The sequence below is a fragment of the Panthera leo genome, chromosome B3 (genome assembly GCF_018350215.1).
Source record: "Panthera leo isolate Ple1 chromosome B3, P.leo_Ple1_pat1.1, whole genome shotgun sequence".
Lineage (NCBI taxonomy): Eukaryota > Metazoa > Chordata > Mammalia > Carnivora > Felidae > Panthera > Panthera leo.
Window position 1 is genome coordinate 43,454,334 of NC_056684.1, and position 1,153,433 is coordinate 44,607,766.

At 41.6% G+C, this 1,153,433-nt stretch overlaps 3 protein-coding genes, 3 long non-coding RNA genes and 4 pseudogenes across 30 annotated transcripts; 6 read left to right on the forward strand and 4 right to left on the reverse strand.

Moving 5' to 3' along the window:
* Positions 1–46,122: 46,122 nt before the first annotated feature.
* On the forward strand, positions 46,123–758,109 carry RORA (RAR related orphan receptor A). 3 transcript variants are annotated; one of them, XM_042941849.1, is made up of 11 exons: positions 46,123–46,308; positions 577,273–577,302; positions 718,002–718,087; positions 736,261–736,402; positions 740,109–740,504; positions 745,943–746,064; positions 748,307–748,439; positions 749,114–749,221; positions 750,730–750,840; positions 752,386–752,498; positions 754,169–758,109. In XM_042941849.1, the coding sequence occupies exons 1-11, from the start codon at positions 46,143–46,145 to the stop codon at positions 754,331–754,333; spliced, it is 1,572 nt and encodes a 523-aa protein (XP_042797783.1). In that variant the 5' UTR covers positions 46,123–46,142; the 3' UTR covers positions 754,334–758,109. The 3 variants fall into 3 exon arrangements, with proteins under 3 accessions (XP_042797783.1, XP_042797784.1, XP_042797785.1); XM_042941850.1 differs by lacking the exon at positions 46,123–46,308 and adding an exon at positions 359,578–360,066; XM_042941851.1 differs by lacking the exons at positions 46,123–46,308; positions 577,273–577,302 and adding an exon at positions 660,509–660,628.
* On the reverse strand, positions 600,479–624,961 carry LOC122221961. 18 transcript variants are annotated; one of them, XR_006203537.1, is made up of 8 exons: positions 624,670–624,913; positions 623,991–624,108; positions 620,436–620,512; positions 618,917–619,140; positions 612,668–612,725; positions 607,714–607,832; positions 602,117–602,290; positions 600,479–600,804 (listed from the first exon to the last, which is right to left on the reverse strand). It is a non-coding gene; the product is annotated as an uncharacterized LOC122221961 (long non-coding RNA). The 18 variants fall into 18 exon arrangements; XR_006203539.1 differs by lacking the exon at positions 602,117–602,290; XR_006203534.1 differs by lacking the exon at positions 600,479–600,804 and having other exon boundaries at positions 602,030–602,290.
* Positions 758,110–759,562: 1,453 nt separating the features above from the next.
* Positions 759,563–763,433, reverse strand: LOC122221962. Its single transcript, XR_006203551.1, has 2 exons — positions 763,348–763,433; positions 759,563–759,615 (listed from the first exon to the last, which is right to left on the reverse strand). It is a non-coding gene; the product is annotated as an uncharacterized LOC122221962 (long non-coding RNA).
* A 1,588-nt stretch (positions 763,434–765,021) lies between these two features.
* On the reverse strand, positions 765,022–770,925 carry LOC122221176. The gene is made up of 3 exons (XR_006203118.1): positions 770,738–770,925; positions 766,629–766,712; positions 765,022–765,104 (listed from the first exon to the last, which is right to left on the reverse strand). It is a non-coding gene; the product is annotated as an uncharacterized LOC122221176 (long non-coding RNA).
* A 167-nt stretch (positions 770,926–771,092) lies between these two features.
* ICE2 (interactor of little elongation complex ELL subunit 2) lies at positions 771,093–835,864 on the forward strand. Of its 6 annotated transcripts, none has more exons than XM_042941855.1 (17): positions 771,093–771,146; positions 771,872–772,012; positions 772,110–772,234; positions 773,941–774,045; positions 780,169–780,430; positions 781,479–781,598; positions 792,619–792,756; positions 793,347–793,463; positions 793,638–793,797; positions 794,671–794,852; positions 802,548–803,541; positions 804,569–804,744; positions 809,240–809,369; positions 826,321–826,405; positions 827,766–827,816; positions 830,819–831,077; positions 834,601–835,864. In XM_042941855.1, the coding sequence occupies exons 3-17, from the start codon at positions 772,194–772,196 to the stop codon at positions 834,721–834,723; spliced, it is 2,943 nt and encodes a 980-aa protein (XP_042797789.1). In that variant the 5' UTR covers positions 771,093–771,146; positions 771,872–772,012; positions 772,110–772,193; the 3' UTR covers positions 834,724–835,864. The 6 variants fall into 6 exon arrangements, with proteins under 6 accessions (XP_042797789.1, XP_042797788.1, XP_042797793.1 ...); XM_042941854.1 differs by lacking the exon at positions 771,093–771,146 and adding an exon at positions 771,235–771,642; XM_042941859.1 differs by lacking the exons at positions 771,093–771,146; positions 827,766–827,816; positions 830,819–831,077; positions 834,601–835,864 and adding exons at positions 771,235–771,642; positions 827,528–827,568.
* A 2,107-nt stretch (positions 835,865–837,971) lies between these two features.
* LOC122221177 lies at positions 837,972–841,454 on the forward strand (annotated as a pseudogene).
* Positions 841,455–860,111: 18,657 nt separating this feature from the next.
* Positions 860,112–903,602, forward strand: ANXA2 (annexin A2). The gene is made up of 13 exons (XM_042941861.1): positions 860,112–860,212; positions 871,504–871,562; positions 874,457–874,556; positions 888,250–888,344; positions 891,543–891,656; positions 894,700–894,790; positions 895,731–895,810; positions 897,634–897,693; positions 899,345–899,438; positions 900,016–900,111; positions 900,570–900,628; positions 901,714–901,836; positions 903,242–903,602. Exons 2-13 carry the CDS (start codon positions 871,515–871,517, stop codon positions 903,299–903,301), a joined length of 1,020 nt encoding a protein of 339 aa, XP_042797795.1. The 5' UTR covers positions 860,112–860,212; positions 871,504–871,514; the 3' UTR covers positions 903,302–903,602.
* An 8,717-nt stretch (positions 903,603–912,319) lies between these two features.
* Positions 912,320–913,111, reverse strand: LOC122222538 (annotated as a pseudogene).
* A 53,126-nt stretch (positions 913,112–966,237) lies between these two features.
* LOC122222539 lies at positions 966,238–966,753 on the forward strand (annotated as a pseudogene).
* A 157,280-nt stretch (positions 966,754–1,124,033) lies between these two features.
* Positions 1,124,034–1,124,300, forward strand: LOC122221178 (annotated as a pseudogene).
* The last annotated feature ends 29,133 nt before the right edge of the window (positions 1,124,301–1,153,433 follow it).

A 1,153,433-nucleotide genomic window follows, 5' to 3' on the forward strand; every position in this document is an offset into this window, starting at 1 on the left:
GTGAGAACTCCAGACCCTGGCTGAACCCAGGATGGAAGTGCTGGATGCCTGTCCACAAGGTAAGAATGCTTTCTGATCCCAGAGAGGCAGCGACTTTGGGTGAAAATAGTCATCTTCTAAAACAATCAGTTCTGCTTTTTTGTTTTGTTTTCTTTTAAGAAGTCAGATCCCCAAGAGGATATCACAGTGGAAAGAGAATCCCAAAAACATTTATTCCAGGAAAAAAACTTGGTGTCACATGCTCCATGCTCCAATACCCTTATTATACCAGTGAAAATTCAGGTTTGGAGATGTGAAAAGCATGCCGACATCCACATAAACAGTTAGACTTCAACTTAATCTGTCCTCTTATCCACCACTCTTCTCCCTGATTTCTCTCATGGAGACACTGGTAACTGGAGAACCAAACTAATTTGAGTCTTAAAACCCAGGTATTATTTATGAGAGTCCTCCCCTGAGGAAGAACCTAAAACTAAGAATGCTCAGCACTCAATCCCATACGGACGTGAAAATCCAACCAGCAAGCTCAAAGCCAGAGTACTGTCTGCTCCCTGCTGAGCAAAGTCTCCCTCTTCCACCTTATTACTGAGTTTCAGGGGCATCGGTAACAATGTCCACCAGCCTATGGAGATGTAGACTCCCCCATTGCCAGGCATGTGGGGCTGTTGAAACGTGTGACATTGATAAGGAAACAAAGGGGTTTTTTTTTCATCTAATAGGGTACACTTTTATTAGAAGCTACACATAGTTACTATCTAAATTAAGAAGATAAAGATAATGAAATAAAATTTAAGGACATCTAAAATTTTTAAATCTCACCCCCCAGTGGCAATTACTATCAATATTTTGTCTATCTTCCTATATATTTATCTTTGGTTATATGTGTGTATGTATGTTTCTCTTTATTTAAATATATTTCTCCTACAAAAAGAAGATAGTATTTTATTTACTATTTAATCACTGTTTAAAAAATTTTTTTTTACATTTATTTTTGATAGAGACAGAGCACAAGAGGGGGAGGGGCAGAGCGAGAAGGAGACAGAGAATCCAAAGCAGGCTCCAGGTTCCAAGCTGTCAGCACAGAGCTTGATGGGGGGCTGGAACTCACAAACCATGAGATCGTGGCCTGAGCTGAAGTCAGACACTTAACCGACGGAGCCACCCAGGTGCCCCCTATTTAATCACTTTTTAATTAATAATAGCACATTTATTTCCATGTCAATGAATGTACTTCTCTAATCTATTCTGATGGATACAGCACATTTTATTATCATGTATTTAATTCATCTGGTAATCATTTGCTGAATGCCTACTGTATGTACCCCAGTACAGTGCTGAGTATCAGGGACACACAAGTTGAGTAAGGCAGTTAGCACCCCATCCCTCATGAAGTTACATCCTATACAATACTCCCAATTTGCTTCCTGACACCAGTCAAGATTTCAAGGATTGAACTCTTAGGTCTATGGAGCAGGGGCAGTAACTGGTGTGCAAGATGCTGTGAGAGCAGCCTGAGGACACAGTTACCAAAGGCCCACAGATCTTTAGAATTGGTTTCCAGTTCTAAATATAAGTAAGACATTCTTACATCTCTCCTCCTCTTATGTTCCTTATCTTACTATAGAGTCTAATGCATAGCAAGTACTCAGTAAATTTTATAGATTGATTGAAAATCAATTATTGTTATCTGAATACATGAATCTGCAATCTACTTGTTAAATATGCATTTTATGGGTTCCTGGGTGGCTCAGTCAGTTAAGTGACTGACTTCGGCTCCAGTCATGATCTCACAGTTCCCACACTGGGGCTCTCTGCTGTCAGCATACAGCCCACTTTGGATCCTCTGTCCCCTATTACTCTCTGACACTCTACCGCTCACTCTTTCCGTCTCTCTCGAAAATAAATAAACATTTTAAAAAATTAGAATTATGGGGGCGCCTGGGTGGCTCAGTTGGCTGAGCGGCTAGCTTCTGCTCAGGTCATGATCTTGTGGTTCGTGGTTCGAGCTCTGAGACCAGCTCTGTGCTGACAGCTCAGAGCCTGGAGCCTACTTCGGATTCTATGTCTCCCTCTCTCTCTGCCCCTCTCCTCACATTCTGTCTATCTTTCTCAAAAATGAATAAACATTAAATATTTTTTAATTAAAATTATACAAAGAACAAATATTGTTGAAATGTCAATACTACCCAAAGCAATCTACATATTCAGTGTAATCCCTATCAAAGTAACACCAGCATTCTTCGCAGAGCTAGAACAAATAATCCTAAAATTTGTATGGAACCAGAAAAGACCCCAAATAGACAAAGCCATCTTGAAAAAGAAAACCAAAGCAGGAGGCATCACAATCCCAGACTTCAAGCTATACTACAAAGCTGTAATTATCAAGACAGTATGGTACTGGCACAAGAACAGACACTCAGATCAATGGAACAGAATGCACAACCCAGAAATGGACCCCCAAACGTATGGCCAACTAATCTTTGACAAAGCAGGAAAGAATATCCAATGGAATAAAGACAGTCTCTTCAGCAAGTGGTGCTATAAAGCTGGATAGCAACATGCAGAAGAATGAACCTGGACCACTTTCTTACACCATACACAAAAATAAACTCAAAACGGATGAAAGACCTAAATGTCAGGCAGGAAGCCATCAGAATCCTCGAGGAGAAAGCAGGCAAAAATCTCTTTGATCTTGCCCACAGCAACTTCTTACTCAACACGTCTCCAGAGGCAAGGGAAACAAAAGCAAAAATGAACTACTGGGACCTCATTAAAATAAAAGGCTTCTGCACAGCAAAGGAAACAATCAGCAAAACTAAAAGGCAACCAACAGAATGGGAGAAGATATTTGCAAATGACATATCAGATAAAGGGTTAGTATCCAAAATCTATAAAGAACTTATCAAACTCAACACCCAAAAAGCAAAGAATCCAGTGAAAAAATGGGCAAAAGACATGAAGAGACATCCAGATGTCCAAAGAAGACATCCAGATGTCAACCAACACATGAAAAAATGCTCCACATCACTCATCATCAGGGAAATACAAATCAAAAGCACAATGAGATACCACCTCACACCTGTCAAAATGGCTAACATTAACTCAGGCAACAACAGATGTTGGTGAGGATGCGGAGAAAGAGAATCTCTTTTGCATTGTTGGTGGGAATGCAAGCTGGTGCAGCCATTCTGGAAAACAGTATGGAGGTGCCTCACAAAACTAAAAATAGAACTACCCTATGACCCAGGAATTGCACTACTAGGCATTTATCCACAGGATACAGGATACAGAACCCAAATGTCCATCGATGGGATGAATGAATAAAGAAGATGTGGTATATACACACAATGGAGTATTACTCAGCAATCAAAAAGAACGAAATCTTGCCATTTGCAACTACATAGATGGAACTGGAGGGTATTATGCTAAGTGAAATTAGTCAGTCAGAGAAAGACAAAAGTCATCTGACTTCACTCATCTGAGGACTTTAAGAGACAAAACAGATGAACATAAGGGAAGGGAAACACAAATAACATAAAAACAGGGAGGGGGACAAAACAGAAGAGACTCATAAATACGGAGAACAAACTGAGGAGAACAATACTGGAGGGGTTGTGGGAGGGGGGATGGACTAAATGGGTAAGGGGCACTAAGGAATCTACTCCTGAAATCATTGTTGCACTATATGCTAACTAATTTGGGTGTAAATTTTAAAAAATTAAGAATAAATAAATACATAAATAAATAATAAAAAAAGAAAGTGAAGAAAAAATAAAATTAAAATTATGGAAAAAAACTAATGTGCATTTTAAAATAACGTATTCCCCAGCAGTTTAATGTTAGCAAGCAGAGAACCCTGCACAGAAGTTCCCTTACTATACTTTATACTGTACTGTCATAGTCTATTCAATGCTAAACTATCCTAGTCTGTTCTATACTTTTACTATGCTATGTTACTATGTTTAGTACCATGTGATTAGCTTGTCACGTAATTGGTCTACTTTTGCCCTAGCGGCAAGTCTACAAAAAAACAAAAATGCTTTTCTATTCACTACCCTGGGTGGGTAGGAAGGCATTACCCCCTTTTAAATATGGGAAAGTGAAACCCAGAAACATGAGGTCGTCGGCTGATTATCCCACACTGGGAGTATTAGAGCCTGAGCCAGAATACAGGCTCATGCTCCGCTTGGCCCTTTAGCTACAGAGCATTAGTAGCAAAGCAGTTAAATTCAAATAAAAAACAAAGCAAACCTGCCAGAGTGGAGGAATGAGTGACAGCAGAACTTTCTCAGTCCAGGGTGTGGCAGAAAGAGTAAGAGTTTTAGAATCATAAGGAAGTAGGTTCAGATCCCAGCTGCATCACTTCACTTGCAAGCGCTGGTACTCTAATACATTTCTCAGTTTCTGGGGCTCTGTTTCATTATCTGTAAGTAGGGACTTGCAAAGGTCTGGTGAGAATTGAAGACAACGTATGTAAAAGTGCCTTACATGGGGCCTGTGCATGGTAATGCTCAAAAGGAAAATGCTATTGTTGATAGCATCATCATCGTTATTACTATTATTATTAATTTTTCTGTAAGAGGGAAGATGTTCCCTTCCACAATCCTTTATTAGAATATTCAGAAGCCGAAGAAGTTTGGTACTGCTCATCTGCCATGGGGCTCTGTTTACATCTTGAATTACTCAAATGAAATGTAAAAACAGCTTCACTGCATCTTAAAGTGCTCATTACTTTAATTCAAATAGCACAGAGTTCCCCTCAAAATAAATGACTCTGTCCATCTGTTTACTTCCCTCTGCTAAACTGATTTCCTGCTTTTCTTGGGCTGGTGAGAAACACTTCAAAGACAGCTGATGTAAACTAAGTAGGGAAGTCTACAGCCCACACCACTGGGCTCCGGAGAGCCTCAGCCAGCCCGCGGGGAGCAGGCATCATCAGCACATTATCCAGTCTGTACATGTCTCGATGTCCACAGTCCTGGGCTGCGTCACTCCCGAGGTCCGCTTCAGGGAAGAATTTGTCTGGATGCCAGTTTGGCCATTTTTTTTTTACGTCAGTTTCATTTTGTATGCTTGAATATAATTTTATTTTTGTCATCCTTTACATCATTACTGTCATAGGACACAATTTAAATCAAAATATTGATGATAACACATAATTAAACGATTTTGTGTAAGGGCCAGAAAAATAAATTTTATGAAATTGATGCGTAATAATTTATGAAATGTGCGTGTCAGTATTTTATTGCTCTACCAAGCGCTGAAAGCCTATCAACAGATCACCCAGACACGTACGATCATTAAATTACTTGTCTTCAATACATTTCTTATTTTTAGGTCTATGAGACTATAAATTTTCACATATTTTTAAGTCCCATCATTATTTGTCAAACTATACCTGATTTAACTGTTGGAGAAATAATTGATCCCTTTAAATACAGATGGTCCCCAACTTAACAATGGTTCAGCTTACAGTTTTTTGACTTTACTATGGTGTGAAAGTGATACATATTCAGTACAGACCATACTTCATATTTTGACTTTGGCTCTTGTCCCAGGCTGGTGATCAGCATAGGGTCTTGGTGACACTGGGTGGGTGGCCACAGCTCCCAGGCCGCCATGCCATCACGGGGGTAAAGAATGGAGACACTCAAAACCATTCTGTACCCAGACAACCACTCTGTTTTTCACTTTCAGGAGAGTATTCAGTAAATTACAGGAGACATTGAATACTTTTTTTAAAAAAAAACAGCCTTTGCTGTAGAGGATTTTGCCCAACTGTAGGCTGACCTAGGTTTTCCAAGCATGTTTAAGGCAGGCTAGGCTGAGCCGTGTTGTTGGGTGAGGTAGGAGTATTAAATGCATTTTTAACTTACAGTATTTCGACTTACGATGGGTTTATCAGGAGGTAATCTGGATACAGAGGAATATCTGTATTTAGACTTGTTATATATGGGCCTCCACTTACATTGTTGCCTTTACCCCAGCAAATGTGAGGGCAGGCCTGTTTCTGGCTAACGGTGACCACAATGATTATGTTAGTCCAAGGGGCAGGACTGGACTGACCAGGAAGACTGAGAGGTTCTGACAGATTAATTGCTTCTTTTATGACTTTTACAGAGAGCTGGCCCTTCTGTTTGTGATTGTAAATCTCAATAAAATGTACAGGGTCCTCAGGCTGGTAAATTCTTTTTTTTTTTTTTTTTTTAATTTATTTTTGAGAGATAAAGTGAGACCAGGAGAGCAGAGAGGGGCAGAGAGAGAGGAAGACAGAGGATCTCAAGCAGGCTCCACACGATCACTGCAGAGCCCGATGTGGGCCTCCAACTCACACACTATGAGATTGTGACCTGAGCTGAAGTCCTACACGCAACTGACTGAGCCACCCAGGTGCCCCTCAGACTGTTAAATTCTTAAGTGCTGCCTTACTCTTCTTGATTTTTGTAAAACAATGGTAGAGTTGAGTAGTTATGACAGAGACTATAGAGCTTACAAAGCCTATCACTATCAAGCTGAGTAATTCCTAAACAGATTTATAACATGTAGATTTTCCTGTTTGAGTTAGGAAAATAATTACCTAAAATCTTACCATTTTTTCCACAAGTCACTTCTTTTTATTTTTTGTTATGCCACCTTAGTCCATATCATTTGCATTACTAAATAGTGCATTTTAAATTCTAACCTAGTTAGACTTCTTTTTTTCTTTAAGCTTTATTTCTTTTGAGAGAGAGAGAGAGAGAGAGAGAGCAAGCATGAATGGGTGAGGGGAAGAAAAAGGAGGAAGAGAGAATCCCAAGCAGGCTCTGCACTAGGCTGTTAGCACAGAGCCCGATATGGGGCTCAAACTCATGAACCGTGAGATCATGACCTGAGCAGAAACCAAGAGTTACATGCACCACCCAGGCGCTCCTAACCTAGTTAGAATTCTTATATTCTATTTTTTTTTTTCTGCTTAACGTTGTGGTATAAGTAATTTTTCCATGTTGTTACAGAATCACCACAAATGACTACAAAAATGTCTATCAATTGCTAGATACTATTTTATTTAATCATTTTCCTTTTGAAAGTTTTTGTTGGTTGTTTCTAAATCCTTGCAGTTAAAAAATTCTGAAATAGGGCACCTCAGTGGCTCATTTGGTTAAGCATTAGACTTTGGCTCAGGTCATGAAATCTCAGTTCCTGAGTTCAAGTCCCACATCAGGCTTGCTGCTGTCAGCACAGAGCCTCCTTCAGATTCTCTGTCCCCCTCTCTCTCTGCCTGCTTCGGATCCTCGTCCCTCTCTGTCTCTGCCCTTTCTCTGCTTGCTCTCTCTCAAAAATAAACATTTTTAAATGCTGAAATATATTATTCTCCCTCTCCCTGGCTGGCCTTATTTGGGGGATGATTTCATAGAACTAGTAGTAAAGTAGTAGTAGAAAAAGAAGTATTCCACAAGAACCCTTAGCAATTACATTTTGGAATTTAGAATCATTTAGATTTTGGAAAGGCTGTATGGTGAGTATACTGTGTATCATGTTTCAGTGTCTGAAAACAGCACCCCATAATCGATCCCATTGATATTTCAATAGTGAGATGTATGAATATACACTCTAAGTAGGGGAAATAAAGGCTGTAAATATCTTTTCATCAGTTTAGGTCAGGTTTTGCTATCTAATGAGTTCAACTCAGGTCAGTTATTGCTGCCAGATGAGTTACAGAAAAACTTTTCAGAGCTTTTCAGACGTGGAATTGAAAATAAGAGATTGGAGACTAATAGTAACTGTAATTAACATTAGCTGCCTTGAATTTAGAATTTATTATTAAGAACCAGGTACCATAAGAAGCCCTTTTAAAACAGCAGAGATCTGTATTTTACTTCACGTGAAAATTTGAAAACCTTTTTCTCTTAAGAAGCAAGAAAAGTCTACTCATAGTTATTTATACAAATGTAATTTTTGGTCTCAGTGCTATCATATCATCTTATTAGTAGTTATTGGGTGTCTTATGTTATGTTTACTGCGTTTATCTATTTGAGATATCTTCCTTGTTTTTTCAAAAATTTTATTCTGCTATTTCAGAAGGATGACATTTTTATCCTAATGGCTACTTTTATTTGTATTAATACTTTTTCTAATGTCCTTACTTATTGTCTTCCCTGGTTGCAGTGGTATCGTGTAATATCTCTCACCTACACAACAACCAGTGATCCTATTCAAAGTTCTCTCTTTTTCCTCTCTTCTGTTTTTCATGCTCTTTAATTTTGCATTCTTTCTGCTCTATTAGAACACAGAATGTTTACATCACACTCTTTGACCTTCAATATTCTGAGATCTGGCACACTGAAAACTGTTTTCATATGGCCTCAATAGTGGAAGGACAGTATAGCTGGATTCAATAGCCTTGGTTTATACTTTCTTCCTCAAGCTTACTGAAAATGCTGGTTCACTGTTTCCTTGCTTTGTACATAGTTTTATGAAACATATAGCATTCTGATCCTTTTGCCTTTGGTAATTTATTTTATCTTCTTACCTGAAGGCCTTAAAGAGTTTTATCTTTAAAGTCAAATGGTTTTACCAGGGTCTTTCTCAGATGTCCAAGTCATTTTCCACAGTACTCAGTGAACACTGATTCAGGTCTGCTTTTATTTATGGAAAGTTTTCTTGGGTTTTAGTATGAAATATTACATACTATCTGTTGTTTCCAGTTTCTTCCTCAGGGACACTAGTTACACTTACGCTCAATCTCCTTTGCCTGACTTCTATTTCAACCATTTTCTCTCTGGAACTGTGTTGCTTCTTTCTTAATCTTATTTCATTCTCATGGTTGTTTATCTGCTGGCTTAAGTGCCCTTTATGAAGTCTTTATTTCTGATTAGCTCTTGCTTTTTTTCTTCTATTTCTTTTTTTAAAAGTTTATTTATTTATTTTGAGAGAGACAGAGAAAGAGAACACATAAGCAGGAAAAGGGAACAGAGAGACGGAGAGAGAGAATCTGCTATGAGGACAGAGCCTGATGCAGGGCTCAGTCACACGAACTGTGAGATCATACCTGAGCCAAAACCAAGAGTCAGTTACTCAGCCGATGAAGCCACCCAGGTACCCCTTTTTCTTCTGTTTCTTTCCTGAGTTCCAGTAACTCATGTTTCATTCTTTCTTTTTCTGTCTATGTGTGTTCTTAGTTTTTGTATTTTGTATTCAAGGTGTTTTGAGGGATTTTTTTTTCATGTCTCTGAATCTTGTTTGAGGATATTTAATTCCATTTAGAATGAGGTGTTAAAGTTTACTTCAGCTTCATGGTTCATTGAAATGGAGAATTTTCATCAGCAGAAGAGTTTTATTCACATCATCTTACTTTTTACAGTAACTTTGTGTAGATGTAGTATGCTTTTTTGTTGGTCATATTCATTTCATTAACAAGAGTTCTTAGCTTGAGAACAACACTCTCTGTCAGTTTTGTGTTCTTTGTAGTAGGTTATTTTAATGATGATTTTTTTTTGTTGGGCAGAGGAAGGGCAAGAGTTGCATGTTTTGTTTCTCTTTTATTTCTTCAGAATCCTTAATTTTCCTCTTCTTTCCTGATTTCTCTTAACTGCACCATCACCAAGGGATGTTTTTCTAATCACAACGCATTTGAAGGTTGCAGAGTTCTCTTTTTCCTAGTAATGCAGAAGATGGTTTTTGTGTATTTTTATTTCTTCTCTTTGGTGATTTTCTGTTTGGGGGATGAAGGAGGAAAAGAAGATTGATAATCAGATGTATACCATTTTTCTGCAAACCTGGAAGTCCCAACTATTCATTATGACACTTTTGAAAGTATGTAACATCTTTTTATTGATCCAACAATGAAGCCAACAATGAGAGGTTCTTAAAGATGTAATTCCATATTTCCTGCTTGCATAGTTACATCATGGATATTGCCTTAAATATTCATTCTCAGTGATATGAAACACCTACTAGCCAACCTGTTTTCCTTTAAGTTAAAGTTCCAGGCATGATTTAACATAAATTTGTTTATAATGTAATGAGGTATCATACCACATTGCTATTATTTGCTTTTGCTATTCAGTTATAATACATTATTGTTTCTATTTAGTGGCTTTATAAGGACTTGTCAGGTTTTAGTACTCGGATATTTGTGCAAGTCACAAAATCTCAGTGTTCATCTAGCAATCCAGAGGAAGAGCAAACAATCTGGCGGCGTTGCTACCATTCTCATAGGCTAAATTTCTCTCCCCCTGCCTGCCCTCCACCAAGAATCAATGGTATTAAGATTAATGTTCTTAATTTTTCATATTAATGATATTAAATACTTATGTTATAAATATACTATCAGGAGAAGAGGCACATTAAGTTATTAATATCAATAAACAGTTCAACACCAGAGCAAAGCTCCGAGAAAATGAGGCTTAGGACTAATGAGGCTGTGCTGTTAAAACATTGAAGGCGCTAAAAACAATAGCAAAACCAACATAAAAGTAATAGCAGTAGCAACAGTGGTAGTATTGGCTAGCATGCATTAGGTACCTACTCTAGGCACAGGGTATACTAATCACTTTCCAGAATCCCATCCTTTTGACGTTCTTAGGAGGTAGTTTTATCATTATTTCTCTTTTACGGATAAGGAAGCAGAACTTTAAAGAAACAAAATCACTTCTCCAAGATACAAAAGAAATGTAGAATTGATGGTTACAAATGATCTCATTTAATCCTCATAATAATACTATGAAGAATTGACTATTATTATTCCCATTGTACAGATAAGAAACTGGAAACTCAGAGAATAAAGTGTTCAACTTAAGAAACTTTAGAATTAGTTAAAAATACACACACAAAAAACAAATAACACAAAGACATGTCAAAAAAGGAAACTTTTTAAATCACTCATATTTCCACCATTCTGTGGTTACTACTGTGAATACTTTGCTGTCTCTCCATTCAGTAAATACACAAATACACACATGGGATCATACTAAATGAACAATTTGTAAACTCTTACAATAACTATGTGAAAATTACATGTGCATGTATTATTCCCACAATTTTCTATTGCTCGTTATTCAGGTTGTTTCTTTTGTATATGTTTGTTTTTAAATAATTCTGCAATGAATATCATAGGAAACAAATTTTTGTACAGTCCTAATAACCTCCCCTGGATTTCATCCTAAAAGTTTATTTCTTATTCAAAAAGTATTTCAGTGCTTAAAAGGTTTAATATTTAATACTTAAATTGCATTTCTAGGGGTGTCTGGGTGATTCAGTGAGTGTCCAATTCTTGATTTCAGCTCAGGTCATGATCCCAGGGTCATGAGATTGAGTCCTGCATCAGGCTCCACACTGAGCGTGCTGCCTGCTTAAGATTCCCTCCTTCTCTCCCTTTGCCCCTCTCCCGCATTCATTCACACCCCCTCTCTCCCTCAAAAAAAAAGTTGCATTTCTCTTTTTTTTTAATATGAAATTTATTGTCAGATTGGTTTCCATCCAACACCCAGTGCTCATCCCAACAGGTGCCCCCCTCAGTGCCCATCACCCACTTTCCCCTCCCTCCCACCCCCACCAACCCTCAGTTTATTCTCAGTATTTTAGGAGTCTCTTATGGTTTGCCTCCTTCCCTCTCTAACTTTTTTCCCTCTTCCCCTTCCCCTCCCCCATGGTCTTCTGTTAAGTTTCTCAGGATCCACATAAGAGTGAAAACATACGGTATCTGTTTTTGTCTGTATGGCTTATTTCACTTAGCATAACACTCTCCAGTTCCATCCATGGTGCTACAAAAGGCCAGATCTCATTCTTTCTCATTGGCAAATAGCATTCCATTGTGTATATAAACCACAATTTCTTTATCCATTCATCAGTTGATGGACATTTAGGTTCTTTCCATAATTTGGCTATTGTTGAAAGTGCCGCTATAAACATTGGGGTACAAGTGCCCCTGTGCATCAGCACTCCTGTATCCCTTGGGTAAATTCCTAGCAGTGCTATTGCTGAGTCATAGGGTAGATCTATTTTTAATTTTTTGAGGCACCTCCACACTGTTTCCAGAGCAGCTGCACCAGTTTGCATTCCCACCAACAGTGCAAGAGGGTTCCCGTTTCTCCACATCCTCGCCAGCATCTATAGTCTCCTGATTTGTTCATTTTGGCCACTCTGACTGGCGTGAGGTGGTATCTGAGTGTGGTTTTGATTTGTATTTCCCTGATGAGGAGCGACGTTGAGCATCTTTTCATGTGCCTGTTGGCCATCTGGATGTCTTCTTTAGAGAAGTGTGCATTCATGTTTTCTGCCCATTTCTTCACTGGATTATTTGTTTTCAGGTGTGGAGTTTGGTGAGTTCTTTATAGATTTTGGATACTAGCCCTTTGTCCGATACGTCATTTGCAAATATCTTTTCCCATTCCGTTGGTTGCCTTTTAGTTTTGTTGATTGTTTCCTTTGCAGTGCAGAAGCTTTTTATCTTCATGAGGTCCCAATAGTTCATTTTTGCTTTTAATTCCCTTGCCTTTGGAGATGTGTCAAATAAGAAATTGCTGCAGCTGAGGTCAGAGAGGTTTTTTCCTGTTTTTTCCTCTAGGGTTTTGATGGTTTCCTGGAGGCATCACAATCCCAGACTTTAGCCTCTACTACAAAGCTGTAATCATCAAGACAGTATATTGGCACAAAAACAGACACAAAGACCAATGGAATAGAATAGAAACTCCAGAACTGCACCCACAAAAGTATGGCCAACTAATCTTTGACACAGCAGGAAAGAATATCCAATGGAAAAAAGACAGTCTCTTTAACAAATGGTGCTGGGAGAACTGGACAGCAACATGAGAAGAATGAAACTAGACCACTTTCTTACACCATTCACAAAAATAAACTCAAAATGCATAAAAAGTTGCATTTCTAATCTAACATGTTTCAGATAAGAGTAATGCCACTTTATATCATAGTTTTGAACTTTACTCAATATATTGAGATGTGTTATCATAAATCTATACATACTTGTACATTCTTGTTCCAAATGCATAACATTGGTTCAAAATATATTTCCATTGAAATAATTTAAAAAAGACCTATCACTGAAAAATCAGATCAAAATTTCTGTAGATCAGAAATATCCAAAGGCAAATGGAAGCTGAAACCTTGGTCCTACTGGACTTCCAGAATAGAAGCAGGCAAAGGCAGCCAGGGTTTGCTCCAGGAGAAAGGAAACAAACACACCCATTCATGGTGATTGATCATATTTAGACTCACTTTGTGAAAAAGATTCCAGAGTAAGGCTCTCCCAGTGAAGTGAGACTGAAAAATGTTTAAACTCCTACCTGGATCTGATAAATGGACAAGTAATTAAAGATACAGTAATGTGGAGTTAAGTGGTTCCAAATATGAGACTTGTTTCTGAACTAGGGACTCTACATTGGGGGCCCCTATGAAGACAACCAAAAATTCTCAAGTATAAAAGGTTGAGTGCAGAGAGTAAGATGTCACAAAACTCCCATGAAAAAATGAACTTGCATGCAAAATGTCAAAGCTAATGTGGAAAGTTGAGGTATGAAGGATACCTCATCAGCCAGAAATTATTTAACTTCAAGGAGATGGATGTAATAAAGAATTCTGAAACCAATTTCCAAATAAATATGTTTAAGATCTATGAAAAAGACTATGGAAGCACAAGGATCATAAATACAGTAAACAAGTTATAGAGGATTATAAAAGACCCAACTAAAAATCCTGGAAATGAAAAATACAGCCATGGAAAGAAAGAATGCCCAAGGTAGAATAAACACCACACTCAACTGAAAAGAGAATTAAAGACTAGAAAGAGAGTAGTGAAGAATTTATCCAGATTGCAGAGTGGAAAGATAAAGAAAAGACAAAAAAAATAAGAAAGAGAACTTAGGAGTCACAGATAACAGAAAGGGAAGCTGTAATAATATATGTGACCAGTTCAAGAAATAAAGGACAAAATCACAGAAAGGCAGTGCTGAAGAGATGTTAACTGAGATTTTTCAGCATTAAAGAAAGACTTCAATTGTTAGACAAAAAAGAGTACTGAATTGTACTCAGGGAAAATAAAAATGTGGTGGACCCATCAGAGTGAAATTAAGAAACATGAGGTGTTCTCTTATGGAGTATTGTGGCGTATTTCTGTTATGACAAGTTTGCATGCTTTATTTTAACACTTGGGTTATTTTTATTAGCTTTGTTTTTTCTTGAAACACTTATAGAGTATACATGGCTAAACAATGGGGGGAAATGCCTTGTGATACTCCCAATACAATGAACTATGTGACTTAGGAATTCTTCCGCATGAATCATCAAGGACTTCAGTATGTAGCATGGTTTCTCCAATTTTTGGCCACCATATACCACTTAAAGGCTATTCATCATAGCCAACCAAAGTGGGGATGAGCATCAGGTGTTGTATAGACGTGTTGAATCACTATACTGTACACCTGAAACTAATATTAAAACTGTATGTTAACTAACTAGAGTTTAAATAACTAGAAAAAAATAACTTTTTAGGGGCTCCTGGATGGCTCAGTTAAGCGTCCTACTTTGGCTCAGGTCATGATCTCACGGTTGGTAGGTTCGAGCCCCACATCGGGCTCTGTGCTGACAGCTCAGAGCCTGGAGCCTGTTTCAGATTCTGTGTCTCCCCCTCTCTCTCTCTGCCCCTCCCCTGCTTGCACTCTCTGTCTCTCTCTCTCAAAAATAAATAAATGTTAAAATTAAAAAAAATAAATAAAAATAAAAAAATTTTTTAAAAGACAACAAACGTTAGGTTAATTTCTAGAAGATTTATCATAAATTTTATAAAATATTAACATTTTAATAAGAAAACAGTAATGGTATTTTTATGTCAGTTCACTTTATGTCAAGTGTGTATTACAATCTGTCAACAACTTATCTGTGCCAGGCTCGCTATAAATTTCCCAGATCGACCCATTCCCACTCACAGTGGCTGCTTGCCTTACCTCCTGGCCAAAGCTGCTCTACCCACACCTCCCTCCACTCCCAAGATTTAAAACCCAGCTACACCACCATGTTCACAATTAACGAACTCCTGTGTATGGTGTCATTTGATAAGGAGAGGACTCCACACCTGTGCACCAGCTTGATGGACCCCTAGAGACTTTGGCTAAAGGAAAGGTGGACTTCAGACACTGGAAGAGGAGAGGCAAAGGGAATGAGAATATACATTGGTCAGCTTTTCTCCCTGCTCCGTCACTCTACCTCTCCCCTACCCAGGGTTGTTCTCAAACACCTAAGTTTCGTGGGGCCTCATTGATACCTCCATAAGAAAGAACAACTGAGCTGTGTTATGGAATTTGACCATCTCACTCATGCACTCCTTTGTATTTGATCTCTCTTGTTCTCTTAATTAATTCCCTTTTTCCCTCACTGTTAATTCCCTGGAATTGCACTTCCCCGTAAAATGTTAGCAGATAATCTTTTGCCTTAGGCTCTGTTTTCTAGGGAACCTGAGCTAAGACTGTTAATTAATATCTGACAGATAACTTGAGCCATAGGCCATGTTCTCTAACCAGTCAATTTCTCTCTTTGCCCTTTCTCTTCACTATATTAGAAAAATCCAAATTTACAGTCACAGGTTGTCAGGAATGGCAGCAAGTTTTTGGTGGCTCTGACAAATGGCTCTGGATTGAATATGGACATAGAAGTTATGAAGAGATTTCCCACTGAAGACTACTTTTATCATTCAGTCAGATGCTAAATCAATGAGTATATCACATTCAAAAGCCAGAAGGTTGAATATTTCAACTCGAGACATAGCAGCAAATGGAGTACCAATTTTGCTCTTAGTGCGTTTGATTTTGGAGAGTATTTCTTCGTGTCCTCATGGTTCTCATTCTTCTGATGAGAGTAGAAAATCAAGTGATGGGAAATGTCAAATTCTTGGTGATTATGTTATTTGCACCACCCTCTGGTCTTTGTAACACATGCTAACTTTTGTCCTTGACATAAAAAAGTATTAAAAAAAAACCCTGCAATAATAGTTTTATCTTATTAAAAACACTTAAATTATTGCTAAGAAAACACACATGATTAAATATCTAAAATCATAGAAATGGTCTTTATAAAAATTATGAAAACAATTATTTTATTTATTTTCTTGCACATTTTTAATATTTTATCATGAAAGTTTTCAAACACATGGAGAAGTTGGAAAAATTGTACTGTGAACACTCACATATTACCTAAGTTCTGTATTTAACATTTTACTGTATCTGCTTTATCATATATCTTTTCATTCATCCATACTACTATTCATCCACTAATTCATCTCTTTGTTGATACAAATGAAAGTCAATTGCAACATGCTTATCATTAACTAGAGTTCAAAATATTTTACAGTTCCTTGTAAAAATAAAACTCATTATATTTACTGAATGCCCAAATCATTTTTTAAGTGTTTGTTTTTGAGAGAGAGAGAGCAGGGGAGGGACAGAGGGAGAGGGAGACAGAGAATCCCAAGCAGGCTCCTCACACTGCCAGCAAAGAGCCCGCCACAGGGCTTGAACTCACAAACCTCCAGAGGATAACCTGAGCCAAAATCAGGAGTCAGACACTTAACCAGCTGAGTCACCCAGGCGCCCCTGAGTGCATAAATCTTAAGTGTACTATTCTATGAGCTGTGACAACTTGAAGCATCTATGTTAAGTCAAACTCCTATTAATATGTAGAAAAGTACCATCATCCCAAGAAGCTCCCTCATATCTCTTCCCAATAATTTCATCCCTATCTTCCAGAGAAAATCATAGTCTGACTTTTCTTTTCACTATATATTAATTTTACCTGTTCTAGAGCTTCATATAAGTGGAATATTAGAGTATACACTATGGACTATTTTTTATAAGAACTTTTTCACTCAACATAATGTTTTAAATATTCATCCAACCATTGGGTATATCAGCGGCCCATTCTTTTACATGGCTGTGCTCTATTATGTTGTACAAGTATACCACAGTTTAATTAGCCATTCTTCTGTTCATGAACACTTGAGCTGTTTCCAGTTTGGGACTTCTATGGACAAAGCTTCTATGAACATTCTTGTATAAGTCTTTTTGTGGGTATGTGTTTTTGTTTTCCTTGGGTAAATACCCAGCAGTGGAATTTCTGAGACATAAGGTCAGTGTCTATTTACTTTATTATAAGAAACTGCCACGGGGCACCTGGGTGGCGCAGTCAGTTAAGCGTCCGACTTCAGCCAGGTCACGATCTCGCGGTCCGTGAGTTCGAGCCCCGCGTCAGGCTCTGGGCTGATGGCTCGGAGCCTGGAGCCTGTTTCCGATTCTGTGTCTCCCTCTCTCTCTGCCCCTCCCCCGTTCATGCTCTGTCTCTCTCTGTCCCAAAAATAAATAAAAAACGTTGAAAAAAAAATTAAAAAAAAAAAAAGAAACTGCCAGACTCTTTTCCCAAATGATAGAAGCCCTTCTCAGGCCATCAACAGTACATGAGAGTCTCTGTTGCTTCACAGCCTTGCCAATAATTGGTGGTGTTGGTCTCTAGTTTTAGCCACGTTAGTGGGTATGTAGTGGTATCTTATTATGGCTTTAACTTCCATTTACCTGATGATGGTGAGCACATTTTCATGCGCTTATTAGCCATTTGTATATCTTCTTATATAGAATATTCAAATATTTTACTTATTTTATACTGAGTGAATTATCCTTTATTATTGGGTTGCGGAACTTCTTTCTATTTACTGAATGTCAGTTTTCTCACAGATAAGTATTTGTGAATATTTTGTCCTAGTTTATGTCTTGTCTAGTCATTTTCTTTCCAGTGTCTATTGAGGAACAGAAGTATTGTTATTGCAATCAAGTCTATATACATTTTTTTCCTTTTATGATTATTATGTTACTTGTCTAGGAGAATTATACCAACCCCCAAGTCACAAAAATATTGTTTTATATTTTCTGCCAAAAGTTTTAAAGTTTTAGCTTTTACATGAAGCTTACAATCTACCTTCATTTAATTTTTGTGTATTGTGTAACGGAGGGGTAGAGATTCCTTTTTTTCCATATGGGTATGTACTTTTTCCATCATCATTTGTTGAAAAGACTTTGCTTTCTCTATTGGGTTGCTTTGGTACCTTTGTAAAAAATCATTTCAACCTCTATTGAGCACTCCATCCAACAATAGTAGTATACACAGTTTTTCCCTACTGCACATGGAATATTTTCCAGAGTAGACCATATGTTAGCCACACAACTAGTCGTAATAAATTTTAAAATGTCAAAATCATACAAAGTAAAATCTCTAATCACAATGGAATTACATTATAAATCAATTTAAAAAGGAAAATTAGAGTATTTACAAATACATGGAAATCAACACAATTCTAAATAACCAATGGGTCAGAAAAAAAACTACAAGAAAAATTAGAAAATACTCTGATATAATTTAAAACAAAAACACAGCATACCAAAACTAATGAGATGTAGTGAAACCAGTACTCAGAAGAAAATTTATAGCTATAAAGGCCTATATCAAAATGAGATCTCAAATTAATAATCCAACTTTCCCACTTCAAGGAATTATAAAAAGAAGAGCAAACTAAACCCAGAGCAAGGAAAAGGAATGAAATAGGGGGTACCTGGGTGTCTCAGTCAGTTGAACATCCAACTCTTGATTTTAGCTTGGGTCATGATCTCAGGGTTATGGGATTGAGCTCCTCATGGGGCTCCGTGCTGAGTGTGGAGACTGCTTAAGATTTTCTCTCTCTCTCTCTCTCTCTCTCTCTCTCTCTCTTTTTCTCTCTCTCTCCCTCTCCCTCCCCTCCCTCCCTCCCTCTGCCCCTCTCCTCTGCTCATTCTCTCTCTAAAAAAAAAAGGAACAGAAAGAAATGAAATAGTAAAGAATAGAGATAAACAAAATAGAAAAACAGTTCAGAAAATCAACAAAGCCAAAAGTTGGTTCTTTGAAAATATCAACAAAATTGGCAAACCTTTAGCTAGACTGAACAAGACAGAATGAAATTACTAAAATTAGGACTGAAAGATCTCACTGCTAAACTTACAGATATAAAAAGTATTCAAAAAATTATTATAGACAACTATGTACCAACACATTAGATAACCTAGATGAAATGAACAATTCCTAGAAGCATACAAACTACCAAAGCTAACTCAAAAAACAAAACGAAACAAAACAGAAGAAAAGAAAACTTGATTAGACCAATAATAAGTACAGGGATTGGCTGAATCAAAAAAATTTCAATACAGAAAAGCCTTTGACCAGATAATTTTACTGGTGAATTTAAATTCAACCAGAGACATGTGGGTGGCTCCTGGGCTAAGTGTCCGACTCTTGACTTCAGCTCAGGTTATAATCTTGCAGTTCATTAGTTCGAGCCCCACATCGGGTTCTGCACTGACAGTGTGGAACCTGCTTGGGATTCTGTCTTCTTTCTCTCTCACCTGCTTGCTCTCTATCTCTTTCTTAAAATAAATAAAAAATAAACTTAAAAAATAAAATAAATAAATTCAACCAAACATTTAAATAAGAACTGACACCAATTCTTTTCAAACTCTTCTTAAAAAAGGAAGAGGAAAGAATACTTCCCAACTCATTCTGTGAGGCCAGTACTATCCAAACACCAAACCCAGACAGACATATCATATTAAAAGAAAACTAAAGACCATTATTCTCTGTGAATGTAAATGAAAAAGTCTTCAACAAAATAATAGGAAACTGAATCCAGCAGTGTATTACAAGGATTATATACCATGACCATGTGGGATTTATCCCAGGAATGCAAGGCTGATTCAACATACAAAAATCAATCAGTGTAATACATCATATAAAAAGAATAAAGGAAAAAAAATGATCATTTCAGTAGATGCAGGAAAAAGCACTTGAGACAATCCAATGCCCTTTCAAGAAAAAAACACTGAACAAACTGGGAATAGAAAGGAACTTCCTCTACCTGACAAAGGCTATCTATGAAAAACTCACAGCTAACATCGTACTTAATGCTGAAATACTTAAGGCTCTGCCCCTAATTTAAATAAGAGAAGGATGTAAGCTCTCAACACTTCTATCTGAAATTATACTTGAAGTTCTTGTCAAAGCAATTAGGCAAGAAAAAGAAATAAAAGATGTGCATATTAGAAAAGAAGAAGTAAAATGATCTTTATTTGCAAATGTCAAGACATTACATAAAGAAAAACACAAATAATCCATAAAAATATATTAATACCAATGAATAAGTTCAGCAAAGTTGCAGTCTTCAAGATCCATATAAAAAATTAGTTATTCTCCTATAAACTTGCAGTAAACAAAAAAATGAAGTCGAGAAAACAATTCCATTTACAAGGCCATCAAAAAGAATGAAATACTTAGGAATAAGTTTAATCAAGGAAATGCAAAACTTGTACACTGAAAACTACAAAACATTGCTGAAAGTAGTAATAAAAGACAAATAAATGGAATTATATCCTATATTAATGAATTGCAAGATTTAATATGGTTAACATGGCAATACTCTCCAAATTGATCCGCAATTAAATGCAATCCTTATCAAAATTCCAGCTTCATATTTTTTGCATAAATGGTCAGGCTGATTTTAAAATTCACATAGAAATGTAAGGAACCCCAAATAATCAAACTGTTCTTGAAAAAGGTTAGAGAACTCATTGGAAGATTCACATTTTCTGGGTTTGAAATTTTCTAGAAAGCTACAGTAAACAAGACAGTACGTTATTGGCAGAACGATAGATAAACAGATCAACGGAGTAGAAATGAGAGTCAGAAAATAAACCCAGATATCTATGACCAAATCATACTTGACAAGGGGGCCAAAATCATTCAAATAGATCTTTTCAACAAATGGTATTCAGACAGTTGGGTATCTATAGACAAAGGATGACTTTGGACCTCAACCTCACACAATATGCAAAAATTATCTCAAAAAAGCAAAGACCTAAAGAGCTAAAACAATAAAACTCTTAGAAGGAAACATAGATGAAAGTCTTCATGATGTTGGAGTAGGCAATAATTTCTTAGGTTTGATACTAGACAACCAAAGATACATAGACAACCAAAGAAAAAACAGAAATTGGACTTCATCAAAATTTAAAACATTTGTATTTCAAAGGACACTATCCAGAAAATGAAAAGATGCCAACAAAATGGGAGAAGTGTTTGTAAATCATATATATCTGATAAGGGTCTAATATTCAAAACATTTAAAGAATTCTTATAACTCAACAATGAAAAGACAACCCAATTAAAAATGATCAAAGAATTTAAATAGACATCTCTTCACAGGAGATACACAAATAGACAATAGGTACCTGAAAATATGCTCAATGTTATTACCCATTAGGGGAATGAATATCAAAGCTATAATGACACACCACTTCATGCCCACTAGGATGGCTATAATCATAACAATTTTTTAATGGAAAATAACAGGTATCGGCAAAGATTTGGAAACACTGGAGCTCTCATACGTTGCTGCTGGAAATGTAAAATGGAAAGCAGTTTGGCAGTTCCTCAGAAACTTAAACTTAGAGTTCTTACATGATCTAGGAATTTCTCTCCTTGGGTATATACCCAAGAAAATTGAAAACATATGTTAATATAAAAATAAATGTTCACAGCACCATTATTCATAATAGCTAAACAGTGGAAACAACCCAAATATCTATCACTGTATGAACAGATTCACAAATGTGGTATGTCCATACAGTGGACATTATTATCAGCCATAAAAAAAGAATGTACTAATACATGCTAAAACATGAATGAACTTGGAGAGTATTACGCTAACTGGAAGAAGCCATCCATTAAGGTCCACATACTGTATTATTCCATTTATATGAAATATGCACAATAGGCAAATCCTTGGTGACAGAGACTAAATTAGTGGTTGCCAGGGTGTGAACGAACAGGGAACAAGTAGTGACTATTAACGAGTATAGATTTTGTTTTGGAATGATGGAAATGTTCTAGAATTAGGTAATGGGGATAGTTGTACAACATTGCAAATATACTGGAAAAAAATCACACAGATTAAAAGTGTATGCTTTAAAATAATGAATTTGGGGTGCTTGGGTGGCTTAATTGGTTAAGTATCCAACTCTTGATTTTGGCTCAGGTCATGATCTCATGGTCCTGGGATTGAGCCCAGCATCGGGCTCTGCACTGAGTGTGGAACCTGCTTTAGATTCTTTCTCTCCCTCCTTCTGCCCCCTCTACCACTCGTGTGTGTGCTCTCTCTCATTCTCTCTCTAAAATGAAAAAAGGAATAAAATAAAAATAAAATAATGAATTTTATGTTGTGTGAATTTGATCTCAAGCAGAAACATTTTTAAAACATCAGCTGATAGTATGTGTGTGTCTATTTCTGGACTTTCTAGTCTTCCCCACTGATCTATATGTTCCTTTTACCAGCACCATGCTGTCTTGATTATTGTAGCTTTATTGTAAGCTTTGAAGTGAAAGTAAGCTTTCTAACTTCACTCTTCTTTTTCAAGAGCACTTTGGGTTAAGTTATACCCCTTGCTTTTAAAACCTTGGGTTTGTACCTTTTCCTTTCACATCAAGCATATATCAGCATAGAAGAGCATTCTTTTACCTGCTGCCCATTTCTTCTTTTTTATTTAAAAATTTTTTTAATGTTTATTCATTTTTGAGAGAGACAGAGCGTGAGCAGGGAAGGGGCAGAGAGAGAGGGAGACACAGAATGTGAAGCGGGCTCCAGGCTCCCAGGTGTCAGGACAGAGCTTGAGGCAGGGCTCAAACCCACGAACTGTGGGCTCATGATCTGAGCCAAAGTCGGACTCCCAACCGACTGAACCACCCGGGCACCCCTACCTGCTACCCATTTCTTAGCATAGCAAGTTGGGAAACTGGAATGGGCATAATAGACATTGGTGGCTCTGATGTGCTTGTATTCACAGAAGTCAATATTTCCTTCGGGATTTAATCAAGATCAGAAGGAATAGTGCTGGCTCCTAATTGCCTTTTTAAAATAAATTAGTCTGGATTGGTGTTGAGGTAAAACATCTTTGTGTGGATGTAGTAATGCGTTTTTTTGTTGTTGTTGCATCCGTGTCTTGTCCTCCATCAGTATTTATTATAATGTACCTTTTACATTTCTATCTCAGTTCACAAAATGCCATGAACTAAAATCCTGTATGTGCATTTTTTTAGTGATCAGCAATCAAAAGCTCATCAAGCCCTTGTCCCTCCTCATATACCGTAACACGGCAGGCCCTGATTTGTGTGTTACCTCTCGTCGGTTTTCTCCAACTGCAAGCCTGAATGTGGGAGTGATTGCTCTTTCCCATTGTACTCTATTGTTGTTATGCTATGTCCATCTGTATCATTTGATAAAGAAATCGTACCAATAGCTGTTCTTCCTTCTAAGTATAATGTTTATTATATTGGGATCATTTTAGAAGCTTTCCAAGAGTGACACTTATTTTTTTAATGCTGTAAGGAATGGGACACAAAGGATGTTTTCTGTCCTTTTCATCTCTCCTTTGCCTTTAGCAACAATGTTCGTCAATTTTTGTGCCGGAAAACATGATTTTGTGTTTCTTATGGAGAATCTAAATGTATTGACTAGAGTCGTCGCAGTGTTTAGAGAGATTTTTTTTTTTTTTTAATGTGGTGGTTTCATACCACTATTTGACAGTTTCTTATCAGACAAACACTTAGAATTGAGAGTGAGTGTCTGGCTGGCTCAATAAAACTTAATTTTCAGATTCATCATAATTCCTTCTATTGCCTTTCTTTCTTTTTTGACTGTGAAAAATTATCGCACTTGTGTCCCAGCACCCACAGCTTGTGTATGCATGGGGATTCCTCACTCTTCATCTTTTCGACATTATTTTGAATTATGTTATTTTATCACCACTCATACATATCAGTCACTGACTTCTGATTGAGTGACCATTTTGGTTTATTGAGAGTATAATCCAACAGTAGAGTAACAACAATGATTGCAAATTTCTCAAACAAAAATAACATATAAGAGATATGTGAAATATTTTAGCCGACATCAACTATACTGGTTATCTGAAATTAGCCAAGACAGAATAACTAATACAATTCTAGTAGCCCATGAACAGCATTTAAGAATATAAAGATTATTAAGATTATAACTGGATTTCTAGAAAATCATAATTAAGCTCATATTTCAAGCATATGTAAATAGAAGTGTTGTGAATATTTTCCTTTGAAACCATGAGGAGTGCCTGGGTGGCTCAGTTGGTTGAGCGTCCGACTTTGGCTCAGGTCATGATCTCATGGTTCATGGGTTCAAGCCCTACATTGGGCTCTGTGCTGACATCTCAGAGCCTGGAGCCCGCTTTGGGTTCTTTGTCCTCCACTCTCTCTGCTCCTCCCCCACGCACGCCTTGTCAGTCTGTCTCTCTCTCTCTCTGTCTCAAAAAAAATGTAAATAAAGACACTAAAAGAATTAAAGATTTGAAATGATGAAAAGACCAAAGAACATTTGATATATTACCAGAGACTACCGACATGCTCAAAACCAGCTAGGGAAACTCTGGTTTATAGTCCTCTGTCTCTGTTGAGACAGATAACCAAAATGTTTAAAAATGGCCAACGAGCAAACGTATCTTCTTGAACTGCTTCACTAATTTGTTACCCAACTTTGCCAACAATCTGTCCCCTTGCTTGTTGAACAAGCTACAGTTCTCAAACACCTCCTGGGCTGTCGAGCTTCATGTATTGCCAAATTATCATCAAGAAAGCTTCTATCAACTTATATTTCTCACCAGCTGTGTGTGAGAAAGTCTGTCTCCCCAACTCCTCATCAGTTCTGGATAAAAAGAAGTTGCATTGCAGATGATGTTTAGATTTTAAACATAGCACTTAGAGCAAAAAATCAGATACAGTCCAAATGACTCTGGCAGATCCCTTACATTGTGCACGAAGTATAGAGAAATAGGTCTCTGTGTCTTAAGTGCAGTCTAGGGTGCAGGTTCATTGGGTGGGATGGCCGGCAAAATAATCCCAATTGTTTTCATTGTGATTTTTCCCTCCTTTTATATTTGTTTGTTTTTAACTGAATTATCTTTGCCTTCATGTAAATTGAATATAATTGTTTTGTGAATTGCCTTTGTCATTTTTTAATTTGGGGTGTTCATCTTTCTTTCTTTTCTTTTTCTTACGTTAAGGATATGATTACCTTTTTAATCACATGTATTTTAAAAGTATGTTTCCTAATATGCCATCTTTGTGCATGCTACAGTGTGTGTGTGTGTGTATGTGTGTGTGTGTGTGTGTGTGTGTGTGCTCTTTTTATGGCCCCCCAACTAGATTAAGTATGTAACATCTTAAGTTAATTGTAGAATACTTTGTTTTAATGTTTACATTTTTAATCTTTATGGAATTCCTTTTTATATACAACATTAGCTAAGCATCTGAATTTATTTTTCCTCAAGAACTTGAACAATTATCTCCTGAAGGGACATCCTTAAAAGTTCTCTGAGATATTTGTATGTTCCCATTCTGGTTCCCATACAAGACTTTCAGCTGTTAGCTATCTGAAAGATAGGAAGAAAATCAAGACAACTTTTTCCCGTCACACACTTGTACCTGGCTTTTCCTTCTTCTTGGAGGAGAATGTCCCTACTTCAATGATTTGGTTATAAATAAGACATTGGAGAAAATAAATCAAGTTAGCTTTTTAATCGTGTGGCAAAAGCTATTTACTGCCCCTCACTATCCGTTTTTGCCTTCCTCTTTAATAACAGAATTCTCAATTATTAGCTGGGGTACAAGGTCAACCAGAATAAAGACTATATAATCACTAGCTTCCTTGAATCTGGGAAGTGTCTGGTTTTTGTGAAATGTCCTCAAAGGTAGGAGGCATGACCTTTCTTGTCCCTACTTCTTTATTGCTGGCTCAGCTGTGGACCTGGTGGCCAGAGCTAAAGCAGCCATTTTAGACTATATGGCATCATGTTAAAGTAGCCAAAACAATGAGACAGAAGTGGCCAGGGTCCTTTAGTGGACCTGGCATTTCAGTCATGGAGATAAATGTAGCCGAACTTGAATAATACAGAAACACAGGGAGGTCTTTTGTTTTATTCAGCATTACATTCTCAGGACTTGACACTGGACCTAGAACATGGTATGTGTTCAATAAATGTAGGAGGCATATATTTCCTTTTATAGGCATTATAGAGATTCTGAGAATTTCAGGTAAGTTGAAACCTATTCATTCCACTTACCATCTTTTGTACTTGGGCCTGTGACTTTGAAACCTAAAGGAAAACATCATACCCTCTCAGTGATGTTTTGCGTAACTATCATCTATTATAGACAGCTCCTTAGAAGGACCTCTTTTGACTTTTATTTGTTAAGAATATGCAAATCTGGGAGTGCTCACCACCATTTTGATGCATGTTCTCTTGGAGCACACTGTGAGTGGGGGATGGTGAGTTATCTAGAATAGATCCCTGCCAAGTTCTGGCATCCAGGTGACAGCTCTCTGCAAGGTTTATGCGCCTATTTAATTGCAGTTACATCCTTCTCCATTCCCTGGGGCCCATCTTTATGGAGAAATAGGCAGTTGGCTGAGAATGTTGGAATTGAACATTCCTTGCTAATTATTTAATTTTCGTCTGGCACAAACTGAAGCCTCTTAAGTTTAGTGGGAACTATAAGTCAATTACCTTCCTTTGCTACCAAAGAGCCTACCACATATAACTAAAAACAAACATACAGCTCTATTCTTGCCTTTGTCCTCGACACTGCCCAATGAATCCGCTTTTCTCTTCCAACAGCCTTTCGTGGAGTAATGAAGCCAGCATCTCATGCTTTCTGTTGTAAAACAGAAGCCTCGGTAAAGATGGAGTAAAGACAAAAGCCCTGGCCTCTCACACCCCCATTCCTTGTACATCCCCTTAGCCTTCCTTTATTTCATGTACAATTTATCGAGTACTGGCTTGGAATGTAATACCCGGAACAAGCCAAGGAGGAAGGTGTCAGAAAGCCTGGGCCTGGAGAGGTGAAGCTCCTCCCCCAAGGCCACGCAGCTAACAAGCAGCAAAGCAGACATTTGAACCCAGCTCTGCCCTGGTTATGATTTAGGCCCCAGACTATGGATATATTACCTGTAGTGCTAAGAGGATCTTTAACCTTCTTGTTTCCTTCATGAACCACTAATTCATCTTTCCTGCAACATCCCACATCTTTATTCCAATAAAATGTTTATTTTGAGCATTGCATTTATTATGTGCTGTAAATGTTTTACATGGATTACCTATTTCTATGTCAACTAATCTTCCCAGGTAGGCTACTATGATTAGGGACAGTCTATGAAGAGGAAACTTGAGCAAATAGAGCCAAGGGTGCAAATTCAGGCTTTTTTTTTTCTTTTTTTGATTCTGAAGACCCTGCACCTAACCATTATGGTACAATACGTTTATTATTTTTTTTAATGTTTATTTATTTATTTTGAGGGGGCGGGAAGGGCAGACAGAGAGAGAGAGAGAGAAAATCCCAAGCAGGCTCCTGCTCTGTCAGAGCAGAGCCCAACGTGGGGCTCGAACACACGACCCTAAGATCGTGACCTGAGTTGGATGCTGAACGGACTGAGCCACCCAGGTGCCCCAAGACATTCATTTTCTAATTCGACGGTGTCCTTCTTGGACTCTAAATTCTGCAATACCAGGCACAGTTTCTTACTCATTTTGTACTCTCAGCAGGCAGTCCACTATGACACTGTTCACTGGTTCATCTGATTTAAATCTCCTGCCTCCTTTGTTGGTCCTTGCATGTGTTACCACTACATGAGGTGGGAATGTTAATTTTTGGAATGGACACAGTTCCAAAAAAAATACACCTACGAGCAAATTGAGAGCCACAGATTCATCATCCTGGGGCATACGTGGACTCACAACCTGACTGAACTTTTTCCCACATGCTTCCAAACATGGAACGAAAACTGTCTTTTAAAGGAATTCCCGCTTAGGCATGTTCCTTATGGTCTGGTCGTCGTCAGTGCTGATTTACCAAGTATTTAGCATGCTCCCTTTTGGAAACATGTTAGGATTTCCTTTCTCTGCCCCCTTGAGTCCGTTGAGACTGTGTGACTTGTTTTGCCCCAGCAATGTGGGGCAGAGTGACAAGTGGAACCTCAAGGTGGAAGCCCTAAGAGCCTGTGCATATGATCTCTCACTGGTACGGTAACAAGCAGTGTTTGAAATACAAGTAAGACTATGAACTAAGCCCCCACCTCTGACCTGCAGTGAACAGTAGGGTAAGTAGGACACAAAGCTTAGTTGTTCTAAGCTGTTAAGGGGCAAGCAGTTGAGGGGCACCCCTATGGGTGGCTCAGTCAGTTAAGTGTCCGACTCTTGGTTTCAGCTCGGGTCACGATCTCATGGTTTCATGAGTTCAAGCCCCATGTTGGGCTCCACGCTGACGGCACAAAGCCTGCTTGGGATTCTTTGTCTCCCTCTCTCACTCCCCCTCCCCCACCCATGCTTTGTCTCTCTCAAAATAAATAAATAAACTTACAACACAACAAAAAACTGGGCAGTCGATTGTTTACCGCAGCGTAACAGTCTGTCCTGTCTTAGACACTCCTGACAGTCTCCAGTGGAGTGATTCTTGGCATTTTTATGTTACCTTGAGGAGCTAGGAGGAGAGACATTAAATTTAGGCTTCACCTCAAAAGCTTTAGACCCAACAGAAGCTTGGTAACTACCATCAGGCTTAAAAAAGTTCTGACTGGGACAGTGCTGCGGATTGTCTTCTATCCCCACTCTGGGCAGAGAAGGTTGAAATGAGCCCAAGTGACCATGAAAGGGATTTAATTAGATGAACGAAAATATTCTGAAGGTCAAAGGGTGGGATGACATTCTGGAATCTCCTTTGTGATGCTCTTTTGAAATCAGAGACGTCACACTTGCCTGAGACTGTGCAGTGAGAATGCGCCAGGAGGGTGGGGATGCACCTGTTGCTCTCAGGGAGTGCCTTCTGGCTTTATGATTTTATATGTTCAATCTTGGCTGGTTAGAAGATTCATTTAGACACTTAACCAGATTTTCTCGGGGTGTAAATTCCCCCCAGAGATAAATTAAACACTTTTAGGGATACAATCAGTCTGTGAGGCCACCAGGGTACCATTCACTGCTTCTCAGCAGCAATTTGCCAAATGGTACCCTGGTGACTTAGGGAGTGAGTGCACATCTGTAAAAGGACTTCCTTTGCATCCAGGGATGCGCTCTCAGAATTCTCACTGCAATGTGCGGACAGCCAAGGGTGGAAATGGAGAGAGTGAGGCCCCCTAGTTCCTCCTCTGTTCCCATCATGCTCTCAGCTGGGGTGCTGTGTCTGTGGAAGATAAACCACAGTAAATGAGTGAGGGACGGGAGCTCAGCTCCTGAGTACATGCCTTTTCCCCTTGGTTGCAGTCAGCTCCTTTGGGGATGGCCCCTCCCCAAGGGACCTGCTGTGTTGCCCAGGGTCTCTGGTGTCAAGGGCTTTTTCTTGGACCACATTCCCAGGTCGTAGTCCTGCCTCGTCTCTCTCGTCTCATCAACATATAACTTGTTTTTCCTTCTTTCAGGGTATTAAATGTATTCATTCATTCGAAAAACAATTAGCAACCACTTATTGTATTCACAATCAAGTTTTAGGTAATCACGCCAGTTTTTGGTTTCGATGGACTTGATTTTAAATTTTGACTCCACTATTTATTGGCTTTCTGCCTCTATGCCTCACTTTATCCATCCGTAAAACAGAGGTAATAGTGGTGTTACAGCAAGGATTAAATGAAACAATATACGCAGAAAGTTTAATAAAGTGTTGAACACAGAATAAATATTAGCTATCTGATTTACCACATCCTATGTGTCAGAGACCGAAGTGCTAGAGATATAAATATAAATAAGATCTGGTTCTTATCCTCAAGATACTCATAGTCTAGAACAGTGATTCTCAAAGTATTGTTCCTGATCACAATCAGTAGCATCACCTGGGAACTTGTTATAGGAATTCTCACACTCCCCCCAGACTTACTGTATCAGGAACTCTAGAGCCCAGCAATCTGTTTTAATTAGCCCTCCAGGGGACTCTGACCCTCACTCAGTTTGAGAGTGTGTGCTTTATGTCAGAAGAATACTAGTATCTTATACCTGAAGGCAGGCTTAAAATGTATAAAATGTTGCTATATGCTTTTAATTCTTACAACACCCCTGCAAAGGAGGAACGGTTATTTCCTCTATTTTCAACTGAGGAATAGAAGATTCTGTAGCAGAAATGGCTCATTCAGTAACAGAAGTGAACTTGTGCTTGGGTCATCCCTCAGGGAAAGCGACCATACAATAATTCAGGACAAATCTCATGTAGGCGAAGCCAATTATGGTAATCCCAATACCTTTTTAAGTGGCTGGTTTAAGAGCGGGCTTTTGACTCAGTCTGACCAACAGGCATGAAGAAAATCTGTTGAAGGATTTCTAAAGATTTTCTCCATTTTTAAAAACAGAGCACACAGATAAGATGGCCTTCTCTTGCTGGACAAGATACCAAGAGCAGCAGCAGCAGCCATCTTGTCACCATGAGGAAGAAAGCACCAGGTCCAGGCAGACATTCAGAGAATGTAGAGTAGGGAGATGGGAAGGCCCTTGTTGATATCATTAAGGGGCTGGATTAGGCAACCCCAGTACCACCCTATCATGGGACCTCTTATCTTTTTCCTTCTTCTTTAAGCCATTTTGAGTTGGGCTTTCTGTTCCTTGAAATGAAACATAACCTGATAAATTCCCAAATGGAGAAAGATTGGCAAAAAGTAACAGAGCTAGCCATCTGAACTCATGCTCTGAGGTCCTAAATGGCTGTTTTTTTGATAATGTAACTTGCTGACGGATGATAGCTCTGTTGGATAGGGCAAACTGATACAGTAAGGCCTGTCCTACCTCGTATTGCATCCCACATCCCTTCCACCACCCACTCCACCTGCTATTTTCTTGAACTAAACTCGAGGCTATCACATTTTTATCCCTATTACTTAGCAAAATGACTGGCCCACAATAAATGGTAACTAATATTACTTGTACTTTTATAATAAATATATAAAGATATAAATACATACATTTTAGAATGTCTGTCAATGAAGGGAATGGCCACATAATTGCATGAATAAATGACTGACTATTGAGGGGTGATGGCATATATACATTCAATGTCCCCCCCCCCCCCGAAAAAGTCAGTTTAATGGTAGTCTTACATGCCTTAAATCAGACTGTAAAATGTGAGAGTTCAGGGGAAGAAGCACTGGAGAGGGGAGAGGCTTAAACTGTCCATAGAATCACTGCCTATAAAATAGAAAGGGACTTTATGGTTACTGAGACTATTATTTCAGAAATAAGGAAATTGAAGAAACTCTTCTTCCTCTCCTTTCCTGTCTTCCTCTAGTTTCTTTCCAATTATGAGTTTTGCACATAAACTCATTTCTCACACAGAATCAGCAAATGTTGGATTGGGAAAGGCCCCTACAAGTCATCTGGTCTGGCCTCCTTGTTTGATTGATGCAGAAGCTGATGTCCAGAGAGAGGAAAGTGACTGTCCAAGGGCTCTGAGCATTTTTAGCAGGTGCACTGGACAGTGAAGGGCAGGTTTGGTATCAATCTGAAATGGGGGGCGGGGGGGCAGGGTTGTCACATATGAGCTCTGCCATCATAAATTGCATGGTCTTGGCCATGTTACTGATCCTCTCTCTGCTTCGGTTTCCTCAACTATGACACGGGGATAGCAGCACTAGCCACTCACTGCGTTGTTACGGGGAACACGTGTACCATGCAGGAAGTATGTTTAAAGCTCTTGAAGAGTGCCCAGTGGCTGTGGGTCATATAATAATAACCTAATATGTGCTGATGAGGAGGATGGGATGGTGAGCAAAAGGAAAGACTGGGAATTTGGACCCAAATCTCTAAATTCTTACTTATTTCCATTAACCCAGCCATTTTTCCCTTTTTCTTTCTCTTTTCCCTAACCTGAGATTTAAGTTTCATTTTTGTTTTCCATTTTATTATCGTTTGCGTTAGAGAGAAAATATGTCATAGGAAGAACATGGGCACTGGAGTTAGACCTAGGTTGAGAGCTTCTATTTGTGAATGTTAACTCTGAAGCTTTGGCCAAACCCGCTACTAATCTGGGCTAGATTTCCTTGGAAAGGAGGGATTCCATCACCCAGTTTCTAGCACTGTGATAATGTAAGTAACACTCCCACTGTAGTCCAGGACATGTTGATTTTTCTCCGAAAGCCACAGCCCAGTAAGTGTGCAAAGGTTCCAAGTCTTAACTGTATCTCCTCTGGGACACTCCTAAAATCGAATAGTGGCACTATTTCTGCAAATGGGCCAAATCCAAATTAACTCGAATCCAGCCTGATCATTCGGTTAAGCCTAGGGCAGATTGCTGACCTTGCAGAATTGTGTCAGTAAGTTGTGGCTGACGATGTACATGAAATGTCGACCACAGCTGGGGCCACGTTCACTGGGATCATGCAGTCTCTCCTCTTAAAATCTAGGTTTGTCCTCAAAGATCCTTTTGCTCACGCTAAAACAAATAGTGCTTTAAAGTGACATTTCGGTCAGCCAAATGAGGAGAGGCTGCCAGGGAAGTTTCAGGCTGCTAAACTTGGTCCAGTGGAGCAGCCTGGGGCAGAGGAAAGGCACTAAATAGGGAATTGGGAGCCCCGGGTCCTTCTTTCATTACACTGCCAGCTCTGTGAGTGCCTTTGGCCAAGTCTTCCCTGACTTCTCTAGTTTCCTCATGGCGATTAAGACCCTTCCTGTTCTCTGGGTCCACAGCATTATTTTTCCGTTTAATGAACTTCTTTAGCAACAGAACATGCCACCATCCATCTTCCACAGTGAACATCTGCTTTTATCCCTGTCTTATAACACAGCTCCCCAACACGGTGTCTTTTGTAGGGCCGAGTATTTAGGCACTTAAATGGAAATGCAGAGGGGCCTTGGAAATCATCTAGCTCATTAGACGAGAAAACTGAAACTCAGAGAGGGTAAGCAACTTCTCCAAAGTCACCCAGCTTTTTGGCAGTGGTTTTAAGACTCCTGCCCTCCACCCCTGCAATGATGCGATGGTTGGGGCATGATGATGGCATCCTTTTTGGTCATATCATCACGGAATAAATGTTAAGAGTAACAGCTGTGTAGACCCAAGGCTTTATTTTCTTTATTATGACAACATGTCCCTGGGAAGAAAATATTTGTGGATCTAACTTTTGGATGTGAAGTAAGTGTCAAACTGAAATGTTATTGACTCAATGGTGCTTCCTACTCTGATAAATGTATCCAATATGTTCCCAGTGACTCATCAGCAGGGCGAATGTATCTTTTTTTTCCTTCTTCTTCCACACTGACATTTTTGTTTTTCTACACAGTGCTGCCCCTAAAATCTGCATATGCAGCATTATAGAATTTCACACCCAAATTAATAATTTTATTGGTTATTCAAAATCTCAAGCATCCTGACAACCAGCAGCCAAGGGGGGGGGAGGGGAATAATATGCAAACTGATGATTTATCTTTGTTTTTTTTCCCCCAACAAATGAGCTTTCTCTGAGCCAGACAACTTATTAGAAGATTATGGGAGAGTGTTTTGATTATCACTATATTAGAAGATCCCTAAATGAAATGAAGGATTTTCTAAAACACAGGTTGGCCCTTGAAATATTATCTTTCTTGCAGAAAAAAAAATCAGAAAGGGGGCCACAACGCAATAATTTTATTTTTTGCAGTGTCATAAAGAGATTTAGGAAGATCCCAAACTGAACACTGTGAAATAAATTTAGTGATGGGACAAATGAAATGAGAGTTTTAAGATTAAAAATATACCAAGATTCTGGGCGCCTGGGTGGCTTAGTCGGTTAAGCATTCCCCTCTTGATTTTGGCTCAGGTCATGATCTGGAGGTTCATGAAATCGAGCCCGCTCCAGGCTCTACACTGACAGCAGGGACCCTGCCTACTTGGGATTCTCTCTCTCCTTTCTCTGCCCCTCCCCCTACTCTCTTGCGTGCTCTCTCTCTCTCTCTCTCTCTCAAGATAAATAAATCAAACATTTAAAAAATATGCAGAGACCCTTAAGTGGCAAACACTATGCTAAGAAGAAACATGGTATACAAAAGACTAAGTAAGGTTGCTGATTTTAATTAGCCCCAGTTATCCTTTCCCCAAAATACATGGCAGAAAACAAATGCCCTAGAACAGATCTGTATATGAACAGTTAGAAGATCCTTTATAACTTCTACGTATTTACAGAACTTGGAATGCCAGAAAGTGCCAAAAACAACAACAACAACAAAATGCTTTCTCAATGTACATACATAAAAGAAAATATGAAAAGGAAAAGAAATGGGTACAGTATCTATGCCAGTGTCCTATGCCTTGAGACTATAGATGCTAATTTCTAATAACAGTGGAATTCTATACTCCTATGCACAGGTTCTCCAGAAAAGTGTGTTCACTTTAATGATAGATAAGTGACAAGCAGAATCGCCCGCAATTCATTAGAATTCCCCACTAAGAAAATCTCTGATGATACCTTTTTATGAATTTGACCCAAGGCTGCTCACTGGAGGGAACAGAAATTGCATCTGACACAGTAATGTGCTTTAACTGGAAAAGGTCTTAAAAGATAGGGAGTTCCCAAAATGAACAGGAAAAGGACCTCCCCAAAGCAGTGATCAAAATTTTTTGTTTGATCAGTAGCATTTGGTTTAATACCAGTGGTTCTCAGACGTGGAGGCTCATTAGAATCACCTGGAGGGCTTTCACTACTCCCAACCTGGCATATACCCTAAACCAATTAAACCAGAATCTCTAGGGGTGGGACCCAGGCATCTGTACTTTAAAAAAAAAATGAAAATAAAAATAAACAACTATCTTGTGATTACAATGTGCAGCCAAGCTTGAGAAACTGCTACCCCCACGACTGTCTCATTGGCCTCCATTGTTCACTCCTTGATATCCCTGAGCTACTCTCTTGGTGGACAAAGGTGCTTCCCCATGCCTTGAGTTTGGATATGATCATGTGACTTGTTCTGGCCAATGGGATGTTAACACATGCAATATGTGCAAAGGCTTGACCTGTGCTTTGTTGATGGGCTTGCTCTCTTGTGCACCACCTGCCTTTGGCCATAAGCAGAGCAGGCCTCAGTCAACCATTGTCCCGAGAAGAATGAGAGATACACTGAGCAGACCCAAACCCAGTCAGCCACCACAGCCAAGGCCAGCTGAACCCTAGCTTGCTTACAGACATAAAAATGAGAAATGCTTGTTGCTGTAAGCCACTGAATTTTGGGATGATTTGTTATGCAGCCTATGTATAATCAGTAACTGAGATTTGTAAAATACAGAAAATAATTAGTGAGAAGACCAATACATTTTGGAGCCAACTACATTTCTTCTGGCATGAGAGAGAGGGTCAACGTAGAACTATTTCTAAAGGAAAGTTTGACCCATAATATCTACTATGATGGAGCATTTTGGAACAGTGCTAATGTCTTTGTCACCCTTCTGATCTATTAAGCAGAAAATATTTCCTGCTGATTTCTTACTCAGTTTCACACAGCCTTTCCATCTAAATATCTATCTTCACCAGGGCAGAACTGGCATTCTGACTCATCAGTGCCCCAGGCTAGTTGGACAGCAATTTTTTTTTACTTTTACTTTTTTCTTATTTTTAATTTTTAAATTTAAACTCTATCCATGTTTTTGTGGAAGAACAGAAAAACACTCTCTATGTAACTCCCACCCAAATAACCAGACAGGTATAGACTCAGTTATGGTGACTTTCATTACTTGGGGCGGGGAACCCTGTGGTTGTCCTGGAACCATAGGTCAACTTAGGCACAGGAGGCATGGGTTTGTTTCTCTCATAAGAAGAGCCCTCCTTTAGGATTCATAGTTGTTCATATATGTGCATTTATAAATCAGGTGGGCCTGTGTTATGATAGGGGTCCTCAACTTGAGTTTGCATCAGAATCACAAGGAAGGCTGGTTATAACACAAATTGCTGGACCGAATCTCCAGAGATTCTGACTACGTGCGAGACCAGAGGTTTTGTATTTCGAACAAGTTCCCAGGTGAGGCTACTGCTAATGATCTGAGGACCACACTTTGAGAACCACTAGACTAGAATGAAAAGTTTGTATGTGTGATATGTCTTCTCTCCGGGACACTGCCTTGCACAGGAAAGATTCTTATGTTCTTTCTCAGTGGAGAGATTTCTGATGTCTGCATACCACACTAAGGACATGGCCACCTGAGGGACATAAATGGAATCAGGGACCTCGGGACCTCATCTTTTTTTTGCAAATAGCTTATCTACTCCCATAACCCCTTGCCAAAAGTTTATCTTCAGCCCTGACTCCGGGAAAAACATCTCATGAAATACCTTCTTTCCAAGGAAGCTTTCCTTGATTTCTCCAACATTGGCTCCTCCTTCTGAAGTTCTAGAACTTTATGTGAACCTGTCCTAAGGCATTCAACACTTAATATCTAAAGTATAGGTGCTGATCGGCTTGCCTCAGTTCCTCACAGATGATGTATAATCTACCTCTTAGAATTCATCTTAGGGGTGCCTGTGTGGCTCAGTCAGTTAACTGGCTAAACGTCCAACTTTGGCTCAGGTCATGATCTCACGGTTCATGGGTTTGAGCCCTGCGTCAGGCTCTGTGTTGACAGCTTAGAAGCTGGAGCCCGCTTTGGTTTCTGTGTCTCCCTGTCTCTCTGCCCCTCCTCTGCTTGCTCTCTCCCTCTCTCTCAGAAATAAACAAACATTAAAAAAAATAAAAAAAGAAAAGAATTCATCTTAGAATCTTACAGCATCATTCCTAGAAGATGCAAAATAAACATTTACAGAATCAAATCTAAGAGTGAATATCTACATGAGGGTGTCTCGGAAGGTTCAAAAGATTAAACTTGAAATGAAAAGTCTGAACCTTCAGTATAATAGCCACTAGCTACATGTGGTCGTTTCAGTTAATTGAAGTTAAATAGAATTAAAAATCCACTTCCAAGCTACAGTAATCAGGACAGTGTGGTATTGGCAGAAGAGTAGACAAATAGATCAATGGAACAGAATAGAGAGCCCAGAAATAGAGCCACATAAATACAGTCAATTGATCCTTAACAAAGGAGCAAAGGCAATACAATGGAGAGAAGATAATCTTTTCAATAAAAGGTGCCGGAACGATTGGACATTTACATGGAAAAAAATGAACCTAGACACAGACCTTACAACCTTTCACAAAAATTAACTCACAATGGGTCATATACCTAAATGTATAACACAAAACTATCAAACTCTTAAAAGGTAACAAGAGGAAATCTAGAGGGCTTTCAGCACTGCAATGAGTTTTTAGATACAACATCACAGGCACTCTCCATGAAAGAAATAATTGATAAGCTGGACTTCATTAAAATTAAAAATTTCTGCTCTGCAAAAGACAGTGTCAAGAGAATGAGAAGACAAGCCACAGACTGGAAGGAAAGATTCGCAAAAGCCACATCTGATAAAGAACTGTTATCCAAAATATAAAAATAACACTTCAAAATCAACAATCAGAAAACAAAAAACCCAATGGAAAAAATGGGCAAAAGACCTGAACAGACACCGCACTCAAGAAGATATATAGATGGCAAATAAGCATAGGAAAAGGTGCTCCACATCAGGTATTAGGGAAATGTAAGTTAAAACAACAATAAGATACTACTGTATACCTATTGGAATGGCCAAAATTCAAAACACCAGCACCACCAAATGCTGGTGAGGATGGGGAGCACAGGGAACCCTCATTCACTGCTGGGGGAATGCAAAATGGTGCAGCCACTTTGGGAGGGAGTTTGGTAGTTTCTTACAAAACTCAACATACTCTTACCATATAATCCAGCTATTGGGCTCCTTGGTATTTACCCAAAGGAAGTGAAAACCTATGTCCACACAAAAACCTACACATGGGTGTTCATAGCAGATGTATTCATAATTGCAGAACTTGAAAACAACCAAGGTGTCCTTCAACTGGTGAACAGATAAACTGCAGTATATCACCTTCAACTGGTGAACAGATAAACTGCAGGCAATGGAATATTATATTGTGCTAAGAAGAAATCAGCTCTTAAGTTATGAAACCACTTGGAGGAAACTCACGTGTGTATTACTAAGTGAAAGAAGCCCACCTAAAAAGGCTGCATTCTGTTTGACATTCGGGAAAAGGCAAAACTATGGAGACAGTAAAAGGATCAGCAGTTGCTAGAGGTTAGGGACGGATGAATAGGAGGAGCACAGAGTATTTTTAGGGCAGTGAAACTCTGCTGTATGACATTACAGTGGTGGATATATGTCATTATACATTTATCAAAACCTGAAGAATCTGCAACACCAAGAGCAAACCTTAACGTAAACTGCAGACTTTGGGTGACAGCGGTGTGTCAATGTAGGTTCATCACTTGTAACACATGTACCACTCTGGTGGGGAATGTTGTAGAGGGCGAGGCAGTGAATGTGTGGGGCAAGAAGTATATGGCAAATCTCCATACTTCCTGTTCAATTTTGCTGAACCTAAAACTGCTCTAGAAAGGTAAAGTTGGGGTGCCTGGGTGGCTCGGTTGGTGAAGTGCCCGACTCTTGATTTCAGCTCAGGTCACGATCTCACCATTTGTGGGATCAAGCCCTGCATCGTGCTCTGCACTGATGGCGAGGAGCCTGCTTGAGATTCTCTCTATTCCTCTTTCTCTCTGCACTCCCCCAAATAAATAAATAAACCTTTTAAAAAAATAAAGTCTATTTAAAAGGAAAAAAATCCAGTTTGTTAATCACATTAGCCATATCTCACGTGTTCCATAGCTACATGTGGCTAGTAGCAATCATATGGGACTGTTGTCAAATACCGTTCTGTCAGGAATACTCCTCTTAGCATTTCCAAGTCACTTTCATCTATATTATCTGAACTTCATCAACTCTTGTGTAAGTTAAGTAGTTAGAAAAAAAAAAGTCATCATGTCTATTCTATAGACGCGAAGATGGAACTTTAAAGAAGTAGAGTGAATTGTTTTATGGCAACGTGGAGGAATCTAATCTATAAAATAACTAGGAGATAAGAGAACGTGCCTAGTAAGTAAACTGTACTCCTTTATTTGTTGACGTAGTCAGTTTCCTTTTTTTCCCCAACCATACCTCATCCATTCACTAATTCAGTTGACGAAAATTGCGTTTATTGTGTGTTGGACACAGTGCTTGCACAGGTGAACAAGTGAGACAGGGTCCCTGCCTTCAAGGAGCTTCCAATCTGGCCTTCTTTACCCTTATGTTTTTCTTTCTTTTTTTAATTTTTTTTTAACGTTTATTTATTTTTGAGACAGAGACAGAGCATGAACGGGGGAGGGGCAGAGAGAGAGAGGGAGACACAGAATCGGAAGCAGGCTCCAGGCTCTGAGCCATCAGCCCGGAGCCCGACGCGGGGCTTGAACTCACGGACCGTGAGATTGTGACCTGAGTTGAAGTCGGACGCTTAACTGACTGAGCCACCCAGGCGCCCCGACCCTTATGTTTTTCAAAGCCAGCCAAAAATATTTGTGAGCTCAATGTCAGTGGGATCATGACGGTTCTGTGAAGGACCCAGCATATCACCTCAGTCGTCCAGGTGAAACTTGGGTGTTTCTGGTTGGAAACTTCCATGTTCGGTAAGTTCCTTGGCATTTGGATGTTGTCAAACGTCTTGCGCTTATTGAAGTCCACATACTCGGTTTGTTAAGGTAACAAAGTGAACATTAGCTGCCCAGGGCAGAGCCCCTCGTGTTCTATTCCCTTAGAAAGATCTTTAGTAACTTGCATGCTGATCCCTAGGGCAGTTGAAGCCTCATCATGGAATGAATGCCCCTTAGTTTTGGTGTGCACTTCTTACCTTCACTGTAAGACATAATAGTTTTATCTGTATTTTCCTTAGAATCTAGCTCAATGCCCTGAAAATAACAGGAGCACAATTAATAATAGGAGCACATTTTGTAAAATGACAAGATAGATGTCATTTGACTCTTGACCCAGTGGTTCCCCAGTTGAACCCTAATGATTACTCTAAAGCATCATGATACTTACCTGTGTGCCATATATGTTCCATATTAGCATTATCCAATAAGTGTATAATGTAAAGCATATACTAATTTTATATTTTCAGTAGCCAGACTTTTTAAAGATAAAAGAGGTGAAATTAATTTTAATAGTATATTTTATTGAATAGTACAGGCAAACTATTATCATTTCACCATGCAATCAATACAAAATTTTAGTGAGCCATTACATTTTTGTGTGCCACGTTTGAGATCTAATGTGGGTTTTAACATTTATCATATATTTCAGTTTGGATTAGCCACATTTCAAGTACTCAATATATTGCCACATGTAGCTAGTGGTTACTGTACTGGACAGTTCAGCTTTTTACAGTATTTTGTTTTTGTTTTTGAGAGAGCGCAAGTGGGGGAGGGGCAGCGAGAGGGGGACAGAGGATTTGAAGTGGGCCCTGCACTGACAGCAGTGAGCCCGACGTGGGGCTTGAACTCACAAAATGTGAGATCATGACCTGAGCCAAAGTCAGACACTCAACTGCCTGAGCACCCAGGTGCCCCAACTTTATATAGTATTTTATTAAATCCTATATGATGAGAGGTGCCTGGGTGTCTCAGTCAGTTAAGCATCTGACTTCGGCTCAGGTCATGATCTCCTGGTTCATGGGTCCAAGCCCCTAGTCAGGCTCTGTGCTGACAGCTCAGAGCCTGGAGCCTGCTTCGGATTTTGTCTCCATCTCTCTCTGTTCCCCCTCCCTCCCCACCCCCGCTCACTCTCTGTCTCTGTCCCGAAAATAAATAAACATTAAAAATTAAAAAAAGCAAAAACTCCTACAAGATGATTAAGAATAATAGCAAACTTTTGAGTGGCAAGCATTCTAGAAGGATCATCTCATCTAACCCTCCTAACAACCCTCATACATAGAAAAGGAAACAGACCTAGAAAGATTAGCGACTTACTATCAACCCACTGCTTCTTCATGGCAGAGCTGGGTCTTGAATTCATGCTCTGACTCTACCAGGTCAGGGAACAGATTAACTAACTGGGTGGTCTTAAGCAAGGCAGTTCTCTGCATTTTAGTTTCCTCTTTCACAAAATGGGAAGAGAGTTACAGTGGATCATCCAGAGTGGATGCTGGGTCCCTTGATCTTCCTGATTTCCTAGCATCTGGCAAGCCTGTCTCTCCTGTTCCTACCCGTGAGGACTTCAGTTTTATATGCTTCCTTCTCCGATGTGAACAGTCGGCCCTTCCTACCCTGGACTTAAGCGGCTGGAGTTGCCCCGTGTGCAAACCTTCAAGCCTTGCAGCAGGATGGAGCCCCTCCCATACCCAAAAGCAGTGCTACATTTTCATTTGTGTTTCTTCTATTTTCAGCATAGAGTCCAGCTTTGGCTTCTTGATGTTTTTTTGAAAGAAAAGAAACTTGTTGTCCGGGCACTCAGTTTTAATTTTCTGTCTTCTTTGTTCTTAGGCATGTTGTAGAAAGTTCCCCTCTCCCAAGGATATTCTACTATATATTTCCATAATTTTCCTGCTCTCCCTCTCCACAAAATGCAAAGAAAATAACTGTGAACTTTTTTGCATATATAAATTTTAACAGCCCATACATGTCAACTAATCTTTTATCCAGGAAGGAAAGGCTTATTTCAAGTGATTGAAAGTTGAAATGCTTAGGTTTTCATTCTTGTTGTGTAATGGAACACTGTGTGGACATGCCGTGTTATGATTAGTTTATTAATTCCATTCCCCAAATCCACTAACTCTAATGCGTGCCTACTATGTGCCAGGGCAGAGCGCCTGTTTTCAAGGAACCTATCTTTCACCAGGAAGGGTAAGGCAAATGTTCAACCAAGGACAACACAAAGTAGATAAAAGTATGCTGAATGCCTTAAGAGGGGTGCAAAGTATAGTCAACCCTTGAACAACACGGGTTTCAACAGCACGGGTCCACTTATCTGAAGATTTTTTTTTTGATACGGTACAATATATAAATGTATTTTCTCTTCGTTATGATTTTCTTACCAACATTTTCTGTTCTCTGGCTTACTTTAAGAACACATTATATAAAACATATAACATACAAAATAAGTGTTGACCGTTTATGCTATAAGCAAGGCTTCCAGTCAACAGTAAGCTATTAGTGAAGTTTCGGGGGAGTCAAAAGTTATACGTGGATTTTCGACTGCACGGTGGGTCAGTGCCCCTAACCCCTGCGTTGTTCAAGGGTCAACAGTACCAAGACAGTTCAAATATTTGGTTTGGGGTAAATCAGAGAAAGTTTCACAGAAGAGCTGCCTTTTAGAATGGACCTTGAAAGAAAGGTAGGGTTTCAGTAAACAGAGAAAGGCAAGCAGAGCATTTCGGGAAAAGACGCATAGGCAACTAACTGTCCCTGTCTCTGGCACTACAAGCAGGAGGAAGCGTAGGAAGCAGCACATGGTGGTGTGGTCTGAGGATTACACATGGATTGTGAGGGATTATGTAAAGGACGTAAGGCAGTTTGGCAAACTCCACACACTCCCAATCCTCCACCCATGGGAGACAGCATTCATTAATCACAGCCCACACCTTTCCAACCAACCTCAGGAAGTCCTTCATAAAAGGAGATCGATGTGCCATCCCTGGTGCAGGAGTGCAGAGATAAGTGAGGTAGAGCCTTGAATACCGTGTAGACTAGTTAGTAATTAATTGGATAGGCAATGGGGAGCCATTAAAGTCTTACAAGCAGGGGAGTGACATGGTGGGAAATGAGAGCTGTAGTTCAGGGTAATTAACTTGGCAATGTTATCTGGGATGGATTAGAATGGTTAGAAGACCAAAGGCCAGTTACTTGGAAGGGTATTGTAATGGTTTAGGTGAGCAAAAATGTGTGGAACTGGACCACTCGTTGTAGAAAGGGAAGGGCAGATGTCAGAGAGGTGGAATTTAAAGCACTTGGCAAGTATGTTAAGATGTGGAGAGCTAGGTAGGGGCAGTGGTGAGAGAGAGGAGAGTCAAAGCTAACTCTGAGGTTCCCAGTAACTATCCTGGAATAAGAAAACCCAAACTAGTGTTACCGTAAAGAGGGGAGTCTGGGATTGGCAAGGAGGTAGGGAGAGTTCTGGTGAATCTGGGGAGGGAGAGAAGAGTCTGCAGAAAATGGATTTAGGCTTATCTCTTCTACAAAGCAGGGGTTTTCTAAGCCATTTCTAAGTCTGTCAGAGATCTCAGTAGTGCAAAGTGAAATAACCATTTTTAAGCAAACACTATTGCCCTTTGTCAATGAGCGGAGTCTAAGGAAGGCTTCTATCTTTCCAAATATTTGAAAAATTGGAAAGCCTTAATTAGTAGGTAGGTGAGGGGCAGGAGGGAAGGAAAAAAATACAAACCTAATCACTGTGCTTTTCAGGTTTCAAATGCTTCCCCAATCCGGGTAATTTACACTTTAGTAACAATGATTGACAGTTGAGGAATGTATCTAACTCACTTTTATTTTTCCCTTGGGGAAAGCACTTTCGGTCCCAATTGTTTTAAATTGCAGAAGCAGTAATTGTTTGAGAGAGTTAGGAGGAATGGCTTTTTAGAGCTGGAATTTACCACTGAAGGGAATATGGATTCTATCTTAATTGACTAAGGTCACTAGGGCCATTTTCAGGAAGGTCTTTCCAGGGTGAACAAATACCAGCTTAGACAAAGGCGAACAGCAAAGGAACCATTTGAAGACCCGGGGGAATAGACTTAACCAGAAAAATGTTAATGAGTTGCTACTGGTACCTAAAAAGGAGCCAGGGATAATTTTTGAGCCACTTGTATCCCCAATAGAATTATTGGTGAAATTTAAGATGAAAAGGTTTTTAAAAAAAATATTTTGAAATAAATATGGGGCAGTGAGTGTATTTTGAGATATTCACTTCCCCAGAGGAACTTGCTTATTTATTAAACTGTGCACTTTGATATATTTGTTTACTCAGAAAAGTCAAGAGTGACATGCTAGGTCAATTGCATCAAGAACATTATTAACAGGCTAACCAGTTGTAAATGGTGTGAAGGCTGTTCTGGAAATCTGTGCTTTGATGTATGGGGAAACCCACGCATCTGATTTGGGATGGAGAACACAATCGTGGCTCTGTTAGTAGGCGCCAACAGACAGGCTAAAGCCAGGGATCCTTGCAGAGACTGGATTAAGGTATCAGAACCGTTCACATCTCATTTACATCGCTCCGAAGAGTGGACCACACGTTTTGCTGATTAGCACACAGACCATGGCAAATAGCACTGTGTATCTGAAATCAGACCAAGATCAGTAACAGTAACACAAACCATGTGTGAAGTTTGGCACATGGAGGTTTTTCTTAAGCTATTATCTAACTAGGTCCCCCCCCCCCCTTATTTAAAAAAAAAAAAAACATTTTTCCAAACCAGGAAGGTAGCAAAAGCAAAATGTTCCCTACTTCTCCCTCCCATCCCAACCCCCTAAATACACATATTTATGCCACCTTCTGGTATATAATAATATTTTGTATTGTTAAAATTTGTGAGCTTTCTGAAAGGAAGGTGTGTGTGTGTGTGTGTGTGTTAAAAATGTACTGATTTCAGGCGCCTGGGTGGCTCAGTCTGTTAAGTGTCTGATATCTGCTCAGGTCATGATCTCACCTTTCTGGGTTCGGGAGTTTGAGCCCTGCATGGGGCTAGTGCTGACACTGTGGAGCCTGCCTTTGGAGCTGCTCTCTCCTCTCTATGCCCCTCCCCTGCTCACGCTTTCTCTCTCTCAATAAATAAATAAATAAATACCTTAAAAAAAAAAGTAATGAGTCCATCACTGTCTCCACATGCAAAAGGAAATGGTAGATTGAGTACTGAGGCAGAGAAGCCAGGCTACTACCACCTGAATGTTTTCTACTTATCCAATTTGTATTGTTCCTTCATATAGAAGTTGGGGTCAAGGTAATATTGATGCAGTTCTCTACCTTCTGTGGATTTCATTAAACACCTACTATGTGATGGATGTGTTTCAATGGAAGGGAGGTGTAGAATGACGATGTGACTTACTAGCAACCGTTAATTATCTGAATTTTATCATCCAGATATTATTTATGTATCTTCAGTATATCTTTTATGGCCGAGACTGTATGTTTAATAGCAAAATTACCAGTGGGAATTGGCAATTAGCGGCCACACGGAACTAAATGCGGTGTGGCCTATTTGAATCAGCTTAGATAGTCATCAACCAAACAAGCCAAAGTTTTCTTCAGTAGAAACTACCCTGCCAAGTGGTTTCTGGATCCTTCTCAGAGGAAACAGCAAAGGAGCTGAAAGCCACCTCTTTCAACCACACCAGAAATTGGCTGTCCACGGCGATTCTGGACTCAAAATCTGTTTTAGACACCAATGTATCAAACCAAGACTGGAAACCCACTGGACGTCCCATCCCGAAGTAATAAGTGCCACGTCCCCCCCCCCCCCCCCATTCCTCCTCCTTCCTTGGGGTGTCATCCCAGGTCGAATTCCTTTTTAGTTTCTCCTCAGTCCTGGGGTGGGCTGGCAGGAAGCTACCTGCGATTCCCCAACGTGGAATCATTTGTCTCTTCTCAGGCTGGCTGCAGATGGGGACGAGTTGTGTTCCCGAGAGAGTCTCAGAAGTAGGCACGGAATCATCTCGCCGGTCTTAATTTCTGTCCCTGGGCTGGGGAAAGGGGAGGATCGGGGCAAGGGAGCCTTTCCCCTCCGGCCCCCTCCCCCCCCCCCCGCCTCCCAAAATTGGCAGCCAGTCGGTGGCTCTCGGTCTGGGGTCTGGAGGGTGGGGAATGTGGGTGTGGGGGCCGGCTGGAGAAGCTCTCGCTAGCGCTGCCTGTGGCCAGACCCGCCTCCCAACCCCTCTCGGGCGCACACTTACGTCCACCCAGACACACTCCGCGCGCTCCCTCGCGCTCTCGCTCGCCCGCCGCCGCCGCCTGCTCTCTCTCTCCTGCTCTCCCTGGTCTCTTTCTACCCCCCCCCCTTTTTTTTTTTTTTTTGGTACCATAGAGTTGCTCTGAAAACAGAAGATAGAGGGAGTCTCGGAGCTCGCCATCTCCAGCGATCTCTACATTGGGAAAAAACATGGAGTCAGCTCCGGCAGCCCCCGACCCCGCCGCCAGCGAGCCGGGCAGCAGCGGCGCGGACGCGGCCGCCGGCGCCAGGGAGACCCCGCTGAACCAGGAATCCGCCCGCAAGAGCGAGCCGCCCGCCCCGGTGCGCAGACAGAGCTATTCCAGCACCAGCAGAGGTAGGAGGCTGCGAGAGGGGCTGAGGAGGGGGCGGCGGGAGCCCGGGAGCGGAGCGGGGGCCGGCCGGGAGCGGGCGCCCGGAGCGCGGGGTCCGGGGCCGCGCGCGAGCCTGCAGCGGCGCCCCGAGCCCGGAGAGCCCCCCTCCCCTCCCCCCTCCGCCCCCCAGAAATGTTGCAAACTTTTGCAGCCCGTTCTCGGGTTGCAGGAGGAGAGGGGGGCGGGGGAGGCGGCAGGAGGGTTGACAGCCGGCGGGCTCACCCCCAGGCTTTGATTTTTCTGCAAAGAGGAGGAAAGATGCGTAGCCCAAATTAAATACGCTCCCCCAAAATACGGAGAACCGGAGAGTGGGGGCCCGGGAAAGAAACTTTTAAAGCGGCAGTGTCCTTTTAAGAAGGAAAAAAAAATCCGTTTATGGCCACCCTCCTCCGGCGTTACCTTTTCTCCTCTTGACAGTTTTGGCCCCGGCTGCCCCAGACGGGGTGTGTTTTCAGCCCCCCCGCAGAGCTGAGGGGGTGCGGGAGGAGTGAGCGACCTGGGAAGCCCCGAGGGTGGAGAGGGGGCGCTTCTGGATCTGGGGGCGACGTGGGCACCTTCTCTGGACCACGGCGGTGGGTTTGGGATTTGGAGGAACGGCTGGAGGAAGGGGGGTGCGGGCGCGCGAGGTGTTCGCCAAGTTGTTTGGCGGGCGCGGCTAGGGGAGATCCGCAAGTTTGCAGACCCCGGGTTCGCAACCCAGCGCCCAGGCTGGCGGGGGGCGTGTGCACGCCAGCGCGCGGAGGGCGGTGGTGGTGTGGGACGCTCCACGCGCATTCGGAGTGAGCGTTTGCAAAAGCAAACAAGCAGAAACAGAAAGATCGAAATGCACCCAAACTTATTTCTGCCCTGGGAATCCTTCCCTCTCTGAGGTTCAAGCGTTTCTGTAAGAACCTGGGAATGGTCAGCGAGAGTTGAATGCTGGTTGGATAGTGCGAGAGATGTCCCCCCCACCCCCCCATACACACACCTACCCTGAGCGATTTTTACACTTCATTTTGGAGAGTATGTGCGGTGGGGGGGGGGGCTCCTTTGCCCCCTCTTTGCTTTTTTCTAGTTAAAAGTCGAGTGTTCGGGAAAGCTAACTCTCTTTCTTAAAGGTGTGGGAACCTGATGTGTGTGTGGGGGGGGGGTCTTGGGGGTGGGGGATTATTTATTTGATTGCGCCTGGAGTTTGCAAAGAACCGGAGGAAGCTACGGCTTTAATTACTGTTGTAAATAATGTATAAATCACGCCTGTCACTCCGGAGGAAGCGGGCTCGCTCGAGCAGCCCGGGGCTGGGGATCGGGAGGATCTCCAGCCCAGGCTTGGGCACTGGCCCAGCGCGCCCCCTCCTCTTGCCATTCGGCTTCTGGCGGCGACTGGGGAGGGCTGGGGAGAGGCGAGTGGGGGCCCGGGAGCCGCTCCCTTCCTCTCGATGTTATAGTTGGAGGTAGGAATATGGCTGATCATGTGCTGGCTGTTTTACAGTATTCACCCCCCCCCCCACCTTAGCCACACCCCCTGTCCGGGCGCTTTCCCATTCACGGAATTCGAGTACAGTAAAAGCCATCAGGATGACACACACGAAAAACATTTAATTAAAGGCGATTTCCGAGGAGTGAACACGCTGAACCGCGGTTTGAGCGGAGGGGGGGGGGGGTGTGGATCGAGGGCCGGGGGTAAAGGGAGGGGGATCAGGGCTGGGGGCCGGGTCCTGTCGCCAGCTTGGTGAGTTTGTGTGTGGAGAGCTTTTGGCTGCAAAGAGTATATTTAGACCCTGAGACGGTGGATTTGGAATGCGAGCGGGTTATGTAACAGGGTTAATCAGAAACACTGGAGAAAATCCCCTTCATGTGTTTCTGAGTTTTTTTTTTTTTTTTTTAAAGCGGGGGGGGGGGGGCAGAACATAGTATATACGAAGCCACACTAATTTCTGGTTTGTGCTGCCACCCCCTTCTGTGTTAACCTCCCCCCTTCCGTGTGTTATTAGCATCTTCAGGTGTCATTCTTGCCAGAAGGTGTTCTTGCAAGAGACCAGGGTGACAGGCTGCAGAACTGACTAACAAATCTGTAACTTGCTGTTCTTGCAAATTACATAACGCTGGGCATTCAGTACCACCAGACCCCAGGCATAGCAAAAAGGGGAGAGGGAAAAAGTAGGGGTGGGATGCATCTTGCACAGCTGACCTGTTGACCTTTATCCCCTTGCCCCCTAGAGGATCACCCCTTCCCCTCACTCTTCTTTGAACCATCCCCTAGTCCATCCCTCCCAGGATTTACTAGGGGGAGGGAGAAGAGGTAAGGCCCAAACACTCAACTCACATCCTGCACGCAGGCACTAGGTTATATAACAGTCTGAATGGAAAAAGGAAGGTCAGAGATGGAGGCATCCTTTAGCTAACACAGCAGTAGTAATAGCTTCCAGAAATTATGTGCATTTGCAGACTTTAACCTCAGATGTAGTGTCTGCTCCTCAGGGATACCAGTCTTTGTGTGTGTGACCTAGGGAGAAAAAGAGAGAATGTGTAAGTACGCCTGGTAGAGGAGAGTGATTTGAAAATGGGAAATGTTTGGGTTTTCAGATGATGTAATGGAGTTGGCAGAATATGCAAGCCGGCTCCCAGAGTGTAAGCAGCAAGAAAATTGGAGCTGGCATCCAGTATTAATGTTGCATAAATTACAGTATCGGAGAGAAATTAACCTATACACTAGGTGATTACGCCTTTTTAATACTTAAAACATAAAGGCACACAACTCAAAAGGAAAAGCAAACATCATCACCTTATAATTAGCATTTTCAACCTCAGGGAGGATTGAATGGAGTTCTTGGCATTGGGTGAAGTGGGAAGCTTTTGGATTTGGGAGATGCTTTCCAGAGAGGTAGCAGGGTTAGCTTCCAGCCAGTCGATGTTGTGCAGTCCACAGAAACTGTGGTCTGGATTCTCATGACATTGAGGTGACCTCATGAGACATGACTTAGGTGCACTTGAAGCTGTTGCTGACTGCCACGCTCCTGGGAATCCCCGTGTGAATGGACTGCGTACCCTTAAGTGCCTGAGCTGCCAAAATCGGATGCATGACTTTGTAATCTGAAATTCGGACCTCCCCCAGTCCTTAAAACTAGCAGAGATCCTTAGCACTTGTACTGAAACTGTCCTGTTTTCTAGGTGGTATTAATGATGGCTGGTGTCATTCAGTACCATCTTCACAGAACAATGAAAGGGAAAAAAGAAAGGCAAGAGACAACATGGGAAGTAAGAATGAGGCGGAAAAAAACACAGCGAATCTTTAATTTAACAAGGCTTTCAGAGACTTCAGGGAGCCATAAGCATTGTGACATAACTGTTGTTAAAAACCCTTTTCCAGAATCTCATTATTATATGCATGCCAGAAGCTTACATATTGTACTTCCCTAAAGTTATCCTCACAGGGCTGTGTGGCACGCAGTTGGTCTGGAACACTCGTGCAGTAGGTTGAAGGCTTTTAGGGCAGGCCAACCTGAGGGAAAAATCGAAACCAGAAGACGGGATTAACACTGAAAAGCTCAGTTGGGTTGAGATTGAACCCCCTGGAAACTCAGTTGAGATTGACGTAAAATCAGTTAACAAGGCCTGTAGTTTATTTGTAGCCCTGAGGACTTCTAGAACCACATAACCCAAGTGCTTCACCTCCACACCCCGCTTTCAGTCTTGGCTGATTCACTTTCTGGGAGGTGCCCTTCTTGCCTGGCAATTTAGAGCCCTATCTAGAGATCGATTCGCAGATCAGCTTTTCTAACATGGTCCTGGCTCTCCACCGTGAGCAAATAAATGATGCCCCATAGTTTGAAAGAGCTACTGGCTGGGATAAAATCCTTTGCCGGAGGGATGGGATAAATATTTTTTTAAACTAAGGGACTTTAATTTTCTGGTAAATTGCTCATAAAAAACATTTCTAATTAGAGCCTTAAAAAATGTAATGGAATAATTTTAGAAAATGCATTTGGTGATAGTTGTGATAACCTTTTTTGTTGCTCCCCCCTTATTTCTTAAAAAGAATTGTATTATTAATCCAAAAGTCAAATCCTGAATGGCTAAAAACTTTTGTAGCAGACTCATTTTATGTTAGTCACCTTTTGGAATTTTCCAGAACCTACCGGCATGATGAGAAGCCTTGGCTGTAGAACATGTCTCCCTTTCCAAAGCTGAAATATGGAGCCTGCATGGAAGCTCCCTAACTATGAGACCCTTCAGCTGGTGTTTTCAAGGCAGCAGAGGTGACAGGCGGTACACGCCTAGTTCCACACCAGGTTCCTAAGTGGGATGTAGGGAGGTGTGAGAATATTCATTGTTGTAGTTGTACCTCCAGGTGAAATGTTCTGAGGATTTTTGGTGACGGCTGAATTTCTTTTGGAAGTGAACTGACCCCTGTCCAGAGCTAACTTTTGGAATGCGAGTGAGACAAGCCCATGGGTTCTGATCCTGGGGCCACACTTTTGTCACATCTGACTTAAGATGCGCGTTATTTCTCTCCATTCTCCCATTTTTGCCTCCAGGATGTTGTGGTGTGATGTTTGAAGTGCAGACTGGTTTGGATGTCTCTGAAAATTCTTAAGAGTGTGCTCTTCTCTGTGCCCTCATCTTCTTAGTCTACTTGATGGATTGTGCTTCTTAGGTTATATTTGTACTTACGTGTCTATAGAAGCAAAATACATAACTACATTTCACGTGTCTGGGAAGAAATAATGATGTGACTGCCCTGTGTGCAAAAGACTACGTTTTCTAGAAAATCCAGCTCTCTCCATGTGACATAACGTTCTGCTCACCCGCTTTGTCTTCCGTGAGCCATTGTTCAGGAACTCTGAGGTAGACATCGTCTGCTCCCTCAAGGAGATTCCTGACCAGTCATCCCAGATTAGTGATAGATTCTTCTAGAGCGACAAGAGTCTGCTTTGAAAGGCCTTCCGGTTCCGGAGTGAACATTAACTTAGAATGTGGAATACCATAGTTTGAATATGAAGACTATCTGAATGTGAAGACTATCATCCTTGTTGAGAACTTCTACGAACAGTCTCTCTGTCCCTCCCTCCCTCCCTGCTCTGTTCTCCCTTCTGTCATTTTTAAAGTAGTGTTCTGGCTTTTTGGGGTGTGGGGGATTGTGTGTGTGTGTGTGTGTGTGTGTGTGTGTGTGTGTGTGTGTGTGTGATTCATAATGGGAAGTGTTGGTTTGGAAATGAGCTGTTCAGTTTTTCATTCATCTTACTAAACTGTATGTTAAGAGAAATAAAAGTGAATCATTTTGAATTAGTGCTTTAAAAAAAAATTCTCTAGATAATCAGTGTTCAAGTGTTGATTAATATACAGTAAATCATGATTTTTCTATTTTTCTATAAGGGTACCAAGGCATTACTAATGAATTCGTTTTTCTGGCTAACGGTAGATTAACCAGAAATCTTTTCTGTCTTTTTCTTGTTGAATATGCTTTTTAAATGTGCTGGTCCCCTTTCCTACCCCGGAAAGAACATTGGGAATGTAATTGAATCTTTCTTTGAGGTTTGAGGATCTTACAGTGCCACAGGGTCACTGTTCTGAGGATGAATTCTGATTGTACATTATAGAACTGTGAATGGAGACAGTGCCAGAGATTGGACTAAATCTGCCATGATCCCGGTTTGAAAATTGTTTTCTTTTTCCATTAAGTCCTCGATATCAGTATGTTTTGTTATTTGCCGTTTTTGTTCTCTAACTTGCAAGGACCAAAACGAAAATTCCCTTTAATTAGTTAATTCTGGTTAACTGAGGTTTTTACTTTCTAGGAAAATTGCACCCTGAATCTAGAGCCCTAATTCTTTCCCTACAGTTATAGAGGATGTAAAGTCATTCTCAGATATTTAAGAAGACTGTTGTATTTACAAATAAGTTATGTAATATATTACCGTAGCATTATATAACTTCTCTCCCGTGTAATAATGGTGGATAGAAATATCAGCTAATTTTGCGTCTTCCTTAGATATACTGAGGGGTATCTAATAAATCTTAAAAGCTAGGAAATTCTGGGTTTGAGAGAAGACTTTCAAGAATATCAATAAGGAACATTTAAATTCCCCTAAAGGAGATTCTCCTTTAAAGTGTGGGCCTTTGTTCACCGGGCCAGTATGGAAAGCCTCCCCAGGACCGTGCCATCAGAGGCTGACTTTCTCAGGGCCGCCCCACCTGACTTAATGATAGTCTGCGGTTATCTTCTGGTATCTTTGATGTCTCAACATTGCAGATTCTTTTTAGGAGTCATGGTGCTCTTCTGTGACAGCCCAATTATTATTAGTTTGTTTTTGGAGTAAGGACATCAAGGAGATTGTCTAGAGAAGGCCTCGGAAGAGGGGGAGGGGGCACGATGAGGAATACGTGTGCCACAGCTCGTGGCTTGGCTTTTTGCTCCCACTTTTACAGGCTGAAGTTAAAAAGAATTACAGGTAACAATTCCCTTGTGTTGGTGGAAGAACTGTTGTGTTTTGTTTGCTTTCCTGACAGATGTTTATGGCCTCTGTTGACATGTCACCATTACAGACTGTCTTATCACATTATGTGCCGTGGCACATTGACGGTGGCTTGGCCCTGTGGCCTCCTGGTGATTGTCTTGTGCGCACAACCGAGGCGCTGGTGGCCGGCTGCAGAGCCCTCCGCGGTGGCCACCTCCAGTTGAGAGTGCAGGTTTCCCACCCCCTTGAAGGTGCTGGAGGTGCTGTTTTTCCTGAAGCTCAGTCAGAGGCTGGAACTGAGTAGGAATGCTTGCAGGGTTTAGAGGCCTCATGATCTCCCAGCCTCTCATCCTCTCTAGCAGTGTTATTTGAGTTTTGATTGTGAACTATCTTAAAGTTTTTTTGTTTTTTTTTTTTTCTGAAATAATCAGGAAGTCCCTCCATCCATGAACAGACAGCGATAGATGAAACTCTTCTGGGGCACAAGGAAGGGTGCCACTTAGTACAGGATCCTCAAGCCTGTGAAAGAGGCAGCGCCTTGTTAAAAATACCTAGCTTACTTCGGGGGAGGATTTGGCTGAATACTGATGAAGTTTATGAAATATGAATGTAGTGAAGTTGCTGTACGTAAGTGGTAGGCGTGTGTGAAAGAAGTAAGAAGAAATAAAATTGTGTATAAATGACACTCTGAAACTTGATGGAATTGTATACGTGACAGGAATGGTGACGTTTGGGTCTGTGCTTAATGGGGGAAAGTAAACTGGCTTAAAATCTATATGTCAAACTAGATGCGGGACTAACAATTAGAGAATATAAGATTTTTGAACATACTTTGTGAGCAAAGAATGCTACCGAGGATAAACGGGGGGAAAAACTGAGGGACCAACACTTGAATTTATGAGGAGGTATGGTAATCACTGTTTTAAGTAATCCAGACTATTAACTGCCGTGCTGCTAGGTAGAGAATTCGTTAGCCCAACAAAAGGCATAAATCGGAATTTGAGGTTGTGTGGGAGAAATCCTCTTGATCCCCAAAGCATAAATGCATGTCCTGAGAAGAAAGCTGCACACGATGTAATTTTTTCTGTCTTATCCTGATTAATTGACAGCCAACTGTATGCCTCTTTCCTGAAGGTGACTTTACAATCTCCAGACACAGACATTTCTCTCCGAAGTGGAGTGAAGGAAGGAGAACCCACAAGCTAAAGTGTGTTTCACTAGGTGAAGTATTTTGGGGGGGAGAGATAAGGAGGGTGCAGCAGGGGAACGGAGAACTGTGTACAGGGATGGAGAGTGTCTGTTTGGGGCTGGGGAGTGGGGGCAGTGAATGAAGAAAGGAATCTCTGGAGGGAAAGGAGACTTCTGTGCAAAAGAAAATGAAATTAGCATTGACTCTGAAATGGCTGGGAATGTGACTTTCTAATTTTAAATTATCTTTAACAAGGGCAATGAAAAGAGGAAAAGTTGACACTTTGAGAAGTTATGACGAACTTGTCGAGAATGCCAATTGACAAAGGCAGGTAAGGGAATACTTGGAAAAACAGAATAAGAACAGGTCTGAAGGGCATGATGATCTTCTTCCTAGTGTGTTAAGGGAATTGGCAGGCATGTTTATTGACTCTTCCAATTAGTTTTAAAGAAACCTGAAGAAATGGACAATGACGGAGAAAAGCCAACCAGATGTGATTCTCCCCTTCCAGAAGCAGAGAGCTTATCTCATCCCATGTGATTGATGCCGGTCCTGGGGAAGACTGACTGTGTAGAAGTGAATGGATTTCCAACATACCAATCACAGAAGAAACAAGGGTATATTTAGCAAGTCTAAAACCTCTTCGATAAACTGCATTGCTTTTCATTTGCACCGTAAGGTCATAAAGCCAGTGGATGGTAAGAAGGCCGTGGTAACGACACAGGGTGTACTCCCAGGAAGTGTGTGGGATGGGGATGTTATATCTGAAAGGACAGGGCATCTGGGAGGATGAACTGCCCATAACTCTCAATTGTCCAGGTAATGAAGCATTGGAAAGCAAAGGCAAATGAAATACTTTGATAATCAAAAATGATGCTTCTTGTAGTGATCCTATTAGTTGACTGATGATGACAAGTGTGAAATTGTGAGCTGTATTTTTACCATTTCTGGCACTCATGGCCCATTTCTGTTGAGTGCATTTATGCAGAAAGTGGGAACCCGGACAATTTCCATAGACCAGGCTGTTAACCCAGAAGATGTAAAATTTCACAGCGTGAAGGATGAGGGTTGAAGATTAGCGAGGCTCTAAAATTTCTTGAGGCCCTACAAAGAATCCGTGGAAGAACTGATAACTACACTGATTGGCTCTGGGAAGTCCTAAAGCTCGTGTTCTAACCTTGAGCTGTGAGGGTGTGTGCTGGGTATGTGGTGCTCACTCATGGTGTTGTCGCTGGTCATGTTCTGTTAGCCCAAAGCCTGTTAGAGACAGAAGGGACCTTATGAATCATGTATCCTGGCCCTCCTGGTTTAGACTGACGCTCACAGAGGTGTAATAATGTGCCCGAAGTTCCGTTCCTAGTAAATAGCAAGGCTGTGAGAAGAGTACAGGTATTCTGCTTCCACACCCAGTGTTCCTTCCACGTGGATGCTGTGCCAGGATGCTCAGAAATTCCAGGAATGTACAAAACCAAGCTCCTGCCCTCCTAGGAAAGCCCCCTGAGGATACTACAGTGTGTACACAAGTTAACCCAGCACGAGATAGTTGACACGTATGAAAGTCAGTGCGCGCCACGTGGGTTCTGCAGCAATAATAGAACATTATCAGTAATTGTTATTTTTTTTTTAATCCCACTAGGCATTTTTATTATATACAAATGAGCTTGTGAACTTGTGGCTGTGTCGAATAAGACCATTCTAAAGCACAGTGACCTTGCTGCCTGTGGCTCCGTGCTCTGATTCAGTAGGAAGTAAAATAGAGGCTATGGCGGGGAATATCTTGTCGTTAGCGCCTGTGTGGGCAGTTACGCTAGCTGGAGCTGGCCACAGGGGAGGCGTCTCTCAGCAGCTGCCCTCTTTCCTCGAGGCAGAGGATTTATACAGATGTTCAGAAGCAAGTCTGCCAATGGAATGCTATAGAGCCAGGAAAAGTCATGTTGTAGTAGAAAAATAGCTTTTGACGGGAAAATGGCAGTCACTTATTAGTGAAGAGTAGTAACTTTCATAGTAGTATACACAGAATGTCATCATTTTTGTAAGGAATTACCGTGTGTGTGTGCGTGTGTGTGTGTGTATTAATATGGACCCATCTACACCTTGATAATGAAATGATAAGATGGTTATTTCTGGATTGATTACCTCTGGTGTTAGTTTTTTTTTTTCTCTGTGCTCTTCTGTATTTCTGACTTTCCTGTGTTACACATGTATTACTTTTGTAACTAGAAAAAAATAAATCTTACTTTTTTTTTTCTCAAAAAAAGATTGTGTGTTGTGAAACTGGGGGTACTTTGAAGGAACTAATTCTGAGCTTAGTATGTTATACAGAATTTCTGGGTGTTTCAGGATAGGCCAAGTTTACTGGCCCAAAGAGTAGTACCTTTGATGGTCACATTCAGCCAGGAACGTCAGGAAGACAAGGGTCGTTCAGCTTGAATGTGAAAAAAAGTGTCAGATAGTGGAATTTCTTGCCCCTCTAGGACACTGTCTTTTAAGTGTTTATACCGTGACCTCCAATGCGAGAAACATACTACATTGTGAGGCAGTACACACAACACACACACAACACACACACACACACACACACACACACGGCACATGGGTGCAGTAAACTTTTCACGTAAAATATGTATCCTTTACCTATGATGTGCTGTTATTTTTCTCTATTATTTACAGGCAAGATACAAATCTCAAGCCACCAAATTGGTTTCGTGATCTGTTTATGGGCTGCCTCTTACAGTTTTAAAAACCCTGTCCTGGGTATGAGCGGGTGGCCTGGCAGTAGGAGGGAGGGTGTGAGGGATGGACTGTTTCCACAGTAACTGATGTTGGACTCCAGGTGTTACTCATGATTTCAGGGAGGAGGTGGGGGAGGGAAAATAATGTAAATACTTATTATTTGTAATCATATGGTATCTTTATGCCACTTTTAGCACATGTTCATTAATACCCTGTTACATTTAAAATTAAAAAAAATTTTTTTAGATTTATTTATTTTTGAGAAAGAGTGAGACAAAGCGTGAGCGGGGGAGGGGCAGAGAGAGAAGGAGACACAGAATCGGAAGCAGGCTCCAGGCTCTGAGCAAGCGGTCAGCACAGAGCCTGACACGGGGCTCGAACCCATGAGCTGTGAGTTCATGACCTGAGCTGAAGTCGGACACTCAACTGACTGAGCCACCCAGGTGCCCCAATACCCTGTTGCATTTAGACATGCATCTGCCTAGACTGGCTTAGAATGTAAATTCTGGGATCCCCTTTGCTCGGGTTTGTTGTCACTGTGTCAAGGCACGAGGGTGGCATTCTTTGATTCAGCAACTGTTTTCTGAGCCCCTTGCTTGTGCCAGGCCCTGTGCTAGGCTCTGGAAGAAAGCAGCAAACTGAAGAGGTCAGATCCCTGCCTTCTGGGATTTTATGTTCTAGTGGTGGCATCTCTCAGTGGAGCCCATGGTTTGGGTCACTTCTGATGATTCTCTGCTATGAGTGTCTTAGACTTTGCCTTTTTCAGCCAGTTCCTCATACGTGCTTTGACCCTTCCCCTCTTCTTCTTCCCAGCCCAGTCTCCCATCTCACGTCCCAATCTCTCTTGGCTTCTTGAAAGTCTGCAGTCATTTTCAGATAAGGCTGTGAGGTAAGACTCACCCTCTCCCTCCTGCAGTTCTCGTGACCCCTGCCTTCTACAGTAGTCAGTCATGTGGGCCTTGCTCACGCAGTAAGCATGCAACCTCTTCCTTTGCCAGGTTCCTTTATACTGTCTTACGGTGTGAATTTCCTGGGTAGGTGTCTAGTCTGTCCAAGAAGACCAGCACCGTGGTTTATTATTTTACCCCTGCACAACGCTTTGCAACAGAGGAAGTGCTCATTAGCTGTGCAGCGAATCCCTCTGACATTGCCCTGCCAAACTGGTCACTTTTTCAGTAGATTCAGCTCTACATTTCCCAACTCTGCCAGCGTAGCTTCTATTTGCTTATATTTCCAGCTGGGCCTTGGGTTTGGACCCAGCTGCTCTTGTTTGTCCCATTTCTTTCTCTCTCGGATCCGCCAGTCCTCCCCTCAGTAGCAGGTTCAGACCTGCTCCAGTCTTGAGCAACGCAGATGGAGGAAGGTTGGACGTGTCGGGAAACAAGCGTGCATGGTTGTTACATGCTCCCTGCTGGGAGTGAGACAGACCTGGGCCAGAGGCCCGGGTGTGCTGGGTGCTGGCTGTGTGACTTTAGGTAAGTGAATTCACTGCTCAGTCTGTTTCTTTTATCACCTAAAAACTAGAGATGTTTATGATGCTGGCTTCCCAAGGTGGTTGAGGATCACCTGTGATCATACGTGCGTGGCACCTGCCAGGATGCCTGGTGCACATCAAGTGTAACTCTAGTGGTGGTGGTGATGATGGGCACATACAGAAACAGGGGGTCCACTTGCCCCCTCTTGCCTGTCTCCTCCTCAAGGTCTTCGGCTCCCTTTCCTTAGAGCATTTCTCCCTGGTTCCGCGTGGTTGCTCTATGAAACAAGCAAGAGCATCTGAAGGCATCTAAAGCCTTTTCCTCCTTTTCCTGACTGGATCTGCCCCAGTCCCTCAGCTCAACTACCATGGGCTGGATTCTTGTGAGGACGAATCACTTAAGCTCAACCCTGTCAGCCACTTGGGCTTCCGGAGCTTACACCCCACACCTTCCAGTGAACCAGAAGAGGGATATGTTTGCCCGTCCCCTTCCCCCGTCCGTACTATTTGTTCAGTCCTGCTGGCTGCCCCCTCCAGACATTGAGGCTGTGGGAGCACCCTCCTTCCCACTATGCTCCGGAGCTCTCTCCCGCCTCATTTCTCAGCAACCCGTCATCATTCCTTGCCCTCCCTTCCCCTTTACTCACTTTCTCCTCCCTGCCAAAAATCACGTTGGAGAAGCCTGTCTGCGAGGGTTCCATTCAACTTGTTCTACATTAATGCTCCACTACGGTGACCCACTGCTGAGTCTTTCACTTGTAATGTAATCTAATAATTTACATGCACTTTGCAAGCAATACTCTCAGAGACTCACAACCTGCTTGAAATTGCTCTGCTGTTACAGCAGTTGAACTGATGAGAGAGAGCAGTGTGAGAAAGAGTAGTTATGGGGACCACAATGGTATTGGGTAAACCCAGGAAAATAATATTAGTGTAAGGTGAAGGTGTGCTGATGGATTATAATATCCTTTCTTAGAGAATCAATTAAACTCGCTGAGGGTCTGGTATTGATTTTGACTTATAATTGGACTAGGATCGGTCAAAGTATAGCCGGTAGAAGCATTAGCAGGAAACAGGAAGAGGACCAAGAGTGGAAGCCTGTCTTTCTCGGAGGCTGTGAAAATGTTTTTGTTTGGATACACTACGTGACTTTTACAGAATTAATTGACACTCTGATTAGGTTGTTTTATTTCTTTACTCAAAGATGTTGGAAGCCAGTTCTCATATGCAGTAGTAATGAAAATAGAGTAATGCTGTAGTAATGATGCCGTTGTAAAGTGAATTACACCATTAATTAAGCATCTATTTGGTCTCATTTGTATTGTGCTAGTGTGGGTGATACACATACACAGACGTAGAGTAGCTGGTTTTTAAGAGACAAACTGTAGCTGAGAAGCCCCGATCCTATAATAATGAACAGTCAGTGAAAATAAGCCATTGTTCAGTGAAAAAATTTTTATGTATTTATAATATATTTATAATATACTTACGTGTCTATATAAAATACACATATTTTGTATATGTATGTATTTACACATACATGCACATGCATCCATATACACATATACACAGGCGCATGCATATGTTATGACTGTCAGGGTGATCAAGAAAATATAGGGTGACTGTGGCTTAGAAATGTTTGCCTTCTGTTGCCTTTTAACAAGTTGGCTAGCTTGCATGGGGAGAGGTGTCTGTTATGGCAGGCCAAGTCAATAATGGTATCAAGGACAGGGTTTGAAAACAAAGCTTTGTGTATTTTTTGCAACCGTTTGGTCCTTATTATGGTGTCTGAGAATCTCTATTTATTGATATTTCTCAGGTGGGGGAAGAAACATTAAGGCCCAGGAACTAGGGTCATTTTATTTTCTGTCATTGATCTCCCAAGGAAGGGCATTGGCCAAAGAACTTCCTCCACAGCAGAAAGGTAGAGGCATATTTTTATGCCTTAAGTCATAAGCCAACCCTAGAGCAGAAACAGGATCTGGGAAGGCAGCATCCAATGTGGTTGCTTCCAGTGGGACGTGGAAATTAGAAAGTCCACAAATCTATCACCTTTGCCATGGATCCAGTAACTTTAGCCCTTCACTTCTGGGAGCACTGGTGTGGGTGGGGTCGTTTGGCATTGTGTGTGAGTTTGTAACTAGGAGGGTGGTATCTCCAGTGAGGTGCTGAAGACTTCCCTCGGGCGTCTCTAGCCTGGATTGCTGTGGTTTTGTGCAATAGCCATCTGGAAGAGATCTTCCTGCAGTGGCCATCTAGAAGGCATTTTATTGTAGTCTCCATCTCTCCCCTCCACTTGCTTCAGAATTTTGCTTTTGCAGCATTGTCAATACCACCACTTGGTAATCTGTAACCTCAGAAAGACCTCATCCAGAGAGGTGAGATTATATTGTAGCTTAGAATATATTTAACTTTAATATATATAATACTTGCTCTGATGACCAAAATGTTGAAAGCAAATTTGCTGCATAAACAACGGTATGCTCACTGCATCACAGATCAACAATGTTGATTGTAGTTTCTGAGTATTTGAGGAGAGAGGACACAGCATCAGTGCCTGGAGGGTGGATTAAGAATATATTTAGTGGAGGGGCGCCTGGGTGGCTCAGTCGGTTAAGCATCCGACTTCGGCTCAGGTCATGATCTCACAGTTCGTGGTTCAAGCCCCGCATCGGGCTCTGACAGCTCGCAGCCTGAAGCCTGCTTCAGATTCTTCGTCTCCCTCTCTCTCTGCTCCTCCCCTGCTCATGCTCTGTCTCTCTCTGTCTCAAAAGTAAATAAAAACATTCAAAAAAAAAAGAATATATTTAGTTGGGAGATTTTATTGCAAACCTCAATGAAAAAAATATCAATATCATATTGTGCCTAATAAAATGTTATAATGAAAATTGCCATGATGTTTGACAACATCCCTTTATTAATTAGTCTTTTTCATTATTATTTCTTAGTAGCAAATACACTCTGGTTTTATCGCTCATTAGTTATAGTCCTTATTGAATTCATGTTTTGCTAATTCGACGTGTTTATCTCCACATTGGTCTCCGAGACGTTCCTTGAGGGCAGTGTTGTAGACTGTCTTGAATCTTCGGTCCCCTATCTCTGTTACTTGGACATTCGGTGAATGCCTTTAGGAAGCCAGTGACCGGGCAGTTTAGAATCAATATGTGTAAGATGAGCCAGCAGAGGGAAGACTAGGATGAGGCAAAAAAATCTAATATGCTTCGAAAGCCTCAGATGTTTAAATGTGATGCAATATATTGCCTCCTTGCATTCATTCATCAACTATTTATTGAACATTTGCTATGTGCCAAGTCACATGTTGGTCGGTGGAGGTACAAGTTGAGTTAAAGGGAAGTGATAGGTAGGAAAGACCCAGTAATTTCAAAAAAAAAAAACGTGGAGAGTGCTATAACAGAGATACTTACAAAATATATAGCATACAGAAGAGGGAGGAAAATCTTCATGAGGAGTTAGGGAAAGCTCACAGGTAAGTAGCTTTGCCTGGTTTTAGGGAAAATGGGGAGAGATTTACCAAGGAGGCAAAAAGGCCAAGGTACAGGAGATCAGAGTTCATGGCACATTCAGGGAGGGTGAATGAGGTGTAGCTCGGCATGAAGTATGTTGGCAAGGACGAGGGGATGAAGCTGGACGAAGTGGGCAGGGGCCAGGTAAGCCTTTTGGACATTTTCCTATGCAAAATTTTGAGCAAGTGATTTCTTTTTCATAAGATCCGTAAACACAAGTGTGTTTGAAGTTGGGATGGAAAATCGACGGTGTCGACAAGGAGCCAAGCTAGGACGTCTCTGTGTCGGCTGTGCAGAGACATACTGCAGGCCAGGACTCGGATGGAGGCGGGCTGGGCTGTGAGGTAGCATTTCTCGGGAGGTAGAATGGAAGGCTCACGAGGGAGGTAGTGTCAGGAGTCAGTACCTGAGTTGGGTGGAATTACTGGCTGGAACAGTCTGGGGTGGGATGTGAAAGGGGAGAAGGCCTGGGTTCCCAGGCTTAGTTGGAGGTCCTGGGGACGTGTCTGATGGGCAACTGGAAATCTGGGGCTGGCAGGGAGAGTGTTAGTCGGGGAATCGGGAGAAACAGTTTTTAACAAGGGCCTGGAGCTTAGGAGGGACAGCTGGGCTGGAGGCGTTCTGGAGCAGTGTTTTTAACAGGGGATTGGAAGGTGAAATTTTTATACCAGGACATGTGTACATGTTTACATCAAGAGAAGATAAGCCCAAGGTCCAAGTGGGTGTGGTTGCGAAAGTAAAAGGGATGGATTGTTGCAGTGACAGAGAAAAGTGTCTCAGAAGACTGGCTTTAGACTTGGCAATTTTACATTTACTGAAGCCATTAAAAAAAAACAAACAAACCAAGAATGTCTTTAAAGTCAGAGTGAGGCTCTGATACGTGTTGCTGCTGCAGGTTGTATTTGAGTTTTATCTGCTTTGATGGTGGTCTCCTTCCCATCATGTCTAATTGATGACTATAGACTTGTTGCTCGCCTCTCCCGTCCCCCCCCCCCTTTTTTTTTTAACTTTCTACACAGCTCAGCATTGATTTATCCTGTCTCTAAAGGGAATCTGCCTCACACTTGGCAGAACCTCAAGGTTGGGAGAAATGGAATGAATAGTAGCCGTGGAGAGGTCTCCACATTGCCCTGGGAGAAAGGCTTCGTGGGAGAGAGAGTTGAAAGAGGGTCTTGAGAAAGGGTGTGAGATCTTCAAAGGATGGGGTCTGGCCATGGGAAACTAAATGGGAGACTTTTTTCTTTGTAGTTGAGAGAGAAACAGAAGGGCACAAGTGTTTGTTGGCATTGATTATGAGTGTGGTGGAATTTCCACTCTGTGTTTCCAACATGTAACTGTTTTCAGGGGGCATCCACGTATGCGGTAGCCTCTGGAGGTCCTGGAAAGGAGTTGATAGTGTCACAGCTCACGGAGGGACCAGAGAGGTGTTGTGTCATTAGGGAGACCTGTTGACTTAAAACAAGTGGGATACTGATAGGCCGAACTTATCTCGGACTCCAATGAGCGTGACAGGAGGGGCTTTGCCTGTCGGAAGGGCCGTTCCTTTGCCTTCTGAGGCAGATAGCAGAGCTCCCCATTGTTTTCAGTGAGCTCTGGCTAAATACTTTCCCTGTAGATATTCCACTAATATATCCTATGAATTATTTGTGTTATCTCTGTGCTGTGAAATTAGAGGCCTTCACCCACAGTGTGGTAAGCAGATTAAAACGAAAGCCTGTTTTTTATGGTATGGGGGAAACCGGGCAAATATCAGGGAACCATTTTGTGTGTGTTTGATCTGACAGTGGGGAGGCCTTGGGATGCCAGTGTCTTCTAAAATCTGAAAGCTGAGCTCCGGCTGGAGTTTTCTTCAAAGAGGTTTATATTTTATCCGTTGGCACTTCTGAGGGGGAAGGAAGGTTTGGAGTGGGTGATTCTGCGATGATTCTTTTCTCGCTGCTGTTTTTCTTCTCCGTCTTTTTAACTTTGCAGAAAGCCCTTCCAGTTCTACGGTCAGACCCCATTCAGGACGTTGGTGGCCAAACAGTCCCCTTTTGTTAAGCGAGCGTCCTATTTTTGTTTCTCTTGAAAGGTGCCCTTCAGGACAGCAGAGTCTTTATTTGGGCTGTTTAGAATCAAGCCCTGAAGAAACCTAGTTAGAAATTGTTCTAAACCCAGGCCAAGCGCCTCCTTTGCTAGTGAGGCAAAGCTAAACCCACAAGATGAAATCTAACCAGTTGGTTACCTGAGAACCACCGTGGGGAGTTCTCCAGCTTGACTTCTCTTGCTCTGGCCGCCATCCCAAGAGTGAACGCTGAGGGTCATGGCCTTTCTGTGCAGAGATGCAGGAAGAGAGTTCTGGCTCTTGGTGAAGAGGCGTAGGTTGGTTTATGTTTTAAAGGGTCCTGTGTCAGCTCGCAAAAACGTGGAGGATTAACGTTTATTCAATTAATCGATTTCATTTGCCTTTTTTCAAAGAAAAAGGTATCGATGGCTTTAGCCTACCACAGATAGGTCCAGGACTCCCACTTCTGCCCTTTTCTTCCACAAATTAGGTAAACTGAGTCCTTTGAGAGCACTGGGGCATGTGTAGGATTTGATAATTTGGAGGTTATGCATATGAGGTTATTTTATTTTCTTCCGTTATAATAGATATGGGCCCAACGTCTGTGATTTGAAACAGAATCTTCGTTCCTTCCCCAAAACCAAAGATCCTCTGGTTGAGGGCTGAGACGGGCCTCATTGCACAAGTACTGCCTTCACTTTGTGGAATTTTTCTGCCCACTTGAGAGATCACCTGGGTCATTCAGGTGGCCTGGGGAAGAGTGTTGGTCTTTGTTAGAGAAAGAAAGACTGGCTGGACAAGTTGGATCCCTAGGGGCAGTTTGGAGCCTCTCGAGCATGAGGTCATCGGTATATTTAAATTCTCAGCTTCCACACACACTGGTCAGCGATGCTCCACCCCCTCCTCGCTCACTGCATATTTTCTCTTGTGTTTCCAGAGGAGATCTCTGCCTCTTGGGGATCCCCCAGCCTCCTGGGAGCAACCATGCCACTGGTCCCTGTGTACACAGACAACTCAAAAGTGAAGTGGTTTGGAGATAGGCGTCATTTTAAGGCTAAAGTCATACATTTTAGAAAGTTGAGGGCTGGTTCTGTGACAGGGAAGTTGAGCTAAATATGCAGTTCTATTTTAATTTTCACTTTATGCCAAGGCAAAAGCATTGGGAGATAGGCTATAAATGTATAAGTAAGTCACTGCAAGAATAGCCCTTGCAAAATGCAGATTTAGGAAGGCTAAATATTTTCTCACATACTTTAATGCACACGAATAACTAACCCCTGATCCAGTTCCTGAGAAAGGGATGTTGTATAACCACTTAACCTTGATCGCTGTCGTGAATAGTACAGAAGTCTGCTTAGCTGTGTTGTAAGTATTTGGTTGTCTTCACTCCAGCCACAAAAACAAAATACCAGAGACTGGGTACATTAAACTACAGAACTTCATTTTCTCGTGGTTCTGGAAATTGGGATGTTCCAGACCCAGGTCCTGGCAGATCTGCTGATTATTGGTGAGGGCCCTCTTCTGGGCTTGCAGGCAGCTGGCTTTTTATGATATCCTCACATGGTGGAGAGGGAAAGTTCTGGTGTCTCTTCCTCTCCTTATGAGGGCACTAATCCCATCATGGGGACCCCAACCTCCTGACCTCATTTCAATCTAAATTACTTTCCAAAGACCTCACTTCCTAATAGCAGCACACTGGGGGCTAAGGGCTTCAATGTATGAATTTGGAGGAAACACATACACGTAATCCGTAACACCGGTTGAGGCTTAAAGCCTGCTAAAAATTTTCAGGGCGGTCGATTTGTCTCCAAAAAGTTGTTGCACATTCTTAACATGTTCATTTGTTTGTTTAAACAGAGTCCTATTTTTCTATGTATGTTTTATCTCCGGCATTGCCGTGTCTCATCATATTCCGGTACTGTTTGAAAGCTGCAGTAGTAAAGCCCAAGGTAATTAAGGCTATGGTATCATTGTTTTAAATTAGCATGTGTGATTTTTTTTTTTTTGTAATTCAACAAGTTCCTTCATATTCTGCATAATTGGATCACATTTTAATTTTGTGGCAAATAAAGATCTATTTTACATTTCTATTAGAAAGACAAGCCCCTGTGGCTAGGTCTGAATTAGGATACTTGCTGTTGGTTGTACTGAAGGAGCAAGACTTTCAGAGTTCATTCAGCTTCTAAAAAACTCACCTGTGAATCTTTTGGGTCAGGAAAGAATCTTTGATTTAAAGGTATACACAGGCATAGAGTTCACGTGAAAGAAAATATTGAAACAACAAGAAAATGAAATATATAAGCACTCACTGCAAGCAAAGAATAACAAAATCATGGATTATCCAGTATGGTATAGACTCCAAGAGCATATCGATCTTTGACTCTGTTTGTGAATATCTGTTTGTGAATACAGTTTATTATTTGTATGGTTAATGCCCTGGGAGTTTGCATGGAGCAAAATAATGAAGATATCAAACCAGAGAGTGCACCAGACACATAATTGAGAGGCCTAGGTTCTGATCCCATCACCACCATTAATTACATAAGTGGCTTTGAGCAACTAGTTGGCCCCCAACCCCCACCCATTGCCTCACCTTCTTCAGGTGTGCTCCACGTGTAGCTCAGGGATGCACTGAATTACAAGTTCCTGCCATTTCTGTCATTCTATGACCTCGTGACAAAGACCCAGCTTTTTTTTAATAGGTTTTTTTTTTTTTAATGTTTATTTATTTTTAAAAGAGAGAGACAGAGCTTGAGCGGGGGAGGGGCAGAGAGACACAGAATCCGAAGCAGGCTCCAGGCTCAGAGCTGTTCAGCACAGAGCCTGGCGCAGGGCTCGAACTCATAGATCACAAGATCATGACCTGAGCTGAAGTCAGACGCTTACCCGACTGAGCCACCCAGGCGCCCCCAAAGACCCAGCTTTTTTGAGGGTCCAGCAGAGAATACACTTTTCTTATTGTCTTTACCTTATTTTAAAGTTGAAGCATAATTTACATCTCATAAAACTCACCCTTCTTAATTGTACAATTCAATGATTTTTAGTAAATTTATAGAGTTGTACCACTACCCGCATAATCTAGTTGTAAAACATTTCTGTCTCCCCTGGAAGAGCCCTCATGCCCATTTGCTTTTATTACCCCTTCCTGCTCCCAAGCTAAGACAGCCATTAATCTACTTTCTATCTCTACAGATTTGCCTTTCCTGGAATTTATTTAAATAAATCATATAATGTGTGGTCTTTTGTGTCAGTCTTCTTTCACTTAGCATCATGTTTTTGAGGTTCATCGATGTTATGGCAGGTGTCGGAACCTCGGTCCTTTTTTAGAGCTGTGTACTATTCTGTTGTATGGATAGACTTCATTTTGTTTCTGCAGTCATCCTTTGATGGGCTCCGTTTTCTTTCTCTCATTTTTTTTTCCTGTGTGGGCACTTCTCACTGTAGCCTGCTCCAAATGAGGAAAGAATGCATCTCTTTAAGAGAAATGCTAATTCTTTATCTCCTGGCTTCCTTCGTGGAGGAGGCTAGAGTTTTGTGTTTTAAACTCTTTGAAAGCTCCCAAGTGGCCTGAGCTCAATGAACATGTGATGAAGCAGTATATAGTATCCATCAGTAAATGTGAAAGTACTTTCATTCTTTTCTGTGCATTCTTTTCTGTGATGTAGACCTAACATAAATATGAGGTTTCCTCATTAGGAAACGTGACTCAAAACCTTTCCCAGTGATAGCCTGCTTGTTGTTTTATATTCGTTTTACACATTGGGTAATGAAATACTTGAAAGCAAGAGTTAAAGACACTGGCTGTTACCCTGACTTAGTAATGTCACTTTTAGCATTTTCCTCTGGAAGTCATCAGAGTTATTATGAGCAACAACAAATCCAGAGAGGGAAATACTTGCAGAGAAATTTGTGCCTTGCTTTTCAGCTGTGAATCAAAAAGACTACTAAATATAATTGCAAAGAAAAGGTAGGTAGAAGGAGAAGGGGACTGATTTAAACGTTCAGGCTACTGACCTTTTTTTAAAATTTTATTTATTTATTTATTTATTTTAATTTTTTTTTTTCAACGTTTTTTATTTATTTTTGGGACAGAGAGAGACAAAGCATGAACGGGGGAGGGGCAGAGAGAGAGGGAGACACAGAATCGGAAACAGGCTCCAGGCTCCGAGCCATCAGCCCAGAGCCTGACGCGGGGCTCGAACTCACAGACGGCGAGATCGTGACCTGGCTGAAGTCGGACACTTAACCGACTGCGCCACCCAGGCGCCCCTTTTTTAATTTTTAAAAATGCATTTATTTTTGAGACACAGAGAGGCAGAGTGCAAGTGGGGGAGGGGCAGAGAGAGAGAGAGAGAGAGAGAGAGAGAGAGAGAGAGAGAGACAGAATCCAAAACAGGCTCCGGGCTCCAGTCTCTGAGCTGTCAGCACAGAACCCGAAGGGGGCCTCAAACCTAGGAACCGTGAGATCATGACCTGAGCGAAAGTCGGCCAGCTGAGCCACCCAGCGCTCCCAGGCTATTGACTTCTTAAAAGAGATGCCATACATGAGACGACTCTAGTGATTTCTATGCTTGCTGTTGGTTTTGTTTTGTGGGTGAAGATGGGGCGTGCATTTCCAGTCGGTAAGCTCTTAGCTAATGGAGGGTAGTAACCTGGCATCCCAGATGCTCCTCAAATTGTTCTCCAGTTTAGAGTTTACTCTGAAAATGTGGTTAATCTGCAGTATGTTTCCATCTTCAGCTGCTCCCAGGTCCATTCAATTTCCGGGAATCCATCCTTGGCTAGTGCCTTATGTAGAATGAGGGAGAAAGGCTGCTCCATTTGCTTCCTCCTCTCCATACGGTAGACGTGTTTTGTCACCATGCTGTGTTCTGCATTTCAGAAAGGTTGGAATCACGGGTGATGTGTGTGTGCACACGTGTGTGCATGCATGAAGATGTATATATATGTCTACACAGACACATTTGTGTATATTCACATATAATATATCCTTCCAGCTGATTAATAGGGCTTGACTTATGAGAACCAGCAACTTGACTTAGTTTTATTTAGCACTCAAATTATGAATAGCATCAGCAATATCTTTTGGAATTTAGGTTAGATTGTTTACTCTTCCCAGTGATGGAAATGATGTTGAGAGCATCATACCCTGCCTCTCAGGTCCCGGGAAGGCTTTGCCTTGGTTGAATCCGTATGTAGGGTGTTCTTTTTTTTTTTTTTTTTTTAAGTTTCATTTTATTTATTTTGGGGGGGAAAGGGCAAAGAGAGAGGGGGAGAGAGAATCCCAGGCAGGCTCCGCACTGTCACCACAGAGCCTGATGTGGGACTCCATCCCATGAACAGTGAGGTCATGACCTGAGCCAAAATCAAGAGCCGGATGCCTAACTGACTGAGCCACCCAAGCGCCTCATATGGTAGGTTGTTGTACAGAAAGATAAACTAGGGCATTCTGTAGTCAACCCCAGACCTTCCTTTGTACAGAGCCTGAGATAAGGTAGCTGTGGGCAGAGAGGGCCGCCCAAGCCTCTGTGCCTCTAGGCCTTCCGGAAGATGAACAGGCTGCATCCATTCATGACCATGTTTTTATCCTTCTCTCCTACAGCTTTAAAGAGGGAAAATTTTCCTTCTCTCAGTAAGAAGGAAACCAGTTTGGAAAAAAGTGTCCCCGTCTCTTACTTTTTTTGGTGGTGCAGTGGGGGAGAGAAGACCGGTGCACTTTTTTTACTTGGAACTGTGTTACTGTATCATCATGTTGATCATTACTAGGTTATTTACGTATGAGTCTAACTTGTGAGATCCTTGAGGATAGGGATGCGGTGGAATACTTTTATGTTTTTCGGGAAACTCAACACAGTGGTTTGCATACAACAAGCACTCCACTATAGTTTTGTGAGTCAGGATGATGAATACTTTCGACCCAGCAAACTGTGTTTGTGAGTATGTTAGTATTCACAATACTGCCTGGCACTGTTGCTGGGCACCAAAGAGAGAAATAAAAGACGGGATCTCTGGCTCTTTCCCTCTCTACCTCCTCAGTACCACCTTCCTTCCTTGTATAACCACGTATCCGGTTCCTGTGCTTGCCAGGCACTGTGCTGGGGGCTGAGGTTAACAAAATAAGAATAAAATACTATGTGTGTCTTGTATGAGTTTGCAAGAACACGTATCCTGGAACGGGAGATGTGATTTGATAGGCGTTCACAATAGTTAGAAGCTCCTACTTATTGAACCCTTGTTCCAGGTCCAAGGCGTACTAGCTCATCCTTAAAAGTCTCTTGCATCCCTAGGAGATAAGAATTAAGACCCCCATGTTGCAGATGAGAAGACTGAGGCCTAGAAGAGTCAGTTAGGGTCCAGAATGTTTATACCACACTGACCAGTGCAGCCCCCTCCCTCCCCCTAACGGTGATAAATGTGTCTACCTAACAGCCCCAGTGCCCTGGGGTCCTTTCCCATCTCTGTTTATGCTCTTCTGCATCTGCCGAGGCAGGAAGTTTTAGTCTAGGCAAAGAGCTCCTTGGAGTTGTTCAGCCAAGTCAGCTGACCACAGCCACCCCTGGAGATTGCTTTTTTTTTTTTTTTTCTTTTCTAACTTTCTCTTGCCCTCTGCCTGTTCCTGTGGCAGCTCCTTTATCCTTCCGGTTGCAGGTTTTCCTTTTATTCCTTAGGTATCCTGTTGCCCTTTCTGGGCCTGAGATGGTCATGCCAGAGAACTCCTTGAGATTTAGCTGTCTTCCTTGCTGTCTTAGCTGACTTCCGGCTGGCTAGACAAAGTGAAACTCCGATCTTGCTGGAGGAGCTCCTGCGTGCAATCCTGACAAGTAACTTTAACCAATTGTTGAAAGCAACCTGTGCTTGCCGCTTCGCAGATGTGTGTGCCATGGATGATGAATACGAGAGATGTAGATTTTACCACACGTCAGAGCACGTGAACACAAGGTCGACACATCCTCAGGGCCTCCCCACCTCGTCCAGTGCTTTGCAGCCCCGACAGGAACTGCCAACAGAGAAGTTGCTGAACTTGGCATTGGCTGGGGCATGGTTTTATTAAGCCAGACTCTTGTGGGCTTGCTGCCCCTGTCAGGAGATTGTCCCCACAAGGAGAGTCATAATTATTACCATGGACCCTTGTCTGGTTCATTGTTTTTTTGCAAGAAAGAGGGAAACTCAAACTTCATGCAAGTTAGGAAGCCTTGCCTGGGCCCACATGTGACACGTTGATATTTTGGGGCAGGGTTTGGCCCAGTGTAGGGCAAACAACATGAGAACAGCCATGGTGCCGACCAGCACATTGAAGTTTTTAGATTGAAAAGCCTGAACAGAATGTTCAGCTGGAGCTGGGGACATATTCCTTTCCTATTTTATCTCTGCCATAAGCCTTGGGGCTGATTGGAAAACACACCCACTGCAGGATTTGGATAGCCAGGATTTTATGTTTATTTCTTAGACCTGCTCACGCATAGTCTCTCTCCCTCCCTCCCTCCCTCCCTCGGTTCCTCCTCCTCCTTTCTCCCTCTCTCTGCTTCTGCCCCTCCTTTCCTCCTTCCTCCCTCCCTGCCTCCCTTCCTCTGTCTCCAGCTCTTTTGGGTAGAAATCTGAAAGCTGCTCATCATATTACTGGTGAGCAAGTATTCTTTCTCTTTATAGAACAGTGCTAACTTCTCTGACATTGACACTAGGGCCCAAGTGATTTTTGCAAATGCAAATCTAATATATCCCTTCCTTGCTTAAACCCTTCGTTGAATTCCTATCACTCTTACAGTAAAACCAAACCCTTTAACACAGCCTAAATTGGCTCCTGTCTAGCTTTGCAGCCTCATCTTTCACTTGTCCTCCCCACAGTAGTTACCTGCATACTCTGTTCTCCAGCAGTACTGAATTGTGCTGCTCAAACATGCTGTGCCTTCTCCCTGCCTCCGCGTGCTTTCCCTTTCACCTGTGTTCTAGCTACTTCATTCACTTATTCATTCATTCATTCAGTCAGTCAGTCAGTCAGTCAGCACTGATAGAGCACCTCCTGGGAGTCAGCTACTGTTCTGAATCCTAGGGATACAGTTGTGCACAGACAGACAAGCCCCTGTTGTCCCAGGGAGTTTACAGTCCTTACTTGCTAATCCTGTTCATCTGACAGATCTCAGCTCGGATTTTCTTCTTCCTGGAAGCTTTCCCTGACCTCTCGCCTCTGGGTTAGACACCTTTCCTTTGCCTTCTGGAGCCTCTGTATTTCTGCCGTCACAATACTTACAGCTTACCAGAATTCAGCGTTTGGACCTTTTGAATAGCAGGGAAGTTCCTTGACTAGCCTGGCACATAGTGGGTGCTCAATAAAGACCTGTTGAAGAATGAATGATGGTGGTACATTTAACACGGAAGGCCTTAGTGAAGAAAATACATTCTCTGTGCAGTCATTTCAAACAAAACCCGTTCTCCACATTTTCAACAGCTTTGCAGTGGCCTTTGACCAACAGGAGGCACTGAGTGTGCAGATGATAAGTTTGCTGTCAGTCACATCACTGCTCCTTTATAGGTAATTTGTCTTCCTGGTTGCTTTTAAGATTTTCTCTTTCTCTGGCGTTTTGCAGGGTCACTATGATATGTTTAGGTGTGGATTTATGTGTTCGTTCTGCTCGGCATTTGGTGTGCTTATTCATTCTGATAACTCATGCTTCCCTTGCGTTCTGGAAAATTCTCTGATGTTGTCTTTTAATCTCTCTTTCTGAAACTCCTGTTGGGTAGATGAGAGACCTTCTCATTTTATTTTCCGTTTCTCTTCTCTTTCGTATCTGTTCTGTTTCTCTCTGTTCAGCATTCTGGACAATTTTCCTTGGTTTTTCTTTGTGTTCACTAGTCTTCTCTAATTTGCTATATAAACTGCCCATTGAATTTTTAACATGGTGGTTTAAGATACATGCAGCAGAGTAATGATGGCTTTCCATGAAAATACACTCTTGTAAGCATCACCCAGGTCAAGACAGAAGAGTCTTCAGAGACCTGAATAATCTCTCCCAGACAGTACCCTCTCAGAGCTAAATGCTTTGTGACCTCCATCATCATGGATTTGTCTTGCCTCCTATTGAATTTCATATGAATGGAAACACACTAAATACATTCTTTGGTGTCACATCTTTAATTTGAAATGACTAATATCTGTCCTTTATAATTTTTTTCCAAATTTGTCTATTTTGTTTTGCAATAATGTTCTGATACTTCGTTATTTACCCTTATTTCTTCTTTATTTTAATCTCTTTAATCACTTCAGAGTTCCTTATTTTATAGAACCTTCCACAGTATCCTATTATGTCAGATTCTTATGGTGTTGATTTTTGTTATTGGTACCTTATTATAGTGGCACTTTTCCTTATGGGACTGTAATTTTTTATTGCGAATTTGTCTTCATCAGGATTGTTTTCCCCCGGAGAGTCCTGTGTATTTTGAGTTTAGAAGTATCCCTACCGTATAGCACAAGGATGGTGTAGATTCAGAACCTGAATACATTTGCACATTGCATAGCTTTAGGATTTCAACTAGGGATGGGGCACCTGGGTGGCTCAGTCAGTTGAGCATCTGACTCTTGATTTTGGCTCAGGTCATGATCCCAGCATTGTGGAATCAAGCCTCGCATCAGACGCACACCGAGTGTGGAGCCTGCTTAAGATTCTCTCTGTCTCCCTGTACCCCTTTCTCCTGCTCACACTCTCTCTTTAAAAAAAAATTATATAGGGGTGTGTGTGTGTGTGTGTGTCTGTATATATGTATATATGTATGTATATATATATGTATATATATATACATACGCATGTATATATATGTATATATATATATACATATGTATGTATATATATGTATGTATATGTATACACACACACACACATATATATGTAAATTCAACTTGCTATAGGAGCCTTTTTTCTTTTCCCATCTGGGGTTCTAGGTAGATGACAAGTTTCTTTCCCTGGGTAAAGAGTAGAGTAGAGTTTTTCTAGTGTTGCTGTCATGAAGTCGGCAGATTTTCACGGATCTCTATTTCAATAAGAACCTCGATTCTAGCTTCTGGCCTAGTAAAGATGTATCTCTCATCTCCTGTCCCTGTGAGTGTGTTAGTACCCTTGTTCCCCCCCCCCCCGCCCAGGGGTATATACTTTTAGGGATGTGTTCCCCTCTGCGTCCAGGCCATCTTTGCATCATGAGGCCATCACTTTTCTGGCTCTTAACATTTTTGCTTTGCTTCTGCCCTCTATGTTTTATCTTAAGTTTTGGCTTCTGTGAGTTTGTGCAAAAGAAAAGATAATTGAGGCACAGCCCAGACCTACTGAATTTAAAATTGTACCAGAAGAACCTAAAGCCTGTATTTTTATGAAATGCTCCGGGTGGCTGTCCAAATGAGGCAAGTTTGAGAAATGTTACATATGGTAATCTCTTAGGTTCTGTTTAGTCTGTGACGTTATGAGGACCTAGTGGTTCTTTCTGTGTTTCTGTCTCTCTTCCGTTATCATCCTCTCCCATCACATCCCTACAGAAGTGGGCACTGAAATGTCTAATCTGGCTATTCAGGCAAAAAGGAGTTGGTCTCATTCTATTCTGAGTTACATTAATCTTTCCTGGCCCGTGGCTAGAGGAGGCCCTCTGAGACACTGGTTCATTACTTTCTGTCTCTGTCTCAGAGACAGTATCAGAAAGGTACTGATAACCAAGTGGTGTGCAAATTTCTGAAGAACAATAGAAAGAAATTACTAAACACTTCAGTTAATTCAGAAATATTTCTTGGAAAATTTCGAGTTAACGTGCAGTGTTTGAAAAACCTTGTGCAGTTAAGTACCCACGGGACCGAATCTGACTGGAGGCAAATCACCCAATTACTGGCAGGGAATGAAATCATGTTTACAGAGAAACCTTCAGAATCCCACCCGCCCCTGTTTCATTTCTTCACCTCTTTTTGCTTGCAGCACGACTGTGTTCCTCTTGGGGCCTGGTTTCAGATTTATCTCCTGGTAGATGGTCTTACCTGCCTTCTTATCCCCGGCCTTTCTAACCGTCATGGCTATCGTGGGATACGAGAAACTGCTGGGGATTCTTTCCCTTTATTTTGAATAAGCAGCAGGTTCACGGATGTGCCAACAAATTCTCAGAGACTTTGACATTCCCAGCATTTAATCAGATTGGTCAATCTGGCCTGACCTTGCTGGGGCCCATGGGTCTGAAAACAATAGCTATCCATCCTTCGGGTTATGCGTGTGGTGCCTCTGAGAGATGCCTCAACTTTCCAAACAAAAGCCCAAATGTAAATTATGAGGGTGGCACGGAAGATAATAATTGTTGTAAAGCCTAATTTAGAAAGATCATTTACCGTGGCACTCTATTGCTGTGAAAATATATGTAGTCTCTCGCATTCTGCTTTCTGGGCTCAAACCACACTTTGCATTTTTTTTTTTTTTTTCCCTGGGACCGTCAATTTAATTCAGGAATGATCTAATTATGAGGAAGTGAATCCAGTCCTCTGGATGATAAGTGTTGACTACCCCGGGAGAAGCCCTAGCAGATGGTTAGTTCAGAGTGAATTTACCCTGGGATTGGGGCTTTGGACTGACAGCTTTTTTCACTCAATTAAGTGCAACAACTGCCAAAAGGACAGCATTGTACTTGATGCAAATCACTACTGTCGCCAGCGTTGATAAAGTTGAAGCCTGGGCCCTGAGTCCGCCGAGAACTTGTGAGGGTGTTTCAAGGCAGGGTGTTTCAAGGCACCACATCAGTGTGAAGGAGAAACAAAACCCGGTGATGGTGATGCGCAGAAGAAAACGAGGCCCTGCCTTTAAAATGCAGGTATTTATTTCCTTTTCCAGGTCAGTCACTCGATTTAGGGCCTCTATTTTGGTGTCCTGTCTGTCAGTGATTCATGAGGTATCTCCAGCAGTTTGCTTTTGCTCTGGGCCCCACGGATCCTGGGGCGACTGGATAGTCCGAAAAGTTAATTTATTACCATTCTATTTGGGATACCTGATGACCCTACTCTGCATGGCCTGCCTACCCTGGGTGGCCCTCAAAACACCTGAGGGGCAGGGTCCGAAAAGGAGAGAGACCTTCCCAGCGTAGGTGGTGCCTCCGTACATGAAGAAGCCCTGCATAGCTTTCTAGGCCACCCCTCAGAAAGTCCATTTGCGCCAGAAACCGTGCAAGAGCGACTCTTCCCTGACTTCTCTGCCAGGGCGGAGCTCTGATCATCTCCAGTCCTCACCGCAATGTGCAACTTTGACTCCTGTCTGTCTCTTTCTGCTCCCCGAAGATTCTCCTGACTTAGTGCTGGATTTCTGTGGTGTCCAAGGTCAGGACCCATTAAGATGTTTTTGCACGGTGTGACGAGAAATGGCTTCCTGCAAAACAAGGTCTGTGAGGCAAGCCTTTCAGAGGGACTCCTTTGCTCCCCCTGTGCCAGGCTTTCTTCGCCCTCTGCCCTCTGCCCCAGAGGCTCCCAGGTGCCCGGCGGTGCTGCACAGCTTGTTCTGGGTTGTTATTTCTGTTTTACAAGCCTGGGGAATCTGAGCCTGAAATTTCTCAGTCAGGTATATGCCGTTGTCAGCCTGTTATCAGTTTCCTGATTTACTGTGTAAGCAGTTTTGATAATCCCTGTCATGTGTGATTACATTTCCCCCCCTTCCCATAACATCTCGGTGTAATTGGTTTGATAAACTCGACCTCAGTCCAGTAGTTTGCTTGGAATATACTTTCACCTTCTATCTGTGTGACTAAGATGGTTTTGAATTGCTCTGCTCGGGGAAAATCAGGCTTTGAGCCCCAAGCCCTTAGCTGCGGAAGCAAATCGCCCCGGTCAGGCGGCACAGGCCTGGGAGAGCTGGGGGCTCCAGTTAAGCTTCTGGAGTCGAAATGGAATTTTCTTTTCCTCCCCCTGCACGGGCCAAGAGTAGGTTTGTGTGTGTGTGCTCTTCAGGATCCAGAGAATACTCGTCTTAGATCTATATCTGGGGCTATTGGACCGACCTCTTTTCCATACTTTGTCTTTATTGAAAGTTGGAATGCCTGCTTTATTCCAGGAAGACTCAGTGAGGGAAAGGAGCTTTAATTGTTTCCATTTGTTCTTTTCTTTCCTCCCTGCAATGGCACTCCTCCTGAGGACAGAGAAGGAATAATCAGTAAGCATTGACAACGGGGTGTCTTTTGGTAAATTGGGTCTTTTGGTCAATTTGGGGTTAAACTGAAATGCAAAAGCTACTTAGTGCTATTTTTTACATTAAGTTGTCTTGTAATTTAGTACCCAACAGTTCCAAGTCTTCATGGAGAAGACAGTTTTAGAATGGGAGAATGAGTAAGATTTGGAAGAGGAGAGATGGGTTGGGGCAGGTGAGAGAAGGGTGTTTCTGCAGCTAGCGGGGGAACAGCCTCAGCAAAAGTAGGAAGGCTGGAAAGCCCCGTGGGGAAAAGGGAAGGGCCTGCTGGCATGTGGGTGGAGGAAAGGGGAATAAACAGAATAGTCTAAATTAGTGCAGAGAGCAAGACTCCTTATTGCCGGGCTTTGGAGTTTGAATTCAAGTCTGCGGGCAGTTGGGAGCCACGGAAGGTTTTTGAGTGAGGGATGACATCGTCAGAACTGTCTCCCCCCGCCGCCTCCTGAAAATAAACATACAGCAGTATGTAAAGTCATCTTTTCTTTCTTTTTTTTTTTTTTTGTTTTTACATTTATTTAGTTTTGAGAGAGAGAGAGAGAGACAGAGAGAGACAGAGCACAAGTGGGGGAGGGGCAGAGAGAAAAGGAGACATAGAATCCAAAGCAGACTCCAGGCTTCGAGCTGTCAACACAGAGCCTGACACGGGACTCGAACTCACAAACTGTGAGATCATGACCTGAGCCGAAGTCGGATGCTTACCCGACTGAGCCACTCAGGCACCCCATCTTTTCCTTTTTAGAGGAAAATATTATGCAGGCCAAGGCTTTATCACTACTCAAATAGTAATTATTTTAAAGAATTATTATTCTAGAATTTTAAATCCTTTTTAAAATTAATTAATTAATTAATTAAATGTTTTTTTCTTGAGAGAGATAGGGAGAGAGAGAGAGAGAGAGAGAGAGACAGGGCATGAGCAGGGGAGGGGCAGATAGAGAGGGAGACACAGAATCAGAAGCAGGCTCCAGGCTCTGAGGTGTTAGCGCAGAGCCCGACATGGGGCTCGAACTCACAAACCGGGAGATCATGACCTGAGCTGAAGTCGGATGCTCAACCAACTGAGCCACCCAGGCGCCCCTCATTCTAGAATTTTAAAAAATGTGGACAATATTTTTTTCTAGGACACAGACTTTTCTGGAGGTATCCCTGAGAATTTCTGTCCCTTCTTCTAGTCTTTGAAGATAGAAGCCACATACACTCCCATTGGCTTGTCCCACTGAGTGATTCCACAGCTGTAACTCTCATTCCCGAATATCCATGATCGGAATGTTTCACAAATGTGGATGTGGACGTGCCAAGGATGAGAATGGGGAGAAGTCTTTCATGCTAATTTATCCTGGTTATTTTCCTAGATCGAAATTTAAAGTGGGATCAGAAGATGTTACGATGGTTTATTTTAGACAAAACAGGCCCAGTCTTGTGAAAGCACCTGGCTGTGGGGTCATTCCTTGACCGTTCTTCTTTTTTCTTCAAAATTTTGATATTTTGCTCATCATGATTTTTTTGTATAAACAGTAACTTTTAGGATACTGTGTTAAAATATGACTTATCTTGATTACAGAGTTTTTTGGCACCTTTGTATTTTGTGCCTAAGCGGAGTGCCTTATTTGCCTTGTGTAGTCTGGTCCTGTTGAGTTTTCAAAACAGAGTGGAAAATCTTTTCAGTGCTGTGGGGTTTTTCAGCCTTTCTTCCAATCTGCTCCTATCCTTGTAAATCTGTCCCTCACACCGCACCAAACAAACAGCAAACAAACCGACACAACTCTCAGGCCTTCCTTGAACCCACTGGGAGTGTCTTGCCTGCACCTGTGGTGGGCTCTTCCCTTGCCCCTCACCAGAAGGTTTTGAGCTGTGCACGGTGAGCACATCTTATGAATGGGAACCTCCTTGTCGAGGCTGACTTCACCAAGTTTTTTTGGAAGGGGCCCAGGACAAACCTGCTTCATAATGAGATCTGCTGGGGAGCATAGAGGATTGGAAACATGGTCCGGTGGATTTATATTTTTTGACATCTTGACAGTTCCCAGTGAATGTCCTTCTCTTAGCCTCACCTGACAGAGTCCGGTTTAGAATGAGGGGTTCCCTGCAGAGCTATTCCTTGTCTGTAATGAATAAACATCCGCCGATGAATCTAGAAGGAGAAATGAGAGCTTTGGAAGGGCCTCCAGGAGAGTTAACCCTCATCCCTTACTTTGCACTAGGCAAACCGGAGCCACAGGGAGGCCGTGGGGCTCCTGTTGAGCCACGCAGCCTGCAGTGGAGGGGCAGGACTAGAACCCAGGACGCAGTCCCGCTCTCAGCAGGCTTCACCCATGCCCGGGGCAAAGGTGGGATCCACTTTGTCCTCACTGTAAAGCAGCCCGTTACTAAAGCTTCCCTCTGATTCTGGGTTTCAGTGCCTTCCCTTCCGAACTACGTCAGGCCCCTTAAGTGCCTTTATTGCCAGGTAGGGAGAGGGAAAATGCAGGCAGCTTTGTAATTGAACAACCATGCTCTTGTCAGTACCCGTTATTTTCAAACCAGCTGTTACAGGGGGCCAGTGCCCTGGTCTGGCATGGTGGCCTTCTCCGCCTCTCTGGCTGAACACTCCTTGACCACTTTCTCCCTGTGGTCTGTGGGGCGATGTGTCTTTAAATGTTCGTTGTTTCCTAAGTTCTGCTCTGGCAAGCAAGCTCTGCCTTAAACCTGCAGAGTTAAATTTACCCAGACTGACAACTGTATATGCAGGGTTGAGTTACATAACAGCAGTTGCTGCTTTTCACTTTGTGCTAATCCAAACACCGTGCTCAAAGAGCCCGTGAAAAAGCAACCTTCCGTTCGGTGCGCTGCATGGGTGACTGGATTATGTGTCTTTATTTTTTTTTTTTTTAAACACTGGAACAATTATCCCATTATCCTGACTTTGGTGCCATTAGGTGACTTTTTTAATATCTTAATTATCGGGTTAGCAGATGCTTTGCGCACATGTGCAATTTGTTAATTGATGCTGTTTGAAATGAAATCCAGTTGTTTTCAGTGTATTTCATAATATTATGGCTAACCGAATCGTAAGGCTCCCAGAATTGTAAAGCTGCTAGCAGGAAAAATGTGCGTGTGAGCCTCCATGCTCCCTCTCTCTGATAGTCTCCTCGCGTGCAGCTTGTAGAACTCCTCTGTGACTGTCGCCTCCCCAGTGTTCATCTGGGAAGATCTCTGGACCCTTGCAGGCTGCAGTGGGCCGACGGGCTGGGCCACCTCAGCTGCAGAAGGAGGCTTTTCCATCTTTGAGCAGCCCTGGCTTGCTGGGTGAACTGCTGAGCTGCCCGAGTCATCACAAAGAGACTCAGGGCGCCCGTGGACCAGCGACACAGGCTGCTGGTTGGGTGGGAGGCTAATGTTACAGATGTTTGGTACAAGCCACCCCTTAACTATTCAAGCAGTCCCGCAATACTTATTGAGGAAGCAGTGCACGTGAGGTTAAATAGATGTCATTTCATGGGGCGAAACTACATGGCCATTGGGGTCCGATTTGGTTTTGAATTCTGGCTTTTGGTTTATTTGCAGTGCCTCGGCCCAGTAATTTTATGTCCTTCGGGCTCAGTTTCAACAAAGGGAAGAGAAATAACCCACTAAAGGGCCTATTGACGAAGATTATGAAGTGACCAGCAATATGCTTGACGCATAACAGACGCTCAGTAAATGGTCACATCTTCCCTTTATTGGTCTTGTCTACTCACGCGGGATAGAAGGATACAAGTAGCTTCAGGGTACTGCTGTGTCAGGGAAGAGGCAAAGCATCAGTATGTGCTTAGTTAAATAAAAGGGCAAAGTGATCATGTGAGACATGTCCCAAATAGTCTGGGACTCATTGGCTAGTTATTGGTATAGACCTAAAATTCAGTGAGCTGAGAAGAGGAACTAGATCACTAGTAAGTTGAGATACAGATGGTGCTTCGAAGCAGGGTAGACTTTGACCAGTCCTTGAAGGATAGATAGAATTTAGATAGATGGAAAGATGAGTGGGGAGTGTGTGTGTGAGTGTGTGTGTGTGTGTGTGTGTGTGTGTGTGTGTGTGCATGCGCGCTCGGATGCATGGGGATGTCAGTTTCTTACCAGTGGTGGCAGGTTATGCATAGGCACAGAGATGAAGAGGCTGAAAGCTCATTTATGAAATAATGAGAATATGCATTTGTTTGGTCGCGATGGTTTATACGTGGTAAATGGTGGAATACGAGGTTATGTATATATATATAGCTATAGATATGAACCCCACTGTGGAGAGCCCTGAATACCAGATTAAGGAAGTTGTTGCATTATCTAATGTGGTTTGGTTTATTAAAACATGGAGCTCTGAATAGACCAGCAGGCTTCTGGGAAGCCCAACACAGCAGTGAACCCATGAGTGAGCGATAGACCTCTGGTGGCCGAGAGAGTTACTGCAAAGCTTAATGGTATGAATTTTGTTTAATTCATAATTCTCATGAGCTTGGCTATATTGTAAATTGGAAGCAGAAGGTAAATAACGTCCAGGCTGACAGCGGTAATGGCTCACAGCCTGAAATCTTACAGAGTCAAAGGAGCTACAGAAAGCGGGAAAAACATTATGAAACAGCCTGGGGTCATTTAGAGATAGAATGACCCTCTGTGTACTTCTGTAGATACTAAGGAGATCGCTATCTTACAAAACAATAATTGATGACATGAAAATAACAACATTAACAATATAATTAAGCGTAACAACAAAAAAAGGCTAATATTTTTTGGCTGGCACAGTGCTAAGCATTTTATTGCATTATCTTATTTAATTGTCACAGCACTTCCATGAGAATGGTCTTGCTAAATTGTCCCTGTACACAGATGTAGAAAATGTAGCTTAGAGAGGTTAATTAACTTGCCCAAGGTCACAGCAGTTGGAAAATCGTGTGACTGGGATACAAACCCGGACAGCATGGCTCTGCCTTCTAACAAATACTCTATATTCCCTAATAACCTTCTTGCCTTAGGTCACAATGAACTGATGTTCAGGAAACCAACCCTTTGACAACACATTGAAAGGTCCAGTGTTTCATTCACAAATCTTCCAGTGAAAAAATAAACAGTGAGTTTTCAATGTCTGTGAAATCACTTATATGGAATATTGCCTTCTCCAACAACATGGTTGAAATGAGAAATTATTGCACATTTTAGGTCAATATAAGGAATATGTGTTGGTTTGTTCCTGTCCTTTCCCCTGCCCTGCCCTGTGCATTTTCTTTCTTTCCTGGGAGCTTGGAAGGACAAAGAGTCACACTTCTCTGAAAGGCATTCCGTTTACCTTCTGCTCTAGAACTTGAAGCAATTTCATTAGTGCCCTCATTGATTCACGTTTGACTTTAGTGCACTTCCCTCTGGCCATTCATTATGAGTCTTGGCCTTGCTGCAAGGGTGAGTGAAGGGCAGCGAGAGGTACGGTTCGTAAAAGCACACTTCTTAGGGCTGTAGGAAAGCGCTACATCTGTTGTTGAAAATGCGGCCATTGTAAGACCGGCGACTCTCCTACATGCCCCCCAAAGCCATCCACTAAGGTTAGTGTCTCTGGGTGGCATATGGTGGAAATGGAGCATTAAGGTCTTGATGTTTGACGTTGTCACTGCTTGTGTGACCCCGAGGAAATTATTGAACGTCCCTGGGTCTCAGTAGGTCTACAACTGTAAAAGTGGAGAGCTGAAATATGTCATATATAAAACAATTAACATGATGTTTCTTCATACTCAAATGGAACTGCCATTAATATTGATGTTGGTCATAATTATTTGGTGTTCAAATGAGAAAAACCAAACTCAAGCTCACCAAAAATGGGAATTAATGGGCTTACATAACTAGAAAGTTCCAGGGGAAAATCCTAAGAGTCAAAGAGTTTCTGAGTTGGCCTTTCTCTTTTCTCAGGCAGTTTCTCTTTAGCAAGAGATCCAAGGAAAAAATTCAGCTCTCCCTGCTCTGGGTCCTAGATGAATCCTCAAAAACATACCCATTGGCTCAGGCTGGATCATGTGACACCCCCCCCCCCCCCATCCTCCACCATTAACTGTGTGTGGGAGGAGGCATATGACACTTAATGACCAGCCTGGGTCTTGTGCCAATCCTTGCAGAACATGTAGTAGAGTAAAAATATATTTTTGGTTTTTGAATGAATAGAATTCAGATAGGCTGAGCTGAGATGCAGACAAGTATTTCAGGATGATATGAATAAAAGTTTAAGGGGTGGAAATCAGCATAATAATGTTCAAGGATTAATAAAAACGTGTATGGTTGGAGGGACACTTAGGGGGCTCAGTCGTTTAAGCTTTTGATTTCAGCTCAGGTCATGATCTCCTGGTTCTTGGGTTTGAGCCTCAGGTCAGGCTCTGTGCTGACAGCTCGGAGCCTGGAGACTGCTTCGGATTCTGGGTCTCCCCCTCTCTCTCTGCCCCTGCCCTGTTCTCTCTCTCTCTCTTGAAAATAAATAAACATTGAAAAGCTTTTTTAAAAAATAAAGAAGTGTGTGGTTGGAATAGATGGGTCATCCTGGGGGGGAAGAAGATGCAAGTTAGGAGAGGGAATATGGGCTGGGGTGGGTTCTGACAGCAGGGCTTGTGGCTGGTTGTTACTCTCTTGGCAATAGAAAGTTGTGGAAGGCTTCACTGCTACGAAGTTGTAAGATGATAGTAATAGCAATAACTGATATTTGCGAACGCTGTTCCATTTGCCAGTCACTGACATAGATACCTTGTCTGTTTGATCTCCCAGCAGCCTTGTGAGGCAGGTGTTAGCTCTGTTTTATAGATTAGGAAATACGTACTCTGAGGTTTTAAGGGGCTTGCTGGAGGTCCCTGATTGACAGTCACAGAGCTGGGAGGTCACCTGGTCTCTGCTCAGCAGATGACACACCCAGGGTGGGAACCTGGTGAGGTTGAATGTGAACTGGCAGCCACAGGCATCAATCATTTATTCATTCCCTAAATCACTAATGAGTGCTACCCAAGGAAAAACAATAGGTTCACTCGCTGCCTGACTGGCTTTGGGTCTCAGGGAAGTCAAGAGCCACTTTGCATCATGGCAGACACCTGTATTTAAGGGTTCTTCCACGTAAATGAGGCTGGGCCCAGCCCTGAGCGGCAGACAAGGCCGCAGGTACTGGGCGTGTTCCCCCTTTTTTTGTAGCAGGTATACCTTTGGTGGTGAACGGGATACCTGTGGGCCTCAGGTAGGGATGGTAGGTTTGTCATTTTGTGCCGCCCTTTTAGATTTTCTCCTCTACCCTGGCTGGAGTGAGCTGGATCCCTTGTAGCTGGTTGGGGAACCGGCAATCCAGAGTGATTTGCCTTTAAGCACAAGCCAGTACAACATGTCACTTTTAAAATAAAACACATTAATTTATGGAATGACTATTTTATGGTGAAGAGCAGCCTGTCTAAATGAGGGGAATTAAAGGCCACTGGTCAAGTCCTCTGCATTATTCACACCACCCTCCTCAATAAATCACAATTGCTAAAACTGCAGGTTAGCACTTACTTAAATAGCAACGTGTTGGTTAAGGACAACGTGTGCTGATGTGACCTCCGTTTGCACACAACATGCTCTGTGGGGAGCGAACCCCTCAAGAGCCACGCGTATCCCTGGGCCCTCAACCTACCTTGTGCACCACTAAACAAGTTTTAGATTGGGCCTGGACTGCAGTTGTAATCTTCATTCTAGGCAGCCTTTTCTGGAAGAAGTGAAGCTTGAATGGCAATAGTATTTGGCATTCAGACCTTACAGCCCCGTGCAGACCTGACTTTTGAAGATTCTTGTTGCCACCAGGTTTTCAGAACAGATGCAGGACTACAAAATGTGGGGAATCAGAAGTAATGGACCGGCCCAGTGGCACCTTGGGACTTTGCTGGAGCTGCCTTGATGGACATAGCTGTACTTGGGGTACCATGCTGTGCCCTTGGGTTACTCTGTGTGCGTAATGTCCACCCGAGGGCCACGTTGTTGTTTTTATTGTTTGGAGAGAGAGACCAGAAGAGCAGTCACCCTGTCCGTCCCCCTGGAAGTAAGGATAGGAGGGGAAGATGAATATTTTACAGGTTGACTGTGTGTTCATCTGCAAAGCGCAGGTTTTGACTAAAATGGTTTGGACACAACCTCAGAAATAACAGTAGCCAGCCTCTTAGTCCTCCCGGCACGCATCTAAGAAAAGAAAGAGAAGGGGCTGCGTGGTGGCGTCATCTTCCCATTTCACTTCCAAGTCTTAGGCGTGCCCCTCCATCAGAACTGATTGCTGTGCTGTTGCTACGTTGAGAACGGTGGCAGTACAGATGTGCTTTCTTTAAGAAATTTCAATTTGTGAAATAATAATGTAGGTGGTAATTAGCGAGCGTGCGCTCTGCACCAAGGGTCGTACCAGAGGCTTCTTGTATCGTGTTTGCATCCTGTGTGATGATTGTGCAAGGGAAGTGCTGCTGTTCCTATTTTTAGATGAGGAAACAGAGGTTCAGAGCTTTGCCCAAAGCCACAGCAGTGGAGCCAGCATTTCAACAAAGGTCTCTGCGACTCTAAAGATTATGTTCTTTCCACTATGCAACGCTGCTTCCCAGGTGAAAACCCAGACGTACCAAATATCTCCCTGACGCATTTAGTCTTTGTTTATAGATCATTAATTTATCAGCTGAAAGGCTAAGAATCTCAAAACTATACGGTCATAAGCTATTGAAGATCAGTCAGGTGTGGTTTTGTTTTTGTTTTTGTTTTTGTTTTAAGGATGCCAATGGGGGAAACAGATCCATATATACAACTGAAAGTATTTATACTTTGTATAAATTATATGTAAAATTATACACACACACACATACGTGCAAGCATTCAGCACTTTACCCATTGGGTGATATATAGGTTCTTCCTTGAATTGTTTATGTAACCAACATCTTCCATGGCTTTATTTTGTAGTGAAAGCATCTTTGGATATTTAAAGGTACGCCTCGCCTTATGCAGGCACTGTCTATGCAAAATTTGTGTTAGTTTAGTTTTCATGATATATCATGCTTTCCATAGGTCCTGTAAAACGTTCAATTTCGGGGAATCCATTGGTGTTGCTTTTGTGGGTGGGAAAACACTCGTAAAGTGAGGAGTTGCAGCTAGTTTTGTGTGTGCCTCCTAATTTTAGGTCTGAGTACACTGATGTTCTTAAAGCAGGACACAGTGATTTTTTTTTTTCTGGACTAAGTGCTAATTTTTGGAGAAAATAATTTTGATTGACATGTGTGCGAATTTGCCTCAGCAGGCTTTTGGGGTGAGGAACAGATAAACTTTAAAATGTATCATAGACTTCAAGTTAATTTCCCTTTTTTTTTTTTGTAATGTTTATTTAATTTTGAGAGAGAGAGAAAAAGAGTGTGAGTGGGGGAGGGACAGAGAGAGACGGGGACAGAGGATCTGAAGCAGGCTCCACGCTGACACCGTAGAGCTTGATGTGGGGCTGGAACTCATGAATGGTGAGATGGTGACCCGAGCCGAAGTTGGACGCTTCACCGACTGAGCCATCCAGGTGCCCCTCTAATTTATTCTTTTTATTAAGATTTGCAAAGTTTCCCATGGTATAGACATACGTTAATTTATTTATCCCTATTGATGACTATGTACGTGGTTTACAGTGCAAACAATGCTGGAGTAATTATAGATATCAATTCTACCTTTAATGTCCGGGGCCCCTTTTAGGCAGTGTTTCTCCTTCTTGCTGGGTCGTTGATATTGTGCTGGTCCCATATGGCTCCTCCTTCCATCAGCTTTTATTTATTTATTTTTATTTTTTGAAGTTTATTTTTTGTTTTTATTTTTTTCAATATATGAAATTTATTATCCAGTTGGTTTCCATACAACACCCAGTGCTCATCCCAAAAGGTGCCCTCCTCAATACCCATCACCCACCCTCCCCGCCCTCCCACCCCCCATCAACCCTCAGTTCTCAGGTTTTTAATTTTTAATTTTATTTTTTTTAATTTTTTTCTCATTTATTTTATTTTTTATTTTTTTCAATACATGAAGTTTATTGTCCAATTGGTTTCCATACAACACCCAGTGCTCATCCCAAAAGGTGCCCTCCGTCAGCTTTTAAAATCACCTACTGTAGATCTCCTCGGGGCTGGGACACCAAATAAGCAGGGCTGGTGAAGATCCTCTCTAGGACGAGAGTTCGTGGATGCGGAGTGGGAACCTGCAAATGGAGTGGCTGCATAGAAATGCTGTGTATTATTTATGTCTTCGTCCTTTATGTTCTCCATTATTAGACTGTTAACCCTAGGAAAGCAAAGATCATCTCGTATTCATTTTTAATCTTTTATAACGTCAAGCATGGATGTAAAAATTCACTCAAGAACAATTTGAGCACTGTGTTAACACTGTAAAGTCAAAGATGATGAAGATGTGGTTTTAACCAGACTCCGGCTTGCCTCCTACCCCCCAGTAGGTCACCGAGAGAACCCAGGTGTCCTTCCTCATGTTTTCTTTCCCCAGTGCTGTGTTTTGTGTTTTGTTTTTTGTTTTTTTTTCCTTGTTCTGAAAAATTTAGGACTGGGTTCCTAGGTGCCTTTAGTTCTGAGAAGCTTGTAAAACATTTCCCTTCTGAGTACTCTAGATATTAGCTCTTAATACTGATAATGGTGGTAAGGGTTTTTTTTTTTTTTTTTTTTTTTTCACACTGACTTGTGTTACTCATGTGTTGGGAGATGATGTCCTACTTCATTAAAAGTGTTTTGAGCTACTTGAGGGAGTGCCCTAGAGAAACATGGGATTCTTTTGAGATGCCCTGTTTGCTTATAAACGGTAGGGCCTTTTTTTAGTATTTGCTCTCTTCCTACCGTAGACCTCATGTTTTCAAAGATTTTGATCATCCAACTGTATTTATTAGTGGTTATTTCCCAATTTGTGTTACTCACACAACATGAGGTCCTAGTTCCTGCCAAAACAAGTAGCTGATATGGTTCCTGCCAAGAGATTTGGGTTAGCCTGGGTTAGTGTGGTAAAAGCAAAAGGTACCTTTTATTTCAGAAGTTTTGAAGTATTTCATGCAGTTCTACAAAACTCAGGAGTACCGGGGATCCTGGATTGGGCACGGGCTGCCCTCGAGTAAGAATCCCCAAACTACAAGCCAGGGGTCAAACCCATCCACCTACTGCCTGCCTGTTTCGGGAAAGATTTATTGGAACACAGCACACCCGTTTGTTTACATATTATCCGAGGCTGCTTCAAACTACAAGGGCGGAGTTGAATAGTTGCTACAGTGACTGTGGGGCCTATAAAGGCCAAAATATTTACTCTCTGGCCCTTGGCAGAAAACGTTCCCCCATCTCTGGTCTGGTCTAGGGGAATGCTGCTAAAGTGTGTGGAATAGGAAACCCCCTTCAAAGCAAGACAGCTTGGAGTTGGGTTTTGGAGTAGCTGGCGGCATCACGGGGAATGTACTGAAAGCTGCTAAAAGAAAAGGCTCAGGGAGAAAGGCATCGCCCAGAGCCTGTCAGGATCTTCCCTCCTGAGGGGCAAAGGAGGAAGGTCGCTAGGCCTTGAGGCAAGGAGTTCAGGGCTGTGTGAGTGGAGCATTACAAGAGAGGACAGTTGGGGAACTGCCTTTGAATTCTTTCCTTAGGACCAGCACAGAAAGAAATAGAAACATTGACAAAGTGAGACATTGGGCAGTTCTGTCTTCTTCCTCACAGAATGTTCTCCACAGCCCCCCAGGGTGCTTCTGGGGAAGCAACCAGATAAACAGCAGCTCTTGCCAACAGTGCAGGCTTGTAAACTTTTTTTCCTTCCTTTTTATGCCTGTGGTGACAAACATATGCTTTGAAGCATGAGATTTGATTATCCTGTCTTAGCGCTTATAAATACAAATGTGATTAATGGTCATAAAAAGCAGGTTGACAGTGTAAGACTAATTCTCAGCAAAGTAGCCCCTGTGCTGTTCTCTGGAAGTGCCTGTTCCTTACAGAGGCCTGTTGAACGGCGTGGGTGATGGCGGCCCCTTTCCCTACCCCAGTCTGGCTTCCCCTCCTGCTCTTCGTTTTTCCCTCAGCTCTCCCCATCCTCCCCTCCTTGATAATTAAAATCAGTGGATTTTCCCCTAGAGAGCTACCTGAGGTAAGAATCCGAGTGTCTTTGTCATGCCATTAATAGTCCGGAACTCTGCAGAAAGGCATTTGGCTGCATTCTCCATTCCCCACTTGGGCCTGGCGGGCCGCCTGTACATGTTGGGGAACAACACAGCCTAAATCCGGACAATTTGTATTTTAGTAGTGACGGGGATATTCGCTCTCTCCCTCTGTCATTTTGCATTAAAGACCTGCCACTAATAAAACTAATTAATAACTGCTGGCTCGGTGTGCAATAGTTGGACTTCTTAAACCTGGCAGGCTGCCACCGCTGCTTTTGAAAGAAGCACTTCATCTCTGTCACGGACAGGATGAATATTTCTCCACACTTCTAATTGGACAAAGTGCCTTTCAAACTCACTGGCATTTTGGAGAGAGCAGATAAGTAGTTTGTGTGCTCTCTAGATACAATCACCTCTCGGCTGCCTCCGACATGGGGAGCCGATTCCTGAGAGAAGCCTGCTCCAGGGGTCCTGAACATTCTCTGCCTCAGTGATTCCTTCTGACGTTACCTCTGACCTCTGACCCCAGAGGGAGGGAGCCTCAGGAGCGCACCTAGGACCTGAGTTCTCATCACATTCTCAGTGTGTAGGAGGACAGGTTCTCATGGAACCTCATGGGAGCGGCACAGTTAGCTGACAGAAGTGGGGAAACTTAGTGGAAAATACAGATTTCTAGAACTCTCCCCAGTCCTCTAAGTGAGAATCACCAGCGGCAGTGCTAGGGCATCTGCGTTTTCAACAGGCTTCCTAGTAGATTCTGATGCACACCAGGAGCTGAGAATCACAGATAGAATCCAGGTGCTTTCAGCTCCTGGTACAGGGCAGTTTTTCTCTTCAGCCATTCACCAAGACATCTTACAAAAAATTTTTTTAATGTTTATTTATTTTTGAGAGAGAGAGAGAGAGAGAGAGAGAGACAGAGAGAGAGAGAGAGAGTGGGGGAGAGGCAGAGACAGAAGGAGACCCAGAATCCGAAGCAGGCTCCAGACTCTGAGCTGTCCACACAGAGCCTGGTGTGGGGCGCGAACTCATGAACTGCGAGATCATGACCTGGGCCAAAGTTGGACGGTCAACAGACTGAGCCACCCGGGTGCCCTTCAAAACATCTTTTTAAATGACCCAAGTATGCAGAGTGCTATGCTAGGAGAGACCAGGGGGGAAGGAGTTTCTCGTCTAGTCAAAATGCAACACAAATGCACACGAAAACTTAGATGGTAACAGTTAATAATTAAATGCAACAAACGAATTGTGCTATACAGACATTTCACAGATGGACAGGTCTCCCCCTTTCTAGTAGGGACCAACCCTAGAACGAACTTTAGTATTGGGTACTAAGTAACATAGTGTGCTTGTATTTCCCTGGGGAAGGTTAACCAGTGTACTTTGAAGCTGGGTGATGAAGGATACATAGGAGTTTACTGGGTAGAGAAAGGGAGTGTGCATTTCCAAGTGCTTGTTTGGTAAGAGATCAGAGGGAGGGAGGCACTTGCAGACTCCCCTCTTTGGGGCCATCAGAGCTGTGGTGAGGAGCTGCCATTTGGTTGGGTCCAAGTTACAGATAGGGATGTCCCAGAAGCCAGGAAGCCAGTGCGAGCGAGGCCTTTGTCATGGTCCACGCAGGAGGTGGCAAAGGCTGGGGTTTGATTCCTCCTGCAGTATGGACAGGCGTGTTAGTTTTGGTTATTTCAGTTGCTGATTGGGGACATGAGGTTTTCACTTGGTTGTGTGGGCTGAGGGCGGGAGAAACGAGGACACCACTGTAAGGTGTCTACTCTGGGGACCAGAGAGCTAGCAGTGCAGCAGCCAAAATATAGGTGCTATCGTAACACATGCTAACACGGGGAATAGAGAAGAACCACTCTGAGCACAGACTTGGCTGATAGGGAGTTTCTGATGAGAGCATTCTGGGCAGATTTCACTTCTTTGTACCACAGCAGCCCCGGTGTCATGAGAGACCCTCCGGTCTGGTTGCCCCACACCCTGTGGTCTGGTTGCCTGTTAATGCTCATAGGGCAATCAAGATCAGATCAACAGGTCGGGAGGTTAACTACCATTTAGTCGGCCGCAGAGGCTCAGTGAAGTCACGGTGTCAGTAGTGATGATGCTCTCTGGTTCGTCATTGTGCCCAGGCTCGCAGGCTACGAGCTCACTGCAGCGACCAGAAGATGTTTGGAGTGTCTTTGCAGCCTGGGTTCGCTTCTTGCAGGTAACGCCTGCACGTTCCCTGTGTCTGTCACCTCAGGAAGTTCCTGAGCAGTAGGAGCCAGAGAGTGGGAAGAACAGGCCTTCTTTGATTCAGCAAACATTCACTGTATCGCTGACTCCATGCCAAGTACTGTCCTAGGGGCTAAGGATACACAATAAATAAAGCAAAGTTACTGCTCTCAAGGAGCTCCTGTTACATAGTTGGGGAGGTGGATCTGTAAATAGATAATTAAAATAGAGTGTTATAAGTACTAAAGCAGAATTATGTACCCGGCACATAGGTACCACAGAGCAGTAAGTGATTAAGCCTGAGGAGGAGGCTTGTCAAAGGAGGAGGCTGAGGGGTGTCCAGGGGAGGCTTCCCGGAGGAGGTGATACAATTCATGAAGTTTGGGAGGATGACCCAACACTTTTCTAGCCCAGGCAAAGAGCACAGGGAATACAGAACAGCACTTGCTTCTTAAGTGTTCAGTGGGTGAGGGCAGCTTGCGGGTTGGAGGCTGTGCAGAGACAGAAGTGTGACTGCGAACACAGCTGGTATGGTTTCATGTACGGAATGGGCAATTTGGGGCAAAATCATGAAATGCAACAGAATACATATAACTCATCCATGCGAAGCAGGTGCATTCTAACATCAGCTGTTCAGAGATGTGTTTGTGAGTTCTGTGGAGGTGGGGATGGGGCTTTAGCAGGAGATGCTCTGTGTCTATTCCTTCCCAGAGGAGGAGAGTCATTATTGTCACGACAGTGGGGTGTGGGAACACTGGGACCCTTCCTTCTCTGTGAATTCCAAGGGTAGACAGATTTAGACCAGATGTGTGTCTGACATGCATGCAAGGAGACGTATGAAAGGAGGAGCATGACGGTTGAATATTCCTTATTCATGTAGCTGATTCCCCCCTCCTCAGTTATAATTGAGATGTAACTGACTTACAGCACTGTGTAAGGTACAGCATAGTGACTTGACTTACATTTGTTGTAAAATGATTAACACAATGATTTTTGTCAACGTCCATCATTTCATATAGATGGAACAAAAAGAAAAACAGATCTGTTTCCTTGTAATGAGAACTCTCAGGATTTACTCTCTTAACAGCTTTCAAATAGATGAAATGATGGTGTGAACTGTAGGCCTTATTCTGTACAGTAAGTACATCCCTAGTACTTACTTATCTTGTGACTGGAAATTTGTACCTTTTGCCCATCTTCCTCCAATACCCGCCCCCCCCCACCATAATCACAAAGCTGATCTCTTTTTCTGTGAGTTTGTCTTATTTATTTTTAGATTCCAATTTCACCAGTTCCAATTCCAGTTCTCACTGTGTGTGAGATCTGTCTTATTTCACTTAGCAAAATGCTTCAGGGTCCATCCATGTTGGCACAGATGCCAGGATTGCGTTATTTTTTATGGCCAAATAATATTCCATTGTGTATACACCACAACTTACTTATCCATTTGTCCATTGATGGACACTTAGATTGTTTCCATCCTGAGCACTTATTTCGTGAATAACATAGGATGAGGTGCTCTTAACAGTGATGAAGATTCTTTCTGGTCTCTGCCCTTAGAACATAATCATTTTTAAAAGATATACAAATAATCAGAATAAGTGAGGGAAAAAAAAAAAAGAGCCTGTGCAAAGTGCTTTTGAAAGGAAGAGGGAAAAGTGATTCTAACTGGGGGCTGAGAGGAGGGACTGGAAAGTCTTTAGCTATGTTTCCTGCCAGTCATAAGCCGCTCAAAAAAATTTTGTTAATTTTAAAGTAATTTTGGACTTGAAGAACTGTGGCAAAAATAGTACAAAGGGCTCCTGTCCACTTCTCAACAAGTTCACCCAAAATTAACATCCCACACAGTATCCTCATGGTACAGTTATCAAAACTAAGCAGTTAACGTTGGCACAGTGTCACCACCTGACCTACAGACCTCATTCAGATTTCATGTCTTTCCACCGGTGTCCTTCTTCTGTTCTCAATTCCAGCCTAGGATCTCACATTACATTTGCTTGTCTTGTCCCGTGGTCTCTCCCAACTTGTGACAGTTCCTTGGGTTTTCCTCTTTTTTCATGATCTTGACCTTGAGAAGAGCGCTAGTTACATATCTCATAGACTGTCCCTCAGCTTGGGTTATCTGGTGTTTTCTCATGGTTAAGTGGAGGCCAGGATTTGGGGGAAGACCATCGAGGTGAAGTGCCCTTTGCAGCACATTATGTCAGAGGATCAGGACATTGATTTGTCCCATTTCCAGGGATGTGGGCCTTGATCCCCTACTTAAGGTCGTGTCTGCCGGGCTTTTCCGCTGTAAAATCATTTATTTTTTGCCTTTGTAATCAACAAATACTTTGGGGAGGCAAAGATCCTGTTACTCTTTAGACTACAGCACAGGCCACTTTCAGATCTGTGCCTTGGCTCACTCCAATCTCCTCTGTTTCCAGACTCAGCATTGCTGCTTCATGGTGATGCTCTGTCTTTCATCTTCCCACAATTTGGCTGGAGGAAATAAACACACACACCATGGATGTTCCTAGGGTGACGGTGGCAGGTGGAAAGCATTGCTTTTATTTATGTAGGGAGGAAACGGTGCTCAGGGCTAGCAGTTTGTCCAAATGCACTTTTCCAAATGAACATCTATACTTCTTGGCTTTGGTATCGTGGAAGCGGCACTGAACTGGAGGAAGCAAGACGTGGGGCCCTGTCTGCTTCTGACAGTCCCTGGCTGTGTGATCCCAGGCAAGGAACTTCAGTACTCTGGGCCTTGGTTTTCCTAAAGTGGAGGGGGCCATATTAGATAATTCCTGGGGTGACTTTCAGCTCTAACATTCTGTGGTCCCCTGGCGAAATTGCCCCCAGGGCTAAGACTCTAGCTCTAATGAGGAAAAAGTGAGTTATAATGGAGTAAAGAAAACAAATATGGAGAGCATCTTGGTGTTCTATGACCTTGGAGTCTTCGATAATTGAGACATCTGATAAGGGTGGTTTGAAATCAGACTAATGAATGAGAAGTGAATTGCTATTTTCAAAGTCTAACAAAAGGATACACATCCAATTATGTTGGATGGTTGTAAGGATGGACGAGCTCTTTATGCTTCAAGACTTTTACTTTCTGTAGCTTTTCAGAAGATTAGATTGCCTGTAGCTACCCAATCTGAAATTTCCACTCCAGTACTACTGTAATGCCCTCTTTCTTTGGAGGCGTGTAGATACCTCTTCCACAGTAGATTGTGGGCAACATCTTCATCCCTACCATATGGCCATATGCTTAAAGCTGAACATGGAAATGACCTACTTTACCTATGTCTTTGCCAAAGCTAACCCTGGGCATTGCAAATTCTTTCTTGGCTCTGCTTATGAGAATGTGTGTTCTTTGCTGATAGGCATGTCACTTAAAAGATGGCAACAAAGTCCTGACTGATTTTAGAGCATGACTTTCCAACCTTCTTTCCTGTTGTGTAAGTACTGGAATGGTTAGAATCCTGTCTCCTCCAGTCCTTTTCTGCTAGTTGACTGTTTTTCACTTTAGTACTGCTTTCGGCCTTGTGAGTTTTTACCTTGGTTTAATTTATCATTTCAAGTACTTGCCTGTATCATTTGCAATTTGTATCCTTTCAGAAGGATGAAAAGAGAGCTAAATATTCTTCCAGGAGATGTGTTTTTAGGAGAGGGCTCTCTTTAAATGGGCTGTTCTTTATTCTCAAATAGAGCAAGACAAACTCAGCATCACTAAGATACAGGTGCTGGGTTTCTGGCCAGGCTGTAAACAAATGAAATTTCACCACTTCCTTATTACTCTTTTGCATTTTACTTCATTCTGGTAATTCTCCTATATGCCTATTAGATGGCTGACAAAGTTTGAGAGGTCTAACCGTATTTTGGCACTACACTGGGTACTGGAACATAAAGGCAGACAATGCATGGGCCCTCCACCTTCGAGGTGCTCATGTTCTGCTAAGCAATACAGTGAAAATAAAGAATTTCAATAGCCATGTACTACATGCTGCCACAGACAAACGCACAAAAATAGAGAGGTAAGACAGAGGAAGAAATTTTTAACCACCTCTGGGAAAGAAGAATTCAAAGAAAGCTTTCTGAAGGAGATACTGTCTGAGGTGGATTTTACATGGTAAAGACAACATTACCAGGAAGAAAACTGGGAGGAGCACATGAACACTATGGCCATGGAACCCAACTTACACATGGCCCCATGACCTTGTGGGGTTCTAAGCACTTGAACCGTGCAGGATGTTGCATAGGCCTGTGTAATTCTTATAGACCCCTTTTTAGAAGACATTCTCACCGTCAGATAAGATACTGTTTCTTTGAAAATAAGAAATAAATTAGAAATAAATGGTGCCAGGATAAAGGAGGTCTACTGATAATCCGAACCCATTTGTACCAATATCCGTGCAGCCACTCTCTACTTGCCTTTATGTGTTTTTAAGGCATACTTTTCTAGCCTCTATAATGTAATAATTGTGGCCCTCCACTTTTGTGTTCTTACTCTCTTTTTTTATATCATGTTGTAAGTGAGTCAGGAGGACCTGAAGGTGACCATCTAAGGGTCTTTACCGGCTATATCCATTTATTTGAACTTTGACATTTCTTGCACAGTTAAAAGTCATCATTGAATCCCTTTAATCAGTCAGTTCACCACATACATATTGAGCATTTATTGTATGTCTGGTATTGTGCTAAATAAATCCGTTGTGGTCAAACTCCCTGGTCTCAGGTCTTAAAATTTATCGAAGACCTTTAAGAGCTTTTGTTTATATAAGTTATATTTACTTATATTTGCCATTGTGGAACTGAAAATGGGGAAAAAAGTTTTAAAATATATTTATCTTAAGGTAATAATAAATCCATCTCATTCTAACACAAATAACATATTGTAATGAAAACAATGACTGTTTTCCAAGACAAAAACAAAAGAGTAGCATTCTTTTTTTTTTTTAATTTTTGCACATAATTCCTTTTATGTCTGGCTTAATAGAAGACAGCTGGATTCTGAACTCTGCTTCTACATTCAGTCTGGCTCCGTACCACACGTCCTGAAGCCTCTGGAAAACTCTGCTTCTTATGATAAGTATTATTATGAAAATAGTTTTGACCTCATGGATTTCCTTGCAAGAGTCTTGGGGACCCCTAGGGGTACAGGGACCACACTTTCGGGAACTGCTGTCCCCTTCCCGTCTGTAGAGCAGAGATGCCCACACACTGGAAATGGCTCGAGGGGAGCCCGGGGAGGCAGAGCTGCAGACCCATGACCTCCCATCTGCATTGCGCTCCGAAAGATCAGGCCACAGAAGTTTCATGTGACTGTGTTTCTTTAGGTTTAAATCCACATAAGAAGAGAGACTGCACGTGTTTAGGTTTTCTTCTGCCAAAGGAAAAAAGTATGTGGATGAGACAGGGTCATGGAAAAACACTAAATGATGGGGTATACCAAAATGTTTTCATCCCAACCAAAGATATTTCAGAAATTGTATGTATTCATACAGTTAGCTATTCAAGGACTCTGTCGTTGGTGTGATGTTTCTATTTATCAGGTATCTTTTGGTAGTTTTTTTTTTTTTAACTTTTTTAATGGTTATTTTTGAGAGAGAAGGAAAGGCAGAGTGTGAGCAGGGGAGGGGCAAAGAGAGAGAGGGAGACACAGAATCTGAAGCAGGCTGCAGGCTCTGAACTATCAGCCCAGAGCCCAGCATGGGGTTCGAACTCACAAACTGCGAGCTCATGACCTGAGCCGAAGTTGGTCACTTGACAGACTGAGCCACCCAGGTGCCCCATCTTGGTAGTTTGTTTGGTTTTTGTCAGTTATATGAAGGCTTGTTTTCTGTTTTTACCAATTCATAATTGTTCATAGTTTCTTCATAGAGAAAAGCTGTTAACCTTAAGAAGTTTTTTGGGATGATAGTTTATGTTAGAGTTAAGTTGATCAAAATACCAAAAACAGCTTTTTGCAGTGATACTTTACAGGCATTCCGGTGAACACAGTACAATCAGTATTTTTCCTATATCCATGAAAGAAACCAGTACGAGAATTCTAGACAAAATTGATATATTTATCTGTACTCTTTAGTTCATAAAATGGAATTTGGTCAGTCTTGGATTATATTTTGAAATATTTAGGGCAAGGTAGTTAAAATGTTTTAAAAGTTAACGAGGGAGAAAAGATGAAAGACTTAATTTCCTTGGACTTGAATAGCTCAAGTTGAAAGCCTCTGTATTCAATTTTCCTTGACTTCTGTTGGTTGGTTTGGGGTTTTTCTTGGCCTGGGATTGAATATTTTACGTCACTTTAGGAAAGTCAGGATGTATCTAGCTTTTGAAGTAATAACCTAGATTTATAGTTGAATGGATTTAGAATCAAAGGATTTTGAAGAACACATATTAGGTCTGTTACTCTTTTTTTTTTTTTTTTTTAATACCACTAACAGAGAATCAGAGTATTCTAAACACTCTTTCCGGTGGAGCTCTTGGAAGTCCTTCTAAGGCTACAAATTAGAAAATGGGAGGAAAATTTTTTTTTCCTCCTTTACTCTTTCCCTTCCTGTCTTCCTTCTTTCTCTCAATTTCCTCTTTTTTCCTTACTTCTGTTTTTTAAGAAATTTCTTCATACTTTCCCTCTCAGATTTGCAACAATCAAAAGCCCATTAAGATGTAAAAACAATGATGTGATGGAAAGCGGGCCCTGGTGCTGACAGCAGTATTTTTCACATAGTTGTGAACATGTGTGCAACCACAAATTAGTCTTTGGTTCAACTATCTGTAGTAATGGTCCAGTGATTTATACAAGTCCAATTTCAAAACAAAGTCTGAGTGTGCAGACCACAAAAATTATAAACATATTTGAAGACGTAGGGTGAGAGACCCAAGCCTATCAGTATTTTTAAAGACAGACTTCTGCAAACACAAGTTTTCACTCACCTGCTTTTCTAAGTGCGTTTCCCTCGAAGTCCCTTTGTGTTCCCTTGGAGCATCGAATCCCCCTCCTCTGCCAGAAGGAACATTATTGGCCGATGCTGAAATGTTCTAGATGTAAACATCAGAGCCCCTGCCATTTCACAGAAGGCAGGTTATAAGCACTGAATGGTCTTGTAGGGATTTATCTCTCAAGAGTCTCTTAAATCTTAAATCCCACCAACCCTGTTCCCTTCTTCCTCACCAGCCCCCCGAACCCCGAACTGTGGGAACAGGCATTCCGTAGATGCAGGGTGGCAAATATTCTGGAGGCCGGTAACATTAAAAACAGGTCAAGACTTACACAACATTAACATTCATATCAAGACTTTTGTACATCTTTGGACCGTGTATGGATGCCAGCCATCATTTCAATAACAGCAATGATAATAGTAGCCATTGTTATTGAATGCTGTTGTGTGCCAGACATCATGTTAGCCACTCTATATTTATTATCTCTTTTAATTATGAAATTGAACAAATCTATAAGGTAAGTATTATTATTTTCCCATTGTACAGATGAAGAAATATCAGCTTGCCCAAGCCCACAGTGCTTCATTAGCAGGGAAAAATATTTCATCTTCCCAGACAGGTTTACTTGAATGGCTGGCCTTCTGATATGCCAGGAAACGGAACCTACTCTCTGAAAACCAAATATCCCCCTAGTCACTGCATTTAGAAGACCAGGTTTTCATTTTGATCCAAGTGAAACTAAATGAGTTAGAGCCCCTCCCCCCAATATTGGCAGAGCTCATTACTTAAATGAGAGTAGGGTGGTAAGCAGAGGGCAAGCCCCACAGTCCACCAGTAAGAGAATGTTGGAGTACATTGTATAGCCTCTGGACTATGGGGTGTTGGGCCTCACTGACCTGGGAATGGATTCAGCATATGTTAAGTGCTAAAAGTTTTAGAAATGAGTGTGTGTGTTTACTCCATTTTTGTTAATGAAAGAATGTGTGTGTGTGTGTGTATGAGTTTAGTAAATGGTGTGATGATGTACGACTTATACAAACTGAACCATTGACATTGGTGATCTCTGGAAGGCAGAAGAAGCCTTCAGTCAGAGTGAGACAGGAAGAGCATTATTTTTCTTTACGTAAGCCCTCGTTTTACTGCTACAGTGATCCTATTTTCTTTTGTGATTGAAAAAGTAAGCAAAAAAGAAAAGCCTGACTCAGAGCAGGAAACATAAGTTTGAGCCCCTCCAGTTAGCGGCTCATTGACTCTGTGACCTGGGTGAACACTTACCTTCGTGGGCCTCAGTTTCCCCATGATTTTTAAAAAATTTTTAAAAGGTATTTATTTTTGACAGAGAGACAGAGCGTGAGCAGGGGAGGGAGACGCAGAATCTGAGGCAGGCTCCAGGCTCTGAGCTGTTGGCACAGAGCCTGACGCAGGGCTCGAACTCATGAACCGTGAGATCATGACCTGAGCTGAAGTCAGGTGCTCAACCCACTGAGCCACCCAGGTACCCTCAGTTTCCCTGTGTTTAAAATGAGAGAACGAGACTAGCGGTATCCTGAGTCTCTCCAGTTCTTCTGTCTTGTGAAGCACAGTGAGATGCTGTGCTGGCAAGGTAGGTAGGTACCTGTGCTCACTGAGGCCTGGGTGCCAGATTCCCGTGAGCCCAGCGTTCTCAGGGCTGACGGCGTGTCCCCAGTGATGCCTTCAGTTAGAAGTGCTCCCCGAGGCCGGCTCCAGCTTTTGCCTGATGAGCTCTGTGCTCTTGGCAAGTGTGCACTCACATAATTAAGCTATGTCCTCTGAAAGAGTATTTTCTTGCCAGCCATAGCACGGACCCAGAGTCTTTCCTTCTAACACTGGTATGTTGATGTCATTGTTTATACTCTGTAAAATCGTTAAGGATATTCTTATCTTAAAAATCAGTAGAGGGGCCCCTGGGTGGCTCAGTCAGTTGAACATAAGACTTCGGCTCAGGTCGTGATCTCATGGTTCATGGGTTCGAGCCCCGTGTTGGGCTCTGTGCTGACAGCTCAGAGCCTGGAGCCTGCTTCGGATTCTGTGTCTCCCTCTCTCTCTGCCTCTCCCCCACTCGTGCTCTGTCTCTCTCTGACTCTCAAAAAAAAAGTAATAAAAAAATTTAAAAAAAAATTAGTAGAGTAGTTAAAAACATGGGCTTTGCAGTCAGGCCCATTTGAGCTCAAATTCCAGCATTGCTAACTGAGTCACTGTGGGCAAGTTATTTAACCTCTCTGGGCTCAGTTTTGTCATCTAGAAAATGGCAGTAATAATACCTCAGCGGGCTTTTGTGAGGATTAGATATTATGCTTAAAAATAGAGGCCTCAGTGCCTGGAATAGGAGGTCGTCAATAAACATTGGCTATTAATCAGTAAAATTCTGCTCCCCCCAGGGAATAGATGTAAGTTGAAAATGTGGAGTTGGGTGGCTGAAGCTTACCTGGGTCTGGGAAGGTGCTGTTGGGCACAGGAGACCATCATTCCATCTCTGGTGTGATTGAAGTTGGTTGATAATGATGACAGACGCAAGTATTAGAACTTTATGTCAGAGTTTATTACAGAAAGTTTTGATCACGGTCAAATACTGGTTCCTAAGAATCATCTGTGTGTTATTAGTTCTGGGTCTTTGTTTCCCTTTGTTTAATTGCTCTATGAGCCCCTCTCCTTTTCCTCCCCTTTCCTCCTTCCAGCCAGTGAGGGGAGAAGTCTGTTTCCAGTACAGTAGCGACTCCTGGTCTCCAGTGGCAATTAGACCTGCTAATCCTTATTAAGAGCCTTGTATGGCCACTGCCTGTGTTAAGAGCAAGGGAGCGATGTCAGTATGCATCAGTTCTATTCTTTTTTTTTTTTCATGTTTGTTTATTTATTTTGAAGAGAGCATGTGTGTTTGCGTGTACACGTGTGTGTGCGAGCGAGCGAGGAAGGAGCAGAGATGGAGTGAAAGAGTCTCAAGTAGGCTTTGAGCCAGGTGCAAAGCTCGACTCGGAGCTCTCCATGGGGCTCAAACCCACGAACCATGAGATCATGACCTGCGCTGAAACCAAGAGTTGGACGCTTAACAAACTGAACCACCCAGATGCCCACCCTCCCGGAGTCCTATTCTTAAAGAGCCTTACTATCTACTGGGTTGGACTGAGAGCTCATCATAAGAGAAGGCAGAATGTAAGTAGGGTCCTCTGAGGGCGGCTGGGACATGACAAATTCTAACAGGAGACAGCAGGCAAGGTTTCCCAGAGGAGGCCTTTGAGCTGGGCCTGGGGAAAGGGTGAGCTGTACATTGCTCGCTGGGGGAATAGTCATGAGCAAAGTGTGAAGCTCATAAGTAGGTAGAGTAGGTAGTGTGCCTAGTAAACGGTGAGTTGCCCTGGGAGATCAGAGTTACCATGTCTGTGAATGGCCATGATCAGGATGGAAATGTTTTTCAGTCTCACCTGCCAGTACAGATCTCCTGGGGAGCTTGCTAAAACTTCAGATTCCCTGGCTTCTCACCTATTGACTCAGACTCAGTGTGAATAATGCACTTCTGAACGATGGATTTGAAGAGATGGGGAGGGCCAGTTTAAGAAGAGCCTTGAATATCATTCAGAGTTTTGACTGTGTTTGACTTTGTATCCCATTGGCATCTGATAATATTTTTAACTAGCTCTTTTTGTGCGGACCTAGAAGATTCACATTGCAAATGATATCTGGGTGGTTCTAGGTCACTGGTTCCTAATGTGAGGTCAAGGATAGCTTGGGGTCCATGAAGACTTTAATGGGTCTCTTCAAGCTATTTTAGGTGTTTCTAAAAATTCAATGCAAGTTAGGCAGTTTTCTATCCTTCACAAATTTGTAACTAGTTTAGTCCTTTTTTTTGGTGTGGAACTGTATTAACACAGTGTGGTAACGTGGATAAGGTGAGGTAGCACCGTGCACTGGTTAAAAGCACAGATTTTGGAGACAGATCTGAGTTCTTCAATTTATTTCATGACCTTCCAACCCTAAGATCTCAAGGTACTTCACATGTGTGATCTTGTTTCCCCAAGTGTAAAATGGGGATACTCCTAGTACCCAGCTCATGGGGGTGTGGGGAGGATTCCATGAGAGAATGCATGCATGATGCTTGACATGCAGAAAATGCTCAAAAGATGCTATTCTTATTAAGCTGTCTCATGGAAAAATAGTTATATATCACTATGTGTAATTTTGTTTGGGAGCAAAACTCAGGGGAGTAATAATAACAATAAAGGAGACTCACAAGTGAAAAGTTTGGAAAGCTCCTCAAAGGGCTTATTTGGGCCACGGCATCTAGAGCAGAGAGCAGACATGCCTTTCCTTAGCTCCCCTAGTCTAGGATAGATGGTCCTCGGAGGACCCTCGCGCTTAAGCTCTGCCTCTGGAGCGTGATTTATCCTGGAAGTGGTTCTAATGGAAAATAATAGAAAACCACTTGCCAGGAGAAGAATCCAATGAGAGTGTGTATTTACTTTGGGCGATTTTCCCATCGCGCTGTTACCCTGCCAAGAAGTTAAAAATAGTGGTGATAAGCAATCTGTGAATCGGTCCCTCTTGGGGTGGCAAGGGTCAACTTAAAGTAGAATTGTTCCTCGGGGCCCCTGAGGACTCCACCTCATCCCCCTTTTAACCCTCTTGTGGCTTCTGTTGGCTGCTGTCCTGCCATCTGCGTACCCTGCCCGGGCTGCCCTGTCTGTCCCATCCACTCCTCAGACTTGTCCTAGGCGGCCTATGTTAGACCTGCCGGGTTTGGATGGCCTCTTGCTTTAAATACACTGTTTATAACCAGTAATTTATGTTTTCGTGATACTTCATGTAACAGCTGGTCTTTGTGCAGCTGTAATAAGGGAATAACGAAATACATGGTATTTATACCAGCGGCTGCAGTGTTTGTCATTTCGTATATGGATTGCAATCGTAGGAAGCATGTAAAATTCCAAAGGGTATTTTTTTTTCTCTTAAAGATAAGCCCTAGCATATTAAATATTCATCTGCTGTGGAAGAACACTATACTATCTTTTTGTTTCCTTCACCCTTATTTTCTCATGGAAATATATTCAGATGTCTACAATATGTATTGTTCTCATAAAATGCTCCTCATTACAACCAGTCCCCTGAGCAAAACTTAAAAATCTTCATCAACAGCTGTTCCAAAATATGCTAATATGCGTGCCCTTCAGCCTATGGGGTCATAGCTAAAGAACACCCGCGGAACACGGTTGCACACTTGCCTCCCGAATTCCTTCAACCCCGGTCAGGCTCGTGGCTTTGAGCTGTGGGTCAGGTGCAAAGGACTGACGGCCCGAAGAACCTTTGCCCTTGTAAAGAATTGCTTCTCGTCCCCACTACCTCATTTCCAAAGGTGATGTTTGGTGTCTTGTGTTGTTTCTCATTGTTTGGCCCAGCTGCAGGGACTGGAAGGGCAGGTGATCCAGACCTCTCTTCCGAAGACGCGATAAAGCCGAGGCTGCTGCTGAAGGCCGTCAGGAGGAGCAGTGGGGGAAAGTGAGCAGGGTGTTGTAGGTTCTTTGAAGAAGTCCCCTCCCACCTCCGCCCCGCTGGATAGTATCAGTCAAATGGCCCTAGCAGCTCTGTGGAAATCATCAAGTGGGAAGGGTGGGGTGGGGACCAGTGAGCTCTGATACCACACATCTGAGCAATGTGTTCTCTTCCAATGAAGTTCCCTCCAGATCACTCCAGAACAACGATTCTCAAAGTGTGGCCGGACAGGCAGCCGCAGCGACACCTGGGTGTTTCCTTGAAATGCAGATTCACGCCTCCAGAAGTCTAGGGGTGGGGCCTGGGACCCGAGCTGTGGGGCCCGCAGGTGGTTCTGATGCTTACTTAGGGTTGAGAGGCACTTACCGATCTCATTGGGCTCTCCGGTTCCTCGCAAAATAACAAAGGCGTCGTGGCCTACCTCCTGTGTGCCCGCTGATGGGTGTAGGGCTGTGAAGGACAAAAAAGAGGCACAGACCCGCTTTCTGCCCTGAGAGAGTGTGCCGGCTGACAGCGGGGCAGGCCTGGTATAGTTCTGAAGGTCGCGGTCCATAGGAGCCGGTACATTGCCGTGTCCTGGTGCCTGGAAGGAAGATAGGCTCTTGAGCTGGACAAAAGAAGGTTCAGATCCTGCCTTTGTTTGTCACTAGCTGCCTGAACCAAGCGAATAACATTAAGTTTTACTGTGAGGAATGAAAAGTGGCCGGTGCCCCATTCGCTTTTGTTTCTGAAGATACTGAGGATATAAAACTATGAAGGATGTCTCTGGGCACTATCTAGCTCCGGTGATACTTCCCTTTGTTCCCGTTAAAATTTGAACCACATGACCTCACTTTCCTCAGTCAGCATTAACATCGGTTTCTCTCACTGCTGCCAGTGCTAGTATTGGGATACTGCTATCATCATGGCTGACGTCTTTTGAGCACGTTCAGCGTGCCAGGCACTGTTCTGACGACTATCCACGTACTCTTCGTATACTTTCACAACAATCCTGTGAGAGAAGCCTGGTAGGCAAAATTATGCCCTCTCAGGATGATTACACCCTAATCCTCAGAACCTGTGACTACCTTACTTCCAGATGTGGTAAATTAAGGTTGAGATGGGGGATTATCCTAGAAGATCTGGGTGGGCCCCACGTAACAAGGGCCTTGTAAGAAGGAGGCCTGTAAGCGGTAGCAGGGAGATATCATGGTGGAGGCAGCCAGAAACGGGGAGGGGGGTGTGCGGTGAAGCGTGTGAGTGAGGAGTTTGAAGGTGCTACACCACTGGCTTTGAGAACAGAAGGAAGGGCCGTGAGCCATGGACTGCAAGTGATCTTGCAAAACTGGAAAAGGGAAGAAGGTGAATTTTCTTCAGAGCCGCCGGAAGGAGCATAGCCTGCTGACGCCTTGATTTGAGGGCTTCCAAAACCGTAAGTAATACTTTTGTATTGATTTAAGCCGCTAAGTTTGTGGTGATCTGTTTCGGTGCCATCCGAAAGTGGTATAGGAGGTCTCTTACTGTCCCCGTGTGGGTCCCGTGGGGGAACTGGCTTTCGGACAGACCAGAGTAACTCCCACAGGTCCCTCAGCTACGAAGCAGTATGAGGGGGAATTGTGCCCAAATCTGGCTCCGGAGCCCAGACTTGGGAGCTCGTGTGATACTCAGCACCTTTACAGGAGTAGGTGTCTTGCTTGGAACACTGCCTTCTGGACTTTTCTGTTACACTGTCCTAGCAGAGTTGGCCTAAAGGTTCACATCCGACTGAACTTGGTGATGAAATCAGGTGAATTTTTCTGTACTGTACTCTTAATGTGAGCTGTTTACTCTCTTCTAAGGCATTTGGTAAAGAAGGCAGTTTCTGGAGGTGGTGTTGAGGGAAAAACAGGAAGTGGTTTTAGCATCCAATACAGATCCATCAGCTGATTGAGAAAGAGCCAAAAAAGAAAGTGCTTTTTCATGAAAATGGGGTGGAGAAAACAACAACTGAGAAACACTGAGGCCAAGGAAGCCTTGTAAGGCTGAAGAAAGCCTCAGAGTGGTTTAGCTATCCCCCTGAAGTGTGTTGTTCGTTTGTTGGTGGAGGAGAGGGGCAGAGAGGAGATGTTGTTTTTCCTCTCTCTCTTAGTAAGTCTGCCCTCTGGGAGCAGACAGATCAGGAGTCTGGAGAAGAGGCTGCAGAAAGACTGCCGAGAGAGAAGCTGCTGGGGTGGGGGGGTTGGGGAGGATGCCAGGCACAGAGGCATTGTCAGGACCCCAAAGAGCCGAGCTCCAGACTGAATATTTTAATATCAAAGTCAAAGCAAGGCCCCAGAGAAGCCCAGACTGTCTTTGAAGGTATCTACAGAGATGCAAGAGGGAAGGGCCTAGAATGGCAGTGTTTAAGGCAAAAGAAGGCCCAGTGCAGGGACCAGCATTGTGCCAGGGGCTCCAGGGGCCGGTTGGAGGAGTCTAGGCAGCTCCACCTTCACAGGTTGTCTTCTGCCCTGGTAGGAAGAATACAGCATTTTCAGAAATTCTTCTAAGGTAAGAACCAGGAGGGATACAGTCCCAGGGACACGTGAAGAGTAGTGGAGGTTGAAAGCATGAAGAAATCACGCTGATGAAGGTGGAAAGGAAAAGAAATGACTAATGATTGAGGGTCCCTGTGAGGCAGGTTCCATGGTAGACATACTCAAGTGAATTCTCTCCTTTAGGCAGCCAGAGACTGGGAGGTAAACACTGCGTTGTCATGTAGAATGAGGCTCAGAGAGGTTAAAGAACTTGCCCAAACACAGCACGTACACGTCAAAACCAGCACTGAAACTCCGTGTTTTGGTTTCAAGCCCAGCGTGCCTTCCACCCCACTGCATTGCCTCCTGGGGGGAAGGAATCCTAACACGCCTCATGTGTTTTTTAATGACATGGAAAGATGTTCAAGAGATACAGCTAAGTGGATAAAGCAGGTTATGTGACCCAGTTCTTATTAACACTTACCTTAAAATATGGAGATGAATAGATAAAACACCCTAATCCCATCAAGTGGCTACCTCCAAACATTGAAGCTGGGAGTATTTTGTTAAAATTCTTTTTGCTATTCTGTAGTTAACAAATTTTCTACAGGGAACAACGCTTCATGGATTCACAAATACTAATGGAATGCTGGGTTTTAAAATCCCTTTGGAGGAGTTTTGTCTGAGCGAACATTTCCACGGACTTTACTGGTGCCTGAAAGGATGGGCGGCTGTCCTAGCACTTGGAAACACTTGACAAGAGCGAGAGCAAATGTGTAGAAGTGGGAAATGTTAGGACTGTTTTTGTGTCTGTGTGTATGTGCAGGAAACCTGGACCCAAGCGTGGCTGTAATAGGAGGACTCTGTGGGAAAGTAGTGGGGATTGTGAGTGTGGGTCCTGTCTCTTTGGAGTATCCAGAATGCCAGGTGTAAGGCTTGGTGCTGAGTTCTACAGATTGAGGAACCAAATCCAGAAGTGGATTTTTGAAATGCTATCCTAAAAGTAACACCTTAAATGTGGTAGGGGATTATGTGAGGGCTTTGATGAAGGGGTGGTTTTTGTTAGGATACAGGAGGCATGGGGAATGTCCCCTGCTCCCAGCCCTGCCTGTTCTGGGTTGTGGCACACTATCGCCACCTTGTGCTCTCACAGCCAAATTGTAGGGCTAGTTGGTTCAGAGTCCTGTTGGTAGAGTAACTTATTAAAGCCAAAAATGACAACTTACCTCCGTCTCCAAAGATGTCTAAAGGTTTATAAATACCTGGAAAAGGAGGTGAATGTCTTCGTGTTAAACTACACGTCTCTAAAATGATAGGGACACTGCTTCTTTGAGTAACTCAAAATTGTTAAAATCCAGTAGAGAGAGAAAGAACATTTATATCCTCTTGGAATACACAAATACCTGGGTTCAGCTGGAAATGGAGAGCACTCAATAGCTTTGAGACTTGTAATGAAGAAGAAAACTTTCTTAATTTCTACCAGGTTGGCATTTAAGAGACTTAACTGCTGAGTGCCGAATGAGCAGTGATTTTTACGGAAGCCCGCATTTCAGCTGATTCCACAGCCTGATTAGATGTCATTATAACAAAGACTGGATTTTGAATGGAAGAAGAGTTGGGGATGTTGCCGAGTGTGTGTGTGTGTGTGTGTGTGTGCGCACGTGTGTGTGTGGGTGGGGGGGGCTTTGAGAAGGGTGCTCCCTACAGCCAATTTGAGACCTCTTTTGGCAAATAGTTTTTCATTTTCTGGGATTCTCAGGAGGGTTTAGAAGATGTGAACATACTTGGGCACAGGTAAATGTTGGTAAGGATGATGGGGGGGAATAAATCTGATAATGGAGATACAAGTGACAGAAAACATTCTTGATTACCATGTTAGATTTTGGCAGACAAAGTAGCTGTGGATAACACCCAGGATTTCTGTGTCACACATGGAGCCCTTTGTGTGGTGAGGTAAGCACTGTGTTAGGAGTCCTGAGGTCTGGAATGTAGACTTGACTCTACCCTTAATTAACTCTGTGACTTTGGGTAAGATGACCTCTCTGAGGCTACATGTTCCTCAGCCACAAAGCTCGGTTTTATGTAAGCCCTTCCTATACTTTAGTAGTGTGGTGAGGTTCACTCAAACAGCACTGAGTAAATGCAAGATGGCCTAATAGTTACTAGTGGATGTACAATTTCTTGGAAAAGTCCAAATGCTCTGGAAGGTTTACTACTTATTTACTCTTCCCTATTCTCCCTTGCCCTCCGTACTGTTGTTGCTCCCGTTCTGTGTCTGTTCCTGCTCCTGTCTCTGGCCCTTTTCTCTAGTTAGATCAAGGACAGAGGACGATTGTTCTGTCATTCCAGGTTGTCTTCATCTGTCATCTGTCTAGTGCCTGGACATATGATAGATAATCAGTAGAAACTGGTCACTTCAGCAGGTACTGAAAACTGTGTTAGTGTCACCTTTGTGTCTTTTCATCAAGGTCCTCGAGAACCTTTTAAGCCATTAGTTGTCAAAAGGCTTGTCCTAAAACCTCCAGTCTTTAGGTTTGCTACATTTCTCCTCCAGTTATTAGTTCCTAGAATCTTCTCCCCTTGGGTTGATGGGTCTGCTCTTAAATGATCCTCATACAGAGGAGTTTGAAAGCTTGCAGCTGATGGTTGCCCAGTATGTATGAAGAATAAAGATTTCAGAGTCCAGCCTTGGGCTTGAATGAAGGTTCTGCCACTTAGGGCTCTATGACCTTCAACAAGTTACTTACCCTTTCTGGGCTTGACATTCTTCATCTCTAAGAGGAAAATCTATAAAGCAGAGAGCCGTTGTGGGGATTAAGTGAGCTATCTTCAAGTGCCTGGGTGAAGCACTAGTTTTAATTTTTGTATGGCAGGCCTAGGAGTTGAATGTTTCTGCCTGCCCTATACAATTAAGAATTGGTTAAAGACGCTCAGCTTCCATGTTCAGATGGAATATTGATGGCCCCTTTCTGAATTCTGTGCGCCACCCCTTCCCCCAGCTTCTCCAAGTCTTAATCATGTGTTTGCACTCTCAGGGATCTTAGTGATCCATGGAACCCTAGGGTTCTCCAGGGTCGGTGGTGGTGGTGGGATTCCCGCCCCATCTGTACTCTGTAAGCAGGTAGCCTGCCTTTGGTCTATTTTACATATTGGAGTTTGGAATAGGATTTCTTTTGGGCAAAAGTTCTTGAGGAAAAGAATTTGAAAACCCCACCCTAAGTTTAGGATAAAAACATTGGATCAAAAGAAAGAATGAGACCAAGTTCTAGACTCAGAGCAGTAGCAGCTATAAAATCACAGAAGTGCTTCGAGAATAAGAGTAGACCTGGATACACAGCGTGGGTTTTGACCTGTTGAGAACATGGCGCTATAACTCCAGCAAGAAACAACCCCAAAGGATGACCATCGGAGTTCCATCCACACTCCATTTGCAGTTGAAGACCTTTTCCTCATTAGAAGCTGGATGCTGTCCCTGGATGCCTGGTATGGTGTTGACAAGGGGATGCCACCCTCTAGACTGAAGCAGCAGCATGACAAAAGGCAGGAAATGGGGCTTTCTTCAACTCACAGATGGGGTGTTCACAGTCACAGCTCCTTCTGGGGCTTTGTGAGGAGGGCCTGGGAAGAGAAATGGGAAGCCTACCTCTCAGTGGGAGCTGCAGGGGGCTGTGAAGGGCAGTGGGAGTCGGTGGAAATAGTACAGAGTGTAGGGTGACTTGGGGCAGGACTCTTTGTCTTGGAGAAGATTCTCTGCTCTACAATAAGCTCGGTAGTCTTTAGTATTGATGGGCACTCAGGGTTTTGTGCCGCTCCTTTGGAAAGCGCTCAATAATTACCTGCAACATGGGTTATTTTTCTTTTAGACCTCCATACCGCTCGGCTCATTTTTTCAGAAACGGTCTTTCAGCTTCCAGATCTCTTTAGCCCTTAACAGGAAACCTCTATATAATCTGCAGATCTGGTACAGGGAAAAAAAAAAAAAAGTGTGAATTGAGGCTTTACTGATGCAGAACTGGTGATAACTGTGTCAGAGGTAGAGCCAAGTGTCACTAGCTCTGCTCAAGAGGAAAGGCCCTCCGGAGCAGTGCTCAGGGGTAGAGTGTGAGCGGGATATGGAAGAGCATGCAAGATGATGTGCTAATTACAAAGCCTTCTCCCTTTCCATTCAAGCAGGACCTCTGCAAGGCAAGGTTGTATTAGATGGTTTGTGCTTTTCCTGATAAGAAGAGTGACACCTGATGGTTCAGGAAAAAGCAAACTTACTTTCTGGTAATCTGCTGATGCTCCACCCCCTTACTCCCTAATAAGTCTGAAGTAGGGAGGCTTTACCACATAAGAAAATTAGCAGCCTGCCAGCAACTCTGGCAATTTTGGGGTTTGGAGACTACAGAAAGACAACAAATATGGGGACAATGTTTCAGGTGCTGAGGAGATCTTCTACTTAGCCAGAAGAAAACCCACATGTTAATGTAGGAGTTAAATTGAAGAATGTATTTCCCACATGTTTTTGATCTGACAAAGGTCACTGAGCCATCTGGCCAGTGTATTCGCTGTTCCAGTGATAGAGACATCTGCCCTCCCTTGAGAGATGAGATCTCCAGTTCTAAGAGGTTTTTTTTTTTTTTTTTTTTTTTTTTCTGTTTGTGTTTGTTTGTTTTTTGGCTTATTTTGGTACCTATGTACTTGAATTATGTAGCAGTTGATTTGAGCCTACCTTCTAATGCTACACATTTGGATCGAGTTAGTCTCTGTCTCCTTAGGCAAGTCATTTTCTTTCAGCCTTGCTTTAAATTTCTCCATGTGAATCACTGGGTTAACAGCCCCTTTTTGGAAAGAAACAGTCTTGAAGGAGCTCATTGCAATCCTTTGCATATCAAAGGCCCTCCAAGAATGTGTGGTGGTAGGCTAGCTGTGGGATTTTTTTTTTTTTTTTTAAAGTGTATTTATTTTGAGAGGGCGGGAGGGAGGGAGAAAATCCCAAACAGGCTTAGGCTGTCAGCACAAAGCCCAATGCGGGTCCTGGACTCACAAACCATAAGATCATGACCTGAGCTGAAATCTAGAGTCAGAGGCTTAACTGACTGAGCCACCCAGGTGCCCCTGGGATGTTTTGAGATGAGCTGTGGACACATGAATAGCTAGGATTCCTGTAGTTCCTAACCAGCTACCATTGTTTTTATGTCTTACCTGTGTACCCCAGTCTCCACACATTTGGTCTCCGTTTCCTTGTGTCTGTTCCTTGAGCATCCCGTTTACTCCAGTAGGAAGTACAAAGCATGAGTTGCTCTTACTTGAAGATTGGGCCCGTGTCTATATATTGGTGGCTGGTGCTGTTTGCTTTCCTTGTCTATCATCAGATTATACAGCCTTCTGCATGTCCTGCTGTTTCGGGGTTTTGGAATGCTGACTTGTCTCTGGACAGATAGGCATAGGTGGCTTACCCTGTCATGGCACTGGCTTCCAGTCTCTGACTTACCTGACCAACGGGTGTGTACGGGAACACTAATCCCCATCCTTTGTCCTTCAGGCCCCAGGATGCTTGACTGTTTAATTCCTAGATAGCCTTCCATGCTTTGCTATACTGATACTGAAGCAACAGATAAATACCATCATACATACAAATAAATGGAGGAATAGGTAGTTGGAAAACAGTAAGTAGAATTTTGAAAAAACCACTGAACTACATGGGAGGAAATGATGTGTAACCATGCTGAATGTGTTTCTCTAGCTACTTGGAGCCATTGGCATTTCATTCATTCATTGACTTAACATCCAACATATATTGAGTCTTTGCACCTTAGCTGTTCTGATGGGTGCAGTGAGTGACATAGTTTGGAAGATCTGTTCTGACGTCACTAAATGAAGCATGAGACCATTCTGTGTCCTCTCATATTCCTCAGTAATAGTGGGCTTGGTTCTGGTGTTAGGTTGAAGAATTGTAATGTGGGTTTCAGTAGCTGAAAACTGGTAAGAGAAAGCCCAGTTGTGGAACTGGCCAAAGTAGCTTGTATGCAGTGTGTCCAGAGACCTTGTTTATGGTCTCTGCTCTTGGACTAACTGTGGGACCATAGATCGAACACTGAACCTTCAGCTTAGACCTCTTTGTTAAGCCATAAAAAAAAGCACCTGGTCTAGGTGAGCCAACTCTTGAAATCTGTTAATTCATAAACACTTTGGAATGTCAGGAATAGAAGAGCCGTGACTTGATTTTGTCTTGCTTCTTCTCTTACAGTGGATTCTTTCCCAAGACCTTTCCACATAAGCCTAGTGTGGAAGATCCTTAGGAGTTGGAGCACCAGAAATGCCCCCATTGGCAGCATCTCCTTGATGAACATTTCACCCTCTGTGGCTACTGTGTGGGTCCTGACAGGATTTTTGCCAAGACTGGTTTCTGTAAAAATACTCACTTGCCAAGGTTTCTTTTTTAGCTCTAATTTTTTTTTTCATTTAATGGTTAAAGAGCAAAATCAGCTGTTGAAAGCTATTACCACCATAATGACCTAGAACTGAGGACTTAACCAGATGGCTTCTACACGCTTAGGCCTGTAGGGCTGTTGATGACCCAGGGCATGTGTAAATGTGTACATGTGATAGGAGTCAACTATACTAGCTCTTTCAGAGCAAACTCCATGAAGTTCATGGAAGCCTGTCATTACTATACCGTGAAGCATTTATTAAAGCCATCCTTAATTTTTTCTGATTATGGGCAAATCATATGCTCATGTTGGAATATAACAGTAAAAAGTCCTAGTAATGAGCACTGGTATGCATTCTCTATTTGTGTATTCTGCTTTTTGCATGAAACATTATAGTGTATGCATTTCCTATATGATTAAAAATAGTTCAAAATAATGATTTTCACTGGCTGCATATACAATCCATACTGGTTGTACTAGAATGTAACGGTTGCCACAGTTGATCACTGTGTTTTTATTTAGACCCCAGGAACTCTTTCTTGTGAAGTGGCCTTAGTAGATAGACGAATGTCTTTGGATTAACACATTTGAAGTTCATATTGGTTGTGAGAAGAAATGACATTTAATTAGCATATTCAAATGTTGTATTGCAGCCACATTCTAAGATGCTTAATGTTTAAAGATTCAAATAATACATAAAGACTAATTTGGAAGATAGTATTTTTGCACTTATGTGTGACCAAGCCCAATAGTAGAGGTGAAAGAATGAAAACCATTGAAACATAAAGAGAGGACAGGAAGGGTGACAATGGACATTCATGGAGCACATGCTATGTGGATGCATATACATTATCTCATGAAGGTCTCAAAACCAATCTCTGAGATAAATACTATGTGTCCTTATTTCACAGAAGACAGACTGAGCTCAGAGAGGTTTTGCACTTGCCCGGGTTAACCTGGCTGGAAAATGGCAGACCCAGCTTTTGAACCAGTTCTGTCAAATTCATAATTTGGTATTTTTCTTCTATTACACCATGCTGCCCAAGTCCCATGAAATGCTGCCTGCCCCATGTCACTCTAAATTGGTAGGAGAAATTCAGAAAGATAACAATGGGTCTTGTGGATTCCCTGTTCCTTGGAGCCACATAGGGCCTGGGAGGGTGTGGGTTCATATAGGATCTCCTATGGGATCCCAAGGGGTTCATATGGGATCCCTAGCATCTACTCTCCTGCTTCAGCCAGAGCAACTCCTCTTTGCCCAGTTTTACAAGTTGACCCCCGCTTGTGTGCCACCCCCCCCCCCCCCCCCCATGTAGCAAAATTGATACCCTGGTGAATCTTGGGAATGCAATGGCTTTTTCTGGGAACTTGGTTCAAAGCAGATCTATGCTCCTCCCCAGTGTAAAGTGGCTTGTTAGATTGCTATACCTCCCAGAAACATCCTCCCCAGATTTCCAATGGAAATATTCATTAATGGAACAAATCATTGTATTGGTTGGCCCTCAGTGAAAAAATAATTCCCTTTGTCTAACTGACTTTTATGTCCTCATTTATGAAGATGGCTCTCTTCATAACCCCCTAAAGAGTTCCCACTCAGAATTCTGTCTTCGCTATGATCAATTATGATAGCTCTAAAATAGCATGCAGTTCTGAAATTCTCCACTTGCTCCTGTGTTTCTTATCGGCCGTGCAGTGCCCTCATTCATCCATTTATTCATCAAGCACGTCCTGAGCACCAGCAATGGACCAAGCATGAGGCCTTACTCCATTCTCTCTAGTGTGCCTTTCTCAGCATTTGTAGAATGCTGTTTTTTTGCAGGGTTTTTTTTTTTTTTTTTTTTTTACATTTATTTGAAGTACTAAGAACAAACTTATTTACTGAATATTAAAGCTCTGTAAGATACTATAGTGTGAAATGTGGTTCAGCGTTAAAACAACAATGCTGTGAAAAAATATGTAATATAACATGAACTTGTAAATTATGAAAGTTATCTTTCTCACCTCATAGTTACTTTACATATGTTACCTAAGGCTAGAGACCTAACAAGCTAATGTCTATAAATGAGGAACAGCTTTTCCTGGCATTGCTAATTGGAGGCAGGTTTTTTACTTTGCGATTGCTTTTTGCTTGAACTCCTTGTCTCTTGTTGGATTAGTGATCTCTGTCAGTAACAGTAGAGGTGATGCTTCAAGTTTATATAACCCTTTGACATTTTTACAAAAGATGCTTCCCAACAACCTTCTGATGTAGGTACATATTAGTGTCTCCATTTCATAAATAAGAAAAATGAGGGCCTGCAGCTGGTGAGGACAGAGAAGGGATAGAACAAATCATTATCTCAGAATTCCCTACATGATCCTTTCGTTTTCCATCCCCCACCCCCAAATTACATAGGAATTGTGTCTTCTATCATTTGGGTGTATCTTCAGATCCTCACAAAATGAAATTTCTCCCTGAACACACGATGTATTCCTGCTTGAACAACTGCTTTTTCATCGACACCAGAAAAGGGAATGTCGCAAAATGAATTTGGTAATTGCTGGTCCCTGTTTATGGACAGCTGCCCAAGTGGGTAAAACATGCATAATGTACACCTTGTTGCCATTGCACGTTTAAAGTGCAGTGTGACGGATGGGAAGGTACATTATTAACCTCCGTCAATACGTTGCCTAAATGTATGAATGCAATAATACACTGTGGTATTTTGGAACACGACGTTAGGTATCCTGATTGGAAATGTTCTTGAACTAAAATATCCTCCACGAGAAGCTTTTTTTTGTGGTTACAAAAAAAGATCAGCATCTCGCAGGTTACCCGATTTGCTAATTACTTAGAATTCAGATCAGGTATTGGTGATGAAATTAGCATGCAATAACTATCAGTTTTTGACAAGGGCTTTGGGTGGAAGAAAGGGATGGCTGTAGGTGATAAAGGGATAAGAAGGTAGCAAGTAGATTTTCAGGGTTGAATTGGATCACCTCAGTTAGATGATGGCTTAATGTTTCAACGTTCAGAGAGAGTGGCTCGATAAGTAGAAAAAGGCAAAGCCACCTCTTTGAAGCGATGTGTCTCGAAAGGTGTGGCCTTTTCTCGGAAAAGGCTAATCACTGGAACTCTTCATGTGGAGTGAGTTACCCCCTCTCATTCTGTGTAGGAGGACCAGTAAGAGCTGGTTTTTTTCCAATCAACAAAGGGTAGGAGGTTCTTAACATATTTACACAGAGGCCCTGTTTTATCTATTTTTATCTGTCTATATATATCTCTGTATCTATATATCTGTTACTCTACGCTTAAAGTGTACTCAGTTCTACTTCTGAAATGACTTGTGCTGAATCGGACAAAAGCCCCTACTACGTTTGGGTCCTGTGCTTCCCTTTGTATCCTCTGTCCCTAGCTAAAGATGCTGATAAAAATGTGAATGCACTATTAACGACGTACATCGTTCATGAGGTCCTCCCCTCTCCGGCCCCACCACCATCCTTTAAGTGTCATAGACTGTCTCCCATTGACTCACCCCTAAACAGGAATAGGGTGGTTTTATTCTCAAATTTTGCATCAAGTACGGTTTGATCTGTCAGGACTGCTCCTGCAGCCATCTAGATGGTGAGCTGTTCCTTAGCCTTTTTGGGTCTCGGTTACTGCATCTGCAAACTTGAAGAAGCAATAGTACCTCTCTCAAAGGACTGAATGAGGAATAAGTAAGTGGGTGTTTCTGAAGCACTAGAAGAGTGGTTGGTACATAGCAGGGGCTGAGAAAGGGGTACTCAATAAAGGCAAAGATAGTTACCCAGGAAGTAAAGAGGTACTTTACACTTAGACATCAAGGAGGTCAAAAAATGTGCAGTACTTTGTGCTAATAAGCAATATTGCTACCCTAGAAGTGGAATGGAAGATTGATACCCAATTCAGTGGTTTGTCCATCCCCACCCCTTCTAGAAAGTTGAGAACCCAGGACTTGTAAAAACAACCTGGCTGATGTGCAGTGGAGATGACCGTGCCAAGGGAAGAGGCTGTCAGACCTTCCTTGAAGCCAAGTCAGATGAGCACGTATTTCCCTGCTGTCTGGAGGAGTGGAAAAGTCCCGCTGTCACTTCAAGCACTCTGGAGATCACATCTGTCAGGATGGGATTGCTCATCCCGCACTCTGTGGACAAGGGCTTGGCGTCTAAGTCTAACATGTGATCAACACCCCATTAGGGATAGTGGTCACTGCAGACTCTTCTGGAAGGGGACTGGGGGAGTCATCCTACAAGGCAGTGTACAGCTGGGTTAGGGCTTTGGCACTGCCTGCCACGAATTGAACTATGGCTCTCCTGCTCTCTCGGGGTTGGGATTTGGCTTTAGGCAAGGAACATACACATGCCTCTGAGGCCTGACATTGTTGTTCTCTGCAGCTCCATGGATCATGGAATTTTACTGATGTGGGTGTGAGGCATGGACTGACTGTCCCAGTGCTGCTTTCATTTTCATCTGTTCTTCTGTGCATGCCTTTATCCATCCACTTACTCAACAGCCGTTTAAGAGTGGCCTCCTGTGTGGCAGTCACTAAGCTAGGGCTGGTCTACAGGGCTCTAGTCTCTAGGGCTAGGGGTGTATAGAATAGTGGCACAGATCTACATAAAATCAATCCCAAGGACTTTTTATTTCATTTGGAGAAAGAGAGAGAATGTGAGCAGGGGAGGGGCAGAGAGGGAGAGAGGGAGACACAGAATCTGAAGCAGGCTCCAAGCTCTGAGCTGTCAGCACAGAGCCAGCGCGGGCCTTGAACTCATGAACCGTGAGATGGTGACCTGAGTTGAGGTGGGACGCTCAACCGACTGAGCCACCCAGGCGCCCTTTCTCAGTGCCTTTCATAGTGCTTAGCACATGGTGTGGGGAGGGTACCCCTTAACTTTTGGCTATTTGAGAACGATGGGATACGTGTTAACAATGAAGCTGGATGCAAGATGCTTGGCAGAACCAGATAAATGGTATTTGTGTAGCACAAATACCTAGTTTTGTCTAGTATTAATTTTACAACTTCATTTCATAGTCACACATCACTTAGTTTCCATAAGTAACTTTAAAAGATACTGTACTTTTTGGTAGGTAAACAGAGATGCTAACTTAATTCCCCAGCATCACACAGTTCTTTGTTAACCATGCCCATCATGGAATTTCTCTGAATTCAAGTCCCTTTTGCTGTTGATGGCGTTACCTATATCCTCAATCATGCCCAAAGGGCCATTTTCCCTCCTTTAGGTGGTTAAAACCTAATGTCTCCGATGACATAACATATTCCTATTTGGCCAAAGTACTTGGTTTTGGTTATTTGTTTATCACACAAATATAATGAGCACCTACTGTGTACGAGACACTAACTTAAGTATTCTGCTTAAGATTTATGATGTGTATCATAAGGTTTTTTTTTTTTTTTTTTGGTTTTCCTGAAGCTTAGAAAATGATCAATTCTACCTTGAAAATGTATTGATCATACTATTGCTTGGGTGATTTAGAGGGGACTTGAGGCTCTGATAGTCCCCAGATTCTTCCATATAACGTTCATTATAAAAGATAGATGGTGTTGAGCTCAGTGTGCCCTGGCTGTGTTGTACATTCTGGAAAATCCTTTGAGAAAGCAAAGCCTTAATATGGGCCAGTATGAAGTCCTAGAAGTGTGATCTTGAATAAGCTTAAGAACCTCTTTTGTTTTCTTAACATCATTTGTAAAGTGGAGGGGTCTGGGGAAGTGCCTTCCTAAGGGTCTTTACAGTTCCAAGCCTTGGCTATAAACCTAAATGGTGGCCTCTTAGAATGCCACAGTTACCCAGATGTTCCTCCTTCCCAAACCGCCTCTACCTCCTGGGGGCTCAGGCTTCCTGTTTGCTCTTCACGCCCACAGATTCCTGCTGGGCTGTTCTCTGGCGCCATCTCACCCTGTCTCTGGGGAAGATAATAGAGAAGAGCTGAGAAGACTCCATGGAGCTGCCTCTTCCATGAGCTATTTTATGACTCATGGACTGCTAGTGTTGGGGGGGGGGGGGTTGGTGGTGCTGGCCTGTGTGGAGGGAGAAGGGACTCGTGCCCTTTATTTCTTCTGCTTAAAAGAACCACTCAAGGAACCTACTATCTCAAGTGGACTCTGCTTCCCCTCACTATTGGATCATTTACAAGAATTATAAAACAGAACTCTAGAATTATCCTAAAAACGGTAACAGGAACAGATATTTAAATATCTTAATACTTCTGACCTTCCCCCCCCCCCCACTTGTTTTATACTATTTCCCTTTGCTTCATGCTCTTAAAAAAAAAAAAAAGTGACAGGAAACTGGCTTCTCACCCAGTGAAGAGTAAGAACAGCCCTTTGGGTTTTGAGTAGCTCGTGAGATTTTTCTTCGGATGTTTAAGGGAATTTGTTCCAGAAGAGTCATGGGTGAGGAGGGTGAAGAGTTGCACCTGGGTTAATGCACTGCCAGTTGGGTTCTGTGCCATCAGTAGCATCTTTCTCTCTATGATTGTCCCCATTTTCCAGAAAACAAAGGCCAGAAGGCACACTTGCCCATTTGTACCTTGGCTTGATTGAAACCCTAGGGTCTCCCTTCACCTTGAATATGAGGAGGAGAAACAGCTGTTTTGTTTTGTTTGGTTTTTTTTCTTGAGGTATTTGAATCCTTGAAGCTGTGCCCAGTGATTCACTACATTTGCTATATCTAAACACATCATCAGCCTTTGTCAAGTTTCTGCTGTGGTTGGGCAATTCATGTTACTGGAGGAGGTGAGGAACTTTTTCCTCCCACAGCTGAAGATGAAATGATTTGTCAGGCATCATACACAAGAGTCTTTTCCTTCATCTTTCCCATTGGAATGATCTCCGTCACCTTGTAGCCCAAGGACTACCTCCAAAGATCTTCCCAAGCCTGAGGCTACAGATCCCTAAACTGCCAGAATCCCTTTAAAGAAGGGAAGTCTAGCACCTACTGGAGCTCTAATCTTGAACTTTTCTCTCCACCCCCATTTTTTTGCCTTTCAATGTGGAAACACTAGGTGCTTTCTTTTGACTTGAATTTGGCTGTGTTTAAGGTTTATATGTGTGCCTATTTAAAGTTTATATGCATGCCTAAAGAAATACTTCTATTTTGAACCAGGGAAGTGATAGTATCTGTATCATTGATTTGCCCAAAGATCTCTCTGCCCAGGTGGATGCCCCCTTGGTCATACATAAAGCAAAACCACCATTTTTCACAGTTCTCAGATCACTGTCTATTTCTGAGCCAGCCAGAAGTCTCAATGTGTGTTTTCTGTCAGAAGACATGGCAGACACAATAACCTCACCAATGACCTTTCCCTGCTGCATACACCTGGCTGCATGCACCTGGCGGCATAGACACAATGGGTGTCTGAGTGCTAACACCACTGCTTTCTTTGCTGTTGGAGGAAGCCTAACAGAATGTAGGACTGTGAGAAGAGTTTTATTAGGTAATCACCTTCAGTCCCTCTAATTTATATTGGAAACCTGAATTATTTGAACCCTTGAGAATGTGTACTATTTTTACCACAAATGGCTTATGACACACATGGAGTGACAGGTCATCTAGAGACATTGAGAACCACTTCTTTCCATTCCAGATACTTTGCATGGATCTCTTGCCCAGAACTTCACTTAGTAATGGAGTACTGTGGCCTCACAGTTTCTTAGTAACGGTACTTTGCACCTTGAAAGCTGGGGCATGAGAAGTTTTATGGGTCTGATAGAGCAACCTGCCTGGTTGCAGATGGGCTCAGGGATGTCCAATATATAACTATGGAGAGAGCTTATGTCTGGGTCCTTCCTGTCTTGCCTTTTCCATCTGTAATCCTTTCCATCCCATAAAGAGGATATGCTAAGAGGAAGAATGTCATTCAAAGACCCCACAGAATAAAGCAAAATGTTGGCAAGGAGCATTATCTTCAAATTTAGCTGTGGGCTTTGGGGAGGTGAAAGGGTGAACTGGGGGTGAGAGAAGGGGGGTAGGTTAAAAGCTTGCAGTTGGGACAGGAGGGAGAAGTGGAGAATCTCCTTAGGAACTGTAGGATGTAAGCATTTGAAATCTTACATCAGTAAGCTACGTGAGCCCACTGTGGGCAAGATGTCCAAGTGGCTGGAAGTGACTTAGCCTTACCAAGTCTCCTCACTACTGAGACAGCAGTAAATACTAGCCAACCTGAGTGATAATGGCAGAGTCCCACCACAGCCTGGCCCTCCATGTCCTTGTGTGTCCTTGTATAGCATTTTGCTCCTGAGGGTTCTGAGCGATTGAAGAGGGAGCCCATGCATGAAACCCACAATCCAGAATACACAAGGTCATTACTGACGCATGTAGCCATAGAGCAGAGTCATGGTGTTTTAGAGCTGGAAGAAAATTTAGAGTATGACATGGCCAAATCCCTTCATGCAAATCAATTAACAAAAATTATATAGCCAAACATGCACATCGGTGCCCTGTAATTACTAACTGGAGTTTGAGGTACTCAACAAGGTAATAAAGCCTATTAACAGCCATCAGACCCACAGAGTCTGTCTGGCACAGCTAGTGGGTTAGCAGCTGCTCACTGGATGAAGTGATTGAAAGGAAGAAAATGTTATCGCTTAGGTTCTGCTGGCCCCATCCAGCCTGGGCCAGTCACACCCACATTTCTTTTCCTGGTGAAAGCTAGCAAAATTTTCTCTCATTCATGGGGGGATTGAAGGAGGATCAAAATATTGAGGGACAAATCACCTCATCCCATTTGAGAAGTGATAGGGTAAGCTTATTTCAACACGGTATTAACCAGAGATGGGTTCCTCAGGCCATTCTCCCAGATTAACGGGCGAACACCTGGACACGGCATTGAGACCCAGCCCCTTGGGGCTTCAGCCTGCCCTTCCAGAACCCTTTTGTCCCAATTTTTACCCCAGCTGCAGTGGGTCTTCGAGCACTTTCTGCACTCATGTGACTCTTTGATGCGGTTCTCTGTCAGGAAGCCTTGCTCCCATAGTCTCCTTGCTGTGCTTGTATTCATCCATCAAAAGCCAGTTTGGTTGGGACTTGTCTTCTAAAATGTAAGGTACATTGATCACTAGTTTGGCCATACGTCTGTTAAAGAGCCCATTATTCTGTAGTGGATTGCTTATTTACCTGTAAGTGGTTGCATGTTAGGGTCTTGTTTTTTTCCTCCATGCTTAACATTGAACCTGGTATGAAGTAGTTACCTAACAACTGAGTGTATGGTTGGACAGATGCATAGAGAGATGTACCAAAAACCTCTCATGGTTTTTTTTGTTGTTGTTGTTGTTTGTTGTTTTACATAAATGTGAAGTCTACAAGGGCAGAGATGTTAGTTGGCTTGCTTCACTGGTGAATGCCCCACCACCTAGAAGAGTACTTAGCACCTAATAGGTTTCAATAAATACTTGAAACACAATTTTTTCAAGGATACAACTTAAAGAGATAAATTAGACTGTTGCCCCCAAATGTGGTTTACAAGAAAGTATCCCTTTAGACCCATAATGATTCTGCTCCTCAGAGTGGGTTGGCATGTTTGTCCTCTTCCTCAGAACTTTGCCTCTCGCTGCTTCCTTCTGGTGGCCTCTTAACAGTGAGCGTTGGCTGGAGCTCAGCTGTTGGTCCAGTTTAAGAACTGGGGAATTTTTACGGGAATAGGAGTGTTAGGTGTTGACTTCAGAAAGACGTCCGTTGAACATGTGTTGATAACAAGTACTTCTCTGCTGCTGCCGCCTTTCCTGGTTTTATGATTCTCTCCCAGGAAGTTTTGGCAGAGATGAGAAGGTACAGTTGTTCGTTTTTAGTTTGCATATCTAGAGGGAAACTCTGGAGTTGGAGACAGGGTTGGAAATAGTCCTGGCTTTTTTCCCAAGCTACTCTGACTGACAGCTGGAAGGAGAAAGAGGAACAGTTCCTTTCACCGGCTCCAAAGCAGACTGGGCCTTGTTGATGATGAGTATGGCCAGTGGCAGGACAAACCATCAGCTCACAGTGGACACCGGCAATGGAGGGCAGTAGCGATGTTTTGTTTGATTTTTGCCTCGTATCTATCAGCGCTGTGTTTACAGGAGCCTATTAAATAGTGGTGCTGTATTTAGAGTAAATGTTTGCTGAGTTGTGTCATCAAAAAAGGTATTGGGAATCAGGTCTCGGAACCTTAAGAGGAGAAGGGAATAGTCAGCCTAAGGTATATAGTAGCAATGTCAGGCCTGGTGTGCAGTATACGCCCTCTGGGAGTTAACTTGTGAGATGTGTTAAAGTGAGATATTTAAGTATTTTTGAATCTAGGGGTAGGTTTCAGTACTTATCATTTGCCTACTAAGCTTCATTTGGGACCCAAATATAATGACTTGATAATGATTAAGAGCATTGATCCACACGTGTCTTCACAAAAGAAGAGGGGAAGGCACTAAAGAACACAAGGGAAGTGTTGATTTATTCACTTATGCCATGTTGTGATTGCGTAGTAAGTATACAACACTGCACACTGTGTGTAGTAGAAGAGCGCTCTGTAAAAGAGTATAGAGTTCAGGGTGTAATCCTGGCTCGTTGCTTAACTACTGTGCACCTTAACCAACTTGGAGTTTGGTGTCTTCAGCTCCACATCAGCCTTGGATGACCTTAAAGAACGCAAAAAGCGTTCGCCTCCTGCGCAATTGATACTGCCTGCCTAAAAGTGCCAGGTTGAAGAGAAATGAAGCCACATTGGGGTGCAGAGTAAATTGGTGCTATCTGTGATTGGCTGGTGATGTCTGCTATGGACAGTGGGTTGAAAGTTACAGTACGTGTGCAACTTAATTGCCATTCTGGGCCAGATGACCTGTGAAGTTCCATTGCCTGTATAGTACTGGTCCATAAGGTTGAATCTTTGCCTTCTAAGAACTTAAAACTTCTGCAGGTGGGTATAGTTCTGTCGAACTTTATTTAAAAATCCCTGAATGGCAACTGAAGCACCATCATGATTACAGATCCCTCTCTGAAGTGGAGATATGGCAGTTTTCCTGCAAGCACCTTTCTGCCCTAGGTCAATGGCTTTAAACAGAACAAAGCAAAGGTATAGTTCTCCTGGTCATTCCTGTTTCCATGTATTTTGAAGAAGAGTGCTGAAACTAATCCAAATGCACCAGTAGAATTCTTCCTGAGTTACTATTTAGCCTAAATGAAAGTTTAGTCATCTATGCCTCATTTCACTGAAAACCTTGAATCTTTAAATAAGTCACATGAAGTTTAAAAATATAAGCAAGAGCCTTTTTGTATATTTTGGTCTAGGAGACAGATTTAACTCTAATTTGAAATTGTGTTTCATTAGGGATGTTTTCTTTTGACTGTGGGTTTAAATTAAGGTTGTTATACATAATAGTGTTAGCCTAGGGAGGGCTGAAAAAGGTCGTTAAATATGGACCAAATTTATGAGATGATCTGTTTGTGTGCACATATGCAATCAAATGATGGCTCTAAAATAATTATTTTTAAATTGTGCATTCCATTTTAAAGAACGGCAATTGATACTGAGCTTTAGAAGCCTCAACAGGATCAACTAAATGAGGCCAGTAAGTGCTTCACAAGTGATTTTCTAAAGTGTTTTTCTTTTACTTCTAATAAATGTGATAGAATGCCCCTTGTCACATGCGGCTTACTGCTACCCAGAACTGCACTCCTAAGTCCTGTGATAGGTCCAAAAACTTAAAAGCTTAAGAGTTAATTGAGAAGGAGGATTCCGTCCTATTTCTCCACATGTACAGGGATTTGACCATGTGTGATATTCTCAAACATGTTAAAAACACATGATTAAAACCATGTAAAATTAGAACTGGAAGGGTTATATATGTTTCTTGCCTCTTGTTGTATCGGAAGGGTAGGGCTGTTGGTCTAAGGATCCCTGGCTAGTGATGGCAGAGCTAGGCATCCCAGGATGAACTCTGGACTCAGTCAAATGCCTGTTCTTTCTCCCGAATAATTAAGAAAATAGAGTATAAAACAGGCTGAAGTCCTATGGAAGTCACACAAGAAATAGGCATTCTTATCCAACGATTGGGCTTTCCAAGTCAATGCTTTTTCAAATCTGCTCTGAAGTTTTCTTCTCTGGGATATAGGTATGCGTCATCACTTCTGCTTTCCCTTTTGTTGTGGTTACCTACAGGTTCCTGGATAATGTTGATGTCCAGTCTCCACCTTTGTATTGATCATTATGTTATGGGCTTAGTGTATTGGCTTCCTGTTTTCTTCAGAACTGACTTTTTTTAAGGGCCTATCTGCCCTTTGCTGTAAGCTTCTTCAGATCCTCTCTGGAGGGAGGAAGGAGAAGAAATTACTAAATACAAAAAAAAAAAAAAATTTAGAATGGTATCTTACTAGCAGCTGGAATAACTTGTAGTAGCAGTGGTGGGGTTCTTTTGATGAACTTTGTGTGATGAGCATTCTACAGGAGAGAAGGAAACCTTTGGAGGACCCAGGGTTCAAACCAAAGATAAGATCTCTTGGTAGATGAAGTGGGACAGAAAGGACCATCGAGAGTTGAGCTGAGCACAGAGATATGGGAGGAAGCCGTCGAATGGGGACTCTTCCTTCTGGCCCACAGGTCCTCTGTAACATGAATGATCACAACAGGCTGGGCATGGTTGAATTTCTCATGGCGGCCCTTGATGGGACTATCTTTTCTGTAGGTGATTGCACATGAACAGAGTCAGCTGACTAGATGAAGTTCCTAGCACTAGAGTTACATTTGCTTAGCAGACCACACTCCAGCATTTGGAAACCCCAGATGGAACTTCTGTTCATTTGTTGGAAGCATCATCAGGGGGAACAGAGCAGGTTGCCTAATGTAACGCCCCAACAGAGCTAGCAAGGGAGTCTCCATCTAACAAGCACGTGGGTAGGAATCTGCAAAGGGTGCCTCCACAGACTCAGCAGGAGCCCCTCTCTATATCACAGGTTTTGTAAGCAGGGTTTCTGAGTTCCCTTTGTTTAATCAGCTTTCAAAAAGGGTTACCTGGGTAGACTCTTGCCCATACAAAACATCATCCAAACCTCCTTTCATCTTGGACCAATCAGACCATGTGATACCATTAGCATCTGATTTTAAGTTAACGACTGAGTAGATTTATAAGGACCTCTTAATGATACTGAACATTTGGTCAGGGCATCATCTGTTTCACTTTCTGACCTGAATAAGTTGGCCCTGAAATTGCAAGAATGCTAACAAGTTCTTGAGGCTATTCCTCACCACCCTGTTTTTGTTGTTGTCTTTGCATTTTTTGGAGAGGAGAGATGGTTAGAATTAAGTTATTAGGTCTTTTTATAATCCTCCATAGGAGTGGATCCCTTGTATTTCATGCCTTGGGTGTGTGATTTCTTTCCTTACAGAGGCTAGGGACAGGCTTCCAGATAATAAGCGAGGTGATTTGATGGCTAGCTAACAGATCACCCTTGTTTGCCTTTGTAGTTGAGTGAACTGTATAATGTCTGGGAAGGGGGAACTACTAGCCAGAAGTCCAGGATTGGCTTCTGAACACCTGTGTTTGGATGTGCCTTAGGCATCTGTAACCCCACATGAGCAAAGCAGAGCTAGTGACCCCCACCTCCCCCTCATCCCCGCCTGCTCTTCTACCTTCTACTCTTCTCCTTGTTTACTTCCAACCTTTGGAGACCAGCATCAACCTTCTTCCTAGCTGTTCTGGTGTGCTGGTTCCAAACCTTGATCCTCCCCTGTCACTTAGCTCACTTCACTTGGTCCCCACTGCCACACCCTTGTTCCCTGCCGTTGGTCCCCTTCTCATCCAGATTGATAGGACCTCCTCACTCATGTCTCCATCCCTTTCACATCATTTCCCACCTTGTTGCCAGAGTGATGGCAACACTTGTTTGGAATTCCTTGCTGGCTCTCCTTAACCTTTCTGATGATAAAGTGTATATATTTCTTAAGGTGATTCTGAATGAACTGCTATGTTTCTGCCATGTCCTGTTTCTCACCACTTCCTCCACATGATCCCCAGGCTGTAAGCAGGTAGAATTTATAACAAAGTATGTAGGTAAAACCCTGAAGGTAGGAGACACACACACACAATTGCTGCTGACTGGTAACTCCTGTCTGAGAACTGAGATCATGGGTGCCTCCCTTACTTGGGCTGAGAAAGGAGGATCATCTGGTTAAGAAGTCTTCCTTATTATCTTCCTTTCTAGCAGAATAGGAAGTTACCTTCTAATAGAAGACCCATTTTTTTTTTCAAATAATTTCCTCTTTTTTTTTTTCCTTTGGTCTCCAACCTAGTCTGTGTTGTGGGAGTACTGGAGCCAAGATTTCCTGAGCCAGAATCAGCTAGCTTCCAGCACGGGCTAGAAACGTCCACGCTCTGTCCTCAGTGTCCTTTTGCACCTGTCAAGTGTGACCTTCCTCTCTCTACCTGGACGGCTGGGGAAGATGGCTGTGAGTTGCAGTACCTGAGAGACTTAGTATCCATCAGGAGCTGGAAGCACCAAGCCCAAGTGGTTTGACCAAGCACCGTGGAGGGCCAGAGTCCTAGCTACCCAGCCTGTGGGCTTCTGTTTCCCTCTGGTGATGAACCTGTCTCTGGTTCAGGCCATGGCTTTGTGGTTGACTCATGTGACCGCTCTGGGGAATAAAATAAGACGGCCTGAAAATGGCCAGAATGCAGGAGGCATCTGCCCAAATCGGACCTATTGTGACACTTGTCCCGGTTGGTGCTCTCGAGTGCTCAGGGGGGCAGAGGAAATAGAATCCATTTAGTTCCCCCGTGACCGCCCCCCACCATGAATAGCCTGAAGTGGGTTTTCTTGTGAAAATGTCTGCTTCAACCTTCTGTTTCTAGCCCGTGCTTTATTGTCTCCCCCCCTCTTCTGCTGCTGCTATTTTACTGCCTCTACCCTGACAAAGCACCAGGTTTATTCTCTGGCTCTGTGTGTTGGCCCGCTTGGGTGTCTAACCAATGTATCAGCCTCAGCTAATACATTAGAATTTGAATAAATGTATAACAGCAGGTAGCAAGTGACTGGTGACAGGGTGACATATTGACTTAATATCTTGTGTAATGTGATATGAAGGATGTGCCTTTTGGTGTGTATTTTCATTTTAATTATTTTTTGTTGCTTTTCTTAGGCAGACACTTGTAGGCAGTTTTGAGTAATTGTCTGAAATCATTAACATGTTTATTAAATAAGGAAGCAGAGTGCATTATCTAGCGAATCAATTATGTAAATGCACAAAAAGCATAAGAAATTAGTCTTTAACTGTTGCCGAACGGCTTCCATTTCCTAAATTATAGATGAAAGTTGCTGTGTGTGCGTGTGCATGCATTGGGGGGTAGGGAGGTATATTTAGATGCATTCCCCTTTCTCAGAATTCTAAAGCAGCAATGATGAACTCGTGTTTTTTTTAAGGGGGGGGGGAGCATTTCTGAGGTACAGCAACTAGTAGGGATTTATGTAGATCCTGAGTGTAGATGACAACAGATGGTCGGCAGTGAGAAACAGAGAAATCTCCATTGAAGGGTCTGGGTGAAATGATAAACCGTGTTAGTGAAGCACAAGCAACAGCATCTCTCCTCTGGATAACAGCAAAACTCTCTAGGTTCAGAATTCTCAATAGATTTTTTTTAAGCCAAACCATTATTCATCCTGATTACTTACAATTAAAATCTTTTTTAAAAAGATCCTACCGTTGACTCCAGTATAATTTTCGGTAGCAATGGTAATTTGTCATTTGGGGAGCAGTTACCCTAGAAAATCAGGAACACACTCCAAGTATCCACCATTCTCGAAGTCATTGGATAAATTATCTCAACATTTAAGAGAAACACCATCTTTTCCTTCGTGATTTTATTGTGTGGTGGTTTCTGTTTATTTTTTTGGTCTCAGAATTTTGTGGATCTTTCTCCCTTTATATTCAAATAGTTCATATAAACATACATAGGTTTCCTTTATTTAGCCTCAAGTTTAATGATGAAAAGGAAAACAATAGTGCTGGACTCCTACCCCTGCTTTTGGCTGAACATACTCCCTCTAATCTTCTTGATGGCAATCCAAAAAGGAAAACTTGAGCAGAGATCCCACCTGCTTTCAATTCCTTGGTAAAGCTTTAGGATCAGGTTAAAGGCTACTCAAAAGGAGATAGTAGTAGGAAGATGAAGGCTGGGGTGCTAATATATGAAATTTTAGCTTTCTGAGCTAGAGAGACACATTTCCCAGTTATTATTAATCAGTCTTCTTTAAAACAGAAATCATGGTGCTTGGCTGGCTTAGAGCGTGGGATTCTTGGCCTTGGGGTTGTGAATTAGAGCCCCATGTTGGATGTAGAGATGACTTAAAAATCTTAAAAAAAAAAAAAAAGTAATAAATTGGAAATCAGACCACTTGTACTTAATCATACCAGCCATTTAAGTTACCAGTAGATGCTTACAAACTACTTTGGAACCCAAAAGAAAAATAAAATGGGAGGCAGAAGGATGTTGTAGAAAGAGGTAAACATCTAGATATGGACTGGACATTGGCTACTTTTAGTTGTATTACATAGAACTGGTCATTTAACCTTTGTACACTCCCTTGCGTATTGATAATTGGGGAGTGATAGGACATAACTGGTAGGGTTGTTGGGATTAAGTTAGAATCTATATTAGGATACTATGAGCACTGAATATAATTGGTACACAGTATTTAAGTAGCTCAGTTTCCTTTCTAAAAGTGTTAATAACTGCTTGGATTTGAGTTTAATTGGTGTAGTTTCCTGTATAGAGGACAAATACATCTAGAGACTTGATACAGATTGCTTGCATGTGGGAGTATGTTTATGATACTGTAAAATAATCCAGGAGGTAGTCTAGCTCTAGTAGAATGAAAACAAGAGGGGTTGTCTAGATACAGAAAACATCTTAAGCATAGGTCATAAACTTAACTGTATAGGTAGATACTTTGATTTCATGCTCAGATTTTCTTTTGGACCACTGTTTTAAAAATTAATACATATATAGGATAAAAAAAAATCACAGTGTGAAAGGAAATAAAGTGAAACATGTGACGTATCCTTGCCCTTCCACGTGGACTCCAAACAAGTAACCAGCATTCATGGGCTTTGTACCTATTTTGGATACACACGCAAATGATTCTCACAGATTCAGAATGTGAAGATACTGGGTCAAAGGGTATATATGCACTTCGAATTTAGAAATATAAGCCAAATGGTCTTCCAAAGAGGTCTTTAGGGATTCGAACTCCTCAGCAAGGTATAGGAGTCTCAATATTAACAACTCTGCATTGACCATTATTTTATCTTTGTATTGTGTTAGTTGTGAATGAAGTTGAACATCTTTGTTGTGTGTTCATTAGCCATTGGCTTGTCTTTTTCTATGAACCGGCTCTTATTAACCCTGGAGGTTGCTGAGCTGTGCTACTCAGATTGCCCTTCAAGAAGGAAGCTCATGTTCCCTCAGCTGCTGCACAGGCTGTAGCGGAAGGAGCTTCCTCTCCAGGCCCACCCCTTTCAGGCCCACCTCTGCTTAAGAGAGCCTGCTGGCCTCAGATCTCACTCCCTTCCAGGGAGTACCCATGTCTAGCTCTTAGTGCATAAGGGACTCTAAGGGCTCAACCCCTGACTCCCAGTTTGGCAGTCCCTGTCCTTGCTTCAGACCCTCAGGTGTCTTGTGATTTCACTGCCGAACAATAGCTTTTGTGCGGCCCTGGCTCCTTCTCTCCCCTGTGGGGCTTGACCCTGAGAACACTCCCCTGGGAGCCTCCTGTACCTTCTTCTGCATCTCTAACTGCTTCCCGAGAGAGAGAGCCCAATGTGCAAAACCAACCTTCTCCATTTTGACACCGGATTCTTGGTCCTTTTCAAAATGATTTGAAGGCATTCTGTTGGGGAGAAATTCACCTTTTGTCTAATTTAGAGGCTGCAAGTATTTTTGCCTCTTTGTCATTTGTCTTTCATTTTGTTGTTGGTATTCTTACCCTTTCAAATGTTTCAAATGCTAATGCAAATTTATCAGTTGTCTTTCCTTTTTATTTTATATTTTAATTTATGGCATTTGGTTTTTGTCCCTTGCCTAGTAGGGCCTTCCTTATGGGAATTTTTTTTTTTTTTTATGTTCTCTCTCTCTCTCTTTTTTTTTTTTTTTTTGTTCTAACAACTTTATTTTTTACATTTAAATTTTTGAGCCATCTGGGATTTATTTTGATGTAGGACATGAGAATAGAACCAGAATTACATACCCCTCCTCATAACTGGCCAATTGTACCAACATATTTATTGGATAATCCATCATTGTCCCACATCTGAAATGCCAGCTTTATTATATAATAAATCTGTGTGTATTATGTCTATTTCTAAAATAAATTTGCCCCATTTTCCTCACTATTCTTGGCCTAGTAACAAACTGTTTTAATTACATTAGTTTGATAGTATGTTTTAATACCCAGGAGGGTCAATACCCCCATATTTCCTCACCAATTCCCAGAGGTTAATTTTGCACGCACATTTTATTTTTGTTTTTTATCATGCACATTTTAGAATTAAATTTCCCAGTTTCCAAAATACTCCTGTTGGCATTTTTGTTGGGGTGACATTGAATTTACAGTAATTGGGAGAATAACATCTTTACAGTGAGTTTGATCTGTGAACAAACTGCATCTTTGCATTAATTTGTCACATTTTATGTCTCACGGTAGGATCTTAAGGTTTATTCTTGATTCTATACACTTTAAAACTTTTCTCGAGAATGTATGTCCTTTTGCTCTTGGAAACTGGATCTTCATATTTTGTTGGCTTTGGTGTGTATAAGAAAACCTGTTGTACAGTAGTTTTGTAATCCTCTAATTTTCTCAGTGTTTTCATTCATTTTCAGTTGCTTCTCTTTGGTTTCCTAGGTTGATAGATGTATCATCTGCAAAGATAATAATTTTGCCTCTTCCTTTCCAATTTTTATTATTCATGACTGTCTGACTCTGCTCGGGCTGCCATAACACAATACCTTAGACTGACGGGCTTAAGTAACACACATTGATTTCTTACAGTTCTGGAGGCTGAAAGTCTAAGGTGAGGTGAGGGAGGTAAGTGAAAGCATGAGCTCTCTGGTATCCCTTCTTACAAGCACTAATCCCTTAGGACCTCTTTTAATTACTTTCTTCACCTAGCCACATTGGGAGGGTTATGGCTTCCACATACGAATTTTGTGGGTGGCAGGGTACAAAATCTAAGTCCATAACAATGACTTTCTCCTAACTGCATGGGCTGCTGTTAATTGGAAAGTGTAAAATTATAGAGTGTTGGTAGTGGCCATTTTTGTCCCAATAACGTTGCTACTTAGGCGTCACCATTAAAGCCTGATTCTGGATTTTGAGCTGCGATACATTTTTATTAATATCTTTGCCGTAGTTAGAAGTATTCATAGATTCCCAATTTAACCAATTAAATCATAGTAGACTTTGATTTTATCAAATGCGTTTTTAGCGTCTATAGAGATAATTGTAAGGTCTTTCTTATTTAGCTTATTAATATTATGAATCCTAGAAGTAGAATTTCTGTTCTCGAATGATCGTGGTATCCCTGAAATTAGTACTACTTAGTTGTTGTGTGTTAAGCTTTTATTGTGCTGGTAGATTGTGTTTGCTGATGTTTGAGTTAATATTGTACATCATTATTTATAAGTTAGATTGATCTGAATTTTCTTTCTTGGGTTATTTTTGTCGGGTTTGAAATATGTTAAAGCTGTATTGAAAAAATAACTTGGAAGCTTCATTTCCTGAATACATATTTAAGTATTTTAATGTGAGTCAGTATGAAATGGCTTATTGTTAGTGTCTTTCCTAAATACATTTTTGGAGGAAAATACTTGATGAATTAGAATAATTGCCAGGGTTGGACCTCTACTATTCAAGCTGAAAAAGGCAGATAACAGACACATCCCTGAGGAACTGAGAATTGTGCCTGCAGGTGCTCTGAGAAGGTGGGGAACTATAGAATTCAGCTGGAACACTGGGGATCCACTGAAAAATCTTGGCGCTCTTGAGGGTAAAAACAACAACAACAAAACACCTTTATAAATTGGTCTCTACTGTGTGCAGCCTGAGATTCTGAATTTTGACGTATTCCCCCAGTTACCCTGTGACACGACATGGGAAGGGTAAATGCTGTCCTAGTTCATTTTGCTTCCCTCTTGTAACCATATCTGGAAGTATTCTTCTGTCTTAGCCTCCTGCCTCTCCTCCTTCCCACAGAGTCCAGGATCCACCTGTTGGCACTGAACGGCTGGGCACCAGGACTCTGTCACAATTTCTCTTCCCCCGTGAAAGCCCTACCCTTGGTTTGCCAGCTTCTTGATAAGAAACTATTAGACTGATCCAAGCTCAAGTGGAGATTGGTGATGATGGTTTGTCTCTGTGCCTCCAGAAGGTGACCTGTTGATAGTTTTCAGGGAAGTCTGACAGTACTTAAACCAAAGGAGTGGGTGGTGACCTACCAGGCAGGTTTGGAGGGCCCCTGTGTGTGACGGATGGAGACACGATCCCCACTTCTAGCTCTGGCTGTTATGCGTAGGGTCTACTTTATATTTGAGAAATCAAACCGTAATAGTATCTGATTCAGCCTAGGCAGTCTTAATCTTTGAAGCTGTTGCCTGCTTTTGTAAAGTCGTTAGGTTTCTTCTCCAGCAGGTTTCTAAAATTTAAAAAGAATTTTTTTTTTGGTTTCTCTTTCCCTCTTTCTCATGCTGGAGAGATGAAATTGGATCGTTTTGCCGCCTCCTCCCCCTTTTTTGTTTTGCTTTGTTTTGTTTTTAGCTCCCCCCCCCCCCCCCCGCCACCCCCTGCCCCTTCTCTCTGGGTCTCTATCTACTAGTCCTTTGTGTTACAATTGTGTTACAGTTTTTAACAGAGTAGAAGATGTTACAACGTGTTTCGGCTTCACACTCTTTACATCACAAATAGTTGTGATAAAATGTTCGTTCCAATATCTACATTGATTCCAAACTTAACTGATCTTAAAACTTTACTTCAAATGACCTATACTGAAGAATGTTGTACATAACACAAAGCCATGAATATTGCTTCAATCCTAGAAGTCAGTATGCACCCCTTTCTAAAATATATATAAATCTCTGAAATATGAATATAGCCTTTTGAAATGTGGACAGAAGTCCTTGATCAGTTTTTGGCTTTAAAAACAAAGATGGTTTTTTGGGTCCAATTTACACTTTGCCGTTATGATACTAACAGATAAGAGGACTGCAAATAGAATGAAGTCGGTAGGATTTAGGGTCCTGAAAGGAGGTTTCTTGTGTGAAAAACAGCTTTTCTTGACAAGCTGCTTGTCAAGGTTTTCAGCAGCCTCTCTTCTCATTTATTTATTTGGTTTGAGGGAGTTAGGAAGGTGTTTGGTGTATTTTGTGCTGGCAGCTCACACGTCAAAAACACAAGACTAAAAATATTCTCCAAATATGAATATACAGTAGTTTCTTCTTCTTGCTTGCCCTCTCCCCTGCACCCCCCCCCCCCCACGAGTACAAGTGTTAAAACCTAGACACAAGGGCTGACCCCTGGGAAAACTGGCCTGAAGTGAACCCTGTGCCTCTGCTCTGGGTTCCCTGTGCTCCCCACCCCTGGCTCCACGTGTACTATTCCTTAGAAGATTTCAGGTTCCTCTTGGGGTTCCCTGCCTCACCAGCCCCTCCCCAACTGTTTGAACCATTTGTCATCTCTTCTGTCCACCACTGGAACATCCCTTTCCTGGTTCCATTGCTTTGTATCCTTAGAGTTTGAGCAAAAATGGTTTTGAATCTGGCAGCGCTAAACTGAAAGTGGTTAGGAGCTCTTGGTTGACAGGAGCCAGGGAAGAGACGATACGGAGAAGGTGTGGAAGCAGAGGAAGAAAATTGCTGTTTGCCGTAATGTAAGCCTGATTGGCTGTTGATGATTGATTGTCCTTAGCCTGTTGATTTCTTAACATGGAGGCAATTACAGACTTAGATTTTGGTCTATTTCATAGAGCCACTGCTGCCTTAAAGCTACTTCAGTCTAATGTCCTCCTTGTTTATTTAACATAACAGTTTCAAGCTATTGTCTGGGAATTTCATTGGAGACCCATTAGAGAGTGAAGGAGAGGTCACTTCCAGGAAGAACATCCTAGAATATGGAGTAAAGAGGACACTGAAACGGGATCTTGAAGGGGAATAGAATTTTGACAGAAGGTGATCAGTCAGGCACACATACTTGGGCGCGTCACTTAAGTTACTTATCACACAGCATAATTCCTAATTGATTTTAAAAACACCTATTCCCAGAGACCTTGAAGGAATCATGGTACTGGTGAAAATTTAAGGCACTATGTTTGGCCTTTTGCCCAAACCTAAAGCAATTGAAATCAACATCAACTTATATTCCTCTGTCTTTGCATTTTTGGAAGTGAGCAGACATTGGCAAAGGACACAATTGACAGGTTGAGGAGAATTTTTCTCGAAAAACAAGTCAACATTGTACATGAAGTGTACTGTGAATGTATATGCATACCGATGGGTACATTTATAGCAATACAACTGAAAATGTGCAAATGAAATCCAGGAAGTGCCAAACGGTGTCCTCTAGCATCTAGCAGAACTTTTCTGGTGTGCGAGCTACTTCCAGTCAGGTAACTTTGATTCAGTCCAGTGTATTTAACTATATTTTTAAAGAAAATGTATGACAAGAAACTAGAATTTGGGGGGGGGGGGAGGTGGAATGAATAGCTTTTGAGAAAGCATGTTTTGATTTTATGTTATTTAAAAAAAATTTTTTTAATGTTTATCTTTGTGAGAGAAAGAGAGAGTGTGAGCACGGGAAAGGCAGAGAAAAAGGGAGACACAGAATCCAAAGCAGGCTCCAGGCTCTGAGCTGTCAGCACAGAGCCTGATGCAGGGCTCGAACTCACCAATGGTGAGATCATGACCTGAGCTGAAGTTGGATGCTCAACCAGCTGAGCCACCCAGATGCCCCTGCATGGTTTTATTTTTGTGTGATTTATTTTTAAATTCTTTTTTTCCCAGTCAGATGTTAGGGTCACTCTGTCCCACCTAGCCCTTGTTCTAAGCCCCAGAGGTAGGACAGCAGGTGTGAAAATTGTCTTTTAGTTGAGTTTCTGGATTTCATCAAGAGACTGATGAACAAGGGGGCTCACCTGAAATCTCCCTACAGAATCATTCTTGTTTTCCTAAATGATCTGCTTCCCCCAACAAGAATGCAGTCCCTTAAAGCACAGGGTTTCTGTCCAGCTTCTAGCTTAGGTGGCCCCTAGGCTGACACGATCACCTTTCGTCACCTGAAAATCAGAGAGCTTTATTCTAATTTCTCCTTAAGTTGACATGTTAGGATTCTCCTCTTTGTCCCTGTCTGACTTGTATTGACTAAGAGTGTTTATTTGTTGATATGTGTTTATTTCAAAAAGAAAAATAAGACTTTGGGTCTCTTCAGGCAAAATGTTCTTTTCAAAAAAAATTTTTTTTAATGTTTATTTAATTTTGAGAGAGACAGAATGGAGTGGGGGAGGGGCAGAGAGCGAGGAGACACAGAATCCGAAACAGGATCCGGGCTCTGAGCTGTTAGAACAAAATCTGATGCGGGGCTCGAACCTATGAACTCCCATATCATGACCTGAGCCGATGTTGGCTGCTAAACCAACTGAGCAGCCCAGGTGCCCCAAAATGTTCTTTTAATCTGTTCTAATTCTTCTAATGTATTAACTTTAGACAGGTGTTTCCAAAGTGATTTCTATGGAACACTGGTGACTGGTGAGGGTGTTGTAGTTCTGTGGAAAATATTTCCCTGGTCAATTTAGTTTGGCGAAACACTGCCTCCTGTATCTGCTCTTGGTTGCGTTCCAGTGCACGTTAGCATACTAAAGACCGACAAGTTTGCAGTTAGAACAAAGTTTTTTAACTTGTCTGCAAGAACTTTTTTTTGCTTAGGTTTTTTTTTCCTCCCCTCAGTACCTCTTAACGTCTGAGGGACATGAGTATCTCACAGAACAGTCTAGACTGTGCAGAACAAGACCCGCCCCCGCATCTTGTAGGAGTTTCTTTCTGTGGCTCACAAGCTTTTTGCTGATGGTAGTAGTTTGATCTTGAGTCATGAAGGGACTTGGATTTCTTGAGATAGAAAAAGCTCATACATCGTGCAAAGGATTTCCAAAGATCTGTGCTTAAAACAGGCAACTTTGGCAATTGGAGCATTTTCAGAGTGGTCTTCTTTGCCCCCAGGGGAGTAATGACAGCTAACCTGAAGCAGTAGGTTTTCATATTGTGTAAAGTCTGCTCTCTGAATATTTTTATTCATACATCATTCAGCATACACAGAATCATCTAGCTCCATCCCACGTCTACGTGAGTCACTTTTTTTAAGTACTTCTTTTTTAAAAAATGTCTCATGCACATAGATAATTAGAGAGAGAGAAAAAAAACGAGCAAAAATAAATCATGTTGTTTTATTTTAAAAACTCAAATGAATCTTAAGAACCGAATACATATGTTTCTCACTTTCTTGGATTACCAAGAATTACCACCTTTGTTCTGGTCCTATTCCAAGCTTGGGAGTTAGCATTTTTTCACCATAAATATGAATGATAGGAAAACAGCATGTCAAAATAGAGGTGATGCTGTATTAAATTTTCCCAAATGACTCAATATAAATAAAGCATGTAGAAGTCTCTATAACCATGTGCCTCAGGTTAACAGCCTCTTGTATTTCTCTTTCCAGGGTAATTATGTTGTTCGGTTGGACAATAACTTTTCAATTTATATGGTCCCCTTTCAAGATTGTTGCCCAGGAAATGGAATGTTGAAAGTTATTCGTTATTGTTGAGTGAATTTACTGATTGTGTGATATTTATATCAGAATTGTAACCTGTTATTACCTATTATTTCATCATTAAATTTAATGCATGAAATGTGTGATTTTATAGTTGTCCATTACTATGTTAATTTAACATAATGTATAAACGGATCAGCAAGAATGGCCCTCATCTGCGCACATGTTTTATATGGTGAAATGCTGACTGTAGTTGAGCTCCGTTATGAGTGCTGACACGAGGTGCGTTCTGTGGTTTTGGGGAATGTCTGTATTTGGCAAGGTCCAGCACACTGACAAGAGCACTGGGGTTCACTGCTGCAAGCTAATGCCTCTTGAACTGTGAGGTCCAGGCTGTAGGTACACAGTGCCTAGAAAGGGGACATTTTATTTTATTTTTTTTTTTATTTTTTTTAACGTTTTATTTATTTTTGAGACAGAGAGAGACAGAGCATGAACAGGGGAGGGTCAACGAGAGGGAGACACAGAATCTGAAACAGGCTCCAGGCTCTGAGCTGTCAGCACAGAGCCGCACGTGGGGCTTGAACTCACGGACCGCGAGATCATGACCTGAGCCGAAGTCAGGTGCTTAACCGACTGAGCCACCCAGGCGCCCTAGAAAGGGGACATTTTATAAATGAGGACGTGGGTGTGTGGTAAATTAATTTTGCGAGGTAGAGCATAAGGTCTGTTTAAGAAAGTGTAGAATTCGAAAGCACAAGGCAATAGAACCTCCATCTCTAGGTATGGGCTGCCTTTCTCTCTTGATAGAGAACATCTTTGAAAGACTGGTAACTGCTATAGTTGATATTTATTTGTATTGTATGTGCTGCACAGTAAATGAATGATGAAGAGCCTGCAGAGAAATAAAACACGTCAGAGTCTGTAGTATTCCAAAGTTTTAGAGTAAATACATGTAGATTTCATCAGAATCTTATTTTCATTTATATTGCGAAGTGATGGCCATATTTATTTAGATCTAGAGCAATAATTATTCCTCCTTCATTGACACATGCTAGCTTTGGTCTCCAGTCATTGGATGTGGACCATGCCTTTGTGGAATGGGTGGATGCCAGTGTGGCAAATGCTAAGAAATAATCATAGGCACAGCCGAGGCCATCTTGACTTTGGACTTAAGGGTCATAAATACCACATTTATTTTAAGAGCATAACCTTGAGGAAGAGTTGATACCCTGTGAAAGCGCTGTGAACAAAGTTTCGAGTGCTTTATGAGAAGGGGTTATAATTGCCATTATTGTGATCAGCATCCTCAGTGTCACTCGTGGGTCGGTTCCTCAGCCCTAGTGTCTCTGAATTGTGTTAATTGAAACTCTTTAATCGGGATAATTGCCTTCCTCCCTGCCACGAATGAATTCTTTTTTCCAAGTTTTATAGAGCTATAATTGACATACAGCATTGTCTAAGGCGTACAGTGTAATGACTCACATGTATTGTGAAAGGACTACCACAGTAAGTTTAGTTAACGTCCTTCATCTACTGAAGATTTAAAAAAAAAAAAAAAAGGAAAAAAATTTTTTCCTTGTGGTGAAAATGCTTAGGATTAATTTACTCACCAGCTTTCACATATACCACACAAGCAGTGTTAACTGTGGTCATCATGTTGGATATTCCCTATCTAATACTTACCTGATAACTGGAAATTTGTACCTTTTGACCCCCATTCCATTTTCCTCCTTCCTTCTTCTGCCTCTGGTTAGCACAAATGGGTTTATTTTTAGATTCCACATAAAGTGAGGTTACACAGTATTTGTCTTTGACTTACTTAGCATAATGCCTTCAAAGTCCATCTATGTTGTCCCATATGGTAGGATTTCCTTTTTGCATGGCTAAATTATAGTCCATTTGTTTGGTGTGTGTGTGTGTGTGTGTGTGTGTGTGTGTGTGTGTGTACACAGTATATTGCAACTTCTTTATCCCTTCATCCATCAATGCGTGCTTAGGTTGTTTTCGTGTCTTGGCTATTAAAAATAATGCTTCCGTGGACATGGGAGTGCAGATACTTCTCCAACATTTTAGAACAGTTTTGTGGCCAAATGTTTCTGGAGTAAGACTCTGGGGGAGGGGAAATGATAACAAGATCCACATACCCTGAACTTGGATGACGAGGAAGTATTGTGGAGAATGAATGGTGGAGAATGAAAAAAAAAATAGTGGGGAATAAATTCCATATGTGCCACACTGAATTTAAGTCATTCAGTCACTAGAAAGGGGGACAGATGATAAAGGTGTCCAAGTAGTATTTATTTTCCACCTTCTGGTAGCCCTTTTCCTTGAGATTTTGAGGAGCTAGAAGCTATTTCCCTCTCCCCTGCCCCAGAGTGCAGTTTGTCGCTGCTTCGCTCAACCTGTATACACAACCACGGGGTGGTTTTCCTGATGTTTCAGAGATGGCAGAGAGATGGCCAGTTGAGTCAAGATCATGGTTATTGCTTATTTGCTTGTCTCTCTTAATCAGAAATGAGGTATTTGGTGTGGCTCCCAGTGTCTTGGTGTCCATTAGATTTTCCAATGGACCGGTTTATCACTTTGAGCTGCCTCTCTTAGTTTACCACCTATCGTAGCAATCGTCCTGCTCTGTTGTCCTGTTACCTGGCAAAGCAGTGGGGCCTAGGGATGTACTGGCATTTTGTAGCTATGTGGTTTTAAGATTTGGTGGTAGGTTTTTATTTTATTTTTTGAAATGTGGAAATACATTGACGTTACAAATGTGAGAATAACATCAAAGTGTGAGAAAAGCTCTCACACGTAGATATTATTCTCACACTCTGGGGAATAAAATAAGCTTTACTGGTAGGCTGTGTCTGCACTTGCTGTGAGTGGAATATATATGATCCCTCCAAAATTATGATATAAACAGATAACACAAAACTTTTGTTAAAGCAAACATTTAACTGGTACATCTGCCAGAAACAAAACATTATAAAGAAGACTATGAACCTGTTGTTGTGGGGGGTAGGGGATGGGAGGGAGAACAGGTAGTTTTTGTGATTTATAAGAATTCTCAATTTCATCTGCAAGAGTGGCCCTTACCTCAAGAAATTAACAGCTAAACACTTTTTTTTATGCTGAATCAATGGGAGGCCCTGTGACAAATTCTGACTGAACTCAGAAACTGGTTGACTTAGATCAAGGTGCCCTGATGGAGTTCATTCTAGATGAAAAAGGAATGAAGATACTAAGTTTCTCAAGCTATTTTTAAACGTTGGGTATTAAGTTTGAAGAAGTGATTTTTGGCTGCTTTCACAAATGGATGTGATCTACGTCTGTCTCCTCATCACCTGAAGTTTCTGGTCTGACTTCTACTTGTGGCGTCCTTTGCTTTGGTTCCTGTTTATGTGAATGGTTCCCATCTTCATAAAGAAACTAACTGTATATATAATAATATATATAATAATAATAATTCTCCCTGAGAAAACAGGTAGTTAGGACCATAAGAAGAATTCTTCTCATGTGCTTTTTCTAATAGACCAAATAATTGTTTAAAGTATCAACTTGATCACCCTAGGGGAAAATAACCTTGTGTGGTGAGTTCTCCTGAAATCTCACAGGACGGTGCTTTGTTGGCAGGGGCCATATTTTTTGAGGCAGTAATCAGTGAAGGATGGGGAGTTGGGGGAGTAAGGTACTGATGAAGGAGAATGCCTGCTTTCCAGAAGGCCCATAAAACTCTGAGATGTCTCAAGGTGTGACCACACCTGTCAGACACTTATGTTGTGTCTGTTGGGCCAAGGACAACCAGAACAGGTCTGAATTAGGTTTGAAAATTGTGTGTTTGGTAATCTGAAATGAAACGCACAGTTACATTGTTAGAAATCAAACTTGGGTCAGGGTGCCTGGGTGGCTCCGTCGGTTGGGCGTCTGACTTCGGCTCGGGTCACGATCTCGCGGTTTGTAAGTTGGGGCCCTGCGTCGGGCTCTGTGCCGACGGCTTGGAGCCTGGAGCCTGCTTCTGATTTTGTGTCTGCGTCTGTCTCTCTCTGCGCCCACCCCCCTGCTCACACTCTTTGTTTCTCTCTCTCAAAAATAAACATAAAAAAAAAAGAGAGGGAGAGAAATCAAACTTGGGTCATTGCAGAGTTCTGCATTATTCCTACCCAAGAGGTTGAAAAGAGGGTTTTTGCTCAATTCCACATTGGCTAATTAGAAAAGCCGGTATTTACTGAGTGCCTGCTCTGTTCCGGCATTCTTCAAAGTGCTTTACGTGTATTCTTCTAGTCCTGTCTTAGAGTGTGTGTGAGGTACTATCACTGTCCTCAGGCCTTGTGAAGGAGGAAGTGAGGCACAGAAAGTTATGCACATAGGATGCTGATAATGAAACCCTAGTAGTAGGCTGCAGAGTCCATGCCCTTTCCTAGCAAGAGAATAGGTGTTTCTATGTAAGAAAGGAAATCTTTTTTTTTTTTTTTAAGACAAACCCATCAAGAAAGTGTACAGAGGGTGTATTGATGATTAGTAGTGTTAACCTCCTAACCAGTTCAGACCATTCTGCATTTTCAGACTAACTCAGTCAAGCCCATTCTGAGACTTGAGAAGGTTTTGGAGGGAAGGGTACAAAGGTTCAATGGGTCATATATGGTTAAATAACGGTGGTTAAATCAATGGTTAAATGTGGGTGCCCGGTAAGAGCTCTGATGCTCAAGGAAAGAACCCAGAGCTGCCCATTGAGCCAACTGTGGTTACAGAAATCCACAACTCACCTTCCTGGGCCTGCAAGAAAGTAGGCATATTAGAATAGAAACCAGACAATGGTTCAAAAAACCAACCTTGCCCTTTCAGTTGCATTTTGTTAAGGTGTGTCTGAGAATTTCCCTTCCTGTGGGGGAACTGAAGTATGTTTTGCTGGAGTCAGAGATTTATTTTCATTGAGTGTCATGCTGCAGTAGGAAAAAGGGTAGGTGCTAGAAAAGACGGACGTGGCGGGGGGGTGAGGGGGTGTGGCATCAAGGCAAATGTTCCCAGATTTCTGGAACTAAAAAGGAACCTTAAATAGGATGCCAGAGCAACCAGTCCATTTTCAACAAGAGGCTGGTTTATTTCAGGTTGGAGAAGAGCAGAGACAGTAAGTTTCTAGAGTGAATATGACTGTAGTTGAAGTGATGGCCTGAGTGCCCCCACTGGTGACAGTGAGCCTCCTGTGTGTTGGGCTCCTCTCCTTGTGGCTCCTCTGACTTCTGACTCAGCCCCTTCACTGGCTTTCATTACGTCACAGTCTGCTGACCTTCTCTTCCCTCTGATCAATCAGCAGACGTTTGCATTCTGGGTTTCTGGATCCTCATATATGTCGCTCAGATTCATTGTGCTTTATCATTTCTTTTTCACTTTTTTACAATAAGATTGTTCTGTATACCTGCTGAATGCGTAAATTTAACTTATTTTACTGTTACTACAATGATGATCTTAAATCTTGGGGAACTCTACAACGCAAACAGGTGGCTATCCCATAGTGAAAAGATTCAGGAAGATGTTCAAACTGCTTTCCCTTTACACTCTCAGAATTAACAGTTACCTTGCAGAACCTTACATATAATCTGATTGACCTTATGTTCTATAGACATATGTGATTTGGAGAGTACTTCTTTTATATTTTTATTTTTTTTAATGTTTAATTTACTTTTGAGAGAAAGAGAGTGTGAGCAGGGGAGGGGCAGAGAGAGTGAGACACAGAATCCGAAGACAGGCTCCAGGCTCTGAGCTGTCAGCCCAGAGCCTGATGCAGGGCTCGAACTCACGAACCGTGAGATCATGACCTGAGCCGAAGTCCGACGCTTCACCGACTGAGCCACCCAGGGGCCCCTGAAGAGTACTTATTTTAAAAAGGTAACTTTTGTTTGGCTATGAGGAACAAAGCTCTGGTTTCCTCTGTACATTTTCTAGTATTTACTACTTTACTTTGAAAGAGTTTACCTTTTGAAGCATGCTTAGTTACTATTAAACTATTGTGTTCCCATCCTTGGGAGAGTCTAATAAAAAGCAGGCTATTTTTATTAACTGCCAGATTTCACAACAGTCGAGTGTTCCATTTTGATACAAAGAGATCTATAGCAGGATTTATTCAGCAAGTTCTTTATATTTATAAAAGTGTCAACAGTGAAAACAGCACACATTTATACAGGTCAGTCATATAGATGTACTGCACAAAATGGTGGTACCGAACTTGTGGGCTGTGTATCTGCTGCTACCAATACAGTTTGACCTTATTTACAGAACGGTAGGTGGAGTGGGTATCTGTTCTTTCAGCTGTGTACATTTCGGACAGCAGTACTGTTACAGCAGAATGTATCCAAAAGCCAAAGGAAATTCTATTTGTGTTTGTAATTGCTAAAATAACAAGCCCTTAATTATTGGGCTTCATTTTTTTTTTTAGAATTGTAATTATAGCACATTGAAATTTACATTTTCATTATTCATCTTTTGACATTATTTATTGCAATTTCTTGAGATTATTAAGGGTAAGATTGGAAAGAAGGGGAAAGGTCTGGACTGGGATATCTGATGCCTATAAAATGGGGACAAGAACGATTATACTTAATTGTGGTCTAAAAAATTTGAAACAGCAGTAACAATCTAACATGAGACACTTGCCTCAATTGTCTTTGTTTGCTGTGATGGAGGTCATGGTTTCTTGATCATTCAAACATCCTTTAAGATATAAAAAAATTAATTTTCCTGTTGACATATATGCTAGCATTTAATGTGGTTTATACTTTGGGGAAATTAAGATGAATTGGAAGTATTTTTCCAGAGTGGCATGGAAACCACTCTGTAAACCACTCTGAATTCCACATTTCAGTGTATTCCTCCTTCCGTTTTATACTGAGGATACATAGATTAGTGACAAATTCCTTCTTTTTTTAAGGGCTTGAATGCAAGTCTGATTTCTCTCTTAAAAAGAGGGAGGGTAGGAAGGAGAAACAGAGGTAAGTGATGGGGAATGCCCAGAGGGACATGAAGGCTACAGAGATTCCAGATCCAGTGGGAATCTGGGTCCCAGCATCCAGCCCCAGTGCCAGTTTAGTGCTTTTTCCTAATGACATTTTCTCGATTTGCCAGTGATGAAACTTGACAGAAGTGAATGGCCTAGAAGCTTTCGGTGATAGAGCTGAGCAATCAAGTCTCCTTTTTCTCCTCCCTTGGACTCCCTCGCCAATGTTGGAATGTTGGCTCAGTGTGTTTTTCTGCTGTACCAGATCAGTGTTGAGATTTTAGAATATTGAGTTTCATATAGTGAGTTAATACATGAAAAGTATTTAGGATACTGTCTAATACTAAACCAAGCACATTTGCTTAGTTATATTATTATTATAAGATAAGTAATTCAATCCTCGTTTCTCCAGCTTTCCAGTGAATGGCCACAGTGCCCTATAATCTCCCTTGGTCCTTGCTCAGTAAGCTCTCAGCCCTCCTACACTCAACATATGCATAGCTTCCAAAAACACTGTCCCTGTGTTGTCTACAGACAGTGCTGCTTAAATCTGTACTAGTCTCTTGGACAAAGTCTAGACTCATTTTCCCACAGATGAATCAAAAACTTTCAAGACCTCTATTTTTAAATTTTTTTTAAATTTTTATTTTTTTCACATTTATTTAATTTTGAGAAACAGAGCGAGACAAAGCATGAGTGGAGGAGGGGCAGAGAGAGAAGGAGACACAGAATCTGAAGCAGGCTCCAGGCTCTGAGCAAGCGGTCAACACAAAGCCTGATGTGGGGCTCGAACCCACAAACAAACTGTGAGATCATGACCTGAGCCACCAAGGCGCCCCATGACGTCTGTTTATTTTTAATGGGTAAATAGACAAATAAAAAAATATTCTGCTGAGACGTGAGCAAGATTGGATCACCAGGAGAGTTCTTGAAATAGGCTCTGATAAAAGCAAAGACAGAATATTTGTGATCGTCATATTAACACCAAATGTTCAAAACTGGTATGACCTTGCTGTCCAAGCATAGCATGTTAATCCTTTCCACAAAACACATTAGTGAACCAGCTCTTTGGTGATCTGTGTTTTTGCCTTGCTGGGTATTACAGAAGGTTTGACTCGTGGGCACATATTAAGAACTAAATTAACTGTGTTAAGGTTATTTATATGCATGGAATATTGGGAAATACTGGCAAATATTGGGAAATTTTTCTGTGTGAGGTCAGGAGATGTGGGTTTCAGCTACTCCTGATGAGCTGGTCCTCAGTGGTACCATAATTGAATTGCGAAGAGAGATCCCAGCCCTCTCTTTGTTTCTTCTTGAAGCCCTAACTTACTTTTTAATGCATTTCCTACCATTTCATTTTGAGTGTGTTGAAACACACAGAATAGTTGGACGGGATTTATATGGAAAACCCATCCTAGATTGGATTTCAATAGTTCTCATGCCTTAACAACTATCATGGACTGAGTACTTGGGGTCTAAGTCCTGTGTTAAACTTTTACCTGTAGTGTCTTCATTTGATCCTCTTAGTGACATGACGGTAGATATACTTTCATCCATTTTGTAGATGAGGAAATAAAAGCCAAAAGAGAAGAAAATTTTACTCTTAGTACTTCGCTCTATTGAGTGGCAAAACACAATTTGAACCCACGTCTGATAACCACAAATTGTAATCATCTAGCTACCACCCTGCTGCCAAAAACCTCTTTGGCTGCTGATGAGGACACTTTGACTTGATTCTGCCATTTTTATAGAATCAGAATCTTCAAAGCCCAACATAAGTTACTGTCTTTTCAGGTCTTCAGAGACCTTACTTTATCTCCCCTTTCCACTCATGAGATGAGAGGGTCATAGAGGCTTTAGAAGCATCGGCCAGCTCTGAGATCATGTAGAACCAACTACCATTACCAAAAATCAGCTGCGTGTATCTGTGGTCCCGTTCAAAACAAAGCCGAATTAGCTCTTTTTTATGGATGGAAAGACCAGTACATTTCTATGCCAATATTATTAGAACCAATATTGTTAAACCTCTTCAGAACAATGAAAAAATAGTAGTCACTCAGGGTTCAAAAGAAGGTTTCTTCAGATAATATTCTCCCTCCTTCCCTCCGTCATCTTTCTGCTTTTTTTTTTTTTACCCCCTTTCTGTTTTTCTCTTTATTTCTTGATAAGAGAGAGATGATCAGGATGTAACTGTCCAGAGCATTTTTGGAGTGCATAAGCAGTCCTCTTCTATTTCTTATTGTTTGCAGATAGTCTTAGGAAATAGAATACATCTGAAACATTGTGAGCTGACTGTGGGTTGGTCATCTGCTTGGTTGGACTTGGAGGAGTTTTTGGCTTACAAGGGAGAGAAATGATCATCTGGGTCCTCATGACCCACTTCTTAGTCTTGGATCTCTTTCTTAGGCAGACACATGTAGGGATTAGAAGGTTAGAGCAGGAGAGCAGGTAGATGGAGGCATTTCCTTCTCGAATTCCTTAATGAAGTCCTTGACAGGGTGAGCAGAGTGCCCAGAGTTTCTGATCCTTTGATTCATTTGACATTTATTAAAACCCAAGTTTCAAATGTTACCATTTAAAACACTATTACTTTTTTTATTGTGGAAAAATAGCCATACCCTAAAAATTTGATGAATGTATCCATTTAAATACGCACGATTTGGTGGCATTAAGTACTCTCACCACGTTCTGCAACCACCACAACATCTAGTTCCAGAAATTTTTTACCTACCCAGATAGAAACCGTGTACCCAGTAGCTGTCACTCCCCATGAAACCCTTCCCCCAGCCCCTGGCAACCACCAGTCTACTTCCTAAGTATTTTTTCTAGACATTTTACATAAATGGAATTATACAGTATGTGGCCTTTTGTATCTGGTTTCTTCAAGTTAACCTATTTTTTCAAGAAAACATTGGGCTTTTAAATCATCATCTACTTATTTTATTCATTTTTATTGATTGATTGATATTTATTTTATCATTTATTTTTGCCCTAAAATCACAAACGGTACCTGATTTTTCTTAGCGTCTTTCAATACCTTCTGTAACCTACAGAGAAGGAAAATCTCTAGAAGTGAAGAAGATTATCTAGAAATGGGAGATCAAATAAAGAGTAGACCTATTTCCATAATGACTTGTAAAACTGCCAAATGCAGATTTTGATTTTCTGCCCAGCTGGAAAGTCATTTACTGTTAACGAGACATGTGAATTCTTAAATTATTCATTTTTTAAAAAGAATTATTTTCAGCTATTTTAATTCATGATGCTAAATTACTGTATTCTAAAGGGTCAGGGGCATTCAAAGAATGGGACTCAGGCAAACACACTGTGATGGCCAATGTTTCTTCTTGGCCGGCATTAAGTTAACGTGCAGGACTTACATGGGTTGTTCTCAGCCTCGGGCCATGATGTGCTGTTACCCATTGGACTCCACTTACCACTTGATTTCCTTTATCTCCAGTTGCATTGCCAGTATTGGATAGTGCCCTGAGAGAATAGATCCCTTGTGCTCTGCTTTTGTTTCCTTGGAGGAAATTTGGAAGTAGTTTTCCTGTCGTCTTCCCTGACAGATATCACAACATTCGTATGTGTTCCTGGCAGTCGAGAACAAGAGAAAGAACCATTTCAACCCTCGTGTGAAACTGGAAAGGCCAAGGGAGTTTATGTGACAAAATCGATTGCACACCCCAGGATTTCTCTCTCCCGATATTCCTGAGTTATCGAACATAATCAACAGCCTCATAGGTCTGTGCTCATCCTGTCTGTAATTATATTCATTTGTACAGGTACCCAGGGGATTCCAGTGACGAGCCCTGTGGACTGGATAACTGCAGACAGGAGCTTGCTGGAATCACAGTATCGTTCGGGGTCTTGCACATTTTATGTGACTAATCTTAAATGTATGTAGTATGTGGGTTTATTTTTCTTTATTTGTAGTTAATAAAACAAAGGTAAGCCAATCATTCTCAGGTCAGTTTATCATTTTTTCTTAGTGCTTTTTAAGTGTGCCCCTGGAGGGGAGGGGAAACAGACATGTGCACACACACAGACACACACACACACACTTGGGATATAGGGGAAATAGAGGAATCAATCCAACTTAAGCAGAAATGACAAGTAAGCTGACTCCTGAAATGACGTTTCATTGTGAAACCAAAAGCATTTTCCCTCCTTTCCCCTTCCTATTTTTTCCCTCCAGATTTAGAATCGTTATGGGTAAGCCTCTGTCACTGATTGCACAGCTATGTAAATTAATTAGCACCTGTACAATAGCTGTAAGAAGTTGGTGCATAGTGTGGGCTTGCAGTCTATGCCAGACCAGTTAAAAACGAGCCGGGGTGGGAGGGTGTGTCCGACGTCTGGCCCTTAGACATTTCATAAATGGAAAATACTGAGAACCAGGCCTGGTCCTGTCTTCCTGGGGAAAGCCGGAGGGGTGAGTGCAGTTGTGCTGGGTGACCTATCTGAATGGCCCATGGTAATGATGACAAATGAACTTAAAGACAACTGTTGAAAAATACTGGACACCAGAGTTCTGTAGTTGAAATGTTCTGTCCAATTAAAGAGAATCAGCTCATGGGCCTGCAGTGTGCGTCTCCAAGAAGGCAACTGGGAGGACGTTCCTGGATCATCAGGTATTCTGCATATTGGACATTGCCATTGATGAGGTTTGTGAATCATGAGATAAGATAATTTTGGGTAGTGGGGAAATGACTACCCATTCCTTTGGATGAATATTTGCTAAACATTTCAAGTCAGTGGAATAACAGGTTGTTGAAACAAAAAGTATAAAGGGTGTGAAGGTCACACCTGGACCCTCTGTGGTGACCCTGTGTTTGCTGACCTCACACAAATTCCGTGTCTCGAATCTCCTCAGTTTAAGTGCTGTGTTTAATTTGTTTAATAATCTGCACGAGGAAGACTTAATATTCCTCGCATGTTGTCCTCTGAAATAAATTGGTAATAATGTTGTTATTAAGCTTTCTCTGTCATGAGACATAAACCTAGTCCTTTTCTTCTCCGGAAAAGGCTGCTAGATACTGTTCAACACACACTCAAGGTCAGAGGGCACAGTCAGAAGTACACATGGCAGCAGTTTGAAGGCTGTGACACACTGCCTTTCAGAGGAGGTCCCCTGCCGGATCTTTCCTGGGTAGGTGTCTAATATCATAATATATTTATAATTGGATTTTAATTGCAATCTGATTTTAGTGTGTGTGTTTCAGTTTGCTGTTACAGAAGGACAGTGCTCCAAATGAAATTACAGAACACCTCTCCCAGGGCAATTTATTCTCCACCAAAAATATATCTGAGGAATAAAATGCATGCAGTGTTGTTTGCCTTAGTTTATTGGCTTAACCACCTAAGTGCCTTTATTCCTGGATATTTTATCTTGTTTGGCGGTTTAGCCCAGCTATGCAGCATGGCGGAGGCATCATGTACTGCATCGCAGGCTGTGGGGTTCCAATAGCCACTCTGCCCTTCCCTAGTCTTGAGTCCCTGTGCAAATTACTTGGCCTCTAGAAGGGTCAGTTTTCCCATCTGTAAGATGGGAATGCAGTCTTGATCCGGTGTGTGTGTTGGCCACGGGAGTGTTAACGGTGATGAAATTGGATAAGGCGTGAAACGTATCTGGCACCTAGAATAGAAGGTGACTTTTCTTAACAAGTAGTAACTTGTTAATTATAACTCTGGATAATTTCTCATTTAGTATTCCTCCCTGTCCCCATATATTAATCATAAAAAATTTGTTGAGAGCCTTTGTTGATTCAGTGGATATGGAGAATCAAGGTCTGGTAGTTGACCGGAGGAGTGGTTAATGATAGCCAAGGTTAATGCCTTGAAGCCTCGGAAGAGGGACTTTTTAAAGAAAAGTGACCAGAAATCTTCCCAGCTCTCATTACTTGGCTGCAAAACTATAATTTAAGGTAATATGAGACTTCAAAGAGATCACAACATTAATGGTTGGGTCAACTGGCATTCCAGTATGGCTTCTCAATGTGAGATGTAGCTTTTTCTGGATCAGGTGCCATAGTTCCTGTGGTTATAATATTGCTCACGGTAAATGGGACATGTTTTCACTGCCTTCTCGCTAATTGATTTTTTTTTGTACTAATGGCACTGGTTTTATTTGAGTCACAAGAGCATTTGATAGCAGTGTTTTGATGGAAAACAGAAATTTTAGGTTGATCCTTGTCAGTTTGGATTCAGCTAGGGAGAGAAATGGGGAAAGATAGAAAACAAGCAAAATTGTAACAGTATTTGCCAAACAAAGGAATTAGAAGCATTGCCAATAAAAAAAATCCGTTCACAGAAGGGTCAGTGAAATAGTATAACAAAGATACTTTGTTCTAACCTAATTTTTAAAATATTTGGGATTAAATAACACCATCTCGTGTCCCTGACACTCTAACAGCCGGAATGATTTGATAGAGAATTGAAGTAAGCATGAATTCAAACAAAACTAGTAAACCTTCTGTGCCTTCTTGTTTGAACACCATTCAGAAGAGTAGAGTATACATATTTTATAATCTAATAGTACCACTAAAAAAACTGGCCTGCTCTGTAGGTGAACCTTAGCAGTGGTCCCCAATGTGTACGTTGATAAAGCCTCTCCGCCTGCAATATCGAAAATAGACCCAAACTCCGTCACTTTATATAAACATATATAAGGTGTTTAATGTCACGTTTTATAGTATCTTTGTCCCTATTTGTGCTGAAAAGAGGTGCTTTTTACAATAATGTGATAATTGGCTTTTGATGAGAATACTAATGTTAATAGATGTAAAATAGGACATTTAGTGCAGAAAAAGGCAGTTTTCTATCTTACAGCTAATTTATTTTCATGCCGTCGATGTTTCAATCATAGGTAACGTTGATAATAGCTAAAAATTTTTTTGAATTATTTCAATCCTTTCTCTCCCACCAGCCCAAACACATACTTTTTCTCAGGGATGGGCAGGGATGGAAAGATAGTAATGCTATAATGCCTGTTATGAATTAGATGCTGGAAAAACCTAAAGATTAGAATGGAGTAAAAGGGGATTACAGTCATAGAGTCCTATGAGGTCAGGATGAAAATTAGCAGTCATCTAATGAAGTGTGATCTCCTTACTAGATGGGGAAACTGAGGCCCAAAGAGTTCAGTGTTACTCACTTACAAGGCTCGTGAGCAGCAGGTCCCAGATTAGGATCAAGGTTTTTTTTGTGGTCAGGCAGGATTTGAAAAGTAGGAGAATTCAGGGAAAATAATGCTGAGAAGAAAACAAAAGGTTAAAAACTGGTTGAATACAGATGAGGCATTGCTTTCAGTTATGTACAGAAGCTAAAGGGTTATTCGTCTATTGAGATTCTCCGGCTAGAAAGCCATGTTCAAGTTCGGCCTTCTGCTGTTGGTCTTTCTGAGCTGCTTTATGAGAAGGCAGACCTGTGAGCCACCCCACACTCTGTTCTTAATCGGATGGAGAGGGTGCTGAAGCGGCATCTGGCGCAGGCAGGAGCCTTTCCCTGCCTCCACCTGCATCCATTTTGTTCCCGCCTGGAGGTAGACTACAGTCAGGACCCGAATACACAGGAAACAAAACCTACCAGCATGAATTATTATAAGCTGTACCCACTAGAATATAAAAACAGCATTTTCCTAGTGATTGCATTATCTCTGAGCCCTGATAAGAGAATGGCTTAAAGGAAAAGGAGCCGATACTTTAATGGTGTTGGAGGGGGTGGGGGACAGGCTGCATAATGGGCCAGGAGGCAGGAGGCTGGCCTTGGGGAACAGTGAGGAAGCTGTGCTTTGAAGGGAGTATGCAGAGCCCGCATGGTGCCGGACCCCTAGAGGTAAGGAACCTCACAAGGCCTCCCATGGCTGTTTGCCTGTACTTGGGGAAGTCTGAGGCCCGATAAGCATTTTATTTAGTACAGCGAGAGACTTTGAGGACTTAGCAGCAGTCATAAGAAACTGTTCCTCTTGTCTCCCTAGCATCCCACCTGGAGATGTCCAGTGCCTGGAAAGGTTGGCCCCAGCATGGATGGTGGGGAGAGCCTTCCCTATTCCCTGGTGGGAATGGACATGGAGGGTGGGGAGACACTTGAGGTCCAGGGCATGCGGGGAAATGTCCCTTAGGCCTAGGCTGGGGCCGTGCTTCTCAGATTTGCCTGCATAGAACAACCCCCAAGGAAATAGGAGAAAGGGCGCTTAGAAATCCCAATGCCTAAGCAGTACCCCAGACCAGTTCCAGCAGACTCTGTGGTAGGACTGGGGGAGCTAAAGTATCAGCTTTTTTTTTTTTTTTTAAGACTACCTGGGTCCTTTCAGTATGGATCTGAGTTTAAGAATCAGGGTGGGTAGAACATTCCCATTCTGTAAATAGTTTTATCTGAAGAGTTTGGGAGAGATTGGTTGTCTTGATCCACAGGAAACTCCTTAGAGGCTCTGCTCAGGCACCCTGCCGTCAGTTAGACACCCTGATGTAGCCCACGGGGAGGAAGAGGAGGAAGAGACAGACAAGATGACACTGGATCTTGTATTATTTGGGATGATGGATTAGCTGCTTTGTTTTGACATGCATTAGGATGTGAGTCAGTGAAAAGCTTTGTCCCCACCCCAAGCTACACACACACACACACACACACACACACACACACAGTGGTTAAAGTCAGCCTCTGGTGTATTAAGAAAAATCCTCCCTACCCATGTAGGGAGGACCATCCCCCCTGAGAACAGAGACAGAGGAGCTGAGACAGAGGAGTGGAGCCCCAGGAAAGAAGCCTCATCATGAGTCGATTAAAACCCCAGCCTCCTGACCTCCAATCATAAGTTCCTGGCCCTGGGAAATAGCTCTCTAATGGGCTTTAGGCGATAAAGCAACAAGGTTGAAATTGAGGTTACATTAAAGCCTAATTTTCTTATGAGGAAAAATGTGCAAATGAATATGAAAGTGATGTACCTTTGTAATACAGCTTCTTGCCTGAGCCCAAACATCCATAGCCTTTGTCTCAATTTTCTCAGTGCACCGTGTGCCTGCAGCTGCCCGAATATATTTGACCCAGTAATGCAGTGTCCCTTAACTGGGGTGCGGGCAGAGGGTGAAGGCTTAGCTCCATTTGGGGTGAATCGGGGCTAACGAAGCCTGGTCCGGGTATGGATGTTTGCCTGTACCCACACATCTCACACAGGCGATACGCTGAGAATGGGAGAATGGTTCCAGACATCTGCCCTGAAGAACCACCCCTTACTAGCTGTATAAGCTTAGGAAAAAAATAAATTTCCTGAGCCTCAGTTTTTCCACTTGAAAAAAGGGAAGGTGCAGGAGGAGATCATACCTGGGAAAGGGCTTTAAGCATTCTGGAACCATATATTAAATAGAAGTTAGGACCCAGCTCTCTGAGGAAGCCAGCTTTGTAACCTCAGGCAAATCATTTCAGTGCCCTAAGCGTGGTTGGCTCATTTTTAAAATTCAGAGTTTGGAGTGGACACCTTTAAATACGTTCTAGCTCTAGAATTCTCGTGCCCGCATTCTGTAGAAAGGAATTCTATGCCATTTCCCAAAAGTGCCCTTTTTCAAGCGCTTTGCTTACTTCTCAGTCTCTGTTCCTCACTCTCCCCTTATCCATTGTGAGATCTTCGAACAGGGAGTGAAGGAATAACATGGAATAAAGACCATCAGAACTTCGCACCTCAAACAGCAGAGGTTGGCTTAAGAAAGAAAGTTGTGTGTGCTGAGAACTGCTGAGATGCCATCCGGAAACACTTTTTACTCCCTTGCAAGCACCGAGAAAGGTGATGGAGAAGCACCAAGTAAATATTTTTCTTCTTATGTGCAGTTCTTATTTCCCTGGTGTTTCTAGGCAGTATTAGCCTTTATGCTTAAGCAACCCATCTTATGTTGTCTGGGATTTCATACACGCTAGATGACATGATGCTATTTTCACTTTTAATGCTGCAATAATTTTCATAACATGCAGGATGTATATGGGTCCTTATTATAACTTGGACTTGGGCCTTTTTTTTATATGAAGTCATTTTTTTTCTCTTGGCAGCTACATTGCTAAGGGCTTTGAGGATTTCCTTAATGCCATCACTCGATGGGTGTGTGTCCTGAATTGTCATTTTTTGCTTTTGTGCAGTTTCTCCTGTTCCTATGAGCTTCGTTATCTGCTCATGAAGAAGATGGCTCTTAGGAAATTCGGACTGCAGGCAGCTCTAGTGATGCCCAGAGTCTTGTTAGGAGGGCATTTCTTCTTGCCCTTGGCATGAGAGATCTGATTCTGGTACAGACTAAAGCTGAAATGAACCGCTTAAGGTGAGACCCCAAAGACAAAGACGCCTGCAAGTGGCCGAGGGCTTCAAGGGGCAATAGAATCATTGCTGACTTTAGGCTTTCTGGTTTGCCGAAATCCTTCCTGTAGCAAAAAACTCCCACTCTGAGAAGTAGGGTAGAGCTTGAGTAAGAGGGGTAGTGGGTTCTCAGGGTCATTTGATGGTATTTAGTAATTCACTTCAGAAAGCACACGTGGGTTCCTTGGGAGAAACCTGTGTCCCTGTACTGAATGCAACCTCCCAATTCTGTTTCGTACTAGCTTCCCTTGGGCAAGAGAATAATCTCTCCCAGTCTCAGTTTCCACGTCTATAAAGTGGGACTCTTACAACCAGCTTATTTGACAAGATGGTGTTAAAAAATTGTTAGATAAAGCTAGTTTGAACAAAGAGTACTACAGAACCCCCAGTAAATTTGTTTTTATTAATTGTCCCTAGAAGATAGTGGAATATAAGACTTTGATTCTTATTAAAGTGACTTGTGGCCTTTGGGGCGCCTGGGTGGTTCAGTTGAGCGTCTGACTCTTGATTTTGGCTCGGGTCGTGATCCCAGGGTGGTGGAATTGAGCCCCACGTAGGGCTGTGTGCTGGGTGTGGAGCCCGCTTGGAATTCTCTTCCCCGCGCCCCCACTCCCCTGCCTTCTATCTCTCCCTTCCCCCTCTCTCTGCCCCTTGCCCTTCACTCTCTCTCTCTCTCTCAAAAATAATAATAAAAAGACTCGTGACCTCTAAATGGGGTTGTTGTTTTTTTTTTAATTCTCCACATAGGACAATGGTTTTCAGCCCGCCTTATGTATTAGATTGATTTAACTGGTCTGGAGTGGGGTCTGAGATTAATACTTTAACTTGTTTGAGGTATGATTTAAGACCATAAAGTACACACATCTTAAGTGTATGGTTTGATGAATTTTTACATAAGAATACATCCCTGTAACCAGCACTCCTGTCCACAAGTAGGACATTTAGCATCTGTGTGTTTTTGTTTTCTCCAGGTGTTTCAAATGGGTGGCCAGGGCTGATAACTACAGCCCTGGCGGTGGCCACCCACACTTGGATCTGACCCTGGCTTTTCCTCCCTCCCCAGAATACACAGTGTATTTACATAACCCTGTGCCCATGCTCTCCCCTCCTGTCAGCTCAGTTTCATAAACCTCTTCTCCCTGCCCGTCGGCATGCCCCCAGCAAGCATACTTAGCTCTTGCTGCCTCGGTGCTTTGTACAACACAGTGAGTGGGTAGGTGTCTTTCTTGGAGCTAGGAACTTCTCCAGCACAAAGACTAGATTTCTCTGGCTCTCCGTGTCCCCCCAGGGCAAGTACACTGAGCCTGTATAGGATAAATGAGTTCATTCTGGAGCCCCCCTACCGTCTGCTGCCATTTGCTTCACTCCTAAGAATTAATTATGATGGCACAAAGCAGATGCAGTTAAGTCTAATTTTTGATGGTAGCCCATGTGGCCAGTCTGGGGAGCAGCCACGGGACGAGCTCCAATGGCACATGATCTTGGAGGACGTCCTGGGAAGTTGTTCTCTCTCCAGGCAGGCCTAGTGACTGACTATCCCTGCATCTTACCTCCTACTCATTCTCCATAGTGGCTGTCCTTCCTCCTCTGTTGACTGGATCTTCCCAGACTTCATTGCTCAGCTTGTGCTGACATCCTTTCTTGAGAGTGTCTTCCAAGGACCCCAACCCCCATGGATTCCTGGCTTTTTTTCTTTCTCTTGCACTGGTGTCATTACAGTCGCTCAGGACAAGGTTGTCAGTACCCCCTTCAGTTCACGTGAGACATGAATTGAGCCTGGATACCTCCTTTGTCTGCATTGGAAAGAAATGGAGGGAAAAAATGTTTTGGAAATATTTTGGAAGTTTTAAATGTGGATTTTGTTGCCTTCTGACTTGTTTTTATGAGGGGAAGTAATCTCATAGAAAACAACTGCTCTTGGTTTTTTCTTTTTTTTTTAATGTTTATTTTTGGGGGGAGAGAGAGAGGATGATAGGGGGAGGGGTAGAGAAAGGGGGACAAGATGTGAAGTGTGTTCTGTGCTGACAGCAGTGAGCCCATTGTGGGGCTCAAACTCCCCAATTGCGAGATCGTGACTCAGGCACCCTGAGGTCAAGACCTGAGCTGATAAGGGATGCTTAACCCACTGAGTCACCCAGGTGCCCCACTGCTCCTGTTTTGGCTGAAGGGGAGTGGAAAGGAAGGAAAATGGCCTTTCCTACCATCACAGCCCCGGGCCAGCTTCTCTCAGACCTCTCACTGAGCCTTTGGGTTCTTTTCCCCCTAGCTCTTTGGGCCCTGTGCCTAAACTTCCTCATCGGTGAAATGGAAGTAATCGGGAAACAGAAATAAGCTTCAGAAAATCAGCTGAAAGTGGTTTTTTAAAAACGCTCCCGCAAATCACGTTGGATGTTTTCCTCCATAGCCAGAGACAGAAGAACTCCCCCTCTGCTGGGGCTCCCTTCATCACCCCGATTCAGCTCTTCATGCTTTTGTTCCCAAGGCCCTTTTCCGGGCTTAACTTCATGAAAGCCCCACAACGGTCCCGTGGAGCCAGAACAGGGCAGGTGTTAAGACTGGGGGGGGGGGGGGGGGGGGGCACCTGGGTGGCTCAGTTGGTTCAGCGGCCGACTTCAGCTCAGGTCATGATCTCGGGGTCTGCGAGTTGGAGGCCCGCGTCAGGCTCTGTGCTGACAGCTCAGAGCCTGGAACCTGTTTCAGATTCTGTGTCTCCCTCTCTCTGACCCTCCCCCGTTCATGCTCTGTCTCTCTCTGTCTCAAAAAAAAAATAAACGTTAAAAAAAAATTAAAAAAAAAAAAAGACTCGGGGGAAGCATCTCCTCCTTTAAGAAACCTTGAAACCCTGACCTTGCCCTCGTCACCTCCCCTTCTTTTGATTCCTGATGTTCTCTCTATCTCGGTCGGCACCACGTGCACTGGAGTGTTATCTGCCTGTGTGGCTCTTTCCCTCCTGGACTGGGGGTTCTGAGGGCAGAGACTGTCTCCTACTTCTCTATAACCAGTGTGCAGCACAGTACCTCGCGGTCACATTCACTCTTTGTTGAACTACGGAGTGAAAGAGTCAGGAAGGTTGCAAGGTAATGAGGTGGAGAGGTATTAGAACCATGGCATCCTGAGGGCCCTCGATTTGAGGGCATTGAATCTAACTTTGTTACGGTTTTTGTGGCTGTTTTGTTGTGGACTTTTGGAACTCTTCCTTTTTTATGTTACCATTGTTTTATTTTATGATACCCGTAATTAAGAATACTTAAACTCTTATTTTGATGGATTGTACGATGCTTCAAAATAGAAAATGGAGAATTTCGGAAGCCCCCCAGTACACTCGCTGAACTGAAATTACTGATTCAATTTCTTTTGTCAGGGAATGACTTTGAAAGGGTCCAACGATTTCAAGATCCAGGTTCCCAGTATCTGAAGCAAAGTTTCTCAAACATATTTAGCAGTCAAAACAATTGTATAGGGTATAAAAGATGGAAACACAGCACTTCTATTTCAAATTAAATTTTGTTAATTCTGTGAATGAGAAAAAGTTGAAAAACTAGTATCAAAATCTTTTGAGTGGGAAAGAATTTACTTTGGGAGGTACTTAGGCATTTACAGGAAAGAAAGAATGTGGATTAGGCAAAAAAATCGTTTCTCTAATACGTACACCTAAAATGGAGGAAAGTCTATGAATGTGAACTTAACCAAATCATGGTAGATAAACAGTTATGAGAACAGAATCTTTGAATGGTTTTATTTTTGGATTTACTTAGTGCCATTAACAGAATCTTTGTGCCTGCAACCCAGTGGAGTTTTATTTTGTTTTAATCGGATTTGTTGGCTGAGGCAGTTATGTTGTTAAAAAGAAAATGTAACTTTTAACATCCAGCTGCTTTGCTGAGAATTACCCATCTATGAAAAAAGTGGCACCATTAACATTTATGAGAAACAGACTTAACATTATCATAAATTATACAGTAAACTATCTTGGCCTTGGATTGAAAGGTGTGTGTTTGTCTTTGAAGCTGATGTATTTTGACAGCACACCAGGAGGCAGCTCACTCTGAATAATGGGCAAGATGAGAGCCTCAGAGGAAAGAAATCACTCCCTTAAGTGAGCGTAAACCAGATAGGGGGTAAATGAACTTCCCCACCTGGACACATCGCAATTTTAGAAGCATTGATCACAAGAGAAGTTAGTGCTAGCAGGGACCTGGAAGCCATTTAGTTCTATCTTTTCTATTTACAATGCAGCATCTGAGGCTCAGAAAGAAAAAAAAAAAGGAAAGAAAGAAAGAAAAAAAGCTCTCAGCTTTATCCAGGGAATCGGGGAAGAGCCAGTAACAGAGCTCGCTGAGCATCACTGGGTCCAGCCCTCAGGACCTGGGGAAACAACAACCAGTCCCTCATTTTCAGCCTCCGCCTCCATAAAATGAACACCTTGTTGGAGCTTTACATCCTGTCCAACTTGAAAATACCATGCTTCGCTGATAATTGTACTCATCTGGGTAATTTCTCTATTATCCTAACTTGTGTCAGTTGGTCTCCAAGGAATGAGCGCTTGGTGTGGGATGTCCAGGAAGAGGTGTCCAGGGGTAGGTGCTATGCTGTGAGGTCATTTGGAGAAGAAAAGTGGGGGTCCCTCACCTGCCCCTCTACTCTGATTTTAGGGTAAACAGGTCCTGCTTCAGGCCAGTGTATATACATGGCCAACCCCTGTCCTGTTTGGTCTATTCCTAAAATTCCGAAATTCCCCAGTTGGGCAGGTCTGACAACTTGCTCAGTAAGAGACCATCTCTCAGCTGTGCCTAGTAATTTTCATTTCCATACCCCCTCTTTCCTTTCTGATGCCATCTGCATGACACCCGAGTGACTACCACTCCTTTATAGCTAGTTGCCTTGCCTTCTCAATTCTTCTTGCCATCGTTGCTAAAATGGTTCATCCTCCATCAAGACTGTTTTTTGGAGAAAGTGTTGAAGGACCAACAGTGGGGTTTTGTGGGTGCTTCTAAATTGCCTGGATTACGAAGGCTGTTGATCTAGTCGTGGGCATTTCTTTGCGACTGAGCCACCCCACCAATGTACCTTGTACCCACTACATCCCGTGACTCACTATTGCCCACCCCACCCAAGTAGCTTCCCTTTGCCACTGAGAACTTGCCTCAGCTTCCCTTAGAACTGAGCTCGTGACGTTCCCATCAAGGAAGCCCCCTCATTGACTACTTCCTGGATTTCTGACCTGTGAGTGCTCCTTATAGAATAGTGACTGCATTGTTGAGTTTTGTGCCCACATTGTCCAGGTCCTTCTGGCTTCAGAAAACTTATGCTCCTGAAATTGCTTATTCTTTCCCAAGGTTCTTCAGGGTCAACCTAAGGCTCCCAAACCATGTGGCACCTTAAAAGAGGCATTTCCCTTCCTGACGCACTTCTAGGGGGAGGCTGATTTTCTAAGACTGGTATCATACAAGGGAAAAGGAATCCATTTAGCAATGCCTTGTCTCTCTAATAAAGAGAAACCTCACTTCACTTTGCAGCCGCAAAAATGTGCTCTTGGCTTTGTTGGAGGGAATCTGTTTTGGAAATTCCATGGTCAGAATCAGCAGGTCTGATGCGGGGTGGGGAGTGGCAGCCGTGTAGAGCAGCATGTCCAGGATCAAGTGTCCTGTCTTCCAAGTCAGCTAGCCTCCCTTTAAAACCAGCGGTTTGCTGAGAGATTTTGTGTGGGTTTTCATTTTAAATGGTGCCCTTGACTGTGGCTTGTATTTGCATTTCATTGGAATATCCGTTAGAAAGCCTTCATAGTGGAGCGCCTCCCAGTGAAAGGGACAAAATTGAAAGTCTCAAAAGCCAGCTCCTTCGTACATTCTGGAGATATGAAAGACGGCAGTGTCTTCGTTGGGCCAAACCCAAGATTCCAAACCTGTGGGTGCTGGATCCCCACGGACCTCTGAGTCCTCTCTAGGGGTGTGGGAATCCACATACCTCCCACCATCAAACAGTGCCTGCCCCTTTCACACGTTGCAGCTTCTATACTACTCTTTCGCAAATAAATTTAGATGGTTTGGGATTTATAGACAAATACTTGTTTGGAAGCACTGCTAAATAGTTTTTTTTAGCGGGCTAAAATTGTAAGTTGAGTAACATGGGAGCCGACATGATATTTTGATGTGACACCGGAGTTTTCACATCCTCCAGGCCAGGAGCCAGTGTACCAAGATCCCGGGGCTTGTCTGTGGCCGTGTGTGTGGACAAATGCTGGCCAGGACTCCCTATCAGAAGGGGTTAAAGCTTCTTTGGCCGATTCCCATGACACGAGCAAGGTGTAGGGTAAACAGCTTCCTCTGAGGGCGTTATAGAATTGAAGCTTCTGAAACCATTTGACGGTGTAGTATTTTTCTCTAGGGCTTTCACTTGTGGAGACTCTGGTAAGTTTTTTTCGGAGACAGAGGTAAATGTTAAGGCCCAGTTTTGTTCAGTCACAACAACAGAGCCTTCAGTAAATATGAATCCAGTGAAGAAATTTGAGAACTAGGCCTGATAGCAGTATGTTTCTTTTCTGCAAAAAAAAAAAAAAAAAAATTCTATTAATACAATTTTCCCCCTTTTGTGGAATGGATGCCAATAGAGTAAAGGGTCTAGGCTTTATCTTTACTAAGTTTTTTTTAAAGCTGAAACCCACCTGAGTATTAAATGTTTGGAAGCGTGTGCCAGCCGTGTGGTTAAAGCTGAAATTTCAGCACTGGGTCACTCTCTCCAGAGTTCATTTGAGTTTAGGGAAGAGGAAAGTGGTGATACTGGATAGAGCAGTGACATCAGTCTTCAGGACTGTTTTTTTTGTTGTTGTTGTTTTGTTTGTTTTGTTTTGTTTTTTGTTTTTTTAAATGTCTCCAGTCATCTCTGTGGTGAGCCAAATTTTTAGTCTCGCAGTTAAGTTTAAATCCAAATCTCTGTTGGCTGAAGTAAGAACTTTGTGGGGTGACATTTCTGTTTTAAGGGCTTCTGTTGGGACCGTATTGCTGGTGTAGGAATTGAGCTTGGGGTAGGAAACCGTTACAGGCCTTAGTGAGTAACATTCCCCTCTTGGATGGAAAAACATTGCAAATCATGATTTTTGGCCCTCAAAGAACAGCTCTTCGTGGCTGCCATGGTTAACTCTGTCTCTGGTTTTGCTTTGGCAACAACAGCCAATTTACCAGGATAACAGGGACTTTGATTTTTTTATGGCACTTGACATCTTAAAAGTTGCTGAAGTGCCTCACACACTAGTAAACAGACCAGACCAAATATGCCTCCATATGTGCGGTATCTCAAGGGTCCTGCACCTCAAGGTGGGGATGTGTGTATGTATGTGTCGCCTATGTGTGTATGTTTTTAGCATTACGAATTGTATTTATGTATTGTAAATATTACTTAATACATATATAAACAAACCATTTTAAAAGGAGTTCAAGAACTCCCTAGCTGGACATTTGAATACCCTGTCTGCAACATGTGGACTTGAGAATGACTGTGGGCTCTGTAGGCAGCTGGTTTAGGAAGACCTGACTCAGTTATTTCAGCCCATTTTTCTTTTCCTTAAAGGATCAGGCGACAGGAGTAACTTGGTCCCTTTCCGTAGTATCTTCCTGTTAAGCCAAAGGCTGTTCTCTGTGGTGGTAAAGAGCCTCCCATAGGATTATTATGCCCCGTCCGTCTGCATTGGCCTGCTACTGTCTTCAGGCTCCAAGTCTGTATCCTCAGTCCAGAATTGGACCTACAGGTGTCTCGTGGCCCCCACCCACCATGCCAACCTTATCTCTTGCCTCTCTGGAGGCAGTCAGGTCTGAGTTCGAATCATCCATACATATCACACCACTTACTTAAAAACAACTGCAAGATGTCTGTACTAACTGGTAGGAGCAGATCATGTATCTCATAAGCTTAGATTCAGGTCTATATTTAATTAGCTAGAAGCACAAAATCTTACCACTGCCAGGTGGCTGCTTTTAGCAGGATCCAGATGCACCAGCTCAGTGGGGCTTTTCCTAGGTCGCTAAGAAGGGATGTGCAGGAAAGGGGGTCTAGCTGGACCTAAGAATCCCATGCGTGTTGCTCATCTGCTTATCCCTCCTTGGGCTCACATCACCATTCTAAACTGCCAGGACAGTTTTGTGCCCTTCATTTAAGTAGATGATTCACAAACCAAACTCAGCCCCACAACCTCATCCAGGAGCAGACAGAGCTGGTGCCCCTCTGTCTGTGAATGAGCCCTGTCCCCTGCCTTCCCAAGGGGCACCCTCACCTCTGATTTAAGAGCCATCATCTGTCTGGGAAGTGTTTTCACAAATCAGGGTCCCTGCACGCAGTTGGAAGGAACATATGAGATGATTGTCACCATTTTCTCAGCAACAGAGCCCAGCTTGCGGTAAGTATTCTGTAAACGTTAGCCGCTATTGTTACTCACCTGTCTTTTGCTTTACAGAGACTTAATTACACACTGTAGCCTCTATGAACTCTTCTCTTCCTGGCTTCGTCATTTCACATTTCGTGCTGCTTCAAAAGGCTTTTTCTCCTGTCTTTACTTCCACATTCTGCTGTCCTCTCAGGCCTTGCTCAAATACCACTCCCTCCAGGAAGTCTTTATGGACTGCTTCCTGCCTCCCTTCCCTTCTAGAAGTGCACTTACTCCCTTGCTCTCTGTCTCCCATTCTCTCTCTCGAGCTTTATGCTACTTTTCCTTTCCTCCAGCAAGGCTTTTCAGACTTGCTCTGTGTTCAGTCCTTTGTGGATGAATACTTGTATAAGATACAATTAAAAAGAAAACAATTTCAAAATAAAAGCCCCGTTTTTTTTTTTTTTATTACTGAAATTACCAGACATGATACTGTCGAATTTACATGAAAGCTTTTAAAGGCTAACACTGTTTTTGTACTCCTCTTGCTCCAGAACAGTACTGACCAGGTTGAGGACCATCTCAGTCCACAAAGCACGCTCTGAAAGTGCAGGGTTACGTCTTGTCGATGGGTACAGGTTTTGAGGTACATGACCATGCCAGTGACCTCACCCTCCTACATCTGGCAGGAGCCTTTCACATCGATGATTGTTGATAAATTGGTTGAACTGAGTGAATGAATAAATGGATGCACAACAAATATTAGTTGAATTGGATGAATGAATATGTGATTGAATGTGCAGAGCGTATTTAAAACTCATAATCCTCAGGAAGAGTTTTCTTAATGAATGGCACGCCAAAGGGATTATAATTTTTTATCTTTGCCTTTTATAAAATTTACTCATTTGCATTGCATATTAAGACTCATTCTTTTTCCTTACTTTTAAAATTTTTCCATCTCTGATAGCTGAATCAAGATAAGGTTTATGCTTTCCCCAGAATAGGGGCATAGTTGATAATATGCTGAGAAAGAAGACAGATTAGAATCTTGAGGGAGAACGCATACCTGTGCTTTAGTGAGAATCCGAATTTCTCAGTTTAATAACTGCTAATTAGCAGAAGGAAGGCAGTATGTACTTATATGTATATGAACTTGACAAGGAAAGTTGTAACTCAAGAACTATATTTGAATTAACAGAGGTAAGAGTTTATTTTATAGCATTGCCTTCAGTCACCAAATCAATGTTGAAAAGATGAAAAGCAAATCTCCCTTCCAAGGTTTTCTTTCTCCTTGAGGAATGCACCCTGGTAATTCTCAGAGACATAAAAAGGAACCAGTGAACCAGCTAGGAGGATGCTTTCCAGTAATCTCTGCTTCTCTCTGAACAGAGACAAACCCAGCTTGATCTCTTCTATAACCACTTACAGGAGGTTTTGAGATTTGGAGATAAGCTGTATACATTTCTTCCCTACAAATAACACACTGCTGTTGTTTCTTAAAAAAAAAAAAAAAAAAAAAAAAAAAGAAAATATTAAGACGTGCAAAACCATTCAACTTTCTTCATTTTACTCCCTCCCTACCTCCGGTCTCAGACTTGTCAAGGCCATAGTAATCTGTCCTGCCTTCAGGGTCCACACTGTGTGATCATTCAGCCCACAAACATTTATGGAGGTCTCCTGTGTGTAAAACGGGTACAGAGGTAAACAAGACACAGAAGCAAACAACTCTACCCACCAAGTTGACATTCTGTTGCACAAGTGATTCCAAGAGTGATTTTATCTACAGAGAGGAAGTGCAGAATATAGGACATGTGGGGATTGTACACTGCATCCTGACCGAATGGGAGAATGGGTTGGTCAGGGAAGTGGCATTTAAGCTCAGACATGAAAGATGGGTCGAAATTAACCACAAATGCCCTGGAAGGGGGGAGAGTATTCTAGGACTGACCGATGATTCTCCTCTGTAACTATCAGCCCTGACAACACCTGGGGTTATAAAATATACTGTGTTTCTCACTAGTAAGATAGTTTCATATTCTTCCAATGATAGAATTAGGTAAAAGTAAGTCAGGTGTGTGTGTGTTTGTGAGAGAGAGAGAGAGAGAGGGACAAGCATTGTAACTACAGCAACTTAGGTACTATGGACATCTTCATTTAGGAGAAACTGAGTCACTAGGGGATTAAATAACTTGACTAAGGTCACAGTCACATAGCCAATAAGCGATGGAGTCAAGAAGTGAACATTGGGCACTCTCTCAGAGTTCATGCTCGTAACAACCATACTGTTAGGCATGTGCTAGAGGCAAAAAGCATTTTCTGTTTCTTTTTTATGTTTGTAGTTTCCAATACAGTGCTAAGTAAGTCAGCCCCAAAAAACTGCTTACCATTTAATGAGGTTAGATTGAGTTACCCGATTGTCAAAGGGTCTTTATTTAATTGAGAACAAGAAGGGCTGGAGGAAGGTTTGCTGATTGAACTATGTATTAACAGGTATTAAGAGATAGAGGCCACCTGGTTTCAAATCTCCTCCTTGCTACTTTGCCTCATACCAGGATGTGCCCTGTGGCATTTTGTGAGAACTGACTTTTTCATTCATTCCTCAAATGTTTATTGGGTAGCTCCAATATGCTACTCACTGTTTTGAGCACTGAGGATTGGGCAGTAAACCCAGCAGACAAAACCCTGCCCTTGCAGAGCTTACATCCTGGTTACATGGTAATGTGTGTAACATGCTCAGCACAGGGCTGTGGTACCACTTGAGTCTATCACATGGTGCTGCTGTTTAGTGCTTTATACAGGTGGTATTGGCACATCCCTAATCGGAGGAGGCATGTCAAATGAGATAGGAGAACAGGATCTGTAGATGCTAATGGCCAGTTGGATCATAGGACAAGGTGATTGTGGGGGTCTGCTGATGACCACTGTTGAATTAATCATACAGCCATTGGCCACGGTTTTTAAGATGAGCAAAGCGTTCTCTTGGGACATTAAACTAGTGTTTCTGGTGCTGTGCATTGTAGCGCTAATGTTTGAGTAGTAACAAAGGTGTTACCTTTGGTGGTAACAAAGAGTATCTGTAAATGGCCAGAGAGTGAACGTTTTAGGATTTGTGGGCAATGTGGTCTTTGTTACAATACTCTACTCTGCTGCCCTTGCAGCAAGAAAGCAGCCGTAGACAATATGTCAAGGAATGGGCATCGCTGTGTTCCAGTGCGGCTTTATTTATAAAAGCAGGCATTCAGCTCATAGGTCATAGTTTGCCAACCTCTGTTCCAGAAGACAGTAAGAATTCTGTTAGCGATAACACAGCATGCAGCATTAGCTTTTTAAGAGAAAACGTGAACTGACAAAGCAAAATGACATTGACTCACTTCAAACCTAAAATACACTCCTTAGACACTTTTAAGTTTGCATCTGACTCTTGATGGTTTAAATTTCCTCTTTTGCGTGACCTTTCCTGTTTGGTTCAAGACCAAGACCAGTGCAAGGAAGAAGTTTCAAGAACTTGGAAAGGGCATCTTTCCTGGAATAGAATCAGAGTTAAACTGTCCCATGGGATTTATGTTGGGTGCAAGGAAGAATTTTCAGCAGCAGGGCCTTGGGAATATTGAAATAGATTACTGAGGAGGGTTATTGCTGAAAAGCCTCTCCTTACTCAAGACATTCTAAATTCTAGATAGGACCCAGTTTGGCAGCTACTCAACACACAATTACCAGTCACTCACTGATTAAAAATCTGACTTTCTCCTTCTCTAATCTGAGTTGCTTGATGCCTGATTCAGACAGAAGGACGATGGTGTGTGAATTTAATGGATTGTCTGTTCTCCCTGGGATTGGGTGGTCAGCTTTATAATATTAGCCAACTAGATTGATGTCTCGCTAAATTATAGTAAGGGAGAGGAAGGCACTCTGAAATGGAGAAAAGAGATGTTTCCAATGTCTTTCAAGAATGAAATTTTATTCAAGAGGCCAAAAATGTCTCTGAGTAATGTGACCATGACTCAAAAATACCTATCCCAGATAAAAGTGTAAAGTTAATTAACATATCAATAGTTTGTAGATCTTAGGTGCTTCCAAAGTGCTTGAGGGTGTTTGACAACTTTTTCTTCCCTTAAGCTCTTTTGCTTTCTCTTTGAAGAATTATTTTAAACAAAGAGAACCCCTGTTCCAATCTATTTTAATCTCAAGGATGTCTGATTTAATATAATTTTCTCACGTTCCTATCAACTTGCCCAAGGTGAGGAATAATTTACTTTGTTAGAACAGAAGAACAAAGAACTTTTGGGAAATGGAGAATAGTGGACTTCCTTAAAAAAAAAAAAAATACTGTACTTTAGTCCATACTGAAAAAACTACCCTCTTTAAACCTCTACGTCTTTAGAGGGCTTTGCATTTCGAGGCCTTTGTGAATTTGTTCACATAGGCAGTCATGCAAAAACAGCTTGTGTTCTCTATCAGTGATCTCTTATGTATTTAGATTTGGTTGATGGGTGTATTAGGAACAAGCAAAGCAGAGGTGATTCCAGCCCAGTGGATACAGCAAATCATTACTTGTGTGATTTTGGAAACCATTAAATCCACACCCACTTGAGAAATGAATGTAGCCAGGGCCCAGCTGGGCAGATTCTGGCTGCTCAGTGACCATGCTCAGGAAGAAGTGTGTAGGAGGGAAATAGGGTTTCTAAGAAGACTTGGTACCCTCTACTAGGATTTTTAAGACTTAAATGGGTCTGAAGAAGGGACCAGGCCTATAGCTTGTCTCTCCAGACAGGTTACTTGATATTCTTACTCCTTCTTACTGCTTTGAGTTGCTTTTAGGAAGGCACACTGTAATCCAAATAAAAACGTATTTGTTGAAAATCTGTAGAAGATGCAAAGGCCATGGCCTCCCAGAGTTCATAACCAGATGGAAAACTGAAATGAGAGCCATGCTAGAAAAGACACCTGGTGAACAACACAGGCCATGCTGATATTAAGTGAGTGGTGAAGTCAGATCCAAAATAGAAAATTCTTTAAAAGGGCGGATGGAGGAGGTGGAACTGGTTCAAGATGATTAAGGAAGCTTCATGGGTAAGGTGCGATTTGACCGAGGCCTTGATGGGTGAGTGGGGATCTGGATGGACTGGAAGGGAGGGGATCGGAGGTGGTGAGAGTTACAAGCTCCTGAAACGAAGGTGTGTGCTCGTTTTTCAAATCAGTGCTAGTGTTTAAAAACTCCTTAAAGATGCCAATCAAATGAATGAATGATTCTTAAGTGAACGGATGATCCATCTGAACTTAGCCTGTACCACCAATTTAACACTGAATTCTGTATAGGCTCATATTATCAAGGCAATTCTTGTTTTTCTGGCTATATCGTTAGTGCCGTGTGGGAGAGGCCTGTATTTAATATTTCTGCGTCTTTTACAGTAGTAACTGGAACGTTGAACACAGAATGGGTGCTGCCTCAAAACTCCTCCTCATTGAACAAGATGGCCATGCTTGGAAATGTATAGGAAGCAATTGTAGAATGTATAGGAACAATTGAACAAGAACAACATGCTTCAAAATGTACAAGAGCTATGAGAGGGTAAATGTGAGGCCTTCCCTAGTCTGAGGAAGTGACCTGTGAGTTGAGACCCAAAGGGATTAGAAAGGGTTAACTAAGTGAAAAGAGGGCTCCATGCAGAGGAGTAGTATATGCAAAGGCCCTGTGGCAGGTGGAACTTGACAGTTTGAAGAATTGAGGCGACAACCTTGGTGAGGGGGCTGAGTAGAATGAGGGAAAGAGCAGGGAGGAGGGTATGGATAGAGAAGTAGACCAGAGCTAAATGCTTTCAGGACCTTACAGATAATTGAAGGATGTCAAGTAAGGTGATTGCATGCTCCTTACATAGCAGTGGGTGATACACAGGGAGGTGAAGGATAAATGGGAAAAATGCTAGTGACTGAACGCTGATACTCTATTTCAAAAGAACAGGTAGAACTCAGAGGCACCATCCTCCTGTTGTGTTCGCAAGCTGTTGATGCAACCTGCAAAGGTGAAGAGTTTTCCACAGACGTGTCAGAGTTTCTGTTGTATGGAAACTGACAGAGCCTACAGGCTGAGGGGCTAATTTTAATAGAAATAACCTAGGTGGGTTTGTTAATTTTCTTCATTCCCTCGATGACCTGTCTGCATAGCGTGAAGGTGCTTTGATGTGACTAGGAGAACAGAAGGATATTTTGTGCATAGCCAACCGTGAGCAGAATGCTGGTTTTGCAGTGAGGAAGTGCAGGGCGATGACAGGTGAGTTGTGAGGAAGGGGGCAGGGGGGATGAGAACAGGTGTGGCTTTTCCCACCTTCCCAAATGCAACCTTGTTTATCTAAGATCCATCTTTCTTCTAGCACAGAATTAACTTTTGTGAACTCAGGGTGTTCAGAGTTCCAAGGAAATTCAACACGATGGCAGATTATTTTGTAACTGGCACAGTGTGAACGTCCGGGGAGGGGGGAAGAGCCCCTCCTCTGTTCTGCAATTGACTGAGTTTGTTGTTGTTCCCCTGGGGTTCCATGAAAGTTATGGTGCTTGCGGAGGGCCTTTGAGATTCAAGTCTCACGGCACTTTCTGCCTGTGTTAAGTGGATGGGATGGGGGGTGGCCTCTCCCCTGCATGCAAATAATCTGGGTATTGCCTTTGTGGAGTTCTTTGCTGGATCTGGGATCTGTTCTGAGAGACAGGTTGCCAGGGCAGCGCGAATGCCATGGGAATTATAATCGATCCCCAAGCATCTGTGCCCACTGCCTTTGGGTCTTTGAGATCTCTGCAGAGTGACCGACAGTCTCCATGGGGGGAGGGGACAGGACCAGACACTGAGGAAGGTATGGGTGCTGACAGCCACGTTGGTGGTCCTTCTTGTGGTCCTGGTGTCTGTGTAGTGGTGACGTTCACCTGGAAATGGGGAGGACCATGCTTCTGGGGTGCACCTCCCTCCCTATTAGGGCTTGGAGAAAGCCCTTGACCCGTGGTTCACATCATACAAGTGGGGGTCATTGTGGACTCAGCCCTCAAAGTTTAAGGATCAAGGGAGAGGGAGGGGCAGAAGAGGGCCTGAATAACCTCAACTTTGCATCCAGTTAAGGCTAAATTACCGGGCAGCTGATTACCCATGCAATCATGCTTTATGCCCTCCTCCCATGATGCTCAGCGCCGGTCCTGTGCTGCCGAATTAGCCCTGCCACTGAGGGGAGGGCAGCTTATGTCTCACTGTGCCTTCCTGTGCTTAGCCAGCATGCTGCTTACTCCTACTCCAGAGCACGCTGTACCCAGTTACCCACCTAAAGGGGGTAGTCCTAAAGGGGAAGGACTTAGGAGCAAGGGAGATGAGAGACTTTTTGAATAGAGACACCTATTCTATAGATAACTCTCTGCCACGCAGAGAGCAGGCACTCAGTTTTCGTCCAGCTTTAACCCTGGGTGAGCATTGAAAACTAAGGGGCATTCAGATTGCGAGTGTAGACTGAATCTGAAATAGGAGAATGGGGTCTTGCACTGGGACTTAGAAAAGTGTCTGGTGGTCCCTCCTTAGGAAATCATCTGGTCCGTTAAATGGAGGAATCTTACTTTGTAGAGAACTGTCCTGGAGGGGAAAGAGCGGTCAAGCAAGTAAAGGTAGAGAGGCCTGTTTCCCGTGAGCAGAAGGAAAAGTGGTTGCATCTTTCCGAGTAGAAGGTGGCACTGGAGAAGAACAGGTGAGGGGACTGTGATGGTCAGACACTTGGGTGTGGAGATGTGGGAGCGGAACCAGGAAGGGGTGGGTGCATAGCCGGTGAACGCGGAGTGGTCTGCCAGCAAGAAAACAAAACTGTGCTTTTGACAGTAGGGGCCATATAAAAGGGAAATTGGATATCAAAGGATGTTTTCAGAAGAGCTTTGGATGTCAGGGGAATGGAGTAGAGGGAATACTGAGCAGAAACTGAAAGCTTGGGAGGCCAGAGGTCCTCAGCTGTGGCCCTGACAGTTAGGGCAGCCAAGGCCAGAACTCACAGTGGGAAGCAGAGCTTTTATTTTGTTATTTTAGGGGAAGGATGTTTACAGGGCGCTGAAGGAAGAGGAGAGATTAGATTTCACCGTCTGTGTGACATGTTGAATGAAGTCTGTCACTGGCAGCCCTGGAGCATGTCAAGTTGGTGGGGGTGAAGACGGGGTTCCTCCTATGGAAGCCCCAGGCGTGGAGTTCTGCACCCTGCTTGACAACTGTTGACAAGGGCAAGTGCATGGCTTCTCTCAAGCAACCGCTTTCTTCAGTGAGGTCAGGACCTGGACCAGGGGATAGGACCTTGTGATGTGGCCTGGGAGGAGTGTATGTGCAGCTTGTGCCCGAACCACGGTCCAGGGGGACAATCCGGGGCTTGTCAGGGAGCATTCTCAGCCCAAGCTTCTACCCAGATGCGTGCCTGGGAGATGGTGTGGGAGTTGGCCTGCTACCACTTTGCCCAGTGGGCCAGGTTAGCTTTGGGAATGCATAAAGCCACAGGCACACATGGTCTTTATGTCTCGCTGCCATTTCGGATCCATTACCTAAGATCTTGAAGGTGTTAGCTCCAACATTCATAGCAAACCTGTCCGCCATCCCCTGTCTGGCCCAGGCCCCAGGAACTTGAGTGGCCCTGTGGCCAGCCTCCCGCTGTTGCTCTTCCTCCCCACCTTGTCTTCCCCTGAGATGCAGCAGCGAGAATGTTCTTTCTGAAATGCAGATCTGGTTCTGTCACTCTCCTCTTTGAAATGCTTTCTTTTGGAGTTAAAATTAAAAACCACTCAACGGGTCTACAAAAGCCTTGCAGGGCTTCATTTGGTCGTTTTAAAGGAAGACTATATGCTAGACACTCAGGAGAAAGCAGAGATGAGATTTCCACAGTTGTTCCCGCTTCACCTTTCTATTGCTAAATTTTAGCCACGCCCATCTACCCATTTCTTGAATGCATCAAGCTCTATCCCACCTCAGGGCCTTTGCACATGCTGTTCGCACTGCCTGGAGAGCTGTCATCGCATTCCCTCTCCTTTCCCCCTCTTCTCCCCGTCTGGCTTATTTCTCCTCATTCCTCCAGTCGCAGACTAAATAGAATCCTTTCCTCAGTGTCTCATGGTCTCTCATTACCCTTACTTATTACCCTTTGATTCCCTTTGTGGCAATTTGCAATTGGCTGTTCCTTCGTGTGATTATTCAGTGTCTGTCTTGTCCGTTAACCATAAACGTCCTAAGAGCAGGAGTGTAGCTGTGTTAGTCGTCTAGATGTATCTACTGCACTTTTAAATGTTGATTGAATAAAAGAATGATTGAAGGAATATATTACAGCAAGTTTCTGTGTTCCTGTTTGTGCTTCATGTAGACAACTTTAAGCATTTATTCGTTATCTACCTAATTTGTTCATTCTACCAACATTTAATGAGTGGTGAGTATGTGCAAGCCGAGAAAAAGGCACAGTTCCTGTGCGAGGGGAACGGTGGAAACAGTGGTCTCATAAGCTGGCGTTGTGCCACCGGAGAGGGCTGGGTGGAATGCCGGTAGGCTCCTAGAGAAGGCCTGCGTGCACAGTCTTTGTCCTGGCATTCCGGGTGGGTTATTGAGGATAATGTTCTGAAATGAAAGCTGTTCAGAGTCAGTGGATCGGGAAGTGATCAACCATTCCCAAATCTCATTGGAAAGATACTAGCCTAAACTGTAAGGGGTGTGAGATAAGCTGTGGTCTAGTTAATTGCAACATGGGGGCACGTGCTGGTGGCAGATCATACGGTGGCTGATAAGGAACATTGAAAACCAGAGCCTGGGAGAGCCGGAATGTGTCATCGACCCCTCACCCTTTGGGAGAATGGAGACTCTCCCCTCAAATGAATGGCTGCACTCTCCAGATGCTGGTAGCCCTGAAGTGGAGGAGGGCAAACCATTCTGCCTCTTTCAGAAGAGGCTAGTCCTTGTAGCCTTGCAAAGTACTGCTACAAATTAGCAGACATTTAAAAACTGACTGCTCTTAAGGTGTGGTGGGAGAAGAAAGATGGTGACTTCTGGCTCTTTTGCATTCTGCCTGTGATTGAAGATGATAGAAGACTTTATTGGATTTAGTAAATTAAACATGATTGTTCCTTTTTAAATTATGTATGACAAGAGGTAATACTACCTAATCCAGGTTTACCATTTCTAAAATTCACTAACTCTAGAGAAATGACCTTTAGTTCGTTACCCCGACGGTGTCCTCCAAATAGATTCCCTTCACCTAAGGCTACGAGAGTTTGAACTTTATTTCCTGACTTGATGAGTATTTCATGATAAACCAGTTCTGGCCCATTAACTTCATTTCTCAAAACGCAGGTTTTAAAAGCATGTTTCCTAAAGGAGTTGCCTCTCAAAATGGAATGAATCCAACTTGGGGGAAATAAAAATGGTCAGAGGGAACATGGCACACAATCTTGAAGAAAATGGTTTGTGTGTGTGTGTGTGTGTGTGTGTGTGTGTGTGTGTGTGTGTGTGTTCGTGTTCAAGTAGTAACATTATATAAGTGACAAGCAACATGTGTCTGATTAACAGCCCAGTGTCCAATAACTATTAAGAATTCCTGTTAAGTATGAGCCTGCCCTCCTGTTCTCCTTGTGTGTGTTCTAATTGATCTAGAAAATTAAACTAGTGAGGTAATGTTCCAAGAAAGCCATCCCCTCCCTGCTGGTGGTTTAGTGGAGAATATAATGGAGTGTCCTTTTAAAGATAAGTGTGGCCCACATTTACAGGGGTCTACATGCAGATTGTCCCCCACTCATGATGGTTCAACTTCGCGTTTTCAGCTACGATGGTGTGCACACGATAGACATTCTGTAGAAACTCTGCTCTGAGTTCTGTTCACTTTCCACAGTTGATTGTAAAATAGGCTTTGAGTTAGATGATTTGACCCAACTGTGGGCCAATGTAAATATTCTGAGCGCCTTTAGGGCAGGCTAGTGTAAGTGATCATGTTCACTAGGTTACGTGTACTAAATGAATTTTTGACTTGTGTTATTTTCAGCTTATGGTGAGTTTATTGGGATGTAACCCATAGTAAGATGAGAAAGGTCTGAATGGATAGATTGATACAGAATGAATTTGCCCAAACCCTGCCCTGGGAAGTTAGGAACTGGAAATACATCATGGGATTTCCTGTCCTGGGGTGTGGCCTCATCCAAGGAATGTCTGCAATTCCTATTTCCATTTGAGTAAACAGGCAGATATGAAGGGTCACTGGGGTAGACCATAATTAGGTGTGTTGTTGAGATTTTCAGACCTTTTGAAAATTGACAATATGTGAAAGATAAAATATTCCCCACAGAGGATTCAGCTAATTGTTCTTCTAGGTAAAGAAGGGCTCCATTTCTTGGTCTGTCTGATGAGGCCTTTTCATTTTCCGCTGCAAACTAACCTAATTTGCAAATGAAAAACTTCACTGAGGCACGCGTTGCCTGCAAGGGAATTATAGTCCTGCACCTTTGGAAGTGTTCAGTAGAACACACGATTGCATTTTAAAGAAAAGACTTATGATCTTAATTCACAGTTAAAATAACAATTGCTCCTAAGTGGTGCTTATTATTTGGAAAAGCGTAGACATTCCAATAACGGTAATCAGGAGGAGTTTGGTTCACTTAAAAGCCAAACACATGAGGAGTAATTGTGAAAACTTGCTTAGTATTTGCTGTTTTGGGGGGAGATTTGATCCTCAGATCCCACCATATCCCCTTGTTGATACATTTCACGGCTGGTCTTTTTTAGATCCGTGGAGACTGGAAACCCTTTACAGCTTTCAAGCATAGCGGCAACACTTCTCGTCCGAGCCCGCAGTGTTTCACTGGAGGCTTAGTGGAAGCAAATAGGGTTTAGACGAGGCAGAGGACTTGGGTTCAAGTCTTAGTTCCTACAGTTACGGACTTTGTGACTGCCTAGAGGGTCGTTTGCCTTGAGGATCCTCCTCTCAGCTGCGAAGTAAGAATTAAAATGCTGAGGCTTTTTATGGGGACTGCGGCGATCACTTCATCCAAAGCCACAACGGTACCAGGCAAGGGCACCAACCTTGACACTTGTTCAAGTCCTTGTGGTTGAGGGCAAGCGAAGTGATGGATAGCCCAGATAGATTTATTCAAAGTTAAAAAAAATCCAAGTGAGTTACACAAGGAGACCTTCTACTTCTCTTGGGTCTTTTCTACTTTAGAACTGTATTTGATCTATTTATTCCAAAGATGTTTATGGTGCTTGTCTTCATGCACTGCCTGTGTGCTAGGCACTGAGGATAAAATGTAAAGGAGGAGACACGGGCCTTGCTGAAGGAGTTGACTGTCAGGGCAGAGGGGGAAGACCGGGAGTGGGATATCTCAGTGGAGCGACTGGGCTGGGCGGCCGCCGCGAGGGCATGGGAACTGGAGGTCAGCTGTGAGGTCCGAGAAAGGTGGGACAAGTGGGCCTTAGGATTTAGTGGAAAGGGTTTGGATTTTATTCCTGTTCTGTGGCTGTTCCTTTTATTTACTTTGCATGCAGAAAGTCTCTCCAAGTCCAGACATTAAGCTGCAGCTCCTGTGTCGGGGGCAGACGCCTGTCTCATTTGCTCCCCGTGACTCCCCACTTATCAGTCTTGCCCATCTTTCTGGACCCTGCCCCGGCCTTCCTTCACCGCAAGATCCTCCCGGCTTCCCGTTGATAACATTTCCCTTCCTGTTGGCCTTTTTATAGTACTTCCCACATTCTGCCTTGTTTAAAATTCTTGGTGTTGGTCCCCCTGGTAAAGTGGGAGCCTTGGGATGCCAGGGCCTTATGTTGTTCACGTTTTCTTTTGCATCCATTGCCATGCACAGGTGCCTTCTGCATGGGAGATGCCCAATAAATATTTATTGAGTTGAAACCACTCAAATCTGGATAGGAAGCTAGCAGGGAATAGTTGCCCAAAGCACTGCACGGGAGAGAAGCTGATCTGAGAGCACAATGGGGAACGTACCATACGCACCCACAAAATGGTTTCATTCTTGTATTTGTTCGGACTTGCCGAGGAACTTAATGGGTCCATGATAGATGATTTCATTTACTAGATGGATTGGATCGAGAGGATTGTGAACCTGTAAACCTTGAGAATTAAATTCCAGTTCCAAGAAGGGCATTTTACTCATTTTTTTAAAATTCTAAACATAATGCGTAATTACAAAAATTCAAACCATTAAAAAAGTACATGAAGTTAAAAAAAAAAAAAAAAAGCCTCTCTCCTATCCCTCGTACTAACCTCCCTCAGAGGTAATTGTTGCGCATAATTCCTTGTTTATTCTCTAAGAATGTCTCACCTGATAGTACATCTCCCTTCGTCCATGTCAGTACCTACAGATGTGTTTCTTTGTATTACTGATTGCGTAATCTTCCTAATGTGGCATGTTATTGACATGTTCCTCCTTTGAGATCTGTTGATACTGTTTCCAGTTTCTTACTCTTTGCAGTGAACTCTTGGCACATCTTGCTACCACCCAAATGGTATGGTCAGCTCAGTCAGAGTATGAGCACCTTACCCGTTCGTAACACGTCTTGACTACCTACTGTGTGTCTGGCACTTGGCTTCCGTAGTTTGCCAGACCACACAAAAACCAATTAGGTATTGCCTGTGCTGTCAGGGAGCTCGTAGCCTGGTTGGGACAGTTGGCTCTACCTACCTAACAGTCCACTGTAATGAAAGCTAGACTCCAGAGCTGTACGAGGTGTCAGGTGTCATGGTTACCAAGTGACAATGATCAGGTGGGCTGGTGGGTGTCAGAAAGGGCTCTGTTAACGAGGGGCTGGGCTTGAAGGTGGGCGGGGGGGGGGGGGGGGGGGGAGGGTGTCTAGAAGGGCCTTCTGGAACAGCGCAAAGCACTGAGAATGGAGCTGCCAGCATGTAGGATGTTGAGAGAGGGAAAAGAGGAAAAGATGGGGCAGCAGCTGTAGGCCAGGACAAAACTGCAAAGGCCTTTGTGCCACGTGAAGGGACTTGAAAGAAACCTGAGTAAGAATGAGTTGGGCATGTTTCCTGAGCCCTTTCTCACTCGGCTGCATTTAATGCAAATATGCAAGACATGCTGCATATTCAAAGCCACAGCATAATGAGCTGTTTTCGAGAAGAGTTCCCTGCTCTGTCACAGCAGCCTTGCTAATAAGCCAGTCTGAGTATAGAGTTGCTCTTCCAGTAAGCTGTGCTTTCCAGTGGACAGCCCTTGAGTCCTGGTGACCTTGCAGTGGGCAACATCTTTCTTACTCTCTCCCCCACTCCCGCCCTCCTCTCCCTCTGTGTGGAGACCGTGCAGAAGGGCCGAGCATCTTTTGTGGATTCTGCACATAAATGGATAGGATTGGTCCCCAAGGATGTCAGCTTGGCAACCTTTAGAGTGTGAAATCCATTTAAAAAGGGATCAGGAAAAGAAATTCAGAAAGAATGGGAGAAGACTGTTTAGATGGGGTGGTTTATACAGTTAGTGGGTTTAATTTTTATTTCCTGGAAAGGGTTTGAGAGAAAGACATGTGAGGTAAATTCTCCTGTGAAGTGCTTACAGAATTGCTACTCTATCAGCAAGGAAACCGCAGACCAGGGCATAAGTACTGTGAATTTAAAGCAACCTTGGATTAAATTCCTCAGGTAAGCCTGCTAGTCATGTCTCCCCAGTGCCTATTTATCCAGATGTCCTTTTGGGATGGGACAGGACTGGTTTTTAATGACTCTGAACTGCCTTCCCTAGGCACTGGAGGCTGCGTTTTGCTGACTGTGGAAGCTCTTTGTGTGAGCTCGCAGGCTGCTGTGTGTAAGGAAGATTCGGCTCTCCCCTTGTCCCTGCGTGCCTGCACATGTCAGTTTCTCCATCTCTGAAATGGGGATTATAACCTCACAGGAGGCCTTTGTGGCAACAGATAATTTTGTTAAGAAAAATAAAGATTTATGGTTTTAAAATATGCACGTCTAAAATAGCTCCTGGTGCTATTTGGCTGTCTTTGCCTGAATTTCTCTATGCCTGTAAGTGAGATTCAGCATTTTCTTGTGGACTGTGAATTGTTGCTACTAAATGAGCTTGTCAGTCTCTGCTAAAGAACAAAATGTCCTTGGATTTACCCCACACTGCATTGCTTTATGCACTTACACCGGAGTGCTAAATACGGAATGTGCCCAATTCTGATTTTTCCCCAGAAGGCTGCAGCTCCAGAAGGGACACTGGTATACACAGCCACTCCCCAGAGCCACGTAGAAGCCTCGGGAGCCTTTGGACTTGGCTCTGCCGCAGACTTGCCCCCATGCGGGGCCTGGGCGGGATGCTGCCCACTGGACTTCCTTTCTCATCTGCAGAATCTCAGCTCTGGCACTCGTCCGCAAGAGCCGATCTTTGCTGCTTTAACTTCTCGTAGTTGGCATTGAATTTTTGGGCTTTTTCTTTGTGGTTTGTGACTTCTAATTCCAAACCTTCCGGTTATTGTAAAATAAGCAACAGGAACAATCCAGATGCCTTTGGGGTATATCTCCTTACTCTGAGGACCAGGTCTTTGATGTGAAAGGTGGAAGTTTGCCTGACTTAAGGAGAATACTTTGTGTCCCAGGGTACTGCTGGGTGTTCATGGCCTCTCAGGGCTGCCTCCAGCGGATAAGGAGGGTACAGAAAATAACGGACCCTGGGTCCCCAAGCCCCTGACACTCTGTTGAAACAAGCATCCTTATTTGTTACCTGATTTGTCTGCAAGATTTTGCATAAGATACAAGAAAAGGGTTCTGCTGCTTAAAAAAAAAAAAAAAAAAAAAAAAAGAGTGTTTAAAACCTCTAGTTCACGCACTCTGGGATTTTGTATCCTTGCACAGCCTTGACGCAGTCTTATCTTTTTCTCCATGAAATTGGAAAATGCATTTGTCACCCAGGCCCAGCCCTCAGACTGGGCTGATATTTACACAGTTGCCAGGATTCCTCAGACAGGTAGCCATTGACCTTGCTTCATTGTTTGCAGTCTTTTTATTAGTGGTTTTGTATATGGCTTCCTTTAAAATCATTAGTACATTTTATTAAAAACTCTTCCCAGAAAATAAACCTTTAAAAGGTGTTCTCGTTTAAAAAATATTTATAATAGTATCTTTTGATAAACAAATTAATAATAGACGCTTCCTGGAAACTGCCTCGTGTGATTATCTCTGCACATCTTAGTTTTCCCTGCGCTTCAGACATGTGCAGTATTCTCCTACCGGGCTTCTGATGGATCCCGGGACAAGCCAGTTCAGTCCCCCTCTGCAGGCTACTGGAAAAAAATCTTCTGGCAATGAGGATCTGATCATTGACTCCTCTGATCATAGCTTGATGCCCAAAGAACAAGCTGTCCATCCATGCCCTGAATTCTCTGCTTCATTCAGTAACCTTTCTTGAATGCCTGTAATGGTTCAGGTGTTGTGCTGGGCCCTGAATTCCAGAATTCCATGGGATATGGAATATCCCATATGATTCCAACATTTCTGCCTGAATCCTGTGCGTGGAGAAATAGGGGCTTACCATTCCATAACCGGCTCACATAGCACCTCCTGTGAATTCTTCACGTAAGCAAAGGAGCACCTTTTTCTGGTTTTGGACGTTCTGTGCACATCTATCTATCCATTCTCCGTCATCAGGATTATGGTAGCTGGTTGTCTATCATTGGACGCTGCCCTTGGAGGGTATCAACTAGGTCATACTGGTCACTGTATCCCCAGCATTTGGTCCATCCCCAGATGATGTCCATCTACTGGAGCTAGGAGAAACCAGGAATGCAGGTCACATTCTTGGAAAAGGAGCCTTTACTACAGTCAGACCAGCTCACACCAGCATTGTATCCCAAGCCTCAGATATCTACTAGCTGTCCAAAAAATATTTCCTTTTACTTCCTGGTCTTTTCTGTTTGGGCTGGAAATAACTTACCCTCCTCTTTATGACCTTATTTCTTTCCACTTTTAAAAATAGTTGTTTGTGGCTCAGTTGATGAAGCATCCAACTCTTGATTTCGGCTCAGATCATGATCTCACAGGACGTGAGATTGAGCCCCACGTCAGCCTCTGGCCTGACAGTGCGGAACCTGCTTGGCATTCTGTATTTCCCTGTCTGTCTGCCCCTCCCCTGCTTGCTCCTGGACTCTGTCTCTCTCTTTCAAAATAGACATGAAAAAAAATTTAAATAGTTGTCCGTATTTAAATGGTAGCCTCCTCTTTCCCACTGGAGTCTGAGATCCCAGAGGCTAGTCACTTGTCTCACTCACCTTCGTCTTCCTTCAAGACTCAGCATATACTGTGCTTGATGTGTTTTATGGGCTTGGGCACATCTTGGTTCAGAGAGCTGGTATGACGGCAGTGGAGGCTCTTTTCCCGAGAATGTGAGCTGCATTCCCGGGTTGTCCTATCTCTAGTAGATGGACATCATCTGCGGATGGGTCAGAGAAAAGGCTGGGCCCTGTACTGGTGACTGTTAAAAATAGATCAGCCGCCAACCGCTGAAATATCTGCTACATGGGTTCTGCTGCTTTCTATCTTGTAGGCATATTTGATTTGAGTGGGTAAAAGGAAAATACCACTCCGAGGTAATTTAATGGTCTAGCTCTTCCTTCCTGTAACTGTAGGGTGAATTTCTGCCTCATAAATCTATAGGTCTTTGTGGGGGCAATAATTCTCAATATTTTGAGATTGCCTTGGGATTTGCAGAAACCTCAGTGTTTTTGTTTTCCCCTAAAGCAATAGCAATGCGTGTCTCTTGATCATTTATCCTTAGGAGGAAAGGATAGGTCTTTTCAATGAATATTACACCATGACCTGCAAAGTTCATCAGCATGCGGCTTCCTCCTGTGCCCAAGTCCTACATGTGAGAGGCATAGTCCTGGGCCATGCTGAACGGTGGTGAGGATATCGGGCCACCTGCTTCCCAGGACTTGTCACTAGAGCCAGGGAAGTTCGTTGTTCTCCTCCTGAAATAATTTCTGTCCTCTGTGGCCCTGGGAGTGTGATAGACATGGTTTCCCTTTGATTTAGTGCCTCCCTGCTCAAACCGCATTTCATGGAGCTCTGCCTCTCTGTCGACTGTGAGTGAAGGATAACAGGACATAAACTACTTGTAGACATGATGGAGCCAAAGAAAGATCGTTGCCTTCTGAGTTGGTTAGCTTCGGAGATGGCTGTCAAGTTTTCAGTCCTGATGTGAACAGTTTTGCTACGACCACTCCCTCCCGGAGGTTGATGTGAAAGGACTTCGCTCTAGAAAAGCCCCAAGTCCAGATGAGCGCTCTGCCTTATTGTTGACCCACCTGTCGTCACCACCGTGTCATGGAATTTCGTATGTGTGGTGCACTCTCCCAGATGGGATGTCGACATCCCCACAATTGAGGTAAGCTCTGAGCATAAGAATAAAAAAAAATCAACAGCTCAGCTTGGTGGTAGAGGGAGGAATGTATTGTTTGCCTGTGTCTCCAGGCTTCGGGGATAATGTGCAGATAATCTGCTTTGTGCCTACATCATTTGGTTGACTCATGTCCTTGGCAGACCCATATGTGATGCACAAGTAGTGCGATACCTTAAGTTGTATTTGGGGAAGCTCTCAGTCCATGTTGGTCTCTAATGGCACCTCTTGTATTCATACTGAAAGAACCCAGTCACAGGAAGGGAAGCTTTTCTATCTAGTGGGAATTTAAGAAACCTATCACACCTAGAAGAACATTGCCTTTTCATGTTCACTTATCCCTTGGTGAGATGATCAAGTAAATACTATGACCTGAGTCACGTGAGAGCTGTCAGTCATTAGTCTAATCAGGGAGTCAAAGAAAGTAACAAGAGTAGTACGTCGTTAGGAAGGCTCTAACAGAATTAAGCAGCATTGTCCACAGCAAGTGAAAGGGGTGGATCTGGGAGCTGGGGGGTAAACGTCCCAGTAGGTCTGCACACACTTCGTTCACCTGCACAGTGCATTAACCTCCTCTGGAGTTTATCTGAAGGGGGGAGCTCTGGAGAAGCCCCTGAATCTCTAGTTTGAATTCCCTTAGCACACCGATTCCAAACCTCAGATGGTATCTGTTGACTGGAGGGGAAGGAGGTTTTGACTGTGGTTAGTACTCACCATTCTGTACGCGGTGCCAGCACCTCCCAGGGCGGTTTGTGACATTCTAAATTCCACCTAAAATGTGTCCTTTTTCACTTGGCAATATGTAAGTTCCTCTGATGGTAGAGATTTAAGTAACTGGAGAATGCTGTTTAGGTGCAATCTCATGGAAGACACACCCAGAGATCATTTTCATTCATATTTTTTTTCATTTCTTTTGGCAGCAATAATGCAGTATTTCTGTGTTTCATTATTATGTAGTGTTATGGGGCATATTCTTTGTGGGTTTAGATTCCAGAGTAGTGTATCTGATCTATACTTCATAAAGCAGTGTTAGCCAAGTAATTTTGCTGAAAAGCAGCCGCTTTGGCAGAAAGGGAAGAGCCTCTTATAAAAAGAACAGCATATTACGAAGCTGGACTGGAGTTCATTGGGACCAAGAGATGTTGGCTACCAAAGGTCTAGAGACTAAAAGTTTGCTTGATTTGATTTAAATTTCAATTTCATTTAACTTTTTTTTTCTTTTTGGACAGTCTGTCAACCTTTAACTTAAAGTGAGTTTCATGTTTGCTTATCACCAACACATTTGATAACTTCTTCCCTGAAGGACGGTCACACTGAGCTAAACACTATAGGTGACTATATATCGTAACCATGGAAACTATTGTCGATGACTTATTAAGCATTCTTTGTCCTGATCCCAAACAATACATCGTGTATTGTCCAAGTTCCCTGGAGGGTTGCCTTTTCCCTTATATAGACTGAATTTAGTCTTATTTCTATCTTGGTTTTTTTTCTATTGTTCGATGATGGTATTGGCTTCTTAAAATGTAAAAGCCAGTTTGGGGACCACCATTAAGTGTTTAGAAGTCTTTTTAAAATGTGAATCAAAGAAAATGTTACCATGTGCCATTATATTACAAGTCAAGAAAACTGAACCTGACTTTGAGTCTTTTTTTTTTTTTTTTCTAATGAGTATAGATCCATAGAAACAGTGGTTACGTTTCTAATAATGGCTGGGTACTGGTCCTCAGCAGTCCAAGATACCATTAGACACTGAGCGAGGGTATGTTGACTCTGCTTTTCCTGATGTTTTTTTCATGTGAAGTAGCTTGTGGATCAGTAGAGAACATCAAGGGAATGTTTTCAAAAGTTTGTGTTTTTTTTTTTTTTTAAGTTTATTTATTTAGAGAGATGATGCGTGCATGAGTGCATGGGCAAGAGGAGGGGAGGGGCAGAGAAAGAGAGGGAGAGAATCCCAGGCAGGCTCCATGCTGTCAGACCAGAGTCCAGCATGGGGCTGGAAGATCTGAGCTGAAAACAGGAGTCAGTGGCTTAACCAACTGAGCCACCCAGGCACCCTTCCAGTACTCAGTTTTAAGGCTATCTGACTGAAGAAGCTGGGTGGGGCTAAATTTCTCAGTCCTCCCGAACCTCCCAGAGGGCTTTGTGGTATCCTTTGTTGGAACACCATAGGGACGCCTGCCCCTGGGCAGAGGGAGTCTTTGTGCTTGGAGAGCCTGAGAGCCCTGGGCCTCCTTCATTCAACAAGCCCTTGAATCAGGCTCAGGCAGTGGTAGTTGTGGTGGTGCTAACGGCCGCCCATTTTGATGGCAATTTGGCAGGGAGTCAAACTTTGGCCCTAAAGCAGAGGTGGTGCAATTAGACAGCTGAGATGCATTCTCTAAACACACACTTTTAATTGATTTCAGCTTGTTCAGTTCACAAAGATAGAGCTCTGACACATAGCAGCCTTCTTAGAGAGGCTTATTTTTACTTTCCCTTTATTCAGCAGCGTAATTCAACAGCAACAGAAGCAACAATAATACAGAGCTCTAAAGAGCGCGTATTTGGCATGGCTGGGATACAAAAAGTATTATTAAGAACTAATGAGTGAGATAGTTAGATGTTAACCGGAAAAGCATTAATGAGCAGAGGAGAATTCTGGCATAAACATCTGCTTCTGAAGCAGATGTTTTGTTACCTTGTAAATCTGCTGAAGAAAAGCCTGCGTAAATGGAACAGTGGACCGTTTTAGGTAATAGGAGTGACAGAATGATATCATGAGGTTTTCAGATCCTGTTGGTGGCTCTTCTGAAACTCAAAAATGACTCTCGAGGCAGTGAATTTGGGGGGGTGGGACAGAGTGGGGGTGACAAAGGATATCAGAGAAGAATTACAGTAGGAGATCACAATGAGCAGGAGGCCAGCGATTGCTGTCTCACAGGGAGAGATTTGGGTTTCTCATTACTTAAATAGCTGACTCCTGTCCCATCTTGTCTAGGGCTCCATAGTCACCCCCATATAGATGGATTGTGGGTCTTGTCATCTTCTTGGGCTAGAGATTTAAGATCTTTTCTGCCCCCAACAAAAATTACCTAACCTTTGGCTGACTTACTGGTAGCTTAATTTATGTAGATGACTAAATGGCTAGTAATGAGTTAATGGTCACACTTTGCGAGATTACACAATGAGTATGCTTTAGCAGCTTTCCATCCTTCATCCAAGAGTCGCTAGTTGGCAAGATTTTCAGGGATTCCCAATGGAGGGTTAGGTGTTTTTTCAGAGACTTCAAATGACCTACTCTTGGCAACTGCCCCATTCACATCTACACGAGGACAGCTTGATATGGGTCATTTTCACTCAGTATCCTAGAGCAAACTTGGAGCTGGAAAGAAGCTTTAGAATCGTCTAGGTAGTCCAAAACCCTTAGAGATCCAACTGAAAAACAGAAGTTCCTAAAAATGATTCCACCAGCATCACCTGGCAGTTGGTGAAAGGGTTGGTTCCCAGAACCCAGGCTCATGTCTGGAGCTCTTTCCACTGTGCCTCATTCTACACAGCTCCTTTGTCCTTCTCTCCCCTCCTAAAGGTCAAGAATGGGGAGTTTCGTCTAGGGGGAAGAGTGCCTTCAGAGAAGACCATGGGCTTGCCCCGTTTGGTGCTTTGAAAGTTAGAAGCAGGGGCTAGAACTGAAGTGAAAACCAGCCCCCAGACCGTATAGTTACGGATTGTCCTTCTGTAGCTTCTTTATTTGTATCCGTCCTCAGAATGGTCACAGGCGTAGATATGGGGATTTTTATTTATTTATTTTTGTAACCATTAAGTTTTGGAAAGCTGTGTTAACTAGATAGGTGACAGTGTGGTTGCTTCTGCATTGGCATATTTGGAGCCCGCTGCTTGTCTGCTAGTGGGCTGCAGAGGAACCCAGCAAACCATTCCCACCACCAGGGACCTGTAGCCTGCAGTGATGGTTTTGTTGATGCTGGATGAGTCTACTATCTGCCACAAAAAACACTACCTCTGAAATTTTTCAGGAGACTTTGAGTAGGGGGATCTTAGCCATTTGTGGCTGCTCTGGGAGTCTTCCATGGTGCACCATGTTTATAAGAGATAGGGGTCTCACCTCTGCATATGTGATGATTCCTTTTTCCGTGTGAGTGAGTGAGTGAGTGAGTGTGTGTGTGTGTGTGTGTTCATGTAAGAAAAAACATGAACAAAGCCATAGCTTCATGAAACGGGATGATATCCCAAGTTAGCAAGGCCTGTATTTTTCTATGGAATTCTTTCTCCTACAGAATTAAGGAGGGCCCTGGTGAAGAGTAGCCACTAATCTCTGACTTCTTCCCAGATCATAGGCATTTGCTCCTAATCATGAGGGGCTTTGTATCCTCCCTAGGAGGAGCCACAAAAGCCCATGTTAACGGAATATTCTAAATGAATTCCTTCTGTTATGCTTGAGGTGCCGATTGATTTCTCTTGAAAGAAACTTTGCGTCTGTCATGTAGCTCATGGCGAGTCAGAGGCAGATTTTGTGTTACTTGAGGGGAAGTCTGTTTGACACCCCCAACGGTCCTGGGGACACAGGACGCCAGTGGAGCTTGTACTGGGTTGACATTGTGAAGGTGCTCATGAGGCTGCCATTTTGAATGGTGTCCATTGTGTTTGTGATTCATCATCTCCCTGAGAGCATTTCTTTCATGGGCATGATGATGACACAGGGAGACAGGAGATGTGAGCAGTGTTGCTGAGCCTTTGAGTTGCTCTCTTAAGTGACTCCTTCCATCATTACTCACTGCTGAGGGAAGAGGCTTCTGAAAGAATGCTTTGAAAAAAGAAAGAAATGTTTCTCTTGCTGTTGATCGTGGGTGTATTTCCTTCCTGGTGGCTTTGCTCTTCTTCAGTTTACTAGCCCCCTTGGTCTCAGCACCCAGCCATTACCTCCCTTGATTCTCATACCGACCTCTGAGGTGTGTATTACTAACGAGTACTCGGAAGGTTGTGGAGATTCTGGAAATTACCCAAGGTAACACTGCTAGTCAATGATATGTTACACTTGAACTAAACTCCAACCCCTTCCCAAGCCTGTACTCTTAACACACTGTACGGGTGTGTCCCTCAACCCCTGTCACATGAAGCTTGACCTGTATTAAACTAGGTGGACATTGTAGAACAAATTGTCCTGGCCCTTGGAAGTGTGGATTTGTTCATGCTTTTCTCGCGTGAACGACACACATGTGTACACAGACTCATGAACACACACGCATACATACGTAGATTGCTTTGCTTAGTTTCCTTGTACTGATCTTTCAAGTCTTGGCTCAGACATGACCTCCTGCAGCCAAGCTTCTTCTATGAACCCTCCGCTTCACCCCTGCTGCTCTCTGGTGGCACTCTGCACAGCTCTGTTACAGCACTTACTATGTCCTGTTGTGTGTAGGACCTGTCCCTCTGGCCAGCATGTGCGTGCCTGAAGGTCAGGGGCCTTGTCTCAGGGCCTAACCCTGAGAACTTGTGGCCCTGCAGAACTTGCTACGCTAGGCCTTGCCAGCTCTCTAAATGTGAATGGAACCAAGTCGATAGCGGGATATTTGAAACCTATATGGCACTGATGATACAGGTAACCTGAACTTGAGGGGGGCCCATAGCCTGTGTACTCGAGCAGGTCTAGAAACGGCCTGCTAACAGAAGACATCTGTGCCTTCCTGCTTTCCAAGCACTGTGAAAATCTCCACAAGCAAAAGGTTTGAGGAACTATAACATTTATGGCTCCCTGGCCATAAATTCACTGAAGAACACATAAAGAATGCCATTCCCACAGGGTTATGGCAAAGATTCAGTATTGCAAACATCTGCATATGAGCAGTAAAGCTAACCTCTGGTGCGCACTGCTCGACTGTTATCGACATATATTAACATTAGTGACAATCAGATGTGATTATCTGAGATGGCATTTTATCTGCCAACTGCAGACTTATGGCTTCTAAAAACCCAATTCGCTCCCTTTCTCATATGTTGTTTTTATATGACTCAAATCACATGCAGAAAATCGTGATGAGTGTGGCTCTGCTTTTATGTTTTGGTGAATACGGGTGTGTATAAATTTTCAGTACTTAAATTGATTTTTAGCATCCTGGTTAGAATAGGCTCTCAAAAGTTTGTTAAACAGCTAAGTAAATTTTAAAGCATTATGACTTTACATTTGAAGACACTACTGAGAGCCAAGAAAAGGGGATAGATGCTGGTACTGGCTGATAGGGTTTTTGGTGTAACAGCTTTCTAATTAATTTACAAGATTGGAGTGTATATGTTACATGATGCATCTCAAGGTTTAAATTGCTGTCATTATCTCCTTATTATTTAAACCAGGGTTTAGCAGAATTTCTCTGTTCAGAGCTAGATAGTAAATATTTTTGCCTTTGTGGGTCCTGGGTTCTCTGTAATAACCACTCCTCTCTGCCACTGTAAGGTGAAGGTAGAGAATACAGCAACAAATGAGTGGAGTTGTGTTCCAGTAAAATTGTATTGACAGAAATAGGCAATGGGCTATAGTTTGCTAACCTCTGGTTCAAGCAAATAATACATTTTTCTAGAAGGTATTGGGAGATTTAGGAAAAAAAAAATTCAGACCTTTTGCAAATGGACCTTTCCTCTGGCTCCCGTTCTATTTGGCAGTGTCTGAAGTGGCCAAATTAGATTTTAAGTTAAAACATAAAACTTTAAATCAAAATATGTTCTTTATGATAGCACAGTGATTCTTAATACTTATTTGATTTTAGTTCATCGAATGCATTTAATGCATCTCCAGTAACAGTGACTTGTTACAGCAAAAGTTTTAAGAGGAGAGGGTGGCATTACTCTGTATTCTTTTCTCTAAATTCCCTTCTAAAACCGTATGAGCATGAACCATTGCATTGAAATAAGTAGAATTTCAGATGGGCAGAAATATATAGGTGTCAGAAAGCAAGAGCTTAGAGTCAGAATTCCTTTCTGAAACCTAATGTCAGCATCACTGACACAGGGCTTTCTCCATTTCACACCAGGCCATAGAACCTTTGAGAATGGACGTATGCTGGAACTTGCAAATATCTTACAGGTGATCGTCAGATTTCCGAATGGCAGGAGGGTTTCTGGTTTCACAGTTTGGAAAGGATTACAGAGCTAGGCGCAAGGGAAATAAGAGAGTATACCTTATCATACTTGTTTTTCTCTTTGTTTGAGGTTATTTTTTATGCCTCTCCAAACGGTATGTGAGACGACCCAATTTGCATTGCACTATTCTGGGTGACTGAGGCGGTTGGCAAAACCGTGACCCAGGATAACATCCCAAGCAAGTGGAGCCTATATAAATTATTCTTACTTCTTATTTGTTTATTTCAAAGCAGTGTTTCTACCTTGTAGTTTCAAGTGGTTTTCAAGACGTCCTCACCAGTGTAGCAACTGCTGACAGCTTAACGTTAAGCCTGTAGCCCTCCCCACCCAGGTCTTGGCTGCTTAGCTTTGCAAATTAGCGAGCAGAAGTTGGGGGCAAGAGAAAAACTGTGTAATTGTAGGAGAGGCTTGTGACCCATCTAGCGGGGAGTACTTTGTGGAATTCTTCATAAGGTCAGAGCCAGACAGTTGTGACTTCTCACGTGACCAGTTTGGGGATACAGCAGTGGGATGTTTGGAGGGGAAGATGCATGGTCCTCAGACATGCAGCTTCGGCATCACCAGCTTTTTAGAAATGCAAAGTCTCAGGCCCTATGGCCAGGCTACTAATCAGAATCTTGGCAGGTGGGTCCAGGAATCTGATCTAAGCAGGTCTCATGCTGATGGTCCTGCCTACAAAAGTTCAAGAAGCACTGCTTGATTCGCCAGCCAGTTAGCTCCATCTAGTACCTTTTTATGGTTCTGGAAATTGAGGGCAAGTGACTTGCCCAACATGAAGCCTGGGGGTGGGGACCTGGTGGTCTGATTCCCAGGCCAGGGTCCAAGACAGTGCCAGTTTAGGTAGATGACAAAGAGGCCAAGGGCCTTAAACAGAGTGGTGACTTGGGACCAATGTCTGCACACTGTGCCATTCATGTTGTGGTGGAGAGACCTGGTCGGAGGAGAGGTGGAAGAGTTGGTGACTGCCAGCTCTCCTCCTAACCCGGGGCAGCCTTTCTCCATTGAAGAGCCTGGTGACCCTGCTGTTGAACTTCCTCTTTTAAATAAACAGCTCCCTAGAGCATCCTCCGCTGAGCTTAGCAACAAGGGAGGAGGGAGTGAGGAGGGGCGGGAGGAGAAAGGCTCCCCCGTTATCATCATGTCAGTGCAATCACTGGGAATTACGGTTGAGGATTAAGAGTCACTTGGGGATAATTCAGCCAGGCTGGAGAGGGAAATACGCACCCGCGCGTGCGTGTGCACACACACACACACACACACACACACACACACACACCGTAAACATATTGCTAAAACTCCTGGCAGGAAACAAACAGCGCAGGAAAACAAGTATGGGCAGAACTGAAAGGGCCTGAATTTTGAATAGGTGGTATAGGCTCCAGAATGATCTGTTTCCTAAACACTTTGGGGGAAGTTGTATACACAGTGACTATAGCAGAGCAGCTGCTTCCCCAACTCTGTGCATTGCTCTGTTTCAGAACCAGCATCCCTTCTCCTCCAGGCATCTGTTCCTGAGAACACTTGAAGGTTCTGCCAAGAGGACTCAAACTGGCAATAGAATACTTGAAATGTAGAAAACGATACACACACACACACACACACACACACACACACACACACACACACTTCTAAAAAGACGCAGCAAGTCCCGAAGGAAAGTGTCGCCTATCTCCCAGAATCAGGTGCCTCTGCAGAAGGTCAAATACATTATCCATCTCTTGTGGTTGTCCTTGGACTGAAACAGGAGACCTCAGCCAGTTAATGTTTTGCTTTTCCCAGAGACAGTGTGGAATTGGATCACACTCTGGGTGTGTGCTGCCTGTACCAAGAATGTCTTTTCTCACCATGTGACGTGAATGTCCAGCCTGACGGGATTCTCCCTAAGCATGGTAAATGGAGTCTAGAAGAATCCTGTGCTTTTCCGATCAACTCTGAAAGAGCTAAATAGACCAGAGCAATCTAAAGTAGCGAGGGGAAATAATTTGTTCGCCTTCACTGAGAGTCTTGGCAGAAAATTCCACTGAGGGGCATGGCTGAGACCTCATGGGGCCAGTTTCAAGTGAGAGCTCCCTTCACCCTTCGTGTGTCTCTCACTTGAGGTTGGCTGCGAGGCAATTAATTATCTCCATGGTAGATGCCTCCTACTACTTCTTTCTAAGCAAGTCCCAGGCCTTAAACAGGGGTTAAACCAGGAAGGAAACGGTCCGAGGCTTTCCAAGTGTAGGTGCTCTTAATATCACTCCGAGCCAAACAGAAGCAACCGTTAAAAACTGAGAACAAACTGAGGGTCTATGGGGGGTGGGAGGGAGGGAAGGGTGGGTGAGGGGTATTGAGGGGGCACCTGTTGGGATGAGCACTGGGTGTAGTATGGAAACCGATTTGACAATTTCATATTTGAAAAGTTACCTTTATTTTTATACTCTTTTTCCAGTCTTCTTCATGCTTTATGACTTGAGAGAGATTTTGTTGTTGTTTTGCGTAACGAGACTGACTTTATTTTATTTCCCGAGGAGGAGGAGTTCCAGAAGTGAGAAGGTGGGGGGAGGTGCAGGCCAAGGAGGCTTTCTCTCCCTTTCCAAATCCTCCCCGTTAGCATTAGAGCACTACAGAATCCTTTTCCAGATGGACAAATGCTGCAACAGATGTGTCAGCAGTCGTGTATTCTGGGATTATTTGGGTTTGTTTAAATTGAGCTTACCCTGCACCAAAGGATTTTGTGGAAATATGTCGTGTTTTTGGACAAGGAGAGGTTTCCAGCCTCAGATTTGAAGGGGCTGAGAGATTACCCCATTCCAGAATGCCCATGGGTATGCGTGGCTCTGTCTTGGGGAATTGCTGCTTCAAGGCCAAATAAGCTGAAAGAACACATCTCTTCTTTTCTCTGATACCTACTGGAACTAGACGTTTCATAATCTGGATCTTTCCTCTTTGATTTTCTGCCCAGGATCTTAATAAGACCGGCACTATCCGTGAAGCTGAGGTGACCTGTTCAGATGCTCTCAGAGTTGGAGAGGGAAGCCATGTTGGGCTTCAGGGAAGGGACACACGTCCTGTCTGCCCATTGTGGAGGTACAGAGAAGGGACCCTCCAGGGAACAGTCAGGCACCGCCCTCAGCCGCCAGACACAGCTTCCACAGCAATTCCACACTTTTTTGAGAAGGATGCTTTTGTGGTCTCAGATGCTGGCTTCATGCGGAAAGCTGACAAGGAATGTTTTGTTGCGCATGGGGCGCTGCAGATCTGGAACACCGTGGAAGTCAGGAGCTCTTGGATCCAAACCTGGTTCTGGGATTCTCTGTGTCCTCTTAAAGGACTCATTCAGCCTTTCTCTACCTCCCTTTCCCCATCAATGAGGTTGGATTAGAATTAGATGCTTCTTAAGTATCTGCTAATGACAACACTCCAATTTTTGACTCTGTACTAAACTAACCAAGTACAGTGTGTGTATTCTACCTTCTAGGATTTGAGAATGTCTTAGCCAAAAGAAACCTAAAGAAATAATTGATGGACAGGGCGTCTGGGTGGTTCAGTTGGTTAAGCATTGGACTCTTGATTTTGGGTCAGGTCATGATCTCAGGGTCTTGAGATCGGGCCCCCCATCAGGCTGAGCATGGAGCCTGCTTAAGATGCTTGCTTTCTTTCTCTCAAAAAAATATATTTTTTAAAATTGATGGAGATTTCCCTACAAAGGTGAAAATTTACACAGAAATCCTATTGTTAACTCTTTCCTGCAAAAACAACCCAGTGGACATTTGTCCTTCAATCTTTTAAAAAAAATTGTTTTTTCAACGTTTTTTATTTATTTTTGGGACAGAGAGAGACAGAGCATGAACGGGGGAGGGGCAGAGAGAGAGGGAGACACAGAATCGGAAACAGGCTCCAGGCTCCGAGCCATCAGCCCAGAGCCTGACGCGGGGCTCGAACTCATGGACCGCGAGATCGTGACCTGGCTGAAGTCGGACGCTTAACCGACTGCGCCACCCAGGCGCCCCAATTTTGCCCTTCAATCTTGATGAGGAACTGGAAAGATCTTAATTACTACTAAGAAGCACAGTACATTACAGAATTCTTTCACATATGATCCTCACAGCAAACCTATGAAGTGCTGTGCGTTATATCCACGTTTTGGAAATGATGAGTAAATGGTAAAGCTAAAACCTAAATAGGGTTCTTCTGTCTTCCAGTTTTCTAGAATTCTAGTTAATACTCCTAGTGCTAATTCTAACTAATTGATGATAAATCCTGGTTACTCTGCTAATTGAGTAAGTTTTTAGCACCTGCTATGGAGCCCCCCCTCCACCCCCTGCTCAGTTTTCTTTGGAAAGTAAAATATAACCAAGGCAAGATACATATGCTGAGAAATGATTAATAAGACCAGTTTATATTCAGCATCTCCAAATATATATATTTTAGTCCCAAACTTGTAAATAATTTTATAAATGAGTCACTCTCTTGCCTTTTTATAAGCTGTATCTAGTTCATTTCCCTCTTCCAAATATAAATCCCTAAAGGTTCAGCGTACTCTTATTTTTCAGGCAATAAGGAACAGACAAAGTTAGCCTTTTCAGGTATTTTCATGTAGTCAGGGAAGCTCGCCAAGGGAGTGAGGATAAGATGGCCCAGTGCCCTTGGGCCTTTAGAAAACGTCTCATGGGGGCAAATGCTTTGATTCCCAGCAGTGCAGGAGGTAACAGATGTGAGGCTCTCCAGGTGCTTACCAGAAATATGTATCTACTGTGGGACAGAACAAGGTACTTTGAAGATTGGAGAATTTGTCGGCCCTGTGACTGTTCACTTTATTGCTTTCTTCCTGTGCAAAATGTCTCCGGACCCAGAGGGAGAGGCACCAGCCAGACAGTGAGTCAAATGACAAGTTGACAAAATGGTTGTAATTCTAGAAGCTGCAGTCCCATCCCACTCTTTTTATGTAGGGATGGGATGAAGCCAAAATCTGAAACAGCTCCCAGGAGAGCAAAAAGATATTGTTACTAATGGTTGGACTGACCTGAATTCTTTCCACATTTATTTATGCCATCCATCGGAATAAACATCTGAATCACATCCACATTAACACCCATATCTAGTGAGGGTGTTCTTATTAAGAGAGCGCGTCAGCCAAGCCTCACAACATGCCCTGTGCCCACCAGGTGCAGGACAAGCAATTGATATCATGGCAGAAAGGCCTTAGAGTGACACCACAAATATCTCTGCTCCTTATCCAGAGATTTCATGACACCAGGCACAAGATGGGACAGCAGAATTTGATGCCACATTTGAGCCAGATACTTTATGTTAAGGGAAGATTTGTGCTGGTTTAGACATGGTATCTGTTTGTGTCCATTCATTCCTCTGCTAAACAAATGGTTACAGAACACCTGCTACTATCCGTTATTGTACTAGAATCTACAGAGAGCGCAATGGCACCTGGTCGTGGCTTCCACTTTCTTACTCTTGGGTAAGAAAACAGCGACTTTAAAACACCAGCAACAAGTCCTGAGATGTAGGTAACAGGTGTTGAAGGGAGTAGGGTATGAGTCCTGTATCTGTTCATGGAGACAGAGTATCAGGAAGAAGCAGGGATAGAGGTGCAGGTTAAGCTAAAGGTGAATACAGGTGAACCAGGTGAAATTTGCACGGAGTCCACAGGGAGAGAAGTAGAAGTTGCAATCGAGTGAAGGCGTACAAAGCCCTGGGAGGTAAGAGAGGGAAGTTGTGAATCACTACCAGCTTCCAGGCCTGCTTGTGATGTGGCAGAGTGGACCAGTGCCCTCCTGCTCGCCTGTGCCGTATCCTGGACCTCACTGATCCTTACTCTCTGCTGGTCACGTGCCATCCTCTTGATATACACGATTTGCCTACTCCTCCTCCCCCTGCTAGGAATATTACTGTCTCGCCACCACCATCCAGAGCGTCCAGGCCGGAAGGAGCGAAGCTTGTGGAACCTGATAGTCCGTTTTGTCTTGTGTCTCCCTGTCTCAGCTCCCTGCCAGCTCTGTGAGGACAAAGAGCAGGATTATTCTTCAGGTACCACTGCAGTGCCTGTGACGGAGCAGGCCCGTGGTACGTTCTCTGGAAACACCGCTAGCTCAGATGCTACTCTGTCACACATTGCCCTCTTCCATCCTTATCTTAAGAGTTTAGAAGGGGTTCCATGTCCAGTGACTTGTGGACATACGCACTTGTTACCTAATTCTTCTGAAACCGGGTAGGTGACCTAGTAGGGATGGACTAGTTGATGGTGTGAGAGATGTAGTGACTAGTAAGAGACCCTTGAAATCCTCGTACTTGGTTTTGCAAGTGAGGTCGTTAATGCTCAAGAGGGAGAGAGCCTACCCTGCCGCCAGAGATAGAAAGTCAGGCTTATGTTGTGGAAAAAGTTCTCCAAACTAGATGAACCATGTAGAGCTGCGTCAAAGATCTGCTAATGAATTCAGTCATCTCCATCTCTTTAAATGATATATTAACATATTTCAGGTTTACTGCTTTTTTTAAGCGAGTGCTTTTTAAGTAATTTGAAGACAATGTCTCAGTGAATTGGTACTATCATTTCTGATGCTCACACTAGATAAAATCTTCAAGGGTAGGGTTTTAAGAGAGTATGGATTACAGTATTTTTTTTTTACTGGTTAGGAGGAGGGTAATAATAAATCTGTAATTGGTTAATAAGGGGATCATGGACAAGTGGTGCCAGTAAGTCAGAGTGGGAAGTGTGTGGGCTAATTCAGTCTCCTATACCTACCACTTAGGGAAGTGTGGGTGAGTTAGTCTCCTGTACTCTGGGTTTTCTTGTTCATTAAATGAGGAAAACACAGCTTTCCTTTTAGAAGTGTTGTAAGGTTTAACAGAAGTAGTTCATAAAGAATAATCAGTTCATTGCCCAACCTGTAGTAGGCATTTAAGCCCCTAATTCTATGAGATACGTGAAAATCCCATGCCTTTCTTCCACTTATCCCCGAGTAGGATATGCCCTGGTTGTGGCAAGGTCTCTGGCCATAAATGGAGCATAAAAACTTGGCCACCGAACTCACAAAGATGTGGATTGAAATGATGGCTTTAACACTATCACTTTGACTTCTGCAATTTTACTTATTCTGTCTGTGCATAATTTTTTTCCTCTATAAAATGGGGAACATGATACTATCTACCTAGGAGGGTTATTATTGGGACTGAATGAGAGAAGCCGTTCAAAGCCCTTAACGTGGATTTGGTGCATAATAAATACTCAACAGACGCTAGTTATCATTAGCTACCTATTACCCAGTGTTGCTTTACTAGGAAGTGGGTATCAGGCTCCTCCTGGCACAGGAGAGCTTGCTCTGTTCACTGAGGCTTGCTCTGCAAGTAAGGTTGCAGTCCAGTATTACTGAGGATGTGAAAGCCACTCTGTGGGGGACAGAAGCAGGAACCCTTGCTGTACTCTTTCCCAGTCCAGAGGCACTCAGGTAAGAGGCCAGATCTGCATGGGAAGGTACAGAAATGGAAGAAGTACCCACATAGGGCACCACAAAAGGAGGTTAAGGAAAGCAGAGATTGCTCTATAGGAGTAGGATTGGAGGCTTCAGAGGAATTCTGGGCATTTATTTTTATTCCAGAGACCTAACAGCACATAGAAGTTAAGAAAGCGCATATTGAAAAGGAGATTTCTTTGGAAGACCTGCATCTTTCTTAGATAAACACAGAGAGAAACGTTGACAGAAGGCACGTAGTTGGCAGTGCACTTCCCAGGGCAGGCTTCTCTTTTCGGGTGCCGGAGCCACCCAACACAGAGGTGATCATGACTTCTTAGCACGGTGAATCGGGCAGTATGGGCAAACAGTTTCTGCCTCCCGGAGCCCGTAACACTTGCTAGGTACAGGCAGTCTAGACTGAAGGAAATGATTGAGACTTCAAGATACCGTCGTTTACCTGGGGACACAGATGTAGAAAGATACTAAATAACAGCTGGCCAAATGCAGAATCCTTCACTTGCTTCAAACACCATCTTTTTCATTAGGAATCTGAATCTGCTAGATGATCCATAGAGTGCAGTCCTTCTAAAATGATTTCTTACTCTCCCCCTGTCTCTCTCTCTCACCCCTCCCCACTTAAAAAAAAATAGATCCCCCTTGCTCACACCTGGTATCATCTACAATTAAAGATCACTTGAGCTGCTGACAATGTCCCAAGCTGTTCTTTAAGACGAACTCACTCCACTTAGCAGTGCCCTGTGCCTGCTGATCCCACTGCAGTGTTTTCTCCGTTGCAGGCATTGCCTCAACAAAATCTGTTTTAGAGTTTTCTTTGCTTCTCCATGCTGAATTACAGTCACAGTCAATGGCCCACTTGTGTGTAGTTCAAGAAGCAATTAAGGGCTCTTTTCTTCGAACAAGCAAGGGAGGGGGTAGAGTGAAAAATGATCATTACTCTGATGAGTCCTCTGCGTAGCTGAACAGTTCACAGATCTTTGATAGCATGAGTCCCCCCACATTTAAACCCATCTCTGTAACTGCCTTCTGCAGCCTCTCTTGCTGTCAGAGACACTTGAGGGCGGGTCAAGGACTCACATGTCCTAAGGTCGGAAGAGCCCAGTCCAACTTAGGGTTCTGATTAAATACGGTTGTACCAGCTGTACAGAAATCCACAGCCGGATGATGGTGTCATTGGAAATTAAAAAGTGGAAACCTGGAAGACCTCCTAAGTAACGTGGCAGTCTCCATCATAAGCCTTTTGTTTTATTCAGGGGGATTTATTATAATAAAGGTGGTAGTCTTACCTATACCTATGCTCTTCTACGTGAGTTGTGTCCATCTTTAGCTTGTATGTTGGTGGAGGGCAGAGACTTCTCTATCTTTGACCATCCTGGTCTAAAGACAGAAGCTGCTCAAATGTTTTTCTTAAGATGATCCCTGGGTACCCTCCTTGATGTTTCTCAGTAAATATCTGCTCTGTGTGGAGCAGTAAGCTTGGCTGGGGTGAGAGGGGGGGAGAGACCAGCCATTGAAGTCAGTGGCTCTCAAAGAGAGGGCCCCTCAACCACATCATTAGCCTCACTTAGGAATGCGTTGGAAATGAGTGCTCTTTTGGCCTTACTCTCAGAAACTCTGGAGGTCAGGTCCAGCAATTGGTGCTTACCTAAGCCTTCTAGCACATTCTGACATGTGCTCATGTTTGAGAAAGAGTGCTCTAATAAATCCCTCCTGGCCCTCTGGCACCTCCACAGACCTTGTTCGCTGAAGAGGAGACCCCTTCCTCTTATACGATGAGGATAAGCTTTAACACAGCCTCCCAGCTTCCTCCACAGGGTGACAATGTGGCTACTTGCCACCGTTGGAGGTTTGAGGACTGCCTGGCAGCTCAAGGAGCCAAGGAGCTTGACACAACTACGTGATGTGCTATTTGGCCATGCTTGCCTTGAACAGAATGTCTTCGTTACTGGGTATGCATGTTGAGTTACAGAAGGGCACTGCTTGTTGCTCAAAATCGAAGCAGCTATGGTCTGAAGAGAAGTTTAGATGTGAAAGACTTGGGTCAAGGCATAGATCTTGTGGAGAAGCTTTGGGACTTTGGGAAAATCCATTAACCTTGCTAAACTTAGATGGACCTGAGTTTCCCCGTCTTAAAAACAGAGTTAATTATATCTGCCCTATCTGCTTCATAGGACGTTCTGCTCAATGGAGATAGGGGTCAGGATGGGATTTTGCCCAAACTCACTTCTCCGCTCAGATTTTTGGATGAAGGTGCCCTACCGACACAAAAAGCTCAGTGGGGATAAAGTATTTTTAATGTATTAATCTGATGCATTTACATACATGTGTGTGTACAAGTGCACACACACTGTGTTGCTTCTCTAGTGAGGGATAATAAAACATAAGGCCGAGTCATGTCAGCCTGAGTGAAGCCTTCCATCTCCACCTTGTGGTCAGATGCTATGTCCAGTCACCCCACCAGCCCAGGCACGAGCAGCTAGGACCCCAAGCATTCCTAAAGTCTGGGTGTCATGACTACACACAAGCAGGGACCTAAGTTGAGCCTGCCCACTACAAGTGCCAGAATGAGTGTGGGTGGTTGAGAGTCTAGCAGGCTGCATGAGAGGACAGCAGTTCTGTCCATTGTGACCATGGCCCAGAGATGGCCAGGCTCCAACCAGTGCATTGCGCATGTTGCCTCCCATGGGAGGAACTAGCAAGGAGTAGACTGTAGAGATGCATGTCTGAAGCAACCCCTACAAGATCCCCCTCAAACATGAGCATGCTCAAACTCTACTCTCCAGGGTAGGAATTCTCCTTCCCTAAAGTGCAAACACTGGAAGAAAATAGGAGTTTTCTTCTTCCTCATTAGCTAAGCACTCACTCTGAAAATGTTAACAGTTTATATGTGTGAGATGCTATATTCAGTATTTCTTTGCTCTAGTCCCCCAGTGCCATGACAATCACCGGGCCCCGAGGACTCTCATTGTCAGGTTTGTCTCTTCTCTGCCTAGTGGGCAGGGATGGGGCTTGGTGACAGGGGTAGGCAGCAAGCTAGCTCAGCTTGGTTGGGCCCCATGGTACTAAGGCAGTTCTGAGGGAGTGGGCAGAAAGGAAAATGGTGTGGAAAGATGGAGGCGAAGAGGAAGTTTAAGTCCTCAAATAGGAAGAGGCACGTATCAAAACAAGATGAGAGGGGGCTTATGGGCGAGTGCTCTGAACAGTGGCTGGTATTTGTGATTTGCTTCACAGGCTCAGGACTGTTGAATGGATGCATTTGCTAGGTCTAAAATGCTAGGGATGAGTGAATTTTGGCTTGACCTGGTAGCACATCAGAAACCTAATCCCGCCCCTAGGTAAGACCTGATTGTGTCTTGATGCTACCCTGTCCTCTTCCTGCTTCTCAGCCTGCAGACTGTAGCCGCCCAAGGCTGTGTGTGCGCCTGGTCCCCACAACTGCCCTTCTGCTTAAACCGTGGTGCTCTACCACCTGCCAGGGCTGGGGCCCTTCCTCACCCCAGCACACCTGAGCAAGATCCTGAGAGCCCTGTCCCATAAACCTGCTCTCTCATTGTACGTTCCATTTTTACAACTTCTCCAGTGCCAAAACTTGCCCAATAATAACCATAATCATTGGACACACTCGTTACTCTCTTCCATCTGTCAGGTAGGACTCGAGGTATTCTGAGCATGGCAGCTGCATACGGTTGTGCAGGTTGTATCTGGACAACTTGGGAGGGTGCTTTCTGGATGGTGGCCTATGTATGTAATGTGTAAACACACCTGGTAGCGCTGAGTTCCGCGGACAGGATGTGATTTTGTCGTACTTTTTTGCATATTGTAATTTAGACTGACAAATTTAACTTTGCTGCTCCACAGCTCCTTGCAATGATTGGGCTCTTCGGGTAAAAATGAGGTAAGATTAAGTTCAGACATAGGTTTTTAGGTCAGCAACTAAGTCTGGATGGAATTAATAATGGCAATCATTATTCGCCCACCTCCCTTGTCACTACTAACACTTCCTGAGCACCTGTTACATGCCAGGCATGTGCATGGTTGAAGGACATCCCAAGACTTTCTCTAACTGCAACATGGCAGAACCATCACTTCTTCGTAAATCCAAAGTGACATGTTCCACAAAGATGAAATCTATGAAGCAGCTCCCTTAGAGGTGATCTTGAGGAATAGAGACTCTCAGGGCTGCTACCTGAGGATGTTAAGGTCTGATAAGCGAAAGCTTCCTCACCCCAAATTCCTAAGGTCCCCAAACTTTGTTAGTTTATTGTTTCTTGGTTAGTAAATTTTTCACCCCCTAGACCGAGAAAAATACCTAGAAGTTCATTTATGTGTAGCTAGTTTCAAAAAACTCGATACTCATAGTCTGCTCCCTGACATAGGTCGCTGTGTGACCCTGGAAATGTAAAAATAGCCTGTGGCTTTCCTGTGAATTTGCTACAGCACACAGTCTGGGAACCATGACCTTAACCACATCTGAGGCAAAGAGGATAGAACTTAAACACTTGAGTCTGCCAGGAGTCTGCCACCAGCAGGTCACTTTGCCTTGGAATAGTCCAGTAAAACAATGAAAATTTTTACCCAGTCATTTGGAAAGGAAGGCAAGTTGGAGAAAGATGATGATTTTGATAAATTGTAAGGAACTGGTAGACATAGTTTCCTTAACAGGCATTTCAATATCAGGATCACTTTTGGGCCAAAAGACAGTTCCTGGCCAAGAATCCCTTTGGACCTATTGGCAGATGCTTCCTGTAGTTTAGCTTAGAAGCACTAGTTTCTTTCTGGAATGACAGAATCATTACCCATGTCCTGAGTACTTTTGAGTCTGTGTCACTCAGTGGACCTTTGGCTACTTCAGGGCAGGGACTGGTATAGATTAGGTGTTTAATGCATGTTTTTGAAATATGTAACTCTTTTATAGATGACTTGTGAATATTTTTATTCCTCAAGTAGTTTCTCTAATGAACATAGCTTTGTCATTCTTTGGTCTTTTTTTTGTTTTGTTTTAGGTTTGCAGTCAAAAGGTAGCATGAATTCATCAAGCAGTGCAGCTAAGTATGCATTTAAAGGCATAGGCTTATCCTTTTGAGAGTTGCCAGAGAGAAGGGAGATCAGAGTGTATTGGTGTGGCTGTGGAGATCCTGGTACACCTTTCTTTGCTCCTCATGATAATAGCAAGCACACCATTCTCAACATGTACATAGACTCCATTCCGTAGGTGGCCATTGGAGCCTTAATGCCATTCCACATTTTATGGGTAAGTTCAGTTATGAGCAGTAAGGCAAAGTTTTCGTGGCAGGAAACCAAGAAACAGTATCTTATGTTCTTTGAAACGGCATGCTTGATATTCTGGAAAATGAATGAGTCATATACCATTGAAATTCAGCAATGAACTCGGCAATGGTTGGCATTTGTGCTGGGAAAAACACAGTGGGGAAATTGAGGAGCTCCAGAAAAACCCAGTAGTTTTTTTTTTTTTTTTCTTTTAAAGTAGGTCTACCATGGAATGCCTGTCCCTAATCTAATGACAGGTAAAGCATAATTATATTGATGTAGGACGTAGCTTGAAGAGGCAACACAGTTTCTGTTTAATATTTACTTTAAGGGAGTACCTGGTAAACTGAGATGAGAACTTCAGTTCTGGAAATTTTTTGACTTTCTCCACAAGTCCCTTTCTCTTTATCCCCTAGGCCAATGTCATCAAAAATCCCTTGGGTTGAGGCGAGTCACTGCAATATAAGCAGTGGTGCTCTTTCCAGGCAGTTCATTCCATTTGAGATATTTGAACCACTGAGCAATGAGTGATAGCGCTACAAGGAAGTCAGCCCAGACAACCTTTAATAACCATTCCAACCCTGAGAGAGTCCATGCTTTCGAGATGTGAGCTGCTAATAATCCCACAGGGTCATTGAGTGTCTTGGTTTTAAATAAAACAGGAGCAGTAAGGAAGCTTGTTGTGACAAATAGTACACCTGCTCACTGCCCTCTACCTTGCCTCACAATCAAACAAAAGCCCTTTAGCATAGGAATCTCAACAAGCTGCTCAGAGGAGCCATTTATAGCACAGAAGTAAGAGAGCAGAGAGCATTTCCAGGCTTTTGCCAGTTGTAGTTCAAAGCAGACGTTGACTTTCGGCTCTAGCTTAACTTCTTTTCTGCTGAGAGGTAAGAAAAGGTGCATATGATGGTGGTATGGAGGGCTTAGGAAGCCACACCTTTGGGTTTTTTTTTGTTTGTTTGTTTCTTTTTAGGAAGCCACACCTTTGTAAAAGTCTTTTCTTTGTTTGTTACAAACCACATTGGGTCTGCCCAGACCTAAATTCCTGGAACTCACTTTTCCTGGAACTCTGATGAAATGCAAACACTGACTTTGAACACTTATTCCAACACTTTTACTGTGCCCCATGCCCGGATCGTTCTGAGTACTAGCTCATTTAATCCTCAAAAACAGGATTAGAATCAACGAGAAAGATACTATAAGTGTGATCTCTCATTCGTTCATAGGATTTTATGGTTGCCTGAGATACCTATCTTGATCCTCCAAGAGTTCACAAAAATAATGTTTCCATTGGGGGTGGGGGGGGGGCTAGGCTTTATAAAGTAGAAACTATTTCTTAAAAAAAAAAAAAAAATCCTGCAAACAGTATAGCTTACATTAACATTTTTTTAAGTCAAAATATGCAGAGGAAAGACCCCACCTGATACAGAACTCCAGTTGGGTTCTTTTTTTTTTTTTTTTTAATGTTTATTATTGAGAGACACAGAGACACAGAGCATGAGCAGGGGAGGGGCAGAGAGAGGGGGAGACACAGAATCCAAAGCAGGCTCCAGGCTCTGAGCTGTCAGCACAGAGCCCAACGTGAGGCTCAAAGTCACAAAGGCGAGATCATGACCTGAGCCAAAGTTGGATGCCCAACTGACTGAGCCACCCAGGCACCCCTTTTGGGTTCTTTTAAGGTTCAATTTTTTGTTTTTGTTAAATGGTAGACATTTTAGGATAAACTTACTTGAAGGTCATAGATGAATGTAGTTCTTGGGACAGATAATCTCTCCATTCAGCACTTAAAATTACAATCTTTCTACTATACTGATTCTTAGAGGAGCTTGAGATACAGAAATGTGGGTGAATGTACTTTTTCCACTCAGAATATTACTCGATGTTGTAAGATCATAACATAAAAATAGAAAGTTACTACTGTATTTCTTGTAGGCTTATCACTGCCAATGTCCATGGAGGGGACTGAGAGAAGGGGGCAGGTTGCAGGTAATACTATCTTTTCATGAAAGAAAGAAATGGAAATGTTTTGGCTTTCTTTCAGTAACATATCATTTGTAACGTCTTCCCCTCATTTACAATCATGTCCATTTATAAACAGTAATTTGCTCTTACCAACTTGTACTGTAGTTAGAGTTCTGTTGGGAGTAATTGGTGTTCTTTATCTGTGACATCATGAGCATTTAAAAAACTATAATTATAAATATCCTCTTGGGTAAAAAAAAATAGTAAAAAGAAGGACTTGAAGAATCTGTGTAGACTGTTTCTTACTGCTTTGTCTGAGTGTCCTGCCCCCACCCTAATTTCTGTGAATTGAGACACCTCCAAATTCTTCAAAACTCAGTGTGGATGTTGCCTAATACAAATCTCAGAAAATGTTACTGTTTAGAGAACAGCATTTAATAGTAGTATTTCTTTACATCTAAAATAACTTGTTGCTGTTAATGTTCATCTTCCAATTCTGAAGTCCCAAGAATAAGCTTGGATTCCTTTGTCTAACACAGTGAATTGTGGGTTTTGGGCTGGGCTTCCTCCCTCTTCTTCTTCTTCTTTTTTTTTTTTTTTTTGTTTTATCCAAGGATAGACCAATGGAATCAAGGTTTATATTTCTCTGAATGGTTTGAATTAGAAACAACCGGTCCTAGTGATACTGATGAGTGGTAGGAGACTCAAGCATAAAGTATTTGGAGGAAAAGGACCAATCTATCAAAGACAAACTTCAGTTTCCTAAAACATGCAGTTACAGAGAGGCATTTCGACAGAGGGGAGACCAGTAGATTACTAATGGGGTATTTAGAGAGGAAGGAGCACAAGTAGAGTGTAATCTCAATATATAAACCGCTTATGTTCTTAAAGTCCAATTTGTACCCAGTATTTTTTTTTTTTTGTAACTCAGAATGTATTTCCCCATGGAACTATATTTTGCATGCTTTTGGGCTCCCTGGCCAGCTTATGAAAATCTATGTCAAGCATAATGTAGTAATGTGGTTTTTTAGAAAGAACACAGAATTAGATATCATATGGCCCTGGGTTTGAGTCCAAACTTTAGCACTTACTAGTTGGTTTGGCCCTAGGCAGGTCACTGAAGCTTTCTGTGCTTCAGTTTGTTCGTACCCAACATTCACATGCTGAGAACGAGTGTTTGATAGAGACTAGACGTTCAATGAATGTTTGCTGGTTGAATGAACAAAGGAATAAGCACGTTTTTTTCTGTGGGGAAAAATATGTACAAGGGATGAGAACTTCTACAGTCTCTGCTGCCTCATGGTGGAGATTTGAGGCCAGAATCTACAGAAATGGAGACTTCTTACGAAGCCTTTCGTGACCATTTACATGGTGTCGGGTTTACTCTGAAGCACCTGGCGGCTGGACGTCTAGTTGCAGTAGCTTCAGAGGCAAGGCCAAGGCTTCAGGAACACCTTTACAGGCTCCTGTACATCGAGCAGGCACATCGCACATCAAAGGGCGTGGTGGCCATTTGTATGTTTGATTCACACACAAGCTACATCTTAGCAAATCAAGAACTTTGTGTATACATTTACCCCTGTGAAATGTAACAAAGGGCATAAAAAAGTTGTTTATTCGAAAATATATTACCTATATTTTGATTGGCCCAAAGGAGGTAGGTTAATACATTTAAAATAATGAGAAGGAAAAAAATAAGCATAAAAAAAGGAAATGCATCACGTTATTCCCAGAAGGGAGCAAAAAGACACAAGGTACTACAGACTTGGAGGCAGTTGTGTTCTGATTTGGGGAATGGACTTAAGTTTATTTTAACAGACCCCTGCTTTTCTAATTACAGTCAGTTCTCAAACAGATGGGTAAGAGCAGTTGTGAATCTATCTTCTATTTCAGTAGGCATACCTTCTGAAAAATCCTTAAAATTTCAAGAGGAACTATTCTTCTTCATCATCTTTTTTTTTTCTTAAGCAATTGCTGTATTTTGAGCTCCAAGGGCTGACAGCTGTTCTAGTTTTGCTTGGGGACTTTTTCACAATGTGGATTAATCAATGTTATGAACTGGGTCCGTGGGGTTTTGGGAATGTAATTGGTTTCAGATGACACTTTGCTAGTCAATCTGTGAAACAGCCGAATGTTGACACAGCTGAACAATTCCAGCTGTTTCCACTCGCCCCTTCCTCTTTCCCTGGACGCTACATCCTTTGCCTTTATTTTTGCCGGCTCTATCTCATTGTGACTTTGCTAAACTAATTTGTTACCCTTTTTGAAATTTCTGTGTGGCTCCCCATTTATTACATCCTCCACTCAGTTTTATTTTGCACAACGTTTTTTTCTTGGCTTGCATAGTTCTTCAGGATATTGTGGTTTTACCATGTCAGTTCCCTTTCTTATGTGGTGATTACCTAGGCTATTTATTTAAGGGCACACAGTAACAAATTTGGGTTTTACAGAAGCGCTTGGAGTCCTTGAATATTTGGTTTCACAACTGCTTGATTAACGTTTTTATTTTTTTAATTACCAGAGGCGTCCCATTGAATAAACAATACAAGTCATTAACTTCATTCAGTGCGTAGCCGTGTTTGCTACTGTATGTCCCTCTGAAACCATGAGAAAGGGAGATTCAGGTGTCTGTATCCCTGCTAGAAAGACGTATGATGAGGAGGAGAGAATCAAAAAAAGACCAGCCCTGAGTTACCTACAGTATATTAAGAGTTTATATACTGTCAGGGGAATGGTTTGCAAATTGCTTTCAGTGGTTTTTCATTATCAGACTAATTTCTCTTTGTTTTTTTCAAGAGTACTTGTTTCTACATCTTACCCAGTGGAGGAAAAGCTTTAACTGCTTCTGTGCCCAATAAAATGTTGCCATTTTGTTGGGGGATGGGTTGCAGATCTAGAGCTACACAGGTAAACCAAAGAACAGGACTGCCTGGATAGGTACATGGGTCAGTGTGATGATTCCCACTAGCTGAGACCCTTGGTGTAAACTGAGTAATCCCGCTGTGCCCAGAAGGGTCTGCGTGGACCAAATGGTTGGCTCAGATGTACGGGAGCCTGCTTCAGATTCTGTGTCTCCCTCCCTCCACCTTGCTTGTGCAGACCTAGATGCACAGCACACTTACATATTCTGAAGTCAAAGGCCAGCCTAACATGGCAAAGCATATGGAACAACGGAGCAGTTCTGAGAATTTGGCAAATAAAAGCAATCGACATAGTGAATTTTTTCAGATGTTTCCTCCCGCTACAATCATGAATGAACATAGTATCAGAGGAAATACTTGGGGGCGGAGACTGTCTTACAGACAGGAAACAATGGGTAGATAGACGATGTCATTTCTCTGAATGGAGAACTATAAACAGTACAGGCACTTGGGCATTGGTGAGGGCTGATCCGATTTAATTCTTACATAATGGTATTATGTGTAGTGAAACTTGGGGATCTTTTTAATAGTGAAACACTGAACTGTCATGGGCCACGTGTGCACAAAAGAAGCACGAGAGTATCTGCATCAACAAAGCATATGGGGAAAAATAACACAAATTGCAATTGTAGATGAGTAGCCAGAGTTATAGGTGCTGACCCAGTAAATGGGCTTTTAAATCATTGCACAGAGTTCTCTGAAGACTGACCAAATGTTGGTGAGGGCCAGAAAGACAGATCAAGTACTGGATGTAATCATGGAGGGTACTAGAATCAAAGTGAAAAGTGCCCATACATAATATAACCTATAGGTGGACCTGTGCACCTTAAGGACACTCTGACCAGACCAAGGAAGGTTCTGAGAGGGATAATTAAAGAAACTAAGGGATTTGAGCTATACCACTTGAGGTAAATAAATAACTAGTATCTTTATTTAGGAAGTGGAGAATGAAAGGGAAGGAGATCTCTAATCTCAGACTGGGTAGGAGAGTGTGAACCTAGGCTTACTTACTGAACATAGTGGCAGTATAGACTTGGAGGGTAAAACCACAGTGTACTGGAAAAGAACACCAGTGTTCAAATTCTCCTTCTACTCTTCTCCATTTATAATTATTATGATTATTTTTTTAACCTCAAAATGGAGAAAGTCACAATCGTCATAGAGTTGTACAATTATTAAACGAGAGGCCTAATGTGGAATGCCTGCCATCATTCTTGTGCTGTATTTAACAAATGGCTATCGTCACCCTCACTGTCATCAACCACATTATTGATACTGTATTTTTATTATAGTTAATAAAGCTTCATAGAAGCACATTTAAAGCACATTGTGCAGGTTAAAAATTAGACTTTACAAGTTCAGATAGATACATAGATGACATGTCAATAATGGTTAACTGGGAAGAGCTAGAGGTATGTGGGCTAAGTCTTGGGCCTTCTGATAATGAAATCAAGTGAGAACTCATTGCTTCCGCAACTATACCTTAATGTGGCTGCCAGAAATAAATGACTGTGCTTCAATGGAAGCAGGCCTGTCCTATCTACCACTTTTTCTTGGTCTTATTAAGCCTTTTCTTTCATGGCCTGTGGGTCTAGAAGAAGAAAGGTTTGGATCTTCTGGGCTTGAGAAAACACACCTTAATTACTTGGTTCTAAGACAAAACACCTGGAACCTCTTGAAAGGATGTTTTAAATTCTTAAGGAATATACTGCTTTTTCTTAGTACTATACATATCCTGGGCTGCTTAGAGCTTTATCATTTGTTCCAAAAAAACCAAAACCAAAACAAACAAAAAAACCCCAAATAATCAGTTTCTTCTGGTGGAACTTCAGTTTTGTAGTAAATACTTAACATTCTCAAGTTTATGTTCTGAAAAGTGACGAAGACACTCCTGTGTCCTTTTGCTTCCATAGTGCCTGTCTGACACCATGGAATCATTAACCTCTTTTAAAAGCTGGTGGATGGCTTGGAATGTAAGATGAGAGCCAGTAAACTCTGGCAAAACGAGTGCTTACAAATCAACAACAACAAAATACTAAGTGAATTTCTCAGACAAGGAGGCACAAGTGGAAGGCCCAAATCCTCCATAACAGGGACATTGATTCAGTCATTGGCTTTATATGAAGATACTTCAACCAAGCCGCAGCTAATCTTGAAGGGAAAACACCAGCCATGGTAGAGAGAGAAATTCTCTGCTTGTTGGGTAGAACAGAGAAGTCATTGGAGAATATGAAATATAGTCAGACTAAAGTCAGACCAGAGTTTTGCATGAAGGAAATAGATTATGCAATGAAAACAAGATCTTGGCATAGCGTTCTTGCGCTCTGAGAGATCCTTTGTTTCCCAATTTTGCAGTCAAACTGGGACCAGCATGAGGTTTATGCTGGATTCCTTGAATGCAGGAGCAGGAAGGACCCAGGATCAAACAGTCTGTCTGAGGCGGAACTGTCCAGGTATCCAGCTCTGCCCTATATTCTCTCACCAGCCTCTTTAAGGGCAACATTATTGACCTCTGAATGCTTTCATTCATTCAAAGGATGTTTTTAACATATAAGGTGTTTTTATATTAGTTCCCTTTGTTGCGCTTATGGAGCTTACGGAGGTCCAAGTCATGGATCAATCAGTCACTGAAATGCTAGGAGATGGCAGCTGCATCAGGTGTTGCAAAGGAGAGGTGGAAGGTGCCGTGAGCTATAGTGAGGCATGTTGACTTGGGTCAGGGCAGGCTCACTGGGGGGAAATGGCAGTTGAACCCAGATCATTCAGCGTGAACCTGGCTAGGGGCACCTGACTTTGGCTCAGAACATGATCTCGTGGTTTATGGGTTCGAGCCCTGTGTTGGGCTCTGTGCTGACAGCTCAGAGCCTGGAGCCTGCTTTGGATTCTGTGTCTGCCTCTCTCTCTCTTCCCTTCCCCAGCTTGCACTCTGTCTCTCTCTCTCTCTCTCTCTCTCTCTCTCTCTCTCTCTCTCTGTGTGTGTGTGTCTCTGTCTCAAAATTGAATAAACATTAAACAAGTTTTTTTTTAAGTGACCTTGGCTAGGCAGATGGAAGCCAAGGCTGTAAAGTTAATAAGGTGCCTACCTGCAAAGTGGTTTTCTGGTGCATTTGGATACCCGCTACCTGTGATAGAGGTTTTCCTAGGGATGTTTTGTTAGCACCTACAAGGGAAGTGGAAAATATTACCGGGGAGGGGTTATCATCAAGGACAGCTTCCGGGAAGAAGTGACATTTGAATTGAGCTTTGAATGATCACACTACTGATAGTTTGTGAAACATCCCGGAGCCTTAAATACATCCTTTACAAAATTGCTTTGGACTCTGATTCTCCAAACTTGATGTACTCTGAACACTGAGTGATTCTTTTTTAGTATCTATGGGGGCAGATTAGGAAGAGTGAGTAACTAGCTCAGGGCAAGCAGTGAAGCAGCATTAAGTATGAGGGGACATGGGGTGGGGTGGGGAACTTGGGGAGTGCTAACCGCTCCCCAGTCATATTGCATCTTAGAAAACTCTAGAATTTCACTTCTGTGCCAGGAAAGGGAGATTGTGCAATAGTTTTTCTTGCTGCCTGATGACCAGGGGAAGCCATAGGTCAGGTAAGGGTGGTCACTCAGCCATCTGTCTGTTGTTTCCCAAACTCTCCATGATGAATCCCAGAGAATGTTTTTTACACTGTGCACCACTGACATCAGAGGAATTTGGGGAGGCTGTTAAAACAGCATACCCCTGGGCACCACAGTAAACCTACAGAATCAGTAAGAAGGTAGGCATCTGCATTTTTAACAAGCTCCCTACGCTCACACACTCTGAAGTTGGTGACCCCTAGAATTTGCACTAGGATTTTAGGCTATGTGTGAGTACTGGATTGTAGCCCCAGTATGATGGGATGTAGCTCACCAGTCTAACATAAAGCCACTAAGAATGGGCCATGCCCACGGGCCCTTTCTTAAAATAAAAGGAGCTGTTCACATATCTGGTGCCAAGACAGTACAGACTAAAATTACCTAGACAGCCTTCTTAGGTGGAAACAGTGGCTCAGGCGAATCAAAGCTGTTCTCAAAAATGTGATGTGAGTTGGTGCCTTTCCCTTCAGAGTGCGATTGTGTAATTGTACACAGGCGCTCCCTCCCTCCAGGCAGAGGGCTAATTACATAACGTGGCCAGTGGGCCCCATCACTCTGTCCTCTAATTATGGTTCATAAAATGTGCTGCGATGACCTTTGCCATCACAGTTGCCCTCGAGGTTGACTCCAGAATGTGAGGGCTCAAAGGGCCTCGAGACATCTCCAACCCTCCTGTACTAGCACCTTATAGTGAAGTGAGGGGGAGGCCCAGCAAGGTGAAGTACCGTGCCCAAGGCTTCGCAAAAATGAGCAGGGAGGGCCGTGACCAGCCCTGATCATGGTCTTTGCATTTCCAACAGCTAGGCTAAACGTGCTGTTGCTTTCTTTTGTAACACTGCCTCATTTCCGAGTCTTTCCACAGCAAACCTGATTGGAGGTACTGTGGGATTTTTAGGGTGAAAAGCTGCTAGTTAGTGTTCTTACTGTTTTATAACCACGATAGTTAACATTTCTGAGTACATACCATGAGCCAGACAATGCCCCGGACACGTTATCCACCTTACCTATCTGATCCTCTCAGCGGACCTATGGAAGTAACTATCCCTCTTTTAAAGATGAGGAGACTGAGGCTTGATAAACTTTCAAGAACCTTTTGAAGGAGATCGACCTGGCAAATAGAAGACCAAAGATTTCAACCAGGCCAGTCTGGTTCCAGGACATTATTTTATATCCTAGGACACTGTTGATCATGTGGATTCATGACAAAAATGCCTTTAGTGCAGGTCGAAGCTTAGGTAACCTTATCTGAATTACTGTTTACTGTTAGATGATGAGAGACAAACTGTAATAAATGTTTACTTTCCCCTGGGTCCTAGATTGCATAACTTTTTGCTTTATCAAATTATATTAATAGAGTATAAATACTCTAGCATGACCTCACTAGACAGCGGTTGTCTTCTGTCCGTCTCCCGCCCTGCCACCCCACCGTGTTTTCTAGAAGCTTGTTTTCAGTAAAATAACCCAAGAAGAAGAGAACCTGGACTTTGTGTGGAGCCTGATTTTGCAATTAGAAATAACAACAGCTCCACAAGGTGAAGACTTTGAATATCGTGTGGTCGGGGGAGCCGTGTTGGTGGTGCCGTTCATTGGTTGATTTATGGGCTTTGCGAAGCCAGCTGGTATGTCGTACAGGTCGGCAAGCACACTGATGAACACATGGGATGAGAGTGCCCAGTCCTGACACCTTCCGTGACTGTCCTCCTGTTCTGTGGATCTCCACCTTGGGTAATTTACACAGACCCTAAATTCTATCCTTTTCCGGTGATGGTCATAAATTAGCAAAGCTAAGTATGGAAAAAGAGCTCACATGAAGTGGGATGTCTTATTCTGCCGCACGAAGTGGGATGCGGGGAGCATCTCCCTAAACCTCGATGGTCAGCATGGAAATGCCCTCGCTCAGAGATGGAGACTGCATTTCCCTGCACAGAGCTCCTGTCTGTCCCCATGCATTTGGGAGAGGGGAGGGTGTAATCACTGTCGTCACCCCAGATAGGAGTGCCATGTGGACACTGGATGCATAAATTATCATACACGTGGAATGCAAATCCTGTCCAGGGACTCCTTGAGGTTGCTCATCTGAGAAGCAGTAGTTACAAACAGGCTGAGACTTTATCCAAGCTGTTCCCTCCGCCTCAAACACCCTCCCAGCTCTGCTCCACTGGGCTCACTGCTTCTGGTTTTCAACACTCCACTCTAGGCCCCCTTCTCCGATACCTCTTCCCTGATTCCATCCAGACTCGGGGGCGAGGGGAGGTGCTCCCCTCCCCAACCCACACTGTTGTACTGACCTCAGGCAGCTTGTGCACTGGGCTTGGTTAGAATGTTTCTCTGTTTGGCCAGAAGTGGTTTTCAGGGTTCCCAGAGGCCTCTCCAGGGATACAGCAACCCAGAGGAATGTCCCTTTCCAGCCAAGGGAGCAGAGGTGGATACTTGACTTCTCTTCGTTAGCATCCTGGTCACTTGCTTGGGGACTGGGATGATCGGCATGCCTGGCCAGGAGCCATGGTGTGGCCCCGTGGAGCCGATCACCCAAATGGGGCGGGGGCACCCTCTAAATGGGGTCAAAGGGGCTACTGACTCCCCCTCAGAAGTCCCGAATGAAATGTGAACAGCAAGCAGTGCAGAGATGTGGACCGGAGCTGGGAGCAGAGGGGCCCAAGGAGAACCTGAGTTGGACCTTGAGGTCAAGGCTAGGAAAGAGACGAGGAGTGGCATGCGTGGTCCAGGGCCATCTACTCAGTTCTCTTTTACCAAACAGAACAGAAGAAGCCCTGAATGCCTTTGTCCCTGTTGATGGGCTGTTGCCCTTGTGCTAGGGTGTTCAGAGCAGAGAAGGCCTAGTGAACGGGTGGCATTGTCCCTCAGGGTGGGGGTGTGCTGACTTCCCCTCTGGTATTTCTCTTCAACTCCTTGACGTTTGTTGAGCACTTACTGTATGCAAGGGGCTGATACAGTGATTCATAATAACCTCTCTGCAGGCGTCCTCTGCCTGGCAACTAAAGCAGTAGTTTAAATTTCCTTTTGGGGCACCTGGGTGGCTCAGTCAGTTCAGCATCTGACTCTTGGTTTCTGCTCAGGTCATGGTCTCATGGTTCGTGGGTTGGAGCCCCACGTCAGGCTCTGCACTGACAGTGCAGAGCCTGCTTGGGATTCTCTCTCTCTCCAAATAAAGAAATAAGCCTTAGATTTCCTGTTAACTCTTGGAATTGGAGAAAACCTATGTAAATAGGCATTATTTTCATTTTCCCTAGGGACAAAGAAAGCACAAAGGGCTTCAGGGCTGTTGCATAAGAAAACTTAAAATCTGGGATTACACTGTAGAATGAGGGATGAGGCCAGAAGCTTGTCTGCCCGATGCCGGCAGCACCCGAGTAACACCGTCCATTCCTCACATCAGCACATGACATGTATGGGTGCCACTTAGAGCAGTATTACCCTGATAGCACTTTCTGCTCTGTCCTTTAAGGCCCAACTCCAGGGGGAGGGAAGATAGCTCCTCCCTCTTAAGGTCCGTTGGGGGCTGCCCTGCTTTTACACTCAGGCTGGATGTTTTAGATCGTCTTTGATTTGGATTCTAGCCTTTGCCTTTTTAAACAAGAAATGCTAGATGCTTGTATATTAACGAACTAGAGTTTAAATAATATTTTGAAAAAAGAAAAAAAAAAACGCTAGCTGATGTGACCACTGGCCTCTCCTAAGCTACTTTTGTCATGTGCTCTTTGGGTGAGAAAGCCAGAAATTTCGGCAACGGAGTCCTCAGTCCTGAGCAGCCAGTGGTGGTCTGTGGCCAAGAAAAGCATTGTCAACTCTGCTTGGAATCTCCTCTCTTCATTCCCTGCTATGGGCCTCAGGGTCTGCCACACTCCCTCCTGCTCTCCTGTGTCCCGGGAAGGCTCTTGTCAAGTGCCTGCTCAGAGGGTGTGTTGTCATGGCAACCACCTGGGACCAGGCCAGGGAGAAGCAGACTCCTACAGTGCATCAACTCGAGCTGAGCAGAATGGGGAGGAGGAGGTGAGCTGAGAGGGTCTGTGAAATGTGCGTCTGGATGCCAGAGGCCCAGGGAACAGGATTATCAGGTGCTCACTTTTGCAACATGGGATGCCAGGTGTGAGTGAGGGGGAGCCTAAGAAATGTGTAAACTGCAAGAAGTTAGTTTACAATCCATTCACTTAACAAGTGATAACTGAGTACCTCTCTGGAACCACATCCTGCACTAGGAGATGAGGATTAATCACATAATAGCTCTTCTGCTTCCAGAACTTACCAGAAAAGCATAGATTTTTTTTTTGATGTTTATTTTTGAGAGGGGGAGCTTGCACAAGCAGGGGAGGGGCAGAGAGAAAAGAGGGACAGTGGGTCTGAAGCAGGCTGTGTGCCGACAGCAGAGAGCTTGACGCGAGGCTTGAACCCTAGAACCATGAGATCATGACCTGAGTCGAATGAAGGCGGACGCTGAACTGAGCCACCCAGGTGTACCTAGATTTTTTTTTTCAAATACAGAACTGTGGTGTTTTGTTTCTATGTTTTATATTTTACGAACTACATTATTTACTGAAAGTAAACAAATCCCTTTTTCGTGATGAGACCTACTGGCTGCCAGAAAAACTGGATCTTTGAATCTACTTTAATTTTTCTCCTCAATACCATTGGTCTTGTCTCAGCTTTTAGCTTAATTCATATTTAGGGATGGTATAAGTAAAGAAAATTGAGAAGAAGGATCTTTTATCATATCCCATAAATAGCAGGGAATTCTGGGCTCTAATTTCCCCACGGGAGGAAAGATTCTGCTGATGTAAATTACAATAGGGTGTCTCAGAGCAGATTTTGAATGCAGTAAGGAAGATTTCTACAAGCCTCTGTTCTTCCAGAAGTGAGAGTAATTGTTCATACTGTGGTCTTGTAATAGGTACATTGTGATACCTTTCTGGTAGACAGGGAACATAAAATAAACTACCCTTCACCGTGACAATTAAATATCATGACTTTGAGTTGAGTAAGCATCACTCTAATATGCAGTGGACATCTAAGTGGACTCATTTGCCAATAAAATGCAAGATTCCCTGCATTTTATGTGTTCCTTCGATGGGCAGGGATCTTGGTTGTTTTGACTCTATGAAGACAACTGTGAATTCTGTTTCTTTTTTTTTTTTCCCTTGTGCTCCCCTGAGGTTCAGTTATTGGCTTTCTTTGTTGTTTCTTCTCTCTTCTTTCTTTAGGAGGCTGATCTACCTTCCTAGCCTTAACATTCATCTGTCCATCAACAGTAAAGGCTGTAACTAACAGACATTGGGAAGGAAGATGCACAAATAGCTGTATTACTGGGGCAAGAGGGGAGGGGAGGGGGCGTGCTAGTTAAGAAATCAAACAGGACTTCTCACATTTCAACATGGATCTCCTCTCTGGGAATGCTTTATCACGGTAAATTCACTCTGCTTTCCCACCGCCAACTTCCTCTTCCTCCAAACTGGGGTCTGCCTTACACAAGTACTTATGGAGTGTCTGCTTAGTGTTGAGCGTTGTGGTTCAGGAGCTTGAAACATACAAAGGCAAATAGTATGCAGGTTTTGTCCTTGCCTGGTTGACTGTCCAGCAGGCCACACTGACTAATCATAATACAGTGTGTCTTTTCAGGTTAAAGCGCTGAGTCCTGCAAATAGGGACAAAGTGTCTCTGAACTCCCTGTCTGTGTCAGTGCCATCATCATTCTGCTGGTCACCCCAGTGTAAAACTGGGTTATCGGTAATTTTGTCCTCTGCTCCCTGAGTCGCTTGGTGCTGTTTGGTGAGTCTGAAACCTTCCTGGCACTCGTCACGTTACCTCCTCCCTTGCTTGCCTCTGTTCTGTCTGAAACCAGGGCCTTCCTGTCTCCTCCCTGTGTGTTGTTTTCCTTGCTTCCAAAGTTGATTTCTTTGCTCTTGAACTGACTCCTTCTAGTCCATCCCAGACGATGTAGCCAGGTTAGTGTTTCTTAAAACATTTCTTTCCTCCCCAGCAGACATCGCATGCACATTCATTCATTCGGCAAATGGTGACGGGGTTAGAATCACTGGACACTCCCCATGGCGTTGGGGATGAACTCTGAACCACGGCCTGACTTCCAGTCCGGCTGCACTGTCAGCATGACCTTCCAGCTGGCACTTTTTTCTCACTGACTCATGCCATGCCTTGTGTGTTCCTGTGTCCTCCTTTGCTCTTACTTCATTCCCTTCCAGGCCATCCCGATACCCCATTAAGGGCTAAGTGAAATCCATTGTCTGCCTGGAGGCATCCTTGACTCCTCAGTCCTAAGAGTATACAAAACACCCTATCCAGTCAGGAGCAAACCATACTCCTGCCCCGATGGCCCACGAAACCGCTGGTCCCACTGAATCTGTTAGTGAATCTCTTCTTAAAACTTGGCTTAGAAATAACTGCCTATCGTTCGTTCTTCTCTATCTATGGTGGTCTGTTCTAACAGGTGTTTTCCCAGAACAGAGAGAGAAATTTTGGGAATGCGAGGGTCCCCAAGTTACCTATTGTTAGTGGAATCACTGTTACTCAGTAAATTGGGGTGACTCAAGAGTTAGCGATAGGTCCTGGAAGTGGCCTTGTACAAAAGCGTATTTTCTGTGTGGTTTCTTATCCCCTGAGTTCCCTGCTTGAAGAAAAGTAGAAGGGGCAAAGACATTAAAGGTTTCTATAGACGTCCGTGCATCAGAGGTGGCCTTTATACACTCATTGTAGGGGGCACAGGAAGGTGGGTGCCTTAAAGATGAGCATAATTGTTGTTACTTACATTATTCTATGACAGTGTGGTGAGCCGACTCCAGATTCAGTTGGGTTTCAGTTTAAAAATGCTTCATGTCATCTGCAGTGCTGAAGACACTGCCCTCCTAGCGGAAAGTACTAAGCGTAATCATTGTGAGAAATGCTGGCAGAAGGATCAAGGTTGAGTATATAGGGGCTAGAAATCATGTGTTTGTGAATTTCTGCTGTTGGGGCTTGGCAGGCAGAAATAATATTCTTGGGTTCTCTTTTGTACTTGAATATTAGAGAACGAGGCAGAGTGAAGTACATAAGGGTGAATTAGAGAAGTGGGCTAAAACACCTCTATTTTATGGTGAGTATTCAGTGTAGAGTATCCTGCTGGGGCTTCCTTCCTCTGTCTTCCTCTGCCTGTCGTGTCTAAGGAGACCTGGCAGCCTGACATCCCCTTGGGTGTTCATGGAAATCGTTGGAGGCAGACGCCTTTGATGTGCTCACCTACCAAAAATGTCACATCACCACTGGTCCTGTTGTTTCACATTGAATGCGGATTATTCACTGAAAGGTTAATTTCAAGTCTTGTCAAGTGTGGATCATTAAAGGCATTGCCTTTTTGTGGCACACCAAAAAAACGTCAGGGGGCACGAAGGAAGGGCAGATAGAAAGGTTGAACAGGCTAGATACTGTCAGAAGTCCTTTGGACAACCACATTGGGGTATTTTTATCTCCTCTCAACAGAGGCAGTGATTGTTGACTTACTGCAGAAGGAAACTGGATGGGTGTCTGCCTTTTTTAATGGTCAAATAGGCCCAGTCTACTCTAAGACTGACTTTGGTAACCATTTTTCATTCTGTGCCTTGATTCTAGGGCAGAGATGGCCCATATTTTTAAAAAATGGTTTTTATGTTTCTATTTGTTTTGATTTCTAGGACCGTGTTTAGATGACAAAAACACCAGATTGAAAGACGGTCCATCTGGTATCTTTGGCTTTCATAAAAGCCAGTTTGAATCACATCATAGTTGATCCAATGGCAGGAAAACACATATTTACTCGAAATATGGTTAATTTGATGTCTCTGAATAATCTTGGATTTTGTCGCCTTGAACAGGTCAGGCTTTAATTTCTTCCCATTTTCCTTTCTTCAATTTGAGAAGCATCATGAATAGTGGAAGGGCCCGGGAATTCAGAGAGACCCCAATAGGAGTTTCAGCTTTTGCTCTTCAGAGCTTTTGCCCTTGGCCAAGATCCTCAACCTCTTTGAACCTTGGTTTCTTCCTTTGACCTAAGGATGTTAATACCTACCATAGGATTTAGGGGAGGGCTAACTTGGCGAACCCATAGAAGAGTACCTAACATAGGAGCCAGAAAATTAATAGTAAACAGCCCCAAACTGGTGTCCACTCTTGATATTGTTGTTTGTTGTTTTCTTAGTTTTTGTCTTGTTTTCGTTCTTAATTTTTTCCTTTTCCTCTGCTTTAAAAGATAATAGAAGTAGGGTGCCTGGGTGGCTCACTCGGTTAAGCATCGACTTCAGCTCAGGTCACGATCTCACCACTCGTGAGTTCAAACCCCGCATCAGGGTCTGTGCTGACAACTCAGAGCCTGGAGCCTGCTTCAGATTCTGTGTCTCCCTCTCTCTGTGCCCCACTCCTGCTCACACACTGTCTTGTCTCTTTCTCTCAAAAATAAATAAACGTTAAAAAAATACTTTAAAAAATAGAAGTAGATGGATTTTCTTATGCATTTGAGTTGATAACTGATGAATTGAATATTTAGGAGTTGTTTATTACTTAGAAATAGCATGGTTTTCTAAGACAAGTATTGAATTAAAGTGTGGTTTTTAATAACAAAATGGTTACCTTGAACAATCTGGAGTTATGGCCTCACATAAAAGAGTATTACCTGTCAAGAGACATTTACTCTACTGGATGAAGAAGGGAGGAGAGTACCATGATGTTAATTATTTAAAGCCACTTTTTCTGAAAACATCTCTCAAACCCTCAGGATTCTTTGTGCTGCCTGTAGTCATTGCCAGTCCTATTGTATACTTTGAGTTGGTTCTAAAAATATAGAAAGGAAATTTTGAATTGTGATAAAAGTTCAGGATGGTCAGCCTTTTCTGCCTGTGTACTTGTGTTCAGTATTGCTTTCAAACACCAGCTGGACTATTTCTTTGAAGCAGCCTTTTCTTTCTAAAGTTACTTTGTGTGGTGACCCTAAGGGTGGTCCAGCTGGTGACCCAAACATTCGAAACGCCGTAAGAAGACGCACTAACTGTGCGGGCATTGCCGGTGAGGTGGTGTAAGAAGGAAGTAGGCACGTGTGTTTCCTGTAAGAAATGAAGTGATTTTCTGCTGAACAGCTTAAGGTACTCTGTAAACATTAGCCACAAAATAAATATTAATCCCCACTGTGGCCCTGGTCGCTCAGGGAAGCCATGCTTACTTTAGGAACGGCTGTAATGAAGGGGGAGGGGAATTCTGAAGGCAAACCAATCCGTAAGATGTATTAAAGCCTACAGTATTGAACTCCACTACAGAAAGGGTGAATTCAGACTTCAAATGAGAAAAGAGAAACCCGGAAAGAAGAGGAGGCTTCGGATGGGCAAGGGGGCAGTGTTGGCCACCGTGTGGGAAAGCTCAGGTAAGGATTTTCTACATGGCCAAGTTAAAGGGAGAGTCAGCCATCACTTCATTAGCACAGTCTGGCAAATTTGGCCTTTTTCATAAACAGTGTGTTGCTTGACCAGGTGTCCTTTAGCCATCCCGTTGAGGTGCCTCAAGCTGCTCAAAAACAGAGTATTAAGAGAATACAGATAATAACAAGAAAGATACAAATACTCAGTGAACGGACTCTGTGGGCAGCCTGAGTGTTGCTTGGAGTTGAAATCGGAAGGCCAGGTGTTTACGTTGCCTCGTCGGGATGAGGAACATACTGGCTGCCGTTCGAGTCCTGATGCTCTACCCCCAGCCTCATTGTCTGCATTACCCCGATCGCATCTCTAAGGGAAGACACCGGATACCATTGGAGACCTTTTAGAAACAGGGTATGGCCGTGGCAAGAAATGACGATGGACTCTTCCATATCTTGGCTGGAAAATACAAGTTGAGGGGCGCCTGGGTGGCTCAGTCGGTTAAACGTTCGACTTCGGCTCAGGTCATGATCTCACTGTCCGTGAGTTCAAGCCCCGCGTCGGGCTCTGTGCTGACAGCTCAGATCTTGGAGCCCGTTTCAGATTCTGTGTTTCCCTCTCTCTCTGCCCCTCCCCTGTTCATGCTCTGTCTCTGTCTCAAAAATAAATAAATGTTAAAAAGAATTAAAAAAAAAGAAAAAGAAAATACTTTAAAAAAAAAAAAAAGAAAGAAAATACAAGTTGAAATGTTTACAGGAGCCACAGGGAGACACCACAGCTGACACCTATTTTTGCTTCCTGTCTTATTCTTTCTTTTCCTTACTTGACAATACCTGTCATCTTAGTCTTCAGGAGAAATGGCACACGTGTAAAAAGGACAGCTAGGTGTGATGATGCTGGCTAAGTCCATCCTTAAACCATCCCCTATCCATTCCCATTCCTTTCGCTTTTTTTTTTTCTTTCCCTTCATGCTCCACTCAAATGGGTGTGCTTAAAATACACTACAGATTTCCAGGTCCCATCTACCATCCAGCAGCTTTGGGATAAAAACGTTATTAAGGTTCATTTTACTTGGAAAGGATTCCTTTTAAAGAAATAGCTTTGCAGGAAACCAAATAACAAAACTCCCCCTTTTCCTTAGGTATTGAATTTTGTGAAGGAGACCTTCCCCCAAGAATGCAATAGGTGTATTATGCTCTGGGAGTGTTAAAGGAGCCAATGGAGCTGGATCGTGCTTCACTATTGTGTGGATCCCACAAGCGCCTTCAGGGAGAAGCATTTGTCTGAATAAACGCCCAACTCTTACATAGTTGTTTTCTGGCTACAAAAATAACCATCAGCTGTGTTGTTGCCCTGGAACCCCTCAAAAGGGGAGAAGCAAGAATTTCTTTTTGAGAGGCATTCTCAAAGACTGTGCGTCCGCAGCTTTGTTACTGAAGTTCTGCCTTCTCTGGACACAAGCTTCAGGGCCGCCAGTAACAGGGAAATAAGGGTCATCCTGGCGTCCATCCATTCGTAAGTGCCCACGGCCTGTGTGGTGGCCCCTGTGCAGCTGTGTCCCCAGCAGTGAACCCTGTCACTGAGCTCTCTGCTGCAGTGGGGTCACCTGTGCAAGGCCTAATTACGTCTGGACAGGGGGTGGGAGCCAAGGGAACCTTTGTTCTTTTTGTCAGCGTGAGTCAGTAGACCACCATTGAGTCTCAGGGGAAGAGGGGCAAAAGCTAGATTTTTGTTAAAAAAAAAAATGTTTTCGCAGCTGACAGCTGTATGCAAACAGTAATAGTACATTGCAATGAGCATTTTAAAATAGGAGGAGTCAAGATTATTGGCTTTGGGTGAAAACCCGGTGATGTAGGATCAAGTGATTGAGTAGATCCAATCACATCCGTCTCTCACAGCACAGGCGTTGGTTGTTGCAGGGACAAACACAGAAGTGATGTATTTGGTTAAATCTTTAATCTTAAAAAAGTAATGAGCTGGAATAGGAGATTTATTTTTCTTTAGAATACTTTCTTTATGATAGAATATCATTTATCCCCAAAATGTACTTTCAGTGAGTTAGAAAAAGATGTCCCTTTTGTAATCCTGTAACAGATACACAGCTAGGTAAGTAGGCTATACACCGGATACTTGTGCAGGGCACAACTTAACCAACTGTCCATGGCATGCTGCCTGAAGTTTCATCTTAGCCTCTGTTTTCCCTCTGGGCTTTCCGTATACCTTTTGTGCTTTTGTCTTATGGATGAGCTGTATAAATACAGTCAGGAGTGCATGGAAATATACTGTGACCTAGAAGGGAAACAATCAGTGAGGGGGACCAACTACCCAGTCTGACAACACGCACTCAGAATATTTGGAATGGTTCCTGCAGAATTGGCGATGATGTGTAGAAATGGGCTGTCTTTGATCTAGTGAAGCAAATCCATTTTCACAAACTACAATCTGATAAATGTCACTTACCCTCCATTTCTCTCCTGGACTGATGTTTTCCTTCCTTACAGAAAACACACAGCCATAGTTTATTATAATAGCCTTGTATGATACTAGAACCACTTCTTGAAAGCACGCTTAGTGCTACTGCTATAGTTAGCTGTATTTTGAAGGATGAAAAGCATTATGCATGATGCTCTGCCATCCAGACTTCTAGAATCCTAGCTATATTCAGTGGGCCTCTTGCAAGGAATCTGAAATGAAGAAGAAAAAAACCAGCATAATTTGATCCCAGAGTCTGTCCACAGCCTTGAGAAGGCTTACAAGACCCTCCCCTCCGCCACTGCGCTTGGTGGAGGACTGGACCAGTTTAATGAAAACACTGATGGTCTCTGTGTGCATAAACTACACCCACATAGCACTAATGTTTAGCACCTCTAACTCTTGCCACTGTGGGATGGAGAACAGATCCTCACCACCCATCTTGTGTCTTTTCTGTTTCTGACTGCAGATGATCGCATTTCTGTCTAGTTGAGAAAGCAGCAGATGCTGCATGCATAAGACTTCCAGGATGTACAATAAAGGAAACAGGTTATTGCAGCCACATAAGGATGTGGGAGAAGACCTTTCTTCCATCACTGCTGGAAGGTGGGATGGGCGAGTGGGTGTCTGCTGTATACTCTTGCATAATTAGCGCTACAGGTTTGGGCTGCTCCCTTTAAGCACGACGTCGCTTATTTCTGGGCCCCTTGGGGAATGGCAATTGCAGCCACAGGGAATGTTTCGAAGCCAAGACGAGACTTCAGACTCTTCTTGCACGTGGAAGTGTCGGCCAGAAATAGCAAATGCCAGGCCTCCCCGAAGCCTCTCCTGCTCTCTTCGGGATGAGAACAGTACATGCAAGCATCACTAGGTGGCATAGCTGCCCTGGTGTATTATTCTCGCAGAGCCAGGCTTATAACTACTGTGGGATGCTTTGATGATTTACCGGATAGGATTCCTATCCAGAGGCATCGATACAATTTATTCTGATCAAGTTGAAGATCCCATTAGCAGTGGATCATTGGATTGACTCCAGGAGGGAAAAAAAAAAAAAAGCCACATATTAGGATCTGTCACCACAAACACCTGCACAGCACAATTCATCTTGCTCAGGCTGTGGCTGAGGCAGAGCCGCTGAGCAGAGCTCAGGCTTTCAAGTTCGTGAATCAATATGACCCACCCCCACCAGCCCCTCCTTCCCGCAGATATATATGTGTGTATACAGGAGTACACACACACACATGCACACACACACCCACACACACCCTTAACTTAGAAGAAACCAGGAAGGTTGGGGAAAACATATATATATATATATATATATATACACACACACACACACACACACACACATGTGTATATATAAGCATATATATGTGCGTGTGTGTGTACATTTGATAATAAGTGTTGTGACCTTTAAAGACTCAAATCATAATACAACAAACCCATTTGATTGGACCACCAACTCATTTCCCTGAGCCATAGTTGTTATCCTCTCTATAGCTGGGGTCAGATCTGGCCACTGCCTGTTAAGTTTTACTGGAACAGAGCCAACCTTGTTCGTTCATTGTCAATGGCTGCTTTCACACAGCCACACAGCTGAGTAACGAGACAGATACTGCATGGCTCATAAAGCCTAAAATACTTACTCTCTGGCCCTTTACAGGAAAATCTTGCCAACTCTTGCCCTCTAGAATACAGTTTGGGGAACCTTCATTCCTATCATCAATATTTCTAATAAATTTCTTAAGTCACTATTGAGACACTTCCCATGGATAATGGAATTTCTGTAATAACGATAGTAAATACCCTTCTCCTTGACCATAAAGCATTTTGGCAATAACATAGAAGGGCGCTGTGCCATTATATATGAGGTCTGTCTTTGGGGAGCTCACAAGCTAGTGTGGAAGGCATGTGAGACACCGCAGAGCGGCGAGAATGCAGGAGTGGGGAAGAGTGAAACAGGATTTAGAGCCACCAGAGTTAGGGTTTAGTCTTGGCTGTGACACTTGGTCCTGTGATAACAGTAAAAGCGACCTTTCATCGAGCATTTCCTATGTGCCAGACACCATCCCAGTGGCTTAAGAACATGAATTTCTTCTGCTTCTTGTCACCTGGAAGTAGCTACTGTTGGTATTCCAATTTATCGGTAAGGAAAGGAAGTCTCCGGTCAGCTACTTATCAGAACAAGGCGCACATGTAGGAAGTGGTAAATAAGGACCAAAACAGGTATGTGTGTCACGTAGCCACCAAGTAATAACTGCTTCTCCTTAGGGGTATCACTTGACGTGTGCATTTCCCGCAGGCAGCAGGATGCCACAGCACGCCCGGCTCCAAGACAGCATGCGGAAGGTAATGTTCTCAAAGTTCGGATGCTCAGCTCCTGATGGACCAGCCATGCAGTGGGCAGCAAGAGCCTTGGGTGGTGGGAAGGTCACTGTGGGTTGGATGAGTCACAAAGAAGGCTGCCTCTGAGATGGCTTTAGAAGGTTGAGAGAAGGAAGGAGGAACAAGACATTCAGGGTAGACACAAAATGGGATAGCACCACATCCTTGAACTCTGAAGGAATCGGGAAAGGTTTGGGGAAAAAATAAATGTATGTGTGTATGATTTGAGCCTTTAAGCTTCACAGTTAAAAGCTCTGAGAAATCCTGCAATTAAGAAACATCTTTTAGGGGCACCTGGGTGGCTCGGTTGAGCGTCCAATTTTGGCTCAGGTCTTGATCTCGCCATTGGGCTCTGCGCTCACAGCGCTGAGCCTGCTTCAGATCTTCTGTCTCCTTCTCTCTTTCTGTGCCCCTCTCCTACTCACGTGTGCTCTCTCTGTCAAAAATAAAAATAAAAATCACTTACGACTTTATGTAACCTACAGCTTTTCTACTTTTGTGAGCACCAGGATGTGCTTTTTACAGCATATCAATTATCATTTATAGACCAGTATTGCTCGCATCACCAGTTACAAAAGGTGGATTTTTAAGTTTTGTCTCAATCCAACCAACCCTGTATTTTTTTGATGGTAGGCTAGTCACATTTATGAAATTATCACTTTTGTTCGAGGACGTGGACTTACATGTTGACCCGTTCTTGTGCAGTTCAGTTGTTTGTCCACCGAAGGAGTTGAGCACCTGGTCGGAAAGGAGCCATGTGCCCTGAATCCGCACGGGAGGATGTTGGAGCAGGGTGTATCGCAATGCTCATCTCTGTGTTGAGCTCCAGCATAAGTGGGAGTTCTTAGAAGCCGTGTGGTTTAATACATCTGTCTCCTTGGTGGCTGTGCCAGCTTTTCATGACAGTGCTTTTCATCATCTGAAACATGTAATTGCTTTTGACGACAACAAGAGAATTATGGCAAGAGAACTCTCTACAGTTTGCGAAAACACTGAGCTGCCAGTGCTCCCGGTCCAGTTAAGTTCAGCAGACGTGGTGTTGGGACGAGAGGGTTTTCAGACCCACAGGGGCACCCAGCCGGAGAACAATTTGGAGTTGGGTGCCTCGGTGGGCGTTTTTGTCAGAGTAAAGGTTTGTGGCTGGAGTTTCCCCCAGCACGCAAAGGGTTGAGGGGAAACTGAGGTGATTCTGTGTAGTGCAGCGGGATGACCCCTGGCTGTTTCTGGGGCCTGATGTGGGTCTGGCCTCCCATTAAGCTCCAGGGTATGGTGTGTGCTTGGAGAGCCAAGTCTGAAGCAGGAAGCCTGTCAGCGGGAAGCTCAGACCCCACCCTCCACTGCCAGCCTCTCTTTCAAACCTTCCCTTAGGCCTCCCACACACATGAGAATTGTTTGAGGGGACTCTGTACGCCTTTCTGGGGTTGACGTCAAAGTCTCCTTGCGTCCTGAGCTTCAGAAATGTCAGCAACTACACATGCCGGAAGATCGTCTCTGTCAGGCAGAACAATCAGAAACAGGTTGGCTGCTGGGCCATGGTGCTCCCTGGGCTCTGGGGGTGAGGCCCGCCATCAGCAGATTTGGGGTGTGGGGCGAGGCGAACACTTCTCCCGGGGAAAGGGTCATGTCGTTCCTCTGTGTGGCTTTCCCCAGAGGACAGAGACCCTGCAGTGGGAGGTATCTCAGTGGGTTTCTCCCTTACTGGTGTTGCTGGACTACTGTCCTCTCTGGAGGCCAATGGGGAAGAGAAAACCCAGATGCAGTGTTCAGCTCTCATTTCCTGGGGAAAAGTGGGCACTCCGGTGAGTGCAGCTGGATAGGTTAGGAACGAATTGTCAAAGGCTTATGGATGGGAACCTGCAGAGTGGACCTGTATACAATTTAACTGGGGACGCAGGCATACTTTGCACTTTCAAGTGTTGGTGATGGCCGTTAGCTTCAATACAAAGAGAAGAAGCCATGAAAGATGCTGATTGAAAGTGCACGTGTCAGTGAATCTCTGCAGTTTAGAACCCACGGGTCACACCCTTCATTAAGATGCCAGTAGTCCCTTGTAGGCCTGTGCTCTTTTCCAAAGCCCTATCTAAAGCCCTGGTTACATAAACACATGAATCACGTCTGCCTTCTGGGGAGTTTTCAAGTTACTCATTTTATCACTGTGGGAGCGAGTATCTTGGTTTGGACGGTCTGTCCTGGAAAATAGGTCTACAAGAAATACTTGCTGAGTATGTGACCGTACCCTCTTGTTGCACCTGGGGAAACCAAGGCAGAAAGTTGTGGATAGAGGCCCATGCTTTCTCTACTTTTCTTTCCAAGTCGATTCAGGATATGAACAATTACGGGGCAAGAAAGGAGTGGGATGTGTTGTGTGCTATCAGACATACAGGAAAGGAAAAATGTAAAACTGGCATTTTTTTTTTCCAAGGAACAATGCAGGAAAAAAAAAGACGCCTCTGATTTTTCATTGACTTTTTTCTTGACCACTCTCACCACCCTCGTTGTGATTTATTTCTCAAGAACAAGGCAAGAGATGCTCCAAGCACAGGTTCCAATTGCCCTTTTGAGAAGTTAGAGTTGCGTTGGAGGCTGCTATCACCAGGTCCTTTAGAGGCACTTCTGTGGTCTTAATGCATTTTATTCCTTCCTCCTTGCGAAAACCCAAAGCCTTTTGTTTGCCTGTCTAGGAAAAATGTGGGTCTGGAATGAGAAAAGTGGTCTTCCGTTTGAAATCCTTCAAAAGCTGGGGGACACAAGTCGGTCCCTTAGTAAACCTGCCTTATGTCCTAAGTCCTGTGCAGCAAAGGATTCTGCAGGGGGACCCAGGCCATGTGCCAGCTGACGAGAAGAGCGGTGGTTCACATCCTGGGCATAATTGAGGACAGGTAGAATGCATTTACTTAGGTCATCAAAGACCCTCTGTGCTGCCCAGACAAGGTCATGGGGTGCCATTTCTCAGCACGCTGGAGAACCCCCTACCCCTTCTAGAATAAAAGAGACACTGTTTGTAGGTTCATACCACAGTTGGCTACAGTATGGCCAGCTGCCCCATTTGAAGTAAGAAGCTGACGAAGGACTGTGCGTGCTCTGGGCAGAGTTGTCTAAACAGAGCAGGTCAGGCTGCCCCAGAAGACTCCATCAATCTAAGGCCGCCATTTTGATCAAAAGTTTCTCTCAAAGAAGAGCCTTGAGCTTGAAAACAGAACTCCTCCTTGACATCATGTGCCTTCTGGCAGGAGGCTGGCTCTGAGTACCTGAGAGGGTCCTTGTTTTGTTTTTATTTATTTATTTATTTTTGTCAGAGCTGCCTTGAAGTCACAAGAACTTGAAAGAGTTCACACCATATGAGGCTGTTCCTTTCCTCTCTGTTGAAGACCTTTTGGAGTTTATGCTGAGAGCTCTTCTGGCTTCATTTCTCCCGTACTGGTCCTACTACATAACACCCCACCCAGTCCAGCTGGAGTTTGTTGATTTTCTTAAAATATTGAGCAAGAGCTGACAAAGGAGTCCTGCTGCTTGATGGGAGGGTCTGGGGATAACCCTCCACTTGACCTGAATACCTCTGCTGTGACCTCCGTGGCTTGCCTGTGGCTCAGGTGGAACTCCAAGTTGCCCCAGCTGTGGCAGCAGGCAGGGTGGCAGTGTGCCCAGGCCCACCTTCCCCTTCACGAGAGGCTTAGCACCAGTTGAAACCTACTGGTTCTATCCCACCACCTCTCCTGAGGGGGATGTATCCTGGAAGATAACTGTCAGAGCTAAGAAAAAGCTGGTAATGTTTGCCAAAATGGGGTGGAAGAATGATGAGCTTTCAGAAGAGCTATTCCTATTTTGTATAGCTCTCTGGCCACACGGAGATGCCCCTTCTTCCTCGTGCTAATTAAAAGGGAGATTTATTGTTTTATTAAAAATTTTTTTCTAGTGGACCTTTATTTTACAGAGAGGGAGAGAGAGTGTGTTCAAGCTGGGGAGGGGCAGAAAGAGAGGGGGGACAGAGGATCCAAAGTGGGCTCTGTGCTGATGACAGAGAGCCCCATGCAGGGCTCAAACCCACGAACCAACCATGACATCATGACCTGAACCGAAGTTCAGGCACTTAACTGACTGAGCCACCCAGGTGCCCCAAGAGAGAGATCTATTTAAGACTCACCTTCACATTCTCCTCCCTCCATCCACCCCTCCCTTGCAGAGGCACAGCTTCTGATGGAATTTGCAGGACCTCACTTGTTCTTAATTCCTCTTCCTCTTCTCCTTTCTTTGTTCCCCGACTTCCCAGTCTCTGCTGTCTCTCCTCTCTCCCGCCGCCCCTCTAGCCCACAGTGCATCCAGTCTGAGGCTGGCTGGATGGGATGGTGTGTGACCAGGAGAGTGCCCGGTGACCGAGACCGTGGTTGTGACCTTTGTATGCTGCAAGCCGTGGCATCCTTTTTCCTGAGTATGTGCTTCCGATTAAGAAGAAAAAAATCAGCTTTATGTGTTTGTTTTATAGCTCATGTGATCAGACATTCCATTTGTGTCAAGGATGTTAGGTCTAGTAAAGGAACAAAATGGAGAGTTGAGGTGCACAGCAGTCCTTTGTCAGGTCTTTGTGGAACTGTGCTGTGAGGCCTGCCCTGCTGGCCTGTTGTCTGCTCCCATGGCCCTAAGGCCTTCTTCTCCCCTGTGTCTGTTGCTGGATGGTCTGGGTGCCTCAGAGTCCCCACTGCCCAGTGCCCCCTGCAGTACTGGTCTTCACTTCTTAAGAACTCCTGTCCCTGATACTTCAGCCTCTCACTCGTGAACCTGCTTATGTTTCACCTGGGGTCTAGTTATGATTCAGATTGCACACCAGTAGGTCTGGGAAGGATCTAGGATTCTACGTTCCTGACAGATCCTAGGATTTATGGACTGTGCTTTCTCAAGGACCACTTTTGGCTTGATTTGGTGGTCACGCTAAAGTGAAAGGATTAATCTGATGAGCACATCAGTATTAATCAACTAAAGGAAAAGTTGGGAAAGGGCCTTCCCCTTTCCCCAAGTGTCCTGTGTGCAGCAGCTTCCTGGAGACAAATCATTTATCCGTTCTACGACCATTTCTCAAGCACCTGCAGAGGGCCAAGTAATGTTCTAGGCCCTAGGGCAGTGCCTCTCCAACTTAAATGTGCATGCAGGTTACCTGGGGATCTTGTTAAAATGAAGTTCCTGACACAGTGGATCAGGGGTGGGACCCAAAAGTCTTCATTTCTCACAAGCTCCCAGTCCATAGCAGTGTGGCTGGTCCAGGGAGCACATCATAATGGGGACGAGTGTCGACTAGAGCTGTCCAATGGAAATAAGATGTGAGCCAGATAGGATAACCTCACGTACGATTTGAAATTTTTTCGTGGCTGTTTAAAAAGGTGAAGAGAGACCGTTGAATTTAACTTGGAACAAATCTGTTACTTACCCCAGTGTGTGCAAGCTGTTCTTTCAACATGGAACCAATATAAAAATTATGAAGGTAGCCACTTTGCTTTCAATATCAGGTGTGGATTTTGCACCTGTAGCACATTTCAGTTTGGAGTAGCCACATTCCAGGTGCTCGGTGGCCACATGGGGCCGAAATCTGTTGCAGATACTGCAGGTGCACATGATGTGCTCATCTCTGGGTGGCCCAGCACAGTGACTCTGAGAAGAGCAGAAAGCCCCTCCCCAGGGCCTGGGACTCCCATAGCAGAGCCCCATGGTCTCCTCTTGTGAGGAGCAGCATCAGTGACATGAATCTTAGGCCAGCTCACTTCCCAATGGCTTGCAGAAAAATGAAATGGAAACCTCCCAGCTTAAGTGGTTTCTTCCTATTAGAGGCAGCGGACTGCTCTTGAGTGGGTCAGGTTCCCTTTCCATCCCAAATATGCTCATTCTGCTTCGTTGAAATCGAACTCCTTCATCTCCACCGGTGAGTGAGCAAGGGGTGGGGAAGGGTCCGGCTCCCCTTCTGTGGCTCTTACCAGGTTTGTTTTTGACGTCAAGTGTTTTGAGCACAGCCTTGCTCTGGGAACCAAATTCTGACTTCGTATTACTGCAGATTCTCTTGTCACTCTAGTTTGCTTTCAAAACTGGGAGATGAGAGCAGGTGCCTGCTGCTTATGAGTCCCCACCTCCACCTGACCTACCAGCCGATTGGAGGAAAGGGGCCGAGTTGGAGGGCTTGGAGACATTTAAAAAAAAATTCTTTTGGCTTTCTTGACTCTTACCCTCTGCCGTGTACTTCATCCCCTGCACTGTGTGCCTTCATAGTGTTTCGAAGGTACTTTATCCTGTAGCAGATCTGGATGTGGCAAATACAGCCACCCTGGAAGATAATGCAGGACAGTCATAGCCCAGGATGCTGTGCACTTTCATGGGGGTTGGAGTTCACCCAGGCCCTGTGCCTGATGTCCAAGTATTAAATGGCTCTATGAGAGAAAAAAAAAGTTTAAAGCGGGGATTAAGGGCTGGTGTAGTGATAGAAGTTAACATTAATATAGCCCTTCTTAGTTTATATAGCTTTTTGATCTTCTCTCATTTCATTTTCACAAAGCTCTTGAAAGGTAAATGTTTTCTAGAAGAGGAAAAACGACAGAGCTGGAGTCCTCATCTGTGAGGCAGGGAGGTGGGAGGCATGGATCTCTCCAGTCCCATTTGAGTCCGATATCCTCTTATCTGGGGTTGGTTTGTGCATTTGAATCATCGGACTCTGGGTGAGAGTGTTAGTTCTGAGGTCACGTAGCCTAGGTTGGACATGGGGCAAAATTTTTAACCTAAGTCTCAGTTTCTCCACTTCTAAAAGGAAAGTGAGAATTGCACATGTCACACAGCGTTAGGTGAGATAATCTATGGAATGTACTAAGTTCTTGGAAGTATTTCCATCATTCTCATCACTACCACCCAAGGCCTACACTCCATGTCTGACTACAGTTGTGAACCATGTAAATGAGTGGAAGGATCTAGATAACTTTGTTCTTGCTCACACCTGTGCTTCCTTGCTAGCCATGTAGTCTGATACCCTGATTCTTCCCTGTGTTGTTTCAAAGGGGAGAGTCTGGGTGTCTTTGCTGATATTTCCATTTCCAAAAGAAAAATGGCTCATGTGGAAACGTAAAATTGTATGTCAGAGTTCCTCTAGGTAGGCAAAATGGGGTAAATGAAGGGCTTGGCCAGCAGCTCCCAAAGAAGCACACTTGGGAAGGATGCATTGAGCATTGGTAGGAAGGCTTACAGGGAGAAGCTACTGGTTCCCTCACTGGCACCATCTGCCAGTGGTAGTATTGAGATACCGCCATGTCTGCTCAGCCAGCTAAGTACAAATTAATCTCTCGTGGCTGACCAATGACGCACAGTCTTATGTGGGAAAACAAGTTCAAAGAAATGCGTTAAGAGAGGAGTAGCTGCTCTTAGAGTAGGCTTGCCCAGTCGGAAGGCATTTAACTTCCCCAGCTATCGTCCAGCTAGTCTTACCAGAAGGTGTTGGAAAGTGACTATATCTAGTCGTGTGTGTATAGACCCATATTCGTTACCAGGGTAGCCAGGCACCCAGGTCACCTGGGTCAGTTCAAGATTACACTGGCAGTCCTTGAGTAATTATTAATAGCACCCCCTTTCACTCTCTTGGATGAGTCTTGGTTTGGGCAGTAAAGTACTTGGTTGCCTTAATTATAACCACATAGTATGTCTGTATATGTAATAAAAACACATGACTGATGGTGCTGGAAGAGCCTAACTGGCTGTTATGGAGGTGTGCCATTTTTGTTTTCTCTAGAAATATAAATCAAAGTTGTATCCTAGAAAGAAGGTCGCCTTTGAAAACAGGGCAACTGAGGCCCTATTATACAGGAAGTTTGGATGTGGTAGTTAAGAGAGTAGCCTCCAGAGCTGGCCATCTGGGTTCCAGCCCTTTGCCAATGACCAGCTCTGACTCCTTGGGCAAGTTACCTATCCTCTCTGTGTTTGACCTCTAAGAAGGACCTAGAAGTACCTACTTCATAGGTTGAAATGAGGTTTAAGTGAGTTCATAGTTAACACACAGGAAACAATGACATTGATTAAGCCCTCTGTAAATACTTCTTACTACTTTCGCCCCAGCTTTACTGTTCTTAGGCTGCTTGGCCAGGAGGGGTGGAGGTTTCTGAGTCCTGATTCCCTGTAAACTGAACATACTACTTTCTACTTCCTAGAAACGTAGGAAACCTCTAATTGGGTCATGTACGTGAAGAGTTGAAGTTTAGTGCAGCACCCGATTTTCAATTGACTTTCCACAAATGTTAATTTCTCCTCCCTCTCTCCTTTGCCCTATTAAGATGGAAAGGTGGGGGGCGGCGCCTGGGTGGCTCAGTCGGTTAAGCGGCCGACTTCGGCTCAGGTCATGATCTCGCGGTCCGTGAGTTCGAGCCCCGCGTCGGGCTCTGGGCTGACAGCTCAGAGCCTGGAGCCTGTTTCAGATTCTGTGTCTCCCTCTCTCTGACCCTCCCCTGTTCATGCTCTGTCTCTCCCTGTCTCAAAAATAAACAAATGTTAAAAAAAAAAAATTTAACAAAAAAAAAAAAAGATGTGAAGGGGGTCTGATAGCTCATGGAGCTCATCTGTTCTCTTGGTTGTTTGAGGTGGTCTTCTGTGATGTGCCTGGCATGAGGCTGTGAAGCCTACCAGTGAGATAAATAAATATCCCAAGGGTTGCTTCTGTCACATCAGTAATACACAGAACCTCTGAGCCTGGGATAACTGTAGGGTTGATGGCAAAAAGATTAGTTGAAAAGATGTCTCAATTTTTATAGGCTTCTAGAGCACCCATTGCTACATACCCTGGTGAGGTGTGGTTTGTTTTTGTTTTACTATTCCCATCCCCTTTCACCATCCCGCTCCCCCTTTTCTCTCCCAGTGTCTATGGGTGAGTTATTTTGATTTCCAATGACATTTCTGTTTAGGTTATAATACTGAAATGAGCTGGAGACTGCGAAGAGAAATCTCTATGGGAGCTGGTATTACAAAGGAGGCTTTGTTTAAAATACTTGCTTTCGGTTTCTTTGGGGGTATACAGCATCTAATCAAGAGCTTTATCAATAAGAACATTATTTGAAAAAATGAGTAGTCATTGGCTAATGCTATAAACTATGGATATTTCAGACCAGCTTGATTTATTCATAGATGAGTTTTTACTTGCCTATCATTCAGCCATCCTTTCATTTATATTTTGTTTTTTTAAAAAAAGTTTGCTGTTTATTCATGTTTGTGAGGTAGAGAGAGCAAGCAGGGGTAGGGCAGAGAGAGAGGCAAAGAATCCGAAGCAGGTTCCAGGCTGTGACCTGGCAGCACAGAATCAATGTGGGGCTCGAACCCACAAACTGAGATCATAACCTGAGCCCAAGTCAGATATTCAACCAACTGAGTCACCCAGGTGTCCCTCATTTATATTTTCAGTAATTATTTATTGAGTACTTACTACATGCCGAGAAGAGTACCTTCACATTTAAGGTCTACATAGTGTTTACACAGTCTCCTTGCCATCATTTAAGCACGTTCTAAGGCCCATTAAATGTCCTAAAACACACAAGTAAAAAACACAAATTGAGCTAAGAATGAAATACAGGGAAAGGATCAGTATTACTGACCTAGAAATAAATAAGCAAAAGCCTTTTATCAGTGTTTTGCAGGAAGGTGAAGTTGGTAGCTTGAGTTAAGGTCATGCAAGATGACTAGACCAGAGAAGTGAAGCAACCATTTCACGTTAAAGCTTTCACATAGTTCTTGATGCCTTACTGGTCTCCTTTCAGGCCTGAACCTGTATCTGCCTTACTTTTCCACCTTTCTTGCCTAGACAAACGTAGATGGCTGTATTAGAGTGTGCCATAGGCCATCTACTGATTTAAGATAAAGTCTACTTACAACTAATAGAAAATGGTTGTATATGTGTGAAAGCTTGTGATCATAGACGTTAAAAGTGTATTCTTGGGATACAGGCGATATAAGTCATGAAGTTGAAAGTGGCTGGGAAAGAACATGACTGAAAAACCATGATCAAAAAATGATGCAAACCCTTTACCAAATGTCATTCATTGCCAATGTTCTCCAAGGTGGTTGGCAGACAAAAGGCATCAGGGAACCTTGCTGAAAAGGCACCTGGTAAATGAAGATATTTAGAGGTAGGATCTGGGGATCTGCATTTTTAACAGCTTTGGGTAAGTTTTCATGCACAGCGAGCTTTGGGACCCATCAAGTTACCCGTTTTACCTAGAAAGAGTGTGAGCCTCAATCTCAGAACACTGTGTCTCTGAGAAATGGGCAAAGCAGGATACAAATAATGCCAGATAAAAAAGAAAAAAAAACATGAATAAAGCATCCGTTTGAGAAAATATAGAAGAATCTTGGAATATTTGGGATTTCTAAGACTGAACCTATATTTAAAAAGGATCGTTGAACCAAATGCCTTTCAATTTCTTTAGAAGTCCAAGATGATTTTCCTAAGGTTTGAGGTTGACAAGAGCCCAGATACACTGGCCAGAAGCAGCTCTTCCCCCTCAGATTTTACCTCCCCCTCCCATGCATTTTTAGGGGAATTCAATCCATGTGTTCTTGATAGTTTTACCCTAAATTCATCAAAATATCATTTTTGTAACAATAATTTGGTAGCCCCATAGTATGTCATCGTCTTTTGTTCCCCGCCCCCCCCCCCCCCCCCCCCCGCCAAAACCGGAAGTTGCATTTGCCCAACAACATACTAACCCCAAACGGAAGTTTGAATTGGGTCCAAAACACAAGCCCCACAAGTATCCTGTGAGTCTCCCACAGGCTCTGGGCACTCTGCTTAGAACTGGAACCTAACTTTCAAATAGCTCTCTTGGCTCAAAAAGAAGGCAGTTAATAATGGCAGCATGACATCCCAGAAGAGCAGGGGCTCTTGGAGAAAAATCATGCTTTAGTCTTGGGTTTTCCACCAATTAGCTGTGTGGCTTTGGGCAGATTATTTAACCTCTCTGTTTCTCTGCTTTTTTGTGTTTAAAAGGAGAGGATTAAACTGCAGATAGCCTCTGACTTACAGTGGTTCAGAGCTTAAGATTTTTCAACTTCAGGATGGCGTGAAAGCAACGCATTTTTAGTAGAAACCATACTTGAAATTTTGAATTTGGATCTTTTCCTGGGCTAGCAATATACCACTGAAAGCGTTCTCAGATGCGGGACAGCAGCAAATGAGCCTCAGCTTCCAGTCAGCCATGTGGTCACGAGTGTAAATGACTGATATGCTTAAGACCATTCTGTACCCTTAAAACCATTATTTTTCACTTTCAGTACACTGTTCAGTAAGTTACATGAGCTATTCAACTGTCTTATGAAGTAGGCTTTGTGTTAGATGATTTTGCCCAACTGCCGTCTAATGTGAATGTTCTGAGCATGTTCAGGGCAGGCTAGCCTAAGCTTTGGTGTTCCGTCGGTTAGATGTGTTAAATTCACTTCTGACTTAACATATTTTTGATTTATGATGGGTTTATTGGGACGTGACCCCATTGTAAGACAAAGAAGATCTGTATGTGACTTCTGGGTCTAACATACTTCTCTGTCTCAAGTATCATAACAATTAAAGAAATTGCTTCCTAAATTCCTCCATGACTGCAGTGTATTTTGGTTGGCCTGTTTATTGCCTTTGCAAACACAATGCAGTACTATGTCTCTGGCTTCTTGCCAGGGAAGACGAGCCAATTTGATTGTGTTGCTTCTGGTTGTCAAAACATTCTCATCTGACCATGCCACAGAAGAAGTTTGTCGAAAGTGTGACTGACTGACATAATGACTGATTGGCTGATAACGGTGGCTGACAGTGATTGATTGAGTGTAAAATTATCTGCTCTCATTACTTCTGAAATTGAATTCAGATTGGTTCTATTGGAGGGTTTCCATGGAGACCATAACCTGCTGTAGCAGGTGTTAGTGGATGCAGTGGCTTATTGTGATCAATACCTGTTTCCTGTGCTAGTCTGAAGAAATTATTAGTGATTGTAGTAGAAAGAGGCAGCCATATATAAGGGGGGGAAACTCATGTTTTGTCTTATTGCAACTCAAAATGCGGGCCTTCGTACATTCACTAATTTGCCATTTTTATTTTGTTCACTTGGAGGATTTGCTTTTACAAATGAAAACTATTCTAGGATTTTTTTTTCCTCTTTGAAGAAGATCAGAACAGTAAATAAATGTTCATACTTGTTTTTAAAAACTGTGGTATGTTACGGTAACAACAAACCTTTAATCAAGTCTTAAGCACACGCATGTTAATGCAAAGACAGGGTTGGTCCCTCAGGCTTTATCTGGGTTGTTTCCACAAATGAAGAAGTCATTAAACAATTTCGGAGACTCGCTTATTGATCTCTTACAATGGCATGCTTCGTCTGCTTTTCAGGGAAGCCTTTGCTAACTGCCCCCATCAGAGTTAATTACTACTTCCTCTGTGTTCCGGTGGCTTTCTTCCATCCTCCTGTTGGAACGTTCACCTCAGGCGACCTTGCCTTAAAATTGTTTGCATCTCTCTTGCCCTCTAGATTATGACCTCCTTGAGGACAGGGTCATGTTCTTCTTTCTCTTTATGTCATCCTCAGCATCTAGTGGAGTTCCTGAGACATCACCGGGGTTCAATAAACACTTATTGGATTGAATCATCTGGGTTTGCATTGTGAGGTCATCTCTTCCGAGACTGGTGTTTAATGGGATTCCCACAAAGGGAGGCAGTGGAGCGTGTGCCTGGTGGTTCAGTGGCTTTGTGTCCTGCCCTGTAGCCATGTCTGTGCCCACGAGGGTTGTTAGGAAATACTGTGCTACAGGAGGTTCACGTTGCATGGAAAGACTGGCAAGCTTCTAGAACAGCACTGACCATGCTCAGGTGACGGGGGAAGGTTACCCAGTAAGGATTCAGTTTTATGCTTAGCTGCACTCATTCATTTCTTCAGCTGGACTCTGCTGCAGTATACCCATCCCCCGCCCCCCAAATTTGGCTCATTAGGTTGAAAGCACTTCTGGATGGATCCAGTATTAATAGCACCTAACATTTTTGGGGCACTTACCATGTGCCTGGTTCTGTGCTAAGTACTTTACATATTTTTCTGTTTTTTTCCCATTTGCTGCCATTATCCCATTTTGAAGATAAGGGAACTACAACAGAGTGGTTAAGAAGTTTCTGTAAGGTCACACAGGACATGTAGAGACAATTCTCGAGCTCCAAACCCCACTCCTAAAACATTTACTAGGTTGCATCTTGGCAAAAGTATTTCAAAATTTAGTTCCTTCACCACCTGCATGAAAGTATGCAGAATCATGTCGAGTAATTCTGTTAAAAAAAAATCAAAATAACCTAGAGTGTTTGTTAAAAATACACATATCCTCTGACCTACTAATTAAAATGCTTCTGAGTGAGGCCAGTGACTCTGCATCAGGATGTTTTATTCTGTACTTCAGGATCTTTGGCGTTGGTTAGTGGTCTTGTTTTGTAAGAGGGATAAGCAATTTCAATACCACAATTTTATGAATCTCTGCTCTAAGGTAGCCACACTCCTTGAGACTTCGAAATTAAAGTTGAGGCTTTTGGGCTTTTGTTTTTTTGTCCTCTAACTTTATAAATAACTGCCAATGGTAACATGACAGCATTTTTAAAGAAAATTACTGGGCCTATCTTTTTAAAGAGAATGGGTGTTTAATGGAACAGTCCAGAGAAGTCACCAAAGATGGGCATGAAGAAGTACAGACTTGCTCCAATTAATGGCTCAGCCAGTGGTGGTAGCCGTGAAGGGACTGTTCAAGGGGCACCCTCCACGGGATTCTCACGACTACAAGCAGTTTGCAGGGGGCTTATCCATGAACTTCATGCCCTCATGCTTGAGCCTTCTGATGTATGCATCCTGCTTTGTATTTTCCTCCATGGTAAATGCAAACCAGTGGAGGGACACCTCAAACAGTCTGAGGGCAACAAGGAAAACCTTGACTTCCTCCAGAGGGTTGTTTCTTCTTGCTTTGTCTTGGCTGAGGCTCTCCTATGGGCCACCTGCGTCACGTCATCTTTCCTCTCCTTCTAGCAGAATTTGCCTATTCTGATCCCAACTCCTCCTTGCAGGAATTTTCTCTGCCAGGTGCATCGCATCCTCCGAGGGGAGGCTCCCCACCTGAAAGTTTACTAGGCTTATGCCTCTGGGGCTAATTCGGTCCTTGGTCTTAACTTTGTTTTCCCTTCCTACTTACCTTTCTGTGACTTGTTTCCTGAACTGCTGGAAGGGGCAGAGACTGTATCTTCTAAGCTCTCCTGTTGTTACCCCTCTTCCTCACTCCCGTGACAGCCACAGCACCTCCACACACCAGGGCTGCCATTACATCTTAGAATTAATCCTTCCACCCCTCACCCCGGATTCATTGATACAGTTGACATACAGGATTGTATAATGATTTGGTAATACGTATATTGCAGAACGATCACCACAAAAAGTTTAGTTGACATCCGTCACCTCACATAGAGCATTTTTTTTCTTTTTCATGTTTCTGTTGGTTTATTTTCTGTCTCCCACAGTTAGAATATTTATGGAACCCATGCATGCTTATGGGGGTTAATGGATTTTCTCCATATCCCCTTCCCCCAATCTTCCCCCTCTCTCCCCCAGACACTTAGAAATGCTTCTGTTCTTGTACGTAGCCACTGTCTGTAAGCCACGTGCTTGTATGTAGCACTTCATGCCCATCAGTGTTCTTACAGTTTGTGTGTAGCATAAAAAAAGTTTGTTAAATAAAAAATACCTTCGCTTAGATGGTATTTATTAGTGATTCAGACACCTATCATTCATTTTAGCTATTGTGGCCTTTCAAGGGGAGCAGGAGACCTCTGTTTTGTTCTAGAAGCCAGTCACGGTTGAAAAGCCTCCAGGTGGCTTTGCCCCAGGGGTCCAGCGACCTCCCTGTACTCCCAGAATGGTTCTTGTGACCCCAGCTGTGTGGTTCAGGCAGGATTCTTAGGACTCTTAAGTGAAATGGAACAGAAAATTGCTTGATGTATTTTGCCACATGAAGTACCTTTAACCGCCGCTTGGTTCTTTATACTCTTTCGATTAAGAACTCTACTAACATTGTGTGGGTAAGTAAAAGATTCTTTTTATTTTTATTCTGTTTAAAAAAAGAAAGAAAGAAATCCAGGCATTGTCAAAATATTTGCTTAATCTTGCAGATTCAGGAAGTTGTGTAGCTGCTTGCTCTGACAGACCAGAACAATGGTCATTAAATTAGACGCAGATGCAATAAAGTATGCGGTAAAAGCCTTCTATTACGGGCTGTAAGGGGAGAAAAATTAGTTGTTAACAGAACACAGTAAGCGTTATGGAGTAAATCAGAACAAAACCATTCCCAATTACTGTACAAAGATAATTAAAGTCTACAACGCTAATTAAGGTCTGTTTATATCTATTTCTGTTTGTGTACAAACATATGCACATAGTTAAATATTTTCTATTGTTTTTTATGCGACGCTAACTTCAGAGTCTAGAATCTCTCTGAATTTAACTTTTGTTTTTGTATCACCAGGAAGTACAATCTCCAGAAATTGAAACTCCAGGTTTTCCTTCTTGATTTTACTTTATTTTTCTTGGCTAACTTCAGAAAATTGTTCAAGTATGTAACACTGTTTCCTTGAGTGGACTTTTTTTGCTCTACTGTGTTTTCAGCGGAGTCAACCAGATTTTTTCCCCCGTCGTTCTACAAAGGAAAAACGGGTTTTTCTTTGAGCTTGACCAATATGCCAAATTGTATTCACACGTTAGTGTTACGTAGGATTACAGAATGTCCTTTGGATATGGATCTCTAGATAGAAAATTCATAGAAAATTCAAACTTGAAGAAAGAGAAATTGATAAATAATCCTCCCTACTGGCAGTTCCCCAGGGTTTTCTTCACAGGCTATAAATATCCCATAAATATTCCCTAACTGTAAGCTATAACTTTTTGGATGAATGTCAGTGGTCTTTAAGAGGGAACAACAATGAGCTATAATTATCATTCGAAAGTGATTAGCTAAACAAGTGGAAAGGCAGTATCTTTTAACTAAGGTCCCGGAATAGCCGCTGCATATACCTTACTTATCTTTGTCAATTAGGAAGGAACTTTTTTTCTCACTTGCTTTTGACCTTTTGAAAATGACTTCATGCCACCACACAGATACGAAATTTCATTTTTAAGAGAAAGTACAGGGTTGTTCTTTTGACTTCTCTTTCTTTTTGTCAAACCCAGCTACTTTCTGTTTTTTCCCTTAGTCTCCATCCTCCAAGGATTTAATGTAGCTGAAACTTGACTACAGCCCTTCCTTCTAGGATTAAGCTAAAACAAAAACGTGTATATGACTCAGAACTTCAGCAGGTCTGTAAACAGCATTGGTGAGACTTCATTCCAGACCAACGCTGTCTAACAGAACTGTAATGCAAGTGGCTTATGTAATTTTAAATTTTCTAGTAGCCATACTTTAAAAAGTAAAAGGAAACCGATTAAATTAATTTTGATAACAGTATTTTGGGTCTCTTAGGTTTAAAAAGATATTAATTATAGCATGTAACCAATATAAAGTAGTTGCTAATGACATATTTCACATTATGGTTTTTTTTTTTTTTTTTTTCATACTAGGTCTTTGAAGCACAGTGTGTATTTTACGCTGTAACACTTCAAATTGGACTGGCCACATTTTACCCGATCAATAGCTGATTGGGTTGGTGGTGACTTCACTGGACAGCATCACTGTAAATAATAGTTAGAAAGGACCCAGTGTGAAATTAACAAAATCTTGGGGCTTGAGTGTCATATTTATATGAAGTTACTTATCTAGGTCAGTTTGGAGATAAAGGACGAATCACCTTGTGTCTCACTTGGGTGGTGATGGATTTGGAGAAAGGAAATGGCAGGAGGTCTCAGTAATGTGAAGGGTCCGATTGATAAAACATGATGTGATTTTTGAGCAGAAAGCTGCAAATCTGGAGCTGAGGTTTAACTTGAGTGAGAACTGTCTTGTTGGGCTTGACGTTCTGTTAGGAGCAAGCTAGGACTTCACTAGAAGGATCGTGGGGAAGAATTGGTTGTCCCTGAACAATTTCAGAACAGAAGGGACATTTGGTTTGAAGGGAAGCTCGGCACTCCTCTTTCCTGCTTGCCTGAGGCAGCTCCTGCTACACAGAAGACTCACAGTGTCTCTTCTGTCTTGTATTATACCCATAGACTGGAGCCTAAATCCGTTCCAAGCTTGGTGATAAACACACGCAGATTCTTTGGGGTGTAGCCAGGAGAGCATGGACTTTTAGAATCTCCGTTTGAACAGCTCGGTGACTTGAAGCAAATTGCAGATCTGAATCTGTTTCCAGCTGTAAAACAGGAAAGATAATGCCTGCCTTGCAGAGCTGTTCGAGGAGTAAATACCATCAGGTGTATAAAGCCCTTGGCAGAGTGCCTGGCACATAGTAGGCAGTGAATAGAAGATAGCTGTCATCATGATGTAAACATTGTATAAATGTGCAATATTTGTATAGACATAAATAATAATGCTACCGTATTTAATTTCTGTCTCAAGCTGCCGTCGTGGTCCTACGCAGAAAGATCTTTTGTATTACTCTAGGGTCCATGAATGAAAGTAATGTTCTCTAGTTTATGATCTGCGTGAAGATCGCTTTTGGTGAAGGTGGGGTAGGAATCGTTAGCTGTCTGGACTGTTAGAAAACTAAGTATTGGTCAAACTTAGCTCCTGCCTCTTTAAAAAATTTTTTTCTTTCTTTTTGCCCAGAATGATTTTAACCATGTGAATGCAAAATGTTTCTAACATCCATACTTGGTGCAGCCTGGGTACATCACTCTGTGTTAGAACTCCTTATGGTTGTCCTCTGAAAAGGTAGGGCATGCTTTGGTCTACTCTGTTGACAAAATATAGATAAAATTCTTGGTTTTTACATTTTAGGGGCTTCGGGTTTTCTTGGAAGCCAACTTTTTATTATTTCTATTCTCTAATTAAGTTTCAAGTTAGCGAGGTTAGCCAAATCTCCCACTGACTCATTCTTACGGCCAGACAGGCCCTATTTGCAGGATTCTCTTTCATTTGTGGGAAGTGGGTGGTAAGGATCTGTGTTCTTCTATTCAAAACTCTTTGCTTTAGATTATGTTTGGGCCACATTTTATAGCTTATTTTATGATCCATAAAAGTGGCAACCATAATTGGTTAAATGTGATGTGAGCCGCTTGGACGAGTTTTCTTTGTAATTCTGCATAGTTTCAAGTACTCTGCATGTAATTTTGCTAACCAGCCAATTAACTGAAGAGTTCTTTAAGAGCATGCGCTGAATTTGATGTATGTGGCTTATGTAAAATGTATCCCTTTCACAGTGTACTTCTCCTGGGACACAAAAAGACACTGTTCTAAAGGCAAACCTTTTCAGGAGATCAGTGATAAAGTGACTATTCTTGGCAAGACCAGTCAGAGGGACAAATATCCTCCAGTTCTTCAGAAAGGAAGCCAATAATATTGAGAACAAAATTAAGGACACCTTTATCTGTTACACAGAAACGTCTCCATTTAATATGTTACATAAAAAGTTTCTCTAACCATTTCTGTGGCTCTGCCCGTCTGTCCTTGCCCCCACATCATGATGGAGCAAGAAATAACTGTTACCTTTTACCCCATTCTCCTAATAGAGATGTATATACATACATGGACCCATTGATAGAGGGGGTCTCTCTGGAGGTTTTTTGGTTTGGAAATAGGATCCTACTACACATTTTTGTTTTGCATTTCACAGTACATCCTGAAACTCTGAAAACTCAGTAGATAGAGTTCCAACACTGTCTTTCCCCCTCTAAATTGCCAAGATCTTTAGCTGCCTCCTGCCTGCACGTTTAGAACACACACAACCACATTACATTCCCAATCCTTACTGACAGTAGTCCTCGAAGTTGGTTGCTTGCTAAGCCAAGCCGTGTTTCAGTTCAAAATGCATCTGAGCTAAAACCACATCAAAAGCGTATTTCCATTTGGTGTAGACCAGAAAATAAATAATTCAGATAAATAAACTTGACTCATTGTAGCTTATGAGAATTATAGACCCTTGGTAAACATGTGTCAAGTAAAGGTACTCTTTACCTGGAGACTAGCAAGATCTGGAAAAGAAAGAATATAAATGACAGTTCTGTAAATACCTCATTTTACCGAGATTAATATTCAGAGAATTTTTATTTATATTATAGTTGAGTTTCAGCTGGCCAGAAACAACTTTGGATTTAATATTTCTATTCGGTTGTATTTTTACCTACTCTTTGCCCAAATATTGTCAGGAGGCCAATAATTTATAATGAAATTCAGTTGTGTCCAGAAACCATATATTGAACAGTTAGTAAAGCAAATTAACTATTGTTGCTTGAAGTACTAGGATGATATTTTATTTTATTTCTTTAAATTTTTTTAATGGTTGTTTTTGAGAGAGAGAGAGAGCGTGAGCAGGGGCGGGGCCGAGAGAGAGCGAGAGAGAGAAACAGAAAGAGGGAGACACAGAATCCGAAGCAGGCTCCAGTCTCTGAGCTGTCAGTACAGAGCCCGATGTGGGTCTCGAACTCACGAGCCGCAAGATCATGACCTGAGCAGAAGTCGGATGCTTAACCGACTGAGGCACCCAGGTGCCCCTAGGATGATACTTTAAACAACATGTGGTATTATTTTATTAAAATGTACATTAAATGTATACATACATATGCACATATACTAAATTGTCTTGTGAATTTTAAACCAGATTTTTCTGATGTCTTTCAAAATTATTAATTTGAGTTTTTCTCAAATAAAAATGAAGAAGGAATGACGTAAAATATAGTTTGTCTATAATTAGACATCAACATGTTTGCTAAATTACATACACATATCAGTTAAAGAATCATTTTAAAATGCCACCTTTTTGAAGTCCTTGAATGGGATTCAAAGGCATGGATGGCTTTGTTTTGTGCATAATCACCATCTTGATATGAGCCCTAAATTTGCCTGACAGTCTTTTTCTACCTCTCTGATCAACTCATTCTCCCATGTAAAACAGCAACCATTTGGTCTTTTCTCACACTTCCTTCCTGCACCACTGCATCGTTGATTTTTCCTTCTCTTTTATGTTCTTCCCTCCGTACCAAATGGGTCATGCCCACTGGCTTATGAAAAGGTAGCAAGACTAATACAAAGAACTTTATTTTCTTCTGAATCGCCTGGGGGTAAGTTGCCATCCTCTTGTCCTATCACCCTTGGAATACCTAGTATATGATCCCTGTATACAAGAATATTCTCCTGCATATCCCTGATAGAAACATCAAAAATCAGGAAATAAGTGCTGACACATCACAGCCTTTGAACCTGTTGACCCCTTTCAAGTTGCCCCAATCTTTATATGGGTATATTATATAAATTATGTATATATAATGTGTATGTGTATATTAAATACATATAAATAATATATATAATGTCCTTTCATAGCAAAAGGTTCCAGTTTAGAATCCTAGATTACATTTGGTTGTCATGTGTCTTTGGTTTTCTTTCATGTGCATCACTTTCTCCATTGTCCCTTGACACAGTTGAAGATTAGGGGCCGGTTATTTTATAGAATGACTCTCTGTTTGGGTTTGTCTTTTGCTTAGATTCCATTTATGCACTATCAGGCTATTCAGTGTTGGAATTCCTCACGGTCCAGTTGTCTTCTTCTTGACTTCTCGCTGAGTCAAGTTCACGCACACACAGGGTTCCACTTACCGCTCTTTAGGTGATTCACAAATTCATATCTCAAGTTCAGACCTCTCCAGGGAGCTCTGGAATCCTAGAACCCACTATCTTCTTCCTCTTCTTGGATACTGTATTCCAGTCAGTTGCCTTGTTCTGTTGATTTAACATCTTAAACATCCTAATCGGTCCACCTCTGTCCATCAGTGCTACCTCATCCCTTGCCTTGGACTGTCACAGCCTCTTAACTGGTCTGTACATATACTCTCTGGTCTCCTCAGGTGTATTCTCCTTATTTCAACCAGAATGTTGTTTTCAAAATGGAAATTTGGTTGTCATTTTCCCCTGGCTACTTATAAAACCCTCCAATAGTATCTCATTGTGCTTTGGAGAGACAGAATGTTAACATGGCTAATGGGATTCTGTGTGGACTGGCCCCCGATTCCCTCCTCAGCCTGACCTCAAGCCCAACCATATTCTAGCCATACATACTGGCCTTCTTTCTGTCTTTCCAATTGTGTGCCCTGTGGTTCTGCCAACTGCCCCAGCCCATCATCTTCCCAGCCTTCTAGTATTTTTTTAAAGCTTATTTATCTATTTATTTTAAGAGAAAGGGACAAAGCAAGAGCAGGGGGAGGCCAGAGAGAGAGAGAGAGGAGAGAGAGAATCCCAAGCAGAGAATCTTCATACAGGGCTCAAACTCATGAACTGTGAGATCACAATCTGAGCCAAAATCAAGAGTCGCATGCCTAACTGACTGAGCCACCCAGGCACCCCCAGCCTTCTGGTATTTTTAGGGAGCTATTGAGATATGATTCATATACCACTTAGAGTGTACATTTCTGTGTTTTTTAGTGTGTTTTATTATATTCAGAGTTCTGTGACCATCACCACTGTCTACTTTCAGAATAATTTCATCATTGCAAAAAGAAATCCCCTCCTCATCAGCCACCACTCCTCAGTCATACCTATTAGCAGTCAGTTTTCATCCCACCCGCCCCTACCTGCCCAACCCTAGGCAGCTACAATATACTGTCTCTGTAGATTTTCTTGTTCTGGCCACTTTATATAAATGAACTATACAGTATGAGGTATTTTATGCCTGGCTTCTTTCACTTAGCATAATGTTTGCAAAGTTCATACATGCTGTAGCATGAATCAGTATCTCATTCCTTCTTATGGCCAAATAATTCGCTCTGGATATATCATATTTGATTATTCACTCATGAGCTGTTGGACATTTGGGCCAACTTTCAAATCTTGAATCAAGTATGCCCTCCTCTGAGAACTTCCCTTACCAACCCAGCCTGTGCAGACCCTGCCAGGTGGGGTTTCACTGTAGTTTCTCTCTCTCTTTGGTAGCTTTTCTCAGAGCTGCCATTTTTGTTTGCATATTTCTTGGCCTAAATGCTAAGTAAGTGCTGGTCTTTTCCACCATTCTGTAAACAAGAGAAGGCAGGGACCGTATCTGTTTTGACTTACATGGTGTGCTAACAGCTAACACAGGGGCATGCACACAGTAGGAATTGATTACATATTTGTTAAACGAATGAATCCTAATTCTGTTCATTGAAACAAGATTGTTTCTGGCAGTCTAGATATTTGAACCATTTGTATGAATTTCCTTGGCATAACCTCTATTATGCCTTAGAAGAGAAGGGCCCTCTATAAACCATTCATTTCTTCTTCTTGCTTCCAGCACGCCTTTACTCAATTGTATTTCTTAATAGAATTCAGCATTTATTGTATATATTTATTTGAATTAAGTTGCAAAAACACAGAAGTGGCTGTGAAAGGCAAACGCAGAGAAGCATGGGAAAGCCAACGCACTGCGAGGCAGGAGCAGAGCTGGGAAAGTCCAGGTGACTGTCAGCCCTAAAGAGAAAGGGGATTCCAGAAGCAAGCTTCTGTGAGCCTCTGGGGAAGAACTTTTTTTGGTGCATTTCCTTTTTGTCATTAAAGTGTGGGAAATCGTTGATGGTAAACATTTTTTTGCTTGAACAAGTAGTTGGCTGGAATGGCTAGTATCTCTTCCTGAATCACTTACCCTGGGTTAGGCATAGTGCTGGGAGCTTTAGAGGTTCATTTAATTCTGCTAACCACCTTCTGATCTAGGCATTACTGTTACCATTTTACAGATGGGCAAACTGAGGATTTGAGAGAAAAAAAGTAATGTGGCATTCATTCCATAGTGTTTTCTAATTTGGAATCTTACGTTAACTACCGCAGTTGATTTTGGCAGATCTGGGGTTTCTCTTTAACTGGAAAGTTTAAAGTAGAGAATTAAACTAGAAAATCACAGGCTATTGATGATGATGTCTCAACAAAAATATCTGTTAGAGAAGAGGAAATCACTTAAGCTCTGGAGCTGGATGGATCTGGATTGCACACCTGTCTCTAATGTTTATTAGTTGAGTGCATTACTTACTGTCCCTGAACCCCAGTTTTTTAATTTTACAAGTGGGGGTGATGATAGCCATCATGGTGGTTAGTTAGCGGTTAAATGAAACAAAATAAATCTCTAAGTAGTGTCTGACACAAAGCAGATCCTTGAAAAATAAAAAAAGCCTCCTCCCCTTTTCATGTCTCCTAAGTGGCCTATAACAGTATGCAAATTATTGGCTTTGGTATAAAGTTTCAGCTAGCTCACTGAACTAATGCTCTTTTTAGGCCAGGATTAGAAAGAAACTAGGTACTACACAGTTAAAATGGTTGTTGGAAAAAGAAACTTCCCTTCTCACCTTAAACAGTCTTCTCTTATTCAGTGAATGTCCATTCAACTGGTCCTGTTGGAGCACAGGAATAAATGTGATACTCATGGTCCTTTGCCCACCTTGGGCTCAAATTCCAATAGAAGAGACACAAACAAACAGGCTTTTACAATTCAACCAAATACAGCTCACTCATTACTACAAATGCCTTTGAAGCAGCATGGGGAAATTTTGTCAACATTTTTTTGCAGGCTAGAAGGCTTTCTAAGCTTGCTTCTGATGCAGTTAAGACTCAAAAGCCTCCGGGAGCCAGTGAAAATCCTCCCCCCCCCCCCCCCCCCCCCACTGCAGCATAATTACAAGGGAGAGGAAATGCAGGGTATTTAATGAGGCCAAGTCTCCATTAGGTGCTAAAGGACAGTATTGGGCACATGTCCCACCCAACAACTCCTATAGGAATACAGGTCATCAGCCATAGGTGCTTCTGGGATCTGGTTTTTAAGAGTTTAAAACAGGAATAGACTAAGGACCAGTTTAGAGGCCAACTTGAAAAGTTCAATTTTATTGATACACATTTCCAATTACTTTGTTGTGACCTAGAATTTGCGAGGCCAGCAAGCGGTTTATTTCACTATTTATGAGGCAAGCATATTAAATATGACAGAGACCAACTGGAATTGTGAATGATGTTTCACATAGTAGTGTTAAATATCGGGGGCAGGGCAGACCAGGAGCCAGAGTATACTTACTTGATTTCTTCTGGAGTCACTTTGTTCTTAAATACCCAAATACCAGATATTTAAACACATTTTCACGATTCTTTTGAATAAAAAGCAAACAGAATGGCTACCATTGTAATTCTGCTGCTTCTAGCAATTCACCAGCAGAATACATCCCGAAATAGCAGATATACAATGCAGCATATGCTTTGGTGAATCTGATAATCTCGTGAACTCCTTCGCTTCTGGGTTAGTAATCTACATAGCTTGAACGGTGAACTTTATAAAATTTGGAGCCTCATGAATCAGAAGGGAAAAAACAAAAGTGGACAGTTTTAACAATGATGGATGAGTTGCTAGGGAGTAAAATTAAATGGTTGATAATAATTGTGGTAGCTCACAAAGACTGATGTTATTTACAAAAGCTCCATTTTGCATGTAATCAGATGTCTATTCCCATGAGCTGGGTCATAATTCATATTCCACTTTAATGTTCGTGGAAAATGTGCTTCTCTGTGTGTATGTATTATTTTTAGGATGTTATGTTTCCTTGGTGCATACACAATGAGCCTCAAATCCTTTAGGAATGTGTTTAATTTGAAAGTTTTATCCTCTGGGTCTGGTTAATTCAAATACACAGCTAGGAACATTACGGTAGGGTCTGAAAGAATGTAGGCATGGCAAATTATATGCACAAAGGCAACCCCATCCTGTGTTGCCAGTGCGCATTTGGTGAAAGGGTGCAGGGCGAATTTTCTCCCCAGACTTTTTCTTCGTCTTTTCATTTGATATTTCTGAACTAATTCCTTATCTTAATCAGCTTGATTTACACTGGACTGGTTTTTTTTTGTTTTTTGTTTTGTTTTGTTTTGTTTTGCTTTTGAACTCAGCATCATCGCTGGTGGCTCTTTTGAATTAAAATGTTAAGCCTAGGGACTTTTTAGAACTTTGTGTCTTCCTCCCAATAGCCAGGGCATCCCATGGTCTGCTGTATATTCTCTCTTGTCCTTGGTCACAAAGATGGTGTGAGCTGCATTTCCATGTCTAGAAGTTGGGAAAGTCCTAAAAGTATAACTGAAGGATCCCCGCTCTCAGAAATGGGCGAGATTTGTCCCACTGTCTCAGAGAAGATGTTTCTGGATCTTGTCATTGTGTCACAGAAGAACAGCGGGGGCCTGGGAATTTGGCCTGAAGCCTTTCGAGGGGATGCGTGGCTTTCTGGGAGCTGAAAGCTCTCTCAGGAGAGACATTTTCACAGGGATCTGTGATACTCCGCCTTACATATGGTCAGAGACATGCATCCTAAGACTTGAGAAGTCTGAGGAGAAGGTAAGTTCTGTCCCGATGTGTTGTGCTCTGCCAAGAGAATGGTCAGAACATTCCAGAGCATCCCAGGGTTGATAAGGACTTCTTTACACATGGCAGTGGGTGGGTGATGCTTTGGAGTGACACAGCCTCAGGTCTGAGTCCTGGCTGCTCAACCCGTGAGGCGTGTGATCTCGGCTTGGACTGAAACTTCAAACATCTTCAGCACCAAGAAGATTGTGATGCACACACACATAATAAGTCCACGTCATGCAAAAAATAAAAAGTTAAACCACAAAGTTACTATAAGGAGAGCTAACAGATTTCTTTTCCCCCAAAATGAATGCTATTTGTATGATTTTTTTTTTTTTTTACTTTCAAATTACTTCTCACCCAAATACCGCTTGTGCCCTTGCTATGCTTTTATCCTCCGCCTGGGTCTTAGGTTTTGCGTAGAAACCCAACATGAGGGATTACCACCTCCCTCTCTAAGGATCATGCATATTAAATAAACAGAAGTATGTCATGAACCTTGTATGGTGCCAGACATACTGGAATCAACTCTCAACATAGGTTAGGTTTTTTTAAATCATTTCTCATCTTGTTTTTCCCTCTAGACTTGTGAGAGACCAGTTTACATTTCCCCCAGTGCAGTGTAACTGGGCCTTCTGAACTGGGCTTGATCAAAGCAGGTAGAAGAGAACCATGGTTATATTTATCCATGTGTATACATTGGGTACTTGTATCTTTTTTCTCAAGCCCCGGGGAGTTAACTACTGATGAAGACAATATCCCTTGGAAAATCATGAACAGGAAGGAGTCCGGTTTGTGATTATGACAAGTGAAGTTGTGTCTTGTAGAGATTGTTGGTCCATTTTCGTATGTTCCCACTCCAAGGGAATTTGCTTAGACAAAAGTTGCCAAAGCTCTTAACTGGAATAGTGTAGGGATACCAGCAGCAAGCCAGCCATCTCAAAAGTTCATAGCTGATCCTGAGGTAGTCCTGACACTTCATAGCTCCGCACAAGTGGAGCACGTAGTGCTGTCATTTATTCAGCCTTGCTTACCCCCAGGTGTCCTGTCGCCACTCTGCATCTCTTCCCTGAGGAGCCAAGGACAACCTGAAAACTCAGGCTTATGCTCAAGACACCGTTTCTCCTACCCTCATCTGGACAGCCAAACCACAAACAAGGTGTAGAATGGAATTCACCAGTTAATCCTCATGTAACCATTTTGTTTAAACCTCCGTGGTCCTCACTGCAGTGTGTCCCAGGGGTTGTAGTTGTACCCGGCTTTAAAATCAGAAAACGCAAAATTACGGAAAGCTGTCTTACTTCACAAGGCAGGGCTCTGAACGTGACCCCACCTCCCAGTTTGCAGCGCCGAGCCGTATCAGTTTTATTGTGTCGTCTGTTCAGTTCATTTTTAAGGCCTCTTGAAGTGGAATGCATTAAGTGTATTGTGTTTATGCCTTGCTGAGTCTGTAGCAGATGTCACATTAACACAGTGTGTCTGTGTGGGCACCATTGACGGTACTGGCATGAAAACAAAGATGGCACTCTGAAATTTGAACTCTGTTCTTAAAAGCACTGGGAAAATGCTGTTGCCCTTCAAGCCAAGCCCAGTGGCCACACATCTGATCCAGATTTGTATTCCTGCAACATCTCCGCCTGTGACATAGTTGTCATGCACAATTTCTACTTGTATACGTTTGTTCACACAAATGGACGTGTATTAATTGTTACCAAAATTTTCAGTGGTTCTGTGTCAGGCATTTTCCATGCATTAGCTTACACAGTGGTTCTCACCACCTTGTAGGGTATGTGCCTTTGTTATCACGATTTGCCAGATAGGGAAACTGAGTCAACAAGGTAGTGAAGTAAGTTGTCCCCAATCACAGATCCCACAGTGGTTGACTTCGTATTTGAGTACACACGATCTGAGTTTGTACCTCCCCCACTCCTCATAACTGCCAGCCTATGGTCCTTTTCCTAAGCAAATACTACTCACTTTCTAAGGCTCCCCGAGGTCAGCACATAGTTAATTGACCAGGACCGCTTACTGTGAGCAGGACATCTCATGAAACATACAAGCAGATACACACGCCATTCACTTCTAGTCCCTGCCCACACAACCCCATTGTACTAGTAAGTTGTGATGTGGCATGTCTGTGAGCACTCTGTTGGAAGTTAAAAACACAGGGAGGATGGTCACACTTTGTGCTTTTCCTGGGGACAGCATGTCCTCCTGGTGTAATTATTAAATGTGCTTCTCTTCACTCTCATGCCTTACTTTGGATGGTATCATTGTCCTAGCCATAGAAGTACATTTGAGTGTTTAAGGAAGGAAAAGGGTGCATCTGGTCACGGGCTTACATGCAAGATACTGTCTATGGAGAAGGTGGTACTTAAGCCATTCTTTGCAAGGTAGTGTGGTGCTGTAGCTGGGAGAATAGATCTGGAGTCAGGCTGCCTGTTTCAAATCCCTTTTGGCCTCAGTGTCCTTACCTGGGAGATGGGTAGAATTCTGCTCTTACCTCAGTGTTATAGTGAAGAATGAATGCTAATTCCCATAAAGCATCTGTAGCTTTGCTTGGCCTAGAGCAAGTGCTTGATAAATACCTGCTATCATTACTTAGGTAGAAGGAAAGATGTTCTAGGTTTAGGCAGTGACATTTGGGATGCACTGAGGGAACTCTAAGAGTCATTTGTAAAGCTGCCTGCTCCCTGTCCACCATAGAGACCAAAGAATAAAAATCACTTTCCCAGCCTGCCTTGTCGTCAAGTGATCCATTTATGGCCAATGAGGCAAGACAGAGGGGCCCTTGCAGAGAAGTTCTCTGTACAGGCCCCTCCCACTTCCTGCATTGGAGTATTGGTGTGGACTTTATACTTGAAGGTACCCTTGTCATCTGTTTCCCTTGAGGGAATGACCAAGAGAATTCCCAGCTATGGCTGGAGTCCTGCCCTTGTGTGACCTCTAATGCAAACTGCAAAGTCAGCTGCTTCCAGATTTTGTGTTATATGAAGGAAGATAAATGCTTATTTGTTTATCCCCCTGTCTATTGTGTTTCTGGTACCTACAGCTAAATTCATCATAACTGATAGGGAATGAGAACCTAATTTGGCACAAGGATCAGTTGTCATTTGACAAGTAGAGAAGGAGGGGTTGGGGGCGGGGAGTGTCCTCAGAAAATGATAGCGAGCCCTTGAAGGTTTCTTACCTTGGGAATAATATGACTTGAGTTATGCTTTTGGAAGGTAATTCTGTCTTCATGGTCTATGATGGATTAGAACAGAGACTCCAAAATCTAATTGTGCACCCAGATCCCCTGAGAAACTTTACAAAATACAGATTTCAGGGGCCTTTTGTCGATACTCTGAACCAGAATCTCCGGGGGGTGAAGGTGTAGGAACATGTGCACTGGAGGAGGGAGACCCGGGTGGTGTAACAACAGCCAGACATCCTTATTTTCAGTAAGCCGTAGGAAAGGAGTCTCATTTGTATTGTAGACATGGCAAGGTTGAACCTGAGAGTGATTAAGTCAGTGTCCAAAGTTAGTTCTTGAAGAGGCAGCAATTGTGAAGTAGAATCCTGGCTCATCTTTGTGCAGTGTGTGTGTGTGCGTGTGTGTGTGCGCGCACGCGCACCTGCACACGCGCTCACGCTGGCCTTTGTGAGATGCCCACTTCTGAAACAAAGGGCTCTTTATTCTGGGCTTCTGGGCTTCATGTGGGAAGGTCAGAAGGTGAATGAATGGTGAGGGAGAGGGTGGCATATAAGTAACAGATGTAAGGAGTTGTGTGGAGGTGATACTTGGAAGCTGACTTAATGTGGGGAGCCAGGAGAGGGCCAAACAAGGCATTTCACACTTTCAGAACTCTGACAGTGGTAGCCCCGATGGGGTTTGGAAGGAAGAGGCAGGCTTCAGAGCCGATTTCCTGATACTTTACAAGGGGACGTTCCATGGTAATATCCAGCAGACACTTGGGGATATGAATGTAGTGCTCCTGAGAGAAGTTAGCACAACCCTGGATGGTGGTGCCATGGGAGGGGTAGTGAGGGATGCAGGGAGAAGAGAGCAGAGCAGAGGTCCCCCACTGGAGTACATTCAGAGTCAGAGCAGGAACAAGAAGGGGATATTTGAGAAGTGGGAAAGGAGCCAGGAACGCACTTTGCTGTGGAGGTGAATGGAGGGCTGAAGGCTCAGGGTGGTGGACAGACCATTGGAGGCATTAGTGGGGACACTATCAGGAACCTGGCCAAGAGGGTAGGCCATCATTAGTGGTGTGGGAAAAAAAGGCGAACTCAGGTGTTTGAAGTTATGGAGAGAACTGGGGGGGACTTGAAGCTGCAGAATGATTTACTCTTTGAAGACCAGTACTCTGCGGGTCGCCTGGGTGGCTCAGTTGGTTAAGTGTTGGACTTCAGCTCAGGTTGTGATCTCATAGTTTGTCAGCACAGAGCCTGCTTTAAATCCTCTGTCTCCCTCTCTGTGTCTGCCCTTCCGCACCTTCTGTGTGTGCATGCTTGCTTGCTCTCTGTCAAAAACAAATAAACACTAAAATAAAAGAAGAGCAACGCTCAAAGGGGGGGGGCGGGGATGGGGCAGGAGGACTGCTGCATTTCCACCTCTTCCCCAACCACTCTGGCCCCAAGCAACCACTATGTTTTCTGAGCATCAGTAACGGTTATCATCTGAATCACACTACTGAGCAGTAAGATTAAATCTTCCATTGGCTTCTGATTGTCTGGGGTTATAAGTTTGATCTCTTAAAATCTCACAGATGGTTAGTTAGTAGACAGCGGTGTTTATTACATACTTGATAGCTGATTGACAAACTGCACCAGGAATTACTACACAAAATGGAGGAGGAACCCAGGGGATGACGTTTCCCCTCTTGAAAGAAAGGGCATGATGAAGGACAGACATGGGGAAAATTCTTGTTACTTGAAAATGAGGGAAGCACAGCCCGAGAACAAATGGGGTTATCATGACAATGTTAGAAATTTGGGGCGAGTGATGCCGGCAATATCAATTTCAGAGGAGCTGTGTGGAGCAGTGCGTAATGTATTCCGCTGGGCATGTTCTGTGGAGCTGTGCCTCGCAGCAACTGGGTCCTTTTGTATTAGAGCGCTTTGGAGATGTTAAGAGCATTTGGGGATCTTAGCAGAACTAAAAAAGGATCTTTCCTTTCAGAGGGTGTATTAGATAAGATGGAAGAAGACTCGGGGGGGGGACAGAGTTGGACAGGCTGTGCTTGCTTGAAGCCCGTCAGCCTGGACATGTAGGTCTACATTTAGTCTTAGGTGATTTCAGGTAGCCTCTGTTGCACAGGGCACAGGTTAAGTGGCTCAGATACATGTGCATTTAATGTGTATAGTCACACACATATAGACATGTGTGTATATAAGTATGTACTCATGAGCTTATATGTGTAGGATGAGTACATACCTGAGTCTGTCATATACGCACAAGCTCATGTGTATTCCAAATGTATCTTTGAGGTCACCATATTCATAGATACATCGGTACTTATCCCTGGGGATCTATACATGTGTGTGTATGCATCAGTATACACATGCATGCAGATATATATATTCATGAGTGCAAATACATACATGTGTATACAAGTGATGGAGAGTATTTACTTCATTTGCACATTCCCCTTTACCATTTGGAGACCTGTGACACTTTGCATTTATAAAGTACTTTAGGGGCACCTGGGTGGCTCAGCCGGTCAAGCGTCCCACTTCAGCTCAGGTCCTGATATCATGGCCTGTGAGTTCGAGCCCCGCGTCGGGTTCTGTGCTGACAGCTCAGAGCCCGGAGCCTGCTTCGGATTCTGTGTCTCCTTCTCTCTCTGCCCCTTCCCCACTCATGCTGTCTTGCTGTCAAAAATAAACATTAAAAAAAAAAAGTATAAAGTACTTTAGATACTTGTCTAGATTGTTTTGGCGTTCCTTTCTCCCTACTTTGATTTCCTAAGGCAATCCTGGAATGTGAGTGGGGGCGGGGCGGGGTGGGGGGAAGAGAAAATAAATCCGCTAAGGCTCAGGGCCTCTGAGCTGTTTGAGCTGTACTGGACCAAGGTGCAGCTAGAGCCAGACAGAAGAGGCCCCAGGAACTTTTGACTTTAAGCCCACTACACTTTGTCAAGGAATCAGAAAGTGAGGTCCCTCTGAATTAGTCAAGAGCCTGGACCGTTGATACTTACAAAGACACTCTGTTTTATCACTTTTGTACCGTGTGTAGTGAAATAAAATGAAACGGACCAACCAAGCATTCCATAGGAGAGTTCTTTGGGGGAATCCATTGTAATCAATAGAAAAGGCGGTTGAATACCTCAACCAGTTTTCTGTATGTAAACAACGCTTCTAAATGCTTGGGAAGAGCATATTCCATTATTTAGGCTGAGTATGTGTGTTAGGGTATTCATTTGTTTTGTCAGCCCTTGCACCCTTCAGGTAAAAGTCAATTTCTCCCCTACCCCCATCGAAATGATCAACATGGGAAATTAGTGGAACCGGAATCCATAAGGTTTAACTGTAACAGCAGTTAGGAAGGAATGCACATGTGCTTGTCTCTGGGAAGGTTAGGAATGGAAATAAATGCAAAAATATGCTTTTCTGGAAAGTCATCATTTTTAATACGAAGACGGAAAGCACGAGACAGCTTTGTTTTGCCTTTTTTCTAGGGTTGTGGTTGATTTTCTTTTCTTGCTTCCTGGTTTTTGCTAGAAAGAAACTTGTTTATTCCCACCCACTCCCCGCCCCCTCTCCCAAGCTAAAATATCTGTCCAAGATCAGCCTTTTAAGTGCACAGTCTTAGAGACGATAGAAGAAAAAGAACTGTGATTTAAAATATATATGTACATCTTTTTTTTAAGCTTGCAAACTGGGATTTCTAGACTCAATTTGTGTTCTTGAGACACTGGAGTCAAGTTTATATATAGTTTTTGATGTAGGACCTAATTAGGCTCTCGGCATATCTTAATACTTTCTGCTACATCTGCATTAAAGATAACGTTGCATACATTTGCATTTCATTTACATAAAAAAGTTAGCCATGCTGTATGTAACAATCACTTTAACCAAGTACCGTTGACAGCAAATATTTTGAATAAGCATGTGAAAATCCATGGCTACACAAAGCCTGTCCTGGATTCTGTCACATCTCTCTCATTTAGAACTTGTTGGTGTGTGACACAGTCCAGTGGAGCCCTGGAGGCCAAGCCAGCAAATAAGGACTTCTGAATCACAGTGGTCTGACGTCTGTGATATACTCAACTAGGGAAAGAAAGGCTCAATTGATACTCTTCCTGATGCTTTTATAATCTTCTTAATAATGACAATCAGTAGTAATAATGGCACGATTTTTGTGATATGTTTTAAAAGAGAGGGGACAACCTTGAAAGAAAAGTATTCATTCATTTCTTTATTCATTCATGTGTATTCAGATGAGTCTATATGGGGCAACCTTATTTCCAGGTCTCATTTAATGAATCTCAGGTTTATCTGGGCCAATTTGCTTTAAAAGTGAGCCTTGCCAGGGGACTGCCCCACCAGTTTTCTCAAAATAAGCTGTTGCTTGCCTTATGTCCTCTATGTCCACCGGGCACATTTCCTGTGTTCCGGACCTGCCCAGCGGTTCCCCTCCCAAGTGTATCACAGTTGGGCGGTTCTTTCCCCTTTAAGGGCCATCCCCTGGGCTGGCTCTCTGGGGTGTGGTTTAGGGACATGACATGACGACAGACATAGCTTGTGATGTGTGGTCTCTTCAATAGTCATGGGATCCCAAGCTTGTTCTGAGAAACACACTCTTTCCAGGGAATATTTCTTAATAACGGTTCTAACCAAACCCATCTGGGAATTGTTAGGTACTTTTATCTCTTCCTGGAGATCCACAATGTCTAAAGTGAAAATCTTGCTTAATTTGCTCTAGGTTGGTATTTCCCAAACTTTGGGGACCATGGAAGCCTTTGTTGGCATGCCACTTATTTACCCTGGGAGACCAGTTTTGTGCAGTGATTTTGGAAATCACTGTTCTATTTTAAGGACAACAAGGATAGCAACAATAATAATAGCTGCTGGCATTTGCTAAGAGCTTCTTGAGCAGCTTGAACTCCGGTAAGTGCTGTACTTAAGTTATCTCAGCTGATTCCCTCAAGAACCCTAGAAGGTTAAAGTGCCATATTAGTGCTGAGAGACGAGAAGACTGAGACCTAGGAAGGTTAAATAATGTTACTCCACACTCGAACCCAGGGCACTTCTCCTATTCGCTGTGCTTTGTGTGAGCCCTCACAAAGCCTGGTGTCTTCTTTTCCAGGCTGTCACTACCTGTCCCTGCAATCATTCCTCACATGTCATGCAAGTCCCTCACCATGTCAGCCACCTTCCCCATGGTTTATCCATGTCCCACATAAACTGTGCTTGCTTTACTGAACGCAGACCCCCAGCTGGATGCTGAGGTTCAAGGAGTCAGGCAGAGCCCCCACCTCCCTTGTCCTAAAGGCTGTACTTCAGTTAATACAGCCTAATAGTCAGTGGCTCGTATGTATGCAGCCACTTTTTAACAACTGAGTTTGGTGATATAAAGCAAGTTTTCACCCTCCTGAAGATTCAGGTTTTTATTTTCCTGGTGAGTAGAATGGAGGTTCAGACCTCCTGGGACCTGTGGGGGGCAACACATGAACACATGAAGTCATTGACACAGAGTCTTATGTGTAGTAACTGTTCAGTACATACTAACTGGTATAATTGTGTTACTGCTGTTACTAGAAAATTTGAAATGGCTGTTGAGCAAAAAGCCTCCCTCACCCCGTGTATTTTATTGTAATTAAATTTTTCTTTACTTTAAAAATGTTGAATTAATATCTCTGTTTGTAAGAGCAGCTTTGTCAGTACATTTGAAAGGATTCCCACAATGCTGATTTAGGCATTTCACATTTTTATGTGCATTTGTGGCTGTTTTTCAAAGTTGCAAGACTCTAAGGGGGAAAAAAACCCCTAATCCTTAGTTGGCAGGCAAGTCCCCTCCCCAAATCCTTGGATTAAAATAGAATCTGCCGCCAGGGCTTTCCTTGTCTCCTGTGATTGAGATCTGTCTTAGGCAAGAAGGCTTCCAATACCTGTGCGTGGCAAGTACGTTCTTTAGAGGTAGAATTTGCAACTTTAATATCTATCGATAGGCACACTAATTCTCTTGACGATGGTAATTAATGAAATGCTTATATCTTATTTTGTGGTAGTTTAACAAGCTTCAGGCTAGCAGGGAGGTCTGGTGCTTGCTGTAAATGCTAAGAATCAGAGATGCTGGAGGAAAATGCAGAAAATGGAGCAGAAAAATTAAGGTCTTAGTAGCTAAAATGCCTCAGATTAAAACAACCTCAAAACAAACCTTGCTAAAGCAGCATCATTTAGGAATCAGTGAGAGCCTTCTGGGGAAAAAAGTCATACGTTTGCCATTCGTTCTCCTCCAACCATGCTGTTAATTTTGACCACCCATTTGTCTTTCTACCCGTTTGCTCTGGTCTGCGTTAGCAGTGTGCAGGGAAAAATTGAGAGGAAAACCTCTTTTGCTTCTTAAGGCTTAGATGGTTGCAGCCAAAACATTTTGTTGTAATGTGTTTTGAATAATTGCTCCAAATCTACGCTTAATTTTGCCACAGACAGCTAGCCTTATAACCCTACTTAACCTGTGTTTTCTCTTGTTCTTTCATCCTTTGGAAATGAGGTCCACAGAATACAAATTCAGAAAGGCATAAATTCTAACTCCTCAGAAGACAGGAATAGAAGTCAAAGTGACCTCAATAAATCAAAAGCAAGTTGAAGTTCAATAGGGACAAATGTAAGGTAGGATACTTAGGTCCAATAAATGGACTCACAAATTTAAAATTGTCCAAGCCCTATCGTGGTGGAAAACTGCCTTGGTCAACAACATGAGGAGGGCATTCGTAGCCTTGTCCTAGGACCTACTGCGTGCTGGTCATTCTGTATAAGTCAACTTCTTCACGAACACACTGTCGTCATCTCCCTACACTAACTGTCTGAGCTCTACATAATGTGCTCTCTGATTTTATACAAGTGGAAGCTGAGGTTGAGGGAGGTTAAATAATTTGCCCGAGCATTCACAGTTAGTAAATGATCTATCTGGTTTTTGGACCATGCTTGACCAAGAGCACTTCATTACAGAGCTGTTATTTAAAAAGCCAACCCAGTTCTTGGCTGTATTAACTTGGATTTCACTGGAGAACCAGATAATAACCTTTCTAGTATACTATACATTAATTAAAATTTAAAAGAAAAATGAACAGGAGAAACTGGAGCAAGTCCAAAAATACCCACCTAGCAACAAAGGCAGGGAAAGAAATTGAAAACTGGCCTGATAGGGAGAGACTCAAGGTGTTAGGGATTGCTTAACTGGGAAGAATGCATCTGTGGGGTCAGTGGCACAGTAATTGCCTATAAACATCAAAAAGGCAGTAATAAAGATTCATTTACATTTTACACAAATATTGCAGTTTACAAAGCACTTCCAGACCAGTCATTTTGTTCGTCTCTCACAACGGACTTCCAGAGGAGGAGTTGGCAAACTTTTTCTGTAAAGGGTCAGGGGGTTAAATATGTTTGACTTTGCAGACCGTGTGATCTCTGTCACAACTACCTGGCTCCGCTGTCATAGCCCAGTAGCCTGGGCTGTTCCTACACATGTGGGGGTGTCTGTGATCTAATAAAACTTTATTTACAGTAAGAAGTGGCAGGCCAGATTTGGCTTGTAGGCTATAGTAATTGACTATACCTTATTGTTCTGGTGATACAGTCAAGGAAACGGAGGCTTGAAAAAGTAGTGACTTGTCTGATGCAACTCAGTGAGTAAACACTGGCTATAGAGCTAGAATCCTGGTTCCCTGGTTCATAGTTTGATGTGCAAGGCGCTAAATAGAGGACATGTCCCCAGAAAGATTTTGGGAAAGGTTGTCATCCCAGGATACCATTTGCTTGTGATGGTGATTGAAATTTGGAGCAGACTAATCAGGAAGTTAAGTGACTACCTGGTGTAGTGAAATGTTATTTGCCAGGCACTTGAGAAGGGGTATCTGGTCACATAACTTTTTCCATCATGGACATTTCCATTATTAAAGCAATTACTTAAGGATCTTCTTGAGACATGTAAATTTGCAGTGAATTATAGCTTTCCTGTACCTGAGAGAGCAAATACGTTAGATGACTTCTAGGTGTTTGTTTGTTTGTTTGTTTTTTTCCAGTTAGCTTGCTGGTGCTGTTTTTTAGCTAGTAAAGAGTAGGATTGAGGAGTGCCTGGTGGCTCAGTTGGTTGAGCGTCCAACTCTTCATTTTGACTCAGGTCATGATCCCAGGCTTGTGGGATTGAGCCCTGCACTGGGCTCTGCACTGAGCATGGAGTCTGCTTAAGATTCTCTGTCTCACCTGGGTGGCTCAGTCACTTGCGCGTCTGACTCGTGATTTCAGCTCAGGTCATGATCTCGGGGTTCGTGAGTCAGAGCCCCGCATTGGCCTCTGTGCTGACAGTGCAGGGGTGGCTTGGTATTCTCTTTCCCCTCTGTCCCTATGCTGCTCGTGTGCTCTCTCAGAATAAATGAATAAAGTTAAAAAACATTTTAAGATTCTCTCTCTCCCTCTGCCTCTCTCCCTCCACCACCCCCGCCCATTAGCTTGTGAGTGCATGCTCTCTCGCTCTCTCTCTCCCTCCCCCGCTCTAGAATAAAAAAAAAATTAAAAAATCAAAAAGAAAACAGGATTGAGAAGGAATATGGCATCATAGCAAGTTAGTGTGTATGCAATTTGGGGTAGGGAATAAGGTCATGAGGAAAGATTACTGTACCACTGTAGGTGTTCGATATGAACAAATGGCGAAAACATTACTATCTGCTAAATTTATTGGGTATTTAATATCATTGTGGGGCACATGTTCTAAGAGTTGTGCTTGGATTAATTCTCCAAACAGTCCTGCAAGATAAGTGCTCTTATTTCTATTTTAGAGGTAGGGAAACTGAGGCACAAGGGCTCACCATACGTATGGTGGAGAGGACACATAAAACTCAGGTTGTATATCGTCTGCTAAAGCTCCCTGGCCTTGTCCTTCTTGGTCAGCTCAGGCAAGGATCTCCTTACACCACTGTAAAGCAGACTGTGTACCCATGCTTTGACTCCAGTTGGCTGAACCAGGTGATGGCACAGCTCTTTCTGTTTGTTTGATAGAGATGTAAATTGAGGTAAGCTGTGGAGAAAACAGAGGCCACACAGTCTGCAGGTTAATGCATCATTCCTGGCCGGGCCGGATGGCATGAACTATGGCTGAAGAATGTTTCCTCTTGTTTGCTGAAAGAATCCTTAAGTGGGCCCTTGGAGCAAGCTTAGATACACCTACCCTGCTCAGGGTTAAACCCTCATAAATCAGAATAGCTCAAGTGACCCTGGTAAATGCCAGGTACCCAGCAATGGATGAAGTAATTCAATCTGCTTTATAAGTGTCAATCTACTTTATAAGTGGCAAGTAGCCTAATACTTTTTTTTTTTTTTAACATTTGTGTGTGGGTGGGTGTGTGTGCGCAGGGGAAAGCTTTTACAGATAGACTTTCAATGAGATTTTTTTTTCCAGTATCTTCACTGAGAAAACAGAAGGGAATGCCAGTTCTATTTCCTCCTTAGATTACAATTTTATTTCAAACTCCTCTTCTAACATACTTAAAATAGATGAGATTTATGCATTTAAAACAAACAGTGCAAAACCTTTTATCATTTTATTAGTCTTGACATCATTAGTTTTAGGATATCATTATTTTTAGAATTTCCCAAATTTCCATTCTTCTCTTGGGTTTCAGGAAGTTTAATACCTATACAATAGAGAAATAGATTGAGTAATGAGATAATGAATGTTTATAAAGGAAGAGAATGTGAGAGATACAGATCGTAGGAAGGGAAGGGAAGAAGCCAGGTGTGTGCGCAGTGGAATGAACAAGTGGGAAGGAGCCCTGGCTTTGGAATCGGAAGATAGGAGTTCAGTTCCCAGCTCTGCTACTTGACTGCCTGACCTTTACCTTGTTACTTGACCGTCATCAGATTCCTTCTATATCATGCTAGAATAATAAGCTCTAAAGGGTGTTTAAGTGACATGATGTGGATGAAGTCACTTGGCTTAAGAAAGGTGTATGGAATCTATGTGTCTTGGAATTACAGCAGAACAAAACCAAGGGACCAGGCTCATGATATAAATGGGGAAAAAGGATCTCAGGAAGTCAGTTTGTTTAGGTGTTCTCAACCAAGTCTTCATTTCCAAGCTCTGAAAAGCCATGGAACATTCTTCGTATCTACTGTGGATTACACAGTACCCCCTTGCGACAAAATCCTAATATCACCAGCTTGCTAATGTTGACCAGAACTTTCTAAGGCAAAGGTAGGAATAGGATCTCTTATGTGCACCATTTAATGGGTAGACACGTTAAAGGGATGATAACGGGTATTGTAGTCACCTTGGGATGGGTTCAAGATAACTCTACACGAAACAGAACCTCTCGATGATAGTGTTAGATTCAGGTTCCAGTCAGCCTTGAAAAATTCTACATGGATAAGTACCCCCAATTTTCTCAAGCATAGATTTTTCTCTCCCCAAAGCCAGGAATTTTCATAAGCTAGATTTAAATTTAATTCTTCTCTCCCTGTGTCTTTTCTTCTTAACTCACCATCTGACAGGGAATAGTTAGTATATAACCCAAAGCATATGTGGTAAGTTTGTTCCTCTCTGCCTAAATATGAGTTTAATAAAAAAAAAAAAATAGCAGTTAAACATATGTTAAAAATGAGGCAGTACAGTTGGGGGCAAAGACTAAAAGGCGACACAACTGTTTATTAGTTGTGTTTTTCATTTTCATGTTCAGAGAATTTTAAAACCTGATTTTTTTTTCCTCCTAGATGCAGCCAGATCTGCACAATTATGTACTCTATTTTGGTCTTTATTTCCTACAGATAAACACTAGACAGTGTTGAAGTCCATGTCCAAAGCAATGAACATCAATTACCAAATTAATGAGTTAGGACTCTTTTATGTGTCAATTGTCCAGGTTAATAATTTCAGGGCTTGTAATGTTTTACCGCAAGAGAGAGCTTTGGCATTATGTATAGAAATCAGAGTGAGGGAGCGTTAAGTGATCTTGGCTCCCTGAATTGCAGTTCACGATTCCTGAGATCTAACCAGAGTAAATCAGATGGTTCCTTTTCTCATTGTCGTTAACAGCTTTATTGAGAGAGTCCATCTGACTTAAAATCAGTGATTAGTCTTGACCTTGTAGGTGAAAATTAATTGGCCCCCTTTTCTTCCCTGTCACAAGGATGAATCCAGGTAGAGACATCTTCTATCGTGGTGTAACTGCCTCCGCCAAACTGTGATCAGAGACATGGCTGTTTCCTTTACTAGAGCGAAATTAGGGCTGCACGCCCAGACTTTTCATTGCAAAATGAATTCTCCCTGTAATAATTTTTTTGCTCTATATGTATGACATCAGTGACTTTTTATACCCATCCTTCTACCCAAATGGGCTGTTTTATAGGAAAAGAGAGGTGACATCAGGACAGAGAATAGAATGGAGAAGGATGGGTCAAAGTTCTTCCGAAAGTGTCGGCTTAGAAAAGCTTTTCAGACTCAAAGTGATGAATCCGTAATGGTGTATAAAGAACTTTTGGATTCATACTCTAATTTGCTACTGACAAGAGTCTTGTGAAGTAGTAGGGAAGGTGTCTCTCTTGAACTCCTCTTGAAAAATAAGGAAACTGAGGCCCTGAATGGCGAAAGCATTGTTTGAGGTGGGGAGTCATAGGACCTGCTTCATTCTTCACCCTTGTCTTTCTAATTGTGTTGAGTGGGTAACTTCCTGAAGTGGCCCCTGGTCAGAGTTGGCAGAGAGGTGGAAAGATAGCATGTGTGTCCCCGGTAATTCTTTGGTGTAATTTATTTCAAGTCTTTTTCATGGTTTGGGTGTGGGTGTATGCATGCAGCTTTTTAAATAACATAGTGTACTTCGCTGTGGGATTTTTGCCTCATGGAATCAAGGATAAGCATAATAAGGTCAGATATGGACAAAAGCAAATTCTGTTCACATGCTAATTTTTTGATAGGATTTCTTCCATTCTTGCAAATAATAAACATACATTACTTCATTGTAGCTATAAGTCACAGTGGGCCGCTTAGTTTTCCTTTGCCTTCTGGGAGTCAGGTATATCCCACCCATCAGGGAACCACCCACTGTCAGACACAACCCTTGTCCTCAGAGTGCTTTGTGCTCATTCCTATTTTTGTGCTCTGAGCACCTCCTCCATGAGAGAACCAACCAACACATGGCCTGTGGCTTGAGGTGGAGTGTGGCCTGATCGCATGAGAGGACAAAATCATATATTTTCTTGAGGCCCTTTAATTTTTTTTAAATGTTTATTCATTTGGAGAGAGTGAGTAGTGGAGGGGCAGAGAGAGAGAGAGAGAGAGAGAGGGAGGGAGGGAGACATAGAATCCGAAGCAGGCTCCAGGCTCTGAGCTGTCAACACAGAGCCTGATGTGGGGCCTGAACCCACGAGCTGTGAGATGATGACCTGAGAGCTGAAGTCGAATGTTGAACTGACTGAGCCACCCAGGCACCCCTAGACCCTTGAAAAAAAATTTTTTTAACATTTATTGATTTTTTGAGACACAGAGACAGAGTGTGTGCAGGGGAGAGGCAGAGAGACCGGAGTCACAGATTCAGTAGCAGACTCCAGGCTCTACGTTGTCAGTACAGAGCCCGACCTGGGGCTCCAACTCACAAGCCATGAGATCATAACCTGAGCCGAAGTTGGGCACTTAACCGACTCAGCCACCCAGGTGCCCCACCCCTAGACCATTTAAACCCAGGAACATAAATGTCATTTTCTGGGGTGCCATAAATGAAAAAGTATAGTCTTGACATGTAGTAGACAGTGAATTTCAATTTTTGGCCATTTATTCCCCCCACAAAAAATAAGAATTGTGAAGTTTTTTGTATCTCCTTCCTCATGCTTTCCTAAAACCTGACATTTAAAATTTTTCGTTGTAAGTTTAAATAGTTACAAAGGATATAAATTCCTGGCAAATGATATTGACATTTTAAAATAAAACTGTTTGATCACTTTTGAAAACGCATGCAGTTAAATCTAAATGCTATTTTGAGCGAATATCCACCGTCATTCATTTTTTTTTAAATACACGAACAAGCTGTTCTTTAACATCCAAAAATTGTGTATCTTTTTTCTTTGAACTGTATTTCCATTATATTTCCCCTGTGGAATTTTATACTAATGTTACATATTTTAATGCTTAAAAGTCTTTTATTGATTATGCTGTCATAATTCTTTGCAATAAAAATGTGTAAAAATAAATTAAAATTTTAAACCCAATGATCATAAAGCTCTAAGTAATAAAGTCTTCTAGATTGATTTATCATTATAATGAATTTTAGTACAAAGTTAATCAAAACAAAATAACCGTATGAAACATTTTGATGAATAATTATTAAATGTCAGAAACAAAAATTTATTGGAAATGCATTTCTTAATGAGATGGATAGGGCTTTATTTCCAGTTAGTTCAACTTATGGATCAATACTATTTATTGCTAAGGGTTCGACATCAATTCCACTTCTGGTTTTAGTTTCTACAATATGGTGAATATAATATATATAAAAATATAAATTGTCTAATATTAGGAGATGGGAACAGATGCAGGAATGTTAGAGCAGTAGCATTTCTGTTTTTGAACTTTGGAATCATAAGCCAAAAACAAACGACCACTCACAGCAATATGTAGTGATTTCTAGGTAAATTGATTAGATCGTCCTTTGATTTTGTGAAAAACAAACAGTTGGTGGGCACCTGGCTTCCAAAAGTGTTTGTAACCATTCTTAAAGTCCTCCACTTTCTCACTATACACTAAACAGTGTATCATATTTGCTTTATCAAGATAGGAAATGACTAAAAGACGTATGTGCTCTTTCACTTACTGGCTACTTCGCCTGATCTACTTAGAAAGTGTTGGTAATTAGGCGTATTGGAAATTTCAGTGTACCTTTGCCTGCCAAACAATATTTTTATACAATTACAGTAAGGATGCTTTTATCACATCTTTGAAATGCGTATTCATCAAACCTTGGATCTGCAGATTTAGTTCATGCAACGCATAGATAATATACCCTAATTGTGCCCATTATTTAATCAACCAGCCAAGTCAGATTTATTTTGTCAGAAGAGTCTGACTACATTTTCCAACGGATGTATTTTTCACTGTTAATATGCAGCCCTGTGACAGCCTTATCATCTGCGTTCGAATTTTAATACAGAATTCTGACCACATTATAGCTCTGTAAGGACAGGGTTTTTAAAAGTTTATATTTGGGGAGGCAGTAATTGCTTAATAAATATTTGTCAGGGGGGTAGAGGGAGGGAGAGGGGAAGAGGGAGGGAAATTGCGCTTTGAAGCCCTGACCTGGTGACCTGGGTGTGATAAGTCTGTATGACCTTCACTGGTTCTTACTGACTCTCTTTGTTCTAATGGGCTCTCCAATAATAGTCAAGGGGTAGAGGAGAGGTAGTGAAACCACAATTACCATCCTTCTCCTCATCCCACTCCACCTATCTAAATCTCCAAAGTGGTCAAAATACACTACTTCTGACTCTTTATGAAAGACCCAAAGGCCTACCCACCTTGGATTCATTACCACCCTGATTCCAGGAGGCTTACTTTTCACTCATGTATCGAGTTGGTTCTTTCTGGAACATCCAGTGCCAGTCATAGCTGCGGGTATGGGGCACAGGGGATTTGAGAGGGGGGAGAGTCAGGGCTTTCTTCCATGAATGCATGGTCGTAGGAGGCTGGGGAGTATGCTGGCAGGCACCCTTGAGCACAGATGCGTTCTCAGACAAACTTAGGAAACAGTCTAGGGGAGTAGAGATTCTGTAAGTTTATTCCCTTAAAATCACCTGTGTCTATATCTTTCTTGGAAGGATTTTTGTGACACTTCAGGTATATATGTTCCCTAGTCTGAAGACCACTGTAAGGGAGAAAGAAGTACCCTTAAAAACAAATAACAGGGGCACCTGGGTGGCTCGGTCGGTTAAGCGTCCGACTTCGGCTCAGGTTATGATCTCACGGTCCGTGAGTTCGAGCCCCGCGTCGGGCTCTGTGCTGACAGCTCAGAGCCTGGAGCCTGTTTCCGATTCTGTGTCTCCCTCTCTGCTCCTCCCCTGTTCATGCTCTGTCTCTCTCTGTCTCAAAAATAAATAAACGTTAAAAAAAAAAATAACACACACCAACTATCATTCAGAAGGGGCTATAATTTGGGAGGGGAGGCACAGGACACACATGTAAAGGTACTGATAAGGCATTTTTCAGGCAAAATATATTTCCCTGTGTTTTGAGTCCATGATCTTCCCGAAGACCGTGAAAACCGTGTGTTAGGCGGAACCTGGAGAAAGGGTACTCCTGGGATTGGTGAGTTCCAGAAAACTGGTAAGAGAAAGGGGAAACAGCATTTATTGAACAGGTTTTGTTGGTCGGGAGGGGTTGTATATCTTAACACATTTATTTCTCCCTTTGCATTGGAGAGGTTAAGTGACCTTTCTCAGAGAACATGGTCAGTGAGTGGTTATGCCTGGCTCCAGAATCCATCCGGGAAGAAGTGTGTGTGAGCTGCTTTCTGCCTCTTCCTAAATCCACCTGAGTCCTAAGGAGTCAGGTGATGATAGTCAGAATCTCATCTTGAAAGAAGAGTCCATTTTATTTTTTCTTAGTTGCAAAAGAAACACATGCTCAGTGTAGAAATCATGAAAAGCACAGGAAAGCCAAAGTCAGTAGACAAAAAATCATCTCTAAGCCTACCACTCCAATAACTGTGAACATTTTAGAGTGTGTATATTCATGAGGAAGGACAATGTACAGAAACGTGCACACAGTCCTTGTCACAGCAGAGACAGAAACTTTGTGTGGTTTACACCACCCCCACTTGGGTTTCAGTGTGCACTTCGGCATTCGCCAGTTTCTTCATCTGTGGAAAGGCAATGATAATAGATATTTCATAGAGTTGTTGTGTTACGTGAGATAATGCAAGTATGCTTAGCTAAATGCTTAACCCACAGGACACCAGATGAAGGGATGGATGGTTGAATGGGTGGATGGCAGATCGTAGAGGTTAAAATTTTCTTTGGTTAACAACACTTCCTGAACACTTCTCCATCTCTTTAGTTGTGTGTTGCTGTAAGCATGACCTTTAACCACATCCATTGTATGAATATAACACAGTTGACTTAACTGGTTGTCTTACTGTTGGGCACTTACATTGTTCCCAACAGTTGGCTATTCTAAACAGCCTTGCATGAAACACTCTATTGCAGGGGATTGACGCAGTAAAACTATAGACGTGTAATTGCTGCTCTGGAATCCACACGTGGAAGACATTTTCAGCATGTTGCCTAATTTAACTTCAGAAAACTCTACTAATTTATATTCCAACTCTATATAGATGTGAGAGTGCCTGTTTGCATAAACCCTCACCAACATAGGTATTATCTTTCTTATTCATCTTTGCTAATTGGATAAGTTTTAAAAAGTGTACATGTTTTAGTTTGCATTTCTTTGATTATAAGTGAGGTTTGACATTCTCTGTTATTTCTGTGGGCTTACAAAAAACAGCCTAACAATGAGGATGTGTGCAGGTGTTTGTTCTTCTTACGATGCTTAGTGTTATTTACTCCCAGTCTGTATCCCTCTCTTTTCTGTAGGAGGCATAAAATTAAAGTTCAACTTTCCCAGGGCAGGTGTGTATGCATAAGAGGTTTAATCAATAACTGACAGAGGAAGTGGGGGTTCAGAGTTCCCTCCCAGGTCTCTATGGATTCTTTCTCTTTGAATCTGGCTGCTGCTTCTCTGACAGGTGTACTTCTTAGCTCCAGGGACCTGGACCAGACAGCCCTCAGCTCTCACTCTGCCCAATGTGCCATGGGACTCTGGACGTTGCAGAAATACATATGGTCTGGAGAATGCAAAAGGTCACAGGCTTATTTTTAGATGGGAAAAATGCGACTCCATTTTAAGCCTAAAGGATCCTGTAATAGGATGTGCCCTCTTGCTGCGTTATTTGTATTCTAGTATTCATCTCTCTCTCTTTCTCTGTCTCTCTCTGCCTTTCTCCCTGCCTCTTGCCGGCAAATTATCCTCTTCCATGACAAGAGGTACTGTCAATAAAGAAAGCAAATGTCTAACAAGGAATTTAAATAATAGAAGAAAATGTCCTAAACCTAGAAAATCTTGTTTGCAAATTGACAGAATGAGAAGGCTGTTTCTCCCTTGGCAAGGAGTTTGAAACCTCCTCTTGTCTGAGTTCCCTTCTCTCTGGGATCTGAAAGCTGTGACAGGTCTCTGTCGCTTTTGTTCCTCCACACTGAGATTGGGTTCCCCGCCGCCCCCCCCCCAAGTTTTTTTGTTTGTTTTTCTTGACCATGAGAAAATTTTTCTCATCGAAAGAGAGAGACGGAGAGGCAGTCTGTGTGTGAGAGAGGCAGACAGACAGATGGAAAACAGCAGGAGCAAAGGCCAGGCCTGTGTCACCTCCTCCTAGTTCTGAGTTTGATTTCCTTCCCACCAGGGAGAACAGCCAGGCTTCGTCAGCCGCTGCTGGAGTGCCTTGGAACTATCACCCGTAGCTTCACTCTCATTTCAGCCATTCCTTCTTCTAAAGGTGGTCTGGGATACACGTCATTTCTTCCTCAAAGCTTGCTCTGCTCTCTCTCATCTCCCATGCCTGACCTTGCTTTGCATTTTGTCCAGAGAACATGAAATAAACTTTAAAACTTGCTTGATGAGATAAATATTCACAGGCCTCACAGATATACCCAAGCCCACATGGTCCGTATGACTACACTAAGCAGAGGAGGGCACCAAAGATGCAATCTAGTTTGTCTTTGAATTTCGAAAGTTTGCATCTCCCAGCTGGAACCCTCGAGTGGGTTGCATTCATATATATTCAATACAAGCATAAACGGGATCCTAATTAATGAGTTGGTTAATTCTTCTTGCCAGCTGGGGACAAAAACCATTGTTCCAGGCTCCAGCCATTGTGTGTGTGTGTGAATTTGGAATCTCCAGATTTCAAATCACTAGATCAGCAGATTAGAGAGTGTCTTCAGTCTCTCAAGATTTTTTAAAAACATAGATACTCTTTCTTATAATGTCTAATAATCAGAAATGACCCTTTTTGTAGGCTGCATCCTGTATAGCTTATCATAATGGATACCCAGAGTGATAGATGTTGGGTAGTTATGTCCTTGTGTTTTCAAGTGATTTACAGAAAACCAGTTTTCTGACATTGGTGAGCACAAGGTATTTATATTCCCTGGCTGGGTGCATCCAATAACTCCTTTTCAAATGGGAGCATCAGCTCCAAGGATGAAAGGATCACTTCTCAGAGTTTAAACCCTAAAGCAGCATCATTCACAAGAATGATTTGCTGGCAGAGATTAACTCTCTCACTAGATGATGCTTTGGATAAAGTAAGAAGTGGGCTGACTAGTTCCTAAATTACAGGTAGGCTGTGTTCAGAAACACGAAGGTATTTGTTCAATATGATACAAGCCCTTTAATCTCTCTGCATGGCATTGTTTTAGCACTGAGCACAACTCCTCAAAGCCCAAGATTAAATTAGGAGAAATCCCCCTGCTGCTTCTATTGAATTGAGTTAATATAATGAGTTTATTGTTAAATTAAACAAAATGAAACTTGCCATGTGGAAGAAATACGGCTGAGATCGCAGTGGGATGTTGTTTTTTTCCCTTCCTACCTTGCTTCTGTGCTGCTGAGAGGCAGCTCCTTGTATCAGATGGTACCACTCTAACACACTCACTCAACTTGCCCTGGGAGGTGGGACCTGGGAGTTACGGTTGACACACAAAACAAAAAGGAACTTAAACCTTGTGGGGTGGTAAGGCTCGGTGCCCAGCCTTTGTAGACTAGGTCCTTCCTTCGTTGTAGATACACTAGCTAGTGTAAACCAGGACATGACTTCCACTTCCCTCCCATGGGTTCCATTAAAAGACAGGGTTGAAACCAGCCAGTTCAGCTCCACAGTCCAGAGAAAGGAGCTTTTTGTGCAACAGCCACCTTCCCAGCTGCCCCTCCTGTCCATCCCTCGCCTCTTCTGGCTCCTTTCTATGTGATGTCTGCTGCCTCCCCTGTGTAACTAGTGTCTTTTCCTCTTGCTCACTCTGTCTGACTCTTTCCCTTATCTCCACATGGTTGGGTCATTTTCATCATTCTGCTCTTGTTTTAAATGTCACCTCAGAGTCATCTTTCTTCCTTCACCATGTAGAAGCAGCCCCTCAGTCACTCTCTATCATATTCCCTGGTTTTATTTTTTGTCACATTTCACATCACCATTTATTTCTTAACTTCTAGCTTATGTGTTTACAGCTGCTCATCTCTCCCTCCAATAGAAAGTAAACTCTCTCAAGGCAGGTGCCACAGGGGCTCCTCCCACTGTATCTCACAATGTCTAGAACAGAGCAAGCACTCAGTAGATACTGGATGAAAGGGTGACTCCGCAGTCTGCCTACGTGACCTAGAGCAGGCTTCTTGACCTCTCTGAACTTAGGGTGCAGAGATAATAAATGGCCATCTTCCTGTGGCCCTTGAGAGTTAAATCCTTTAAAAGCAAATGAGCCCAGAACAATGACACATGCTAGTTTGCTTCTCTGGGCTCTAAGACTTAATCTTCAAATGCTTTTTCTGCTTCTTAGGGCCCATACCTTCACCATCCAGCATGCGTACAAGTTAATATGGTTGATGTTCCCAAACGCAAAGCTGGGCTGTAAGTTGAGTTATTAATGACTTTTCTATAGCACGCTCTTCCTATCCCACAAAGATTTGTAATTTGTTTTTCAAAAGCATCATTTCCCCCAATAAACCATGAATTGGTAAGTATTATCTCTGTCTCAGCAATGACTGATGGAGTGAGGAACCAGCATCTCAGTGAAAACATGGGCCAGAACCAGAATGTGGGAGGACCCTTAAGAAATAATTGGGTAAGACATGTGTCTTTTATTAAAGAAATTTAAAATGGAATGTCCTCAGCATTGGAGAGAGAGGTTTTTATGTTTTTGTTTTTAAGTTTATTTTGCATTAAAAGATCCTCTGGAGCTGGGAGGAACCTAAGAAATCATTTGCCGCATTCTTATGTTACAGATGTGGGAACTGAGGAGGCCTGCAGCAGTTAAAGTTGCTTATCCAAGGCCTCCTCACTTGTAAGGGGCACGTGGGCCACCCTGGCCTCCTAATTCCCTCACTGATCATTTCCCTCTTGCCTGGCTGATGCATCTCCTCCAGAATGCCCACCTGGGTTTCTTTTGCTGTCACCTAATTTCCTTAAAGCCTCTTTTTAAAAATCAGTCATGTACTTGATGATACTAAGTTGCCCTTTTTCTTTTCTTCTGAAGTCAAAACCACCCCTAAATCCACTGCTCTTGCCTCTTACTAGGTCTGTTTCCCGTCTAGTTAGCAGCTTCCCGATCCCTTTAGCCCCTCCTTGGATCGCAGCGGCCAGCCTTCTCTTCTCCCTACTCTCCGAAACATTCTCCCTGGACGGGGTCCTCCTTGCCTCTGAGCCTATGACCCCGGGCATCCCTTGACTTCAGAGTTCTCTGAGCAGCATAATTATTATTTTCAGCTATGAAATGTTCACTTTGCATCCGATGTCCTTTCTGTCCTGATGCCTCTCATCTTTTACATTGATTGGCTGCTCAGTAGGGCAGTCTGTTCCCCAACCTTACAATGTCTTGTATTTGGCATCTTAAAATGTCCAGTTAATGTTAGGTGAATCTAGAGATTCACGTTAAGCTGATTGAAGTATGATTTAGTAGAACAGAACATTTTAAAGATTCTTGCCATCATCATCAAGAAGTACTAAACATCAAATGTATTTTCCAAAAAGATCTTCTTTAGCTAATAATAAAAAAACCCCTAAATGCTAAGTATATCCTATAATTTTACATCTGTTAAGTGATTTGAACTGTGAAATGTTCACACTGAAAAACAGTTTGCCTTTCCAGCTGTTGATCTGCTCTGAACACTGAGAATTACTGTACAGGAAGTCTTCTTCGCAGGCTCAAAGTAGTTCTGTTCGGATGCCTTTGAGCGGGGACTGGGGAGCAGATTAATTTTTGGTCTGCAATTCAGCTGTTTTCATTTTCTTTGAACATAAGAAGTCTATTTAGAATTTGCCCCTAGAATGTAATGCATTGAATGGCCACAAGCCAGTTTTTGTGGCCCTCTATTCAGAAAGGGTTAAAGCCAGCAGACACACAACAAGAACCTGGCAGCAAAATCCCATCCTTCCCTTCTTGTCCACACGCAAAGTCAAAGACACCCTGGGCCCTTCTGAAGGCTAAGTCCCCAGCATCCATATGTACAGGAAGCCTTGTTAAGATTAGTAGTAGGGAGCATTGGTTTAAGTCTGAACACTTGGGCGACAGGGAGGAAATGTGTACACAGCAGGCCATATAATGAAGGGCGTGTTGAAAATACAACATACACTGCTTCCTTTGAGTACATGAAAAGCCCTCCATGTGAAATGGGGATATGTTATTTTATTTGGCCTCAAAGGGAAGTTAACATCCATGAGTATGAGCTACCAGGAGACAGATATCACCTCCGTGCACGGAAGAAATCCTCTAAGAATCTGGGCTACCAGTGGTGGAATGGCCTCAGTGGTAGGAATCTTCCTGTTGTGATTCTTTTGAGAACCCCCCTGTTCACATGTGCTCTGCGAAACCTCCCACAGCCGTGTTTGAGGACCCTGTGAGCAATGAGCTGAACCTTTCCATCAAACAGTAAGGAGTTTTAACTGTCCAGCTGCCTGTCCCTCAGTTTTGATTGTTTTCTATCTCAGGATCCATGTAGAGTTAATTTCCGATAGAATTCTTGTTAAAAAAAGTCACTTGAAAACCACCACAGTTGATGATTTTTCAGCCCCCTTCTAGCTCTGGGGTGCTGTGACTATAGCAGAATCCAGGATGGTTGGTCATCAGGTTCTGGACCCCTAAAGCCCCCAAAAGTACAACCCTGGATTCGCGGTCCTCAACTTTTTCTGGACGTTCACCTCCCCATTGACTGGAGGGTGATAGTTCTGATAAGGTGGCCATTCTTCCTCTGAGCCTTGTTCTGTAGTTTCTTGTCTTTTTGGTTCTGGCTCTATAAAATGAGCATGATCATGTGTCTCCACTGGCGCTAAAGGTGTCCAGACCCACAGGAGGGTCTACACCACCTGGAGAGGGGGGTGGGCCCTGACCAGGCTCAGAGAGATGTCAGGGATCTGTAAAAAGCATCGCGGTCATCAGCCTTCAAAAACACCCGTTAGCAATACCCACAGTGAAGGTAGCTCTGGCTAAAAGGAAATGATACAGCAGAGCAAACCCACGTGGCATTCTGAATTTTCCTCTAAGGCTTTGCAGCCATGCCAGGGTCATGCCAGTTTCATCTCTCTAATGGGTTCAATTCTGCTTGTGAGCTGTAAGTCACCCGTATTCCATGTGGCTGGTGGGGACACAGGCACATCCTATTAGCTTCTGTTCATGGGGTTCACTCACTCCACGAACAACGTGTTGAAGACATGAACAAGAGTGTTTTGTTTTTTCCTATTACACATAATAATTGGTTTCCTTGGGATTATGGCTCTTTTACCTTATCACTGCCAATTCTTACAGCTCCAGAGAGAAGGATGGCTTGCCCAATCACTGAAGCAAAGTTAAAAGACACATTAAGGTCCAAGCAGGAGAAAATGTGAGTTTGAAGTGATAAAATGCCTTTGAGAATCTTCTGTTTTAGGGATTGGATATTAGCAAACATGAGTGAGAGTTTTTAAAAGCCATAACTCTTACAGGGAAGATAGATGAGTGCACGAGTACTTTCTAAGAAGTTAAACTTGAGTAATTGAGTGTGATGCTAGACTACCTAATTTTTTAAAACGCTTTTGGAAGCAACCATTCTCAGGGGGGAGGGGAGAAAGAATGTTTGTCTGAAGATGCTTTACCATAATATTTAGTAACAGCATTACTTTATAGAAAGTTGATGACAGATATAAATGTCATATTTGCTTTAAAATACTAGTAGGAAACGGCATTTAAAATGAGGATAAAGAAAACTGGAAGGAGAAACAGAATTGAGAGCCAGAAGATTTGCGTTTGGCAGAAAATGGCTGTGTGTTCTCGGGAAAACTGCTTTTCTTCTCTGAGCCTCAGTTTTTATAGTGGCTTAATGAGGGGTTTAAACCATAGGATCCAGAGCCTTTTTACCTCTGAAGTTCTGTCCTTCTCTTTCTGAATTGAACAAATGTTCTCCTTCCATCTGTGGATCAGATGGAATGTGAATCAGACCAGTTTTGTTGCCCTCCCTTCCACATTCCCAGCCAGGATGCCCCTCATCAAGGTGTTTGACACCAACTGATTCAAGCACCTAACATGTTTTACTTTCATATGATAAGAATAGCAACAACTAGTCAGCTCGTAGGTCACATGTAATAATATCATCTTTCCCTTCAAAAAAATCTTTCTGAGCCACTCTGGATTATTAGAGGCTCCTAAGACTTAATTAAGGATCACATAGGAATTACTTTGGGATCTTTTGAGATTATTCCATATGTAAAGAGTAGACTGATAAAGTGTCACAAAGTATGTTTTTTTTTCCTTGTGTCTTTACGTTAGTCAGCTGGTATAGATGCTTTGTATAGACACCATGAGTGTTACAGGAACATAAACCCTTAAACTTTTTTCCTCAGATATAATTAGCATACAGCAAAATAGATCTTCTCTGTTCAAGTCAATGAGTTTTGACAATCGTATACGGACATGTAACCAGCGCTTAAAACAAGATAAAGAACATTTCCATCCTTCTGGAAACTTTCAGCACTTAGTTTAGTATCTTTGTTTCTCATTTTGGTCCTTTTTACTTAATTATCAAACAGTCCATAAACAAGAATCGGTGAAAAAGTGGACAAGTTCATAAAACTTGGACCTTTACATACAGGAACACTCTCTTTACCTTGAACTTGATTCAAAGTATTGCTTTTCTTGAACCGAAGGGCCAGGTTTGCACTCTTTTATCCATGTTCCTACTCCGTGTGTAAACACAGCAATGAGTAAATAAACTTGGGTGGCATAGTATTTGATGTTAGTGAACATTCACACAGAACATTTACTGCCTTGTGGGGAATACCAGGGTATTCTGCCAGGGTGTCTGGAGACTGTGGTGCGGCACAGTGAAGACACTTCAGGCATTTTCTAGGAGTGTTGAGGTGAGCATCAGGTGTGTGCTCAGACACTTGAGGACAAGAGTCTTGTGAGTGGGCAGAGGGCAACCCCGTCGCTTTGAAGGAAGGAGAGATTGTTAGTTGGGAAGATGTTGGGGAAGGGAGGAAGGAGCAGAGAGGGGAAACCTCTTTCAAGGTCACCTTGCTGGGAACACAGAGCCAGGAGGTAGAAGGGGCACTGGTGAGATACTCGGGGCCAGAAGGCCACCACTGGTGCGACTCAGCATCAGCTCAGGAAGATCTGCTACCACACCTGAGGCAGCCCCTCATTTATCTGAGCCTCTGTGCCGGGGCTGCTAACAACCAGCTCAAATTGGCTGATTTTTCCACATTTGTCAGGGAGCCAGCTGCACTGGCTCAGCTGAGCATCTGCGGAAAGGGAAGCAGAGAACCAGAAAAAAAAAAAAAAAGCTTTTAAGTCATTATTCTTATTCATTTCCCTATTCTCTGCCCCTCCCCCTCGCACTCTCCACTGCCATGCCTCTTTCTTCTTCTTCTTTCTTTTTTTAAAAAATCTTTTTATAACCATCTTTTCCTTTATGTGGCGAGGGCCCTTGGCATCCTTCCAGTGACCTGTCTATAGAGAGATACTCCTCCCTTATAATTAGGCCTTTGTTACACCACTTCCTGATTTTCTTCTTTTTCTTTCCCTTTTTAAAGCTTCTGGCCCTTGACACCCCAGTGCCCCAATGGAGTAACCACACTTGTTAAAACGAAGGGTCTTCAAAAGGGTGATAAAGTTGGCTTCCTCAAGGAGGCCTGTGAGTTCATTCAAGCCTGTGGATACAATGGACCAGGGCATGGAGGGACCCAAAATAAGACGTGCATTGAGATGTCTTCATTCTAATCACAACGTCACCTGCTGCACTTCTCTGACCTCCCCGTGCACGTGCCCTGTAAGGAATGGGATCATCGTGCATTCCCGCATCATGCGTGCATCTCTGGCTCTCCCTGCCTATTTGGGGTTTAGTTCTTTCTGTCATCTCGGGAGCGTTTGACAGGATGATATCCCATCCTTCTGCCCAGAAACCTGTATGAGGCTAGCCCAGGAATGGTGGAATGTACCAGCTGTGATCCAGAAATGACGTGGCCCAAGAAGAGGGCCTTAGGAAGCTAAGGGACACTGGAAGTCTTGCAACCACTGAAGTCTTCAGAATATAGAGAAGAAATGATGAGAGGCCTTAGTCCTTTCCTGTCATGATTGGTGATGTTCCATTCTGTTCCCTTTGTTCGGATCTGTGGCTCAAAAAGAAATCAATGCCACATAGGCTAGATAACCACTCTTAGTGACCTCTGTTTCTCTAAGGTGGCTTTGAGAAATAAAACTGTTTGTCCATTACAAACAAAATACTGGATTTTTCCCCCTCAGGTTGATGACCTGATGAACCCGATGTGTTACCAAGCGTTTCTGGTAGGCTTAAATCAGATGAGGGTAACACTAAGGTTTGGTCCCCTCTTTTATGGGTTTTAGGACTGTTAGATATTGTACTTCATTTCCTTTTGAAAATTTTATGTCTAGGGGAATGTTACAGGGGCAAATGTTTCATGACGGTGGTGGTGGTGGGGGGGGTGGTGTTACAGAGATCCAGCTTTTCAGTTGTCATAACCAGCTTACTGGTAGCTCTCTTTGTTGCTACCTAGTTAAGAATACCAAATGCTCTTCCTAGTGGTTTAAGAGACTGAAGTTAAGTCCTTTGGAAACACTTGGACTAGGTCGAATGAAAATTAAATGGGTTATTGATTTAAAGGCATGTCTAAAACACTGAAGCTAGATCTCCGCTTTGTAACTTATTTTGTAAGTTATTTGGCTTGTCTGTGACAGGGGTCACAGTACAATAATGCGTAGGTTAATGAGCTCCTGGGTATGCAGTGCCTGATAGGATGCTTGGCATAAGGTACATGCTGGAAGTGTGCACTGACCAGCCGTTTTCAAAGACCTGCAAGTGTGATTTTTCAACCTAGAAAAGTTACCCCTATCCAAGTAGGCGCTGAACTTAACAGAGCAAGAGTATTGTAGATAACCAAGTACTTCACTGTCTGGTAACTGATGCCGAGGATAGGTAAGTGTTGCAGGAGAGCTTGGCCAGAATCCCATGCCTGCCCGTTTACACTAGTTCAGTAACTAGAGTAGCTAGGTGGGTGGGACACCTCCAATTTATGGACCAATTTCTGCTGAAGCATTTGAAAGTTGTTTCTTTGTTTGTTTTGATCCAAGAAAGCCTTTTCCTATAAGGACTGTGGGACAGTGTTTAAGTAATTAGTTAGGTACCCAAACCAGCCAAGGTAGATTTGTCTTGCAGCACAGATTGTGTTTTGAGTTGCTTAGTACCTGCAGTATTTTTTTTCTATGAAACAACTGCATCCTGATTTTCAAACACATGCCTTTCCTCTACATCTCTGCAACCTGTGTGAGTGGCTGTCTGACCCATTCTCTGGTGTCAGAGACTCTAACTGCCGGGCAAGGCATGACAACAGATGGGCAGGTGCTGATGAGATCAGTTTGAACCCTCTCAACACCTAAGGCAGCCGCAGGGGAGGGAAATCATTCCCCTGTAACTCTGCTTCTGGATCTAGGCCTGGTGTCCCCACCTTCCCCGAGGAACAGAGGGTTTCCGACCCACAGGGGTGGGAGGATCTTGTTCTGACTACTCTCTGTTCCCATGGTTATGTATGAATCATACGTACATTGGAAGTATGTAGTGTCCATTGGCACTCTCCCAACCTGAGTTGGAATGGCAGCTTTGTAATGCAGAGGTTGTCGAGATCTTGGGCCTGTGTCAGAAACTGGTGGTAGAGCCCAGACCTCCAAGGGATTCCAGTGGATATTAGAGTTCGAGGATTACTGGTGTAAGCACTAAATAGGATTCCTGTCTATGCTGCAGGCTTTGGGTCAAGGGATGCCTGTGGAAAATGGGGTGAGGAGAGTCCCATGGGCAAGATAGGGGCTCAGTAAACATTTATGTCTTTCTTTTCTTTGGAGTTGACGTCTCAAAGTCGAGCTGCCAGGTAAAATATAGATGCCCAGTTAGATTTGAATTTTATTTTATTTTTTTTTAATTTTTTTGTTAACGTTTATTTATTTTTGAGACAGAGAGAGATAGAGCATGAACGGGGGAGGGTCAGAGAGAGAGGGAGACACAGAATCCGAAATAGGCTCCAGGCTCTGAGCCGTCAGCACAGAGCCCGACGCGGGGCTCGAACCCACGAACTGTGAGATCGTGACCTGAGCTGAAGTCGGACGCTTAGCCGACTGAGCCACCCAGGCGCCCCAGATTTGAATTTTAAATAAAAAAGAAGTAATTTTTTTTTTTTTTTTTTAGTATCAGTAGGTCTCATTTGATGTCCTGTGTTTTTATTGGCTAAATCTGGCAATTCTGTGTGGCAGAAGAGTTAGGTTGTATAGAAACTTGAGCAGACATCACCTTAGTGATGTTGACCTTGCTTGCTTGTGTAGTGATAAGCTATGTTAATATTCTGTGTCCCCGATAAGATGTGATGAGAAGGGCACTTGACCTCTGAGCTGTTTTTGTTTTTTTGTTTTTTTTTCAAAGTCTGTAACCTCAGTGCCATCATTAGGGAACGTCAGACACACCCAAACTGAGAGACTCTTCAAGTGTCAAGGTCATGCAAAACAAAGAAAGATGAGAAACTGTCAATGATTCAAAAAAAGAAAATTAGGAGATGTGAATAACTGAAAACAATGTGGGTTATTGATGGTACCCTGGAAAGAAAAAGAGACATTTATGGAAAAGCTGGCAAGACGTGGGTCACCTGGGTGGCTCAGTCTGACTTAAGCTCAGGTCATGATCTCCGGGTCTATGACTTCGAGCCCCACATGGCTCGCTGCCATCAGCCTATCAGCGCAGCGCCTGCTTCTGATGTTCCTCTCTCCCCCTCTCTCTGCCCCTCACCCGCTTGCTCTCTCCCAAAAATACATAAATATTTTTAAAAAACTGGCAAGACTAGAATAAAGTCTAAAGTTTAGTTAATAGTTAATGTACTTAGTGTACTGTGGTTATATGTGATGTTACCTATTAGGTCAAGCAGGTTAAAGGGTAAACAGGAACTCTGTACTATCTTTGCAATTTTTGTGTAGATCTCAAAGTATTTTAAAATGAAAGGTTTCACAAAATTGGGTTGGGTATACCTTAGCTTTGTGAGTACCATCTTTCTTTGGTTCCTTATGGGAACAAAGATATACTTTACTTAATTGCTGAACTGTCTGAGAACATTTTGATGAGTGATGAACACATGGAACATGGCTCTTCCAACGTGGTAGGGGCCAGCAGTGTTGCTGTGGGTTTAAATCTGCCATGGACAAATAGTATCTTTGCCATGAGCGTATAATGCGTTCTGCCTGGAGACGCATGGGAATCCGTATTTACCGTTAGGGGTTATTCAGTCCAGAGCTGATTGGGACAGATTTTTGAGGAGGAAGAGAGGTCAGCGGTGGGGTTGCTGTGTGACTGGAGCTTACACAAGGATGATTGATCAGAATGGCTTGATTGTGCCAGGAAAATTCTGTTGTAGCTCCCCGGTTTCTAGATTTCATCTGCAGAGTTTGGTCTGCGTGTGTCCCCAAGCCTGGGGATGCGACAGTAGCTTCTCAGCACAAAAGACTTTTCCGCAGCACCGGTTTGCAGATGGCTGACCAATTTGTTCCAGAGTTAGTGGTTTCAGATAAAAACCTTTGGGTAGGCCTTCTCCTTTCAGGCATTTGGAATCAGGCTGTGAGTTTAGTTTATTCCCAGCCCCACCTTGCCCCACTCCCTTCTGTATCTGCTGTATTTCCTCGGATGGGGATGTCTTTTAAATTGTAAATTTGCCAACTGTAGGGACTGTGTCATCTTCTTCGGGGACTGAGAGCCCTCCCCACAACAAGAGGCCTGAAGATTGCAGTTAGCTTCCCTGTGGAGGCTTATGTTAACTTCATCCCAGCTCATGTCTTAACCACAGTGAGTTAACCACAGTGGCTACATCCTGTCGGAAGGAGCTCTCGCTCAGTCCAGTTTGTTTGTCTTCCCTTTCCTCCCTGTCATCCCAAACCCATGGGCCTTCTAGGAGCTATTTCCTCCAGCAGGAATCCATTTTTCTCCCCAGTTTGAAACTCCTGTGTTTCCTAAGGAAATAATATTTAGAAGCATACATTGTAGTATTTGCAGATTTTTTTTGCACTCATCCATTTCACTGTCTCATAGCTGCTTCTCCTGGAGTCCAAAGACTTGCTTTTATTTACTTTCCATGATTTTCTTCCCATTTTTTCAGTTATTTATTATAGTTTATTAATATTGAATGTTTAGTATTTATTAATAATTTATTTCAGTTGTTATTTTTTACTGTTAGGTTGTTTCTAATGTTTTACCATTTTAAATGACAGTGGGATTTACATTTTACCAACTTTACTAGTTACAACTTTTTTCATCTTTTTGAGTCATTTTTTATCAGGAAAACCTCTCAGGTATAGAATTACTGAGACGCAAAAACTTTTAAAACTTTTAGGACTTTTGATGTGCATTGCCTGTCAGGTGAGTTTTTACATGTCTAGAATGACCAGAAATGTCCTCTCTTATCCACTCTAATGCATGCCTGTAACCTCCTTGAAAACCTGCATTGAAACATCTCTCACCCAATCTGTAGTTTCAAACTTTATTCTGTCGGTGATCTTTTCTCATCCATCCATTCATCAATCCATCCATCCATCCATCCATCCATCCATTTCTACTTGTTTTGTAAGGAAGTATTAGTTCCTTACAATACTTGTTTTGTAAGGAAGTATTAGTTCCTTATTAGTAAGGAAGAATTACTAGTTTTGTAAGGAAGAAGGGGGTGGTTATAATCTGCAGGGTTTAATTGATGTCTTCACAACAGGCTTTCCATTCATTTACAGAATTTTTATTTTTACAGTGAACATCCAATAGTTAATGAAAAAATGAATGTAAATAATGTTGTTCCTCACAAGTTTGAAAAAGTTGGATTATTCAGTAGGCATAACATTGACAAGTATCACCTGAGATTTGGTGACACAGAGCACTTTTACATAGTTGTCTGTAACTCATTTTAGCTAAGTAGATTGAAGGTTTATAATTTGATTTCTACCTTCATCATATTTTTGAGATCCCATTTGTTTTAACTCCTTTATATCATCTAGTGCTTGCTAACCTCAGGTGTTGGGTAAATGCACGTTAAAATAATGGTACATGTGTTTTTGCTTTGGGGGAAGCCTGGGAAATTTGCTCATTTTCTCCGTGAGTATTCAAGGTATGGGTGGGTGTATGTTCACATACAGGTTTGTGAGGAAATAACTTTGTATACACATAAATTATACACTTGTAAATGTGTTTGTTACCTCATTCAGAGAACCAAAATTCTTCCAGAATTCACTCTCTTGCCAGTGTTACATTCCTGATGAATGTTCAAGATAAGTGTGCTGGCTGTTTAATCAGCCATTTCTTATCCAGGAATAATGAGCTTTGAAGGAATTTGAACCACTTCTCAACAGTCTATAGGACTCACCATTATATTTTACTTTTTATTTTCTCAGTTTACTGCAAAAAGCACACGAGTAGAAATTCACTCACTTTCTACCTTTTAGTAACTGAATTACTGCCCAATCATAGTGCAAGACAAGTATATCTTAAAACAATGGCTAAAAAAAAAAAAAAAAAAAATCAGAAGCCTTACTAATTCCAAAGTATCCTGACACTTTTATACTATTAATTGACAAATTAATATTTCATTTATTATTTCATTAAGCCTTCTGAGTGCATAAACTCTGCATTAGGGCATAATTGGAGCTTTTTAAAATAAAAGTTATATTTGATCTAACAAGATAAAGTCCATTGCTATTGATTTGCCTGGGAAACAAAAAGCTCAGATCTCAGCATGAACCAAATGAAACTTTTGGTTCCTCAAGTTCAAATTAGTGTTATTAATCATATGACCTCAGGGTGTTTGAGTTGAGATTAAAAGTAATAACGCTCTACCAAATAATTATTCAGTGAACTTTTAGCTCGAGAAGCTCTAGGTTTGGTGGCTGGACTAGTGGGAACTAGGTAGACCTGGGTCCCAATCCTGGCTTTGCCACTGGTAAGCTGAATGATCCTGGGCAGGGTGCCTTCCCTCTCAGCCTCAGTTTCCCCATTGTGCTTAGAGCAGCAATTCCACTTCTACATATTTACCCAAGAGAAACAAATCGTTTGTCTACATATAAGCTTATGCATGAACGTTTGTAGCAGCATCATTCATAACAGCCAAAGGTCGATCCTTCAGCTAACGAATGGGCAAACCCATGGTGGCAAGTATATACAATGGAACATTATTCAACCATAAACTAACAAAGTGCTCATACTTGCTACCACTTGGATGAAGCTTGAAAATATTATGCCCAATGAAGGAGGAAGCCACACACAAAAGTTCACATATTACGTGATTTCCTTCATCTGAATATCCAGGATAGACCAATCCATAGACACAGAAAGCGGATTAGTGATGAGAAGATAGGAGAATGGGAATGATTTCTTGATAGATACGGGGTATTTTTCTGGGGTGATGCAAATGTTTTGACACCAGAGAGAGAGCTTGCCCAATGTTGTGAATATACTAAACTTTACTGAATTGTACATTTTAAAGGGCTTAACTGTATGGTAAGTGGATGGCACTTCCATAAAAAAGAGTACAATGAGAATACCTCACCCTCAAGGTTACTAGGATTAAATGCGGATGATGTGCATACAGTAGGCACTCGAACAATAGGTATTCATTTCCTCATTCTGTCTTTATCACTCCTCTGTTTCTGGGCAATACCTTCACCTCTCGAATGAGATAATAGCATTTTGAACTGAGTAGTGGGTGGAAGTTAGGAAGGGATGTAAATGTCAATTTCTGTGCATCTGGAATACATACATCTAGGTCTGCCCTTAAGGTGTTTGCGTCTGTGACACCACATTGTGTAACTTGCTGAGAGTGTTTCAGGTGGCCTTAACCGTCCTAGAGGGGCAGGAAAGGACGGAGACAGCTGCATTGTCTGGAGCCCTTCATCTAGGGCAGGCATTTGCCAAGGAAGCAGCGAGTCATAGTTCTAATAGTTTAGCAACAGAGGATTTGCCATGGTCGATAGGCTGTTTGTCAGTGAGGCAAGTGTTCTGCCTTTGGCTATGACTTTTATATATTCTTTCCAACAGAGGCAGAACAACACAAGTCCCCAAATAGTGCATTCACTGGTTGAAAAATAGGCGTTTCCTGAGCTGAATGAAAGTAATTGCCTTCTGACCTGTGAGGTTATCAGTTCATTTCCAGAAGCATCAAATGTGACTCCCCTGATATTAGCATGCTGTGATTGATAGCCAGTGTATTTGCTCCTGATTCTCTACCCCCAGGAGAATTAATATTTCTTGATTCTAGAAATAGGGAATGTGTCATTCGCCCCCAGTATCTGCTCTCTCCAAAGCCCCCTTTCAACCTCTCCAAACGTGCTTGGGAGTTCTGCCCGCCACCTTGTTCTCACTCATACCACTTAGTTGCCCCCCAAAAGATGGTTTGCCGACTGCCTGGGTCCTCAAGAGCTGTACAGCATTGTGCCGATGCTCAGTGTAATGGCAGGTGTGACAGCAGAGCCAGGATGGGAAGGTGGATGGCAGGTGAAGACGCAGTGGGGAGAAGGTTACAATCTGATGGGTCGGGGGGTCAGGGGCAGGGTCGGGGGGTGTGTGATGATGGGAGTTATGAAATGTGTTCCAGCTCATCAGGCAGTCGGTGTTTGCCCTTGGGCATCTACTACATGTACTGTTTGGAGAGTACGTGAGTTCACGGCCAGACATGCCAATTACTAGTTCTGTGGCCTCTGGAAGTAACCTGTAACTCTGGGCCTCAGTTTATTCGTCTGAAAGCAGGAGGTAAAAATCTCTTCTCAGGAACATTTTGAGAATTTAGTGAAAACTCCCTAGTACCTATCAGAAAGCAAGTGTTCTGTACGTGGACACTCCATATAACTGAAATTCTGCTTCACAGATGTGGGATACCATCCCTGCCCTCAAGGATTCTTAGGGAGATAAGGCCAAAAGTTCTGAATTATTGCACAAATCAGACAAATGGTCAAGGAGGGAGTTCTGATTCTTGTGTCTTGATTTTCACAAGAGAAGGGCTCCAGCCAAATAGATGGTTGGAGTAATAAAAGTCTGAATGCTCACCAGTTTTTGTAGCCCCAATCCTCACAACAAACCAGCATTTTACAGTGAAGCCTCTGTGACTCAGAGAGGGTAAGTAATTTGCCCACCTCAGGTTTGGTCAACCTGAAAGCCTTGGTTTTATTCCTCAGTATTGGAAGGAAGCCTTTGTAGAGGTAGAAATTGAGTTGGACCTTGGGGCATCTGGGTGGCTCTGTTGGTTGAGTCTCTACCTTCGGCTCAGGTCATGATCTCACAGTCAGTGAGTTTGAGCCCACGTCGGACTCTATGCTGATAGCTCAGAGCCTAGAGCCTGCTTAGGATTCTGTGTCTTCCTCTCTCTCTGCTCCTCCCTTGCTCATGCTCTCTTTCTCTCTGTCTCAAAATTAAATAAACATAAATTAATTAATTAATTGAGTTGGACCTTGAGGAAGAGCCGACTTGGATAGACCATGAGTCTCCTGGGTAGCCATGATGAGATAGACTATCTTCCAGGCAAGGAGGTACAGCTGGGCAGAGGCAAAGGAGAGGAGAGTGACAACGCCAACAATAAGGAAACACAATCCGTGTGGAGTGGGAGGAAATAATGAGACATCACAACCCACATCTTCAGTCTTAAGTCTGTTCAGAGCATTATTTTCCCCAGTTGACCACAGCATGTCGCCAGCAGCGTCTGTCCCTTTTCATGTGACTACAGTCTTTCCATGGAGAGGCTCCTTTAGCCTCCACTAAAGGAATATTAGGCATTGCTGCATGTTAGAAGTAGCCGAATCCTAGGTGCCGTAATCACTCAGTCTGAGGATTGTGCTCAATGGAAGTCCGGATGATTTGGGGCACTTCTGTGCCCCCCTTTTACTAAGAGCAGGTGTTTCAGGGAAAAGTAGAACTTGGACTGCTTATGTAACCTTTCTGGCTCCAGCAGACCCACACGCACCCGGCTTTGAGAACATTGTCCTGCAGCTCGAGGCCAGTACACATCAGTAACGACAACCATGACGTGTGATGTATTTTATGATCCAAACACTTTCAGAACCTTTCAAAGATTCCAAGTTTGTGTGTCGCTGGGCAGAGCAAGCTTCGACAGAAGTCACCGCGCTGCCCCTAACAGCCTCAAATTGCCACCTAGTGAGCCTATGTCTTCATTTAAACGCCTAGTGAGCCCTTGTTTTAATTTAAAGCTTTATGTAAGTTCTTGATTTTTGAAGAACCCCTTGATTTGAGTAAAACATGTCAAGGCAAGCTCTTTGCCTAGCCTCAGCAGAAGATTAATTTGTCACATAGGAGATAAATATTGTCTAACCCCATTTCCAAACAGAATGATGGCTTTTGAAAATACAGGTACTAAGGTTCAAGAAGGATTTAGTTTTTCTCAATTTGATCAAATATTCTGATAACTTTCAGTGCCAAACATTTTAATTTAGTTCTGCTTTCTCTTAGGCAAGCTTTTCTAATTTTGAAAATGAGAAGACATTTAATTTACGTTTTCTCTTTCACTCGAAGATTCTACCAATCACGCTATTTAAACTCTAAATCCTTTATTTAAGGAACTTCAGAGTCAGAGAGGAAATTAAAAGATTTTAATCCATTTCCTGATTTTACCCATCATAAAAGAAAGAGATGCCTACATTCAGACAAGAGAGATGTAAAACTGTAGGAGAATTCACACACATTTTATTTCCAAATCTTAAGGAAACTTGATTCTGGAGTTTCCCCTGTTTTCACCCATAATCTGTAACAATAGAATTCTCTTGTTCCATAAATCCTGCTCAAACCACTGTAGTATGTGGTGATTTCTCTGTTCGTCCAAATCTGAATTTACACAACTATTACCTGGACCTTTCATTTCACAAACCCAGTGGCATAGATTGTCTAAACTAGCACTTCTCAAACTATCTGTAGTGAAGGACTACTTCCTCCCCTGCCCCCGCCACACCCTTCTAGTTTATTGCCGACTAATACTTTTGTTTAAAAAAAAGAACACAATAAAAATGAATTATCAGAAAAAAATGAAATAATACAAAAAAAAAAACCATACAACACACAAAATGCATTCATTATTAAATTTTACAGACAGAACTTCATTTTGGAGGGGATGCGCCCCATTTTCAAAGTGCTATAAGTTTCTGTGCTTACCTTGTCTCGAACCAGTAATGAGCTTGCAGATCAACTCTGGCCAGTGCACTGTACTTTGAGTAGCACTCATTATTATATGCAGTGTTGCATTATTTTTGCAGGTGTCGCTTGCAAACTAGAAGTAGAAAAATATGAAATATAGAAAATGATTCCACTTACAATAGCATCAAAGATAATACTTAGAATAAATGTAACCAAAGTAATGTATGTCATGCATACTGAGAATTAAAAAAAAAAAAAAACAAGTTTTGAAACAAATATGTCTCTTGTTGATGAGTCAGAAGATGTAATATTGTTAAGACAGCAATACTCTCCAAATGGATCTACAGATTATTTGCAATCCCTATCAAATTCCAACTGTTTTTTTCCACAGAAATGGACACACTGATCCTAAAATTTATATAGAAATGCAAGGGACATAGCCAGAATATACTTGAAAAAGAAGAATAAAGTTGGAAGACTCACACTTCCCAAATTAAAAACTTGTCATAAAGCTGCAGTAATCAAAACAGGATGATACTGGTTTATAAACATATATAAACCAATGAAATAGAATTGAGGGTCCAGAAATAAATTTTACTTGTGTGGTCAACTGACAACAAGGTGCCAAGAGAATTCAGTGAAGAGAAAATAGTCTTAACAAGTGTTTCTGGGATAACTGGATAGCCAGGTGCAAGGCAGTGGACTTGTGGACCTTTAGCTTACACTACATACAAAAAAAAAATAGTTCAAAATGGATCAAAGACTTAAATGTAAGAGATGAAACTATAAAATTCTTAGAAAGGAAGGTAGTTGTAAATCTTAGGGTTTGGGATCAGGCAGTGGTTTCTTAAATATGACACCAAAAACACAGGCAACAAAAGAAAAAATTCAGTAAGACTTGATCAGATCAAAATTAACTATGTGCAGCTAAGAATACAACTAAGAAAGTGAAAAGCAACCCAAAGAATAGGAGAAATTATTTGCAAATTATGTATCTCATAAGGACCTGACATCCAAAATATATAAGAACTTACACAATCCCAACAGTAAAAGACAATCAAATCACATGGGCAAAGGATATGAATAGACATTCCTCCAAATAAGATTAACAAATGACCACTGTGAAAAAACACTCAATAGCACTCATTGGGGAAAATGCAATTCAAAACCGTGATAAGATACTGGTACACATCCACTGGGTTGGTGATGCTGCTGCTGAAAACAAATGGAAAATAACAACTGATAAAGAGGATATGGAGTAATTGGAACCCTCATACATGGCTGGTGGGGATGTAAAATGGCCTCACCTCTGTGGAAAAATTTGGAAGTATGCCCAAAAGTTAAACATGGAGTTGCCATGTGACCCAGTAATTGCACTCCTAGGTATACACGTAAGAGGATTGAAAATGTGTCCACACAAAAACCTGTACATGGATATTCATAGCAGCATTATTTGTAATAGCGAAGAAGTAGAAACAAATCCAGTGTCCATCAACTAATGATGGATAAACCAAAGGTAGAATATCTATATGATGAAATATTACTCAGCTATGAAAAGGAATGATCTACGTGCCACAACACGGAAAAACCTTCAAAATGCTATGCTCGGAGAAAGAAACCATATATGAAATGTCACATATTACATGATTCCGTTTATGTGAAATGTCCAGAAAGTAACGAAGTTGCTGCCAGGGATTGGGACGGTCTACTAACAGCTATGGGTTTCTTGGTGGGGTCGTGGAAATGTCCCGGGGTTAGTCTTGATGGTTGTGCAAAACTGTGAATACTGGAAAACTGCTGAATTGGGCTTTTTTTAAATGCAAATTTTATGTTGTGTGAATGTTTTCTCAAAAAACAAGAAAACTTTTCATAGAAGAATATTTTTAAATGAACGTGAATGAACACTCATTTGGTTTTAACACAGAATTTTATTGTTAAACTGTTTTGTTAGGCTGACAACTGACATCTGTTTTTTAAAAAAGGCTACAGAATACTGTTCTTGTTGTATAATCTTAAGACACTAAGTTACATTTACTGTCCCCTTTCCACCTGTACCTCAAACTAAATATATAGTAATGACTGGGCAAAAATTTCCCTTCATAATAGTGGAAAAGTCATCTTACAATGTGATTACTGATGGTTTTGTAGGTGTTTTCCCTTCCCTCTAACAAATTTTGAAAATAACTTGGTAGAACCTGGCTAGCTATATTATTTATTTTCCACATAGGACCCTTTTGAGCATGAGAGTGGACACTAACCGTATAGGATGCTGGCACAGCTGGCATAAGCCAGATTGTTCTGGGCACCCCAGGACATACGGCTACTTGAGCAGAGGTGGCCTCAAATTCCAAGCAGAGACTCATGGCTGGAGACTTAACAAAAAGTACTTGGGGTAGGTATGAGGATTGCTTCCAAGGTAATAGGTGTGCTGTTGGTGAGCTGTGAGGTTTCCTCTCTCCTAATCGGGAAGGACTGGCTCGAGTAGAGGCCACTGTAATCCTGGCACACCGGGCCCAGGGTTTCAGTGGAGGCGGGGAAAGGTAGGGGTCTGCCTTCTAGATGCCTGTGTGGGGTCTCTTCCTGAGATTATTACCTCCTTTCCTGTTCTGCATCTGAATAAGGACTTGGGGATCAACCTGGGTTGCTGTGCTAACATTTACCTGTCCATTTTCAACGGGCTTATGTGAGAGAGAACATGCATGTGGTCAGATCGAATGGCAGAATGGAACTGTGGCTGCATTTGTTGGCAGTCCTGGGCTGTTCAGACTGACCAGCAGAAGGGGTGGGGATCAAAGAATTGGTCTTCACTACCTGCTCTATTCTGATCTGCATTTGCCTGAATACATTTGGGGACCGTTTCATTTGATTGCTCATGATTGCAAATGACAAAGCTGACACTCAGGAGTGGTTCAGGTTTTTCTGTTGAACACCTCCCCTTCCTGGAACAGAAACTGTTCCCTACCTATTCAGCTTCCATTTTCCCCGGGGGGTGGGAATTGGGAGAGAAGGGGAGCTCTTGGAACGAAAGAGATTTGTGGAAGTAGTGGGTGAGAATCTGGACAGTCCAAGGCATTAGTCCCACAGGGCTTTTGCTCTGTGGCACGCTCAGGGAGCTGAGGTTTCTGTTGTCCCTCCTGCCCTGCCCTGGGCCAGCCCATTTACCACTGGCTACAGCTCAGCAGTCTCATTAGTGAAATTGTGATCCTCTGCCTCCCTGGGCTGGGTTGTGGATTAATTGCTTGATGTTCTGAAAGTACCTTAAAGAAGGAGCGGTTACCTGAGCCCTTCCTGCTGATCTCATCACTCAGGACCAGGCCCTACTTGGAGGTGGGGAGAGAAGGCAGGCGGGTTTCATGGCTTCTAAGGCCCCTGCCCCAGAAAACCTTGCAGACTGCCTATCCTCTTAACTGAGTTTGAAGCCGAGATGGGTACGTGGGCGTGTGGGTGTGTTTATTAGTGATGGTGGCTTCAGTGAAGTAAGAGGGGACACATGCCAGACACGTAAGAATCAAGGAACCACGTTAGAGGTGTCAACATTTTCTGTGCCTCGTTTTGTACCGAGTCTGTTATTTTACATCCATTCGCTCCTGTAATCCTCTGATTCCTCAGATATGTGTGCTGTCATCCCTACTTCCTGGACTAGAGTGAAAGAGCTCCCAGAATCCAGCGTAGCCTAGATAGGGAGCAGGTGTCATCAAAGGCAGCCCTGATCCCACACACTCAAACACGTCCTGGGTACAATCCACGTGTGTATTTCAACACTCTTCATAATGAGCTGTGAGGGTCAGCTTTTCTTATTGTCTTTTGAGTCTGGAAAACTGGAAATGGACTCCTTCCAGAAGGTCTTTAAGAACCTGCCTTCAAATCTAAGAAGATGTCCTGCTGGTGGCAGGACTTAGAAAGCCTGGGAAGGGACTTGGCAGGCTGGAGCGACTTAGGAACAGGAATCCAACGCTTGGTTTGCCTGCTTTCTGTTTGCAGACCTCACTTGTGAACCCTGCCTGTCTTCACACTCTGGGGCGTGATAGATTGGTATTTGCTTAGGTCTCCTTACTCCCTGCCCAGATGAGTGCAGCAGCTTCCACGGGGCATCCACAGGGACATCTGTCCTCACGTGCCCTGTCCCCTTCCTCCCTCCACTTTCTCCACAGTGAGCTCCTCACCCCACTTGCTCTTGCTTTTCTGGTTGAATCCCCATGCCCTCCCCCTTGCCAGTCTGGCTGTGGCCCACATTGCTGGCCTGCTCTCTCCAGGTTCAGTCTTGTTCACCAGGTCCAGCCAGACATGCAAGCCTCTCCCATCCTCTTAAAGTCTAGAACAGCCCCCTTCTCCCTTCCTCACTGGCTGAGTCCTGGCAAGTTGCAAAGTAGCTTCAAGTTTCCCCTCCTTCAGGAAACTGTCTGATACCTTGATCCCCTCACCTCCAGGCTAGGAGTGGAGGTTGTCCCTCCGGAGGGATGAGACCTCGTCCCTGGCATTTAAGTCACAGTGCTGGCACTAATCTGTAGGCTCCATGGAGGCCTTGTTTGTGACTTCTCTCTACCCGTTGCCTTGCACAGAGCCTGGGACAGAGAAGAGGCTTAGTGCATGTGGAATGAATGAGGCCTCTTATTTTTTTTATTTTATTAAAAAAAAATTTAACGTGTATTTATCTTAGGGAGAGACACAACAGGAGCAGGGGAGGGGCAGAGAGAGAGTGAGACACAGAATCTGAAGCAGACTCCATGCTCTCAGCTGTTAGCACAGAACCTGACGTGGGTCTTAAACTCGTGAACTGTGAGATCATGATCTGAGCCAGAGTTTTGGATGCTTAACTGACTGAGCCACCCAGGTGCCCCTGGAATGAATGAAGCCTTTTGGAGGACTGACACCCCAGAGCATATTTTGCACATATTTTAACTCCTTTTTTTTTTTAGTTTAGTGTGTGTGTGTGTGTGTGTGTGTGCGCGCGCGCGCGTGACAGAGAGAGAGAGAGAGAGAGAGAGAGAGAGAGAGAGAGAGAATCCCAAGCAGGCTCCACGCTGTCAGTGCAGAGCCCGATGCAGGGCTTGATGTCACAATGGTGAGATCATGACCTGAGCTGAGATGAAGAGTTGGTTGCTTAACCAAATGACCCACCCAGGAGCCCCTCACATATTTTGACTCTTAAGGGTGTTGGTAACTCAGGAGCCTCAAAAGTAAAACACAGAGTGAATAAAATCCTCGCCACCCGAGGGGGTGGCAATATTTTCCTTAGGGCAGAGAGCTCTGTGCCAGAATCACCTGGTGACTGTAAGGGAAAGAGATGATGAGGCAGAGATTTTCCTCAATTTACAGACAAGGAACTGGAGAGGTGAAGTGCCTTGATGAAGATGAGCTGGCCAAGGGTGCCCGTGAGGAGCGTTGCTTTGGGGTTCGGTATAGTCTCTCTACTTCCACACCTCCCTTAATAGCAGCCTGGAAGGATGTGAAAGAACCCAAGCCCATTATAGGATTCAGGAGGTGACTAATGGCAAGTCCATGCTTACTTTCATGGGCCGGCTCTGTGGGGGCCAGGGTGGAGGCCAGGGCATTGGTCCTTCCATGTCGTTGTAGACTTTCCCCAAAAGGGTCTTCATCTGGGTTAACTCACTCCCAGGATTCAAGGAGCAGCGTGTCAACTAGATGAAATCAATTAAAAGAAGTTTGAAATGCAGTGTCCTGTATGGAATGCTAAAAATAAGTCCCCGTGTACGGTGACCCTTCTCGGCTCATTGCTGATAGGGATTCCATGCAGAAGGGTCTCCTGGGGCAGTCCTGTCACAGTCTCCCATCTCCAACGCGTAGTTAGAGAAGGAAGAGATTGCAGGAAGCCGAACTGAGCTGTTGGCGGTTCCCAGACCCTCGGAGCCAAGGTGACTTTTGTCTTTGTTCTTCTTGAGGCCCCGGCCTGACAACATCACCTCCTCCCTGGGCCTGGCTACAAGGGTCTTGAGGGCAACTTCTGTTGTAAGCAGAATAATGTTAACAGCTGGGACGTGCCAGTCTGTCAGAGGTCACTGCTGTTACAAGTTTCAGAGTGAACATTTTTAGTAGAAGGTGAGACAGGAGAACTGCAGGCTACGCTTTGAGGCCGCAGACTTGAAAAATCAGAGCGTTTTCAGAGCAGCATGCTAAGGCTGCCCAGCCACCCTGTCTGTCCCTTACCAGCCCTGTAAGTTCAGACAGAGCCCATTCTAAGTAAAATTGGGCAAGTGGCAGGAGAAAGTCCCTGGACCCTGAAACAGGAGACAGAAGCTTTAAATCATGCTTTTCTACCACTGAGCTGTGTCACTTTAGGCAAGTGACTTAACCTCTCTGGTTTGCACCGTGTTGTGTGGACCGGGGTTCTCCTAGATTCTGTTTGGACATTCCGTGAACCTGTGATTTGAGAATTTTCTTGTAGTTGGTCATCTTCCACATTCCTCTGCATGACCCTGCCCACCTCCTTTTTGATGTCCCCACCCTCTGAGACACACAGGGCTTTAATTTGTGTCCTCCCATGCCCAGTTGCCATAGTGCTTCTCTTTTCATTCTAATCCCAGATTTCCCATGAGTCATGGGACGATTTAGCAAAGCTCTCTGTTTTTGATGCTTCTTCATCAATTAAAGCAGGTCCTCATCTATTATTTGAAGAGAGATGGGGATAATTGAGTGAATGCTGGTCAGCTCTGTTGGAGAGTCCTCAGGTCAGAGGATCACAAGACTAACAGCAACACCTATTATGAGAATTCACTCTGTGCCCGGCCCTGTGCCGAGGGATTAATATGGTTACTGCATTTAAATCTCCCAAAAAAACCCCTGCAAGGTAAATAATAGTATCATTCTCATTTTATAGGTGAGGAAACTGAGTTTAGAGAGGTTAACTAATTTTGCTGGAGTCACACACACAGCCAGTAAGTATTGGAGCAATGTTGGAATCCATACTCAACACTGTGAGGCCATTTGTTTCCCCAAAGACTAGCAAAATGCTTGACTTTGATTTTAAAGTAGCAAAACTAAATACACACACACACACACACACACACACACACACACGGCCAGAATCCTAACAAACGGGAGAATTTATGCATGTGAATGAGTTCCAGAGTTCAACGCCATCACCTTATAAGGTTGGTTTATGCACTTGTTCCAACAACATTACACATGTGTGTTGGGGTTCCTCATGAGCTACACACACACACACACACACACACACACAGTATTTTTAGGTCATAGCTACAGTCTACGTTTGATTCTGTTATTGTCATCTTTCTTTACCTTCCGGTGGCATCATTCCTTGAGCTAATGTAACTTTTCACCAGTTAGGGCTCCAAGTGGCCTTTGGCTCTTTGCAAGATGCAAATCCAATCTACCCTTGAAAGATTTGCCACCATTCAACCAGTCTGACTGGAGGTTTTCCCACCATTCCGGTGGCTCACAAAGTATTTTAGCAGTGGAACCATTTTTATTTCTAGTGGTCTCTTTTAGAGAAGATTCCAATTTGTAAGGCAGATAAAAGTAGAGTCTGTGTTTGAAGCATAAATTAAGGCATGACCCCCATCCATTCTTCTCTCCTGCCCTTCTTGTTCTCCTCCTTGGCCTAGAAGGGTACCACCAAGGAAGCTTCAAGTTCCATGGGACCCGGTTTGAAAACCACTGCCCTCGCCCAGGCTGCCCAGTGATGGGTGGGGCAGTGTCAGAGCCCCTTGCCCTCTCACTGGTTGGGGGTGAGCAACTCCTGTCCATGAACTGAAGGAATATATTTGTGTCTCCTTCAAGTTCTCACCAGCTGCAGGGTAGGTGAACATGACTCTTGGATGAACACTGCTTGTTAAAGGCCTTGGGGTCTTTAATCCACCACTCATATTTGTAGAAGAGCCGTTAGAGGTTTGCAGAATGCTTTAAGGAGGGAAGAAGAGGGAGCTTGGCGGCTATAAATAGAAAGGCTAGTTTTGAGGTCAAGAATGGTGGAAGAGGAGACAAAAAAATTAAGGATTGCAATGGAATGAGGAAAAGCATCACAAAGATGTTAAGAAAAAGCGTATAGAGTGGGGATTTCCAGCAGAAAGTGAAAAGCACAATGCATCTGAATCCCCGGCTGAGTGTTGGATGTCAGCTGCGTTCTCTGATGTGTCCAGCCTCCCACTGCAGTTAGGGGCACGCAAAACCAGGAGGGATACCTCCTCCGCGTCAGGTCCTGGGGCTACCAGCGAGGATCCCTCTCTTAACGAGCTCACTGCCAAGTAGGGGACTTACTCAAAAACTCTGAATCCACGAGGACATCTGGAAAAGCAGTAAGGGAGATAAAATTGGAGAAGTTACGGGAGATCAGAGGAGGAGCTTCTGTGAAAATACCTGAGCCAGAGTGAGGTTCCTCTAATGCATGATGTTCTTTTCAATCCTTCAGTGTGAACTTTGGGTGAAACTTTAGATTCTTCAAATTGTATCTTATCAAACTTATTTGGACTCCTTTATCCTAACTTTGCTCTTCTCAAAAAAAAAAAAAAAAAAAAAAAAGGAGTAGGAGGAGAAGAAATAATTGTCTGTTTCTACCCTCAGAGGAGGTATAAAGTCATAACTGTGTTTTTTCCAGCATGAGTCAGTTGGACCCTTGCTTTAAGTCGTGATTGCATGTGGCTCAGGAATTTTTCTGTTCTCCTGTCTGAATTTCAGTGGAGCATAGCAAGGCCTTCCCATTTTTGCTTAATTGCTTTCAAGTTGCTTTCCCTTAAAAGTATTGTCTAGTACCTCAAACCTCCAATTTTTTGGAGGTCAAAAAATCTCTGACCATCAAGGGGGAAAACAAAAAGACCTCAATTAGTTTGGAGGACCCCAGCCAATTACCAATGATCTGGGAGAAGACTTAGTTACCATATGAATATAATAAAACCAAGGGGGAGTATGAAGGGTTGTTGGATCTCATCCTGTGATTTACTCATTTTCCTGGTGGCCCAATACTGTGAAACAGGTTCCAAACCAAGCTCCTGTTTCTTTTGTGAACAAGCCCCTTTACAGGCGGAGTTTGCAACAACTTCTAACATAGGCCAGCAGCGGGCAGCACCTTCACTCTTGGCTTTGGACTTGAAACAATGCTGCGTTTCGTTCTCTATTTCCAGGGCCTAGGACAGTGACTTACGCGTACTGTGTGTGTGGGACTGAACCGGTTATGACAAAGGCAGAGAAGGGGAAAGGTGCAAGGGATGTTTGTGGACACGAGAAATAGCTGACACTTGGTAAGCATTTACTGAGAGCCAGTTCCATGCTAAGTACTTTGCTTTCTTCTCTTTTGACCTTCAGCAGACCTCCAGGAGGTAGAACTATTAGTATCCATTTCAGTCGGGAAACAGATCACATAAGCGATGTCTTTGTTTGTGAGGACCACCATAAAAGAAACCACAGACTGGGTCACTTAACACACATTTATTTCTCCTAGTTCTGAAGATTGGGAAGTCCATGATCAAGGTGCCAGCAGGGTGGATTTTACTCTTTTCCTTTTGGCTTGTAGATGGTGACCATCTTGATTTCTGTTCCCATGATTTCTTCTTTGTGCATGTTCACTGGGGAGGGAGAGAGGTCTGGTGTCTCTTCTTGACAGGACACTATCCTCTAGTATCAGGGCCCCCCTTTGGGACTCTATTCAATTTTACTTTCTTAGAAGCCCCCTCTGTACACACAGCCACATTGGGGTTAGGGCCTCAGTATACAAATTTGGGGTGAGAGGGACACAAACATTCAGTCCATAATAAGTAACCAGCTCAAGTTTACACGACTAAGAAGCGTCTGGAACAGGAACTTGAACCCCTTTACCCTGAAACCCATGCTTTCCACTGTGAGGCATCGTTTCCATGACGGGTGGAGTTACAGCCTAGTGTATGTGGAGGGAAAGGACTCTGATGTTGGAGATGATAATGATGAGGTAGTTTGGAACCCTAAAAATGGAGTCTCTTGCCACACCATCTGTATCTTGCCTGCTCCCCCCTATCCTGAAAACCTTGCAGTTCCCTGAGGCTTCTCTGCTCCTTGACCTGCTGAGTACGGTGCTTTGCTCTGTGTTACTGTGGTAGCCCTGAACCTCACCTGCACATTAGAACCATCTGAGAGGGGCACGTGGATGGCTTAGTTAAGCGTCCAACTCTTGATTTCAGCTCAGGGCATGATTGCACAGTTTGAGCCCTGTGTCGGGCCCTGTGCTGACAGTGCAGAACCTGCTTGGGATTTGCTCTCTCCCTCTTCCTCTGCCCCTGCTTGCACATGTGCGCTCTGTTTCTCTCAAAGTAAATAAATAAACTTTAAAAAAAAAAATCACCTGGGAAACTTGAGGAAAATCAAGAGTCAGAGCCGAAGTACAGGGCTCCCTTGAGCCTCAAACAAATCATGATAGTGACAGATAATAACGTGAACAAAATAGAATAGTATGAGTTCATACTGATAAATTACCTAATGAATGGATTGAAAGTTTGATTATAAACAGGATACTTATATAATTTCAAAGCACTTCTCCAAACAGGACTGATCAAATAGAGGAACATGAGTGAATTTACAGTAGAGAATTGCCAGTCACCACCTTAATCAAGTGACCAAAGTGAACATCATTGGTATTGGGACAAATAGAGACCAGGTGCCATTTCACAGGTGGCAATGAGAAGGCACCAGGCACTGCCATGATAGCCCTATCAGGGAGGTGTAACCTGAATCTCATCATGAGGAAACATCAGACCAACCAAACCTGAGCAACATTCCCACAATCTTCAAAAGTGTCAACATCATGAAATAAGGAAACAATGAGGAACTTTCCAGGATCATGGCAACTAAAGAGAGAGAGAGTGAAAGGTGACGTGTAATTACAAATTCCGGAGCCTTTTACTATAAAAAAAAAGAAAATTAGCATTTGCCAGAACTTGATCATAACATATCAGTATGGATTTCCTGATGTTAATGGTCACATGGCAATTATGTTGGAGAAGGTTCTCATTTGGAAGAAAATACTCACTGCAAAGAAGGGAGTAATTGGACACCAAATCAAATTACTTCCAAATGGTGCAATTAAAAAAAAGTTACTTATACTGTAATTTTTCTGTAAGTTTGAAATTCTTAAAATGCAAACACACAAAATCCCTGATGTCCAGTTTGCATACCAAACCAATTAAAACAGAATCTCCAGGGAGGAGACCCAGGGTTCAGTTGCTTTTGAAATTCCCAGGTGAATCCAGTGTGAGCCTGAGCTGAGATGCTCAAAATATAGTCCCAGAAGCAGTGGAGTGAGAATCAGTGGGCTATGTGTTAGCACAGATTGTCTGGCCCTACTCCAGACCTCTTGAATCAGACATATCTGAGGGCAGGGCCCAGAAATCTGTATTTTAACAAGCCCATCCAGCTAGTTTTGGTTCATGCTTCAGGACCATTCACCTGGAACCTTCCTCATTCTTCAGTCCGTATTTGCTCCCAATTATCATTCCAGAGTCAGTTCAGACCCTCTTCAGATACCATTTCTGGGGCTATCTCACTATCTTAGTGTAGCCTCAGAGTTTAGAAATGATCTGTTTACACGCTGGTCACCCCCATTAGAGCTGGTCCAAGCGCTGTTTACCCAGTCCGTGGCACAGAGTGGACACCAGTGCATGCCTGTTTAATTGATGCTTAGCAGATGATTGGAGGGACATTCAGTGGTGTCCCCTGTGTCACATTTGCTTCCATTTGCATGCCCTTTGGAGACACGCAGTGATGTGTCTAACTGTGATGGGAATCGGATAAGGGGGCTCCGTGGAGGCAGGGAAGATGACAAGCATTTGAAACCACATTCAGAAGCACCCCCACCCTTAGGGGAGCTGGTTCGGAAGCCTTTTACTAAAAGGTGCCTGCGAACTGCTGGGCTCTCTAATTAAACCAGATGGACTGGATGATAGCTGATTAGATTCCTGACGTACTGATCCTCCTTCTATTTACTCACATAAATTCGTTGATGAGCCAGAAACCATCTCATTCAGGAAAAGCACCTTGCTGAATATTTTTAGAAAATTAAACTTTTATGGATGACCCAGTCTGTGAGCAGCTAAAATGCCAAAGTCTGTTTCCTATGGCACTCAGATGGTTGAGCTTTCAGCAGGGGAACCGTGAACAAGTTTGCTTCTGCAAATGTATGCCAAAACAACAGCAACAACAAATTACAGGCCCATCAGTCATTTTGGATGCAGAGAGCAGCACGTCACAGTGATCGACACAACCAGGGACTCGGGCACTTCTTCGCTGGAGCTGCCTCTCACTCCTCTAGTTCCATTTGGTGGCGTCACATTTGTTGATGCTGACTCCCGAGGCACTCGGCTGTCTTGATTGGTAAGATTTCAGAGTGGGGATGATGAAGTAGAGGCTGAAAGGAACACACAGTGCATTAAGACATTCATTGACAAACACATACATATAAATCCACCTACATCTGTCCGTGCATAAATACATATGCATATGCGTGTCGATAATTATGTCACACTCTTTGAAAAAAATACTGATTAGAATCCATATCTACGCTGTGTAGAAGATAGGTAGGTGGCCCAGATTGGACCCCAGGAAAATTGTTTTGTGAACTGCATTGCTTTAGGACTCTTCCAAGACCGTTCTGCTGAGATGACAGAAGAGTGAGTAGAATATTCTAAAGGTATGGCATGGGATGCATGGCCCTGAAGAAACATCCTTGCACTCGAGAGAGGACAAATCTCAGTCCCAAGTAAGTGCTCACACTGGGTTTGATCCGTGAAAATTGGTGCTGGTCTGGACTGACTTCCTCAGCTGAACCTGTATAATCAGAATTCTGTTCAATCACACGCAAAGAGTATTTTTGACTGCCTGATGGATTGCTAGCGGGTGTTTACTTCAATGGCTGATGCAACATATTTAGAACATATCAGGTTTACTGAAAATATAGAAGCATTCCCTCTTAGAGTCAAAGCCAAGATCAGATTGTTCTCTAAAGGCATGGCAGGTCTTTGGAAGGTCAGAGGGAAATAATCCCAATGTGTAACTTTCTGCTCATTTATTCACTCAGCTAGTTATTTAATACATTTCTACCTGTGCCAGATACTATTCTAAGAGTAAACAGTGGTTGGTAAGACAGACACAATCTCTTCTTTTATGGAACTTACAATGTGTATGTGTTAACCAACCATTAAATTTGGTGAAAATAGAAATGAACAGCATTGGTAGAACTTGCAAACTAGCTGGGAGGTAAGACTCATCTTCCAGAAAGCCATCTCTGTAGAATATTGTGAAGGACTAATTGTATACTCTCAAAAATCCGTGTGTTGAAATCCTCATCCCCAGCACCTCTGAGTGAGACCTTATCTGCAGACAGGTTCTTTCAAGAGGTAATGAAGTTAAAATGAGGTGATTAAAATATGCTCTAATCCAACATGACTAGTGTCCTTATAAGAAGAAAAAAATTGGATAAGATAACATATAGAGGGAAGATAAATTGAGTACACAGGGAGAAGATGGCCATGTCTAGGCCAAGGAGAGAGGCCCATAACAGGTCCTTACTTCACGGTCCTCAACTTTGCAAACTCCTTCATGTCAGGCATCTAGCCTCCAGAGATGTGAGACATGACATTTCTGTGATTGAAGCCACCCAGTCTGCAGTACATTGTCACATCTGTCCTAACAAATGAGTGCAAATATATTACATGCTAAAATGTGGACAGGGACTGGACTGGCTTGATTGGGTAGGGACAGGGTGAAATCAGTTACACTGTTTGAGTAGTGAGGAAGGATGGCTTAATTAGTGTTCCAGGGAGGAAAACAAAAAAGGAAAGAAACCGGTGCTTGGTGGAAAAAACAAACAAACAAACAAAACGGTTCCTGCAAACAGAGAAATCAAGATGCAAGCCTCTTTGCATCCTAAGAGCTTCATCAGTGTGAAAGAGGCTTCTGCCCTCTCCAGAGAACGCATTCCCCTTGATGTCACCAGGGAGGATATTGAATTGTTTTGTTTTTCAGCAAAGCACAATGGCTTCAGGTTGGGCTCCTCCCTTCTTTTGCTCAGATATGTTAAGCTCTTCCATTGTAAGACTCTGTTCCTTATAATGTAGCCTAGACATTTCCTTCAGGCTGGGATTTAGAGTTGAAGCCCAGGAAGGCCAGAAGGCCTCACCAATGCTGTGTTTGTATTGTGCCCTGACCACCAGTGGCCCTGGGGACATCAGGACACATACTAGGCAGTGAGAGAACCAATAGAATTGAGGAAAGGTTGATGCTTTCCCATTGCCGTCCCATTGTTGATAAGCTCAGTGACGATTGGGAGGAAGGTTGGGGTGTGAGCTCAAAGAGGTGAAGTCAGACACTATCAACACTTGTGTGTGAGGCGATGCAGTGCTGGTGCTCAGGAGGCATAGAAACTGCTGTAGTAGGTGAGGTGCCTGCATCGATCCTGTCAGCCTGGAGAGCTCTCTTCATGGAGGGCTCTAACACACTGTTGTGCAAGGGGCTGATGGATGGCCTTGAGTGCTAGTTGGAAGTCCATTGTCCATCACCACATAATGCCTTCGCTCCTGTTCCTTTAGTCTCTTGAACCTCCTTCCCACTGCTTTCCAGAAAGACTTGACTAAAGGGAGGAGGAGTTGCTCCAGCCTCTGAGAGGGATCCATGCTGGGAGGAGTAAAGGGGCCTGTCCCCATTACTCTTGTGTTACATTTGCTCATCACTTCTCTGTCTCCCCCAAGATGGAAAACACTCAGTGACAGGGATCATCCTGTAATGTTCTCTGTATCCTTAGAACCTGGTCTCTTCTTGGTTCACAGTTGGCACTCAGTAAATATTGGCTCCAGGGAGAAAGGGAGGAAAAAATGCTTTATTATTGGTCTGAGCAACACCCCTTTGTGGTATAACGTGGCATAATTCAGTATAATTTGTGTAACTTAAGGCTCCCAAGAATCTCAAGTAGGACCTCTCTCTGCCCACCACCCCCTGATAACTGCTTCACCAAGAAGGTGACTCAGGTGTGCTTCTGAAGCCAGTCCTCCCAGCGGCCACTCACAGGCCACCAACCTCCACAGTGCCTGGAGACGGAGACCAGCGGTTCTCCCCTACTTTCTCCTGATCCTTAGGGCGTTCGCCTGGCAAACTACTCAGGCCACTGTATTCTCCACCAACAGGACATTGCACCCCAAATCCTGCTGGCTGCACTTACCTCAACTGGCCACAAGGCAGCACTGCCTTCCTTAGGCTCTCCGGGCCCCATGAGTTTTTACTAGCACTTTTATTCTACTTTTGGGACCTAGGTATGAGGCCACAGGAAAAGGGACTGAATAAAAGTGCAGAAAGACTGTTCCCTCTGACCCTGACCCTGGTTCTTAATACTGTGACTGTTGAGGCTCATTTCCTCGGGTTGGGGGCTCTCCCGGGAAGCTCCCCAGAGCCTCCTGCAATCGGAAAACCTCCTCATCCCACCCTCTGCCAGCCGAACCTGAATCCTAGGGTGAGTTCCAGTTAGGCTTCCTACGCTGCTAGCTCAAGGGTATCCTCCTTGGCTGGAGGCCACACCTCAACCGATCCAGATGGGCATATTCATGTCTTAGTTACCAAAAATAATCCATGTAGCTCCAAAAAGGCTTTAGCAGAGCATGAAAGCCATGCAGGGGTGGGAGTCAGAGGTACTTCTGTTTCAAACCAGACTGTACCAGTTGCTATGTGTGTGACTGTGAACAAGTTACTCAGACTTTATGGGCTATGTTAAATGGGATAATTCCTATCTCACGAGACTCTAGAAGGTTTACATGAGTGGAAATAGGAAATGAGGGTAGGGCGTTGCCGGAAGATAGTAGGTACTAGATCTATCTTTCTTTTCTTCTCCTCCTGTTCCCTTAAGTTAGGAGTAAGGAATAACTTGATACAGATCTTTGACTTTAAACCACCCACTGGTGACCTCCCCTTGAATATCCTAGCGGGAGAGCCCCATCAAGGAATCCCCATCCCTGCCATTGGAATGCATAAGTATCTGAGCTGCTTCATACTAACCAGGGCTGAAATCCACAACTGCCCACTGAGCCTCTCGGGATGTGCTCGCAGAGCTAACTGGGCCATTCCTGCTGAGTTCTGTAGCATTCGGTAGAACTCTTTTAAGATGCTCAGAAAGGGTTTCCCATGAAGCTGAGGGAGGTACCACAGGTGAAGTGAGCTGAGCAGGGAGCAGAGGAATGGAAGGGAAACCTCGCAAGTGAGTACAACCTCCTGGCCAGGAGGCTGCTAACCAGAGGATGCCAAGTTCCTTTCCAGCACCACCCAGAGGTGGTTCGTTGCTCTAGGTCTAAGGGAAATTAACATAAACCTCTTTAGATTTCTTCCAACTTGGCAGTTTTCAGCCAAGTTTCAGTTTCAGCCCACTTCCTCCGTTCAGCATTACCGCTGTTCCTGTGTGAGATCTCTGCATAGTGGACAGTGCCTGTGACCCATGTCCCCTGCTTGCATTGTGATGAACAGAGGCGCTCCTACCCCATCACCACCCACATGAGACGCACTTACTCAAGCTTCTGACTTCGTGCCTTAGGGTACAAAAGCCCAGACCAGAATGAGAACTGATCTACCCTATTAGCTGTTCAACTTGGGGGCAAGCCATTTACCCTCGGAAAGCTTCAGTGTCTTCTGAGTGTAAACTGAGATCGTTATATCTTACTCACAAGTGTGAGTAAATGAGATAGTAGATGGTTTGGTCACTGTTTATAGGTGTCCTGGCAGTAGGAAGCGTGGCAGGTGTGAGAGGCATTCACTCATACCAGGAATATTCTCCCCACCTCTTAAGACCCTCTCTGTTCTTCATGCCTGTGAATGGCATCGTCTCCATATTGTTTTCACCATCTCCTGCAACCATCTAATTCCCTTTGAATGCCTGTCACACCTACCTTCTGCCATTTCTTGGCCTCTTGTTGCCAGTTCTTCTGAGCAACTCTTCCGTTTTCCCGGTTTGACTATAGGCCCTTTCAGTCTAGGGCCTTTCGAGACTAAAATCACCCTTCCTAGTGAGTGTTTCAGTAATGGCTCATGGGAGCTGTGAATATCGTTGCATGTCAACACCCGTGTTTGGGCAGGTGGACATACTCAGGTTGGCAAGTGTTCATGTCCTGGTATCTGAGGCAGTGTACTAGTGTGCTGAGGACAGCTCAGCAATGGCCAAGATAAAATGGAAGAGGGAGAAATGCTACAGCGTCAAATAGAACTCTTAGGGCCACGTCCAGGGACTATACTCAGAAAAGGCCAGCTTTGATCTGTGTGTTCCCTCCGGGACTAGGTGATTACAGTTTAGGATGGATTGGGGAATTTCCATGCTGCTGGAAACACCATATGAGAACCTTCCTAGTATTTGGGTTCAACAGCAAATGCTGAGACAGAAAAAATATTTCCATCCATCTGCACTAATCTCTTATTTCCCTAGCAGTTAGAAAGAGAGAGAGGGGACGAAAAAATAAATTAAAGGCTGCATCAGAAAAAAAGCTCAAGAGCCAGGCTTACGCTCAGCCCGCTGCCAGGTCATTTTCTAGTCGGTACAGGAAATGCCAAACTTCTGCGGCTATTGGGTGGAGGTGCTGGGAATATAATCATTTGAACTGTGATAATTGAAGGCATTAAAGAAGAAAGCCCAACTGAAAAACTTCCAGAAAGGCAAAGGCACTCAGAATTCAAGTCAGGCCTCTCGCATCCTCCAGTTTCTAGGAAGAAAGCTGCGCTTCGTCAGGACCAGGTCTCCTTTCCGTGTCCCGAGACGATCCACCCACCTGCAGCCAGTGCTCCGTGCCAAGCAAAACCCAAACCCCAGCACCTTTCTACTTACTTATGTGCAGACCTTCCATGTATGTATATGTAAATGCATCCACTTGGTGGCTGTATCAGTTACTGCTTTTAGGCTGGGACCCCAGGGAACATACACTTGACGAGGGCTTTGCACTTACCTTCAGTTATACAATCTGTGTCTTGTTACACTGCCCGTCAACTTAGCATGTGCTCGTGGTCGGCTTGCGCTGGTGGTTCTCGGTGCTCCTGGAGCCAGGCCAGGCTGACAACATCTATCTGTGGATTTAACCATTAAAGCCATAATGGCTTCTTCCCCCTCCTCCCTCCTCCTTGCTTTGGCCCATTCATAGCCAGAGACGTCTCTCAAAGGGAAGAGGCTTGTGCCCATATATATCCTAGGCCAGATCGAAAGTAGCGGCTGAGAGCTTTCACGTGGGCACAAATGTGGTTGCTTCGTACGATCAGTACTCAACTTTTAAGTCTCTGTCGTGTCCATAATTAGATGGTAAACATTTTCCTCTTGGTAACTTCTATTTCTTTTCTTGTGGATCTTGGCTTTCAGGACCAGGTATGTTTGTATGGCAGCTATGGGAAGGTCGAAAAGGGTCCAGTACCTTCGTAAGGCCATCAGAGAACTCATCTGTGAACAGGTTTCTGTTCGGTGGCTTGTGCATGTAGTACTATGCCAGACATTGTAGTAATATTTGATCCCTGACTTGAGGAGGCTCACCGTTGGATCAGAGGCCATACACAAACTGGAATTAAAATAAAAACTTAAAAAAAAAATGAAACGAGCCTAGATTGTATGCTAACTTACTGGAAGAAAAACTTAAAAAAAATTAATGGAAGCCATAGACACCAACATCAGCATGACACAGCCCAGGGCATAGAAGGTGAGTGAGAGAGGGTAGCAAAGAGGGAAAAGGTGGTGGGGGGGTGGGGGGACTAAGAACACGGAAAAAGTGTTCTCTGAAGGATGTGACATTGGCACTTGACCTTGATGATGTGGTCACATGTTAGAGAGGATGACACGGTAAATAAAGCTTATAGAAACTGGTAGTTATGAGAGAAGACTGAAGAGAGATGGCATGTTCTTAAATCCCAGCTCTGCTTCCTACCCCCGTGACCTTGAGTAAGTTACTTAGCCTCTTTCTTCCTTAGTCTCCCTACTTGTAAAATGATAATAATAGTGCTTGTCTCATAAGGTTGTCTTGAAGATTCCCCAAAATACCACCTAGAAAGCACGTAGCTAAAATGTGGTGATGGTGGCTGGTGATACAAAGCTCATGGGAAAGCCAAGAACAGGAGTGGTCAAATGGGAGGGGCATACTGTAACCTGGTGAAAATGTATTGCCAGGGGAAACTAGTGTGTCATTGGTTCATCTTTCCTGGTCATTTGAACCTGCAGTCGCCGGCCCCCTTATTAGATCCGATGGGCAGACATCTAATCGGCCATCTCAATGGGCCAAAGCATCAGTTGGACAACTTTTGGAGCAGGTGTTTTATTTTGAATCAGATGGGAAATGTGTGACCTCAGTTAGTGATAAAGTGCCAACTAGGAAACTCCAGCACCTACTTCTTATGAGGGTCGGCCAGCGTTGTGGCTGCTTTGGAAAGACGGAGGAGGAAACAACTGGTGTATTTGCTTCTGGCGGCTGTCTTGGTCACAGGGATTTCATAAGACCAACATGTTTGTCAAATGCATCAGCCATACGCTGATGATTTTATGATAAAGTAAAAAAAAAAAAAAACAATTTATTTAACTTGTCTCTATGGAATCCTGTAATTTTGGAGTGGGAGAGGGCCTCAAAAAACTAGTCTTTGTAGCAGTGAAAGAAATAGGAAGCCAGATGTCTCCATAACCTGGGAAGAAGTGTCCAGAATCTCAGATCCTAGTTTCAGAAAATGTCTTCCTCATTCCACAGAAAGTCTTATTTCCATTTGCTTTGAGGGCTTTTAAGGAAGACTTTTACAGTCCTCATTGGCTGCAGGAAAGGCTGCAGTAGAGGGCAGCCTCTCCTATGGTGAGCCCCACAAACCCCATTTCCACACCCAGCAATGAGCAATGATGAGGTCTTAAGTGTTGGATGAGAGAGGAATTGAGAAAGATGTTCCTAGATGTGTCTCTACCATAAACATACATGGCAAAAGGGAACCCTCCTTCTGAGGATCATGGAATCCAGCAGCAGAAGGAACCTTCAGGATCATTGAGTATTTTTAAAAGTGTCTTCTACCAGTTTCCCAAGATGTTTCAAGGTGTTACATGTCACAATCTACTAAATTTGGAAATGATTACTTGAGCGACAATAATAGGTCTGTTTGCCACAGGAATTTCAGAGTCTCTAATATGCTACCATTAGCATTGTGACTCTCCAAGAAAGGGATATAAGCATGAGCCCAATTTATGGGGGTATTTTTGTTGTTGTTGCTCTTGTGTTGTTTTTTTATTTTTGTGAAGAACTCTTTCATGTTATAGTTCCTGGCAGTATTTCTTAGTATTTGTGTTCTGTAGAGCTTCAGGACCCTCTGATTTTGTCTACTGCCTAAGTTTACCTATGAGGATATTGGCACAAAGTCATTATCAAATTCATGATTGAACTAGGATTCAATCCCAGGTCTCTTGAGCCTCCTTCAGAGTTGCAGAACTCAAAGTAGGCAGATGAAGCTGCCCACTTTATCTGCAGTTATCTGAATGTTTCAGGAAAACCATGGTTTTAAAAATACTTACCTTGGCCTCTTTGGATCTATATTTCCATTTGTCACTCTACCTGTCATACAGAGGCAAATGGTCACAGAATATCTAATACAGCCCTCTGTCCAATAGACCGAAAAAAAAGAGAAAAGGAACACTTAATTTCTATTCCTTCTTCACAAAAGTGCCCAATAAGATTGGCTCTGTTATAGAGGCTGGTAATCCTGGTTTTGAAGTTTCCACAATCCTCCACATAATTAGCCTTGGAATGTGTTCATAATGATCTATTAGCAGGTAGAGTTTTAATGGGTGTGCCACTTTGCAGACATCAGCAGTGTCCGAAGGGTTTTGGTACTCTGGTTTGTTGGGAGAGATTCCAGCTCACATGGCTCAGAATGGTCAGGGTCCTTGCTTCTCTGTCATATGTTGCCAGCTACCCAAGAATGTGCCTGAGCCAAGTTGCTCTGCAAACCTGTTGAATGGACAACTGAGATGGTGTCCTCTTGTAACCAACAATCAGGAGGCCCCTTCAGGCATAGTACATTTTCCAGATAATTCATTTGGTGGACATAAGCTGAGTTCGATTTTCTTAATGACAGCAATGGCCACCATTATTGCTTAGCTGTGAGTTCCCATGCTAGGCATTTAACATATGTTTTATCTCATTTATTCCTCATGACAGCCATTGCCAAGTCCTAGTTACCTGACCTCAAATAAGACAATTTAATCCCCTTGTGCTTGAGTTTCCTCAGGGGAGTTGGGAAGATTGAGTACAGAGAGGTAGGATTAAAAGAGCATCTATCTCATGTTCTCACATAGTAGGCGCTTAATAAATAGTCATTTATTGGGGCAGAATTTATATTGTATAGGATATTATAAAATCCCATTTTCCTCCTTCCCTACCTCTAGCCAAGGCAGTTAGGCCATAGTAATATTGTAGATAGTCATAAGTTTGGGTAAAGAGGCAGCAGACCACATTAGTCTGCTAAATCCAGAATGGCTCTTTTTATCAGGATGAAATGGAATTTGATTGTCCATACATGCAAAGGCTCAGGTAATTTGAGTCTGATGTTTAATCCAGTATGAACATCCTTTGTATGAAATCACTGTCATCACCACTTTAAGAAAGTTAATATTTATACCAAACATCTGTAATGAGATAGGAACTTTTGACCACCCAGAAATCTAGCTCAGATTTTAGATTTGCATGCTCCCATAGTCAGGTTTCGGAATGATTTCTTTATCCAATTGGAGAAATAAAGTACATGCACTATTTCAAAGGAGACATTGAATCAAAGCAGATCACTCATTATCCCCTTCTCAAAGTATTCTGGTTGTGGAAAATAAAAGAGGGCTCTGAAATCAAACATATCACGTAGATACTTTTGAATATTTATTATGTTTATAAAGCTCCTTATAAGACAAACCATGAAAGGCAGGTGACCTGATGGGATGATATTGTGAGACCAAGTATTTACATTTGAGAGGAACATGTAGCAGTTTCCTGGGGTAAATGGGTAATTCTTCCAGAGTAGTCTCTGCCTCTCTTGGTGCTTCTCCTTTTTCTATCACCCTCCCCTTTGCTCTCATCTAGTTGTATCTTACCATTGAAGACCAAGATAAAGTGGCATCTCCTCTAGGAACCCTTCTCTGGCCTCCAGGTGGACTTTGTCCATTTTCACGTTGAGCCCTTTGCCTGTCTGTATCTCAACCATGAGCGCCTTCTTCTGGAATCATTAGTGTGTGAGTCTGTCTGTTCTGCCGAACCGCAGCTCTCTGCAGGGCCTGAGCAAAGTGGCCCTTGTGTCTTTGTTTACCAGGCACAATAACTCGGGTTATCAATAAGTGGGTCATCAGTAAGTGTCTATTTAAAGAAACCACAAATCCTGGACGGTGGGCTCCACCATTGCATTGCTGGGAAAAAGAGCCAAGGGGTTAAATGGTGTCAGGGAATGGATGGAACCGTGTCTAAAAAGACCTCTTGGATTTACTAGTTCTTTCATGCTGGAAGAAAGATGGTAGGCACAGTGGAGTCCTCACCTGCCTTTCCTGGCAAAGTTCCTAACCGTGGGTGTTGAGAGGATGTTAGTCTTCTCTCCAAAAGGATCGTAGGCTGTGTTCACATTTTTTAAGTGCTCGTGTAGCCCCCATGGTATCTATTTCAGTAATAGGCACATTGTAATAATACCTGACTTGAATTCATATCATAGTATAGTCAGTCATTTATCATTGTGCGTGTCTGTCTCCCCTGCGATCCTAACTCACTTTTGAATCACCACTCTTTAGTGCAGTGGCTGGCGCTTGGCAAGGATGCTGCTAACAGTCTATGAATGAATGGGTGGATGGAATGCATGAAAAATACATGAAGCCGTTTGTATCATACCTTATAGACTTTATGGCACCTTCTCTGCAGATCTCACTTGATTTAATCTGTACAGCAATACTATAGGGCTGATGTGACTAGGGTTATTAGCCCACTTTATAGATACAGAAATTGACCATCAGAAAGTTTAGATAACTTGTTCATGACCTCATATCTGATCAAGAATGGGACTTAGGCTCAGGACTTCCAGTGTTTGAGTCATAGATTCATGGCTCTAACTCCTTGTTCCCTCTACAATTTCTGATAGACTGGCTATATATTTGGTGGTTGAAGAGATGATGGGACTTGATAAGCTACTTTTCCCAGGATAGGAGGAGTAATTATAATAACAATGGCAGTTACTATTTATTGAGTTCTTGCATTGGGTACGTAGTAAATGCCAAGCACTTTACCCAAGTCATCCTGACTAACACACTCCAAGGTAGCTACTATTGTTAATTTTGTTTCCCACAGGAGACTGAAATATGGGATATTTACATAACATGTGCCTGGTCACAGAGCTGGTTCATAGTAGAGGCAAGATTTGAACCTAGACAGTTGGTGTTCAAAGCCTCCACTCTTTTTTTTTTAATGTTTTTTCATTTTTGAGAGGGAACATGTGAGGGGCAGAGAGAGGGGCGACAGAGGATCCCAAGCAGATGCAGGGCTCAAACCCATGAACCCCCACTAACTGCGAGATTATGAGCTGAACCAAAGTCACATGCTTAACCAACTGAGCCATTCAGGTGTCCTACAAAGCCCCTACTCTTAAACCGCTCTCCTATACTTCTTCCCTTGAAAGACCAGTTTTCTTCTAAATTGTCATTGTTTTCCTAACAGGCCAACACCTTGTGAGTAATTTTGACCTTGGGCACATTATCCAACTTACCTGGGCTTCTGCTTCCTGTTTTGTAAAATGAAGAAATTAATATCTCCCTTTTGGAATTGCTGTGAGGATAAAATGGTAATACATGAAGAATGTGCTTTGTAAGCTATAAAGCATTATACAAATGAAAGTTATTATTGCTTAGTGGAAAAAAAAGGCAACAAGCTATTGTGATAATAATTCGATTGAACAAGTGTTTATCGAGTTCATACTGTGGGCAAGGCATGATCAAAATAAGAGAAATACTTCTATTCATCACTGAACATAATGCTATCAAATTTCCAGCCAGAGAATCTCCTTCCCCTGCTTCTTTCTGTTATAAACCTGCTGGTGAAATTATCTAACAAGAAAGAAAACAAAACCATGTAAAGCAATCTTGTTTAAAATGGGGCCAGTGATTACAATGTGTTTTCTGATTTTCTGTTTTCAGTAATGCACCATCCTACGTAAAAGCTTGCCTACCATTATTGTAATTTCGGACGTCCTCTGGCCCCTTTGGAGAGTATATGTATGTAAACTGTTCTGTTCTCAATGGAATAAACAAAATGGATAAACTAAAAACAGTGCCACAAGGAAGAACTAGAGAGGCATCGGGACTGTCAGGATTGAAAGTTGGGATTCTTGGTTGGGTCCCATCCTCCTTCAGATACATCCTGGCTTCATGGCCTTGGGCTTCAATGACAAGGGTTATTATCCCATCTTGTAGATGCAGAAATTGCCCATCCGAAAGTTTAGATAACTTGTTTGTGACCTTATGTCTAATAAAGAGCCAGGCCTCATACCCGTGACTTCCAGTGCTTGGGCCACAGACTCATGCCCCTAACTAAGAGCTTCCTCTGTAGTCTCTGACAGACTGGGTGAGCCTCCACTGCTTTACCAGCAATGTGCAGCAGTCACAACTTGGTGAAAACAGTTCATGAAATCCTTCTCACTGTAGAAATGTGAGTTCTTACTTTGTGTTGAATTCACAAGAGTATTTAACATCTTGTTGAAAATAATTGCATGACAGTTAGCACCAGGAATCTTGAAGGTGTAAAGTCAATGTCCAATTAAACTTCTATATGATAACAGTTCAACAGCTAAAATGTATTGAGAGTCGAGGAGCTCCTGGGTGGCTCAGTCGGTTAAGCAGCCGACTTTGGCTCAGGTCATGATCTCGTGGTCCGTGAGTTCGATCCCCGCGTCGGGCTCTGTGCTGACCGCTCAGAGCCTGGAGCCTGTTTCAGATTCTGTGTCTCCCTCTTTCTGACCCTCCCCCGTTCATGCTCTGTCTCTCTCTGTCTCAAAAAAAAATAAACATTAAAAAAATTTAATACAAATAAAATGTATTGAGAATCGAATATATAACCAACATAGGCTTTAGATGTATTGTGGAATCGTGTTAATAGTTCTTAATCTAAAATCCTAGCAATTGTAATAATACACTTAATACATACAAATGAAGACTGTTTTTAAAAAATGTAAAACCCAGGGGTGTCACAGTGCCTCCGTTGGTTGGGTGCCTGAGTCTTGATTTCAGGTCAGGTCATGATCTCATGGTTCATGACTTCAAGCCCTACATCGGGCTCTCTGCTGACAATGCGGAGCCTGCTTGGGTTTCTCTCTCTCCTTCTCTCTCTGCCCCTCCTCTCTGCCCCTCTCTCTCTACCAAAATAAATAAAGTTTAAAAAATGGAAAAAAAAAATGTGAAACCCCCATAAATACGGCAAGTCAATGCAAGAAATAAAGGGAGAGAAATGCCCAATTTTTTCAGTAATTACCGATTGAATTAAAACGTGCCAATTACTGAATGGTCGCAAAGAGAAGCGAAACTGGTCCGTTCCCTCAAAGAGCTCATCATTTGCCTCAGAATGTGATAAGAGCTGAATAAGACTCATAAAGTACTTGAGATTCCCAAGAGAAAATAACTAGTTCTCCCTGAGGAGTCATAGAAGAATGTTCCAGAAGAAGTGGCATTAAATCTAGAAGACACACAGGTCAATAAGTGATGGGTAGCAAATCCAAATAAGGACCCTCCTCATAAAACGTAGCCTCAACAAAGCAAAAGCTTTTATCATCCATGTCTAAGGAGGATTAGAGTCCTACCCTTAGGTGTGTATAGAAAGTCTCCCCTTTGAGTGTGCCCAGAAACTCTTGGAGTCAAGAATCACCTTCTAGCCTACAGAGCTTGAAACTGTCCTGAACATTCCCATAGTCTTAAAAGATCCTTCTCGTCCCTTTTGCAAAACCAGTGTTGATGGCACACAGCAGATGGTATGAAATGGAAGCTTTATCAGTTGATTTCACTTACAAACCAAGTTCAGATAAAGATGTAAGGAGCTGCCGAGCGGGAAATATTACGCTGAAGGTGGGTGGGAGTGTGTCAGTGCCGTCTCTAACACCCTACTGTGGGATCTGTGGCAAGTGCAACACGGCACCATGGGACAAGGAGGTTAAAGAGCATCCCCTCGATCTGTATCCTGCGGCGGAGCGTCTAGTCTAGCTCCAGAGTTCAGATGAGGCTGCAGCAGTTAGAACAGGAGCGGAGGGGTCTCTGTGTTGGTGCTTTGTGTCCCCACACTTCACAGCTGCTCCGTGAGCAAGTCCAGAGCTGTGTGGCTTTCTCTGGTGTGTAGTAATACTGGATGCCAAATACAGCGGCGAGGGAACACTATTTGGGCAGTTTATTTTTACATGCTGAGTTTTTTCCCCTTTAGCTCTATATTGAGAGGTTTTATCTCTGTGAGGCAGTGCTGATAAACAGCCTAACTGGAGAAGCCAAGCAAGATTTGGACTGGCAGCTTGCAGCGTTTTCATTGTGGATGGTGCGAGACAATTTGGCTGGCCTGGGGATCACGTGGGGTTCAGCTGCCTCACTGCAGTAGGCTAAGAGCTTCTCGAGGGAGAGACCATGACTTAGATGCATGTCCTCCTGGGTGTAGCAAAGCTCTTGGCACATGGTAGGGACTTCGCAGATCTTTGTAAGAGAATGAATGAGTGGACAGCACCATTATCCTGTATTATAGTGCTGGTTCCGCTTAGAAAGACCGCTCATATTTCTTCTCCTTCAGTGCTCGGAATACACTTCAACTCAACCCTGCCTGCTCTCTGTTTGCCTATTAAAATTCTCATATCTCACCCTCCCTAGAACAACTCTCTGACAATCGCAGCCTTCATTGATCTCTTCTTGCCTGAATTACGGTATCATTCCCTTTAGCACCCGTCTTTTGGAGCTAGGGGAAAATACAACCAAGCTCTGGTTTCTAATTGTTTACATGAGTTTGGGTCTCTTGACTTCTTTTTTTATTGATGTATAGTTGACATACAATATTATGTCAGTTTCACCATAGTGATTCAACAATTATAGACATTGTGAAATGTCACCACAATAGTATACTTAGCATCTGTCACCATACAGAGTTGTTACAGTATTATTGACTATATTCCTAGAGCTGTACTTTACACACCTACAACCTCTTTATTTTATTATTGAAGCTTGGACCTCTTAATCCACTTTATTTACCTAGTTCAGCCATTCCCCACCCACCTCCCTCCTAGCAACCAACAGTATGTTCTCTGCATTTGAATCTTTCTGATTTTGTTTGTTTTGTTTTTAGAGTCCATATGTAAGTGAAATCATGTGGTACATGTCTTCTCAGTCTGACTGACTTCGCTTTAGCCCAGTACCCTCAAGGTCCAGCCATGACATCTCGAATAGCAAGATATCATTCCTTTTTGTGGCTAAGTAATATTCGTGTGTGTGTGTGTGTGTGTGTGTGTGTGTGTGTGTGTGTCTGTCTCACATCTTCTTTATCCTTTCATCTGCCAGTAGGCTCTTGGCTTGCTTCCGTATCTTGACTGCTGTAGATCGTGCTGCAGGCAACATAGGAGTGCATACATCTTCTCAAATTAGTGTTTTTGTTTTCTTCAGATAAATACCCAGTAGTTGAATTACTGAATCATATGGTATTTCTATTTTTAATTTGGGGGGTGGGGGAACCTCCATACTATTTTCTACAGTGGCTGCACCAATTTACATTTCCACCAACAGTGCATGAGAGTTCCCTTTTCTCATTTCCTTGCCAACGTTTGTTATTTCTTGTCTTTTTGATGCTCACTATTCTGACTGTATGAAGTGTTATTTCATTGTGGTTTTAATTTGCATTTCCCTAATGATTAGTGATGTTGAGCATCTTTGCATATGTTTGTTGGCCATCTGTATGTCTTCTTTTGAAAAATGTCTCTTCAGGTTCTCTGCCCATTTTCTAATTGGATTATTCTTTTGGTGTTGAGTTGTATGAGTTCTTGATATATTTTGGATATTAACCCCAGTATGGTACTAACAGAAAAACAGACACACCAATCAATGGAACAGGATAGAGAGCCCAGAAATAAACCCACGCATACATGGTCAATTAATCTACAACAAAGGAGGAAGAATATACAATGAGGAAAAGACAATCTTTTCAATAAATGGTGGTGAGGAAACTGGACAGCTACATGGAGAAGAGTGAAACTGAGCCACCTTCTTTCACCATACACAAAGATACACTCAAAATGGATTCAAGACCTAAATGTAGGACCTGAGACCATAAAACTTGTAAAAGAAAACTTGGGAAGTAATGTCTTACACATCAGCCTTAGCAATATTTTTCTGAATCTGTCTCCTCAGGCAAGGGAAACAAAAGCAAAAATAAACTACTGGGACTACATCAAACTTAAAAGCTTCCCCACAGCAACGGAAACCATCTACAAAATGAAAAGGCAACCCATGGAGCGAGAGAAGATATTTGCAAGTGCTCTGTCCAATAAGGGGTTAATAGCGTTTCTTAAAAGCAGGGAGTAAGTAGGGACATGTCTTTGTACTCAACATGGGGGAATGGTTGTAGGGGATGAAAAGCATCTGGAGCTACAATTGGATCCAAGTGTGTGACCTGGTTCTGTCCCTTAATATTTGGATGATCTTGGCCAAGCCACTCAACCTCTCTAAGCCTCAATTTTCCCATCTTTAAAGTAGGAATAAATGCTGCTTGTCACAGTGAGGTCATAAGATTAAACGAGGTTGCTTATGTTAAAATGTCTGGCATAAATTAAGTGTTGTTGTTACTTATCCCTGACAGAGGCTAGCACTAGCTGAGAACTTCATCTATTTTTAGTGACTATTAGTTTAGTGGCTGAGGTAATGAACCATGGAGAGTATTTTGCCTTCCAGAAGTGACTCCTATAACTCCTTTGTAAGTGTTGGCATTTTGGAGGGGAAAGAAGAAATGGATTTTGGTTCTTTTAAATGGATGATGCCTCGCATTTGCATCACAAGGAAAAGGAGACAAGTGTTTTCGTTCAGTTTTATTTTTCTTCTTTAACACTAGTGACTTGTATTTCTTGGGTCATATTTGCCTGGGAATAAAAAATAGGGTCTGCAAATAGTTTTGCTCCCACGTATTCTGGAAAGAACTTTAATTCCTCCCCTTCCCCGATTTTTTTTTTTAATCTTGTGGCATATTTCAGGCAACCTGGTCATTTTGGCTGCCTTCATGTTACCAATCGCTCTTAGTGGTGACATTGTCTGAAGCTGTTGATGCTGAAATATAGCAGTGTGGACCTAATATCCAAGTAAAACATCATCTACCACCAGAGATGCCTATGGGTGACTGTGGGGGTGGTGTTGCTGCTGCCTGTCGACTTCTGATGCCCACAGATGGCTGCTCCAAGGGCCTTGAGACTTTGTGCCCTGGCATTCAAAATGGCCATCACCATTGTACTTCGTGCCAGTATCCTTGCTCAGGTACCAGCTCCCACCACTGAGCCTGCCAGCAGCAAAGCAGCCAAGATGCCCTTGTTTTTGCTAGGTGCCATTCATGATTTTTGGGAAATCGTTCTTTTTTTTTTATTTCATTTCTAGTCAACCATGCAGTCGTGGCTGTTCTCCCATGAGGCACATGACAGTTGGGGCAAAGAATGAAGTGCTCCACTCAGAATCACCCCTTTCCCTGATCCTGGCCCAGTCTCAAAAGGTGTATTTGATTCACTCTTGCTTTGGAAAATAGATTGCCATCCTGGAGGCTCTTCGATTCATGCTGTGTGTAACTCACATCAAGTGTCACCTCTCTTCCAGACCTGCTTGAATCCTAGGGTGAGCCCTCCTTGAACTCAAAGTGGGGACCCTGCTATATACCCCTGAGTCTTCAAAGTGTCCAGCTGCTGGGTGACCTCATGATCACCATTTCCTGGGCGAAAAGGGACAGGATTCAGACCCAGTTGGTCTCATGGAGTAGAAACTGGGTAGACAACTTTGTCTCTGGCTCTTTTGGCCGATGAGGTGACTTTAGGTGGTCCCGTCTTCCTCACAGACAGAGGTGACCTCGTGATTTCAGGCCTCGCCACATGCACTGTCTTGGATGAGCAGAGCTCATCTAAGTGTGAATTGTCTTCCTTTGCCAAGGAAATGCCCCTCGCCTGAACCAGTCATTTCCCCTTTTCCCAAATACAGGTTTGACTGTATCTCTTCATGTCTGCTAACACTTCTTGACGGAGCATCTTTTTGTGTATGTTGCTGGGGAGTGGGGGAGGGGTGAGTATTAAATGGAAGGAATTTAAGAAAGAGCTCCTTTTCTCCCTGAACAGTGAGGAGCCTCATTTCTTCTAAGTAGCTCTGTTCTTGGCGGCTGTAGCCTGGAGAGCCTCATTCTTTCCCTCACCTTCTCATCTACAGCAGCCACGATATAACAACATTTCCCCTGACAGGAGCTCAGGCAAGCCACTGTCTCCTGGAGGCGAGCCAGCCATGTGCTGGCCAGATGGCACTACCCGCCTGAATGTAGGGAGCCAACGTTCTTCTCCGTCCCCAGAGATGTCAGTCCTGCGGTGCCCAGCTCCCCTCCAGCAGGAACCTTGCAATACGTATTTCCCTTAAAAAAGAGACATGAGAATTCCCATTTTCCCCCCATGACATGCGGTTTATATGATGATGAGCTTGGATTTTCAAAGTGAGTGTGGGGAGGCAAATGCTACTTTATAGGTTTCTGTCCACCCCAGCTCCCACTTGCTGAATTCGCTGCATATATCCAGCAATAACCTTTCTCCCCTCTGCCTGTAAGCCGACCAGCTCTGGGCAGTTTCTGTCCTAAAGCCAAAGTGGGATGTTTGCTTTGGTTGTGTTTCATTCTATATATCGTGCTCCTCTCGAGCATCTGTTGCACCTCCGAGCGGTGGACCCCGTGGAAGCGCTGATGATCTGTCTGCCTGGTGCTAAACCCAGGTCATTGTCAGTGGGGGCTCAGACCACCTCGGGCCTGGAGCACCCTCGGCCACGGAGTCTGGCATGCGGTTTTAAGTGTTACTCTTGTTGCTGACATATTTCTAGCCTTTTGCAGGGACACCCATTGGAAATGGTTTCCTGCCCTCTAGAAATACGGGATTCAGGAAATCTGGGCAGTGCTGTTTACCATGCACCGATTTGGGATTTATCCACCTACGGCTGTGACCGTGAAAGCAGTATGTGCCGAGTGCCTGGTGCAGCATTCACAGAGGCCGGCTGGGTCTAGAGCAGGGTGCCTCGTTCTAGTTGTGCATGCGAATCTCTGGGGGACTTTTAAATCATATTGAGGCCCAAGCCCCATCTCAGCTCCAAATCAGACTCCTGGGGGATGGGAGTGGCAGGGGCTGGGCTTTAGGAATTTTTAAAGCTCCCCAGGTACTTCTCATGTTCAGTCTGTGTTGCAATGCTTCAGTTTATAGGATTTCCCTGACAGCTGGATGACCTTGAGTGTGTGTGTGTGTGTGTGTGTGTGTGTGTGTGTGTGTGGTTTTCCTTTCACCGTGATGGTCGGCCAATCGACCGCGGCAAAGGCCTCTCTGTTTTATGGTTTGTTTAGCGAGCGGCGGTGATCTATTTATCCTCGTGTTATAGACACACTTGCCGGGTCCCCGAGATAGCCAGCTGTGGTTAAAAATGTCATACATGGAGAATAGGGACTGTTTCAGGCCCTTGCTGGGCCTTCAGTCTTGCCCTCATTAGCCCTGTCCTCTGAGACAGTAGCTGAACCTTCCCACTGAAAACATAATCATCTCAGAATCCTGATCAAGAAATAACACCCCTTTTAAAGTATGACCTTGATTACAGCAAAGCATAAGAGCTCCTCAGAAAAGTGACGACGAGAGCCAGAACAAGATGGAATAGATCAGAAATGACGCTCTTAAGCTAATTCAAAATGTGAAAAATAGAAGGAACGTGAAAAATCAGATTCTAAGCCTGGCAGTCAGTCCCCTTTTCAAGTGTCCTACAGAACCTGACGGGCTGTTTTCCTCACAACACTGTGGCAAAGGCACCTTTCTTTCTCGACCACTGGCAGGTCTCAAACTCCGAAGATGCTGCTGTGTAACTTTGTGAGCTTGGATGTGGGCATCAAGGCAGCAAAGATGGCTACATGTACCCTGTATCTCCAGTTATCTCCATTTGGGTGAAGCAGTAGCAAAAGAGAGTGCACGTTGAGAACAAAAGTTGTTATTCAATCATACTACAAGAAAATATAATACATTTGGCCTTCAGTGAGCTGCTATTTAAACTCTAAAAGGGCTCTGTGGGTTTGATAATGTGATTAGCCTTGTTTGTTCCATAATGTGTAAGGGCAGCAGGGTCCAACCTTGGAGTCGTGAATTTTTGTGTCTTTTTCTCTCTCGTTACACTGAGCTTTCTTTGGCCTCCCCATCCCCGCCCCGCTGTATGTCTCTGTTATCACTTGTGCACATAAATCTCAAGATGAAGGACAGTGAGTGTCTTAGAGGTGGATAGACCCAGGGTACAGAGAAAACTTAAGTGTTGGTGTGTATGAGCACAAAAGGTGTGTACCGTGTTCTAACAGCTGCGCACTAAGCATCATCGGTAACGGGGAAATTATTTTAACGGATAATCTTACAAACGGATTACAGGTCACTGCTTACATGAATGTGTGCCTGAGGCTACATCACTAATGTGAAGCAAAGTACAAGACATGAGAACCCTAAACACATACCTTTTTTATTTGTGGGCAAATAATTGCAGAACATCTTGCTTAACACACGTAATGAGCCTTGTGAATAGAAATGTAAACAGAAGCCTGGTTCTCATATTTGCAAATAAGCAATAGGGGAAAGAGCATTGATTTTGGATTTGGTCTGACATGGGTGTATATTTGAGCTCTGCTGCTTACAAGCTGGGTGGCCTTGAGCTTGTGACATGAACTCACTACAACGCAGTTTCCACATCCAGTTAGAAGGTTTGAAAAATCCACTGTGCTCAGAGTACCTGACCATTACTAGGGGCTCCATAAATAGTTATTTTACCATTAGCTATGCTTTTTGCTGGTATTGTAGTTTCTGGCCAGACCCCTCAATTTAAAAAAAAAAAAAATCACTGCTTCTGGAAAATTAAGAGGAATCTTCACAAGATACTATGGATTAAGTTTTTATTCAGCCTTTTAGGAAGGAGGGGTTGCTCAAAGACGTAGCAGGTTTTATGCTTAGGAGGTATACCCATTCACTGGACTGGTGAATGATGCAAAAATCAGTGATTAACTTTGTAAAAACTGCTTTGGCAATAACTGAAATGCTAGTCACTGGTTTTGGGGTTTCCCATCGTTTTTTTCTCAGGAGCAAACATCTGAAGTCCTTCCTTACTTCCAGTATCTTTGAAGAGAAGAAAAACATAAATCAATGATGAGAGGGAGTCTTGGGGTTATAGATGTTAATGTGTTGAATGACTCATAATTGAAAAAAAAAAAGTGACCTAAAAAGTGCTTATCTTAAGGGCCACCTGGGTGCCTCAGGTTAAGCGTCCAACTCTTGATTTCAGCTCAGGTTATGATCTCATGGTTTGTGAGATAAAGCTCCATGTCAGGCTCTGTGCTGGGAGCTTGGAACCTGCTTGGTGTTCTCTCTCTCCCCCTCTCCCCACTCGCTCTTTGTCTCACAAAATAAATAATTTTTTAAAAGCCTCATCTTAAGATCTGAACATTTTCTTGGGCTACAAAGTAAGTACTCACCAAGGAACTAAAAATAAAGCAGAGAAGTCACTGGAGATCTTCCAAAAGCACCTCTGGATAAGAGCATCACAAAAACTGGCTACTGTTGTCCAGAAGGGAACATCAGCATCAGCCTGGGAAGTACCATATCATTAGGGTCCCCTGTTGACCATGGCTTAATCTTCCCCCAAGTGTCTTAGAGCCCTTTACCCCATTTTACAAAATGTTGACATTAAGACTAGCCAGATTTAACTTGGAGGTGAAGTGGGGGATCCCAAGAGCTAAGTGGGATCGTAAGGTGCCAACTCATTAAAGAACTTGGAGAGATCAAAGTATGGCACAATTACACCATTTAAAATCTTTAAGAGCCGTTATGTCCAACTCTTTCACTTTTAGAGACCACAAAACCCTTGAAGCCCAGGGAGGTGAAAACCACATGCTTGAGATCACATCTCTGGTTAATTATTTACTCCAGCATTTAGTGCTTTTTAGACCTAGCTGGAATTAACCAGAAGTGGAGCTGAAACTGGCTGGTCTTTTCTTTCACGGTGGTGGCGTATAGGTGATCACCATACTGCAGAGATTACAAAGTGTTTAGTCTCTGAAGGTCAGGTTCACAAGGGTGGCTTGTTCCTTTTTACATTATGAGTGTAACTCATTTTCCTGTATACTACCATTTCTTTCTTAGAGAGCTGTCACAGAGGAAGCAGTCAGGGCAATTCCCCTCCATTAACAATCTTTGCTCTTCTGTTTTTTGTTTGTTTTTCCTGCTTCCCTTTATTAAGATAGCACTTATATACAGTAAAATTCAACAGCTTTAAGTGTACATGTTGATGAATTTTGGTAATTGTGTACAGCCCTATAACCACCACCAGTCAATATATAGAACGGTTTCCTCATCCTAAAAAGCTCCCTCGGGCCCATGTGCTCTCAATTCCCTCCCCTACCTCCTCGCCTCTGGCGACCACAGATCTGTTTTCTGTCACTATTGTTGTGCTTTTTTCTAGAATTTCATATAAATGAAATCATGTAGTACATGGGCTTTTGTGGTCCAACTTTTTTTTCTCTTAGCGTAATGTTTTTAAGATGCATCCATGTTGTAGTTGCATATTAATATTTTGTTTCTTTTGATTGCTGGAGTCGTTTTCCCTGGTATACAGGACATAGGACACACAATCCGTTTATCCATTCACCACCTGACTGCGACCGGATGGCTTCCATTTGGGGGCTCTCAGGAATCATGTCAGCTCACGGTTGTATCCTTGGTTTCTCCTCCTGACTTAATATCTTGATCCTCTGATTTGTGTGGTCTTAGGTGTTTCTCCTCACTATTACAGAGAAACATTTTCAAAAACGGCTGTTGGGCTGGTGGTACTGCTCCTCTTCCTCCCATCGGTGACTCTGGAAGTGATCTCCTCATCTCAAAGTAGTAACCCAGAGCCCGAAGCTGACATGGTGGCCTCTTTAGTGTGCTATGATGTCATTTGCCATCGGGACAGGCCTTCAGGGACATGGCAGAGTGCAACAAAATGCAGTATCCAATATTGATAGTAAAGAGAGTTGAGTGGCTTTTTATCCTGCCTTGTGGAAAAGTGCCCCCCCGCCCCCGGTCTGTTTTTCACCCATTCCAAGTGCTCGCAGAGGGACAAGAGGGAAGACCCGTGGGCAACACCGTCCCACGCTAGCGCAGCCGACTTGGAACAACCCGGGATGAGTTAGCGCTTAGAGCGAACGGGAGAGACTCTCCTGAAAAATGTGCTGTCCCCTGTTATAATTCACCGTAATGAGCGGGGAACAAAAGGTTGTGAAGGAGAGTGGTGACTGATGGCCGACACGGCCGCCCCGTGCTGCAGCTGGCACGGCTCCCGCTGGCGAAAGGCATAATATATTATAGCTCCAGGTCGCGTAGTGGTAAATGAACACTTACGGCCGCTATGGCAACTGGATTGATTATTGCAGCCACCACAGGCCCAGCCCGGCCCGGCGGTACAAGTGAGCACGTGCGCCCCTGCCGTGCTTCAGTCAGAAGAAAGCCTCACAGGCCATTTGTACAAACGCAAGTCCCTGATGACTGCGCGCCCCTCCTCTCCGGCTCCCCCCTCCGGTGGGAAGTTTGGCCGAGGCTGGCCAGGATGGAAGGGCCTTGAGGCCTAGTCTGAGGACTAGGGAAGTAGAGCCACCCTGTGAACAGAATGTCCAGTTCGCTGTGATGGCAGGACCGCTGTTGGTCGAATACGATAAAATAAATGAACTGGGCGAATCCGTGAGTGGAATGGTCTCTGAGACCGGGCTAAGGACATAGTGGGAAAGTGAGGGTGGGGAGGCCATAGTGGGTATCAGGAGCTGGAATGCCTCGCCAGGAGGTCTGAGAGAGCGGGAAGAGGCAAGCCAGACTTTGCAAGTTGAAATGGACCAATGGACGGTGGCCTGAGCGAATACAGTTGGTCAAACCATTGCCGGTAACTCGACTTCTACATGTTTCTGAAAGCGTGTGCTTCACTTCAGAAGTGTGGGATGGACCAGTTCCTTTTCTTTGAATCTACAGATATTGGTTGGAATTAGTGCCTAAATCTCCAGTTTTTCCACTAGCCAGAGGAGAGAGAGCAATCCATGTCCCCATTGGAAGGTTTAGGTGGAATTATAATAATGTTCTAAGTACACTCAATTATTTTTTATTTTTTACCAATATTTTAAAATGTCTAAATGATTTTTTCCTTTTTTTTTTTTGGATATTGATCTAAATATGTATCATCAAGGTTAGAGGGTGGGTAGCATTGGGGATGCATTAATCTTATGTTTTGGTTGATAGAAGATTTACCCTGTGGAATTTAAATGTGGAGGTATTTTAATTATTTGTACATGGCCTCTATGCTAGACGATCCACAGTGACAACTAAAGTGGCCACCACCTTCTCTGGGACCATGTTTGAACCCAGCATACAGACTTTCCTTGTAGAAGCCTAATGGCATGGCATTAATAATAACCTCCATTAATTATGGGAAATGGAATGATATAGTGAAGTTAGACCTGTATCTCTGAAGTTGTTGACTGTTGCTTTCTCAGGAGCCTTTTTAGGTATTGTTTTTTCCTAATTGTCCTCCCCATGAAATTTTAGTGTCACAGAAATAGTGTGTATTTGTGTTTTTTTTTTTAATTTTTTAATGTTTTTATTTATTTTTGAGACAGAAACAGAGCATGAGTAGGGGAAGAGCAGAGAGAGAGGGAGACACGGAATCTGAAGCAGGCTCCAGGCTCCAAGCTGTCAGCACAGAGCCCAACGTGGGGCTCGAACTCATGGACTGTGAGATCATGACCTGAGCTGAAGTCAGACGCTTAACCAACTGAGCCACCCATGCGCCCCAGAAGTAGTGTGTATTTGTTTTCGTGCTGTATATATATTTGTCTTTTTACATAAAAAGAATAAGATTTTTTGGACCGCAAGAACCAGTTTTTACCTTCTTGGGGGTGATATCAACTCTGCTGAAAATGCACAAGTTAGGAAAACCTGGGTTCAAGTTCTCCCTCTGCTAATTTTCTCTGTAAGCCTCACCTGCTTTGTCACCAGCAATAAAGATATTAATACGTACTTAATGGGGTTCTGGGACCTAAGATGCAATGAAGAAATGTTTGTTGTCATCACTTTTATTGTTATTTATACTCGTACATGTTTCCGTATAGAATATCTTGATTGATCCTAATTGTGAACGTCTCAGGCATGTGGATTTATGTCACATTATTACAGATATCATCCCCCCTTTACCAGTTAGATCACACACAGATGGTCATAGTGGTTCGGTGATTTGCTCGAGGTCATGCAAACAGTAACATTGGTTGGAGCTGAGACTTGAACCTAGGCTCAAGCTGTAGCTCGGAACTCTCTTGTTTGGACCTCTCTTGGGTGCGCCTTGCTGCCTGTAGTGGTACTAGGTTCTACTGGGTTATGAAGACCTCAGTTGGAATTGGGAGAATTGGAGAAGTCACCTGTGCAAATGGGCTCTAAGAACCAATGATACATTTTCTGTCCCCAGTGTGTACAGACTGAATTAGCAAGGCTTGGAATGAAATGGTCACACCCAGTTTCAGGAAATCTGTGATAAGCTTTTCCTGTGTTGCTTAGTAACTCATGGGTTTAATGAAGCAGGATTTCCCCAAGCTTGGAAGAACTTGGCTTTCCAGCTAGATGAGGGTGAGTCCTTTCTCACCAAGATAAAGCCCTTATGAAATGAACAATAATAATCACTCAGATAGGAAATACTCTTGAGCAACTACCATATTCAAGCTCAGTGCTGACCATCTAGAAGTATTCAGAGAGTGCTTATGCTGGGCGTAGCATTCCTCTGAGCTCAGCGAAGGGCTGAGTAGCGGAAGGGGAAGTCCAAGGGTTTTAATTTAAGCTTTGCCATTTGACAGCTGGTGCCTCAGTTTCCATATCCATAATCCAACATAACGGCACTCCATACATTGTCTGGCACATAATAAGTAAATGTTTGCAATTGCTATTATTAGTTGAAAAATGTAAAATACACATTCTTCCCATCACAGAACGTAAGATCTAATAAGCATAGCCACCTCAACACAGTGTTGAATCTTTATTGAAGTGGTTTCAGAAACAGAGTCTTTGGCATCTGGAGATTTCTATCTTTCCCTGCCCTGCCTAAACACCTTTCATCAATATCACCTGTTTGTTCCTTTTTCTAACTAGCTAAGAGATACTTGATTCTCTGCGCATGAAAAAAAAAAAGCATGTTGAGAACAAACATGTTCTTGTTTGACCACTTCATGGTCAAGAGCAGTGCCTGTTGCTAAGGCAGAGCCATCTATATTGGTCACGCCACACAGGTGCTTTCAGGGGTGACAGAACTGCTGTGATCCTCATTTGAGGTACAAGGTGGTAGAGGTGCTGATGGGAGAATGCTGAGGCAGACGTTCTCACTTCTGTAGCTACAGAGGCTGAAGGCCTGACAGGTGCCTAAGGAATGCCCTCTGCTTCTCCAGGCAGGCTCTTTCTGGAAACATACCCCCGTACTGCTAATAACACCAGATCCCTCCAACAGAGCCGCTCCACGGGTTGCCTAGCACGAGGCTAAGCCGAGAATTGGAGGAAAGTAACTTAGTGTGTTCCAGCTAAGAGAGGGCTTTTGTGAGCAGCTAAAAGGAAACCTGTAAGGAGTGAATCACATGATGTTGCTCCCAGAGATGGATCTGCCCTTTGCCCAAGAGGACTTCCTTCAGGGTCTTAGATACCACAGCGACATCCCTTAGGCTTCAATCTGACATAGCTGTCTTTCTGCTGGAACTTTGCATGGGTGTTCTGGTGACTTTCTCACGTGTAGACTTCCTCATGGCTAGTATTGCCATGGTGAACTCTAAGGCTGCGTAACTGCAGGGCAGGCCATGTGGGGAAACCCTTGGAGGTAACCCAGAAACTTGAGCTGGTGATGAATTCAGCACCAGTGTCGGTTTACCCAACTTAAAGACATTTGGGTTCAACCCACTTTGCCATCATTGTCTTTCATCCACAGCAAACAAGAATATTTCCAAAAAGGGCAAAGCTGAGTATCTTCTGGGAAGACCACGGTGCTTGCCCCTGGTCTCAAAGGGTCGCATTTTGCTGATCATCTGTGCAAAATGTAGCTCGTGAAGTCCACTCTCTCCAAAGCAGTGAAGGATAAATCTACCAGTTTGAGTCTGATGTTTTATTTATCTGTACTGGTAGCTTTATGTATGGTGTGTTTTCTCTGTTTGGGCCTCAAGGCTGGTTAAGCAAAAGGCAGGAAACATAAATAAGTAATAGACAGAGAGGGCTGTCCATTTATAGACTTTCAAAGATGACCTGGTTTTCTGTGCCAATGTAAGCATTAGTGTTGCATTAGAGTAATATGCATTCGAGATGTTTTTGCCGGTGCATTGGTGGTGATAATCAGGAGAGACATATTCATGTTCTATTTTTATAATAAAAATTAAGAAACCTCAGGCTGTACCAGGGGCCCTTGTTGGCAGCATGAAACCATGAGCTTGAGCAGTCCATTTTCCTCGGGTTGTGTGGGATCATCGTGTTCCTTTCTGCTCTTCTCCAGTTTCTGGTTATTATTAAACAACCCTTTGTGAAGGATTAACTCTGGCTTTCCTCCCAGCTAGGAGATGTCTACACAAAGCCAGAATATCCAGCCAATTCCAGGCAAACGGGTTATTTGGTGTAGGACAGGAACAAATAACTGGTTGGCAAGCCAATTCTTCACTTTTTGATGGCTTCCCTTGGCATGGAAACAGCCTTCTGTAGTACATGGTATAAATGCTTATGAGCATCCCTTTAGCCATTCATTCAGAAAATATTTCCTGAGGGCTCACTGTGGGATTAATTGTTTCTAAAATGGGGATAATAATAGTACCTACTGCATAGAATTATGTGGATTAAATGAGTTAATATGTGTAAAGGGTTTAAAACAGCGCCTGGCACACTGTTGGGGATTAGTCAATATGAGCTTGGCTGTGGAGTTCGAGTTTATTTTAAAGGCAAGAAAGAGGTAATGAAGCCAATGGTATAGGCAGATGAGTCCTTCCGAGAGGTGGTTTCAGTAGTAGGGTAGGGAGCAGAGCTTAGTGTGGCAGAGCCTAGCAGCAGGGAGAAAGGCTGTTGTCCTCTTGTCCTGCCTCTGATGGCTTTCATTTGCCTTTCTTGGGATCGCCTAGACCAGTGCTTCTCAAAGTGTGGTCCCTGAACTAGTACATCACCTGGGACCTCGTTGGAAAGGTGGATTCCTGGGTCCTGTCCAGGAACCAGACTGCAGAGTTTTGGTCCAGCCATCTGTTGGTTTAACAAGCTCCCCAGGTAATTTTGTCCTTGCTGAAGTTTGAGAACATTGGTCTAAGTCTCTTGAGGGCAAGTGGAAAGGAGAGCTTTATTTAGAACCTCTTCCCCCCACGCACCCACCCACCCACACATTAAGATGGCACTGGGTCAGCATAGGGCAGGTGCACAAGTTTTGGGGAGGGTCTCCACGTACAAAGGCATGCCAGGTGGCAGTCTCCTTGTTAGCTGGTCACACAGAAGCAGGAGCCTTGTTAACACAGCTCCAGGCCACCTGTGGAGCACAGCAAAACCAAACCTCAAATCTCTGCCTGGCTCACTGCCAAGAAAGCATTGTGACCCACCCCTGTTGATACATATGGTGTAGAGCTGAAGTGGTGCCATGCTAAGTAGGTGTTTTGTTACCAGAAAGACTGTCAGCTGCAAGACTCCAGTGTGCCTCTCCTGACATTGAGAAATGAGGGAGCCCAGGTGTTCTAGGCCCTTGCGAAGCACGTGCTGCATCTGGCTCCTGGGAGTCTGTGCGCACACACCCAGAGTCATTGCATGACCAACAGAATGGATCACATTAAATGCTTCTGCCCTTTCCCATATGAAAAGCTTGTGGCTGGGCTGGGTTTTTCTTCCTGACGTGCTGCCACCTCTGGGACGAAATACCACAGCTGTGGATAATTCTAGAACATCCATCTAGATCTTCTGAATTCATTCATTTGTTCATTAGTGCAAATTCACATACACTGGCATGATGGGAAATAACCATAAGACCTCTCCCTCCTCAACCCGTACTCACCCCTGGAGTATGCCACCCAGGAGGAGGTAGAAGTTATCCACACAAGTGCCAGCAATTTGGAATAGCATGCTGTATGTCAGTGGGAAAGTGCCAACAGTGGGTGGTATGAGAAATCATCGGGGCTTCCTTGGAGTGATCTGGGGAAACTTCATGGGAGAGGGGGTAGCATGTGATCTGGGAAGACTTTCAAGAGGTAGGGAGAAGGGATCTCCAGTGAAGAGAACTGCAAGAGCATGGGAGGTGGGAAGCACATATGGTCCCACAAGAGCCAGGGGTCCGGTTTGCCCAGGATGCCAAAAGTAGCGTACTAGAGGAAGATGAGGCTTGAAAGATAGATGGCACTGTGAATACCAAATCTCAGGCTAGGATGTAGACATGATTCCATAGGTGGGGGAGCCCTTGGAGAGTTTAGGTTGGGAGGTTGGTGTATGCTTCATGGTGCTACAGGGCAACTGGGCTGAGAATGAAATTGGGATGGGAAGGATTTGAGGCCATTAGTAAGCGATGTGCTCAGGGTTCTAGCCATAGGAATCAGCAGATTCTAGGCTAGAATGAAGTTTTCTGTATTCACCAATTCATGGCTGTGGGAGGCAACCTGGATGCTCCCAGTAAGAAGGAGGACTGAGCTTTAAATCAAAGGTTTCCTGATGTAGAAAGCCATCAAAACTCTCCACAGATGGAGCGGAAGAGAGAAGAGTCACTGCGTGATGCCACTTGCTTTTCTGGTCCATGGTTCTTGGTCACCTGTCAGAGAAAACATTCGTCCCTTTATGTATGAACACCAGAGGTCCTCAATATCCCATGCTAGCCAAGCCCAGAGCATCTCAACAATGCCACGGAGCCTTGGCAAGGGGCTGAGTCGCGGGCTTGGTTCTGACTCAACCAAGGAGTCAGAACCACCTACTGAGTCATTTGCAGGAGCTGTGGTTTCCCGGGAGGCTTTCCAACCAGTTACCCACCCTGCCGAATGGCTGGTAGCATGCAAGATCTGAAGGGAGCCGCACTTGACTGTGCCATGGCTTCAGGCAAATGCAAGTTGCATATCTCAAACTGTTGCATGGAAATTATTTCCTTGCTCTGCACAGAGAAACTTGGCACTTGGCAGTAACAGATAAACAGATGAAACTTCTTTTTACTCACCTGTTAGTTACTTGATCTTAAAGAGGTCTCAGTTTCCCCAACTACGAATGAACAACTACTCATGGACAGTTGTGATTTCTGAAAGAATTGTTGGTTTCTCTTGAGGAAGGTCCAGAATTTTCCAAATTTTGCACGAATCTGCCTTCCCCTGTAGACTAGTTGCCTGAGAGTCCTGGTGGAAATGGAATTTGGTCCACATCCAAATTTGGCACCTCCGTTCCTTATACCTTTATTTACCTCTGCTCAAGCAGCTTTGCCTTCTTGAGTCTCTCATGTTTTTCTACCATGAGTAATCTTAGAAATTTCAAGTACCGAGAAATCTTTGCACTCAGGGATACACCATAGTTTGTTTTTCAGGGTGAATTCAAAGATACTGGTACTGCTGTGTTCTTCCAAATAAAAGTTGGTCCTCTACCCCCACCACTGGATCTTTGTTTTAATGAAGACATCTCTTGATTCAGTATCCTTTTCGAGATAGACTTTAGAATTCAGGATTAGAACCAGTTCTATTGGTGAAGTCTAGTACCTAACTGCCAGCAAGTGAGCATGGATTCCTAGCATGTATGAAGTTGAAGTGCTAAGCCAATACAGTGGTTAACATGGTTCCCTAACATTGAGCTAATGTTGATCTAATGAATATTTAGCTGGAGATCTAGGCTAGCTGTGTGGAGTCCAAGCTCTTAACCATTCATAAGGCAGAAAAGCAAAGAAGGTTGAGATTTTTGCCAGACCGTGTCCCTTCTTTTCCTGCCCTTAATTTGGTTATGAGGAAGTCACAGTGCCCTGTGACCTTTAAGGAGTTCTCTTGTAGATCTTTATCTCTGTCTCTTTCTGTCCCTTTCTCATTGTGTGTGTGGGGGGGAGGGAGGGGCGCACGTGCACAAGGAGAGGCAGTTTTGGCCCTGTGCAAGATACTCAGGAGCATTAAATCTTGGCATTAGCCTCAACGCTTTTGATACCAGTGCCTGTTTTCTGGAGGCAAAATAAGGCTACTTGATGAAAAGAAAGGATAGTCAAATGTCAGAGACTTGCAAAGCTCCCGGAGTCTGGGAGATTGGCAGAGCTGTTCCTCTGGAAGCTGGAGCCAGGCATCTCCTCTCCTGAGCCAGTCGCTCTGCGGCTCTGAGCTGGGTTTCTCTTCTGTGGGGAGTTAGGGGAGTGAGTTAGGAAAGGAGGTTGGGCAGGGATGGGATGTCTGATGGTGACGAGGGGGTGGTGAATGCTGGTGGGCTGCCCCTTCCCTTCCGGAGCAGGGTCTCTGTGCCTCTGGTCAGGGCAGCCCGCCTGCCAAGGCCTCACATCTCCTGAGCCTGTCTGGCCCACGTGAACATTGCTGCTGCTGCAGTCAAACACACCCTTCACGTTCCCAAGCAGAATTTTCTCACAGATGGGGGGTTCTGCCTCAGATCTTGACCAATCACCCTTCTAAGCGGCTTTTTGTCCCCTACCCTTTAAGAATATATGTATACATATAGTGGGGGGAGTCCCTCTCACAACACCATTAAGAGAGAACACCAGTGTCCTGTTATCATCAGAGAACAGAATACTTTCTGCTTTTCAGGGGCCGCTTGCCCATCTGATGTGCAGCCTCAAGGAAAACGTAAGGGGCCTTACCTAGGCAAATATGAGGCTGTTGGATTTTAGTTCATACTGTTGTGCCCTACCAGTATCTGCCACTGGCTAATAAGCCCTGGGGCTCAGAGATGAATCAATCCTGATCTTCATGGATCTCAGTCTCTGCAGGATAGCAGGGGAGTAGGTAATGACAGTCACACATGCTAAGTGTGACCATAGAGGGTGGGTCTCATCTCAACACGACAGAGGTAGTGGGGAATCTACCTTGGGCACGTAAGGAAGGGGTTTAGAAGTCTGTATTCTCTCAGGGAATGGGAGATGATTAAATACAAAGCTGTCTCATTAATTCCAAAGTAGGGAAGGAAGGTCTCATGTCCGAAAGTGTTCACAACATTAGCTAGAGGATAGACTCCTGGCCCCTTGCTTCTTTAAGTATTTTCTGTTACAATCCCAAGGCTTTCCTAGGGCATTTTTATCACACTGTGCCATCTGGTGTTGGGTCACCTGTGTGTTTATCTTCTCTGTATTGGGAAGGAAGGGACTTCATCCTGAAGGACCAGGGCCATATCTTCTTCTCAAAGACATCCCTAGCAGCCCCATATAGAAGGTACCTAAGGAATTGAATGTTTCTGTTTCCCCACTTGTGTCGACATTGGGAGTGGAGGTGGGAGGATATGCTCCTCCCTCCTCCTGTTCCACTGTGACTAAATAGGGCACACCCCCAAGGGCTTACAGTATTTATTAGCTGCAAAATAATGGGAAGTGGGAGGAGACTGGTATATCAGATCTCAGGTGCATATTGAATTTTTCAGTCTGTACATGCTCTCCAGAATTGAAATATGCAGTGATTTGCTAGAGCTCTGCTGTCCAATATGGCAGCCACTGACTACATGTTGATGACTTAAATTTCCATTAAATAAAATTAAGAAATTCACTTCCACACCAGCCACATTTCAAGTGCTCAGTAGCCACAAGTGATTATTAGCTACAGGGTTGGTCAGTGCAGAACATGTCTATCACTGTGGAATGTTCCCATAGACAGCCCCGGGATGCAGCATTTCTTCCAAGTAGCATTTCTGGATGCAAACTGTATGCCATGAATCCTATCCAGCTGAATTACTTGAAGGCAAGTAGAGAAAAGAGCTTATCAAAATAAACCTTCATAGGGTCCTCCCTAGATCTCAGTCAGAATCTCTGGGAGGGAAGGAGTTGGGGAAACCGGGAATCTGTCTTTTAACAAGTACCCCCAGATGGCTATTATGCATGCTCACATTTCAGGATCAGTCCTCCAAGGGAAGCCAGAAGTTGAATAGCAGACCTGAAAAACCTCCTGGTATAGCAATTCTGAGCATCTGAGATGTCTTATAGTCCTTTCCACTCCAGTGTAAGATTTCCTAACCCAACATTTCCAAGAGTATGTGATTGGAGCTCCCAGATTGCAGCGAAGGGCACCGTCTCTGTAAAGTCCTGCCCAAGCTTCCACCAAGCAGTAAATAATGAAGAAAGAGGCTGTCCTAGCATTATCTCCCTTTCTCCTCTTGCAGAACCAGGAGGATGGAAATAACCTCGCTGTTCCCCTTGAGCATGTTTGAATCACAAGTACCTTCCTCTAAAATAAATTTATTTCCTGCTGCCTTCATCCCAACAAAGACCAGCCAGTGATGAATACCAGACTTCATAGCTTATTTGTCAAAGCAGCACACCTGTGAGGATTCCTGTGGAAGATAAATTTTGGTTTGGGGGAGGGGCGCCTGGAGGAGGAGGGACCTGGCCAGGAATAAATCTTAACATGTTGCACCAGACGGTGAATGAGCGTTTGCCTCACAAGGCTCGCCCTCCTGACAAGGTATGATAAATTACCCTGTATGTTGACACCTTCATTGGGTTATTTATGGCTCATTAATTGAACCGAAAAGGGGCCTTGTAGACCCAGCAGGGGTACCTTACAATGCTCCTCCAGTGGACCCAGCTCAAAGAGAAGAACAAAGGAGGGCAGAGGGGGGAGGGGGCACACAAATGTGTCTGCTTCTTGGCTTGAGACACTCTTGAAATCCAGAGATTTCAAGATGTGTTTTAAAAAAAAGAAAAAAGAAAAAACCTGGGGAAGCGCAGGTGAACCTCTCTGGGGATGATTAGCTGTGTACCTCACACCCAGCCTGTGCTGTTGTCTGGCACCTTCTAGAGAAGCCTGTGCCTAGAGCTCTGTGCACGATTGCCATTGTTGCTTTAGATTTGCTCAGAAAGTCAGCTTGCCATAATGGAGACCCTCAGAGGCCCCAGACATGGCCCTAGGTCATTCGTGAACTTGCTGTGGGACCCTGGAGAGGCCAATCGATCTCTTTGAGCTTCAGATTTTTCCCTTATGAAGTGAAGGTATCAGACTGGATGATCTCAGAGTCTTTTATATTTCTAAAGGGTCCAAGAAAACAACCGTTTGCTCTTCACTTCCCATTGTATTAACACCTCCATTTCTGGTGACTAATGGTTTGTTTATTCATTTGACAAATAGTATTTACAGAGATCCTGTCATGTATCAGTTCCAAGGCGGGGATGCAGGCATACTGGCTATGTATAGTCTTGACAGCTTCCATGAGTTTTCAATGTAGACTTTTATTTGTGTTTTCAGGGGCTGGTTAGTACTTAAGGAGGAATTGAATCCTTCAGTTAAGTACTTACAGGAGAGCCCCTTAGAATAAGCTCGCTTTTACTTGACAATAAGGTAACATGCAGTATTTCCAGATATTTTGTGTGAAAGGCTATCTCCCCAGGGTGCCACTGTGGTCCATGGCTGAGTTGAAAGGCCTCTCTTTTAAAGTGTCAGGCGTTTTCCCTGTTGTTGCCTTCCAGAAGGTTCTATCCTGTAGAAATAACGTCTGAATAAAAGGAATGGCAGCATGTTTTCCCTCATGTATTTATTCATTCATCCATTTAATTATTTCTTTTTCCATAGTATTTTATTGAGCATGTACTCACATCTTTGTGTCAATCTGTGTTCACAAGATGAATGAAACCAAACTCAAGGAAATTACACTCTGGTGGGAAGGCAAATGCACTCCATGATCATTGAGTACTACTATAGTCGTTTCCTTAGAATCTATGGGAACATGTGGGAACAGAAGCTTAACTGTGCTGGGGAAAGCTTCCAGGATAATGAAATTGGGTTTTAAAGGACAGCTAGGAGTTTGCTGGGCATACAAGTTGTAGAAGATTATTCCACATAGAGCAAAGAATGTGTGTAAAAGCACAAATATGCACATCAGCTGTTTGAGAAATTACAAATAATTCAGTCTGGTTCGTGTGGAGTATGAATTCGGGAGATGGGAGGCCAAGTGTGGAAGACGGGGCTGGAACTAGGCCAGATCTTGAAGAGGCTTGTGTGAAATGCCGAGGAGCCTGCACTTCGTCCTGAAGGCTATGAGAAACACTTGAAGAGATTTATTCAGAGGAAAGGTATAGTAAAATCAATGTTTCAGGGAGAACTTCTGGTACCAGGGTGGAGCGGGCTTTCATGTGTAGGAGATCAGTGGAGGACAAACCTGCTAGATGACTATTGCAATAGTCCAAGCAAGAGCAAATACATGGGCTCAAAGCAAGGGCATGGCTGTGAGGAAGGTGGAGAGAACACAGGACTGGCAACTAGAAGGCCTTGATTCTAATCCAGGCTCTATTGGTATCCACTGTGAATTATTTATTTTCTCCAGGACATGTGACTGTCTGTTCTCTAACCTGACTCTGACATTCTATAAGGATTGGGTTTCCTATATACTCCCTGTAGTTAGAAGCGGGAAGAGGGAGGAATTTAAGGGGCCAGTATTTAAAATTGAGAGAAATTTTATTTAGTGGTAACGGGTGGCATGTTTATCAGCTCTTTCCTGCTAAGAAGGTAGATGGGCCGTGGTAAATGAATGCTACAACTGGTGATAGGCCAAGTTCTTTGCCTCCATTCCAAAACCCACAGAGAGGGCTTCCCTAAGACTCATACAAAACTCGGGGTTTGTAGAACCCACATTCTGCTTTAGGAATCAACTACCAGGCAGCTAGATGGGACAGCACCCAGGAGAACTGGTCCACACATGCTGAGTACTTTCTGCCTCGTCAGTCAGGTGAGAAGGATCAGCATGCCGAGTGCATACACCCTCAGAAAGGCATTTCAACCATTTGAAGAGATCTCTACTCTGTCCACTCAAGGTTTCCAGTGAAATTACTTTTTTATTCCAAAATGAAAATAATTCTTTCTCTGATATCAAAAAAGAACATGCTCATTGTGAAGACACCAAACTGTTTTAAAAATATATATAGAATAAAATTGATCTGAAATCTCAAACTCCAGGTAATAAATCAATGTATCTGTAAGGATCCTTCCAGGCATCTTCTCTGTGTGTAATAATCTGGATATATTGACATGTATGGGCCAGATCCCATAAACTGTTTCATTCAGGCAGTAATATCTTGTGGATATCTTTTGTGATACTTTCATGCTTCATCATTTTTATGACACACAGTATTTCGTTCATTGATAGATCATAATGTATTCAGCTGATATATCAGTATTAATGGACATGTAGGTTGATACCAATTTTTCTTGTATAAACAAGGCTAAAGAATACCTGTGTACACTGATGTTTGTGCATTGTCATATTATTTCCTACAAACGAAGCTGCAAGGGCAAAGTTTATGCATATTTTTAAGCTTGGCTACATCTTACGAAACGTGCTCTCTGGGAAGAGTTACCGTTGTGCCTAAAATGTAATTTAACACGCATTTTCTTTGGCTGGAAAACCAGTGTGCCAGGACTTGCAGGTGGGACGAGATTGAGACGAGGTGGGGTGGGGTGGGGTGCGGGGGGACTCTGTGGTGTGCCCCACAGCTCTCTTCACCAAACACCGCCGAGTCCATAGTCTGGATGGGAGCCTGAGACTTTGCCAAGGGCTCATAGAAAGCTTTGGAGAGTCAGGATGCCAGCTAACACTAGGTCAATAGGGTGCCTTCCAGCTTCCTCTCCAGAGTAGCTAACCCTAGATCTCAGGACATTTGGCTTCTGAATAACAGCGTGTCACTACATGCACAAGCTGGAAGAAAGGCAGACGCAGAGAAGCCTTCATAACCACAGGTGTCTACCTTTCTGAAATGTTACCTTCTCTGGGCCCCAGTGCAGTGTCTTCCGGTCTCTAATACCACAGCCTTCTGTCCTTGGTGTCCAAGGACACGTCCGATTCAGTATACTCCAGGCTTCCATGCGTGGCAGACCATGCAGGCCAGGTGTGGCTTCATCACTTGACACCATGCGATGAGTTTGAGTGGACTTGACCAACCATTGTGTTTCCATTCATGACAAGCATGGCATTTCCATCGCTTTATTCATTGCTCATTTATTCAACGTATATTACTGAGAACTTGTGTTATTGCCAGCACCGTGCTGGGTCCTGGGCAGAACACAAAAATGAGTAAGAACTTAGAGGGTCATGGTGTTTTTGAGAAAAGAGGAATCCTGACACTTGTCAGGTCCAACCTCCTCATATCCCTGTTGGGGAAACTGAGGTCCAGAGAAGTGAGAGTTTTGTCTCCAGTTGTCATTCTGCATATCACTTCCCCCAGTCAGGTGTGGAGTATACTTTTCCTAAATTGGAGCAGCTGAGCCAGAATGCCAGGTGGGTCTCTCTGGGAGAGACCATGACTCCCCTCTGAGGACAGCTAGCCTTGCAGGACCAGAGTGTTTATGACTGGGCCATAGAGACACGGCGTCCTCACTATTGTGGGCTCGGGGGTGCACGGGAAACGGAGCAGTGCTTTGCGGCCTCTAACAGTGTGGTAACTTGACATCTCTCGGCTGGTCTTGAGATCAGCCATCAGCCTGGTTCAGCCATCTCCTTTAGTTTTGAATGTGGGAGTCTTTAAAATCTCCTTTGAGGGCACCCAGGTGACTCATTCAGTTAAGCATCAGACTCTTGGTTACAACTCAGTTTGTAATCTTAGGGTTTATGAGTTCGAGCCCCACATTGGGCTCTGTGCTGACTGTGTGGAGCCTGCTTGGGATTCTCTCTCTCTCTCTCTCTCTCTCTCTCTCTCTCTCTCTCTCTGTCTCTCTCTCTCTCCCTCCCTCCCTCCCTCCCTCTCTCTCCCTCCCTCCCTCTCTCTCTCTCTCTCTCCCCCCCCTCTCTCTCCCTCTCTCTCTCTCTCTCTCCACCTCCTCTACTCTCTCTACCCCTGCTGTACTCTATCTCTCCCTTAAAATAAACTTTAAAAAATGCTCCTTTGGAAGTGATTTCTATTTAGAGAGTATAGATAGTCTGAAGGCGACAAACTCTGGGCTGAGAGATGTTTCAGGGGTGAGGAGCTGACAACATTTCAAAACTGCTGTTGAGAGAGCGTCCTATAATTGTGGCTGTGGCCAGGATCCACCTGCCATGACATGATGTGGAGGAGCCTTCTCCGTTGTTAGATTACCATTGAATCCTTGAAACTGGTAACACATCTTATCAATTACCAGTCCTCAAATCTCTACGATCATTAGAGCTTACAAGGTATTTTCAGCACATTAGCTGTTTCCTTCCCTGTATCACCCTGTGTATTAGCGCTCCACTAATTAATTTTGCTATGTATTCATGCTGTACTAATCAATGAGGCATCTGAAAACAGAAAGATTGAGTGACCTGTCCAAGAGCTAAAAAGAGAATTGAGTTTGCAACCAGGTTGCTGTTTTGTTTTGTTGGTTTTTTTTGTTGTTGTTTTGTTTTTTTTACTTCTAATTCCATCCTTTTCCCAGACCTGTGCCTTTGTTGGCTCCTGGGTTTGTACATCGACCAGCCACATGAATGGCCAGCAGAGAGTCAGAACAGAAAGAGGCCTCTGTGCCTGGAGACTTTAAGATGGGCTAGGAGACACCCTTTGCCTTAGACAATTTGTCCGTACCACAAAAGGTTCATTCCTTTGTATCTTGAAGGCTTTCAGTAAAATAAAAATGGAACCACATAATTCTGTTCCATTTGAAATGGAATAGAATAGATTAGAATAGAATTTATGTTCTATTATAAACAAAACACAGGGGCATCTGGGTGGCTCAGTCAGTTAAGCATCTGACTCTTGATCTCAGGGTTTGTGAGTTCAAGTCCCGCATCCAACTCAGTGTGTTGATAGTGCAGAACTTGCTTGGGATTCTGTCTCCTCCTCTCTCTCTCTGACCCTCCTCAACTCATACTGTGTGTATTCTCTCTCTCTCTCTCTCTCTCTCAAAATAAACTTTAAAAAAGACGTGAACTAGAATTCATGGATAGAAGTATGATTATGGACACATAAGAATTATACTCACTTATAAATATGTGAAAAATATCTGGAGTCTCTACAGTTTAAAAGGGCTGTCATATGCGGTAACTTTAGTTTTCTTCTTTATTCCAATCTGTATTTTTATATAATTGAGTTTTTTTAAGTTTATTTATTTATTGGACGGAGGGAGGGGAGAGTAAGCAGGGGAGGGGCAGAGAGAGGGAGAAGGAGAGAGAGAATCCCAAGCAGGCTCCACACTGTCAGTGCAGGGCCCGATCCAGGGCTCAAACCCCACAAACCGTGAGATCATGACCTGAGCCAGAATCAAGAGTCAGACACTTAACCGACTGAGCCACCCAGGCGCCCCTGCATTTTTATATTTTTATGCCATGAACATGTATTTGTCGTAGTGGCACAGTAAGCTAGTGCTTAAAAATTAAGAGACTCCTCATTCCAGTTGTGTGCTTTGTTTTCGGTGAGTGAAAAAGGATGGAATAAATATAACTTAATGCCTCTGTTCCATTCTCCTGGCACCCACGTTGGTCACACCTTAAGCCTCAGAGAAGTCACCAGCTAACCCTTTCGGAAGATGAGTTGTCAACAAGCTAAGAGCCAGAGTTTGTCTCTGGAGTGGGATAGTACACAGCGGGGATGGGAAGGATGGCAGGGGGCAGGAGAACAAGTACCAGGGTGAGTGTCACCCAGTGGGCTGACGCTACCTGTGCTGGCTCCCTGAAACACAGTGCCCGTGCCCACACAGAATCACGGCCAATCACTGGCTCTCTTCAGAGCAGAGTCAGACACGGATGAAAGGGTAGGACCAGCCTTCTTAGTCCCTGCTCACTCCAGCTCCCAGGGCAATTTAACTGCATCTAGCACACAGCATGCTGTTGGGTGAGTTGGATGGGAGGGTTCCTTCTGGCCATTCTGGGTGAGGTCGTTGCCACTGTGACTTGTGGTGGGAACATAGTAGGCGCATAAGGTATAGGGCAGCCGGCTAAACAAAGTTTTGTTGCTGTGGCGTGTTCCGAAAGGCATCAGCGCTTTGCCTCGCAGTTAGTTTTTAGGTGTAAATGAATAGATGGATCAACACAGCACCGTCATAAGTAAATACATTCTAGAATTGGGGATTCTTTTAAGAGTTGGAAGAGATCCTAGAAGCTGCCGGAAGCCCATGGAAGTCAGTGGCTTGCTTCAGGTCACCCCAAGGGTCAGAAACACAGTTGAGACTAGACTGTAGGCCTCCAGCCCCCCAGTCCAGGGCTTTCCCCATTGGCTCTGTTTACCCTCATTCACTAATTTATCCCATGCACATTTACTTTGGGGCCAACTGGGTGCTGGGCGCTGAGTGGGGAAGGGGGATCCACACATGAATAAAATGAGGGCCCTTTTCCTCAGGGTGCTCATAATCTGGTTGGAGGAGCACATTAGCAGGTTATTTAATAAAATGCACTGAGATGCCTGCCTGAAAGGAAGGAACATGAGACGCATAGAACCCAGGAGACCATCTGTTTGAAAGGAGTCAGCACATGGTAAAACCCTGCTCTTGGGTGTGTGATGCCACCATTACTCAGACCCCAGAGGAAGACATCCAGGCTACAGATAAGTTAAGAAAGATGGAGATGAAAGAGCAGAGGGGAAAGAGAGGAAGGTCAGCTTTCCTCCTTCATCTGGGCAGTGTGCTCCTTTGAGGAGCTCTGAACTCTTGGTTCATGCAAACAGTTGAGGCTGGACACCATGCCTTTGTGTCTCCCAGAATTACTCACCGCAGGGTTTCCTTTGTATGTCACGTGACGATGGTAGCTGCTCTCCTGCTTGTGTTCACAGTTGGAGTTAAAGGGTCTGTCCTTTATTGTGTTAGATCTTGTTTTGACCAGGACAGTGACCATCGATGGTTCTGAAGAATTCAGAAGAGTGCTTTAGACAGAAGCTCTGGGTGTTTCCAGGAGGCTTCCTGACTGCACCCTTTTCCCTTCTCCACAAAGGATCCTGTGCTGGTGGAAAAGGACACAGACAGCCTCTCTGCCCATTGCCCTGTGGTTTGTTAAACGACTGAACAAATCATGAACGAAGACATATGCATCCATCTTCCTTGTCTGGATCTTGATTTGAGCAAACTAGTTATAAGGACATTTTGGGGGTAATCAGGGAAGCTTGGTTAATAGCAGTAGTTTTTAATGATAATAGTATTGTGATTATGGTTTTCAAGAGTTATTTCTTAAAGATGCAAACTGATACATCTTATATATACATAGCAGTAAAATATACTTTTTTTTTAATATGAAATTTATTGTCAAATTGGTGTCCATACAACACCCAGTGCTTATCCCAACAGGTGCCCTCTTTTTTAACAGTTGGGGATACAGGTTTAGATAAACAAGTTTGGCCATGGATTGATAATTCTTGAAGCTGGGTCATGGGTCCATGGGGGTTTACTATACTTTTCTCTTTAATTTTGTGTATATTCAAAATTTTTCCATATTAAAACATTTTAATATTGAATGACTATATATTGAGCAGCTGCCATGTGTCAGGTCCTGGGCTAGATGTTTTATATGCAGGGTCTTATTATATTCTAACAATATCCTAATAAGCGGGTTGTATTATGCTGATTGCTCAGATGCAGAAGCTGTGATATAAAGCTGAATTGAATTCCAAGTCACACAGTCGGTGGCAGGGCTGGGAATTGAACCCTGACCTTTTTAACTTTTGACTGAAGTAGAACATCTACAGAAATGTGTACAAACACAGTTGTACAACCCAACGAATTTTTATATGACCGCATCAGATAACCTAGACCCCCAAAATGGCCTAGTACCAGCATCCCTGAAAGCCACCTCATGACCTCGATAGTCACAGTCCCTCCGAAGAGGTCACCACTATCTTGATTTCTAGCACCTTAGATGAGTTTCGCATATATTTTGAACTTCGTATAAATGGAATCATACATTTACGTATGGGTTTTCTTCCCCCTAACATTCTCCCGTGTTGATGCCTGTACCATGTCTTTCCTTTTTGTTGCTGTATGTTTGAGGTGGACGATGAAATGAGACAGACACAGAGGAAGAGGTACCACACACAGCATCAGCCACACTGTAGCCATTCAGGAAATGGCACTTGCCTTCCTTTAAAATATTTTAAGTTTATTTACTTTGAGAGAGAGCACAAGTTGGGGAGGAACAGACAGGGAGGGAGGGGGAGACAGAGAGAGAGAGAGAGAGAGAGAGAGAGAGAGAGAGAGAGAGAGAGAGAGAATCCCAAGCAGGCTCCACACTGTCAGTGCAGAGCCCAATGCAGGGCTCGAACTCATGGATCATGAGATCATGACCTGAGCCAAAATCAAGACTCAGACACTCAACGGACTGAGCCACCCAGGGGCCCCTAACTGTTGCCTTTCTTTGCTGCTTATCAAATGTGTTCCAGGTTATTAGAGTTCTCTCCCCAGGTTGCATCACTCCAGGGTCTCTAGAAGCCTTTTTATTTTGCCTCCGACTCTCTGGATGTAATGGTTGGGGGGACGAGATGGTGCTTCTGAGGCTAGACTAAGGCTGATAAAGAAACTGGCCTTTTCTGTCCACTCTTCTTTTTCACTGAATGGGAGCCTTCCTCCCCTTGCACTGTGTATGTGGACAGCACGGGGACGCTGTGGCATCCTTCTCAACTTGTCTCTGTAAATCCTGTAAGATTTTTATTTCTTGAATGGTTGAACTCTCAGGTTTAAGATTACGATTTGTTTTTGTTTATCGATTGGCTGATAGTCCCACCTTCTTCCAGAGATTTTATAATAACAACACAGGTACAAAAAGATCAAGACAATCTACCTAATGCAAAAGCAGGTTTTAAGAAAACAAGAAGTAAAGAAAACTATAATGGAAATGCCTGCCTGAGGCAATCTGAACAAAGGAGCACAAAATGTGGCTCTCAGCCTCCTAGCAGCTGGGGAGGAAGAGGGGACTGTCTCCTATTCTCATAGTAGGAGGCAGTTCAGGTCAGGAAGAGCAAATGTCTGCCTTTTCTTGACCACTGAAAGGAATCTATTGCAGGAGTCTTTGCATAAGGTTACTATGCAAAGGTTATTTAAAAAGGCAAAGAAAAAAAAAAAAGCATCCCAGAGTCCCTTTCCTGGTAGATGGAGAAACACTTCCCATTTGGCTGTTGTTTCTATTAGCCTCCTATCAATTTGAGACCGTGGGCAACTTGTCCCTCATGATGGAGTTGCCTTATGGAAAACCACTTGGAGGTAATGGACGTGCATTCTAGGCCCACCTCTGACCTTTACCTGCCGTGTGACTTTGGGCCACACATTCACCCCTTTCTGGGCCCTGGGTTTCCCCTCTGTTCAACAAGGAACCGCTTGCAGTTCTAAGAGGCAATAATGTTCTTACTCTACACGTGCCAAGCGTGGAGCTCCTGGATAGCTGAGAACCCATCATATCACATAGGGTTCTTCTTTCCCTATCTGCTGGATATCCCCTGAAAATAAACAGCAAGAGCAACTTCAGAGAATAGTCGGCTCCAGGGGATGTAGAAGAAGGAACTGGGAGGACACTGTTGCCCAGAAAATCAGCCTACGTACCAGATTGGTTTTCAGTGGGGTGGGGGTTTCACGCCCACATGTGTTACATGAGCTGCATGCCTTTTCACAGCACCCCTGTTCCTAGTGTATGGAATCCCTCACCCCACCTCCTTTGGGCCTCCTTTCTGCAACTAATATTCTCCTGGTCCCCACACTGTCGATGACCAAATAACCCCTTAGCCGAGTTTCCTCACTCCATAGTCAACACGCTGGTAATTCCCACCCGTGCCCTGGATCAACAGTTGTGCAGACTAGCCTCGCAGAACTCGGTCCTCACACCCTTTGCTAAAGCTCATGTGTGTCTTTCGGCCCCCTCCCTGTCACCGGGGCACCCCAGACCTGCCCAGAAACAGGACGAACCTGCACAATGGCATCCTGTGCTGCCAGAAGAAGAAATTAAAAAAATATATGTATTCCTGGTGTCTCCAAGCTTCCTGCTTTTTCTGTGAATGAGGAATCAAAAGATAAAGTCCCTTACCTTAATAACCTTTCTTACAAGGCCACAGCCCATCATGTCATTAATGGGTAATTCCAAGGTAGCCAGTTGTTGGTAAACACACACCTCCAAAGTGCCTAGTTTCTACCTGGCAATTCCAATCATAATTACCATGAAATTACATAACTGCCAATTACCCTGCCATGTGAGTGGTGTAAATAAGTACGTTCCTGCTCTGTGATTATAAATTTGAATGACATGGCTCGTTAATTAGTAGCCACTGGAAATTTACCGATGGGCTACCAAACCAATAACTTTCTCCTCAAGAGGGAAGGGGGTGGTTGGGGTTTGATGTAATCAAGGCCTTAGTGGAGGCATTGGTATCGCCCGTTCTTTCTCTTTTCCTGGTCCCTGCTATTTGAATGTGGAAAGTGAGGGGGTGCTCCCTGGAACGAAAACATAACTTGGAGACCAAAGGTGATGAATCCCAAGTTAGCCACTGGCTCGCTGTATGACTGGGAGACAGCACTTAATCCCCGAGTCTCAATTTCCTCTGTAAAATGAGCGATGCCAGTGCTGATGACGATGAGTTCTTCCTGGGGTTGGCAGGAGGATTAGATGGGGTGTGCACATGGAAGGCGCAGTAAACTCCCAGCCCTCTCCAGGGTTAGCTGTTGTCGTTGACCAAGGATGGGAGGGAAGCCCTGCTTCCCAGGCGATTCGGCTTCTGTACTCTGAGGGCTGGGTCTGATTCACTTGGTTGTGAAACACCGTCACGGCACAGACACTGTCACGCTTTGTCAGTTGAGGGTGGCAGATTGAACTCGGCTGTGAACTTTTGCCATTTTCTAAAGCGAGATTAGAACTCCCATTTCCATCAGGAAATAAGGGGTGATGCTTCAGATGCATGAGAGGAAAGGATTACACCCAAAGAAATTTAACTCCCAAGAGATTATGTTCTCAGCCCTTGCCTTTAGCGGGGAAATAATCAGCCGAGAGTAAATAGTCTAGTAACAGCTCCAGTTGTGCAACAGGAGGGCTCTGACCGGGCAGCCAGAGCTGCCCCACAGCCAACTTTTCTGACTTTCTCCCAGATAGCTCTCCTTGTGGGTGCCTCACTCAGGCAGGAAAACCCCGGGAGGGAGAAAGTGGGACAGCACCCAGCGATTTCCAAGGAGTGTCTACAAGAGGCTCGGAGGACTTTCAGATAGAATTAGACCAAGAAAGGCCACTTTCCTTAAGACGGAAAACTAATGCCGCTGCTCATCTTGCTTTTTGATGTGCATAAGGGCTGCACCTTGACAAATAGAAAGCTACTCTTGGGGATGATAGATTTATATTCCAAAGTACTGCTAAACTTGTAACCATAGTAACAAACAAAGCTATTACATAAAATGGCTTCACCATGTGAAAGCAATAATTATATTAACCAGATGGGAGGGAAAAAGAGAAGGAGGTCTGATCACTGTGGAAGGTACCAGCAAATTGGATTGAAAATGCATGACATTTTCCTAAATTACCCCTATTTGGGGGCGGGGGCAGGAGCCCAAGGATGAGGAGCAGAGGCCGAGTTGGGACCAGCTCCCACCAGGTGGCAGTGTGCAGAAGTTGTAGAAACAGCACTTCTGCTGATGGCTTTCAGCTAGCTTCAGATGAACTTGCTTCAAGGCTTGATTTTAAAGCACCACCCCCCTGCCCATCACCAAGTCAGTGGGGAATTTCCCTGTCAACACTAACAATGTGGAAACGGCCCAAATTAGACTTTATTAAAGAGGATGTTGGTTGAGAATATTCTAGTCGCGAGAAGCAGAGTGTGCTAAGTGAAACGTGAAATGTGAGTGTAGTCTGATTAGGCCCAGAGCGTGTGATACAGACCAGGACCCCCGGTGCGGTTAACTCCTGAGCTTCTCCCCCGATTGTTCCCTCTAGACACGCGGTTCTCAAACATAGGTGTGCGTTAGAATCATCCGGAAGACTTTAAAAATCCCTGGCACCTGGCTGCCATCCTCACCATTTCTGATTTAATTGTATGTGGCTTATATAGCCTGGGCATTGGGATTTTTGAACAAAATACCTTCCAGGTGATTCCAGTGATTTCTGGGGTGGGGTGGGAGGAAGCCGTTTACAAAGAGGGAGCTGAGGTGAACTGTTCAGAGTTGGCATCTTTGGGGGCAAAAGGAGTTGGGGACTGACTTTCTCATTAACTGCTCTCTCTTTTAACCTGGTGGGTGGTTCTCTGTTTAATTATTCTAACTAGAAAATATCAGCTGACCAGTGCAGAAAGTGCCTTCCTAATGTTTCAGGCTATCTGTGCATTTGTTGTAGAATGTCAAGGACCCTTCCCTCGTTTCTCTTGATCTGTATATCTCAGTGGTGATGCCTCCTGTCAAATCCCTGGCCAGTAAGATCTGTTCCTTTCCAAGGCCAGGGGGATTGCACAACACAGATGCATCTGAGGGAATCTGAATATCTAGCTAGATCTTGTGTAATTTGACCCAATCAAAGACACATGCAGGGACGGCCCTGGGAAAAATGTAGGCAAAACTGCCTTTCCTTCCCTCACCCCTCTCTCCTGGGCACCCCCCCTCCCCAGGGCCCCACCCAGTGGATTTTAAACCTCTCTCCTTCCACTCAGTTTTAAGTGAAGTGTTGGTGAATGAAATAATGGATTAATCAAAGAAACTCCCCCTCCCTTCCTGTAGGGAGCCTTCACGTGACAGACAAGACCCTAAGAGCTTTATCTCTGCCACTTATCTCAGCACATTTGTGTGGTAGGCCTTATTATGTTAATTTTCAATTTTTAGAAAAGGAAACAGGCTTGAGGAGGGTAAAGGTCTTGGGTTTGGCCTCCTAGCTAGTGAGTGGCAGAATGGGATTTGAACCCACATCCTTGAGAGCTGGAACTCTTAATCCTACCTTACACTGCTTCCTTTTTAGCTTCTTAGAACTGAAGTTTCCTGCCTTGGCTCTCTAATACAGAAACCACTAGTGGCTGTTAACATTTAAATCTAAATTAACTAAAATCACGTAAGATTAAAAATTCAATTACTCCTCAGTCACACTAACCACATTTCAAGTACTTAGTAGCCTTTTATGGTTAGTCACTACTGTATTGGGCAATGTAGAAAATAGAGCATTTACATCATCATAGAAAGTTCTGTCGTACTTAGAAATAATCTGTCAAGTCTTTTCAACTTACAGATGAGGAAATAAGGACCAGGGAGGAAAAGTGATTTGCTCAAGAACCAGCCCTCTGTGGCTGTACGTTACCCAGAGGATAAAGTACAGGCTAGAACCTGGGCTTCCTGATGCTCATCTCCTGCAACCTTTACACAAGACCATACCTGCCACTCAAAACCGTTCTCGAATGTTGAACAAAGGAAGACTGGGGCACAAACCTGGGAGACTGTGCATCAGCTGGGCTAGACAGCTAAGGTAGACAGAGGGAGGAGACTTTAAATGCTGCTAATCAAAGCTCCAGAAGGCCTTCTCTAAGCCCCTGGGATTATTGCTGCTAAGGTTGAATTGCAAGGGTCTTCAGAGAAGCGCATGCTCTATCAGTGAAATCAGTGCTGCCTGGGTACTTCCTCCGGGGCCAACAGTTTGTAGGTATGTGCCCTCCCTTGGGTGGTATCCAGGCTGTAGTCAGACTGCTTATTGGTAAAGAAGTGACAATGCTTGTGATCTGGAATGCAGCTTAGGGAACACTTATTGGTGGTGCTTCTGGGCCACACTAAGGAGAGCAGGCTGCAGAAATGAGTAAAGACTAATCTCTCACCTGTGGGACTCCAAAACCAGAGGAATAATAGGGGCCAGTGATGTGGACTGGAGAGAGTTCGGTCTCCAGGCTTAGATCTGTATTCAGTTTCTGGCATGGCCACTTGCTAGCTGGGTGCCCTTGGTTATCATACACAGTCTTTCTGATCCTCTCCTCCTTAATTGTAAAGTCACATTTGTCATGGCCAATTCCCTTGTCAGAACTGAAATGAGAGATTGAAGTACTTGACCTGGTACCTGGCTCAGAGCAGGTACCAAAGAAACCTTAGTTCCCTTCTCTCTCCACTATTGCTGCTTCTTCGTGGATGGCCCACCAGCCCCCAGAGTCCCCTGACATTTCTGGGGTCAGCCAGAAGGTGGATTATCACTTTAGGATGCCTGAGATGTTGAGTCTTTACTTATTTTTTTAAATGATGGAATCCCCAGGCCTGGGTTCCCATGGATTTACCTTATTTTCTACTTGTTAATCACGTTCATGGATGGCTTCCTGGACAAGTGAGATGTTCCATGGAAAATTCATTTCAGGAAATTTGTGTTTTAGAGCACAGGAGTACAAAATAACATATTTTCTGGTGAAAGAAGCCAGCCAGACCCTGAAATATTCATTCACGTCACAAGTATTTACTAAGTGCTTACTGTGTTCTGAGTACCGTGTTAAGCGTTGGGGATACAACAGTGGACACGCTCGACAAAATTGTGCAGGCTTTTTCATAAACCACAAGTTGAAAGCACACATTTGCGTTCCTTGTTGTGGATCCAGTTCTGAGGGTAGATGTTTGTGAGAAGGAGGGGTTGCTTAGCCTCAGAAAGCATGGCTCTGGAGTTACATACGAATTTCTTCTTTTTTACTGGGAGCTGCCTTCCCCCAGCCTTCTCCATGGGCACATACTTGGGAAAGCCCCTTCCCCATAGCCTCCAGCCCTTTCTCTTGGAATCCAACATTGCAGTTTACATTTGGTGCTTCTTGAGCCCAAAACAATTTCTTAATTCAACAGATTGTCACAAATCACTCCCTGGCCATGTAGAGTCTGGCAAATTAGCACAGCTGCCTGCAGAAGAAGATATTTGTTCTGCGCATGAGCCCCTCTTTACCTTCATGGTCCTTTCCTCGTTGATTGAGCACAGATCATCTCTTGGGCGTCCTCTCTGTGCTAGATGGGGTTTTAGACGTCAGGGTTACAAAGAAGAATGCAATACAGTCCCCTTCCTACAAGACTTGCAGTGTGGAAGGGATACAGACATAAAACAGAAAGACCTGGTCCTCCAGACTAAGTTCCATAGGACGGAATGCCACAGAACAAAGGAGTAGTCAGTTTGTTTGGGTTTGGAGAGCTCTGACATGGAAGGGCAGACAAAAGGAGGAAAGGGGGTTCTCAAAAGAGAGAACAGCATGTGTAAAGGCGTATACATAATTTCTTCAGACTCTTTAATAGACTCTAACTTCACAATTGTTACTTTGACCCTAAACAGTAAATCCATAGTGTTTAAGTGTGTTCTACACTCAACCAAATATTTGTTCATACCCTTCTTTACCCGTGTCTGCTACTAACAAATGCCAGCAATGCACAGCAGAGTCTTTGTTCTAACGTTTGCTTTAAATAAAATAGGGCTGCCTTTCTGTCTTCCACTTGACTCACAGTGAAACAGAAAGCCCTAGAATGAGGTAAGTCGTTTGGTGCACTGAGATAAGGGACAGAGTAGCCTGTCACATGGCAGTCAGTGGGTGTGGGAGGGGTGTTGTGCTGACAGTCGCTAAGAAGTGCAAAAACATTAAGGGGGCTTGGCCAACCCAAATGGAATGCCAAGTTGTTAGCCAATTTCCTTCATGCTGTCCGTGGAGAGGTGGGTGTAGGAGGCTGATCATAGCCTGGTTTCCTGGTTCTGGAAACTGGAGGTGTGGCCAGGAGCCCTCTGTAACTTTCCAAGTAGTGGTCATGAAGGCTATGGAAGTGACCATGGACCTTGCTGTCAACACTGGAGTCTGAGTACTGGGTGGCTGGGCTCTTAACTCACCCCCACATCCCAGCATGCAGCCACTTAGAAGCCAGGAAAAGGAGGCAGATCTTCCAAAGCCTGGCTGCCCTTATGCAGTATTGTAGTGGAACCTAATCCAAGCAGGTATTGATAAGAAGAAATCCTATAAAGTGCTGTTATGAGCAAACATTACCTTTTCAGAGTATTATTTCTTCAAATATAACTTCTAAAACTAAATTGTATGATGGTTATACTATGATATGAATTTACTAAAAATCATTAAATTGTGTACTTAAAATGAGTGGATTTTAGGCGTGTAAATTTTATCTTAATAAAGCTGCTTTCAAACTTTTTAAAATCAGATTCATTAAAGGGTCCTCAGAGCACTTCTCTAGAGCGTAGAACACTTAACAGGCATTTCCTTAAGCAAAAGAGTACAGTCACAGGACTGTGGTCAGGGCTCCTGGATACCTCTTCTACCCCTTTCCCACCTCTGTGGCCTTCCCAGCATTGGTTTCCTGAGACCCTCCTCTCTTTTTCCCCCAAAGAATTGCTTAGTATTTTACCTATTCGCTAGTGAATGAATCCATTGCCCTGAATTGATTCTTTAATATTTTGGCCCTTGCAACTTGTCTCTCATTGTCGAATGATTATTTTTAAATCCCCACTCAGGGGATTTCAAACCTTAGAGGAAGGGCTAGAATAGAATTGAAGAAGGGATGCCTTCCCCTGAGAATCTGGAAATCACAACAGGAAGGCAGCCATCGGCATTTTGTCTACAAATGAAATCAGTCAACCAAGTCTGACCACAGATTGAGTTGGTCCGATGTTCTTGGACCTGGCCACGTAAATGGCTTTGGGAGCAGAAGGTATGCTACAAGGCTGGCCCGGCCATTCCATATTTTTGTCCATCGGTGAGTAGGACACAGCCAGGTGCTTCCACAGCCCCCTGTGGTCATAAAGACAGCCTGAGACTTAGAGATGATTTATGTCCATGGAGAAGAGCATGGCCTCCTAACATTGACGTGATGGGCAGGGTAGGAATAAATTTAGTCACTTATTATAGGGTCACTCTTGTCAACCTTGTAAAGCACCTTGCATTCACCAAGAAGAAAGCACTGTGATTCCATGGAGAATTGGTTGTGGAAAGCCATTCTAGGCTTGTCCCTTCTCTGTTGCTGTCTAGCTGTATGAATGTAGATGATCCACTTAACCAGCGCTCTGAACCTCCTTCCGCTCATCTCCAAAATGGGACTGTCATCCCCAGCCACACAGGGTTGGTTTGAGGCAGGTGATACTCCTCTGCTCACGGATACTACAGCTAGTAATTCAGATTGACTGAAGGAAGGGGTTTTTACAAGCTGAAGTACTCTACAAACGAGAGTATTATTATTCACTCGAACTTCCCAGTAAGTTTCAAGAAAAAGATAATGCAGATGGTTATTATCTGTCTACTCAATGGCATAGAAAGGCACACTGGTAGCTAAGTGATCTGCCTGCCCAGGATTAATATTTGCATCTCCTGATAGAAACATGTGGCTCTGTGGGAGGCAACATTTTCAAGTTCAGGGTTAGTTTCTACTGTGGTTCAGGAAATCTAGACAGGGAACGTCGACACTGACATTTCAGAACCCTTCCAATTAGTCTCAAGAGTTCAAATATCTCTCTGTTCAATACAACCCAGAGTGTAATCGTTTGTTGGTAATAACCTAGCCCTTGTTTAGCTTCATAGATCTGACTCTGAACCCGGACATCCCATGGATAAAAACACCACTTGCTTTTTATTGGCATGTTGGGTGGAATGGCTCCACACAGCTAGGAAACAATTTTATTTTTCCCCTTTGCAACTCAATTATAAGGCTGAAGGGCACATATAGATTTTTCTGCAGGAAGCAAAGGGCTTTCAGGCTTACTTTATTGGCAGATTTCTGCATCACCTCCACGGTGAAGGGTTAGATGCTTTTAAGGGACAGAAATGCCCAGACTGAAAAAAAAAAAAAAAAGGAAAAAATAATAATACATTCCAGATGGCCTTGTAAAAATGAAGGAGGTGTTCTAAATCTTAGCCTTTCACTCCTGCCCCACCAGAGGCCGTTCTCTTCCCAGAGGCTCCATGAATCAAACAAGAAACAAAACAAGGGCCCTGGGCGGTGGTAAGAACTCTGAATTCGAAGCCGGATGCCCAGGCTGGGGCTCTGTCCCCAACTCTGACACATGCAGAGTCGGGGCCCTGCTTAGCCTCTATTCCTCAGTTTCTTCATGTGTAAAGTGAAGGTTGTGGACAGATTGCTTTGTAAATTCCCCCTTTATTGATGTTCTGTGTCTCTGTTTCTTCAGATTTTCTTACAGGACACCTTTCTCCATTTATTGGTGCATGTTGCGATTAAATATTGTGGGAAGGCTCAATGTGAGAGATGGAAAGGCAGGAATAAACTGTGATCCTGGGTTTTCTGCTAACTTTGGCTTTTCCTCTTGGCCCACTTAGGTGTTAAGGAGCCTGTCTCTGAAACATCAACACCTTGCCTTGGCAAGATACTCTCTGCTCTTTTGTTCAAATCCCAGAAATTCCCTGATGGCTCAGAATAGCTCAACTGGGAGTCTCGTGCCCAAGGCTGGCAGATGTGTCCAGCGTAGCATCTGGAATAGAACCCAAAGCAGCTAGAATATTGGGAGCCCGTGTCCTTGCAGTGTGAATATTTGCAGTTGTTTTTCTAGTCCAGTAAAGTTGTCCAGGGCTCACGTGGCTTCTTGGGACACGTTTCAACTTGCACTGACACGAGTGGCATGAGCAGACCCATCCACCTCCCAGCACCCTGAAGTAACAGTGGCAAGGAGGTTCACCCGTTGAGGGCAACACAGTTTGGGCAGTATACTGGGCCGTACTCATGAAAGAATCCCTGAGTCTGAGGGGACATCCTTTCTCTCCAGCACTGGGTTGTTGGTCTACGGTAACCTGCGAGCTCTCCGTAAAAAAGAAAATCAAAGTAAAGGAAAATAATTCCCATCTTTAGTATACCAGGCAGCAAGCAGGGTGTAATCGCACCAGTGCTGTGGTACCTGGCACAATATTCAGTTGGCAAAAACCACACTGTCTTACATGCATAATAAGCTCAATATTCAGCCTGCGTTACTGAGGCCCTGGTGAGGAGAGGGTCGGAGGGGGAAACAAGATGGGAGAGAGAATAGAAATGAATATTGAATCCAAAGTATTATTGTTAGAATCTCTGGAGAAAATGGCTCCCGGACATACAGGATTTTCAATACAGTTTAAAAAAAGGAATGACTCTTCTGGTTTTTCCATTTATTGTAGCTTCCCAGAGCTTATTTTTAGTAGCACTAATAGTGCCTCCTACCCCTGTACTCATTTTCTACAGATTTAAAAATTTTGTATTATCCTGTCCCTCCAGAGGTGCCTTCTATTTCTACAACATTAGTACCATGGAAGGGGGGGGGTGTGGAAATAGGGCATTTCTGAGAGAAAAGCGTCTTGGATATTTGCATTCCAATTTGATTAGTATTTTTGCTTCTCCTGGTTCATTCTGAATCAAGGGAAAACATATTTAAATGGAAATAGATTGATGCCAAGGATCTCTGGACCCTAAAGGTCCCCCTAGCCCCTCTCACTGCCCCCCCCCCACACACACACAAACACAACATGGTTAGGTCAGGCACGGGTGTCCCCTCGGAGCTGGGCTGATAAAGGCCTTGACACAGGGGCCTCACCAAGATGGATCAACTATAAACTCAACCCTGCCCAGGCTGAGCTACGAGCAGGAGAAACCACATGAGCGTGTGGCCTGTGTGTTTGTTGGTGGAGGTGGGGAGTTCTGAGCAATCAGACCCCATGCACAGTCTCAGAGGCCAGAATGAGGGAGTCTATGAATGAGGAAGTCCAGAAACTGCCCTCGTAGAAGCACCCTCTGGGTCGATCATGCACCTGGGAACAAAAATATGACCGCAGAGTCTGCTGCTAAACAGTGACAATACTGGAGTTCTTTACAATTCTTTTTTTTTTTTTTTTTTTAATTTTAAGTAGGCTTCCACACCCAATGTGGGACTCAAACTCACTACCCCGAGATCAAGAGTTGCATGCCCTACTGACTGAGCCAGCCAGGTGCCCCACAGTACTTGAGTTCTGACTGGAGTTTCAGACCTCAGTGACTTTGCACACACCTCTTCATAAACTGGGCCGCTTTGCCAAATTACACATGGGAACTAGATGGAGTGTAGCATATGCTATCTTTACCTGTTGGCTCCTGGGGTGGCTGATGGTTCCTGAAAGAAAGCTATCTCTGGGCATTCTCAGCTCATCGCTGCTTTTATAAAGTGATGGCTGTGTGACAACATGATTATCTGGGTTCTAACAGGGACATTACAGGCCAAGTGTAAGAAAGTAATGCTCTGTTAGATTTCTACATACAGTCTCTTGTAGCTTAAAGAATTCACAACTAGCCTAAAAATGTTAGATCTGAAATGGACTTAAGAGATACTTTATCTCACTCATTGTTATGTAGTTGAGGTCCCTGAGTCCACAGAGGGGATGTCGCTGGCTGAACATCACCCAGCAGGTGTCTTGTACAGGTTCATGGACTATGTCTCTGGACCCTTCTATTGCTCCTTCCAGTGCTCCTTGAAGAAGACAGACGCCAAAAAAAAAAGGGGGGGTGGGAAGAAGACAGAGTGGCTGCTGTGACATTATGTGCATGTAGGGAGTCAGAGATGCCAGTAACACCTCCCTGTGACTGCCTCTTATAGCTTCTTCCCAACTCTTATGTGCTGGGCAGCCCTAAGCAAGTTGCTCTCCCTCTCTGTACCTTGTTTACCACTTGTGTAAAATGCAGATGAAGCTGATGCTGATCATTGATGTTACTTCCCTCTCAAAGTGCTAAGTGGTCCAGAATGAGCTTTAGAGTCAGACAAATGGGTTCAAATCCGGATGCTCCTTCATTCAGTGCTTGGAGCACTTGGGTCACTTACTCTCTCTGAGCCTCTGTTTCCTTAATTTTAAAATAGGGGTAATAATACCTAACTCACAAAGTTATTATAAAGACTAAATGATAAAATATATACGTAAAACTCTTCAGCCCACGTGCTCAATAAATGGCCACTGCTATTACTGTAATTGCCAACTATAATAATGAGGTAGAAAAATGTAGGTAAAAGTCCTAACACAAATCCTAATGTGTGATAAAAATATTAGTTATTATTAACTAAAACGGCCATAGTATTCATCCCAACCTGTTGTTAAGATTCCTACCTATCTAGCAGCTGGATCAGCCCAGAACTGGGTACTAGATTTGTTTGCTAAGTCAGCTTAAATCACTCGTTTGCCTCTGATACAGTCTGGCTATTTCTGACGTGGCCAAAGAGACTGCAGAGGGCATTAAGCTCCAGAAGAGGAACTACAAACAAGATTTCAGAGAGGGAGAGATTTCCTATAATTGCTAGGACCACCTCCCCGCCAGTTTGATTTCCCGTGCAGACGAGTGTGTTGAAAAGATTGATGTGGGTGTGACCTTCAGACCCTGTTTGGAAATTATAAATACAAATGGTGCTTTAATGGTACATGTGGCAGTTGGGGGGTTGTGTTAATTACATTTGAATAGAGACATGGTGATAACTCACTAGCTCTGCCCCTGGTAGTTAATTTTGTTACATCCAGGGGAAAATTCTGTTGGGGTCTATGAGTAGCTGTGGTGCAATTAGACGGCAAGAGGGTTTTTGTCGGTACGGTTGCTATTGATTAGTATTTACTTTAAAAAGAGTAAAAGCTATTCCCTCGTGCTCAAGCTACCTAATCTGTCAGGGACGCGGCTACATGTTTTGGAGATGCATAGCAGGCTTTTTCATATATTCTGACCCCCCCCCCCAAAGAGAGTCCAGTATAAAAATCTCCCCAACTGGTTTTAATGATGCTCAAATAAAAGGCATATACCACAGCCAAGATCTCATTAAAAGAGGGAAGTCTTTTTGTAGATTTGCTTATTTATTTATGAAACGCCTCTGAAATATTTATAAATGCTTCCCTGATATTTGTCTGAAAATACATTTTAGGGCTTCTTTGGTGGAAGGCAGGGGAGGGGGAGACTGGAGGAGAGGATGCCGGTGGAAGAAAAAGAGGTGAACTTGGCACAGTTTCTTCCCCTTGCAGTGAAGTGGGCTGTGCCAGGGTATTATCCGCATGTGTCACTAGGGGGTGCCCCAGGAACCGGGCAGACTCTAACCTGCTCCGCCGTACAGGTGACCCGACTTGCTTGCATCCCTTAAACAGAAGCAATGGCAATCACTAGTGCTCTGTTTAATTTTCCTGACAGAACCAGGGCAGATTCAGACACTCTTGAGGCCCTTATCACTTCCTTCACTTTTAGAGCTATTTATTAATTGAAATAATAGTTATGCTACCGCTTGCCTCAGACCTACTTTCATCTGTTTAGCAACTGCTTTCTACGAAACACAAAAGGGCTGAGCAATGACACTGGTGTCTTAATTAACCATTGAATACCTTATAGAGCATTTGTCACTTACAAGAAAGCATAGTGGTCCCTGTTTTTAAACAAAACAAAACCCCAAAAACCAGATACACAGAAAAAAAAAAAAAGTCGATCTAACGAGCTGTCTTGGATGTGTCTTTCGAATTCTGTTTTTTCATCATGGTGCTTTGCACTCACATACCTATGCAAAGTAAGGAATCTCAGGCTTATCTGGAGCAAACCAGTGAATTTACTCTTCTCCTCAACTTTCAGAGAATCTGGTTGCACAGTGGCTCAGAGAAGTGGCCCAAGATCAGAGAGGATAACACAGCTAAGACTGCTTATTAGTTAAAAGAAGAGTAGGGGCTGATTTAAGCTTACGTAACCAAAATGTTTCCAAGCCTTTCCAGCCCGTGGGTATAAGTAAGTCTCATTGATATTAAGACCAGAGCCTCGACCCTTACCTATTAATGTAGGTAACACAGCCCCTTATAAAGCTCATTCCAAACTCAGTGTCACTTTGAGTTACCAAGGTAGAGTTTTATATCTGGTTAGGAATTAGTCTGGGCTAACTCACCGCTGGATTCTGCTTGCTATTCTGAGTTCCACTGGGGCCATCAATATTGGCCCCAAAGCATGCCACGCTTATATTATTATTATTATTATTATTATTATTATTATTAACTGTTAGTTATGGACTTCTGCCTCTTCTCATGATTGATTTCTGGCTCTAGCCACCAACCCTCTCATATCTTTCATTACCAGGACAGAGCAGTAGCCTATGTTGAAGTGAGGAAAAGTGTTTTCTGTCTCTGGACTCATTTAGGAAGGTTTCACCTTAGTAAAGTAGTTAGAACCTGAAGGTACTCCAGAATTTGATGAGGGAGGCTTTTCAGTTTATATGTACAGCCCTTTCTCCCTGAGGTGTATACAGCCCCTGGAAGATGAGGACTGGATGCGTTGAAACTCCAGCTAGCATAATGGAAGAGAACATCCAGCCTATCTGAACATCTTCCCCCCGGACTCTCAGCCTTGTGGCTCGGTCTGATTGGCCCTGCTGAATTCTCCCATGGTGATGCTTGATTTTCATCCCGAAGAAGGTTCTCAGCCCCCATGCAAATAAATATTTAAGGAAAAGACTCCTCTTACTCCACATACTATGTTTCTGAAGCTCTGTTCTCTCCCAGTGAGGACCTCCAAATCCTAAACATCAACCTAGTAAGAGAGAAGGCCTTCAGTAACAGCCGGGATAAATCTGGGGAAGGATAAATGTGGCAATGACATTATGGTTACCTTGTTTCAGCTCTCTTTCCATGGTTATGTGGTATTTGAAACATTACAAAGAACGGATGCCTTGTAAGGACTGTGCAACCCCTCAGGGCGAAACAAATGCTGCACCGAACATTGAGCTTAAGGTTCAGAATTAGTAGACACTCAATATAAATAATAGGGAAATCATAGCAGCCCAAGGATTGTTGTTATTGACCTTTCATTTTTCAAAGCAAACAAGATACTTTATATATCACTATATAAGAATGCAAAATGTATCCCTGCAGGCTTAACAAATCAATGGGACAGCAAAGCATTTTTAAAAAATAAAAAATAATTTTTTTTTAAATTTATCTATTTATTTTTGAGACAGAGAGAGCTGGGGGGAGGAGAGGGGAGAGAATCCCAATCAGGTTCTGCACTGTCAGTGCAGAGCCCGACAACAGGGCTCGAACCCATGAAACTGTGAAATCATGACCTGAGCCAAAATCAAGAGTTAGAAATTTAACCGATGGAGCCACCCAGGTGCCCCAACAGCAAAGCATTTCGTAACAGGAGTTTGCCATGGACATTTTAACATGTTAGAAGATACTCTACTCACTGCTGCCTCATTTAAAATCTCTGTTATTGGGGCGCCTGGGTGGCGCAGTCGGTTAAGCGTCCGACTTCAGCCAGGTCACGATCTCGCGGTCCGTGAGTTCGAGCCCCACGTCAGGCTCTGGGCTGATGGCTCGGAGCCTGGAGCCTGTTTCCGATTCTGTGTCTCCCTCTCTCTCTGCCCCTCCCCCGTTCATGCTCTGTCTCTCTCTGTCCCAAAAATAAATAAAAAACGTTGAAAAAAAATTTTAAATCTCTGTTATGTGAACTTTTCGACTGGCCTTGTATTTTGCATAATTCTAAATTTAGGGTCCCTGGGAAGGCAGTCCCCTTGTCATAACTACTGTATTGCTATTTATTTACTTCTGTGTGTCCTCATCTGTGAACATGTTGGGATAGCATGGTACCTTCTTAGTGGTGAGTCTCTGAATTTGCCACCTCCAGTTGCACAGCCCTTGGAGGAAAGAGTTGGTGGAATATAGTAGTTTGCCAAATGAACTTCAAGATGAAGCAGAGCTTTGAAAATCAGTACCAGATCATGTGCCTGGGGCCTAGAGAAACCAAGGAGGTCCGAGGCAAAGTGCGTGCACAGGACTCTGAGGCTGCTGACTCCCCCTGGGCAGAATGATTCCAGAAGGCGTTTATGTAAAGTTTCTTGCCAAATAGGCACATAGGGCCCATAAATGTGTCCAGCGGTAGAAACCGTGGACCCCGGTGATCTCTTTCGAGGGTGCCCTGGGGAAGACCGTGTTACTTGATGTCCTCTCAAGTTGCAGTGAGAAGAGACTGGAGCCAGTTTTGCTCACCCTTCCCCAGTGACATTGTCAGTAGAGTCTACACTGTCTTCTCCTGGGACCCTACTACTACTACTACTACTATAAATATCGGGCCCCTGGTGGCTGCCTGATGAATACCTGTTGAGTTGATTTTCCTGAGCTGAAAGTCTCAGCCAGCAAGGTCAGGATAGTCTCCCCACACCCAGAGGGACTTGCCAGAATCCATCCCCTGCATAAAATGCTTCACATTAGCCTAGTTTCTCTGCAAAGCCCTTTTTCCCCTCCAACTTTATTTATTTGCGTCTGAGAGAAATCCTCAATTAGGAGAACATAAACTTGAACATTTGCATATCTTCCTTGTAGCAAAAAAGTGTGTCCCTCAGTTCAGAGCATTCTGCAGGCAGCTATAGATGAGAAGAGACCCAGAGCTGGTGGTGTGTGTCATGCCCCGATTCTGAACTCAGTGACCTTAACTCCTCTGTGGTGGGGGGGTTTGTAACCTAGAAACCAGCCAACGCTGCAAAGCAGGGTTTTTCCTCTCAGGGAGCCGTTGTTAAGCACACGAGACATATACCCGCTGCCCCACCCTACCTCACGTTACCACTCTCCCGAGCAAGGTTTTAATCATCTTTCAGCATGCCTACAAAACAAGGTAGAGTCGAGTCTACATAGGAGCAGCAGCAAGCCCTCCTGCTTCCTGGGCCTGGGTTCTAGATGCCAGATAGAAAACACGCAGAGTTCTTCAGTGATGAGCTCTTCCCACATGTCCAAGGAGAGGCCCTTCCTTCATCGCACATGAACCTCCAGGAAGCTGATCCACAGCTCACAAATGCCTATGAATGAGAAAGATCGACAGGTAAACTTTGCACCACTCTATGGTTTTCGAGGTAAGTCAACATTTGATACTGAGATAAGTAGATGTTTATCCGTTTGAATTCCAAGAACCATCGCTGCAGAATTTATCTGGTGACCAGATGACACTACTAGGCTAGCTTTTAATAAGTGAAATGTTCAGAGTGAAAAAATGGAATAGAAATACAGCCAGAACTCTGATATAAGAAGTCTCGTTATTATTCGGATGTACCTGTAATGTTGTCCAATGCATAATTCTGTGATACAGTAGCAAAGAAGAAGAATCTGATTTGATCTGGCTGATCAGCCTTTTGTTTCCCAGACAGTGAGCCAAGGCACCCTGGGCATTGCAGCAAACTCCAAAGAGTGCCAGGAAATATTTTCCAGTAGCTGAGGGAACTGTATCAATTCCTGACATCTCTCAGACATCGTGTGAACTATCAACTCCAGGCAGTTCACAGTTTCACTATTGGAATGCACGACATTCTTTTCAGTGATGTCATACCTTTGCGAAGTGAGGTTTTGGCAGTTGGTATAATATAAAATGGTACCACGTGGTGCAGTGTGGAGCAGGAAATGCGGGTGGGCCTTTCCACTCTAATGCCACGGTGTCAGAAGTTGTGAAGTAAGTGCTTGTGATTCCTTAACAATGAAACGAAAATCCTATTTTTATTTATGCATACAGGTTTAAAAAAAAAACTGCCCAATTGGTAGGACATACTTATTAAGTTATTGGGGCCTCATTAATACACAGAACTTTTAGGTAATCCCTTTTAGCCTAGGAGTGCTATAAAAAATTACTCCCGCATTAATCATGAAAGAAGAATGCTTGGGAACTTCTGGGTTAGACAGTACACAAGATAAATAATCGTTGTTCGTTATTGAATAAATGACAAGAAGTATCTATTGTGTGCCTACCACATATAGGCGTGATTTTAAAACTACAGAGACATGTATGTGAGATCCCTTTGCCCAAAGCTGGAGGAGGGAAGCAACAATATTAAGGATGTAGGATGTGCCAGAGCCAAAGACTTTACGTGTTACCTTATTATATCTGTGTAAAAGCATACGAGGAAGGTTCTGTAGTCATCTTGTAGAATGTAAGATAGTTTCAGAAATAAGACAGTTGCCCAAACCACACATTGGTGGTGAGTAAACAGGCTCGTATTTGACCCAGCTCTATTTGATTCTGAAGCATATTCAGCCTTGTGCTATCAGTATCTGGGACTATTGTCACAGCAAAATCGAAAGAGCAGTCCACGTGTCTCAATACAAATCAAGAAGATGCTGTTTTAGGACTCCCGTGACAATCCAAATAACTGTGTACTCTCAAGATACTGTGTTTATATTTTGCTGTGTTGATCAGTGTGGGAGCATACTTAATTCTGTGAGTGAATATTTTAATTCTTTTTCCCCCTAATTATGTGGTTAAACCATTTCACTTTGAAACATTTCATTTGGCAGACAGTAAATGACCCTTTTAATCTGGGTCTATGTGCCTTGTACCCAACAAAGTTAAAAAGCACCAAATGATGCCAGTTGGGTTGTGATTGTCAGGTTGTGTGATGTTCAAGCTTAACCCCTAGCAATTAAAGCAGCTCAGGGAAAGAACTTTCCATTCAGACTAAGGGGAAAAGGCTCTCTTACTCTTTTCAGGAAACAACTAAAATAATTCTGTGGCATATATGCTTTCCTGATCTTTGCATAAGGAAAAACAGGCTGTTGGGTGGAAGCTAGCCTAACTCTGGGCTTCCCTTGCTGTCGTGTATTGGCTAGATTAGGGAGTCCTCAACAGCATCTTGAAAAAGAGTTTGACTTTGTGGTCTGACATTTGTATAATGGATATTCTGTACACACGTTCCCCACATTTTGTTGATTCAGAGATTACTCAAACTCCGTCCTGATAAAGCTGTATTTAATCTGGGTTTACTTAGTCGTTTGTTTAGTTTAAAGTGTGGAGAGTTGTTTTGGAAAGTGGGTTGCTACTTGCGCTGAAAAGGATTTTTGCTGACGTCCCTACCTGGTGAGATGGCGAGAGGCGGTTCCAGTAGATGGTCAAGCACGTCAGATGTCTATCAACCTAACCTTAAGAGAACCCCATGAAAGGAGTGTGGCTAAAAACTGCCGGGTTATGCTTGCTCAGGAAACTCCCTGTCTGGGTTACTTACCTTTCATTACTAACGTTTTACCCAGTCATTATACTGGATTTCCCCTTTTCCTCTCAGAAAATTAGTAATCATGTCATTTCCAATCCATATTTGTGCATTCAATCAGACAAGAGCTGTGAAGGCTCCCTGTCCATATTGGGACATATACTTTAGCATTAACTGCATGATAATATGCTTCTGTCCTGCCCTGGTGGTCGGTGCCGTTCTTGTTCAGGACTTTTGAAAATGATGCATTTGTGTTTACTTTTCTGAGATCTTGCCTAGGAGATCCTAAAGCAGGATAGAAGAGGAGGCTGGAAAATGGCATGTGTAACAACATGTTTGCATTTGGCCTGCCCAGGGCAGCCTGGAGATGAAATGCTGTTCCTTGTTCCCCTTAAGTTGGATGTTGACCACCTCCGAACCCAGTGGTGGCTGAAGATGGTGTGAAGGTTAGGTGCTGCCCATGAGACTCCTTGCTACATGTCGTCTGCAAGTTCCAGGGACCATTTACTGTAGTCTCATCCTTCAATAAGCCTGAGATCATGCCTTGCCCCTCACCCCATTCCCTACTTCCATGCCCTCCTATCAGATCCCTGAAAAATGGGCACTAGATAGAACTTCTTCACAGTAATTTTGAATAGCTGTCCTCGGAACACTTCACCATCTAACCCCGTGTGATGATTCCCAAAAAGCATCGCCTCATTTTTCTGAAGAGTTCTACCCTGTCTGCCTTCCTGCCTCCATTTTAACCCTGTAGGACCTGAGCTATACAGAGGTTTATCAGCTTTGATTCCTCTTCTTTCTTGAACCTGGAACTAAGACCATCACTCCAGTAAACAGAAGGCCTCCAAAGCCTGTAGTTCACCCTGAATCTACCCCCATTCATGCCTTGGAGTCACCAGAACTGGATTTGAATATGAGCTCTGTTAGTTAGTCATCGACAGCTTGACCAAGCCGAGCCTCTGCTTCTTTGGCTTATAGAGTAGAGAAAATAATGCCGCTTCATTGTGCTGTCACGTCTAATGTTGGGTGAGTTGTTGCATGTAAAATACCTAGCGCATCGTAGACACTCAAGAATTAGAGCTTCCTTTTTTAAACTTCATTTCTTGACTACTCCTTAGGATCCATCTTCGACATTTGCTCATCTAAGGTAAGGATAGAAGGAAGTAAGGATGTAAGGAAGCGTGGAATCTTGTCTCTTAACTCAGTGGGCCTCGCCTATTCTTTTCAAAGGGTCTTGCCTTCCTTTCTTTCTCGTGGGCACAGTTTTGCTTTCCCAACTGCATGCCTTTGTGTTTAAGAGGAGGTAAATGAACTAAGATGTGGGACTATCCTTGCCAACTCTTAGGGGATCAAGTAAGTGTTGTGTGTGTAAGTGTCATCTGATCTCTGGGCAGGCATTGTAAAATTTCCAGGTTTATCTCTTCCATGTAAACTTCATCTTTGCGAAGAAAGTACAATTTCATAAGAACTTCCACATAAATAAAATTCACAGATCACTTGGAAGCAAGTGTCTCAGTTTGGGGCCCAAGAATATGTCTTCAGCCACAGCAAATCCAACCAGTGGATGTGGAACACAAAAACACAGGCTCTTCTCTGAGCAGTGGTCTGTTGGACTGGGGGAAGCTTATCCTCACCCCCCAAAAATAGGCACTTGTGTCACCAAGATCATTAGTTCATGTTTTCCTTTGCCTATTCATCTAGCACTCATACCCCCTCCACTACAAGAGCCAGATTTGAGGCAACTGTTTAATGTGATCTTTACCAAAGTGGAGATTGTGTATACACCCTGATTACTCATTAATCCCATGGGCAAAAATCTAGAGATGTCACTTTTGAGGTAGGTAATGAGTATCAAGGCCCTGATATGTAATCAAGTCAGGGCAGACCTAGAGGGAGACTGGTAAGGCAGTGGGTAGAGATGCCTGTCGGCTGATGAATAGAGGAGGCAACCGGCAGCCCTTGGGGAACTCCTCTGGCCTTCTGTCTCCTTTTAATAACTGTTACTTAAGCTCTGCGGTCCTCTCTCCCAGGTGACTGGTATTCTCCTTGTTCTCACTGCTGCCATTAAACAACATGCACACGCGCGCACACACAAACGCTCACACGCACATGTACTTGAGCATATGGCGACCCCCTCCTGGAGCTGCCCTTCCCAGGATGTGCCCTGTTTCTTTATCTGTCCTCCACCTGAGGAGGATAATCTGTCCTGACCTCTGTTTCCCTGACCCACCAGCCTGCAATTAGGGGAACTCACATGACTGAGCCCTGTCTGGATGGCAAACCCCACTCAGTATGCTCTTCCTGTTTGTTTATTCACCTCTCAGGGGTAGGTATTCCTCTTCTTTTGTAAGTGACACAGCTGAGCTTCTTCGAGGTGACATGACTTGCCCAAGTTCACAGTCTTAGGAAAGGGTCTTGGCTTCCAGCTCAGGTCTGTATAACCCCAAGGCTACATTCTCTTGGTGATGTAACCAAAATAAGACTGGCTAAACTCTCCAGAGAGTCTTGCTGATTAAATAGATTTAATGGGTTGCCTCTTGGAATAATTTAATGTAAAAAGGGTGTAGCTGTACCTAAAATATCATAAGGAGTTTTTAGTCATGAAATTTTAGGAATGAAGTAGATTGGGAAGGGAACTATTTGGGGGTTGGAATTTGGGGTCATTCCCTCATATTACACAGTGAGAAGGAATAACCTAAAACCAGGTCTGTAATAAGACTTGCTGTATGCATATCAGGAGAATATTTTTATTTGGCAATGGATTTGGTTTTTTGAGGGTCTCATGGTGGAAATGGGAAATTTAGAAACGTAGTCTGTTTCCAAGGGGGTAAGATCAATCTTTATTCACGCGTGGAGCATTTTGCAAGTGTGTTAGCTTTCCACTGATTGGCACTGGTGATGTCCAGGGTGCGTTAGCTTTGAGAGCTGATGGGAGAACAAAGGTTTGGGCAGAAAAAGTGGAGTGTGACCATCTGGGAGGCAGATCTGAAAATGGTCTTGCCAGGTCACCCTCTCACGGGGCTAAATGACAGAGCGTCTCCAAGTGTTTCCAGTGTGAGTGGCTCTTTTCTATACACTAGCTTAATGAACACAGCCAGACCTCCCTAATCCAGTGATAGGAACCGCAGACACTGCTCGGAACTGTAACACAAGTCCTGATTGATGGTTTTAAGAGAGTAAAACAGGAGACCCTTTACTGAGAGAATTAAAATGTGTACTCTGAGAAGGCTGCCTGTGAAAAAGTTCGATATTATCAATGTTTACCTTTCTCTAATTAAAAAAAGTAATCACCTACACATGTTTAAGGAAGAAGTTTAAGCTCTTCTCCTCGCTAAAACAATAAATTGAGCAGTTAAATCTTGAGGAAAGAGACCACACGGAAAGAGGTGGAAAGCTGAAGTAAGAGTACTAGCTTTTAATAGCCATTTATTAATTGTTCTTGGGGAAATTGCTGAAGGAGGAGAAGACAGTACTTCAGCCTGTGTATTGTGTGGGCAAGACTCTGGAACATGTACGGGGTGCCTGTCACAGTTGATTTCCAGCCACTGACTTTGCCGTGAATGACAGAGTGTATTTTATTTTATTTTATTTTTTAAAGAAGAAGGCTCAGCCTAAGGAAACGCTGTGCTTCCACAGGATGCCAAGCTCTTGAAAGAGCCGTTCTGAGAGGAGGGTGGGGGCAGGGAAAGTATATTTTCTAAGATTTTCCGATACTAAAACCCATTTACGACTGTTGAGGAAAATCTCTCTGACGGAGGATTTAGCTCTCGCTAATCCTTAAGTGACTTGTTTTGACAGAGCCTTTATAGGAGATTTTCTCAGTAACTTTGGTTTGCTCTAAAGGAGCAATTACCAATCTGTCCTCCAGCACCTTCTTGTTTTATGTTTTTATTTTTTTCCTGTTTAATGTGTGCCAATTAATGAACTTCATGTATGTTCCAAAATAGCAAGAGAATCCGATCAGAACTGTTTACTGTAGAAATTCAGGAACGTTTGGATTTTCTTGGATCTTCTGCTCTCTTTCTTGCCTCTGGGTATCAAGGACCTGGATTTCATTTCGTGTGTCATGTGGCCTTCTCAGCAGATTCTTTGACTCGAGCTTGTGGAAATCGAGCCCCACTTTCTATTTAGACTGCACTTTCTCTCCATAAAGACGTTTTTCCTCCTGCTTGAGGAACGAGCATGGGGACCCCGGGCTTTTAAGCCTCCCGGTGTTTGCTTTTGCTCAGATAGGCATTATCTTTTCCGAGGTGACTAAAGGAGCCGGAGCACGCAGCTCACCTCCCTGTTCAAGGGACCGCTGGTGCTATGACAACGGGGCCCTCACGTCTTGGCGCTTCCATTTCCCACCCTGCCTGCTGTGGCTGTGAAGCGATGCTGAAATTCCACCCCACGTCCCATCTCCCACCTTGCCGCTGAGTCCCACCCCAGCAGAGGACTCGGTGGGTCTTTCCAGCCCACAGGTTCCCAAAGTGTGGTTTCCCAGACTGGCGGCATCAGCACCACCTGAGAACTGGTTAGAAATGTGGATTCTTGGGGCGCCTGGGGGGCTCAGTCGGTTGGGCCACCGACTTTGGCTCAGGTCATGATCTCGCGGCCTGTGAGTTCGAGCCCCACGTCCGGCTCTGTGCTGACAGCTCAGAGCCTGGAGCCTGTTTCAGATTCTGTGTCTCCCTCTCTCTCTCTGACCCTCCCCTGTTCATGCTCTCTCTCTGTCTCAAAAATAAATAAATGTAAAAAAAAAAAAAAGAGATGTGGATTCTCAGGCCCCACCCCGGACCTGCTGAATCAGAAAACCAAGGAGCAGGGCCTACCCAGCGGTCTGGGGCTTGGCACACTTTCACGGGGATTCTGACTCGAGCTCACGTTTGAGAGGCCCTGTTTTCTAGTCCCTCGGCCTGTCTTGTTTGCAGGAAGGAAAGAGCAAAGGAGCCACCCTCCTAAAGAACCACCCCCCACTCCCTCAGACTGCCCCCCCCCCCCCTACATTCGTGACTCCACACTCAGTTTTGGTGACTTCGAAAGTTTCATCTGCACAGTTGGGTTTCTGGTCCTAATTTTTGGTTGGGTTCACTGTACCTTTTTTTTTTTTTTTTTTTTTTTTTTTCTAAATTTCATTAAGCCGTGCCAGTGACATGGTGATTACTGTTAGGGTGTGGCAGGAGAGATTTATGAGTTTTCACAAAAGTGGCCAAAACTCTAGGCGGGCATTAACATACTGAGTTTTAAATTATTCTTGGGACTTTTTTGAAAGCCGCCTGCTTTAATCCTCTTGTCAGGGAGCTGCCGAGTTAAAAAATGATCGCCGAAGCAGCTTTGCCAGCTTCACAGGGAAAGTCAGCCGTGAGAGCTCTTCCCTGGAAGAGCTGTCTCTGGGCCCATGTGGCCAATGAAGATAGTTTTTAGAGAAAGTGAGCAGCCATGACATTGGTTCTGAGGAGAGGAGCATTATGGGAGGCCTCTTGGGGGTGAGCATGGGGTCACCCTGTAGGTACTGCAGCGTTCACGCCGCTCCTGACGGGGTGACAGCAGCCCGGTCTCTGTGGACTGGATTAGAGACCTGGGAGGGCAGGATGCGGGTCCTGCTTCTCTCCTCACAAGTAGCGTGACCTTGGGCATTAGCGTTTCTGACTTTGGGTTTCTTCATGTACAAAATAGAGGAGGTTATACCAGGTGACTTCTAAGGGTCCTTTCAGCTTTAAAATGTATGACTCTGGGATTCCTTCTCCCATCTGCCTCCCTGCACCATCCTTCCCCTTGTGTACAGAAGCAGTCGAATTTATTGATCCCTCAGAGGCTGTGCCACCCACTTCTCCTTCCTCTATGCCCCTTCGTCCCTTGAGAGCCTCTTGTAGGGCTTGAAAAAAATAAAAACACATACAGTGGACACTTCTCTTCAGCTGCTCAGAAGTCACCTGCAAATCGGCTTCTTGAATTTCATACGGAGGGGTGAGGTGGGCACCCAAAGATGACAGAGTCTGAGTTGGGCAGGGTAGGGGTTTCATTATCCAGAAGTCCTTCAGAGAAACTTGAAATGAAAACATACAATAATACTGTCTTCCCTCAGAAAATCAGGACTCCCGGCCTAATCCCATTCCCACTTGCCCTGTCCTCTGAAGAAACCGAGCTGCTAAAAACACAGCGGAGGTGAGACAGAGGACATGGTTGCTAATTGCTGTTGAGCATTCTGGGAGAGGGGGTTTAGGGAATGTCCTATCAGCATCTCACATTTGCCTCCAGTTCTGGGAATTCTCCCGTCTTTGGTTAGAGCCGTGTCCTTGGGTAACCTGGCCAAGCGGGCCATTTGCTGTTGAAGCGCATAAAGGCAGACATCCTCTTGATTCCCTTCAGCCCATTTAACCAAACTGAAGGTTAAAGGTTAGACGACCCTTTGCAAGCTGGGGCCGTGCTGGGAGAATTCATCTCACATCCCAAATTCTCACGGGAGCATGAGATGGGAGGAGAGGGGGTCGTCAAGCACGTGTCGCATATCGCCACTTACTGTCTCGGGAAAGTGCTTTTCACGATCCTGTAAGATGTCCCAGGTAAACTTAAGGACAGTAGTAACGTGACAGCTTCTTGTCAGACTGAGCGCATGCCAGCTTTCCTTCTCTTTATGCCCTGTAGCCTCCCGAAACTGGAAGCCCCTGGAAAATTCCTTTCACGATAAGGCAGGGAAAGAGTTCCTCTCGTGAAACCATTCTGAGTATATTTCCTTCTCAGGAAAGTTTCCGATTCCTGGGTGAGGAGTGAAATACAAAGTGGGGAAAGGTAGCTTCAACTTGCTTTAGGCTTTTTCCCTGACACGGAGGAGTGTATTTGTGATAAACCGGGAGAGTCCGCTAGCTCCAAAGTCTTCATTTCACATTGGGTAACAGGCCCTGTCAGTGCCAACAGTGCCGACTGGAGACGAGCATAAGGGCAGGGACTTGGGGAGGCTTAGGCGTTAGGAAACATTGTAAGACACGGGTTCAGGCAGGTGGTGCCCAAGCACTGAACTCTTGTTTCTCTTCGCTGGCTCCATCGCCGTGTAATTGTTCCCCTCCTCTGAAAAGAGCTAAGAATTTATGAAGAGTTGCAGTATTCCAGATTAGAGTCCTCGAGAATCTTATTTCAAAGGAGCACTGGGTTAAGGAATCCCAAGACCTGGTCTTCTGTTGGGATTTTGCTGTCAACCAGCCTTGTGATGCTGGCTGGATATTTTCCTTTCAGCCTCGGGTTCCTCATCTGCCCATTGAGGATGTTGGTCTAGAGCACAAATGGCAAATGATGGCCCGTGCCCTGAAGTGGCTCCTTAACCAGAGTATAGCATTCTTTCCTTGTGATTCCAGGTGAGGCCTCAGAATCCCTCTCAACACAGTGCCTCCAAGCAGCCATGACCCTTTCAGAGTTGAGAGTTGACCCTTTGCATGAAAATGTTTTGCCATCTTTCTTAGAAGCTTGGAAATGGGCGTGATGTCACCAGAGCATGTAGGAGTGGTACTTCACTAGGCCTTGAGGTTTGGGGAGCAAGGAAGGCTTCCAGGAGGAGGCAACTCCAGAGCTAAATCTTGGAAAATGCAAGACCAGGGCTTGGGAGAAAGGGTCATCTGGGTACAGAGAACACAAGGAATAAAGACAAGAATGGAGAAAAACACACAGTCTGCTGCATTTTTATTTTGATGGCATATAAGGTGTCACATGTGGGACAGCAGGAGATGAGGCTGGAAAGAAGGGAAGAGACCAGATCAAGGAGGGTCTTGGAGACCAAGCTTTGGAGGTGTGGTTTTGCTGACCTGTCTCTTGTCTTTCATGCCCCAGCCTTGCCCCTCTCATGCTGGCTGGTGGTTTCTGAGTCTGTACCTCTCTGCTTCTGTCTTTTGTTACCCATTTGACCCTTCAGTTATCCCTGGCTCTGACTCTCTCTGTGGCTAACATTGTTCCTCTCCTGACCTCTGTCCATGTGACCTAACCAGGTACTGACCCCTTGACCGGAGGCCCACCCCAGATGCTTGTCTGTTCTTCAACGTTCTGAGCAGCTCCGCATCCAATTTCTCTACTTTGTGTGTACATCTTATTCTTCGCTGACCCCTTACTCTCTCCCACTGCACACACACACGCACACACGCGCGCACACACACGCTAGATCTGAAGCTTACATCAAGGGCACTTAAGAAATATTACATAATGACAGCTTTCTTCAGATAGAGTTTGGGCCAGTTAGAAAAAGAAAAATGGGCTCATTTGCAGGATCATATCAGCTCGCACATGGAAGAGGGTCTTTTGAGGCTCTAATGGGCAGGCAGCTGATTCTGACAGCAGAATTCTGGGTCCTTGATCTTCCCAAGACATCTCCCCCCTGTTTTGAACATTAGCTGTGGTGTGGGTCCTTCCCACGGAGAACTGTGAATCCTATTCAGCCGCCTCCTTGTGATTTGGACATGAACAGGGAGCTTTCTCTGTCTACTTAATTCCCTTTGAAAGCTTTCTCGTCCCACTATTGGGCACTTCAGAGAGAGCACTGCATTAATATCTTCTGCTCTGGTTTCAACTTGGTATGGTTTTGTGATCTTAAAATAGATGGAATTACCACGGCAAGCATTGTTCTGCCTTGAACTTAAAGTCTCAAGAGCAAGTACTTCTAAAAAAGTTAATCCTTTTCTTATTTGCAAGGATTCTGGACTGCAGTTTACAAAGAAATATGCTAAATTATTTATAATCCAGGATTATTGCAATACCAAAGATTTCCTTGCATAACATCCCAGCTCCGCTAAAATGGCACAAACAGAACAGCCATCGGCCACACCTTATCTCAGCTGCTCTCTGTGGTCCCTGCAAAGGGGCCCCGGAGCCAAGCGCCCTGACCATGGGAGCACCTGTTCTCCGAAGCATCACCCTCCATGGCTCACACGCTCATATTTCTGCTGCTGGGGCCTCCGGATAAGAGAAAAGCTGGGATGGTGTGGACAGGCAGCATCCTTCTTAATAGCAAACATATCGTTTCTTAAAACGTGTACCCGCATTCTTCTGAGAGGAGCTCGGACGGGCAATAGTTAAAAAGCGGTATTAATGAGACATTTTAGAAACATGCAGTCTTCTAGGCCCATGTCCACAATTAATTTTGAGAAAACTCATTGAGCTCCCAGTTTGCACGGATGTAAAGTCGGGAGTTTAGGATAAATGATCCTGAAAGTGCCTTCAGTTCTAACAGCAGGTAGCTTGAAACAAGTACTGACCTAATGCACAGATGCTTCTGTGTCTGGCACAGATCATTGGAAAATAAGACGGTGACATCTGAGTTACTCATTGTGGGAAGATGGAGCCTGAGAATCCTAATCCCTGCCGTGAGTAGTGAACCTTCTAGAATCCATGTATATATGTATAATACATGTCCTCTATTTTCAAAATCGGGAAATTACTTGATGATGTTTTATAATCTCTTACCTTTTATAAGTCATTTCCAGGTTTCAGAAGTAATCTTCTTATACTTTTAAGGTATTTTTACATCCGTTGCCATCCATCGGGGTTGTTATGATTCACATTTCCTGCAGCAGTGTGTGGGTTCCACCTGGTATAAATTTAAGTCTGCTAACGGACACAGGTGAAGGAGGCAAGACAGCACTTTGTGTTTTCCCGGCCTGCGTCTGCCGCCCTTAGACGTTTTAACTTGGGAGATTTGGTATCTTTGCCTGCAAGGGAGGCCAGATCTAAATTCCAGGGGGACATGGTGCCTCTTGAGCATCCTCCCCACACAGAGGTGCTCCCATTTCAGCTCACCACAAGGCCTCAGACGCCTGTCTGGTGCAGCGGTCCCTCTCCCCAACTCGTGAGCTTTCGACTGTCTAGAACCTCGACTTTGGCTGTCTCCCAAATCCATGTGTGTCCCAGTACTCACTCACAGGTCTGCGGGGCAGTGAAGCCTGTTCACCAGGGTTCTGGGAGGAAAATGAACTAATAAGGGTCACATGCCTACGATGCCTGCTGGTCTGTGGGTGTTCCAGAAAGGTTGATTCCTTTCCCTCCCGCCCTGTCTCGCTTTCACTCTCAGCACCAGTTTCCTCCTCTGCCAAAGGAGTCTGGACTAAGCAATCAGTCACTCAGCCAACAGTTAGGCACATCTCTCTCTACCAAGAACTGTGCAGCATGTGCTGGATGCACAGCCCCAGAGGACCTAGTTCCTGCTGCCAAGAAGATCGTAGCAAAGTGGGAAGTAGCCAGCTCCTTCCAGGGTGGTGGTGGGGCATACATAGGATGCTCATGGGACCGTGCGTGGGAGGCAGACTTAATCCCAGGGCTGAGGCCTGGCAAGGAAGGGTCAGGAAAGGTACCTCTGAGGTAGCCCTCTTATTCTTAGCATCTCTTAGCTGTGATCATCTTCTGGGCTCCAGTGAGTATACGTGGACAATATACTGTCTTTCTTTCTGTGCTGAAGGTCCATTCCCTGCTGCCACCATCCCACTCCTCTGAGCGGAAGGGGTGTTAGGGGCCAATCTGTCTAGTCTGTCTGCCCCGGGACCCCCATGGAAGGAGGCTTGTTGCCATCTCAGGAAAGACTTGCAAAGTGGCGGGCTCCCGTCACACAGGGCACTGACAGCTTTGGTCTTTGCTGCTGTCTAGAATTGACAAACACTTGCCTGGAAGCTTAAAGGGAAAGAAAATCTTGAGGTGAGCCAGAAAAGCACCCAGCGTTAGGAGCGCTGGAGGACAGGTGAGACAACAGCAACAAAACCAGGGAACACTTGCTCAGAGGAAGTGCTGTGAATCAAGCCAGTGAAACCATTGCATGACCGGGTGTGTGTATGAAGCCAGGGGAGAGAGAACAACTCCAGGGCAGGAGCCTGGTTGATGAGGTGAGGGTTGCAGAGCAAGACAGGGACAGAGAGAGACCACCTTGGAGCTCCCCACAAAGGCTCTCACTAGCCTTCTTTGTAGGTGGTCATGATGAGACTCCATGAAGTGTTAGACCATATGAAGGAAGCTCCGAGGAGTCTGGCTGCTCTTGGGTGAGACAGAATGTCATCTCCTGCTTATCACCGCAGCCAGGCACAGGTGAGGCCGTGGTGTGGCACTTGCGAGGGAACAGCTCCAAGCCTGCCTTAGTACGTGAGAACAACCAGCCTTTCAAGCTAGCACTGTCTTGCACCAGAGAGAGTGAGCTATTTTTAAAAGCTCCTTCCCTACCTTCTGCCCATCCAAATGCCAAATAACCACGCGCGTATAACCCTAAAGAAAGAAATAGATGGCCCCGAAGTCACATCAAAAGTGCCTGTAAAGATACTTTTTTCTACCTATTGTATACTCGTGCTCCTTTGCCTTTTCCTTGTCTCTCTTTCTGCTCTTCTGCTCTTGTCTATAATATGTAGAGCACTTTGCTTTCCCGAACCTGGTTTTAATCCTGGCAAGGGTCTTCAATAATGCTGAGCCTTCTGAAATTCCTTTAAAACCGCAGTTTGGCTGCCTTTTATCATGAACCAGGCGTGCACCCTAGTGACAGCATGATAGAGTAGGAACAAGAGAATGTCTTCACAACTGACCAAATAACTAGATCCCTTCAGGCCGTGAAGGGTTGCAAATCTGATATGCTTAACATCTCTGTTAAAAGATCATAGAGGCACTTGAAACCTTTTTACTAATTCCAGCTCGCTCTCACTCTCGCTCTCTCATTTTTTTCTCTCCTCTCAGCTCTGGCACAGGAAAGTACAGTGCTGACAAAGAAGCCAGCTTTCTTTTGACCTGTCTTGGTTTTTATTTGCAACAACCTGATGAAGAGCAGATCACTTCCAGAAGCAGTATAAACTATTGAGGAAGGCAGTCTTGTGGTCCAGGAGCAGAAGGGAGATAGTCACAGATGATGTTGTTCTAGGAGGCTGTTAGGTTTAAATGTGGTGACCACAAGTCTCGTCTGGACTTTGGAAATGGTAGGGATTTTAGAGTTGTTAGTTGTCTTCCAAGTCTGTGCCACAAACACTTAGCAAGTCTGTGCCAAACCATTCCAGAAGGGACCCAGTTGTCTACGAAGAAGTCGTGGCCGTAAAACACATTCATTGCAAAACCTAGATGATGGCGTACTAATTTTAGTAATGGCTTAAGTTGTTCTTGAAGAGTTTTAATAAAGCCTTTCATCACCCATATAAATCGTTTATGCAGGAGAATTTGCTTTTTTCATTACTGTAGACCCACCTCAGGTGGAGATCAAAGCTGTCTATATTGACTAAGCAAATGAGTTGAAATGTTTTTCAGGAGGAATTGAAATCCATGGTTATAACTGGGTGGCCCTTGGCAGGCCGACTCTATAAGGAGTTTAACATAAGCAAGTGTAAGGAAAGGTTCCACAGGAACCACCCAGGCATGGAATTTGGTCCTTTCATGTGGGATATTCCTACACTCGGTTGTAGGCAGAACCGTTGCAGCGTAAAGCCTTTGAGACCTACTTATGCTTCAACCCTGGTGAGCTATGAGATGAGAGGGAGGAAAGTTACAGAGGGGTCCCAGCCTAGTCATGTAACTAGATCCTATATTAGAACCTTCTGGCTTTTTCTTTCTTTCCTCCATTTTCAGGGCCTCTCTACATCTTTTTTGTTTGTTTGTTTGTTTTAATGTCTCTATTATGGGTGTTTAGATGGTTTGCCTTCTATCAAATCATGCTGTCTGATGTAGTTGGGGGAAATGCTGTCTCTGTACGTAACAAGTTCTTGTCTGCCTTTCCCTTTAAGGACCTTCTGCATACCAGATGGAATTCTTTTAAAGATGCCCTCTATTTGGGGAAGCTCTAGCAGGGAGTTGGGTTGCGATATAAACAAGACAAATAGGCAGTCATTTGCCTGGAACAGTCAGAGTGTCCAGGAAATGAGGTGGCAGAGAAACAAGCTGATATTCAGACACAAGAGGCAAGGCTGGGTCGAGTGCTGTGGAGATCACAGCCTGTGGAAGCCTCTGCCTGTGAGCCACGCTCTGTGCTCCGTGCTTTACATTTGCTTTCTCATATAACACTCAGAACAACTCCATCAAGTAGGAGTCATTATCCATGTTTTGCAGATGAGGAAGTTGAGGCTCAAAGAGGATTATAACTGCCTGAGTCAGCTACTAGCCAAGTGGCAGAGCAGGACAGACACTACTTGCATTGTCTTGCATTTCAAGCACAGACTATATTTTATCTCTTATTTCAGATGGGTGGGTAGGTAGGTAGACAAATAGGTAGATGGATAGATGGATTTATTTATTTCTGAGGCAAAACTCATAGTGAAAACTAACAGCCATTGTAAGCCTCTTGCCTAGACTATCTATTATTATGTAACATGCTACCCCAAAACTTTGGAACTGAAGAATAAAACCATTTTATTCGATGTCACATTTTTTGTGGGTTTGGGATCCAGACAAAGCTCAGCAAGGCAATTGTGCTGTTTTGCGTGACGTCACATGGAGTCACTTGTTGGTTTTCACCTACAGCCACGCTGGTCTGAAGGGTCTATAGTGGCCTCACTTGTGTGTTCAGTAGCATGGCAGGGACAGCTGGAAATCTAGGGCTCAGTTGGGCTCCCCTCCTTCATGTGTTCCTACGTCATCTCCATATGGCCCTACCACAGAGTAGTCGGACTTACTACATGTCACTTCGGGGCTCCAAGAAAAGCTGGTGGAAGCCACCAATCTTCTCGGAGAATGAGCCCCAAACAGGCATAGCTTCATTTCTGCTCTACCCTCCTGGTGAAAGCACCACAGGGTAGCCTAGATCCAAGGAGAGAAGAAATCAACCCCACTTCTGAATGGAGGGAATACCAAAGAACTTGGAGCTATCCTTCATCTACCACAATCCCATATGTTCTTTGCATGGAATCAAGTGAAAGACTGCTTTTTAGGGGCCAGCTGTGAAGAAAGCCACATTCATTTTTGTGGCCTGCTACCTTCAGTGGCTCCTGCCTTTGTCTCACCCTTCCTCTATGTCCCTAAAACCTGTGCTCAAGAAAGATGAGACACCTATGACTCACATTCCCTTTGGGGGACCGTTTTCAGCGTGAGCTCTATTTCTCATCGGGGCACAGAGGATTTTTTTCTTGTTAAAGGAATGTGTTGCTTCTCTATGTTTTGGAGAAATCAAGAAGGCAAGAGAGAATGGGTTTGGGCAGAGGGTCCTCGACAGTCTGTGAACTCCAGCTTATGCTACCTTAGGAGAGTGATTGCTTGAGTCTGCTCCTTCTGGTAAGGTGTGCACATGCTCCCTGTCTCTCTTTCTCTGTTTCTCTCTTTTCTCCTTCTGTGACTCTTCCACTCTCTCTCTCCATGCACACATGCTGATTTATACTTCTAGGTTTGTTTATTTTCTTCAGTCGCCCCACCAGGATGACCACAAGTAGTCAAATATATAAAATGATTGCACTTTTTTTTTTTCCTACCTAAGTGACATAAGGATCTAACCATTCCAAGAAAAGGGCAGATGACATTTTTCAGGGTTGCTGTCCCAATGAGGCATTTGTGAAAAGGGAAAAAAAAAAGTTCTACAAAGGCTGTGAGAATTATATTCATGGGTCTGGGTTAACACTGGTCTTTTTAGGTTGTTCCAGAAGCTAGCCTCTCATGTCTGTGTCATTTTCTTCTTCTTCTCTCTCTCTCTCTCTCTTTGGGATACTTTTTTCTGTTCTATTTTGAGCACCACAGCATAGCTCTTTTATTCCATTTGTCAGCTGCAGACGCACATCCAGTTGAAAAGCACCCCCAGCCTCCACTGCCACAATGCCTCTGATCTTGTGGCCACTGGAGCCTCTGACCACATGAGTCTGTTGATTTGTGGCTTCTCTGTTGTTTTAGCTCTTGGTGTTACCAGTGGGAGAAAGGCTCAAGTGAGGGAAGAATGCAGAAAGAGTAAACCAGTTATAACAAAGGACTGACTGCTGCCGGTCCAGTGGGTTATTATAATCCCCATATTTTGAATCCATGGTAGCTGTATCATTGCATCCCTCAGTTGCGTCACGGAACGGGCTTCCCAAGCACTGAATGTCCTTTCATATGCCCTTGCCTACTGCATTTTTCCCCTTCCTTACTTAGGTTCTACTATGTTCTTTTATTTATTTTTTTGCAACAGCAAAATAATCAACATATTCTTTTCTGTTTATAAAAGTAATACAAACTCATTAGAGAATCTTTGAAAAACAGAGAAAAATAAAAGGATACAGATTATGATAATGTCACTCATTGGCAGTCATGTACATCCATTCATTTCATCCATTCAACATTAATTTTTAGATACGTACCAGGAATACAGAAGTGCAGAAGGAACCAAAAAGGGCAAGATCCTTGGACTCATAGACTTTAGTTTAATGGGGACCCCAATGCTAGAACAATAAAAACATGACTTTGAGCAGCTGTATAGCATTCCATCGTTTGTATATATGTGGGGTTTGATTAACACTGTCTTTTTCCATAATTTGTTTTATCAAGCCAAGCTAGAATTTATTACACTAATCACATACTATTAGATATTTGTATTATTTTCAGTGTTTTTTATTATAAATAAAGCTTCACTTCATATTCTGGTAAGTGAATCTTTGAAATTCTTTGGGACAAATTTCCTATAGGATGATCAAAAACTGAATGTGTTTAAGACTCTGAATATATATTTCCGGTTCGTTTTCGAGAAACAGCCCCATTTGTACCACTTACCCAACCCCACCCTACCACCTCGGATGCTGGTCTTGCCATACTCTTGCCAGCAATGAATACTCACTAGTCAAGCTGACTTTCACTTTAGTTCATACAGTCTTTCAAAGTGAAAACAGTGTGTTACGTTTTTTGCTTATAAAAGCACTAAATGCTTACTGTAAAAGCAGAACAAAAATAACAAACCAAATAAATCCAGGCTGGACATCTCAGAACAAAGGAGAAAAATGAGCACACTCCTGTTTACAGATAATCACAGATTACATTTAGGTATGTATCCTTTCTTCTGAGGTTAAGTGCCATTTTAAGAGCAATTCCTTTCAGAAAAAAACGTGCTCTAGGGAAGACTCATACAACCAGCTAACCTGGATGCCTTGCTTGGCTCTGTTACTACCTGGCTGAATTCTCCCAGTCTAACTATCCCTCCCTAGGCTTCAGTATCTTCATCTGTGAAATGAGAGGTTGGCCCACCAGATTTTTATCATGGTGTTTCTTTTAGGCCAGAGTTTCTCAACGTAAGCACTATCGGCATTGAAGGCAGGACAGTGCTTTGTTGTGGGAGTTGTCGTATGCATGGTAGGATATTTAGCAGCATCTCTGGCCTTTACCCACTCGCTGCCAATGGCCACTGTCACCCCCAGATGTATCAATCAAAACTGTCACCAGACGTTGCCAAATGTACCCTGGGGGCCAAATTGCCCCCAGTTGAAAAGCACCACCTTAGGGCAAAACAAGCTACAATTCTGTGTCTAGTCAATTGTACTGGCTGCTGCAAAGCAAAACTTTGGGTGATACCCAGCATGCTTTGTGTTGGGGGGCAGAAGAAGTGGTAGGTGCAGGAACAGCAGGGCTAATTGAGGAGGAAGCACCACCTGAGTACTGGCCTGGATAGTGTGCCGGGGACGGTTCTGGAACACGTGCACATGAGGACAATGCTCTGAGCCATACTTAAGTCTCAGGTGCCCATTCATGGTCAGTGGGTAGGAAAACAGATTTCTTTTGTGGTAGTTATATTGTGCGCCAGCAAGGTAATGAATTATTGAATGGGTTCTTTTTTTATAAACATATTTATCATCTTTCTTTTTCACCAGTCCTGTGGTGAACAAGGGAAGACAGAAGCAGGCAAACATTTTGCAAAGAGCTTCAAATGTTGCCTCCCTTTGGTGAATGGCCCCCTGGTTTGAGGTGTTATTTCCTTCTCAAGTGGTCCCTCTGCCTCAAGGACACTTCTTAATGCAATTATTGTTCAGCCAAGGAGTCACCCTGTTTTCTAACACTTTCTCTTTCACTTGCTCCCTTTCTTATTTTAGTGTTGAAAGGAAGCCTAGGGGGTTATTAAAACATGGGATGACTGTGGCAAAGTGGCCATTTTGTGTTTTGCAGTGTCTTTGAGCCTCAGCTCTAATGGCCAGCCTATCGTGGAAGTGGGGTCCCAGTTTTTTTTAGTAACGGTGTTGAATTCTCCTGAATAGTCAAATGATTATTTCATCCAGTGGTTGAGATGGGGGACTTCTGGAGGGTGGGATGTGTTGACTGCACCATTCTGGAGCAGTGATGGGCCAGTGATGGGGCTGCTCAGTGTGTTTGCCTGGGCCCCTGTCCTGGAAAGATCTCTCTCCGAGATGGCAGCCATGGTGGGTGTCCCCAGGAAGGGTGCATTGCGGGAGGCCCCTGGAGCTCAGGGTCTCAGGGAGGAAGACAAGCAAGGACAGCTAAAAAAGCAGAGGCCAGGGGCGCCTGGGTGGCGCAGTCGGTTAAGCGTCCGACTTCAGCCAGGTCACGATCTCGCGGTCCGTGAGTTCCAGCCCCGCGTCGGGCTCTGGGCTGATGGCTCGGAGCCTGGAGCCTGTTTCCGATTCTGTGTCTCCCTCTCTCTCTGCCCCTCCCCCGTTCATGCTCTGTCTCTCTCTGTCCCAAAAATAAATAAAAAACGTTGAAAAAAAAAATTTAAAAAGCAGAGGCCAGACTGACAGTAATAAACAGACCAAAGGTGTGAAGGTCATGGTGAAGTTAAGAGTCAGTAAGACTCATTGTAGGAAAGTGGAGTGCTGGCCATTGTTCCCACCTCTCTCCTAATTAATGTTTATTCTTTTACATCATTGCTTTTCAAGAGGTGCTTTGAGGATCCCTTTTGGGGGAGCCAAGGAAGAGGCCTCAAGGTTAAAATGGGGGTTAGAAGGTGGTGGCTGAGGTGTTGACTGAGCGGGTGAATGGCAAAATGTGTATATTTTTATCTGCCTCTGTTTTCATTTATGGAAGGGAATCCTGTAATTAAGGGGGGGGGGGAAGTTAACCCCATTGGCAGAATTATTTTGTATTTTTGGTTTTCTCAAAGCAAAAATATATGAAATTTAATCTTTTGTTTCATCATTTTAATGTCTGTAGAAATCAGACCATTATTTATTTTATTTTATTTTATTTTATTTTATTTTATTTTATTTATACCTTCTCTCCTTTTACAGAGGCCTAGAGCTGGCCTACAACACATCCATAAACTAAAATAAAAATAAATGGTAAAGTTAGGTTGAATGAAATGAAGTTGTTGCACTTCAGTGGGTTTTAACCTACAGAAATTGCAACATCTCTAGCCTCAGGGAGATTGTTGTTTGGATGAGGACCAGTTCCAGGGAGGTGGGGGGTGTGGGAGAATGGAAATATATAGGTCTGTGGGCCCTCCCGGGTTGCCATTAGTTAAGCCTTACATATTCCTGGACACTGAAGAGTAACATGAGGTGTAATTGGTCAAAAGAAAGCATTTCAGTCTCGGAGGGAGGCAAATCTGCTTCTTATACTCTTATGTAAAAGAAATCCTGCGTGCAGGCCCTCTTAGGGGACCCATGGATGATGGCGTAGATTTCTTTCTTCAAACGCACTAACAGGGAATGCAGTCAAAAATTTCATAAATCTCCTTCTTATAGTGACTCAGAGGACAATGCCACAATCCTGATGATGTATATTTGTTTTTAAAGGAAGTAGTATTCTAAAATGACACATTGGGGTGGAAGGGTTAGGTTTGCGTCCTATTTTACAAGTGGTGAAAAAGGAAATTATTTGTTTCTGCCAAATAACATTTCAAAACATTTCCTCTTAGTCTATGAGGAATTTCCAGAGCCTGACCCTAAACCCCAATTCTATCAGGCTGTCAGAGAGAGATTTTACTGATCTCTTTTGTCTGCTGTCCACTGATGTTACTTCATATTGTCTTAAAGTGAGCCCTCATACTTTGGAGTCTGTAATCTAAATAATTGATCGGAGAAACTGAATGTCCTTTGTGGGAAAATGCTTCAAATTATATAAATAGTGCATTTTATAAGATGATGAGGTTGCATCTAATTAGTTGCTTGGCATGTTGTCTTATTGACTTTTGAGAGTTGTTTGCTTTTGCTTCTCCAAATAACACCAACAGCTAATATTTCTGAGCGTTTGCTGTGCACCAACCTTTGTTCTAAGTACTTCATATACGTCATTTCACATACTTTTAACTAATCAGTAGTACCATGAAGTAGGTACTGTAACTATTCTCATGTTACCAATGAACAAAGCAACAAACCAAGGCTCAGAAAAAGCTAAAAAGAAAACAAACAAACAAAACTTCCCCGACGCTACCCGGCTAACAAGTAGCAAAGTCAGGATTTAAACTCAGCACGGTGGACCCTGAGACCCTCGGGATCACCCTTGTTCTTGATGGTGGTACACTCCACAGCACAGGTGATTATTCTTTGCTGCTGCTTAGTGTAGATGAAGCATGTGCTTCTAACACGTGGAAACAGCCTGATCTTGTCACACAGGCACATGGGCAGTAGAGGCACTACATAGCCAAGAGGTCCAAGGGCAACTGGACCTCAAAAATCTTGACTTCGAGAACTAGAGGGTCGTTAGAGGTGTTTGAGTACTGGCCTGAGACCTGTTCAAGCTGACTGGTGAGTGGCCGGGTTGGGACTGAAAGAGCAGGGAGATACACAGTGGAGGTCTGGAGTTCTGGAATCCAAAGAGCTCAAATTAAGGAAGCAAAGACTAAAGATTATAAGACAAAGCACCATTTCTAGATACCTACAGGGAGGACTGCATAATGAGAATTTTCTTTTAACAAGTCTGCTGCAGTTCCTTGGGGACCTTACCTCTGGACACAAGTTACTTCATCTGGAAAAATAGGCACAGTAGGTCACCATAGTAACATTGCTTCTGATAGCTGCTGCTTCTGTGGGGTCCAGAGTTTCAGACAGAGGTCTGAGCAGTGATAGGAAGCTGGGATTTAGTCATGTAGCTTAACAGAGTACTTGTAGAGGAACAGAGCTTTCTTCTAAGCACAGCCTTCCAGGGACCAGGACTGGCCTCAGAGAATGACTTATACTCAACCACTGTAGGACAAGCAGGTGAACCCACAAAGGAGCAAGGTAGTTTCATCACATCTTCAGTTTCTTCAGCTCCAATTTCCCTCCCTTCTCAGTTACACCAGCCACCAACAAAGCAACGCCGAATCCGCAGCTCTGGTTGTGTCCCAAGAGGGTGAGTGCTGGTGAGGAGAAGGTCACTCCGTCCTCCTTAACACTGGAAAATCTTATTCATTTAGGCTCCGTGCTCGATTCTTCAGCAGCCCAAATTTACTTCAGTAGTATCCATTTTTAAGGTTTGTGTACTGTGGTGAGCCATTAGAAGTAGGGCATTTTACATGTTTAGTTTGCCTTGAATAGAAATGAACCCAAATCAGGTCTCATTAGAGCACTGCTGGTATGATTTAGGCAATTTTACCATTATCTGCAAAGAAAAGAAATGGTGGGTACATTCAGATGTAATTCCGTAGCATAAAAGTGAAATCTCCCTTTTAGTTGCTTTGACTGCTGGATTTTAGTTGTTGGGTTTACTTGAGCTTTCAAGGAATGAGCCCAAGTGAGTATGATCTCTAATTGTTAAGTTTTTAGACTTTGCAGTGGATTCATTCATTTTAGGCTGAACATTGGTGTTTTCAATTAAAAATGCTTGGTTATTTCTCAAATTGAGAAAAGACAGTAGCATTTGGATAGTGAAAAAATGTATACTGAATTCTACTCCGGGCCAAGGTGAACGAGATGGAAGACAGAGGAGGCTGCTTTGAAACAAAGTCCCCAGGGCTCTTGGGTGGCTCAGTCGGTTAAGTGTCTGACTTCGGTTCAGGTCATGATCTCACAGTTAGTGAGTTCGAGTCCCATGTCAGGCTCTGTGCTGACGGCTCGGAGCCTGGAGCCTCCTTCAGATTCTGTGTCTCCCTCTTTCTCTTCGCCTTCCCGACTCGCTTTAGAGCACGTGTGTGCTCTCTCTCTCAAAGATAAATAAACATTAAAAAAAAAACTCTTAAAAACACAAAAAAAAAGTCCCGTGGGCTAAAGTCACCAAGAAGTCCAATCATGCGTTTTCATTTTTCTTGGGTATATACCTGCAAGTGGAATTACTGAGTTATATGGTAACTTTATGTTTAACATTTTCATAAACTGCCCTATTGTTTTCCAAGGTGGCTATAACATGTTACACTCTTGCCAGCAACGTATGAGGGTTTCACCTTCTTCACATCCTCTCTGGCACTTGTTACTATCTGTTATTTTTATTTTAGTCATTCCTTATGGATGTGAGATGGGAACTTATCGTGGTTTTGATTTACATAATCAGTAATGATGTTGAGTATCTTTTCATATGCATATTGGCCTTTCTACATCTTCTTTGGAGAAAAGTCTCTTTAAATCCTTTACCCATTTTTAACTGGGTTGTTTGTCTTTTTATTAAAGAGCTGTAAGAGTTTTTTCTTATAGACTGGAAATAAATCCCTTATCTGATATGTGACTTGTCAGGATATTCTCCTGTTCTCGGGGTTGTCTTTTCACTTTCTTGATTGTGTCCTTTAAAGCACAGATATTTTTAATTTTGTAGGAGTCTAATTTGTATTTTTTGTTGGTCACTTAGGCTTTTGGTGTCAAATCTAAGAAACCAGCGCCTTTTCCAAAGTCACAAAAAGTCATCCTTTGTTTTCTTCTAAGGGTTTTATAGTTTTTAGCTTTTACGTTTAGGCCTGTGATTCATTTTAATTCTTGTGTGCCATGTGAGGTAAGGGTCCAGTTTAAATCTTTTGCGTGTAGACTCACAGTTGTGACTGAACCATTTGTTCAAAGGCTCTTCCTTGTCCATTGAATTGGCTTGTAATCCTTGTCTAAATCTTGATTGTTTTTAATCACCAATTAAATCAACTAGATCTTAAGATATCTTAGAATCACATAAAATAATCCCAGTCCTTATTCCCAGAGAACTTGCTGTCTCCTAGGGAGAAATGCTTGCCAGAAAAAGGCACAAGAACACTCATTCATTCATTCACCATCATTCTAGTATTCTTACAAAATATTAGGCAGTGTGGTAGGCCTTGGGGAGACTGGGATATTTAATAAGAGGGATAAGAGAGAACCACACTGAAACAGGTGAAGGACATACAAGCTTTCAGTTTTAATGAGACTACATTAGGTCCCAAGAAATTTTAGCATCTGTGTACATGTTCATTCTTCCCATTTAGTTGCCTTGCTTCTAAACTGCTTCTCACCCTTGGATTCAGATGACGTTACTTCTTTTTTTTTTTTTTTTTTTTTTTTTTTAATTTTTTTTCCCAACGTTTTTTATTTATTTTTGGGACAGAGAGAGACAGAGCATGAACGGGGGAGGGGCAGAGAGAGAGGGAGACACAGAATCGGAAACAGGCTCCAGGCTCCGAGCCATCAGCCCAGAGCCTGACGCGGGGCTCGAACTCACGGACCGCGAGATCGTGACCTGGCTGAAGTTGGAGGCTTAACCGACTGTGCCACCCAGGCGCCCCCAGATGACGTTACTTCTAAAAGGTCTCAGCCATAATCCCCAGAGTTGTATAGACCTCTGTAATAGCATCTTAGCATGTTGAATTGTAACTGGGTGTCTGCCAGTCTCACTCATCCTTGAGGAAAGAACTGTGTTTTCATGGCATAAGTCCTAGATGTAGAAGATGTCCCATACATGTATATTGAACAGGTTAATATTTGAATCATGAATGCTAGATAGAATTGCTTTTCGAAAACTTCCTAGAAGTGCTAAATATGCAAACCTTCCAAACAATTTCAGAAAAGAAAATCAAACATCTCAATAAGTGTAATACATAGGTCGGTTGAAGTCGTGTGACTCTCCCATAATGCCTTGATCTGATAACAAAGGTTTTAAAAGTGGGTGAGGGAAATAAGTCAGTCAGAGAAAGAAAAATATCATATGATTTCACTCATATGTGGAATTTAAGAAACAAAACAGATGAACATAGGGGAAGGGCAGGAAAAATAAGATAAAAACAGAGAGGGAGGCAAACCATAAGAGACTCTTAAATACAGAGAACAAACTGAGGGCTGCTAGAGGGAGGTGGGTGGGGGATGGGCTAAATGGGTGATGGGCATTAAGGAGGGCGTTTGTTGGGATGAGCCCTGGGTGTTATACGTAAGTGATGAATCACCAAATTCTACTCCTAAAATTATTATTATACTATATGTTAACTAACTTGGAGTTAAATAAACAAATAGATGATAGATAGATAAAAATTAAAATAAAATAAGATAAAGTAAATAAAACTGCAATAGAAAAAAAAATAAAAATAGGAAAGAAAGCAAGAATGTCTTGCAATACTCTGGTCGGTGACAGGGTCAGCCAGCTTAATACCCAGTCTCCACCACCCTTGGTGAAGTGTTCCAGCACAGGGGTCTGGGTGACACAGACTCTTCTGTGGACTTACCTCTTACTCTGGGTACCTCCCACCTTCCTCTATGACTGTCTTCAACTTTCATCCTCCCAGTTGATCCTACATAATGTACTGTTCTCAATTCTCAGTGATCGGTCAGGGAGAACTACTCAGCCTCACCAGAAGACTGACTTTCTCCCTGCACACCTGCCCTGCAGAACTGTTCTGAGGGGTCCCGACCATGTGCCTCTCATGCACAGCTCTGTGCCCTGCCCTTCTGTCCCCTTCACCCAGAATGCCCCCTCTCCTCTGCGAGCTTCCGCAATGTGTATCTGCCACGTCGTTCTGAAAGGAGGTTGGGAAGAAGAGTCTCTGGGGTGGATGTTTAACTGACCATGGAGGTAGTTCCCAGAGGGGTGTCCAAATATCTTTTCACCATTAAGTGAAGTCTCTTATATGTGATAAGTATATAGCCCCCCCCCCAAAAAAAGGGGGTGAGGGGATAATATGTATGGGCACCAGTGCAGTGATATACAGGACTTCCAAAGCGACTGTTGTCTTTGGCTTGGGAAGAAAGACTTTAAAATCCAGTTCAAGGCCCATGTGACCCAGATGTCTCTAGTCAGCTAAACCATTTGTCAAAAGGATAATTCTACTGACTCTAACCGTGTGGTGGTCTTTTAGCCCTCCTACTTCCTGTCAGAACCCACAAATGATAGATCCCAGAAAACACCAACCTCAGAAAAAAACAATTATGGGGGGAGGACCAACCTCAGAAAATTAATTTTCGTCACTCTGTTACACTCAACAACTAATTAGCTTCAAGTTCCCTAAGAGAACCTTTATGCTGTTGTGGATTGATTTGCTTGAAATAGTAGAACCTTGTGGGCCTCCAGAAGGGTGTGGTGGATGAAAGCACAAAACTCTTGGCTCTCATGGCTCTGGCTTTTCTCTTTCCCTAAGGATAACTTTCATTAAATATCCTGAGCAACTGTGGTCTTCAAAAGAGTTTTTGGAGAACCTGATCCTTAAGTGAAACAAGCAAAAGGTTGAAAATAATTACCATGAAAAATAATATTTCACAAGGCTCATTGGGTGGTCTCCTGGAGCACACTGCCAGGTAGAAGAAGCCAAAACATTTAACCTCATAGAGGCATTCCAGTTTACAGTACATGTATGGAAGCCCTGACTTCCTTTGTGCATGGAGGAATTGGGTTCTTTCATCTGCCTTAGGCCTCTACTGCAGAAATTTATTCTCTGAATGGCCATATTCTTCTCTAGGGTACCACTGGAAGCCTCACTGTTGAACATATTGATGGGACAACAGCACATACATTTCTAACCAAGGGCTTGGGGTAGTCCTTTTTCCCCCCAAATCCCTCTCCATACATCAGAGGACAGCCTTAAGCTTTCTTGGAGAACTGGACTACGTTTTGCTACCATTTGTAGGTATGCCCAGCTTTTATTACTCATGGATCTTGTGGTTCAGACAGGACCTTGCCTTGGAAGGCACAGTACCTGGGTTCCCCTCAGGGTACTTACATGCCAGTCATGTCTCCTCCCTGAACCTTCACTGTTGTTGTTGTTGTTGTTGTTGTTGTTGTTGTTGTTGTGTCATACATAACTAGAATTTTTTCATGGGTTTCCTGTGAGCCTTGTGCCCCGATAGTTATCTGGGTTATCTCAAGAGCCTCCTGAGATGTAGATATTATTATTACCCTACTTTTATCAATGATAAAAATGAAGCCTAGAGAGATTAAGTAGCTTGCCCCAGATCATCTTTGGTAAGTAGAAGGGCAGGATTTGAACGCGGGCAGACTGACTGTAAAGGCCACACTCTGAACCTCGATATTGCCACATGAGGGGAAAGTAAGGCTAAAATAAGTGTCCTTTTTCAGCACTCAATTTCTATAATTCTTTAAGTCGTTCCATAAGTTCTGTAGCACTACTATTTGATTCCAGTGATTGATAAGAAATTTCATGAACTGGAACAGAAGTTGGCAAACTATTTTTGCAAAGCCAAGTATGGGCCCCTGCCCATTTATGTCAATAAAGTTTTTTTGGAATACAGCCACATTCATTTCTTTACATATTGTCTATGGCTGCACTTTTACCAAAATGGCAAGGTTGAGTACTGCAAAAGACAGTCTGGGTGCCAAGCAAAAAAAAGTACTTTCCTGACCCTTTTACGAAAGAGATTTGCCAACACCTAAGCTAGAATGTAAGGCTACAGTGCTGGGAACTTTATTCTGTTTACTCCTGTGTTTCCAGCACATAGAACAATGCTCAGTACATAATAGGTGCTTGATGCATGGTTCTGAAAAAATGAATGACATAAAAAGAAATTTGTAACTTCATCAGCTATGCCCTGGTAAATGTGGCTTCATTCTGGAAAGAAGCAGAATTTTAGAATAAGCTCTTCCTCCAAAACCTATGAAATGTAATGTTCAAATACACAAATTTTATGAGCAGTGAACTCATAAAATGAGATTTTTAGCAATTTTCTTGAGCATTTACCAAAGGTGGGGTGGGATCCTAGCTGCAAAATAAAGTTGGTTTAGGTTTTTCTCCCCCCAACCCCCTTCACTACCTTTAGGACCTGATGCCTTGGCTTGGTGAAATTAATGTTGACATTGAAAACTACTTTATTTGTTTTAGGTGGATTCTTCATTAAACTAATGGACAAATATGCCTAGAAGGATAGATAGACTGCTTTGGATTCTGTCTTTGCCCCCTCTTTCATGAATTACTACGCAAAGATCAATTCCCTACTATTTTACACATGGCAGTTACCTACAGAATTTGCTTTTTGCTCCAGAATGTATTATTTGGGGATGTTTAAAACAGCATCTGGGTATCTCTGGTTGTATCCCAATTTAATAGAGCTAATACAGCTAATTGGATGTGAGAGTTGCTCAGTAGAAGCTACTTTATATTCTAGAACCAACTTGGAAACATAATAGCTATGGCAGGGGTTTTTTTCCCCAAGTTCTTATAGTCATTTATCTTAGCAGTGCATTAATTAATTTTCTTTCATTATCTGGTACTTAGTCATAAAATGTTGTCATTCTCATTATGTCATTCTGCAAAATGCTCTGTACATACTGTTAGTACTAGTGAAATGTGTGAGTTCACTGCTAATCGTGAGTGTATTTGGAAATTATTCCTGTAGAAATAACATTTAATGTTTAATAGCAAGTTCTCCTGGCCTTAGAAGTACATGCGCACTTCTGGAATAGATCTAAGTGGTTTGACCATTTTATTCATTGATTCATTTATTACTGTAACCTACTTTGTGCTGAATACTTGGCTAAAAGATTAGGATGTTGGAAAACGTGTGCGCACGCGCGCGCGCGCACACACACACACACACACACACACACACACACAGCCTTTACCCATAAAAGACCACCATCTGGTGCACAGGATGTTCAGTAGACATTTAGGATATGGGATGAACAATTTGATCATGGACTGGGGAGAGGAACCAGCTGAGGTTGGGGGAGGGGAAAGATTAGGGAAGAATCTTGAAGGATTTAACCCTTGAAACCTGAAAACCAAAAAGAAGGAAGGATGGAGAAAGGTGGGGGGGACATAAATAAAGGATTGGGAAAAAATAGAAAACAAAAAATGAGTAGGGATTACCCTGGTACCTTGGTAAGAAAGATACAAAAGGATATTCAGAGAGGTCAAAAAAGCGGGTGAAAGGCAGATAGCATTGAACAATACGTGTGCTTGTGAGATAGAAGAATACAGGGGATGAGAAAGGGTTGAGGACCTTTGTGCCATGCTAAGGAGTTGAATTTGATAGTCTGGGTGCTGGGGAGCCACAGAACAATGACCATACATCCTGCAGTAGGAGGGAACTAACTGGAATGACAGTTCAGCCTGTGGTGATACTGGCATTGGGGGCAGCAAGAGTCCCTCTGTCTATGAATGAACCACATCTTCATTCACTAGATATTGAGGTGTCTGGGCCTCAGATATTGAGCTCCTCCTAGACCTCTCTGCTATGTTATATTTGCTTCCTGATATGGTGATTTCCTTAGAGCACTGCCGGTGAGTTGCTGTCCAAAACATAAGTTCATCCATAAAGTTTTTTTAATAAACTTTATTTTGGAAAAACTTTTAAATATTTTTACTTATTTATTTATTTTGAGAGAGAGGAGAAAGAGAATCCCACGCAGGTTCCTGGCTGTCAGCGCAGAGCCTGCTTTGGGGCTCAGACTCACAAACCATGAGATCATGACCTGAGCCCAAATCAAGAGTCAGATGCTTAACCGACTGAGCCACCCAGGTGCCCCTGGAATAATTTTAGATTTACAAAGAGCTGCAAAGCTGATACCCAGTTCCCCTAATGTTAATCTCTTACATAACTGTGATTCACTTGTAAAACTTGCGAAGTTAACATTGGCACGTAGGTATCAAGTAAAGTTAAGACTTGATTTCTATTTCATCAGTTTTCACACTAATGTCCTTTTTCCATTTCAGGATCTACAACCTAGGATGCTGCATTGCATCCTTCAAGTTCTTAATTACACATAATTGTGGTTTATAGAAACTGACTACATAAGAGCCTCTGAACCTGGTGAAGTTGGAAAGGAAAGCCATTTCTGTAAAAGGGGAAGGTTTTCCTTTTTTAGTGGAAAAACCAGCTGGCCTTTAGGATGTAGGCATAACATTCCCCTCATCAGCTTTCCTAGGCTGAATGGTTTTAACAAGGTAGGAGAAAAATGGATGAGTCAAAATCTGACTTGGCGGTATTTATTTGATGAGTGGCATTATGGGTAATCTGGCTGTCCCTGACTTCTTGAAATAAATGGTGCTCATAAAATACTTTAGACCTCCTATGGATATAGTCCTCTGGTCCCATAAGCAATGCTTTGTTTGCTAGGACAGTGGTTCAATGAGGTCATTATTTAGTACACCTTGGGCTTGCAAACTGAACTCCAAATTTAACAGGAAAGTTACCAAATACTTCTTAAGTGCCCTTGAAGAGTTTGGCCTCCAAATGTGTGCTTTGGTGTGGTTTTGGGAAAACACACACACACACACACACACACACACACACACACACCTTTGATCTATGGCAGGAGTGTAATTTGGGAAAGTGGACAAAACTTCTGTTGCCTGGATCTTAGCCCATCTTTTTTCTTAGACCTGAGCTATCGTGCACAGAAGTGCATTATAATCCCCATTCCCCATGCCTGTTCTAATGTGCCGTTTCCAAAAGTTCTCACTTTGGAGGAAAGAGAATCTGGCTGAACCTTTCCAGCTTGAATTTTCTGGCAAACCAGTAAGCTCCGGTATGTCTTCATGATAGGACTGGTGAGGCAAATGAAAGCTCTAAAATGTTGTTTAAAAAATCATTTCCTGTAGAAGCTGGTGTTGACTATCTTGGAAAAGAACACTGTGATTGGGACTTGTCTCCCATGAGGGCCAGAGGCAGGCATATTCTAATGTCACAGGGATGGTGATCCAACTCTGTAAGTGACCCATCTGTGACTCCCGATGGTAAGGAATTGAGCCAGCATAAAAGTGTAACCATCGAGAACCAGAGTGGCTATGGGAGAGGTGGGAAGCTCAGGCCATTGGCCAGGTCTTAGGCTTTCCTGACATTAAGCAGGTTTCTGTGCAAAAGTAGCATCACTTACACACACACACACACGCACACACACACACACACACTCGCATGCGCGCGTGCACACACACACACACACACACACACACACACACACAGTCATAAGCTGACTGTGTGATGCAATAGCAAAGTACCTCCGTAGCCTTCAGGACACAGACACCTGCTGGCTAACTACCTCTCTGCCTTATCATTGCTGCCACTTGTCACGGCACCACCACCCCTGTTTCAAGGCCAGGTTCTTTTTATCCATCAAGGACCAGCATATAAATGGCCTTTTTCATGAATTCTGGGAGATAATTGTATGAAGACATCAGTGCTCTTACTAAAATCGCCCAAAATTCTGTCTATAACTCTTAGATGCGCTTCTCACCCTCTTGCTATATAAGTAGGTACCTTATCTCTCCTCACTTAATCTCTCCTCAATTAATTTGAGCACAGGATTTACATTTAATTCACCTTTAAATATCCTCGCAGTGCTTAGCATGCGACTTGGCACATAATAGTAATTCAATAAATATCTCAGTAGGGGTGCCTGGGTGGCTCAGTCATTTAAGCATCCAACTTCAGCTCAGGTTCATGGTCTCACAGTTTGTGAGTTTGAGACCCATGTCAGGCTCTGTGCTGGCAGCTCAGGGCCTGGAGCCTGCTTTGGATTCTGTGTCTCCCTCTCTCTCTGCTCTTTTCCCACTTGCGCTGTCTCTCTCAAAATAATAAATAAGTAAACATTAAATAATATGTAAGTAAATAAATATCTCAATATATACCACCTGGTTACTCAGCTGATGGCAATAACCCTAGCCTTGTTCATCACCTTATCAGTGAAATTATGAATAATAACAAGTCCTGGCCAAATATCTGATGAATTCTAATGTCACTATTGCAAGAACCACTTCATGTGGCTCTTTTCTTTGGCCTGATCAACGATGATGAGCTTTTGGCCCCAAGTAAGGGAAGATAAGCAGGAAATGAAGAAAATAGACAACCCCACAGTCACCTTCTCTTGACCGTGCTGCAAATTCAGAGTCTTACACTGTATCCTAGCTGAATTGCCTCCTCTCTCTGAGGTGTAGCATGGGGAGTGTGGAGCGAGGAAGGAAGGCAGCACACACAAAAGCCAGAGGGGACCAGAGGAGGACACCATGGCTGTCAGGCCAGCATTCTTCTTGGGACCAGCATCACTTGAATTCAGTTGTCTGTTTTATGATTTTCCAGGGAGGAGAAAGAGCTATAGTTGCTAGCTTGCCCTCTAATGTCTCTCTCTCTCTCTCTCTCTCTCTTTTTTTAAAAGTTTATTTTTGAGAGAGAGAGATAGCAAGGGACGGGCAGAGAGAGAGAGAGACAGACAGACAGAGGGAGAGAGAGAATCCCCAGCAGCCTTAGTGCTGTCAGCCCAGAGCCTGGTGCAGAGCTTGAACCCATGAACCATGAGATCATGACCTAAGCTGAAGTCAGGAGTCCGATGCTTAACCACCAGGGCCACCCAGGCACCCCTGCCCTCTAATGTTTCTTCCCGTTTCCCTCAAGAGACTGGGGAATCTCCCAGAAAAAGAGCTTTATGAAAGCCCTAACCTGGGACCTGCTGAGCCAGCTTGAAGCTCTTAAATGTTTATACCAAGTGGTATATGTAGACAACCCACTTAGTGGACATGGTTTGCCACTGCTTGCCACGAGTCCTGACCACTCAGAGTTCAAGAGTCTCTACCAACAAGAGATGGCCAGTCCTGTGTCCAGCCAAAGTATTTACTGACCCGGGAATGTTAAATTGAAACCTGTCCTTTATTACAGAGACTGCCATTTTGTCTCCAGCTGCAGGTGCATTTGGACTGTCTGCACTGTGGACTACCTGGGTGCAACCTACCACCCCAACCTCTATAATAGATACCCCTTCTGGGATTTTCATGGGAAAGAACAATCCATTTTTGAGATAGTGAAATCACCTGATGGCTTCTATATCTCTAGAGCATTTCCCACCTCTTAATTCTATCCCATTCAGGTGCCTGTCAACTCCTCAGACAAGGGTCAGTAGAAGACAGTTACCATAGTTGCATTGGGGACCTGCAATTTTAGGGTCATTCCAGCCAAAATGTAGAGAGCTGATGTGTTTTTTTTTCCTAGATGAGGCACATTTTCCGAAGGACACCACCATCAAAAGATTGTAAAATAATGGGGGTGCATAATGGAGCAATTCGGTGTGAGGTTGACAGTAATGAAACTTGAATGTCCATCACATTTGGCACGCGTTCTAGACAGCTTCCTAGTTTGAAGTGTGCTGTCTGTGCCTCAGTGGAAATAATCACATTGCCAACCTGTTTTTGGCAAGCCATAGAGGTAGCAGCTCTTTACTTACTGGTAAATAGCAAGGCGTGAAGCACTCTGACATTTTCTCAAGTCTCTTCCTGGGTGTTTTGCCCTGGAAAATGCTTTAATAGTCACTTGTTAAGATCTCTAGTAAAATATACACATGAAAGAAGAGAGAACTTCTTTTTTTTTCTTAAGTTCATTTCTTTTGAGAGAAGCAGAGAGGGAGAGAATGTTAAGCAGGTTCCATACTGTCAGCACAGAGCCCATGTGGACTTGATGTCACAAACCATGAGATCATGACCTGAGCCTAGATCAGGAGTCGGACAGTGAACTGACTGAGCCACCCAAGTGCCCCCAAAACTTTTTTTTTAATGTTGGTTTATTTATTTTTTTTTTTAAATTTTTTTTTCAACGTTTTTTATTTATTTTTGGGACAGAGAGAGGCAGAGCATGAACGGGGGAGGGGCAGAGAGAGAGGGAGACACAGAATCGGAAACAGGCTCCAGGCTCCGAGCCGTCAGCCCAGAGCCTGACGCGGGGCTCGAACTCACGGACCGCGAGATCGTGACCTGGCTGAAGTCGGACGCTCAACCGACTGCGCCACCCAGGCGCCCCTATGTTGGTTTATTTTTGAGAGAGAGAGAGAGAGAGAGAGAGAGAGAGAGAGAGATACAGACAGACAGACATAGAATCCAAAGCAGGCTCCAGGCTCTGAGCTGTCAGCACAGAGTCTAACATGGGGCTTGAACTCATGAACGGTGAGATCATGACCTGAGCCAAAGTTGGCTCTTTAACCAACTGAGCCACCCAGGCACCCCTAAAAACTTCTAATAAAATGACATTAGGGTTTCCTCCCACCCCCCCCCCACACACACACAACACCCTTGTGCTACCTCTGACTGAATGGATTTGAAACCCAAGTATCATGCACTTTGAGGTTGAAAGGAAGCCTTAATAATTACCTCATTCAGCCCCTCATCAGCTTTTTAAAAACCCCTCACAATAGCAATGCAAGCAGGATTGATTGTTGACCCTTAGTCTGGATTCTTCTGATAACAAAGCTGGCTAACTCAACAGGACAGTCAGGTTTGGAAGTTAATCTTAAACTAACAAGATCGCTTTCAATGCATGAATCCTTTTCAGTAATAAAGGCTACTTTTCTTTTCCCCCAAAAGGTGTCTGTGCTAAGAGCTTCAGTGCTTGATGCGCACCAGCTCCTCTACTCTTCACCCCAAAGGGAGATAGTACTACTCTTATAGCTGAGGAAACGGAGATGGAGTTGGCTGAGGTGCTTCTCCAGTGTATTCACACAACCCCTAGGGACTGGAACCACACAGCTGTTCTTGACACAGCTCTAACTCTCAGGAACTGCCTCTTAGGTGAAACATGTTTCCCTGTGAAGGAAGCAGTGGGCATTTTTTGAGTACTGGCCAAATTTCAGGCACGATGCTAGGCCTTGCAAATTCAAAGAAATAGTGGATTGTATTTATGTGTTTACTTGCATTTCACCTCCTTTTAAAAAATATTTGGGGCATGGCTGCCTGGGTGGCTCGGTCGATTGGGCATTGGACTCTTGATTTCAGCTCAGGTCATGATCCCAGTTTGTAAGAAGGAGCCCCATGTCAGGCTCTGTGCTGACAGCACAGGACCTACTTTGGATTCTCTTTAGCTTTTCGCTCTCTGTGTCTCTCAAAAATAAATAAATAAACTTAAAAAAAAATATTGTGGCAACTTGAAAGGAAACTTCTGATACACAATGGGAGGATATAAATAGGACTAGAGAACCAGGATCAGAGAAAGTTTAAATAAAACTGAAAACTACCGTGACCAAATGAAAAATACATTACACAGATCAAATGGAATAAGCAACACTGTATCGATTTGTTTCATATTTGACCTGGGCTTCCCAGAAGCCAGAACAAAAGGGGAGAGACACTGTCAGTTTACAAGTCTTATTAACTAAAGGATGGTCCAAATAGGGTAGCTATTTTCCTGAAATTAAACGGTGAAAAGAAATCTCTCTCATAGGACTTCATATTGGGGGCATTGAGAGAGAGAGATCAACTTAGCTGTAGCCTTAGCAAAATTCCTATAGGATATGCCTTAAAATACTTTGTGCAGTTGTTCTTGAAGCGTCTTCTGTGAGAACCCAAGAGCAGAGCATTAAAATAAACTTGGCGAACAGGGCAACATAGGTCGAATAGGAAATCTGTGGCCTTCCATCTTTATCCTCCCCAAAGCATAAAACGTTGCCTGCCCCTGGCACAAAGGATCTTCATTACAGATCTCAGATACTGAAACATATAGACATGCCTGAGTCCCAGTCTATGAATGATAAGAGCATAGAGAGCAGGAACTCTTTTGAGTTTTCCAAAAACCAACTCATCACTGTGGGCTGAGCCTTCTGGGGCCATTTCTAGGAGGGGATGACCTTTGAGCTGAGCTGCACTGAGCAAGCATTCGGAAGGAGATGGATGAAAGATGAGTCAGGCTAAACGTGACTGATTTGACTTATTCCTTTCACTTAAACTGTGCTGTGCCTCAATTTCATCTGTCTGTGGAGGACACTCACCCTTGGCATCAGCTAGAAAGTGAAACTGCAGGGCGTTCATGGGCTCCGGCCAAGGAGTCATCAGCAATCCCATCACCAGTGCGTAGAGTGAGTCTCATAAGGCAGATTTGGCTCCAAGCAGCAACCACAGCTCGATTTTCATAAAGTAATTTCACTTGTTTGTCCCAGTTAATATTAATAAGCCCAGGGCTACATGCTTCTACTTATCAGAGCACAAAGATAATAGGATAATGGAATGTTCAAGCCACAATGGACCTTGGAGATCTTCTAGTTCAGCTTCCTCATTTGACAGATGAGGAAATAGAGGTGCAAAGAAGTGAAGGGCCAGGTTCCAGATAGTTAGATTTTCAGACTGAGCTAGAACCCATTTCTCTGATGGCGAGCCCTGCACCTGGTCCATCGGATATGGCTGGCAACCTCCTGCCTTATTCCTGAGAACTGGAGTGTGGTAGAAAGAACATTGGATCAGTCCTGGGAGAGCCAGGACTTAAACATCTCTTACTCATTTTAATCCTGAGTTTCTCTAGACTCTTATTTTCTCAGTACAACATCAATTTCATTGTAAGAGTGGGTGCCTGACAGTATTCCCCAAAGGAAGAGACGAGATAAAGCAATATGTCTGCAACACGGGCAACACCACGGTCCTTTCGATTCAGCCCAAACTGGGCACAAACCAAGTGCTGGTGGTACTTCGTGCTCTGTGATTCTGAACATATTTTCTAATCTCATTGAACCTAAGCTTCACTGGACTGTTGTAATTACCACGTGAGTAAATATATGTAAAGCGTATAGCAGAAGGCATAGCACTGAGAGGCTCATACGTGCTCATTCTCCTTACTGTGTTACTGCTTTCTTCCTTCTCATAGATCATGTGTAAGTCCATGTGTATCTCTGAGGGACATGAATCATCCAGACCTCCATGTAGTCAGAATGTAGAGTGATATAATGTTCCTTAGTTACTTACCTCTTTCCACTAAATAAGTCAGCCTGCGGGTCTCATTTCATTTCTCTTCAACTGGCCAAACATCCATTTTCACCTACATGGAACCTTCCGCTGGCCCAGGGACAAATAAATCACATTGCAAGTGGTCCCAGGACAATTCAGCTTTGAAGAAACAGAAAGGATGGCAACATGAAGGACATTTGCTGTGTTGGGCTGTCACCAGGTCCCCATCGGAATCATGAAAAATTATGGCCAATAAAATAACATTTTTCAAAATGTGACACTACTCTTAAATTTATCTTGGACAATAAATGGATTTTGAAGAGAATAGTTGAGGGGAGTTCATTTTTCAAGCACTCAATAACACATCATAAATGAATCACATTATTAATTTATAATAGAATAATTGTTTTGTCGCAACAGCCATTTTTACAAGCTCTGGCATTAATTTTCTCTTTCTTTTTAATCATCTCACAATATTAGCAAATACAGCACCCCAGCATCCCACCCAGGCCTCTCCACCTCCTTCTGCAAATACAGAAATGATTCTGACTGGTTGGCTACAGGATATTCTGGCCATCCCTTTGTGATCATGAGAAGTAGAGCAAAAGCAGCTAGCATTGATCGAGATCGACTGTCTGTCAAGTAGGATGCTAAACAGGTTAACTGTATTCTGTTGAGTCTCCCCAATAATCTTGTAAAGTAGGTGCCATTATTATGCCAATTTTATATATGAGGAAACTGAGGCAGGGAATCCTTTTTTTTATTTAAAAAAAATTTTTTGTCCCATTTTTGAGAGACAGAGAGACAGAACACAAGCAGGGGAGGGGCAGGGAGAGACACAGGGGAGGGAGGGGCAGAGAGAGAAGGAGACACAGAATCCAAAACAAGCTCCAGGCTCTAAGCCGTCAACACAGAGCCCAACACGGGTCTCAAAGTCACTAACTTTGAGATCATGACCTGCGCTGAAGTCAGACCTTAACTGATTGAGCCACCCAGATGCCCCCAGAGAATCACTTTTTTAAAGTAACAAACAAAACAGAAAGAAATGCCATTTCCACTTATGAGGCTTCATGAATACAGGTTTCATAGATCAGGTTTGCTTAAACCAGGGTGCATGTGAATGCTATCCCCTTTATATAACAGAAAATATAGTATCCTCTTTAAGTGTACCCAAGTCAAAGTAATGAAGGGCAGAGAGAAAGTACCTATCAAGTTAAAACCAACAAAACAAAGTCTTGGGGGAGGATTTTTTTTTTAATGAATCAGTTGGTTCTTTTTTCAAATGAACCAGTTGCTTGTATATGTTGTAACATTAGTCTATGACATGTACAAGCATTCTCATTGTTTTTCTCCTGTAGAGTCAGGCTACCGGGGTGCCAGCCCCAGCTCTGTCACGAACCATTTGTGCCATAACAGGTAGGTCACTTCATCTGTCTGAATCTCAGTTTTCCCCGCTGTGAAAGATTTGCCCTCCAATTCCAACATTCCCAGAGGTTATATTGACCACAGGGTAGATCCACGGAACCATTTACATACTAATCATCAAGATGATGAGGGAAAAACAGGCCATCTTTAATGCCCAGCATTTGATATACAAAGACTCAGCCTGGTATTTTAAGTTGTCGGAAGGGAGAGCTGTATAATTGGACTTCGGTGAGGAAAAAGCCCATATGAAAGCTTAATAATAACAATAACCCAAAAAAAGGCAGTCTTAAAGCATCACGACACTAAAAGCTCATTAAGATCTCTGTCCCAGCTATTACACTTCTAATTGAACAGTTACACAAATAGACGTACAATACAATCGTGACTCTAATTAAGGCTCCGACCTCAGAATCTAGTAGAAGCATATACAGTTCCTGCTCCCCATCCCCCTTTAAATAGCTGTTCTGGGCATGCTTTGGGAAGAGAATCTGTCCTATTGTAACTTCACTGAATAACATGAAAACTCATACAAGTGCCTCTTTTTGTTTATTTTCCTAACCCAGAGCACACCTCCCACCTCCCACTTCTTTCCTTTCGCTGCTGGGAATGTGTCGTCTGGTAGAAGAGGATGCAGTTTGCCAACTCCAGTGGCATCTGCCCTGTCACTTTCTGCATTTCTCCACAGTGCCCTCCGTCGGTGTCTTGATATATAGGACTGTGGGTCTGTGAGAGTACTGTCTGGTACTCTCAAGCAAGGCTGTCTCCCTATTGGATAATTGCCTTTCTTGCCCATATATTAGTTTTACTTTCTCTTGCCCACTTTTTAAATTTTTTGCCCATATATACATCCTGGCTAAGGATCTTGACATACAGACAGTTTTGAGTTTCTCTGTGCTTTATCCTTTTCCTTCTTGTCCTGACCTTTGCAGAGAAGAAGGATGCCAAGACCCACAGGAGGTAACCTTGGGAGGAGGGGTAAAAAATCAAGGTCTGCCATTTGAATAATGAAGAATCCACAGGCTTAGAAAAATTCTAAAGGAAGTTAAAGATTTGTGTATAGACGATATTCCTCAAGTGCCCACTTCCTATCTCTCTGAGCTGGTTGCCTGCCATGCTAATGGAGGTTGCCATATGCATCATGTAGAGCTAAGATAAAATCTAGAGTGAAAATAATTTTAAAAAGTTGACCACCTCCATGAATTATATTCTTTCTTAAAACTAAGGACCTATTTCAAGGGCAGCTTAGTATACGGATTGAGAAGAGCCCAGTGACCTAGAATTTCTTTAGATCCTTTCATCTCTTGAAATCTGAGTGGTGTGGCCTTCTGCAGGGCCACTGAAATGGAGGGGAGTCTAACACACCAGGATACTTAATGTCAAGTTACATAAAGGAAAAGCCAGTTTAGGGAGACCCTTCGTTCCTTGGAATTAAAAAAAAAAATTCTAACAGTTTAAAAGTAAGAAGTGGCTGCCTTTTGCTTGACCGCGAGTACAGCGTAAAAAGAGTCGTCATCTCCATGCTGCACACACTAGTCATGTCACATTGTGACGAGCCACCAACTACCCCCAGGGTGACTCTGAGAGCCCAATGAGCAAACATTTATGAAGGTGCTTTGAAACAGAAAGGTGCTTAACCGGTGTAAGTGGGTGAGTCTACAGACAGACCCAGCTCCTCTAGTGGGAGTTGATTTACAAAAATTAAGAGGTAAGCACATTTTTCTGAGACATGTGATTGACATTAAGCCATCTCTGCTATGGATGGTTGACCTCTTTATCAACCGGGATATGCGTGTGATTCCCTCATGCATTTTCAGTTCCAAAAAGGATATAGCACTGTCAATGGTGTCTTTAGGAGCTAGTTTTATTGTTGACATCCTTGGGAACAGCCCAAAGTCTTTCCCAGGGGCTCAAGCTGGAGCGTGATTGCTAAGGATATCCCTAAGGACTATCTGCACATCATTATTAAAAGACTTTTCCCACCACGTAATTGGTTGATGCCTCTGTTACTCCCAGCTGGGGCACCAGGGGCTCCAGGACAGCCAATCTCCCGCTCCAGGCCCCGCACAGTTTTTAGTACCCAGTGGATGGTCACTAAATATTTGAAAAGAGAAAGGCAGTGAGGGTTAAAAAAATGGGAAGTTCCACACTGAATTCTAAATACCCAACACTTCCCTGGCACACAGTGAATTCCCAGTAAATATACATTGAGTTAATAGCTTTGACACGCAGCAGACATTTTAGAATTTTGTACTCAGATAATAACAGATATTTAGCATGTCACAATTCAGAGAATTTAGCAGATAAGGCTGAGGGCTTTGATCCCACTTCCTGGATTTCAGTATCTCCATACCCCACTGGCCATGGCTATGGGTTACTGTTTCATGAACCACACGTGGGCTTTAGTCTTCTGGGGGCAGAAGGCACTACTCTGGGGTGGTTATCCTTAACGCTCTAGCAAAGAGTTAAGCCTTTTTTTTTTTAAGTTTATTTTTTTATTTAGGGGGCAGAGAGAGAGGCAGAGAGAATCCCAAGAAGGCTCCGTGCTGTCAGCACAGAGCCTGATGTGGGGCTCAATCCCATGAACCATGAGATCATGACCTGAACTGACATCAAAAGTTGGACACTTAACCTACTGAGCTACCCAGGTGCCCCATAGTTCAGCCATTTTTAAGGGACAGCATAGTTCTTACCTATTTATGCTGGACTTTGGGCCAAATGGCCTCTGTTTTCCTCTGAGAGTTCGATTGAGAGCCTTTGTTATTAGAAGCTTGAGGTTTGGCCCAAAGGTGTTAAGTTTCTCGCAACTTTTGACCTTTGGTGCTACACTTAAGATTTTCCACTGCTGAGCAAATTATGCAACTGCTATTAGAGAAATGACTATATGCTCTTGGGTTGGTTTGTATGGCAAGCCAGAACCAGCGATCAACACATTTAGAATGGTTTGAGAACACAGATTTGGTTTCAGTCCCCATCTCAAAGGTTTGGATGGTTATCTGAACTTGACTCATCTGATCTCAATCTGGACCATTGAACGTGCAACGCAAAGCTCAAAACCTCAAGAGGGAAGACTTCTGATATTTCTGGTCACGCCAGCTTCCCATCAGGCCAGCCACATTTCGGTGAAATGTCCTCAGGCATTTTGGCAGGTCTGGTTCTGTTCCAGGTCCAGGTTGTGGTTTTTTTGAAAGTAGTAGGTGTAGGTGGTAGGAAACAGGCCCCCAAGCTTTGCAGAGTTCACACTAGGAATCTGCTGCAGGGCTGAGGAGAGGGGGTTGAAGAGTCAGCCTTCCCTCAACTGTGTGTCCTCCCGGAGGAGGGAGGACTTTAGCGGGTATAACTCGATTCTTCCCCAAACTCTGATTCACTGCTTCCCACCCTACCTCGTCTAGTGTCTTAAACTTGAACATGGCCACAGGTTACCCGGGCATCTTGTTAAATTGAAGATTCAGATTAGAAGGGGCTGTGTGGAGTCTGAGATTCTGTGTTTCTCATAGGCTCCAAGTGGTGCTCATGCTGCTGGTCCCTAAGCCATACATGTTCTGAGCAAATGCCCCATATGCAAAGCACTGGATCAAGTGTAGGGAACTCAGAGGTGAATCGCCGAGGAAAACAAGGCCATTGCCCTTGGGGAACTACCCTCTGGTGGGGAGACAGGTAAACGGGAACTCTCCGGCAAGTGCTCAGGGCAGAGACTGAGGTGAAGAGAGCCCTGTGGGAGCCCTGCCCTGGGCCTCAGAGGTGAGCGGGATGTGAGCAGGCAGGGAGGCCAGAAGAGAGCGTTGTAGGCAGCAGCAAGGGCCCGGGTAAGAAGGAAAACCACATATAGGCTTGTCATCTTTCTGCAAAGCAGACACCTAAAATACTGCCCGGTTCGTTCCCAAGCCTCAGAGGGAAAAAAGTGAAGCATATGAAAGCACAGAACATTCCTGTGGCAAGTAAGCACTCGCTCACATCCAAGGGCACCGGGCCTTCTTTCTGCTGCACAATGTAATGAGAGTGTTGGAGATGTGGCATCGGGAGGAGCACCAAGCTGGGGGGATGGTGAGCCAGCCGGAGCTGTGAAAATGTCGGGCGTTCCCACCCTCTCTGCAGCCTTGGTATTATTTCTCGTGGATTGACCAAACTGGGGTTTTGCTTTTTGCTTTTTTTTTTTTTTTTTTTTGGTGTATTTTTTTTTTCTCTTTAATGAATCTGAAAACTGAGTGAAACTCAGGCAGGCTGCTGCCTTTCCCCAGGGTTTTTCCTCTCCTTCCTGCTGCCACCCTGCTTTCCTCCATCCCGACTGTCCCTTGGGGTTCCACCCAGAAATGAGACCGTTTTGCATTGCCCGTGCTGCAGACCTGTTCTCACTCTTTAGCTCTGTTCTGGCCCATCAGACTTTCTGATCCTAGCTGGCAGAATCCAAGCATTGCAATCCAACAGCGGCCCAGAAAAAAAGCCCTCAGCTGGTCTTTCTCTTTCATTGCGTGTTCCGTCTTGGCCCTGCTTCTAACCGGTAGGGAGGCCCAGAACACGTCTTGCCATTATGGTAAAACAGTAGCAACGGCTTGCGTAGAAATTGACACAGCTCTCCTTTTTAAGACTTCCACCTATCCTGGCAAGTAGTTAGGGCACATACCAGCATTCTTATTCCCATTTCACAGGTGGAAAAACTGAGGCCCGGGGAGTCACAGCTCACAAGTGGTGGACCAAGGATGTGAATCTCGTGTTCTGACTCTGTGCAGTAACATGATGTACTCACCATGAATAGGCTCTGCAGTCAGTTCTCACAGCAATCCATATTGCAAAGAGGAAACTGAGGCCGAGGGAGACTAAAGGACTTCCCTGAGGTCAGGGAATCGCACACTTGGGATGCAGACTCCCAACCGCTTGATCACTGCGTCCTCACTCTTCCCTTGATGCAGTATAGCTTCTTAGATTATTCCACAGTCCATTCTGCCTTTGCCCACCTCTCTGGACCTTGTTTGTTCATCCGTAAAATGGGGACTCTTTCTGTGGTCTGTGAGACCTCTTCCCAGCTATAATATGCTGTGATCCTGTACTTTTGTCTCAGAAACCAGAGTTCTTCCCTGCCAGCTTCTATTCAGTGCTAATCATTTTGCTTAATTATGTTTAACTCTGAGTGTGTTTTACTGCAGCTGTCAACACACTTCAGTTCGTTTTGCTGCCGAAGTTGATAGCTAGATGATAGCACCTGTGTGCCATTTTGCAGAACGCCTTCAGCAGCCAGGCAGGCCTTCAACTTGGCTGCGTGCTCCCGTGTTCTGTCTTGGTGCCAGCCTTAGTTCCTCTGTTTATACTGGAAAGAAGTAGGCATACCTTCAGCTACAAATACCCAGAAAGCAACATCAGTAACCTTTGGCTGAAGGTACACTGCTGGTTGTATTCCAAAGCCTCACAAGTGTGTGAGAGGGGGTATTCAAGGTGAAGAGAGCAAAGGCTCACATATGATACATTTATTTCCATGTTGCGTGCACGAGCAAAGAGAATTTCAGTCTCAGGCTTCTCCATGATACCTCCGTCTCCTGGTATCTTCCCCTATGAATGAAACCTCTGCTCACTGTTTCCCTTCAAGCCTCATGAGGCGCCACGTTATCGAGAAAGCCTTCCCCGACATGTTCTGTCTGCTCTCACGCTTTGCCCACATGTCCCCGAACCTCCATCCATCATAACCCTTGCCCCACCATAATGAAAATGTCTCTCATTATTTTCCTGGCTGAGGGCACCAGCCATATGTCACCCATTCCTGGATGCACTCCCACTGAATGTGTATTGAATGAAGAATGGATGAATGAATGAAGTCATAATGGCTTTCTGTTGTTCATCCTTGCAGAGTTCTACATACAGATTAGGAGCAAGATTTTCCTTTGTCTTTCTGATATTCCGCTGTTAGGACTCCTCCTTCCTCTTCTGACAGATTTGCTCACAGTTTGCCCAGTTGCCCTCCTCCTCCTCTGAGCCATCTCCTAAGCTTATCTATATCTAGAACAGCTTTCTTTCTCCCTCTCTTTCCTTCTTGTATACTCCTCTGATGGCCCAGGGTCTCTGTCCTCCATCTCTGAAATGGCACCTAAAACTCTGTTCCTTCTCCACATGTTCTCTGGCCAGAGAAGAGGGGACACTTTTTCCGTCGCTCTGTTTGAGATAAACATGCAGTTGCCAGAACTAGCCTATCTTCACAGAATACTCTTCTTTCCCCTTGATCTGTATATAATATAATATTGTGTATGTGTGTATATACATTTTTTGTTTTATTTCTCAAGTTGTAAAAGTATCAATGCATCGTGTCAGTGGCTTCCAAAATCTGGCTTGTCCAAGGGCGCCTGGGTAGCTCAGTCAGTTAAGCATCCAACTCTTGATTTTGGCTCAACTCTTGATCTCATGGTTGTGTGATTGAGCCCTGTGTCAAGCTCTGTGCTGAGCCTGGAACCTGCTTGAGATTCTCTCCCTCTGCCCCTCCCCCACTCATGTACTCACTCTGTCTCTCAAAACACCAAATCAGATCAAATCAAATCTGGATTGGCAAGCTAATATATTTTGATACTATCTAAGGACCCTTCCAGTTCTAGAAACAATTTATAAGTAGGTAATTCTATAAGTCAAGAATGGATCTCACCCCCAAGAGATTCCATTCAGGAGATCTGCCAGTGGAGCTCAAATTTTAACAGGTGACTTGTTGGTGAAGGAGACTCCACCAAGGTGAATACTGGTGAATACTGCTAGGGAGAGAGTTGGAAGGGAAATAAAACGCTGAGTGGTGGGAAGCATTTGGGGGGCTTCCTTCTGGAGAGACAGTATCTATCATGCTACTTAATTGTGGCCTCAAGTATGCCAGGAAGGGCGTTTTACCCAAGCTTTTCTCCTTGTGTCCCACATTTCCTTCTCCCCTTGACCCATATCCTCAGTTGGTGGTGAGAATCTTCTGGCCCGTTAAGGGCCGTGATTGTTGGGGATGCGTCGCCACAGTCGTCTTTAACTGCAGTGAGTTTGAGAATCACTTGATATTGCTGAAAGCTTGGATTCCCAGGCCTTCACCAGGATTCCTGATTTCACTACCTGCGGAGCAAGCCCACAAATCTGTATTTTATTTTCACTTCAGATTTAATACAGAGACAGGTTTGTTTTTTTAATAAGCAAGCATTGCAAAAGAGTAGACGATGAAATGTAAGACACCACACACTTGCCCTCCAAGACCGGAGTCAAATTCTGCTTGCCCCATGGGAGAACTGCGGCAGAGTAAACACAAACATGACTAACTGTAAAGCAACAAACGTTTCTGCCATTGTCCTCCTTCCTGAACTTATCACCAAACCTGCCCAGTTCCACCAGGTGGAATTGTGCTGTGCTGGTTCTTCATGTTGGAGGGGAATTTGGGGGAAGGGCAGCAAGAAAAAAAAAATCCTTGGAAAATCTGGTGGAAACACAATGATCTTACACCTATGCCTAGATTCTTTAACAAAGAGGAGAGGGGAGACATAGGGGGACCGAACACTTCAAGTGAAAACTCCTGCCCGTGACAAGAGTGGCTTATCTCCTCAGCACGCTCTCTTGGAGCTGTGGAGAGCAGAAGCACCTGGCGAATGAGTCAGAAGTTAGGCAGGCGCCTATATGATCTGTCATGTGGTTTCTGTATTATCATAAAAGTTGATCCTAAGTTTCAGCCGCCCTGCTAGGCTGTGTCTTTCTCTCTAGTTTGCAACATGAAAGGCCAAGAGGCACTTCATTCTTTTGATACCCAGTGCTCCGGGAAACTTTAAAGAACAGATTTCTCCCACATCTTACCAAGTAGCTTGTGTCTACCAATGAGTTACATGCAGGCCAATAAAGCAGTGCCAGGAACATCGTCAGGGTGGTCAGCCACACAGAGGAACATGATCTGAAGCTCTGTCCCAGACCCTGAGCCTGAGTCAGCTACTTTTTTTTATTACTAAGCTATGCTCAAAATGACTACAAGCATCTTTTCCAGACTTTTTCACCAGGGTCAGGTATACAACTTGAGAAAGAAAATCCTTACTGCTATGTTCCAGGATTCTCTATGTTTTAGGGTGTTGGTGATACCAAAATCTGTTTCCTGCTGGGAAGAAATGGGACAAATATTTTGAACTACCAAACTGTCATTCCTGTTCATCCTCTATACCTGGCAGGTGTAAACATCAAATTCCCTATTCCTGTTAACACTGGATGAATTGAAAAATGTCAGATGCCTTTAGCAAGAGCCCACGTGGAAGGATTAATAGCACATCCTAAGGTTGCGGTGGTTTTCTGATAGTCTCCATTTAGGTGTTGTTATTATGTATCTCTGTTGCTAGGAAGCTTAGCTGAACTGCTACAAGTTGCTAATTTTGTTTCTGATACCCACCCGTCAAAGGCCGCATTCAGCTATATGCTCATGCATGTGCTCTGTGCCTTGGTTTACTTTTCTTATTGTGTTTTATGAATAGTCTCACCTAAATAGTTGTATGTGTAGCATTTCCCAGATTCCAGTTAATCATCAACAGCAGAAAATCTTCTCTCCTAGAAGGGTCTAATACAGAGAAGCAGCATTGCCTCAACATTATATATGGATAATCTCTGAGTTGATGTTACCATGAATAATAATAACTACTATTTGTTTGTCTACTGTACCTGTTAATTTATAAAGGACTTTTCCATCTTTTCTCACATTTAATCGTCAGTGAATTTAACCTTCTACTATAGGCTGTGGATACTAAGATCATTCCAACTTTGTGGGTGCAAAAGCTATGGAAGCAGAGTACAGCGAAGATAAAAGGTGATTTAAATTGCCCATCACGTGTGGACAGTCGTTGAGATTTGAACACAGGTCTGTCTGACTCCAAGTCCAGTGCGTTCTATGTTTAAATTTCCTGAAATTCTGCGAATAAATCTGGTATTGCTGCTCACGGTAGGCCCCAGTGATCCGAGTGTGCACAGAACCACGTGGCTAACGCCCTATACTGCCATATGGAGACCTGGCCAGATACGCTTTGAGCCCGTTTCCACACCAGGCTGTTGTCATGAGATGTTTTAATCGCTGCTTGCTTCTTCCTCTTTGATGTCTTCTTGTTGGCAATGGTATAGCCATTTGTTACGCACCCAATTAAGTCAGCAGTCTTGTAGTCTTTTGTAGAATGTGGAAACTTCTCGTTTTATGTCTTGTGACTCTGCTTCATGGAGCCGACAAGAGAGATGGTAGAAAAGGTTACAGTCACTCCATTTCTCTATTATCATCTTCTCCTGAGAGCTTATCACTAATTCTGGTGTCAGAGCAATAGTCATTTTGAGGCTTCATGAAAGCCTACATACTCCCCAGAAATGCAGACAGCCCCCCTGACCTTTGCGGCTGGAGATAATGGCCAAGGCTGAGGCACAGTGACCTTTAGGCCAAGAGTGGGTGGCAGCACTTTCTTTTCTGTGACATTCATTTTGCTTTTCAGTGTCTGTATTTTTAATTGGAAGCATGTACAGTGTGAATCTGCCTGGTTCTCCCCATATATACACCCTGAACTCTGAGTAGAAAGATTGTGTCTGGCTGGCTCTTGTCATAAAGGAATGCTTTCCCCGCTAAGCTGGGGGCTATTACTAATTGCCACAGTTATAGACACAAAGGATATTACGGGTGACCTTTCGGGGGGGGGGGGGGGGAGATGCTGTTAGCAGAACAGGGCCTTTGTACCACCTGGCCCAGCCCATGCTCTTTCTCATATTCATTTTACCCCCCCATGATCTCATGAGATGAATCTGGCACTTGGATTTTTTTTTTTTTTTTCAAACGGCATGTTTTATTGTACCAGAACTCTTACTATTCGAAGGGGACCATAGCCACTTAAGCCATTTCTGCAAGTTCCTTCTCAGATTTGTTTTCTCCATGAAACTATCTGCTGCAGACTCAGCCAGAGTGTTTAGTTCCCCCTGTGCTGTGCCTAGCTCCAGCCCATAGCAGAGATCTTGTTTTGTTTAAAAATGTTTTTAAATATATATTTATTTTTGAGAGAGGGTGAGAGAGTGTAAGTGGGGGAGGGGGACAGAGGATCTGAAGCGGGCTGTGTGCTGACAGCTGAGAGCCAGCGCAGGGCTCGAACCCATGAACTGCAAGATCGTGACCTGAGCCAAAGTCTGACGCTCAACCGACCGAGCCACCCAGGCACCCGAGAGATCTTGTTATTTATTCTGTTTGGTTCTTTATTATTTGATAAGTCTATAATGTTCCCAGCTTATTTTCCACGTGTTCATCTCATTCCCTCAAATGTTTTTGTTTGTTTGTTTGTTTGTTTGTTTGTTTTTTACTGCTTATCAAACAGAAGCCGGCCACCAGAATTTTCTAAGCACCTCCTTTTGTGCCGGGCCCTGTGTTAGGTGCTTCTTACATAGTTTTATTTAATCCTCAAGACATCTGGGAGTTAGGTGTTGCTCTCCTCATTTTATACCCAAGAGACTGGAACTTACACACACTGTACACATAATAAACTTCTAAGGGTCACACACAGCTGGCAAGTGGGGGAGTGCTGTGCAGCTTCTGTGTGCTAAGGCAGGATGCCAGCCATGGACACAGCTGGGGGATGGGTGGGGAGAGGAGGCCCCCAAACACAGATCACATTACCCATGTAGTATGCTCCCCACAGCACCAGGCACATGGTTGTTCAGTAAGAACACCCATGATGGTGTTCTTAACCATGACCCTCTTCTACTGAAATACACCAGGACAGCCCCCTCGACCTCCGACTGAGGCTCAAGTACAGGTGTGTAGCCAGGGCAGGGGTCCTTCTGATAAGGCCTGATGGGGATGGTGAAATGGGAAGACATGTCATGATGACGTTGCTCCTTCACTGGCTCCCTTCGTATTTATAGTGCGAGCATACGCAAGACGCTAGGGAGAGCCTGCGGGAAATGTGGCAGAGTCTTGGCCTTCAGGAGCTGAGACATTATCAAGAAACATTTCCTCCTCCTTCAGAACCATCCAGAGATCCAGAAGAAGAGTTCTCAGTTCACAGTGAGAACTGTTCAGTTCACAGTTCATAGTGACGTTCTGAGCAAAAAGGAGGAAGGAGGGAGGAAAACCATTGTGGGAGCGGGGGTGGGGGGGATACACACACACACACAGCCATGAACCAAAGCCACTAAATGTCCTTCATAAAGTAAAACTTACAGAATACCAAGACTTATTTCCTCCCGCTATTTGAAGTTGCTTTTTATGTTCAGAAAACTCAGAGTAGGAGTCAGTGGTTTTCTCTTACTTTGAGCTGTGTGCTTCAGACAGCCTGGGACCCAGACCACCCCAACTGGGGTGGTATCTCGAACTTTCCCCGCTCCTCAGGCTCATGGCTGCTCCAAGCTCATGTCACTGAAGCCTTTCACAGGCACATCCATGGGCCCTGGTGTGTCAGGAACAGAGCCATGATGCCTTCTTCCTGGGAGACGGGGAACGAGATCTCCATGGCGGCAGGATTGACGCCTAAAATTGTCGGAGGGGGTGACAGGTTGCCAACGTCTTAGAAGAACACTGCGTTTTTATGTTGTGCCGATTTTTGAAATCCGGCTCCTGCTTGTAAATTGTCGTGTAACCATGTCAAGGATTAGGTAGGGTTTTTGTATTTATATATACGTGGGCATTGTTGTTCCTGATGAGTCCAGCAGTGGGCTGGCGGGGAAGCTCGGTCCACCTCGCAGAGCACTTAACAAGAGACCTGACAACAGCAATATGTTACCTCTTTTGTTTGTATGGCATCTTCACACCCACTCGCTCGGCAACGGACTGAATGAAATGTGCTCCGCTGCTTTGTGTGGAGGAAAAAGAATGAAAATAATGGCCATTCAGGCAAAATAAAGCTTTTTAGTGCTTTTCAGAAAACAGTCTTGTCTTCATTGTTGTCCCGGTGTTCACATAATGGCCTTATCCTGTCCTTCATTGAAACACGCCCAAAGCAAGGAAAACATCGCACCCTGCACACAAACAAATGTGTGTTCTGAAAGTGATCAACAAGGAAGGCATGGGTCTGAGAGGGCCGTTGGACCAGTTATCCAGAGGGTTTGTGAGGAGAGGGCTTCCGCTCAGAGCAAAGACAACGGACAGGTGATGTGGACGGCGGGAAGGGGCTTGTTAGAAAAATAGCTTTGGAGATGAGGTTCTGTCTGGCAGGATATCGAGAAGGGGAAAAACATGATTTTCACTGTTATCCCTGCCATTGTGCACACCGATCAGGCACATGCTGTGTGCCAGGTGTGACACTGAGCGTCTCTTATGTATTATGTAATCCTCTCAGAAACCTCTGAGGAGGACTGTTGTCCCCATTTTAGTTATGAGGAACCTAGAGTCTCGAGAGATCAAGTCACCTCCCCAGCATCATTCACCTGGGAAACGGTGGAATCAGGAGTCAAATCCAGATACAGTCTGACCCCACACACCAACTATTCTTTGAATTTTTTTTACGTTTATTTATTTATTTTGAGAGACAGAGAGAGAACACAAAGGAGGGGGGAAGAGAGAGAGAGGGAGAGAGAGAATCTGACACAAGCTCTGTGCTGTCAGTACAGAGCCCAACATGGGGCTGCAATTCACAAACCACGAGATCATGACCTGAGCCAAGAAGGAGTTGGATGATTAACTGACTGAGCCAATCCGGCTCCCCCAACATACATACCAATTTTTTTTTAGTGTTTATTTATTTTTGAGAGAGAGAGAGAGAGAGAGAGAGAGAGAGAACAGGGGAGGAGCAGAGAGAGAGGGAGACACAGAATCCAAAGCAGGCTCCAGGCTCCGAGCTGTCGGCACAGAGCCCGAAGCCGGGCTCGAAATCACGCACTGTGAGATCACGACCTGAGCCGACATCTGATGCTCAACCAACTGAACCACCCAGGCGCCCCTTTACCAACTTTTTAAACACCACCCTAGGATCCCCAGAATCCAATCACCCAGGCTTATAAATTAGAGGAAGTGACACCTGGGTAACAATGGGAATTCCAGGGAGAGTTACTTTGGGAACCCAAGTTCATTTGACTGCTCATCTTTATGATAGGATTGTAGGGGTGCTGCATGTTGTGTCAATCATCAAACGTTGGAGAGGCAGAATAAGTGAGGACATCAGCCTGAGTTCAGGGCAAGATATCCTCTAAACCAGCTCAGCAAACACGGACTATTCACTGTTCCTCTCTGGGTGTTGCTAGCCTGGTCTCTTAACTCCACTCTCGACTCATTAAAATCGGTGCTGGGCTGGAAAAATCATCAAGATCCTCCCGACAATAACATTTTCTGTTCCCATATCTCTCTAGCCACCTTCTCATGGTGACTTCTAGTTAATCTCTTATTTCTGTTTGTATCAATGACGAGAAACCCACTGGAGCCACAAAGGCCATTGATCCCCCCACTTCACCAGCCTTAAAGTGATCCTTAACCTCTGTGTGCTCCATGCCTCTTGCCCTCTCCTGAGTCTATCCTCATCGTCTCAACTCTTCTAGGTCCACTTGAAATCCCACCCCCCACCCCAGCAAGATCCTACTTGACTCTTCCCCAAGCCACATTCAGAGACATTGCAGTGGCAGCTTGAAAGCAGTCACTTTAGGAGCATTTAAACAGAACTGGAAAGAACTACACATCAAGCCATTGTTATTGTTTTGAGAGCTCGTTTATGAGCCCACCACTGCTCATACCCAATGTCCTACCCCCATTTGACTCCAGCCATTTAATACCCCACAGGCCATTGTTTTATCATGTGCCTATACATGTCTCACTACAGAGACTGTGGGGTCATCAAATTCTTTACATCTCTGCAGTACCTCATGTACCTTATAAGTAGTGAGCACTCTGTCCGTACTGTTCATCTCATTTCCTTGGGTGTACTTTTTTCGATCCAGTTGGTTGCATGAAAATCTGTTAAATAGCCCATTGTCATTTATGCATTCATAAACCATTTATTCAGACCAAGGAGCATTTACCGTGTGCCAAGCATTAGTTCAAAAGGCAGAATCCCTGATAGTAAAAGCCGTAGGAGGTCTTTTCCCACAGAGAGCTCACATTCTAGTCAGGAGAGACTAAAAATAGACAAGTAAGCAAATTAACAAATAAATTGGATGCTGTCTGTTAACAATAAAAGAATAACTTAGAAGGATGGAATAGAGGAACTGGAAATTGGGTGGTACGTAATCTCAGGTTGAGATGTGTATTTGCTTCCTGTTGCTGCTATAACAAACTATCACACGTTTTTTTGGCTTTAAACAATACATATTTATCTTACAGTTTGGGACGTCTGAAGTCTAAAATGGGTTGGCAGGCCTGTGTTCCTTCTGGAGGCTCTAGGGAAGAATCCATTTCTTGCCTGTTGCAGCTTCTGAGTCTATTTGTACCACTTGGCTCCTGGCCCGGCACATCTCTGACCTCTGCTTGTGTCATCACATCTCCTCCAACTCTGACTCTCTTACCCCCTTCTTTTCCTTATAAAGATCCTCCCTGCCTGGGTAATCCAGGATAATTTCCCCATCTCAGAATCCTAAACTTGATCATAACTGAAAAGTCCCTTTTGCTCTATAAGGTGGCCTAATCATAGATTCCAGAGACAGGATGTAGACGTCATCAGGGGACATTATTGTGCCTCCCAAGGGAAGGCTTTCTTGAGGAGGTAACATTTGAGATGACACTCAAATAACAAAAACATATGAGGGAGAGTATTCCAGATAGAACATCCTGCAAAGATCATGAGCCTGGCCTGAGCTTAGAGTTTCTGAGGAAGGTTCCAACTCATTTGAATGAGCATCCAGAGGGAGGCCAGGGAGGTAGGCAGGGCCCAGGTGCCTCAGCATCATGGGGGCCAGAGTGGGAGCATGGACTTCATTCTGAGTGTGATGGGGAGTTGGCAGAGGACTCAAGAGTTGTGTTTTTCACTGGGTTGATCCATACTTTAATGGAAACAACTTCTCTGGCAATTGTCTAAAGCAGTGCTGGCCAGTAGAAATATAATGCAATGCACATTTCTAATTTTAAGTGTTCTGGTAGCCATATTTTTAAAAAGTGGAAAGAAACAGGGTAAGTTATTCTTAATAAAACATTTACTTAACCCCATACATCAAAAATATTATTTCAACATATAATCAATATAAAGAACATAAGAATGTGATATTTTTACCTTCTTTTAAAAAAAGTATTATGTCTTCAACCTCTGGTGTATGTTTTATGCTTAAATCACATCTCAGTTTTGACTAGTCATATTTCAAGTGCTCAATAGCCACCTGTGGTTTGTGGCGACCGTTTTGGACAGTGCACCTCTGGACACGGTCCTCACAATCCTGTGAAGAGTCTACTCAGGGAATGTTTGAAAAAGCAGTGAACAGTGGGGTGTCACACAGAATGTGGGGCACATGTCACTGCCCTTAGCCATTCCCAACTTCATAAGAAGAATATAATATATTCTAGACAGGAATGTGTCCCCTGGTCCACTCTGAGTGGACTCTTGTCTGGCTGGAACCTCCAAGGAACACCTATCTCTATCCATTTGAGTGGTCTTTAAGTTCACCTCTTTGTCTACCCCTCATACCTTTAATCCCCTGAGAGTTTTAGCCCAAGCCACACTTTCCCCACTTCTTTATAGACAGGGCCATTTATTCAACTCATTGTACCGATATTATGGAAAACAAGGGCAGAGGTCAAGAATGGGAAAAATTGAATGAAGCAACAAGAGGGTATCAGTTGCTAGGCAAGAACTGTATCTCAGATGCTCCCAAGCTGTACCCATGCCTTCCTATGCTCTCACAGTGACCCATCCCTGATACTAACCAGCCACAAAAGTCTAGCCTGAAAAGCTTAGTACAATAACACCATGTATATTCATTTAGAGTTTTTACAGTGATATTAAATTAAAAGGGTTTATGAAATAGAAAATAAAGATCTGAATTAAAAAGGTAGGTCATGGAGGTTACATAAAGGCCAGCTTAGGAGAAGCATATTCAACACTGCACAAGACAGTAAAAATAACAGCAACATTTATTAGAATATCCTATTTAGAGCCAGTGATCTGTGCCACACTGCTTTCCGGAAAAGGGATGGCACCAGGTTCCCTTCTGATGATGGATTTGGTGGGCTGGCACCTTGACCCGGACATCTGGGCTGTGGGTACCAGCAGCACCATCAAAAGACAGTTTGGCTGTTTTGACATGTAGGGACAGAAGCTCTCATGTGCAAGGACAAAGGTGCCTTCAGTGAGTGCTTTGGGGCTTTAGAGCAGCAGTCAAATTACCAGTGGCTCTAATTAGTGTGCCTGCAATCTGGAGCGATCTATATCTGCATCCCAAAAAGGGGTGGAATGCTTCCCTGTGATAACACATTAGCACAAGACATTCTTGGGTGAGTTTCCCAAAATTACAAGGACATGATGGTGTGGGAGAGAATCAGCCTCGATGGAAACCTGTTGCTTTCAAAATCAGCAGCCATCTTTGCAATCAGCCAGTGAACAAATATTTGTCTACTACCTGTGAAGTGCTACAGTCTGGAGGAACTTAAGCAGCATGAGGTCCCTACTTCCCAGGGACTTAAGACCTGGCTGGAGAAAAAAAATAATAACCGTGCAATAATAAATAACAGTACATGGCATTACTGTGGTACACTGGGTCAGGTTCTGGCCTGAGAATCAGTAGATCTAAGTTCTGCCACGAACTCAGCTATTTCTGAGTGCTACTACCTGTGGTCTAGTCATCACCTAGCAGGGGCAATGGTTACTGGATCACACAAGACTCATTTCCTTAGGACAAGGCACCTTACCTCTCTGGACCTCAAGATCTTCTAGAAATCAAGAGGGTTTGGAGAGATTATGATGGTGGCAATAATAATAATGGCTCCATACCGTGACGTCTAACTTTGTGCTCGTGATTGTGCCACATACGTTACATAAGTAAAGTTTTCCCAGTTTATATAGATGAGAAAACGGAGATTTAGGCTAAGTAACTTACCCCAAAGCAAAGAGCACTGACTAATGCAGACCTGAGATTCAACAGCAAGCCTTTGGGTCTGTAAGTTTGGAATCTAAATGCCCTGCACCCCATCCCAGCTATCACATTCTTTAGTTCTGGGACCTGAAATAATCATGGGAAGATTACTTGGGAGGCTTACTGGGTGAAGACTGATGGAAAAACCATGTTGCAGTAAAACATGGACCGGGTGTAAGCAGAGCTCCAGAGAGAGAAAGACACCTGTTGCTGTGGCTCAGAGAATTCAGACCCAACTGTATCAGAACACCGTGATGCTGGAATTCTGCATCTCTGTCTGGGATATGCTGATCAACCAATGCCGGTGTCTCAGTTTGCACTGATGCAGCACTGGTCATTCGGCAAGACAGTCACACAGCAGGCGGAGTCACCAGAAGGGGACTTCAGGGCTGCTGCGTGAAAATAAGTCTCAACTCTTCAACATTTTCATTTTATACTAGTCTCAGCCACAGGGGTGGAAGAGCTGTGAATTTCACTTTAGCCATAATGTTTGGTTAGGACACACACACACACACACACACACACACACACACACACACACACTGGCACCCACAAAGTCTTCACTTTGAGGCAAGGGTGGGTTTGGTTTCCTTCGCTTACACAACTGATGCCGCCCAGGGACTCTTTGGTTTAGATGGCTCATTAGCCACAAACTGTTTCGTTATGTGTTGCCCAGTTACCTTGGCTTCCTGCGCATTCTCTTGAGTGGATAGTTCATCTTCTTATCTCAGAGAATTGTTTCCCCAAGTAGCTCCAGAGTGTGTAGCTTTGATACCATCGAGGCAAGAAGGCATTAAACCACCCTTTTTGTAATTATTTTAATCGTACTTTTTCATGTCTGCTTCATGAAAAGATGATGTGGTTAGATTTAAGCTGGGCCTTGCTGAGGGTGTCGTTTATGCCTGGGGTTACCCACATGGTCACGTGCCTTACCTTCTTTTGCAGCAGGGTGATCTTATCTTCTTTGTTGCACCTTGTCAGAGAGCATCCACCTCCTTCCAGCTTTTATGTGTGTATGCATGCACACACATGTGCGTTTAGGCGTGTGTGGAGGTTTGCTCGTGGCAGCAGCTTGTAAAATGATACCTTGCCATTCATCTATAATGAGGCCTTTGCTCTACTCTTAGAAAAGAAAACCTTTATTGGCTTTTCACTTGAGAATTTGGAGCAAAGTTTTCCTTAAGCAGACGTATTTCTATTTAATTTAAGCAGGGAATTCTCTTTTTCCCTCTATGTGTCAGGAACTGACCCAACTACTTAGGGTACAAAGATGAATATGATTGAGCCAGTGTCCTTGAGAGATTTTCACTGTAGCCGTAGAGAGAAAGCATGTTAACAAATAGCTAGGATTTAACCCAGAAAGGGCCGAGAGGTGCCATAAATGCAGTTCTGAAGGAAGACAGACAAGGGGGACTAGAAAGGAAGAGCCAGGGGAGGTTATGAAAAGGAGAAGACATTTAAAATCCATATTTAAAGTCAAGTACAAGTATTTCAGTTAAAAAGGTAAAAAGTATTCCCAGCAGAGGGAATAGCAAAAGAGATAAGGAAGATATGGACATGTGGGCTATGTTTAGTATGGCTTGAGCAGAGCAGGCTGGAGCAGAGGTGAGGCGGGAGAAAGGTGGGCTGACCCAGCTAGAGGAGGGCTCTGTGCATTGTCCTGGGATGTTTAGCACCTGGGATAGCATCCTGGGATCTTCAGCTGTAAGCACTTTTAGCATTTAGTGTCCTAGGCTCTTTCGCCTTAAGATTTAAACCCAATGAATGCACCAGATCCCCCGGAAAGACAGGAGGACACCTTACGGGTCCTTGCCAAAATGAAGACCTTGGCCTTCCCCAGCCAGACAGGGCTGTGCCTGCCAGTCTCTCCCTGGTTCTGACTCAGCCTGTGGCTTTCCTTTCACAAGTGATTTAACCCTCCTAGTACCTGGCTTGCTGTGGTCAGAGTGTGAATCCTCAAAGTGTCCTTGACTTCTGCTGACACCTTGAAAGACACATGGGAAGAATTGCTTTTATAGCTCATGTGGCTCTTGGGAAGTCAATGGACGCTTAACCATGACCTCCATAGGGACAGTAGAAGCAGGCATTGGTTTGGGTGGTGGCAGTACATTGTTGCCAGGCTAGGCAAAGAGCTCTGTGCCTGGGAGACTTAGAACTCGTGGCCTTGCCTGGCCTCTGCCACTCTCAGGCTGAATGACCTTGGACAAGTACTTTCTGTCCAGGCTCCGGTGAACTCACCTGCTCATGGAGGGGCTGGCCTCCATGGCTTCCTTCTGTGTCTGATTCTGTCTTACCTCTTTAACTTTTAGGAACTCAGAGTGTTCTATGATGGAAGAGTCTGACCGGAAGCATTTCATGTTAACGTAGGGGCTCTGGGAGTTTTGTGCCTTGGACGAGGGAAGAAGAATCACCCGGAGGCCCAGTGAGGATCCCCCTTCCTCCATCTCCTAGCAGCAAAACAGCTGGAGAAAGAGGGAGGCAGAACCCAGCTTCCTACCTGAGTCGTCCTTAGGTGTGGAGGTTTGGAGAATGCCCCCTGGGAAGGGGGCTCTGGGAGCCACACAGCAGCAGTGGGTAGAAAAGGAGGATGGAGTGAGGGGGAGGGGGCTACAGCACGCAGTTGTCCTCTGGCTCAGATAGATCCAGCCAGCTCCAGCCCCACCACCACTGCCCTCACCCGGCAGATGCTGTGGCCTGCTTCCAGTGCCTGGCCACTCAGTGCCTCCCAGGCTGCGTGTCATGTTTGTCACCCTGTTTTCTACTCTGAAGGCTGAGCATTCTCAAGTCATATGCATTGAGGGCTCCTCTGCACATGGTCCTCATTTGGGTTTCAGCGGAGGTGATCCATGGCCGCCAAAGCATATGTAGATGGCAGAGCCCAGGATGGTCTGGCTGCAGCACAGGGCACCTATTACCATCCTGACCACAGGTTTTGGTATCATAACAAATGACATGGGTTCAAGTGCTGGGCCCACTGACTCAGCGTACAGCTTTTCATGGTCACTTCATCTCTGTGGGCCTTATTTTCTCATCTCCGAAGGGCAGGTAACAGGACTTTGTACGACTGTCAGAAGAACAGACTCAGATGAAGTCTTAGTGCTGTGCCCGACATGTAGTAAGTGCCCCATAAATGGTAGCTTTAAAAAAAAAACCTAGTATTATTAAGGTCTAGAAAAGTAAGTTAGGGCCGGAACATAGAGGCTCCTTTCTGCCAAGGCAAGGGATTTAGATGTTGGCCTTCAGCCCATGGGCAGCCATTGAAGATACTCCTGCAGGGAATGGCATTAAAGAAATTGGTGTTTGGGGAAATCTCCACCTGTCATCATTTTGGGGTGCACCGGAAGCAAGAAGGAATGTTGGAGCCTGCTCAGGCTCTGTTGGTGTCCAAGCAAAATGGATGAGGGCCCAGGGAGGTAGCAAAGGGAATGGAATGGAAAAACAGAATCAAGACCTTTAAAAAGGAAGATGGCTGAGGAGGATGAGTTGGGCCCTGGGCTGAGAGGCAGTAGAGGAAAATGAAGGAGGATGTACCAAAGAAGGCATCAACCCAGACTGGGGTGTGAGTGTTCTCTGTCCTGGGGGTGGGGGTGACTGTTGACCCAGGTCCCAACACCGTGGTTTTGGGCACATTGATTGGTTGTACATTTTGTGTCATGCTTTGTGCACAAAGGGTTCGAGATGGTTTTACATGGTCTATACTTTCCTCGTGAGGAAAAATGAACTGAAACAGTAATGACCAAAGGAAAGAGGAGATGGAAACGAGAGCAACATTGTCGGGAAGTAGAGAATGAGAAATAAGATGACTGACAACACAGGGATGGGAGTGGTGGTGTCAGTCCCACAATGTCAACTTGTGGCCTTGGAATTCTATTATTTCCCACCTACTCCCTTCCTTAGGGAAGCATCCCTCCCAAAGGGACAGAAAAAGCAGGTTCTTTTACCTCTTTTCTACCTTCCAGAATAACAGTGGGGTATTTCTCAATGGTATTTTTCATCTTCCTTTTCTTTGTAATAATGGCAGAAGCAAGGGCAGTTGCCTTCTTCTCCAGAAGCAGTAAAAGTCCCAGGAAAGGATGAGAGGGAGGGAAAGCAAGCAAGAGCAACAGAAAGGGAGAGAGAGAACCCATCGCCAGGTGACCTGCTGGTCGGATGGTGGTCGTTGCGGCTGCCACAGAACCATCCAGCTTGTGGCTTTGCTTCCTCTTTCTTTCTCTCTAGTCGCACAGAATCACTCAGCCCTAGATTCCTCTTGGGTTTCAGAACGCAAGAGGTCTGTGAGGATACCTTGCAGTGCCTGAGGCCCGTGAGAGCGTTCCCAGCCACCGCAGAATGTTTGGAGTCTCCGGGCAAGTGTTGTTTCCAAGTGTTGTCTCTGGGCAGTTGTTGTCAGCTGCTGGGTGGCGTGGGGAGAAAACGAGGCACAGTTGTTTCCTGCAGGTCTCTGCTGACAGTGCTAATGGAGAGTCACTCAACACTTGGTAAGTGCAGTGAATGTTTTTATTCTCAATGCCCAAATTTCTCTGGCTTCCGTAAGTTATTGTTGTCGAGGAAGAAGGTGGTATTATCGCCACCCTCCCTCCCCGTGTGGTGTGACAGCGCAGAGATCATTATCTCTACACCTAACTCAGCATTGCTTTTTTGGGGGTAACAGCTTTCAAAAAACCATCAACTGGGCTCCAGCCAGTCAGGCTTCAAGGGCAGTTACCACAGTGCAAAAAGGCAGACTGCTTTGTCGGGCGTGCTGCAGGCCACGGATGCAGGCTTTAGGGGATAATGAGCACATCCTTTCTTTGTCGCAGATCAGAATCTAGACCCACTCGTTCTTGGGACAAGGAGAGAGGGGGGCTGGGTGACAAGTGTGCTGGTTAACCTAGAGCTCCTTCCCATCTCTCCTCTGCCAGTCTGGCAGTGGCTGGACACGTGCAGGGTCCCTTTAGAGAGAAGAAAACAGCTTAGCAAACATCTAGCTGTCATGATCTTCTTCCTACTGGGAACCCTGAGGCTGAACTAACTTTCCCCAGGTCAAGCCCCGCTGCAGTTTAGAGCTACAACAGGATTCGAGGTGTCATTGGCTCTGCATTCAGTGTTCAGACACTTCTTGGTGAAGCGCAGAGAGATTGGCTCTGCAGAGGTAGCCCTGGACCAAATCCAGCCTGAGGACCCAGGAGATGTCGTCTTCACCCAGCTCCATGCCAGGCCCTCAGTGCCCTCCGGGGATGCTGCAGAGCCCTCTGGGACAGATGCTGAGGACACACAGATGAGAGGACAAGTCACCCGGAGCCAGTGAGTCGCAGAAACAGGCACCTCCTTCTTCCCATTACGAGTAGGCTCTCTTAGGCTTGAATGTCCCACAAAGAAACCAAGCCGCCGCCCCCCCCCCACCCCCCCATGTTATGGCAGTAGTTGGCAACATCAGTCCCCAGCGAGTAGAGTTCACTCTGGAAGCAGTTCTAACTGCTGCTACAGACTCAGACCTTCCTCTACCTACTGGAACCATCTCAGGGCCAGCTCGGCACACTCAGCTCCCTTCTCCCTGTCGTAGCTCACGTACCATAGATGGTCCTCCCACAGGGAGGACTCTCCTGCCTGACCCTGCTCCAACCTGCTAAGCACGACAGACAGAATCTTAGTTCATCTTCTTCCAGTTTGGGAATCTTCCTTCTTTATTTACCTTCTAAAATGTTTTCCTTCAATCAGGCAGGCAGCAAAATTGTCATAGTGCCTCCTGGTTGCCAGCCTCTCTATAAGCCTCTACCAGTGATGCAGACACACACATAGCTGTCCCTGTACGAGATTTTTTCTACGTATACTTCTAGTGCCTCTAAGAGCCCAGGACAAGGTCACTTTATCTCACCAGGGCAGGAGCCATACTTTTCCTTGTATCCTATGGAGCTGCGCTCCCACGGGTACCAATCTCATGGAATACCATGAACGGTGCTCCCCGGAATTGTGAGATCACTGTATAGACCCAGGGTCCCCTCTGCCACATGTACTGTGTGGAAGTGTGAGGATATAATATGGTGCATAAACGTACGATCTCAAAAGCCCAGCAGATTGGATTCAGATCTGGGCTCCACTGTCTATCAGCTTTGTGGCTTTGGGTCACTTAATCTCTCAGAGCTCCCAATGAGATAATCATCGGTATTTATGTTTAGGGTGGCTTGATAAATTAAGTTAAAAATACAACTAAAGAGATTTTTCAGTGGGGCACATAAAGGGTCAATACGTATTAGCAACTGTTATTATCATTGTTGTTAATATACTGATTGCTCAGTCTTACTGTCATTATCTTCATTAAAGGTAGGGCACACTGTGCTGACAGTGCCCAATAACACAAGCCCTTAATATGTGTTGAATGAATGTTTTCAAGGATGATCAGTCAGGTGGGGCTCCAAATGCCCTGTTACAAGAAAAAGAAGAAAATTGTCTGGAGGAACTGAATTAGAACCAGAAGACACTGAGTTTTTTTAATGTGGTTTTGGTTAAATCGTGTTCTCTGGGAACTGAAAGCAAAGAGGGAAATCTTGACCTGGCCACAGTTTTGACACCTGCAAGTATGAGGCTGTTGTTATCTGGTGTGGGTGAGGTTATTTATGAACACACTGTTGTTTCCCCCCTTCACTTGGCCTCATGCTTCTTTTCTAAAGGAAACCTCCAGAAGGATGGGCCTTAGGTCTGTAGTCTTCAAGCCAGATTTCATCCTGCACAGACAAGGTACGCCACAGGCTTCTCTCTCCATGGCCAACCCAGGGCACTGGTCAGCCAGGCCCTGGGACCTGCTGCCTTTCTGCTTGGACAGCACACCCTGGTTGATGGGGCAGGTGCCAAGATGTTCCCTCTTTCCCATGCCAGACTTCTGGATGTTTGGATACAGCTGGAGAGCTTTCTCTTTTTTTCATGATGTTCTCGATGTTTGGTGCTGTGCTGTCACAGCCAGGGTAAAGTCCCACACCTAGACCCTGTGTGGGTCAGCTTGTGTTTAGTGTTAAAAGCAGGATGAGGGTCCAGGACTCTACAGGCCAGACCAGGCTTAAATCAGCAGGTAGGGATCTGGCCCAAGCTGATGGGAATGAAAATTGCACCTGTTTTCTAGAGTTATCAGCAGATTACTCAAACTGTGGCCCGTGGTTCCATTGGAGCATGTGCTGGGGAGACAGATGGTGTCAGAGGAGACAGCCAGACATTGAATCCAGATCATCCCATAGCATTTGAAGACTCGAGTGTATATCAACGATGATCGTAAGCAATGATAACAAAATCTCTATTTAGAGAAGGGCTGGGAAGCCAAATCTTAAAAAAATTTGGAGCATCAACTGTGCTCCACCTCACGTTATATGGCCTGTGTTATTTGTTCATAAGATCCCTTCTGGAGTGTTCATAGACATTTCCTGTGCCAACCCAAAGGGCACAAAGAGGAGGGAGATATCCCTTTCCTTCGGGGTGTAACTTCACAATGCCAAATGCTTGCATACAAAGTGAACAGCTAGTTGCTTCCAAAGGTTTCCAGATATCCCAGTTTGGGGCATCATGAGAGGAGACCATCAGAAGCTAACTCGTTTGGTAGGGCCTTCTGTGATTTCAAAGCTAATAGATACAGTGAAGGCTATACCTCCAGTTAGCTCTTTAGAGAAGTAAATGGCGCATGCGTTTTTCCTAACTCTGTGGTCAACATGGAAACGAAGGCCAAGGTTACCGGCCAGCATTAGATAGGATTTAAAGTGTGTGTACCTCTACCTCCAGACAGGCTCCCCACTGTCTCTACATTCCAGACAGGTAATGAGGTCACTGTTTTCTTGCTTTGTTTTTCACATGTTAAACTTGCAGTACCTGCTACCAAGCCTGTGTTGACGTGTGCAAGGAAGGATGGGGTTGGCAGTGTGTAGTACCCATTGACTGATATACGTGCATCCTCGCCGTTGCGTAATTCTAGAGCCCCACCTGGAGAGAAGCTTGTGTGAGCCAAGCTTCAGTGCACATCTGGAATCACCTCAATCAGACAGGCCTCATTTTTTTTTTCCTGGTCATTTTGTTTTCCTATTTCCATCCATTGACCAATAAATAGGAAATACAGGATAGAAAGGTGTGGTTTTTGTGACAAGAATTCAAGATGGAGAAATAAGATTGCTGGGCTTTGGCCTGGGATCTGCCTCTAAAGTTCCACGTCCCTTAATTGCCCATTCAGGGAGCCTGGGGAAGGGGCAAAGACAAGGTGATAGAGGGCTTTAAAAGTCAAGGTAAAGATTTTGTACTTGGTCATGAGCACAGGGGGCCATTGAAGGATTTCTTCAGTAGGGAAGGTCCCGGTCAGATTTACCTTGAGAAGCATCACTGGCTGCAGCGTATCCAAGGTTTTGAGGTTTAGACTAGATGAATGACATGGGAAGGCATGGCCTAGGGCAGTGGGGTTGGGAGGGGAGGGGAGGAGGGGAGTCTCTGGGGAGTCTTTCAGAGATACACCCTTAAGGGCTTAGCAACCAATGAACCTGAGTGATGACAAACAGGATGGGATACAAAAAGAATCCCAGCTTTTCTGTTGTGGTTGGATGGGGGTGTTTCCAGCTAAATGGAGAACCCAGGAGGCAGTAGATTAGGCAAGAAGGCCACAGATTTGGTTCTCAAAATGCTGCATCTGGAGTCCCCACTGGACATGGGGGTAGAAATGTTCAGGGAACCAAAGGAGAGTGAGTCTAAAACTGGGAAGAGAGCTCTGGTCTAGAGATGGACACTGGGAGGTTATCGATTGCCTAGGAAGAGTGTGGAGTTTGGACCTACCAGCCTGCTGATGAAAGAAACCTGTGGGACTGTCATCAGGGGCAGGGGGAGCATGTGGCAAAGATGAAGAGCGAAAGGTCAGGACAGCTAGTGTAAACTTTCAAGTCTCCTCATGATGTCCTTACCAGTGTGTGAAACACCAAGAGCAAGAATGAAGTTTCTCTGTTTTGTCTCCTCTGTCCTTCGGCACAGAGAACAGAACGGACCAGCACAAACTTTTAAGTGGTGTTTGAAGCCTCCTGGTAGTTCTCTACAGGCATGTGCCTTCACGTGGGCTGGCATTTGTTCCCACATGTTCTGGGTAAACAACTATTACACCATGTCACCTGTATTTTCAGCTGAATGCCATTTATTAAAAAACAAACAGGGGCGCCTGGGTGGCTCAGTCGGTTAAGCATCCGACTTCGGCTCAGGTCATGATCTGTGCTGACAGCTCAGAGCCTGGAGCCTGTTTCCGATTCTGTGTCTCCCTCTCTCTCTGCCCCTCTCCTATTCATGCTCTGTCTCGCTCTGTCTCAAAAATAAATAATAAAAAATGTTAAAAAATTTAAAAAAACAAACAAACAAACAAAAAACAAGAAAAACATAAGCCATTCCTGCCTATCAACTGTTAGGACCCATGTTTAACCATGAGAAACATACCTGTTGATGGGCATATTAAAAGAGGTTGGTGTAATGGAGTAATAAGTGATTGAGCAGCACCCTAGGTATTGAACTGTGCCTTGAATACCACAGAACTTGATAGTCCTTTAGACAAAAATAGTTAAATAGCAGGGAGGCTGTTTGCTTTTAAACTGAGAGTGAGTTTTCATCTCAATGGCAGTTGGGAGGTAAAAAAAGGGTCAGTGATTTTTCCTACCTTTGGAGGTGAATCAGATGATGCAGACCAGCCATCTTCTAGGTTGTATCTGAGGATAGTAAACTAAATCAGAGCATCATGATTAAAGAGGAAGTTTGAGTTTAAAGTGGAAGTAAGCTACTGAAAAATTTGTGGAAGGACAGAAGAGTCAGAAGACCTGGGATCAGGTCCCCCGGTCACCACCTCTCTGACCCACAGGCTCCTCATCTGTCAGAGTTTGCGGGGGGGTGGGGAGGTGCAGTCATCACAGGTAGTCTTCTACAGATTGTCATGACAATGAATTGTGTATGGATTTTTCGGATCTTTTTTTTTTAGAGAGGGAGAGAGTGTGCCAGCGGGGGAGAGGGGCACAGGGAGATCGAGAATCTTAAGCAAGCTCCACTGTCAGCACGGAAGCCCGACTTGGGGCTTGATACCATGCCCCTGGGATCATGACCTGAGCCAAAATCAAGATTTAGATGTTCAACCACTGAGCCACCCAAGTGCTCCTGGAAATTGTTCTGTTATGTGAAGTGTGTTGGGCCCAGGCTGTTTGATTGGTGTCTTATCTTGCAGGGAAGACTTCACTTTCAGGTATGTCTCAGGTCCCTGGAGGGCCATTCAGAGAGCCGATGGTCTTTGTGCAGGTTATGTTTTTGAAACCTTCTTTGGCCCGCAGTTTTGCTTACCCTCTCCACTTTACGAACGTCAGAAAGATTATCTGATTGACTGATAGAACACCAGCAACCCGGAGAGATATTGTAGCACGGCCCAGAGCTATACTTTCCATTTTTATTAAAATTCTTATTAACTCATAGCCCAAGAGCTTTTAAGCCAAGCCTGATCTCCTTTAGGGCCCCTTGATTTGATCAGAGCAATTTGTGTGCAGTGTTCTGGTCCCACTTTGTGGAAAGGCAGCAATACAGCAGCCAAATGGTGTTATTCAGAAGATGGTGGGGTTCTCTCTCCCTCCAAAACCACCTGGCCTTACAGCCTTACTCCCACCCTGGCCACATAGACACACTTGAGGTCTACAATGACAAATCTGCTTCCTGAGTTTAAGGCCTCCCACCCCTTTGAAATTGTAAATCTTTCTAGGAAAACTATCAGTCCTTTGTAGCTCAGTGGTGCTGAATTGGTTGGCTCCTATTCTGAGTACAAAGGTAACCCTTTGGGGGGAAAATATCCTGCAAGGTAAGGGTCCTGAGGGAAAATAACACCATCTTGAGGTGCTAGGGGGAAAGAGGGACAAGTTGGGGACCTTGCCGCTTGGGGGCTAGCTCACAGTCTTGTGGAGTAGGAGCTGTCTGAAAAGGGTGCGAACAAAATGGTTTTCTCTCAACAAACCTGCAGGAGCTCCATGTGTGTGATTGGGTCAGGTCCATCGTCTGAGCTGTTGGGTAAAGCTGCGTCTCTGTTCTTCCCCCGTGGGCTTCATGGCGATTTTTATCCTTCAGTTGGTGTTTGCTTAAGTGGCCTCCCTGAATTACTCACATTTATCCTTCCGTTAATAGGGAGTCTTAAACTTAATGTCATCACCTTGGTAATCTGCTAAGCTATAGAGTGCCTGAAAATAGCAACTCTCTTAGCAGCTTGCTGAGTAGAAGCCATTTCTTTCCGGACATAAACTATATCTGGAGCCTTTTTTATTTTTCCTCCTATTCGTGTTGAGGTACAGAACACATAGCGTTGAGGCTGTGAAGGGTGGTGCCGCTGTCCCTAGGATCGAACCTCCTATCTCCAGCATTGCTGACTTAGATTTTATTGCCAAGAATTAATTGGTAACGTGGCTCTGAAAAACCCCTCATGAATGAAAACTTGTATCTGAGGCCTTATTTTGTTATCTGCCCAGTGTTTCTTGCCTGCTTTGTATTTGAAGGTGCAGATGTCCAGGCAGAGCCTTCTTCTTTGTAATTTCATAATATTTAAGGAACTGTTATTTTTCCCTTTTTTGTCCTCTCCTTTATTTATTCTACAAAGATTCACAGAGCTGGCATTCACTATGTCCCTGGAACTGTGGTGAGCCTGCTAACGATATCCGGTGAATATTAGAGAGAGGACTGATTCTCAAGAATAGTTAACATGGTTATAGTGCACTGATGGCTGATGAAGTATTCCCATAATATCTAAACTCAAAACAACACAGTGCAGTGTGCAGAGGAAGGATTATAATCACTTCTACCTCATAAATGACAAAACTGTCACTCAAGATCATGCAGGCAGCAAGTGCTGAAATCCAGACTCGAACCCAAATCTGCTAAACTCTAAGCCCTGTTCTCTCAACCATACTCTACTGCGTCCCTGGATCTTAAAGAATCTTCCCAGGAGATGAGGCATAAGCATGTAATAAGACAAATGACTATATAAAGAAGTCTGTGATTAAATATCAAATGCGTGGTTAAGACCGGTGTTGCCAGGTTCCAGAAAATGGACTAAATTATTATGGTAGCCAAAAAATCATGGTAGTAAAAGAGATGGGGCTTGGTCAGTTAGGTTAGCTGGAGAGAAAGAAGAGACCTTTGACAAGATAGAACCGATTTATCTTTCACGTAGAAGTCTGAGCTGATGTGGCAGCTGAGCTACAAGAATTTGGCATGGACCCAGGCTTCTCCTGCCAATCCTGGGCTTTCCTTCACCCGCATCCCCAAGGTGGCTCACCATCTTGTCCATATTCCAGGAAATAGGCTGAAGAGAGAGGTGGTGGAAAGAGAGTGACCAAACATTCCATTTTTGCCCAGTTCTAGGGGATTTTCCAGGACATGAAACTTTCAATGCTAAAATCAGGAAAGTCCCTGGCAAATGAGGGGGTTGTCATGCTAGTTGTTGTGCTAGTTGTAGGGCCGCACCTGAAAGTTGTATGTTTCACTTGTAGTTCTATCCAGTTTGATAGAACTTAGTCACATGGTCACACCTGGCTGCAAGTGAGGCTGGAAAATGTAGTCTTTATTCTGGGTGGCCATGTGCCCAGCTAAAATCTTCCTATGGAAGAAGGGGGTAAGAGATACCGGGCCATAACTAGCTATCTCCGCCATAACACAGAAATATTTTTGGTGGTAGAACAGTGTTCACAAAAGGTAACAAGCTTTTGTGTTGAGTGCTCCCCAGATGAATTTTAAAAGGTCTGCCGCCTGCTCCCCACTATTAGGAGATAGCGTCGACCGTCCAGCTGACGTGTCATGAAGGAGGGAACCTGTGCGCACAGGTAGTCAGTTCTGCCCCGGCAGACATGCTCTCCAGCCTTGTTCTTGCTGTGCTGGAGTGCGGTTTCCATACAAAACCCTCCCAGTTAGAGTTTGAAATTCATCTCATCAAACACTCCAGCCCCAAGGACAAGAAGACTGGATTGGGATAGGAAGGGACCCAAGGAGTGAGAGAGAATATGGCAGTGTTTGGAAATCAGTTGTTCAGTAGAAGAGAGCCTAGGACACAACTTATGTAACATATCCCAGTCTGGTAAAGACCCTTCATCACCTCCTCTATCATCCTAGCCTCCCGGGTATTCCCAGTCTCCACACTGATGATACAAGCGTGTGACCATGTGTCAACTTTGAATTATTGTTTCTCTTCTTGATGGCCTATGATTTTTTTTTTTTTTTTGCAAAATCATTTCACTGTGGGGAATTGAAATATCTCTGTTCCTAAACTGAGGCGTGGTCCCTCCTGCCCAAGTGAATCTCAAGTGTTTCGTGAATCAGCTAGACTTTGGCCATGTGTTTCTCATCACGCTCTATGCCTGTTTTCTTGTGTACCCTGGAGCTTCCAACTTGAAGAGAATAAACATTCCAAAGGCATTAGCATGCTTGTATGAATTAGTAACTTTGAGGAGGGAAAAAGCTGAAATGAGATCCAGCCGCAGTTGTAACAGCTTTACTTGCCTGGAAGTACTTACTTGTCATTTTGTAAAGGTTTTCAGTCAGCATCAGCCACTGTGATGGTTACAGAAGCCTGGGAACAATTTTGATTGTGCAGTGATTCAGGGAGTTATTAAGGACAATAAATCTGCATTAGTTAAGAATTGAAGAGCTATAATGTAATATTATGCAGCCATTAAGCATCACATTTTCAAAGAATATTTAATGGTGTGGTAAAATGCTCATGATATAATGTTAAGTGGAAGAATCAAGATCTCAGACTGCATCTACAGCACGTTTCCAATTTTGTAAGTTTGTATATGGAAAAAAGACTAGAAGGAAATTCTCCAAAACGTTAACAGTGTTGGTGAGACTATAGACCACGGTTTTGTGCTTAAAGCCATCTATCTTTTCCACATTTTCTAAATGAACAACTGTTCCTTCTATTTTAATGCAAACATGTACTACACATATAATTATGGAAAGTTATTTACTTTTAGAAGAATATAGACCGAAATACCCTTTTGTGACTATGTGATGATGTTGATGAAAATAGACCATTTTCTGTAAAAGTCCAAGACAAATATTGGGACTCCTCACCCTTGAAAGAGCTCTAACACAGTCGTGTGCTCAGTAGGTAGCTTCAGACCTGTGTGGTTCATTCATGCGTTCATCATCTATTTATTGGGCTCCCACTGTGTGCCAGGCACAGTGCTAAACTGAGTAAGGCCTGGGTCCCAACCTTAAGAAGCCTGCCCTACGATGGGGAGACTTTCATACTAATAAGGCAATATGTTAATTGTCTTAGGGAGTTGTGAATAAAGTATGTGTTCATTAGATGAATTAGTAGATGGATCAATCAATGGATGAACAGAAGCAAGAGTTGGTCACCAGGTCTGACCTTTCCTTTAGGGGTTTTCTGGCACCCTGTGAGATTTCTCCCATCTCCTTATGGGAATCTCAAGTGTCTGGGCTCTGCCCTTTCAGTCGATTGCTTCATAAGACGACAAAGGCAAATGGAAGAATTGACCATCTCTTTCCATGTGTTGTCCTGGCGAGGCTGTACTGATTAGGGAATGGATGATTCTGGAAGGAGTCAGAGCTGGAGGCCTCCAGATGTGCAAAACTTCTCCCTAGTTCATGCAGGGTTCCTGTGGGACAAGAACTCAAGCTACAGGCATGAACAGACCAGTATTTTTTTGGCAGAATTGGACCCAGCAGGAAGTAGAAAAGGCCCTCTGTCCCCCACTGTCCACCCCCACCCCCGCACCCAACACTGATGCAGGAACTAAGCAGAGAGGCCCGTTCCATTCCAGTGAGAGAGGAGTTTAACAGGCCAATGCCCCAGTGAACAGCGACCCACTGAATTCCAATAGCCCTAAGGTATAAATAAATGCCAAGGGAGACTAACACTTCCTGCTGTAGAACTCCCTGGGGCATATGGTGTCTCCAGACTGGCAGTAATCCAGGTAAGCAAAGGTGAGGCGTGAACCAGGTTGGACCAGGGAAAAGACATCTCCTCCCTAGCAGATTCTTACTAAATGCTCTGGCAGTCTCTCTCACTCTCTGGGACACACTACCTCCCCCTAGTGGGGCTTGCAGTTCTCCTCAAAGTCCTGTGTGGAGGAGGACTCCTGATGTCTTTTTTGCAGGACTCCTGGAAATCCTTAAGCGATCTAAGTAAATGAGTAACTCTTTGGATAGTGCAAGATGAAAGTAAATGAGCTGCCCTGAGACCATAATGAATGCAAATGAATTCTGCACCTTTACACAGGTTTGAGAGAGACTAGCAGAGCTACTAGTGGTGAGACTAGTCTGAACATGAGACAGACTCAAAATCAATGGGAATCAGGAAGAAGAGAGGGAAGGAAAATGCAAAGTGGTAGTCCTTGGAGAAGCCATTAGCCAAGGCTTGGCTTTTATTCCTTTCTTCCTAAGAAATACCCTAGGTGGTTTCTACCCAGTGCCTCCCTGGAGCTTTCTCTTCGAGGGTCCCACATCCCCACGGGTCTGGGCCGGGGTGAGGGGTACATCCATTCCCTGTGCAGAGGCTGTGGCTGCACCCAGTGCGCCTCAGTCAGAAGCTGCCCGGAGGTGCCTAGAAGTAAATAGACCACTGTGGTGGCTGAGCCCAGACTTGACAGTCACCAAAGAGTGTCTCCTCCACCTTCCCTTCCTTTGTCCTCCTCTCGGGCTCTCTTTCCTTCCGGGAGCCTCTTGATGCCCTCTGAGCCCCGACCCAAACCTTCCTTTACCTGGAACTGATCACTAGTTTGGCAGGACCGCCTTCTTCCCCTGCCTGCCTCTCTTCCCCTTCCTGCTCCAGGCTCAGGTCCAAAGCAAGGCCGAGAGGGGAGAGGAAGTGAGTCTCACACCTGTCACTGCTTCTCCAACTCTGTTCCCTCCCCTCCAAACGTTGTTCAGGAAGCCTCTTCAGTCTGTCCCGCTTTCCCCACCACTCCTGGTGTTGCCTGTCCTTCACCCTAGGGATCCTCTACAATGAAATGCCTTGTATAGTTAGTACTGATTTGCCTCTGAAATGTACATGAATCTTTCTTTCTTCGTCTCGTTCTCAGTGAGCACCTAATACATGCACCCACTGTAGCAGAGGTTATGGACACGAACAAGCTGAATCTGGCTGCTTATAAGGCGATAGCTAGAATGCAGTCATTGAATAGTCCTGAATCCTGACTGGAAGCAGCAATCTTGAGGCAGACGGTAACCCCCGGGTCCTGTGCAGATGGTCCCTTGTTCTCAGGGACCAACACAGGCAGCTCCTTTCCAAACCCCATTCCTTCAGAGACCCCCTTCTCTCCCACAAGGCAGCTCCACATTCCCATATCACTGCAGCAGGAAGAAGGATGTTCACCCCCAAGCTGGTTCCTGAGCACACATTCCTATGGAAGCCTTGCCATAAAGGGTGGTTTGGGGATATCCTTAGGACTACGCTTCAAGTAAATGACGATTAAAACATAACTTTTTAAACCTGTCCTCTGGGAATATAACCACCCTTCATAATTTGCATTTCTGGGAGAAAGCTTCCAAATAGCAAATGAACAAATGAGTTCATTTTAGATTTTATATAAACCAGATATTTTCTTACCAGCCCTAAACCCCTGAACTCTGCCGTTCTCTCAGGGCTCCATTTCTACCAGCTCACTCACCTTTTGAAGTCATTTATGTCAAGGTATTATTGGGTTAAAAATGTTACTTTTATAAGTAACAGGCATTTTAGCAGAGGATTCCGATAGACTGATGCCTTAACTCTCAAAAAAGAAAAAGAAGAAAAGATTTTTTTTTTTTCATTCCAGTGTTTCTCTCCATAGCTCTAATAAGGGGGGGAGGTGGGTAGGGGGAAGGATCTCACATAGATTTTAAGGCAAGTCAAGAAGAGAAACATTTGGGAAGAAGGGATTTGGGGCGCTCTAAAATCATACACTTTGAGTCTCACACCCAGTATATATAAACACCGCATTAATATTGTTTTCCAATTAGGCTTTATGTTCTACCTCTCCAAAGTACTTAACATGTTATCTGTATCACAGGCAGGAGAAGGGGAGGGTGTTGGTCTGCCCAATGAGATGCCTTTAATTCTGAAATGTAATTGAAGGTTGTGGAGTTTCTGAGTTTCTGAATTGAGAGTGCACACCTTTTCCTTTCTGTGGTTGCGTTAGGGCTTGGGAACTAAAGCTAAAGACAATAAATATCTAAAGTTTTAAATCTGATGGAGAGAAAAAGAAAGAGTATGTCTTTAAAAAAAAGAGAGCAGGTAGAATAATGTCCCCAGGCCAGGAAAGTACCAGTCATTTTCAGATAAATTATACCCTCCTCCTCCTCCATGGGAAAAAAAAAAATCATACTCAGACTTAACTGTCCCTTTGGCACTTTTGTCAAATGAGTTTTAGTAGCAGGAGCTGCTAAAAATATAAGCCAATTTCTTTCTTCATTTAAATCAAGTGCTTAAAAAAAGTGTAGCGCCTAGAACTGGTGCAGGGCTCAGCATAGCAGCAGCTGGTCTGCCCGAGTCCCTGAATAGTCCTCAGTGATAGCCCAGCGCCCTCTCAGAGCTGAGGGAAGCCAGCAGTGAGGCTGGAAATTGTCCCTAAGGGTGGGGGCTGTTTTTAGCACCTGAGACTCAAGTTGAAAAGGTGTCCTTGGGTGCCTACTGACCAGATCAGATGCAGAAGGTACTCTCAAGAGTATTTTCTGGGGCGCCTGCGTGGCTCAGTCGTTTAAGCGTCTGACTCTTGATTTTGGCTCAGGTCATGATCTCACGATTTGCGAGTTGAAGCCCCGCATCGGGCTCTTTGCTGACAGCGCTAAGCCTGCTTGGGATTCTCTGTCTTTTCTCTCCGCCTCTCCCCTCCTCCCACCCTGAAATAAATAAATAAACCTAAGAAAAAAAGAATCATCTAAGTTACACATAAGCTGTGTATATCAAAGATTATCTTACGTTCAAATTTTGTGAGTGGAAACGTCTTAAGAATTAATCCGATTCCCAGATTTTTATAGGTGAGAAAAATCTGGAAAAGTCAAGTCCCTGCTGTGCAGTGTCTGCTCTTTCTCCCTGCCTGTGCTTTGCACTCGAGGGAGAGCAGCAGCACACCGCTTCAAGAATAGGATGTATGAGGGGGAAGCGGGCCTACTAGGAGCTGACTGTGTATTGTGCTCGGATTTCACCATGTTGCCTCCATTACTTAGCCTTGAGACTTATAAATGAGGCCACCTTGAATCAACCCCCCTGTGGAACTTCAGTGATTCAAACAAGCCTCCTGATTGAGACTCTGAGATAGGTTTGCCATAGTTCAAATTCTGGTCTCTAATGAATAGTGAACATAGTTATTAATGTCACAGTGACTTCTACAGAAGAGCTACATCATTTTTACCACTCTATCAAACCTGACTTTTCTATACAATAATTGCATTAATGCCTTCTGTGCGTTTGTATGGTGAAGATACAGATGTACCTAAGCGTGTGCTAGAAGCAGTGACGCATCGTGGCAAGTATCCCCACTATGCTTTCTTCCAGTTCTGCTTGTTAAGAGTGGCACAGAAATTTGGAAGGCTGCCAAATATCCCCGTTACCATGGCACAGGAGGGAAGTCAACTGATTCCAATTAGGATTAACTCTGTAACCCTTCCTTCCTTACAACAAGGCTCTAATCACCTGAGTTAATCCTGAGATATCAGCACTAGACAACTCCAGAAATTCTGGCTACACAGTCCTACTTTACCCTGTTTGGACTCTCTTTATTTATGATGTTTTATATTCCACCTTTGAAGTCACCTCTGTGATCTTCTTCCTAAGCATCAGATTATTTTGTCCTTTGCCAGCTGCTGTCCTGTCTCTTAGCAGAGTCGCAGTTCATTCTGGATGGTCTTTTGGATAAGCAAATAGATCTTAACAAGGGATTGCATGGGTTTGAGATTGGATGAGGTTTCTAAAGGATGATGGCTCACTCTTTTGTAGCATTTCTTATGTGTCAGGCGCTGTTCTGAAACTTCACGTACATTAGTTCACCTCATCTTCAGAGCAACAATCATACTACAGAGGATCATTATTGGCCTCATGTTACAGATGGAGAAACTGAGGCAAGGGAGGCTGTTTCATTTGTCCAAGGTCCCACAGCTATTAAATGACAGAAGCTGAGATTTGAATCCACCCAGTCTGGTTTAATCACTACGGGGTATGGCCACTAGTACACTAAGTTTTGAAACATGGATACTACGATTAAATGTAACATCCCAGTTTCTGGCATTTTAGAATTCTGTTTACAAGGGAAGATGTCTATGAAAAGAGATAGTAGGTTTCTGTCAGCAAAACTATATTTAAAACTCGCATTGTTTCTCTTCATGTGAACTCCAGATCACATCCAAGAACAAAGTTTGTCTTAACTTCATAGATCAGGCCTGTTCTCTACACAAAGCTAGGGAGAAATGTTGACTCTATTAATTTCCAAAAGCCTAACTGAGTCAAAAATGTTTCCAAGTATCAGACCTCTTCCTCTTCTACAAAGCACCCCCCCCCCCATTATCCCATCATGTCACGCCTTCTCCCTCTGGATCTCTTCCTTGAATCTCCCGTGAACCTAAATGAGGGCTGCTGATCTGACCAGGGCACGTGTATGTAAGCATTCACCAGACCTGCATACTGGAAATAATGCTTCACCACTTAGTGACTTATGTTATCCTTCTTATAATTCCATACCAGAAGCTCTGTCTTCACAACAACGTAACGGCTATGAACTATGTCCTAAACTTCATTGTTGCTCACAAAGGCTTATAAATATACTAGCCACGCCTAGCTACATTGAATAAATATTTAGGGATCCGACCTAAAGAAGGTGTTGTGTTTTAGGCAAAGCTATGCTTTTAGCAAAAGTTACTACATGGATTTTTTTTCTTGTCCATAGCCATTGTTTATTATTTTTTCGTCTTTTCCTTTTCCTGGTAGTTGTCTGCTTACCTGTTACACTGAGCTGAATTTAACTTTCTTATTTCGAGGGGAGGTAAAGTATGTATTACGTATGTTTGTGTTCTGTCTCTAGAGGACTCTGGCAGTGAATTCTGAAAAATGAAAAATGCAATAATATATATGTCCTGCCTACACACACCTATACATATACTCATTCATTCATTTGATCTGTTTTTTTGAATTTTTTTAATGTTTATGTATTTTTGAGAGAGAGAGGGAGGGAGTACAATTGGGGGAGGAGCAGAGTGATGGAGACAGAATCTGAAGACAGCTCCACACTCTGTGTCAGTGCAGAGCCTGATATGGGGTCAAACTCACCAACTGTAAGATCATGACTTGAGCTGAAGTCAGATGCTTAACCTACTGAGCCACTCAGGTGCCCCAATTTGATCGATTATTTATTAAGTCTCCCCTGTGTGCCAAGTGCTCTGAGTGACACAACAGACCTGTTTAGACTCTCTATTCATGAAGCCTACCCTCTGGGGTAGTGGGGGCATAGGCAAAGGACACTATATGAATGTATAATTTCACATCTTGCTAAATATTGATGGAAAGTAATGATAGAGTGCTGTCAGAAAAAACAATAGAGCATCCCTAATATAGAATTTGGATTTCTGACCAGTTCCCAGGAGCTGCTGGTTTGGGGAGTACGCTCAAAGAACCACTGCCCTGGTTATTTTGAGTGGAGGACATTTCACTTGCCTTATGGGTTAGCTCATCATACATTTGAATCACTTGCAGGCCTTTAAAAAATACGAATACCTGACCCCATCCCAAGAGATTCTGTTATAGTTGGTCTGGGCTGGTGCCTGGGCATCAGCATTTTCAGAGGTACCTAAGGCACATGGGGGATAAAGAACACTGATGCTAGATGGCACCAGAGAGGGTGGGTGTTGGTTGCTGAGCACTGGCTAGTGTATATATCCTCGGGTGGTTTGCAACACAAATGCTGACTCACTCACCCACCAGTCAGCCTAGTGGTAAGGAATTCTGCCGTCTTCCAGTGTGGACCTCACACATGCCTGGTTGCAATGTGATGCTGTAATTCTACCCACCTGTCATATGAAAGAACTGGATCTTTATGGGCTCACTTGCTGTGAATTTGAGCTCCAGCATGGAGTGTTTCTAATAAACTCAAGTCATGGCCAGTTGGACTTTCTGTTCCTGAGCTGAGAAGCCTGGAGCAGGAGGGTGGTGGGGAATGGGCCAGCTAATGGGTTGATGGTGGTGCAGCTGGAGTCAGGGGACCCAGGCTTACTCCCAACCGGGCTCTGATGAGGTAGAGATTTTGGTATGTCATCCACCTCCTTGGGCTATCGGTCCTTCATTTACAAAATGAGAGCATTGAACTAGGAGATCATCGTGCCTCTTTGAAATGATCAAGTTCTGGAGCGCTTGGGTGGCTCAGTCAGTTGAGCGTCCAACTCTGGGTTTCGGCTCAGGTCATGATCTCACAGCTTTGTGGGTTCAAGCTCCACGTCAGCCTCTGTGCTGGCAGTGTGGAGCCTGCTTGGGATTCTCTCTCTCTCCCTCTCTCTCAGCCCCTCCCTCACTTGTGTTGTCTCTGTCTCTCTCAAGGTAAATAAATAAACTTTAAAAAAAAAAACCTAAATGATCAAATTCTAGTTGTGAAAGTATATATGAAACTGAACCCCACTTTCCTCCTCGATAAAATCAGAGCTGGACTCGTGACTTCTAAGACTGTTGTCAGCCCCAGGTGCTATGATTCTACCAACAGTGACAATAGCTGACATTCAAAGAGCATTTACATATATCAGGCACTGTTTTGAGAAATCTGCATTGTCTCATTGCATCCTTACAACAAAACAGTGAGATACATTGTATTATCATCCCCATTTTATAGATGAAGAAACTGAGGAAAAAAGGGGCCAAGTGGCTAGCCCACATTCACAGATTTAGCAGGTGACAGAGCTGTATTCTGACCCAGCCATCTCTTCCACAGCGGGAGCCCCTAACCACCATACTGTTTTACCTCAAACAGTTTGTTTCACCGCTCTGACCCTTGGTTTCTCCAGCAGTGAAATCAGGATTTGGACTAAATTCAAAATGCAATGCTTCTTGGATATTTCTAATTCACCCCTTGCTCATATTGCCTTCATTTATTCAGCAAATTTTGAGTGAGCTCTTATTTGGGACTTGGGAGTCAGATTGCTTGGATTCCAATCCTAAACTTATTAGCGATTATATGACTTTTGTCAAGTCACCTGAATTCTTTGGCCTCACTAGTCTCATTTATTTAAATGAGATTAATAACAACGTTGTTCACGTAGAGTCGTTGCAAGGGTAAAGTGGCATATTGCCTAAAAGTACCTGGAACAGTGCCTGCCAAATAGTAAGCCCTCGGTGAATGTTTTGTTATCAGCATCATGAGGCCCCACGCCAGTTGCTAGGGATGCAAGGATGAATAAGACGTCCTCCTAGGCATCATAGAGCTTACAGCTTAGGCAGCAAAGAGAGATGGGCAAACATATTTAGGATATGATGTGAACCATAGGAGAATTGTGTCCCACGCCTTTGGGGAATGCAGAGGAGGGAGTAATTGTTTCAGGAGCGGGGGATGGGGAACCTTTTTAACATGAGCCCCATTTTCTAGGGGAAAACCACCAGCACTAGGACATGGGCAGCTCATGGAGTGGACCGAGCTTGAAACACAGAGTTCAGGAGCCTCTGATCCAAATGGCTAAGGAGGTGGAGAGTACCATGCTGATCAGAGGCTCCAGGCAAGAGTGAGCCCGAAAGGGATGGGCCCACAGTATGGACCAGGGAGACGGAAAGGAGCCACAGCAAGGAGGAGCTGGCCGGAAGCGAAGCACGCACCGTGAGTGATGATCAGAGAACCTGGAAGCCCTGAAGACATCTTCAGTGGAAGATGAATCTCTTTATCAGCCACTGACCCTGCTCCTGGGTTTGCTTTTAGGGCTGGTGTGAAGAGCCAGTCTTGGCCAAGACCCTAGGCCCTGCAGGGAGGACTCAGGAATAGCCTGGCAGAGGGGAGGTGTGCTCTGGCAGTGGGGTAGCTGCGGTGCCCGGTGATGCTCCTTTCCAAAGAGTCTGGGATTGTAGAGTAGCAGAGAGGGTGTGGGCTGGGGTGGGGTGTGGGGACCTTCTAGCACACCCAGCACCTTTCAGGGCACGGCCTGGCAATCTGCATTTTAACAAGCTTCCCTAATGGTTCTTGTGTCTGTCGTCCGGGACTGGCTATACCTGGAGAGACACACGGTAGAGGGGAGCGCAGCGCTGAAACTCACAGACCAGGCGGACTGACGCATACATCGGGACCTCCCGAGTTGCAGTTTTCACAACTTAGGGGAAACCTGTGTTGTTTTCCTCCAGGTTTCCTGTAAGACCTGGGCACCTGCTCCCTCCCCTGCACCCCCTGTCCTCCTCCTCAGTGTGAAAGCTACCAGCCAAAAGGACAACATTGAGCTTACAAATAACTTTTAGAAGTTTAACAGGACTGAGAATGCACCTTTTTGACCTCAAATCTTAACCCCCCCCTTGACGCCGTGCAGGCCTGGTTCCCAGCAGCCCTGCGCCACGCGTGAAATGTTTGATCCGGGGCTTGCTTTGCGTGAGACCTCCAGCATGCCGAGAGCCAGGACTCTGTCTTCCCTCCTCGTCTCAACCCTTGAAAGCTAGCTCCTGATACTGTCTACTCTTTTTCAACTTAAGGGAACTGCCATATCGGTTTGATCAGCAGTGTTTACCCATCTCTGGGAAGAAGAAGAAGAAAGAAAGAAAAAAAAAACTACTTTGAAAACACGTGCTAGGACCTGTGCTGAGCAAGGAGAAACCCTATAAATTCCCCGAACCACCCTCAGGTTGCTGGGAGGCAACGAGGAGCGTCTTCATTTGGCAGCCTCACTTGTCAACTTGTCCCCAACTGCTGGTTTCCCAGTCACAGGGTAGCAGACTGGCTTCAGGCTTCTGTGGCCAGGGGAGGACCTGGCTGGGTGAAATGCTTATGCGCGCGCACGCGCGCGCGCGCGCACACACACACACACACACACACACAGAGTTTTAGTTTAGGCTGTTAGGGAGGAGAGGGTTGTGTGGCAGAGACTTTCTTCCAGGTTGCCCTGAGGCATTCACAGGGGTGGAGCCATCAGTCCCAGAAGTAGACCTGGGACCTGTAGGGTCCCTTCTTATGAGGGTTTGCCCAAGGAGCTTCCCTGCTGTCTCATTTGGGACCCAGGGTCCTCGCTCTGAGATAGGCCATGAGCTCCACCCACAAAAAAGCAGCCATTTCATGTGTGTGTCTAGCTTTGGTCTCAGTCCCAGGGTGTTATTCCCAAAGCTCTTGGAAGTCCCTTCCTGGAATTCAAGTGCCCAGGTAGCCAGAGGTCCAAGGGAAGGAGGAGGAAACTATCAGCGCCTTACTTTCACTCCACAGACTGGCCCCAGCCTCCGAAGGGCTCCGGCAGCAGCCTAGACCCCGTGGAAATTTCTCTAGGGAAATCTCACAAGCCTGTAAGAAACTTGACCTCATTTGCATTTTCTGATTGAATCACAGATAGGTTTTGGTTCTCTCCCTTCCCTTTACGAAGATAGGCCCAGGAATGAAGAAAGGCTACATTACCTGGCATTTTCAAGAGAAATGTGCTATTATTGATTGTAAACTTGGTTGTCTTCCCCATGATAGTTCCAGGCCTTGACCGGTTCCATAGCAGATGTGTGTCTGTATCATGCTGTTTAAAAATCTTTCTTCCCTTCTTGTACATCATTGTTTAATGAAAAGTTCAACAGCATCAGAGCACACTCCTGAAGGATTTATTAGTTAACTGAATCTTCCTCCTCATTATGGTTGTGATGGAATTTCTTTCAAGGACCACAGTTCCAGTAATAGCATAAATCGAAGACAAGCCAGTTGCTTGCTCTGCATAGGACTCTTGTTTTTAATCTCATTCCCCAAAGGGAGGGGGGAATTTAGATGTAGAAAAGCAGAGAGTGAGACCAAGTTATTTAGATGTCAGCACGCATCTGGACTGCTGGAATCTGTTAATTGGTGTCACAGAGCCTTTAAGAGAGGCAAAGGATGGTGTAGAGTTTATTCTTCTGCGTGTCTGTTGGGCTTTGTTGTGCTGGTTTTGCAGAAGTCCATGAGCACAGTTCTGTCTGCCAGGCCCACACAGTGCAGGGAAGTATTGCTGGGATGAAGAATTAACAACTTGCTCGTTGGGCTTTTTTACAAAGAAGGACGTCAAGATACGTATGTAATACCGGGAAAGACCAATCGAGAGCCAAGGCAAATCAATTCATATTCCTTCTGATGAAAGAAAATAGGAATCTTTTTTTTTTCCCTGCAAAAGTAAGAAACCACTCTTCAGAATACAGCAGTCAACGCCCAATTGGGTGCTAAGTTCCTTGTTTTTTCTTAGTTATTAGTTACCCCCTTTCTCTTCGGCATCCTGAAGAGAATGGGCCCTTAAGGACCCCAGCGTCACAAATAACACCCCCATCAGTAGAATGGACACTTTGCTCTTCCAAATGGTCAAGGTGGGATTCAGACATAGTTGGGCTGATTGTTAGACTTTGCAATTTGTTAGCTATGTGACCTTGAGCAAGGTACTCCACCTCTCTTAGCTTCCGTGCCTTCTGCTGTCACATGTGGCTCTCGTTACTGTCTCAAGGGTAAGCATCAGCAATAAGGGAGATAAAGTATATAAAGAATCCCAACATTTCCTCCCGCCCTCCCCACTTCACTTATGTGGAAAATTCCTGGAAAAGAAAATTTAAGGATGATTTTAATGTAATCTTAACCTATTAGAATCCTTGCACCTATTCCCTACTTTTATTTCAGGACCTCCCCTCCCAAATATTCCTCCTTCTTTTCTCGCTTTGCTTTGTTCCTAATCCTTCCCTCCGGCACTATTTCTCTCCTTTCAGGAATCTCCTCCTTTCTTTCCTTCTTTCTTTATCAATTTTACTTGCCCAGGAGTGATATGGAAGTGGTGATGGTGGCGGGTTAGGAAAGGATTAAGGTTAGGGTGGGGCATAGAATATTAGAAAACAGAATATAAGAGAAAAAGTGAGAGACTGCGTTCTTTCATACATGCAACACGTACTGATTAAGCACCTGCTGTGTGCAGACCTAGTGCATAGGACTGGCACGCTGCACGCTCCCACGGCCTTTCGTGGACAAACCTGGAAGGGAAGACACAAGTATAATTCCCTGTGCCGGGGGCTTTGGCCCAAGCAACAGAGGATGTTGTGACACCTGAGGAGGACTTAGGAAGGAGGTAGCATCTTTTCAGAATACTTGAAAGCTGAAGGCAAAGAAAAGAAGGAGAGCCTCTGCAAAGGCCGTGAACACGAATAGAGACCCAAGAGAGACAGAGAGCGAGTGAGAGAGCCTGGTGTGTTTGCAGAAATAAAAGAGATCAAGAGGGAGGAACAGGAGGTGCAAGGGAGAGTTTGTAAAGATGAGGTGGAGAGGTGGCCAGGGTCCCTTGGGGAGGACTTCAGAGTTTAAGAGCCAGAGGAAACCAGTGGAAATAATAGGGGGTGGCCGTGATCAGGTTTGTGATACAGGCACCTTGCTCTGGCTGCAGGATGGGGAGCTGTGCCTCCGTATCTTGGCTGCGTGCCTATCTTTTCACAGTGGTAGCTTGGGCCCTTAGAATTGCCAAGTCCTCAGCTTTGAAAACAAGCCGTCTTGCTGAAGCTAAGTGCTTTCAGTGGTCCAGTGAATTGAGATCAAAAGAGCTCCCCCTTGGCCAGGCGCTGTGTTAAGGACTCTGCTGAGGATTTAAACCGCCTAGTTTTGAAATGTAAGACAAACCATAATCACCAGGCAATGCTCCCTTGTTTTGCCAGGGAGAGACATTTATAGGTATTAAACTAGATCCAGAAGGCCTCTAATACAGTTCCTTAAATGTAATAATAACACAGAATTATTAGGGGAAACTATTATTATTATTCCAAGTAATAACATAATTTTGTGCCCATGGAGCACGTCCAAAGGGCTGAGAGAAATGAGCATTGGTTAATTAAGCCTCTCCACTCCTCCCTGAGTTAGGCGAAGTATCATTAGACTCATTTATAGAGAAGTAAACTGACACGCTGTTGGGTTGGTTGGCTTCCTTAAGGTCAAACCGTGGGAAGAGAAACTGGGGATTTTTACGGTTTATCAGCCCCTTCTGCTTCATGCATCTGCTTATGAGCATAGATTCAGATTTTCCCAGTGCTTAAGCAAAGAATTCACCTTCAGGGTTGGGACAGACCTTCAAGGAGAGGGGGAGAAGTGCTCAGAATCAGTTCTGGTATCTGTGCCCTCTGCTCCTCCAGATCGTCATGGGCCTTGGTACCTACAGAAAGGCTGACTCATTGCCATGCCAAAGGCCGACTTTTGGAGGAGAATCACAGCGCCCATCAGATAGGGCAAACAAAGCCACATTGCATGGGAAGGGGGAATGGAAGAACAGAGGTCATGGTTGCCAGGGGCTTCGTGGTCTGGTGGCAGGAGTACAAACTCCAGAAATTCTGAAGCATATGTTGGTGCAGCCGTTTTCAACTTCTCTGCCTGCCCACTTTCTTCAGCTCTGCTCTCCTGCCTCCAAATTTCCAGGATTTGAGCTTGGGAAAGACACCTGTGGGACTGTATTGGGCATCTCAGCAAGCTGTGTCCTCTCTTCCAGATCATTTATATCTTCATCCCATGATCCTTTAACTCATGTCAGGAACCACACGGGACCCTGGAGATAGAGAGCAGAGAAAGGCTTGATGCCTACCCTCAGCAAATTGATGATTTATCTGAAGGAGAAAAAGATGTCATACAAGCCACCACCCACCCACCCACCCCACCACCACCACCACCAAAAAACCAACAGCCTTCACAAATACATGATCTGTGCTCCAGGATGGACAAGACATGGGCAGGGCATCTTGGAGAAAGTGGACTGGCTAATTCTACCTGGGAAGTTGGAGAAGACTTTGAGGGAGGGGGTGGCATGTCAGCCGGCATTAGAAAAATGAGATTATTGGACTGAAAACCAAGAGAAAGCCCTCTGTGCAAAAGCAGTCCCTAATTACATATTCTCTCCTGATTTTCATAGATTGTTTTATAAAATGTAATAGGCCTCTTTATCCAGGTAGATTATAAATTACTTAAGTTAGGAGACCTCGTTTTCCCCCCATTACACAAGGCTGAGCAGCCTTGAGTATCTAATATCTACCTAAGACATACAAGAGAAAAGTCAAAGTTAGACACAGGTTGGAAGACCCAGGCTGAAGGGTCACTTAAAGCACCAGCTCAGAGTGATCTTGGGTGTGTTGCTTCCCTTCTCTGAGCCTTGATCTTCTCCTATGTAAAATTATAACTCTGCTATTTCCCACATTATTTCAGTGATAAAATAACACAATAAAGACAAAACTGTTTGTAAGCTATATTATACAAGATATTCTCATTAAGTCTAATATAATTATAATAAAGATATAATATTCTAGAATAATTTCTTTTCTTTCTGTCCCCTCACCTGTCACCAATTAGAAAAGTTCAGCCACAAGGCAGCATCGATGGGAAGATGAGCAAAGGATACAATTGAATGAGTCTCATTTAAAAAAAAATCTTTTTAATGTTTATTTATTTTTGAGAGAGAGCGAGAGAGACAGAGCGTGAGCAGGGGAGGGGCAGAGAGAGAGGGGGAGACACGGAATCTGAAGCAGGCTAAGCTCCGAGCTGTCAGCCCAGAGCCCAACGTGGGGCTCACTCTCACAAACCACGAGATCATGACCTGAGCTGAAGTCGGACGCTTCCCTGACTTAGCCACCCAGGTGCCCCAAATGGGGCTCATTTTAAGACCAGTTTTCAGTCAACAAATTCCAGAGACCGCTCACCACTAGGGGTAGAGCTTCTATCACATTGTCTGCCTAGACTCTCACTGCCTCGAAGACCAGGAGAGTTAAGAACACAGGTTTCAAGTCTTGGCTGCTTATGGGTTCCATGGGACATAAGGAAAAGAGAGACTGGCAGCCCATGATACATGACTGAGGGTGCTCAGTAAAGAGATAGAAAAGTGATCGCCGGAGAAAGCAGCTGGCTGTCTAGATACAGCTCCACAAAGGGGGGTGGCCCGTGTGAGGCTTTGTACTCACCACCCTGTCTGCTCTTCAAAGCACCCAGGATATGACATTTCTCTGGCTCCTCACAGTTAGGTTGGGGCCCTGAGATTGAATTCTGGCAAATGGACTGTTGATGTGGTGTAAGTTCTAGGGCAAGGCCTTTGAGAACTGATGTGCCTTTTTGGTTTCCCTTTCCCTTCCCTTCCTGTGGAGACCTTGGAGATTATGTGTTGTGGATAGCAGAAACAAAATGGAGGACTGTGGATCCACATCAGACTTGGTGGAATTGGAAGTCTTTTTCTGTTAAGCTCCTGAGATGTAGGGATCTCTTTTGTTACCACAGAGCCCAACCTTTTCTGGTCAGATGGGTGGAATTGCCTTGGTATCGTCACCATAGTTCAGACTCTAGCAATATCCTTTTTTAATACAATAGCAGACCATGCCCCTGGGTGATATTCATGCATCCAGTGTGCACGTCCCGTGAATCACATCACATCTGAGAGCCCTCTGACCTGAGGCCCCCTTATACCTGACTTTGGGGATTTTTGTTCAGATCCACTTGGTGCTGAATTTACAGTTTAACTGTCAGATGACACTCTTACTTTTCTTCTATCCCTGAGGGGTGAGGGGCTGTCTCTTTGTCAAGCCACACTTACTGCATATTTATTAACTTTACTCCTTAGTACTTCAAAATATGGGATAATAATGCATAGAATTAGTTAACATCTATTGAGCTCTTTCTATGTGTCCTTCACTGAAACAAGTACTTTGCCCATATATTATTTCATTTAATTTTCACAATGAATTTATAGGGTAGGTACTATTGTTGTCTCTATTTTACAGATGGGAAAACCAAGGCACAGAGAAGTTCATCAGTTTTCTCAAGATCAAACGGGGAAGCAGAGATTCAAATGTAGGCAGTATGACATTAGAGGTCGTGTTTATCAACACACTATGCTTTTCCACAATCTGTACAATTCTTCAAGATTAAAGAATGCTACCACTCGATTCAACTTTGGGGTTTAGGGGTTTTTAGACAAGTGGGGAATAACCATTTCAGTATTAACATAATGAATATGCAAATGATTCCACTTTCATAAATAACCTGAGGTGGAAAATTATTAGCTGCCCAAGAGGCAGTAAATGAACTTGACATAGTTTGGCTCTTGGCTGGCTTTGCACATTGCTCACCATGGATTGATGGTCAAATAGATATTTAAAAGGCTCAGACTACAAGTGCATTGGGCAGAACCAGGCTACAGATATGTAAGTGGGCAGAAATGAGAATTGAGATCTAGGCAGTAATAAAAGACATAAATAAACTGTCAGTTTTCCAGAGGATTAAGATTTCTTTTCAGACAGTGTTATTATATTGTCAGTCCAAAGTATATTTGACTCTTCTACTATGTCGAAAATGGAACGAAGGAGTTTAGACAAAATGGTCAGAGATAGCAGATTAAACACACATAGTTAATTCTGTTCTCTCCTCAAAATCTACCGCAATAACTTGTAACAGGTATTTTTAAAGGATGACCCACAGGCTGCGTATGAGAACGCCTCAGCAGTGACATTTGGAAGCTAGGAAGCCAGTGGAATAGAAGTGGCACACTTACCAGATGAGAAAGCTAAATCCAGAGCCAGTAATGGAGAAAACCCAGAACATCCCAGAACCCATCAAGAATTGATGGTACCAGTTACCTCTGAAAGTTAGGTACAGGTCAGGTACAAGGTGGGCTAACAATAATATTGAATAAAAATCTATTCGAGTAGCAATTTGTTCCCAAGTTCCCTCCGGAAAACTGTTCCACCCCTCTTCTGACTGGAATTATTCTTTGGATACTGTAAACTCATGGTCCTTCTGCTTGGGACACCATGTGCAAACAGTGGGGTTAAGGATACATTCTCATATTTCATTGAAGACTCCCTGCTTTCTTCCTCCAGCTTGGCTCCCACACAGTGGCAGCCAGATGTACACCTCTTAGCAGGAGATGGAATCTTCACTACAATACCTGACCAGACTAAGAGGAATAAAATACTAAAAACAAAAAATAACTCATGTTGGGGTTCCCCAAGGAAATCGCCAAATCAATGATTCTAATAGCAATTGAACTCCTTTCTTGCACCCAAAAATCATACTCAGCCTCTCAGCACCCCATTCTTACCTAGGAGCAGATAACCAAGAATTACCAGACATCTGAGGAAAGCATCTAATATGAAAGAGATTTTCTTAAGTAGCAAATTAGAGGAAACAGAAACTATAGAGGGAGAAAAGAAAATCGGCAGAGAGGGAAATATCTCTGTCTTTAATAAATACAGAAAGATAAATGGGGATATGACATCCATGAAAAGAATGGGATCCTCTAAAAAAAAAAAGGAACACCCAAAATGTTCCTTTTTTTAGGTCAAGAATGAGCTATAACAAAATCTAAATGTAGAAATGAAAAATAAGACAGAGAAAGGAGAATGAGGAGGATGGAAAGGATGAAATAATTCAAGAGATGATTCAGGAAAATTGGAAGGTGAAAGACATGAGTCTCCCATTGAATCTATCAAATGCCTAGTACAATGAATGAAATTAGATCCATACTAAGAGAGGATCTTTATGAAATTGCAAAACACCAAAGACGAGACGATCCTTGATGTTCAAAGAGAAACAACAGGTTTCATACTAAAGATGAAGAATCGGATGGATGTTAAGCTTCAGACCAACAACAATGGGAACTAGAAGGTGATGGAACAAGGTTTTCATGTCTGAGGGTAGATGACTTCCAGTGTAGAATTCTCTGTCTAACCAAACCACCAATTACACATGAGGTTAGAGAATAAAAATATTTTCAGGTATTTGAGGTTTCCAAAATATTACCTCACACACATCCTTTCTCAAGAGACTACTGAAAAAGAAGCTCCATCAAAACGAGGACAAAAACCAAGAAAGACACAGGCTGTAAGAACAAGGAAGCCAACAAAATAGTGAAGAGAGTCCCCAGGATCACGAGAAAGAGCAATCACAAGACAACAGCTGTACAGCAGCCCAGAGAAGAACAAGTCCATATTGGAGCTGGTCAGAAGGCTTCTAAGGAAATTGCTTCAAGAGGGTGAAATTGGCAGAATATCTGATAGGTTTCGATATATTGAAACATGCAACTAAGGGAGAGTTTGAGGTTAAATACATGATCAGTAGATAGAAAATTAAGTGAGCAAAAACAGTTTGTAACTAACTCCAGGAGAAAGATAATATTGTACAAAAAAGGAAGCATACTCCTGGGCTACAACGTGACCTTGCAGTGAATAGCTCTTTTGTTGTCATTAAAACAGAGGCACAGAATATCGATCCAACCAAATTGTGAGAGGACTCGTTGGCAGGATGCGGGACAGGAAATGTGCGTGTGTGGTGGAGGTGGGAGATCTTGAAAGAAAGCAGAAACCTCATCTTCCGTAGCGGAAGGTCAATAGATAAAGCCTAGAACTGAAAAGTCAGGTAGTTACATAAACATGTTATTTAGAGATATGGGCGTAAATATCAAAAGAATCAGCTAAAGGAGTAGCAAGTGGTTGTCCGTGGGGCATGGGAAATGGAGGGAGGAGACTGTTGGTTTTTCTACAAAACTTTCTAGAACTATCTCTTTAAGGTACAGGTATAGTGGTTAAACATGAATTTTTTTAAAAGCATTGGAATTAACTGTACACATTTCGACCAGTTGTTGAGTTTCAGGCTGCTATGACCAATGACCGTCAAATTTATCAATCCAAATCTGATGTCAGCTTGGTCATTTCAAGGAGGTATAGGATTGGTTCTAGAATTTACAGCTGACGGATCTTATTTTATAGGCAAGAACCTCCCTACGAAGAAGGCAAGTAACTTGCTCAAGGACAAGTAACTTGCTCACTTACAGCAGAATCAGAACTGGAAACCAGAGCCCCTCACCCCTGGCCCAATATGCTTTCCTTAACACCCTAAGGACTCCACTTCCCTCCTTTTCACATGTGAGAACGTGTTCCCCATCATAATGGACAAGACAGGTGACAATAGTGGAGGAAATCAGCGGGGACTCCAGGCCTCACTCTGCTCCTGACCTGCGGCTCCTTAACCTCACTGAACAGGTTGGTTGTTTTTCCATCTGTGAAATGGGGATAATAATGCCCATGTTGCCTACGCAGCAGCACTGTTGTGGGGATCAAAGAAGAGTATAGCGATGAAATCACCTTATGAAACTGTAAAGCCTTTACAGATACCAGGGGGTGCTATTATTTTCATTACCACCGCCACTCCCTGGGAGAGACAGCAGTAAAGACCATCTCAGAGTTCCCGTTAGTAATGCTGATGAGAGTTCTTGGGCAGTATTAAAATAATGGTATTTCAGAAGGCATGGCAAGGGATGTTTGAACCATTCTCTTGTGGCCTGGCCTTGCATTTGTTCGGTGCTGCTGCTGTCTGTGGGGGGCGCATAGATACCTTCCCACGAGGTGAGCTTAGAGTCAGGGCGTGCGTCACTTTGGGTGCTTTTTGGTCAGGCACCCAGATCAGCCATCCACTAGACTGTGGACTTTCCTCTGTCCCTGTGATTTTTATTTTGTTTTCTAACCCCCTTGCAACTTTTCCTGTTGGGTTCTTACCAGGAAATCAAAAGCAGAAGAGTTAGACTCCTTCTGACAGTTTCGACTTTCCTACTGAAAGGAAAAATTTCAAAGCAGCACGTCCCTGCCTAAAATGCTTATTAGAGATGCTGTGGAATTGGCTGGAGCACTCCAGAGGGAGGCTTTACAAACAATTCCCAGGCACTGAATCCTGCCCAGTCCACCCTTGACATTCCTGGGGGGAGGGGCAGGCTTGGAGAGAAGAGGACTCTGTGCCCGAAGGAAAAGACTCCTGGACACCTGAAATGTAAACCGTCACCTCTTGTGTGTGACCTTTTGGTGTTGGACAGTGAGTAGAAGAATCAATACCACATAGAGACGATGGCACTCTTATGTGGCCGAATTGGAAAGTGATCCCAAGTTATGTGATTGCCTCAAGTCCCCCATCTGGTCAGAGGCAAAACTAGGACTTGAACCCAGGCCTCTTTCACATCGTTCTTAATCACGTAGCAAATAGTTCGCCAGAGTAAGAGGGGTGCGTTGGCTTCTAGAATGTTCACTAATGTACAGAGAAGGCAGACCTACTGTGTAATCCTATATTTTAATACAGTAACATAAATCACCTAACACAAATTGAGTGTTATGTGCTACGTGTTTTACGTAAATACTCAGAATCTTGTAACAGCCCTATGAGTTGGCCCTATTACTACTCCATCCTACAAATAAGAGAGGGGAAGTAACTTTTCCACCCAGTAAGGGGAAGTACTGGGTTCAAACCCGGTTCTTTCCAACTCCTACGCCTCCCTCTAGTGGCACTGTCTCCCCGCATTTCCTAAGTCCACACATGGGTGACTGTATTTTAATTGCTTGTGGCAACAGTGCTCACTTTCTCTCTCCTCTCCCCCTCTCCCTCTTCCCTTTTCTGTGACTCTGAGTTCCCCAGCCTCCTTGGATTGTTGTTTGTGGTTTAAATGACACCGTTTTATTTGGGCTGTTGTCAGAGTGATTGGTACAGTGAAGTCACCCCTGGCAGGTGTTCCCATGCCTGTCAGAGGAGAGTGGCGTCATGGTGAGATGGGGCGGCTTGTGGGGGGGTGGGGTGGGAGTAGAGAGGACCTTGGGACAACTTGGGCTGCATACTGGGGAAGTGACTGGTGGAAGCAGTGATTCATCACCCTGGATGTGCTCAGGACTGGATCCATGGGATTCTCACAATTTTCACACCCTGAACAAAACTGGTGCATTTAAAAACTGTGGCTGGGAAGTCATTTTCCTTCGATTTACTTGGGTGATGAGGAAATCATTTTTGAAACTGCACACATAAAGAGGCCATTAAAAAAGAACAATGAACAAATTTGGATTTTAGGTTTCTTCTCTTGAAAGGGAGAGACTGTTTTAATTTAAGAGCTGTGATCGCAGGCTTATAAAGAGGAATAAACTGAGCCAGGATCTCTGAATCTGCAATTCAAATATATATAAACCCTGGCCAAAATGCAAGGAGACTAGTCTTTGTGTGTAGCTCCTGAAATCAGTTGTTTAATCTCATACATATGTAATTTCCTAGTCACAGCTCTCTCATTTGTGGAAATTCAAAAATATTTGTAATCCCCCTTAGCTACAGGTGATCTTAATCACTAGTGGAACTTAAGCAATCAAACTTACCAAATCACATTTTAAAGGTCTCTGATTCATGAACTTGCTCACTTCTGCGCTATGGAAATAGCACTCATGTGGGAGTCAGATGGCCCTGGGTTCAGATTCACATTCTGCCGTTCCCTGTGTGATCTTGTGCAAAGTACCTCTGTGTGCCTCAGTTTCCTCATCTGTCAAACAGAGAGGTCCAGAGAGTGGACCTCTCTACGTTATTTGGAGCATTAAGTGAGAAATAGTTTTATTCAAAAATTATGTTACAGGGGCGCCTGGGTGGCTCAGTTGGTTAAGCGTCTGACTCTTGGTTTCGGCTCAGGTCATGATCTCGCGGTTTCATGAGTTCAAGCCCCACATTGGGCTGTGTGCTGACTGTGTGGAACCTGCTTGGGATTCTCTGTCTGTCTGTCTCTGCCCCTTACCTACTTGTGCTATCTCTGTCTCTCTCAAATAAATAAACTTTAAAAAATTATGATATAATCCCAAACAGAGCAAACCCTTCTTGAATGTTTATTAATATTAATGCTAGTTCTAGATAGTATTTTGTCTGTTCCTGAGCCATGGTGGCAAAGACAGACAGTGAAACAGAGATAGAGAAAGAGAGAAAAGTAGAGCTAGAAAAGGAGAAGCCCAAGTACGGGTTTCCCCATCCAGATTCATAAAGATCAATTCTCCATATTATGGGTCAGAATCTTATAATCATCACCCTCCCCACCCCCACCCCAACCTATTTTAGAAGAGCTGTAGAAAGTAGTTACATTGTGGGGTTTGTAGGTAGTAATAACAATTATCTACCTCCTCTTGAATTAGAGTCATGGAAAGGCAGAGAAGGAAGAAGATCTTGGAGATCTTTTATTTTACTGCTAAGGAAAATGAGGCCCAGGAAGAGGATATGACCTGACCAAGGGGATGCACAATGGGCAGCGAAACAATGGGACTCCATACTCCCAACAACCACTCTGGAATCCTTTCCACTCTGAGATGTTCCCTCATGGGCTTCGTATCTGTCAATCCCACTCCTCTTCAAGTGCTTGTCTTTTCTTAGAGCGACAAACACTGATACACAGGTTGCATGTATGTTCCTCCTCTCCAGGCTGGAATTGTTGAACGTTTCATAATAGGTTGCTTCCATAGACGATCAACATGAGACTAAGTAAGTGCCCTGGAGAGGACTGGTAGGCCTCAACTTTCCTTCCACCAGCTTCTTCCTCCACCCTGAGAACAAAGAACTGCATGAGTCAGCCCTGGGCTGTGCACAGTGGTCCTAAGGGACTGCTGCTCGGGATGTGGAGATGGGAGGGAAGATTTCAGCCAACCCGAGTTCTAATTTGAGGCATAAATTAATGCACACCTGAACAGGTGACATCATCCAAATGATAAATTGCTATAGGCACAGGCCATTGTGTTCATAAGGGTGATTTATGGCCCAGGTTTGGAAATGAACAGAGGAAGAAATATTTAAATGTAGCCATTTAAAAACCAAGCTGTTGGGTTTAGGGTTAAAAAAAACTGAGGTGTCTTTTCTCTGTCTAGAGTTGTCCATATCAATCAAAACAGAGTGGAATAAGTTTGTAAATTAAAAAAAAAAAAAAAACAAGAATAAATTGTTTCAAATAGGACATGTAAACCTTTCTGTTCTTTTTTTTTTTTTTTTTTTTTTTTTTTTTTTCAGAACATATCGCCCAGAATGAAACCTGCAGGAATCTGTACACATTTTTTTTTTAACCTGGGCCTTCCCTCATCTTCTTGTCTTTTGAGGCTAAGCAGAAAATGAAAACCTTAATTGATTTCCTGCCTTATTGAATCTGGGCAAAGATTTTTATCTGTGTAGACACAGAGATATCTGAAAAAAAAAAAAAACCAGATGGTTTGTCAACAACAGGTGAATATCGTTTCAAAAGTAAAGAGGAATGGAAGAAATTGGCCAGGCTCATGAAAACACACACACATACACACACGGGCATGGTTTTTCCTTCTGAACATGGAAGCCAGGCCGCTCACTAAGCCCCTCAAGGAAGAAAAGAGAGACGGACCTTGTGAAATATTTAGAATTCCCACCCAGCAGAGTCCCAAAGAAAAAATGAAACTAGCCCCATTCACGGGGCCAGGAGCCCTCAGTAAAGCTAGAAATGGTAAGTACTCCTGGCTACCAGTTGGTCCCTACGGTGTACTTCTGTCCACCCCCGCCCCCACCACCACACCACCACACCACCACACCACCGTTTGACCCTCCCAACAGTCTTTGAGTTGGGAATTGTTCACATGTTCATATGAGGAAACTGTGGCCAGAGGGATCATAGTTGGCCACGATTGAGGGACCTAACGCTGGGAGAGCTGTCCGATCTCCGACTCCAGCACGCATGCTCTTCCAAATCGTCTCCACTTACGGACTTAACGGTGGTGCCCTTCCATATGCAACCCCCACCCCACCTCACTCCCGCTGCACATCTTGGAAGAGCTCTGGGTTTCACTGCAAGACCGTCCGTCCCCCAGCAAGGAGACCGTGGTACCTCTCCCAGCCTTCGTTTTCCACATCTGTGACTTCAGTCAGTGATTTATTCCCTGCCTAGCTGACACGGTTGCTGTGTCAAATGAAATGAGAGAAAACATAGGTGAAAACAGCTTTTTACACTGAGATATGCCACCTCCATCATCATCACCGTCGTCTTACGCTGTAAGTTCTATTGCCCCACACCCGCAAGCTTCTCTTTTATTAGGAAACACTAAAAAGCCCATGAATGACTCTGAAAGTCGTCTGAAATGATGAGTTTTCTTTGCAAGGGTCTGCTCACAAATTCCACACTGTGGCGAGCTGCCTCTCCCGGGCTTTTGGGCGGCTGCATCAGGGGCATTTGAGGCCAGAGAGCTTCATGTCTTTATAACATTATGCATTAAAGTCATCTGTAAAATGAAGAGACATTCCAAATAGCCCTTATGTTTTTCATTTTTTCATTTTGGCACGGGGACACGGAACAATTTTCCAGAATGTTTTAAATAGGAAAAAAACGGTCATTCTCAAGACAGCCGTTCTGTATTCCTGAGCCTCTGGGTCATATTCACATTCTGAAATATCTGAGCCACTAAAGTCTGTGTTCCTTTAAATGGGCTGTTTCTTTTATTAAAACAAATGAAGGCAGCATTCGTTCCTTATATAATATTCTTACCTCTGAGCCCTTTGGGCAGGGAGGGTTCAGAATCCTGGAATAAAGCAGTTGGAACACAGTGAGAGAAGGAGGAGGAGGAAGAGGGGGCCACAAGTGGAAGAATGCTTTCTGTAGTTCCTAACTGATCCTTTCCACCCAGGGCCTCCAGGTGTTCACGAATTTTGTCTAGCAGCTATGTGATTAAATGCTTTTATAGGGTCTGTTCAGGCCAAGCCTCTTCCTAAGGGTTGGCGGTACTGTGCACCCTTTTTTTGTGATCTGCCCTTGATAATAACTCTTTATATTTTTTGTATTGTGTTCCTGGTTTAAAAGCCCCTTCGCTTCTAGTTTTTAGTAGTTCACTTTAATAAACATGCCGTGATCCACTACTGTGTGCCAGTCACAGCAAAAAGTACTGGGAATGCACCCTCAGTGTGGCCCCTGCCCTTGCGGGGTTCACGGAGCAGCAGAGGTTGGGGGCACCAAATCTCTAAGCAGCCACACGCTGGAATCGAGACAGGAGTGATGTGCTGAGGGACCCGCGTGGCAAGGAGCAGGCCCTCTTCTTCTGATGGAGGTGGGGTGGCTTTGTAAAAGCAGCAGAGGGAGCAGAAGCATGGGAACTGGGTCCCAGAGGATGAGTAGGAGCTCAGCTTGGGGGGAGAGTGGGATGGTGGGAGGGGGGGCAGTCACCCTGTAGGTTAGGCAGAGGAAGCATTACTTATTAGTCAATAACAAGGGAACTTGCACTTAGAGAAAGTCACTCCCTCCTTGAGGTCGTGAGGAGGATGCTGCTGTATGTGACCACCGCGTGGAGCCTGGCATGCCCCCCCACACACACCCCTGTCCCAGCCTTTAATACGGTTCTCTTCTTAACATCAAAAGAAATGAGAAATGATGTGAAATCTTCACCTCTTCCTTGTGGGTTTATAAGGTTGTTACTTTCCACCAGAGCTGAGTCAGAGACGCTATTACCAAAGAGAAATTTTGTTTTAAATTAGTCTTCCTGGCAATTCTTTCTCTGCCTCATAACTAAATCCTAAGGCTTGTCATCTTTTTGAGAAGACCTTACAGGGGGTTTGCTACGAGTAGAGCCAGAGAGGTGTCGGAAATGGCTAAATTCAAGGGAACGGCTCATCATTCTTCCTTTGTTTATTTAGCAAATATTTATGGAATGCCTATTATCAGTGGTGAGCTGGTGAATGTTTGACAACTGGCCCTCTAGAAAGAAAGAAAAAAAAAAGTCCTGATTTGTAGTGTTTGCCAACTTCTCTGGTGTAAACTCTCCCATTTCAGGCAACCTGTCTAAATGTCTCTGAAGGCAGGGTGGAGGGGAGATGCAGAATTGGCACAGGCACTGGGTGAGACGTTGGAGGTATGCCTGTCCTCTCTAAGGAGTCACGATCCCCGTCACTGGGCAGATGAAGTCCTAACAATATTTCTGTTACTGTTTTTAATATATATTTTTAATTTTGTAATGCTTATTTATTTTTGAGAGGGAGCAAGCAGGAGCAGGGGAGGGGCAGAGAGAGGGACAGAGGATCTGAAGCAGGCTCTGCACTGACAGCAGAGAGCCCCATGTGGGGCTAGAGCTCACGAACCGTGAGATCATGACCTGAGCTGAATTCCGTCACCCAAATGACTGAACCACCCAGGCGCCCCTCTGTTACTGTTTTAGAGAGAAAGCCAGAGATAGAGGCACTGAGAGACAGAGAGAGAGAGAGAGAGAGAGAGAGAGAGAGCGCTAAGACATTCCAATATACACATCTTGATAAGAGCTAAAATGCCTCAGCCATCTGTCCCTTCTGTGCCCCTCCCTCCTTATCTCCCTCTCTGCTATGGCAGTCTCCAACACACAGGTGTTTAAAAGAACATCAGATTGCAGGGGAAAATGAGAAAAGAAAAAAGAAACGAGGCTACTTCTCAGTGTGTTTTCACATGAAAGCATCATGATAAACTTAGTATTTTGATGGCGGGATCTTGTTGGCTTAAGACCTTGTTTCCCTTAGTGACTCTACACTCCCCTCCCTGGTATTTTTGGACCAGTGCAGAATATAAATCAATAACTCTGAATCAGACAGAAGGAGGGCTGTGATTCTTTGAAAGAACACCTATCAAGCTGTGACTCTGACAAGGAACACCAGGTATCTTCAGCAGCCAGTGTTGGGCCCTATACGTGCCCCAGGCTCCTTATGGTAAGGTCTCAGGCTGGCCGCACAGAAGAAACTGCTTACATGGTGTGATGGAGAGGGGACACCTTTGCTGAAATGTCACTCTCCTTTTATTGATGGCAGTCCCTCTTGCTAACGGATACCCACAAAAACCTTGCTGTTTTCAAGCATTGACACCTTAGGGTAAAGCAGTTTATCAGATAACTTGTAGAAGAAGAGTTTGCTAAAAGTGGGTTTTCCAGAGAGAGAGAGAGAGACTGAGCAGGGCTCCAGAGATGGGCATAAAGGGGTGGAGGGCGGAGGTTTCAGGGATCCTGGGGGAAGTAGGCAGATGAAGAGCTCATTGGAGGGAAGGTCCCTGCCTTTTCCCTGAGACCATGCAGACGACATGTTAACCCTCTCTGGATGACTCATCGTGACCATGAATAACCAGACCACTCCATGACACCCTGATGTCCTCTAGTCCACACCATGACACCCTTATGTCCTCAGGTCTTTAAAAAAAAAAGAAGAAGAAGAAGAAGAAAAGAAAAAGTTTTTCACTTAGCAATAACTAGATACCTCTGTTAGCTCATTACATAATTATCTCATTTTCACAGTAACCCTGTAAGTTCGATAAGCCTCTTCCTACTCTAAAGTGCTGATGTATCTTTCCTTTAATAGAAGGAAACCAGGGGGTCACAGGTGGGAAGGGACTTACCCAAGATTGCACAGCAAACAGGTGGCCAGTTCTGGCCTTCAGGCTTGGGTCTGTCTGACTCCTAAGCCTGTGCTTCATCACTCTGTTGTGGTGCCTCTCGGGGTAGCACTTCACATGGCTTCGGGCAGTTCGATTTTGTGTGACTTAGGCTTGCCTTCACTTGTTTTGGGCCTTCCTACTTTGGTGGTCAGTGACCACATGTTGTGGCAGTCAAGGTACCTTGCCCGGGGCTGGGGGAGAGGCTCCTTCTCCCCCTTCCAAGGAGGAGCCAGTGTTTCGGTTTAGGAACCAGATAACTCAGCTTGTTGTTTGTCTCTAGAAAAAGAGTCTGTGGATTTTGAGTAGAGTCCTAATGGCATCTCCCAAGCTTGAGTGCTTGGTCTTTGACACGTAGTTAACTTACTTTTGAATTCTTTGCTATTTTCTAAATAAATTAAATTATGAAGCATTACATTTTATTGGTAAAATAGTCTATGTATATTTAGATTTTTTTTTAGGTACACTGCAGGTAAAGTATGTGTTTGTGCGTGTTTGTGTGTATGTGTGTTTGTCTATGGGAAGAAGAGAAGGAAGAGAGGGCGAGAGCTCATCAGCTTAGCAACTTACTTGGGCCTCATGCATTAAATAAAGTTTTGGGTTTTTTTCCCAAGATACAATAATTGGCTTCATGACTGCTGCCAGGTGCAACCTTTTGTTAATGTGTGTCTCCTTAATGCCAGAATTCAAGCCAGTTGATCAAACTAGTCATGCTCCCGGATGGGCGGGGGCTGGTGCTGTGGCAGAGCTATAGAGCAGTGAGGATCATATTAATGTTGGGGATATCTGGCTAATTTTAAAGGCTTCACCGTGCCAAAGTGCCAGCCTAGCTCCTGGAACTGTTAGTAAAACCAGTTTGCACCTGTCTGGGGGCCTCCAAGACCTCATGTGGAGAGGGAGGACCTGGCTGGGCCCGGTGATTGCTGGGTGGGCCTGTCCAGATCTACATCCGGACAACTGCTTCTTCTCATCAACCACGTGTTGGTCTTGGTGAAAACCAGAGTGTGCTGTTACTTTATAAATGACACCAGTGTCCTTAGCGGTGCTAGTAAGGAGTTAACATCTTGTCTGCAGAATGTGAGGAGTCTTACATAACTCATTCAGTCTCATCTCATGGGTGTTTTTCTGTAAACTCTGCCAGAACTAATTTCACGGTTTTAAAACAACTCATGGTACCAAAAGAATGCGTAATGAGCTGCCATGAGATATGATCGTTTCCCGTTTATAAGGAAAAGACCTGTAGCTCCTTGGGACTTATTAGGAATAATTTCTCAATTAAGCCAACAACCCAGACCCTTGGAAGGGCACCCACAGTGCGGCAGAGATAGTTTTGGAAGGTCCTCCCTCTACTGGAGCTCCAGAGTGCTCCCTCTCATTCACTTTATCCCCACCTTTGTCTGCTTTCTTTTTCTCTCTCTTTTTTTTTTAAATATAGTGCTATAACACATATAATAAGATTTACCATCCTAGATGTTTCCAGCTGCATGATTTAATAGCATTTAGTACCTTCACAAAGTTGGGTAGCCATCTCCACAGTCTAGTTTCAGAACACTATCATCACCCCCAAAAGAAGCTTCCTTCCCGTTAAACAGCCATTCCCCGTTCCTAGCCACTGGCAACCACTAACCTGCTTTCGGTGTCTGTGTACCTACTTTGGGTATTCATGTAAATGGAATCAACTATTATATGTCCTTTGGGTCAGGCTTCTTTCACTTAGCATAATGCTTTCAGGGTCCATCCCCGTTGTCATATGGGTTAGGCCTTCATTCCTTTTTTGTGGCTGAATAATATCCTATCATATGGATATAGCAGATGTTCTTTATTCATTCATTAGCTGACAGACAGTCAAGGTTGTTTCTGCCTTTTGCCGATTGCCAGGAGAGCTGCGATGAAAATTCAAACACAAGTTTTTATTTGACCACCCATTTTTAGGTTTTTAGCGTATATACTTAGGAGTGGAATTGCTGGATATATATGATAATTCTGTATTTGATTTACTGAGGAACCACCAAAACGCTTCCAAAGCGGCCGCCCCATTTTACGTCCCCACCAGCAATGTACGAAGGTTCCAGTTTTTCTACATCTTTGCCAACTGCTTGTTCTCCTTTTTTCTATTTAATTGCCATCTTAGTGGGTATGAAATGGTATCTGTCTGGCCTTCTTTTGGAGGGATTTGTTTCTCAAAACTGTTTATGTATTTCCAGTGGTAGAAAGCTTGTACAGGCCAGATCACCTTGACAGTCCAGCTCAGCGTTTCCCTCGTCACACCTCTAGGTTTAGGATTGAGCTCCTGCATTTGGGGACATCAAAAGGGTCACCTTCAGGATTGCAGTGCACATCAGAACTCTCCAGGGCTCGCCTCGTTTCATGAGCTTATGCCATCTCTTGAGTCTCTCCTAGTTTAAGTGGTCTCTGGCTCTCACCAGAGCTAAACTTTGACCTTCTCTGCGATACAGAGTCACAGACAGCAGTGGCCAGAGTGACAGTGGCAGAGCCACCGCCAGACCCCGGCTCACTGCTACTCCAGGCTTCTTTCCACTCTGTCATGAACCACAGATTCATTTCAGCTTCCTGTTTTGAGGATGCAGAGGTGAGAAAAATATTGCGATGATGATGATGACAATATTTACACAGGCTTTAAACATTTTGATACTCACGTTAGTCCTGTGATGTAGGCCGGACATCAGGTAGTATGCCCCCATTTTAAAGCTGAAGAAGGCAAGGCATAGCACCATGTAGGTATTTGCCCAGAGCTGTTTCCACTCTAATATATTGTCCTAAATCATGTTCCATGGTGTTACAGTGCCATACAGTCCGCATGGCATCTTCATGTCAACTGAGGCTGGAACAGAGGGAAGGATGGGGATCCAGGTGAGAGGAATTGGCATACAATGTGTTTGTGGGGGGCGGTCATTAGGAAAGTCTCCCCCTATAGTCTGAGGATGACAGATAAACCAGCTGTTTCTGCTGGCTTACTATGGAGGGAAGGGAAGGATAAAGTTATTTGAAGTTGCAATCTTAACAGTTCAGGCAGTGGCTGCTCCAGAACCTTCCCTCCTCTTTGCACCGTAAGAGTAGATGCCCTAGCACCACCATGGTGTCGTACTGTGCCCTACAGCAGTGAGGTCGAAGGACTGAGCCTTCTCAGGGAAGCTCACTTCTCAGGGAGCTTGCAGTCTAAACAGTTGTCAGCTTTTTAACTCAAAATATACTCTCCTCGGGTTTGGCCACCTTTTCTGGGATAGGTCATAAGAAGAAGAATGGGGAAGCAAATTTTGTGTTTCAAGCAACCCATCTAAGGGCTGAGGTTTTATTGTTGCTGCTGCTGTTGTTTTGTGATGAGTACAGGAATAAAGTGAGAAGTTGCTGCCAGCCTGCAGATAGATGGTGGCTAGCCCACCCTGAGCATTGGTTTGAGGGTGCCATTTTGAATTCTCTCTATACTTGTCTCCACTACCAGCCTCAGAATCCAGGCTGGCTCTTTATAGGTAAGAATTCTTTGCTCCAATTCCAGATCTGGAAGACATCTAGTGGGTGGGGATTTGGGATATCTGCCAACACTCCAGGATACGTGTGCCAAAATAGTGATAGACAGAAGTTGTGATGCTTATGGCAGTGTTTTCTTGAGGCTTTTATGTGGTTGGCAAGCAGTGAAGGGGGTGTCACATTTTAGAAACTAAGGTCTAGGATTTGGTTTTAGACAAACCCCTTTGAGAGCAATCCCTCATTTCTACCTCCTATTTTTCACATTTGCTTTGTTGAAGGAGTTGAGGTAGAAAGGCAGGACCCCACATGTAAGCTGCTTCTGAGCAGTAAACCCAAGGATATGGGCAGATGGGCCAAAGCACCCATCTAAACAGAAAGCAGGGAGAGAAGCCAGGTGCTTTTTACTTGGGCTCTAATTAAATGACAACTCTGCACTATCAGAAGTTATTTTATTCGACATCAGTGGCCAGTGGCTTAGAAGGTTCTGGTTGTCATTTTGAAAATATATTGGATTTTTCTGTCAGAAACCCACAGACAACTCACAGGGATGTCAGTGACTCAGTTGCCTCTGACATCAGTGGATATTTGGATATGGATGTCAGAAAGCAGGCTTTCTCACTGACTGTGTACCCAAAATTTTCCCTTGGGGCTTTGTTATCGTTTTTGCCCAAAGGACAGGGTAAAAGCAGGTATGATGGTCTTGAGGTGGCAAAATTCAAATCTAAGAGCCATTCAAAAATATAAAGGACGTACATTCCACCTTGTGTACTATCAGTTGGGAGGTGGGAGCAAGTTGAAAAAAGGAATTTAACCTGGGACATGTGACTCAGAGGCAAAAAAAAAAAAAAAAAGGTTTATCAAGAATGCCGTGAAATAAGCAGAAAATTATTCAGCATTTCTCTGTTCATTAAAGTAATGGTGTTAGGCTTGGAAATTTTCTGTTTTAGTCAGACCTTTATTTCATTTACACCAGTATTTGTAAATAATTATATTAACGTGACATTTTAAGTAGACCTGTTTCCAAACAGCATGTTATTCACAGTGGCTGTTTTCTGGGGAGCAAAGAAACAGTCGCACACACTGCGCTCAGCAGAATCATAAAGCTGCTGCCAGTGAAGGAACCGAATAGTTCTGCCTTTCCCCTGCCACCTCAGAGAGGCCACTGGGACCCGGGTCCTCAAGGAGCTGTTCCAGAGTGCACCGGTCAGTCATGAACCTCCCGGGCCTCGCTTCATCCAGCAGTCTCAGAAGCACTGAGCAAGGATGGAAAGGCTCCCCAGCTCAAATGTCACAGAGCATCACAGCTGAGGAAGGCCACCCTTGGGGCAACCTCCTGGAACGTGGTGGCCTAGCCTTAGAGTCTAGCCTGGCTTCAGTCCGTCTCTGTGGCAGATCACCAGAAAGCTCTTTGAATTTCCACAGATTCTCCCCCCAGTGAAACATGGACACACTGAATATTTAATTAACTGTTCCCAGACCTTGGGGCGTCCTGGCTTCCCTACTCTCTGCTTCTCACACAGGCAGGACTTGTGCAGTGAACTTTCGCGCTTGGCTAAGCACATTCTGATGTGGTTTAATGTAGTTCCTCAGTGTTCAAGATGACTAAGAAACGGGGCATCCAGCATCAGTATATTGCAAATGTGAAAGGAAATCTGACAGTTGGGATAACAAAACCACCTTACCTTTATCTGTTTAGGGCTGTGCAGTTGACAAAGCGTCTATGCTATGACTTACCTCATGTTCTTACATTAGCAATGGGAGTATGTTTTGGGTTATTTTTGAATTGTGAGGCACAAAAGGATCTGGTATGTCTCAGAAGCTTCTGAGGCTCATTAGTCCTTGGGTGAATTTTATGAGTTTGTCTGACCATTAATACGACTCAGTTACCTTCACCATAATAATGGAAATATAAATAATATTCATAAAAATTAAATGGAGCATATTACTAACTTAGCTCCAATTTTGACACAGAACCACAGTATCTTCAGGCCAAAAGGAACTTTTGAGAGTACTTATTCCATCTTTTCACTTTATAAATAAGAAGACAAATGCACAGAATTAGCTTTGTGCCTAAGATCACACAGCTGATAATAAATACAGATTTTTGTTTTCGTTTTTTCTTGGGGTTTTTTTGGCGCGGGGGTGTTGGAGTTTAGGGAGGATGCCAGAAAAAAACAGAATTTGTAGGATCTGTGGGTTTTGTTTAGAGGCCGTATGTCATTTAGTCTATATGGGATAAGTTTGCTACCCACCGGAAAAAGTAATAACTGTTTACTTAAAGAATTTTTTTAACGATCCTCATTCCTTTTGATACATCTGACTTACCATTTACTGTTATTTCCCTTCAAACTAAGGAACTTTTTTATCATTTCTTTTTGTGCAGGTCTCCAGGTAATGAAGCTCTCAGTTTTCATTTACCTGAAAATGACTGTTTGTTGCCTTTATTCCTAAATGTAGAATTCTGGATTAACAATTGTTTTCTTTCTGTACTTTAATGGTATCACTTCCTCATCTTCTGCCCTTTGTTGTTTTTTGAGAGACATTAGCTGACATTCACATTGCTGCTTCTCTTGTGACTAATATGTGTTTTTCTTTGGCTGCTTTCAAGATTTTCTCTTCACCTTTGGATTTTCGAGAACTGACGGTGTTGTGCCTCATATGATTTTCTTTGTATTTCTCCTGCCTGGGGTGTGTTGAGCTTCATGGATCTGTAAGCTAATGTCTTTCACCACATTTGGGAAGTTTTCAATCATTCCTCCAAATGTATCTTAGGCCCATCTTCCCTCCCTTGTCCTTCTGAGATTTCAGTTTCATCTATGTTAGACTGTTTGATGGTTTACAATGCTCAGGTCCCAGAGGCTCTGTTCACTTGTCTTCATTTTTTTTTTCCTCTCTGTTTTTAAGATTGGATACTTTCTATTGATCTGTCTTCAAGTCCCCAGACTCTCTCTTGTCATCTCCAAGCTGCTGTTAAGCTCATACCGTAATTTTTTTTCATTGTAGTCATTTTTCTTTTCAAGTCTAGGATATCCATCCGGGTCATTTTTATAGTTTCTCTTTGCCACTGGGGTCCCATATCTGTTCATTTATTATGCATATAGGTCTTTCAGTTTCTTGAATGTATTTATAGTAACTTCTTTAAAGTCCTTATTTGCTAAATGCATCATCCAAGTATTCTTGGGGTTAGTTTCCATTGAGTGCTTTTCTCTTCCTGAGTAGGAGTTAAATTTTACTCTTTCTTTACATGTCTAGTAACTTTTGATTGGATAATAGATAATACAAATAACCATTGCTGAAGCTGTAGGTTCTGTTATGTTCCTCCAAAGATAAATTACTTTAGCAGCCAGTTAACTTGGCTGAACTCAAACTCTAGCCCTGTCTTGGGGGTAGTGAGCAGCAGCTAAAGTCTCTTTTCTGTTCTTTCGTCTTTCAGCTGCTACTTTGTATTGTCCCCCCTGAGATCTCCTTCATGCATATGTAGTTTAGCAGTCAGTCAAAGATTCAGGCAGATTTTATATACCTATTTTGTGACCCATTCCATCTGCAATTTCCACCCTTACAAACTTTGTCCCCTAACTGTCTTATTCCTCTTCCAAACCTAACTTTATTCTCTGACAGTTTGAGATACCCAGAGCCAAAAACTGATTAGTGTTCTCAGGGGAAATTTCATAAATCCACACATTTCACCAATTGGAGGTCATATTTTTCAAGATGAAGACTCTATCCCAGTTTTCTGTTACCTTTTGTTTGCACTCCACTGTCTTCAAATCATTTTTTAAAACTTATTTTCTGTAGACATTTTCATTGTTATCTATAGGAGAATTAGTGACCATTACAAGAAGCCAGTACTCTATATATTTACATTTAGATTTTTCACATATTGCCTCCATATCACAGCTCTGTGAGGCACAACAAATATTACAGATGAGGAAGTAGACTCAGGGAGGTTAAATGACTTGTCCAAGTTCATACAGCTTTATACTAGCTGAACTAGCCATGGAACCCACATCCCAAGATTTTGGCCTGGGCTCAATTCCATAATTGGGGTTATGCAAATTTCATTCTAAATGAGCCAGACTTTTCCCATGCCAAAGCTCCTATTGCTTTCTCTTCCCACTAATCACTACTAAACAATCAAATGACAATCTTGGCTTTTTGAAACTTTTTGATCCCAAAGAAGGATCTGGGGCTTCCATGGATCACAGAGATCTTTAAGAAGACTGTGCCATACTGGTGTTGGAAACAAAATACCTGCAGCAGTCCTAGAGCCAACTGATACCTGCAAGCCCTTGCATGCATGATTGTGAAACTGAAGCCAGTCCAGAAGTTTCTTTTTGGGGAAGCCATATACAACAATGGCAGGAATGTTATGTGTTAACTATCCAGGGCTACCTAATAAAAATGTTAGTGTAATAGAGCTGAAAACTCACCCTGCATTGGCCCTTGTGGTTGGGGAAAGTGTTGTGCTCCTCTCTCTCATGGGGACTCAGCACAAAGTATCTACAGGTTGACATTCACAGGAAGACATGAGTTGTCCAGCTGGGGTCTGCAGAGGTATTTCATAGTCAATCTACAGCCTTCTCTACTCTCCAGGTTTTAGATACATGTTTTCTGTACCTTCTGTCAGTCCTGGATCTTCCTCAGGCCATGATGCTACATCATCTTTAAGTCAGATTCCAACTTCTTGAGTGAAATATCACTCTGTACTAGCCTTCCCATCTGGCTCCCACCCAATTCCTCCCTTTCACATCAATGTTCGTATTTGGTCAAGGTTTCTCAAAGTGGTCTTAGAAAACCCGCAGCAAGATCACAGGTGGTTCTGAGGCTCTCCGGCAGAGCAGTGTAGTGCTTTCTATAACTGTGGTGAAGGATGTTAACTAACCTTATTGTGATAAATCTTCTACAGTAGGTATGTATATCAAATCACTATTCTGTACACCTTAAACTTCCACAGTATTGTGTGTGGATTACATCTCAATAAAGCTCGGGGGAAAGATCATGAGTGGGCACCCGTATTTAACATGCAGGTTCTCAGGCACCACTCCAGTTACAAGAAATTAAACACTCTGGTGTTTGGGCCAGGAAATCTGCCATGTAGGAAGTGATCCAGGTGATTTCAGTGCTCGTGAAAGTGGAAGATTCTTCCACTGATCTTGGTGAAAGGAGGAATGCCAAGAGCAAGCTGCAGTCTAAAGACTGACCTGTACGAGCCATGTGTCTGTCCTCTTCCTGGGGGGGCATATGTTTGTTCACTCGTTCTTTTCCTTTTCCCTTCCTTCCTTCCCTCTCTTCCCTTTCTTTCCTTTCTTTCTTTTTCATTTATTTATTTTTTGGTCACAGGTTCTCAGATGGAGAAACTTGATACTTAGAAACCAATTCTGTCTCCAGCCCTAGTCAGCTTTTCATCTGAGCTGCTGTGATGCTCGAGGAAACCACCCTTACCTTTGCTTTGGCTGAAGCTATCAGACCGTATACTCACAAGTAGCTCCTTTTCCCGTAGCTGTTCAGTTCATGCTACCTACATTTATGCCATGCTTGTTCCGTGCGAGGTACTGTGCTCGAGGCTCCAGAAGCAGACTCACTCGAAGCGAAGAAAGCTTAAACTTCAGAACTCCTCTCTTGCATAGGCTTCTTCCAAGGTCCTGGGAGGGATCCTCGAAGTATGTTCTCATGGTTACGTGTTTTTGTAATAGTTTTCAAACTTAGACTTTTAAGTTCTTGTTTTTAATTTTTTTTAATGTTTGTTTACTTTTGAGAGAGGGAGACAGAGTGTGAGCAGGGGAGGGGTGAGGGAGAGAGAGACAAAGAATCTGAAGCGGGCTCCAGGCTCCAAGCTGTCAGCACAGAGCCCAACACCAGGCTTGAATCTGTGAACCGCAAGATCATGACCTGAGCCCAAGTCGGATACTTAAGTGACTGAGCCACCCAGGCTCCTCTTTAAGTTCTTTTTCTTAAAGAAAGTACCCCAACTAGGTAAACTCCAGCCACCCCATCAAAAGCGTATCTGCCCCTATAAAGAGCTTATAAGTATACTAGCAGTGAGAGAAAGAGACAAACACATGGATGATTAAAATACAGTGTGGTAGGTACAGTGTGGCCCCTCTTCTGGGTGTTCTGGGAATATACTTGTCAGAAGGAAGGTGAGCGGGGAAGACTTCCTAGAGGAGGTGATGCCTGATGTTAGCCATGAAGTAGGGGAAGGAAGACTCTTCCAAAGAAGGAGCTTGAGCACAGGTCACAGAGGTGAGGTATGTCGACGGGGGCACGGTGAGATACTAAAACATTTTGTTATTTGAGGCATTCCCTTTAGATGAGGGGAACCTCCAATAGCAGAACAGTGAAGAGATTCTATTTCCGGAAAACCGCGTGGACCGTGAGGCTGTCTTCCCAGAGCACACCTGATCCCTCAGCCTCCTAGAGCCCAGCTTGCCCCTCTGCTTGACCTTTAGGATACCTGTTAGTTGACTACATCAGTAATTGTTCTTCAAGCAAAAATAACCCTTTTATTCTTCCCTTCTTCTCCCATATCCCTCCAACCCTTCTATACTGTCAGCCTTGCAAATCAATATTTCATTTTGAAGAGCCTTGTTTGATGCCAGTTCTGCTTATTTGCTTCGCAGCCACTGTGGGTAATGCTTTGTAGGTCTGTCAGTATGTAAATTAAACCAAGCATAGATAGCTTTGTGTTGCTTAATGTTCAGCTGATAAAAATTAATGTGGTGTGAAATGAGCATTTTATCTGACTGCAGATACAGTGACGGAGTTAATTAGACAGGCAGAGGGAAAATGTTATTAAGCGAGATGGGGGCTTTCTCCTCGAAGGGGGCCCCAACCCTCAGATAGAAGGTTTGGAAGGGCCGCGGGTGTGGCCAGGACGCCCAGGTCGAGGCAGGCTCAGAGCAGCGAGGCAGGGAGGGTGCCCTCGTGAAGCCATCAGCCCCGTGGTGCTGATGACTGTGTGGATCCTGCCGGGGGAGGAGGGGAGGGATGCACAGGCCAAGCCAGGCCGGCCACTTCCACGTCGCTGCAAAATGCACACATCAGCATTTGCTGAGGCGGCTTCTTCCCAGGGCGATATCACTGCCATTGGTAGAGAAAATAGTTTCGTTCTTAAGCAAGGAAGAACAAGGTGACGGGCCAAGCAGCACCCCACAGAGCAGCCACCCCCGGGGAACTAGGAACCCCCATCTCCGACTAAGATGTCTTCAGCTTTGTTCTCGTGGCCTTTGTGCCTGCTCTTTCCTCTAGCGGGAAAGTGTTTCCCCTGCCCAGCTATGATTGGCCTTCTCCAGTCAACTGCATGCTTCTTAGGGTCACAGATGTCTTGCTTATCATGGTGACCACAGTGCTGAGCGCATGGGAGCTTCGTAAATGTCAGTGGAATGAATGAAGGCACGTGATGCTCGCTCTGCCTGAAATCTCCCCCTGCCGGTGCATCTTCCAGCCCCTTGGCCTCACACGTTGCTGAGTGTCTTTGTCACCTCAGCTCAAAAGTCACATCGTTGCCAGAGCGCCTCCTGACAAGATCAGTTCCCCAGACAGACTCTTGAGACACCTTGTATTTTTCCTTCGCAGCACTTCCCAAATTTATGACCAACTGTTTGTGTACCTACCATCCTCCCCAGACTGGGAACTCTGCAACGGTGGGGACTGGGCTGTTTCACCACAGTATCCCCAGCACCTGGCAGCGTTCCCAGCACAATTAAATGTGAAGAATGAATCGATGGGCCAGTGAATGAATGAATGAATGAGTGGTCTTTCTCATGCCCGGTGAAGTCCTCTTCTCTCATCAATGCCTTATTTCAGAAAGGTCTCCTAGGCACCTTGGCTAAATCTCTTCTTCCTCTGAGTTCCCACAGCACCTTGTGCCTTGTAGTGTTAGGCTTGCCAAAGAGTGACTGTAATTTTGGTTTATATGCTCTTCTAACCAATTAGGATATGGCTCTTTGAGAGCAGGCATGGTGTCTTCTTCACCTTCAGGTCCTCAGTGCTTGGCACAGGACCTGGTGTTTGTAAGTGCTCGGTATGGGACTGCAGAATGAGTAAAAGCAAACTAACCAACAGTTTTAGGTATCCCTAGTTTCAACAGTATTTCAGTTAAATGAACAAATTCTTTGCCACTAACATAGGCTCTCCCGCTCTACCCCTTGCAAAGGGATACCCAGAAAAGACAACAGGGCGTAGCCATCCCTCTTCAGTGTTGATCACAGTTGAAGGGGAGAGGTTGTGAGCAAATGCCATGTTTACTGGATCCTTCATAATTCCTTTTACCATTTGATGAAGGTATAATTCTTCCAGACAATCATAAAGGGACCACCACATCCAGCTCTCAGCTGGGCCAGGGCCCCCAAGCCCCCAAACGTTGTAATGGCTGCTTGAGCAGTAACAAGGCCTTCTGTTTTCATAGTCCCATGCAGTTATCCAGCACTTCTGCCCAGTTCCCCTTTTAGGTCTCATTTGATCAACTTGTCCCTACCTTAAGAGCATTGCATGACTTACTAGAGACTTACGCTCTGCTTCTCATTTGCAAAATGGGATGACATTGCACTTTGAGAGATACAGACTGGAAGCCTTCAGTGTCTTCAGAAAATACTAATGAGGTTCCACTCACACCCCACCCGCTGTTCCCAAGGCACCTTATCCTGAGAAAAGCCATGGTTCTCACTCTGTGATTACGCAGGAGTCTCCACACCTGTGCTCATAGGTTGCTAAATAATTATCACACGCGGAGTCTCCATGAGGGAGCTGCCTGAGTGAGGGCTGGATCCCGTCAGGTGAGCATGGGGGAGGGAGGAGACTTCCTGTTTGTTTGCCAAACCCAGGTGAGACAGGGCCTCAAAATCACTAGAGAAACAACCAAACTTAGGGTAGATAGTTTTACAGACGAATCTGCCCCCTTTGTCCCTTTCCCCTGGTCCTCCGCCATCACAAAACTGTTCAGTATTCCTGTTGGAGGGTGGGCATCCTCCGGGTGGCCCTGATGGCAGGAGGGTGGTCTTCCCCAGCCCACAGAACAGCCCCCTTCTCTACCTGCCTTCCACCGGCCTGTGCCCCTAAATCGGCCCAAACCTCTCCTGCTCTACCAACCGCATCTCACCCAAGAGCGTGGCTTCCATCACGTTTTCCTCGGAAGGTCCAAGATTCTTTATAGAGGTGGCCTTTTTACTTTCCTTGTAAGTAAAAAGGAATACCAATATTGACCTTTTCAGGCATTTTCATGTGGGTAATCTGGTTTTACCTTCTGGCCATTTAGCAAAGGGCACACTGATAGTATCCCATTTGGCAAATGGGGAAATAGAGGGAAAGAAAGGTTTAGTGACTTGTCCCAGGCAGTATGTGCCATCTGTACTCACCGATGCCACGTACAGCCCAGCTCTCAACCTCAGTGATGTCGTTTATGTGTGAAAGCAGTGTCTCCAGGTGACGAAACCCTCAGAGGCCTGGAACCATGGCTTTTACCTTGTTCCACAGAATGGCTTGCAAAGGCAGGTCATTAAAAAAGATTTGGGTGAGGGTAATTGTCAAGGATCCATTCGCTCCATGCATTTAGTGCCTAAATGGTTACTGAGCCCTGGCATGCAGCGTGCTGGGAATAGGATGGGGAACAAACACAGATGTGATCCCTGTTCTGAGGAGCTAGCAGTACTGTGGGGGTTGGGGGGGGGGGATGGAGTTCACCAAATTGTCACTAAATAAATGTGAAATAACAAACAGTGACAAGTGTGATGAAGGATATGTCCTCTGAGGATACGTAGTAGGGGATTTGTCTTAGGTGAAAGGAAAGGAAGTTTCCCTGAGGAAGGAGCGGTCAGAAATATGAATAGGACTGAACCAGGCAACCGGAACATCATGTGCAAAGGCCCTGTGGAGAGATGAGGAATATGTGTTTGAGGAACTGGGTGAGGGCTACTAAGGCCCAAAGCCCAGAAACATGGGAAAAGCAGCATGAAATGCAGCTAGAAAGGTGAATGGCGGGGGGGGGGGGGGGGGGGGGGGGGGGGGGGGTTCTTGCATAAGCTTTCTACAGTGCAACAGGCAGAACATTTGATGTTTGCTTGTGCCACATGTGACATAATTTGCAAATTAACTTGCTCAAAAGAATTTATGGGATCATCCTGGCAGTTACAACTCTTTACCCCTTCATGCCTCACTTACTAACAGTTAAAATTCAAATCCCTTCTCCATTTACCTCTTCATTTACTTAAAATATTTATCACTGGAAAAGAGAGGCTGAAAGTTCCTGTCTTTGTTTGCATCAGTGACCACAGAAGAAAAGCCACACCGGTTTCCAACCCACACGAGTCCCCCTGCTGGAATCTCTGGTAAACCATTTGAGGGTATGGATCAAGCCTGTTAGAAAAATGCTCACTGGTGTTTACGTTTTAAGTGCATGAAACCAGACATTGAAACTGTTCATTAAAAATTCCTATGTTCAAACAGACAAAGAAAAATCATTTCAGAAGCTCTGTAATGAATGTACAAGCGGGTACAGGCTATCTTGTCAAACACCACAATCATGAGTAAATGCAAACGGGATGCTGCTTGTATTTGATTTTGCCTTCATGCTGACAGCTGCCTCTGGCCCTCCACCTCCCTGGGTGGGAGGACCTGGCCTTTTGCTTTGTGATCCCCTCTGGCCAGGGCTGAGGTAGGGGCAGCGTGTAAATATGAGAAGCACCCAGTCGGGGAGTAAGACAGAGAGAATGAAATGAAATTAACACACACACAGGCACTTTCACGTGACCCATGCACAATGACACAGCCAGGGTGCCGGGAGGGTGTGAGAAGTATTGCTATACTCTTAGCACTGGAGCAGGCAAGTAACTGCTGTTAGAGGGCAGAACCAGGGTTTTTCTTTTCTTTTCTTTTCTTTTAAGGTTTAGTTTTGTTTTTTTTTTTTTTTTCCAACGTTTTTTTTTTTATTTATTTTTGGGACAGAGAGAGACAGAGCATGAACGGGGGAGGGGCAGAGAGAGAGGGAGACACAGAATCGGAAACAGGCTCCAGGCTCCGAGCCATCAGCCCAGAGCCTGACGCGGGGCTCGAACTCACGGACCGCGAGATCGTGACCTGGCTGAAGTCGGACGCTTAACCGACTGCGCCACCCAGGCGCCCAAGGTTTAGTTATTTTTGAGAGAGACAGAGAGAAAGCAAGCCCGAGTGGGGGAGGGGCAGAGAGAGGGGAATGGAGGACCTCAAGCAGCCTCTGCGCTGACAGCAGCGAGCCCGATGTGGGACTCGAACTCATGAACCATGAGATCATGACCTGAGCTGAAGTCAACACTCAACCAACTGAGCCACCCAGGCGCCCTGGCAGAACCAGGGTTCTGATCCGGTCCTCTGAATCCACATTGAGAGCTTTCTCCTCAATTCTGCAACTGTCCTTTAGATTTTACGTCAGGTTGTCCAACTACAGAATATAGTTAAACAATAGAATAGTCCATGCTGTATTGGTCACCAAAAATACAAGGACAAATAAGGTGGTGGTTTCTGAGCAAAGATGTTCGCAACTCCGTAGAGCAGACAAACACAGTGCTGGAAGTAAAGCTCTTTAATAATCATATAGCACATGTTGAAGAGTCAAGGGGACCAGAACTTTCTGTCAAACTGTTTGGTGTGGCCCACTGAAAATGTCCAGAATCTCCATCTTTCTGTTGAATGGGGATCTAAGGTTAATGTGTGTAATAAAGTAGTGTAATTTCACTAACATTTTGGAAGCCAATATATAGTTCCTGTATTTTACTATAAAGAAACAACAGGAACAAAATACAACTCCCATCTATTTTCACCATCTTTTCCAAAAAAGATGGTTTTTTTTCATGTTTGTTTATTTTGAGAGAGAGTGTGTGTGTACAAGTTGGGGGAGGGGGCGGGGGGAGGGGTGGTGCACAGAGAGAGAGGGAGAGAGAGAATCCCAAGCAGGCTCCACACTGTCAATGCAGAGCCGGATGCCAGGCTTGATTTCACAAACTGTGAGATCATGACTGAGCTGAAATAGAGAGTCAGACGCTTAACTGAGCCACCCAGACACCCCAAAAGAATGGAGTTTTTACGTCAAAAAATTAGAAAGGACATTATCTTAGAATAAGGAATAATTAAAAAAATTTTTTAATTTATTAATTTTTATTTATTTTTGTGTGAGAGAGAGACAGACAGAGCATGAGTAGGGGAGGGGCAGAGAGAGAGGGAGACATAGAATCCGAAGCAGGCTCCAGGCTCTGAGCTGTCAGCACAGAGCCGGACACGGGGCTCAAACTCACAAACCATGAGATCATGACCTGAGCCAAAGTTGGACACTTAACCAAGTGAGCCACCCAGACACCCCAGGAATAGTTTTTTACTGTGAAAATATTCAACTTCCTGAAAACCCATTATGGTATCCTTATTTTCCCCCATTGAACACAGTGAAAACCAGAACACAAATCTGCCCATGCTGTTTACTGACAGGCAGGGGAAAGCTGCTGTTGGTTAGCGAAGTATGGCTGTACTTGGTTTGACTGGAAGTCACGAAGTTACACCAGTGGTGAGACTGGTTTATTACCACCAGTAGAGATTCCCTTCTCTGCCAGGCTTTTCAAGATGATCAGTCACATGGCCCTGAGTTTCCTTAATTTCAGGATGGATGAGACCGATTATTGATCTGGAGGGTTCTGAAGCCCTGGCAGTGAGGGTTTCCTCAGGGTCTCTTTGGAGGTGCTTCCAGATATAATGATGATGCATGTAAACTAATATGGCTGCTGTGGGGGTAGCAGCACCCCATTTTAGTACCTTCCAAGACATCCCGTTTGGAAAAATGAAAGAGGTTCTCTCAAAGGTGAGAGTCAAAGGCCAAGCACCTGGCTTAGACTACAGTCAAGGATGCAGTGTTTTAAGCCCCTCCCCTGGTAATCCAGCATGATCTTGGTGACCCTCTGTATTTCACTGTTTTCATTTGGGAAATCCTTAATAAAAGCCCCTTTGCACAGATGATCTGGGTAGGAAAATAATTGTCCGATGGACCTCCTGGTACATTCTCTGTAATGCCCTTAATTTCTTTTATATGTTAAAAAAGGTCAGGAAAAACATTCAAGAAAATCCCATCATCTTCATGATATTAGATCTTAAATTTCCCCCTCGTGTTCTGGAGTTTAATAGTTGTGTAGTATTCCATCGTCAATATGCGAGAATTTGTTAAGCCATTGCCAGTTACTGAACATTAGGCTCCTTCTGAAATTTCATGTGTGTGTGTGATTAGATTTGATCATTAGAGACAGTACTACAGTTTGTGCGCTTTTTGCTTCTGTCAGATTATTTCTTTAGTATAAATTCCCAAGAGAAGGATTACTGGGTCAGAGTAAGCACATCTTTGTGATTCTTGTTACACATTGCCTTATTTCTTTCCAGAAGAATTATGCTGATTTAACTTAGTGCCCACAGCATTTGAGTCTATCAGTTTTACGGCAGCCTGACCAGCATTAGGGTATTATTTAGTAAGACTCAAATGCTACCTTTTCAAAGTTGCTTTAATTTGCATCTTTTATGACTAGCAGGGATGAACATTTTCCCACACGTGCAGTTATTTAGTACTATTTATTAAAGATGTTTTAGGGCCACATGTGGGGCGGGGAATACGGATGGGCTCATGGCTGGAGGGGCGGATGACAGCTGTGGATGAGTCTATATGAATAAAACTTGAATTGATTTTTGGGGTATGAGATGACTGCACATCGTATGACCACCTTGTCGCTGTTGAAAAAATGGATGGTTGTGACTTTTGTGGGCAAAAGAAACAGACCCCCCCCCCCCAAGTAGGCAGCCAAAGGGAGCACTCATTCATTTACCTCGGTGTCCTCACTGAAAAGTTTCAAGGACTTTCTGGAAGTCCATCAGTCTTCGGGTCTTTCAGTGTTTCCAGTTGTTCACATGAAGACTTTAGAAGCAAACAATTAGTTGCAAGGCCCATGGCGAGGCCCACTTCTTTGGATGTACCTGTGCATTAACCTTCACATGCTCCTTCATCATCAGGTTGGGTCCACTGAAAACTGTCATACAACAGGCATATTTTAAGACTAAATAAACTCGCTGCCTAAAAGAGTCTGAGCCCTGTTCACTCTGCTGGCCTTCCCACCCACAGCTGACCAGACTCAAGGGCGTAGGATTTGAAGATTGTGGAACTAAATGGGAAACAAACGGCTCCAAACTCCCAATTCTCTGGAAGATTTCAGAGTCTGTTTTCTTAACATTACGCTAATAGTGCCTTTCCTGCTCACCGCCCCCCCACCCCCGCTCCCCCCATCCAGGGAGGCACTCAGCCCAGTGGTTACATAACTGAGACTTGACGCCCGCCACAGCCAAGGTACGGGAGCTCGGTTCACTGAACTGTGGCAAGGCTTACATTCTCGTCCCTGCACTTGCCAGGAAGGAGTCCAGTTAGAGGATAAATAGATGACTTCAGGTTGCAGCTCGGTTGCCCCTAACTCCGCGGATTGGCTGGGCCACTCCATGCTGCCTGAATGTGGGGAAGCGGTCCCAGCAGAGTTCTGCTCTGGGTACCTAACATAAATGGCCCCTCAGGTACCAAATTAAGCCCCAGCATGAGAAACCTTGCCTGGTTGAGATTTTTTTCCCCTTCAAGAGAGTGGCCTCCAACGGACTGCTGACCACAAAGCTCTTCAGGCTCTTTGGGTGTGCAAGTTCAAGGGAGGGAGATTCCTTAACACCAGTCTTGAAAGCTGTGGCACCCGTGATGGCTGAGTTCACTCTCACCTGGTCAGTGTTGGCCTATCAAGAGGAAAGGCTCAGCTCTCCCCATTCCATCCCTGCAAGGTCAAAGTGAGCACCCCACATGCCTGAGCCTCCATGTACCTCCTACGTGCTTACGAAGCAGAATAAGCTGGGGATATACATCTGATTCTGTTGAATCAGGAAGGTCCAGCTCTTACGGGTTTTGAGATCTTTGAGACGTTAGTTAAGCCATCTGAATCTCAGGTTCCCCATCTGTAAAATGGGTATAATAACGCAATCCACCTGATAAGGCTGTTACAAGGGTGAAATGAGGTATGGATTGGAAAGCCCTTGAAATATTGCATGACCCATGGAAAGAGACAAATAAAAACCACTTTTTATTATAGTACATTTTTCTCTTAACCCTTCCCTTGCTAGATTGTATGACTCTAGCACGTAGAACCTATTTCTGCTTCATCTCAGTACTGCTGAAAGCAAACACACTTCCCGACGCATTGTGGACCCTCCGTATGTTTGGTGCATGCAAGGCTGTGTGGATGTGAGCTCTCTTAGGAAACTTGGACCCAGGGATCGTGGATGCAGCAGGATGGGATTTGTTTCATTTTGTCCTTTTATTTAAAAAAAATTTTTTTTAACATTTATTTTTGAGAAAGAGAGAGAGAGACTGAGTGCAAGCAGGGGAGGGGCAGAGAGAGAGGGAGACACACAATCTGAAGCAGGCTCCCGGCTCTCAGCTATCAGCCCAGAGTCATTGCAGGGCTTGAACTCACTAACTTCGAGATCATGTCCTGAACCTAAGTCGTATGCTTAACCGACTGAGCCAGCCAGGAGCCCCTCATTTTGTTTTTTTTTTAATACTTTTTTCATTTTTGGGGGGGTCAGTACTATAATCCCTAATTCTGCTCATCAAATAATTTGCTTCTTCTGGGTCCATAAAAATAAGAATAAAGGATTTCTTATTTTAAATTAGTTGCTCTGTGACTTTTGAGCTTGGGATTGTGAGTTTGAGCTCCACGTTAAGCATAGAGATTACTTAAAAATGAAAAAAATAAGAATAAAATAGTTGCTCACATGAAATATTAAGTAAAACTAAATTAGTAATGGAACAATGATGCTGTTTGGAAGCAATTACCTCAGGTCTCCATGCCCTATTCTTTGTAAAGGAATATCTCTCTCTTGTATGTTTCTTTACAGGTAATGTAACTCCTAGGTAGTGTGTTCACAGTCCACACTGTGCTCCTGAGACCAGCCCAGTGGGTCCCAGACCTGTCTGTGCAACAGGATTACAAATGGAACTTTTTTAAATTTAATACTCCTGTCTTACTCTACTCCTGGGGAGGCAGTGTTAGGAATGAAATAGACATGAGAATTTGCAAAAGTTCTCCAGATGGTTCTGGTAAGTAGCCAGGGTTGAGGTCCACTAGGCTAAACTTTTCCACACCCAGAATGGTAGTAAGGAAAGAAATTTCTCTCCCTCTATTTTTCTTTAAATTCCGCATTCATTATGTCTCAGCTAACCACCCCCGCCTTCCGACTGCCATATCCTCACTTAAGAGACACATATCATGTGTGTTCTCTGAAGTATGACTATTGTTGCTGCCAAAAGCACTTTACTGGGGCACCTGGGTGGCTCAGTCAGCTAAGCGTCTGACCGGCTCAGGTCATGATCTCATGGTTTGTGGGTTCAAGCCCCGTATTGGGCTCTGTGCTGACAGCTCAGAGCCGGGAGCCTGCTTCGGATTCTGTGTCTCTCTTTCTCTCTCTGCCCCTCCCCTGCTTGCACTCTGTCTCTCTCAAAAGTAAACAAATGTTAAAAAAAAAAATTCTTAATTAAAAAAAACTACTTAGAGGTCTAAAAATTTGCTAAAAAATCCCCAAGTGCTTTGGAAAACATGTATCCACATGATTTTGATAAGGGAAAGCTGATATCTGAGTGTCCCCACCCTCCCAATGGAGGCACATTTCCCTTGTGCATTTGAACCACACTGATAATCCCCACCCACCCACCCCCGTGTCTGGGTCTCACTTGACCATGCCATAACAATAGAAAAAAATATCACTGTTCATCAGTTCAAGGCACGTGTGGGGAAAATGTAGAACCATTTCACAGTTGTCAGAAGCTCCACTGCTAGAACTGTTTTGAGGAAAAACTTGTACGGCTTCCTACAACTTGTCCACCAGCTTGGTCTTTGTGAAAGATTAGCCAGTAGGGTCATAGAGGGAAAGGTTACAGAGTGTGTTAGCCTGCTCATCTTTGTCTCTCTCTCCCTTTATCATCTATATGCTTGTGCCAAATAGCATTCCCCTTACACGGTCCTGCCACTGACACCTCCCATGGCTGCAGGTGCAAGGTGCAGCGAACAGTCTGGACTGAAGACAACTTCCACAGCAGGGCTAGGCTAGTAAAACTCAAGCCTGCGGTTCACGGAGTCTTATTAGAGGGAGCTGTTGGACAGGCTCAGGCATTTAAATGACCTACAGGTGAGCCTTTGATCTGAGCTCATTTCACTGGTGTTGGAGGGAGGCAATCCCAAAACTGAGGATGGAAATAGGGGGAAGCTATGCCGAGCAGAGAGATGCAGAGAGATCTGACCATCTTTGACGTGTGCAGCGACATCTAAGCTGGGCTCAGGTCCTTGATCCTGAGATGGGATTTTCGTCAGTTTTCTGGAAGAGGAAAAGTCACATGAGCCCTTACTATACATGGGAATCTCCATGGTTCATTCTTTCACCGGCTAAAGTCCATTTGGGCTTGAAACTAGTTACTCATGCCCCCACCTAAATGTTCTCATCTATAAAATGGTATAAAATGGGGCTAGTTCATACCTCACACGGTGTTGGGAAGGGAATTGATTAATTAACGTTTACAATCTGCTTTGAACTTGAAAAGGATTCCCTAGAAGTTGTTATTAAGCCTGTATCATTTTTACTTTGAGTTCTGGGGTGCGTCTAAACCTGAAATTCAAAGGAAACTTCACAGTTTGTCCACCCCCAGAGGGGAGATAAAATGTAGTAAGATTAATGCAGATTCCCTGGAAATGGCTCCCCTTTAACCAGCACAAAATATGTTCTCTGCGAGAACAGTGTGTTCTCTGAGGCTCTAAAGGGATCCTGAAGCAGAAAGGAAAGATGAGTAGCCATCTTCTATGTGAAGAAGCAGGAAGCAGTTCTTCGAACTGAGAAGGAGTAAAGTGGGAAGGACTTTGTTCTTTGGTAAAGGGAACCATCGTTTCTCAGAAAATTTAGTTTTTGACCCTTGTGCCTTCAGTAAGATCCTGAGGAAGCCAATCAAAGTGTTCCAGGCAGAAGGGTTTGTATGTAAGGTATTAAAGCATACTCACAATAATTTAATTTGTAGCTCTCTTAATTTTTCCTCTTGTCACTCAGCAGCAAAATAGTCATATACAGACACTTGTCTGCAACCAGGTAATCAGGCTGTGTTATGAAGCAAGGCGCAATGCCAAAGGAATGCATGGCAGAGAGCACGTTAATGGGCACCAGCTCTTGGAACCTGGGGTCTTTAACCATTCTGTTGGAGCAGGGAGACAAAGGTGGGTCCTTGTGTGGAGGAAGAACAAAACAGTGATAACCTAATCCTATTAGAAAGCCTTTGTAAACCATAAAGATAACAAGCCTGGGCCCAGCTCTTCAGTAAGCCAGATCAAAAATTATTAACCACATTGATTCCTGAGCACTGGCCATTCCCACCAAATGTAGTTTGGGATAATTGTTTCTTACTGAAGAAACAACTACCTGTGATATGTATCAATACCAGGCCTGCGTGATTGCATTAGATTTTTCTTGCTCGAGGCTATGGCTTGAGTTTTAAGTCAATCGAGTCTATACAACAGAAGCTCTTATTGACTATTGGATTAAACAGTAAGTCAATTTATTTTTCTGGATTCAGTATTCAAGGATGCAAGAGAGCAAAGAGATCCTCCAGATGTGCTTTTGTGCAGCGGTTGTAACCCACTCACATTGTTGTGCTGCTTTTTTAAGCCATTTGAAATAGCATTTGCACACCCCTTGCTCAGCAGTTCAATACGCGCCTTGGCTATTGGCGTTTTCCTCATTCGCTGTGCTGGTGAGATGGCTGTTTGATTCTCGGTTCTCCAAAGTGGCTATTAGAGATGAGCGCCTGGGCTCTGCTGCCCTGGGGGCCCTCAGCACCTCACCTTTCAGAGTAAATGCCTGCTCTGCTGAGTAAGGATGTCTAAATGAAGGTGTAATCCACTTGGGGGCTGCAGCCCACAGCGACAGGGGGAGGGGATGCAACTGTAATTTCTCTCCCACGAATGATCATACTTAGCATTTTTATATCGAGGGGGGCTAGGTAGGGTTTTGCCATCTTAGGGCTAGATGTGATGCAGTGGGCACTCGTTAAATATTTGAATCAAATCAAGCTTAACTTGAATGGAGAAGCTGAGGCTGAGAGGGAATAGGTGATTTGTCCAAGGTCACCCTGCTGAGTGCGCAAAACTGAGTCTTGAGCCAGGGTCTCACATACACCTAAGCCAGTGTATTTTCCATGATACTGTAGGCTTGTCCTTGAGAAGCGGAGATGTGTGTTTATTAGGTTGGGAGGAAACAGACCTGAATTTTATTTTGAGCTAATGTTCCAGGTTTTTTCTCTCTCTCTCTCTCTTTTTTTCCAGCTATTCATTTAACTAACTGGAGGACACTTTGTTAGGAGTAAACAGTAGATACTTCTGCTTTTTGTGTTGTTTTATTATGTTTTGACTACAGTCTTAAAGCATCCCCCGTGTTGTAGAGTAGGAGAACTGCTTTTAATAACTAATGTTCATTCATTCCTCTGGTAAATATTTATTCAGCAACAGCTACTATTAACCAGGCATGGTTCTGAGTACTAAGACCACATTGGTAAACAGCAACAAATATCCATGACTTTGAGTTGCTTATTTTCCTGCAGAGAGAAGACAATTAGCAATAAATATAAGAAATAAGTAAATTATGTGGTGTTTTAGAAAGCGATACGTTCTAAGAAGGAAAAAGTAGAACACGTAGGGGAGGCAGATGGCAGGTTTTAACGGGGTGGTCGGGATAGGACTGCATAGATCCAGACACAGCTATTGCTGTTATTGACAAAGCGTCTGGACACAGGCTGCTTCAAATAAAGATTCAGACTCTTTCCAGTAACTCATCTCCCCCGTCAGATCTGGGCCTCAAACTCTGGGGGCTTCACACTTGATTTCTGCCTTCTGCATTCATGACTCAGTTGCACCCCTTTTGGCTGGGGAATCTGTGCTCTCTGCTCTCTCGGTTTGGTTTGCATAATTTAAAAGCAGCGGAAAAAGCACATGTATTTCAATGAAGTCTGCTTGTGAAGGCTTTGATGGCTCCCTCCTTTCTTCCTCCCCAGCCCTGAGCTCTTGGGTGGTGCTCCTAGCTTCCCAACCTTTTGCTCCCCACCAGCATCTCTTTGGCATCTCCAAAGACCTGAACAAAGTTGCCCTACTCTATTTCCTTCTCCTAAAGACTTTGCTAGGAGATTACCTAGCCATCTGGTAGACTAATGCTAGATGAAGGGAAGCAGCTGATACACTGTAACATATCCCTCCTGGGTGACATTTGCATTCGAACTCTAACAACGATAGCAAACACATATATCCCTTTTGATGTAGGCCAGGTACTGTTCTCATCATTTGATAATACTAACTCACTTAAAAAATATATTTTTTTTAATTTTTATTTATATTTTAGAGAGAGAGACAAAGTGTGAGCAGGGGAGGAGCAGAGAGAGAGGGACACACAGAATCCGAAGCAGGCTCCAGGCTCTGAGCTGTCAGCACAGAGCCCGATGCAGGGCTTGAACTCACTAACTGTGAGATCATGACCTGAGCTGAAGTCAAATGCTCAACTGACTGAGCCACCCAGGCATCCCATAATGTTAACTCAGTTAATATAACCATATGATACTGTAATTATCTTCATTTTACTGTTAATGAAACTGAGTCATGGAGAAAGGTCCCCAAAGTCATACTGCTTTTAAGTGGTGGGGTTAGAATTCAAACGCTGGCAGTCCAGGCTTATTCAGTGCCTTAACCCTGGAGTATAAATAGGCTTCAGCTTTCCTGTCAACTCTCATTCATTGGTAGTGACTGCTTGCAGTACTATAGGGAGAAAGACTTGGGATTGTGTTTAGTATTAATTGGAAAAAATTCAGTGATTGATTAGCACTGTGGGTTGATTAGCCATGGGTTCAGGATGGGGAAATGGACAGTTTCCCCGTCTTACCCCAAAAGGAGTACTCAAGAGTCGGGCCTGTGTCACAGCCAGTGAGGAAGATATTTGGGGGCTGGTCTCTGCTAAATTAAACTGTAAAGTCAAAAAATAAATTAATTAACTGTAAAGTCAACTGTTAATGTACCAGCAGAATTCAATTCCTATTTTCTTACTGTAGTCTTTTCTCTTTCCCCCACAAGTGTGAGAAGTATAAGGTGCATCCATGGAAAATGGCAGGGAATGGAGAGGCTTGTTCCTGCAAGCTGGCCATGAGTACCTTTACCTCAAACTGGTTAACAATCACAATATCCTGGGTGTTGTCTAAACTCAGTTCTAACTGAGCTAGCAAAATACCCTCCCCTTCAACAAAGTTTCAGGTTCCCATCGAATTACCGATAAGGACTAAGCTACAGAATTTGAGGTTGAACTAGTTCACACGCAGACGTGCTGACCTCTGCAGAAATGACACCTCCCCGGGGGCACCTGGTAATGAAGGAGATGGAGTCAGAGGGTTGGAGTCAAAGCCCAGTGCAGGGGACCTTTCCCCTGCCACATTGTATGCCATAATGACCCAGCCATGAACGCAAGGGGGTGCTGCCCGAGATAATTCTTCTATGTCAGGAATTTTAAACCTAAAGAGGTTTGATGTCCCATAAGCAGATTCATCTTTCCATGTTTATTAAATTAAGCCCTCCATGAATCTGCAACAACATACTGTTCATTAATAGGAAAAGAGACCATTGTTTCCCCCCAGGGAACATGATGGCTCGGATCCCTTCCAAGGTAGGTATAAATGAAGTGTGGGCATGTGCGCTCGTGCACCTTCAGGAGGGATGATACAGAAGGACAAAGAGCAAAGAGGAAAAGAAGGAAATGAGGTCTTAGAGCTCAGACCAGATATATCCAAGAAGAGTTTTTATCAGAACTAAATCTAAGTACCCCTGGCAGAGTGCCTAGCAAGATATTAGTTTTTATAAAGAGAAAACCAAACATGTAATTGTAGTGTCTCCATAGGAAGGAAACTGCAGATCTGTTCAGGAGAACCCCCCACGCAAATTTGAAAACAGCTTACATATAGGAAAGTCAGGTTTTTTTCCTTCTAGCAACATTAACATAGTCAAACGACTGAAGAGAGAATTCTATTAACGAAGTCAGTCCCATCAAGTTAAAGCCTAGTAATACTGCCATCGGGGCTCAGTAGGGAATCTAATCATTTGTAGCTTGGACCAGAATAATGTGGAAATCCCATTCGTTTAGAGTCGTGTTACTACTGATGCTGAAGGCAGACCCAGGAAGTCCAATACAAGTGTAGGGAGCTTAAGGGAGGAGTGTTGAAAGAAGAAAGAAGAGGGTAAAGATAATCTGGCAGCTGTGTGATTTACAGGTGAGAAGAAACCCTACAGGTATGCGGTATCTGAGACCCTAGTGATAGCTTGTTTCAGGACAGCACACTTTATTCAGGCAATGTTACAGTAATAGACTCAAAATATCAGTCACAAAGGAAGTTGAGGAAATGTGTTGAGTAATCATGAATTGATACTACAATTACCCTAAATTTTCAAGTTTCCAGTTAAGCCAATGGTTGTTTTGTAATTGAATCTGAGGAACATGGTTATAATGTGGGTTCAAAAAAGAGAAAGCTTTCGTCCTCAATTCTTATGCTCTGCTTCAGGATGAAAATGAGATTACCATGGGAGGGGGCAGGCTAGAACATTTAGAAAGAAATGCTAGCGATAAATGTGGTATATCTCAGGACTTCAGTGTGGAGAAAGGCAAAGGCTGAGGCACCTGAGTGACCTGGATGACGGGTACATCCATTGAGTTTCTCAAGGGCTACCTACACTGGTGGCTCCTCGGGGCAGGTAGTGGTGTAGTAAGGAAACAAGACAGGGGCTCTTCTCTTTTCTAGGAGTAAGCTGTCCTAGTAGATGCAGCCGTAGCAACCTCCATGCGCGAAAGGCATGTCAAAAGACACGTCTGATGAAGGATCCAAAGAGACTGGGCCTCCGTGATCTTTCCATGGTCTCTGATGATAGCCTCTCAGGAGGAGGCAGTTTCCAGTGATGATTCCTAGATCAGGGCAGAGTCTCAGATGGAGGACATCAGGAAAGGGGGCAGCACATATGAAGATGAGTGTGAAGAGGGCCTTGACATCCATTGATAAGCCCAATAGTAAGTCATCTGACCCAGATAATCTGATGAAAGCTAATCCATCCAGAGCAATAACAGGATTAGGTTCCCTGGGGTCAAGAAAAGGGAACTGCCCTATTAGGAATCTCCGGAATCCATAGCTATGGTTTTCATTCAGATCTTTGAATCTGACTTAGGCCCAAGGCACCTACTGTCATCCAAGGGCCTTTGAGCTGGGAGGTCTTAGTGGTCTTCCCATTGCTGCTGAATGATCCTGATTTAAGCCTGCTCAGAGAGCCATTAGAATCTTAAATGTGGGAGAAAAGGCATATTTCAATGAATAGGTCTTTATTGCGGGTCTTTATTACACACTGCATAAGTGCTGAACATGGCCCTGACAACAAAACAGAACAAAACAAAGAGTTCTTGGCCTCTGTTCTGGGAAGACTCCATAGCCAGGCAAAGGTCGTGTCAAATCTGGTTAGGCAAATAGCTCTCAACGTTTGGGTCAAGACTGACCTGGCCTTCTTGAGTCTTTATGTGTGTATCAGTTCAATGACCAGATGTTGGCCTTTTATTTAACTACATTTGCTTCTCGTGACCAGTTTGAAATGTTTGTTAGCAGTAGAATATTTTTCTTCGAAATACAGAGGCCCTGGGGTGGGAGAAGACTACAGCCACTGTGCCCACCCCTGCCCTCCACCTTCCACCCCTGAGGTGCCTGTGTGATGTTGGGGTTCCAAAGAACACTGTTTGAGAAGCCCTAGCAGGACAGATAGGCTGGTCCCTGAGTTCTTGAGTTTGTCTTGATGCTGTTGCCAATACATAGTTAGTTCTATACTTTGGGTCCCATTTCTCTGTCTCCAAGATGGAAAGGTTCTTCCTGAAAAGGTCGTTTCCTCCTCTTGATTCCTGTGCCTCTTTTGTAACCAGATCTTAACAGGTACCCGGGGTTTTGTTTAGTGAAGTCGATTTCAGAGTAAATCAGTATTGGTAGAGTAGATACAATTATTGTAGCCCTGTAAATTTATGAAGTTGGTAACTCAGTGGTGGTTATGTAAGAGAATATCCCTATTCTTAGGAAACACATATGGAAGTATCTAGAGCTAGATGATCGTGCTGTGTATACCTCATCCCCAAACCCCAAACGTTTGGAAAACAAATTATGTATATCTGGAGAGAGAGAGAGAAGAAAATTTTACATAAATCACTGTGAATCATAAGGCTAACACTGGACGTATCAAGAATATCACTCTCCAGGTCAAAGTTCACCATAGATATTTATAGCAAAGAGTCTACCCAAAAGCCCAAAAGCCCATGGCTCCCTGTGCTCCAGCTTTCATAGACTTGTCAAGATGGATCAAGGTTTCATGGAGACCCCGGAGCCTTCAGGTGCAAATGAGCGGTCAGGAGAGGTTTTCAGAGCACAGTAAAGAGCCTCTTCCTTAGAGGCCAGGAGAGCCTGGGTCTCCCATTTTAGTCAAAGAAAGTAAATGGAACTAGCAACCCAAAATATGTAATGATTCACCCCATGGTAATAGAGCAGCCCTGGAGAACTCCCTGGAGGGATTAATCTTAATCGGCAATTAAGATAAAGTCAGGGCGCATGCTAATCCAGGGCTTAATCGGAGACATTTTAATGTGCTGCTGCCGTGTGGATAGAAGACTGGGATTCCACTAATTGCGCCTGGAATGTGGGTGTGAGGAGGAGGAACCACAGTGTGCAGATGGCCTGCTCCGCCAGCTGCTAAATGACGCTTTGCAAGAGTGCCGGGCAGTCTTGGCTAGCACAGGTACTGTGTGGCTCGCCCTACTGTGAACGCTCACAGGTAACTGAGCAAAAAAGCAAAGCAAATTCTTCACGAGACTTACGGAATACTACCTGCCTCACTAGACTGTTCTGAAAGCCCTGGGTCATGAGATTATCAGTGACACTCGCTCAGGGTGTGGGAACCAATATGAACATAAGCAAAAGCAAAATACAGAAGTGAAGGGGCACCTGCGGGCTCAGTGGATTAAGCATCCAACCCTGACTCAAGTCATGATCTCGAGGTTCGTGGGTTTGAGCCCTGCATTGGGCTCTGTACTGACAGCTCAGAGCCTGGAGCCTGTTTCACATTCTGTATGTCTCTGTCTGCCCCTCCCCGGCTCGTGCTCTCTCTCTCTCTCTCTCTCTCAAAAATAAATGAACATTTTTTAAAAATACTTAAAATATATAGAGGTGAAAATTTTTTTTTAAGTTTTCAAGGAAAGTTAAAGCCAGGATCATTACTGCATTGTTTTCTTCCTAAAACTTCCTTTTCTGCATATTTCTAAATCCAGACAATCATGGGATATTTGTAAGTATTAACTCCCAAGGACCATGACTTGGTACCCTGGGTTAGGCAGAGAATCCTGCCACCTGCTCTCCAGCTGGTTGTGTCTCCAACTGTGTCATTCTTAAGTCCCATCTCGTCCACCATGATTTGGAGATTTGATGCTGGTGTTCGCCCCAACTCTCGTGAGAAACCCAAGCATCCAGTTTCAACGGTATAGTTTAGAGAAGTGTATTCCCTGCCGTCTTCCTTGTCTCTAAGTGCATGCCAGCCACCGTGCCACTTCTGATTTTCCAAGTGCAGATAGATCCTCATGGGCGGGAGACAGGTGGGTGCCAAGCTCTTTTCCCAGATAACACACTTGACACTGAGAGCAACTGCCTTGTGCATGTAAGACAAGGTTTTGCATTGTTTACTCCTGTGTCCGTGAGAAATGAATCTGACCATGAAACTTTGGATCTTCTATATGACTGAGGGCATGTGTGCAGGCTTCCCCATGTGCCCACTGGTTCACACTGTGGGGGAGGCCCGGAGCCTTCCCTCAATGTGAGAAATAAGTAAGAGCAAGTTGAAGCTGCAAAGGAGGATGGCTCAGTGTCCATCAATAGTCATCTTTTAAATCAGTAGGTATCTTGGAGCACCGACTATGTGACAGGCTAGTGCAGGACTCTGTGAAGTGCGCCCAGGGGTATTAGGCAAGGCCACTTCCACACAAGGCTTCCCCCCAAATACAAAATACGTAGGAAGTGATAACCGAAGCTGCCAGGCGGTGCATGAGAGGTGTCAGACAGAAAGAGCTTTCTGATCTAAATGGAGCAAGAAATGACTTTGGGTGTCGGGGAAGGCTTCCCTGAAGAGGCGTGTTTGAGTAATCCAGGGAGAGTGGAAGAAAGGAGGCATTCCAGATGGGAAACTCATCCAAATTCAGAAGCTGGTAAATAGCACACAGATTGGAGTGGGGTGGAGAGGTCAGATAACTCAGAAAAGAAGGCAGAAGAGAAAAGGGTCAGAGTCAGTGTTTGGGGGACCCCTGGAGTCCTGGCTTAAGAGTTAAGGCCCATCCTCAATGAGAAAGAATGAAATCTGGCCATTTGCAGCAACGTGGATGGAACTGGAGGGTATTACGCTAAGTGAAAAAAGTCAGGCAGAGAAAGACAGATACCATATGTTTTCACTCCTATGTGAATCCTGAGAAACTTAACAGAAGACCATGGGGGAGGGAGGGGGAAGAAAAAGTTACAGAGAGATAGGGAGGCAAACCATAAGAGACTCTTAAATACTTAGAACAAACTGAGGGTTGATGGGGGGGTGCGGGGGGGGGAAGTAGGTGATACGCATTGAGGAGGGCACCTGTTGGAATGAGCGGTGGGTGTTGTATGGAAACCAATTGGACAATAAATTATATTTAATAAAAAATTTTTTAAAAAGTTAAGGCCCATCCTTTTACACAGTGCAGAGAGGGTTGCAAGATTTAGCAAAGACATACACACATAAAACAAAAACAAAACAAAACCAAAGAACACCTAGTTAGATTTGAATTTCAGTAAGCAAAATAATTTTTTGGTAAAAATATGTCCCAAATATTGCACAGGACATACTCATATCAAAAAGGTTATTCACTCTTTATCTGAAATTCAAAGGTAACTGGGTGACCTGTATTTTATTTGGCAAGCCTAACCATGGAACTCAAGAAGGTTTTGGAGTAGAAGAGTCGCATGAAGATAAATCTCTTCCACAGAGAAGTCTAAGAATCAAATATTAAGAACTGTAAAACTTTACTCATCATATGCTTTTCTTTATGGGAAAGCTCGGTGGAAATCTCATGCCCCACGTAAGGGGCCCCCTGTAGCTAAAATGCATGAATTACTTGGTTATAAGACATGAGCTGAACATGGGCCATGAATTCAATAACATCACCAATGAAAACGGTTGTCCCTAGGAAGGCTGTTTGGTGTGTAGCTGAAATGGGCTTTGAAAACATCATTTCTTACAAACCCTTGACTCCTAGGCTTTCTGTACCTGCCTGTGTATGCTGGGCAGTTAAGAAACACAAAGGGAGATCAAACATATGATAGGCATGACATTAAAAAGCGTAATAGGAAAATCATATTGGGCCACTACAATTTGCATCAAAATCTTTTTTTCTCCAACGAAATAAGTAGTGTATTTTTTTTTTTTGAACATTGGTAGTTTTTAGAATTTCAGTGGGCAGCGTTCAGAAACAAAAGCCTTTTAACGAAGGTGTAAATCGTGCCTTTTAAAATGACTTTCCTTCCTTACCCTGGTACCCGCAGTAATGAACACTTCCTACCCAATCAAAATAGGAAAACAAAATTGGAGCTGTGTCAGCATCTTGGCTGCAAATAAAACTCAAAACAGGTTATAGCACATGCTAGGAATACAAAATAAGGTTAGAAATAATGCTTCAGCTGTGAGTTCTTCAGGCTGTGGAAATAATGGAGCATAATTTAGTAGAGGGGGAACTAGGGAGTCAGCATACACAGGAAAAATGAAAAAAAGCAAGAAAAACGCAAGGGGTAGGAAGCAGGGTTGGAAGAAATTTGAGGAGGACACCAAATGGCTAGTCGTTAGAGGAGATGACAAAAGTCCCAGTCTGGTCAGAGAAGGTTCAGGAACACAGATGTGGAACTGGCTGAGTTTTATATAAACTTGCTCATAATTGAGTTTTCAAGGTGATTCTAAACGGACTCCCAACAAGACCAAAAAGGAGGAATCCACTTTTCTTACCTAGTGACTAGAATAGTCAAGGGGTGTTGATTTTATTAAGTCTGAGATGATCTCCTAAACTCCAACCAAATTTGTAGAGCCATTCCGTAATTACTTTGGTTTCGCCATTCAGATGTCATGTTGCAATGTTCAACCAAACGGATTTTTCTTTTTTTTTTTTTTGCAACTCCATCAAGATATTACTAGTCCAGATTCCTCCTCCCTCCCCCACCCCATCTGAGCACCTGACCCTGGTGAATGGAGACAAAAATAGTTAGCAGGTTTTCTGCTTCACACTGTACTTGCAAAAGGCTTATCAAGATAGTTATCTAAAATTGCGATTTGGGGGCACCTGGGTGGCTCAGTTGGTTGATCGTTGGACTCTTGATTTTGGTTCCGGTCATGATATCATGGTCATGGGATCATCCCTGCGACAGCTAAGGATCCACGCTAAGCATCAATTCTTGGTATTCTCTCTCTCTCCCTCTCCCTCTCCCTCCCCTTCTTGCCTCTGCCCCTGTCCTTCTTATACACACACACACACACACACTCTCTCTCTCTCTCTCAAAATAATTTTAAAAATTTTAATAAATGAAATAAAATTGCAGTTTGCACATTCACTTCCATTCTAACTCAATTAAAGAGTATTTTTCTTAACCAACATTGATCATGGAAGTTAATTTCCTTTCGCACTTGACTTCCTGGTGCTAATAGTTACAAACCTATTATTCATGGAAAGGGGAAGCCTTCCTTTGCTCTCCTTTCACACCAGGAAGAGTCATTCAAATAGTGCGATCTTTCCCATCCACCATCTTGAATAGGATATCAGTTGCCTGATTATGGTGATGCCCGAAATTTTGCAGGCTGTGCTCACAGTTTACATTTTAGAAATAGCCACACACTCAGTGCACATCCAGTGAAGATTCGTTCAGGATGAAAAACAAAAACATGTTGGTTAAAACTTCTCTAAATGTACTACAACCTCTACTCCATATTATCTCTTGAAATAATCATTTTGTGAGAAGACACAGTTCTCATCTTAAGTAGTTCATTGCCAAAGTCCACTCCTCCCTCCCACCTAGTCAGTGCTTTCTCATTGTCTGCATGTGATGAGTTCATTAGAAAGAATAAAAATTCATTTTATCAGGACAGTCTTCTACCTTTATCAGTGCACCTGCTCTTGATTTTACCACTTATGTATGATTCGAGTGTGAGATAGAGTTTAAGCTTTGGCCCCCGGTTCAGTTTATTTCACAAGGATGCTGTGCCATATTAATTTTTTTTCTTTCAATGAGGTCAGCTGTGGTGGCAATCATTTTACACTTTTATAATTAGGATGGGGTAGAGAATAAAAAAGGGAAGTTAATTTCAGGCCCAGCCAATGATTTGGAGGGAAATCAGTTTTATATTCAGAGTTTCCCATACCCCAGACTTTGAGCCAGCCCCCATTCACAACCAGGCGAATCCACCATGTTTTCAGGTCTTTTCACAGGCTCTCTTTGGGATTGGTCATTTCCTGACTGGCTTTACAGCCATGTCATGATCCTGCAGTGCACATAGGCCAGGTCTTACTTACCCATACCGTGTCCAGCAAGTGTTTGGTGTGTTTTAAACTTAAAGCCACTTGATGAACTTATCAGGGTATTCAAAGTAGTGTGTCCAACTATATGACAACAGAGGAATGAGTGGCAAAGCCTTGTTAAGTTGAGAGTGTGGAGGATATGTGAGGGTCCAGTGATGGCTGTGAGGAAAAAGACCAAAACATGAATGGAGTTGACCCTTTCCATGTAACTTCACTTCCCCAAGGAGACCTTGAAAGGTGTGTGATTCAGATCCTCCACCCCCATAGACCATCTTGTGTTGAATTCTTTCTGCACGTCAGGCACCTGTGCTGGGCATGGGAGATACAGCGATGAATGAGATATGACCATGACCTTAAAGGAACCTACAGCTGCATGAGAGGGGATATGTATATGGACCTTCTTTCTACCACAGGACACTTGAGTAAGAATGGAGGTGCCAGGAGCTCTAAGGTCAGAATAACTGACTCAGGGGTTCACAAAAATTTTCACAAAGGAGCTGGCAGTTAACCTGGGTCTTACAGGATGAAGAGGAGTTGGCAGGTACTGAAGGAAAGAGCATTCAAGGTAGAGGGAAAAGAATATGCAAAGTCAAGAAGTGATAAAATGATCTAGAATATCTGGCGTGGCTAGACTAGAGCAGAGCTGAATGAGAATAAAAGACTGTGGGGTCCAGTAGCATGTCATATACCCTTCACAGGGACTTTGCATTGTAGTACTTCAAAGCCAATAGCCCTAGTTTCAAGATCCAGCCCTTAGGACAAGGTACTTAAAAGCAGAGAGCCTCAATTTCCTCGTTTGTAAAATGGCTATTAGAATCCTAATAGATATGTTGGAACAATCCAATGAGATGACATATCTCCAGCACCTGCCAGAGTCCCCCAAATATGCCAGTTATTGTTACTTGCCTTTGTGTGTGTCCTTATCATGGGTCATAAACCCAAAAGGCCTGTGGTCCAGCAGGTTACATAAAGATGTCAAGAGAGCCAAGTCTAAAGGGCTTAATGGCATCTGTCACTCCATCTCAGTTGAGAAGGAACATATGCCGTATCTGAAACAGACCCAGGAAGGAAGCCCTTCCTTCACAATCACATCCTCCGATTTTCTAGGAGAAGCTGGAAATAACAGATTTCCAAGTGAACTTTCCCAATGTCTCTGTGTTGGCCACAAGTGCAAATTTAAAACACAGTGCAGGCAAAACAGCACATGTCTCTGGGCCACACACCACCTGTGGGCTGCCAGTTTAGGGCCTTTGATGTCTATCTTCTCTCTCCCACCACATTACAGGCTCTTACGGGGCAAGGGCTGTGGTTGCTAATGATTCGTATCAGGGCTGGCTCATGGCGGATGCTTCGTGGTTGGAGGGCACTGACTTGAGCCACATCCAGACATCGGCACCAGGAGCGAGGAAAAGCCAGCCAACAAGTGAGGTGTTCAAAAATGCAGAATTCAAAGAGTGACCCAGCGCCATAGCACAAGCCCAGGAATGAAAACTTTTAAAACTCAGCCCCAGCAAGAAGCTCCTGGGGGAGGAGCAGATCCTTGGGAAAAAAAAAATGTGCAGTCTGTGAAGGGCAAAGTTTGGCAGTCTATTAAACATCAAGTTACAATAGGCAAGTGCAGAGATCACAGAGGCTAGGATTCATGTACACACATCTATACAGGGGACTTTGATGCTTTCAAATGCCTGCTCGCCATCTGAAAATCAGGCAGCAGGCATCGCCTACATATTTCACAGCAGTCTACCTGTCTGGGTGTTTGGGCTTGACAGCAGGAAGCTCTTTGAAATGAGGCTGAGGCATTTCAAACACTTCTGCTTGAATATCCAGTTTGTATATTCTGCTGATGCCTTTTTTTAAAATTTTCTATTTTATTTTATTTTTTTCCTAATTTTGGAATCGTTTATGAAGTCGGAAGACTGCAAAAGACCGAGTTACAAAGCTAAGATACCTTTGACAATCTCAAGTCAGTAATCAAATACAGACTCACATGCTCACACGCAATCCCATGTAACGAGGAAGGAAAGAAGTTTTATTCACAGATCAGAACTATTTTCAACAACAGTCTAGTAAAAAGTGCCAAATGTTTGAACCATTTGACTCTTGCCCAGATAATTTCATACTGGTTTAGGGAGGGATGTTTATGGCTTTCTTTGAGTAATAAATAATTTAGAAGCCATTCATTAAAACCTTCCAAATTACAGACACTGCAGGCAAATTCCTTCTTTTAAGAAGGAAAGGATGACCTGGAAATTGGTCCCCTGTCTCTAGCCTTCTTCCCTTTGATACTCTTTTTATTCTTATTCTCCATACGAGCTGCGTGAGTAAAATACAGCAGAAGAGGGTTTACACCCCCATGGTGCGGGCAAAAATGAAGCTGAACCGCACTGGCCTGGTGAAATTCTGGGTGGAAGTTGGAAGATCTTAAATTTCATTTTCAGGTACACAGATTCCTGTTCATCCATCTCTGCTCATTTTTAAAAGGAGGTGCCACTGTCCTGGCTGTAAGAAAGAGAGTGCAAGGTTTTGCATAAGGGAGGTTCTCTGACTCAGGGTTTTCAAAGCTGCCACATAGGATGCAAAAAATATTATCCTCGGCTGCATCGTGGCAGAGGTGTGGTAGCTTGGCTATCTCTTCTGACACTACCTTGCAAAGCCCTGATTGTGGGGTGTGGGAATCTTACGCAAGACCTAACCAAAACCACAGAGGATTAGTTTTAATTTCATTCAAAAGCTGTAAGTAGGAGAAAAGGTTGTCAGTACCTAAGGCGATACTGAGGAGCAGGGAGACCTGGTGGGGACGTCTTGAGAATGACAGGAAGACCCCGATTCTGAATTGACTCGAGGGCTCCCAGCCTCCGGGGGGCACATGGAGAGCTTATTTTCATTTGGTTTGGTGGGGGGTCATGGGAGCAAAGAGTACCAGCTCAGCCCATGGGTATAAAAGGTAAGCAACAAAACCGTAGACTTGAGCTAGAGTTCTCTGGTTTCACGAATAGTCGGTGTCAGCAAGAGACGTGGGACTGAGCAATGTGCTCTGGACTCTAGGGTCTTCCCGATGTAAAGGCATCCCTCTCCCTCACGTACGCATTTCTGATTCCCACCTCTCGGTCACTTATGCTGAAATTTGGCACCAACATTCACACTTGAAGAGAACCAGGGCAATACAGGATGCCAACTTTTGTGCGGACAATCTCTGGGCTGATGTCCACGCACAGAGGCAGGGCCCCGAGAGCGCAAGCTTCTGGTTGAGGGCGCAGAGGACGTCTCCAGCTACATAATGAACACATTTTTTAAGATGTCCTTTTTATGGTTCCTTAGATGACAAGGCATTTTAAGCACAACGTGATGAAGGGGCACGATCATAAAGTAATGTGGATGGAAAGGAAGGTATTTTATGTGAGCAGGAGTGTCAAAGCAGAGCTTTATCAGGGAGTGGAATTTCCTGTAAGTAGAAAGATAAATGAATTAGTAACTCAGAGTAATTTTTTAAAAAATACATATCCAGATGAAAGCTTGGATAAGTTTGATCCCTTTTAGCCAATGAAGTATGATCTCTAATTAGGTTTCCACACAGACGGTGCAGGCTTGGAGTACATTTCTGAATCTAGTTGACCTTTTCAGCTGGAGAAGCCAAATGATTTCCATTCCATGCTCTTTAATTCTGGAGGAATTTCTAATTTGTTGCCAGAGATAAAAACTCACTCCAAACAGGGGGAAAAAAAAAGTTTTAAATAGTTCAGAGTCCCATTTATAGAATATTAAAATTTTAGAGCTTGGAGAACCCTATGAGACCGCTTTATTCACTCCCCTTATTTTCTTGATAATAAAACCGAGGACCAGAGAAAATCAAAGACTGGCCCAAGGTCACTCGGGGACTTAGGAACCAGAACTAGAACCCATGTCTCCTGCTGCGCTCACCAGACTCCCTGTGTGGCCCATTTCTCATCTGCCTGCCAGGCTTTTTGGAGTCGTCCATATGTTGTTGAATCAAAAGTCCCTCACTGAACTCCAGTATCAGGCCTGCTTTGGGGAAACTTCCACGGGCCAACACCTACCCTTTTGGCTTTCTTAATTTCTTTTGGAAATTCTCTATTCTCTCACCTTATTAATGTTAAAACAAAACGGGTTCTTTTATTGCCACAGGCAGCAGGAAAGTGAACTTCTTGATGGAGGAAAGTGTCTTCCCTAGTGAGAGCAAGTAAATTAGTTCTGAGGTACTCTCACTCACTATAACTGTAATGAGAGAGACACCAGCCCTTCCTCATTAATGAGATGCCAATCACAAAGGGATCAGCCTCGGAGAGCCTCTGGGGAGGGGGTGACAGGGGGACAGCGGTGATTGGCACTGTAGCGAGAAGGTAGGAAGCAGAAAAGAAATCCTCCAGAGGTGGGGAACACACGTGGCTGATCTAGAATTGGAGGGGCAGGTCTGGTGGGAGCTTGGGTCCTTCTGAATGGGCACGTCAGTGTGGTTTATGGGAAGCATCTTTGAAACGGACCAGGAGATTGGGGAGCTCTTGTCTGGCACACTTCGCCTCACACGCTTCCTGAGGCAAGGTTGTGATGGCGCTAAGTATGTCCCACATGGGGACCCATATGATTGGTGACAGTTGGGCTTGGCTAATGATTTGAGCCCTCTTGGAGGGTTGGCAGCAGCCTATCTTGTCTGTCTGCCTTCAAACTTGTCAAGAGTTTAACATACTGTGCAACCTCCTCAATTTTGCAAAGGAAACTTTCTAAAAGAAAGTTAAAGAGAAGGGATGTGATCCTGAGGGAGTGGAATAATTTCCCCGGTAAGAGACCCTGGACCTAAATTTGCCCAAGGACCGGTTAACTGAGGGCTTTGGATGCATCAAAGTCGCATTTGTTCAGCAATCACTATCGGAAACAGTTTGGAAGTCCTGCCCCTGGCAAGATGATGCTGTCTTTCCCCCTGAGCTGCCCAGAACAGCATTTACCACATTGTCGAAAAAGTTTTGGGAAAATAGCCGTCCAAGTCTTCTAACTCAGTTTTCAACATGTGCAGCCTGCTTTTGCTTTGGTAGATTGGTGAAACTCTGTGCATCTTGGAAATGAATACAACTTCCATTTGGAATTAAATGCCTTTTTTTTCCTCCAGTTGTTTTTTTCCCCTAAACCATTTATTTTTTTATGAATATGGGTCTCTCTGAAGGTTAAGAGACTTTCAGCACTCAAAACAACTTAATAAAATGTCTGAGAACACAATTAGACATGCTTATGTCCTTCAAGGACCAGGTAGCAGGAGTTCTAGTTGGCAAAGAAGCATCTTGAATGTCATTTTCCAAACCTATTAGACCACGTCTAACCAAGGAAGAGGAGACGCCACAGCAGCTTACACAATACCAGTAGTGTCCCTCTTGGAGACATGATTTTAGGGTAGCAGTTAAGACGGTACTGAACTTGGAGATGTTATAGAATGGAGCTGCAAAGCTGTACTCGCTTCAAGCGAAACGGCATTTGTGAAGAAGATGGTGTGGAGGCTCACCTGTTCATAGAAATGGGAGTAAATATGTGTGCAAACGACCTGGAGCTGCTTCTTCATTCTGTGTGTGTGTGTGTGTGTGTGTGTGTGTGTGTGTGTTTCCCTATAGACACACAGTCAGCCACCAGTGCAGTAACATGGCCTCCTTTCCTTGACTTCTTGGTGATCTTCCTCCCCAGGTTGGGTGAGACCGAAGCTTGCCATTTGATAGAAGGACAACATACAAGTTTTCAGTTAGCCAAGCCTGATACCTTACATAAGCTCAGTACCTGGCTGCTTCAGGTTTACCACCACTCACATTTAAACTAATAAGAACCAGAATTTTTTTCATCCAGAAGAGAGAGCCTCCAGGAGACATTATTTCAAGCCTGGAATCTCTCTACATGTAGGTTAGCCCTTTGGAAAATCTGAAGAGACTCACCTAGGAATTCCATTCTTTGTGGAAGGCCAAAAGGAGGAATCATCGTGGAAAATAAAGATTCGTAAAGCCAGTTGCATTTTATTTTTGGCGCTATGTTGCTGCTAGGAACCTGTCCTTCAAAAACTTGTTTGGCAGAACCTCGTCTGTGTATTTTTCCCCTTAAATTTTAGACACCTGAGTTTTTAAAGATAAAATTCTTGCAGATGTTTTGGATTAATTTGTTTTCAAAGGTGCCCAAGAACTTGGTTTCCAAGGACTAGATGTTTTTTTCTTCATTACCAACCACTGTGGTTTGCAGGGAGGGAGAAACCCCCCTCGTGGTTGTCCTGAATGCAGTGGAGTCACCTCCTCCTGGTTTTTAGGAGCATTTGAAGCTAAACAAAGCACAAGTGTGCCTCTGACTCTGATTTTAAATATATAGATATATAGATATATATATAATTTTGTCAACTTTGTCAGACCAACTTCTATGATTTGAATCTATTTATTTATTTACCTATTTATTTCTTTTAATATAAGTTATTGCTATATTGACTTACATACAACACCCAGTGCTCATCCCAACAAGTACCCTCCTCAATGCCCATCACCTCCTCTCCCTTTTCCCCTCTCCCCCACCCCCATCAACCCTCAGTTTGTTCTCTGTATTTAAGAATCTCTTATGGTTTACCTTGCCCCCTCTCTGTAACTGTTTTCTTTTCCCCCTTCTCTTCCCCCAGAGAAACTTCTGTTAAGTTTCTCAAATTTGTGATTTGAATTTAATTGGAAGCATATATAAAGAGTTAAGGGAGGGGTGCCTGGGTGGCTCAGTCAGTTAAGGGTAAGGCTTCAGCTCAGGTCATGATCTCATGGTTCCCGAGTTCGAGCCCTGCATCTAGCTCTCTGCTGTCAGCACAGAGCCTGCCTCGGATCTGCTGTTGTCCTGTCTTTCTGCCTCTCCCCTGCTTGCGCTCTCTCTCTCTCAAAAATAAATGAACATTAAAAAATTATTTTTATTTCTAAAAATTTTTTTAAATGTTCATTTATTTTTGAGACAGAGAGATTCAGAGCATGAATGGGGGAGGGTCAGAGAGAGGGGGAGACATAGAATCTGAAGCAGGCTCCAGGCTCTGAGCTGTCAGCACAGAGCCCGACGCGGGGCTCAAACTCACAGACCATGAGATTGTGACCTGAGCCAAAGTCGGAGGCTTAACCGACTGAGCCACCCAGGTGCCCCCAAAATTATTTTTTTTCAAATAGTTAAGGGAGTAGGACAGAAACTCTCCCTAAAAAATGGTTCATAGGAAAATGAGGGCTTTCAGTTTTACCTACTCAGTCACACGGTAGAATAGGTATTTCTCCAAGCTGGTAAATGAACCTTTTTTTAATTCAGAGGATAGAAACAATGCCTGGGTAAGAGCGTGAAAATAGAGAAGGCCTCAGATAGAACAGTATTTTTAAAAATATTACAAGAAAAGGGCTCCCAGCACTTTCTTAACTAGTACTTCTAGTGAACTGGCTCATCCACATTTACCATAAAATAATTGATGTTTGCAATGCTGACCCGAAGGCACTATAGGATCCCAAAGTGCCCTTTGAATCATCAAAGAATGATTCACTGCGTTCTGGGTGGTTTTCTTGTTGAGCGTATTTTACTGTATACTAATCCCTTTGAAAATTGGTAACACACCTATGACAGGTACCAGAGGTTTGCAACCAAGAGCACGCAGCCACCACTGGGGAGTGGGAAGCTTCTTTGGTGTTCAGGCTGGTAGCCACCCCCGCGTCTTCCACCCTTTCCACCCTGCTGCCTCAGAGGAAGTAGGCATTGCTGCCCAGGGAATCTGTAGAAATTCTTCTCTGCTCGCTGGCTGGCTGGAGCCCACGTAGAAACACAATTCTACATTCCCACCCCCTCCCTGTGCCCACAAGGAGAAGAGCCAGAAACTCGGGGTGGCATTAAGTAGGGTGAACTATATGAAAATTCTTTTATTTGACCACCTTCCATCTACAATGGCAGCACTTCTATATGACCAGTTTCAGTGATCACAAATATCAGGTGCCCTTGTGTATGTGTGCGTGCACGACTACGCAGGCAGATATACACCTGTCCTTCTGTTACTCAGAGGACTCCGTTAACAAGAACATCAGAGCTCCTCCCCGGCCGCTCAGTGTGCTGCCCCCTCGTTGGTTAAGCAAATGATTTTTCCTTCTGTGATGATCTTTAGCCATTCCAGGAATGGCACCCCAGTGTGTCACAGCACTGCTATGTATTAGGTGGAAATGGCCTTCCTATTTCTTGGTGTGCTCTGTTTATATTTTAATGCTGTTTACAGATGGAATATTCTATAAATATTCATATAGTGCCTGTTACTGAAAGGCTCCAAAGAGCGCTTTATTAACAAGCTCCCTCAAGTAAGGGTAACTGTGGGAGAGAGGGCTTTAATCCATCCTCATGTAGTTCTCGCACAAAAACTGCTCTACCCTCTTTACACATAATGTTGGGGTGACCTGGGATTTACCAGCTAAATTCACAGCTAAAAGTGTCAGCTAATGAATTATTCCAAGTAAATTAACAGACCTAGGGAATCCTTTCTTGGTCCCATACCAATGCTCCCTTCATTAGCAAGTACTCTTAATGTGGGAGACAAATCAACTGGGTGCCCAGAGAACATTCAGCCCACATTCAGCCACGCCAACAAATTTTGAATTTTATTTAAGCACCAATATTCAACTGACATTTGTTAGAAGAGTGTTTTATTCTTCCAAAGGAAGGCTGGAAACATTAGAAGATTAAAGGAAAGAGAGAGAGAAGGAGGAAAGGAGGGAGGGAGGGAGAGAGAAAGAAAGGAAGAAAGAAAAAGAGAGGGAAGGAAGGTGGAAGAAAGAAAGTTCAAGGAGAACTTACAGTGAAGCATATTGAAACAATTTTTTTTTTAACTCACAAATGTTTTGGGTCTTGAAATGTAAAACTATTAAACAGTTCCGGGTTACACATTACAGATTTTTAAATATGGAGTTATTGAGTGACTAGCAAGTCCAAAATACTGTCAGGCTGATCTTTGTACCAAAGAAATTGAAATAAAAATAACAAATCATTCAGTATCTCTTTGAATGGGTAGGTGGGGGGTGGATAAGATATCAAATGGTTATTTCCCCAAAGTTCTGTATCAAAGGTGGTGAAATACTCCTTTTTGTTCAGCCAGATTGGCTTAACTGGCAAGGTGATATTTGGGGGAAAACTAGATGGAAGAATGAAATCTGCAGCCCCTGGGCTCTGCAGGGCACCATTTGGCTCTCACTGTGTTCAGGCCTACCCAGAAGTGGTTAATCAGAGAGTTAGGGAAGAGGTCAGGTTCCATGAGAGGCAGGTCCTCTGTGTGTATGGACAAATCTGAGACGGCCAGTCTTTCAGGTCTGGAGCTGTGGTTACATGCAAAACGTGATCCAAAAATGAAATGCCAGTATTTAATCCTTCCAGCTCCTTGGCTTCCTCCTTATTCCCTTGTGGGAATTATGGTTGCTACTGTCTCAGAGCTGCTCCCCTCCCCTCTGTTTGGTGATGTATTAATTGCTAGAGATGGCCCCAATGCTCCCCTAAGCCTGGATTCCAGTTGAGGGTCCTGTAATGAGAATTCACTTAATCTCAAGATAAAACCCAGCAACAAGGACTTTTAAGCCTTGAAATGCACAATACTGTGTATATATTTATGTGTGATATGATAATCACTCTCACACATAGTCTGGACTGGCCTCTATGGGTCAGGACTCTGCGAGTTCTCTCAGGCACTCCTTGGGGAATATTTCGTGGCGGAACACATTTTTGTTACATGACGTCAGAGCTAAGTGTGGCCACTGAATTAACCATTTTGACGTCAGTTAGTTCTTTCCAGTTGTCCTCATGACTGTTCATTGAACATTTGATTGGATTAGGATGGGTTGATGGACTTCGCCTACATCAAGGTGCAGAAGGGAGGACAAAAGCCCTGGATTGTAAATCCCTCTAGCGGCTACAGACTCAACTGCTGACTTGCTCTGCGACGTTTAAATCTCTTGACCTCTCTGAACCTTGCTTTCTTTGTCTATGAAATGATTATCTGGCCTCTTTTATCAATCTTTCAGGGTTTTAATAAAGATTAAATGAGTTGGTGGATGGGAAAGCTCTTTAATTTGAGTTAAGAGCCTAAATTTTATAGTTAGCTGGCATAGTACTACAGGAGATAACTTGAGGGTGGCTTTGCAGGGAACTTCTATGCCAGTCCATCACAAAGCATTCTTTTGTGAATGTAAGAAAATGCGGGAGTCATTTGGGTCATTTGGACACACTTGGTCATCACTATTTTCTTTTTTAAACATTGTATTTATTTTTGAAAGAGCGCAAGCAGGGGAGGGGCAGAGAGAAGGGGATAGAGCATCCCAATGGGGCTCTGTGCTGACAGAGTGCCCGATGTGGGGCTTGAACTCACGAACTGTGAGATAATGACCGGAGCCGAAGTCAGATGCTCAACCGACTGAGCCACCCAGGTGCTTCCTGTTTGGTCGTCACTACTTTAAAGATGAGCAAAAATAGTTGAGAGAGTCATGGCAAATTCTTTGCCTTAGCTGTTCCTGAAGAAACAAAAAGGAAAATTCCCACTCCCTGATTGTATTTGAAAACAGAAAAGTCTAAAGCATTAGAACAAGTTGCAGTGAATGGACAGGATGTCCTAGAATGACACTCTAGATGTAAATAAATCACTGGAACTCATGGCATCCACCCAAGAGTTTTGAAGGAACTCAAGGGTAAAATCGTGGAGCTGTTGGCCAAAATGTGTAACTTGTTACAAATGGGTACTGTGCTCCAGACCTGGCAAATTGCCACCGCAACGCTGAAAGAAGAGAAGTGCAAATCGGTGAGTCTCACTTTTATACCTGGCAAGCCAGTTTGAGACTATCTGAGTTGATAGTGTCACTGAATATGTGCTTATCATTACACAAAGCATTTATTGAGCACGTTCACCATGCCTGAGGCTAGAGATAGACGGGAACAAATGCAAGTGTCAAGGAGGCAGTTTGGAAAGGGGGTCTCAAAACTCCAGTGCTCCAAATATAGATCTGGGGAGACGTTGACATGCAGGTCAGAGAAATAGCTCTCTCCTGGAGTGCTAATGCCTATCAATCAGCAGAGCCTTCCTGGAGCACCATGCCTGCCAGAACTAGACTGGAGAAGCCAGCTGACCTCCTCTAGTGATGTCTTCCCTGGGCACTACCTTGGTCTGGATTTGCCGTCTTCATATGTAGATGGGTGTTCAGATTCTGAAGGTGGCTATGATGACCCAGGGAAGGTGTGAGAAGGGAGAAAGGAAGAGGCTGGAAGGCCGACTCCTGCACAAAGCAACAGTTAAGGAAAAAGAAACCAGCCAAGGAGGCTAAGACAGATCATCATTTATCCCTCAGTCCATTTATTCACAAATAAATATCAGGCACTTTCCATGTGCCAGGTGCTATTTCACACACTGGAGTCTCATCCAGGAAGCAGGCGATGCTCTCTCTGTTGGAATTGTTCCAAAAATACCAGATAGTAGTAAATACTCCAAATCAGAAGAGGGTAACGTGGTGGACAGGGATTGGATGGGCCCTGGAACAAGATTGGTCAGCTCTTGTAGAAGCTGAGACCTGAATGGCAGGACTCAGCTAGCTCTTCGAAAGGAGTAGGTGAAGAGAATCCCTGGCAGAAGAAACAGCTAGTGCAAAGGCCCTGAGACAGAGGAGATGGCAGAAAAATATTCTTCTCTGAAGTTCATCTGTGGAAGGTGGCAGTGTTAGGGGAAGATAGGGCTGAGGAGGTGTCCCGCTGCTGCTTATAGTTGGTTGGCTGGTAGTTTAGAGTGGAGAAACTTGACAATGTTTGCACATTGAGGAAAAGGGGAAAGACTATAGGAGAGAGAAAACATGATAGACGGTGCTGAGAAGGACATTCATCTGGGAGAAGGAGCTGAGATGGTGAGAGCAGATACACAGTTGAGAACAGCATATTCCAACCATTTTTAAACTTGTAAACTCATTTCTTAGTAATATATATTATTTGGAAAAATTTTTAATCATCTGATCATCTCGCATGCAAAGCAAAATGAAGTGATTTAATGTTTTAAAATATATGTGTCATTTTAGATCAGCATATATTAAGGATTTTATTACAAAATTAATTGAATACAATATTTACTAATATTCATGGATTATAGTAATAAATTCCAAATGAGTTCCATCTAACAAGTGATACGCATGGTTTAATTTGCTTTAATTATGTAAGAAACGACAATTTATAAAACATACATTAAAATGACATCTAACAGTGTACTTAGTTTGGAAACCAAATAAATATTAAGCCGAGGCTTGAAATGTAACTGTGTATCACAGCATCAAATACTGACAAAAACAGGCAAAATCTGCTTTCATAAGTAATGTTAGGAAGCCTGGCATTTTGGGTTAAAAAAATATGATTTCTTTTTATTCTTTGTTTCTTTTATTTCTAAACAGTGAAATTTTAAAAAGTAGGTTTCTGGCTACTAAGATTGACAGACACTTCTATGCAAATAATTAAAAGCCAAATTGGATATAAGCAACACCAACTTTCCTATTATCGACACTGGTTTTTTAAATTATGGAGCGAGCTCAGCGGGTTATAGGAGAGGTCAGTCGATGATATGGAATTCTGAAAACTAGTGAAGAGGGAATTGCAGAATTGCTGTCATGTGTACATTCTTCATAAACTTTTCAACATTTTACTGCAGAATTCTATTTGCCTTTACCCAAAGGCCCATTATGGGTAAAAATCAGACAGCTTAATCAAGTAAACACCTAACAAAAAAATAAACATTAAAACTGTATGAGAGGGAGATCCCCACCATGACCAGTGATACTCAACTCACTACCCAGTACTGGAGAATGACCGAGTGATGAGCAAGATGCCTGGTCCCAATCTCTTCTCTTATAAATGGAAAACATATTTGATAATCATTACCTTTATTCAATAATTTATTTTATTTTTTTTTTAATTTTTTTTAATGCTTATTTATTTTTGAGACAGAGAGAGACAGAGCATGAGTGGGGGAGGGACAGAGAGAGAGAGGGAGACACAGGATCGGAAGCGGGCTCTGGGCTCTGAGCCATCTGCCCAGAGCCCGACGCGGGGCTTGAACTCACGAACCATGAGATCGTGACCTGAGCTGAAGTCGGACGCTCAACCGACTGAGCCACCCAGGCGCCCCACCTTTATTCAATAATTTAAGTGGAGATTTAAATATATGCCACTCTGAGGGCTCCTGGGTCGCTCAGTCGGTTAAGCATCCGACTCTTTTTTTTTTAATGTTCGTTTATTTTTGAAGGGGAGAGACAGCAAGCAGAGGAGGGGCAGAGAGAGAGGGAGATACAGAATCCAAAGCAGGCTCCACGCTCTGAACTGTCAGCCCAGAGCCCGGTGCGGGGCTCCAACCCATGGACCACGAGGTCATGACCTAAGCTGAAGTCGGATGCTTAACCAGCTGAGCCACCCAGGCGCCCCAATATCTGACTCTTGATTTTGGCTCAGGTCATGATCTCACAATTTGTGAGTTTGAGCCCTGCATCAGACTCTGTGCTGACAGCTCAGAGCCTGGAGCCTGCTTTGGATTCTATGTCTTCTGTGTCTCCTTCTCTCTCTGCCCCTCCCCTACTTATTCTCTCTCTCTCTCTCTCTCTCTCTCTCTCTCATTCTCTCACTCTCTCTCAAATAAATAAAATTTTTTTTTTAAACTTTAAATACAAACATATGCCACTCCTGGTTTCCTTCAAGTTGGGAACCGTTACTTAGAGGAAGGTGCAGACATTGAGGGATGATAAACACTACAAGGGCAGAGACTTCATTTTGCTCACTGCTGCAAATCCAGACCTAAGACAGTGCCTGGCATGAGCCAGGCACTTAACAGATATTTGCTAAATAAGTGAATAAGCAGTTGAATGAATGCATGGTGAGGCAGAAGGCCAGGTCTTCTATGGAGGTGTAGAATGGGATGGAAGAGGGACTGAGGAGAAGGGACGAACAAGAGAGGGAAGCAACAGGGGATGGGTTAGCAAACACCATTAGAGGTGAAAAGGCCAAGTTTCATAGAGGACATAGTATCCATAAAGGACCATCGTTTATCCTCACACAATTTCTTAAACAACTATGCATTTGGGCTTGTGAAAGATACTGTAGTATTCAGTAAAGAAAAAGACTCAACCCTTGCCTTCAGAAGAAGCTCACCAAGTTTATCGGGGTAAGGAGACAAATATCCATTTTAGACTGCGTACATAGTGTGGACCGTGTCCACAGACATTAGGGAGAAGCAGAGGGGTCTCACAGAAGCAATGTTGGCCTCAAGAATCAGAAGATTGGGATAACTTCTCCTGCCTTGGCATCAACCAAAAAGTCATCCAACCTCCCTGGATGCTAGTCTCCTAGTCTATGTTAGAAGGGATTATGATCTCCTCTAAGGTGCCTGCCCAGTAAACCTTTCACAGTCCACGGGCTTGGAAAATTCACAGGAGGTTATTGTTGTTACCCAAGTGCTAAGTGCTATTGGTGTTACTCAAGTGCTAAGGACGTAGCACTTGAGTTGGCCTTGAAGAATGGGGGGGCGGGGGAAGATTATCAGAGTTGGGGCTGAGCACTTCAGGCAGAAGGACTAGCAATGAACTGAGCTATGTGGGTAAAACTGTACAGTTTTTGTTTGACAACCACTTTATAAATTAGTTAAGAGAGGTATGAAAAAACAGGGTCAAATGATATGATGTATTCCATGCTAAAGTTGGAATTAGCATGACTCTTTTTGTTGTAGTGTTTTATCGCTTCCATACAAGAAACAGAGGGTCAAAAAGATCTAATTGGAGTAGTACCAGCTTTGGGAACCCCATATATTGATATTAAAAGCAATCTTGCAGAACAGCTACATGAGAGAATACACAGCGAAATCTCGTGTTAGGGAATGATGATGACGTTAATAAAAGGTAATGGGAAAATGCTATAAATTCTTATAAGGTCGAATAGGAGCCGCTGATTCTCAAAGTGGACAAGTGTAAAAATAGCCCCTGTTATATTTCTAACGTGGATTTCTACCTAACAAGGGAAGCCAGTGAGACCCAAAAGACTGACCCATGTAGCCCTCATCTAGAAATCTCTCGAAGCCCAAACTGGAAACATCAACCTGCACTGGCTCAGACGCATTAAGAGGAGGTTGGCACTGGGTGCAGATAGTCACTGACCAGTGTTCCAGTTCCGGTGCAGTTCTGCCATGTTGCTTGACCTTGGTTTCTGCATCTGTGCAATGGGAATAATAATAATAATAATAATAATAATAATAATACCTGCTCTGTGTGTTACATGGATCAAGTGAGATCATGGGAATGAATTTGCTTTAAAAAGAGTCAAGTGCTAGAATTGCTGGGATGAGGCAACAGAAATTTGTGCATTTTTGATGTCTGTCTGGTATATGAACAGCTTGTGCAAACACACTTAAAATAATTCCTTGTATTTGCAGAATGTTTGAGTTTATCAGCTTCCAAATATATATATGTACATATATACACATATATATATATGTATACATATATATACACATACACACACACACACACACACACACACACACACATATGAAGGGACTTAGTGTGGTTTTAAATCCAGAAAAAAAAAGAAAAGCGCCTGGGTTTGAATATCAATCTTGTCACTCGCTAATGTGATTTGGCACCCAGATCTTTTAAAGTATGTAGGCTCAGTTTCCTCATTTGTAAGATAGGGATAGCACTACCTTCCTGGTAGGGTGGTTGTAAGATTTAAATCCAGTGACAGATGAAGGGTAGCATGATTAGCACCTGTCTTCCTGGACCCTTAGTGCACAGCGTCTGCTTTATTTTCACACTCCATGAGGATACGAGGTCGTAGGGCTAAGACGCTGTCAGCTGGTTGGTAAGCCCAGTGGCCAGCAGAGTTCCTGCGACAGAATTGGTGTTCAGTAAGTATCTGTTGAATGGATGGATGAACAGAATGGATGGATGGATGGATGAACACCGACTCTGTAACAGACACAGAAGAAGGTAATATCTGCTTTCCTGTGTAAGGAAAGCAAGGCTCAGAGAGTTTAAATGTCGAAGGTTTAGTGTCAGAACTAAAACCTGCAGGCAGCATTCATGTCATGAGCCCCTTCCCCAGGCCATCCCTGTGCTGCCCTCTGTTGTAAATCTCTGGCTGCTGGTGAGCTCAGTTTTGAGAGCTGTTATGGTCTTATCTTTTAGAAAAGCTGAAGCAATACTATTTGCCTCTGCTTCCCTCCTCCTTTTTTTTTTTTTTTTCTTTCCAATCAGGGCTCAGAGAGTAAAAAATTCAAGTCAACTTCTAAATTGTTTTTCTTGAAAAGGGGCCAAAAGGAAAAGAAAAGGAAAAAAAAAACATAAGCAGAATCTCAAATAGTCTTGGGTTTTGACAGTCCTCGGTTGGCTGGACTAGCTCGGGAAAATACTCTTCACTGAAAGGTACAGTTTGTTTCTTTCTCCTGCAGACGGAAATGGGTGTTTGGGAAGCTGATTCATCCCATGGCCCTTGCACCAGGCCTGGGACCAGCACTTTTCATTATTTGCTCTGTTCCTCTTTGGTTTACAAGGTCAGAGTCGTTGTTTTGGTTGTTTTCCAGCAGTGCTCTACTGACCGACTTCACTCTAATCCCTTGATGTCACTTAAATAAACTCGAGGCGGGTGGGGGAGGGGAGCGATTTGAGGACTCCAATGATTTTCTGCCGCTGTTGTTCTCGGCGGCAAATTAATTTGATGCTGTTATGTAAGTGTAATCATCCTCTCTAATCACATCACAGGATTGGGAACTGCCAGAAATAACAGAAGGGAACATTCGCGGTATCAAAGGGGAGCCACTAAAATAGATTGTTTATTTAGGTACCAAATTGAGACGCTATTATTGGGATATGGAAAACAACCCCCGCCACACTCCCCTTTCACACGTCCCTGCGTTTTACATACTGTATTTGTCCATGTGCATCATCCAGAAGTAAGAGGAGATATGAAATTGGAGCTTCCATGGCTGCCATCGGGGAAGGAAAGCAGCGAGTTGGAGGTGTCTGAGCGTCAGTGGGTCTTGGGTGACGGCTGGAATTTTGGTGGCATTTATGCTGTTGTAAGAGACTCCTCTCTTTGCCTGATGTTCTTTCCTATGTCTGCCTCCCTGTCTTCCCTGTTCCCCCTGCCCCAAACTGTCCCGTTGCCTTCTCTCTCCCCATTTTTATCTAGTAAGTCAAAGAAGCCTCAGCCTAACTCAGGTGGCCCCCTGCAGCTTCTTGTTGATGTCCCCCCCCAAATGGGTCACAGGAACATATGCTAAACGGTCACAGCTTCCCTGCCTTCTCCCACATTCTGTCTGGTTCTCTTTCTTCTTCCCAAGCATCTTTGCTCTCCTTCCTGGTCATAGAGTGCTAGACATGAGAAGGAGAGTCCCATCCTTATCTGACAGTGGGTTGCCCAGAGTGGTCTATGGAACAGAGGGCATATGGCTTCAAGTCCTGTTTTAAAGCTCACCTCCGCTCCTCATCCTGGGCAGATCATCTCTTCTGAGCATCAGTTCCCTCATCTGTAAGAAAGGACAGGGGTGCTCAGCTCAGTCCATTGCTGTGAGGATTCAGGTGGGAACCCCTATGAAAGTCCAGCACACGGTGGTCAAGAATGTGGGCTCTGGGGTCAGAATATGCAGTCAGAGTTGACTACCACTTACCCGGCCAGTGTTGTTGGTCAGGGTGCTGACTTCTTCATACCCTAGTGGCCTCATCTGTGAAGTAGGATCATGATAATACTGATCAGAAGAGCAGAGAGTTAAACAAGATTGCTTATTTTAAATGTTTGGCATAGTGCCTGGCTTACTAAATGTTAGTTTCTTGGCATTATTATCATTCTTGTTATTATTATTTATTATCATAATAGCAAAACCTAATTAAACAAAAATAATAATCATAATGATGATCCATTTCCTACTCTCCCCACCTCTTATTCCCACCACTTATCTCTGCACAACTGCCAATCGCTCCTGGTGTTATTTGCCATAAGTTATCAAGACGTGACATAAGGTTGAAGGAGACAGAACAATTTAAAACATGGACAGGTGGTGAGGAGGGGTACCCTCCATGGGGAGGGAAAAGACACTCAGCTGAAGGATCTTAGGAGACTCTCTCCTTGGAGTCTCTGGGGCCTCTCCCTGCTCCCCTAGTCTCCACAGTCCTCTGCCGTGTTCTTTATTGGGTCCCCTCCTGCCTTTTTTCTCTGTTCTGAACACTGCCTGCTTTGAAGTGCCTTCCACCAACCAAGTCCTCACCTCAGAACGAACATGGCGTAATGAGGGGCACCCAGCCTGCAGGTTAGGAACCTTGAATCCTTTCCTGTCCTCACCTCTTGGAAAATTTTGGTGGTTTTATCTGTGCACATGGATGGCAAGGGTATAGCCCATGTCACCTGGAGTGCCAGCCAGTCCCCTGTTTCTGAAGCATCGACTAGGACATCGAGTGCTGCTTTCCCCTGCCTCCCTTGAATGGAAATACTGTTTAAGTAAAACATACACATTTATTTCTAAAACTATTCACTGCATGCTGGTCACAAAAGGGAACAGATCACTACCCATAGCCCTCTTTCACCCTTTTTCCTCTGGTCTAATCTCAGTTTGATGTCCTCCTGCACTACAGATTTTCTCTGCAGAGAGTCTAATGATCAGGCTGCCCAAAGCAGCCATGGCACCTGGAAGAAATGCTAACTGAGGTTCGGTCACCAGATCCAGACAAAGCTGGCTGGCTCTGTGGCAACCAGGCCAAAATATGTTTGTAAAAATATATTGCGAGTAAAATTTTAAAGGGATTTTGTTTTTCCTTTTTCCTAAAGAAAATTATCTGGACAGTTCTTTTCTGTGTGCCACTTCATTCTACATAAACTTTTGCAACTGCGCATTTTAGCTAGCTGGTTTGTACCTCGAGCGAAGGAAACAGTGGCACAGGAGACCAGTAGCAGTGGGGAGAGTGAATTCTTATCTCAGGTACAGACACAGCTGTGGTCTCTTGGGCTTTGGAGCCAGACTGTAGCTCTGCCACTTTCTAGATATGGGACTTGGGGCAAGTAACTTAGCCTCTCTGAACCTCAATTTCTTCGTCCGTAAACTGGTTGCTATCGGATCCATCTACAGGGCTGGTGTAAAGACAGTGTGCAATGTGGTATGTAAAGCACTTGGTACATAGAAATGGCTTGATTAATGTTAGCTGTTATCATTATTGTTGTTGTTGAGATTTGGATCTTCAGATGCCCAAACTCATAAGGCAGATTTTCTCTCTCCTACTCCTGGTAAAAGAGATGCTGGCTAAACGTGTTAAGGAGCACCTTGAAACATTCATTCATCTGGGCAGTTTTAGTTCATTTCCACTTTGTCTTGCAAAACTTGGTCATTAAGGCGAGGGTTACTAAAGTGATTATCAACTCTTCTCTCTCTCCTTGCTACTAATGAAAATAGCCTTTAAATTAATATGCTAAAATAACTAAAACAGTTAAATATTTGACTATATATCAAAACTGACTACCATCGAATATTAGTTAGGAAAAAAAAAAACAAGCATTTACAGAAATCCCATTAATTTGCATTTCATCCATTCTTAGGGCAATTTGTGGTAATTCAGTCTGGATCAGGCTACATTAACTTTTACATCTATGTTTTATAGAAATAATTTACTGGAAGAATTAATGGTGTAAATGAGATTGTAGGGGATATACAAAACTTTTTTAAGACAGCAAGTATTTTTTTAACAATGATGCTCGGATGAAAATAAAATTTATAATTCATACATGGGTGTTGTTCAGTGAATGCAGAGAGCAACATTTCTCAAAATTCCATCAAATAAAATCATGAGGAGGGAGAAAAAGTCAAAGATTCCTGAACTATACCCCAAAACTTCTGAATCAGGATCTGTGGGGGTGGAACCTAGGAATGTGCATTTTAACAAGCTCCCTAGGTGATCCATAGGTTTACTAAAGTTTAAGAATAGCTATTACAGGGGTGCCTCAGTGGCTCAGTCAGTTAAACATCCAACTCTTGATCTCAGCTCAGGTCTTGATCTCAGGGTCACGAGTCCAAGCCCCACACTGGGCTCTGTTCTGGGTGTGGAGCCTATTGTAAAAAAAAAAAAAAAAAAAAAAAAAAGTGTGTGTGTGTGTGTAGTCAAGATTTATATTTTTAGATGCTTATGTTTCTTTAGATGCTTATTCACTGATTGTACCAATATGGGGTTAGGACCATTTTTTCCCCACTCATTTCTATATAGCATATATCACATAGATGAGCACATGTGCGTGCACACACATATTTCAGATCAACATGTGTATGTATATACTTAAAATATTTTAAGCTAGGCTTGGACTCAAAACCAGATCTTTATATCTCATTTTATAACGGTGAAGAATGTGCAGCAAATACAAAATTGACCTAGAGGTCAGTTTATGCCACTGTTTGCCAGAGATTAAAACCATGGGGTGAGCAAGTTTGCTTGTAACTAAAGCACAGACTCTTGGCTATTTGCAGCATTTTAAACTTTAACAAGTGGGTGATGCAATATAAATGATGCTTTAAACATTTATGCATTGGGTGGGAATCCATATTAATTATAAAACAAAGAGCCAAGTCCTAGAAACAAAGAAGTATTCATTTTTCTTCCTGAGTTGCTTTACTAAGAATTAGATCTCTAAAGTAAAGGCATAGAAACAAGAAAGGCTCTACCTTCTTACCAATACTTGATTTGTGGCTTACCTGGGAGCCTAAGACAACTCATCCAAGAACTTCCCATGGTCTGTTTACTGTCTCCTCTGTGCCTTGCTTGTGTCCTGCAGCCATCACGCGCTATGTGTCTGGAGAATACTTCTGCTTATGTACAGTGCTCGTTCTCACGGTCCGTATGGTAAAGCTTCACCCATTCTACAGTCCTGAGATGGTGGAGGCAAGCCTGAGCCATAGGTGGTTTATAAAGCGTCTCTGGAAGGTGAATGGAGGCATTTCGGCATTTTTTTCTCTCTGTAGAAAATAGTCCTGTATTTCTCGAACAGGCCAAGATTAAATAAAGAAATGTCACCTATTTCAAACCTGTTCCTTTATGTTCCCTCTACTTCCATACACCTGAACTCTACACCATAGAGTAAAAGCAAGCTCAGCCTTACGTGTCTACCTCTCAGGGAATGTTCCACGACTCCCCTGAAGCTGATGGATGAGAAGGGTTGAACGTGGCCATCTCTCAATTAAAAATATCTCTCCAACCAGATCGCTTTGGTTGCAAGGATTCTGGCTTTTCTTTGGAATCTCCCTTAGGGGCCATACTCAGCTGTTCTCACCTCAACAGAAATTTCTTTGTTGGTGTCTTAGAGAAGAAGAGAACTCCTGGATAGGTTTTAATTTGAGCGAGGAGCTTTTCTCAGCCTGGGAGGCTGCCAAGCTTTAATGAAGGGTCATTAATGTTGGGGTGTAAGGGGTGCAAGCAGAGAGGGCCATGGGCTGTGAAAATGGTCACCAGTTCACAGTTCAGCCCAAGGCTGACACTAACTGGAGTCATACAGTGAGTGTGTGCTCACTTTTTTATTCGGCATCATTTGATCTGGAATTCAACTCTTCCTTATTGGGAAGGAAGTCCCTAATTCCACGGGTCTAACTAAAGTGGGCAACCTACCATCTGAAGTTAAAATAATCCTCTGAATTATTTGTCTCAAAGCCACCAAGGGAAAAAATATTTTTATGACCACATATTTGAGATGGTCTGTGAAGGTTGAAGTGTCCAGTTAATTGTACTGCCCGCCATTTCATCTTGTCTGTCCGCGCATAGACTTAGCAAGAAACAATCCCACACGCTGAACCCAGGCCTGGAATCTTTACCCCTTCTGGGAAGTCAGTAGAGGCTTCTGTCTCCTTGAGTTTCTCTTGCAAAAGGTTTCAGTTTTCTCTTGGGAAAGGCTAGCGGGAGTCTGGATCATTGATCACAGGTAGTTTAAGGTCAGAATGTTTTCTCTCTCTCCCTTTCCAATCTTTAACCATGTTTACACAGAGAGTTCTAAAGACTAGAATTTATGAATCTCAAGGCTCATAAACCAGTCTCCACCCACCGTATAGTCATAAGCTTTGGCTGTACCCATCTGCAAGGCATACCTGGCGTGTTCAGCATCTGAGAAGCTACAACTGGGCAGCAAGCTGGAAAATCAAACCTCCATTCATTAAAAATAAAACAAAATAAAATAAAATAAATGCACATGGCCCACCACCCCTGACAGCTGGCAGCCTACATTTTTCCAGCTGGATTGTAGCTTAACACCTTTTGGGACGTTGTCTTCCAAGAGAATGTATTTGTGCTTTTCAAATCTGACATTTGGATTAAAAAAATGGAGCCCAGAGACTGTGTTGGACACATATTTATAAATCCGTGAAGGCTTAGCCTACAGAAGCCACAGGAAATACTATGATATTTTGGAAAAGGTCGAGTTTCATAGATTCTGTAAGGCACTCAGCAGGTTGTAATTATTTCTTTTATTTAAAAGCCCTCCAGATATTTTTTTCCAGAGGGTCTCTGCAATTGAGGGTAGCAGACATTTTTTTCATACTGTACATTCTTTTTGGCCGAGTGCTGGAAATACACAGGAAATAAAGTGGTTTTGGAAGATCCAGCAGAGGCCAGGCCAAGGCATGAAGTCACTGAAACAAAATGGGAAATCTCCAGATCAGCAGCATCAGGTTTTGGCTGCCTTTGTCCCCCGCCTTGTGCAGGAGGGAAAAAATGAAACAGGTGAACACACTGGTCTGTTGTGTTCTAACAGAAACCAAATGTCACTGTGTCCGTGGGCCCAGCGCAGCAGCTGGAATCGCTCAAGAGGTTTAGACACAGGCCGACAAGACAGATGCGTTGAGGCGGCCAGGAAAGTGGAATGAGTTGCCTGTGTCTTAATTCAAGGTCTTCGCACTGCCTTGGGCCCTGAATTCTGCTGGCCCGGCTCAGACTGAGGGCAGAACTGGCCGTGCGGAGGCCAAGGAACGCAGGCCAGCAGCTTTTTACACTAGCCTCTGGGCTGCCTCTCAGGAAAATCAGTTGTGAGGACTCTCACCTCAAACCAAAAAGAAAACGGGCTGGCCTTTTGGTCTCAGCTACCAGAAACAGAAAGGCAGCATCTGATTCTGAGGCAGCAGGTAGACGCCCGTCTGGCTTCCTTTCCATGGGGAGGTGCAGATCTTTGGAGACATAGGAACATATGGGGAGAGACCTCCATGGAAGGCGAGCTCTTGGCTCCAGCCAAGCCATGGCCTCCGCGGTTAGATGGGATTCTGTTAGAATCCTGGAAAGCAGCAAAAACTCCCTGGGAAATGAACTTGGAGTGTGCAAGGCCTTCACTTGCCACTGTTCCATTCAGATTCTTTTGGGATGTTTTGGGCTGAGTAGGGTTAAGTTTGAGCAGAAGGGGAAAGGACTTCAGCCAGCATGAATGAAGTGCTCCCGGGACGAGTCACAAAATGGCCTTTCAGAAAGAGCCATCCATTGAGATGGGAGCCAGCGGGTGAAGTCACCATCAGCACAGGGTGCGGTGGCCAGGCATAGGCTGGATTCAACAGAACCCTGGCCTGGGCCCATCACACCCTCCAGCATTTCCATTTAATCAGTGGCGGAGGCCCAGGGTGAAATGAGGTAGGGAAGTTGTGCAGTTCCCAGTAGGTTTCCTAGGACTGAGTTTATTCCTTCCTGGCTCCCACCATGGAGGAGATACCAGGAAGGGGCAGAGAAGATTCAATGATAGCCCTGGGCAGAATCGATTCTGGGGCTTTCCAGCACCATTGCTGTCATCAGTTACTGAAGTTGCTGTACATTGTGCTGTGCAAGAGGCCACACTAAGTGACAATTTGAGTGGGTCTTCATGGGTCACAAAGCATGCTCATATACACTTATCTCATTTGACCCTCCTAGTTGCCCACGGTGCGGGCAGGTGACACCATCATTGCTCCTGGTGGGCTTGTGAGGACACTGAGCTCAGGGAGGTTAAGTGACGTGTCCTGGGCCACACAGCTAGCAAGAAGACAAACCAGGACTCAGACTCAGAGCTTTTAAAACTACGGCAAGATTCCTCTTGGGATATAACCCAATCAGCTAGGTGGATATGGGTCCCTGCCCTCCAGACATGGCAAACGCAAAGCAAACAACAGAGGTATATTTATGTAACCCATATTAAATGGAGCTGCCTCATGTCCCCAGTGTCAGCCCAGTGTCACTTACAAAGAAGCACACATTGACTTCCAAAAAGAACTTAAAAGCAATTTGTATCTTCATTACAGTTTCTCAGAAAGTGCTAACGGAAGGATTCCATATATAGCTGATGGCAGATTTTCTGACATATCTCTTCATCCATGTACCTCCTCACAACCCCACCCATCACAATATGACAACTGTCTTATCACTCCCCCTCTGCTATAGATAGATAGATAGATAGATAGATAGATAGATAGATAGATAGAAGTTCCCTCACTCCCCCACACTTTTTCTCAAACCTAGTGCCTTCTGATTTTATAACTTCTTTTTGCTTACCTCTTACCTTCCAAATCTGTTATTTCCTCTTCTTTGAGTCTGGTTTCTCCAGCGTAAACCAGTCAGTCTCCGCTCCCTTTTTTCTCCTTCATCCCCAAGCCATTACTCTGATTGGAATAACAAGACCCAGGATCCAATTGGACTGAGGCTGTCTTCTCCCTGGATGGTGGGAGGGAGGGGAAAGCCGTGTGTCTTATCTTTCTGGTTACATGTGTCTGTGAGCTAACGAGGGTGGCCTCGAACCTTCAAACCAAGGAAGGCAGTGCATAAGATGTGAAGAGCAGAGCCTCACCTCACTTTGGGCTTAGAGTCCAGACTCATGCTGTGTGATGGTGGGCAGAAAGACTGGCAGATTCGTTCAGCATCCCTTGTTTACACTTCTTTTTGTCAACCTCAATCACTCTTCTCCTTAAACCAATGTTTCCCACCTTTATTCGACTCATCACTATCTGTGACAAAGTGATAATGGGATTGAACTGCATCTTTCTCATCTTCTACTCCAGAATAGACATATTTAGACAGATAGATATCTGTATCTATATCTGTAGAGAGAGATTCAGTTGGGGCCATGAGAATCATTTGTATTTCTTTCTAATCAACCTAGAATGGCTTCCTGGAGGAGGTCAGATTTCAGAAGTTACATAAATGCTGTGAGAGAAACTTTTGTTCAGCTGGGAGGGAAGGAACTGGAAGGCAGCATTCTGAGGAAGCTTGGCAAGGAGTGGCATATTGGTTCCCAAGGAGATTTGTGCGGTTGGTCTGAGGCATGTGGGGGATGGGGGTCAGCTGTGGCCATGGAGGAAGTGGGGAAAGAAAACAAGGAAAGCAAGATTGCAGAGGCCTCCCAGTGAATAAGGAAGAGGTGAAGAGATTGAGAAGGGCCCTGGGGCTCTAAAGATGAGATTTGAAGGAGAGGCAGCCGGCATCCTCGCGGCCAAGTCCCTGGACCCCGTTAAGTCAGTGAGGCAGTGGCTGTGCCCCCCACACCCCCATCTCTGCACTGAGCTGAGGTACCAGCACCTGCCGTAGTGAATTGTGGGCATTTGCTCGGTGCCCTAGGTATAAATCTCCATATTTCTAGGGCCAGACAGGAAAGAAGCAGCAGCAATCTCTGCCCTGGAAAATTGCCCTCTGAGCAGTGTTGATGAGCATTTTCACATTCGTTCTGACTGTACCCTCTGCCCTGTTCCATTGTCTGGGAGCTCTCACCCCAAGGAGGCATTTTCGCATCTCACTTTGCCCTGATCCTGGTTATTATGGCCTCTAGAAAGAAAGCCTGAAGCCTGTGGCCTGTTGGAAGCCATATTATCAGAGGTCATGTGGATAGAGAGTGAAGAGTCTAATTCCTGTTGGGGAGGGAGAAGCGTGGGAGTGCATGCAGCTCCTCCAAGTTAAAGAAAAGCTCAGGGTCGTATGAAGCGGAAACCGCGGCCCCTTAGGACACTGTCCTCTGAAATCCATTCTGTGCCATATGAAGTTTCTGCCTAAGAATTGAATTTGAGTCATTTGCTCACTGAACTTTCTCTTCCTGCCCCACATGATTTGCTAATGGTGGGTGTTACTAATATGATTAGTCAGCTGAGGCATTTGGAGAGGATTTGGGGATACCTTTAGCGGTTTATCACACACTGACCTAGAGCCTAGAATGTCTGTTCGTTCTCAACCACACCCTTTCCCCTACCCAAGAAGAATGCCTGGGGCATAGATTTTGCAGTTTCTGAACACGGTGCAGGAAATATACATGATCGGAGTGTATAGACTCAAGAAGTACCTCAGTTTCTTTCTCACCCAGGGTTTGCTCAGACTTTGGGCTGCGTCTGGTCGGTACACCAACTTGCAGGTCTTTTTTGAAAAGAAGGGAGGAGTATGCTGGCTTCTTCCACAAGTCATTTGGTCTTGTATATGTATGTAGCAATATTGCTTCTTTTTTATTTCTTTTTTTTTAAGTTAACAAAGGCCTAGGAGACTTAGGGTTCAGAAAACCACCACCATTATTTTATTATAATTTGTGCTGAGATGGGGCGCCTGGGTGGCTCAGTCGGTTGAGCGGCCGACTTCGGCTCAGGTCACGATCTCGCGGTCCGTGAGTTCGAGCCCCGCGTCGGGCTCTGTGCTGACGGCTCAGAGCCTGGAGCCTGTTTCGGATTCTGTGTCTCCCTCTCTCTGACCCTCCCCCGTTCATGCTCTGTCTCTCTCTGTCTCAAAAATAAATAAACGTTAAAAAAAAATTAAAAAAATAATAATAATTTGTGCTGAGAGAAAAAAAAAAAAGAAACCTGCTTGAGGTGGTTTCAACAGCTCCTCCACGTAAACATCAAGTGCTTTGTCTTTGGCACACACACCCTCAAAGCCATTACTGTTATTTACCCCAGCCCTCTAAGAGAACTATTTCACAGGGACAGTTGGGCTTTCAGCACAGCCTAACTGGCATTGTCGTTGGTGTCTTTAACGATGTCTTAGGCTCCAGTTCACATCCAGGACTGTGAATGGTATTGCCAGACCCAATTGTGTGTCTGGGAATAAGCTGGAGCTTTTGCAATTTAAATGGACAGGCCAAGTTCATGTACTGTTTCACTTCTTACTTTATGGGCCCCCTTGGGCTGTGCTGCTTTATTTGGCTGTTTTTGTGTGTGTGTGTGTGTGAGGTGATTTTTCTTCTGAATGTGTGGGGAGGGGATGGGGCAGGAGGTTGGAGGGAGGGTAGCCACACTTTGTTTGGGTTTATAGACTCCTTTGGGAATTAAACCATTGAACCACCGAGAAAGAATTTGGAGCCCTTTGTGGCACTGAGCAACAAAAATTGAAGCAAAACAAGGGAGTGATCATCTCAGGTATCCTTTCCAGTCTCCCTCACGTTTTATCTCCCCTTTCCAATAGAGAAGAGGGGAAATGTTGGTGTCTGGGGGTAACGGGCAAATCTCTGTCTTCAGAAGGAGCCTCTCTTTCTTTCCCCTCCGTTCTGGGTAGTCAGTCAAGACCTAGAGGCCAGTTGAATGTTTCTTACAGGGGAAGATAAAAGACCAGTGGGGGTGGCGCAGGGGGTGAAGACCATGAGAAGCACATTGCCTCAATGAAAATCAGATTTAAAAAAAAAAATGAAACTTTATTCTTCCTCGGTTCCTAAGAGGGCTCGGTTCCAAGAGGCAAGCAGCAAACACACAGGATGGAAACACCTCGGTGGAGGAAGGTTTTGCTCCTGTTCTGGAGGCTGGCTGCTCACTCCCAGAGCCGAGGTAGGGTTAGCAACTCTACCCTACAGAAGATCACCTGTACTTGGAAGTGGGCCATTAAAAGAAGCTAACTTTCCTCCAGGTTAAGTTGATCCATAGAAACTTTTTCCCTGAAGAGTTTTTGAATCTTTAAGTATTTCCTTTAAAAACAAGGTAAAACAACTGGCGCCTGGGTGGCTCAGTCAGTTAAGCGTCTGACTTCGGCTCAGGTCATGATCTTGTGGTGCATGAGTTCAAGGCCCGTGTCGGGCTCTGTGCTGACAGCTCAGAGCCTGGAGCCTGCTTCGGATTCTGTGTGTGTGTGTCTGCCCCTCCCCTGCCTGCACTCTGTCTCTCTGTTTCTCTCTCTCTCTCAAAAACAAATAAACATTAAAAAAATAAAAAGGTAAAAGAAAACATAAAACATCTCCTCCCCCCCCCCCCACCCCCAGGACCTTATCTCATTTCTAATACTTTGGAGACCCCAGTCTTGCAGCTCATTTCCAGAATCCCAGAGAAAACTTTGCAGGGATGATTGCTCCGTTAGACCCAGGACCTAGGTCCCTGTTATGTGTTCATTTGTGTCCCCTCAAAATGCATATGCTGAAATCCTAAATCCCCAGTACCTCAGACTGTGACCTTATTTGGAAATAGGGTCATTCAGAGTCATTCGTTAAGATGAGGTCATCCTGGAGTGGGTGGGCCCCTCATGAAACACGACTGGTGCCCTTATAAAAAAGCGGAAACTTGTGGACAGACGTGCACGCAGGGAGATCACCAAGTGAAGATTGGAGTTCTACCCCCTCAAGCCAAAGAACTAGCAGAAGCTGGGGGAGAAACCTTCCGAAGGGGCAGACTTCTGGCCTCCAGATCTGTGAGACAATACGTTTCTGTTGGTAAAGCCATTCGCTTTCTGGTACTTTGTTACAGCAGCCGTAGGAAGCTACTGCAGGCCTATCGTACTTTTAGGGACCCTCTGAAATCTTTCCACTTTCATCTCTTGTAAAATCAGAAGGAAACATGAATATAATAATAATGAATATATAGTAAACAAGTCCAACCTGCCTTATATTTGTCTTTATGCCAATGCAGCCATAAAAGAAACTTTTTTTATTTTTTATTGTAATGGAGGAAGGGGCCTGGGAAGGCAGAAGTGCCCAGGACCCACAAAAGATAATGCTCCGACCCTGAGGCCCAGAGTTGATTTGGAACAGGTGAGAGGTCTCTCCATTGCTAGAGAATCCCTGCTCAACCTACGTCTTTACCTCCGGCAGATTGTGTTGTTTTCGTGGCTAATTTCTGTGGGAGGAGAGTCGCAAGACCGTTTCCATTTGGTAGGTGCTCTCTGCCTGCCGATACAGCTGAAGCACGAAGTGGGGCAGAATCCACCACTGTCTCTGTCTGTCCCCTGTGGAACTGCTGGCTTCACTAAAATGAGAAGGGAGAGCTTCAAATTAAGTCTGGCCTCCCTCATTCAGCTCCCAATAGGTCTTTCTTTTCCACCGTCTCTTCCCATTCACTTTCAAAAGCTCTATTACTTATTTATGACCCAATCCAGTAGAAATAATATGCACTTAACTTGCACTTGTAACTGTTACCCTATTAATTACTCAGCTAAAATCCATAAAAGTGGACGGCTGTCACAGAAGTCTCTGCTAAAATCCTCACAAAGGGGAGCGGCTCTTGACAAATTCATTAATTAGGATCTGGTGTGTAGTTCTTCGAAGTCAAATAGCCTGAGTTTCCAGGAGCCCAGTGGCCTGTGAAGATTGTGTCTTGTCCTCGCCAGTTGACAGTTCACACAGACTGTGGAATGAAAGTGAATATCTCTTCCTGACAAGCAGCAATAAACAGGGGAAACTTATGTCAAACAGACAGGTGATTCTACATTGACAGGTGATGTGTACCCATGACCCTCATATCCCCCCTGGTCTATAGCCCAGCGGTTCTCAAACTGTAGGGAGCATCGTAGTCACCTGGAGGGCTTGTTAAAAGCACAGATTGCCAGGTCCCCCCCCCCCCCGACCCCCACAATTTCTGATTCAGTACATCTGGCATGGGGCCCAAGAATGTGCATTTCTACCTAGTTCCCGGGTGATACAGATGTTGCCGATCTAGGGGCCACACTTTGAGAATCACTGGTCTAGACACTAGCCTTTAATTGGCCTTTATCACTAAAAGGTGGGAAAGGACACCATCCTGCAGTTACCAGGAGACATAATGAATTTTTAACATAGGAATGGGCTGCCTGAAGTTCTGGAATCTTCTTTCCTGGAAATAGGTAGGAGTGGATGCTGCCTTTTTCCAGGAGGGTTTTATGCAGTTTGGCTACAAACACATGCAGCAGGAATAACGTGATCCACATGATCGTGTCCTCCTTTCCACGGTTGGAGCAGGTTGGCCCAGGTAAGAGACCCTGCAGGGGTAGAGGTGTGAAAGTACATTTGGAGGCTGAAGCACCTAGGAGCAGCTGCACAACTGGGCTACAAGAAAGGGTGCAGAGCGTGGGGAAGGAGCAGTTAGTAAAGTCTTAGCAAGACCTTAGTCTTTTGAGCAGTGGAAAGGTGACTTCTGTCTGCTCTGTTCCTTCGGCCAAGGTGTATTTATTGAACACTGTCTGTGTGCAAGTATCTGTGCTGGGCAAGGTGAAGAGCACCAAGGGGATTCATCCAGGGAAGCTAAAGTTCTAGCGGGGAGAGTGAGGCAGTCCCATAATCATCATACGTGGTAAGACGGTGCCACAAAAGCAAACTCACAAGGGCCAAAGATGTTCCAGAAATCATCATACATCAAACATAGATATTACTCAGGAGGGGAAAAAAAAGAATCAGATCGGAGTGTTCAAATCAGATGATAATACCAAATCAGAGTTCATGAACTGAGACACCGAAGCCAGAAGTCTTCAACTGGATGCTGGCACATGCAGAGGGCTTCCTCTGGGTGCAGGAGTCCTTTACCTAATAATCCTAAATGCCAAAGGGTGCCTCTTATCAATGCTTTTTGGAGAGGGAGACCAAAGGGGCTGTGTTTTGAGATGTTTTCTGTAGTAACTATGACCTCCTGCCATGCTGCTGCCTGTCATCTGCCTTGAGAACCTGTACCAGCTGAGATTGCCACCATGAAAGCTCTTAGGCCAACCAGAAAGGACTGTTCCTGCATACTTTGGGACCAGGGGAAAAGCAGAAGATTGAATGTAGCTACACTTAGCCAGCAGTGAGCCAACATCCCTATTCACACTCGCCAACCCCCACAACCTGCTTAAAGCCTCCCCCAGATAGCCCCTGCTTCTGATAGCATCTGCTTGAGAACTTCGATGACTTCTTAGAGGTGACAGGCAAGCAAGATAATGAGGAGAGGTGACAGCTGAAATGTGATAGATAATACCCTGTTGTGAAGGGCATGGATACATCTAATCTACTATGTGTTCAGAATTGGGAATGGGGGATTAAATCGGGTTCGGCCTGTCCAGTCAATATATCTTTCTCTGATGGTGAATCACCCTTCCCATTGGTGACTTCACCGCTTTCCAGTATTTCATTCCAAATGGAAGTGAGGAATTGAATTTTATCTTAAAAGCACTGAGCCTTGACTTTGTTGTTCTGCTTTGCCTGTATTTCCTGCCAAACGTCCTTGTCAAATTTTACCCACTAAGCAAAGCTCCTGCCTTCCACAAAGGTTTCTCCTTCCACATTCCAGTTCACATGGACCTCTCTAAACACAAACATTTCAGTGCTGAACTTCTCTTTACCTAATCTGTTCTGGAGGCCAAAGTGGTGTCTGTCTTTTTCTTTTTCTTTTTCTTTTTCCTTAGGATGCTTAGCATAGTTCGAAAGATGGTAGGCCCTCAGTAGTGTAACTGTTTTGTTTTGTTTAATTAAATAGCAAATTAGGCAGGTAGGGTATAGGTGTGATCTGCTTTCCCAGACACAGATTAGAATGATGTCTGCCACAGATTCAATAACACTAACTGGTCTCTCTCTTCTTAAAAGAGCTACAGAAATAGTGTTTGGCAATATTATATAAAAAAACAACCTTTTATAAAGCAAGCTATGTTTAGTTAGGGGTCAGATGATGCTTTGTTCAGTATGTCTTGTCACAGATGTCTTTTATCATAAGCAACAAATCTTTCTGTGTTGGTGAACATCTCTGAAGCAGATGTCCTGTGACCCAGGGTGGAGGTTTATCCTTTGTTCTGTGATATATTTGCCTTCTCTTGAATTACAGGCTCAGTGACTCAGCTTCTTTCTCTCCTCCAAAGAGATGTCAGTGACTGTTGTTTTGCTCTCTGATGCTTTATTCCTCACAGGGATTTGCTTTTGTAAACTGCATGGCTAAGGTGCACACCTTAAATAACACCATTAAATAACTCTCTTTTATACCCAACTGTGCTGCCCACAGTTGTCTACAAGTCAAGTCTGAGTGCACATAGCAGAGGAAATGAAACAATAAAAACAGTATAGAAACAAACGCCAGATAGATGTATTGGATTGTAGGAAAGTCATTTTGTTAGCCATTGCCAAAAGTATTACAGAAATTTCTAGCCCCATCCATCACCTCAAAGTGGCTACATGATTACCACATCATTACACATAGAGCTGGATGGCCTTTTGGAAGAATGCACCTGTACCCTTTGAAGCATGGTATCAAGGTGTGAGTCTCTTTCCAATCTTGGAAACCTACTTTTCTGTCAGCATTTGAGATTGGAGAAGGACCCACCCAGAACATGGTGAGGTCAGGTGTCCCAAGAATCCTAATAGTGAACCATTACCTTTGACTCTCTCCTGTTGGCAAAAACTGGCTTTCAGCCCTACAGGCTCAAAGACTTGTCTTTGCAATGTTCAGAAATGTAAAGAAAGATTCAAATACCACAAGCTCCCACAACTGATGTGTAAAACCAGAATGTTCCTTTTGTTTATTTAAATGAGAGATTTCTTCAGCTCTTTCTTCAGTGGAACTCCAGAAATAGTAGTTGGCTTGTGTTTAGGGCAGTGGTTCTCAAACTTTATCATGCATCAGAAGCAAGGGAAGAACTTTTGAAAATACAAATTGCCAGGCCCCACCCACAAAATCTCTGATTTAGTAGGACTGGGGTGAGACCCAAGTCTGTATTTCTAAGGGATTCCCAAGTGATGCTGATACTGCTGGCCCAAGGATCAGACTTGGAGAACACTGGTTAGGGGTCATGTGGAATGCATAGCTATAATTAAACACTAAAAATCCTATCAAGCACACAGAGATGCTCACAGGCTCAAGAACTAGGGCCGATTGGAGGATGTGTGGAGTCACATTTCCTGTATTCATCTCACTCTCCTATCTCTCCTCCTCCCCCTCTGCTTTCCTCTCTTTTTCTCTTCCTCATTCTCCTCCTAATTCTCTCTCTGTCTCCCTCCCTCCTGCTTTTCCCCCTCATCCCTCCCCCTTTCCCTATTCAAACACCTCACCTGTATGCAGATAGTTGGATACTCGTAAGTTAAGCAACTCAACTTTGCTGCCTCTGGGAACGACTGATTGGATCCTTTGGCATGAAAAACCCCTAGAAGGGCATTGCTGTGTTTGTCCCCATGACCTTCCTTTCTTTGTGCTTCCTTGGCCAGACTTGATTATCAGACGTTCTTTTGATGTATTTATAAGTTCAAGCAGGCTCCAAAATCTGTCTTCCAGAAAGCTCCGTAAGGGAACTGTATATCTCTGCCATGACCCTTGATGTGGGATCATACAGTTTACCTCTCTGGCCATGGTCTTTTTTCCTCCCTAGATCTCATTCTTGGGGGTCACCTCTGCAATTCCCAAATATTGACAACATTAGTATTTGCATTTTAGTTAAAGTATAAAGGTCTCCTATGTTAAAATGAGTTCTTTCTCAAACTGAGGGTTGATGGGGGGTGGGAGGGAGGGGAGGGTGGGTGATGGGTATTGAGGAGGGCACCTTTTGGGATGAGCACTGGGTGTTGTATGGAAACCAATTTGACAATAAATTTCATATATTAAAAAAAATAATAAAAAAAATAAAATGAGTTATTTGGCCTCTCACGGTAACACTGCCCGCTCTTCAGTAGAATTCAGCCCTCAAGTGACTCATCGTGGCCCACACAAGTACCCACCTGCCCATGGGTCCTTAACCATGCACCGATCATACTATCTGAGTTTGGCACTTGTTTCCTCGCTCATCCTCCTTTCCATCGGAGTGTGGCATCTTGTTTATGGTTGCTCCAGTTGGTAGTTTCACTAATTCAAAGAAATCACCCCAAGAAATCAGCAGGAAAAAAAAAGATTGAGAAATGAATAGGGGAGGAGGTTGAGAAGGACATTGACTAATGTATTTCCTTATTTAGCTCCATTTCCAAATTTAGGGAACTCATAAGAAGCATAATTGAGTCTCCTACTTATAAAAGTTCTGAGCCAGAATTCCTCCAGAGGAACAAGCTAATACCATCTCAGCAATAAAGGGGCCAGCAGCAGAGCACTGTGCTCTTATTTTCTGCACAGTCCCCGGGGCTTGGTGTTTATGAGAGTGTCCCTTTGCAAGAAGATTTCCATCCAAAGAGGGTTGTTTTTGTCTGGAAGGAAAATAGTATGATGAGGGAGGGGGAAATACCTGAGTCTGCTTTGCAGGGGGTTGCTAACAGGCCAGTGTGAGTAGATGCATGTAAATACGTGTGTGTTAATAGGTGTTTGGATGTGAGTGAGTATGTGTGAGTGTGTACGTTTTCATGTGCAAGTGTGTGCGAGTATATGTGAGTGAATAAATGTGTATGTGTGTTTTCATGCATGTGTGTGAGATTGTGTGGGTGGGTGTGTGCATGAGTGAGTGAGATAGAATGTGGACGATTATCCCATCTCAGACGGGCTGGATGGGCTTGCTTGACCTCTGTCTGACACAGCTGAACAAAGCCGGCCAAATGAAGCAAAGGCTTATTTTATTTGCTTAATTTTTTTTGACTGGGACAACTTCACCAGGAAGGCTTCCTGAAATGTGGTGGCAGATTCTAAAGTGTGCCCTGGGTGCAGGAAGTCGGCTGCTTCCTGAAGGTTCACTGCAGGGAGAAAATCTTTGGTCTGACTTCTGTGCAAGCAGCCTGACTTTGCTGCCTCACAGGAATCTGGAAGGTGCCGGCTTGCCCTCACCTACCTTTCCCTCTTATATAACCCACCAATTTGACAGTCACATCCTCTTCCTGTTAGATCCCATTTCTGTTTTCCTTGATGGTTAGTGTATTTCAGATTTTTAGATAATACGTTCTTTTAAAGATATCTAGCTTGGCGGGGGTACATATGCAGAGGCCACATTATCCAAACAAGATGTTTCAAGCGAACTTTTCTTTTTTGAATTCTCAACTCTGTATACTGAATGTCTGCCAGAGATGCGTTCTGTTCCACTGTACAGTTTAGACGATCCTTCAAGTTGGCACTTGCTGTAAGTTGCAGGTTCTCTTGGACTATATGGGGAGCCGAGCCTTAGCTGACGTGGAACTTTTCATCTGGTAAGGAAGGATCCTAATTCATTAGCCAAGATAGACCTCCTGTTTTCCCTGAGACATGTCCTCTGCAGACAGTTGGCTGAAGAAGCATCCCACCAGCAAATCGAAGCTGATACAATTCATGTCTGCTTGTGACATTCAGACCTGTGGTCGGTCACAGTGGAGGTGATGACTCCCGTGACTGAATGCCATACTGGTTTTATTTTGGGTGCCGACTATCGTCGGTTGGTAGTGGCTGCCTGGAGCGCTGGCTACAGAAGAAGTCTGAGGCTGAGTCCTGGTTCAGTGGGAAAGAATACCACAATAGATTAGTGATGTCTGCCATAACCAGGAGTTGGGGGTGTTGGGGTGTTTGCTGTACTCACCCCCCTCTGTTCTAGTTAACAGAAGAAAGCCACCACCTTTATAAAAGCCTATTTTTATTTGCTTGGTAAAGTTAATTTTTGCTCTTAGAAGTTGGGGCATCTCTAGACACGTGACTGATATTTCAGCAAATTTGGAACTCTTAATGTTGTTTTCTTTTCCTGTGTTCTTGTTCTAGAATCTCTCTCTATCTTACATCTTCCCCTCCCCAACTTTAGAATTCTTTGCCACCAGAAACACTCACTGAACATTTTCTGACTGAATCGGGCTTGCTGAGAAGGAAAGCACCTAACAAAACAAGTGGTTGCTTATTCCTAAAACATATGTGTGTTTATAGGGAATAATTAGAGGTGGCCGTGTTTAGACCAAAGGAATGAGTTTCTAATGGTGAAATTCAGGTATACCAATTGGAGGTTTGGGACATGGCCCTCTCCTTTACACCACTCAAATGACCATATTCACTATTGCTGATAGTTGTTCACCCCATATGGCCCGTCAGAGTTCTTAAGTCTCTCAAGGTAGAAATGATGGGCTGCCTCACCGCTTACTGGGTTAGCCTCAGTCTATGCCAGACTATTATCAAAAAGCAACGCAAATACTCTCCTTCCTCTGTTATTTCTGTCAAAAACAGCATCCCTTTTCCACATAAAAGTAGCTAACTGTTGGGGCACCTGCATGGCTCAGTCAGTTAAGCATCTGACTCTTGACTTCAGCTCAGGTCATGATCTCACAGTTGGTGGATTCAAGCCCTGCATCAGGCTCTGTGTTAACAGTGCAGTGCCTGCTTGGGATTCTCTCTCTCTTCCTCTCTCTCTCTCTGCCCCTCCTGCCCTCCCATCTATCAAAGTAGATAAATAAAAAAACAGTAGCCAACTGTTGAGACATAAAAACTCAGACCATAGTATACCTTCTTATGTATTCTATATAATACCATCCAGCAGTTAGAAAAAAGGATGCAAACATAGATACAGTGACTTGGAAACCAGTCCAGGATGTATTAAGTAAAATAATCTTAGAATAATGTACAAAGAAAAATACAGGTGAACACTTACACACACATATATACATATTTTTAAGTCTATTCTTAAGGCATATAAAGTAGCCTAGAAGAAATTATATTAAAAAGCTTTAGCTCAGAAGAAAGGAGAGGGATTAGGGAATGTTGGGGTAGAGGAGGGGGGGAATGAATGGCATCTTTTTATTTTTATTTCACATTCAACTGCATTTTATAGCTTTTTATAGCCAGCATATATTACTTCTATAATTTAAAGAAAGAATGGTTTAGAGGCGCCTGGGTGGCTCAGTCGGTTGAGCGTCCGACTTCAGCTCAGGTCATGATCTCGCAGTCTGTGAGCTCAAGGCCCGTGTTGGGCTCTATGCTCACAGCTTGGAGCCTGGAGCCTGCTTCAGATTCTGTGTCTCCCTCTCTCTCTGCCCTTCCCCCACTTATTCTCTGTCTCTTTCTCTCCCTCTCTCTCTCCCTCTCTCTCTCTCTCTCTCTCTCTCTCTGTCAAAAATAAATAAACATTTTTAAAAAAAATTTTTTAAAGAAAGAAAGAATGGTTTAAATTGTTGGAAAGACAACAGCAATAGCCATCAGGCCATAAAAGGTTAAGGCCACTGGATCAAATGCAATTATTCCAAGTGGGAAGAATGGCATTTCCTATTGTCCTTGATAACCCCAAAGTCTCCAGCTGCTAACGATCGTCTCCAAGGGTCCTGTGCACACATGAAATGTGGACGGAAAGCCATCTTCCCCTATAGTGAGGAAGGCCTTCCAGCACCCTCTACTTCAGGCCCTCTCCTTTGGTCACCTAAAGAAAAGCTGCTGGGAGCCTCTTGGGCAACTGCTGACTATTTAAATATGATCCCAAGGTCTGCTTTTTAAAAACTGCTTCCCAGAGACTAGCTGTCTGTTCTTGCTTGAGGCTTTGTTTATGTTAGTATAACAAGAGAAAGATGTAAAGAGTGACGGGTCACAACAAGGGCCACTTCATTTCAATGCTCTTCAGTGTTGCTTCTTGCACAGATAAAGCTGGAAAGGAGGGAACCTAGGATTTTTTTTTTCATGTTCAAACTACTTCTACTAGTAGTTAGCAATTAGCCTTAAAGCAGAGGTAAGATGTTAGATGAAAAATACTATAGTATTAGCCCTACCCCTTGACTCTGTAAAGTGCAAGTTAGATTAGACCTTAGATTTTAGATTTGATGCAGTTAGAGAAACAAGTGAACGAACCATATTAAACAATCACAATCCAGTTGGGATGGATTCTATGCCACTTATTGGGATAGTAGGACAAACCGAGGCACTACAGTCAAGGTTCCTGTCAAAAAGATTCCCTACACTGAGCTAACAGTCCCACCCACAATTGTATTAAAACATATTTATAGAATTCATGAGAGTTTTGTATCACACACTATATACAGCCTTGGCAGTGTCTGTCACTGTTGAATGTTAACAGCAAAGAAAATGGAGGCTCAGATGAGTAAATGGGTTTGTCCAAGGTTACAATAGTGAGTGACTAATCTGGGACTGAAATCTTAGAATCCTGACTCTGTTCCCTTCAACTCTGCTAATATGGTGTGTCTTTTGGTTCAAGACCCATCCCCAGAAGACCTTTGTTAAAGTGCATATTCTTAGAGGTTGGAATAAGGAAAGTTACCAAGAGATGAGCCTTTCCAGTCAATGTGTTGCCCTCTTCAGAGTCAACACTAGGGCTCTTTAGTGATGAAGTTTTGATGGAGTGGAATACAGGTGGAGGCATCCAGAATATGGGGTGGGGTGAAGGGATCTGGGGGAAAGCCCAGTGTACAAACCTGCATCCCAAAGTAGAGATACCAAAACATGGGAGATAAAGGTCAGCATCAGCTTCACCTCTTCCTATTGGCTTCCAGTTCCTGTCTACTAATATTAATTAAACCTAGAATAAATGCCCCATCAAAGGGAGTTGTAAATACCCACTTACGGAGATAATAAAGTGTCACTTTGTGTTCAAATGGGTTAACTTAAGGGGAGACCCCTACCAGATGAAATGAAAAACATCTTACACTAATATAGCAACTTTATCATTTTATAATTTATTATAAATAAATAATATCATTTATTATTTGTAATTTATTCCTCTCCCTGACAGCTGATCCCTTATGAACCAAAGCTTCATATCATTTTTTCTAATCTGCACCTTTCTTATGGCACTTTCCAATGTCTAAACTTTTTGAGGGTGGGTTCCGTGCCTGCTTCATCTTTAGGTATTAAGAAATGAATAGCGTTGAATATGTCCTTGCATTAATGCATGGAGCAGGGATGTTAACACAGATCTGTTTAATTGTCTTTAGTGTATGATACTTATAAATGCATTGTCCCTACAAAATTTAAAAGTGGAAGACTCATCATCCGTTCTTCATTTTTAAGCTGTTTGTTCCCCTTTATAAATGAATTTGTTTTTGTATGAGAAGAATGCTTGTAGTGATATTTTAAAGTTCAAATGACCTAACATCCTAGGTTTGTCTGTGTTAATGAGGTACAGCCTAGTCCCTGCATAAGCAGGGGCAATATAATCTATTGCAAGTTGCTTATGTCCAACAGGATGAGAATATTGGAGATCGTTAATCAATAGTGTTGAATGATAAGAGAACTTTTTCTTTCTCAGTTATGGATTCAGTTTTTTTTTATTAAGTTTTGTATTTTAATTGCAGTATAGTTAACATACAGTGTTAGAATCTGTTTTAAAACACAGAAAAGGGGGCGCATGTGTTGCTCAGACGTTTGAGCATCTAACTCTTGATTTTGGCTCAGGTCAGTTTCGGGTCAGGTCATTTTCCCAGGGTCGTAGGATCAAGCCCTACATTGGGCTCCATGCTGATCATGGAGCCTGCTTAAGATTGTTTCTCTCTTCTTCTGCCCCTCTCCCCTGCTCACATGTTCTCTTGCTCCCTCTAAAATGAAAATAATAAAAAAAACAAAAAAGGAAGCATTTTCTTATCTTGTTAAATTCTACATGAGGAATAATCACCCAGATGGGAAGTAGAAGTAAGGTTCAAGTTCCAAGAACATGCAAGAAAAAATGGGAAAATTCCTTTGGCCTGCATTCCCTTGATGCAGAGGAAAAACACTGGGCTCAGTGTTTCACGGACCTTGGTTTCCCCATCTACCATCTCTGGTTAAAGTGGGAATATAGCCCATTGTGAGCAGGCAAACCTTTCAAATGCATTTGCTGTGTTTGTAGAGAGGAGACGAAGCCAGGCCCAGGAGTACATTCAAAGAGGGACGAGTACCTGCCGAGGCATGTGAATGTCAGAAGCCCTGCGAACCTCTCCTAGGGTTTCACTTGGCAGGCAGGTGCTCCATTGAAACTATCTCCCCAGGGATCTCATGGACTCTGAGATCCTGCTCCTTCTCTTACTGGGTGGGATGAGAGCAATGGCCAGTTCATGTGAGGACAGGGACAGATTCTTTTCATTTGAGTGCCATTTAAATTTAAAAAAAAGAAAGAAAAAGTTCCCAACAACCTATTCCAGGCCCTTCTCCCTTCACAGCACTGGTCCCAGGTGCCTTTCCTTTGCATCTCTTTTCCCAGCGATGCCCTCACCCCTGTAGCATAGAACTTGTCCGCATTCTTTTCCTGCTCTGTTTTGCTCCTGAACTTCTCTAGTGGACAATCAGAAGCTTTGGTTCACAAGGGATCAGCTGTCAGGGAGAGGAATGTTAGGCTCTTGTTTTGGACGGGATTTGGGCAGAGTCTGTCTGAATCCTTGCTTTTGTCTGGCAGCATAAAGAACGATTACAGCAATGCGTGCCCAGTGGCCTAGGAGTGCAGGTAAATCTAAGCAGGGGCCTGTTAGTGAAGGAAGGTATGCTGGGAATCTAGTGGGTTTGCAACCTATGGAGAGTCCAAGGCGTATTAAAGGCTAACAGCGAGCATAGGGAAGCAATTACCAAGAAGGGAAAGGAGGTATGGTTGTGTTTCTTTTTTTATTTTTATTTTTTTTAAATAAAAAAGCAATGGGCTGAGTTCAATGGAGCCGTGGAGTGAGCTGAGGGCAGAAATATTTGTCTTTTTCCTTGTGGCCGACTGTGTCATAGCGCGGCTCGGTGGGGAAGAAAACCGGCCAACCAACCGGTGCGGGCTGCTGTTTGTGAGGCGTTCACGGGAGTTTGCGATCAAAACGATTGTGAATGTGAAAGTTATTACTGCTCAAAAAACACTTTATATCAGGGTTAATTATAAGGAGATTCTGGAGTATAATTAGTGTTCTTTCTATGGAGGATTAAGGGGCTCTCCTAAATGGCCTTTTTGATTGCCTTCTTCCCTTTTTTAATTTCCTCCTTGTCCTTTTTGATTATCTACCCCACGACCCTCAGGGCTCCTCAATGTAATACAATTAAAATAACATTTTTGTGTTAGAGGGTTTTATTTTATGAGCTATTAACCCCCTGCTTGCCTGCAGTCTGGTTCCGTCTCCCTGCACAGCCGCCACCCCCCAGACGCCCAGGAGTGTCTGCAGCCCGCCCCCTGCCCCCCCCGTGGGAGGTGTCTACACGGCCACGCGGAGGCTGGGGACTACCGCTGCTGGGTTGTTGAAGACAGGATTGGATGCTGACTTTCAAGCAGGAGTGGAAGGCAAAAGGAGCCCTCTTGGCTTAGCTGGCTTTAGTGTAAGTCGCTGGCTGGATGCTCTGACCTTGTCCCGACTCATTTCCATCTGTGTGCCCTGGCACATCGCCTTTCACATAGTAGGTGCTCAAAATTGCCCATTAATGACCTGCTTAGAACCATTTGCCATCTTTGTTTTTGCAATTAGAATATAACCAGGAACTTGACCATTTCAGCTTCTCTTCCCTGTTGGTCCTGTACCCGTTAATTTATTAGACTTGCCAGCTTGGCTTCATATTAACCTTTATTTCCTTCATTCTGAGCTTAAAGGTGGGTTCTAGCCAATGCATGCATTTAAGAGTGAAGGTGATTCTGGGAAGCACTGTAGAGGAAAGAGGATAATTTTGGAGTCAGATAAACCTCGAGTCCCACTTGAACCCTATCACCTAGTAGCTGTGTGACCTTGGCTTAGTTACTTAAATTCTCAGAGCTTCGTTTTAATCATGGGTAGAAGGCGAGGGGACATTCTATTAATATCTAATGTTTGTTGTGATAATTAAATGAATTCAAGTGTGTGGAACATTTGGCCCAGTGCCTGGTATGTCTACTCAGGAAATGTTGTGCATGTGCACCTCCCAACCCCTACCACCATCCACCCCACCCACTACCACCCTCACCCCCACCTTTCTTGCCATTTGACAAGAACTTTTATAGTTCTTCCTGGAGACTGCTCTATAGAACTTCCCTCACTTCACACACTTCACATATGAGTGACCCAATAGTGGAGGACATTTATATTCACTTTATTTGAGGGACATAACTTTTATGATACTCTATGGCCTTTCCTGAAGCACATGGAACCAATAACTTGAGTGACTAGATTCTTTGAACCGTTCTAAGAGGTATAAGTCACAGTGGTCTCTTGAACATGGGGACCATGAATTAACATTGCAAGAGTTAAATAATAATTGTATACAGTAATAAGTTTCTCTAAGCAAAACACGATTGTCAAGTAAATAACCCAGGTAATAAGAGTATAAAAGATGAAAGGAAAGACCATGCCAAAATAGGAAAGAGAGAGAGGGCTTTGGTGCTGGTAGCATTGCTCTCAGGCAAATTGGGGAAAAAAAGAAGACACTGAAATACCTGGATTCATAAGATAATTAAAAGTGCCCAGTCCAAATTTGAATGTGGCACTTTTGAATATACTTAGATTAAATTGGGTCCATTTTGTAATCACTGATCACGAAGACCTTTTTTCCTTGTAAAATTTGTTTCTCTCTGTTTGACAAAACCTAATGCATAGGCTTTACAACTCACAGATTAGTAGTGGTTTAATTTTAGAAGCATCACGTAGACTTATCAAATACAAGTAGGTGAAGCTGCAAAGCCACCATGAAGGGACCAGTGCTTCTCTGGGAGAGTATTCACAGGAAAGTGATGGAGCCCTCATTCATTCCATCAACCCACAACAACTTTTGGTAAATATCTGTTATGGCTCATATATGCTACCAGGCCCTGACAGCTTGAAAGTGAGAAGGCACACCTGAGATTCTTAAGAAACTCACACTCCAGAGATACCGGTGCTCAGATGGGGAACTCCTCATAACGCAGCCACGGGGTCAGGGAGGCATCACAGAGAAGATGGAGCCAGTATTTGAGAAGGCCCCTAAGACTAGATGGGGCACTTACTGGTAAGTCAGACTAGTAAGCAAAGGGCTTCTGTCCCATCAAGGGACCTAGAGAGCTCAAGTATGTGGATAGGCCACGAGGGATTCTTCTGCAGGCAGAGCAGGAAGGTTCAAGCTCTGATATCACTGCTTAATAGCATGATGCATTGCTCTCTTTGCTTTGCTTCCCTCTCCTGTGAAATAGGGATAATCGTTTTAAGAGTTGCAAAAGATTATTACGAAGACTAAGTGAGAAAATGGTTGTAAAGTGTTTAGTTTGATGCCTGACACAGATGAGTTCTCAGTGAAAGTCGCCTGTAATAGCAAAAATGAGTATCTTTCTTATTGTTATTATGGGATGTAGTAGGGTAACGTATTAATTCTTAAGAATTTAGACCTTTTTACTTCCCAAAAGGATCTGAGGTGACTTATACTAATGCCATACACAGGTAAAAATTCAGTGAATAAATCATGGTGGAAAGAAAACCCAGGTAAGGATAATAAGATAAAACCAGAGGCAAAGTAAGTATACAAATGGCATGTTGTCACATTTGGTACATATGTGGTACAAACCTTAAGAGAATTAACACCTTTTGTCACCTGTACTCAAATTAAAAAAAAAATTAAGAGAGAATTAATACCTTTACCTAAGCACATAGTCTTTCTAAGACAAAACTAAGGTTCCAGAGTTCATTGTGTTGCATAGATAGACCCATCTGGTGCCTGGTGTGGCTGAGGAGAGCCGTGCTCATATATGCTCACATGCACATGTTCTTACGCCTTCCTTTCACCCCTCCTTGAGGACTGAGATCTTGCCTTGGTCTTACTTGTACCCCCCAAGCCACAAGAACAGGACTTTTCACATTGTAAACACTCAATAAATACTTCTTGATTTGTTGGGTGAATGAACGCATGGGTTCATGGATGGATGGCGTCAGATACAGTCCTGCCTAGAGTTGTAACTCTGACCCTGCTAACCTCTCAAGAGTTCATATCGTATTTGTTTTAGGTGTGAAAACCTTCAGAATGAATGATGTGTTTAGAATCTGTCATTTATTTTATTTTAATCAAATCAGTTTTCAGATAATTTCACTAGAAAGTTTTCAACTAAGCCAACTTACCTTCTTCTCCTTTGCTTTTTTCTTCTCCTGACCTGAGGAGAGTGTCGTTCCAAAAATATTCAAAGAGAATGGCGGCGTGTGGGTGTAAATGGTTTGATAGGGTCACATTTGTCAAATTCAACCAGTTTTGAGGTAACAAATGGCCTTTATTTTCCTCTTCTTTCAGCTAAACCTTTCAACCTCTATGCTTGTCTAGAGCAAGGGTAGCTGCCATTACTTAAGTAAAATGTCACATATTAATCTATGCTTGACTGTTAGGCTTTTTGTAAAATCTAGTCTTGACGTTATTTCTTGGTTTCCTTTCTTGAGTAAAGAACTCTGTGTCCTAAGAAAACTTCTGTGTTTTATCATAATACGATTATTGAAAAAAGTTCCATTATTTCCATACCCTTAAAGACCTCAGCAGCCTGAGGACAGATAATCCAGAGAACTTGGGGCTTCTTGCAAACTAGTCTTAGGAAGTCTTTTCAAAGATCTGGTGAGAGGTTAAACTCAGTGGTCCGTGATGACATGTTCACACTCAGAATTCCTGTGGCTCCCATCTCACTGTACCCTGACCACTTCTCTGGAAGTGTTCTCATTGTTTGTCAGGCACAGAGAGGGATAAGGAATAGGAAGGAGGTGCCTCATGTCCAGTGTTGGAAATGTTCATCAGAACAGGAAGGTCAGAGGGGCATCTGGCTGGCTCAGTCTGAAGAGCATGCAACTTTTGATCTCAGGGTTGTGAGTTCGAGCCCCAAGTTGGGGGTATAGATTACTTAAAAATAAAATCTTGGGAAAGAAAAAGAACAAGGTGTCTCCATTGGCTGAGGGTGTGGTCCTCTTTTCCTGCATTATCCTTGGATGACCACAGGACAAGGCCGCGCAAGAATGACCAGAGTCCAGCCTCTCTCAGGGATCTGGCATATATAGCACCAGTCCAAACCAAAAGGAAATTCGTCCAGGGAAGTCCGCCGAACCAGGAAGAGGCAAGTAGAGGTGATACCCTAGTGGGCAGGGCCTAGAGTCCAGGAGGTAAGACAGGTGACGAGAGCAGCAGGAGTAAGCCAAGAACTCTCATTCTTCAGATAGGCCACTTTCTGCTGGTGTCATCAGCCTACTGAATGTGGGTACCCCTGTCTGCTGGGGGTTAATCAAAGCTAGAAGAAGTCCAGAAAGTTTCAGGTAAGTCATCTACATGAATGAAGCAGGACAGAAGCACTCTGTTTATTTGTATATATGTAAAGATAAAAGTTGTAAGAAGTAGTATGGTAGGGGGTGGTGGGTGATGGCAAGGGGCAAATCTTTTAATTGCACCTTGGTTTGCTAGCTTATCTTTGTGATTTGTTTCCCCCTCACTTTGCTAGCAGCAACATAAGCTCAGTTCTTTAATGATATGTGGATAATTTCTTGCATTTATGTTAATGACACACGTTATGCTGACAACCAGTAGAGCTTTCCTTGGAATTCAGAACTTAAGAAAATAAATAGTATCTGGAAAATTGAGAGAGAAGAGAATGGAGTAAAGAGAAAAAAAAGGTCAAGAATAAATAGTGATAACATGAGCTAATTTTATTTCTTTGATAGGGTCTCTGTAGAAAAGGTATTGGTGTAATGTCACCAATGGTGATCATTTAGACTCTGGCTGGACAAATCCATGACAAAATGATTTGCTAAGCAAATAAATATAGGCATCATTTGTTAGACAATGGTGCATTTCTAAAGAGGTGTTTGTATACTTTCTATGAAGAATCCTTCAGTGAAAGAAATCACCAGCCTGTAAGGAATGCCCCCCCACAAAGACTGAGACTCTTTTTAGGGAGCAGGTATGTCCCTTTGAAGAAATCATCTTTAATAAAGGAGGCTGATCCCTGATTGGTCTTAGAAGCACTTCGTATATAAATGTTTCATGTATCTGGTCTGTTTAAATGGCCGTGTGTGTGTGTGTGTGTGTGTGTGTGTGTGTGTGTGTAAATATATCGTGTAAATAAGACTTCCAGCAATTATTTTTTCCTACTAGAAGAGAAACTTGTTTGCTGGCACGTAAGAAATAGCTATTACAGGGGCACCTGGGTGGCTCAGCCGGTTGAGCGTCCGGCTTTGGCTCAGGTCATGATCTCACAGTTCGTGAGTTTGAGCCCCGTGTCAGGCTCTATGCTGACAGCTCAGAGCTTGGAGCCTGCTTCGGATTCTGTATCTCCTTCTCTCTCTCTGCTCCTCCCCCCTCATGCTCAGTCTCTCTCTCTCTCCTTCAAAAATAAATTAAAACATTAAAAAAATTAAAAAAAAAAAAGAAATAGCTATTACCAAGCTCTTCAAGAATACCCATCTCTGCCTTCCCCATGGCATGTCTTCCTAGGAACTGTACCTAGTGGTACTCAACAAATCTGGTTTGTATGAGTGAATAAATATATACTTAAATAATGTATGTAAGAATCCAGAAATAAGAGTATTTTTGCAATGGAAGCACAGCCTTGCTGTCCTCAGAGAGGTTCTTGGCTATTGTGGTTTCAATTTCCTCTTATCTGTTTGTGAATCAAAACCCACACCAGGCAAATTTATTTGTGTAGCTCTTGATACTATGCATGCAATAACAAAACAGTATTTTGATCATTCAAAATTTTTGTTAATTTGGACTATCCTCTCCCCAGTGATTAGTCCAGCTTAATGAGGTGATTCTTCTGTATGAGCTGAGCTCTCTGAGACACAGAGTCAGAGAACCCATGGCCTCTTTTTCTCTCTTCTGCCCCTGACTCATTCTGTGACCTTCAAAACTAAGACAGCACTACCCCAGGAAAGGTGGTTGTATTGATTGCAGTTGAGAACTGAGGTTTCTGCGTTTCTCTAGTTGTTTGATTGATGATGTGTGATGCAGGGAAAGCAGCGTTCAGGGAGACTCTCAGGTGTGGGGGCGGAGGTAGTAAGTTCAAGAGTACCACAGAGTTCTGCCGGCTGAACCGAGAGCTGGCCGGGGGTTTTGGTTAAATTGTGTTTGAAAGCCTTCGCGAGCCCCCAGACGACGTACGGCAAAATCAAACGCAAGGAACACTGTAGAAGTCATACCCACAAACTCTGGGAAATTACAGCCGACGGTTATTAGTCATTCTTACGGGCAATAGTGTTGTTTTAAAAAATTCAAATCTGATGCTGTGAGTAAAGAGGTGCTCTTTCCTGGACCGGATAATAATATTTCCAGGATCGATTCAAGAAATTAATAGGAGACCTTGCTCTGTGCTGCCAGCATGCTTCATTTTTTTTTGCCAAGTTCAGCCTGCACACAGGTGTCTTTAAGTTCATGGGGAGCCATTAATATATAGAATCTCAAGACACTTACTTGCACAAAAATACAGTTGCTGAGGGAAGAGGGAAGAGAGTAAACATACCATGAATGGAGGCAAACACCAAGGGGGATTGTTAAATTTACAGTTGATAAAAGGTGATTAGGCACATTCAGATACTTCTGACTGGAGAGTCTGGACTTTTAACTTGTTGACTTAGATTGCGTTAGTATCTTCTGCACCTTTCTGTTCATGTTAAACTTCGTAACCCAAATAGGACTCTTGTTTGCCATCTAGCTCTAGGGGAGGAGGATATGGGTAGTTGGGGCAGGGGGCGGGCATCAGACTAGCTCTCCTACAAATCACAGCCCATGCACTCAGGTGTCTTAGGGCCAGAAGGGACCCAAGAGACGTTCACGGATTGGGATGTTATTCCCATGTCCCAGAGGAGGCACCATGGCAAAGTCATCCCCTTAGGTTTACACTAGCATGTAGCAGGAGAGGGACCAAATTCTAGGCTCCTGCTTCTAGATTAGCACTTCTTCCACCCTCAAAATGCTGGCTCTCTCCACTTTTTTTTTCCAACAGACACTGGGAGAGGAACAACAAAGGGTGGGGGAAAGCTTTGTAGACTCTAAATGCCTCTCCAGCAAGGTGTTACATCTTCCATTACTAAAAGGTACTACGGTGGTGTAGCCATGCCCATACATTCTGAGCCTTCTCACTACTCCTTCTTAAATATACAACACATTTATTTTACCTGTGAACACCCACCCCAACCCCCAAATCAATTTTGCCTCAACCAAGCACCTCAACCAATCCTTGAAGCAGGAGTCTGCAAGGTGAATTTCCTAACAAGCTGACTTTTCAAAGGTTTTTCAGCTCTCAAAAACATGAAAGCCGTGTTTAAAAATTTAAGGGTCTGATATGTACCAGTTCTGTGGAGCAGCAGCAGGATGTCGCTTTTTGCAGTGCCGTGATTCCCCAAACCCCAACTCTTTAAATTAAGATGTTTATGACAGCTGCTTGTGCTTAATGGAATGCACATAGGATTGGCCATTAATTATTGCTCTCGGGTTTTTGCACATATCCCCTGTATTTCACCACAAAAGGCAATATTGTTGTGTAAACCATTTTTAGTGCTTTTTAAAGTTAACCTTCTTTATTTGGGGCTGGATTTTTTTTTTAACTTTTGCTGTAAAATTTCCAAACCTACTCAAGAGTCAGGAGAAAAAATACCCACAGTCCTCCAATGGACCTCTCATTCAGCTTCAACAACCATGAACATTTTACCATAGTTGTATTTCCCACTCCCCCCTCCCCCCCACACCCATACACTTTTTAATTTTACTGGAGTATTTTGATAAGGACCTCAGACATCAGGCCATCTCACCACTAAATATTTCAAGGTACACATTTTAGAAGCATTTTTATATAGCCATAACGCTGTTATCAAAATGGAAGAAAATTAATATTTCCTTAGTATTGTATAATATTGCATCCATTTTCAAATTTACAGTTGATTTGCTCAAATAAAGATCCAAAGGAAGAAAAGCATTGAATTATAACTGAGGAGTTTCCATGAGGACTTTTAGCAGCTTTAACTGGGTTGTTCACTATCATTTGGAAATGCTACACACACAAACATGCACACACACACACGCACACACACACACACACACACACACACACACACACACACACACACAGTGCTGATTTTTTTTTAAGCTCAAGAAAGGTCAGTCCTTGACCTCTGATCTCTACATTTCGCTTTCAGAATGCATCTCGAGCTGTACTAAACAGAAAGTTTGCCTTGGTAATGACACAGTGCTCTGTGTCCATTGTGGAAGTACCTCGGCTTTGTGGCAGAACTTATTATTTTCTTGTGGTAAATATTTGTACAATTTTTCTTGATTTTCATCGGTGAAAGGCACTTGGACTTGGTGTGCCTTTGAGAGAGCCCCTTTCCACATATTAATGACTTCCTTGCCTGCTTTCTGCCAAGTTCTGTACTTTGGATTAGAAGGAGGTCAAGACGTGGATGTTTAGATGAATTTCCTGCTACCCCGGCTTTGTGTATTAAATTCTCAGTATTCCTCTCTGGCTCCAGCTATCTATTTAAAGTCTGTTTGCAACATGGTGACAATTTTGACAGCAAAGTCAAACTTAGCAAATGAGCATTATTCAAATGTGATTAAACCAAAGACTTTCATTCATATCTAGCCAGAAAACCTTCTTCTAAAGTGGTTTTTCCTATTCAGATTGTAAATCTATCTTTTTCTCATTTACTGGACTAGTTCATGAAAGTGAGATCACCTTTTTCTAGGTGAATGTCTTCACTTTCCTGCTGTCATATTCACCTTGAATTCCACAACAAGAGAAAAACCTTTAGGAAGCCGGCAGCGATGGTGGCTTCATCTGAATGTAGCATCAGGGATGAAGTGAGAAATGTGAGCATTCTAGAAAGATTCCATCAGTGACTGATGGATGAACAGAAGGGCAAATCTCTGCCTAGTGACACTCTGACCACCATTTATTTCTGCATGTATGTCAAACTATTTTCATTAGGCCAACTCTACCGTGTTCACATATCCTCGTTGATCGGAAGGCCCATCTACACAACACCAAATACTAGAATGGAAATGCAACATTTTGGTCAGTTATTCAGAGTTTTCCTGCTAATAAAACCCAGCTAAACTGGAAGCTGGTTCTATTTGGAGGCTTCCTTTGGGTATTTGATTCAGTGTCTGGCATATCATGACAGCCTAATAAAAATGTTACCTAAGTAATTGATGAGGCCAAAAGATACCAGTTGAGGAATCATGACAGAAGATAACAAAGCAAGACAAGGGGTTTATAAGTTACTGCCAAGAGTGGAAGATTGTACCTGTATGCTCAGTCACCCTACCTTCTAGCTTCCAACAACATCATGGGCGGACTTTATTAACATGCTTACATATTACAGACCCCATCTCCTCCTCAAGTCTGTGCTGATTAAGCCATCCAAGAAGTCCTGATTCTGGGCATAATACTTTAAAAAAAAGAGGAAAGGGGCCTGATACTTGTTGAACCCTCCTGCATGCAAGATACTGGGCTGGATTCTGTACCTTTTCTCGTTTATCTACAGTAACAAGCACCTGGGTGGGTATCTTTTCATTTATCCACAGTAATAAGTGCATGGGTGTGCATCTTGGATTTATAGTACACATGTGGCTCAGAGATGAGAACTGCCTGGCTAGTAAGTGGTTTCACTGAAATGGAACCTCAAAGTTGTATGTTCTTCTCCTGTGTGTGTGTGCAATAGACTGCCTCCTTTAGGTTAGCAATTGCAAGTGTCTTCAGAAGGGAATGAGGGAAGATTCACAAGGAACATAGTAACTTATAGAAGCCTGCTTATACTATAATTGTCTGCAACCCATTTCTTGACCTGGTGAGAACAGTGTTAGGAGGGTTTGGTCTAGAATTTTGCTACTCAGAGTTTAGTCCATGGACTGGAAGTTTTGTCATCACCTGGGAACTCGTGAAAACTCAAGAATCTCAGGGCCTATGCCGGACCCACTGAATCGGAATCAGCATTTTTAACAAGATCTGCAGGCGATTCATATGCACATTAAACTTTGAGAAGCACTGGCCTAGAGGCTTGTGGGAAATGATAATTAAAGATGCTGACTGAGTAGTTCTAGTGTAGAGCGAGATCATTTCGGAGTATAGGCAATTCTCCTGTATTAGTCTGAGAGGAAGAGTCATAATTTTTTTATTTAAAAAAAAGGTAACAGAATTTTTTCCAACCGTGAATCTGAAGATGGTGGTTTCAACTAGGAAATAGATCTTTCCCTCCTCCCACATTTAGATTGCTTTTTAACTACTAAACCAGGAATGTGTGCACATACACACACACACACACACACACACACACACACACACACACAGAAAAAAAACTAGCCTGCAAAGGTATTAGAAATCGTTGTTGAGCACTGTTGGGAAGTATGATGGAAACTCAATTGTGTTTTCATTACATTCTCTTTCTAAAAATATTATTTTGGTTTTGTTGTTTCTCAACATGCAGAAAAATTCGCCCAATTTATGCGAATGCAAACCTTAAGGAATGAATAAAGTTGTGGTTTTCATAAGCTTTGTTCACCCAGGCTTCTACTCTCCTTAGACAATCTCCAGGGAAGCTCTTTCCGTCAGCCATGAGTCACCCTGCAACGGTCTTTGGAAAAACAACGTGAGAGGTTACCACCTACCTGTTGCCGGGAAACTTTACAAGAAAGTTAGCAAAAGAGGAAGGTGTTTTATAGCTGACTGCCACATCACTTTCTTGTTGGGAGGTTCGAAGTGTTTTTAAACTTCCACTCAACTGAGATTCTTTTCTCCCATCTTTGCTCCTTTTCTTTTCACTGTGTCCTTGTATGTTGGATTTCTGCTCCTTGTAGGAGTTCCTATGGAAATAGTTGTCTACTGGGAGGCATGGCCAAGACCCTGCATCACAGAGCCTGCTCGAGAGGGAATGGGGTGTTTCCTATAGTTGTTAAAGCTGACCCTCTGACACAAGAAAGAGCTAGAACTGGAGAGTCTTGCAAGGCCTTGTACTTTGCAATACCAAGATCATCCCAGATATGGGAGGCAGCTTGTGAAGTGAAAACTTCACCTGACAGGAAATCAGAAGAGTTCTAGTCCCAGCCTGGCCCCTAACTGGTTAGGAGAGTTTGTTCTTTTCTCTTCACCTCTTGAGGTTTGGATGGCACTTCTGCAAAATGAAGGTCACAGGTGGCCTCCTCTGGCCTTCGAATGAAGGATTCTGGTATTCAGTCTACCAAAGAATGAGCCCACATTCTGAGGGCAGTGCTGGGCTCATTAATGTTCACCTTTTCTATCTGGTCGCAGTTCATATCAACGTATTCTCCCAGGGAGAACATAGAAGCCCATTTTGACATCCCAGGATTTCCCATAGACACACGTTTTCTATGTGCAAAGAAAAGTCCTTCTTTAAGCCAGAAAGAAAATTTGAAAGGTGCTGATTCAGTTGTTCTTGGGTTTCTTGAGGGCCCAGTTTTGCCGAGTGAAAGGACCACATCCGTTTGAGATGGTCGTAGAGCTTTAGTTCCTTACTTTATGACATCTTTGCTTGAGATGCTCGGGGGTCATTGGTTTGCCAGCCTGTTACTCAACGCTGTGAATCCTGTTGTAAGCGGCGTGTCTTAGATATTGGGTGGTTTCCATAGAAAATTAAAATGATAATAGTAGCTGATATATATTGAGCCCTTCCTTTGTGGCAGGTACTAGATCTCAGGACTGAAACTAACTGTGCTTTGCTGATGTGGAGGTTATGGCCCAGAGATGTTTGGTTACTTACCTCAGACAACACAGCTAGTTAGGGGACAGGAATTTGAATGCATACTATGTGGGTACATTCATCGCTCCCCTCCTTTGGGACTATTCCTGAGGGCTAAAGATGACTTGGTTGGGGAGAAGAGAAAAGCAGAGAGAGAAAGCCGAATGTACGTGGGAGTGTATTTTAAATTGTTCTTTTGATTTCGGATCTTCTTGTCGTTGCTGTTGTTTAGTTTCCATTTCACAAAATGCTACAAATGTCTACATGGTGTTGTCTGAGAACTAGGGGCACTGACAAGTAGGAACCAAGGGTTTTAAGGACAGAATGAAGCATTCCCTTTGTCTTCTTACCAAACTGATGGAAGGGGCCACCGGTTTACGTAGTGGGTGAGGAGGGGTAGGAAGAGGCAAGAAGCCATTTCCCCGAGCCAGATAACCTTCCTCTTCACCCTTGTTGCCGTGGTCTCAGTAAGGACTTGCATGTGTCCTTTTTTTGGGGTGGCTGGACACCCAAATAAGAGGTGCAGTTTCTAGGCTAACCCTGGCATAGGTTGCCGGCATTAGCACATTTGTTTTCTTACAGGAGATGATGGTATTAATGACTATAATCTTCCTACATAATTTAGCACAATTTAGTGTGATCAGGTACTGCCACAGAAGCCCTGGCCACAGTCAGAAGAAAGTAAAAGAAATGAGAATCTGTTTGCATTGCTGATTAATGTAACCTAAACTGTTTTTTTTATCCAGCTTAATGCAGGTTCAAAGTATCCACCCTGCCTGTTGAAGAGGGTGTAAGTCCACTATCCATGAGCAGAGAGATTTCAGGCTTTCTAGTCTGAGAGGTAGAATTTCCATTATCAGGATTTTTCTCCCTCAGAGGAGAGCAGTCTGTCCTCAGTGAAACATTTGGAAGACAACGTGAATTCTAACCTCACATGAAGTGTCATGAACTCTAATGGTGGGACATCCCATATCAGGGAAAGAAGCTGGGTGCCAGTAGTCAGGAGTGCTTCATGGAAGCACTAGGAATTGAGGCTAGCCTTCAAGCTTCCAGAATTGCCAGAGCTTAAATTGGGTCCCATTCATCATATAATGCCTCTCAATAGACTCAGATCTTTAATGCAAATAACTACTGAGGCTATGTGCATACCTTAAGCCAACTAGGTGCATATTAAAAAGATAAGCCAGGGTGCCCGGGTGGCTCAGTCGGTTGAGCATCTGACTTCGGCTCAGGTCATGATCTCACAGTTTGTGAGTTTGAGCCCCACGTCAGGCCCTGTGCTGACAGCTCAGACCCTGGAGCCTGCTTTGGATTCTGTGTGTCCTTCTCTCTCTGCCCCTCCCCCACTCGTGCTCACTTGCTCTCTCTCTCCTCTCTCTCTTTCCTCTCTCTCTCTCTCTCTCTCTCAAATAAACATCAAAAATTAAAAAAAAAAAAAGATAAACCAAAATGAATCCAAACCATGGTGCAAACCTGATAATAAATGGTAACTGACACATGACCTCACCTCTGCTAGCAGTAGGAAATGGTGTGGATTGTGTCAGCCAGAGAATTTGTAATCCAGGCGGCTGCTCATTCAGATCTAGCATAATTGCATAATGATGGAACACACGCTTTGTGTTGCTGTGTTTTCTCTTTTTAAGAAAAGACAGAAATATATGTGTCTTAAAGGAGACCTCTAGATATTTAAATATTGGAAGATAACTCAGTAATACTTTGTAAAGTGCTTGACGACCATATGTAATCCAAATAGAACATGCAGGGAACCTCTGGGATGTCACCTCTGGAATAAGTCTTCATCTCTAAATCAACACAATGATACTTTCAGTACCTTGTGTTTAGGGTACGAGTTCCATTTGAAAATATCAACCCCTCTTCCTAAGATAAGAAACATCACTTCTGATATTCATAGAAGAAAAATACACTGTCATTGGCATTTCAGATTTCATTTCTGAAAAAAAATTCAATGTATTATTAGATTACATATCACAAAATAGTTTTATTATACTGTGGCAGGAAAAAAAAGAAAATTGAAACCACTGCTATTATAATTTATAGCATCTTGAGAGTGAGCGTGGGAAGCCTAAGGAATTTGGCATGTTATTATCATATAATTTGTTTCAATAAAGGTGTTTTAAATTTTGGATTTTTCTGGCAAGTCATGGGTACAAAGATGTTGCTAGGAGCTTTTGAAGAACCCGGAGGACCAGTCCATGGTTAAGCCATCTGCCCTAAAGTGTCATCCCCCCACAGCCCTTGACCCAGAGGGCGTGAGGACCAGAGGAGACAGTAGGGTCCGACAACAATAGAAAAGAACAAGCAATGAATGGGAGAACTACACCCAGCATTAGGGGTGCTACTCACAAGATAGGCAACCTTTAATCTAACTTTTTCTTCAGCCATAGAATAGCTCCCAAAAAACAAACCCTTCTGGTTCATGGGGTGTGTGTGTGTGTGTGTGTGTGTGTGTGTGTGTGTGTGTGTTCATGGAGGGCAGAGCACAATAATGGGGAAGAAGTGTCTGTCACCTTATGTCATCCCTTATTTAAGCACTTGACTTCTTTTTTTTAATTTTTTTTAATGTTTATTTATTTTTGAGAGAGAGAGAGCGAGCAGGGAAGGGGAAGAGAGAGAGAGAGAGAGAGAGAGAGAGAGACAGAATCTGAAGCAGGCTCCAGGCTCTGAGCTGTCAGCCCAGAGCCCAATGCAGGGCATGAACCCACGAACCATGAGATCATGACCTAAGCTGAAGTCAGACGCTTAGGCCACCAGGCACCCCTAAGCACTTGGCTTCTAATCAACTGCTGCCTCAAGCTGTCCATCTTCTTAAGTACAGTAGGCAACTTTTGACATTTATTCATTATACATTCATTTATTTAATAAACATGTCTTGATTGCCTGCTCTATGCTGGCAGCAATTTGGGTAAAAAGAAGCTGGAAGTCAAGAAATACATATAGTCCTAGGTATATAGAAGCATGCATTTAGAACTAGGAGTGAAAAATGTACATTCATTCCTAACTCCAGGTCAAGTAAGAGATACACATGGCCTTGAAGACACAGAGGCTGCTTTAGGAGCTGCACGTGGGAAGGGCAGGAGTGATCCATCTTTAAGAGGCCTTATAGAGACAAAATCTACTCTGGAATAAATGGGCCTAAATCGGGCTGCAGGGGAAGAGTGAGGCTGGAGAATCCTGGCGCTTTGGGGTAGAAAGATCTCCAGAATTGTAGGTCCAGCATAGCACTTCCTAGCAGTGTGGCCAGCTCAACAAGGAACTTCTTTTCTCATTGCCTCAATTTCCCATCTATAAGTAATGGAGTTGTGGAATCATCCCCGAGGCCCCTTTCTGCTGAAAGGGCTACAGGTCCTGCCTGGATAGGTGCTCTGGCACATAGAGGGTCAAAGGTTTGCTGGGATTCCTCATGCACAGCTAGCCCTCCTTCTTCTCTTCCCACCTGAGACCAGTGCAGTGAGAAGAGCCGGGCTTTCCTTAGGCACCACGGAGTCATCCAGAAAGCCCATCATGGTCTTCCCACTGCTCAGGGGGAAACTGGGCTTCAGCAATGAAAACGTGAGTAAAGGCACCAAGTGAAGGCCAACTAGCCATTAATTGCCAGCTCCTTGTGCCATGGTTCTTGCCTTTATTAAACATCTCCTATACAAATCCTTGGTGGATTCTCTGATCTACTCAAACATTTCCAGTGGAAGGGTTATCCATACTGTTTTTCTATGGGTAATTCTTAAGGTCAGGAGGAGTCCACCTCCCCAAGTTCAAGTGCAAGGCAAGATAGGGCTTTGTCCAAAACAGAAGAGCCTGGGTTAGAATCCGATATCCACGCTACTGAGCTTCCAATGGTGAAGTGTTCCTGAGGCAGTAAAATCAAAGTAAAACCTCTGACCAACCAAACACTTAATATATAAGTCACTTCTTCCACACCAAAACCCTCCGACCCTGTCCCCTAGAAGTGGCCATTACCTCATCTGCAGCATGCAGAGGCAGGGTCTAAAGGAAACTGATGGGCTTAGGAATCAACAGGCCTGAGCTTGAATCCTCAGTCTGTTACTTCATAGCTATGAGATTGTAGGAGGTTACTTTCCCTCTCTGAATTCCTTAACCAGTGAAACGAGAGTAATAATAGTGATTTCTCAGTGCTGTAGTATTAAATGATACCTGTATGTAACATACCTGGCACAGAGTAGAAAGTCAGTGAATGGCAGTAGCTGTTAATTACGGCAGCTTACGAAGCTCAAATATAATTAGTCCAAAGAGGAGTTTACCTGAAGTTCATCAAGCTAGGGGAGGAAATACTAGGGTATGTTATCTTAGAGAATCCCACCGCTGATCTTTCTGAAGTAAGTTTTGGGGCGGGCAGACCTGGCGGAAGGAGCTGGATGAATCTCAGTGGTTTCTCAAAGGCCTCTGATTCTGCCCATCCCCCATGGACTTTGAGAAGTGGCCCTGAGATAACCATGTCTCCAGGCTCACACAGCCTTTGCTAGCCGCACTGGCACTACATCAAGGCCTTTCCTTGCATGCTTGGTGTTGCTTGAGGTCCGCAGCGAGGCCCGTGGTACAGTGTGGGGTTTTACCTTATCATCAGTACTTGTTTTCAGCCTGACCTCTGGATGCTCTGTTAGGGGATAGATCTCCTGATCCACTTCCTTCTCAGAATTCTCCTGCATAAACAAGCCTAAGCTCTGAGATATAAATAATTCCTACTCTGATACCAAACAGACGTAGCCGCAGCAGTGCTGCTATGCCCTGGGAACGGGAAGGGTGAACGTGTGGAGGATTGAAAGGGCCTGGGAGGGAGGGGAGGATGTCAGGATTTCTATGGAGAGTCTGGGGAGTTAAGTGAAAGAATTTTTGTGCAAATAGTATGGAAAATTCCTTCGTGGCCCTTTACATAATAGAAGCTATTTCTAAGTATTTCTCCCACCCACCTTGGGACACACACAGGCATAAAATGACAAAGAAGCTCCACTTCTAATGCTAAGCCTCAGTTGAATGCCACTTGGATGAGAAGTTAGTGACATTCTGGTTTTAAAAAGAAGGTAGGTGCCAAGGAAAGTCCTGGTTGGGCCATAAATACACGTAATACAAAAGGATCCTCTGTGGCCCAGAGTGCTATGGGGAAGTTCAAAGGATAGCCTCTCTACCCTCAAGAAGCCTAAAGTTTAAACCTCAGTCTAAGGAGTTAAGAGTTTGTTCAGAAGGAGCAGGCTAAGCAAACATCCACAGAAACTATGCAAATGGGTGACAAACATGAAATCACATATGTATGCAACTAGTTTTATGTAAATCCCACAGGGCTATGCAGATGATGGGAATGAGGAGCAAATCTGGCAGATAGGAGAGTGGGCTCCCAGTGTGAAAGAGGGGAGAGGCTGACCTTGGAGGGGCAGAGTGGCATTCCAGGTGCTAGAGCACCAGCTAAGAACTGGGCACGTGCAGGAACTTGATGAGAGAAGACAAAAGTGGCAGTAAAGGACCCCAAGAAAACATTCAAGGAGGATTTACGTGGGAGCAGGGAAAGGAGGGGGTCTTAGGGACTAACTGAGTGACTTCAAGAAAGAGAGGATCGGGATGCTTCAAGGGAATTACTCTTGCTTGTATGAGGGGGCTGCTACAGTCAGACAATTAATTCGGGGCTTGGGAAGAAGCCAGCAGATACCCACTGTGCTGGTAGCAAACCAAGACCCACAGCCTCCAGTGAGCAAGTGAGGGCCACTCGACTGACACATTAAGTCCAAGGTTGAGCAAAGTGGTATCTTCCCTCAGGACGCACCGAGTGCCTCCATTTGCTAAACAAACGACATTGTTAGTGTCTTTAAAAACAACAAGTAACAACTACTCCTGAGTTAGGTAAGTAAGAATCAGAAATGTTATTATCACAACGTGTCAGAAATGTAGTTCACATCAGAGGCACATCAGTTTATTAATTTGGCTGAATTTTTCTCTTGGGGGTTTTTCCTTTTTGGGAAGTGATTGGAGCTGAGCCCCGGTTCCCCAGAGAGCTTGGCATTAAAAGAGCTTGAAGTTTCGGAAGTGCTACTTCGGCTGTTATTTTAAGGCTCGCAAACTCTTTGCAGAAGCACCCTCTTCAGTTCATCAGTTACTGATCCAGACGCATTCTGGTATAGGCTTCTGTCTCTAGAGAGGGTATGCAACAAGGGGAAGCTGAATTCTGCGCATGGAATGCTCCAAGATGAAATGGAGCAGGACCTGATGCCCTTGGGCCAATACTTCCTTCTCTCAGGGCTCCAGGCTCGCATCTCTCTTGATACAAGAGATGAAGACTTGTGGCCTGTCTCCTATCCATTTATTAGATAGGGACTACCAAGACCATTCAAGCCCTCTCTCTCCTTGTTACCAGCCTCCCGCCAAAGACCACGCACAAACCCACATTGCAGAGGACAGCGGAATGAGAAAAAAAAACAAAGCCACTTGGCCGATGTGCTATTTGAGGGTAGTGTATGTAGTAGTAAATGGAAAATTCGAGTTACCTACACCGTCAATGTTGTCCATGCTTTTGCCTTCTGAAAAGCACCAGGAAATGCAGTTTCTTCCATTGGCAATAAAACTCATGCCACATGTGCACACCTGGGGGGGCACTGGCAAAGCACGCAAACGAACTTGTCCTAGTGTTAGTTTGTCAACCAGCATCTACCGGGTGGATTCTTCTGTTCAGTGAGTTGATTAGGTGCTTCGAGGTCATGCAGACCTAGCCTAAATCACAAGGTGCGCACCCTTTCTGCTACTCTTTATATAGCTCTATTTCCTCACCTGAGACGTGTGGATGGTGCCAATGAACCTTCATAATACCTGCCACCTCCCTTCCACCTGGGGACCCTAGGAGGATTAATTAGGTAGCATCTATAATATACTTTGCACTCCTTGGAGAAAGATGCTACGTAAAAGCAAAGCAGTATTATTTCTAAGAGGGATGATACTTATTAGCTCTTCGTAGGATCATTAAGCAAATAGATTATGCTTCCCTTTAGAGAAATTATCTCTCAGTTTTCCTAATTCTTACATCTTACAGTCTGTAGAACAGAATACACAGTCTAAAGCGGGGGGCAGGGGGGGAAGTTGTTTGGTGAAAGAGAACGGGGTGGATTTCTCACCATAAGTCGAGAAGTTGTTTTTAAGGACTCTGTCACCAAAGAAAATAGTACCATCCCCTTCCTTCTGATTTCTTTAAATGGCCCTGTCTCCCTTACAATAATTACATAATAAAATGACTGTATTTCTAAGCCTGTTCATTTTATGGCCTCATGACCCTACAATTGTTGAATACTTTGATTAAATCACATTATAGTTAAGTAGCTGTTCAAGAATCACAGGGTCATCATTGCGCACATACTTGTGGTGATATGTTACAAATTGATAATGTAAATTATGAGGGGAAACTTTTAAATCTAAACTCCAGTCCACAGAAATTTCGGGGAAAACTCAAACCGGTATTTATCTTATCATTGCCCCGTTTTCCAGATTGTATCAAAATTCCTGATTTGGCATTCCATCGAAGCCCAGTCTTCGAATGAAACCAGTTCAGCGTGCCATGTATTTCGGATTAACTTACTACAGTGAGACCCAAACTGCCTCGGTTGCCCCACTGTGTAGGTAGAGAACTTCTCACTGTTTGTGTTTCTTTTTTTCTGCCGGCACAAAGACACCACGTTAAGAAGGATCGTCTTGCTGTGGGGGGAGAGCAAAAGAAAACACAAAGCAGAAATTAAACCCCGGAGCCCTTGAAGTGAGTGTTGAGCGAGTTTAGAGGAGAAAAGTCAGAGCAAATGTCTGTAGTGCCTCCACACACACACTCACACGAAGAGTGTTGCCAGCCCCCAGCAGTCACATGTGGAAGCTCATGCGAATCAGATTTTCATCCATTAAACTCATTCACAGGAAAATGTAATGTAGGTCAGCGGGGAGAGCGGTGTGGTGTCGAGTGCAAGCTCATTCACCACCCAGAGAAATAGGAGTCAGGGGTGTTCAGTGTGGAAGGCTTGAAGCCCATGGTGTAGGACACCATAAGATAACCACGATGTGAACCCAGTCAGTCGCCGACAAGGCCCTGTGTCGGTGTCTCTCGTGCAGCTTTCCGTGGATTAGCGCCCATCTGACCTAGATTATGCACTTGAAGTGCCAGCCACTTTAGTTCTACCTCATCGTTCTCTCCCATGCGTTCTTAGCCACCTTTTTTCAAGCTTTTATCGTTTCCCATTTTATGTATTTGATTTTATGAGAAGGCTTCATGCTTCTCTGAGGGATTTAAGCAAAACCAGTCAACTTCTGTGGCCAGGAGGGACAGGGAGAAAGGAGACGACAGAAGACTTGGCTGGAGAGAGCTCTGGCGGTTGTTGTTATTTTTCACCCTCTCCGGCTCCTCTGCCCCACCCTCTAAGGAGGATGCCTGTAGCGACTTCGGGGCGCCACCCAGGCAGTGTGACAACAGGGTCTGTGGGCTGTGTTTGCTTCTAGGATGGGTGTGATGAAAGCATGGTGGCAACACCCTTCTTTCCTCGTAACCACACGCTGATAGTGGCCCCTCCCACCACTCATCTCCAACCCGAAACCCTGAAAAAGCACCAGAAAGGAGCCAGCACGTAAGCACCTTGAAAGCAACCTTAGTTTGGTATTTCATCCATTCGAGTTTGGAGTCCGGCATCTTTGTCACAGCCATGTTACCTAAGTCAGAGGTAAAATTCCTTGAGGGTAAGGAAGCCTCTTAAAGCCATTTCGTTAGAATTGATGTGGTTTCTTTTAGAGCTTTTAATAAGTTAGGAAAATCAAGTTTATTTTAATGTTCCCTCTATAAAAAGTAAAACAAAATAGTCATATAAAAAAGTCTGGAGGGGCACCTGGGTGTGTCTCAGTCGGTTGAGCGTCCGACTTCGGCTCAGGTCATGATCTCGCGGTTCGTGGGTTCGAGCCCCGCATCAGATTTTCTGCTGCCAGTGCAGAGCCTGCTTCAGATCCTCTGTCTCCCTCACTCTACTCCTCCTCCAGCCTTTCTCTCTCTGTCTCTCAAAAATAAATAAACATTAAAAAAAATTTTTTTTTAATCTGGAAAAGATGCAAAAGCAGAAAGGAGGAAAAATACTAGATGCAATCACAGTTAAAATTTTGCTATATTTCCTCATAGACCTTCATCCTTTTTTTCCTTTCTTCGCTTCTTTCCTTTTACTTCTTTCTTTTTCTTTTTCATTCTTTCTCTCTCTCTCTCTCTCTCTTTCTTTCTTTTCCTCAAATTTTTCTGAGATCCTCGATAACCATGTTTCCAGGCTCAAATATGTGGTCTTTGGAAATAAACTGTTTTAATCTAAACACAAGGCTGTGTAAGGATGAAATTAAATGACCCCTTAGCATTCCTCCAACACCTTCTCCATTCACACTGGTCAGAGAGGATGTGTGATGTGAGCTGGCATCCTCTCCATGCCTGAAGCAACTGGGAAAAAATGTTAGGATGGCATCAACCTAATTGCCCTTAAGCAGATTAAGCCTCCTAGTTCTCATGGTAAAACCTGCTAGTGACTGTCCTTATCTGCCCCCCTCCATAGCCACTGTTGATTAATTGCAAATTTGCATGCTTCGAGACAGAGAGGGGAACACTTGTGCCTCTCTGGTATTCTCTGTGCATTCTATGTTCATTGAGGAAAATGCAGCCAAGTGGGACTGTGGCCAGCAATGCAACTGGCTTTCAGATGCATGTTTCTGTAACACATCTTAGTGCTATATTTGTCAATGGACTTAGGGCCTCAGAGAACTTTCCAAGGTGAAAACCTAACATTGCTTCCATGGACATTGAGGGTAAAGCCCTTAACCCTGCGACTTAATGAGAACAAAATTAAGTGCTTCTTTAAGCAGCTTAGATTTATCTTGTCAATATAAGTGATGGGAGGTTTCTTTGTGTGCTTTAGAAAAGAGATTGTGTGTGTGTGTGTGTGTGTGTGTGTGTGTGTTAATCTAAAGCATCGTCTCTTTGCTTCATTATGTCACCATCCACACTGTTCCTTTATGATAGACAGGGTTCATCTATTCCCCTGCTCTAAACTTAATTACTTTGCAATTAATTCTTTGTTGAAAATAGCAAGGCTCCTAAACTCGGAACATCTCATTGTGAGAAAGGCTGTTTATGGATAGAGGTCAAGAGGACGAATTGGAATATTCCGCAGCACTGCCACAGATATTTTGAATGAAAATGGTAAGAGAGAAAAGGCCCATTCCAAACAAGGTTGTCACAGAAGGTGAGGGCTTCCTCCCAAACAAACTGAATTAAGAATTTTAAACATAGCACCATAGAAAAATCTCTTTCCAATAATCTTAATGAACTCACTTTTTTTTTAATGACCTACTATATGGCAACCACTCGCACATGGATTGTTTTAGTTAATCCTTATAAAAATATTCCAAGCTAGGTAATAGCTTGAGCTATCATTCCTTCCCTTGAGCTGTGACAAGCTGCGCAGTAGACCACAGGCTGGATTGAGGGCGCACTGGGGAGCGACAGCCAACATAGCCTGGGTATGATGATGAAGTGCAGATGCCATTGAGTCTTGAAGGTTTAGTGGGAATTAGCCCAGGAAAGAAAAAAGGAATCTCATTCCTGGTAGAGGAAACAAGACCGGTCTTTAAGAGGTCTTTAGGAACAAGGAGCACCTGGGGAGCTGTAAAGGCTGAGAAATCAGGTGCCTTTCTTCATTAAGTAACTTCCTTGATGCCTCAAATACAGCACTGTATTGGAAAAACACTTAGTGCAAGTGAAATACATTGAAAAAATTCCTGACTTTTTTGTTCTTGCTTTGCCTACTGGGCTGTTCTTTTCCCTACACTCAGTAGAGGATGACTAGATTATACTCCTTTCCCACATCCTTATGGAGTATGTTGGAAGTATCCCTTGGATTTCTGTTCACTGTGTGTGGAATGAAAGATTTCCCTTAAGCATCATCACCTTGGCTCTGCTTCCTCCAGTTTCTGCAAAGCCAAAAGGCCAAAGAGCTCCGTGATTGGGGCTGTGGTCAGACAGGACTAAGATCAACCACCCCTGTCCCCTTCTCCTACAGTAGGCTTTACCTTCCCTTAAGGAAAATTGTGTGCTGTAATACGTCTTTGCTGGCAATTGCCCTGGTGAAAGGGAGTGATGAGGAAGGGTTGTTATATTTTAGACGCTCTTGAGTAGAGTGGTAAATTGTTATTCAAAGCCCATATGGTGGCCTGTCTGCGCACATTATTCTTCCCATGCTCTAGTTTTTTCATCAAATACGTGCTTCCCCTGCCCATCCACCTTCCCCCCAACCCCTGTTTCTTCTGATGAGCACCATTCCCACATCTGGGCAGATCAGCCCTCTCTACAATGTGCTTCCTGTGTCTTTGACCTCCCCAGCTTTCCTCCTGGACAAAAAGCCAGTCAGCTCATGGAGTAGCACAAGAGCAGCACGTCATGTCCTATGTGTATACTTTGTGTGAGGTCAGTGAATGGAGCGCTCTTGGCTTCTGGAATATAACTCTAATCTCAACAAATTTAGGTAGATAGCACACAGAGCTTTATTGATAAAATCAGCCTTATTTGGAAAACTATTGGTATTAAAACGTTACCAGTAATTTTCATTGTGGGTAAATACTAAATATACTGAAGATAAAAGTGAAACTTTCTGTGATGCCAGTGATCTGTTATAGAAAGTGTTAAGCATTTTGCTTCTCTGCATAATCCCCATTTTACATAGAAATCAGGAAATGTTCCCAGGTTTACTCAGTAAAAACAAATTTAAGAAACGGATGCTCCAAATCTTAATGTTGTCCTCATTTTCTAAAGAAGAAGCAGAGACTCAAATTCTGTACATAAAGTTTTGGGGCTAGAATTTGCTTCCAAGACTTTTGATATTCCTGATCTTTTTTTTTTCTTACATGACAGATACAGTGACATACCTCACTTGGGAAAAGAATAAAGAAAGACATGAGAGAGTTTGTCTATTGTTTGGACTCAAATCACAAGAAGTGGAATGAAATAATTTATCTATTAACTAAGCTAAAGAAAGATAGGGACACCTGGGAGGCTCAGTCAGTTGAGCATCCGACTCTTGATTTCAACTCAGGTCATGATCCCAGGGTTGTGGGATTGAGGCCTGCATTGGGCTCCTTGTTGAGCATGGAGCCTGCCTAAGATTCTCTCTCACTCTCTAAAAGAAAAAAGAAAAATTAAAAAGAAAAAGAAAAAATTGATCTAGATAACTTTGAGTTTTAAAATTAAATATGAAGAATAAAATCATAAAAATTTTTTTAAATTTTTTATTTGTGTATTGTTAACATAAAATGTTATATTCATTTCAGGTGTATAAGAGTGATTCATCGTCTCTATGCATTATGCTGTGCTCACCACAAGTATAGCTACCATCTGTCACCTTACGACACTATTACAATATCATTGACTGTATTCCCTATGCTGGGACTTTCAATCTCATAATTTATTCATTCCATAATTGGAAGCCTGTACCTCCCACTCCCCTTCACCCATTTTTCCCATACCCTCAGCACCTTTCCCTCTGGCAACCATCATTTCTCTTTCTGTATTTATAGGTCCGATTCTGGGTCTCATTCTGCTTTTTGTTTGTTTATTCACTTGTTTTATATTTTAGATTCCACATGTAATTGGAATCATGTGGTATCTCTCCTTCTCAGTCTGACTTATTTCACTTAGTATAGGTTTATATGTGTTGTCACACATGTGAAGATCTCATCTCTTTTATGGCTGTGTAATATCCCTCTCTGTGTGTATGTGTGTGTGTTTGTGTATGTACCATATCTTCTTTATCCATTCATCCATCAGTGGATGTTCTAGTTACTTCTATATCTTGGCTATTGTAAATAATGCTGCAGTTAACATAAGGATGCCTATATCTTTTCATATGATTGTTTTTGTTTTCTTTGGGTAAATACCCAGTAGTGGAATTATAGGATCATATGGTATTTCTTTTCTTAATTTTTTGAGGAACCTCCATGCTCTTTTCCACAGTGGCTGTACCAATTTACATTCCCACCAACAGTGCATAAGAGTTCCTTTTTCTCCACATCCTCACCAACGCTTGTTATTTCTTGTCTTTTTGATTTAAGGTAACATCTCATTATATTTTTGATTTGCCTTTCCCTGGTGATGAGTGTTGAGCATCTTTTCATTTATTCCTTGGCCATCTGTAGGTCTCTTTGGAAAAATGTCTATACAGGTCCTCTGCCCTCATAAAAATAATTTTTATAAATATAGGTGAATATGTTTTTGGAATAGACAAAGTCTTTATAGGTATATAAGCAAAGGCAGAAACCATTAGTGAAAGACCACTAGATTTGATCCCATCCCCTTAAATAAAATAAAGCATTTTTATTTTGCACATATAAAAATAAACCGACACAAAATTTAGAAAACAGAAATATTTGATTAATTTTACAGAATTATTACAAATTGGTAAGTAAAAGACTAATATCACCTACAAAAATGGGCAGAGATATGAACAGGCAATTAGTAAAAGAGAAAATACAAAAGTCAGCAAACTTAAGGGCACCTGGTGGCTCAGTCAATTGAGCAACTGACTCTTCAGCTCAGCTCATGATCTCATGGTTCATTATTTCAAGTCCTGCACCAGGCTCTGCGCTGACAGTGAGAAGCCTGCTTGGGATTTTCTCTCTACTCTCTCTGCCCACCCCCCTCTCAAAATAAATAAATAAAGTAAAAAAAAAAAAAAAAGTCAGCAATCTTAGATAAGACAATCTCATAAGTAAACAAAGACATGTAAATTAAAAGAAGATACCTTTGAGTCAACTAAGTATCAAGTCTTACTTTCCAGGATAATGTTCATATCGGTGAGAGTATACATTAGTGCAGGAATTAGAGATTGACAAACACTTTCTACAGGACACTTTTAATGATATATATTAAATTCTTTTTAAAAGTTAAACTTTTTAGGTGCCTGAGTGGCTCAGTTGGTTAAGTGTACGACTCTTGATCTCAGCTCAGGTCATGATCTCAGGATTCATGGGATCAAGCCCTGCATCATTCTCTGCACTGATAGCACGGAACCTTCTTGGGACTCTCTCTTCCTCTTTCTATGCCCCTCCCCAGCTCACCACATCCTCACCAACACTTGTTATTTCTTGCACTTGCTCTCTCTCTCTCTCTCTCACTCTCTGTCTAAAAATAAATAAACTTTAATAAAAGTTAAACTTTCAAGAATGTACTTTTTAAAAAAAAATCATGAATGTCAGCAGAAATATACATAACAAGGATATTTATGGTAGAATTATTTTTTCAATACTTACATTTGGGAGAGTGCAAGTAGGGGAGGAACAGAGAGAGGGGAACAGAGGATCCAAAGCCGGCTCCCTGCTGACAGGCTGACTGCAGCCAGCCTGATGTGGGGTTCAAACTCATGAACCGCAAGATCATCACCTGAGCTGAAGTTGGATATTCAGCCAACTGAGTCACCCAGGTGCCTCTATAGTGTAATTATTTTTAATAACAAAAAGATGGAAATGATAAAAGGGCTACAATTATCAGTATGTGGTAGAGTTGATGGAAATTTTAACCGTCAAAAAATTTGCCTTGATGGTCTACACTAAATATGTATTACTTTCATTTTTTAAAAATGGTGATGTACCTTTTTTAAGAAAGATGGTGGAATGCTTTCACAGTGGCATATCAAATAACAGGCAGGCAGTGGGAGTGGTTGGCCCTGGGGGCAGGAATATTTTATAACTGACGTTGCTTAGGATTGTCAGCCCCTGGTAATAATCAGAAGCCAACCAGCTTTTTAAATCATTATGTGCACACTGGGCCACTGCTCCCCCAGCATTCTCCCCTCCTTAATAAATGACTGTGACTTCTGATGCTTCTGGAAAGAAAGAGGAAGGGGTGACACCTTAACTTGCTCATCTAGTATGTAAAAATCCCTCAAAATTGGTACTTATGCCAGTTTCTACAGTAAAATACATAATCACTTCACGGCTATAAACACCACCAAAGCGTTTTTCCAGCTTACCTGGGTGATCCTACTTCAGGAGTGGGGTGGCATCATTTTCACTTTGTAGGCTTTTATATTCTGCATGTGTGTGAGATCCCACAGGAGGCTCGTTGGTCCTATCGCACAGGAACTTCACAATTGAGAGTTGCTATCTGAGTGGCGTTAACTCCGTGCTTCTATCTCGGAGGAACCTAGAATGAGATACCATATAATATGAATGGATATCCCCCTAGGCACCCTATAAATTTATTATAAAGGACTGGATTTTGCAATAACAAAAAATAACTTATGAAATTTGAGGAAAGTCTAAAAATGAGAAATTTATGTCTCTGCAGGGTCACAGTAGACCACAGATGCTACTAACAGGCCTGATTTCGTTAACATGAGATCAGGCCTTATTTTCTCCCAAGCAGGCAGAAGTATAGCAGTGTGTGGCTCTGAAGCTTCCCTCCCGTGTTTGGAGGCAGAAAGCAGACTTTTCTGGAAAGAAGTAGCAAATGTGGACAGTTCTGTATGTTGAGGCAATAAGAACAGCTGGTTAAATGATAACCTTGTTTGCTTTTAACATCTACTTCATAAAAGATCTTTAGAAAGATAAGATTTGGGTTTGGGGCCGTACTTGGAAGATGGGGGTGAGGGGAGCCTCATTTGGACAGTTGTGTGGGATGTAGAGAATCTAACTTGGGCTTGCGGTTTTTGAAAAAAAAATATGTTGGGGTTTATGTAGCTCTTTAAATGTTTATTTTTTCCAACTGGCTTGGCATTTAGTTATCTTTGAAGGAAGTCATGAGCAGAGCTAAAATTTATGATACGGAAATTACTCAAAATCCTATGAGAAACAATCCATACCAACTGGAACTGCTTTTAGTTCAAGAGAGCTCAAAATTCTCTCCCTCTGTTTCATGTGCCAGAGTGATGGCAGAGCGTGTAAAGCCGCCTTCAGAAGTCAAGCCCTCCTTTTGCTCTGGTGAAAAACCCTTTAGAATCTCAAGAAACAGGCTCCCTATTTCAGTTGCCCACCCTAAATGCAGGTACTGTTTATCTATTATATCAGTTTAATGAGAGGACCATCTCACGCTCATTAAGTCGATTTGAAAAATGATCAGAAGAATCGAGACCGTGTCCTTGGAGGATATAAAGGCCTCCGAGGCTATATCCATTTTAGGAAAACCAGGTCTTTTACCTTTGCTCTTGCTTCACCTCAGCATTTTCTTCCGCAGCAGAAATAATGCGTTTAGTCATTTTGGAACAACGGTTTAATACATTAATGATCGCAGGTGCTGTTGCTAGGATTTCGGCTCTGCAAATGTTGTGTGGTGAGTGGGTCAAAGGCAGGAAGCGAGGGTCGTGGAAAGTGAGAAGTTTATGAAGCCGGCATGCCCTGCAGTGTAAGCAGGAGCCTCCCACCTAATTAAAATGGATGAGGAGTATGTGCTGCATAGACCGCCGAAGACATATGTGGCTGGGCGGTGGGCCGGGCGAAGAGGAGGGGGGCACGGAAGCCGCGTGAAACGGATAGGAAATCAGAGAAATGCCGGCCTCCTCTTCCGTAGCTTCTGGAATTAAGGAGCTGTTACATAATCCAAGCCAGCAGCTTGAGGGGATTTGGCTAATAGTTAACTTAATTTTTCTGGAATGTCCTTTTTTTTTTTTTTTTCTGTAAGTCAGCCTGCGTGGAGAGAAAATGGAACTCTCGTCAATGAATCAAATGGCAGGAGGGGCCAGCTGGGAGGAGCGGTTCCCCCCCGGATCCTATACGCATTACTGCACTCCTTGGCTGTACTTCGAGAGCAGGTTAAATGAATTGTTCCCATTAGCGGGCTGATAGGACAGCTCCTGTAGATGAAGGAGACTCTGTACTTCGAATGTCACGGTGGCGGGGAAGGTAGCCCTCATAGCAAAGTTGGCAGTGCCACGCGTGGTGGTATCTTACCGTCGTCGTTAAAAGTCCATAAAATGATGACTTACGGCAAGGCTCAGAGTTTCAGCGTAGTATGTAATAAGAAGAAGACTTCTGTCAGCTTAGAAGCCATGTCGGAATCTTCTGCAGCTCCGCTGTCTCTCGGAGGCATGGTGGTCGTGGAAGCCGTACCTGGTGCCAGACTTGCTGTCTGAGGCTGAGTCCATCTGACGTTGATGGCCCTGACGCAGTCACGTTCGCTCTGATGAGTCACTTCTGCCTTCATTTGCTGCAATTAAAATCCTGAAAGTTTACATGCTTCCCCTGCGTATCTAAAGCACTCTTCAGTAAGCGACACCGAGTATGACTACAGGGGGAGAAACATGAAGAATCGGGAGGATGTTGAGTTGGCTGAGAGGTTTCTGATGTCTGAGCTCAAAGCTATCCGACCTTGACCATATCGGCATCTGGGAGATGGCTTGTTTTATTCGTTCTGTTACCCTGGAAACTGAGGCATGAGTTTCACGTGTGCAAATACAGAGTAACAGAATCTGCTATCTTTTTTAACAGAACCTGTTATCATAGTCATATAGTAGTTGTAGGAACTCTCTGGAATATTTAAACCGTGTGTAAGGATCTTTCGAAATGCAAAAAAAAAAAAAATTATCAAAGATGTCTGTAGGGGGGGAGAAAAGGATGCCTGTAGGGGAAAATATATAAGCAGGAAGGGGGGAAGAGGTTCCTCTCGCATGCATTTCTTTGTGGACATAGGCTCCTGAAAAAAGTCAGCAGGGCCTCAAGTGACCAAGGATGAAAAGAGAAATGTGCCAAGAGTTTGACCGAATTAACATAAGTCTGCATGTTTTCACTGCCCGCCCCCCAAAACACTTTTTGCTGTTGAAGCTCATGGATGTGCTGAGCAATGTTTGTGCTTCCTGAGGAAGAAGTGATGACAGCTAGGAACGTGTATGGGGCTGATGCAAAATGGATGGCCAGAATGGGATTTGGGCCCCTGGTTGAGGCTCTGACTGATACCCATACTGTAAGCTTTTCCCTTCGCACCATGAGTACAGGGACCATTGCTATCTTGTTGGCCATCTCCATCACCTACCATAGCACTTGACAACAGGGGGCAAGGAGAGAACGAGCAGTTAGACAGCCAGTCAGAGGCCAGTATAGATGGCAGGTCTTGAGTTTTCACCCTTGAGCAAATTCCACTTTGAGCTGAAAGATCAGATTATTCATATGTTGTTCATTAGTGAGATGTTCAAATAGTTTCAAGCTTTCCTTTGGCTCTGGGACTACATTAGTGACAGCTTTGAAATTAAAGGTTAACTAAAGCTACCTCAGCTGCATATGGGTTGGTTTCCAAAATCATAAAGGCATTGAGAGTGCTGATTTTATGTTGTGTGGGTGAAAAGCCAGAGGGTGGAAGACAGAGCTGTGTGTGACAGAATTGATGCACATGCGTTTGGATAATGTACTATCGTAGGGAGTCCAGTCTCTCACCTGGTGGTTAGGAGTGTCCTTGACGCTTGGGTAAGGCTCCTCTAGTCTCTTGCTCACAAATACAGGACATGGAACAGAGGGGCACTCACACAACTGTAAACCATCTAAACACTGGTTTACCAGTCCAAACTGCACAAAATGGAAAGGACAACCAGACTGTAAAGCGAGAAGAGCCTGTTGGTGAAAAAGTTAATGCTGGTAGAAGGGACGGGAGACTACAGGGAACTCACTGACCTGGGATACAGATGTTGGTCTGTGATGCTTTTTGCTGGATGCCTTTGGCTCTTGGTGTGGGCTCAGGAGGTGCACTTAAAGGCTTCAACCAGAGAAGGAAATAACTACAATGGCCACTGAAAAACATCACATGATTGAGCTTTTGGCCCCAGCTCTGTCATACAGGAGCCACTTGACATTGAGCATGCCCCTTCACCTTCCGATATTCAGTTTCCTCCCTGGAAAATGGTTCAGCAGTATCTTCTTGACCACTTGCTTCACAGAGGGAGACGAGGACATCAGAAGGTGGGTTGAAAATCTGCATCAGCTGTACAACAATGAATATGTTGTTACAGTGGCAAACTACAAGTTGCCCTTGGGTAATCTCTTTTTTTTTTATTTTTTTAATGTTTTTATTATTTTTGAGAGAGAGAGAAAGAGAGAGACTGAACACAAGCAGGGGAGGGGGAGAGAGAGAGAGGGAGACACAGAATCTGAAGCAGGCTCGAGGCTCTGAGCCGTCAGCACAGAGCCCAACGCGGGGCTCGAACTCGTGAACCACGAGATTATGACCTGAGCCAAAGTTGGAGGTTTAACCGACTGAGCCACCCAGGTGCCCCTGCCCTTTGGGTAATCTTCAAGGGAGTTTGAAAATGTGGGACTAAAAATAAATAAATAAATAAATAAATAAATAAATAAATAAATAAATAAGTAAGTAAATAAATAAAATAAAGTAAAATAAAATAAAATAAAATAAAATAAAATAAAATAAAATAAAATAAAATAAAACAAACAACTAATGGGGAAATGCTACATCTTGTTTGAGGATCAGATTGTTATTCTGAATGATGAATTGAAATTACCTGTAAAGGGACTGAACTGTAAGTTAGCAACAACCATCTACCTTAAAATAACCACTCAGAGAGTAGCCAGGATATCTTGGATTCTTGTTTGGAATCATTAACCAAGGACCCCTGGTTTGTTTAGGTTTCTATGTAGAAGTGGCCTGCTTTTAAGGGTGGCTGCTGTTATATGCCACTGATGGGACTTTCATCCAACCAACAAAAACATGGGCTGCTGAGAATGAACAGAACCAAGCACAAGATTTTCCAAGAGGGTAGACTCATCGAAGTATAGTAAAAAGATGGTTGGGGCGCCTGGGTGGCTCAGTTGGTTAAGCGTCCGACTTCAGCTCAGGTCACGATCTCGCGGTCCGTGAGTTCGAGCCCCGCGTCGGACTCTGGGCTGATGGCTCAGAGCCTGGAGCCTGCTTCTGATTCTGTGTCTCCCTCTCTCTCTGCCCCTCCCCTGTTCATGCTCTGTCTCTCTCTGTCTCAAAAATAAATAAACGTTAAAAAAAAAAAAAGATGGCAGTGAGCCACAGGAGGGGAAGGTGGAATTCAAAGTCAGGTCTTCTGATTTATTTTCTACCACATGCTCCCTTCACGTGGCCATAACAAATTCCACTACTTTGGCATCAACCAATGAGGTTAGGTTCCTAAAACGTGTCATGGTTGACAAAACTACTATTGGCAAGATTAAGACCCATTGAAAACAAGAACTTGAGGAGGAATAAAAGGTATTAAATGTTTCTTTGTGTAAGTAAAATCAAATGAATGGCTGAATAAATATGTATTCTGAAGGTATCTGCTCTCCATAGCATTCAAACCTGCTCTAGTGAGTAGCACTTTCTTCAGTGGTTGGGGAACTACGACTGCTACCTATTCACATGTGTGGGCAGAAACTCTCACACACTATACATGAGATAGACTCAGCCTCTTTTCAAAGTTTTCCAAGCCAGTAAAACCCTTCTATTATGAAAATTTCAAACATATACTCAAAGAGAGGTAACAGTGGAGTGAATTCCTGGATACCAAACGTACAAAATCGAATGCTTCTCAAGATTTTGTCACACGTGCTTCGGCTATCCCCTTCCCCTTTGCTGAAGCGTTTTTTGGGTTGTTTTTTTTTTTTTTTTTTTTTTGAGAGAGTGAGAGAGAGGCACACACAGAGAGCAAGCTGGGGAGGGGCAGAGAGAGAGGGAGGCACAGAATCTGAAACAGGATCCAGGCTCAGCTCTCAGCACAGAACCTGACGCAGGGCTCGAACTCACGTACTATGAGATAATGACCTGAGCTGAAATCCGATGCTGAACCTACTGAGCCACCCAGGTGCCCTGAAGCATTTTAAAGCAGATCTCAGACATTGTATCATTTCATCCCTACATGTTTCATATTTCAGTCTGAAATTAAATGCCTGATACACTCACATTCTCCCCTGTGTTCTTTTCAAGGCCACTCAGAAAGGTTTTATGATTGCTATTTTCTTTTGTCTTCTGGACCTGCTATATAGCATAAACTTGTTTTCCCTTTCTACACTACTTCCACAGGCATGATCTGGACCGTGTGGTCCAGAGGAGTATGATCAAGAAATAATGCTGCATTACTCTGTTGAAAAAGAAAGACCCAGGGCGCCTGGGTGACTCAGTCGGTTAGGCGTCCGACTTCAGCTCAGGTCATGATCTGGCGGTCCGTGGGTTCGAGCCCCGCATCGGGCTCTGTGCTGACAGTTCAGAGCCTGGAGCCTATTTCAGATTCTGTGTCTCCCTCTTTCTCTGACCCTCCCCTGTTCATGCTCTCTCTCTGTGTGTCTCAAAAATAAATAAATGTTAAAAAAAATTTTTTTAAAAGAAAAAGAAAGACCCTAAACTCACATATGAAATAATAATAATAATCATCATCATCATCATCATCATCCAAGGATTTCATCTAGGATACACAAATATAAAACAGAGCTATCTTTAAAAATAAAAATACCAATTTTATTTTTAAATCAACTTGAATAGAAGGGAGATTGCTAAACCCAAGTTAACCTCTATATCTAAGAACCCTGCATCCTAAAATCGTTGTTTCTAAAACTGCTTTCTCAGCCTCAGAAATGGGAAAGTTAAACTATTCCGAATTGCCATAGAAGAAGTCACACAAGCTCTTCTTCTTGCTGTAGCATATGGTTAAGTGGGAATTTTTCTGTCGGTTCTTTATTATCCCAGAGCCAATATGAGATTAGCTTTACAAGTTGGGTTATAACCTTTACAGCTTCTGTGTCGGGGATCCGTTAACAAGATCATAAAGATCTTTCTAACAGATGAGGCCTACGTGCCCTGTGTTCAGCTGTGGTAATGGCCAAATTGATTTTATCAAAAGTGTTTAAGAGCACCATTTTACCTTTTCTATTGATTGCCTGACCTCTGCTTTGGGTCCTGGGGTTGGTATGTGTTCTCCCCCCCTTCTCTCTTTGTGTGTAGTTTGCTGGTTTCTCTCCACCCATGCAAAATTTTCCTTCTGTGTCCCCAGACCATCTCATCTAGCCTCTGCCTAACCATTTCTGTTCTCCCGTGTTCTCTATACATTTCCAGAGGACTAGGTTTTGAGGTCACAATCGATAGACTAGACACGTTGCTCTGGAGACCGTCTCCAGTCATTCATTTGACGGATGTTCTTGAGCTCCCACTATGTGCCAGGCACCATTGTCAGCATTCTAAAATACAGTGATAATCCGAGAACATGAAGTCCCTGACTTTTAAGGGTTGGCATTTTTGGAGAAACACACCATAGCTATTTAATAGAATGTCACAGGGAGAGAAATCCTGTTATGAAAAGTAAAGCAAAGTGGAGAATGGAGCAGGAACACCATTGTAAATAAAGTGGGGGGAGGGGAGTGAGCATTCTGCCTTAGAGATCTGAGTAGCTGTGAGGAAGGCCTGGGGAGATGTGCAGGAAAATTGAACCAGGCAAAGGGAATTCTAAACTGAAAGGACTCCAGGCCAGAGCAAGCTTAGATCTTTAGAGACAATCCTACAAGGTCCATGTAGAAGATCAGGTGTGAGGGAAGGCAGAAAGAGGAGGACATGAGGTGGAGACCCAGGGAGGCTTGTGGAGGAGCTCATGAGCCACGGAAGGAAACTGAGCAGGGGCTGACACTATCTGATTAACAGTTCAAACAGTTCGCTTTGGCCTAAATGATGCTTTGAAATGATGCCAGTGAAACCTCCTTAGGTCTAGCTGAGATGTTCTGTACGATAACAGGGAGACTTAAACATACCAGGCCTTGGAGCTGACAGAGCTCAGTGCTGCTCTCCGCTCGGCCTCTAATTGGCTGGATGACTTGGAACCAGTCACCTAGTCCCTCTCGGGCCCAGTTTTCTGTCCTTTCCCAGGAAGAGATATAATTTCTTCTCTCTTCCAGATCTAACATTTGGTGATTAAGCTACAAACTAGAGTTATTTCTTAACCCTATGTATGCGTTAGGGTAAAGGCTAAAAACTGCTATAGCAGAGACCCAAGAACACAGTGGCTTATATGAAGTGGAAGTTTGCTTCTCTCTCCTGTGGTGTTTGAGCCTGTAGAAACTCCCAGGGAAGGAGACAGGCCTACAAGCTTACAGGGTCCTGTCTCCAAAGGTGCAGCCCTCATGGTTGGAGCTGGGACACAGGCTCATCCAAGTTCCAGTCCATGAGAAGAGAGACGATATCCCAGGCAAGCAATTTCCTTTTAAGTGACATGGAATTTACACATACCCCTTCCGCTCACATTCTTAGTGAGAACGTAGTCTTATGGCTATACCCAGCCCCAAGGAATCCTGGGAATGTAGTCTCTAACTGGGCCGCTGTGTGCCCACCAAAAAGGTGCCTGCTGTGGAAGAATGGGAGATACGGGGATATGGAGGGGAAGCAAGAGAATTGCCACACCATATTTTTGAAAGATCCCAAGGTATTGTCAAGATACCATAAGCTCATAAAATTTCCTAAACCTTTGTATCAACTTCCTATGGCTGCTATAATGTGTCACAAATGAGTGGCTTAAAACAACAGAAATGTATTCGCTCACAGTTCTGGGTACTAAAAGTCCAAAATCAAGGTGTCAGCAGGGCCATGCTCCCTCAGAAGGCTCTAGAGAAGAAGTTCTAAAAGCCTGTCTCCTAACTTCTGGTAGTTGCTGGCTGTCCTTGGCTCCTTGGCCTACAGCTACATGACTCCAGTCTCTGCTTCTATCTTCACCAGACTTTCTCTGTGTGTCTTCTGTGTCTCTCTGTCCACACCTCCCTCTCCTTTCTCTTATCGAGACAGCAGTCACTAGATTTAAGGCCTACCCTAATCCAGTAGGACATCATCTCGATTACATCAGTAAAGATCCGGTTTCCAAATAAAGTCACGTTCACAGGTACCCGGGGTTAGGACTTGAACATAACTTTTTGAGGGATATAACCCAAGCCATTACAACCTTCTTAAGACTAAAGGGAGGGAGGGAGGGAAAGAAAATATAGAAGAGAGGAGTTGTGCTAGTTGAAATCAAACAAATTATGACAGTATGTCAATCTCAAAAGAAGCCATAGTTTGGGGGTACCTGGGTAGCTCAGTTGGTTAAGATCCGGCTTTTGATCTCAGCTCAGGGCTTGATCTCAGGCTTCACAGATCAGGCTTCACATTAGGCTGAGTTCAGGCTTCACATTAGGTTCCAGGCTGGGTGTGGAACCTGCTAAAAGAAAAGAAAAAAAAAAAGAAGAAGAAGAAGGCACCTCAGTGCCACAACCCAAGGACATAGAGACCTTTTTCCCTTCCATTTTTTGTGAAAGCATTCCATTGCACTGCTAAGATACATTGCTTAGGTAATGGAATTCAAAGACCCTTGACAGCTTTCAGCTTTATGCTGTCTATACCATTTGATGATCACAACAACCCCAATAAGAAAGTATCCTTACCTCTTAAATTTTTTCTAACATTTGTTTTTGAGAGAGAGAGAGAGAGAGGACGAGCAGGAAAGGGGCAGAGAGAGAGGGAGACACAGAATCTGAAGCAGGATCCAGGCTCTGAGCTGTCAGCACTGAGCCCGATGTGGGGCTCAAACCCATGAATCATGATCTGAGCAGAAGTTGGGCACTCAACTGACTAAGCCACCCAGGTGCCTCTTCCTTATCTCTATCCTACAGAAACTGAAACTGAGACTCGGGCTAAGTAACTTGCCCAAAGGGAAATGACTCCATGATGGTCACTTAGTGATAGTGATGAAGTCAGGCTTGCATCCTGGGTCTTCCTGTCTCCAGAACCCTGCTCTTTACATTTCATGGCAGTAACACCCAGAGAATTCTCAGGGGACACTGACAGAGGGCTCACTCTTGCCTTGAGGGATTTGTGACCTGAGCCAAACCAGAATGAATGCTTAACCAACTGATCCACCCAGGCGCCCCTTAGACTTTTATTTATACAGTTTTATCATAGATAATTAGAAAGTAATCTGACCTCAGTACAGCTGTGTTTGAGAGACCAGGAAAGCCTACGGTCCCCCCTACCTCTCCGCCATCTTAACTCCTCTGTGCCTTAAGGAGGGCACTTGCTGGGATGAGCACTGGGTATTATATGTAAGTGATGAATCATTTTCATTGGTTTCAGGGTTCTACTCCTGAAACCAATACTACACTGTATGCTAATTAACTTGAATTTAAACAATTTTTTTTTAAAAAAAGAAAGAACATTTAGAAAGTAGAGACAAAGGAAAAAAATGAAAAATCACCCACAATCCCTCCACTCAGAGATAACCACTCATTTATTTTGCGCGTATTTTTTAGTCATTTTTCTATGCAGTTTTGTTTGATTTTTTTCTTCTTTCCCCAGAAATGTAATCATGCTGTAGTTGGTTTGAGTTTTTTGTTTCTCTAAAGACAGCTACAACATCTTTCTATGCAATTAAGTTTTCATTAGTTTAATGATGACAGAGTATTTCATTACATAGATATACTATGGTTTATTTAACTTATCCTCTATACTATTGACTTTTGGGTGGTTCCTCCCTAACCTTTCACTGATAACACCAATGGTGCCACAAAAACGCTATGTACATCCATAATCACTTCCTAATGCCTACATTTCTGGTGGTCACATTACCAGATGGAAGAAGAAAAGATTTTTTTCCCCCTTCTTTAAGAGATGAGGAAACTAAGGTCAGAGAGATTCAGTATCTTGGCCAAATTCACATAGCTGTCAAGTGACTGAGCTAGGCCTGGAATCAAAGCTTCCTGACTCTAAATCTCATGTGGGAAAACGGTTTATTAGTCTCATCTAATAATTATCTACTCGATAAATTCTGTACGTTGGAAAATGTACAGGAAATACCTTGGTGACTGCTTTCTTTTCTTGAATTATCACCCAGCAGCAGCCAATCCAGACAAACTGCTTAAAATCCTGTCTTCACGGGAGCGGCTACGAAACACATACTTCATTGGAGTTTTCGTCTTTTTTCTTTCAAGATGATTAATGTGGACAATTTTAGGAATCCTTTACAGAGCCTTAGTAGCCTATCTGTTCAGCAATAATTGAAGCCACCTGTCCACTGAAAGTAAACATCACTATTTATTTGATATCCTGCTGGATCGTGTGACTTTTAGTGTTCATCCTGGTTCTGACAGTAGAGCTCAGCTCCTCACAGTGTAGAACTGAATTCCCATTGTTTCCACTTCAGATTCCCTCTCCTTACTAGGTGATGGTAAGGTGATGGTTCCATGCTTGTGCCATCAGCAGCAGACTTTGGTTTTGGGGAGACGGCAGACTGGGTGAGATTTCTTCAGTCATCACTCACCTTGACCTGATATGCCGACTACGGTCCATGCTCCACAGGATTTGCGGAGGTGGAGGTCGGATTTCGGTTGTCCACACAAGGGCATAATACGTGAACAGTGTCTATGGTGCCTGACTTGCTTTTGGGGCCGCAGCTCTATAATGTCCAAGTCACCCTCATCCAACCAGTTCTGGTAGCTTTGAGTTCGGGCGTTACACCTATCGCCACGTGTTTGACGGCATCTAGGCAAGTCCCCTACACGCACCTCAAGTCAGGACGTGTCCGTATTAGTGGCAAAGATAAACAACTCACCAGATTTCAGAGGCACCTAAAGTAAAGCATTTCCTGGAAGAGCATGATAAGAGCTGTTGATTTTTACCTGAATTGAATTATTCACTTATGAAACTACTCCATCCCAGAAGGCTAAGCTGGAAGTGTTTGATGCTTGTCAGTTCAGATCTCTGCTCAGAGCTCCAAGAGCAAATTGAAGTCAGCAGAGTAATATTTAATGGGTAGCTCCGTTTTCAGTATGGATGCGATAAAAGGAAATCAATTTGAAAGAACAAGGATTCTTACTTTTCTTAACTATCCTTTAGTGCTAATCATGCATCTGGCACCAGCAGGCCACAAGAGGATAAACTACCCTCCTTGGGTATGGACTTCTCGTAACGCATTACCTAGTAATCTCTAAGGGACAAGATGGATGTTTCCCAAGTCAGTTTAGTCTCACATTTTCTTTCTAGGATAGTCCGCTGGTGTCTTTATGTTGCTTTTGCTGAGGAACTGGGAATAAGGTTTTGTTCTTAGAATGGTTTTGTCATAGATAAAAGCAGGGTTTGAGAGAGGGTATAGCTCTTGCCTGCCTGCCCCAAATTAAGAGGTATTTCTGGGCACAAATATCAGGAAATATGACCCAGAGATGGAAGGCAATCACACACACACACATTTTTTTTTTTCAAAAAACAGAAAAAAAAGTTCCTCTTATCAATGCCCATATCCATTTTTCACACTAAAATGGAAATTTTTTTCATGTAGCATAAAGTACCTTGATTGGTAAAAGAGCTGAATTATTATCACTGAAACAGCTCAACCTAGGCTCAAATCAACACAAAAGAAATCTCACATTAAAGTATTATTTATCTTCATAATTAGTATTTCTAAATGATTTTTAAAGGCTTTTTATGCAATTACAAAATACTTGATTGTCGTAACATTGCTAATGCTTTGATGCCTTCCGAGTGTTGTCCTTGGTCCCTGCAACCCTGGCACATAATTTATTTCTCTTTTGAGTGAACTCTAAGCATTAGTGTCCATTAAGAATTTTTGAAACAAAGTCCAGAGATTACTTGGAGCACTTTCAGTAATATGCACTGATTATCATTAATAGCTCTTTTGTCCTAGACAAGGACATTGTTTTGTAACACCACTTTGTTTGGTGAGGCCACACTTGGGCCCTGTTCCTGATCTGCCTCCTGCATAGATCCTCTCCTTGTCTGTGTATGGAATAGAGCAACGCACAGGACAGCTCAGGATGGGGGGACGGGGCGCAGGGGCCAGCACAAACTGGGAGGTTTTCTTTATGAAACAATTGTTAGCCATTCAAAAAAAAAGAAAAGAAAAGAAAAAAGAAAAAGCAACCTAAATGCTGGGCCATGTTTCTTAGCTACTGTTCATTCACTGCGTATAAATGACTGTTTTAACTACGAGCTCCTTACAATGAGGAAGTCAAAAGGAAGTGCACGAGGGGAGCAAGCAGACCCAGCAGATTGCAACCTTTGCTCTATGCTTGTTGATAACATGGCAGGAGGGAGGTTAAATGCTCCACATTGTATTTTGAAAGTTCTGCCTGAACGTTCAAACACTCATCTGCCAGATTATGTCTTCTTAATGACCTTGCCCTAATGGATATGCCTGTGTCCACCCAAGGGATATCTCTCTGTCCAATGCAAAGTGCGATTAGAAACATCATGAGTAGGAAAGAGGCATTATGCTACATGCCCTGCGTGAATTAGTTTACTGAAGCCTGAGAATTTTTTCCAGCACTGAGAATTTTGTCCCCATTTTATGGATAAGAAAATGGAGACTTAGAGAAGTTAGGTCATTTGCCTAAGACCTCACAGCTTGAATAATGGGCATCTTATTTAACTCATTCACCTTGTGAAGAGGGAGAATAAATCCTGTGAAAGCCCTCAGATTTGGAGCCCTCCTTTTCTGGAAATTAAACTAAGAGTTCATGTGTGGGTCTAGTGTAGAGGCATGAGTTGGACAATTAAAGACTTTGGGTTCTGATGGGGGTTTTTTGTTTTGTTTTAATTCTTTTTAAGTTTATTTATTCATTTAGAGAGAGACAGAGACAGCACCAGTCGGGGACAGGCAGAGGGAGAGAGAGAATCCCAAGCAGGCTCCACACTGCCAGTACAGAGACCAACATGGGGCTCGATCCCACAAACTGTGAGATCATTACCTGAGCCGAAACCAAGAGTCAGATGCGCAACCGACTGAGCCACCCAGGTGCCCCTGAAGATTTTGTCAATTATCAAGTAGCACATCTCCTCCTTCCTCCCTCCCACACAAGCTCACTTGAAATATGGAAGCATTGACATATTTTAAAACAAAAAGAAAAAAAGAAAACTTGGCTGCATTTTATTTTCGGTAGTCTTTGTTGTGTTTGTTTTTGTTTTTAATTTTTTTAATGTTTATTTATTTTTGAGAGAGAGAAAGAGACAGTGTGAGCTGGTGAGGGGGAGAGAGAGAGGGAGACACAGAATCCAAAGCAGGCTTCAGTCTCCGAGCTGTCAGCACAGAGTCCGACACGGGGCTCGAACTCGCGAACTGTGAGATCCTGACCTGAGCCAAAGTCTGACGCTTAATGGACTGAGCCACCCAGGCGCCCAGTTTTTGTTTTTTATTCTAATACAGAACTTACCCGTGTTGAAAATATCTGCATCTCATCAATTGTTATCCCATTATGCAAGAAAGTAAGACACCCAGGCTGAATAATAGCAAAGTGGCAAAGGGACATCTCTATAATTAGGGACCTGTCTAGAATGCAGGGCCTCTGGAAATGTTAGTTTAAAAATTGGCATGTCTGGGGAATAAGAAAGATGCCATTTCTTACCAAAAAAAAAAGTTAAAGTAAACTTGGTACCCAGACAATTGCCTAGAAACCAGGAGACAATAAGAAGTCCATCAAGGAAGTTAATTGGTCCAAGATTTGGCACTGATTGGAAATATCAGATTACATTCCTAAAGTGCTCTGCTCTGTGATAGCTATAACTCTGAAACTACTGATAACCGTGACAGTGATAAATTTGTGGTATTTTCATGACATTTGCTTTGCTTTACTTTGAAGCATGGTTGGCTAAATAGAGTCAGGCACTCTTGCTGTATTAGAAGCCCTACTTTGAGTAGAGTGTTCGTAGAGATTTTTCCTCTTAATTTTAAGGGTATTAATTGACAATTTAAAACTGATGTCATGTTGTTAAATTAAAAATTACTCTTAAAGCATCACCTAGAAATGTTTCTCTTCTCTTATCTTCTCTTCTCTTCTCTCTCTCTCTCTCTCTCTCTCTGTGTGTGTGTGTGTGTGTGTGTGTGTGTGTGTGTATATATATATATATATATATATATATATATATATATATATATATATGATCTGGGTGAAATATAAGGAGTCTTGCAACTTTATCAAAGGTACCATTTTTCTGTAGCCCAGATAATTTTAAAATATCACCCAAAAGAAGTGTAGCTTTTACTTATATAACCTTTTGTGGGTACTGCCTTCTTTCTTCTTTGGTTTTTAAAGGCAAAAAGAAAAAAGTTTCAGGGGGTTACCTTTGATTGTGAGCTACATTAGATTTTTGTACAGTGAGAAATAGATCTGGAAGCCTGTTGCTTAGAAAGAGGAGGCTTGGTTTGAGAGCTAGAAAGCAGGGCAAGGAGCCACGGATCGATGAACTAGACAGGAAATTAAGAAACCATGCAGTGCAACTATCTCATTCTACAGATGAGAAAACTAAGGCCCAGAGAGATGTTGAGTGACTCGCCCAAATCAACCAATGAGTTCACTGTTGGCTCAGGGTAGTGACTCTCCCACAGCTCCGTGAAGTTGCAGTCTCTGTAGAGATCACTACTCTGCCCGGTGGCCTGTTTGCAGATCTCAGTGGAAGGATCTTGGTGTTCTTCCCAGTCACTTGGAAGCGAATCAAAACCTTCACAACAGCTGGACTCTGTGTGACACCCTTTGGTGGTGGTGATCAAAGTCCTCTGCCTGCACTAAACAGCAGCACACTTAGCACACTTGCCAATGAGCAAGTATCTTCCCTGGATTTCAGAGAGTGAAGAGTCCAGGGGATTTCAGGGTCTAGAATAGCACACACTTACTTTGAGGAACTCTCCTCCAACAAATATGAATGTTCAAGTCAGAGCACTGGGTCTGAAAAACAGAGTCCTAGGCCGTAAGTCAGTGTGAAACCCAGGGACATCAGGATAGCTAAGACATAGCTTTCAGTAGAACATTCTGATTCTGCTTTGTGAAAATAAGACCGTGTGTGCCCCACCCTTTTAACATTCTTATTATGCTTCCCAGTTTGGAAAGCTCTTTGACATCTTTATATCTTTTTTTTTTTTTTTTTTTTTTTTTGGTAACGTTTATTTATTTTGAGAGAGACAGAGCTCAAGTCGGGGAGGGGCAAAGAGGGAGGGAGACACGGAATCCAAAGCAGGCTCCAGGCTCTGAGCTGTCAGCACAGAGCCCGACGCGGGGCTTGAACCCATGAACCATGAGATCATGACCTGAGCCGAAGTCGAACGCTCAACCGACTGAGCCACCCAGGCACCCTGACATTCTTATTTCCTTTTAGTTTTCACAACAACCTTTTGAATATTATTATGATTATATACAGTTGTAAATTCAGCCCAGAGAAGTTAAGTCACTTGGCCAAGGTCTCTCAGCCAAGAAGCAGAAATTGTATGGGCTATGAATGCAAGCTCAGGTCAGCAAGACTCCAAATCTAGTTATCTTAAGAGCTGCCTTTAAAAAGTCAATTCTTTTCTACTCCGGGGTAGAATTAGAGCAGTTTGCCTACTAAATACTCATGAAATTTATCTTTGGAAAACCAATTCTCCAACAATTCATTATTCAGAGCTGCTACTCCCACTGCTGCTGGTTACGTTAGGTTTGGATCTGCTTAAGGACAAAAATGGGCAATGTATGACTGCTGTGATCTCATTAAGGAGGCACTTTCTGTCAAGAAAGGCAGGAATCTTGCAACCTCTGGGGAAATGAGAAGAAAAAGGGAAGATCCACCTCACCCCCACTGAAGGGTGAAGAAAATGGCTGCTGGTCGAAAACCAGGGTATACGGGCCTCTCTGTTTGAGGACCTCCTTCACCCAAGCCCTGGTGGGGCTTCCTGGTTGAGAAAAGACTAAAGGACAGGGGCCCTGTAGGTTTAAATCATTTACAGAGCTGACTGCTGAGTGGTATGGTCCTGGGTGTAAATCTTTTTTTGAATATTTTACTCTTGAGAGGCACTGTCTGTACCAGGGTTTGTTTCTGGGTTTGTTTTTGTTTTTGTTTTTTTAGTTTTAACTTTTATTTATTTTATTTTTTATATGTATAATTTAGTGTCAAATTGGTTTCCATACAACACCAAATGGTCATCCCAACAGGTGCCCTCCTCAGTGCCCATCACCCACTCTCCCCTCTCCCCCACCCCCTATCAACCAACCTTCAGTTCTCTTCAGATCATACAAATCTTTTGCCTTGTACCAGGGTTTTTAAATATGAGCCGTGGATACATTTCCAGAAGGATATTAACTTTCCACAGAAAGCTTTTTATTGTGCTACTTAAACTTCCCTGAGCCTCATTTGACCCATCTGTGAAATGAAGATATTTTACAGTTTTGGTTTTGTTTTTTTTTTACACTTCTGTGGAGTCAGTTGCTATGAAATACTAGAGCTTCTATAGAGAAAGGAGCCGCACAAATTCGAGATGTTCGTGCGATCACCAATGTTATTTTTCAGGATAGGAGGAGGAGGGGAATGCCAGTAAACTTTCTCATCATTCCATTAAATTTATCTTTTGAGTGTTCACGTTGTTTTCATTTGTTTACTTTTTTTGGATAATAGAATTTTGTCTTCATAAAGGCTATTAAGTAAAAAAAAAAAAAATTTAAATGATAATTATAGTCCAGTCTTGTAATTAGCAGTAATGCACTTTTTATTAAAATTTTGCAGGGCGCCTAGGTGGCTCGTTCAGTTAAGCGTCCAATTCTTAATTTCAGCTCAGGTCATGATCTCACAGTCGTGAGATTGAGCCCCGACTCGGCCTCTGAGCTGAGCATGGAGCCTGCTTAAGATTCTGTCTGTCTGTCTGTCTGTCTCTCTCTCTCTCTCTCTCTGCCCCCTCTCCCTCCTTTACGTGTATGCACTCACCTCTCTCTCTCTCTCTCTCTCTCTCTCTCAAAAAAGAAAAAGAAAAACATTGCTTTCACAAGAGAGGTATGTTTTTAAGCCTTTCCCCATGAAAATGTACTATTAATTTATTGTTATGTTCTTCACTGTAGGTAAGAGATATAATTTATGTTTTATTTGTATGGATTAGCGTTGCCAGATAAAATACAAGATCCCCAGTGAAATTTGAATTTCAAATATACAATGAAGGAGAATCCAAAATGCAAATTGAACTGGCATCCTGTGTTTTATCTATTAAATTTGGCAACTTGTCTGTAGGTATATCCCCCAGTTCATTATATTGGTAGCGCTCAGTGGCAGCTAATCAAACTGAGGGCCCGAGTCGCTACTGATGCTGGGGTCATGCTTTCTCCTGGAGACAGGTGTGAGTAGTTTTAGCTCTGTGCCACCGCGATCCCAAAGATCAGGCGGCTTTCCTGGAAAGATTTTCAGAATCTATTATCAACGTAATCATCATGAAAATATTTGATGAGAGCCCTGCATCACGCTGTATAATAAATTTAAGTAGAAAAGTCAAACCAGTGGTATTTTCATCAGGGCTTTGGATGTCAGGAGAAAATAGTTCCACACTCAGCGAATATAGATAGGTCTGTTTGGGGCTGTGTTAAATCCAATTGTGTGGAGGTTCTGAATAATCAGGAGTGACAGCATAAGCACTTTCTCTTCAAAGTGATTTTACAGAAAGCATTATTTCCTAAGGAAAGTACACATATAGCCCTCATAATGCTGAAAGAGCACTAATGTATCAATTTATTGGTGCTGGTGTCATGAGCCGCAGTTGCAAATTGTATTCAGATTTTCAACTTCACTCGCAGTTGCTGTTGGGGGAAGTTCCCTTCCCATGATAAAGCTTATTTCAAAAAAATTCTGGAACATTTTTGTAGTTCCCATGTGAGAGAGCCTTCAAGGCTCCTCACAGAAGGTTCTAACTTCACTTTGAGAAGCCAACTCAAACATGATGAAAAACAATGGTTTAGTTTTCCTCAATAAAAAGGGGGGGAAAAAAGTCGAGTTGGGCTATGTAATTTCAGCTTCCCTAAATAAGTCCTTTGGAAAGTTGTGGGGGGATCAAGCGTGTGATTTTGGTCTTGGCACACAACTTTGGAACTAACTTTTTTTTTTTTTTTTTTTACGTCTACCATGGATTTTCATAACGGATTTCTTCCCTGTATGATTTGTTCCATAGCTAAGTAATGGGTCTGATGTGGATGCCAAATTTTTCAACAACTTTTACTTTCCAGAGGAGGGTTAAATAGTTCTCTTAATAACTTGAAAGAAAAAAAATGTCAAGGTTTACCACAGTTCTTAGTCACAGGCTAAACGTTTTCAAGAGTTGTATTACTTTGAGCTATTTAGTCTCAAGATCTCCCCCAAGAAGAACAGAGTGTAAGGAGTTCAAAATGGAGTCCTTCTGAAACAGAGATAGCGCTGTTTGCACTGAAGCATGCGTTCGTGTTATCTTGATGTGGTCTTATGTGCTGAATCTTGCTTAGCCCTGTTCATCTGTCACCTGCTCTCCGTAAATCATCTTGGAAGCATCCAGGGTGCTGACTCATGAATCCCTCGTGTTTTCATACAGTTTGTGTTCATTTTGGTGGCGTTCACGGAGCAGCAGCAGTTATTCCCCTTCTGACTTTAATGAGTATGGACAGATAGGTACATTTTGTGGAGGTTTTTTCCTTCCCATAAGAAGTTATGCTTCATGTGAGCCGGCAGAGTCGTTTTCATTAAAAAGTAAACACAGAATCAATGGCCATAGCAAATTAATTGCTCTGGCGCTCAGCTCACTCTTGTCTGAGTAGGTTGGCATCACTCTCTCGTGCCTCAAATCTTCCCCACTCTGCCTATAAACGCCGTCATCTCCCCTATTTAAAATGAAAACTGAGAGTCTTCTCTCACCCTGTTTAATTACTGTCCACGCTGCTGCTTTTTACCACAGAAAATCAGTAGGCGATGCTGGCCGTGCCTGTCATCCACGGATCTGTTGTTCTGGGGTAGGGTCCAGTGCCACTGGCAGCCAAGATTAAGACCGATCCTGCCTCTGCATCACCGTCTCAACAAATGCGTTCCTGGGTACACTGTGAATGATGTGCGTCTCAAGAAGTACACACGGGACGCTTTCTTACCTTTGTCATTGTTTCTTCTCTTCTAGGTATCTCAGTAACGAAGAAGACGCATACATGTAAGTAATGCCTTTTTTTTAACCCAAAGTTTCTGAAGAGTTGGAATTCGCATATGTCTGGCTGCTGTGACCCTTCAAGTATAAACTAATGTTTCAGCTGTGATCCATGGTCAACAGAGGTCATACTTCTCTACCTGTAGTGGTCGGAAGTGGTACATCTCCACCTGTTTGTACTGAGTGTGTGTTCAAGAGAGTCTAGACATGGTCTGATGAATTCTAGTGATTCAAGTCATTAGTCTTCAGAAAAATCATCAAACCTAGTCAGGAGGATCAATTAATTACTTACTGATCACCCCTATTCTGGATCCTTCCACTGGTATGTTTCTAGGAAACATCACCTTGATTTCTTTTAAACTTTGGTCTCCTTTTCCTCACCACTAGTTCACGATTTAGGCCGTTTTGTACTTGTGTCTGTGGAGCAGAGGTACTGACTGGGAATATAGGTGCTGTCGCTCGACCATGAGTGTGGCCCATGAGGGCCCTGGTAAATGGCATTGGTAGTTTGATGTGGAAATGTGCGCTGGAATTACGCTCTGTATTCATCCCCACTTCTCAGGTTCAACTGCTTTCATCAATTGCCTTCATTCGAACTACACCATAAGTTTACAAACTCACGTCAATGTAAAGTGTTGTGATTTTGCAATCCGAGCAATAATGTTTGACTGTGCTTTGAACCTCAGGATGAAACTAATCCGTCATTGATGCAGGCAGTCAACTTTCACTGTACTTGACCAGCATACTTAGACTTTGAATTAATAGTGTCATCAGAATTAGATAACTATTTTAGACCACAGATATGTGCTACCCATGAGATGTGCTTGGGCATCCTTCTAAGGCAAGCTGTGGAGATATTTATGGCACAATTTAGGGCCGACAAAGATGTGTCCCCAAATATTTCCTAATTACGCTTTTAAAATTTTTGGTTTCATGTGAAACATTTGGGGGAAAAAATCTGTGTAACATCAAAGTAGTTTATCTTGTGCCTCAGTTGATTCTTGAAATCTGCTCTTGGGTTTGTCTGTCTGTCTATCTGTATTTGTAGCAAACAAAAAAAGCAAAACAAAACAAAACAAAAACAAACAAACAAAAGAACACCCCACCAAATTCGATGGTTGCCTGACTCTTAGGGCCCAGTCCTGCAGTCTCTCCACGTGGCTCTCCCATGGGCTTCAATGGAATTTTGTTTGAGGAAAGATGTAAAGGTCGGGTCCGTAATGGACACATGATCAGGACAGCACCTCCATCTCTCAATGCACAGTTCCAGTTGGCTGTCCCTCCATCACGGTAGTCTGTGGCCCTTAGCTTTTTGGGGGTTGTTTTGTCGTCGTTGTTGTTGTTGTTCTTGCTGTTGTCGGTGCATAATTGAGCTCATGATGACTGAGAGATTGACAGTGCAGGAGACTGAAGTCCTCTGTATATCCGCAGGGCAGGCATGGTACAGAGCGCTTCCTTGCACAGCCTTGCCCATGAGCTCGTCCCTGGCCTGGAGGGACCCACTCTAGAGGTGGTAAGTAATTCAGTCTTTCTGCTAGCTCAGTCCTGGGCCTCTCCCGAACAGGAGCGGATGATTATGCCTACTGTTTATGGTGGTTTGGGGTATGGACTCCTGGCCACCTGGCAATACACAGAAAGTCACTGACTATTTGCATTATGACTTGGCTCTTGGATAAGTGGATAAAACCACTAGTTGAACTCCATTGGATACAAAGAGTGCTCCTCAATAAGACAGAGACCAGAGATGTTAGTAACTATATAGACCATCCATCCATGAGGACCTTCAAGGAATTGTCATCCCTGAGACTAATTTCATTTGGCCTATTGCAGAAACAATAACTTGTGGTCACATTTAAAATCATAGAAAGATTTGGATGACAGCATGAGATTGGTGGCTAGTAAAGAAAAACTGGTGTTCCAGGAAGAGGGAATAGAACCAGGTTGGCCCTGCAACAAAGGCTTAACCAACTCCATCAGCTATACCTGCTTTAAAACAAAATCAAGATGTAGCCAGAGTGTGTAGATTTTGACTGCCTTTCTAACTATGGAAAACAGCAGGAAAAGTCTTAGGCATTAAGCATAAAATAAATGTAGAGAGACTTAAAATAAAGCTCGCTTTATGTAATTTAAATATTAAATTGACCCAAAGAGATCAGAAATCATCTTAGTTTTTGTTTGGTGTTTACTTTGATGATTGAGGGGAGAGGGCCCACGATAAAACAGATCAATGACGACTTGAGAAGAATAGCATCTGAGCAGACAGTTGACACAAGACTTTGCACATGCCAAGGAGAAATTGAATTGTCCAAGCTGGCGTGTTAGTGAAAGTCTTCTATGCCACTTAAATGTGGAGATTGTTTTTGTCACCCAACTCAGCAGACAACCCATCATATTTCTGATCTTAGCATCTCTACAGGGCCTACAACTTGTGAGGAGGAAGAAAATCAATCAGTTCTTTCTCCAATAACAGTCACCCAAATGACTTCTTCTTTAGCATCTGTCGGATTTTTCTTGAACACTGAACTGTCCTAACTTGCCTATAAGTTTTCCTAAGATGTTAAATTCCAGCTCCTCTTAAATCATCTTGACATCTGTTCTTCAAAAAGTTTCACTATCAGTGAACTATATGAATTCATTTTTGTACTGTCTCAAGACTTCCATTTTTAGCCAGTGTTCTGGAAACCCTGGTCAGGGCTTGACTACATAATCATCGACACCTGAAGTCACCCCACATTAGCAATTTCAGTCTGGGTTTCCTAACTGCCCTCACAGAGAGATGGTTCAACTTACAAATTAACATGTACAGTTGCAGAATATATTATCAGACTAGAGTGTCAGCTCACAGGTACACCAGTCAGAGGTGTGAGAACTACAAAATGAACCTGAGTAGATGTGACACCTGATCATATTTTAGGCCACCTTGTTATCTGGAAAGCATAGACATTGCTTCTTTAAAAAAATAAATAAATAAATAAAAGTGCTTTGGGTGAGTTGAGCCAGAAAGTCCCAGGAAGGAAAATCTGATTATTAGCTTCAGAGGAATTCACAAGCGGGGTGTTTGGAGAACTCAGATTCTCCTGAATTCTCGAGAAAGGCACTGGTGGTGTTTGTCATTAACTTTACTTGGCCGGTGGGAGAAGGCAAAGTTTTGGGCCTTCTAGTACTAAGTCATCATGACCAAACTGGTCAAAGAAGGCTTTCATTTGTGATATTCTGCAATTGTTGATAGGAAATGTTGCTGTCGGTTTTGGTATGTGAACAGAAAAGGAAGTGTTTACTTGTGGGGTAGGGATATATCAGATAAGTTTTACACCCTGTTGTAGAATTTCAGTTTAATCTTTGTGGTGATTATATATAGCACCTGTGTTTGGTTGGACACTTTAAAGATTGGTTTTACTTCGGTATTTCACAAGTTTGTTTTGGTCTCTTTCCTGCTGAAGTCGTACCATGTTGGGGAAGTATCTTTTTCATGGCATCAGCTGCTGTTTTGGATTTTATTTGCCAAGGACAACTGGTCATTTGCCCCTGGCTTTTTAATCTAAATCTACCTGGATAGTTCTGCCTACACTAAAATTATAGAAGATGGCAAATTTGGAGGTGAAAAAGTAAAAGAAAAATGCAACAGATCATCTTAGTTGTATCGAGCTGCTAGGAAGTTGAGCATCATGGAGTCAGGAACCTAAGGGAATTTAACAGCCAATCACCACAACGCAGACCCAAAAGACACCAGGTAGGCTCCTGGATGGTTTACAGAGGCAACAGATGATTGTGACTTCTTCCTGTTCTCATTCATGTTTATATTCTTTATTCTTCCTGTTGAAGTCTGTTCTGCTTGCTTTCTTCCCTCAGGATCAGGCACTTACAGTCACATGAAAATTGCAGGGGACTCGGTGAGCAGTCAGAAAAATGTATCTGTTTAATCTGAATCATGTCAGTTTTCCCCAATAAATAGCAAAATAAAATATGCTTCTGAATCTTCTGAAATATTTCAATTTTAACATGAATAGCCATTAAAGGTAATTGAGGACACTTTCCAATGTTTGCTTACGGTGGGCTAATACCTAACATATAAAATTAAAGTGCTATCTTATTTATAAAGAGATTCTAGCTCTCAATAGTAAAAATATTTTAGTACAAATCAGAATATTTCCTTGAGAAATAATCCTTTGTATCCGTAAAAAGAAAAAAAGTGTTTACCACAGTCATTTAAAGTGGAATAGGTTAATGTATTCACTTTTCACCCCTAGAGACTTGGCTTTGAATTTGACTCAGAGAAAATTAGTTTCGAGGCCTCAACCTCCTCTCCTTAGGCATTTGTTGATATCACAAAACCAACCCAACAATTTGTCACGATTGTTGCCATTTACTCAGGAGGTCCGGGAACTAAAATAACCTTATTTGCTCGTTTTCTTCTCTTGTCCTTGAGGCCATTCCTTTTGATTGTAGACTCTTAACGCCACCAAACTTGGGGCTCACCCATAGGATTTTCACAGTCCAGGAAAACTCAGCAACCATTCTTGGCAAAGCTTATGGAAGGTGCTTTGGTTATATAGTTAATAGGTTGCTGTGGCAACCCACGTGACTCAGGGTGTGACTCATAGTAAGTAGAATTTCAACTGCTGTTGGCAGGGTGTTTCATTAGGACAGGCCTGAAAAGAAGCCACACCGAAGTTCTCTTCGTCGGCTTTCATCCAGATTCCATCTACCCATTGAGAAAGAGAAAAGGGGATAACCCAGTGCTCACAAAGTAGCCAGAGGATTCATTTCTTAGCTTGCTGAGGCTACTCTCTGTCCCGGACATAAAGCTGGCTGGTACATGGTCAGAAGTAGATGCTGCCCTCATAGAGGGCTAACCAAATGGACAGCTGTTTACTGATTACCTGCTATGTGCTGACACGTTCTTTGCCCTCAAGGACCTCAAAGACCAGGCTGAAAGTGGGGATGGGGCGGGGGTGGGGTGAGTGGGCTTATATAGTCGCTGAAAACACAAATACCTCGTGTACCATTTGTAAAAGAGACAGCTCACAACTGGAAAGCAGACTGGTAGCTGGACATGTGGGGGAGGAGAAAAGAATTCCATGATCCGGGATTCGGCTACTGTGATCCAAGCCTACAGAAGGATGAAAGGAAAGGGATAGATTTAACCCTGGGTGCTGAAGGCTCTCCCTGCTGCACATCTCCCATTCTCACCCAAAGTAACACCTGTTCAGTCCCTTCAAGATCATCCAGTTCAGGGAAGTAAAAATCCCTCGTCCTGCCTGAAAATGTTTGCCTTGTTTAGACTCAGCCTGTGTGGCTGTAGCCAACCCTGCCTGAGCTTAACAGGATTTCTGTCTCATCATATTAAGATATAAATGGACTGCACTTGGCCCTGCCACTCAGTTCTTCCAAGGTAGAAGATTTACATAGTCTGAAAACCCACGGTTCATTCCATTAAAAAAACAACAACAACAGAATATTAGCTAAGTGTTTCCATCAGAGCATCCAGTTGACTCAAATTCGCTCTGTTCGTAGACATCAGATCCATGAATTGAATTTGGAAAAGTACTTGTGTTCGCATTTCATAACACAGGTTCACAAGGGTGTATTGAGATGGAGAGGTCACTGTAGGGGGAAGACACAAATGCCTAGCCTATCAGGTGCTAGTATGTACTTGATAGATTATATATTTAATAAACTCTGTTACATAGTTGGGTTGATCTTTAAAGAAGGCTGGGTGTCTATCACAGAGTTTCATGTTACTTTTGTTTCAGTCATGGCAATAATATGGAGTAGCAGTAGAAGTACCCGTAGATGTAGTTAACAGCAGGGTAGGAACTGCCACCCCTGGGGCACCTGGCTGACGCTCAATGGGTTGAGCGTCAGACTTCAGCTCAGGTCATGATCTCACAGTTTGTGAGTTCGAGCCCCACATCGGGCTCTGTGCTGTCAGCACGAAGCCTGTTTTGGATCCTCTCTTTCTCTCTCTCTCTCTCTCTCTCTCTCTCTCTCTCTCTCTCTATCTCTCTATCTATCTTTCTCCCTCCCTCCCTCCCTGTCCCTCTCCCTCCCTCCCTCCCTCAAAAATAAATAAACATTAAAAAAGGAACTGCCACCCCTGAGCAATTAATTCTGATACTCCAGGTGTTGTGTTTAGCACTTTATGTGCATTATCTCATTTAATCTTCTCATCACCTCCATGAGCTCTGTACCACATATGTCCCCAGCTTGTATGAGAAAATTTATCTGAGGGATCAGCAGCATAAAGGAGCAAAAAAACTTGCAAACTCATCCAGCTGGTGACAGGCAGAGCCGGGACGCAGAGAAGATTGAGTCCTCACACGCACAGAAATGCCACACCATTATCTCCAGTATCAGCATTAGGTAACGTCATGGAACACTTAGAAAGTGCTAGATGCTTTTCTGAGCACTTTGCACATGTTCGTTTATTTCATCTTTTCCACAACCTTGTGATGTAGGTCTTGCTGCTACCCCACTCTCCAGGTAAAAACTGAGCCCCAGACGTCTCCAACTAGCTAGTATGTGATGGAACAGGATTAAAGCCACTCCACAGAGCCTAAATGCTCCTACAGTAACAGAGTAGACTTCCACTCTAGACTATAGCAAGAAAGTCAAGTGTAACAGCCATTCCTACAACTGATTCAGGTTCTTTAAACGTACAACTATTTTACCTGTAAAGGCTTCTAAGCTTGGTGAACGAACTGATGATAACAAAAAAAGGGGGGGGGGGGGAATGTTATTCCTACTATATGAAAAAATTCATGTAAACAAAGCAGTGTGCATAAAACCATGCAGGCTTCTTACTTTAAAATGATCATTACTTCTCTTTTTAACAATCTAACCTAATTTGGCAAAGAACTGGCATCCACTTAATATCACTGTTCGTACAACTCAACTGATTCTGTAATAGTTCAAAATGGTTACTTTTGATTCTAAGATACTTATGTCCCCCACAATAATAGTAAAGTGTATTTCTTTTGGCATGAATCCATTTTTCACTGCAACTAAGTCTTTAATAATGGACCTTAATAACATATATAATAAATTTGTGCATTATTCTTTTGTCAGACCAACTGATAATTCATGTATAGCTTTCATTACCACTAAGAGGTAGTATGATTCAGGACACTGTGGTTTCCCTGAACCCTAACCAAAAACAAACAAAACCATGAAGGCAACAAGAATGCCCAGAGGGTTGAAATATGTATCAAAACCATCCATACGAGAATTAAACATCTAGGTTTTGAGTATGCTTATGCTTACCTGAATTTAGAATTGGATTTATGGTTATATCAGCTTCTCTGTTTTTTGGGATCTGCATCCAAAGGAATAAAAACAGAGGAAAAACAGATGCCAATGTGTTTGAAATATGAAAAAAGTTATTGTTGTACATTAATTTCTTTATAAATTACACAAAATTTTTTGTAGCAACTCTGTCAGCTACTCTGCCAGGAAATTAGTTTATTTGTAGTCACATGGTCCCTTTTGATTGTAATTGATGCCTGTATCTGCATATTATGGTAACTAAGGTTCTGATTTCCAACCTACCCAATTACCCTTTTTCCTGGGGCTTCCCAGGATTCCTTACAGTGGAATTTTCTCCACCTACTTCACCTCCACCTCTGAGTAAAGTTTGTCTATGTAGGAGTGATAGCTTTTCCCTTGTTTTACTTTGTTGGTCTCCTAGGTAAAACTCCTAATGTCTTAAGTAGTTAACAGCCAAGCATAATGACTGGAAGGCATATTGAGGAGTAGAAAATGCTCGAGTGTGTAGGATTAAGCTTCAGATTCAGCAAAAGAGACTCCGTAAATCTTTGCTTAAAATTTTGTTTTTTGGGGGCGCCTGGGTGGCTCAGTCAGTTAAGTATCTGACTTCGGCTCAGGTCATGATCTTGTGGATTGCCAGTCTGAGCCCCATGTCGGGCTCTGTGCTGACAGCTCAGAGCCTGGAGCCTGCTTCGGATTCTGTGTCTCCCTCTGTCTCTGCTCCTCCCCCTCTCACACTCTGTCTCTCTCTCACTCTCAAAAATAAACATTTAAAAAATAAAAATAAAATAAAATAAATAAAATCTGTTTTCGTAGGAGAGAGGGAGGAAATTGTATGGTAGGTAACCCAGATACCTGTAATACTAAGATCTAAGGAAGGAAAGCTGGAAAGCAGACCACAGGTACGCCCTGTAGAAAGAGCATGGGGCTGGGGGTCAGACTGATCTTTTTAGCTTGGTATTTCCAACCCCTCTTCTGTGCCTAGCACTGTGTTAGGTATAGAAAGTTTAAGTCATAACCCTCACTCTCTAATAGCTTAGTCTGCATCTGAGGAGAAAGGGCAGACCTGTTTGAGCAACCTGTAGTAATGAAGGAATTGCAGGAAAATGCAGGGTTATGATGCAAGTCGGATTATCTGTATGCATTGGGGATGCTAGTAGTGAGCTGAGCTTGTTCTGGAATGGTAGCAATGATTAGGTGTTTGATCAGGTGGATCAAGGCAGGGAGGGGGGGCAGTGGAGGATGATTGTGTAGACCTGTCTGACTAGAATAGCGTATTAACAAGGAAAAGGAAGGACAAGAAGAACAGTGGTAAGGTTCTGGCTTTATCTCAGGACCAATGGGGAGCCACAGAATGTGTATGAAAAATACACTGACCTTTAAATAATGCTTTTATTGCCACGGTCATTTAGTGAGCGTTACATAAAGCAGACATTCCATACTTCAGTCCCGTCTCCGAAATCAGACAGAATTCTCATCCTTAGATAGAGGTTCTTCTCTGGCCTTTCTTCTGATTAACTGTATAGCGGAAATGCTCATTGAGCAGGACAGATCTAGTCCGAAAAGAGAAGGCTGTTCTGATTATTAAAGAAAAAAGAGTGTTTTATTTTTTCTCCATCTTCCCAGTTTCAAGGTCTAATTGTAAGACCAGTTCTTACCATTTCATTGAAATCAGAGGAATGAAATAAGCCTAAAAAATATATATGCACTTTGAATTGTGTGGCTGATGGTTCTCCTTGCTTTCTTTCATTCCTACTGTTAATTGGATCCTACTGTAATACCAGGAGCCTATGTCTTTCCGACCCGTTATAACTCGACCATATGTAGCTTTGTAAAAATTTGAAGCCCAGGTTCCACATCTTGTTCACACCTTAGGCAGGCAAAGTAGACTGTATTGACTGTGACGTTTTCATCAGCACAAAGAATTCTCTCCCTCACACGGCTAGACAATACAAGAGGATGATTGTACTTCCTTTTCTCTTGTGGGTATTTCTTAATTTTCCAAGAATGAGTCTCTATTGTTTCACTTAAAGAACAGTAAGATTCAAATGAAGCATTTTCATCAGCTGCATGTTCACAGAAGTCTTCAGGATATAATGAACTATAGCGCATTACCTTTTCTGTCTCTCTGAACGTGGTATCTATCTTTTTGTGTCGACAAAACTGAAAATTCACTTTCCCTCCCCAAGTTGGGGCATCGGGATAATTGATTGTTACCAGTCTCTGCTGTTAGTAGACAAGATAACACCAGTGCCTCTGGAGAACGGGTAAAAACTAAACTCTGTCCCCTGAGGCCAATGAAATCGCTGTTTGGTCCCTTGTGTGAAACTTCCTAATAACTTAACTGGGCAGCCTCTGGGTCCCTGGAGGGTTTCTCCACAAGAGTATTCCCTCTCTTTGTTAAGATTGCTTATTAAAAATGATTTTATAATGAAGTTGCCTCAAATAGCTGCTCTTTTCCTGGTTGTCCTTGAAGCTGTGGTGAAGAATCTTAGAGACAACTGTCTAGGGTTTTCCTCCTTGTTAAAAACTTCTCTCTTACCACTGTTACTCTTGATTTTTAAGGAGACAAAGTCTAACTGACACAAGTCCCTCTCCGGTTGATTATGTCGCTTAAAACCCTGTGCAAGGCATTATTGGTAGTTAAGCTTGTCATTTGGGCTCAGGAATCGAATTGATCTACATGGATGGAGGACATTTAAGTCTGCAGTGGGAACAAGGCTGTCGGGCTTCCCCGGAAGAGCAGTGGCTGGGGAATGCTCTTGCTAATTCTGCCCCTGACTCCATCACAACAATGATATCCAATTATTTTCTCTCTTTGGTCCTAGATTTCTCCTATCTGCAAACTAACCAGTTTCCTGCCATGAGGAACTGTCATGAAGAGGAATCAAATAATAATTAAAAAAAAATTAGTAGTGCATTCTTTTCTATCCATGCTCTGTATAAGTTCAAAGACTTCTAATAAATGTAGGCAATTGGAAGAATCAGGGTGTTGTTGTGGTTGTTGTTGTTGTTGTTGTTGCTGTCCACATCATCGGCTTGGCTCTTTGGCTTGAAGAGGCTTCAATATGCTGGTGTATTTAATATGAAGAAAGATAAAGCAGATGTCAATAGGGCTTACCATTGGGAACATCTACTTCAGACTTGGTGTCCCAATGGCCAGGTGACTCAGGAAACGGCAAACCATATAAAGTTGTTAGTGACAGATGCCGCTTGAAATATTTTTCTAACTCGAAAGCTTGTCAGGCGGTAAATCTACAGAGCAGAGTGTTCAAGATGCAGGTCGGCCCTCCTTTGGCTTTGTGAGTACAGTACATCACCAAGAGTCAGAGGGACCATCGTGAGTCTTTTAGCGGAGAGATCAGTGTGGTCCAGTTGTGCTAAGAATTACTGTGCGCTAAGCTGTGCTAAGAACATGCCTTGGCTAAACTCTGTCCTCTAAGACCAGGTGTGTTAGAAAATACTGTCTTTGTACTCAGCAAGTCCTGTTCCCTCCTTTCTCAAATAAAAAGAAGAAAAGAAAAAGAAAACCGATGACCTGCTCTGGATTCCCATTGCCAGCAGGATCTTCTCATTCCCCCTCCTTAATAACCTCGTAGGGCTTTCCGTTGCCTCGGGAGTCTACACTTCTTAGTATGGCTCTCAAGGGCTTTAGCAATCTGATCTTAATATTTCCACCGCTCCTTCCTTGCCTTGTAGGCTGGCAGTTTCTGCCATCCTCGGTGACCAGTTTCTACACGACTGTACAGGGGGCATACCTCAGTGCCTTTGCTTCTGTTGTATCTTGTTTGTCCTGGAATGTCCTGCACCAACTGCTGCACCTGTAGAATTCTTATTGCTCCACCAAAGGCCAATACAAATAGCATCTGCCATGGAAAGCCTTCTCCAACCCCCACCCTCTTTGTTAAACTATTAACTGCAGCCTCCCTGCTCCCACAGTACATTATTAAGGTGGCAGTACAGAAAGTATATTGTAAATCGTTGTTGTTTATGTAGCTTTGTCCTAGATATGGTTTAATTATCTTTATATCCCTTAGGCTTAGCAGAATGATTGGTATCTACTATGTGTTCATTTAATATCTGTATATTTTAAATAAGCGTGTGTGTGTCTGTGTGTGTGTGTACAGACACAACATTATGACCTCCCGTTCTTCTTGCACATTTGAGGCTAGGGAAGAATAATGATCTTTTCGTTATTAACAGCTGAAAGGAAGAACAGATATTTAATATTTGAAATTGTATTGTGAGATTCGTACTATATGATTTTGGAAACCAATACTGCAACTCAAAGGTCTTCTTGATGTCTGACAACTTACCATACGTATCTCGAGTCTCAGTTCTAGCACTGCTCGCTTCAAAGTTTTGGTTTCTTTTGTTAATATTTAAGTCAGAATCTCATCCAGAAGGCTTAAAAGTACTTATTTTTATTCTAAGATGAAAAACATGTTACTTTTCTGAGTAACCTCTTAAGCACCATTTGTTTGCATTATCAATACAAGATTTTATAAACCAGATGATCAACTCTATAGAGTACAAAGTAAAGAGTCATTTTCACTTACCTTTGGCATCTATTTAAAGGCAGAGGAGGGGTGCCTGGGTGGCTCAGTCGGTTGAGCGTCCAACTTCAGCTCAGGTCATGATCTCACAGCTCATGAGTTCAAACCCCATGTTGGGCTCTGTGCTGACAGCTCAGAGCCTGGAGTTTGCTTCGGATTCTGTGTCTCCCTCTTTCGCTGTGCCCCTCCCTCATTCATGTTCTGTCTCTCTCTCAAGAATAAATAAAACATTAAAAAATAAATAAATAAATAAAGGCAGAGGAGAAAACATATCTTTGAGAGCAAAGCATTGGCCGTTCTTTCCACCCATGGAGAGAGTACCTTCTATCAAGGAAAATATCCTACGTTTGTCTGATCTATAGAGGGAAAAGCGATCCTAATGTGTTAAACAATTTGGGAAGTGGATGTCTTGATAATCCTAGATTATTCACTGAGTCTTAAGGTAAATTCCAGAAGTAAATGGCATTTATTTGTTCAAAGTCCAAACACGTGACATTGCTATGTTTGTCTGGCCTGGAATGTAAGTATGTTTCCTTAGCTTCGCAGGGACCAATGATTTCACAACGCTGGCCCTCTTCAGAAGTAGCTGCACACAGCCATGCTTTCCGTCTGCTCTTCCTTGCAGTCCTCTGCCTTTTCAGCTTTCTGAGCAGCTTCCTCACTTCTTTTGTTTGTAACTCTTTCTGGAGTCCAAACAAGAGGAGCCAAATCATCCCCTGCAGTATCAATTCCTTGAGTGGAAACCTTGCTTTGTAAATGAGAGGGTGAGATGTGACCCAATAACAGAGTCTATTTTTATTTTAATTTTAATTTATTTCCTGGTGGCCCTTTATGCCTCCTTAGGCGATGACCTAACCAATTCTATCTTAACACTGATTTTTTTGTTTCTTCCAAGGTCAAAAAGCACGTTGGAATCATTATGACAGGAGAGTAAATGTTTTCTTGCCTCTAATGGAAAGTCCATCTCTTCATATGAAATGTAAAGTCTGGTTTTCGCAGCTTTATGAAGCGCAGCCTTTCTCTCGTGAGGCTTCTATTAGCAAGCTAACAGAGAACAGGGGGAAGAAAGATCTTTGATTTTTGATGGAAACACCATCTCTTGTAATCTCTTTCATCCCTCTCCTTTCTCAGATGGGAGTCTTTAATAACGCAGCCAAAGGAGCTGTCTTCATTTTGTGCTGCAGTTTCACATAGCAAAGTGCAAGCAAAAGTCAAAACTGTCCTAGAAGGCGCTCAACCTGTGGTTTTCCAGGTTGGAAAAGGGAAAGCTGTTACACCATCACACGTAGACATGTGTCCCCATACTACCCCCCCCCACCGCCCCCCACCAAAAAAAAAAAAAAAAAAAAAAAAAGTTCTGGCTGTTAGCTCTAAATCAAAGAACTTTCCATGGCCTGATTTGTGGAAGTTACCTAATCCTACCTATAATTGGGGTGATTTGAGAGATGGGAAAATGTTCTCATTTTCATTATGGGAGTCACTGGGGGACAGTGTCATTGAGAAGAATATGTTCTTTTTGCCCTAAATTGCTTTACCTGAGATGCTATTGGTATGTTTCACTTAAGTTACATTTCTAATGAACAAAATGACCAGTGTGGGTCCCTTTCTCAGAGACTCTACTAGTGCTTAAGCTAGTCTTTAATGCTCAGTGAGCTTTCCTTCATTCCATCTCAGAGTTTTACTCCTAAGGAAAAATTCTAGAGGGTTGAGTTAATATGCCCCTGGAACACAGAAGAGTCAGCTTCTAACATTCTGCATATGGTCGAAGGATCTACATACTGTCCATGATTCGTCTATGTTAATACAATGGTAATACCTCATCATAAAGTTTTTTACATTGTATGATCGCCATTGAGTGAACTCACCTTGTAATGCCAGACTTCGGAAACTTCTGGAACCAACCCTCTTGGCACAGAGGCTGGGCTGGATCTACCCCACAGTGAATAAAGTGAAGTTCTCCCATAGTCTCATCTAAAATTCACAATTTCTCCCAGCTTGTCACCCCTACCATTAAATAAATTGGGCTGAGATTCGGTTCCCCAGAGAGTAGACTCTGAGATTTGCATAGAGGAAGTTGATCAGGGAGTGCTTCTAGGAACAACACCTGTGAGGGGTGAAGGAAGCTGCATTGGGCAGGAGAAACTGAACTGTCATGCATTTGTAGCCTGAGTTCAGCAGATGCAGCAGGGAGATGAGAAGCAGGGGTAACCCTTGAGAGATGTCCTAAATCGAGGCGAGGAGGCTGGATATTTTACCCTGCATCACCCAGCCACCGGATGCCAGCTGCCCACAGGAAAAGACATAATATTGGGCAAGGCAGCTCCCTTTAGCTAAAAGCAAGTCTCAGTTGTGAGCCACTGACAGTCAACACTCAAGGCCCCCAAGGAGAATAAGGATCTCAGTCCTGGTGGCAGCAAAGGATTTGGGTGGCATGCCACAGTATCATTATACAGGGGCCAAAAAAGACATTAAATTTCACTTTTGGGGAAAAATGTTTCCTGTGTTTGAAATGACACACATTTTATTGCTTAGCTAGGATGTAAACTAATAAAAATATATGCTTGGCCTCAGCATTATGGTATACCAGAATTGCAAATGCTGAAGAAAAAAATAGTATTTTTTTTTTCTGTTGAATAAGATTCTTCGTGAAAATTTCTGGTCCTGGATGTGTGTGTTATAAATCATATGTTTGTGCAATTTCACGTAATGTTTTATTTTTCCACACATGGACATTCCAGAGAGTTAACACATTTTTCTCAATTATAAAAATAAATAACACATTTCCAACTCTTTTGGCTCATGTAAAATGAATTCATATAGGAATAAAGAGAATGCTTACAAAGAACTAGTTATACATATTACCTGTTACTTTTTGGATTTTGACAGTCTACTGTCTTACATTTGAGGTACAGTATCTAAGTATATTGCAGGGCCTATTTGTGTATATAGTATCTCTCTTTTTATGAAATTCCACCCTCGTTTTGCCTGTTAGCAACTACTTGCAGGATTAAGCTGGAGATTAGTGGTGGCTGCAAAGATGAGAACCATCATGAGCCAATAATCCCATCCCCCAACTATTGCCTTCTAAGAAAAAGCTTCTCAGTAGTAATTAGTGATAAAGTACAGAATGAGTTTTTGTTTCATTCCTCAGAATTTTCACATAAACTCTGATTTAGTGAAATTTGACTTCAATTTTAATTCTGAGAATAAGAGATCCCAGGGGCGCCTGGGTGGCTCAGTCGGTTGGGCATCCGACTTCGGCTCAGGTCATGATCTCACAGTCTGTGAGTTTGAGCCCCGCGTCAGGCTCTGTGCTCACAGCTCAGAGCCTGGAGCCTGCTTTGGAGTCTGTGTCTCCCTCTCTCTCTGCCCCTCCCCTGCTCATGCTCTGTTTCTCTCTGTCTCAAAAATAAATAAAAACATTTTAAAATTTTTTAAAAAAAGAAAAGAATAAGAGATCCCAATATGAGAAAAAGCAATCCAAACTGTGTTCGTGGAGTACTGTAGAAAGAACTGAGTGTTTCCACTCTTTCCACCTTGCTTCAAAATACATCTCCCAATACCAACGCCAACGTTCTAAAGCTCCAAATTTTTCTTCATGGAATTGCCATAGTTTAGAATACCCCTCTTCCCTCCAGAACCAGAAGCTTGAGACACCTTGCAGATCTGAACAAGGGCTTTCCAGTTTCACAGATCCTGAAGTTTCAGACAAGTATCTGAACTTGTAGAGTTCAGATAGAGTCAGGGTTTATCTAAATGGAATTCAATCTGTATTGCTTTCCTGGATTTAGTTTCTATGCCTCTGCTTGGAAAGGAGGGGCCCTTTCAGGTTGATAATGAAGTTAATTCAGATTATTCTTTCCTTTACTCAAAGAGAATCAATAGATTGGAGAAACTCTTTACCTGGTCTAAAAGCTTCCATGGTTCCAACAGCTCCTACCTGGGAACATCCCCAGCCATTCTTTTGGAGATCCCTGTGTCTGAGCCCTGTGAAAGCGATTCTGATGGTGCCCGTGGACATCAGTGGCCGCCTGATCTGTCTGGCCTGGGTATTACCATCATAATTACAAGGTCCTGACAGCAGCTTTTCAAGTGGCAAAATTATTGGGAGGACAGTCTCCTGTAACTCACTCTTGGGAGAGGAGTGGAGTCCCCTGTATGCTCTACCAAGTAACCCATCTAAATTTGCCCTTTCACAGATGTCTGATCCATCCCATCCAATGACATGCATTGTGTAACCACTCCACTTCTTTAGAAAACATACTGATAGTGTAAATTACAGTGGTTTTTTAATATAAAGGTAGCTAATGAGCTGAAATGCATTATGATTGCTATTTCAATGGACAGGATGAATCTGCTCCTTAATTTTTTCCTTGCAGGGGGGCGACTCTCTTCTCTCTCTCTCTCTCTCTCTCTCTCTCTCTCTCTATATATATATATATATATATATATATATATTTTTTTTTTTTTTTTTTTTTTTTTTTTTGCCTGAATTTCAGTGAGTGATTCACATTACTGTCAATTACACGCCCTTATTATGTACTACAGCCACCAGGCAGCTGTCCAGGAAAACACAAGTCTGAAAGTGCTTCTCTTTTAAGAAAATTAAATTCATGGTTGCTCCTCCTTTGGGCATGGGCAACAGGCAGGAAGCCTCCACTTTCTTGCCAAAGAAAGGGATAAGGCCTTGTCTACTTTATCTGGATTAAATACCCACTCTGACATCTTGAGATCTTGATACCAATGCCCAGATGCAGGGCTTGGTTTGGGTTTCTAAATACTCTTTTTTATTTGTTTGTTTCAGCGTGTGTAAGAAAACACAGACTGGTGTTATAAAACAGTATTTCTAGTTATGAGTCACAGCATTGCCTGTGCATTACCAGAAAGGCTGTGTGAAGTCTGAATGGAGAAACTGTTCACTTTCCTCCTTCCCAACAGACAGAGTCTATGACAGCTTAGGGCTCTTAGCCCTATTTGCAAAGCTAGCCCCGTTGTCTCCATATTCAGTCGCATGTCTCTTTTTTGAAGTTTGGGTAAAACTACATCTGAAGACTACATCTACTATTGGGCTGCTCTACAGTCCCAGAAATTCTGCTTTTATATGGGCAAATGAGGGCTGCTAGGCTTTGTCAGATGTATTCTTCCTGGGAATGTTACAGAATGTAAAAATACGGTCTCTATGGTGAGTGGGTAAAGTTGCCTAAATAGTTCATGCATTTGAGAAAACTGTGAGAATTAGTTGATATATTTCCAGTTCAGAGTCTTTAACTTCATTTGTATCTGATTCTTAGAATCAGACATTTCAAATAATGAAATATTCAGTAGCTTTCAAGCTGGGCTTCACACAATCTGTGTTCCAGATACATTGTGCCTAAGTGATGTTGGAATCTTAAATAAATATTTGAAAGACAAAGGATTGTGAATTGAGTGCAATCACTTTCACCTCTGCCCTTGTTTAGAAGCAGATTCAAGCCAAAAATTGAAAAAATAGTTTTTTTAGGTGATGGATGAAATTTAAATATGGACTGGTATTTTAGATGATACTAAGGAATTATTTCTTTAATACTGTCAGGTGTAATCATGGCATGGTAGATGTTTCTTTAAAAATCTCTATCAGAGGGGCACCTGAGTGGCTCAGTCAGTTGAGCATCCGACTTCGGCTCACATCATGATCTCACGGTTTGTGAGTTTGAGCCCCGCCTCCGGCTTGTTGCTGTCAGTGCAGAGCCTGCTTTATGCCTTCTGCCCAGCCCGCCATCCTCCGCCCACCCCCCCAGCCTCTCTGCCCCTCCTCCACTTGGGCACGCAGGAAAAGTCTCTATCAGAGATGAACACCATAGTAGTTGTGGGTGAAATGACAGGATATCTGAGATCTACTCTAAAATTCTCCGGGAAAAATATATTGAGGTGAGACTAGGCACAGGTGAAGCAGGAGTAGCAAAACATTTGTTTTACCAGGAGGGAGGGGGGAGTGCATGGAGCTGTATAATACTATTCAAGTTTTGCATAAGCCTGAAAATTTTTTAACAGTTACCTTTTTCTCACCTTCTTGTCATCTGTGATTTCTAAGATGATTATATTTACATAGATGGTTTGACCATTTGGGTAATTAGTCTTTGATGAGAAAAAGATGATACCGATGAGCACCTCAAGTTCAGAAGGTTGATGGTGATCTCTCATACTCCATAAATCCCTGCATCTCTATAAAAATTCTGCGCTGTTAGCATCCATGTGAATAAAAACTACCGCGTATAACAAGGTTCCCTCACCTTCGCTTCAGGTTGGAAAAAAGGTAGGAGTGTTAGTCGCTCTTGTTCTTCTGTCTTTTCAGTGTTCTGGTCATGTAGACCCAGATTTGAGAGTGGACCAGAGAGTTCGTCTGGTGGTCCCCACCTCCCATATTCGAGATGAGGCGGGGGGGACATTTTCACCAGCAGGTATAAAGTGTCTTATTCAAAGGCATTTCCACTTGCCTTTACAGAAGTAGAAGCAAGGCTGGAACCCTTCGACTCTATCATACCACCTCAATCTCGTCCTTTAAAATACTCATTAACCATCTACTCTCTGGGGAGCCAAGCAGTTTTCTAAATCCAGACCAGCGACTGCGTGGGAGATGTTCATTCCGGGTAGTGTGGCCCCAAATTATCTTTTCCTTTATTGAACACTATTTCCAAGTTGTGTGATAAGTCCCAGAAGTGATAGTTTTTAATTCTGTTCTTGTTAATGCTCAGCAGTGGGTTTACAACATGTGCTTCCTCTTCTGCTTTTCATAGACTTTCCGTCAGGGAGGGTCAATATACTCGAATGACAGTCTGGGCTGACAGGAGGATACACTTGGCTAAGTAATTCCGCCGGGACCATCAGCTGCTTCAATAATGCCTTTCCGAAGGCATTTTATAATTTACGCTGAAACTCCAAACATCACAATTGAAATAGGGATGTTTTTCTTCAAGTGGAAAAATGAATTCTGTTTTGCATTTGTGGCCAAATCCTTTAAGCACAGACTTCCCTGCTAAACGTTGTCTTCTTTGCATTATACTTAATAGTAGCTCACTGGGGTAAAGTAGAGGGTCAGACTGGCATTTATAAAACAATTGTTGCCTAGTCTTTTCAAGAATTTTTCAAAGAGCAACCCTCTGATTCCTGAAAACATAAGTATACAAATAGATGGGGAAATAGAAATAGAGACAGAAGGACTTTGCCCTGTTGATATGGTCTGTGAGGAGACCATCCACAGGGTTTGGTCCTTTCTCCTATCCATTACTCAGAACTCTGGATTCTCTTGTCTATTGGATGCCCAAGAAATACAGATTTCATGAATTCATTCATTAATCATCCTGCCCTTACTGAGCTCCTAATATGTAGAAGGCACTGGGGATATAGAAAGGAAATATTGACTCTCTACCACCACCATCACCCCATTTTTTTGGAGGAGACAGGGACACAGAAACAGAAAAGTACACAAATGCAAAATTTTAAGTGCCTTGAATATGAGTGCTAAGGAAAGAGATGGTATAGGATCCACCCTCCATAGGGGCTCCTAGAAATCATGAAGATCTATGCAAGAAATATTTCAGAGTGTGAAGTAATAGCTGAGAGAGCATTCTAGGCAGAGGTAAATGATGTGAACACTTGGCTCTTTGTCTGCGTCCAAGGTAGACTTGATCCTGAGAATTTGAAATTTCACTTAATCTTTTACCCTTTTCATAAATTATACCTCCTAGAAGACATTGACTTAACTTACTTAGAACTCAAGATCATAATCCTATAGAGGAGTCTATGATTAGATAAAAATAGGGAAGTACTTGATTTCCATTTCAGGCTCCCAAAGGGAAGTTTTTCAGAGGTCCCCACTATGGCTAAGCTTCTCAAGGATTGGCTTTGTTATCAGTACAGGGAGGTTTGTTCCTTCTCAGGATTTTCATCTGCAGTGTAATCTAACTAGGGAGTAAGTCCTCTAGTCTTCCAGGGGCAAAAGAATCAGCTTCCCTTGGTTTTGTTCGTGGGAATATGCTTTTCCCATTATCCAGAGCTGCTTGTGGATTCCTAGTTGGTCATTGATATGGAGAGGGCCTCTTTTCTCTGGGGGATTGGCAGAAGCATCATAAGCCACAGCTGGACCCACTAAGATGCCCATATCCAGAATAAGAGGAGAAGGGGGAGAGGAGAGGTGAAGGATGAGGATGAAGAGGGGGGAAAAAGAAGAAAAAGAAAAATAGGAAACTCATAGGTAGCTTTGGAGCTTACCCAGAGACTTGTTACATGAGCTGACCTCCAACCTGTCAATCCATAGACAAGGCCTTTTACTTTGTTCAGGAAACTCTGGAGATTTGTGGTTTCTAATATTCACGGTGCTATGTGCCAACTCACATAGCCAATTTTGCAAGCAAGTAGTGCTGCCGACACATGACCCATATTTCTCACAAATCCCATTATTCAGTGGTCTTTCTATTCTTCTAATTATACCAAAAAGAGAGTTTCTAGTGGGTAATAATCTCTCTTTGCTAATACTTTGTAGTTGGGTTCCAAACCAAGACCTTTCCTCTATCACAGCTTGAGTACGTTATTTTTATTTTAGAGCCAGTCACGACTAACGGGGAGGAGAGATTCTCTTGGCCTCCTGGGGTGGTGGTCAATGGATTTATCCTTTACTCTTCCTTCCTTTTTGACCCAGTGCCTCATTTGGTTTGACTTGCCTGGGCAGATGGGGAGATACCTGCCCAGAAGATCTCATTCAACGGGCATTGTGTGGTCTGGCTTGCTTGTTTATTTTTTTCAAATCAGATGCTCAAATAGGGCACGTTGTGAAATCCTTAACTAAATTATAGTCCAAATACTTGGTCCCAAGGAATCTCGAAAAAGGAATAATTTCACTGTTTAACAAGTTTGATTACTATTTTTTAAAAAATTACAAAGGAATTTCATGGGATTTAAAGATTCCTTTTTTTTATTAAAAAAATTTTTTGATGTTTATTTATTCTTGAGAGGGAGAGAGACAGAGTGCGAGCAGAGGAGGGGCAGAGAGAGAGAGGGAGACACGGAATCGGAAGCAGGCTCCAGGCTCTGAGCTGTCAGCACAGAGCTTGATGCAGGCTGGAACTCATGAACTGTGAGAGCATGACCTGAGCTGAAGTCGGACGCTTAACTGACTGAGCCACCCAGGTGCCCCTAAAGATTCCTTTTTAATCTATAACTCTTATGTTGAGCTTATCTCTAAGCTCATATTTTCTATATACATGTATTATCTCCCCTAGACTGTAAACACCTTGAAGGTAAGACTGGTGTCTGCTTCTTTTTGTGTGCCTCAAATTCCTGGTACAGTCATCTAAGGCAGCAAGGCAGATGGGGATGCACACTGGATCCCAGACTCAGAACCTGGGCCCTAGGCCTGAGTCCACTAGCCAGTGTGACCTGGCAAACTCCAAATGGGCCCCACCTTTCCTCATCTGCGAAGTGAAAAAAAACGGGACTAGATGATCCCCAAGGTCTCCGTCTTCCTAAATTATGATTCGGAGAGTCAGTTAGATCTTGAATTGGAAGCACTGAAGTTATTTTCAGTCTTTATCATTAATTTTCCTTTGTTCCTGTATCTCACAAATGAATCACCTAAATTTTTCCACTTTGGTAGAAGGTATTGATTTTACCTCTATGATAAACCGAAAAGAATCCTGGATGAGAAGTAAATCACTAATATAACCATTAAGTGTTCATAAGTTCCTTGGGGAAACTATTCTCTTTCGTCAGCCAGAGTAGCTTAATTTATTTTTCTTTCAATTAAAAGACTTGCAATACCCGAACAAAAGAGAGTCCCAGAAAAGGTGAGGTATATCGCTGTGGTCTGCCGTCTCTCTGGCCAAAATATTTGTGGTATGTGCATCTGTGGCTGAGGGTGGAGGGTTCTCTCCTTTGCTCTTCTTTCGTTTATGAAATCTGGTTGAAGTTAACATCCAGGGATGCGTAGAAGGCAGAGTTGGGAGGAGACCGACTTCTGCTGTAGAAGGCTTTGGGAAGGGGGTGTGGGAGCGCTCATGTTTATACACTGGCTCCGCATGTCATTCGTTCTGCTATTTACTTGCCGAGTGCCTACTGTATATTCTTCAAGGTGCTGGTATTTGCTGGTTGTATTGCGTAGTACGGATGCTGCCTTTTCTTCCTCCTTGTCTCCCTGGTGCTTTGAACCCCTGGAAGCACTGAATAGATATTTGCAAAGGAATTGGCCTCTAAACGCTTTTTATCGTGGCCTGTGGTCTCTTCCACCTGCCCCCAGGAAAGAGCTTGCTGGACCTGAAGAGCTTATACACAGCTGCCTAAATTCTGGGGTCATGTCATGAATAACTGGGAAGCTGTACACCCAGTGGAGCCTTAAAAAAATGTCTTTCTTGTCCTCAGAAATCGGGAGTTTTTTAAACCACTCAATGTTGCCGTGTCTGGTACATTCTGTGTTCATGATTTCCTTCCCTTACGTTTTCAATCTGTTCGGTAAATATTAACTTGTGAGTCCGTATTATATGCCAAGGACTATGCTGGTCACGAGAGATGTAAATAGGAAGCAAATTCATTCATTTCCTAATGCTTCTGTAATAAATTACCACAAGTATGGGGCTTAACACAACACAGATTTCTTCTCTTAAAGTTCTGGACTCCTAAAAGTCTGATAGGAGTGGGGCTAGAGTCAGGGCATTGGCAGGGCTGGCTCCTTTGAAAGTCTCTACGGAAATCTGCTTCCTGACTTTGCCAGCTTTAGATCCACCTTGCCTCATGGCTCCTTTCTTGCCTCATGGCTCCTTTCTCTACCTCCAAAGCCAGCGACATAGCAACTTCCAGCCTCTCTCTGTCCCTCTGCTTCCATAATCACTTTACCTCTGTGTCTCTGAAACCTCCAGCCTCCTTCCTGTAAGGACCCTTGTGATTACATTGGGCCCACCAGGATAATCCAGAATAATCTTCCCATCTCAAGGTCCTTAACTTAATCACATCTGCAGAGTCCCTTTTGCCATCTAAAGTAACATAATCACAGGTTCCGGGGATTAGGATGTGGCTGTCTTAGGGGGAGGAGGGGCCATTTTTCAGCCTACTGCAGCAAAGCACACGGCCTTGCTTACCCCAAAGAGCATAGGTTCTGGTTGCACAGGCAAGGACAAAATGGGGTAGGTTTTTTGTATGCTTGCTTCCTTGTCTGCCTGTTTGGTTTTGATGCTTTATTCTAGCCATAAAGTTTCAGTGGAAATAGGTATGGAGAGGGTATGTCTGTTAAATTCAAACTGTATCAAGGTTAAAACTAAATCTCCCTCTTATAAAATGCTACCTTCAAAACAGAACATTAACCATATCATCCAGCATCTTACGGTATATATCTAAATTGTTGCATCGTCCAGATTTCAGCATGAAATGATTGGAATCTTTATTTGCAAAGGGAAGAAATAAGACTTCTCTCTCCTTAGCCTGTGAGAAACTTTGGTCAACAAGTCATGAGTCACTAGCTACTTTGATTAAAATGATAGACATTCTAAATCCCAACCATCCCAAAAGGCAGCTATCACAGGGAAAGAAGAGAACACACTTCTTCATCTCAAGTGTTGGCCACAAAGTCCAGGGTTCTCCTGGTAGAGTTCATGCTCTCGTTGAGACTTGAATTGTCCCTCAAGTTCTTTGTAGTTTTGAAAATGTCAACATGAAAAATATTGCCCTGGGGAATTCAAAACATAAATTATAACATTAAGCAAATAAGAGAACCAACTTAGAGAGGGAGAAATAATCTGGCTACAAATAGCAAGAAATATAATATCAGAGGCAGAAAACAAAAATGAGGCCGGGTGGCTAAAACATGGCCTGATAGACAGGTACAGTCAGACTCTGCACTAAAAGCCACCCAAAGAGTACAGTGTCATGAAAAGTCCCAAGGCCCAGAGGCATCCTCATGTGGTCACATTTTGCCTCTACAACCAAGTAGGAGTAATGTGGCTGTGAGCAGGCTATTTAACCTTTCTGAGCTCCGTGTGTAAAATAGGGACAATACTACATAGCTGAATAACTAACATCGTGTGGGTGCAAGCCCATGCTTCCCCAAGATCTGGCTGATGGATGGGCAGTCAGTGAGGACAGTGCTCTGTGAGCAGCCTTGGCACGCCTATCCCTCCGTGGGCACAATGGCCTTCATCTCCTATGGCCCTCCTCCAGTGTAAGGCTGCCCTTGATACTTTGGCCAAACAGAAGTCATTGTTTGTAAGACACGCTTATGATCTGCTTCATGTCCCAGGCATGTTCAAAACACACACACACACACACACACACACATACACACACACACACACACACACACACACACACACACACACACACACACACAGTGTCTCCCAGAGGTCGACCCTGTGTCTATGACTCATACGTGGCAGCCAATTTTCCAAGCAAACTCAAGCACTATAACAAGGGTTTGGGCTTTACCCAATCAGTTGGGATTTGTCTGCAGGCTCATAGGTCATTGCCCCTAGCAAGCTAAAAAATTCACTTTCAAAGTGGTTCATAACCTGTAGAAATGAAAGCGCACAGTGTAACATCTCAGGTAAAAAATCCGATGTCACTCAGATCAGGCTTACCAGCTGAACTCTGGTGATTATGAAGTGAACTCTGTTGTTGGAAACCTGCGTGAACATTAAAGTCTGTCATCACTTTTATTGGCAGGTGCCACGGGCTCAGACAGCAAGAGGGCAGGATGGGAGAGTACTGCCGAGCTGGTCAAACAGAAACAATGGAGGGAAGGAGAGCAAGAGGCAGCAGAGAGAATTTTGATTTTTCTAAAAATGGAACTATTTGTGTAGTGGGGAGTCATGAAAACTTATGGCCATGTGGTTTGTGTTAAGTGTTTCACAATGGTTAAATGTGTTCTAGCACTCGGTGGAAATGGGATTCTCTACCAACTAATTGAATGGAGGAGAAAAACATGGGAGGGATTAGTTTTCTAGAAGGAAAATGAAAATGAGAAAAAAATCATGTCACTTTACTTCTATTCTCTGTTGGGGATTTTGAGAAGATTTATCTTGGCTTTTCTGGAAGGACACATATGCAAATCAAAGAATCATCAAATTTGAAGATTAGCAGGGAAATTTGAAGTAGCCAGGCTAAACTCCCATCAATTCTCAGGACCCTCCACTCAGCATCCAGCTTAGGCACAAAACCTGCAACAGAAGATGTTAACTTCTTCATTTCTTTTCAATGCAGCCCATTATACTTATGAGCCAGTCTGGTTTTTATTTTATTTTATTTTTTTAGTTTCGTGAAATTTTTTTAATATGAAATATATTGTCAAATTGGTTTCCATACAACACCCAGTGTTCATTCCAACAGGTGCCCTCCTCAGTGCCCATCACCCCCCCTCCCCTCCTTCCCACCCCCCATCAACCCTCAGATTGTTCTCAGCTTTTAAGAGTCTCTTATGGTTTGCCAATCTGGTTTTTAAAAAGTTCTTCTGTCTACTAGGCAGGAAATCTCTCTCCCTATAATCTCTACCTATTGGCCCTACTCCTACCTTTCTTACGCTATTGACTATCTTTAATAATTTTGCAATTGGGAAAAACTGGAGCCAAGGTGGGGTCAGATAACTTGTACATCATGTCATAGCTACAAATGGCAGAACAGAGATTTAAATCCAGATCCGCCTCACTGCAAATCTCCTGTTCTTTCCATATGTCACCTAGCCTTTCAATCTAGGCAAGAGAAAGGCAGCCTGCCATCTAGCACGGGGGGCAAGTCGAAAGACCCAACAAGAGCGGAGTGCAGAGGAGGGAGGGAAAAACTGGTGAGCATGAGTGAGATGGAGGCAGGCAGGAGGACACCCCTCTCTGATTGGGGTTACACTTTCTTAAGCCAGGCCGACTGTGGTTATCTGACTATAACTCACATCCAGCTATTGACAGCTTTCCACCTGGTGACATGCTTAATGGCCCATGAAATTCTAGCCCTCAGGGCTCAAGCCTGATATTTATGGTTCCCCACATAAACCTAAAGTGGATTGTAAATGTATCTCTCTCAGATTTAGGTGACTAAAATGGCTGTTCGAAACTCTGGAAGGGATAGTCGACTTTATGGACATGATGTACGAACTTTAAAAAAGATTAGGGTGGGAGGAGGGTACAGAGAGCCGCTGCTCCCAGAAGCCTCCTGGAGTGAGAGCCGCCTTGTGTGCCTGAGGGTATGGATGTTATGGAAGAAGAGGGCCAGGTAGGGGGAGGCACATCAATTTTGTGCCATTGAATAGTCACACATAGTATGATCAAAATCCATTGTATTGTAATGAAAAAAGGGAAGCTGTTCAGCATAGGAAGCTTTTCCTAAGCTCCAAAGTAAGCCAAGTGGATATCTGTATAAATTAGGCATGTATGTAGTAGGAGATACCTAAATAGGAAGACTCTGCTTGTTGAAGATTTGTCCTTGCTAAAGTATGGATAACCTTCAGGAGACTCTCTCCAGAAGCAAGCGTCATTTGGTGTTTCTGTTTAGGTGTGTGCATCCTTCAGACTTGATGCCTCTAGAGCCAGCAGTTTCCTCATCTTTGGCTTCTCTGATGTGAATTTGCACCGTATGCAGGATGTGACTTAAATTTCACCAGCAAGTTCCAACATGCAGATTTTAAAAGGAATACTCCCATGAAAAGATGGGGACATAGTAACAACAACCAAGTGACCACATTTCCCTCTACTGCATGCCCACTCCCCGTTCTAAATTCTTTAGTATTTTTTTCCAAACATTTCTCTCTCTTCCCACCAATCATAATGTGGGTTATTAGAAAGGATGTAATTAGGAGCCGATCTGGCATGTTAGTAAGAAGTCCGGCATGAGAGGCTCAAAGACCCAGGTTTGAATCTTAGCTTTCCTACGTACTATATTTACTGTGTAACTTGGGACTTACTGTCTGAGCCTCAATGTTCTGATCCGTCAAATGGGGGTAAAAACACCAACGAAAACATTGTGAAAAGCATGAATGACACCAAGAACTAAAAAGTAATAGGTTTATAAAACAGGAGTATTGTTTGCCAAGGGGTGGTGTAGTTCCCCCTTTATTGTGGAAGAGAATTTGCTTGACCATTCAACTGTGCACCAAATCCTCTCCCCAGGGACCAGCAGAAAATGGCAAGCTTCTTCTGAGTGGAAACAGGGCTCCCCAAATAGACTCTCTGGTCTCCCAGTTTCACCCAGGAGAAAAGGCATTCTCCTAGCAGGCATGTTCACACCATGAGCAATCTTTCTCACCCTCTCTCAGTGGAATTCCTCTCTCTGGTTTTTGAGATATCCTGGCCTCAAGGACAGAGCAGTGGTTTGGAAACAAATTCAGATTTGAATGCATCCCCTCCCCCTTGCTGGGGGTGGGATTTCCAGGCTGCCTTTTCTGAAGGTACTTTGTGAGTAACCTGAAGTCGTTATGCCCTCCTGAGGTCGATGTATAAAAGCCAGCGCATAAATAGGAACTAAGGCTGAAGTAAGCATAAATGTTCCCCCAACAACTTCAATAGAGAAAGGCTTGTTTGATCCTCTGGAAACTTCCTGAAACTGAGCTGAATATTTGTTTGTTTTGCGGTAGCTCCCTTTTTTTTTTTTTTTTTTTTTTTTTTCAAGCCTTGTAGTGCATGGCTGTTGGTTTCTCTGTTTAAAAGGAAAGTGCTCTTTCTCAGTAATGATGCTCGCGTTCTGAACTTGGCAATACCCACTTCTAAAGGCCATTTCATCATAAAGATAAAGTTCTGCTAACTCTTAGACCTCCACAGATAGAGGATGTGGCCAGTTACCATGACTTGTGCTTACCTCCCAAAGGGTGGCGTTTGGAAGACACAGCCTAAAAGCGTGTGACAGAAAGTTTCTAGATTTATTTTCACATTGAAGATTTGACCCCGCTGGGGAAAATGTCAACATAAATGACGCTGCAAACAAAACCGTAGCATTCTGACCTTTTAATCACCAAAGACACAAAGACCAAGTTAAAGTGAGTTTGCTATTCTGTTACTTTTCGAGGGCCCTTCTGGTAATTAGCACTGTTGTTTATTATTGGAATATTTGTGGAACTTCAGCTCCACGGATGCTCCGTCCAAATTAGACAGCCCAAGAACAATACGTGGAGAAAAACGCCCAGGAGCAAAGCAGGGGGATCATTTGCAGGAGACAGTGATAGTGGTGAGTCCTTCCTTTTGGCTTCCTTTCTGGTAGATGTGTATCAACACCATAAAACCAGCATATGATGTCGAGGTGACAGTTCCTAAGACAGAATGTTCTGATGTTGGAAGAGCTAAGAAACGGCATGTCAGGCCTGAGGTGCTTGGCAGAGTTTTCAGGTACATGTAGTGTTTTCCTACACCTTGTCTCCAAAACGCTAATGTTCCCTGGTGCCTGTGTTTCAGACCCCTCAAAGTGTGGGAGACAGCACTTAAGGCCATGACAGCAGTGGTCAGATCCCACCTCTGTAGCCTGTGAACACAGGGGAAATTTGCCAGGTATCAGATGTAAGAATCGTATATGCCATGGATTTTTTTTTCCTGGAAGCAATTGGAAACCAACTTAGTGACACTTAAGTCCTTCACCTGCTGCATCACTGTAGCCAGTGGGTGTGAGCCAGAGTGGTACCAAGAAGGGCCCTCATCAGAACAGCCGTGACAGTTATGGGCTCTGGCTTGGAGTAGAATGTTATACTACGTTCAGAGTCATGGCAACTTGAACTTGGCAGCCATATCTGCTTCTGACATTACAAGTGCCTCACAGCCAAGTGCACCTGTGACGAGAGTTGACCTCAGAGTGGGATGTCGATTGAGAAACCTCTTTACTGTAGCTAACAATTCCTCTGGACTCCTTTTAACAGCTGGATGGTTAAGTAGCAGTTTAAGTGTTGGGATTAGCCGGCACTGCTTTTCGCCTCCCATATATTAAATGTGAGATACCTATGGAATCGCTGAAAGCTTCCCCACCCCCAAATAAGAGGGGTGCTTAGAACTAAAAGGATGTTTTCATATTGTCTTTTGTTTCCATTATCAGTGTATATAAAATTAACCCCATTTGAAATTGAGACACTTCCATGAAGTTAGTAATAAGTTCTCTTTGCAAAAGGGCTATTTTTCAAAGGATTGTTCAGACCGTGTTTCGTGATAGACAGGTTCCAACGTATTTGCACCCCTCAGAACACGCTCCATTTGCTTTCATGTGTTGTGATTAGCTGTGCTTAATCCGTAGCATGTGGCATTTTTCTATAATAGTGCTTCTATAGAAAATTTTACTCCTGGCATGTTGGAAACAAGTTATAATGCTTTGGTTTAAAAAAAAAAAAAAAATCTGTCCAACATTTCCAACGGCCACATTTTCCTAAGAAAATGATGTGTGAGCGCCTAAGGTTGAAGTTCCAAAAATTGTTTTTACATTTTCTTCAGGTGATTTTTTTTTAATGTTTCTTTATTTATTTTGAGAGATGGGGGTGGGGAAAGGGCCAGAGAGAGAGAGAGAGAGAGAGAGAGAATCCCAAGCAGGCTCTGTGCTGTCAACGTGGAGCCCAACACAGGGCTGTGTCCCACGAACCGTGAGATCGTGACCTGAGCTGAAGTCAAAGGTCAGATGCTTGAGCAACTGAGCCACCCAGGTGCCCCCAAGTGATTTTTAAATGACATTGAGTAATGGTATTAACAGCGCATCTAATGTTGATGTAATTAGGATATATATCATATTCTACTAATACCAGTCTTCTTTAATGTTTGCATATGTTTAAAATAGCATGTGGTTTTACTGCCTATCAAGTTTCCCATTTATCTCCACCTCCTTCTGTGTTATATGTGGAAGGTACCTTCGTGTTGCATACAAATGAGACACTGTCATGCTGTCCAAAGTCTTCCATCCTTCCCTCTCTCTCCTCCCTCAGTCGTCCTCATGTTCAGTTAGCCAATCAAAGTCAACGTTACATTTTCCCCTTTGGCCTACGTTCTCCCTCCTCCTTATATAAGCCTTGGTGGCCCCACACCTCTCCAAAGCCACCACCACACCTGGCTGGGCAGCCTGTAATAGCCGTCTCACACTTCCTCCTCCTCACCTGATCCGTGTGGCTGACCCACCTGCCTCCAGGGTGTGATGCCAGGGATTCTGAAGACAGCTGGGGCAGGATGAGGGTATAGAAGAGGCGCTGTGTAAATAATGGTCACCTTGTGGCCTCTATTCTTCTCTCAGCAACAAACACAGCATATGACACGTGTTTTCTCTTTCTGAACAACTTTGAACTTTGAACATCCCTAGCACAGAGACAGCCTCTATGATTAGAAAACCAAAAATGTGGAACTCCTGGGTGGCTCAGTCTGTTAAGCGTCCGACTTCGGCTCAGGTCGTGATCTCACTGTTGGTGAGTTCAAGACCCGCGTTGGGCTCTGTGCTGACAGCTGGGGGCCTGGAGCCTGCTTCAGATTCTGTGTCTCCCTCTTTGCACCTCCCTTGCTCGCACTCTGTCTCTGTCTCTGTCTCTCTCTCTCTCTCTCTCAAAAATAAATAAACATTAAAAAAAAAAGAAAGAAAAAATGTAGTGGTAACAATATGGCTTTTTGGTAACAAACCACTTGTTCGGTGTGCTTTTCTGTCTCTCTCTTACCTTCTCACTCTTGCCTCGGGATTACTTGTCCTTTTGCTCAGTCATCCAGCCAACAATTAGCAACAAAGCCAAGGCCCTGGCAGTGATGGAAACCCTGGACCTGCCAAGATCTCCAGGTGCTGAGAAGAGAGGTAGGTGTCACAGAGCCAGGCTGAGTTGGGGAGTCGCTTTTGCAAAGGTTTACAAGACCCTCTTTTTGGGCTCAGGGAACCAACCGCTGTGGATTTGCTCACAAACATTGTGTCCCATCCGCGAACCTTGTTTCTGAGCAGATTTAAAAGTATAGGGACTGGGATAAAAATTGAAGGCCTCACAACACATCTGAGCATCAGGGAATCAGGGAGAAAGTCTTTGTAGTCAAGGAAACTGAGACCTAGAGGTAGCAAGCTGTACACACAAAGTTGGCAGCAAGGGCCACAGAACGAACTAGAATAAAAGAAATAAGTGTGTGGTCCATTTTCCCGTCCGTACCAAGCGAGCCATTTTAGAATGAATGAGAATAGTAGTCGCATTTTTTCACTGGGTTCCTCTTCTAGGTCATAAACACTTCCTACCACAGGTTACTGAGCCCAAAAATAAATACGGGAAGAAAATTCTTTGCGTGTGTGAGGTACTTTGTATTTTCTGCCTCCTTCTCAATCCTTAATTAAGCTTTGCAGCCACCCTGTGAGGCTGGTCATTACCACTGGGTGAGGAATCGGAGTCCCACAGGAGCTATGTGACTTGCCCAAGCATACGAGCCAGACAGGCCGGGCAAGGTGAGACTCCCAGTTTCTGATGCCCACGCCCCATGTGCAATCCAGCCTCGTCACCCTGGGTCTTGGCACGGGGAAGAAGTAAACAAACAAATGACTATTACATTGCTTTTACTTCTGGGGAGCGATGGGTTCTTATTCAAAATAGGTACAAGGGGAAAAACAAATGGTATGTCACAGCAAAGCTGTTGGGGGAGAGAGGTGCAACTATTTAGGGGCTTGGGGTTCTGCTCTTCCTGAAGTTATGTGTCCCCCTCTAAGTTTCCCTTTATTGCTCACATACCCAGGATTTATTCAGCAAAGGGGCCACATATCTTGCTGGCCAGTGGGGATTCCAAAGCAATACCATGAGGTCGACTCTGTTGTATTCAGGTTTAATACCATGTAATACCATGTGATGTGTGCTGTAATACAGATATTTATGGAGACAGATGGGAGTCCGGAAGAAGAAAATTACCCTCCCTGGGGGTCAAGGAATGCTCCACAGATAAAGTGACATTTAAATAGAACCTAAAGAAAGAAGCAGGAGTTTGCTAGTTGGAAACAAGGGAGAAGAACATCCAGGCAACTATGGTAGAGGTGTGATAAATTATGGCTTCAGAATCCACCCCCATATTCAAATCATGTTCCCTATAACCTTCAGTGTAAAACTAAAACACATAATAAGCTCAGCCCTCAACTCCAGTGTCAGATTAGGTCTCTCTGTCCTTTCGGAAGTCTCTCACTGCACTTTCCCTGTATCATACGGAAAGCCAGGACTTCTGAGAGCTCTGAGGTTTGGGAGTTTAAGGGGAAGGCACCCAGGGCTGTGTTTCCAGTCATCCCTGGCTCTGAATTGATGCACTCCACTGATTCATTTCCATTCATTTGATGTCTTTTTTACAATATGTACATGTCTCTCTATGTACACACATATGTGCATATATACATGGATAAATATGTACATACATACATATGCATATGTACACATGTATATGAAATCCACCTCTTACTTGATTTAAAAAAAATCTATTTCACTGAACATTTTACTGGGGCGGGGGGAAGGATGGGTAGCAAACAATGGATTTCTCTTACAGAAACATAAACCTCGCATGGCTCCTGAGGGACCTTCTTGTCACAGCCCTCCAGCCACCATAGGTGGACCACCATGGACTGTTTGCACTTCAGTCACACTGCCACATGCCCTCTTGTCTTCTGCCTTTGTCCCTTCCTCCACTCCTGTCTCTCCTCTCTGTCTCACCCTGAGGTTCCTAGTTTTCCCTCTCCCCCTCTTCTCTCTCCTTCCTCCCCTTCCCCCACAGCCCTGCTTAGTTCAGTTAAGTTGTCTCTTGGTTCTTATTGCCTGCATCTTCAAGGTCACCCCTTATTGTGGAATTGTCCTAAGAAACACAGTTCTTTTCTAAGAAAAATTTTGATATTACAGTGGTTTTAATTTCCATTTGTCTGTGTGTGACTCACCATATCCCTACACATGGCCTAGTCCCTGACAAGAAGTGGGCAATCAGTATTATCTGTTCTCTGAATTAGTTAATCGATTAAATAGTGCTTTAAAAAGATCTGTCTTATCTTGCTGTTTGACTATATTGTAATGTTGCCCTGAATGCTAGATATAAGGAGGTTTAACCACCTTAATAAGACAGGCCCTGTTAGTCCCCATTGCGTGGTGATGCCCACCAGTCACTAAAGCCAGATTGCCGAAATACTCCAAAGGCCACATTTGTTAAGCCAAGCTGCTACGTGGGCAAGCCTGCATAAAGGCCAAGAATGGAAGGACATATATAAGCTGCAGAAGAGAGTTTGCCTGTTGGGAAAGAGGAAGAAAGAAGCATGGGAGCAGGCACAACCATAACATTATTTTCTTTTTACAAGAGCCTAGGGTTGCCTGAGTGGCTGAGTTGGTTGAAAATCTGACTCTTGATTTTAGCTCAGGTCATGTTCCCATGGTCATGGGATTAAGCCCCATATCGGACTCTGCATTGAGCATGGAGCCTGCTTGGGATTCTCTCTCTCTCTCTTTCTCTCTCTCTCTCTCTCTCTCTCTCTCTCTCTCTCTCCCCCTCCCTCCCTCCCTCCCTCCCTCTCCCCCACTCATCCCCCCCTCAAAAATAAAAATAAAAACATTTTAAAAAGAGCCCAAGTAGCAATTGTAAAATCTTGCAATTAAGGATGTACATTTACCAAGTCTCTGCATTTTTATATGCTTTAAATATTTTGTAGGTTAAAAAAGATTCCAAAATTGAAAAAAAAAAAAAAAAGGAAAAAGGGAATCCTGTACCATAGATGCCCATTGAAATGCACCTGCTAATGAAGAGGTATTTCAAAATATGATGCTCTTCCAAGAAGAGAAGTATCTAGGGCCCTCAGCACCCCAAACAGGAGATTGCTCTCAACCACTGTTATCAGCATAAGACCAAAACCTCAAGATTCACAAGAAGTCTTTGTTGCTTGAGGTCTGTGTCTCTTACCACTGTTATGTGATTAAGTCGTGAAAGGCCTGTAAGGACTTCAATACATGTCCACAGAAGCATTCAGGGGGAGTCCCCAGTTCTTAGAACAGCCTGGTGAAATGTCCCCTCTTCTTACCTCACTCTGCACAGGGAATGTTACAAAAGACTTTAAGGAATTTTTTCAAAGTAGTCCCATCCGTATGTCCTTTTCAAAGCAACATGGAAATGGTATGAAAATATATCAATAACAAAAAAAAAACATCCCGGTGGCTTCCCTGCTATTCTCATAACTTCCTGGGAAGGTGAGAAAAATGCACAGACATTCCTACAGCCACTTTGGTTACTAATAAGTCTCAGAGAAGCCTGTCACGAGGTTCTGTCCAAGTTGCCCCACACTGTCCTGAACCTTCCTTCTCAGTTTATTTATTTATTTGTTCCCATTCTAGAACAGCCAGCAAATGATTTCACACCTTTTTGTTTAGCTGCTAAAAGCAACACAATAACTCCCCTCAGGGCTGCCTCTGTGGGTTCCAAAAATAAAATGGGCTCATTTTCATGCTAAGCATGCAAAGGCTCGTAGGAATTCTAAAGAAAGGCAAAGGAAGGAAAGGAGGAGAAAAGAGGGGTCAGGCTGGGGGTGTTGCTGTGGAAGGTCAGCTTCTGCCTCCAGTTACCAGCTGCCCCTGCCAGAAGGGATAGGTAAAAATAACAGACCGTTCTTAGGCTACAAATTAAAAGGTGATCTAATTCAACCCCGTACTCTCCAGCCTTATCGGCTATCCCTAAATCCAGGGTTATGCTTGGAACACAACCTGTCTTTCACCAAGGATATAGAAGAGTAGTAGCCTCCTTCAGCTTTCCAGAGAAGAAATCTCTTGGGCAGGAAATAGCCAGTAACTTGCTTCCAGGTGAGAATATGAAATCATGGATCTATGAAATTCTAAGTTAACTTCCGAAACTCAAAGTTTTCTGGGCTTGAGCTGTTATTTAAACGGCACTCATCATATCCCATATGTTACTGTTAGAACGGTATGTGATACAGATCACATAGTATTATTAGTCCCTGCTAGCCAGCCTGGAATGTGTGAAGAGATTTCTGTGAGAGCTTGCTGGAAGTGTCTGTGCTGCCCACCTACAATAAGAGGAATCCTTGCTCTTCTGCCTGCCCCCAAATTTAATCATCCAGTGATGGTACCTGCTCGTTGTATTTACAGGCAGGCTTTTGCTTATGTATGAAGACAGACTGTTGGAAATTCTCTCCATTTGTTGAGTCAAAATCTGCTTTCCAGTAGCTTCTACTCATTGGTTCTAGATTTGTCCCATGGAAGATGCAGCACAGAATCTGCCTTTTTATGAGAAACCTTCAAATATTTGACAACTGCCAGCCTTTACAATCTCCTCTCCTTTCACTTAAGCCTTCCCATTTTCTTCTGTTAACACGGTTTCCAGTTTCTTCCCTAGGATGTGATACAGTTTGCACAGTGTCCCTCTTTTTTTTTTTAATATTTATTCTTGAGAGAGAGAGAGAGAGAGAGAGAGAGAGAGAGAGAGATGGAGTGCAAGCAGGGAGAGGGACAGAGAGAGAGAGGGAGACACAGAATCCAAAGCAGGCTCCAGGCTCTGAGCCACCCAGGTGCCCCCACAGTGTCCCTCTTGTAACACAGCCCAGAAATGGACTCACCTGCCCAGAGCACAATGGCATGAATACCTCCCTGAGCTGAAGAACATACAAGTCACAAAGCCTGAGCTTACCTGAGCCATTTCTTTTAGCAGATGTGTTATGCTGTGGAATCATATTCCCTTTCAAGATCTGTGAAGAAAGGATGTGCTAAGCCAACTGTAAATAGGATTGCTCAGAAAATCTAAATGCTACTTAAAGGAACACAATTTTTAAATAGTTTAAAAGGATCCCTTTACATACAAATACTCCACATGCAAATTATAAGTCCTTCTTATTTTTTTTTCGTTAAAGCAGATACCCAGAGTGCCTCCGTCTGGCAAACCTAATATAATTTTTTCTATGTTGAGTATTTGAAAAATTTCTAAACTACGTTTCTTTAAAATTATTCTGGGATTCAGACTTTCTGTTCAAGGAATTCTAGAATCTTTAGAAATGGAAAGGGCATAGAAAGACTGTCAAATCTAGTCACAAACTTTTAAGAAGATCTTACCACCTTATCTTACGTATTCATTCCTAATTCATTCACCAAGTGATTTCTGAGTACTTACTCTGCTCCATGCATTGTTCTAGGCTTATTCTATATATATATATATACATATACATATACATATACATATACATATACATATACATATACACATACATATACACGTATATATATATATAGTCCCCTTTGTTCAGAGTTTACATTCCCAAGAGGAAAACAGACAAGCAAAATTTCACATAATTCTAGGTCGTGATAGGTGCTCTGAGGAAAGTAAAATAGGCTAGGATAGACACACTAGGTGAGGAAAGACAAATTTTAGGAGAGACCACCTGCCCGAACTGTTGAAAAGGTTTCAACCGCTGCAGAAGCTGGAAGAAGCTTCTTCCAAGCTATGGAAACAGCAAAAGCAAAGTCCCCAAGGTAGAAACAAACTTGATGTGTTCTGGGAAGTGAAATTAGGCCAGTACAGTTGGAAAATATTAATAGAAGAAGAGAGTGATAGCAGATGGGAGTCAAAGAAGACAAAGATAAGCAGGGACTAGATCGCACAGAGCATCAAAGGCTGTAGTGAGAAGCTTGGATTTTATTCTAAGTGCGCTTGGAGGGCTTTAGATAGGGGAGTGGCATGATTTAACTTACTTTTTTTTTTAAAGTTCTATCTACCTGCTGTGCAGAGACAGATTATACAGGGTTTAAAAACAGAGGGAGAGAAACTAGTCAGGAAACTATTGCAGTGCCCTGGCAAGAGATGACAGTGGCTTGTACTGGTGCGATAGCCATGGAAATAGAAGTGGGTACATTCTGATTATATTTCAGAGGTACACCCAGTAGGACTTGCTAAGAGAAAAACCACTGGAGTCCAGGGAAGCTTAAGTGACTTGCCTAACAGGGAAGAAGGAGAAGGGCACCGAGCAAAGATGAGTACTTAGCCATGCCGTGTACTTCAATCCTATCATTAGTCCTAATAATACTGTGAGAGAGATATTAGTTTACCTACATTTTATATAGAAGGACCCTGAGGCTCAGAGTATTTCAGTAACTCCAAATCAGACACAGGGTCAGGTTAAGGTGGGATCCAAACTCAGGACTCTGACTAGGTATCTCATAGTATCTTCCCACTCTACCACATTGTTTTCCAAAGTGATGGCAGAGGGGGGGACCTTGAGGGCAGGCTCTGGGTTAGAGCTCCTTCTACACACCTTTTCTTCAAAGTTACTGATGCCTAATGAGAGCCACTACCGTCATTTGCTACAGATCCCTCAGTGTGCCATTATATTCAACCAAAGCTAAGATGCCTCTCTCCTCTTTCCATTCTTGCCCCCTTCCCTTGCAGCTCACAACCTCTGAGTGGAGGTCCACTCCTCTCTCTGCAGTTTAACTGCCAGAGACACGAGCCCCTGGACCTGCCTCCCTTCCTGAGGAGCTGTAGCTGGAAATTGCTTGTGCAAGCCGATGACAACTTATCTATATTTAGCAGAAAAAGTGGTGGCAAGGATCTGTCCAGCTCAATTTTTTTTACAGTTTCAATGTTCAGAATCTCACAGACCATCTCTCCCAAAAGGCACATTGGCCCTGACAGTATCTGAGTGGAAGGAAGTTTCCTCCATCTCACCGGGCTATCCACTAGAAGCCTTGTTCCAAGAAATTACGTGGACGTCCATCCTAGAGCAAAGATGTGACATGCGCCGTGCTCCCCCACCCCCAACACCAACAGCTGCTGGCACTGTAGGCACTTTGATGACTTTCAAGTGTTACTCTAAGACAGGAAAACAAGCACGGAAGGTTTGAGGGGGAAATGGACTATTACATAATTGTTTATGTGTTTAAGTGATATATACAGTGCTTGATTTTTATTGCTTTTCAATGTGGCATGGAAAAGAAATACAAAGTGCCGTTGATGGTTTAAGAGCAAAGATAAACTTGCCTGGGGTGGGGAGGTGAAAAAACTGCAGCAGGTATTCTCAAGCGCTTAGTATGATGAAATCATTGCCACGGAGGCTGATTATCACTTATACTTAAAGTAACTTAATTCGAGGATGAGGCACAGTTTAGCTTTTCTGGAGCCCGACTAAACCAGATATGGTATATTGTCCATGACTCTGACCCTGCTCACTGTTGGTCAGCCAGAGAGAATTATCTACTAATGAAAAGCAGAACAATTAAGAAGAGCAAAGAAAACAAGAGAGTAGAGACCGTTAAAGAAAAATGGGAATTTTCAAGACAGTGAAAGAGCGCCAATTGGATCACAAAAAGGGAATTTACAGGGGAAAAGAATTGTGTCCAGTGAGCACTTACTTACACACAGCCCTCTACTTTCTGACATGCAAGATGTATCAATCCTTGGTTGTCAAGAGAAAGAAAACCTACTGTGAAAGGGTTTTTATTAGCTTTAGAAATAGAAATTTAAAAAAAAAAAAAAAAAGGTTTTTTCATACCTGCTTCAAGTCCCCAACTTCATTTTGGGTTAAATCTTATTCGGAGGAAAAGCACTTAGTTTAGAAATGTCCTGTCTCATTTTCACAAAATCTCTTCTAATGAGATGAGTTTTAGTGTTGCTATATTTACTAAGGAAAAGAGATGGAGAAGTAGAAAACCCACTTTTTGTACCATTGCACTTCTTGGGGCTAAAGCTTCCAATATTGTATTCCAGAAGTTAACTAATTAACAGACCATTATTAAGGGGGCAGGAAAAACGTATGGAATTTGGGGTAAAATGAAAACACAATTAAACTTTTAAAAAGAGAAAGAAAAAAGTCACCTAAAATCTCAACACTCTAAGATTTCACTGTTAAGCCTTAAAACACAAAACAAAATTATTTGGCACATCCTTTCTAGAACCTTAATGGGGACCACTGTAATTCAGGCTCTCTCTCCTATATCATTTTGTGACGATTTCTGGCAATTTTCTACAGGTCTATGGGTTGGTATCTTTACTGATGCCCCAGAAGTCCAAGCAGAGGTGATCTTCTAGCATTAAATATCTTAATCTTCTCGCTGGACATTTTCTTTGCTTGAGATGAACAAAAAGATATATAATTCTTCTTTTTTATATCACTGTTCCCATGACTGTCAAGAAACCAAGAAAGTCCTTCCTGATTTTCTGTGTCATAGCATGAGCTCCATCCTTCATAGACACAAGAAGAACTATATTTTTCAACTAAGACCTCAAACTTCAAAGGCAGACATCCTCTTTAAACAGTTTTCTTTGTATATCATCTTGGCCATCTTTTAAGGAATTCAGTGTAAGAGCTAAAAAGAACTTCTGAAAAAATTGGGGGTGATGAAACTACTGGCAAAAGAATAGGCAAAGAAATCAGTTAGAAAACCCCCAGATATAATCTTGCGTATGTAAGAATAAACTGAAATATCTATATATGGAATACATGAAAAAACTGTAGGGACAAGTAGTCAACAAGTGGTCCTATGATAATTGTTAGCTTATCAGGAAAAGAATTATTTTTATCATACCATATAACAAGATCTAGATAAAGAAATATTATTTTTCAGAAGTTAAATAGCTAACAGAGTAATCTCTACATATTTATCTACTCTAGGTGGGTGAAGATTTTTCTGTACTTTAAAGCAATGGAAGAGGTCACTGAGTAAAGGGTCAATAAGTTGAAATATAGAGTAATACAAAATTTCCGTGTGTCAAAAATAACCATAACAAAATCAGAGGCCAAAAAGCCAAATGATAAGAAAATGTTTTTTTCCAAAATGGAGGCACAAATCATCTTATTATATAGTGTCTATATAAATTAATGAGCTTATCAGATAAAGGTCATGAGCTGACAATTCATAGAAGAGAAAATACAAATAGCTAATTATACAGTAAACAATTTTCAGCCTCACCAGTGAATACCAAGTTAAATAATAGGGACCTAACAAAGTAGCAAAGATTTTTAAATTACATTAGTCAGTGCAGTCAGAGTTTCAGGAAGACACTGATACACTGTGTTAATACAAATTAATACAACGTTAAAAATGATTACACTCTTTGATCTGGTGTTTCTCCTTCTATTAGACTATTCTAAGGTATTGATTTAAGGGGTGCCTGGGTGATTCAATGGGTTAAGCATCCGACTCTTGGTTTCAGCTCACGTCATGATCTCACCATTCCTGGATCGAGCCCTGCGTCAGTCATAGCTGTCGGCGCAGAACCTGCTTGGGAGTCTGTCTCTCCCCCCACCTCTCTGCCCTTCCCACGTATGCATGCTGTCTGTCTCTCGAAATAAATAAATAAACTTAAAAAAAAAAAAAGAAAGAATTCAAAAGGCTAACTTTTTTTTTTTTTTCAACGTTTTTTATTTATTTTTGGGACAGAGAGAGACAGAGCATGAATGGGGGAGGGGCAGAGAGAGAGAGGGAGACAAAGAATCGGAAACAGGCTCCAGGCTCCGAGCCATCAGCCCAGAGCCTGACGCGGGGCTCGAACTCACGGACCGCAAGATCGTGACCTGGCTGAAGTCGGACGCTTAACCGACTGCGCCACCCAGGCGCCCCCAAAAGGCTAACATTTATGCATACACATAAAACGTTAATTTAGGTATGCCCTAAATGTCCAAAATTAGGAAAATTATTAACAAGTTATAGCAGAGTCATATGATGAAAAATTATGCTGCCATTAAAACAATATTTAAAGAATAATGGCATGAGGAAATTCTTTTGATGAATTGAACAAAAACATGGTGTGTGAAATTCTCTGTAAAGAATGATCTCAGTTACATGAAGATAAATCCTAGGAAAGAATACTGGAACCATTGTTAACTGTGGTTGCATTTGACTAACAGGATAAAATTTGGTGATGTTTTTGCATGCTTCTTTTAACGTCTTTCTAAATTTCAAATTTTCTACCATGCGTATATATTATTTTTAGAACCTTATGAAAAGAAAGAAAAATTGAATGTGGAGGGGTTTAGAGCCTACCACCCTAAGACATGCCATTCTGGGATAGGGCTTATTTTGAGCCTCAGTTTGACAATTGAGGAGAAACAGACTCAGGACAAATTCTCTGGCTTCCCCCTCTCTACCAGGAAGGGCTAGAGGATTCTTAAATGTTTTTTTTAATGTTTATTTATTTTTGAGACAGAGAGAGAGACAGAGCATAAACAGGGGAGGGGCAGAGAGAGTGGGAGACACAGAATCGGAAGCAGGCTCCAGGCTCTGAGCCATCAGCCCAGAGCCCGACGCGGGGCTCGAACTCAAAGACCATGAGATCGAACTCAAAGACCATGAGATCGTGACCTGAGTTGAAGTCGGACGCTTAACTGACTGAGCCACCCAGGTGCCCCTAAGGGCTGGAGGATTCTTAACCACCAGAGACTATTCTAGCCTCTTGTCAGCCCAGAGTCTGCACCAAAGGAATCTAAATAACAAACCTTACTAAAAACAATCTTTATCTTCCATCGGTTTCCCCTCATATATCTATCTTCCTACAGTTTGCCGCCCCTAGAAGTCTAAAACCCTTTTCCTTCGTCTTGTCACTTCTCTACAGGTGTATCTTTCTTTGAGTTATTCCTCATTAAGTATTCCACGTGTTGTGTGCTGCATGAATCAATAAACTTGCTTGTTTTTCTCTCATTTGCCTGTCCTTTGTCAATCTAATTTGCAGGAATGAACCCAAGACAGGTAGAAGAAAAAGAAAAATTTTCCTCCCCTACAGACTACTACAATGATGATGATGATGATGATGATGATGATGATGATGATAAAAGAACCAGTGGTAGGCATCCTTCTCCTTCAGCAGCTTCAGACTGCCTTCTACTTGATGGCAGGCCTAGTTGGATACCTCCAAGCCCATAGAAGCACTAGTGTGTACTACGAGTCAGCTTACTCAAAAGGGCAGATTGCTAGGTGTTCTGGGGGAGAGGGTGGATAGCTATTGCCCTTCTTCTTTTTCTTCTTCCTCCAGGTTTAGTTTCCTCTTCTCTTTCTTCCTTTCTCCCATACTTGATCCAAGTAAAAGCCAGGAATTATGAGCACCGTACCTCAACTCTTTTCTCAAAGTGGTGACGTAGGGTTGCTTTTGTCTCTTTCTCCCAGTCTGATAAGATAGACCTGAAAAGGAGAAGAACACGGGTTTCCTACGTGGGTAGAAGGAATGGTCTCTGTAAGGAATTGGACGAGCTTCTCCAACCTTCTTCTTGTAGACTGCGTCTGGATATGCACCGAACACACTTCCTGAAGGAGTTCATCCGAGAAACAAAGGGAATGTTTAACCTGAACAAAAATATTTTGGTATTTCACAAGGGTAACTCTTAAGGCGACAAACCCCGTGACTACTAATGCTACCACACCACAACCTCTAAGTGAGGCAGATCTGAAAATAAAGGCATTGAGAATGCAGTCTTGCCTGGAGTTGACTCAGATAGAGAATAGAAGACGCAAAGGCTCAGAATGTGTCTCCAGCCAAGTCCAAGGTTTTATTTTGTTCTGTTGAAATGAAAAGCAAAATGCAGGGTGTACTTTCCCTAGCTCATTTGCCCTAACCATTTCAAGCATGTTTCTGTTGCCGAGGGAACTGAGGGCCAAGTCTCTGATTCATTTCCCCGATGCAACAAAGCATCCTTGGGAGAAAGCGTCACTGTCTTTCGCATGCATTTGCAAAGCCCTTTAAGGTGTTCTTTAAGTCTCATAGCTGTATTCTGATTGCAGAAAGCACATTTTAAATCATTAGAGGCAAATGGAATCAAAATCTATCAAGAAACGCCTTTTTAAGGATGATAGCTTCCTCCAGTTTAATTACCATATTACTAATTGTGGCTATTTTCTTCTTTTTTCTTTATACCTAGAATCCAGAAACTAGGAAAATCTAGCTTCTTCCTCTCTCTCTCTCTCTCTCTCTCTCCCCTCTCCTCTCTCTCTGTCTGGATTTGAAGCTCTCTTTTCTTCCCTGTCCCCAACAACAACAAAAAAATTTATTCTAGTCAGGCTAAAACACATAATTCAGCAATATGCCACCATCACCCTAAGGTTTAATGTTCTTTCCACTGAAAATAAGTAAAAATAGCACATTGTCCTCAAACTTGGTGGTTCGGAAGAGAAGCACGTGGGGAGAGGATAACCTCACAGCTATCTTTAAATTGCAATTTGAGGGCCACAGTTATTCGCACTCTTCCCTTGCCCTGAGGCTGCACACCCCGATGCGCAGTGCCATGGTCATGCTCGTGGCTGCTTGGTCTGGGTGACAGAAACCATTAAAGACAAGCACAGGGCCCAGCTGCCCTTCGTGGGTTTCATTAGCTTACTTGTGTAGGAGGAAAACGGCGTCTGAAGGGCTCTGGACTCGTTAACCAAAATGTTAATGGCTTAAAGACAGTGAGAAATTAGTTAGTGAGATGTTTATCAAGTACCTGGAACGAGAGTTGACTTTCTGTGAAACATCACCCTGGACTCGAAGCCAAAACCTCTCTCTTGTCTTCAGTTGGACCTGAAAAGAATAATCGTGTCGGAATTAGTAAGGCAAACAACAGCAAGTGAGGAATGAAAACAAGCTGATATTAAATAGAGCTGAGGGCAAAATACCTGAGCTTCAGTCTTTACAGAAGGGGTGGGATTTAAGAAGTTAAAAAAAAAAATGGTAGCACTCCTTCTGAATGCGACTGTCTGGTGGCTTTGAATCTCTCAGGCAGGACTCTGGGGGGTTGCAACTGGGAGGTGATGTTAACTGGCCTCCTTAGAGTTCAGGTTGAAGTGATTTTTCATGGCAGTGTATGTGTTTCATATCTTTTTTTTTTACTTATTAGGTAAGATAAACAATTACAATTTAAAACTCTGTCACCACAGGGGTGCCTGTGTGGCTCAGTCAATTAAGCCTCTGACTTTGGTTCGGGTCATGATCTCGTGGTTCACGAGTTCGAGCCCCACGTCAGGCTCTGTGCTGACAGCTCAGAGCCTGGAGCCTGCTTGTCTCCTTCTTTCTCTGTTCTCCCCGTCTCACACTCTCTCTCTCTCTCTCTCTCTCTCTCTCTCAAAAATAAATAAACCTTAAAAAAAATAAAAAATAAAAAACTTTAAAGTTTCCCTGGTAATAAGTCTTTATATGTGTTTCTCAAGAAGAAACTATATACAAGACTTGGGTTGGGAAGTTGATTTTAATCATGATTTCTGTTAATAACTCAGCAATTTCACACGATTCTCCACTTTTACAGTAGAGTTTTTCCTTGTGTAAAATGGGAAGGATGATAGAAAGTCTGAACTTGGGGACTTGCCTTTTGGCCTGCCCAACGACGCCTGCCTTTTGGCCGATACCCAACTCTTCTCGGCCAGGATCACACATTCTGCCAGTTCACAAGAGCCAGAATTACTCATAACTACTAATTACTTGTAGTGTCAAAGATCTCTGGATTCTCTGATGAAGGGGCTTTAAGTTCAATGTCATATTATCCAATTGCTAAGCGTTCTTTTTACGGACATAGGGACAAAGAGCACAGAGATCAGGCTGTGCATCAAAGGAAGTTTAGAAAAGTTTAGAGAAAGGTTTTCTGTGTATTCTAAGTGGAGGAAGTGCTTCATGGTCTGACAAAAGTCACCTAATATTTCCACACAATTAATAAGCTTCTCCGAAATGAAATACTTAAATTAGATAGTAACATAAGGTCATCAAAAGTCGACCTTCTCTTTCCTTTACTTGAAAGTGCTCTGTGGTTCTCTCCTAGCAGCACAAACCTGTGTGATGTGTGATATTGGTACTGTCATTTTACTGGGGCTACCACGGTATCACCTGGTCTGGGTGTTCTCAGATCCCAGGGCCTGCGCATCATTGGGATGGAGTTTTCACAAAACCAATGACTATACATCGGGAGGCTGCCAACTTTCTTTAAGAAGCATTGCTCTTTTGGGGCACCTGGGTGGCTCAGTCAGTTCAGCATCCCACTCTTGATTTAGGCTCAGGTCATGATCTTACCATTCATGAGACTGAGCCCCAGGTTCTGCACTGACACCATGGAGACTGCTTGGGATTCTCTCTGCCCCTCCCAGTGGTCTCTGTCTCTCTGTCTCTGTCTCAAAAATAAATAAACAAACAAAAAAAAAAAAGTACTGCTCTGTACTCTAAGAGTGTGTCCTTCCTACTTTGGAGATATTCAGATGTTACTTTCTTTTATGAGTTAACAATAATTGAAAGTGGCAGTGTGGTATTTTTTAACATTTTATTTGATCACATTTAAACTTGGCAACAATAAATATATTAATCTTCTCACAGTGTCACAACTTTCTTTTCATTTTACATTTTACTGGTCTGTAAAACCCAAACTCTGGAAAACATCAGTCTGTGGCTCGTTCTGTCTATATGGTAATAGGGAGGATGCAGGTAATTGCCGTTTTCAACCTAGTATATCACATTCTTTCCCTACTAAAACATGTGTCCCAGCCAATGATAAGTAGGACACCCAATGTGGTTGAACTGTATTTCTGTCTCTACCCTCCACCATAGGGGTTCCTAAAATTAAGCAAGTGAAAGGTCAAAAAAGGAGGCAGAGGAAAAAAATAATCTGGATAACAAGTGAACTGGCTAGTTAATGCACCCAGTGTCAAATGACAAGAATAAAAGCATGTTCCATGCAATATTTGGAACACACTTACACTAACGAATTGTTGTTTATTTTTAATTTAAATTTAACTGGATTTTCTGTAGTTTATCTGGCAATCCTACATCCGAGATTATACGACCCTTTAGAAAATACATGGGTACTGTATCATCTAAACATTTCACATTTTGATATGAAACCTAGACAACATAAAGACAACTAAAAGAGTATTTTAGTAATAGCCACGTACATGTATTTCATGAATAGCTATTTATAGGGAGAGGCTACTTTAATTCATATTTTATTACATACGTCGTTCCTTTTTTATTTTAAATGTTTATTTATTTATTTTGAGAGAGAGCGTGATAGAGTACTCATGAAAGCATACCAGCCTTCAGTTGAATCAGGAGAAGAGTAAAAGAAGTTACCTTGCTCCCAGTTGGCTGACATTATGAATGAGCTGATACGCAGTGTTTACAAGTAGTTCCTGCCGAGCCACTCAGCTGCCCACTTCTGAGCCGGCTGCTCAGGTGATGCAGAATAGTTCCCTCCAACCCTCTCTGATGTTTCAGGATCGGAAAGGTTGTGGGTGGGAAGTAAGGAGGAAAGCTAGGATCCTGTGAAATGCTCTTTGATGGACTCAGCTTGCAGCCAACGCAATTGTTCTTTGTTTCTTACTTTTCCTTCCCATGGTAAAACTGACACAAAGTTTAAAAGTCTACATTTTTCCCCCCACCATGCTACCTGGCAAATGTAGATTTCCTCACCTTAGCTTGAAACAAAAGTAATAATAAAACTGTCAAGTAGCACTAGTAACCTCTCTGGGTGATATTTGCAGGGAAATTACTTTCCATCTACAAAGTTGACACCTATTTTCTGTTAGGGAAATGAATTTAGATGAGCTCAAGATTGGCAGGGAACTAGGAGTCTAGGTCAGATACCTGGTGTGGCTTTCATTACAATGAATGTGAATGTGCGTGGTGTTTTGTTTTATTCTCCCCCTCCCCCGCCACCACCTCAAGGTTGTTGCAAAAGTAATGCGAGGGGGGGAAAAATACGGTGAACAGTGTTCATAGATTCGAATAAATGGAGACTAAAGATCAAAATGTAGAACCGGAGCCGATTTTGTGGTCAGTCCTCAGATGGGCTGCTTAGGGTTGTCATGGGAAGCAGTGTTAGGTCTCACCAGGCTCAGGCAGTCTATCAGACTGACTCTGGGCAGGTTATGTTGTCCTCTGGACATCAGGTTCCTTCCTTGTCAAATGAAGGGACTACATAGGCCAATACTAATATGGCCCCTTCTAGCTCTGACGTAAGGAGGCACAGAGGAGAGGAAGAATTTTGGAGTTACCAGTTAGTGAACAGAACTCATCCACTTACCCTCTGGGGATTCGAAGGCTATATTTTTGAAATAACAGACTTGCTCTCTGATCTCGTGTGCTGACCTTCTGATGTACAAGTGCAGTCATTCTTTACGCCTTCCTCTGCCCAGCCCTGTCTTGTCAGAGAAAGATCAGTTGGACCGTGTTCTTGGTCTTCCTGGGAACCCTGTGAGCTCTGTCACAGACTGTCCCTCTGGACTCTCATACACACAGGTCACTGTTATCTTTCTTTTTCAAAGCTGTTACTTAGGTTGGATGAAAAATAAGCAGAGTTCAACCATCATAATTATTTACACGGGTACACAAAGACGACATGTCCCATGTTTTTTGTTTTTAAATCATACTCTGGACTCTCAGAGTTTCTTTGCCATGTGCTTTCCAGGCCTTTTCCCCCTGAGCTTATTCCAGTCAGAATCTGTACAAAACACTGCATTGGTCCGTGTTTTGAAATTGAATTTGGATGGGAAAATACATACTTTTCAAGGTCGGCGGTGTATACACAGATTCTGTCCTTTGTAACCATGTAGGAAACATGGTGGAAAATAAAGATTTCTATGGGATCCTTTCCATTCTGAGCCCAGAATGAAAACAGTTGCATTGTTCTAGATTTCCTCATGCTTCCAAAGATGGCTGTCCTTTCCTACTATGGAATCCTATCGAAAAATCCAAGTGTTCACCTTCCGTGTTGTCCAGAGTGTGCTTTTTTCCCTCGCGTCTGTGCCAACACCAGAGAAGTTCATTGGGGTACCTCCCTGGCCTCTCAGGAGTTCTTGTGTTGTTCTAATTCATGGGATACATTCTCAATTTATGCAGACATTCCTCCAGCCCCTCCCCCTTCCTTGACCCTAGTTTTCCCTTATTCCCCATTCTTTGTCCTATGAACCCTTGTTGCCCTCCCCAAGGTGGAAAATTACTGGACAACCTCTACCTTTGTGCAGCCCACACCTAGAGCATTGGCCTTTGCCCAAGTTATGCCACCCCGTTTGAGATCACCTGACACCATTGTGATCAGTCTCATGACCTGGCAGATTCCCACCTGCCTGCCTGGTTCACTCTTGCTCCATTCAAGTGCCTCTTACCAGCGGGTGCTCATGCGTCTTCTTATCACTCAGGCTCATCCAACACCCACCCTTTTATTCATTCAACAAGATAATTCAAATACCTCTGTTTGCCGGGGAATGCACTCTGCCAGAGTAACTCAAAATTCACTACTTGTCCTCAAGGAGCTTAGACTCCAGGGAGGGAGACTGACAATAAAGGGAACGATGAATCATCGGAAACATTGAGAAAAGTTGTGAAGAAAACAGACAAGATCTCTGGACATAGTGGCAAGTTGAGCCTAATTTGGATAATGTCATCTGCAGAACTCACATTTAGCCCTGCACCTAAACAATGAGAAGACATCAGCCATGGGGAAAAGAGAAGTTGGAGGTGTCTCTCAGGTTTTGGGCTCAGCATGTGAGCAGACTCTAAGGCAAGAACCAGTCTGGTATGCTTGAAAACTGAAAAAAGCCTCTCTAAATCCTCCCCACTTTTCCAGGGCCTTCCTTCCCATAGATCTTTGCTGACTGCACCCACTCACCCTCGTTAGTCCATCTCCTAAGCTGTCGTAGGTCATTCTCTCAGTTCCACTTATTTGATACTTGTTTGCATGTTGGCTTTTATTATTCAGCTGTGTGGAAGATCTTTACAGAACTTGAGGTCCATACTTCATCTCTCCAAAAGCATCAATCAGGGTTCTGTTTATATAGGAGGTACCAAAGAAGCACTTGAATTTAATTCAGTTCACTAACCATTAATCAAATGCCTGGTCTACACTAGGTGGTACATGCTAAGTATTTAGCTCAGGGCTAGTGTTTAAAAATAAATAAACCCCAATCTAGCCATGAGAAAAAAAAAACATCAGATAAACCCAAACTGAGGGATATTTTACAACATACCTGCTCAGTATGACTGAAAGCTCTCGAAGTCATCAAAAACAAAGTTCAAGAAATTCTCACAGACCAGAGAAGGCTAAGGAAACATGACAACTAAATGTAATGTGGTACCTGGATGACATCCTGGGACAGGAAAAAGATGTTAAGGAAAAATGAGTGAAATCTGAATGAGCTATGAAATTTACTTAAGTGTCACATAGCCATGTTGATTCCTTAGTTGTAACAAACATACTATAAATCTATAAATCTGAAATTATTCCAAAATAATTTGTTTAAATTAAAAACGAATGAACAAATTACCAAGCCATGGTCCCTGCCTCTGTGAGCTTACACTTCAGTAAAGAAAACATATATCTAAATAAATATTGGCAGGACAGCATGGTAACAGCAACAACAAAATTACATGCCAAGTACAGAAGGAGCCCACATGAGGGCATGCTGACCTCTGAGAATTTAGGGAAGGACTCACTGAGGAGGGAGGGGAATGCTTGGAGCTAGGTTTTGAAGGATCACTAGGAGTTTGAAGAACGAGGAAGACAAGCCTAGAAAAGATTGATTCTGGCCGTTGACACCTTTGACAAGGCATACAATCCTTTCAAGCAGTTTAGCTTTGACAAAAGGGAAGAAAGAGAGAAAAGCAGATAACAGCTTGGGTATTTGCTACAAATTATGGTACAATAGTTAGCAGTCTCATTGTTTGTAGCTAGGACTCAACTGCCCACGGCAGCTGACCCACAGGGCCTCTGAGTGGAGCCCACCAGGCCTCCCTCCCATCACTCTCCACCAGCTGTTGAGGCCATCTGTATGGTCACCTTGGACTCCCCAGTACAGTGGGGCAAGGCACATTCCCAGTTTCTGGAGGTGGATAGATAATGGGAAAGGACATGAGTGCAGAGAACCACAGGAGGCAGTGACTTGGGGACTGAGGCAAAAGCTCAGTGGTCAATCATGGGCCATTGTCTCCAAACTGGACAGGCCAGAATGTCTGCCACACCCATAGCTGGAGGTAAAGGAGGTAGAAGGCAAATCCATGGAGAGCAAGGGCTTTGCTTTATTGGCGCTGTGTCCCCAGTATCGCAATGCTTGGCTTAAGGTCAGTTCTTCAAAAAGGAAATTGGTGAGTATAGGACAATACTAACCCCATGAGGTCTGGTAGCCCTCACCACAGGTAAATGAGATGGCCAGCCCACAGGAAGTGGCTGTTGGAAGGATGACCTCTCAAATTCTCTCTCATGGGACTGAACAGGAGATCTGAAGATGAGGAAGCAGTTAGGAGACAGCTGACAAGCAGAGGGGACCTTGAGGTAGGAGAGGGCCTCAAAGGCCCCTGTGGGAGCTGGTGTTATAGGGGCGCAAAATGACCGAGTGAGCCCAATAGGTAGTGAATAAGCCAGCTGCTGTCAGAACAGAGAAGCAACATCAGGTCCCTTGTTGCCACAAAGCACTTAGCACAGTGCTGGCACCCAAGTGCTCCGTAATTGTTATTTTTGAAGTTGTTTTATTATTCTTATTGGATTCCTACGAGAACGGTGCTATTCTCATTGCTTCACATGTATCCTTTCAATAAGTGTCCCCTCACTTAGTGAGTTGTTGTTCCTTACAACCAAAACAACAACAACAAAACACACACACACACACACACACACACACACAAACACACAATTCCAAAATTATCCCTGGTCAGAATTATAGCAAGTATGTTTGGCATAGCTCGGCGTGGGGGGGGGGGGGGGAGGCCCTAATCCCTAGGGTTCATTTTCTCTATCAGTCCTACAGCAAACGTCCCTACATACTAAGACCTTTGTCTGATAGATCTGGTACAGATCAAGGATGTCCTGGTTTGGGGAGAGTTAGGCCACAGGCACGAGGCTCACTCACCCTGAATTGAGCTGTAGACAACTGGAGAAGTCAGAGGCTGGAAAGCCTGGTGTTGAGACGAACGTGGAAGGGCTTCTGAAGACAAACCTCACCCGGCTCCACCCCCAGAAAATGGTACAAAGTTCGTATTTTTACTTTGTCATTTAATCAGTGGTTTCACACACATTAGTATTCTTTATCTTTTGAAAAGGTCACATGGGTACATGATGCAGTATTCAAAAGGATATAAAGTAGAGGTATGCCCTATCTTCTAACCAATGACCACTTTCTAATGCTGCCTTCCAGAAATAATCCATTCTATGGATATAAGAGCATGATGAATCCCAACACACATAGTTACATCTACACACACACACACACACACACACACACACTCTGTTCTGCATATTGAGTTTTTCGATTCCCACTACCACCCTAGAGCTAATTCCATATCAAGGCACACAGAGCTGCCTCAGTCTTTTTAACAACAGTGCTACACAACATTTTGTGGATACACCAGCAGCTATGTAATCCCCTGCTAATCAGTGTTTAGGTTGTTTTCAGACCTCAGTAACACAAACAGTGCTGCATTGAATATCCTCAAACATATACCAGTTTGCACTCACGCAGATAGATGTGCAGGATAAATCCCCAGACGTGGAATTGTTAGGACAATGGGAAAGTTGATTTGTAGTGTCATTGAGTATTGCGATGTGGGCCTCCATAGAGAATTTACCAGTTTAAACGTCCACCAATAACATACGTGATTATACCCTCACCAACACAGAATGCATAGTTGTTTTTTTTATTTTTATTGTCTTAAAAGGATTTAGTTTTGTAGCACATACAAACATAAAAGCAAAAGCCTTTTGCATGGCTTTTTTTCTGAAGCCTAGTCTGTCCCTCTGAATGTCTCTCTCTTCTCATCTCCTGGGAAGGTATGTGCACCCATACAATGGCTTGCCCTCTCCCCATTGGAGACTGATTTTTTAAAAGCTTTAATTCTTTCCTTTTCATATTGCAATGGGTTTTCATCTTTGGTGATTTTCATTTGCAAAAAAAAAAAAAAAATTTTCACTGAGTCTTACATTCCCCAATGTAGAGGGTCTCTTAATCTTTCCAGAAAGCAATTGCTGCTGCCAGTATGCCAGGACCTATTTCTTCATTAATTTTTCCAAAGCCCTTATAATACTGAGGGGACTGATACCAGGGCCGATAATGCCCAGTAATTCTCGGTATTTACAGAGCTTCTTTGTCTGAGATCTCAAAGCACTTGACAGCATTAAATCATCTTTCCCTTGTCTCTCTCAAAAGAATCTTTGAACCTAGAGGGATGATGCACAGAAATGAAATATCTGCTTTCTATCCAGATTGTCTGAAAAGTGACTGGGGAGAGAATACGAACCAACCAACGTAGTTTCTAGCCATTAGCAGCATGTCCCTTTGGTTATCCAAATTCTGCACTTTTTGTGGGTGCATTTCCAGTGAATTATCAATCGTCTGTGTATAAGCAGCAAATAGAAATGTGGTAAAAGTGTTATATGCATCTGGTAAAAGGGGTTAAGTGATATCAGGAGCGTTGAGTCCCTGGATGCAAAAACAGGTGTGCTCAGGCCTTCGAGCCTCTTACATTCTCTCTGATCTGAGTCTCTGCCAATCTTCTCTGAGGAAATGTATAAATATGACAAAACACCACTTCCTCTAGCCCAGAGAAAGAACGAAGGGAGGGGGGAGAAGGGAAAAAAAAAGAAGGAAGGCAAGGGGAGGGAAGGACCTGATTCAGATCTGATGTTTCCTTCTCGTGTTGGATAATACCTTAGGAGTTGAAAGCCCAGCCCAACCTCATGCATCTTGTCTGATTCCACTAGTGAGTAATTGCCTTTCTAAAGAGTTTTTCATCCTCACTCCATCCTTCTCCTCCCCACCCTTTCTGACCCCCTAGTCTCCACACCCTCCATACCCTACATGTACCATACACAGAATATCAACCATACAGCAAGTGTTTAGCGGGGGAGTGTTAGCAAACATCATCTCATATTTCAGATACAGAAACCAAGGGACAGAAAAGCTATAATTTATTTAGTGGTAAATACTCTATGTTAGGCACACATATCAAAAACTGTATCAACTGGGTCAAGAATTATCAATCAGGGGAGCCCGGGTGGCTCAGTCTGTTAAGTATCTGACTTCAGCTCAGGTCATAATCCCATGGCTTGTGGATTCGAGCCCCGTATTGGGCTCCGTGCTGACCGTGCAGAGCCTGCTTGGGATTCTGTCTCTCTCCCTCTCCCTCTGCCCCTCCTCTGATCACACTCTCTCTCTCAAAATAAATAAACTTTAAAAAAAAAAAAAAAAACTATTTCTACAAAAAGAGTTATCAATGGGATTGACTTTTTTTAAATTTTTAAACGATTTATTGCACAAATAATATGGAAGATCAAAATAAAAGTGAACATCACTGCAATCCCACCACCCCAACTAAACATTCTGCTTTCCTCCCTCTTCCATAGCCTTTGAAGTTCATAGTCCTCATGCACATACCATAGTAACCAGTGTGGGCAAGAGCCCAGAGAGCGGAGCCAGGCAACTTGCACTTGTATCCAATTCTACCATTGACCAACTAGGCTTTAGTCCCTGCATCTATAAAACGAGCATCCGAATAGTATGCACTTTATAGAAATGTTATGAGGAATCAATGAGGTAGCCACGTTACAGCGTGTTACCTGCTCCTATTATTATTAAATTTTGCTTTCTGCTTCTTGAAATGTATCATAAGCAATTGCAACAGAATTGTCAGACAGATCCCAAATCCTTACTAAGGTGACTACCCACCCCAGGTGCCACCACTTCTGGGTTCTTGGGGGGTGGGAGGTGGGAAGGAGTCCTTCCTGCAGAGAGAGCCAAGCAGCATCTTTTAGCCCCTCCCCTTTCAGGGCCTCCATAGACTGCACCTGTCTTGGGCTTCACTACTGTCCTGCCCCTGTCACCCTACAAATCTCAAGGTTTCGGGGCGCCTGGGTGGCTCAGTCGGTTAAGCGGCCGACTTCGGCTCAGGTCATGATCTCGCGGTCCGTGAGTTCGAGCCCCGCGTCGGGCTCTGTGCTGACAGCTCGGAGCCTGGAGCCTGTTTCAGATTCTGTGTCTCCCTCTCTCTGACCCTCCCCCGTTCATGCTCTGTCTCTCTCTGTCTCAAAAATAAACATTTGAAAAAAAATTAAAAAAAAAAAAAAACAAATCTCAAGGTTTCAGGGGGAAAAGTGGGAAAATGAGAACCACAGAAGTCACTTCACTTCACTCCTTAGAGTTCCCAGGGCCTTGGGTGAGAATAGCTTCTTCCCTCTGACCAAATTATGTTCTGATGATTGCTGTTCCTTTTCAGAATAAAGGTAGTAAGAGGCATTGTCATTTTGGTAATTTTAAAACTTAGTATTTTTCATACTTGAAAAATTTTTGTTAATGTATGTCGGCGTATTTCTTAACTTCCAGGGATTTACAGGCATAGCACAAGTAACTCCTATATGCCCCTTTATCACTTTTACACACACATCTATACGTACACATACGTGTGTATGGATATGTATAAGAGATAAAGAAAATGTTTCTCTTTACCTCTTTTCCGGGTGGATTTCCTAAAAATGTGGTCTTTCTCTGCCATGACCACAGCAAGAGCGATCATAATCAGGGAATGTGATGTTGATACAACGCTATTCCCCACCCCACAATCTGTTTCGTATTTTTAAAGCCTCACTTGAAAAAGCAGGTGTGGGACAAAGATGATACATGTACATCACAGCCTAATTAGGCCACTCGTTCACCTGGTGACCTTCTTGCTGGAGTCGTTCTTCAAAGACCTGCTCTAACAAGACTCCCCTGCAAGCCTGTGCGGGCTGCTCTCCCACCTGGTAGAAATCATTTCTCTGCTGGGCAGTCCACTGTGCAGGCCGCGGTGATAGCCCTTTATGTGGCATAGCAACAATTTACCGTCTGTCTCAACACTGGACTAGGAGCTTTTTAGGGTTCCTGGGGCCCACTTGAGTAACTGACAGATAACTGGTGCTCAGGAAATGTTTGCTGGAAAAAAAAAAAAGGAATGAGCAAATAGACTAATGCAAGCCTCTGCTGAGTTGAATTCGATAAAGAGTTAGGTGGTGGTGTTTTTTTAATCCATCAGATGCAAAGTTCAGCGGTATGCAATACAGTGGATGAAAATATACATGCATCTTAGGGCAAGCAAAAAAAATCATACGTGGGATTTGGCTCATGCCTTGTTGCCACTCCCTCCAACTTTTTTTCTCCTCCCTCTGCCCCAAAATATAGTAGCTGCTGAAAGAATACAGTTATATGCAAGGGACGTGTGTAGACTAGCTTCTCAGAAGAGCCGTGCCTGTGAGCCTAAGAAACACAGCCCAGGATTTCAGCTCTTGGCAGACCTGCGCTTTCCATGGTTCCTGCCACGTTAGCACGCAGTAACTTTCCGCGCCGACTCCGGGCTGCGAGGCCGACCGGGGGCGGAGCTCCGGGCTGTCCCCTCACCGCAGCAGCCACCGCCTGTGGGCGCCAGGGTGCCCGGCAACTGCTCCTCCTCTGGCTAACCCGAAAAGCCACACGTCGCAGCCCTGGGAGTGCGCCAGATGAACCGAGTTGGTGGCAGAACCTGGTACCTTCCAAGGCCCTTAAAGTGGAGCACGGAGTTTGCTGTGTTCCCAAGGGCTTCACCTCCTGGAAAGCACTGTCACCAACCAGCCCATCGGTCCTGGAAGCCGCTCCCTCCCAGGCCTAGCTGGTTCCAGTGTCACAAAACAGAGTAGGGAGTTCAGCCTTTACTGATCAGCTACCCTGTGGCAGGCACTATGGTAGAGTTTGGCAGTGTGATGTTATTTAGTTTTTATTTTCATGTAACAAATGCCTGTGTGGCGTTTGCTGCGTGCCTGGTGCTGTTCTAAGCACTTTGCAAATACGAACTCATTAAGTCCTCAGGACAGCCTATGAAGCGGATACTATTATTATTTTGACTTTTTGCATGAGGAAACTGACACGCGGAGAGGTTAAGTAACATAAAGGGGTGAGAGTGGATCCCTGCCCTTGTTTGAACTAATACCATAATGTCTTTTTTCTCTTTCACATTTTCTACGTTATTTTCACTTACTTAATTGTCCTTTGGGCAGTTACCTCAATCCACAATGTTATTTAGATCAGTGTATAAATATCCATTAATACTTCCTGTGCTCTAGATACCCTGGGGACTCCAGGGAAGTCTCAGGCAGAGTCCTCACTCTAGGAACAGTGGCGTGAAACACGGACCCTCTTGCAACAAAGGGAGATGCTTGCTGAGAGATGCTGGCCATGGGAACTCCTGGAGTTGAAAGGAAGGCAGAGGACAGTCTTATGGGCAGGAATGGTTGAGGAAGGCCCCCAAGAAGGTGGATGGAACTCTCTGGAATAGAATCCGCTTTGGATAAATAGGATCAGGAGGAGCCTTGTATGGACGATGGCTTTCTGTGCCTGGAGGCCCAAAAATGCAGGCAAAGCTACCCATCTTCTGCAGAAAGTACCTCAAGCAATGTCTGTGGTTCCATACCTTAAAAATCCTAGAGCCCTAAAATCTTGGGCAGTTGGGTTGTCCTGCCATCTTCTGAGCCACAGTGAGGTGGTCAGGATGGCTAATGCTTGTGTTATAAGCCATCTTGATCCATTATGATGAAGCATTGATACAGACAAGCATGGGAGCAAGACAACTTGTGTGTAGACAGATGTCACGGCTGTGAGAGCAAGGATGAAGGAAAGCCAGTTAATGGTTTAAGATTCCAGGGTTAGGAGTGAGTTTCTTGGTTTCCTTATATGTTACGATATTCTTATGCAATAAAATTAAAATTTTTTTAAATTTTTTTTTAACGTTTTTTTATTTTTGAGACAGAGGCAGAGCATGAACGGGGGAGGGGCTGAGAGAGAGGGAGACACAGAATCGGAAGCAGGCTCCAGGCTCCGAGCCGTCAGCCCAGAGCCTGACGCGGGGCTTGAATTCACGGACCGTGAGATCATGACCTGAGCCGAAGTCAAGTCGGACGCTTAACCGACTGAGCCACCCAGGCGCCCCTAAAATTAAAATTTTTTAGCCAACAGAGCAAAGCCAACTATCCCTCAACCCTGCTGATTATGAATGCACCCAAAAGGAATCATCATGATACATCAGCTGTGAAGATGGGTGGCCCTATTTGTAGCCCCAAGGTATTTTCTACCACAATGGATCAGATGCAGTTGGAATGGCTGCTGACAGTACCCAAAACTTAATTCAATCCCCAACAGTCGGAGGAATCAGAACTTGCCTTTGTCGCCAAAGAAAGATGAGCTACTGAAGATGTGTCCGTTTGTGTAGTGGTTTTATTACCATAATCATGCTTTCAATCAAAGAAGCCATTACTGGATATTGAATTCTGGAGAGTACACTTTTCATTATGAAACATTACGGTAAGCAGCTTATGTCCAACATGATTGCAATTAGAGTGTAGTGAACCACAAGAAGGGACAATCCATGTAGGATGCATCAGTGTAAACTCGTTTGCCAAGAACAAGTTTTAACCTTTGTACAGCTGCTGAGGGAAAGGTTCCAGTATTCCCTGTGAGAATACCTATCAAGTTTTCATTTGAACAGGGAACACCTAGTTTGTGTTTTCGAAGACCACTCCCTTTTTAAGCTGAGCCTCTTTGGGCATGTGTCAGCAGGAGGTGTTGGGACAGATGCAAAAAAAAAAAAAAAAAATACACGAGCTTCAAATCCAGCAGATTAGCAAGATTTGGGGAAACGAGAAAAATTCCAAAGAAAGTGTCCATTCCTATAACATGCAAATTTGGGGAAGTGACATTCAAAAAGTAATTCTGGGAGTTCAGGAAGAGATTGTCTTTAAAAGGTAAGACTCAGAGGACAGGCACCTGGCTGGCTCAGTTAGTAGGCCATGTGACTCTTGATCTTGGGATTGTGAGTTTGAGCCCCATGTTGGGCATAGAGATTACTTGGAAAAAAACTCACAGGAAAGATGACTTTCTGCTCTCTTGAAATGAGAAAGTCATTTGTTTTTACTTTTGTCACCAAAGTATAAAGAACATATTATCTATGTATCACACAGTTCCTTTATGGAGAGTAAATACATGGGAAAAAGTTGTATCCACGTAATTTTATGGTGAGTTGAAGCTTGGGGGAGGGGGGGGCGGGGCAAATACAACATGAAGTAGGCACCTGCTTCCTAATACTTTAATCTAGTCATTCAACATTTAACATATTTATTGGGCACCGCTGTGTGCCAGGTACCTGGAGTGCACACAGGACAGGTTTCAAGGTGTGTGTGTGTGTGTGTGTGTGTGTGTGTGTGTGTGTGTGTTTGTGTGTGAGCTGTATGTCAGTGTGTACTCCCATGAGTTTTGAGGGGCTGTGTGGGGGTTGGTGGGGGTCAGCGGGGGGGGGGGGGCGTGGAATGTATTAGAGCTGGTAGTCTTTTCACCTTGGTCAAAGCTGAGAGAAGCTTTATCCCTGCTACCCAAACATTGCTTCACTGCTCTTTCCGAGCATGATGTTGCCATCAGATTCTTGGAGTCTCTGGTTACCTCTGCCACACCTGAGGAACACAAGAGGGGAAAACCAGCCAATGTAAATGTTAATGGCTAAGAAAAGAAAGATACGTGGTAATGGAAGAATGTTGAACAGCTTATCTGTGGCCTCTAATTGTCCTATATGTATATAATCATTTGAAATTGTCCTCAGCTATAAGCCCCAATCACTTCTCTGTGACTTCATAGTTTTAAGAACCAGAGTCCAGAGTTTGACTCCCATTATCACTCTCGAGAGCACAACACCCTTTTAAAGCATTTCTCAGTCCCAGCTGCCTCCCTGTCTTCCCCATCCACACAGGGGCAACTCAGTCCCTAACACAGTGGAACACTACCCCTGAAACAGCTCTGTTCCCACTTGGGCTTAGCACCTGTTGTCAAGGACTAGAGGAAGCCAGGCTTTCCACCCTCCAGGAGGCAAACCCCCATCACTAGGTTTGCAGACTTTATGAAGACTGGGCAATGAAGAAGCTCACTGTTACAGGTTTTTATGTATGAATATATGTATAAATATTTTTTGCTTTATTCTTTCTTCCTGATGAATATGGCTTATCATCCACTGTGTTATGAAACTGCATCAGGCATTGAAATTGGCCCATGACAATGCTACCCGTAATACCTCTGTGGGAGGCTGTGGACAGGCTGTTCTCTGAGTGGGAATCTCACTTTTCTGCTTCTTGCTGAGTTGCTGCCTTGTGCTGCCCTTCAAGGCTTGGTACAAGAGTTCACCTTTTGCTCCTGTATTTTGGAGATAAAAATAGAGGCCCCCAATTTCACTGGCACCAGGTATACTCTTTTTGTTTAGATTAGGTCCACTTATGAGGACCAACTGAGTTTCTCGCCCTGCGTGACATATTTATTCAACAAATATGAACGATGAAAAGGGCACCTGTTGAGTGCAAAGCACTGTGGTGAGGGTCTGAGGCTATACCACTGAGCCAGACAGCGACAGCCCCTCTCCTAATGGATTGACCAGTGGAGTATATATATAAACTTTGCCTTTGATAAGTTATGCTAAGATAGGAAGGAAAAATTATGGGGCTGCCAGTAGGTTTGGGGTTTTTTTAATGCATTTTTATACTGTGGAAGTCTTCCCCAAAATGCAGTATCTTTTTTTAATATGAAGCCTATCTATCACAGTAAGAGCATTGCCATCCAGTCTTCTTCAAGTTATTTTCCTGGAGGACCGCTCCAGAGTTACGTGTGACGCTGGGCTGGGAACAGGGGGGTTTCCTAACACCTTGCCACTGACTCAGCAAACGTTTGAGCTAGTTGGGCTGAACCTGGATTTGCCCCAGCCGTAGAACAGAGGTGTGGTCATTCTTATTTGTGCAAAGTGCAAGATTATTCAGGGAAAATCAGTTTATTTTTACCTGACAGGCTTCCTTTTCCAAGCTCTTTTCCTGGAACGAGGTTCTGACATATTTGGGGTCTGTTTTGGTTCCAAGATTAGAATCTCTTAAACTCTCTGACCACTGGAATTCCTTGAGACTTCCCCTAAACACGCCTTTGGGGCTGTTCCAAACTCTGGATTTCTTTCTGAACCTTTCTAAGGACTACAAGGGATATTTTCTAACTTTTAGTTAACAACAGATACCAGTAAAACAACAAACAGAAGTCAGAATTTCTCAATCCTTGCCAACCAGTGACAATCCTTGTGCGATTGGGAGGGTGCCTGGCAAGTGTGGGAGACAGATTTTAATAGACAACGAGGTGAGAGGAGAGAGCGGGTGCATGTGCTGGCATTAGTCTCATACTCGCCAAAGACACGTCATTACACCAGCCTGGAGAAACACACACCCTTATGGGGTTTGATCAACACTTCTATTTAATTGTTTAACACTACCAATTCACATGTGGTTGAATTTACCTTGTTCTTGTTGATACCCAGACCACAAATACACGCATGTATATGTATGTATGCACTCAAACATTAAACGGGATGGAAAGTGTTTTGTGTATGTGAGTGGGTATGTGTTTACCGAATTGTATGTATCTCTTAATACTCTTTCTACGGAGCTTTGTGCGTCTTGGGGAGCTGCATTTGCTTTCCGCCACAGCAGTGGCACTTTGGATGAAAGCAGCTTACCCAGATGAGACATGACCATAACAGTGCTCATGGGCTGCCCCGTGCGAAGGAGCAGGATGGAGTGAGAGAACAAGACTTCTTTCCAAAGCAGCCCTCTCCCCCTCTCAACCTTGAGTCACAAGACTCCAGGCAGCTAAGGGTTTTCAGAGCACCCGGCCTCATCAGTCATTCCTTGCTCATTAACAAAAGGACTTGTCATCTGGAGAACTGGTTGCCATGTGTTTATTGTTAGGAGTTCAGGACAAACAGGTTCCAGCAACGCACAAAGGTTTTCTTGGCAAACAGAAAACATAAACAGTTTCCTTATGAGCTAGCTGGATTAGGGGAGAGCAGCTCCCCCAGACCCTGGTTACCATGCGCTGTCATTCTTCCTCTGCCTACCAGGCATTGCCTTTCGTGGGGTTTGCTGTGTAAACTCAAATCCTGGTGTTAGCCTTCTCCTCCCCGGTTGCTGATGGAGCCCCTGGTACAGAGTTACCTGCCTGATCCCAGTAAGTGCTTGGAGCCCCATCTCAAGAGACTTTGGGGAGAATTTCCCTCCTTTCTCACATTGCAGATGTTGTAGGTTAGAGATACTGGGGGCAGTGTTATGCTTTGCTGTTACCAGCTTCCCAGATGAGTTAGGCACACCTTCAGGACTTAGAAACAGCCTAAGGGCTCAGTAGAGAACAGAAGCTGCCCTATGCCCCTTTATCCGTGTCCCCTGACCCCAAGCATGGGGTATTACAGGATTCAAAACACAGGTATCAGAGCCATCACTTCAGCCGAGTGCTCGAACCAGAAGATGAAGAAACATGGGCGAGCGTTAGGGCTTTCGACCGTGGGTAACGGCAGCTAATCCACCACCACATTCTAGGAAGCAGAGTGGGGGCCTTTGGGGTAGTGCTGTCTTCTTCTCTGGCAGCCATGGCTTTACCATGACTCCCTGAGAAGGCTGTTCTGGTCCCTCCTTGTGTATATAAAGCTGGATGGACCCACAACCTTAACTTTATTAATTTTCTTATCTTAGGATGGGAGTTCTTATCTCTTCCGCTCCCTATAGCAAGATAAGGTACACTCTTTGAGAGATTACTATATTCCAGTCATTTTGTATGTGTGCAATTATGTGTATATGTGTGTATAATCTCATTTAAACCTTATGGTAACTTGACCATGAAGTATGAATATTAATTGAGGAAACTAAGTTTTTAGATGTTAAGCAACTTACCCAACAACCCACATAGCTAGTGAGCCCCAGAGGTGGGATTGAATCTAGTTCTGTCACACCCCTGTGTCCTTGTCCTTCCTACTGAGTCTTGCTGTCCCCCTCCCCTCAAGGCTCATAGAGCCAAAGGCAGAAGCAATGTCTTTATAAACCAGGGTGTTAGTGAGCTATCTTCCAAACTTTTTAATACTTTTCTTGGGGCTTTCTTGAGAGATATTGAGCTTATTAGTGCACCTGAAGGATGCCTCTTTTCTTCACAAATAGACACACACCCCCCCCAAAAGAATCAACCCCTTAATGCGTCTACCTACATTACTTGCCTTGCCTTTGCAACTTTCCCTTTTCTATTTATTCCACCACCTCCACCTCCTCAAGCTCCTGTCTAGAGCCCACTCTCTCCAAGTCTACCCCCCTCAGCTGGTGACCATCCTCCAAAATTGCCCTTCCTTCCTCTTCCTCACCTCTGTCAACATTTGTGTTCCCTCTGTGCTATTGGAAGGGAAGTATTCCATTAAAGCCAAATTGTATTTAAGTTCATTCCTGAGATAGTTACCTTTTGACTAGAGAGCCCATCAACCTAAATGGATGTATCCCCGTAGAATTCTCTAGTTTCCACCTAAATGTCTAACCTCATTTTAAGAATGAAAAAGGATCTTAGAGAAGAGGAAAACAATATACCTATTTTTCTCACTCATCTGCCAAAAAGATTTTCCTGTTTTCTTTTCTCATCTTTTATCATATACATGTCACTTTTGTGTTTTTGTAATTACAGTATAGATCCAATGTTGTATTCTTTTTTCTTTTTCCCTGCACGATTTCTCCACATCAGACATCACCTGTTTGGTCTGAAGGACAGGCTTACTGAGGTCCCAGCAGCAAATTCATTACCCCATCATTGTGCCTCCGCATGAGTTATCTACATGGAATCTGAGGGTCTCCCTTTAATAAATAGTAAAGATAAAGGGTGACATTACTTTTTCAGGGGACTTTGGTGACCCTAATCGTCACACAAAACAAGACATCAAATCCAAAATGTTACGATTATTATCCTCTCTCAGATATTAATCATTTTTAAGATTTTCAAAGGAGATCAGAAAGAGACATTGCTTGAACACCATGTGCCTGGCAGTGTGGCGGGCCTTAAATCATACGACAGCCCTGTGGGGAAGGTACTGTTACCCTCATGTACAGATGAGGAAACCAAGGCTCAGAGGGAGGAAGCCCCCTGCCAAAGTGACAAGTGATGGGACAAGATTCTAAGTTAGATACACCTGATTCCACAGCTCCTTCCAACTTACCCGCTGACTTTCTCTCCTCTTGGAAAAACCTTCTGTAAGTTAGCATTAGTCCGAGGCATACCCGAGCAAATGTAACAAAGAAGAGGAAATGGAGAAGGTTTTATGGTCAGTGACACACACGTACATTACAGGCTCACAGAGAGTATGAAACAAATGTAAATTTATTCAAAAATTATGAGAGACAGTTGTAGTGATACATGTTAACAGGAGACCTATTACTCATAATTGATTTTACTAATATTTTAGCATCTGACCTGTTTCTCTTAATTGAATTGAAATGACTTATGCAACACATTTGTTTTACTGACTTTGGAAAGATACAATCACCTTCACCTACACTTTTAATTTTAAAATAGAAGTTTTTTGTTTTTTTTTTTTTAATTCCTGAACAGTGGCCTTAAAGATAAGTAAAATGCAATTAGAGTTTTCTTCCCTCGGAAATGTCTAGAAAATTGTGGTTATTTTGTTTTAAGGGGAAAGAAAACAACAAAGAGAGGGCATTTTGCACAATGATTGGTGAGGTCACCCTGAACGAAAATAAAATGTCCATTAAACTCTTCCCAAGAATCACAGATCGAGTCACTTGGGAGCCACTACTCTGCCCTGCTTAACTTAGTCGAAATTAGTCATTCCAAAGCCCTTAAAATATAAACTAATTTCATGTTTGCAGAAAATACTTTACCACCGGGAACAGGGTAAATCAGAGAGACAGAGAGGGATTCTTATGGGAGCAGAAGCGTCTCACATCTCGGCTTCTCAGGACAGATAACTTGCTCTGCCAAGTGGCAGAGAATACCAGTCTGCTGGGTTTGCTAATGCCCAGGCCTGCAATATACCAAGGATGAGAATTCAAGAACATACCAGGAGACTGTTCGCTAAAGCAGGTAAAAATTATGGCTCTAACCTCAGGCTTCAACTGGGCGCACATCCACCAGTTTCTGCCCAGGGTTAGTTGAGGCTTGGAGAAACATGCCAAAGTTAGGGGAGGTTCATTTTTGTTTTCAAGTTGGCAGGTCTTGTCTTGGAAAAGAGACAGAATTGGTATACGGGCTTTAATGGATTATAAGATGATTGGGCGTTGGGCGAGAGCAGAAGGGGGAAAAAAGGCAAGCAAAAAGAAAAAAATCTATTTTTGAGAACTTGCAAGAAATAGGTCTTGCTGGCCAACAGTGGCCCTAGGTTGACATCTGTTGTATGTTAGTTTAGAATGTGTCTGTTTCTTAATAAATGATCTCATAACTTCAGTGATAGCATCCAAAGGAAAATTACAAAATGAGCTTGAGGAAACATTTTTCTGGGTTCCTTCTCCCCGTGCCCAACAGGGAAAGAGCCGATAGAAGCCCTGCCTAGTCTGACTTGAGGCCACCCATTGGCTGGTAGGACTAGGATGAAACATGAGCACCTTTAATGTGGGGTTGAAAAACGGAATGCCAGGAAGTTAAAAGGACTTAGGGGAAAATGTCCTTTGGCCTTCCGCTGCGTGACAGGATTCTGAAGTGGCAGCTAGTGAGCAGAGTAGACTCAGTTAGTCCAGTCAGAGGAAAAAAGCAGCAAAACCAGAGGACCAACATCAGTAATATCTTTGAGTGCAGTGATGAAAGAGCGAGATGGCTCTGCCAGAAAGGCGGGTCTCTTCATCAGGTTTCCCAAAGCAGTTTGTGCCTCTGGCCAGCTGTCAGAGGAAGCGAGCCCTGCCTATTGGCTGGAATTTATTGAGCACCTACTAAGTGCTCAGAGTACTCTAGACCCTTCAGGCCAAGAAGACTCCATCCTTCTTTATTTTTGCCAAACTTCAGATTGTTTGAGATGAGACAGACGGTGATTTTGTTTCCTACCAGGACAAAGAAAGTAAAGTGTGGGAAAGGATAAGGCAACAAACCCACAATGCTAGGAATCCGGTCATATACAGACGCTGAAGACATTGAGAAGGGGTAAAGCCATGGCGAATTGAATCCCTTTTTCCTCCCTTGTGTGACCTGTTCTCATGCTCATTCAGTGCTGGACACCTGGTGGGGAATGGAATGAACAGCCAAGGGGGAGAGACAGAAGAAATCAGAACAAGGCTCTGGCCACTTCTGCTCTGGAGACTCTTGGAGATCTTTTGAGATCTGAGAGATTGAACCCGTTCACCCGTTCAAGAGTGAAGAAGAATTTTCTGTTCCCCACTGCCTATGTAATAATATGCCCAGCCCGACAGAAGGAAGATAATCCAGTGGGAAGAGAAATTTTAGTTCCCTTTGTATGCAAACTCCCTTTGATGTACAGGGACTAGGGATTACCTCCTCCCTCCCTTTTCTCCTAAATTAGGTTAAAGGTTAGTACAGGAAAGACCACTGGCGCATAGACATTAGACAGCATGACTTCTTAGCTTTTCTACAAATACATACACCATTTTTGGTCATCTGATGATTTTATACCTTACCTGAACCAAAACACTCTCAGTCCAGAGGTGTTCTGGACAACCGTCTGTATGAAAACAAGAATTTTTCAAAAGTCTATATATTTTATCTCCACGATGCAATTTACCAGCATTGTACGTGAGTGAAATTGAACGTTTTTATTAAGGCGGTTGCCCCGCATCGGATACCGTCTTAAGGAGCCTGTCTGATCCGTTCATTTTCTTTTACTCTGTCTTTCTCTCTGATCTGGGTGCTGTTGCCCAATTGTGCTGTTGCTATCATTACCTACTTAGTAGCAGCAATGGGAAATAAGCCTTAAAAGTGGTAACCTGTCATATTTTTTTTTTATTCTGCTGGTCTCATAAAAAAACTACCAGTCGTTTATTTCATCTCACTTATTGTCGATCAGTCCCGCATTTTTTACCTCCTTACCGTGGTTTTCTTTGTGCTGTGGTTCCCAGCCACGGCCCGCTTCCTGCTGAATTAAACTGCAACCCAGACAAAACCAAAGAGCACGTCTCTCCCAAAGTTCACTCAGAAGGTCGCCCCTGGTGAGATGGACATTGCAGATGTGCTAGAAAGATTAGAAGCCGCTTTGATAAAACCTGCGTCTGTTCTTTGCTTCGGGTCCTCAGAGTGGAAGATCGGATGGATTGCCACTGCCTTGCATTATTTAAGAGTTTTGATGAGCAGCTCCCATCAAAATTCCCCACAGACTCCAGACCGTGTGTGTGTGTGTGTGTGTGTGTGTGTGTGTGTGTGTGTATGTGTGCGTGTGCGTGCGTGTGTGTGTTTTAAACAGCACTTTGGAATGATTGAGATGTTCAAAAGGACATTGCCAAGTGAGCTCTCTTTGCAGGGTTCACATTCCATTAGATTGTCCTTCCTTAAGGTCTCTTGGTGGCCCTTCTGTTCTATTTGATGGCAAATTCTGTTCATTCCAGATTGTGTTAAATCCCTTTAGCAGCTTCAAACAGCTCTCCCGTGCTGCAGTTTTAGCATTTGGGTGCTGATCAAATCAGTCCCTGGACTTTTGTTATTTTTTACTCCTTTGATGGTTTTCCTCCGTTCTTCTGTTTTCGTTGGTTTCTACTTTCATCTCGACTGTCTGTTCTTCGATGGTGTTATCTATTCATTCGAGAGAGTCCAGCCATTCAGCCCTCTGAAGAAAGGGCCGTTCCCTCACTTCTCTGGCCTGGCTGCCCCAGTGGGTAGTCCATGATTTGTGCCTTTTATCCTGCAGCTGTGGAGGCCCCTCTTTGGGCAACCACTTTGGTGATAGGATAAGGATTAGTGTATCATGATTTCGTTTTTATCAACCTCTTCTGTGTCTTCTCATTTTTAGTTGAGATGCAGTGGTTTCTGTGATGGGAGGGCAGGCATTTTTATAAATGGCTTCATTTCTGATCATTGCGAACGATAAAAGTTAGGCCGCCTCATTTCCATCTCGTGAAGTTGCCACAGATAGATATTTATTGTCATTTCCTGGAGTGTGACCGAATGGTCAGAGCGCTGAATAGAAGTGAGACCTTGAGGATTTTATCCCGGGTCTGTCAGTATCTCTACCTGAGACTTTATGTAAATCGTTTACTCCCACGGCTACCATGTTTTTGTTCTATCGAAATTCCTTGCCATAATTATTGCATGTTATTTTGCCCAGTTACATACTTCATGTTTTATTTCAAAAGCCCTAGTCCCAAATAATACACCTTTTAAAGGTAATATAACCTATTATGGTTCTCTTGAAGCTACTTCAGTGTTTCATACCAAGCAAAGGGTGGTAAGAGCAAAGTTCTATGGCATAGGGATGCCAGATGAGCCTCCCTTAAGTGTGGAAGATGGTCAGTGTTAGAACTGATCATGGGAATCAATCCTATTGATCCCCCCTTCCCCATTTGAATGGACAACATATTAGAAGGTACAAGGGAGGCTTAAATAAAGTAATGAAAAAGATAACCATAAGAGAGAGAGAGAGAACACTTCAAAATATATCCTTGACTTCTGAGGCCAGAGTCATGTTGGGTACCAGGCTCTAACAACCACCCTGTGTATCCCTATCCCACTGCAAGGACTAGAAATTATGAGACAGCTGCCATATGACCAGGCTTGGTTTAGGCTCTGCATCATAGGAGTTAGTTTTCTGTAGCCTAATTAATTAACAATTAATTTGCAACTTATCGGTGGCGTATTGTTGAACTATGTAAATTATCTCTTGCGGTAGGAATGAATAGATAATATAAAAACATATAAACTGAAAGGAATTCGTGATAAAAATCTTCTGAAAAAGTATAAGACAGCCTCCTGTTTTACTTTCAAAAATCCTCTTAATGGAAAACTTTCCATAGTTACCAATCTGAGTTCCTCAGAATATAAATTCTTAAAGAACTGGGAATCGGTTTTCAGTATCAAGCATGTGCCAACATTTATCAAGCACTAGACTTAAGGAGTCAGAAACCCTGGTTGAAGTCCCAGCTCTACTCTTAGCAGCGTGACCCAGGCTACGCTGGAAAACCTCCCCAAGCTTTATTTACCCCATCGGTGAGTGGGGATTATGAGCCCTGCCTGCTTGCTCTTCTTCCCGGACATTTGTTAAACGTCAGGTGGTAGCCTTTAGACTGCATTTTCATGAACAACAACAACAACAACAACCAAGTACAACTACTAATGATGATGATAAATTTAATAGCAATTCAGAGGTGACCATGATGATTTTAATACAAAAAGCATTATTCTGGAGTCTGGACGGGATGTGCAGTGAAAGCCACAATAATGCAAAAAGTATGGCCTAGAACCTTCACAGCAGCGGCTTCCCCCTTGCTCCATCTAGCCTGGAGCGGAGAGAATTCATCTCGGGACCTTCGGTTCCTGCATTGTAGAGTCTGTACAATGTGAATCTAGCCTGGCAGGTGTAGAGGCAGCAGTTTCTATGACTCCGATAAATTAACTAGTGTTCACGGATGTTTTGCAGCTGCCCTGGAAACAGGCTAGCAGTTTTGAAAAAGAATCGCTGCAGCCATGAAGGAGGTGTTGGTATCCTGTGTGTGCACGTGTAAAGCGTACTTTTAAACACCTACCACCTCACCTGCACTGAGTGAAAACAACGCCCAGTTGTGCCTCTGTTTTTCTTTCTTTTTTTTCCCCCACGCTGCACGTACTTAACAGCTAACCTTTGCTTCTCCAGAATTCTGGCAGGTTAAACATTATTGTATAAATAGCAATTGCTACTGTATAAATAGCAAGTATCTCAATATAATGATACATATTTAAACCTCAGCGTTGAACGCTCAAAATTCAAGTAAACATTTACAAAAACACTGTAGCTTAAAAAAAAAAAAGAGGGTATTTGGACAGCTTTTATTTTATTGATATTAGGCTAATATTAGAATTGAATAAAATACCAGTGTATAAAACAGTTATTCGTACTATGGAAATCTCTTTATTTTTCCGAAAGTTTGCAGAGTACTGCTTGTTATAACTGAGAGACCCTCACTGTAAGGTGTTAGTAATTAGAGTTATTATTGAATTATGCGTAGCCATGCTGCACCCACAGACATTATTAGAAAATGGGATATCCCATATAACTTAATTTTCTGAACTAGATCTCTGTAAGTGCCTCAGGTACTTCCCTTTTATTTTGGTGGGGATGAGGGAGGTCTTTCGAAATAGATGATGTAAGTCCTTGTCTCCTTAGTTCACGGTTAATCCATTCTTAATGTTTCCAAATCATTATAAACATTAATTATGATGGTGTGTATAGTATGCTGTAATACAGGATGTCCTCAGAGTCTCTGAGGTGTGGCGATTTGTTTGCCCCTACGCCAAATGGCCCCACGCTGCCACACGTTTTATCGTTTTTCATCTCTTCCTTCAGTATTTATTGTTTCTCCTTGCTCCTATGAGCAGAACTCTCCACTCCTTTCGCCGTACTTTTTAATATATTTTATACACTGGAAAATCAGATATCAAGGTTTGCAGAATTGTGTCTTACGTAAGAGTAAATAGTCTCTGAGTGAATGCCCAAGAGACTTTTCAAGCAGATAGGAACTCGAGTTCTTAAAATTTTCGTGGTATCTTTGCAGATCTTTCCTTCTGTTTTGTTTTCTTCCATGTTCCATTCCGTAGCGCTTTCGAAGGAGAGATCTCTAATTATGAAAAGTAGTATAGCAGTTATTTATACTTCTTTAATAGTTCTAATTTCGTATAGCTTAGATAACTATTTGCCTTGTGGATATACTGGCATACGTTCTACTAGTCTTAATGATGATTTTTTGTGTGTAAGCAAGGGTAAAACTTTTTTAACTTCCGTTTTCAAATAGCTCACACAAGGCCTCACCCACAGTCTGTTCCCAGAAAATATCTGATGATTAACTGAGATTTAAACATAATTATCATGCACAAGCTACATACAGATGAAACTTTCTAAGAACTATACTTGTCTGTCATGTTCTGGAAAATGCTTATGTGCTTTTCACACTTTGGTTTTAAAAAAATCAAGAAAGACAAAGTTGAGCATAAATGATAAAAAAAAAATTGTAAAGGAGCTGAAGATCTAATCCTTCACAGATACGAATTACAAGAACATCGAGCTTTCCTATGGGATTATTTTGTTGATGGAGGAATTTGTAACTCATAATTGGAATCCCTTTCATTCATTCATTCATTCCAACAATAGCATTTATCGAATGCCTGCTGAGCCCCACCAGGAATGCACAGGCTTATCAGACACAATCTCAGGAAACAGACATTTTGGCCAGAATTTGAAGGTTGCGGTCAGTCAGAGCCCAGCTGCCATATGTTAGAAGCATTCCCCCAGTTAAAACTGAAAGCTTTAAAGTGAAGCTTCACTTGCTCTTAAACTAGCTTTGATTCTATTAGAATGACCCCAAATATTTCATGTTGTGGGAAGAAACCTGGAGAAGCGGTGTCATAATGTTTTCCTGTTCCCTGACAAGTCAGTCATTCAGTAGCCCTGTCCAGGACCATTTAAAATAGCCTGGAAATAATCGGATGTGATGTGCCTCTGTGGAAAACACTCGCAGGATGCCTGTCGGCAAATGATGTTTTAAATGAGGTTTAATTTAGACCTGGTGGTAGGTTCCTTATAAGAATTCAGGTGTTTAAAAAAAATGTCATCTCAAGAAAAATTAACATACATCTAAGTTAAGAAACAATATTGCATATAAAATAATGATTCTTGATTCTGAGGTTTTACCTATCTGTTCTGCTGTGTAATCAAACGCACAAACGTAACATCTCTCCCTCCCTACCATTAGCTTCCTTTGCCAGTGAATCATCATGTTTTGCATCTACTGAAGACCAATAATCTTATTCAGTGTCATTTAATCCTATCTGATCATCATAATTTTGTAAGGCAATAATATGTACACATTTTGAGTGATGTAACCACTGCATTATTTATGCAGCTTCTTTTCCACTGTGTTTTACCATTTATGTTATATCATTATCCTTAGTTGCACACAAGAGGATTGTGATACTTTTATAGAAATTATTGATTTTGGGGGTGCCTGGCTGGCTTATCCAGTGGAGCATGCGACTCTTGATCTTGGGGTTGTGAGTTTGAGCCCCACGCTGGGTGTAGAGATTACTTAAAATCTTTAAAAAAAAAAAAGAAGAAAAAGAAAAAATAATGGATGTTTATAGCCTCAAAATCTTAAGGGACATGGTAGATCTTTTTAAGAAAACATTTCAGGGGTGCCTGGGTGTCTCAGTCAGTTAAGCGTCCGACTTCAGCTCAGGTCATGATCTTGCGGTCTGAGTTCGAGCCCTGTGTCGGGCTCTGTGCTGACAGCTCAGAGCCCAGAGCCTGCTTTGAATACTGTGTCCCCTCTCTCTGTACCTACCCCACTCGCTTGCTCTCTCCTTCTCTCTCTCTCTCTCAAAAGTAAATACACATTTAAAAAATTAAAAAAAAAAACAATTCCAGGCAGAATCATATGCTTATTAATTGCATTTAATTCTTTGTTTAACAGGAGTGTTTGAAAGAGAAAAAATCTTGTTGTCAGAGAATACAAACTCTAATTATGTTATTGAAGAATCACTTTCAAACATCCAGAAGATATTTTTGAAATAGAATGGATAAATCATCAATTCTTGTGAATACATATTCATAGTGTAGATGATGTACATAACCTTTGATCTTGAAGAGTGGGGTTGATTGACAGAGTGAGAAAACACCTGTTTTCTAAAGTGAAAAATTCTCCAAACTATTTAAGTTCCCTGACTGCATACCACTAAATGTGTAAAGAGTTGATACTATCCAGATGGCTAAATACATTCATTGCTCATACTGTAATCAGTATATTTTGTGTAGCTCACCTAGTTACAAACATCTAATGTGTCTCATAAACCACTCCAATTCATTGATTATTGGATATCACCAGTATACCAGATATTAGTGATTTTCACGTTTACTGTCTAACTTTTAAGGTCTTTAAAAATCCTGAAAGATGGGTATTATTTTTCTAATTTTACAGGTAAGGAAACTGAGGCTCAAGGAATATAAGTAACTTGTTACCAGTCACATAGCCACTAGATATAAGAACCGAGATGAGAAATCAAATTTTCCAACTCCAATTCCAGTGTTCTTTCCACCATACATACTGCTTTCAAAAGAAGTATTAATTTATTCAACAACTCTTTATCCATCATCTACTATATGCCAGGCACTGTGCTAAGTCTTCGTGTTACCAGAGATACAAAGTCTTAGTGTTACCAGAGATACAAAGGTGACTAAGACAGATGTGTTCCCTGCCTCTTAGAGTCCAGAGGTTTTTTTACCAAAAAAAAAAAAAAAAAAAAATGTTATGAAGAATCAGGTTTATGGAAAGGGAGGAACAGGATGCCAGTGGGAACTCAAAGCTCATCTGATATAGGCTAGCAGTTTGTCTCAGACCTCCTGAAGGCAGTGACATTTAAACTGAGACTGTAGGATGGCAAAAATGATAGATAAATAGATATACAGATACATACATATGTAGGTGGATAGATAGATACATAGTTAGAGTTGATTCTCATTATTGGCAGATTCTGTATTTGCAAATTCGTCTGCTCACTAAAATGTGTTTACCCCCCAAATCAATACTGGCCGCCATTTTCAGACTTGCTCAAGGGTTGAACGTCCTAATACACATCCCAGCTGAGGTCTGATGAGGCAGTGCTCTGCCTTCTTGTTTCAGCTCTCATCCTGTAAATACGTGTCCTTTTGATGGTTTATTTAGTGCTATATTTTCCTAATTTTGTGCTTTTTGTTAGTGATCTTACTATTTACAATGGCCGTCAAGCATACTGCTGAAGTGTTGGCTAGTGTCCTCGACTACAAGAATGCTGTGATGTGCCTTACAAAGAAAACATGTTAGATAAGCTTTATTCACTGATGTATAAGCATTATTCAATGTTGGTGAAGCAACAGTATTTATCAAATAAGGTGTCTTTACAAACACAAAGAAAACAAGGTTATATATTGATGAGTTGGCAAAAATGTTATGAGCACAGGCTCAAGAAACCTAACTTTATATTTCCCCTAGGGACAGTGATTCAGTATTTGCTACTTCAGTGGTCCTAGTGACTTTATAGAACCTCAGTGCATTGAATAACAAGAACTGATAACAGATAAATATCTAACACCACCAAGTGCTGGTGAGGGTTTGAGGCAACTAGAACTCTCAGACATTGCTAATAGGAATGCAAGCTCGCACAGCTACTCTGGAAAACCATTGGGCATTTCTTATAGTTAAACTTCTATATTCCATACCCTCTAATGGTTCTATTTCTAGATAGCTACCCATGTAAAATAAAAACTTACGTTTGCACAAAAACCTGTACATGAAGGTTAGCAAATTTATTTGTGAATGCTAAAAAATGGAAATAACCTAAGTATCCTTCACTTAGGGAATGAATAAACTGTGGGATGAAATATTACTGAACAATAGAAAGTAACAAATTATTGGCAAGGGTGCCTGGGTAGCTCAGCCGGTTAAGTGTTCGACTATGGCTCAGGTCATGATCTGGTGGTTTTGTGGGTTCAAGCCCCATGTTGGGCTCTGTGTACTGACTGCATAGAGCCTGCTTGGGACTCTCTCTCTCTCTCTCTCTCTCTCTCTCTCTCTCTGCCCCTTCTCTTTTTGCTTTTTCTCTGTCTCTCTCAAAATAAAAAAATAATTTAAAAAATTTAAAAAAAATAAAGTAACAAATTATTGATATGCTCAACAGCATGGGATGTATCTGAAATGCATCATGCCATGTAGAAGAAACCAGAGTCAAAAAACCACATAATATATTATTCCATTTAAGTGATATTATTTGTAGGCAAAAATATAGGGATAGAAAACAGCTATGTGGTTGCAGGGTTTGGGGAAGGGGAATACTCTGGCTACAGAGGGGCACCGGAGAATTTAGGAAGAAAGGAGACGGAACTGTCCCATATATTGATATGGTTGGTGGTAATTCAATTACATACCTTTGTCAAAACTCAAAGAATTATACACTAAAAAGGGTGAGTTTCACTATATGTAAATTATACTTTACTAAGAGATGCAAAAACTGAGATTTACGTGATGAATCAAAATACAGTTCTTCTAGTTTGCCACGAATAACATCAGAAAATATCATTTTGTGCAGCATAGGGAAGGTAGTCAATAAGATGGTAATAATGTTGTTGAGTGGCAGATGGTGATGACACTTATCATGGTGAGCACTGAGTAATGCAGAGAATTTTTGAATCAGAATGTTGTACACCCGAAACTAATATAGTACTATCTGTTAATTATATTTAAATATGGGGAAAAAAGGAAAGAAAATGCCATTACAACAGGGTACTCCATGGGCTTCACTATACTTCCAGTTGATAAAACTAGTGTAAAATAAATACCATGTAATTCATGTTATTCTATAAATTGAGCAGTGGAGGCTATGAACATACAAAACATGTTTTCTTTTCTCTTGTTTTGTAATGCTTACATTTAACCTGACTCTTACTGGTTACAGGAAACAGCCTCTTACTGATTTTTTGACAAATGCTGAAATCTGCAATCTATACTATAGTTCTAATATATACATTATTCATAATAGAACAGAACTTGCGTTTGATTGAATTACCCAGTTAGATGGCATTTTGACTTTAGGATTAAAGAGGGGAAAACCAGACAATAGAAAAAAATATGATAATATCACTTATCTTGCTTCTATGTGATTACTTAATGATTGGCAACTGTCACACATGGACGGTTTAACTGCTCACATCTTTGGAAGCAGGGAGACGTACCACCTGACCTTGAGTGTCTTCCAGTTCTAGTATTTCTTTTTATTCTTGCTTGTTCATAACGGCTTTGCCACATTCCCTCTGTTATATTTCAGGGAGCAAAGATGTAAATCAAGTCACCATTACATTTTAGTTTATGAAAGTGACTTTCACCATAAGATATGTACCTTGCCTTTGGAATAGTGGGCAAGTTGGGGTTTCTGTGGCTATTATTATCCTTAGGCCTTTACAATAAATTCAATAATACATATCAGTAGTTTCTCAATAATGTGTTCCATCACTCACACAAACAAGTCACTCTTTCTTACTTGTATTATTACATTTTCAAAATTAATTTTATCTATATTTTAATTAAGACCTGTTGTCAAAACGTCTAAAGGCCATACATGGACTATGTCTCTGTATAAATAACAAAGTCGTGCATGACTATAGTCCATAAATATGGACAATTTATTCAAAGTGAGTTGAAAATTAAGTGATTGTGCTAAATATTTTACACTATCAAAGCCATTTGTTAGGTGATCAAATAGGTGAAGGAAATGCTATACTAGGTGATATGTTGCAAAAACTATGAAAAGAGCATCAATTATAGTCTTTGGAAAAGCAAAATCCGTAAATATCCCTATCTTGTGCTTTTTATGTAGAACAGCGTGAACTACAAATTTTTTTTTTACATTTTTAACAGATTTGTTCTTTCGTTTGAAGTCTTTTTAGGAGTGCAGTCTTGGCCTTTGTAGCTTTTAGTTTCCTTGTGGCCCTATTGAACATTCCATTACCAATATTTAGAGTTGTTTAATCATCCTAAAATAAGAAAGAATTCCCCTTAAGAGTTAACTTTGTAGCAAGTGTTTCTTAAATGTACAAATGGCAACATTGTTTTCAAACAGGATAATTACAACTGTGTACAATATGCTTCTTCATTAGTAAGTAATTAAATAATTTACTAAATTGTGCAATAATTCATAATGACACATGCTAGTCTACTCGATTATAGAAGCTAGTGATAAAAGAATTTCTTGCACACATGCCTAAAATTTATTAGAATAGTAATTCTTGATTCCTGAAAAAGTCAGCTTGCCATTTTCAAAATACTGAGTAATGCTCGATTTAAGGCAAAAAATTTTTTTAATTTTGAGAGTCCGTAGCATGATGGTTAAGAGTACAGACCTTAGAAGCAGTTTACAAAGGTTGTTCTTATGGTCCCACCATGTTTTAGCCTTCTCTTCCTGGCAAGTTACTTAATGTCTCTGTGCCCCAGTTTCTTTGTCGGTAAAAAGAGAGCTCAGGCTGAATTAAATGTTAAAAAGAGCATAACATAAGTGCCTGCCACAGAGTAAGTCCCAAGGAATTGCTCACCAATGGGAGAGGGAAAAGAGGCAATAGCAACAGTGTTGCATAATTATTGGAAAGCCCTTTTGATTTTGGAAAGTTATCTTTGGGGATATAAGGTTTAACCGGATACTCAAAATCTAATGTGAATTTTGGAGTCTTCAGAATAGAACGCCTAACTTCATCTACCTCCCTCCATCTTACAAAATGAAAAAGAAGAGTGCTAATTTTTTTTAATGTGAATCTCACATAGTTAGAAGAATTTAATATTTTTTTTTCATTAAAACAGAAGAACATACCCAACCTATTATTGTTTCAGTACTTGAAGCATACTTCCTCAGTGCAGGACTGGACAGAAATAGTAGCTGTACTTCTGAGAGCAGAGAAGACTTCTGATCAAATGCCGTCAGCCAAACGAATCCCATCCTATAAGCTGCAGCTTAAATGTGATCATCAGAACCACTATTGACATGTGGCACAACTGTCTGAAATGTCAATAGTTATAAAATGAGTATTTCATAATGCAGAATAATTGATTACTCTGCTTGACTGAACAGAAACATATTTTCTCTGCGAAAGCAAAATAATGCCAGCATTTGCTCCTGGAATGCTCCTAGCTGCGAGACTCGGATTTCCCAATGAAGCCCACCTACTCTGCCGCCCTTGATCATGCATGACAAAAATAGAGAGAACCATCTGTAACTGCTTATCTTTTCTCCATTATTTGAAAATATATTTTTAAGAGACTTCTTAAAAAATAAAATATGGCCTATATACAAAGCCTCTATATTAATAGAACTGTCGCAGATAATTTTCAGAACTTAAATGGATGAGATACAGAATCAAATAACATTCAATTTATCTTGTTCATCCTAAAATGCCCCGCATAGCTTTTCACTCTGATGAAATAACACCCATTTCCAGTTTTATTCTCCCTCTGTGTGCTGTGATGTGGAACTCTTTTGCTCTATGTGTTTTATTAAGTGTAATTTAACTTTATGACTATCAAACCAGCTATTAATCCTTACAATAAGCCTATGAAATGGGTGAGCTGCAAAGAGATTTATTTTCTAAAGCACAATTCTCTTCTTCTGCCCTCAATTATTTTTTTCAAAACTCATCCTCTGAATGTATATAGTTTGCAAAGGTCTCTGCTAGGCACTGTGAGGAAAAGCAGAAGAAATAGTAACAACCTACATTTTGAGCTTTTTCTCTGCCTGCTTCTCGTCCATATGTACTTTATGTTGCTATGAGCCTTCACTACGAGTTTCTTAAGAAATGCGTTTTCTGTCTCTGTACTTTCATCTGTGTCCTGCCCTCCTGTTAAGATGTCCTTTATTCCTTTCTCTATTCATTAGATTCTATTTGTCTTTCAAGGTAGAGTTCAAGTGGCACGTCCTCCATGAAGTCCTTCTCATAAAATTTAACTTTAAAAAAAAAATTTTAAGTTTATTTATTTTGAGAGAGGGAGAGAGTGGGCAGGGGAGAGGCAGAGAGAGAGGAAGCGAGAGAACATCTCAGGCAGGCTTCATGCTATTGGCAGTGATCCTGATGAGGGGCTCAAACCCTCAAGCCATGAGATCATGACCTGAGCTGAAAGCAAGAGTCGGATGCTTAACTGACTGAACCACACGGGTGCCCTGTCATAAAACTTAAGATTAATCCTACGCAAAGTAGCCCCTCTTGCTCGTGGTTTACATAGCACCTTATTCTGCCCTACATTCTAAGTACTGCATGCATTTATCTGCTAGATGGCAAGCTCCTTGAGGGAAGACCTGACGTTTTAATCTTTTTGCTTCCCTCTCCATGTCCTGACACACATTTTTTAAATTGTAATGCACAGAGGTTTACATTGTTCATCAGATGGGAGCTTCCACTCTGATGGCTAAAACGTAAGAAAGCGAGACCATAAGTCTCCTGAGACCAAGGAGTAATTTAATTTGTATTCATCTTTGTATTCTTAATATATAGCAGGCACTTAATAAATGCTTGTTCTATACACCTACACAGACACACACACACACACACACACACACGTTTTCAGAATTGTAAAGAGCTTAGCAAAAGTGCATTCTAATGGCCATTTTAACACATCTTTATTTTAAGGTCAATAATTTATGCCATGCACAGGCTCTGTGTGTACAACAATGTAGGGACTGGTGGTGGTGGTGGTGAGGGTATTCCCACTCATAAGCCCTGCTACGTGGTAGTCACTCTGTCCTTTCTTCAAATTGTTTAATCCTCCCAGTGGCCCTACCAGCCTTATTTCACATATGAGGAAACAAAAGTTTGCTCAAATCACTCAGCTAGTGAGTGGGATAAAGGTTGGTTTGGGGCCCAGGTTTGTCTAATGCTGGAGTTCATTCTACCATACCATGGAGTTCAGTGACACAAAGAAGCCTCCTTGGAGAGGGAAGTTGATGTGGTGCAGCAGGGAGAAAGGGATGGTGTTCCTGAGAAGTGGATAGGACGTGATCCTGAAAGTCGTTCTGGAATGTTTGAGTTGTAGGAGCCCTTCAAGGTCCGTTCCCATTCCTTCATTCTACAGGTTAGAGGCCTGAGGTCCTGGCAGGTGACATGACGTGCCCAAGGTGGCATTGACAGCTAGTTGAGTGTGAAACTTGAACCCAGGCTCCAGGTTTTGAGTTTGCTTCCCTTTTTCATATTCCTTTAACTAAAAAATCATTTCATGGCCTGTTCCCCTTCCAGCTGCAGGAGTGGGGTGAGAACACCCCCTGGGAACACAAGGCAAGAAGGTCTCTCTGGCCTCTGATGCACACCTCCTTCCTTGCTCCCTTGGCAGGTGTGAGTGTGTGTGTATAGTGAGCCACCTGCTACCTGCCTTTTCTGGGGAGGTTACTCATGTCTGTATGCCTGTGAACTTCACCCTTTCCCTCATTGTGATGGTTACAAAACACCTGCCGGTTCTTGAATTTCCCAATAGATGTATGAGATATGGGGTTCCAGAAATCTCAGAATCCCTTCACCATTGTCTCAATCCAGCCAAATCTTTCACCTCCAACATCCCATTATGCTAATAGCCACACTAATGATTCGCAGCTGTCTGTCAACTGTGAGGTTCAAAGTGCTGTGCAAACATCTTTTCAATGGGCAACCAGACACTGCCTTGCTTTAGGGTTGCTCAGATGACTTGGGGAGTGGACTTCTCTACAGTTTTCCGAGCCAAAGTCAAATGAGGAGTGAGCTTGTTCTTGTCTGAGTCTCCAGGACACCAGGCACATAATACACATTCAGTAAATGTGCTTGATAATGTGACATATGTATGTGTGTGTGTGTGTAAAACTGACGATATCTCTTGCCACCAAAATCCAGTTTATTTCACCATATTTCATGGACTATATAGATATATATATACATGCATGTATGTTTACATCTACAACTATATTTGTTACAGATGTAACTACATTGTTTTAAAGTCATGAATGGCAAGCAATCTATATTAATCTGTTCATCCCCTCCCCTTACACTCATAAATAGGTGGGAGGGCCTCTCTGATACCCTTGGTTTCCAGGTCTCACCAATATTATTCCATTTGTAAACGTTCCTTTATGAGACACTGACTCTTTCCAGACTCAAAATTAAGCACATTTGTGATATGTTATAGGTAAGTCTGTGCCTCCTCTGTAGCTTTCCAAGTAGTCTTTGTATAGATTTCTCTGGGTCGGAATCCATTTGGTCTGCAGGAGACCTATGGCTCTATGTCGGTCAGAATGGCCCAAGTCCTACAGATCACAGTCTAGTGGTGGCTAAGAATTCAGTTGAATCAAGCTGCCTAGGACCACATTAACCTTTCACTGATCCCTTTCTTGTTCAGCTAGAAAGAAATTAATTGAATTAGCAAGCTGCCACACACCACAGAGGGAGAATCAGGCCTGGGTGAGACACAGAGCCAAAACGCTCTCTCACATGCAGTAGCAAACTTTGAAATCATCTTGGTACTAGGAGCTGCTTGCCCAGTCATGATAAATCTGTTGATCCATTGGTTTGCCACCCTCCGCAGTAGCAGCTCTGTGTGCGGTTCAGATTGGTCTACCAAACCCCATTTGATGGGAAACCAAATGTACCCTCATAAAGTATCATTTCTTTATTTAATCTCTGAAAGCGGGAAGATTGGCACCAACTTACTGATCACACTCCTCTCTAGATACCCTGAAGAAATAGAGCAGGCTTTCCTCTTAGGCATTTGGGAACAAGCTGGCATCAGAGGTGTCTCTCCACTTTCTTGCTAAGTGACAGATCAAATGTGAAAACCAATATATAGGGACACAATATGGGGCGGTGACCATCTCTAGAGGACTCTGAGTTGAATTACATGATAAATATGTGGTGTGCCTTCCTTTTCCAAGATTAGCCAACAGGAACATCTGAATCAAAAAGTAATGTATAACTTAATTCTGTTCATGGTGAAGAACTCCCATCCTGTTTAATTATCTTCATGTAAGCAATATTCCTTTTCTATTTTCTTTTCAGAACATTTGGTAAAAAATTTTTAAACATAAAAAAAAATAAAACTTTAAATGGAAAGACTATATTGCTTAACACTGTTTCCCCCATAGTATTCTAAGCATTTGTTTACTATAATCCAAATACCTATTTCTACATGTTAATATATAGATGGTAAAACTTGAACTGAAATGTGCATCGTTTATGGCTCAAATTTGGTAGTATTGAAGGGGAACATGGATCCTTTCATTCCTGACTGATTTATTTGGTTGAGGATTTAGAATTCCATAGAAAAATTATATTTCAAGAGTTTTGCGTGTGTGTTTTTAATAGCCTCTCATTTTTACTTTCAAAGTTTCATGAGAGCTTTGTGTTAATATAAAGAACAATATTATACCCTGGGTTAACAGCTGAAGACATTTAATAGAGGCATTTATTACAAATAGCATCTAGCCACACAGGAAGGTTAAGACTTAATATCTGAAATTCTGTTGCTCATTAGTTGTAGGATGAGAATGAAATACATTTCCAAAGGCTAAGGTCAGTATTACATTATCCTGGAAATGTCTTTGTTGAATATATGTGTAAATATTTCAAATAAGTATTATGAGATTATATTTCTATTGGGGACATATCCATAGAAAATTGCAGGAGCACACGTCAGGTTACATGTCATTCCCGATTACCGATTTCATTTGAAATGGTCTGGAAATAAATACCGATTACTAGTAATGTAAGACTATTTACCTTGGAGTCAGATGTCTGACAGGCAGGCTAGAGCTAATGGATTTGGTTATTTTCGAAGCATTGTTTTCTGGAGCAGGATACTGTTTTTTAAAGGAACACTGCAAATTTTCCAAGTTGTATTTCTGTATTCATTTGCAATGAGTATGAAGAGCATACCCATGAACATGCAGTCCCTGATGACTTTCCATCCTTCAACAGTACAAAGGAAAGAAAATTGTACTGGGGACCTACCTACTGGATAGCTTGGCTTTACTCTTCCCTGTTAGAGTTGTTAGGCCGAGGGAAATCAAGAACCAAATACGAAGGATGGCGTCAATGTAACCGAGGGGCGTTGCCTCACTAGGAGATGCACTTGCATCATGGGAATGTGGTGTGATTTAATTTCACAATTGTAAACATCACAGTGGATATGGTTGATTCATTTGAAATTCTGGTCCACTTCGCTATGGCTGGAAAGCTGAATTAACATGGGTAGGTCTTGGCTTCACACTTTCATAATTTCTGATTTTTGTGGTTTTATTTGAAAAAAAAATCGAAAGGAAAAACTGCTAGGATGGTGTTAGCTGAAATCAAACTTTTATAAAGCTATGGTTTGATTTAAGGTGTGATGAATTTTACTGACCTTCTAAATCAGGACTGTGTAAATTTTGCCTGGAAAAGGAGGGTTGGGAGGGTGGGGAGTACATGAATCCTAAGTTTTCTAGAGGGCTGATTGTCTGCATGTGTTTTAAGTTATAGCCCAACTCAGGGGCAAGGACAACTCAGTTATATGGGAAAAGAATGCTAGCTAGGACTCTCCTTATTTAATCACCATGAAGGCATCCACTAAAAACTATCTGATCTTTTAAGTTGGAAATGGAAATACAGACCATCGGGAAAGAAAGCAGAATTGAAGTTGTGTGAAGCGGGGTGCCTGGGTGGCTCAGTCGGTTAAGCGTCTGACTTCAGCTCAGGTCACGATCTCATGGTCCGTGAGTTCGAGCCCCGCGTCGGCTCTGGGCTGATGGCTCAGAGCCTGGAGCCTGCTGATTCTGTGTCTCCCTCTCTCTGCCCCTCCCCCGTTCATGCTCTGTCTCTCTCTGTCTCAAAAATAAATAAACGTTAAAAAAAATTAAAAAAATGAAGTTGTGTGAAGGAACAGTAGCAGGTATGCAGACTGGGCTTTTGAATTGTTCTTTGTATTATGCTCAGTGTTATGGACACAGTTGGCAAATTTTTAAATAATGCCAACTCTGGGTACGAAGCATCTGAAATTCATCCTAAGAAGATTCATCTGACAATACTGTCAAGAGTTAAGTTTCCATATGGCCAGTAAAAAGGATTAAGCTTCAAAGTTCAGAGGGAATTCACTCTTAGTTGCAAGTTAAAATTCACCGAGTTGACCTTTAGAGGTATTTTTGTTTTCCTGCCCAGAGTGCCACAATGTCTCATTTCTAGGATGTGACCACTAGAGCCTTTTCCACCTGTAAATGGGTTCTCTGGAGAGAATGCTGGATATGGAAGAGCCTGGGAATTCAGTGGCTCAAATCGGCTGGCGATTGGATTATCATTTAGGTGATTCACATAAGAGTTTTCTGCTCTCCTTCCAGGTAACATTGTTCCTGGGGAGTGGGGGAGGTGTAAACAAGGACCTTTGGTGTTGGTGTGATGGGAGATTACCAACCTCTTGGTGGGCGGGGTTCCCCCCGCTCTGGCCGAGCCTCTCCGGAAAGACTTAGGAGGCACTTACTCCACTCCCGGGAAAGGTCCGGGTGACAGCGTTCTGCACGGCCCCGTCTGGGGGACCTACCTTCTGAACAGAGCTGGGGCGCTCTGGGAAATGAGGGTGACTACAGCCTCTCCCCTTCAGGCCAAACCCCGCTTTTTCTCCGGCCAACTGGAGCATTTAACGCCCCGCGGGCTCGGGCGAGGAAGCAGAGTGGCGTGGGGTTGCGTGCCCCTTGCCCCACGGGGTGGGGACAGAGAGTGGTCAGGCGCGCGTTCCGCGGGGCGCTGCGTGCAGAGAGCACCCGGGGGACCACAGGTGTTCAGAGAGGCAAAGAGGAGGCTGGGGGCCTGGGCTCGGGCCGGGGGCGCGGCAGGGCAGCGCGGGCCCGGGGTGTGCCAGCCGAGCCGCCGCCGCTCACCTGCCGGCGGGGGCGGGGCGGGGCGCGGCGCTGGGGCGCGCCTGCCTCCAGCCTCCCGCCTCCCGCCCGGGGAGGAAGCGGAGGGGCGCGGTGTAAACAGAGCGGCGGCCGTGATGTCAGCCGGTCACATGGAGCCTCTTATGGCTCGGGATGGCTCTCGGCGGGCGGGCAGCTGCGGCAGCTGCTGCTGTGGCTCGGGCGGCGGCGGCGCGGCGGCGGCAGAGGGGGCTCCGGGGTCGGACCATCGGCTCTCCCTGCGCTCTCCGCACCGCGGCTTAAATGATGTATTTTGTGATCGCAGCGATGAAAGGTGAGCCGGGAGTCCCGCCGGGGCCGGGTGGGCTGGCTGCTCCGGGGGGCGGGGAGGAGGGCGCGCAGGGGGAGGGGTGGGCGCGCCTGCCCCAGCGCACGTACTGCCCCGGGCTGGGCGCCGGAGCCCCGCCAGGGCCTTCTGGGCCACAGCAGCGGCGCCACCTGAGCCCGGCCGCGGGATCAGCCTGCCTCCTGTAGGGGGCAAAGGCGCACGGGCTGGACCCCCCTCTTCCGCCCCCTCTGACTCCTGTCAGCCGCCCAGGTCCGCCTGGCACCCGGCAGGGCTCTCGGAAGAAAGTTTGCTGGGAGTCGCGGCGCTTCTGGAAGGGAGGGTAGGATCTGGGGAGCTCGGAGGAAGCCGGGGACGCCCGCGGTCGGTCCCCAGGGCCCGCACCCCAGACAGCTCCGGCCTACGTAGGGAAGGCGCTGCGGCCGGGCCGGGCCGTGCGCGCGCGCGGGGACGCGATGTCATCCCTGGGGACTGGTCAGCGCCCCAGGCCTTGCGCCCTCCCCCCGTGGCGGCCCGAAGGCCCCGAGCGGCCGCGGGCCGGGAAAGTGCGGCCGTTTTCACTCTGCGTCCCGGCGCGGCTACTTACGAAAGCGCCCGGGCCCGAGCGAGACGGGCTTCTCGAGCGTGCCAAGACTCTCCCGGCTGCCGCCCGCAGCCGCAGCGCACCCCCACTGGATATTTTGCGTTGTGGAATGGACGTGGGGAGGCAGCCCTGCCCACAGGAGTCGCGGGCAGCGGTGGAAGTTAGACCGCGGTGAGGGCCGACCCGCGCGTGTTGGTCGCGGTCAAATCTCCCCGTCCGGCCTTCCGCCCAGATTAGGATTCCTTAGCAGGCTGGTGGGGGATGGCAGGGGGGACTAGTTGAAGAGAGGATCGATTCGAGGTGTTCCGAGGTGAGGAGGAGAGAAACCGAGGCAAGTTAGGGAAGTTTCTAATGAGAAAGCCAAAGTTTGGAGGTGTGCAGGAAGTCGCCTGTGTGGCCCGGAGGAACCGAGCCACGCTGTTAGGACTCTTGCAAACAGCCCTGGAGAAACTCAGCCAGCAGCACGCTGCCCGCTTGTGCGCCAGCAGGTTCCTCCGGGAGATAATCTGCCCGAGCGGCTTCGCGGACCCGGCCGCTGGGAGTGGGGATTTAGAACCCCATCTGCTTGCGGCGCACAGGGAGCCCCTAATGCGCCGCGTTTTTGCAGACCCGGACCGTCCTGAGGGTTCTGCCCAGCCGTGCGGGCGCCCGGAGCTCCTTAAACGTTCAGTAGGTTGAGGTTTTGTTGCAGTCCAGGATGAAGGACACTAGTTCGGTGTCTGTGCTGCGTTTACTTTCGGATCACCGAGCTTTGCCTTTCTCCACTAGAGATTGGGTGGCATCTCTTTCATTAATTATTAACAGGCCGAAACGTGCTGGACACTAAGATGAGCTGCTTGAGATGAAATCTTTCTATACGACGTACCCACAGCAAATTTTCTGTCTTTCCCTTGTGGCTTTCGGAAAACGGGATTTAATCATTTTTGGAATATGCAACGGATAAACGAGGGAAAATCTCCTTGTGTTACACGTTCTTAAGCATCTTAAAATCATCTTGTAAAGAAAAAACGTCAAGTTTTTCTCTATGCCCCTCCCCTCCCCCTCAAAAAACTTTTATACTATTTCCTTAGTTTTATTAATCCTCTAAGAATAAAACGACCCAAATAGCCTTTGTAGTTAAGATATTTTCTTCCTTTTTTTTTTTTTCTTTAAGCTATAAAATAGATTTTGTTGCTTGGAAGATGTCAATGCCAGTCTTTATCCATTTTATGTAGTATAATTTGTGTTGATTGAGGGAAGGGTGAAAAGCTAAGACTGTTTCCCCTAATGAACAGTAACTACCAAACAATTAGTAAGGAAAGTATGTTTTAATATTTTAATTTAATGTGATGCTTTCGGTACATACAATGTTGCTTTTGTAGCTCTGGTACAAAGTCGAGTACTATCCCTTGCTAATATAATCATGAGAATCACACAGCCATCATCCCCCAAAAGCTCTAGCCCACACATTTGTCTTGGAGTGACCTCTGGCTGCCATTAGATAATAGATTCATAGTAATGTGCTTTGAGAAAAGTAGCTCAGTAGTGGCGATGCAGTTTTCCTATAAGCGTGAGAGAGAGAGAGAAATAGAATGCATCTGGACAATTAGAATATTTCATTTCCAATATCATAACATCCTGTGTTTTAATGGGATTATCTTGCTTTGGTGCAAATTTAAACTGAAGAAGTAGTTTGTGGGAAAATGAGGAATGCTGTAAATGTTTCCATATCAGATTTAAGGGGAAAAAAACTGGCCCCGAATCATATTAAATACTTCCCTACTGCCTCTCATTTTTAATAGTTAAATTGGTTCCATATGTAAGAGAGTTTGTATAATTAGATTTTTCATGCAAAACAGAAATACTCTTTACAATATAGCTTTTTGGTACGTGTATGCATGTGGACGAGGGGAGGAGAAAACAAGCGACCATAAAAGAAAAACATTCTCTTTGTTGGCTGATTGCTTGTGTTTTTTAATCATTGAGTCAGGCCCTTTGAACTCACCAAGGAAGAAAATCCTTGCCTCTGTGTTAGTTGTCAAGTAAGTTTAAGCTTAAAGTGGTTTCATGCTTAGAAGTAATACATCTTCATTTGAGCCATTCTCGTCTCATCCTTCAGTTTTGTTTTTGTTTAATTAACAACCAAATTCCAGTACCCTTTGGATTGCTTCTCGGGCAAACAGAGAGAGCCAGCGATAACATTTGTAATCAGGGGAGCACTAGTTCTGCTCATCAGAAAAGCGCATTGGCCAAATGTCCGGCGGCAGCCGAGCGCTGAAAGGAAATGCAAGGACTTCATCAGTTTCCGTAGATTATATACCCCTTAGCTTCTTGAGGGCTCAGCCTGTGCTCATGTAAATGGAGTTAGAGTGAAGGGAGAGGCTTAAAGGGAATTTCTGTCCCATAATAGATTCTTCCCCCAGCACAATTCATGTGCAAAATGCAAACTTCACCTTACTGCTTTGAAAATACTTTAGGTGTTGGTGATGAGTAGTATTTCCAACTCCAATAAATTTGATTTCATAGTTTTGAAGAATGTGGCCTTTCTTTTTACCAAATGAAATGTGAATTTTATCCCTGGTCTTATTGCAAGCGCCCTATCAATGATACCTTTAGCAGGGATTTTTGTCCCATTTTTTGTGACCTTTGATGGGTAGGATTGGGAGAAGGGTGATCTTGAAAAGAGGCTAGATCTTGAAAAGAGAAAATGTAAATGGCCGCTCCACGGAGCAGAGTTGATCGGGCAAAGAGGGGTCAGTTCTTTTAAAGACAAAGAGGATTTCTGAATCCATTTGTTCATGGGGGTTGGGGGCAAAGCTCAGACCCTCTATGAAGTAGAGAATATTTTTAAAGCGCCATTTTCTTGAGCAGCCTCTTAATTTTATATCAGTCACTTCACTTGAAATGCAGAGTAACATCATACTCAAGTAAACCACTTTGCTCTCAATTTGAGTACCATGTAATTTATTTAAAGCTGCCCAGTTACAAAATAATTTCTAAATGGAAATAATCTGATAGATACATAGATAGATAAATGAATATGGTTTCAATCTTAGAGAGTATTTTATAACTAGTAGATAAATTAGTAAATATATACTAATAGTTCTCGCTAGACTCCTTTTTCTCTCACCTTTCCCTTCCAGTCAAGTGAATCACAATGAAATGGATGAGATCAGCAAGTAGATAATTGCAAAGCACCTGCACTAGCACCCAGCCGCTTTGTAATTTGCTCAGAGGCATTGAAGGAAATAATATTTACAAATGGCCATTTACTGGGAGAAAAAGTTACTAGATAGATGGGTAGATAGATCTGCAGAGGTGGAGTTGGAGTTCAGTTTTCTTAAAATTCTCTTAAATTATTTTAGTCATCAATAAAACCCATTGTATGGAACAAATCTAAGAATACTTTGTCATAGAAATGTTTTGATGCATTCTAAATATTCACAGTCCTTATTAGTAAGAACTCAAGGTTGCTTTAATCTACATAGTTCATATTTAGTAAGTTTTAGAACCATAGAATCACAGAATCAGCAGCATAAAATCATGCTTTATGTTTCTCTGCTTAAAAAAAAATAACTTGGAAAGATCCACCAGTGACAACACAGATATGAATTAACATTTAATATTATCTCCAAGACTGTATATTGACTCTCTGAGGAATGATTTGCAAGTTTCCTCTCCCTACTTATAGATCCTCCACTGAGAATACCTCCCTTCCACCCCAACCTTTGAGTCATGGACTTAGAGATTCTTGGAGCTTTCTGTATTTGTTGGTATTGTGTGTGACGTGATGCATGCTTTTTCAGTTAAATTGTCAGAGTGTTATGTCCAAAGAGGTCCAAATAGATAGCAGCATATGATTAGCCCATGCGCAAAATGCAGGAAGGCAGTTGTAAACTTTTGTATCTGGATTTTCTTTTCAAAGTGACATTTGTTGGGGTGCCTGGCTGGCTTAGTCGGTAGAGCATGAGACTCTTGATTTTAGGGTTGTGAGTTCAAGCCCCATGTTGGGTGTGGAGCCTATTTAAAAAATAAAAACAAAAAAAATAATAAAAATAAAGTGACATTTGTCAGCCCTCATCATATTATAAGGCGGTAATGTGATAATTTAAAAATCTTTGCTCCCATTAGTATAAAAATCATGTTACAACCTATTCCATACGTTTGCCGGTGATTTCGTTTTTTGACTTTCATTGCCTCTGAAGTTTACTAGGCATTTCATAAATAAATAGATGGATGATGTTAACCTGTATTTGTTTTGTGCTTTATGTTTTACAAACATTCTTCTGTCACTTACTCTTCCATGGAAAGTCACTGATACTCATGATGTTTGGTTGAAAAAATGAAGCTCATAGAGGTTATGTGCTGTGGCCAAGCACTTCTGGCGGATAAATGGTAAAGCAAGGGCTAGAGCCCTAATTTCTACTATTTTCATGCTGCCTCCCCTGGAGGAAGCTGTAAAAATGTCCTGGATATAACTTTGTCTCTAGTTAGTGAAAATTATAACTCTGGCATTTGTAAGAGGAAAAAAATAGATTCAATTATGTAATGCTTTGCTGAGCCTAATATCTTTAAATTACTATTTAATAAAATCAATTTGGTACAAATGGGGTTATTCTTATTTGCTCATCATTAGCTCTCTTCATCCATGATTTTCATTAAGTCTACTTGTTGTAAGAGGATCTGGGTGAAATGTAAGCATTACCTTTGTAAAGAATACAGAATACTATGAAACGCAGCTAACCTATCTCCATTATGAGAGAATCGAGCTAGAGATTTACCTATATGTGTTCCACTTATCTTTAGGCAAAGGGAGCATTTACAAATACATCTTCTAATTTTAATATGCCTTTATGTAGGAAGCTGATGAATCCTTGGGCTGGTGAGTGTTGTCCTGGTTGTTTCCATAACAGCTAAAGGGCATGATTGTGGACCTAACTCTTGAGAAATCTGTTGTCTTTTAGGAAATCACAGGAGAGTAAAAGTTTCCAAGTGGATAGATCTGCAAAAGCTCATTTCTTACTTGATGGGTGTTTACTTTTCTGGTGACTGGGCTGAGATGTGTTTGTCTGAAAGCAAATAAACATTATTTCATAGAGTCTTGAGGGGAGAAGAAACTTTAAAAGTCATTCAGTTACAGGTCCTATTGGCATTTGGTTCTTCTCCACAGCATTCCTGCTAAATGGTTGTCTGGTTATGCCCGAACACCTCTTAGGACAGGAAACTCCCAATTGTTAGAGGTAGCTTATTCCATCTTGAATTACAAAATTCTTCCTGTATCAAGCATAAATCTCTCCTTTGTATTTTTAATCCCTTGATCATGACCCTTTCTTTGGGACTGTGGAGAGCACATTTAACCCGTCTTTCAGGTGAAAGATTGTCAGCTATTTGAAGACTAGAAGTGTGAAACACACACATATACACAGCTCTAACCCTTAATCTTTGCTGTCCCCTGCTCCATTCATTCACAGTAGGTCTTCCTACAATCTTAATCAATTTCTTCCTCAAGCATACTTAAATTTGTCTAAAACCTCTTGACATTTTGCTACCAAAAGTGGAACCCGAGTACTAGTTGTGTTATGACTGACTCAGCACTTAACCACATAGTAAAGACTAAAGACTTGTTAATTTTGTTTTAAAATTTTTGAAGATACACAGGCTAGGCTGTAACTTTAGGCCGTCGCATGACCGGTCCCTGTGATATTGTTGTAATGTGTGAAAGTAGATTTTTGACCTGTTCAGAAATGCCTTTAGATGAGCTGAAGTTGATTATTAAATATCTAGGAAAACCAAAGATATTCCAAAAATAATTAATGCAACATAGAAGCATTGTGAGGTGTTTTTCTCCAAAGTAGTGTCAGAGCTGAGATAAGGCTGCCCTCTAGTGGTTACCTATTCATGGAAAGCTAAAAGTGTAATGGTGCCATTGAATTTCCCATCAGGCTAGTGGAAAGGGTCAAAGGTTGAAATTATTTTCTCAGTTGCTGTGGGGCATTCTTCATCAGATTCCAAAGTGTAATTCATTGTTTTAAATGGTTATTAGAGATGTATCTGTGGGGGAGATAATGAATTTCACAAGTTTGCTTGGGAGATAACAAAGGGAAGTTTTAAAACTGAATTAGGAAATTTTGTTTGGCTCCATAGTAAATTTTAAAATGTAAATGAGATTTGGTTTGTGAATAAACAATTATTATGACCTTTATGGTAATCCTTGTAATTTTTTTTTTTTTTTAGTTTCAACCTTAATTCTATTCCTCGACTGTCAAAATTTCAAAAGAGATTGTCATTTTTAAAAAAATTTTTTAATGTTTATTTTTGAGAAAGAGACAGAGTGCAAGTGGGGGGAGGGACGGAGAGAGAGGGAAACACAGAATCTGAAGCAGCTCCAGGCTCTGAGCTGACAGCATGCAGCCTCACTCGGGGTTCAAACTCATGAACTGTGAGATCATGACCTGAGCTGAAGTCGGACGCTTAACTGACTGAGCCACCCAAGTGCTCCAAAAGAGATCGTCGTTTTGATCAGCATTCTCCCCTTTTAAATCTAGAGCTTTTTTTTTTTCCCAAAAAAGATCAACATTTAGAAATAAGCAAACTATTGGAGTTTTTGGCAATAAAACAATTTTAAACATGGATGCAAAACTATTAACCACTTGATTTGTGAAGACTTGTGGTTAGATCACTTGGTTCACATAAGTGTAAGCAGTTTGCCCAAAAAATAGAGTATATGTTATGCAGGACTTTTAGAATATTATATAGAGCTTATGCTTTAAAACAATGGAAGTAAAAATATGTCTGTGTAATTTTTTTAGGATAATAGATAATACAAGTGAATTGTGGGCTCAGATTTTGGTGGTTTGTCAAGTGTGAAACAGTCATAAAACAATCTGATACTTCTGTTGGCATCAGAAATAAGTATTGATCCTTAAACATCATGTAAGGAAATGATGCCTTGCAGAAAGAAGAATGAGGATACAGGCTTATATGAATGTTGCATTGCTCAAGAAGTCAAGGCTTCAGAGCTGAGCTGAAAACCAGGATAATAATAACGACAGGTAATCACCAAGATTCTCAAGGGTAACAGTGCTCATTTGTTCCTACTGGAAAGGTGCAATTGTATCTTTATGTGAAAAACAAGGAGGGAGGAGAAAAAGCAAGGAAAACCTACCGTTTAAACTTTTCCATCATAGAAATAAGATAGTGGCTTGGAAGTAAAGACTTGTGGTTAGGTTTCAGATCAGTTATTGAAGCAAACCGTTTTTCAGATGACGCCACCCAGAAGTGTGATCTTGCACCACATGAGAAATATTCTCTTTCATAGAATGTTATTTTCATTTTTCAGTTATTAGGTTTTTTCCTCTTATTTGTTTATTTCATGTCACATCTTCTGCAGAACACGGAACGTAAATAACTAAATAAATTCGTTTCAGCAGATACTTAGTAAGTGCCTACTGTGTGCTTTTATAGAGCAGAGACACCCTCCTCCCAATTACCTCTTAAGCCGTGAATCAGCATCTAAAAAATGCACCGGGAGATTGGCAGCCACACTTAGCCAGAGAAGGCTGTTTTAAGACCGTTGCTCTTCTACGTTTGCAGCGTCTGTGAGCTACACGCCATTTAAAATAAAGGAGAATTTGCGACCCGCAGTGAAATGTTATTATAATTGAATAAAGCCCATCATTCTGCTTCTGTGTGAACATGATTTCCTTCCAAATCAGCCATAGGTTAGCTCTAAAATCCTGCCGAAAGCAGTGGTTCTGAAACTTAAGACTGCAACATGTAATCCACAGAGTCTGTTGAAAAGGCCGATTCCTAGGTCCCCCGTGGAGAGAGCCTCACTCTGTCAGTCTGGTCCTCCTGACCCAGGAAGGCCTGTGTTTACAAGTGTCTCCGGGGATTGGGATTCAGGTGGTCCTCAGACCACCAATTCAAATAGTCCTCACCTGCTGGAGCTGGGATGAGCCTGGGATCCTCTAGCCTAGCCCTTCAGCGGTTCCTAAATATCCTTGATCTTCCCAGTCGACTGGGAAGCATTCAAAAAAACAAATGCCCGTTCTCCATCACCACATGAGTGGATCCTGCTTCTGATAGTCTGGGGTAAGACCAAGGAATTTGAATTTGTAAAAGCTCTTCTGGTGGCTGAGGACCTGGTAAGTTTAGGAACCATTGCTCTGGTCTAACCCTCTTTGACTAGTGTGGAAAGTGGAGCTCGGAAAGGTGAACAATATTAGGCTCAAGCACAAGCCTTCGTTTAGTCCTCCGAATCTCCTTTCGAGCTTAAGATGCCCAACATGAGCAGTTCCCACCATTATTTGGATGTAATTAACACACTTGAGATAATCTTCTGATTATCTCAGCCTTTCTATACCACCGTGTGGGAGGAAATGGACATAACCCAAATCTGTTAACCCAAGTGGCCCAAGCAGGCAGAACACCCTGAGACTTTGGTGTGGGAAATGCCTTTGATACTTTCCAGACACTGTGTGCCTTTTCTGCATAAGTCTTCCTAGGCAGCTCTGGCCTTCTGGCATTCGGTGAGCCCCAGGGCTGGGTCTTGCCACCATGCTGACCACTCAGTAGGGGTAGGTTAGGGATTGTGCTGCAGGAGTCAAGGCCAACTCCAGTGGCAACAGTGATGTCTTTTCTGTGTTGCTTTTCTCAGCAACAAAGTTAAGGTGCTAGCACCTGGCTGTCCCATAGTGCTTCCTATTTACGTGTTTCTCAGGCCCTGCACACCTGGCGGGCCTGCCCACTTCCAGGCGCTGGAGGTAACTAAATACGAATGAGGCAGACACAACCCTGCCTTCATACAGCTTAGATTCTAGAATGATGAAACAGATAAAATGAGAACTGCTTGGGTGATGTGGAAGGCAGCCTGCTCCCTTCCACACCACAATTCCAGACCCCTCTTTCTTTGGAAAACGGCAGTGCAATATCCCATTATTGTGGCAGGTATGATGCTGGGACTGTGGGAGCCACAGTGGACACAGTGGGCTTAGTCTCTGGCCTTGGCGAGTGTCCATTCTGTTGGGAAGAGGCAGATAATACCTAAGTGAACACATAAATGAGCCAGATAAGAACAGGCAGTAACAACAGCAAGGCTAACATGGCAGACAGTGTGACAGTTTAGAAATGCGTATGGCCTCATGGGTAAATTTTAGGGAACAGAATCCAAGAATGTTTCTTCCAACTGATGGTGAACGTTTGGCAGTAGACTCAGGAAGGAGCTTAGAGGTCATCTGGTCCCTTAGTTCTCAACCTTCTCTGCACAGTAAACTGTCTACAGAGATTTTTAAAGATACTCAAGCCCAGGCTGTCTCCGAGGCTCTTACTTTATCAAGTATTGTTCATTTTTAAGCTTCCCGTATGATTCTGGTTGAGAAACCCCCAAGTCCAACCCCCTTACTTTACACATGAGTCGTTGGTCCCCACTGCAGGGAAGCAGCAGAGTGGTGCAGACCACTTCCCGCTCCATGTTGGGTGGGGGAAGATGTGGGTTCTCCTCCCAGATCTACTACTCAAATTATTTTCGGGTTACCTCAGTTGCTCATTTTTCCCATTTGTTAAGTTGGAGAGACTGGAGAGCCATCAAGGTCTTTTCCAGCTCTCCCATTTGATGAAGTGTTTGTATTAAAACAAAAAGGTGGTCTGGTTTCTTGTTCAAGACTTGGAAGAAACAGACGAATGCCTTCTGGTTTCCTTATTCCCCCACCTCAACCCTTAGTTGCTGTAAGTGCTTTAATCCGCTAATCCCTTCCTTTCAGAAGTAAAGAAAATTTAAGATAGAAAGAGGTGATTACTTTTGGCCGACTATTTAAATGTAAGCACAAGCAAGCTTTCATTAATACTAATAATAAATATGCCCAGACTTAGTTCTGGTAAATTACAGAAATATTTATCAAATTCTATCCCAAAGCCTTTCCCATTTTTGATGGTTGAGTTAAAACCAAGGAGGTTGGGGGCAGGGAGGTTGCGTAAAAATGGAAACCCTGGAATAGTCTTAACTCTTGCATACCACAGTAATTTTATTCTTTACCAAATATTCCAGGCCAGAAACTCAACAAAACTTTGAGTCTCTCCTAATATATTATTTGCAGTTTATTAGCCAGCAGAAACAGTGTATCTCCTATGTTGCCAGCTTACAAAAGGAAAATAACAGAACTCAGCTCTGTCATGAAAAATAAACTCATTGTACTTCCTCATTTGAAATCCAGTATCTCTAAGAACTTGGGTTTCATTGAAACATTTTTTCAGAAAGGTAGCAGTTCATTATTAGCCAGGCTTGTGTGATGTAAGCACCTTAGCTTTATTTCCTTTTTGTGTGGAATGTCCCCAGTGGGGTTTGATAATATTCAGCAGTTCCAGAATTGATAAAGGAGTTTGAAAAGTAAATCTGATGGGAGCAGGTCAATGAAATTAGAGCCGTGTCTTTTTCAACAGAAATTTTTAAAGATGAATATATTGCCTACTTTATGTGTATACATTTAAGAAATGGGACACGCATTGTATACACAGCCATAGGTTTACCTTACATATTAAATTACGGAAAATCATCTTCCTCTGACTTAAATGGCATCCATAATAGCAAGTACCTTCTGAAATGATACTGTTTAATAAAATAAGTGGTTTGGCAGAAATCTATTTCAAAAGCAGTGTTTCCATCACAAGCAAAATCATGTAGAACAGAAGCGTTTTGTTTCCACCGTTGCGGAGAAACAAAGTTGTCTAAGATGAGTTAAGATGTCTTAAAGTTTTGGCCGACTTTCTGAGCCTCCTGCTGGTGTTGCATTCAGAATCCCTTTTAACGTGGCTTGGAAGTTTTCTCTGTGATTTCAATGGCTGCTTAGGGGAAATATTGGCTAAACTACTCATTTTGACTGTTAAGATGGCTTGCGCGTTTTCAGAATGTTTTCATTTGCTAGAAATATGTTCTGCACTCAGGCTTCTCTTGTTGAAGAAGGTTGGTTACCAGCCATCTGATGATGCCTCAGGGTGTTTACAGACAATGTGGGTGCTGTACTATTTGAGCACAGCCCTCCCCCAACGAAGATAGTGTGGTAATCAGCAGGAATGTGAAAACATGTATTTAAGGGTTGATGCTTGTAAAAGTGGTGCCGTAAAGAAACATGGTTGTTCAGATGTAAGAAATGACTGACAGCTCTCCTTGTAGGCATGCTAGTAACAATAAAGTCTAGAAGTTCAACATCAAAGCGATCACAGCTTACTCCACCAGTGACTTGCACATCAAAGAGGGAGTGCAAGACAAAGGAAGTGCACTGAGGTATGTTTCTGCCTCACAGCCAGATGCTCAGGGGGAGCTCCCATAGCTCCCTTCATGAATGCAAAGTGATTTTTGCAGATCAGCGTCTTCATTTCATAAATGACCGGGAATATAAAAAAGCAGGGCAAACGAGCGTGGTAATTGCTCCCCATCACTTTAAGTTTGGCTAGGAAAGACTCATCGCACAGAGATGGGTCTCTCTGGTTTCCTTAAGTAACGATTTCTGTAGCAGTGTGGGCAGCTCTAACGTCACCGAATAGAATACAGGCAATTATTCACAAAATAAGAGAGTACAAATTGGATATATTTCAAGTGCGCTGTGTTGAATTCTGCTTGAGAACAGAAAACTGGACCTAAGTTTGTAGAGTTATGCCTTTCTTTCTTTCTCTCTTGCTTGCTTTTTAATTTTTTTAAATTAACCTTGTGGGTGGATTTTTGCTGAATCAGGTATGCATTACTTAACAGGTGTGTGTGATAATGAAATCTGGACCTGTTAAACCGGCTCTTAATTAATTACCAGATCTGTACCTCAGTTCTCTAAATCAAATGGCTGGTCCTCCACAATGCCAAAAGTAAAGAACAGCCTAGATTTGACTCCCCCCCACCCCCCGCAACCCTTAATATTAAATTGAAAATAAAATTAACCATGCAAGGATTATGGGTGATTTGAAATACTGTGCCTTTTTTTTTTTTTTTGCTTGCCTTTGAAATTTGAAGTTCTTTTATAGTTCGTCTTCAGTAATTTACTCATTTTTAAATGCTATTGAAAAATAGTAGTGCTCTGTGTAGTCATTAATAAATACAAAGCAGCTCTCTCAAGGCTCTGGGGAGACCTAATAAACACAACTGTGTTACTAATTGATGCTATACTGAGCTGACAAAAGTAGTGCATCGGTAAACAGAAGTTAGAAAGCAAAAAGTTAAAGAACTATAGGGGATTATGTAGACATCAAGGGTTGGAAATTATAATAAGGCCTCTTTAGGGGAGCATTAATTTGCATGTGGCTGAATTAGGACACCCAATTATTTCTGAGGACACTACTAAGAGCTCATCTGAAATACCCCTGAAGTGAAAGGCTTGGGAGGGTTGGGTGTTAGATGGGATAGAGGGGGGACTGAGCAGGTCATATTTCCTGTAACTCATGATAGTTTTCCCAATAGCTTGTTAGAGCAGCTTTCTTTGTTAGGGAGGAAAATGCTGATGAAGTCAAGAGTACTGCAATTTCTTTGTTCTATACACACAATTTATGTTGAATTGCCACAATGGAATTTTTTTTTTCAGCAGGGAGGGCAGGAGGGTGGAGACAGAAATAAACCTTTTAAATCTTCTTTATGTGAACCCCACAAGGACATAAACACTGAGCAGATTAGAGAGTGGATTTATGCTGTTAGTATCCTCTATGCAGTGGTCCTCAGCGTGGGATCCAGGCACCCCTGGGGGCCCCAAGGCCCTTCCCGGGTTCCAAGAGGTAAAAACTATTTGTATAATGATACTGAGATATCGTTTGCCCTTTTCACTGTACTGACCATTTGGCGTCAATAGTGCCAAAGCCTTGGTGGGTAAAACTCCTGGCATCTTTGCAGGAATCAAGGCACGGACACCGACTTGGACAAGTCGTCATCGTATTTGTTATTACTGCGGGCTTGCTGGTAACAAAACATTGCCAGGTTCATTTGAGAATGTCCTTGATGAAGCAGTAACAATTATTAAGTGTATTAAATTTCGACCCTTGAGTCCAAGTCTTTTTAATATTCTTTATGACAAATGGGAAATACACATAAAAGCACTTCTGCTACATGCTGAAGGAAGATGTTTGTCTCCAGGGAAAAGTACTGTGCCGTTGAGTTAATAGCTGAACTAGCTGCTTTCTGAGTGGACTGCCATTGTACTTACTAGGACGACTGACTCTAGCTATTCAGATTTGGGTATAGGTCATTTATTTTCTCAAAAATGAACCAAGTGAACCCATCATTTCAAGAAAAATAGCGGGCAGTATTTATTCCCGATAAATTCAAGCTTTCAGGCAAATAGAAGTTTCAAACACGGCATCCAACACCATTCATTTGACTGCCTCTCAGTATTTAAAGACTTTTCTGATGATGTAGGTGGTGATATTAATAAACGTGATTACTTGGTATAATCTCATTTGGTAATGAAATATGTCAACATCTGGAAGAGCTTCGTAACTCAATGAACTAATGGTTTCCAAGTGGCCAATACATGGGTAGAAGATCCGTTCAGAGTACAAAATACAGAGGCACCTGGGTGGCTCAGTTAAGTGTCTGATGCCAGCTCAGGTCATGATCTCAGGGTTTGAGCCCTGCGTGGGGCTCTCTGCTTTCATTGCAGAGCCTACTTCGGATCCTTTGTCTCCCTCTCTCTCTGCCTCTCCCCCACTCATTCTCTCTCTCTCTCTCTCTCTCTCTCTCTCTCTCTCTCTCCCCCCCCTCAAAAATAAATAAACATTAAAAATAAATGGGCGAAAAAATAAAATAAAATAAAAATAAATGGGCGCCTGGGTGGCTCAGTCAGTCAAGCTTCCGACTTCGGCTCTGGTCATGATCTCCCAATTCGTTCTCACAAGCCCTGCGGTGGGCTCTGTGCTGATGTGAGGAGACTGCTTGGGATTCTCCCTCTCTCTCTGCCTCTGTGACAGCCCTGCTCATGCTCTCTCTCTCAAAATAAATAAATTAAAAAAAAAAAAGAAAGACATCAGCACTTGGGGAGTTTTGGTGTAGTATCAAAGGCTATCCAAAATTATCTGAAAAAGCTGTAAAATCTATCTCCTTTTTCCAGCTATAAATCTATGTGAGGCCTGATTGTCTTCACTTCAACCAAAAGAACACAACAGATTGAATGCAGAAGAAGTTATGAGAATCCAGCTATCTTCCATTAAGCTAGAGATGAAAGATGTGTAAAAATGTAAAAAACAAAAACAAAAACAAAAAACAAAAAGGAACTCTTCTGATTAACCATTTTTGGGAAAATATATTTTTCCTAAAAAATACTTTGTTAATCTGTAATGAGCTTATTACTGTTATTTTTAAATTAGTTGTAAGTAAATACTTTCTCAGGTTCCATTTCTTATACAGTAATTATTGATATATAACCCACATAAACAAAAGCTCTTTCAGGCTTATAAGTACATAAAGGGATCCAGACACCAAAAAGTTTGAGAACCACTGATGTATGGTTTACTCTAGGAGACAGGAGATTTTTGTGCCAAAGCACGAGGTAACAATAGAAAGTGCTTTAAATTTAGATAAATTTAATTGATGAGCCGTGAATTCTATATTAAACAAAACTCTTTCAAACATGGATTCAAGAACAAGTTTTCTAATGTCTATTTTCGTTATAAAGTCTTTCCCTTTATAATGGCCACAGAAGAGCAAAATCATTGCTGATGTTACATTTTCAGAGTTGTCTTCTTTTTTTTAATACAACAGAGATTTGGTGTAAAATTGTGGTTTACAGAGGCTTTACGATTTATCTTTAATCATCTGCAACCTACATTAGCAAAAACTGTAGTAAATTACTGCTTTTTGTCTTTTCAGTTTGGGCTTATATTGAGGAAAAAATATTTTGTACCATTAGTGCAACTTCCAGAGCTATCCCCAAATCCTGACAGACAGGAGACTCTCCCAGTAATGGGGGCACTTTGGGGACTTTTACTACTGTCTGCAGTGATGGAAAGAAAACCCTCACGGGTCTTGCCACACAAGGGAAGGATCCCCTCACCTGCTGTCCATCATCTGTGCTCCCTCAGACCTTCTCTAGGAGGGAAGAGTTCTGCCCAGGTATCTGTTGGACCTTCTCTAGGAGGGAAGAGTTCTGCCCAGGTATCTGTTGGCACTGAGAGCGTGGCAAGAAGGCTGAGCCTTCGACTAACTTCAGATGTGCTTGGCAGAATCAGTTCCATTTACTAATTAAATGTATCAAAGTCCAACCTTCTCTGAAATGTCTTGTGAAAAATAGCGTGCAGTTAGAAAGCCATGCTCAAATACTTGTTAATTTTATAATCGCTTTGTTGGCATCTAACATATAGGCATTTACGTTGTCCTCTGTGGCTGGGCCATTGGCCTCTTTGTTGTTATCAAATAGGGGGCACATGGGTCCGGGTGCCGTTTGGTTTCCTATCAACAAGCTGTCCGTTGATTGGGAGCAAATGCATTTTGGCACATTCTGCTTTTCCAGGGTCTTGCTCCTGACTCTGGTAATTCAGGGAGGAGTTGGCACCCCTAGAGCCAGATTGGTGTCAGGGTATCGGGATCCCTCGCTCCTGGCACAGTTTTATTAGCCAATTAAAGGCATCGGCTGAAACATACTCACTGTGTAAACAGAGGTTGTACAGTGGCCCCCAGCTAGCCTGGCCGTGAGAAAAAGCACCTCATTTCCTCTTGGATCTGCCCAAAATGAGGAGGGCTAAGGGGAGTGAGATGGCCTAGTTTCAGAACAGCTCGCGATGATAATGTGGGGGAAGGATGGGAGTGGAGAGGAAGGAAATGAAAATGGCATCCTCTCTCCCTGGGCTGTTGAGAAGGTGAAGCTGTAACCTTTGCAAAAAGGGTGAGAGAAGTAACTACGTGCCTACTCATGGTGAAAAAGAAAACCAAACTTCCTCCAAATGCCCAAGATAATCATCCTCTTTGAGGTGAAATGGCTCTTGAAACTCTTAGCATTTTCTTGCGAACTGAACTTAATACATTTTACACATTATGTTTGGCCTTATTCACTGGTCTTGACCCAGGTGTAGGAAACTATTTAAAAAACCAAAAGGCATTTTTATTCTTGATCTAGGAGTATTCACTCTCTGAAAATTCATCAAGCTTACATTCATGATGTGGGCCTGTTTCTGTAGGCATGTTGCACTTGAGTAAAAAGCTTACTAAAAGGCTAGGGCATTCTAGTACATTTTTAACATAAATAATACACTGAGTACTGAAAAAATTCTCTAGACCCGAGGCTTTGGAATTTTTCACTGTCATTTAACACACGTTTTGTTTATTCTCTATTCCTTTGTACCACCACCTCACAAACGTAAACTTGAATCTATGACTGTACAGAAGGGAAACTAAAGACATTTATATGAGTCAAGTATGTCTACAAAGCCATAACTATATCACAGAGACTTGAGAGCAGCCCTGTGGTTTTCTTTTCTTTTTCCCTCCCTCCCTCCCTCCCTTTCTGCCTGCCTTCCTTCCTTCCTTCCTTCCTTCCTTCCTTCCAGCATTGGCTCTTGAATGACCTGTGAGGAAGGTAGAAGGAGAAAGTAAATCAGAAGACACTGGGATACTGTTATAGGAATAAGAATTTCTCTGAAGACTTCATGCTTCCTGTGTGCTTTTTAGCTCTTTGCCAGAGGTTCTGACCCTCCATAAGGATGGCCTCAGGCAAGTGGGCTGTTTTCATAGTCCAGCATTTCCCTTCTCATGCTCTTTGGGGTCTCCTGACTTAGCAGCCGACGGCAGCGTCGCCCTCCTTCTGCATAAATATTGAGTAGTGCACCTCTCCCTTCCCTGTGCCCTGACTCAGTGCTATGGTCTTATGTTTCCTTCTCTCCTGGCTCTTCCAGGTGACATGGCTGAAATGAATAGGAAGGAATGTGAGACATTTGACATCGGTGTAAGAGCATGAGTGGATTTGGAGATGTTTCCAAATAGGAGGTTAAAGTCCCAGAAATGCTACATGCTAGCTGAAGGATCTTGGGCAAGTCACGTACCTCTCTAAACCTCCGTTTCATCAATTAGAAAATAATAAAGAAATTGACCTCACAGGGGTTTTAGACAGTAGACAGTAATACATAGAAGGTGCTTCCTACAATGCCTTGCCCGTAACAAGTCCTTAGTACATAGTAGATGCTGAATAAGTGCTGTGATTAATATCACTCTGTTCACATAGGGAATGGTACACATCACGTACACAAGTTTGCAGTAGGGGTAATGACGTCACCCCATCTTAGCTGGTGCACACTTTTAATGCCAGTGCCCTGGCATCTTAACAGAGGCCTTTGCTGGTGCCCAGAGTTAGGAGTTACGTGATCTGATCAGATGGGGGTTGACCGAAGGGGCACTTTGATGATATTCCTCATCATATAACATAGGAGGCTTCAGATTCTTTATTATCCCAAGCACTGCCACTGTAAACAGCACTACACATCCTAAGCCTACCATGTTTAAAGTGCTTCTTCTGTGCCAAGCGCTGTGAAGTGCATTATTACCACACTGAATACTCATGTGAGCCTTTCATCCCTCTTTTTACAGAGTTGAGACTCCGAGAGACAGAACATCTATCCAGGATCACAGAGCTAGCACTTAGGGAGGCCAGGCCTATCTGACTCTCAAGGCTGTGTCTCTAGCCCCCTTGTGATTCTGACCCAAGATCGCAGCACCACAGGAATCCTACAAAAACACATTGTTCCAGACTCTGAGATGGGGTCATCATACACATTGGGGTTGGGTGCTCTTTCAGACCACTTCGGTGGAATGAGGGTGGGTAGTACAGACACAGATATTTACTGAGCCTCTGCTGTGCCAGGCACTGTGTACAAAGTATTAGACCCAGAGAGATGAAGAGAGGTGTAGTCCCTGCCTGCAAGGACCTCCCAGGCCATTAAGGACCTGAGGTGGACATACAATCACAACACAGTGAAAGTGCCAGCTGAGAGAAGGAGAGATGCAATGAGAACATACAGGAAGAGCCCTCCTCAGGCCGGGGCAGGAACAGCCCTCTGGAGGGAGGAGGTAAAGTCCTGGCTGAGCTGTGAAGTGGAGGAAGGTATTCCCAGCAAAGAAGAGAGCTTGCGAACATTCTCAAAGGCTGGACAGGGAGTAAGGTGGGTTGGTGGACGGCAGGTAGTTGAGTGTGGCCTGTAGGGACTGCAGGAGACGAGACAGGTAAAGGAGTCCAGTGTGCTTCAGACCACAAAAGACCCCGGCTGGCCTTCCAAGGGAGTTGTTCTCTATCCGGAAGTGGGTGGGAAGCCACTGAAGGAGGTTGCCCAACATTTTCAAGGCGCATGGAATCATTAGGAACACTCAGATGTTCCTGGCATCTTCTTTTCCCCCTTAATCACTTCAGGGGGAAGAAATAAAAAAGCTTTTTGGATGTAGCAAAGGACCCTTCTATGGTATGATTTGGGTTTCTGTGCGGACACTTTGCCTCTTGTGTGCTCTCGAGAGAGATATGAAAGGCATCCGCCACAAGACTCCTTCAATGGATTTTTGCACTTTGCTTGTTATAAATTGATTCAGGGACTTCATTATGATGTCGCTAAGATGAATGGGGCAGTAGTGTTTTGGCTTGCGCTGTCAGGAGGAGGGAAAACAAGTTTCTGTGGTGCCGCAGTTCAATCACGCTGCTTACAGAAGTAGGGCCATGAAAGGATGAAGGAGTGTGTCTTTGATACTAGAAACCCCGTAGCCCTGTTGGTGCTACAAGCGAATGCTTAAATTAAAGGTTGGAGCCAGCTTTCAAGTGTTGACTGTCGAGCAAAAAGCTCAGCCCACACTCGTGCACTTACTCAAGCTTGTTAAAATAAAAATACACTCTCGGCGAGGCTCGTGTCACAGCTAGTGTAATTATTACATTGAAGATTGTTGTTTGAATTTGAGATGCTGGAGCACTCGTTTATTTAAAGATATGCTTGGCAATTTAATACATTAGTCAGGACTTAGGCCCACACCGTGGAGGAGTAAATATCATTGCCAGCTGCCTCTCGGGTTGTTTCTCCTTCACACGTTCAAGGTAAACACTGGCATTCGGCAGAGTTATCCACAGCGCAGGTGATTTCACTTCCTTTCCGTCGTAGCCCAGTTCCTTAACTGACTCAGCTCTCATCTGCCAACAAAGGTAATGATGGCATTGCCCTCAGTGGATAGTTCTGAGGATTAAATAAGGTAATACATTTAAGGTGCTTGGCCCATCAGTAAGTGCTTCAGAATGTCATTTTATTATTGGTATTATTATTATTTTTTTTAATGGCGGGGTAGAGTATGACTTAAATGCCACTCTTCTTGTCTGGCTACCAATGATAAAAGCAGGACAGGGCAACTAACTGTAATAGCTGTGGGCTCATTAGCCCTTTGAGTTATACCCCCTGCATTTCTTGTGGTTGGATTTGCCCAAATTATTCAAGTGTTTGAGAAAGTTGTGCAAGACTGTGCAAATACGAGGCGTCACGCTCATTCTTTTATTGGTTTCTCATGGGGTTCTAAGTCACTCTCCCCACTTGCTCTGTCTTGGCTGTGTGAATGCAGGACATCTCCAGCAAGTGAATCCACTTTATACCCATTTATTGAGTGGCTTTCTATGTTTAAAGCTACTCAACTTTGCTATGTTGTTTTAAGGTCTGAAATTCAAATCGTGGACATTGAAGATGGGGTATACCCAGTGTCTTTTCCGCAGACCTCTGGAGTCTCCTGCACGGAACATAGAGGTCAAGCCTCCCTCTCCCCGTCTCAGAATGCTGGGATTTATGACCTCTGCAGAATGCTTTGGGATGTTTCAGCCAGGATATTGTTTTGTTTATATACATCACTCTTAGACCCTGCACTTTTGCATGAACGATAACTTTTTAATGAGGTGACAGAACAGCGGTGAAGTCGATTTATGTGTCGGCCCAGTGTCGTGATGAGTGAATTTTGATAACTCCCTAGAGGAGAGCAGAATTTTGATGGTGGAAGGTGATGTAGCTATAAAAACATCAGTCCCTTAGCTAGTGGGCGTTTTATAGAATATTAGACCTATAAGCAAGTTCAGAGGCCGTCTAGTCCGGTGTGTTTACTTCACAAATTAGGTAGGTGGGGGATCAAATGGCATGCCCCGGGTAAGTTAGTAGTACACTTTAAGGACTAGAATCAGTCTCCTGCTCCCTGCCACAATTGTTTCACTGTTCATGCTTCCTCTGAGTGCCGCAAACAGCTTACATGTGATATTATATCAAAAAGGGCTGTAAGTGATGTGTTAGGCCTGTTTCACTCTTCAGCGACAAGATTGTACATTTTTATCAAAAGGTTTGATTGCATAATTATTTGTGTTTTCATAGGAAAGGGCAAAAAATTAATCCCACCCAAGAGTGACAGCACAGAGGACCATATGCACCAGAGCTTTAATGTCGGCTTTAAAAGCACAGAAAAACACAGGAAACCACTTCAAATATACCATCACAAGGAATTCAAACTGTGTCAGAGAAGCCAGCAGAACGGTGTCCCTTCACGCTGAGCCCTGTGAAAATCTATTCTTATTTGCTATGGTCCCCTGTGAAAGGCACAGCGAAATCCCCCTCCCCTTCCCGCCCACCCCAAGAAAAAAAAAATAGCAGAACAGTAAATAACAACCCTCAGATAATACAGATGGGTAAACATTTCCAGAATTGATTATATAAAGGACTGTTGACAAGCCACTAGCAGGCAAAATGAGGAGCCGGGGGAGGGGGGAGAACTTTTATCTGCCATTCAACTCCGGGCATACAAGGCAGGATAGACACAGAGCAAAATCCATGATTAACATGGTCATGTTCTTCATTCTAACAGCCTAGTCCAGGCTGTTACTCCAGAGGAAGGGGAAACTCAGAAAGGTTAAGTGGCTGGCCCAGGATCACACACTTGACAGCAAAGCCAGTTTGGGGACCCTGGTCTCTTGACTCCCGGTGTAGTGCTCTCACAACTGTAGCGTGACCCCTGAATCGAGTCTATGACACGACCAGCGTCAGGGGTGCAAGATGAGGTTCACAGAAATTTCTCTAAATGGATAGCTGTTTTTAAAAAAACCTCCTGAAAGCTGTTCGTGATTTTTAGCATCCCCAGAGAGCAGAAACTTAATACCATATCGTGTAAAACCTTCTTATTGCCAAATTCAGAGAGGAAGGAACTTTTCATATATATTTAGTTATTCAATAAATATTTGCTAAATGCCTGTGCTTGTATTTGCGTGACCCCTGGTCCATGATCAATTCTCCTCTTGTCTCTGAGACGACGAATAAGCAAGGGGATCATTGGATCTGTCCCCTTCACCCCTCGGTCTAAGGGTGTCATGCGCACATCCTCTTACTTTTTTCTGGTTTTTCCTATCCTTTCCATCTGGTCTTTAAATGTCAGTCTCTGTTCTCGGCTCCTTTTTTAGCCCGTGTGGGTTTCTCCTGTTTGTCTTGCTCTCCTTTCGCTGACGTATTTGCATCTCTGTAGTTGCGCTTAATATCTGCTAAATCAAACCATATTGGCTTGAATAGCTTCCATTGATTTGTGAATAAAAGGATGCTTCAGCTGCCCAGCCCTGCTCTTTGTCCGTTCTTTGTCACCAGTAGGTTTAACTTACTCAAACCCTCCTTGTCCTTGTCCCTCTTTTACCCCGGTATTGTTCCTGCTCCCCCTCCTCTAGCCAGCTCATCCTTTTGAGCTGTCCTTGCTATAAACACGGTCTGTGTTGGGGTGGGGGGGGGGGAGGGGGGCGGGTACTGCTGTTTCATTTACTCATTATTCAGTGAATGAGGTGGCCAATTGTCATTTTCTCTTTGCTGTTGTCCTGTTTTCACTTTTCACCACCACCGCTCCTCCAGATTATCATGATGACCAGAATCACTGTTGTCATTAGCTAAACCACATTGAGTATCTACTACATATTGGCTAATATCATTCAGAAGACTTGAATTTTGTAAAAATGGAGTCTTTGGCTGCTTCTGAGAAGGGATGGAAAACAAGCCTGTTTTGTTGATTATTTTAATTCAACCAATTTTCTATATACAATACTCTCACCACAGAGAAATGATCAGATACTATGTGCCAGAAAAAAGAAGTGTGAAAAGGCACTAACCACAAAAATATGATTTTGTAAGCGTATCATCAGCCTGTCCATTTTACACTTCAGGAAATGCCCTAATCTTCATATTTTTTTTTCTTAGCTCAAAACCAGTCCAACCCGAAATCCATATGAAAAATATCAAAACTCTCCAGTCACCTCTTACCTACTTCTTGGCTTTGTCATTCAGCAACTGCCCACTCCTCCCCCACAAAAGCTCGCCTTTTCTTCTTTATTCTAAGAAAATATACAGAATCGTACTGATGGTTTGCTAATCTAACAATAATGCTTAGATTCAAGATTAATTTCATTACAGGAAACATGAAAGGAACTCTCAGATGTGTGAGCTCGGAGGCCCCGTTGCCTGTGGACGGGGAAGCCCAGGAGTGTGGTCTGAGGTGTTCTGGGACCTGGGCCTAGCCTGCCTCTAACCAGCAGGTGTTAGCAGCAACAAGTCCCCCGTCCCAACCAGACCAGACCGGACCTCACCACTGCCTGGTGTGGGGAGAAATGGCTTCTTCTCTTCTCAGAAGCATTCTCACACCACACTTGGCCAAGGTGTGTGAATGGGGAAGTTTGGGTCTTGAGTTTGGGTCATGCCACTACATCAATAAGAGCATTAGCAAGAGGAGCCTTCACTGCTGTGCCGCCTCATGGGTACGTTTGGAGGTTCTCACAGACAGGAAGGCCTTTGGGGGCTATTTTGCTATCACTCTCTGAGGCCACCCAGCTGTTCCATCTCCCCTTGGTTGGGAGAACCTTTGTCTCTGGCATAATAGAAGGATGCACAGGGGTGGAAGTAACGGCAGCAGATATGAGGCATCATCCTGTCCGTTTTCCAGCAGAGCACTGCTCTCTTACCCAGAGCTTGTTTTTCTGGAAGCCCTTCTCCCTGTGGAGCAGTGGTTCTCAACTGGAGACAGTTCTGACCCCCAGGGGACATTTGTCAATGTCCAGAGACATTTTCGATTATCATAGCTGGAGAGTGCTACTAGTATTTGGTGGACAGAGGCCAGAGATACTGCTACCCATTCTGTACGATGCCGAGGACAGCCACCCAGAATAAAGAAATCACAGAGCCCAAAATACCAGTAGTGCTGAGGCTGAGGAATTCTGCCATGGAACATGTTCTTTACCTCATGTTCGTCATGGGCCCTGTTATGGGAAGACACATAACATCTTCATTTTCAACCCAAAGACCTTATATTTAAAAGCATTTAGTTTCAAAAGATAAAGAATTAAAGTGAAAAAATTAAAGCACTTACTTTCACCTTTAAATAAAGGAATAAGTGGGAGACCTCATTGGCATGAGGGACAAAAAAGGGGAGAAAGTAATGCATTAGCAAAAACAGCCAGAGATAATCCACATAAATTAACTCAGTTAAGTTCATTTATACTTGCTTGCGTTGGTAGAAAGACTCTGTGGTGAAAGAAAACATCTCTTTAAAAGAGAAGCCATAAACTTCAGTGCTTAGTGTCTCCAGGCAGGTGACATGAATGTGGCAGATAGAAGAGGCACCTGGACCTCTGGACAGCACATACGCCATCTGGGACGAGCCACCTCCCTTGGCTCTGACCAACTGTCGCCATTTAGAATTACTGGTCCACCATTGCCAGGTCTTTTGAATTTTCAAGAGAATCTAGAAGTCTGAGCTTCGCTGTGAAAGTCCCTGGTTACCAATTGTTAGAAACAAATTTGAAAACTCAAAAGCTTTGTGTGGCTGAATATTGGGCAGATGAGACAAAATCTCTGGTCTAATACATGGGTCTCACTAGGTTCCCCTGTTCCAAAAACTTTAAGTGACTTGGAAAATAAGTCCAAACTCGTTAGCAGAGTGTTCAAGATCCTTTAAGATTAGGACTCACCAACCTAGCTGCCTACTTTGCACCCACTGGCTCCTGTCCACCCTTCCTTTGAGATGCAGCATGCCTCTCTTTGAACAAACCATGCATGCTCTTACTGGGACCTCTGCCTGGCTTTCTCTCCCTCCCAAACCAATTTCCACTGCCTATTGAAATGTGGTAGTCACTCTTCGTGACCCAGATCAAATTACACATGATCTTCCTGAATTCCTTCAAAAAGCTGGGTCTGCTGTATTATGTTATTCTGATCTTTACAACTTAGCATACATTCCTATATTCATCTCCCCACCTCAAGTAATGTAAAAGAGTTGGAGGCTAGGAACCCAGCTGTATTTATTGTTTTCTCCTCCACGTAAACCTAGCCTTTAGTAAATTTAAATCACCTTCTCCTTAATCATCCACCATTATGCATGGTCATTAACATGGCAGTTTCTGTATGAAATACCAAATTTTCTCCCTTCCCTTTCTATGACCAAATTTTCCCCCCACCAAATTAAAATAACACTAAAATAATTAATGGCAGTAATGGAATTATGTAGGTTTTTTTGTATTATCTCAGAGCCTTTATTAAGAGGGAAAAAGTAAAACTTGAGAGGTAATACTTAAAAAACATTTGGAATAGCAATTATATAAGTATTTTTAAATGGTTAAATATTTGCGTCTATACTTAGATGTGTAAATCGGTATTCTTTGAACTTGAAGTGGATTTTGAACTGTGCTCTCCATAATTATAATAATCATACATTTTATTTATAAACAGTTGGACTATATAGACATTAACCAATTAATTCTCGATGGCATTGCCTAATAAGAAGACTTTCCTTGGTACCCTATTTTTAGAGTGCACATATGAGTGTATATTAATTATAGACCTCTGTTATTAACTTTGCATCCTATTACCCAAATGCTTACTTAACAATTTACCAACAACATCAAGGGATAGGTGGGCAAGAAATTCGTATCAGAATTAACTTCAGTCTTGAAGCCAGGAAGCGAGTGACATTTATTAATCCATCAAATACCTGGCCTGAGTTCAAGGACAATTCATTTTCCTTAAGTGTGTGAGTGGTTGTTCAAAGGGATATGTTGACTTTCTCAATTCAGGTCACATTATAATTAGCTAATTAAAAAGAAAACGGATAAAAAAATATATGTAATATATATGTGTGTGTGTGTGTAATATATATATATATATATATATATATATATATATATATATATATATATATATATATATTTGAGCCAAATTGAGTTTTATTATAATCCTGGTTTTGTGTAGGTGATATAGCTAATAATTAAGTTATCCCCATTAGGTTATGCTTTCAGAAGTTGCTATGGCCTGCTGCCTATCCCATTAAAATACTACCTTTATCACTAATTTTAACATGAAACAGATCCATTTAGAGAAAATCCATTATGAGTGAGATAGAGTAAATTGTTGAATAGCATAGGTTTAGGCTCAAGGCCTAATATAAATGTGATATAAATGGAAATATATTGGACAAATGCAATTTATCTCATTATTCAGGAGTGAGATATTCCAAATGGTTTTGCTAATGAATACATAAAAATAGATTACATGTAACATGCACCCTGTAGGTTGCACTTACAGAAGTATTTTTGCCACCTCTACTATGCCTGGAATTAATCCTGTTTGAACAGCAACAGTACTTGAGTCTCTGGTTACAGGAAGCAGCTCCTTTAAAATTTAAACTAAAAAATAAAAAAAAACACACACCGACTTTTCTTCCTTTTTATTTTTAGCTGTGGAAGTTACCTTTATGGAAGAATTCTGAGGAATACACCAATTTTATCTAAATCTGCTTGTGTTGTCTTCTGTTAATCCTCTATTGTCCCTTGAAATCAGCCCACATGAAAAGAAGGCAGTGTTCTTCAAAGCTCTGACGGGGAAGGCAAAGACTGAGGTTTCAGGAACACTGTCTTTTTGCTGAGATACTGGTAGAACACAATAGATAATATTCACCGAGCTCACAGGGAGGTCACTGCTTGCCCATAGGAGTTTGTAAGCCGTTGGTTGTGGCATTGAATTTAAAAACCCTAAAGAGTAGGAAGAAAAACAAAGTATAATGATGCTATTATTGCACTGGTTACAGGGTTTTAACTCTGGTATTATTAGGGTATCAAGTTATTTAAATATTAATGCTTTTCGGGGGTACCTGGCTGGCTCAGTGGGTTGAGCATCCGACTTCTGCGCAGGTCATGATCTCTCACGGTCCATGAATTTGAGCCCCACGTTGGGCTCTGTGCTGACTGCTCAGAATCTGGGGCTTGTGTCAGATTCTGTGTCTCCCTCTCTCTCTGACCCTTCCTCGTTTGCACTCTGTCTCTCTCTCAAAAATAACTAAAAACATTAAAAACAATGAAAAAATAAATATCAATGTTTTTTGCTCTCCTGTGATTTTCTTAGAATAATGATTAGTTTATATTGAGAAAATAGTTTAAACTAGAACCCTCACTGGTTCCCCATCCCCCAATATATTTGAGCAATAAACTTGTTAAAAGTTCAACAAGTCGAAGAGGATTTGCTTTCGCAGGCCCTATCATTCTTGGTTAGAGGATTGTCACAGATACTAAAAGATCAGAGTTATTATGGCACAGGAGGCTTCAAACACAGGAAAGCGTATTCCGCAGCCCTTGTTGGTACCCCAAACCCTAGCCAGCTCTCATAAGTGAAGGTAAAAGTAACAGGGTGAAAGGGTATGGATGATTCTTACCAAATTATCACTACAAGTTAAACGAACAAACAAACAAAAACAGCTCCAAAAGATTTTAGTTGGTGAGCAGATGTGAAGAGCACGAGATTAGGATAAAGTCAGCAATAGTTACAACGCAAACTGACGTTTATTGAACCTTTTCTATATGCCAGGCACTGAGCTAAGCAGTCAACATGCATGATCACCCTTAACTTTCATCAGCTCTCCAAGTAGAAACAGTTGCTATCCCCCTTTTCTAGCTGAGGGAACCAGGGATCGGAGAGGTTAAAGTGACTTGTACGAGATCACACAGTGTTCTTGGAGGAACACTGGGAACTGAGATTTGAATTAGGGTGTCTGACCCCAGAGCCCTTCAACCCTGTCTCCACCGCCACAGCCATGCTGTAAGCCTGCCTGTGTGAGCGTGCATATCTCCGACGGTAGATTCATTGCCTCGACATGTCATTCACAGGCTAAAGGAAAGAAGTGTGTGGTGACAAGCATGCTCCAGTTAGGAGGTATGTGGAAGGCTGCATGTGAGAGCACAGAGTGAACTCTGGACCCAGGCCTGTGGAATACCAGGAGTGTTCTACCCAATCCCGAGTGTCATGTTTGCTGGTTAATAGATACAGAGGCCATTGTTACCTGTGCATGTACTTACCATAGTGGAGTAATTTCCCAGTGGCTGCTTATGATGAACCACCGTGAACTAGAACCTGTGTCCCCTGTGGTGTGACCACACAGGGCAATTCATGATTTGGACCTGTGGGGAGCCAGTTGCCTAATAGACTCTTTGGCATATACAGTAAGAGCTACCGTGAGAAGCTCCCATCACCCAAGCGCTGTACTATCTCATTTTCTTTTTAGAACACTGTGAGGCGAAGTGAGGTGAGTGGTAATATCCTCCTGCTACAAATGAAGAACTGAGGCTCAAGGAAATTTCCCTGAGATCTATATAAGTGCCAGCACTGGAATCCTGAGTGTTGACCACTACAACGATTGGAAATACACATAAGGACCAAAACCTCACGACACTTCCCTAATCAAACTTGCAAGGTAGACTTCATTTTGAAGTGAAGTGAGACACCTGCTAACTCAGAAGCCTGTTTAATATCTTCTATCCTTTAGAATAAATATCTCTTGAGCCACTATACAATAAGTGGAATCCCATGTGGAATGCTACAGATGTATCTGGTTAGGGAAAGAGAAGCAGAAAAGGCGGACAGTTGTTTGGCATACCTGATATTTGCATAGTCCGAGTCCTGCACATGGTAGGTGCTAATAAGGAAATATTTGTGGTTTATTTCAGCAACAGGGATTTTTGTCTGCGTATTTGAATATTCACCTCATTTTGGCTTTGCTTTGATAGGCTAACTCTTCATTTGGGGAGAATTTCAACTTACGTGGGTAGAGTTATGGATTGACATTTACTTTTCTTCTCTTTTCCTTGACCCTCTTTAAAATGCGCTGGTAGGGGCGCCTGGGTGGCTCAGTCGGTTAAGCGTCCGACTTCGGCTCAGGTCATGATCTCACGGTCCGTGAGTTTGAGCCATTCTGTGTCTCCCTCTCTCCCTCAAAAAAACATTAAAAACAATTTCTTTTTAAATGGGTTGGTATTTTGCAATTGAGATCAGTTATGTCACGGAACAGGGTCCAAAACCTTGGGAGCTATCTTGTGGTTAAGGCTTCTTCCTCAAGTTTTCCTGAGTCTATCACACTGGGTGAAATTCTTGTATTCGTTTCAAAGTCAGAGTTTTAAATTTTCTTCATTAGTTTCTTATCATCACAATTATAATTATGTTTCAGTTATTTACAGTTAATGTGCATTTTCCATATTTAAAAAATACAAATTAAAACCTTCTCAGGTATGGAAACTTATATTTTAAAACATCACCACCAATATGTGTGTGTGTGTGTGTGTGTGTGTGTGTGTGTGTGTGTGAAGATGCATATATACAAATGTGTGTACATTTTATAAGCCTTGATTATCTCGAGGAATGAAGATTGTGAATATGTTTTTTCTTTATACGTTTCTGGATTTTCTAAATTCTGTTCAATAAGCCTGTGTCAGTTTTAAATAGGAAAAAAAATGTAGCCTAAAATTACAGTTAAACATTAGCAGCTGCTAAGGGCAGATGGACAGATTGCCCAAGCATCCACATTAGAGGGAGGATATGCACTTGAATACACATATTAAGCATAAACATAACAAAAATGGACTGGCAGTTCAGTTCCTGTGTTAATGAAATATTAAGGGTGTGACTAGGGCAAGCTGACCCTGATTATGTCACATGAATTTGACTGTTTCAGAAGACACTCTTGAAAACAAAAATGAACAAAAAGAAAATAATTTTACAAAAGCAGTTTTGTCACACAGTGTTTTTTAAAGTGACATACATTTTAAGATCTAGCCAGACTGCATTTTATAGCTGTAGGATCATTTTCAACCTGAATCTCCTTAAGAAGTGAGTCACAATCTCTAGAGAGATCTAAATTTAATACAGTCTCGTAGGGAACGCAAGTAAGAGTCGCTCTGATAAACTTTTTGCTTTGCCAGATATGGATTACACATGATTGGCTGATGTGGGCCAAAAATGAACCAAAACCGCAAATTCAAATCATTCACAGACTTCTTGTTGTAACTTAAATTGCTTCCTTAAGAAAAAACAACCAGTGTAACTTTTGACTGTCTGTAATAAGAGGGGGGAAATGGCCAAAATTTATAAAGTATGGATATTTGGCTTAGAATATTTTTTAGAGCATCAATTTGTTTTGATTAGTATTAAGTCATTTTTCCATTTCTTAAAACATATCTACTTGAAGTCATTGAGAAGAGATCAAGAAACTTTCTCAAACTGAATGTGCTTTCTGTAAAATTATCCAGCCATAATGGAAATAACAGAAAGGTGATGGCCATACCTTGTGCACCACACTTGATCTGGGAAGGTTAACGAATGTGCTCTTTGGATTACCTTTTTTGCCTTCCTGCCACAGCAGTATTTCACTTAGGATGGATCTGCCCTCTTGCAGCCTCTTCTAGCAGCAACCATCTGAGAATTTAGGGAGTAAGGAAATAGGCCCGTGGGCTGCCAAAACAGAGTCCCAAAGTTCAAGCACTGCAGCTCATGCACTTGACTCAGAGGAAATCCCTTTGGACCCAATACATCCTACTTATAATTGGCTTTTACACAGGTCATCTGACAAGTTTGGCTATCTGGTTACGTTCCAAGCACATAAGTAATTCCAAGATGAAATATTAATTACAAGTAGAAGGAGGGCCACATAAGAGCTAGCATATGACTATGTATGGGAAGAAAACAACTGATAAAGAGGAAAATAACTATAAGAAGGACAACAGAATGGGGCATTTAGCTTTGGGACAAAATGTCATATAAATCTTAGAAGTCCTTAAAGTCATTACAGCACATATAGAATAATTTTGCTTTTCTGGTAAGTTACTAATACATTTTAAACCAAGTTTTATTTTGAGAGAGAGCGCATGCGCATGAGCTCGGGGGGGGGGGGGGGGGGGGGTGCGGTGGAGGATCCCAGGCAGTCTCAGAGCTGTCAGCGCAAAGCCCTGTGTGGGGCTTAAACCCACGAACTGTGAGATCATGACCTGAGCTGAATTCGGATACTCAAATCAACTGAGCCATCTAGGCACCCCTTAAAACAAGTTTTATAATGTCACTTCATCAAGAAAGAAAGAGCAAGTTATGTTCAAAATACTTTAAAAAGAAGAGAAATATGTCACACTTTTAAAATACTCCATAAAGCATGTTTAGGATAACTATCCTCTTTGTTTTGATGTGCTTTCTTGGGTAAAACTTCAGCTCTTTGGAAATTCAGCAATGCCAGATTACTTATTAGGGCTCTAATCAGCTGAAATTCACTGCTGTTTGCTGTGGTGATGCTCTAAAATACATAATGTTCGCAAAGTTTTTGGAGTTAGGAAAATTTACTTCATCGAATTCTTTGAGAGAGCCATCTAGAAAATGACTTCTGTTTGTTTCCAGGTTGCAAGATGTTTCTCTTGTAGCCCAAGGGAATGTTCTCCTGATGGATGGTGGGCTTGACTAACTGGAGGACCAAGGACAGAATTTCCTGTGTTTATTCTCCCATCCCAGAGTTTGTAACAGTTGACTGGTTATTTGAACTCCAAGGCTGAGCTTGTATCTCATTACATAACAGTGCAAAGTAACTTCACCAAAACATGCTGTTCACTACACTGGCCCTTCCTGTCATGTAACCGTGACCTCTGCGATTTTTGCTCCTTCCAAATGAAGGCCAAACCATACATGTCCTCTTGTACATCTTCTTCTAGGACCAGAAAGCCCTACTTTCTAGTTCCTGGGTAATTGTAACAGCTAGGTGCATCTTAGATCTTACTTAAGAAAGTGGGCTAATTTTAGGTATGACTGTAGAGGGATAATGCAGAATCTTCCATGGCAACTTGAAGCTCAACCTTCACAGGATCAGAGCACTAGGCAGAAAGAATACAGGTAGCAGAAAATTCTTCCTGCCAGCAAGTAGGAGGAGGGGAAACTTGTTTAGAACATAAGGAGAAAAAGACATGTTCAGTGACAGTGGGATTAAACCAGTCAGGATTGGCTATTTAAAGAGCATTTATTGGGTACTTATTGCCGTTCAAGCATTTGGGGATGATGCAGCAATGTATGCTCCGATAAATCTGTTCCCTTGTTGTTTATGTTTGAATTGGGGTGGACAAACTAGTGTTCCTAGAGGATGATGGCAAGGCAGCATACTCACAGAAAGGAAGATAAGGAAGTTCAAATTGGACACATGAGTGGTAAAAAGAAGCGTTTATTATAATTTGTAAGGTTTCTTCATTTTAGAAGGCTTTGAAAGGAGGAAGTGAGGTTTGAACCAAAGATGGGGTCTGCAAGAGAGCCTGAAATGGTGAAGAGAGAGGGGAAGCTATGACCTTCTAGGCACAGAGGACTTCATTCGTGGCCAGTGGACTCGGATGCTGACTTTGGCTTACGCCCATAGGCACATTCACCCAGTTCACCTTCTCAGAAGTGTGGGGAGCAGTCAGTGGTAACAACCTCACCTGCCAGAGCAAACAGAACTAAGAAAATAGCCTAGACCCCAGAGCAGGAAACGTATTTCCCTAAAATTTTAGATAGATAATACAAAAACTCTTTTTTTCAGATCGATAACTGCTTTAGTTCTCTACTTTTCCATGATAGGTTCATAAAAGAGAAAGGGCATGGGAGGAGGTGAGAATAAATGGTTTAAAGTCAGAATTTTTTGCTGAGGCTAGATTTTCTTCCTCCCTCTTCCTATTTATGCAGCTATCCACAACACCTTCGGTTTTGAGGGTAGATTTCATCTGGGGACAGATGGGGAACACAGAGCCCCGGTCTCCAATTGAGTGAGTCTAGAAGGAAGGAAAGCATGAAGTAGAAATAAAAGGAGCATCCAGGATGCATCCCTTTTTGGGTTTTTTGTTTTTGTTTTTTCATAGAACTCACCTGAAATGCCAGTTACTCCAAAAGCTTTCAATTTCAGGTAACTTAAAATCCCTCTGCCGTCTTTGCCTCATTGGCAAGTAGAGAGGGACCACTCTTTCAAGTGGGGGAAATGTATGTAACAGAAAGAAAAGGCAGAAAATAGGTCAACAAAGTCGAGTGACCTACACAGATGGGTGTTTCGAGATGTGTCAGCTGTGGTTCCACAGTCACTACCCGGGTTCACTTATGAATATTGGGAGTAAAGGCCGGAAGTGGAAAAATATTTTCTGGGCGGGTGGGAGTAAAGAAGAAGGAGAAGTGGGTTATCTTTCTTCTTTCAAAGAACTACCACTTGAGACATTTTTTTAAAGTTTCCTTAAAAGTCATTTTGCTCAGCAGAGGACAGTATTTCTAAGAAGAGAAGTCAAAAACAAAAAAAGAACAAAAAAACAAAAAAAAACAAAAAAACCTTCAAACAATGGGAGTCTCCTCCGAACCCCCACCTTCTTCCTCTTCCCACCTGTGAATACAAGACCATTTCTTTTTCCTTTATTGGCCCCATTCTGCTTAAATATCACAAGATCGCACGATCACTTCTTTCAAACAGTAACCTAATACCAAACAGAATTTTAACATAGCCACTAATTCTTTTGAACAAGGCTGTGTTGGCAATTATGAAACAGGGTAGACGTTGGCAAGCGCTTTCAGAATAATTATAGGGTTCCTCGACTAGTACAGTATAAATAATTGCTGGTTTAAAAGCGTTATTGTGAGCAGCAATTTATACTAAAATTTATATTTGCTCCTTGAAACCAATATACGTCAAGAGTGCCTCGCTTCCACCCCCACCGTCCCCACGCTGAGATCTCAAGGGCTTTGGAACCTTTTGATTCCATTTCACGTTTAACTTAGCAAGGCAACTACAAGGCACGTTTGAGCTGTAGTAAATAAGGGTAAGAGTAATGCATTTAATAAATGGGCATGAATGAAGTAATGAAACCATTCCAGCCCTGGCCACCCGGTGTGCTCCCAGGATACTGACATGCAGAAAGGCCATTTTGGTACAGAGAGAAGCTAAGAACTGCAGCGGTATCACTTTTGCCTGGCAAGTAGGGCACGCCGAAGAACATTATCACCTCCTCTTTGGCTTATGATGGTGTGGATGGGAGGCACAGAGGACTAAGACACAGGAAACTCGTGGAGATAATGCCGCTCTAAAATAGCCAAGGAGACTTATTAAAATATATATTTTCCTCTCTGCGGAAATTTTCATTTTATCCTATCGCACATTAAAAATGGGTAGGTACCTCAGAAAAGCGGATTGGAAGGGTGGAAGGAAGCCCGGGGGGGCTAGGGGGCTGTTTGTGAAGGACTCTCCTCGAGGGGTGAATGCTGAATAGAAGCACTTCTTTTCCAAGCAGGTGACTGAATGTGTCATCTGCTTGTCTTTCTGTGGATCCTAGTGGCTTCTCTTACCCAGTGTGAGAACTCCCCTGAGATTTTCACATCCTGAATGTTTCTCACCAAAGTAGCTAGTGTTCTAGGATAATGTGTTTTTTGTTTCAACTGCTGTTCCTGGTTTCTGTTCTCTAAAACCCTTTTAAGCCATATTTTCCATGATTGTTCAGTGCTGGCTTTGGTATTTAAATAAGCCTTTCAATGGGTCATTAGCTCTGTAATTAATTCCAGCTATTTTTAAATGGTGCCTTGGTTATTAAAGAGCTGCCATATTCTCAACAGCCTTGTCTTTCTTGGAGCATCCCTAAGCATTAGCTGATTTTTTTTTTTAGTGCCAAAAATATTGTAATTTTTTTTTCCTCCTTTCCAACATATTCTTCACTGGTAGGAAGAGTCAAATTTTTTGAATGAGGACAGAAAATATTTAACTGTTACACTTCTGTATGATATCCCTGGCCTTTTATTTTTCTTTCAAATGATCTCAACAAATAACCATCCAAGGACTTCCTGTAGGACAAACCCTGCCCACTATTTAACTTACATTTTAAACATCCATTTTGGCAAATCACAGGATTTGAATAGGAAGTGACTTTATGCAGAAACGACTGTAACAAAATCACCGGCCAGTTAGTTGCAAAGCTTAGAATTAGAACCCAGACCACGTGACTCTTAGTCCGTTCTTTCCATTTCTTTGTGCTTTGTTATGTAATATCAACATAGCTGTTAGTCTCTGTCACACTGGAAGAGGCTTACCAATTCTAATATTAGAACCAGCGAGTCCGGCCCCACACCCTTGGCAGACGTCACAATCAATCACAGCACAGTGCACCTCGACCAGCATCCTAAGCATTCATGAGAACTCCATCTGACTTAGGAAATGAGCTGAAACCCACTTGCCACCTTGACCTTATCGTAATCCCAGGATAAAGCAGTAATTCTTGGTTCAGAAAAGCAGATGGAGATTAACTTTGATTATTGCGTATTATCTGAGATTAGATAAAAATACCAATAGCTCACATAATAATAGTAATAGTGTCTACCATTGTGTGCCAGGCACTGAGCACTGAGCATCTAATTGCTTAGATGTATTCTTGCATTTGAATCTCCTAACAACCCTGTGAAATAGTTACTGCTATCTCTTGTACAGACGAGGAAATTGAGGACCGGAAAGGATAAGTAACTTGCCCATGATCACTGAGCTGGTAAGTGGCTGACTTAGCATTTGGGCTCAGATTTATCTCTAAAGCTATTCCTTGGCACCTAACAGTATACATGGGATGCCTCTGTGCTGTCCACTGTGGACCAGCCTTTGATGTCAGAAGAATAGTTACTACCTTTCTCTCCGTGACAGTTCACCTTCTCCTTCACCTCCAGCCCCTGGCTTCTTTTTTTTTTTTTTTTTTTAATTTTTTTTTTAACGTTTATTGATTTTTGAGACAGAGAGAGACAGAGCATGAACGGGGGAGGGTCAGAGAGAGGGAGACACAGAATCCGAAACAGGCTCCAGGCTCCGAGCTGCCAGCACAGAGCCCGATGCGGGGCTTGAACCCACAGTCCGCGAGATCATGACCTGAGCCGAAGTCGGATGCTCAACCGACTGAGCCACCCAGACGCCCCTGGCTTCTATTTTTAATCCTGTGAACTCCTTTGGCATCTTTGAGTTACAGGTTCTAGTAAATGTAGTTCAGAAAAGGATGCTTGCCCAGCTGATTTTGTTTTTCGTTTTTTTTTTTTTTTTAATGTTTATTTATTTTTGAGAGAGAGAGAGACAGAGCATGAACAGGGGAGGGGCAGAGAGAGAGGGAGACACAGAATCTGAAATGGGCTCCAGGCTCTGAGCTGTCAGCACAGAGCCCGACGCGGGGCTCGAACTCACAGAACGTGAGATCATGACCTGAGCCGAAGTCGGACGCTTAACCGACTGAGCCACCCAGGCGCCCCTGTTTTTTATTTTTTTAATAAATTAGGTATCCTTTAACTTATTTTGGTCCTTGCCATACAGTTTCCATGCTAGAAGGAAAAGCCTAGGTCTGTCTAGGATATTTCTAGCAGCCTTCTTCTTCCTCTCTACAGTAATAGATTACATGCTAGAAGGGGGCAATAGGGTTCCCTAATTTAATCATTCCTTTGGAGCACCTGCCATATGTCAGGCACTGAGCTTGACACGGGTAATATAGGATGAGGAAGAAAGACGGGTCCTGCTCTATATACCTTCCATTCTAAATGTGTAAAGACAGCTAATAAACACAAAACATTCCAGGGAGTGATAGATGTTATGAAGAATGAATCCAGATATTACAATAACAGATGACTTGTGGGGAGAGGGTAGGAATGCCTCTGGTTTTTTGGTTTTGTTTGTTTTTTCCTATGGTCCCTAGGGCAAATATTAAGGGGGACTGTAAAAGGTAAGTTTAGGTTCTGTATTTCTAGATACATCTATAGCTCACATAGGGCTAGGACTGCGGTTGGGGGAGAATGTCAAGTGGACACAACTTTATTTCAGTGTAATCTTCCTCTTTGGCACCCGCGTCATTTCCCCACTCTGTTGGGATCTTCTCTTCTGATCACTATCTCCACTTCCAGCTGCCCAGCGTTCTGCCTGCCGTGCCAAAGCTCGCTGCCTCTCCTTACCATCACTAGCTGAATCGTGAATGATCCTCTTTTTTGTGTCCTCAAGGTCAGGCCCCCTGTGGCTGCCAGGCCTCAAGTAGCCACCCTGATAAACTAACCTCTGCTCACCCCTCCCACATGAGTGATTTCTGTTGACCCTGGTTCCATTCTTTTCATCTGTGAAGTGGGGACGTTGAGATAAACGTAGTTGAAAGATGGCGGGAGAATGAGCACATGTGGGTGGTGGTTTCTCCTGGGTCTCACCCCAGCTTGGTAATCTTGGGACAGTCACCTTGCCTCTCTGAGAGCCTCATTTGCCTTGGCTAAAAAATAATGGGTTCGATTGAGCAATCTCACAGGTCTTTACAGGTCTGGAACTCTGTAATTTGGTTTAGCTCTTTAGAGCAAGCTAAACAAAACAAAAACTATGATTCATGAGAGAGAGCACCTCTACCTCTATTGTCTAACTCGGAGAAGGATCTTCAGGCAAGGAAGGGGGCCCAGCAAAGATATCATTGCAGGGCAGTGGGGGAAATTATTCAAAGCCTTTTAACTTCCCTTCCTGAGGACAGTTAGTGTTAGAATGGACTCTTACTGAGATTATTAATGAAATAAGAACAAAGATGTCTCTTCATATGCCCAAACTATGTTTAATATCTTCAACCTTAGAAATAGCAGGTTTTAACGAAGTCAGCCACATCTCCTGACCAGTCCTGTGGCAACTGAGCAGGGACCAGAATGAGCCAAAGCATCAAAATCACATATTTGTGTAAGTGATTAGCTTCTACTTCCTTGTCATCTGTCATATACTCCATATTGAGGTCAGAGTGGTAAAGCTATTATGCAGTATACATTTACATTAGATTATCAGGAAGACAACGGGCAAGGGCACTGAATCACTCTCACCAGTAATTTCTAAACGCTGAAAATAAATGTGCGTGATCTATTCTACATGGATGCATCGTGTTGTATATTCCCTTTGCAGCCATAGCTTTTACTTAATTGATTTCACTTACGGAATCCTGTGAAATCTCCTTGCAGAAACCTGAAAGATGAAAAGGTACTACTTAATTCATCACTGCCTTGTCTTCTTCTAAAGGGGTTTGTTTACTGTGATGAAGAACAAGTGGTCCACGCTGCGAATCTTCTGCACAAAGTAAATTAGCGGAAAGAGCAGCAAAACCAGCATGGTTCTGCAAAATGCTTCTTTTGTTTTCTGTCAGCATGGCAATGGCGCCACACAATTGAAAACTTATTTTTGCAAGCCGGTGTTCAGTGTAATTTTGAGGTGTGAATTCAGCCATTTGTTATTTGAACTTTTGTTATTTCAGAATGAAGGTAGCCTTATTTAGATTCCTTCATCTCCTTTGGGAGCCAACATTTACATGATAATCTGTACATCCATTTACATCTTCTTCTGACTGTCCTTGAGGAAAACAAACAGCATCAAAAAGGATTAATTATTTTCCAGTGGAAGCTTGTTGTGTGCTGACAATAACTTTAATCCCTTTAATGTCCAAATGAGGAGGATTGATAACTGATAACACTTCTATTGATATTTTCCAGATAGGATTCTGTAGCAAAAAACCAAAACTTTAATGCCTTTTAAGTAAGCATTAAAGGGGGAAACCCTTTACATTGACTATAAATTCTTGGCTTTAAGCAATATTTATTTATTTATTTATTTTTTTAACATTTATTCATTTTTGAGAGTGAGAGAGGCAGAGCTCGAGCGGGGGAGGGGCAGAGAGAAAGGGAGACACAGAATCAGAAGCAGGCTCCAGGTTCTGAGCAGTCAGCACAGAAACTGACGTGGGGCTTGAACTCCCGGACCGCAAGATCATGACGGGAGCTGAAGTCGGACGCTTAACCGACGCTTAACCACCCGCACGCCCCTAAACAATATTTTTTTAAATGAGTGTGTTTGGGGTTGGATGTGAACAGCTTAAAACATTAAAATTTCCGTCCACACATCAAGTCTTAGATGTTCCTCTCCTATACATTTTACTAGGTCAAAAGCAGCTCAAATATGAATAAATAAAACCTCTGGCCATACAGTTTTCAAATATCATTTATATTTTATTTTATAAAATGAGCTACATTGTCCTTGTGATTTAATTGACAGCTGGAAGAAAATCAGACACTTTACATACAGCAGAATTTATGAACCCCTGGAGTCCTATTTGTGACTATTTCACAATACAAGTTAAAAATACATTTTTTTTTTTGCTTTGTTTTGTAGATTAGAAAGGAAGGGTGAGAGGATGGAGAGAGACATTACAGTTTGAATTTATAATTAGAAAACACAGAAAGTGAGTGAAGTGAAAAGATTGTTACCATGAGAGTATCACCAGATGCCCCGCCCCACCTCCCAGCACCCAGGCAATCTCTCTCTGAGACTCCACCTTGGGTGTTTAAAAACCATTGCAATAAGAAAGTGATATTAAAAATGGTATATAACCACTGTAGCAAGCATGACACATATGTGATATCCTGAGAAATTGCCCGATATTTTCTTATCCCAGGTTTGGTCCCTTTCTTTTAAAGTGTTTGAAACCAAAGAAAACAGCGAATACCGTTTTATATTTAGCCTATTCCCTTAATGCGTTGCTTGTTTCTTAAATCAGTTCATGGGCAATGCATGAGGACAGGAAAATAACAGCAACCACAAAATACCCTGGTGATATGATAGTGATTACCACTTCCTAATGCTTACTTCTTACCTAAGAAAATAGCTTTATTTTCTTCTCTCTTGTGCCAAACTTGATTGCAGAGAGAAGAAAGTAGAGAGCAACTCTGGTTTTTTAATGCTGTGCTATTAATTTCACTCCATACAACATGTTTAATTCCTCATTCTTTCTAACTTTGGGATTAAGTATAGTGTTTTGTTGTGTGTTTACAATACAATCGGGCAACAGACACAGTACTTAAGAGGTGCTACCTACCATCAAACACATCAAGAATGCCACAGATCTTTCTGCTTTCATCACCAAGACTTTGTTAAACTGTACATATCAAGAAGTTCAATAGGAGCAAAGCTAATCTGGTATTTTAATATTTTTATCCACCGCATCATTTTGAACCCACACTATGTACCTTTAAGTGTAGCGTTCGTAACTTCTCACTTTCCAAGGTTGAGGATGTCCTCATTAACTTTGTGTTTCTCAGGAAAGGAACACGTTCTCCTGTGGAAATTCTTGACCAATTTTAGCAAATTGAGGCCACCTGTTCATTTAAGAGTGTTGTATGTGTTCGATTACCTAGAATGGCTTGCCCAAAGATTCTCTTCTGGAGAAGTACCAGCACAATGCCCAAAACGAAACGCCAGAGAGTGGAAAGTCCTAGTATCCATGAGGGGGATGACTGGAGTGTTCCTGGAGACAGTGTTTTCGCATGGCTGACATTAATGACAACCCAACGCTACACACTCACTAAATGTTTTCATTTCAGAAGAGCATCAAAACCACGGAGTCCTTTTAAGTCGTCTTCTTTTACTGCGAAACTAGAAACCATGCGAACAACTACTTTGAGTAATAACCTGTGTCCCAGCTACAGGCTGTATTAAACTCCTTGTCATATAATTTTCTAATTTGTGTGTAGGTAGTTGTAGCAAACAACCGAGCTTATTTCAGAGTATGACATCAGAAAGCATATTTTAATGCAGCGGTGATGGGTAATGAAATCAGAATTTCCACAAAGTCCACTCTAATTGAACAGTATTGTAAGGAGAGGTAAAATATGAGACTCAGAGTTTCCTCCCAAAGTCATTTACACTATTAGGTAATGAGGCTGATTTTATTTTAACAAATGTACCAGGAGGTATGCTTCCTCGTGAACATTGCCCCCTTCAAAGCAGTCCTCTGGGGAGGCTAAACATCTGTGCCAAAAACGCTGTCCCTGCCAAAAACTAATATATAATCTCTCTTCTGGAACTGCTTTCGGCTCCTTTAGCAATGTCTTAATAGTCTCCATGGTGGCCATTGTTCTCCTGGAAGAGTGACATCATTTGATTTCTGAAAACAACCAATGGTTAATATGGTGAGGAAGGGACCAGAAGAAACCAGGCCAAGCTGTTTTCCCTTAAGAACAACAACCACAAAAGTGACTACGAAGTGACAAACTTGTCTTTATCAGCACACTGGCACTGAATGTGGTTGCCAGAGAAGCAGTTCAAAGAAGTCTATGACAACGACAGCCTCACTCCTATGAAGACCAATCCTCATTTTGGGTGAGAGGCCGGTGCCAGTAATTTTGTGGGAAGAAAATATCGGCGGCCATTTCTCTTCTTCCAGAAAATCAACATGGTGGGCGACAGCCACGACAAAAAAGAAAGGACATTCAAAGGCCATCTGTGCCTCAGTACAGAAGCACCTCCACACACACGATGCGCGACCCATATCCAGATATCACCCCCCTCCCGAGAGTGTGCGGTTTTGGCCGTGTCAGAATTACTCCTCCCTGACTAACAAAACTGCACAGTGAGCAGTGAGTGTGGGAAGTTGAAGGGTGGGGGGAAAAAGGGAAACTCCTAGATGGTGACTTTCATTGTCATAACCTGATAGTGATCACTGGAGAATTCTGACGTAAGCCACCAGTTCAGAAATCACTAAGGTGCCGCCAAGTTTGGTTGTGGGGCAGCTCAGTGCCTTTACTGCAGTCTGCACAGAGTTCCCTGATTCTGGGCTGGGCAGACCTCACGTACTCAGCGGTGGGGTTCAAGACCAGGGCGCCGTGGGGATTTCGATGAAGTGTTGGTGGGGCGCCGAAGCATTCCCGCTGGGAAGTCCTTTGGAACAATCCATGTTGTGTCCCATTGGGTGGTTCCATGTGTCTGGGGATATTTAAATGGGTTTCCTTTAAGTTTCACTTTGTAAGGTTTATGAGATGCTGCTGAAGGATGTATAGAACTGCCGCCTGTTTTCTGGTCCCTGTGCCTTTCTCCGAGGGACCGTTTTTGTCTTGCTACGGTTGGGGGAGGAAGAGCTACACCGGAGTGAGATGAGTGGCAGTATTCCCAGGGAAACCATTCTTCGATCTGCCAGTCATGATCTCAGACCCCTTGGCCCACTGGCCATTTACACCGATGGCCAAAGTCTTTGTGAGCGGTTTCCTCCAGTTTTAGCAATTACTCTCTCACTAGACAGAGCAAACATGAATTCAAATAACAAGGGTTTTCCATTTTCTCCTTTCTTACTCCCGATTTTGCCAGTTGTAGGTGAAAGAAAATGGAAGTCTTGGCAAATGAGCGAGGGTGGAGAGCCACACGGCTGCTTGTCCATTTGTCGGGTTAGGAGAGGGCTCAGAGGCTGTGGCATCCTGTGGGACTGAGGGCTCCCCAGCCTCCTGACTCTCCGATGGGAGTTACACTGAAGGCAGCCTGTCTGAGACTTTGAAGTTTGGTCTTCTCTATGTTGATCTCTTCCTTAAAACCTCATTAAGGAAAACTCCTGGAATGACACATATAAAAACGAGATAGACCTTTTAAAATCATTGTTACCACTGTTCCTGAGAACCCCCTGCCTTATTGAGGACATTATGTTTTTAACAAAGTGCTTTGAACTTTAATGTAGGTACTCAAAGAATATTTGTAAACTTATGCCCAAAGAAAACATTCTTTGAAATTAACTGGTAACATCCAATTCAAGAACGAAAGGCAAATAATAGATTCACTCTGAAATGAATTGTACTGAGTGGGCCATGAAATGCTCCCTCTTGAAGACCATTTACCTCAACAGACCAGAAAAGGGGAAAGGATGGCTCTATTATAGATGGAGTAATTCACTGTCAAGAAACATTTTGAAATGGAATGGGGCACCTGGGTGGCTCAGTCACTTAAGCGTCTGACTTTGGCTCATGTCATGATCTCATGGTTCATGAGTTTGAGCCCCAGGTTGCGCTTTCTGCCGTCAGCACAGACTCCACTTTGGATCCTTTGTCTCTCTCTCTCTCTGTCCCTCTCCTGCACTCATGCTCTCACTCTTTCTCTCTCTCTCAAAAATAAATAAACATTAAAAAAAAAAAGAAAGAAACAGACTGATTCTTCTCTAGTAGAGTTACCTGTCTTGCTGTTGACAATGGTACGTTTTATGGTAATCAGTTCATCTTGTCTAACTGACAACTCAAAAAGCTGATTCCAAGAACAGGAAACTGGCTTCAATAGAAATATTTGTTTATTTTAGAGGGTGGAGTTGGGTAAGGACTGATCAAACTTAATCTTGTGACGTATTTTAAAGGATGTTTTAAATGAACAGTAATTCCTCATAGGTGCTAGCCGTCTTTCTGGTTATTGGCAGGTGTGTTTGAGGTGTGGCTGATTTTTTTCAAGCAACATACCAAGGTTGTGCACCAGAAAAAAATCTTGTCCCATTCAGAATTTCAGTTTGGAAGCCTGAACGCTTATTCAAATGATTTTTTTCTAAGCCTTAATTCTCTTTTTTGAACTCTTGTTTCTTGGAATTGCTTTCAGTAGCTGCATCGGGTTTCTTTGAATAACAGCTAAATCAAAATAAAGGCAGGTCACTGTGAGTAGTTAGGTTGATTTTCCTAAAGCACTGGGCTGACTCCAGCCACCCCTCTGGGCATTGGTTCCCCAGCATCTCACAGAGAAGACTCTTGTCTGATGAATACGCTTTTGTGCTGTCACCAGACAGTTCCTCAGAGGTTACTTCTGTATGTCTTAATGGTCCTTGACATGACCTTGGACTTGGCCCTTGACATCTATTGCCTTAGACAGTTGTAGCTGGGAACCGTGTAGCTTGAGGTCCTCAAATGCTTTGCTGTTGGAGGTTTTGTTGTGAAAAATAAATAACAATGGGAAATAGATTTGCATTACTGATGCTACTTGCCATGGGCTTTGCTGCTTTGGATTTAAAGCAAAAGCATACAATTATTGAGGGTGGGGGTGGGAGTACAAACAACCTTACCCTGTATCAGCACATTCTATTCAAATTGTTTACGTTGAAGGGAAAATAGGACTTTATTTTCTATCAACACCAAGTTAGCATCGTGTTGCTAACTGTTTCTTCTGTCTGTCTCTTCTATAATGGCAGGGCATGATATTGAAAGGAATACTTTTTGACTGATAGTAGTAAACATTTTTTCTTTCATAAGACCAAAAAAGGGAGTGGGGCAGGGGCAGGTGTATAGAAACAAAGCGTTCCAGCTCTGGTAAGAGCTCTGGCAGAACTTTTCCTGTGGACCTCGACGAGAACATTTCATTCTGTTCTCTTTCCTAAACCAAAATGCGATGAAAACAGATAATTTGGTTGCCAGGTGGTCTTCTCTTCCAACTTCTATTACAACTTTTTCCCTGACTAGATGACACCCTGCTGGGTTTTGCCATGAAAAAGATGTCCCTACTGTTGGAGAAATGACAGTTCAACTCTCTCTTAATCATCAAATCACAGTATAATAGAGCAGGACTGGATCGGGAAGATTGTCTGGTGCCACAATGCACCTAAGATCAGATGAGCCCTGGAGAAAGAGGGTTGCAAAGTTTCTCCGGTGTTCGGTAAATTGCACTCAGTGACAGGTACTTTTAGAAGCCCCCTAACCCTTGTAGTTCAGTCTTTTTGCTATCTCACCACACAGCTCTTAGAAACTTCTCCCACTTCCTCTGCTTACCACCTCTCCAAGATGCCAGCCTTGCCGTGGGCTTTACCTAGAAAGTGGGTCGCTGACATAATATACACCGGTCTCTTTCAATTCTGCTTTATATCTTCTTCGTGTTACTCCTCATGTTAGGCCTCTGCATTACAAATAAAGCTGCTGTTTGGGCGCCTTGATGGCTTGGTCAGTTAAGCGTCCCACCTCAGCTCAGGTCATGATCTCACAGTTCATGAGTTCGAGCCCTGCATCAGGTTCTGTGCTGACAGCTCAGAGCCTGGAGCCTCCTTCAGATTCTGTGTCTCCCTCTCTCTCTTCCCCTCCCCCCACTCACACTCTGTCTCTCTTTCTCTCTCTGAAAAATAAAAACATTTAAAAAAATTTTTTAAGAAGTTGCTAACCTTGACTGTGTCTTTATCTAAAAGGAGTGCACTGACCTGTTCTTTCTGCTGCTGGTTTTCTCAACTCCACTTGCAGCCCTTAGCGGATAGTGCTTCCCTTAAAACATGGGTGAGGAGGAAGAGGATTGCTAACATTTACAGAGCACTTACTGTGTGCTAGGCACTGGCTCCTCAGGCATTCTGCCGGGTCCGCTTTAATAATGAGGTAGCGAACGTTTTTTTTTAAATTTTTTTTTAACATTATTTATTTTTGAGACAGAGAGAGACAGAGCATGAACAGGGGAGGAGCAGAGAGAGAGGGAGACACAGAATCTGAAACAGGCTCCAGGCTCTGAGCTGTCAGCACAGAGCCCGACATGGGGCTTGAACTCACAGACCGTGAGATCATGACCTGAGCTGAAGTGGGACGCTCAACCGACCAAGCCACCCAGGCACCCCGGTAGCGAACATTTTCAAGGCAAGGAGAATCAGAGGCAGAGAGATTGAGAAACCTGCCCAAGTGCGCATGGCTAGTAAGTGACAGGGTAGGGATTCACCCCCGGGATCTAGAGCTTGCAAAATGAACCTCCACACTGTACCTTCAGGGTCATCCCCAACTCTTTCCTTCCTTCTCCTTTGGAAACCTGTTTGCACTTCCATCCTTAATTCACATACGGCGGAGCTGACACAACGAGATGGTGGTGGGTTCCATGGGCCCTCTTTGCGTCTCTGGTGTCTGGCCATGCAGGTTGCCAGCAAGTGGTGGTAGGACTTGCAGCTGGATGGACCTGTGTGTGAGCGTGCGGCATGTGGCATATGGTGTGTGTGTGTCAGAGAGAGAGAGAGAGAGAGAAAGAGAGAGAGATGATTTAAGACGGTAGCAGCTCTGGGCATTAAAAAGGACCTGCTATTCTGAGCTCAGGCTGTGACAGTGAGATGTGCCTGTAGCAGCTGTTAGCAATCAGAGTGTGTTTCCATCTGATGTGAAATGCGCTGCCATCACTTGTGAAGTGGATTTCAAAACCTTGCCACACTAAAGTAGCAGAGTGTATGAATGGTGCACTTTTACTGCAAATTAGAAGAATTCGCTTATTCCAATGATAATGTCACACTCACTCGCTCAAGCTATCTTAAGTAGCAAAAGCGCACATCGCCAAATGCTGGATGGCTGATGAGGGTGTGTGCAGGACGGTTGTAGAATGTCATCTGAAACGTTTGTCTGCAGGCAAAAAGCAGCTCCGTGGACTAGAGGAGCCGAAACTGAAAGTGGAGTAAGGAGGACAGTGCCGTGAACCTTATTTTGGATCTCTCCATGGCTGTGGCCTTCTTACCTCGTCTCTAGTACCTGACTCACATGAAAATAGGTAGCTTCAAGATAAACACCCACGATATACATTTCCTTTTGTTGGGAAAAAATGACATTTATTAGGTATTACAGTCTGTGAATTGATGCCTAGTCTGATGTTGAGACCTTCTTAAAAGAAATCTGACAATCTCTTTACTTGGTCAGAACATTCCTTTTCCTCCTGCCTCACAGCGATTTAATATCCCCAAGGCTCTGCAGCCTTTTTCTGTTTTTCCCTTTCTTACGAAGAAGTCGCTACCAGCGCCTGCTTTCTCCCCATGAGAATAGACACAGAAACAACTGTGCTTCAGCGGTCAGCAAATATTGTTAACCATTCTCTGGTTGATCTCCTATATTATAATAAAGAGTGGAAACGTTACTTTAAAAAGCAAGGGGAAAGAACATGCATTTAGAGAGAGAGAGTCAGGAAAAAAAACTCCTCAGGTCACTTGTCTGGTCATTCTCATGCCTGGCTGAACTGGTTGCCTAAGAAAAGCACCATAAAAGATAATTGTAAAAAATACTATTGAACTGCAATCCAGAAATACATCTGTGATACAGTTGAAGGCTTAGAACTTGACATATCTATTGTTTAGATGTCATTGGCTATGTCCTGGCAAGAAGAGGTAGAGAACCAGCCGAATTTTTCTTCCAGGAGTTGGTCACTAATCCTTCAAGATCTTAATGTCTTAAAATGATTACTATAACAACATCTACACTTCTGCTTCTGGCAAGTCCAAATAATTTGCTTATGACTTTTAATAAAAACCAGACCTTTCCGTGACTTCTTATCCAAAGCTCCATTCTCCCTATTAATTCTAGGGAGATTTTGGGAAGCAGGAAATAACGCAGAGGTGGAGGGGCATCTGGGCTGTGGGACGATCCTCTTTGTTACCCTCATCCTAGATCTGTGGACCAAGAAATGTGTACCCGTGGCTGTGGATGTATTGTCATTTTAGTTCTCTGTGGCTTACTATAAAGCAATATCAATTTATTTCCAAGGTTTGAAGTTACAAGTTACTTTCAATCTTTTGCCATGAATCCAAACTTGATTTGATTAGAGAATGAATATTTCTTAAATGACATAATCTACTATTCAATGGATAGTAACTGATCCAAAAAACAATCTAAGCCAATGGAAAGAAGCAATGGGTTCCTGATAAGCTTTGATGATATAATCTGGATTCTTCTTGTTTTGACCCACTTCTGCACACCTCCATCCAGCTGATTTTTGTGATAGCGCCTGTGGTGGGGGGGGGGGAGCATACAAATTACACAATTGGAATTAACAATCAATAGCTGACTTTTTAGGCAGGAGATTTTGGCCCTTTAAGGAGTATTATGAGGCAAACAGAATGTTTTGATTGATTTATTCAGTAAACTATGATGCTATATGCTAAGCATACAAGGGGTCAGACTCACATGAAGCCATAGAACAGATAGATTTAAGCAAATGTCCTATTTGTTGTAAGATCCATTTCTATGTCAGTAGATTGCTCTGTCTTTGGACTTGTAATTGAATCACCAGGTTTGTTTATTTTTGTAACATTATATGCACACATTAAAAAACATAAAAGCTTCTACATTGAAATACCAAGATTGCACAATGAGGATAGCTTGAGGTATGCGTAAACATGTGTGAAGTTAAGAGAGCTGCCAAATAGAGTGTCAGGTGTGAAAATTGGTGGGTAATGGTATAAAGTAAGATTATTTCATAAAATGCAGTAAGAGTAATTCTGATGTTCTTGGTTAAGCAGAAACTAGATAAGATCTCCAGATTTGGTTTGGTTTTAGAGATGTTCTTCTCTGTTATTGTGAAAAACAGACTTTAAAATGATGAAAGCAAAGAGCTGACCCCGTTGCCCTCAACTGCAAGCGAAGGAAGATTTAACCTAAATGGGGCGCAGTTGTTCTTGTTAAGGAGAAAAAAGGAATTGGTATCTAGAGTGAGGTTGATCGCTAGAAAAGATTAGATGCAGTTCTGTGAGTCAGGTGACATTTTTTGGCCTAGTATTATCCAGGAGAATATAAGGGACACACATTTACTGTTGGAAAAGAAGTTATTAGGGATTTACCTTGATTTGATCATAGTCTAACCACTTAGTAAAATAAAATGGATTCTTTTTCCTGCTGATATGACAGTTAACCTACACTGAGAGGTTCAAGAGAAGAGTTTTTATTAGATATTTCTGATTGCAAGGTCCTAGAAAATCTTCAAGAATTAAATATTGAAAAAGTGTAGTCAATTCTAGAATCTTAGAGGAACCTTATCCCAACTGAGAATAATTGGCCAAATGGCCAGTTGCCTTTGTCTTGGTCCCTGATTGCATAGAACCCTACACATTCCCAACAAGTATGTTTCACTGTTTACAAAGGCAGTAAGAGAGGTTAGATAGGGAAGACAAAACAGAGAAAAGTATTCATATTGCTGACATTAATGGCATCCTCTTTTAGTGACTGAGAATTTCTTCAGTATTTGCCCACTGGATGAGTACAGTGAAGATTAAGAAGCTGCTTCTCTTGCCATTCAAGTATTTTATTCAAGGTTGAGTTGGTTATCAGGTAGTTACCCAAAGAGGTCAAGAGTCAATTACTTTAAATGGAGGTGTTTTGTACATTACTGTGTAGCAGGAGGGTTCTAGACAGAACTGGATCTAAAAATCAAAGCCATCCACTATTCCTCTATGCAAAAAATCTGTTTCTTCTCTGATTTGACAGAATTTCCCTGTCTGGAGACAGAAACGCTCATCTGGATTGGGCTTTTAGCAAAGATACATAAGCATCAGGGAATATGAGTCAGTTTCTCTGGAAAGCTTTATCTAGTAAGGATAGAAACCTATTACAAAGGATTAATATTCAGTTCCCATTGTCAGAACTACCTGCATATTCACAGAAAGCCACATGAGAAGATATGCCTGTCTTCCTTATTCTTCAGAGATTTCCTGCATACACAACTAAGCTCTCTGAATTCATATGGGGCATTCTGGGCTAGTGTTTTAACTCTTATGCACCTAACTCATACATGTATAAAGTCTGAAGGAAATGGCCAAAGCCCCAAAATTCTAATTTTGTCTTATTTTAATTCTAGTTTGTAGATGCTTGCTCTCTTGACTGTTTCAGGTGTGTTTATTTGTATGTATTTTGGCGGGTGTATACAGTACTTTTTTATTAAAAAATCATTTTTTAAAAGGCTGTTAAGTTTAGGGGCACCTGAGTAGCTCAGTCACTTAAGTATCTGACTTTGGCTCAGGTCATGGTCTCAGTCGGTCAAGCATCCAACTTTGCTCAGGTCATGGTCTCACAGTTCGTGAGTTCGAGCCCCGCGTCAGGCTCTGTGCTGACAGCTCAGAGCCTGGAACCTGTTTCGGATTCTGTGTCTCCCTCTCTCTCTGCCCCTCCCATGCTCGCGTGCGCATGTGTGCGCGTGCTTTCTCTCTCTCTCTCTCTCAAAAAGAAATAAACATTAAAAAAAATTTTTTTAAGCTGTTTTCAGCAGAAACAACAATCAAGTTAAAGATTTTAAGAAGTAGCTTTAAATAGTAGGTAAAATATAGGTGTTTTGTAAGAGAGCAGAATATGTGGCAGGAGTTTTTTTTTTTTTTTAACTTCTATAATTTGACAAGGTCCTTTGGGTCAGATATCAGCTTAACACCGAGGCTCAGGATGTCAAAGTATGACAAGTATGTTTATTGTTTACCATGTGGGAACTATGCAGTTTCCATGATGCCCCTGCAACACTGCACAAGCCCTGGTGAAAGTTTAGTTTCAGTGACTTTGCTTGACACAGCTGAGATGGAGAGATGACCTCTCTATCTGTGTGTCCTTTTTTTCTTAAGTTGAGACTAAGATAGTAAGATCTGAACCTATTCGTCCTTTGAGAAGGCATTTTGGAAACCACCAATTAAAAACAAAACAAAACAAAACAAAACTCAAGTCTAGCTAGCAGATGAAAATTACAGTTCTGTGTATTTTTCTTTATTCGCTTTGTGGAGAAGCCTGTTGTGGGTAGTGAGGGCACGGCGTCCTGGCCCTTGCCAAGAATGATATGCCAAGCTTCCTAAAGCTTCCCATTTATATAAGTCTTTTCATCTTCAAAGAGCTTTGCGAGCATTCATTGGCCACCACCTGCCTGGGAGGTAAGAATTATTCCCATTTTGTGGACGGAGGAAGTGGGGGTGTGAGTGACTTGGTGACTTGTTTGAGGCCACCCAGGGAGTCAAGGGTCAGAGGGAGACTTGGAAGTGTTGCAAGCTCTGCTTCTTAGGTAAATCAGCCTACAGCGCTTTCTCCTGTCATCTCCCCTCGAGAGCCCCAGATTGATGATAGCATAAACCTGAAGGCACCAAATAATCCTGAATAGGAAAGAGACGCCAGGTCAGTCTTACTCGTGGCTGCCTCTACGATTAAATCTCTGGGAAATCTAGACCTAGAGAAGAAACCATTTAACCCTCCTGAGATTCATTCTCTGCATCTGTAAAATGGGGATAATAATACCCAGCAGCCTACTTCAGAGTTGTTGTAAGCATCAAAATCAAAACAAGCTAATGAGAACAAAAACTTTAAAATTTGTTACACAACCCTGCAAAAATCAGATGTTATTATTGTCGCCAGAAATGACCACGAGGCTGCACTGCAAAGGGGGTAGGGCTTTTCTAATTAGGTGGCTAATTGCTTTGGTGATGTTTAGGGAGGATTAAGTACTGTTATGAAAGAATCCAAAGTCCATAGAAGGAAGGACCATAACAGAGAAACATACTAGTATTGGTATATATTTAGTAGACAAAATGGCAGAATAAGTTGATCGTTAGTTTGTATAGGCTGCAGCTGGAACTTGGCCCTCCCCACCCTGAAGGACTACTGAGCATGCCTGGGCTGTGGAACATACCCATGCTGTACTCCCGAGCCTTGCATCCAGGAAAACAGAATGTGCCGAACTATTCAAAGCCCACAGTCTCTTCCCCTCCCACCGTGGAGAGGTAATGAGAGCTCTCTGCAAATCCTGCGGCGGCCTGTGGCCTCCAGCGGCAGCCCTGAGAGAGTGGAGGAAAATCATTTTGCTCCCTGAATTGTTCACCACTAGTACACACAGCGCCTTTGCACATTATGAAGAACGGCACCATATCTGCAAGGTTGGTTTGAGAAAAAAGTGCTTATCTGGGCAGACAAATCCGTGCAAAGCTCCCTTACCCCGGGCTGTTACAGACACCCTTCAGGCTCAACAGCCAGGTGAATTTCAGCCCCGACTTTTGTCCCCTCAGTGGGACCCCATTGGGCAGGGCACAATGTCCCTGGAACTAGGAGGTGGCTAGACCCAGAGGAGCCATGAAACTCTAGAAGCCAGGAGCAGGTAAGCAGGTGTAGCATCCACCAGCCGGCCTTGACACGCAGGCCAGCCTGCCATCCAGGCAGCCACAGAAGCTTTTAATACCCCAGCAGTTTTAAACTGGGGATAAAATAAAGTGTCTAATCCATAAAGGACTCAAGCCATTTTACTGAAAATAAAAATCAAATGCCTTAGGGTTTTTCTTTTTTAATCTTTATTGGTTTTTCTGCTTACAAAAGTAATACATGCTGGTTGTAAAAAATTCAAATATTAGGGGAATATGTAACATGGCAAGTACAAAGTCCTCCACATTCTCAGCCCTCCAGAAAAAAAAGCTGTCCACAGATTGGTATAAAAGATAGTTGTTTGGGAGTTTTGGTTGTTTTGTTTTTGGGGTTTTTTTTGTTTCGTTTTGTTTTGTTTTTTTTAATTTTTTTTTTTTAACGTTTTTATTCATTTTTGAGACAGAGAGAGACAGAGCATGAATGGGGGAGGGTCAGAGAGAGGGAGACACAAAATCTGAAACAGGCTCCGGGCTCTGAGCTGTCAGCACAGGGGCCCGATGCGGGGCTCGAACTCACGGACCGCGAGATCGTGACCTGAGCCGAAGTCGGCGCTCAACCGACTGAGCCACCCAGGCACCCCTTGGGGTTTTTTTTTTTAAGCGGTAGTTCTCGATGGTTTTTGCAAGACACACAAACTCGCGTTAACATTCATCCATATAACTTCCTCTCTCGGGTGCATCCAAGGTTGGGCCATTTTCCTGGCAAGCCAGCAGGAACCCCGCCCTGTTCAGTCCAGTTCAAGAAAGTATCTGGTTGTGTATGTGAGCTAGAGTGGCAGATATTATTGAGGTAACCGTAGGCCCCTATTAGTTTATCCTTTATATGAACCAATAAAAAATTTAATTTTTTTTTACCATTATTAGTAACAAATTCCTTGCGACACACACCATAACGGATGGCAACATACGGCCGCGTCGTAGCGGTTAAGTGCCGAGGCTGTAAAGGATTGCTGTGGTGGCTGGTCTGAACTGCCTGTCATATTACTTGGAGGATAAGCAGCTTTTCTCTATCCCCACGTTGGAAAGAGCTTAAAGTCTGGAGAAAAGACTTTAATTTCGCTATAAGGCAGGATTTCTTATCAACAATAGCAATAATAATAACTACTATTTATTGAGTGCCAAATATTTCTGTATGATGTGCATGTGTATCTACATAGAATACATGCATACAATAATCATTTATGTGCTGTATCACGTCTACATTATTTCACTGGATCTTCAAATATGAAACAGAGGCTCAGAGAGGTGAAGTAATTTGCCCAACCTTAAGAATTGTTAAACGTTGGTGTTAGTCATCTTAAGGTCAAAAACTCTACTCGAAATTCTGTAAAATGAAGAAGAATGTTCTAGAAGGTTGATGATTTCTTACAATTATAAAGTACTTGGTTATAAAGTAATTACGTATAACTTCCAGAAAGATATCTTGACATCGGTTCTCAGTAGTTATGTAAGTTTAACCAAATCATTTGTGTTGTGTCCTTTGCATCCTTGGTGAGTGGTGGCATACCAGTCATAGTATGTTCCTGATGTTTGTTATTGGAGAAGGTTAGCTTGGCTGTGAACTATGGTGGGAAATGGGGAAAAAAAAAACAAACTATTGAGTTAAACAAAAAAGACAAAATGTGTCCAAATCCCAGCCTTCTATCTCCCTAGCTCTCTGACTTTGGGCAAGTAATTTAGTCTCTCTGAGCTTCAGTTTTCTCATCTGAAAAATGCAGATGATGGTGATGGTGATGGTGATGGTGATGGTGATGGTGATGGTGATGATACCACCTTCCTCATAGGGTTATTGGAGAAGTGGATATAATGCCTAACACATTATAAGCCAAATACACATTTCATATTATTATTGTTAGTTATAAATCCATTAGATTATCATGGCATCACCTTTTCCCCCATTGAATGGGTACAGCTCTTGTACAATTGTATTTTTTAATTCTTTGAGAGAATGGGTATTTTTCTCTGGACTAAGATATCTCCCCAAAAAGGTACTGAGGAATAAGTGAAGTGTTAAGAATGCCATTGTCCATGTTCTTGTCCCTTTTATAATGAAAAGTAAAGAGCCAGGCTTTTCTCAAAGTACAATGTGAAATGACAGCCCAGCCCAAGGACCACTTGGCTAATTAGCACACTTGCATTCCAGGATTTCCTGACTCCCCGCTGCCACTTGTTGTCAGCTCCTTGAAACTGCAGAAATTTGCCTCTGCAGGTGTGGAGAGCGTGCTTGAATTACTTAGGGTGCGTGAGAGAGCAAATTATTTAGGCAATAGAGCAGAAAATGTGGGCAAATTAGAATTTTTCATAGCAAGATTGTGCATTGTTAAGCCAATTCATGATTATATGTGTACGTCTTGCTTCAGATATTCTGCTACACAATGAACGTCTTTGCTGCGATGAATATGTATGTGGACTAATTTAATCAATATACTTGTGACAGTAGTGGTGTCTGACAGAACTCATCCTTTGAAAGGCTGGCTGAGTTAATGTGTGCAGTATATATATGGGCCAAGACTCATAATTTGTCTTAAGAGAAGATTATTTTGAAAAGACACAACACTGCCTATTAGAAAATGAAAAAGCCTGAGGGATAGAAAGCAAAGGGCAAAAGGGATTTTTGTCCTTTTCCCTCTTACTGGTCTGAAAACTCAAATTTAAAGAACTAAACTGCTTTCCTTTTGAAAAAATATTGCAAGGCATTTTTTTCCTTCATTGATACATTTGAATTCTGTGAATTGACTAAAAGGTGGAGGGAAGTGGCTTTTATGCATTGTTGGATTAAATGGAAGGTTGAGTAAGTGCCCCGCTCCAATCTGCAAATGTTTGCTTTCTGGAAATATCAACACATGTGATCAGATCACATTCAGACAGTTTGCTTTTTTGGAGCAGGTGGATTTTAATCATTTCCTAAAGAGCACTTGCAACTGAAATTGTCTTCTGAGATAAGAGAGCCACCCGGGGGGTAAGCTAGTAGAATAGTTTAATCTGGCCAATCAGAACACCTGAATTTTGCTTTGGCGACTGCTCCCATCACCTTACTATGAGATTCCTAGTGAGGCTTTTCCAGTTCTGATTCTTTGGCCAACATTGTCCCCTAGAACTAAGCACAAACACAGCGGGAGTCAGAGGTCTGGGTAAATGACCCCTGCTTGAAAATACAGGTCAATATACAGTGAGTCCATTCAGACTAAGCATCTTGGCCTCCATAAATCTTGTGAAATATGTCTCAGGCTTGAGTGTCCTCCAGATCTGAAGACCTGGGAGCTGAAGCAAGGCTGAACCCCAAGAATTTGGGAGCCTGACTCAGACCAGCAGAGCTATGCAGTAGTTGGTACCAAACTCTGGGTTTGTGCTACAACCACCCTCCTGTCCCATTCTCCAGCCCAAGCCAAGCCATGAGTCATTCTGAGGGTGGAAGTTCTGGGCCCGGATCCCAGGGCTCCCGCCATCATGAGCAGACCCCTCTGTGCCTTGCATATATCACTTGCAGGATGACAGGAGCCACTGGCAGGTGTTTGGGTCTTACCTATCAAGGTGATGTTTGCATCATCATTTCACTTCTCATGGATAATTCACTGTGACCCCAGGCAAAATGAACAGCAATACGCTATTCTCCATTCGAACTAGATACAGCTTTACTCAGCATTCCCAATATTGGAGGGCCTTCATATCTTTTAAAGAACTAAGTAGGTGTGCTTGATCTCACTCTTGTTAAGCTGGAAGGAAGGTAACTCTTGAAAGGTCCAAATTCAGCACTAACATTGCTTTAATTGCCTCAGGTAGTTTTGATACAGACTTAAACTATAGGGCCTAATGAGGTTCATCTGTGTCTAATTTCTGTGATTACGGCTTGAGGTAAGACGTAGGAAAAGCTCAGTGTCCGTCTTTTTATTTCACATATAAATTTTGTTTAATAGATGGTCCAGATACTTCGTGTTGCCTAATTATTCTATTCCTTAGGGGTTGGGGGAGGGGGGACGGAGGCTGGTTCTCATTATAGACTACTTAATTCATATGGGAAAATCCAGGCCATCACTCTCAGCTGACATCACCTTCCAGAATGTCTCTACTACCACTTGGCTTTTGTGTCTCAAAAAGGTTGGACATAACTCTATCTAGATCTACAGACACTATGTGACACAAAACTTGGCCTTGACTATATTAAAAATACTGGCGGAGCCATAAATGTGAAGCATTATTAGAGTTCACATTTCATAAAGAATTTCCGTGAAGAAATCAAACAAGACATCAAGATGTGGTGGAAGATTTAGAAATGATCATTTTTGTTAAATGCAACCTTATAACCCATTAAGCTGTGTAACTCAGAATAGACAATATACGAAAACACCATTATGTACATATTAGAAAACCTCCCCATTACAGAAAATGTACTGGATGTAAGATGTCAAACAATCTTTAATTCTGGACAATGAAGCCCAGAATGTCAACACTAAAAGTGATCGACATGAAAAGGCCTCTCCTTCTAGAATAGCTTGCACTCCCTAAAAGTCACTGCAGTCCTGTACTAGTCCCCTTGAAAGAAGTTAGCAGGTACACATGGTTTATAATGAGGTTAAATCCAGTAATTTAATGTATGCTGTTTCTGAGTATTAAATGCAAACATTGCATCAAATCCGCAGTAAGAGGTTGTGGAAATTATTCCAGGATATGGGATTACGTTAGAACTAAGAGCGGGCTATATGTATAAGTGTGTTACTTACATCGTGCAACATAGCCCTTAGGTTAAGTCATTGCTTTGTGTAAGGCGTGGAGCCAGTTCGGGGCTATATGAAAATGAAGTCCACTTATGCTCTTGCAGTTGTGTTTGTGTGTGTGAGTTAGTAATCTATGATACTATGATATCCATAGTGAAGCCCATGAGAAATAAAACTTAGCAAAATGGAACATTCCAGGTAAACTGGTGAACGTTGCCATCCTGTATCTCCAGCTCAGTGTTGATCTTTATTTCACATACAAATTATATTTAATGGGTGAGCCAAGAACTTTGTTTTGCCTAATTACTCTCTTCCTTAGGTTATTTTTTTAAATCCTTAATTTTGTTCTTTCCAACCAACTGTGCTAAAGATCTATTGTGTTTGCTCAGAAATGTGCTTTGTCATCTTTGACAACTTTGGTGTCATGTATATTAGTCTTTGGGTGGTGTTCCAGTATGAGGCATCTTCAAGTAATCAATTGGATAGAAACACACACACGCTGTACCAGGCAGTCAATTTCCAACTTGAAGAACTCAGAAGCTACCTATACGATTGGTCAGGATTCACCATTATTAAATTCAGCTAGGATATTAACTTAATGGTTAAAAGGTTTTGATCATACACAAATGGACTGACTTTTAACACATGGCAGCTACATTAATTGAAAAAGATGATTAAGGCATTCTTATCTTGCCATCATATGTAACTTATTAATATTTCGAGTTGAATCATTTTCCTAAGTAGTCTTGACTTTTTGGAGTATATTTTTTCCCTACCAGTGGAGCTGCAGTGCTCAGCCAAGACAGATTTATGACCTTTTAAAAATAATGATGGAAAATGAGATCGGAGGAAACATTTTAGTATCTGCTTTGCTCTGAGGCCTAAACTGCGAGCTCTCCAGTTCTTGAAGGCTTTGAAATGCTGATTCCAGTCTTCTTGTGGGTTCTTAAACACCTTCTCAAATGACCCATTTTAATAACCCGAAAGCTATTATATAACGAGCAGCCATAATTTAGTCCAGGGCTCTAGGGGGACCCTCACAGTTCAGCAATGAATAGTTAATGCAGTATAATGTTTAGCAGGTTATTAGTTTTCACTATACAAATGCTGATCAGGGAACGCTTTTATAAGGTGTTTAAAAGAAAATGTAATTAACTGGTTGCGTGCTTCTGTTGCAGCTCAAATTGAAATTATTCCTTGCAAGATCTGTGGAGACAAATCATCAGGAATCCATTATGGTGTCATTACATGTGAAGGCTGCAAGGTAAGCCTTTTTAATTGTTGTTGTTGTTTCTATTAATGCTGGAATGTATCTTTGCGATGTTACTTCTGCTATGTCTAAAAATTCAACTCCCTGGCATTTTGAGTGATGAGAAATGACAGGACGGAATAAATATTTTGGTGTTAAATTATAATTAAGGAAGTCGTATATATTTTTATGCCTTCCATCAAACTAACAGGAAGCTAGAGGAAAGTATTTGAGCATTGCTTGTCACTTCCAATCCTGGAATTGATTGAACTGATGAACAATCCCTTTTGGGGTTTTTTTTTTTGTTTTTTTGTTTTTTAAAGAAATGACTCTGGATTTCTGTAGTGTCCCTGTTATAAACTTTATAAGAAAATATTTCCAGTGGTTTAATCAGAATGTAATCAGAATCTTACTGTTGGCACACATATGTTGATATATCTAGCCAAATTACAGCAAAGCCACTGGATAGAACTCGGTTCTGGTCCTAATGCCACCACTGTCCCTCTTGCTTGGGCTTGTTTTAATCTTTTAGTGACTCAGTTTCTTCATCTATAAAGTGGGCATAACACCTGTTCTTCCTACCTTTTAGAACTATTCCAGGGATAGCGTGAAAACCTGTAAATAAAAGTCCTTGCAAACTGAAAAGTGCTATTTAAATCGAAATATTTTCATTCTTCTTGCTGTTGTTACTACTTAATTATCGCTGATGCTGATCGAGGGCAATACGTTCAGCACAGGCATAATGTGGGAATGGGAATAGAGATGTTTATCCTCATCATTCAAGACCTCCAAACCCAGATTGCCTCTGTTATTCAAATTTCAATTTATTAAGATTTAAATCCTCTGGCTTATATTGGAAGGGCCTTGAGACAGCTTACAGGATAAAACAGTGCAAAATAAACAGGCAAGAAGCTATTTAAACATGCAGGAGGCCTCTGAGACAGTTGATTGCCACTGAACCAGGCCTGATTAGCCCTAAGGCGTTTTGAGGCTAAGGCAAAAAAATAAAATCAAATAAAATCCACAAATTTGGTTAGCTTTCCTTCAGTGAAATTAGAAAATATAATGTCATAAAATACAAAATCACCTTCTGATAACAAATAACTACTGGGAGATTTCAGGGAAATTTGCCTCGTAATTTCCTTAAGTCTTTGTTTTACTCTTAATCATGGTAACATGTCTTGCTCTGTACGCATACAGATCCGCTGTATTGATCCCATCTTGGTGCTTCTTGAGCTTTCTGCACACCGCCAAGCATGCTTTTTTTTTTTTTTTTTTTTTTTTAAATCATCTGCCTTTTAGGAATAAGGGGTTTGCTACTTAAAGGGGATTTTGAATTGTTCATCGTTACATCAGTCCTCAAGGCCTCAGGGTCTAGATTACTAAGAAAAAAAAATTATGTCCTTTTACTTCTTCAATTTGCCCTCCCTCAAAATTAATCAATTAAGTAAATAAAAGTAGACACAATGAAATCAACTGCGTGACCTATGCCATCCCAGGATGTAAGGGAGGGTGGTCTGGCTGCAACGACTGACATCCCATTGATTTTCAAAGTTAATTCGGCTGACGTGGCTGGGCAGCCGTCACACTTCACCCCCACCTACTCTGTGCTCACACCTCGTCCTGCTGGAAGATGACCCAGCCTTTCTTGGTGAAGGGAATATAGATGGTGATGCCCCCTACCAGAAATTCCAAGCAAACATGATATTGTGCTTTGCACAGCGCCTGGGTATTTCCTGAAGTGGACAGGGTCCTGGGCATTACCCACGTGTCCCTTCATTCTGCCTGAGAAGCTGACTACTCTCTCTGAGTCTCTTAGTAATGCCACGTGTCGTTTTCTGTGCCAACCAGAGTGAATACCTAAGAGTGGCATCTGAGGCAGCGCCAGGGTAGAGGTGGGGGCCACCTCGTATGAATACCCAACAATTCGGAAGATTAATTAACAACAGGCTGTTAAGTAAAATCAGAATTGTCTGAGAACCACTGGGTTTACATAGGCATAAACAATGTGTGTTTTCTTTTTACTCCCAATGTTTATCTATGACAAAAATAACAGCGATAAGAAAACAAAAGGCACAGGGTGCCTAGGTGGCTCAGTCGGCTAAGTGTCCAACCTCAGCTCAGATCATGATTTCTCGGTTCGTGGATTCAAGCTCCACATCAGGCTCCACAGTGACAGCTTGGGATTCTCTCTCTTTCTCCCTCTCTCTCTGGACCTCCCCTACTTGCACACATGTGCGCTCTTTTTCTGTCTTACTCTCTCTCTCAAAATAAATAAACTAAAAAAAAAGAAAGCAAAAGGCAGCTATTATTTCATAGTTATCACTTTTCTAGATTCCCTTCCAGATCTCATACCGCCTCAATGCCAAAGTGAGGGGTTTTTTGGTTTTTTTGTTTGTTTGTTTCTTGGTTATCTGTGGTTCTGTTCTCCTGTCCTGTTGACTTTATACACTGGAAATCACAAAGACAAACAATTAAAACTTAGTTTTATTAACAGATTGGGCCTATGCCCAGCCTGGGACCAGTGCAGTGGTATGTGTTGATATTTGATGCGTATGGTATTTGCTCTGCAATTATAATTTCTCTCTGCTATAATTAATATTTTTATCTCTAGTTGTGGTGAAGTCAAGAGACTTCTGCTTTTGCCATTGATGTTAATGATTTATCATGCTCTAACCAGGTGAGGGTGGTTACAACATCATAAATTGTAAATAGTTTATCTCTGTGATAGGATCATTAGCCATAAGGATAATTTCTAATTATATATATAAATAGATATCTAATGAAAGGAAGGAAAGGGACTCAGTCATTTTTGGAGCTAATCACTTTGTGAATGTATTTTAAATTGCATTTTAAAGTCAACCACCTGAAACCATTAGAAACCAGAGAACCTATTTAATTGCTGAAATGATCATTCATTTTACCACATATTTACTCAGGTAAGCATTGCACATCAACAGCAATGCTTTTTGCTGTTCCCAGCTTTTTGGGTGCTCCCAGCTTTTTGGGTGTTCCCAGCTCACCCTCTCCATGTCCCCTTTGCCACCTGTGGAGAGACAGTATTGCGTCACACTTATGATCTGACTCTGGAACAAGACTGCCTGGGTTTGAATCTAATTCTTCTGTTTACTGACTTGAGCACCGACCCAACCTCTCTGTGCCTCTTTCCCATCTGTAATATCAAGATAGTAATTGTAGTTATTTCCTGGGGTTATCACATGCATTTAGGTAAAGCGCTGAGAAAAATGCCAGGCGTATAACTATCACTCAGTAAGTGTTGGCTGTTGTTATAATCATTCCTAGCCAAATTCCACATGCTTGAGTCATGCTACTGTAGTCAGCAATCATTTCTAGGACATGCAGGGGTCAAGTCTTAATTTTGTGACCATTTGCTATTTGTTATGCAGACCTTGCTAATAAAAACAAAATAATGAGAACCACCCCCACCTTGGGGCCAGGCACCATATAAGAGCTGTAAGGGGTCCAAAGACATAGAAGACCTGATCCTTCCCTCAAGCAGTTTATGATCTAGTTGTAGAGGTGAGGTCTGCATAGGAAAAGCTAAATAGCAATGCAAGAACTAAATCCTAGATTTAGTAAACCAGAAAAAAAATTTTAAAGGGGGGAGGAAGTTCAGGAAGAGATCCACCCATTTAAGGTCAGTTGAATTTTGACAAAGATGCCAATTTAATTCAATGAAAGAAAGATGGGTCATTTCAAACAATGTTGCTGAAACAACTAGACATTAATATGAAAAAGGAAAAAATTAACTTCACGTTTATACCTTTCCCTGAAAGCAAAAATTAACTTAAAGAATGTACTAACTGGGGCACCTGGATGGCTCAGTGGGTTAAGCATCTGACTTCAGCTCAGGTCATGATCTTACTGTTTGTGAGTTCAAGCCCTGCATCTGTGCTGTCAGTGCAGAGCCCGCTTCAGGTCCTCTGTCCCCCTCTTTACCCCTCCCCTACTCACATGTGCCCACATACACATGTGCTCACTCTCTCGCTGTCTCTCTCAAAAGTAAAATAAAACATTAAAAAAAAGGGTCAGAGGAGCACCTGGGTAGCTCAGTTGGTTAAGCATCTGACTGGATTTTGGCTCATGGTTCATGAGATCAAGCCCCATGTTGGGGCTTGGGATTCTGTCTCTCTCCCTCTCTCTGCATCTCTCACCCCACCCCCTGCCCCACTCACTCTCTCTCTGTCTCAAAATAAATAAACATTTTTTAAAAGAAGAGGAAGAAAAAAAAGAATATCCTAAGAAAACGACATAATGCTGTATTATTTCTAGAAGGAATCATGTTTCTGTAACAGTAGACATACAAATATTTCCTCAGACCACACACTGAAGTCCTTACCTTATTTTAAAAAATAATAAATTGGACTTCATCAAAATTGAAAATTTGTGCCCTTCAAAAGCTATCATTAGTAAAACGAAAAGGCAAGCCATGTACTGGAAGAAATAGAAGGAGAAAAAGCCAAATCTGAAAATAAATAAAAGGACAAAAATAATAATAAAAAGGAACAATAATAAGAACCGTCTCTTCACAAAACCCGGACAAGGAGCCAATAAACACATGGATACAGTCTCAAGATCTCTAATCGTTAGGGAAATGTAAATAAAACCACAGGGAAATACCATGACATATTCACCTGAGAGACTAAAATTAAAATAGAACAAAACAGCAGCAAGACGAAGAAGAACAAAAACTCTCCCAATGATAAACCTGATGAAGATACAGAGAAACTGGTGAATTTCCCAGTCTCCTGTCATCTGGGGGCGGGGCTGTGAAGTGGCACAGCCCCTCTGAAGAAAGGTGGCATCTCATAAGCATCAACCTAACATGTGACCTCACACCCGATCCTTCGTGTTTCCCGGAAAGAAACACAAGCACCTGTCATAGAAAGACTTTTCTGTGAGTATTTGCAGCCCCTTTATTCACAATGTCCACAAAGCTTTGAAAAGAACCCAAATGCCCGTCAAGTGAAAAAGGAGTAAACGTGGGTGGTGGATGGATAAAGAAGATCCATAGAATGGAATGCTGTTTGGCGATAAGAGAGAATGTACCCTGTATGCACAAAACAACATTCTGGTAAAGGAGAGAAGCCAGAAACAGAATACATACCGTAGAATTGCGCTCAGAAATCATTCTAGAAGAAGTACCAATCTTAAATCTATAATGGCAGAAAGCAGATATGGTTACCTAGAGCCAAGGTGAGGAATGACCGCTAAGGGAAGGACACTTTTGTGGTTTGTGGCAATGTTCTAAGGTGGCGGTAGTTACACAGGTGTGCCCATTGTCAGAATTCTTCAAAGTGGACTCTTCACTTAGTGGTGCGTTTTTGTATTTAATTTATGCCTCAGTGAAGTTCATTTAAAACATACATAAAAATGGGGCTCCTAGCAGTGTCCGATTCTTGATCTCGGCTCAGGTCATGATCTTGCAATTCATGGATTCGAGCCCTGCATCGGGCTCTGTGCTGAAGGTGCGGAGCCTTCTTTGGATTCTGTCTGCCAATCTCTCTCCTTTCTCTCAAAAAGAAATGAACATTTAAAAATAAAATAAGGGGCGCCTGGGTGGCTCAGTTGGTTAAGTGTCTGACTCTTAATTTAGCCTCAGGCTATGACCTCACTGTTTATGTGATCAAGGACCATGTTGGTCTCAGCACTGACAGCACTAAGCCTGCTTGGGATTCTTTCTTTCTGCCTTTCCGTGTGCGCTCGCTCTCTCTCTCCCTCTCTCTCTCTCTCTCAAAATAAATAAATAAACTTAAAAGGTTTTGAAAAATATATGCACATAAAAAGAACAAAATCCTGGAGTAATGTCACAGTCTATGATGTGGCACAAACAGCACATACCCACTAGGCAGCAAGAACCCACAGACGGGAAAGTCTTGGTTGTATTTTGCGGACAACATATAATCCGGTTTAAGTGGGGCAAAGGGTAGCTTTCTGTGGACACTGGAAAATAAGGACAAATAGGTACGCCATTCCCAAATTTATAAAGAGTCCATTATGCCAAGGTTTTTATTACGAAGGTACTTTACTTGTTCTCTTGAAATAATGAGGTAACAGTATACCAGCCTTGGTCATGCCTTGAATGTTGCATCTCAGAAAAACATAGATAATAGGTCTGCAGGGGTGTGGGTCTGTCACTAAAGATATTTTTGAGGTCTTGGAACAGAATTGAGTCTTAGCACTGGATAAGTTAGGAGGCGGGTGTGGGGTAAACTGAGGCAGGCCTGCCTGGGAGGAGGGGCCAGGCCATGGAATGGGCAGGCAGAAGAAAAGGCCAGAAATAAAACAAGAGGCTGCAGATATTAGGGTTGAGGTTCAGTCTTCAAAGTGAATAAAACTGCTGAAGTGTTTATAGAAAAATGACACTGGTTGGTTTCCTTTGAGAAATGGCCCTATTTGTCATTCCACTTCCCTTCCCAGCTTCATTATTAGATACAGTGGCTGCTCAGATGATGATGAAGAAAAATTTATCTCATGATAAAAAACACAGGTTTTTTTTTAAATCTATATTCTTTAGATTTTTTGGATATACAGTTTCAACTTTAACTTTTTAAATGATAATGTACAGTCAAGTGTTGGAGTTGGCAAATTGATTTCTGATTACATTTAAGACCTTTTGCTCTTGATAGGGTAACAACAGACTAGCGTTTGTTTGTCACATACTTATTGGTCAATTAATACATGTAAGATGATGTCTTATGCAAAGTTTGCTTTTCCACCCAGAGAATTTGGAGGAGTATCTTTGCATTAACAGTATGCTATCTGAGGGGCGCCTGGGTGGCTTTGTTGGTTAAGCTTCAGACTCTTGATTCTGGCTCAGGTCATGATCTTACGGTTGTGGGATCGAGCCCCACGTTGGGCTCTGCTGAGCATGGAATCTGCTTAAGATTCTCTCCCTCTTCTTCTGACCCTCCCCCCCTTGCACATACACATGCTCTCTCATATGCACTCTCTCAAAACAAATGATTTAAAAAAACCAATATGCTATCTGAGGTTAACAATAAGCGTTTCAAAGATAGCCAGAGTGCAAAATTGGTACTTTTCTTTTTTTCTTTTTTTTCCTGAAAGAGTTAAAGCAATTTCTGGAGCTTTTTATGTTTTAGGCTAAAAAGAAATGTCCATAAATATTCCATTTAGGCTCCAACTGTTTCTTAGAGGATTTTAATATTTTTATTTCAGTTGTGAAATGTTACTAGCTTTGGAGCAATTTTATCCACTTTTCAACAGTGATATATTCCTGCCCAACACTTTTATTTTTTCTTAAGTTTATTTATTTTGAGAGAGAGAGAATGTGTGTGCATGTGTGCAGGGGAGGGGCAGAGAGAGAGTGAGAGAGAGAGAATCCCAAGCAGGCCCCACACTGTCAGCACAGAGCCCGATGCGGGGCTCAAACCCAGGAACCATGAGATCGTGACCTGACCCGAAATCAAGCATCAAATGCCCAGCCGACTGAGCCACTCAGGCATCCCTAACCCTTATTTTAGTGTTTTAGAACACCTGGACCCAACATTAGAGCTAGCCATTTAAAACAAAAATTAGACGTGGCTGTTTCTGCATCCTGTGACATCAGGGTTTCGGTTCTGTTATATACAGGTGATAAGAAAAAAAAATGTATGTAGCTCACTCTTCCAGTCCTATGATGAAATACACTGGTAGTAGAGTGTGTTAAATTCCAATGTGCATCCAGATGATTTGGATTTTTTTTTTTTATTGTTGTATTTTTTGTTTCTTTGTTTTGGTCTTAATCATGTCTCAGTAACTACTGCCCTTCCTCGGCTCACAGGCAGTGCTGGGCTTATGGCCTTGTCCTCAGTAGGGGCTCTAACGTAGTGTCCGACTCTGGGCAGGGCCCCTCATGCTTGCCTGGGGAATCCCTGCTGTTCAATGTGTTCATTTGGATTGGGTCTGCGTGTCGCAGATCACAGTATGCCAAAGCAGACGTCTACGCTTACCAAACATGACACGTGAGGTCAGCTTTAATCAGAGATCATTTGCACATACAATTCTACAGGGAGGCCAGTCATTATTGAAGGAGAAAGTTGTTCAGGAGATCTGTGATTCCATGATTTATTGCTACCAGATGTATGCGTGTGGAGCTGTACCAGCTAACTTTTGCGAATGAGGTTGCCTATTCTTTTCTGAAGAACAAATTCTCTTCTTCATTTGCTTCCTTGGGGAATATTATTCCTGCCCCCACCCCACCCCCTGCAACTTAATTCTATCATTTCCCTCTGCCTCTTCCTGTCTCTGATTTTAATCTATTCATGCCCTCTCCTCCCCCCTCAGTAAGATTACGTTGGCAATTATTTTCTTTCTTTCTTTCTTTCTTTCTTTCTTTCTTTACTTTAAATACTTAACTCTCTCCCCATGTTTATCCAAAGATGTTTCTTCTTCCTCGCTCGCATATTTCTGAATATTCTCAACAGAAACTTCCCGAGAGAAATAAAATTGTAACAGTTCATCTTTTACATAAGGGATTCTCTGCTGTGACAGGGACACACACACTCTCTTCAAGAGCCCCCCCCCCATTTCAATTTTTTAGTTGTATCGGAAAATACAATAATTTAGGCAGGCATAGGAGCATTCACAATAAATCATAGAGTTATGAATAAATCTTGGTTGTCAAAAGCAAATGTGTAGCCGTTCCAAAGCGTCTGCCATTAGAATTCAGCAAGGCAGCTGTCAGCTGTTTTCTTGTAATTAAACAGCCAATGAACAGCTAATTAAGACATATGTGTATACAGAAGTGGAAGTGGGTATGTTAATGAACTGTAGGAATCAATTCATTAAGTGAAAATTGTCAAAAGACCAAACATCGGATCAGCATTTCAGCCTATGCCTTACTGAGAAGGAGCCCCAAACAGGAGGGGAGCCCCCTCAGAGCAAGATCCTCTGAGCACCTTTCCACCCACACCCATCGTCCCCCGTCCAGCCAACCCTCACCTTTGGGCAAAACTATTAATAACCCCCATAGGCAATGCCACGTTTATTAAGTAGATCCAGCAAATGAAAATGTTTTCCAACCCATACGTAAACCTGGTATTCAGTACCCTGCGAAATGTCACCTCCCTCTCCTATGTCTAAACCATTATATGGAGCTTTGAGTAGAGAACTGAAAAGTGGGCCTTTTGCGTTTATTTGTTTGGTTTTGTTGTTTATCTGCTTTTGTTTGATCTGCCCGACGTGCTTGCCTCAATGCTTTTTTGGTACTGTATTAAGAAGTCTACGGCGTTTAGAATAAGATGCACCCAGGATTCAGCCCTTCCCCTTACCTGCTGTGCAACTTTGGACACATGGCTTAGCCTCTGTGCACTCTGATTTTCTCATTGTAAAACAGATACAGCAATACCCACTTTGCAAGGTTGATGTGAATTACAGATCCATAATGTTTGCAAAGTGTCCTACATAGTGCCTGGTATCGAATAGGTGTTCAGCATATGATTGTTACCACAGGTTTTAATCAGTCCCATCTTTTTTTCCCTCTGGTCATTCATTCAACAAGTATTTGTTGACTTCTTGAAGTACTGGGTTAATTACTGGAAAGAAACAAAGCAGTCAGTGAGGGAGACCTGGCTCTGAGCGTATACATGGGAGGGGCCCCTCAACCAGTCTTGGAAGGGGCACAGTCAGAGAGAGTGATTATCTCAGTGAATTCTTAAGAGAAGGGGAGAGGGGCGCCTGGGTTGCTCGGTCGGTTGAGCTTCCAACTTCGGCTCAGGTCGTGATCTCGCGGTTTGTGAGTTCGAGCCCTGCGTCGGACTCTGTGCTGACAGCTCAGAGCCTGGAGCCTGCTTCGGATTCTGTGTCTCCTCTCTCTCTGCCCCTCCCCTGCTCGTGCTCTGTCTCTCTCTGTCTCAAAAATAAGTAAAACGTTAAAAAATAATAATAATTAAAAAAAAGAGAAGGGGAGAGCTTCTGGGAAATGGGGGTGAAATTGGGGGGTTGTGGGGGTGGCTGTCCTATGAGGAACTGCGAACACAGCAGTTTAGGCTTGGCCAGAGTATGACTTTGAGAAGAGGAGTGAATGTAGGAGAGAGTTGCCTGGATAGGTGGTTGTGGCCTGGTCAGTAGTAGAGAGCTATTCAAGGGCTAATAAGCAGAGAAGTGGCCTGATCAGGTTTATGTTTTAGAAAAGATCTCCAGTGACTGTATGAAAATGGATTGGAGAGAGTGTGAATGGAAGCAGGAAGTCCATTTGGGAGGCTGTATAATAACCAATTCAGGAGATTACAGATATGGAGCATTGAGAAAATTGCAGTAAAGATGGAGAGAAGTAGATGGATTTGAGAAATATGAAAGTGGCAAGAAACAGCCTAACACGGTGACTGCTTGGGTGGGGGAGGGGAGGAGGCAGAGATGCAATGAAGCTTATCGTTCTGCCTTGAGTAACTGGGATGAAGTTGGTCCCTTGGCTGAGCAAGCAAACACCGAAGGAGACAAAGCTAGGAAACAGGCGGTGGGTTGGGATATGTTCTGTTCTGGAATGAAGACAAAACCATTCAGCTGAAGTTTCTAGAGAGTATGTGTGTGTGTTACAGGGTTGGGGGTGATAGGGCTATAGAAGGCCAAGCCACAGCTTTGGCGAAAGGCCCATCCTAAGTAGGGAAGATTCATTCAGATAGTGTGATGGGAATCTGGGGAAGGACTGGGTTCAGTCCAGTCACTTGCTGGTCAGTTTTTAACAGCTGACTCATTGGAAAACAGTGTCTATCTGTATGTACCAAACTTCAGTGTATGTTTCATGGATATGTGACACAATTTACAAGTAGTAAAATCTACAATATTCTTTATTATAAACATATAGACAAATGGTTGTCACTAAATGCCCCCAGTGATCTTTGCTGAATTCCTCCATCCGTAGGTACAGTTGTAGTTGATGACAGACTGTAGTGCCAACACGAATGTTGATACTTTCATTTACATTAATGAATAAGGAAAATGAAATAAGGAAAACGTGTTTTGGAACTTCACTCATTCATCAGTGATGACATGAGCAACCTCTTTCCAGAATCAGATAATAGTTTTTAAATACTAGAATATTTCCTCACATTTGTTGTGCTATTCACAATGTGGTGGGTATAGACATTGCATACTTTTTTTAATTTTTTAATTTTTTTAAAAAAATGTTTATTTTTGAGAGAGAGAGAGAAGGAAACAGAGTGTGAGTGGGGAAGGGGCAGAGAGAGAGGGAGATGCAGAATCTGAAGCAGGCTCCAGGCTCTGAGCTGTCACCACAGAGCCTGACGTGAGGCTCAAACTCATAGACCAGTGGATCATGACCTGAGCCGAAGTCAGATGCTTAACCGACTGAGCCACCCAGGTGCCCCAGAGACATTACATACTTTTAACTTTAACCCACATTATTGTTTTCTTGATCACTTTTTTTAAATTTTTTTTTTACATTTATTTATTTTTGAGAGACAGAGAGAGACAGAACGTGAGCAGGGGAGGGGCAGAGAGAGAGGGCGACACAGAATCCAAAGCAGGCTCAAGACTCTGAGCTGTCAGCACAGAGCCCAGTGCAGGGCTCGAACCCACGAATGGTGAGATCATGACCTGGGGCGAAGTCGGACCCTTAACCAACTGAGCCTCCCAGGCGCCCCTTCTTGATCACTTTTTAAATCTAGACAATAGGCAGAACAAAAAATCAAGCCCTTATTTGTAGCTTTTGCCAGTTTCCATGGTATAAATACTCCCAGCACATGGTCAGTTTGAGGCCTCCCAACCTGACATCCCATTGAAGACAGAGCAGGGAAGATTCACTCACAGTAGAACACCATTTGTAGTAGCCGCACCATCTGGATATAGTTGATGTAAATAACCTCAAGAGCATGGATAATAGCAAAATAATAATAAAATAATGAGCTAATTTTTAATAATGGCTATGTTTAACAATTGGTTCACAAAATTCCTGAAATTTTAACACGCTGCTCTTGCAACCTGCTGCGAGGCTTCTCCCATACATCATGGCCTCAGTCCCAGTCCTGGGGAACTCCAAACTAGTAGGACTGGTGAACAATTTCGTAGCGTAAAGTCAAAAGTTAGGCAAGAGAATTTCCCAGAGGATCGAAGCAGAAATGGGACATAAAACTCAATGAAAGGCACTTTGAAAGACTAGGTAAAATAAGGAAGGAGACACTGGAGAGTTGTCTTTGAGGCTGTTGAAATTGATACAAACAGTTGAGGAAAACAAGTTGATACAAACAGTATGAGGAAATCAAGACTGTGTGGCATCACTTTTGTTAGCACGCTTAAAATTAGGACAGTGGTGTTTGAGTCTTAGTAGTAATACTTAATCAGGCATGGGACAACCTTAAACCAGTCACTAACCATTCTGAGCTTCATTTTTGTTATCTACAAAATAAGAAAACTAGAGTAGATCTTAACAAGGGAAAGGCAGTGGAGTCTTCAGGAGCCTTTGTTAAAATATTTATCATATAAAAGTGATATCTTTTGGGGTTTTTTACCTGCAAAAATGGCACTTTCATATTGTTCAAACTATATATGTGTTCAGGACTATATCCCCAAAGGTTCTGGTTCAGTAAATTTCAGGTGTACTTTTTAAACGCTTCATGGGTGATTCGGATGCACCATCTGTTTGAGAACTACTGAACCTGATAATCTCACAGCTTCCTTCCAGTTCTGAAGACCTGTTTGTATGACTCTCATTTACTATTTGCAGTAACTGCACGTTGGTATGCTGCCACTAGGTGGTGATCGTGTGCCACAATCACACCAAGTTCTGCTACCCTGAAGTTCTCTCTGGTCAAGTCCACCATGTTCACAATGGCACATCTCCATGTATTTTGACATCCATAAAAAATGTCTTCTTTTAAAAAAAACCAAAGAAGTAATTCATGAGCTCATCTTTTGGCAATAAAACTCCAAAATTATGAACTTAATATCTTTTCTAGCTAACACATAGCTTCAGCACTTTCTCTCTTCTTTATACATACCTCTTCAGTTCCACCCAAAGCTCCATGCACTGGCTTGTGCTATTTACACTCTCTGTGTGGCCTCAAACTCCCTCAACTCCTAGAACTTGTGTCACAGCTCACTCATTTCTCACTCGGACCCTCTACAGGATTACTCCCCAGTCAGTAAAATCCTTTTACATTTATGAACGTATTTCTACCTCTACCTTTCTTCCTCGTCCTTCTTGCTCTTCCAGTCCTCCTCCTCTGAGAAACCCCAAGGAATGCTGAAATGAAGGGAGAGCAAGAGAGAGAGAATGAATGAATGAGTGAATGAAAGAATGAAAGAAAGAAAGAAAAGAAAAGAAAAGAAAAGAAAAGAAAAGAAAAGGGAGGGGAGAAGAAGAAAGAAAGAAGGAAGGAAGGAAGCAAGACCAAGTCCTAATCTCTCTGAAATGCAGAGTTCAGTGTTTATCTGAGTCATACAGGCTTGCCCTCTGTCTCTCTTCATGGCTCTCACCTTATAACCCTACTTGACCCATCCCATCTGGTATGTGATAGCTCTCCTCGTGGGCATGACTCTGTTGTCTTAGTCCAAAAGGAACATCTCTTCTCTGGCTCTTACCCACTCCTAGAACTTTCAGCAGACACTTGCTCAACTGACCCAATGAAGAATAAATGGTGAGAAGAGCACGGTATGTCTGTTTGCTCGCCTGCTTTTCCCAATCCCTTCAAAGCTGACACATCTAAAGAAGTATAGTTGTTTTCCAAGCTGATAGCTTGGAAACCAGACATTAGTTCCAGCCTCAGTGCCATTGCTCAAAGCACATGTGGAATGCTTCATGGATTTTCCTTGCGATTTATGGCATAATTACTCAGACATCTTTAATGGTACATGTCTTTAATGATTCAGTGTCCTTGAAGTAAGTTTCATGTTATTTGTTGTTCTGTTTTCCAAGTAAGCTGAAGTAATGTAGACCTAAATAAGGTGAATAAAAGGAGACGTGATCCTCTGGTCAGAAATGAGGGGAAATTGTGAGATCATGGGACTGGTTTTCTCATCTGACTCTAACCCACATCAGGAGGTGACTGTGGAAGAGAAATCTGTAAAATGCCTGGGCAGTGCCCTTTCGTCTGCTAAAGGGGCTAACCTGAAGGAAAACAGCAATTTCAGAGTAGATCAGTCTTGCAGCTTTATTCATATCTGTTTCTTTGCCTAATTTAATGGTTGCTCTCTATGAGAACAAGCAAGTGGGAATCCTTTTGACATGCAAGGGAAGCAGAAAAATAAAAAAGAATGAAAGTGTGAGTTCTGGAATTAAGCCACATGCATTCATCCCCTGCCTTTACCCCATGCTAAAGGTGGAGCTCTGAGCAAGTCATTGTACCTAAAACCAAGGAAATGATGATGCCTTCCTCATACTGCCCTTGTTATAATTAAATGATGTCATCCACGTAAAGCACAGGGTGCCTAGCACATAATCACTGTTTCAACAATGCCTTCGATTTGTTTTAATCAGGTAGGTAAGACACACAGATGCAAAAATGTCATGAAGGATGAAGATTTTATATTCACAGGTCCCTAGGAAAAAGAGGTGCAGCATGGCATGCAGGGGGGACCACACTGGGAAGGACCAGAATCAGTCAGGGGTAGAGGGAGCAAGGGGAAAATGTGGGCAAGAGCCTTGTTGTGATTTCCCCTAGAAAGGAATGGGCAGGGCCGGATAAGCAGGTTTAAGATTGGCTAGTTTTCATAATTTTAGCCAGCTCTGGCTGCCCTAGTTGGCTGGTACCTGGTCCTGGGGTAATTTGGTCAGGGCACTAGTGGCCCAGAGTGTGAGAGCATTATAGAGGAGGTGTTTGGGTATACGGGCTCTGGATTGGTTGGTTTGCCTATGAAGAGTGTGTTCCCAGGCAAGTTGTTTGAGATGTCTAAGAATTAGCTAGCCCTGGGAAATGTAATCTCTCCTTGGGTCACAAGGCCCCAAGATGTCAAAGCATAAAAAGTATGGAATAAAAACATATGGTTAATACAAGTACTCATTAAAGTTTTTCAGTCATCATCATCATCATCACCATCACCATCCTCTCTCAGTGTTCTCTGGTAGCAGAGCAAATTGATGCCTTCTATGCAAGCATTCTGGAACTTACTAGTGATGGTTGATACTAATTTGGATTTAGTAAGTGCAAACTGAAAAGTGGCATCCTTTTTTGTTAATGACCCGAACATTATTCGAGAGCTGTATCTAGTTCTGAATTTCATTTTTTTGAAGAAAGTGGAGAAACCTGAGAGAATTCTGAGAAGAAATACTTCAGGTGGAAGAGAAAGGTGACAGATGCTGTGATTTGGTTTACAGGCACGGCATTGGGAGGTAGGGTGGCCATCCACAAGTACTGCTTCCATTCACATAAAAAGGAGATCACTCAGACATTTCTCCATATTCGATGATCGTGGAACAAAATGGAGCAGGTTAACTGTGAAGCAACAAAATCCAGCTTCGACTACAGGAAAAGCAAGTGATTCCTGATCCTAGGCACCTGTGGTGACAGCAAACATGGGTTGGTCTGAGCGGTAGTAGTCTCAAGAAAGAAATAGACACCTTTCAGCTTTGACAGAGATTATACATCTCAGACAAATTGAATACCTAGCCAGGTGACCTCTTGGTATCTCTTTCTAAGGCTTATCTGCCTCTGTTACCCTTTATATTTTCCTGAATTCTCTCCATTAAGTCCCAAAGAAAGCTTTACTTCTCACTTCCTTTTCACAGAAGAAAACACACACACACACACACACACACACACACACACACACACACAACAAATGAAAAAGCCCACAGCTTTTTTTGAGAAAAGAGAGATTGCTTCACAGAAGAGGCCAGACTCAAAATAAGGGAGATTTAAAGCATATCAGACAGACAGTCTGAGACCCGGGATCCCCAGCCTTGCCCATGTTTAGGTTAGTGAGTGGTTTGGCAGAGAGCCAAGGGCAGGTGACAGGTCAGTGCCCTTTCCCCTCCCATCCCAGGTTGACTTCCAAAACGAAGAGGGGGGAACTAAGGTCATATCCATCATACCTATTGACTTAATCCATAGTCACCCACCTGTCACAAAAGAAAGCACATGTACTAGATTGCACTTCCCAAGTAGTTCGTATACATTTCCACCTACATATTGTACAAAATTCAGAAAGTGCAGATAAACAGGAAGATGTTTATTTTTATCATCTTTTCGAGTCAGTATTTGTGTTTCTGAAATTCCATTTTTAATGGTTTTTGAATGTATGGATATCCAGTTATTTTCCAGTTCACTAATGTAAGATATTTAGCATCTTTCTAAATTATTTTGATATAACAGATACTGTGTATGATAAACATCCTTGTAGATAAGTCTTTGTACCATTCTTAATATTCCTTTAAAATATATTCGCTAAAAGATAATTACTGGGGCACCTGGGTGGCTCAGTCGGTTAAGCGCCCGACTTCGGCTCAGGTCATGATCTCGCGGTCCGTGAGTTCGAGCCCCGCGTCCGGCTCTGTGCTGACAGCTCAGAGCCTGGAGCCTGTTTCAGATTCTGTGTCTCCCTCTCTCTGATCCTCCTCTGTTCATGCTCTGTCTCTCCCTGTCTCAAAAATAAATAGAACATTAAAAAAATTTTTTTAATATATTCGCTAAAAGATAATTACTAATTTAATAAATAGACATGTTTTTAAGGATTTTGATACAACTGCCACATTGACCTCAAGAAAAATCTTTTGATGGGATAGTACATTTGTCAGTTTTTCCACTACTCTGTCATTTTTTCCGGATTTTACCTCTCCCCTCTCCACTTGTGTCCCCTTTATTGAGGTCATGTATCTTTAACATTAAGGATTTGAGGATAATAATGCTCTTTTGTACCCTTCATGGCTCTACATCATAGAAATGACTCTGGTTACCTTCCTTTTCTTCACTACCTCCCTAGCTTGTGAAACCACTAAGAGATAAGTCAATAAGAAAAAGACAACCAACGGCCCCATATGTTTAGAAATCAAGAAATATGCTTCTAAATATTATATTAAAGAAGAAATCTATTGGAAAATTAGAGCATGTTTTCAAGTGAATGGTAATAAAAATGCTACAGAGCAAAACTTGTGGGTTGCTTCTAAAACATAACTAAGGGGCGCCTGGGTGGCTCAGTCGGTTAAGCGTCCGACTTCAGCTCAGGTAACGATCTCACGGTCCGTGAGTTCGAGCCCCACGTCGGGCTCTGGGCTGATGGCTCAGAGCCTGGAGCCTGCTTCGGATTCTGTGTCTCCCTCTCTCTCTGCCCCTCCCCCATTCATGCTCTGTCTCTCTCTGTCTCAAAAATAAATAAACGTTAAAAAAAATTAAAAATTAAAAAAAATAATAAAACAGAACAAAAAGGAAAATGTGCAGCTTTAGGAAAATGATAAACACTGAAAATTAATGACATAGTGAGGATCCAGCTCAAAAAATTAGCAAAAATGAATGAATGAATGAATGAATGAAATCCTTGAGATCAGTACTTCCTTTGGCATCTTTGAATACCCTCTCATTTCCGAAAATGGTGCTTAACAAATAAGTGGAACTTGATGAACATCAGATTGGATTTGCTAAATTAAGGCCATAACCCTGAACACGTGGTATTTCCAAACTGTCAGAGGTTGAGGAGTATTCCCATTCTGATTGATCTACCAAGGTCATCCATCCAAATGTCATTTAAGTTCTTGAGGCAGTAGCTTCTGTCTTAGGAAATGCAAGGTGCCTGGTGTGGTGGAGTTAAGTGGGCTAGTAGAGATTACCTGCGATAGCAGAATTACAGCCACCATGAGTTACACTGAGGCAGCATTTTCCTTATCTCTGGACATCCCAGAGAAGTGTTTTGTGTTTATTCCACTAAAAATATTTTGGAGATAAAGGTTAAAGAGAAGTGACTTTGTACCGATCCATCAAGCACATGGTTTGTCAGAAGCTGAGAACAGGGTCTAATCCTATGCCTTTCAAATAGGCAACCATCTGTTGGAGTTAAAGAAAGTTTCCCATGTGTAAGGGACGGAGGATTAAGCTCTGGGGATCAGTTTTACCCAAGCAAAAGAAGTAACTTTAATTTCATTAATGGTCTCCTGGATCATTCTGCTACAACTTTAATTCTCTATTAAACATTAATGCTGCTCAGCGCTTAGTATACTGCCTTTAGTATCATACGGCTCAAACTGACACTAACCTGTTTTATATTTTATAACTGAATCACAGGGCTTTTTCAGGAGAAGTCAGCAAAGCAATGCCACCTACTCCTGTCCTCGTCAGAAGAACTGTTTGATTGATCGAACCAGTAGAAACCGCTGCCAACACTGTCGATTGCAGAAATGCCTTGCCGTAGGGATGTCTCGAGATGGTGAGCCCTCATAATTTGAGTTGTAGAGTGGCATGGGCTTGTGAAAGTGCCTTCTGAGACCTGGACCCAGATCTGCCAAAAGATGTGCCCTCTGTCCCTCCCCCTCCCCTACACCACCCCACCTTCTCCGGTGGCTTTTTGGGTTCCACAAGAGTTACTTCCCCCTCTGTAATCCATTGGAGTCAGCTGGGGGTGGGAGTGGCATGGAAGAGAAGCAGGTGTGGTCAGAACACCTTCAGATTTTTTACATTTAAGGCATTACAGGTTGATGAATTGATTGAGGGTAAATGTCATCTGAGGACCTAAATAAATATAGCTCTTATAGGCACTTTCCCCAGTAAGAAATATAAGCCAGAGCTAATCATCACGTGCTTGACACTAGTAAGCTTATTGGCAGTTGGAATGAATTAGCTTTTATGTTAACTGGGTGTTTTGAATCACATACCAAAGTCATATATTTGAGTTTAAAAAATTTTTTATCACTTTTTTTTAATTCCAGTGTAGTTAACATCCAGTGCTAGGTTAGTTTCAGGTGTACAATATAGTGATTCAACATTTCCATACAACACCTCGTGTTCATCATGACAAGTGCACTCCTAAATACTCATTGTCTATTTAACCTGTCTGTCTTCCCTCCTACCCTCCAATAGGCTTTAAGAGTACCTCCAGTTAAAGTTATTATTTCTTTTTTCAACCAGAGCATTTTTTACTAAAAGCATACTTTAGGATACATGGTTCTAAGAGATAAATGTAAAACATTCCATCCATGAAAAATAGAATACACATTTTCTTTAAGTTTTTTCAAGAATCCCCTGGATAAGTCACATAAAAAGAGACATAACAAATATTATAAATTTAAGAAGACTGAAATCATACCAAGTATATTTTCCAACCACAATGGTACAAAACTAAAGATCAATAATAAAACAAAGCCGGAGAATCTACTATGTAAATATTCGGTATTTAATATATAAATATTAAACACCACACTACTGCACAAGCAGTGGGCCAAATAAGAAATCAAACATCAAATCAAAATATATCTCAAAACAAAAGAAAAAGTCATTTATTTGTACCTAGAGAATGCGTGAAAATAGTACAAAGCATGGCTCAATGACAAAAAAATTTTTTTCCTTAAAAGAAAGTATGTTAAAAAATAGAGGCCATCATTCAATTGTAAAACATTTCAAGATCTTTCTGTAAAACTGTCTTATGTACGTGGAGTAATCAACCCCAGATTTCAAGGCAGTTATTCTTAAACGGGGAAACTGGGCAGAAAGTATAATGGATACTTTTATGAATATACAGGCTGGCTGGCTCTCTTAAGAGATCCCTTGAAGGAAACATCTCTTTCATTGGAATTTCAGCGTGTGGAAAATATTTCAGAACGCTGGGCAGGCATGCTGAAAGCCTGTCTTTCCCCCTAATTAGATGTTCTTGGGGCCCATAGGCCTGCCCAGGCACAAGTTGTGATGTCCTTCAGTAGTGGTGCACAGGATGGCACCTGTGTAGGAATAAAAATGTGTGGGAACAAAAAATAGAAAGTTTGGGGCATGAAAAGATGCAAGTCACAGAATTTATATTCTCAGAAATTCCTGTGATTGGCAGCTCCGCAGATCTCATCTTCCGATGGCACTAAACCAACAAAGTTAGGCATTTCTCTTGTGAACTTGTTGGCTAAGATCACAAGTTGTGTGAGTACCTATGGTTATCCGTCCCACTGGGTATTCTATTATGTTGGGGCTTATACAATGACAGGCCTGAAACCTAGAGCTCAGAACAGCTTGATCGATGCCTAACCAGCCCCACCCAAGTTTGTTACCTGAGTCGTGGAAACTGGAAATTGACCGGGATCCCACTCCCTTGTTTCCTATGTGAAAAGGAACAACATGTCTTCCTTGGCAGAAAATGAATCTCCCAGCTGGTCTGGGTGGTGGCCCTGGATCCCAATTTCACTTCCATCTATTTTGTCTCCTGCCCCGAAACTCCTAGTATTATAATGATAGTCAAATGGGTGCATTCATCCACCTAACCGGGTATTAATGTAACCATAATCAATTAGTAGATCTTAGTCCCTCCAGCAGAGGATTTATCTGCATACACAGAATCAGACTGACAATGGATAAAGAAGATGTGGTTTATATATACAATGGAATACTACTTGGCAATGAGAAAGAATAAAATCCTGCCATGTGGACCAACGTGGATGGAACTGGAGGGTATGATGCTAAGTGAAATAAGTTCGTCATAGAAAAGACAAATATCATATGTTTCCACTCATATGTGGAATTTGAGAAACTTAATAGAAGACCATGGGGGAATGGAAAGGGAAAAAGATAGTTTCAAACAGAGAGGGGGGCAAACCATTAGAGACTCTTAAATACAGAGAACAAACTGAGGGTCAATGGGGGGAAAGACGAGAGGGGAGTGGAAAATAGATGATGGGCCTCGAGGAGGGCACGTGTTGGGATGAGTACGAGGTGTTGTGTGTAAGCAGTGAATCATGGGAATCTGCGAAAACCAAGGGCACAGTGTATACACTGTATGTTAGCCAAGTTGACAATAAATTATATTTAAAAAAAAAAAAAAAGAATCAGGCTGACAAATAAATGGGTTACTGGGAGAGTTCAGACCAGGAAATCGTAGGGTTCCTTTTATCAATTATCTGGTGTTTTAAGAGAGATCATTTGGGATTCTGAATGAACTGGATAGTTACTACACGCATTGTTCTACTTTAAATATGGGGACACATTGGTGCCTAGGTGGCTCACTTGGTCTCAGGTCACGATCTCAGAGTTCACAAGTTTGAGCCCCACTTCGGGCTCTGTGCTGGCAGCTTGGAGCCTGGAGTCTGCTTCAGATTCTGTGTCTCCCTCTCTCTCTGCCCCTCCCCTGCTCACACTCTGACTCTGTCTCTCAAAAATAAATGAACATAAAAACTTTTTTTAAATATGGGGACACATGGCAAGGAGAAATTTGCAAGCACAAATTTTCCCAACAGGGATCTTACGCATTGTTTGCCCTTCCCAAAATTCTAGTACTCTTTCTACTGGAGGCTAAACAGCAGAAAGTCACTTAAAGGTGGGCCCAAGGGTTTCACAAGGGTCACCATGACCCAGAAGGATGAGGGGGGCTTCTTAGGTCACATAGACTCAGAGATATAATTCAGGGAATTGCAAAGGCCTCATCCAGTCTGTTTAGGTCTCTCAGCAAAGCCCCAGTGTTGGGCCATTGGATTGGGAAGGAGCAAATGAATGAATGCGTGAAATGAATGAAAGTTGAAGTTTGGCTGCTTGTGCCTCGTTGTACCTCTATGAGTCTGCATCCCTGTACACTGGTCTGAACCCTGGGAAGAGAAAGAGGTGGTCTAGGCAGGCTGCATGGGTGGAGAATGAACAAGCCCATTAAGTCACCTGTCAGTGATTCCCACTGGGCGTAGGGTTATGCGACAGCAGGAAAACATACGTGGTCATTGCCCTTCCGCCAGTCCTAGGTCTGTTTCTGAAACTTTGCTCCTCTGGGATGTGGAGCCGGCAAGCTTGTGTGGGGTGGGACTGCTTTCACCCCTGGATCATGTCCTCATTCTGTGGTTATGTGGTTTTTGATTGAGATTGTCTGAGACTTAAAAGGAACCCCTGAAGCATGCTGGAGAGAATAATAAAGAAGAGCATATTGTATATGGTGCGGTTTGGCTTTTTTCTTCCAGCTGTAAAATTTGGCCGAATGTCCAAAAAGCAGAGAGACAGCTTGTACGCAGAAGTGCAGAAACACCGGATGCAGCAGCAGCAGCGAGACCACCAACAGCAGCCCGGAGAGGCTGAGCCGCTGACTCCAACCTACAACATCTCGGCCAACGGGCTGACAGAGCTTCACGAGGACCTCAGCAACTACATTGACGGGCACACCCCTGAGGGGAGCAAGGCAGACTCTGCTGTCAGCAGCTTCTACCTGGACATACAGCCTTCCCCAGACCAGTCAGGTCTTGATATCAACGGAATCAAGCCAGAACCAATATGTGACTACACACCAGCATCAGGCTTCTTTCCCTACTGTTCTTTCACCAATGGAGAGACTTCCCCAACTGTGTCCATGGCGGAACTAGGTAATGGCCTCCATGTTTCCGTTGTGATGTATTATTCATTCCCTTCCAGATAAATGGGATATGTTGGACTTTCCCGTAATAAGTTATGGTACTTAAATGGCACTAAAAGAGAAATTCGCCTTTACCATATGGGCCACTTCAGATTTTCACGCTGCCCCTTTGCTTTTGACTATGCCCTATTTCCCATCGCATATCAAAGAAACACACTGACCTGTCAGTATCAGAGAGGGAACAGCATCTCGGTTCAGAGATTTAAAGCGGTCTTTAAATTCCACAGAGGCTATAAACTCAGGAAACAGCCCCATTAATTTTGTTCATTATTTTCTTTAGTTCTATTCCAGGTATTTCTTTATACCTGGAGTCATAAAAATGGCAGCCCACACCCTGAACCTGGTCCATACGCATGTTTTTTTGACCCTGAACCCGGTCCATACGCATGCAGAGTTGTAAGATTTGTGAATCGGTTGCTAAAATTTTAAACCTAGACAATTCTGCCTAGAAGTTCACATTTTCAGCTTCTTGTGAGAGGAAAAAAATGATCTGATTACACTGGACCAGTATCGCTGAATGACAATAAGCAGCTGGCCCCAGATAGGCCCTAACACCTTTGCGTGTTTTCCCATTTTATATCACTGCCCAGCTCCTGTTGGCATCTAGGTTTTGCAACCCTGGTGTATTCCATAAATGTTAAAGGGAAATTGGCGTTTTATTTGCCAAAATGGTTTGGTGATGATATTGGTGACAACACTGGTATATTTCATAGAAGAAGACTCACCATGCAAAACAAAACAAAATTTGTCGTTTCCTAATTCCTGTGAGACGTTGTTGCTTTTTGGGAAATGTGACCTAGCCATATTGATAACACAGACAGTGGAAGACTTGCCATTTCAAGGAAGTTGTGTTAACAACCCTCGTTATAATATGTGATCGATTTTTAGGTACAACACTGTTATTAGAGAAACTTTGATTAGAAACTTTGCAGTTCTAGAATTTGATGTGCTCCTCCCTGCGATTCTTCACACAAGGTTGCAGTCCTTTGGGATATTTCAATTAGTTGCTGTGGAGGTGACTAAGTTAACACGAGGAGAGAATGGAGACTTCAGATGGAAAAGAACCAGCAGGTTCTGACTTGAGCACAGACATTCTTAGTTCACAGAAATAACGGTTGTGTTCTTTAGATGGTTTCTCCACCTCTGTACCCCATAAAACATTTTAAGTGAAATTTATATTTCCAGTAAAATCTTTCTCCAAATAGAACAAATTGAATGTTCTTTACGGTTTTTACACAAGCACCTCTTTATGGGTCTAAATTTAAATCCTCAAGAGCAGGGACATTTTAAGCTCGGTCTTTAACCACTGAACAGCATTAAAGGTGTATCACAGCTCTTTTGATTAACAGAGGAACCTCTGAACTAGAAGCCAAGCTGAGCAGAGGTAGGTTTGATATTTTTTTCTTGAACTAGAACAAAAACCTTCCGTTTTTGTCGTGAAATCTTGGCTGGCCGAGACTTAAGCAGGACTGTAATGAAAGTGAAATTTTCAGAAATGAATACGCATTTGATTGAAAGCTGACATGATATCATGAAAACTGACCTGGCTCACTTTCGGTGTGCTCCCACCTTATCATAAATACATTTGAATCTGGCCTGTTTGCTTGTCAAATAGTCAACTCTGGAATAAATCCATAGGGCTTAGCCAAAGCATTGCCCTTAAATATGGCCCTGGGGCTAAATGCGCACTAATACCTAAGTGGGGCCACAAATGGCCAAGCCGTTTCTCCCTGACCCCACACGTCCATGTCCTCTTCCACAGTTGTCACCTCCCTCTGCCGTCTGGGAGCCCTGTAGCCTCTTATGTTCTCCATGCTCTCCTAAATTAGGGCTTTTTCACATGTACTGTGGCCCTTTCCAGAATGACTCAAATTAGCTTATCACTAGGGTTAGTCCCAAACCTAAAACTAAACAAGAATTTGTCTGAAAAGAATATAATTGGGTTATAATTTTCTTCCCCATTTACATGTACAAAATAGTTTGAGGAGCTAAGGGTAGCATAGAAGTGGCCAAAGACTTTGCAGCTCCTTCTTCATAGCTACCTGGGGTTCCCTGATAATTCCTCTGGGGCCTTAAGTCCTGCTGTCTTTTTTTTTCATTCCAGTATAGTTAACATACAACGTTATATTTGTTTCAGCTGTACAATATAGTGATTCCTGTCTTACTATCTTAACTAACATTCCTGACTTCATTGTAGGCGAAATTTTGTCATCAGATTTTAAACAGACGAAACCAACTCTACAGTTGGAGAATAAATTGTAAATTGACATATCTTAACCTCAGTTCTATCTTTCAACAATAGTATCTACAATCCATGACTTTCAGTGGAAATACATCTGCATTCCTGGCTAGGAAATTTCGCCCTTGATGTACAGTTAGTACCTGAATTATACATTGCAGATAAACAACCTACGTTCATTTAAAAAAAAAAAAAAGCTAGCTGCACGTGTCACTATAATTGATAACTAAAGCCTTGTGCAGAAGAGACAATTATTGGACAAAAGCCCTAGTCAAAAAGTCAGCTCATATGGTTTATGGTCCTAGCTTTGCTATAGGTTGTACAACCCATTTTAAGTCCTATAACCTCTGCAAGCTGCAGTTTCCCTGCCTGCAGAATAGAAAGATTAAGAGCACAGACTCTGGTGCCAGATTGTGTGTGTTTGAATCGCTCGCCACTTGCCAGCTGTGATGCCTTGGAAAAGCCACTTCACTTTTGATTTCATCATCAGTAAGAGGGCAATAATACTAGCACCTGCTTCCTAGGGTTGTTATGAAGATTAAGAAAATGTGTATATTCAGAATATATGTGTCTATATATATGGGTCTAGCACATAGAGCTATATAAACATTAACGGTTATCCTTACTAATGGTGTCATTATCTATAAACTGAGGAGAAGGTGGACCAGGCAATGTCCAGAGTTCCTTCCCGCTATGAAAACCTGTGACTGAGAAGTCAGGATTTTCTGTCTGAAGTACCTAGACCTTAGCTGTGTTGAGGAAACCATTGTGGTTGAGAAGGTGAACGGATTTGCCCATCACGAAGTGGGTTGTCTGCTGAACTCACACCAGAAACCAGGTCTCCTAACCCTTCCAGAGTGTTTCTCTAAGAGACCACACTAACTTAACTTTTACTCAGTCTGACCATATTGTCCTTTGCTGAAATGGAGATTTAAAAATAGTAGTGTCTGAAATCTTACACTTGCCAAATCAACTGTGAATTGTAAGCAAAGGCAGTTGGTGAGAATGCAGGCACTGCCCTCTACTGGCTCGATGTGTACATTACGCCATTCCTTGTCAGCTCAGATAGGCAGGGAGGGGTGGGAACAATTTTGGGGATGAAGTGAAACAAGATGCTGACCATATTAACTGGAAAAGAAGCATGATCTGCAAGGGAATACTTTGAGTCTCTTCCCATTATTTACCTCATAGGGTCTTCTGGCTTCCCTGCAAACACTTTATTTTTTTTCATATCTGCAAAAATCATTGGACTCTTTGCACAATTATTTTCTTGTTTCTGGCTCCTCATTGTTTTTGTCTTTACTCCCCTCTTCTCTCCATAAGCTTCACTGATTCTATGACACATCATTTATCGGCTTCTCCCTCTTTTGGTCAGTGTCTCTCTGTCTCTTCACTTCAGTTTTTTTCTTTGTTTGTTTTGTTTTCATGATATTCATTTATGTTGTGTTTGTGTCTGTGTGGTTGCCAAATACAACTGTTAAGATTTATTGTGTTTCAGTCTCTAAGGAGATTCTGGTTTCAAGCTTCACTTAGGTGAACCCACTCTGTTTTCACACAAACAAGTCTGATTCTGTCTAATGAAAGCAGTAACAAATTTCCAAACAGACACTCTTACTGGGATTGCCAAGGTTTCACTCAGCACCATTTTTTTAAAGGGCTTTCCTGTTACATAATCAAGACCGTGGAAGGGGATCGCTTTTGGGTATGGTTTCATATTCATGGAATCTTGTCTGTTCTTTTAAAATACTTTCATCGTCCTTCTCTTCCATAACATTTATTACCAACCTACTGCACGCTCTTAGTCCCTCACTGTGGACTGCAGCAGCCTTCTGATGACGCCCCGGCCTCCAGCCTGTGCTCCAATCCACCAGTCACAAAACTGCTTGTTCTGTTTCCCCAGATACAGTGCTCAGTGTGTCTGCTCCACCTTGAGAATTCTGCGGACTCCTTCTGTGAAGCAGGTCCAACCCCACATTCCTAATATTCAAGCTTCTCCAGAATTTGGACTCTTACATACTCGTGTTTCTGTTTTGATACTATCACTTTAGCCCATCTGCCTGTCCCCTGCACATGCCATCATTTGTTCCTTCATCTGTCATTCCCTTGAATGCGAAACTGGCCCACCTCTTCGCACCACTGACCTCTGCCTGCCAAATCCTCCCTCCTCATCCTTCAGGGTCCACGTCACATGCTCCTCTCCTGCCAAGAACCATTCTCTAATTCCCCTCACGTTTCCCGTCCATGACAGTGCTTGTGATCTTTTTGTCTCTTCTGATATAATTCAACTTGATGCTGAATTGCCTAATGTCTTGACTTGTCCTTTTAGCGTGTGCATACATGTTCACCAGATTATAAGTTCCTAGAGAAATTTCTCTGGCATATATTTCTTTTAATATCTTCAGACTGCCTATATTCCAGTATAATAAGAACAAATGTTTATGTAGCACCATAGTAGGTGACCCTCTCTGTTTTAAGTGCTCAACTCATTTAATTCTTACAAGCTCTTTGAAATAGGTACTGTTTTTGCAAATGAGAAGACCGAAGCACAAAGACATTGAGTAACTTACCCAAGGTCATACAGCTAGTGAATGCAAGAGCTGAGTTTCAAACGCAGGCAGTCTGGTGCCAGAGTCCATCTCTTAACCACCACGTTATGTGTAACGGCATAGTGGCCCTCGGTAATGCTTGTTGTGCTAGTTGCTGGAAAAATAAAAGAAAGAAATCATTGTTTTCACACAAACATCCCATTTCCCAATTTTTCAAGAGAAATCCTCCCGAGGTCAATGTATACAGCAGATGTGTCTTCATAAAAATGCCAAGAAGAGGCTGTGTCAGTCATTTCCTACTCTTGTCCGGGTCAATAATTGTTCACTCCCAAACAGTGTAAGGCCGCAGAAGAAGGTCAAGGTCGGGAGGGTCTTTGAAGTCCCCAAGACTTATTGCTAAATATTGGCTTTGCCTGTCCTTCATCTTCATGCTCGAAAATACAGAATAGTTCCAAATTGCTCATTTAAATATGTAAAGATAATGAAAACTGGTTCAACATGTTGCTTTGTACATATTACTTTTTAAACCACATAAGTACAGAAAACCCTGCTTATCCAAAGAAGAACTTGGCTTTTCATGTTTGTGATCTGTTTTCTCCTTAGAACACCTTGCACAGAATATATCTAAATCACATCTGGAAACTTGCCAATACTTGAGAGAAGAGCTCCAGCAGATAACGTGGCAGACTTTTCTGCAGGAGGAGATAGAGAGCTACCAAAACAAGGTATACTCTGAAGAATTTTACCCAGGATTGAGGCAACGGTGGGAAGGGTGTTTATGCTGGAGATCTGATCAAGAACACAAACAGACTAGACAATGAATGTATTTCATCAGATATCAGATGTCTGTTTAAAAATCTGTCTCCTAGAGGGGCGCCTGGGTGTCTCAGTCGGTTAAGCATCCGACTTCGGCTCAAGTCATGATCTCACCATCCCTGAGTTCGAGCCCTGCGTCAGGCTCTGTGCTGCCAGCTCAGCTTTGGATTCTGTGTCTCCCTCTCTCCCCGCCCCTCCCTCTCTCACACTCTGTCTCTCTCTCACTCTCAAAAATAAATAAACATTTAAAAAAAAATTTTTTAATCTTTCTCCTAGAGATGATGATCTACTTGGGGCTTTGTCTTACTGAGATGCCAGTGTGTGAAATTTCTGCAATAACAAACCGATTTTGTTGTGCTATGACTTGACACATATCTCCTATCATATGTCCATGGGAGCTGGAGGAAGCAGTGTCCAAAAGCCCAAATGAATTGAGATTTGTCCTGATATCACAGTGGAAGATTTCAAGCTCTGGAAGCTGATAGAAAATAATCTCAGCCTCGTGTTTCCAGAGCACTAGAGAGTGTGTACAAAACAAGGTTTGGAAGCTATTGCCATAACTCCAGTGAACCTAGCAACGTGAGGCTGACAGCACTGCTTCTAGCCTTTTTCTTTACACACTCTGATCAACAAGCCCCCAGAATGGAAGGGCAGGGCTGGAGAAAGGGAAGTTTCAGTTATCCATTCTGGCGTGGGAAAGGGAAATGCTGTGGTTTTTCCTAATAATTATAGAAAGGTAGGGCTAGGAATGATGATAGAGATTATCCAGGCTAATCCTCCCCTGCATTTTACAAATGAGGACACTAACAACCCTTGGCATATGGTGGGGGATTGAGAATATCAGGACTAGACCGTGACTCCTGGCTTCTAATGCAGTGTTTCCTTCACCCCCATCATATTGGTGGAAACAGTCTTAAACTAAGGTGGGGGGAACACATGAGCAGTGTAACAGATCCAGGGTATAGATACCCTGTAACTAAAGAGTGGGTATGTAAAAGCAGGTAAACAGGAAAGGTTGAAGAACGGCAACACATCAGTTTGTTTGCCTTTGAGATAGCGGCCAACCAGTGTTACAAAGGGAAACCAGAAAGCAGTAAGAAACAGCAAGGCTTATGAAGTGGGATTCAGAGTCAGAGATGCTGGGATTTGAATCCCAGCTCCAACACCTCCAGCTGTGAAACCTCTGTGAGCATTCATGTCCATTTATGGGAAACGGAAAAATGTTCGTGGGGAAATGAAACAAGACAAAGGTGTCATAAAGCATCTAGCTCAAAGCAGGTGCACAGTAAATGTAATTGACTCCCCTTTTCCTTCCCTTCCCCCAGTAAAGTGGTGTTAACTTCCCCAAGGTAAAATGATTGCTCAGAAGAAGATCCTACTGGGGTACCTGGGTGGCTCAGTCGGTTAAGTGTCTGTCTCTTGATTAAGTGTCTTGTCTCTGTCACGGTTTGTGAGTTCAAGCCCTGCATTGGGCTCTGCACTGATGGTGCAGAGCCTGCTTGGGATTCTGTCTCCCTTTCTCTGCCCCTCCCCTGCTTGTGCTCTGTCTCTCTCAAAATAAATAAATAAACTTACAAAATAATAATAAAAAAAAGAAGATCCTACTTTGCTTCTCTCCGAGGCCCAAGGGTAAAGCAGTGGCATGTGTTGCTTTCCTGCCTCGTGTTTTCACCTGCTCATAACACCTTCCTCTCGTCCCTTTGCCACCAAGATGGTAAAAGAGGAACTGGAGGAGACGAGAGGGGCTTGGAAGCAGTTGTTAGAACCCAGACGTTCATTTTTAATCCTCTAGCTTTTTTTTTTTTTTAATTTTTTTTTTAATTTTTTTTTTTTAACGTTTATTTATTTTTGAGACAGAGAGAGACAGAGCATGAACTGGGGAGGGTCAGAGAGAGGGAGACACAGAATCCGAAACAGGCTCCAGGCTCTGAGCTGTCAGCACAGAGCCCGACGGGGGGCTTGAACTCACGGACCGCGAGATCATGACCTGAGCTGAAGTCGGACGCTTAACCGACTGAGCCACCCAGGCGCCCCCCTCTAGCTTTTTTTAATCCGTTTCCAAAGAAGGATTTTACAAAATACGAACAGTTAAAACGAGTGTGTCAAGGATGTGGGTGACCGTGTATGTCAATGTGCTTCGCTTCTCAACAGCAGCGGGAGGTGATGTGGCAATTGTGTGCCATCAAAATCACGGAGGCTATACAGTATGTGGTGGAGTTTGCCAAACGCATTGATGGATTTATGGAACTGTGTCAAAATGATCAAATTGTGCTTCTCAAAGCAGGTATGTGCTTTCTGCAAGTGAATTTTGAGATCTCCTCCTAACCTGCTTTCACCCGCTTATTAAAGAAATGCTTGGTAAGGAAGGTGTCGGGAACAGTTTTCCTCCAACGATAATAGCTCGGGCTTCTCTTAGCAGAAACTGAGTCCTTGTTAAAGGGTTTTGAGCTCTCTGCGGGAAACACTGCCTCCATTTTGCTTCTCCTCTGAATGAAACAATTAATTTGAAGGACACCTGCGTTCCCCCATCTTACCATCACCTGTGTGTTTCGTTTCTCCCACTCCAGACTCTCGGGAGCGAACAGTAAGTTGTTAGGAAGGTTATTTGTGGCACTCAGAGGTAGGCCCCTGGTTTTTTGGTTTGTTTTAATAAATAAGAATCAGTACGTTTTCCCGGCAACTCTGAGACTCTGTATTGCAAGACAGAAGAATGCCAGAGAAGTAATTTGTAACTCCATCTGTCTTCAGGAATACAGGCCTTCATTAGCTTCAGCACACATCTTTAATTCCACTCGTGAACTTTGCCCCTTTAAACAGACAGCTGATGTGACAGTGAGCCGTTTGCCAAATACTGCCCCTGCTGCGCTGAATCGCAAAGGGGGCTCTACGTTCGTGCCTTCAAGCTAGATGAGTCTTCGCCACGATAGAATAATCGACACCATTTCTGCCTTCGCTTAGGTTCTCTAGAGGTGGTGTTTATCAGAATGTGCCGTGCCTTCGACTCTCAGAACAACACCGTGTACTTTGATGGGAAATATGCTAGCCCCGATGTCTTCAAATCCTTGGGTAAGGAAACCTGGCTGCTCCGTCTTTAAACCGGGGCCGTAGGAAAATGTGGGAACCCCGCCAAAGAGCTTTTGCATGGAATGGAGGCTGTTATTTGGAAACAAAAATGAAAGGATTTTATACTTCTGTTTCTTTATAGTCACTGCAGAAAATGCACACATGTCTGTCTTACATTTAAAGGGTTAGCGTTTCATTTCATCTAGGTGGAAATCGAAGAAATTTATATTGTCTAACTTTCCAGTTCCCTTCTGGATTTTAAGAACCAGATTTTCAAAGGATACATTATTCACGTAAATGAGAGGATGTGATTTGATACATAAAATCAAGCAAATAGCTAAATGTCTGCCCTTTCCGTACTTCTCCAATAACAACGATTAATAAGAATGAAATGCAGATATCATAGAAACAAAGTATTGCTAGGTGAAACTGTGACATGTACTATAAAAATTAATTAGTTTAGATTTCTATAATTTAAAGTGGGATGTAATCATTAAGAATGAAACGCTATCCAAGATAATGTTGTTAAATGATTTTAAAAACAGTTAAATGATAGAAGGTCTATGTACTTTATAAGGCCCATTGCCATTTAAATATGTATACATAATATGCAAAACTGAAAGAGTAGACACCAAACTTAACCAATCTCTTGAGGATGGGTTATTATTTTATGGGACTTTCACATTTTATGTTTTCAATTCTATAATAGCTATAATGATTTTTACCACCATAATATGTCATTTGTTACCATTTTTAAGGGTGCTTTAGATCAAATACAATACAAAACAAAAAGTCAGTGAATGTAATGTTTCAGTTAGATTGTGCCCATTCGAGTCTACTGATTAAGATAGTGGGTTCTGGGGGTGCCTGGGTGGCTCAGTCACTTAAGTGTCTGACTTCAGCTCAGGTCATGACCTCACTGTTCATGGGTTCGAGCCCTACATTGGACTCTGTTCTGACAGCTCAGAGCCTGGAGCCTGCTTCAGATTCTGTGTCTCCCTCTCTCTCTGCCCCTCTTCCTGCTTGCAGTCCATCTCTCTTTCACTCTCTCTCAAAAATAAATAAAACTTTTTAAAAAATTAAAAGAAAAAAAGATCACGGGTTCTGAAGTCGGGCCGCCTGACTTTGAACTTCAGGCTGTTACTTCCTACCTGTATAACCTAAAGTGCATAATTCTTCTAAGTCTGTTTCCTCACCTCTAACATGGGGATAATAATCATAATACCTCTCTCACAGAGCTGTTGTAAAGCAGTAAGATACCTTTTAGAGTGGTGCTTAATGACGTAGTAACCTTGCAACAAAAGTCCACTGTCATTATTTTGGATGATGATGATGGTGTTGATAGTGATGATGGCTAAACAAATTTTTCTTTTGAGATTTCAAACTGTTAAACTGTAGAAATGTTATTACTGTCCCCGTGGATCTTGAACTACTACATCCTCCTTCATCTTACTCTATGTTTTTCTCCTAGGATAATAACCAAAATCCTAAACTGTCTTTAACTTTGGCAGGTTGTGAAGACTTTATTAGCTTTGTATTTGAATTTGGAAAGAGTTTATGTTCTATGCACCTGACCGAAGATGAAATTGCATTATTTTCTGCATTTGTACTAATGTCAGCAGGTAAGAACCAAATGACAATGAAATGTCAGGTAAAGAATGCTTACAAGGTCCATAACCTTTAATGGCTGTAGAATATTGAGGTGCCTACAAAGAAAGGTTGCCACCCTTATTAAATCTAATCTTAAGTTTTTTTCAAATAACAACCCCCCCACACACACATGCACATGTATGTGTGTTTAAGACTTCGTGCCATTCTGAGAAAATCTTAAGAAATGAGAATTGACCTGAAATCATTATTACACTGTATGTTAACTAACTTGGATTTAAATAAACTTTTAAAAAATTTTTTAAATGGAAGCAAAAATAATATAAAAAGCCGAGGGGGGGGGCAAAACATAAAAGACTCTTAAATGTAGAGCATATAGGGTTGCTGGAGGGGTTGTGGGTAGGGGGAAGGGCTAAATTGGCAAGAGGCATTAAGGAGGACACTCCTTGGGATGAGCACCGGGTATTATATGTAGGGAATGAACCACTGGATTCTACTCCTGAAATCATTATTGTACTATATGCTAACTAACTTGGATATAAATTTTTTAAAAATTAAAAATATTTTAAAATCAAATTTAAAGAAAGAACTAAAAAAAATTTTTTTTAATGCGAATTGAATAAAACCCAGTCCATAATTAACCTCCTGATAACACAAGAAATGCTCTGGGAGAGAAGGGCTGCCCTTCTTAACACAAATCTTCAAGATAACATGGTTTTTAAAGCATCCTACTTTTTCTTAAGATTCTTTTGGATGTCACCCACAAGTTGATCTGAATTTATCTGTGTTTTCAACTAGTAGTGCCTCTTGGGGATAATCTGCTTTGCAAATTTACTATCTTCTGTTTGGAATTCTTATACCTAAAGACTACACATTAACAACCCTTCAGTTGTTTGGAATTCTCTTGACAATTTTAGTTGCCTTGGATTCTAAGGCAGTTTTCTTATTTACCAGAAAGGCAAGCATAATTGCTATGAGTATTTTATCCAGAAATGTAATTATTAGAAAGATTTGAGCATCGGGGCACCTGGGTGGCTGTCGGTTGAGTGTCCGACATTGGCTCAGGTCATGATCTCATGGTCTGTGAGTTTGAGCCCCACGTCAGGCTCTGTGCTGACGGCCCGGAGCCTGGAGCCTGCTTCAGACTCTGCGTCTCCCTCTCTCTCTGCCCCTCCCCTGCTCGTGCTGTGTCTCTCTCTCTCTCTCTCAAAAATAAGTAAACATTAAAAAAAAATTTTAGAAAGATTTGAGCATCTGTGATGGTTTCGTTTGCCCTTGTGTGAATATGGCCTTCAATTTAAATGGCTATTCTTTTGGAAGGAGAGGACTCTCCCTTCATTTAAGTACCAGTAAAAATGGAAAGCTTTACCACTCAGTTTTATAGCTATCATAGATCAGTTTTCCATTGTTTTAGGAGCAAATTTTGAACAAGGAGTAAAACTGGCCTGTTGTTCTCTAACTCAGCACTGTGGTATAGTTGTGTCCAAGAGTCAGGAGGAATTGGGGTGTCCCGAGACCATGGAGGAGAAATACTAAGAAGTATCATTTTTCATGTGTAGATCGCTCATGGCTGCAGGAGAAGGTAAAGATTGAAAAACTGCAACAGAAAATTCAGTTAGCTCTTCAACATGTCCTGCAGAAGAATCACCGAGAAGATGGAATCCTAACAAAGGTAAGAGTAAAAGATGGTCTGGCTGCCATAGCCTGAATCATCCCTTGCCATAGATCTCGCTGCCAGCCACCTTTGGAAGTCATCTTACCAGACCCCAAAAGTATCTATAAGCAGTAGGCTACTGACAAGAAAGAAATGTCTCCATTTCAAAAAATTCCATTGGGCCAAAATTCAGGTTACGTTCTACCATCATTGGTTATGAAGCATCCTGCAATAATAGGGCAATGGTAGAATTTTTTTTTTAAGCATTTTAATACATTCTGGAAATCCTCCTCCTATTCCATCTAAGCTGGGCATAAAGAGAGCTAATGTTCTGCATTGACATAAATTAGAGAAAGAATCTTTGAATTTAGAAGGAGGAAGTTATAAAGGACTAACACAAGCAGGGTAATCACATAGTCTAATATTAGTTCTATTTCCATTACATTCATTCGTAATCAACAGAAAGTGACTTGTATTTTCTTCATCAATTTCCCATTACTACCCTGTATTCCAAGCAGAAGGCTTCATTTTTGCTAATTATTACCTTTTGCAATAAAAATATAATTAGGATGTCAATTTAAAATACGTTAATATTCTTCAGTGCTAGTGCTTAGTGGTATATATTTGGTCTTAAAAAAAAAAATCAGCCCAATTCTTTCTTAGACTATTCTATGCATTTTATTGTTCAAGAAGACTGATTTGAGAGGTTTGGGTTTTTCTTCCTGCTTTCTCTTCTTTTCTCCCAATAGCTAAGTTCATACAGAGAGGGGAGGTTGGGGGTTAATTGCTGTTTTGTGTTTATTTTGCACCTGTTCAACGAGAGATTGAGGCAGGAATAGGAAATAGAAGAAGAGGTCTCTAGACTCGTACTTTCTTCTCCAACTTTTTGCCCCAAGGCAAGGGTACCGTCAGGTTCTTTTATCATAGAGGGCACCGAACATGTGGACAAGATCCACGAACCGTGGAACATGCTTCTTAGAGAGGATTATTCTGGTCGAGCTGATACATAGTGTGTATGGTGGTTTAGAGTTTTAAAAAAACGTGGTTTCAAGCTGTTACTATCTTCAGCTGGTAAATGGCTGATGCTGGGACTTCCGTCCAGGCCTTCTGACTCTTCTTTTTTTTTTTTTTTTTTTATTTTACTCAGGGCCTTTTGCTCAGACCCAGAATTGCTTTGTTACAGGCAAAGGGCTTTCCCAGAAGAAACTTGCTGTCACTGGAGTTGGCTAGTACTAGTCCTGCCTAAAATACGTGGGGGATGCCATCATCTCTAGTTGCAGTGACCTCACCTGCCCCTGACTACCTCCTTGTCCTCTTCTCTGTCACCAGATGTCTTCTTTCTCCACAGTGGCAGAGGGCAGGGTTGAGGACAGTAGAGCAGAAACCATGTTGGAATAGGAGGAGGAGGTGAGAGGCTTGGGTTCTCATCTCAACTCTGCCACTCTTGCTCGTGAACATCTTTTCGGGTTGTTATATTATTTGTCTTCAGAATTGTATTTCATGTATACTTGATACGCTACGAAGTACCTAAAATGTGTTTTTACCAGTCTTCCTTATTGAAGAAGACGTAAGTCGCTTCAAGTGAGTTTCACTGTTATAAACAACATTGTAAAGATCATCCAGGTTCTCTGATTTGTGATGCTCATGTCTGTTCTCTCCTCACAACATGTCCTTTCTTCCACTTGCAGTTAATATGCAAGGTGTCTACGTTAAGAGCCTTATGTGGACGACATACAGAAAAGCTAATGGCATTTAAAGCAATATACCCAGACATTGTGCGACTTCATTTTCCTCCATTATACAAGGAGTTGTTCACTTCAGAATTTGAGCCAGCAATGCAAATCGATGGGTAAATGTATCACCTAAGCACTTCTAGAATGTCTGAAGTACAAACATGAAAAACAACAACAACAACAAATTAACCAAGACACTTTATATGGCCCTGCACAGACCTGGAGCGCCAACACACTGCACATCTTTTGGTGATCGGGGTCAGGCAAAGGAGGGGAAACAATGAAAACAAATAAAAGTTGAACTTGTTTTTCTCATGCATATGATTTCCATTATGCCTACAGATATGGACCCTTTTTCTGTCTCAACTTCTCAATCACTGACCTCTGTTTACAACTGAAGGAGGGTACTAAAGTCGGAGGATTTCCTTTTCTTGTAGCTCACTGCCCACAGACTTTCTGCAGAGTCACCAATCTGTCGGTAACAACAGAGAGTCCAGCAATAATCGGTGACTGGTGTGCATAGCGGAGGTTGCGGCATTATTTTGCACAACTTGCTCTTTGTTTCATGAAGGAAGTTTTTATTTTTCCACCGATTATTGCCAGTCAGCAGGATGGCATGAAAAGGGTCCATAGCACTAGCAACAATAGCATTATAATATATTACAGGGTAAATGGGCATGAAGACTATATATAGCTAAAAGAGATATTGTTTATATATTGTTTTAATTAATATAAAATGTAGTTACTGGTGTAGCTTTTCCTGTTGAATTGATAAGGCACTTTCATTTTGCACCTTTTTCTTTAAATTAAATGCTAGCGTGTTCACTGTCGTGTCGCATGTGCACCAGAAACACAAGTTTAACTGAGAAGGCTTGGAAGGTACGTCAGGAGGTATTTATGCTGCTGTTTACAAATTACTTTTAAAAGACTGGCTGGTCATATCTAGAAATCACGATGTGGATTATTATTTTTTTTTTTTACACGTGAATTCGGAATTAGAACTCTACCTAAATTATACTTTGCTTCGTGGTAAGTTTAAGGATAGATGTGTTTATGCTTCATACAAAGTTGAATGATCGATTGGTGCTATGGACTTACACCATCACGCACATTATTTTTAAAAAAGCTTTTTTAAATGCCACCTCATGGAGGCAGGGGAGAGAGGGGAGGCTCATTTTACACAATTCTATAGTTATATGGAGTCCATCTCAACTTGGAACTCTTAATGCTTTGAGAACAAATCAGTAACCCAAATATTTATTGGAATTCAGCTTTTATTATAAGAAGGACCCAAAGATTATATCTGGAGCAAATACACACTCCCCATGTGAGGACATGAAGCATTTACTTTGTGAATGATTATGTTCTTGGTATAATCTAGGAACCCTAAGAGGATATCTCAGAGTAAACTAGTTCTAGACTAGCTGCCTCTAGATGCTATAATTCTAGAATATTGCTCTCCATAGCTCACAGACCCTGGATAGAGGGGCGAGAGAGGCATGCAATGCAGAACCAGTTTCTCTTACTTAAATATGAAATATTTTAAGCATTCAAAGTGAAGTTGATGTTAAGCTGCAAACATTTACTCTTGTATTTATCTTCACTAGAAAACTGTGGACTGTAATTTATTTTATTAAATATTTAGAAGATTGTTTGGCTTTTGTGTTCAGGTGAGAAATATTGAATGTTCTTGTTTAATTTCATGTTTTGGGGGTTTTTTTATTTTAATAATTCCCAGGGGGGAAGGGAAAATGAACAGTCTGATATACAGGTGTGCATATTTGAAAAATAAGTGCCCTTTGGAAATGTAGGCATTTAGAAGATGATTTTAGTCACCCTGGGGGTAGGATTCAAACTTGTGGTCTGACCTCAAAGACCACATTTGTACAGAAAAGGAAATACCTTCCCATAGCATAAAGGTGGGAGTGTCCAGGCAGCCCTTTATAGCAGAGAAAGTGTCTCTACCACCCGGGTCCCTCCTGAATCCTGATGTCACGTGGATAACAGCATGGGCTTCCCAGAGCCCGATACTCTGGCTTTAACTCCACTGATTGTCTGACTTGTTTCCTGAGGGATTTGGAGAAGAGGAAGGGATTATTCACACAAAAGTGTGTATGAAGCCTAAATAACATCTTAAATTTTTTTTTTCAAAAATATAGTAAGGGTTTAACCATAAATAGAAGACGAAAGTAATATTTACTTAAATTTCTTACAAGTATATAAAACTTTATGTGAGTGTTTATACAGAGAGGTTAACTATCAGCATATAGTATTTATATTTGGGCAAGAAGGGTTAAATCAAAATTTTAATTTAAATAAGCATAGTTCCTGTGAGGATCAATAGTATTTATACTCTGAAAAGAGTACCACGTTTAGTTCAGTTATTTATTTGTCCATCTTTTTTCCTATTATTTCTCTTGTGGGGGAAAATGGTATGGTATTGTTTTTTGGAGTGGTTTTTTTTGGTTTGTTTTTTTGTTTTTTGTCATTCTGATTCACTAAATTTGGGGGTGGTTTGATTAAAGTATATTAACTTCTTTTTAACCAAAGCTTTCTGAATATGACCAGCCTCAGGTGCTAGTGCATTAAAGAGCAACTAAACCTAATTCCAGTGTCCACTTGTGAAATGAAAAGAGCTAATTGAACTTCTCTAAGGGTGAGAGAGAGCATAATGTTGAGCTTAAAAGAAATTCCTTTTCCCAGAAGGGATTTTGCATGTACCAAATGCAAAAAAAAAAAAAAAAAATGCTTAATCTCAATAGTAGTCCCACCATGGTGACATTGCTTTTAGAGTAAACCAAGATACATTGACATGATGCTGCTACCAGATCTTTCTGAAAGAAAAGCAAGGTGAGGATTTTAAGAGCAAAGTACATTGACAGTGTAGGGACAGAGCAGGAGAGGTGTGCTCGGTGAACAGAGGGAACAACTATTATTTGGATAAAAGTTGGGATCTGAAGTTAAACAATAAATTCAGTTTTAAAAAGTGAAGTTCAGAAAAGGATGTGAAAAACTTTGCATTTTTATTTTCTTTCTTACTATAGAAACACCTGTGTGATGACACAAACTACTTGGTGATACAGAACAATTATTCTTACGAGTGCTTATAAACTAAAGTTTCCTAAACTAAAATATCCAGTAGTCTTTGAAAGATTGGAATCACATCATTGTTATCCCAGCTGCTATGTCTTGTATACAGTTTTTCATATAAGGTACGTAAGGCTTTCGTACAAAGCCCGAATACCTTTGGTTACAATGGTGTCAAATGATTGCATTATACTCTGGAGAACCTGGCCTTGGTCACAATGAAAACAAAAGTGCAGATGAAAGTGCTTTTTTGGACAGTTTGCAAATTGTGTTAAAGCTATGGATTTTTTTTTTTAAGTGTTCAGCATCCTAATTTGCGTTAAAGCTATGGATTTAAAAAAAAAAAAGTCTTCAGCATCCTAATTCACCCTTCCTAATTTAAGGAAAATATGACTTATGGCACTGCTTCTAAGTTTGGTTGTTCTTTATAGTGTGGATACCCGGATCTCTGTGAGCGTATGGGGGTGGGCTGAGGGCCAGGGAGGAGGGAGTATGTGTGGGTGGGTGTGTATGCAGGTGTGGGTGTGGTTTTCGTGTGTATGATGTGCGTGTGTCGGACCGCTTCTAGGCTACTAAGTGTCAATGGAAAAGAAAATGTATTCAAAATACTTAAATCAAAACTAGAAGATGGGGGAAAAAATGACTTATTCTATACAAAGCCTTGTCTGGACCACTTTAGAGAGACTTCTATTTTTTTAACCCTTCTATAAATATTTGATGGCACTTGAAATATTCCTGCAATAAAATGTGATTTGTGTAAAGAAAAAAAAAAGATTTTGTAATGTGAAACAAAGAAAGAAAGTAATGTAATTTTCTAAAAAAAAAAATACAAACAAACAAACTTTGTATTATTTTCTTGATGGAATTTGTCTATCTGTCTTTGGGAAACTTTTTATTTCATTGAATGTGCCATAGTAGAAATACGTGTTTTTAGTTTTAGACTAAGGAATAGCTGTTTGTGTTCCGACATTCCAAAATGCAAAACAACCTAGTGGAATCTTGAATGAAAAGGTTTAAGTAGGATGTAAGCTTCTCTCATTGTTGCTTTTTTGCACATGTTCTCCATTCCTCTCTAGTGCAATATGTACATAGAGCACTTGCGGGTGTACCTTGATCCCTCAGGGAAAAAATACATATTTGTACAGTTTTGGTTTGTTTTGGGTTTTTTTTTTTTTTTGGTTGGTTTGTTTTGTTTTGTTTTGTTTTCGGGTTGTTTTTTTTGGTTTGTTTTGGTATGGTTTGGTTTTTTTTTGCCTTTTGTTTTTGGCTAAGGAATGTCGATTGAATCACTTGTTATTGTTGAGGGGCAGCCAGATAATAATCCTAAAGCCACTGTTTTCAAACATTGATTGTTTAAATCACGTGTCCTTCCAGTGCTATTATTTTAAGGTAATAATAATAAAAAAAGTTATTTTCTGACAGTTCTTTGTGCTGATTGGTGGAAAAAAAAAAGGGTAAATAAGCACCTTATGATTGACTTAACTGTGAATGACAATCCATCTTGATATCAACAATAGAAACCCTATCACTTTGGAGTTGGGGTTAAGAGTCAGAAACAATGTGCTCAGGGATCTCCTAAAACTCTTCAAACAGGGTGGCCAGTACTACTGGGACAAATTGTGTTTTTTATTATTAATAATAGTGATAATAATGCTATCCCTCAAGGCACAAGTGAACTGTGTAGGACTGCGTGTGCGTGCGTGTAAACTCTTCACTATCGTCTTGTTTTGTTGAGTTCAAAATGTATGTGTTCTTCAGTCTTGTGTGGTTAAAAACATGGAATAACTTCCAAAGCACTACTTCACAAGATACATTAATAGGCGATATACCAACAGGGAGTATCACTTCAAGTGCATTTCCACATACTCCATTTACCTTTCTCTAATAATTAAACCATCCATGATAAATATATTCATAGCATTATATATTAGGAACTATTTCAAATTCTACATGGTGTGCAAAAAATTGTTGAAACCACTCATGAGATGAGAGCCTGCTTATTGGTGCAGTGAAACAGCTGAAAGTTTGAACAAGTCTTTTCAAATGCTAGCAAATAACTTATTTTAATTGTGTTCTCCAGAAGCAAACCAAAAAATCCCTCTATGTAACACCATTCTTTTACTTCCACATTTATAGTTTTCATCCGTTGAATTAATACAAGAGCTAATGTTTAAAGACAATATAACAGCACCACAAGCCAGCTTTTAGGTTACGTTGGACATTTTTGAACTGGAGCGTCACTCTTATGTTTCCTTGTATTACTTTTCATAAGGTCAGTGAACCTCAGTATACTGTTGGCTTTGATTCTTCCATACCTGGAATACACATTCAGAAGAAGTTTTACATATTTTCTTACTCCCATAGCAGAGTATAATTTGGGAAAACTTTCCATGTTGTTTAGATGAAAAAGAAACTTTGACCTTGTTGGTTTTGATATTAAAGACTATGGAACATGGCAGAAATCTCTGTCTCTCCCTGTCTCTCTCTCTTACTTTCTCTGCCTATATATATGTATACACACACATACATATAGGTATATATTCATACACATATACATATATACATACATATGCATATATATAAACACACACAGGTTATTGACGTTTTCACATACTGTATCATGTGATTGCCACTTCTTACTTATAAAGATATGATACAACAGAACCCTTTGAAAACAACTTTATACTATGGATCAGATTAACAAATGTAATTGCAATAGTAAATCTTGATCTGTTGCTAATGTCTGTAATACAAGTCTTCGTTCTATCTCTAAACACTAGTATTATTAAAGAGGTGCCACCAGATTTGATTTTTGATTAAAGAGGCCTTCCCATTATTGTTTATTCTTAAGGTATGAGAAGGCGGCAGATTTGTAAATGTCTTTACATAGCAATCGGTTTCACTTCTGGGTCTGTTGCTTGTTTGTGTGAGATCAGTTTTGTCAGGCTCTCAGAATAATTTTATAAAATAATCCAGAAGCCTGGCTTTATACCAAGGAAACATCACAGATAGAGGGATCTCCGTGTTTAACCAGACCCTCAGATCTTAGAGCAATAAATACATTCATTCAGTCATTTACTTATTTACAAATGAATGACAGAATATTCAGTCCAAATAGAGATGTTTTTTCAGCAATGCAACATAAAATGGAGTCTTGTGTTGAGAAACTGAACATGAATATTTTAAATAGATGCCTATAGAATCTGTGTTTGCTGTTTACATTTAGTGTGTTTGCCACATTTCCTTTTACTTCTTTCCTTCTAAGGACTAATGAAAGACAGCTTGCTACTAGCATTGACACACTGCACACGCCATTATGTTGTTCTCTAAGAGCAACTAAACTCTCTCCAATGTCTGTGTGTTTCCTTTTCACTCATTATGACTGTAATGTGGATGAATACCATTTCTAGGAACTTGGTTATTATTAAACAGATTGCATATGTAAATGCAGATAATTCTTGAGCAATATAGTGAATATGATTTCACACACAAAAAATCCATATGTACTGTACACATCTTCCTGAATCCGAAATTCTCTTCTTATCCACAATGGTTTGAAATCTCATATAAAACAGTGGTAAATTTTAAACGTTAGGACATTAGCTGGCTGCTTCTTTAAATGTACCTGTATTGTCTGCCTGCTCCTTTTATGGAGATGTGTTTTTGTATTGGATGTTTGGGCCAATGGGAGGCTTCAAGCTACAACATATTTTCCCAGTTTAAATATATTTAACATATGACAAACCCCAGACAAGGCTTTTAATATGTATAAAGAACTGCAGTGTTAGGTGGTTTATTTGCAAACCGTTTTCAATGTTGTCCATTTTTATGGCACCTTTAACGATATTCTTGTTTCCAAAGTACAAAAAAAAAAATAGGTTAAATAATCTAGCCATAACTGAATGTCAAGCAATAAAACAAATGACTTTTGTGCATAGACTTAAAAAAATACAAATTTTAGACATCTGCATGTAAATGCAATCTCTTGTTTACTGCTTTCTTCAACTTGAGCAATTGATTCCTTATTTACTATTAACTTAAGAACTTGTAATGGCCTGTAAACATTTTCTCTCTTACTCTTCTTTCAAATTTACCTTTGTCCCTGCTTTTAAGTCATAATATTTAATGTTGTTCTGCACATCTCTATACAGTTAACTTTTTGGCTTTCATTCTGTATAGATAAGAAAATGTTATATTATAAACAGCCTACTCAGTGCAAATATTTATCTGTTTATCAAATCCACAATATGCTGTATAATACTGGTTTTACTATATAATCTATTTTAGACATAGCTGTTTAGAACTAGAGTGTGCTATTTTTGTGTTTTTCTGATGTGTGGTGCTAGATAAGTTACTTTTGTGAACAACAAAAAAATCCCTTTTATTCCTAGACAATACCACCTTTGGGTCTTGTTAATTTCACTGAGTATAACTATATATTTGTATATATATACATATATATATATATATCTACCTGTTCCCACTGGCAGCTGTATCAGAGTGCTGGATTTGGGACATGCTTTTCTCTTTAAATACATAATATCATTATATAAATTATTCTAGAGTGTATTTAATTAGGATAAAATTACTTCCTTAGTATGGATATTTGACATCTATAGGGTGAATCTGTTTATAAATATGGATATATGAAAATTTATTAGCATTTACTTTATGTTTGCTACTTGGCTTTATACCGTATCTCCTGAGATGAGAAATAATTTGCCAGGCCTTCAAGATCCTAAAAAAACACTCTGGTTTAATGGAGTAATACTTTTGTTTTTTCTTACTAAGGAATTGTATTATTGGCACCTGACAGAGTTGTGTACTTAGCTCCTATTATAGATGATAGGCATTTATATAAAATATCCTTGGTGGCTTGATGGCAGAAACTTTCCCCTCCTACCTGAGCCATGGGAAGCATAGAGATGTCCACTATCATGGCAGAACATGGGCCATAAAGCAAATTTGACAAGAGATGTTCTGTTTTAATATGACCTCAACCAGTTCCATGAACTGAGTGAAAGACCTTCACTTTAAAACTCTTTCACCTGTTCTCCCAAGACCTATTGGCATTCTTACAAATCAAAGTATATCAAATATCTGACTAAGGATGTAGTTAACCTTATTAAATATTGATTAGAATTGTTCTGTAATATTACTGAATTTGTAAGATCTTTAGCAAAGATTTTTGAGCAATTTATAAATATAGAGCAAATGTTTCTGTTTACTGCACTTTTTGTAATTGAAGGTAATAAATTCTCAAGCCATGGTTATTGGCTTCCGTGCACTGCATATTTACCCACAATTCTAGACATTTTCCATTTTTATGGAAGAGTTGCTGTTACCTTAATTATAAATGCAATCATGTGGTTAATGAGAGCGAATGCTAAGAGTTAACCTTTTAAAGTGAATTGGCTACAGTTTAGGGAGAAATCTCTTTTAAATACAAATCACGTCATTCCTTATTGCTTCACGTAGAGATTGAAACCTGTTTTTGTTTTGTTTTGTTTTGTTTTGTTTTGTTTTGTTTCTCAGCACCATTTAGCATCCTAAACTTCCTGAGGGTAGAGATTGTATCTCTTCGTGTCTACACAATGGCCAGCACACGTCAGCATTTGATAACTGTTAAATGACAAGTGTGCCCAAATTAAAACTTTTTCCTGGGATTTTTTTTTTTTTTTTGGTAAATTTATAAAGTATGTCAAGCCTTATGGTTAACACTTTCTTCTACAACCAAGTAATAAAGCCACATTTAAAAAGACCACATGAAATGCTGATTCTAATTGTGTGTAGGTCTTAAGGATTAAGCACACAAATGTCACAAAACTCTGTGAGTAACAAACTCAGCCTTCTGTAAATATACATGCAAGTTTGGAAACAGTAATACTGTACCTATAAATATATGCTGTCTGTTTTGTGTACAGTATGTAAAAACTCCTTTTCTGCCACACTAAAAATGCAAGCCATTTACGGGAATCCTAAAAACAGTATTGTACTAAAACTTTGCTAATGATCTTTATTAGAGGATCATCCAACTTTTCACTTACATTGGGTTTTCTTTTCAATTCACTCTTATGGTAGTCTGCTTATTTCCAGCTGTTTGTTATTTTATTGAGTCCTCAATTTAAAAAAAAAAATATTTTGATTCATTTTGTAAATACAAGCTGTAAAAAAAAAAGAGAGATTTAATGTTGTCTTTTAAATACTCCGATTTTCATTCTAATATGAATGTTGTTATATTGTACTTAGAAACTGTACCTTTAATATTACATTACCTTTATTAAAAGTGCATTGAACACATCAATTTTAGATGTGCTTTATGTACTGTTATCCTATAATAAAACTTCAGCTTCTAATGGAACACTTGCCTGTTTTTCTTCTTTTTTCTTGGTTATTGAGTTGCATCAAGTTTGCTAGCTCACATTTTGTCTCCAGAAAATGGACCAGAACAACCTTGCTATTCAAAGTGCCATCCACAGATCATTCGCACTGGCATCACCTGCAACATTGACCTTACTAGAAATGCAGGATTCTAGGCACCTTCCCAGACCTACTAAGTCAGAATCTGCATTTTTACAAGATCCCCAGGTGATTGGTTTGCAAATTAAATTTGAGCAGTACTGGTCTGTAGTATAGTCCTTTTTAAAAAAATTAATTCATTTCCATTTGCTGAGGGAAAATGTATAGAAGGATCAAGCTACCCTTTGGATCAGAGAAGTCGAAGAAAGAAATTTTAACCAGTCTGTTGATTGGACACAGCTACCAGAAATGCAGCATTGAAGGATTCTCAGGCTGTTTGCTGTCTCAAAGAAGGGTGCTACGACTGATTAGTGGTATCTGCCCTGATGTATGGGAGGGGAGAAATCCTGAATGCACACCAAACTTTGTCATCTTTGCTTTAGAAATCATTACAATGGAATGTCAGAAATGATGCCAAAGACAGAAAAATCCGTCTTTACCTGAGCTATCTTTGCCCTACTCCAGCCCAACCACCGCTTGTGTATATAGAAGTAAACTAATAAATTTAACATCAGCTAAGTATCACAATATTTTAATGATGCAAAAACCCTCATCATAATTTATTTTGAAAGGAGGGTGCCCTGGTGGCTCAGTCAGTTGAGTGTCTGCCTCTTGATTTCAGCTCAGGTCATGGTCCCAATGTCATGGGATAGAGCTCTGCATGGGGCTCCAGGCTGAGTGTGGAGCCTGCCTGAGATTCTCTTTCTCTCTCTCTCTCTCTCTCCCTCTGCCCCTCTCCCCTACTCACTCACTCTCTCTCACTCTCTCTTAAATAAAATAAAATATTTTGAAAGTAATGTCAAGAACATTCAAATTATAAACTACCCTGAGGTCAGAATAAAGGCAACAGTGTTGGTATTTTCCTCTACTACATGCATACTACAATGCCTAAGTGTCTCTTGCACTCAGTAAAATAAATATGTGAATTGACCCCAAAAGTTGCTTCATGTGAGAGTCCCTAATCCTGCTTTTATTTCCAATTGCCTCAGAGAAAAGGAAGAAAAAGATTATGCATGTGAAATATTTGTAGACTGTCAAGTTCTACATAATTACAAATATTCACCACCTTCTAGCATCTCAGGAAATTAAGAATTAATGCACATAATGGAGTTCAAATTATGAAATCTGTCACATCCAGGCCTTTGGCCAAACCCATGCCTAACCTCCTTCTGATGAAAACAATGGTTTACACTCACCTCCGCATCATGTATTAACTTGCCCAGCTACCAGAGGGATACCAGAACAGGAGTATAAGAGGAATTTCTTACCTCCTGTATATAATGGTCTCATGGGGGAATAGAAAGGAAAACAAACATCTGGTTAAAAAACTCTTGGAGAAAAGGCAAAAGTAATAATCCTAGTAAGACCTGACCGCAGTGTGTCTCTTGGTTGCTACTATTACTACTCTCATAAGCCAAGATCAGTCTAGCCACTCAAAATTAGACTTCCACTTTTAATGTGCACTTGGATTAAACGGACCAGTGCAGAGCAGGCCTTGACTTCTCATGACAGGTCTGCGAAAAGACTACGCTCGTGAGCTGCGGAGGGTAACCGCTGATGTGCTGAGATGCAGCTCAGCGCGTCGACTTCCCCTTTTGAACAAGAAACTGAAGATGGGCCCCAGTGGTATTCAAAGCCCTAAAAGAGGCGGTTAATATCACATAAGCCACCAGAGACCAGAAGAATAAAAACATTCTTGCCTGCGGGATTTCAGGAACATGGGCGCAAGCAGGGAGTTTTTGTCAGGAGAACACTCCTGGATCCCAGAAGGATCACACTGATGGATCCTCAACTTTTCTCAATGCAAGCCTAGACTCTCCAGAGGGGCAGAAGTCTACTACTAGATTAACAGGCACTCTGTAATTGCACTGTGCCACCAGGAGTAAGCTGGAGAAAAATCCTGTTTTGTTTTCTTTTTTTCTAACGTCATTTATCTCTGATGTTGGAAAGACATAAGCTAGCCTTAATACATTTGACTTTGCCTCTGGATTTTTTTTTTTCTCCTCGGGAGGGGTACTGTTGACTCCAGTAAAATATAGGCATGTCTCAACAATCCATTTGTTGTTTTTCCACTTGATGGGCTTCTCAGACAATTTTTTCACTCCAAGAGGACTTCCTCTTTGTGGGGGAGAAGTTGTTTCAACTATTACTTGTTTTGTGCTTGGAGAACAAAAACTAATTTTAATATTGGCCTCAGCCAAAATTATGATCATAACCTCCTAACAAATCTCACACCCACCTTTTCTACCCTTCTTTCTTTATCCCTCCAATAAAATACATACTGTGCTCTAAAGACGAATATAAATAATTACTTAATTATCCTACTTGAAATTATCTCTTCTGTCATCAACCCCTCTGTGGGAGAGTTAGATGCTCCCTACAGAAGACCAGCATTCAGATGAACAGTTAGTTCTGGGGTTTCTATTTATTTGTTTGTTTGTTTTAGCACAGGAACCATGTCATACAGAACACAACAAAATAAACTTCACAAATTATCTTCTGAGTGGGAAATTTTGAACTCTTTAGCCATTCTCTTCTGAAACAGGATATCTCGAGCCAGAGCGCTAAGCTAGCTTTCAGAAGTAATGAGAATTCCCTCCCCACTTGAAATAGGATTTTTTGCTGAAAAGCCCAATTTGAGCAAACTACTACTGGCAATAGTATTCCCCCCCCCCCCCCCCCCGATAGTCCTGAATCAATTACTAGATTGAAACCTCTTTGCTAGGGAACTATTTCTGGACTCCCATCTTGAAAGGTCCTTATGGATGATTGTAAATTCATGAAGTGATTTCCTGAGTGAAGTACTTACCAGACAATAAACTCTCCAAAGCTAAGTTCACCACAAATCAGGCGAAGGAAGCTCATTGGCTGAACGGTAGGAAATGACTTGGAACTAATAGAAAACAGATGACCATGCATATTTCTCTGTCTCTTGGTCCACAAGAAGAAACACAAATCTAGAAGCAACTGTAATAACTTTACTTAACCAAGTGGTTGCCCTTTTAAGAGTTCTCTTTGAAATTTGGTCCAATGAAACATCTTGTAAATTCAAACTAAGTACCTACTGCTAAATACTTTTAATATGAAACTGACTTCTCATTCAACCTCTGAGTTTGTTTGTTTTTCAATTTAGCAAAAATGGAAAATCTCATCTTTCTTCTGCCTAAAAACCCATTGAATAAAACGGCACAATCACTTTGGAAAACAGTTTGGTAGGGTCTCAAAAAGTTAAGCATAAGTTTACCATACAGCCCAACAATTCCACTCCTTGGTATCTGCCCAAGAGAAATGAACATACAAACTTCACACAGAGGGTGGTATACAAATGCTCATAACATTACTCATAACAGCCAAAAAGTGGAAACCATCTAATGTCTGTCAACTGTTGTATGGATAAACAAAATGGGGCATATCTGTAAATGCCCTACAATCCAGCAACAAAACTACTAACACCTACTACAATATGGATGATCTTGAAAATACTTTGCCAAGAGAAAGAATCCATATTGTATAATTTTTTGTCTGGAAAAGGCAAATCTATAGAGATGGAAAGCAGATTAGGGTTTGCCTGGGGCTAGAGAGTGGGAAGAGAGATTAACTGTAAAGGGGCACAAAGGATTTATCAGGGTAATGGAATGTTTTATAACTTGGCAGAGTTGACTTACAATTTGCAAAACTCCATAAATTTACTAAAAATCACTGAATGATACAAATAAAATGGGTGAATTTTATGATACATAGATTATGTTTTATGATACATGGATACAATAAAGCTGTTTTTTTTTTTTTTTAATTTTTTTTTCAACGTTTTTTTATTTATTTTTGGGACAGAGAGAGACAGAGCATGAACGGGGGAGGGGCAGAGAGAGAGGGAGACACAGAATCGGAAACAGGCTCCAGGCTCCGAGCCATCAGCCCAGAGCCTGACGCGGGGCTCGAACTCACGGACCGCGAGATCCTGACCTGGCTGAAATCGGACGCTTAACCGACTGCACCACCCAGGCGCCCCACAATAAAGCTGTTTTAAACCTACTACACACACACACTGGTTTCCACATCACCAAGAGCATAAAACCCAGCGTACTTCCCTAACATAGCATGAAGACCCTCTCTGGCCCCTTCTCCCCTTTTCAGTCCAATGAGTTTCATTACCCCCCACACCACACACACCATATGGGAGTAGCTCTTCCCCTTCCCCAGAACATACAGTGCTGTTTCACATTTCTGCATTTTTTCCAAACCTGAAAACCCACAGGTCTCTTCTCTTCTCTACCCAGGGAATTGCTACTCATCTTTCAAGACCCAATGTAAAATAAACTTCCTTGAAGTGGTATCTAAACTGTCTCAATCAGAATGAATTTATTCCTCATTGTGTTCCCATAGAATCTGTGTGTGTGTGTGTGTGTGTCTGTGTACTGTTTCTTATTTGTATTATAATCATTTGTTTATAATGCCACCTCCACTGTTTTTTTGTTTGTTTGTTTGTTTTTATTTTGAGAGAGAGAGAATCCCAAGCACCCTCAACACTGCCAGCATGGAGCCCATTGCGGGGTCAAACTCACGAACCATGAGATCATGACCTGAGCCAAAGTCAGACACTTAACCAACTTAGCCACCCAGGCGCCCCACCACTGTGGGGTTTTGTAGGGCAGAAAAAATATATACTGATGGCTATTTTATGTTGAATATTTACTCTTTGCATTTTTTTTTTTTTTTTTTTTTTACATATTACTTCTAACCCTCACAATTCTGTAGGGGAGATATTACAGTCTCCTTTACCCAGATGAAGAAACCAAGGCTCACAGAGGAGACACAACATGTCTAGGATCACACTGCCAGTAAGCAAGAAAACTGAGATAAAACCCATATCAGCTAGACTCCAAAATCCATGTTCATTTCACTAAGCTGCTTCTGGTTTACAAGCAGAGCATAAAGAATAAAGGAGACAGGGGCACCTGGGTGGCTCAGTCCGTTAAGCGTCCGACTTCGGCTCAGGTCATGATCTCACAGTTTGTGGGTTCGAGCCCCGTGTCGGGCTCTGTGCTGACAGCTCAGAGCCTGGAGCCTGCTTCGGATTCTGTGTCTCCCTCTCTCTCTGCACCGCCCCCACCCCCCCCGCTCATGCTCTGTCTCTGTCGCAAAAATAAATTTAAAAAAAAATTTAAAAAAAAAGAATAAAGGAGACATCCATTTAATATATTGTAATGGTAAAAGTTATAAGACCTAATTTTTAGGATCCACTTTATCACTTATCATATAATGTTGGAAAAGTCATTGGACAACCTGGGCCTTAGTTTCCTTAACAGGAAAATAAGAAGTTAGACTAGATAATCTCCAAAGTTCATTCTGGCTCTAAAAATTCTGATTCTATGTGCTATCTTGCAACCACTGGAAATCAAATAGACCAAACCAGAGTATACTCTTTGATGATAATTTGTAATCTCAACACAGGCCACGTATGGTGATGTTACTATATCACACTACTATGTGCTGATAACAGCAGCATAAGTGCCTGAACTATTCTTGAACAGTTTCATAAGCAGCTGCTAAACAGTAGGAGAGGATTCCCAATTCTCTCTGACTGCATGCTTTAAGAGATAGTACCCAACACTTGAAATTCTACACCGTTTTGATGTCCATCTCTGTCCTAGCACAGGCTGTCAACATCACTCATCTAATAAGTGCTACCTGCACAGTGCCAGTCATTGCTCTGGCTGATTTGCAAGTATTCATAAGCACTGTGTCCTAACCTGCCTCTGTGCTACAACTCATTTAATACATTGCCAGATAAACTTTCCTGAAACACAGAAACTCTGACTGTGTCATACTTCTGCTGATAAACATCCCCACCCAGCCCAGCATTTCATTTCTTATACAATAAAGTCAGAATCCTTAATCTAACTTATATGTTCTTGTGTGGCCTCATCCCAGTCTGTTTTTCAAACCCTTTTCCTCTACTACTTTTCATAGTCCTTGCATCTCAGATAAAATAAATTACCTAAGGGTCACTGGATTCAAGGGAGATTTTTTTTTTTAATTTTTTTACATTTATTTATTTTTGAGAATCAGAGTGAAACAAAGCGGGAGCGGGAGAGGGGCAGAGAGAGAAGAAGACACAGATTCTGAAGCAGGCTCCAGGTTCTGAGCAAGCGGTCAGCACAGAGCCTGATGTGGGGCTCGAACCCACAAACTGTGAGATCATGACCTGAGCCGAAGTCAGAGGCTCAACCGACTGAGCCGCCCAGGCGCCCCAAGGGAGATTTTTAATAGAAGTATAATTTCTCTCTGAACATAGCTTTACATATCATAAATCATTGTAAAATTTAGAACATGTTTTTCTGTTAGCATACACACTGGACTCTGTTCATACAATAGATTTATGTGGCTCCTTGTGCTGGTCTCTTTCTAGAATGTCCTTTCTCATCATCCACATACTTCAAATTCTTCAAATGAGCTGACATGTCAAGTGTCCAATGTGGTAACTGATATATAAATATTCAAAAGCTATCATTAGCTATTAAAAGCTGCTTTTTGTCCCTCTCACTAGTAATTTCTCTCCCTCTGAATTCGTACAATTTCTCTTACGTAGCTTACTACTTTCTACTTTGTTTTATAATTATTTAATGTGAATGAGATTCCCAATGATCAAAAGCTCCTGTTAGAACTGGTATTCAGTCTTAGGCCCATATATGTAACCAGCACCAAGCACAAATTGTAAGTGCTCAATGAATCTTTCCTTAATGAATGAGAACAAAATTAGCGGGAGAGCCAGAGGGGCTGCTGGTGGAAACTGACATCTAAAGTGGGGTGGGACGTGGAGGAGCTGTTGTGTGCCAAGTACCATGTTGAGCACAACTCTCTCCGTTATTTCATGTAATCCTTTAAAAAATACTACCAAGTAGGTGCTAATATCTCCACCTTACTGATGAGGAGACAGGGTTAGGAAGCTAAAACATTAGCCTAAGGTCACAACCAAGTCTGTTCGGGTCCTTCCAGTACTGGACTTGTCGCCCGTCCTCCTTTTAATTCATCATCCCCTCAAGGTCGAGGACTTTCTAGGACAACACGCAACCCCTGGCTCCTTCCTTCAGGCCAGCCGCGAGGCACCGAACCTCGCAATCCCTAGCCGAAATACCCCGAATCCGAGAGGGAGTACTCGGGTCCCGCCCCCGGCGTCTTTGGGTACGTCATTACGCAGGGCCGAGACGGCGCGGCTACGTCCTTTAAATAAGGCCTTCCGAGGGCGCGCGCGACAGTGTAAGGAGTGGGGTGGAGCGTGTGTGGAGTGGGGGCCGCGGCCCGGGTCAGAGCCGCCGCGGACTAAGAGGTGGGCGGAAAGGCTGCTTTGCAGCAGAGGCGCGGAAGGAAGGGCGCTGCCCTGCAGGCGGGCGCTCGTGAGGGCGGGAGGAGGGAACATGGCGGCCCCCTCGGCCGGACTAGGACCCTCAGCTCCGGGTTTTGGCGCGGCCCCCTCCCACGGCTTTGCTCACCCCTTTAACTTGCCTTTCTGGAACCTTGTTTCTCCTTCCGCCCCCTTCCCGCAGCCATTCCTTTTACCTTCATCGACCCTCCCTCCCCAACCCCACAACGGGTCATAATGTGAGAGGTGGGATTATGTAGGAGCAGGTCAGGCCCGTCAGGTACCGAGAGACCGACTCTTAAATGTGACTGCTCGTTTCTCACATACCACTTTATCGGTCCGTTCCGGATGAAGGAGAAGCAGTGAACATAGAGTGGTCAACCCAGATTTGCAGTCCTAGTGATTCCTCTGTATGATCCTGTGAAATGTCACTTAAGTCACCTGGACCTCAGCCTCCTCAAAAGTGAGATTCTTTTTGAAAGATTCTTGATAACCAGGGAGTTTTTGTCCAGCATTGCTTGCCAGAATCTGCCCCATGCCGTGTATGTTTGGGAAAACGGAAGCAAGGTGTATTTGGGCATTAAGGGAGTGCAGGGGATCTGAGTAGTTAGGATTTACAGCGCCATGCTCTAAGTGATTTAGTATGTAACCAATGAGAACACCATTCTGTTTTGACCCTTTTATTTCCTCAGTGAGTGTCCTGAGAGTTACATTTCTGGAGTAAGTTAAATGGAGAAGGACTCCTACATCAGCATTGCTGTTCTGCTCCAAAGAACCTTGGGAATATTCATCTGTCTGCTGTATTCTCTTTTAGGTGTCCCTGTCAGTTGAGGGTAGGTGTTAAAGGTTCTTCTTACACCTAGGTGAACAGCCCCTGGCCGGTCACCTGCTTTTGATCCTGACCTTTGGTTTTTCCTCGGTTGAGCGTAGATTCTGGAGAAATCCTGCCTCCGTTGGAGCCTGCACTGCCAGGCAGCAGAATTGTGGGCTAGAGTGAAGCAGAAATCTAGAAATATGAGCTCCATGATGGCCATGGGTGAACCCAGGCTGAACTGGTGAGTTACATCTGTTTGTATTCTAAAGAGGTGTGAAGTGGGACTGGTGGCTGGTTTAGCAAAGGAGAGTTTCTGGCCTGGAGAGATTTGGAGGAAACACAAAGATGATACAAGTTTAATGGTTCAGAATGTACCTGGATCTTGTCTTCACGTACTGAGCACTTTTGAGTTATAGCTGATTGCACTTCCTCTCCTAAAAATGACAGTAGTTCATCACTCAGATTGCTACTAGGTATTGCTTCATCATGTATTTATTGTTGGTCTCTCAGCGAAGAAGACAGGCTAGAATTTTCTTGTGTCCAAGAACCTTGCCTGTATCTGTACAAGTAATAGAAAAACCTCTTTAAGAGTAGACAAGCTTCATGTTGTTAGTCTATATCAAGTGGTTACATAAATGCATAGACTGTTTTAGAAATATATGAGAACTTCACAAATAGCAGACTTAGTAAGCGTGGTTTTGTAGGGATGTAATACATAGCTGCGTTACATCAGTTTAACACACATTTACTGAGCATCCACTCTTTGCTAGCCAAAGAGAATACTAAAGTTACGAGAGATGACAAAGCTGATGAAAATAGTACCTGATTCAGAAGGTTCAATCAGTATGTGCTCAGTAAGTGTTTTTGTTGTTGTTGTTGTTGCAAACAGTACTCCCTTTCCTTCAGGGAGCTCACTGTCCCTGAGTCTCTGACTTTGTTTTTGTATGATATACAAAATCCTTATAATTTAATGAGATTTCACAGATAGAGTACCATAACGAGTCATAAGAAACTACATTGGCACATAGCAAGTAAGACATTCTAATTTTTATCATTTGTACTTTAATCACAGTGTTTTGTTTTGTTTTTTTTATAAACACTTTTAAAAACAGAAATTAGTGTGGAGCAAATATGCTAAGATTTCCTATTTGGGGAGTGGGCAGCCAGAAGTTACCATTTGATAGACTGTTCTACTGTAAGTTGTAGAAGGCATGTACATTTATGCTCCTTGCCATAAAGAATGTATTCAGATGCAGCACAGATGCTCTTAAAACGCCATTGACATTGTGAAACCAAATGTGAACCTTTGCACAGTATTGTAGCCCTTTTTCCACAGAGTCCTAATAATCTTTGTCCTTTATAGATTATGGTTCTCATTGTTTTTAACTTTCTAATTCCTTCAGCCAGCATTTATTAGATGCCTCCTATATGGAAAGCATTGACTATAATAGCTTAGTCTCTAATTATGATGTTATGGAAAATCATATAAGACCTTGAAGTGGTTTTAGCAGAGGCACCCCATTTATCACATTGGCCAAGTTAATGAAAATAGGTAAGATATTCAGTCTTTGTAGTGTCTTTTGGCCTGGCACAATAATGCATGGTACAAAACTAAGAGCCTGGGTGAGCCCTGCCCCTGACAGGCTCTTATTATACTTCAGTCTCTTCTTTGACTCTTAAGTATCTCTGACATTTAATTGGGTATTAAGGAGCAAGGCTGATTATTTGAACTGGAGAATTTCAGAATGAGCCTAGGCTAAAAGCTACCCAAGTAAAACATCTAAACTCAAACATCTGGTACATGAAACTGAAATTATTAAGAAATGATTGTCTTGGAAAAGGGTATAGGGGGCATAGTAGTTGTAAACTACGGTTGTACCAGTGTGCTGCTTAGTCTAGCATGAAATTCTGAATTGTCAAATGTAAGTTAATTACTTTGTTTCACAGGGATGTTTCCCCAAAAAATGGCCTTAAGACATTTTTCTCTCAAGAAAATTATAAAGTTCATTCCATGGCTCCAAGTTTAAAAGAACTATGTGTTTTATCTAACAGGTAATGTATTTATTTATTTGGCTATTTGTTTTCATATTTGATTGTTATTTTTCTGGCAGTTGAAGTGTTATAAATGTGTCCACTGTTAAACATTCAAATTATAGAAATGTAAAAATTAGAAAATGGAAGAACCCAGTACCCAAGGATGGCTAGTCTTTGGTTTGTTTGTGTGTGTGTGTGTGTGTGTGTGTGTATAAATTTTTTCAGATCTTTCTCCACATAGATATAAAAACAAAAATGGGATCATATTATAAATAATGTAAAATACTAAGAAACTGTTTTACAGTTTGCTTTTTTCATTTAAAATAATATTTTGTGTAGTTTTCCATGCCTCTACACATAGCTTAATCTTAATTGTTGCTTAATACTTCATTGTATAGATTTACTTTCAATTCATTTAGGTAGTCTGAATTTGCAAAATATGTTCCTCTTTTTTAGTAATTATAAACAGTACGTTGATGAAATTCTTGTAATAGTTTTCATAAGATAAATTCATAGAAATTGAATTGTTCAGTCAGATGGTGTATGCATTTTATATTTTGATAGATACTGCCAAATTCCTCTCTGCTATGAACATGCCTGTTGAGTGGTAATTTTCCCTTCTCACTGCCTGCCTGCCTGAAACATCTCCTTTCCTTTGTGATTGGCTGTTATTGTGGATGAATCTTGAAACCAAGTAATTGAATTTACTAGAATGGACTGTAAATACGCCAAGTGAGGAATTGGGGAGCTTCTCTAGAGTTCAACATTTACGTTCATCTTTTCTTCACTCATTTTGCAGTGGAGGAAGCATATTTCCAGCCTGTATATGGAATGGGCCCCATCTGTTCTGCCTTCTCAGTACCCTTTCTGTCAATTAGCATCTGCTCTTACTCCTGTATTTTCATCTTTCAGTGTTTAAAGGTGCTCAAGTTTTTCCTGCTCAATCCCTGGATTCCATGTTACTTTCTTACTTCTGCTCTCATTTGTGCTTAGACTTCTTTAAAAACTCGTATGTGTTTGCTGGGAGGAAAAGGGGGACAAACAGTTGTAAAGCGTACAGAAATCGTTTGACAAAATGGCAATAATAATAAGTCCATCCCTTCAATAATTACTTTTTAAATGGATTAAACTTTCCAGTCAAAAGACAGATTAGGAGAATGGATGAATAAAACAGAAGAAAACACGTCACTGCACATCCCACTGCCTTTGCTTTCACTGAATATCTCACTGTAATCTGGCTTCCACCCTCAGTAGTCTACTAAAACTGCTCCTCTCAGGATCATCAATGAGCTCTTGACTATGAAGACATCTCACTCTCCTGGCTTTCTGGTGATAGTGATATTTCTGTCTCTTTTGCCTCAGCCTCATTATATTGGCTCATTAGACTCACTCTGGTACTTTTAAGAAATAATGATTTTGTACTCTCAACCCAGCGTTTGGAATCCAAACCTTTAAGGATGACTCTGGAATCAATTAATTGACCCCACTGATATTTATTTAGGTTATTTCCATCCCTTTCCAATTATAAACAATGAGCATCCTTTTTATACATGTGCTGATATAAGTAGGATAAATTCCTATAAGAGGAGGGTATGTATGTTTTTTTATTTTGATAGATGCTGCCAGATTGCCATTAAAAACATTTTAAAAATGCTTTTTTGATTATCAGATGAATAAATAAGTTCACATAAAAGCAAGCAGATGTTGTATTAAAGAGGCAATTTTAAAAGCAACATTCTTGCCAAGTGCATAATTATAATGTCTTTGCTAATATCAGCTATAGAAGGTTGAGTAAATCCTGTATAAATGTATCTATGGATTTTTTTCAAGCTGATTTTGTTACTCAACTTGTACCATTTCTTGAGGATACCTTAATCTCTTTTTTTAATTTCTTAAAACTTACTATCAAATAAAGAATTGCCTTTGTTTATTTGAATCAAAGAATGCCTACCAATTGTAATATCCTGGAAGAGGAGGGTAAAGATGTATATCTTTACCTTTTCTTAAAGGTAAAATGAACATATATCTTTAAAAAAAAAAAAAAAAACCACTGCTCACCGTTTTATGTACATTTATCTCAGCCTTCGTCTTTTCAGACTAAAAATTTTTAATATTCATCTTCTTTATCCTGCTTCTTAATTATTTTAATGGTTCTTTTTTTTTTTTTTTTTTTATTTATTTATTTTGAGAGAGAGCACTAGTGAGCATGAGCAGGGGAGAGGCAGAGAGAGAAGAAGAGAGAGAATCCCAAGCACAGAGCCCTGCGCAGGGCTGTAGATCATGACCTGAGCCAAAATCAAGAATTGGGCACTTTACCAACTGAGCCACCCAGGCACACCGTATTTTAATGGTTCTTTTCAAGTTTGGTTCTAGTCAGCATACCCTAGATGTGGGTTATAGTCTGAATTACGTAAGGGAAAGGATATCTTGCTGGCAATTGGGTACAGCTCTTAAAATATTTTCTTCTTAGGGTATGCTTGTTTTTCTTTAGATTTCTGTATAGCACAAAACAATTTATTAGTGTAACTTACCTTTTGGCACAGAAAAAATAAAGACACAAGACATTGATTTCATGTTTCTAGTCTTTTTTGCTCATGTTAAATTTTACTAAGTTTTGTCACAGTAAGGAATGGGTTTTCAGACTGTGGTAATTTACAGCTGTTTTCTTGATGGAAATATTAGAAAAAAATGTAAAATTTTTATTATCCATAATTTTGTGTGTTTTGCCTTCTCCCATCATTTTCAGGAAAATATTGGTAACTCTCATTACTCTGCTTTCAGTAATATGAGATTTTTATTCAGCCCTTCTCCCTCTACTGAAAAGTAAACATTTACCTTTTTTTAAATCAAAGTTTCTGATTGTAGATATTTATAACTGAGCTTTAAACCAGCAAGGGGGAAAGTAGCTTCCAATTTAAAAAATTATGAAATTTTAACATGTTGAATATAGAAAAGTAAATCAATCCAGAAGGTACAGGTAGACTTTAGATGGAGGCTAGAAGCACCATTTCCAAATGCTACTTTAAGAAGCCACCTAAACCAGTAGACTTAAAGCATAGGAAACTAAGTTTGAATTCTGCCTTTTCTTCATAGAAACTTTAAGAAAGGAGAGTGGGTAGTTGACAAAATGAAGGGGAAAAACTTCAAACCATCAACTGAAATAAAATATAATGCTGTAAATGTGCATAGAGAAACCCTGTCAGATGCTTTTGGCCTGCGCCCTGATGAAGATTTTGACAGCACTGCACACGGAAATGATCTTGATGTGCTGCCATTTCATTCTTTGCTGAATGTAGCCAATTTAAACTGCTAGAATTTCTTGACATTCCTACTCTGGCATATCTGAGTCAGCATCTTGTTGCTGCAGCAGCTTAATTAAATTTGCCAGTTTGTGCCACAAGGACAGACATGTTCTCATATTCAGAGAGACAGCTGTGAAGCAGTATTGTTAAGAGTTGCGGACACAATACCGTTAGGTTTGAATAGCTCTCAAGACATTTTCTAGTGAGAAATCAATTTGCTGTAATACATTTCTCCCAAGATCAGCAGTTAATATTCATTTTGTTAACCTAAAATATGCTTATTTTTATACAGTTATTGGAGAAACTTTAGTAGCTAAGTATGTCTTCTTTCACCTGTATTATTTTCAGAGCCAGTCTAAGCATCTGTATTTTAATTTCCAAAATTCTTTTCCCATCCACTAACCAGCTCTTTTGATTAGTTTTCCATCTTTAGCTCTAGAAGAGTACTCTTGACTATTTTGCTTTATTTTGTTTTTTTCTGAGAATCTTTGCATTTTTACTGTATTTGCTTTAGTATTATAAAGCTGATTTAAAACAAATTAGCAGTGGTTTTAGATGGGGCTCACCTTTTATCCAGATACAGATCTAGATAGATAATTCTCAGCTTTATCAGGCCAACACTGTCCCACTTTTCATAACAAATATTTATAAGAGATGAGATACCTCCTTTACTAACCTGAAATGGAATTAGCCTCCGACATTATATTTAAAAGTAACGTCCCAGATATATAAAAGTGAAATCAAAGAAAAGAATACATATTATATATTTTAACATGTAAATGCATAGATACTACTGCACTAGAAAATATAATGCAGTAGTCAGATGCACCAGCTAAAATGAACAAGGTTAGATTGAAAAGAGGTTAATATAAACTGTGCCATAGAAGAATCATAAAAATAAAAGAGAATAAAATGTATTGGTAGGATAAGTAATAACAGACCAGGTTTGTTTGTATATGATCAGAGAAAGCCTAAAGGGACCTTTGAAAGTTGTGTAGTACACTCTCGTATGTTACATTACAGGCATCTAGTGTTCCTTAATCTCTCTCTACATGCTTTCTTTTGTGACAAACCGGATGTAGCCACAGACTTCTAAAATTTCCCGAAGAAATTAATACTGTCATGATTGCAAGCCACAGCTCTGAATATTTCTTGTGTCTCCCCTTTCTCCCTCTTAATCCTTTATCCCATTATCCTTAGGATTCTTCTCTATCACCTATTCAGTATGTACCCAGTTTGGAAATCTCAGATCTCCATAGTTACATTGTATTAATGTACATATCCATTTGATTGCAAAGTTTTAGAGAATAGAGACTGTATTGTGCCCCAGTGTCCAGCGTTAGCCTGGCACATGATAGTCACTCAGTAAATATTAATGAATGGGGAGATGAAGAATGAATCAATAGACAGCCATCCTTCTCATTAGTTTCCCTTCCTCTTGTGTTATTGTTGTTATTTAATTTGGAACCAGATCACGGTGAACAGTTAACTGCTATGGAAAATAGAATTATAGAAGCTAAGGAAGTGTAGTTGTATGTGTGTGTATTTGTGTACTTTAAAACTCTCTTATTAAAAGTGTAGATTGCTAGGGCACTTGGGTGGCTCATTGATTTAAGCGTCCAACTCTTGATCACAGCTTACTTAGGTCATGATCACATCGTTTGTGGCATTGAGCCTAGCATTAGGCTCCATGCTCACGGCGCCAAGCCTGCCTGGGATTCTCTCTCTCCTCCCTACCTCCCTCAAAGTAAATAAATAAATATATTTTTTTAAATGTACGTTACTACATTTGAATACTAGGAATAGAGACAGATTATGAATAAGATAAGAACTTCATGTTCATATACCTCACTGGGGCAGAAAGGTGGTTTTTTAGAAATTGCAGGTATCGTTTCATAGATATGATAACAGGTTCTGTAGTTACCACTTTCTCGTTTAGTGCATTTCATCATAGGTAATACCAGATTTTCTCTTTTGCATTCATTCAAGGCATAAAGACATTTCCATGGATTCAGCCATGTACTAGTGATAGAGAATTGTACAGCTTTTCTAAAACCACTGTTGCTTCCATAAAATATGGCACACAGTGTTGGAATTTTCTTTTTAAATCTTGAGATAATTAAAGCAAAGGAAACTAGAAAATTTAGAATATCAATCAATTTGTAAACTTGTGACTTCATCGTATCCTGCTTTTAGTGGCTTTTGTTTATATTAATGGATGTCACTTACTGAAGAATTTAAGCTTTTAAAAACAACTCGCATCGTTGGGGTGCCTGGGTGGCTCAGTGGGTTGAACATCCAGCTCCAGGTTTCAGTTCAGGTCATGATCTCACAGTCTTGCAGTCAAGCCCTGAGTCGGGCTCCGTGCTGAACAGGGAGCCTGCTTAAAATTCTGTCTCTCTCCCTCTCCCCCTGTCCCTTGCTCACACTCTCTCTCAAAAACTAAAATTAAAAAAAATAATAAAAAAAATAAAAACAACTTCTATTGTAATAAAACGTAAACATGGAATATCTGCATATATAATTGATTGGAAAGAGCAATTACCCCTCTTGAGTAAAGGGAAAATAGTTCCAAATCGAATAACTTATCTAAGGAGTTTGCCTCTCCCTCTCCATCAGATAATTGAAGGTAAACTTGTAATGTAATCGTATCCTGCAGAATACTTAATTTACACCAAATGGCTAAACATCAAAATGCAGGTGGCAGAGTTAGATAATAATCTGGAATTTACTATGTTAATCACGCTATATTCTCCCTGGTGATTGAGAATCATGAAGTTCCATGATAGTAATCTTCATGTGAAAAGCACATATTTGTAAATTGTATTTTTTTTTCCAGACGTATAGGAGAAAATTTGAATGCCTCAGCAAGTTCTGTAGAAAATGAGCCGGCAGTTAGTTCAGCAACTCAAGCAAAGGAAAAAGTTAAAACCACAGTTGGAATGGTTCTTCTTCCAAAACCAAGAGTTCCTTATCCTCGTTTCTCTCGTTTCTCACAGAGAGAGCAGAGGAGTTATGTGGACTTGTTGGTTAAATACGCAAAAATTCCTGCAAATTCCAAAGCTGTTGGAATAAATAAAAATGACTACTTGCAGTATTTGGTATGTATGCTATTCTTCAGCTTCAGTAAAAAATATTTTAACTTTGCTTTTATGTTTTTAGGTACAATCCTATTAACAAAAATGGAAATTTAAAGAGTTTAATTGACAGAGCATTGGTGCTTTCATTCTTTTGTTGGTTCTTTTATAATAGGCATTTTCCTTTGGTTCTGAGCATACTTCACTCCAGTTCATCCTAAGTACTAGCGATACAATTTTATAATGCTCACAAACAATTTTAAGTTTTTAATTTCTTTAGTTTTAAGTTTTCAATTATATAAATGATGCTGTATTGAACATCTTTGTTGCAAACTCTTTGTTCACATTTATACTTATTTCCTTAAGATAAATTCTTAAAAATATAATTGCCTGATCAAAACTATACATGTTTTTAAGGCTTCAATCTGTATTTATACCTGAGTAAATTGTTCTACAAAAAGTTTAAACCAATTTGTACCACTATTGTATGAAAATTTTCTTTAAAAAAATATGTATCTTCACTAACGCTGCACATTACCTTTTTGCCTCTAATTTGATATGGAAAATATGGTGATCCCTTGTTTCATATTAATTTACAGTGTTTGGTAATGAAAGTAAGTCTTTCCTATGTGCTTATAAGCCATTTCTATTTTTTTTTTTTTATAACTTGCCTATTCATGTTGTTTGCACATTTTTCCATTTGGATGTTTGTCTTTTTTTATGTTAATTTAGAACATTTTATGAAAAAGCTTAATGATTCCTAAATAGGTAGTACAATAGTCATTTGCTTTTTTATTTTTATGAATTTTTTTAAATTGAAGTGTAGTTGACATGCAATATTGTATTAGTTGCAAGTGTTCAACATAGTGTTTTAACATTTATATATAATGTAGTGTTTTTAATAACAAGTTTGCCATTATTATATAATAATTCTTACTATTTTTCTGATTTCTGCTTTGGATGTGATACTTTAATTAGTCTTTAAATCCAGATTATTAGAGCAGTGATTGAGAGGTGATTGTTTTTAATTAAGCTTCTTATTCCAAGATGTGTCTACTTTTTTAAAAATCAGGATATGAAAAAACATGTGAATGAAGAAGTTACTGAATTCCTAAAGTTTTTGCAGAATTCTGCAAAGAAATGTGCACAGGATTATAATATGCTTTCTGATGATGCTCGTCTCTTCACAGAGGTAAAAAAAAATAAATAAAAAAAATCACATTTATTTAAACTGCCGAGAAATAAGCAATAACAGCATTTTAAAATGTGTGATGATCCTGCCAAAATCATATGGAAATATCACCAATTTAGAGAACAAATTGTGTGTAATAGCTCTTTTATTCATCACATATTTTAATAATGGAAATACTAGCATCTCAAAATCATATACTGTAGTATATTCATACTTTTTTTTATTAATAATATGTATTATTGTACTGGAGTTTATCTAAAAACATCAACACTGGTCTGAATTTTTTTAAAGTCTTTAAAATTAGTGATTATACACAACATTGTAATACCCTTAACACTATTGAACTCTTAAATGTAAAAAATGGTTTAAAATGGTAAGTTTTCTGTGTATTTTACCATAATTAAAAAAAAAAAAAACTGGTCACTGTAAATTGGGGGACAGCAGAGGATTTTAGTATTACCATTTTTTGAACACTTTTTAAGGTGAAATTTTGCTATTAATATCAACTAAAAGAATGATTCTTCTAAATAAAAGGAAGCATTACGTGTTTATTTTCTCCGAACCTATATGTGATATACTCAAACCAAGTATCATATTTTTCCATATAGAAAAGGAATTGTAGCTTTTCCTATTTTAATAGTGCCTTTGAAAGGACCAGAATGACGGTTTTAAAACCTAAGTCACATCCCCTCATGTCACTGGTTTAAAATCGTTTCTCACTTCACTCAGAAAGAGGTCTTTACAGAGTTCTGCGATGCCCTTTGTGGTCACACCCTCTCAATCCGCCCCCCCCCCCCCCCCCCACCAGCCTGCTTCATCTCCTACATACCTCCCTCCCAGTTGTTCTATTCCAACCTACTGGCCTTTGTGTTACTTGAATACTCCAAGCATGGTCCTGCCTTAAGGCTTTTGGCTCTTCCCATCTTTCTGGCAGCTTTTTCCCAGAGAAGTGCATGGAATAGTGTCTTGATTTACAGTCTCTCTCTGTTCAGATGCCAAGTATCAGTGGGGATATCCCTAATTACCCTAAAAACATAACATCGCTTTCAGGGTTCCCTTTACCATGTTGATTCTTTTTTATTGTCTTTCTCCACAACTTGTATGTAAGTACTTTTTTGTGCACTGCTGTGTTCCCAATTAATAGAATAATGCCTGACACACAGTTCTCAAGTGCTGAATTTAACTACATGAATATAAAAATGGTTTGTTGACAAAGTACATTATTTGATAGCTAACAATCGGCGTTAAGTCTTATTTTTTAGTCAGATTGACTTGGCAACATATTTTGTCTAGTTTACATTTTATATCTCCACCCTAAAGGCTCACTGATATTTTCCTGATTTTTTACAGTTTAAAAATTTTAATTTTATATTATGAAATGCAGTATACTTAAGGAAAAGTATATAGACCAAATATAAACAGCTTAACAAATAATTATATAGTGAACACCTATGTAACTCTCTTCCAAGTTAGGAAATAAAACATTTCCAGTAACCCACAAGCTCCTTATGTATCCCTCCTGATAACATTCTTCCTCCTTGAGAAGTTATCAGTGATACAAGTTTGGTATTGATAATTTCCATACCCTTTATTTTGGTACCTCTTTAAGCTCACTTTTGCCTTTTTTTTTTGAGTTTTAAGTGAACAGAATTCTTCCTTCCTTCACTCATTAGGTTTGTGAGATGCATGTATGTGTGTAGTTACAGTTCATTAATTTTCATTTCTGTGCATTGTTAATTGTATGAATAAACTACAATGTATTCTATTGATCACAATTTGAGTCATTTCCTATTTGGAGCTATTCTAAATAGTGCTTCTGTGACAATTCTCATACATGTCTCTTGGTGCACATGTGCACATTTCTACTGGGTGTATACCCAGGAATGAAATTGTTGGGTCATAAGTATGCATATTTCAACTTTAGTAAATAATATTAACCTGTTTTCCAAAGGATTATACCAATTTACAGTCTACCCAGCAGTTTTGACAGTTTTGTTGCTCTATATCCTCAAATTGACACTTAAGGTCATTTCACTTTTAAACAATCTAGAGGATATATATATATATATACATATATATATATATATATATATATATATATATATATATATATAAAATAAGACTTCATCTTTTCATATACTAATTGGTCATTTTGTATGAATCAGCTGTTCAAGTTTGTGCTATTTATTCTAGTAGATTTTCTTTTTGTTATTGATATGTGGGAGTTCTTTGTATATTCAAAATACAAAACTTTTAATGGGTTGTATATGTTGGACCCTTTTTCTTCTATTTGATAAAAAGCACTCTTTTAATCTACAAGTTCCTCCTCAATTCCTTTCTTTTCCTTAAACTTTCTCTTTTCAAGAACTTGGGTCATTTGACCTCTAAAGTTTTCCCACAGTCTAGATTTTGATTGCTTATTAGCAGTGATGTTCATTCAACATGTTCTCTTTTCTCTGTATTTCTTACAAATTATCATTGGGATCTGGAAGCTTGAACAGAATTAGTCTTGGCCAAAGGGATTTAACACATAGATTTTTTATTCTTTAATCAGGTGGGACATAATGTCTGGTTGTTTCTTTTTTGTGGTGTTTGCAGCTCTTCATGCTCAGTGCCTAGATCTGTTCATTCACTGGGGTTTGCAAGATTGTAGGATTCTAGTTGCATCATTTATTCGTATTTATTAGTTGGAATAATTTTATTAAGATATGTTTTCCCTTATGTATTTGGTTCCCCAATTCATGTAGCGGAAAAAATGCTAGATTCTTTTACCCTTATGTGCGAGTTTCAAAAAAATTGATTCCTTCTTATTCTCCAAAGTTGATCGGTGTTTTCTTTTTTAAAAATATTATTATTAAATCATAGAATTAAACATGTTTGATGGGTTTTAGTCCACTGCAGTTACTCTTTTTGAAGCTCATACAAGACCAACTTCAGCCAGTGACAGCTCTTTATACTGGCTTTTGAGTCTTTTTTAAGTCTTTTTTAACATTTATTAATTTTTGAGAGACAGAGACAGAGTATGAGTGGGGGAGGGACAGGGAGAGGGAGACACAGAATCCGAAGCAGGTTTGAGGCTCTGAGCTGTCAGCACAGAGCCCAATGTGCAGCTAGAACTCACGGACCCAGAGATCATGACCTGAGCTGAAGTAGGAGGCTTAATTGACTGAGCCACCCAGGTGCCCCATGGCTTTTGAGTCTTTTTGAGTCATTCTGGTAAAATCTATGAGGCTTGTACTGTACAAAATTTTTTTTATACGATCTCCCTATTTTCCCTTACTTTTTAAAAAAAAAGATTGTACTGTTTCTATGTTGTTAGAGCATATAGTCATTACATACTAAATAAGCTCTTTTTTTAAAATCAATGTTATTGAGGCATAATTTACATATAATAAGGATCCATTTTAAGTGCATGTCACTGAGTTTTCACAAATGTATACACCTGTATGATCATGACCACAATCATAGTACGGTATATTTCCATCACACTAAAAAGATCTCTTTGCCTCTTTTCTATCCATGGCCCTGGAAACCACCAGTATGCTTTCTGTCACCATGGATTAGATTTGGGTTTTTTTGAGTTTCATAAAAACTGAATTGCACACAGTGTATTCTTGTGTCTGACTTCTTTCATTCAGCATTTTTTGAGACTCATCCACAATGACACAAATATGTATAATGTGTTCATTTTTATTCCTTTTTGTTTTATTGTATGATTATGCCAAAATTGGTTTATCAGTTCATCTGTTGATGAGCATCTGTATTATTTCCAGTTTGGGGCAATTATAAATCTACTGTGAACATTCTTATACAAGGTTTTTTAGGAACATTTTTTTCATTTTGGGAGGGTTAAAGAACTAGGGGTAGATTTTCCAGATCGTATGGCATGTATAGTTAAATTTTATTAGAAACTGCCAACCTTTTTCATAATGGATGTACCATTTTACACTCACAACAGTGTGCAAGAGTTCCCTTGGGGCGCCTGGATGGCTCAGTCGGTTGAGTATCCCAACTCTTGCTTTTGGCTCAGTTTATGATTCCAGAGTCATGGGATTGAGCCCTAAGTAGTGCTCTGCTCTGAGCATGGAGCCTGCTTAAGATTCTCTCTCTCTCTCTCTCTCTCTCTCTCTCTCTCTCTCTCTCTCTCTCTCCCCCCCTCTCTCCCTCTCCCTCCCCCCCCACCCGTGCTCTTTTTCTCTTAAAAATAAGTTCCAGTTGCTCTGTACTTTTGCTAATACTTAGTATTGGTAATCTTTTTACATTTTAACAACTTCTTGGGTGCCTCAGTGTGGTTTTAGTTTCCTTAATGAGCAATGATGTTTTAAAATCTTTTGCTGATTTTATTGGTTTTTATTTTTATTGAGTCTTGAAAGTTCTTTATATATTCTGAATACAGGTCTATTATATTTGTGGTTTTCTCCCAGTTTGTGACGTGTTTTTTCATGTTTTAACAATGTCTCTCAAAGAACAGAATTTTAATTTTAATGAAGTCTTATTTTTCAAAATGTTTTATGGTTGGTGCTTTTATGTATTCTAGCATAGAAATCTTTGCCGACCCCAAGTAGTTCTCACGTGGGATCTTGTTTACTTCTTTACCCCTATGGACTTTCGCGATGTCAGAAGACATTTTTGGTTGTCACAACTGGCAGAATGCTACCAGTATCTACTGGCTAAAGGTCAGGGATGCTGCTAAGCATACTGCAATGCACATGACATCTCCACAACAAAGAATTATCCAGCCCAAAATGACAGTAATGCTTGTGTTGAAAAACCCTAACCTAGAGGTTTTATAGTTTGAGTGTGAATGTTCAAGGTTTTTTTTGGTGTAAGATGTGATGTTGGGATCAAAGTTTATTCTTCTTTTGAATGGATATCTAGTTCTAGCATAATGATTCTCACCTGAGAGTGCTTTAGCCTCCCAGAGAACATTTGGTAATTTCCGGAGACATTTTTGATTGTCACAACTGAGAAATGAGTTCTTGTGGCATCTAGTGGGTAGAGCCAAGAATGTTGCTAAATACCTTTAAGTGTATAGGATGCCCCGCCCACCACAAAGAAGTATCTGGTCCAAAATGTTGAAACTGTCGATGAGAAACTCTGCCTAGCACTATTGGTTGAAAAAGCTCTTTTTTCCCTCATTGAATTGCCTTGTCACCACCAATATGTGGGTTACTTTCCTGACTTTATTTTATTTCATTAATCTATATATCTGTCTTTATGCCAGCATCACCTAGTCTTCTAGTAAGTTTTGAAACCATGTTGGGTAAGTCCTGCAACTTTGTTCTTTTTAAAAATTGTTTTTGGCTCTTTTTAGTCCTTTTTATTTCCTTGTATATTTTGGAACCCACTTGTCAATTTCTAAAGAAGAGCTAGGTGGGATTTTAATGGGGTTTTTTGAATCTGTAGAACGTGTATTTTACAAATATCTCTTAAAATAGTGTTTAGCTAGATTTTTTTTTCCTTTTCTTTTTGAGTAAACTCTTGACCTCTCTTGCCTTTTAAATGGAAAGGTTAGTCATTTACATTCATTATGATAATTGATGTACACAGACTTGTTTGTGATTTCTTTTTGTCTTTTTCTACAGTTCTATTTTTACTTCTTTTGAGGGGATTGATGTTTTTTCTCCTTCTTTTCCTCCTTATTAATTTGGAATTTGTTCATTGTTTTTCTGTTCTCTTAATGGTTACACTTGAATTTTTACAATGAATTTTTTCCCTCACTGAATTGTCTTGTCACTATTGATGTGTGGGTCAATTTCCTGGTTCTATTCAGTTTTATCAGTCTATATGTCTGCAGAAACCATAGAACATTTTGACTTTCATCACACCCCTCCTGACTGATATTGTTTAATGCTGTCTCTTATTTAAACCTATCTACATTATTATTTTATATGGACAGTATTTGTTTTATCCACAAATTTTGATAATTTTTTTGACTTTCAATCTCTTCTCAAATCACATTCTGAGATCCTCTTCATTGTTCCTCAAATGCTACATGTTCTAGATGTTTGTTTGATGAAGGTCTCTTGGTGATAAGCAATCTTTTGGTTTGTTTATCTGAAAATATTTTTTTTGTTTTTCTGATTAGATGGTTTTACTCCATACATAATTCTAAGTTGACTGTTTTGTTTCTTTATCTGAAGATAATAATTCTTTGGCGAATGTTACTGTTATTGAAAAGTGTGTGATCAGGGGGCACCTGGGTGACTTAGTCACTTAAGTGTCAACTCTTGATTTCAGCTCAGGTCATACTCTCATGGCTTGTGACATCAAACCCCGTGTTGGGCTCTGTGCTGACAGCATGGAGCCTGCTTGAGATTCTTTCTCTCTCTCTCTCTCATTCTCTCTCTCATTCTCTCTCTCATTCTCTCTCTCTTCCTCTCTCCCTCCCTCCCCAAATAAACATTAAAAAAGAAAGAAAGGTGTGTTATCTGTCATTTCTTTTAGGGAATCTCTCTTTTCTGTCTTGACTGTTCTTAGGTGGTTTACTGTTTCATTACAGTGTATGTGTGTTTAAATGATGCTTGGTTCATTATGTTTCTTGTATCTGTAGATTCCTTTCCTTCTTCAGTTCTGAAAAATTCTCAGCCATTTTCATTTATTGCTTTTCTTTCATTTTCTCAACTCTGTCTTCCTGAGATTCCCATATTGCCTAGGTCAGACCTCCGTCTGTTTTCCATTTTTCTGTCTTTCTCCTTCCTCTTCCCACCCTCCCTCCTTCTCTCTCCCTCCACGCCTCCACTTTTTAACTGTGGTAAAATATACATAACATAAAAGCTACCATTTTAATCTTTTTTTTTTTTAATTTGTGTTTATTTATTTATTTTGAGAGGGAGTTTGTGCACACAGTCAAGTGTGTGTGAGCGGCAAAGGGGCAGAGAGAGGGGAGAGAGAGAAATCCCAAGCAGGGGCCCAATGCAGGGCTCAAACTCAGGAACAATGAGATCATGACCTGAGCCAAAATCAAGAGTCAGATGCTTAACCACTGAGCCACCCAGGTGCCCCTATTTTAATCATTTTTAAGGACAGTTGAATGGCATGAAATACTTTTATATACTTTTGTGAATGTAATTCTACCACCCATCTCTAGAACTTTTTCATTTTCCCAAGCTGAAACTCTGTACCCACTAAATAATTCATTGTTCCCTCTTTTCCCCAGTCCCTGGCAACCACCATTCTACTTTCTAGCTGTATGAATTTGATATTTGACTTTTCTAGGTACCTCACATAAGTAGAGTATTTGTCCTTTTGTGATTGGCTTATTTTACTTAGAATGATGTCTTCTTCAAGGTTCAGCCATGTTGTAGAATGTGTCAGAATTTCCTTCCCCTTTTTAAATTTTATTTTTAGTTGTGGTAAAATACAACACAAAATTTACTATCTTAAGTGTGCAGTTCAGTAATATTAAGTACATTCATATTGTTATATAGCCTATCTCCAGAATTCTTTTCATCTTGCAAAATTGAGACTTTATACCTATCTCTGAACTGTTACTGCTTTAACAACACTTCTGATACCAACTATGTGGGTTTTTTTCCCCCACATCAACCAGTATTCCACCTCAGGACAGTAGGCCTAGGGTTTCGATGACCCTTTTCTCTAGTTCAATAATTTGCTCTAGAACTCAGGTAAGCACTTTACTTACTATTTCTAGTTTATTGTAAATGGAGGAGAGAGATGCATTTGGCAAGAAATGTAAGAAGAGGCATAGAGCTCCTATGCCCTCTCTATGCACACCACCCTCCCAGTACCACCATGTGTTCACCAACCTTGGAGCTCTCTGAACCCCATTGTTTAGGGGTTTTTATGGAGGCTTTGTTTCCTAGGCATGATTGAATAAACTATGCGTTGTTGGTGAGTAGGTCAACCTGTAGCCCTGTAATGGGCCTTGGAATTTCCTGGCAAACGTCCCCCACCCTGAAGTTATCTAGGAGCCATGAGTCATCTCTGTAGCATACAAAAGACCTTCCTTCTTATCACTCAGGAAATTCCAAGGTTTTAGGTGCCCTGTGTCAGGAACCAAGACAAAGACCCAATAGGAGTTCTTATTTTATCGCATCCATTAAACAATAACTCTCAACTAGGATTCATCCATGTTATGGCATGTTTCTAAATCTTCTCTTTTAAGGCTGAATACATATTCCATTGTAAGTATTTGGACATTTTTTTTATCCATTCATCCATTGATGGGCACTTTGGTTACTTGTGCCTTTTCACAGTTGTGAATAATGCTCCTGTGGACACGGATGTACAAATATCTGTTCAAATCTCTGTTTTGTAAGGCGTAAGTGAAAGAATCACATGTTCAGCTCCTCACCTCACCGGATCTTGCCACAGGTGGAGGCATTTGCCCTCAAGCCACCTCAGTTTTCATGGGTTTTCTTACTGCTCACTGCTCCTGTTTCTTTTCGCTCTAGGTGTTTGGGGGTTATTTATTTACTTAGGGTCCTTGAGATTCTTTTTGCTTTGTACCAAGTCCAATAATGCATAAAAATTGTTGGCTGTGATTTGTCTCGTATCTAGTGGGATTTGGGTAGAAGTCCTCCTCAAAGTACCGACCCTACCATACTGCCAGAAGTAGTGTCCTTTAAATTTTTAAGTTTCAAACATGTATGATACTATGTTTTTCCTTTCTGGCCCAAAATAAAATTAGGGAGCTGAATCATTTTCACCTTTCTTTGTAATGATAAATCTGTATTGTGTACATGTATATGCTTTTGGTGTATTTAGTTTTCAAGATATTTAGAGTGTTAAATAACATTCAGAGGTTAGGTGATGGGAAATAGCCTGAATCTCTTAACCTCATAGCTGTTTTTCAAAGACAAATAAATTATTAAAGCATCTTAAATGTATCAAATAATGATTCTTTAGTTGCTTAGTATCTACCAGTTATGAAATACCTTTAATAATATATAGTAATGGGGGCACCTCAACTGGCTCATTTGGAAGAGCATGTGATTCTTGATCTCGGGATTGTGAGTTCGAGTCCCACATTGGGTGTAGAGATTACTAAAAAAACAAAACGCTTAAAAAAAAAATGGGGTGCCTGGGTAGCTCAGTAGGTTAATTGTCCCAACTCTTGATTTCAGTTCAGGTCATGATCCCAGGGTGGGATTGAGCCCCATGTCAGGCTCTGCTGAGCCTGGAGCCTGGTTAAGATTTTCTTTCTCTGTCCTTCTCTCCAGCTTGTCCTCTCTATCCCTCTCTCTCAGATAATAATAACAACAGCAACAATAATATATAGTAATCTATCTCGTTATAGGAGTAAAACTGTGTTAGATTTTCTGTGACTCTCTCTCTCTCCCTAATTAGTGAATTCAGTAAAACCCTGTGAAACATCCAGTAGAGTTTTACCAAGAAAGATGTGCCAGTGAATATCCAAGTAGAATAGTTTCTGTGTCATACAGTTCTTATATATTGCTTACCTTTGTACGTATGTTCAACTTCTTATAATGACTGCCATAAGATGGGAATGTTAGGGGTGGAAGTTAACTAATATAAATAAGGAACAAAGATTTTATGCAAATTTCACTCTGCAGTTGACTAGGATTTTAAAAACAAACAGAATTTTTCCATATTAACCCACATCTACCTTAGTTGCAAGTATATCCTGAATAAAATATCAAAGTCAGCATTGAAAAGCATGGATTGAGGGAGAAAATGTGAAAGATGGGGCAGTAAGAATTAAATAAGAGGAGAAGGGGATATGAAACTAGATGAAAAGATAGACTGGAGTAAAGTTATTGATTTGTAACTTGACAAATTTCATAAATGTCTGAAGTGAAAGAGGATATAAAGATATTACAAAGATATGCTTATTGCTAATTACTCTTATGATGTAAAATATATTCTAAAAGGTTCAGATTAGATTAACAGGAGAAAAAAACTAAGTTTCTTAGAAGATGATATACATGTGTTTTGTGGGTTTTTTAAAAAATACTTATTTTTGTGAGAAAGTGAGCGCATGTATAAATAAGAGCAGGGGAGGGGCAGAGAGAGAGGGGGACAGAGGATCTAAAGCGGGCTCTGTGCTGATAGTAGACAGCCCAATGTAGGGCTCAAGCTCACAAACCATGAGATCATGATCTGAGCTGCAGTTGGACCCTTAATCAATTTAGACACCCAGGCACCCCTGTGTACCTATGTTTTTTAAATTATAACCCCACTCCCACGCGAAAGTGCTGTGCATGTTTGAGTTATTTACATGTTATCACAATTGTCATACATTCTGCTTGAGTAAAGCTGTGAATTTTATTTCCTTGTTGATCATATTTCCTGCTAAGTTATTAGTATTTTGAAAAGTTTGGAGAGAAGAAAATACTAAATACTCCATCATTTATAACTTTTGTTATTTACTTAGTTCTTAAAGTTTATTTATTTTGAGAGACAGAGAGTGGTAGGGAGGGGCAGAGAGAAGGAGAGACAGAATCCTCAGCAGGTTCTGTCCTCGCAGTGCAGAGCCTGATGCGGGGCTCAAACCCACAAACTGAGATCATGACCTGAGCCTGAGATCAAGAGTCAAATGCTTAACTGAGTGAGCCACCCAGAAACCCCTGTTATTTATTTGTTTAGATTGTAGATTATAGTGGTCTGTGAGATAACTACTTTGTTAATTTATTGTGCTTGGGAATCATTAGTGTATTAAACTTATTTATTTCTCATTAGTCATATAACTGCTTTTATTGCAGGAAAGTGTGAAGTTTTCATGTGACTCTATTTCCTTGACAGTTTCTTAAATAGCACAGAAAATATGATGCATCTTTTCTATTTTTAAATTTTAATACAGTTGCTAATTTTAATATTTTTAAATATCAACTTTTAAGAAATTAGGTTAAAAAGAATAATGAAAAATAAGAGATTAAAGGAATATACATTATGCTTTGATTATTGGAAGTTTGATTAATGAGATGAATTTAATATTTCAATGAACAATTATATAGTCACATGTAACTAAGTTATTTTTGTTTTATTATTGCAGATGTATGATACAAATGATTGTCTCTTAATTTCTATTCCCTAGAAAATTTTTAAAGCTTGCATTGAACAAGTGAAAAACTATCCAGAGTTCTATACTCTCCATGAAGTCACCAGCTTAATGGGATTCTTCCCATTCAGAATAGAGATGGGATTAAAGCTAGAAAAAACTCTTCTCGCATTGGTAAGGTTTACCAATGAAAGTTTAAACTTATTTTTGTCTGAAACATCATCTGTATTTCGCAGACAATATTTATGTTTAAATTTTGAACAATAATGAGATAGAACTTTTAAAATATGCAATACAAATGGGTCTTCTTTATTTTGTGGATAACAGTCCTTGATATTTTTTAAAATGTCACTACCAACTTTATTTCTTGATTTTCTTTTCATTCCCACCTTTTGTAATGTTCCTAAATGCAAAGAAGGTAACCTTTTTTCTTTTAAAGGTTTTTATTCACAATCATTGGAAGTAAGTATGGGTAAAGAGGATATTTTAGAGTTTCTGTTATATTCGTACCTCATTAAATGAGAGGTTAGAATTTAAAGTGGTAAGGAAGATTACATGGCACCCTGGTCTTGGACCTTCTTTGAAAAGAAAAACCCATGTATGCAGGTTTTCCAGCAAAATCATGGAAGTCTTGACTTTGAGAAGGTCCTAAAGTAGAGTGAAGTATTTTAAGTTGAGGGTTTCATATGCTGAAAAGAATACTTGTCTTAGGGGAAAAATACGTAAGATATTTGGAATAAGACATTCCCTTTTTTCTTACTTAGGGCAGTGTAAAATACGTGAAAACGGTATTTCCCTCAATGCCTGCAAAGTTACAGCTCTCAAAAGATAACATATCTACCACTGAAACACCAGAAAAAACAGCTGCAGCTATGCATTACGTAAGTAGAAAAGTGTTTTTGAATTTTCCTAAGTAATCTTCTGTATCTCATAAAGTACATAACCATCTTACTGTTCTAAAGTCCCCTAGTGGAATGTCTCTCTTCTTTTTGGTACTTCCTCAAAGAAATTTCCAATAAATATAATCAAGTAACAAGTTGTATTTTGTTTTTCAGGATATCAGTAAAGATCCAAATGCAGAGAAGCTTGTTTCAAGATACCACCCTCAGATAGCTCTAACTAGTCAATCATTATTTACCTTATTAAATAATCATGGACCAAACTACAGGGAACAGTGGGAAATTCCAGTGTGTATTCAAGTAATACCTGTTGCAGGTTTGTGATTTGCTGTATCAAGTAACGCTCTCAAAAGTGGAGTTGGACCAGTTCTATTTCAACTATCTAAACATACATGATCATTTGTCAAATTAAAAAATCTTAAGTTTTGATTTAAGGAGAATGTGAATTTTACACTTATACTTAGAACTTTTAAATAGTGCTACTCTAGAATTGATACCCATGCATGAGTTCTTAGGTCTACAGAACCCGTACTCATTTTGTGGGGTGAAAGAGAAAAATAATTACGGTTTAGAGTAGCCAAAAATACTTGCAATAATGAGTTTCTTCTTTCACTGAAATGAAAGGAATGCAGAACTTTATTAGATAGCCTCAGATGGGTCAGTTTCCAGACTTATTTACGTGTCTGATACTGGAATTCAGAATGAAAATAGGTCTGTACTTGTAAGCATAGGATAGTCTTTCTTTGGACAGTCAAGTTAATATCTTCTAGAATTAATATTATTTTATGTAACAATTGTAGTAAATACAGAACTGTGTCTAATGAACAAAACTACAGTTTAGAGCTAAATGTAATATATTATCTGTGGTAAAAACTTCGTCACTTTTTGGAACTAGAGTCTTGTAAGAACTGAGTAATAATGACAGTAAAAGTATAACAATAAAAAGCAGAAAAGCTTTTTAAAAATCTGTTAGAGAACATTTTTCTAGCCAAATTCTCTCAGCCTTATATCTCTAAAGATCACAAGCTCAAGAGTGGCAAATACATGAGATATGTGCTACCACTTTCCTATCCTATATTGCTTTGTTTGGTGATCTTTCTGCCCTGTATCTTGTTTGTTTGTTTGTTTGTTTCTTTTAAATATAACTACTAGAAACTAATCACCCTCTTTCTTCTGTTTCTGTTTTAAGGTTCAAAACCTGTTAAAGTAATTTATATTAATTCACCACTTCCTCAAAAGAAAATGACAATGAGAGAGAGAAATCAAATCTACCATGAAGTTCCATTAAAATTCATGATGTCCAAAAACACATCTGTTCCAGTTTCTGCAGTATTTATGGACAAACCAGAAGATTATATGTCTGAAATGGAAGTATGTAATGCTTGCTTCCTTTTTTTTTTTTTTTTTCCAAGAAATGTACTTGTTTATCCTTTTGAAGCATAAAGTTTTACTGCAGGTCTTTAAATCTAATAGTTAAAATACAGGCACTATATTGAAACTTAAAATGGAACCCCAAGTCAAGCTAGACTTTGAGCAACTAATTTAACCTCCCTCAGCCTCAGTTTTCTCCCTTTGTAAAGGAGAGATGATAATACCTACTTCACAAGATTGTTGCAAGGATTAAGTTTGATATTACATGTAAAATGCTGAGCACAGTCTTTAGTGTATATGTACTAAAAACTTAGTGGTGGTGGTAATCATGATAGTGGTTTTATTTAATTGACTTCATTCATATTCAGGAGTTCTTAAGTATGAAAAGGAATAGATGAGTTTGATTGGTGCAGAAAAGTATTTGGCCAGATTGTTAATTCTTTTCAGTACACTCATGAGCAGCGTGACCTTAGGCAAGCTTTCTAATTTCTCTCTGTATATGGTTTGCTCATCTTCAAAATGGGTTTCATGATAGTACCTAACTCATAAGATTATTTTGGATTAAATGAGTTAACACACATAAAACATTTAGGACAATGCTTTCCTCTCCATAAATAGTACTTTTATTATTTTGTGTCCTTAAAAATATTTTCCATGATTCTTAAAGTAAGACATTCTGTTTAGACAAAACTTTATCCATTCATTTTACAAATATTTATTAAGCAGATACTGTTCTCTGCACTCAGCATACAGCAGTGAATAAAAATAAAGTCTCTTTTTCTCTCACAGCTTACATTAGTGATGGAGGATGCAGATAAAAGCATAGCAAACAAGCAGGTTGTGATAAATCCTATGCAGAAAAATAGAGTAGGTTAAGGGGAAAGAGATGGGAATGTGTCTATTTTAAATTGATGATCAGGACTTTTCCAATGACAAGAAATATGAACAGAGACCCGAATAAAGTGAGAGAGCAAACAAAATTAGAAAATAAAATTGAAAAATGTTTTTTATTTTATTTATACCTAAGAGCTCATACTATCTTGAGGATATTGGCCTTCTGTCTTTCATATTTGTTTATATGTTTTTCTCTGACATTTGCCTTTAATATATTTATGGTGTAATATCATAAAGCACTTCCAGCATTTCTTAAGTTTTCTTTTTATACATTTTTTAAATATTTTCTTACTGTTTATTTTTGAAAGAGAGAGAGACAGAACATGAGCGGGGAAGGGGCAGAGAGAGAGAGGGAGACACAGAATCCAAAGTGGGCTCCAGGCTCTGACCTGACAGCACAGAGCCCAACACAGGGCTCAAATTCATGAGCAGTGAGATCATGACCTAAGCTGAAGTCAGAGGCTTAACGGATTGAGCCACCCAGGTGTCCCTCTTTTTACACATTTTTAAATCTACCTTATACTTGGTGTGAGGTGAGTGTCAGGAAGTAACAAGTGCTGTGAAGAAACATGAAGTAGGTTAAGAGGAAAAAAAAAGTAACAATAATTTCTTTCTGTGATAACAAACCTTGGACCTTTATCATTATTGATAACAATGAAAACCGCTGGACAGAATATAAAATTTTCTTTCTTAGCATCATCAAAGAGCTAACAAGACAGTGAGGAATTACAATGAGGGCTGAGATAGTAGAGAAGACCAACATCCAGAGAGCCAAGTCTGTCACTCAGAGAGTCATTTTTGCCCTGAATGTTATCTGCCAGTTTTGAAGAGGCAGCAAAAAATGAACTTTGTTTTTGTTAGGATCACAGGACTAGGGTGAAAAAGTCAGAGTTTAGTTTTCGGCCAAGGGCTTGAACCCTACAGGGCTGCACCCCAGGAGCAAGAGTGAACTAGAAATAAATTCACTTTCTCAGAGATTGTAGCCCGAGTTTTCAGGCCTTAAACTTGGATTCAAATGCTTTTGGATTGCTAGTGTCTCTAGACACCTAGTAAGAGCAAATGAAAATAGTTCTTAAAGAAACATAATGTCATTTTGGGCCTCAAATTATTTCTACCAGTAACTTTTTAAATAAAGCATCAAGAAAACATTTAAAGATAACTGAACCCACAAGGAGAATAGGTACTATGAGCAAGAACCATCAGAAACAATGACCATAGAAACAGACTGAAAAATAGATCCTACAGTTATCAGTCACAGATTATTAGCCAACTCTGTTTAACATACAGCATTCAAAGAAATTAAAGCCATGCTTGAAAATTTTGATGAGGAACTAGAAACTTTTGAAAGAGTAGATTTGAAAAAGAACTAAAGAAAAAATTTTAAACTGAAAAATATAGTAAATGGCAGTTAAGAATTTTCTAAGTGGGGTTATTAGCACATTAGATGAAGCCGAAAGGAGAATTGATAAACTGGAAGATGAGTCTGAAAAGACTATCCATAATAAAGCACGGACAACAGAAAGAAAATAGAATAGAGCAAGAAATATAGAGGATATAGTGAGACCATTTAACACATGTAGTTCTACCCAGAAAGATACTGTAACAGAGATAATTGGACCAAAGCAATAGTGGGAAACAAAAAACCTCTTAAAAGCCACCAGAAAAACGAAAGGCACATTACTTGTACAGGACTGAGAGTTAGACTGGCAAGTAATTTGCGGTAACAACAAGGGAAACAAGAAGACACTGGGAACAATATATTGTGCTAAAATAAGCCCTACACTAAAATTACCTAACCCATGAAAATATCCGTAAATAAAAAAATCAAAGATATTTTCAGATAAAAATTGACTTTGCTACCAGCAGATCGCCTCTGTTGGATGTTCTTCAGGCACAAGGAAAATAATCCCAGACAGAAGGAGCATGGTAAAAGATGCAAGAGGGAATGAAGAAAAACAAAAGTGAAAATAATGTGGATAGGCTCTAATCTGTAGGTGAGTACAGGGACACTCAGGAAATTAAGAGAGTTGTGGGATGACCTGGGCCCTAAAAACTCTAGAAACTAACCAACTAAAGTTCTTTCCCAGACAAAAGCCTTCATTCAGGCTAGTAGTACAGTCCATATTAAGCATAACAAGGACATTAAAGGTAAGGAAAAGAAGTTTTTCTATAGCTGAGGACGAGGGGAATAGAGAAAGCAGATTTCAGAATGTACTTAAGATTTTACACACACACACACACACACACACACACACACACACACTTATATACATACATACATACATTCATTCGTACATACTTTGTAGAGGAGTGGAATATGAGCTTAGAGCCATGAAGCTCAGAAAGCTGACTTGGCCTGCCCTCACACAGGATTGTCCAGGAACAGGAGAATCCATCCAATTTAAAGAGGAACAACAGAAGAAGATTGTTGATGGAAGCTCTTACAAAGGTATTCCAAGAAAAGAAGATAATTGCTATAACATTTCTGCAATCATCTGAAGAAAGATGTACCCACAAAACATGAAGTGGGTTCATCCTTTACTATAAAAATCTCAATTCCAAAAATGTAGCTCAGAAGTACATGAGGAGGGGTGCCTGGCTGGCTCAGTCAGTAGTGCGTATGTCTCTTGATCTTGGGGTTATAAGTTTGAACCCCACTTTGGGTGTAGAGATTACTTAAACATAAAATCTTTAAAAAAGTACACTAGGAAAAGAGCAAAATGTATGTGCAAAGTATTCATTCCAGCACTATTTGTAGTAGCAAAAGATTGGAAACCATCCACATGTCCCTTAAAACGGTTTTGATTAAATAAACTGTATGTCTTCGACAGCATACTGTGCAGCTATTAAAAAGGATGAAAAAACTATAGACAGGAATCTACAGAGTGATACCCAAGATATATTGTTAAGTGAAAAACGCAAAGAAGACGACATTTTGTGTAATGTACTACTATTTATTTATGAATGGGGAAATACAAATATATACACACATAAACTGACTTGCTTCTATTAAAAAGAATAAAAATCCTGCATATAATAAACCTAAAACTGGGAGAAGTATGGAACAAAGTAGGGGGAAGCAGGATATCAACTAGATTTCTCTAAATGTACTTTGTTTTACACTTCTGACTTTTGAATCACTTTTGTTTTATGTCTATAAAACGAATTTTTAGATTGTTATAAAAGCCAACCTAAGCTGAAATGAAACAAATTAATCCACAATATATCAAGTTAGTAGTTTAACCACTCAGTGAATTATTTTAAATGATTTGAAACTCATTAATTTGACCATACATCCCAAAAGATTTATATCCTAAGTTCAAAAAGAGCTGCCAAAAAATCTTAAACTGCGTTTAGTAGCCATATTGTTAGTAATGATACTACTTTTGTGATTTTGAGCATGTTAGATAATTTCCATAGTTCCTTTATATTAGGAACCAAGAATTTTGGAGATAGGAGAGATAGTAAATGCCAATCAAAGAAGTTAAGTAAAAGCCCTGTAATAATATTGGAATAGTATCAAAAACATGCCAGAACCACTGAAAGGTTTTCTGTGGACCAGAGATGTGTCAGTTTGACATGACAAAGAATGGCTGCAAGGAATAAAACATAGAAAATATGTTAAAACCCATGAATTCATGATAATTTTTTAAAAAGTACTAGTCACCTTTGGAGGGTGTTAGTGCATAAAGTCATGCTAAAAACTGGTTTAAAAAATACCAGATATTTGTCTTGCCTTTCCAGTGCAATCTATATTTAGGGTAATGATAGAATGTGATTGTCACCATTTTTCAGCTAATAAAATAGTGAATTAATCTAAACAGTGATCATCAGGGCACCTGGGTAGCTCAGTCGGTTGGGCGTCCAACTTGATTTTGGTTTAGGTCACGATCTCACAGTTAGTGGGTTCGAGCGCTGTGCCAGGCTCTGTGCTGACAGCATGAAACCTGCTTGGCATTCTTTCTCTCTCCCTCTCCCTCCTCCCTCTCCCTCCTCCCTCCTCCCTCTCCCTCCTCCCTCCTCCCTCTCCCTCTCCCTCTCCCTCTCCCTCTCCCTCTCCCTCTCCCTCTCCCTCTCCCTCCCCCTCCCCCTCTCCCTCTCCCTCTCCCTCCCCCTCCCTCTCTCTCTCTCTCTCTCACACACACACACACACACACACACACACACACTAAATAAACTTGTGAACAGTGATCATCAGTAATGGCTGCTAAAATTGATCAGTGAGGTGTTTCATAGTGGGTAGATTAAGTTGAGGACCCTTGATGACTCGATAGATCAATTATAGTATCACAAAAAGAAAGACAACCAGAGACATTATTAGCCTCCTGATTGAAGTAGAAAGTACACAATACTACCATATTCAGGTTAAAAACAACAACAAAAAACTGCCCGAGGGGCACCTAGGGACTCATTCGGTGAATCATCCAACTCTTGATTTCAGCTCAGGTCATGATCTCACATTTGGTGAGTTTGAGCCTCTCTTTTTCTCTCTCTCTGCCCCTCCCCCGCTTGTGCCTGCTTGTAGGCACGCAAGTTCTCTCTCAAAAACAAATAAATAAACATTTTTTTTAAATTAAAAAAAAAATTGTACCTGAATCTAATCAAGCTACTAGGTTGTTTTAATAGGAAATTTAAGGGATAGAAGAATGTGTTAAGTGACATCAGGGAGATGCAGAAGTTAAAATCCAGAATTAGAAATTTTTGTAGGATAACTAATTTGTTTTTTTTCTACAAATATCTGGTGATGTGGGAGTTGGTAGAGTATGGGAGAGAGGCACTTGACAAATCAAAATTGACAGATATGTCAACCAAATACAGTGTAGGGATCTTGATCCTGATTCCAGTTAACAATTGTAAAAGACATTTATCAGGCTGGGTAATTTTAACACTGATTAGCTATTTCATGACATTAAGAAATTATTAATTTTTGTTGATATAATTAATGATATGTTTTAGAGAAGAATCCTTTTACAGCTACATACTGAAGTATTTACAGATAAGTGATACTTAAAATTTTATCTAAGTTTATTCTATTAGAGATGAGACCATTGTTTTTCAGTTCATTGATTTTTTGTTTTATAGTTACTAAATTTCTTCACTTTATTATTATGATTATAATAGTATTATTTTTCTATATCTTGAAAAGGCTGTGAATGATATTTCCGATTTTTAATGTCTAGTGTTCTATTTTTGTTGCTTTTTAACTATTCTGCAATTATTTTAATTATTTTATCCAATAATTGGGAATGTTTTTTAATCTAGGTGCTTGGGTTTATTGTTATTTATTTACATTTTTCTTAATGATTTCCAATTTTATTTCCTTCTAAACAGAGAGTAAGATCTTAGCAGATTCTGCTTTGTGCTATATTGATGTTTTCTTTGTATGTTAATTTATAGTCCATCTTTGGAAATGCCCCTTGGATTCTTGGGAGGGAAAAGGTATATCTTTGCAGTCTGTGTATATGTTTCAGTCATTCATACATACTTCGTTTAATATTATATGTACTTTCTATATCCCTGTTTTTACTTAGAAATAGTATATTATTGACCAAGTACAATTGTATTTCTGTCAGATTGTCCTTTTATTTTTCAATTTTGACTCCATATTTTGAAGTTATTTGGCATGTGAAAAATCATTATTAATGGATTTCATCTTTTTTCAACATAGGATTCCTTTTTCTGTCTAATGTTTTTTGCACTGAATTCTGCTTTGTTGAACACTTAATATTGCTATCTCTTATCTCTGTTTCTTGATGTTTGTCCCATTGTTTTGTTTTTAACCTTTCTGTGTAAGAATGCCTCATGTAAACAGCATATGGTTTACTTTTTACTTTTTTACTAAATCTGGTGGCCTATTTTAATAAGAGCTACTGTTTACTGAGAAGCTCCTTACTATGTACCAGGGACTATGGTAAGAAACTTTTTATATACAAGTTCTCATTTAATCCTTAGAACAAATCCAAGAAGGTGACCCTCTTATCACTATTTAGAGATGAAGAAATTGAGGTTCACAGAAGTTGAATAATTGACATAAGTTGTTCTTTCTTACTACATGATTACTGTCAGAATATTTCTCTCTCAGATCCTAACCTGTATGGCTAGTGGGTATGTATAGCTTGTAACCAAATTTTTATGGTATTTATCTAAAGTCCTTTGCCAGATTGAGGAGAGATCTATTGCTACTTGGGGAGAAGACAGTTTATTCTTGAATAAATTAGACCTGTTTATAGTTCTTCCGTTACCAAAACAATACATGAAAAACTATAACCTCAATGATTTGATGTCCCAGAATACAATAAAATCATTTCCTGTCCATATTAGAAGAGTTGTTTTCTTTGAGTAGGTGTAGAAAGTCATTGTTGATGTTAGGGATGCATTGGAGGCTGGTGACACTTACCCAGCTGTGGTAGAAAACAGCTTCCTCACAGGAGCAAAGAGGCTTTCCTCCTGGTCACCTCATTACAGTGTATATACAGTGGGTATCAGTGAAAATCCTTTGCATTTCTGTTTGGCCCCACATTTGTTCTTTGTGGTTCTCTTTTCGATTAGTGGAAATTCCTTTTGGGATGTGGGGGTTCACAAATTTGTCTTTATTTCATCAACATTTCAGTAGGAAAGTAAGGTTGAATCAGTTAGTTGGTAGTTTATCATCCTCTTAAGCAAGAACCTTTCAAAGCCATTAGACATTTCTTTCTCCTTTTAAAGAGCATGAACTATCTATGTGATGTGTAGAGGCATTAAGAGATAGGTGAGGACTGTCCTGGAATATCTATTAATAGTTTACCAATATGTTTTCTTAAGATGTCTTATGAAGTTAATGAGTGCCGAAAAATTGAGACCCTTGAAAATTTGGACCTGGATTTTGATGGTGACGTCACAGAACTTGAAACTTTTGGAGTAAACACCACCAAACCATCAAAGTCACCAAGTCCAGCAAGCACTTACACAGTACCCAACACAACAGATACCCCCACAGCTCCCAGCACAGCAACCACATCTGTGGCACCAACTGCTCCAGACATTTCTGCTCATTCTAGAAGTTTATCTCAGATTCTGATGGAACAGTTGCAAAAGGAGAAACAGCTCATGACTGGTATGGATGGTGGCCCTGAAGAGTGCAAAAATAAAGATGATCAGGGATTTGTACCATGTGGTGAAAAGGCATCAAATCCTGAGAAGTCTTTGGTGCAAGATAGTGACTTGAAAATGTCTGATTCCTTACAGTTAGAAAGTTCTACAGAAATTGAAACCTCTAATAAAAATGATATAGCTACTGATACAGTATATGCCCCTGAAAAACTAAATATTCTAGAGAACACAGACAATTCAAAGGAAAAGACTGTTACATCAGAAGCAGTGAGAAGTGAAGATGTAATTCTTTGCAATAGCGATACAGATGAAGACTGTTTAATCATTGACACAGAGTGTCAAAATAATAGTAATGGAAAGACAGCTGATGTGAATTCTAATTTAAATTCTAAACCAGCTAGCCCCAATTCTTCTTCCACACAGGCTTCTGTAGGAAACCAGACTAATGCTACTTGTAGTCCTGAAGAGTCATGTGTTTTAAAAAAACCTATCAAACGAGTATATAAAAAATTTGATCCAGTTGGAGAAATTTTAAAAATGCAGGATGAACTCCTAAAGCCAATTTCCAGAAAAATACCTGAATTTCCCTTAATGAATTTGGAAAATTCTAAACAAACTCCACCTTCTGAACAATCCTCTGCTCCTTCAGATGCCTCTAGTTGGCCAAAATCTGTTTGGCCTTCTGCGTTTCAGAAGCCAAAAGGACGTAAGTAAATATTTACAAAGACCTTTGTATTAACTGTTTTGCCTCTTCCTTATCCTTCAGTTTTTCTCCCGCATTCCCTCACTTTCTCTGTTATAACCTGTCTCATATATAAATATATATATGTATATATATATATATATTTTTTTTTTTTTTTTTTTTTTTTTTTGAGAGAGAGAGAGTGCAGGGGAGGGACAGAAGAAGGGAGAGAGAGAGAGAGAGAGAGAGAGGGAGGGAGGGAGGGAGAGAATATATTAAGCAGGCTCCACTTCAAGCACAGAACCTGACACATGCAGCTTGGTGTCACAACCATGAGATCATGACCTGAGCCGAAATCAAGAGTCAGATGCTCAACTGACTGAGGCACCGAGGCACCCCCTGTCTCATAATCTTTACATCGTCATTGAGATTTCATTTTTCAGTGTACTGTTTATCCAACATGTACAGTGGCTACTGTAGCTGCAGGTGATATGGCTCACTGGAATGATGAAGGGGAAGTGATCAAAAATAATCATCAACATTTATGAGTTCAAAATTTACTAATTTGTGGTGTCAGACCGGAGTTTTATACTTTTTCACATTCTGAGATAGATATAAAGTTGCATCTCAGCTCTGCCTGAGAAGTCTTCCCAGAGTTGTTAAAAGGCTACATTTTTGGTCTTCTTTTTCCTCTGTTGTTTGGTGGGAGGAGGAGGAGGGTTGATGTAAAAATTTTTTTTCAGTTGAAAAGCAGGTTAAGGAAAATGACATCACTTTTTTTAAAACTTTTTTTCTTCTTGCTTCATATTTGTTTCACTAATTTAACGTTGGTGTTAATGAAGGTAGTAAAAGTTTTGACTTCAGCTCTTGGCTGCAGTTCCTGTAAAAGTAAACAGAAATGGTACTAGTGTGAATGTTCAACTCAGAGAAATAGAAAATAAAGTCGATAGAAACCTAAAATTAGATAATGGAATTATTTTATTTTGAATTATGATGGATAAAGAGCTAATGTATTTTAAAATAAAAATGAGAAATATAATTATTTTTAAAGGATTGCCATATGAACTTCAGGACTATGTTGAAGATACAACAGAATATGTAGCTCCGCAGGAAGGAAATTTTGTTTACAAGTTATTTAGCCTGCAAGACCTGTTGTTACTTGTGCGATGCAGTGTCCAGAGGATAGAGACCAGACCACGTTCTAAAAAACGGAAGAAAATCAGAAGAGTAAGTTGTTACCTCGGGAGTTAGGATGTGGTAGTATAAGTAGATAATCAGCAAATATTTAACATGCCATTGTTATGAAGTTTAATTTTAAATTGTTGGTCACTCTAGAATTTTTCCAGGTTGAGCTGAGGCTTTTTGTTTATTGTTTTTTTAGTAAAATACTGAAAGCACTTTTAATAAGGGAAAATGGAAAGTGTTAAATATAAAATTCATGAATGCTCGTAACATTCTTGCATGGAATTTATAAACTTTATGAAAAATGGCACCATCATAGATTTGACCTAGGCTGGCACATATATTCCTGCTTTCTGTGAATTTGGAGTTCCATTATGACTTATTAGCCCCTTTCTCTCTTACTTTGGGGATCTTCTTGACTCATTTTAGAAGTACCACATCTTGACAGGTGTGCTTTCACACACATTTGAAGTCTTCCCAGAGTTGTTAAAAGGCCACATTTTTGGTCTTCTTTTTCCTCTGTTGTTTTTTTTTGGTGGGGGGAGGAGGAGGAGGGTTGATGTAAAAATTTGTTTTCAGTTAAGAAGTTCTTACTACAGTTTGAGTAATTGGTTCTTAAATAGTTTTCTGTATTTGATATTTGAAGTTCTCTTTGAGATTAGTTTGGTTTTTGTGTGATCACTGAATTCTGGTAAAGAGGAGCCTCTATATTATAATTGATTATAGTGATGTCTTTCATTTTTACATAAGAGAATTTTTTCTGTTGTGTACCTTTGTCATTTTGTGTGTGTGTGTATTTTTTTTTAATTTTGATGTCTCTGTCTCTTGCTTTCTAACCTACCTCCTAATAAGAATCCTTAGTGATCACTTTAAAATGTCATTATAGTTGCAGCTAGGAATCGGGTGATCAAAATTAGTGATGCTTTAGCATTGACCCTTGTGGATCAAGTCCCTGATTACTACTTTGTCATATTAAGGAGTTAACTGGGAAAAGGAAGGAAGGGAGGTGGGGAGAAAGAGAGAGAAAGAAAAGAAAGGGAGGGAGGAAGTGCCAGCCTTTCCAAGCTGCTAATAGCAGTGTCTATCAAGAAAAAATTCTAGGGGCGCCTGGGTGGCTCATTCGGTTGAGCGGCCGACTTCGGCTCAGGTCACGATCTCGCGGTCCGTGAGTTCAAGCCCCGCGTCGGGCTCTGTGCTGACAGCTCAGAGCCTGGAGCCTGTTTTGGATTCTGTGTCTCCCTCTCTCTGACCCTCCCCCGTTCATGCTCTGTCTCTCTCTGTCTCAAAAATAAACAAACATTAAAAAAAAAAATTAAAAAAAAAAAAAATTCTAAAAGGAACCCATCAGGATCTAGGATCTTTGTCCAGCAGAATCTAGTGGACTTGGAGGATCTTTTGCTTGATGATACTGTTCTCCTTTGTTAAATAGAAGGAAGACTGTGAATAAATTTTTTAATTCTTTTCATAATTTGGTTTTTATCAGTGGTTAAGACTTGAAATTTTAGAAACCAAATGGTTTTGAATTAAATGTATGTAGTAGTGTTTTTTATAAGAGAAAGTCAAGGAATGACAGAATACTAAAAATTTTATTTTAGTCTGCTCCTAAATAAAGGCTAATATTCTCCAAATTAAAAGATTTTACCTTATTTGCTAATTTTTTCCCTTCTCGCGTATACTTAACTGTGATCAATTTAATGGCCATAGCATGAATGTCTTAAATATGTGTCAGTGCTATGGACTGTGTTTTCAGTGTTTTATTTCTGTAATTTTTACTATCTCTCTGATTTATTTGGGAGCTAACCTCATTTCTTTCACTTTCTACCCTGTGAACCCTTAGCACTTTGTATTGATCTCCCAGCTGCCAGCAGTTAGTAACTATTGATGTCCAGTATCTCTTAAGAAAGAATAGCTTTAGGGATATATTGGGTACCGAGTTAATTCTTGAAACAGACAACCTATTAAGGACATTGTCATTCACTTGACTAAAATGCAATTTGTAAATATTGAGACACAATTTTATAGGAAAGAATTCACTCTTCATCAAAATATATCAAAATAGTCAAGCCCCAAAGAATATCTATAGTCTTAGATATAGAATATAAATAGCCTTATATTTTTGATTATGTCAAAACCAGAGTAAAATTGTAAAATTTTCAGTGAATTCTTATCATATTGTACCTTTTATTATCTGTAATAGTTTAGTACACATGGTTAAAATCCCTTACTAGAATGCATTTCCCTTGGAATCACGTCTGACTTGTTTCTCCCAAATGTTTTATATCCTAGAAACACAATAAACAGGTATTCTATAAACAAGAAGAATTGAGGGATGAGAGAGAAGAGTGTGTTATTAAGGAAGAAATTATTTAAGGGAAATTTAAGCACTAGTTTGAGAAGTTTTAAAGTAGCCCTATTTAAACTCTAGGTAAGAAAGCATTCTCATTAATATTTACTACTTAAAAACCAACTTGTTTAGATAAAGCTTTAAAATACCTAAAAGTCTCTTCAACCTCTGATACTAGCTACTAAGTATCTATTTAGGAATTTATGTAAAAGTTCAGAAAGGTTTATATGAGTAACTGGAAGACAGAACCAATAAAAGCTTTCATTTGGGGAAAATAGGAGTTACTATTCAACATAGAAAGGAAGAGTAAATATAATTTTTTCTTAATTTTCCTATTTATTTTGAGAAAGAGAGTGAGAGAGCACACTTGCGCGTGAGTAGGGGAGGGGCAGAGAGAGGGAGAGAGAGAATCCCAAGCAGGCTCCACGCCACCAGCACAGAGCCCATTGCAGGGATCAAACACATAAACTGTGAGATCATGGCCCGAGCCAAAATCAAGAGTCAGACAGTCTACGACTGAGCTACCTGGGTGCTCCACTAAATTTAATTTTTATAGTTTGAAAACTTTGTATTTAAAATTTCACTTTAATTTTGGAATAATACCATAAAATATCCAGACTTTTCTTTCCCTTGGCTTCCTGGAGATGGCAGTAGAATACACACAGAAATTAAAACCAGATTCAGGACTTAGTTTTATAGATACGGCAGTATTATCAAGGAAAATTTACTCATGATCCAAAAAGAGTATCTTCTCTATCAACTATTCACCTCTTCTGTAAACTGACTCTGTCCCTGAGCAAATTTCTCAACCATTTTAACCTCTCCTTCCTTATCTCTAGCTTATCGTTGCAACTATAAGCAACTGTCAGTGTGGACTACCAATTGCCAAAGAATTATTATATAATAAAATGCTTTTAGCAGTAAAATTATCTTTATCACAGTGTAATTTGTTTTTAAATGTGAAGACACGTAGGAGCCTTATACTTGAGGTTTGGCCCCCCTGGAACAAGAGCTTATTAAATATGCAAAACCTAAAGTACAGAATTGTTGGAATATTATATTGTGCACTTGAAACTAATATAACACTGTTAATTATACTTCAATTTTTAAAAAAAGAAAAACCTTGTTCTTCATCTCAGATTCTGCATTTTAACAAAGCTATTCCCCGGGTTATGCATATGCACTTTGAAATCTAAGAAACACTGCTTTAAGAGTTTTACAACATTCAAAGGTAATCTTATGAACCAAGCTTACTGTTAAGAAAAATTTTACTGGATTTGAATTGTTCTTACCACCATCATTGTTCCAAGCACACTAAATTTGCCACTTTGCGAAAATCAGGAATTCTGAAACATTTATGAAATATTTTCAAGTATATGAATAGTGACAGCTTAGTATAATTTCAAAAGTACTAACTAGCCATATCACTTTGAATAAATTTCTTGAATCATGTATTTCTCCTTCTGCAGCTGCAAATGAAGAGACTACTATTAAAAGTAGAATATTCTTTGACAGAAATGAGATAACATGAGCATAGTGAACATGACTAACATACTATTTCAGAAGCATGTATATCTTTGCATATACTCGTTTAGACCAGTAATGGCCACAGTTATTTTACTTAATCTATTTAGTGTCCTGACCAATAAACTCTAAATGGATAATTTACCAGGTATTTAATGTTCGGAACAAAGCCTTTGTATTAATGAAGATAAGGACACTGACAGGTGTTAATGTAGGTATTAATGCCTATACATTCATAGAATGAAAACAAGCTAGTCAGAGCATTTGAGCCTGAGACCATGTGTTTAATGCTTTAAAGGGCCAAAATTTTTTTTTTCCTTTTTTATCCTCTGAGAATTAATAGTATAACAGTCTTTGGTTCCTAGCATCCGTCTTTGAACCTTTGGGCAAATATGTGTTATAGGCTCTGTTCCCAGGTTTCTAATGTCACTTACACAGCCTGATAAAATGTGTGCATATGTAGGGAGGTATGTGGATTTGGGGTGGAGATGGGAGGCAGGTAGCTGTTGGTTCAGGATATCTTATCTGTCCACCTCAAATTCTACTGTATCTGAACGGATGAAATAAGATTACGTGAAAGTATTTTGAAAGTGGCAGAACTATATAGGCAAATGTATTTGCTATGAAAAGTAAATTAATGGAGCTTTGAAAAAGCATAACCTTGCATTTCAGCAATTTCCGGTTTATGTACTACCCAAAGTGGAATATCAAGCTTGTTATGGAGTTGAAGCTCTAACTGAAAGTGAACTGTGTCGCTTATGGACTGAAAGTTTATTGCATTCCAACTGCTCGTTTTATGTTGGTAAGTTACACAGGAGGCTTTATTCTCCTTTTTAATTCCTTTGTAAAAACATACTTTTGTTAATCAATTATAAATACTTCCATTCTGTACTCTTTGTTTTCAGTTTTCTTATTGTGTTAACATTTTTTTCTATTAAAACAGCATTCCTCCTGCAGACTTAAATGGTGGGGTGTGACTAGTGAGATCAAATGTTTTCATTTCCCTCTTACTCATTGTTCAGTTGTACTTGAATGTCAACATAATCCTTTTATTTTTAAAATACTTAGTTTATTTTACAGTATAATAAACTAAAACTGTAGAGGTGTTTTCTAACAAGCTTCTTTTAAACTGTTGCTGTGAACATATTTTGAAATTTTCTTAAAATTATAATGACATTTGAATTTTTTCAAATAACATTTTTTTACTTTGTTTCTGTTTTGCTATTTGAGGGGGTGGTTAGGGATTTGATTTCTGTTATCTGGGTTCACGTACAGTTAACATACTTCACATGAAGGATTACTTACCAGTCATTGATATTGCTCCCTCCAAGTGGAATGGCTCATCCCATGTTTTAATTCATACCATATGTCTCAGTCCATCCCAAATATCTCAAGCTGCCCTTCTGTGAAGTCATTTCCTTCTTTTGATGTTTCAAGGTAGTCTTTTTTTCACCACTTTTATGACTTGTTACTTTGTATTGTGTTGTTCCTTTTGATACTTATCCTATCTTCCCATTAGACAGTAAGTAGTTTAAGGTCAGTGTCTGATGAAACTTTGTATTCTCATAGTGCTTAGCGTAATTCCTGGTGTGAAATAACTGTTACAAGTGTGTTTTTCTTGCTTAATCAAAAAAAGGCGACTCATCTGAAAATTTTTTCCATATTTTGGTTAATCAATATTTTGTCTTTACTGTGTAAGAGTATTAATAAGATAACTGATTTGCTCTCTCTGCTTAACTCAAAAACACAAGTGGCTAAATGTCCTGCTTGGTAGTGCGCTAGCCCCCTCCTCCTGTTTCATACTCAGTGCCCGAAGTTCTTTTAGTTTTCAGCCACTAACCACAATTGCAGTGTTCCTCCAAAAGACCTCTTGCCCTGAAACATACCAACAGTCTTCATGTAAGCTACTTGAAAGCAATTACTAGCCACATCCATTTTAGGAAAGGATGAAACAAAAACTGAGCACTTAAATCCTGTTTAAAGCACGGAAAGAATAGAGACTCATGACGAAAACAATACGAAGTGGTGGGGTTTTTTGTTCGATTTCTGATGTACTCTAACAGATAAAACTGCCGTCATCTATATGGCTTACTTCATCTAAAGTATTCTTTGAAGTCCAAGTAATTATTGTCCTATGTGCTCTTTATCCTCCGTAAATCTTACCCACTTATAAGCCATTCCTTTTAATTTAATGGGTAGTGTATTTGGTTTCTCTGACATTTGTTTGATGAGAAACTTATGTTGCATGGTTGTGTTTTCTTTGGGTTTGGGGATAGGTTTGAATTTTTGTGTGGGCGTGAATATGTTTTAAAATGTTGTTTTAAAAGCATCAATGGGTTAGAGGGTTGTTTTTTATTGTTGTTTCATGTTGCTGTATTACTCTTTTAATTTTCAGAAAAATGTTACATCAGGAAGGGAGTGTAGGAGAAAGGGCTCCTAAGTAAGTTTTTTTTATAATTACTCTCTGGAAATACAGAAAGCAACAGTCATTTTTGTTATCGTTGTATCTAGAATGACTGAATATAATTAAAATAAGTTATATATCAGTTGTGAAAGTGGTTTGTGTGACTCATTACTTAATCTCTTTATAGTTACACCTAATATAATGTAGACTTAGTGGTTTTGGTTTTAAGAAGAGTGTCTGTCTACAGATAGTTAAAAGGTAAAGGAGCTGTGTATGAAATACTTAAGATATCCCACTTCAGAAGTGTTTATTATTGCCCTTGACATCCAAGTAACAGACTAAATTGGAAATGAGTTGCTAGATATGAGTTACAGTATACCCTTAAAAGCTGTAATGTGTTTCTTTTCAAATATTCTGTTCTTTGATCCTCCCTGTTAATAAGTTAGTTTTCCTCACTACACTCCTCCCAGCCTCCCAAAGTACAGCTTATAGAATATTGTTGAGTATTTTTTTTCTTCTTTGGTTTATTATGTATCTACCACTCACAAACCAAGTTGTATATTATCTGATGCACTTGAAATGCTCTAAAATCATCCTTAGAAACTATTGAATACATGTGTGCGTGTATGTGTGTGTGTGTGTATGTGTGTGTGTAAAATAATAGAACAAAAGAATATAATAGAGCTCTCATTTATGAAGTATGTAATGTGGGTCGACGACTATATATCCATTATTGCTAATCCTCACTATTCTGTGAAATAGATGATGTTTATCTTTGTTTTACAGAGGAAGAAACTAAGGTTCTCTGTGTTTATTGCTCAAGAGTACACAGTTGCTGGGAAATCCAGAATTTATATCCGTATCTCTTCTGATTCCACAGCCTGTGCTTTTTCCATTATAAATAGAGTAGTGGAAATCATGCTAAATGTGGGAGTGAGAAGATATGTGTGTATGATTACTATATATTTTATAATTGTTTGCCTGAGCCTTTTCACTTATACATAATGAACATAATAATATTTTGTTCAACTTACTTCAGGGACTGTATATACAAACCTTTTTTATTATAATTATTACCTAATATATTGCCCCAAAAGTAGACTTCTTGATGAAAATAGATAACTGCAAGACAATGAAGGAAGATTTTGTATATTTGTGCTGAGGAAAAAGCTAGTAAGCTAGAATTAGGTGAAAATATGGAAGATCATCTTTATGATACAAGAGTTAAAGGATTTCTTATCCAAAAATTAAGCAGCCTAAAACAAAGAGCAATAACTTCTCTATACTTACACATAATTTTTAAATATCTACATAGTACTCTTTCCATTCTAAGAAAATAGAATAGTTGTAAAGTACACCATTGACTTGATGTGTTTTTGTCTTCCATTTTTAACTTAAGTATAATACACTTTCAGAAAATGGAAAGAGTATAAATGTACAAATCAAGGAATTATAACAAAGCCAGTACCTCTGCAACTAGTACCCAGATCAAGAAGCTGAAAACTACCAGTGACCCAGAAGATCCCCAAGTAATCCTTCCCAATCATTGCCTTCTTCCTCTTCTCCATTTGTAGTCATAATTCCAATGTGATAGTCTTGTTTTCCCACTCCATACACATGGAGCCATAAAATAGTAGTTTTTTGCTTATGCCTTCTTTCAACATAATTTTTGAAATTTATCCGTATTGTTACTGTATGTAACAGTAGTTTACTTTTGTTATTTTGACATATTCCTTTGTAAGAATATACTACAGTTTATCCATTTAACTTTAGGAACCTGTCTGGGTGGTTTCCATTTTAATGGAACTCTGAACATACTTGTAAATGTCTACTAGTGCATGCATACATATTGCTGTTGGGCATATGCCAAGGAGTGGAATTACTAGGTTATGTATGCTTTCACATTCTGTAGATAATTTCAGAAAGTTTTCCAAAATGATTGAGACAACTTACACTTATATTAGCAATATGTGAGGGTTCCAGTTTTTTTCACATTCTTGCCCATACTTGGGCTTCTCAGTTGACTTAATTTTAGCCATGCTGGTAGGTAGATAGTATTATTTCATTATTGTTTTACTTTGCCTTTCTTTGGTTGTTTATGAAGTTGGACACTCTTTCATGTGATTGAGCATTTGGATGTTCAGTTTTATGAATTGCCTATTCAAACTTCTTGCTCATTTGTTGTGACATTTTTGTTTGTTTGGTCCTTCTTTATTGGTTTTAAATGTTACAGATATTTTTCTCCCACTCTGTAACTTGCCTTTTCAGTCTGTTAATGCTATCTTTTGAACTTATTATTTCCTTTACGATTAGTGCTTTCTTTGTCCCATTTTAAACTGCATCCCCCAGCAAGATCATGAAGATACTCTCCTATATTATCTTCTAGAATCTTTGATTTTTTTTCTACCCCTTCTATTTAGATATACAGTTTATGTGGTATTTTTACATGGAATATCAAGATCATATTTTCAATTTTTAGCACTCTTTTTTTTTTTAACGTTTATTTATTTTTGAGACAGAGAGAGACAGAGCATGAACAGGGGAGGGTCAGAGAGAGAGGGAGACACAGAATCTGAAACAGGCTCCAGGCTCTGAGCAGTCAGCACAGAGCCCGACGCGGGGCTCGAACTCACGGACCGCGAGATCGTGACCTGAGCTGAAGTCGGACACTTAACCAACTGAGCCACCCCGGCGCCCCATTTAGCACTCTTTATTGAAAATACCACCCTTTCTCTGCTGTTTTCCAATGCTACTTGTATTATAAATCATATATGTGAATCTAATTCTCACTCCCTGTATGTCCTTCAGGCAGTACCTGTTTTAAGTACTCCACCTGGAGTAATTACTTAATTTTTCTAGCTACTCTAGCTAGACAATTAACACTGTTTAAATCACTCTAGCTTTATAAAATGTTCTATGTTGTAAAGTGAATCTTGTCAGTTGGTTTTCTTCAAGAGTTTCTTGGCTATTCTTGGCCCTTTGTGTTTACAAATTTTGGAATCAGCTTGTCAGTTTCTACCAATAACAGCAAGAAGGTTGGGATTTTTGTTAGCAACTGCATTGACTCAATGTGGAGCAAATTGATAGCTTCACAATAACATATCTTCTAATCTATGAACTTTGTACATTTCTCTATTTATATCTTTAATTTCTCTTAGTATTTTATGATTTTGTATGTAGAGATCTTGTATATCTTTTAAGTGCATTTTGTTGGTATTTGGTATTTTTAAGCTATTGTAAATGGTATTTCTGACATTTTACTTTCTTATGGTTTGTTACTAAAATATAAACTTTATTTGCATGTTGATTTTGTATATTGATCTTCTATCTAACAACTTAGCTAAACTCACTTATTCATTCTAATGATTTAGATGTTTTAAGTAACCAATCATGTCTTCTGCAAACAATGACCATTTTATTTCTTCTTTCCAACCTTTATACCTATTTTTCCTTGCCTGCATTACCTAGCCCTTAATTAGAGGGTAAATAATGGACATTTTAACCATATTTCTAATCTTAAGAGGGAAGGTTTTCAACATTTCACCATTGTGTTTGGTATTTTGCATAGGTTTTTGTAGATACCTTTTATTATAATAAAGAAGTTCCTTAGTATTCCTAGTTTAAGAATTTTAATCATGAATGGGTTAAAAAAAAAAAAACACTATCAGTTATTTTCTTCGCATTTGATGTGATGCTGTGACTTTTTTATTCTACTAATGTGACATATCCTGTTGATTAATTTAAAATGTTAATCCAACCTTGGTGCCCCTGGGTGGTTCAGTTGGTTAAGTGTCCATCTTGTTTTAGGTTCAGGTCATGATCTCATGAGTTCATGGGTTCAGGCCCCATGTTGGGTTCCGTGCTGACAGTGTGGAGCCTGCTTGGGATCCTCTGTCTCTCCTTCTCTCTGTCCCTCCCCCACTCGCGCTCGCTCTCTCTCTCTCTCTCTCTCTCTCTCAGAATAAATTTAAAAAGAAAATGTTAATACAACCTTGTGTTCCTGCCATAAACCCAGCTTGCTCATAATATATTACTCTTTTTATATATTTGTGGATTTAATTTAATATTAATATTAATTTTGTTAATATTCTGCCATCTGTGTTTATGAGTGAGATTGGTTTGTAATACCTTGCCTAGATGTCGATATTAAGGTTATGTTTATGTCATAAAGTGAGTTCAGATGTATTCCCTCTTCTTGTCTTATAGAATTTCTGTAAAGTTGGTGTTACTTCTTCCATAAATGGTAAATTTTACTTAGGAAGCATGTGAGCCTAAAGTTTTCTTTTTTGAGAAGCTTCTAATTATCAATTCTGTTTTTAAATTAGTTTTAGAGCCATTCAGATAGTTAATTTCTTGCATCAGTTTCATAGCTTGTGGTATGTGTATGCTTTTAAGAAATGTTTTCAGTTTAAATTTTGAAAAGTACTGGCATAAAGGTCTTCATACTATCCTCTTCTCTTTTAATGTCTGTAGTACCTATAGTAATTACCACATATTAGTAACAAATTTGAGTTTATATATTACTTCTATTTGACTCATTGGTTTAGAGACCTTTGTCTTAGTGCTTTCTTGTGAATTGAATATATTTTTATTCCATTTATTCCCCTTTATTAACAGAATAGTTCTTTGTTAACATAAATATATATATACTCTTTTGCTACTTGTTTTTTTCTTTTCTCTTTTACTCCTCTTTTAAAGGTTACTCTAGAGGTGTGCCAATACAGTAGCTCCTAGCCACAGGTGACTATTATAAATTTATTAAAATTAAGTAAAACTTAAAATTCAGTTTCTCACTTACACCAGCCATATTTCAAGTGCTTGAAACCTGCATCTGGTTACCATATGGGACAGTGCGTATATTTCCAAGCATCACAAAAAGCTCAATTGGAGAGTGCTACTTTAATAATTTTAACATGCATCCCTGACTTATCTCCATTAAAAAGTACTCTAGTCTTTTCTCAGACAATAGTATTTTATTTTTGTATACAGTATTATTAGTATATACTTTTGATATTCATTTACATTTATTCATGTTATTTACCTGATTTACTGCTTTTCTTCTCATATTTCTAAGATTCAAACTAGTGTCATTTTTCCCTGTCTGAAGAATACCCTTTATATTATCTTTATTACAGATATGTTAGTGACAGAGAATCCCAGTTTTTATTCATCTAAAAGGTTTATTACTGTTATTATTATTGTTATTAATTATTTCAACTTTATTCTTGAAAAGTCAGCTGTCCATGTTAATTTTTTGCTCCTTTGAAAGTAACAAGTCTCTTTTCTCTGACAGACAAAATTTTATCTTCCTCCTGGTTTTGAACAATTTTCCCACATTGTGCTTAGTTTAGATTTTCTTTGTAAATATTCCTTTTGGGGTTCATATTTCTCCTTGAAAATGTGACTTGATGACTTTGAACAATTTTGGAGAGTTCTGTCATTATGTCCCCAACCATCATTGCTTTTCCATTGTCTCTCTTTCTCCTCCAAGATTTTAGTTGCAGTGTTATTATCTTATTGTAACCCTAATGTCCTATATTTATTTTTCTTTATTTACCTTTCCTTTTGACTCTTCATGCATCATGTTTGATATTTTTTTTTCTACTTCATTAATTCCCTCTTCATCTGTCCCTGATACACTATTTAACCCATGACTTGAGTCCTTAATTTCAGTTATTGTATTTTTCAGTTTTAGATTTTCTATTTGGCTCCTTCCTTCTTTCTTTCTTTCTTTCTTTCTTTCTTTCTTTCTTTCTTTCTTTCTTTCAGAGAGAGACAGAGCTCGTGGGTGAGCAGGGGAGAGGGGCAGAGGAAGGCAAAGGGAATCTTAAGCAGTCTCCACACTCAGTGTGGAGCCTGACACGGGTTTGATCTCATGACCCAGGATCATGACCTGAGCCAGAATCAAGAGTCATGCACTCAACTGACTGAGGCGCCTAGGCGCCCCTGCATTTGGTTCTTTTTTTTACAGATTATAGTTTTCTATAGAAATTCTCAATCTTTCCTTTGTCATATTAGGTAAAATTATTTTAAAATCTGTGTCCAGCGCCTCTGTTTTCTAGATTTCTTGTGGATATTTTCTATTTTCTTTTATGTATTAGTTTCCTAGGACTACTGTAACAAAGTACCACAAAGTAAGTGGCTTAAGACGACAGATATTTCTTGTTCTGGAGGCTAGAAATCCAAAATCAAGGTGTCACTGGATCATATTCCCTCCGAAACTTGTAGGAGAGAATCCTTCAGAAGATAGAATGCTTTTTATCATCTGGTATTTGCCAGCAGTTGTTGACATCTTTGGATCGTAGATGCATCACCCTGATCTCTTGTTTCTCTCATCAAAAGGCATCTTCTTCCTGTGTCTCTGTCTTCTTCTTATACAGACACCAGTCACTTGGATTAAAGGCTCACCCTACTCATCTTAATAGGACTTCATCTTAATCTTTAATTATATCTGCTATGATCCTGTTTCCAAGGAAGGTCATGTTCTAAGGTACTGTGGATTAGGGATTCAGCATATCTTTTGTGGGGGACACAATTAATCTCACGTTTCTTTTTTTTTTCCATGTTATTTCATTGTATGCCAGGCTGTTCTTTATCATGGGCCAGCTGTTATATATGAAAAATTGTAGAGATAATGAGAAAGCTAAAATGTATCTTCCTCTAGACAAGACTACTTAAAGAAAAAGTTTTGTTTTTTTTTTATTTGAGAGAGAGAACATGCGAGTTGGAGAGAGGGGAAGAGAGAGAGAGAGAGAGAAAGAGAATCTCAAGCAGGCTCTGCACTCACCATGGAGACCAATGCAAGGCTTGATCCCACCACCCTGGGATCATGACCTGAGCTGAAATAAAGAGTCAGATGCTCAACAGACTGAGCCACCCAGATGGCCCTAGACAAGATTACTTGCAATCTACCCTAATTCACTTATAGGGAGTTAGATCATTTAAAGCTTGACTTTGGACCCTAGAAAGACCAGTCTGTTTCTCACTTATTGCTAGGGTATTGCTATTCGGGGTCTGTGTAGATAGGAGTTGATGTAGCAGGACTGACACTACCAATCATTGGAAAGACCTGTGTAAGGTCTTGTACAAGACCTGTGTTAAGGTCTTGGAAAGACCTGTGTAAGACCTTGCAAGGCTGGCTCTTAGCTGATATGTGGGAACTTAGCTAGTAAACCATTCTCTATACTGATAGAAGGCTTTCTCTAACTGATAATGATAGGTCATAGTACCCACACTGTACAGACAATATGGCTTATCTTGAACATCTGCTTTCCTTTGAAAGTTGAATTTTGGTATATGCTAGGCAGTGGGCACCTACATTATGAACCTCCAATAAAAACCTTGAGTGCTAAATCTCTGATGAGCTTTTCCAATATACAAAAAAAAAAAAACTTGTTGCTGGAAGAATTAAGGTGCATCCTATGTGACTTCAGTAGGAAGGGACTCTTTGTTTTTTAATTGTGGTAAATACACATATTTTAGAATAACCTAGAATTTACCATCTTAACCATCGTAGTATCCAATTCAGAATACATTTTTAGCATACAATTCAGTGGTTTGAAGTACATTCATTGTGTTATGCAGCTATCACCACTGTCCACTTCCAGAATTTTTTCATCATCCCCAAACAGAAATTCGGGAGAGACTCATAGATTTCAACTGGTTTCCTCTGGACCTCACTCCACCCACCTTTTCCTTTTGGTCATTTTTCTTTTGCTTTGTATCCTTTTGCTGTAATACATCTTATCCATGAATACAGCTATATGCTAAATCCTATGAGTTCTTTTAAAGAATCACCAAATCCAGGAACCCCTTTTTACACAAGGTCCCAACTCAGAGTTTGGGTGTTTACTTCATTGATAGATCCCGAAATACAGTTTTGTTCCTCTGATTCTGAAAGACTATTGAAAGCCCTGGTTCATTTCTTAGCCTTTCATTGCTTTTTCCAGAGAAAAGCAACCACAAAGACCAGGCTCACATCTCTAGGTTTCTTTCCTCTAGTTGGCTTCATTTACTCTTTACCCACACAAATGTATTCCCAGTCCCTTTTCCTGGTTGCCACTAGTAAACTTTGTACTTTAATTGTATCGATTGCCCGTCTTTGGGCTTCTTGTTGATTGATCATATCTCAAGCTCCTAAAACAGTATCTGGCACATGGAGATACTCACTTATGTTTAGAATGAATGAGGTTGCCTTTGATTACTGGTTGAAGGAACAGTAAAAGTCAAGGAAAAGGGGAATGGTAAAAAACAAACCATTGAATTTGTATACTTTGTTCTTTTTGTCCCTAGGTGTACATAACATAAGCCACTGGGATATAGGAAGAGAATATTGTAACTCTTATTTATTTGTTCTCTAAAGAAAAGTTAAACATTACTTATATTATTAAGTATGTGGGGGGCGCCTGGGTGGCGCAGTCGGTTAAGCGTCCGACTTCAGCCAGGTCACGATCTCGCGGTCCATGAGTTCGAGCCCCGCGTCAGGCTCTGGGCTGATGGCTTGGAGACTGGAGCCTGTTTCCGATTCTGTGTCTCCCTCTCTCTCTCTGCCCCTCCCCCGTTCATGCTTTGTCTCTCTCTGTCCCAAAAAAAAAAAAAAAAAAAAGTATGTGGATTGATAAATCGTACTCTCTCTTTATGTTGTCATACAGTCCTGTCACGTATAATACTGAAAATATCTTCATTATCTCCACATAGCACACCTCTAGAGAGACATTGTATTCAATCCCTTCCTTGTAAACAGCCACCCCAAGAGTAGTGCCGCACAGCATCCTTGGTTATGTTAAGTATGATTTTCTTGCCAAAAATGAAAGATGTTACTTTTTTTAATGTTTATTTATTTTGAGAGAGAGCAGGGGTTAAGCAGAGAAAGAGAGAAAACCCCAAGCTAGTTCCATGGTCAGTGCGGAGTCCAACACGGACTCAAACCCATGAACAATGAGATCATTACCTGAGCCAAAATCAGGAGTTGGTTGCTTAACTGACTGAGCCACCAGGTGCCCCAAAGTGTCACTTATTGTAAACAAAAGCAAACAAAAAACTTATATATCTGTATACTTTAAAAACTTGGAATCAGATTAGAAAAAAAAAAAAAACAAACCTCTTTTAAAATCTTCCAGAGAGCCTCAAGGATAGGAATGCAGGCCCTGTCGTAATGTTTGTAAGAAAAACTGGTTAACGACAGGGAAGATGGACTTTAATTAGTAGAATTCAGACAGAGACTTTTGTGTAATTGGTGTATGGTGTTAAAAACAATCACTGTCACTCTTCAGGAAGCCCAGCAATGAGCCATTTGTTGCATTTAGATCTTTGTATCATTGGATCTTTTTTTAGCTCTCACAGACCTGTAGTAAAATGAATTGAACTTTTTTTTTTTTAATTTTTTAATGTTTACTTATTTTTGAGAGAAAGAGCGAGCAAGCAAGGGAGGGGCAGACAGAAAGGAAGACACAGAATTTGAAGCAGCCTCCAGGCTCCAGCTGTCAGCACAGAGCTCGATGTGGGGCTTGAACTCGCAAACCTCAAGATCATGACCTGAGCTGAAGTCAGATGCTTAACCGACTGAGCCACCCAGGCATCCCAAAATGAATTGAACTTTTAATCCATCCTTCAAATAGTTGTATCACACAGCATTAAACCAAGATTTCTCAAAACAAAGCATAGTTATTCATACATTGTATATTATTTTAACTTTTCCAAAATAATTTGCTCTGTTTTAAGTGCTCTGTTTAAGTTTTTGATGTGTGTAGACCACTGCTATAAGCAAAAGAGAAAAGTAAAGTTCAGAATAACTAAGTAACTTATTCATAGATACAGAGTTTTTCAGTTGGCAGGACCAGGATTCATTCAGTTTTTAAGTGTTAATAACTTTGCCATTACACTAAAAAGGCCTACGGAAGAATTGGGGGAGGGAGGTGTAAGTGTTAGATGTAACAAAAGTGAAGTACTTTGTATGTGACAATATTAATCAGTGTAAATTAAAACAACTGATTTTACTGTGTTCTAGAAACGGAATTCTTAAAGTCTTGATTAGAAACTTTCCAAATGCTCATATTCATGCACTCATGTACCACAGTCCTTTCTCAAATGTGGCCTGAGTTTTCCTTTTGACCATTGCTAGCCACTCCTCTATTTAACTTAAGCATTTTGTTATTTTTTTCCCCATCCAACCCTGTGATCTCAAGATTTTGAGGAAATTTAAGATGATTTTTCCTCAGAAATCAAAATTGGGGAACAGTGCATTAGATCTTTTGGAGAAAACAGTGAGGATAGAGTTTATCTGCATGATTGAGCGATTCAGATAAAACTTACCTTACAAGAAAGACAGTGATATAAGATCGGAGTTACTTTCTTTAACTGAAGAGCACGTTGGTTTGTAGGACATGCATTCAGTGATTTTCAAATTTGATTGTTCATCAGAATCACAAGTAGGGCTTGTGAGAGTAGAGATTTCTGGCCCTGACTCTATAGTGTCTAGCTCAGTAGGTCTGGAAGGGGACCTAAGGCTTACCATTTCTAGCATGTTTTCCGGTGCTGCTGCTGTTGCTGGTCTGGGGACTGCACCTTGAGAACCACTTCTGTAGCTCATAGTCTCTTTTTCAGGTAGAATAAATATACTGGGTTTTTTTTGTTTGTTTGTTTGTTTGTTTTTTAATATATGTCTGCTTCTTTACCATGAACATGTTCTCTTCTCCTCAATTGTAGTATTTTTTTTTATCCTCAAACCCCATAAAAACATTAAGAGATACTCCTTAAAGAAAATTCCTGAAGTAATCTTACCACTTGTGTATCTACCTTCTAATCCTTTTGATATATCACTTCTATATAAATGACAAAACACAGGCCTGTGAATTTGCAGTTTTAAGATACACCACTTTCAGTTACTATGGTATATTTACTGTAACTAATCGTATAAACTCCAGACTTCACTGCTGACTCTCCAGTCCACACAGACGCACATCATGACCAGTGACCGGTTATGTCACATTTTCCAGTCTGTCAGTGGTCACTGTGTACCTGTGTCCGAGCTCACACACAGAAAACAAAGTGTGTCGTTGTGTTCCTTCCTTGCCTCCCAGTGATAAACTCATGACATTTTACAAAAGTGGATAATCACACAGATAGTTGGCCGACACGATTAAAGCACAGCCAAGAAATACACAGCGATACTGCTGGAAGTGCAGTTGGAACTGAACAGAAGTGGGGTTGCAGGAGAAATAGCCAACCGTGGGAATGTTGGCACCGCTGCTGTTCAAGAGACCGCAGATGTGTCGCCACGGGAATGAAGTGAGGGCCAACTTAGGGACACAAATGAGGAAAGTGGTTGTGACATAAAGGATGAAAAAGTGACACCAGCATAAGATTTTACATTAAAGGAACTCTTGGAGATGTTTCCTGACATCAGAAGTATAGAGGATACAATGTTGGAAGCTGATCCTAACTTAGAAAGGAGTATGACACTTCACAGCATAGGAGAGATGCTTGCTTTCTATCATAAGTTGTACCAAAATAAGGTGACAAGCAGTGTTCAAACTGCTCTTGATAAGTTCTCTATAAATAAAATAATCTTCAGTGTTTGTAATGTTGTAAATTCCGGTATATAAATAAATATTAATTTTACTATCTTTTTCATTTCCCCTAAACATTTACAATTGATGGGGAATTCATAATGTTTTGACAAAAAGTTTTAATGGTTATGGAACAACTGTATTTTTCCAGCTGATCATTAAAATTGCTTGCATGGTTTCAGTTTGTATGGTTATTTTTATCATCCCATACTGCATGCAAAGCAAGGATTGCCTGTGTGTATGTATGTATGCATGTATAGGTGTGTTTGAATATATGTATGATTTGATGCATGTATAGAAAGCCTTTAGTTGTATTACACAAAGGCTTTATTTGTACTCTGTAAAGCAATTTTTCCCACCTTTGGATAGCCCAGTTTGATGTACAAGAGATTGGTCATGGCTGAAGGGCAATGGCCAAGAAACTTTCCATCCCAAGCCTTCCTCGGCTGCCCCAAGGGCTGAGGAGGTAAATATCTCAAGTACACAGGAGTCATTTGAGGCCCACATGTGCAAATGCTCAAATATTGAGAGAATTGTAAACTCCTTGAAGAAGTAGGGCTCCTAGCACTTAGTTTGGCCTTCTCTATATAGTTATCTTTGACCATATTTGACATATACTATATTTTTTACTGAGATTTCTTGAAAAAGATATGAGTTATTAATCTCCTCAAAGGCATATTTAGTAAATGTCTAAATATATTTTATTATATTTAATACTCCCTTTCTACAGTTATTAAAGCAGTTATTAGAAATGCCACTGTATAATGAGTGTTAGAAATGCAGAGGTGAAACTAAAACTTGGCATAGGAAATAAATGGACGTGGGACAAATGGATTCATTGTTTTAAGGTAGAGCATCTGATAAAAATGTTTCTAATTCTTTTTATGAGCACAAAGCAAATGAAAGGGAGCTGTATATAAAAATGACATGTGCACTTTTTGTTGTCCCATTGATTGACGTCAGCTTCCCAGGTAATGTGTTTTGATAACTAAATATTGCAAGTTAAAAAATAAAGACAAAAAGTGATATTTTCAGCATTGATGAGTGTTACATTCTTGTCATACTAATTGATGTTTTTAACTCTGGTACAAAGCATGGTTTTTGTATTGACTTGATTTTGTAACATTTAACTCAGGGCTATCTTTAAATTTTTTTTTTTTTTTTTTTTTTTTTTTTTACATTTTATTTATTTTTGATAGACAGAGACAGAGCACAAGTCGGGGAGGGGCAGAGAGAGAGGGAGACACAGAATCCGAAGCAGGCTCCAGGGTCTGAGCTGGCAGCACAGAGCCCGATGCGGGGCTTGAACTCAAAAACCGTGAGCTCATGACCTGAGCCGAAGTCGGATGCTTACCAACTGAGTCACCCAGGTGCCCCCAGGGCTATCTTTTATATCATTCTTCCTTGGTACATTTTATTTATTTATTTATTTTTAATTAAATTTTATTATTTTTAATTTACATCCAAATTAACATAAAGTGCAACAGTGATTTCAGGAGTATATTCCTTAGTGCCACTTAACCCATTTAGCCCATCCCCCATCCCACACCCCCGCCAGTAACCCTCTGTTTATTCTCCATATTTAAGAGTCTCTTATGTTTGGTCCCCCTCCCTGTTTTTATATTATTTTTGTTTCCCTTCCCTTATGTTGATCTGTGTTGTCTCTTAAAGTCATCATATGAGTTAAGTCCTATGATATTTGTCTTTCTCTGACTAATTTCTCTTAGCATAAATACCCTCCACTTCCATCCACGTAATTGCAAATGGCAAGATTTCATTCTTTTTGATTGCCGAGTAATACTCCATTGTGTATGTATGTATGTATGTGTGTGTGTGTGTATGTGTGTATATATGTATATATATACATATACATATATACACACCACATCTTTTTTTTTTAATTTTTTTAAAAATGTTTTTATTTATTTTTGAAGGAGAGACAGAGCATGAGCAGGGGAGGAGCAGAGAGAGAGGGAGACGTAGAATTTGAAGCAGGCTTCAGGCTCTAAGCTGTAAGCACAGAACCCGATGCGGGGCTCAAACTCACGAACTATGAGATCATGACCTGAGCTGAAGTCAGACGCTTAACTGACTGAGCCACCCAGGCGCCCCTGCACATCTTCTTTATCGATTCATCCATTGATGGACATTTGGGCTCTTTCCATACTCTGGCTATTGTTGATAGTGCTGCTATAAACATGGGGGTGCATGTGTCCCTCCGAAACACACCTGTATCCCTTGGATAAATACCTAGTAGTGCAATTTTTGGGTCATAGGGTAGTTCTATTTTTAGTTTTTTGAGGAACCTCCATACTGTTTTCCAGAGTGGCTGCACCAGCTTGCATTCCCATTCCTTGGTACATTTTAAAACCTAAGTGTCCTGTCTCAACCTATTTTGTTGTATAAGGTACATGTTACTTTTTAAAATGGAAGTGTTGTCTTTTGCTACGTTGTTTCTTAGAATTCTGGAATTATGTCATAGTTGTAAGAAAGTAGGACCTTAAGCAGAGTTTGTTGTTGTTTTTTTTAACCATGGGGAATCTTATGGTGTGCTTTAATAGCCAGACTTTTTTTAGCTTTACTGCAGTATAATTGACAAATCAAGTTGTAAGATATTTAAAGTGTACATCATGATGATTTGATATATGTGTACACTGTGAAAGGATTCTTCCCTTTGATGATTTACATTTAAGTTCTACTCTCTTAGCAGATTTCAATCGTACAGTGTAGTGTTATCATCTATAGTCACCGCACTACATATTGGATTCTCAGACTGTATGGCTGAAAGTTTGTACCATTTTACCACCTCTGTCTATTCCTTCCTCCCCCAGCCCTTGGAAACCACTTTCCTACTCTGTTTCTATGAGTTTGACTTTTATTTTTAGACTCCACATAATATTTTCTTTTTCATTCTTATTTTCCTTAACATAATGCCCTTAAGTCTATCTATATTGTTGTAAACAGAATTTCCTTCTTTCTCATGGCTAATATTCCATTTTTTTATGTATACCACATTTTTATCCATTCATCCGTTGATGTATGCTTAGGTTGTTTCCATATGTTGGCTATTGTGAATAATTAAGCTGGATTTTTATAGTCTAATTCTTATCTTAACAACCAGGTGTGTGTTAGAGATGTGGAGAACATACCCAAACTATAAATCTGACTATCCGCTTACTTTGATAATAGGTACATATTTCTCTAAAAATTTAATCTCTATGAAAATGCAACATTAATAGGAAATAGAAACACCCAATATTTTAAGTTAGGGGTTTTTTAAAATTTTATTTATTTTGAGAGAAAAAGAGGGTGTGCGCGAGCAGGGGGGGGCAGAGACAGAAGGAGACAGAGAATCCCAAGCAGGCTCAACACTGTCAGCACGGAACCTGACATGGGGCTTGATCTAATGAACCGTGAGATCATGACCTGATCTGAAAACAAGAGTCAGACGCTTAACCAACTGAGTCACCCAGGCCCCTTATCAGTTGTTACTCTTAAATTTGGGACTTAGAGGTTAGTTTTTGGTGTGCATATGTGTAAACTTTTCTATATTCAGCAAATATTTTAGAATTAATATGTATTTCTTTTATAATCTGACTTTAGTGTCATTTTAAAATGCAGCTTTACTTAGTAAACTTAATAAAATGTATAATTCTCTTTTAGAACGTAAAGTTCCTTTACAGGTGTTATATTTTTGTAAAAACATCTTTAAGGAGACTGGATAACGTTTTTTGTTTTTCAGTACTGCAATTGTTCTTTTTAAGTTTGATATTTTATTTTAGGACATATTGATGCATTTACTTCAAAGCTTTTTCTGCTAGAAGAAATTACCTCAGAAGAATTAAAAGAAAAACTCTCAGCACTCAAGTAAGAAAGTTTACTTTGTGGTGGGATTTTAAAAACTTGTTAATATGATCACTAATTTTCATTTATCTCTAAATATTGGTTAAATTTAAATCATTTATTTTCAAGACTTTTATACCTTTTATACATTGAGGCTTCCCCTGACCCAGTTTGTGATCCATCTGTATTAATCATCTGCATTTTCCAATTAAATAGAATACCAGTGGTTCCAGTCTTTCTACTTCAGACAGAGAAGGCTAGAGGGAGAGTAGTAGCCCAGCATCTGGGAAGTGCATGAGAGCACACGTCACTCCTTTTCAGGGATGGAGAACAGTACAGTCCTAGACTCTTAGCTCCAAGCTTTCTATTTAGACATCCTGACTTCTAAAAGTTTCCCCTGTGCCACGGATGACTGTACATCAGATTGAAATGAGTTTATTGTGCTCAGGACTCCACGTACCAAAATGCAAAGGAACATAACTTACGAACGTTATCTAATCTGTATGTCACAGCTTTCGAGAAAAGACTGGTGGTAGTATTATCCCCATTTTACATGTGGGGAAGCTGGGCCTTAGAGTGATTTGCTCCAGAGCACACAGCCAAGCTAGAGTGATAACCTTGGTAGTGAAGATGTTGGATTCACCAGTAGGATGAGCACTGTCCTGACTTAGACTGGTTGCAGAGTTCCAGCTTTGGGGCTTGACACAATTTTTGAAGGATTTCAGATTCAGTCTTGAATTCTCTGCTTGTTCTCAAAAATGTCCACTTCTATTATAAGGACTACCTCTTTCGAGGGGTAATTTTTTTTCTTTACATGAATAAAAAATGTTTTCCATGCATTACTCACTGCCTGCCCCACCATTCCCAATGAAACCTATTTTTAAATAAATAGTTGAGGAATGAATTTACGTCTAGAAAAGATACAAAAGAAATATATTTCATTTCCCTTTAACTGTCCTGTCACCACTCAGTAGCTTCTCTGGCATCACACATTTAAAATACCTCTCAGTTACTTTGGAAGCTAATTCACCACCTTCTCTAAAAGGCAAGCTTTTTGCAGATTAGTTCTGCTGAAGACTTCTGAATATTCTTAAAGTTTATAATTTGAATATAAAATTGTGATCTCTTTACATCTGATTCACACAGGTCAAATACTTTATGATTGTGAAGAGAAATCAGGAAATGGCAAAAATTAAGTAAATTTTTAAGTCTTTTAATTTAATCACATTTTTGGCATTCTCTGTTTTCTATTATTTTATGGGTTTTTTTTTTTTTTTTTTTTTTGCTTTGTTAATGAGGGTATTTCTTTCTGAGAAGCCACAATTGTTAAGAATACCTTTTTTTTTTAACATTTAACTTTACATGAATTTCTTCTGTTTAATAGGATTTCAAGTTTATTTAACATCCTCCAACACATTCTAAAGAAATTGAGTAGGTAAGTATTTTTTGGACATTTTGCATTGATATGTATGATTTTCTTGGGTGAAAATTCATAGAAACTTGGAATATATACTATTAGGGGTAGATAAAAAAAAAAAAAACCAGAAATGCAACATTTATTCTATTTTGTCAAGATTTAAATTGTGAAAATATAAATAAAAGGATAATATAATAGTACCCAGCTTACTAGTAAATAAACATTTTTCTGTAAGGCTCTGTTGTATTGGTTTCCTGTTGTCACTGTAACAAATTACCACAAATTTACTGGTTTAAAACAGCACAGACTTACTCTTTTACAGTTATGGAGGTCACAAATCCAAAATCATTTTCACTGGCCTAAACTCATGTCAGCAGAACTGATTCTTTTTGGAGGTTCTAAGGTCATAGTCATATTCCTTGATTTGTGGCCTCTTTCTCCATCTTCAAAGTGCATCATTCACATTTCTGCTTCCTTTGTCACATTGCACCTTAATCACATTTGGAAAGCCATTGAAGGTAACATTCCAAAGTTCTGGAGATTAAGATGTGGATATTCTGGGGACCATTAAGGAGCGTAGCCTAGCTATATTGTTTATATATTCAGGATAAGGAAGCAACATAGAGCTGGTGTTCAAAACTCAGTAAGTCCAGAGAAATCTTAAATATGGATTCCCCACCTGAGTATTTTTATCAGACTGTTTCATTATGTGAACCTTTGCATTCCTGTTATGCCCTTACTAAACATAAACTAAAAAACAATTCAAGAGGCTGAACTAAAAGTGAAAAAATCTCAAACTTCTGAGTCTTCTACTTATTATGCAACTTACTATGTTAGTTTCCTTATTTATAAAATGATGGTGTTGAGTATATTAATTTCATAGGTACTGTTCAGTTCTGTGATTCTGTGGCAGAAATTTTATTTTGTGTACTGTGTTCTTCATGTGAAGCACAGTACTTATACATGATACTTGTCAGATGCTTTTTGAAATTTTATTATTGATATCTTAGTTTGTGTATTCATTTTCTACTGCAGCTATAGCAAATTCCCACAAAATTCATGTTGTAAAACAATACAAATTTATTATCTTTCAATTCTGTTAAATCTAACAGGTCTGCTGGGCTAAAATCAAGGTGTCAGCCAGAGTGATTTTTTTTTTTTTTCTGTAGACTCTGGGTATGATCTCTTTCCTGGACATTTGTGAATTCTAGAGGCCACCTGTATTCCTTGGCTTGTTGACCTCTTCCTTTTTCAAAGTTTCAAAGGCAGGTTGAGACCTCACATCACATTGTTCTGACTTCTTCATAGTTGTATCTCCCCGCTGAGTCCCTTCTGCCTCCCTATTCTACATTGAAGGACTCTGCTGATTACATTGGGCCCACCAACATAATCCAGGAAAATCTTACCATTTTAAAATCAGATTAGAACTTTAATCTTAGTTCTTTAATCTAAGTTCCATCTTAGTTCTGCTTTGCCAGGTAATGTAATATATTCACAGACCCTAGGGTTTAAGGTATAGGCATCTTTGGGAGGTCATTATTCTGCCTACCATGGTTAGTACCCATCCATGTACATTGCACTGTATGGTACTTTGAAGACACTCTTCCTTGAAGTATCCCATTAATGGGAACAGGGCACCTGGGTGGCTCAGTCGGTTAAGCATCCGACATCAGCTCAGGTCATGATCTCATGGCTCATGAGTGTGAGCCCTGCGTCAGGCTCTGTGCTGACAGCTCAGAACGATTCTGTGTCTCTGTTTCTTTCTGCTCCTTCCCTGCTTGCACTCTGTGTCAAAAGTAAACATTAAAAAAATTTTTTTTAATTTCTAAAAAGAAATTAATGGAACATAACTTACCAGGTTTGTAGGCAGATGCATTTAACTAAAGTATGATTAATCCTTATTTTAAATGATATGGGAAATAGCTGATGTTCTAGCACCTTTGAGCTAGAGGAATATAAAATCCCAAGAAAGCACAGGATGTTAATCATAGCCTTTTGGCTCTTTATGTTGATATACTGAATTCCTTAAAGCTTTCTAAGGAGACAAGGAAAATGTAGATTTGTTGTTTGATAGAAGTGATTATTGTAATGGTAGAGAATGATAATTAAGGTTATGGCCTATGGAGTTCAACCCCCTGAGTGTATATCTAAGCCCTGCACTCAGAACTTTGGGCAGATTGTTTAGTGTCTCTAATTTCTATTTAGCTCTAATATGGGGTGAATAATTAAAATTATGCCTTAAAGATTTGTTGTTGAGGATTCAATAGTAAAATGATTTTTAAGCAGTATAATAGCTCATGATAAACATACCTATCAGCTGCTGCTGTTATTTTTATTCTAATAGCACCTCATATTTTGTGATTGTTCCATTTTTTTCCTTCCACTTTCTTTTAAACTATATCATATTCACTTCTATATCTCTTAATCTTTATATTACTGGATACAAAGCAGGTTCTGTGTTTGTTGTGTATGTACACTCCTGAAATGGTTTTCGTTATATGTTATCCATGGATTAGAGAATTAGACTGTTTCCCATTAAATTACCAAACACTTAAAAATTGATTGAGATAACAGTAAAAAGAAAGTAATTATATATCCTGAACTTTGGAATAAAAATTAAAATAATTTACTAAAGGTGGCTTAGTCGGTTAAGCGTCCAACGTCGGCTCAGGTCATGATCTCGCAGTCCATGAGTTCGAGTCCCGCGTCGGGCTCTGTGCTGACAGCTCATAGTCTGGAGCCTGCTTCGGATTCTGTGTCTCCCTCTCTCTCTGCCCCTCCCCCACTCGCTCTCTGTCTCTGCCTCTCAAAAATAAATGTAATAAAAAAATAATTGCCTAAAAATCATGAAAATAGTCAAAAATAAGACTTATTAAAACTTATTTGGTCATAGAAGTGTTTTTAGAGGTGGTATTCCCTTCCCATAATTGTTTTCAATTTTACTAATAGATCATGATTGAGAAAATGCTGTTGAAATTGACACAGTGAGCCAATGAGTTGTATTTCCTTGTATGATTTAGCTTGCAGGAGGGTTCCTACTTGTTGTCTCACGCAGCAGAAGATTCTTCCCTCCTGATCTACAAGACATCTGATGGAAAAGTTACTAGGACAGCCTACAATTTACATAAAACACATTGCAGCCTCCCTGGTGTACCTTCCAGTCTCTCAGTTCCCTGGGTCCCTTTAGATCCCAGTCTGTTACTACCATATCATATCCATCATGGAAGAATACCTTGTACTTTTCCACCTAAATCACTAGGTCCCACACCACAACAAAAGGTAAGATCTTTTTGGCAATTAAATGTTCCATTAGGTTGTTTATCTGTTTCATTGACAGTACAGTATTTTAACATCCTGTCCACATTTGCTACATTAATCACAATATCATTCTGAAAACTATTTTCATAAGAGTAGATAAAGTTTTATGCTTTACTGAGTCCATTTATTATCAGTGGAAGTTTCTACTTTTGTAAGGTTTATAAGTCAACTAAAGAAAATTCTAATAGTTTGTCCAGTGGGAGCATCCACCTAGTTAAATCCCTGTGTCCCTATGAAAAGCAAAGTTTCATTTTTTTCTGATTTTTATTTATTTATACTGTTTGATTTCATTAAATATTTGAGACAGTTTGCAGAAGAATATATATAATAAAATTACGGTGGTACAATTAAAAGTTGATAAGTAGGATATAGAAAAATAGAAAAGCAAGTGTTAGCCATTAGTGAATGCAGCACCTTATTAAATGTAAGCTGAACTGTTAAGGACTAAATTGTGTTTACAAAGTATTGTATAACTCCATATTTATTGAGTTATAATTAACATTACTCTCTTTGTAGAATCCTTCCTAGAAATACCAGTTGAATGACTTTTCCCTGTCTGAAACTTTTGTAAAGCAATGGCTAGAGAAACTCTTCACCATGTCACTCATTCTTTATATCATATAAGATACTCCAGTTTGGGTTTAGTTGTAGGAAGAGTTTTGTTCTGTACAAGTGGATCTGAATGTTCAGGAAGTAAAAACTGAGTGTATTTTCCTTCCCTGCTGCCAAAAATCTTTGAGTCAAAATTATTGTCTGAGTTCCATAATCTTACCAGTATGTGTGTCCTGGAACAGCTATCAGTTACATATTCTATGGATATCTTCTCTCTTTTTTCCCCCCTATGGTATATTAATCTATGTTTTCAAATCCTTTTAGAAATGGCTGGAATGCAAATATTGAGGATCTTTTTATAATTTAGAGTAATGACGTTTATATTTTTCAGTTCTTTACCCTAATGTTACTGTATGGGAAGATCTTTTTAGAAATGAGAACTCCTTGCTCATTCTTAGCTAACTCTGGCCATGAAAACATATAAATATGGTTAACTAGTTGCTATAAGTGAAAGAATGGATAAAGTTAACATTTTAAATCATTTTGTCTACAGTTCTGGTTTGTTATTTCCAGCTTAAATTTCATTTGACTAGTGATTTTTATAACTTCCTAAGGCAAAATTTTCTTCACTAACTTAAATCTAATTGAAAACTACTTTTGAAAGATTTATGTTCTTTCAAGGGTAAAGATTTCCATTTCATTTGGAAATCCTGATTATAGTGTCTCATCTGTGACATACAATTCTGTATGGGGGTGACTTATTCCTTTTTGGTTTAATACTTCAATACGATTCCATATGTTCAGGGTTTGGCCATATAAATACAAAAGTAAACAGTTCACTTATATGTATATGACCGAGCAGTTGCTGGTTTGTATTTTTTAAGACACTTCATGTATTCAGTGCCAAGGACAAACCCTTAGTGAGATTATCTAAGACGCAGCTGTTAGGTCCAGTAGGCAGTTAGATAATTAATGCTTGGTTTGATATGTTTTCAAGTCCTTGAAAGTTTTTGGTCATCTCTTACACATCTCGCTACAATCTAGCTTTATGTCTGGTGGGAATTACCTGACCTTCCTCCCTGACTTCCTCCTAACCAGGCCATGGGAATGGGACTCCAAGTCAAGGTAAACAGACAGGGTTTCTAGCCTTAGCAGCAATAGGAAAACACTAAAGCTTCAGGAAACCTAAGGATGTAACACCCTACATGAAACAAAAATCATCCACATATTTAATGGTGTAAAAACTCATACAACAAATATTCCTGTCTCTGATACAATCCTTTAGTCCCTAGTCCACTTGCAGTTCTCATCTTTGTGTAGTGCCTTAAGTACTAACCCTGAGAGATACCACAGTGGAGTCTATATCTGCCTCTTGCTTCATGGAGAGTGCTTAATAGGAGGATTCCCCTTGTTTCCTCTGCCACTCCTGACTTTTTCCACTTTCAGTACTTTTGCAGAGGCTCTGTGCCCATCTCTTTTCTGTTTCTACAACTTTGGTAATGGATACTCATTAGACACACACACACACACACACAAAATTTCACGATGGAAGTTTGACAATGCTTACTTTCCTCAGCGATATAGCAGATACAATTTAGGGTCATCACTATACTCTTATAGTAAATATCAGCTGAGTGGGGAGTGGTATAGATAATCTGAAAATCACAGCCCTTTTCTAATCAGCGCATTTGAAAAGTTCATCAGATTCGGACAGACACTGGCAGACTCAAATCCCAACTGGAGTTTGTCCTTTCTGGTCATCTGATGGTAAACTAAAAAATACCCCTGAAGAGATAACATACTAGGTTAGGGAAGCTGGAGTCTGATGCATCCTGAGTGAGCCAGTAGCCCGTTAGAGCAATGCTAATAATATGTCTCATATTTAGGAATATGAGTGTGCTTGGAGTAACAATATTACCCATCACCACCAGGTCTGGAATTCACTGGACAAGATGCGAAGATACAAAGGGTGCAAGGTGGCCAGGGAAAATAGAAGCAGAAATGGACAGGTCCTGGGGAGATGGTTTTAGGCTGTATAGCCTTGGCCCTTCTCTGCAAGGCCTGAGTTTCTCCATTACCACTTGTCAAAACTATGTTCTCTTAGTGGCTAAGGAGATGACGGAATTTCCAGATCTCATCTTCAGCAGGACTACAGTTAGCAAGGGATTGTGTGCTAAGAATACGTCTTCTCTCTTCTGTAGGCTGTGTGGACTAGAAAGTGAGGGTGGGCAGCTACTTTTGCTGAAGAGGAGTAGATATTAAGGTAGCACCAGCCCCCACCAAACTTTCTTCCTCCCACTTCCCTTCTTCCTTTTTTCCTCTGTAGCCTCCTTCCAATTTTTTCTTCCCATTTTTCTTTCTTGCAAGAATCTTCTCTTTCAGCTTCTCAAGTTTTCCTTTTTACTTGGGTTCTTTTTTTGCCTTCCTTTTTTCCCCCCACATTTATTTTCCCTCGTTTTCTCTGTAGACTTGGCTATTTTTCTTACTCTTTGTCTCTTTCTCCATTTTACAATTTTTCCCCCTCTTAACCACCTCCGACCTTTTTCTTGTATTTCCTTTCTCTCCTATCGTTTTTTTCATTTCTACCTTTCTCCTGTCCTTTAGTCTTTATTGCAAACACATTGCTCAAAAAGCCTGTCATCCTATCATTTTCTAATTTAACATTTCAGCCTCTTCCAGGTTTAACACACAGAGTAGTTTCTCCCTTCACTTCTCTCCACCTACCCTGATCTATTCCTTCTGTGACTGCATTTGAAAGTTTAGTACTTTACACTGTGTCAAATTAAAGTTTGTTTAGAAGCAGCCAGGTGGCTGGAGATTAAAAATATATAAAGGACTATTTGTAAGGTAATTAGTACATATATAAATAATATGGAGGTGACTGTATATAAATATGTTGTAAACATGTTAAACTATTTGCTTCCTCTCTTAGGTTGGTGGAACAAGAATGCCTACACGCAGCCGCAGGAATCCAGTTTCCATGGAAACCAAAAGTCTGCCTGCTCAGCAAGTTGAAAATGAAGGAGAAGCTCCAAATAAAAGAAAAATAACTTAAGGACTCTGCCATGGAAAATGAAGAAAAACTGGTTTTAACAATGTTCAATTTAGAAAAGTTGGAGGGGGAAATATACCCAGAATATCACTGGACAAGATGAACATTTTTCTTTCAGTGTCCTTGAGAGTTCTTAGAGTGCCTTGAAAAAATATGTTGGCTATGTAAAGGAATGTTTCAGCTAAAATGGAATGTTATACTTTTACCACTTGACGTTTGAAGAGAATCTAGATATGTTTTAACATTATCATGGCAGGGAAACATAGAGGAGAAAAATATTTTTATAGTAGACCTTTTCCAAAAACTGTAAATAGGAAAATCATTTGCTTTTTTTCAAGAGCAATATTTATCATTGTGTGTTATGTTAACAATTTGAATTATATCACCAATCTGTTGAGATTGGCTCAAAAAGCTGAATCTTGGCACTGTCAGAAATAATTTTGAGCAACATAAACCTTGCTTCTGATGCATTGTGACAGTTTTTATATACTATTTTAAAATGATTGTTGCAAGTTAATAAAGTTAATATCTTTAAAAACTTGATGCAATTTTATTGCAGAAGCCAAAAATTAAAAATAAATAACTCCATGCCTCTGAAAAGTCACAAGTTAACAGTTTTCTTGTTGGTCAACCATCAGTTTTTAAAAAAAAAAAACCTTCAAAAAATAAAAAATAAAAAAATAAAAAATAAATAAAACAAACCTTCTGTGGCGTTATAGGTTTGGTGATGAATACCTCTATCTCTTGGCACAAATTTCAGCTGAGTGTTAAAATATGCTACTGAAAGCAGAGATGATCATGTTTTCCAGAAAAATCTCATTATTTCAACTGATAAGGTTAATATGTGATACATCATAAGCTATTTTTTTCTTATCTGTACTGATTAAATTTCCTAAGACCACAGGAGATGAATTTGGAAAAGCTCATCATCCACTGAGGTTACTGTAGCCAATTTGGACTTAAGAAGGAATGGACTTATTTAATTTTTGTATCTTGTTCTTTAATGTGCAGTGAAAGTGTCAGAAATATGTGCACCGTTTGTAAAATACATGTTTTGTAATCCAAAGTTATATCTGCTTTGTTTTTGGAATTTTTAAATGTGTTTTATGCTAGTATAAGAACTAGTTCGAGAAATCTTCTTAACTATTATAAGTAACAGTTGAATATTTTTATTCTCAACTACCAAGTTTTGTTTTGATTTTTATAATCGGTTATAAAATATTTTTTAATGAGTAATTATTAGTAAAATTGTTTTCTGTATTTTAATATGTAACTTCCTCATCCTACCATTCCCCTTTTTTTTTTAATGTTTATTTATTTTTGAGAGAGAAAGAGCACGGGGAAGGGGCAGAGATTTCAAAGCGGGCTTCCTCCACGCTAACAGCCGAGAGCCCAATGTGGAGTTCAAACTCACATATCACAAGATCATAACCTGAGCTGAAGCCAGGTGCTTAACACACTGAGCCCCCCACGCACCCCCTGCCATTCCCTTTTTAAAACATTGAGCTTTTTTTTAATGGACTTGAGCTTTTTTTTTTTTTCAACTTTGTCACATGCTTCCATATCCCAGACATATTTTAGTTGTGAATCATTTGGCAGTGAACTAAGGGAGAGGCAGGGATTCCCTTGGAATTTGCTCTTTTAAAAAAAACTAGACGATGATTTCGTCAGACTTCTAAATACCAGAAAGACTTGGCTTTCAATTTTTAATATTATTTTTTACTTAGTAAAACGGGTGGTCCCACAAGTGATTATTTTGAAATTATCTTAGCCATAAATTTGAGTAACCCTGATAAATATATAAATCCAGCCTTAGTTTTTCATTTGTGCTTAGTCAAGTCTCTTATAGCATGTATTTGATCCTGTTTGTGCCTTTTCCTTGATTTTTAGTACAACCATACCTCCTTTTATTGCACTTTTCTTTGTTGTACTTTGCAGGTAGTACTTTTTTTTTTTTTTCTGTTTTACAAATTGAAGGTTTGTGGCAACCCTGGGTCAAGCAGAGTCAGTGTTGGAAAGAATGCGATGGACCTGGTTTGCTTACACCCATGGTGAAGGTATAATTTATACGTACCTCTTGGAAAACATTTAGTTCAGGAAATGTCTGAGTGTATTTGTGTGTCACACAGTCTTAAGTAGGTCCTCCTTTGTTACTGTCATATTCTTTTTTCACATACCATAGTACTTGTTTATTTGACTTACTGTCTTCTTGAATAGACTACAAGCTGTGTAAGAACAGAAGCATACTTGTTTTGTTCATACTATGTCACAAACACCTAACCTGGTATTTTGTCTTATAGTTTCAGCTTAATAGATAGAAGTTGGATGGATGCCTAAATGAAGGTCTAGGTATCAAGGACAGATTTTATTTTTTCCAGGAGCTCACATTCTGGTGGAGGACATAATACTAAACTATGTGGTAAGTGCTGTGATAAAGTAATATAAAAAAGTCATATAACCTGAACCTGATAATTAAGGCAAGTTGTCTGAGGTGAAGCCTGAGGTGAGTCTTTTCGAAGTGAGAAAGGGTTATAAGGAAAGAATGAAAGATCTTCCACATAAAAAGAAAGAGGCATATGCAAAGGTGAAAGATGGCCAGATTGTAGGCTCTGAACTTGGGATTTGAGAGGAAAAGCTATTGGACAGGGACAGACATGCCATTCCGTGACATTTGAATGTTGTGCCATTTGGGAACTAGTAGTAAATTTAAATAAAAACAACATGAGCAGGTAGTCTTTTGAAAAAGCTTGATGGCATCAGTCTAGAGAATGAAATAGAGGTGGGAAAGACTATAGGGAAAGAGAAAAGTTGAAAAGCTGTGTTACAATAATTGAAAAATGGTAAAGGCCCTGAATTAAAGCAATAAGAGTAGGGCTAGGCTCAAGTGACAGGAGAATAAAATGGTAACTTAGTGAAGCAGTTGGTAGGAAAAGTCAAATACGGTTTCCAGAGAAATCCCAATTTCTCATTTGGGATACTGGGTAAATTGTGATGTTGCTTATTGAGAGGGAGGAGTACAAGTATGGATAGGAGTGGAAAGATTTCAGTTAAAATGTTCATTTCCTTTCATTATTCCTTGGATTCTGGGTTTGGATGCAGTATTGGTTATATATTGCTGCAAAATAAACTACCCCAAATTTAGTTCGAACAACAAACATGTATTAGAGTTTCTGTGGGTCAGGAGATGCAGCTTAGTTGGGTGTCTCTGACTTCAGGTCTTTCATAAAGTTGCAGTCTGGCTGTTGGCTGGGGCTGCAGTGATCTCAAGGTTTGACTGGGGCTGGAGCATCTACTTTCAAAAAGGTGAAGCCCCTGTTCCACTATTTGTCGTCAGGAAGCCTTATCCCCACTGCTTGTACCTCTTCATAGGTCTCCTGGACTATCCTCATGACAGCAGGTGACTTACCCCAGAGTGAGCTATCCAAGAGAAAGAGCAAAGAGGGCACCCAATGTGTTTTTGTCTTAGAAGTCAAATACTATCACATCTGGCATATTCTCCTCATGAGATACAAGTCAGTAAGTGCACACTCAAGCTCCACCTCTTGAAAGGAGGACTATGGAAAGAATTTGTGAACATGTTTTTAACTATCTCAAATGTCGTGAACATTTTAGGGATGCAGAAGAAGAATTCGGTTTGAGGTGGAGAAAAAAGAAAGGACACTGTTTAGTGTCTTATTACCAGTATGTTGAATCTAATAGAGGTAGTTGACATCAAAGAGGGTTGATAATTTGAGTTTTGAACTCAGGAGCCTGATCTCATTAGTACGGATTTGGGAATCGGTATGTCTGTGGTGACTGAGAGAAATAGATAAGGTAACATAGCAGAAATGAGCATCACGAGAGGAGGATCGTGAAAGGAGCCCCAGAGAAAACCATATAACTTCAGTAAAAGAAGTTTCATTAAAGTGGCTAGTATGGAAATCAAGTGCATAAACATTAAGGAATAAGTTGCTGGACAGTTTCGAGGCTGCATGCGGTCTCTGCTATCTCCTCCTGACATTGCCAAACAACCATGTCATCAGAATCAAGCAAAAAACAAGCCCACAGTGATCCAAAGTGATGGAGCTCCATCCGAAAGGAAGCATAACCATTCTGACAAAGAACAGGAAGGTAAATACTAGAGCGAGGAGGCTGAGGCAGACCTGTGGGACCCTGGCAGAGACTGAGCTGTGCAAGTACACACAGGAGTTGTGGAGGCTCATGGCTGAGATCCGGGAGCTGAAGAAGATGAGAAAAAGACTGAGATGGAAGATGAGAAGATCCAGAGCTGTGTGCATTTCATGACTCTGAAGAAGCTTAATCGATCAGCCCATATCAGATTGAAGAAGGCAAGAGATCAGACCCATGAGGCCAAGTAGAAAGTAGATGCCTGTCACGTGCAGCTCCAGAACCTGTTGTATGAGGTGATACACCTGCAGAAAGAAATCACCAAATGTCTGGAGTTTAAGTCGAAGCATTGAAGAAATTGATCTGGTCAGTTTAGAAGAGTTTTATACGGAGGCTCCTCCAGATATTAGCAAGGCTGAAGTCACCATAGGAGACCCTCACCAGCAAACCCTTGCATGTCTGGACTGGGAGCTGCAGCAGAGGAAAAGGCTGACAGAGAAGTACGTAGAGTGCCTGTCCAGCAAGGAGGAGATCTTCAAGGAGACTGAGGTAAAGAAGGGTACCTCAGCAGCCTCCAGGCTTGCCTCAGTAGCATCATGCAGGCTTCCCTCCCAGTGTAAGAGTACCTATTCATACTGTTTGACCAGGCTCACAAGCAATATGAGACAGCTAAACACCTACCATCTCCCCTCTAGATCCTCTTTGTCCAGGCCGCTGCATGTAGGCGGGCCTGTCATAAGACATTGTGGCGATTGAAGGCAGTGTGGACAAAGCCAAGGCTCTGTTTAAGCCTCCTGAAGACTCCTAAGATGATGAGAGTGACTCTGATGCTGAGGAGGAACAGACCACAAAACGCCAGTGGCCCTCACTAGAAGTTCAGTTTGATGACAAGTGCATGGAGATGCTGAAGAGGCACCTGCTGCCTGTCATGCTGGACCTGAAGTGCAAAGATGACAGTGTGCTTCACCTGACTTTCTACTACCTCATGAACCTCAACACCATGACGATTAAAGCCAAAGTGATGACCACCACGGAGCTGATCACCCCATCAGTGCAGGTGACTTTCTGTCTCCTCACTCAGTCCTGAGCTGTTTGTATCCAGGAGATCACAGAAAGAAGACTCCGAATCCAGCCATTCAGTATCAGTTTCAGTGGCATCCTGACTTTGAGAGACTATGTGCTTGACGCATATTTCTGGGTACAGAAGCTAGGTGACCTCCTCTTCCCACAAAGAATAGCCTCAGCACACCGTGATTGCTGAACACTTGCCGAGCACCAGCCACATGGAGACCACCATGAAACTGCTGAAGACTAGGGTGCAGTCCCACCTGGCCCTCCAAAGTTTGCATCCTTGGAACATGGCATTGAACCAGTTACCAGTGGTTGACAGTACCTCTTCCCTGCAAAGGTTGTCTCCTGCCTGGTGAAGTGGGTCACGATTGCCCATGAGGATTACTTGCAGCTACATTTCACCAAGGACATTGTGGAGATGGGACTAGCTGAGGACACCAATCTCTTCTCCTGGCACTCATGGAAAGGGGCACAGCCAAACTCCAGGCTGCCGTGGTGCTAAACACCAGCTACTCCTCCATCCCACCCATTTTCCAGCTCTGTCTGAACTGGAAAGGGGAGAAAAACAGTAGCAATGATGACAACATTCAGGGCATGGAGAGTGAGGTCATCGTGTGCTATAGGAGCTGTGTCCCTCAGTTCAGCCATCAGCTCTTGACCAACCAGCTGCAGTGCCTGTGTGTGCTGCCGGACGTCTACCTGGAGGTGGAGAGCCATGACGACAGTGTGGAAGAGCCCAAGGAATTTCCCCAGGAGATGTGTCTGCGGTTTTTCAGGGGTCCCCACAGGATGAAGCCATTTAAATATAACCAACCTCAAGGATTCTTCACAGCCTGTTGATTCTTCCTGGCCTCTGCCTCTGCTCTCTGCTCTAGCCCACTTGTGGCTCTTGATACTCTCCAAAGACAGGATTTTTATTTATAGCCTATTAAAGTATCACTTGACCAAGTAAATAAATAAACATTAAGGAATAGTAGAAGGTGAGATGGAAACAATGAAGCTCTTCATTGCCAAATGATCACCAAAACTTGGAAATAGTTTCATTAGTTGGATCTTCTTTTGCAACTGCGAAGGAAGTTAACCTGTTCCATTCCATTTCTCCTTGGATTCTGGCTTTGGACATTGTAAACATTTTAGACATATTACAAGGAGGCATGGGTTTAGGGTAGAGAAGGGAAATAACACTTTAGTATTTTTTTATGAACACACTAAATCCGAAGTGTCTCACTAATTCGCATACTAAGATGTTTGTTATATGTTACAGGTACATGGTACCTTTTTAATCAAACCGTAAGAGTGTTTGATATCAACTGTGTTTTCAGCACAGAGCCTGCTTTGGGTCCTTCCTCTCCATGTTCCTCCCCTGCTTACACTCTCTCTCGTTAAAATAAGGCACACTGCATTAAAAAAAAAAAAAAAGGCATAAAAAAGTATTTGATATCAAGATTTGTTGAGATTGTTACTGGGATGTATGTAGAAATAAAGGAGATGTATCTCAATGATCCATTCTCACCATGTTACTTTGGCTAATGTCTAAACTTATCAAGGTATGTAGGGGCAGACACACAAAGCATCTATCTGGGGATTGGATCTGAGCTGCCAAGAAAAAGTTACTGAAGGAGTTGAGGCCCAGATGTCCATTTCTAGGATGAGAGGCTTAGATTGCCTCATCAAATAGGAAGATTCAAACAGTACAGGGTTTGCCTTGGCATACACGTTGGCTTTCAATATATGAGCTATTGTTAGAAAGGGATCAAGTAAGGAGCTATTGCTGTCCATGCATAGAGTAGCCTGGTTAATTCTCTAAGGAACGGGAGGAAAAGCCACAGTGTGAATTAATCAGTGTTTTGAAAGTGAAGAAACCTAAAGAGTCTGTGATTAGTAGGTTGAATTCCTCCTTCCCTTTTCTTGAGCATCTGCATTTCTTGGAGGGGGAGGGGGAATCTTTTCTCCAGCCCCTATCCTAGGTTTGGCTTACCCAGAAATGTACAGCACAGGAGAGTATATGCATGTTAATCATAAGAATCATACTGCAGTAAGGCAGTGCTACACTGATGCCAGGGATTGCGGCTACCCCAAGCCCTGCTTTAATGCAACATCCGCTCTAGCCAGCTTTTACCAACACACAGATTAGCCATCTAGTCCCTGCCTGCATGCTTTTGCACGTAAAGCTCTACCTGCTTGGATTTATTATCACCAATTGGAAGTTTCATTAGAGTGGCTAGTCAGTGGGAAATCAGGTTTATAAACATTAAGGACTAACTAGAAGGTGAGGTGGAACAATGAAATTCTTCATTGCCAATTGATCAGCAAAACTTGGAAATGATTTGATGATGCTTTTTTGAGCATCTATTGGGGGTAGTACATTATGCCAATTTCTTGGGATTTAAAGATAAATAAGATTGGTTTTTTTGGTCTTAAGGGTAGTATCTAATCTTGTTGGAGAGATAGATGTGTGCAATTAGCTGTAATACAGAGCAGAATTTAGCACAGTAGTGCATAGGAATAAGAAAAGGGGGTGCTTGACAATAAGAGAAGCTCATGATAGAAATGACCTTGATATTTGGTTTGAAAGACAAGTAAAATATTAATATGGACAAAAAAGGAAGCAGAAGGGCACCTGGGTGGCTCAGTCAGTTGAGCATCCGCTTTGGCTTGGGTCATGATCTAACAGTTCATGAGTTCGAGCCCCACATGGGGCTCTCTGCTGTCAGCACAGAGCCTGCTTCAGATCCTCTGTCCCCCTCTCTCTCTGCCCCTCCCCCATTTGCGCTCTTGCCCTCTCTCTCTCTCTCTCTCTCTCTCAAAAATAAAAAATAAAATGAAAAAGGAAGCAAAACATTACATCATGAGTAAAAATCATGAAAAGTGCTGATTTTCAAGAATAGCAAATATGCTCATGTGACAAGCATGAGGGGGAAAGAAGATAAATGGGAGATGAAGTGGAAGAGGTAAGTTAGAGCCTGAGTGTGGAGAGTATTATTATTCCCAGATAGTTTGATTTGATTCCAAAAGCAGTGAGGAGATGTTGAAGGCTTTTTGAGCAAGATGACATCAATTTTAGGATACTTACAATATAAAGAATTATTTAGAGAGAGGAAAGACAGGAGGTGGAAACTCTGTGAATTAGCAAGTGGATGGAAAAGGTGTAGATTGGGAAGTCATTTAGTTAGCAGCTGTCAGATTTGACCCTATCCCCCAAATGAATGTTCACCTCATATAATATAGTCACAAGTAGGTAATAGACACTAGGTGTTGGGAATACAAAGATGAATTAAAGGTCATGGCACATGAAATAGCTTGTGTGTGTGGAATTAGGAAATGAAAGTTTCAAAGACAACTGAAATTTTTAGCCTGAGTGCTGCCACTGACTTAAATGAAGATACCAGAGGAAGAAGGTGGATTTGGCAAAAAGACAACTAGTTATGTTTTCAACCAAATGTCAGCAGTACAATTAAGGTGATGTCCTATGGAACCTGTAAACTCAAAATGTGGGTCTACAACTTAGGGGGGGAGAAGTATCACTTTTGGGCTGATAAACCAGGAAATTGGGGCTGGCATGTCTGGGACCATGCTGGCCTTTTCTTTCTTTTCTTTCCCCCACTTCCTCTTTACTAGGGCGAAGAAACTGGGAGTTTGGTTATATACTAGATTAACTGAGCTAATAAATACACTGAGAATCATGGAGAAGGGGAAGGCAAGAATCAACCCTGTAGTATTGGACTGGAATTGGAAGTATCAGAATGAATCCATGGTACTTAATATACAGAGAGAGTGGGAGAAACAGATATAGCTGTGTGTGTGTGTGTGTGTGTATGAATACATAGTTTCTAACTCTGCTGATAGAGCCTAGAAGCAATAATACTCTAGAAGCAATGAACACACTTAGTGCCCAGATCTTGGTTTCTAAATTCTCTTCTTCACTAAAAGAAATCAAAGCTCCTTGGAGAAATTATTAATTCCAAGACTGAGCAGGGAGAATACAAGATGAACCTGGAGCATCATCTTGCACCAGAAAATAAGAAAGTGCTCAAAGAGTGATGGGTGCACGCCAAAAGAACCCAGGAACTAGCTTAAAGGAGTTCTTATGTCTGGGAACATTTGAGCATGAGATGCTGACAGTAATGTTTTATAATGCTTTGAGTAAAATAGTAATCCACAAGCTCATCCTGGCATAAAGGAATAAATAAATGGGGAAGAAGGAAATACTCTGTTCTACAGTTGATTTATTGCCAACCAATAAATCCAGAGGGAATGATGGAATCAGAAAAATCTATTTGCAATCATTATAGAAATAATTATTTATCTAAGAATCCTTGAAGGGTGCTAAATATGGTGGGTGAAAACTTGATGGCAAATAGAAATATTCACATAGTTTTAAAGAATCTCCCTATTAGATAGTTATTATGAAGTATAATATACCTATTTGTTTACCTAATCCTGAAGAAATCTGGCAGAAACTATCTTAACCAAGAGATTAAAATTAGAGTCATCAGTAATGAGACAAATCACCAATGTATGTTTCTTACTATGCACCAAGAAAAGCACAACATTACTTAGGTGGTATATTACTGTCTGACTCACTCAGTGTTACTCTATTTCATTTTAGATAAACAAAAGACATACAAATTCAGATTAAACAATTTGAGAGAAACCGTATATCAAAACCTCTTGAAAACATTCTACCTGGCAGCCAAAACCTGTCTGGGCAAATCTATTTTTCTTCCTGGTGCGGCAAAAAAAACCAAAAAACAAACAAAAAAAAAACACTACTCTTTCACACAGTTCTGAGATCTGATCATCTGCAGGTAATGTTCCCTGATGCCAAGTAAACATAAGACATCCACAGTTTTTCGAGTTGTTCTTCCAGCAAGCCTTTGCCCAACTTACTCTCCAGAAATAAACTATAAGGTTTTTTGGTTTTAGCCTGTTAGACTCCAAATAAACAAAGAGGATATTGTGTCCAGAACCAGTTTTACTGACTGCCTGATTCTCCATGAGATATTATTTAAATTTCCTCCTGAAGTGTGCAACTCAAAGTGAGAAATGAGTCCAGAGTAAATGATCAGATGACTGCAGTCTGTTTAAAGTTAACATTTCTCGACGACTAAGATATAGAATGTATTTTACAAAGTTTGTATTTTGTTCTAACACTATGCACACAGCAGTTTTACTAATGTGAAAAATAAATAATGGAATGCATTTTGCAAGTATAATGTCTGCCCTCTGCCCCACAAAAAGTGATGCAGATTATAATTTCCCAAGTGCCACAACGGGCAGCTGGCACTAGTCTCTGTCCAATTCCAAAATGCAATTTCGTAGAATTGCACAATGAGTTCTTTTGAGTTCAAGAAGAGGGTGAGGGAAAGTGAAATCACAGTGCATGAGACTTGAATGTCTCTGTGTATATGTGCATGTTGGGAGGCTAATAAAGTGGTGGGTCAGTCCCTAATTCAGTTTGGCTTTTTTTTAATGCTACACTCTAGTGCCTGAAAACTTTTACTCTTGAGGAGGAAGGACTGTGTAACTTACTAAGTGCCTAAGGCCAAAATGTCATTTTGCATATTAGGGAGTGCTGAGTTTGCTGTCAGCCAAGCCTTCTGCCTCCCAGGAGCCGGTGCTAGAGTTAATTCGCATCCAGCAGTTGGGGGAGTCTTTAGAATGTTAAGACTGTCAGCTGCAACTCAGAAGTATGAGAAGTTGAGTCTCAGAAGTAGGCAGCCCAGAGTCAGAGTTTATTGGAAGAGGCGTGGGGTGTGGAGAGGAGGCGGAAGTAGGGAGCTCTGAGTTAGAGTCTCCACTCCTTCATTTGCTAAGGCCTTCTCTCTCCCCTCTTTGAGTTTCGGTCTTTTCATCTGTAAAATCCTGATATTTATACCTTCCCAGCATATTCTATAGGCTCTAGTGGCCTTCCAATAAATATTATAAGAAATGGCTCTAAAAGTTCTTTTTTTTTTTAATTTTTTTAATGTTTATTTATTTATTTTTGAGACAGAGAGCATGAACGGGGCAGGGGCAGAGAGAGAGGGAGACACAGAATTGGAAGCAGGCTCCAGGCTCCGAGCCATCAGCCCAGAGCCCGACGCGGGGCTCGAACTCACGGACCGCGAGATGGTGACCTGAGCCGAAGTCGGACGCTTAACCGACTGAGCCACCCAGGCGCCCCTAAAAGTTCTTTTTAAACTGCAGGTCACATTGGGGGGTCTGGGTGGCTCAGTAGGTTGGTTGAGCGTCCGACCGGCTCAGGTCACGATATCGCGGTCTGTGAGTTCGAGCCCCACATTGGGCTCTGGGCTGACAGCTCAGAGCCTGGAGCCTGTTTCAGATTCTGTGTCTCCCTCTCTGACCCTCCCCCGCTCATGTTCTGTCTCTCTCTCTCTCAAAAATAAATAAACATATTTAAAAAATTAAAAAAAAAAAACTGCAGGTCACTACGTAAATGTGAAGTATCATCAGATCAAATCCAATGAAAGATGTCTTTCCATCTAAAACTTGAAAGGAGTTTGCCAGACTGGAAGGGAAATTTCAAGCTCAGGGACAAAGTAGAGTCAATGTTCGTTGGTGCAAACATGGAAAGCATGTTGGAATGGCAAGTCATTGGTGTGGCTAAGATATGACCAGGGTGCCTTTGGTTGAAGGGACCCAAAGGATCTAAGAAAGCATGCTGGGGAACTTGTCACTGAAACGCTTTGATTGCCTTAGAGACTGTGGCATTGCCTTGAGGTGGGGAATAAGGAAAAGCTTTTTAATTTTTTAAAGTATTTTATTTATTTTTGAGACAGAGACAGAGTGTGAGCAGGGAGGGACAGAGAGAGAGGGAGACACAGAATCCAAAACAGGCTCCAGGCTCTGAGCTGTCAGCATAGAGCCTGACGTAGAGCTTGAACTTTTGAACCACAAGATCATGACCTGAGCTGAAGTCAGACGCTCAACCAACTGAGCCACCCAGGCACCCCAGGAAAAGCTTTTTAATGGAGGTGGCAGTAGAGATGGACAACACGGTTGAGCTTCTATCATGGAAACTATGGCAATATATAATGTGTAGGATAGATTTGGGGGCAGAATGGAACGTAGGGAAGCCTGAAGGCAGGAACATCTGGGAAGGCTATTTTTCAGTCTAAACTGAAGGTTCTGGTGATCCATCTTACTTGGCCATCTGTCACCTCTGTTTTTGCAGTACCAAATAATGCCTGCCACGTTTGGGAGAATGTGGCCTGATCTTAAATCTCCTGGAGTTGGACAAGTCAGAAATGGAGTGATAAGTAGGGCAGACCCTCACACGAGCTTGGTCAGATGCTTTCTCCTTCCTCCACAGCCCCAAGTTAAATGGAGTAAGGATTTCTTTGTGAAAAAAAATTATTCTTTGGGGCATTAAACTCTAATTATATCATTTGGAAGTACACTGTAAATCTGGAAAAATGTTGGTATCCTCCCAAGAAAGTCATTTGAAAAAAAAGAATGGTTAGCTCTTTAAATGCCGCTTTTACCTAGTTGGTCTCTTTCCTAACCTTTTAAAACTTGGACTCTGGGGTATACGAAAGAAAAACAAAATGAGCCAAGCAGCTGAGCCCAGATGCCCAAACTGAAACCCAAATTGCCCTCCCTTTAGAGGCTTGAGGGCCAGGGTAAGTCATGCTATGGGCTCCTCCCCAGAACAGTTTAATGTTTGTGGGATAATTATGTTAATGGTAAGTGTTTAAAACGAGTACTCTATCCTTGAATGAGAAAGTTGACTTAATCAGTTAAAATAGTAACATGTTGACCAGTTCTGCCAGGTCATGTGGGTCTCTACCATGCCTCTTGCCCCTCGTTCCTTTCCAGTTTCATATCTGAGAAGGGTATGAAGACTTCAAGTATTTTTTTTTCACAATACAGAACAGTTAACTTTATTATGTGCATTACTTATTAATAGACTAATTTGTTAAAAAACTAACAGAATCAATGTTAGTGATTCTGAGAAAGATTTCTGTTTATGAAGGAAGAGTACCACTCGAGGAGAGTGCTCAATCTTTGTGAGGAGTGATTGGCAGGGGTCTCTAGCCTGACTCTCCACTAATTCTGTGCCTCCTCTTTTTCCTCTCCAGGTGTCCGGGGTCATATCTAAGTTTGTTCCAGCCATCCAGAATACTCTACAATGCCCCCTGGCTCTGGAAGAGGAAAGGGACTGACAGTGTTAACTGAATCCATTTTGAATGAGACATACATCATGCCAATGTCATTCACTGGAAACTGTAACCAGCTTGGTTGGCTAGTCCCTTGCCCATGGAATATTGGTTTTTCAGACTTTTTTTGATGTATAAGTACCTCAACCATAGGTATGTCATTACTGAAGATTGCATTTCAGTCCACTATATTTTTGGACGTTGTCACAAAAAAGTACCTTTTTTGTTTTTTAATTTGAGGGGGGGATGTGTGCATGAATGGGGGAGAAGGGTAGAAGGAGAGGGAGGGAGGGAGAGGGAGAGGGAGAGGGAGAGGGAGAGAGAGAGAGAGAGAGAGAGAGAGAGAGAGAGAGAGAATCTCAAGCAGGCTCCACACTCAGTGTGGAGGCCAACATAGGGCTTGATCTCACAACCCTGTGATCATGACCCGAGCCAAAATCAAGAGTTGGATGTTCAACCAAATGAGTCATTTAGGCACCCCCCCCAAAAAGTAATTTTAAATTGTATTACATGATTTTGAATATTTAGTATCTCAGGAACTCTGAAAACTTTATTGGAGTGTTAGATATTCACTTCAGACCTTGTATCGGAATGATCAGACTTCCTTAAAACCAGAAAATCAATACTGCTGACTCCATCAAACAATGTAAGTAAGTAAGGGCTTAATCATGGTTTCCTGTATTTTTAACCCCAGTTGAAATTCCTACTATCCTTTGCCCATTTAGTCATGAGCCTTGGCTCAGAATGACCTCTAGCTGTTCAGCTCCTCTCAGTAGACCCAGATTTGCCTTAGGCTCTGAGGAAAATACTTAAGTAGAGGAGTTCCAAAATTTTTTTCAAATTTTCACATTAGTGGCATCAACCAAATAAATATATACCATCTCTAGTGACTATTCCTTTTTACCTGTTTTTATACCAGAATGGTTTGCCTAAAAACAGTCACACCTCTGCATTGACATTGTCCACAGATACAGAATACATGGGATATGTGTTACATTTCCTCTTCTGTGGTTACACAATGACTTCAAATAGCTATGAGTAATTGAATGGATTGGCCAAGACAGAATGTCTTACTTCCTTTTTCTAATGGTTAACTGTATTCGTTATTCTCACATTGGGCTTCCCTGTACTTTGATTTCATGTCTCATACATTTGTCAAATTGTAATTACTTATTTACCTCTACTACACCTTGAGGTTGGAGTTACCATTTTTCCTATTATGAGTTTGCTGTAGTCCTACCCTAGTGCCTGGCATATAGTGAATACTCAATGTTTGTTAAATTGAGTGAATTTGTCTTGGGAGTTCCTTGATTTTTATAGTTAGGTACTGGCTGCTTTTTCAAGACATGGACGATCAAAATCAACTAGGCATTTATTTGTACTATTTTAATAAGCATTTTAGCAGTTTCATAGAAGTGTAAAACATTTGATGAAAAAAACATTCATGTAAGTGATATTTACAGAGGAAAGATGGGGGCACTCAATGTAGGGACACATCCTGGGAACAATTTCTCAATTAGGAGTATTGTGAGTTACACTGTTTTTTTTTTTTTTTTTCATTCTGTTTCAATCTTAACAGTTTTTCTTAGATTCCTTCCTTTGGAGCTACAGCATAACCTGAATATTAAAATTGTTTTCTTTACCCCACCCTAGTTGCTATAGCTGATGAGTCATAGAAACCAGAGAAGGGAAAGACCAGTGAAATCATCTGGTTCATCTCCAAATTAGGGAGTGGAGGCTTGGGATTTGGGGAAGACTAACCTCTCATTTAAAAAGGGGGGAAAAAAACCAAAAAACTGCAACTAGAGCTGATTAGAGCAGCTCACCCATCTGTCTGTCTTTTGCTTCTAACCCCATCCTGAGATCTACCCTATTAGAAGACAATCAGGAATTCTTTCCAAGGGCCCCAGGAATACCAGATGCCAAAGTGTTAAGAAGCTGAACTAAAATTGTACTGCCTGAGTAATAAAGTTGGATTATGAATCTTCCAAAGATTATTTTAATGGAGTCTTAAAGAATTTGAAACTCTGTTTTAGTAAGACTTTATAAATTTAAGAGCTAGCAAAGGACTTACAGATGGTCTGGGCTAACGTGTGCAGTTCCCAGATGGAGAAATTAGGATGGAAATGATGAGATTACAGGTATGCCTAGGTCAGGAGTACAGGCCTCCCAATCTGTTTCTCTTTGTGTCAGAATAGCCCAGGATCCTCCCTCACAGTGCTCTCCTCCATCATCTTCCTCTCCTCCTCCTTCTCTTTTGCATTATTTGAAGAAATGGCATGAATGATTTACCACTGGTGCCTACTCTTCATGTCACCCGAGTCCAGGTATCACATGTCCTTGGGCCACAGAGGCAGGTACATGCCACTTTGGCCCCACCTACAGCCTTTCTACCACACTCCTTGCTTCCCTTCTGCTTGCTTCTGTGTTGTTTCAGCTACTGAACCTTGGCTTCTTCTCCTGTCCAGAATCTGCTTGTGTCCTGTGGACTTTTTAACAAGTCATAGTGTCCTTTGCCCCTCCCTTGGTACCTATCTTAGATCTACCCCACTGCTGATGTTCCTCCATAGCATCCTGCACCGTCTCTGGTCTCTTGGGTTACAAAACTGGCTCCATACTGCTTTTTGCTAATGTCCCCTTACAGAGTGGGGAGGAATATTTGTACGCTGTCAGTAGTGATAGCGTCTGCATACGTGTGTCCCCAGGGTAAATCCCCTTATCTAGTTACCTGAGTGTATCACACATTCACATTATTAGAAATCTAAGTTCCTTTGCAGCATTAGAGATATTCAGCAGTTTCCTGTTATTTTTATTTTGATAATATTCTACACAGACTCATTTTACTATAAAGTGATGTTTCTTTCACAGCCATAGCTATACATTTTTTGAGTAACCTAAGGACTAAAAACGTGCTGGGATCCATGATCCAGCGTGTGAACTAAAGCAACAACTATATATGGATATATTCAATTACACAAGGGATACTCTTCCCAATTTGGACAAAAATGGAATGTAAAGAAATGGAATGGAATGAAAAGAAGAAAGCTGATCATATTTGATAAAAGTCATCTAGTGATCTACTTGTAAAGTGTTACAATTTTGTTAAAGTACTTGCGTTTAGAAAGTCTATTATGCTTATTTTAATGAGTAGATAAAACCTGTTTATGTCTAGTAACATCCATGTGCACATACATGATTAATGTGCCTAAATATACTACATTTGCACATTAAGGAGTGAGTTTTAGAGCCCAAAGAGAACTTGAAGATTTTCTAGTCAAACCTGTTTTCTGCAGTTTGGGGAAGGCTTATCTCTGCTCCATGAAGCTTCAGCTGAGATGGCTCAACTGGAGACTGGACGGTCCACTTTCAAGATGGCTCACGTAGCTGGCAAATTGGTACTGGCTGTCAGCTGAGGACCTTGGTTCTTCTTCATATGACTTTCTCCACAGGTTACTGCTTGGGTTTCTTCATGGCATGATGGCTGGATTTGAAGGCAAGCATCTCAAGTATGTAAGGTAGAAATGCATTCATGATCTAGCCTCAGAAGTCACACAGAGTGATTTCTGCAGTTAGTCTGTTTGTCAAATAGTTCATGATGCGGTTCTGGGATATGGGGATACACTCTTCCCCTTGATGGAGAAGTGGCAAGATTCTAGCAGAGCATATGGGATGGGAAATATTGTTGTGGTTATCTCTGGAGAGTATAACATGTTCTGTCTTCGGGCTGTCACAACAAACTACCATAGATTGTATGGCTTGTAAACAACAGAAATTAAGGGGCACTGGATGGCTCAATTGGTTGAGCGTCCAACTCTTGATTTTGGCTCAGGTCATGATCTCATGGTTCACGGGATTGAGCCCTGCATCGGGATCGGGATCTGTGCTGGCAGCATGGAGCCAGCTTGGGATTCTCTCTTTCTCTCTCTCTCTCCCTCTCTCCCTCCCCCTCCCTCCCCCCAAACCTCAAAATAAATAAACATTTTTTAAAATCTCTATTAAAAAACAGGGTGCCTGGGTGGCTCCGTCAGTTAAGGGTCCGACTTTGGCTCAGGTCATGACCTTGTGGTTCACGAGTTCAAGTCTCACATGGGGCTCTGTGCTGACAGCTCAGAGCCTGGATCCTGCTTGGGATTCTGTGTCTCCCTCTCTCTGCCCCTCCACCACTCATTCCTCTCTCTCTCAAAAATAAATAAAAATATTTTTAAAAAATCTCTATTAAAAAAACAACAGAAATTAATCTGTCACATTTCTGGAGCCTGGATAGTCCAGAATCAAGGTCTGTTGAGAACTTACTTCCTAGTTCATAGATGGCTGTCTTCTCACTGTGACTTCATGTGGAGAAAGGGTGAGGGAGCTCTGTGTGGCATCTTTTATAAGGACACTGATCCTATAGGAGTGCTCTGCTTTCATTTCCTAACTGCTTCCCAAAGGCCCTAACTCCAAATACCTTCTCATGGAGGATTAGGTTGCAATATATGAGTTTTGGGATGAGAAAAACACTCAATAAAATACAATAATTTTTTGCTTTCCTGGAGGTTTTTATTTGATAGTTTTTCTTGACAGTCTCACTAATTCATTCCCAAACGACTCAGTAAAGCTATTCATTTCTTCTTAGTGCCTTCAAACACCTTGGGCAATTACTTCCTCCCACTCCTTTGAGGCCTCCTTGCTAGAGCCTCCAGTTATCTTCTCCAGTCTAGACTGTTTGCTCTGTATACCTGCTGCATAGTTGTTCTGAGTTCTCTCCTCCTCATCTTTCTGAGATTTCTTTTCACATATTTTTGCATTCAGTCCCCAGTTGTCTAGATCCAGTGCTTCCTATTTTTGCTTTATTCTCTTGTTTTGGTGGAGCACGTCATTCAGGAGCCTCCGAAGAAAGGGTATGTAATGTGTAATGGGATGAATGGTGATGCTCAAATTATGTGTCCATATCCCAAGCCTCAAAATCTGTGATTATTTCCTTATCTGGAAAAAGGATGTTTGCAGATGTAATTAAGTTACAGATCTCAAAATTAGAGCATTCTTGATTATCCACGTGGGTCCCAAATCCAATGACAAGTGTTCTAATAAGAGACAGGAGCCAGGGGTAGGGAAGGTGTCTGGGTGGCTCAGTCAGTTAAACATTAGATATCAGCTCAGGTCATGATGTCATGGTTCGTGAGTTCGAGCCCCATATTGGTCTCTGCACTAGTAGGGGCGCCTGGGTGGCTCAGTCAGTTAAGGTCTCTGCACTGACAGTGCGGAGCCTGCCTGGAATTCTGTCTCTCTCTCTCTCTCTGTCCCTCCCCAACTTGCTCCAGCCCATTTGCTCACTCTATGCTCTCTCGCACGTGGACATGCACTCTCTCTCAAAATAACTAAATAAACTTAAAAAAAATTAAAAAAGACAGAAGAGGAGAAGACAGAAACAGAGAAGAAGACCATGTGAAAATGGGGAGATACTGGAATATTGTAGCCACCAGGTATGCTGATAGCTACCAGAAGCTGGAAGAGACAAGGAAGGTTCTCTCCCAGAGCCTCCAGAGGGAGTATGGCTGTGCGGATACCTTGATTTCATACTTCTGGCCTCTGGAACTGTAAGAGAATACATTTCTGTTGTTTTAAATCCCGAGGATTGTGATAATTTGTTATGGCAGCCCTAGGAAACAAACACAGGGTCCAGGGGTATAAATATCATTTTTAAAATTCTTTCTTTCTTTCTTTCTTTCTTTCTTTCTTTCTTTCTTTCTTTCTTTCTTTCCATCCAAGTTAGCATATAGTGCAATAATGATTTCAGGAATAGATTCCACTGATTCATTCCCTGTGTATAATACCCAGTGCTCATCTCAACTGTCTTCCTTAATGCCCCTTACCCATTTAGCCCATCCCCCCACCTACAACCCTTCCAGGAATCCTGTTTGTTCTCTGTATTTAAGAGTCTTTTATGTTTTGTCCCCCTCCCTGTTTTTCTATTATTTTTGCTTCCCTTTCCTTATGTTCATCTGTTTTGTATCTTAAATTCCACATTTGAGTGAAGCCATATGATATTTGTCTTTCTCTGACTGACAAATTTTGCTTAGCATAATACTCTCCAGTTCCATCCACGTAGTTGTGAATGGCAAGATTTCATTCTTTTTGATTGCCGAGTGATACTCCATTGTGTGTGTGTGTGTGTGTGTGTGTGTGTATACACATACATACCACATCTTCTTTATCCATTCATGTGTCAAAGGACATGTGGGCTCTTTCCATACTTCAACTATTGTCGATAGTGCTGCTTATAACATTGGGGTGCATGTGCCCCTTCAAAACAGCACTCCTGTATCCCTTGGATAAATACCTAGTAGTGCAGTTACTGGGTTGTAGAGTAGTTCTATTTTTAATTTTTTGAGGAACCTCCATACTGTTTTCCAGAGTGGCTGCACCAGTTTGCACTCCCACCAGCAGTGCAATAAAGATCCTCTTTCTCTGCATCCTCCCCAACATCTGTTGTTGCCTGAGTTGTTAACTGAGGCATTCTGACTGGTGCAAGGTGGTATCTCATTGTGGTTTTAATTTGTATTTCCATGATGATGGGTGATGTTGAGCATTTTTTTCATGTGTCTGTTAGCCAGCATTTTTGAAAAATGTTTCTTATGCATGCATCCTTGATTTACAGTGGGATGGGTATAGAATTCTAGTTGCAAACTAATGACTTCATATTTCTTTCCTAATACATTTATAAGTTGGCATTCCTCTGTAAATAAGAGCTTCCTTATCCTATCTTTTGTGTATTTTTTTAAACTATCAATTTAGACAATTCAGTGTACTATAATCAGTTCCTATCATTTTTCCATCAGTTCCTATCATTTGCTCAGATTATCCCAAAATTTAGCGAGGAGAGCCCCTTAAAATTGGCTTTTGTGTCTTTTTGATAAATTTTTTAACACAAAGCTCACCATGTATTTTCTCTGCCCCATTTCTGGAACCAGCCCTTTCTCCTAGCAGAATTGTTTCATTTACTGGAAAATAGTATTTAGAAACCAAGATTTGAATGCTGAGTATAATGCCATTCTTATTTCTTACCCTTCATGTATGACCTTTAAAAATTTCTGGACTCTTTTAGGAATTTCTCCCTGTTTCCATCCAGTGTTCTGAAATTTCATGGTAATGTGCCTTTGTGTGTTAGGCTTATTTTGTTGTTGTTGCTTTTTTGTTTTTTTCTATTTATTGTGACTTTTTCAGTGTAAAATCTCATGGCCATCGGTTCTAGAAAATTGTCTTTATTTCTTGATGATTTTCTTCCCTTTGTTTTACCTATTTATTCTTGCTAGAACACCTATTATTTGAATGTTAGATTTTACAAATACTCTTTTCCTCTTCTGGCCACATATTCAAATACAAGCCATTATTATGTACTGATTATATGCAGCAGGGCTCAGAGAAATAACAGCTAAATGGTTAGAGAGACTTTAAGCCATGTAACAGAGGACTTGGAGCCAGCCTTTGTGTCACTGAAAAAATGGTGGTATGTGAAAAATATGGTGTAATGGAAAGGCAGAAACATATATTCTAGTCTCAGCTCTGCCACTTACTAGTTTAAGTACTGTGGTAGATTGTTTGCACAAGTGATTGCCAACATTTCCTTCTACCCCTCTCAACACCTGTCACTTCCTTTATGAAGAGGTAGAATCTATTTCCCCTCCCCTTGAATTTGGGTTAAATGACTTGCTTTTTGAACAGTGGGATACAGACAAACTGACAATGTTACCGTCTAGGCCTGGAAGCTTCCACTTTCATTCCTAAAAACTATCAACTACCTTGCTGCAGAGAGGCCCTTTTGGATCTTCCAGACTCACCTGGGTCTCCCTAGCCACTGCTAAATAGACCAGAGATGAGCTGACCCAGTGAATTCTGCCCTTTGCAGAATCATAAGCAAATGGTGGTGGTTGTTTTAAGCCTCTAAGATTTAGAGGTGGTTTATTTCCTAATATCAGTAACTGAAACAAATTAGTACCAGATATGGAGTGTTGCTGTAACAAAAACCTAAAATATGTGGCATTGACCCTACTGCCAGGCAGTAACCAGACAGTAGATGGTTAGTGGATGTTGAAAGAGTAGTGAGGAGGTTGGAGAAAAAGGCTATGTATTGGCAGAATGTTTAACGCTACCATTGCCTATGGTAACATCAATGATAGAAAATGTGCCCAATGAACTCTGAATCTAGCCAAGGAGGTTTCCAGGAAGAATCCTGAGAATGGTCATCTTTTTGCCTCTTAAGATTAAGTATAAGAGGGGGAAAAATCATTAAAGAAAGATGTTTGGTTTCCAAACAGAATTGTTAGCCAGTACAAGGTTTACAAAGTAAGAAATGGCCTCGGGATAAAGATCAAATCATGTGTGGCTACAAAACCTTCTTTTATTTTTAAGATTTCAGAGAGATTTAATGCGGTACTTTGAAGACTATCTCAGGTCTTTTAGGAATCTTAAGTGCTTTGGTCCAGCCTGACAAGCACCAAGTAGAGAGAGAGGTCTGTTTAAAAAAAACTTTTTTTTATGTTTATTTATTTTTGAGAGGACAGAGCGTGAGCAGAGGAGGGACAGAGAGAGGGGGAGACATAGAATCCAAAGCAGGCTCCAGGCTCTGAGCTGTCAGCACAGAACCCTATGTGGGGCTCGAACCCATGAACCGTGAGATCATGACCTGAGCGGAAGTCAGATGCTCAACTGACTGAACCACCCAGACACCCTGAGAGAGGTCTGTTTTTAGCAAGCATAATACATGTGAATTTTGGAGCGTGGAGTTAAACCTCATTACGATTTACAGAAGACCCATAATGTTTTTGAGAAAATTGTATTGGATATAAATTTTGGAGCCTGGAATGAACTTCACTAAGATTTATAGAAAATCCACCGAGTTTTAAAGATAATTTTTATTAATAAAAGAACTGTCAGCTTGGACACAAACAGGACAAAACGAAAAGTTTCTGGACCTTTGAGTTTCTACTGGCATGAAGCATATTGAGAGAGCTACTCAGCCACAAATATGGGCCATTCTTATTTATTTATTTATTTATTTGTTTATTTATTTATTTATCTATCTATCTTTATTTTTGAGAGAGAGAGAGACAGAGTGTGAGTGGAGGAGGGGCAGAGAGAGAGGGAGACCCAGAATCCGAAGCAGGCTCCAGGCTCTGAGCTGTCAGCACAGAGCCCGATGCAGGGCTCGAACTCACGAACTGTGAGATCATGACCTGAACTGAAGTCGGATGCCCAACTGACTGCACCACCCAGGCACCCTAAATATGGGCCATTCTTAAGGAAAAGGAAAGACATCTCAGACAGTGTAATCAAGAGGCTGAAAAGCAAAGCCCAACACTGAGAAGACAATGGATTGAAGCAATGATCAGCAAACTACAGCCCATGAGGCCAATCCAGCCTGTTGCTGTTTTTGTATAGCCTGCAAGCTAAGAGCCCTGGCACCTTCAGCTTTTGCTTCTTGAAAAGCCAGCACCATTACTACCCTGGTGTAGAGATGAGGACCTGGAGGATGAGAGACCAAGAGACAGAGAGACCTAGCCTGCTCTCAGACGTTCTAGCAACCCCTGCTGAGTCACTAGACAAATGGGTAAAGCCACTTTTGATTTTCCAACCTTAGTTGAGCTGCCCCACCCAGCATCATGTGCAACAGAGTCAAGCTGTCCCTACTGAATCCTGTCCAAATTGCAAAATCATGAGTAAATAAGCGGTTATTTATGTTTTAACCACTAAGTTTTGGTGGTAATTTGATACCCTGCAATAAATAACTTGAGTGCATTATTTAATTTCTGGACTGGGTAGGAGATTTTATTTGGGTTTCAGGTTCTTCATCTATAAAAATTAAGGATTGGGCAAGTTGGTCTTGAGATCCCTCTCTGCTCTAACATTCTGTTACTGTGTGAATAATTCTCTTCTATTATTCTATCCTTTTAGTGAGTGCTTATCATTGCTAGGTAGGTATTATTAGCCGTGTTGAGGTACAGCAGACAAAGTGTGAGTAAAATAGAGGCTTTAGGGGTCAGTATGCACAACAGTAGACCTCATCTGAGATCCTTTGTAGTAAACATCCTCCCCAACTATGGGGGGAATAGAAAGGAAAAAGAGAATCTTTGCACTAAGAGATTAAAAAGTTCTTTTATACTGGCAGAATTGGTCCCACGCTTCTCAGAAATAGCAAACCATGGCTTCTAATAGTTTCAGCTTTATGATACTATCAGTGTAAATTTCTGTAGCTTGAAGCAAACTCTGGCTATTGCCCAGATCTTTATGAATTTGCTGAAGTCGTAACTAAGATAAGCAAAAAACAAACAAACAAACAAACAAACAAAAAAACCCCACAAAAAACAAAAACAAAAAAACATTCTTTTGGATACTTGGTGGCTTTAATGTATTCCATGATTTGAATTTAATCTTATGCTGTGTAGAGGCCCCACCACACACAGGTAGGAATAAGAGGCTATGCACCATGCCCTGAAAGGAATAGAAAAGAGGTAGAATTCTGTCCACCTGTGTAGTCTGTTTCCCTTTCTGTTCCAAAATGTTCTGAGGAGTAGGCAGATAAACACAATTTCTGCCTGTAAGGCTTTCAGCCTAAATTTAAGAGCTGTATATAAATGTAAAGGGTGGGGGGGGGGGGGGTGCCTGGCCGGCAGCCTGAGTTCTTGGTTGTGGGTTCGAGCCCCATGTTGGGTGTAGAGATGACTTAAAATCATTTAAAAAAATGTAAATCAGAAATTGTACCAAAAGAGTTGGTTTATTTTCTATTTGTCCTTCTGATAGGGCCTATTATGTATAATTACAAGGGAATGAACTGGGTAACAGTGAGCTCAGGGGTGAGTGTCCATAGACCCCCTTTGTGGCTAGCCTGCTAGGTTACCGTGAGCATGGCAACCTGTGTCTCTTTGCTTTCCTATCATTTTCTGATTCCTAACAGTGAAATGAGGCTCAACTGGAAAGTGAAAATAGACCTTACAGTAGATGGAAGATTAAAACAGAAGCACGAGAAGCACGAGGAGTAGAGAAGAGTTTGGTAACTGGTGAGAAAGGAAGTACTTCAAAGGTGCAGGGAGACGTCCTTGGGATTCTTAGTCAAACATTCCTGCTAGTTTGAAGTTTGAATGCAGTATTTGAGTAGTCACACACAAAATCACGTTTGCTTACATGTTTCCACTGTGGCTTGTGGAAAATAGCAGGGAAGAAAAAGCAAGAAACTGAGCAAAACCAAAAAGGCTGCGGAAGAGCGGCAGTTATGAAAGAGGGAAGGGAGGAACTTCTTTGTTGGAACTCGAGGCTCAAAGCCACCGGCCCCACCCAGTCCGGACGGCCTGCCACGAGGACGCGCAGGGTGCGGAGCGGGGTCGTGCGAGGCGTGGAGAGAAGCTGAGCGGACCGCGCTCCGGAAAACGGGCTCCTCCCGGGCGCGAGCGGGGTGGGATCTTGGCTCCTGGCTTCGGCCTCCCACCCGCTCCTCCCACCCCAACCCTGGCTCCGGGCCCGACTTCCCGCTGCGAGGCCCCGGAGAGCCAGTCTTTGCAGGGCAGAACCCGGCGGATCGCCCGCCCCACTCTCCTCCCGGGAACTGCTGGTCAGAGGTTAAGCTAATATGTTTGCAGACGGTAACGGAGAGCTTGAGCTGGATGCCAACGGCCCCTGTTGAGGGGAATCCCGATTTATGTTTCTTGGAACAATTCTTCCTTCCATTGCACTGATGCCTAAAAAAAAAAAAAGAAAAAGAAAGAAAGAAAAAGTGACTTAACCAAGCTCCGAGCCTACTAAAGACTTGCTAATTTATTAACTTAAGCCAGGGCTGGGACTCGACGTGGCGCTAAAAAAGTAAAAGGAGGGAAGAAGAAACGAGCTGATACGTGGGCCTCAAGGAAGCCTCATTGGTGTTTTAATGGAGGGCAGGGCCGTGGGCGCGGGGGCAGCTCCCGCGTGGCGCTGCTCCGGAACGTTCCTGGGCGAGGCCGCCCCAGTGGGCGGGCGGGTCGGGGAGGGTGAGTCACCCGGACTCCGGGTGGGAGCGGGCCGGGGGAGGCGGGGCGGGGCGGGCCTCGCCTGCACCGCGAGGATGTGGCGGCTATAAAAGCCCCACCCAGGGCAGCCAGCTCTGCTGCACAACTGGGGACGCTCGCTGCTCTCGGCGCCCGGCCCAGGTAAGCGGGGCGCGCCCCGCCCGCCCGCTATGGCCCCGGGGCCGCCGCGCTAGCGGGGCGGGGAGGAGCGGAAAAGGAGGCAGACGGCCTGGCAAAGAGGCTTGGGCCACGGGAACGGCCTCGGGAGGCCGTCCAGGAGAGGGGGCTGGAGGGACGGTCCGCACGAGGTGGAGAGCGGCGCAGTAGCAAGGTGGTCTGGGCAGGGGTGAGGGGGACCAGTTGCGCCCCGGCGTTGGGGGTGCGGGGCAGAGGGAGGGGGTCGGGTATCCCCCCCGCAGTGCTCCCTGGAAGCTTGGAGAGGGGCGCCAGGGAGGGGAGCGGAGGGAGGCCCTACATTCCAGACGCGCCGGGCGCAGGCGGTGGGCAGGGTGTGGCTGCTCGGGTAGCCTCGGCTCCCAGGCGGGGCGGTCTGGGGGGCATTTCCCTCCATGTTTAATAAAAGCTTTACGGCCATCTAGAAAGTAACCCCCAGCAGTTTCAAGTTACTTTACTTGAAAAACAAAACAAAACCTCGCCTTTGTGGAACTTGTACCGACCCGAAGGAGGAAAGCAGCTGGCGCGGGGGGGGGGGGGGCGGTTTGGGGTGTGGGAGTTTGTAGTAGCAACCGCTCTACCCGATAACACGAAACAAAGAAGGAAAAAAAAACTCAGCTTATTCTCCTTTGCCTAGATTATCTTGTAGGAGAGCAACTTTTGATTTCATTGTTATCTGGAGAGTATCTTGGTTGACCATTTTTTGCGTCAGGAAGTAAGTGTCCCCCAAGCTTGGGGGAAGGGAAGGAAGAGGGTTGTCCTTGACTGTTACTCCCGGTGATGCAGCAGTGAGTCAGGGACCAGGATACAGAAAAGGGCGTGGCCCCCTGGGCTGCTCCAGGCAGCTGGGAGGCCGGTCTCAGCCCCTGGAGCGGAGGGCTGGATTCCATCAACTGGCTGTTGAGAAGGTAGGGAGGAGGACATCAGTTTCCTTACCCATGAAAGTGGCTTCAGGATGCTCGCTCTTACCTACACAGGGTTATCATTGAAGATTAAAAAAAAAAAAAAAAACACATTCAAAAGTAAATATGTAAAGCATACTGAAAACACGAAGTGCCCCACAATTGCAGATTGTCACTTTTCGGCTAAGATTTGCCATTTTAATGCTGTGGGTATTCTGAATCTAAAAGAGCAGTGGCTTCATGGGTACAAATGGTCTTTACCTAAAGCCATAAGATCCTAGAGTCAAGGAGTCTGGGCCCCTGAGTTTAGACTGACTCTACTGATGGATTCTGTCCAAAAGTGGGTTCTGCTGTGCTGGTCTGGAACTTGGAGATTTAGAATGCAGAATGCACTTTCTCATTGAAACAATGTTAGAGAGGTGCTTAGGTTCCTAATTAACATGGATTGTATCTAAATTCTGTACTGATAGTACATGCTTAATTTGGTGGCGGGTGATGGTGAGGAGGAAAGGTGGGAGGATAAAGGAGGGTATGTGGGTAGGAAGAATAAATCACTGAAATGTCATTCTGGAACTTTCCTTAATTTTAAGGTTGGCCCTGATTAATTATTTTAATTGGAAAATTAGATCTTTGCCCCCTCTCACCCCCCAATTTGTTTTTTTTTTCACCTACCTCCTGTGTCCTTAGTGCCCCCCTTCTCTGACATATTGCAGAAGCCATTAGGCTTATCCAGTCCTGTCTTCCCACATCAGTGTACTTACACCCAGCTAGAGACTACCAAATTGAACCAGTATTTATGAAGTTAAGAGTGGTTGGTGATCCTGAAATCCTCAGCAACCCAAAGGAGTTGTATTATTTAAAAACCAAGAAAAGCTTGTTAACCTAAACACATCTATGCTTTATAAAGTTAGAGGCTATGGAATTAAGGAACCGCATAATTACAACATTCAGGCGTTGTGAGGGAAGATCCCAGATGAGGCCAGGTTCAGAGAGGCAACCTCTGGAGAGGAGTCCTCTGGCCTGTGACATTAACACATTTCAGTTTAGCACTTCTCTTTCTTCTGAGTCCATCTCTTATCTAGATGCTTCAGGGGTTTCTCCAAAAGTATCCATCACATCTGTAGTAAAAGGGTGTGACCATCAATGTGCATTTTTGTGATTTGGAGACCTCCTGGATTTTGTAATTTCCCACAGAGCCAAACAGCCTATCTGTGGCAAATGCCCAGGAAATACTGCTTGCTCACTGGCTTTGATTAGGTTCTTGGTCTTGGATTGCATCTTAGTATTTAACATTTTGTGTCTTTCAGCTATTAAAGGACTGTATTGATTGACATTATGCTGGCTCTCACGGCCATTAGTTTCCTGACTAATTTCTGATTTAAGTAGTTTTCTTGGCAAGGTAGGTAGCCTTCTATAATTGTTATTGATTTTGAGGGCTGTAGGCTCTTTCTGCACCGTCGGAACTGGAATCTTGCACTAACACACTCTTGCAGGCTGTGGGCCTGCAGAGGCATTTTTTGTTAATGGAGAGTGGGCGGGTCACAAAAAGGAGTCCCAGGGTCTCCTGGGCTGCTTTGAACATCCATTCGTTCCACAGCATTTATTATGCATCTATTATGTTCTACTCACAGGTGTAGGTACTGGGTATAAAAGACTGAACAAAACAGACAAAAACCAAACAAATAAAACCAAAACAAACTCTGCTCTTAAGACTCCAAGTCTGGCAGGAAGTGAAAGAAAACAGACAAAATAAGTGAATTATATAGATAGTAGTTGGATTTTGAACTTTACATTTTCCCAAATGAATATTTAGTTTCCAAACTTGGTGAAAGCTCATTTCCCCTTTAATCCAGCTGTTCCACAAACCTGAGCATCATATTTAGCTTGCCTGTGGCAGTGACCTTTAAAGTTATAGTGACTTAACCTGCCTTCTGGATTTGATTGTTAGAATTAAATAGAAATGGAATCCTCCTCTTTTTTCTTTTTTTGCACAAAGGACTCCACCTCCCTCATTTTCCCTGGTGCCACACCCAGTTCTAGTTAGAGGCTACATCAGGAAATTCCAGTTCTTTAAAAAAGTTCTTTCCACCCGTTCACTGGTATACTTTTCCTTCTGTTGCCAGAGACAGTCTCCATCTCTTTTGTTGGGAAGCAGGTCATCAGTAGGGGTCAGGAGATGCCCAGGCTTGTTTTGAGTGACTCCACCGAGATTACCTCTGAATCTCCCTTCTGGGGTACACCCTGAAACTTTAAGTCCTCTGCTCTCAGTCTTATGAGAGAGAAGTCAGTAGCATCCAAGTAGTCTGAGTTCTAATCCCAGTTTTGGTTTGGGAAGTTCGACTCAAGGGAGTGGCTGTGATCTAGAGTCCTTGCTCTTTGTCTCCTGGCCACACCCAGTGTGCACACTCTTAACCCAGAGGGAATGGGAGTCCAGAGGCCACTTGCAGGTCCTCGTTTCCACCTCCTTCCTTACATTCCATGCTGTAGGAGATGCAGGTTACATTTCCACATTGTCTAGGGGACAGAGCTAGAGCCCAAGTGACCCTAACAGCACAGAGGTAGGGTGCTGCGGGTTGGAAGGGGCTGTATGTCAAGACGAGAAGGAGGCTGCCCCTGAAGTGATCTGCCAGGCTTTGAGAAGATTTGCACAGAAGCTGGCCGCTTAAGCATCCAGCTCAGAATATATGGAACTGGAACTGCATTTGGGATGTTTAGTCTGAAGGAGAGAAAGAAGACTGAGCAAGAGTGCATTGAAATAGGAGACATAAGTTGGAAAGACCCAGTGTGTGTAAACCATCCATAAGTGCGATTGAACGCCAACTGTTAGCTAGGCACTGCGCTCAGACCTGTGAGGAAACAGAAGTGAATGTGACAAACCCTATGAGCAGATACAATGGAAGACCACCTTCATATACAGGAGACAGGAGCACAGGGCAGGGAGAGGTGCAGGAGAAAAGTACATGATTTTTTGTATCCTGAAATCTCATGAGGATGTCAGCTGATCAAGATTGGGTGTTCCCAGAGGAGGGAACTTGAAGAACTTGGGCATAGACGTAGTAGAACTGTGCTCAGTGTATTTGGGGAAGGATTACCAGTCCAGTGTGACTGCAGTGCTAGGGGTGTGTGCGTGTGTATGTGTATACACACACATACGTATTTGTATGCGTGCGTTCGTGTGGGGCTGTGTAGGAGATATTTATGGAAAGGTAGGTAGAGTTCAGAGTCAAGATCTTGAATGCTGAGTTTAGACTCTTTCCTGTAGGCATCAGGACCCCATTAGAAATGTAATAAGTGGGTCATAAAACATTGAAATTGAACTGTAGATGTGCAGGCCTTGATTTCCCAACCCTGAAAGTGTTTCATGCCAGCTGACTTCATTCTTCCTGCCAGTTTCTTTCCACCCACTCCAAACCCACGTCAGGGGACTGACAGAGAATCTCTGAGAACAGGAGGCTGCCACGTAGGTCTGTAGGTAGCAAACAGACCCATCCTGATACAGGTCTGGCAGCAAACGAGCAAGCCAGAGCAAGTGCTGTTGTGTCCGCCCTGCTCAGTTAGATCAAGGCCACTGGGCAGAATTCCAGGATTTCTGCGGAATGACTTGGCCCTGTGACTCAGGCATTGATCAAGACCGTAAAACCAAGGAGAAAAGTATGTGTTTTCAGGAATGTTCTCTTCAGTAGAGATGCTTTGGGGTGGTGGGGTGAAGAGTGGACGGAGTACAATATGAATTCCACGCCCAGCCCCACTCATGCATTCCTCCTCCCCACTTTTGGTTTAAAATCCCAGTCTGATCCTGTGGACCTGGAACTCTGCACAGGAAAGGTTTTGGTCGGGAAACCCAACTCTCCACACTCCCAACCCCACACATTTTCGCTTTAAAAATCCTCATTTGTATCATCCAGTTCCTGATTGATTCATCATGGTTGCTAGGGCTGTGTTTTGTGGCAACACATCAACATGCCACGTAAAAACTGTAAAGTGGGTGTGTCCACGAAACTGCTGGTTTATACTCAGATTTCAGATTTGTGCAGACCAGCCCTGTTGCAACATGGTTTTGTTTGTTTGTTTGTGTGAATTAGTATTTGGGTTTTCTGGAGCTGGTTCCTAATTCCTTTTAGTAGGACTTGTTTTTGATTTGTAGTGTTGACTCTTGGGTTTGCTTTGTCTGTTTCAACTTTTTTTTGTTTGTTTTTTGCAAATTTTGTTTTAATTTTCTTTTTATGGGAATAGTTAAACCTGTTTCACTTGTACCATTTTTATTACTGCATGTTTGAAGTGAAACAGTAAAATATTTTTAAAAATGTAGGGTTTTTTTAAAAAAAAGAACAAATCCTTAAGTATCTTTTTTTAATAATCTTTTTTACTTGTTTTGAGAGAGAGAGAACATGAGCAGCAGAAGGGGGGCAGTGAGAGAATGGGGACAGAGTATCTGAAGTGGGCTTAGCCAGAGAACCCAGTGTAGGGCTCCAACTCAAGAACTGTGAAATCACGACCTGAGCCAAAGTTGGAGGAAGTTGGAGGCTTAACCGACTGAGTCACCCAGGCGCCCCCTTAAGTATCTTTAAGACAGTCCTTATGTTAAATGTAAAAGATTGTTTTTCGACAGCTGCACAGATTTCATTTTTTTTTTTTAATTTTTTTAACGTTTATTTATTTTTGAGACAGAGAGAGACAGAGCATGAACAGGGGAGGAGCAGAGAGAGAGAGAGAGACACAGAATCTGAAACAGGCTCCAGGCTCTGAGCTGTCAGCACAAAGCCTGACGCGGGGCTCGAACTCCCGGACCGTGAGATCATGACCTGAGCTGAAGTCGGACGCTTAACCGACCGAGCCACCCAGGCGCCCCTGCACAGATTTCATTAATGTCTGGCTTTGTACTCTAAGAGCTTTTCCAGTCAGGCAGTTAACTGTCTTCATTCATTAATATTTTCAAGGCCAGAGGAAAAAACTGTTCCCTTTATGGCTGGGGCAGGGAGGGGCACGGTGAGTCTGTGTTCTCACCCCGGTGGTGAATTATTTCAGACTTGTTTGAAGTAGGTGTGGCTCTTTCAGTAAGTCACTCTGTACCTCTCCAGTTATTTTCTTTAACGAAAAACTTTACCTGATAAAGAGCCATTTTAATGATCTTGTCTCGTCACCCAGCCCTTCCCTGGGAATGGAAGGTACTGGTGCGTGCAGATCCTAACTCACCAACAGATGGTATTTGCTGACTTTTTTTTCCCTTCTGTTTTACAAGTTGAAACCAGTTGGAAATCTGGGTGAGGTCAAAGTGCTGGAAAGAGTGATGCAGACTGCCATTTTCATGTTCTGTAAGAAGTCTGCCAGGCAAGGAGTGGTTGTTCTGCTTTTAAAACACTTCAGAATTTTTACACCGTGATGTGGAATAGGTGAGAGTGGATTTGTCTCATGGCTTGTAGACTTCATTTTATTCTCAAAGCACTAGGTAAACCAAGGCAGAGCTTAAGTAAGAAAATTCAGCCTCCAGGGGCACCTGGGTGGCTCAGTTGGTTAAGCTTAGTCTGACTCTTGATTTCGGCTCAGGTCATGATCTCACGGTTGTGAGACTGAGCCCCACGTCAGGGCTTAAGAGCCTGTCTGTCTGTGTGTCTCTCTCCTCTCCCTCCCCTTCTGCATCCCCCCTGCACCACCCCCTCCCCCCCCCAAAAATTCAGCCTCCACAGCAAATGTTGTGGTGAACAGATACTACAAGCATTGGTGAACAAATCACTTTGGCTTTCTGGCTCTCCAGTATTTCCACAGCCAATCTTAATTTTGCACCATTCAGAATCCAATATTTTAGGCCCCCCACAGGATACCACATTAGACATGTTTTAAACCTGTCCTCTTGGTTCTCCCACCACCCAGGGATAGACGGTCTCTTCCATTTCTTCTCCCTAGCCTTTCCCCCATGTTTCTCTGGTTGGAACCTTCCCGAGTCAGTACCTCACCAGAAAGCTCTTACCTGATCTCACCCTTATTACTTTTATCTTTCTCTCTGCCTGAGTCTTAGTCTTTGGAATGAAGAACTGTTGTGAAGTTGCAAAGGTGAAGGCCCAAGAGTCAGAGGACCCAGATTCTGGCCCTGCCTCCATTCTCATTAGCTGAGTAACTTGGGCTTATGTCTCAGGTGTCTCACTGGGGCAGGAAGGGAAGAGAGCTGGAAAGCCCTGCGGGGGTGGAGTCTGCATTTCACAGTTTTGTGTGTGTCTGTCATAGCCCTCAGTGAGTGCAGACCAAGTGTGTGCTTGCTAGGGGTTTATTGATTATTTGCACGTTACCCGTGTTTGTAACCTACAGTAGCACTACCAAGACTTTCTCTGCTTTCAAGAGTAGCGCTGCACTGGCACATTCTTATCAATCAAACGTACTATGCTAACTGATGTTTTAACAAACATTATAAGTGGCAAAGCCGACTGTTTCTTCTAGTGACTAGTCAGTTGTTCACAAAATGGCTTTGCATTGCCAGGGGATCGGATGAAGAAACAAGGGCCATATTTTATTTGTAAGGTGAAAATGTATTTGTTATTAAGCTTGCACGAAATAGGAAATATTTATTGGATAGAAAAGAACTTGCATTGAGTTATAGCAAATGTCATGGATATTGTTTTGTGGTTATTGTGATCATTTTGCTTTTTCTGCAGAATGGCTATAAATAATACAAATATAAATGTTAATTATGCCAAATACCAACTCATTTCTAAAAGTTTATTTAGCATCTAGAGTGTGCAAGGCACTCTTAAATTTGCGGGGGATCAAGACTCCATGAGGAAGATGAGGTAAAACATACTCCCTGCCACTCTGAATGGTACTTAGGCATTTGCCATTTGAATACTTGGTACATGCAGGAACTCAGTCAGTACGTTTTGCTCAGCAAAGAAGTCTGGTGGCATCAGAAAGTGCTTTTGGCATTGAAAGGTAGGAGAGAGCATGTGGGATGGCAGCTACAGCCACCCCATTAGCAGATGCCAGAGTAGTGGTAACTTCAGGAATGGGTATTGTCTCCATAACTAGAAAAAGAGGTAAAGGTAAGGGTATGGGGGAGGAAGCAGGCATCAGGGTGCTGTGGATGAAAGGAGTACAGTGTTTGGGGAGAAGCAAGTAACTATTGGGCTCAAGTCCACTTTTCCTGGGGAGTACATAGAGGGCGCTGAAATGGGGTTTCTGTGCCAGTCTTTGAGGGCTGCCCCAAGCTGGAATAAGAGAATACCATTGAAGGATGGGTTTTTAACTATGTCAATAGGATGAAATAGAAGAATTTTATTTTTTTAAAAATGTTTATTTTTCAGAGGTGGGGAGAGGCAGAGAGAGGGGGACAGAGGATCTGGAGTGGGCTCTGTGATGACAGCAGCTAGCCCGATGGGCTCGAACTCACAAACCAGACTCAAACTCAGGAACCGTGAGATCATGACTTGTGCCAGAGTTGCACCCTTAACTGACTGAGCCACTCATGTGCCCCAAGAATTTAATTGATAGTAGCATGTAGGATTGATTTGATGAAAGAACAGCACAACTGTGGACGATAAAATGGAGATGAAGCTTTGTGGCGCTTAAAAAAACCCCTATTTTCTGGCTCTCCTCAATGTGTTGTGGCTGTGGGAGAAGAATTAACAGGAATGGAGAGTGTATATCAGATTGCCTTTGACTTATACGGTAACGAGGGTCCCACGTGGGACAAGCTTAGGCAGCTGTTTGCAAAGCCAGTGCTCATGGCTGGAAAGGCAACTTAGAGGAAGAACTATGCAATAAAAACTTACTGTGCCTCTGTGGTTGAGATTCTCTAAACGTCAGAACCAATGTGAGGTAACTGATTTAAGAAAGAAGTGGGCTTTAATCCACATTTCTCTGTGAGGAGAAACAATTCTGTCTGCAAGTCTGACTTAGCGGTCCTCTGTTCAGGGTTTTGCTTTTGTTTCGGTGTTTTTATTTCTTAGCGGTTTACGGTTGGGACTAGAATTCTTCCAGGTGAGTGACAACAGTTCATCCCTTACTGCAGACCTATTGCAGTTCTGACTAAGCCTCAGGGGTGGTAGTCAGGGTCAGGATTGGGTGGTTAGTGTCCTAGGGAATTCTGCTTAGGTGATTCTCAGGCTGATGGATACTGGTGATACCCTCTGGAATGTTTCTTGCCACAAGTAGAAGTAGGAGATTTCCTGCTCTATCAAGGCAGACTCAAACTTGTTTGTCTTGACAAGAAATCTCAAACTTGGTTTTCCAGTAACCTGGCTACTGCAGACGTTTTTGGACTAGGATTGGACCATGGCATCATGGGATCCTTTAGACCAGTGCTGCCCAACAGAAATAGAATGTGAGCTGCACATGCAACTGTAAACTTTCTAGTAGCCACGTTTAAAAAAAAAAGGAAAAGAAACAGGTGAAATTAAATTTAGATCATGTATTTGGTGGAACCCAATGTACCTAACATATCATAAATACGATATATAATTAATATAAAAAAACAAAGATATTTTCTATTCTTTTTCTCATAGTAAGTCTTCAAAATCCAGGGTGTAGTTTACACTTAGAGCACATCTCACCTTGGACTGGACAGTTTTCAAATGCTTGATAGCCGGGTGTGGCTGGTAGCCACTGTTTTGGACAGTCCCGTTGGAGATGCATGACCACCCATCCCAGCATGGCATATTTGTTACAACTGATGACCCTACCTTGACATATCACTGTCATTCCAAGCCCATAGTTCACATTAGAGTTCACTCTTGGTACTATACATTCTATGGGTTTTGACAAATGTATAGTGGCTACCATTACAGTATCATACACAGTAGTTTCGTGGCCCTAACAATCCTCTGTTCATCCCTCCCTCTTTTCTAATTCCTGGCAACCACTGATCCTTTTACTGTCTCCTTTGTCTTGCCTTATCCAGACTGCCATTTTAGTTGGAATCATACCATGTGCGTAGTAGGTAGCCCTTCAGACTGGCTTCTTTCACGTAGTAATATGCACTTAAGATTCCTCCATGTGTGTTCATGGCTTCATAGGTCATTTCTTTTCAGTTCTAAATAATATTCCATTGTCTGGGTACCACAGTTTATTTATAGAGCGAGACTTTTTACAGTCAGGATTCTATCCCAGTGGTGGGACATATTTGCGGGTGGGGTGTCTGAGGGCTGAGGGAGTGGGGGTACTTGGAATAGCGGTGGTTTTCTTGAAGACAGAGGGGTGGGCTAGGAGAGAGCTCAGGATGAAAATCTTGCAAAAATATATCTATAAGCACAAATAAAGGTGAATCCTCTTTTCTTACATTTCTTACACCTCCACCCAACACAGAGCCTGGCACCTGCTTTTCGTCCAAAGTGTTGAGAAGAGTTAACAAATGTGTGTGCCAAACACTGCCTCCAAGCCAGTTTTATGAAGATACTTAGACCGTGCTAACTGTTGGAAGAGAATGGAAAGTAGGATTTGCATAGGCATAATTTCCTTGATCAAAGAATATTAAGCACAGAGAGATCAAAGTGAACGTTGCTGTAATTCAGTTGTCGATCCCACTGTTTCAGGATACAGCTCTGCTCTGTTTTCTTTATTTTGGGAATTTGGTACTAAATGACCTCTCTTGTCTCAGTTGAGATAAATTTCCTGCTACTTGGGCACTTTTCATTGGCAGAGGTTGGTGTATCAATTCCGAGAACTGTGTGATTGCAAAGCTGGAAAGCCAATTCATCAGGCTATAGTGTCACAGCCCGATTAAGTGTATTAACTGGAAGATGACTTCATTTCAGCCATTTTGAATCTTAAATACAAGGATCAGTCTTTTATGGAATGAGTTAATGTTAGAAAATCTGTCCATTGTCTTTTTCATAAACAGTTTAATATCTTCTAAACATCAGTGAGCTAAGAAAATAATTATGGATAGTAATAAGTATGGACAGAATGGGCCAGTGTGCGAATGCTATTGATTTCAGGCCACACTCATGGTTTTCAGGTCCTTTTCAATAGGTTAAATTACTGGTGAGAAATACAGAAGCAGTGGCTGGTTTGACAAGCTTATCACTTTTTATGAGAAGTGGAAGACTCAGTTTTATCCTGTTTGAACAGGTTGCATTAGCCTTGGGGAGCATTATGTTTTTATATTCACAAATCAGTCTCCCCAGGTTCTGTTTACACAGAACAGGAGAAAGACTGGCTACTTCTGTAGTCCATCCCAAATCTAAGGCATACCATCTCCCAGCTTTAATTTGCCCAATCATAAGATAGGAATTGAATCTATTTGCAAAAATTACTCTAATATCCTCAGATGAAATGGTCCAAGAAATAGAGATTAGTATAATGAATCACTGCGCTTCAGGGGAAAGGAAAGCCTCTCCATAAATATTTTCTTGTTGTACTTTTTTTCCCCAGCTTCTTTCAAAATGTCTACTGTTCACGAAATTCTCTGCAAGCTCAGCTTGGAGGGTGATGTAAGTATATCATTTTCACTTTGTGTAATTTTTGCAAATTGGACATCTCTCTGGATAACTGTGCTACTCTCCTTCTTTGTGCATCTAGGGAAAATGAGGACAAAATACAGACAGTCATTCCCCGTCTTTGTTCCCCTTTCCTTCCCCGTTACTTTTGCTGTTCCTAGTAGTTCAATTTGATAGAAATGTTATGGCACTAGAAACTTTTTGGGCATCACATTAAAATTGAACATACACTAGTGACATTGGAGTGGCTGGAGTTTTACCTTGCTATATACTTAGCATGGCAATGGTAGTAATTGTTATGATGATACATGTCTTTTAATGTCATGCCCTGGCATTTTATTAATGACTGTCATAAGCTACAGCCATCTTGAAAATGATCCTTGTGTGTTTTGGACTTCTTACGGTGTACAGGAAGTTGTTCTAGACAAGGACTTAGACGTTTGTTATTTTTTAAAAAAATTTTTTAATGTTTATTTATTTTTGAGAGAGAGAGACAGAGTGAGAGCAGGGGAGGGGCAGAGACTGAGACACAGAATCCAAAGCAGGCTCCATGCTCTGAGCCGTCAGCACAGAGCCCAGCCTGGGGCTCAAACCCACAAATCGTGAGATCATGACCTGAGCCAAAACCAAGAGTTGGACGCTTAACTGACTGAGCACCCATGTGCCCCAATAGTGTATATTTTTAACCTTTCCTCTTGGAACTTGTGCACACTGTTGTTGGCAACACTTACAAGCTGCATGTTGAGCTCCAGACAAGTCCAAGAGCTAACTAATTTATTCCTTAATGGATCTGATCATTAGATTATTTTTAGTATCAGATTTCAGAAGTTGGCTTCTCATGTAGCCTTTAGTATGATGCATTTCTCTGTGTGGAGAGATGGGCCTCCAATAGAAAATGTCATACATATCCCCCTTATTTTAATGTTTTTTACTTTAGAGAGAGACAGAGCGCAAGCAGGGGAGGGGCAGAGAGAGAGGGAGACACAGAATCCATAGCAGGCTCCAGGCTCTGAGCTGTCAGCACAGAGCCTGATGCAGGCCTCGAACCTGCAAACTGCGAGATCATGACCTGAGCCGAAGTCGGCTGCTCAACTGACTGAGCCACCCAGGGGCCAATTTCCCCCATATTTTGAAGGAAGAAAAAAAATCACTTTTCCTCAATAATTTGATTTTCAAACAAGTGGATTTTACAGGTAATAGGTTCAATTATCCATTTAGTTTTGTTTCCAGAAAATTTATAAATTATTTATAACTTTTCCCTACTCACTGTTGTTTTTGGAATAAGACAACATAGGACCTGAGAAATAAAGCCTTATATGATATGGCTCAATGACCAGACTGCTTGCCTTTGGAAATAATTGATGTAAATAATTGATTGTTTATTGTTAATAATGTTTTAATAATCTAATAATAATAATAACCTAATAATCTAAGATGTTCTTCTTAGATTTCCAAACACATTTTATAGCCACCATAATAAATGTATTACTTCAGAATAGCATTTGTCCTTACCTTTTCCTGAATGTATGTTTCATTTCCATTGATATAATCTTACGGGAGTGTTGAGGAAAATTAGATGGAAAATACTTTAAGAATCCATTGTGTTTCAGAGTTTTAAATATTAAATGGATTCAGTATTTGGCCAAGATGATCACAAGTACATTTTGAAATACTCTGTCCAGTCTTGAACTTAGATTTCTGGTTTGCCTTGGGAGATATTTGAGAGGATGGCATCATAGTTACTTACCTGTAAAACCTCACTGCTAATAAAACCAAGTGACATGGGTGCTGGGATGCCTCATAATGTGTTGCCCGTGGGTGGAAAGGTAAGTCAGGGCACTTCGGTCTGGGACTCTTCCCAGAAACCGAAGCAAGGCAAAGTCATCACATCATGATGGCTATTATGTACTTGGGGTAAGTGGTGGCGATGGACTAGTCTTGATGTTGAAGGTGGATGGTTCCACTGACAGCATAAACCAGTGTCCGTCTTCTTTTGCTTGTCCTTTGCTTTGGGACCAGGTAGCAGGGAGGAAAGCTCCAAGAGCTCTCAAGGAAGGAGAGAAGTTAACGCTTTGGAAGGAAGTGATGTAGATGCACTCTACTGTCCTTCCCTCAGTCTGGGGTGGTGGGGTGGGGTGGGCGGGAGTGGGGCCATCAGATCATTGGAAAAGGGAGAGGGTATTGTTTAAAAGGCGATAAGAAAATAAGAAGAGTGGTAGGCATAGGGTTCAAGGCATAGTGTTAAAGATAGCAGAGGAGAGGGAACGGAGAGAGAGAGGAGCAGGAACTTGGTGAGCAGAAAGAGGTTGTGGGCCGTGAGGCCTGACCACCTTAGTGCCATGGCTTCCCTCGCTTATCTGATAGTCTAAAATAAGCAGGCCAGCATTTTACATTTACATTTTAAAGAATTGTGAGCCCAGTGTTACAGGCCCAGTGGAAATTCATATGCCTGTAGCAAAAACTTGGCTAAACACACTTGTCATTCAGGCATTACCACATTTTCAGCTTGTTTCACATTGTTGCTGGCCTAGTTTAATGCTTTCCAAAGCCTTACCAGATAAACGCCCAGTAACATGGGAATAGGCCTAAGCTGAGAGCCAGGAGGCCCAATTTTGGGTTGTGTGCTTTTGAGTGTGCACCAGAAATAGGGTAAGTGGAAATAGACGGTGTATTCTAAAGTAGCTGAGCCTTTCAAGACAAATTCTCATTAGAAATGATGAAGTTTCTTATCCTCTGTGTGATGGGCACATTGATACTTCCCTAGTTACCTAGTTTACGAATGATTTGAATTGTTTAAAGAAACAATGGAAAAAAGTCCATTTTAGGGCTGTTTCAGCTGGAGGGTTTGAAATGTTTATGACTTGAGTGTGTTTGTCTTTCAACCTCAGCACTCCACTCCCCCAAGCGCATACGGGTCGGTCAAAGCATACACCAATTTTGATGCTGAGCGTGATGCTCTGAACATTGAAACGGCCATCAAGACCAAAGGTAGGTGACTTTTGTCTTCCTCTTGTCAGGCTCTGATTGAGGCATTTTTGTTGTCTCTTCATTCTCCCTCAAATCTCCATATACTGCCCATTTGAAATTGTCATCGAGCCTTGATGGAGTGGATCTATGCCTTCCCCACTCCACCCCACCCCTCCTTCCCTCCCTCCCTCTTCCTTCCCCACTTTGAAGAGAAGACTTGAAACATGAGAAAGTATTTTAAGCAAGTAGCCCAGTAACATGCGAATAGGTGTAAGCTGAGAGCCATGAGGCCTGATCCCCTGCATGTGTGTTTTGGGCTCAACTCTTCACTTGGAGGCCTCAGCGCCTCTTTTATAAGGAAGAGGTTGGTCATGGTGATCCGAAAGAGCCTTTTTTTGTCCTGGATCCCCTTGAATTTTGTTACATTTGTTGGAAAAATGCTGGGAAATTTTTACTGCTTTGCTTTTAGATTGATCTAATGAACAAAAAATTCAGACCTTTTTTTTAACCCTATTAGTTACGCCCCTTCTTCTGCCTGGAGCTTGAATTAGAAAAGCTGTCAGAATGAGTGTTTCCTCAAGTTCTAGGATGAGTAAGAGAGGGCTGGGGGCATATGAGCTTCCCTTAGAAATACAGCAGATGAGGGGCGCCTGGGTGGCGCAGTCGGTTAAGCGTCCGACTTCAGCCAGGTCACGATCTCGCGGTCCGTGAGTTCGAGCCCCGCGTCAGGCTCTGGGCTGATGGCTCGGAGTCTGGAGCCTGTTTCCGATTCTGTGTCTCCCTCTCTCTCTGCCCCTCCCCCGTTCATGCTCTGTCTCTCTCTGTCCCAAAAATAAATAAAAAACGTTGAAAAAAAAAATTTAGAAATACAGCAGATGAAGCATTTAATTGGGCGGAGCTGAGCAAGAACTTGTTCAGGTCATCATCGTGCTGTTTTCTCTTCAGACTCTGGCTTATGTTAATGAAGCACGTGTCTTTGGGGTCCCCCCACCCCCCAAATCCCTGGAACATTGTGATTAGTGTGGTGATGCTTGTGATTCACTGCATTCTTCCCCCTTTTGGACAAAGCACTTCCTTTCCCTGAGGGGCTAGACTGAAATGTGGATGTGACCCAGCAACCAGAGCAGTTGCTGGTTCCTACCTGTGCTGATGAGTGGTTTTCTCTTCACAGTAGAGTGTTTAAACTTAGGGACACTCTTGTACAAGTTGCATTCAGGTCACTGACAGACTGGGAACTTCAAACAGGATTACCTAGGAACCTAAAACAAGGATGATCATATGACCTGGCTTATTTATGTCTACGTTATTTACTGATTGTGCCCCTTGTCACTCTCAGAATTGTTCTGTGGGATAAATTACATGGTCATCTTTCCTAAAACCTCAGAGAAACTGGTGACTTTGTTTCTAGAGACAGGATGGAGAGGAGAAAAATCTTTTACATCCTGTGGCTCTAACAGGACACAAGGATTTGCACCTTACGTTGTGTGAGGACACTGGGAACCTCCCAGAATGGCTGCCTGGACAACTGAAGGGAGAGTAAAGAAGCATCCAAATTAGACCTTTAATATGAGTCTTCTTTTCTTGATGCTTTTAAATGACCATACTTGTCAAAGGCTGGATTGGGAAGTCAGGAAGTCACTAATCAGAAAATGAGACTAAAATTTTCAGGCCTTGGGGCTCCCGGGGGACTCAGTCGGTTAAGTGTATGACTCTTGATTTCAGCTGAGGTCATGATCCCATGGTTTGCGAGATCCGAGCCCGTCGTCTGGCTCCCCACTGAGCACGGAGCCTGCTTGGGATTCTGTCTCTCTGCCCCTCCCCTGCGCATGTGCGTGGGCATGCATGCACTCCAATGGTCTCTCTCAAAATGAATAAATAAACAGTTAAAAAAAACTTGCAGGGCTAATCTCACCACAGACCTTTCTCTTCGCTGGAGCTGAAGTGTGTAGTGGGTGAGTGCATGTTCCATTGTGGCTCACTTACCACCTTGGCTCTGCCACTAATTTACTAGCTCTCTGACTCCGGAAAAACACTTGACTTCCTTAAGCTTCAGTTTCCTCCTATAAAGTAGAGCTAATCAAAGTTACACTTCACACAGTTTTGGTGTTTTTTTCTTCTCCCCCAGTTGTTGTGAGGTATGAGTGGGGCCTGCCATAGAGACAGTGCTCAAAATGTGCAAAACATGTTACCTTAACACACAGGATCCGCTGTCCTAACACTCACCTTATCTCCCTATTTGGGTGTGCCTACATTCCTGGGGGTTCTTGACAGGCCACTGTAGAAACACACTGCACTCACCTAACAGTTAACTCATCTGACAAAGATGGTGCCTTTTACAAGCTTGAGACAAAGGCTGCTTTCATCCCTGCATGAGAAAGCTTCTAAGCACACTGGAATGTAAAGATTGTGCAAATGAACTCTGGTAACAGCTGAAACTCCCAGGGTAATAAAAATACCTTCAGGCCCTTTCTGCGTTAGTAGGAAAATACTGTAGTTTCTAAACAGAAACGTCTGGAGGGCTAAGAATTGGATTCCTGCATTCCAGTTTGGTCAAGAGCAGCTGGCATCACTAATATGGTTGCCACCATTTATTGAGCGCTCATTATGGGAAGGCATTGCACCAGGCACTTTAGGAATGTTCTTCTTAGGTGAACTTCAAATTGATCCTGACATAGTGTTGTATCCTCTCGGATTTATGGGTGACACAATTTAGGGTTAACATGTTTCAGGTCTCTTGGCCTTGGTTCAGACTGGGGTTTGAACAGCTTTGTTCAGCCCCAGGCCTGTGTTCTTAAACACCCTGATCTCGTGCCACCCACCTGCAAGGATTGGACTTTTTTTCTTTGCCATAAGTTATTTTCAGACATGAAGAACATTTTGTAGTTGGGATTCTATCGATATCGGATACCTGTCATATTTGTGGTCCAGGTTCAGATCCCCTGTCTTCTTCTCTTCCGGACTTAATGCCTAGTGATTCCACTTAGGACCACTTAATTGTTTACTTTTGGTACCTAGTAATTTTACCGAGTAACTGAATTTTCTTGTATTAGTTCTCTTGGCCCCTTAAAATAATTTGTGGATTGTCAGTATGTTTGGGAACCTTAAATCCAGGAAACTTTTGAGAAGAAAGGAAGTGATATTCATGTAGAGCTCAGTGTACCAAAGATGTTAATATCAGCATTAGTTATGGTGGTGAAAACCCCGGGTCTCTTCTAGTTGGAGAATGACTTAGTAAGTTGTGGTGACTCCTTCTGTGTTACATAGAATATCTGTAGAATGTCACAGAAATGTGAAAAATGAGATTTATGAGCAATTTTTACAGAGATACAGTTCACTTACATACAATTCACCTATATTAAATGTGCAATTCAGTTTCTTAGTGTATTCACCGAGTTTTGCAACCATCACCAACATTTTAGAATGCTCATTTTAATTTTTTTTAAATGTTTACTTATTTTTGAGAGAGCGTGCGCCCGTGAGCAGGGGAGGGGCAAAGAAAGAGGGAGACACAGAATCCGAAGCGGCTCCAAGCTCCAAGCTGTCAGCACAGAACCTGACGCGGGGCTCAAACTCACCAACCGTGAGATCATGATCTGAGCCGAAGTCAAACGCTCAGCGAACTGAGCCACCCAGGAGCCCCTGGAATGCCCATTTTAACATACATTCACCTTAAAGGTGTCAGTTGTATAATTGATTCTTTTCCTCTATTGCACTTTCAGCACATTCCGTATTCTCCAAATTTGCTATGGTGGCACACATCATCTTCATAAATGGAAGGCAATACATTTAATTACAAACAAATGAAGTCACTAGTCGGGAAAGTAACATCCCTTTGTTCCTTTCTCCTTCCTCTTGATATTTGTAGATAACTAACACTACTTTTAAAAAGTGAGCTAATTAATAGTTGCGCTTCCCATTTAAAATACCTTCTACCTTAAGTGTAATTAAGAAGCTCATGCCACACCTTAACCCCACTCCCACCTCAAACCCTTTATCGGGAGGTCACCATGCTCTATAATTGCTGTTTCCTTGACATCAATGGAAACAAAGGGTAAACCTCAAATGCTGACCTAAACAAAGGGCAAAGGACCATGACGAGATGACTCTCTGGGCCTCCCCTCCTAGATAGGTCACCTCAGTGTATGTGCACACATGTGCAAGTGTGTGCCACGTACCGAGCTCACTGGGCGTGTTCTGCTCCATCTGACTGACCATAGACTTCCCTTTAGTGCAGGTACTCTCAGGAAGGAGAGCTGGGAGCAAGTCACCTGTGGGGAGGCTTCTGCAGCTGCTGTTGAACAAAGGATGGCAGAGGTGCCTGGGTGGCTCAGTTGGTTAAGCTTCCCACTTTAGCTCAGGTCGTGATCTCGCGGTTCATGGATTCAAGCCCTGCATCACTCTCTCTGCTGTCAGTGTGGAGCTGGCTTCAGATCCTGTTTCCCTCTCTCTGTCCCTTTCCTTCTTTTGCGCTCTCTCTCTCTCTCTCTCAAAAATAAACATTAAAAAAAAAAAAGATGGTAAACGGGAACAGGCCTGAAGTTGGAGGAATTTGAGGGAGGGGCAGGACTGGGTGAGAACAGTGGGCTGCTACTACTGTCTGGACTAGTCGTGAGGACCAGAAGCAGTTATTAGCCTTCCTTCCCCTCAGTCATATCCTCTCACCTGGCCTGTTATGGCATCTGTCCTCTTAATGGGTCACCTTGCCTCATCCATTGCAGATTCTCTTTCTAGCTGCTTCTCCAGGCTGTTCAGAGCCTTTACCCTGATGGGAGTGTGCAGTCCCCATCTAGTGGGAGTGTTAGCCCACTTCTATCCCCAAGCAGCTCCCACTCACCTCACAGCATGAGCCCGTACACAGCTTCTTCTCCAAGTTTTCTCTGAGGAGGAGGCAGAATCAATTATTCCTTGGTCTTTGTCTTAGATACTTCATGTAAGTCATTTACAGCTCTTGTCATACTGTGTTGTAGCTATTTATGTATGGATTTGTCTCTCCGACCAGAATGTGAGTTCCTTGAAGGCAAGGACTTTATTTCATTAAACTTATTTAATCTGATTTAACATGGCCCCTGAGACTGTGTGAGAAGGTAAATATTTAACCTATATTTAAAGTGTAGTCAAATGTGCACAGATCCCAGACCACACACAGGTGAGTGCAGAGCAGGGAGCGAGATGAGGCAGCAGAGGACAATTCCAGAATCTGGACAGTATCCAGGAAGGATAACAGTTCCCTAGTGAGCTTTGATCTGTTTTCACAAAATGAATTTAGCTCACGCTCGTGAGTCTGCCTTGTTTTTAGTTTGAAGGGATCTTAGTATCTCTTGAGTATGTCACCTAAACCAAATGCATGATTGTTTTGTGTATACTCTGGCTTGAGGTAGACTATGCAATTACTTACCTTAATTTATGTCTAGTTAGAAACCGAATAAGGCTGTGCAAAAGTAGTAATATTGGTTAATTAACAAGAGGTTTCTGAGACTTAAATCTGTAGGAGTCTCTTGGTCTAGATTGGCCCTGGGTTAAATATATACTATAGAGTGTACAACACAGCTGTGAATGGTTTACCATATGGGTCCAAATAACTAGAAAGGAAAGTCAGCTAAATTAGAAAAGGACGAATCCAGACTCCATAAAATAGATTGTAATTAGAAGCAGCACAACCCCAGAGTTAGTGTAAGTGCCAAGAGACAGCTACAGCTTCGGTCTCTCTCTCTCTCTAGAAGGGGAGGGAAATGAGTTGCCCTGTTATTATTGCCAGTTTTGATTTTAGCAGTATTTGTGTTCTCCGGAAGGGATGGATGCAAAAGCGGGTGATTTTTCCCCCTTCTCCTAAGCACAAGTATAGAGAAGCATAACTGCAGCAAGTTTTTGCACTTAGTTTTCTCTTATATTTTTGAAAAGGAACCATGTTTTCCAGCATGGCCCAAAGTCCTAACATTCCATGCCAGTGGAAAGCAGGCCGGGACGTGTATTTTTGGTTCACCGGCACACCTGGAGGGATATTCGTCCAGCTGAGACAGCAGTTAGGAATATAGTCTCTCAAAGATGCCAGGAGGTAGACTGGCTGTGAAAGGTGGCTTCTCTCTTAAGAGGGGAGTGGGAGGTGAGGGCGCAAACCTACAAGAACCCTTAAGCCTGAGGGAGTGTACTCGCGAGGAACCCTTAAGCCTGAGGAGTGTACTCGTGAGGAAGGTCTTTGTGACCCATGCAGCCCAGGGCCTCCCCACCCTCCTGTGAGGAAACAGGAGGAAGGGAACCTTCCCTTCACTGAGGACTTTTCCCTTTGTGATCAAGTTTACTTTCGGCTGAGTTCTCATCTTACAGCAGCACTGGGAACAAAGAGGCGCCAGTGCTGAGTCATGGCCACCTTTACTCTGAGCACAGATTTTGTGATTTTCTTCAAAATGATCTTTGTCTACATGGGTGTATAGATGCCAAATCTGAGCCAAGAAGTCTGCAAAACATGGGTGCAGGAGTCCCTGGTGCCTGTCTAACCGTAGGCATTAGCTTTGATTGCCTGCCTCTCAGCCCTTTTCTTTTTTTGTAAAAATTTACTTTTTTCCCCTGAGGAAATCCAAATATCAGTTCTACCTAGGGACAATGGAAGGAACCAGATTTTTTTTTGGTGTTAGCAATGCTAAGACAGTAAATAGTGACTTCTTCACTATCAGTCGAGTTAAGGGTGGGTATGCTGGTTCCTCGTGCATCTGTTCAGATTTTAAAATTTTCTCTCCTGAGGCTAATAGAATAGCAGGATACAAGATGGTGCTCGCACTTGACAGGTCGTCCTTCATTTACATTTTGATTTGGCTTGAATTTGGAATGGTGGCCTACTTTGTGTTTTCCTGCTGGTCCTGTAGAGTATTTCAGAAATGTAACTATGCATGGAAGGCAGACGGGGTTCTAGATTGTTGAAGTGTATGCACACTGGGATTACCAATGGATGGCACGGACATACTTTCTAAGGGACTCCTCAGAGGTGAGACCAGAGCAGAATGGAAATAGAAGAAAATTGATTTTGGGGCCAAGCCTTCTTCTTAGGTGCTTAGCTAAACCACACTTTGCTTGAGTCAGAACCATTCCCTGTCGGTGCCAGTGTTGGGAGAGGCGCCGGGGTTCCCCATCCACCTTCCACCCTGTACTTGTTTTCTTTCTTCTCTCTCAGGCAGCTGCCACAGGTTATCATGAAAACTAATCTAATGAGTGCTAACGGCAAAAGTGTTCCCTGTCCTCCCTTTGCCCTTATTGTCATTGACTCAAAACCGAATGCAGACAAGAGCCAGGCCTGTGACAGAAACTGAGTGGAGAAGGTAGTAGACATGTTCCCAGTCTTTAACTCAGCCTGTCCTTTCTTTTTGCATCCCAGTAAATGTTCTCATGATCTGTTTTACAGAGTAAGAAACCGAGGCCAGGGAGATAACTAACATGCCCCAGATAGTACAGTTCTGAGCCCCACATAATTTCCAAAGCATATGTCACTGCCACTGATCTAGATGTCTCCCTTTTTTGTCTTTGTTGTCCACTTGAATGTCCAGTTCCTGGCGGGACCCTCTGGACACCGAGTGCTCACGTTTGCTGAGTGATCCCACGGGGTGCCTCCGAGAGCAGGAATTCTGGGCCAGGCAACACTGTGGCTGATGGTGGGAAGGATACTTTTGGGCAACTGTGTGTGTGTGTGTGTGTGTGTGTGTGTGTGTGTGTGTGTATGTACATGTGTGTGTGCTTCTCTGTCCCTGAAGTCACTTTCAGGAGACAGATGACTTGGCATATTAGCCCTGTTGGGAAGGGGCTGCCCTTCTCTCCCCAAGTTAGTAATGGCTATCTGGATGAGAGAGTCTTTAGCTCTTTCTTTTAAAAAAACCTCAGTTGGGATATCTCTTCAGTGGCCATGCACTGTTAGTGAGTGGCAAATCATTGTCTACAGATTATTAAATGTGTGTACATTTGTATGTACTAAATAGTAAGTCCAGTGCTATAGACATACAGACACAATACTGTCCCATATCCTTTTTAGGAGCTAGATGGAGGAGTGTGATATGAAGAAGTATTGAAGTGTAATTTCAAAAAGGTACCAACATGACTCATATAGCTTTGGGATGAACACGTGCCAAATATTTATTTAACTCAAAGGAGATAAGACTAGTTCAAAGAGACATTTGAAAGACTGGGTAAACGTTTATAGGCATTGAGAAAAGAGTGTAGGGATAAGGATTGCTGGGCTGGATACAAGACCTTTAATGTCCTACAGGGCACTGAAGCCCTAACCTTTGGACCATAATCTCCCAAGTTAACGTGTAACCCCATGGAGCCTGTGCCCTACAGTAGTAACTAGCAGGTTGAGTGTGAGCATGCCATGGAGAAGCGCCTTGGAAGGTCCTGTTAGCCACACTGGGAGGACGTGCTCTCTTCCTCTGATCTTACTAAATTTTGGATAATTTTCTATACCAGGAGGCAGGATAGCCCGATGCAGTGAGCCTGGGTCTTTAATCCTGGTTTGAATTCCAACTCTGCAGGTGACTTGCTTGTGTGACCTTGGGCATGTCCTTGCCTTGTATGAGCATTTGTTTCCACATCGGTAAGATGCGCAGTAACATCCACCTCTTAGGGATGTGGTGAAAAGTACATGGTAGAATTGTGCGAAGTACTTAGGAACATGCTTGGCACATGGTAGGTATTCAGTGAGTGGCTGATATTATTATAATAAAAAAAAATATGGCCACACCCATGGATCTGTGGCCCTCTCCTTTCTCTGTGGCCTGCCGCTGACCTTCATGTTGCAAAGGTGATTTCTTCTGAGGTTTGATACCCATATCTCCAGTAATCTAAGCTGAGGCATGGTTTTTCCCACATCTAGATAAGGAGGGGATCTGGGCAGTTTAATTTTCTAACCAATCAGCCATGCCCTGAGGGACTCCTGAGCCTTCATCAAACAAAATGAAATCCATTTTCTTTGTGCAGTCAATGTGTCTTGGCAGATGTGAGTCAGCATCCTGTTCAGAATGGCCTCTTGGTTCCTTGCCATGGACAATAAAGACGCATTTTCCGTGGAATGCCAGATGTGGAGCTGACTTGGGGTTTCTACCCGCAGAGAGGAGGGAACTCCAGGAGGCTGATTTTATGGTTTTGGAGTTGGCCATTATTTTAGACAGCAAGTGTTCTTTATGTCTAAAAAAAATATGGCAGATGGTTCCAGCTTGAACTCTGCCGTCAGCGGCGCCTCCCTGTGGCATCATGTGGTGCTGCAGTTTGTGCAGCGAGCTTCAGGTGTTCTTTCTTACTTGGCTTATTTGGACAAAGGTAAGCGTTTCTTTCCCTGAAATTGTCGTTGACCCTATACCTCACAGAAGCAGTTGGTGGAAGTGACTTACAAGTCTTCTTCATAAGCAACATGCTGACTGCTTCATGTTGACTGGCATTTCGAACAGTGACTGACCTTTCGGATGCCCCAGCTAAGGAGCAGTGGAAACATGTTTGTAGTTAGTTAGCTGATGAGATTAGCCGACCATTTTCATGAACGGCATCGGTGCTTATGAAATTTACTGTAGTGTTTCCCATCAGGAGCCAAATAAATTTGTGTCTTAGTTCCTTAGCCAATCTTGAAACTTTCAACTTCTATTAGTTTTGAAAAGAAATTTTAAAAAATCAGCCTGGAACACAGAATGTACTGTGTTCTCAGCCACATTCTGTAGGCTCCCCCGCCCACATCACTGTTTCCCATTGTGAGCCTTTGGCTTCCATTACTTTGGCCTTCCGCATGAAACACAAGAGGAATGGGACGGAAAAGAAACATTATTCAAGTTTGTTGTTGTTGTTTTTTCTTTATGCTATTGCCCTGCCCACACAGTTTCTATTAGAACCTGGGTCCTTCTGCCCAGCAAACACTTCCTTACGTACTGGAACCTAAGAGGTCTGAAGGTGCAAATCTGGGGGGGCAGAGCCTCATCTTCCAAGCATTTGCACTTACGTTAAATATATTAAATTCAAAGCTTTCCTAGTGTACTGGCACTTGCTATGCACTGTTGACGATGATTGTCCTGACATAGGTAGCTGAGTGCTCAGTCCTCATCCTTCAGCCGTGTCCTGGGCAGAAATGGTGAGTAACCGGATGACCCTTGCAGCTTCAACCTACACTGAATTATTTTCCACAGGAATAAACTGCCTCACCAATTATGAGAGCAAGTTGAAAGGAAGCAGCAGCGTTCTGAAGATAAGATGGTTAAATCCCACTGACAGAAATGTGTATTCTGGTGTTAGGACACCGGATATGCCTTAAGTGGCTTTGACTAGGCAATTGATCCTGGACTCCATGATTTTTTTTCCTCTTTCCAGTTCAATTTGAACCTTGCAGACAAAGGTATGGGAGAAATGGCTTATGTGGGTGAGGTTCTAGGAAGGGAGAGGGGGCTTTCACTTGCAGAAATAGCTTCTATTTCTTTGTAGTTGCTTCCATTAGCGTTTGTGTAATGGATCAGATTGTTCACTTGTAAGGGGTCCCAGCATGTTGGATGCTCAGCAGGCTGTTTGCTTGATAAATCATTTCAGTAAAATACATTTAGATTCTTTCAGACTATCATAGCTGCTGCCACCTACATGAGATCCAGGTCAACCACTCAGGCTCTTTACGGGGATTTCCAATAATTGGATTGAGTTCGGATTCTGTTGGCTGGGTGCTTAGCTATTGTGAACAGAAAGGCAAAAGGTTGTTTCATTGACTAAGAGCGTGGGACTGCACTGCAGTTTGTGCAGTGAACTCGTCAGGTGTTATTTCTTACCTGGGTTATTTGGACAAAGGTAAGCATTTCTTTCCCTGAAATTGTCGTGGATCCTGTACCTCACAAAAGCAGTCGGTACAGTGACTTAAGAGTCTTCTTCGTAAGCAGATTACTAAAGATCTTTCCATTCCTCACACTTACCCGTCTCTTGGTGCTTCTCAAATAAAAAATCACCAGGGAGCTGGTGGAAATGCTGCTTCCTTGGTCTAAAGTCCTAGAGAGTCTTAATCAGTAGATCTCAGGTGTGGCCCAAGGGGCTCTGTGTTTAATAAGTCCTTCGTGTGATTCTAATTCACGTGGGCTTAGGACCACAAACATAAACTTGGCATTTGTTTCCAAGGGAGAAGAATTTTTTTTCTTTAATTTTTTTTTAATGTTTATTTATTTTTGAGAGAGACAGAGACAGAATGTGAGTGGCTTAGGGGCAGAGAGAGAGGGAGACACAGAATCCAAAGCAGGCTCCAGGCTCTGAGCTGTCAGCACAGAGCCCAACTCGATGCTCGAACTCACGAGCTGTGAGATCATGACCTGAGCCGAAGTCGGACGCTCAACCGACTGAGCCACCCAGGCGCCCCAAGGGAGAAGAATTTTTATGGGTCAGTGTTGTTGCATGCATTCAGGTCAGCAGCCCTAAAATTGTTTTCAGGAAATACTAGAATTGAGGTTTGAGGGTATGATTGATTTTGTTGTTTTCTAGCATTTTCAGATTTGGGTAAGAAAGTTGAATGTAAAGCAAAAACACATTTGTAAACAATGGTTTTCCTAACATGAAGTTAGAGCCATAGAATATTTAAGGAGAGTGAGAGAGAGAACACAGGTGTGGGTAGGCTCGCAAGATTGTATCTGTTAGTATTTCCTGGAAGCAGAACTGGGGTCATTTTTCAAGTGCCTTTCTTGTGCAGATGTAGAAACTGAGACCCAAAGAAGGCATATGTTTACGCCTGTAATAGTTGGAATGTCTTTGAGCTTCAGCTTCTTCATCTACAAACTAGAAAGAGGAATACCTATCCTCACTGGGTAGTTGTGAAGAATGATAGTTTGTGTTAGGATATTTTGGAAACCGACGAGAATTATATAGATGAAGTTTGTAATTATTATGCATATTGTGTTTCATTCTAATTAAGGTATTTAGAACCATGCTAGGGATCTTTTGATGGGAGGTCACTAGTCGATTCTAGATCAATGACTGCATGTCACTACTCTGTATGTAAAAGAACCCTTTTTATGATATTACAGTGAACTTTGAAGGTACATGTAATCAAAAGAAAGAAAACTTTACAGTAGCCGTAATCCTACCACCTACAGGAGCACTATTAAAACTTTGGTATAAAGGTTTCTAGATCTTTTCTTGTAGGTACACATGCATTTTACAAAAATTGGGTTACACTGTATATATTGCTTTGCCATCTGTGTTTTCTCTCTCTCTCTCTTTTTTTTTTTTTTACTTAACAGTTTATTATGGACATTTTCCACATCAATTAATATTTTATGACATCATTTTGAAGGATGGTAGTATCCCATTGTATGGACAGAAGAACACTTATGTAATAGATCTCTTATTGGACATAGGGCTTTTTTTTTCCCCCCTTAATTTTTGATACTCTCTCTAATGCTGAAATAAGCGTCTTTAAAACTGCATCTCATATATAGCAGTTGCGTTAATCTGTTGACATTGGTACTTTCAAAATCAGAACTAAAGTTATAGATGCTGCACTTAAGATAAGTGACCAACATACTGGTATGAACTCACTCTGAAATGAGTATATAAATACAAAAATAAATGTTACTTATTTTTATACCCAGAAAATCTAACCTAATGCAATTTGATCTAATATGCTTGAGAGTTGAGGACTCCTCTATCAGTTGGCTTATTGCCTCTGCCTCAAAGCATTATAGTTCTAACATTTCTGTTGTTTTGGGGCTCCTCTGATTTCCTTTAGGCAAAGCTGTTTGCGGTTTGCATGTGACCTTTTGGGCTTTGCTGTTCTCTCCCTCACCCAAGAATTACCTATCCAGTTATGGCAAAAAGACTCTTGCTTTTACTGAACAAAGTTCAGAATCAGTCAGGAGGGAGGCCTTTCACTTTCTGAATTCTTAAAATCGTGCTTTCTTAAGTTAAATGGCATTTTAGGAGTATTTCTGTTATAAAATTGGAAACTTTCAGATACAAGAAGGCATTCTTATCTTTGTAAATACACATGTTCCAATTAAAATAGGTACTAAAATATTTTGGTGGCACTTCATAACTCCCAATTTAGATTTAATTTAGATTAAACCACTTACTCTTTTTAATAAAGTTATAAAATTGATTATTAAAATTGCTATTGAAGATTAAAAGCAGTGGAACATTTATTTTCCTTAAAAAACAATTTAGTCTTCAATAAGTATGATTGCATTAATCAATTATGCTATTAAAATACAACTGCCATATTAAATCTGACTCATTTGTCATGACAGTTTCTATAATTATAGAAATTATACCTAGCTGCTTATATAGCTGTAATCCTGCAATAAATATAAATAATTGTCTCAATTAATTCAGTTCACAGTTACTGTCTATTAAATCCCCAGTTAAATGGCAATTTGGGGACCTTCATTTAAAATCCTCCTAAATCTTTGTTGTTCCATTTGACTGCCAAAGCCCCACAAACACACCTCCCACGGTTGATTCCAGAAACCAATTTATGAATAAAGTAGTTTATTTTTAAACGCAGATATTCAAAAGGTCCATTTAGACTTGAGGTTTGAGGCTGTCAGGATAAAAATTTGGTAAACACCTTGGGTGGAGGATACTGACAAAAAGAACAAACCTTGATGTCTTGGCATTATAGTTTGGAAAACAGTATTTGGAAAACAGTTTGAAAAAACTGCTTGAAACCTTCAATATAAGCCCAGAAGACTAGAGCACATGGGTTATTAACTACTCACAACTTGTATCTCCGTAGGTGTGGATGAGGTCACCATCGTCAACATTTTGACCAACCGCAGCAATGAACAGAGACAGGATATTGCCTTCGCCTACCAGAGAAGGACCAAAAAGGTACAAGCAATTTCAGGGATGGAGGGTATTCCTTGTTCCATTTCATTTCCTCAGCCATTGCTTTTTCTTTTAATGGATTCTGGCTAATCCCAGCAAGAGCCAGGTTTTCCTTGGATATCCGAGGTTTTCCTCTTACATCCTTGTAAGAGTCATCACTCACACACTTCATGGCCCCCTGGAGTGCTTGGAGCTCAACCATAAAGACTATATGCCCTCCTCCAACCAGAGAGTATGGAGGGAGCACTGCTGGGAACAGAAAGTTAGGAGGGACTAGGGATTATCAACAACATGTCTCATTTCTAGAATGTTTGCTTTGTGCCAGGCATGTAGTTCTTTATATGTAGCAACTCATTTCATCTTTATGACTTCTGCTAGTTCTTGATAAGATGTTTCTAATCTGAGGACCCTAGACTTCCCTTAGGATTGATCCTGGTAGGTTCTCCTCATTCTTAAAAAATATATATATACTTGAATTCTTGGGCTTAGTTAGTAGTTCATTTGGTCTACTAGGCTATCTTCAACATGCCATGTTCCCACTATTTAAAGAGCCTTTGTGAGCTTTTTCCTTGCTTGTGCTCTAGTGGTTAAGGAACAACCCAGCATTTGTTCATCCTTTATTTTGTTGCAGTGTTAGGAAATTTTATTTTTAAGGACGGGATGTTTTATTTTTAACTTCTTGCTATTAAAAGCTTTTGATTTATTCTTGGACAGTGCAGTAAGCGTGGCTTCCTGCAGTTCCTGTTTGACTTAACGGCTTTCACTCGTAGCCACAGTGGAGGTGAGCTGGAAGGCTTCTGGAAAAGACATTTCTTTTCTTGGGGTTGACATGACCACCAGGGTTCTGAGAGTTGCAGGTCAAGGCCTTCTATAGCTCCAACCCCCACCTACTCAAACAATTGGAAGAATCTGGCTTCTGTTATCTCATGTGCATTAAAATGCTTTTTTCCAACTAGACTTGCAGTCTTTTGTAGTGAGCCATGAGGGGAGTGCTTTATTTCTCCAATTTTCTACAAGGATCTGGGAGCTGGTAGGACTGAGTTCCAGGTGGAGCAGAAGTCTCACCTGTTTGGACACTATGCCTGTAATTGCTTCCTCATCTGTCACTTACAGAGTGGGGTGTTAGAACACACTTGGATGTGTACACGTAAGTGTATATGGAAACAGAGATGCCTGGGTCTTGATTTCAAGTAGATAGATGAACAAAGCCCTCATATACTATGTTGGAAGGAACATGTTACCAGAATTATGGTAGGGTTCATTGATCACACAGGCTTTGTGGGGACAGTTCACTATCCTACTGATTCGTGATGTCTCTCAGTCTTGGGCTAAGGAAAATTGTCATTGTGTGCAGAAAGATACATAAATTACTTGAGATAATTTCCGAAGGAGATTTTGGAAGTAGAACCTTAGTGTTTTGAATGAGTTGTCTGCATAGTCAAGGAGAAAGCCCTGTATTGTAGAGTATGTTAGTGATATGGGCTGAGGCTGCCTAGGTCATGAGCTTTGAAGACCATGGGCAGGGGCGCCTGGGTGGCTCAGTCGGTTAAGCGTCTGACTTCAGCTCAGGTCACGATCTCGCGGTCCGCGAGTTCGAGCCCCGCGTTGGGCTCTGGGCTGATGGCTCGGAGCCTGGAGCCTGCTTCCGATTCTGTGTCTCCCTCTCTCTCTGCCCCTTCCCTGTTCATGCTGTGTCTCTCTCTGTCTCAAAAATAAATAAACGTTAAAAAAAAAATAAATTAAAAAAAAAAAAAAAAGGAAGACCATGGGCAGAGCTAATAGAAGTGGAGAGGAGCTGGGGGAGAATCTCGGTCTTCTGTTTTGTTTTTTCAAGTTCAAGCAGATGCCAGATTTCTCCATATAAGGAATGGTAATGTTTTATTTATCAAACTTTTCTGGGGTATCTGTTACATACAAAGCTCTGTGCTAGACCTTGTGAGAAGCAGGAAGTTGAATGCCAATAGGAGTTTATAATAGAAGTGGAAGAAGTCAGTAGCTACCCAAATGCTATTTGAGTTTGAACAGACAATGGGTCGAGGAGTGTCAAGGGTAGGCTAAGTTTGGAATTCCCTAACCTCAAATTTCCAAATTGGAAAATTGGTGCTATAATTGGCAGGTGTTGCTTTTCAAGTCCCTTTCTAGGTGCTGTGTGTTACTAGAACACCAGGAATCAGAGGAGAGTAGGTTTGGAAGGGGTGGGCCAGGTGATTGCTGAGATCCATCTCAGCTCTCACCACCTATGAATGGTTTGCAAAGATTCTGCCAGAAGCAGACTGTACATCATCTCCTGGCACCATTATAGATGCTGTGAGGTGCTGCTGGCAAGCAGGGGAGAAAGAAAGAAGGGAGAGAACAGGGAAAAAGTGAAAAGAAAGGAAAATAATTACAGTGGGAGAGTTCAGGCATCACTCAATGCTCATGATGTGTAGGAAGTTTAATCGTCAAGGAAGCAGCTATAAAAGACACATTGAATTGGTGTATTTGTCTGCATACATTGGTGCTGACTCAGACCTCTGACTTAAAATCTACATTAATTATGACAGTGAAAACCTTAAGATGTAATACAGAGCGGGAAGGCAAGGGGGTGAGAAAGGGGGACTTCAGTCTCCCATCGGCTCTGTCAACTCGGCCCCAGTTTGGTATGGACAAATAGATGTTTTGTCAGTCCTGGATGAAGTGTTTTGCATAGGAAAACTTCATGATCCAACTTCCACCCATGGTGGGGCCTCTGGTTCCTCTGGAGACTTTTAGCAGCCACCTCTAGTGCAGCTGCATAAACATCTTTTACAGGGGGCTCCCTAGTCTAACCACCTCCTTCTTAGCAGAGGCCTTGAGCTTGGAAAGTGCCCTGTATTCTATGAGTGGTTATCACTTGCGAGGGTGTTATAAAGTGTCCTCACACCCCTAGCTTTCTGAGAAATTGCATACTGCCCTGGTTTCCTTTTAATGACTGGGAGAAGATGGCTCAGCTTGGATGTGAAGGGATTTTGTCAGAGCAGTCTGATCTTTTTGTTTCTGACATCTGGGTCCACTGAGGGGAATGCAGTTGAAGGACAGTTTGGTCTGAGATCCCAGAGTGGCTAAGGAATCACAACCTGCCTTACAAACACATCCCACTTACTTTTGTTTCATTCACCAGTTTTAAAGGGAACATTGGTTACCAACCTGTTTTTTTCCACGTTCTTGCCCGTTTTTCTGAAGGAACTTACATCAGCACTGAAGTCAGCCTTGTCCGGCCACCTGGAGACCGTGATTTTGGGCCTCTTGAAAACACCTGCTCAGTATGATGCTTCTGAGCTGAAAGCCTCCATGAAGGTAAACATGTGTGAGATGTACTCTCTGTCAAATCTGCCATTAATATTTGTAAATTACAGCTTTCTAAGTATAATTAGGTGATTTTCAGTTTTGTTGAATTCTCATTTGGAACCATTTTTTTTTTAATGAACTGGAGCTATAAGTCTCAGGATTTGTACCAAAAATATTTCAATTACTTTTTTTAAGACTGTAAAGAAATTTCATGATGCTGAGAAGTCAGTTACCAGCTGCTACTGCTCGGCACCTGGGCAATTGGAATTACCATTTGGAAAAAGTACTTCCTTGATTGCACTTCCTTCTTAAAAAAAGATTTGTTGTGATACTGAGGCAAAAGTAAAACTCATAGCTTTTGTTAAGTGAAGCTTGCAAATTCTGCCTATGCGGTCTTGAGTGTTTCTTCTTCTGACCTTCTCCTGTCAGTCCCACTGTTTGATTCAAATTCAGGAAAAAATTAGAACATCATAGTGTATATAAAGGGTGGTTTCAGATTGTGAATGGTACCTGTGTTTTGTTCAAAGTATTGTAGCACAGATTATCTCTTGTTTGCTTTTTGCTTTTGCAAAGTTAATTTAGAATTTTCAGTTACATTAGATAGTAAAAATTCCAGGTTAGAAACTCCCTGAATTTTGTGCATACCTAAAACATCCAGTATTATATAAATGTGATAGATGCATAAACATAAAGGCATTTTCCAGCAAAATATAACCCCTTTTATATGTAGTGTGTGCCTGTAACACTTTGAATAATCTGATACTGCCCTCTGCTGATAAAACTGGGTAAAGCCTCCAGAGTACAGGGGAATGCTATAGCTCTCATTTTTTATTCTAAGTCCGAGTGCGTTTTCTATGATGCCTGTTCCTGAATTATGAAGGACCAAGCTGTAAGCCTGTCACCAGAGCTGATGTCATGGTTCATGTCATCTCTCTCCCCAGAGAGCACCTCGAGAGTGAGGCGGCTTCTCACACCGGGCACTTCCATTGCCCAGGACTTGATAGCTCAGGGCTGCTGAAAGATTTGTTAGGAAATCTCTTTCTTCCTTCAGTTCTCCAGCCTAGTCCAACCTGTACTCAGTTTATTTGAGCTGACTTGCTCTGAGTTTCCTAAGTAGGCTATATTGCAGAGAAGGTAGAATTACAAATGATAAAATGTCAACAACATTTAATGACCCTGCTTGATAAAAAGAGCACTCCTGAAAACCAAATCGTGGGTTTATTGGAGTCATGGAAGTCAGCCTGTCCTAGGTTTCTTCTGACCATCATCACTTCAGATCAGTTTATCTTATTTTCGTCAAAAATCTATTTAGTTGTAATTCGTACAATCTTACTAGTATCGATGACTAGGTATTAGTGACTTGAAATAGACCTGTTCGAGCTGTCAGTCACCATTGTAATCTCTGTAATTGGGCCCAATGAAAGGTGCTTTGACGACTAAATCTTTGACCTGGTGCCAGCTCTTCCATTAGCTATTACAGTTGAGTACCCTTCTGAAATCCATAAAGCTCGAAGTGACATTAACTGAACTATGCTTAAAAAAAATCTGTTTTGACTTCTGGCAATACCAGTGGCAATATTAGCCATATGTTACGGTAGAAGTTGCCCTTGTGATAGGAATTGTAGACAATCTGTGGAAAGCTTGGGCCAAGTTTTGGAAATTGCCAAGGTCACCTTTGAATAGAGATAAAAACACTATTAGAATTCTCAGATATTAACACTGGCGTATCAGCGATGGAAGAAAACATCTTATGTTGATATACCTGTCTTATATTTCAACAGTGTCAGGATATGGCATTTCTTCCAATACATGAATTATTTCTAGTCTATATTTTTATCATCTCGAGATTGAAAGCCTACCCCCTAAAATATTTGAAGACACTCAGTAGTCATCCTGTAACATTTGTGTAGAATGTTGCGTAGACCTTTTGCTAAGATGGAAAGAAAGTTTGGCTTTGCTAGAACCTCTACACGTCATGATTAAAAACTCAGAAGAAGAGGCATTTGCTTGTAGATTAGATTATGAATAAAATTCAAAATTAACCATTAACCTGAGGTTTAGCTTATATTATATGAACCACTTTTCAGGGGCATATAAACTCTAATAAGTTTAATTAATAGCTGACACACTTTTCATGTGGATAAGTAAGTTTCGTATTGTATTAACACCTTATAATTGATTTACATTTTAAACAGTTGTAATTCTACTTAGTTCAAAGTGATATTTCCATATTCGGAAAGACAAGTATTAGAGAATCCTGATTATTAAATCTTGACTTTGATCATGAAGCCAGCTTTGAAATACATGTTTCATTGAGTCCTTTCAAGCTATCTGGCACGTTCAAAAGTGTATATATTAAATTTGAATACATCACCCATCAAATTCTTATTCCTTAATAAAGTGTTGGTGTCTAGGTTTATTTGGCACTTCATTATTTCCTTTTGCTTCCCTAAAATGCCTGAAGAGTGCATAGTAATCAAGCGAAAGTGGAAGTACAAGAATGAAATTTTTAACATTAACCCAATTTTACATTTCAAAGAGGTGAAGCTAAAAATTTTATCTTATCTGTACCTTTCCCTGGTAAAAAGACTTACTCCCTTCCAGTGGTGCTGGCTGCAGAGGACAACAAACTCTCTCTCTCTTCCTTTATTTTAAATTACTGAGCAGAATTGTTTAATAAAGAAAAATTTCCCATCTATTAAAATAATTTGAAAAATAAAGAAAAATAGGAAGAAGAAAAAGTTACTCATTTTGTAAACCCATCACCAAAAGGCAACCCCTTTTAACATTTTGGTGTATCCCATTACTGTCTCTTCCCATTTGATATACATACATATATATGTATTTTTAACATTCGCACATAGAAAATAGACATAGGAAATAACATTATGTTGTGCTGAGGAATATACTACAGATCCCCTAGGTAGGAATGTAGAAAGGAGCATGCTAACTGACCCAATCCATGTTTGCGATTTACCTGATTGAGATCAGAGAAGTAGGCTAATGGCCTGGAGAACTTCCCCTGCTGATGTCTGTGCTGCCTGGTTCACAGGGGCTGGGGACTGATGAGGACTCCCTGATTGAGATCATCTGCTCAAGGACCAACCAAGAGCTTCAGGAAATTAACAGAGTCTACAAGGAAAGTGAGTAGCTCCCGCTCTGTGATGCAGCTTGTCAGACCAATTTCTGTAACCCCGTCATGGCTACCTGGGCTAGTGCTGGGGATAGGATGCCCAGATTACGTATGCAGAAATGCCATCTGGACCGTCCAGGGGTTTGCCCTCGTCCAGGTCCCTCTTTTCTACCTTCTTGTGGCCTGGGTTTTGGTTATTACATTCTGCTAGAACTTCTATAAAAGGATAGGCAGGAGGGAAAGGCGAGAAAACAATTTTTTTTCCTTAAGGGTCTGGTGAGGGAAGTAGAAAGCAGTGTACGTGGATTTAATGTATTGGGTGCTTTCCAGTCTCTGCTTAAGAAGTTCCCAACTCTGGATTGTGGATAATTATTGCAAGAGGCATGTGGATCTGTGTGCACCAAGCACTACAGGAGGCTGCGGCTAGAATAAATGATGCAGCTTACATGTGTATCTGTTACTAGGTTTCAATGTAGAAGCTATTTGAATAATAAAATACAGATTCATTTAAGTGTAATATTTAATTCCTACAAGTTTTTGCCATTGTGCAGTTTCTCATTCAGTGGATAACAAAGCACAGGTGTGTGTGTGTGTGTGTGTGTGTGTGTGTAGCCCTCCAATTTTTTTCCTTTTCAAAGTGATTATTCCTAGTCAAGGAGTTTGGGAACCAGTATTTTAGCTACAAAAGAGGTCACTGATCAAAGGTGAGCTTGAGAATGCCTGATTGGATCCAGCCCTGCCTATCTCCTGTCACTGATAATAACATTTAGCTCTGATTTTGTGAGTCTAAAAATCATCTTAGACCATCTGCCCTCATTTGGGTGGATACATCCATGCTGCCACAACTGTTTCTGCTTCTCAGAGGCTTAATGGGGCAGGGGGCAGTTGGGGTGGGTGACTGGCTGGCTGCACAGGCAGGAAGCATAAAACCAGACATGTTGTTTTCAAAGTGTACAAGACTGATCTGGAGAAAGACATCATTTCTGACACATCCGGTGACTTCCGCAAGCTGATGGTTGCCCTTGCAAAGGTTGGTTTCCGGTTTATTTCTTTGTCCTTGTTTCCTCCCAAGGCAAGTCACATACCGCATTTTGTACCTGGGAGCGAATTAAGTCAATCCTCTGTGCCTGCATCAGAAATGCCAGCTTCATTTCTGACAGTGGGTTTGCACTGTCACTGCAGAGATGTCATTTTTGTATAATAGGATTTCTTATCCTGAGAAACTGCATGGTCAAGTGGACTTTGGGGCCAGAGGAGGAATAGGCAGCTCTCAAGTCCTGGCCTGGATTATGTGGCAGCCTTTGCCACATGACTTGGGGAAGGTCACTTTGCCTGTATCTATAGCCACATAGGACCCGATGGGAAGTGACCCTCTTGTTTTTTCTTTCGTTCTCTCTGCTCTCACGTCTTACGTCTTACGAGAGGATTTGCCCAGGTAGTCCTTTGCCTGGAGAGGGGGTCTTTGTTAATGTTAACGCAGACATGTGGATGAAAGGCATTTCCCTCTGAGTCCTGACCAGTGTGCAATTTAAAGCCTCTGTGCCGGGGGAGGGAAGAGAAATGATTTTCTCCAGGAACCTTAATGACAGATGATTGTTTGGCATGCTGCATCCTGCCCACTCACATCTCCATTATTGTAACAACTCCATACAGCCCTCCCTGGCGACTCCTCACCCTGTGTACCACCAACCACCCATCTGTTGAAGGCTGCCTTCACTATTTCGCTCCCTTGATCACACGCATTTCTGCTACATCAAATCCAGATTCTCCGCTGCCTTTAAAGTTCCCTGTATCCAGGGGCACCTGGGTGGCTCAGTCGGTTAAGCGTTAGACCTCAGCTCAGGTCGTGATCTCACGGTTTGTGAGTTTGAGCCCCGCATCGGGTTCCCTGCTGTCAGCAAAGAGCCCGCTTCCGATCCTCTGTCTCCACTGTCTCTCTGCCCCATCCCTGCTTGCACTCACTCTCTTTCAAATATAAACATTAAAAACAGTAAATAAAAAGGTCCCTATATCCTGCCCTTCCCTAATTTAATCCTCCTAGGATTCCCCCCTGCCTCCCTTCCCCTGTAGCTGCGTGGCACCTCACTGACCTGTGGCCGCGCTCAGCCTCTTCCTGTGCTGTTCCTCCCACGGGGAGTGCCTTTCTCCCCATCCCCTTTACTAGCCTCATTTGACACATCCTTCAGTGTTCACCTCAGCCCTACCCCATTGTCCACAGACTTTGCTGACTATGCTGTCAGATTTCTCCCTTCTTTTGCATTTCATGTCTTCTTAAGCCATGGATTACTGTGTTGTTTTATCTTTGTTCCACGCTATTTTTCCATCAGGATTGTAAGCTCACTGAGGGAGGGAACTAAATATCGGTAGCTTTTTTTTTTTTTTTTGGAGGTAGAGGGAATTCTGTGAAGTGCCTATCCCAGGAGAGGGGGGGGTTGATGATGGTGAGGCCCACCCTTCCCCCCACTTCACTACCTCAGTTGTACCAATCCTTAGTCTTGTCTAGACTTCAAAATGAAGAAAAAAATTTTTTTTAATATTTGTTTGTTTGTCTGTTTTTGAGAAAGAGAGAGCACAAGCGGGTGAGGGGCAGAGAGAGAGAGGGAGACACAGAATCCAAAGCAGGCTCCAGGCTCTGAGCTGTCAGCACAGATCCTGATGTGGGGCTTGAACCCACGAACTGTGAGATCATGACCTGAGCCACCCAGGCATCCCAAGTGAAGAAAAACTTTAAGTGTGTGTTTGCTCAGTAAATTAAATAACGGCTTACAAGAGTTGGGGGAGAAGATACCATTTTCAACTTTAAAATATACAAAGGAACGTATTTGATGTTCTTAATTTTGTTTTCTTCCGTAGGGTAGAAGAGCAGAGGATGGCTCCGTCATTGATTATGAACTGATTGACCAGGATGCTCGGGTAAGCGAGCTTCTCGGTTTGAGTTTCTGTTTTCCAGCAAATCTCTAGATAGTCTACTTAGTAATTATCGATCCTGTGTAACAGTTTACCTTCAAACCTAGTGGTAGCCCTAAGTTACATCTCTCAGTTTCTTTGGGACAGGAATTGGGGAGGGGCTCAGCTGGGTGGTTCTGGCTCAGGACTTCTCATGAGGGTGGGGCCAAAATGTGGGCCAGGGTTGCATCATCTGAGGGCCTGACAGCATCAGGAGGATCTCCTTTCAAGGTCACCCGTCTATAGGACTGTTGAAAGGAGGCCTTACTATTTCTCCACATGGGCCTCTCTAAGGGCTTGCTCGAGTATCCTCACAACCTGGCAGCTGGTTTTCCCCAAAGTGAGTGATCCAAGAGAGGAAGCAAGGAGGAAGCCAAATGCTTATTATCACCTAATGTCAGGAGTCACACAGTGTCACTTCTGTCATACCCTTCGTTAGAAGTGGGTCACCATGTGTAGCCTATAGTTAGTGCAAAGGGAAGTAGGCACCACTTTTGGAAGGGAGGAAAGTCAAATTTGTGGGCTTCATTTTCACTCTCTGGGAACAGTAGTTATCATAAGATATTCCCTCTTGATGCTGGTATGAATTGTAGGATCAATACCTGAGTCACATATGCTTGTTTAGGCTTTGCTTGTATGAAAGTACCAGATTCTGCAGAGTGTGCTAAGGCTGTGTGCACTGGTGTGCACTTGCTACATAAACAACATAGCAGAGTGGAAGAAAATGGTGGAGGCACAGCCAGGGATAGGAAGGCTTATTGTCCTTTGTGGTGAGGGAGAAGGGGAGGGCGGCAGAGACCCTTCTTGTCTGGTTGAATAGCACTTTCGATGGTTCCAGTCGCGAATCACCGAGCACTGTTTGTTAAGCTGGTTCAGATCACTGTGAACTGCATGCCTTTTCCAGAGGGTCAACAGCTAATCTCAAAGCATTTTATAAGAGCTGCAGAGAAAATGAATTCATTTTAGTTTTAAAATTCAGTGTGTTTCTCACAGCACTTTTAGCAGGAGGTAGAGAAGGTTTTTACATGAAGTGACAGAAGTTAGGTTTTACAACCCCCAGGTGGTGGGTGGTCACTTAATGAGTATCTTAACCTTGAATGAATCTTTCTTCTTCCCTCCTTGCCATTCTTAGCATGATTTGTAGCCCCTAAATTTTCCAGAAACTAAAAATGAGACTTTCTGAGTCTCTAAGAAGCATGGGTATAGGTACCGGATCTGTAACTGTCTTCAGCAGACAACCATTAGCTTATTTGCCATCCAGAGTACCAAAGGAATGAGGGCTGGATGTACTAATGAGCATTTGCTTGTCCTTCTGTGTAGGAATAGAAGCTCTTGGTTCTCCCTTTGGCATTCAAGGAAATCGATGTGTACGGCACCCACCTCACAAATAATCTAGTCTCATACTTTGTGCCTAGTGAAGACTTGATTAAGACTTTTGACCCTTTAAAAAGAAAAACTTTTGACTTAAATACTACATTGCTGCCTGTGTCTTCAGTGCAACTGTCCTTTCTCATTTGGCATTTTCAGTGTATAGGTTTTTGGGGTTTTTTTGCATGACAGTTTTTATGACCTTACTCTGGACCACATAGTCAACTTTCCTGGTTGGTTGTGCTTGTAGGACCTCTATGATGCTGGAGTGAAGAGGAAAGGAACAGACGTGCCCAAGTGGATCAGCATCATGACCGAGCGGAGTGTGTGTCACCTCCAGAAAGGTGGGTGCTGTGCTGAGGAGGTCCTAGAGCCTCGGGATGGTCCTCTCAGCCGGGCCTGCTGGTTATGTGTGTTGGGGTGTGGGTCTGCCAGAACAAAGTTCACTCTCTACTTTGTACCCCATAATCTCACTCATTTTTCCATCACCAAGTCCATTGGCCCTTCCCTTCCATTTTGGATCCTTCTTTCTCCTATTTTCCATGTTTGGTGCTGTATCTTGCTGCCCCTTCTTGTCTAGGATCATTTTATCATGCTGTATTTGTTGAAGTAAATGGACTTTCCTGGGCACTATGTACTGTTACTCGTTGCTTCCAAATAGAAGGCTCCACTCAGAGCTGAAGATGGTCAAAAAATGTGGTCTGGCCGTGCCATTCAGGACAGTACCATTCAGTACAGCTGTCCCAGGTCAACCGGTGCAGGGTCAGCTCTGGTCCATCACGGCAACCCCTAACCCTCTAAGATGCTGTGATCATCCTCATTTGTTTGTTTATTTTTATCATGGTGCGTAACCATGTGAGTGATCATTGACAGCTTTGATCAGACGCTCTGTTCTAGTAATAATTTTTTGTTTTTCCTTAGTGTTTGACAGGTACAAGAGCTACAGCCCTTATGACATGCTGGAGAGCATCAAGAAGGAGGTCAAAGGAGACCTGGAAAATGCTTTCCTGAACCTGGGTGAGCATGTGGCTCTCCCCTCCCATCCATAGTGGACATCAGCTTTCAGTAAACTGCCATAGCAGAAGTAACAAGTGGCCATCCTGTTAATTCAAGTGTGTTTGGGAGGTGTGGCTCCTTTAGATGACTTGGGTAGTTGTATAATCTTCACTGAAGAAATTTAAGGTATGAAACTGAGGGACGCTTACGTTGGTAGAGCGAGGAGTTGCCCAGGAAGAATAAAATAACAACAAAAGGGGCCCTGTTGGGGAAACTCACATATCCTGTAGCCCTCAAGATCCCCTGGTTTAAAATCACCGTGGAGCTGAGTTTCAGAGGAGCCCAGGTTTTCCCTTAGTGTTTCCCATTTTGCAGCCTGTTCCTGTTACATTAGGTCATCTTATTTGTGGCCCGGGGTCAGGGCCTCACTCCTCCCTGGTGAGGAGAGGAGTAGCTGACCCCTTTTCTTCACTCCACAGTCCAGTGCATTCAGAACAAGCCGCTGTATTTTGCTGACCGACTGTACGACTCCATGAAGGTAAGGGCAGCCAGCTGAGGGGTCCATGTTTCCACAGTGGGCTTTTCTTCTTTTGTGCCCCGAACTATAAGTCTCCTTGACTAGTGGCTGGTGAAAGGGACACTGCCGTCTGGGTGCAGGAATGTACTAGTCAGCTGTGGTTGTATCGGACAGGTGAGAAAACCACAAGTCAGTCTTCTCTGTCTCTCTCTCCTACCTTCTTGAACGTGTGTTTGTGCGCAGGTAGAAAATAAAGTACCAGATGGTAATCGTGTCTGACTCCTGCTCAGACTTCTCAGTGATGGTCTTCCATTACCCCAGAGCAAAGACGGGCAAGGAAGGGAGAGATTATTAAGCAACCCACTGTGCAGGAGACATTGTGCTACTTACTTGATCTTAAATCATTACCAAAAAGTCCATTTGGCCTGTGACATATTCTTTACAGATCAGGAGACTGAAGCTCAGAAAGCTTTAACTAGCCTGAAATAACGTAGCTAGATTTGAACTTAGGTCTGTCCGACTCTAAAGGCGGCCCCACGACTGTCTCTTCCCACAATCCCATCCCATTTTCTGCGCCTCAGATGTCCCTTGTGCTTTCCACCTTCCTGGCCCTCCCACTCCTTCCTGCATCATCCCTTGCCCACACCACCTCTCCCATCTCTCCTAGGGTTTTGGTCAAATAGGACATGTTCCTCAGTGCCTCTGGTCTGAGACTCTGAAAGTAAATTCTGTGGTCTTTATTGTTTACACCATTCACATTGGCACAGAGCCACAGTGAAAGTGTGGTGGCCTGTGTTCTCTAAGCCCCGAGAGCCAGGAGCTGTTTGTTACATATGTAAACTCTCACACTTACTAAACTGAACCATGCAGTAGTTAATGCTCCGTACATGTTTATTGAATGCACAAAGTGGGGGTTTGTGCTGATGTCATCCTGGAGTGTTTGAAATTCCAAGATGCTCATTTTTCTTAAAGGAGCAGTTTCATCGTTACCTTTGCACTTTCTTAAAGGGCAGCCTCAAGAACCCAGATGAGTTCCATGTGCAAGAAAACTTACTGGATTTATGTTGTCAGTGAATTGTAACTTGGAACATGTGCTTGACTTTCAGGGCAAGGGGACTCGCGACAAAGTCCTGATTAGAATCATGGTCTCTCGCAGTGAAGTGGACATGTTGAAAATTAGGTCTGAATTCAAGAGGAAGTACGGCAAGTCCCTGTACTACTGCATCCAGGTAAGCCCCGTGGTGACGTGTTGGCCCTTCCTGGCCATCTAGAAGGCCCTGGAGCCCCAGGCTGGTGTCCTGTCAGAATTACGACAGAATGGTGGTTTTCTAATTCACTGGGGAAGAGGTGCTAGTCCTCAGGTATCAGCGGTTTATTTAGAAAGTGCCATTAACGATTTGTCCTAGAATCTTATAGAGACAGGCAAATATTTTACACTTCCCACATCTGCTGTTCTACAGTGATAATTGGTGTTCATGACAATGATCCTGCAAGACTTGCTGACATCCTCCTGAAGAGCCCGAGATCAATTAAATGTTGCATTTTATGCAGTTGACCCTTAAACAGCACAGGTTTGAACTGCACTGGTTGAAAATCAATAGATTTTTTTCAATAAATACAGTGCAGTACTGTAAATGTATTTTCCTTCTGATTTTCTTAATATTTCCATTTCTAAAGCTTACTTTATTGTAAGAATACGGTATATCATACATATGACATACAAAATGTGCGTTAATGTTTATGTTGCAGGTATGGTTTCTGGTCAACAGTAGGCTATTATTAGTAGTTAAGTTTTGGGGGGAGTCAAAAGTTATATGCGGATTTTTGTCAGCACGGGGCAGGGGCGAGAGTTGGTGCCCCTAACTTTGGCCTTGTTAAAGGGTCAACTGTTTCCATTTTTTGAAAATCCTCTGTGATAGGCCTGGCAACATTTAGTTACACAGAACTTCCATCTCCCATCAATTCAGTCTCTCTATTTTGGAGAGACGGAGCATTTGCATGCAAGGAGTGGCTGCACACACATTGGCCCCCTGGCGTGTCCTTCAGACAGGCATTGCAGCCCCCCTTTCCAGAAGACCCTGCAAATTTCAAAGGCATGTCCGTGGTTACAAAGGATGAATTTTGAGGTGGGTTTGGTACACTCAGGTTTGTTAGGGCACGTGTTTAAAGTTTAGGGACCAATGAGCCCATTAGTAATCATTTCCTCACTTCACTAGCTTATTCCCACGTGACCTTAAGAATCCTGGAAACAGCACGGTGAGGCAGGAAAGTACCTCTCTTCTCTGGAGGCACGCAGGCCAGAGAGAAAAGTGGTGGTGCATACAGGACCTCACTGCAGTAAGAGCAGGCTGGGTTCTGTGGGTCTGGTTCCTTGCTGTGTTAATCCCTACTACCTCACATTCTCTCTGCCCTCGCAGTAGTCATGTCACTTGACGCCCCCCCCACCTAGTTTCAGACCCCCTGAGGGTCTACTGATGATGGTTTGGGTCTTTGTGCCTGGACAGGTCCCTCAGAGTCTTGTCTTTGTTGCTGCTCAGGGAGGCTCTCTATGCGTTGAGCCTGCTTGTATGTTGTTGCAGACCTTGGGTCTTTTTGCTGATACTGAATTTCTTTTTTCTCCTCGGCCATTTATAGCAAGACACGAAGGGCGACTACCAGAAAGCGCTGCTGTACCTGTGCGGTGGGGATGACTGAGCCCATGACAGCATGAGCGCCAGGAGCAGTGTTCCTTTGTTTTCAGCTAACAGTTCTAGAAAATAGCTTGTGACTAACAAACAGCCCCCTTATGCTCATCCCTGCGAGGATGACGTTAGCATTGCCCCCTCCCCATCTTTATTTCAGTTGCCTAAGCATTGCCTGCCTCTCATGTCTAGTCTCTTTAGCCAAAGAAATGAACATTCCAAGGAGTTGGAAGTGAAGCCTATGATGTGAAACACTTTGCCTCTTGTGTACTGTGTCATAAACAGATGAATAAACTGAATTTTTACTTTATAAACAAGTACTCTGTGGACCTTGCTTTCAACTTAATTGTTTAGCAATCAAACACGTGTAAAAACAAATAAAATAAGAAATAAAAATCAGACATGCATCAGGGCTGTATCGCTCAGCTGGTAAAGCTGTCCGCTAGAGGAATAAAGCTCTGGGACTCAGCTGTTTGATATGGTGGCCAGTATCCAGATGTGGCGATTTACATTTAAACTTATGTAAATGAAACACAATTAAAAATTCACTTCCTCAGTCACACTATCCACATTTCAAATGCTCGGTATCCACATGTGGTTAGCAGCCCATGTATTGGACAGCACAGGCAGAGAACATTTCCATTATAAGGGAAAATTCTACTGGCAGCTCTTCTTCATGCCCAGGGGATAATAGTACCTACGGGGAAAAACTTCCATCTGCTCATCTTCCTGCAGGTAAATTACATGAAAACAAATGATCAGTGATGGCCTCAAACTGGGAAGACGAGTGGGGTGGCATGGTGGGCTCTATTTAGCAAATATTGCAAATATATCTAAAGCCATTCGGACGTACAGAAATTAATAACGTTCTGTCTCAACCTCAAGGACTCACCTGTCAGTGAGTCAGGCTACAATATTCTTGGAAGGAGGTGTAACAAAAGTGGACTGAGAGCACAGAGAAGAAAGTGATTGCTTTGGGGAGGATTGGGAAAGATGACCCAGAGGAGAAGGAAGCATTTGAGCTCTGCCTGAAAATCCAAGGTGAAGGTTTAACACAGGGAGAAAGCTCTCCACCGGATTCTTTTGGTTCTGCTATTGGCGAATAGGTGATTCGCACTAAAGGTACTATAGGCACAAAGACTTAGGGCAGAAAGAATTCTGTCTCCCCTACCTCCCGGCAGCCAGGGGTCATTCCTGGCACCACCTGGTTTCAGGTCTGCCCCCCTTTCATGGAAGGACTGCAGTAAACATGATGTGTGTCATTGTGTCTCATAATGTCAAGATGCTGTCCATGGGCTGCTAGCCCAGGACACTGTGGACGGCTTGCTCACCCAGGAACTTCCCCTAAGCTGGGAATAGGGCTGGAGGCAGAGGGACTTGATGGCTGTCCCCAAACCCTTACGCTGTATTTATTCCTCCTCCTTAGAGGATTCTGTGTCACCTGCTAATTCCTGAACCTGGCCGACATAGGACACAGTAGTCTGTGGGGACCGCAGGTAATGGCAATAAACAGGTAAAATGGCAAGTCGGACAGAATGTGGGGAGTGGGGGTGCTGGAGAAATGAAGAAGGTCTGCCCCACTTCGAGCACTTCAAATTCCATTCAAATGACACTGTGTTGACCCAACAAAATATATCTGTGGCCTGAATGATTTGCCGTTTTGACCTTTGGCAAACTTGGGGTAGAAACTCAGGGTGGAGCATGGCTCTTGTGTGGCCCTTGATGTACCTGTAAGCCCACGACGCTATTTCTGAAAAAGGATGTGAGGCAAAAGTAGTGCCTTCTCAAATGTATCCATCTATGCATATTAGAATTGATGTTCAAATCCTAAAATCTATGTTTCCGTGTGCTTGGGGCAGAGTTCAAGGAACTGCGTAAGAAGCAGGATGTTTACATTTAACCCTAAATTATGGTATTGAACTCAAAATTGATAGGGCTGGGCAGAAGCTGTCAGGAGCAATGTTTCATATTGAGAAGTATCTGGGCTTTGTTTCTTTCCATCATAAAGTGTGTTTCAGGCTGCAAGGGGGAAAGTGGTGGGAGAAGGTAAGGCTGTGCAGCCAGATTGTGGGAAGGCTTCTGCCCCCACCAGGCACCCTGGCCACTGGTCTGGCTGGTCGGATCCTCTAGCAGGCGTGAGGGAAAATTCAAAAGGCAGACTGGCACCGGAAAGGCTCTGGGAGAATTGTTCCAAACACCGCCCGCTGTCTCTCCCCTGTATGGAGCAATGGTTGTTCAATATCATCCAAAACTGACAGGGCACTTGGACTTTGGTCTCATACTCTTCCGGATTCCAGTCTGTCCTCGGTCAAGCTGTCCAAAGCATTTCTTGAAATAAAGAACCATCTGGAGATTTGAATAGTCTCCCAAACAATTTTACTTTGTAAAGAGAAGGAAGAGAGCACCAGGCAGGCTTTAACATTTTGTCAGTTGATAATAAGAACTTTGATTTTATTCTTTGAGGAGTTAAAGGCAATGCATGTAGTATAGCCATGGAAACTTACTGAACTATGTGAACAAGAGGATGACTTTTTCCCTCTCTGACCTGTGTTGTGGAACTAAGCAAGGCTGTCACACCGTACAACTCCAGATGGCACCCTTCACGTCGTATACTATATGAATGGTATCTCCTTTTGAATTATGCAGTACACAACCTGAGTGGCCATACATGACAGCCCTATATGGTGACCCTAGGCATGTGTAAGATGGCCCATTAGGTCTTTTGTCACAGAGTTGGCTTCCAGATTAAAGACAAATTTTATTTGGGAACAACTGGCTAAACCTCTGAAGGCCTCGATTTTGCCATACAGATTTTTCCAAACGGATCTTTGGATCCGTTTTATTGGGCTATACACGAACGGCTCTGCATATGAATCTTCCCAGCATGCGAAGTTCCTGTAGTGTAAATTATTAGTAAAGATGGCTAAAACAGGGAAAACCTGACTCACAGAGTGGCTACATTTAGCAAGAAAAATGATTTGAGGACAGAACTCCTTTAAATCAATTTTTAGTCTTTAAATGACTCCAATCTCCAGGCGTCTCCCCGTGTTTTGACAAACGGCTTTGGCTTCTTATCCACATCAGTTTATTTGACCTCCTTTTTCCATCAACTACCAAAATGAAAACTCTGCTTCGAGAGAGAGAGAGGGTGCAATTTTAAACATCCCTTAGCAATGAGGCAGAACATGCTATAGCCATCAAGTTCTAGTTGTTCATTCTATTTATTGAGAAAAGCCTGTAGCCTGATTTCTTTTATGCGAGTACATTTGAGCAAGCAAAGTTTATAGAGATGACTTATCTCATTACATTAGAAGAGTGATTTGCTATCTCAGCATCTATAAGCAATTTTAACAGACATTTCTGGATGAAGAAAAGCTTTTGTAAATATATGCGAAAGACACGATTTCATCAAGCATTAAATTGGAGGTGCCCCGGAAAAATATTACATTTGTGCATTCAATTAGCTTGATTGTGGCTGAATTTTGTCCACTGAAGGCAGCATTTCTGCAGAAAAACAGAAGCAATCCCTACGTCAGCAGGTTTCCTAAAACAGAAAAGCACACTTTTCCCCCTTTGCAAGTCTTCTTTTGCATTTGTGCTGTTCCCAGCTATGTGTCCCTAATCAGGCTGCTTAGTCTTGTTCTCCACAGTAGAGTGCACGGGAAGAGTAAACCAGAAGCCACTTTATTTAGGTGAAATCCAAAACCAACAATTCCAACCTTAAATATCGTGTACCCAGTCTAAATGCTCAGCAAGCTCTGGGCAAAAAGGGGGCTGGTCCAGATGGAGTTAAGTTCTCCAAACTTCCCTTCCTCGCTTTCTGCAGGGCCTCTCTCTCCTTTAGGGGCTGTTTAAACTTTAAACAGATGCTGTTTAAACTTTAGTATGGCTGTTAGCCCATGTCCCTTTCTTGGATGTGTGTTTATAGGGTCAGCCTTATCTTGGAATGAAAGCTTTTGTTTCCCTATCACAGGAAGGAGAGGAGTTACTAAGGAAATGGACAATGTTTGGGTACAAGAGGCCTTTCTTGGACACCTAAAATCACAGTGAAGCAATGAGCTAAGTACTTGGGATATTCACCAGCCCTCCCCGCCTCCCCAATTGGTAGTAGTTGAACTACTGTAGTTGAACAATCAGCTTTCCGTTAAGAAGAAACAAACCAGAAAAGACATAGTATGTCCCCTACCTGGCTGTGGGGTGGCTGTTATTTTTAAACAAGTGGTGATGACAAATGGAACTTTCCTAGCTTTAATCCATTATAGCCTAAGACTATCATACTTGCAAGTACATTTCTAAATATTAATTTAGGGATTAGGAAGGGTTTGAATCAGGAATTGAGAAATCTTTTCTTTCTTTCTTTCTTTCTCTCTCCTTCCTCTTTCTTTTTCTCTTTCTTTCTCTTTCTTTCTTTCTTTCTTTCTTTCTTTCTTTCTTTCTTTCCTGTTTATTTTTTTATTTTGAGAGAGGGGGAGAGAGAATCCCAAGCAGGCTCTGTGCAATCATCACAGAGCCCCATGCGGAGCTCAATCTCATGAACTGCAAGATCATGACCTAAGCCTAAATTAAGAGTCGGACGCTTGACCAACTTAGCCCCCCAGGCACCCTGAGAAATATTTCTGACAAGTTTTAGGTTTTTATGTCGGAGAGTTTGCCAGTTTTCAAATTTTACCATGGATTCTTGAGTTTTTGGAGAACCAACTTGGTCTTAATGGACCACATTTGTTCTAATAGATATGAACGCCTTTATGACTTAGAAAGATTTTTAAAGTCTAGAGTTGAGCAGGTAATATGGGGCTTCAGTCACTGACTTATTCATTGGCTTACTAATTTAATCAACAGATCGACCTACTATGTGCTGATGATTGACCTAAGCCCTGGAGATTTAAGGAACAAGGCATCACTGACCATGTAGAATGAAAGGGCTGTGACTGAGGAAGGCACAGGTGAGGTACTTGGGGGTCCATAGTAGCTAATCCTCACCCAGGATGAAACATCTGAAGGTTTCTGGGACAGGCAATCCTCAAAGCAGGATTTATTTGCAGTAAAGGGGGTTGCAGTGTTTTTTACTGACGTGCAAGAGGAATACACAGTAATTGTAGAAAGCTGGAAAATACAGAACAGTGTAAAGAAGAAAATCTGAATCACCTGCAACTTCAACCACAACCAATCATTGTTAACATTTTGGCAGGATGACCTATTTGAGAATTAGGTCTTATTTCCTTGGCAGTAAGCACATCAGGAAAGAAAGAGACAATTTTTCCTCCTCCTCAAAAGGGAGAGCTGGCTTTAGGCAGTGAAAGTCTGGCTTTCTTTGCTGCAAGAGTTAAGTGGCTTTTGCTTTTTCAAAGTCGAGTTCAAGAAGATAGAGGCCTGGATTGTTCTGGGTGATGGTTCTGGATGAAAGGAAGAAGGAAGTAGCCTATCCCTTGGCCAGCTGGCTTTCCAGAGACTAAGCAGGACAGTGTTCAGGTGATAGGGATGGAGCCTGGCCCCCACATAGTGCCTGAGTGTCCTGAGCTCTTATGGAGGATCAAAAACTGCCCATAACAGAATTGGCTATCTCTGGAAAGGTCTTAGTGGCTGGGCATGGTGAATGAGGAATGAAGCCCTGCCCAATGTTGAAATCTTTTTTTTCCAATCCTTACCTGTTGCTATACCACTATCTTCTCAATCACCAGAATAGTCAGGGGTCCCTCCCTCCCTCTTTTCCCTTCCTTCCTTCCTTCCTTCCTCCCTTCCTCCCTTCCTCCCTCCCTTCCTCCCTTCCTCCCTCCCTTCCTCCCTTCCTCCCTCCCTTCCTCCCTTCCTCCCTCCCTTCCTCCCTTCCTCCCTCCCTTCCTCCCTCCCTTCCTTCCTTCCTCCCTCCCTTCCTCCCTCCCTTCCTCCCTCCCTTCCTCCCTCCCTTCCTCCCTTCCTCCCTTCCTTCCTCCCTTCCTCCCTCCCTTTCTTCCTCCTTTCCTCCCTTCCTTCCTTCCTCCCTTCCTTCCTCCCTTCCTCCCTCCCTTCCTCCCTCCCTTCCTCCCTCCCTCCCTTCCTCCTTCCCTTCCTTCCTTCCTTTTATTTTATGACCTACAATATCTATCCCAGGTAAATCATACTAAGTATTCCTGACACTTCATAGCGCTAAATTTAGATATAACTTTGTACTTTGAAAACCCTAAGTTAGCTAAATTTTGTAAATCAGTAAGGAAGACAGGATCCTACTAGAGTCATAAAACATGAGAGGAAAACAAAGGATGTGCTCTGGATCTCATATTCCAGGTTGCTAGAAAAACAGGGAAACAACAGAAAGTGATTTCAGAGCATCAATTTAAAAAAAGAAAGATGTAGAATCAAAAATTTTCAGCTTGTCAGTGGGATTATGGCCAATTCTTTTATGTTTATTTTTTTTACAGTTTATTTATTTATTTTGAGAAAGAGAGAGAAAGAATGGGAGAGAGCCTCAAGCAGGCTCTTCACTGACAGTGGGGCTCTAGCCCATGAACCATGCGCTTATGACCTGAGCTGAAATCGAGATTCGGACTCAACTGACTGAACCACTCAGGTGCACTTGCCAGTTTTTAATTATGAGGTTTCCATGTAGTTACTATTTGACCTCTAATATTGACAAATACACAGTAAGATAAGAAATGTTGGGGCATCTGGGTTGCTCAATCGTTTAAGCGTCTGCCTTCAGCTCAGGTCATGATCTCACGGTTCGTGAGTTTGAGCCCCATGACTGGCTCTGTGCTGACAGCTCAGAACCTGGGGCCTGCTTTGGATTCTGTGCCTCCCTCTCTCTCTGCCCCTTCCCTGCTTGTGCTCTCTCTCTCTCTCTCAAAAAATAAATAATAAAAAACAAACAAAAAAAGAAATGTCGGTCTTGTTCCCATCCTCTGTAGCTTTTGTTTATCCCCTTAGCCAAGGTCTACAAATCCCCACATGGAAATTAAGGCCTGGCTTGACCCTCGTTTCAGACCTATGCTGGCCTGAGCATGGAATATTGAATCATCTGTGTCTCCTGCTGCTCCTGGGAATTTGGTGGCCTCCGTACTTCTCTGGAGAGGAGTGAGCTGTTCCTGGGGCTCACATTCTGTCCCCAGCACTGTGCCTGGCTCTGATAACCCTGGCCCTGTAGAGGCTGAGATTGTAACTTGTCTTCTGCCCTGGTAACTGACCTCATCTCCCAGCTACCCTAAACCCTGGGCTTGATCTTTTTCTCAGTACCCTGGAACCATTTCTTCCAATCTCAGTTCTACTTAGCTCAGTTCCTCCTCAATGAATGTCCACATAACAGGGGCAGCCATTCTTGAAGAATGAGCTCTGCCCAGCAATTGGAACATCCCCTCACTTTTCTGAGCCTTACTGGCTCTTTCCATTGTCATGGGTAACTGTTTGCCTGTACTTCAAACATTTTTCATGTTTGCTTTGCCTTACTCTAAATAACCAGCCAGGCACTGATAATTCAGAGATGATAACACAATTTGTTTGGCACAAAAAACATGCTACATAAGTTCAGAGATCAGATAATAACTTCTTTCTTTCTTTTCTCATCCTCCACCTACTGCTCTGCCAGAAACTCCTCCCTTAACATTAGTCTTTGCATCTAGACATTGTCTCCATGCAAACATGCTATTTGGGAGGGGTGGTTCTAATTAATCCTTTAGCATACTTGATTTATAGCCACTTATCATTTCCTCAAAAGAAAATGTGGCTCTTAAAGCATGGGATGTGGGATAGAAGTTTTTTTTTTTTTTTTCCTTTTACTATTTTTATTTTGTATTATGAACAACAACCAGTAATATACTGCTTTTCTTCACATTCGTATGGGTTTTTAAGAAATTATTGCTTTTTCCCCCTGGAGAACTAACAGACAAAAAAGCAGTACCACATTGTGAAATCTGTAAATCCCAGAAATCAACAGCTTGAAGACAATCCCCAGGATCAGGGAAGAATACAAGTGTCACAAGAGATGAGACAAGCACATATAGGGATAGTAAGCTGAGGGAGTCACTGTTTCAATGCCAGTGACCCAGACAATAGGAACCCTTTTTCTCCTGGCACCCACTGCCACCACCTTAAAGGGGTCATTTGGGGTCTATGGTCTGAAGAACTCTTTTCAACTGACACAAGAGTTGCTTTGTGGAGAGGTGCAATGAGAAAGCACGAATAATAAAGTCAGAACTCAGGGAAGAACACATAGTGAAAAGAAAACCCAGAAATGTCAACATCTTTGCTACTTCAACCAACTGCTTCCATTGTACCCAAAAGGGAGTCTGGAAAACATTTCAGGGTTCAAATCAGCATATGTATCATGTCCCTACAAACCCTACAGGGTTACTTTGCTGACTAGATGGTGATCAGCTTATGTCCTGAAGCAACAGAGACAGGTACCAAGACTGCCAAAGTTAAGGGGAAAAAAAGGTGGAAGTTGTGCTTTCTTCAAAATGAATTGGCTTTGAAACTGCCTTTTCTCCTGGTCTAGCAACTTCTTTCTCCCACACTGCTGCAGGTTTTATTGCCTTACACTTGAAATGAAAAACCGAATTTTGAAGTGCAAGGACTGCGCAATCCTGAGAAGACAGGGGGTCTGCAAGTACAGTAGTCAGACAGGCTGCGCTCTCAAGGCTTGGCCTTCCTTGTATCCCGAGAACCTATCCCTGAGGTCAGTCTGAAGTTCTCTGCAAGCCTGGTGACCACTCACTATCCCACTGGGGCAGTGTGAGAGAGTGAGGTCTTCAGTACTCCGCAGATAGGAAATGTCCATGAGTTTATTTTTTTTTTTAATTTAAAAAAAATGTTTATTTATTTTGAGAGAGAGAAAGAGCATGAGCAGGGGACGGGCTGAGACAGAGAATCTTAATCAGGTTCCACACCCAGCATGAAGCTGGATGTGGGGTTCAATCCCAGGACCTTGGGATCATGACCTGGGCTGAAATCAAGAGTCCACAGCTTAACCGGCTGAGCCACCCAGGCGCCCTGAAATGTCCCTGAGTTTAAAAAACAAAATCATGATTGTTCTTGGGGCTGCGCTGTTTCCCCCATTCCAGTTTTAGCAGGATGTGGCTGTGGTCATGGGGTTCCTGGAGAGCTCTGAGACCATCAAGTTGGTGGACACCAGCACCCGCATTTAAGTGGGGAATGTGCAGTAGGAACGTTGCACATCAGGGCTCAGTGTCTGCAAGAAGCCTGTAAATTAAGAGCTGGCTGCTTCCTCTCGGCTGCCGTGGAGTGGGCATGGAAGGTAGGATCTCAAATTCATACTGCAGGAACTGCTAGAGCTGGAAGCCAAAGTTGGGCTAGATGACAGTCATCTGATTGACCTAATTGAAGGCCTCCCTGAGGCGCAACTGCTTTGTCTTCATAAGGTATGAATGGGAGATCCCAGCCTCAGAGTGGACCAGGACGTTGCTTCCCAATTCACTGACGTGGTCAATGAAATCTAGCACTTCCTGAAAGTGGGAGCTAACGTCAGTGGCTGTCTTCCACGGGGATCCATTTATTGTGCCGGTAGGTCCTTCGGGCCTCAGAGGTTCACCGTGAGACATTCAGCAGGGTAGTGACATGCAGGTGGGCGAGCAACTCGTGCTTGGATGCACGGTGGGCACTTCCAAGCAAGAGGACAGTAAGCTTTTCAGCTGGCCCCCCTGGTCACCAGCCCGCCGTGGCTGATGTCCAGCACTTGTTGTGCACATTGGCTGCCGAGCGCTCTCCCGGTTTCCATCTTCTTTCTTGAAATGGGTTTACACCCACGTAACAGGCCATTCCAAATAGGAAGTCTCGCACGCCCCACTGGGGAAGCACACCCATTGGTCTGCGGGCTACGGGGCTGAGCCAGGCGCATGCGCAGCTATTCCCGCGCAGCGTCAGGCCGCCACGCAGTCACTATTCTCCCGGCGCCCCACGGGGGAGCACGTACTGCGCAGACTCCGCGCCGTGGCCGGCTGCCAACGCGCCCAGAGGAGGTGGGCTGAGAATGAGTGGCGCGTCGCTGAGGGGGCTTAGGTCGGCTGGGCAGCCGTCGAGTACCACGAGGCGCGCGGGGACCCGTGGCTATGGTGCCCACTGGGAGGCTCGGGAGTGTGAGGCCGCGGGGCCGCAGCCGCCCGCCGAGCCTCTCCCGCCCTGCGTGCCGCCGCCCGTCGTCGTGCTGCAAGCCGGGGCCAAGCGTCTTGAAAGAGGTGTGAGCCTAACAAAACGTGCAGCGCTCAACTGCGGACTAAATCAAAGTAAGACATGTAACCGGAAGTTCCATTAGTAGACTTCTGGTGTGTTTTAGAATGGAACTCTGACTTAGATATCATTGTTTTGAGGGCTCCTCCTCAGAGATGATTTAAATACCCTCCGCCCCCCCCCCCCCCCCCCCCCCCCCCCCCGCGGCAGAGAATGCAGATGTGAGAGTGCCCAGGGTTTGGGCTGTGTCTGGATCCAGCTCTGCTGCTGCAAGTCCCTGGTGAGACGGCCATGGGGGCAGTTAGGATGATTGGCTCGTCCCCAGCACGGGTCTCTTTCCCTTGAACCCTAGCGTAAGCCTGCCAGTTCACGTAAGCTGAATTCTTTCCGGGGAGTTTCCCCACTGTGCCTGATGGGTCTGCCCTCCCTGGGAATAATACTGTTGACCTCGCAGGGTTGTTGTGACGATTAAAAGGGATAATTTGGGTAATGTCTCTAGCATAGTGTTTGGTATAGCCGAAGTATTTAGTCAGATAAGTAAGTTTCATATGTTACCAGGTAGATAATATATAAATAAGTAATACTGTATAATATTAAAGAGTTGCCCCTCATAGACACAGGAGAGACTTTCCACTGTATGATATTTGCACAGGGCAGTGGACTTTAGTTTCAGGGGTGCTATGTGGCTTGTCCTTCTATGGCCTGTTTCCATTTGGGAATTTAGCTTCCATGGTTCTCTTGGCTCTTTCTTTCTCTTTCTCTTTTTCTTTCTTTCTCCCTTTCTTTTTCTTTCTTTCTTTCTTTCTTTCTTTCTTTCTTTCTTTCTTTCTTTCTTTCTTTCCTTCTTTCCTTCTTTCTTCCAGAAAGAGAGAGAGTGGGAGAGAAGGGCGGGGGGCGGAGAGAGAGAGAGAGAGAGAGAGAGAAAGAGAAAGAAAGAAAGAGAGAATATATCTTATGCAGGCTTGATGTTCAGCGTGGAGCTGGACACAGGGCTCAATCCAGCAACCCTGGGATCATGACCGGAGCCAAAATCAAGAGTCTGACACTCAACTGACTGAGCCACCCAGGTGCCCTTGCCTTTTTTTTTTTTTTTTTTTTGTCATATAGTTAGCTTAGGATGTGCCTTCTACCTCATTCCTTCCTATCTGTCAACAAATCACAAGACCTGACAGTACAAGTCCATCAGGGAAGTGTACAGTGTTTGGATTGTAGTATGGCATGTCCTTGAATTTATTTTATAGCTGACATCATTCATCTTCTTGGCAGCGAGACAGATACCCCCACTTTTTGTCCTTTAAGTTTCCATCAACTTTGGACCATATCAAGTTGGTGAATATGTATATGATGATGGGTAGGAAATAGTGTTTAGTTATGGCCAGTGTCTCCTGTTCCTGAAAATCATGTAATCTGATGACCTAGCACAAATCATTTTATTTTATTTCTTTTTAATTTTAGTCCCAGTATAGTTAATATACAGTGTTATGTTAGTATCAGGTGTACAATATAGTGATTGAGCAATTCTCTACATTACTCAGTGCTCATCAAGATAAATGTACTCTTAATCCCTTCACCTATTTCACCCATTCCCCATCCTCCTCCCCTCTGGCAACCATCGGCTTGTTCTCTAAAGTGAAAAGTCTGTTTTTTGTTTGTCTCTTTTTTTCTTTGTTTATTTCTTAAATTCTGCATATGGGTGAAATCATATGGTATTTGTCTTTCTCCGACTTCTTTCATTTAGCACTGTACCCTCTAGATCCATCTGTGTTGTTGCAAATGGCAAGATTGCACTCTTTTTTATGGCTGAGTGTATATATATATATATATATATATATATATATATATACATACATACATTATATCTTCTTTGTCCATTCACCTATGAATAGACAGTTAGGTTGCTTCCATATCTTGGTTGTTGTAAATAATGCTGGAGTAGACATAGGGGTACATACATCTTTTCAAATTAGTGTTTTGTATTCTTTGGGTAAATACTCAGTAGCGGAGTTACTGGAACATATATTCTATTTTTAATATTTTGAGGAACTTCAATACTGTCTTCCACAGTGGCTGCACCAGTTTGTATTCCCACCAGCAGTGTATCGGGGCTCCACTTTCTCCACATCCTTGGCAACATTTGTTGTTTCTTGTCTTTTTCATTTTAGCCATTCTGACAGGTGTGAGGTGATATCTCATTGTGGTTTGAATTTGCATTTCCCTGATGATGTGTGATGTTGAACGTTTTTTTCATGTGTCTGTTGGCTATCTGTATGTCTTTAGAAAAATGTCTGTTCATGTCTTCTGCCTGTTTTCTATTTTGATTGTGTGTGTGTGTGTGTGTGTGTTGAGTTGTATCATTTTTTAAAATATATTTTGAATACTAACCCTTTGTTGGATATGTCATTTGAAAATATCTTCTCTCAATTAGTAGACTTTTAGTTTGTTGATTGTTCCTTTGCTATGCAGAAACTTTTTACTTTGATGTAGTCCCAGTAGTATATTTTGCTTTTGTTTCCCTTGTCTCAAGAGACATAACTAGAAAAATGTTGCTAAAGTCAGTGTCAGAGAAAGTGCTGCCTGTGCTCTCTTCTAGAATTTTTGTCATTTCAGGTCTCACATTTAGGTCTTTAATCCATTTTAAGGTGTGTGTGTGTGTGTGTGTGTGTGTGTGTGTGTGTGTTGTAAGAAAGTGGTCCACTTTCATTTTTTTCATGTTGCTGTCCAGTTTTCCTAACACCATTTGTTGAAGAGACTGTCTTTTTCACGTTGCATATTCTTGTCTCCTTTGTTAAAGATCATACCAGTTCCTTTAGGGAGAAGTGTTAAGGGCTTACTTTCTGAAACCATGTGACAATGACTGCAATTAAATTACGGTAGTAAAAGCTGTAGGAAATATCAAGCTGCCTAGATTTGGGGGGCTTTTGGTCCCACAAGATCAGAAAGCATGGAAAAGGCCACGAAGCCCTCAGAGACATGTTTTCTATTCTGTATGAACATGTTAAACCAGCATGGTGAGTCTTAATTTTAGGAGGTGACTTTCAGACTTGTTCTTGTGGTCAAGTCCCTCTGAGTCACTTCTGGGGACATCACAGAATAATGATCCATCTTCCATGTGTTATATAAACCAGGAGCAATTTTCTTGATTGAAAATTCTATAATCATATGTGTACAGGTTCCATGCCTCAAAAATTTACACATAAAATATTTCTAGGAAATGTCATCTACAGTGATGGTCCTTCTTGTATCTTTCCTCACCTCCTTTCCTGGATGGAGACTGGCTCTTGCTGAGGTTAGGTTGTAGAAGTAAGCCTTTGGAGGACTTCCCTATTAGTTCAATAACATTTAAGAAGGTTTGCTAGTGGAAGTTAACCATTTCTGAGTATAGAGTTTGATTGCGTTTTAGTCCTCTCCATTTTCTCCTCCATTCTTTGGACTTGAACATGGAGCAGAGATAGAACAGAAGATACTTGCTCCATGTATATCAAAGGAGAGGCATGGACAGGTTTGGGGAGAGGAAGGGGAGTGATGGAGCGAAAGAAAAGGCAGAACAAAAGAAGACACAAGGGCAAGGTGAAGAGAAGGGAGAGAGGACACCTTTTTCAGACTGTCCTCACAGAGCTAGGGACTAAAAACTCATTTGTATGGGCTGAGCCCAGGAGGCAGATTGAGGAAATTAGAGAAGAAACCCCCAAATCTGTCTCACCAGAAAGGCTTTCTATTAGTTAGAATATATCGGTTGAATCTAGGGTAAATAGCTGTTTGAATATTTTTCTGGAATTGATGTTGGTACTTGATAGAGTAAGATTAAGAATTTTTTTTCTCTCGGGGTGCCTGGGTAGCTCAGTCAGTTAAGCATTGGACTTTGCTCAGGTCATGATCTCATGGCTAGTGGGTTCGGGCCCTGCTTGGTGCTGTGTGCTGACAGCTCAGAGCCTGGAGCCTGCTTTGGATTCTGTGTGGCTCTGCCCCTCCCCTTCTTGTGCACGCGCATGCTCGCTCTCTCTCTCTCTCAAAAATAAATAAACTTAGAAAAAACTGAAAAATGAAAAAAAAGAATTTATCATTCTCACATCCACAATAAAGGACTTGATATAAAGATTTTGCATAGGGACACCTGGGTGGCTCAGTCGGTTGGGCATCCGCCTTCGGCTCAGGTCATGATCTCACAGTCTGTGAGTTCAACCCCCACGTCAGGCTCTTCGCTGACAGCTCAGAGCCTGGAGCCTGCTTCAGATTCTGTCTCTGTCTCTCTCCTCCCCTCCCCCACCCTCACTGTGTCTCTCTCTCAAAAAAAAAAAAAAAAAAACCCACAAAAAACATAAAAGTTCTCATCACAAGGAAAAGTGCTTTAAAAAAAAAAAAGATTGTGCATATTCTGAGTTTTTCTATGTAAACCAGGACATTTGTTTTGTCAATCAGTCCACACTAGGTAGCCAGTAATAGCAATATTTTTTGAAGTTACTCTGTGGCAGGCACTGTGTTAAGTGCTTGATACAGATTATGACATCTAATTTTTGCGTTATGCCTAAGAAGTAGGTTATCATGATTCCATTCGACTGAAAGAGCTGAGGTTCAGACAGGTTAAGCAGCTTTCTCAAAGGCATACAGCTAGGAGAGGCAGAGCTCAAATATCTTATTCCAATACCTTTGTTGGTAATCGCTCACTCTACTGCCTCTGCATCAGAATTTTAATAAAAATGGAAGAAAAGTCTTGCCATTAATTGTGTGTGTGTGTGTGTTTATGTGTTAATTGGGAAAAGACTCAAACTTTGAAAACTTAAATGTTTAATTTTAGAATAGTTTTAGTTTTACAAAATTATTGTGAAAATAGTACAGAGGGTACCTGTATTCTCTATACCCAGTTTCTCATTTTATTAACATCTTACCTTAGTATGATATATTTGTTACAATGAGTAAACCAACATTGATACATTATTAGCTAAAGTCCATGGTTTATTCAGATTTCCTCAGGTTTTATTTATGTCCTTTTTCTGTTCCAGGTTCCCATCCAGGATATCACACTACATTTAGTAGTCCTGTGGCAGTTCCTCAGACTTTCTTTGTTTTTGGTTACCTTGACAGTTTTGAGGATTATCTTGTCAGATATTTTGTAGACTGTCCCTCAGTTGGAATTTGTCTGATGTTTTCCTCATGATTAGGGTAATATGTTTTTTGACGGAAGATCATAGAGGTAAAATGCCATTTTCATCATTTTATATCAAGGGTCATCCTATCAACATGACCTGTCACTGTTGATGTTAATGTTGATCACCTAGCTGAGATAGAGTTTGTCAGGTTTCTCCCCTGTCAAGTTACTCTTTCCTTCTCTTTCCATGCTGTTCTCTGTGAAAGAAGGTCACTATGTGCAGCCCACACTTAAGGAGTTGGAAGTTATGCACCACCTCCTTGAGGATAGAGTATCTATTCAATTAACTTGGAATTTATCATGGTGGATTTGTGTCTTTTCCTTATTCCTATTATTTATTTGGTCATTAATGTTAGTATGGGATCATGGATATTTATTTCATACTTTGGATTATAATCCAGTATAACTTTATTGCTCAAATTGTTTTAGCTTTGGCTACTGGGAGCTCTTTTAGATGGCTCCTGTGTCCCTGTGATACATCAAGTTAAATTTTTTTTTTTTTTTTCTCTCTGGCACTGCAAGATGCTCCAGGCTCATCTTGTATATTTCCTGCCCCAGTCCTTGAATCTGCCATTTTTCCAAGCAGCCCTGGTTCCCTTCATTGGAGAATTAGCATTAGAAACCAAAATATGGGCGCTAAGTGTGCTCATTGCTGTTGGGATATTGCTTCTAGGTTCTCTCAGCTGTAAAAGAGCAAGAAAATATATGCGTTATACATATCTTTAAATTTTTCTATATGTAACCATCTGTATCTACATTAAACTAAACATGAGTTCATTCATACTAGTATCTCCAACTCTAATTTGTCACTACACGGATCACTCTAGCCTTCTCTCCTCATTTATCTGTAAATTCTCACAGATTTCTCCAACAGTGAGAAATGAGGTTCCTGACATTTATCATCCATTTACTTAATTGTTTAATTCTAGTATACATGTATAGCAGTATCAGAATTTTTAACCCAAATCCCCAAGGAAAACAGCTTTATCAGCTGGAGCACAGTGCCACGTACAGTTCCTTTTTACTTTGGTGTTACAGATTCTGCTCATTTCCAAAGTTGCTTCAGTCAGTACCATTTTCCCCACTCTGTTCAGTGAGGTGTGAACAAATGTTCACACATTTGTAATATAGTTGGTTCCTTGTCACAATTTGTATTCCATTCTGGGATCTTCTGTCCTCCTAAGTAATTTTTTTTTTCTAATTTGCATCTGGTTTACAGTAACACAGAGAATAGTTTCAGCACCCCCCCCCCCCCAGAATCCATTGCAATTCATGTACCCAACTTCACCCTCCAGACTCCTGGCAACCACTGATCTGTTTCCTATCTATACAGTTTTGTCTTTCCAGAATGTCATATAATTGGAATCATGCAGCAGGTAGGTTTTTCAGACTGGCTTCTTTTGTTGAGCCATGTCTTTGTGTCTTGATAGCTTGATTCTTTTTATCACTGGCTAGTATTCCATTGTCTGGATGAACCACAGTTGTTTATCCATTTACCTGTTAAAGGACATGTTGGTTGCTTCCAATCTGCAGATTTCTGTCGGATATAAGTTTCAAGTCATTTGGATAAATACCTAGGAGTGCAATTGCTGAGTCATATGTTAAGACTGTGTTTAATTTTGTAGGAAACTGCCAAACTGTCTTTCAAAATGGCTTGAACCATTTTGCATTCCCGTCAGCAATGAATGTGTGTTTCTGTTGCTCTGTATCTTCACCTGCATTTGGTGTTGTCAGTTTTTTGGATGTAGTCATTCTAATTAGTTGTATAGTAGTATCTTGTTTTCACTTGCGATTCCCTAAGGACAAATGATGTTGAGCACATTTTCATATGCTTATTTGCCATTTGTAGATCTTCTTTAGTGATGTGTCTGTTCAGATCTTTTGCCTCCTTTTTATTCTGCCTTTTATTTTTTTTAATATTGACTTTTAAGGTTCTTTTGTACTTTGGATATGAAGCATTTATCAGACATGTATTGTGCAAATATTTTCTTTCAGTTTATCTTCTCATTTTCTTTCCAGTCTTCCAGGCTTGTCTTTTCATTTTCTTAGCAGTGTCTTTAACAGAGCAGAAGTTTTAATTTTAATAAAGTCCAGCTTATCAGTTTTTTCTCTCATAATCTGTGCTATTGACATTGTATTTACAAACTCATTAACCAAACCCAAAGTCATGTAGATTTTCTCTTATGTTTTCTTCAAGAAGTTTTTATATTTTTCCATTTCATATTTATGCCTGTGATCGATTCTGAGTTAATTTTTGTGCAAGGTGTAATGTCTGTGTTCAGGTTCATCTTTTTTAATATATGGACATTCAGTTGTTCCAGCACCATTTGTTGGAAAGCCATTTATTTATTTTATTAGAAAAATATTTCTGTCCAGTTTGTGGAACTAGAGTTCTTTGAAAGCAAGCTTTGAGAACTCTGGCCCAGTCACTGAAGTCTTCTTGTAACCTCCATATGCTATTTTCTTTTCACCCATCTTCCTGCCAAATCAAATGCTAGCTGCTGCCTACTGAAGATAACTACAAAAACTTTCTTATTTCAATACACTGGAGAGAAACTGGTGTGTGTGTGTGTGTGTGTGTGAGAGAGAGAGAGAGAGAGAGAGAGAGAGAGAGACAGAGACAGTAAAGTCCCTTTGGGAGGGGAGGTTTGTAGAGGAAGGGGCAGTGGTTGGAGACTCTACTTTATCCTTGAAGATAGAAAACTCTTAAGATGGATAGAATTTAATTAACATACTTTTGAGACAAACATTATCTCTTAGGAAAAATAAATAATTTTGCAGTATGTACATACACCTGTGTGTGCGCAAGTGCACGCAAACACACCCCCACCCACACACACACCCACACCTACACACACCCACACACAGCCTTTCTCCCAAAGCTTGGTTAACTTTAAGAGCACCATCAATACCCTTTTCCAGGTCTTGGAGAGAGTCAGACAGAAGCTCTCCATTGTCACATGCCTCAACCTCAGGGAAGTGGGGAGCAGATTTTCATTAACTGTGATGTATGTTACAACATAAAGCGCATGAAATTAGCTACATACTTCACAGTCCTGTTTATCTGAGTGTGTGAAAATCAGACATACTTTTATTTTATTTTATTTTATTTTATTTTATTTTTTTGCTTACAATGAATTAAAAATAAAGAAGAGTGCCATCTTGTGGGCATCTCTGTTACTACCACAATCACATCAGATCCTGGTGGAAGTCCATCAACCCTAGAGCACCATTTGGCCTAGGAACACATCTGTATGTAATGTATCAGCTGAAGGCAACGGATTAAAGACATCTCTTCAGTTCTTTTACCTATATTCAATCATTCTATGGACTTTTATTTTCATAAATGACTAAAAGGTACTTCCTAATAACCTATGAAACCAGTCATGGAGGGGCATTTAAAATAAAAAATGGCATATTATCAGTTCCTTTACATACTCAAATTCCATTTTGTATAAGAAGTTTTGCTGACAAGTTTCATAGTACATGAACCTACATGGAATGGGAATTTCAGAAATTTCCAGGGAGAACGTTTTGTATTTATCATTATATTGAGTTTGGTTGTGGTTTTCAATCCATGCCAGTCTTGTCTTAAAGAGTATGGTTGTTACTTATTTATCAGTATGAGCAAAGAACCAGGACAGACCACTCAGTAACAGGACAGAAGTTTTAGTAGCAATTCAGGAACCAGTGAGTCAGATGGTGGACTACAGGCCAGGATAGGGAATTGGATCCTGGAAAGCTCTTTGACAGGATGGAGCCAAGGATGACAAGTCATGCTACTTGTTGCTGAGACACTCCCTTCTAATTCCAGGCTTACTGGTTTTTTTGTTTTGTTTTGTTTTTTTACTATGAGAGCTTGGGAAAATCCCTACACCTCTTTTTTTTTTTTTTTTTTTTTCATTCTGTGAAATGACACCTTTGAAATACATATTCTCCAGGGTCTCTTCAAGGCCTGAAATTTGATTTATCAAAGAGAAGGACTCATGTCTCATTCATAACCAGGTTTCCTGGTTAAGGGTGGGATTTATCACAGAGATATTTATTTTTAGTGAAGCTTCTAGATAGAGCATTCTGAAGCCATGGAAATGGTTTATATTTTACATAGTAACAAATTACGGAAATACTTGAATGTAATTACTCCTTCAGTATTGGTATCCTCACTTTGAGTTCCTGTAGTCCTATAGGATGAGGTATCAGAGAAAAGCCACACTCACTTCCATTCAGGGACTGAGTCAGGTGGGCCCTCACTGCACTGAAGATATATTTTCCTTGCAGATGTGTGCACTTGACATCACAGCATTTTAAGACATCTTAGGCAGTGATGGGTGACATTATCCACCCAGCCACTATATCAACCTCATGCTGTCAGTATCTGACAGTGGTATTGATTCTGGGGAAAGAAACCATCCCTTACATGGCCAGCTAAAGGACATTCAGGATGGGTGTCATTTCATGAGGAAGACTTTCTATGTTCCCAAATGAGTAAGGAATGTTGCTTTCCATATGTGTTTAACGCCGTGTATTTTAAGAGTTCTTATAATCTAAGAACTCTAAAACATTCCTCTTTGATGGAGTGAATGCACTTTAAGTTTTTTTTGGGGGGGGGGCGAGAAGGGTCCAAGATCCAACAAGATACTAGAAGGTTCAACCCCACATTGCATCTTATCTTTGTCAAAATTATGTTGCTGTGGATTGGTAAATGTGCCCTTTAAAAAAATGTGGAACAGAAATCATGCTGATGGCATTTTACCACAAGAGAGCGCTCTAACAAAACACCTCACAGCTCAAAAATCTACATCGACCTTCTCAAACATTTACATGCTACAGTTTCTGGCTGATCTTGTGACATAAAGCTCAATGTCACAAATATTGTTTCAAATTTTATGAAAAGAGACTTTTTGAAGAATGTTGGGAGCCTGAGAAGTAAACCCTGAGCACAAGTTAAACTACTTTGTTTAGCTGGAGATGCTTTATACTTCTTCCATCAATTTCTAAAAAGGGGGCAAAAGAGTTTAAAAACCTTTACTGTCTTTAACAACAGACCAAAAAATACAAACTCAAAACACTTTAAGAGCATTTTCATTTCCAAACTACATCCTTTACGGATAATTTTCCTAAGAATTTGGAATCTAGATATGTAATTGAATAAAAAACAAAAGCAACCAAACAAATCCATTCTCTAATCTAGATAAAACTGTCAGAGAAAGTGCTGTGTTACCTCTTCCAGGATACAGATACTAGAGAAATGAAGTAGGGGAAAGGCTATGTGATTGTCTTTGAAGTAAATTAAAGCACTCGGACTGCATTTCCCTCGTGGACAGATAATACTTGAGGGCATTATTGCCAACAATGAATATCCTTTACATCTAAACAATCTTTACTGATAATAAAATAATTAGAAAAATTTATGGGCATGTGCACTATTATTAACATGGTTTTGCCTAAAGGAGATTCAGATGGTTATTCACGGATGTTATGAGGTTCTCCACCCCCCCCCCCTTTCAGATGACATGTTTATACTTAAGCAGCACTTCTAAATTTTTAATAGAGATGAAGAGATTCCATTTAATTAGGTAGAGTGACTTGTTTATGTGCAGGTTATACATTTACGAGTTCTAATGAAGAACAGAAAATACCTATTGAGCAGCCTTTGAAGTTTCACTTGTTTAAGGATAATTGTAAACCCAGCTCAATGGAAATAGCATCTCAGTCAATCCACTGACTAGAGAGTAGAGCATAGGGAGTTAAGTCTAGGTAAAATAATTGTACAAATCACATGTCGATCAATGCTCAAAGGATTTTTTTTCCCCTTCTAAATCAAAGCTCTTCCATCTTCTGTTTGATTGGAATATTGAAACTAGGTTATAGGAATAAATGTTAAGGATATAATAAGATTTTTTTTCTTTCTTAAAATCCCCTTCTATTTATATAAAGCTTTTCTCTATGTTTCTTTCAATTTTTACTTTTTATATTCTGTGTAACCTATCTTATTTGCAAATTAGAAAACTAAGTCATGCTACTGTCAAACGATTTTTCCACATTCATAAATCCTTTCTGAAAATAAGTTAATTTTTTCTTAAACTCTGACCTAAGGTAAAAAATCCTAATATTTGTGTGCCTCAGATGTACCACAAAAAGGCCACCTAAATTAATGAGGTTTCTTGAATTGGTGTACAGAAATGAATTACAAAGCTTAAGAAGTCCAAGAGATTTCTCGTGATTTTTAAAGCAATATTAATGATCATATGGAAAGAGAAATTGAGCTTTATGTTATTAATATTGGATTAGTCTTTATTTCCTGAAAGCCGGTCTATTTATGGGTATGCAGGATGGAATAAAAGTCTGAAAAGGTTAATTTTTTTTTAAGTTCTGTAGAATGTCTATTTTCTTTCACTTTTTATAAGTTTCCCTTTCAACGGTAGTTGCAACCTGCATTTGGAGTGAGTCCAGGAAGCTTGAATAATAATGTAATCGCTGGTGGAGCCACTCTTAGGGGAGGGAGTGGAATCAATGAAATGCTGTGCGCAGGTTCCTGACAATATATTCATCTTGCTATTATCGTGGCTGATGGATTGTAGCAAGGAGACTCCTAGGGCTTGCATTTGCCATCTTTAGTATACATTATAATTTCAGTGTGGAAAAAAAACCCCAGCATACAAAAGAAATAAAGCCATCCCTGCCTGAAAAGTAGTACCTTAAAAATGTACATTGAAAGAAAAGATATTTGTCTTGTTGCAGGGAGAATAGAGAGTAGAGGATAGAAGGCGAAAGAGGAAAGGAAAAGAAACCGTTGCCCTTTGCTTAGCTTGCTGACCATATTTAAGGCTCTTGAACATTTTAGTAGTTGCACATCCATTTTCTCTTTCTTCTGTGTGCTTGTCTAATTTATTTTCATAAGAAAACTCTGCCCCTCTTGTCTGGAGCCAGCATTATGCAGCTGAAATCTTGGATGGTATGGGTTTAAGATCAAACAAGACCTAATAAGGTGGGATTTGTTTTCTTATTGATCTTTTTGTTGCTTGGGTCCTGCTGACAATCTGCAAAGTGATGGGGAGGTATTAGGGCAGCAGCTCTTCAGAGAAATGTGTTCTGGCTGGGGCTCCACCTCGAAATAGGAGAGCAAGAGACTTAAAACAGCTCAGAACAAGGGGCTCAGGGCTTGAAGAATGGAAGTGGGTTCAGGGGAATGGCCACCAGCATAAATATTAAAAGTGGAAGATATTAGGGACGCTCTGGGTGGCTCAGTCAGTTAAGCATCTGACTTTGGCTCAGGTCATGGTCTCACGGTTTGTGGGTTTGAGCCCCACATCGGCCTCTCAGCTGTCAGCACAGAGCCCACTTCGGATCCTCTGTCTCCCTCTGTCTCTCTGCCCCTTTTCCCCCCATCTCAAAAATAAATAAACATTAAAAAAAGTGCAAGATGCTAGATGATTTTTTTTGTTTATTGTATTTTTGGTTCTCGCAGTTTGGCCAATGTCCTTGATTAGAGTTGATCAACATGCCTAATTCAGGTCTAACTTAAGAAACAAAAGCCTCCCGACTTTGTGGGAGACACTGGAAAGTAGGGCAGGATACCATCCATGTAAGAGAAAAGCAAAAGAGTTTGATACCTTTTTTTAAAAGTTCCCTTAGGAGTAAAAAAAGAAAACACGCACAAAAAAAAACAAAACTGAGGAAGTATTTAAAGGAAGCTGAAGGAAATTAAAGTGAGCAAAAAAAAAAAAAAAAAAAAAAAGTTAGTGGACAAATTAAACTCCCTGCTAGTAAATGGAAAGAAGCAGGAGAAAAACGTTGGGGGGTGGGGTGGGGAGGAAAGGTAACTGTTATTAAAAATAAATCATTTTGGTCCAGTCTTTCAGAAATAAGGAATTGAAGTAAGCACTATTTGTGGTCTTATTCAGTAACTTAATTGAACTAACATTAAAATCTGTCTCCTGTTAGGGTAGATAATGCATAGTTGATGCTCCTACAGGATGAGAAGCACAGCATTTTCATATTATTGGCAAAGAAGAAAATATGCCTATTGATTCTGTGTTATTTAGGCAACCACTTCAGTCAACTCAGGTATCAAGGATCATGTTCTGCTTCTGCCCACCTTCCAGTGTTGCAGAAAAGTGAGAGGGAAAAACACCACAGAAGGGAGTAGCCATTACAAGTGAAATATTAACGAGGACAGTGGAACTCCCCCTGACTTCTGGAGGCTCTTTGGCAAGGTATTTACAGATGCAGTATTTCTGTCAGCCTCCTCCCTTATTCTACTCTTTGTTCCTTTAATGGACAAATTAGCCTTAGGTTCTTGTTAAACCTGTTCCTTTTGGGAAGAGAAAATAATGTATGTCCTCATGAATAGGCACCACCAGGAGAAATGTCATTTGGAGTAGAATGCCCTCTTTCCAGTGATGCTTTTCCCTGGGGGTGAGGAAATGAATGTCACCAGCTGCTTGAATGTCAGCTCTTTAGTTGGCCTCACTTTTAAGTGCAGTCCTTTGGCACGAAGGGAAGAAGATATTCAAAATTGTCCTAGTGGGAAGAAATATAGGATACACCTAGTCATGTTTGGGCAAAGGAGAACTTCCTTCGATATTGGAGATGGGAAGGAACTTAAAGGCCAGCTACTCCAAGCTTTTCATTTCTCAGATGGGTGAATTGAGGCCCTTTGAAGTTCAGTGAATTGTTCAAGTTAGTGCAAGGAGTTAGTGGTAGAATAATTTTGCTCCTGCAGGGCACTTTTGAGGAGGAAGCTTCTGGGGAAACAGGCACATCTTTTTGGGACTGGGAGGGACCTTGAGATAAGAAAATTATGGGTACTTGTTCTCCAAAGGGTAGTTCATGGACCAGTAGCATTGGCATCACCTGGAGCTTATTAGAAATGCAGCTTCTCAGTCTCTTTTAGACCTACTTTATTAGATTCTGAATTTCAACAAGATCTTTAGGTAATTTCTATGCATGATAGAGTTTGAGGAGCACTTTGCCCCAAACACCAGCTAAAATGTTTGGGCAGCTCAAAGCTGCCTAATTTCAGCAAGTGTGATAACAACTTCTAAAAGACACTGTTGTAAGCAACATTTTTAGCTGAGGTGAGTACATTAAAATTTAAAAATGCAAAGTAAAAAAGTGATGCTATACAGTGAAGGTGAAGATTCGGGGAAATGGTTACACTAAATGATACAACTCTTCTGGAGGGCAATTTGGTAATAGGTATCAAAGCCTTAAAAATTTGCATACCCATTTGATCCAACAATTTCACGTTCCAGGAAGTTACTCTGGAGAAATAATTGACTGGTTTGAAAAGGTGTGTGAATAAGAATGTCATAATGTTTATGATAGCTTGAAAAGTTGTAAGCAGCCTAATATCTAATAGTAGAGAATAGTTAAGGAAATTATGAAACCTACAGAGAAATACTATGCAGTCACTTAAATGATAATAAATTAGAGGACCATTTAATACTCCAACAACCTGTTTACATATGTTTTTTAAAGGTTTTTTTTTTGTTTTGTTTTTGTTAGAGAGAGAGAGATAGTGCAAGTGGGGGAGGGGCAGAGAGCGAGAGAATCCCAAGCACACTCCACATTGTCAGTGCAGAGCCCGATGCGGGGCGTGAACTCGCAAACCGTGAGATCATGACCTGAACCGAAACCAAAAGTTGGACACTTAACTGACTGAGCCATCAGGGTGCTCCACATATATTTGTTGATAAGTAAAAAACTCAGGTTACCATCTCTGTATAAAATGGTCTCCTATCTTGTTTAGAAATAGGTATATACATTTAAAATCCAGATGGCCATAAAGCTAAATGTTAACAGTAGTTACTTCAGAGGGTATTATAGTTATATATTTCTTTTTTGCTTATATTCATTTTATGGCTCATTTACAACTGACATGTATTAGTTAGCTAATCAAAGGTGGTAATATAGTTGTTAATTTGGAAGAGCATTTTTTTCTTTAAATGTTGAATATTTCTCTTCCAAGGCTACATTCCTAAAAGAAAAAACATTTTAGCATCTTGTGTGCAACTTTTTCACTATGCTGAGTACATTATATTGAAACTTTCTATTAAATGTCTTTCTCCTCCAAGACTGTGAACACGGATGACAAAGACTGAGTCTCTAGCGTCCTTGTATGTAGGCCTAGCATGGAGCTTGGCACTCAGCGTGCAGTTAACAAGTGTTTTAAATGGATAAACGAATGGATGACTGTCTAAAGACTTTTTTTATTCATGAGTGGTTTAAAGTTCTTAGCATGCCGGAATTGATTGCAATTGCATATAAGTAGTGTGCCTGATGAGATAACTATGGAGGGCAAAGTTCTGTCTGACATGTTGGTTTAGAGGCAGTTTCTACTCTGGTAATAAATTGTTCTGTGAGGTGTGGGCTAGGGTTGAAGTGTGTGTGAGGAGGTCAGGCTGTAGAGGCCTCTAAAGGCTCAGAGGAAGTGTGCTTCCCAGGAGCAACCACCCTCTACTCCCATGAGGAAACCTAGGCTATTGTGCCCAAGTGGGAGTTAATAGGCAGTGGAAACTGGGTTTCCAGGTCCTGGTTTGTTTTATTATACTAGTTGTAACTTCAGGTTTTATCTCATTAGGCAACAGAGTTTTGAGAGATTTGAAGTATTGCTAACTAGTGTTTATTCTGTTTCAGCATTATGCTAAGAAGCATTTGCAAACATTCTTTCATCCAGTCCTATTGCTTCCTTATGAGGGAGGTACCCACTCTACAGAGTAAGAGACTGAAACTGCAAAAGGTTAAGCTACTTGTCTTTTCAGACACGAAGTTCAGACACAAAGAGGTAGAGCTGGACTCCAGACGTGGGGCCCTGAACCCAGAGCCAGGCCCTCCTGCCATGTTATAAAGAAGCTGGAGGATTGGGATTTTCTCTTGCTCTAACACACTTCAGTGTGACTCTGCCCGTGGAGATGTCCCTGGGCCTTTTTGAATGTCTCCAGTTCTCCTTGTTAGATTCTATTTGAGAATGGGTCTCCACTTTCTGTGGGTCAGGTAATTTCTTTCTTGCTCTTGGGTCTAAGTGAAGTCACCAGAAAACTTATTTTATAGCAAAAAAATGTTAGGAGAATAAAAAATATTTTTAATAAAGTAATTCATGTAATAACATGAGATAAAGTTCAAGAAGGTAGTTTGCATACTTAAAGGTAAACCCTAGCTTTAATTTGGCTTATAATTATAAATTAATTTTAATTCATAAAGTCATGAGAGAATTCATGGAAGATTCATTGAATATATATGGTTTGTTTCTTGAGATATTCCATTTTCTGTATTTCTAAGTGTTGACAGTATACAAAAATAAGTTATAATCTGTAAAATTGAGGAAATATTTCCGGTATGGAGTAGTATAGTAATGAAATATGAACATTTGTTTAGAAATCTTCTTGCCTGCTGTACAATTGGAATTTGCATAGTAATATGGAAGGATCTTGAAAAACATCTGGGGAAGGGTCATGATTTGGTCCAAATTATATATCCAAGAGGTTTCAAAATCATAAAATGATATAAAAGTACTCTGGATTTTTCTTACTACCCCAGCCCCAAATGGGTTGTATCTTAATTGTAATAGGTTGTGACTTACTTTTATTTGCATGATTATCTGATCGATATGTGTCTCTGCCACTAGCCTTTGAGCTTCATGGGAGCAGGATAGCCACATCTGTTTTGCTTGTCATTGTAGATACTTAGCACATAATAGCATGTTGTAGCATGTAGTGATAATGGCAACAACAACAATGAATGAGAATGATAGCTGATACTTACTGAGCCCTTACTGTGGTCTATGTAGTGTTCTAGGTGCTTAATACTAACTCATGTATTGGAACTTCTGGCAAATATTGGTTGAATGATTTTGATATAAATGGAAAAGAACTTTGAGTTTATACATCTGGGAACTATTTAGTGTTGTGGAGGTTTGGGAGACTGTCTATCACAATGAGAACTGGAGGACCTTGGACTCAACGTGATTCAGCAGAATGTAGCTTTTTTTTTTTTTTTTCATTCCTGACAAATATTTAAGTTTTCATGTTTTCACATTCTTTTTTATTTGCTATTTTAATATCCCCATAGCAGATATTTAAGATACAAGAGAAAGGCTAGACACCATGTAACTACTTAAGGAAATAGAATGGCAATATGATTAAAATTGGGCTTTAATTTTAATGAAGTCTTTGACTAGCAACTATGAACATCAATAGTGGGAGGGGAGGATCGTCTTTCCAGAAAGTTTCAAGCTGACATCTGTGTTGCTACTGCAGTAACCTCCACTTAATTTATTGTCATTTACTGCAAAAATTGATGAGAACATAACCTTTGTAAGGTTTTTATGTTTTATTGGCTATAAAAGATAAAATATGGAGTAAAAGGAAGTAAAATAGTATTTTGTTAGGTTGGGGGATGGATTTATGTTTTAACTAACTGATAGAATAATCAGAGGGTCATAAAGATCAGAGTCTCTGCCTCCTATCTCTTCCCTTCTTTATGTGTGCATTCAACAAGCTTCTCTTTGTGGCTGTCAGGCTCATGGGAGCTCACCCAAACACCAGGCCCCCTTTGTCCAAGGGCATTAACTCAGCTGTGTAGATGAAGAGTATCACGGAGGCTTCTGTTGCAAACATTAAGCAATTGGGATAAGTCTAAATGAATCAGATACTTGACATGTGCAAATGGGATATTTGTTCACAGGGGACTCCGGGCTACATTGTGTCTTGAATGAACAAGCAAAAACAAAGTGTGTGAGTTAAATTGAATTTTGCAGGAAACACACAAAGAGATCCGGATCTTTGGGAATTGCTGGTGATTGTGGTTTAGGGGTGGATGCTGGGAGGGCCCAACCCCATCAATTTTCCAACATACTCTCTCCTGCCAAAATAAAACAAAATACAACAAACAAACAAAAAAAGGAAGGAAGAGAAAGAAAGAAAGAAAAAGAAAGAAAGAAAGAAGAAAAGAAAAAAGATAGCAAACAAATTTCAAAGTGATTCTATTTTGTTGTCTAGGACAGTGGTTCTCAAACTGTAGCCCACACATCAGAATTACCTGGAGCACTTGTTAAAACCCAGATTTCTGGATGCCACACCCAGAGTTTCTCATTGAGGAGGTCTGGAGTGGGGCTTGAGAATTTGCATCTCTAACAAGCTCCCAGGTGATGCTGATAATGCTTAAAGACCACATTTAAGAACCACTGCTTTAGGCACTTAGTTGTCTATGCTGTAGCTAGGTGGATGTGCTTCAAGGAGCTGTAACAGTCCAAGGAAGATATTTTCTCACCTCAGAAGTGGATGGCCAGGTGAGTCTTTAGGGGCAGGTGTGTGTTTCGTGTGCAAACAAACCAGGGTCTGTCCTAAGGGTAAGGAACTGCTTTAATTTTTAGAGCTTTCAGTCTAACTTTCGGCGAGGAATAAAATACCCAACGTAATTAAATCTTTCCTTAAGTGTTTTGTTTTTGTTTTGTAGGATTTGCTTCTAAAGTAATATACTAGCTTGGAACCTCTTGAGGGTGCTGGTCTGTTTTATTGCTGTGGCCTGGATGCTGAGCATAGTGCTATGTACCAGACCTGCTATATAATTTGTAGTGCAGAATGAAAATGTAGGGCTCTTTGTTCAAAGTTAAGAATTTGAAGACAGTGACAGCAGGGCGTTAACTCCAATTCCCTTTAATTGTGAATTAATCCCTTCTCAGTGGAGGTCAGTGTGTGGCTACACAGATTGAACACCCAGAAGGTGGTCCTGCTTGTCACCTAATAGATACTCCACAGGAGCAAGCAAAGGATCCTCACCAAAAGGATCTCCACTAAAGATTGACCAAGAAGGATTTCGGAGAAGGATTTGAAGGATTTCCTGGTTTGACTCCTCCCTCCCCTTTTTTTGGTGGAGGCATGTGTTGTCATTTTATGTAGGTTTTGTAGTTATCCTGGTGCCTGTTGCACCTGTTACCCCCTTGATAGCAGGTCAATGAGGTAGGCATTATGATCCCATTAAAAAGGCTCAGCTGTGACTTTGCCAGTTTCCTGAAGTCCCATGCTTTTAAAAAATTTTTTATTTTTCTTTTGTTATATTTGCCTCTCAGAGATGTTTAGCTCTTTGGCTCGAAGACACACAGCTAGTGACATTTGAACAGGAATTTGAACCCAGTCTTCTGAATCCTGGATGAACATTCTTTCTACTACTTACCCCTGAAGAAAGCAAATTTTGGAAAGTTCACTGATTCTATTGATATCTTTGAGCTCTGAAGCCTTAGTATTGAGCCAATAAATCTAGTTGATTCCTGGTCTGTACGCATGTGCTATTTAGTTCTGAGAACAAATGGCTCCTCAGATACACCCTATTATCATGAGGGTCTGGCCCTTTAAGTTTTGCTGCTGCTGGCTTGGAAGATTTCATATAAATTAATCTCCCAACTCCAGTCTTCTTCTGGAATGCTAACCATTGTTTAGGTTAAAGAAAAATATTTCTTGATACATTGTAGGTCTCCTCTGCCTCCACTCTCTTGATTTACTTCTGTGCACCTGATGCTCACTCCCCGGTTCTCCATGGTTGTGAAACACTACCTCCCAGGGGATGAAGCTTGGTGGTTATGGCTGCCCATGACCATGGACCAGCTGTCTGGATTTGAGTCATGCTTCTGTCTCTTACTTGCTGTGTGATGTTGGCCATGTTTTTGATTTAACCACATTTGAGCTTATTTCCTGATCTGTAAAACAGGGATAATGCAGTAATAGAGTTTTGATGTGATGATTAAAAGCCATAACTTAATGCTTTGGTAATAGCATTACTGTGTTGAGGGATGACCCCACGCATACCTAGGCAGTGGATCAAATTTATTTAGTTTATTCTCTGATGCTTATTTAATGCTTTCCCTACTCCCTAGGAGAGGACTCTTGGAATTTTGCCTTTTCTCATGGGATATCTGCGCTGTACAGTATTGAAGATTTCAAAGCAAAACAAAAGAAAAACAGTGGACAGGATGGTACTGCCACAATTTGCAGAGCAGTAAATGTTTTGAAGTAGACTTTTTTGGGGGGTGATGGGGAATGCCATGTCAAAAGTAGTACTACCTCGTAGGTGGTCATGCATTCCAACAATGTGAGGAGAGGAATATGTGTAAGCAAGTGTGTAAAGCACTCATGAACTTATTAGAATCTCCCTTCCTCTTTCCAGGTTCTCCCATCTTCCTTTCACCCCACTTTTGGAATGCATTTGGAATAAATTGAATCTATATTTGTATGGGGCTCAGGGAAAATAATTTTACTTCAGTGTACTCACTAGAGCTGCTCATCCTCAAAATTTTTTCTATCAGTTGGCAGTATTTAGAATGTATGCAAATGTTTGCCAAGATCTTGTTGTGTTTTTCTACATCCAGAACTATTTATGCAGCTAAAATGTTAAAGTAAACATTAAGGAATGAAAGGAAGATGAACGTATGTAATTCCAGCTGCTTTGTCCTGATGACATTAAGGAAAATGGAGGCTCTATATATTTGAGCCTTCGGTACCACTTCAGGACCTGCTTGCTTCATCCCTTTTGACCTTCCTGTACCTGTGCAGCAGACAGAGGTGCAGCCCTCCTTTCTCTCCATCTATTCTCCCACCAAGAAAACAACCCAGGGTCCTGAGCAGCTATTTAGAGTCCTTGTAATAAGGATGAGATTCCTTAGATTGTCCAGAGCAGGTTTTGTTTTTTGTTTTTTTTTGTGTTTTTTTGTGTTCTTTTTTTTTTTGGAGGATGGGGTTGAGTGAACGGATAATAGCTGCATTGCAAACACTAAGTTGATATTGCCCATCAAAGCTTAACTGAAGGATTTACTCCAAATGCTTAGAGGATTCTTTACGTTTTTGCATTTATTAAAGGTACATGAAATCAGGACCATAATTTGGTCTATATAATTTTACAATGTTACGGAAAAAGCCACATTGTTAGTACCCAGTGAGAGACCCTTCTGGTGTTGATGAGACTTGTGCCATCCCTTCAGTGATTTGCTGCCTCTCTATCTGGTTGACCCAAATGATCAGGGATGACATAGACACCTAAAACCAGAGATAACTTAAGAACTCCCCTATTGCTATGAGGTGGTGTCTTCCCTCACTGTACATAAAGAGACAAACGAGCTGATGGTTTCTCTGGTGGTTTTCCTTCTTTCCACTTGGGTTTAGGCTAATGAGCATCAGATGGCTGCTTCCACAGAATTTCAGTGCCAAGTGAGCCATTAGATGCTGACTTGGACTCCTCTCTCTACTTTTATTTCCCCTCAGTGCAAGAATACTGTTCTCCACCAATACCTCTGCTCTTCCTCGTGAATTTCTTCCTTAGAAATTCCTGATATAAACCAGATTCTAGCAGATCATCATAGACCCCCTCCTTCTTGCTCACCTCAACATGGAACAATTCACTACATATTTTTGGTTGTACCTCAAATCTCTCCAGACTGCCTCTCTCCCTTGTCCCCACATTCCTTGCTCTTCTGGAGTCTCTTACTGCTATCCCTCTCCAGTCTCCCTGTCAGTCTTATCCCAAACTCCTAGAATGAACTAAACAGTGCTAGCATGCATAACCTTCATTGCTTCTCAGAACTGAGTCCAAACTCCTCTTTTATCATGGGATAAAATATTTTTATTGTTCCTCCCTTGCCTGCCTCTCTAGCTAAATCCATTGGCCTCTCAAAATCAGCTGGAATGCATTACTTTATTCTCCCAAATGGAGCATATTCCTTAATTTTCTGGGCCTTTTTTGTGAATTCTTCCCTCATGCTCTGTCTGGATTACTATTCTCAGCTCAAAACTCACCTCCTCCTTGAAGTGTTACCTGACTCCTCAGGCAGAGATGACTCTTCTCTTCTTTTGACTTTGTATGACAATGTTAAAGCACTGGTAGTACTATATTGTACATAATTTTTAAGAGCCGTTTTTTTCTTTCACTTTCATAAGAATACATTTTAAACATATTTTTATAAACTGGTAGCATACATACCAGAGTGTTAAATATATATGTGCAGTTTAAAGAACAACCACTATAAAATCAGACACTTAGGTGTCTATCACCTAGCCTTAGATACAGGACTTTGCCAATCCCCAGAAATCCCCTTTTTGTCCCTCTCTGGTCTCCTCTGCTTCTCCCACCTCCTATAGGTAATCAGTATTTTGAATTTTATGTTAATTATTAACATGCTTTTCTTTGTAGTTTTTAAAAAATGCCACATGTGTGTGTGTTTGTGTGTGTGTGTCTATTCCTAGGCAATACATTATTTAATAGGGTCTGTTTTGAACTTTATATAAAATGGAATTGTTCTGTGTCCATATATGACTTCTTTTATTATGTTTATAAGATTTATTTGGTTATGTGTTGTCATGTTTCATTTTTTCATGATTGTATTTTACAAATACGTCATTTTATTTACCGAATCTATTGTTAATGACTTATTTCTAGGTTTTGCAGTTATGAACAAGGCTTCTATGAACATTTTTGCTCATGTCTTCCCGCCCAGAGATAGGATTGGCATTAGAAATATATACTTGGAAGAAGGACATCTGGGTAGAATATATATGCAGATTTACCTTTAGCAGACATTTCCAAACATTTGTCAAAGTAGTTGTGTCAGGGACTGTATCTTTTTTATTTTGGTTTCCCTAATACCTAAGATAGTGAATGCCAAACATAGTTGCTCAATACATAACCATTGAGTGAAAACAGATGATAAAGTAGGTGTTATGCCATAGCCCTTGTGTATGAATAGCTCTGGGAAATAAAGTCAAAGAAAGGACCTTTTCTACCCCCAACTTGATCTGATAGAATAGGGCTTTTAGCCTGGTATAGTATGATACTTTTTAATAATGATATAGATAGGAGTGATGTAATTGTAATGTCCCATACCACTTTTGAAAGGATTCTTGGAAAATGAAGTTGAAATTATGACTGTAGCAGGCAGAAACCTCAGAGTAGAATGGGTTTCCAACTGCAGTTAATAATCTTTTCCCAAATTACAGAGGAGCTAAATCTTGGGAACTAACCTGTCTTGTCATGTGGGTCTTTCTCCAGTGCATCTTCTGGAGTTTGGAGATGGGTGTAAACACCACAAATTTTGAGACTGGGTGTAAACACCACAAATTTATAATGCTACACAGAGAAAGACACAGATGGACTCTCTGTGTAGCAAAACACTGCTAAGCCCTGTTAACATGCAAATCATAAATTGGGATACAACATGAATTTATTGTGTTCCTTGAAATACCTCTATAAGGCAATATTTTAGAGATCCCTTCTCTTATCCAAGATTTATTTAATAAGTTGATTCTTTTAAAAAATCTTATTTAAAAATAAATTTAGGTTTATAGAAGAGTTGCAAAGATGTAGAGTTCCTGTATACCCTCCACTCAGCTTCTGTTGATACTAACAACGTCTTATACAACCATGATATAGTTATGAAAACTAAAAAATTAGCACTGGTGTAATACTAAGAATTAGATTATAGACTTTATTCTGATATCACTAGTTTTCCACTAGTGCCCTTTATCTATTCAACACACAATCTAGAATACCATTTGTATATAGTTGTCTTGTCTCTTCTAATCTGTGAAAGTTTTTTAGTTATTCCTTGTTTTTCGTGATGTTGACCTTTTTGAAAAGTACTGGTTAGGTATTTGTAGAATGCCCCTCAGTTTGGGTTTGTCTTATGTTTTCTCAGGATTAGACTGGATTATGGATTTTTGGGAAGAACCTCACAGAAGTGAAGGTGTCCTTATAACATTGAGTGAGGGGTAGATGCTATCAGCATGACTTACCATCAGTGAACCTACCTTGATCATTTATTTAAGGCTGTATCTGCCAGGTTTCTTTGCTGTAATGTTACAATTTTTCTTTTTCCTTACTCTGATCAGTAGATGGAAATCACTAAGTCCAGCCCATACTGAAGGAGAAAAGAATTAAATTCTACTTCCTGGAGTGAGGAATATCAAAGAATTTATGGATATATATTAATACCACCACAATTATTAATAAATATTTTGCAAGATACTTTGAGGCTATGCAAATATCCCTTTTCTCTAAATTGGTTTATTTAAGTCAGAAAATAGAACACTCAAACCCTAAGAACAGAAATCAATTAAAAGAAAATTGTGACAATAAAAGTCCCCCCCCCCCCCCTTTTTTTGTTTTTACTCAGTGGGTAATACCAGCTAACCCACTGTTTTTTCAGGCCTTTGCTGAAAAGGTTTCTCGTGGCTTAATAGTTGAGCAGCTGAAACCCATGTAATAGGAGGAGTGGACCAAAGAACGATTCCTCTATATCCAGGTCTGTGGATTACCTGTACCTCCTCTTACTTAATTGGCATTGATGACATCCATTTGCAGTATTGTCTGTTTTGAGGTATTGAGAGTTGGGCCCTATTTTTTAACAGAAATATTAAGTAGCAAGCATGCATAATTTCTTTAGACAGAGCAAGAGGTAAGCATTTCATTTCCCTGTATTTGTCTTTTGTTGCAACTTGCATTAATTACCATTTGGGATAGGTTTCTCAAGGCTTTGGGGTGCCAGGCCTTATGAATACTAGTGTATTCATTAATTAATGAATCAAGCCTATATATTTTTTCTAAGTGAAGAAAATGGACAAGAATACCCCCAATATACAATTGAACTTTCTCAAATGTTTCCTGGCACAAAGGGAAACTTCATATTGTAGGTTGTGTGTCTTCACTTTAATGCTGAAGAAAAGTTCTAAAATAATCTCTTTTTGCCCAAGTTTCATTAGGTGAATTTTAGAAAATTACCTAAAATTTTTTGGGGGGTCCTATATCGAGTGAAAATGAGGAAATAAATAATTCAAGAACATTTCTTAGACTTGAAGGACTTGTGGTTTCAGAATGAAAAGAACCTAGTACCCACCAAAATGGACGAAAATAGAACCATACTAAGGGACATCGTGATAATACTTATGAGCTCTTGGGACAAAAAGAAGGGCCTAAAACTTCCAGAGACCAGGGTGGGTGGGAGTTATATATAGTCAAGAATCCAAATCACTTGGGACTTTGCATGTGCTCCCCAACTAGAATTCTAAACGTAGCCAAAATAGCAATGAGGTATAAGGGTTGAACAAATAACATTTTTCAGACATGTAGGGACTCAAATGTTTTATGCCCCCTGCAGCTTTTTCTCCTAAAGCAACCAGAAAAAGTGTTTTATCAGAACAAAAAAGCAAATTCCTAATGATGAAGATACAAATTTTAAGAAAAGGAGAATTAGATTTAAGAGAGAGGTGAAGATAATTTTTGGGATGATGGTGGAGGGAGATTCCTGAATGAATCTATGAAGCAGACTAAGAGAACAACCAGAAGATTGGAGCAAGTCAGAAAGTTCAGGAAGAGATAATTCTAAAAGATAAAATCCATAGTGTTTATACTGAAAGGAAAAAGAGATAATCAGGAGTAAGTCTGAAGATAAAGTAGTGAGAGCTTATAAAACAAACAAACAAAAAGTAAACCAAACGAACAAAAAAACTAAGCAAACCAGAAAACTAAGCAAAACAAAAAAAGGGAAGTATTAACTCTAGGGGAAAAAAAGAGTTGTATGGGAAAGAAAAAAAATTGTGGCATACTTCATGGCTTAGCAGTGAATAACATTCACATAATCATCATAATACAAAATTGAATAAGGATCAAACCAAAATTATGATAAAAAATGTTGGAGGCATAGAGGATTGGAAAGCCTGCCCTTGTGTGGTATGTATGAGTTGGGATAGAGAGAATGCAAAATACCAGTTTTCTTTTTGATTGTAGTATAGTTGACATATTAGTTTCAGATATACAACATAGTGATTTGACAATTAAATACATTACAAAATAGGGTAACTGCGTGGCTCAGTCAGTTAAGTGTCCGACTTCGGCTCAGGTCATGGTCTCGTGGTTTGTGGGTTGGAGCCCTGTGTTGGGCTCTGTGCTGATGGCTCAGAGACTGGAGCCTGCTTCAGATTCTGTCCCCCTCTCCCTCCCCTGCTTGAGCGTTCTCTCTCCCTCTCAAAAATGAATAAACATTAAAACAATTAAAAAAAACCAAAATGCTTACCCCAATAAGTGTAGCTGCCATCTGTCACTGTACAGAGTTATTGCAGTGTTATTTACTGTGTTCTTACTATACTTTTCATCTTTGTGACTTAATTGTAACTGGAAGTTTGTACTGTTTAGTCTCCATCTATTTTACCCATCCACCCACCACTCCTTCTTCTGGCAACCACTGGTTCTCTATATTTATGAGTGTGTTTCTCGTTTTTTATTTCTTTTCTTCATTTTGGTTTTTAGATTCCACATTTAAGTGAAATCACATGGTATTTGCCTTTTTCTGTCTAATTTCACTTAGCATGATACCCTCTAGGTCCATCCATGTTGTTGTGAATGGTAAAATTTCATTTTTATGGCTGAGTAATATTTCATTGTTACATATGCCACATCTTCTTTATCAATTCATCCATGGATGGACAGTTAGGTTGCTTCCATATCTGTGCTATTGTAAATAATGCTGTAATAAGGGCTGCATATATCTTTTCAAAGTAGTGTTTTTGTTTGTTTTCTTTGGGTAAGGACCCAGAAGTGGAATTAGTAGGTCTTGGGGTAGTTCTATTTTTATTTTTTTGAGGTATCTCCATACTCTTTTCCATAGTGGCTGCACTAATTTGCATTGTACCAACAGTGTATGAAGGTTTGCTTTTCTTCACGTCTGTGCCAACACTTGTTGTTTCTTGTCTTTTTGATACAGCCATTCTGACAGGTGTGAGATGATACCTCATTATGGTTTTGATTTGCATTTTCCTGGTGATCAGTGATGTTGAGCATCTTTTCATGTGTCTACTGGCCATCTGAATGTCTTTGGAAAAAATGTGTATTCAGAGCCTCAGCCCAATTTTTAATTGGATCATTTGTGTTCCTTTGTTTTGTTTTGGTTTTTGGTTTTTGGTGTTGAGTTGTATTTATAAAATACCTGTTTTCTGTAGAGGAAGTCAGCAGGTAATACCTACAATTAAAAACTCAAAAAAGTTTATACTTGCTATTAGAAATAGATATCAAAATAAATAATAAAGTGCTTTACTGGAGTGGAGGAGAGGTCCATGATGACTAGTCTTTACAGAACTTTTTGCCTTTTTACACTTTTTGCATGTATAGGTAATTTTGATTAAGATAAAAACAACCATCAAAAAATATTAGAAATGAGGTATCCTTAGTTGAGATGGCAGACTTTCTTAACATCTGAGAAGTTGTTTGGGGGATGATTAAAAATATGTTCAGGAGTCCTATTGTCTTTCCTTTTCCAAGGTTGTAGAAGTCAATTTGTTTGATGCTGAACATATCTGAAATGATTAAATTGATTTCCCTTTGCATAGCTTTTTTTTCCCCACCTAAAGCAATTTAGAGGATATGGTTAGTTGGCCCAGGCCTTTTTCCTGCCTGCTCCTGGTAACATCACACCTACTCTTTTGGGAAATGGCTTTATTTCCACTTCAGCCAGTACTGATGGGTGCTTACAGATGACCAAGCCTGACCTGATTGATCATCATTCATTCTCCCTCTGGTTATACCACTGGCCTAGGAATGGGAACCTAACTCACGTTAGGTCAATCAGGATACTTTACTGTTCTAACTGGAAGTGATGGAGAAGAGTAGGGTTTTGTTTGTTGGTTTGTTTTTAATATAATTTGTTGTCAGGTGGGCTAACATGCAGTGTATACAGTGTGCTCTTGGTTTTGGAGGTAGATTCCTGTGATTCATTGCTTGCATACAACACCCAGTGCTCATCCCAATAAGTGTCCTCCTCAATGCCCATCACCCATTTTCCCCTTTATCTCCCCCCACCCATCAACCCTCAGTTTATTCTCTGTATTTAAGAGTCCCTTGTGGTTTGCCTCCCTCCCTCTCTGTTTCTAACTATTTTTCCCTCATCCCTCCCCCCATAGTCTTCTGTTAAGTTCTCAAGTTCCACATATGAGTGAAAACATATGAAATCTTTCTCTGACTGACTTATTTCACTTAGCATAATACCCTCTGGTTCCACCCACGTTGCTGCAAATGGCAGGATTTCATTCTTTCTCATTGCCAAGTAGTATTCCATTGTGTATATAAACCACATCTTCTTTATCCATTCATCAGTTGATGGACATTTAGGCTCTTTCCACAACTGGGCTACTGTTAAAAGTGCTGCTATAAACATTGGGGTACACATGCCCCTATGAATCAGCCCTCCTGTATCCTTTGGATAAATTCCTAGTAATGCTAATTTCTGCATCCTAGGGTAGTTCTATTTTTAATTTTTAAGGTACCTCCATACTGTTTGCCAGAGTGGCCATACCAGTTTGCATTTCCACCAACTGTTGGTGGGAGCAGGTTTTTAGTTTAGTTTTTTTTTTTTTTTTTTCAGTCTTGTCCACATGCTATAGGGATGTAAGCCTGAGCTGCCTGTAGCTATATTTCCAATGTGTGAAGTTCTTCAAATAAATTGAAGCAAATATGCAGGCAGATAGAGAGATGAGAAAGACTGTGGGGCATGGAAGAAGTCAGAAAGGAGGAATGAGGAGGGACAGAAGACCTCTGAGCCTTTGCATCCAGCTGACCTAGCTCCATCCCTGCCCTTTTTGTCTTTGGAATTCAGAAGCCAACAAATCTCTTTCTTTGTTTGATAAAATTATTTAGAATTGGGATTTTTGTCACTTGACAACAAAAAGGTTCAGGCTAATGTGAGTAATTAGCATGTTTTATAGCATCAGGCAAGAAGAATTTTTTCCATGTTCAAGAAAGAGAGCATACAGACATGCCCATTACCCTCTGCTTAATTTTTTTTTAAACAATTGGGATTATATCATGAAAGGTAAAGACTCTTAGATGGGATTGAAAGTAATCTGATGGTTTGACATTTGAAAACCCAGAACTGCTTTGGATCAATGCCAACAATAAGAAATTTTTAGTTTTATGACTTTTGCTGAGATAAATTTGATTCCTTTCAAAATTGTAAGTTACACATTTTATATTGAATCAGAAAGTTTACTTAAAGAGTTAAAACCCATATTTAAGAGTTTAATTATGATCTTCTGGACACTGTGCTAGGTTGGCACTTTGGGGAAGTGCAGAATAAGTATAAAGTATGATCGATGCTTTCATGTTGCTTAAAATCAGTGAAAGATCATGTAGACTTATGAAATATTTAAGTATTACATGATAAGAATTACAGGCACTCATCCAAGAGAAAGGAGCCATTCTCTTGATGCAACTTCTAGCCAGGTGAGTCTAGAACTTTCTTAGAATTCTCTCCATTATATAGACTAATCATTTTTTCCCTTCTTTCCTTGAACCTAGGCATGGAGTAAAGGACTTTGGCTATGAATGAGAATAGAGCAGCAACTCTGCTTTTTTAGGTTAGGTTGTAAATAAACACCCTTGGTATAAACGTGGAAGCTGAAGAACTCAATTGCTTTGTTAGGAAGGAAGTGAAAAGCTCAGCTGTTCTGTGGGCCAGAAATGCTGAGCCGGCAGGTTCTTCAGCACAAGGGAAGAAACTGCTTCGCAATGGCTCCATGCCTCCAGGGTTGCCCTGTTCTCATCAGATGCTTCCCCTGTTCCTACAGGCAGGCATTGCCCAGAGGAGGAGGGGATGGCAAGGTGCCAGCTGTAAATAATGAATAGCACCCTCATTGACATTCTTTTTTAGTGGTGCCTGTTTGCACACAGCATTGCAGGAATCTGGAGCCTGAGGAAATATGACTTGGAGCTTGCTTGGGCTCCCTCCCTCCAGTGTGCCTAGTTCAGGAAAAGACAGAGCTCTGTCCGTCAGACCATCTGGCTCTCTTGAATGTGCTTATTAGTAACAGTGGAGGTGGGTCTATCAGCTTGGGACAGCCTCTCTGAGACAGATGCTGAGTTTATGTGTAAAATATGGCTTCCAGCCAAAGCACTAATCATGATCACCTCTGAAGTGGTTCCAATCGTCTGGATGAGGCACTCCGGCTCTTATGTTGTTTGTACAAGCTGGTAGTTAGAGGTGTTGTGTACAAGATATTTGTAGTCATAATTTCTCCAAACAGGTTAAGGCAAACATTATGAGAATCAGCATATTAATGTGCTGTGTTTCAAATTAGAATTATAAACACAATTTCCTCATTGGAGGCCTAATCTGCTAGGAAGAAGCCAGATGTTTAATGATGAAACCATTATTTAGGAAGACCTATCAAAGTAAAACAAATTGTTGTTGTTTACGTGGAGGGAAAAACCTGCTTGATGCAAGGGAACTCAGAAAAACTGCTTTGAGAGGATTCTTGATCATGTTGAATTTCCATACATTTCTTTCTGCTGCTCAAGAGCAAGGGTTTATTTTAGAAACATCATTTAGCAAATAGGAATTCTGCCCTCCTAGAAAAACCCTACAGGCCAGGACAGTGCATCTCCCGGTGAAGAGGGGGTAACAAATGTGCTGCAGTAGTAGTTTGGAAACAATTTAGTCTCGGAGGGTTTTTGTTGTTAACTTTTGATATTAACTCCCTCTTTGTGTTGTTTCTGAGGTAAGAGTCGGAAGCGGTGTTTGATGATGGTTGACATATGTGTCTTCCACTTGTCTTTTGAGCTGCTTTATGTGTAACTGGCTCCCGCATTCCTATTCAGGTATAATCATTCCATTTGGCTCCTTCTTATCTTTAAGGGATTGCAACCCCACACCCTTTGCATTGGTCTGTGACTGTACCTTTCTTTCCTCTTCTCTCTTCTCCCTCCTTCCCCTCCTTATTTGATTCCACTTTCTCATGTTTCCTTCTTTCTCCCTTTCTGGTAGGAAACACATGTTAGAGAATATATCCAGTTGCTCTGACGAGCACACCAAAAAAACACAGGAAGAAGCACAAAGATGGGCATTGGAGATGGTTTTCTAAAATTTAATGACATCATGTATTTTGTCCTAAATATTCTAGATACTGCCACTACTATTCTTGAGTTCCAATTTAGTCTTTTTCCCAAAGTTTTCTTTGCTGCAGTATAAATTTTTGGATTGTCCCAAGTCTGTTCAGAGTACACAAAGCTGTTACCTAGCAGATTAACTGAGGCCATTTTGACATGCTTACATTTTTAGTCCTTACAACGAGAGGAATAGCAGCTTGAAGTGGTTAGAAACCCTGGGAGTTGGAGGCTTCCCTTCTGCTGGATTCTACAATTTGGGAGCTGTCAAGTCCTGATGGGATCCAGAGAAGGCAGCACCTCATCTAAAATTTTTCTATAAAACCTGGAGGATGCATATGCCCCGAGGGCTCATTTGCCCCCTAACCTTTGGCATTATAAGGGATCAGAAAGAAATCATCCCATAGAGATGAGAATTTGTTGTTACTGAACATGTTTTGATTTCTGTTAATACTGTCTCATTTTCCTCGAAATAATTTTGATTTTTCCTCCTAGTCTGTTCATGTTCCTCTGTTTCACTCATTCAGAAGCACTTGTTAACCTTTACTTATCTGTATCTTCTTTTTTATTCCACCAAGTCCTAGAAGGGACATGAAGTAGAATCTAACTCATTTGCCCACCTTATACTTGAATTCTCTCAAGAACGTCCTCTCATCTACGGTTTTCTGTTCTTGCTCATGGTTGGTCATATCCACTGACAAAACGCTTTAAATCTTCCAGTCCCACCTATTTCACCTCTGGGTTATTCTGATTTTTAGAATATCCTTTTTTGTGTGGGCTTTAAATCTGTTTCTTGGCAACTATCACTCATTAATATCTGGATCGTTGTGACAAATGAGGTAATGGATATAATATACTTAGCATAGTGTCTGGCACAAAGAAAGAACATAATAAAAGATAACTGCTTTTATTCTTGGTACTGTTAGTTCTTGTTTTGCTCCTTGGAGTTGTGTAACACAAACCAATTCCTCCCATTTCGAATTCCTTCACACAATTGAAAACGACTATTGTCACTTGTTGACCTAGCTCCCTTTCCCATATTTTAAGCTAAATATTCCCACTAACTTGCATCATTCCTCACATGACTAGGCTTGAGTTTCTCCACTTGCCACTTGCCTTGAACAAGTTGTAGTTTCTTGTTCTAGATGTAGCTTCCAGAAGTGAAAGCAATATTCACGTAAGGGGTGGCTGTGGGTTGGGTTCTATGGTATAATAGCTGTTAATGAGGCCTAAGTCACATTATCTTTTCTGGCAGTTATATTAAATTGATGATTAGATTTATTGATGAGATCTCTTAAATTTTCCTTTGACAGGATAAACCTATACATCTACAATTTTTTTTATGTCTGCAATTTTTTCAACCAAAAGTAAAGACACTTCTGTTTATCATAGCTAAATACCATCTTAGGAAATAGCTGCAGCTCATATTCTAGCTCTCAAAGACCTCTTTCGGTTCCATCCACATTGCACTTTGCTCTTGGATCCACAGAAATAGTTTTCTTGGCTTATAGTTTGAGTTTATGTGGGGAAACCCTGGATTTCTGCAAGATGATGTCTTAACTTGGGCTGCTATAACAAAAGGACCATAGCTAGGTGGCTTATAAATAATAGAAATTTATTTCTCAAAGTTCTTGAGGCTGGAAGTCTAAGATCTAGATACCATCATGGTTGGGTTTGGTGAAGCCCTCTTCTAGGTTGCAGACTGCTGACTTGTCATTGTATCCTCACTTGACAGCAGAGAGGGAAGGAAGCTATTTCATGACTCTTACCAGGGCACTAATCCCATTCATAAAGGCTTTCCTCTCATGAACTTATCTAATCCTAGTTACTTCCTAAGGGCCCCATGTGCTAATACCATTACATGGGAGCATAGGGTTTCAACATCAGAATTTTGGGAGACACAGACATTCAGTTCATAACAGATGAGGAGACTGCTAGAGCATTCACTAGAAAGGAGAAGGAAGAGTCTGGGTGAGCAGGATTGTTCATAGTGGCAGAGTTAGATTCCACATTCAAGTAGAGTGAAATCGGAACAAAGAAATAGGTAAACACAACAGATTCAATGACCATGAGCATGAATTTGGAGACATAAAAACTTGAAAATAACCCAGCTACTCTTAAGGCATGCAGGCACAAGCATGGAATTTAAAGGATCATCCAGCAGTTAGGAAAAAACTTAACATTTTCCCTGGAGGAGTTGTTATTGTAATCAGATGGGATCATAAGGGAAAGAGCTTAGCACAAAGCTTGAAACTTAGTAGGGAATCAATAAAAGTGGGTCTAGGGGACATGTGTCCTCTTTGGGTCCTTCTGCATCTTGATTTTGGCCTTCATCTTTTTCTTTTTGGTAATTTTCTCTTAGGTGATTGCATCCAATCCATTATCTCTTTTTATTCCTCACATTTTCCATCTCTAGCCTATCATTTTTTTTCTTTTTATTTATACCCGCCCCCCCGCCCCCAACCCATCTCTAGTCTGTCACTTTGTGAACAAACCCATGTTTACGCTCTCCTTAACCTTCCTGACTTTATAGCCTTTAATCTTTCCCCCTTTGATTCTTCATCTTTCCAGGCTGAAGTGCCCTCAGATTTTTAGTCCACCAAATTCCCAATCCTCTCCCTCATTCCAGTGCCCCTCTCAAGACTTAGTCTAGCTCTCTGCCCTACTTGAAGAAGGACTTCTTTTTGGGTTTGGCATATGTTACCTGCTCATCTTCCCTGGCCTCATGATAGTCTGAGACTTCATTTGTTCATCTGTAAAGTGGGAAATAAAGCCAGTAACCTCATAAGAGGGGGTGGTAAGATTTGAGTAAATTGATGGATATGAATTGTCTAATGCAGAGGAGTGAGGCATGGAGGAGTCTCAGAGATGTCATGGTTAAAACCATCATGTTCTTAATTAAATTTCCTTTTAAAATTTGACTTAGAAATAGTATGAAGTATGTTGGTTTCCTTTACACTTGCACTGTAGATTTCCATTGAGAAACACAAGAATGATTTTTCTGTTAACAGTTAAACCTGTTTTATTTTAAATGTTTATTTTTGAGAGAGAGAGAGAGAGAGAGAGAGAGAGAGAGAGAAAGAGAGCAAGCAAGCAGTGGAGGGACAGAGAGAGAGACAGAGACAGAGACAGAAGGTCTGAAGCAGGCACTGAGCTGCCTGATGTGGGCCTTGAGCTAACAAACCCGTGAAATCATGACCTGAGCTGATGTCAGATGCTTAACCGACTGAGCTAACAGTTTAACTTATTTTAGCTTCATGGTAACATGCTTTTACTGCTTATGTGGAAAATTGTGAGGGAGAAAGCTCTGATGAAATCATTCACTGTGTCCTACTCTCTAAACCATTAAACCATTGCTTTGGAGGTTGACAGCTGCCAGGAGCAGGACTTAAGCATTCCATGAGCTCTACAGGAGCACACCTTTAAAACATGCTGAATTTTATGTCATTTGTGAACCTTTGTACTATTAACAAGAGTGATGGTGATGATGACTTCCATTTTTGAGCCACTTACTATGTGCCAGATACTATACTAGGTCCTGGAGTCAAAAGAATAAACATGGCAGTCAAAGATTAGAGACAGTCTATACATAGAACTCCTACCCCATTGTCTGGGACTTGGTAGATTTCCAGTAAATATTTGAAGGAAAAGAATAAGTGATGCTCAAAGAGTTTAATTGACCTCCAAGGAGGTCTTTTGGATTCTTGAAAAAATAATGGCTTTTATAATTGGAGGGTATTATGCTAAGTGAAATTAGTCAGGAAAAGACAAAAATCATATGACTTCACTCATATGAGGACTTCAAGAGGCAAAACAGATGAACATAAGGGAAGGGAAACAAAAATAAAAACAGGGAGGGGAACAAAACAGAAGAGACTCATAAATATGGAGAACAAACTGAGGGTTATAGAAGGTGTTGTGGGAGGGGGGAATGGGCTAAATCGGTAAGGGCAACTAAGGAATCTACTTCTGAAATCATTGTTGCACTATATGCTGACTAATTTGGATGTAAATTAAAAAAAAAAATACGTTAAAATAAAATTTAAAAAAAGGCTCAAAATACCCCATACCATACCAAATTTAGATCCTAGGGGAGTGATAGGACTTCTGAGATTCTATTGCATCTGGGGCCTGTTCAATTCAAAGAAGTTTACATGAGCCTGACTTTGGGTTCCCTATTCATTAGTCTCTTCAGACTTCTCCTAGATGGCCCACACTGTTCCATGGAGCATGGCTCTAGACAAAAACTGGGAAAGTGTGTTAGAGGAAAGAGATAGCTAAGGCAGTAGGGCCTTTAGTTCTCTAGAAGTGCCAGCCAGCACTTAGGAAGACAATGCTTTTCTCCTTCGGTTTCTTTTTTCCTAGTTACTGGCTTTTAACAAATACATCTTTTTTTGACAGAGAGAGAGGGAGAGAGTGCACATGAGCTGAGGAGAGGGGAACAATTACATCTTAATTGTCAGACAAGCTGTTTTTAAATTGTTTTGAAAATAGGGTTGTCATTGACAAACCAGTTTTGAGGTCTCTCTTCTATGTTGTAATAAAACAGTACTTCCGCCGTAGTCACACTGGGTGTGTGTGTGTGTGGGGGGGGGTGGTATATGAAGTGCAGTACATTTGGTAAACATTCTTGATTAGCTTAATGGATGCTTGCACAGTTCTTTGTGGCATTAATTTCAGTTTTAAATGATATTTGGTGGTAAATATGTTAAGTACATTAACTCTTGCTGCCTTGGTATCCATTTGTTAAATTACCTATTTTCTTGCACCTGAAGACCTCTGAGTCCTAAGGAAGTTAATACCCCCATTGAAAGTGAGCAACTTTATTCCTGAGCCTTCCACATTAGAAGGATCATCCCCAATGTTTCTGAATTACTTAAGGATGTGAAAAATATCTTTATTTTCTATTTGATGACACTTCTAGGTAATGTGAGGAATTATAGAATAATACCTTAGCTTGGAGAGGATTTTACTCCAAAATAAAATCAAGTCAGATTCTCAGCTGTTGCTTGTTAAGTGCCAGTTTGACATTTGAAATGATCTGAACTTCATGATTTGGAGAACCCCACAACCAGCAACTATAACTTTCATCCACTCAAAACCCATTTGGTCATGACTCATAAAGGAGCTCATTTTGTTGGGGAGGATTGAATTGGAGCAATTGGGGATGAAAACATAAGACCTAATGATGGAGTATCTGCTGTGCAACTTCAAGGTCCAAATTTGTGTTCACTTTAAAATAAACACTCTTGGGCGCCTGGGTGGTGCAGTCGGTTAGGCGTCCGACTTCAGCCAGGTCACGATCTCGCGGTCCGTGAGTTCGAGCCCCGCGTCGGGCTCTGGGCTGATGGCTCGGAGCCTGGAGCCTGTTTCCGATTCTGTGTCTCCCTCTCTCTCTGACCCTCCCCCGTTCATGCTCTGTCTCTCTCTGTCCCAAAATAAATAAAAAACGTTGAAAAAAAAAATTAAAAAAAAAATAAAATAAACACTCTTACTTTTATGCCTGTTTTTCTTAAGAAATCTAGGATGGAATAAAAGTAATGTTTAGAAAAGGTAGAAGTAAGATTTATAAATATTCTTTGGGTCTTAGGACTTCATGTTGTCTATTGGCCAACCATAATGTGCTGAGCTGGGTCTTGGTTTGGTCCTCCATGGCAGTATGGCCTTGGGAAAGTCAGTCAGCACTTTTTGGCCATGGTTTCCTCAATTACACAAAGAAGCTGGAAACTAGTACCTTTGTCAGAACACTGGTACAATTGAGTAGGCTTCCCTCTGTAATGAGATTAACATGCAGAAAGAACTGGTTGGGGTTCACTTTTAGGAAAACCTAGTTGGAAAGTGGATTACTGTGAAGCTTATGGAACTTAAATGTCAGGATTCCTCACTTGCACACACCCTTAATTAAAAAAAATTTTTAAAAGTTTATTTTTAGGGGGTGGGAGGGAGGGAGAGAGAGAGGCAGAGAGAGAGAGAGAGAGAGAGAGAGAGAGAGAGAGAGAGAGAGAATGAGAGAATGAGAATATCCTAAGGAGGGTCTGTGCTGTCAACATAGAGAGTGATGTGGGGCATGATCTCACAACCTTGAGATCATGATCTGAGCTGAAATCAAGAGTCAGATACTAAACTGACTGAGCTACCCAGGGGCCCTGCACATACCCTTTTAAAATATTTTCTTTTGTACCTAATTTTGTATTTATTACGTTTTCTTAAACAGAGGCTCCCAAATTACAGATTCTGATAAAGCCTGGATTCTCCCTTGTCGAGCTTCTTCATAAGTTTGTTCCATTATTCTTCGTGCTTGTGCAGACTCCAAAATTCATCAATTTAAAAAAATGCTTTTAATGACTGCTAAAAATAAGACACTGTATTTTAAAGCATTTGCGTAATATTTGTTATCATAGAGCTCTCATGCAGGACTTGTCCAGAAGGAGAAGAATTAATTTGCCTCAACACATAAATATATTTTTAAATTTTTTGTCATGTTTATTTGTTTTGAAAGAGAGTAAAAGAATGCATGCACATGCATGAGAGCGAGGGAGGGAGGGAGAGAGAGAGAGATGAATGAATCCCAAGCAGGATGCACACTTTCAGTGTAGAGCCTAAGGCAGGGCTCGATCCCATGACTGTGAGATCATGACCTGAGCTAAAATCAAGAGTTGGGCGCTCAACTGACTGAGCCACCCAGGTGCTTCATGTCTCAACACATACATTGAACAATGGATTTATTTCTGTTAAGGAAAGCAAGGGTGTAGAAGCTTTCTTGATGGGATTGAATGATTTGTAGACAGGTCCATTGATGAATCACTTGATGTAAGTGACAATCACATCACTTACTTAACATCACATCACTTGATATTAGTGACAATAAACGTGCTGAAATAAGATACATAGTCTTTTGTGAATGCCTCTGATATTAATCTCAGCTCATGAACATTTTGTTATATTTGGTTAAATTGGTCAGTTTGTTTTTTGCAGTCATGGTTGTCTGTTGGACTTAGAAAGCTATGTGTCATCTTGAAGGGTAGGAGAGGTATGGGCCATTCTAACTGGGATGAGAAAGAAAGATGTTCTGACAGAGGTGTCGAGAGATTGTGAGTGGAACTAAGAGAGACATGGTATGCAGGCAGACCATGACTGTTTCTTCCCAAAGTATGCAGACTTTTCTTAGAGGGAGGAAAGAGTTCAGGTAATGAGGCATTAACTGAGAGAAGCTTTTTATTTTAAGGACAGCTCTTGCCAAAGGAGGCATTCTGATTAAGGTCATACATACACACTCACAGATTGACAGAGGTTGAGTGAGTGGAGGTTGAGAGAGATCTACCCTGAAAGACTGAGCAAATTGAAATGGAGATGAGAAAAAAACAGGGCTTCTTCTCAGATGAAAGCAACCAAAACTGAGGCTGATTTTGAAAGAGAAGGAAAATAAAACAAAGATTCCACTTGATTCAGAGACTGATTTTACTAAGCTGAAAAGCAGAGCAGTAGCTATGCTTTTGATAGGGATAGAAAGAGCTCAGTGAGCAATGGGCAGGGGACAGAGCCACCCACGGGTGACTTTCCACAGGTAGCCCAAGTGGCTGAGACAGCTTGTCTTGGGAAGGGCTGGAAGCAGGACTTGGCCAGCAGTGGGGGAGGTAGGAGGAGTTGATGCTGGACTAGTTAAGGCTGACTAGGCTGTAAGCCTGTGTAAAAGAAAAACATCTTCAAGATAACTAACTACATTAATTGAGAATTTGAAAAGTGCTCTAATGCTTTATGGTTTCTGCTTTGGAGTGATTCATATTATTTATTAGTTATTAAGTGTTATTGGTTTATTTTTTTAAATTTTTTTTTAATGTTTATGAGAGAGAGAGAGAACGAGTGAGAGAGGGGCAGAGCAAGAGAGGGACACAGAATTGGAAGCAGGCTCTAGGCTCCGAGCTGTGAGCACAGTCTGACGTGGGGCTCGAACTCACAAGCCACGAGATCATGACCTGAGCCGAAGTCAGACGCTTAACTGACTGAGCCACCCAGGTGCCCTGAGTGTTACTGGTTTATTAACCCGCAGTATGTTTTACATTTTATTGGCAACAGTAAATACTATGACTCTTATTTTTTTTATTGGTGCATACACTTTACATTTATCATGTTATAGGGTTTTCTTACTAAAGTTACACTTAGAATTGCTTAGTAACAATGTACTGAGAGGCAGTGAGATAAAACTCTTGGTTGGGAGAAAAAACTCGGTTATTTTATTGATAGTGCAGGTGATGGTGAATGGATGCTACTGGCTCTTGGCTGGCCATGGTATAAAATCACTTGAGGTCTGGATCCATTTTCAATTCCATAATTACTTACTGAGTGCATCCAGTGATGGGCTGGATTGATTTTACAACCTCTAAGAACTGATTATGTGCATCTCTTCCCAACACCACTTTCAGTGACATCATCTTGGTTACTTGAAATTGGCCACAGTAGGCATATTTACACCATGGAACCTGGCTATCCCTATGAATCAAGAGTTTTCCCCACCTCTGGAGAACTGGTTGTTCACTGTTTTCCAGCACACATCCCATGTGCAGGGCAATGGGCTGAGTACTGCAGAGCAGTTAAAATGGGAGTGAGATAACATCCCAGTCTGTAAGGATCTTTTCATTTGTTGGGAGGAATTGATGATGATAACAATAAGTATTTATTGATCACTTACTATACCATTAGAACTTTACAGGTATTAGTCCATTTAATCATAACCAAAAGGGGTGGGGGGAGGTTTGAACAAATTAATTCCATTAGTTTACTGTGGAAAGCAGTGTTTTATCCTAAATGTGTGTCTGTAATACTAAAATTGCCCGTCTTTTCACACCTTCCCCAATTCTAACATTTTGTGAACAATCTCATGTTTATGCTATCTTTGCTCTTTATGAATTTAAAGCTTTTGGTCATTCCCCTTTCATTCTCCATCTTCTCAGATCTCAAGATCTTTAGCTCAGGCAGTTCAGACAGGCTCCCTGTCCTCTCCCACAATCCAGTCTCCCTTCTCAGGACTCTTTGTAGCTCTGTGCCTTCGCATATATGCATGTATGTATGTTTTTATTTTAATTCCTGTTAGTTAACATACAGTGTTTATTAGTTTCAGGTGTACAATATAGTGATTCAGTACTTCCACAAAACACCCAGTGCTTATCAGAACAAGTGCACTCTCTAATCCCCATCACCTGTTTTATCCATCCTACCCCCCCCCCCCCCCCCCCCCCCGCCCCCGTAACCATTAGTTTGTTTTCTGTAGTTAAGAGTCTGTAACTTGGTTTGCCCTCCCCCTCTCATTTTTCCCTTTGCTTTTTTGGTTTCTTAAATTCCACCTATGAATTAATTCATATAGCATTTGTCTTTCTCTGACTTCGCTTAGCATTATACTCTCTAGCTCCATCCATGTTGTTGCAAATGGCAACATTTCATTCTTTTTCATGTCCAAATAATATTCCATTGTGTGTGTGTGTGTGTGTGTGTGTGTGTGTGTATACACATTTTATCCATTCATTATTTGATAGACACTGGGATTGTTTCCATATTTTAGCTATTATACATGCCGCTATAAACCTAGGGATGCATGTATCCCTTTGAATTAATGTTCTTGTATTTGTTGGGTAAATATCCAGTGATGCAACTGCTGGATCATAACATGGTTCTATTTTTAACTTTTTTAGGACCTCCATATCGTTTTCCACAGTGGCTGTACCAGTTTGTATTTCCACCAACAGTGTACTAGTGTTCTCTTTTTTCCACATCCTTGCCAACACCTGTTATTTCTTGTGTTTTTTATTTTAGCCATTCTGATAGGTGTGAAGTAATAGCTCAGTGTAGTTTTCATTTGCATTTCCTTGATGATGAATTATGTTGGAGATCTTTACATGTGTCTGTTGGCTATTTGAATGTCTTCTTTAGAGAAATGTCTATTCATGTCTTCTGCCCATTTTTAAAATTGGCAACAAAAGGGTTCAGACTTATGTGAGTAACATGTTTTATAGCATTAGGCAAGAAAAAGGTTTTGGGTGTTGAGTTTGTTAAGTTCTTTATAGATTTTGGATACTAGCCCTTTACTGGATAGGTCATTTGCAGATAGATTCTCCCATTCTGAAGGTTGCCTTTTAGTTTTGTTGATTGTTTCCTTTGCTGTGCAGAAGATTTTTATTTTGATGTAGTCCCAATAGTTTATTTTTGCTTGTGTTAGGGAAAAACCTTGCTTCGGAAGACACATCTAGACATATCTAGAAAGAAGTTGCTACAGCTGATGTCAAAGAACTTACTGCCTGTGTTTTTATGGTTTTGGGTCTCACATTTAGGTCTTTAATCCATTTTGAATTTATTTTTTGTGTATGGTGTAAGAAAGTGGTCCAGTTTGATTGTTTTGCATTTTGCTGTCCTATTTTGCCAACACCATTTGTCTTTTTCCCAATGGATATTCTTTCCTGCTTTTTGGAAATTAACTGTATAATTGTGGGTTTATTTCTAGATTTTCTATTAAATTTCATTGACCTGTGTGTCTGTTTTTGGTCCAGTATCATACTATTTTGGTTACTATAGCTTTGTAAGGTAGCTTGAAGTCCAGAATTATGATGTCTTCAGCTTTTCTTTTTCAAGATTGCTTTTGCTATTTGGGGTCTTTTGTGGTTCCATACAAATTTTAAGATTTTTTGTTCTAGTGTGGTGAAAAATGCTATTGGTATTTTGATAGGGATTGCATTAAACCTGCAGATTGCTTTGAGTTGTATAGACATTTTAACAGTGTTCTTCAAACCCATGGAACATCTTTCCATTTCTTTATGTCATCTTCATTTTGTTTGATCAGTGTTTTATAGTTTTCAGGGTTCAGGTCTTTCACTTGTTTTGGTTAAATTCATTCTTAGGTATCTTATTATTTTCGGTGCAATTATAAATTAATTGTTTCTTAATTTCTCTTTCTCTTGCTTCATTACTGGATTATAGAAAAGCAATAGATATCTGTACATTGATTTTTGGATCCTATAACTTTGCTGGACTAATTGATCAATTCTAGCAGGTTTTGATGGGGTCTTCCAGGTTTTCTATTATAGAGTATCATGTCATCTGCAGATTGTAAAAGCTTTACTTCTTCCTTACCAATTTGGATGCCTTTTATTTTTTTTCATCATCTGATGGCTGTGTCTAGGACTTCAGTACTATGTTGAATAAAAGTGGTGAGAGTGGACATCGTCTCTTGTTTCTGACCTTAGAAGAGATCTCAGTTTTTCTTCTTTAAGGGTGATGTTTGCTGTGGTTTTTTCATATGTGGCCTTTATCAGATTGAGGTATGTTCCTTCTAAATCTACTTCGTTGAGGTTTTTATCATGAATGAATGGTATACTTTGTCAAGTGCTTTTTCTGCATCTGTTGAAATGATCATATGGTTCTTACCCTTTTGCTTATTGATGTGATATATCACATTAATTTGTGAATATTGAACCACCCTGGCATTCCAGGAATAAATCCCACTTGGTCATGGTAAATGAATTTTAATGTATTGTTGGTTTCATTTGGCTAGTATTTTGTTGAGAATTTTTGCATCTTTGTTCATCAGATATACTGGCCTGTAATTCTCTTGTTTAGTAGTGTTTTTATCCGGTTTTGGTGTTAGGGTAATGCTGGCCTCATGGAATAAATTTGGAAGTTTGCCTTCCTTTTCTATTTTCTGGAATAGTTGAAGAAGAATAGGTATTAACTGTAGAATTTGCCTGTAAAGCCATCTGGTCCTGGGCCTTTGTTTGTTGGCAGTTTTTTGATTACTGACTCAACTTCTTTGCTGTCTATCAGTCTGTTCAAATTTTCTATTTCTTCCTGTTTCAGTTTTGGTAGTTGATGTTTCTAGGGGTTTATCCATTTCTTCTGAGTTGCCCAATTTGTTGGCATATAGTTTTTTCATAATATTCTCTTACAATTGTTTGTATTTCTGTGGTCCTTTCTTGAAGAACTTCTTTTTTTAAATGTTATTTTTGAGGGAGGGAAGAAGGGAAGAAGTTGGGGGGGGGAGAGAGAGAGAAAACAAACATGAGTGAGGGAGGGGCAGAGAGAGAGAGAGAGAGAGACAGACAGAATCCCAAACAGGGTATGTGCTGTCAGCACAGAGCCTGATGTGGGGCTCAAACTCAGGAGCTGTGAGATCATGACCTGAGCTGAAATCAAGAGTTGGATGCTTAACCGAATGAGCCACCCAGGGCCGCTTGAAGGACTTCTTGTTGAGAGTGGTTGGTGACACCATAGTTCCTTTGCTCATTTTGAGATTGACGTTTTGAGGTGATAATATGATATTCATATATTTCCTTACTCATAGAGCATCTTTAATATATCTCTTAAGAAGGAAGGACAGGAGATAATAATGATATCTTTGGCGAAAAGGTTTTCAGAAAAAGCCTTTATAAATGCTTCACATTCTTGTGGAATCCAAAGTCCTACAGCAGAAGAAAGGGCTTTGGGAAAATGATTTTCACGCAGGCTGTCTAGTCGAGAAAGGTCAGCAAAGTCAATACTTGCCTAGGCTTGTACATTGAAACGTGGCTGAGCGAGCCACTAGGAGGAGTTCTTTCCGTGTGTAAATCTGCATTCTTCCTCAACTGTTTGCTGTAGGTTCAGACAAAACCAGGATTGGAGATGGAATTGCTGCTTCAAGCCTTCTTAATATTTAATAGACCAAGACATTTATAAGCAGGATATTTTATTCACCTGAGGTGGAATTCTAGCTTCTTGGAATGGATCAGGATTCTAGCTACAAAAACTTATTTTAAAACCCCAACATGATCCACCAACCTTCTTGGTCAAACAGGAAGTGGGGTCAGCAAGCACGTATTGGGTTTGAATTGGAAAAGGAAGAGCCTAGCCTTTACTTTAGAATGTTTAGTGATAGCTAATTCTTTTCTTTCCTTCAGGCTTCTTCCTTCAATTAATGTAAATACGTTAATGGGATATGATTTTCCTAACAGACAACACTGATGGTGGGACGGAACCTAATGGTTTCTGTAACATGTTTAATTTCTGATGTTGCTGTTAAATGTTGAGGAAAATTAGTCACATTTAGAACCATCTGTTGCCAAAAGTGGTTAAAATGTGGATTGCCTCCTGACTAGCCATTTTATGGCTTAGGATAATAGTGTTGGGATGAAATGATTGTTTTTATTCCCTTTCTTTGTTTTCTCCTATGAATACTTATGTATTTTGCTTCTAGGGAACTGGGATTAAAAATGTCAAAGAGCATCCTTCAGCGTCTAGGTCATCATGGATGTCAAAAGGAATCTAAATTCTTGTTTTCTCTTCCATCCCAGTATAGCTTATCTCCACTTTATTTTATTTGTTTATTTTTGAGGAGGCTCCATGTTCAATGTGGGGCTTGAACTCATGACCCTGAGATCAACAGTTGGTGCTCTTCTGACTGAGCCAGCCAGGTGCCCCCACATAATATGTTTCTTTAAGGAAAAAAAAGTCTGCCTTTCTAGGTTGTGGTTGGGACTTTATTTTTGAGTGATAACTGAGAACTTTGTATAGTTTCCTAATATTGGATTATTCTGACAGGTTCTTATAGAAAAATCAAACTGAAATATATATTTTTTTTAATTTTTAATGTTTATTTTTGAGAGAGACAAAGCAGGAGCAGAGGAGGGGCAGAGAGGGAGACACAAGATCCGAAGCAGGCTCCAGGCTCTGAGCTGTCAGCACAGAGCCCGACACAGGGCTCAAACTCAGGAACCATGAGATCATGACCTGAGCTTAACTGACTGAGCCACCCAGAGGCCCCTGAAATCCTTTTTTCTGTCTTGAGTGTTTATGGCTATTCAGACCTGCCCTAGCAGTGAAACACTTGACAACTCTGCTTTCTAGCACTTACATAATGGAGGAAGATTTACCTACTTTCCTTGCTGCCCATCTACTTAGGAATATGGTTTCTACTTGTTAACATAAGACAAATTAAAAAATTTTTTTGGAAAAAGATGTTTTAAGAGGAAAATAAGAAGTGAGGGAGAGTTTTTAAAACCAAAAATCAACTGCAATGATATTGAAAATTTTGTTTTCTCACAAATCAAGAATTAAAGTAACCCAAATGTGAAATGAATTAACAAAAATGAATTAAAAAAAATTGTTGTTAAAAAAATTGACAGAGTAATCAACTTCCATATTTGTAACAGAACAAAACACGAAAGGTATGCTAAACTAACTGTACAGTGAAAGTAAGGTAGTCCTCCCTTTATGTTGCCAAGAGTGGCAGTAGCTGGGATACTTGCTTGATGTTGGATGTTATGTGAAGCTTTGGATGCTCAATTAGTGAGTTAATCCTCCTGAGGGTAGAACAGCTCCTTTCTCTCTGCCCATGTCAGTCTGTAGGGGAAGAATTGGTTATCTTCTGAAATCATTTGTTGGATCTGCTGAATAGTGGTGGTGGAGAGCTAAAATTTTGGCCTTTTAAGAATTATGAAATTTAGCTAATTGGTGGAGAAATTCTCTTTTTAATCTCTCAGTAGGCAAGCACCCAGGTTGTTTTCTATAAAATGAATTTTGAAATAGGTTGCTGACAACTTGTTCATCAATCCTGCATGACATTAATTTCTAAATCATATTTTCCTCCTATTAGGGCAGTAGAATTGATTGCAAAATTTTTAAATGGTAGCTTTTTATGGTACAGTTGACAGAACAAATGTGAAAGGAAACACCTTAATTAGACCACTGTGAAAATAAAATGGCCCACACTTACACTATGCGGAATCCTCAATGAAAGTTCAGCAGAAAGAATTTTTGATTGCTGTAGTTGAGTGTAACAGCAGAACAAAATCACCAGCTGCCTGTGGTATCTGTAATAAAATAGGAGCTGCTTCAAAGAGAATTGATGCAATTAGCTTCACCTATATTCTGTCTGCATTCTCTGAATTACCTCCTGACCCTCTCTATTTTCACCTTTCATCCTATTCATAGCTAAATCAGGCCTTGTATAACAAATAGTCATTTTTTCATGCCTTAAGTATAAGGAGAAAGAAATCAGGAGCTAAGTTTTTCTCCCTGGAATATCTATTTTATACAAGGAGAATTTGCATTGTAGGAGGGAATGTGACGATATTACATATTTTTTTGGCAACTTTGATAGGCAAGCCATTTATTGCAGGTGCCTAGAGGTATATAGCTTAATTCACTAGAAACAGCTGTCAATATGGACACTAGTGATTATGACCAATTAGTGACCAAAAGAATTCAGTTTCCCATCCTGAAAAATTTAGACAAGAAAGATACTTGACATTATGTTGTGTTAGTAAAACACGTTACTGTTCTTGCTGGGTGTTTGTCATTTATTTTTTCATTCATTTATTCACTCCCTATATAAATAATTTTTCCGCCCCTACTAAGTGCCGGCACTGTATGTGGCTCTGGAGATAGAGCAAGGAATCAGACATGGAGTTATAAATATTGAAAATTACTGAAATAATGAATGACAATGGTGATGAAATTTTGAGGAAGTACAGTGTGCTCTAAGGGTGTTCAGATAAGGATGATAAATTATAGTCTGGATACTGCATTGAGTCTTGATTAGTAGTTTAAAAATACATAAATTAACAGGTACATGAAATAGCAGCAGTTCTTTCTTTTTTTTTAAAAAAATGTTTGTTTATTTTAAGAGAGAAAGAGAGGGTATGAGCAGGGGAGGGGCAGAGAGAAAATCCCAAGCAGGTCCTGTGCTGTCAGTGCAGAGCCTGTCACAGGGCTCAGTCTCAAACCATGAGATCATGACCTGAGCTGAATAACTGACTGAGCCACCCAGGTGCCCCATAGAAAGGCATTTGCAGAGAAATGTAACTATGTGTCCTGAGAATACAGGGTGAGTGAATGTGGAAGTCCCTGTAAAATAGAACAGTAACTAGGAAGATTATGGACTATTTGATTTAAAGTGTAGCCATCTCCCTGGAAAGGGGATTCAGGTTCGTTTTGCTGACTGAGCACTAGGAAACTGTGGTCTTTGTGTTCTGAATTAAGTTTTCCAGAGTGTTTTATAAGAATTAAGTATTCTGGGTAGCAGACACCTTTAACAGTATTTCCCCATGAGTTTACTTTCGCAGTTTATTTATTTGAACAACTTTATTTCACAGGCTTTTCCATGTTTGTCCATTTTATTTTGTTGGTTTTAGCATACTTAGTTCTCCCTGGATTCTCCTGCTGACATCCACAAACATAACTCTGTTGTCTTTATGTCATTTGGAAATTGGTTAAAGATGTCTTGCCTGCCTTCATCTTGTCTTATAAAACTGCTAATCATGACAGGGCCAAATGCAGAGCTGGGTACACATTCCAGAGGTCTCGCTTCAGGCTGACATTGCTCCATTAGTAAAGTGTTTAACTAGATTTGAATTCCCAGCCCTGTGCCATCGTCAATGCTGTATAAGGAGGGGGCCAGTTAACTAGGGTGAGGGGAAGCACAAGCTGGATGGGCAGAGCAGTGCCACTAGCTCTGGACCACTGGATCTTAGACTGTGATCACAGAAGACTAGAATTATTGACTGTCACAGAGTGGTAGACCAGCCACCATGAAATGAGAAGCATGAATTGAGTGTTGGGGCTTAGTGTTTTATCAGTTGAGAAACTGCAAACTAAAAGAGTGGCACACCGTGGACGCCAGAACCTCTTTCCTGAGCTTCCAGTGTGTCCAACTATGTCCCAGTATTTACTGGGACTTCAAATACGTCATGACTTGGACTCTTCCTGTCCCCTAGAACCGTCTCCTCTGCCTTTATTAACTATTAGTAGATTTCTCTCTATCCTGATCCATCCTCCACATTGATTTCAGAGTCCTCTAAGAAATTGAATATAAACCCCTTTTCCTTCCTTGTTCAAAATTTGTTAGTGGCTCCCTCTGTATATGCAAGATGAAATCTGAGCTCCTCCTTATGAATGAAAGATTCACCATGATCTGATCTCATCTAACATACCAGCTTCATCTTTGGCTCATTGCCTTGTAAATTTACAGGCACGTGGAACATCTTTGTTTTCCTGAATGTATTAAGTTTCTCATTCTCTTACGTTTGCATATCTTATTTCCTCCTGGTCAGAACCTCGTTTGTCTCCCTAACAGCTCCCTATTCAACCTCCAAGTCTTAATTCCAGAGCCACATTCTCTGTGAAGCCTGGAGAGACTTTATAACGAAGTCTTCGTAGACTCCCCTGGCTGACTCATGGATCCTCCCATGAGATTAAGATCCTCCCTTTCAAATTAAACCATGCATGCTGCAATTTTAATGCTGATCATAGACATCAAAATGGTGTTTTGTTTTTTGTAGGCAGGGTCTGTGTCATTCTATCTTTGAATCTCCACAAACTCTGCTTGGAGAATGAAGAACAACTGAGTAAGACTAGAATTAGGAAGCTATGGAAAGAAAGATTTAGCAGGGACTGTTTGCGGGGTTGGATCCCCTAAAGACGGAAGGACAAATTTCCCATTATGCAAATGCTCTTACCGTACCTCTGTTGTGGCTCTGTGTAGTCCATCCTGTGGCACAGGTGGCTAGTGGTGAGCTACATCCATTCTTCTCTTCTTCCTTTAATAATAGAACTGCAAAGGTTAGCTAGACACATGGCTTCCCAGCCAGAGACTACATTTCTCAAATTTCCATACAAGATGTAGTCCTGCATTAAAGTTCATGGCAATTTAATGTTGTTCCATGACAAGAATAAAGCACTCTGTTCTTGACATTTTCTTCCTCTCCCATTGGCTGTTCTGTAGATATGATGGAGAGTGTTAGAGTATCTATCTTGTACCGAGAGGTGGAAACCCTGGGCTGAGAATGGGCAGAGCAGTGCCACTAGCTCTGGACCACTGGATCTTAGACTGTGATCATAGAAGACAAACTTGTGTCTTGTCAGCCTACTGTAGTTTTGGATCTCTGTAGTGACTGGACCTAAATAATAAGTATCTTAAAAACATTTTTTTTTTATGTTTATATTTTAGAGAGAGACAGAGAGAGACAGAGCATGGGCAGGGGAGGGGCAGAGAGAGAGGGAGACACAGAATCCGAAATAGGCTCCAGGCTCTGAGCTGTCAGCACAGAGTCCAGCACGGGGCTCGAACTCACGAACTGTGCGATCACGACCTGAGCTGAAGTCGGACGCTCAACCCACTGAGCCACGCAGGTGCCCCAATAAATATCTTTTTAAAGAAGATTATGAACTTTGTTATTTAGCAGAAACATGCCTTGGCATGTACCCTTATATGCTTATTGTATCACACTTACTTAAAAAATTAGAAGACATTTTAAACATACATAATTACAGTTTTTATGGTATTGTTTCATATTTCTTTGCATTTTTAAAAAAAGTAGTATGACGTTATATTTAGAGTTAATACTCATCACTGAGCCCAATTCCTCATTTTCCCTCAGAAGCAACCTCTAGGAACACCTGGGTGGCTCATTTGGGTAAAGCGTCTGACTGGCTCAGGTCATGATCTCATAGTTGATGGGTTTGAGCCCCGTGTTGGGTTCTGTGCTGACAGAGCCTGGAGCCTGCTTCAGATTCTGTGTCTCCCTCTCTCTCTGCCCCTCCCCTGCTCACACTCTATTTCTGTCTCCCTCTCTCAGAAATAAACATTGAAAAAATAAAAAGAACCTCTGTATTCTGGTTTTCTATTGACCAATCTTATGCATACTTTTTATACTTCTAACTACATGTTTATGTGTCTCTAAACATATGTAGCATTTCTGTATACATTTACATGAAAGCATTTACAAAAAGGTATATATTTTTTTTAATTGCTATTAGGTTTTGTGATTAGTCTATGGTTTGTCTATTTATATATGGTGGGTTCAGTATATTAACTATTATATAATATTTCGTATTTTAACTATGTAATACTTCACTGAAAGAATATAATTCAAATGATATTCTTACTGATGAATCTTGAGATTGTTTTTAATTTTTAAATATAATAATTGCTGCAAGAATACCTCTATACATGTCTTTTGTGGTCACTTGCAAGAGATATAATGGGGCAGTGGTGCCTGGGTGGTTCATTCTGTTAGGTGACTGACTCTTGGTTTCGGCTCGGGTCATAATCTCACAGTTCGCGAGTTCGAGCCCTCTGTAAGGCTCTGTGCTGACAGTGCAGAGCCTGCTTGGAATTCTCTCTCTGCCCTTCCCCCATTCACGTGTGCACACTCTTGCACGCGCGTTCTCTTTTCTCTCTCAAAGTAAATAAGTAAACTTTAAAAGAAAAAGAGATAATGGGGCAGAACCAATATTTGAAGAACTACTACTAACCTAGAGTTTCCAGAACTGCCAAAATATCTTAAATCAGCTAAAAGTCAAGTGCACCTCAGAGCCCAGGTAGATGGAATAGATATGATTTGGAAGATTTGCAACTATCATGGCCATAGGACAAGAGTTCTGGAAGGTTTTATACTGATAGTTAAATACTCTGGCCTCAAAGTGACATACGGCACTTCCTTTCACAACTATGGCTAGACTAGTCACGTGACCCCATCCAACCACAGAGGGCCAGGAAGTATACTCCTAGTCTAGCATGTGCCAGGAGAGGAGAGCTAGGATATTTTGTAATCAGCATCAATTATTACCATAAGCTCAAACCATATCTCTATTAAAACCACCAAATCCAAAGGTAAACAGTTTAATTTCTATTTGACATACCTTGTCAGGATTGGTAATAACAGCAAGTAAGTGACATTTATTAAGTACCTAATATAATCCCAACTCTGGGCTTTATTTTCCTTATTTAATTAAAAGTTCTCAGTAACCCTAGGAGGAAGGTAATATTATTATTTCAATTTTACAAATGAAGAAACTGATAAATGAGAAAGAATGCTTAAGTGAATAACTAGGTCATAGAATGAGGGGACAGGAGAGCCTGGATGTGAACTCCAGATCTGGCTTGGACTCTTCCTCTGTGTAGTCTGCCTAAGCGAGTCCCCAAAGCCTCTGCTTTGTTTACCTCCTTGTCTAATAGAACCAGCAATGAAGGCTTTCCTCTGCCATTTCTCTCAGTTTAAAGCCACTAGACCACTCTGCAGAACAGAGTTTAGCAACATTATGCTCCCACAGTAAGTATTCAAAGCACCTCAGCTTTCTAGTCCAGAGATGAAACAGCTGTTCTCTCCAAATGGCTTATACTGAAATGTAAATGAACAAGGACATTAGAAAAAAAAGTAAAAGAAAACAGATTTAAGTTCTTGCCTTTTAAAATTTTTATCATTTCCCATCCAAGCTTACTGTTTTTGTTTAATCTTGCCATTCCTTTTCTTCTTCCTTGTATGCTCTTTTTCTTAGGGATATGCAAACTTTATTAGTCAGCTCCTCTTTCAAGCTCTGTATGCTTTTGTGTTTGAGAATTGGGAATCAGGTACTTTTACTGTTAGCCTCAGGGTGGATCTGAGCAGGAGGAAGCTTTATGAATAATCAAGGTTGACATCTCCAACGTTGTTCCTTCATTATAAATATTGTTAAAGGAACTGTGACCACCATGGGCTCCCACTGAACAGTGTGTGCAGGGGGAGGCAGAGACAGCCTTTGATTTCAGCTCTTTTCTGGTTATCACTTCACTGATGACCCTGGAGTTGACAGGTCTCTTAGATTTGGCTGCCTCTTTTTCTTTTCCCAGAAAGTTTCTATTCAATTAGTATAAGTGTTTGGTCTGCAGGAAGCTGGCTGGGTTCATCTTACCAACTCCAAAGGCTAAGGACCATAGTTAATATTAGTGCTTGTGCATTGCCTTAGCCTGAATCCCTAATGAATGCTGAGCTGCTTGGTGACTTTAACCATTTTCATTCCATTTGGATTAATTATAGCATCATTACTTTATCAGGAGGAAAACAAATTATAATGCCCAAGGTCTTTAAGCCTTCTTCCCACCTCTTGAAAAAGCTTAGCCTCCACAAATGTCTGAAAAGACATTTTCTCCATATTTCTACTAAGGTGCCTCCTCCTACTGGTGCCCCACTAATCCCTAGTTATTATATGCATTAAATATATATACATATAATTAGCCAACCATGTTTTAGATTATTCATATTGTCTTGACAGTTTTCATTTTTAAAATGGAGACATGTGAACTTGAATCATAAGTAAACCTTTGTAAGTTTCCTCTCTCTCCTTCCTCCCCAGCTGCATTATCTTCTATTCACCCCCAGGAGAGTCACCAAAGAGTGTTTTAGAACCTGTTACATATTAAGAAATAGTATGGACTTCACTTTACGTGTCAAAAGGCTTGTGAGGGAGGTGATACTGCTGTTCTGATTTCCTTGAAAGATTCAGACACGTAGGCTTATGGAGTGAAGGGACTTGCTCAAAGTTACATGGTGAGACATGGTTAGAATCAGAGATAACATGCTAGGCCTCTGACTCAAACCCTCTACTCTCTTGCCTAGTTCATGTTTATTAGTAATATTTGCCATTCATTTATTCTGCCAATATTATTGATCATTAGTGTATGTCAGGCACTGGAACTTACTAAGATCACTAAAACAGAGTTCTTAGGACCTCAAATTCTGGTGAGGGAGAAAGTTCTGTTAACTGGCAGTAAGGATACTAAATTACTAAGATATTTAACAATGCAGTGGTTGAAACAGAGAACTCTGAGAGCATGGAGGAGAGACATTTCAACTTGTTCTCAGGGTCTCAGGGAAGCCTTCTTAGAGGAAGTGGGAGTGAGTGTTGCAGTAAAAAGGTAGGTCTCATTAAAAAGGGAGCTGAGCTTGGGTGGCGGCGAGCATGGAGAGTGCGCCATGAAGGCGTTGGGCACACTGCGAGAGTACACGGTGGTGGGATACTGCCTGCCCACACTCAAATGCTGCACTCCTTCTCTCTATCACATGTGAATCTTTGCACCTAATCATGTTGTAGCTAAGTCCTGCTTCTGGTACTTTTTGTCTCCGCTGGAGAAGCTGAAGAAATCTTGAGGGGAAATTGTCTTCCTTGGACAGGTGTTCTAGAAATCCCCTTTGGCATCTGGCTTCATTATGACTCCCTCAGTGGCATCCACAACACATACTGGGAGTACCCAGACCTGACCCCTGCAGTCACTGTTACCTGGTGCTGCCAAGATGGGGCACCTGGCACTGCCCACTGGGTCGTCTCCATCCAGATCATGAAGATGGAAGAGATTATAGCCAGCAAGTGCTGCCAGCTAGCAGTCAAGCAGTTTGATGACAGTAAGATTAAGTTCCTGCAGCCCCACGTGGGTCCTACGTTGCCAGCACAAGCTATGCTTCACCACCAAGAGGCCCAACACCTTCTTGTAGATGCAGAGCCTCCCTGTCCCCAGGTCTGCCCAAATAAACTTCTTGGGAAAACCAAACCAAACCAAAATAAAACAAAAAGGAGTCTGTTTTTAGATAGAGGTAAAGGGAAAGAGATTCCTTTCTTTTCTGGGCCGCTTTAAAACACTTGAAATACTTTTGAGTAAGCCCACCAAAGATTTTGAGGTATGTATGTACATGTGTTCCCTGGGATCCAAAAAACCACATTCCTAAATGTAAAAATGGAGTTTTAATTTGCATGATGTGGGCATAGGGAAGCAGGAGGAATACCAGGTTTGGAGAAGAAAATCATGAGTTTAGTTTGGGATGTGTTGAATCGAGATGTTTGTAGGAAGTTCAGGTGAAGATATACAGGCATTGGGCTGAAGAGTGGTCATCTGGAGTTCAAGAATGAAACCAGATTAAAGATAGAAATTTAGGAATCCTCATCATTCCAGGAGGCAGTGAAATCAGCTTGCAAGTAGACAGATGAGAAGGCCAAAATTGGAGTCCTGAAAAATACCATTATTGAGAGGACAAGGAGAGGGAAGGTGCCTTCAGAGGGACTCCTCAAAGAGGAAGGAAGAAAATAAATGGAGTGTGATGTCATAAAATCCTAAGGAACAGAACATTTCAAGAAGAGAGAGGGTTCAGGGTGCCTGGGTGCTTCAGTCAGTTAAGCATCAAACTCTTAATTTCAGCTCAGCTCATGATCTCATGGTCATGAGATTGAGCCCTGCGTTGGACTCCATGCTGAGCGTTGAGACTGCTTAAGATTCTCTCTCCCTCTGCCCCTCCCTGATGTGTGCACATTCTTTCTCTCTCTCTTTAAAAAAAATAGTCTAACATGCTGTCAAGTTTATAATTTTCAGTGACACATCACATTGGATTTGGCATCAGAGAAACATTGTCAGCCTTTCTCAGAGCAATTTCAGTGTGTGTGTATGTGTGTGTCAGACTCTCAACTGTAGTAGTGGAAGAATGAATCAAAGTGTATGAGTTGGAGATCACCTTTTATGAGTTGGCCTTTGAAAAATGATAGAGCACTTTTTCTATCAGTTTCTCTGAAGAAGGAGGAGAGATGTAGGAGAGTAGATGGAGAGGGACACAGTATTGAGGGAGGAGGTTTTAAGATGGAAGAAGGTCTTAAGATGCTGATTGGTGTGTCTGTTAGTAGGGAGGAGGCAACCAGTTGAGCAGGTCTCTAAGGTTCAGGAAGGGTGGTGGAGTCCTGGGCAGAGATGAATTCACCTAAGCAAGAGAAGGAATCCTCTTCTCTTTGGATGGGGAGTACTGAAGAATGGCTGAAGACTAGGATGAATAGTAGGAATTAAGACCCCAGGGTAGTTTTCTGAGTGCTAACCATGTGTCAGGCACTGTGCCATTCACATACATAAAGGAATTATTATAATCAACATTCTGTAGGTGGGGAGAGAGAGGCTCAAAGAAGTCCAGTTAGTGTCCCAAGGCCAGAGTTGGTGTATAGAACTGGGATTTAGAGGCAGTCTAGCTCCAGAGCCTACTCTATGAATACATGTTCTGCTTTATGAGGGAGGCCAGACTAGTGACTCAGGCAGGAATTAAGAAGCTTCGGGAAGTTGTGTCAATAGCTCTGACTCGGATTTCCTTTGTTGCCCTGGTTTGTCCTTCCTCAAGCTGACTATCTCTTTGTACCTAATGAAAATTCACTATGGTCCTTGGAGGTCAAGTAATGTCTATATTTTGATAGTGTGAATATTTGCTACCTCTTCATCCACTATATTTGTGTTCTCTGTTATTTTGTGTAGTAGTCAATGTTTTTCAAACTGGAGTTTCCATATAAATTTTACGGAGTCTATGTCATAAGGAATTTACATTTTTTTTTCCAGAAAATCTTAGGAAATATTAATATAATTATACTTTGAGTCACTGGGATGATCATTTTGTAACTAGCTCTTTCCTCACAACGTCAGAACCCATGTTGCATTTGTATGTATAATTGTGTTGGCAGGAAGAACCCAAGTATGTTTTTTGATTTGGGCTAGTGAGAACAGATTGGAAGCTTAAGGTGTAACTAATTTATCCATACCAAGTGAAAGGCAGATGATTTCACTTAGCAAATATTTAGTAGTTGGTGCTATGGAGAAAAAAGACATAGGAGGAAACTAGAATATCAGTCATGCTTTCAGGGAGAGATTACATTTTATTTGAGAAAATCAGACTAACATAAATGAAACCATTTGACACAGATTTTTAGGGCATAAGCTTACGGGTAAGGTAAAAAAGTGGCAAAAATATGAAGAAAAAAAGAAAAAAAAATTTTCTGCCTGAGACCCTGGCCTAGCACTAACAGCCCTGCCTCAGCATGAATGGCCCATTATCTCCACACAACAGTGTTCTAATGGCTCATATTGGGGAGTTGGAGAGTCAGGTACTACACCCATTCCTTATCCTGTTAACCCTTGCCCCTCATTATCCAGTGGGGTAGCAAATGCTGCTAGCTTGAACCCCTTGGAAAAAGATAGAAAACTGTCATCAGCTAAGAAGTGGTTAGTAACTATCCGTTAAAGCTCTTGCTATTCTGAAAAAAAAAAGTTTATATGCTTTCATGTTCAGTGTGCCTTGGTGAACATGTTACTTTCCCATGACCATAACCAATGCTGGAGTACATGGGGAATAAAAGTGAACAGAATTGTGAAGGGAGGCAGGGCAAGAGGAAAGACACCTTTTTCTACCAGCAGGGGTTTTAGGAAGAAATAATTTAATGAAAGAATTTAAAAAATTTCTTTAGAAGGAAAAAAATGGCTTAGACTTGAAGACAAGTGATACATTCTATTCCATTCAAAACCCACTACCTACGTCATCACCAAATTCACTGTTGGTACCAGTAGGTAGGTTGAGCCTGTGGAGTAGAATGGAAGGTGATTGGGTCTGTAGTCCCAGCTATACTCCTATCCCAGAAGGGGTGAAGAGAAGAGGGCATTAGCTGGGATGCAGGTAATGGGGAAAAACAGTAAGGAGAACGTCACTTGGGCTACTATGGACAGTCATGCTGTCCTGCTCTCTCAGGGGCCTGACAAAGTCTCTAAATCTGACCTGAGCAGCAACTCCTTGCACCTTAGAGGGATCAGGGCTGATAAGTTGGGCAGAGGAAGGTCTGGTGGGAAAAAGGGGCTGCAGAGTCCCCATCTTTTACACATTTGATGAGGCACCAACATATATGTGTTGTCAGTATAGGATCAGAGGCATGTTAGAGTTACACCACTGTGAGATTCTTCATAGTGCAGACTGCGTTGCTCAGCTTTTCAAGCACCAAACTCACTTCATTTTTCCAGCAGGGATGAGGCTGAGAAATCAATTCACGTGCACAAATTTCAAAGGAGACCGATGCTCAAACTGTAGTGATGATGTATCAGCAGTGAGAGAGAGTGACTGGCATCAGCTTTCCATACCAGGCACACTCTGCTTTATGTTTGTACACTCAGGAGGTTATATTACAGGTTAGAAAGTTGCTAGATGAGTTCCAAGTTTGAGTAGGGGAATTGAACATTCTTGTGCAATAGCTCAAATCACTCTTTTCCAGTCTGAGGATACATGAGGCATAGGAGTCAGTATTGGTTATCTAGACTTAGAGCACAATCTTGTGGACAATAATTTTACTGTAAACTAGAAGCTTTTATCATTTCTTCTTTTCATTGAGATATACTTGGCATATAACTTTGTATTTGGATGTACAACATGATTCAGTATTGGTATATATTGCAAAAATATCACAGTATGTCTAGTTAATAATACCTGTCACCATGCACATAATTACAAATTTTGTTTTTCTTGCGATGAGAGCTTTTAAGATATACTGAATTAGGTCATATGTTGTAGTTTGTACATCATTTGACAGTAGTTACTAGATTGATGCAGAGAACCTTTTGGGGAGGCACCTTTGTTTTAGGTTATAAGTTACCTCTGACTGCAGGGACATTCTAAGATGATTTCCATAGATGGCCAATGCACTAAATTGATGTTGAATTTTATTTATTTATTTATTTATTTATTTATTTATTTATTTATTTATTTATATGTTTTATATATGATTCATTGTCAAGTTAGCTAACATACAGAGTGTACACTGTGCTCTTGGCTTTGGGAGTAGATTCCCATGATTCATCACTTATATACAACAGCCAATGCTCATCCCAACAAGTGCCCTCCTCAATGCCCATCACCCATTTTTCCCTCCCCAACCCTCACATCAACCCTCAGCTTGTTCTCTGTATTTGAGTCTCTTATGGTTTGGCTCCCTGTCAGTTTGCAACTATTTTTTTTTTTTCCTTCCCTTCCCTTCCCCATGGTCTTCTGTTAAGTTTCTCAAGTTCCACATATGATATCCGTCTTCTCTGACTGACTTATTTCCCTTAGCATCATATCCTCCAGTTCCACCCATGTTGTTGCAAATGGCAAGATTTCATTCTTTTTCACTGCCAAGTAGTATTCCATTGTGTGTGTATGTATGTGTGTATACACACACATATTATATATATGTATATATATAATATTTATAACATATAAATAATTATATATATAATATGCACACACATACCACATTTTCTTTATCCATTCATCAGTTGATGGACATTTGGGCTCTTTCCTTAATTTGGCTATTGTTGAAAGCACTGCTATAAACATTTGGGTACATATGTCCCTATGAATCAGCACTACTGTTTCCTTTGGATAAATTCCTAGTAGTGCTATTGCTGGGTCGCAGGGTAATTCTGTTTTTAATTTTTTGAGGAATCTCCACACTGTTTTCCAGAGTGGCTGCACCAGTTTGCATTCCCACCAACAGTGCAAGAGGGTACCCCTTCTCTACACCCTCGCCAGCATCTATTGTTTGCTGAGTTGTTAATTTTAGTTACTCTGACTGGTGTGAGGTGGTATCTCAGTGGGTTTTGATTTGATGATGAGCAGTGTTGAGCATCTTTTCATGTGTCTGTTAGCCATCTCTATGTCTTCTTTGAAAAAGTGTCCATTCATGTCTTTTGCCCATTTCTTCACTGGGTTATTTATTTTTTGCGTGTTGAGTTTGGTAAGTTCTTGATAGATTTTGGATATTAATCCTTTATCCAATATGTTATTTGCAACTATATTCTCCCTTTCCTTTGGTTGCCTTTTAATTTTGTTGATTGTTTCTCTCACTGTGCAGAAGCTTTTTATCTTGATGAGGTTGCAGTAGTTCCTTTTTGCTTTTATTCCCCTTGCCTTCAGAGAAGTGTCGAGTAAGAGATTACTGAGGCTAAGGACAAAGAGGTTGTTGCCTGTTTTTTTCCTCTAGGATTTTGATGGTTTCCTGCCTCACATTTAGGTCTTTCATCCATTTTGAGTTTATTTTTGTGTGTGGTGTAAAAAAGTGGTCCAGGTAGATTCTTCTCAATTCGCTGTCCAGTTCTCCTAACACCATTTGCTAAAGACTGTCTTTTTTCCATTGGATCCTCTTTCCTGCTTTGTGAAAGGTTAGTTGGCTATACATTTGTGGGTCCATTTCTGGGTTTTCAATTCTGTTCCATTGATCAGTGTGTCTGTTTTTGTGCCAGTACCATACTGCTGTGATGACTACTGTGTAATACAGCTTGAAGCTTGAAGACTGGAATCGTGATGTCTCCAGCTTTGCTTTTCTTTTTCAGAATTGCTTCGGCTCTTTGGGGTCTTTGTGGTTCTGTATAGATTTTAAGATTGTTTGCTCTAGCTCTGTGAAAAATGCTGTTGGTATTTTGATAGTGCATTAAATGTATAGATTGCTTTGGGTAGTATAGACACTTGAACAATGTTTGTTTCCAATCCATGAGCATGGAATGTTTTTCCACTTCTTTGTGACCTTTTAAATTTGAAGGTAAGTTATTCTTAATTCTAGGTGTAGTTGCTACAGTATTTTACCCTTTTGTTTCTTACTGATCACAAGAATGACTGTGTTACAAAATAATGGTTGAAAGCTGCTGATTTAGAGATCAGAAACCAGGATGGTGATGGAACCAAAATCATATTCTATGAGGAATGATTCAAGGGCATCTTTAGAATAAAATGTTCAGCACTAGGTAGGGGATTTCAAATATATGGAGGGCTGTCATATAAAGGGATTAGATTGTCCCCTAAGACCCCAGGGGTATAACTAGCATCATGGATTAAAGCTACAGGACAAACAAAACAAAACAAAACAAAACCTGACTCAGAATAGGGAAAACATTTCTAAGGTGATGTGATAAGATAGAACGATCTCCCTCATTAGGTAGTGACCTCCTCATTGCTGAGACCGTTAGAGCAAGGGCTGAACAACATTTGTTGTGGATGTTGCTGAAGACACTCAAGTTCTGGACTGGATATGCCTTAAAACTCATTTCAACTCTGAAATTCTAAGACTAAAGAAAAAATTGTAAATTAAGGATTTCGTATTATGTATGAATAGCAGAAAGAGTATTAATAACTTCATTAATAACACATAATGCAAAACTTTAAAATCTTGGGCTTGTAGAATCCAGTCATGCACTTTACCTTAAAAACTTGGGGCACCTGGGTGGCTCAGTCGGTTCAGCATCCAACTCTTGATAGAGGCTCCTGTAGTGATCTCACAGTTGTGGGATTAAGCCCGGCGTCGGACTCCACGCTGAGTGGAGCCTACTTGGGATTCTCTCTCTCCCTCAGCCCCTCCTCCACTCATGCTCCCATGCACATACTCTGTGTTCCTCAAAATAAATAAATAAACTTAAAAAAAAAACAACAGAACCATAACTCAAAAGTTGAAAAGGTTTTGGCTTCTAAAGACATTACAAAAGTGGTTGTAGATTATTGATTGTGTTTGAAAAAATTATCCTTGAAAAAGGGAAGTTTTTCAGGAGCCATTGCAATAGAATAAAGGAGTCCTTGAGAATAAAGGGAACTTAAGAATAGAGGAGTCCTTGGAGTTTGTCAAGAGTTTATATTTCGCCCAATACCGAGCTTATGATAAATGATTATTAAAGTAAGGTAGTCATCTATATGCTGTCTACAGATTTAGCATATAAATATCATGGGAATGTAAAAATTTGCTTCCAGAAAAAGTATAGAGAAAGAAAAGGCAAGGGTGTCTGAGGTTGTTTTTCTCTGTGTGGCATTTCCTCTTTACATGTAACGTGGAGAAGTTGTATTGGACCTGCTGAGGCTATTTTAAATTATCTTTGGCAGTGCTTATAGAACACAGTGCTTATAGAACACAGTGCTTATAGAACACAGTGCTTATAGAACACAGTGCTTATAGAACACAGTGCTTATAGTGCTTATAGAACACAAAGAATTATATAATGGGCATGATAGTAGTGAATTTTTATCATAAACCTTTCTCTATCCAGGAAGTACCAGTCTCATTGCAATTACTCTAGTCAATGAAATGTATAGGTGCTGAGGTTTTGCCATACCAAAGCACATTTTGGTTAAATGGGAGGTTTTTCTTGCCCATAAGAAGTATTTGAGGAAGGATCAATATAGAAGGTCACTGAGTGCTGATGGCTGATGACCACTAAGAAAATTGCTTAGCAGGGTAGATAGCAAAAGGTTATAAGAGAAAGAGTTTGAAAAATAATTCTCATTTATATCAGTTTTCCATTTCTGTATTCCCACCAGAGTACTGAGAGCATAGTAGGCATTCAATAAATATTTAGGGATGAATGACTTTTAGGATAAGGAAAACTCCTCTGAATTTCAGGTACTCCTTTTACTAGGACTGTGTTTGCATGACTGATTGAAAAGTGAACATTTCAGCCATCATCTGGTTGTTAAATATTTAGGCTGCCAAATCATTTATTTGATTGATGCTTATACCTTTAGAATTGACTGACTGCTTTGGCTCAGGGTAGACGCAGCATGAGTCATATGCTGCAGTTCTTGTCAATCACTGGTTGCATTTCCACACATAAACAGTTGACTTATGTTAGTCACATCAGTCACAAACATAAATCATCACAGTTCAGTAATTGGTACTGGGCCTTTTCTGGTTGGAATGATTTCTTGGCTATTCTGGTATTAATGATGCTGAATACTCAGTGATTGAACAATACTGGCCAGCTGACTGGAGGAGTTTCCTACCCTGAAAAGATCTTTTTTTAAAAATTTTTTTTTATTTTATATATTTTTTAATATATGAAATTTATTGTCACATTGGTTTCCATACAACACCCAGTGCTCATCACAAAAGATGCCCTCCTCAATGCCCGTCACCTACCCTTCCCTCCCTCCCATCCCCCCATCAACCCTCAGTTTGTTCTCAGTTTTCAAGAGTCTCTTATGCTTTGGCTCTCTCCCACTCTAACCTCATTTTTTTTTTCCTTCCCCTCCCCCATGGGTTTCTGTCAAGTTTCTCAGGATCCACATAAGAGTGAAAACATATGGTATCTGTCTTTCTCTGTATGGCTTATTTCACTTAGCATCACACTCTCCAGTTCCATCCACATTGCTACAAAGGGCCATATTTCATTCTTTCTCATTGCCATGTAGTACTCCATTGTGTATATAAACCACAATTTCTTTATCCATTCATCAGTTGATGGACATTTAGTCTTTTTCCACAATTTGGCTATTGTTGAGAGTGCTGCTATAGACATTGGGGTACAAGTGCCCCTATGCATCAGTACTCCTTTATCCCTTAGGTAAATTCCTAGCAGTGCTATTGCTGGGTCTTAGTGTAGGTCTATTGTTAATTTTCTGAGGAACCTCCACACTGTTTTCCAGAGCGGCTGCTCCAGTTTGCATTCCCACCAACAGTGCAAGAGGGTTCCCATTTCTCCACATCCTCTCCAGCACCTATAGTCTCCTGATTTGTTCATTTTAGCCGCTGTGACTGGCGTGAGGTGATATCTGAGTGTGGTTTTGATTTGCATTTCCCTGATGAGGAGTGATGTTGAGCATCTTTTCATGTGCCTGTTGGCCATCTGGATGTCTTCTTTAGAGAAGTGTCTATTCATGTTTTCTGCCCACTTCTTCACTGGATTATTTGTTTTTCGGGTGTGGAGTTTGGTGAGCTCTTTATAGATTTTGGATACTAGCCCTTTGTCCGTTATGTCATTTGCAAATATCTTTTCCCATTCCGTTGGTTGCCTTTTAGTTTTGTTGGTGGTTTCCTTTGCTGTGCAGAAGCTTTTTATCTTCATGAGGTCCCAATAGTTCATTTTTGCTTTTAATTCCCTTGCCTTTGGGGATGTGTCAAGTAAGAAATGGCTGTGGCTGAGGTCAGAGAGGTCTTTTCCTGCTTTCTCCTCCAGAGTTTTGATGGTTTCCTGTCTCACATTCAGGTCCTTTATCCATTTTGAGTTTATTTTTGTGAATGGTGTAAGAAAGTGGTCTAGTTTCATCCTTCTGCATGTTGCTGTCCAGTTCTCCCAGCACCATTTGCTAAAGAGACAGTCTTTTTTCCATTGGATATTCTTTCCTGCTTTGTCAAAGATGAGTTGGCCATACGTTTGTGGGTCTAGTTCTGGGGTTTCTATTCTATTGGTCTATGTGTCTGTTTTTGTGCCAGTACCATGCTGTCTTGATGATTACAGCTTTGTAGTAGAGGCTAAAGTCTGGGATTGTGATGCCTCCTGCTTTGGTCTTCTTCTTCAAAATTCCTTTGGCTATTCGGGGCCTTTTGTGGTTCCATATGAATTTTAGGATTGCTTATTCTGGTTTCGAGAAGAATGCTGGTGCAATTTTGATTGGGATTGCATTGAATGTGTAGATAGCTTTGGGTAGTATTGACATTTTAACAATATTTATTCTTCCAATTCATGAGTATGGAATGTTTTTCCATTTCTTTATATCTTCTTCGATTTCCTTCATAAGCTTTCTATAGTTTTCAGCATACAGATCTTGTACATCTTTGGTTAGATTTATTCCTAGGTATTTTATGCTTCTTGGTGCAATTGTGAATGGGATAAGTTTCTTTATTTGTCTTTCTGTTGCTTCATTATTAGTGTATAAGAATGCAACTGATTTCTGTACATTGATTTTGTATCCTGCGACTTTGCTGAATTCATGTATCAGTTCTAGCAGACTTTTGGTGGAGTTTGTTGGGTTCTCCATGTATATTATTATGTCATCTGCAAAAAGTGAAAGCTTGACTTCATCTTTGCCAATTTTGATGCCTTTGATTTCCTTTTGTTGTCTGATTGCTGATGCTAGCACTTCCAACACTATGTTAAACAACAGCGGTGAGAGTGGACATCCCTGTCGTGTTCCTGATCTCAGGGGGAAAGCTTAGTTTTTCCCCATTGAGGATGATATTAGCTGTGGGCTTTTCATAAATGGCTTTTATGATGTTTAAGTATGTTCCTTCTATCCCGACTTTCTCGAGGGTTTTTATTAAGAAAGGATGCTGAATTTTGTCCAATGCTTTTTCTGCATCGATTGACAGGATCATATGGTTCTTATCTTTTCTTTTATTAACGTGATGTATCACATTGATTGATTTGCGAATGTTGAACCAGCCCTGTATCCCAGGAATGAGTCCCACTTGATCATGGTGAATAATTCTTTTTATAAGCTGTTGAATTCGATTTGCTAGTATCTTATTGAGAATATTAGCATCCATATTCATCAGAGATATTGGCCTGTAGTTATCTTTTTTTACTGGGTCTCTGTCTGGTTTAGGAATCCAAGTAATACTGGCCTCATAGAATGAGTCTGGAAGTTTTCCTTTCCTTTCTCTTTTTTGGAATAGCTTGAGAAGGATAGGTATTATCTCTACTTTAAATGTCTGGTAGAATTCTCCAGGGAAGCCATCTGGTCCTGGACTCTTATTTGCTGGGGGATTTTTGATAACTGATTCAATTTCTTTGCTGGTTATGGGTCTGTTCTAGCTTTCTCTTTCTTCCCATTTGAGTTTTGGAAGTGTGTGGGTGTTTAGGAATTGGTCCATTTCTTCCAGGTTGTCCAGTTTGTTGGCATATATTTTCATAGTATTCCCTGATAATTGCTTGTATTTCTGAGGGATTGGTTGTAATCATTCCATTTTCATTCAGGATTTTATCTATTTGGGTCATCTCCCTTTTCTTTTTGAGAAGCCTGGCTAGAGGTTTATCAATTTTGTTTATTTTTTCAAAAAACCAACTCTTGGTTTCATTGATCTGCTCTACAGTTTTTTTAGATTCTATATTGTTTATTTCTGCTCTGATCTTTATTATTTCTCTTCTTCTGCTGGGTTTAGGGTGTCTTTGCTGCTCTGCTTCTGTTTCGTTTAGGTGTGCTGTTAGATTTTGTATTTGGGATTTTCTTCTTTCTGGAGATAGGCCTGGATTGCAATGTATTTTCCTCTCAGGACTGCCTTTGCTACATCCCAAAGTGTTTGGATTGTTGTATTTTCATTTTTGTTTGTTTCCATATATTTTTTAATTTCTTCTCTAATTGCCTGGTTGACCCATTCATTCTTTAGTAGGATGTTCTTTAACCTCCATGGTTTTGGAGGTTTTCCAGACTTTTTCCTGTGGTTGATTTCAAGCTTCATAGCATTGTGGTCCGAAAGTATGCATGGTATGATCTCAATTCTTGTATACTTATGAAGGGCTGTTTTGTGACCCAGTATGTGATCTATCTTGGAGAATGTTCCGTGTGCACTCGAAAAGAAAGTATATTCTTTTGCTTTGGGATGCAGAGTTCTAAATATATCTGTCAAGTCCATCTGATCCAATATATCATCAGGGCCCTTGTTTCTTTATTGACCATGTGTCTAGATGATCTATCCATTGTTGTAAGTGGGGTATTAAAGTCCCCTGCAATTACCACATTCTTGTCAATAAGGTTGCTTATGTTTGTGAGTAATTGTTTTATATATTTGGGGGCTCCCATATTCAGTGCATAGACATTTGTAATTGTTCTTCTTGATGGATAGACCCTGTAATTATTATATAATGCCCTTCTTTATCTCTTGTTACAGCCTTTAATTTAAAGTCTAGTTTGTCTGATATAAGTGTGGCTACTCCAGCTCTCTTTTGACTTCCAGTAGCATGAAAAATAGTTCTCCATCCCCTCACTTTCAATCTGAAAGTGTCCTCAGGTCTAAAATGAGTCTCTTGTAGACAGCAAATAGATGGGTCTTGTTTTTTTTATCCATTCTGATATCCTATGTCTTTTGGTTGGGGCATTTAGTTCATTTACATTCAGTGTTATAGAAAGATACGGGTTTAGAGTCATTGTGATGTCCTTAGGTTTCATGCTTGTAGCGATATCTCTGGTACTTTGTCTCACAGGATCCCACTTAGGATCTCTTGTAGGGCTGGTTTAGTGGTGATGAATTTCTTCAGTTTTTGTTTGTTTGGGAAGACCTTTATCTCTCCTTCTATTCTAAATGACAGATATGCTGGATAGAGGATTCTCGGCTGCATATTTTTTCTGTTCATCACATTGAAGATTTCCTGGCATTCCTTTCTGGCCTGCCAAGTTTCAGTAGAGAGATCTGTCACGAGTCTTATGGGTCTCCCTTTATATGTTAGAGCACGTTTATTCCTAGCTGCTTTCAGAATTTTCTCTTTATCCTTGTATTTTGCCAGTTTCACTAGGATATGTCATGCAGAAGGTCGATTCAAGTTACATCTGAAGGGAGTTCTCTGTGCCTCTTGGATTTCAATGCCTTTTTCCTTCCCCAGATCAGGGAAGTTCTCAGCTATTATTTCTTCAAGTATACCTTCAGCACCTTTCCCTCTTCCTCCTCTGGAATACAATTATGCGTATATTATTTCTTTTTAGTGCATCACTTAGTTCTCTAATTTTCCCCTCATACTCCTGGATTTTTTTATCTCTCTTTTTCTCAGCTTCTTCTTTTTCCATAATTTTATCTTCTAGTTCACCTATTCTCTCCTCTGCCTCTTCAATCCGAGCTGTGGTCATCTCCATTTTATTTTGCAGCTCATTAATAGCATTTTTTAGCTCCTCCTGGCTGTTCCTTAGTCCCTTGATCTCTGTAGCAATAGATTCTCTGCTGTCTTTTACACTGTTTTCAAGCCCAGAGATTAATTTTATGACTATTATTCTAAATTCACTTTCTGTTATATTGTTTAAATCGTTTTTGATCAGTTTGTTAGCTGTTATTATTTCCTGGAGATTCTTTTGAGGGGAATTCTTCCGTTTCATCATTTTGGATAGTCCCTGGAGTGGTGTGGAACTGCAGGGCACATGTCCTGTGCTGTCTTGAATAACTTCCATTGGTGGGCGGGGCCACAGTCAGACCTGATGTCTGCCCCCAGCCCACCGCTGGATCTACAGTCAGACTGGTGTGCACCTTCTCTTCCCCTCTCCTAGGGGCAGGATTCACTGTGGGATGGCGTGGCCCATGTGGGCTACTTGCACACTGCCAGGCCTGTGGTTCTGGGGATCTGGCGTGTTAGCTGGGGTGAATTGGCAAGGTGCACAGGGGTGGGAGGGGCAGGCCCAGCTCGCTTTTCCTTTGGTGATCTGCTTTGGGAGGGGCCCTGCTGCACCGGGAGTGAGTCAGACCCGCCAGAGGGATGGATCCGCAGAAGCACAGCGTTGGGTGTTTGTGCGGTGCAAGCAAGTTCCGTGATGGGAACTGGTTCCCTTTGGGATTTTGGCTGGGGGATGGGCGAAGGAGATGGCACTGGTGAGGGCCTTTGTTCCCCACCACGCTTCACTCTGTTGTCCGGGGCTCAACAACTCTTCCTCCCGTTGTCCTCCAGCCCTCCCGTTCTCGGAGCAGAGCTGTTAGCTTATAACCTTCCAGATGTCAAGTCCCGCTTGCTGTCAGAACACATCTGTCTGGCCCCTCCGCTTTTGCAAGCCACATTCGGGGGCTCTGCTTGGCCGACGGGCTGCCCCTCCGCCCAGCTCCCTCCCGCCAGTCCGTGTAGCGCACACCACCTCTCCGCCCTTCCTACCCTCTTCTGTGGGCCTCTCTCTATGCTTGGCTCCGGAGAATCCATTCTGCTAGTCTTCTTGCGATTTTCTGGGTTACTTAGGCAGGTGTGGGTGGAATCTAAGTGACCCGCAGGACGTGGTGAACCCAGCGTCCTCCTATGCCACCATCTTCCCAGAAGCCTCTGTGAAAAGTTCTTAAAATAGAACGTAAAATGGAATTGTCCAGTGAATGTGGGTTCATCTAAGTTCAAATACAGTTCTAGAACATGGTGGAGAGTGACTTTACTGAGAGAACCTGAGAAAAGTTGGAATAAAACAGGACACAAATAATGTATTTTTTAGGTTTCTAGTTGTGGAGGACAGACTTTAAGGTGTTCCCCATGATGTCTACCTTCTATCATTTATGCCTTTGTATAATCCACTCCCTTTGTGTGTGGGCAAGATTTGAGACCCATTTCTAAGCAATACAATATGACAGAGGTGATGGGATATTATTACTATGATGACATTATGTTATGTAAAGCTCTTTCTTGCTAGCAGAATTGATAACAATTGTACTAGAGTCTTCTTCTCTGTGCTAGCTTTGAAGAAACAAAATTCCATGGAGTCCTACAACTGCAAGCATATGACTTCTGCCAACAAGCTTAGTGTGAAGGTGGATCCTTTCCCACCTAAGCTTCCAGATGAGAATCCAGCCTATGATGATAGCCTTTTAGGGGGCCTAGCTAAGCTGTGCCTAGATTCCTGAGTCAAAGAATCTGTGAGATGATAAATCCGTGTTAAGCTTTTAAGTTTCTGGTAATTTGTTACACTACATAGAAAATGCTAATTATTATAGTCATTGTTCTTAACTAAAATCTTGATTATGGTGTTGGTTTTCAGGATATACACCCAGAAGTCAACTGGAAGATGCCGTAGTATGCTAACTTCCCTGGATTAGCTGACATAGATACTGAATTTTGACTTGTCCCAAGGAAGAAAAAGAATAAAGAATAGATATGGAGTCTATATTCCTGTTGCCAAGTCTCATCATTTGTATGTTTGAAATTTTAACTAGGACATTTGTATTTAAAGAAAAAAGAAATATGATTGAATTCCCATACATATGATAAAACCTTGGGTAGGAATTTGTGGTCAGTCTGGTAGCTATCATTTGCTCACTAATTTTTCCTCCTTCATTGCCCTTCTTGCCTGGCTTCTCTGTGGGTGGAATATATTTCCCTGCCCTACTGGTGTCAAGCTTAGCCATATGAATTGTTTTGGTCAATGGACAATGATGAAAGTGAGATTGTACCAGTTCTGAACTGAGACTTCAAAGGCTGGGTGAATGTCTACCAGCAATTTTGTTTCCTTAAGAAAAGCACAACTAAGTTAGCCACTGCTTTTTAGCCTGGATTCCTGAATGAGAGACACCTGGAATACACTGGCATTTGACCTGCTTGAAAGCAAACTTTCTTAGCCAGCCCAGAGACCTATCAATGAGAAGTAATTTTTTATTTTATTGGAAGTGTCCAAGATTTGGGATTGTTTGCTATACAGGCTTACTGCAACAATAGCTGCATAACTCGAAGTCCAAAAGCTCATTCATTTTAAATTAAGCTAGCACTGTTTTTGACCCTTACCATGGAAGTATGAGTAGATAAAGTTGTTAATTGATTTTCCATCTCATGTCCTATTGAATACTAGTGTTATTTTGGATGTTTACTCGTGTTCTGTCAGTTAAGGATTCTATATTCATGGAAGTTACAAGAAGACTGATAATGTTTATTAGCTCTAAGAAATTCTTCATTGAATAATCAACTCCTGCTAGATATTATTTAACTTAATATGCCCAATCTAACTAGACCATGGAACCCTTTCCCCTCAAGAACAATTCATACCTTGTTTCTCTAGAACTGGTGAATACTTCTATTCACGGCGGCATGTGCTCACCTATCCAGTCTTGTCATATTCCAAGCAAATGGTGTGCAGTATAAATTTGGAATGGTGCTCCCAAAACTCAAGATTATTAGGCAGATACCACAGAAATTACTGAGTATATCTCTCCATGAGATTGTTAAGGGCCTTGTTATTGCATAGTCCTGGATCTTCAATGAGGTTTAAAAAGAATCCTCTGGGAAGTCTGGCACATCTAATATGGAATGACTCCATGTTTGGTCCAAAGGTCCAAGGTTATCAGCATTTCCTGCTATCACTGAATTTTCTGGGGTATGAATGATCCTTTTGACTTACGATTTAACATGGGGATCTCAACTGCTTAAAATGCATTAAAAGTGAACAAATATATTAGGACATGAAAACACTTGAAAAACATTTCCTAAATATATTAAAACCCCGATTTGGCAATGAGAAGTGACTTCTTGCACTATGTCAAGGCTGTATCTTCAAACTACAGGTGACTCCTGATAGTATCCTATCTCCCTCTTGAAGATACTCAGGGATTAATGAGATTAAAATGGAGGCCATAGTTTGTGAGTGTTCAGTCTAGGGACATATTCAGTGTCATAACCAAAACTTAAAACTGCCCTGATTTCCCCAAAATGCTGATCTGACCGTCAACAGTACTTTAGCTTTCTTCATGTCTGTGGGGCCTTTGCAGCTTCCTACCTAATCAGCTACAAGTAAGTTTGTGATAAGTATAAACAAGTAAGTTGATGCATATAAGTTTTAGTAACAAATCGCAATAGAAAACTTACTCATCCATGCTTTATAAACTGATTTGTAACTACTGAATGTCTTCACCACTTTCTGCTTGGAAGTCTCTGTTCCTCAACAATTTCTCTCTCAGTAAAATATTCATATCAAGTAAAGGTTTCTGAATTTTCTTGTGACAGTTTCCTTTAATGGGAGATCTGGTTATTTTATTTCAAGCATTTGGGAACTGGATCTGTGCTTTCAGATGGGAATGGCAAGGCCTTTCTAAATTGTGTTTAATATTTGAGAGAGAGAGACAGAGTGCGAGCAGGGGAGGGGCAGAGAGAGGGAGATAAAGAATCTGAAGCAGGCACCACGCTCCAAGCTCTCAGCACAGAGTCTGACACAAGGTTCGAACTCACAAATCGTGAGATCATGACCTGAGCCGAAGTCATACGCTTAATGGACTGAACCACCCAGGCACCACAGCAAGGCCATTCTAAGGCAGGTGGCAGTGACTGGAGGAGCCATGGGGATAACCACCTTAAAAAAATGGTTTTGATGGAGTAATGAGATTAGCATATTAATTAAGGTCTTCATATCTAGTAATGATCTCATTTGCTTATAGAAACATGACGACAACACTGGGAGAAATATCTTAACCCCTTTTTGAGGGAGTATTTGACCGGATTTTGGTAAAGTATAGGTTCTTGAAGCTAAAGCTAAATGTTGTTCCCAGTCACTGTGCTTGTTTTCATATGCTGGTCCCCCGATGTTGGCTTGCTTTTTCTCATCTATGAGACAGGGAACTGTGACTGAGGACTGGTTATAATGTTTCTTGATAAACCTTCGTAAAGCAATGTGCTGTTGCGAGTAATGGGCTCCATTCATTATTAGCCCAGTTGATTTTCATTTACACTTGGCTCTAACAATTAGCTTGAGCAGGTGTGAAGGTGATGGAGGGGCTGGGACACCCAGAGGTCAGCCTCAGCTGGATGTGATAAATTAACCATTATTACCAGCAGTGAAAGTGGTTCTTTACGCTTGTCAGCAACAAACAAAGGGACAACATATCTCACATAAACTCACTATTCAGAGCTGGGTTTGCTGAAGGATCAGCGTTTTCTTCCAGGCCCTGTAGACAGATGGGAGGGAGGAAAGTACCTATATAAGTAGAAGTGAGGGTGCCTTGAAGGAATGACTTGGTAGACTGAGTGGTATATGCATGTCCCACCCTGGGTCGTTTTGCAGTGTTCACCCATTCCAATATGAAGACATCAGTAGCCTCTCTTGGTGATGGGGATCCACCTGTGCATACTAGAGGGGACTACTAGAGAGTGAAGAGTATGCACAACAAACTGACAAAGTTTTTACAGGGTGTAGATAGATGCATATTTCTATATACTAATCAATAGATATTTCTGAACAATACCTTATAATTGAGCACATTTATAGTCAGTGAAAAGGAGTTAGATTCCTCAGTTCTCCATCTGTACCAGTTTTATAAGACTTCAACAGACTTAAAACTCAAAAAGAAGGTGTAAGTAATACTGTCCACAGGAGGCAGCACCACATCCTTTCTGCTCTACACCCAACAGCTCTAAATGTCCTGCTTCTAAAACAGGAAGTGTGTTGCCATATTTTGTTACACCCTGGTATGGAAACTCACTGAGCATAACAAGAGGTGAAACATTGAAATAAGGAAAGAGGTAATAGCTGGTAATGACTATGCATATATTGAAATATATTAAAATCTCATAAATTGAAATATATTGAAATCCCACAGATACAATTTGTTTGGTTTGAAAAGGCTTGGAGAACTGTTACAGACTGTGTCCCTCCATCCCAATTCAGATGTTAAAGTCTTAATCCCCAATATAACAGTACTTGGAGATGGGGCTTATAAGAAAGTAATTAAGGGGAGAAGCTCTCTACTTGCTACATGGGATGCTTCCCATCTCATGATTGCTTAATAAAGCCAATTGCATCTTCAAAAAAAAAAAAAAAAAAAAAAAAAAAGGTTAAATGAGGCTGTAGGGTGTGGCCCTGACCCAATAAGATTAGTGTCCTTAGAAGAGAAGAGATGACAACTCACTCACTTGGTCTCCATTTGTTTGCATGCAAAGGCCATCTGGTGACACAGTGAAATGATACTGTCTAAACGCCAGGAAGAGAGCCTTTACCAGAAACTGAATTGTCTGGTACCTTGATTATGGAATTCTAGCCTCCAGAAGTGTGAGAAAATAGTCTTACAAAAAATTATTAAGTCAAGAGCGCCTGGGTAGCTCAGTCCATTAAGCATCTGACTTTGGCTCAGGTCACGATCTCATGATTTGTGCTTTCAAGCCCTGTGTTGGTCTCTGTGCTGACAGATCAGAGCCTAGCACCTGTTTAAGATTCTGTGTCTCCCTCTCTTTCTCTGTCCCTCCCCTGCTTGTGCTCACTCTCTTTATCTTTCTCTCTCTCTCAAAAATGAATAAACATTAAAAAAAATTTTTTTAAGTGTTAAGTCAGTCTGTGGTATTTTGTTATGGCAGCTTGAGCAACCTAAGACAGAGATTAAAAATCTGATTGGAAGGTTGGAACACATAAATGGACTTGTTGATCAGGAGCTTTGTTTTAGAGTGATTAGACTGTGAGCCTTCAGTGAGGAGCCCTTGAGGTCAGTATGTGTAAGTCTTTGCTCTTGGTCTGTTAAGACCATGTAGAATTTTCTAGGTTCTGCCTTGGGGTGACTTTTTGGGTGCCAGGGTCCTCTAATCTAGGTAAGGCAAGGGTAGGGGGAGAGTCTCAGTTGTATGTGTTCTCCCTATTTTGTGAATGTACATCTACCATCAGCTGTACCCAGTAGTATTTAGTCCAGATACTTTAGTCCAGAGGGCTTTGCTTGACCCTCATTAGACAAAAAGCTTTCAGCCCTTTATTGGGGTGGGGGCTTGTTCCATGGCCCAGATCTGGGTGGGAGTTGAACTATTTCTTAAATGGTCTTCAAACAAATATTTCTTATTTAATTCCCTGCTTTGTTCCCACCTTCAGATGCTTCCATTTAATGAGCCTTTTGCAGTTGCATTTCCATTTAATGAGCCTTCTGCACTTTCTTCCTGAAAGTGAGACCCTCTTTAAATCAGAATTTATATCCTTTACCTGAAACAGTAATGGTGGAGATAGGGGTAGTTGGATGTTGACAGAAGACCTGGGGATGCAGATCAGATCAGAAACACAGGGGACATGGGGCTACATAAAGAATCATGCAGAAAAATTAGAAACCGCTAAAAAGAGAGCCTTTGAATAATAAAAAAAACAGCTAGTCTGAAATACTCCTCTGGCTTCCCCATAAGAACCTGTGCAAATGGCTGGTCCATTAAAAACTAACTTTTAGGGGCACCTGGGTGGCTCAGCTGGTTAACCATGTGACCTCAGGTCAGGTCATGATGATATGATTTGTGAGTTCCATATTGGGCTCTGTACTGATGGCATGGAGCCTGCTTGGGATTCTTTCTCCCTTTTTATCTCTGCCCCTCCCCTCTCATGCTCTTTCTCTCTCAAAAATAAATAAACTTAAAAAAAAAAAAACCTCATTCAACAATAAGTAATGGTAAAGGAACTAGAAACATGTCTGTGAGAGATACTATAAGAAAAAAGAAGGAAAAGGTGCATCAAAGTGTGTTAGCAGATGATCAGCCCTCACCAGAAAGACATTGTCATGAAGTAGAGGAAAAGTATGAATGAATATTTTGACATGTGTCTAAAAAATAAACCCCCAAATCTCAGTGATTCAATTGGCTTTCTTTACAGTTACCACCAGGTAGAAATCCAGAATTGAAAGAAAAGACAGTGAGGCAGTAGGCAGGGAAGAAATATTAACTAGGATTCAGGAAAGAAGTAGAGGGAAAATACAAATGCAGAAATCAAGACAAAACTGGAACTAACAGTGGAAAATCCTGATAGAGACAGAAAAGTGAACACAGTGAAATAAAAGAATTTTAAAAGATAACAAGAAAATAAGACATGGAAGTTACATGAAGGATCCGACAAACATATGGAATACCCAAAGATGAAAATCAAAAAAATGATACAGAACAGGTATTTTAAAATACAGTTAAAGAAAGAAGAAGACTTGAATCTGCAAAGGTCATACTGTGTGCTGTGGAAAATTGATCCAGAACAATCAACACCAAGACAAATCCTAGGAAAGTTATAGGACTATTAAGAACTATTGGAAAATAGCCAAATAATGTAGAAAATAGCAAAAGTAATGTTGAAAAATAAACCCAAAGCTGGAGGCATCACAATTCTGGACTTGAAAGTGTATTACAAAGTTGTAATCATCCAGACCGTATGGTACTGGCACAAAAAGACACATAGGTCAGTGGAACAAAATAGAGAATCCAGAAGTGGACCCACAAATGTATTGCCAACTCATCTTTGACAAAGCAGGAAAGAGTATCTATTGGGAAAAAAAGACAGTGTCTTCAGTAAATGGTTCTGGGACAACTGGACAGTGATATGCAGAAGAATGAAACTGGACCACTTTCTTACACCATACACAAAAATAAACTCAAAATGGAGGAAAGACCTAAATGTGATACAGGAAACTATCAAAATCCTAGGGGAGAGAACAGGCAGCAACCTCTTTGACCTTGGCCATAGCAGCTTTTTACTGGTGTCTCCAGAGGTAAGGGAAATAAAAGCAAAAATGAACTTTTGGGACCTCATCAAGATAAAAACTTCGGCACAGCAAAGGAAACAATGAAACTAAAAGACAGCCTATGGAATAGAAGATATTTGCAAAATTGGATAAAGGGTTAATAGCCTAAATCTATTAAGACTTATCAAGCTTAACACCCCAAAACCAAGTAATCCAGTGAAGAAATGGGCAAAAGACATCAATAGACACTTTTCCAAAGAAGACATCCAGATGGCTAACAGACACATGAAATGATGCTCAACATCACTTATCAGAGAAATACAAATAAAAATACAAGTTAGCACCTCACACCTGTCAGAATGACCAAAACGAACAACTCAGGAAGGAACAGATGTTAACAAGGATGTGGAGAAAGTGGAGCCCTTTTGCATTGTTTGTGGGAATGCAAACTGGTGCAGCCACTCTGGAAAACAGTATGGAGGTGCCTCAAAACATTAAAAAGAGAACTACCTTACTAGCAATTGCACTACTACGTATTTATTCAAAGAATACAAAAATGCTGATTCAAAGGGGCATATATACCCCAATGGTTATATTAACACTATCAACAGTAGCCAAATGATGGAAAGAGTCCGACTGTCCCTTGACTGAAGAATGGATAAAGATGTCACACACACACACACACACACACACACACACACACACACACACGTGTATGTGTACACACACATACAGTGGAATATGGTGATGCTATTTGCATCAATGTGGATGGAAATAAGGTGTATTATGCTAAGCAAAATAAGTCAGAAAAAGGCAAATATATGTTTTCACTCATGTGGAATTTAAGAAATAAAACAGATGAACATACGGGAAGGGAAGAAAAAATAAGATTAAAAACAGAGAGGGAGGCAAATCATAAGAGACTCTTAAATACAGAGAACAACCTGAGGGTTGTTGGAGGGGAGGTGGGGGTGGCTAAATGACAGATGGGTGTTAAGGAGGGCAATTTTTTAGATGAGCACTGGGGGTCATATCTAAGTGATGAATCTCTGGATTCTACTCCAGAAACCAGTACTAAACTGCATGTTAACTAACTTGAATTTAAATAAATTAATTAAAAACAAAAGACGAAGAACCATTGGGAAGACCAGGGGTGTGGTGGGAGGGTTGGGATTTCACTTACACGAAAAAAAAAAAATCGGCCGGTATAAGACTTTTCCACAGTATTTTTTTTAACACCAGCATGTTATGGAGCACTACCTAAAAGTTCCTCAAGGAAAGAGTGAGCCAGCCGAGCTGTTCTTCAGATGTAAAGGCTGAACATGCAGGAACCCTAGGAATATTAGGTGCTTGGGATATGAACTTAAAAGGACACCAAAAAGCTCTGTAATAAAGAATAATATTTAATGCAGTATTAACCTAAAAATTAATGGAAAACATCCATGATGAAATATTAACATTTTAAATAAAGACAGGATCATTATTCCTGATTTTTTTCTTTTGCCTCAGGCTCTAGTATGGCTTGGCACAGCACTGTCATTAGCCCTTCCTGAGGAAACTACTGGAAGACAAATTTTAGCCACAGTATGGCTAGGTTGATATTAGTATAAGAATTGGAGCACTGAATATATTTAACAGTATAATTAAGACTAAGTAAGGCAAATGTGTGGGTTAGGATAACAGAAAAATACATAAATATACGACTTTTTATAATTAAATACATCCTCTATTTTTTTTAAATACATCCTCTATTAAGCAACAATCAAGTCAAAGAGGATATGTAAAATCAAATGTTGGGACAGCTAGAAAATAATAATATAAATACTATATATCAAACTATGGGATATAATTAAAGCATTTCTCAGAAGAAATGTATATATACACACATGGTAAAAGTAGAAATACATGTTATAAGAATCCTACTTAAAAGTTGGAAAAGGAAAAACAATTATGAGAAAGAAGGAAAGAATATAGACAAAATAATGACTTTAGTAGAACTATTAAATCCTAAAGCTTTGGAAAAATAAGCATCTGCTTATTGATTCAGTAAAAGAAGAAAGTGCAAATACAAAAGATAGGAAACAATAAAGGAGAATAATAAAAAAGAAAAAGTAATAACAATGTACTCTGTTCAAGTTAATGCAAATTAAGTTTATCAAAATAGACCTCAAAATATAGGGGAAATCTAAACAATACAGCATACAAATAGAGGAAGTTGTTCAAGAACCAGTCCCCCAAAGTGTTACGACTAGATGGTGTCACAGAGAAATTTGACAATACCATTAAAGAATAGTTCATTTTAATATTTCATTTGTCCAGAACATCAATCAGGTAAAAAAGCTCCAAATTCTCTTTAAGAAGTCAATGTAAAACTGTTATCAAAACCTATTAGAAATTACACACAAAAGGGGTGCCTGGGTGGCTCAGTCAGTTGAGCGTCCAACTTCGGCTCAGGTCATGATCTCGCGGTCTGTGAGTTTAAGCCCCGCGTCGGGCTCTGGGCTGACAGCTCAGAGCCTGGAGCCTGCTTCATATTCTGGGTCTCCCTCTCTCTCTCTCTGCCCTCTCCTGCTCATGCTGTCTTTCTCTGTCTCTCAAAAATAAATAAACACTAAGAAAAATTAAAAAAAAAAAAAAAGAAATTACATACAAAAAAAGAAAATTACAGACCAACTTCACTTAAGAATATAGAAGTAATGGGGCGCCTGGGTGGCTCATTTGGTTGAGCACCCAACTCCAGCTCAGGTCGTGATCTCACGGTTCGTGGGTTCTAGCCCCGCGTCCGACTCTGTGCTGACAGCTCAGAGCCTGGAGCCTGCTTCGGGTTCTGTGTCTCCCCCTCTCTCTGCCCCTCCTCTGCTCATGCTCTGTCTCTGTCTGTCTCAAAAATAAATAAAAACATTAAAAAAAATAGAATATAGAAGTAAAAATTCTTTAAAAAAATATTTTAACGTTTATTTGTTTTTGAGAAAGCACAAGCAGGGGAGGGGCAGAGAAGGAGACACAGAATCTGAAGCAGGCTCCAGGCTCCGAGTTGTCAGCACAGAGCCCGACACGGCTCGAACTTGTGAACTGTGAGATCATGACCTGAACTGAAGTTGGACGCTCAACTGACTGAGCCACCCAGGCGTCCCTAGAAGTAAATATTTTATGTAAAGTATTTATAGATATCATCCAGAAACATGTTTAAAGAACAAATCATGTGGAGTTTGATTTGGAAAACATACGTTTGAAAGTTAGAAAATAAATTACCATAATGCACAATGTTGATAAATCTAAGAAATCATATTATTTTTTAGCTGCGCCAATCATATGATGACAAATACTGAAGTATTTTGAGAAAATTCAGTACTATCCTTGATAGAAAACGCTTAATAAAATAGGGTATTTCTTTTTTTTTTTTTTTAATATTTATTTTTTGAGAGAGAGATTGACAGAGTGTGAGCAGGGGAGGGGCAGAGAGAGAGAGAGAGAGGCAGACACAGAATCTGAAGCAGGCTCCAGGCTCTGAGCTGTCAGCACAGAGCCTGATGCGGGGCTCGAACCCACGAACTGTGAGATCATGACCTGAGCTTAAGTTGGGCGCTCAACTGACTGAACCACCCAGGCACCCCTAAAATGGGGTATTTCTTAAACATAAAATATATCTCAGGCCCAAAACAAGCATTATTTCTTTAAAAAAATTTTTTTAAAGTTTATTTATTATTTGAGAGACACAGAGACAGTGTGAATGGGGGAAAGGCAGAATCCCAAGTAGGCTCCACACTGTCAGTGTACAGGTACAACATGGGGTTCAAACCCACAAAACTGTGAGGTCATGACTAAGAGCCAAAACCAAGAGTCAGGCACTCAACCAACTGAGCCACCCAGGTGCCCCTAAAACAAGCATTATTTCTAATGGGGTAACCCTAGATTTACTCCCACAAAAGTCAAGAGTAAGGCAAAGATGTAGAGTGGTTAATATTGGGTTGGAGGCTGGATTTACTCCTGAACATCTTAAAATAGGAGAACTAAAAGGACAAAGGAGCAAACACTATTGGTAGATGATATTGTTGTATACTTAAAATACATATTTGGGAAGAAATCAAAAAGTGAGTAGAGACTTTATTAAAATAGTGTGTAAAATTGATAAACAGGAATTAATAGTTACCATATACACAAAGAACAATTAGAGAAGATAAAATGAAGGAAAAAATCTGCAATACCAGCCCAAAAGATAAAATACTTAAGAATAAATTTAGCAATAATTATAAAAGTTGTAACTGAAGAAAACTTTAAAACATTCCTAACTGACTTAAAATAATTGAAAAAGGTGGGAAAAAGTACATCCTGTTCTAGGTTAGGAAGATTCAACGTCAAAGAGATGTCAGTTTTCTCAAAGTTAATTTATAAACTTAACATGGTATCTCTAAAATAACAAAAGATATATTTTTTTTCAGAACCAGGCACATTTATTGCTACATATGTGAATATTTTTTTCTAACAAGAGGTAGGAAGGTTTTTAAAAAGAGCAAAAATTGGTGGGACTAGATGTTCCCGATAGCAAGGTATGCTGTAAAACATTTGTTGTTAAATTGGTATGTTATTAGTGCATGTCGTCAGAACAATGAAATAGAATAGAAAGTCCAGAAACAGATCTGAATATAATTGAGATACATAATTTGGGGGGGGGGATTCTTTTTTGTAATTAAGTTTTTAATTTTAATTCCAGTATAGTTAATGTACACTGTTACATTAGTTTCAGGTGTACAACATAGTGATTCAACAGTTCTATACATGACTCAGTGCTTATCCTGTTAAGTGTACTCTTTAATCCCCATCACCTGTTTCACCCATCCCCCAACTCATCTTGCCTCTTATAACCATCAGTTCTTTCTAGTTAAGAGTCTTTCTTGGTTTGCTTCTCTCTCTCTCTCTCTCTCTGTCTCTCTCTCTCTCTTTTTTTGCTCATCTGTTTTGTTTCCAAATTCCACAGAGGAGTGAAATCATATGGTATTTGTCTTTCTGTAACTGACTTATTTTGCTTAGCTTTATACTCTCTAGCTCTATCCATGTTGTTGCAAATGGCAATATTTCATCCTTTTTTGTGACTGAATAATATTTCATTGTTTATATATACCACATCTTTAGCAATTCATCTGTGGATGGACAGTTATGTTGCTTCCATATCTTGCCTATTATAAACAATGCTGCAGTAAACATATGGGTGTATGTATTTTTTTGAATTAGTGTTTTTGTATTTTGGGGGTAAATGTCTAGTAGTGCAATTACTGGGTTATAGGGTAGTTCTATTTTTAGCTTTTCAGGAACCTTTGTACTGTTTTCCAGAGTGGCCGCACCAGTTTGCATTCCCACCAACCGTGCAAGAGGTTTCCTTTTTCTCCACATCCTTGCCAACACTTGTTGTTTCTTGTGTTTTTGATTTTAACCATTCTGATGTGTAAAATGTCATTGTAGTTTTGATTTGCATTTCCTTGATGATGAGTGATATTGAGCATCTTTTCACGTGTTTATTGGCCATCTATATGTCTTTGGAGAAATGTCTGTTCATGTCTTCTGCCTATTTTTAAATTGGATTATTTGGGGGTTTTTTGGGTGTTGAGTTGTATTAGTTTTTCATAGATTTTGGATACTAATCTCTTAATGCCTATGTCATTTGCAAATGCCTTCTTCCATTCTGTAGGTTGCCTTTTAGTTTTGGTGATGGTTTCCTTCACCATGTAGAAACTTTTTACGTTGATGTAGTCCTGCTAGTTTATTTTTGCTTTTATTTCTCTTGCCTCAGGAAGGAAAATCTAGCAAATGTTGCTCTGGCCAGTGTCAGACACGTTACTCCTGCCTGACCTCTCTTCAAGGATTTTTATGGTTTCAGTCTCACATTTAGGTCTTTAATCCATTTTATTTTTGTATATGGTGTAAGAAAGTGGTCCAGTTTCATTTTTTGGTGTGTAGGTATCCAGTTTTCCCATTTCATTTTGAAGAGATTTTTTTCCCATTGCATGTTCTTTCCTCCTGTGTTGAAGATTTATTGACCATATAATTGTGGGTTTATTTCTAGGTTTTCTATTCTGGTCCCATTGATCAGCGTGTCTATTTTTGGCCCAGTACTATACTGTTATAATAACTATGGTTTTATAATAGAATTTGAAGTCTGGAATTGTGATACCTCCTTTTTTGTTTTTCTTTTTCAGGATTGCTTTGGCTATTTGGGGTCCTTTGTAGTTCCACACAAATTTTAGGATAGTTTGTTGTACTTCTGTGAAAAATGCTGTTAGTATTTTGATAGGGCTTGCATTAAATCTCTAGATTGCTTTGGGTAGTATAGACATTTGAACATTGTTCTTCCAATGAGCATGGAATGTTTTTCCATTTGTTTGTATCATCCTAAAATTCTTTCATCAGTGTTTTATAGTTTTCAGAGTACAGGTATTTTGCCTCTTTGGTTAAGTTTATTCCTAGGTATTTTCCTTCTTTAAGAAAAAATTTTTAAGTGTTTGATTTATTTTTGAGAAGGAGAGAGAGATAGAGTGCAAGTGGGGGAGGGGTAGAGAGAGAGAAGGAGACACAGAATCCAAAGCAAGCTCCAGGCTCTAAGGTGTCATTGCAGAGCCTACTGTGGGCCTTGAACTCATGAACTGTGAGATCCTGACCTGAGCCGAAGTTGGATGCTTAACTGACTGAGCCACCCAGGAGCCCAAGTGGGATCATTTTCTTAATTTCTCTTTCTGCTACTTCATTATTAGCATATACAACCACAGTAGATTTTTGTGCATTGATTTTGTATTCTGCGACTTTACTGAATTCATTTATAAGTCCTAGTAATTTTTTGGTGAAGCCTTTTGGGGTTTTCTACATATAATATCATGTTATCTGCAGATAGTGAAAGTTTTACTTCTTCTTTACCAATTTGGATGCCTTTTATTTCTTTTTGTTGTCTGATTACTGTGGTTAAGACTTCAAGTACTATGTTGAATAAAAGTTGTGAGAATGGGCATTCTTGTCCTTGTTCCTGACCTTATGGGTAAAGTTCTCAATTTTTCTCCATTGAGTATGATGTTTATTATGGGTTTTTCATATATGCCCTTAATTATGTTGAGGTATATTTCCTCTAAACCTACTTTGTTGAGGGTTTTTGTCATGAATGATGTTATACTTTGTCACATACTTTTTCTGTATCTATTGAAATGATCATATAGTTCTTAACCTTTTGCTTATTGATGTGATGTATTGTGTTGACTCATTTGCAAATAAATCCCACTTGACCATGATGAATGATTTTTTTAAGTTTATTTATTTTGAGACAGAGAGAGAGAGAAAGAGCGCATGAGAAAGCGCACACACGTGTAGGGGAGAGAGAGAGGCAGAGAATCCCAAGAAGACTCTGTGCTGTCAGTGCAGAGCCCAACATGGGGCTTGAACTCATCAAATGTGAGATCATGACCTGACCCCAAATCAAGTGTCAGATGCTTAACCTACTGAACCACCCAGGCACCCCTGGTGAATGACTTTTTTTAATGTATTGTTGGATTCAATTTGGCAGTATTTTGTTGAGAAATTTTTCATCTGTGTTCATCAGAGATACTGGTCTGCAGTTCTCTTTTTTAGTGGTATCTTCATCTGGCTTTGATGTTGGCCTCATAGAATGAATCTGGAAATTTTCCTTCCTCTTCTATTTTTTGGAATAGTTTGAGAAAAATAGGCATTAACTCTTATTTAAATGTTGGGTAGAATTTGCCTGTGAAGCCATCTGGTCCTGAACTTTTGTTTGTTGGGAGTTTTTGTTTTTGTTTTTTTAAAGATTTATTTCACCTTATTTTATTTTATTTTTTTAGAGAGAGCATGCAAACTGGGGAGAGGGAGAGAGAAATAGAGATAGAGATAGATAGATAGATAGATAGAGAGAGAGAGAGAGAGAGAGAGAGAGAATCTTAAGCAGGCTCTATAGAGCCTGTAGCACCTTGGGGCTCTATCCCAGACCTTGGGATCATGACCTGAGCTGAAATCAAAAGTTGGACACTGAACTGACTGAGCCACTGAGGCACCCCTCTTGGGAGTTTTTTGATTGAACTGACTCAAATTCTTTGTTGCTTATTGGTCTGTTCAAACTTCCTATTTTTAAAAAATAACCGTAATATTTTTAATACATTAAAAGGTGACAGAAACAGTGGGATGAAATGAAGCATTCAAAAAATGGTAAAGAGACAACAGGGTAGCATCTGAAAAAAATAAAGTTGTATTCATACTTCATACTGAATACTGAGAAAAATCCAAATGTTTAGAAATTTTAATATGAATAAATGAACCCATCAAATTAAAGAAAAAGCATGAAAGATTTGTATCTCAGAATAAGGAAGGCTTTGTAAACTATGACAAAATTTAGGAGCCTTAAGAGAAAAAAAGATCAATACATGGAAGTGTGCGTTTGTGTGTTTTTATGTGTATATTAATGTGTAATGTCTGTATATTTTGCATACATGGCAAAAATTGTATGCAAAATCAGAAGATGACAAAATGGGGAAAATATTTTAAGCCCTTATTGTAAAGATCTAATTTTCCAAATATATGAAGTATTTTAAACATGAAGATACTTAGAGATTTCACGGAAAGAGAAACAAAAATGATGCTTAAATGTAACGTGTAAAGATGCCCAACCTCACGCATAATAAGAGAGAAAGGTCTATTAAAACTACACTGAGCTACCATTTTTTACCCGTTCAGCAAATATAAAAGTTTGAGAACACATCATATTGGTAAGCCTGTGGGGAAACAGGCACTTTCATACATTGCTGGTGCGAGTAGAAATTGGTATAACTCTTTGGAGGGCAATCTGGCAATTGTATGACAGTTATAAATGTACATACTCTGTGACCCACCAATTCAACCTCTCACAATTCACCTTACAGATTTACATTTGTCTAATAATTTATATACAAGATAATTTACTGTAGCATTGTTTTTCAAAAGATTGGAAACAACCTGGAGGTCTATCAACAGGGGCCATTGGATAAATCATGGTACATTCATACAAAAGAATACTATGCGGGGCATCTGGGTGGCTCAGCTCAGTAGGTTGAGCATCTGACTTCGCCTCATGATCTCGTGGCTTGTGAGTTTTGAGCCTTTTGTTGGGCTCTGTGTTGACAGCTCGGAGCCTGGAGCCTACTTCAGAGTCTGTCTCCCTGTCTCTCTGCTCCTCCCGTGTTCACGCTCTGTCTCTGTCTCTCTCTCAAAAATAAATAAACATTAAAAAAAAGAATACTATGCAACTAAAAAAGAATGAGAATGCTCTTTATAGTTTGGAAGGGTCATTAGGGTACATCATTAAGTAAAAAAGATGGGGAGTAAAAGTTTAATATTTGGATAGAATAAGAAATGCATTTAACTTTTGAAACAAATACTATACCAATAAGAAATGTAAATGAGAAATTTAGTCAGTAAACACCATTCCAAGCTGTGATACCTGAACCAGTAGATATTAAACCCTCTATACTTTCATTCATATGGTGATGATTAGTGAGTGATATTTAGCTTTATAACCTGTAGTTCGTATGAGATATTTAAATAAGGAAAGATGTAATTGTGTTCATCTGTTTCAGATTTGTGTCAAGTTATCAGCTTAGCATTGTAATAGAATGAAAGAAAAACTTGTCTTAACTCTTTTGGACATCACATTAAAAACATGCTAAGGGTGTCTTGCCAAATTGATAGGCTGACTGATTACACTGAAAATCATCAGACCATTGGGTTTGTGTTGACTAGTAAGCAAGAGATGGACTAAAATACTTAATCCCAAATTGCTTTGCTTACTTTTTAGTTAACCAAAAAATGTAGTTTAATTAGTTGATTTTTCTATCATATTTTCTTGGATCAAAATAGTATATGTACAAAATTTAAAAAATTCTGAAAAAGGTAAAGAAAATAAAAAGCCTTGTAAAATAATCTTTGTTAACATTTTGATCTCTTTTTTAGTATGAATATTTATTTTAATTAAAATTTATTTCTTTTGAGGGTGCATGTGTGTATGCACACATGTGAGAGGGGGAGGGGCAAAGAGAGAGGGAGAGAGAGAATTCCAAGCAGGCTGTGTGCTGTCAGTGTTGAGCCCGATGTTGGGCTCAAACTCATTAACCACAAGATCATGACCTGAACCAAAATCAGGAGTCAGGCGCTTAATCGATGGAGCCACCAGGGAACCCTAGTTTGTATATTTATTTTTACAAAACACAAACATTGATCCTACTTTTTTATGACCTGCTTTTCGTATAATATTTTATATAACAGCACTTTCATTGTCAACTAACATTCTGGAACATGATTTTTAATGACTTCTGTGTAGCGCATTGTATATATGCACCGTAATTTATTTAACTAATCCTGCAGTCTTAGACATTTAAGGGCAACCTATTCCCAAAGCAATTTGGTTAATTGAAAATTTCCTATATTTTGCTGATGAATTTAGTTCGCTCTTTTTGTGAAGTACTCTGTAGAATTTTCATGCTGGCTCCCTGAGAAAGGTATGAACCTTGGTCTTATCCTAGAGTGGATCCATTCTTAAAGGCCAGATAATAAATGTGCCTGCCTCATTTTCTGCTAGAGTTTGAGACAAATGGATGGACTGCATTTCCCAAAGCCACTTGATACAATGGTTTTGCTGGCTGATGCTTCTTTAGACTGTTGCTAAGATGCTTTAAGGTGTTACAGCAGCACATATTAAAAACTAACTGGGGTTGAGGATATTCTGGACAAAAGGTCTTTTCTTTTTTTCATTGTAGGATAAGGCCTTCACTTTGGAGAAGCTAGACAGGAATTTGCTAGGGTAAGAACTACTAACCTAGCCCAAGCATTGTGCATCAAGAGCTATGTCTCGAGTTCTACAAAATTACATGATTTTAAAAAATCACTCCTCCAACTATTTTTTTCAGCATTCTATATTAAACAATGTATTGTATACGTTTTCACTTTAACTTGAGTTTAAAAATTGTACATTGATTTGTAATTGGTAATTTGTAATATGGAAGACTTCATGAATTTTGCTTTAGTCATTCATAATATGATTAAAACTGGGTAAGTTAGGATTTATCTCTAGTTTCCTTTGAAGTGAACAAACTTGCCTTCTCTGGTAATAAAGATGGCAAACAAATGTTGTTTCATTGTACACTATATGAATGAATGAAACCGTTTTTACATATTTTCAAGCACATTAGATAACCTTCACTTATAAAAGAATAATATACTACTTACAAATAATTATTTTCTGTTTCTTACATTGTCTCCTAAGTCTTATGTCTTATTGGGTGATACAAGTAGCTGCCGGTGAGTTGCCGTATATGAGAAAAATGTCAGAGGTGGAAATTCTTCTTAAATTGTGTAGTGAAGTCTTTGCTAATTACAGATCATTGAGATTCTATTTTATATCTGTCTGTTAGGTGTATTTCCAGGTCCTCTTACCTGAGATTTTTCTGTTGAAGGGAGAGGTGTTCAAAGGCAAATACTAGAAACTGTATCTTAGAGTATGTGCTTGGAGTCAGGCTAGAACAATGTGGAAATGATAGAAGTTAAAGTATGGAGCCAGGAGTGTGGTTGCTGAGGCATCCAGAATATCAAGAACCAGAACATTTGCACTCACATGTTTTGTAAATGGATGTAATTGAAGCCAAAGGAGCTTTTCCAACTTCCCTTCTCTCTCCCACCTAAGTCCCCTTCTGGACTCTGGGATGAGGTCACTGCACAGGTTTTGCCACACTAACTGGAGGTGCAACACCATCAAATAAACTTCGGCAACTAGCATGACAAAGAGAAGTGGCTGGGGGCCTGCCTCAGAGGCTCACCCTAGAAGGGCAGTGTACCTTTGTCACTGGGGCTGCATCATGGAAAGTACTGGCCAAGCCAAGAAAACAGGCCAACAATTCACCAACTGCAAATTCCAGCATTGAGGCTGGCAGGACACCCAACAGGGGGACATTATTTATCCTGGAGAGCCAGAGTGCCAGCCAGCACATGCCCAAGGGGTCTCTTTCTCTCAAGTTCATGAGGATGTGTATGACAGCACTCTCTCCAGACAGCCAGATTGTGTCTTAGAGAAATAGCAAGAAGGAATGGCTGACAGATTGAACATTTTCTAAAAAGGCTGAATAAACAATCGCATCAGACTTAGCTTTGAACTCAGTTACACATTTAGCTGTTTTTTTCCTCACTAAGTAGTGGATGGGAGCTTATAAAATACCAGCTATAGATGAAATAAAGAAGCTATATTTTCTCTCCACTTCCAAATCATTAAGTTAAATTTGTGGTTCTAACATAAAGCAAAATAAACAAGCAAACAGAACCAAAAACCTCTCTTCATTTCTTGGGTCATTTTGATTTTAGGATATTAGTGCCATTCACTGACGTTGTTATGCTATTTCTCTGTGCGTGAAATATATGTAAAGTGTTATCTGAGTTGATGTTCAGTAGTAGAGGCAAGTAAATCTATAAATGCCATGGTGACCAACATTTAAATTCTGATATACATGTTTTGAAGGCAAGAAAGTTCATTGTGGAAGGAATGTATAACATAATTATAAAACCAGTTTGGGGCACCTTGGTAGCTTGGTTGGTTAACTGTCCAACTTAGGCTCAGTTGATCTGAGCTCAACTTGATCTCGCGGTTCATGAGTTCGAGCCCCATGTTGGGCTCTGTGCCGGGAGCCTGCTTCAGAGTCTGTGTGTGTCTCTCTCTCTGCCCCTCCCCTGCACTCTCTGTCTCTCAAAAATAAACATTAAAATTTTTTCTTTAAATAAATAAAACCAGTTTAAAGCAATAATGGCAATAAAACAGCTTTTGAAGAAATACCTTAAAAGGTGAATGTAAAACAGAGCTCTGTTAGGTTGAAAATCAAGCTGAGCAGTTTAAAAAGAGAACAACTTTAAGAAGTGAATCAGAGAAAGTATCAGGTTTTAAACACTATTTAATAGTGCATGCAGTATATTTGCTCTACAGTAAAAAAAAAAAAAAAATCTATTGATAGTGCCTCTAGCTTTAGTTCTTTAAGTACCTCCAGGCATTTGGGCAGTGTTCCTTTGCAAAGGGCACCAAATATTTGTTTGCTAAAAAGTTAGATTTGGGTATGGGGAATAGTGAGGTCAGACAGTGTGTGCTAATTAGAAGTTGAACAAAGAAGACAATGGAGATGAATTTTTATTATTTTTTATGTCAAATAGCTAGTACGTGGATGATTATTCGTGAACAAAGAGAAGCATTTTACTTGGCCTGTTTTTACTCCATTTCTAGGGGGTTCCACCTTAAAAGCATTCTCTATCAGTAAGGTAAGAGTTGTCTTCAAATTTAGATGCCAAATCTGCCATGATAAAGGTTTGCTGTACATGAACTCTCAGCAACTCATTTATTACTTGGAGTATGAGTCCTATCAGCTCTCAGTTGTGTGAACATGGTGTTAAAGGAACAAAGCTTACAGTCAATCCCAAAAGCCGACTTTGCAAGAGAACAAATTAACTCCTGGAGTCCATGTACCTACTGTCTCTTCAAACATCTTGAAATCAAATTCATTAATGGGTAGGGAGAGGATTAGAGAGTGGGTGACACAGAACTCCTAGGAAACCAACTCAAATTACACTTATTGATTACTAATGTCCACTTCAAATGAGAAAATATTTATAGTAGATCTTTTTTTTTTTTTGGTTTTTGTTTGTTTTTTAAAAAAAGATAAAACCTTTTAGTAAAGGATCATGCATAAAGCACTCATATCACACAGATCTATAGGAAAATTGTAGTTGCTTTACAAGCTTTCTATCACTTGGTATTGTCATAGAGTAGATCATTTGTTAACTATACCCATGCATATGTTAAAGGGCTTTAATCCTGCTTATAGTACTTCAAAAATTTCCTTAGCTTGGAGCTTTTCCATACAGTATTGGATAACACAGGTCTTTGTGATTATGCCATTCTAAAAAATTCCAGAGTAACGGAAGGGAAGACTGCAGATAGAAAAACGTAAAGGAAAAAAAATCCAATTGTGATACTGTCATTATAGCAGTACTTAAATTGTGTTTATCTCTCAAATCTTCCTCCTTAATATCTCACATAAAGACACCAGAGAAGAGTGAAATTTAAGAAATAATCCACTATGGAATTTACACATCTAGAAATGATCTTGGGGAGCCTGTTTTAAATGTCTTCTTTCTAAAGCACTAACTTCTCTTGTTCAAATGAAATCATCTGATGAGTATTAATCTAATAGCATGTTGGTGTCAGTAGCCTTCAGAGGACTACTTAACATCTACCAAAATAACTGTGTTTTGGGTGTTGACACTCAGTCACTTGCTTGTTTTCTCCATCAGGCAGGATTTTTTTAATCACGGTGTTTTGTAAAGCCAGCAATGGGTTGGCTTCTACAGGATTTAACTGTATTTATATGCTACAATTTATGGTTTAATTGAACAGTGTCTAATACCTGCTAATTACTTTAGGTGTGTTTACCTGCCTCTGCACAGATTATCTTTCCAGTACCTTGAGGGCAGAGACCAAATATTAACACTTTTGTGTACTTCTTATCTTCTAGTAAAAGTAATCTCCTACTTTGATTTTTTCATGGTTCTCCAGGGAACAAAAGGTGTGTGTGTGTGTGTGTGTGTGTGTGTGTGTGTGTGTGTGTAAGCTGAAATGGCATAAAGCAAAGAGTATTCCCTGCTTTGTGAAATGTATATATTGTATATATACACCCACAGTGATCACTTATTTTATTTAATTCAAAGAACATACATAATGCACATATTTTCCAAAAACTGTGATTATTTTTTTTAATTTAACCAACAAATTATATTGTTCTCTCTTTCCAATAGGAGTGTTTCACACCTTCTCTGGCAGAAACTTTTTCACCATTTTAGGACTCCTTCTTTTGAAAGGTAGGTTTATCCATTGGGATTCATTTAACTGTAAATAACAGAGTATCCAGCAGGTCATTTTGCAAACCCTACATTAGTTACATAGATAAAGAAGAAGATATCAGGAATGTCTGTTGGGTTGTCCAACCAACAGTACCATTGTGCTTGCTTTAGAAATCCAGAGTATTCTTATTGGATAACTCTGATTATCAGTGTATGTACTTCCTCATATTGGCTAAAATTCTAACTCCCTAGAATTATTGTCTCTGAAATTTCATTCTATTTGAAAAGCATGGAAGGATTATATTCTTTTTTCCACCAGAAAACTCTTCAAACATTTCTAAACAGCTTTATTGGCGGGGGGGGGGGGTATAACTTATATACATAAAATTCACCTGTTTAAGTGTGCAGTTCAGTGATTATAGTGAATTTAAACAGTTACGCAGTTACCACCACAATCCAGGTTTAGAACATTTTCATTACCCCAGAAAGTACCCTTGTGCCCATTTGCAACCAGTCCTCAATTTTACCCCTCTCACCTTCAGCACTAGGCAACCACTGATCTGCTTTCTGGTTCTGAGGTTTTTCTTTTCTGGAATTTTTAAATACATGGAATCATATATTATGTAGTTCTTTGCATCTCACTGATTCCAGTTAGTATAGTGATTGGAGGTTGTGCATGTATGTATGTATATGCATGTTATCAGTGTTTTATTCCTTTTTATGGCCTCCAGCTTTGTTCTTTTTCTCCAAGATTGCTTTGACTCTTCGGATTTTTTTTTTTTTTTTTTGGTTCCACACAAATTTTAGGATTGCTTATTTTATTTCTGTGAAAAATACCCCATTGGAATTTTGTTAGAGATTGCATTCAATCTATAGATTGCTTTGAGTAGTGTGGGCATTTTAACAATATTAACTATTGTTAAATAATCATGATCCATGAGCATGGAATATCTTTCCATTTGTTTTTGTCTTCAATTTCTTTCATCAATGTCATATACTTTTCAGTGTACAGATCTTTCCCCTCCATGGTTAAATTTATTTCTAAGTATTTTAATTTATTCTTTTTGATGCAATTGTACATGGGGTTGTTTTCTTATTTTCTCTAATAGGATACTGTTAGTGTAGAAATGCAACTGATTTATATTGATTTTGTGTCCTGCAACTTTACTGAATTCATTTATTCTAGCAGTTTTTTAGTGGCATCTTTAGGGTTTTCTATATATGTAAACATATCATCTGCAAATTGAGACTGTTTTATTATTTCCTTTCTGACTTGGATGCCTTTTCTTTTTTTCTTTTTTCTTCCTTTTTCTTATAGAATTGTTCTGGTGGGGATTTCCAATACTAGGTTGAATAAAAGTGGTGAGGGTGGACATCCTTGTCTTGTTCCTGATCTTACAGGAAAAGTTTTCACCTTTTCATCATTGAGTAGGATGTTACCTGTGGGCATGTCATATATGGCCTGTATTATATTAAGGTACATTCCCTTTATACCTAATTTGTTGAGACTTTTTGTCATGAATGGATGTTGAAATTGGTCATGCTTTTCTCTATCTATTGAATGATCATATGATTTTTGTCCTTCATTTTGTCAATGTGCTGCATCACATATATGTGCAGGTTGTAATCCACTGTCGTACTAGAGCCTTTTTGATGGGATGGTCAGTATTGGGGAGGGGAAGCAGTCTATAACCTTATGATTAAATTTGAGGGGTTTTGCGCCTGATTCCTTTCAGAATTGTTTTTTAGCTTTGTATTTCCTCCCCTGGTGTGAAACAGAAAGGATAGAGGGGGCTCAAGTTGTCTGGTAAAGTAATTTTTCTTGAGGGCAGGCCTTTGTTATGGAGAACAGTATGTTTTGTATTTCATAATGGTTACTTTTCCCTCTCTCTTCTGAAGATTTCTTATGCTTATTAGTACCAAAAAAGAGCAGGGGAGGACTTCTGGGAAAATGGCAGTGTATGAGAATCTTAAGTCCACCTCATTCCAGCGGCACATCTAGGTAACAGCCAGATCAGCATATCCAACTCAGAAAATGACCCAAAGACTGGCAGAACAGACTTTCTACAGTTAATCATAGAGAGGAGGCCACATCAAAAAGGATAGAATGGGTGGAGATGCCATCAGCCAGGGACCAAGGTCCTGGGAAACTAATCACAAATTGGAAGGACACCATACTCACCAGGAAGGGAGAGGAGCAGACCCCTCACTAGCATACACAGGGGACCTATGGTGAGAAGGTGAATCCCCATAATATTTGGCTTTGAAAACCAGTAGTGCTTAACTGTGATTTTTTTTTTTTTTTTTTTTTTTTTTTTTACAATCAGTGGGGCTTAACTCCGGGTATTTTAAAAATCAACAGGCTTAGCTCTGGGAGAGCTGGAGGGTGATAGGAAACCGAGTCCCTGCACTCAAACAGCTAGCATGACAAGTAACTCCACCAAGATACAGCATAGAAGGAGCAGTTTGAAAATGCCTGGAGTGTACATGAATGAGATTTATTTACTAATCTCAGAATGTGTGTTGGAGGAACAGGGATCTTTAGGAGAATTCTCCAAGGACACAAGGGCCTGTGGGTGCCATTTTCTCCACACTCCCCTATCCTAGCCTACCCTAGATAGCAGGACACTTGTGGGAATCAGTGAACATTCTCCACCTACCTTGCTAACACCACATGCCCCGTCCTCACGTTCTGCAGATCGGTCCCATCCAACCTGCCCTCTTCAGCAGGCATCCCTTCTGAGTGGCTCCTGTCACATGTCATTCTATAAGCAGCCTCAGCAGTGGCTGGCGCCACTCCAAAGTGACTCCTGCCCTGTGGAGAGGGGAAGATAACCACACACACCCATTTATCTGTAGCCCTAGCTGCTGAACCCTATAAATTGGCAGTGTGGAGAGTGCCCTGTCAGTCAGTGCATTTAGAGCCTCTGCAGACAGACTGAGGGCAGGCATCTGGTTTGACTGCTGACACTGCCCAACTCCAAGCCCACAGCAGCTCCAGACTGGCACTTTAACAACATAGAGACCAAACGCTACCCACAGCAGGCAAAGTGGACCACTGCAGCAAACTGAACTGAAGGTAAATGTGGCTCAGCCACAGCAGTAGGGTACATGCAGCTCATATAGGAGACATTTCTGAAGCACCTGGTTCTCATGAACAGGGGACATTGTGCTACAGGGCACCACAGGACCTCTTCTTCATAAGGCTGCTACTTTCAAGATAAGGAGTTGTAGCCAACTTTCCTAATATATAGAAAAGAACAGAGAGTTAAACAAAATGAGGAGACAGGGGAATATGTCCCAAATGAAAGACTAGGACAGAACCGCAGCAAGAGAGCTAAATGAAACATATATAAGCAGTATGCCTGATAAAGAATTGGAAGTAATGGTCATAAAGATGCTAACTGGACTTGAGAAAAGAGTGGAGAATCTCAGTGAGACCTTCAACAAAGAGACAGAAAATATAAAAAAGAACCAACAAGAGATGAAGAACTTAATAGTGGAAATTAAAAACACATTTGAGGGAATCAGATCAGAGGAGGCAGAAAAATGGATCACTGACTTGGAAGACAGGGTAATGGAAACCCACCAAACTGAACACCAAAAAGAAAAAAGGAATAATAAAAAAAGACAACAGGTTAAGGGGACTCAATGATACCATAAGCATAATAACATTTGCATTACAGGGATCCCTGAAGGAGAAGAGAGAGAAAAGGAAGAAGAATATTTATTTGAAGAAATAATAGCTGAAAACTTATCAAATCTGGGGAAGAAAACAGAAATCCAGATCCAGGAGGCACAGAGAGTTCCTGACAAAACCAACCCAAGGAGGGCCATTCTAAGACACATAGTAATTAAAAGGGCAAAAATTAGTGATAGGGAATTTTAAAAGCAGCAAGAGAAAAGAAAACAGTTACAAAGGAAATTCCATAAGGCTCTTAGCTGGTTTTTCAGCACAAACTTTCCAGGCCAGAAAGGAGTGGCATGATACATTCAAAGAACTGGAAGGAAAAAACTTGCAACCAAGAATATTGTATCCAACAAGGCTACCATTCAGAATAGGAGAGATAAAGAGTTTCCCAGATGAAAGTTAAAGGAGTCGATCACCACTAAATGAACCTTAAAGGAAATGTTAAAGAGAGCTCTTTGAGTGGAAGGAAAGACCATAAGCAGGAGTAAGAAAAGAAAGAAGCACAAAAGCAGTAAAATTAAATATAATCTATAAAAATTAGGCAAGGATTCATGAGATAAAAGGATGTAAATTAAGACATCATATATACCTAACACATGGAGGCAGGGAGTGAAGTAAAAATTTAGTGCTTTTAGAATGGGTTCAAATTTAAGTAACCGTCAAGTTAATATAGATTGCTATACGCATAAGTTGTTATATATGAACCTAATGGTAACCACAAGTTAAAAATCTCTAATAGATATGCAAAAAATAAAGAGAAAGGAATGTAAGCATATCACTAAAGAAAGATACAAACCACATGGGAAGAGAGGAGGAAAAGAAAGGGACAGAGAGGAACTACAAAAGCAACCATAAAAAAGTAACAAAATGGCAATAAGTACATACCTATCAGTAATTACTTTGTGTGTAAATGGACTAATGTCCCAGTCAAAAGACATAGGATAACTGAATGGATAAAAACACAAGACTCATCTATATGCTGCCTACAAGAGACACATTCAGACTAAAGACAGACTGGAAGTAAAAGGATGGAAAAACATATACCATGCAAGTTGAAGCAAAAAGAGAGCTGGGGTAGCAATACTTACATTGGACAAAATAGACTCTAAAATAAAGATTGTAACAAGAGACAAAGATGGACAGTATGTAATGGTAAAGGGAACAGTCCAACAAGAGGATATAAAAATTGTAAATATTTATGCACCCAACATGGATTTCTTTAAAAACAGGATGAATTACATAAAATGGCAAAAATAAAAATTTGCTTACATATTGTAAAATTATATGGTATACACTAAAATACAGTGTTTAATAAAAAAATAAAATTAATAAACAGTGGGTCACTCAGGAAATCAAAGAGGAAATAAAAATACACAGAGACAAATTAAAATGAAAACCTAATGGTCCACAGTCTTTGGGATTAACAAAAACTGTTAGAAGGAAGATTATAGCAATACAGACCTAACTGAAGAAGCAAGAAAAATCTCAAACAATCTAACTTTACACCCACAGGCTCTAGAAAAGGAAGAACAACAAAGCCCAAAGCCAGTAGAAGGAAGGAAATTGTAAAGATTGGAGCAGAAATAAAGGAAACAGAGATTAAAAAAATAATAGGACAGATGAATGAAACCAGGAGCTGGTTTTGAAAACATAAAGAAAATTGGTAAATCTTTCACCAGATAATTTTAAAAAGAAGAGAGAGGACTTGGATTAAAAAGAATGGAAATGAAGGAGGAGAAATAATAACTGACACTCTAGAAATACAAAGGATTGTAAGAGAATATTATGAAAAGTGATATATCTGCAAGTTGGACAGCTTGGAAAAAATGTATACATTTTAAAAAATTTATAACCTTACAAAACTAAATCAGGAAAAATAGAATATTTGAACAGACTGATTACTAGAAATGAAATTGAATCACTAATCAAAAACCCCCAACAAGCAAAAGTCTGGGTCCAAATGGCATCACAGGTGAATTCTAGCAAACATTTAAAAAAGCATTAATACCTGTTCTTCTCAAACTATTCATAAAAAAACAGAGGAAGAAAGAAAGCTACCAAATTTGTTCTATCAGCCTTACCCTGATACCAAAACCAGATAAAGACACTACTAAAAAAAAAGAAAACTACAGGCCAGTATCTCTGATGGACATAGATGCAAAAACCCTCAACAAAATGTTAGCAAACTGAATCCAACAATACAGTGAAAAAGATCATTCCATCATGATCAAGTGAGATTTATTCCTGGGATGTAAGGGTGGTTCGATATTTGCAAATCAATCAATGCAATACATAACATTAATAAGAGTAAGGATAAAAAAAAAGTATGATAATCTTATTAGCCGCAAAAAATGCATTCGACAAAGTACAACATCTATTCATGATAGACACATGAAAAGATGTTCAACATCACTCATCATCATCAGAAAAGATGCTCAACATCACACTGCAATGATATATCACTTTACTGTCAGAATGGCTAAAATAACACAACAAATAACAAGTGTTAGGATGTGGAGAAAAGGAAACACTTCTGCACTGTTGGTGAGAATGCATTTTGGTGCAGCCACTGTGGAAAACAGTATGGAGTTTCTTCAAAAATTAAAAATAAAGGGGCACCTGGGTGGCTCAGTCAGTTGGGCGTCCAACTTCGGCTTGGGTCATGATCTCGTGGTCCGTGGGTTCGAGCCCTGTGTCGGGCTCTGTGCTGACAGTCTGGAGCCTGGAGCCTGTAGCCTGTTTCAGATTCTGTGTCTCCCTCTCTCTCTGACCCTCCCCTGTTCATGCTCTGTCTCTCTCTGTCTCAAAAATAAATAAATGTTAAAAAAATTAAAAATAAAAATTAAAAACTAAAATACCATATGATCCAGCAAATTCCACTACTGGGCATTTATCCAAAAAAATGAAAACACTAATTTGAAAAGATATATAAACCCCTATGTTCATTGCACATTATTTACAATAGCCAAGATATGGAAGCAACCCAAGTGTCTATCTATAGATGAATGGATAAAGAAGATATACATAGAATAGAATAGAATGCTAAGTGAAATAAGTCAGAAAAGACAAATGCCGTATGATTTCACTCATATGTGGAATTTGTACCCCAATGTTTATAGCAGCACTCTCAACAATAGCCAAATTATGGAAAGAGCCTAAATGTCCATCAACTGATGAATGGATAAAGAAATTGTGGTTTATATACACAATGGAATACTACGTGGCAATGAGAAAAAATGAAATATGGCCTTTTGTAGCAACGTGGATGGAACTGGAGAGTGTGATGCTAAGTGAAATAAGCCATACAGAGAAAGACAGATACCATATGGTTTCACTCTTATGTGGATCCTGAGAAACGTAACAGAAACCCATGGGGGAGGGGAAGGAAAAAAAAAAAAAAGAGGTTAGAGTGGGAGAGAGCCAAAGCATAAGAGACTGTTAAAAACTGAGAACAAACTGAGGGTTGATGGGGGGTGGGAGGGAGGGCAGGGTGGGTGATGGGTATTGAGGAGGACACCTTTTGGGATGAGCACTGGGTGTTGTATGGAAACCAATTTGACAGTAAATTTCATATATTAAAAAATAAAAAAAAAAGGAATTTAACGAAATAAACTAACAAAGAAGGAAGACTATTTTTTTTATAAAGAAGTTTTTTAAATTTAATTTATTTTTAAAATTTACATTCAACTTAGCATAGTGCAACAATGATTTCAGGAGTAGATTCCTTAATGCCCCTTACCCATTTAGCTGATCCCCCCTCCCACAAACCTCCAGTAACCCACTGTTTGTTCTCCATATTTAAGAGTCTTTTATGTTTTGTCTCCCTCCTTGTTTTTACATTCTTCTTGCTTACCTTCCCTTACGGTCATCTGTTTTGTATCTTAAAGTTCTCATATGAGTGAAGGCATATTATTTTTGCCTTTCTCTGACTGACTAATTTCACTTAACATAATACCCTTCAGTTCCATACACATAGTTGCAAATGGCAAGATTTCATTCTGTTTGATTGCCCAGTAATACTGCATTGTGTGTGTGTGTGTGTGTGTGTGTGTGTGTGTATATATATACACGTATACGTATATATATATATATATACATATATATATATATATACACGTATACGTGTATATATATATATATATGTATATATATATACGTATACGTGTATATATATATATATATATGTATATATATATACGTATATATATATATATATATATATATATATATATACCACATTTTCTTTATCCATTCATCCATCGATGGACATTTGGGCTCTTGCCATACCTTGGCTATTGTTGGTAGTGCTGCTATAAACATGGGGGTGCATGTGTCCCTTCAAAACAGCAGACCTGTATCCCGTGGATAAATGCCTAGTAGTGCAATTGCTGGGTCGTAGGGTAATTCTATTTTTAATTTTTTGAGGAACCTCTACACTGTTTTCCAGAGTGGCTGCACCACTTTGCATTCCCATCAGCAGTGCAAAAGAAATCCTCTTTCTCTGTATCCTCGCCCACAGCCTGAGTTGTTAATGTTAGCCATCTTGACAGGTGTGAGGTGGTATCTCATTGTGGTTTTGATTTGTATTTCCCTGATGAGGATTGATGTTGAGCATTTTTTCATGTGTCGGTTGGCCATCTGGATGTCTTCTTTGGAGAAGTGTCTATTCATATCTTTTGCCCATTTCTTCACTGGATTATTTGTTTTTTGGGTGTTGAGCTTAAGAAGTTCTTTATAGATTTTGGATACTAACCCTTTATCTGATATGTCATTTGCAAATACTTTCTCTCATTCCGTCAGTTGCCTTTTAGTTTTGTTGATTGTGTCCTTCACTGTGCAGAAGCTTTTTATCTTGATGAGGTCCCAATAGTTCATTTTTGCTTTTGTTTCACTTGCCTCCAGAGACGTGTTGAGTAAGTGCTGCGGCTGAGGTCAGAGAGGTTTTTGCCTGCTTTCTCTTCGAGGATTTTGATGGCTTCCTGTCTTACATAAGGTCTTTCATCTATTTTGAGTTTATTTTTGTGTATGGTGTAAGAAAGTAGTCTAGGTTCATTTTTCTGCATGTTGCTGTCCAGTTTTCCCAGCACCACTTGCTGAAGAGACTGTCTTTATTCCATCGGATATTCTTTCCTGCTTTGTCAAAGATTAGTTGGCCATACATTTGTGAGTCCATTTCTGGGTTCTCTATTCTGTTCCATTGATCTGAGTGTTTTTGTGTCCGTACTATACTGTCTTGATGATTACAGCTTTGCATTAAAAAAATTTTTTTTTAATGTTTTATTTATTTTTGAGACAGAGAGAGACAGAGCATGAGCAGGGGAGGAGCAGAGAGAGGGAGACACAGAATCCGAAGCAGGCTCCAGGCTCTGAGCTGTCAACACAGAGCCCGACGCAGGGCTCGAACTCACGGACTGTGAGATCATGACCTGAGCTGAAGTCAGACGCCCAACCGACTGAGCCATCTTAGGCACCCTGATGATTACAGCTTTGTAATACAGCTTGAAGTCCGGGATTATGATGCCTCCTGCTTTGGTTTTCTTTTTCAAAATTGCTTTGGCTATACACGGTCTTTTCTGGTTCCATAAAAATTTTAGAATTGTTCATTCTAGCTCTGTGAAGAATGCTGGTGTTATTTATTATTTTTTTTTTTCTAAGTAGTGTCCTTTATTTTTTTATTTTATTATTTTTTTTTTAATATATGAAATTTACTGTCAAATTGGTTTCCATACAATACCCAGTGCTCATCCCAAAAGGTGCCCTCCTCAATACCCATCACCCACCCTGCCCTCCCTCCCACCCCCCATCAACCCTCAGTTTGTTCTCAGTTTTTAACAGTCTCTTATGCTTTGGCTCTCTCCCACTCTAACCTCTTTTTTTTTTTTTTTTTTTTTTTTTCCTTCCCCTCCCCCATGGGTTTCTGTTACGTTTCTCAGGATCCACATAAGAGTGAAACCATATGGTATCTGTCTTTCTCTGTATGGCTTATTTCACTTAGCATCACACTCTCCAGTTCCATCCATGTTGCTACAAAAGGCCATATTTCATTTTTTCTCATTGCCACGTAGTATTCCATTGTGTATATAAACCACAATTTCTTTATCCATTCATCAGTTGATGGACATTTAGGCTCTTTCCATAATTTGGCTATTGTTGAGAGTGCCGCTATAAACATTGGGGTACAGGTGCCCCTATGCATCAGTACTCCTGTATCCCTTGGATAAATTCCTAGCAGTGCTATTGCTGGGTCATAGGGTAGGTCTATTTTTAATTTTCTGAGGAACCTCCACACTGCTTTCCAGAGCGGCTGCACCAATTTGCATTCCCACCAACAGTGCAAGAGGGTTCCTGTTTCTCCACATCCTCTCCAGCATCTATAGTCTCCTGATTTCTTCATTTTGGCCACTCTGACTGGCGTGAGGTGGTATCTGAGTGTGGTTTTGATTTGTATTTCCCTGATAAGGAGCGACGTTGAACATCTTTTCATGTGCCTGTTGGCCATCTGGATGTCTTCTTTAGAGAAGTGTCTATTCATGTTTTCTGCCCATTTCTTCACTGGGTTATTTGTTTTTCGGGTGTGGAGTTTGATGAGCTCTTTATAGATTTTGGATACTAGCCCTTTGTCCGATGTGTCATTTGCAAATATCTTTTCCCATTCCGTTGGTTGCCTTTTAGTTTTGTTGGTTGTTTCCTTTGCTGTGCAGAAGCTTTTTATCTTCATAAGGTCCCAGTAATTCACTTTTGCTTTTAATTCCCTTGCCTTTGGGGATGTGCCGAGTAAGAGATTGCTACGGCTGAGGTCAGAGAGGTCTTTTCCTGCTTTCTCCTCTAAGGTTTTGATGGTTTCCTGTCTCACATTCAGGTCCTTTATCCATTTTGAGTTTATTTTTGTGAATGGTGTGAGAAAGTGGTCTAGTTTCAACCTTCTGCATGTTGCTGTCCAGTTCTCCCAGCACCATTTGTTAAAGAGACTGTCTTTTTTCCATTGGATGTTCTTTCCTGCTTTGTCAAGGATGAGTTGGCCATACGTTTGTGGGTCTAGTTCTGGGGTTTCTATTCTATTCCATTGGTCTATGTGTCTGTTTTTATGCCAATACCATGCTGTCTTGATGATGACAGCTTTGTAGTAGAGGCTAAAGTCTGGGATTGTGATGCCTCCTGCTTTGGTCTTCTTCTTCAAAATTACTTTGGCTATTTGGGGCCTTTTGTGGTTCCATATGAATTTTAGGATTGCTTGTTCTAGTTTCGAGAAGAATGCTGGTGCAATTTTGATTGGGATTGCATTGAATGTGTAGATAGCTTTGGGTAGTATTGACATTTTGACAATATTTATTCTTCCAATCCATGAGCAGGGAATGTCTTTCCATTTCTTTATATCTTCTTCAATTACCTGCATAAGCTTTCTATAGTTTTCAGCATACAGATCTTTTACATCTTTGGTTAGATTTATTCCTAGGTATTTTATGCTTCTTGGTGCAATTGTGAATGGGATCAGTTTCTTCATTTGTCTTTCTGTTGCTTCATTGTTAGTGTATAAGAATGCAACTGATTTCTGCACATTGATTTTGTATCCTGCAACTTTGCTGAATTCATGTATCAGTTCTAGCAGACTTTTGGTGGAGTCTATCAGATTTTCCATGTATAATATCATGTCATCTGCAAAAAGCGAAAGCTTGACTTCATCTTTGCCAATTTTGATGCCTTTGATTTCCTTTTGTTGTCTGATTGCTGATGCTAGAACTTCCAGCACTATATTAAACAACAGCGGTGACAGTGGGCATCCCTGTCGTGTTCCTGATCTCAGGGAAAAAGCTCTCAGTTTTTCCCCGTTGAGGATGATGTTAGCTGTGGGCTTTTCATAAATGGCCTTTATGATCTTTAAGTATGTTCCTTCTATCCCGACTTTCTCAAGGGTTTTTATTAAGAAACGGTGCTGGATTTTGTCAAAGGCCTTTTCTGCATCGATTGACAGGATCATATGGTTCTTCTCTTTTTTTTTGTTAATGTGATGTATCACGTTGATCGATTTGCGAATGTTGAACCAGCCCTGCATCCCAGGAATGAATCCCACTTGATCATGGTGAATAATTCTTTTTATATGCTGTTGAATTCGATTTGCTAGTATCTTATTAAGAATTTTTGCATCCATATTCATCAGGGATATTGGCCTGTAGTTCTCTTTTTTTGCTGGGTCTCTGTCTGGTTTAGGAATCAAAGTAATACTGGCTTCATAGAATGAGTCTGGAAGTTTTCCTTCCCTTTCTATTTCTTGGAATAGCTTGAGAAGGATAGGTATTATCTCTGCTTTAAATGTCTGGTAGAACTCCCCTGGGAAGCCATCTGGTCCTGGACTCTTATTTGTTGGGAGATTTTTGATAACCGATTCAATTTCTTCGCTGGTTATGGGTCTGTTCAAGCTTTCTATTTCCTCCTGATTTAGTTTTGGAAGAGTGTGGGTGTGTAGAAATTTGTCCATTTCTTCCAGGTTGTCCACTTTGCTGGCATATAATTTTTCATAGTATTCCCTGATAATTGTTTGTATCTCTGAGGGATTGGTTGTAATCATTCCATTTTCATTCATGATTTTATCTATTTGGGTCATCTCCCTTTTCTTTTTGAGAAGCCTGGCTAGAGGTTTGTCAATTTTGTTTATTTTTTCAAAAACCAACTCTTGGTTTCGTTGATCTGCTCTACAGTTTTTTTAGATTCTATATTGTTTATTTCTGCTCTGATCTTTATTATTTCTCTTCTTCTGCTGGGTTTAGGCTGCCTTTGCTGTTCTGCTTCTATTTCCTTTAGGTGTGCTGTTAGATTTTGTATTTGGGATTTTTCTTGTTTCTTGAGATAGGCCTGGATTGCAATGTATTTTCCTCTCAGGACTGCCTTCGCTGCATCCCAAAGCGTTTGGATTGTTGTATTTTCATTTTCGTTTGTTTCCATATATATTTTAATTTCTTCTCTAATTGCCTGGTTGACCCACTCATTCGTTAGTAGGGTGTTCTTTAACCTCCATGCTTTTGGAGGTTTTCCAGACTTTTTCCTGTGGTTGATTTCAAGCTTCATAGCATTGTGGTCTGAAAGTATGCATGGTATAATTTCAATTCTTGTAAACTTATGAAGGGCTGTTTTGTGACCCAGTATATGATCTATCTTGGAGAATGTTCCATGTGCACTCGAGAAGAAAGTATATTCTGTTGCTTTGGGATGCAGAGTTCTAAATATATCTGTCAAGTCCATCTGATCCAATGTATCATTCAGGGCCCTTGTTTCTTTATTGACTGTGTGTCTAGATGATCTATCCATTGTTGTAAGTGGGGTGTTAAAGTCCCCTGCAATGACCACATTCTTGTCAATAAGGTTGCTTATGTTTATGAGTAATTGTTTTATATATCTGGGGGCTCGGGTATTTGGCGCATAGACATTTATAATAGTTAGCTCTTCCTGTTGGATAGACCCTGTGATTATTATATAATGCCCTTCTTCATCTCTTGTTACAGCCTTTAATTTAAAGTCTAGTTTGTCTGATATAAGTATGGCTACTCCAGCTTTCTTTTGGCTTCCAGGAGCATGATAAATAGTTCTCCATCCCCTCACTCTCAATCTAAAGGTGTCCTCAGATCTAAAATGAGTCTCTTGTAGACAGCAAATAGATGGGTCTTGTTTTTTTATCCATTCTGATACCCTATGTCTTTTAGTTGGCACATTTAATCCATTTACATTCAGTGTTATTATAGAAAGATATGGGTTTAGAGTCATTGTGATGTCTGTATGTTTTATGCTTGTAGTGATGTCTCTGGTACTTTGTCTCACAGGATCCCCCTTAGGATCTCTTGTAGGGCTGGTTTAGTGGTGATGAATTCCTTCAGTTTTTGTTTGTTTGGGAAGACCTTTATCTCTCCTTCTATTCTAAATGACAGACTTGCTGGATAAAGGATTCTCGGCTGCATATTTTTTCTGTTTAGCACACTGTAGATATCGTGCCAAGCCTTTCTGGCCTGCCAAGTTTCAAAGGAGAGATCAGTCACGAGTCTTATAGGTCTCCCTTTATATGTGAGGGCACGTTTATCCCTTGCTGCTTTCAGAATTTTCTCTTTATCCTTGTATTTTGCCAGTTTCACTATGATATGTCGTGCAGAAGATCGATTCAAGTTACGTCTGAAGGGAGTTCTCTGTGCCTCTTGGATTTCAATGCCTTTTTCCTTCCCCAGTTCAGGGAAGTTCTCAGCTATAATTTGTTCAAGTACCCCTTCAGCACCTTTCCCTCTCTCTTCCTCCTCTGGGATACCAATTATGCGTATATTATTTTTTTTTAGTGTATCACTTAGTTCTCTAATTTTCCCCTCATACTCCTGGATTTTTTTATCTCTCTTTCTTTCAGCTTCCTCTTTCTCCATAACTTTATCTTCTATTCACCTATTCTCTCCTCTGCCTCTTCAAGCTGAGCCATCGTGGTTTCCATTTTGTTTTGCATTTCGTTTAAAGCGTTTTTCAGCTCCTCGTGACTGTTCCTTAGTCCCTCGATCTTTGTGGCAAGAGATTCTCTGCTGTCCTGTATACTGTTTTCAAGCCCAGCGATTAATTTTATGACTATTATTCTAAATTCACTTTCTGTTATATTATTTAAATCCTTTTTGATCAGTTCATTAGCTGTTGTTATTTCCTGGAGATTCTTCTGAGGGGAATTCTTCCGTTTGGTCATTTTGGAGAGTCCCTGGCGTGGTGAGGACCTGCAGGGCACTTCCCCTGTGCTGTGGTGTATAACTGGAGTTAGTGGGCGGGGCCGCAGTCCAACCCGATGTCTGCCCCCAGCCCACCGCTAGGGCCACAGTCAGACTGGTGTGTGCCTTCTCTTCCCCTCTCCTAGGGGCGGGATTCACTGTGGGGTGGCGTGTCCCGTCTGGGCTACTTGCACACTGCCAGGCTTGTGTTGCTGGGGATCTGGCGTATTAGCTGGGGTGGGTAGGCAAGGTGCACGGGGGCTGGAGGGGCAGGCTTAGCTCGCTTCTCCTTAGGTGATCCACTTCAGGAGGAGCCCTGTGGCAGCGGGAGGGAGTCAGATCCGCTGCCGGAGGTTTGGCTCCGCAGAAGCACAGAGTTGGGTGTTTGCGCGGAGCGAGCAAGTTCCCTGGCAGGAACTGGTTCCCTTTGGGATTTTGGCTGGGGGATGGGCGGGGGAGATGGCGCTGGCGCCTTTGTTCCCCGCCAAGCTGAGCTCTGCCGTCCGGGGGCTCAGCAGCTCTCCCTCCCTTTGTCCTCCAGCCTTCCCGCTTTCCGAGCAGAGCTGTTAACTTATGACCTCCCAGACGCTAAGTCGCACTTGCTGTCGGAACACAGTCTGTCCGGCCCCTCCGCTTTTGCCAGCCAGACTCGGGGGCTCTGCTTGGCCGGCGAGCCGCCCCTCCGCCCCGGCTCCCTCCCGCCAGTCCGTGGAGCGCGCACCGCCTCGCCGCCCTTCCTACCCTCTTCCGTGGGCCTCTAGTCTGCGCTTGACTCCGGAGACTCCCTTCTGCTAATCCTCTGGCGGTTTTCTGGGTTCTTTAGGCAGGTGTAGGTGGAATCTAAGTGATCGGCAGGACGCGCTGTGAGCCCCGTGTCCTCCTACGCCGCCATCTTCCGGAACCTCCCTGCTGGTGTTATTTTGATAGGGATTGCATTGAATATGTAGATTGCTTTGGCTAGTATTGACATTTTAACAATATTTCTTCTTCCTATCCAGGAGCATGGAATATTTGTCCATTTCTTTGTGTCTTCTTCAATTTCTTTCACAAGTTTCTGTAGTTTTCATTGTATAGATTTTTAACCTTTTTTGTTAGATTTGTTCCTAGGTATGTTATGGCTTTTGGTGCAATTGTAAATGGGATGGATTCCTTGATTTCTCTTTGTGTTGCTTCATTATTTGCATATAAGAATGCAACCGATTTTTGTGCATTGATTTTATATCCTGCAACTTTGCTGAATTCATGGATCAGTTCTAGCAGTTTTTTGGTGGAATCTTTTTGGTTTTCCATATAGAGTACCATGTTGTCTGCGAAGAGTGAAAGTTTGACCTCCTCCTGGCCGATTTGGATGTCTTTTATTTCTTTGTGTTGTTTGATTGCTGAGGCTAAGACTTCCAATACTGTGTTGAATAACAGTGGCTAGAGTGGACATCCCTGTCTTGTTCCTGGCGGTAGGGAGAAAGCTCTCAGTTTTTCCCCATTGAGGATGATATTAACATTGGGACTTTGATATATGGCTTTTATGATCTCGAGGTATGATCCTTCTATCCCTCCTTTCTTGAGGGTTTTTATCAGGAAACAATGCTGTATTTTGTCTAATGCTTTCTCTGCATCTATTGAGAGGATCATGTGGTTCTCGTCCTTTCTTTTATCGATGTGACGAATCACATTGATTGTTTTGCGGGTATTGAACCAGCACTGCATCCCAGGTATAAATCCCACTTGGTCATGGTGAATAATTTTTTAATGTATTGTAGGATCCATTTGGCTAATATCTTGTTGAGGATTTTTGCATCCGTGTTCATCAGGGAAATTGGCCTATAGTTCTGCTTTTTAGTGGGGTCTCCGTCTGGTTTTGGAATCAAGGTAATGCTGGCTTCATAGAAAGAGTTTGGAAGTTTTCCTTCTATTTCTATTTTTTGAAACAGCTTCAAGAGAATAGGTGTTAACTTTTCCTTAAATGTTTGGTAGAATTCCCCTGGAAAGCCATCTGGCCATGGACTCCTGTTTTTGGGAAGATTTTTGATTACTAATTTGATTTCTTTACTGGTTATGGGTCTGTTCAAATTTTCTATTTCTTCTTGTTTTAGTTTTGGTAGTTTATATGTTTCTAGGAATTTGTCCATTTCTTCCAGATTGCCCATTTTATTGGCGCATAATTGCTCATAATATTCTCTTATTGTTTGTATTTCAGCAGTGTTGGTTGTGATCTCTCCTCTTTCATGAGAAGAGACTCTTAAATACAGAGAAAAAACTAGTGGTTGCCAGAGAGGAGGTGGGGGGATGTTTGAAATATATAAAAGGGATTAAGAGTACACTTACCTTGATGAGTACTGAGAAAGGTATAGAACTACTGAATTATTGTGCACCTGAAACTAATATAACACTATGTCAATCAGACTTGAATTTAAAAATAAATAAATTTATAAAAAGAGAGCAGGGGAAATGTTTCTACAAGGAACAATGAGTCAGCTAGGGAGTACACGTACCCTCTTAAAAATTACATATCCTGTGAAATGTGGCATGACTAACTCATCATGATCTCCCTAGTAATATTCTTTTGCATTTTATACCACTTTCAAGTTTTAAAAGACCTTTCACCTACTTCGTAACATTTCATGCTTATCATGCCTGTGGATGATAAGGTGGAATTATGCCTGCTTTATTGACGAATGAGGATCAGAAAATCTATATGGCCCAAGATACAAGGCATTTCTACAGTGCTACAAAATAGTTAGTAGATATCTCTAGGCCTGGAACTTTAGTTGGATGTCTTAGCTGCTAGCATAGTGTTCCTTACAGTAGTATTATATCATGTTGCCAAATTTGGGAAGATTTATAAGGTACTTCTTATAGTAAAAGATACAACAACTTCAAATTCACTTTTTCCTAATACTTGGTGGAAAATTTGGTCCTGGTAGAATAGGAAGTGAGGCGTTTACTGTCATAACTGAGAGTTTCAGTCCTTTGCCTTTCCATTCCATGTACTCCAGGCCCTACTCATACCCTCCATGTCTCTTTCATAACCTTCTCTTAGATCTCAAGCAGTGAGAATTGACAAGACATTTAATAACTGCTGGAACCATAAACCAGAGCCTGAAGCTTTGAAATTTGCAAGAGCTTAATAAAATGTTGGAATTCTGGAAGAAAATTAACTGAATGAAAAATCTAAAGCTATAAAATTGATATTAATAGAGGTTTAATTAAGCTTTTACAAAATGAAACATGTTTAACCATCAACTGCAATTCATTTCAATTCATATAATTTTATGCAAATCTTAAATATGGGATGCAGGGTATTTGATATCATGTGAGAGAAGTAGGGCTTCCAGGAAAGCGAGAGGGCATGGAGCCAGTAGATGCCCGTGTGCAGCCCTTGATGGTAGCTAGAACTTTACCTTTAGCTTGAGTGGCAGTCCTGACGTGATGCTAAATAGCCTCTTCTGTTTGACAACAGTTGTGGCCCCAGTGGTTTCACGCATCTCTTTTGGGCCAGCCTGTGCTATGGCCAACCCTGAGGGTGAAAGGTGTTCTTCAGTCCCATTGTGAAAACTACCCAATACAATAGCAATTTCAAGGAAGGAAGTCAATGCTTCTTAGAGGCAATGGCTGGTCTGAGAGAACAGAAAAAATATATGCTTAATCTTTTGATCTGTCAAATGAAAGGCATGTTCTCAAGTGAATAGATGCAATACACAGGGGCTTAATTACTGAGCTTGGGGAGGGAAAATAAAACACACAAATAATATGTTTATTCAGTGTGGGAACATATAATATATGCAGGACATAATCAAGGAAATTTGAAGTGGATAATGTGTAAGGTTATCCTGGCCATTCCCTGGAGCCATTGTGGGGTCGGTGTCACTTTGTATTCCAGATTCCTCTGTCTCATCTAATTGGCAGCATGGGTAAGGTTTTTTTGTTGTTACTGTTCCCACGTTTCTTTAAAATCAAAGATGCTCGGGGTACCTGGGTGGCTCAGTCGATTAAGGGTCCGAATTTGGCTCAGGTTTTGATCTCTCACTTCATGAGTTCGAGTTCCGCATCAGGTCCTGTGCTGACAGCTCAGAGCCTGGAGCCCACTTTGGGTTCTGTCTCTCTCTCTCCCTCTCTCTCTCTCTCTCTCTCTCTCTCTCTCTGGCCTTCCCCAGCTCATACTCTGTCTGTGGCTCTCAAAAATAAACAAAACATTAAGAAAAAATAAAAGATTCTCCATGGAGGTATAGGGTGTCATTTAAAGCCTGTGGTATGTATGCATTGTCTTCTGTCCTTTCTGTAAGTAAGGGGTCCCTCCAGCCCCTGTAGGTACATGTAGTTCAGGGGATGAAGTAAAGAAATACAGAACTTCTCTTTTTCCTAAAAAATCCACTTGTCCAAATTCTTAGAACAGCTGAGCAGGGGTGGTGGGAGAATGGTTACTCTAACTCCAAAGCATCTCTGGCGGATTGCAGGACACCTGCTGCTGTGGTAACAATCTCTTACGGTGGTACAGGGCTTCCAAAAGTTACCTCGTGCTCTTTACCCTCCCTTGCCTATGCAGTTCATGACAGCTCTAGGAAAATGTGAAGTTAGGTATAAGCCCCTTCTACAAACAAGGGAACAGTCAGAGATGGGACATGACAGGTCCAAGGTTATATTGGTGGTGGGTAGTGAGGGCAGAACCCAAATCCAGCTATTTGGTTCCAGAGCCTTGTGATTCTTTCCACATAATTAGGAACCACATAATAGGTTTTTTGTCCCACTTCTCTTCTTTTGGAATGCTGAGTAGCTGGATCCCAAACCATCCAAAACTCAAGAATGCTTGCGTAGTGAATGTGCCTTCCATGGCAGTATACCATGGAAGTATACCATGGAAGCCCAGATGGCTGCTTCAGGATAGGCCTACTAGAAGAATGGGCTACCACTGGGGAGGGTCACTAAGTAACAGCGTTCAGTCTTTAATTGTTTTCATTTAGAACCTTCTGACATTTTAGGGATAGTGGTGAGAAGCCTTGGCTATGGAATGAGGTGGGCTAGGTTCAAGCCTGCTCTGTGTCACCTGGGCAATTCTAAGGAAGTTGTTTAATGTAGAGCCCTTAAATATTTGTTCTCAAAAGAATTCAGTAAATTGCAAGAATGGTTATTATGATGCAAGATAAAACTCTTAGTATAAGTTAAAAAGTTAGCAAAAGGAAACTGTAGTAAAAGGACATTTTGAAGCTCCCATGAGCATAAATCATGTGAAAGATGCACTGGGTAAAGTGTGGATGTCTGCTACAAGTATTACTTGGTAAAAAAAGGAACTGAGGAGTCTAATGGTTTGTGTTTTAGGGTCATCAGTGGTAGTTCTAATTTCTTGAGCACAAAAGAGTCACATCACATATTTCCTTTGAGAGCAAAATGGAGGTCAGGGTGAGATTACTCAATTACATTACATGAAATTCTGTTCATTTGCTGGACAAGGGTCACAGATTGGCCTCTAAGGTCCTTGGCTGCCAAAGCAGGAGAGAACCACGATCTGATTCAGGGGCGAGCAAACATTTTCTTTAATAAGCACATAGTGAATATTTTTGGTTTCACGGGCCACATACCTCTCTGGTGCATTTTCTTGTTTGTTTGTTTGTTTTGATTTTCATGGCCCTTTAAAATCCTTAGCTTGCAGACCTTATGAAAAGTATCTGTGGGCCAGATTTGACCCCAGTTTGCTGATCTTTGTGAAAGAGATGCTCTCTATCAATGAGCTAACACAAGTTGCTATAAGGAGACTGTAGTTGTAGAGACTGAAATCATAGAGAAATGTGTTTAGAAAGTCTTCATTGAATCAACACTGCATGGCAGCAGTTCTTAGAGTAGGCAGTTAGCTAGATATGAGCTGGAGGCAAGGGTGGCAGTAAACAGTGGTTTTGTGGCTTTTTGATTTCTGGGGCTATCAGACCAAGAACAGCAGGTGCAGAGCGTGCACTCTCCTTTCCAGCCTGTGTCCTAGAATAACCTGTAGCTTCATTATAATATATTTACATTGTGGTTTTGACACCACCCCTCCCCCTCCACCCCCGCTAGGGGAAGACAGCCATGGCACTTCCACAATAACCTGTAGGGCTGAAAACTCCCCCTCCTGACCAGTAGAAGGAGTCCCTTAGATGATTGGAAACAACCTCAATTGGAGACCGCACTAGTTATGACTCATAACTTCTGCAAACATAACAAGAAAAGATACCCCTAACCCCAGTGCAGTTTCCACCTCTGGGCCTGCCTGCTCTCCCATTTTGAGAGTGTACTGTCCTTAATAAACTGCTTTCCACTTGCTACTTTCTGTCCATCTTTATTTGAGAGCAGATCCTCATGTAAATCTTTGACAGGGAATCCAAGAACTGAGACTTCCATTCACACAATGCAGAATCTCCCACCAGTAACACAGTCATATTTTTAAAGGTCATCTGGGGGAAGGATTAGTATCCTCTGTTGAAAACCAGTGAGCCAGACAAGGGTCCTTCTGATTCTGAAACTATATCAGCACCACTCAAGGTGAAAGGCAAGTTATTTTACCTGTCCAAGCCTGTGTTTTCTCCTCTTCTCTAAGATGAGGATAATAGTAAGTGTCCTGCTCACCTTCCAGGGTAATTGGGAGGATCAAATGAATTTCTATATGTGAAATTACCTTGTAAGTGATTCTAACAGTCCTGAGAGTGTTAGTGACTATTTATCAGCTTAGCCGTAGTCAGCTGCCGGTAGTTGGTCTGTGCCCACCATACTCATAAGAAACCTCAGTCTAGTGAGGGAAGAGAGGCAGAAAAGGGGAGTACCTCAACCCACATGCAAAGGCATATGCACAGACCAGCCCTGGTTTCCAAATAGCTCATGGTTGGTGAGACCAAAATAGCGCCAAAGTAACAAAACTAAATATATCATTTGTGCTAAAATGACTCACCTAGAGGCACCCAGCAACTTAGTTGTAGAGATATATTTGCTGTTGCAACATACTAACACCTGCCTTTAACTGAGCACTTATTTTAATTTTTTAAAAATTATTTGTCAGATGTTCTGCTAGGGTCTTCACATATTATCTCATTGGATTTCACAGCTGGCCTAGGAAGTAGGTCTTAGTAGCTCCATTTTTTTTCAGAAGAGGAAATTGAGACTTGAGTCTTCAGGCAAATATCATATGGCTGGCAAATAATTAGAAGGAGGCTAGCCTGGCAGTTTTCCCGGATGCAGCAAACTTGAAACATAGTTTTAGAGAAAGAGGGCAAAGGCAATCATGTGAAGGTTTGCTGTAGGATCTAGCAAGTGAAATGAGTTTAACTTCCTCTTGTTAGTTATACTTCCCAATTCACCGGGTTCTTCTTGCCACCTGACTTGGATCCTTCTGATGCCTTCAGAAGGATGAGCCAGGCAGGCAGTCAGCTTGCAGAGGCCAAATTTGTCACTGTCCTTTGTGCAATGTACTTAATTTCATGGAAACTGCTGGAGGCTTGGATTCAGGGGTCCTTTAATTTACGTGGTTCTACCCACCTCTGTTCTTAAGTTATTTTGGAACCTTGGGATGTGCCTGCTTTACTCTAGGCTCAGAGCAGAGTTTTTTTCTCTGCACATTCAGAACACTGAGCTCACAGGGCCCTTCTACTTGTAAAATATCCTGGATTGCAGTATCCTCAAAAACAGGAGCTGCATCTAACCATGAGGGAGTAATACTTTCTTAGGGAAGTCAGAACACCAAGCATTAGATCCTGGGTCCACAGGAAAATGAGGTGTTCTATAAGTGAATTTTCCAAATAGCTGAGGCTGGCCTTTTGAAACACACAAACTTTGTTGTACATATGTAACTATAGACGGGTATCTTTTCTAAGTTGTGTTGTACTTTTTATTTCTTAAACAGAGCATACCAATTATCAGTGATCTTTTCATTTATAGTCCAGCCCATTTTTGTATTGTAAAATTCTCGGGTATATTTATTGAGTTACAGGAAGATACTTTCCCTTGCACTAAATAGCTCCTGGATATTATTTTCAGAAAACCTTATATCTGATTTCTGGGGATTTCAGTCTCTCTCATATCATATAGTACCTCTTGCCATTGTCTTTATGTTGTTGCTATTAACCTCTCACATGTCTGAGGTTTTTACTTCAAACATGGTCTGAGTTAGGAACCCAGATTACCTTCTTTGTTTGGATGTAAGAGTAAGTAGGATTAAAAGGCAAGCACAGTGGTTATCCTGTAAATTAGGTGAGCTTTGCAGAGGAACTTTTAGACATCCAGTTTAGCTCTTCTTAGCTTGTTTTGGGGTTCTCAGCTGTGTTATACATAATCAAGCATGTCTAAAAATAAAACTTTATATTACGGACATTTCTTTGGTTTGGCATATAAATGCCAAATAGCTCTGTAATTTATTCCTTTTCTCACAAGGCAGTGTATCAGTCAGCTAAGGAAGTGTAATTCTTTTAATCTTTTTTTATATTCTCTGTTCTTTTGCTCATACCTCTCATGATTTTAACGTTCCCTGAATCTCCACCATCAGCATGCCTCAGTTTCTGGGTTATGTAGAAATAAACATGTTACTCTGTGGACAAATGTCTGTGAAGAAGAGTGTCCTCCTTTGTAATAGTGCCTGAAATGGCAAATGCAGAATTCTTTGGATTTGGCAACTTCTTACCTTGTCAGTTGCTAACTGATTGCATCATCCTCACTTTCTGTAACCTCTGGGTCATCTTCAAGCCCAAGAACACAGCATATATCTCATTTCCAAACTCAGTTCTTCCCTGAGTGACATGGGGGGACTCTGTAAACAGGTTGAGTTGTGAGTATCATTTATATTCATTAGTGCTAATTATTTTTTTTTAATTTTTTTTAATGTTTATGTTTATTTTTGAGATAGAGCATCAATGGGGGAGGATCAGAGAGAGGGAGACACAGAATCTGAAACAGGCTCCAGCCTCTGAGCTGTCAGCACAGAGCCCGACGCGGGGCTCGAACTCACGGACCGCGAGATCATGACCTGAGCCGAAGTCGGCCGCCCAACCGACTGAGCCACCCAGGCGCCCCCATTAGTGCTAATTATTATGTACATGCAGCCAGAGGCTGAAACACATCTTTTATAAAAGGAAAGAGTGCGTAAATAAATGGCTGCTTCTATACATTATGTTGACTCTGGTTTCCCTTTTTCTTCCCTTCATTTCCAGTCTGCTGTGATATGATTCACCACCTTTTCCCTCACCCCCCATAGGGGATCTTACTCAGTATTTCTTCCACCTGATTTCTTTTTGAGATGAGGGCAAGGAAGGGTAGAACATAATCACTGATTCTTCTTGTATGTGATCTATTGGCCTTTCCCCCCTTTCTGTTGGTCTCATTATTTTATGTTACCAATACTTTGCATGCCATCAGAATTATGTTGGAAGGGGAGCTGATGAATTCTTCTTTGTAGATCATGGGTCTCAGTGTAGGTGAGGGTGAGTCTGGCCCAACACCGCCTGAGATGGCACTCAAGCCAGAAGTTTTTCAACATGCACATGGTGGCTGGGCCACCAGTAGGATTAGCAGCCCTTCCCACCCAATTAGCAGATGGCAGTTCTGTGGTCAGCACATGAGCAGCATGCCAGAGAGAAAGGGGTCAGCTTTTCGGCCCACCCCTTTTAAAAGGTTGTCAGCCTCTAATCTAAGCCAGTGGTTTAATTACTGCTCCTGTCACCTTTCCAAAGTTCTGTGAACTCTAAGGGTTTGTGTCCACATCTCAGAGGGCTTCTCTTCGCCTTTGAGTTGGTTTCTTATTTCCAGTTGCATTTCTGCTCAACTTGAATCTTTGAGAACAAGAGTCTGATTTGCAACTCTTCATTATGCAGATTACATGATGGCTAAATATGAAATGTTGTGAAAAAAAAAACGTTAAAGCATATGAAGCCCCTCCTCATCCCTTGAAAAGTCATTGACTAGTAATGGCACCAAATTCTCATATGTTAGTTTGATTTCAGTTTCTTGGTCCAATTGTAATTTCAAAATTAAAAGTTCCAACTCCTCCCCACAGTGAACCACTTATCAAAACTGTGTCTCTTAAACTGTGGAAGCACTAAATTTTGATGATATCTACATTAGAGGGAGTTCTGGTACGCACACTGAGGCCTAAACAGAAAATGGGAGGTAGTCAGCTAATTCCTCGGAGTAAATTAAAAGATGCATATATATTTAAAATGGTAAAATCAATAGAACAAAAATACATCTAAGGGTCACTTAAAGCAATGGTGAGTTTTAAAAAATCTATTAAAAAGCACTTAATCGTGTCTTTTTAGGTTTATCTATATTTATAAAGAGCGATTTTTCAATTAACATACATCGGTGTAATTCATTGAACCTGTCGGCGGAGGTTAGAGATGATTTATCCTCCCACTTTCTTTCATTGCATATCTTTGCGCATGCAAGCATTAGTTCAAGAAGTTTATGATTTGGAGAAGATAGATAAGTCAACCTGGGCAGAGTGCCAAGCACAGGCTATATAGAATATGCTGGCAGCCAAGATTGAAGGAGAGCCTGGATAAGAGATGGTACCAGAGCAGGGGTGACCCAAACTCGGGCTGGCAGTTCAGGGATGTGGGCAGGCAGCTTGGGGTTTGGGGACAGGTCATGACATGTAGGAATCCGAAAACTCATATTTGTGTTCTAGCTTTGTTGTTGATAAGCTATGGGTTCTTGAGCTTGGACATTAACTTTCTAGGCCTCGGTTTTTCACTTTACAAAATGGGAATAACAAAATCTGCCCTATGTTGACTGTGAAAAGGCAGTGAGACCCAGAAATAGAATTGTTTTTAAAATCAACAGTGCCAGGGGCGCCTGGGTGGCGCAGTCGGTTAAGCGTCCGACTTCAGCCAGGTCACAATCTTGCGGTCCGTGAGTTCGAGCCCCGCGTCGGGCTCTGGGCTGATGGCTCGGAGCCTGGAGCCTGTTTCTGATTCTGTGTCTCCCTCTCTCTGACCCTCCCCCGTTCATGCTCTGTCTCTCTCTGTCCCAAAAAATAAATGAAAACGTTGAAAAAAAAAAAAATTAAAAAAAAAAAAATCAACAGTGCCTACTGATCAGGTAGTGTACCATATTGGCTTAGACTTCTTGCCAAACCAGTTTCCCTAGTCATTTTTTAGATATTATAATGTGAAATATAAGTAAAAGACTATGGGTCACACTATGTTATACTACTCTTCAAATTTGTTTCATAATGATGAGGGTAAATTATATGGCCATAGCACAGAGAGGTTTGTTGAGGTCTAAGGGATAAAATTCGTTGTCCGGTATCTACCCTATCATGGAAACAAAAACAAATTTCCAAAAGGTTTTACTTTTACTGCTTGCCAATTTCTTCTGTTACCCTCACTCTCAAATACAGTGCCATAGAGATCAATGATTTGAACTAACTACAGGTCAAATATATATTTTTTCAGATACAATCAGCTGCATCTTGATTTTTTTTTTAAGCATATCAGAGAACTAAAGAGTTTGTCAAGGCACACTGAAGAGGTAAGAACCTCTTGTATTCTACCTTTTACTTTTGTGGTTTCCAAGTTCTTGCTGGTGTTGGTAAGAGGCTCTGCATTTTGAGATCTTCATGGTTCCTTTTCCCCGCAACCATTTTTATTTGCCCCTCTTCGACCAAATTCCATTGAAAGTCTAGGAAATTTTCCAAGTAACTGCTTGGCTGGAGTATAGCCATTTATGTGGCTGTATTAAAGTGACCGTTTCAAGTTGGCTAACATGAGCACTGAATAAACACATATTGATATTATAGAACAAAATAATATATTAGCACATTGCTCATTTGTGCTCCAATAGTCACCCTGATACTATTCGTCATGTGGGGAGTGACAAACACAATTACACCCGAGTGCTAATAGAGTGGAAGGGCAAAACTGCCTGACCTCGGCATCCCGGGTCGATTTAGATGTTTGATGTCTCATTGAATTAGTATCACAGTGTGAAAGACAAAGCTCAAACTAATGGAAATGAGCCTGGACATGCAATACTGCTGATTGGGCTGACATAATTAGAATAATATTCCACGCAGAGCTAATAACAAGCCGAAGAAATAAACCAAGAGATAACCTAATTGCTGCATGCTAAAACGTTCTTTTGAATATGCTAAGGTTAGCATTTTCTATTTACTTATAAAGCACACTGATGGGCTTAAAAGAAAACGGTAGTAAGCGTGGTAGAAGGGATGGACACCAAGATACACTGCCCTCTGAAGGGCCCCTCCCTTACACCTGGTGACTGTTCACCAGTACATCTTTTTGCAGGCCTACTCTGTGTCAAAGCAAACGTCTGGCAGTGTGAACCAGACCTACACCTTGCCTCCAGGAGCTTATGGCCTCAGGGCAGTGATGAGATGTGCATAGAAACAGAGTGAAATCTTGCCGTTTGCAACAATGTAGATGACACTGGAGGGTACTATACTAAGCAAAATAAGTCAGTCAGAGAAAGATATATAATTTCACTGGTACGTGTAATTTAAGAAACACCACAGATGTATATAGGGGAAGGGAAGGAAAAATAAGATCAAAACAAAGAGGGAGGCAAACCATAAGAGATTTTAAAATACAACGAACAAACTGAGGGTTGCTGGAGGGGAGTTGGGTGGGTGGGGGATGGGCTAAATGAGTGGAGGGCATTAAGGAGGGCACTTTTTGGGATGAGCCCTGGGTGTCCTATGTAAGAGATGAATCGCTGAGTTCTACTCCTGAAGTCAAGACTACACTGTATGTTAACTAACTTGAATTAAAAAAAGAGAGAGAGAGAGAGAGAAAGAAAGAAAAAAGAAAGAAAGAAAGAAAGAAGGAAAGGAAGGAAGGAAGGAAGGAAGAAAAAAAAAAGAAAAGAAAGAAAGAAAGAAAGTGAGCAGCGGTCTGTGGGAGAAGACAGAGCCCGGGGAAGGTTAAGGAAATTCTGCTGCAGGAGATTTCACTTTCAACATATTTGCAGATTCTGTAGCCTAAAGATGCAGATAGAAAGTGCAGTAATTTACTGAGGTAACACTCTGGTTTCTTAACTGGGTACCTGAGGAAGATTCCAATTCATCATAGATTTCCAGTATCCCAAGGAAGAAAGGCCTTATTAGGATTGGTTTGCCAAGTTTTTGCTTATGCTTGAGGTGTACTACTCAAAATCCCTTCGATTTGTGTTGATTTTTATACTTTTCACGGTAGTTTCATCTACAGTTTAGTGCTCAGCTCCTGCAAGTTCTAAGGCAAAGAGGCATGCCCTGTTCACCTAATTGTAAGCATCCAAAAGGGAGCAGGGAGGTGCAAGAAAACTCTCAAAAGTAGAATTCTCCGACTTCATGGAAATGAGAGCTCACATGTATTTATTTTGGTTCATTGTTGTATCACCAGTGCTGAGAACGCTGCCTAGTACATAACAGGTGCTGAATAAATATTTGTTGAATGAATGCCTGTGTACTTTACCTTGATTATCTCATTTAAACCTTCCAGATATTCAGAGATGGAGCTATTAATAGCTCCATTTTACACATGAGAAAATCAGGGTGTGGGTAGGTCAAGTCACTTGCCCCAGGTCACACAGCTAAGAATTGGTGCAGCCCTTTCTGACCCACAGCCTGTGGGAACTGTGGGTACAGATTCTTCTGAGGAATTTGGTTATGAAAGGAAAGAGGGAAAACAGGTTTTAGGTTGAGCTGGAGACCAGTACTTGAGATAGTTTCTTCTCTATGAATAGAAATCTATTCATAGTATCCCTATCAAGTCTCATGGACAGTGAGATGCAGAACTGGTGAATTTACTACCTTTAACAAACAGGAAACCTGAGAAAAAATAATTAAGTGCCCACACAACTAGCAAGTGGCAAAATAGGACTAAACATTAGGATTTCCAAGGCTTGCTTACCATCTCAGTGTTATTTTTGTATCTTTGGGTTGTATCCCGTCAAGTTTCAAGTTATATTTTAGTAATATTTTCATACAAAGTGACCAGGCAGCGTGGAATAATGAAAAGAGGACAGATACAAGAATTCAGAATTATGTTCATCCTGGTCTCGCTTTGCCATTGATTGGCTGTGTGAGCTTAGGTAAATCTCTTCGGCTTTCTGGGCTAATCTCTTCCAATCTCTTTTAAAATCCTAATGGCCAGTGGAGTATTTTTGAGTTATTGACTGTTTCAAATGATTCCCAGTCCAGCTTCTTGTGTTCACTTCTTGTGAAATCTCCAAGTTCCTTAGCAGTGTTTCTTAAACTCTTTTGGTCTATGGTCCACCATCAACTGAATCACCTAAACCACTGTTTTTATTGTAAAGACATCCCTTAAGACACCTTGCCAAGCAAAAGAGTTAAAATGGCATAGACTTCTGTGAGAATGTGATGGGTTAACATGTAGGTTTGTGAAATACTGAATGAAAGTTATTCGTAGGTGTCATCCACTCACTGATTCTTTTCATTAAACCTTGGAATGTCTCATGTGAGCCAGGGGTGGTGTCACTTACCTGTCCAGATGTTATAAGAGGTCAGCCAGACTGTGGCTTCCTGGTAGGTTATAGACATTATTTTAAGAACGATGGCCCAAAGTGAGACATGATAGAGACATTCTTTAAATTGCTATAGTAAAGTTGCTCATGTGAAAGAGGATGATGCAGATGAGGAAGAGGATGATAAAGATATTTTTATAAGACATTGACTGTTAATATTTTGGCTAATTAAATCTTATTAAACAATGAAAAAGCTAAGCAGTTGAGTTTTAGTGCACAGAAACTTGAAATGGTGAGCTCATTTATGTTTGATTTTAAGATATGACAGTATACTTATGAGGTCCATGGAGAATAGGTTAACTACAGTCAGGTCCTTGAAGGGAAAAGAACTTTGGGGATTCCATGTCTATGCAGGTATTCTTTTATTAAAGCAGTATCAAAATGTTCATGACTGGCTGTTTTTCCTTTGTTTATAATTATTGACATTGTGTTAGTTCAAATTTTCATCATTTCTCACTTGGATTATGCTGATAGCTCCCTAACTAGTTTCTCTTTCTTGTCTTGATACCCTTTCGAGGCTGCCGTTGTTCTCAGGGTTGGTCTGACTTTAGATGAGAAGCAGTGCCCATGTGAACGGTGTTTAGCACCTTTCACTCTTATCTCTTAATCCTTCCCTTCGGCATCCTTTGCTGTAACATTATAGAATTGCCTGGAGTTCCCTGAATAAACCATTTTCTCTTCCCACTCCAAGTCTGTGTCTGTACTGTTCCCCTTATCAGGGAGGTCTTCCTTTCTTTCCTTCCTGACTTACTCCTCCTGATTCTTCAAGACTCAATCCAATAGTCACTTTCTCCAAGAAGGTAGACTAGGTCTCAGAAACCCTTTCTGGATTCCTTTCTAAAGGAACCTGGACTTAGGACTGGTTATTACAGGTCTGTCTTTCCCATGACATCCAAGGGCATGGGTAAACAGCAGGTTCTAGAGTCAGGCAGCCTGTGTTAGAAGGTTAGCTCCTTCATTTCCTAAATGTGTCTTCACATAAGTTACTTAACAGCTCTGTGCTGCAGTTTCCTCATCTGTGAAACAGGGATAATAATAGTACCTATTTCTTAGGGGTATTGTGAGGATTACATGTGTACAATTCTTGAGAAACAGTGTCTGACAAGTAATAGACGCTAAGTATTAGTGGTAGTAGTGGTAGTGATAGATGTAAAATAATTTAGAACAGTGCCTGGCATGTAGTAAGTGTTAAATTAATTGTTAGTGATGATGATGGTGATGATTAGGTTCACAAGGCACAGTTGGCTTGAAGGGTAGGAACTCAGAATGTAGAGGTTTGAGGTGTCATTGAGATGTGTCATTAGGAGATTGAATGGTGTGACTCCTACACTGAAGGAGGCAATTGTTTCCTGCATTCCTGGTTCAGATGCCTAGAATCTCAGCTCAGGATAGTTAATGCAGCTTTGCCCTGGAGATGCTTCTTGGCAAGGAGCTTAATTCCAGATCTGTATAAGATGGCAGCAACAAATGTGATTCATGGCTGACTGGCCGACCTTGGCAGTGACTGATAAAGTCAATATTTAAAAGGCAATCCCCCCTACTCCCCCTGCTGCCCCTGGTAAGAAGTGATATTGGTGTTGGAAAGTCGGGGCAGGGAGTATGATACTCTGGATGAAACCTGCTTTTTGTGATATGGAAGATGTTCTCAATGTAAAATCGCTCAATGAATTAAACCCCAGGACTGCCTATTTCCCATGTTACTCTGGGGTTCACTAAACAGTTCTGGAACCTGGAATGTCTAAGTACGTGACCTTCAAAATAAGAAAGGCTTGCCTGAAGTTCCTCTCCCTCTTTTCAGGTGAAGTTGTTTTTGTTTTCTTGCCATAGCTTTCATTATCTTTCTTTAAAAAGATGACGGTGAATGTCCCTTTTGTGTGTGTGGGTATGTGCACATTCCTACATAGGAAAGCACATTATTTCTTTTTATTAAGGGTTAAAGGCTTTCGTTCAGTTTGTTACCAGTTGATCCTGAGATAGAGCAATGCAGAGCCAGCAATGGCCACATGTGTTTTGTTAGCAGGGGTATTTCTTTGCAATTGCTCTTCTGACCAGTTACCTAAAGAGGTGTATTCACAAGAGGGAGTGGAAAGCCAAGGGTAGGAAATGCAAAAGCCTGTTGCCAATCACAGTAGAATCCAACCAGTAATGAAAAGCAGTACTACTTACTGTACTTAGTTCTTCAACCAAATTGGTCCTGTACTTAATGTACTTGTGGAGTAGGCCATTTTTGGTAGCCAAGGTTAAAGGACAACCCAGTCATTTGCAAGTTAAGCCTCTGAGTGGCCTGAAGGATTCTTCCCCAGAGTTACTACAAAGGGTTTTCAGAACTCAAAGCATGCCCACACATTTGAACTAAACCAAATACTAAAACAGCTCTCTAATTGCTTCTGCCTAAGATCATCAAACTGAAAAAAAAAACAAAAAAACAATGAATTTATTAGACTCCTTAAGTGACATGTGTGTTTAGAAACCTTATTGTAGAAGCTGAAAATATATCTGGGAAGGTGTCATTTGACCTTTGAGTCATTGAGGTATCGAAAAGATGCTAAACCAATAGTAGGGAATGGGTGGCAAAAAAAGGATGAAAAAATAATTAATTCTAATATTCTGACCTGACCTTCATCCATACTGGACTTCCAATAGCCACAAAGGAAGTCCTGCCTCTGTTTTATTCAATAGGAGAATTGTAATTTTAGTGCTTTCTACTTTTGCTATACAATGCATTATTTTTATTGTTCAAATGCTTTTATGGAAAGCTTATTGTGTGCAGAGCACTAGCTACTGTAAGTGTGTAAGAGATGACAATATGCACAGCATATGTGTAGTGTGTGAGGTGACCCTTGGATTGTGCAGCCCAAAATTTCTTTTTTTCATATTGTTTCTTAATTGGTACAAACTTGGGAGGGGTAACAGACCCCTTACTTGTTACATTTAAATCTAGTTGTGGAATGATAGAAAATACATCAAAATGTTTATGTGGAAGCTTGAAAAATTTGAAACCTCTTGGTAAACTAATTTCCATTGACTGCACTTAAGAAGGAATGGGTAGGCCACCAACTTTTAACCTGAGACTCAATATATCTTGGGAATAAGACATATGAAACAGCATCATCACTACAGATTAAACAAAGCAATTTTATGTATCCGAGCTTGGTTTCCCATCTTCCTCAGAATTTTCTTGTTGATAGGAACCAGAGCTGATGAACAACTAAGTCATGTTAAAATAATATCACCTGATGATGAAAATATGAGCCATCTGCGATTGTCTTCTTCATATGATGGAGATATCTTGAATGATCAGGGGATGGGGTTCTTATTTTGAGACCAAGATGTATTGCAAATTCACAAAGAATAGTGAGATTGCAGCAAAAGATGCTAGGAAATTCTGTTTAGGCTCAGGCACATCAAAATTTTCTAGGGTGTAAGTCTATCATTATGGACACTGATTATGGTAAATTTGGGAATTTTGTAGGCTAGAGATTTCTACTATTAGAATGCAAAATAAACCAGCTTTTACTCTTACAGAATGGAAATTCTCCTATTGGTCATATGTATGGAAGGCATGAATGAAATAATATGAGCGACAACCATAGTGTTGTTGGGCATTTATGTTTCACGTGATACTAAAGCACAACCCCATTGTGTGCTGGCTACTCTGCCTTGTATTGTCTCTCAACTCGTAATAACGGTGCTTTCCATTGTTGGACACTTACTGTGTGTCACTGTTAGGAATTTTACAAACATTATCTCATTGAATCTTCTTAATAGACTTAAGTGGCAGGTACCATTATCATCTCCATTTTACTGAGGAGAACCCTAAGACCCACAAGGTCAAGTCAGACAGTAAGTGGCAGAGCTGATTTTAAACTCAGATCCCATCTGAGTCCCAAATGACTGTTTTTAGTTTGAACACAGAAGATATATGTCAGGAGCCCTGTGCAAGTCCCAGGAGGCACTACCATTCCCATAGAATTCCATGGTCTATCTCAGTATATGTGTTATTGGCCAGTGGTCCTGCTTGCAGATCATTTGTTTACTCTCAAAGCCTGGGAAATGTGTATGTTGAGATCTGCTTTATGTTGACCCCATATCTCTTCCCTCTCCATACTCAGAGTCCTTTGTCATTCATTTCTTACTCCTGCCTCTGGAGACAGTCCTGAACAGAGGAGGTGAACATGGACTCCTAGTTCAATTCAGCATCAACCAGCACTAAGTTAGTGCTGCTTGGACCAGTCTCATTGCCAGTATCTCACCTTGTCCCATGGTGTGGGTGAATGGGTGCCTACTATATGATAAGGCCCTTGTACTTGCTCAGGGACTGTCTGTAAGCCATCACTGGCACACATTGGTGTTCTCTGCCTGCCTTCAGGGCCTACTCCTTCATCCTTTCTGTTGCTAAGGCTTACCTGGACTCCCCTCTGTTTTCTGTGATTATCCTTTCATTCTGAGTTCTGCCTTTCTGATGGCACCATTCCCATGGTGTGTCTTTTACTCCCTGGTACCCATGGACACAGCCAGCTTTCAGCCTCAGCTTCTTTACTTTGTGCTTTCTCTCGGTGAGTTACTATTCTGTGCCCAGTCACACTATTAAATAGTAAGAGTTGTGGATACCACATGGATGATAGTAATGATTGACCAGCATGCTATTTCCATCCCCAACCACAGTGTTTGGCATTTGTTGGGCACTGTTATTACATAGTTACTGAACATGTGAAATATTTAGTGCCATGAATTGTGTGCTTGACACTTGATAGTTTTACATAATTTATCTCATTTTATCTTTTTTAATTGAAGTAGTAGTTTATATCCATTAAAATGCTCAATTCTGAGGTGTACAATTTGATGAATTTTGATACCTCTGTAACCAACACTCTAAGATATATACAGAATTTCTAGCACCGCAAGTTCTCTTATATCCTTCCCAGTCAGTCCCTGAACCCTTCCTAAAGGCAACCACAGTTCTCATATCTTTAGATGTAGTTTGGTTTTGCCTATTATTGAACTTCACATGTGAGTGCATGTGTGTGTGTGTTCCTGGTCGACGGGAGATGGAGTGTGACTGTTAGTCAGTGAGGTCTTCATGGAGGGAGGAAACAGGGACTACTTACCTAAGAAGATTTAGAATGCAGTTTCTGGAGAGAGGCAGCTCGGGTTACAATTTCAGCCCAGCTACCAACTAGCTTTGTAATCTGGGGGAGTTACGTGATTTTTTCTAAGGTTCAGTTTTCTCATCTAAAAAACAGAGATTTGGGGAGTGACCTCATAGGGTGGTAATAGGGGTTAGACCAGAGAATGTATGTGAAGTACTTAGCTCATGCCTGGCATGCTATACAGTAAATATTACAACAGCTTCTCCTCTTCTTTCTGGTTAAATGAGATCGTTTGTATGTCAGGCACATTACTAGGAGCTCACTGTTATCACATTTAGAACTTTCACCAATACTGAGCAGTCAGCGCTATCATACCCGTTTTGCTGTTGATAACAACCGAGCACTAGAGAGGTGAGTGATTTGTCCAATGTCACAAGGTAATAAATGGCAACCTTCAGAATCCAGGTGAGATCTGTGAAATTCTGAGCCCAGTTTTTCCCTGCTTTGACACTTGACCTCCCAAGAGGGCTCTTAAGCTGTGCTTCCACGGAGTTGTAAGGAATGATATTACAGAAAGGAATAATAATAATAGAAATTGCTAGTAATTGGGCTTGCTGGTTGGCAGGTATTGTGGCGGTCCCTTCCCATGCAGCCTCACTGATCCTGACAAGGACCCTCCAAGCTGAGCACATCATAAATCCTCATTTGTGTAATAGGAAACTGGGACTTGGGTTGGGTAAGTGAGTGTCCCAGTGTTACCCAGCTTGATGGGGGGCAGATCCAGGAATTTTTGTATGTGAGGAAATAGGGATTGCTTTTATGATATGATAGATTTGGATGGACCCTAGAGATGAAAAACTTGGCTTAAAGGCCCATTCCAGTATTCAGAGAAGTGTTCAGGATAAATAATTGTGAGGATGGACACAATGAAATGAGACAATTGGCTATTAATTCCAAAGATCCTCCCCCTCTCTCTTTTTTTGTAATAGGTTTGCTATGATAATCAGCGGGTATGAATTCCAGTTCTGCCACTTACTGGCTATATAACCTTGTAGAAAATACATTACTTCTCAAAGTTCCTTCACTGGTTGAAACGTGGACAAAATACGCCTATTCCACAGAATTGATAGATACTAAATTCACCACTAAATGCAACATCTGTGTCATCCTGCAGAACACCTGGCAGGTGTTACAACTGGTTGATGGTTATGACTGTTAACATCACCCTCATCTTGTAAAGCACAAAGGAGAAAGAGGAGTTGAGATGGATTACAACTTATCAACAGGGAGCTGTACCTACCATTGGTAATGGGGGAATGTTGGAGAGGAGAAATGTTTTAAGAGGGTTCAGATTGGGCAAGGGTGGGAAGAAGACCATGGGTTTCACTTTGGATACCGAACTGTTAGAACTAATAGTTGCAAGTAGAGATTGGAGAAACTTATTTTCATACATGTAGCAATCAAATCCGTGTGAATGGATGGGTTATTTGCAGGAATAAGTTAAAGAAAGTGAGATAGAATGCATAGGGCTGAGTAGCATGTGGTCATTAGATTGCGTGGTGTGTGTGTGTGTGTGTGTGTGTGTGTGTGTGTGTGTATGTACACATGCACACACATGCGCATGCACGTACATGACGGCAAAGTAGGGGGTTATGTTTCTTGTAATAAATGCTGTGGAACAAGCACCGGCACTTCAGATCAAGGACGTTTTTCCTTTTCTAATAGCTTTAAATAATTGCTACAGAACAGGCGAACAAAGTAAGATAAATTTTGCATTTAGCATATGTGGAAATATTATGAATAGTTGCAGACTCAATTCACTTTGATGCCCTTTGACAATCTGATAATTTTTGCAAAGATGTACTTAAAATGCTGTTTCATGCAAAGTTTGGATATTTTTCCCTTGTTTAAAAAATACACGACATCATTAATTTGCAGGCCTGTATATTAATTTTGCTGAGAGCACCGTTTATTTCTCTTTCCTCCCACTTTGTTTAAAGTCAGTTGTTGACAACTCTCAAGCGTGTCAAACTCTCATCGCCAATAATTGCTTAAGGACCCCTAACTTCTACAAATGTTGGTTCCAGCTCCAAACCCCATGCTAGCCCTGGAAGAAAAAAAAAGAGAGGGAGGAAGAAAGAACTTCTTCTGATGAATTTTTGATTTTCCTTCTTAACAAAGAAATGTCTGAGATTCAAAGCAATAGCTTAAAGTGATATTATAAAATAGAATATGGAGTGCACTGTTCTGAATGACTCTTTGCTTTTAATGTGGGGCTGAAAAATTGTCAGTGCCTTTTTTGATTAGATGGGATTTTTTTTTTTGTTCTTGATCTAAGAATTGAGGAGAAAAACATGCTACTTGCATTTGAATATGGCATGAGCGAACTGTAATGTATTGGAGATAAAGTAATAGCAGCAATGCCTTAAGGCAGCACCTGTATCTCCGGGTCAGCGCCATCTCTCTTTAGATCGCTGCTGTGCCACTCTTTCTGTGGCTGCTTTATTAGGCCTAATTAGGCGGGCTGTCACTTTTATTGGTGATGGGAAAGGAAGATAAGTAGATCACTTGTGTCATCTATCTCTATCCGGACGTGTCTAAAAAGTCTAAAGTGATTGCTGTAGGCCACAAATATATACCACAAGAGGGAGAGGGAGCAGGAAAAAAAATAACACCCAGAACTGTAATAAAAAAAGAAAAGAAAAGAAAAAAAAACCTCTAGAAATGCCTTACCTTTGGCACTGCTGTGTATAATTTCAAACCCACAGAGAAGAGCTTGTGAAACATCCTGGAAGCCCTTTTGTTGTGGGGGAGAAGGTTGTCTAATGGATTTTTTGATAGCTGAATGGAGTGGGGAGGGGGAAAATGCTTCCTACTTGGGTGTCTAGCAATGGGTTCTCAAGAAAAAGTTGATTGTAACAAGAATTCCACATACGGTATTGCTGCACAGTAGAGTCACAATTAAGAATCCCAGAGCTGTGATTTTTTTGTGCACATGTGCTTGTGTGTGTGTGTGTGTGGTGATTTTAATAGTGGCAGGGAGAGGGTTTCTGAAACCTTTAGTAACTGGGTTCTATATGGGAACAAGTAGTTCCTCTCATTTGCCTGTAAAAATAGTGCCAATAAAGATAAATAGCCCAGAGGACATTGGTAATGTTCTCTTCAGCTATGAGCAACTGCCTGAGGCTTTCAGAAAGTGGCTTCTTTTCTTCTAGAAAGGATTCTTTACCTAACTGGGCATTTCTGATATGGACTGGAGAACCCAGCTTTTTTCCAAATATTGGCTCTCTGATCTCTCACCCATCTGGTTGTGGGGTGAGCTGAGGCTACTGGCTCTTGATTGTGGTGATTTTGACTCTGAATGGAATCCCTTTGTCCAATCACATTTCTTTAGAGAGGTGATACTAAGTATGTACCAAGACCTTGAAAAATCATGATGTTTGTTGCTTTCTTAATTGCTGTGACTGAATGGGCTTTTCAGTGTCAGATGAGAACTTTAATTTCTTCTTTTATGTGGAAAATAATGACCGTCATAAAATAATTTAAAAGATAATTATGAAGTACCTCTCAGTAATACTTACACAATACTAAGATGTTTGGGTACTCAGTCAGAATTTTTATTCATCACTTTGATATTTATTATACACATAATCAAATACATTGATTGACCAAGTAGAATTTATTTTTCAAAGTACAGACTTCTTTACACTTTCTATTCTGGGAAGACAGAAAGTATTATAATTGGGAACCTGCATTGGAAGGGCAAGGTAATATCAACTGATGCTAGTCAGTGGGTTGGTAGACTTCATGATTTTTTTTTATATCACTTTAATCCATCACATAAAATAATGGCATTTTGTAGCACCCACTATGTACCAGGCACTTTGCTAAGTGCTTTACATACATTACTTCATTTTAGTTTGATCAAACCCTCTAAAGTAGACATTACCCATTTTACAGATGAGAAAACTGAGACTGTGAGCCATCAAGTAACTTTCCCAAGTCCACACAGCAAGTAAATGGAAGAGCTAGAATTCAAACACATGTCTGTTTGATTGTACCGTCTGAACTCTTAACTACAGTTAGGCTCAGTCTCCGACTTCTGCATGTTGCTCATGAGAATGTTTTGCTTTTTTGAGAAAAGAAAACAACTCCTGGACTCAAGGAATTTTAGGTTAGAAGGAACTTTTATTACTGATTTTGTTGAGTTGATTGAATTGCCTTAGAGTATGATGGTTGGACTTAGGAACAACTTCTATTGTGATCTTTGACTTAGAACGTTCGGCACCTCTTGTAAATAATTTGCATTCATTTTGTCTGACATAAATGGAAATAGAAACATTTGTCACTTGAGGCTGAAAGTCTGTCCCTAAGCCAAGTTAGGAATTTAAGGGCACCAAAAGCCTGTTTGACCAAAATGCTGCCTCCCTTAATCCCATCAGTTTACTGGATAAATAAGAGTTTTAAAGCATTTATAGAATGATTGCCGTATGCCATGCAGGTCCATATATTATTTAATCCTTTCAATGATTCTGAGATTGGGGTATTCATGCTCTCTCTCTCTCTCTCTCTCTCTCTTTTAATTTACATCCAAATTAGCGTATAGTGTAACAATGATTTCAGGAGTAGATTCCTTAGTGCCCCCTACCCATTTAGCCCATCCCCCCTCCTACAACCCCTCCAGTAGCCCTGTTTGTTCTCCATATTTATGAGTCTCTTCTGTTTTGTCCACCTCCCTGCTTTTATATTATTTTTGTTTCCCTTCCCTTATGTTCATCTGTTTTGTCTCTTAAAGTCCTCACATGAGTGAAGTCATATGATTTTTGTCTTTCTCTGACTGACTAATTTCACTTAGTGTAATACCCTCCAGTTCCATCCACGTAGTTGGATACACACACACACACACACACACACACACACACACACATACATATACACCACATCTTCTTTATCCATTCATCCATCTATGGACATTTGGGCTCTTTCCATACTTTGGCTATTGTTGATAGTGTTGCTATAAACATGGGGGTGCATGTGTCCCTTTGAAACATGCTCTCTTTTTTTAAACAGATAAAGAGCAGAAGTCTTTTTTGTTCTCTAGGAAAAAGACTTCTGATGGGCAAAAAGAAAATGTTGCATCGCCTGAAACTTCAGGGGAGGCATGGCAGTGGGGTTACACTTTTGGCACTTGAAATGTTAGAAGAGGACTGTGATCATCTGGAAAAACGGAATCTCCCATTTGAGAGTGATAAAATGGGGCGGTAGTGGAAGGACTTAGCATCTTGCTGCTATCAGTTTTTGTCAGTTGGTACAATGTATGGTCTGTACCCAGGGAGGGCATCGTTTAGGAGCTGTTTGCTAGATCCAAGCAAATTTGTCTTCTTGTTCTCTCCAATTCTACTTTTTAAAAATGTTTTATTTTTATTTTTGAGAGAAAGAGAAATAGGGTATGAGCGGGGGAGGGGCAGAGAGCGGGAGACACACTCTGAAGCAGGCTCCAGCCTCTGACCTCTCAGCACAGAACCTGACATAGGGCCTGAACTCACAGACTGGGAGATCATGACCTGAGCCAAAGTCGGACGCTTAACCAACTGAGCCACCCAGGCACCCATCTCCGATTCTAATGAGTCTCCGTAGTCTGATGCAGGGCTGGCCAATATCTGACATACTGCCAGTCTCCTTTCCCGATGTCATGGCAGACATGGACAGTTTGTTAGAGTATCTAGATTTCCAAGGCCGTAACTCAATATCAGAATCTCAACACAGTGCTTCAGGTAGTTATTACCAGTTGGCACACAACTTGAGACTTACTTGTCAACCCTGGGTTAATGGGGCTAACTCCTAACTCTTCTCTCTTCTAGCTGTTGGCAGGAACTGAGGCAAGCATTCGTCTCTCTGAGCCTCAACTACCATCCATAAAGAAGAGGTACTACCTAACCCGTGAACTCCAAATTCACAGGAGTATCAAATGGGTTTTATAGTAAATCAGAAATCTCATTTTCAATGTAAGGAGATCTTATTTTTACCGAAATTGACTATTTTGACAAAACCACAGTCTTATTAGTCCAGTTACTCAAAGTAGTATTCATGTTGATTTCTCTGTTTGCTTCACTTTCCTACATCCAACCATTCTCCAAATTCTGTTGATTTTTCTTTTTAAATAGTTCTTGAGTCCTCCCCCTTTCTTCCCAGGCACAGTGGGATGGAGTCTGTGCCCTCATTATGGGCCTTTTAGGTAACTGGCCTTTCTACCGCTAGTCCCCTCAGCTTCTAGTCTATTCTCTGCTACTCTGTGGCCAGAGTGACCTCTTCAGACAAGTCATGTTTCTCTCTTTATGTTCCCTGTGGGTCTTCCACACTCACCATAACAAAGCCTAAACTCCCTAATCTGGCACACGTGGCCCTTTATTTCCCTACTCCTTCCATGTCCTCGGTACACCTTGCTCTGCTCATCATTCTCTCAATCTCCAGACTCTTTTATGACATGGTGTCTTTCCTTAGGTTATGCCATTCACTGTCCTTGTTCACTTGCCAAACTCAGACTGCACCTCTTGGGGCCCAATTAAGTGTTTCATGGTAGGGCCTCTGGAGACACTGTGGAAAGAGAAACTTTTCTGCAGATGGCACGTGTGTCTCCAGGTCTGGTGGTGGCATTCTCTGAAACTAAGGAGTGAGCCACAGGGGACAAAAGGGCTCCCAAGATGGAGGCAGGTGGCAGCCTTTAGTTATAAATACTCACAGGCCAATACTGTGGTTTCTTCAGGTAAAGATGCTCAGATCTCAGAAGGACCTGAAAGAAGGAAGGGAGGGAACTGATTGTGTAGATTTAAAATTTTTGCAAAATCCTTGCCTGCCCTATTCAACTAGAAACATCATCCTTTATGCACACCTCAGACTCTGGGAGCATGACAGGACTTCTGCTGTCTCTGTCTGCCCAGGCCCCCCAGCAGGTGCTTGAGTGTTACTCCCTCCCCTTCTTCCTCCTTTTCCTCCACTTCTGTATCCGCCTCATCCCCTGTAATCAATAATTCTTATGACATTTTTAAATTTACAAAACACTTGCAGATACATCATTTCATCTGCATAACAACCTCATGAAGTACATTGATCTTATATTATATCTCAGTTTTAGAGTTGAGTAAACTGAGGCCCAGAGAAGTTCAATTACTTCTTTAAAGTCAACATGGTTAGTAGATTATAGAACTGGGATTTAAACTAGGTCTTCAACTCTAAATCTCAGAGTTGTGTTGTTTGTTTTTATAAAGTGTTGTGACATTGATATTTAATTTGGAACTATGTTTCCATTTGTAGCATCTTTCTTGGTATTAAAATATGCTGTTTTACAAACCCTCTTCAAGCATCTTGCTTTGATTGCTCTAGATAAAAGTCATTTTGGGTGCCTGCATGACATCCTATATCATAAATTGCCAGTATCATTGTACTTCTTCCATGTGTTATAAGTCTGTCTTTGTGTTGATCTCCCAAGAACTGTGAACAACAATGAGGCAGGGCTTATCACATATCATCAGGTCCAAGCATACAGGCTTGGTGCAGAATAACCATGTGATCAAAGTTTGTTAAATGAGTGAATGATTGATGATAAAAACTAACTTTTATTGAATGCTTAGTATCACTAGCCACTTTACTTTCTCTTTCTATACATTAAGTCCTTTAATTTAAGTTAATTACTACAAAAACTCTATTGGGCCTGTACTATTATGATTCCCATTTTACAGCTTGGTAAACAGAGGTTTGAGAGGTATGATTCCCATGTTACAGCTTGGTTTGAGAGAGGTTAAGTAACTTGCTAATGGTCATCCAGCAACTAGTAAGTGGTAGAGCGAAGATGTGAGTCCAGGACACATCCTGCATATTTAACCTGAGGCTCTACTGCCCCATCTAGTGAATGAGTAACATCCACACCAAGGGGTGTGATGAAAGGGAAGTGCTTTGACATCGTATCTGAGTCCCAACTCCGCCCTTAACCAGCCGAGAAGCTTCGAGTAAGGCACTTAATAACTTCTATGTGTCTCAGTTTCTTCCTGTAAACCAGGTGATAATGTATGCTTCATAGGTTAGTTGTGAGGATCAAACTCTGTGATGGCTAGGACGTTTTGTAGTTCTAAACAACTCTCTAGAATTTTGCCAGTGACGTTATTGCTCTGGTTGTCACGAGGCTGACAACAGTCCCTGCTGGTGAGCCACAGGTCTCCTGTGTGTTTTGCTTAAGGCTGGCTCTCCAGAAGTTTCCCCAGCACTGCGTTGAGTCCAGCAGGGAGCCAGTGCCCCCCTGGACTTATCAATTAGCTGTGGAGGGGGTGTTGCTAATTATTCTTTAGCTCCAGGGTGAGCCAACACATTTCATCTTTATCTTCTCAAAAGAAAAAAAAAAATCTCTTTTGACCTTTGGTGAAATAATCAGAATTCTTGACATTTTTTGCCTTTTGCAAGAAAAGTAGCTTAGCCATACCCCTTCTTCCAATTCCTCAGCTACATTCTTTATTTATGTCTTTTTCTTTTCTTTGTTGCTTACAGACAACATAGAGCAGAGATGATATAACAATGTGAAAATCAGTTGTTCTGTAAACTTCCTTTTCAGTTTCCTCTGGACAGCAAGATTTTTCTGGCCTCTTGCCTAGTGTAAAAAGGTCAAACTTGTGAGCTGTGTGGTCAGATTTGCCTGGGTTCAAGTCCCAGCTCTACACCTTCACCATTGTGTAGAGCTTGATGAGCCACCTAGCTCCTCCAAGCCTCAGTTTCCACATCTGTGTAAAGGGGGTAGCAACCATAGCCATATCATGGGTTTCTTACAGAACCTAAATGAGCTCGTGCATGTAACACATTCAGAACCATGCCTGGTGAATCATAAATATCCAAAAAAGTTATTTAAAAGATACCTCATTGTTTCAAATTCTACCACATAGGTAAATCTAAGCTGCTGATCATGGTATTGAATACTTTGAAAGAATTTCAAAGGAGCAGGGACAGTAAAATTTCATTAGGCTACTTCTTCTTTTTTTTTTAATGTTTTTTTTTTTTTTTAAGAGAGAGAAGGTGGGAGGGGCAGAGAGAGAGGGAGAGAGAGGATCTGAAGCAGGCTCTGTGCTGACAGCAGTGAGCCGGACGCAGGGCTCATACTCACCAACCATGAGATCATGACCTGAGCCGAATTTGGACGCTCATTGACTGAGCCACCCAGGCACCACTAGGGCACTTTTTCGATGATGCCTCACCCTCTGGCTGAACAGAGAGAAGTTGACAGCTGTTTGCTTTTATACCTAAAATCCTAAGTCTTTGGGTATTTCAAAACAGTTGTGTAATTTCGTAAAAATGTTCACTTTATTTCAGGGTTATCTAGCGTGTACAGTCAGCTCTGGTGCTTTGGTGTGGGTGCCGCCTCAGTCACCCAGGTTCTTAAGCCTAGGGTTACACCGCCCTGATGTGTTGTGGTCAGTTGTGAGGTAGGACCCAAAGAATTGATCATTATTGATATGGTACTTAAAGTTGTGAATATCTTTAAAAAATTATTAGCTTTACAAACTAGAGTAGATTCAAGGCTATATCAGCAATAATACTACATTTCGAACTCTCTTGTATGCTAAGACGTGTCTTGAGTGGGTGAGGCAGGCCAGGTTATGGCTAGTTCCTTGAGACCTGTAGGTACTGTTAGCACATGTAGAGCCTGGGAATTTTTGTGGTGCTTTACTGCCCCATGAAGTTTTTTGGGATATTTGAATCTACATATAGGTATAGGTTCAAGTTCTGTATGTTAATTATCACTTGCCCTGTGTTTCCCAGTGGAGAAAACTTGAGAATTGCTGGGTCAGTATGTAGTTTTTAGACTATTTTTACAGCAATAGTTTTGAAACTGCATTCCTTGGAGCCCTGTGGTGTTGCCTGAGGATCCTTGGGGGTTAAAACAAGGTGAGTAAATGGAGGTCTAGGTTCTCCAGTTTTTACTTCAATCAGAGCAGTGCTGTTTTCATTTGTGTTATATTTTGGGATATCACATGAGGTTTTGAGAAAAACACACTATATTTTTTCTTGAAAATTCTGTTAATAGCATCCATGAAAGTCTTGCAACCTCTCTTTGAGTTCCTCTGCCTTCTAAGTTGCCCTGTTCATTTCATTACATACACCTCTGCTGGGAAGTTCTCATGAGGGCCCTGAATCTGCTTCATTGTATTATTTAACCCCTGGTCCTAGTTTTGTCTCCTAGTTTGCTCCTTTTACTGTTGAGCAGTACATCACTGTAAACACTTTTAGAATTAATGCTTCCAGGAAGTAGCCCAACGGGCCACGAAGTTGTCATTTTTAGTTTTTGTGGGGCACAGATTAGGGTCACTGTTGAAGGATGATGATGAGAGCCAATTGTCTGCTAGAAAGCCACCTATCATTCCACATCTTTATAATCCACATCTTGATCATTTCCCGCTCATTATTATGCATTCAACAGTTCTCCCAAAACGATGAAGAAAAATATTACCATTTCCTCATGGAAAGTGGTCCTGAAAAACAAAATAATTATTATCGCTGTTGATGGAGAAGAAATTGCAATCATGTCTTATGAAGTGATGGTGAAGAGCTATGGTTGGCCTGCTCCAGAGTTTTAAAACTCTATATGCTTAATATGATTGTGGGAATATTTGTGTTAACCTGGAATTATAGTTACAGCCAAACATCTTCTTTTAATGGTCAATAAGAGAGCAAGGAGAACTCATTATATTAGCTTTTCTTTTATTCAGAAAATGATCTAGTTGTATTAATGATTTTCTGAATTTCCCTATAATCATATTAACGTTAGTTTTACTCCTTGAATTAAAAAAAGAGCCACTTCTAAAATGTTTAAACATTACTGTTCTAAATTAATGGCTTCTTGGTCTAATTAGTGAACATTATTGTTGTAATATATTTATACTCACACAGCACACCAGAGGCAGCACAGACCACTCCTGTGTACAAGCAAGCATGAAGAGAACGAAAAGCACAGTTCCAGAACAGTTCGAGTCTTTTACATTAAAAAAAATCTCATGGCTAATTTCCTAATTTCCACTTGCTCCGCGGCTCTTGGTACTAAAACACCGAAAGGAGAAGAGCTGTTGATGGGCTCCCCCCTCCCTCCTCCTTTAAAAGCCCTGTCACAAAACAGGATTGTGTTGTAGCCCCTGTTTGAATATTGAGCAGGCTAACTTTGCTTTTGCTCCTGCCAGATCTCTTCAGGCGGGAGGACAGGCCACCTCCCGGCAGAAGACGGCACTCACTGCCCACTGCAGGTGTTATAACCTATTTGTGAAGCACATTTTAAAGAGAGATTCTGTATTTTAATGGTCAGTTAGTAGTTGGCTACCAACCGTCTGTGCTCTCTGCCTGGGGACAGGAATGCCAGGCTTATTAAATATTGAGAAGTTGTTCATTACTATGGGGATCTGTGACAACAGCCTATCTGCATATTGAGAAAACAGCAAATTTACATTCTTCAGAATAGCTGCTCCAGTTCTGGGGAAGGACTAATGTTTGTCTGGCTAAAGATGCATAAAAATGCAAACTCTATCTTGGAGATCTGCTTTGTTGCCCTTTTTTTTTTTCCTTGAAAGTGAAAATTTCAAAAACCAAACTTGCTTATGGAGAGAGAATTAAAAACAAACAAACAAACCTCTTGAAAAATCTAGTTATCTCATACTGGCTTTTTGGGGGAGAAAATGCCAGGTGTTTGAAATTCTAACTTTCATGTTGGAACATTATAAGAAAATGCATTTAATTAAATTTGGATTCTAAGCAACTGAGAAATTTGGTAGCATGTAGGTAAGTTGTAGGGGATAAAGTAATGAGATACTAGCTCTTTCCCTGAAGTCTTAATAATTGGAAAACGAATCACCAAGGGTTTCAGTCAATGCCAGCTGCAGATTAGCAACCCAGGAACATGCAACCCATTTTGTCCTCAAACAGAGACTGTATATATGAATGTGGTTGCTAATTACCAGTTAAATACCAAGATCTCATGAAGACTATTACACAGAGTTAGACCAGTGGTCCAACCTGCCCATTATTCAGTTTCTGACCATAATATGAATCATTATTGCCCAAAAAGAAATCCCTGAAAATGTCTGAGGTATTACCCACGTGTGCACAACTTTCCTTCATGATGAATTATGGCTGTATCACTAATGCGTTTCTATAAACCTTTGCCAATTCTGTTTACAGTTTAAAACAGTGATTCAGTGGTTCAGTATGAGAGAGAGGACCAATGCTGTCTTCTGTTGACTCTCTTCAGTCTGCATTGTGACCAGACACACCTACTTCACTGTTTACCGTGGGTTTTTGTGTATGTGTGGTAAATATAATAAATAAATATATATGAGAACAGTGACATTATTGATGGCAGGGATAATCCCTGGTACATTGTGAACCATGTCCTTTGGTTTACTCCTTCATGCCCAATCCTCTGATTCTTTTCTTTTGGCTATTGCATATTTGAGAGTCTTTGTCTTTTGGGCACCCTGAATCAGAAACCTGGCCTCCATAACATCATTCTTAGATATTAGTGGTGTCCTCTAATTTTCCCTAACCTTTGCTTGTTACAGCAGTCATTGAGAACAAAACTCTTTTTTTCCTGGAATTTGCATTTCATCTTTTTCAGTGGATGCATGGTATGTTCCCTATGCTTTTCCATCTATGACATTTGTCCATTTCCCTAGCTAATAACTCTCAGTTTGTTACCCCATTGTGCTGCTTTTGAAGAATGTAGTGCTTAAGAGCTTGGTTTGACCATCTCAATGTGGATCTTTTCTCCATAATTTATTATTTATGGATACCTAGGCAAGTAAATCAATTTTCTGTGTCTCAGTTTTTCAGTTGTGTGTTGAAGACAATAATGATAGCAGTCTCTGGGCTTGTTATGAGGATTAAATAAATGACATCAGGTGGTTGGTATCAATGCTTAGCACATGGTAAATACTTCATATATGTTAGCCATTATTACTATCAGTATGAATTCAACAACATCATCCAATGCTAATTGAACATCTTTTCTGGATAGGCAGTGAGGGAAAGAGATAGTAAAACATAGGCATTATCTTAGAATAAGCACAGACTCTAATGGCCGAAATAGACAAGGAAGCGAATGCAATGCAGTGTGATAAAGTACTTTTGTGATGGCATGTTTGTTGATTCTTATTTGGCTCTTAAAACAATTCTCTGAGATATTAACATTCTCAGATGAGGAATCTGGAGCCCAGGGAGGTAAAATGAAGACTGTAGTCACCGGGCAGAGACAAATTTCTCTCCTAAGCCTCTCGCTTCCAATCTCATCTCTTGCTTTGTACACCAGACCAGCCCACCTCATGGCCCTACATTCCTATATTGTTGCTGGTAATTGTGCATGAATACTCCTGTCTCCATTTGACTGTAACTTTCCATGCTTTGTAGTGTCCGTTGATTCCATTTGGGACTGTGGTACAGTAGAAAGAGCACTGGGCAAAGGGTCAGGGCTACTGTAGGCATATTCCAGGTCTTTTATATTGTGTAAGTACTTACCTGGTGTCCTCACCTCTCTGGACCCCAGTTCCCCCAGCTGTTTAATGACAGTTTTGATGAGCACAGTGGTTTTCATAAGGCGGGTTCTGGCATGGTGCCTCTTTGGCCATCTTGGGGGGTGAGATCCACCCCTTTGTTAAAAGGTTATGTTTGGGGCGCCTGGGTGGCGCAGTCGGTTAAGCGTCCGACTTCAGCCAGGTCACGATCTCGCGGTCCGTGAGTTCGAGCCCCGCGTCAGGCTCTGGGCTGATGGCTCGGAGCCTGGAGCCTGTTTCCGATTCTGTGTCTCCCTCTCTCTCTGCCCCTCCCCCGTTCATGCTCTGTCTCTCTCTGTCCCAAAAATAAATTAAAAACGTTGAAAAAAAAAATTAAAAAAAAAAAAAAAAAAAGGTTATGTTTTAACCTATGCAGTACATTGGTGTTTCATGAAAAATTATGTTTGAGAAAAAGATTCTGTTGCTAAAAACCGTTTGAAACCCTGTGGACAAAAAATTACTTTTAAGATCTTAGTCTGAAATTTATGGGTTTTAGTTGTTGAAATATGGTGAGAAACGCTAGGAGGAGAAAAAGTTTTTGACTACATCGTCACCCTCTCAGTTGCTTCCAAGAAAAGCAGACTACAAATGATTTTTAATAGGTAAGTGGGTAATAATTAAGTTTCTTAAGATTTTATCTCTCAAGTAAACAGAAAATTAATAACTGTTCAGATCAGTGTGGTATGGAGTAGAATGGTTTTGGGGTTGCAGGACGTGGGTTTAAGTTCTGGCTCCAGCATGTGCCCTGCATGACCTTACCCAAGTCACTTTACTGCTCTCAGCTTTGGTTTCTCTTGCTCAGCCTTGCTCCTCCAGCAACACAGGATTGTTAAGAGAGATAAGTGGAATAAATGTGGTTATAAGCCAGAGCAGCTATGAAAATGTAAATTCTCCTTTTATGGTTGTTTTTAACATACTGATAAAGTCCTTAATATTTGTGAGGTTTTCAAATCTTCATCTTCTCAGAGTTTCAGACATTTTTCTCCAGCACGCTCCCATGGCCGGGATGTCTCTAGAATTTGTTCTGACAGACAGGTCTTTAGTTAACAAAGAGAAGAGGGTGTGTGTGTGTGTGTGTGTGTGTGTGTGTGTGTGTGCGCGCGCGCGTGTGCGTGTTTTGTTATTGTCATTGTTGTCCAGGCTGACAAATGGGTTTAGGTCCAGACTCCCCCCTGCATTATTAATGAAAAATTGCATATCACCTGAGGCTAACCTAGCTCCTTTCACAAGTCTTTGGCGACTAACAATCTTGCTGCCATCTGAAGAGAAGTCTGCCAAGCAAAGAATTTCCTTCCTCCTCTTTCCCTTAAGAAACACTTTAGCATGCCTAGCACAGGACTGTTTCAAATTAGGTTTGAATAAAATACTGTGATAAATAAGTAAGTGCCTCCCCACACAGATTGCCACTTGTTTAGGAATAAAGTATCGATTTTTGAATGTTGCTGAGATTTAGACATGGGTTAATTAAACATTTACATATATGTGCTGAACAATATATTGCATGGTACAATAATGTGCACTTTAATCAGAAACCGTGGGTGTTTGTGTTTGCTTTTTCCATGTTAATTGGCACCATGCTGGCTCAAGCTTAGGTATTTGGCTAGATGGAAGAAAATAGACATGGTGTTTTAAATATTTTAATTAGGACCAGCAGTTCTCAGCTCCCTCATTTCTCATTGGATTGTTTTTCATGCATGAATAAATTAGCTAGCATGGAAGTACTCTGTAGAAAGTGGTTGCCCTCTGGCCATAAAAAGAGTCCTGTTCATTAATACTTTAATGAAATTAGCTGTGAGCAAAATATTATTCCTTTTAACTGTGTTCTAATTTCTTAATTTTAATTAGGCACATAATTGTAGGGTGCTGAAATTATCTTCATGTTCAGCAACTAAAGTTCCATCATCAGGAGCCTGTGGCTGAAACACCACACACTCCCAACACGTTCCAGCAGGAAATTTTCCATCCAACTTTTTCCCCATTTGCTTCACCAAAGATCCCCCTCACCCCTCCATTTGTGGCCATGGTGTGATATTTCAGAGCTCCTGTTCCTTACTTAAGGAACCATTGGTAATGAAGCCATTGGTAATGAAGCTACTGACTGGCCTGTGGATCATTTTAGAAGTGAGGCAGTGTGGAGGTCTACAAAGAATCTGGTCTGGTGGGGATTTTTTTCTTCCAGTTTTTGTCTTTTCAGGCCCCTACCTAAATATCTGTCCCCCTGGTTTTATATTAGAGTTCTCTTTGTCTCTCTTTATTACTTATAAAGAGTAATAACAAATACTAAATAATAAATAAATAATAAATAAAGTAATAACTTTATTGGCTTGTTCATTTGGATCTATAAACTCTGTGAGGGCAGGGATTTTTCTTTTTTCAAACACCGAGTTGTGGCATATAATTCCTACATTATACCAGTATAGTTGTTGAATATTTAGTGGAACTGTGGATTCCATAATACTGAAATTTTCTGATACAAGTTGTGGTATTTTACAATGCTTCAGGTAAATAAGATAGTCCACACATAAATACCGAAATGAAACTTCTGAATTTGATATAGTGATACTCTAACTTTGCTGAGTTTTTACTTTAGAGGGAATAATATGAAATCTGGGTTGAAATGTAAGGGAGAGGGGCGCCTGGGTGGCTCAGTAGGTTAAGCGTCTGACTTCAGCTCAGGTCACGATCTCACGGTCTGTGAGTTCGAGCCCCGTGTCGGGCTCTGGGCTGATGGCTCAGAGCCTGGAGCCTGCTTCCAATTCTGTGTCTCCCTCTCTGTCTGCCCCTCCCCTGTTCATGCTCTGTCTCTCTCCGTCTCAAAAGTAAATACATGTTAAAAAAAAAAAAAAAGAAATGTAAGGGAGAAACTAAAAGCCTATACACATTACTTTGTATTATTCCCCACAATTCAAACTGAGATTTATCATGGCATGAATCGAGTGTATATGATACAGTAACTACTGAAAAAATGAAAATTCAGCCAATAAATGTTTGTATCATTCTTGCCTACCACCCTTACTAAACATAGTCTCCTACACCTGTACTGATGGTTTTTGAGTGAGACAACTGCCTCACTTATTTAAATATTTCATAGGTATTAAATACAAGTAAATATTTTTATAGGTTCATCCAGAAGTTATATATTTGATCTGATATGTAAAATAGGAATAATAATAATAATAATACCTCCCTTATAGGCTTATTTGGATTATTAAGAGAATAATACATATCAGACACATAGAAGAGTACCTGATACATAGTAAGCACTCAATAAATGTCAGATAATATTATTGACATTATTAATACTTGCATATAGATTGTCATTTTGCAAACTAACATTTGACAGTATTTTATGGTATGCAAGCCTGTCTTATCTATTTTCTAATTTAACTGTATTTAATAAAAAGAGATAAAATATCCAGTTGTACAGAATGAGGCAAATTTTATCCCACCAAAACATTTTTTTTAAATGTTTATTTATTTTGGAGAGAGAGGGAGGATGTGAGTGAGTGAGTAGCAGAGATGGGGTGGAGTGGGGGTGTTGGAGAGCAGGAGACAGGATCCTAGGTGGGCTCTACACTGACAGCAGCAAGCCTGATGTAGGATTCGAACCTACAAACCTGGGCCGAAGTGGGACGCTCAACCAATTGAGCCACTCTGGTGCCCCACCACCTATTCTCTTAAAAGATAATATATTAATGAGACCATGTTTCAGATTTAACTTAATGCTTACTCACACCACAGTTCAAGGACTCCAGTTACTCAGTTTGTAAATGCTACGAACACAGAGGAAGCACTGTGCCCATCACCCAAATTACTCTTCTCATTCCTAAAGTAAACAAGATCCCAGAGTTTCTTTGTATTCTTCCCATGTGTGTTTTCAGTTTTTACTATACATAACTCATAAATAAATAATATGTAGGGATCAGGAGCAGATCCTATTTTTGCACACCAGAAACTTATAAAATTTTGATAGCCTTTGAAGTGATCATTTATTTATAATGAAAAAAATTATAACAATTTACAAATTGAAAAAAAACCTCAGGAATATCACAAAAATCTAGAAAAATAATATTTTTGTTAATTAACTATTTGACACATTTCTCTTATACTTTTTGTATAATTTTTTGGTTACATTTTATTTCATGTGAAAGATTTAATACCATTGTCTATATAGTTTTCTAAAGTAGCTTTTTCTAAATAGATTTCATCCCTAAACTTTTAGAGAAATATCATTTCCTAAATAATCTGAATACAAAGATAATTTTTTTCCTTTAGCATGGTTGATCAAAAAATTTTTTGTTCTTACTAGTTGAAATTCATAAAGCATGAAACTTTGTAGACGGAAATACTCATTTTTCATACTACTGATAGGGAGTTTTGCCTTATAAACATAGGAATTATGATAAATTCTCTTTTCTAAGATTTCTCCCCAAAGCAAAACAGTGTGTTGGTAATTGCATATGCTCCATTATGAGTCTATTCCCCACAAGAGAGAACTTTGTTTTTACTAAGTGTCAATGAAAACCAAATCTCCCATGTACAGTTTTATATGTCTGACTGAAGAATTTTCCACTGACCAGCTTCTGCTTACATGTTTCAAACTTTTTTTTAATGTTTATTTATTTATTTTGAGAAAGAGAGTGTAAGCAGGGGAGGGGCAGAGAATCCCAAGCAGGCTCCTCACTGTCAGCCCAGAGCCTGACATGGGGCTGGATCTTACCACCACAAGGTCACAACCTGAGCCAATATCAAAAGCGGAATTGAGCCACCCAAGCACTGCTGAACTTCGTTGTTGTTTTTAATCTCACCATACTCCTAGTCCCTGGCGCTATATGGCACATTTATGTCTTGATCTGATCTTGGACACGGCACCTTTGAGTCATGATGCCACACCTGAGGATCCGTATGGTAAATTGCAAGAATATTCCTGGGGCACCTGAGTGGCTCAGTTGGTTAAGCATCCAACTTTGGCTCAGGTCATGATCTCATGGTTCGTGAGTTCGAGCCCTGTGTCAGGCCCTGGCTGACAGCTCAGAGCCTGGAACCCGGTTCAGATTCTTTGTCTCCCTCTGTCTGCCCCTCTGCTGCTTGCTCTCTGTCAAATTGTCTCAAAAATAAACATTAAAAAATTTTTTTAAAATAAAAAAAAAAGAATATTCCTGAGAGCAGTTACTACAGTAGATGAGTAGTAAAGTGCATGAACACATCTCACAAACCCTAACTTAAATGTATCCCCAAAACAGGTTCCCCCCTGAATCAGATTCCCAAATGACCATGGTCACTGCAGTGCTACCTGATAGAAAGGGAAGGGAGATGGATGGTGAAGTTGGCATGGAAAACGACAGCTGTCTTAACCAAATGTGGTTAAAATATTATACAAATTTGATAAAATATATGATCACGTGAGGGCACCTGGGTGGCTCAGTCGGTTAAACACCTGACTCTTGACTTCTGCTCAGGTCATGAGCTTGCAGTTTTGTGGGTTTGAGCCCCATGTCAGGCTCTGTGCTACAGTACAGAGCCTGCTTGAGATTCTTTGTCTCCCTGTCTCTGCCCCTTCCCTGCTCACTATCTCTCTCAAAATAAATAAATAAACATTTAAAAAATGTATACATAAGATCATGTGAACACATTGCCAGAGCCTCTTTCAGGGCTTTGAAAGGGTCCCAGAATAGTAAGGGGCCCTGAAGCTTAAGTTTCATTAGCATTGGAGTAATTCTGCCTCTGATAGGGTAATTACATACGATGACAAATTCTAGGTCAATGTTATGATGCTGTGTTTATCTTTCAGTAACTTATATCATCACTCATCATTACAGTTTTCAGATTTATCCTTATACATATAAGTCTAATTTGTTCATTTTAACTTCTCTGTAATACTCCATTTGATGAAGATACCACATTTTATTTTTATTTTCCTCCTGGTGGCATTCAGGTTGTTTTCAACCTAAATGTGTTCATAAGATCTTCTGTTTTGTAAGTTTTTTTCTTTTCTGGCCTTTTAAGTTTTATCATTTTACCCATAAAATTCTTGTACATAGCATTTTTTTTTGTATTTTCCATCTTTGTGTGTGTGTGTGTGTGTGTGTGTGTGTGTGCGTGAATGTGGAGTTTTCCAGTTCCCAGTTCTCCCCTTTAGCTATGTCCATTCTGCCATTAAACTAATTCATTGTTTTATAAATTTCATTTATTATGTTTTTGGTTTTGTAATTTCTATGTGAGTATTTTAAAACAATTCTTTGCAGTTCTCTGCTGAAATTCTGTCATACCATCTACTTTCTTAAACATGTTAGTCTTTTAAAGTTTTTCTCTGATAAACCAATGCCTGAATGTCTAGTGAGTCTGAAGCTAATGTTGTTTTCCTCTTCGTTGTCAGGGTGTGTTTGTTATGTTTTTATTAAATATCAGATACTGTGTATAAACATTTTAGAACTAATTTGAAACTCTGCATAATTTTATAGTCCTTGAGAGAGGATTTATTTTTATTCTAGAAGGCATTAAGATAGAGGCTATATTATAGTCTATTGGTGAGTAACAAATTATCCCAGAACTCAGAGGCTTCATATATCAAACATTTATTGTCTTAGTATTTCTGTGTATCCAGAACCCAGTTGTGACTTTGTTGGGTACCTCTGTCTCTGAGTCTCTCACGAGTTTGAAATTCAGGTGTTGACAGAATCTGTGGTTCCATCTGAAGCCTCCCCTAGGGTTTGACATGTTTCCAAACTCACACACATGGCTTTTGGTAGGCCTCAGGTCTTCACTAGTGATTTGCTGGAGTTATTGATTCCTTGCAATATAGACCTCCTTTATTGGTCAGTTCACAACATGGTGTCTGGCTCTTCAGAGCAAGTGAGAAAAGCAGAGAGAAGGGGTAACAGAAGGACAGTCTCTTTCTAAACTACATTGGAAGTGGTAACCCAACACATTTTCCGGTTCTGTTTGTTAGAATGCACTAGGTCAAGTCCACACGTAAGGGATTACCGAAGGGCATGAGTACTAGGAGGTGGGTATCTTTGGGGGCCTTCTTAGAAGCTGCCTGCTCTAGGGACAGATCGCTTTGATCTAGTATGGGATTATGTCAATTAAAAACTCAACTTCAGTCCTTATGAAGGCTGATCTATTTCTATTTCCAGTTCACCCTTACAACTAGGATGTATACTCTTTAGGAATCCCAGTTGAAAGCCTGGGGTATATGGCATGTTCACTCTTCTCAATGGACGCTAAATTCCAGTTCTTCTCCCTACAGTTCTATGAGGCTACTAAAGCTTCTGCTCATTTTCTAAGCTCCTTAGCCATCACTGTAGAATTCGTATATGCCTATAGGGCAAAAGTGTAGGATTCAGCTTTCTTTTTTGTGTCTCTGAGCTCTTATTTCCCCAAGTCTTTATGCATTTTAGTGTTCTGCCTTCAAACAGATTTTTTTTCCTTATTATCGATCTTTTCTAGGTGTTTTCAGTGAAAGGTTTGTTCTGACCTGAACTTGTCCATTATAGCCAGAAGAGGAAGAACTGAATGTGTTTGGAAGCAGCTTGAATCCAGTGTTTACTCCTGGCTCATTTAGTTGTGATCAAGAGTCTCAGGTTTCAAAGCCTAACCTTAACTTTGGGGCTGTGTTCTCTATCTCTCTTTATAGATAAGGACAATGTGAGCTAAAAGCTAAGCAGATACTCCTGAGAGTATCCATTACACAGATACAGTTGACTTTTATTTCTAATTATCAGAGAGAACAGATATTAGGCTAATGAGAAAGAACATAACATTAGGGAGAAAAATACCCTGTATTTATACATTAAAATTTGAGGAAACATTCACATTCTAAAATAAAGCATATATATATATATATATATATATATATATATATATATATATATTTTTTTTTTTTTTTTTTTTTTTTTTTTTTTTTTTTTTTTTAATTAGGATATTCCACTCAGACTTTATGAGTTATCTCCTAAACTGGAGGATATATGAGGATGGGTTATGTTTCCTTATTTTGGAATCCCAGTGCCTAGAATATAGTCTCTGGAATAAGTTAGATGTTCAATAAAAGTTTTCAAATTGACCTCAATTAATATTACAATAAAGTTACCTTTCCTGAGCACATTCTGAATAATTAGAGGCAGGGAATTAGAAGATGATTTGGTGGTGAGGCTGGTATGTAAAAATTTTCCCATGTAACCAATATTCTTTTAAATTATTTAATTTAAAAACTCTAGGGGCACCTGGGATGCTCAGTTGAGCGTCTGGCTCTTGATTTCATCTCTGGTCATGATCACAGAGTCATGGGATCAAGCCCCACATAAGGCTCCACTCTGAGGGTGGAGCCTGCTTAAGATTTTCTCTCCCTCGGCTCCTCTCCCCCTCTAGCGTGCTCTCTCTCTCTCTAAAAATAGAAACCAAAAAAACAAATGACTATATCCATTTCAACTGTAAACCCTCAGTACAAAATGGCCACCTAGATGTGGCCAAAATAAAACCAGATGGACTCTAAATATGCTATTAGATATTTGCATTTTTAAACAGTCTCAACTGGTTATCAGAGTAGGATTTGGGCTAAGAGTGAGTATCTGTTAAAGAGCAATTTGGTCCTGGGTTTTTACCACATGAATTCCAAGTCACATCTGTTCTAGGTGTTAATTCTGCAGCTTCCCTCAGGCAGGTAGTACACATGATTGTAGTTCTTGATTATGCCTTCCCTCTGGGAACTGAATTCAGATTGGTTTGCAATTAAAAGCAAAACAAAACCAACCTTGATATAACCTGGGAGAAATTTTCTGCTTATCCACAGAATGCTACTAGAAACAAGAAAGCTAGAGATTTGTCATTTCCACTGGCAATCTAGTTTACTGTACAAACAATTTAAAATATAATGTGCTATACGGTCTGGTAGCATGTGACATGACCATGGGGAGTGTTTACTTTTTACCTGTGGTCAGTCTTCCATCAGCTCGAATACTCTTAGGACTCAAGATGGAAAGACTGGAATCACATAACCTCTAAGTCATCATTCATCACTTGGCCAAACAATTGCTTCTGATTGAGCAAGCAAGAGTATTATTTATTGATAGAAGTAGTCGTGAAGAAACAATTTTGACATTGTCAAAGAAGCAGCCTAAGATTTAAATCATCCAGTACTCAAAATGCAGGGGGAAATGTCTGTCTGTCTCTGTCTCTATTTGTCATCTATCCATCTCTTTATCCTTCTGCCTATTTCCTTGTTCCAAAATGGATTTCAAAGACTCATACAAATACAACTCAAGCACGTACACAAATTCTTTTCTTTGGAAAAGGTTGAAAGATGATAGCTATGTAGATAGGCATAGAAATAAAATCGGAAGACTGTACCCCAAAATGTTACCTCTGCATGGTGGGATTATTACAGATTATTTTCATTCTTCTTGAGCTTTTCCATATTTCAAAATATTTCTTTAATGCCTATGTATCATATTGTAACACTATGATATAATAAGAAATATATATTTGGTTTTCATGCCTGGTTCTTGGCACAGAACTAAAACCCTTATAATTTCCAGAGTGGTAGGGGTAATAGGAGCATGTTCTATTATACTTGTTCTTACTACTTCATTCCTGACATAAGAGCTTTTTCTAAGACCTTTGGAATCTCCAGAGTGATAAGACTGTCCTTTTTTATGCTAATGAAATGGCAGATGCCTGGGGACTCCTGGAGAGCTCCAGGATGGAGAGTGGTCACTGGAAAGACCAAGCATAACTGGAGGCTTGGAACTCTCAGACTCACTCCCAAATCCTCTGGTGAGGAGGGAGGGACTGAAGAGTGAGTCAATAATTGACCATGCTTACAAGATGAAGCCTCCATTGAAATACCTAAACTATGTAGTTTGGGGAGCTTCTGGGTTGGTGGACACATCCATGTCCTGGGCAGATGGCATACCCCAACTCTGCTAGGACAGAACTTCCTGCACTTGGGATACGTCTGGACCTCACGCTATGTACCTCGTCATCTGGTTTTTCATTTGTATACTTTATAATATCCTTTTTAATAAACCACTAAATGTTTATGAAGTGTTTGACTGAGTTGTGTGAGCCATTATAGCAAATTATTGAACCAGAGGAGGGAAGAGGGTTTGAGAATTTGATTTTTAGTCAAGTTAGACAGGAATGTGAGTACCCTTGGCACCTAATACTTGTGACTAGAATCTGAAGTGGAGCAGTTTTGTGAGACTGAGCCTTTAACCTGTGAGGTCTGCACCAATTCTGGATAGTTAGTGTCAGAATTCAGCTAAGTTATAGAACACCCATTTGGTGTCCATAGAGAATTGGGGAATTACTTGGTGTGGAAAACTCACATATTTGGTGACAGAAATTGTTGTGAAAAGAGAAAAAAATTTTCCTTTAATATATTTGAAATAAGAAAATAAGTATTAAATAATAACTCATTTTAAAAAATAATTTCTGACTGAATCTTGCTAAATAATAAATAGCAATGTGTTAAAAATTACATATCCCCACTCAAAGAAAAAAATTTACAGAAGAAAACATGAATAGGAAAAGTAAGTTGAAAGAAAGACTGAGTTTAAGCCACAAAGAGGCAGCTGGAAGTGTGGTATTTTTTTGGTAAAAGGGGGCCTCAAATTTGTGATTGAGGTTTTCCCCACCAGGGAAACAAAGGTACCATAATTGGTGGTAGTCTCATGTGCCTGGGGCTGAAATAAGTTCAGGAGAAGCAAGTGGAGTTTTGGCCCTTGTACTGAAGACTACTGTCTCTTAGAAGTCTACCTAAGGAGGAGCTTTTCCAGTGTCCATGTAGATGTTTTGGAGGGCAGTCCTCTCAGGACCCAGGTAGTGCCCAAGCATGGGGAGAGTAGGAGTTAGCTGGCTCACACGTCAGCATGGAAGTTCTCTGGGATGCAGCTTCCTTCCTGGTACAGATCATCAGCACCTGTCAATTGGGTGAGCACCTGCCAATGAACTCATATCCCCAGTGCTCTCTGATCTCCTTCCAACTCATTCTGCACATGGTAACCATTGATCTTAAAAATTACACATCAGGGGTGCCTGGGTGGGTTAGTTGGTTAAGCATCCAACTGTATCATAATCTCATGGTTCATGAGTTCGAGCCCCATATTGGGCTCTGTGCTGACAGTTCAGATCCTGGAGCCTGCTTTGGATTCTGTGTCTCCCTCTCTCTCTGTCTGTCCCTCCACCACTCGCTCTCTCTCTGTCTCTCTCAAAAATAAATATTTAAAAAATTACACATCAACTCATATTGTTACTGGTCTTCCTCCTTCTGTTCTTTGACCTGCTTCCATACATTTCAGCGTGATAGAGTGATCTGAGAACTTAATTAGGTAATGAATGTCACTAGTCACAACATTTCAGTGGCTTCAAATTCCTTTTCAAAGAGCAAAATCTTTACAGTGGTCTCCAAGGCCCTTGGTGATTTGATCCTGGCCTTCTACCTTTCAGCTTCATTTCTGTCTCTCTCCCCTTGACTCCTTCTTGACATAGTAGATGTGCTTTCCTGCACACCTTCCTGCTTGAAGCCCTTTGCACTCACCATTTCCTGTGTCAGGGAGGTGCCCTCCCTCATCTTTTTACACCTATTCATCTTTATTTTATTTATCATTCAGCTCAAAAATCCAGTCTACCTCCCCTTTAATAATTTCCTATAGGAGCACATACTTTTCCTTCCAAGCACTCACCAGTTTATAGATTTATGTTCATTTGTGTAATTATTTCATCTGTGTTGATCTTCCATCCCTAAACAGGTTTCATGAAGGTGGGGAATCTTTTGCTCACCATTGTATCCCCCTGTGGCCAGAGTGCTCAAGCTAGTGATAAGAACTCAATAAATGGCTGTTGAATGAATAAATGAATGAATGAGTTTTAACTTTTTCACTGGAGGATCCTTCATCCACTTCTCTCATAATCATTATTTTGGAAGAAATACAGTAAAAAGGAAATTGGAAGCCTGCTCATTCCTTGCTCTGGAGTATCTCTCTGAACAGAGTGGGGATTGGGGGTTTCTGGACCACTAAAGAAAGGTTCCAGAAGAGTACAGCTAGCAACATCTTCTAGTCAAAATTAGGGATTTGTGATTCAACACTGTGTTTTCTGTTGGTAGCTTTGGCTACTTTGGGGTTAGGAACAGTTTTGAAGGAAAAGAGGCATGAGTTCTGAAATTGTATCGAAGTCATATCCAGAATTCTTGCAAGGATAGGAAACGTGGATTAATTTGGTGGGATTTTGTGAGGGTGAACAGTGGAGGTTGAAAAATGTATGTAAAAACATTCATCAGTTCTTGAAAAAAACTGCTTTCAGAGTACTGACATTTAATTTTAAGCATGGAATTTGGTGATACGCCACCATTTGCTCCTTCTGTTTCTTTTTATTTTAAACTATGACTGGAGAAATTTTTATATCAAGGATCAAAATCCAATTTTAAACCTCCAAATGTATCTCTGAATATTAGATGACAAGATGGTGTATCATATTTGTAAGAACTTCCTGTGGGAACATGACTTTTCAGCTGCAGTTAATGATCCTTGCAATTCTGTTCAAAACCACTTTTTCTTTTTTTTTGTTTTTTTGGACTGGCATTGTTTTCAGGCTTATAGTTGAGAATTCTTGGCTCATTCTATGTTTGCAAAATAGTTGGTATTAGTTTGGCCATTTGGTTTATTAAAGTCATCTTGAACCCATGGAGGTATTCTTAGGGTATCTTTAAAGGAGATCCTTCTAAAATGTGAAACAAATCTTTCACTGCATATATGCCAGGTAACAGGGACAGTTTATTTTGTAATACTTAGAAGAAATAGACTAGAATTAATATCACCACCATAAGACATACTTTGTTATTACTAACCCTTAGTTTATTTCTCTAAATGGAAGAAAAGATGCAGATGTGCTGGAGGGAGAGTGGACAGGAGATACATGTAAGTCAATAGAGAAAAAGAGGGAAGAATTAGGGCAATTACACAGTTTTGGGAAAGAAGGCCTTAAATACTGAGGTCTGGAACAGGAAATCTCTGCCCATTTCTCAGTAAATAGTTACTGATCATATAATTGATAGGCACCATGCTAATAAATTTAGAAGTAGAGAAAAAAAGAATAAGGTCCCCATCTTCATGAAGTTTGCAGTGTAATAAGAGAAATGAGAGTTAAACAAACACAAATAAGTATGCAATTGCAAATTATGATTTTAAAAACCCAAGAGATTTAATAAGATTGTAAGATGTGAGGAGAGGCAAGGGAAAAATTTTCTATTAAAGAACTTTTAACCTGAGAACTCAGGTTGATGACTCAGAGATGGCTAAGTACAGAGGAGAAAGCATTTAATTGTAAGTACACTTAAAAAGTCAAAGAGGGGCGCCTGGGTGGCTCAGTTGGTTAAGTGTCCGACTTCGGCTCAGGTCATGATCTCACGGTTTGTGGGTTTGAGCCCGCGTTGGGCTCTGTGCTGACAGCTCAGAGCCTGGAGCCTGCTTTGGATTCTGTGTCTCCCCCTCCCAGTACCCCTCCCCCTCTCACACTGTGTCTTTATGTCTCTCAAAAATAAACAAACATTAAAAAAATAAAAAAAAAAAACGAGAGAAACAAGCAAAGGGCATGCTGCCTTTAAGAAATTTAAAGAAGTTCACTGTGACTAGTGCAGATGACAAGGGGCAAACTCAGGGATCCTTGTTGGCCAGAGGGTTTGGAGTTTCTCTTTAATGTGATAGGAAGGTACCCAAGAGTTTAAAGTTGGGAGTGGCATTATCAGACTTGGTTTTTAAGATCACTCTGGCTTAATAATGGGGAATGGTTTAGGAGGACAAGAGAGGTAATGGGAATATTTTTAAAATAAAAACTATGTGAGAGATACTAAAAGGCCACTTGCCCCAGTCTTCCATATCTGCCTATCACTGATGTCTAAAAACTTCCTTCAGGTTGAAATATAAAGACTCCTTAATGTATTATGGGATGGGGTGATAAACCCCATTATTCATCTTACCATGAAGAAATTGGTCCTCTTATAAGCTGCTAATGGCAAAGCATATGGGTACACCATTTTAAAGCGCATTTTTGTGGCTTTAGCTCTATTAGAGTTAATTATCTTTTTTTTTGTTTGTTTTTGAAGGGGGAAAATAAAATAGATTGGAATACTTGAGGGGCCTCAACTATATATCGGTAATGTTTTAATTCCTTAAGAAAAAAAAATCTGAAGCAAATGTGGCAAAATGTAAGCTTTGACAAAATGAATGGGAAGTTACATTTGTGATTAAGTGATTCTCTATCCTTGTTTCCATTAAATACTTCATAACTAAAATAACCTTTGAGATTTCTTAGAAGGAAACTCAATGAGGGATGCTTTATATGACTCTAGCTATAGTGGAAGTGCCTACATGAATGTCTGCCAATGCCATGTAAAACTCCCCAATTTTATAAAATACTGCAATATTTTAATATTGTTTTTAGTCTGTTTTTATTTCTTATATGTGTTATCGTCAACCTAGATAAAATATATTATTGTTGGTAGACAGTAATATGGACAAGCTAAAAGGTGCACGCTTACCTAGTTCTTTGTAAGAAATCAGCAAGTTACTTCCATGTTTCCCTTTCCCTGGTTTAGAGAAAAGACATCCAAGCCCTTTGTCTTTTGCTGTTAATCCCTTTCAGGTGCTTTAAGCCTCAGAAGTTATTCTTACTTCTTGAGCACAAAACAAATGGCAAATATGATTAAAATAAAGTACACTTAAAAAAAAGTATTTTTTTAGGTTAGCATATTTTCATAATCCTATACCAAAGAGACTTTAAATCCTTGATAGGAGAACTTATACATATACTCCATTTGGTCTCGAAGATTAGCAGATGACATCAGAGGTTTGTTCAGATTGCCCAAACTTGATGTTTATCCTAATATTAGTGGCTCTAGAAATAGAAATGCCAAACATGGAAGCTTCCAGAAGAGTTTCCAAAGAGCTTCTCTCTTCTACAGCAGCCAGTCACCTCACTCCTCTTGCTTTTGGTTCTACTCGAAAAGTCCAAGTATTAGCTTTTTAAATAATGATACCAAGCTGCCTGCAGCTAACATCCCTTGTGGTCAGGGGAGATTGTGGCATTAAAGCAAACATCATCAATTTTTTAAGGAATGGAAATGAGTTACAGATGTGGAGAACTGTAAAGGTTCATGTGTGCTAGGCTTCAGTGTATCTGAAACTGGGGACATCTTAAATGAAAAATCAGTTCAAAAATAAAGTTCCTCTGGGGAAAGTAAAGCTTGACTGTTTGGAAACATGCTCCCCTTTCCTAACCTTTACTCTGCATATCCTGTGGATATGAAGACAGGATCAACTTCACCAATGACCTGATGAACAGTGACTTGTTAAAGGGAATCCAGAGTTGTCAGGTAAAAATTGCGTTTATCTGTTTAAAACCCACATTTAGTTCTGGTGGGATTCAGGACAAGGTACTCCCAACATATGACACCTTTGCACTTTGGAGGAGTTTGAGAAAACAGCAGAAGCAGGAAGACCACTCTGACCTTCTCCTTGGCCTTCTTACCTGAAATAGGTCATAAACTTTTATGTGAGAGGTGCCCTCCCTATACCTAGAGAAAAGGAGAATAAGGACGCAACTGCCCACTCTTCATCAAACCTACCATAAAAATCCTCAGGTCTGTTTCCTTGGGTCTTCATCCTTCTGAAGGCTCCAGAGTCACATAGAAACTTATGTTAAATAAACTTGTATGCTTCTGTCTTTGTCAGTTTAATTTTCACACCCAGAAAGAAACCTTAAGAAGGTTGAGGAAAATTTGGGGCACCTGGGTGGCTGAGTCGGTTGAGCGTCTGACTTCGGCTCAGGTCATGATCTCATGGTTTGTGAGTTCAAGACCCATGTCGGGCTCTGGGCTGTCAGTTCAGAGCCTGGAGCCTGCTTCAGATTCTTTGTCTCCCTCTCTCTCTGCTCCTCCCCCACTCATGCTCTGTCTCTCAAAAAATGAATAAATGTTACAAAAAAATTAAAAAAATAAATAAATAAAAGGTTGAGCAAAACTTTTTCTTTCCCTGTACTCCTCTCTTACTATGAGAAGCTTTAGAAATTTAAAAAAATTGATTCATGGTAAATTGAATACTTACAATAAAGTATCTCCCTCCCCTTTTCCTTTCCTCAGCAATATTTAAATGAGGGTTCTGGAAGAAAAAATAAATAACCATAATTTTTCTTAAATTTTCATGTGACAGTTGACAGAATCCCTGTTTTACAATTTTACTTTTTTTTTTTTTAAAGGAACCATAACCTCCCTGTGCTCTATATAGCTGTGAATAACAAGTTTGGTGTTTCTTTTGTTATTAGAATTATTAGTGGATTAAGAACTTATTGCCAATTGGCATATTGAGTCACTTTCCCAGTGTTATTTTAAACATGTCAGTATATCAAGCTGAATTGTTTTCTATCTAAATAGGATTTTGTAGTAGATAATTTTCTAACAGGAATAAAGTACTCATTTAAAGAGAAAGATCTAGATTTGTGTAACAAGTCCTCAGAAGCAGGCAGGACTGTGTTTTGATGCCATTAATTACTTTTGATTATTAAACTGCTGTATTCATGCTAATTGCTGAATCCCGAGGGATCTCACTAAGATGAGATACAGCCCAGAATAGACAATAAAACCCCAAATCAGCAGAGGTGGTGATTTTAACATCTAGAAGGCCATATTTAAAGGTACGTTATAGTCATGATGTTAAGTTAGTAGAGGTAGGAACCAGTCATTAATGAATAACTGATCTGGGGAGCACCCTGCTATGATGAAGGAAGTTAACTTGTTTGTTTCCCCTTGAGGTACCTTCCAACCCCAGAATATCACACACTGCACTTCTAGATCTCTCTGGGAAAAATTAAGCTGAAAACTGAGTATTTGCGATTTTAAATTTTACTTTCTTTCAATTTACCTACACAATGGAGACAAAAACCACTTGTCTTCACTTGATCCCCATGCTTCTCAGCCTACAGTGATGAAGGAAGACATTATGAGAGGAGGAGACTGAGAGAAAGACACAGAGGGAAGGATAGGAGAATAAAGAGAATCAAATGGAAGGCAAAGAGAAAGGGAAGGGGTGAGAAAGAGAAAGACACAGCTTAAGAGAGAGAGAAAGAAGAGGGAGAAACGTGAGAATGACCATGATCATTTTCCAAGTGGAACACACTATGTTTGAAAACCATCCAGAGCTCAACCTATGCTATTAAATAGTTACCCAAATAAGCACTGGCCACTTAAGCCCCTGTTTTCTGTGAAAGAGAACAGTAGAAAGTGAGTTGGGGATTTGCAAGAACTGGCCAAATCTCCCAGTTGGGCCTCAGAGAAACTTGGCTCGTGGTCAGCAGAAGATCAGAATAAAGTCCTTGAAATCACCTGCAAAGGCACCAAACAGAAATCCTGGTGCTGCTTCCTCTAGGACGTAGCCATCATAAGAACCTTTCCAGAGTGGCATAGTTTTAGAAAATGCATTAATGAAATTGGGCATGATTAAATGGAAGCAAGTCTCTTGTTTGGTTTTATTAAAATGAGTTTATTTCTCAAAACGGATCCATTTCACATTTCTCACCATCTTATCAGAGGATGCCTTTGCAGTGGGAACCAAGTGCTCCCTTTCCAATTTAATGGGAAATCAAAAGTGCAGAGCCACCTTCACAGACAAAAACCAACAACTCTGAATGATGACCCTTCAGTGGAAATGCATTATGGGGCAGGCCATGTGTTTTCCTGGAACTCATATTTTAACCCCAGCATGGTTCCCTGTACTCTATCTTAGTATAAGATCCCAGCTTATGTTGAACCTTACATGGTGTCAGCAGTGGGCAAACAGTAATTGTCAGAGCTCAGGTTTCTCTAAGACCTCATATTCTCAAAGTGGATATTATAGGTGTAAAGACCAGGAAGTTGATAATGAAATAGCAAGTATTCCTTTAGGATTTTGATGTCAGAGAAAGGAACTCATCGTCTCTGTTGCCAAGAAGCTGTCAAATATGCCTTAATTATGATTAATGACATACACATTCCTGAGAAGACTTTTTTCCTCTCTCGTGCTGACTGTCTTAAAATGCCTCTTTGCTAAATATTATCTCAGAGTCCAGTGCAGCTACAGCTTCATGGACAGAGTAGGATGGTGTCTCTGTGTGCTGTGGTGTTTATAAAATATTTGTGCTTGACTAAACAAAGCAGGCTCCATCATCTCTTCATGTCTGTTTCTCTTGTTTGCAGTTGCTAGTTTTACAATGAAAAAAGAGTGTTTTGGGTGAAGAATTGTAATCTTTTCATAAGTGAACTGATTTTAAGGCAAATCAGTAAATATTCTCTATCATTTGTTCTTAAAGGGGATAAAAATCATTATGCTTTAGAAGTGAGCAGTTTTATTGTTCTTAGAGGAGGGAAATGGGGAGTAATTATGATATCGATGTAGGAGTTGAGAAAGAAGTGCATATTAATTGTGAATTGTGGCTAAACGAGTGTAATAGAGCTGTCCTGATAGTTGTAGTGTAATAAACAACACAGGGCAATGATAATCACACACAAAAAAAACCCCAGAAATATGGAAACCATTTGTGGTAGAGTCCGAAGTAATGATGCATGTTTAGTGTTATTTGGACAGAAAGTGAATTCAGAACGATATATGTAGAAAGAGGATTTCAGGAGTTGTGTATGAATTTTGTACAGGTTTTGACTTTTTCTTTAGTCGAGATGTATCTTTTGCTTATCCTTGTTAACATTCCTGGAGTGTTTTATATTTGCAAAGTGCTTTATTCTGGTTTTACTAGTTATTCCCAGTGCTAATACATACCTGACATCATTTTATTGTTTAGGTAAGTTAACAGGCCTCGGAATTCAGCAAGTTGATGGCTCCATCGCTGGCTTAATTAGACAGTTTAAGCTCTAATTGGCTGGTGTTAAGTCAATCAATCAGTGAGAGAGTTGCACATTCACTCACTGGGAATTGTGGGAGCAGTTGATGTAGTTGGTGCCAGACCCTTCAGGAGAAATCGCTTATTCAGTTATTCAGAACGAAGCTGCACATTGTAAAGGGTCCACATAGTGGGTGTCCATGAATGCCCGATCATGGGTGGCATGTATCTCAACCTTTTCTTGTGGGCAGAGTTTCAGGAGAAGCAGATTGTCCTGCGCCATCATGCTAGAGAAGGAAACACGTTAGAATTGTGTTTGCTCACCAGGATGGAGACAGAGGTGATTGTCAGCTATAACAAAAGCTGCCTCAGAAAGGGGAGCAAAGGCAAGTCGGAATAACTAGATAAGTTGATGAGACAGCTGTGTGATCAAACATAGAAGAATGTATATGCCAGAGCCAGCAGGACCCCTCAGATTCTTTTACTGGGTCGTGAGTTCCTTAAGAAAAGTACTGTGTGACTCAGGCATCTTTGTATCCCTCGCCGTGTCTGTTTCTGGGCTTCATGTACAGTATTTACTGAAAAATTACTGAATAAACACATGAAAACACTCCAGTAGTGGATAATCTACTGCTCAAAACATACATTTACTTTCAAAGCTAGTTTTACCCAGTCAAAAAAAAAAGCTATTTCCTTTCTTAAATTATTTGTTTTCAATATGGAAACCCAATGTGTACTATTTAATGTTCACTATTTATTAACTGAATGGGCATCTATCTTATATCATCTTATTCTCCAGTCTTGGTTCTAAGCCATGTCCCAAATCAACCCTCCCCTGCCGAGACTATGTGCAAGAATGTGCTGCATCACTCCATTTGGGGATCAGAACTGACTCTCAGGGCATCCACTTTGAAGGAATTATGGATATTTGGTTGCATAAATACTGATATGAATGAAAAAGCCAGCCATGACACAGTGCTCATAAGTTTTGAAGATAGATAATGGCCTCATACGGCTTTATTGTGTATTTGTCTCCACTTCTGTGAATGTTGTAAAATTTTCCTATTAAGAAGTTAAATAAAAGAATCAGCCATATAACTCTGTTCTCACCTTGTACAATTTGATGCATAGACTTGTAGGCTGTCAGATACTCTACAGGCCATTTAGCCTCCACTCTTTTACTTTACTGAGGAGACTAAGGACATGATGGTAAAGGACTTCCAAAGATCTCTTGTTAATAGAGCTGATACAATAAACCAATCACCATAAGGGACTTATTTTTCATTATTTTGGTGATTTCTGAGATGGTATTTTGGGCGTTACCTGGAATTGTGTGAGTGAATAGGTCATTGAGAAAGCATTCTAATCAACATTGCAGTCCTGTGGTTGTACCACACAAATTGAGGCAGTATCATGATAAATAAATCCAGAAGTCACCATTAGCCTAAATATCCAGACAATTGAGGGAGATAGTTTTTCATGTAGTCTTCAGTTTTCTTCTACTTGATTTTGGGATTTTAGATTTTTCTTACACCAAAAAGTCCCTATATGAGATGGTCCTTGGCAACCCTTCTGAGCTCTTCTCCTGACATTATCCTCCTCATTCACTGCAGTGCAGCTCTCCTGGCTTTTCTAACCCTCCACTGTGCCATGATTATTCCCACCTGTAAGCCTTTGGACTTACTTCTGCCTGGAACTCTTCTTCCATAGCTTCACAAATCTGAATCCTTCTCATTATTATTATTAAGTAAATTTTATTTTTTGGAGAAGTTTTAGGTTCACAGTAAAACTGAGTGGCAGGTACAGAGATTTTCCAGATATCTCCTACCTCACAAGCAGAGCATCTCCATCATCAACATCCCCCACCAGACTGGTACATTTGTTCCAGTTGATGAACTTACACTGATACATCATTATGATCCAAAATCCATAGTTTACATCGTGTTGTATATTTTGTGGGTTTGGACAAATGTATAATGATATGAATAATATGAAATGATACAATTGTATCCATTGTTAACAGTATCATACAGAGTAGCGACACTTCCCTAAAAAACCCTCTGTGTTCTGCCTACCTATCCCTCCTTTCCTCTCCCCAGCCTCTGCTCATTATTTTTTAAATCTCTGTTCATATATTAGCTTCTCAGAGAAGCCTTTCCTGAACATCTTAGCCAAAATAGCAACCTCTCCTTAAGCTAGTCATTTTCTACCACTTACTGTCTTCTGTTTTCTTTATAGCATTTACTAACATACATTTGGCCTTATGGTTTTTTCCTTCCGACCTCTGTTTATTATAAGATCCCCAAATGGAATATATTGTTCACTCCTCTACCTCCCAGCTCCTAAAATAGAGCCTGGCATGTGGTAGGTCCTCAGTAAATACTTGTCAGATATATGGATCTACTTCATTGTGTCAGGAACTATACTGGTGATACAAACATGCATCAGGAACAACCCCTTTTCTAAAGGAGCTTATAACTTAAGAGGGGAACACAATCACAATTATGATCTGGTAAGTGCCATGATTAGGCATCATGCTATGAGAATCAAGTGAAGCACTGTGTACCTCAGACTGGGAGAATGAAAGAAGCTTCCCTAGAGAATATATACTTAGACTAAAACTTGAAGAATGAAGAGGACTTAGCCTGAGGAACACATGTTGTCATTGTCCTACTCACATCCCTTTGGGATTCACCATTAGGATGCTCCCTGACCCTGATACTTCTGATTTGTCTGAGAGCTTTCTCTTGCTGGCAGAGCAAGCTCAGCCAGTGCAGGGAGCAGGCTGGAAGTGCTGGGGAATTAAGTGCCCTCTAGGAGAAGCCCACAATCAGTGGCTGATAGGAAAAGGTGGTAAATACTCCACTTTCCTTGCCCTTTGGGGAGGTTGGCCATCTAAGGTGCATTCTGCACTGTCTCTTAGAAATCCTCAGGGGAATTGAGCCTCAGTTGCCCATAGTTTGCGCTCACTATTGGGTTCCTTCTCTTCCCTTGTCTCACATCCCCACTCTCCTACCTGTGCTTCCAGGGGTCACCGCCAAAATAAATTACTTTACCTCAAATGCTTGTTTCAGGTTCTGATTCTGGGAGCATCCAGCTTAGGACATCTGGCAAAGAAAAAAGAACCAGAGTATTCTGGATAAAGACAATGGCTTGTATAAAAGCCCAGATTTGGAAAAGGGCTCTATATTATTAGAGAATAATGAGAAACTACTTTGGATTAATTGTGAGGTGAATGACAGGGAATAGCAGAAGATGAGGCCAGAAAAATACTGGACTGGTTCATTTGTCTCTTGTCTGGATTTTTTAAGAATAGCGGCAGCTGATTTGTACTAATCTATAGATAATTAGTTCTCTTTATGTGAACAGAAACAAAATATTTATATGTATTGTGTATATGTATGTATATATACACAATATATATACATATTTGCATGGTTTTTTTTTTTAAGTCCTGAAATCTACAGTTTTGGAAAAGAGCAAAAGTACCTGGGTTATGCTGGGAATTACACCCATAATCTTGTTCTCCTTCAGACTCATCTTCTCATCAAGTGCACTAATTAGACGTAGAGCAATAATACATGCCAATCCTAGTTTTGTATGTGAAGTGAAATGAGAACAAAAATCAGTCAGTGTAAAATAATTTGTACCTTGATCCGGAGTTTTCAAATAAAGACCTGAACAATCTGTCAGGAATAAAATGGCTTGTGCCTGGGTCTTCCCCTGCTGCCCAGCAGATCTGATGGGAAGAAACTATCTGTGACTTCCAAAATGTTTTTGGTCCCCACGTCCCTGACCTCATGCATTTTTCGAAGGGGAATCTTCAGAGAAACCCATGCTACATTTAACTTTGGGATCTCTCTTGTGGGCTTGTGTCTAACCAGACACAGCCGATCTGAATATTTCCTGCATGCTAAGCAGACCATTGTCAGCCGCTTCCTCTAGGCTAGATTGTTATAAATGCTGTTTATGATCCTGCTATGACAACTGTGAAGGACATGGCAAAGAATTTATCACAGGATTATTCATCCACCAGCAGAATACCTAATAAGATTCTAAATGACCCAAGATGATAATAAGATCTAGCTTGTAGCAATAAGGTATTAATAAACTGCTTTTTTCAATAAGGGAGAGTCCTGGCATCATTACCCTGACATATTTGTTTTGCTTATATTTTGCGAACAAAGTAGGGCTGCTGGATTGAATAGTAAATTTATAAAAACCCCTGATGTATGAAAAATACAACCCACATGAAGTGGAACTCATAGGTTAAAGTCAAGAGCACAGTGTTTGCCTATGACATCCGAGAGTCAGACTCCCAAGCCATCGATTCTAATTGTTCCGTGCCATTTGCCTTTGTATTTAAAAATTATATAAGAATAATATATCGCCCGCTGTTGACCACAAGGCCATAATTCAAATGAAGAAATTTAGTAAAATCATAAACCAAGAAAATGCAGCGGAGATGAATAATGGATGAAACGAGAACGCTGAATTCAAAATGAAATGTGGAATTCTGCTGCATGTTCCTGTTTTGAAAATAAAACTAGTATTAAGTTAATAAAAAAAATTGACCCTGTTCATTGTCACTCAGCTATTCCTAGGGAAGAAAATGGCAGAGATTCAAGAACCTGTCATTAGGGAATTTTTGAATAGCAGAAGCTGGAAAAGTGAGATGTAACTCCACACTGGCCTGGTTTTTCCTTTCTGCCTTATAGCTTTTCTCTGTGACAACAGTTGTGCAAGAAAGGACAAGGCCCAAAAAGCTGGAAATACTTTTACTTCATTTCTAGGAAAGTAGCCTTGTGCCTTGGAAGGTGTTCTCTGGTGGATTAAGTTGAAATCAACAATGTTCTTTTTATATTGAGTTATAATGTATACATCATAAAGTATGCAGTTCCTAAGAGTATATAGTTTGAAGAGTTTTGACAAATGAATTCCTTTGTTACTATTGCTCCTAACAAGTTATGTAACATTTTCATCTCCCCAGAAAGTTCCCCTGCATTTCAGTAGGCATCTTCCCTTTCTTCAGCCATGGCAACCATTTTTCTGCCTTCTCTCCCATGATTTGCTTATCATTGAACTTCATATAAATGGAAACATATAGTATATTTTTATGTCTTTTTCACTCAACATAGTGTTCTTCAGATTAATTTATGTCATGCATATCAATTATTCATTCCCTTTTGCTGTGTGGATATACCACATTGTATTTATCCATTCTCTTGTTAATGGACATTTGGTAGTTCCCAGTTTGGAGCCATTATGAATAAAACTGCTATGAGCATTTATGTACCAATATTTTCCTTAACTCAAGGTGGATCATGACCTATAAATGAAAGCTAAAACTATACAATTTCTAGAAGAAAATAAATAAAATCTTCACAACCCTAGAGATAAGCAAAATTTTCCTGGATTAGTTACTGAAAGCATGAACCTTAAACAACCAATAAATTGGACTTCATAAAACTTCTGCTCTTAATGTGAACATCTTTTTGTGGACCTCTGTTTTCATTTATCTTAATTAAGTACCTAGAGGTGGACTTACTAGGTCATAGAGTAGATGTAGGTTTTGTTGTGTAAGAAGCTACCAAATGGTCTCCAACTTGTTCCATTTTGTGTTCCCACCAACAGTGTGGAACAAAGTTACAGATATTCTATGTCCTTGCAAAGACTTAGTATTGTACATTTTATTTTAGCCATTCTGATGGGTGCCATTTGAAATAGCAGCTAACTGTTGTTTTTACTATCAGTAAACTTAAAAATAACCAAATAGGTCGACTAGCAGCTGATCAGATTTGTGTTTAGTTTGGAATTACAATTTGCCACATTCCCTTTTTGTGTGAAGTCCACACTTTAAGTATTTAAAGCAGGACTTTTTAAAATTTCTCTTTTTCTGAGAAAAAAGAGCGAGAGAGAGAGCATGAGTGGGGGAGGAGCAGAGAGAGAGAAGGAGACACAAAATCCAAAGCAGGCCTGTCAGCACAGAGCCCGATGCAGGGCTCAAACTCATGAACCATGAGATCATGATCTGAGCCAAAGTTGGACACTTAACAGACTGAGCCACCCAAGGAGCCCCTGAAAAAGCATTTCACCTGACTGGTCTGAAAGGCACACAACGAAAATGAGCTAAACCCTAGAGTGAATTACTCAGGTTACAAAGAGCATTATTTCATGTGTAGGACAAGATATGTAGGGATTCTAAAACTCCTTTTCTATTAAAGAATTAGATTGTTCAAAGTCTGCGCTGGGACACTGGGTTTAGATGAAAGCCTAATGGAACCCATATAGTAGACCTTCTCAACAAATTTAGTTCTGGACCCTCATTAAAATAAGAAATGGTAGAATCTCTGCCTCCTACCTATAATTTATGGCAATTACTCTAAGAGACTCTCTTGACAAATAAAATAGGGACTTTAACTCCTCTTAAAACATGAATTTATGCACTTTCAGCCCACCATGTAGGGCATACTTACAGGTGAGATGAGACCTGTTGAGTTGTAACCAAAATGTCTATATTCTTTCTTTTTATTTTAATTTTTTAAAGTTTATTTATTTTGAGGGGGGAGGGGCAGAGAGAGAGAGAGAGAGAATATCCCAAGCAGGCTCTGTGCTGTCAGCGTGGAGCCCAATGCAGGGCTTGAACCCTTAAACTGTGAGATCATGACCTGAGCTAAAACCAAGAGTCAGACACTTAATTGACTGAGCCACCCAGGTACCCATTCTTTTTTTTTTTTTTTTAAATTGAGGCCCACGTGATAATGTCATTCTGTTCCATTGTAGGATACTTTAGTGTCCTTTAGCATAGAACTTCACATCACTAGGGGCACCTGGGTGGCTCAGTTGGTTGAGCGTCGGACTTTGGCTCAGGTCATGATCTCACAGTTTGTGGGTTTGAGCCTGCATCAGGCTCTGTGCTGACTGCTTGCTCAGAACCTGGAGCCTGCTTCGGATTCTGTGTCTCCTTCTTCCTCTGCCCCTCCCTCGCTCATGCTTTGTCTCACTCCGTTTCTCAAAAATAAATAAATGTAAAAAAAAAAAAAAAAAAAAAAAAAAAAGAACTTCATCTCACTGATCTTCAAAGAGCTGCTTTTTTTTTGCCTTTTTTTTTTTTTTTATCATGTACTAGAAAGGTTAGTCTGATGGTTACATTGCCCCCTTCTGAGAAAAGTAGCCAAAGGCTATTCTCTGAGTATAAATTTTCTTCCCTATGTGATATGACCTTGCAGCTCTGGCCACAGCTGATGGCCTGGAAAATGCCACCTGTTACAAAGGCACTTAACTATAGGCATGATGAAAATGATGATGATAACGATGACATTATAACAACAGACATTAATGTAATCGAACACATATCACTATCAAGTCTGTGTTCTGTAGTTTAATATTTTTCTTAGGAAAATGACCCAGAAGATAGAAAACTTTTTGGGTTACTCTTCTCTGCCACTAGGGGGTAGCATCATTGTTATTGTCTCGTGTCCATTAAAGGTGAACTCTGTTTACAGTTCTTTAATCTTTCCAAGTATGTTTTTCCCCATTTAGAATTGATTCAAGTGATCCTCTGCTTAACACAGTAATTTTAGTAATTTTATAATTTAAGAACTGATCCTGGTGTCTTATAAATTCTGTAAAAGACATACAGTATGATAGAACAGTTTCTTTTCAGTCCATAATATTATGTCTTCATTAATTATTCTACTTACAATATTATCAGTAATAAATTATTAGCACACATTTTTGGGGTTTTTTTGTGTTTGTTTTTTTTTTGTCTTTTTTTTTTTTGCTTTTAGCACTTAGCCTTCCACCCATTATATGAGAAAGGGTTATGCAGTTACTTTTGGGTGGAGAGGAAATGCATCTCATAAGCTGGAGAACATGGCGGAAGACATGCATTCTTAACCCAGCGACCTTGTGGATGCACTACAGCTAGACTTACCAGAATTAAAACAGTGTTTTTTTTTTTAAATTTACCAGTTTTCTCTTGTAATTTGGTTAAATTTTTTCTTCAGAGGCCATATTGTTTGATTCATTCAATGTCATAATTGGTAGATCTTCTGGAGAAATAATTGGGTTTTTATTTCTCATAAACTAATGACCACGTCTTAACTCCTAATAAGGTTTTTCCCCTCTTAAATTATTTTTTGTGATATTAGTACTTTTAAACTTTCTTTGAGTTAGTACTTGATAGCTTATCTTTTTCCTCATTTCTTTCAATTTTATGTGTCACTATATTTCATGCATGTTTCTTTCATACAGCATAAAACAGAATTATTAAAAATTTAAGAATATCTTTAACTGGCCAATTTAATCTATTTAAATTTCACAATTTAAATCACTATTTCTTTGGGCTTTTTTCCACAGTCTTGTTTGTTGTTTTGGTATACCCTGATTTTTCTTGACTTAATTTTTTCTCCTTTGCTGGCTTCCCTTGAATGGACTGAATTTTCTTTATTCCTTTTCCCATATCTACTGCTTTGAACTGTATATATTCTCTTTCTTATTTTTAGTGATTACCATCAAATTTTTAGCATGTGTACTTGAAGCCAAAATTTAAGATTTCTTCCTTTTTCCTAAATTATACAAGAACCTTTGTACCCAAAGATCCCTCCCCTCATCCACGATATTTTCCCCCTCAGGATTTTAATTCTTCCTTGGTTAAAAGTGAGTCATCTTTACTGTTGCTTTTTCAGGGAGTGCTTATTTAAGTTTATCTCACATGTTTATTAATTTCTTGCTTCACTAACATGTTTATTAATTTCTTGCTTCACTATTGCTCCTTACAGTGCCATTCCTTCATTATGGGCTCAGTTTTCTTGCTGCTGCAATATGTCCTTCAGTGGCTCTTTCAGCATGGTTGGTGAATAGTGAAGTCTCACAATCTTCATTTGTTTGAAGAATGTCCTTATTTTATCATGCTACTGGAGAAATAGTTTTGCTGACTTTTTCTCGTTAAAGATATTACTCCATCTTCTGGTCTTTTTTATAAAATTTTATTGAAATGTAATATGTAGAAAGGCATGCATATTGTGAGTATACAGTTCAATTAGCCCATGTAATCAAAACCTAGATCAAGATATAGAACACAGCCAGCACCCCATGTGCCCCCCTGGTGTCCTCATCCAGCCTCTAGCCAGCCCCCCAACAGTTAAACACTATCTAGACTTCTACCAGCATCAATTAGTTTTGTTTTAGTTTCTGTTTTTGCTGATGAGAAATCTGCAGTCAATCTAATCTTTATTTATTTATAGTTAACCTTTTTTCTCATGTCTTTTTAGATACTATTTTTTATTATCTGAAGTTTCATTATGTGATACATATAGTTGTGGGTTTATTTCTGTTTGTGCTACTTTGCTCTTAGTGTGTTTCCTGGACCTAAGGAGGTATTTTTCATAAATTCTGGAAAAAACTCATCTATTATCTTATTGTATATTTCTTCTCCCTCATTTTTTTTACTTCATCTTTCTAAAACACCTAAAATTGTATAGTGGATCTTATCTTGTCCTTTATAACTTTCAACTTGTCTTGGTGTTTTTGAACTTTTAATTTTTCTACGTTGCATTCTGGATAATCCCCTGATTTGTCATTGCATTCTGGATAATTTTCTGATTTGTCTTTTTTTTTTTTTTTTTCCATTGATTCTCTTGTGTTGTACCTGGTCTACTGCTAGATTTATTTGTTATGAGTTGAATTGTATCCTCCAAAAATGATACATTAAATTCATAACTTCTAGTACTTTAAATATGACCTTATTTAGAAGTAGAGCATTTACAGAGGCAGTCAAGTTAAAATGAAGTCATTAGGGTGGACCCTAACTCTACCTCATCAGGTATCCATAAGAAGGTGACGGGGCTGAGAAGGGGAGTTGAATTTGGATACAGAGACAAGCCCAGAGAGAGGGCTGTGTGATAAGACATGAGGAGAACACCATGTGAAGATTGGAGTTACGCTGTTACAAGCCAAAGAACATTGGAGACAGCCTGAAGCCAGAAGAGGCAAGAGGAGCCTTTAGTTGTCTGAGGAGCATGGCCCTGCCAACACCTGAATTTTATACTTGTAGCCTCTAGAACTGTGAGACAATACATTTCTTGTGTTCTAAGCCACCCAGTGTGTGGCTGTTAAGTCAGTTCTGGAAAACTAATATACCATTTTTTAGTTTTAAATTTCAGTGATTTTTTTTTTTAAATTTACAACTTGACTTTTTCTAATCTTTTTTTTTTTTTTTTTTTTTTTGCTATATGGTATCTCATTCCTGCATCATAGCTTCTAATCTTTTATGTCTTTGATAACTTTGAATATACTTATTTTTATTGCCTGTTTCAGATTGGTCTATTACCATAATTCTTAAGAGTGTTAATCTTCCTGGCCTGTTTACTTACTCTCTCTTTTAGAGGATCATTTCCTCTTGTGATTTGTAATTTTTTTCTTTTAATTGTGAGCTTACTTTCACCAAAAGGTTTTCTTTGTCTGGGGGACATCCCATGCTCTTTGGGTTGTGAAAATGTTCCTACAGAGTAGCTTTGTATTTTCTCCAGATGGATATTTCAGTGGTTTTATTGGTCTGCAGCCAATTTTTATTTTAAATTTCTTCACTGAGGTTTCCTTATGGGTGGACAACTTGAATTCTGACTTTGTATCCTGCATGCTCAAAAAGGGTTGACTGTTTGATTTTCTATAATTGCCTTTTTTTTTTTTAACATGTGGAGCTGGGAAAAGACAAAGTTTCTTGACTCCTCCCTGTGCCTTCTGCGCTCTTGACTTCATAGAGTTTTTTCAGTTCTAGTTCCACAGCTTGCATGAGCCCTGTTCCATCTCTCCTGCTGCTAAGTGGGCATTTAAACCCCAGCTTTTCACCATTTGCACTTATATCTAGATCCACACCCTGCTGGACCACCAAAGTATCAGTTCACAAATGGCAAAATGGCAGCTATGGCTATGTGTTCCTCTTTACCTGAGAATTTCTTTCTTCTCTACTCACTCTTACATTCTTTCAAGTTTGGTTCTATTTGAAAATAGTTTTTGCTACATTTCTCCGAGCATTTCTATGCATTTTTAGGAGAAGGAGTTTGGGGGCTGTATTAGTGCAGTCTACTATTTCACCAGAATGAGAAGCTGGGACCAATGTCTGACATTGAATGATTTTGAAGAACAAGCAGTACATACTAATATGAGTTTTAAGAGGAAGAGATTCAGTGAAGAGTGGAGACAAGAAATAACAAGTGTTGACAAGGATGTGGAGAAAAAAGAACACTGTACACTGTTGGTGGCAATGCAAATTGGTACAGCCACTGTGGAAAATGGTATAGAGGCTTCTCAAAAAATTGAAAATGGAATTACCGTATGATCCAGTAATTCCACTACTGGGTATTTATCCAAAGAAAACAAAAACACTAATTTGAAAAGATATATGCACCTTTGTTTATTGCAGCATTATTTACAATAGCCGAGATATGGAAGCAGCCCAAATGTCCATTAGTAGATGAATGGGTAAAGAAGATGTAGTGTGTGTGTGTGTGTGTGTGTGTGTGTGTGTGTGTATGTATATACATACATACAATGAAATATTACTCAGCCATAAAAAAAGAATGAAATCTTGCCATTTACAATGATGTGGATAGATCTAGGGGGTATAACGCTAAATGAAATAAGTTGGAGAAAGACAAATACCATATGATTTTACTCATGTGGAATTTAAAAAACAAAACAAAGGAACAAAGAAAAAAAAAGGGACAGAAAAACCTTAGTCTCTTAAGTATAGAAAACTGGTGGTTACCAGAGGGGAGGTGGGTGGGGGGATGCGTAAAATAGATAAATGGGATGACGAGTACACTTATAAAATAGAAAGAGAGATAAAGAGTTTCATGATTACTAAACCAGCCCTGCAAGAAATTTTAAGGGGGACCCTTTAGGTGGAGAAAAGACAAAACAAAAAAGACCAAAAGCAACAAAGACTAGAAGGGACCAGATAACAACACCAGAAACACCAACTCAGTAGTGCTAAATTCATATCTACAGTACTCACTGTAAATGTCAGTGGACTAAATGCTTCAATCAAAATACATAGGGTATCAGAATGGATAAGAAAACAAGACCTATCTATATGCTGCTCACAGGAGACTCATTATAGACCTGAAGACACCTACAGATTGAAAGGGGATGAAGAACAGTCTATCATGCTAATGGTCATCAAAAGAAAGCTGGAGTAGCCATACTTTTATCAAACAAACTATATTTTAAAATAAAGACTGTAATAAGAGATGAAGAAGGGCATTGTATCATAATTAAGGGGTCTATCCACCAAGAAGATCTAACAGTTGTAAATATTTATGCCCCAATGTGAAACACCCAAATATATAAATCAATCACAAACATAAAGAAACTCATTGATCATAATACCATAATAGTAAGAGACTTCAGCGCCCCACTTACAACAATGGACAGATCATGTGAGCAGAAAATCAACAAGGAAACAATGGTTTTGAATGACACACTGGGCCAGATGGACTTAACAGATAAATTCAGAACATTTCATCCTAAAGCAGCAGAAGACACATTCTTCTCGGGTGCATATAGAACATTGTCCAAAATAGGTCACATACTGGGACATAAATCAGCCCTCAACAAGTACAAAATGATAGGGATCATATCTTGCATATTTTCAGACCGCAATGCTATGAAACTCGAAACCAACCACAAGAAAAAATTTGGAAAGACCATGAATACTTGGAGATTAAAGAATATCTTACTAAAGAATGAATGGGCTTTGTCTCTCTTTGTCTTTCAAAAATGAGTAAATGTTAAATATATATGTATATATATACACACACATATACATACATACATACATACATACATACATACATATGTATGTATGTAGAAGGGGAGCGCCTGGGTGGCTCCGTTGGTTAAGCATCCGACTTCAGCTCAGGTCATGATCTTGCGCTCTGTGAATTTGAGCCCTGCATTGGGCTCTTTGCTAACAGCTCAGAGCCTGAAGCCTGCTACTGATTCTGTATCTCCCTCTCTCTCTGTGCCCCACCCCACCCCCCCCCCCGCCATGCTCTGACTCTCAAACATGAATAAATGATATATACACATGAATGAATGTGTTAACCAATAAATTAAAGAGGAAATTAAAAAGTGCATGTAAGCCAATGAAAATGAAAATACGACAGCCAAAACCTCTTGGATGCAGCAAAGGTGGTCATAAGAGAGAAGTATGTAGCAATCCAGGCCTTTCTAAAGAAGGAAGAACGGTCTCAAGTACACAACCTAACCTTATACCTAAAGGAGCTGGAAAAAGAATAGCAAAGCCCAAAACCAGCAGAAGAAGGAAAATAAAGATTAGAGCAGATATCAATGATATCAAAATTATATATAAAAACAAAACAGTAGAACAGATCAATGAAACCAGGGGCTGGTTCTTTGAAAAAATTAACAAAATTGATAAACCCCTAGCCAGATTGATCAAAAGAAAAAGGAAAGGACCCAAATAAATAAAATCACAAATGCAAGAGATCACAACTAACACTGCAGAAATACAAACAGTAAGAGAATATTATAAGCAATCATATGCCAACACATTGGGCAATCTGGGAGAAATGGACAAATTCATACAAACATATGAACTACCAAAACTGAAACAGGAAGAAATAGAAAATTTGAATAGACCCATAACCAGTAAAGAAATTGAATTAGTAGTCAAAAATCTCCCAATAAACAAGAGTCCAGGGCCGGATGACTATCCAGGGGAATTCTATCAAACATTTAAAGAAGAGTTAACACCTATTCTTTTGGAGCTATTCCAGAAAATAGAAATGGAAGGAAAACTTCCAAACTCATTCTGCAAAGACAGCTTTTCCTTGATTCCAAAACCAGACAAAGTCCTCACTAAAAAGGAGAACTACAGACCAATTTCCCTGATGAACATGGATGAAAAAATTCTCAACAAGATACTAGCTAACCAGATCCACCAATACATTAAATTATTCACCATGATCAAGTGGGGTTTATTCCTGGACTGCAGAACTGGTTCAATATCCACAAATCAATCAATACTTCACATTAATAAAAGAAAGGGTAAGAACCACATGATCCTCTCAATAGATGCAGAGAAAGCATTTGACAAAATATAGCATCCTTTCTTGATAAACACCATCAAGAAAGTAGGGATAGAAGGATCATTCCACAAGATCAAAAAGGCCATATACAAAAGACCCACCACTAATATCATCCTCAGTGGGGAAAAACTGAGAGCTTTCTCCCTAAGGTGAGGAACATGACAAGGATGTCCACTCTCACCACTCTTATTCAACATGTTGTTAAAAGTCTTAGCCTCAGCAAGCAGACCACACAAAGAAATAAAAGGCACCCAAATGAGCAAGGAGGAGGTCAAACTTTCACTTTTTGCAGATATGATACTCTATGTGGAAAACCCAAAAGACTCCACCAAAAAAAGCTGCTAGAGCTGTTACATGAATTCAGTAGTCACACGTTATAAAATCAATGTACAGAAATCAGTTGCATTTCTGTACACCAATAATGGAGCAGCAGAAAGAGAAATAAGGAATTGATCCCAATTGCACCGAAAGCTATAAAATACCCAGGACTAAACCCAAGCAAAGAAGTGAAAAATCTATACACTGAAAACTATAGAAAGCTTATGAAAGAAGGTGAAGAAGACACAAAAAAATGGACAAATATTCCATGCTCATGGACTGGAAGAATAAATATTGTTAAAATGTCAATACTACTCAAAGCAATCTATATATTTAATGCAATCCTATCAAAAGAACACCAGCATTCTTTACAGAGCTAAAACAACCACTCTTAAAATTTATATGGAACCAGAAAAGACCCCAAATAACCAACGCAATCCTGAAAAAGAAAACCAAAGTTGGAGACATCACAATTTCTGACTTCAAGATATATTGCAAAGCTGTCATCATCACGACAGTATGGTGCTGGCACAAAAACAGACACTGAGATCAGTGGAACAGAATAGAGAAACCAGAAGTGGACCCACAAACATATGACCAACTAATCTTTGACAAAACAGGAAAGAATATCCAGTGAAATAAAGACAGTCTCTTCAAATGGTGATGGGAAAACTGGACAGCAACATGCAGAAGAATGAACCTGGACCACTTTCTTACACCATACACAAAAATTAACTCAAAATGGATGAAAGACCTAAGTGTAAAACAGGAAGCCATCAAAATCCTCAAGTAGAAAGCAGGCAAAAATATCTTTGACCTTGGCTTCAGCAACTTCTTGCTCAACATGTCTCCAGAGGCAAGAGTAACAAAAGCAAAAATGAACTGTTGGGACCACATTAAGATAAAAAGCTTCTGCACAGCAAAGGCAACAATCAGCAAAGCTAAAAGGCAACTAATGGAATGGGAGAAGATACTTGCAAATGACAGATAAAGGGTTAGTATCCAAAATCTATAAAGAACTTACCAAAATCAACAGCCAAAAAAATAATCCAGTAGAGAAATGGGCAAAAGACACAAAGAGACACTTTTCCAAAGAAGACATCCAGATGGCTAACAGACACATGAATAAATTCTCAACATCACTCACCATTAGGGAAATACACATCAGACCACAATGAGATACCACCTCACACCTGTCAGAATGGCTAACATTAACAACCTGGGCAACAATAGATGTTGGCGAGGATGTGAAGAAAGAGGAACCCTTTTGTACTGCTGGTGGGAATGCAAACTGGTGCAGCCACTCTGGAAAACAGTATGGAGGGTCCTCAAAAAGTTAAAAATAGAACTGTCCTACAACCCAGCAATTGCACTCCTAGGTATTTATCCAAGGGATACAGATGTGCTGTTTCGAAGGGACACATATACCCAATGTTTATAGCAGCACTATCAACAATAGCCAAAGTATGGAAAGAGCCCAAATATCCATTGACTAATGAATGGATAAAGAAGATGGGGTGTAGGGGCGCCTGGGTGGCGCAGTCGGTTAAGCGTCCGACTTCAGCCAGGTCACGATCTCGCGGTCCGTGAGTTCGAGCCCCGCGTCAGGCTCTGGGCTGATGGCTCGGAGCCTGGAGCCTGTTTCCGATTCTGTGTCTCCCTCTCTCTCTGCCCCTCCCCCGTTCATGCTCTGTCTCTCTCTGTCCCAAAAATAAATAAAAAAATGTTGGAAAAAAAAAATTTAAAAAAAAGAAGATGGGGTGTAAATATATACAATGGAATATTGCTTTACGATAAAAAAAGAATGAAATTGGGGCGCCTGGGTGGCTCAGTCGGTTAGGCGTCCGACTTCAGCTCAGGTCACGATCTCGCGGTCTGTGAGTTCAAGACCCACGTCGGGCTCTGGGCTGATGGCTCAGAGCCTGGAGCCTGCTTCCGATTCTGTGTCTCCATCTCTCTCTGCCCCTCCCCCATTCATGCTCTGTCTCTCTCCGTCTCAAAAATAAATAAACATTAAAAAAAAAAAAAAGAATGAAATCTTGCCATTTGCAACAACGCGGATGGAACTAGATTGTAGATTGCATTATGGGAAGTGATATAAGTCAGAGAAAGACAAATATATTTCAGTCATATGTGGGATTTAAGATACAAAGCAGATGAACATAAGAGAAGGAGGCAAAAATAGTATAAAAACAGAGAGGGAAACAAACCATAAGAGACTCTTAAATATAGAAAACAAACTGAGGGTTGCTGGTGGGGTGTTGTATGGAGGGAAGCGCTAAAAGGGTGAGGGGCAATGAGGAGGGCACTTGTTGGGATGAGCACTGGGTGTTATATGTAAGTGATGAATCACTAAATTCTATTCCTGAAACTATTATTACACTATAGGTTAACTGGGATTTAAATTTTAAAAAAAGAAAAGAGTACACTTATCATGGTGAACACTGAGTAATGTATAAAATTGTTGAATTGTTGAATATTGGACACCTGAAACGAAGATAACACTCTGTGTTAATCTTACTTCAATTTAAAAAAAATTTTTCCCACAAAAAATAGAGTGGGAATAGCCAGCTGAGTGCTGAAGGATGCCAAGTAGAGTTCAGATAAGGGAGGGTTAAATACTTTAAAAAGTGTTTTTACATGTCAATTAGAATTAGAGCTATATGTAGGACAAAGATGTGCGTGTAATGTCTAGTGTGATCATATGCATTGTTATTTTCTACAGATTGACAACCTGACTCTTCTTCCCACTTTTCCCCATGCCTTTTCCTTTGTAGAAACAAAACTGCTCTGTGAACTGCAGGAAGCCAGGTTTTTGCAGGAAACACTACATGGCTTCAAAACCTTACCATGCTGACTTAGTTCTCAAGGCAGTGGATGGTCATGAAGAAAGGAATTAGAAATGTTCCTAGGGCGTTTCAATCTGTAGTTAATGAAGGAAGGAGGCTTAAGTCAGAGTTTTGGTTTTTAAATTTTAATTTCATAAACTATGACTTCATTGTGTGAAAAAGAGAGTAGAAAGTAGATCTTCTCCTCCGCTTTGAAATACCCTTACCACCACTGAATTAGAGATATCTTCCAAATCTAACTACTGGAAGAAGTTACAAAAATTAAACGCAAAGGTAGAACTGAACATGCTTTAAAATAAAAACGTGTTATATGAGAGAAGCAGCATAACCTAGTAGTTCAGTACATGACTCCAGAACCACACTGAGTTTGAAGCCCTAATTCTAACACTAGCTGTTTGGAAATGTTGCTTAAATTACCAGTGCCTCAGTTTCCCCATCTGTAAAATAGGGATGGTAACATATATACCATAGGGTTGCTGTGGGGGTTAAGTGAGATGTGGTAGTACCTGACCTACAGTAAGTTCTCATGGAGTGTTACTTTACATCCTTGGATGTCATAATCTATATAAGATCTAATCTTAGGTCCACGGGCCCATGCAGGTCTACAAATAAAATCAGAGTGTTTGAGAACCCTCTGGAATTATAGCCCAAATTGTGTGTTGTGTGTGTGTGTGTGTGTGTGTGTGTGTGTATGTATGTGTGTCTACGTATGCATTTGTAAGGTGTGGTGCATTTTTCTTGCAATCCAGTTCACATTTGCCATCAGACACTTAAGAAATGCAACCCCCAAAAGGGGGTTAAGAACCACTTTTGTTTGAATCTAAGGACTATAGAGCTAAATAGTCTTATGCATTCCATGTAGGCTTCGTGGCTCTTGTTTATTAGCTTGATAAACATTGATTGGGAACTGGGCACTGGTCCTTGGCAGTCACTCAGACACACAGAGGCAACACCTTACTCAAATAAGTCTGTATTTAGGGAGGACCTGAACGAGAACCCAGAAATTCACTCGGATGGTTTCTGCTGAAGTTTATTAATGTCACAACCTCCTTTATGGGAAATTTCAGTGCCACGCGAGTCAAACTTATTACAAAGATGTTCTGTGGAAGGACTGAAGATTCACTTAAAGCTTTTCTTAGAGAGCAGTGCAGGATTTCATCCTTTCCCTTGAAGGGCAATGAGAGCCTTCTGGTCATTTTCAGTGAAAGCCCAAGGTCATGAAATTGGGAGACTGTGGTGAAGCATCCTAAAATGCATGATGGAAGGCTCCCTAAACTCGAGAATTCTAAGATTATTAGACTGTTTTCTTCTATCCTTTGAACTTTCTCTTCCTTTGACTCAGCCCAGACATTTAAACAGATTTGGCAAGGCTTACAAAGGTATAATGTCAAACTTTATTTCTTTTTAATGGTGTGTGTCATCTAAATAGTGATGCCATCAATAGGGGATGTTGTTTCTGTTATTTTTTACCTTCTGCTCTCAGATGCCTTTTAACATATGTAAAAATATTTATATAGTGTTTCAAGTCTGTGGCATTCAGCACAGACATGCTCCTTTGAGTTATCCTTTTTGGTAATATCATATTTAACTCAAAAGAAGTCATAGGCATATTGGGGGCAGATAGTAGGTACAAATCTGACAAAAAGCTAATGAGCTCTCCTGTGATTATCAGGGAGGCCAGTGACTCATTAAATCTCATTTCCTGGGCAAGTCCACATAGGGAGAAGAAATGATCTGAACTAAAGGCCTGAGAACCTAATGTAGTCAGATTTATGGGCATTCATATAAGCAGCTACATGATAATCAGAGCACATAGTGAAATGTTTTAATGAGGCTCTCTGAAATATTTAATTGGTTACTTTATTAAATTTTTTAATAGTTTTGTTGTTTTCTGTTAGGAATTAGCCCCACAGCAGGGAGGGTCCTGAAACCAAGTGGGGTTGTCTTTTGGTTGGTTTCAATCCAAGCTGTTGTTCCCCTACATACTATCTCTTTATGTGTATTAACATTGTCATTGATATTCAAGGCTCTACTGAAAAAAGGGTCAGGTTGGTTAGAATCCATAAAAACTTCTTTGGGTTCCAAAGTATATGACTATCTGCTTAGAATAAATCTTCCTCCAGCTTCATTAGAGCAAATCATTGTTCATTGTAAGGATTTTCCACTGCTAAGAAGAAATTTTTCCAAAACAAGTCAACTCATAAACAAGGTGAAGAAGAGACTGTGGTTTGTTTTTAATACCTTAACTTCCTTTTAAATGTCCATCTCCACCTTCTGGATGTTTCCTTTATATCTTGTTCCTCACCCTTGTGTTCTGGTAGCTTTCTGATCATAAGTTAGTTAAAAGACAAGGCTTAAGATACTGCTCTTCTCAGGGACACATAAGTGCAAATAAATTTCTAGTAGTAGAATTTTAGATGTCATAACAGCTCGGGTGGGGTTCTCATATTTTTCATATCTCAAATTGTACCTGTTTAGCAAGACAACCTTGTTGCTTGATCATCCCATGTGTATAGGCACTTAAAACTATTTTTGTTAGAGGAATTGCCAGTCGACTAGTGAAGGGAGACCATGAAGTGGTGTGTGGTGCCTGTTGCTATGTGACCAGTTACTACTGAGTCACATCACCTCCTTTGGGAACCTCGTCCTGAAACAGGAGGGATCACTCTTAGTTTCATATTCTTCCCTACCCTTTGTATTTCTAGATTCTAGCTATATTGTCAACTTCTAGCCTTGTGACTAAGACCCATGCTTTTTGCCACAGCCATAGAGAGAAGGGTCACCTATAGTTAGGATCACCTGATTTATTTTTAAAGGCCATGGGCAGGATTCCTAATGGAGCAATCATTCTAGACAGCTTTTCATTGCAAAGATGGGTTTGCCAGTGTAAAATGTCAAGATGATTTAGATTAATTCAAGTTCCAACTCATGTCTGCATTAAACATCCAGTATTTGAAACTATCCATCTTTTGAGGTCATAGATATCTAAGATAACACATAGAGGTAGACCATGCCAAAAGAAAGGTCTGGGGTATGTGAGGTCTTGTTTCTCATCATGAAAGATGAGTGAATGAAAGTACCATATTTTCCTGATTCACCTTAAGAAAACATTTTGGAGTGCCTGGGTGTCTCAGTTGGTTGAGCATCTAACTTCGGCTCAGGTCATGATCTCACAGCTCATGAGTTCGAGCTCCTCATCAGGCTCTATGCTGACAGCACGGAGCCTGGAGCCTGCTTCGAGTTCTGTGTCTCCCTCTCTCTGCTCCTCTCCAACTGACACTCGCTCTCTCTCTCAAAAATAAATAAACATTAAAAAAATTAAAAGAAGAAAAACATTTCAATAATTTATTGTTCATAAAATCATCTTATAGTTCATAAATATGCTTATAGTATTTTCCCCAAAAATAGTTATTAAATCTTATAACCAGTGTTTTCTTAGAATATAGGAAATACTGTTCATTCCCTCTAGGCTAGAAGGTCTTCTTCATAACATGTTGCCTGCATTTTGACTTATAAAAACACCATGACCAAGTCTTACATTGTTGAGTAGAGGAGGGCCAGGCAGCTCTTAAAAAAAACAAATAAGAGGTAAGGGGCATTAAGGAATCTACTCCTGAAATTTGGATGTAAATTAAAAAAATAAAATAAAATAAAAACAAATAAGAGGTGTTCAAGTTTCAGAAAACACAGTTTAAACATGATAAATGGCTGAACTGGTTGAGACTTGGAGCAGGCTTTCAAGGCCAAGCTGTCATGGGTGAGAACCCAACCCATGCATGCTCCTGTGGCAGACATGAAATTAAGGATGTATCTGACATTGGAGACTAGGATAGTAAAAGAGAATGGGCAGATTCAGAGTGACACAGATTTCAGAGGCAGAATCTATGGAGAATGCTGGAAGCACAAGCCTACAGTTATGTGTGCTGGTAGAAGTGCTTAGAAAAAGTTTAGAAGGATATGCCCCAAATAATTAACATTGTTGGGGAGTAGGACGGTGCAGCGGGAGGAGACTTAAGCACTCTTTTCACATGTACAACATGTCTGTTGTGAAAATATCTTCCAATGAACATGTCACTTTTGTTATTTAAGAAATTACAAAAATCACTAAAAAGAAGTATACCCCAGAAATAATAAGTTTGCAGCTGCTAAGATACAGGCCTGCCAAATCCAAAATTATTTATTTAGACCACTGTTGGCACCTGCTTTACTTCCTATGCTGCGTGCACACCCCTCTATGTCTCTGGCCCTGCCCCTGGCAATATAAGGTCCCAAACCATCTCCCATCCCAGCAGTGGGGCCAGGACTCCTTCTCCAGTGATTTCCCAGGCAACGTTTGAAGGAAGAAGCCTCATTCTAGGCTGTAGAGGCTACCCTGTCAAGAGCTACCTGGGGGCCAGTGGCTGAGGTTCCCCCTCTCTAAACATGGGAGCGTGTGTGGCTTGCTCCATGCTGATGGCGGAGGGGAAATTCAAATGCTCTGTTTTGTGAAAGGGAACATTAGGTTAGTTTCTCATGATTTAGGTCCTGTGGTCAGTACCCACCTAGAAAAGAGCCTTGCTTTCTCCCAAAGGCCAGGAGCTGGGAAAACTAAAATCACTAATGCCACTTTTTTTCTGATGCCAGGTCAAGGCAAGTCAAAGTTGGGGGAAAAAATCTTTACCTTTCCTTCTCTTTCATGTTCATGGAACAAGAAAATAAAGGTGTGTGGTGGCCCATCTGTGACTGTGAGTGGAAAATGCCTTCTATAAATCTTCATTCATGATTTAAGTAAAAGGGGAAAGGGGAGGCCATTAAAACTACCAACATCATTTATTTCTTTTCCGGGAAGATGTTCACCCACAGGCTGTACCTTAAGTGCGCTTGAATTCTTGGTTTCCCAGGGTCACCTACATCTGTGTTATATTTTCTTTCTTGTATTGTCCGCTACTGCTTATTCCTAAGCATCCTTTCTACTGGAGATACTTCATCAACTTTGAAATCCAAGTCCTGGGAACCAGTGTGGCTGTCTGAGTGAAGTGGATGCCGTTTCTTAGTTGAAACTAAATCACCAAAGAATGCACTGACTTAAACAAGGGCTAGTAATTTTGCTCGGGCCTTCATGGTAAAAATTCTTAAAAAATATTATCCTTCTAAAAATAGCTAGAATGATTTGGTGGTGGTGCTTTTTATCTCGCCCACCTCCCTGCCTTACTGGGGAGTTGGATCCACATGGGCATGGGGTGAAGGGTGAACCCTAATGAAACATTACAAATCCCAGGCAGCAACAAGCAGAATCACAGAGTTGCTTTGCTGTCTGCTGCTGCTCACCTTGTGTGCCTATTTTTTCCCTTCAAACTTCAATGGTTTTTTCCAGTGTCCCCCTTTGAAAGAGATTGATGTGGCTGCCAATGGCGAGGGGATTAACGTGAATAACAAATTATTCTTACACGTTTGAAGTTATAGGCCTATTATACTTGCCCTTTAGGGAAACAGTGGGCTTTACTGAGCTATTGCTATTCTCAACAAATTTCAGTAATTATTAGTGCTAGAAGTTGGGTTGTTCGGTTTCAGCTGAGTTTATACAAATTGTCTGTGCCTTTTGGGAGGCTTCTCTGACTACCTGATTCACAGTGAAGGAGGCTGCATGGAGTATGGCAATATTTCCCAACCTTAAATTTTGCAACTAAGTGCTGAATTATCTAAATATTTTTTATTTTGGGGCCTCAGGCATGACAGAGAGGAAAGAGTAAAGAGAACCCAGAGTAACTGTATTTGTTCAGGAGAGGCTGAAGGAGAGGGGCGGGCTCTAGATAGGAATAGTTTGCCCTGAATAGAAACTCCACAGAATGGTAGTTAGGAAATGGAGAAGAATTAGAAATAGCAGGTTCAAATCTGATCAGCCCTAAGTCAGTTGTGTGACTGTGACAACTATATAATTTCTTGAACCCATCCTTTGCTGATCTGTAATTTGGGTATGATAAAATACTGATTTCAGGCCATCGGGAGGAATAAGTAAAATAAGGAAAATAACTTACTGTGTACATGCCTTTTATAACTATTAGTTATAGTTAGTAGTGCTACTATTAGCTTGCCAGTCTCTTGTATCTGAAGTTCTGATAGTAGTCTTGAAAAATAAGGTCCTTGAATGGGTATACTGCTTTGGGTAGTATCAATAGTTTAACAATATTTGTTCTTCCAATACTTGGGCATGGAATGTTTTTCCATTTCTTTGTGTCTTCAGTTTTTTTCATGAGCTTTCTATAGTTTTCAGTGTACAGATCTTTTACACTCTCTAGTTAGGTTCATTCCTAGGTATTTTATGGTTCTTGGTGCAATTGTAAATGGGATTGATTCCTTGAAATTTTTTTCTGTTGTTTCATTATTGGCGTATAGAAATGCAGCCATTTTCTGTACATTGATATTATATCCTGTGACTTTGCTGAATTCATGTGTCAGTTCTAGCACTTTTTTGGTGGAGTCTTTCAGGTTCTCCATGCAGAGTATCATATCATCTGTGAAAAGTGAAAGTTCGACTTCTTCAATTTGGATGCCTTTGATTTCATTTTGTTGTCTGGTTGCTGAGGCTAGGACTTCCAACACTATGTTAAAAAACAGTGATGAGAGTGGATATCCCTGTAGTGTTCCAGGATACAGGAGTGCTGATTCATAGGGGCACATGTACCCCGATGTTTATAGCAGTGCTATCAACAATAGTCAAATTATGGACAGAGCCCAAATGTTCATCAACTGATGAATGGATAAAGAAGATGTGGTATAGCTATACAATGGAGTACTACTTGGTGATGAAAAAGAATGAAATCTTGGCATTTGCAACAATGTGGATGGAACTAGAGGGTATTATGCTAAGTGAGATAAGTCAGTCAGAGAAAGATAGGTATCATATGATTTCACTCATATGTGGAATTTGAGAAACTTAACAAAAGATCATAGGGGGAGGGAAGGAAAAATAAGTTACAAACAGAGAGGGAGGCAAAGCATAAGAAATTCTTAAATACAGAGAAAACCTGAGGGTTGATGGGGGTGGGGTGTTGGGGGGGTGGGTAGGTGAGGTGGGTGATGGACCCTGAGGGAGGAACTTCAACAAGTGAGGCATGAGCACTTGGTGTTGGATGTAAGTGATGAATCACAGGAATCTTCCTGAAGCCAAGACTACACTGTATGTTAACTAACTTGGCAATAAATTTTTAAAAATGATTCAAGAATATGTATCAGCAATCAGAAAATATATAGCTCCTTTTTACCTAATAATCTCATTTCTGATAATATATCCTAAGGAAATAACACAAAAGAATAAAAAAGATATCTATAAGAAAAAAAAAAAAGAGCGTCCTCCAGTGGGCTGTGTAAAGCATCTACATGGAAAAATATGGGTCAAATCAATGTAATAAATTATATTAAACACTTCTCTGTGCTGCCAGATTCACATCCCAGTACCACCAATTTGTGGCCCTGGGAAAATTGGCACCATTTCCATGCCTCTGTTTCTCTCTCTGTAAACGAACAGTACCTATTTCACAAGGTTGTCGTGAAAATTAAATAAGGTAATTATCTATAAAGTCCTTAGAAGAGTGCCCTGGAGCCATCTTAGCATAACAGGTCACCAAACCTTCTGGGTGGCTTCATACCTTCCATAGTGATAGAATGAAAACATATTCATTTCATAACTTCTTAGGAAGTGCTGCTGTTTTATTCCCAGGGGGAGGTCCTTCTCCTCCTCACTAGTGGGTCTGCCTCCCCAGAGGTGCCATACTGTCCTTTCCAGAGTGGATGTGTTGGCTTGTTTCTGGGCAGATGTTTATGTGGCATAGATAGCCATGAGCAGTGTATCTACCCTAGGCTGCTTTTCTTCCTTCAGGATAGTGACCATCATGGCATCATGGATTAAGTGCCTGAATTTAAACAACATTACAGATTTTGCTATTAGCAAGAAATTCAAAATCCCTAAATCCCAGGCAGAACCATCCTATTTAGGTGAAATATCTGATGGAATGGAAGTAAGTGGAGGAATGAAAACATGGTAGAATTAAGATTAGATGTTAAGATTAGTCAGGCAGGGGACCAAATGAAATAACACACAAAAATCCTTTACATTAGGCGCTTAGTACTACACAACATCCTGATTGAGATTAACGTGGAAGGCAGCAAGTGATGTAAGACAGTTACTGTAATTTTGTTCCAAGAGATAACAGGTCCATCTTGTACAACCTTGGTGCGAAATCCTGGATTTACAAAAGAGAATATTGTTAAAGACAAACTGAGGCACATTAAAACTTTTAAAAGTTGACTTAAGCAAAAATCTATTAAAATCAGGCAGCATCCAGTCTAGCAGATAGAAAGAAGCTCTGAGCAACTGTACAAAATGGAAGACTTTTATAGGCAGAAGGGAGCTAGAACAAGGAAATAATAGTAGGCACAAAAGTGGGTTGGTTATTGCAAAATTACTTCCGTTAGGGGATGGCACAGTCTATCAGGCAGATTTCCTCACTAGTGCTATCATGTGATTCCTGATTGGCTGGTGTAAGATTCCATTTGTGGAGAGCTGAAACTGTAGTTAAGTCTCAGTGTAGTGATGTGGGCTTCATCTTGAGCCTGTTGTCTTCTTTTTAACACTACTAATAACTAATAGCTTAAACACAACACTTTATGGTTTTTAAAGTCTTTTACATCTAATAGATCATTTTCATTTTACAGACAAGGAAATAGAATTCACTACACATAGTCTACTTGTCTATCTAATATCTCCCAGGATGTTTAAAATATGACTATGCTTACCAAAATCCTCCTTTCTCCTACTTTTTCAGAAATTCACTTATGATATGAAACAAGATAGAGAAAGGAAATGAAAAATTGTGGTATATATTGTGTTTACATTTGATGAGTTAATAGTTAATGATACAAAGTTATGTAATCAACACAGTTGTACGATTTATGAGACAAATGAGGGATTACTTTCAAAATCTTAGTTTATAGAGCACCAGAGGGAGTGTGGACCACTAATGGGGCCCAATTTAAAGTTCATAGTTGAACATCTTCTTTTGATCCTGTAAGTGTGTCTCAGCGATGATATTCATGTATCACTTCTTTTAAGGCTGAACCAAAAGTCCATAGTTTGAGGCTTTAATGGATGAGAAGCTCAGGCTACATGGCCCTCAATTCTACCTGTGATAGGCGTGTGCTTGACACAGTATACCCTCAAATTGGCAAAAAAGATACATATCCCAATTCACTCTGACCTCCCAGACCTCCCCCTTCTCAAACCCTCTCAGCAACATTTTGGGGTAGTGGCATCCCCCTTTGTGTGACTCCCTACCCCTCCACTACTGTATCAAAAAGCAAACTACAGCTTGTCCAGCTGGCAGTGTAAGGCAGAGCAGTGCTCCTAACATGTGGTCTGCAAACTGTTACTAGTCTGAGATGAGGTAAGCATACACGTAGAGGGTAAGCCTTTAGAAACTGTTGTATAAATTTGGGAGGGTTGCAACATCCAAGCACAGCTTTTGGGATATAATTTTATGTCTTTTGCATTTAAATTTTTAAAAATTGGGCTTGCCTTCTGTATGTTTTTGTTTTATATTGCACCTTCCTAGCAACTATTTTTTTTCCCCAGCAATTATTTTCTATTGTTTTTCTAGACAAATACATGGTTTATAACTGATAGGAAAGAAAGAAAGTGGGCTCTTCATCACAGATGATTATAGGCATACCTCATTTTATTGCACTTTGCTGTATTGTGCTTTGCAAGGTGTGTTTTTTACCACATGAAGGTTTGTGGCAACCCTACATCAAGAAAGCCTGTCGGCACCATTTTCCAACAGCGTTTGTACATTTTGCAATATTTCATGCTTTTTGATGATCATATTTGTTATCATGATCTATGAACAGTAATCTTTGATGTTACTATTGTGATTGTTCTGAGGCACCGTGAACTGCACTCATATGGGATGGCAAACAGTTGATAAATGTTGTATGTGTTCTGACTGTTCCACTGACCAGCCCATCCCCCACCTTTCTCCTTCTCCTCAGACCTCCCTATTCCCCAAGACACAACAGCATTGAAATTAAGCCAGTTAATAACCCTACAGTAGCCTCTGAATGTTGAAGTGAAAGGAGTTGCACATCTCTCACTTTAAATCAAAAGCTAGAAACGATTAAGCTTAGTGAGGAAGGCATGTCAGAAGCTAAGATAGGCTAAAAGCTTGGCTTCTTGTGCCAGAGATTTAGCCAAGTTGTGAAGGCAAAGGAAAAGTTCTTGAAGGAAATTAAAAGTGCTAACCCCAGTAAACACATGAATGATAGAAAGTGAAGTTTCAGTAGTTTGAACAGAGGATCACACCAGTCGCAACATTATCTTAAGACAAAGCCTAATCCATAGCAAGGCCCTGACTCTCTTCATTTACGTGAAGGGTGAGATGTAAGGAAGCTGCAGAAGAAAAGTCTGTAGCTATCAGAGATTGGTGTATGAGGTTTAGGGAAGGAAGTTGTCTCTATAACATAGAAGTGCAAGGTGAAGTAGCCAAGTGCTGATGGAGAAGATGTAGCAAGTTATCCAGAAGATCTAGCCAAGATAATTAATGAAGGGAGATACACTAAACAACAGATTATCAGTGTAGATGAAACAGCCTTCTATTGGAAGAATATGCCATTTAGGACTTTTGTAGCTGGAGAAGAAAAGTCAACACCTGGCTTCAAGCCTTCAAGGGACAGGCTGACTTTATTGTTAGGGCCTAATGCAGCTTGTGTCTTTCAGTTGAAGCCACTGCTCATTTACCATTATGAAAATCCTAAGGTGCTTAAGAATCATGCTTAATATACTCTACCTGGGTTCCATCAGTGGAACAACAAAGCCTCAAGTACAGCACATTTGTTTACAACATGGTTTACTGAATATTTTAAGCCCACTGTTGAGATCCACTGCTCAGGAAAAAAAAAAAAAGTCTCTTCAAAATATTACTGCTCATTGACAGTGTGTCTGGCCATCCAAGAGCTCTGATGGAGATGTACGATCAGATTAATGTTGTTTTCATGCCTACTTGCACAGCATCCGTTCTGCAGCCCATGGATCAAGGAGTACTTTTGACTTTCCAGTCTTAATACTGAAGAAACACATTTTGTAAAGCTATAGCTGCCACAGATAATGATTTCTCTGATGGATCTTGGCAAAGTCAACTGAAAACCCTCTGGAAACGATTCACTATTCTAGATGCCATTAATAACATTTGTGATTGGTGGGAAGAGGTCAAAATACCAACATTAGGAGGAGTTTGGAGGAAGTTGACTGTAACCCTCATGGATGACTTTGAGGGATTCAAGACTTCGGTGGAGGAAGTAACTGCAGATGTGGTGGAAATAGCAAGAGAATTTGAGTTAGAACTGGAGCCTGGAGGCTTCTTGGTGGCCTCGTCAGTTGAGCATCTCACCTTGGCCGGGGTCATGATCTCACGGTTGTTAGTTCGAGCCCCACATCAGGCTGGCTGCTGTCAGTGAGGAGCCTGCTTCAGATCCTCTGTCCTCCTCTCTCTGCCCCTCCCCCTCTTGCTTGCTCTCTCTCTCTCTCTCTCTCTCTCTCAAAATTAAATAAACATTAAAAAAAAAAAACTACAAAGTGGAGCCTGAAGATGGGACTGAATTGCTGCAATCTCATGGTAAAACTTTAACAAATGAGGAGTTTGAGGTTTGTTGACTTCTCCTCTCCAGCTACAAAAGTCCTAAATGGCATATTCTTCCAATAGAAGGCTGTTTCATCTACATTGATAATCTGTTGTTTAGTGTGGCTCCCTTCATTAATTATCTTGGCTAGATCTTCTGGGTAACTTGCTACAGCTTCTACATCAGCACTTGCTGCTTCACCTTGCACTGCTATGTTATAGAGATGGCTTCCTTCCTTAAACCTCATACAAACTCTTCATCTTATGAATGAGCAGAAAAAGTGATTTTTTGATATGGAATCTACTCCTGGTGAAGATTCTGTCAAGTTTGTTGACATGACAACAAAGGATTTAAAATATTACAGAGTATTTAGGTGATAAACCAGTGGGAAGGTTTGAGAGAATTGACTCCAAATTTTAAGGAATTTCTTGGGTAAAATGCTATCAAACAGTGTCACAGGCTTCAGAGAAATTGCTTATGAAAGGAAGAGTCCATTGATGTGGCAAACTTCTCATGGTCTTATTTTAAGAAACTGCCACAGCCACCCCAGTCAGTCAGCAGCCAGCCACACTGAGGCAAGACCCACCACCACTGAAAAGATTACAACTTGCTGAAAGCTCATGATGGTTAGCATTTTTTAGCAATGAAGTATTTTTAGTTAAATTATGTACATTATATTTTTAGATATAATGTTATTGCATACTTAATAGGCTACAGTATAGTGTAAACCTAACTTTCATATGCACTGGGAAACCCCAAAATTCATTTGATTTTCTTTGTTGTGATGTTCTCTTTATTGTGATAGTCTGAAACTAAACCCACAGTATCTCCAAGGTATGTCTGTAAATAATTTGGGGAGTGTCAGCATAGAGCGTGAATGTGTGGACTCTGGAGTAATAGTACCTAAATATGTGACCTAGTTATCTGGATGACTGTGAGTGTATTATCTGCATGACTTTGAGGAACTTGCTTTCTTCTGCCTTGACTTCCCTATCTGTAAAAAGGGGGTGGTAATAATTGTACCTACTACATAGAGTTGTGAGGAATAAAGAATACTTGCTCTTAGAAAAGTGCCTTGCACAGAGTAAGAGCTCAGTACATTTTCGCTATTGTTGCTCACACTTCTAGGCCTTATTGCTCACCTGTATCTTTGCATAGGCCAGTGCTTATGACTTAGGCATTATGGGTTTTGAGTGCTGTAGGCACTTTCACCTTATGAGCCTCTTCTTCCATTAAAAATTTTCAATTTTAGAGGTGCTTGGGTGGCTCAGTTGGTTAAGTGTCCGACTTTGGCTCAGGTCATGATCTCACAGTATGTGAATTTGAGCCCCACATCGGGCTCTGTGCTGACAGCTCAGAGCCTGGAGCCTGCTGTGGATTTTGTGTCTCCCTCTCTCTCTGACCCTCCCCCCTCTCAAAAATAAATGAACATTAAAAATTTTTTAATTTTATATTTTATGATTGCATTGGTATAAAGATGAGTATAAGTAGATGAGATTCACTATTCTGTGTTCATTATTGCTGTATTTATTTTTCCTCTTATTTAAAGATAAATTAGAGCTAAAGCATTTCTGTGGTCCTCTCAAAGTATCTTGGACCCTGGACCTCATGCCCACCGTGACTGGCTTAGACAAGTTGGAGCCTGTTGACTAAGTCGGCTGTTGGTGTACTTCTTTCCCTTGCTGGAATACTGTTTTTTCAAGCGTATCTTCTTGAGCATTATTCCCTCTCCTCTAGAGCATCTCCTCTTTATCATTTGAAACTCCACCAAAGTTTCCTTCTCAGTCCATCCTGTGGATACTGTAGTATTATAATTGTCTGTTTACCAGTCTGTTTCCCAGGATAGACTGTGTAAGTTCTTTAAGCTCAAGAAACAGCTCTGTCTTCCCATTGCTAAGCACATTATATAGTTAGTTAATTACTTAATGAGGTTGGGTAAAGTGTGTCATGGTGTATAAGAAGCAGCATGGATTGAAGACTCAGGTAGTCTTACAAGATGTATTCAGGAAATAGGGAGAAGTTTAAAGATAGTCTTTATATTGCTATTTCCAGCTGGCACCTAAACACTGGTGGATTCCAAAACACAGAAAGAAAATATGTTGAGCATCAAGTAGCAAGAGCTTTATAAGACAGTTGCCTGAGCACTGGGAACTCCCCACTGATTAACATTAACAGGAGCTCCATTCATATATCACACAGAGAACAGATCCCTAAAAGCTGATCTGCTGCCTCATTAGAACCCAATCAAATGCTTTCACTGTTGAGTAATAGGTTTGGCTGGGCTGGCTCCAGGGGCAGAACTAATTTCAGATGTTGTTGGCAAGGCTGGTACAGAGAGGAGCCCCGGCAAGACTATGCTATAGTTGAACCACCAGGCAAAAACGTCTACAAGAAGATCATCCAATCTGATGACATATTCTCCTACAGCATCTTTCTCACAAGGCAGAAACGTGCTTTCATTTCGCAGCATTTCCCAGTCTCACCAGCCACTGACCGTTGCATTGGTGTGTTAAGTTAAGGTGCATACAAAGCACCTCGGAGTCTCGTTGAACATGCAGGCCCTGGGCTCACTCCCAAAGTTTCTGAGTCAGTGGAACTGGGACTAAGCCTGGAATTCACAGGTTTAACAAGCAGCCCAGGTAAATAATGTTGCAGATGGATTAGATCAGACTTTAAGAACATGGACCCTGCCAGATAGATAAGTTTTAAACAAGTAAGAATCCTTCTATGTTCTGGCCCCTGTGCTCTATGTCGATAGCTTCTTAGCTCTTGTTTCTTGGATGCCTGGCACATAGAATAACCCTTAAGCATAGAAGGAAGTCAGAGATATTCTCTCTGTGTCCCAAACCATCTCTCTTGCAGATCCTGAAGCCCCCATTTGTCATGATCTTCTGGCTTTAGGGGTTGGCATGTGGGCATCTGCATGATAGAGTCATGTGTCCTTTTTTCCACCTCAGAACTGAGTCTTGTGAAACCAGCTTGCTGGAACTCTGCACTAGGGTTCCATTTACTATTAAGGGCTCTAATGAGGAGGGACAGGCAATTATTATTATTTATTTCACTAATTAGCCAGATAATCACTCATTTTGAAACTGTTCAGGGTTGGGAATCTGTTCATTTTGTGCCCTTTGTGTAACGCGGATTCATTTTATTTTTCCTCTTTCCTTGAGAAAAACGGCTGCTTTGTTAAATGAGGGGCAAAGGTAGGGGGTAAGAAGGGGGGGTTAAAAAAAGAGGGAGATCATTTCTGAGCTGGGAAGATAATGCAACAAGGAGCCAGAGTCCATAAAAACATCACCTTTCAGTCTCTGAAGACATAATGCTTGATGATAACCATAAAACATGTTAGTGCAAAATAAATTGCTGTTCTATTCAGATCCTTAAACGTACTACTGTGGATGTCACTGGAGATATGCAACTCTTTTTTCTGATCCCGAGGTGTATTTTATCATAATTTGTGGGGTGGGTGACAGCCTTGTACACATGATTGCCTTTTCCTGCTCAGTTAGCTTGTCAAGGTCAGAGTCCTTTGGCCTTTTATGAATGTAGGACTATTAAGAAATGAGCAGGATAACTGAACAGCATGGAGAAGAAACTTTATTTTTCTCTAGTAATCAGTACATTACATTTGTATGATGTTTGCTTATAATAAGCTATCATTCTGCTCTCAGGTATTTTTAGGTGTGGGCGGAGGGGAGGATGTTTTGAGGCTCTGCATCTTATTTTTATTGTGAGATGGAAAGAACTTCTAAGAGGTTGAGATTCATCTTCAGTGTCACAAAATACAGTGTTAAAGAGCACTTCTATTTTCAGATAGATTTTATTTTTCTTAAGGTAGATGATTACAGTGGGAAGTTGGTGCTTTTCTAGGTTGGTGCTCTATAGGGTGGAGATGCTGGATGACTCTTCGTAGACCAAGTGTCCTTGGTTACACCAGCCTGGTAGATCTGGCTGAGAGTCTGCTTTGTTTTTGTTTTTGTTTTTGCTTTTGTTTCTTGATGACTTCCATTTTGAGAATTCAAACCAGTTGTGAGGGTAACAGAAGTTGTAGCCAGGGATCTCATTCCAAGGAACGTGAAATGGTGGTCATTTCTCATAGAAATGGAAACCCTTGGTAAGTACTAGGGTGGGAGAAGTGACTCTAGCAAAAGATAGAGGAGGCTTCACCTCCCTAAAGGATGGCTTTGATAGCACCCATAACTTACCAATACACTCTTGGCCTTTGCATACTCCTCAGTAGGTTAAAGAATTCAATATAGGGAACTTCTAGCCTGAATGACTCTTTCCCCGTAGTGAGCTCCTTCGTTGTCAGTACACTGGAAATTGTACAGAATTCTTCATAAAAAGCAGTCATAATGTCATAAACAAGACCTTGTGCAGGAAGTTTAAGGAATTATTGTTCCCAGGTCTTCAACTGCTCCTACTAAATCTTCACAAACTCTGTTGGATAGAAGGTTTTTTGGCCTGGTATTGTGGAAGTATCAGGGTCAATTCTGGTAAAAGGAGCCACAGAAAAAGTGTCTTATCTCTCTTCTACCCACCACAACAATGATAAAATATTTACTGAAAAGACTAAAAAGAGCTTTAAGAAGCCCTTTATAGCATTGAGTATATAGATTCTAGCATGTTAATTTACTGGAATTGATCTTTATATGGAAGAAAGTAAAGTAAGTGAAAGAAATGTTTACACTACTTAAGAGTGAGATGCAATTACTGAATCCAAGAACCACTTTAATATGGTGCTGGCATTTTGAAAATGAATTTGATTATTTTAAATAATTCTGTTCTATTCTTGAAAGCACTTTCAAGAGCTCTAGGGGAAGAAAATATGAAGGTACTGAAAAACTAGTCAAACTGCCTTTTTAAAGGTTTTAAATAAACTGGACTTCTCCTGAAGGTCATCTTACCAAGTTACATACACTGCATGATGACTAAGAAATAGAAATAGTGGACAAATGCCAGAGTTCAAGTTGTATATTTGCCACCAAAAGGAACAGAATTTTATATCAATCACTTAATATGGCAAAGGATAGAAATTAAAAGCTAAGAAAGAAAAATGGCTAACATAGAAAGCAAAGATGGGGTTGGGTGAGGTAAGCTGGGAGCTTTCCTCCCACTGTAAGGTCATACATCTAGTACAACATGCAGGTGGCTATGGGAGCATTACCTTGTAGTGTTGTTGCAGTTGGGTAAAGGCAGTAGCAGCAGCTGGGAGAGTGTTTACTTCCCTTAAGAATGGGCTTCTAGGGGGGTGCCTGGGTGGCTCAGTCAGTTGAGCATCTATTTTCAGCTCAGGTCATGATCTCGCGGTTTATGAGTTTGACTTCCACGTCGGGCTCTGTGTTGACAGTTCAAAGCCTGGAGCCTGCTTCAAATTCTCTGTCTCCCTCTCTGCCCCTCTCCAGCTCATGCTTGCTCGCTCACTCGCTCTCTCTCTGTCCCCAAAATAAATAAAAACATATAAAAAATTAAAAAATAAGAATAGGCTTCTAGCATGGCACTTTCTCAGACCTTGGGAAGCCTACAGGTGGCTGTCAATGTAAACTTGGTAAGCAGCGGTTGCAGTTGGGCTGTCGATGAGAGCCGGAGGTCTATGTGAGGCCAGTGTTTCCAGATAAACTGGCTTATGAAAATCAAAATGTGTTTTCCTGTTCAGATCAGTAATGGTCTTCCTGTGACATGTCAAGCACTCAGCTTCCATCAGGGATTTGTACTTGGTATTTTGTCCTCTTAGAAGGTTCTTCCCCCAGATATCCTTGTGGCTTGCTCCCTAACTTCATTTAAGGTTTCTGCTCAACTGTCATTCATCAGGCCTGCCTTCTTTCTTCAGTCACCCAGTAACAGCTTCCTGTCACTCTCTAATCCCACTTCCCTTATTTTTCTTCTATCACACTTATCATCATCTGACACCAGATGATGAAACGTATTGTTTCCCCCAGTGGAAGATAAGTTTATTGAGGGTGGGGTCTGTGTGATATGGAACCTCCCCAACAAGCTGAGAATTGTTCATTGCTGTATGCTCAGTGCCTCAAACAGTGCCTGCCATGTCATAGGAACCCAGTGAGTTTTTGTTGAATGAATGAGTGAACAGTAACAATAATAGCTTTCTTATGCATTTTCCACCCTCCACACCAAGTTCCCCACACACTTTCGTGCAGGCCATGACACTGTACTCTAAGCTAGTTCACCATTATTTGGCACCCCATTTTACAGACAAGAAAACACTTCCAGTGGCCCTACATGCAAGAGTCTTCTCTAAGGAATATAGTGCTGCCCCAAAGCTATTAGCACTCTACACCTTGATTCTAATAAAGAGTTTGCTATGACACACATTAACTTAAAAGGAAAATGAAACTGAGAAAATATCAACATTACAGAAAATATAGTAGGAAAGCGGAATATGACTTAGAAGGATTTTAATTTTGACAGGCTTTCTGGAAGGAACCTATTGCTAGGGTTATTTTTTATATTTTTATAAAATGAGTGGGTTGGGGATACAGGATGCCCAGTTAAATTTGACTTTCAGATAAGCAATAAATGATTTTTTTAGCATGAGCATGTTCTGTATATTATATGGGACATATGCTAAAAAATTAGACGTTGTTTTTCTGAAATTCAAATTTAATTGGGCATTCGATACTATATCTGGCAACTCCAACTTTGCTATACTTTTGGTTTCCATTTCTAACAAGATACATCAGGAAAATAATAATAAAAATAATAATAAAACTACAAAGTAAAAAAATAATAGTAATAAAACCATTACAGTTACTGCTTCTGTTCCCCAGGAACTGTGTGCACTTTGCATACATCATCTCCAGTCCTCACAAAAACTCTGCCTAATAGATATTATTTCCCACTGTACAGATAAGGAAACTGAAGCTCAGAGAGGATAAGTAATCTGCCTAAAGTTATACAGCCAGAAAGCCCATATTCCTTTCATAACACTCATCATCATCTGGTGTAAATATATTTTAATTTTTTTGTTTGTCTCCTCCACCAGAAACTAAGTTCTATGAGGATGGGGTCTATTCCCCCAAAGAATGTCCTGGTGTCCAGTTCTATTTACTAGTTTTTCCATTTCCTGCAACCCTGCCTGTTCTTAGAGGCACTAGGTTAGAGCCATTCCTAGCTGAACCACAGAAGGAGCTGCCAGGGATCTGAACTCTCATCTTTGCCTCTTTAGTTCTCACATCCCAAAAAGTGACTAAGTGACCTGGGCCAAGTCTAGTCAATTTCCTGTGGGATCATTGAGACACAGGACTTACTTGTTAATACTTTTTTTTTTTTTTTTTTTTTTGCTTCACTTGAAAATAACTAAGGATAAACAGAAAAAACAACAGTGTGTGCTCTTTCTGTTTCAGAGTCACATGCATTTTATTCTAAATGACAATATTTAACAACAAAATTGCTTCATTTCAACCTCACTGCATTCCTTCAAGTGGGAGTACTATAATTTAAAAATAATAAATGCAACAGAGTGAATATATTGCTTTCATTAATCCCCAATACTGCTTATTTTCAGCACTTTTAAATTATTTGGGTGTGCTCAATAGATTTAGTTGAAGTGGAAAAAAATCATTCAAATTTCAGACCATTTGCAATTATCAATTTATCTGCTGTTTTCCAGCCAAGTAACTGAACTTCAGAGTCGCATTTAGTTTGAATGATTTCCTCCCCACCCCCTGCCTAGGATGAAACAGTGAATTAGTCAAGTAAAAATGTCTGTGGAATTGAAGATGCTATAAACAAGGGCATCATATACTCTGAATTATCAGCCGGCACAGGTGATGTTGATTGCATGTCATGGTGTCCCAAGGACATCCAGAGTGACAGTGGAAACTTTCTGTCTCTGTGCCCAAAATGAAGTGAAGAATTAAGGCAATAATCTGAACATTTCACTTCTAACCTGCCCTTTGCTTGATTCTCAAATATTTAAAGCGAAATATGAACTTTTTAAGGTCTGTAAGTATCAGAACTTAAGCACTTAATAGATAAAATACAGGATGCACCATTAAATTTGAATTTCAGGTAAACAATGAATGCTTTTTTTAGTGTAAGTATGTCCCAAATATTGTGTCCTGTATTTTTATCTGCTACATCTGGCAACCCTTTTGAGGATCAAATTCCTGTATCTTACTAATTTGCCTGGTGTTGTTTTTTTAAAATTTTGGCATGGCATGACTAATGGTAGTGGTTGGAATTTATTGAGTGATTACTATGTGCCAAGCATTATCCTACATGCCTTACATTTATTATAATCATCCAGTCCTCGCAACAATTCTGTCATTTAGGTGTGTCATTATCCCATTTTACAAATACAAGAAAATGAGGCTTAGGTGAAGACACTTGCCTAAGATCCCCTTAAGTGTGTAGTGGTGAAGTGTGGTAGCTGGAGTCAGTACAAAGACCTCTGTGATTTCGCTACACCATTATGCTTTCTAATTAAATGAAAACAAATGACCAGTTGCAGATAACATCATGTGTCTCTCTAGCTTTTCTTTAAGGATACAAATACAGTCCTAAATTCATATGGACATATTCAAGGTTGAGTCTTGCAGTGTATATATTAAGGCATACATGCAGAACTCATCTTACTGGCAAATGGACTGGCCCATCCCCTTATTATGAAAAGGAACCTTACATGGCAAAATATAAATTGAAGGTATGAAACGCAATGGCAGTAATTGGCCAGAACTTCAGATGAGTGAAAGCAGCTTCCAACAATTAGTTGTCTTGAACTCAGTAAAATTCCTGTTATTTCACCTAATTTTAAACTCATTATAGATTGCCCTGAGGTATTTAAATTCAATTTGGGGTTTTTTGAATTGTGGATTTGCTTAAATGTTGACTTCATCTCCTAATTGGTTAATGAGCAAGTGCATTTGCGAATGGGCCAGGTTCCACACTGAGGGTCTCGTCATAGCATTTCTTCTTAAATATCCATCGCATATGATTATTGAAAAGATGATGAAAAAACATTTTGAAAAAATTCAAAAGAAAACAGCACCCACGACAGAGCACAATCATTTTCACTTTTGCATATTCCTTTCCTGTTACTGATTTCTGAAGTGGCCAGAACTGATAGAGATTCCATGGTGCTTGTTAGAAATGAATTCATGGTTTCTGTCAAGAAGAAACTGCCTACATAGAAAAGGCAGATGAGGAAAGAAAATCCATCTTGCAATTCAAAGCCATTCTATTTTTGTTGTTGTTGTTTTCAGTTCCATAAACAGGACATGCAATAAGTGTTAAGCACTTTCTTCCTTTCTCCCCATAATTATTGCCTTTATTTTAGAGGGACTGGAGGTAAGAATTGATTTCTGGATTCTGAGATTAAGAGGTCCAAGTCCCTGCTGTAGAATTAACTGAAAGAGACTGACACTCCGGTGGGACTCCTCTGTCCTTCCAGGGCTCATTGATTGAGCACCCACCAGGTACGCGGCACTGGGTTAAATACTAGAGATGAACACACATAAACACTGAACTAGAATTTGCCATGTGGTGACAGAAGTCTGAATTATTGTGGACCGATAGCAGCGTTGTGCTGATGGACTAACATGACTGATGTGACAAGATCATAGGATCATGATTCTTCCGGGAGAGGCTGCCTCCACCTAGGAGTGTTAGCACGTGCCGGGAAGGACCATGGATCCCTGGGTCACCGCATTTGCCCTCTACAACTTCCCAGTACTCCCTGACATGAGAAGACTGGTAAAAACATCTGAAGGAAGCAATGATTTGCCAGAAAAGTAAAGGAATTCAACGGCAACCCCCATAGAACAGCCTTGTTATGTAATGCACATTGCTCCACTGTGGGATGGATGCAGGGGCCACGAGGAGCTAGCTACACTGGCAAAAAGTGAAATGATTTACATTTGGAAGCCACAGCTGGCATGAAAATAAACATTGAATCAGTTCCTTCCTCTAAGTCCATGTTCCATTAGAATAACTACGGTAGGTGACATTTTTCACATTTTAATTGGTGTTTTGCTGATTTTATCAGAATTTCTGCTGATCAAAGCAAATTAGCTATTTATTTATTTTGCAATGAAGCTAACTGTTCACTGCAAGTTTAATGTACTGTAATGAATTTTAAATATCCTCCTAGTCAGATTACAGAGTGTTTGAATCAAGATGTCCTTGTTACACTTAAATTATTAATTACTCAAATGGACAAAAGGCAACTTTCAGATATAATGTCACATCTTAAATGGATCTGCATTGGATAAAAATGTTGGGCCTACATTAAAAGATGTCAGAAGAATAAAAACGTTTCCCCCCGAAGTCTGCTTAACCCACTCATACCTGCTTGGTTTTCAGACATATGATAAATACTTTCATTATTAGTTTATTTTCAGTAGCTTACAGAACAATAAGTTTTTATGTTATTTACACTCCAGTGACTTTGGTTTAATTGGCTTCCTTTATGTTATTTATATAAATATAAATCATGCTGGGTTTTAAAGTATTAATGATGCATTTTATGTTATAATGCTGTTTTCATCTATACTAGTGCTCCATAAATTCATACCATCCATGGATAACAGCTAAAGATCCTTAAAATCCTTACAAAGTCTACTTCAAAAGTTGAAGCAAATGGACTTAAACCACAACAGAATTCAGGTTTGGGAGAGAAAGATCCACTAAATTACACTTCATTTGCATTTAAGTCAGCGAATTAATTTTTTCAAATATTTCTGGAGGGTAATTCTCAGGTCTGTATGCTTGGGAAGCTACATAGATTTGTTTGTTAAGGCACCAAAACAAAGCAAAGTAAAAAATCCATTTAAATAAAACCGAGTTTTATGTATTGCTTCTACCAGTTGAAGGAGCTCAGGTGAGCCTACTCCAAAAGTCCTCAGAGATGACATCTGTCAAGTAAAGAGGTTGGTTGAAAGGTCTTTTAGCTCTATTTAAATGTTTGCAGTTGTAGGTTTTTCAACCTCATTTGGTGGTTTTTCACTCATTTGGTGATATTTGGACATTTTCCCTCAAATTGGAAGATGATGTTATGAGTAAATGGAATTCTCTTTATATAGCTTACATTTTTTAATGAACTTTAAGATTTTATAGACATTTAGGCTTTTCCAAGTGATTCTACACCTCTTGCAGTGATGAAAGGCATATGAAAAAAAGAAAAAGAAAAAAAAAAAACAATAAAGGATGCTTTTGAATAGACCAGTGATGATGTCATTTCAATTGTTGGTTAAAAATGATGTGCCCTACAGCATAGGAAACAACCAACAAAACTAAAAGGCACCCAACGGAATGGGAAAAGATATTTGCAAATGACATATCGGACAAAGGGTTAGTATCCAAATCTATAAAGAGCTCACCAAACTCCACACCCGAAAAACAAATAATCCAGTGAAGAAATGGGCAGAAAACATGAATAGATACTTCTCTAAAGAAGACATCCAGATGGCCAACAGGCACATGAAAAGATGCTCAACGTCGCTCCTCATCAGGGAAATACAAATCAAAACCACACTCAGATATCACCTCACGCCAGTCAGAGTGGCCAAAATGAACAAATCAGGAGCCTATAGATGCTGGAGAGGATGTGGAGAAACGGGAACCCTCTTGCACTGTTGGTGGGAATGCAAATTGGTGCAGCCACTCTGGAAAACAGTGTGGAGGTTCCTCAAAAAAGTAAAAATAGACCTACCGTGTGACCCAGGAATAGCACTGCTAGGAATTTACCCAGGGGATACAGGAGTACTGATGCACAGGGGCACTTGTACCCCAATGTTTACAGCAGCACTCTCAACAATAGCCAAATTATGGAAAGAGCCTAAATGTCCATCAACTGATGAATGGATAAAGAAATTGTGGTTTATATACACAATGGAGTACTACTTGGCAATGAGAAAGAACGAAATATGGCCCTTTGTAGCAAAATGGATGGAACTGGAGAGTGTGATGCTAAGTGAAATAAGCCATACAGAGAAAGACAGATACCATATGTTTTCACTCTTATGTGGATCCTGAGAAACTTAACAGAATCCCATGGGGGAGGGGAAGAAAAAAAAAAAAGAGGTTAGAGTGGGAGAGAGTCAAAGCATAAGAGACTGTTAAAAACTGAGAACAAACTGAGGATTGATGGGGGGTGGGAGGGAGGAGAGGGTGGGTGATGGGTATTGAGGAGGGCACCTTTTGGGATGAGCACTGGGTGTTGTATGGTAACCAATTTGACAATAAACTTCATATATTGAAAAAAAAAAATGATGTGCCCTAGAGTTAAGGGTGGGGAACAAATAAACCAGTGTGGCAATTTAAACAGAACAACAATAACTGTGTAAGGTGTTTAGAGTAGTAATTTGACTTTGGTCTTAGGGAAAGTTAGGTGCCGTTCTGGAGCATAGATGTGAGCTTTGTGGTGACAAAGATTGTAGAGAATAATGAAATGCTTCTTGAGCACTTGTTTTTAAAAAGTCACTCAAATATCACTGAAAGACAGGTTTTCTTATTGAGAGGCATGTGAGATGAGCTGGTTCATTTGTCCCTGTCCTTATCTTAGTGTGTTCAGTTTTCAAAGTGACCAAAGAGTTCCAGGGCAAGATGATTTTGTCCTACACGGTGGGTCTATTGAAAGAAGTCTTGGAATCAGAGAGATCTTTCTAGTTGGAAAGCTTTGGTAAAGTTACTTAGACTCTCAGCTTTGTTTTTATTATTTATAAAATAGGGGGAGTCACTATACTTGCTTCATGGGGTTGTTTGGAGGGATGAACGAAAGTATGTGGAGCCTTCGCACAGTACTTGTTCCTAATAGTTTCTCAATAAATCATTATTTTTGTAATGTGTCTCTCTATATGAAGTTTGGAAGGATGTCAACAAGTAGGTCATGTTGCTAACTATGGCGTATTTCCAACTCAGATGGAAACCACTGGGGGAATAACAAACATTTATTTGGTGAGAATGATGGTACTAAAGAAGAAAGAGATGTCTGGTATCTAAAGAAGTATTACAGAAGACACTAGAAAAATACCTAGACTATGACAGCTGTTCTCAGTATGAATTCAGTGCTCTCTAAAAAGTGGGCAGGATGATCTGTTGGTGGAAAGGCACAGAAAGAGACAGTTTATTGGATTTACACTGCACCTGATGAGGGGAAAATCACAATCAAGTTGGTGAGTATGATATGGGTTCCTACCTTGCCTTAAATAGCTTTTTCAGTTTACAGAGGACTTACACATTTTCTCATCTTGTCTTCACACCAACCCAGTGATGCAAATGGTTCAGATATAATTTTCCCATTCACAGATGAAGTCATTGTGTCTTAGGAGGAGTTTGCCAAAGGCAGAACTTGAGCCAGATCTTCCTTGTTTAACTTCATGAAAATAGCTGACGTTATTAAATCAATCCATTTAATTCTTACAACCATCCTGTGAATAGGTATACTACTATTAACTTCATTTTACAGGTGAAGAAACTGAGGCACAGAAAGGTGAAGTAATTTGTGCAGTACATGTAGTTAGTACTGGGTGACCTAGAGTTTGAAGTCAGAAAGTCTGGCTCCAGAATTCACATTCTTTCACACTATACTACCTCTGATGAACCAAAATTGAGAATAATCTATGATTCTCAAACTTTAGCAAATAGCAAATTACCTGAAAGGTTTGTTAAAACACAAAATGCTGGTACTCACCCTCAGAGTTTCTGATTCATCAGGACTGGAATGAAGCTTGAGAATTTGCATTTCTAACAAGTTCCCAGATGATTCTGGTGCTGATGGTGTGAAAACCACACTTTGAGAACCATTGGTCTAGACTAGAGACACAGAATCTTGATGGTGCATACACACTGTACGCCTCAGAATCCTTTGGCCAATGAAAGAGTGTTGATAAATATTTGACTTGTGGGGAGGGGACTCTCTGTACCTGGGGCTCCAACATAGGGTCATTCTTCATGGCTTCTCCAGCATCTACACCATCCCAAAGTAAAGTCACTTGTGCAAGGAAGATCACACAGATCCACTTCCAATTACTATATATGTGCAGTCAAAGTATTATGGGAAGTCTGGAAATTGATAAGAAAAGAGTAAATGGAAAGGAAAGTAGTAACGTCATCCCTTTGCCTTCATAACAGGAGTTGGGAACAGTTAAAGGAACATTAGATGCATTATGATGTCCAGAACTATGACTGGAATTGTTAGCAATATTACTATTTTAATGCCAAGGTAGAAGTTTGGTTATATCTGCTTAAAAATGCCTAATGCCAGTAAACTTGTTTACTCATTTACTGATGTATTATAGTGAAAATAACACAGTAATAAAGAACACGATAAAGACTTTGTGCTATTCTACTCTGCTATTTAATATTTAATGTAGTTATCCTTGTTTTATGCATTTATTAAACTTCATATAAAAACACACTAATGGCTATGATTGATTAATTTGTTCATTTGAAAAAAGAAGTTAAATAAAAAAGTGTGCTGTGACTCTTCATCGAAATCTGGTGCTTTGCTACCCACCCACCTAGAGTCCAGGCAATCTCTGCGCACAGGTACCATCAGAATTACTTGCCACAGGGAGCCTTATATCCAGTCACTTGTCTTTGTCAGGTTCCATAACGCTCTGTGGAGGACATCTGTTCTATGCCAGCTTGGCTGAGTATTCAAGGCACGGAAATTAACAGAAGAAATTAATACTTGGTAGGGAATAAAACTTTGAACCCAGGGCCATCTGTTGCTTATCAGGATCTCAGGAGGAAACACATTTATGGAGAATTTTCTGAAGGAGAGGACATTCATCCCCTCATCCAACAGGGTACTCTCCATTGCTGGGGTCGGCCAGACCACCAAAGAGTTTTATTTTGACCATTTCCCCACCCTGTCAAGTTGCTTACACTGAATTGGCATTTATTTCAACTATTTACCGTTGGTTTTCATCAAGCAGTATTAAAAAGAAAAGGTTGTAAGATCTTGTGCTGATGTATTTCTTTGAGGTTGTTGAAATACATTGCTCATTATATTTCACATGTAAACTTTAAATCTTTTTTCTTATGAGCTATTTCAAACCTACAAAAAAAAAAACAGACCCAAAGTATCACGAAAAGTTTACTTTTTGCCTTATCTGTCTCATTTTTGGAAAAGAAATAGAATGTTATAAATATAGTTTAACACTCTCCCCACCCAACCTTAGAAGTAACCACTATCCTAGAGTTTGTATGTGTTTTTTTTCCTTTCCCCATTTCGTATGCTGTTAGTACATGTTCAGGTCCCTACAAACAATATATAGTAGTGTTTTAAAGATTTTCAAAGTTTCCATAAGTGACATATAACACATCTCCATTTGCACACAGTGGGCTTTTTATGAAGACATATGTGAGAAACTTTTATTATGGTAAGCTTCTGTTTTTTCTCACGGACACTATGGAATTTATGAATGGTGTATCCCTCTGTGCAGTGGTGGTTGGGAAATCTCAACTCGTAATTTGTTGTCCACTTTTATTTTTTCTGTTTACTTCATTTGAATACTTCCTTACATTATGTTTCCTCTGACTACATGTTTTTGTTTAATTTATTGAAGGTTTTTGCATTTATATTCTTGTAACAAGATCTTGTATTCCTTCTATTTTGAGCTCCACCCCTTCCTCTTCTATTCAGCACTTCCTCCAGTTACATTTGGCTGCCAACAGGCACCATTTGCCACTACCACGCCCTCCCCCCCCCCCCCATCCCCAGCCCTGAACCCATGACCACTGGCTGGATTTACTTACTATATGCTAAATATGACATTGTATTTAGCAAAATAGATTTCATTAGTCTAAAATCCAGATGTGTTACCTGTCAGTAGTCAAGGAAACAGGTACAAACGTGCAATGAATTTCCCATGTCAAAATACTTCCTGCCCGGAAGTGGACCCCTGTAGTTTAATCCTGAATCCAAAAGTAGTAGGAAGAGATTTAGGATTATAGGCTGATGAGCACACATTGCAATATGTTCATAATTTGGAGCCAAAATATACTGCAAAGGAGCAGATACCGGAGGAAGGTATTAACAATTTAAGAATGAACCATTTCCAGTTAGTACAAGAATGTTAATTCCACTGCCAAAGAGAAGCATAGAAATGGCATGTGTTATGACTCTTAGAAACATGTTTTGTATAGTAGAATATTAAAATGTCAAAGTTTGGAGTTTTATCCTTTGAGCCTTTGCTCAATTTCCCTCCACCTTATAATTAAGCACAACTCTGGGACTTTTCCTAAAGGCAGTCATTCTTAAGTTTGTTTGTTTGTTTGTTTGTTTGTTTGTTTGTTTTTGAGAGAGCTAGAGCTGGGGAGGGGCAGGGAGAGAGGGAGAAAGAGAGGATCCCAAACAATCTCTGCACTGTCAGCCTGGAGCCCAATGCAGGGCTTGAACTCACAGACCATGAGATCATGACCTGAGCCAAAACCAAGAGTCTGACCCTTAACCGACTGAGCCACCCAGGTGCCCCCTAAAGGCAGTCATTCTAAATGCACCTGAATTCATCTTAGGGTTATAATGGCCACCTCGAATGGTTGTGTTAACCTCAAATATAACCAGGTGATCCCACAACTTTAGACAGCAAACAAGAGTAGTTATTTATTAATTTTAGCATAAGAGAACATTTGCAAACAAATATTTGCTCAAATAGGGGTAAATGTTTCTATAAGACATACACAGAAATGAGTGCCTACAATGTGTTATTTAAAATAAATAATATAGGGGCGCCTGGGTGGCTCAGTCGGTTAAGCGGCCGACTTCGGCCCAGGTCATGATCTCACGGTCCGTGAGTTCGAGCCCCGCGTCGGGCTCTGTGCTGACAGCTCAGAGCCTGGAGCCTGTTTCGGATTCTGTGTCTCCCTCTCTCTGACCCTCCCCCATTCATGCTCTGTCTCTCTCTGTCTCAAAAATAAATAAACGTTGAAAAAAATTTAAAAAAAAATAATAAATAAAATAAATAATATAAATTTTAATATTGATATTCATCCAGGTGTTCAATTATGGTTACCTTTTTTTATGCTTACCATGTTATGGCTCTAGTATCTGCACAAATTATCATTCTGATAATGATATAGCTTTAGTAATACAATAGTTGTAGTGGTGTCATATATAACCTCATTCATCCTTCCATATGTGCATACACTTATTTACAAAAAGTTTACTTAGCTTTATTGTATTGTGGACACTGTTGGGTGCCAGAAATAGATGATGAAGATCTGTACCATGCTTTCAAGAAACTAACAAGTTCATGTGGATGATAGAGTTATAAACAAACTGTAGTAAACTGTGATAACTGATATAGTTGTTAAATATAAAAAGTGTTAGGGAAGAATTGATAAAGAACTAAATCCTGAATGAAAGCAACAAAGAAAGTAAGAAAAAAGGTTACATTTGAGTAAGAGTAGCTTAAGGAAACATTTCCTGACTCCCTAGGGCAGATTTGATCTTCCTTCACCTCTCTCCCCAGAATAATATATACTTATCTTGATTATGTATTTATTATCATATTTTATTATAATTAGTGATTCCCATATCCTTCTACTCTTCTTCTGCTGAGGAAGAATGTTTTATTCAACTTTGCATCCTTAGTATCTGGTACAGGGTAGAAGCTCAATAAAATGTACACGAGTCAGAAAGAAATCTCAAGAGAAACTTAAAAATATTTTGCACTAATAGAAAATGAAAAACATCAAAATTTGTGCAGCGTAGTGAAGGGCAATGATGAGAGGAAATTTTATAGTATTAAATGCATGTATTAGAAGAAAGATCTGAAATTAATCATCTCAACTTTCACCTTTGAAAACTAGAAAAAGAAGAGCAAATTAAATCCAAAGTAAGAAGAAAATAAATAATAAGAATTAGAAGGAATCAGTGAAATTGAAAACAGGAAATTAATAGAATTAATGAACCAAAAAGCTGGCTCTGTGAGACGACTAGTAAAAATAAGCCTCTAGCTAAGCTGGCTAAAAAAAAAAAAAAAAAAGATGATGCAAATTACTAATATCAGAAATAGATGGGACAGATCCTATGGACATTAAAATGATAATAAAGGAATCCTGTGAACAACTCTGTGTTCACAAATTTGATAACCTAGATGAAATGAACAAATTCTTTGAAAGGCACAATTTGCCAAAGGTCATACAAGAAGAAATAGACAATCTGAAGAGGTCCATCTACAATGTCTTTTAGAAGATAGAACCAGAGGGAATCCTTCCTAACTTGTTCTATGAGGACAGCATTACCCTAACATCAACACCATAGAAAAACATTACAGTAAAAGAAAACTGCAGGCAAATATTTTTTATAAACTTGGATGCAAAAATTCTCAAAAAGTGTTAACAAGTCCAAAACTGTATGAAAATAACTTCACTCCATGATCAAGTGGAATTTATTCCAGGTAGGCAATGCTGGTTCAGTATTTGAAAATTGATTAATCAGGGCACCTGGGTGGCTCATTTGGTTGAGCATCTGATGTTTGGTTTCAGCTCCGGTCATGATCTCATAGTTCGTGTATTTGAGCCCTGCATCAATCTCTGTACTGACAGAATGGAGCCTGCTTGGGATTCCCTCTCTTCCTCTCTCTCTGCCTCTCCCCTACTTGCTTCCTATCTCTGTCTCAAAATAAATTTTAAAAAATTTGTAGAAAAATTATTATGAAAATCAATGTAGTCCATCACATCAGCAAGTTAAAAAAGAAAAATCACATGATCATATCAATAAATGCAGAAAAAGCATTTGACACTGTCCAACACTCATTCATGGTAAAAGCTCAGCCAACTAGAAATACAGGGGAACTTTCTCAACTTAATAAAGACTATCTACAAAACACCTGCAGCTGACATCATACTTAATGGTGAGAAACTCAAAACTTTCCCTCTAAGATCAGATACAAGATACAGATACCTCCCCTCACCATTCATTTTCAACATCACACTGGAAGTTCTAGGTAATATAGTAAGGCAAGGCAAGGATATAAAAGGTATACAGATTAAAAAGAAGTAGAATCATCTTTGTTCTCAGATGACCTGATTGTCTATGGAGAAAAACCAAAAGAATTGACAGAAAAACTGGAATAAGCAATTACAGCAAGTTAGCAAGTTAGACGGTTAATATAAAAAAGTCAATAATTTTATTATATCCTAGCAATGAACACATGGGATTTGAAATTGAAAACACAATACCATTTACATTACCACCCCCAAAATGAAATACCTAAGTATAAATCTAACAAAATATGTACAAGATCTATATGAGGAAAACTATAAAACTCTGATGAATGAAATGAAAAAGACAAAGTAAATGGAGACATATTCCATCGTCATAGATAGGAAGATTCGATATTGTCAAGTTGTCAGTTTTTCCCAACTCAATCAATAGGTTTAATGCAATCCCAATCAAAATACCAGCAAGTTATGTTGTAGATACTGACAGTCTGATTCTAAAGTTTACATAGAGAGGCAAAAGGCCCAGAACAGCCAACACAATGTTAAAGGAGAACAGTAAAGTTGGAAGACTGATACTCTTGACTTCAAGACTTACTATAAATCTACAGTAACCAAGACAAGATGGTACTGATGAAAGAACAAATAGATTAATGGAACAAAACAGAGTCCAGAGATAGATCCCTGTAAACATAGTTAACTGATCTTTGACAAAGGAGCAAAGGCAATAAAATGGAGCAAAGATAGTTTCTTCAATAAATGGTGGCAGATCAGCTATATGTCCACATGCAAAAAAACAAATATGAATCTAGACACAGACCTTATGCACTTTACAAAAATTGACTCAAACTGGATTGTAGATCTAGATGATGCTAGGTCTAGATCTATCCTAGAAGATAATATAGGAAAAAACCTAGATGACTTTGGGTATGATAGTGACTTTTTATATGTTATACTGAAAGCACCACCCATGCAAAAAAAAATTGATAAGCCAAACTTCATTAAAATTAAAAATTTCTGCTCTGTGAATCAAAGTGTCAAGAGAATTAAAACAGAGGCCTCAAACTGGAAGAATACATTTGCAAAAGACTTATTTGATAAAGGACTGTTACCTGGAATAACAACAGTGAGCAAGTAACTTGATTAAAAACCAGGCCACGGACCTTAACAGACACCTCACCAAAGAGGATATACAGATGGCAAATAAGTATATGAAAAGATACTCCATATCATATGTTGTCAGAGAAATAATAGAATAATGTAACTAAAAATGTTACTAGAACCTCAGATTTTTGATAGAAAAGAAATAAAACGTCAAAGAAGTTACATATCTTTTTTCCCAGTTTGAGATATAATTGAGAAATAATTGACAGATAACAATGTATTAGTTTAAGGTATACAAAATGATTATATATATATTTATCACAATAAGGTTAATTAGCATCCATCACCTCACATAGTTACAATTTTTTTCTTATGTTGAGAACTTTTAAGATCTCTCTTAGCGTCTTTCAAATATACAATACAGTATTTTTAACTATAGTCACAATGCTGTGTATTACATCTACAGGACTTATTTATCTTATAAGTGGAAATTTTTTACCTTATGACCACTCTTACCCCTTTTCCACCCCACACTTCTGGCAACCACCATGTTGTTCTCTGTACATATGAGTTCACGTTTTTTAGATTTCACATACAAGACACACTTGTTTTCTCTGACTTATTTAATTTAGTAAAAGACCCTCAAAGTCCATCCTATTGTTTAAAAATAGCAGTATATTCTTCTTCTTTATGGTTGGATAATATTCCACTGTATATACATACCACATTTCCTTTATCCATTCATCTGTCAATGGACATTTAGGTTGCTTCCATGTCTTAGCTATTGTAAATAATGCTGTAGTGAGGAAGGGGATGCATATATCTCTTTGAGACATTGATTTCCTTTCCTTTGGATATATATGCAGAAGCAGAATTGTTGGGTCATTTGGTAGTTCTGTTTTAACTTGTTTGGTAGTTCTTTTTTTTAAGTGTTTTTCATTTGTGGCTGCACCGATATACATTCCCATCAGTAGTGCAGAAGTCTTCCCTTTTTTCCACGTCGTTGCCAACACTTGTTAATTTCTTGTCTTTTTGATGATAGCCATACATAAAATCTTGTATCATTACATTTGAAATATCAGTATAGACTCATTATTTTGTTTTCTTTTTTAAAAATCAAATTTTCCTAGCTTTGTTTAGTGAAAAAGTATGAAAAAGCTATGAAGCCCAATCACAACATCTTGTTCTCAAATTGTGGCTTTTAAATACCATATAAGGAATCAGGACTCCTTGGAGGAATGATTGATTCCACGTGTAGGATAAGAAATTTATAACATGTCTCTCGAACATCTTGTGCCTGAATACAAGGGTGTAATCAAAGACTAATGGGTCATGTCAAAGGGAACAGGAACAAACATGAAGAAGTTTCCTTGGCTAAGGATGGGAAGATTTTGACATCAAAAATAGTGCTCCCTATTGAATGGAAAACATTGATTACATAGATTCCATAATGATACCCAACCAAAAAAAAAAAAAAAAAAAGGAGAAAACCAACAAAAACAACTCAGTAGGCATTACTGAAAGTTATTAGGACAATAGCTTCTTACTCTATAAGGTGTCAATCATAAGGAAAGATTAAACATTTATCTTGTCTTTTATGTATGAACAGTGTATTAGGGTAATCAAATAGTCTTAGGGGATGAGTAAAGGGTTTTTGTTATAGAAAAACTCCACATAATGAAAGTATAAGAAATAATAGAAACTCACCATTTTTAACCTCTAATGAGTAATAGATTTGGGCAATAATCATCAATGGATAAAACCAGTGGGTGAAATTTGTTGGAAACTTCACAGTGAAGGAAGCAGATGATCATGTCCCAACCCCACTGATCAATCTTAGCATCAGGCTGTGCATGCCTCTTGATATGATATAATTATGAAGTACAGGTTATGACTATAAAGTATTCTTGCCAAAGAATTTAACCTGAATCTAATAAAACCTTTAAAGTTAACTTCCAAATGGAGGGAACATGGGGGATGAATTGAACAATCAGTTGACACTACAGGGAAGTAGACAAATCCCAAATGTTGAATCTTCTGTAGGACAAATGCACTTGGTTTCTTCACAAGTCAGTTACCTGAAAATAATAATAATAAAGGGGAAGCCAGAGAGACAATTCTACACTGAGACTTTAGATAACTAAATATAATGTGTGGACCTTGTTTGGATCCCATAAAACCAAAAGCAAAAACATTTTTTTTAATATTTATTTTATCTTTTGAGAGCAAGAAAGAGACAGAGTATGAGCTGAGGAGGGGCAGAGAGAGGGAGACATAGAATCTGAAACAGGCTCCAGGCTCTGAGTTGTTAACACAGAGCTGATGTGGGGCTCAAACCCATAAATTGTGAGATCATGACCTAAGCTGAAGTTGGATGCTTAACTGACTGAGCCACCCAGGTGCTCCCAAAAAAGTATTTTATTTATTTTTTTTTTAATTTTTTTTTTCAACGTTTTTTATTTATTTTTGGGACAGAGAGAGACAGAGCATGAACGGGGGAGGGGCAGAGAGAGAGGGAGACACAGAATCGGAAACAGGCTCCAGGCTCCGAGCCATCAGCCCAGAGCCTGACGCGGGGCTCGAACTCACGGACCGCGAGATCGTGACCTGGCTGAAGTCGGACGCTTAACCGACTGCGCCACCCAGGCGCCCCCAAAAACGTATTTTAAAACTAGAGAAATCTGAACATGCTTGAGTCTTCGGTAATATCATGAAAATTTTACATTTACTCATGTGTATAAAAATGGTAATATGGCTATGTAAGAGAATGCCGTATTTTCTGGAGATGCGTACTCAAGTATGTAGAGCTGAAATGACATGAGGTCTGGGATTTGTTTCAAAATAATTTACCAAGAGCAAGGGAGAGAGAGAGAGAATGGAGGAAGGAGGAAGGAGGAAGGAAAGGAGGAGGAGGAGCAATAATCACAACAGAGATGATGAAAACAGAGTGAGTAAAAAGGGAGAATTAATCATAGCTATAATAAAATAAAATTACTCTAAACTGAAGAAAGACTCAAATGCTCACATCTTCAGGAATCAACATATCATGTAGATTCAAAAAGGTGTACTTTTTTCAAGTAATTAACAAACTTGAGTATGAATATATGTATTATTTTTTTAGCCAACAAATAGAATCTCTGTTCTTTTCAAATAACTCCTAAACTTTTACTATATTTTGCTATAATTGGCAGTTGGTCTCAAAGAATATATTGACTTTAGTGGTAGTGTTCTGGAAGTTTGATTTTTAAATTTATCTTAAATTGTATTTTGATACATTCTTTCTTTCTCCCTCTCTCTCTCTCCCTCCCTCCCTCCCTCCCTCCCTCCCTTTTTCCCTCTTTGTCTTTGTGGGAGCTCCAGTTCAACAACATGCTTATTCTGCTGGCACTGGGCAAAGTGTGGTGATAGTAGAGTTAAAACAAATCCACTCATCAAAATTGAGGGTGTCTTAACTGTGTCTTCTTTCTCCTCCCCAAATATACTTGGCTGTTTCTTACAATTCCTGTTCTAGAATAACTTTACATCCAGTTTGTCAAGGTGTATAAACTATCCACTGCCATTTGTTTGGGAAACATTGATTTTTGTAAAGATAATTATTGAGATAATTGATAGGCTTAATACATTGTATTTTCTCATTTAAGAATAAGGTATATATCTCTACTATTCTGGTCTTTTGTAACTGTCAGTACATTTTATAGATTTTTTTTCATATTGTCCTTGCGTACTTCTATTACTGTGAATGGGCTTTTTAAAAATTAGGTTTTGATTAGTTATTAGTAATATATGAAAAAGCTCTTGATTTTCATATATTGCTCTTGTGTCTGACCATCTGGGAAATTTGTTATAATTCTTTATTTTTATCCATTTATATTTGTTATAGTTGTTTAAAAACTCATCAGAATGAATTTAAATCTTTGTCAATAGGGGAATGAATAAATTAATCAGGATAAATCTAGTTTATGGAACGTTATGCAACTCTTTAGAAATTATATGTATAGAAAAATGTATATGTATAGAAAAATGTATATGTGTAGAAATTGTATGTGTTTAATATATGGTGAGAGAAAAAGAGAACCATCTCCAACATAAAGTGAAAGAAGGAAGTAAGCAAAAAAAATTGCATAATAATAATATAGTATGTTCCAAGTATGTAAAACTACTACATGTGGATATATGCATGTACAGTGTAAATTTGAATAAGGTCTGGAAAAATGCATTCTGATGTTAATAGTAATTACCTTTGGGTAGAGGAGTAAAACAGGTTTTTCACTTCACTATAATATTTTTGTATTAGTTGAATTTTTTTCTAAAGCATGAATTTATACAATGCTTTTGTAATTAAAAATTAAAAGAAAAATGTAAAAGTAAGATGCTGGGAAATAGACAAGTTGATAAAGATTGACATGGAGGAAGCTCCAGGGAGAGTAGATATAAGTCCATAGAAAACTCTCATGGGTCATTAATTTCTACAATATCTTTAAAGTCAGTTCCATTTGGCTTTGGAAAATCTGTGGCTCTACACAACCTGTCAAGAAGTATTACCAGCATCTACTGGAGCAGAAAATGAAGATAAAATGTAACACAACTGTCCAATGAAATCAGTGGAGACATCCCTCCCTGATGTTTATCTACCTCATGTGATTTCTCCCATGCAAGGGCCATGGACTAGTGAAAGACCTAAATAAATTAGCTGGCTAAATGAATTGGATAATTTTCCTTCTAGCCTTTTCTCATTGCCAGCTGGAAACCAGATGAGACCAGCCTTTATTTCCTAGGTCTTCCTAGTGTCTAGAGTTTCTCTATGGGAAACTTTTCCAACCTGAATTTAGAAATGGGAGCCTTCTTGGTCTACCTCTACCAGGTAGGTTGAAGCATCCTTGTTTACCTTGAAGTGAGGCTCATTTTTGGCTTGCATTTGAGATTTTATAAAAGACCCTTGCTTACTTCATATCACTGTAAAAACTTATGCCGTGCTCCTAGCAGTGCATTAGAGTTAGATCTTAAGTTGTAACATAAGCAAGTTTTGGCAGCTGTATGACCTGGACTTTTATTTTTGTAACACATTAAGTGGAGATCACTGGTAGAAGTCGATCACCTAACATGGTGTCTAGCGGTGTTTCTCAAACTTTAACGTAGGAATCACCTTGGGATGCTGATTCAGTAGGCCTGGGGTAGACCCTTCAACCTGCATTTCTAAGAATCTCCCAAGTTATGTGGATGTGACTTGTCCAGGCACCAAACTTAAAGTAGTAAGAGAGTACAGCGCGTACTTGTTATTCAATAAATATTTGTTGAACGAGTCCTCTTCTGTCCTCACACCTAGAAATGTGAAATTTCCTATAGAGACACACCCTCTTTTTTTTTTCTTTTTAATGTTTATTTATTTATTTTGAGAGAGAGAGAGGCAGAGTGCAACCCAGGAGGGGAAGAGAGAGAGGTAGAGAGAGAGTCCCAAGCAGGCTCACAAACTGTGAGATCATGATTTGAGCCAAAATCAAGAGTTTCATGCTTAACTGACTGAGCCACCCAGGCGCCCCAAGACACGCTCTGTACTCTGTTAGATGGTGAGGAATTTTTACTTTCTTGAAAGCTAACTCTATCAAGCTGTTGTGATTTACATACTTTAGTCTGGTGTAATTAACAGTCTGCCCAGCATGCCCCATTGGGGCTGTAGGTCAACATAATAGGCAAGGCTAAGAAGGAAACTTAACGCCCTTTCTGTACGATCACGTTACCCCAGAGCCACAGCCACTCTCCTCTGTGGTAGTGAGTTGCTCGCGCAATAAATTGGTTCACAAACTGTTTAACAAACCAAAAAATAAAAATCAAGATGCATGAGAATTCCCAACACAGAGAGGTACCTTAAACTGAACAAAAGTTAAAAGTTAACCTGACTCACTGCAGACACTCAGGACTCCAAGATGCCATCAGTCATACCAGTGAAGGAGAAGCAGCTCATGGTTGTCCAACTAGGAGAGCTACCAAGCTGGATACTGAGGTGGGATATCACTCCTAAATGCATTGCTGGAGTGTTTCAAAAAGGTTACTACCTGTGTTAAAACAGTTACGTCAATGTGAAAAAAGAGAGCATCGTGGGGATTTCTATGGTGCTGGCAGTTCACATGCTTTTCAACTACTGCCTTTCTTACAAGGAGCTGAAACGTGAGCAGCTGTGCAGGTACCACTGAAGAGGGCCCAGTGTGAAGGACACACACTGCATTCCTCACCATGACCTTTGCCTGACACCCTTGAATCCTTTTATATTGTCATTGAGAATTAACACCCAATAAAAGATGACTGGTACATAGAAAAAAAAAATTAACCAGACTAGTGTCTTGAGACATGTACTGCATGGTTTTTCTCCCTTTCCCCAGAGAAAGTGTTTGCCTGTTGAGCTACAGCAAAAATACCTCATAAATTAAAATCTCAAGCTTGGTCCTTCAGGGGTATTTTCCTTAGAGTAGGATCAAAAGCCAAGTTGGAAAATGGTTGAAATATGTATATTGAAAATTCTTTTGGAATGAACTAGGCATGTTTTGGATAGATGGCAATGTTAGTTTTATTGTGTGGAACCACATTTAGTATTTTAGGAATTGTTTTGTTCAAGATCACTGGATTGTGTAGACAGAATAATTCTGTTGTCTTATGATCAATTTAACACTTACTCTTGATTGAACAGTTATTCTCGCTTATTGGCTACTCAGCTGGGGACTCCAGGGGTACAATGTTAGCAGAATTCACTTGGGGATTCTAGCATGTGCACATTAGCTGAATACATTGGGCTGTGATTTGTAGCGAGAGCCTGGTTTTACAGGGAGCATTTTCCACCCACCCACAGCTTCATGGTGATGTTGAAATCTGTCTAGTCGGTGGAGGATCAGTAGCTTAAGGAGCTAATGAATATTCATTTCTTTTCCCTGGGTACAAAGTAAAATAACCAGTAATTAGTATAATATTTAATACTTCTATTCAAAATAAATAAATCTTTTGTAAAAAAAAAAACCTAATTATTATAATGTAGCAAATTCCGCATATGTAACTGGAATTGGATGTGGTGTTTTGAAAATGCTTCTAAGCCCTCATTTACATGTTTTGAGATTAGTTAATTATTCCCCTTGTATGCATAAAGCAGAACTGTAAATTTTTACCTGCATTTATTATTCATTTTACTATCTCCCACTTTAGCTGATTCTAATATTTAAATTTTACATTTTCTTGATACTGAAGATATTTGTATTTTGAAGTAATGTTTTGCATTTGGATTTGTTCTCATTCTTCCTTTTTCTTATTACACAGGTACAAGATGCAGATGGCTTACAAAAATTCCCAAGTGGTGTTTTGTATCTGATCCTAGGTTTATGTGGCAAGGTTTAGCTGTTCCAATTTTTTAAAATATACATCTTTGAGCATGTAATATATGATAGACACTATGTAGGGTGCTTTCACAATTGTCATCATTGTTTTTTATTCGACAACAGTCGTGTGGGATTTGTTTTTCTACCACTGTTCTGTAGATAAGGAAACCAAGCTCAAAGGGTTTAGTTAACTCCCTTCATGTGAAGTGTAGAATTCTAACTTACCCATCTATCTGAGTCCAAATCCAGTTTATACCACAACTATGAGATTCTGATGTTTGTTCTTCCCATATGCTAAGAGGAGAAATGTTTGGAGGAGGTGATGATAATGCTTGTGTGCAAATAAAATTTGCCCGGGTGTCATCATGGGCTTGGGAACCTGTGAGTGCTAACGTCTGACTGGGCATAAGGACAGTCCAGGATTAGTAGCCTTGTGGGCAAATACTTTTTCAGCCTGTGGCAAATAAGGAAACTTCTCATCTGCAGCCTGGGGGTTTCTCAGTGATGCTGCTCGTGCCTGCCAGAGAGAATTTACTTTCTTGCCCAGATGTGAATAGATTGGTCTCTGTCAGATGCAGTCCCAATCCATAAAGACCTAGGTAATTCATTGTGCTGCCCTTCCTCCATTCTATGGAGAAATGCAAACGCGGACTTGCAAGGAGTTTATATGACTCCCTGGGGGTGGAGACAAATGGAAGGCCTTTTTTTGACTCTTTTGCGAGATTCCCAGGACAACTAGAATAAAATTCAGAACTTGTGGCCCCATGTGGCCAGGCTGCTGCCTGCCTCTCCCAGCTCCTGGTGTGTTTCCCTTCCCCTCTGAGCTCAGCACACACCAGGCACACTAGTCTCCTTCTTTCCGTTCCCCTAATTTGCAAGTTTGTTCCTGCCTCCAAACCTTTGCATTTATTGTTCTTTCTGCTTGGAGTGCTCTTCCCTGCTGTTTCCACATGGATGATTCTTTCTCATCTTCAGGCCTTAGTTCAGATACCCCCTTCACACAGAGGCTTCCTTGACACCCCCCCCCCCCATCTAAAGGAGACTTTCCCCATGTCCCTCCACCCACCCCAGCCTCTCAGGAACTCATTATCATGTGAGCCTGTTCATCATGACCTGAGCCGAAGTCAGATGCCCAACCAACTGAGCCACCCAGGCGCCCCTGTTTATTTTCTTTCTTGTTGATTGTTTTATCACTTTGGCACCCAGAGCAGCTCTGGCACATGGTAGGTTCTCAATAAATATGCATTTAATAATGGATATGAATGGATTGATAAATGAGTGGAAATTAGACCTATAGAATTACAAATTCTAGAATTTAAGGGCACTGGCTAGCTAATCTGTCCCATCATTATACCCAGTAATGTTTATTTGATTATTTCCAGTGAGAGGAAGCTCATTACTTTACAAAACAGTGTCTCCAGTATTAATATTGAGAGACAGTGTGGAACTCTGGAAATCAAGTCAAATTCCTCTTAATTCCAATCCAAATCTCTTACAAGCCAGCTGTGGAGCTATGGGCCATGGTTAGTTTAATTAACTTTGCTGTGTCCTGTTTTCTCATTTCAGAAGGGAGTGACAATGCCTACCTGGCCGAACTGCTGCCAGAAATAAACAAAGCCATGTATACAAGTCATATTATATATATGTGGTATACAGGAGGTTAGCATGTCAAGAGGGCCAGATGAATGTTAATTTCTTCTTTTTCTGTTCTCTCTGCCAGTTTGTGCTATACTGTGCATCTCACACATATTCACATCTAATCCTATGTTTGAGTTAGGTACACTGTGTCAGTCCTATTTTACAGATGAGGAAACTGAGGGTAGTGCTCTTAAGTGGTCTGCCCAAAGTTCTCCTTCAAATAAATGGTCCAATCATTGTGTGGCCATTTCTCTTTCCATCTCAACAAACTACCTCTTTGTCTCCAAAACCAAACAGCAGGCTGGTTGATGAAATGGAAGGAAGCAAATCCATTGGCCCATTTAACTCTCAGAATGGCAGGGGCCATCTGTTTCACCCCTGAGGGCAGCACAGTCTACTAGCACTTGAGGGCCTGGTCCTAGGAGATGCAGAAATGTGCGAAGGAGGACGCCTCAGCCTGTCATGCTGGGACTCTGGCCCCCCACCTTTAGTAACCAAGGCCCGCTGTTAGTTAATTTGGGATCTGGCTCTGAAATGAATAAAGTTATTATTATCACTTATTACTTGCAAGTTGTTTCTATGTACTGGGATGCTCCAGCTGTAGTTGTGGGATATTGTGTGGACTGACTAGGAAGTGGTCATTTCAAAGGCAACAGACTGATGACTAACATGGGTTTAGAGCTAGACTTGAGTTCAAATTCTTATTCCATAACGTATCAACTGTGTGACTTTGCTCAACTTATTTTCTGTATTTTCTGTTTGTTCTTTCTGTGTAACAGGAATAATCCACCTACCTCACAAGGCTTATTTAGAGAGTGAAAATTGTCCAGCATGTGTCACCTTGTAATAAATGATAGCAACTACAACCATCCCCTTTTCCTGCAAATAACATGTTAAGGGGCATGGCTGGAAATATTGAAGGGCTCCTACCATGACCTGTTGTAACAGGGCCGCAGCATGGAAGTTGTCCTTGTTTTCAACTTGTGTTTTCTGAGTGTGATAAGTGAATTCTAGGGGGAATTAGACAGTTTACTTCTGAACACTTAGGGTGGAAGTAATGTGAGTAATCAATTATCCTCTCCTCCCCAAGATCTTCCTGGTCATTATTCTCTAATCTAATTAGAATGCCAGATGCAGATCCATCCATCTTCATCAAGAAGCAATGGTAAACTGGAGGAAATGCTTACTGAAAAGGAAGGATGGATTTTCCATGGTGTAGCCAAGACTGAAACTTAGAAACTTGAGCTAATATCCAGAATCAGATGTGAGACCTGTGTTGTGCTTTCTTCTCAAATATGCATGTCTACATACTTGCTTTCCTCTTAATAGTCAATCAAATGTCAATGTTAGAAATGTCTGTAAGGTTTCTAGAGTATATTCTTGCCTATGTCGTTTTCCTTCTTCACCATGACAGGAAAGCATCCAAACTTTTTTGGGTCTCTTCTCCCCGCAACCCTCAAAGTGTCCAGGGCCTAGAATCCAGCTATAAGAGTCGTTTGTGGTCATTCATGGCATCTTTGTCTTTCTGGGGCATTTGTGCAGCTAATACATTTAGATGATGTGGCAGTCAAAATGTCTACCAAATGGACCCAGATGTTGCTAGGAGAAAACACATAGATGAGAGAATTTTATCTCTGTTGAACCTCCAAAGGAAAATAAATAAAACCTAATGGTCTATATGCTTTGCTCCATGATGATTGGAGCAGTGGTGATTTGAGAACTTTGTAGAGACTTCCCAGCTCAAAATCTTTCTTTCCTAACCCTAATATTCATCAAAAAATTTTTTTAAAAAATGGATGGATGGACATTTACCATGTGCCTATTACGTTTCTGGTTCTTCAGTCCTTAGGATTAAAATTGTGTTTTCTAGGGGCATCTGAGTGGCTCAGTGGGTTGGGCATCCAACTTCGGCTCAGGTCATGACCTCGCAATTTGTGGGTTCAAGCCCTGCGTTGGTCTCTGTGCTGACAGATCAGAGCCTGGAGCCTGCTTTGGATTCTGTGTCTCCCTCTCTCTGTCTGCCCTTCCCCTGCTCATGCTCTTTCTCTCAAAATTAAACATTAAAAAAATTTTTTAATGAATAAAATTGTGTTTTCTATACTCAGATATTTTTGTACTGCTCTCCCAATATTTGCTAGATCAGTGACTTACCTTTTCCTTCTATTTATTTGACATTTTCCTTTAAATTGACTTTCCTTTCTGCTTAGCATTATCCAAAGCAATAATATCTATGAAATTGTGGACTTGGTGTCCATTTATAATTTTTTTTCTAATTCACATTAGATTTGTAACTGCTAAAAGATTCTTACATCACCTACAATCATCTCAAGGGCCTCTATTAAAATGCAAAATTTATCTGAAATAAGTTTAAACAGTGTTGATCACATTCACTGGCTATGAACCTCTAAATAAAGGGGGGAACAGAAGTTCTTTAGAGGAAAGGCTTCAGAGTGGGGGCTGGTGCTCGTGGGAACAAAAGACCTGTGCATCCCAGAAGGTCAGTGGGTACTGTGAGAAGCACAGTTATGTTTCTAGATCTTTGTGAACTTGGTTGGGCAAATCATTTGCTGAGTCTCTTGTCCCTTAAATCTAGTATGAAAGCAACAATCGCAACCACCCCACCTTAAGGTTTGAAAAGCACTGAAAAATGTGAAGAACCATTTATATCCAATAATAACTAGCAGGTCCACAACACGTATACATTTTTTTTTTTTTTGAGAGAGAGAGCGAGAGCAGGGAAGGGGAAGTGGGTGGAGAGAGAGAGAGAGAGAGAGAGAGAGAGAGAGAGAGAGAATCTTAAGCAGTCTCCATGCCCAGCGTGGAGCCCAATGCAGGGCTTGATCCAACAATCCTGGGATCATGACTGGAGCCAAAACCAAGAGTTGGAAGCTCAACTAACAGGGCCACTCAGGCGCCCCTCATAATACATATTTTAATCTATGTTATCATGAGGTTGGTAAGCAATTAATATGAAGTTGAATGCCAGAAAGCAGAAAGTGGTTACAGAAAAGAGCTGGAAAAATATTTTGTTCATTTATTCACTCATTCATTTATTCATTCAGTTCAATAAATATGTGACTATGTTCTAGCCACAGAGCTAGGTGCTGAGGGTATTGCAGCAAAAGACATAGTCTCTCGCCTGGTAGTCTAGTGGGAGAGACAGAGTTACACAAACAATTGTGGTTATTAATTATTTGATTATAGCAGAGATAAGTGCCATAATGATAAGAACAAAGTGCAGTGGTAGGATACAGTGGGGGGACTAACTAATCTGAGGAATCAGAGAGGTCATTTCAGCGAGGGCCTAAAGCCTGAAGTGACATTTCAGCGAGGGCCTAAAACATCAGTGGAATGTAAGCAAGTACATAAAAGGAGCATTGAAAACTTACATTCCAGGGGTGCCTGGCTGGCTCAGTTGGTACAGCATGTGACTCTCCATCTTGGGGTTGTGAGTTTGAGCCCCACGTTGGGCACAGAGATTACTTAAATAAAGTAGGGGCGCCTAGGTGGCTCAGTCAGTTAAACATCTGACTCTTGATATTGGCTCAGGTCATGATCTCAGGGTTTGTGAGATGGGGCCCTGGGAATGCTTGGGATCCTCTCTCTGCCTCTCCCCCACTTGTGCATCCACACACTCTCTCAAAATAAATAAATAAGCATTAAAAAATAAAAGAAAGGGGCACCTGCTGGCTCAGTCAGCAGAGCATGCAACTCTTGATCTCAGGGTTATGAGTTCAAGCCCCACATTGGGGTTAAAGATTACTTTTAAAAATAAATAAAAATAAATGGTAGTTTAAAAAAAACAAAAAAGAAAACCTATTCCAAATTTTTATGAGACTAGGTGCTCCCCCACTTTCCTTATTGCTTACTCTGTTTTTCACCAACCAACTAGAGCTTGAGCTTGACATTCTAGTGGGTATTTCTTCTCACTCCTTTGCCAGTTGGTGGAACACATTGGCTGCCACTGCCTTAAAAAAGAATCTGAAAGTGTGGCTCCAGGAAAGATCGCAGAACTCAGAGAATTTCACACAGCAAAGCACTAATGAGAATATGTCTCTATTCCTAATTATAAAGAATTAACTGTTAAAAATTTAGTGTTTCTACTTCTTGTGGGAATTCTCTTTGTCAAAGAAAAGAGCAAATGTGGTAGGCATAGATTCAGAGTTTGTAAACGTAGGAGAGTTAGAGTATGAAATCTATAATATGGCCTTCATGTTTAGTGTAACATATAAATATCACTACTGAACACATTGGACCCCTGAGTCCTTATAGGGTTTTCCTTGACGGGCCAACTAAGAGAAGGGGACACGAGCAGACCATCAATGAAAACAACAGTTATTCTCTCATGATAGCCCAGCTTCCAACCGGTTATGACCCCCTGAATGCTTCATTTTGTTTCTTTTTCTTTAGTTGATTTGGTTCTTAAAAACAAAAACAAAAAACAAAACAGGGAATACTATACATATTTATTCTAGACAGAAATAGCAGATATGGACTGGAAAAAGAAAGTGAAATAAAAAATAACCATGATTTCACTACCCAGGAAATACTAACAGCTGTGTTTTATGGCATATCTATAGATCTATCTATAGATATAGATAATTAACTTGAGATCATACTGATACCACACTGTTGAGTATCAGTCTTTTACAATTGTTTCTTTGTTTCTAACATTCAGCAATGAGTTATTTTTCTTTTTTTAAATTTTTTTTAATGTTTATTTATTTTTGAGAGAGAAAGAGAGCACAAGTGGGGAAGGGGCAGAGAGAGAGAGAGAGAGGGAGACACAGAATCTGAAGCAGGCTCCAGGCTCTGAGCTGTCAGCACAGAGCCCGACGCAGGGCTTGAACTCACAAACTGTGAGATCATGACCTGAGCCAAAGTCAGACACTTAACTGACTCAGCCACCCAGGCACCCCGACAATCAGTTACTTTTCAAATAAACTTTAGACCTTCTATGAAGCCAGGTCTCCTAAAAAAAGCATTTGAGAAGATTATTCATCCTAATAATACACAGTTCACAGTCCCTCTAAGGGGAGTTTGTTAACTTTAGGGATTAGCAACAAGTCCCCAGTGCAGTACCATGCAAGTAGCTTGGGGACTGCTGGGGTTGAAGAGCATTTTTGCAAGGTTTCACAGGAAGTGTCTGTTAGGCTTTTCCCCTTCCTTTCTCTTTAGTTTTCAAAAGCAGAGAAATTGCAACTCCCTCAAGCACAAAACCAACTTCAACTGTAGTTGATAGGAGAGCAGTATTTTGGAGGATGGCAAGAACATAATACATCCTGCATGAACTTAGAGATTAATAAAGATGAATTCCAACTCTTAGGGACACGGTGACTGTGTGCCAGAGTTAAATCATGGGGCTAAACTCTGTGAGCTGCAGTTGGGTTGTGTCTCCTGTTTCGTGTTTTTAAGGTAGTTCAGAACACTACCAGCATGTAGACTGCTCAGATTAGATGGCTGTGCTTTCTTGTTCAAACACCCAGTGCTTCCAAAGTCCTCAATATCTCCCCTAGCCTGCACCCCCTCCCCAGCGTTCTGGGATCATTATGCTCCAAACTTCTAGACATGGACCCGTCAGAGGGGAGAGCTACTGCTCATGCGGGTGAAGGACGAGTTTGTTATGGACAGGATGTGGTCGGTATACCTGTTGGGAAAGGAGGTGATTGCTACATGTTTTCCCACAGTGCCCATGCTGGCTGATTAAAGCAGAAAGGGAATGCCACACTAATAAGCGACTCCAGTATGGCATACCAGGGGGAGAACAGAATCACAGCCCTGCTGAGGTGCCTAACTCTGGTTGAACTTTGTTTGAGGTCCCATTAAGGTTTAAAAAAAAATTTATATCAGGAAATTTGCTGCTTTCTTTTAATCTTTGTTGAAAACTTCTGTTGGAACTTCAATTTCTAAACCATCCATGAAAGGGAATTACAATATCCTGTCTCCAAAACAAAACAAACAAACAAGCAAACAAACAAAGCAGTCCAAGCACATTAAGCACTGTAACTGTGCTAACTAATGTTTTTCTGACACTGTGCCAAGCATTCTCTTCTTTATTATCTCATTTAATTCTAACAACAACAGTTTGAAATAGGCGTTGTAGTTGGCTTGGTGTTTGAGAACAGGAGATTGAGTCAAGAGAAAGGTGCCACCAGGTTGGTTTTGACTCTGAAGTCCATGTTCTCAACCCTGACCTCTAGTGCCTGACCCAACTTCCTTGGTATTGCACTTGTGATCTTCCTGCAAGGCCAGCTGCTTTCTTGGGACACTAGCGAGGTGAACCTGCTTCTTAGCAAATGGCAGAAGCTTCATGGAGCATGCTGCTAATGGGCCTATTCTTGGGGCTCATTTCTCTGGGCTCCTGCTGCCAGGATAGAATGAGAGATTCCCTCAGATAATCGGCGCGGAGTGGAAACAGTGCGTAAAAAGGTGTGGTGTTTGGAGATGCCGAAAACATGATTGAACAGAGGTTGTGGTTTCGCTTTTCTCTTGAGTTGGAGGCATCTTGAAAGAGAGGAAAGACACAAGGGCTCAGCTTGTTCAGCTTGGCTCTCTGGCATGGCTCAAGCTCTTGACTTCTCTGAGGCTTGATTTCTTCATATGTTAAAAAAAGGCTTGAGCCCCATAATCCCCAGTGTGTTTCAGCTCTGAGTGTGAGTTTGATCTTTCTCTGGGGTGGCTGGGAAGTTACAGAAAGAGGGCGGCCTCTGCTTATTTCCTTTTTTCCTCCTTTTCCCCTAACAACTCATATTAGGGAACAACCTTTTTTATTGAGAGTCAGGTTATAGGCAGACAGATTTGTCCTTTAGTCTAGAGTGAAGTATCACAAACTCAGTGGCTATAGAGTTCAGATAAGTGTATGTATAATGTATATATACATATATATCTCTCTATATAAAAAAACCCAAAAACCAAAACAGAGGTTAAAGCCTAATGTATGCTCAGTACCATTTTTCCTGAAAATATCTATTGCTCCTAATCCTCTATGATTTTTCCACTTTTGATTAAGACAGTGGTATAGAGAAATGTTGCCCTATTATAAGAAAACCAACTGAACAGGTACATTATGCAAGTTATGCAGAGCACAGTGGTGAGTTGGACTGGCCATGGGCTGCCAGTTTGATTTCTCTGCTCTTGAGGTTGTACATCTTAGATCAACAAGTTGATGCAATGCCAATTTTAAAATCTTGAGCAAACTGCTGTATTGTTTTTACACTGATCATGTATATTCACCCAGGAGTTTCCTTATGGTTTAGCAGAGATCTGGCATTCTCTAAAGTATCTATGGTCATTCTCAATTACTTGTGCAAAAGGAGGGGAAGGGGGTTGTGGAATCTGGCAAAGATCATTCATGAGTAACATACCACTTTCGGAGGTCTATCAGCGTTTGGAAGCAGACAGGTCTTCCCAGTGTGATTTCTGGGACATATTGGGCACTCAAAACATACTTGTAGAATAAGAGGGTGGTGGATAGATAGATAGATAGACAGATAGACAGATAGATAGATATTTAATAGATGAGACAAGGCAAAGTCTTGTGTTGGTGACAGGTAGCCAGTTGGAGGCTAAACTGGGACTGAAGCCCAGGTCTGCCACTTCTAAACACAGTGTTCACTCTCCAATCTTCCTGTTCTGTTTTGTTCTGCTCACGTACACTTTAGTGCCTTAAAATCATGCAGCTGTGAACCAATAATTTCCTGTATGCTTTCTCATGCTCAAAAGTGTGATCTCTTCTCACAGTTTAGGGGGATTCCCCAGCACTAAGCAGGAGGGGTGTAGTTGCTGCAGCCACACAGACGCTTCTCCTCCTGAGGTACGCAGGGAAGCGTGCACAGGGTACATGAGGTAGGAAGGAAAGAAAGGCTCTCTGTCCACTCCCAACCCATCAAGTTGTCAAAGAGCTGAATTATTTGGGGCCAACAAAGTATTAAGCAGAAGCCAAGTTGCTAGCCCTGTCTGTGGCACTCTCTTGGAATTGGTATTCAAATGTGATACAAAATACTTTGGGGACAGGATGCTTCTCAGATCTACCATCAGCAGCAGCCTCATGGCTGCTCTAGTCCAAGATTCCCAAAACTCACGTGTCTTTGGCATTCTCCCCCTGTGGTATTTCTTAATGGGATATTATGAGAAATAATATTTCCTGCACACTGTTTGAGAAACACATCCTAAATGTTTCGGGACACTTAAGTGGTTTCTAAGCTGTTTATTCAACACAACGGGCTATGCATATGCATGTGACTTAAAGATTTTAAGAGTGTTACTGAGAATTAAGTCAGTATTAATGTTAAGGTTCTTAAAAAAATAGCTGTTTGAGAAAATTTTCTTTTATGTTAGACTCACCTCATTGAGAACATTGAGAAATGAAAGCATTGCAGGTTTTTGGTGGCTAGTTCTCTATCTCTCTGTCTAATTGCTCTGCCTTTTCTTTTTTCCTTTCCTTTCCTTTCCTTTCCTTTCCTTTCCTTTCCTTTGTTTCTCTTTTTTTGTTTCTTCCTATCTAGTTATCTATCTTATTATGAACATTAATTTTTTTTATTTTATAGAGAGAGTGTGTGAACAAGGTAGAGGGACAGAGAGAGAGACAGAGAGAGAGAGAGAGAGAGTGAGAAAGAGAAAGAATCTTAAGCAGGCTCCATGCTCATTGTGGAGCCCAGCGCGGGGCGTGATCCCAGACCCTTGGGATCATAACCTGAGCCAAAATCAAGAGTTGGACACTCAACCAACTGAGTCACCCAAGTGCCCCTGGACATTTTTTAAACAAAGAAAGAATAGCCTAATAAATACACATGTACCCGTTTCCCAGATTTAATAGTTATCAACATGTTACTGTAAGTCGTCCACCAAATTCTTTGTGCTGGAGTATTTTTTTAAATTTTTAAATTTTTTTCTGTAATCTCTCTACCCGATGCACAGCTCAAAGACACAGCCTCGTGATAAACAGTTGCACATTCTTACCAACTGAGCCAGCTAGGTGCCCTTATGCTAGAGTATTTTAAAGAAAATTACCAATGTCATGACTTTTACTCCTAAAATTTTTAGTTCTCTGGAAAATAAGGATAGACCACTTCCCGTGTAACCACAATACTATTATCTTACCTGACAGAATTGTCAGAGATGCCTCATTGTCATCTAGTAGCCAGTCCCTGTTTAGTTTCCCAGTTGTCCTCAAAATGTCTTTTATAGCTGCTTTGTTCAAACCAGGATCCAACCAGGGAGCCACACATTACACTTGGCTGTTATGTCTCTTAAAGCTTCTTAGAACTAAATTACACAGGAGAAAACCAAACTGGAGACTTCTGAAACAAGCACCAGGTTAGGAACCAATAGATCACGTTTTAGTCCCAGCTTTGCCACCGAACAGCTGCCTGCCATTGAGCACCGCACTTAGCCCTGTGAGCTTCTTTGATCCCATCTATTCATTCACTTACTATCCATTGTTTCATTTAACAAATGTGTATGGCCTAGGTCTTGCCTGGGGCACTGTTCTAGAAAGAAATTCAGCTTCCAGAAAATAAGAGAATTCCATAGCTTAATTCTTATAACTTATCTATGCTAGGATCCATCTCTGTTTCTTCTCCATTTTCATGACATTGATTTATTGAGGATATAAGACCAGTTATATACTGTAGAATGTATCACATTCTTGAATTGCCTGATTCTTTTTTCCTCTTGTGATGACATTTATCTTGTTTTTCTACCTCCTCTATTTCCTATAACTTGGAAGTAGTATCTAAAGGCTTGAGTAGATTTGGATGAGATATTTCTGATGGGAGTATTTTATAGGTGGTACTATGTGCTCTATATGAATCTCATCAAGAGGTATGTAACGTCTGACTTTCCTACTTTTGTAGTGCTAACACTGACCTTGGGTTTATGTCACATAGCCTGATGTCCCACATGGTTTCCCCTTGTGACTGGTGATAAATCTGTTTGGGGCAAGGTAGTACTTTGACACCAAGTAAATCTAATTCCCTATTAAGCTCTCCCCTAAAATCCATAGATGATTTTGCTTAAAACTGTTATTTTATAATGGATTCCAAAATGGTGAATTTCTAATTTTACCATTTCTTCTATATTTATTACCCAGTATTCATCCATAAAGAAGACCTTATCTCACAAGCTGGGGCTTAATGGTTATCCTAAAACAGTTACTTACCAATTTGCAGAGTAAGAAGTTGGTGTAATGGCCAACTCCAATGATAACAAATGAGGATTTGTTGCTTGTGTGCTTGCTCTCTCTTTTTTGAGTATCATCATGGACTCATGGGTATTTAGATAGTCAGTGTGCTTCATTCCATTACAGTCAGCTGTTCTTTTCCATGCATAAGTTGTCCCAGCTTTGTGGGTGTCCCTTCAAGTCAGGTCAATATTTGAAGATGAATAATGGAAAGAGATCCTCTGCAGAAAACACTTCTAGGAACTTGCCTGTGTCTGGTTTGGGCTAGATGCTGGGCAAAGGGGGTAACATTCACAGACTTGGGTTCTTCCATGAACACTTCATAGATAAGTCCTGAAAGTCTCACTGCATAATCAAGAGCAAACTGCAGAGTGAGCTGGTTTACCTTTGAATGTGTCCTCCTTCACCAGGCAGATGGGGCAGATTGAGTCAGCCGTGGCCCCCTGAGATGCAGTCAGGTAGCTAGTTCAGCAGATGGTAGCCACTGACTCAAATGTACAAAAAGGTAAATCAGAACCGAGATGTGGGGTAGGTTTCAGTTTTTCTGTGTTTGTTCTGTTTCAGCTGTTCTCCTAACTGCAGTTACAAAAGCCAGATCAAAATGATCTCAGCATTTGAGGCATAGTAGTTTGGGTGGGGTGGAGGGCAAGAGGAGTTTAGAAAAACAGGTATTGGGGAAAGGCTGCCATATTCTTCCTTTAGTACTTATTAAGCTGTATGGCAATACAGCTTCTAGAGAACAGAAGAACTGGAGGTGGTGTTTTAGCCACGAGATGACTAAAACAGATTTCTCCATGATTGAGGCCCTGGAGTCATCTCTGTAATGGATATCTAGAGGGACTTTACCTGCCTAGAAAAGCAAAGCCGATGCTTTCAGTCATTTGCTATAATTTGGAAGACCCCAGTGCATATTTCAGTTGGCCTGGTCCACCCATCACAGAGAACATCTCACTTGGGCAGTATATTCCAGTGGTTACATGCACAGGCTCTCCACAGAAGGTTTGGGGTTGAATGGGGCTCAGTAGCTTGACTCATATTTTATGTTAGAAGACCTCGTCTCGGGTAGTTGTTAAGTGTGTGAACTTGGGGGCAAGGCTGCCTGAGTCTTCAAGCTACATACACAAAGCTTGGTGCACGGTAATCACTCAATAAAGGCCAGCTCTTGTTTCTGAGATGAATGGCATTTTTAGCTCCAAAGTGGGTTATGAAGAGAATCTTTGGGCTCTTCTCTGGAGATTAAGACAAAAAAACACTAGTTCAGAGATTTCTCAAAGAGGGTTCTAATACCACCTGCTGGGTGCAACCTACTTCAGGCAGGATGCGGGATATTCGTAACAATGCAGAGGAATTCCCCTCCCTCAGCCCCGCATACGTGTTACACCTGTGTCCTGGGACAAGCTGTGTTAATCCGCACTCCCCCTGCCAAACAGCCAGTGTCTTTGAAGCACCACTTCCTGTGGATCCTTCCTGCTGTGTCGCTCATTGACTTGAAAAGAGCTTTGAGTCCCACTGATCTAGCTTGAATCCCATTTTCCCCACAGAGTCTGCTGTGTGACTTAGGGCCACTTACCCAGCTTTTCTGAGCTCCATCTTCCCAAATGTAAAAGAGACAATTCCTGTCTCATGGGTCATTATGAGCACTGAAAGCTAATACAAACAAACAAAAACTAATATAAAACATTTATATTGCCTGGACCTCTGGAAGCTCTCTCTTCGGACTATAACCACCTGCCAAGAGCATTGACTGCCTCTGGGAGACAACCTGGGAAGAAGGGAGATATCTTCAGTGCTATTTTTAGCAAGCAGATTTGAGATCTTAGAATAGTAATATTTTTAATTTACATTTTTCAACTGCTAAGTGTTCCCCCCATCCAATACCTTAAACAGAAATAAGGTAATGTGAGAATTACTGATTACTGAACGAGATGATTCCAATAAAGGCATAGCTTCTTCTTTTTTGTTTTTAAGACATTTTATTTTCACGTAGTCTCTATACCCAATGTGGGGCTCAAACTTACAACCCCACATGTTCTATCTACTGTGCCAGCCAGGTACCCCAGGCATAGCTTATTCTTACAGAATGGTATGTTTATCCTTCTAATCTTAAAATATGTAAGGCCAGGAGTTTTTTTTGTTTTGTTTTTTTTTTTTTTTTTTTAAGGCTAAAACTAGAGTAATCAAATTCATAGAGTTAAAGTAGAAAGGTAGCTGTCAAGGGCTGAGGAGAAGGCGTTAAGGAGTTACTGTTTAATGGATATGGAGTTTTCACTTTTACAAGATGAAAAGAGTTCTGTGGACAGATGGTGGTGATAGCTGCACAACAATGTGAATGTACGTAATGCCACTGAGCTAGACACTTTAGTTAAAATGGTAAATTTTATCTGTATTTTGCCACAATAAAAAAAGTAAAATATTCAAATCATGAGTAAACACAATCTTTGTTCTCTTAAGCCTCTGAGTCCTGACAAGGAGGCTAGAAGGAGTCACATCTGGCACCGTGTTCTAGATTCGAAAAGTGAGAGTCGCAGCCCCTTTTCAGAAGTAGCAGCTTTGTGTGTGGTCCTCAGCGGCTGGCTGTGGCCAGTCTTGGGGCCTTCCTAGGATCTGGATGCTTTTTTTTTTCCATTTCTAAACCTGAGTCCCCTGAAAGGAAGGAACCTATTTGTTGAAGACTGTGCTAAAATCAGGTTGGGGAGAATTTTCAGGGAAATAGCTCCATAAATTGTATGTAGATGCAAAACTAACAGGCACATGAAAGATTTGTATTTTGAAAACAAAACCCCAGTGGGATCCTCTCAGCAGAAAATGAAAAGGTCTTCTTAACATTCAGTTGAACTATTAGAGCCATTTTTGCTGTTGCAAGCACTAATGCAGGTAGGACACTGCCACAGCCCCAGATTGCAGTGCAGCAAATTAGCAAGGTTTTAACTTGGCTGCAAATATCAAGCTGGCTGCTCGTCATTATGCAAAAAGGGACAGGGGTGGGAGGGGGACTGGCACCTAGCGGCAAAGCACATTATAATTGTTTAAGCAGGCCCCACAAGTCATGCATTTCAATTATTTGTTCAAAGCAGTCTGCAATTAGGAGTTGCAAACAAGGCTTTTGAATGCAAAGTCAGACAATTAAAATGTTTCATGAGTGCATTAGAGAAAGAAGTTCTGAATTAGCACTTTGAATACACAAGACCTCTTTTTCTAATCTCTAGTCCCTTTCACTCTTTGAAAAAAAAAAAGAGTGAAAAGAGAAAGAGATGTTTGGGCTCTGGTAGAGGTGATTTTGGTGTTTACTTATTTATATCAAATGCCTGACTAATCCAGGGAAGATTGAACCATCCTAATCGGCCCCTGGTACATTTCAATGTCTCTTGTTACTTGCCAGATCCTTGTTGGAGCACAATGGCCCAGGTGCCAAAACCCCTCTCCTAGGGGGGTCGTAAATCACTTTAAGCATCTCTGCGCCCTGTTCCCTTGCCACTCCCCACTCTGTCCTTTGAAGAAGCGCGTCTATTTGAACCAGTGATTTGTGGCTTTCCAGTATTTAGGGCACAACCCTGGGCTGGTTGCGATGACATACGACATACGGAATAGGAGAACACTGGACAGGGCTGGGATCAGGAAGGAAAGAGTTTGTGTCTTCTGGGGTTGCTGGTGAGCAGAAGCTGGTGGCTCTGGGGAAGCATGAAAACACACTAACCTGCTTGTATTTCTTCAAAGAAGACCAGCGGCTAAACTCCTTCCCCTCCCCCCTGCACATTCCCCACACACATTCCCTCTCCAACCCGCAAATACCCTACTGATATTTAAATTTTACTTTATGATTTAGTGTACTTCAGGAACCTTTAATTTTTTGTTTTTATCAAAGAGCACACTTTTAAGAGAGGAGGATAGATCCAACATTGGGAAAAAAGTAAATGTTCTTCCTTCAACATTTTTGCCTATAAATAGACTTTCTAAAAAGTATTATGTGTGCAAGGAATCAGCCATTAATACAAAGTAAGAGATTGCCCTTTATATTATTATTCAACATGTAGGATTAACCAAGAAAATCTAGACAATTTAAGGTGAGAATTGCCAGCATATCAGTTACATGTCTGTATGTGCATGTGTGCATGCCTAATTTGAGAATCTGGCAGGTAGTAGCCTTAATTTATCATTTCCTGGATACCTGACTTAAGAAACATCATTTAAATAATCTTATTTATCCTTCTTTATAAAGAAAAACACTTTTTTAAAAGTTCGGGTTTATGAAAGTTCTTTTTAAAAAAAAAAAAAGCAACCCACTTTCTACATGGATATTTTTAATATTATTAGGCAATTCTCTTTTAATTACTTCGCCTCCAAGCAATCGTCAAGGACTCAGAGCACTGTTAAATGCCAGGTGATAGGTTTGATGAGCCTTTATATGATCAATACATTCTGTTAGTTGGAAAATTTTGTGTTTCCATGGGAAACACTTCATTATGTAGGTCTGTGTAAATCTGGCTTTTTTTTTTTTTTTCACAGCTCTGACATTTTACCTTATCTTTTGAAATGCCCAAAGTGATCCACTGAATCAGTTTAGATTGATTGGATTTTTGTCACTCTGTTTTTTAAGGTAAGAAGTGCTGTTAAAAATTTTTTTAAATGACTTTAAAACCAAAATAGTTACAGATTCTTTACCGTAAGCTTGTCTCAGGTAGTTTACAATAGAAAAGATGGAGGTGAGGGGACTGTGGGGAAGTTCTGCATAAAATCACACTTAGGTGCAGTATGAATCTCCTCCCAAAATGCCCTTACAACATCTGCCCGAATGGGAAACTTGAATCTGAAGGTGAAACCCACTAAAATAAACAATAGCCAGATCATGTGTTAAAACTTTTGGAAATGACAATAAATTATATGAGATCTGATGATTTCTATATTGATTCGCAACTTTTGGGCCTGCTCATTTATTTACTTACTAGGTTTATGAGTGTTAGTTCTATAGCTGGCTCTTTATATATGAAGAGGTAATTCAGAGAGTGTGCCTATAAGTTGTACCAATACAGCCAGATTTAAAGTTGTAATAGCCTGAAAACCAGCTTTCAGTTCTCCTTAATTTGACTCAGGGAAGGAAAACAAAGAAGAAATAATAATCCCAAAATGTTTTCCCTCAAGTTACTGTCACAAATAGATACTCTTTCTGAGAGTGACTAAAAGAGAAAAGCAGTTGCCACTATAAATAAAAAAGGGGTGGGGAGACACCTTCCAAGCCCTGCTTTTCTACAGTGTGGTTGAACCTTGGGTCTGATAGGTAAGCTAGAAATACAGCCAAAACTTTTTCAGGAGGAAGCAACTCAGGTCTCCCTGTATTACTCCCATTTACATGTAACATTTTATTCCAACCCATTTCACGATCAACAAGTAGTGGGAATCTTGCCACTAAAATGCCACCATCTCTGGAACCCAGGGCTGGAAGCCAACCAGCCCTTTGGATATCTCAGTAGGAGGCAGAGAGAAGTTTCTGCTGAAGGACACCAGTACAAATGCCTTTTATGTAGGGGGACATGGGAATACTTCAAATTATCTACCTTCAAAAGCTGAGTGTTTGAGTCACTACCCGAGAATGGATTCCTGAGTCTGTGAAATGGAAAAACAAAGGTGTTTAGGCTGGGTAACGGGACGAAGGCTTTTCCCAGCTGTAGAATTCAAGGATGATGAAAGGGAGATGTAACAGAATATAAAACAAATTGTGCACTGGAGGGTGGAAAATACAGATTTGAAAGTTAAGTGTCTGGAACAAGAGAGATATGAGTCACTGGAATTTACAAGTTACTATATAGGAAACAAAGATAAAGAGATCATGAGAGTAGTAAGGCTGGTAGCAAAATGGCATTTTGTTAACTACAAAACTAGATGCTGGCAGAAACTGTTCATCAACTCAGGAGAGGGGTAGTGATTATGGAGGACAACAGCAGATAATAACATTTACAGAGTGACCTACAGGAACAAAATTGGGTGTTTGGCAATTATGTCAAATGGGAGTACAGATTTTTCTTCCCCTTCAAAATGGTAAATCAGAGAAAATTAGGTCTGCAGGGTGTTCTCTTTCTTGTAGGGGAGGCAGTGAAGCTTGGTTGGCTAGAGGGCAATGGTGTTCCAGCCACAGGGAAACTGCTTTTGTCTGTACCAAATAGAGTGTTTCTCTTATGTTAAGGTAGAAAACACACCTGGCTTTTTGAACTTTTGTGTGTGGATGTAAAATGTGCTACATGTGAGGAAGAGTGCATGACCGCCTGTATAACCACGACTCATGTTAAGAAATAGAACATTGCCAGCCCCTCAGTATATCCTTCCCAACCATAATTCCCTCCTTCCCTCAGAGGTTCCACTTTTATTATAACAATCCTCTTGCTTTTCTGTTTAATTTTGTTAGCTAGGTACACCACCTAAACAACATGGTTTAGATTTGTCTACTTTTGAACTGTGTGTGTATATATATATGAAATGTATATATATATGGATATATATATGATATATATATGATATATGGATATATATGATATATATACACATATATAGATATATATATACTTTATATATATGATATATATCCATATATAAACTATATATATATGAAATGTATATATATATATGGATATATATATGGATAAAGATAGAAATGAAACCACTTTATAAGTATCTATTGGGTCTGTATTCTTGTGTTCCCCATTATTTTTGTTAGACTCATTCACATTGCTGTGTGTAGGTGTAGTTTGTTTACTTACTTTGCCAGAGCACATCCCACTGAATGAATGGATCACAATTTATCTATTTTATTGTGTATGGATAGTTTTATTTGTAGAGGTTAATAGCAAATCACCACCTCTGTTTTTTCCTGGGTTCCTCTTCCTTCTGGGGACATCTGGACTACACTTCCCAGCCTCCTTTCCAGTAAAGTATGGACATGGGTTCCAGCCTGGCCCATAAGAATATCCCATGTATGATCCTCCATGATCTTTTCTCTTCATCTAGACTGGAGATGACCTCCGGATGACGTTGAAAGCCATGTATGCAAGCCACAAATTAGAGAATCCCTAGGTTCCTCAATCACCATTAGAGTGAGAGCATCCCAGGAGAGCCCCCTGTTTAGGAGCATCCACCACTGGGCTAGTATGGGAGTAAGAAATAAACTTTTTTTGTTTCAAGCCCCTGAGATTTCATGGGATATTGCAACAATAGCCAGTTTTCCCTTAACTAATACAGTTTCCAGTTTCGGCAATTATGAACAGTTTTGAACACTACCTTACTATATATAATCTGCATTTCTGCCGGGTATATACCTGGGAGTGGAGCTGTTAGGCCAAAGACTATGCATATCTCCAACTCTATGAGATAATGCCAAACGACTTCCAAAGTGGTTGACCTGTTTACATGTTACCCGCAGTGTATGAGAGTTCCTATGCTCCATATCCTTGCCATCACTTGGTATGATGAGAATTTTTACCTCCTGCCAAACGGAAGGGAGTATAGTGGTTTCTCACTGTGGTATGCAACATTCATTACCTTAACTGAGATCGCCCATATTGTCATGTGTTTATTGGCCATTTGGATTTCCTCTTATCTGAGGTCCCTATCCAAATTTTTCTCTTTGGTTATCTTTTTTCTGTGGTGTGTAGGACTTCTTTATATATTCTGGTTACAAGGTCTTCATTAATTTTATGTGTTGGCAATTATCTTTACCCATTTAATGATAGAAACTGTCTTTTCAGTTTTTTATACTGTCTATGGTAAATATAGTTTTAATGTAGTGGAATTTATGATCTTGCCCTTTATGGTTAGTATTTTTTAAGTGTCTTGATTAAGAAATCCTCTATCCTGAGGTCATAAATATATTCTCCTATGTTATCTTATAAAATCTTTGTATCTTTGTCTTTTACATTTAATTGTTTAATCCATCCATAATTATTATTTGCATATTGTATGAGATATGGGTTCAATTTCACTTTTCCCCTTATGGGTAGCCAATTGTTCCAGTATCAGCAATTGAAAAACGTGTCATTTTTCACTGTTCTGCTTTGCCACCTCTGTCATATATTGTGTCCATATATGTTTTAAGATTTTATTTTTTTTAAGTAATCTCTGCACCCAATGGGGGCTCAAACTTACAACCCCAAGATCAAGAGTCGCATGATCTACCAACTGAGCCAGCCAGGCACCCCTTTAACGGTTTATTTTGGGGCTTTCTAATTTGTTGTCTAGGACCTCCAGTATAAGGTCCTAGGTTTAATGGTAGTGATCATAGCAAGCATCTTCATCTAGTTCTCAAACTCAAAGGGAAACTCTTAATATTTTACCATTAAATGTGCTATTTGCTCTAGGATTTTTATAGGTATACTTTATCAGATAAAGGAGTTTCTTCCTATCTCTGGTTTGTTAAGAATTACTTTGATCGGGCACCTGGGTGGCTCAGTCGGTTGAGCATCTGACTTCGGCTCAGGTCGTGATGTCACAGCTCATGAGTTCGAGTCCCGCATCAAGCTCTGTGCAGACAGCTCAGAGCCTGGAGCCTGCTTCATATTCTGTATCTCCCTTTCTCTCTCTCTGCCATTCCCCCACTCACGTTCAGTCTCTAGGTCTCTCAAAAATAAATAAAACCAAAACAAAAAAAACAAAAAAAGAATTATTTTGATCAAATGTTAAGCTTGCATACTGATATAAATCAAATATTGTTGGGTTTTGCTTACAAATAATTTAAGAATTTTTGTGTTGGTGTTCATGAGTGTTATTGGCCTATGATTTTGCTTTTCTCATCTATGGTCCTTGTGAAGTTTTGAAATCAAAGTTATACTAGTTTTATGTGAGCTGGGAATGTGCCTCTTTTTCTATTCTCTGAAGGCTTGTATAAAAGTGTGATTATATCTTAATTTTATGTCTGGTGGAACTTGCTACAGAAGCCAGCAGGGCATAGCATTTTCTTTATTGGAAGATTTTTTACACTATTAATTCAATTGATGGTTTTGCAACTATTCGGGTTTTCTCTTTCTTCTTGAGTCAGACTTTTCCAGGAATGTGTCTGTTTAATATAAATCATCAAATATATAGACAGAAAGTAGTTCATAATATCCTCATCCTCTGTTAATTATCTGAAGAATATGTAGTGGTGTCTCCATTTCCATTCCTCATATTGCATATTTGTGTCTTTTCGCTTCTTCCTTGATCAATATCAGCTGCGATGTGTCAATTTTATTAACTTTTTCAGACAACGAACTCTTGTTTGTTGACCTTTTCTATGGTGTATTTCTTTTCTATTTCATAACTCGTCTCTTATCTTGATTAGTTCCTTCTTGTTTCTTTGAATTTATTTTGCTATTCCCTTACATTTGTTTTAATGGCTATTATTCATCTAATTTAATGCTTACTTGGTGAAAGGAAATAATAGTGACATCATGTGCTATCTCATGGGATTGAAGAGAAATGAAACCTTGCCTAGCACCAACTCTTTAGTACAAGTTGTACAAATGAACAGTCATGAGCTCCAACATTGAAGATGCTCATCCAGATACTTGTTTTAGGGACAGCTAAGAATCAATTCAGATTCATTTATTTTAAGGCTTAGAAAGGAACACGGAAGTCCCTCTTACAGCTTAGGGGTTTAATTCCTGATGATTACTATTGTAAGAAAATTGAAATTAAGAAAATTGGGACTCAAGGGGAAAAATAAGACTGGGGAGCCAAGAGAGAAAGCAGATATATAAAAGCCCACTAAATAGTAACGTATTTACTAAGCTAAAACATGGAGACTACACCTTCAATTAAAGGCAATCTCAGTGATGTTTCACACACTTTGTTCAACTAGTAATAATGAAATTGTATCATTGGTTTCCAGTGACTATCTCTTGTTCTATAGAAAATTGTTTCATTGCAGTTTCAGTAGAAGCCTTGTAAATTCATTTTGTGAATGTGTGTATGTTTGTATGTGTGTGTGTGTGTACAGATATGCATACTATGCAGTCTTTTTGCTTGGGTCTTGTATTTCTCTTAATGTGTGATGCTTTTCTGAATATATTGTTCAGGAGCTCAATAATATACAACAACAATCGTTTTTATGTTTACCACTCCACAGACACTATTAGAACACATTTATAAGCCCTTGGTTGGTTCGTGCCTTTGTTCCTCTTTTCCTTCCTCTTCATTTCTTCCCATAAACACCTACTGAGTGCTTACTATTTACTGTCCAGGCATTGTTCATTGGGCTGAGAGTACACCCATGAACAAAACAGAAAAATTCCAGCTCTTATGCAACTTACAAATTTAGAGGAGTAGGCAAACAATTGTAAGATAGATAAATAAAATATAAATTTCTGACAGTGTTGAGTGCTGCAGAGAAACATAAATCAGTAAAGGGACCAGGGGATGTGAAGAAGTGGAAAAGTGGGCTGAGGTGAGTTTACAATTCAGCTGGTGTAACTGGGGAACACCTCATTGGGAAGGTGACACTCAAGTAAAAGCTTAAGGAGGATAAGGGAAGAACATGTGAATATGGAGAATCTGGGGCAGAGAACATTCCAGGCAGAGGGAACAAGTGTAGGTGCCATGTCATGGATCCTTATAGACCATGGTAAGGCTTTTAATCTGAGGAAAACGGGAAACTATGGGAAAGTTATGAGATAAGTGACAGGCTATGACTTATGCTCTTCAAGTATTTCTCTAGCTGTTGTATTAAGAGTAGGCCAAAGAAGGGCATGGATGGAAACAGGGAGACCAATGAAGAGGCTGTGGGGATAGAGTCAGATTCTAGATATATGTTTTGAAAAGAGAAGACAGGATTTATTTGACATATCAGATGAGGAATGTGAAGTCAAGGATTGCTTCACAATGTTTTGGGTTGAACAATTAGAAAAATAAAGTTGACATTGATAGGGGCAGGGGCAGCTACAGGAGTAGGTTTGGAAGAGTAAATCAGGAACTCCATCTTGGATCTAATAAATAAGTGTATAAGACAGCCAAGTGAGGCAACTGGATATTTGGGTCCAAGTAGAGGTATAAGGTAAGCTGTCACTATAAACTTGAGAATTATAGGCATATAGGTATTTTGTACAGCTTTATTATAAAAGTATTTTTTTCTGGGCACATGGCTGGCTTAGTTGGTAGAGCGTGTGATGCTTGATCTCAGGGTCGTGAGTTCAAGCCCTACATTGGGTATAGACACTACTAGATAGATAGATAGATAGATAGATAGATACATACATACATACATACATACATACATACATACATACATCTATCGATCTATTGATCTATCTTTTCCTTCTCCATAAATGATTTTATCTCACAATTTTCCCCCCAGATTCCCACCTTCTCTTTTTTTTCTTAAATTAATTTTTATTGAAGTATAGTTGACAGGCAATATTACATTAATTTTAGACATACAACATAGTGATTAAACAACCCTATACATTGTGCAGTGCTCACCGCAAGTGTAACTACTGTCCATCACCAGCCAATGCTATTATAATACCATTGACTATATTCCCTATGCTTTACCTTCTTTTTTTGTTTGTTTTTTTTTTTAAGTAGGCTTCACACCCAGTGCGAGGCTTAACTCAGGGCTTGAACTCACGATCCTGAGATCAAAACCTGACCTGAGATCAAGAGTCAGATGCTTAGCTGACTGAGCCACCCAGGTCCCCCTCCTCCATGCTGTACCTTTTATCCCTGTGACTTATTTATTTTATAACTGGAAGCCCATGCCTTCTCTTTTTTTTTTCCCCAATTACTCTAAACAAGAATGATTTAGTTCTCCTGGAAATGAAATTCTTTTAGTTTGGCTAATAGATGAGAAATACTTTAAGTGTTCACACTAAAATATGAATTTCCTAGAAAACATGTGTGAATTCTCCATCAAAATAGAAATATAAATTTAAAAAGTAAAACATAGCAAGATAGATATGTAATTATTATCTACAATTCCATTACAAACTAGACTCTTAGGCTCACTTGGTATCATCTCTCTGATTTCAGCTTAGTATCTGCTCCTGCTAATCTAAATTTTGGTTGTCCATTTTGTTTCAAGAAGTATGTTTACATCCTCTCATCTGTGTTATTCATGATTTTTGCACCTGTTTTTCTTTCCAATGGCTTCCAGTGGCCAACGCTATCTGATTCAACATGTGGAGCCAAAAAAGTCTTTGGTTCTTGTTTTGTTCAAGGCAAATACTCCGAGATTGAGATTGTCTTTGCCAATAATTTATTTAATACTGGCTCACTGCAGGAATTATCATTTGAAATAATATTTCACAAACCAACAGTATACAGGATAATGTCCCTTAATAAGCCATTAAAGAAATAACCTACTCCAAACCAATGATAGATTAATTACACCATTGTTCCAGGCAAAGAGAAAATAAAAGAAAGTTGGAATTTAACTGAGGTATAACTTTCTACACGTTGGTTGCTAGTAGTCAGCCCTTCCAAGTAGAAGCTGGGTATCACCTAGTGTAGGTCCCTCACTAGTGGGGGAGTAGCTAGCTGGAGATGGTACTGGGGTTGGTAGGCAAGGCGGGCTGCTCTGAAGGTTATTATTCCAGGGATCATTACACGGCTTGTGACACAGGCTAGAGGGAGCAGCCTCACTGAGGCAGGAACACATGTTCCTTAAGGAACCTCTTCTTAAGGAAAATGCTGCACAATTTAACACCACTGCTGGCCATGCCACAGTTGGAGCGAGTGTCTCAAGATTTTTGGAGAGCTATTTTGATCAACAAACAGCAGCCTAAAGTTTAAATGCCCATTATGTCATAGCTGCTCTTTCATATGTTCTTGTGGAGAAGTCCCCAGTGGTACCTGTTAACAGTTGAGCTATTGAGTGCTTATCAACAACAGATGTCAATGATAACATCCTGACACAGCTTCCTCAGTGTAAACAAATTCACCTTTAGATCAAAACTACTTCACTTAGTCATAAACAAGTGGGTTTGAAATTATAACATACCAATACCCAACATCTTCCCACTGCTTGCAACGTAAAAAATGTTCATCATGTCTAACTCTTACTCTTAGCTCTTACTAAATAAAACACATTTGGATAAAACCTCTTGCCATTCTCTAACCGTCTTTCCTGATGTTGGCTAAATCTGAAGTCAGAGAAAAGATCACTTGCCCTTCTCCTCATCTGCCTAATGATGTGGCACCGATAGTCTTCCAATCAGGAGACATATTTGAAATATTCCAATATGATGTCTTTCTGTTCTTTATTCTCTATCTAGGTATTCCTTTTGCCTTTCTCTCTCTCTGTCCTTCCAGTTATCTATCCACCTATCCACCCGTCCACCTGCCTACCCATCTATTTAACAACAGCGCAAGGTTCTTTACAGTTTCCAAACCGTTTTTATTGTGGTCTTCTCACAGCAGTGTACTGGATGAAGGAAGAAATATCCTGTATTTATGCAGCTTAGGCCAAATGAGTATAACAACAAAATGATTATGTACTTTCCTTATCCTCCACTTTACTCCTACTTTCTCCTTTCAGATGCCCCCAATCCCTAGCATACCCAATTCCTGCTCCCTTTTCCTCATTTACGTGGTTATGTTCTAGCCCTCTAGCCATGACCATAGCTTCTTAAAATTTATCTGCTTTATCTCTTTGTTTAAAGTTACACTCAAACATTCTGCAAAATGGACTCCTAGGGGCTTGAAAATTTATAGCCACTGAAGTCTGTCATACAATCTTCAGTAAATAAATTAAGGAAAACTGAATTTTTTTTTAATACTGGGGGTTTCCAGTTCCTTCTGATCTCAAATCCTTTCCATGGGAATTCTCCCCTTTCCTCCTTTTGTCTATTGATGATAGATGTCATTCACCATGCCAAAGCTAATCCCTCCCCCTGCCTTAAAAAAAATTTTTTTTCATGTTTGTTTATTTTTGAAGGAGAGAGAGACAGAGCATGAGTGGGGGGAAGAGCAGCGAGAGAGGGAGACACAGAATCCGAAGCAGGCTCCAGGATCTGAGCTGTCAGCACGGAGCCTGACGTGGGCCTCCCCCTGCCTTTGAGCCCACACCCACCCACCTCTAAATTGCATCTTGAATCTGCCCTCTGCCAGCTCCTTTCTTCTGCTGTACAACACGTTCGGGTGTCTCTAGCCCTAACAAATACCTTCTCTGTTAGCTCCTGCTAATATTGCTGTTGTTGCCACACACATTACCTGCTAATCCAATTTGCCCACCACCTTCTCACTCCTTAGCCCTTTGCAGTCTGGCTCACACTCTCACTGTGCTCCTGACTGCTTCTCTCCAGATTATCAGAGATCCAGTGCAGTGGCCTTTTTTAAATTTTTTTTTTCAACGTTTTTTTTTTATTTATTTTTGGGACAGAGAGAGACAGAGCATGAACGGGGGAGGGTCAGAGAGAGAGGGAGACACAGAATCGGAAACAGGCTCCAGGCTCCGAGCCATCAGCCCAGAGCCTGACGCGGGGCTCGAACTCACGGACCGCGAGATCGTGACCTGGCTGAAGTCGGACGCTTAACCGACTGCGCCACCCAGGCGCCCCTGTGCAGTGGCCTTTTGATAAGACTTATTATCCTCAACTCTTCTCTGTAACATGTGATGCCAGGTGAAGTTTAACAGAAGGAGCTAATGATGGTTAAAGAAGAGTTTTTGGTAGTGAAAAGCTGCTCATTGGCAAAGAGTTGGTTTACTTATGGTGATCTGGTTCTCAGTCTTATACCAGAAACTGGACTTTTTCTATGAGATGAAAATGCCCTTGGGAACAGGTTGACACTCATAAAACTCCCAGGTGGTGTGGAAGGCCAAATTATTAACAATAATAAGGAAAACCTATTCCTTTCCTGGTGTTTAACACCCAGCAAAGTTTGATTATTGTCACAGTGTGCCGTCTAAGTATCCGCTGCATTGTGCCCTAGTGGAATGGAAACACTATGAAATTAAATTAACCTAGGTTTGAATCTGACCCCATCTCATTGGCTTGTGTGTAATTTTGGAGACTTGTTCAGTTTCTCTGGACCACAGTTTCTGTATCTGTAAAAATAAGCATATTACATGTTTTGGAGCAGTGTTATAAAATTTATCTGTAATTTACTAACACGTCACAGTAGTATCACATACAAGGTGCCTAATGTCTTCACCATCCTCACCAAAAAACATGTGAACATTCAGTCATGCCAGGCACAGTAGCTGACTAGGTTATAAACTGTGACTAGTGTACTGACCCTGTGCTCAAGAAGTCTCCATTGTAGTGCAGATGGCAGAGATACCCAGTCCAAAGCAAAGTAGCAACTTGCTTGGGAGTAGGTCAGAGTCATTACACATGCACAGAAGTACTGCTGATCTACTTGGGGTAGTTTCTCATCTTTGCTGGACTAACTCATGCCATTCTGTACATCTCAGGTTAAACATCACACTTTCCTTCCTGTGATTTGTTGCCCTGTGCTCTTGCACTTACTGGTTTATAGTATTCATCTTGCTACCTGTTATTTATTTAATGTCTGTTTTAGACTCTTAGCTCTATGAGGCCAAGGGCTAGCTCTTTCTTGTTCATTGCTGTGTCTCTATGGCCAACACAGTGCCTGGCACATAGTTGGAGCTCAAGAAACTTTTAGTTGAATTGGGAACTATAAGGGATTTGGTGGAGTTGTATGAGGGAGTGATTGGAGATAAGTGAAAAGATTGTAGAGACAAGATAATGAGCCTTTTCTGCCATAAGGAGTTTGGACCTTATATAGCAGAGAATCATGAACCATTCAAAGATTTTGAGTAAGTGATATGATCAATTCGGAGTTTACAAAAGGTCATCGAGGTACCATTTAGTGTATTGGGTATATATGTATGTGAGTGTGGGGAAAAGCAGGCATCCAAGTGTTGAGTTAGGAAAACTTTGCTGAAGACCAGGTAAGGAATTTAGGTTAAGACCCAAACCAAGGTAATAGCAGTGGGGATAGAGCAAGATGTTTGAGAGGTGGAATTAATGGGGTTAAGTGAACAAGTAGATGTGAGAAGGAAGAAGAAAAAGTGTATGTTGACTTCTAAGTTTCTAGCTTGTATGGTGGATGTTGGGGGAAAAATTCATTGTAATCAAAAGATAAGCTTTGGTACCAGACAGCTAGGATGTGACAAGAGACATTAGCCTTAGTATTCCCACCTATAAAATAAAAATTTTAATATCTACCTT

Coding starts and splice junctions, on each gene's coding strand:
- RORA (XM_042941849.1), top strand. CDS start 46,143: ATGGAGTCAGCTCCGGCAGCCCCCGACCCCGCCGCCAGCGAGCCGGGC. Junction 718,088..736,260: donor TTACATGTGAAGGCTGCAAG/GTAAGCCTTTTT, acceptor ACTGAATCACAG/GGCTTTTTCAGGAGAAGTCA. Junction 746,065..748,306: donor TAGAGAGCTACCAAAACAAG/GTATACTCTGAA, acceptor GCTTCTCAACAG/CAGCGGGAGGTGATGTGGCA.
- ICE2 (XM_042941855.1), top strand. CDS start 772,194: ATGAGCTCCATGATGGCCATGGGTGAACCCAGGCTGAACTG. Junction 792,757..793,346: donor AAAAAACTCTTCTCGCATTG/GTAAGGTTTACC, acceptor TTTCTTACTTAG/GGCAGTGTAAAATACGTGAA. Junction 826,406..827,765: donor GAAAAACTCTCAGCACTCAA/GTAAGAAAGTTT, acceptor TCTGTTTAATAG/GATTTCAAGTTTATTTAACA.
- ANXA2 (XM_042941861.1), top strand. CDS start 871,515: ATGTCTACTGTTCACGAAATTCTCTGCAAGCTCAGCTTGGAGGGTGAT. Junction 871,563..874,456: donor AGCTCAGCTTGGAGGGTGAT/GTAAGTATATCA, acceptor TTTCAACCTCAG/CACTCCACTCCCCCAAGCGC. Junction 900,629..901,713: donor GACTGTACGACTCCATGAAG/GTAAGGGCAGCC, acceptor CTTGACTTTCAG/GGCAAGGGGACTCGCGACAA.